Consider the following 1,153,433-nt stretch of genomic DNA (forward strand, 5'->3'; position numbering starts at 1 on the left):
CATTTAGTCAATCAACTGTTGGTCAAATGTTGAGTGCATGTATGCGTCAACAAGATCTCCGCAGAGAAGGAATATAGTAAAGGGATGTCCCATGACAATACTTTCACATTGTTCTTTTTGACACCTACAATTGCTACAACTTTAAGGCATCTGGGCAGTCCTGAAGCTACAGGATTGTGTAGCAGAAAAACAATCCACAGGCCTTTGTGCATTTCCATGCATCTGTGTACGCGCTGAGAGCGCAGCCCCTCCCTTTCACTGTAGAAAACGCACCAAAACTTTGTTATAATTCAGCATTCCCAGTGCTGGGGCACAACAGAGACCTTCTCCTAGCTCTAGGAAGACAACCAAGCAATCGTTAACCGATGGTACTGGATCAAACACATCCTTGTGTGTCAGCCTCTGTAAAGGCTTCGCCACTGGGGAAAAGTTGGGTATCTACTGTCAACAGTAGCCTGACATTCTCCAAAAAATCCTGACTTTTTTGTGGGTGGTTGGACGATTCATTTTCATACTCGTCGAGATTCTCTCTTGCAACACCCTCCTCGCTCCCATCTCAATGTCATGTCGGAGATACAGAACTTCTCTTTGACAATACTGCAACTTACTCACTTTATGTCTGTTCTCAGCCAAGTGGTTTAACAGTGCAATGGTAGCGTGCTTACATGCTTCCTGCATGACTGGTGCAACTAGCATAAAATCTATATACTGGACCAAGGCAGAGTTTCAGGGCATTATTAGGGACTCAAGGTTTTTTAAGGATCTCATTAAAGATTTATGGTCTTTCTGTATACCCTTATGGGACTCCGAACCATCCCAAAACACGGTTCTGGAAATGAAATGCAAAGAGGTACTGGCTGTAGTAAACCACTCAGCCTCACATATAATCTGAAATAGATTCACAGACGGATTCTGCACCACAATAAAACAGGGAACAATGATGTTATTCATCTTTCACAGCTCCTGCACTATGCAGTACTTACCGCTAGGCTACTGCAGGCCCAGTGAGTTACTCGGAATCGTTATCTCTTTCAGCATGCCTTAGTGTATTATTGACTCAGTCACCGGGGAAATCCCAACAATCGATTCAGGAGTCAAATTGAACGGAGGAGTTGTTGGATATTCAGCATTAGGTTTAACATTTCAACGGACAGGCTTAACTCCATTTACAAGACCTATGTCCTTCCCTGAGAAGTATTAGGCTTCAGGCTTCACTGCGTCTCCGAGATCTGGTGACAAATCATCATTTGTCATCACAAATCATCATTTGTCATTAAAGGGCATAGTCCAATGTTTGGCCCTTTACTCGCTAATTTGAAATTGACATCTTCATCATGAGTCTGAAACTCCACACCTTTTGTCTTCCAATAAATGGTGCAGTTTAACTTGCATAGCCAATCACATCCCAAAAGATTTACAAGACTAGAATCACACACTACAAACTGATGGCTCTCTTCAAAGGAAGCTATTAAACAGGTACTTCTTGTATTACTGAGTTTGTCATTTGTTTATTTGCAACTTGTACATTAGGACCTAGCGTCCTCTATCTCAGCACATTTTGTGGCTGGACGGGGTTGTTAACCTGTTTTTGTACAAACCCTGAATTCTAAACCTGATTCTCATTCATTACTCTGTTGGGATTAAGACATCATCCCTGCTTCCAGTGCCCTAACTTGTTACAATAATGGCATGAATTAATTTTTTTTAGTGTGGCTACAACAATTCCGGTACTCTTGTCAATCGAGATACCACAACCTCTACCCTGTTGCGGGTAACTATTTCCACCATGCATCACAGGAACTCCCTGCTGATGCACACCTTGCATCGCACCAACATTTCTTTTTTTGGGGGGAGTTTTATATAGCGCAAACTAGATCAGAAGGTATCAGATCGCTTTACATGAACATCAGTTGCATTACAAACAGACACATTCATTTTTGTTAGACACGGGGAGTTTAAGTGATTTGCCCAGAATCACAGGATGTTGAGCGTACCTGCCGAGACTCGAACCCAATTCTCCAGCTCTGAGGTCGACTGCTCTAGCCATAAGGCCACATCCTGCAATTAAAATTCCCCACATATGATTGACTCTGACTTCCACTCTGTGCTGATTTCATTTGCGCCAACATCAGCTTTTCCTTCAACAGTTTTTGTTTCGTTTTCGATTCATCACTACAATATTTTGCAAAGCTCTAGATCTCATCAATTGAATTATTCTGCCAACAAATTAAATGCTGTTGACTCATCAGGTCTGAATCCTGTCACAAACCGAGACACAAAACTTCCTATATCCTTGAATTTTAGATTTTCCATTCCACTGTGCTGTTTAAACCAGTGGCAGCCGGTGACATTTGAAAGTGGTGGGATGTAAAAGTTCTCGATGAGTGACCTGCAGCAGGAGAGCATAGCGATTGTGCCCGACCGTCATAAGGGCGTTTTGAGGGGTAGGGAGTTCTCTTCCTGAGATAATTTTGAAAAAAGTGGGCAAATGATGCATTTTTAAGCAGATTTGAGATAGCAAGAAGGTTTTATAAAAGTAATTGTGACATTGTGGGTATGACCTCAATTAAAAGATTTAATATGATAATGATGTAAGTTGCGGCTTATTCAGTTCAACCACAGAACTAGATCATTATATGAATATACCTTCCTTGAGGGGTCAAGCCTCTCCCACCTCAAACTAGATCGCTGTATGAATACTTGTCCAACTGGAGCGAAAACCTTCGCCAGGCCTAGATCATAGACTGCTCTACCACTACATTTCTGATTAGTGCAAATTACTGCCAGCTCAGGTCATAAACTGATTGCTACATCTCCAACAAGAAGTAGCTTTCCTGTATGCCTTAATCTTGACTCCTTTATGAACACATCTCCTAGGGGACTAAAAATCTTCCTTTTCTTCAGAAACCACTGTCATCACATCTGTAGTCCCACACCCAGAGCCAAGGCTTCACTGTCACTACAGCTCTAACTAGCAGCAAGGTCTTCCTCGAACTCTGATGCAGGGCTCCAGATGAATTTTTGACAGAAGCCAGTGACCTCAGAGGCATTATTCTAGGTGAAAATCTATACATTTAGAAACCTCTAATTTCTGATGAGTACTCGTTCAAAAGAATCCCAATAATCAAGATGGTTTTGCATTTTTACTGTTTGCCCAAATTAGTTTCAAAATCTGTCCCCCCTCCCTATGCACACCCTTGGTAATATCTATACTCTCATCCCTGATCTGCAGCCTCCTTATCCACTTTCGTACCCTGTATCCTCTCTCCCCTGTATCCATTATCACATCATCCACTATCTCTAATATCCCTATTTTTAAATTCACGTTGAAAAGGAAGAGTTGCCATTTATTGCAAATCAGCTGAAAATTCGAGGCTTGCACAATCAATACTTTTCTGAGCTGAGAACATCTTCTTTGTGACAGCATGGACTCTCTTTTCTACTTTTAATGGTAGGTTTAGTTAATTGATCTACCGCTTCAGTTGCTCTTTGACTGATTCAGAGGACTGTGAAAGGTATACATTGGATATTATGCTATGCATTATTTCTTTCACATTCTGTGACTCACACCAGCGTGCTGCAGAGTAATAAGTACCTGCACCGTGTAAGCGGCCAAATTAGAGAAATGTTTCCATGCCTCGAGACCTAGAAAACAAATTAAGGCGCTTTGAGGGGTGACCAACTCGCCCATTGTCTCTACTCCACACCCTCTGGTGCTCCATGAGATGTCCATAGAACCGTCTTTAGGTGGTGCTGTAGGCTTAGAATGAGACGTAGATGTGTAGGAACCCTACCTATTGCAAGCGACACTCCCATATCCCACAAGAAGGCTTCCCTCCTGCACTCATTCCGCGAATTCAGTGCATAATTCCCTCACAAAATGTATGCTCTTCGTGCTGATGAGATGCGCCTTCTGCGCTAGGTGCACATTCTACGCAAGACAGATTTTGCATGGAAAGGAAGTCTGACTGGATACAATTGTAAAGTTAGCCCTCATTCCCACCACCTTATTACTTTATTTTTTATTTTTATTGAGCAGAGCAGAGCAACGACATAGCATCCATATACAGAATACAATTTATATTAAAAGGGTGTTACAATTACAAAAACACAATTGTTAAATAGCCTTCCCATCTATGTATCTTCCTTACTTCCTTCCTTTATGTTACTAAAAGTAATAATCCAAGATCTCAACCATGTTTAAGAAGGGACATAATATACTAAACAACAGCAGTATAGTGCTATAGGGAAAGATATGATATTTGTAATAGTGTGCAACAATTACATAAAGGAAAGAGCTAGTGCTTCTCAAGTATAGTCATTTGGAAAAAAGTGCTAGTGCATCCATTTACAAAATATTAAATAGCCTTCCCATCTATGTTCCTTCTTTCCTTCCTTTATGTTACTAAAAGTAATAATCAGAGATCTCATCCATGTTTAAGAAGGGACATAATATACTAAACAACAGCAGTAAAGTACTATAGGGAAAGGTATAATATCTGTAATAGTAAGCAGCAATTACATAACGGAAAGTGCTAGTGCATCTCAAGTATGGTCATTTAGAATAAAGTGCTAGTGCATCCATTTACAGAGACTACTGCAATTTACAACAAGATATAATTCATTTTCCTATGCTTTACGCTTAAAATGCCACAGCAATATTTTTAAATTGTGTTAAAAATGTGCAAAAATCGCAAAAAAAACCAAAAAACACTTGATTGTAAAAGCTACTACAATTTTAACAACATAGCCAGACATTGTTCAATTTCCTTTATCTTTTTCCAGATCCATAAAATACTTCCAGTTTTTCTCAAATTTCTTAATGGCCCCCACCCGGCTTGCATATGCTTTTTCAAAATTACAAGTTCTTCTCATTTTCATCCACCACTTCAGGTGAGAGGGAGCATCGATGGACTTCCAATTCTGTAGGATTAAGGAACGGGCAACTGTACAAGAAATAAAAACAAAGGTCTCTTCAGCCCTGCTGGATATTATTCTATTTTTAGAGATGCCAAACAAAGCCATTTCGGCCTCGGGCTGTATATTCTTGCCAATTGCCCTTCCCAAATCCTCAAAAATTGTATTCCAGAATAATTCTAGTTTCGGGCAAGAAATAAATATATGGTACCAGCCCCCCTGACCATTAGCAAGACATCTAAAACATTTATTTTCTACTTCCGGGTATCTTTTCCCCAGGGCCTCCGGAGTCAGATAAGCTAACCATCGTGATAAAAAGGCCATCCTTTTAAAGTTAGCCGCTCGCAAAGCTTTGTTACCAAACCACAAATCGTTTCCCAGTCCTTACAGAGAAGACTGCATTGTGTCACGTGGTCTATTTTTCTTAGGTGGCTTTCAACCAATGGCATTTGTTTCAGTCGATGTAGCAGCCTATACCAATTCCCTATGCCCATTATTTTGGCCCCGTATAGGGCTACCGCTAGTTCAGATGGAGAATTAAAAATGCCAAGTATTTTCCTTATAAAACATACGATTTGTAAATATTCGAAAAAAGTAGGTCTATTCGGGCTATTTGCTCTAGTCATCACCTCCTGCCACGAGATCATTCTATTCAAAATAGAGAAGTGTCTTAATTCTTTTAGCCCACACTTTTCCCAATTAATTAGATGATGTTTGTTCAATTGGAGCCCGAGATCGAAACATTCCCTCAAACTCAGAAATTGCAAGCCGGAGGAGTCTGTTTTTTTTTAAAAAACACTGAAGTCTGAAATAATATTCCCTTAAGGTCTTATATCGTTTTTTGGGGGGGATATTTGGAAGTCTTTAGGAACACTTGTAAATTGGAGCCATTTTCCTGTAGCATTTTATCCAAAAAGAAGCTATCTCGCTTATATGTCAAACCCATCAGTCCCACCACTATGTCTAAAAAGGCGGCCTCATAATATATTTTCACATCTGGTAGGGCCAAACCGCCCTGTGCAGTACATAGTTGTACTATTGGCAATTTAACCCTAGAAAATTTTCTCCCCCATACGAAACTTCTGAACATCGTTTCTATTTCTTTAAAAAAGGAGAACTTGATTTTAATAGGGATATTACTAAATAAAAATATGAGCAGCGGAAGTATTGACATTTTGATTAGGGATACCCTGCCCACAATTGAGAGTGGTAATAAAAGCCATTGATCGAAAAGTTTCTTGATTTTATCTTTCATCCTGATGTAATTTAATTCAAACAGCTGATGGTAATGGGAGTTGATGTAAATTCCTAGATACCTAATAGGATCTTTGTTAGCAGCTTGTGACCTTAAGTCAGATGGAAGATAATATAGGTCCGTATTTAATGCGAGTATTTCTGTTTTATTAGAATTTATTTTATAACCACCAATTTGCTCAAATTCTCTAAATTCTCTTAACACACTCTCTATATTTTCTTTATTGGGCATCAAATATAAAATAATGTCATCGGCGAACAATTTTATTTTGGACATTCGGAAAACTGGAGATCGAATAGCAGCATTGTTTCTGATCTTAATTACTAAAGGTTCAATAAAAAAAGTAAAAAGCAACGGTGAGAGGGGACAGCCCTGCCTGGTTAATAAAAACCTGGGCCGAGGCGCCTTGATAGATATTACGTAGCATATCAACAATCTGGGCAGGGAATCCAAATTGTCCTAGGGTAAAAAACAGGGTACTCCAATTAACTAAGTCGAAAGCTTTTTCGGCATCCACCATAGCAATACATGCCGGAGTCGAGTTGGTATTAAAATAATCTAAAGCTTGTATTAGAAATTCGGTGTTTGCTGCCATGGATCTACCGGCTATGAATCCGGTCTGGTCGCTATTAATCACCTCTTGAGCCGCAAATGTAAGACGTTTGGCCCAGATTTTCATTAAAATTTTATAGTCGGAGTTTAAAAGACTTATGGGCCGGTAGGAATTAATGTTTTCGGGATTTTTGTCTTTCTTTACGAATGATACGATTATCGCCTCTTTAAATGTTGCCGGTATGTGACCTCCCTCTTTGATGTTATTAAATAATTGTTTCATAGGAGTCAGCAATTCTTTTAGGAATAGTTTATAAAATTCGATGGGAAATCCATCTTGCCCACATGCTTTTCCCCCGGCTGTTTCTTTTACAGAAGTTGATATTTCTGATGTTTCAATCTCTAATTCGAGTTGGGAAAACCGACTCTCAGAAATATTAGGAATTGAGACGTTGGAAAAATAATTAAAAATCATATCGTCGCCTGTTAAATACTCTGTTGAGTAAATACTGTGATAATGTTTAACAAAAATCTGTGAGATCCTATCCCTGTCAACTTCGTCTCGACCGGACTGAGGGTCTTGTATCTTGAGAATGAATGCTGACTCCTGTTTTTTCCTTGTTGCATTTGCTAACAATTTACCTATTAGCTGGTTTTCTTCATAAACCTTTTGCTGGTACATTTTGGAACTACAGATCTCTTCTAAGACGAAAAAATCCCGCAAGATGGTTTTTGCCTGTTCAAAGTCATTGGGACATTTCCGGTCCCGAAGAATATGTTCTTTTTCGACTGCAGCCTGGAGTTGAGCTATTTTAAGCGATCTTGCTTTTGCCTGGGCTGCCATATAGGCGATAATCTGGCCACGGGCAGCAGCTTTGAACCCACCCCAAACCGAAAACACATCAGCGGTGTTTAAATTTAACTTAAAAAATTCCAATATCCATTCCCTGAAATCCTTTACCCAGTCCTGATTTTGGAGGAGTGTGCGGTCGAGCTGCCACCTTGGCCGCTCCCCTTTCCCATCATCTATTGCAATCGTAAGTTCAATTTTGGCATGATCAGAAAAAGGATTGCACCCACTATCGATCTTTAAGATTTGCAGGGATCTTGATATAAGATAGAAATCGATTCGAGATGCAGTTGCAAAGCGATATGAATAGCAAGTAAACTTTGTTTCTTCAGGATTCCTAAGTCGCCAAGGATCTACCAGTTGATATTCTTTTTTGAGGGCCTCCACAATCCTTAAAGTATTTGTTTTTAGTTGTTTTTTATTTTTGTTTGATGTATCTTTCTTCAGGTTTTGTATGAAATTAAAATCCCCTCCTACTATATTCTGTCCTGATGCTCCCCTCAAAAACTCATGAATTTTGATCAGGCTTTCAGTCTCATCGGGAACCGGACCGTAATAATTGACAAGATTAAACATTTTTCCCTGCAATTTAACCGTTACCCATATCCATCTCCCCTGTGTGTCTCTCTGAATTTGTAGGATTTACCAGGGTATTTTTCTAGAAAGATAAATTGCGACTCCCCTCTGAGCCAAACCAGCTGATGCAAAAAAAAGCGTGGGAGAAAAATCTGGGTAAATAAAGTTTGAGATAATTTGATTTTAGGTGAGTCTCTTGAAAATATACTATTTGGGGGTCGGATGAAATTAACCATTTTATGAGAGCGCCATACTTTTGCTTATTTAACATACCATTGGCATTGACTGATAAGATTTTGCAATTGCTAAAATTCATTTAGATTTCTCATTATAGATGACCTTAAGTTACTAGTGATACAATTTCTATGTCGTTTATTCCTGCTCCTTTTCTTTTTTGCTCCGATTTCCACCCTCCCTCCCCACCCTCCCTTCCACCCCTTTGAATGTGGATACCCCAACCACGCCAACCACATTTCCCCCTTCCCTTCTTTGATCATGGGTGTCATGGTGCTACACCCTGGTGACCCTACTACCCCTGTGGCCCCCCCCAACAAAGCCTCAAAACCATAAAGAGAAAAAACAAAGAAAACAGATTTATACAATGCCATTATACCATTATTTTTAACCCTCTTTTCTTACCCCACCTCCCTATAACAGCCCCTTCCCTACTTTCCTTTATAATGAGAGGCTCTTCTTCAAATTATTAGCCCTGCGAAATCTCCTTTAGTAACGCCTGAGCCTCCTCCAGATCTGAAAAAATAAAAAATTTGCCCTTAACTAGCACTCTTAGTTTTGATTGCTGAGCTATTGAGGCTTGGGCTCCATGAGATTTAAATAACTGGAGGAGCTTTACAAATTCCTTCCTTCTTCGCGCTGCTGAGGCAGTCATGTCTGCAAATATACGACATTTTGAAGTTGCGTTGATGGAAAACTGTCTCTGCTGAATAGCTTTCATCAATATTCTCTCCTTGATTCGAAAATCAGCAAAGTTCAGCAGGATTGTTCGCGGCATAGTAGAGATGGGGAAGGGATGTGCAGGGACCCGATGTGCCCTAGTAATTGTAAGGTCCCCTTCAAATTCTGGAAGCACGGTCTTTTTAATGAATGTATTAACCCATTGTAGCGTCTGTGAATCTTCAATGCCTTCCGGAACCCCTACTATTATTAAATTAGATCTCCGTGAATGGCCCTCAATGTCCTCCAGTCTATTTTCCAGATATTTCCTCTCTTTTGTCGCTTCCTTCACTTCACACATAACCATATTAACTTGGTCCTCCAACACTGAAATCCGGGCTTCTGCCTCCTGAAGTTTGACAGGGAATCCGGACATTACCTCCTCGATCTTCCCCAAACGACCACCTTATTACTTAATGCAGAGTGCTAACTGGCTGTAAGCACATGGCGCTATACACATATGGGAGGGGCAGAGGGTACAGCATGGCAACCACTGGATGGGGTTGAGAGTGACTGTGGCGCAATACATACACAAATGATGTGTGGGTAGAGATTATACTGCACCTGAGAGAGTTTTATTTGGTGGGGGTTGTTGATTCAGGGAAGCTATCACCACTGCGTGAGGAGGGTGTGATCCATGGGCATGGGTCAGCATGGAAGCGCCCACTATAAGACCCGCCCTCAGAGAACAAATTACTAGTTTCACAGCATGGTTGTGTACTGGTCTAGGATGTGACCAGATGGGTCTTACCTTACAAATAAAGCACTGCGGGTCGCGCCCTCCAGGCTGTTTCATCTTTGGAGCTACAATCCGCGTGTCCTCACTGCCAGACTAGCGGGGCTTAGATCTCTGTGCTTTGGGGCTAGGGATCCTGCAATCCGGGTGTCCATGGGTCCAGTACCCCTATGAGATAGCAGGACTCTGGGGTCTGACAGTCCAGAAGTCTTCCATGCAGACCTGTGGTTTCACTCGGACTCCGAGCAGTCCATGGGGATGCACTGCACAGGTTCCTAGTCTCCCCTAGGCCAATCCAGATGCTTCTTTCATGCTGGTAATACCAGCATGAGACCAGCGCCGGAATTGGTCTGAGCAGGCTGGTTTTACGCTCACCGAGGGCTTGTGCCTGTTCTCCAACCCGGCTGTGCAACACAGATCGGGTTGGAGGCTGCTAAGTGCACATGTCGGTTTGGATATCCGCAGCCAGCCGGCCAAACCAACATGCGCACTTGCAGTGTCTACCACTCCTCCTCCCCATGCTGCAGCTACTGTCCATCGGGATTGCCCTGCTCTAGTGGCTCAGTTGCTCGGCAGCCTGCAGGATGAAAAATTTAATAATAATAACATGGTTTATTATCATTTTATTTTTTACTTTTCATGATTGAATTTGCAGAGGGGCGGCCCTCCTCTGCCCTAACAGAGGAGCCGCTGCTAGTTTAAACACTTGCAGCAATCTCTCATAAAAGGAATGCACAGTCTTTTTAGGCTCCTGAGTTGATCTATCAATATTAACCCACTCAATCTCCTTCACCGGTAGCTTCCCTTTCAAAAAGGTAATCAGCTGTTGATACTTTTTCATCGCCAGCGGTGATAGGGCTTGAGATATCGGATTTCTCTGTGGCTCTTTCTCTGGCTACTGTATAGCCACTTTCCATTCTGTCCACAAGTCACACGGTACCACAGTGTTGAAAAGGGTATTCAAATCTATCCACCATACCTGTGAAATCACCGTAATTCGATCAACCTGGGTGTATGTACACTCCCCTGGCTTATCTCTCAATTTGGGGAAATCATTTGTAAATGATGCAAGATCACTCCTTCTCCAAGGTACATGAAAGTAACCTCGACCAGGCACTTCTCTCAATGGGAAATTTCAAGCACCTTCTCCATCTATTAAAGATGGAGGCGGCTCTCCCTTCGCTTTCTTCTTGGCCCATCTGCCTTTCCACTTGTCCAAATCACTCCATTTCCTCATGCTACCAATTAACTCTCTAATTTGCATTTTCATTCCTGACCTCCTCATACTGGTTATTTCATTTTCATCAAAACATATGCGGTAACTTTTCTGTAAGGATTTAGTCCTACTTAAATCTACATAATATACTCAGGCTAATTCAGACACCCTATCATGAGCTTGTCCTGCACACTTTGGGACATCCTTGCACATGTATATAAGATAATTTTCTTGGTAGCTATCTATTCTGGAAAGATCAAGAGTTCCGAGATCATTTAATCCAATTCTGATGTTAATTTGACCACATCCACTGCATTCTCACTTCCTGAAGACTAGAGTTCTCTGCTCAGTCCTGAACCCTCACCTCCTCATGGGCACCCATTGAAAAAACAAATCTTATCATCCAATTCCTGTGAATTAACACCATTTGAGCTCTAGAAGTATTGGACATTATCCCTTCTCAGGGACAACTGCTCAAAATACACTGAGGTGAATTCCAAATGGACAAGTACAAATTTTGGGACCTCTGTGATGATTCCTCTACAGGGATGAATCCTGTCTGATTCATTGCTGATGCAGCAACATATGGTGGAGTCCCCATATTCAGGACCAAAGAAGTTCTTCCTGTGCCTAACCATCTGGGGGCAACAGGGATAGTAGTTGAGGTACCTACTGCGGTAGGAACTGTTAAAGCATGTGTCGTTGTTCCTGACGACTCCGATTTGTACAAGGAAACTGCAGGATCAATTGTAACCGGAACAGTTATAGAAACTGGGGCATTACAAACAGTAGAGTTAACAGAGGTATAAATCCCCGAACTCTCTCCTATGGGGTTCTGACATATATTCACTGGGGCGGTGGCTCCTTCAGAGTCTCCACCTGTAAGAAAACCTCTCATTCCTTCGGATTGGTTCACATTATAAGGAGTAGGATGTGTTGACAATAACACATCCAGAAAGTCATCACTAGAATCACTATCACTATCTTCATCTGAGCCCTCAGCACTCTCTACTTTATCATCCTTTTTATTTTTCTCTTTCGGATGTTCATCAATGCAGGGTATAACCTAGCTCCCTAAATTATGTCAGCTCTTTATTTCTTTTGTTCTGCATCCCACCTAGCTTCAGCACAGCTACGTACTGCCTTTCTGACTGTACCATAGTACTTCTCTTTTTCTTTAACATTAGATGGATGTGTCTAGGAGGTGGCTTTCTCTCGCACAATACCCTTCTCAGATTTTTAATAATTCTCAAATTAAATGTGCCATAGTGTGAAACATCAAAGCACCGAAGTTTTCAGTAATCCTATACCATTGACTCAGCCAAATGCATGTGTGCAGCTCCACATTTATGGCCATATAATGACCTGCTGTGCCTTCTGGCAGCGCCTCTCCTCCTCCGCTAACAAGGACTCTCACATCTCCCATTATCAAATCTTGAATAGCCCTGAAGTATTTAATTTTTAAACAATAATATCAACAATCACAAATAGAATTTTTGTTTCAAACCTGGATATAAATTCTTTAACCACAGTTCTTGTTCAGGCACCAACAACCAATCTCAGCATGGCACTTTGTGACATAGTCAACCAATAACAATGTGGGACTAACACCAACTGTTCAATCTCATCGAGGCACACTATGATGTACTTCTCACTTCTTGCAGCGGTTCACTCTACTTTACAATTTTTGTGAGCTTACCATTTCTCAGCACTATACAAGCATACAACAAAACGCCAAGTGATTTCAACAAATAACTTTTGTCTGCTCCACTAAAGTAATTAAAAAATTCAATCACACAAGAAAGGTCCGGAGCAACACTTTCCGACTTACTTAGACACACACTTCAGTGAAACCTCAACTAGCTGGAAATCACCCGCATCAGTGCAGCTTCTCTTTTGTGCAACAGAATCCATCACACCAATCAAACCTTACTCTCACACAAACGTATATGTCCCTATCTCAATTGTGCCGCCTATGGTATCTCATGACTAACACCTCTAAACTTAGACAAATTTCAACACAGTATAATCCACACTTATATATCTCTATCCCGGGATCTTAAGCTCCGTCAACCCTGATAACTTCAACTGCTCAGGATTAGGTGCATTCACATCTGTACCACAACTAAAACATAATCACATCATACCACGCAATCTCAACAAAATACTATGACTATGTCTAGGATTTTGTAGAGTGCATAGCTACCCAAGACAGGGCTTCCCAGCGCTAATAGGACCCAGTGAGTTCACAGCCTAAAGCCTTACAACAAGAGGAGTTTTGGAGTAAGGTATGGTTAGCAGAAATAATCTAAAACAATACAGAACACTCAGTTGTTAGAATATCACCCTGCTTTTATATGTATTAACACACGCCCAGAAAATTGCTTCTAAATTTGCCTTTGTCCATTACACATATTTGTCTATAATCAGATGAAATAAAATTCATGGCCAATATCAGTCGTATTTTATATAACTGCTAAGACCAATTTTAAAGTCCATGTCCATCAAACTCAGATCGTCAATCTCCATTATTTTCTGTTTCCCTGATGGTCTGGAGCCCTTGAAGACCAATTTTCAAAGCTGATGGTGTCTCCTGGTATCTCTGTCACTTTCCAAAGTTCTCCTAAGTCAACTGCATGAAGAGAGACAGAGAGAGAGAGAGACAGAGAGAGAGAGAGAGAGAGAGAGAGAAAAAAAAAAAGAAAGAAAAAGAGTAGTTGGATGAAAAGAGAAGTTGGATGAAAAGAGATATTTCATGAATGGAGCGATCTGGTTTGATCATTTTTGCCAGAACTGTTTTTTTGCCCAGTCCAGACCTCTCTCTTATCCCATTCCACTTTCCTCAGGTCTGCTACCAAATAGCATACTGCAACTGTGTTCAATTGATAGTGGATATTGTGATGTGTGGAAGCATAGATTGCTCCCACTGTATTCAGACTACAACGCTAGTGCTTTCTGACAATGTCCTTGAGCTACCAGGCATCAATGAATTGGCTGTCATTTTGTGTCATGTGCCAGAGTATGAAGAAATCAGAGTCGGAGTTCACTAGTGGCTCATAGTACAGGTTCAGGTCTCGGCCCAGTACCATTGCGTACTCATTGTGGGGGCCTGAATAGTTGGTGGAGTTTGTTTCAAGTGAGGCTGCAAAAAACATGAAATGGAGCAGTGAAGAAATGGAAATGTTTACCTTCAGCAGCACAAAACAAAAGACGCAGCAGTTATACAAACACCATATTATTCTACTTGTTTTGCAAAGTAGATGTTAGAGTCTCTCAACCATGTATCAGGTCAGATCATTCAGGTAACATGTATTAAAGCTCTTGGAGCATAAACTCTTGAAGGAGCTGGCTTTCTGGGCCAATCAATTCCATGTTTTAGCTGCAGCCACAGAAAAGGCTGTATCTCCTTAGGTGGCTGAATGTGATTTGGGGACATTTGGAACACACTGCTCGTTGGATCTCAATCTGCTCAAAGACATATGCCAACAAAACCTTTGGTCACAGAATCGGGTGATTAAGAATAGAATACTTTCTGTACTATGGTCTTGACCTCAAAGATGATTCTGGGATGATCTTGAAGCCAGTCGAGGCTTTCCAGGCTCCTATTACTAGATCAGATTTTTTGGAAGACCACAAATAAGATAAAAGCTTCTGACACAGGTTAGAAGTACTGACTGATCTCCAATTCTTTCCCTTAGGAAGGAAGTAAGAACTACATTGTACTGTCCAACAATGATAATGAAAACGTCAAGCATTAATTCAGCTTTACTAAGCTAACATGTGCCATTTGCCATGGTAGAATACCCCAATGGAATGATCTTAACCCTTTAACCAATAAATAAGTACTGTCATTATCACCTGTCGCTCACACAGCAGAATATTCTTTCTTACATCCAGTGTCCAATAATATTAGATTACGACATCCATCCCCCACAAAGCTAGTTTAACTTATCACCTTATATACCCTATCGATAATAAACGTTACAACAGAATTGAGAGTGAATACTGAGATATTACATTAGTAGTGTGGGAACCTCCTTCAGGTAGAATAAGGACACTTGACTCAGGAGATTCAACAGGAACATGCAGGTTTAATCCAAAGTACATTAGGACCCATCCAAAACCACAGCCAGCTCTAGCTCCAAAACAGCTTATGCTGTTGGAACCACACTTCAAATAATTACATTCCAAAACCTAGGAAACACAACATAGAACATTCCCATGTCATAACAAGGAGCCAGAGAGATCTAGGTGTCACAGCCACAGTATCACCATGACACCCAGGATACCACAAGTAGTATAAGAAAACTTCCTCTTAGACTATCTAATACTGACTACCTGAAGCTTTTTTGTATCAATCACTAACACCACTGCTCTTGTTATTCAATGTAACTACATTATTGTTACTATTATTTCATTTAACTACAATACATCTAATCAGCAGCCATCTATTGTGTTACAAATGATTTTTTCATTGAGGGTTCTTGATTGGATAGTACATTAACTACTAGAGTCTCAAGATAGGGTTTTAGGAATGGGAATATCATATTCTGATGGAAAAAACATGATGTTGAAATTTTGTGCACTTGGGCCCCATGGCCAAAATTGGAATCAAAATGTATCCCTAAATTGCATTTAGATTTTCATTACGGATCACTTTGAAACATTTATATATTTATTAGGTCTCAAATAGCATATTATAAATCTTAATACATAAATAATGTAGGCCAGACCAAATGTGTGACTGTATGGTTAACACATTCCCTTCCATATCAGCCTGGATTCTATTATTTGATCATTTAAGCCTGGGTTACACGTCAGAGGTGTCGTATTGAGGACACCAACCGTTTGTGGTCTATGGTGTTCTTTCGTTCTTATGCTTAGCCAATTACAATACATAAGAGTCCAACGGCACTTATGACACTCTGTCACATGGTGTACTGTACATGTAATTTAGAGATGAGCAGAACAACAGGTGTTAATTAATTCAGTATATATTGAAGCGACTTATACCTGTCACCCAAGCTGTTTTTATAACTTTGGGGGCCTGGAATAATCTGAATTGTCACATTTGTAGGAGTGTTAAGGTTAGTAGTTGTGTAGGTACAGTCAATGGCAACTCTGGCATGGGCAATGGGTAGTGCAAGCTGCAGTGACCTCCTGCCGAGAGCCCTGACACCTATTTTATTACAACTTTAGCACTGGTCTAAACCGAGAAGGCAGAAGAGGGGAACATCAGGAGCACATGCTATTAAGTACCAGTACAATGAGACATCATTTTAACAATGTCTTCCTGTTTGCACTAAACATGGAAACTGTTGTTTTTTTCAACTTAGTCACCATATAGGGCCATATGATGGGAGGCAGGCATAATCTATGTGCTACATATTTTATCTCGTTTGTTTAATTGCCTGTCATCCATTTGGCTGTGTACTGTAACTGTGCTGCTATTTAGTAGAGTTTCTGTTACCACTTTCCCAATTATTGAGTTTCCAGGGTATTTCTGTGTGTTGGTTTACCTGGCTTGAGAGGGCCAGACATAAACAAACTCCCACCACTGTAAAGGGATGATCAGTTGTAGTAGGAAGTGGCTAATTGTATATGGGCCATTTCGTGACTATTGTCACAATACATATCAAACCCCAAGCAGATATCATCAAACACAGCAGCAATAATGTAAAATGCATATCATTGATGACTGTTAATGATGCAGGACCAGGTAAAAAGAAATGTTTTTATCTCTGCTCCGGAGGACCCCTCAAAAGAGAACAAATTGAAATACCCTGGTTACTTACCAAAAATCTTCATTATTCGTTGTCCATCTCATCCTCATCACAGTCACCTCATGACAGGAACAAAGCAGGAGGATCTTAAAATGGTAGCCCCACCTTCCCAACCCGGGTGCTATAAAGGAGACTGGCATCCTGTATATATCTAAGCCTCTGTCAAAGAACTGAAAAAAGGGCGGGTGAGTGGGGTATAATGATTGTGACAAAAACAAGATGGACTGAGGGTGATGAAAATCACTTGTAAATAACCAGGATATTACCCCTACCTTACTCCGTTCTCATCTAATTCATTTTAAATAAGGTATGCCAAACCTGAAGGCCTTTGACCAAGAAATAACAACGGTATTATGCAGTCTTAATTGTACTACACCCTAAATTTAATGCATGTACTGAAGTGCACAATTTCATAAATCAAAATGCAGAATTCAAATCACCTGTCTCCAGATTCAACTGTAAGTCTGAGACAGCAGTCGGGCAGTAATCTTAACAGAAGTATGACCAAGTAGCCATTCTACTAATCTCCTAAATCAGTGGTTCCCAAACTTTTGACTCCTGAGGACCCCCATTGAGTCACCACTGAAAGCCGGGGACCCCCAAGCAATTTGTAGGATTTAAATTTCAAACATTAAAACAGTAATTCAAAAAACATAAAAACACGTGTGCACACAAAACAAATACTCGAATTACTAAGGATTTCAGGGGCATATTTACAAGTCCCTATTGCCATGGGAACGTCACTTTTAGCGATGTTCCTGTGGCAATAGGGGCTTCGTCTTATTTACAAGGCAACACCAAGCCACTTATTGTGGCTTAATGCTGCCTTGTAAATAAGGCCCCCTATCACGCAATGCTTAGCGTAAAAAAGGTGGGCAGTGGAAGTTACAGGGGGCGTTTCACTCCAACACCCATTGATTTTGACGCTGCCCTCTATTTACAAGGTCAGCTTAAATAGGAGACAGCACCCAAATTAAGACCATGAAAAACCTGGTCTTAACTTTGCGAAATGAGGAGAAATGCCTTATTTCTCCTCGTTTTTGCTTTTTCCAACGGAAAAAGCAAAACACCTTTAATTGTTTATGTTCAGAAAGGTGACCCTTCCTGCACATAAACAATCTTTAATAAAAATGACGTTTTGTAACTTCCATGTGTGCTGCATTAGGCAGCACACATAGAAGTGACAAAACAGCATTACAAAATTGTTCATGTGCAGGAAGTGGGAACATAGCAGCATCAGGATAATGATAGACTGGGAATAAACATATGTTGCTAACTTTTACCATGTTTGCAAGCAGCTCTTTGATGACCGTTTATAGGACTCTGCTAGATTATGATAATTTACGTAGTGGGTCGCGACACTGCTAGTCATACTAGCAAATAACCCCAAAGAATTCTGGATAATGTAGTGGCAGCGGTGAGTACGCCTATGCCACGAGTATGTGAAATAATGCCATCCCTGGACACGTGTTTCGAGGTAATTGCCTCTCGTCAGCAGGGAGCAGGTAGGTATGCGGGGTGCCGAGTAGACTGCCAAAATATATAGGTAAAGTACCTTTCAAGGCACGCAGGTGCAGACACCAGGCTCGTCAGCCCAAAGTCGCTCGAATGAGCTTTAAATAATTTACGTAGTGGGTCGCGACACTGCTCGTCATACTAGCAAATAACCCCAAAGAATTATGATTGTCCCTTATGAATTGCAGTGACGAAAGAATCCCTGTGACAAAATCAGTAACCCATTGACCTATGCACATAAAATACTGTTTTTTAAAATGCATTGTACACGTTCTTTGAAGTAGGCATATTAACTCTCTGTGTCACATTAGATAAGTCAAAGCTGCCACTGGACAAAACTCTCATCTCTCTCCAGCAGGTACATTAATCACTGGCATTTTTTGGACACTTTTATAGTTGCTCGAAAACTGCTAATTTCACATAGAACTTTGCAGTGCTTTTAAAATTGCTGGCTGAGGACCCCCTGGGAATGTGCCACGGACCCCTGGGGGTCCTCGGACCCCAGTTTGGGAAACACTGTCCTAAATTATCACTTCCCGAAATTCCACACAAGAAGTAGCCATCCACCTTTTGAGCTCCCATGAATTGGAAGATCTTCAGAATTGTCGCATAATGTAAGTAAGATGGTAGATTTAATCCCTCTGCTGAGTGTCATTGTCGTCATCTTTATACGCCTAGATTTCACAAACAAGTGGTCAGTGTTTTTGTATTGCTGAAGCCTGTCAAAATGAATCTAAGGAGCTCTTTTAACTTCCAGGGTGCTCGACAACTGTTCTCCATTAGAGAAAGAAGGATAAATGGAACGAAAATTCATCTCTAGCAATTTATGAAAGACAGAATTAACCTGAGGAACAAAGGTAGGGTCAGGTTTTAGGCTGTCCGTATCTTCCATAAACCTAATGAATGGAGGACGACAGTTCAAGGCCCACAATTCATCAATCCTAAAAGCCAAAGTAATGGCCACCAACAGAAGAACTTTGAAAGATAGAAATTTCAAGTCTGCACTTTCTAAAGGCTTAAAAGGATGAGACGTAAGGCTGTTAGCACTGAAGGGAGATCCCACGCAGGAGAGACAGAATTTGTTACAGGTTCACCACTGCAAAGCTCTTGAATCCTCTTACTCTAGAGATTAGAGGTTCACTAGAGATGAAGATTAAGAAAATGTAATGAACCATTGAGACCTCAGAGTTGAGAAAGATTTAGGTACAAAAAGAACTATAGAAAGTTTAATACAACAGAGAATTAATAAACAGGCGCTCAAAGGTTATGAGAAGAACATCATGTGTTGAAAGACTTCCAGTGTTTTGAGTAAGAATTTAAAGTGGAAGGCCTTCTAGAATTCTGAATGAACACCACCAAAGATGAGGATAGACCTTTTGCCATTAGATTGGAGTTCTCAACTTCCAAACCAAAAGATTGCGTTTGAGTTGGAAGGGCAGAGCAGAAGGTTTGACAGAAAACTGATATTATAGAAGTTCCTAAGATGGAAAAAGTGCCAGTGATTGCAGCAGAGGAGACCAGGATCAATACAGAACTACTATAATCAGTTCTCCCTTCTTCTTTTGAACTTGGAGAGAACCCAGAGTATTCAGGGGAAGAGTGGAATGCGTAATGCAGATGTCTGGGACACTTCATTACTAGAACGTCTACTTCCGAAGCATCCTTCTCCAGAACCCTGGAGCAGAACCTGCAAAGGAGGGCATTATTCTTTGTTGCAAACCAGAGAATGCTCCTTCGTTTTGGCAAATTCTACAGAAAATCATTCTGGACAATGTAAGAATATGTGAAGATGGAAACTGACTGTCTGTTATCACATTGTTGCTTCCCTTGATGTGAACCGCTGTCAATAAAAAATAAATGAATAAAAATCTACTATGCCCAGGTAGAAAATTGAGCAGAGATCATACTGAGAGTTCTTGAGAGAGTACTCTCTTAGTGATTTATGTGTGAGTTGTCTGTCTTGACAAACACATTGTTTTGAATCTGTTGGTGTTGAACATACTTGAAGGCTCGGAAGGTTGCTATGAGTTCCCTCAGGTTGATGGCTTGTGACTCTCCAGGAATGACTACTTAAACTGACAAGCCTTGTTTAGCACCCTTGCCCTCAACCCAGAGAGCTGGCGTCCGTTGTAGACCACTGGAGATTCTTAGTGCATCACCAGTCCCCTGGATAGATTCTGAGTATCCAACCACCACAGAAGACTGTCCTTGACCTCTGAAGGTAGAGCAACTATCTTGTCTAAGGAGTCTATTGTAAGTGACCATCAACTGTTGAGATGCCACAGGAGAGGACGTTGATACAACTTGGCCCATTAAATTGTATGAACAAACACTGCCATGTGACCCTGGATTTCGAACTATAAACTGGCAGGTAAATGTACCCTGGATAAGAGTTTGAGCACCGCAGACAAACAATTGTCTTCTCTTCTAAAAATACTTTCTCCAGATCCATCCTGAAACTAGCACAAATGAATACCATAAATTTGGAAGGAGTGAGCTGGAACTCTGGAATGTGAGCAGGAGACCCAAATGACAGATTGTTGTTCTTGTCTGTTCCCACAACCGATTAATTTGGTCCATGGTTGAGGCATACAGCAACCAATTGCCCAGTTTAGTGACAAATGGGATCCCTAGCACATGCAGTTATGCCACCACTGGAGCCATCATGTTTTTTTTAACACTTATGGAGCTGAATTCAGGCAAAAGAGGAAGATTATGAACTGCCAATGTTGATTTTCCACTGTGTCAGAAACCCTTTCAGAGGGCCGTGGGGCACGCTCAGGCTACTGGGCACAACTGTGAGGGTTGAGGCCTTTTACTCCTGATGTCCTGGGACCCGAGCTACTACAGAATCTGAGCAACTGGGCCAAGTACCCCTTCTGCACTTGACTCTCACTATAGCATGGCCGAGCAGTTGAAGGATCCTTCAAGGGGAGGTAGATGCAGGATAGTGAAAAGGGGCTCACAACTCAAAATGTACCCAGCAGCAGCAATAAATCATTGCCCAGGCAAATACTCACTTTTATAGAAAAAGAGAAGTATTTTATTTTCTACCGCTATCAGTACAATGGAAATAAGACATTCACAAACAATCACACAGTCCTTACCTGAAGTTAGGGCTCTAGTGTTTCTATGGCGGTCCTTTGTCCCACTTATTCCTAGTGTTAGTGACTGCAGCTATTCCTCTTTCACTATTGGTAACATCCACGGGTATGCCTCTTAGGAGCCTCAAGAGCCCACTACGACTCTAACTTAAAGACAGCAGTGCCCTAGCACTATTGTGCTAAATTAGCAGCAAGTTGCCCTGTGGCCGACAGGTCAGTTACCAGTCTTGCCAGCACCAGTAGGTTTGAAGCGTTTGGAGTTACTGAGTGCCCCATGTCTGTGGGAGGTTGCTGCAGCTGAAATCCGTTACGGCAGTGCCCTAGCACTATTGTGCTAAATTAGCAGCAAGTTGCCCTGTGGCCAACAGGTCAGTTACCAGTCTTGCCAGCACCAGTAGGTTTGAAGCGTTTGGAGTTACTGAGTGCCCCATGTCTGTGGGAGGTTGCTGCAGCTGAAATCCGTTAAGTCAGTCGCACATGGCTCAGGAGGCTGCACTCACCTGGTGCAGAGTCTCTCACTTGCGGTCTGAAATAAACTGATTCTCTCTGCTGCTCCTCCTGAGAAGTAAGTGTTTGGTTTGTCTCCTGATGAGGGGTGGCTACAATGATCCTTCCTTGGATCTCTCCCCTGGGTGATGGTGTGCAGGTGCTTCTACACATCCTCACATCTATGGCGGTGGGGCAGAACAAGTCCAGTCCTTGGTACTCCTGAAGACCCCCTCTGACATATGGGGTCACCACAACTCAAAGTCTGCGGGCTCTGGCCCGTTCAGCATGATACAACTTTCCACAGATGGCGGCCCCTCCTGGCTTACGGGGTCGCTACATTGCTACCGCATAAGGCTACGTTTCCACATGGTCCCTACTGGCATACAGGCTCATCTCCTCGCTACCACACAAGGCTATGGCCATTCCTGCAGTGCAGTCTTTCCCACGGCAGCTCATCCTGCCTACGTGGACACCGTCTCGCTACTATGCAGGGCTTCGGCCGGATCAGTGCAGCACGTCACATGGTTAAATTAATGGCGGCCCTCTCCTGGGATATGGGAGTGTCTGACTCTATCCTGCGCACAGGCAACCACCTGATCCATGCAGCAGCAGTTTTCCCACATCTCGCATAGGGAGTCCACTCAACAGGGTTCCCCATTAGTCTCCGTTCCCTCCAACACTTTCCTCTTTCTCACAGGTTACGCTAGTCTTAGAAAGCAGGCAGGCGCTGGTACTCCAGGGCAGTGGTCTTTGATTCCTTGGGTGATGTCCAATCACCCAGCAAGGAGACTAGCTGGCCTTTGTTTTCAGTCCTGGTCACAGTCATCAGTCTTGCAGAGCTTCCCCTCCTCGCACAGCCCATTTGGATGCTTGGCAGATTAACATTTTTAGGTTCTCAGACTCCCCTTCTTATAGTCCGTTTCCAGACACCAAAGTTTTGAAGTTTTATGTTGGAGTTCTGCTTCTTTTGAAGTGTCCACTCCTCTCCTCCCTCTTCCTCTTGAAAAGTAGTCTGTCATAGCAGGAGTGTCTCCCAGGCTGAAAGTACCACAACACAAGCCATGGTAGTGGCTAGGGTTCACCCCTGGAAGTCGACCACAGTGATACGTGCATCAAAAGGTAAGTCCAGGCCCGAGCCCTACTCTTTATTATTAAGTGATCAGCTCTTTCTCCTTCCTGAGAGGTGTCCAGGGAAAATGCTCGGTGCCCGCTACTGCCAGTCCGGCCCCGACAGCATGTTTGCCTGCACTGCCCAGCACTGCATCTTTTATGTAGTGTACCACTCATAGGCACACATACATCCAGCATATGGATTTAACATGCACGCACAGCCTAGCACTGTATCTTTTATATGTACTGTACTGCTCATAGGCACACATACATCCAGCATATGCATTTAGCATTCATGCATTGCACCCTCTATGTATCATACCACTCCCAGGTGCACCCAGCACATGCACTTGTTCTGCACGCACTGCATAGCACTACATCCTTCAGGTACTGTAACGCTTATAGTCACATATACATCCAACACATGCATTCACCATGCACATACTGCATTATTCCTGTATTATAACTTCCCAACGCTCACCGCAGATACACCAGCTATCCGCAGCACTTTACACAAATCTGATGTAGGCTAAGGGTGAGTTAAGCACACAGCTGCTGAACTTTAAAAGTATGTGAGCCTGAAGGCCTCCGTGTCACAGGTTAACAAGCAATGCAATTGGTCTCACATTTGCAATAGTTTAAGCTATTGGTATTGCAAATGATCATGCCTTTTATTTATATGATTACAAAACCTGCAAGCAGCGGAAGTGATCCCTTTGCAAATGACTTAACACCTGAACTCGGGAGTCTGTAACCTTTCAATGTTTTGTGGCCGGATCACAGTTGCAAAACACTGATATATGAAGTACCAAAAGAGTATTTGTAAGGGTCACCCAAAACATGCCTGCCCCAAATAACAATTCGGTGTCTGTTTCAAAATACATTAAGTGAGTCAGAAAAAGTTTTCTAAATTTTCCATTTGTGTTTAGTACATAAAAATAAGGGGTCTAGAGTTAGCAAACACTCTGATTTAACTGATTTGGAAAGTTTGCAAATACAACCGTTTATATATCTGATCCTACATCCCAACCTCTGGAGCCTCTCCAGAGCTTCAAAATAACACTAACTCTCACATTTACACTCCATCAAACAACCCCACTGAATAGCATTGTTACATTTATATAGTGCTTTATATGGATTAAAAGGCTCCGAAGTGCTTTTGGTGGACAGGTAGCTTGGAAGGAGAAGTTTGCTTTGGTAGGTTAGTCTGTTTAGAAAGTGTATTTGGTGCTGTGCATGATGACAGTAGAGGCCATCCTATTGTGCACATGCAGTTGTGCAAAGAATGGACTAGAGCAAAGCAGAGTGAGAACTGAAGTTGATTAAGCTTATAAAGCATTGTAATGGTTTTTTATGCTTCCACAGCATTGTCATCATTGAAAGGGTTCTATATGAAACCAGTGTGCAAGTGTTTAGGTGTTATACATAATGACCAGAAGGTTGCTCTTATGTTTTTACTGTGATTGTGTTTAGTATGGTGACTAGATGGTTACTCTTCTGCTTTATCTCCAACTGTGTTGCGTATTATGACCAGGTAGTGGCTCCTATGTTTTCACTTATGTTTGCACTGCGATTGTATTCCGTATGATGCCCCGGGGGGTGATCTTATGTGTTTTATGCTTTTACTGTGATTGTGATGTGTATGATGACCAGATGGATCGATACTCTTACGTTTTCCCTGTAATTGTTTTGCGTGTGATAACCGAGGATTGCTTGCATGTTTTCACTGTTGTGTTGCGTATGATGACCATATGATTGCTGTTATGTTTATTGTTCAGTTTATGGTTACTCTTATGTTTTCACTGCGATTGTATTGCAAATACTGACTACAAGATTCCTTCCTCTTTCTTAGGAATGCTTTCAAAATACGAGGTAGGAATGCTTTGCTGAAATATTAATGACAACAAAGCACTACATAATTGCAATGACAAGGTATGTGAGTTACACCTTCCTGCTGTGGTATTGTCACCTGAATAACCACAGGGATAAAACAGAATGTGAAACTGGTGGCGGTGCGCATGCTCTCTCTCACTTTTGTGCTTGTCTGAGTCTGAGTTGGGGAAACATTCCTTATACCTCTGTTTCTCGAAATATGGTCCCTGCCATAATAATGTTTTGGTAGGTTTTTCTGGTGTACCGGTTGTAAGCCCCATTTCAAGACCTGTTGCATTGACTATCGGTCCTTTCACTGTGGATTCGCCATTTTTGCTGACCACTAACTGTGGTGAGAATTTGATAGGTTTGGATTTGTTTAAAAAATTGCATGCTACGATTTATTGTTCCCCAGCAGGTGTCTATATGACAATGGGTCCAGATGTGGTTTCTGCTAAGCAGTGTCTGTCCAAAGATCGCCCCTTCCTGTTAATTCAAATATGTGCCACCCACTCTGTGGGCAACAGGTGGCACGGACGTGGGATTGTTGCAGATATCGCCTGTTTCGATACGCATTAAGGATGGTGCTATTTTACCTCGTATCCCTCAATATAAAAAACTGCAGACAGGAGAGCGAGCCTTATTGCAAATTGTGCAGGATTTGATTAAGAAGGGAGTGGTTGATGAGACAACAGCTAATATTTGTAATAGCCCTATCCTTCCCATTCTTAAGCGGACGCTCTCAGATTCTCTTGAGGACCATGAAGATGTTTATTGTTTTGTGATTGACTTGCGTGAAGTTAATAAAATAGTGATTGCCCAGTTTCCAGTGGCTCCTTGCATCACCACTCCTTCAACAATGATTCCCTCTTCTGCTAAATTCTTTTCAGTCATTGATTAGATAAATGCGTTCTTCAGCATTCCTATTCATCCTGAGAGCAGATATCTGTTTGGGTTCACTCTAGCTGGTAGAAGTTTTAAGTTCTGTCAGGCACTTTTGATGAGTGAAAGATCTAGTATTTCCAAGAACAGTTGTTTAAGAAAAAAAGTAGACAGTCTATATTTCATCCCCTTAGAACGTGGCAAAAAGCAGCTAAACAGAGGCGAATGAAAGCAAAGAAAGAGGCCCGGAAAGGGAGAATGCAGACGTTGACTCAGAAGGCCGTAGCACATGACAGGGAAAAGCAAGAGAAGGGTATTGAATGTGAAGTTACCAAGAAGAAAATTATACTTTTTTAGAAGAATTGTTAGATACTCGACCCCCACCTCCATATATCCCGCTATTCCCTCACAGTCCCAGTCACCTGTTTCTTCTGTCTCTGCTGTTTCTGCTCCTGCTACTGTTGATCAGGCTGCTTTGACCACAGCACCTCCTGTCCTTTCTTTGTCCTCGCTGTCTATGGCAACTATGACTGTTAGTACTCCTGCTACACCTATTGTTTCAACGTCCCTTTCGCAAGCTCTTACACCTGGGACACAGCCAGCAGCAGCGTTAGTGCCTGTTACTTCCGTTGCTACTCCCACTCTGTTTTTTCATCCCTCGACATTACTGAGTAGTGGGACACCGGTACGTGGATTTGAGGGTAGAGACTGGATGAAATTTAAGGAACGTATGGGGAGGTTAGTACGATCTGATGTGGGAGATGAAGAGAGAAGGATAATAGCTAATCAGGCTTCCCAATGGGCTCATGATCCCATTTACAGTGTGGAGGATGTTTGGAGAACAATGCGAGAGTGAGACTTTTATACAGCAGCATGCTCTTAAGCACATATCGGCAACTTTGGTCTTTCGCAGCAGTGTTTTGAATCAGAAGCACCTAAACTTTTACATGATATTAGAGATCGTGTGTATATTAGTGATTTGAGCCCAGATCAAGTTTTCAGTGATGTTACGACAATCATAGCTTACAGAGGCAGACTGCATGAGAAGAGCCCCTAGTCGGTATCCCAGTTTCCGATGAGAGAGGTTCATTCTATATAACACCCAAGATTCCAGAGTTAACGGATGGGCGGGGTAATGTGACTCGAGCGGTAGTAGCAGTCCGGTTTCAGGAACAATGGGTTTACACTCCGTGGAAACGGAGTGAAGTTTTATCTCTTAAGACTCATTTGCCTGATCCTAGGAAGAATCCAACTGCATATTATAAAAAATTGACTGAAGCCGCCTTCTTCACTGTGATGACTCTGGCTGATATTGAAATGTTTTTTGGTCTTCTTGTTCCGGTTGATATTTGTAGACAGGTGCATACTCCAGACCATGTTGCAGAGTTGGGGGGGTACGTGGGAACAAATTAAAGTATGGGATCAGTAACGGAAGCCAGGTGATAAGTCTAGAGCAGAGATACTTGCTTTAATCATTACGTATATGCATTCTCTTTGATTGATTTGGACAAGTTAACGGCTTGTCGACAAAAGAAAGATGAGTGTGTGTGTTTTTTCACTCGGTTTGAAGATCTATTCCTGGATTACAGTGGGCAGGATCTGTCTATTGAGGGAGGTGTTCGTTTGTTTGTTAATAGATTTGTTGCTATTTTGCTTCCTGAGATTGCGACTCGATTGCAGGCTTCCAAAAGCACCTAGTCCACCTCTTTCCCTTCTGTTATTTTGAATATGGCACAGTACTATGAGCATAGGGATACTGAGGAAAAGGAGAGGACAGAGAAAGAGCATAAGGATTTGAAGACAAAGGTGTTTTTGCACCAGGCTTTTAGAGGGAATGGTAGAGGACGTGGTGGTTTGGCCCGACAGCTTCCATGCACTAGTAGGCAGCCAAACGCTACGCCCCTGGGTCTGAATCAGTGTGCGTATTGTAAAGAGGAGGGACATTGGCGTAGCGACTGTCCTGTGCTTTTGCAGAAGGTGGCGGTCCCTAGAGGACGAGGTTCTCGTGGAAGGGATAGTGGAGCTGGTGCGGCAGGCAGGGCTCCGAACGCTACAGGCTCAAGGGTTGTTCTGATAATAACTACTTTGATGACCCTTGGGATGGACAGTACTACCACGATGATTATGATGTGGATGAAGTGACAGGAATGTCTTACAGCTAGGACAGCCAGGGACAGAGTGGGGGACCAGTTCCGATACCCGTGGACCAGCGTGGTCCTTATGTAACAGCGGAACTGCAAGGTTCGACTAAGAAATTTTAGGTCGACACAGGTGCGACGAAAAGTTCTGTTTCTCGAAATATGGTCCCTGGGGTAGCTCTGTCCTGCCATAATAATGTTTTGGTAGGTTTTTCTGGTGTACCGGTTGTAAGCCCCATTTCAAGACCTGTTGCATTGACTATCAGTCCTTTCACTGTGGATTCGCCATTTTTGCTGACCACTAACTGTGGTGAGAATTTGATAGGTTTGGATTTGTTTAAAAAATTGCATGCTACGATTTATTGTTCCCCAGCAGGTGTCTATATGACAATGGGTCCAGATGTGGTTTCTGCTAAGCAGTGTCTGTCCAAAGATCGCCCCTTCCTGTTAATTCAAATATGTGCCACCCACTCTGTGGGCAACAGGTGGCACGGACGTGGGATTGTTGCAGATATCGCCTGTTTCGATACGCATTAAGGATGGTGCTATTTTACCTCGTATCCCTCAATATAAAAAACTGCAGACAGGAGAGCGAGCCTTATTGCAAATTGTGCAGGATTTGATTAAGAAGGGAGTGGTTGATGAGACAACAGCTAATATTTGTAATAGCCCTATCCTTCCCATTCTTAAGCGGACGCTCTCCGATTCTCTTGAGGACCATGAAGATGTTTATTGTTTTGTGATTGACTTGCGTGAAGTTAATAAAATAGTGATTACCCAGTTTCCAGTGGCTCCTTGCATCACCACTCTTTCAACAGTGATTCCCTCTTCTGCTAAATTCTTTTCAGTCATTGATTAGATAAATGCGTTCTTCAGCATTCCTATTCATCCTGAGAGCAGATATCTGTTTGGGTTCACTCTAGCTGGTAGACGTTTTAAGTTCTGTTGCGCTCCTCAAGGCTATACAGAGAGTCCGTGTATCCATAGTCGGGCATTGAAAGGCCATTTGGATTCTTTGTCGCTCCCCACAGGTAATGTATTGCTACAGTATGTTGATGACTTGCTCGTCGCTTCAGATACAGAACAAGGTTGAAGAGACAGTACAGTTAAATTGTTGTTGCATTTAGCTCAGCATGACCATAAAGTATCCCTTTCAAAATGTCCGTATTATCAACAGGAGGTCACCTACTTAGGTCACCTACTGTCGAAGGAGGGTAGGAGATTGACCCCGGAGTATATTAGTACCATTGTTCAAATGACAGTTCCACAAACCCTGAAAGATGTACGCGCCTTTATAGGTGTCACTTCCTACCGTCGTCAGTGGATACTAATTAAGCCTTAACCACAAAAGAAGTGCATGTGCCTTTACCTTGAACGTCTGAATATCAGCAGTCTTTTGAGCAACTAAAAACTGCGCTTTGTTCAGCTCCAGTGCTTGGTACCCCTAACTACACTAAATCCTTTGTATTATATGTTCATGAGATGGCTAGTTGCGTGCTTTCTGTTTTAACACAGAAATTCGGAGATAAACAACGGTGTGTGCTTATTTCGCTGCTGTTCTTGACCCTGTCGCAAGAGCCCTCCTGAGCTGTTTAAGCGCGGTCACGCTGTGGCCGTCTCGTTAAGACAATCAGCTGGTCTCGTACTTGATACTGACCTCACAGTCATGGTACCCCTTGCTGTGGATACACTTTCGAATATGACAAAGACACAGCACCTCACCAGTGCACGCCTGACTAGCTATGAATTAGCACTGTTTGCCAAACATATCACGATCAAAAGATGTGCCACTCTGAATCCAGCCACGTTACTGCCCCTTCCTTCTGAGAATGATGAGATTGATAAACATGATTGTGTCTACTGGACGGAAGAAGAGACGAAAGGACGGGTAGACTTGACTGATGTTCCCTTATCTGACCCTCAAGGGTAACTATATATCGATGGCTGCATATGCTATTATTACGCTGCGTAGGTAGTTGAGACATCACAAGTTCCCTATCAGTCGGCCCAAACTGCAGAACTTGTTGCCCTAATACAAGCTAACGAATTGAGTGAGGGACTGGTTGTCAATATTTATACTAACAGTCAGTACGCCTTTGGAGTCGCGCACAACTTCGGGTGACTCTGGGCAGAGAGAGGGTTTCTTACTTTGCATGGTGCCAAGATTCAACACGGGCACCTTTTATTGAGGCTTTGACACTCCGTAAGAAACTGGCCATAGAGAAGTGTAACGCCCACGGGAAAGTCACTGGCGTTGTAGGTAAGGGGGAACGCTTTTGCAGACCAGACGGCTAAGGAAACCGCCCAGACCAAAATGAAAAGTATGTTTGTAGTAGGTCCTGCTAGGTGGGTGCCTAAAATCACCATGTTTGCGGATACACTTGAGAACATGAAGTAAATACAAAGTGAGACCACAATAGAGGAATTAGCAATGTGGCAAGAAAGTATAGCACAGTTGAACAACGAGGGATGTTGGATCGAAAAGTAAGGGATGCAGAGATGGATGTTGCCAGATGCATATGTTCTTCCTGTAGTCACAATGGCTCATGGCTCATGGCCCAGCCCATATTAATGCTAAGGGTATTTCCAAGTTGTTAGACCCGGTATGGCAGAATGATAACATTTCGAAAACAGCTGCACATTTAGTAAAGTTGTGCATGATGCACAAACTTGGGAAGGGTACTCCTGCACCACCCGGTAATTTTGCACCACCCACTTTCCCTTTTGAGGTCATCCAGATGGACTATATAGAATTAGATAGGTGCAATAATTTGAAGTATGTTTTGGTGGTTGTTTTGGAATTCAGTAAGTGGGTTGAGGCTTATCCCACTAAAGATAATACAGCCATGATGACTGCAAAGGTACTCCTAAAGGAGTTCTTTCCTCGTTTCAGCTTGCCCCGTTTGATCAGGAGCCATAACGGAAGTCATTTTAATGCCAAGGTCATTCAGTTAAATTGTGATGGTTTGTACATAAAGCAGAAGTTTCATGCTTCAAATCACCCATAGTCAGTAGGTTTGATTGAGAAGTACAATGGTACTCTCAAACTGAAATTGGATAAGGTTCAGGAGACAACAGGGTTACAGTGGCCAGATGCTTTACTCTTTAGCTCTTTTGTCGACAAGAACAACAGCACATTCTAGGACAGGATTATCACTGGACGAGGTCGTGTTTGGATGCCCGGCAAATGTCTGGGGCGTCCCGCGACCTCGTCGGTTCTCTGATATTGAGTACCCCTTGCTAATCAATTAACTGTGCCAGCTAACTGAAAATTTGTGTTCTATTCATTAACAGGTCCGTGAGTCCCTGCCCGCTACACCAGAGGGACCCGGACATGACATTTGGCCTGGAAATGTTATACTCATCAGAAACGTTCAGCGGAAGAAGTGTTTGGAGCCGTGCTGGAAGGGACCTGAACCGGTCCTTCTGGCTACACATACTGCAGTCAAGGTCGCTGCCCGAAAGAATTGGGTGCATGGCACTCATTGCAAAAGGGTGCGTCTGCCTTTGCCTTATGACCAATAGATCAAAGACTGAGTAGGGGACTCTGAGTGTGAGGTGGTACCTCAGTTTGTCCCCTTTAGTGACACTAAACTGACCTGGACGCAAACGGATGCGGAGAATGATGAACTGCTGAATGCAGCAGTTCCACTGGAGATACGAGCTACCCAGGAGCCCCTTTTTATTGATCCCTCTGTGCCTGGAGTCACCAGGTACAATCTGCGTCCTCTGCTGAGAAATAGTGCACCAAAGGAGAAGTCAGATTAGCCAGGGATGGACTGTGTAAGTTGGGGTGTACTGTGCTGTAGTACCAACAGAGTTAGTTTAGGATCATGTGAGATTGGTGCACTGTTTTGACATCGGACAGGATAGATTGAACGTGTTCCCTTGGAGGGGGTGCATTATCCTGATCAGCGTGGGATACATTGTGAGCTCTAAAGCGCCAACGTATTGATGAGCAATAGAAGCCTGTACCAGTGATGCTCTGACGGACACTGGGGACACTTACCTTTACTATTATTTTTGTTGCATTTCTTTCCTTGCTTCATAATGCATCCCTTTGATCAGTCTTTTGATGAGGAGGAACAACCATTTGCACCACCGCGTTTAGCACGGAGTTGGTCGACAAAGAGTAAAATAGTTTGCATATTAATTGTTGTGATTGCAATAGTGACAATATTTGGAATATACTGGTTTCTAGAGGAGAAGTTTCCTGTACATTCCTTGGTAGGTACAGCCCCCACTCCCCCTGAACACATTTGTGTTACTCTAGCCCACATAAAGCAGTACACAGGCAGTCCTACACTGACAATGTATTTATACAAATGTAGCATCATGCTCATAATGTGTCCAATACAACTAATTGTTGGGTTTGTTGGTTGCTCCCTTCGGTCACTCATAAGAGCGACAATGTGTTGTCTATGCCATTGTCATATATTGGCAGTTGCAAGGGTTGGTATGAATTGTTTCATCTGGTGTGCTTCCAATTTAATCTTTCTACTTTGGATATAACATCCAGTGATTTTCACACTGCGAATGAATATTTACGCTTCTACCATGGGACCAGCAGGACAAGGGACTCTAGGGACACTGTCCTCAGTCTTGTTTAAAAACGTACCATAGAGTAAAGGACAATGCCTGGTTTTGAATAGAATTGGCTGATTTCCAATGGTTTAACACCTCTGAGTACTTCCAATCCTTCTGAGGTCGAAATCTTACCTAAGATAAACCGATACCTGTGCCAGTGGTCAATAAGACATTTCATTTTTGTGCCCAGGGGACTGGGGAGATAAAGGTGGGTGAGAGTAAATGTAATTTCACCCACAAGCTGAATACGACTAATAGCCCGCCCTTGATCCTCCCCCATAATGTCTATTTTGTCTGTGGGTCACAGGCTCATGTCTGGCTCCCGAGGGGATGGTCAGGCACATGTTATCTTTACTTCCTTTTTCCCCTTGTATATTTGCCACGTCTAATCACAAAACTCATCGGGTGCAATGTAGAAGTGCATTCCTGGCCCGAGTAAGAAGGGTTGTTAACACAAAGGATATAGATCAGACAGACACTACCGCACAGCAAGTTGGAGATGCTGTAAAGTGCCTGCTACATTTTTGGGGCCCCATGGCAAATAGCCTTCAAGTTAACTAGAGTTGTTGAAGCGGTTATTAATTAAACTGCTGGGATACTGACGAATGTCATTGCTGAGCTCCAGGCTACGAGATTAGTCACTTTGCAGAACAGGATGGTGCTAGATGTTATCCTTGCGATCAGGGAGGGGCCTGTCGTGTCATAGGCAGCAGCTGTTGTGCTCACATACCTGATAACGCTCCCAATGTCTAATCAGCTATACAAGTATTAGTATCAGATCAAAAGGGGAAGGAAGAAGAAGCTGCGATCCATTCAGCTTCCTAACAGTAATCAATTATCAACGGAGAATGGATCACTTGTACCTGTGTAACCAGGGTCAGGTATTCTGGCCTTCTTAAAAAAAACCTCGTTCATGTGCATAGGTGATTGGGTGGTATATTTTGATTATCCGCCTAATTATAAACGTGACAGCATCATCATTGGGTTTAATTTGGTATGCTATCCTCCACCTGGAGGTAGACCCACTGGTAATACAGTAGTGATCAGTGATAAGTGGTGCTCAAGTGAGGTGAGTTAAAATCGCCTTCATTGCCAAACTTAAATTTTTGTATTCAGTTCGGAATGGAGGAAAGTAAAAACGGTGTGGTGCGTAAGAAGACAAGTTACCAATCCAACGCACTCATTTGTCCATGTGAGTGGTCTACATCAGTGTTTCCCAAACTGGGGTCCGAGGACCCCCAGGGGTCCGTGGCACATTCCCAGGGGGTCCTCAGCCAGCAATTTTAAAAGCACTGCAAAGTTCTATGTGAAATTAGCAGTTTTCGAGCAACTATAAAAGTGTCCAAAAAATGCCAGTGATTAATGTACCTGCTGGAGAGAGATGAGAGTTTTGTCCAGTGGCAGCTTTGACTTATCTAATGTGACACAGAGAGTTAATATGCCTACTTCAAAGAACGTGTACAATGCATTTTAAAAAACAGTATTTTATGTGCATAGGTCAATGGGTTACTGATTTTGTCACAGGGATTCTTTCGTCACTGCAATTCATAAGGGACAATCATAATTCTTTGGGGTTATTTGCTAGTATGACGAGCAGTGTCGCGACCCACTACGTAAATTATTTAAAGCTCATTCGAGCGACTTTGGGCTGACGAGCCTGGTGTCTGCACCTGCGTGCCTTGAAAGGTACTTTACCTATATATTTTGGCAGTCTACTCGGCACCCCGCATACCTACCTGCTCCCTGCTGACGAGAGGCAATTACCTCGAAACACGTGTCCAGGGATGGCATTATTTCACATACTCGTGGCATAGGCGTACTCACCGCTGCCACTACATTATCCAGAATTCTTTGGGGTTATTTGCTAGTATGACTAGCAGTGTCGCGACCCACTACGTAAATTATCATAATCTAGCAGAGTCCTATAAACGGTCATCAAAGAGCTGCTTGCAAACTGCATGGTAAAAGTTAGCAACATATGTTTATTTCCAGTCTATCATTATCCTGATGCTGCTATGTTCCCACTTCCTGCACATGAACAATTTTGTAATGCTGTTTTGTCACTTCTATGTGTGCTGCCTAATGCAGCACACATGGAAGTTACAAAACGTCATTTTTATTAAAGATTGTTTATGTGCAGGAAGGGTCACCTTTCTGAACATAAACAATTAGAGGTGTTTTGCTTTTTCCGTTGGAAAAAGCAAAAACGAGGAGAAATCAGGCATTTCTCCTCATTTCGCAAAGTTAAGACCAGGTTTTTCATGGTCTTAATTTGGGTGCTGTCTCCTATTTAAGCTGACCTTGTAAATAGAGGGCAGCGTCAAAATCAATGGGTGTTGGAGTGAAACGCCCCCTGTAACTTCCACTGCCCACCTTTTTTACGCTAAGCATTGCGTGATAGGGGGCCTTATTTACAAGGCAGCATTAAGCCACAATAAGTGGCTTGGTGCTGCCTTGTAAATAAGACGAAGCCCCTATTGCCACAGGAACATCGCTAAAAGTGACGTTCCCATGGCAATAGGGACTTGTAAATATGCCCCTGAAATCCTTAGTAATTCGAGTATTTGTTTTGTGTGCACACGTGTTTTTATGTTTTTTGAATTACTGTTTTAATGTTTGAAATTTAAATCCTACAAATTGCTTGGGGGTCCCCGGCTTTCAGTGGTGACTCAATGGGGGTCCTCAGGAGTCAAAAGTTTGGGAACCACTGGTCTACATGTTTCAGCCCCATATATATGCCCAGCCGGGTCGGGGGGCTTTCTTCAGACCCTGTGGTTGTGTAGGCTTGTTTATTTTACAGCCTGGGTGGGTATGACAATGACTCGCCAATCTTTTTATGTTTGTTACGGATCAAGTAGTACCTATAACTTTAGAGCCCTGATTCCGGGCTTCCTCGGGGTGCCGGCGGGCACAATGACGTGCTGGCGGCGTAAGTTTCAGCGACTTGTGCTCGCTCTCGAAACGGTGCCCCTGGTCAACCACTCACATGGACAAATGAGTTTCACCTGACCCTTTTTGCAGGGTTAGCCCCAAACTTTTTGCTTTCTTCTTCCTTGTTTTCTGACCTTTTTTGTTGCCTTTAGGACTCTGGGCACTTTACCACTGCTAACCAGTGCTAAAGTATATATTTTCTCTGTCTAAATTGTATTGGTGGTTGGTTTATCCATGATTGGCATATTTGATTTACTAGTAAGTCCCTAGTAAAGTGCACCAGGTGTGCCCAGGGCCTGTAAATCAAATGCTACTAGTGGGCTGGCAGTACTGATTGTGCCACCCACATGAGTAACCCTGAAAACATGTCTCAGACCTGCCACTGCAGTGTCTGTGTGTGCAGTTTTAAACTGCTATGCTGACTTGGCAAGTGCACCCACTTGCCTGGCTCAAACCTTCCCTTTTACTACATTTAAGTCACACCTAAGGTAGCCCTAAGGGTGCGGTGTATTTAAAAGGTAGTACATGTGCTGTTGTGTGTAAATGTCCTAATAGTGAAATACTGTTAATTTTATTTTCACTATTGCAAGGGCTATCTCTCCCATTGGGTAACATGGGGGGTTGCCGTGAAATATCTTTTATGGGCAAAATCCCATTGGGAGCTGATGTAGATTTGGAGTTTGGGGACTCTGAACTCACAATTTAAAAGTACATCTTTTGGTGAAGCTGGTTTTTAAATTGTGTGTTTGAAAATGACACTTTCAGAATGTGGGCATTTTCTTGCTTAACCAGCCTGTGCCTGTCTGTAGAATCCGCATCTGGTTTAGGATGGCAGTTAGGCTCTTGTGCATTCACTCTAGACAGCCACACAAAATGAGCTGAGGTATGCCTTGCATATCCTGATGGGTCATGAACAGGCTGATGGGCCTTTCTGAGTGGTGGGAGGAGTTGTCTCTGATACCTGATTAGGGCTGTGCCTGTCCTCACACAAAGCTGTCTCCACCCCCCTGTGGTGTGTCTGTGACTTTCCTTTGAAGTTTGCCTACTTCAAAGACAGAAAAGGGTATACGTTTTGGACCTCTTACACTCTCAAATCAGAGCACTTCTGGATTGAAGACATTCTGCTAGGAAGAAGAGCTATGTTGCTGTCAGTAGGGACTACCAGGACTACAACTTTGCTATTTGTTGTGCTGCTGCTATCCTCTTGGACAGTGAACGGACTTGACTTTGCTTTCTGTATCCTGCCTTCCAAGGGCTAGAGTGGAGCTTGCCTCCTGTTGGATGTCTCAGGAATATCAAAGACTTCATCCACATCTTGTTACCAGCACTTAGACTCCTCTGTTGTGAGTCCTGAGTTGCAAAGTGGTGCCAAAACTAGTCCAGGGCCCTTGGAACTGAGTGGTTGTGCTGTAAACAAGAAAAAGCAACCCAACACCATCATCTACATCGCTGACTGCAGTGAAGTCATGGTCACTGCTTGTGAAGAACACAACGCATCGATCGCGACATCGCAACCCCTGGTTTGCCGACAGCAGCGCCATCGACTCTGACTTTGTCAACGACGCTACTGCCTGCACCATGGCTGAAGGTACAGCTTGTGAAGAGCACATCGCATTGCCCCATCTCACATTGGCTCTACTGACTTCCGTGCTCAGTACCGATGCTGTGCCACGATTCATCAATGGCATTGCAGCCCCTACCCCACCGACTCCAGCACTCCTGACCTCTACATCGCGCAGCTTGATCCCCAGCGCGTGTGACTCCAAGGCCTCAACAACTTCTGCCTGACTCTCGGAACGGACGCTGGCGACACCTCATCTTCAGATTTCATTGCAAGGTCCCCGAGGCCCCTTAGTTTCCAAAGTTCATGTTTTGCATGTCCTCCTGACGACAATTCTGACCCCCGACTCCATCGTGGTCTGACTGCGCTATTGGATTTGTTGGTCACAACGCCGTGATAGCCCCAGTTGGCGGTATCGACTTCAAAGAACTGTATTTTTGAGTTATTCTTACAAAATCCATATCTTTACTTGTGTATGTTGTATTTTTATTGTTTGGTATTGTTTTGCTCAGATAAATATTGGCTATTTGTCTGAACTGGCATAGAGTCCTTTTGTAGTGTGTTAAATTGTGTTTGTGTGTTTGTGTGTGATTTCACAAATACTTTAAACACTGCCTCTGAGATAAGCTTGACTGCTCGTGCCAGGCTACCAAGGGGGTGACCACAGGTTATCTTAGCTGTGTAACTTACCCTAACTACAGTGAGATTCCCTACTTGGACAGGGTGCATACCGACTGCCAACTAGAAACCCTATTTCTAACAAGCCAGGATAGCTTGACTCCGGTAGCATGGTGAGCAGGGGACCAACGCCTGGACATACCTGTCCCACTTAGGGTAACAAATGCAAAAAGAACAGTTGATGGACAGAATGCTGAACAATGTCAAGCACTCAGCTCGAGTCCAGAGATCTGTGCATAAATCAATACGTTTTTTTGCTCACCACGCCATTCCAGTTTGGACCCAGCAGTATGCAAATCAGTCTTGAGCCTGAATCCATCGTTTTTTGGGGAGCAGAGGAGAGATTGATTTGCATTTGGCTGGGTCCAAACTAGGGTGGCAGGGTGAGCAAACAAACAATGGCATAAACCCAGATCCGTGACTGGGGATGCTTTTGTCGCCCTAAGTGCGCAGGGTATACCCAGATGTTGGTCCAGTGCTCACTGTGCCACTGGATTCAAGCTTGCCTGGCTAATGAGGGGGATACCCCAAACATGGTCCCAGGATGCTTGTTTCTGGTCCAGGGGGGACCTGGCCAGGCAGCTTTTGCTGGAATGTTCCCATGGAGAGCAGGGTCAAGACTGATTTGCATATGGCTGGGTCCATCTGGGGTGCATGGTGATTAAACCCAGATCTAGAACTGAATGTTTGATTTGTTCAGCATTCAGTTCATAATTTGTTCTTTTTGCATTTCCGATGACAACTCATAACAGTAAATGAGTGTGAGTAATAACAGGGATACGAGTTGCATTTGCTTAGATTGCGGAGTTCTGAAATGGCTGAGTGATGTCATGCAAAGTTGAAAAAAGTTGTGTGAGAGTGGCGCTTAATGCATAGAAGTGGAAGTTGTTATGGGATCTGTCGTGGCCTAAGGTCCCGGGATATTAAGAAAAACCTATGTGGTAGCCTCAGTGTAGAAGACACTGAGTGTAGTTGTCTGCTGTGTTGTGGTGTTTGTCGTGAGACATCGTTGACAACATCTTAAGGGATAGGGACTTTACTTTGTGTGAAAGTGAGAAGTGGTTGGTATTGTTCAAAGCAAAACAACAATCGTGAACATTGCCTGCGCCATCTTGTCTGGTGGAAAGTTCTATGTGCACATAAGCTACAGTCATTTTAATCTATCACAGCCATTTTGTACTTTGTTGGCCACCTTTGTTTCACCCTGCCCTTACTAGCATCCCTCTGACCAACCTGGTATGTGGGCTGGGCGCTAGAAACTCTATTGCCACAACAAACCTCAGCGCCACTTGCTGCCACAAACTCGTTTTTCCTCTCATCTGTTTACAGGCAAACCTTTGGACACTCTACCCCTCACTACACCTAGTTACACAAACAGGTTGCAAACACCAAAAAGACTCTTCCAACATGATTTATTGCACTGCAAACAGCAAGACTTGTTTTTACCAACAATGGGACCTGTTTTTATCAACAGAACGGACTCTTAGATCTGGCCGGTCTCACATGTTTTAGACCCCGAAGCAAGATCCAGCTGCAAGATAAGATTGTCTGTTTGACCTGGGTGGGAAGAGAAATACTGTTGGGCTTGTGTGACAACTTGCCCGGGGCGGGGACTCCAAGCTTGTGTAACCATGTTGATGAAACAAATGCATTGTGTCAAACCTGTATAAAAGGAAGAGCCAAAGGAGTTATCAGCAGAACACCTCCCTCAGACATCCCAGTGTCTGCAGTTGACGTGATCTCCTCATGAGAAATAAACCTTTTTTTGTCTTCCAGTTTCCAGCGCTTGCCTCATTATTTTGATAGCGAACCCAAAGTGAATTAGAGGTGAAACGCTGCACCAGGCAGCATTGAGGGTCTTAGAAGACTCGCTGTCTTTCACAATTGGCTCTCAAACGTGAGGGTCCATCAGCGACACATGGGTCCGGTAGAGATGTCCTAACGACGGAGTGAACGACTAAACGATTGGGGTATACCTGCCTGAGAGGACCCTCGTCTGGCTGCCGATCAGCTGAACTTCACCGGTTCCGAACGGACCTCTCTCGAGTGACCTGCGGTCCTGACTGGGACCGTAGAGGAACGCCGCATTCATTGTTGGAGTGAGAGGACAGCCAGGCGCTGGAAGGGGAAGACGAAGAACTGTCTAGACGGTCCGGGTAAGGTTGGGAAAAAACGACTTAAATTGATTGATTGACTAATTTGATTGAAATAATAGTATTCCTTTTTTATTGAGTTATTTGAGACATTCCCTGCTTGCAAACAACGAAGAATAGGAATATTCTCTCTCTTTGCAGACAGCGAAGGACAGGTAGTGCAGACTTTTTGTCTAAATTGATTGATTGAGATATTAATTTTGACCGATAAATACGTCATGCCTCTTTTCTCTAGATTGTTTGATTGCAATTGTTTTGGACCGGACCGTTTGTTAGAGGTCAGTCAGCCGGCGCCGCAGGAAGGCACCCCTAACAAGGACATGTTAGTTAAGTATGGATTAGCCACCGTAGCTTATAGCAAACTATGGCATAAATACACTAGGAAGGACCGGGTAAATCAGTGGCCACTGACGGGATCTTTTGATCCCGCTAAAATAGAAACGTTAGAATTAGCTCTCCACAAAAAGAAAACTAGACCAGCCATGTTTGACAGTTTTGGTTTATGGCGAAAAGAGGCAGCCCAAAGAAAGAAAAGAGACGAAGCTAGACAAGATAAAGAAACGCGAAAATCAGCTTACCAAGCCTGTAAAAGGTTAGAAGAAAAACTAAAAGAAAAGGAAATCGATAAAAAGGAACAGGAATCAAAAATATCAGGTCAATGCCCTGTTAGAACGCCCACGACTCTTTACCCCGAGTTACCGGCAAAACAAAGGGTAGATGATGATTTATTGTTAGGTCCCCCAATCATATACATGCCACCCCCTTACGCCCCTACTCATCACGTAGTACAACGCCAGGACCCCCAAAGTATAGCCGGAGGTGACACGATCGCCTCAGTCTCCACCGCCTCTGCTCCCACGAGTCACACACACCAAATGACTCAAAGGATACAGTAGTAGAGGTAGGATCAAAAGAAAAAGGAGCGCCCAGGGTCCCGCGATTAAGTACAAATGAGCGAGATGGCATTGATAAAATAGTTAAATCCCTGACATATGCAACTCCTATGTTGAAAATCACAAACGATACTTTATTGTACGTCTCGGCTACCACACTCTTACTGCATATGAAGAAAAGTACCAAGATGTAGGGCCTGAGCGACTAGTGGCTCTCTATAGGAAAGTAGACACCGGAAATGAAGGTGACAACGATGTTACAGAACTCTTTTCATCCACACTGGAAGTATACCGTCACCTCGTGGAACAAGGACGGATAGATGAGGACAGGACATCTAAGATAGGAGGACCCTCGGTGGAAAAACCAGATAGCATGATGTCGATAAAAGAAGCTGCCCCTTACTGGGTACCTCCTAGAGGACAAGGGACTCATGACGATATGAACCATCAAGACGCTAGAGGAAGGGTGGTCTACAATTGGGTGTATCAGCCATGGGACAGACAGGACATTTTGATGTTCCGTAAATCTTTACCGGATTTACGAAAAAACCCCACCGCCTTTTACACCGAGCTAGGTACCGCTCTGGGATCAACAATAATGACACTTGCCGACATAGACGTGTTCTTCGGGTTATGTTTGCCAGCAGATGTGTGGAAACAGATTAGGAAAATAGACCATACCGAACTGCTTGGTCATACCTGGGAACAACTCAACACACTAGATAAACAGCGGAACCCTGGTCAAAAACCGGTTAAAGCAATATTGGACCTCCCTGACAAAATAGTGCAGAAAGTTAAAACGCTGATCCCAGAGAAAAAGATAGACTGGTCCATAGTAACCGCGTGCCGCCAGAAACCACAAGAGGATGTCCCAGAGTATTTCTCCAGATTTGAAACGGTGTTCTCCGATTACAGTGGACAAGACATGTCCACCGCAACCGGACACCACTTATTTGTGCAGAACTACGTCAAAGGACTATTGCCAGATGTATCCCAGAAATTACAAGCCAGTGAAAGTAGCTGGGCAGCATCTAAACCGACGGCCATTCTCCAAATGGCCCAGTACTATGAGCATCAGAGAAACGAAAATGACAGGGCTACAGAAAGGAAAAAGAAGGACTTGAAGGAAAGGGTGATGATAGCACAACTCCAGGGGTCGAATACAGGAAGGGAGCAATAGAAGGGAGGAAACTCACGCCTCACAGGATCCAGACAATTCTAGACACCCCTGTCCCCAAAGATCAGAAGCAAGTCCGCTCTTTGATAGGTCTCACCTCATTTTGCCGACAGTGGTTACCGAACTTTAGCCTCATTGTCAAACCCCTTCTCTCCCTCCTAGCTAAAGACATCCCCTCGCCTCTCCCCTGGACCCCCGAATGCCAGTCAGCCTTTAAAGAACTACGCAATGCCCTTTGTTCAGCGCCTGTCCTAGGAACCCCAGATTACTCCAAACCATTCTTCCTCTACACACACGAGAGGGAGGGATGTGCATTGTCTGTCCTAACACAATCAATTGGTCACAAACAACGCCCTTGTGCATATTTCGCTGCCACCCTCGATCCAGTAGCCAGAGCGCCGTCAGCGTGCCTGCGCGCTGTGGCAGCTGCAGCAGTATCAATACGCCAGAGTGAAGGAATAGTGCTCTCCAATCCAGTCACTGTTTTAGTACCCCATGCAGTCGACACACTACTAAACCAGACCAGAACCCAACACTTGACTAGCATCCGACTGACCGGACATGAGTTGACCCTGCTAGCACCAACATTACCCTAAAGCGATGCACCACCCACACTGTTACCCCTACCCGAAAATGATCCTAGCGTGACTCCACTACACGAATGTGTGACACTAACCGATGAACAAACAAAGAGTAGAATAGATCTCTGAGACACCGCCTTTCTAGAACCAGAAGGAGAACTATGGGTGGATGGTTCGTGCATCAAACTACCCGACGGCACCACCTCTGCTGCATACGCTGTCACCACAGCCCGAACCGTTCTGGAAACAGCCCGTATTCCCCAACGTTCAGTCCAGGCTGCAGAACTCATTGCCCTCACACGAGCATGTATCCTAGCGACTGACACGACAGTTAACTTATACACCGACAGCCAATATGCCTTCGGGGTGGTTCACCATTTTGGGATCTTATGGAAAGAAAGAGGGTTTCTGACTTCACACGGTACACCCATCCTGCATGGAGATTTAGTCTCCGCCTTGACGTAAGCAGTCCTCCTCCCCAAGAAGTTAGCAGTGATAAAATGCCAAGCACATAGGAAACTGACTGATCTCATTGGACAAGGAAATGCACTAGCAGACGTTACTGCCCGAGCCACGGCAGGAGACAGAACTATGACACGAATGTATGTGACCAGGTCACAAGCTGAACAATGGACTGACGCTAGGACTACTGTAAGGGACATACAGACTACATGCACACAAGACGAATTGACCGAATGGGAAAAGGTGGGACTAAAAGACGAGGAAGATTGCTGGAGAACTAAAGACGGAAATAAATGGCTGTTACCCAGTGCCTACCTCATCCCCATATTGACCATGGCACATTTACCAGCACACATAGGCTCCACCCCCATGATTGAACTAATCACCAGAGTATGGCATAATGTCAAGATAGCAGAATCTGCAAAATGCCTAGTACAACAATGTATAGTCTGCCTACAACACAACCCAGGGAAGGGGACAGTAGTACCACGGGGAGGGTTTGGAGTCCCTGACCACCCCTTTGAAATCCTTCAAATGGATTACATCCAACTAGAGAGATGCCATGGTCTAAAATATGTCCTGGTGGTTGTGTGCGCTTTTAGCAAATGGGTGGAGGCATATCCCACCCGCGACAATACCGCCTTAGCCACTGCAAAAGTATTGCTGAAAAAATTCTTCCCCCGATACGGCCTTTGCAGAATTTTATGGAGCGACAACGGCCCCCACTTCGTAGCCGAGGTGATACAGAACATACTGAGAGGGTTGGGGGTAAAACAAAAGTTCCATGCCGTCTTCCACCCCCAACCAGCGGGCCTGGTAGAGAGACACAATGCAACATTGAAATTAAAACCAGCCAAAATAGTTGCCACGACCGGGTTGAAATGGCCTGACGCCCTTCCATTGGCATTGCTATCAATGCGCTCCACCCCAACCAAACACAGACTGACCCCATATGAGGTGGTCTTCGGCAGGCCTATGACCATTTGGGCGGCACCAAGACCCACCTCCATTAACGATGTCCTGAACATATTAATGTCGGATTATTTGCATAAATTGACAAACGAGCTAACAATTATCCACCAACAGGTGCAGCAAGCCTTGCCTGACTTACTTGCACTCCACGGACCTAGTTGCAGCCGGGATAGCACCAGCTCAGCTGATTCGAGCGTCGTTGGAGGTGGAGAATCGCGCTGCGGCCATCGCGCGCTTGACCCCCTAGACACGCCCATTCTCGAGGCCACGCCTCCCGCCCCTATTCCAATGCGCCTTCCCAGGACGCGCAGCGGGCGAGCGCAGCGGGCGCGCCGGCATCGCGCCGAAGTCGCGCCTAAGTCCAGCCCGTCTGCGCCCGTCCGCGCTCGACCGGGCCTAGGGCCAGACTATAGGTCTGTCCCAGCCGCCTCTAAGGTAAGCTATTCCCGCAGAGAGCTCCTCAGCCTTAGACCCACTAAAAACAGCTCATGTCTGGCACTACACGACCCCACTGTCCCTTTTCGCCGCTGTGACAAATGCAAACCAGGCAATCTCTCCCTTCCAAAACCCCCCGTCCCTCCCCCTGTCCTTAAAATCTCGACCCTTAACTGCAGATCACTTCCCAACCATGCCCTGCTTATCAACCATCTTATTGTCGACCTTAAACTGGACATACTTTTCCTCACAGAAACCTGGATTACGGAGCATTCCAACGCTGACGTCGTCCTAGCTCTCCCCCCGGGCTTCCGCATCATGTCTCAACCCCGTCCCCTAGGTAGAGGAGGTGGTTTAGCCATTATCCACAGGGAACACTTTATCTGTCGATCCAAAGACTGCGCGATCCAAGACTCAGAGAGCTGCCTCTTCACGATTCAGCTGTCTTCGACGAACTCCCTGTCAGGCCTTCTGGTGTATCGGCCGCCCGGCCACTCTGGCCCCTTCACAGCCGCCCTCCTGGAAACCGTTTCCTCCACGGCACACCTGACACCTAACTTCCTTATAACAGGCGACCTAAACATCCATCTAGAGGATCCCCTTGACACTGGGGCAACCGACTTTATATACGACCTAGCGGCCTTGGGTCTGCTTCTCGCCAACTCTGAACCAACTCACACGAAAGGGCACCTTCTCGACCCGGTGTTTTCCAACATCCCTTCCCTCCTTTTCATTAACTCCCAACCCCTCCCGTGGACGGACCACTTTCTAGTCACGACCCATCTCCCTGGAGCTTTCAAAAAGCCTCAAAAACCCCCCACCTTCACCAGAGACAGAGCGTGGGCCAGACTCTCGATGGAGGATTGGTCCACAGCCCTGGACGCTTCAACCCCCAGTCTTTCTGAGGACCCCTCCACCGCCGACTCCCAAGTCAGAGACTGGATATCCTCCACTCTCGATAATCTTATCCCCATAAAAAATCGGGAGATCAAAAACAGGATAAAAGGCCAGGCCCCCTGGTATACTCCTGACCTCAGGGATCTACGCAAAGAGTGCAAAAAGGCCGAGAGGCAGTGGAGAAAGGACTGGCTCCACAGTAACAAAGACCTCTACAATAGTGCAGTTAGACGCTACAAATCAGCTCTCAAACTTGCTAAGGCAGGATTCTATGACAACAGAATACAAAACGCCACCAATTCCACAAAAGAAGCGTACCTGATTGTCAAAGAACTCCTCAACATCCCATCAGCACCCACCGTTTCCCATGCCCCCCCAGACAGAAGTAATGACTTCGCCTCCTTCTTCGACTCTAAAATCTCGCGAATATTGGACTCTCTCCCCAGCATCACCCCCCACATCTCCACTGATACTGAGGTCTGTATCAACAGCCCGCGGCTGTCCTCCTTTAGAGCAACCTCCCTCATTGAGGTCTCCGCCACGTTAGCCAAAATGAAAAGCGGCTCTCCTCTTGACCCAGCCCCGGCCAGACTATTAAAAGCTGCCGCCCCCAGTATAACCTCCACCATCAGGGATCTCATTAACATCTCCTTGCGCCAAGGCACAGTGCTGCCCAACTGGAAAAATGCGGTTGTCAAAGCCCTGCTAAAGAAACCCCATCTGGATCCTGACGATATGTCTAATTATAGACCCATATCACTCCTGCCCTGCATCAGCAAGATGGCGGAGAAGCTAGTTAATTCCCAACTCTCCCAATTCCTTGAGACCAACAAAATCCTGCGCCCATCTCAAACTGGCTTTAGGCCCGGCCAGGGCACGGACACAGCCCTCCTCTCCGTCATTGAGGAATCAAGGCGCATTCTGGATTCAGGAGGATCAGTGGCAGTGATCCTCCTGGACCTCAGTGCCGCCTTTGACACGGTGGATCACCGTGTTCTTCTACATCGCCTGGCTAGGGCAGGAATTGTGGGCTCAGCACTCGCCTGGGTTAACTCCTTCCTATCAGGCCGTTCATTTCAGGTGTGGGACGGCAACTCTCGCTCAGACCCCCTTCCACTGACTCGTGGAGTCCCGCAGGGGTCCTCGCTTAGTCCCACCCTGTTTAATGTTTACATGGCCCCCCTGGAAGACGTTGTGACCCCCTATGGGATCAAAATTGTCAACTACGCTGACGACACCCAACTTGTCGTCTCCCTCTCCCAGCTGGACAAACACCCAGACAGCCTGCGGAACTGCCTCCAAGACATCTACTCCTGGATGTGCGAATCCTCCCTAAAATTGAACGGTTCTAAAACCGAAATTATGCTCCTGGGCAACAAATGGTCATCAATCCCCGCTTCGGTGTGGCCAGACACCTTTGGTGAGATACCCACTCCAAAGTCAGAAGTCAAAACGCTAGGCGTTTGGCTGGAACCAAGCCTCACCATGAAGACCCAGGCAACCAAGACCGCTGGATCATGCTTTGGCCTCCTGCGGTCAACCCGAAAAATTCTCCCTCTCCTTCCTCCAATATCCAGGAAACTGCTGGTTCAAGGGCTCATCCTAGCCAGACTCGACTATAGCAACGCCGTTTACCTCGGTGCACCGGAGTTTACCTTAGCCAAACTCCAACGGGCACAAAACGCCGCGGCAAGGACTATAATGGACCTCCCCCCCAGAGCCTCTGCCAAATCAGCCCTCAAGGCCCTGCACTGGCTCCCTGTCCGCCAACGAGTTGAGTTTAAGGCAATGTGCACCAGTCACAAACTCATTAATGGTGCCGGCCCTGCCGCCCTGAAAGACCTTGTCGCCCCCTACAAAGCCCCTAGGGCACTGCGCTCGGACAACGAGCATTTGGCCATCGTCCCTAAATTTAAGAAGGCTCGGACCGGTGGCCGTCGCTTTTCGGTCAAAGCCTCCTTAGGCTGGAACGCACTGCCTCGCCACTTGCGCCTGGAACCCTGCCACGCCCTCTTCCGGAAAAAACTAAAAACTTTCTTATTCCCCACATAATCCTCCGGTCGCCCCTCCTCTTGGGATATCACAGCTCTATAGCGCGGGGATGCCTCCGGGTCACCAGGCGCTTTATAAATTTATAAATAATAATAATTTATAAATTTATAAATAATAATAAATAATAATATCCAGGGGCCCGGGACATGAAATATAGCCAGGCGACCAGGTATTGATTCGCAACTTCAAAGAACGAAAAATCTGGAGCCTAGGTGGACGGGCCCCTGGCAAGTCCTGATCACCACCCAAACTGCCCTCCGAGTGGAAGGAAAACAAAACTGGCTGCACGCTCCTCATTGCAAGTGAGTCCCTCCAACCCTGGCAACCTGTGAAGGGGTGGAGGTGCAAGAGGAAGTACTCGCGAAGAACCGACCAGCTCTGAGTTGCTACCCACAAGAAGACACCCTCGAACTAACAGAATTTCCCGACCCCACGGTGCCATCCAAGAAAGGGTACAACCTAAGATCGACGAAAAGGAGGGAGCTCCAACGACCAGGCCACTAACTGAGTCAAGGTCTCAGATCGGTAGCACAGTCAAACAACGCTACCAGGATAGCGCCAGACAAAAGTCTGTGGTCCTAACAGTTGTTGAGCTCCTCGAAGATGATGGAAGAAACTGAACACCTGCAAAGCGACCGCAAAGACACCAAGACTGCTAACCTGCACAGCACAAAGACAATTGCACTTGCAGCCGCATTTCTCACCTGTCTCCTGCTAATGGTTGCACTCTGGATCATTGACGAGAATGCACCTGCATACAGAACATTGTCACCCACCATGCAACCAATCACCAAGAAAGAACACTACCTGGTATCACTACCGCCACATCTCCGAGAACGACGCAAAGAATTCTGGAATAATTCTTTCGTGCAGATGTTGCACCAGCACAATCTTGCCACCAATACTACCAACTGTTGGGTCTGTGGGCTGTTACCACATGCCACTGAACATTTCATCCCTTTTATCCCTTCGCCCTTTTCTATTCACAGATCTTGCCTTGCCTGGATGATACTCCTACAAGAAGGTTACAAAGACAATGCCACTTCCGACGGAACAATCGCCCAGTTCTACAACGAGTTCTGGCGAAACAAAACGGGAAGAACAGCCGCCCCTTCTGCCCTCACACCATCAATGCGACATTCCCGATGAATGTCCCATCCAAAGAACGAGTTGAAATGCAAGTGTTCAATAATCCTAACAGAGCCACATTTTCCTACCTGAAGAAAAGAACTGCTGCAACACTGACTGTGGCCCTATCTGTGATGAACGTCTCTGGCCTTGTATGCATTGAAGGCTGTGGGACTAAGAATGTGGGTCACAGCACCTGTAGCATTGTAAGGTCTTTGAACACTACCAACCCTCCTGCGCTTGTCGCATCACCCAATATGTACTTTGTTTGCGGAACCAAAGCCTACACCTGGCTCCCAAGAAACTGGAGGGGCACGTGCTACATCGCCTTTGTTTTGCCACCAACCTACACAGCCCATGCAGAGCATCATCGAAAAAAACGATCTAAAGACACTGATCAAGCAGACACTGCCTCATCACAGTTCCTCGACGCAGCAAAAGGGCTCATCCCGCTATGGGGTCCGATGGCAAACAGCCGAGCCATCAGACATCTATCCCAAGCGGTAGAGACCGCCCTGAACGTCACTGCTGGCATCCTCACCAACAACACTGCTGAGCTCCAAGCAGTCCGTCTGGTTACCCTGCAAAATCGCGTGGTCCTGGACGTGGTACTAGCGGACCGTGGAGGAGCATGCCGCATCATCGGTGCCAGCTGCTGTATATACATTCCTGATAATTAACCTTCTGTCTATGAAGCAATCGAACATCTTCATAGACTGTCTTAAGAAATTCATCAGGGATCAGAAACCTGGACAATTGAAAGTTGGCTTTGGGGCATCTTGAAGGAGTGGGGTGGGAAAAGATCAATGATTCTCTTGGTCCCAGTATTGACAATATGTGGTTGTTGTTTGGGTATACACTGTATACCACCTTTGTGTTCTCTTTGCATAACTACCTTGCACCCTAAGACTATGGACACTCAGCTAACAAAAATGAGAGTAATGTATGATCAAGAGATACACGACATTATGGAGATCGAAATAGACAAGCTGGCTAGTTATGTTCAAAGGGGCCACTGTTAAAAGCAAAACGACAATCGTGAACATTGCCTGCGCCATCTTGTCTGGTGGAAATTTCTATGTGTACATAAGCTACAGTCATTTTAATCTATCACAGCCATTTTGTACTCTGTTGGCCAACTTTGTTTCACCCTGCCCTTACTAGCATCCCTCTGACCGACCTGGTATGTGTGCTGGGGGCTAGAAACTCTATTGCCGCAACAAACCTCAGCGCCACTTGCTACCACAAACTCGTTTTTCCTCTCATCTCTGTTTACAGGCAAACCTTTGGACACTCTACCCCTTACTACACCTAGTTACACACACAGGTTCCAAACACCAAAAAGACTCTTGCAACATGATTTATTGCACTGCAAACATCAAGACTTGTTTTTACCAACAATGGAACCTGTTTTTATCAACAGAACGGAATCTTATACCTGGCCGGTCTCACATGTTTTAGACCCTGAAGCAAGGTCCAGCTGCAAGATAAGATTGTCTGTTTGACCTGGGTGGGAAGAGAAATACTGTTGGGCTTGTGTGACAACCTGCCCGGGGCGGGGACTCGAAGCTTGTGTAACCATGTTGATGAAACAAATGCATTGTGTCAAACCTGTATAAAAGGAAGAGCCTAAGGAGTTATCAGCAGAACACCTCCCTCAGACATCCCGGTGTCTGCAGTTGACGTGATCTCCTCATGAGAAATAAACCTTTTTCTTGTCTTCCAGTTTCCAGCGCTTGCCTCATTATTTTGATAGCGAACCCAAAGTGAATTAGAGGTGGATCCCTGCACCAGGCAGCATTGAGTGTCTTAGAAGACTCGCTGTCTTTCACAGTATAGTTGATCTCAGTGCACAAGGGATAACTGTATCGATCTGAGTGAGACTCCGCTGGTCGTGGTGTCACTCAAAATGAATGTTAAATTAGAACATAGAAGTATAGTTTTACCTACCTGGGGTGCGTGAAAATCAATTTTTCTTTAGTGGAGCAGACAGACTAGTTGTTGAAATTGATTGCCTTGTATTGTAAATTTGCTTAGAAGAAACACGCTGAGACATTGTAAAGGAGAGTGAACTGCTGCAAGGAGCGAGATTGACATCAAAGTATGTTGTGCTCAGATTGGTCAGCTGGTGCAAAGCCGCGCTGGGATTGGTTGAATACGTCATAGAGAGTCGCCCTGGTATTGGTTGTGAATGCCAAACAAAGGATTGTGGGGAAAAAATGTATTTCCTGGTTTGTGAGAGACGTTTGTGAAATGCAAAAATGTTAAAAGAAAATGAAATTCTTTAAAGCTATACGAAAGATTGTACAGGGACAAGTGACAATACCTGTTAGAGAGGGAGAAGAAGTGCAACCTAAGGATATGCCAGGAGACGTTGTAATGATGAACAAAGGATTACACACATGTATTTGGCTAACACAATGGCATTAAATTACAGAACAGGATGATGTCTTACGATTTCCACATTATGGGTTAGTTAATTTGAGGGTCATTGAAAATCAGAGGAGGCAACTATATGAAATGAGCAGCCTCCTAGACCTCTACAATTTGAAGCACTTAATGTATGTCAATACAAATCCATTCAGAAGGAGAAAGAGAAATATCAGGGTAGATGTAGGAGAGCCATAAGTAGATAAGCAGATGCTAGGTGGGCTGTACAACAGAGAGCTAGCAGAGCTGACATTACTGAGGGAACGAGAATGTACCCTGTCCTAACAGAAGGAGATAAGGTTAGGGGTAAACTAAAAGAAAAGAAAAAACATTTAGAGAAGAAAAATGTTACAGCTGATGAGGATAGTGATCCCGATGATGACTTCCTAAGTGACTTATTGCTGAATCGTCTACCACAATACAATGAATCTCAACCTGAAGGACTGACAAATGGGAATTCAACTGGAATCCCAAATGCACCTATTGTACCTGTAAATTCAAATAAACCTACACTTATTTCTCCTATTAGAGGAGAGACAGGAATAACAGCTCCTTTAAACATGGTTGCTTTGAATGCATCAGAAGCTTTGATGGTTCCTGTTACTATTGGACCTGCTGTACCTTTGTGTAATTATCAGTCACATGGGAATACTGCCCATACTTTGACTACCTACTGGAATGAGTGCTTCGGCTAGTAACACTGTAGATTTGAAAATGAGATCAGTGCTTTAAAGACCTATGGTTTTGACCCAAAGGAATATCACATACCACAAACGCAAGTTCTGTTTCAAATCACCACTTTTTTCCATGCCCAGATCAGGTGAACCCCCACAAATAAATTACTCTGCATCTTCGCGGGTGCCACTCGTTTCAGACTGCCTCTCCGCCGCTGTTGTTATCACGCTACAGGAGTAGCACAACCAACACACCTTGCACCTGAGGAGCCGCTGGGACGCCGGCACCAACTGCATAGCAGCAGAGGAGGGTGAGGCGCAGGCCCCGGGACTGCGAGGACCAGCATTCCACAGCTCCAGCTGGTCCTCTTCCCGCGTGAGCCGCGCCCCCTCACAGCGCCACGCCCCCAGCCAAAGCCCTACAACTACTCGCGGCACCCGCTTCGCGGGTGCCACTCGTTTCAGACTGCCTCTCCGCCGCTGTTGTTATCACGCTACAGGAGTAGCACAACCAACACACCTTGCACCTGAGGAGCCGCTGGGACGCCGGCACCAACTGCATAGCAGCAGAGGAGGGTGAGGCGCAGGCCCCGGGACTGCGAGGACCAGCATTCCACAGCTCCAGCTGGTCCTCTTCCCGCGTGAGCCGCGCCCCCTCACAGCGCCACGCCCCCAGCCAAAGCCCTACAACTACTCGCGGCACCCGCTTCGCGGGTGCCACTCGTTTCAGACTGCCTCTCCGCCGCTGTTGTTATCACGCTACAGGAGTAGCACAACCAACACACCTTGCACCTGAGGAGCCGCTGGGACGCCGGCACCAACTGCATAGCAGCAGAGGAGGGTGAGGCGCAGGCCCCGGGACTGCGAGGACCAGCATTCCACAGCTCCAGCTGGTCCTCTTCCCGCGTGAGCCGCGCCCCCTCACAGCGCCACGCCCCCAGCCAAAGCCCTACAACTACTCGCGGCACCCGCTTCGCGGGTGCCACTCGTTTCAGACTGCCTCTCCGCCGCTGTTGTTATCACGCTACAGGAGTAGCACAACGAACACACCTTGCACCTGAGGAGCCGCTGGGACGCCGGCACCAACTGCATAGCAGCAGAGGAGGGTGAGGCGCAGGCCCCGGGACTGCGAGGACCAGCATTCCACAGCTCCAGCTGGTCCTCTTCCCGCGTGAGCCGCGCCCCCTCACAGCGCCACGCCCCCAGCCAAAGCCCTACAACTACTCGCGGCACCCGCTTTGCGGGTGCCACTCGTTTCAGACTGCCTCTCCGCCGCTGTTGTTATCACGCTACAGGAGTAGCACAACCAACACACCTTGCACCTGAGGAGCCGCTGGGACGCCGGCACCAACTGCATAGCAGCAGAGGAGGGTGAGGCGCAGGCCCCGGGACTGCGAGGACCAGCATTCCACAGCTCCAGCTGGTCCTCTTCCCGCGTGAGCCGCGCCCCCTCACAGCGCCACGCCCCTACAATCTACTACCCTTTAAAGAGCGCGTTCTGGACCGCGTAACGCGGGACGCGCGCGGGACGCAGCCCGGGGCGAAGACCGGGCAAAGAGCGGGCCGTTTAAGGCCGTTCGAGGACGGCCCTGGCCCTGAACCCCTGCTTTTTTGCCCGTAATCATCACTTAACGTCTAAGGTAGGCGGAACTGTGTCCTGTATTTACGCAAAACAACATCAACGGCCGCCTTCCAGCTATTACACCACTCTCTGTTGACTTTGTGTTCAGATGTCGGCTATGCGCAATAGAACTAGAAGTTGTGCGAAAAAAGCTACGGTGGTAGCACAGGTGACAGGACCTATAGACCTCTTCATTTCCCGTGTAAACGAGACTATTGATCAAAGCATTGTTGTATTGGAAAAAAGAGTCTCCATGGATCTTGCATATGCTAAGCGCTCATCCTTGGGTTCTCTTGCTAATGCCAAATCACCCGCTTTGCAGTCTTCGAATATTTGCTCCCTACCCTTAACCATACCCACTAATAGTGCTCCGATTGTACCTAATACTGTTGATTTATCGGTTGCCCTAACAGACTCGGACCCGTCTTTTGTGGATCTGGAGGTTACACCAGATCTAGAGGCCTGTCAGTCTTCTGGCAAAGCGGCACCATGTCTGAGCGGGTCTAAGGATGTGGTAACAGCTCCTGTACCTATAGCTTCTCGGGGAAGGGTTACCAATTTCCCAAAGGCTATATCCAAGAGTAAAAACAAAGCTAAAGTTACAGTTAGGAATCATAATTTGATTTCCCCCACCCCACAAATGACTTCAGGTATTCCTTGTTGGGTGCAAAATATGGTAACAGATTTAAAACTGGACCTTGAAGCCACAATAGCAGCACAAATCAAGCCTCTAATTTCCAAACTGGATAGGCTTACGTCTTTAATACATTCGAAATGGCCACATAAAACGAATGGGCAAGGGCCTGATCAGCCACAAGGGATTACAGAAGCAGCCCCTAAATGTCCATCATGTATCCAGCCCCCTAAAGATGTATTAAATAACGTTCAAGTAACCGTAGCCCCCGGGAACCCAGTTATACCTCACTTGTTGCAAACTGGGAATAATTCTGTTCAATCCACATTTATACCCACTCCGAAGGTGGTGGGTTCTATTTTGACTCCCCAACACTCTGTTGTTGGTAATAATACCACCACTATTCAAGTAAAAGATGTTGTAGGGAAATCTAATTCCCCTTTAGCACCTTTTTCCACGAACAAACCTGAAGGTCCTAAGCCAAAGCAGGCACGTTTTAGGTCAATTATTTTACCACCAGAGGTTTCCCCTTTTGTGGTCGTGTTGACAGCAGTCCCCCCATTGAAGGAGGGAGTAAAAGAAACTCACGTTGAGCTAAGAAATAAATGTGCTCAATGGTTCCACCTACATAAACCTCTACCCAACAGTATGAACGGTGAAATTCTTACTGTACGTAGAGGGGACTGGGTGGGTAGAAGCAAGAAAACAATAGTAGGGGATGTAATTACAGTTAATTTTAGAGATACAGGGACAGTTAGTTATATATGTAATGTTCCCAACAGTGGTCCTGCGACTCAAATTAACCCACTCCCCTTGTCTTATTTCTTCCCGATGCCTTCAAGACCAAACCCTCCTTGTTCCACTTTTCAAAGTAATAGAGGATCTGTGTATTCCCCGCAACATGCTACTAAACCCTGGCAGCAACCACCACACCCTTCTTCTTTTTTTCCACATTATGTTAATTTTCACCAGCAGCCATTACATGCTCCATCTTTTTCCCAGCACCATGTTAATCCTCATTGGTCACATCCCCCCCATTTTCCACCACCCTTATTTCAGTTTGCCCATCAGTGGCAGCAACCCTTTCAGCCACTACAACCAGTTAAACCCCAGTGGCAACAAACATGGCAGGACTTGCCCCCTTCCCAAGACTCCCTGTACTCACAACTTGCTCATCCTAACAGATATGCCGTGCTGGACGAGGTAGATTGACTGAGCTCTACTGAAGCTTTGGATTTAACCATCTCTTTGTCCTATTTAGATATGGCGAGTGCTCCTCCTGTTACACCTTTAGCCGCACTCCCCGAATCCCCAATGGTGTCATCGGTAATACCCCTCCCGCGTTTAGAAAACAGGGATAGCTTTGATGCATGTACAGCTACTGTTACTCCCAGATTAAGCCCAGATATCATCTTTCGGGAAGATGGTCCTACTCTATTACGAGCAACTCAGCCAGAGTCATCTGTAGTTGGTGATTCTGGCAAACCAGCAGGACTCTCTCTTGTTTCCTGGAACATTGCTGGCCTTGCCAGCAAATTAGGTACACCCTTCTGGACCAGTTTTTTGGGGGAGGGATTGGACCTAATTTTGTTACAGGAAACTTGGTGTCTGGACCCCATTAACATCGAAGGGTATGCATCCTACTGTCTCAGAGCCACCAAATCTAGCTCGGGTAGGGCTAAGGGGGGCCTTTTGTTGCTTTTATCTACCAAGCTGTGCGATTGTATGGTTAAATACAGCACGACAGTTGGGACTCATAGCCAAGTTATAAGGTTGGAGTGTAGGAAGAATATTGATTTAGTTGTGATAAATTTCTATAACAATCTCTTTGATGCTACTAGAGGGGATATCCTACCGCCCCTAGAAAGGGAAATAACTAAAGCCCTTGGTATTTCGAAAAGAAAGGCCGAGGTTGTCTGGGCAGGGGATTTTAACCTGCAGCCCTGCCATTTGTCCAACGGGAACATCTGCGGTTTTGGTGCAGCAATGAGTAGTCATTGGGGGGGTTTGGGTGTGAGGGAGGATTCTCCACACTTCCAACATTGCAGTTATGGTTCCACATTAAATAATATGCTAGTCACACTAGACATGACCCTGTTAAACTGTAACACAAACAACCAGGCAATAATATGCCCTACATTTACAGGCAGAGATGCAGGATCATTTATAGATCATATTCTGTTGTCTAGCAGTGGAGGCTTTACCGATCTGCATGTAAATGTAGAAAGTCTCAGTGACCATAACAGCCTTCGTGTTACCCTTCTGGGGCATGGTACCTCGACGGTTTCAGGTGGGAAATGTTCTACTGACTTAGTACCTATTAGACCGAAGGGTCTAAGGATTAAGTGGACTGGATTAAATTCTAAGGTTAAGCAGAAGGAGGTTCTTACCAGATGTAAGAACCAAATTAGTTTCTGTTTGGATGATGACTGTGACTTAGGCTGCCTATTAGTTCACTTTGTCTCCATGAATAGTATTATTGATGGTATTTTTACTAAGGCCTCGCTATCCAATAGCGGTCCGAAGCAGGGGTGGTTCGATAAGACCTGTATAGTCGCCCTCCGTGATTTAAAGAATGCTTTAGGCACTAATCCACGCGTTAAGACGGATATACAATTTTTTAGGGCAAGATATAAAATAGCAATCAATACTAGGAAAAGGGTATTACAGTCCGAGGCATGGGATAAGTTGAAGGAAGCAGCCGAGACCAAAAACTGCAAACTGTATTGGGAAACAATTAACAGCCCGTTTCTCAATAAGGAAGATGTTCCAGAATTAACATCTTATGTGGCTTGTAGCGATTGGGTCAGTCACTTTTCCAAAATTTTTAATCCAGAAGGGTTATCTCTTGAGTCAATGTTACCCGAGTCTACCTCATGGCTACCCCTCCCGTTGGGAATTACATTAGAAGAAAGCCATGAAGCAATTTCTTTAAGCAAAGGAGGTAAGGCCCCTGGCCCCGATGGGGTCCCGCTGGATTTATACAAAGATGAACCAGCTTTATGGGCTCCCATCCTGGTGAGGATATTTAATTGTGCGGCAGAAACTAATTTCCCGTCTTCTTGGGGTCAATCAGTCATTATCCCTCTACATAAGAAAGGTGATAAATCAGAGGCCTCTAACTACCGTCCAATTTCATTATTGGACGCCTCTGTGAAGGTGATGAGTAGGATTTTGCTCAGGAGGCTGGAAGATTGGGCAGCTGATTTTAACATTTTAACTAGAGTCCAATATGGCTTTCGGAAAGGCCTGGGCACATTGGACCAATGTGTAAATTTGGACCTTTTAATTAACAAATATACTGTGGCTAAAAATGGCAATCTTTTTTTATGTTTTGCTGATTTGAGCAGTGCTTTTGATTTGGTTAACCACACTATTCTTTGGGAGGTTTTGCTAGATGCAGGGGCTCCGAGGGAAATAGTCCATTTTTTAGCTAGACTTTACGAAAAACTTTCTTGTAAGGTCCGCTATGGCACCCTTGGCGAATGTACCCCGTTTTTTAAAGTGTCTCGGGGCATACGCCAGGGATGCGTTTTGGCCCCGTTGTTATTTTCCCTCTTTATTAATGACGTCGACCGTTCTTTGGTTGACACCCCAGCAGATGCCCCCTTGATTGGTGGTAAACCTGTTCCGCTGTTACTTTACGCGGACGACGCTGTTCTCATATCCCGTACACAGTTGGGCCTTCAGCGCCTAATCGATAATTTTATGCAGTTTATTCAAGTTAGGCGGCTACGCGTGAACAAAACTAAGACGTATGTCATGTCATGCGGTCGGGCAGCTAAGCAGGCAAAGCATACCTTTTTTTCTGGATAAGGAAAAGTTGACTCCTGTCAAGTCCTTTTGTTATCTAGGAATTACATTTAACAATAGCGGGTCTTGGACCTCGGAATTTGATTCTATCAGATTAAAAATGCTGCGATCTACTGGCAGTATTTTTCGTTTTGCCTCTAAACTCGGCTCACGAAGCATTTTAGACATGATGAACATATACAATGTTTGTTGTGTCTCCTCTGCACTGTATGGGGCAGGTGTATGGGGCCATAGTGTGGGTACATCCCTGCAGAAGGAGGAAAATAAATTCTTAAGGAGGTTGTTATGTGTTCCCCCTTCTGCCTCCATACTACTGATCCATGAAGAAGTTGGGATCGAGTTTATTTCTGATTTAGCAGCAGTCCGGCCACTTTTATTGTGGCGTTCTATTTGGGCTAAACCAGAGACTCGATTTACTCAGGATATCATTCTTGATTGTATAGGCTTGGACCACTCCTTACGCATACAGTGGTTGAGATACATTCACCGCTGGTATCTCCTTCTTTTTAATATTGATGTATTCCGTGAGCCAGAAGAGGTTGTTTCTATTTCAAAAAAAGAAATTAAGACAACGTTTTTAAACTTTCGAAAGGCAGAGCGAGATAAAATTTCTGGCAATCTTATTACCGTGAAATTTTATAAAGATTTAAATTTAATTTCGGGGTTCCAATCCTATCTTGTGTATGTGACCCGTCCTGCCCATCAGTATGTTTTAACACGTGTCAGATTGGGTATTGTTCATCACCTGGTTGCATTTCCAAACACAAGAACCAGTTCAGATATACCCTGTCCGTGCGATAGTATTTCCCGGCAGAATAGTCGCCACTTTTTACTTCTCTGTAAATTTTATCCTTCTTTTAGGTTAAAATACCTTAAGCCAATTTTTATCAAATATAATATTCGTACTACAGAAACAGCACTGATACTCTTATCCTCATTAGAGAACGAAGAGATCTGTTTTTTCCTGGCTACTTTTATTCTGAAATGTACAGCTGCCAGGAAAAGTATTGCACTATAATATTTTTATACTTACCTGTCTGTACCTATGTTATACAGCTGCCAGGTATTGTATTACGCTGCTATTACTGTTTACATTTTTGTTTGTATATATACGTCTTCAAGTTTTATACCATTTTTGGAACTAAGGTATTATTCTTATTTTGTTGATGTCCACAGTATATTATGATTATTTATAAATTTTGATGTACAGCTGCCAGGAAAGGCCCATTGAGTAATTCCTACTGATCTCCTGTCTGTTCATTCCTGTACGTTTTGCTTTTATCATAGTACGTTGACCCAAATTGGCAAGATTACTCCTTAATTGTTGCACTTTAGCCTTTTGTACAACGTCTTATCATTGTTTCTTACAAGTGGTCATATGGTGATTTTAAACATTTTAACTATGTATTCTTTTTGCTTGTATGATTTGTATGTACAAATCGAATAAAAGCTTTAAATTGAATTACTCTGCATCTGAAACAACAGTGCCAATGGGAACACCAGACTCTGTATGCCCTTATTACATTCAAATACTACAATAGAGCAAGTAGGTCTTACTCCTCAAGAATTCGATGATTGGCTTAAAGGGTTGAGTACCTCAGATACTTATAAAAATCATGCGAATGCTCATGTCTGGAGAAAGAAAAGACTTTAGCTGTAGCTAAATTAAAATTAGAATTGGAAGAAATGATTATTGGAACTCTTAGTCCAAACCGAATAAATACTGATGAGGAGGAAGAGCTACTGTTACTCTGCAAAGATATTAACAGATGGGAAAAACAGGCTCATGAAAGGCTAACTGAGTTAGCGCAGAAATATGAAATTGACGTGCAAAAGTGTTACAAAGGACTTACAGAGTAGATTTTAGTGACAGAGATCTAGCTAACAGGAGACCGACCAGAATGATGTTACAGATTAAGGAAGTAATTTCATTGCTAAAAAATGAAGTGAACTAGACAAATGGGGAGGTAGATTGTCAAAGAGGAATGAAACAAAGAAGGTTAGGATGCAGATGCCTCCAGTTGTAATCGACGGAGGAGAAAAGGAAGTACAAATGCTTCCCATGCCAGAAGTACCTAGTGGAAGGTATGTACATGTGCTTTGGACTAGGACTGATATTTTGTCATTCACAAATAAGTTCCAGAAGCTGAGAGATAATCCACCAGAATGGTATAGACAGATTGACAGGTTTGTGAAGATTTCAAAAGTCCTCTGGAAAAAAATGGATACCTTATTTGATACTGTGGTTCCAGGTGACATATGGACAGAATGTAAAGTGGCTATAGATTGGCTTGATATAGAGCCACCCAGAAACCCTAAAACAGGTGCCCCATCACTAGTGATACTGAACAAATACCATCAAGTAATTACTTTCCTGAAAACCAAAATCTCACCTAAAGAGATTAATTGGCCAATAATTGACAGAACAATTATTACGAAAGATTGATACAGTACAGTGGAATGAAAAATGTGGCAGAGAAAGAAGTGGTAAATTTCATTTATCGATTTGTTCATGGTTTGAGACCTGAAATGTCTTCAATTATTCAGCAGCATTTAATTTGCTGGTAGAATAAAAAAATTTAGATTTTACGGTACGCAAAGTAGTGTGGAGATGAGGATGAAATAAAACATAACAGGCTGAAGGAAAAATTGATGATTGCACAAATGAAGGCAGTGCAAAGAGATCAGAATCAGATAGGTTTTGATAATGTGGTTCCATCTTAGGGAGAATATAATCAGGCTTCAGTGATGCAAGGTGTTAATTGATTTCAACAGCAAAATCTTCAGCCACAAGGTAGAGGTTGTGGTGCTCCGATTGATTCAGGAATGGGTGTTGAATTATCAGCTTTGAAGAAAACAAATCCTTGTCACGGCTGTGGCAAATTCGCGCACTGGAAGAGCAAGTGTTGGTTCAATGTGAATAATTATAATGGGAATCAAGTTCAGAATGGAGGGTATGCATAATCGCAAGGTTTAGACTCCACAGACAGAGATGGAGTTCAAAATACTAATGTGCCCCAAGCCCTGATGCCACTACAGCATGCTCCGATCCAGAGATACAAAATGAATCAATCTAAAAATGTAAATACGAACTTAAATCAAGGAATTACCCAACAGTACTCAATGTCCCAAACAAATGATTTCAGCTCAGACCTGTCAGCGTGACAGAGTTTGAAAGGGGAGGAGGACTGCATGCTTGGCACAGCCTTAGAGGTAGACCAGAGTAGTACCTATGTGGACAGAGAGGTAAATGGGAACCCTTTCTCATTCCTTGTTGACTATGGTGCTACCTACTCTACTGTAAGAACAGCAGAGGTTCCAAACCTACCCCTTTCCGGAGAAAAAATCCAGGTTGTAGAAGTTACAAATGAGCAAGTGCCAACCCAAGTTTTTGAAGCAGTACCTGTCACGATAGGATCCTTTGAGGATCAACATTGATTGTAGTGTGTGATTTGAGACCAGTGAATCTACTTGGACGAGCCTTGTTATGCAAACTTAATTGTTCCATATACTGTACCCCAAATGGTATTGAATTCCACAAAAATAATGAAGATATTGTCTTTAAGCTTGGCAGACAAAGATCCTATATTGGTATATATCGGCTTTTGACAAAAGATGACCTACCCATGGAATTACGAGACACTATGTTGTCAAAAGTTTGGGACTTTTCAGGGAAAGACATCGGACTTATTAAAGAAGTAGAACCAGTCCGAGTCACAGTGAAGCCAAATGCTGAACTCCCAAGAATCCCACAATACAATCTCACTCCTGATCCTATTTCCGGTATCATTCCTGTGATCAACGCAATGTTTGGACAAGGGATCCTGAAAGAGACAATGGGGAGTCCATGTAACTCACCCATTATTGGCTTACAAAAGCCGAATGGCAAGTATCGTATTGTACAGGATTTGATAAAGGTGAATTCAGTGATGATGCCTTGATGTCCCATGGTACTGAATCCAACTGTGATATTATTGCAAATTCCATGTGAAGTAGGATGGTTTTCAGTTATTGATCTGTGCCAGGCATTCTTTTCAATCACATTGAATAAGGATAGCCATTACCTTTTTGTGTGCCGTTTCGGTAGGTATGTCTTGTCATGGTGCCGAGTCCCACAAGGGTACACAGAAAGCCCCTCAATCTTCAATCAGATTCTTAAAAAGAATCTTGAGTCCCTGTTGATGCCTCACCATTTAATTTTTGGGAAGTATATTGACGACTTATTGGTGGCGTCAAATACACAAGAAGGCTGCAAGACTGATACCATTGCTCTCTTGAATCACTTAGCTGAGAACGGACATAAATTGTTCCCAACAAAATTGCAGTTTTGCCAAACATAAGTCCTGTATCTAGGACATCACATTTAGAGAGGAGCAAGGAAAGTATCCCAAGAAAGAATTGCTGCGATTCTGAATATAACTCCACCCACTAGGCAGAAAGAAGTATGCATGTTTTTAGGAAAAGTGGGATATTGCTGACAATGAATTCCCAACTTTTCCCTGACAGCTAAACCTCTTGATAGTTTGACACACAAAAATGTGTCTGATCCTGTACACTGGGATGACAGCTGTATGAGTACCTTCACTGAGCTCGGGAATGCCTCTGCCCTGCTCCAACTCTGGGAATGCCTGATTACACAAAGTATTTGTGTTGTTTTGAGGTGAAAGAGGTAGCTGCGATCTTTCAGTATTGACACAAATGCATGGAAATGCTCGCAGGCTTGTTTCCTATTTTTTGGCTACACTTGATCCTGTTGTCGCTGCATTGCCTGGATGTTTGAAAGCGGTTGCATCAACATGTGTGAGTCTTAAGCGGTGTGAAAGCCTTGTCATGGGACATCCGCTGACGGTTTTTGTGTCTCATTCAGTTGAAATACTGTTGACCCGTACTCAGTCCCAGTATTTTACCCATAGCTGTCTCAAAGTATAAGCAGATTATTTTGGCTGCAGAGAATGTTACCCTTAGAAGGTGTATGATTCTGAATCGTTCCACCTTACTTGCCCCTTCCTGGAAATGAAGCTGTGACTGATGAAGTTTAGCATGATTGTCTTGATGTGACTGAATTATGCACCAAGCCCAGACCTGATATACAAGATGTACCTTTGCCTAAACCAGATCATGTGTTTGTTGATGGTTCTTCTTTGCGTGACCATGAAGGAAATCTGAAATCTGCATGTGCCGTCTGTACAGTTGTGGGTGTTGTTTAAGCTTCCTGGTTGCAAGGAGTGTATTCAGCATAAGTTGCCGAGTTGGTAGCCTTGACAAGAGCTTGCCGTCTCAGACCAACTAAGAGTAACAATATTCATTGACAGTCAGTATGGATTTGGCGTCGTACATTACTTTGGGCAATTGTGGTCACAGCGTTTATGACCTCCTTCGGTTCCCCAATAAAAAATGGAGAAAACATAAGGAACCAATGGAGAAAGAATAAGGAACCTATTGCAGTCTCTACAAATGCCTGCCCAAATTGCAGTGGTGAAATGCGTTGCTCATAGGCAGGGCACTGACTATGTTACAGTTGAAAATTGTTATGTGGATGAGATAGCAAAATACTGTGCAAAACAAAAGCACAGGTGCACCACACAACGGAACTTAATCAATAAGGACAATTATAAAGTCCATATCCAGCAAAGAGAGTTCTTCAGTTTTTTTTCAGTTTTTTTCTTTCTATTCCATTTTCGTTTCACGTAGATAAAACACAGAGTTCAGTTCTAGTGACTCAACACACAATACAGTCGACGCGTTTTGTCCTAGTGCAGGACGTCTTCAGGGCTGTTAAATACAAACAAATAAATATACATATATAAAAACAACATTTACAACAAATATAGGACATCCTATACATAAATACAGATGGGCTAGATTCCAACCCATATCTACATCACATTAGTTTTACATACTTATACATTATACACAACAAAGACAGACCGACAAACTGTTTGAACAATAATGACATTTTCCTATTTCCATTTAATGAACGATACATAAAATACTAAATATTAGTTGACGCATTTTTGAGGGCCAGAAGTCCCAGCCGGGACAAAATTATCAAAGGTACCCTCTTTTTTGCACATCTACAGTGACGACATATTACTCACGTTTCAGTTTATGAGATGAGAACACTGTAATTCATTGTCAGCGGTTACAAGTTAACAAGAAACAGAAAGAGAGAAAAGGGAAGAGAAGGCGAAATTGCCCGTCAGGGCTTGAAGGCAAGAAAAAGCGAAAACGTCCAAGATTCTGAGAGGACAATGTCATAGAAGGAATCCAAAATATACAGCTTCCAACATGATATGGATACTCATAGTAAGAAAATATAGTGTCACATCCTGATCAAAAAGGTCAATCCTCAAAATTCCACAAAACAACAGAAAGAGGTAACAAGGCACCATCAAAACAATCAAAAAGGAAAACAATAAAGAAAGTAAACGAGAGCGTACCCACCACTAAATGTTGGTAGAGTCAAGCACATCCATGAGCTGAAAGGTCATAGGATTTTCTGCTAGTGAGCTGTATCCCGTCAGGTATATACTATAATATGAATAACGGCAATCAATAAATTGCAATTTGAGCAGTTAGTAACACAAATTAATCTATGTAAACATGGCAAATACCATTTTCTTTAAACTTACATTATATTTAAGTATTTAAAGCCGTCTAAATAAAGACCATGGCCGAATAATGACTAAAAGGCACGTCCCACAATGGTGATGTCCAACACCGCCAGGTTATGTTGCGATGGTAAACAGGACAAATCCTGTCAAAATGTATCTAAAGTAAGAGAGAAATATTACAAATCCATCGTAAGGGCCCCATGGAGGCATGACAAGAATTATTAGCAGCTGCTCTGCTTAAACTAGTGTAAAGTCAGTAGGATTTACATGATATCATGCCATGATGAAGAAACCTTATTAGTAAGCACATACCTTCAAGATATCACGCGAACGCCTAGAGATAGAGTAAGTAACACCGCTTGATGAGGGATAGGCTTGTGCAAAGAGTAACACCGCAGACCTACAGTGAAATAATTAACTCTAATCAATAACATCCCTTCCCTCTCCCAAATTACAAGGCTCACTCGAGCAAACTAGCTGAGGGAATATTAAAAATTTGGTAGAGGGAGCTCTAAACTATCTCACTACTCCTTACAACCCTAAGTGCCTTCATTAGTATGTGACGTCTTACCTATAATACAACCGAGCAGCGGGGAGGTCCCATTTCAAACAACTCTTAAAATGTAGACCAACTAGGCAGGAGATCAACAGCCTATAAGAAAAGTGAATAACCAAATCAATCAGCAGTCCATAAGAATTCACCCCCATCATGGAATGCGAAAATTGTACACATAGTATAATTAAAAATAACCACTAAACCTTGTGTTCTTAAGCCTGTTAGTATCCGGCCCCCTTAGAAAGTAGACATCTGTATATTATGGTTCTCATACTAACCCGCCCTCCCCGTGCATGATGAGAAAATACTGATGACCGTGTAGAAGTGGATCGCCGATGGCAGAGGCAGACAGCAAAAGCCCCCACCATCCATATGGAGCAAGGACCATAAACGGACCATCCGTTGCGGCAAGAAACAACAAATCAACAGAATAAACTAGCCCTAATAGCAGCATGCCGACGTGGGACTTACCGAAATTAGACTGTTGCCTTAAACTGGAGCACTGGGGAACGTAGCAGAAAACAAGAGCAGGGCAGGAAACCGCAATGATGTCTGTATAGAGTTTAAATAACGCGGGGAGACTAGAAAAGCCGAAACACCTGCGTCAAGTGGAGGAGGTGTGCCCATCCATAGTCTTGTGTTTTGTTCTTAAACGTGGCGGCCATATTGTAACGGTAGCTATTATATCCAAAACTGGCACCTATACGGGTGTTTCGAGGATCGAATAGTTAAACTGAGTCTAATATTCATCCATGTCCAAAATGCGTTCATGTAAAATGATCATCAGTAGGGTTCGGCGTAATGACGGCCAAAATCGCACTTTCACTAGAGGCATGCCCATAACTTGCGTGCACGGAAGGAGCAACCAACAGTAATTTCCATTGATACATTGATAATAATACAACACATCATAGAGAGAAAAAAAAAGGGATGTATTCCATACTTGTTACAATTATCTAAGATACAGCCTCACAAGCTCAGAGACAGTATCCCAATAACGGGGGCAACGTGGCGGCCAACTTGGCCTGTGTTAATATGAAAGGGAACTATATTTGAAGCATTGAAAAATAGAAAAACAACATGGCCCGAGACTATTTAGGGCTTCATAAGTCAAACAAAAAATCGTGAGCTATATAACCTCCATGTAACAATAACATATTGTTACATGGGGGTTATATAGCTCACGATTTTGTTGTTTTTCTATTTTTCAATGCTTCAAATATAGTTTCCTTTCATATTAACACAGGCCAAGATTGCCGCCACGTTGACCCCGTTATTGGGATACGGTCTCTGAGCTTGTGAGGCTGTATCTTAGATAATTGTAACAAGTATGGGATACGTCCCCTTTTTTTTCTTTTTTTCTCTCTCTATGATGTGTTGTATTATTATCAATGTATCAATGGAAATTACTGTTGGTTGCTCGTTCCGTGCATGCAAGTTATGGGCATGCCTCTAGTGAAAGTGCGATTTTGGCCGTCATTACGCTGAACACTACTGATGATCATTTTACATGAACGCATTTTGGGCATGGATGAATATTAGACTCAGTTTAACTATTCGATCCTCGAAACACCCGTATAGGAGCCAGTTTTGATATAATAAATACCGTTAAAATATGGCTGCCACGTTTAAGAACAAAACACAAGACGATGGATGGGCACGCCTCCTCCACTTGACGCAGGTGTTTCGGCTTTTCTAGTCTATTAATTTCGGTAAGTCCCACGTTGGCATGCTGCTATTAGGGTTAGTTTATTCTGTTGATTTGTTGTTTCTTGCCGCAACGGACGGTTCATTTATGGTCCTTGCTCCATATGGATGGTGGGGGCTTTTGCTGTCTGCCTCTGCCATCTGCGATCCACTTCTACACGGTCATCAGTATTTTCTCATCATGCACAGGGAGGGGGGGGTTAGTATGAGAACCATATTATACAGATGTCTACTTTCTAAGTGGGCCGGATACTAACAGGCTTAAGAACGCATGGTTTAGTGGTTATTTTTAATTATACTGTGTATACAATTGCCGCATTCCATGATGTGGGTGAATTCTTATGGACTGCTGATTGATTTGGTTATTCACTTTTCTTATAGGCTGTTGATCTCCTGTCTAGTTGGTATACATTTTAAGAGTTGTTTGAAATGGGACGTCCCCACTTCTCGGTTGTATTATAGGTAAGACGTCACATACTAATTAAGGCGCTTAGGGTTGTAAGAAGTAGTGAGATAGTTTAGAGCTGCCTCTACCAAATTTTTTATATTCCCACAGCTAGTTTGCTCGAGTGAGCCTTGTAATTTGGGACAGGGAAGGGATGTTATTGATTAGAGTTAATTATTTCCCTGTAGGTCTAGCGGTGTTACTTTGCACAAGACTATCCCTCATCAAGCGGTGTTACTTACTCTATCTCAAGGCGTTTGCGTGATATCTTGAAGGTATGTGCTTACTTTTTTTTTTAACACACTTTATTGAGGACTTTGACAGTTATACAATGCGATGTTTATCCTACAGAGGCAGTCTTTTGTTTTTGTAGGAAATTACATCATACATGTTACATGCAACTTCTGTATGTGTCATTCTATGTGAGATAGAAAACAGAGGACAATGATCTCCAGTAACGTCGTTGGTACTAATACATTGGAGTCCTAGTACAGAAAGTGACAGTATAAAGCCGTTATATTCCAATTAACAAGAAAAACCCTATTCAACCATGTCCCCCTCCCTCCCTAGCCCACCCAGTCCCGACTCCTGGTCAGTCTTATTTTGGCTTCCATGTTAATCAATATATGACACTAAAGGTATAAAACTCGAAGGGCTGAAGTGTCCTTGGGTTAGAAAGTATGTGTCTGGGTCTCGGAACCTATAGATGAGAAGTCACATGGTGACCTTGTGTGCTAAAGGGTTGGGGTGTCTTGTGGAGTTAATAAGTCAAGTGATTCTAGTTTGAGCAGCATAGCCTGCCAGTCCATTGAGATGGGCTGCTTCCTCAGTCCTCTCTCAGGTATGTGCTTACTTATAAGGTTTCTTGATCATGGCATGATATCATGTAAATCCTACTGACTTTACACTAGTTTAAGCTGAGTTGCTGCTAATAATTCTTGTCATGCCTCCATGGGGCCCTTACGATGGATTTGTAATATTTCTCTCTTACTTTAGAAACATTTTGACAGGATTTGTCCTGTTTACCATCGCAACATAACCTGGCGGTGTTGGACATCACCATTGTGGGACGTGCCTTTTAGTCATTATTCGGCCATGGTCTTTATTTAGACGGCTTTAAATCCTTAAATATAATGTAAGTTTAAAGAAAATGGTATTTGCCATGTTTACATAGCTTCATTTGTGTTACTAACTGCTCAAATTGCAATTTATATCGATTGCCGTTCTTCATATTATAGAATATACCTGACGGGATACAGCTCACTATCAGGGAATCCTATGACCTTTCAGCTCATGGATGTGCTTGACTCTACCAACATTTAGTGGTGGGTACGCTCTCGTTTACTTTCTTTATTGTTTTACTTTTTGATTGTTTTGATGGTGCCTTGTTACCTCTTTCTGTTGTTTTGTGGAATATGGAGGATTGACCTTTTTGATCAGGATGTGACACTATATTTTCTTACTATGAGTATCCATATCATGTTGGAAGCTGTATATTTTGGATTCCTTCTATGACATTGTCCTCTCAGAATCTTGGACTTTTTCGCTTTTTCTTGCCTTCAAGCCCCGACGGGCAATTTCGCCTTCTCTTCCCTATTCTCTCTTTCTGTTTCTTGTTAACTTGTAACCACTGACAATGAATTACAGTGTTCTCATCTCATATACTGAAACGTGAGTAATATGATGTCCCTGTAGATGTGCAAAAAAGAGGGCACCTTTGATAATTTTGTCCCGACTGGGGCTTCTGGCCCTCAAAAATGCGTCAACTAATTTTAAGTATTTTATGTATCAATCATTAAATGGAAATAGGAAAATGTCATTATTGTTCAAACAGTTTGTCGGTCTGTCTTTGTTGTGTATAATGTATAAGTATGTCAAACTAATGTGATGTAGATATGGGTTGGAATCTAGCCCATCTGATTTTATGTATAGGATGTCCTATATTTGTTGTAAATGTTGTTTATATATATATATTATTTGTTTGTATTTAATAGCCCTGAAGACGTCCTGCACTAGGACGAAACGCGTCGGCTGTATTGTGTGTTGAGTCACTAGAACTGGACTCTGTGTTCTATCTATGTGAAACGAAAATGGAATTAAAAAAAAAAAACTGATGAACTCTCTTTTCTGGATATGGACTTTATAATTGTCCTTATTGATTAAGTTCCGTTGTGTGGCGCACCTGTGCTTTTGTTTTGAATTGTTAGATTCCCAAGGGAACAAGCACTGTAACGGTGGGTGCAATTCAGTGTGTACACAAATCCCAGTTAGCATAGAAGGGACAAGATTGATGGAGTGATAACAGGTTAGGTGCTGGTATCTAGAAGGATCCACTGTTAGGTCTATTTGTTTAGCAAAATACTGTGCTTTGAATGCATATATCATTAATGGGGATCCCATAAATGAAATGTCAGATGTCACAAATTGCAACCTGTTACTAGCTGCTGTTGATACCTCTGTGGAAGTTAAAATGTTACAGGAAGGAGTGCCAGTAGCTGAACAACAGGATTGGGTTACAGCTGGTTGTACAAAAAGAGATGATGATGTGTGGATTTACACTGATGGCGGACCAGTGTTACCTGATAGTCTGTTACGACCTATGGCTAGATATTACCATGGTCGTGATCATGTAGGGAGGGACGCAATGATGTGTTTCTTCCGACAGACCTGGTTTAATCCAACATTCAGAATGGTGGGTGAAAATGTATGTCACAGATATGTAGTGTTTCAACAACAAAATGCTGGTAGGAAAACACAAGTCAGAATAAGTAATTTAGGTACATCAAGAGGTCCTTTCAACCAAATGCAAATGGACTTCATAGAGCTGTCTGTTTGCAATGAGTTGAAATATGTTTTGGTGATTGTTTGCATTTTTTCACGATGGGTGGAAGCTAACCCAACTATAAGAAATGGTAGTCTCACTGTAGCACAACTGTTGTTGAGAAAGTTAATTTTGAGGGTTGGATTACCAACTTCTTTTGAGTCAGACCGAGAAACACATTTTAACAATGAGGTGCTGAAAATGTTAAGTGCAGCGTTACAAGTTGAGCAGAAGTTCGATTGCAGTTATCGTCCAGAGGCTTCTGGACTCGTGGAGCAGATAAATGGCTCATTAAAATCCAGATTGGCGAAAGTGTATACTTCTGCATCTTGAAGTGGCCTGATGCGTTGCAGCTTGTGTTGATGAGTCTTTAAAGTACTCCAGACAGGAGAACAAGATTGTCGCCCCATGAGATCATCTTGGGGAGAGCCATGAGACAGCCAGTTGTGCCTGCAAATGCTCATCACAGATTACTTAATTCTAAACTGCTGCAAAGGTTTGGCTGCTGTGGTACATTCTATGTCTCACCAGGTTGGAGAGGCTACAGCTGCAACCCAACAGGAGCAGTGCCATGACCTCAGAAGAAACATGTGCGGAGTCGTGTTTGAAACCCCATTGGCGAGGGCCCTACCAGCTGATCCTACTACTTCTCATTTGGCCTGGGGGGGGGGGTCAGATCGAGTCAACGATTGTTGGTACTGAAGGTTTACAGCCAGTAGAGTTGACTGCGAGAGAAGGGCTTAGTGCAGCAAGAAAGCGAGTAGTACCCGCAAACTGTTGGCCCAGAATAAGTGAAATACTAAGGCACCACTTAACTGAAGGGCGTGTACCACAAACCATTCCTGAGGATTCTAGCCAGTCTGACCAGAATGACAGTGATGATGAAGGTCCAACTGTGAGAAGATCAAAAAGAGTGAGAGTACCCAGCCAAAAGTGTGCCTCTCCTGAATGGACTTACTTGGCAGCCAATGACTGGGAGAGAGAGAATTTCATACCTTTTTTGGCATGATAATTTGAGTCCACCTGAACCTCCATGAATTGAATTTTGTAGTAGAGTTGAAATTCGAACTTGCTGTAATACTGAATGGACTGACTCAATTTATCCTGAACATGCTCATCAACGAAGCTGATTTACAAATTTTTTTGGCTTGAGAGAAAACACTTGAACAGTGCCTTGCTATTTTTGCCAAATTTGCTGACCTGATACAAACCAATTGCTGCTAATCTTCCAAAGCTAAACGGTCTATTTGAGAGAACTCATGGATCCTACCCTTGTCACCTACCTTACACGCAAACACATATATGTAGGAACTTTAGCTGTTGTTACAGTAATACTGATTGCTTTGCTAGCTATTTGCCTCATTACATGCCTGTAAAAAACTCAAATCTTACCCTTGGAAAGCTTCTTCATCCACTTGTACTGGTTTTACTGCATTAGATGACAAACCTTTACATTTAGATTCTACAAAAGGTGATTATTTGTTAAACGTATATACTAGATTATTGAATGAGTATGTGGATGTTATGGAAGCTTGAAACTGCTATGTATGCATGCAGTTAACTGCTGAGGGGGTAGCTTATCACCATATTCCTTAGACTTCTGGAGTTTCTTGTAGTTTATTACAAGTTTATTTTATGGAACTGATCATTTTCAATACTATTACTCAAACTGTCATTTAATTTTCTCAGTGATACCTATGTTAAACCTCTTAAACATACATCCTGAAGCTACATCAGCTGAGACAATGGGATTCTACTTTAGACCTACTCTGTCATTAGTTATAGCTTATGCACATAGAAATAATTTAACGTGTGCTTTAGAAGGTGTAGAAAAGAAATTTATAAATTCAGTAGAATTTAGAGGTGGAAATACACTGACTAAAATTTCAAATCATGCAAAGAATTTTTCTTAGGCACCACAGGAAGAAGAGCATCGAATAATAGGGAAAATGGTTGCTTTAGCTTTAGACTGGCAAAGTAGGAAATTGTGTATATGTATATTTGAAAAGGTCTTCTACGAATACACAATTTGCAGGGACTGGTGAATGTGAACATACGTTTGAACTTATTGAAAACTGAGGACGATTTTTTGCAGGAGTAGATCCTGTGTTCTCTGGTGTTCAATATGTTTGTGGGAAGAATGCTTTTTATAGGTTATCTAAAAGAGATGGTATGGAAATTGTTATCTAGGAATATTTTTTCTCAAAAATGTTCATGTGGAACATGTTGAGGATCAAAGAGCAGCATGGGAGAATAAAAGAAGTGTGAGTGCAAGTGAGGTAGCAGGAGATATTTTTGGAGTTTTAATACCATCTGTAGGAGTAGTATTACATTCTCATAAAATTAGAAAACTTTCTACTGTAGTTGATAAACTAGCCACTAGCACAGCTGGAGAACTTCTAGCTGTTGATACTGATATGATTTCCATCCTTTCGGTGGTAATGCAAACTAGACTTTCTGCTTGCGAGAGAGGCGGAGTCTGTCAGATGCTGAAGGTTCAACAATGATGCACCCTTATACTGGATATGAGTAAAGATTTAAAAGGTTACATCAAAAATATTACTGATTTGGACAAAGACTAAAAAGGGTTAAAAGCTGATGGTGCTTGGGAAACAATAAAAAAAGAGATTTTCTAAGGTAGCAAATGTCTGGGAGATCTAGTAAGTGGAATAGTGGTATAAAAGCTTGAGATCTGTTATGGCAATTTCTCTGTGCATGCTGCTGATACTAATGACCAATAAACTGGGTAAACACACAAGAGAGAGACGAGCACTGAAGAGAACAAGAGCTGATATAGAGTTAGAAGACAGACCGAGTCAATACTATGATGAAAGAAAAACTATGAAGGACTACAGACGCATGAAGCTTAAAACCACTAAACTTTGATCTGTGACCTCTGATAAGTAATTTATGTGATGGCTTGATTCACCATCAGATGGGAGATTGATCTTTCTTTGGGTGACATATAAACTTAAGAGCAAAGTTTCACATAAAAATGCATGTGTACCTTGCATGCGTAAAAGAAACAATAATGAAGTAATGGGAAAAAGTGTAGAACAAGCACTGTAAAAGCATTCTTAGATTTGTAGAAATAGAAGCAAAAAATACTGTGTTTAACATGCTTAACAGACCAAAGTTTGTATAAATGTAAACATGTCAACATTAATGACTCGCAAGATATACTTTCTGCAATTACACAATTCATAAGAAATTAACATATGTGGCAAACTATTGATATCTCAATAACCTTTACGTCTTAATGGTGTGAACTGTCATGATAATTCCATTGTTTAATGGCCTAATAAAGCTATTCTTTTACTCTCATTGCAATGCACCATTGACTTTTAAAAGTTGGTGCAACTTACTTATGCTTTGATCTAGAAAACTTACATTTTCCATGAGTTCTTTATTATAACAATAGCAACTTAGATTTCCTAAAATGATTGTTATATGAAACTGTATATGGTAAATGTACATGTATGAACTTTCAAATACAGAAATCTGCTATATCTCTTATTGAACTATTTCATGCGATCATCTATGACAACAAATTGCTTGACTCATATTAGCTGAATTACTCTTGTTTAACTCTGAAAACGTATATAAACTATATATGTGCACTTTGAATTTTCGACTGTAATGCCTAACTTGATTTATTCCTTAGGCCTATTCTTCTTCATGGTAAATGTATAATTTTCTAGCTCATAACTCTTCATATATCTTTCTTGCACTATCCCATGGATTCCTACAAGGGAGTTGATACAATGTATAATACCTAAATGGATACTACTGGGTGATTCAAACTCTTGTGCCAGCACACTGGAAGCTTTGCTGAATGAATGGCTCTTTATGGACTAACCTGTGTGCCCAGGACAAACAAACTGTTCCCATGATTCGTTAGGGAAAGTATGTCACTGTTGCCACTTTTATAACAACTAAGCGGAAAATGACTTCACAGTATCGTACGTTAGTGGAGTGGTTGTTGATCACACCTCTGGACTTGTGGAACTATATGGATGCTTGTTTTCCGTCAAGCACGAGTGGGCTTTATCCTTTGAGAACACTCAATGCTGGAGTCATACTTGAGAAAACAGCTGCTGATACTGCTGCTGCAGTATTGACTTCCCTTTGCCTCTTTTGCTCCTTTCTGCCCATGGACTCAAGCTGGCAGACTTGCTACCTACCCCCGTACTTGCTTCCCTTGCTGTTTTATTGAAATCTATACAGATGCTAAAAGAACTTTTGAAAACTTTCTTCTGCCCTTGTTGGTGGCAGGAACTCTTTAACCGAACGAAATCATTCCAAATGCCCTGCTAGGATACCTTCTTACATTGTTTGCTTTGAACTTGTATGTTTGTTCTTGAGTGTGTATTGATGTATTGCCGTAAACTATTTCTGAGACGTGTGCTTGTTCTTATTAAATTATTTGCATAATGACTTAGTTGCTAATGCAATATCTAACTGAAACTCTGACTTGTCTGATTCCTCGTCCCCATGCATCACCCCCCTTTTTTGTCAGTGATAACACTCTCTAATGATACTGTATCAGATTTGGGGGTCTAGGAGTGTGTTACACAGGTCTTGCCATTCAGAGGTCATCGACCACCCTGTTGTCTCGCCTGTTGAGCTTCATTTGGATCTCCGCCAGCAGAGACCATTCCAGCACTTCTTTATGCGAGTGTGCAGTCTCTGGCACCCTTTGTCCAATCCAGGTGATGGCGACTTTAAGCCTGGCTAAGACTAACACCAATTGTACAAATTTGTATGGTATCTTCCTGCCCTTTGGTGCCTAAAAGACAACACTGTGGGGGTAAGGATCATGTTCAGATGTGTGTCCCTTTTTATGCCTGCTACCTCCTAAACCCATTAGGCCTGTACCAGTTGGCATTGCCATTGATGTATAGTCTTAGGCTATTGCTGAGATTCATGCGTGAGCTTATTGAATTTTTTGCATAACGACCTAATTTGCTAATACAATATTTAATTGAAACTCTGATTTGTCTGATTCTTTTTGAGTTTACTAATGTTCTTTCCACAGAAATTGTGCATACTCAAGCTAAATTTCTAATGTATAGTAAAGATAGTCCTATATTATTTTCAGAACAGCAAGTCTTACTCTTGCTGTTCTGTACAGAGGTAGCAGAGTTACTCATTTGCATGATTTTAGCCTGACTGAACTTCTTCAGATGGCTTGGACTTCCAGTAGTTATCCTTCATCTCTATAGCATGGTCCTAAGGGTGGTGTATTTGAACATGATTACAAATTTGTAAGTTGGCTGCTACTGTATGGTCCTCATTGGGTAGCTAACAGCTGACACCTTAGTTTCCCTCACCCCTTAATGGGACATACAAGGTCTATCAGAGGACCCACCCGGATGGGTGGTAAGAAATTGCAGTACATTGTAAAATATTAAGGTTTAGGGCCCAGAATTTCCGCTGTATCACAAGTCTAAGGCGAAAATTAATTTCTCAATTAATCTTTGAAATCCTCCCTCTTTCCCACTTCCAAATGTTGGCATGTATGCTTTATGGCACCCAGGTTGGGTGAGTGGGGCTAGCATTCTAGGATCCTCTTGCTTTGTTCCTGTCATGAGGTAGCATCACCTAATTTGTAATGACTGAGAGTCTGGTACGGAAACAAAGACGAGGTACGAGGGTAATGTACCAAATACAGTTCAAGCTATCTCGAATAATTTTAAGCCATGCCCATCTGCTATTTTCTCGCCTGTAAAAGCTGCTCACAACCTCTGGCGAGCCACGTGCATGCAACCTCTTTCTACACATTGGCACTAAACATGTCGGCATTTTTTTAATTCTCTTCGTTCGCCAAAAGTAATGCAACGTTCTCGAAAATAGGCTTTCTTTACATAGTCGACTCCGCGACTCTGTTTCAATGCCTCTTCTTTAATTTTCAGACCAAGTATGCAAATACGATTAAACAGCGAAGTACCACAAATTTTACTGTGGTGGTCCGCATCACCGCAGTGAAATGCAAGGTCACACATTATATCGCCTCCTGAGCTGTCAAGCCAGAGCAGTGGTTTTGCAGGTCATTACTGAAATTTGGAATGGGGCACGTGGCGCTCTGCTCCACTGAGGTTTGGGGGTTGGCGCAAGATGCTGGCAGGCAGCTCTAGCTGCTAACAATGTAGCAGTTTTGTCAGCATTTACTTTAATAGGACGCAGGACATCTTGCTGCCCGGGGCGCATTCCCAGGGAGCGTCAATTCAAGTATGTTGTCTACTGGCAATGTCGCAGCATTATAGGAACCTTGCAGCTAATATCTACAATTAATATATATAATTCTGGACAGGATCCACCTGACCCGTCAGCCCACCAACGGCTGCCGTAGGAGAGTGACTAAACCGACTATAGTGCTGTCAGTCGGTGTGGTTCCAGGTTCAAGGCCACCACCAGAGCAGCACATCACAGTCCAGTCTGTGCAGCCTAGCTGAGCCGCTCGGCTCTGAATGCTGTCCGCATGGTGTTTTGCAGCCAGCGGGAGAATCTGAGTGTACTCCTGATTGCGGACACGAACAGCCGTAATCAAACTGGTGGATGCTCTCCTGCCTTGCAGCAAAGAGTAAGTGTATTGAGGTAGTCACCTTTTTTTTTTTCTAAAAATGTTCTTTGTATAGTGCGCGCTGCATATTCCTCTGATGTTATTCCTCATTCACACTCACAACAATAAGATTTATGATGAAAGAAAAAGACAGGTGCCTCACGCAGTCTGAAATCACATCGTTAAATATGCGGGCGGTTACTGTTATGGCAGGACAGGGGTCTTTTAATACTCATGTCTCAACAGCCTGGCTGGCTCTGTCCCCTATGTGGGCCTCAGTCAGCCAGACTACTCACAGACTGAGGCTTGCCATGTTGGTCAGTGCTGCCTGCAGCGGCTGTCAAGTCTGCAGTCCTCTGTCGACTCTGTATAATTATTAGGCAGCTGAGAAGAGATCCATGTTCAGGGGCCTCTCACACCCTGTTTGCCTATGGACTCGGCCCAGTAAGATAAACAAATATACTGGATTCATAAAAGCACAATAAAACTAAAGGGTGCCTTCCGAGGCGTATTTCGCATATAGGTAAGCAAGTTAGTGAATAAAACTGTGCAATCGGTTAGTACGATTTACACACACAAAGCAAAAATCAAAGCGACAAATCAAGTGGGAAGGATGCAGAATTCAGATAAAGTTTTAGCTTTATGAGTGTATTCTTCGCACTTGCTATCGTACAAAATAAATGTCTAAAGAACAGTTACACAATAAATTTTTTCATGATAAAGAGGAAGCATCCTAAATCTTCAGGCACCCCTAAAAAGAACATTATGTTTCGGAGTAGGTACATTTATTTGGCTCACCCCCGGTTGGTAATGAGTGATGTGCACACCTTTACCATTAAGCCAGTTTAGCAAAGCATGCACTTTATAAAGAATGTATCACTACAGTGATGTTCACACTGAATCTTAAATCAAAAGGCTGACTATATTGCACAAATGAGTGTATTGTATTGCACATCATTACTTTGACATTGGCTCTTATTGCAGAAGGAGAATAATTATTGTGTTGCCTTGTTGTATATCCAGAGCAACTAGTTATTCACATAATAAGAACTTGTATGCATAGTAGTGCAGATCTTTACCGGAGTTGTAGTATCCCCGTGGAAAGAAGAGACACGGACACAGGGTTCTTGCTGGTCAGCTCCTTTATTACGTCTATCTTCTTCGAGGGCTAACGGCTAACTGCCGCCCCTAGCCCTCCGCTCCTCCCTTTCCGCCCGCCCTGGTCCCCACTCAGGCCGGTCCTAGTGCCTGACCTGTTTGGTCATTGTGCACTGTTACATCCCCCCCTCTGTAAATAAGAAAACAGAATATGACTAACACAGCAGCTGTCTCTTTAAAGTTCCTCAATAAGGCGAGACGGTTTTGTGATGACCCGTCTGGGGCGTGCCTGGAGTTCAGGATTGTCACGCTCGTTCTCGTCGGCCATTTCCATCAATGCCTGACTGGGGTGCGGCGGTGTCTCTGGTTCTCTCTTCTCTATTTTCAGTTCAGTCAGTAGTTCCTTAATGTTGGGTCCGCACTTTTTAAAATACGTCACGTTACTGGTGAGTCTTCTTCCGTCGGTCTCTGCAGTGATCATAGTTCCTTTTTGTTGTATCACTTTCAGCGGACCCTCATGATACTTGCTATCAGTCTTCCAGGGCTGCTCTTGTCGTGCAAGCACCCAGTCTCCTTCTTGTATTTGAGGGGACGTAGCACGTCGCAGTTCATCCGCATAGTCCTTCAACTTTTCTTTCTTTATCTTGTCTCTGGCTGCCATCTCCTCATGGTCAGAGTTGGGACACTGTTCGTTCGCTGCCATCGTCATCATCGGTAGTATGGTGCGGACTGGGCGTCCCAGCATGAGAGTGGCAGGACATTTGCCTGTGGTGGAATGAGGCGTGTTTCGGTATGCTCGCAGTACCTCGTTGAGCGCCATCTGAAAGCTCTTTCCGGTGAGTTCTGCTTGCTGAATGGCTTTCTTGATTGTGGACATGAAGCGTTCGACCATTCCGTTGGCCTGAGACCATAATGGTGTGATCTTGCGGTGCTTGAAGTTGAGGTGTTGAGCAAAAGCAGCAAAGTCGTGGCTGTTGAATGGAGGCCCGTTATCTGACTTCACCACTAGGGGAATGCCCCATGTGGCAAAGACCTCCTCTAGTATCGGTATGGTACTCGATGCTTTCGTGGATGAGCACAGTTGTACGATGGGGAATCTGGAGTACTCGTCCATGATGGCCAGGACATATTGGCCCGATTTTATTGGCCCAAAGAAGTCAATGGCAATGTGTTGCCAGACGCCCTCCGGTAGTGGAGACATTTGTAGTGGTGCAGGAGGATCCGGACGGCTCACCAGTTGACATTGCGGGCAATCTTTCAGGGTTGTCTCTACCATGTAAATGTAAATGTATATGTATAGGTATTTATATAGCGCCGATCACCTCTACGGGTATCTCAGCGCTGTACTCATACCGCTGAAGGAACCCTTCCTGGCTTTCCGTGTGTAGTGTCCACTCCTGGGCACCCCCATGGTGAGGCCAGGCATCCCAGCGCTGTTGGGGCCGTTGTGGAGATTAAGCAAGCTATTGCCCAGAGTTGCAGCGTGGGACCCATGATTAGAATAGGCACTGAGGCGAGAATATCCGGTCCGAGGAATTTATAGCCCGAGACCCTGCCGTGGCGGGAATCGAACCCTGGTCCCGGACCAGTGCTCTGCATCGAGGTCTGCCGCTCTAACCATTGACCATTGAGTCTAGTGTTGGAAACCAGACTCTTTCAAGGAGTGCTCTTTTTGTGGCTACTATGCCCCGGTGCCCTTCATGCGCTAAATTGATGACCCCTTGTCTGAGTTGTCGTGGGATCACTATTCTGGTGTCTCGTAAAACGAGACCATTTGTTGCTATTGACAGTTCGTCGTGGACATGTTTGAATGCCGCCATTTCTTGGTCGTTTTGTTAACTGCTTTGCGTGTGTCTCCAGCTGTTGGTTTGAATCCGACGTTTCACCTCTTGCAGGGTGGCATCTGTTTGCGTCGCTTCACAAATGGCTTCCAGTGGAACAGCCGGAGGTCTCGCTTGGTCTACTACGTAGTGAATGTATTAGTCCGCGATTGATTGCTCTGATTTGCTGGATCTGATGGGGTGCCGGGAAATGTAGTCTGCGGGGTTTGCAGCTTTTCCTGGCTTGTGAATGATGGTATAGGTGTATTCCTGGAGCCGGAGGCCCCATCGCTCTATTCTTGGTGGCATTTTTGCTCGCGGGTTTCCAAAAATTGTGGTCAAGGCTTGACGGTCAGTCACTAGTGTAAAGTGTTTCCCAAAGATGAAGATGTGGAAGTGTTCACACGCCCAGACAACGGCCAGGCTTTCTTTTTCTGGCTGTGAATACGCTCTCTCCGTGTCTGTTAGACTTCTGCTGGCGTACGCTACTATGTGTCGCTGATCTTCTTCTCTCTCATATTGTGCTAGGATGGCTCCTAGTCCTACGGGGCTGGCGTCCACTGTTATCTCTGTTTTCTTTTTCGGATTGAAGTAAGCCAAAATTTTGGCCAACTCTACAGTTCTCTTGATCTCTCTGAACGCCCCTTCACATTGGGTGGACCATTGAAAAGGTTGTCCTTGCTTGGTGAGCATCCTCTGAGGGTAACTTAACGTGGCGTAGTCAGGTATATATCTGGAACAGTAGCTGGCCATGCCTAGGAACGATCGTACATCGCCCACGTCGTCTGGGCTTGGTGTGTCGTTTAGCGCTGCTACCTTTTCTGGGTCTGGTTTCATGCCACTTCCAGACAATATGCGGCCGAAAAATTTCAGCGTCGGTTTGTGAAATTCACACTTGTCTTTGTTGAGTGTGAGGTTGGCTTCCATGAGTGCATGACAGACCTGATCTAGTGCTTTGTCGTGTTCTTGAGTCGTTGCTCCATATACATATTCATAGGGACACTTATCGCGCTAAATTTGAGCCCATTCTAAGTACCAATTGCGAAGCTCTCGCATTTACTATTAATCTTACACACAAACAGGCGTTTAAAGGAACCCTGGTGTACAGGCCACCTGGAGCTCGAACCAAATTTCTAGCTGCACTCATTGAAATTATGGAATCAGCAATAGAATCCCCGACTTATACAATTCTTGGGGATTTTAATTTTCCTTTGGAAAACTTGGAAAACAAAGATACACTCCAACTCATTACTGATATGCAGGCAATAGGACTGCAGCAGCTGGTGAAGGGCCCCACGCATGAAGCCGGACACACGCTGGATGGCCTGTTTACGAATGACCATGGCATTGAGTTGGTAGCAACACTACCTTTGATCTGGTCTGACCACCAAGCCATTATTTTTAGGATCCGGATGCTACCACTCAAACCCCCTCAGACCAAAGATAGGGCACCAGTGGGGGCGCGGATGTGGAAAAACGCAGACATACCACATCTCTCAAATCTCTTGCTGTCATCTGCTCCAGAAAGCGGAGACAATATTGAAACTATGTCCATTAAATTTCAGGAATGGATCTTAAAAGCAGCGAACGAAGTTGCTCCTGAAAAAACTTATCGCCCCAATAGAACCACTCCATCTGCCCAGTGGCATACAGAAGAGCTGCGACTTCAGCGTCAGTTCTGTAGAAATTTAGAAAGGCGCTGGAGAAAGCACTATAGTCCATTGGCTAAGCAAGAATACAAAAGTGCTCTGGCTATATATAAGAAAGCTATCACCACACAAAAGAATCTTTTCTTCACTGGTCGTATTGAGCACGCCCAGAACTCAGCTAGGATGTTATTTCAGGTGGTGAACTCTCTGTCTAGTCCTCCAGCTGGCTCCACAATAGAGAACTCGCAGGAATTCTGTACCGCCCTAGCCACATTTTTTACTACTAAAGTAATGGATATTTACTCCACTTTTTCTAAAGAGCCGGTAGGAAGAACCACTGATTTAACTATTCAACCAGCACTGAAGCACCCTTCCTTTACCCAGTTTCAGTCAGCTACCGAAGAACAGGTCAACGCACTTGTTGGCAAAATTAAATCAGGCTCTCCGTTGGACCCATGTCCTCCGACCATAATGAACCAACTACACAATGTGGTTACCCAGCCGCTGACCAACATATGCAACTCCATCTTTAGGACAGGTGTCTATCCACAGACCTGGAAGAAGGCTATTGTTAAACCCCTGATTAAGAAGCCATCTTTAGACCCTACCATCATTTCCAACTACAGGCCAATTGCCTGCCTTCCATTTCCTGCCAAAATAGTGGAGGCAATAATGAATAAACAGCTCTCTGAGTTTATTGAACAACATAAGCTCTTAGATGACACTCAGTTCGGGTTCCGGAAGGGACACGGAACTGAGACAGCATTGATAAAGGCCTCGGATGAAATTCGAGAGATCATGGATTCGGGAGGTGCTGCAGTGCTCATCTTATTGGACCTGTCAGCTGCTTTTGACACGGTCGACCACGTCATCTTGGTCGACCGTGTCGCAGCCCTTGGAATTAGTCATCTGGCTAAAGACCTTATAGCCTCCTTCCTTGTTAATCGCAAACAGGCAGTCAATCTGGGCAACTACTACTCGCCCACTTCTGAACTGCCCTGTGGAGTCCCTCAAGGATCCTCGCTAAGTCCCACGCTTTTTAATATCTATGTTGCAGACTTGGCGAGGGTTATTAAATCACATGGGATGCGATTAACTACCTACGCGGATGACACCCAGCTTGTGCTGGCGGTGCATAAGAACGGTCCAGTGGTAGCAGCTAAGTTTCAGGAGGGGTTACTGGATGTACAATCATGGATGCACAGTAACTGCCTGAAACTTAATGCAGAGAAAACCGAAGTTATGACTTTCGGTAAGATCTCCCCCGAATGGTCTCCAACTTGGTGGCCCAGTCAGATGGGCTCCCCCCCGATTCCAGCTGTCAAGGTTAGGAATTTGGGAGTGATTTTTGATAACAGGCTATCTTTTGGTTATCATGTCAACAAGGTGGTCTCTGCTGCATTCTTCGTGCTGAAGAAAATAAAAAAACTCATGCCATACCTACCCGCTTCGGCAGGGAAAACACTGATTACCACCTTAGTGTTTTCGAAGCTGGACTATGGAAACGCCCTCTTCCTTAGCACTCACAAATACATCCTGAACAAATTGCAGTCCGTGCAAAATGTGGCAGCACGAATTCTGCTTAATATTCCTTGGCGACACTCTACTTCAGCAGCCATACGCCATCTACATTGGCTAAGAGTGGAGAGCAGAATTAAATTCAAGGCTCTCTGCATCGCCTACAAGGCCATTCATCAGACTGGACCAAAGTTCTTAAAGGAAGCTTTTCAGGTGTACATACCTGGAAAGAATCTAAGATCAGCAGCAAGCCACCTATTGCATGTTCCCCGAACAAGAACGGCCACATGGGGAGATAGACGCTTCCTGGTAGCGACCCCCATACTGTGGAACACACTCCCCTTGTATATTAAAACAGCACCAACACTCATTGCCTTCCGTAAGGCTCTGAAAACTTGGCTATTTAATCAATAAGTTCCTGTCCTCAATTTTGTGTATCCTAGAGAATCTCATTGCGCCTAGACACCCTAGGGTATTAGTTGCGCATTAAAAATCCCATAAATAAATAAATAAATAAATAAATATACGAGGATGTCATCGCTGTAGTTTAGGACATGTGGAATGTGATGTATTGTTCTCCTGATTGCCTCTTGGAATATTTCCGCTGCTGATGACACTCCGAAACTTAGTCTTTTATACCTGAATAGCCCGAGGTGTGTCGAGAATGTCGTGGTATATCTTGACCTTTCATGCAATTCTAGCTGGTGGTATCCTTTGTTGAGGTCTAGTTTTGAAAATATCTTGGCTCCGTTGAGTGACGTGATCATGTCACTGATGTGAGGGCCTGGATGTCTCTCTCTCTCTATCGCCATGTTGGGCGCCCTCATGTCCACACATAGGCGGACTCGACTGGTTTCCACTTTCTTCGGGACTACCACCACCGGGGAGACCCATGGCGTTGGTCCATCTGTTCTTTCTATGATATCTGCTTCCAGTTGGAGCTCCTTCTCCACGGCTTCTTGCAGGTGAAACGGGATTTTCCGGTGATGCTGTGCTACCGGTGTGACTTGTTCGTTTATGTGCAGTCTTATTTGGCAGTCCTTCATTTTCCCCAGGCCTTGAAAGAGCTTGGGAAATTTTTGGATGATAGCCGGTTTGTCAGCCACTCGGTATAAGATGTCAACCAGTTTCAGTCGTTCTGCGGTGGCCAGACTCAGGAGGCCGTCGGCCTCAGGCCCCTCGATGACATGGATGTAGGCTGATATTGTGCGATCTTGGTACGACAGTTCGGTTGCAAATTTCCCAAGACACGTTAGTGGCTTTTTGGACATCCACGTGTATACTCGTACATGTGCGTTATCCAGCTTGGGAGGTGACTTCATTCGTTGGTTTTCCGTTACGGGCAAGTAGTTTAGTGATGCCCCACTGTCTAGCACGAACTTGGTGGGGTGAGCACCAATTCTGATGTCCAATCGCGGGTACTCCTTCAGCCGATCAGGGTCGGCTACACAATAAATATATTCCTTTCGGTCTTGAGAGATGGGTGATGTGGATCGGGATTCTCTTGATGACGACCGTCGAGATTGATATGTCCTGCAAGAGTGGCAGCTGGATTGTGACGACCCAGTGGATGAGTCTCGTCTATCCTGGACTGCTCTGACATGGTGACGACTGCTTGAAGGCTGATGTTGCCTGTGCCTTCCCTTTTGATCACCTTTTGGTATCGCCCCGCACATGCTTTCAAAGTGGTTGTCTCTACCACACTTCCGGCATTGTTGTCCCAGTGCTGGGCATGCGTCGGCATGTGGGAAGTCGTAGCCGCATCTGTAGCATTTGAGTTGTCTGTCTGATCGTTCCCTGGTGTGGGTTCTGCCTTTGTGTCCTTTGTTTGACTGGTGGTGATGTTTCTTGGATCTGGAGGAACGCACTTGTGGTGGGGATCTTCCATGCATTTGCCGAGACTGCATCCTGAATGCTTGTTCCCGTCTCTCACCCTTCCCGGCTTCTATTTTCTTCGCATGTTCATTGGCTTGTTCATCTACTCTCGTCATCTCTTCAATATATTCCAGCAAGTAACGTCTCTTGAGCAATTTTAAATTTTAAAATTTAAAAATTAAATTACATTTAGTTTGGTCTATTTATATGCATTTGTGTAAATGAAATATTAATTATTAATCCCACGTGCGACAGAGAGTGACTGGTGCCCAAACTGCAGATGCTCAGCTCTGCATTTAATTGATCGCTAGGGAGGAGCCAGCCAGGTGGCCCAGTCGGCATAAGCAGGATCTGTTTTAATAGCTTTTCTGCCAACCTGCCCGACGATACAAAGAGGTGTCCTGCCTAGCCTTGTTTAACAGGATGATCAGGTTACAAGGGTACTAGCTCAGTGTCCTTCCATTTCTGGTGCTTTGCAGCACCTTTAGGATCTTCTTGAGTTTCTTGTTGCTCAGATGGGTGTAATTTGTGATATTTATTTTTTCCTAGTCTTCATTGCTTGATTTTTGCATGCGAGAAAGTGTCACTCATAGTCGTTGAATGTCACTCATAATTACACTGAAATTATGAAATTGTCACACATAAGTAATCTGAAACCTTGGCAGCTATAAAGGTACCAAATGGTCGATGAACCGTTTGAAAATGTCTGCCAGTTTCCTTTTCTGTCTGCTTCCTTTCTTCTTTCTCTTACTGTGCATGTTTTTAGTTAATCGCCCATAAGTGTCGCAATGTTTTATTAGGTCTCGCCTTGCTATCGCGTAAGCGATCGCAAAGCGAGACTATAGAGAGCGGGTTTGAAAAGTGCTCCCAAAAAGCGGATTGCCTTGCTAGCACGCGCACAATCACGCGCATCGTGCCGCCATGCAATCCGCCTTTTGGGAGCACTTCAAAGAGTCCGCTCCCCCGCCCCCAAGCGTGCGCGCGCCACGCTCCGCCGAGCTTGTCTTTTTTTTTTTTTTAACTTAAAGCGGGAGGCGCGCGTGCGGCCAATGCTTGTTTTTTTTGTTGTTAACACCAGCCTTCCCAGGCTCTTCCTCCTCCTCCCCCCAACGCCTAAGGTTCAGCTGCTTCCTTCCGGGCTCAACCTCAAGCTGCGCAGGAAGATTAATCCTTTTAGGCGGCTACTTTTTCTGCACCAACTCGGACTGTGCTTTAGTAGAAGTTGAACCTTTTCAGGGCAGCGTTACACAGCAGGGTTAATGCGAGTGCCTTAGCGGATCTAGCGCCTGGTGCTTCTTTTAAACACGGAGTTACATGTTTCTAAAGTAACTGAAGTGTTTTGTCTTTTTTTTTTTAACTTAAAGCGGGAGGCGAGCGTGCGGCCAATGCTTGTTTTTTGTTGTTGTTAACACCAGCCTTCCCAGGCTCTTCCTCCTCCTCCCCCCCCACTCCTAAGGTTCAGCTGCCTCCTTCCGGGCTCAACCTCAAGCTGCGCAGGAAGATTAATCCTTTTAGGCGGATACTTTTTTTGCACCAACTCGGACTGTGCTTTAGTAGAAGTTGAACCTTTTCAGGGCAGCGTTACACAGCAGGGTTAATGCGAGTGCCTTAGCGGATCTAGCGCCTGGTGCTTCTTTTAAACACGGAATTACATGTTTCTAAAGTGACTGAAGTGTTTTCATGTAAAGAATGGATGTAGAGATTATATACTGCGTACTCCCGCCCCATGAGAAAGGAAACACGCGGGGCTGGGTGACAGTGGGGTGAGGGGTGTCTTTCAGCTCTGGAGTGCACTATCGCACACAATATTGGGTCCCGAGACTCGACTTGCGCAGGAGCACACCACAACAATAGCTTTGCATACAGCACATCATGCGGCACGTTGTGGTTTCTAGGCGTTGTAAATGACAGTTGTATATCTTCAAACCCTTCAGTCTTCTGCTTCCCTTACAAACAAGCATTGAAAATGCAATAGTTCTCGCCTTTGATTAAGTTAAAGCCATTTGCTTTGCTAATGGTATTGTATAGCAAAGCAAATGGCTTTAACTTAATGAAAGCCGAAACCTATTGTTTTGTTTTAAAATCCCTCTGATCTGGCTATCCCGGGTTTGATCTGAGCCACCACACAGCTTGCAGTAGAAGAGGCTCCCTGCACTGCATTGAGGTGTTAACACGCAGCACACTCCAGACAAAGGCCTACAAGCAGATCTTATCAAGGCCCTTTCACATTCAGGGACGCAGGGCAATTGGTTCGGAATTTACAAGCTCTAAACAAATGTCCGCTTCCTTTCATCTTGGGAGGGCGGGGTGATGCAGGGGGCAGAGGGAAGCGACGAATAGTGAAGTATGTGACTTTTACAACTTCCTCTGGGCAGGCAGCCTTCCAGCGAATTTACCCGGGAGCACTGTCCATGCGGACGAGCAGAGAAGTGGACATAAACATTACTGTATTCTGCACTGTTGAACAGTTCGACAGTAACACGCGCCTGATCTGCATAAATGCTTACTGCTGTTCTGATCAAAGCCGAACCCGAGGCAGCGAATAAGGGATTACATTGCCGCACTGAGCTACAGTCTTATTTAAATAGGGTTAACTTTACAGTACAAGCATTTGCAAAGCAATAGGTCTCGCATTTATAGGAGTTTGAGCTATTGGCATTGTAAATGACAATGCTTTTTATTTAACCCCTTCCCCGCTCATGACGGAACCGCTCTGTCATGAGCCACGGTTGCCGTGTGCTCATGACGGAACGGTTCCGTCATGCCACGCCCGTTGGCGGCCGCTCCGCCCACGCGGCGCTGTTTCCCCGCCTGTGCGGGGGGACAGCGCAACTGGGCGGAGTCATGACGGAACCGTTCCGTCATGAGCACAGCTCAACCATGGCTCATGACGGAGCGGCTCCGTCATGAGCACAGCGCCACCGCACTGCCCCCCCGCACCCCCCAGCGCCGCGGCGGAATTCCCGCCGCGACGAAGGGGTTAAGTTTGGTTATTTAAAACATAAATAAAAGGCACTGTTATTTATAATGCCAATAGCTCAAACTCGTATAACTGCGAGACCTATTGCATTGCAAATGCTTGTTTTCATTGGTGCTTTGTTTTTACATTTTTCATCTATATATGGTTTGGAATCATATTTCTTATGCTTATATTGTCAAGTTGCCTATTCTATCCAGATGTAGCATTGAACCAGATTGCAATTCTGTACGCTTTACGAATTGTGTTTTAGTTTTGTTGTATTAAGAAAATTCAATAGAATTCTTGAAATTAAAAATGTCTGCCAGAGTTCTGTTTTATTCCCGCAAGATTTCAGTCCTTTCTCCGTGTTAGTCTTTCTTGCACTCTGTGGTCATTACGGAATGTGTTGTCCATCTTTTATGTCAACCGGGCAGACCCGAGTAAACAAACGCCGAAATGTACTACGTTGGCCCTCCAGTAACAGCAGAGAGCGCTGTTTTGGGTTCCGCTTTAGATTTTGCTATCTCGCTAGCTGCTGCCACCGTTGTGCGAGCACTCCTCACTTTGCGCTTCCGGGTGTTGGACACCAGATGGCAGTGTGTCGAGTTATGCGCCGTTGCTAGTACTTCCTCTTGTCGGCTGCGCCCAGTCGCAAAACAGCAGCAGCCGGAGAGAAAACATGTCAAATCAAGAGGACCCTGTGCAGCGCGAGATCCACCAGGACTGGGCGAACCGCGAGTACATCGAGGTGATAACCAGCAGCATCAAAAAGATCGCGGATTTCCTCAACTCTTTTGGTAAGTCGGGGGAGGAAGTGCTTCCTGGAGATGCTCTTTATGGATCTGGGCCTTCAGGTGGGTCTCGGGAATCGGAATCTGCAAGGGTGGGGCTCTGCCTGTAAAGGGGTGGAGGTAGTAGCATCTTTGCCAGTCGACAAGTACCTGTCTTGCTGCCGAATTCCGAGACGGCCGGGAAGTGAAGGTCGTGCTCCGCTGCAACTAAGAGTGTGTTCCTTAAGTGGGTGTGGTGAGGATTTCCGATGCCATTTCCCACAACAGATGGGGCACCCCAATCACAAGGACTGTAGTCGTCTCTGGCCGGAAAGGAGGAGAGGGGTGTTTGGTAAGGCAACGTAGCTACCAACTACAGTGCTTTTTGTGAGGGTTTTGATACAATGCCCAGCCCCTCTGCTGGAGCAACTTCTGACCAGTTATAAATTACTCTGTTACGTCATAGGTCGACGCCTACCAGACAGCACAGCTGTCTGGTGTGCCAGAAAACTTGGGGATATTCGGAAAGCTTACCTAGGATTGCCTTCCACCCATTGCTTACTATCAGCTTTGTCAATGGTTCCCATTAGATTTGTGGCTTGTTACCTATATTTGCTTGCTTTCCGTTTGTTTTCTTAAATTGTTGTAGGATGTTCAGCTTGAGTTAATCCATCCCACGGAGCATAGCCTATTTACTGTATTTGTCTTCAGTGCTAGCTTTCTGTAAACAGACCTTTAAACTTCGTTCTGTTGTCAAATGTCAGACTCTGTCTTCCGAGGAAGTTTGGTGTTTACTTTTCTTTCACTGACTTCAAAGTAACAGGCTTTATCTGACAAAGAGGGTGACTTTTTTCCCTTTGATTCTGTGTACGGTTTTCCCATCTTTTTCATTGCCTCTGTCGTAACTTCTAGGTTTTGCTAGCTCTATGAAACCTTTGGGTATTGTGTGCGCTACAAATTTATTTTACTTATTAAAGGCTTTTTTTCTTGTACACAACATTTCAATGTCTATAAATTGTGCGAATATATCAGAATTAAGAAAGCTTAAGAGATGCACATTTTTTGCTATTCTCAAGTGTGCTGGAAACAAATATTTTAATACGATAAAAACAAGTCAGTGCACTAGGACATGCAATTTCCACATATTGTTTTGCACACTATAGTTTTATCAGTAAAACTATTTATGTGGAAATGTAATGGCCATTTCAGTTAAAAAAAAAAAAACGTCTGTAATGGCAAACTTCACTTTACACCACTCTCCTCTACCTCATTTACCTTAAATCATGCTGAACAGCAACCACCCTTGAATACAATATGGTTAATACATGTTGGCAAAGCCGATGGCTCTTTCATTGGCGAGACCTATTGGCTTTACTAATCCATGTTTTATTTACCTTAGATGCGAAATACAAAAGAAATGTAAACCTAGTTTGGATTGTTGTTTTCTCGGATAGAAGATACATTGTGTGCATATTTATCCACAGGTGTTAAGACATTAACATTATAAGCTTATCCTATATGGAATATTAAGGATTGTTAGGATGGAACTTCAAGTCTCTTCAAAATACTGCTTCACACTTAGTACAACCTTTCAAATCTTCATCACCTCTGAAATGGCTTGGTGGGCATAAGAACAATGGGATAGAATGCTACCCCGAGCGGTTGCCAGTGGTCAGACAAATTGCAGGTTTTTCTTCTGTCACCTTCTTAGGGCTTAGTGTGATAGTGAAGGTGTCTGGACCAACGTTGTTTACAACCGCGCCCAAATAGCCGGGACGGCCCCAATTTGTATTGGTATGAGATTGCCTAATCGGGCCATCAAGATTGTAACGCACATCAACCTTACACAATATCATCGAGGACCTCGAAGGAGATCAGAGGTTCTCAAAACTAGATTTAGAAGTGTCTGGGACTCTTTCTCCCTCCCTCCCCCAATCAATATCTTGGTTATGTAACTACCATTTAAACAGTGAGTGGTGTCAGTAATCCATAAACCTCTTTCATAACAGAGCTTCCACATATATGTCCTATCTTAAGAATACTAATATGGACCCATGTCTTAAGGTCAATTGTCACAGTCTGTAGGGGTGAGCCACACTATAGAAGTGCTTCTTTTGTGAGTGTCCCTGGCAATTTTATTGCTTTCAGTTCTGTCTCCCACGCTGTAAGTAGACTGGTACATGCTTTTGGTAAGCTCACAAAAGTTGTTCCTGCCCCTTAAGTTTTGTGTAAGTATGTTGTAGGACCCATCACCATTCTTTCTACCCTAACTGAGCCTTGTTCCTGTGAAGCAAAAACCATTTATTCATGACCAAATGGGTACCCTAGTAATAGCCCCTTAGAAAACTGAGTGCTAATCCCCCGTCAAACGTGGAATGTAATAGTCTATATGAGACAATACAAGGCATCCCATTACCCCATAGTAACTTTCTCAGTATGGTATGTGCTTCTCTATGTAACGTACACGTTTTGTTATGAGAATCGTTATGAATAGAGCCATATTTCCAATAAGTGAAATCTGTAGTGCACCCCAGTGACTTGTGTCGTTCCTAAACCTGTGTAGTAGCTTATTAAGATTACTGTCAAAGAAAGCCTGTCTTTTCGTCGCCACTTTAGTCCATGTGTAGCAGGAACCATGACACTGACTTGCAAGTGTTGCACCTTTGTGGATATCTTTGAAACTTCTATGAACAGAAATACCAGTTAGGTAGACACACAGCTACAACTCTGAAAGTGTTTTTCTGCAATGAGCTTTCTCATTGATCACTTCCTCTTGTTATTGTGCTGTCCCTCATTTTCCTTGGTCGTTCTACTGCTTGAGTCTTGTGGCACTGGATCGTAGGTGCATCAGGTTTTTGTGTGGTATTCAGCTAAGAGGTATTTCAGTTGAGAAGAAAAATGAATAAACATCAACAACATGTTTGAATGGACAAGGTAGGAAGGGGACCAATGTTCCATTCTGTGTGTTGTGTACATTTTCTTCAGTCCATTTTAGAAAGTTGCTTCAGTAATAAAGAATCAGCCTGGGGTTCAAGGAGTGCTAGCCAATTTCAATTTAGTGCTCAAAGCAGACATTCTACAGGAACAAAACATGAGTTTCTTGATCTTTATGTTTTCTTTGTTGTCATTTGGGGACAAGGGGGTACTCTTTGGACATTGATTATCATGACACTACTTACCAGCATATAATCTTAGTGAGGAATCTTTTTAGATCTCGGTAGACAGTGCAGTCGTCTGAATGACATATATTGCTTACAACATACAGAGTGGGCTTTCGGTCACCCCCTTTCACCATTGACTGATTTAGATCAGCCTCTTTCATCCAATGGCTTAAGACATTGTCAGCCCATTGGAATATTTTTGCCTTACCTAGCGCTGTTGGCTGTTTGGTGTGTATTCTGTGCCATAAGGAGTGCTTGCCCTGCAATGCTTGAGGGACTTTGACATCTGGAATGTTCACTCAACCATCACACGTTTTGTCACCTTCATTTCTTTATTTTAGGCATGCATGGCATATAGAAAAATAATCTTTAGAACAGCCATAGGGCTGACAATTCTACTAGCATAATACCGATATCACCATCACAACCAATACTGCATATTTCCAATACCACCAACTATACCATTGCCATAAATAACACCATTCCAACATCAATGCTAATGCAGTTAACAATAACACCAGTGCTACAACCATCAACACCACCACTACCACCATCAACTCCACCACCATTACCTATATAATTTGTACCAATACACTACCAGAATATCAATACCACTGCCTCCACCCAATTCCCTCCCACTCTGCCAGTTCCACCATCATCACTGCCAAGCTTTGGAGGAGCCAGTAGGTCTGGCTTTAATTTGGTATTGCATGGAAACCTAATTTCTGCATGCTTGTGTTGGCGTAGTTGTCACTATAAGCCCAGAAGAATTGGCTTTGCCAGGGCTTGTTGCTAATAGCTTCCTTCAGTTCCTCAGAAAGCCCGACAAATTCTTCTACAGTGATACATTCCAAATTAATGTCTGTTTTGGAGTGTGCACTTTCCTGACTTTTTTTGTCTAACGTTTGTATTCCACCACTTGACATTTTCTTTTGCTCGGCATTTATTAAGTACTTCTTTCCCAGTGCTTCTCTTTATATCTTTATAGTTTCAGGTATATTTGTAACGATGTTTTTCATCTTGCCTCAAGCTATGTCCAAGGTTTTGTTTGAGTTTGTGCATTTGTGCTCTCAAATGCAACGTATCTTTTGTTTCTAGGCCAGTTTATTAGGTCGAGGGACCGTCCGGTCTGCCGAAGGCAGAACCGGAAGTCCGGAGATTTAATGATTCTTAGAGTGGCTATTTAGCCCGCCTCTCTTTTTGCTTCTCCTCCATTGGCTGGCTTCCTAAACGGAGGCCAGCCATTGGAGGAGAGAGCCGTCCCTCCAAATAGGCTCCGTCTTTTTCAGATTCGGGGGCGTGTTCCCTGCTCTTCTTTCCACTTTTTAGCCACGCCCCCGAATCTGAAAACCGTTGCTGCGTTTCTCCGAGGCATTTCTGCTTCGCCTGGGAGAAAGGCAGTGTGTGCTTGTTAACTTATGTTTTTATTTGCAGTGCAGTAACATAACAGGTAAATGCTATTTGCTTGTAAATGTTTAGTAAAAGCGAGCTGTTAATAAATAAATAAAGGCGCGTGGCCATGCTGTGTTGGGAGGGCTAGGCTTTGGAGGAAATTCCACAAACACTGCAAGCAGACGAGTCCAAAGTGAAAGCGGCGCTGTGCGTGGCCATGCTGCTTCGTAGGTGGGAGGGGTGTTCTAAGCCTACGCAAGGAAAGGGATAGATGTGTGAAAACCTGTTGATAACATCCTGGGGTGAAAGAAGTGTTCTGTCTCTTCAGGTTGTGGGTAGTAGAAACTGGTGAAACTTCCATTGATGCCAGTAGCCCAGTGGGAGAGCACAGAAAGGACAACAGCATCGTTCAGGCACATTGAAACTCGTGTGCTCTGGAATTCGGGAAATAGGTAATTCAGTCACTGGCAGAGAAAGAAGCCCGTTTGAATAACCTGGGCTTTAAAATTGTTAGATGTGCGCTAGAATTGCAGGTATTTTATTGCAAAGGGAATATTGAGTACGCACCTCCGCTTTGCTTGCGCCACCAGGGGGTCCTCCTGTCTCCAGATGGGAATGGTCTTGCTAAAAGCCTGTTGAATATTAAAGCCGTTTCTGGGCTTCTCTTTGACTGCTGCTGTTATTTGTTAGTTCTTTGTCTGTGGCGCTCTAGCTTCGGGTTGGGAATCATTTCGATGGAGAACCAGGCTCTAATGCAGTTCTGACCGGATACATCGGTCTCTTTTCTCTTATCAGTGCACTTCAGTGAGCTCATGCTCGCTGTCACCGAACTCCCCTTCCCCGTGTTCCACGCCAAGCCTGTGATTTGAAACAGAAGGCAGCAAGGTGCCAGCTGTCTGTGTGTAAAATGAATGTTGCTTGATGTAGATTGTCGCTTGCTTTCTTTAACAAGGGAAAGGGATTGAAAAATAAAATACATTTAACTTTGCAGTGTGTTAAACAGAAAGAAAACTGAACGAAAGAGAAATACAATAAATCTCCTCTGCAGCATTAAAAACGCTTAAAAAAGAACAGAATACAGGAAAGGGGCTGCAGAAAAGGGACAGCGTGCTATGCCTGCTACACCAATATGGAAAAAGACATTAAGTTACAAAATAGTGCCCAGTAACAGTAAATTAAAGATACTGAGTAACAACACATGTAAAAGGGCCAGTCCTCTCTTTCGTTTCCCATTATTGTTTTTGCAATGTTTGTTTATGCAAATGTAATAAAATACAATAATCAAACAAGCATTGGCATAGCCAATAGGTCTCGCTTTTGGGACCTTCTAAGTATTAAGTTATGCAGCACAAAATCCTTGGTGCAACCACATCAACTGTGGCTAAACACTTATAAGGTCCCAAAGGCAAGACCTATTGGCTATGCCAATGCTTGGTGTTTGGTTGTGTGTGTGTGTGGTTGTGGTGTGTGTGTGGTTGTGGTTATGTGTCTGGGTGTGTGTGGTTGTGTGTGTGTGGTTGTGTGGTTGGGTGTGTGGTTGAGTGTGCGGTTGTGTGTGCGCGCGGTTGAGTGTGGTTTTGTGTGTGTGGTTGTGTGTGCGCGCGGTTGTGTGGTTGTGTGTGTGCGTGGTTGGGTGTGGTTTTGTGTGTGGTTGTGTGTGGTTGTGGTTATGTGTCTGTGGTTTTGGTTGTGTTTGTGTGCGGGTGTGGTTGTGGGTGTGGTTGTGTGTGGTTTTGTGTGTGTGGTTGTGTGCGCGCGCGGTTGTGTGGGTTTGTAGTTGTGTGCGTGGTTGTGTGTGTGCATGGTTGGGTGTGGTTTTGTGTGGTTGTGGGTGCAGTTGTGTGTGTGGTTGTGTGGGGGTGCGGTTGTGGGTGTGGTTGTGGGTGTGTGGATGTGTGGTTGGTTGTGTGTGTTTGTGGTTGTGGTGTGTGTGTGGTTGTGGTTATGTGTCTGTGTGTGGTTGTGTGTGTGTGGTTGGGTGTGTGGTTGAGTGTGCGGCTGTGTGTGCGCGCGGTTGAGTGTGGTTTTGTGTGTGTGGTTTTGTGTGTGGTTGTGTGTGCGCGCGGTTGTGTGTGTGCGTGGTTGGGTGTGGTTTTGTGTGTGGTTGTGGGTGCGGTTGTGTGTGGTTGTGGTTATGTGTCTGTGTGTGTGGTTTTGGTTGTGTTTGTGTGCGGGTGTGTGTGGTTTTGTGTGTGTGGTTGTGTGCGCGCGCGGTTGTGTGGGTTTGTAGTTGTGTGTGTGGTTGTGTGTGTGCATGGTTGGGTGTGGTTTTGTGTGGTTGTGGGTGCAGTTGTGTGTGTGGTGTGTGTGGTTGTGATTGTGTGGGGGTGTGGTTGTGGGTGTGTGGATGTGTGGTTGGTTGTGTGTGTTTGTGTGTGGATTGTGGGTGTGTTGTGTGGTTGGTTGTGTGTGTTTGTGTGTGGTTGTGGGTATGTTGTGTGGTTGGGGGTGTGTGTGTGTGCGGTTGTGTGTGTGTGTGTGGTTGTGTGTGTGGTTGTGTGTGTGGTTGTGTGTGTTGCGGTTGTGTGTGGTTGTGTGTGTCTCGTTGTTTGTGTGGTTGGTTGTGGGTGTGGTTGTGTAGGTGTGTGTGTGGTTGGGTGTGGTTGTGGGTGTGTGGGTTTGTGTGTGTGGTTGTGTGTGGTTGTGGGGTTGTGTGTGGGTGTATGTGTGGGGTTGTGTGTGTGTGGCTGTATGTGTGGGGTTGTGTGTGGATGTGTGTGTGGGTGTGGTTGTGTGTGTGGGTGTGGTTGTGTGTGTGACAGTAATACTAAAAGCATATCAAAATAAAGGAACACAAACATAGAGTTTGTGGAAAGAGAAAGCACATTGTATGTCAAACTGGCGCAGCAAAGCATTAACACAACAACATGTTCTTTGATGTTCTCGTTCAAAGAACATCAAACATCAAAGGGTCGCCGCGAAAGTGATGGCGGGCAAAAGTGAAAGTGAACGCAGGCGCTTAATGAGCATGATGAGGTTTGCCATATGGTGCCTCTGCTCCTAAGCGCGCGCCGCGCACATGCACTGTAGCTCTAGGATGGCCATGGTAGCATTTTTTGAGCCCTCACTAAAAGTCTCGCAATCCAGCGCATGCGCTGGGTCATGCGAGACCTAAAAAATGGCCAGTCCTCATGGGAGGTAACAACAAAGTAGAGGGAGGTACTAAGGAGGGACTAATAAGCTTATTAACAAATCAGAAGCCAACATTTACAAAGGACAATGACACAAGCGAATGAAAAAAGTGGGCAAAGCTTCAAGTCCATACCTGAATACAGCATGCCTCGAAGAGACAGTGCAAGCACTGCCTAGGCAAGACCTAAAAAGGTGTTGTTAATTTGGTATGCCTTTACATAGGTAATACTTAACCCCTTCGCTGCTGCGGACATTCCGCTGCAGCGCTGGGGGGGCAGGGGGGCAGCGCGGCGGGCCTGTGCTCATGACGGAGCCGCTCCGTCATGAGCCACAGTTGAGCTGTGCTCATGACGGAACGGTTCCGTCATGACTCCGCCCATTTGCGTTGTCGCCCCGCACAGGCGGGGAAACAGCGCCGCGCAGGCGGAGCGGCCGCCGACAGGATTGTCATGACGGAACCGTTCCGTCATGAGCACACGGCAACCGTGGCTCATGACGGAACGGTTCCGTCATGAGCAGGGAAGGGGTTAAGTCATAGCTGCAATGCTCGTGGGCTAAGGTAATATTAGTAATGAATCTCCCCAACACCACATGATTTATGACTCAAATATCCGCTTTAAAATTATATTGAAAATTAAAACATTTTTCTTCAGACATCCTCTTATGAGTTCTGAAAATAAACACATTTTCATTTCGAATGCATACTTTTCAATTTTGGTATATATATATAAATTATGTCAAGCAAAATCTCCTAATTTGGTAGACTGGGCTACACACAGGAGAGTCACTCAAAGGCAGCTGAAGAGCAACAGTAGCTCATAAGTTACTCGTTGGAGAAGCCTGGTAGAGATTCCTAAACTGTAGTTTCTTATACAATGTAGTATCTAATAGGGTCTAGTCAGGGGCGCTTCAGGGGGTGTTTGGGGTGTTACACCTCCTAATAAATGTATTTTGTGATAACTAGTTGGGTGCCGGTGCTTTCAGTCGGGTATGGTGAAGTGTTTGTTGGATTTTACCAGGAATATTTACACAGACACACACTTTCCCTCTCTCTGTTTGGAAAGACTTAATAAATGTTGGTTATTTCACAAAATAATGTGCTTTCTCTCCCTTAGTACCCGTACCAATACACGTTCCTCTCGATTTCCGCTACCACTTAATCTCCTCTGGTGCACCCTGCTTGTCGTATAATGTGTTTTAACATTATGTGCCAGTTTCTTTTTTGGGAAATCTTACTGACTCAGCTACAGTCCTGGGTATAGTACCCGGTACTCTGTCTGACAGTGTAGTGTCCACTAAAGTGTACAGTCCAGCACAGTTGAGTGTCTGGTAAAGTGCAGTGTCTACTGAAGTTTTGAGCTTGTTAAACTTAAGTGTCAAACAGTCATTAGGATCAACCAGTTGGGAGTGGGAATGGTTTATGATGTCTAAGTAATAGAGCTTAACAGTCTATAGGGTTAAAGTGTGTAGGGATATACGGTGTAAGAATTTACTGTCATGTAGTATCCTGCATGCTTGCTGGGATAACATGTATCGGGGATTCAGGCTGCAAAATTACTAGTTAGGATTTGGGACAGATTGGTACTGTGGTTTCTTCGGATACTCTTGATAGCTTTAATGTTATAGATTCACAACCTTAAACGCAAGACATCCCATGGAATTCTAACAAATGATTCGCCATTGTCTGCCCGTGTGAAATACATATCTGATCTAATGACTGTCTCCAAAATTTTGCACTGAAATTCAGAACATTAATTTCTTTTTCTCAGTCTCCCCCTGAGACTCAATCCGTTTTTAGGTCTTGCCTATGACAGCACGTGCTCTCGCTTGCAAGAGATATTGTATAGAACAAGGGGCTTGCAGCCCGCTCATTGTCTTCATTGTCACTCTTACTTGCTGCCTCCTACTTGGCCAGCGTGTGCTGACTTCACTTCCTCTTCGTTTGGCTGGGGCATGCACCAAGTACGGATTGCTTCAGTTTAATTGCTATTGTTCCGCTTAATCATGCTGTGATTTCAGGTGCTATTTTTAGGTCTCGCCTAGGTAATGCTTGTGCTGTCTCTTCGAGACATGCTGTATTCAGGATATGGTCTCTTAAAGGGGAGTGATTCGATTAAGGGCATGAGAGGTTGGAATCATCAAAACTTTACAACAAATGGTTACCTCTCTGACCATAGATCATAAGCATTTTTTCAATGGAGTGCTGCAAGAATGTTCTCCATGACTGCTCACTTAATGAGCTGGGATTATTTTGAATATCTCTAAGAACGGAATGGTGTTTTCTTTTTTAATATTACAGTGTCACCCATAGGTATGGTTCAAACACCAATTACATTGTTTGTGTCCTTCATTTATCTCGTAAGAAAAAGCATGGAACATGAACATACATTATGTTTACATCAAACACAATATCGTAGACACATCGAAACACCAATACAAAACAAATCATAAATGCCTATTACAAAACGGATGAAAACATGACATACTAAACTCTATATACAGACAAAATTTAAAAAATGAAGAACATACTATACAGTGAATGTACCCAAGTGGCCTTCTGTGCTGCTTGCATGTTAAATCATGTGTCCAAATTTAAATGTAAGTGGAACCTATTATTGATGTTCTCGAATACGTTCTATTACATGGTCCTAAGTGAGGTCAGAGGCCATTTATACAGATTCTTGTCACATCCATATGAATTAAGCTTGTTTATTCAATCCTATTATATGATGACTTTCAACGTGGTAACTCTTGGCCTCACGCAATATGTGCCAACGTGTTTCGACCTTTGTGGTGGGATCCAGGGCAGTGTTTCAAAGGAAGGTCTTCCTCAGGGTTGGGGCTTGTGAAGGACACTGAAATTATCCAATATGGTGCATACATCTGTGAGTTAGTCATTCCTAAATGTAAATAATGTTCCTATGTTAAATTTCATTTACACATACTGTGCATGTACCTTAAGACTCCTGATCATGTGTTCTTAGTCCACTTCATATCCAGAAACGAAGCCCGTGGAAGGGATCAGGAGTGATGAGAGGCTTCCCTTGTACGGCCTTAGTCTTTCTTATATCCTTTTTATTGAAGACAGATGAGCGAATCTGAAATTTTAAAGAGTCATAAGGCGGGGGCTGTTGAAACATACTTCATTCAATAGTATGCCAGAAGAATCGGCGTGAGACGCTTAAAGTAAACATCCAACATTAAAGGCTTTTTAAGTGGAGCGTGTGTTCATATTATGTTTCACCCCTTATAGCGAGACCTACACCAAAGTGGATGTGCCTGCTTTAGCTTTGTGCAATTCGGTGGTTCAGATTGCGAAATTGGCATCTTGTGTCCGGCGTCGGGTGTTCAAAGACGCCTGCAGGACCAAAGTGCCACCTTCGTGTTACAGAGTTTGTATCGAAAACATAAACCAGGTTTCTTGTGTGCTCCTAGTTCGTCTTATGATCAAAGTGGACCAGCTTATTCTGTAGCTGTGACGACGAACAGCGCGGACTTCCGTGTTCCTAAAATATCGTCCGTGCGTAATGACGCAAGGAAAGCGTCGTCAGTAGTCACAATGCTTTTTGGCATCTCCGCCTTTTTTGCCTGACTTCCTGTTATGGTTGCCATGGAGATTGTTGGATTGTCGCTAAGTTGTGGAATCAGTAATCATTTACCGGTCTTCCATCTACGAGCCTGTCGTTATATACGCCTCCTCTTGTGATAACTTTTGGGTTATCATAATGACAAGATGGAACTGGTTGTGTAGTGCACATGTAAAAAAGGGGCTTTACAAGATATTTCTTAAAGAAACCAATCTTGAGTTTTCGGTCTCACGGAATCTACAACAAATGGTAGTTGGCATACTGTTGAGTATTCATTGACTTATTTCATAGGCAGTGCATGGTCTCACTCATTTTGTTTAGTCCATTGGTAGTATTTCCTAGGCGCAATATAATTTTAGCTTCAAAACTGGCCAAGAGTGTATCAACGTTCCTTCCAGTGACGTGTTTTAGGACTGTCCATTGGATATCTTGTGGGCCATGTCCCTTTTCGATACAGTGTGGTACCATGGGGGCATTTAGTATTTTGCAATTAATCCTTGAACGATGTTTGAGTGATTCTTTTTTTGACAACTTGTGTGGTTTTTCCCACGTATGCCAGCTGGCAGGGGCAGACTACACAATATATAATGTTATTCAGGATATGGGCATTCAAAACATCGAGTATTTCTGGTTGGTTAGTTGGCCTACCTTTCTAAATTCCTTTACTCTTTTTGGTGAATACTGTCCATATTTCCCGCCTTTGTGTGCTTGGTCCAGCTGACATCAATTGGTTTTTTTTTTTTTGGTTGGCCATATCTGGCCTTCTGTTGCCTCCTCGCTCGCACATCCTCCCTCCTCTCATTGCTGCAGTCCTTTCTGCGCTTCTGCTGACCTGCACAACACTGCATTAACTTTTGTAGGAATGGCGGCACACCACGCTTTAGCTTTAAACAGCTAAAGCGCGGCCCATGTGCCACCATTGCTACTAACGTAAAACAAGCATTGGCATAGTCAATAGGTCTCGCCTTTGGGACCTTTATAAGTGTTTAGTCATACAGCACATTATCCTGGGTGCTGTGCCGCCAGGGATTGAACAGCTATACTATTACTACACACTCGGTCATGCAGTTTGATTCAGAAATACATGCTTGTCTCTGCCGCATGCTTTTTAGGTCTCGGCTAGCGAAGGCTGCGCTTGCGCAGTCTCGCTCGCGAGATTTAATGATTTCAGTACGGGGCTTGAACCCGCCCCTCTTCTCCATTGGCTGGCTTCCTAAACGGAGGCCAGCCATTGGAGGAGAGGGGCGTCTGTCCGTTTAAGCCCCGTCTTTTTCGGATTCGGGGCGTGTTTTTTCGATTCTTTCGGTCCTCTGGAATGTAAACATTACAGCCAATGGCAAGAGGAGAGAAAGAAAAACACGCCCCCGAATCAGAAAACGCCGCTGCGTAGGCATTTCTGCTTGACCTCGGAGATTTGTGCCATTTTGCTTTCTCTAGCTTAAAACGGTTTCCACCTCACAATACGAAATGGATTCTCACGTTTTTGCTCTAAACTTCCCTTGTATATGTGCCTAAATGTTGGCAAGCGTGCATTTATTTCAAAATGTTATTTTTCAACTTCTTAACTCCTCTGTAGGACTGCATCTACAATGGTACCGATATACTTGAATTGGTTTTCAGCTATTTCAAATGAGTGGATGTCTTAAAATGTATTATAAAATGAACCTTGTTGTGGAATCCGGAATACTGAGAAGCAACACAAGCAGATTATTAGTAAACACGGAGGTGTTAAATAAACATTAAATACAAAAGCTGAAGCTCGAAGGAAAATGCAAAGAGGCTTCGGTAAGAAACATACGTGCCTCTGTAGTAACAGTCTCCTCCCATACCACTACGAAGCACTAACATGGCGGCTGGCAAAGGGAAAGCCCCGCCCACTCGAGGAAGTCTACCCCGAGGAGCATGCAACACCCGTTACTCTAGCAACCGAGGCCGCGCGCATCTATGCAAAAACTTTCTCGCCCCCCTAAAAATGTCTGACAGGACTTTGCACACCCCTGCACGCAGCAGGAAGATCCAGGCCTGGGAAATAAGCCCAGAAGAAGGTACTGAGGCGCATGAGAAGAAGACGAGTTGTGGATGGAATGCTTCTTCGTCAGTGCTCCGGGGCGGACCCCGGGCTGCAGCCGGCAGGGAGGACAGTGGCGGGGGTCAGCAGGTTCTGCTTCGCGGGATATTTACTGTCGGCAAGCAGAGCTGCGACGTACAACTGACGGACAGCAGGTTGGTCTGGAGCCCCATCCTGTCTGAAAGACCCCCTGGTAGGTACCCGAAACGTGGGAATCTCCAGGATTCGTGCAACAACGTCCATTACTACATGTTTGTTTCTTCGGGTGACAGCAGTGCCACGTAATGTTGTTATGAAATGAAACATATGTGGGCGTGGCCTGCTGCAGGGCACACCTCTCTATACCCCCCTCTGAAATGTCTCTGTCCTCACATCGTGCTCCCCCCCCCCCCCCCCCCCCCCTACAGGAGTCGGACCCATTAGTCATGCCCACGCTGCCCGAAGTGCAGCAGGACACATTTCGCTTCATACCAATATTGCACAGTTACCCAGCACTCTCAAGTTATCTAAATTCTTAGGCGTGAAAACTAATTTGCATGTTGATGACACAACCTTTGACATTGAGGATTTAAAACAAAGGCACAACTGTAAAGTGGTAAAACTGCAGTAAATACATGTACAAGATTAAAGTAACAGGGAGACTTCACTAAAATAGACATACACAGAAAACATCACTAAACAGTGTTCAGTTGGGAAATGTATTGTCCTTCAAGAGATAAAAGAACTCAACGAGCCTAATAAAGCTGCAGTTAAAAAGAAATAAATAATCTTGAAAAAAATGCGTGACTCCACAAAAACTTTCAAGGAACAAGTTAACTAAGCAAAGTTAAATTAAGTTACTAAAGGGATAGAACACTAGAAACGGAAAGAGAATGGTAGCTTCAAAATTCATTAACGCATTCTCACATATATGGAGTAAAATAATTTTGAGTTGTTCTCCGTAGTACATAGCAACAAGTACGAAAGCAGGCCACTATAGTAGTTTTACAATGACTTGACAAACTAACTTGACAAAAAAACCTGCCCAATGAAACCCTACTCTACATTTTTCACAAGTCGAGTAACCAGAGCCGTAGACTTACTTAAGTGTTTTTCCACATTTTGAGTCTGAAATAAGTTACTCTGTAGAGCATCATCATCTGAATTTGCCTGCCTATTGCATTATGTCATGTTGGTTGCACATAATGTAAATAGGTCAGTGGGCTACTGCGTGTGTGTGTGTAGTTGGCTCTATTTGTGTGTGGGTTGCTCTATGTGAGTGGCTCTGTGGGTGGCTCTGTGTGCGTGGGTGGCTTTGTGTGTGTGGGTGCAAATGCAATAGGTCTCGCATTTGAGAGTGATTAAGCTATTGACATAGTAAATAACAATACCGTTTCTTAAAATGTTTTAAAAACAAAAACCTAAACAAAAATAATGTCATGAGCAATGCCAATAGCTCTAACTTTAACAATGCCGAGACCGTTGCATTGTAAATGCTTGTTATATCATTGTGACATTTTTCATGCATTTGTGGCCGATCTGTAAACTGCACAGTATTCACATTGGTCTAAGGGCAGGCTACTGTGTCAGTCAATTCATTTACTAGAGCAAACTATTTCTAAGTTGGTGGCAATAGAACTGGATTAGTCTTTAAGAATCTGTGAGCAAGTTGGCTTATTTGGGGATTTTGTCCAAATTGGTATTTTTTTTCTACTTTGATAAGATTAGGTCAACTGTGGCGGCCTCGGAGACCTACCGATACCTACTGATGCCTACAGATCATACATAATAACAAAGGTTACAGAACTGGAGGAATCCTCTCCTCTGGATCATAGACTAGTGTAACCCCCATGCTTACAAAAGCCATATCCCTGACATAAAAAGTTCCTAAATCACTCCCCAGATGTGTTGCAGCAGCTAAAGGAACAATGGAAGGAGGTAGTGAAGGGCTTGGAGGATGGATAGTGGGAGGAGGCCCTAAGCGCCCCTAGGGAGGTCGCCATCAGATCAGGGTTTCAGTTGCTGCAGCGCTGCATACTTTAGCTCTAATATGACTTAAGAACAACCTTATTGAAAATCGGTAAATCTACTTCCAATCTGTGTTTGCGGGGTTGTGGACAGATAGGATACTTTTTGCACATCCTTATGGCCTTGCCCTGCGATGCAGACTTTCTGGACGGAACCCTCGAACTCCATGAGACAGACTGGGTGGGGCCGGCATGGGGGAAACTGGATCAGCCAAGAGATTTGCTGAATGTGTGGGGGAGGCATAATTCTGAAATACCAGAGAACATAGACCACCTTGGGTCTGATGGTGGCAAAAAGGAGTATTGTCAAAGCTTGGGGAGCTGGAACGGATGGTTTGAGGGTTGGGGCTACCCTGGAAAGGGGAAAAGATCTGGAGCAAGTGGAACACCTATCCTGGACAGGCCATGTTGATTTCTGGACTGATAACCCATAGCCAGTAGACACAGTTTTCCTAATGCGCAAAGGTCCCCAAACTGAGTTATGGAAGGGAGGGGAGAGAGAGAGCAAATTGTTAGAGGGTTCAAATCAATCCATCAAGACGTTTGTGTATAAGACAGTAAAAGTTGTAAATGCTATTTAATTGTCTTTAATTTTTTTACTAAAGAGATATATAAAAAAAGAGCGTTTGGGTTAACTGCTACACAAATTTTCCGTAAGCGAGACAGGGGCAATATGTTTACTGCACCCTATAATTACTTACTCTGTGATGTGCGCCAGTACCCCTGGATCATAGGAAAATGAGGAATTGCATGAAAAATGTACCACATGTTTTAACCCTGTAAATTTAATCATGTTTGAGTTGCTGAAATCCCCAGTGGAGACATTTTTATGGGTTTGTGGTTTACAGCACAATTAGTTATTACGATACGGCAGCAAACAAAATTGTGCAACATTTGAATTGAATGACTCACTCATAATTGGGGCTTTAGTTTGAGTCTCTCAGTTGCACTTTTTTTTTTCCACAACATAATTTTATTGTTGACAGATGAGACGGAAAGAGTGCCTCACAGGGCACCCAAAGTATGCATAAAAGATGACATATATGTATATCAACATTTTCAACAATGATATAGTATTGATCATACGAAGGATAAATTGCAAAGAAAAATAATAAAAAAAGAATAAACAATTGCGCCACATTACCTCTGTCTGACAAGTAGAAATGCAGCGTAGCAGAAAGTGGCATCACGGGACTTCTAATCTTCTTTGGTATCGCCAAGGGACCTTATATGTGCAAATCAGTCACTTGGATAAAAAGATAAACACCCAAATGAAATGGGTCCGTCTATTTTAAAGCTGTATTAAGTGGATTGTCACATTGAACGGAAAAGCTAGGCACAGTTCTCACAAAGATGGACTTCCTTACTCAATGTTAACTGATTATTTCCAGTTCAGTGCACGATAAAAGGTTCAGAGCACTGCAGAATCTTATTTGAATGGCATCACTATAGTAATAATTATGCAACCGTATATAGCGAAATAAAGTTGAGTTTGAATACATGTACCTTTTTTCATTTTTATTAGGAAGCTTTAGAAATCACAGGTTAGAACTAAAAGGGCAGCAGAGTTCTGTAGAAGCAAAGCATGTAGTCACGAGCACCATGCATCCATGTGAGGCTGCATCATAGAAGGGTTAAAGTTACCCCTGTATTGAAAAGGCTGTTGAAAATGTGAAATTTTACAATTCCCAAACTTATACGTAATTTGATTTATTCCTTTCATTTGGATATTGGGCTGCTGCATTTATGATAGAAAAATGAAAACTCAAGTTCCAGAATGCAATAAAATAACAGCAAAACTGCTTACATGTGATTTAAAGAAGCAACTTCAGGCCTACTCTGGTGGAAGTCTGTTCTGGTGAGCATTACAGGTGTCACATAAATCCCTTGCACTGTGACTGGAAACAAGTTTGATGATGCCCTTATTCTGGAACCATTAGTGAAGCCAGTTGTGAGGCTAAGGCAGTGGACAGACTTGGTGTGAGTGAGTTCACGCAAGTGTGTGTGTGTGTGTTTGTTTCACTAGCATAGTTATTTATTTTAGACACCTTGCCTTTTGCTACAAGCACAGTATACACCTCAAGCAAAGCTCGTGGCACTAGAAGGCTTTCCTTGGAACCCCATACTTAAAACAAAACATGCTATAATCTACAATTACTAGTGTAACATTCAAGTAGATGTTGGGTGGCATTCAAAATGTCATGCATATGATGTAGATATGCCATAAGTAAACACAGGGCAAATACAGAAATGTCACACATAGGCACAGGATAGCGAGAAAATTAAATTAAAATACCCCCCACTTTTGTACCAAAGCCTTTGTGGCACCAAGCAAGCCATTGCAACCCTCCCTAGAAGAACTCGTCTCTGCCATCTAAGCATCTATACATTCATGCTTGTATCCTCCCATCCACCTACTGATATCCACCATTTTTCCTTTGCATTCTTTCATCTATTTATTCTTTCATCAATCATTCAGTCTTTCACCATTCTGTATGCCTGTACATCCCCATGTTCCCATCCATATCCAAACCTAGCCATCAATAATTTCACTCATCCATCCCTCCATCCACCCATCTTTTCGATCATCCATCAATCTCACTGCTCATCCATTCAGCCACACTTTCAATCCATCCTTTCCCTCATCCATTCATTTATCTATCCACTCATCCGTCCATCCATTTACACTTTCACTCACCCATCCATTCTTTCTTTCATCTCTCCACCCTCACTTTCACCCACCTGTTCATTCTTACACCCATCCTTTTTACTCATCCGTTCATGCTTTCACACATTTACCTATCCTTTCGCTCATCCTTCCATTCATCCTTTCATTCAACCCCATCCATCCTGGCAGCCACCATTTTAATTATCTATCCACTCATCTATTTTTTCACTCATCCATCCACCCTTTCACTCCATCCATCCATCATCCCTTTCACACTTCCATCGACCCACTCTTCTGCCCATCCAATCAGCAGGGGGTTCACGTGTCATGTATGATGGATTGTGCCAGAACGTGAGGTGATTGTGACATGGCGCTGTTGTTCCTGTCTTCGCACTTTTATATAGCACAAACGCAGCCCAAAGTCTTTGGAGCGCTTTACAAAAGTACCAATCCCATTACAAAAGGTCAAGGTTTTTTAGGCATGGGGAGGTTTAATGATTTGTTCCGAATCTCCGGATTTTGAGCTAACACCAGGACTTGTACCTGGTTCCCCACTTCCACTAAACTACTCCATGTGCTGCGAGGCCCAGGTGAGGGAGTTTTATCCCCTGGGCTTCACAGCACTGAGGCCAAGGAGAGGGGTGCCCCCTGCCCTGGGCCACACAGCACTGGTTAACTGCAGCAAAAGGCCCAGGGAAAGGGGCCCCATACCTGGACCCCGCAGCCTGATGCAGCGCTTCAAGACCCAGGTGACTGAGCTGTGCTAAATCCTGTCCTGCCATATCAGTCTTTTCTGGGTGCTTCCTCTTTCCCCAACCCACCTCTCCTCACCTGATAATGTCCAACTGGTCCTTGGAGCAAAGGGGCCCATGGCAATGCAAAACAGAAAAGGCAGGCAAGGTGTAATAAGTGAAATAGAACCGAGACCAGTTGGATTTCCATGTAGGTTTATTGTAGATGTTGTAGATCAGGAGTCACAACATGGAGTAGTACAGAATTCGATGTAGAATAGGTCTTCTCTACAGAGCCCCATCAGGAGCAGCTCCCTTGCTGCTCAGCCCATACTCCCAACTGACACTCATCCACTAGGCATCCCCACCATTCTATTACCTCACCACACATACCAACATTCCACTGTACTTCCATACTGGCTGAACAGCAAGACCGATAAGCAGGAAAGATGTATTGCACTTAAACCAAGATACAACACACCTTCCCCCTTTAAGGAACAGAAACAAATGAATAATACGAGTAGTGAGCATAGCAATAGCAAAATTAAAACTTACAATAAATCCATAAAAGAATGCAATGAATTAATTAACGAAGATTGACATGACCCATTTAAAAATGTTTTTTTTTTAAAACAGACTTTTATTGATTTTCATGAAATTACACATTCAATCCCTCCACCCACTGACTGGTCAACAGAGGAAACCAGGATGAAGTATAACGGACCACACGCCAATCTGATTATAAAGTCACACCCATCGTCCCATAAGGCGTCTGATACAGTGCAGTCCGTCCGCATGGTTGATCCAGATCAATGGTGTGATGCAATAAGAAGACCCCCCCACCCCTCTCCCTTTCGAAACACCCCCAACAAAACTCCCCACCCCAACCACCTTCCCAAGCATGTCGCCAGCCTCTAAGTTGTTCAAGGGGGCAATGATGCCTCCCGTGCCACCTGTCAGACTCCCCTTCCCGCAGGGCGCAGCAGTGAGTGGATCAAAAACACAGGGGGAAGCTGCCTATCATGGTCCCAGTGTCCTCCTCTCGCCCTGTACTCCCACAGGCAGGAAGGGTCTCTCAAGGGCCCGTGCCATGTCCCTCTCCTCAAGAGCCTCTTCGTCTTCTACAGTCGGATGTTTGAACAGCTACAGGAGTGCCACCCATGCCTGGGCCATTTCTTGTGATTTCTCACTTCCATTACGCTGAGCCAAACGTAATCTATAGTTCCCTTCACTTTCTGCCCATTTCACCATCTCCCTATTCCTGCGCAGTAGACTAGGCCCCTGCCTTGCCTTCCAGTGGGAAGTAATTTCTCGTTTAGCCCAGGTCAATAAACCAGCTGGTGATCTTAGTCTTGGCAGTGTGCGGGAACCAATGCAACAAGCAGACCCCTGGTGTCACTGTTAGCTCCCTGTCCGTCACAGTCAGCAGAGCAGTCCTCACCTCCCGCCAGAAGCCTCCCACCTGCAGGCAGTCCCAGAACAGGTGGTGAAAATTCGCCCCATCTTGCTCCCAACGGGGGCAAGTGAACGACTCCCCCCAAAAATACTCGGCAATTTTACTAGGCGTGAGGTATGCCCTAAGGAAAACCTAGAATTGGATGAGCTAGAAGCGCGCGTTTCGAGAACATTTCCACGGCCGCTATACGATCGCCTCTCAAGGTTTTTCTGCAATGGGTTCCCCCAGATCCGCCTCCCACTTGAGTCGCAACGCCGTCAGGGGTAGGCGCATATCGCAAGTGATCCGTCGGTAAAGGCAGGTCACCGCTTTAAAAGTACCCGCCGCCATCGCTACATATTGACAAGCGAGAGACGTATTCGGTTCCAACAGTCCCTTTCGCCAGTGCTTCCTGATAGCCGCAGTCAGAGCAGCATGCAAGAGGAATCCCCCCGCGGGAGATCATGGCGCTCCCTGAGGTCGTTAAAAGGGAGAAGATTACCATCCTCATAAAGATCACCTATTGCCGTAACTCCGCCTCTTCCCAGGCCAACAACTGGCTCCAATCTCCCCCATGAGGCAACACCTCACACATCCGCAGCGGGATCTCGGGCGCATAAGGGGTCGCAACATGCGTCCTCCCGGCTAGGCGCACCCAGCATTTTCGTACCGTCCCCAAATCCGGCGGCACTGAGGCGCCTCTCATCTGGGCTCGTAGCAGCACACAGGACAAAAGGTGCCAACTCGGATCCGACTCACTCTGGTCCTCCGGGCGCCTAATATGACTCGCGACCCACTTCGTAAACCATTGAAGCTGCGCCTCCAGGTCTGGCAACACAAGGCCCTGGGCCTCTGCAGGGTGGTTAATGCCACCCTCCGTCTCCCAGCTCCCCAGATGAATCCTGTAATCAAAGTGTTCAACTGTGCGAAGAGCTTACCCGGGATCCAAACGGGGAGGGTCCCAAAATAATAGAGAAACCCGGGCAAAATGACCATCTTGCCTGCCGGCCACCGATAATGGAAGAGTCCCCTAGAAATCAAAACTGGTTTTCGCTCTGTGCACTGCCCTCCCCACGTTGCCCTTCAAAAGTTCGTCGGGAGCATGATAGATCTGAGTCCCCAAGTATGGCAAGCACCGGCATTCCCACAGGACATCCCCTGCCCTTGGACGAACCATCCCGTCCGGCCTGGTAAGAAATAGACATGACTTGGTCCAATTCACCCGGAGGCCCGCCTCCCTCTCCAAGGTCACCAGCAAGTCCCTCGCTCCTTGTAGGGCATCTCCAGCGTCCGACAAGAACATGAGGAGATCGTCCGCATACAATGCTATGTGTTGCACTCGTCCCTCCACTAATAGCCCTGGAAAATACCATCCTGACCTGGCGTGAGCAGCCATGGGCTCCATCGCCAGGGCAAATAATAAAAGGGACAACGGACACCCCTGCCTCGTCCCCCGAGCGACCACACAGGCAGAAGAAATCGAGCCCCCTGTCCTCACCCTAGCAGTAGAAGCACTGTATAGCAGCGCCGTCTACTGTACAAAGCATTCCCCCAGTCCGAACTCTCGCAATACATTAAAAAGGTAGGGCCACTCCAGACTATCGAAGGCCTTTTCGATATCGACCGCAAAAATGCAGGCCTCCTCCTTGTCATAGGAGTCGGACCCCAAGATCCGCATAAGTCTGCGTACATTCATCGCAGTATTGTGGGAGGGAATGAATCCCGCTTGGTCCGCATGGATCCGTTTAGTCATATGGGGCATCAAACGACTGGCCAAGATGTGGCTTAAGATCTTGTAGTCAAGATTGAGCATCGCTAAGGGTCTATACGAGGAACGGTCCCAAGCAGGTTTGCCCGGCTTGAGACGGGGAACTATGAGGGCTTCACGCGTGGAGGTAGGAAGGGCACCCTCCCGATGCGCCGTGTTATAGAGCGCCACCAAACAGGGAGCTAGAACAGCCGTGTAGGCTGCGTAAAATTCAACAGGGAGCCCATCAGTGCCCGGCGTTTTGTTCCTGGCCATGTGCTTTATGGCGCTGCGGACCTCGCCCGCTTCAGTGTCCCTACCCAGAGCCTCAGCGTCTTCAGGCTCAAGCTGTGGTAACTCCGCCTTTGGCAGAAATTCCTCATCCCCCGGGATCCCAGGACCCACCCTGCTCCGGTACAACTCAGTATAATACTGCAAGAAATAATCATTAATATGCTTTTGGGTGCGAAATACCTCATCACCTTGCCCCCTCAGTTCCATTATCAGGGTCCCCCTACGCGCCGGATTTGCCAGCCAAGCTAGCAATGCCCCCGCCTTATCACTTTCCACGTGCGCCTTATCTATGTAGGCCTTGTAGTCAAAGCAGCGCAATCTCTCGATTTGAACTGCTAGCGCCTCCTGAGTCTCAAGCAACCCTGCTTGCCTGTCCAGACGCTCCTCCTCCGAATCGCGCACCCACTGTTCTGACTTCTGTACATCTTGCAGCAACACTCTGCGCGCTCCCACTACCTCGCCTATACAGCGCCCCCGAACTACCGACTTAAAAGCGTCTCATTCGACCACCAGAGACGATGCCGTGTTGGCGTTAAGTCGAAAATATTCGTCAATGGCCAACCCAATAGTAGCACGAAACACTGGATCCTCTAACGTGTCAGGTCGAAGTCGCCACGTGGGAATGGCAGGGCGATCCCGCAGCCAATGTAAGATTGTCAGCAGTGGGTTATGATCAGATGATGTCCTAGCTAAGTACTCACTATATACCATCGCCCCGTGAACATCTGGGGAGCTAAGGATCGAGTTCAGCCGAACATGGAGGTCGTGTAATGATGAGAAATAAGAATAGTCCCTGTCAACCGGGTGGTGCGCCCTCCAGGTATCAGTCAACCCCCACTGTCGCTGCTAGTCTCTCCGCACCATAGCCAGTCGATGTATTGGGCAATCTGCGAGAGGGGGATGAGAGCGATCCGGGGAGACATCTGTGATGCAATTAAAGTCGCCACCCAGGAGCACCGAGCCAGTCAGCAAGGGAGCCAATTTCCCAGAAAGGTGTGCACAAAGGAAGCCTGATCCGTGTTTGGGGCATAGACACTTCCTAGAACAATGTCCCTGCCATCCAGTCACCCCGTCACCACAACATATCTACCGTCAGGGTCAATCACCTGTCCAGTACTCTGAAACGGTACCCCCGCCCGAACCCAAACCAACGCGCCCCGTGCATATGCCGAGTATGTCGTACAGAACACCTGTCCCCGCCACCTCCGTTGTAGTGCCAGCCCTTCCTGCTTATTTAAGTGCGTTTCCTGCAAGAGTGCTATCTGCACCCCACGTCATCGAAGATAAGCATGAATCTTGTGACGGTGAACCATAGTGTGCATCCCTCTAATGTTCCAAGATAGACATTTTAATACCTACAGCGGTAGCCATGACATGGTAAAGAAAATGCTGCTCGTCCTACCTCCCACTGCGACATGCTTGGTCCCACCCTCACCTCCCCCTGCACTCCAACTCCCACGCCCCAGGATAGGTTCCCTGAAACTAGCCCCCATCCAAACTAAAAGAACCATCAACCTTGCCAACATGGATAGTAAGACATGTGCCGACCTAAAGGGACCCAAAGACCCCCCCCCCCCGCACTCCCCGGCCAAGTGTGAAAGAGCCATTAACAGCCCTCTAGGAGCCCCAATAATGATGTTCAAGTAAGGCCAACCCCCCTCTGCGCACTGGTCAGATCCCCTCCAACAGTCAAACCTGGGCTGCAATACAAGTGCGTCCTTCCCTGCCATCCAAACCCAGATCAGCCAAACAAGTCCACCGTCTGCGGAGTTACCACTGGAAGTTCATGTTTGGAATCCCCATTAGTGCTGCCAGCCGGAGAAGACCCAGAGCCCTCCAGCACTCGGTTAGAAGAAGCAGAAGCTGGGCTGGTACCACCCTGACAGTCCGGCAGCGGTAGAGCCCTCGACGGACTCCCGGCATGAGGGGATCGTCTCTCCGCAGCGCTTGCTGGCGAACTCCGCTCCAACCTTGCCTGCCGTGTCTCCAGCCAGTGCCACGCGTCCTGCGGGTTGGGCAGCCGCGCCGGGAAGAGCATCGCATGGGGAATGTGGAGTTGACGCAATTTCCGCTTGAGGGCAACAAAGGAGGCACGCTGTTTCTGAACCTTCCGGGTGTAATCCGGAAAGAGCATCACCCTGGAGTTATCCACCGGGGGTGCGTGTCGCAACTTCCTCGTCCTCAGACCGGTGCCTCCCATCTTCGTCCTGGAGGACAGCGAACCCCCGTCTCCTTGATGTTCGGCCCATCTCGGGCGCTCACCCAGGTCCACACCAATCACCACCAGCCGCGAAATGCCGTCCGCCCCAGCAGAGCCGAAGCGATCCAGCCAACCCGGTCGGCAAAGCAGATGCAGTAGAGGAAGCCCCAGGAAAATCACGGATGAGCAGGGCAGCTATACTGGTGTCAAACAGGTCAGGTGAGTCCAGGAACCGGCCCCTGTACCTCCCTGGTCAGAGCTAGGAGGATGGAAGGGGGTAGCACCGTGTAGCCAGCGCAACACGAGACAGCCAGCAACTCGCAAAGGCCCTCCGCGCATCCACCAGTGCAGTAGCGTGCCACAGGGATCCAGCGGCCTACAGGTAGAGCCCCAGAGCCTCCACTCCAAGCAAGTACCACCTGCACACTGGCGAAGAACACGAGGCAGTGAGGGCAGGGCCTCCGGCAGCTCCTCCAACATCCACCGTTACCGCCAGAGCTGACAATCCCTGCACGTGGGCCCGCACTCATGCGGCCCTCCATTCCCAAGGGAGGCAATCTGAGGGGGCAGCAGTGCACCGATCCAATGACGAGCAGCACCGGAGGGCCCACAGCCGAGCTCCGCCGCCGGCAGCAGGGTCCAGCATCAAACGGGGCACCTGGCTGGACAGTCACTCACCCCCGTTAAGGCCAACTCACCGCCGCAGGAGGCGCCCAGCACGCACACACCACTTCACAATGAACCCACCAGCGCACCGGTCCGCAGCAGGAAGCAAGCAGCGGGTTTGCTCCGTCTGCCTTTCAGTAGCGCCCTCCCGTCTGCCGCACCATCAGGTAGGCCGCTCCTCTATATCACGTCCAAATGCAAAAACAGTTGATGGACAGAATGCAGAACAATGTCATACATTCACCCCAGTACAGCGATCTGGGCCTAAATCCATCGTTTTTTTGCTCACCATGCTGTTCCAGTTTGAACCCAGCCATATGAAAATCAGTCTTGACCCTGTGCCTCATGGGAACAGTCCAGCCCGAACTGCCAATCCAGGTTCTCCCTGGACTGGAAACAAGCATCCTAGGACCGGTTTCGGGGTTTTACCCCTCTTCAGCCAGGACAGCTTGAACCCAGTGGCATGGAGATCAAGGGGCCCACGTCTGGGCATACCCTTCCCACTCGGGGTGACCAATGCAAAAACAAGGTCCAGGCAGCAGCGCCCGATCGTGGCGCTCCACTCACCGGCTCTCTGCTGGATCGTTCAAGCTACCGCCATCCACCGCTGCAGGGCCAGCGCCAAGGCCCCCGACGCTCCCCAAGGCGATGTGCAGCCCTCAACGTGCAGCAGGCTACAGCGGTCCTACCGGCAGGTCGCGGCCGCCATCTTGGGCCGCCGCGTGCAGAAACGCGGCAGGGAAAATAATTAAGCCCCATCTCCATCGCCGGGTCGCCCACGTCGTCGAGGGAGCGCCCACCAGGCCACCAGGTATGCCCAGTCAGGATGGTGGTGTTGCAGGGATTCTGCTCATGCACAGAACTATGCGCAGGAAACCAGGACCTCAGTGAATTGCGGTGTACCGAAAACTCACCTCAGTACCAAGAACCCCTATCCGACTAGCATCAGTGTCTCATTTGTTCTCCGTATCATCTCGAAGCTACCAATGATTAGACAACCCAGAACAAGCGACTTAGAGTACTCTCCGGAATGGTGGGAATTAGAAATACCTGTTCGTTATTATTCTCAGATCAGTCCACAACAAGAGTAATCAGAGACAAAGTAAAGTTTAAAACATTTATTTTATAAACTACGTGTCCTAAGATACAGTACTTTGGCTAACATAAGCAGACAAATGATTAAAAATGAAACCATCGGCATTGTTACAATACCATAGAAAATGAAGGGAGAAATCATATTACAAATGATAGTGGAATACAACCACCTTCATTAGTAAGCTAGTATTATTAAACTAATAGAAGGTCTCTAGGTTTGAATGGTGAACCCCATACCGTAAATATCAGCTTAGGTGAATCGCATCACAGGATCAGCTTTGCTCTGTGTCTGGAAAAAGTCTTCTCCAAAGTGTGTGTGTCATGCATGCAAACTGTAATATTAAAGGCGCTCGAGTTTCAGATATTTGCAGCTGTGTACGTTTTATGGCTAGAGCGTGGGCCGCTCAACCTGAATTCAAAAGCATAATTGTTTGTTGGCCCTGACTGCTTCTGCACACAATGTTCAGACCAAGGTCGCGGTGCACGTCTAGGGATGTGAACAGACCATTCTCATGGGACGAAAAGGCAAGCAAGCAGTTTTCATATAATAACATCTATCTACAGTGTCGTGTGCAAAACAGCAAAAGTGGCAAGATGGCGTTTTAATTTCTAAGACGCTTATGCTAACATAGCAATGTGTGTACCTGTAGTTTCGCCTCCACTACACCCTCCCTTGATCGGACCACAAACAAATAGGGATACAAATTAGAAACGCAGAGTTCAAGTTCGACAGAGACGGAACCAAGTGCATGTATTGCTCATCCATATGAGTGTTAGTGAAAGTCCGAAAAACCTGCTTAAAAAGTGAAAAAAAAGAGAAAAAAAAATATGTAACATTTTCGCAAAGGCTCGGCAGAGCCTGGATGTAGAGTCCAAAAAAAATAAAAATGGAACAAACTCAAAAATTTGTAGTTTGACTAATGGAACATGGACGACTTCCAAATGAATCCATCAACGTGTAAGCACAATAAGTAGCGACAGCCTCCAAGAGGAAGTCATTATATTGGTCTGTAAAAGATTCCGCCATCCAGTCTAATAAAGTAAATGAACATACATGTTCCTCAATAACTGGAGCCTCTAGTACAATCAGAGGACAACTTGCGTGTTCTTCAAGATAACTTCTCGCCAAGAAGTCATACGCTGCCGTATAGAAGTCCCAATTCCCTAGGACTCCATGTGCCGCTCCACAGGCCATAATACCGATACCAGAACTGTTCAACTCAGGAGCCACTAAGGGACTCATCATTCAATCATAATCCGGGGCAGGAGACACAGAGTTCGACAAGCACTAATCCAGAGCCCATTCGAAAGGACAATCTAGGCAATGAAAAACAGGTTGCACGCAAGTAAAGTAGGAAACCGGAAGGACAACCATAGGCTACGCTTAAAGTGGCCAGTGGTAATGTTCCATAATATTCAAGCATCCGGTTACGAAGTTGGAGCAGCCGGGGTAGGCTGTCGTGTGACACATATTGTGCAGCAAGCAGACCAACAGGAGCACACCAGCCGTGAGGGCGAGAATCAACGGGAGCCCGCCGAAGACGCTGGAAAAAATAGAATGAGAAGATGCCGGTATCACACCAAAGATTGTTTGGAAGGAGGTCACGAGGCCGGAGCCCACAACTTTGAAAAAATGCGCCAAGCCAGTTGTTGACGAGGCATTGACTATAGTATGAATCGGAGCACCGAAATGAAGGGGGAGATCAGTATTCAAAAGTGCATGCACCTCGGTGCGGGTGTTGGCTACATGAAGGATGAATGTTTCACGGGAGGAAGTCCATGCGACTTCTTTTTGAGACAATAGAGCCCTTATTCCTCTCATCTTGTTGAACTCTGCTTTCAAGGTTGGGACGGAAGGCCAGATGGATACATCCAGTCTCCCATGCGGCGGCGGGATAAGGACATTTTTACAGCAGACTACTCGTTGTGAGACAGTTACAATGTAGGAAATTCCCTCTAGCATCCCGCAGCAAGCCTCATTATTCAAAAGCAAATAACTACCATTAGCTAATAATGTAAAAGTGGGCGTAATAGCTGGAACAGGAATCCCTTTCAGAACGCAAGCTAAATTCAGTGCCTGAACGTTGCAAGTTCCATGCAATTGGATGTGCCTACAGACTACTGAGTGATCAGGTGTGGAAGTGCATTCCTCACCTTTCAAATAAACCTCTTTACCTTCTCTCATGCATCTGTATGTAAATGGGAGTGACCAAACTTCATGCAGGAAAGCAGTACCCAATGGTTCATATCTGCCTAGGGCATGGTGTTTCATACATGAACTGAACTTAAACAAAGGAAATGGCAAGGTGATTAACCCGTGGATAAGCCACACAGCTGAGTTCAATTGGGCCACAGAGAAAGGTAAAGGTTCCAACTTTTTTTTTTTTTTTTTAAATATATTTATTAATTTCACCATTACACAGTTAGCACAATATATCGCATAATCTCCGATAGTAGATTTGGATTCTTATAAAATTTTACATGCAATGAATTAATATCGCTACAAATTCCAACACCAGATACAATAGATTCATCCGGGCTTTCCCAGCTTTAACCCCTTTAACCAAAACCCTCCTTCCATTTTATTATGGGGTCCCATATCCTTAGCCCCAGTTTCCTTCCTGTTCTGCCTTTCCGAGCATATATATTTTCCTCCAAATTATAAGAGGACAACAGGTTAGCAAGCCAAACTTGCATTGCGGGTGGGCTTTTATCCAACCAGGCCCTGGCTATGCAGAGTCTAAAAACTGCCATTGCGACAAAAATAAAATCTCTCTGAATAATATCGGTGTCCGTAACAATCCCTAGCAGTATTTCCGGGGGGTTTAAGGTAACCTGAATGTCCAGGGAGGCATCAAGAAATTTCTCTATATCTTTTAACACCGTTTGTAATTGCGGACAAGCCGCAAATATATGGATTTGATCTGCCTCAGGGGAGCTACACCTTGGGCATGTAGTGCCGGCGGTGCCCCCCCACTTTGCTATTTTTGCTGGAGTAAAATATAACGAGTAGAGGGTTTTATAGTGCTGTGATTGCAGCGGTGCTGAGCAGAGGAGAGTACGCCCTCGGTCCAATGACTCTTTAAACCAACTTGGCTCCCCTGCCAGCTTGTCTGCCCACTTTACCATCTGCTTATCCATATCGTCTGGTTTACCTACTAGCAGATTCGCATAAAAGCTCCTAATAGAGCAGTCCCCCCCTAACCTTATTTTCTCCAATATTTCTACCTTATCGAACCCATTCCTTCCGCCCTGTTTATCGCCCAGAAAACTTCTTAACTGCAAAAATTTAAAAAAATCCCTCCTGTCTAACCCAAAAATATTTACTAAATCATTAAATTGGATCATCACCTCCGTGTTCCTCAAATCTCCAAGCTGTACTACCCCCTTCTCCATCCAAACCGCCATCGTAGTGTCCCAAAAGATCTGCTTTGGGAAGGAGACATTTTTATACAGTCTGGTATATCTATTGTATCTGCCCAGGCCAAATTTTTTCCGCACTGCATTCCAAATCTTAATTGCTGCTTGTACTGTCTTGAACCTGGTTCTTTTGTAGTTTGCAAAATCAATACATTTAAGAAAGGAATTCTCCACCTCAGGTCCCAACACTATGGCGTATATTCTAGATGAATCATTTTGTGTTCTGGCGTCGAGGCCACCCCCGCCTATTATTCCACGCATATATTGTAATGCAGCTGCCCAATAATACAATCTGAAGTCAGGGGCTCCCCAGCCTCCTCTCTCTCTAGGCAGAGACATGAAGCGGTATGCCCTACGAGTCTTGCCATGGGCCCAAATAAATCTATTTAACATATTATCAAGCTCCTTAAACCATTTCATCTCAAACCATAGCGGTATTGTCCTAAAAAAATATAAAAATGTTGGCAGTATTAGCATTTTTATAACATTGATGCAGCCCATTAACGTCAGGTGCAAATTATTCATTCGATCCAAATCCGTCTTAACTTTTAGCATCAGGGGCGCCAGATTCTTCTGTATTAGTGACTCCAAGTCTGCTGTAATTGCAACCCCCAGATATACCGCTGAGTCGGTGACTCTTTGATCACTGAAGACAATATAATGGTTACATATTATTTGCGTTTTAGAGCTATTTAAGCTATACCCCGATACCTGCCCAAATCTTTGTGCTTCAGACTCAATATCTCCTATGGCCATGCTGGGGTTGGGCGTCAAAATGGCCACATCGTCGGCATAGGCAAGGGTCTTCATCATACTTCCATTCAACCTAATTGGAGGGATCCTTACGTTGTTATCTATATTCCTTATCAATGGGTCCAGGTAAAGAGCAAATAATAATGGGGAAGATGGGCATCCCTGTCTAGTCCCTCTTCCAATACTAACTGCTGCTGATTTACCCCTATTAACTCTTATCTTACCTGATGGATTCTTGTACAAAGTCTGCATTGCGGTTATAAAGCTATTCCCGAAACCATTCCACTTTAATATTTGCCATAGATATTCCCTGGAGACCCTATCGAACGCCTTCTCAGCATCTAAAAAGAGCGCCGCAATAGGGTCCCCCAGGCCAGCCGCCGCATCGAACGCTGTAATCACCTGTCTAATATGTTGTGTGGTGCCTTTACCGGGAATAAACCCATGCTGAGTATGGCTTACTAAACCCTCTATTACCTCTGCGAGTCTTATTGCTAATATCTTAGAGTAGACTTTAGTGTCAGCGTTCATCAATGTAATAGGCCTGTATGACCCTGGGAGTAGCGAATTTTTTCCTTTTTTTAAAATAACAATGATATCTGCTTCCCCCCATGACTCGGGGATCATATCCCCTGTCTGTGCTTCCAACATAACCTGAAACATATCTACTCCAATAACTTCATAAAATACCTTGTAAAACTCGACCGGGAGCTGGTCAGGACCGGCTGCTTTACCCGATGGCAACATATTTAGTGCCATGTGAAATTCCTCCAAGCTAAAGGGGGAATCCAATCTATACTTTTCTTCCATAGGTAAACCCGGAGGAATAATCGTACTAAGATAATTTTGAATCTCACTTATAGACACTCCCCTGTCCCTCGTGTATAGTTCTTCGTAAAATTTCCTGAACACTTCCCTCACTTCGATTGATGTAGTGACCCTAGTTCCGTTCCTATCCATGATCTCCTGAATATCTGATGCTGCTAATTTCTGTCTAGTGCGTACTGCTAATAGATGGCCTACCTTGTCGCTTAGCTCATAAGCAGCTTCCCTCTTAGTTAAGTAGTTCTCTACTGCTTTTTTTGAAGTGCATTCTGTCGCCTCTGCCCTGAGGACCACTAGTTTTAATAAATGTGCTTCTATTGATACATTGTCTCTTATATCCCTAACCAATTCCTCCTCTACCCTTAATATCTTTTGGTAAACCTCCTTAATTTCCAGCCGTGTCTTTTTTTTGTGATGAGAACACATAGCTCATCGTCTCGCCCCTTACTCCGGCCTTAAAGGCATCCCATACTATTCGTGACGGAGCCGTGCCTTTATTAATTTCCCAGTACTCCTTAATCCAATCAGACATGTAAACCCTGTATCCTTCATCCCTCAGAAGGGCTCTGTCAAATGTCCACTGCGTATCCTTTCGCCTTATCTGCCCTATTCTAATCGTCAAAATCAGTGGACTATGGTCCGAGACGATACGAGGTTGCTTTTCTATCTGCGCCTCTGGCATCAGGGAAGATGAGATCAAAAAATAATCTAATCTGACAAGCACCTTGTGAGGGGCCGAATAATAGGTACTACCATCACTGCCTGGGTTTACCTTAGTCCATGGGTCCCTTAGTGAGTTGTTCGACACCATATCTGTGAGTGCCTTATGGGTTCTCTTTTTTCTTCCTGCGTATGTCCCTCCCGGGTGTAAAAATGAACTACTGGGATCGTGGATATTAAAATCGCCACAGCATATAATTGGTTCGGGCCATAATGCCAACTCAATGTCTAAAAATTGGAAGAGTTCGGGATCGTCTTCTGTTGAACCGTACACAGAAACTATAGTACATTTTTCCCCCTTGAATTTTATTTCGACTATTACCCACCTCCCCCATTGATCTTCCTTTTTACTTATCCCCTCCACATCGGTGGATCTTCCTAGTACCGCCACTCCCCTGTGCTTAGTCCCTTGCTTTGTATTTGCTAATACCGCAAATCCTAGGTGGTCCAATAGATAACCCTTAGATGCTTCAACATGGGTTTCTTGAAGACAAACCAAATCCAGCTTAAGTGTCCTAAGTAATGCCGCCACCCTAAGCCTCTTACCTGGGTCATTGAGTCCACAGATATTAATGGTAGCAATCCTACAACTCATTAAGACCCATCATAGGTTTTATCCAGCGATGCATACCTTATTCTATCTATCGTTCTGTTGTGACTTGAAAAGTGTATCTGATGATTGTGATTATCATTTAGACTCCTCCTTATAACAAATCTGTGTTGTGCACTATGAATTCCGTGCGCGAAATATTGTGCTCTCCTGTGTTGCTTCTTAAACCCTACCTCACCTTTTTTCCCATTTTTACCCCTCTTTTTCCCTCCTAACTCCACCCTCCCCACCCTCTGTCCTCTGTCCTCCACCCCCCTCCCCCCCCTCCCTGCGTTTACTGGCAAATAGGTCCAGGGACCTATGTGCGACCGCACTAGCTCGTGGGAAACGCTCCTCACTCTTCCCCCCCCCCCCCCCCCACACCTGACCCCCAATTCATCCTATACCCCACCTATACCCCACCTATGTGTCTTTAACCTAACTATTTAATCTTTTGTGTGTACTATCTCCTTAGTAAGAATAAACCAATCTGGGAGATACCTATATCTAAAGTCTTCCTCTCCTAGCCTGTAAATCTCACCCAGTGACTTTCAAGCCTTTAGCATTTAACATTTTTTTGTATTTCTCAGCCCCCTTTCTGTGATTTAATCTCTTCTAAAAACTGTTGGGCCTTAATCTCAGAAAGAAAGATACTCATTCTGCCCTTGAAAACCACCTTTAGCCTTGCGGGAAATAAGAGAAACGCCTCAGACCCTAGTGCCTGAAAAGGTTTGATAAGCTGTCTGAGTCTCCATCTTCTTTCTACCGTTACATGGCAAAAATCTGGTCTAGCAAAGAATGTGATTCCTTCATATGTTCTTTTCTTATCAGGTCTGGCCTTATTTATAATTTCCTCCCTGAGCAGGAAGTTCCCAACATATACCAAAATGGCTCTTGGAAGTGGGAGTAGGCCTGCCTGGCCCTTGCCCCCTTGGTTTTTTCTAACAGTGAATGGGAATCTGTGGGCTCGTTGGATCTCTCTTTCCCATTCCCACTGTGATTCAGGGAAAGCTCCTCTCAACAAGTTAACCACGAAGTGCATAATGTCGTCCCCCTCTTTCCCTTCCGCCACCCCCAAAATGCGAATGTTATTCCGCCTCTGACGGTTTTCGAAGTCTTCCAGCTTCCATTGCAAGTCACTAGTCAGTTTTTCTTGTTCCTGTTTGAAGTCCTGCAGACCCCCAAGGTCATCCTCTATTTTTCCAGTCCGCTCCTCTACCTCAGTCACTCGCTGGGCGACCCCTTCATAGAGTTTATTGACCTTCTTAAGGGTATTGTGGATTTTCTTTGTGGCTTGTCTAGCCCTCCGACTTTCCGACCTTGCTTCTCCTTGCATCTGTTTAAGTGTAGCACAGATTGTGTCAAAAGGAGCCAAGTACTGTGCAGGAATGGGAGTATTATCTAGGGGCTTGCCCTCCTCCGCATAAGACTGCGACGTTGCAGAATAGTCCCAGTCTAACTTATTCCCCTCTGCTGTAGGTGATTCAAGTCTTCCGCCGTACCTTCTGCCCCTTGCCTTTCTCTTTTTCTGTGTAGCCTCTTTCATAGAGAAGTTTTAATCAGAGCTTATTTCCCCATCTGACTCCCCCTCTGCTGAGGTGTCATCAGTTGACTGGGAGATATCTGTGTCCTCATTCAGTGAAAAAAAACATTCCCCGTCGGTTGAATCTCCCTCTTTTTTCTCTGGGCCCACATTTTTAATATCAGTGACCAACATAGAGTTTTTTCCTGTTGGGTTAGAGTCGTTATTTGCTTCCTTGCCCCTTTTCCTGCCCATCTCAGCTTCTAATTGTATAGGTGCCTCTAACATATCCGTACTTCCAGATACCCCAGGTGCAGATGAGCACTTACTAGAATCTGGTATTAAGTTCTTTTTAGGCCCCATTATTGCTTCCAGCTCACTGTCGTTAGGGGATATAGGTTGTAGTACCTTAGACTCTGTAACGCCTGCGTTGCCTTCTCCGCCGCCCCCGCCCCCGTAGCTGCTGGCGAGTGCTGCTGTCGAAGCGTGTGGTTGCCTAGCAGCGGACGCCTCCGGTGCGTCCTCGAGGACGTTCGTGGTCACGGTTTGCTCGGTTTGCTCGGTGTTCGGCTCAATCTGCAGAAGGGGACTTTTCCTGGCTGTGAAGACTTCCGTCAAGGTAGACTGCCTTAATGTTGCGTCTTTCCCCTTATTTTCACCCTGCGATACACTTGTGGATGTATCTTTGCTGAGATGCTCCGGGACTTGCCTGGAGCGGGTTCGATCGAGGCTATCTGCTACTGTCGAGTCTGTTTTCTGTTGTGCCTCGGCATTCTCCGCTTTCTCCATCGCCCGAGGTTTGATCGTCTTTTCATTTTTCTTCATCTTTTGAGGTGGTATTGCTTTCCGTATTGCGCCTGACCCTCGCTGTTGTATTCCCGGAGGTGGGTCACTACTGCTTCTTTTCGGATCCGCATTATTGCCTTTTTCATCTTCTCGCTGGCTCTTTGACACGTCGTAATGCGGGACTGTTTTATCTTTCTCCTTATCCTTGAGAGCTTTTACCAATCGCGCCGGCATCCTCGTCAATTGACCCCGCACCGTGGTTTCCCACTTACTTAGTCTTAGGACGAGCTGGGTGAATTGGGTTTTAGACGTGGGATATTTTGACCAGAAGCTGGTTAGTCCTGCCTGTATCCAAACAGTGAAATCCATAGGAGAGGTATATGGAGTAAATTCTTCATCCAACAGCCATCAGGTGTAACGGGGAGAGAGAACTGGAGCGTCTTCTCACCACAACCTCACGGCGGCCATCTTGCCTTAAAGGTTCCAACTTTTAAATATGCAGTAATGAGTATGTTGCATCTTTCATGGACATGAACTGTTGTTTTGCAGTCAGATTAAACGGCAGGAATAAAGATGATGTATTCCTGTAGTCCCAGGGAACTTTCCCAGCCTTCAATGTTTGCCAAGTCCATGCAAACTGCATTATAGAAAGCAATTGATTTTAACCATGATATAAAACAGACATATCATCCTGTACAATATCCACAACAGACGAAACAATATTATTTAATGTGTAAATTCTGGAAGAAAGGGTGTTAATGCTATTATCGATGACCGCTAGCAATTTTTCCAAATTTGCTTGATCAATAGCTCTAAATCTGGAAGCAGCCTCAATTTGCGATAATTTCCAAACTTCGTTATAAATAGCATACACCCACCTTTTGGACCTGCTACCCACAGGACCCTTAACAAAATCATTCAAATCTATTTTGTCATGTAATTTTGATAAATGAAGTTTAACAGATGCCAAGGTGGAATGTTGCAGCCAGTTCTGACATAACTTCCCCACAGAATAGGTAGTAACCGAATGGGAAGTTTCAAAGCGGGGGTCCACTCTAACCTGTGTATATCCAGGGTATAGACCCAGAAAACGATGTTGACAGGAATCTGAGCTCTTCTGCCATATCAACCATCCTTCAGGATCTAATTCGGTAATGTTGAAGGACGTATTAGTAACATATGACTGCAACGCATCAAGGGACAGATCTGTGTAATTATTCCATCGTGGATAAGCACCCAGATCCGGGACAGAGGGGGTATTCATCTTTTTAGAAGTAGCCAATCCAAAGCAGGTGGTTTGAAAAATGGTAGAATTCAAAAATAACGTGGTTTGGGATAAGGCAAGCACGATGCAGAGCCTCTGTTCCTTGTACCTGCCATGTTTTAGAACCCCAAACAGATTTAAGATCAATGGTATCTTTCCACAGCTCATAGCCCCCAATAGCCAATTCATCCATAAAGGATTTGGAATACAATAATTTAGTGTGGGTCAGTCTAACTTTGGAAGCTGACTCCGCCGCTACTTTAAAATAAAAGGCTTCAGGTTCAGAAACGCTGAAATCAGTAAAATATGTGAATTTGTTCACTAGAGTTTTGGAGCTGCCTTCAGTGGGTGCCGGACAATGTTCCCATTGCTTATAATTAACAACATTTCTAAATGTATTTGCTTTATGTAGGAAATGATTGCCATAATGTTGATAGCAAAACAACTCCCCGTAACTAGCTGTGTATAAATACAAATCTTCAGCATAAAAAGCAGCATAATATTTCAAATCAGAAAAGATTGCCTCTATGGCCTGGACGTCCCAATCATCAGAGCGGATGTTTTGTTTCACAACATCCCCCATAGAAACACGAAGTACATTGGGGACATTAATCACCTCTGTGGGACCATGAATTTGAAATTTAACCACATCCAACACAATCCCATCCAACACAGGCCAGGCAGTAATATTCACAAAAGTCTGGTCCCTTTTCATGATGTGCGATGAGGAGTGGGGGGCCAAAGTTCCATCAATTAATCTAATTGCAGATCTTTCGGTGAGATAATGACCATTTACAAGACGGAAAAATACCACCACAAACCCAATGGACATAAACAACAAAATACTTATGAGTAACAGCCAAATGTAAGTCCAGGGGGGAATCAAAAAATGTCTTTTAAACCAAGCTGCAAAAATAGAAACTTTCGATGGGGGATTGGAAGTCAAAGAGTTAGTGTCAAATGAAAAACGTGACTGTTCAACTGCAGTTGATTGTAAACCAGGCAACAACACATCTGTGGGATAAGTATACTCAGTATCTTCAGGTGGACCACCAGCCGGTGGTGGCAACAAAGGATTAGTAACTATGCATCTCGATGGCAATATCAGGTTTGGTAGTAGACGCCGGAACCAAAAAAGAATTTCTCAGCATCGCAGGACAAGAGACCGCTGGAGTCATACTAAGAAGAATCGAACACTCACTGTAGTTTGACATTGTCAATGGAGATGTACCTGTTATTCTTGCGACCAGGAAGCGGAGGTAAAATGACTGTTCTTGTACCCTGCACGCCAAGCACCGGTACTGGTGCACGATAAGAGGGGCGAACCCCTTCTTGTTCTCCACCTTCTCACGGACCAGGTCACCAACTCGAGGTAGCCAGCCGACTACCGGAATCTGAAGCGCAGCATCAGTCGTGGAGGGCACATTTTCCTTTGCAAGACTGTCTCTGGTCTCTTGTAGATTCTGTAATACAGCACAGTGATCATCTACGTCAAAGGGTGCAGCAGACGCCGCCATGTCTAGACGATCAAGGTCCGGAACAAACATCTTTATGCCAAAGAGCATTTCATATGGGGTCCGCCCACCCAGAGACCTTCTAGGGAGGTTATTAAGTGCGCATTGTACGTTCTACAGATGGGCTAACCAGTTCCTGCCAGTGCCTAAAATGCTAGCTGTTAGGGATTGCTTTAAGTCACGGTTCATTCGTTCCACAACACTATTGCCCTCAGGCCGGAATGGAGACTAAAATTTGACTTGGACCCCCAAAGATCTCATGGCTTCTTTGTACGCCGTAGAGGCGAACGCAGGACCTTGGTCTGAATAAGGGTTCCACATGCGAAAATTCCCACAAAGACACGCAAATCCCTGATGACAGTTCGAGCATCAGCACTACTTTGCGGCGATACCCAAAGAAAACGTGTGCACGAATCCACTGCAACTAAGATGTACTTATACGCAGTATCAGAGGAGAAAGGACCGCAGTGATCTAAATAAACAGACCCAAGTGGTTTATTAGATATGTACAACTGTGTTTGTGGTGGACGCGCAGCAGTCGAAGGTTTAATCTGCTGGCATATGTCACAATTAAGAACATAAGCTCGAGCCTGGTTATACAATCCGCGCCACCAGTAATGTTGTTGTAAGAGAGTAACAGTTGCTGCAACGCCGGCATGTGCAGAAGCCATGCCTTCGTGTGCTGCTGTTATCAAGGAAAGTCTGCAGTCCGCGTTGGAAATCAATCTGTCACCAACGTCATTAATTCTCACATAAGGAACTTTATCAGGACTTAAATGATAAGAGTATTTAGAAGGGAAACTTCTAGGGTAATTACTTTCCTTCTCTGTTGCAGCAATAGCTGCCAAGATGTCATCATCAATTTTACTTTTGGATCTTGTAACTGCTGCTACTAGATATGTTGCCACTGCTGTTTTCGCCGCTTCGTCAGCTAAGCTGTTTCCGACAGCGTGGACACCAACTCGCTGGTGCCCCAGAGTATGAATTACATTCACGAGAGGCAGATTTAAGTTCTGCTACTCGAACCCAAAGCATTTTATGCTTGATTGTGCTACCCTTGGAATCACGATATTCATTTTGAGACCAAAAGAATAAATTGTCGTTAAAAGACGGAACACAGTAAAACGAGTCACTCACTATAAGAGTTGTAACTCGTGGATCAGCAAACTCCAGTGCAAGCACAAGAGCACGTAGCTCTGCCAACTGTGCGGTACAATCACCCAATGACTGCGTATGCACGACATCGGACTTGAATTCGCCATTCACGAAAGTACCAGCTACAATTGCGCAGGCGGCTGAATAAGCATGCCTTGATTCCGTCGCCGGTTGCGCCGAACCGTCTGTGTAAATAATACAATGGTGCTGGATGAACGAATTCATACTGCAAGTACTCCTGAGTCTGCAATGAGGCATCAAAGATGTAGGTGACATCCGGTGATGTCAAGGAAGTGGCCCATTGTATCCAATGCGGATGCAAAGCTTTAGAATTAGGTACACTGGCTTTCGTTGCTGCCTCTAGGGCAGGATACGGTGTGACAACCAACATGCGTTTCCCCTGCGACAGTGCTCTCTTTAAGAATCACCATCTGCACCGCAGTCAAAACTTTTTCGACTGTGGAAAGGCGCATTTCAGCCGAAGTGTACAGGTGTGATTTGTAAGCAATGGGGACTGTGTCGTCCTCATTGAACGTTAAGTACGTGAAACCCACTGCGCCAGGCACAACTCTTACCACCAGGTTAGTGTGGTTATCACGCGTCAGTAAGTATTTCAAAGCAAGAAGATCAGCCTGCAATGATTGCAAGATAGCTGAATGTTCTGGTAGCCAGCTCGATTTGGAAAAATTAGGTTGTATCAAGGTATATAGCGGCTTGATACGCTGGGCATAATCGGGAATGTAAGTACGCCCGAAATTCAGAAAACCCAGCAAAGATTGTAGTTTTTTCAGTGTTGTCAGAGCACGTAAACATGCGCACTTCTCCAGGAAGTGAGGGGCTAATCCTCGACCTTCATTGTTGAGTTCATAGCCCCAAAACAACACTGTATACTCTGCAATGTGTGACTTTGCAAAGTTGAATTTGTAACCGAAGTCCGCAAACATGACAGTGATCCGGTCAACGCGACACAGATGCGGCCATAATTAGTCATCTGTGAGATAGATATAATCAATATACAAGTACGCATCAGGGTCAATGCTCTCTAACAAAGAGACTACACATGCGGCAAAGACGCCAGGACTGGTTTTATAGCCCATGGCAATCTCTTAAACTGTTTTTGTTTTCCGCCAAAAGTACAGATTATGGCTGAAAAAGCCATTAGAGATGTCAAGTGTGGTCTTAAACCTTTTTCTCACGAGACTGTCAACGAGGGCAGAACTGTGGGTATTTTGTACAGCACAAGCCCGACAATGAGAGTTCAAATGCCGGTAATCCAAAACCAGGCGGTACAACCCATCAGGTTTAGTTACAGTGAATAGAGGATTATTCATGGGTGACACACGTTTCAATAACACCTTGATATTCCAATTGTTCAAGGATTTCTGCCGCGTGAGATCTTGCTTCGTGGCGCATGGGATATTGGGGTTGCGGCTGTGGCATAGACCGTAATGGAATCTCGTGGCTTGGTGACAATTTATCCCACCCAACTTGAGTACGGTACAACGCCGGAGCAAGTACCTGAGCCCACTCTTCTGCAAAGTTCTGAGCCTGGTCCTTCGGCACAGTGTGCGTGAAAGATGGGAGGATTACCTCCTCCCCTCCAGGAGCGGCCAAAATGAAAGCTGGGGGCCAGTCTGCCTCTGCTAATAGAATATCATATGTGGAGGTCAGATTTTCCCCAAAAATCCCTTTTATGGTACGTTGTATGTCCCCTTCTATTAAAAGGACTATGTCATATAGTCTGTCAGGGGGAGTCACTCTAGTATCTGCAGTTTCTACAGTAATGAACGTGTCAGTTGCTGTCGCCTCCAGATATGGACGCAGTGCTTGCCGCACTACTGTAACCTCCGCTGCACTGTCGAGCAGCGTTAGTGCCCATGTCAGGTTTTGAAGCTGCGTTCTCACTATCTGTGGCATACCTCGCTGTTAGTGCAGCAACTTTCTTCTTCTGAAATGGGGGACGTTGACGTGCAAATTAGTCCTGCTTGCCTTTACCGTTAGGCTGACTGGGTGGCTCACGTCCTTGTTGGGCACCCCGACCTTTGCCACGTTCTCCGCCACCGGACTGCGAGACCGATGTTTCCTGTGAAGAACGAGGAGAACGTTGTTCAGTAACCTGAAATCTATCAGGTCACCTAATTCTAGTGCGAAAGCACAAATCATATGTGCGCTCACTAGTCGCCTGTACAGGGGACGCGGGACGAGACCCCAGTTTCTGTTGCTGCTTTCCTTGTTTCTTAGATCTCCAACTTTGTTTAAGAAAAGCTGGACGATCGACTTTGAAAGACGAACCCACTTTAGTTTGCTGTTGCACATCGGCGGTTTGAACAGAAGGCTTAACCCCTAAACTACTGCGGCCTATGGTTCTATACGCCTCCGCTATAATCTTAGGCAACTCTCTGGGTTTATCGATGTCTTCTACGAGGGCTAGCCCATTCCCCACTTGAAAGTGAACCGCATCTCCCTTGAGGTGTCCAAGGATGAGAGTGGCAACCACGTCGAACACACCGACAAGCCTCATTCCCAACTCGACCGCCGCTTCTGGACCGTGTTGATCTTGAACACGTTTGATCACGGAAGGCAGTACGGCCATAGACGGGGTGCCGAAGCACTTCAAGTAGACCGCTGCAAAAACCTTACCCCAGTTCTCACAATCGGACACTTCTGGGACTAAGTCTTTCTGGAAACTAATGGTGAGTATCTTGTGTTTCTCCACAGGAGTAGAGTGCGGAAATACTGCTTCCAGCTGGTCAAATTTCTCAGCAAGCCAATAAGGCAAATCGTCCTTATTCTGGGGGCGCTTGCCCATTACTAAATTAACCATGACGGGACTAATAACAGTCCCGGCCGGGACAGCTGGCTGCCCCACAACAACAGGTGCCCCTACCTGCACATTGTGTGAAACGTATTGCACCAAAGCCCGATGTACTGTAATCAGGGCTGTATGGAGTTGACGTAACATATCCACTGTAGCATGTAAATAACGAGGATGAGGTGTAAATCAGGCCAGTACTGGCCAAGAGGCCCCTCAAATGGACAAAGGGCCTAAACGAACCGGTGTAAATGTGTGGGGGAGGGCACCATTAAACCAAATACGATGCTGCCAAGCCGAAATAGGAATCTCCTGCGTCCTATATGGCGTATAATTTGCTGGGACCTGCGTAGGAGTATAGGAGTGAAACGTACTATCGTCCGCATTCACCATCGGCATAGTAACCCAAGAGTAAAACAACTCATAAGGATATGATGCATCAGCACTCACCACAAAGATAACAGCCATCCCATCGTCGGGCACCCCGAAATGCGTCAGATGACGCCGGAGAGGTGCGCGGCTATTCGCCGCAATAGCGACCTCAGTCATAAGGACACAGAGAAGAAAAACAATCTATTATAACAGTAGCACAAAAGGGGTTCAAAAAATACAAAAACCTTTTTAATTGACAAGCTTGATTGAACCTATAGAGAAACTATTAGGTAGGTTAAAACCGTCACTCCCGTTATCCGGAAACAAGAGTGAGGGCGCCGTGGACTAATATAAGCACTACTAAGGCGTCTCAAATCATAAGACCAAACGTTAGGTGCGCCATGATGCAGGGATTCTGCTCATGCACAGAACTATGCGCAGGAAACCAGGACCTCAGTGAATTGCGGTGTACCAAAAACTCACCTCAGTACCTAGAACCCCTATCCGACTAGAATCAGTGTCTCATTCGTTCCCCGTATCATCTCGAAGCTACCAATGATTAGACAACCCAGAACAAGCAACTTAGAGTACTCTCAGGAATGGTGGGAATTAGAAATACCTGTTCGTTATTATTCTCAGATCAGTCCACAACAAGAGTAATCAGAGACTCAGTAAAGTTTAAAATATTTATTTTATAAACTACGTGTCCTAAGATGCAGTACTTTGGCTAACATAAGCAGACAAATGATTAAAAATGAAACCATCAGCATTGTTACAATACCATAGAAAATGAAGGGAGAAATCATATTACAAATGATAGTGGAATACAACCACCCTCCCTTCATTAGTAAGCTAGTATTATTAAACTAATAGAAGGTCTCTAGGTTTGAATGGGGAACCCCATACCGTAAATATCAGCTTGGGTGAATCACATCACAGGATCAGCTTTGCTCTGTGTCTGGAAAACGTCTTCTCCAGAATGTGTGTCTCATGCATGCAAACTGCAATATTAAAGGCGCTCGAGTTTCAGTTATTTGCAGCTGTGTGCGTGTTATGGCTAGAGTGTGGGCCGATCAACCTGAATTCAAAAGCATACATTGTTTGTTGGCCCTGACTGCTTCTGCACACAATGTTCAGACCAAGGTCACGGTGCACGTCTAGGGATTCGAACAACAGACCGTTCTCATGTGAAGTAAAGGCAAGCAAGCAGTTTACATATAACAACATCTATCTACAGTGTTGTGAGCAAAAGTGGCAAGATGGCGTTTTAATTTCTAAGACGCTTATGCTAACATAGCAATGTGTGTACCTGTAGTTCCGCCTCCACGACAGGGGGTTAGGGGCCCTCTGTAATATTGCAGGATCTGTGCGAACGGAGGGAGGCCACGGAGGAGCTCCGGGATCCTCGACCGTCTACATCGGCGTCAGGCCACGCCCTAAGATTGACATGACACATGGCAAACCTCTCCCCCCTTTACAAAGCAAATGAAGAATGGTCATAAGAAAATGCAAAACATCAAACAATGGTTTCAATAAACCTAAATCTTGCAATAAAAGTTGTAGAAAGAATACAAGAACTTGTCCTCTAAGTTACCAGCAGGACACACCAGTTTGCCAGACTAGCATGGAGATGGCAAGCAGAGAACGTCCACCGTTTAAAAAGAAAAACGGAAGAATGAAAAGCACTAGAAGTTACTCCAAACAAATTACACCAAGAAGGAAAATTCTTGCGCACACAGAAGAAAAAGGAGACTAGATTGAATTAAAATAAATCCAACATGACAGTAAATATTTGTGAAATGACTCACAGGTACCATGTGAAAGTGAAAAACACACTGTCAGAAAATCGTAGCTAATAGCTATCACAACAGATAGCTAAATTAATGCCGATTTCCATACAGAAACTTGTGAACAAAGTACTGTAGAATAAATAACATGTAGGAACCATGTAGGTGACAAATCCACGGGCAATAATTTTAACAAAGATGGAAGGTCACATGCTCAAATGCTATCACATAGCACTGAAAATTAAATTAAAACATCATGCACCAAAATTGTAGGTGAGGAATCCACGGGCAATAATTTAAACAAAGGTGGAAGGTCACATAGCCATTAGGCTATTACAACGCACAACTCAATTGATGTAAATAAACGCACAAAGCTAATTCAGTTTAGCAAAATGAATAACCTGTAGAAATAAAACACATTCCAGAACTTTCTAATATGCAAAACAGTAAGATGTATTATAATGGGAGAGGAGACTACACCCACCAATGTGAGGTATAATACCCACACAGAAAAATACTTGTAATAGAGCAATATATTATACGCTATTATAGGGAAGTGCAACATGTATTCATGACAATAATAATCAAGTATAAATAAAGCAAGAAATTATTCCAAATATGTAAATGATAAACATTTTCCGCATTAAATTAATCTAGAGAAAACATCGCCGGTACTGGAAAATTGTACCCGAGAATCCCTGGTGCACTAGAGGAAATTGCGATGATTTTAAACTGTAATGTCATTGTTCCAATTTCTAAAGACTTCTCCCCCGAAGTTGTGACTGCCTCAAGCTCAGATTACAGTCCTATTGTGCAAGCAAAACACAAATTAACGTTTTCCAGCAGTTGTCGACTTCGATCAAAGGCACCGAGGATGATTAAAGGTGAAGTCGGTAGATGAACTTGTAGAAAAAATAAACAGTACCTTGAAAAAACATTATGCCTTTGTGAACTTGTCGATGACTTGCACATCAAGAAGCCCAGTATGTTGAAACAAAGATCGACGTGACATGCTTAATTCTTGCGGATTACCCTTCAAAACGTTGCTCCTCAGGCAGGATGACGCTGCTACTCGTGAACAAACGTGGTTGGCAGGACACGAGATAATATGCAGAAGAAACACGCCAAACTTAAGATGGCGGAATGCACTGGTGACGCCACACCGGGAGGCTCCCGGTATCACCGTGCACCAAACGTGGTTAACAGCAAGGGAAACTTCATGGGCATACGTAACAGAAGAGGAAGAGAAGACATCGCAGGAACGCCGGGCGCAAGTAAGGTTGGGCGCGATGTGTGTATGCGTGCTATAGTGAGCTTGTGCCATGTTTGAAAGTGGCAGAGCGGTTCAACTGCCATATTGTGGCGCATCAAAGATGCAATGAAGGAATTAAAAATAACCAAAAGTACTCACGGCATGCGTATGTAAAACCGGCTCCAGACCTATGTACCAATACATGCATATGGTCACAAGGGGTTGCCAACGGGATGCCGGAATAATAGAAATGACGCTCATCCCCCTAGTAGCCTTAGTTTTACGCAAAGCTGGTGAACTGTTGTGAGGCATGTCGTAGTACTGAGGAACATCAGCATCTGTTGGTCCTCTCCATGCTGCCGATCGCAGGCAAAGTGGGTCTCGTAGTAGGGTAACAACAAGGAGACTGGAACTCGTAGCTCCTGAAGGAAATTCCACGCGAGAGGCACTCTCCCAAGGTAGGATGACAGGAATGGCAGCAGTAGACTGAGGTTCATAGTAGGGTGGCTGGAACAGGCACGCTTTGGTTGTGTGCAGGCAGGAACTGGTACCCTAAGGTTGAGGGCGACCGATGGTGGGGCTCACCGGGTGCCAGTATGCCTTTTAAATGTGTAGCTGTAGTTGTAGGAAACTCATACCTTGGAGATGCTTCCTGCTTTTCAAAATTTCTGTAGACCATCATGTGGCAAGGCAGGTTCTTTCCGGATCGTCGCCAAATGTAATAAGTGAAATAGAACCGAGACCAGTTGAATTTCCATGTAGGTTTATTGTAGATATTGTAGATCAGGATTCACAACATGGAGTAGTACAGAATTCGATGTAGAGTAGGTATTCTCTACAGAGCCCCACCAGGTGCAGTCCCTTGCTGCTCAGCCCATACTCCCAACTGACACTCATCCACCAGGCATCCCCAACATTCTATTAACTCACCACACATACCAACATTACACTGTACTTCCACACTGGCTGAGCAGCAAGACAGATAAGCAGGAAAGATGTATTGCACTTAAACCAAGATACAACACCAGGCTTCATGGCAGGTTGTTAAGTGAGGTGCTGACCGGCTCCTAACACCCTGCTCCTGATGTTGCGAGCCAACACATTTGTTGGCTTTACTGCTGCCCACTTCCCCATCCACTGCTTTCCTTTCCTCACCCCTGCACCCACAGAAATGCCACTATGCCCTTGGATGAGGGAGGTCAAGACACATCCCTTAAAAAATTAATTTGTGATGTGATCGGAAGGTGGGCTGACTGATAGTGTGGCATTTCACACAGAGTTAGTTCAAAAACATTTTTTAATAGGGACACTTTGTGTATTTCTTCTGCATTTCACACAGAAGCAGTGCCCCATGTTTTCTATCTGAGAAAAGGACCCAGGGCAGCTGCCCACATTGCCATGCTTCGAGCCTGCCGTGTCCAGACTCTTACCTTCTCTCACTGATTCAGCCTGTCGCATGCGCTGCTCCTCTTCTCCCAAGCTTCTTACTCTTTGTTGCTGTTCTGCCCCCATTATCTTTGTCTGCCACCTCTCTGCTATACTTTTACTCAATCATCTCTCACACTCACCTCTTATCTTAGTTCTTCCCTTTGTCATATTCCCTTTATATGCACTGCACCTCCATTCTCTGTGCTTCTTTCACTCTTTATCGTAGGGGAACAAGGTTGCCACAAGCCGGTTTTCTACCCCTTAAAGCCCGTATTTTTAACCCATACCTGTATATACTTCAAACAATAGGTATAAATAGAAAGTACTTTTAAATATGCTATAGAGATGCATTAACCGTACCTGACTAATAGTTGAAGTAAAGAAAGCAGAAAAGCCATGTTACAGTTGAATACATACTATTATTTTAGAGGCCAATTTAGTCTAACGTCTAAGCCTTTGCAGACTCCTATAAAACAACAAATGGCCGGTATTTTTGTCTTTGAAAGCATGCAACCCTAAGGGGAGCAGTGTTCATTGTGATTCGTTTCTGTTTTTTATGGTGAGCCCTGCAGGACACCCTGCTTTTCATTCATGCAGGGTCAGGGTTTACTTCACACAAAAGGTCACTTTACCTACCCATCTAATCGTTGTTATGCAGATGCAGCGATTAGATTACTGAAGGCCTTTCGACCAATGACTGCGCGGCACAGGGAAGGGGGCCCCACCCTTGGTCCTCACAGCAGTGCAGCACCATCATAACCGGGTCTCTTAAAAGGCACTGTGCGAGGCCCCTCTTGCAAGTCAACAAGCGCGAGGCCCTGGGCAGCTGCCCATGCCTAGCGCTGGCCCTGCGGCTCGGCATAAAGCCCAGTTGCACTTTTTGAGTGCCTTACATTTGGTGTCTGTTTATGTTTCCTCTTGTCAGCTCCTCCAGGATTTGTTTCCCAGATGTTTGATGTTAGGTGAAGCACCCCACATTTTGGGTGTTATTTAGGTGTCCTTTTTCCCCTCACTTTGCTGTCAGAGTTTTCCTAAATGAGGTATACTTCACACTGAACCAAGAGGGCTTACTTCTGAGTTTTGATCACATTTGTACTCTTGTGAGGCTGGCTACTGTAGTCTTAATGTTTTTGTGCTTTATCTCCCATCCATTTTTAGTCCAGTGTTCGTACACCTCAGGAGGTTTGCCTTCTCCTTTCAGTGATGCATGAGAACAGGTCAGTAGTGCCCCCCAACCCCTTTGTGGTATTCGGACTGCTCCGACAGGGCAAGTTTTGCTCGTTTTTTTATGCAAGCCCTTTTCTGCTTATGCTGGTATGTGCTCTGTTGAACTGTTTTCATCTCTGAGCTCGATCTGGCATTGTAGGTTACGATGGAGCAGCATGAATCGTAGCAGATAAAGGTATAGGTGTCCAGACAAGAGTATTGATCATCAATAAACAGTGTTATTGCATTGTACGATGGAATTGACTTGATGTGGCAGAATACTATTTGCCTATTTTTTTTCACTTGGAGGTTTTATTTTCTGTTTGTCTTTGAGGCCCTTTGTGTGCCTTTAGGAGGAGGCATAATTAGTTAGCAATGGGATCACTGTACTATGTATCGTATTAAACAATATGCAAGCTGTCATGAAGCTTTTGCTTCAAAGGGGAATGGTGTCGGTATGTAACAAGCCAAAGCTAATCTCCATTACATCAAGTCCCTCACCCTCCTGCAATAAACTAATGATTGGCCTTAGGTGGACTTAAGTTTAGTTTTTTTTATGTGCTGAATCCACACACCGCTTTTTAGGTCTTGCCTATCAGACAGTGCAAGCTTGGTGATAGCACTTTCTCTTGCTTTCCAAATGATCCGTTATTGTGCGTTTGTTTTCCTTTTGGCCATTGCTGAAGAGCATTGCTAAAAAAGCTTTTTGCTGCTTCACAGCTTTGGCAAAGCCAAGATATTTCAGACAGGAGATGTTGTCTTTGCCAGTATTTGTTTTAAATGCAAGCTACTGACATCTACAACTGTCTGACCAGACCTCTTGTTTAAAAAAAAAAAAAAAAACATATTGCATACATTCAAAGAGGGTTCTTGGATCGGCCTCACCGCATATTATGGATGCCTACTTTTCTTCACTACGAATTTCAGAATTGTTGCGGCTGCTTTCTGAAGTAGTGCCTGAATGATTGCACATGTGTAAGCTCTGCTTCTCCATTTGTGGCAAACTTTGTAACAGTATTAGGAAAATCCCCTCATCTAAGTTGCTCAAGGGGGGCGTGGCTTGGCCGACAGCGATGGCGGATGCGTGAGCAGAGAGCTCCTCATCAGCCTCGCGATTATCCTGATACTACGGATGTCTGGGGCTGATTTTCACGCCACCAGAGCCCTCTGAGGGGGCTGTACACTGGTGGTGAGGTTTGGGAAGAGCGGAGGGAGCAGCCTGGCTGAGAACCAGCGGAGGCCGAGAGATAGCTCCGAGTCGCTGGGAGCTCTCAAAATGGCGGCGGCGATGGCAGAGCCGAACGAGACGGGGACCGCGGAGCTCTGAGCTTCGGATTGAGAGTGCAGGAGGCCCTGCGCATGTTATTGGGCCAGCACTGCAGAGTATTTGCGGTGACCGGCGGTCTGGCAGAGAGAGTGCGGTTGGTGGCCGAGTCCCAACTCGTCTCCTCCGACGCGGTGCGGAGGTCTTCCTGCTGCCTGAGGGGGGGAAAGTGGAGCAGATGGCTGACGGAGACGAGCGTACTTCGCACTGAACCGTGGCAAGAGCCGCGCACGCTCGCGGGCACTTCGTGGACTCCTAGAGAGGTGCCGGAGCTGCCAATTGTTGCCGGCTACTGGACTGAAGATCCGGTAGTGAAGAACGAACGGACGGCTCGCAGAAGGTACGCGGGGCAGGGAGGTCTGTGGGAATGTGCTGGGACCCCGGCCCTGGGCAGTATTTGTGACCCACGGACTGGTCCAAGAAGGGAGCCTTCTTCTATTGACCACAAGTTCCTCCTGGGAGACCACAGTAATGAGGCGGCTGTGCACTGGTGGGCCCCCTGGGAGACCGGGGACTGCTGCAGTATTCAGAGGCGGCCTGGGAGCGATCGCTTGACTGCCTAGAGGGGACCCTGGTGTGGACGAGCTCCGCGATCTTTGTGGGGCCTGAGAATACTCTTCTACGCCACATTTTGGGAGGAGCTGATAAATGGGATACCGACAGCCTAGGAGTCGAACCCCTGCTGGGAGTAAGTGGACTTGCTTGCGAAGTGGCTGGCCAGCCGACTGAGTGAAATCCTGACTTGCATTTGGGAGGCGTTAGATCCCTCACTGGGAGTCACGGTTGGGAACGTGCTTGCAACTCCAGTACCGGCGGCAAACACAGATCGTGTGGAACAGAATCGAATGAGCCCCCTGGCTGGCGGACTGCGACTGTGGCGTGTTCAGAGAGTGGAACAGCCCACGATCCGTTTTATAGACCCAACATCATTGCCGAGAATAATACGACCGGCCCCTGACGACGATCCCCTCTGTGTAAAGAGGAGAGCCAGCACTGACCCTGCAGGGCACTCGGCGACGTACGAGGAGTGAGACAATAAGAGCGGGAGGAGTCCTTGCAATCATGGGCAAACCTAGAGGCCGCCTGGCTAGGGTTCCCTAGGACCAGGAGGAAGAAACCCAGGAGCCGGCACGAGGTGCCCTGGATGACCCGGTGCAGCGGCAGTTACAGCAGATCCTGGCTGCCATAGCCGACACAAAGGCGACCCTTCATCAGGACGTTAGCACAGTTTCAGTGGGGCTTGGCCTACTGCAGGACGAGCACAAGAAACTTTCTGAGAGGGTCAGTAAAGCTGAACTCAACATCGCGGAAATAGCACCAGCACACAAAGATGTAGCACAGCAAGTGCAGGCCTTAACAGACAGGGTATCAACACTAGAACGCAGAGCCGAAGATGCAGAAGGATACAATCGGAGGAACAGCGTAAGGGTCGTGGGACTGCCAGAAGGATCGGAAGGCAGCGATATGGTGTCCTTCCTGGAGACATGGTTCTGGAACATAGTTGCTCTGGAGGGGCTCACAGCCTTTTATACGCTTGAGAGGGCCCATAGAGTGCTGGCCCCAGGGAGGCCCCCCAAGACCGGTGGTGGCCCGCCTGCTCTATTTCCGAGACAGGGACTTACTACTCGAAAAAGCAAGAGCAGATGGCCCCTTAACAGTGGACAATGCCAGAGTCCCGCTGTTTCCTGACTACACGATGGAGGTGCAAAGGAGATGCGCCTCTTACACAGCGGTCAAGAAGGCTTTGCGAGAGGAGGGCCTCCAGTACTCCCTGATGTTCCTGGCCTGGTTACATATCATTCTGGATGGGAACACACACTATGTTGATTCTCCCAAGAAGCGTGGGATTGGCTGGAAAACTACAGGAAGGAAATGCCGAGAGATGGGTACCTGGGAGAGATGAGAGTCCGAGCACCCTATAGAACTGTTCAACCACGTTGGAGCATCCGCAATAGGACCCAGAAGAAACCTACGCACACCCAGACGGCTAGTGAGCGGGCTGCGGCGCTACAGGCAGTGGTAGAACTGAACTAGCGCAAGTGCGAGCTCCTACATCGGGTGAGGAGAAGGGCGATACCACTGAAGGCTCTGTCAGGCGGGACTCAGACTCATCTTAAACTGGCGAGGAGCAGATGCCTGTGGTGACACCGCAGACGGCGGATAACATAGCCTGAAGAAGATAGATGCAGGACTGTGGCGAGCTAGAAACCTACGAACTGGCACTGCTAGCGAGAGAATGGTGAAAGGCCCGGACGGGCTTAGAAGATTTGGGGCTGATGTGCATTATCTGGGGTTGTCTTGAGCCAGCTGCTGTCCCCAGTACCTTTGAATACGTCAGAGGTTTTTTGAGTGCTTTGTTTTCATGGTTTCGATGGGTACTAGTCTTATAGTAGGTGTCCTGGGGTGGGGGAGTTGGGGCTGTTTTTAGGTCTCGGCTCGAAGGCTGCGCTTGCGCAGTCTGGCTCCGAGATTTAATGACTTGGAGAAGAGGGGCTTGAACCCGCCCCTCTTCTCTCCTCTTCTCCATTGGCTGGCCTCTTAAATGCTGGCCAGCCATTGGAGAAGAGCTTTGTCTCGCAAAACAGGCCCCGTCCTTTTCGGATTCGGGGGCGTTTTTTTTCGATACTTTTCGCTGGGCGTGTTTTTCTCTCCTCCAGCCAATGGCAAGAGGAGAGAAAAAGAAAAACACGCCCCCGAATCCGAAACTGCCGCTGCGTTTCTCCGAGGCATTTCTGCTTCACCTCGGAGAAAGGCAGTGGTGTGCTTGTTACTTTCTCCTTAGAGCTAAACAATTTGATAAGCGGTGCCTAGCTTAAACTATGGCCATTGATTTTCAACAGATAATTTGGAGGCATCCATACCTGTGACCAGAGGAATAGTGAAATCCCTTATGCCACAAGTATCAGTACTGACTCACGGAATAACATTCATTGTTATTTTTCTGTCTGGTTTGGTGGTTCTTTTTTTAGTAATAAGTCGCTCTCTTGTTGTGATCCTATCATACTATTAGTGCCCGTAAGTGTTCACGATTTGTTCTCATAAAACTAAAATCAATTGAAATCAATACCACTGATCATTTTATTATGAAGGCCAGTTACAATTTTTGTCCGAACTCGTCTTTTTAACAGGCGGAAATAAGTCTTTTATTTTTACACAATACTGCTGAAACCGCATCTAAGCTTAATATACATTTATTGTGGTTTCGTACTAAAAATGCATTCCTCAGTTATTCGTCTGCTGTAGTTTTATTCATAACTACCTCTCACCACTGTCAATTTTGGAAGAGCCTCACTCACTTACCGGGCGCATGCCCAGATGGTACGTATTCCCGAGGCAGATGCAACATCCAAGCGCCCGCAACTGATGCGCCGTGACTCCTTTCATCGTGCCCTGTGTGCCTACGGGCATAAAAACCGGCGTAGGTACCTCCCCATGAGGTAATCGCAGCTTGCATGCCCGGGCTTTGGATACTCTGCATTCCGCTAGCACTCGTAGAGAAAGCGGCGCTGCTGTGCCGGTGGAGGCTGCCATGCTGCTACGGATACGACGTCACCGGAATGCGATGGAACCACACAGCAGGCCGCCATCTTAGAAGCTGTACGGAGGAAGTATACTTAGGGCGCAGCCATATGCAAAAAGCGTCACCAAAAGCCATGGAAGAACATGAGCAAGCAAAAATCGTCAATGCCAACATTTTTAGAAAAGTGAAGTGGGAGAATTTTAAAAGTAATCAGCACTCTATATTTTTCCCATTTACTTATATTTAAAGAGAGGCAATTTCAGGCGTGAGACCACCCAAATGAAGATATTTTTGGCTTCAAAGATGATGATCGGGACTCTCCAACCTAAATCTTGTCTAAGGCATGTTTAAAATATAGCATTTAGCAGTCAAGTATAGCAGCCAAAGCCTTTTCAAAACGATAATCTGTATGCCATAGAAAACAAGCATTGGCAAACCCAAAAGGTCTCGCCTTTGGGAACTGTTGGCTTTACGAATGGTTTTTAGGTCTCGGCACGAAGGCTGCGCTTGCGCAGTCTCGCTCCGAGATTTTTAGGTCTCGGCTCGAAGGCTGCGCTTGCGCAGTCTCGCCCCGAGATTTAATGTTTAGGAGTGGGGCTTTAACCCGCCCCTTTTTTTTTTTTTACTTCTTCTCCATTGGCTGGCCTCTTAAATGCTGGTCAGCCATTGGAGAAGAGGTTTGTTTCTCCAAACAAGCCCCATCCTTTTTGGATTCGGGGGCGTGTTTTTTTGATTCTTTCTGTCCTCTGGAATGTAAACATTCCAGCCAATGGCAAGAGGAGAGAAAGAAAAACACGCCCCCGATTCCGAAAACGACACTGCGTTTCTCCGAGGCATTTCTGCTTGACCTCGGAGAAAGGCGGTGGTTTTCATGGCGACTCCCTTGAATGATTGTTGCGCCCCCGACGATTTCGATCGCTGCATCTTGCAGCGGTGATTAAGCTATTGACATTGTAAATAACAATGCCGTTTCTTTAAATGTTTTAAAAACGAAAACATAAACCATAATAATGTCATGAGCAATGCCAATAGCTCTAACTTTAACAATGCAGAGACCGTTGCATTGTAAATGCTTGTTTAGTAATGGGGGTTAATAGGACCAGGCATGTCACTAAACTAGATCGCAGGGTTGTTTTCCGGATGCAGTTGGGATGGGTTCTGCCAGTGATCTGAAGTGTTTATCCTGGAATGTGCGGGGCATGCACTCTGTGGTGTCGACAAAAGCTTCATGCGTATCTAGTGCGGAGGGGAGTTCATATTGCTTTGTTACAGGAAACTCCTTTGCAGGCGCTGGCGAGGTCAATTGTACTACACAACCTATTCTGCCTTTGCCCGGGGAATGTTGGTTTGGGTGCCAGCGGGGGTGCCTTTCCAATGCAGGGAGAAGCTTATTGATCCGGAGGGCAGGTTTGTAGTGGTCCTTGGGAAACTGGATGGGCGTGACATTGCTCTGGATAGTATATATGCTCCCAACACGGAGCAACCAGCCTTGTTTGCGCAGCTGACCACGAAGTTGACACCTTATCTTACCGGGTCGGTGTTACTGGGAGGGGATTTTAATTGTATAACTGATGTGACTTTAGATCGCTCCCACCCCCAGCTCCCTAATGCTCCCACTCATAAGATTGCGGAAGCCAGGCGGGATTGGCAGACCCGATGGGGCTTGGTTGATACCTGAAAGACCCAACATCCAGATCGATCAGGATTATTCCTGTTTCTCGGCATTGCACGACCTTCACGTGCGCCTGGACGCATTGTTATGCACTCTGGACGTACATGTCGGCGTGCAGTGTAGTGAATATCTTGCCAGAACGCTGTCGGATCATAACCCTGTATTTCTTCGGATGCACTGGTCTTGAACTGGGCCCGGATACCTACCTGGCGTCTGCGCCCAGAGGCATTAGAGGACCAAGTGTTTCGGGACACGGTGGGAACGTCCATCACCCAATATTTCGGGGATAACGAGAGCACCGCCTACACGCCGAGAGTGGGTAGCGTAAGTCTGATACATACTTGTGTATATGAGAGAACAATGCCTCATGAACCTTTAGAACGGGTGGATAGGGCGAGGTAACTCGATGCTGGCAGGGGAAAAGCGAGTAAGAGTCTATTACCTTCTACATTCAGGTCGTAATGAATACGAAGAGTCCACTCCCCGAGACGGCTGTGCCGTACTTACGTGCCCCTTGAAAACCCTGTCTCGATGTGAGCCCATCCCGCGGTTCCGCTGTAATGTAAGTATGTATCAGACTTGCGCTACTTTTTCCTTATCTCTCAACATCGAATTGCTCACCAATCGATAAAGTGTGTGTTTTCTGTTTCATGTGTGTAGTGTCTCGTATCGTTCCTTTTCCCTACAGGTCACCAAACCTCTTTTTTGCATTTTAAGATTTATGGTTAGACATCACGTAATGTCACTTTGTGGCGCACCGCTTATTTTTGCAGGTACCACGTATTATGTTTCCTGGGACACTCGGCTACCATTTTCCTTTTTCTCCTTTTTTTCAGACATACAAGCATAACATTAGGTATTGTATATTAATGCTTTATTAATTGCATTTTCACTTATTTTCTATAGTCGTTAAATTAAGTACACGTTATTTATACAGGAGGGATCTTGTTCTTGTCCTGACGAAGATGCCTTGCTGCATCGAAACATGTTGACCTACTAGGAGTATCCGCACATTACGCAGGACATCTCCGCACCACCTTTTAAACAGTACCAGCCTCCCTTGACCTATTAAAGTTTCTACGTCTAATGAGGCCAGGTCCTTTTTAATACACCTACCTACATCCACTTCAGACCCTCCCTCTTGCATCACACATAGCACTACATTATCAGTGCTCCCGCGTAGTCGCAGCTCGTAGCACGCCCCGTCCCGCAGCGGGGCAGGAAGACCCCTATGATGAAGCATGACACCAAGGGCCATTCTGGTGTATGAGGGGTATTTAAACAAACACAGTGTGTGTCCAACCACAGAAGGATACACACCCTCCACCACCCTAGATATCTGAACCCAGGTTCTTCTCTTCCCCCTCCTCCTTCCCCTAGAGGTGGATCCTTATGTTTTGTAACTGATAATGTGAAACTGTACCGGAGAGGAGTTTGAGTGGTATCCTGCAAGGAATGTTATTTACACAAGGTTCACTTTTGCCGCTAGGGTGCAGTCTATACAAGTGTCCTATTTTCAGAGCTCAAAAGCATAAAAAAAGGGTTGCATTCAGTCAGTCCTACAAGCTTTATTCGATTAAAATAATTCATCAAAGCACAGGATACAAAAATTCATCATAAAAAAGCAAAGGTTTCCATTATAAATATTAAAATATCACCCCGATTAATTAATGACTGTTTTTGATGGAGCAATACAGAATACACCAGTCCCCCCTTAGCCATATTTCTTTCTTATTGGAATTGTCCATCTTATACAATTTAAAACTGCACAGCAAATGACCATTGAATCTAAAGAAAGTAAAATCCTATAACTTTCTATATAAGAACAGGGACGCAAAGGCATTGTAAATAAATATTTGACTCTTGCATCTAAATTACTCACTGATTTCAGCAAATTCAATGCCTGCAAATGGAGTGAATTTGCCCTAGTTATGAAGCAGTTCTAATAATCGCTTTAGCTTGGTGGGGCACATCTGTGAACACACTCTTGAGATAATTAAGCTATGGGCTACTTGGAATATTTGCATAAGAGAGGCAATGCAATATAATGGATCTAGTAAATTTCAGTTCAAGTGTATGGGGGCAAGACCCACTCGGCCCTCCACTAACTCAAGACCCAGTTCAAGCTGAAGAAGAGAGTTGAAGCACTTTTTAATACCATCAAAAGTCTTTTTGTAACATTATTCTCAATTCTTTGGAGCTTAGAGCAATAAGTATAGTCCCAAACTCCAGTCCATAAGTGGCAATTGATAGACACTTTGCCCTATAAAGAGTCAGCATCTCTTTCACTGGCTGCTGACCCAGTAGGGCTGCAAATCTAGAGAGTGCTTCCACTACTCTCGATGTTTGCAATGCTCCTAAAGTAAGTCGAGAGCCCCAAGAAAGCTGAGCATTAAAAACAATTCCCAAATAGGAAAAACTGTTGACCTTCTCAAACTACTTCTCCTGGACCACAAATACTTTGGATTTTGTTCTTTTGGGTCCACACATCATTACTTATGACTTTTTAAGATTCAAGGAGGAAGGACATGAAACCTACAAAAGCGTCCAAAGATTTCTGAAGACTGGTTGTTATCCTTAAAATAAGGTCAGTGTTGTCCGCATATAATAAGGATGCAATACAAATGTTCACAATCTTGGCTCAAGTCAAGACTTTTCTGCAACAGCTATGCCTCCAGCCCATTTATATAAATAAATAAATAAAAATGGGGCAAGTATACATCCTTTGCGGACTCCTTCCGTTGATACTATGGGCCTAGTTTTCTCCCCGTTAATACCATGTTGAATCTTAACTATAGTATTTGAATGGAGTCTACGTAATGAAAGAACCAGGGTGGATCTACTCCCATGTCCCCCATCATGGTCCACAATTTGTCACTATTGACAGAATCAAACGCGCACGATGCGTCCTTAAAGGCAAGGTGTACTGATCACTTCATGGACTTGGTGTACTTGCTGACAATCAGTGACAGATTGAGTCACTGTTCTACTGTGCCCGTGCCTGGTCTAAAACCATATTGAGTTTTTGACAATCTAGTATTGTCTGCTGACCAATCTTTTAAGCGGTCTACAAGAACCCTCCCCAATACCTTTACCGTTGAGTCAATTAATGATATTGGCCTATATACTGTCATTTCCTGAAGATATTGTTGGAAGAAATGGAAAAAAAAAAAATAAATAACTTTGCATCAGCCACACTGCAGTTGATACAAGCACATCTTCCAGGCACTGCAGAGCCTTTTCAAAAAATGAACTCTGAGGGAGATGAGTAATTACGGAGAATAACCACCAGCACTTTTTCAAAACTAGCCTACAAACACTTTGAAAATAGAAAAACGCTGTGGCGGTGGCTATATCATTGGGGTTTTTAATCCTTTGCATAATGCAGTGGTCTAATCTAATCTAGTCTTGTGCAGTATATGTTAACATTCCATATCACAACTCCATGCTGTCTGCTACCCCAAAACTGCTCTATATGCTGCAGAAAAATGACCAGTGGCACCTGGCAGTATATCCACATATCTGACCCGGGCTGTGCTATTTTTTGCTGTATCATTCATCTAGGCTCTCACTGCGCGTTCCTATCATGAACCTCAGGCTGACCTCGATATTACAGCAACACACCTTAAAGTTACATGCTTTTCTTCCCCATACCTGACGTCTTCTGTTTTATATGTTGCAGGATCAGCCCTCCCATGCTTTACATTCCAATACGAGCCATGGCTGGGCTGCATAGTCCAGTAAGAGTAAAAGCAGCCCAGAGCTTTACATACCGACAAAGGATTCCTTACTGTGCTAGAAGTTGCAGAATGAAAGCTTGTAGCTCAATACACATATCTCTGCATTATACGTGGGTGCTCCCGCTGGCTTGGGCTGTTTGTCTCTAGGATGTGGAATGCATTGCAGTGTTTGAGCCCTTAGGTTCAAGGTACATAATCATGTATAGAAAATTCACAGATTCTAACTGGAGACTTCTGGCTACACTCTTTTATGTAAGAACAGTGGTTGTGTTCTATACTGCCGAATGAAAGACTGTCGCTCACTGCTCTGCAACAAAACGCCATTTCAGCTGTATGTTGCAGTGCTCAAAGGTAATTCTACTTTTTTACCCTGAGCTGCGCCCTCATTGCAGCACTTTCTCAAATACAAATTTATTACTTTTCAGTCCTTCCTAAAAACTGGGGGAGGGGGGGGGGGGCATATTTACAACCTTCCCCAAAATATTCCAGGTCAGGTTAAAATTGTGAATAAGCCTCCTGGAATATTTGGGGGGAAAACTTCTGTTGCCCCAGATACTCCAGGACGGGAGTTATAATAGTAAACTTGAACGTTTAGTGTCCACCACGCCCACTGGTCCCCTGAAAGCCCAGTTCAGGGTAAGCGACACGAATGAGCAGAATCGAAGCTCCCAGCTCCAAGCTGAACATCCTATCCTATGTCTGACTGTGATTCATTGTGTAATGAAGTCTGTGGTTCCAGTACCAGGAATGTACACTCTGGTATCGGACTTTATTCTCTGCCTTATACTACAGTAGGACAACCCTCAGCTCAGGTTGTATGCCTTATACTGGATGGTGCCTTATTTTACAATGTCACAGCCATATTTGAGGCTTAGGCTGTACATCCACATACTGGCCCCTGGACTGTGTTCTATACTTCATTATATACTTACTTATCTCTTACCCTTCACATTGCATATCCTTAAACTGTGTTACAGCACTGTGCTTTATATTGCCGTATGTAAGCCTAAGGCGTTAGGCTCAGGATATGTATCTCTCTGCCAGACCCCGGACTGTGCTACATAATGCAATATTGAAAGCCTTTGCCTATGCTCAAGGTGAAACCCTTGTACCAGATTCTAAGGTATGCTGTTTATAATGGGATCGGCTCCTAAAGTTCAGAGAGCTCAGACTGTACCAGTAGCAGCTGCCACTTTAGTAAAGTGGTCAGGTGGGGGAGGAGGAGCTTAGTGCTGGTTCCTGAAAATAAAATAAAAAGATTCACGTGCCTCTCTGCTCTCGGCTGCCTCGTTGATCTTCTCAATCCCAGAAGTGGATGGACTTCACCCACTGCACAGGCTCCCCAACCGATCCAGACGCTGCGCTCATGCTATGCCTAGCATGAGAGCCTCGCCTGGATTGGCCTGAGCGGACTGGTTTAACGCTCGCTCAGGCACCAAGAGCCCCCAGCTTATCTCCAGCCTGGCTGTACAACACAGCTGACTTTGAGAAACCTAAATGCACGTCTGTTTGGCTGGTCTAAGACGGCCAGCCAAACTGACATGCTCACTTATAAGTGCTACACCCATCCTTGTCAGCATGGCCCTGCCCTGGGCTCGGCTAGCAAGAAAAATAAAATGGTTGTATTATAATTTTATTTTTCAGTGAGGCGACGCTCCTCTGCCATGGACTTTACATGCATAAATAGTCCCAGGCTGTTTCATATATTACAGTATTAAAACCCATATAATCTCAGTATTCTTTACTGAGCCTCTGACTACTATAAATTGTTGCATTGAATTCTGTAGCCCTGTAATCAGGCTGTATACCCTGTACCCGACACAGAGGTGTGTGCTGTGTACTTCAGGATCAGCTCCAGACCATGAAGGCTATGCATCCTGTATGGTCCAGGGGTATGCTGCATATTGCACCGACTAAACCATAGATCTCAGCTTGGATTGTACATTCATGTATGCACTGCGGCTTCAAAGCTCACAATTCTGTGTTTCCCTATACTGTACTATGGGCTGTTCAACATACTGCCGAATTGCAGCATAATTTAAGGCTATACCATACCATGACCATGTCCATCTCGAGTAGCTAAACACACATCACAAGTTTCAGGCTGTATATCCATACATTGGCCCAAGACTGTACCATATTGTGCTCCATTATCATCTGTGCCTTTGTGTCACTCAGGCCTCCACGCACTCAACGCCGGCCGAAAGCCCGCCTGCTACCGAGCCACCCCGAAACGCACCCACGGACCCTTCACCTGCCAAGCCTGCCAATTCACTTGCCTCCGAACCTGCACCGCACCCACCAAGCCGAGCACCAGCAACAACAACCTCAAGTGCATCCTGCTCAACACCCGCTCCGTCCACAGGCACGCCGTCGAACTCGGGAACCTCCTCGACACAACATCACCAGACGTCGCCTTTCTCACAGAAACCTGGAGGAACGCCTCCTCAGCCCCTGACATCGCCATAGCCATCCCGGATGGCTACAAGATCACCCGGAGGGACCGCGTCAACCAAACCGGAGGAGGCATCGCCATCGTCCACAGGAACACCATCCGCATCACGACCAACTCCGACGACACCCTCACCGCCGCCGAGCACCTTCATTTCCAGATACACACCGACCCCAAGACCACCCTCAGAGGCACCCTCATCTACAGACCCCCGGGACCACGCACACAATTCAGCGAAGCCATCGCAGACTTCGTCAGTCCGCACGCCCTAACCTCCCCAGACTACATCCTCCTAGGAGACCTCAACTTCCACCTGGAGAACAACAAGGACTGCAACACCGCCGCCCTGCTGGACAACCTCGCCAACCTCGGACTCAAGCAACTGGTGAACACCCCCACCCACTACGCCGGCCACACGCTTGACCTCGTCTTCTCCTCCAGCAAGCACATCTCCTTCAGCCACTCCACCGGACTACACTGGACAGATCACAGCTGCGTCCACTTCAACTTCAGGAGAACCACGACCCACCACCACACACAACAGGTTCCCCCACAGAAGCTGGAGCAAGATCACCGCCGACCAGCTCGCCACCACCCTCAGCCAGAACCTGCCCACCAACACGACGGACCCCAACGAAGCAGCCCGCAACCTCACACAGTGGCTCACCAACTGCGCCGACGAACTCGCACCACTGAAGAATCCTCCCAGCAGACCCGGCAGCAGGAAAGCCTCGTGGTTTACCAACGACCTCAAAAACTCCAAGAAAACCTGCCGCACCCTCGAGAAAGCCTGGCGCCACGACCAGACAGCAGAACACATGACAGCCCTCAAGAACGCCACCCGCAAACACCACCAGCTGATCCGCACCACCAAGAAGACAGCATTCAAAGAACGACTGGACAACAACACCCACAACTGCAAGGAACTCTTCAGCATCGTTAAAGAGCTCTCCAACCCCAGCGCCTGCAACAACGACATCACACCCTCGCAAGACCTCTGCGACTCTCTCGCCGCGTTCTTCCACCGCAAGATCACCGACATACACAACAGCTTCGGCGCATGGACCTCGCACCCAACCACCGAACCAGCGCCCCCCACCACCACCCTCTGCACCTGGACCTCGGTCAGCACCGAAGACACCACTCGAACGATGAACACCATCCACTCCGGCTCCCCAACCGACCCCTGCCCACACCACATCTTCAGCAAAGCCGACTCCATCATCGCTCCCCAACTCCGGGACATCATCAACAGCTCCTTCGCATCTGCCACCTTCCCTGGAGAGCTGGAAACATGCCGAGCTGAGCGCCCTCCTGAAGAAACCCACCGCGGACCCCACGGACCTCAAGAACTTCCGCCTGATCTCATTCCTCCCTTTTCCTGCCAAAGTCATCAAGAAGACCGTCAACAGACAACTCTCCGCCTTCCTCGAGACCAACGGATCCCTCGACCCCCTCATAGTCCGATTTCCGAGCAAACCACAGTACTGAGACCGCCCTCATCGCAGCCACCGATGACATCAGGTCCCTGCTCGACAACGGGGAAACTGCTGCCCTCATCCTCCTGGACCTCTCAGCAGCCTTTGACACCGTATGCCACCGCACCCTGATACAGCGCCTCAGCAACACCGGGATCCAAGGATCGGCACTGGAGTGGATCATCTCGTTCCTCGACGGAAGAACCCAGAGAGTCCGCCTCCCCCCGTTCCGATCCGCGGCCACCGAAGTCCTCTGCAGCGTTCCGCAAGGATCCTCACTCAGCCCCACCCTCTTCAACGTCTACATGAGCCCCCTCGCAGCCATCGCACGCCAACACAACCTCAACATAATCTCCTACGCCGACGACACCCAGCTGATCCTCTCCCTCACCAACGACCCCACCACCGCCAAAGCCAACCTCCAGGAAGGAATGAAAGACGTCGCAGAATGGATGAAGAGCAGCCGTCTGAAACTGAACTCAGACAAGACGGAAGTCCTCCTCCTCGGACCATCTCCCTCCGCCTGGGACGACTCCTGGTGGCCCCCTGCCCTGGGCACCGCCCCCAAACCAACGGACCATGCACGCAACCTGGGCTTCATCCAGGACTCCTCCCTCACGATGACCAAGCAAGTGAACGCCGTCTCGTCATCCTGCTTCAACACCCTGCGCATGCTCCGAAAGATCTTCCGGTGGATCCCCACCGAAACCAGGAAGATCGTCACCCAGGCCCTCGTCACCAGCCGTCTGGACTACGGGAACAGCCTCTACGCTAGAACCACAGCCAAACTCCGGAAGAGACTCCAGCGCATTCAGAATGCCTCAGCACGACTCATCCTGGACATCCCTCGCCGCAGCCACATCTCGGCCCACCTGAAGGACCTGCACTGGCTCCCCGTCGACAAGAGGATCACGTTCAGACTCCTCACCCACGCACACAAGGCTCTCCACGACACGGGCCCGAAGTACCTCAACAGCCGCCTCACATTCTACACACCCACCCGCCAGCTCCGATCCGCCAGCCTCGCTCTCGCCTCCGTCCCACGATTCCGGAAATCCACCATCGGAGGAAGATCCTTCTCCTACCTGGCAGCCAAGACATGGAACTCCCTCCCCACTCACCTACGGCTGACCCTGGACCATCTCTCCTTCAGGAAACAACTCAAGACCTGGTTGTTCGAGCAGTAGCGACCCCCCCCCCCCCCTCCCCCTCAGCGCCTTGAGACCCTTACGGGTGAGTAGCACGCTATACAAATTTTGCTGATTGATTGATTTGTTTAAAACTATTACTTTTGACTAATGCCATGGAAAAGACAATCCAATAGCTTAGAACGTGTGACGTGGGCCCTAGTGCACGGACCGAAATGGACCCCTGGCTGCAATAAGCAGGGTTCAATGGCCCCTCTTACCTCAGGGCCCCAGTGCACTGCACCTGCAACACCAATGGAAGCTACTCCCCTGGGCTCTAGCTCGTATTTTCTTTGGGAGGGAGGGAATGGGTGACAAAATGAGTGCCTACGTTCGCCACAGGTATGTCTTTGGCCATTTAATTGCAACACAGAACAAGAACCGGCTATGTTTGGTGTGACATTAAAGTAGAAATATTGTTTCCGCTGGACAACATGTTAAGGGCAGGCATATTGGCTTGGACAGTTGTTAGTTGTATGATATTTGTGGTGAAATAAACAAAATGGAAGGAATGATGTGGATAACTACAAGAGCCATAAAAGTATTAAAAAAAATACAAGATTTGGTTGAAGTAAAACATGAAACTAAGGTGGTTTGCAAGCTTTGAATGTTAACTAGTGGTTACACAATATTCAGTTTTTCCTAAAAGCAGGTACATTTTGCAGTGTAGAAAATCAAGACTTGCTGTTTGAGAACATCGCTAAAACTGCTTTCTTTAATTTCCTCCTTCCAAAATAACCAGCAAGGTACATAGGACGAACAGCAGGGTTTACTAACTAAAGAGTTGCAGTGCATTATTTGGACACTACTGCTACAGGTTTCAGACAACTGCTTATGAAGTTGAATGAACGGTACAAGCGCCAAACAGGAGTCTCGCTCGCTCACTGGGGGGGTGAATACCACAGGCCGAAGCACTATCAGAAGCGCCTCCGTGAGTTCTTGTGTGCAGACAATCCAGCAGGGCATGCGGTAATTAAAGACCGCTGCACCTGCACGGATGACGTACCTGAAAGCAGCAGATGGCAAAAAAGACTAGACTGTTGACTAGAGCGCTGTGTCTGACCGCGCCACATATGCAAGCCAATGCGAGGCATCGGTCGACTCGTGTAACAGCGGCTTCATGGGGAGACCTACAGGGTACCTGAAAATAAGATGGGTAGTGTTGCGCATGAAGTCCGCAAGGGTAGCACATTAAAATTGCATGAGGCGCTGTCCACAAGCCAATAATTGGCTTGATAAGAGGATACCAACACATGGGATGCCTAAATAAAGACCACAATCCCAAAGGGGCGAGTGTTGGGTAGTGAGGTGTGAGGACAGCCACACGTGGAACGCATTAACAATAGTGCGTAGGCTCCCGGGGCTCAAGGATTCACATATGACGTCCTTGCAGTACCGATGACCGGCCGTGGGGAGCCGTGGTGACAAACTTAAAGGCACATGAGGGTGAAACGTGAAAGCGGGTGCCGTGACAAGACGGACAGACCTGTTTTCAATCGCCCTGGAAATCGAAAGGCAGGACGAGCAGGCATATCCACTATAGATGAAAATGTTTAGATATCAATTTCTGGGTACTCAGGAACAAATTAAAATATATATATTCCGAATGTGCGCACCCCTAAAGACTCCATCTGTGGGTGGTAGACATCACTAGCTCCAATAGGCAGACATGGTGACTAGTGTTAAATATGCAACCCTATATGTGTAAGAGACAGGTTAAACAGCCTCTTGCTATTACACAAAGGCAGCCGCTTGTTTATATTTGCATCGTGCTTTCACTTTAAGTGAATGCGCGCTGGAAAAATGAACACGCGCCGCCCAAAGTGAAAGCGTGATGTAAAAATGAATACGCGCCACCCAAAGTGAAAGCGCGATGGAAAAATGAACACGTGCCGCCCAAAGTGAAAGCGCGATGTAACAAGCACGCGAGTGGTGCGCGCCAAGCTAATTAAAAACAGATGGTAAAACAGATGGCCCCTTCTCTTAACCGCAAGCGGTAGGCCGTGGGTGGATACATGCAGACGCCTTTGCCCAATTGCATGATGTCTTTTTCAGAAAGACGCACGCAAAGACCAGTGAAAATAATGCACACAAAAAAAACACGCACAAGCGTGTGGAAAGTCCAGAGCGATTCCAAGAAATCGTTTTCTTAGTGCAGCCGGCGCATGCGTGCTGCGCTAGGCTCGACCTAAAAGACTAGAGTGCCTGCTACCCAAACTAGTGCTTTGGATAAAGATGTTGAACAGTCTGCAGCCTTAATGAAGGTTTCATACTGAGTTGTTTTTTTGTGTAAACAGGGATTGGAACTACAATCAAAAATTATGTAGTATTGCAACCAGGATACATTGTCAGTTAAATATTGTGATTGTGGCATGGATCCAGAGATTTGTTTATCCTGAATCTCGAATTTTATCAGGTACTATGAAAGCTAGTTTCTCTGGTTCACTCTCCTTTATTTATCATTAATGCTTTTTGATTCCCTTTTTTTTAAGAACTTAATTTAACTTGAAGTATATTTTTACTTTCTACTGACAATGACCGAAATCTCCGCTTGAAATGTATTGAAATAATTTGAGTGAGTCTTTGTTGTAATTACCTTGCCCGTGCATAAATAAATGAGTGTGATGTATCAAAATTAAAGTGAAGTGCAAATTGTGAAAATTCATTTCAAACAAAAGAATATAATAGAAGAAAACCACAAGTAAAGTTTTTAGTGTATTGTTTTTTTTATTGAACACACATCTAAATGTACTTCCATGGCATACCTTGTTGAGCATGTATTAACTGTAACAATTATGCTGTGCTTAAATATAACTGTCCATAGTACAATATGTAATGTAACCAAGTTGACTAAAATGTTTGCGTTTCAAGCATTGTGATCTAGGGTGATAAGACTACTGTTCTCACATTCCATGATTCAGAATCCTGTGTGTTCCGTAAACGAATGGCAGTTCAAGCAGCAGTTACACAGGTGTCGATCAGTGACTGCAGCTACCAAGAATAGGCAATTGTCTTGAAAAGGTGGGGCCATTAAGGTTTTTGGCACTCCGTAAGTTGGTCTCCCCTAATAAATATCAGGTAGTCTGGTGTGAAACAGTTAACTGGGTTAACCTATTGTAAAACATCTGTGATTGTAAGATTCTAATCTGTCCACTAATCGGGTGACCCTAGATTGGCTGAATGTGTGAAACATGATTATACTGGGCCATTCGATATTAGCCCCTTTCCTCCATAATTCTAACCGTGCCAGTACCTTCTACTTTCGTCATCCACACTTCTCTTGAGACTAGAACATTAACCCTGGACATACCAAACTCCTGCAGCTTGCCATATCCTTTGTTTGGTGTAGTAGTATTAATCCACACATTCATCCACCTGTATTGCTAAATTCACATATTTTCAGTGTGCTGGGCACCAAGTGCCGTTACCGACCAGTCCATTATACACATCCCTCATATCTGGAATAGAATCTTATAGGTTAGCAAAGGTAAGTGTGCATGTGTCAGTAGCACTTACTATTTTTTTGGCAACACCTCTTTATTAAGAGATATGTATATAGAACTCTGGTCATGATACATAACTACCAATATCAAAAAAAGCGTTGTACAGAACATAACCCCCCCCCCTCCCCAGCCCCCCCTATTATTGGTCCTTGGTGCAGCTTGTGCAGGCGCAGGGACCGATCTGGGTATATTTTATGAAGCCTCTCCAGGGTGAGGAATTTGCGGTGCAGGAAATGAAAATGCTTAAACCGCGCATTCCTCGCTATATGTAGAAAAGTACAAACGTGTTCTCCCACTCCTTATCGGACAGCAGCTCAGTTAATCGTCCTTCAACCTCTGTTTAACTTTCAAGGGAAATCTTAGACTGTCCGCTTTCAATGCCTTGTAAAGCTGTGAGATCATGTGGTGAGTATAGTCGGTTCCCAGTATAGCGTCAAGTGTATGGTTGGGTTGCTGGCCATCTGGAAATTTCTTCCAGATCTCCTTGGCTGTATTAGCCAGCTTAGCGAACTGTAAGAATTGTTCCCAGCCTACGTTGAAGTTCTCACATACCTCATTGAATGTAATTAATTTATCAGCAGGGTATAAATCTCCCACCATGGAGCACCCCGTCCTCCCATCATGTCAAAGACATAGTATGGCTAAATGTCTGAAAGGGCTGCTGCCACCTTAAATGGAGGTGTGGGGAATAGGAAGTAGCACTAACTAGTTAGGTATTTTAGGAAAATCCTTCTCTCTGCTGACACTATTTACCTCGTTATTTGGGATTTCATAGAAAAACAGTTTAATGGAATACCATTACTGAGAAACCATTTCTTACAAATGGTTTAATGGAAATTTTCAGGATGAATGGCATCTACCATTTCATAGAAAACATTTTGTAGAAATAATTTTTTGCTTTACAATTGGCTTCTGCATACTTATTTTTTAAGGTGTAAATGACATATTTGCAGATCTTCCTTTTAAAACATTTTTGTCAAATGTATTTATTTCAGTTCTTTGTCAGGGCACATTATTTCGGATTGATATCTTTTACATTGGCAAGCAATTTCTTTGGATACATTTTATTTGCTGATCTCTTACCACCTATAAACACTATCTGTCTCTGCCCTCTAAAAATGCCTCCCAACGCTTAAACTACATCCATGCCTGAACACTTCAAGCCCTTTCTGATCCTAAACTCTATCCATCTCTGAACTTAAAACCTCCTTGCTTATGCTAAATTCCACCCATTCCTAAACCCTGAAACCCCTTTTCTAAGCATGAACCCCACTAACCCCATATCCCTTAAAATCCTGCACCAGCCCTAAACTCCACTAATCCATGAACCCTAAAAAAAACCCTCACCAACCCTGCAAACCACTAAAATCCCTCACTACCCCTAAACTCTTTTATCCCTGAACCCTAAAACCCTTTCGAAATATAAACACTATCTATCCCTGAGCCCTTAAAACTTCACACCACCTTAAAATTCACCCATTCCCAAACACTAAAAACCCTTCACCCCCCTAAACTCACTGAAACGTACACTCACTAGCCCTAAAGTCCAACCATCCCTAAACCCTATAAATCACTCACCACCCTAAACCCCACCCATGGCTGAACCCCAAACAAACTCACTACCCCTAATCTTCACCCATGGTTGTGATTTTGAACTTTTCCTTAAAATTATCTTTCCTTTAAAGTTTTTCCTTTCATTTTCGATTTATTTGTAGTTCTTTAAAATTGCCTTTATTTAAAACTGTTTTTCTAGGATTTGGTTTCCTTCAATGTGGCTTCTAGGTTGTTTTTACATTAATTTACATACATCATTTTTACCCAGCCATAAGTAAGATTACATCAGATGAGTGGTCACTCACTCAGCCATCTTGCTGGTTATAGTAGCTTTCGTCTGCATTCTATATTCAAGCACACCTCCAGTAGAGGCATGTACAATGTCCGGCAAAAGTGATAAATAGGACTGCACCCACTGGGGTGAACCACTCAAGAACTTCATGTACCAGCTTCCCTTGGGGCGACCCGGAGGAGGAGCTAGCGGAGTGCTGTCCATTGCGGTTGTTGATAAATAGGACTGATTCCTTTTTAGACAGGTCTTCCTTAGAGTCTTCCATGCTCGACTAAATGTGACAAAATGTTTCAAGTATGGATTGTTGTGGAGAACACAGTGACTTGTTGCTTACTCTTATGGTATTTTACAGTGTCCACTAACATCACAGGCAAACTGGTATATTGACTGTTCTATAAAGATACAGTTTTGTACAGAAATGTATTTGGTATTAATAATCGTAATAAAGGATTGTTTGTATTAAATGTTCTGTGACTAAGCACTTCATTTTCAATCCACTTGAGACAGCCTGTTTTCTTAAGAACGCTGTGGTCTTACCTTAAAGTTGCACTAGATGCTAGAAAGCACTTGAAAGCTGAAAATAGATGTGTAAATACACAATCTTTACCTTAGCTAGGTCCCTTTCTATTTTTTATGCATCGCAAAAAACTGGGAGGTATTTTCCTACTGACAAGATATGGTCTTAGACATCTACTACTTTGGTTAAAATAAAATTCGTAAAAGATAATAGATTCCATTTAAGAAATATTTTAAATATCGTTCAACAGAAAGAATGCTTTATAGTAATATTCTGAAGGTTCAGTAGAATAATTTCATCATTACTACAGATTAAGTATTATCTGTTATTTTCTCTTTGTTTAGATATGTCGTGTCGGTCTCGACTGGCAACTCTAAATGAAAAATTGACAGCTCTAGAAAGACGAATAGAGTACATCGAGGCAAGGGTAAGCAAAACTGTTGATCAGGATTTTCTTTTTTTGATACTTTACATGAGGCATTTGTCAATACACGCATGCTTTTAGACCAACTACACTACATGATGTAGATGTCATTTGAATGTATATTTTTTTATATCCTATGTAAATAACGGTGTCCGTTCTTTGCAGCACTGTCAAAGTACCATGTGGAGTGCATGGCCTGATCACATAGTGTAGCGTAATCTTAAAATTGTGGGCATCCTCATCTTAAATTATGCTGACTAAAATGATGGAAAAGCTCTATTAGAGCGGAATGCTAACAACAAAGGTCAGAAATTGTGATCAGAAAGACAGATAGTCTTACAACCGTGTCAGAAACGCATGGTACCACATTCCTACCCACATTATCAGATGCATGAAAGCATCCTGGACGTGCTCTCCAATTAACATTCCCTGTTGGACATCTTTTCTTTAGATTCCCCTTTGCTAAAATGGTAGACCTTCACAATAGTATAGGTGTTTGGGTTCTGTCAAGTATCCTTTATTCCTGAAGTTATGTTGTTCCCATAAAGCAATTTCACATCCCAAACACTTCACTAAATGTGGGTTGCCTCAGCTCCTGCCAATGATCAGTTTTGTATACTTTCTCTCTGCAATTGGCTTCAAACTCAGAGCAGATATTACTGTGCTATACCTAGGGATTTTCTGGACAATAGACCCAATAGTTGACCTTTTTAAAGAATTAAATATAAGAAACTCTAAAACTCAGCCTTTGATCATCGAAACGGAAATGCAGGGGCTCATGAAACTGCCAATAATGCATAAGTGAGAGAGCATGATATATTACAACATACCAAAAAATGACAGTGGACCTCCCTGAATAACCAACATTCCAGAACCAAACAATGGCAGTCAATTAAACCACTCTGTCCCTTGGTAGACCTGAGACCAATCGGCGAGGAAATTGTTGGTAACCTGGAGTAGTAGACTCTGCATGTCTTGGCACATTCGCCTTCAGTTAAACTGATATAAATTCATCATAATGAAAGAAAAGATTGAGGCTCACCCCCCTTTGTCTTTTTTATTTGGAAAGAAGCTAAGCAAGTTAAGGCTTGGTCTCACAAAGTTACAAATAGATATAAGGAAAAAGACCATCATGAAGCAAGTACCAAAGCAGGCACACACATTCTACAATGGGGAATGTCAACATTCACATTAAGATGAATTATTGCTAAGAGAAGAAATTCTCTATGGTACATGCTTAATCCATTAATAGGTATAATTGAGTTACTTTACAAACAATAAAGACCGTGAGAATAATCCTAAGAAAAGTTAGGGACTGCATCGATAGTAACACACGTTGTGTGAGGTCATGATGGGTCTGTTTTGCACTATGGTTAGGAGGGTGGAGGAGTAAGATTTGCGCATGAGATCACATGGGATTTGTCTGCTAATTTGCTGATGATTATATTGTAAAGGCACTTTGGTATACTGTGTGTTACTATGAAGGTACTAGTGCTGTAGGGAGTCATGTTTTGATTGCATAAAACCTAATTAACATATTAAATAAATCCTGAGAAGAGTTTCTGTTCCAATATCCTTTCGGAAACTAATTTCCTTAAGGATATCAGAACAGGAACCTCCCTTACCAATAAACTTGGATGTCAGAGGTTGCCTCTTGAACTAGGTATATAGTGTGATTATTCTCAAGGGCTTTATTGTTTGTAGAGTGGAGGGTGTCCTTGATGCATATTACCCCGTGAACTCCTGTTGTATTGGGATGATTCAGTTACTTACCTGCTTGTATATGTCAAAGACTGTGTCAAAGAGGTCAGCTAAAGAATATGGTTGATACTTGAAAACGCAAGTAAAGTTCAAAATAAAAAACATAGGCCAAATGTTAGCTAGTCTTATAAACAAATCTTAAAGGGCCAGTTGCTTACTCTGGAACATGTAATAGGTTATTTCATTATGACGTTTCAGTATAAAATAGGAAAAACGTGTTAGATGCATTTGCTGAATGTGGCAGCTAATCTGTTCTTGGGTGTGGCGAATGACAACATAAAAGCTTTATTTTGAAGCAACTACATTTGGTACATTTTGAACCATAAGTGGCTATCTGTGTCTGCGTCTTTAATCTGTAATCCAGGAATGCAGCCATATTTAAATGTTCCCAGAAAACTCTAACAAATCACTATCTGGAGGAAGGCAAAAGTGAAATATGAATCCTGGTGCATGAACAGTAAAATATTGCATTATTATTTTCAAACTAGTGTAAAAATATTCAGGATGAAAAAAGCTTTTGCCTTTTAGTTTACTTTTCGGCCGATCAACGCCGTTAGACTTATTGTCTTCCTAGCTTTTTTTTTTTTTAATAACTCTTTTTTTATTAACATTGCTCGGACCATCAAACAATACAGGACATTTAGCACAATACATGCGGTGAATTACCCATCCTTTGGACAATGACCGACCTTCAAGGGCACAAGTGAGACAAATAACAATAGCTGTTAAGGTCCTAGTCCTCCCCCCGTCTGCCTGTACTTCCGCCATGGCCCACATACCTTTCGCCATTTTTTGGTGCAACCTCTGCCTTTATAGATAGTTTCTTTGGCCCTTTGGCACCAGTCTATGTCACATACCCATTGGGGCGGAGTCCGCGAGCCCCAGTCCCTCGCGATATTCCTCTTCGTCACCCCCGCCGTCAGAGCCAGCCAAATCTCCTTATGTCTAGTCCAGTCAGAGTCGCTCCTAATCATTAATAGTAGCCATCGGGGCTCCAGCGGGACCACTGAGCCCACCACTGTTGTCATTACGTCGACTACCTTGGTCCAGAAAGGGACTATCTGCGGGCACTCCCATAAGGTGTGATAGAAGGTGCCCTCCTCCCCACATCCCCGTGCACAGAGGCCCACCGGCTCCTCCCCCAGGTGTACAGATGAGCGCGGAGATAATATACTCGGTGAAGAATCTTAAGCTGTACTAACCGGAACCTACAACGGATTGCAATCTCCCTTGGGCTCTGTAGGGCGTCCTGCCAGTCTTCGTCAGCCAGTTCACCTATGTCCCCCACCCATCTCTCTCGCAATGTCACCAGGGGGTCCGTCATGTTATTGATGAGTTTGCGGTATATTGTGGAGGTGGGTTTTTCAGCCATCGGGTCCAGGAGCAGCCTATCCTCCATCGGGGAGTACTCTGGGATGGTCGTGCTGCGCCTTATGTGAGCCCGCAAGGCGTGGGTGAGGCTTAGGTAGTGGTAATGTTGGGAGTCATGTAAATCATACTCTTTTTTGAGATGGGGAAAAGACCGCAGAGCGTCTCCCTTCCAAACGTCCCCCAGGTATTCAATTCCTATGAGTTTCCAGCCCCGAAACCCCGTCAAACGAGTCACATCCAACAGCTGGTCCCCGTGCCATAGAGGGGTTCTCCCCGTCAGGGAGCCCGACCACCCCACATATTTATTGGCCTCCCTCCAACATTGAATCACCACTCTGGTGTGTGACGGCCAATCCTTACCCTGTTTACGGGCATAAAACAGGGGCTCGCTAATACCGCTCGGCATTACCCATCGGTCCAATCTGTAGGCCGGTTCCGACCGATCCGCGTAGACCCAGTCATTTACCACCTGCAACTGGGAGGCCCAGTAATAGAGCTTGACGTCCGGAAGGGCTAGCCCCCCATCAAAGACCCCCCTCGTCAGCTTGGGCAACGATATCCTGGGACTGCCACCATCCCAGAGCTGGACACGTAGATCCTGCGCTATCTTCTTGAACACTACCGTTGGTATCGGGTATGGTGTGTTTTGCAGGATTTAGAGCAAGCACGGCAATGCGAGCATTTTAAACATTGCTGTCCGACCCATCAGGGAGACCCATGTAATGTAGATTCCCAGATATTTAAATCCGTCCACAGCGATGGAAGCAGGACACCGGGTCGGGACTCTCGGTGGAGGGCCCGAGAGCGGGAAAATCACTGACTTTCCCCAATTGATCGTGTAGCCCGAATAGCTACCGAACAATTCAAAGAGGTGTAGCGCCTGTGCGATTGAATGGTACGGCCTGGCCATGTATAACACAATGTCATCTGCGTATAGAGAAATACGCTCCTCCCACTCATCGCTCAATGCCAGGCCCCAGAACGACCTAACCCTCCTAATCCAGTGCGCCAGCGGTTCCAAGGCTAATGCGAAGAGGAGGGGGGATAGAGGACACCCCTGCCTGGTGCCCCTTCGTAGCGGGAAGGCTCTAGACACCGCCCCATTCACTCTCACCCTCGCCATCGGTTGTTCGTACAGGAGCCGAACCCAACTGCAGAATACGGGACCGAATCCCAGTCTCCGGAGCACCATAAACAGATAGGGCCATTCGATACTATCAAAAGCCATTGAGGCGTCCAGCGCCCTCAATGCTGTCTGGGTGGCCCCCACATCCTCTGTCATGTATAGCACTCCATAGAGGCGACATAAATGTGTCGGGTGCTCCTACGGGTCATGAACCCGGACTGGTCCACGTGCACCAAATCCGGCAGGACCGATAGCAGCCTATCTGCCAGGGCCTTAGCCAATACCTTAGGTTCTACATTTATGAGTGAGATCGGGCGGTAGGACGAGCAAAGATCAGCCGTTTGCCCGCTTTGTAGATCACGACAATCGTGGCCTCTCTTTGATGTCTTCATAGCTTTTTGAATGTTCTTTCTCCAAGAGGCAGAAAATTAGTTCCACCAGTGACTCCCTGTTAGGCCGCCAAGGCTTGATGGTAGCATTTAATTTAGGTTTTGAAAGTGGAGTGGCAAAGAAAAGTTCTCATATTTGTATTAATATATTATATAGAGAGAGCCTATGTTAGTTTGATCTTCCATGTATCCAAACTTTCTTTCAGAGGAAAAAAACTCTGTTGGCACTCTGGGTAACATTTTAGGCTTAATGAATAAGTGAAAAAAGCAGAGATTCCCTGTCATTAAAAACTAAAAGACTCCAGAACAAGGCAGCTTATAATGCAATAGTAGAGGAGAACAGCCTGGTTTTTAGTCTTCGCCAGAAAGAATCATGGTGAGGATAAAGGCATAAGGGGAGAGGCATGTTTTGCAATTTTCTCCCAATCTTTTAAAATCATGTTCTCAAATAGTATTATTTCAGGAGGCATATTAGTAGTGCTAGGACAAAGTGTGGATTTAGTCTTGTGGCCCGTGGTGTCTTCTGTGGAGGGCAAGAGGATTTTCAACAAAATAGTTGAGTGTGATCTTCTCCATAAATTGAATGTAGGAGCAGGTGTTAGAAATGGGGTCTCTAGTTGGCAGAGGTAGGTACCTTTGTCCAAATAGGGACCCTTCTTCCTAGTCAGGATAAGGGGGATACCCTTCTAAAATAACCCCTGCTCGCCCCCTTGGTAGCTTGGCATGAGTAGACAGGCTTATCTTAGAGGCAGTGTGTGAAGCATTTGCACATAATCAACAGTAATACAGTGAAAGCATCACAAAAGGACACCACACCTGTTTAGAAAAATATCCAATTTTTTAATATATCCAAAACAAAACACCGTGTGTTAGCATGCAGCCAAAGAAGAAGAAAATCAAAATAAATAAAAAACAAGCACTCCGAGCCTCTCAACAGCTCTTAGGAAATATCCAAGCCTATTTGGCTCGAGCTGTATTTCAGCGTTCATGAACTGAGTTGGTTTGCCTCCGCGGGGAAAGCACAAAGTAAAGCGCTCCAGCGCGTATACAAAACAAGCATTTGCAATGCAATAGGTCTCGCATTTGCGAGTGTTTAAACTATTGGCATTGTAAATGAAATGCCTTTTGTTTATCGGTGTTGATAATTATCACATACATAAAAGCATTGTCATTTACAATGCCAATAGATCAAACTTTTGTAAATGCGAGACCTATTGCATTACAAAGAAGAGACCGCCCTTGTCCCGGGCTGCTTGGAAAATGAAAGCACGCATGGAGTGCTGAATGTTGCAGCAAAGCATGTCGCGTCTGCAGTAGGAGAAACTCATTAAAGAAAATAGTGCTTACAGACTGAAAAATACATACCGTGTAACAACAGAAGTAAAAGGGCCAGTCCTCATGGGAGGTTACAAATGAAGACAAGGTGGTACTTAGGAGGGACTAACAAGCCTATTAACTAATCAGAAACCGGGGGGGCGTGGCCGAGCCGGCAGCTAAGATGGCCGCCAGCTAACGAAGCTCCGACGAGTCACCGGGCCCAGCGGCAATTTCCCCGATGGTCGTACCCCGTCCTGGGGCTGCAGACCGCGAACCAGACTGCGGAAGCGGCACTGCGGCCGGCGCGCGGCCTGTCGGCGCTTGACCCCCCCCCCCCCCCCTCGTCTAGCTGTGGCGCCGAGCGGCGGCGGAGCCCGGGGGACCGCCGCAGTGGATCGCGGCACTTGAGAAGCCCCGCGAGGAGCGACTCGGCGGACCGGCAGATGGCACCCTGGGACGGCTGGGAGCGCACCCGGTGAGTAGGGCAGCGGGGGCTGCGCTTTCTGCCCAGTACATACCGGGGCTGCGGGAGGTGGTTGGGCTGGTGGTCCCTCCCCGTGTCTGCTCGCTGTGCGCGGGGACAGGGCCCGCTGGGCGGGTCCGGCGGGGGGGATCGCGGGCCTGTCGCGCTGGCGGTCACGGTGGGGGCGGGGGCGCGCCCTCCTAGCGCTCCGCTCCCCGGAGTAGCATGCGGCGCCCGGTGGGCCTACTAAAGAGCTGCAGAGACCCCGCGCAACTCGTCCTGCTGTGTGGAGATACCTTCCAGGAGCCGACTTGGAGTGAGAGAGTGCGGCGTGGCGCCTCTCCTGGCCAGTACTGAGGCCGCGCGCCTGGGCCCACAGTTTGCTTTCCTGAGCGGGGGTGCACTGCCCCTCCGGGGTGTGCGCTCCACGGCTGCACGTGCGCCGCGGACTGCGCCCTCCAGCGCTGGCATCGTTCCAGGGCCTTCCTGTTATCCTGAGGGAGCTCTGATTGGGACTACAGCACAACATACATACACCCACGTGGGGGCTGGGTAAGTGTCCTGCGCTGCTTGGGCCCCCACGGGATGGGACGAAAAGACCCCCGGCAGAGGACCCTCCCCTTTGAAAAGGTGGCTGGCGGTGCGGCCTCACTCCCCGCGGGCATGGCGGACGCGGTGCCGGTGGGAGCTCCACCCGACTCCTCCGGGGCTTCCGTGGCCGCTCTGCTCCTTGAAATGAAAGCGGGTTTTAAGGCACTGGACTCACGTTTTGATACCCTAGATCAGACCATCGCCAACTTGGGCGCCAAAGTGCAAGCGCAGGAGCGGCGTATGGATGTGGCGGAGGCCCGGGTTTCCGATCTAGAGGACGGGACAGCTCAGTCACTGAAGCGGCTGGAACGGGCTGAGCGCCTGCTCAAGGAGGTTGCCATTAAGAATGAGGATTTGGAGGCGCGCGGACGCCGCAACAACATTCGCATAATGGGGGTCCCGGAGACAACGTCAACTGGCCGCATGGACTTGTTTGTGGAAAAGCTTCTCACGGACTTGTTCGGCAGCGAGCCCTTCACCGCTGGCTTTGTGGTGGAAAGAGCCCACAGATCACTGGGCCCCAGACCTAATCCTGGCCTTCCCCCCAGGCTGATTGTTGCGCGGCTCCTGAACTTCAGAGACCGGGACACCGCGCTTCGCTTGGCCCGAGAACGTGGGTCAGTGGAGTGGCAAGGTTCCAAACTGTCATTTTATCCAGATTTCACGCCAATGGTTCAGGAGGCGCGTCGGAAGTTTCAGGGAGTCAAAGCTGCGTTGCGCAATCTGGGACTCCGCTATGGCATGCTATATCCTGCTAGGCTCAGGGTGGATGTGGGTGGTAGATCACGCATATTTGACTCTCCAGCGGAGGCTCAGGAGTTCTGCCGCACGTACAAGACTCGAGCCACACAGAACGCTGCGGGGAGTGTGACAGCCTCCCCGCCCCACAGCGGCTCGGATGCCAGTGCGGACCTATTTTCAAATTCCGGCGCGGGTTGATGCTGCATGCAATTTGTCATATTGTATCTCAGGTTGATTTATTTCGGGGAAATTGCAATGTTATCACAATACCCGGTTCTTAATTGGGTTTGTTAAGTATGATGTTTCAACTGTTCGGTGAGTTTTCGGGTGCCACCCCCCCTAGGTGTAACCGCGGAGTTTGTGCATTCTACTTCGAGGCCCAGGTAGTGGATCCTGGTGATCAATAGGATGGCTGGGTGGATTAGCTTGCAGAGGGAGGGCCGCCTTGGGGTTTACAGGTGGCTGGGTGGGGGGGTGGTGGGTAGGGGAAAGGTACACATTTGGCGTATATTGTTTTGCTTGTTTTAGGTTAGCATTGTCTTGGAAGTTACAGTTACAGCGCAATCCTGACAGTACACATCACACGTTGGGTTTCGATGACACGGTTAGGTAATACTCTGGGCCCTTCAGCCATCACCCTGATGTCTTGGAATGTGAGGGGCCTCAATAACACACGTAAAAGACGGCAGGTGATACATTACCTGCTCCGGCATGCGGTCGACATAGCATTCCTGCAGGAAACACACCTTCTTCCCACAGATCCGGCTCGCTTTGGCTCCAGTTGGGGCACACATAGATATTTTGCCAACTATAGCAACTATGCCAGAGGCACAGCAATAATGATACACAGGAGGGTCGCCTTCACTCCTATTGACATAACCCGGGATCCTTTGGGGAGGTATGTACTGGTCACAGGTCAGCTGCACGGCTATAGGGTCACTCTGGTTAATGTATATGCCCCCAATGTGGACGCCCCGGAATTCTTCCATGATCTAAATACCCGGTTGGCTAGGCATGACCCCCAGGCACTCATAGTGGGGGGTGATTTCAATCTTACACTTTGCCCTGTGCTAGACAGCACCTCTAGAGCCCCGGACCCTAAGCCGCGGGCACGACGGGCCCTGAAAGAGCTCTGTACCCAATACGCCCTACTGGATATTTGGCGACATCACAACCCCACCCTTACCAAGTACACTCATTACTCTAGTCCGCACGGTACCTGGACCAGATTAGACTACTGGCTGATCTCGCCCGGACTTGTGGATTGGTTTGCTTCCCTCACCACGCTCCCCAGCACGTACTCCGACCACTCGCCTGTAACTTTGCGGCTGTTGATCCCGTGTCCGGAGGGGTATGAGAGGCGGTGGCGGTTTCCGGGCAAAGCCCTGCAGGACGAAGTGTTCAAGTCAGAGATTCGGGAGGCCATAGAGGATTATTTTGATAACAACACGGGTTCGGTCGAGTCCGCGGCGGTCCTGTGGGAGGGGTTCAAGGCCACTCTACGGGGGGTATGCATATCCAAGCGGGCTGGGGTACTCAGAGACCTCAGGCACACTCTTTCCCGTATTGAACGCGACATTTCCCAGTTAGACTGCCGCCTTGCATGTGACCCCTCCGGGGAGCTCCAGGCGGCGAGACTGGCCCTTTTGGTTGAATACAAAGATGCTGCCGATAGGGAAATATTATACCTGGGTAAATATCACACAGCGCGCAGGTACGGGGAGGGGGGTCGCCCTGGCAGGGTTTTGGCACAAATGCTGCGACCACCGTACAACAGCGCTTTCATCACAGTGCTACAGTCTGCGTCGGGGGCTTCTCTTACCTCGACGGCCGCGATTCGGGATGAGTTCCTGGACTACTACACCAAGCTGTACTCGTCCAGGGCGGAACCGGACGGCACAGCCCAGACGGCGTATCTTGACGAGGTCGCTCTGGTGTATTTGGAGAAAGACATGCTGGAGTTTATGGCTAATTCCAGAACTCTAACCGACGTTGAACACGCCATAGATACCCTGCGGGGCACTTCTGCCCCGGGCCTAGATGGCTTTACGGGGGACTTTTACAAAGAGTTCAAGGACGTGCTGGCACCTCAGCTACTGGAGGTTTACGCAGAGGCCTTTGAGAAGCAATGCCTCCCCTCCACATTACGCGAGGCTGTTATCATACTGCTCCCAAAGCCGGGCAAAGACCACACACTATGTGGCTCCTACCGGCCGCTGTCTTTATTAAATCTAGACTACAAAATCCTGGCTAAGGCGCTTGCCAATAGGCTGTCACAGCTGATGGAGTACATTATTTCACCAATGCAGTCTGGCTTTGTCCCCCATCGTTCGACATCCTTGAATCTCCGCACACTTTTTGCGGTCCTACATAGAATACAACCTGACATCCCAGCGGCTGCTGTCTTGTTGGACGCGGAAAAGGCGTTTGATTCTTTGGAATGTCCATTTCTCGTGGAGGTGATGAGACGTATGGGGATGCCTCTTGGTTTCATCGCCACGGTCTCCTTGCTCTACAGCCAACCATCGGCCAGACTTCGCATAAATGGCTCTCTGTCCCGCCCGTTTCATCTATACAGGGGGACCAGACAGGGATGCCCCTTGTCCCCACTTCTGTTAATTCTGGCCATGGACCCGTTGGTCAGGCACCTCCAGGAACGCCATCTACATAGAGGTATTCAGTTTGCCTCTGGCCCGCTCCTTGCCTCCCTCTATGCGGACGACACTATTCTATACGTACGGGAGCCACGCGTCAACCTGCCGCCCCTCATTCACGAAATTATTCGTTTTGGCGGCTTTTCCGGTCTGGGGATCAATTGGCATAAATCGACCATATTCCCGCTTACGGCGGGCACGGCCAGGTTGGACTGCAAATTTCCTCTGGAGTGGTGTGTCGATTCGGTGAAATACCTGGGTATACACATCCATTTAGACCCCGCGCATATCATTCGACTGAATTATGGGCGGGCCGTTGCAGGCCTGGAGGAACAGGTTACGAGGTGGCTGCGTCTGCCCCTTTCACTTGCGGGCCGGGTGGCCATTTTGAAAATGGTGGTCCTACCGAAATTTTTATACTTGTTCAACAACATTCCGATCCCCCTTGCGGACCATTTTTTTCGTAGGTTACGCGCACCCCTGATACGTTTGATATGGGGGGACAGGAGGCCGCGCATACGCTGCTGGTCAACGCTTACTTTGCCGTACGAGAGAGGTGGGTTCAATGTCCCGGACTTTCAGCTATACTATTTGGTGGCACAGTGTCGCTATGAGTCGGCATGGTTCCACCCGGACGCCCGTATCCCATATTTACGCCCTGAGGCGGATCTGGTGCTCCCTGGCCGGTTATGCGAGGTCCTCCCGAGTGGCTTCCTGAGGGACAGGCAGGACATACAGACTGTGTCCACAACCTCTTGGGCGTGGCATAAATTGCGAAAGCGTACGGGTGCAGCGCACCTATACTCGTCTGCGTTGCCCTTTCCCAATGCTAGATGGCTCCCCATTACCGGGGAAAAACTGGTGCAACGCACACTGGCCGCACTGGATATCGTGACGGTGGGCGATTTCTTCCCCGGGGGTCACATATTTTCGCTAGAGGAGGACCCCAGGTTCACGGAGTGCGATTTCATGATTCGGTTTCTATTGAGCCGATTGAAGTCGGCGCTGCGGGCGGCGCTTCCTGCATACCCGATTGAGCCCGAATCCTTCCCCCCGCTTGACTTGGTGTTGGGGTCCCAGAATGGTGCGCGCCTCATCTCCAAAATGTATAAGGCCGCCGCTAAAGCATTGCCGGTTGACGACTCCAGGGTGAGGGAGGCGTGGGAAGTGGACACGGGTCACACTATAACTGATGAGCAATGGCAAAAATGTTTCGAGGTCACTAAGGACGTTTCACTTAATAGCCGCCATAAGTTGCTGCATTTCAGGTTTCTGCGGCGGGCATACTTTACACCGGCCATGGCACACAGGATAGACACCAGCAGGCCGCATAGCTGTGCGAGATGCGCGACCCCGCATGCAGATTTTTTCCACTTGGCATGGTCCTGCCCCCATCTGCAGCCCTATTGGAAGGCGATCCACTACACCTTGGGGAGGATGATAGAACTGCCACTGGCGCCACTCCCCGAAATCGCGCTGTTGGGATACACAGTACAGATCCCCCTGAAGGTTAGGAAATTTGCTGCATTGGGACTCCTCCTAGCGAAAAGGGAAGTCGCCATCCATTGAGGCAGGAAGGCAGTTCCCAGCCTACAGAGTTGGCTAAGGAGTTTAGTATACTGCAATACTAATTCGGAGATATATTCCAGTTTAATGCCTCTGACTTCCCGACCCAAGGATATATGGGGTCCTCTGAGAGCCTATTTGGAAAAGCTTAAGCAGGCCCCCAACTCTCAGCCAGATAATGGTATAGTGCCTGAGGGTGTGGGTTGAGAGGTTACTTTTAGAACGTTTAGTGGTACACCTCAATCATGGATAACTGCAAATGGAGGTGTTGGGAGGTGGGGTGGGGTCGGTTTGGGGGGGGCGCTGACGGTAGAGTACTCCAGTGGCGGGACGAGGGGAGGATGGGCGGGAGTGGATGGACTATGGGGTTGGTTTGGGTGCTGAAAGTAACAACTGCTCTCCTTGGTTAGAGCACTATTCCTTACATAATGTGCTCGCTGGCAGGGAAAATGTGCATGCTTATTCGTATTCTCTGCTAGGGCACGGCAACTTTTGGGGGATGGCTGTACTACTGGGTTTGCATAATGATTTGGCCGTTTGCGTCACGGACTCTCATTTGGTATTAACACTGTCAGGAACTGCTAGAATTGATGATTTATTTGTTTTGTTTTCTTTTTTTCTCTATTGTACTTTATTGCAATGTTCTGTCACTTCCATGCGATATTGGAAAAATAAAGTGTTTCAAAAGAAAAAATAGATATCTCAGTAGTGGGAACGTAATTCACTTGAGCAATTTGTCTACAAGCCTAGTATTCTGGGTCATATGAGAGACAACGTGATTGACTTTCTATCAGTTACAAAGAGGACAGCTTCAAATAATCCTCCACAGTTTCATAAAATATCTTTTGGTGGTCATTCATATTGTCTACATTAGTGAAAGTATCTATAACAGAGAACTCCTCAAACCATATTTTATTAACTGTTTCTTTTTTAAAACATTTCTTAATTTTTGTTTCTGCCTGTAATAAAAAAAAGTTTATTTGAACTAATCAGAAACCAGCATTTACAAAGGACAGTGACACAAGCCTTTGAAAACTATGGGCGCAGAATGGGCGGAGCTTCAAGTCCATACTTGAATATAGCACGCCCCGCGGAGCAGCGCATGCACTGCCCAGGCTCGACCTCAAACCATCTGAATACACAGCATAACCTTTGTCTTCATGTTCAGAGAGTACTCAACATGATTACATGTTAAGCAGAAAAATACACTGGACAATGGTGGTTTATGCACAATTGTGGAAAGCTTGTGTAATATCCAACGTGTATGTGCAAGCTGGAGAAACCAATGGCTGAAAGCAAGCCTGGCACTTGTTCTACTGGACAGATGGTTTGCTCATTGCATCCAGTTTCCAGCATGCAGTGGGCCAACGTGGATACGCTGACAGTCATTGAGATATTAAAATTCATTGCCTATTTAGCTGATTAATTGAGTTGCTTAAAAGGGGTGCTTTCCAGTGTCTGGCCGCTGCTATCATTTTTCTGCCTCGGGGCACTTGAACAAATGTACGAGCTTCAGCGTGGAAAGCGATGCATTACCTATTACTCTAATAGCCTCGCTCTCCTGGGAACGCAGACCTGGGTTTGATTTTTAGCTTTCATTTTGTTGTAATCTTTGATGTATAAATGTAGACGTTTATTAATGAGTGAATACGTTTTCGCAAGACACAATTACAGTGTGTTACGCGCTAAACAATGTTAAGGAGCACGAGAAACAAAAAAGTAACTAATTGGGGTTTGCATGAGACAACTGAGTGTTGGGTTTGACCTACTGTTATCCCTTAGGGCTTCAAACGCCCCTATATCGGGGCAACAGGGGTGTCCTCTCATACAGTCACTCCTGCGAAGAAGGGATCGTTACCAGCAATTCGAGAGCGGGCGGCTGAGGTTTTCGGCAATTATGCAAAACGGAATAAGGGAGAGGCCACTCGCACGCACGGACAAGCTTTGGGGGTAAAGGTTCAAAGATAAATCCTACCCTGCTCACCCATGCTAGCTGTCAGCCTGGCAGCACCCCACTCTTAAACTAGTCTTGAAGCAGGAAGTCAGGTGCCCTTGCCCGGGACGTGGGCGGGGCCTGCTCCGGCAAAAACAGAAACCGGTGTTGTGTGCTAACGCGGGGCTCCCATGTTGAAGGGAGAGCCCCGCGGTGGCGGCCGGAGTGAAGAGAAGCCCCGGGTCCCAGGAGGGGGCCCAGGTGAAGAATGCGGTGGCCGAGGATGACCACAGCAGCGCGGGGCTCCCAGGAGTGCAGGGAAGCCCCGCAACAGAAGTGCTGCAGCCGCGAGGAGGAGCACCCCCCCCCCCCCCCCCCCCCCCGAAGAGCAGCCCGGTGAGTGAAGAAGGGCTGGGGGGGCTCCGTGTGGCCTATTGTTGCTCAGAATTGCAAAAGTACACTTTGCGCCAACAATAGCCCATACGGAGCCTCCAACGGGGCTGGCATGTTATCGGAAGCGGGACAGGAGATGTGCACATCGCGTGTGTGCACGTGCGCGTACACCAACTCAAATCCGCCAAGAGCCTGCGCGTGCACATCCTGTCCCACTTCCGAGGCAAGTCAGCAACAATAGATCTCGCTGGCGACAGCGCTTCGCGCTGCGTTCGCCAGGCGAGACCTAAAAAAGGTTCTCGTAGACTTGCGCGTTTTCAGGGATCTTCTTGCCGGGAGAAAAGGGCGGAAGCGCGGTCGCGCTCCAGCGTATACACCAACAGAAACTTGTTTGTTGCAGCTCCTTTCGCCTACAGGCAGCCTCATGCAACAGGTGAAGAATTGAACAATAGGAGTTCCGGCAACCGCTCACAGCATACGTTTGAATCCAGGTGACAAGCACCTGAATGCGGGAGCGTGGAGCTTATGTACAGAGGATGACCAGGAAAGAAAGGAAGTACACCCTTTGGCATTCTGGGAGACGTAGTCCCAATTCATACGCCCCTCCATATCCTCTCATACATCCTATCGGATTTCTACAGTGTACTCCCCACCTACCTATGCCTCAACGTGACAGAAACCAGGAGGAGCAGACTTTCATATATATGATTCTTTGTGGTGAAAGGCTTGATTCTGGGAATTGCATCTATCTCTTTCCTCGTTTGATTCCGATGATGTTGATCTACCCTGATATTGTCTGTTTAAGAAAAAGGCAGCCGAGCTAAGACACCTCTTCACACCCCAATCCTGGAAAGTGGTGTAATAGAAAGGGGTGGGAGACCGAGTTTAAGGGGGAAGAAAGCTCTAACAAAACTACAGCTGTGAAAAAGGGGTTCATTTCTACATACTTCAAAACAACTGGTAGATCAGGGTCAGAGTAAAATATGGTTACTCCTTCTCCCTCATACATTCTGACATATGCCTCTAGAGAAATGTTGTAGTTTTCTGTATGTTTTTGTTATTGTGTACAGTGCATCGAGCAGTTCAGAACCCAAGAATAGCAATACCTCTATTTGGAAACTTTGACTTAAAATCCATACACATTCTTTTTGGGCGGTCAAAAGTTTTTTTGTTTGTTAATAACATTTTGGGGGATTTTGTGTAGCAAGATAGCAGTAAAAAAGAGATGATAATGTTAAGACTGAATTCCAAGAAAAAGAACCAAGACGCACATACACATAACCCTCCCTCATTCCCATCGGTGACAATTACGGTAATAATTATAACTCTTCAGGTGTTGTTTTCCTTCCTGATGGTAGGAAAGCAGTCTGTGGTGGAAACGTGTATTTACATGGCTTGGCCCGGGATACAGGGATGGAGTTGCATTTAGGACTTTCCCTAGATTTGTTTGAGAGTGACATAGCTGGAAAGTAGTACTGCAGTACATTTTAGCTCCCTCCTACCACCGAGTAAAATTTAAAAAAACCTCTGATCTCTCTACTGCTTGCTGACGGGGGGGAATTATATGATCACTTTGCCTAACGCCTACAAAAAGTGACTCATTTTGAACAGGATCTTCTTCAGTTGTTTTCAAAATGTTATGTGCTGTTTGTATAAGCAGAATAATATCTTACGCTCTGGGGGGCGTAAAAGGTTACAAGCAGCGCTTTTATAAACACCGAAGTAAATAAATAATGTGTTATTGAGCCATAGGATGGCTGCATCATTCTCTTTAGTCACTTAAAACCAGTCTATACTGTTTCATTCACTCCACAGGACGTTTACTTCGGTACTGCCAATGAAAAACATTCTGCAATTCAGAAGTCTAATGCAATCTCAAGCCGAAATAGCATATTTAAGTAGTTGTATAGTTTCCTAGGAGATCGGAACACCCAGTCTTTCCAGCTTCGGAATAGTTCACTCAGATTCAGCCATTGACACGTTAAGCCATTATATATTTATTTTTGTGAAATCTCCATACACTGGCTTCTGTAGAAAACACGTACTCCGGACTAAACATTAGAGCAGAACGTGCATCATACTTTGGCACACAGATCGCAGCGTTTTTTAATTTTTTGCATTCTTTATTATTTTTTCAAATCCAGCACGACATCTGTCACTGTTTCATGTGCAGAAATATTCACAGCAGTAAACTCGTTTAAGAGGTGAAGGGTCATAACGTGAAAGCAGGCAAATCTATTTTTGTTTGCATCTGTTTGTGTGTACTCGGTTTGAAATATTTCCACCAACGACTCCAAATCTTATTTTCTTCAGGCAGCCTCTTGTCGGGTAGACTTCCCTTTTCACTAATCACACAGAAGTCACTCTGCATTTGTGGGATGTATCTAATTTCCAGTTCCTCACTAGGTCTCTCTGAGCAGTGAGGCAACCAAACCCAACTAAGAAGCATATGGAGCACAAAGCCTCTCATATGCACCAGCCACATCACCCCTAGCAGACACATTTTTGGAGAAATGTGAACAGGTTGCCCCAGAGGCATGGATAACGTTGTACTGACTCTCTATCTAAAAGGAAGGATCACCGGGCATGTCCAGATAAGATGGAACCAATCCCCATGTTTCTCCCACAACTGTCCAACGTCCGTTGGGAGGTTAATAGACATTTTGAAGGAGTATAATCTGAATTTAGGCGCTGGTGTACAGATATGGCAAGTTTTCAGGGAACCAGTCTGTCCGCAACCCCTTCCTCATCTCTCAGCAGCCTACTATCTTTTTCCTATGAATGGTTGCAGGTATATAGCCGATTGGGGCACCTAATGTTGGTGAAAAGTATGTACAGGATATTCCATGTTCTCTCCAGGATTTTTAACTTACCTTTTGCCTCTATAGTGTTGTACTCTAGGATAGATTTTAATATATATATATATATATATATATAATATATATATTTTCACTGAAAAAACCATAGGTTTCAGGCACGTTATAGTTAGGAATTAGCATTTAAAAAACCTTAGAAATTCACTGAAAAAAACCTAGGTTTCAGGACGTTATAGTTAGCTGGACTTTTCACTCGTACAAAACCATTGAAATTCCCCCGTTATAGTTAGTTCAGCTAACTATAACTCGCGCGCCCGCAATGCACTGCTGATGACGTCACATATTACATCACTCATGACATGACAGTCCTAGAGCCAGTGCTATGTTAAAAGACACTCATAATACAGTGAAAACACCTACATATCCTAGGGAACACTATGAGTTGGGGTCCCCCTATGATCAGCATGACCTCCTCTGTAAGCCCCTAGTATATAATAGGGCAGGGGATTAAAACTACCTCTTAAAATGCGCCACAGGGTGTGTTTGCACACGTCACCTCAGGCCCCGTCCCCTCACTTCCCCACTGTGTAAACACGCCCTGTGGCCGTTTTAAGTTGGGAGATTAAGTCCCCTTAAATCCTGAAAGTCCCTAGGGTCCAACTAGACCACTAGGTACCTCCAGTAAGTGCCACAGAGCTGCGTTGCAGAGAGATGTAAAAAGGGGCACGGCCTAGACCACCTCTCTGCAACACAGCGCAGTGGCGCTTACTGGAAGCACCTGGTGGGCTAGTTGGCCCCCAGGGTCCCTCAGGATTGAAGGGGAATTATTTCCCCAACTTAAAACGCGCCACAGGGCTTGTTTGCACACGTTAACTCAGGCCCGTCCCCTCCCTTCACCACTGTGTAAACACGCCCTGTGGCCGTTTTTAGTTGGAAGATTAAGTTAATTTGAATCCTGAGGGTCCCTAGGGTCCAACTAGCCCACTAGGTACCTCCAGTAAGTGCCACAGAGCTGCGTTGCAGAGAGGTGTAAAAAGTGGCACGGCCTGGACCACCTCTCTGCAACGCAGCTCAGTGGCGCTTACTGGAAGCACCTGGTGGGCTAGTTAGCCCCCAGGGGCCCTCAGGATTGAAGGGGAATTATTTCCCCAACTTAAAACGCGCCATAGGGCGTGTTTGCACACGTCACCGTAGGCCCCGTCCCCTCCCTTCACCACTTTGTAAATGCGCCCTGTGGCCGTTCTATGTTGAGAGATTAAGTCCCCTTGAATCCTAAGGGTCCCTAGGGTCAAACTAGCCCACTAGGTACCTCCAGTAAGCGCCACAGAGCTGCGTTGCATAGAGGTGTAAAAAGGGGCGTGGCCTCAGAACACCTGTCTGCAACGCAGCTCCCTGGCGCATACTGGAGATACCTGTTGTTCTAGTTGGCCCTCAGGGACCCTCAGTATTGAAGGGGAATTAATTCCCCAACTTACAACTGGCCAGGGGGTGCGTTTGCAGAGTGCCTCAAGGAGGGGGCGTGGCCTCCAGCGCGATGCCGGTCTTTTATTTATTTTATTTTTTTAAGAAGGAGGGCTGTGTGGCCCCCCTTATTTTTCTAATTTACTGGCCCTGGGGACCCCATCACCCAGGGCCTGCACCCTAATTTTTTTTGTTGAAAAAAATACATTTGGCCCTCCCAAGGCCTTAATCGGCCCCGGGGACCCCAACCCCCGGGTCATGGCCTTTTTTTTTTTTTTTTATTCTTTAGGAGGGGGGCTGCGTTGCCCACCCCTCCTCAGGCCACTTATGGACCAGGGCACCCCATCCCCCGGGGCCGGCCTTTTTTTTTTATTATTTAAAAAATATATATATTTATAGAAACACCTAGGACATGCTGGACAAACCGTATGTACCTATCACCATGACGATTTGCGTGATATTCATTAAAAGGCGACTATGCATAGAATGAATCCACATGGAATGTATTTACACCGCTAGTGAAGCTCTGACATGTCTGACGCCCTACCATGCCTAATCCCGGCGCCCCCGCCGGTGGGTACTCTCCAAGTAGACACCCTTGTCGTTTATTTATACAAACATGGGTAGCTATTGATGGGCACATTTAATATACACGCACACCAAGCCATTCAAAGGGGATTCGACAAAAATTCGACCAAACTATGCAAGAAACCCCCCTCACGGTTAATAAAACAAGCGCCGGATGTGTAATACTTTTTATTTTACTCTCTGGAAAGGGGACGAACCTCACTTGAGAGTCACAGCGTGCTCCTGGGTGAGCCCAATGCTGTGTTACACCCACCAGTGTGTTACACCCACCAGTGCCCGCCGAGTGCCTCACACCTCTGTGTTGTATTCCACCACCTAGTGCGTATGCTATGACACTCTCTAGCCCATGTGCACTGTAACACCACCCCGTGAATATGTCATGCCACACTTGCCTTCGCATGGGTTATATTGTCCCATCTAACGTGCCTTCCTCGATGCCCATGTTATAACGCACAGCGCTATGCCATACATATTACAATCTGGGATCCATATCTTTGTCACAGTGCATATGCACGTTACACTCCCCAGCACATATTTTATATTACAACTTTAGAGACTAGTTAGGTTACACAACACTGCCCTGTGCATATTACACTCCAAGGCGCATATCGCATAGCACACGCTAGTGCCTGTGCTATCTCGCGCTCTCCAATGAATCTGTCATTGCGCACAATGTATTGCATATTATATTTCACGCCCCGGTTCATCTTATATCACACTTTTTGGTGCATAGTTTATACCATATACTATCTAGTTTTCATTTTCAATCGTGCTCTCAGGACTATGTTCTATATAACACTGCGTCCACCTACCCTTTTCATGGGCATTACATTTTGCGATGGGGGGTGGAGGGTCGGGGTGTTTCTGCCAAGTGAGCCCGGAGTCACAGTCACAAACGTCCTCTTCTTCCTGAATAAAAGTGAGATTATGCTGCATACTTGTTCATATTTTAAGTAGTTCGCACAGACACACATTTTAAAAACAATAAAGTTCCTAATACCCACCTTCTCTGAACAGTTAGCTTGCTGCCCCTTCCACCTCCTCCCTATCCTCTGTTGTCTGAATCCATGGACTAGCCTCCTCCCTCCTGCCATGCATGGTCTGATGTGCTGCCACTGCCCTCCATTTAGCATGATGTACCAGTCCACTCCTCCTGCCCTCCATTACCCAATTCTATGGCCCATCATTGACCTCCTGCTTAGCCTCTGTGCTTAGCTTGCTGCCCCTATTCTCCTTCCCACTGCCCTCCGATGTCTTTGTGCATGCCCCTGCTCCATCCTTTTTGTCCACCATGTTCCATGGACCTGCCACTCCTATCTACTCTGAGTGTTCTGTTGAGCTGCCACTCCCCTCCCACCTGCCTAGCATTGTCAGATGACTGTAACCTGTCCCTGCCACCTCCACCCTGCCTGTCCACATGCCATGCCCCTATCCCCTTCCTCCTGTCCTCCATGGTCCATTTTACTGCCACACCCTTCTGCCTTCCCTGGTCTGTTGTGCTGCAACTGCTCCTCCTGCCTGCCCCGTGCGGCCTGTTGTGAGGCCCCTTCCCCTGAACTCTCTTGTCTGTGCACAGGTCCTGACTCTCCCTTCTATCATCCATGGTCCTTTGTGCATGCCCCTGCACCCTCCTTCTTGCCCATCATAGCCATTGTGCTGCCACTAACCCTCCTGCTTGCGATGCATGGTCTTCTGTGCTGCCATGGCCCCTCCCACCTTCCCTGTGTGGTCAGCTAGCTGCCCCTGACCCCCTGCCACCTTTCCTCCATAGTCTGTGTATGCCATCATAGTCTCATTGTTGCTCTCCATGGTGTGTTTGGTTTCTAGTGCCCATCCTGCCTGACCTCCATGGTCATCTTGCTGCTCCTGCCCTGCCCCATTGCCCCCAGCCCTCTGTTACCATGTGCAGACCCCTATTCCCTCCCTCCTGGCTTGTCTGTTCCATTGTAATGCCCCTGATCCGTCCCTCCTGCCCTTTATGGTCTGTTATGCTGCAGCTTTCTCTCCTGTCTGTCCATTATGGTCAGCTAGCTACCATTGCCTCTTTCCCCTCTGTTGTCCATGTGCATGGTCCTGTCCCCTCCCTATTGCTTTCTATGGATTGTTGTGCTGCACTCCCGTCCCGCATGCGCTGTGTGATGTATTGTGCTGCTGCAAACCCTGATGCCTGCCCTGTAGGGTCAGTTTGGTGCATCTCTCCATGTCCCTCCTGTCCTCTGTTATCCGAGTCCATGTCCCTACCCCAATTCCTCCTGCCTACCATGATCCAATGTACCATACTTGCGAACATTTTGAACTTGGTAAGAGGGAGATTTTGAAAAAAAACTGGGGTATTGATTTTCCCCTTTGAGTTGCATTGAAAAAGAGGAGATTGTAGATAGGAGACAGATCAAATAAAGCCCATTTGAGCTTAAAAACATTGCACGTTTCCTGGCTGAAACGGGTCTGTTGGCATGTATGGTTGTACTACTACTGCCTCTTCCTTCTGCCCACAATGGTCTATTATATTGCCACAGCCTCTCTTGCCAGTCCTGTATTGTTGGTTTGTTGCCCCCGCCCCCCTTTCTACTGCCCTCCATAGTCTGTTGTGCTGCCACTGCCCTTCCTGCCTGCCCAGTGTGGTCAAATTGTTGCCTCTGCACTCTCCTACCTGCCTTCAATTTTCAGAGTCCGTGCCCCTGGCCTCTGCCTCTCAACAGTATCCCAATGAACAACTAGATTGGTAACATTCTATATTTATTACAAAAGTGTGGAACGCCTGACGTCATCTTGATGTAATCAAAACTGTAATACCTAGAGTATTTCCTTTAGAAATTACATATATGAGAGGGTCTTATTTGCATCAAAATTATGGTTAGTGCTCTAAAAAACTAAAATGAGGACATATTTTCTGAGTTTTCAAATAGCGACAAAGAACTTTTAAATTATTTGTAATCTTTATGTTTTTTTATCCAGTTGACCACTTAAATGTTGCACCTAGGGGAGAGGACGTGGTGTTACTTCCAGACCTGCAGACTTTGCAACTGGGGAACCAGGTTGGAGTTTCTGCTTCAGCTCAACATGCTGTGATTCTGGTCAAATCACTTAATCTCCCCATGTCTACAACCAAAATGAATTTGATCTTGTGTGATGTAACCAATGCTCATGTAAAGCACTCCAATACCTGACAAGTCTGCACTATATAAAACTGCAAATACACAAAAAATAAGTGTTTTGCACACTTCTGTCATTGGGCTACATGTGGGCTACATCTGGGTGATATTTGGGCTCTTTTGTCTCTGGTGGCCATCTTGGCAGATTTATTTGTTATCAAGTTTCCTAATTTCCTCATTTACTGCAGTCTCCTCAGTAGGAAATACTTTCAGATTTTTACTTTGGTTCCACCAAGAAGGCATTCAGATGTGTCACACATTTGCCATAAATTCTGAATGTTAGCACTCTGGTTGCTCATTAGATCACTGTAGTAAAGCTACTACTCACCAGGGAAGTCTGCTGCTGGTATTCAAAGTGCATGTTTCAGTCTGCATGTCAGTTTTTTTAGGAAATAGAAGAGGATTTGAGAAGTCAAAATGTGCCCTAATTTTTCTTTCTGCAGCACTAATCATAATTTCTATGGCAAAATGAACCCCCTCATTTTGTTCCTTTGTAAATTAAATGTTTTAAGAGTTACCACTTTATTCCAACCAAGATGGCTTCAGGTTTGCCATACGTTTGTCATAAGTAGGAATGTTAGCGCTCTAGTTGTTCTTTAGAACACTCTGGGAAGCTGCAGTAGAACACAATGGAATGAACTGACAGTCTCTGCCCTTGTTGGATGTACATGTTTTACTGAGAATGTCAGACTTCATTCTCACATGACTGAGAAAGATAATGTGAATTTACAGAAAATATGCTCTCAGTTTAGCTTCTAGATCACCTTCCAACCTCTGTGGGAAAAGCATGAGAAAATAGTTTTCTCTCAAACATGATTCATGATATCACAGCAGAAGGCTTTTTCACATGGTAAAATCACCTTAGAACACACCACAATTCCTAAAATGAGTATGGTACCATCAACAAATGATTTATAATGTAACTAAAGTCTTAAAACCTTCTATTAACTGCAATGCTTTTTAATGAGGTGCTATCATGTATATTGGTCCCAAGATGGCTGCCAACACTTCTTGGATGAAGTGCTGACAGCCAATCAGATCTCACGATGAGATGTGTGGTTAGGCTCCGCCCAGATATATATGTGATTTTCTCAGGAACTACTGAACGGATTTACACCATTTAAGCAAAAGGCACGAGTCTGAACTGAGGACTACCTCTTTGCCAAATTCGGTGCAATTCCGTTCAGCACTTCGGGCTGTAGCTGCGTCAACAGGTCCTATGGGAAAATGCATGGGGAAAACGTGTTTTGGGACCCCCCTTTTTTCTCGGCCCCCGCTTGACGAATCACCGTGACATTTTCAGGATAGGAGCGGACCGGAGCTGGCCAAAAGTTTGGAAAATTTCGCGAAGATTCCTTAATCGACGCCAACGTTATTCCATATAGAATGTTGCGGATTTCCTATGGGAAATAGGTCCTAACTATAACTACCTACTGGCGACTGCCAGTAGGAGATAGATAGATAGATAGATAGATAGATAGATAGATAGATAGATAGATAGATATATCTATCATACTTTTCTCAGTTGTAGAAATCCAAAAAATTGGCCTGGTGGTATCGGAGGGCTTCAAGAACTTGGGTATCCATGTTACGCGGTACCAGAAGGAGTTCCTGGACAGGAATGTTGGGCCCTAAATAAGTCGTCTTGGTGCTGATGGCAGCCACTGGCGCACCCTCCCGCTTTCACTTATGGGTAGGGCGGCTCCATTTAAAATGATGACATTACCGCGCCTCCTTTACGTCCTTCAAAACACCTCGTATCTGGTCCCTCCGACAGTTTTTAAACGGGTAGCGCAGGAAGTTAGAACGATGTTGTGGCAAGGTGGTTCACCCAGAATTGTGCTGCACCAGCTACAGAAGGGAGTGTACGATGGTGGCCTGGCAATTCCTGACATTCGGCTATATTACTGGGCCTCGCAGCTCCAGGTCATTAACGATTGGGTATATGCGGTCATGGAGGAACCAGCTTGTAGAGTAGAGAGAGCCGTCATGCCAAGAAGAAACTGTGAGCCTCACCTATACTCCCGAAAGACCCAATCGGAGTGGCCGGGGCATACTAAAGTGGTGATACAGTGTTGGAGAGAGGCCAATAAATTACTAGGCTGGGTGGGGGAACTGACTGGTAGAACCCCGTTGTGGATGGGTGATCCCTTGCAGGAAGTAGCGGCCCTAATGGCTTTAAAGGGTGGAAATTGATAGGCATTGACTACCTAGGAGACGTGTGGAAAGGAGACTCTCCCATCACTTTTGAGGAACTCCTGCAGGAATATAATCTACACCAAACCCAGAGATATCAACACTTGAGTCTTATACATGCACTGCGCACCCACATTCATAGTGGCACCTCCGTTCCAGAGTACTCCCCATTAGAGGATAGGTTGTTACTGGACCCAATTATTGAGAATCCGACCTCCACGATTTATCGTAAGTTGATAAATAATGTGCCGGACCCCCTGATGGTCCTCCGAGAAACATGGGCCAAAGATTTTGGACCTATAGATTTTGAGTGGCAGGAGGCAATTTATAGAAATTGCAGTTCGCCCCAGATTTAGGTTGGTACAACTCCAGATATTGCACCGTACCTACTACCCTCATACTCATCTATACAAGATGGGGTAGGACCCCTTCAGCGGTGCGTGTTAGGGGATGCCAGGGCCAAGGAACCTTCCTGCATATTTTATGGGAATGCCCAGAGATTGCTTGATACTGGCAAAAAGTCACGGATATTATGTCCAGGGTGGTGGGTGTGACAATTCCACTAGATGCAAAGTGGTTGCTCCTAATGATAAAAGGTGACTGACTGGTCCAGATATGAGCGAATATGGTTTGCTCTTGCTGCAGGGATCGTGATGCGAAACATTACTAGGGGATAGGGAGAGCCTTTGCTTCCGACGCTGGAAAAGTGGAGACGGGACCTCGACTGGTGGCAGCCCGCTAAAGAAACGGTTTACAAAAGTAGGGTGTGTGTTCGGAAATGGAAAAGAATATGGGCGCCCTGGCGGAAGTACAGAGGGATGAACATGGGACACTGAATCTTACTTGGGATTTTCTCAGCCTTATGTCGCCCTGTGAATATATTGTTACTGATGTACTGTGTCCACCTCACTTTGTACTATTGAAAATGCTTATTGTATTGTATGGTCTCTTGAGCAATGTTAATAAAAAGAGTTTAAAAAAAAAACTATTGCAAATGGTTAATTTTGTACTCTTCTGAGAGCACTTGAAATGATTTAAGGTTGCTTGTCCCTCCAAACATCTCCCCCTCTTAAGATACCAATACGATCCCACTGCCATACTTGATAGGTAAAAGGTTTGTCTTTTGCAATCACTCTAGACTCATCGCTGACAATAAACTACCAGATCAATGGAGTCTCCTAGACCTGCTTCAACACCCTCCGCATGCTTCGAAAGACTTTTAGATGGATCCCAACCGAAACTAGAAAACTGTCATGCACGCACTCATCATCAGCAGAAAAACTGTCATGCACGTGCTCATCAGCAGCAGACTGGACTACAGCAATGCTCTCAATACCGGAATCAACAAGAAACTCCTTTGCAAACTTCAGACTGTCCAGAATGCTGCAGCTAGACTGATCCTCCACATCCCCCTCCCCTCCCCCCTCTCAGCCACATCATCCAACTCCTCAGCGATCTCCACTGGCTTCCAGTTAAAAGAAGAATAACCTTCAAACTCCTCACCCACGCATACAAGGCCCTTCACAACACCGGGCCCACTTACCTGAGCAGCTGCCTCTCCTTCCATGCACCCAAAAGACCCCTCCGAGCAGCCCAGCGCTCTCTGGCCACCATATCATGTATCAATCAGCAAGACTAGAACGGGAGGAAAATCCTTTTCCTACCCCGCAGCCAAAACCTGGAATACCCTACCCTCCACTTCTCGCAATCTTACACACTGCCCCAGTTCAGGAAGGACCTCAAGACCTGGTTTTTCCAATGACCCCAGCACTCAACGAATTGTTTAATTTCATATAGAAATTAAACCTTTAATTCAAAATTAAGTTAATAGTTTTATACCTTTTTTTTGTAAATGTTATCCTACCTTTAAAATATATCAAATTAATTTACATTAATGTAACTTTAAATAAAATCTATTTTACCAAAGGGAGATATCCAACCTGACTGTGGAGTTTTCCTATGCTAAAGTAAAACAATATGTGTATGTTAAATATTAATGTAAACTAGATATTTCTATTAAATAGTTTAAAAAACAAAATAATGCTTCAACACCATTAACTTAATTTTGAAATAAATCTTCAATTTAAATAAATAAAAATTATCCTTCTAAAGTTTAATTTTGAAAAAACATTCCCACCTAAAGCAAAACATTTTTTTTGCTATGCAATAATAAATATTGAAGGTGATGTATAGGGTTAATTAAAAGTAATTTGAATTTAATACTGTCCTGAATCAAGGACCTATATCTAGACCTGGCTGCGCTGGTCAGGGCTGGCGAAGAGTTCTTTGATCTATGGTGGATTTATAGAGGCGCCAAGCAAGGATGGGTGAATGTTATTGTCCTGCTTCTCGCACTTGTGATGTAGTCTCTGGTGAACAGGATTGGTCAATTGGGTGTCCACCGCGGAAGGAGGGTGTCCGATCATATCCACTTGATCTTGTCATATGTTGAAAATTGTTTAATATACCTGAACGATACGTCAGGCCTGGATCCAAACCTAACCATTCTAGAATCCTTCCGAATAATCCCAGGCCTGCTCATCATTTGGGCTGAATCTTGTGTTTTCCATTGAGGGATACCTGCGCAGGTTTTCTGGCTGAAATTGACTCCTTTGCGATCCCTATCACCTTGTAGGCTTTTAAGTATGAAGGTATTCACATCTATAGGCATTCAGCAGATATCTAAGCTGGGAAGCTTGGCAGGATGATGGCATCCCTCAGGTCTCATGGTTTTATGGAAAAGACTCCTGCTTTCTCCTCCAGGACATATAGCATTATAAAAAATGTTTTCCTCCATGCCTTATGTACTTATTTGCCAATGTTCCTTTGACACTACATTGACGGTAGTCCACAAACTAAATAATTAGCTCACTGAGCTGATTATGGGCACTGAGCAGATGTTGAGTGGCTCTAGACAAACTGTTCTTTCCCGTGAATGCTGGAAGCCTCGGTACACCTAAGAGGCATACTACCTGCTACATTGGATTATGACTTGGGTTGGCCCAGTTGCACCTACCAAACCACATAAGCTCTGCTGCCGTGAAACTAAAGTGCAAATACTTAAGTGTTATCTGGGCAGTAATTCCTGCCCTGCAGGCACACCTCTCCTTTTTTGAGTGGCTTGTTAATGTTGGCTTCAATACCTTCTTCAGCCACATCGCACACACTTGTATCTGCTGGATCTTCCACTGTGGTGCTTGCCTCATTTGAAGAAAGTATGGCTGACTGCCAATAATCACGCTGGACATAGGCCACTATTGTGAATGTAGGACAGTTGTCCAAGAACTGGGTTACAGCGAACTGTGAGTGTCCTATGTGCTCCCAGCGGGACAATTCTTGGTTTTAGCAGCACTCTGCAGGGCGTTGACAGTACCTGGGGAGAATAAGATGCTGAACCTGGCACAGAAAAGTTGCTACACTATTTGTTGAAATGGAGCTCTAGGTGCCAGAAGATCACAAAGGTATATTGGATGCTTCGGCTGGGACAGTTGCCGCCTCTAACAGCTCTTGGGGCCCAAGAAGTCAAGCTTTTTAGACTTAACTTTCAAACAGGGACTGGTCCATAATTGCATTTCCAGAAATGTTCGCTTGACATTATTGCATTTATTGTTCATTACACACACCTGCCCCAGCTACACTGGGTATTTGTTATTTGTTTCTGCCTCCCACAAATGCACTTGATGTGCCGAAGACAAGGTAGACTTCTTTCACATGACGTGGCCTTGTACAGTGCTCCAGCCTTACTAAAGAAGTATGTGACTTTGTTATGCACGTTATAGGCTGGCAGCATTAACATAATGACAACTTGCCCCTTGGACTAATGCCTTGCCCCATAACAGATAAAGCGGGTAACAGATTATTTGATTTGGCTTTTGCGCCAGAGACACAATTGCAATGAGTTGGAAGTCTGCTTCTTCTCTGCTTGTGCACACTTAAAGAATCTAAATCAGATGGTGGGCGCAGATGGAGGATGATGTGGTTAGATTACAGTCAGAGCTGAGTGGCAGGCAGGATACTATTTTGCTGACCCACTCAGTGCTTACTTTTTAGGTCTCACCTGGCGGTAGCAGCGCGCATGCGCTGGTCTCGCCATGCGAGGGCTTTTCGGAATCGATACGGATTCCAAATGTGCACGCGGACGGACAGAAGATGTGCACGTGGGGACTGGATGCTTCACTGGCGGCGTGACACTCTGGGGACTTTTTTTGGGGCTCGGCAAACTGTACTTTTCAATATTTGATGCTTTTAAGAAGCAGCGCGGCATGCTGCGCTGCTTACTAAAAGCATCAAATAGTGAAAAAAAATAGTCTGCAATCTTTGATTGCGCTCATTGGAGTGAGTGTTTGCATGCTTGTTTTTTGTTGCATTGCCTTGCCGAGTCCCACGGCCGTCTTTTAATTAACAGCATCAGTAACTAACTTCCATCGTGTAAAAGAGCTGTGATAAGAGGAAAGAACACAATTTGTCCAGGATCACTCTGTCTCGGGACAGAAGCTGTGCTTTAGTTATTTTATTTCACTCTTTATGATGCCACCAAACTTCATTCTTTTGGGTCAATTTAAGCTGGTCTTTCTCCAGAAACTTGGCTGTATAATTGAAGCACACTAGACTAAATGTAGGTTTTCGTACATGCCTTTAGTATTTGGCGAGAAATCTGGTGGAGGAGAGTGTGTAATTCACTCCCGCTTTGTTTTTGATGGCCGCAATGGAACAAGTGCGTGCTTGTGATTTCACTATCAAGATGAAAACATGGTGTCAGCTTGCGCTATCTCCTCGTGATTCTTGAGCAATAAATACCTCACGTTGTGCGCCCATCCCAGCAACGGTTTTTCAGGTTTTAACAGAGCAAGAAAGGGAAGTGTAAAGAGTGCTCTCTGCTCGCCCTGCCTCGTTCTCTACGTCCGGTCGCAACCAGGCTCTTTTGTGAGGTAACTTTTTGAGGGGCGGGAAGAGCCTACGTGCGTACAGGGCCAGCCTGTCAGGCTATTCATATGCAAATTTGGCAGGGATAGCCGGGTAAAGACGGGGGTCCCTGAACCTCACGTATAACGATTCATTATTTTTCAAACAAACTGCTTCCAGCCAGACTGCGGCCTTTGCTTGTCTGATTCTGGCGGGAACGGGGCTGCCTGCGCAGGTGTTCATTGTCATTCGGCACCATCAGTGACAGCCTGCGAGGAGGAGGCTAACATGCGCGCTTGTTGCTACATTACCACATTCAGAAATATAACTGCTAATGGGTTCAGCGGCATTAGTTACCGGAGGAGCCGCCCAGTCAAAAAGGAAAACAAGCTTTTGCAATGCACTAGGTCTCGCATTTGCGAGCGTTTAAGCTATTGGCCTTGTAAATAACAATGCCTTATATTTATGTTTTTAAAATCAACACATAAATAAAAGGCAATGCCATTTACAATGGCAATAGCTCAAATTCTCGTAAATGCGAGACCTATTGCATTGTAAATGCTTGTTTTTTATTTTACTTTTACAAATTGAGTGCTAGGGTCTTTCTCAGGAGACCACTGTAGTTTACACCCATTGCTCCTGCCATTGACTGTACCAACACGTACTAACCATCACTCTCCTACAAGTGTGACAGTTCAATCCTTTCTAGGACACCCAAAGCTATAACAAGGGCGGCAGCTATCAGTCATTATTATTTTGTATAAAACAACTGTTCTGCTCATGTCTAATTAAGGCAGGCAACACCACCTTGTGGCGGACTTTCATAAGTTCTGGTGTTCATAAGGAAGTGCTGGGGCTGTTCATTGGCTCAAATTAAGCACTGCTGGTCCTTTATCCAGGGTCAGACTGAAGGGTACAGTAGATCACCGATATGAGTTTAACATCATTTTGATGCATGCCTGACACTACCCGTTTGCCCTTGCTTCATGTTTCCCCGCCATGCAGATGCAGCAAGCGCATACAAGATACATTAAAGAAGTATTCCCAAAAGTCAAGATTTCGATATTTAAAATTCAAAGATCATAACTCAAGGTTAAAATGGCACTGTACCAATTGTTGCCTGACTAACTCAGGAATGTTATTGTATATTTCTTTTACTGTCACAAACCGCTGTTTAGTTCATAAAGCAAAATGCTGCATGATGATGATACATTATTTTGACATGTATGTATGTACAATTTCAGTAAAGAGCTATATAAAAATGTGATTATATTTTAATAAAAATGAATGTTACATTAATGTATGCATTTAATAAGTTGGTTCAAATATTTTATGGTTAAATAATAAATGTTTTATCTTCAGATTGTATTAACATTCCACTACATTTGTAATTATTTAAGTAATTTAATTTGATATTTCCTATGGGTTTTTATTTTAGGGCCCTACCTCCATTAATATTTTGGGAGGGTATTGCAGTACCAGTGGTTGGCCAAGGGTGCTGCTGGATTTACTCCAGCTCTGTGCTGGAGGAATTTACTAATATCTTGAGTCCCTTTTTGGCTGAGGTATTATTAGAAGTGCAGTTTGTGAATAGCAGTGGACTTACTCTTTAGTGGGTGGGTGCATGTTCTTTCCTAAAACCCTTCTATTTAGGAGTAAGTATGCCCCTTTTTCCAGCCGTTCTCCCGGTACCTCCCAAGTGTACTTCTAAGTAGTAAACTTAGACGCATGAGGATCTCCCCGTAGCAAAAATAGGTGAGGTGGAGATTTACATTCATAGGTTTGTGAGTAGCATTTTACGATAAGTTTAGTAGTACTACTAAATATATTCCAAAATGCAGCTTGTGAGAAGGCCCCAGTGAGATTGCCTCACTTGTCAAATACTCTTTCAACAATTGTTTTCTTTTACTATCTCTCAGGTTTCTTTTTTCATCGTTCTCTCTCACTGTTGCTAGGTTTTCAAAATTTCGAAATCTGAATATTTTGAAAGCGACAATTCTTGACTTACCATTGTAATATGCTAAATAAATCCAATGTGCTTTAAAATGCAAGTCAGCAATAAGTGTCTAAAAGATTTCTCAGGTGTGTAATATGCAACCACCCAACCCCCTGTGAAGTGGTGACGTTTGACCGATGTGCTTTGAAATCCAATATACTCCTCATTCCTTCCCTCCACACACGTGGATCTCCATTATTTTTCGCTATGCCTTTCATCAAAAGAGGAGTTAACAAATATCTTCACTGACTTTTCCAAACAAAAAAAGACGGAACTATTGGAATCATCAATTCATGTTTGTAATGTTAATCTCATGGTTAGTTTAGAAACTTTTACTGTTGATTTACTTGTTTGTGTGAAGCATGAGTTTTCCGGCATTGATAGTAACTGTTGTTTCTTGTGCAGGTTACCAAAGGTGAAACTCTCACATAAGTAACTTCGAAGATTTGGAAAGACTGGGTGTTAAAACGCTGACCAATGTGGAAAGAAATAATACATGAACGTACCTTTTTTTCGTCGTAACTTGATGCTGGCGGGGGCTTTTCCTGGTTTTGTTTGTTTTGAACATGTGGCCCACGAAAAAGGACTTTTGTACCTGGGTTGGTGGCGTGCAGCTTCGTTTGACGTGGATAAAGAAAACAAATTGTGGAATTGACATTGGATTTTATGTCACCAAAAATGTGACCAAACACAAGTGCTAGCCTTTCTTTCTTTCCATCATGTGCACGCAGAGCCTTGTCGGCTCTTTCATTCACCCTCCACATTTAGCTGGGACTTTTCGTAGTTTTGAAAATCAGAGTATTGTCTCAAAACTAATTTGTATATTTTATTTCCTGGAGCGCATCTACTACATAAAGATCGGGATGGGGGTGGTCATATACATTAGCTGGCCCTTGCTTGGCTCGTCCTCTCTCCCCCAAATCCCACAAATGTAGTCTTAGTGCTCCTTATAGATGTTTGCTGCTAACTTCTGTGTTGGAGAAATTGTGGCAGCATGTATTTTTAACTATCTTGAAGAAAATCTAGTTGATCAGGAATCATGTGCCAATTTAGTCTTCACAGGGATGGTTTTTCAGAATGTCTTTCTTTAAATGTAACACAACATGCATTGTTTTATTTGTTTAAACAATAAAACTGATTCAGTTTCTTTGATTGGATGCTACTGATACTGTGAACAGAGACCCTTTTCTCAACCCCTTATCCATGCAGGCGGATGGGAGGAATATGACAGTTGGCTAAAGCACCGCTCAGCCATCTTTTTGTGGGCAGGAAAAGGTGAATTTTCATCAAGTGCTATAATCTGTAAATGACTTATTCTTCGCAGTTCGTGGTTTAACTTGCCTGGTGCAATAACAAGGCTGTTTATTGGGTAATTGTACATTGGAGACTACATAGGTTTCCAGTGTATTTATTAAAATATGCAGAGAAACGTATAAACTATTTTTATTTACAATAGTTATATGCTGAAAAATGTATTAATCAAAGACCCTAACATAAAAAGAATTCCTAACTTGGACCACGTAATTCAGAACAGGCATGATTTTGGAATGCTAATGGTTAGAGCAGGGTTCTCCAAAGTTTGCCCGATTTTTTTTGCATATCTACATTTAGATAAATGTAGCTATCTTAAAAATCTGGTTAACCCTGGGTTAAAGCACAGTATTGTAAATTGAGGTCTTATTCAATAATTCATCCTCTCACAGAGTTTTGTACCTGCTTAATGCTCTTTACATTTTGTTAAAAAGAAAAAAGGATGGGAGCTGTATGTGTTACTCTCTGCAGATAAAGGGCAACCATCATGAAAGATGAGCTTATGTCTGGAGATACTCAGCACTCACTGCACCAACCATGGTGAAAATGATGAATTATTTAATGGAAGTAAGTGGTATCATGGATTGCATTTACCAGAATGCATCGGAGTAAAATGGGTGCTAGGAGGTCAAGACGGTGTGCTCTTGCCTTGTTTTTTCTCTTCAAATTTAGCTATCATCTCCTGCTTTGATCTTCATGTACACAGTTTTTCAAGTCTCAGATATCACCTTTTTAGGTCTCGCCTAGTGACGCAGCGCATGTGCTGCTCGCTTTGGCGAGACCTACAGTCGTCGGTTTTGGTAGCAAAGGGAGACAGGAGATGGCATGCGCCCGGACAGGCGATGTGCACGCGCACAGCGTGCGTGTGTACTTCTCCTGTCCCGATGTAGCTTTCGCGCATGTTTTGCTTTAACAATGGCAGGCACGCCTTTAACAGTGCTCATGAATTGATATGTATATTTTCAAAGCGCTGTGCTTTTAAGAGGTGTGCGAGGCACCTTCAGGTTCGAGAACGGCAGCCGGGCATTTCTTTTGCATTGCACGGCTGCCGAAATCGATGAACACAAACTTTCCATTGGCGCCGGCGACTTGCCTCTCATTCCTGTCCTGCCCCCGGGTGCTGCAACAACACAAATCCCACTCGCCGCCCGGGTAAGTTGATATTCCTAAATACCTTCCTTTTCATGCTTATTCACGTACTCGGACTGCTAGTAGGATCGACGAGAGAGTGTGCCTACTCTCAAAATGCAGCAGATCCCCCCCCCCGCGTTACAGAAGCTCCGATCAGAGCAGAACAGATGGTCGTTTTGACTACAGCTGAATGAAATTCGAGAGTCTTAAAGATACAGTCACATAAGAAAAGCAAGAAACTGGCTTGTTAAGACGTGCTGTCGCCTATCGAATGTGATACTAGGACTTCCAAGACCGCTTTCGTTTTAAAATGAATGTTGATTTTTACACTCCCATATCGGGCACCTCACTCCACCCTTGCCCCAGCAACTCTGACACTGGGGTCCTACTGCAAAACCAAACTCTTAAATCCTGGTAGAGCTTATTCCAAACACGCTGACCTCGCGTCTGGAACAGTGAGTTACGTAAATGCAGCTAATGTGCTGTATAAGAGCCTCTTACTGACTGTGGGGCCAACACACCGAGGAGGGTCTAGCCTGGCCGTTGGGCCCACTGCCTTTCACAAGGGTAGTTGTAGTAGGTTTTTTTTTATTTTCATTGTGCTTGTTAGTTTAAAATATGTATAATTACTTACGGTGCACTTGTACGTTTAAAATGTTTAGTTACTGTTTCTTTATGTTTAAATGGAATTTGCAGTGCTGCACACATGCCCCACCTCTCCCACGTCTACAGCTACGGATGTCACGACCCCTCGCTGCTCGCAGAGAATGAGCGTTTGGCAACTTAAATAGTCGATCCCCAGACACCAATGGTTCCTAATTGATATATACTGCTTCTGCACAATCAAACACATCTACCGCACTTGGTAAACAGACCGCCGGAATCGCCACCAACCACTGTCCATGTTAACTGCCCTCCGTGCTGCCTCCCACCCTGCAGAAAACATAAGTAGTCTGACATGCCTAGCGCGGACTGCTTTTTATCAGCCCATGCCGCTGGTGTACATGTTGCACCCTCACGCGCCCGCCTTCTGTTTTTTCCCGCTGTCCCTCCAATCACCAGTCATACCAAAAATACGACTTTTCAAACCAAAGGCATCCTACCCATAAATGTTGTTGACAAAGTACAAGAGGCTACTTAAAAGTAGCACTGTCTACACGTGCCTACCCCCTACCCCCTGTAAATGTCGAAGTGTGCCCATGCTTGATGAATAAATGAAGGTACCTGCATGGAAATCATTATTCAAATATAGTAGTAATATAGTAATAGAAACATTTCTCAAAATCATTGGGATGTTTGCAGTAAAACCAAAACACTGACGCACACCGCTGCTGTGCAAGCAGACTGGCATTCCTTTACGTAATCAATGTTTTTAAATAACTTTCTTAATGTGCTTGCCCCCATGTTTAAATTTTATACATTATGTACTAAAATGTATTTTTTGGCGAACGTGGTCACATGCTATATACAAATGACTAGGGCACACATTGGAACAGTGCACACAACGAGCATGAATCCATTCTTAATGACAAGCTAGACATGTAGAAGTGAAAGGAACCAGCCCTGTGATGAAGCCACAAGCGCAAAGCTCAATGTTATTTGGAAACTTTATTAGCTCCTGTGATGTTTTGCCTCGCAGCCTCGATTAGCGCCCCACAGTTATTTAGTTGCAGCAGTTCTAGCCACTAAATGCAGCTGTTCACCAGCAGACCCTTAGCATGATTGTCTGTATGTTTTTAATAAAAAATAGTGGCACTGAATAACATCGAGGGACTTTGTTTTCACAAATGCTGTATGTGAAAAATGTGTTTTCATAGATTCCAATATCCATTTTAACGAAGTTGCATGAACGGAATAATTAAATTCTAGATTTTCCTTCTTAAAAGCATAACTTTTTAAAGTTTGTGCTTAGCGCATTACTTTAGTGCACAGAAATTCTGGGCGGAATCTAACTTTTTGTATGACCCCCTAACATTACAAAAATAATAAGCTGTTGTAGCAATTCATGTTTATTTTGAGTTTATACCACCTTCTAATTTTATGCTACATTTGTGTATTGTTCTGCCAGTTCTGTGCAGAAAAACAAAATTTTAATCCGTGCAGGCACTGCTCTGCGGCATGCTGTATTGGAGAATGGAATAGAAGCCCTGCCCACTCTCCTCTAATATTTGTCATTGGCTTGTGTCGTTGTCCTTCGTAAATGCTGGCTTCTAATTCGTTAATAGGCTTGTTAGTCCCTCGTAAGTACTGCATTGTCTTCATTTGTAACCTCCCATGAGGAATGGCCCTTTTACTTTGGTTGTTACACTGTACTTATTTTTTAGTCTAAGCGCTATTTTCTTTAATGAGTTTCTCCTACTGCAGGCTCAACATGTTTTCCTGCAACATTCAGATCGCCATGCGTGCTTTCACTTTCCGAGCATCACTTTCCGAGCGGCCAGGACAATGTCGGCCGCCTCTTAGAATAGGTCTCACATTTACAAGAGGTTTGAGCTATTGGCATTGTAAATGACAATGCCTTTCATGTGTTAATTAGCGAAACGGATAAATAAAAGGCGTTGATATTTACAATGCCAATAGCTTAAACTCTCGCAAATGCGAGACCTATTGCATTGCAAATGCTTGTTGAAAACTGCTGGAGACCACGGACCCGTGCGTCTCTGTAGATCTTTCTTTTATAGCTTTGAAGCTGCCTTAGTCGTTGATTAATTAGATCTGCTCTTTGGCTAAAAGTATTGGAAAATAAACCAGTACATAAACCCCCCCCACCCCCCCCCCACCACCACCACCACACACATCATAAGTACCTTAATCTTCTGTCGTTTAAGCATACTGTGGCTTTGGAGTCTCTTATGTTTCTACACAGGGGAGAAGATTGTTCTACTTCATATATTCATTTTGAGGCCAAAGGCTTTTGAGCGTAGGTGAAGTAGTTTTACAGGAATATTACAAATGACTTTATAAATTGGCTCTGAAATCCACAACTGTTAGTAAAAGGGCAAAGGTAAGCGTGGTCCTTTCTAGCTGAAGATTACTTTAAGTGGTTCTACAGAGGTGTTACTTCACTCCTAAATTCCTTTCATATACTACTTTGTGAATGGGCCCCATGATTTGCATGTGGTGCAGTTTATGTAGTTTTGTGTTCTCTGACCAGCAGTCAAACTATGGGGCATATCCACGAGCCCCTTGCTCTGCTGTATTGTCACTTTCTGTGATGCAACGGCGGTGAAAATCACCAAATCATATTTATGAGGCCGCACAAAGCCACTTTGCGTGGCTTTGAATGGCCACTTAGATATAAAGTAAGGCAAGGGCCGCAAATCGCTGCGTTGCCTTACTCTGCTTTAGGGAGGCATTTCATGGGCTTTGCAGTGGGTGTTCCCATGCAACACCCATGGCCTTTGATGCATCCCCAAATTTACAAGACCATGCAAACCTGGTAATGCGCCAAAACCTTACACCGCCCCAGGGGAGATGCAAGGAGGAGAAACATCTTATTTCTCCTCGTTTTTTCCTCTTGCTATGTATGCTGCACTCTGCAGCACAGATAGGATAGAAAGCGGAAAAAGCCTTCCAGCATTGTTTTCGCAGGAAGGCACTTATTTTGCATGCAGTGCAGGCATCTTTGCAGCATGGTGCAAGGGTACCTGTGTTGGCTCTAGACTGCTGAAACCGCGCCTACGCAGGGGTGGAGGACAGGAATGCACTGGATGCCATAAATGCGGTGCATTCCTGCCCTTTCATTTTGACACAGGGCTGCACTGCAAGGTGACCTGCTGCGCTGTGCCAAATCCCCATAAATATGCCCCTATGTCTTCACCAATGTGTGTTTATTCTTTCCTTTTGTGACTTCCAGTCATTGCCAAGTCTCCAGCTGGAACACAAATCTGATGTATTCTATGACACCTGGGATGGACTTCCTGACACGTTGGCGCATTACTTCAGTTAGAGTGCAAATTCATAATGATTGAGATGGCACTTGCTAAGATTTATGGGATGGAGACATTAGTAGGTGTGGTGAATTGGTGGAATGCTGTCCCATTGCAAAGGGCCGAACCCATCAAGATTCTTAAAATGGTCGACCTCCGCAGATTCCTACACACATCATATCAAATTCCTTGACTTGTGTCCTTATTTAAGAACCGTGGGTCACTTTCATCAAGGCTGTTAGGGCAGAACAACAGCCTCTGATAACCTCTGATTGCAGTCTCTCTCTTACAAAAGGGGAGCTCTCTTTCCCTGTACTTTGAATTGTACTTTTATACAGTGCAAGACGATTTCAGTGCTTCTTGATACCATCTGAATTGTAAAAGAGCAAAATGTATTTGTATAACAAACAATTGAAGCAGACGCTCTAGGCCTGGGACAATTTCTACACTACGCAAAAAGCTGCTATAGTGGCAACTGTGTCCGACCTTCCCGCAGGCCCCAGAGCCTACCCACACAATGGTGACTGTGTTGTCCATGGCAGGGGCCCACCGGCTGGTCACACATCTGTATTAAGCACTGCGTAAGGATAAGCATCTTAAGCCACTATGAGTGAAAGAGAGGTAGCAATCTTTCAGCGATGAGCCCCTATCACCTAGGGATTGGTCCAGGACACACGCTGCGGTCCGAAGGGTATCCGTGTGTGCTAGGTTTAAGCAAATTACATTTTTATATAACCTACCCTTCCCCCAAGCACTTGCATGCTATCTATCCGACAAGAGAGTCCTGATGCCCGAGATGTAAGGTTAATTAGGCTAATTTCTTGCACATACTCTGGCATTGCCTGCCTTTAGCTACCTTTTGGGGAGAAATACTAACAGATAAAGCGGGAAACGCGTATGGGTGTACCATTGAAGAATAATCCGTGCTTGCTGGTCCCATTACCAGATGATACGAAGCGCGGACTAAGCAGACTTTTCAGTGCTCAGTCTCACAGTAGCAAAATGACGCATAGCGATCCATTAGATGAGCGATAGGCCCCTCCCGCAACTACTGAGAATTGGGAGAAAGAGCGGTGGGACTGGGCTGGGGCAGAAGAGGTACATATAGGAAAGACAAGAAGAGATGACAGGCTGCCAGCGGTGCTGCTTGCATGGGTGACAGTGATGAGATCATTGTTGGACCCGGTCAAGTCCCAGAGTTCTGCGTCCGGACAATTGGAAGACTCCGGGCGAGAGCAACTGCGAGGTGGTGAGAGTAAGATTTGAAACGCTTAAGACTGATAGATGGGATAGCAAAGCAACCAATAGCTGGGGCCATTGCTTGCCCTTATACAACACACACCCCAAGAAAGAATGGGAATCGTTGACCATTTTCCATATGGCAGCTTAGAGGGGAAGGTGCAACATGTTACAGTTTTAATTTACTGTTTGAGTGTTCTTATTTGCTGTCATTGATGCGATATATAGTGATATGGTCGAGTGAAAAATATCCTTTTGTGTAAAGACTGTATAATGAAACCTGAATAAAGACATATTCCAAAAAACAATTGAAGCAGACCTCTCTTCTAAGAATCATTCACTCTATCAAAATCAAAGGCATCAACCATGCCAAAGGTAACCCCAATGCATCAACCCAACTTCAGTTCCTGGGTTTCATGTTCAATAGGACAATCAGCTGTGATGAACAAATTCTTAGAATTAGACAACGTTAAATCGAGGACAGTTGACATATATGCACCCCACATTTCATTCTGCGTTGCAGCGACACCATGGATCTCCCTCTAGCCCATAAAACTCACAAGCTTCACTCCAGGCAGCCTGCTGTGTGTGTGATGGTAAATATTAAAGACCAAACTCTCCTAGATCTAATTGATCACTCAGTTGCGTTCTATAATATCGCAATTCACCCCTCAAAATGCTTATTGACTACCTGTTTCCTGGTACCAACCCTGTCTCGATTATACGTGAATGACATGGTAAAGCATCTGCAACTAGCCTTGCACGATTCTCCCAAGCTCGGAGGCACCCATATTTGCACCCTTACTTTTGCAGACCATACAATACTGTTGTCACAAACACCTAGGGGTCTCCAAAACTTACTTGATAACCTCGATAATTACTGTAAAACAAAAGGACTTGAGATAAACCCTAATAAAACCAAATATATGGCTATCAAACCACATAATGTTAAAAAAAGATTAGTCTTGAATGGGGTGATTTTGGAATGTGTTCCTAACTTTGTATATCTAGGAGTCACAGACCCAAAACTCACATGGAAGTCACAAATAAACTAGCCAAACACAATCCTAATGCAGAACTCTATTCCTATAGTGAAGAAACAGCATTCAACTCTGTCAAAGGTTATCACTCCCGCATTAGAAGTTTATAAATCCAGAGCCCAATCTGCCTCACTCTATGGATCTGAGCTATGGGGAGGCGAAAATCTTCAGCCTCTAATTATTGGGGAAAATAAAATCCTGAGAATGTTTACGCACATACCTAAAAATACCCCAATGACCCCACTTACATATGACATTGGGATAAAAAGGCTAGAACATCTTGCTGTATGGAGGCTATTGGATAATATGGTCAACCGTGGAACTAGAGACCTACAGGCGGACCCTGAGGGAGCTATTGCACTTGGATGTACATGTCACTCTCCCCTAGTTGGTCCATATCCGAAAATGGCTCTCTGATTTAGGCCTGAGCCGCTATTGGGTAACCCCAAGCTTGCTGATCCATGAATAAAAAGCGAGAGATCAGGACCATATACTGGGATTTTGTTCTGCACAAAGCCACTTTAAACCCCGAGCCAGGGAGACTGACTACTCAATTCCTGACTTTTAAACCGACCCCAAGCTTTGAGCCTTTTTTTAGACTAGATCGAACCGCAATGAAATTCAGGTATGAGATACTCTCAAGTTAACTTTTTTTACAGCTAAATGAGTAAAGTCTCAATTGATGGCAAGAGATCCTAAATGCACGTTGTGTCTACTAGGATTAATGAGGACATTGCGCATGTTCATTTCTTTTGCTCAGCATATGCAACCCCCATACGAAAGTGGATTAAGCCCTTGTGAAGAAGTTTGAACGTCAGGAGCTACCAAGAGTCTCTTCGAATCCTAAAATCGGACATCTCCCAACTCATTGTATTTGGCGTCGGTAAATTTTTGTTGGCTGCTAGTTACATAAGGAACAAGAATGGGCAACATTTTTAAAGATTTTTTTTTTTTAAATTAAATTTTTCTCTTTAACAACTTTAAAGGTTTTAGATTGAATCATCTAATTATTTTAGCGGCAGAGGAGCCCAAATTGGTGCTGCACGGGCTAATTGAATAGCTATATGTGTACTGTATTTACAACAATTTTTAATAAAATGATGTCATTAGTGTCAAGACTAAAATTGGAAAACACAAATTGTTTATATGTCTTGCATTTCAGATTCCTGTTTTGGAAAATCTCTGTATTAGATGGGTCAATACTGCAATGTTTATAAAGATCTGTTTGCAATGCTTTGATGATTCTTTGAATCGAATAAAGATTTTTGACATTGACTACCTGGGTCTGCAAGACAAAGCATAGAATAGTTTAATTGTTCTTGGTCATCTGACAATAGTTTGTCCAAATGGGCCTGTCGAAGTCTGTTGCCCTAGACATAACCTGTGGTGTTCTCCAAGATTCCATTCACTTCTTTAGGATCCTTAATCTCTGCTTAGAAGGACATATTTGAGCATTTGCAATGAAATTCCACATACCTATATACACCAGCATAACCCAACCCCACCTCAAGCTATCCTCCGCTGAATACATGCCTTACCTCAGAGAGGGCCTTTCCCTATTTCATTCATGGATGTTAAGAGATTTGCTAAAGCTACCCCCACCAAAAAACCATATACTGCCTACCTACAACATTACAATGCTTGTACCAACAAGTGATCTTGTTAGCCACATCTCTAGAGAGCCTATTCACACCGTGCATTTTGCAGTACTATTCTCATTCCAGAAAATGCTATTTACAAACTGATGGCTGCAGGCCTCAGCATCTCCTGTCTTTTGGAGAGGAAAAAGGTGAGTGGTTGGAAAATTGGGAATACATACTACTAAATGGGAATGGATTAGCCAAGTACACTTGTTATACAGTTCCTGTAGTGCACACCTCTAAAGTGCTTGTATAAGTTACCAATCCTTTTTGCACTTTTTGGCATGCTAGCAAGGTACACCCTCTCTCACAAGGTGTCAGTGCTAAGTCCAAGAACAAGCTAACCGTCAGTTGATTTAATAATCCCTTAAATCCACTGCGAGGTGATATCCGCATTACACATCAATAGTCCAAATTACCAAATGTAACTCAAGAAGTTCACTTCAATTATTCTTTTTATATTGAATCCATGATATTTCATTTTGCATGATTTCATGCAATCAAGTCATCCATAATGCATTTAGTACTAGGAAGTTCTTTGTCATGGGGATACGAGTTATATTGCATCATGAAACTGGAGAATGTAAGCAGCCCTTGTGTAGTAAAAAAAAAAAATGCATTGTGTCCTGCTGTGGCGTTAATGACAACAGATTGTGTAAAGAAACAACAGGACACACTGCTTTTTTAGCTCGATGAGGGGGTGATTTTCTTTATATACATTACTTAGGTATGGCAATAAGATCTTTATGTAAAAAAAAACCTCTAGAAAGGCACTTGACAAAACAGTGGTTAAAGTGACGTAATAGTTAAGTGTTGAAATGAGCTAAAACGTTTATAAACCAAAAAAACTGAAATTCACCGTTTATAGTTCAGTGAGCTACCTATAACCATGACTGCCATGCACTACTTATGAACTCATATGGTACGCCTCTGATGACTTCATCCAGTGAATGTGATATTTTTCTATACACTTTTCATACTAAAAGGTGTTACGCTTAGACCCAATTTTCTATTGCCTCTGTGATGCTAATAGGTGTAGCCTTGCACAATATGCAGGACATAAAGTATATCTGTGAAATCATCCACATTTCGTAGATAGGCTCTTTTTTTTCTTTATAGTATTCAGTTGCATAAGAAAGGTAATGTCTCTGTAGACATGCGAGCACCAATTTATTAAACCAAAAATACTGTTTGAAAGTGTTTAATCATTATTTACTCTGCAATGAACTTGTTAAATACCTTGCCTAAGTCAACTTATTCACACCCATGCATTAGCCACTATTATAAGACATCCACAACTAGGTCCTATGCATAACCCTACATAATTTGTTAAAATACGTTACACGTATTCCTGAATTGAGCAGAATGGCGTACTGGTTCCCAAACTGTGGTCCGGGGACCCCTGGGGGTCAGCAAAGCTTCCTCAGGGGGTCTGCAACTACTTGGATAATTACATAATATTAACAGATTAATAAAGTGTATAAAAAATAAAGAAGCAAAATGTACAATTTAAGGGGTATATTCACAAGAATGTGTGATAACTACCGCAAGAGTAGCCTAACGAAACTCTCAACATCGCAACCTATCGCGGGAAAATGTAGCCGTGCCAACCAAGTATTCACAACGCGGCGGTAGCATGCAATAGTCACCAGATAACGCATCAAATGTCAGCGTAAAATCAACGCCACGCCGCAAAAATGAGAAACGCGAACGCAATAAATCATGCGATGAGGCCAATCGCGGTACAAAAATCAGCGAAAAGCAGACACAGGCAGGGTTTCTTTGTTGGTCTGCCTCCCGGCCTGCCGGGCTTGCTGGGAGGCAAGGCTGTTCCTGGCTGGAAATCCTGGTTACTGGCCCTTTGCGGCTGGTGCGCCGCCTCCCGGTTGCTTCCGGGTTGCTGAACGCGTCTTTCTGAGGCCTGGCCGGGTGGAAGACGCACAGCGCTGGATGTCCTGTGGATTTCCGGAGCCGGATGTTGGAGTGGGGGCCTTGTTCCTGTTGGTGTTCCCGCCCCCACTCCGGGTAAGTCCAGCGTAGTGCTGTTTTGATTCTCTGCTGCGACCTGGGCAGTTGCGTGTTCGTGCAGTACTGTATGCGACGTTTCCTGCCTACGCAATGGCGACTCCTGGGGATGCCGGGGGTGCACCCGGGGCCTCATGCGTGTGAGGCATTCGCTCTACCGCTGTGCTGCATCCCCGCTTCTGCCCTCCAGAGTTTGACATGGGGTGGTGAATGCGGGTATCGCTCCCGCTGCCTCTCGCATGCTGAGCGTGCGCTCTACCTTGATTTGGCTACTGCGGCCGATTTGGTGATGGGTTCCGGGTTCATGTCTGGCGGTGGGCTCCGGGCATTTGGCTGATGTGTTCTCTGTTGCTGTTGTGAGGATGAGGTCCATTGGCTAGGCTGCCGGCTTTGGTGCTGGAGATGGGGGTTCGAGCCTCGGGGTCACGTCCACATCCTGTGATTCTGGGCAAATCACTTCCTCTCCCCTCCCCGGGCTTGCATGTGTAATGTGGATACGGTGCTCTTGTACAGCGCTCCAGTGCACCAATATGTTGCAGTGCTTCACGTACATGCCCCGTTTTACTCCTTCTTCGTGATACCTGCCTGGCTTTCTGCCTCCGTTCTTGATAGGCATGGCATGAGTCTGGAACTGCCGGGGTTCCTACACCCCGTGCCTCGTGATGTGGGGTGTGTCCGTCTGTCCAGCGTTGTCATTTACGGTTTTTCGCTCCTGTTCCCTTTCTGCACTGTCGCATGTGCTGCGCGTTGTTCTTGGTTGGTGAGTGGGTGCACCTTGGCTGGTCTGTATGCAGCCTCCTGTACAGCTTGGGTGGCGCTGTGTTTCCTACAACTCTGTTTGGTTTTGTGCTTCGTGGTGCTGCCGGATTTGTGGCCTAGAGTCCCATGTTTTTTGTCCCGCACAGTGCTCTTGCTTCGGGATCGTGTGTTTCTGGGCACGTCACTTAGTCTCCCATGTTTGTGCCATGCTTTGGCTGTGTGGTGTGCATTATTTTTGTGTGCTCCCTGTTGTATGTGCATTCTCTTGTGGCACATATGGGTGCGGTCTGGCGTCCTGCACTCACCCTTTGCTCCTTGGCGCACAGTTGTGTGCTTCGTGTCTGCCATAGGTTCTGGCCTGGATGGGTACGTTTTCTGCACACATTCCCGAGGTTGACCAGTTTGTTTTGCTGGTCGTCGCTCGGTCTCCCTGGAGGCGTGTTGCTCTCCGTGGCTTTCTGCTTTGCTTCTCCTGCATTTTGGTGGCGGGGGTCCATCGATGTTGGCGTGGACTGGCAGTGTCTTTTGCATCCTGTTCCTTGGGCTGCTGCCTTTTCCTTCCGTTTGGCAGGCTCATCTGGTCGGGGCTGGGGCCTGTTGTTGGGTTCTGCTCGGGTCCCGTGTTCTGCGTTGCCTTTGTGGCTACCTTGGGCTGTGCGTGGGGGTGGGTGCCTTGTTCCTGGTGGTGTCCCGGCCTCCTCTCCGAGTTTGCGGTACTTGGCTTTCCCTGTGTCTCTGGGATGGTGCTATGCACGTGTACTTGCTTATCCTGGAGGATGTGCCCGTGGCTGCGGTGCCGGGTTGTTGTCTCTGTCATCCTGCTGCTGTTCTGCCTCTCGTGGTTCCTTTCCATGTTGCCTTTGCCTGCGCTTCTGTGTGGTTCTTCCTGGTACGCTTGTTTGTTCTGCATTTTGCCCTGGTTGTCTGCTGGCCATGTCATTTGGGCTTGGGGCTGGTGCTCCTTGGCTGTGTCCTGGGCCTGGTTGTTGCGGTCCTGGCCTTCAGGGTTTTTGCCTCCGACCTTTCCTCCCTGGGGATGGCTTCTCTCCTGGGTGGGGTCACCCGCTTGGGTTGTCTGGTTGGGGTTGGTTCCTCTTTTTTTGCTTCTCCCAGGCTGCTGGTTCTTGGCGGGCGCTGTGGTGCTGGTCTGGCCTACTTTCGGGGTCTGTCTCCCTTGCCGGTGTGCTTCCAGGTGCCATGGTCGGTCCCCTCTGCTCCTCGCTGCTACGTGGTGCTCTTGGCACCTCGTCTGCTCTGGTGCCTCGGTGGATTTTTGCTTCCCCTGGGGTTTCTTGTGTTTGGCCTCTTGGCTGTTCGCTCTGCTTCTTCCTTTGGCCTTTTCTCCCTGCTTCATCTGGTATCAGTGATGTCGCTGGGTGGTCTGTGTTTGTTGCCTGGCTTGGTTCCCCGGGTGCTGTTGGCCTCCGCTGGGTTTCTTCTGGCCTGCGATGTTCTTCTCCAGCTTAGTTCGCCGGGGGGAGGGGGGGGGTGTGTTGTCTCTTCCCTTTCTGGTGGTTCTTTTTGCCGGAGTTTTGCCTCAGCTTTTCCCTGTACTCCTGTTGTTCCGGGGGCCGTGTTTCGTTCTCTCCTGGTCTGCCAGCTTGCGGTGGCTTCTGCTTGCCCTTGGGCAGTGCCTGCTTTTGGTTGCCTGTTGCCTTCGGGCTTCCTCCCGGTTGGCTCCTGTTCTTGGCTGTCTGCTGGTTTCTGTTTGGTACGACCTGCTCGGGTAGCCTGGTTCCGCTCTTGCTGCGGTCCCGACCTGCCTACTGGGGCTGTGTTGGTGGTTCGTTGGGTGGCCTGGCACTTCTTTGCGGGTGTCTTTTCTGCCTGTGGAGTGGCTGGTTCCTCTGCTATCGGGTTCCGGTCCTTGCAGGTGTGGTGTGTTCCTGGCGTTGTGCCCTCTTGGTTCTGGCTGTGCCTGTTTGGGTCTATTACCCACTCCTGTGTTCCCTGCTTGCCTCCTCTTGGGTTTCGTTTGAGCTGCGATGGGGCTGTTTGCTCTCTGGCCCGTGCTCTGCTGGGGCCTTCCCTTCTTTGGCCTTCCCCCAGTTTTGTGGTTGGGCCTTCGGGTCCTTCTGGTCGTGCGGGTTGCTTGGCTTCGGCTTTGGCTTCCCGACTGTGTCCTCAGTTGCTGTTTTTTTGCCCTCTGGGTTTCTTCCCTGCGTGTGCCCTTCCTTGGGTTGTGCCGGGCTGTGGGGTTTTGTTGCTTGTGCGTTCCGCCCTGGCTTCTGTGGTCTGGTTGTTTTGTGTTTCCTCTCCCCTGGTGGGTTGGGGTTCCATGCTGTGATGTTTGGGCCTGTCCCGCTCCTTCGGGGCCTCTAGGGGTTGTTGGCCCTCGATCTTGCTGGCCTCTGTGTCTTTGCCCCTGCCTTCTGCTTGGGCTGTTTGGGGTCATCTCTGCCTGGCCTGTCTCTGGTTGGGCTTGTCTGTTGTTTGGGTTGGCTCCCTTAGGGCTCCCTTGCTTTGGTCTTGGGTTCTCTGGGTCGTTTGTCCGTCCAGTTGCACTCCTTCTCTGGTGTTCGGGGTGTGCCGTCTTCGTGCTGTTGCTTCCTGCTCCGGTTTCCTCCGGTTTGTGGTTGGGGTGTTTGCTGGAGCTTTGTTCTGGGGTTCCTGTGGTTCCTCTTGTTCCCTTTTCCTCCTTGTTTTTCCGGGTCTCTTTGTCCTGGTTGGTTGCCCTTGTCGGTTATTGCTGCTCGGGCTTCCTGGAGGTGCTGGTTCCCTTGGTGCCTTGTTTTCTGGTCTCTCGGGGCCTGGTGGGTTGGCTTCCGGGGTTTTTTCTTCCTTCCCCGGTGCCTTGGTTTTCCCTCTTTCCCTGTCCGTAGGCTTTTTCTCGCCTTCCGGGCTAGGGTGCTGGTGGTCTGTTGTCGGCTGCTGCTGGCCTTTTTCTCACGGGGCCTGCTGCTCTTTTGTGGGGTTCCGGGGGTTTGTCCTCTGGTCTCTCTGGGGTTGGGTCGTTTGCTTCCCTTCTCTTTTGGTTTGGTCCTGCCCTTGGTGGGCTTCTCTGCCCTTTTTTTTCCAGAGAAGACTTTGGTTGTTTTTGGTTGGGGCTTCGCGTTTCTCTAGCCCTCTTGTCCCCTGGGTGTTTCTTTTCTTTCAGGGCCTTTGTTCAGCTGGCATGGGTTCTCTGTGCCTGGGTTGGCTCCTTATGCCCGGTTCTGGCTTGCTGGCCTGGTGGCTCTTGGCCTTTCTCTTTGGGTAGCCTCCTTGCTGTTGTTTCCTTCTTGCCTCGGATGGCTTGTGTCCGTGCTCTCCCCTTCTCTAGTTGGCTGTGGGGTGTTCCTGCTGTGGGCTGGTTGGCCTCTGTGGTTGTCTGTCTGGTCGTCTGGATGTTCTCCCATTGTTTTGTTGGGTACGTTCTGGTTTGGTGGGGCTCCCTCTTGTCGGGGGCTCTGCCTGGGGTTTCCCCGGTTCTGCCTTTTGCTTCCTGCGGTTGCTACCTTGGTGTGGTTTCCTGGGTTGGCTTCTATTTTGTTTGGGAAGGCCGACTTTTCTGCTTTGGTATACTCCACATAGTAATGAATGGGACGAGGACAACGGGACCCGGAGTAATGAAGATTACCGGTAAGTAATAGAGCATGAATGCACCCGGACCGAGTGCAGAGGACAAGCCGAACCCCACAAGCCCCACGGAGGGCCAGCCAGGAACCCCGTGTTCGGGCAAGGAGAAAAGGAAAAGGAAGACTGTGTTCAGTCCGCAGGAAGACCGGATCATCATCATGGAGGCCATCAACGACTGTTCGGCACTGGCAACCAAAACGGAAATATGGCAGGCCATCGTCACCAACGTCAATGCAGTTGGAGTGTCGAGGAGAACAATGGAAGAGGTCAAGAGGTGCTGGCATGAAGTGCACAGCCAAACCAAATAGAAACTCGCTGCCAACAGGAAGGCAGCTACGGCGACAGGAGGTGGGAGTCCTGCGACACAGGAGGAGCTTTATGAGCTGCAGGAAATGGTGGCCACAGTCGGCAGTTTGGAGACGGTTGCAGGATTTGGGGCCCTGGACACAGCTCGATACGACCTGACCCAACAGCAACAGGGTGAGTAACGACCAGGGACTGGGGGGACGGGGGGAGATGGGCACAATGGCACACATGCACAATTATGTGTAGCACACTGCACACCCACAATGATCGTGGAACATGTCCCTGATAGCCTTGGCACACTGCAGCACACATAGAAACACCAAGTAGGCCCCCGTCCACAATGTGCACAAAGGGACCCCCCTCCCTGTCACCCATATCACAACCAACCCATGCACATGTGCTGAATCTAACAAAGCAGCGGCTCTGTGACTCACACTGACTATGCAAGTGACACTGCATAGTGATACTGCCCGATAGCATGGCAGCAGCCAAAAACAAGCATTGGCATAGCCAATAGGTCTCGCCTTTGGGACCTTATAAGTGTTTAGCCATGCAACAGTTGCATAACTCAATAGTTATAAGGTCCCAAAAGCGAGACCTATTGGCTATGCCGAGCGGCCGCGAAAGTGAAAGTAATCGCTGTAAAGCGTGGTGCGTGCGCCCGCGCACATGCACTGTAGCTCTAGGCTGGCCTGGTAGTACTTTTTGGAGCCCTCTCAATAAGTCTCGCCAGACCAGCGCATGCGCTGGGACAGGCGAGACCTAAAAACATGACATGGCCCACGATTCGACATGGAGGTGGCCCAGTGCGGATCACATCCGTAAAGGAGCAGGTCACACTCTAACATATCCACGTGCACCCACAACACATGCCGTACAATACACGCAGCAGACTAATTATGCACCAGGCCACAAAATCTGTCAGAGAGCACATATGACCCAAGTCAAAAACAAATCAGCCCCCAAAAAGCACACAAGTCAAAGGCACCCTCCCCAAAGTGAGAAGCCTACACGAAATAAGAGCTGCAGTGGCAACTACCCCACAATGTAGCACACACACACAGCAAGCACAGAACATCAGAAATGACGGCAATGTGGCACAAAGTGCAACACCAACACCACAAGACAGGGCTCACAACAGGTTCTGCATGTGCGTGGTAACCGTCCACTCACATCTGGCATTGCCTGACACTGTGTGATGACAATGTACGGGTACTACCACACATCCGTCATGTAGTCGAAAAACACACTGACTGCCATCAAATAGCCAGCTTCACCAAAACAGTCACAATGTACATTGGCATGCAGTCTGAATGTAAATATCTGCAAATCTTCAACCTACATATGTAACTCTGTTAACCTGCATCTCCCCTTTACATTGCAGCGGGACAAAAAACACCTCCAGCAGAGCACATCACACTTCCCATCATTGATGATGAAGAGGACAACCTGCACATATGTCAAGACATCCTCCAACGGATAATGGACAACCTCCGCACCCCATCCCCAGGAGCAGGGCAGTCCAGCTGCCCAGAGGTGACCCCACCACCTGCACAGATCACACAGCAAGCAACACATACCACCACGGCTGTCTCCCAGGATCCCCGACCAATACATGGAGTTCCAACAGCGTGTGTGGGCTTGCCAGGTAGAGTTGGCTGAACAGCTGCGGGTGAGTTATGAGCTCGTGGTAGCCAAACTCTATGCCATACGTGGGTGTCTGAGTCCCATCAGGGACCACATACAGTCCCTATTGGACAGCCCCTGTACGCACCATGCTCCACCACAGATCTTGGCTGACCTCGCTGGGGCCATTAATCGAATAGGAGTACTGTCTGGTCAGACAGGAACCAGCGATGACAGCACAGAGTTGGCACAGATGCGAAGGTCAATGGAGACCATGGAGCAGATGCTGGCTGGAAGCAGGGCTGCTGCGGTTCATCATCGTGCCATTGCTGCCACTGAGCCTGTCCCAGATGACTGAAGCAGGAACATCAACACACACCTCTCCGACCCCTGACATGTCCGTGGCACACTGTGATGCTGCCCCATCACCTTCGCAGTCTGATGTGTCAGTGGCACACAGTGATGCAGCCATCACCCTGCCACACACACCGGACACAGAACCCATATCAGGGGAGTAAGATTGGGATGGTACTTACTGTGTGAAGGAGGCAGTAGCATCCATCACTGCCAAATGGCCTGTCCCTGCCTGGTTGTGCCCTATGCATCATGCCCTGGGACAATACCTCCCACTGACCCCCAGAACACTCTGCGACATTCCCCTGGACCCCGACACGGACTGCCATATCTTCACTGCTGGACATTTACACAGCAATCCTGCTGCGGACTGCACTCACCCTCTCTGGTTGGCCCACCACTGGGCTTCCATGTAATGTAGGCTTGGATGGCCATGTACAGCTCCAGCTCCTTCAATCACCTGAATGTGAATAAAACATTATAAATCACACAGATGTGTCATGGCTACCTTCACTCACATATGGAAGTATGGCTGGATGTAGGGACAATGATTGCACATGAAGGTACACCCTGGTAACTGACACCTATGCACATGTGTATCCCTGAGACACATGGCCAATTGCATGACTGTGAAGGTGAGTACTAGATGTGTTCCCATTGCACATCTACAACAATCTCACAACCCCCCAACGTAGGCACATGTCCATGTATTTAATAGGGCTGTGTGTAGGAATGACAGAATCGTTAGCAGGCCAGGAGTGGTGTCCTACATCACGTGACAAGAGAACTTCACGTCGCATACCTACTCACACACATTTGCGTGGACACATTCTGTTATGATCTATGACATTGCTCCACATGGTGACAGGTTAGACACCATACTCACATTGCTGAAGTCACGTAAGTGCACAGGTCAGCCAGCAACCATCCCAAAACAATGTCTGGCTAACAGAGGTGGAGCTTGCAAAAGGGAGCCACCCCCATTGCACAAGCGTCAGTCAGTTCCTCCCTGCGTAGGGATGATGGTCATTGTGGCACACGAGTGGACAATCTAATCAACACACATCACAGACACCAGTGGAGTGGCATAGACTTTATTGGCATGTGCATGTCAGTACGGAGGAGGCTATGGCCACAACAGGCAGGGACATGCTTAAGACACTTACACGCAGCATGGGAACATGTCGAGGTTCAGAAAATGGTGATTCAAAAATGGACAACAATCATCACGGATGGCAACGGTCTCAGCTCGCCTTGCTGAATAAGTCATGTGTTGTTTGGCGTCTGCCCATTGCCCCTTGTGGGGGAGCACGACTCGCTGCCCATGGGATCTGCATAGCGCTCTGCCACCGGAGTGCGCGAATTGTCTGCTCTGCTGACAGTGGTCAGGTGAAAAGGTCCGATAGGTTCACATTTCATGCTACAGTGCCATGTGTGTACTCTCCCCCCAGCATTGTGTTGGAATTGGTAACGTTGCCAGACGACGCTATGTTGGTCCGACCATGGACCTGCATCACCTTGCACAGGTGTGTGTACACACGCGTAGTTCCACGCACATGCATCCAGAGTCCTGACGAAGGCAGACATGTCCTCTGTTGTGGTGGGATATGTGAGCATTCCCCACGATGCAACAAGTTGTTGGGACCTGTGCTGTGGGTGACAATCCGATGTGGCTGGAGGAACGTAGTTACTCGTCCATGAATGCCCCTGCAGCTTCATGTGCAATGTGTTCCAATAGTACCTCGTTGTAGTGTTCAAGGAACACCAGGGTGAGCCAATCCATTAACTGATCCGGGCAGGTGTGCTCAGCCCACGCTGTTTTACCAATCCGCAACACAGCCCAATGGGGAGTGCCTCGATGTGGTCACTGCACACTAGGAATTGTACAATCTCCCCTGCGCAACTGCCAATACATACGCGGTATGTCAAGGCATCCCATGCACGGCTGTCTCGGTTACACTCCTGTTCGTGATCCAACAGGGGGCGCAGACACAAGTCATAATCTAATTCATCTACGGTTGTGTTTAATAGGCATACATCCATGGTACACTCGAAAGTGCATGTTCGGCAGTGGAACCAGGGCTGGACACAGGTGACGTAGGCCAGGTGGAAGCTCAGCCGGTATCTGATCCGCCGTACTGGCAGTGTGCATGGTACTGTTCCACGTGATGGGGGTTGTGCTATGCCTGGGATGGCCTGTCACTGCATTGGTGCTTCTCGTTGAACCGGCACTCTTCTGTACTGCGGCAGTTGTGTGGAGGATATGCCACAGCTCTGAGCAAAGATTTGAATGTGTGTGCAACGTTGGGGGAGAATGGGTTGCTGTTTCCGTGAGTGTCAAGGGCATCCCATGCGGGGGTGCCTCAGGCAGGGGCTTCTGTGTGTGGGGTTTGGATAAGTCGGATAGTTCATTGGCGCAATGCGTGGTGGGAGTCGTCCCCATCTCCCATGGCATCTCTCTCAGGGTGTTCCAGCCACGTTCTGGACCAAGGTCGGAGGTGCAGGTGTCCTCCCGCCTTCTGCATTGGAACAATGGAGCTTTCATCCCTGATGTTTGTCTGACTGCTACTTGTGTTTTCGGAATGTGATGTGGCTTTGGCGCTGGGATTGGGACAAGGCCTTGGGCTCATGGTGTACGGATGGTGATACACACACATGTTGGCATGTGGAGCCAGGTGCCCGAGAGGCCTTGCTCTGCTTGTCAAATATCACTGTGTCTCTCTCCCTCCCTCCCTCCCTCCCTCTCTTTCCTTTGTTGGGCGCATGGCACACCTTCTTCGCTTGGATTTTGTCTTCCGGGCTGTGTCCTACAGATTGTCCAGTGAGGACCCACTAGGACTCATCCGAATGGTTGTTTTGGCTTTTTTTTTTTTAAATGTTTTGTGTTGGTGATTGCATTGCTGTATGACTGATTCTCCATTTTCTGGCTACGCATGTATGTTGATTTTCCTGCTTGTGCGACATCAGGCAAAATATTTGTTTTGGGGTTTGTGGTGTTGGTGTGCAGTTTCTTTGTCCGGGGGGGGGAGGTGTTGCGAGCCTGGGGGAGGTGTCGGTGGGTGTTGTGGCCCTCTTGGGTGTCCGTGCTGCATGTTCAGTTGCTCGGGTGTATCTGTTGTTCTTCATGTGTGGCTATGGGCTGTGCTCCCTTGTCTGGTGCAGGTTTTGGTCCGAATTTGCACCAGGTCTGAGCAGGTGTTAATTTCTTGCTGCTAACGCGCCTTATCGCCTGTTTTGTGATCTTATCGCAGATCTGTCTGGTCGTTGAGAATGTTGCGGAGTGATGTTGTCGCTGCTTTTTGCTCGGTAACGCCTACTCTGCATCTCATTAGCGATAGTTGCCGGGGTCATCTGTGGCGCGGATCCTAACGTGGGAAAAGTCGTGCTGACGGCTGTTTGCACCAGCTTGTGAATGGGGAGGTACATTTTTCACAACTTTGGCTGCGCTAAAGTGCTGTTAAATCGGATATAGATCCTTGTGAATATCCCCCTAAATTTTTTAAACGTACTGTAAATGTAAAGGAATTTGAAATTGAAGGCAAAAATTAAATTAGTATCTGTGATTTGTGGGAGCAGTGCAGACGCATCGAACGGAATATAGTATGGATGATGTGTGGCCTCAATTTAATTTAGAAAAGCTCCGACCTTTCTATTAAAATAAAAAATATGTATATGTATTTGCAAATTAATATAATGTGCCAACATATGTATATTTGTTTTAACGCTTATTTTTCTGTATTGTTTTGGGGTTAAGATCATCAACAGTGCTTATGCAGGGGTGCCCGCCATCAAGTTATGACTTATGAGGGGTATCCGGATTCCAGTAATGATTCAGTGGGGCTCCTTAGGTTCCAGTAATGATTATGGGGGCCCCCAGAGGTCAAAAGTTTGAGAACCACCCACTGTACACCATTAAAATAACGCCTTCAACCATACTGCAACTTAAATACTTTGTTATGTTATGTTAATCACACTTATAGAGCGCACGGTTACCCTGGGGTGTCCTGGCGCTAAGCACTGCCTGCTAGGGAACGTGAAGATGTGTGCTACTGGGAAAAGAGCCATGTTTTCAACCCTTTTCTAAAGGAGAGGAGATCCAGGGCATTCCTGAGATAAAAGGGGAGATCGTTCCAAGCCCCACAAGCGCAGGTGATAAAGCTCCTGCCTCCCTAATTAACTTTTTTGAATGAAATGAGGGGACTAGAACTTGTTTAGCTCCTGTTGAGCGTAACATTCTTCCCGGGACGTACCACTGAAAGTTATGCCTCAGGAAATCAGGTCCTACTCCTTTAATGGCCTTAAAGACGGTACAAAGTGCTTTGTAAGTCACTCATACATTATATATTTTCAACAATGTATATTGTCTCAGAATTTTGGAAAAAAAATCTGCAATTTATAAATCTTCAGTTTATATAGAAACTGTCTATAGCACTACATGGCAACTCTAACGTCCGCAAGTGTACAGAAATCCGCAGATGAATAATGTTTTGTAAGGATAAACTTTAGTTTTTCCTCACATATTCTTGAAACCTTACTAGTTGTTTGAGGGGTGTGGCTTGGCAAAGAGGAAGATAGCTGTTTAGGTGAGGTATTAGTTGTTTTAACCCGAGCTGCGCCCTTAGGGCAGCACTTTCTGAAATATCTAATTACTACTTTTCTGCTCTTCCTAAAAATATTTGAGGAATGTATATCTTTCCCCAATATATTTCAGGACTGGGGTTAGAATAGTAAATCTGCCCTCTGAAATATTTGATTGAAAACTGATCTTTCCCCAAATATTTTAGTATGGGAGTTAGAATAGTAAATCTGACCATCAATGTTCGCCACACCCAATGCTTTTCTGAGCGTGCAGTTCAGGGCAGGAATCATGAAGGTGCAGGCTAGAAGCTCAGTTTCAAGGCATATCCAAACAGAACACAGCCGAAAGCGATGCCTGTAGCTGCTCTTGTGGGCCCTACCATCACAGAGTGAGCTACAGTTTAATTTCCCTGAAAACCACTTGGAGCTGGCTACACACGTACTAAAAGCATTTTAGTTTGAAACATCATGTTCACACATTCTAGTGCCGATCCTATATCTCAAGCATACAGAGCTAGTGAAAATAGCAGAGAAGGAACAGAATTCCAACCTCAGAGGAACCAAAACCGACCACCTTCCCTCCGCCCACCACCCCACTCTTGTCCAAAGTAAAGCAGACATCAATTACCACATTGGAGACCATCCTTAAAACACTTTTAGACAGGCTGGAGTTATCCCAAAGCACTAAGATCAGTACTGACCGTATGCAACCAGACATCTCAGGAACGCAGTGATATCAAATGACAAGTTGAACAAATCGAAAGTCTAAAAGTATAAGTAACCTGGAAAATGAAGGAACCAAAATGAAAATAATCTAGAAAACAAATAGAAGAGGAAACCAAAACATCACTGGCATCACATTTCTCAAAGATTTTGAAGTGGAGAGAGACCAGCAGGTCCGCTCACTTATGTTATAGCAAACATTGGCTTCCTCTGCCCTACACCGATTGTATGCAAAACCTCTTAGACATGGTCATGTAGAATTGATTTTAGAATCTGTCAGCCTAAGATCATTGTCTGGGAAAGTTAAAAGATCAATATATCCCAAGACTGCTTCAGAGACACAGATCTGACTAGGAAAGCTTTTCTGGCCCCAAGACACAAATTACGTAGCATGAACATACCATTATCCTTCTCAGGTCCTGCAAGGTTCAGAATCATTTACAAAGACAAACCATACAAATTCTTTGACCACAAAGACTCATCCTTCCTTGACAATATTGTGAACCCGGGCATAGACATATGCTTTCCCAAACCACCTTGATCTTGGTTAAAGTCTTTGCCCCTAGTTTGTCTGATATTTCTGCGGAGTTGTATCCGCAAGTCAAACAATTAATTTGCTCAACGTTCTTAGTTGGACTGAGTGGTTCTACTTTGCATATTACTTTATAGCAACAAGATTAAGTGAATGCTAACTAAACTACATTAACTGAATTATCTGTGCTACTCATGTTGGTTAGTTTTAACCTACAATAGCAACTCATCTTGTAGCATGTACTTTTATTCTGGGTGAGAGCATGGGCAGATTATCAAGCTACCCATTGGCTTCTAATAAGGCACATTACTATATGTTATCTCGGTCTCTTAAGTGAAGGTCTGGTACTCTGCTAACTCAGATTCCTAATTTGGTAATTTCTGCTCACAGCAAATAACTGAGTACTAACAGAGTATTAACCTCAAGTTCTAGCATACATGACTTTCAATTGCTTCTACCCATATACTCAATCTTTTATCTTGCTTCTGATGTTCAAACTTAAGAAACCCCAAATGTAATTACTTATTGTACTCTCAGGTCCTGACTACAACTGCAGGGCTAAATTTCGATACCTGTGCAAACACAAGCATCAGGGAAAAAGGCCCGTAAAAAAAAGGAAAATTATGGGGATTTGGTGATTAAATACAGATTCCACATGTTATGCCTCATTTAAAGGGCACAAATTGCAATAGGCGATAATTATCGCACGTTTTAAATTCCAATCCCTGTGTTATCGGAATATAAAAGGTGAGCTAAAGATCGGTTTCTCAGCCGGGCACTCCTAGTGAGGGTCTAAATGGTTCTATGACGTCAACTATTTGATTCATTATCATCCTTTCAATGTCCATGTAGAATTATTAATTTAGGTATATTTGCAGTCCTATCTATCTAAAGGCCCTTTATAACATTTAAGACCAGGATGAGTGTAATTAAGTTTATTTTCAAATCCCACAAATAAAATCTGGTATAACGTTATTAGCTTTCAACTACATACACATTTTGAGTAGATGTTTATTTCAATACTGCGCGAAATTGATATAAATGTTACATGCCTCTTTAGCAAAATATTTATGTTGTAGTTATGTTATATGTACATTTTGTTGAATTAGTCTTCACTATTCTATATTAATAAGGAGAGTGCTGGATTGAGTCCATGTTCCCTTTTCCCCTTCACCTCCGTATTATTCCTACTTCATATCGGGGAGAAGGGGTGGGCACAGGGAAGGGTTGTCTGGAAAGTGAGGGGCCCCATAATAGTGCGTTCTTACTTTACGTATCTCTACTGTCTCACTTTTCTGTTCTCTGTCATCTTTCGCTCAACTTTAAACTCTGAGCCAATAAGACCAACTGCAGCTCAGTTTTTACTCCTTTGTCATAAATGCCACTCACTTACGCTATCACTATCCCACTCAAATGCTACGTCACGCTAATGACTCCGTTGAAAATAATATTGTTAAATGTCAAAGGTATCAAGTAACCGGTAAACAGGAGGAAAACATTCGAATCACCTAGATAAATTAATAGGCGACATTCTTTTCCTCTATTATGGAGGTTGTGAACAATGTTATATTCTCGACCACATCTAATTAAAAAAAGGGGTATTACTATATTATCTAAACAAACTAATATTTTTATTCTTGATACATAAATCAATGGGGATAAATAAAAAATAAACGAAGTGGCGTATTTACGAGCCGGTTTGCGTTACGTTTGTACCAAGCAACATGGGACATGCACCAACGCAAACCTTAAATGCGACACTGGGTGGCTCCCCTATTACACAATTAAATACAGAGGCTGGTGGAGTGCAGTACTGCCCCGATGACATTAATGATTCCTTTGCCGCATATTATGAACGCCTCTATACAGCTCCAGCGGAGGTCCCTTGCTCTGTGATTGGAGAGTTTTTGGACCCTTTACCCCTTCGGGTGTTGGCGGATGAGGATCGGGAGGGGCTGGGAGACCCAATTACCCTGAAAGAAATTAAAGCCGCTATTCATGCGTTAGCAGCTGGTAAGATGCCGGGGCCGGATGGACTCCCGGCCGAATTTTACCAGCGCTTTTCTGATCTGCTGGTGCCACAGTTGGTCCGGATGTATGCAGATGCCTATGAGGCTGGGGTTCTGCCTGACTCCACTCGGAGTGCCCTGGTAATCCCTCTTCTAAAAATCAAGTCGCCGAGGGCCAGAGTCAAGGATTATAGGCTCCTTTCCATGCTTAACCTAGATTTTAAAGATCCTGAGCAAGGTACTGGCCGGTAGGCTGGCTCCGCACATGAAGGTGCTCGTGCACCCGGATCAGAATGGGTTTATACCTACCCGTAACACCTCCTATAACCTTCATAGGCTTTATTCCATACTGTACCATGCTGATGCTCCGCTTCATCCTCGGGCTGCCGTGCTTTCTGTTGACCTGGAAAAGGCCTTTGACACAGTGGGATGGAAGTTTTTGTTTGAAGTGATGAGGCACATGGGGTTAGGAGACGAATAGATCCGTTAGGTACGGTTATTATATGCGGCGCCCACTGCCAGGGTCCGAACGGCTAGGACAATATCCAGGGAATACGGTGTGTTTTGAGGGACCAGACGGGTGCACCCTTCTCCCCCCTTGGCGATCGAACCTATAGCTGAGAGACTGCGTCAGGGGGGTAATGGAATTGGACTGGATTCTGCTAGGCAGATGTATTACATCTCCCTATATGCAGATGATCTTCTGGTGTATCTGGGGAATGCTGTGGTGGGCGCCCTGACGGTAATGCAAATATTAGAAGATTTTGCTGGCCTCTCGGGTTTGCTGGTTAACAAAGCAAAAACGTACCTATTCCCTGTGGCAGGCCCCCTTCCTAGACCGGATGCATTGGCGCCCAATATCGTATGGGCTCAGAATACGTTTAAATATCTGGGTATACAAGTGTTCCATTCATTAGATGACTTGAAGGAGGGTAATCTCGGAAAGGCGGTGCGATCCCTGCAAGGGAGTGTTCAGTTTTGGCATACATTGCAGCTACCAGTGATATCCAGGGTCTCCTTATCCAAAATGGTCATGCTTCCACGCTTGTTGTACTTTTTTTTTTTTTTTTTTTTTTTTTTTGAAAACCTTTATTTAACAGTATGTGCAGACAAATACGGGCCTACAACCCTCAGGCCGGCCTCGACATAAAAAAAGGGGCACATCAGCAAGCAATTATACGATTCAGCAGCATATCAGTACAAGCACAAATAGACCAGATTACGTTATACACAATTGTGCCGCCGAGCGCAGGATGATGAGGTTTAAGTTTTATAAAGTTTTGAAATAAGTCCTTAGCAACAGGTCTGGAAGGATCCGAATCAGAGCAATGCAGTTAGGACTATAGTGGGCAACGATCATCAGAAGAGTCAGCAAGCATTATCCGTAAGGTAATCAATCGCACTCAATAAAATCAGGATAGAAAAGAAGCATATCACATGACGATCCCCAAGCACTACCCACAAGTTCCCAATCCTCCCCTCGACCCAAGAAATAAGAAAGGAGAGAACAAACGAGAAAGGTAAAGAGTAGAAAGGGAGAAGAGAAAGAGAGAAAAGAAAGAAAAAGGAGGCCCATAGAAAAAAAAAAAACCAACAAGGAAATATACCCCCCACCCTACACGCATGCAGAGGCTACGGCCTACCCCCCCTAGCAGTGTGTCTGTCGCCCCAAAAGAGTACCCGAAATGTAGGAGAAGAGAAAGAGAAGAAAAAGAAAAAAAAAATGTCACGGTTGATCGGAGGAGGGCCAAGGATCTATTCAATGCAAGCAAAATCGTTACCCGCGGTCACCCAACCCCAGGCCCCGACCTAACACCCTGCTACATGTACCTCCAACAGTCACAAGTCCCAGTCCCAGCCATATACGTATCAATGTGCAACAAGAAAAACCCCCTTCCTCAGCCTTGGCCCCTTCGAATCTGCAGTCCAACAGAGTCCAATTGCAGTACAGCCAACCTGGACTGGATGGGCCACCATGGAGTCCGTTGCAGCAATCGAGGGGTAAGAGACAAGTCAAACTGGAGCGAAGCTCGATAGTAAAGGACCACAGAATGCGCCACTGCTATGCGGTGGCTAGCACAACAGGGAGCAGGACGATGCATAAATCCCAGAGTAGCGGCCGGCCGATGTACAGGAAGCAAGTCCAGGAGGACGCTCAGAGACGTGGCACCAAAGGACAGAGGAGATGGGCAAAACGGCGGCTGAGGCACAAGCTCCGGCCATACCGAGGGAGCAGGATTGTCAGACTCGTCCAGGGCAGAGCCGAGGAGTACCGCAGCGGGCACTGGGACACGTCCCCCCGTCACCGCCACATACCTCAACTCGGGTGATCCACCGACAGTCGACTGAAGATGTGGCTTAACATGCCGCACTGGAGAATCATCATGGCCAGCTGAAAAAGTCCGATCAAACCGGTCCTCCAAACCAGTGGCAGAGTCGCGGAAGGCCAACCACAGGTCCTCCAGTGCTGCCAGGATGTCGCGAAGCCCCAGCGGCGGATCAAGGATGGAGGGTGCTGTTGCGTCCGCCATCTTAGGCAAGCAACCATCGAGCGCCCCGGGGAGCAAGCCCCCCTCACCAACCATCGGTATCTGGAAGGTGATAAGCTCTCTGCGGGGCCCCGGTGGTGCAGGAAACGTGGAGGCAGCCGGTCGTGGAAAGGCTTCAGAGGCAGGAGAATCTGTGGTGCAGGGAAACCCACCGGCGAGACCAGGGCTTCCGATGCGGAAGATGGCGTCCGCTGCTGTAGGCTGCAACAAAGAAGCGATCCCGGCCCTCTCCCAGCTGGGCCGGGATACAGTATACGGGAGCTGGATACAATGTTGCGAGCGGGGCGCGCTGGGCAGCCGAGCACGAAAAAGGCTGCTGTGAGAATCCCAGCGCCGCGCTCCAGGTCCGGTGTACCGGCTCCTCCCTCTCCACAGCGGCCGCTGCTATCGTTGTCGCCGCCGGCCGTCCCCACCAAACAATGGCCCGGCCGCGACCGCCTGGAAGGCCGGAATGGAAACCGGGGCCCAACTCCGCCGGGGGAGCTCCGTTTTCGACCGGAGTCAAAGTATCGTGGTCAGGGACGTGGCGCAGGTAAGCGTAGGGCTCGGAGGCGCAGGATTCTTGCCAGGATATCGACGAAGGGCGAAAGGGTCGGCGGAGCCGAAGAGCTAGGCGGCCATCTCGGCTGCAGGCTAGGCTCCTCCCCCTTGTTGTACTTCTTTGTTAATCTTCCTGTCCTCATGCCTAGCTGGTGGTTCCGCCCCTTGAATGCCCTGCTTCGGGATCTGGCGTGGGGAGATGCTCGTTCCCGGGTGTCGCTGGCAACGCTGCAGCGTCCGGCTGCTGAGGGTGGCCTGGAAGTGCCAAATTTTGAATACTATATGCTAGCTGGTCAATTACAGTGGCTGGCGCAATGGATAGAAGAGGTAAATGAGGAAGGTACGTTCTTGGCTAGATTGATAATGGCAAAATCGCTACAGCCTAGGACCCCTACACCGTACTGTTCCTTACTACAATAGACTGCCTTTCAGGCCTGGAGGAGATGTGGGAGCCGAGGATGGTAGGCCGCTAAATACACCCTGGTGCTGCCCCGGCCGCATGGCGACCCCCAGTCCGTCTTTACCATTGAGCACCTGGCCACCTGGACTGGACACGGTCGGATATTGTTTTTTGGACAAGTCCCTAATTCCCTTCGATGGCCTAGTAGAAGATTGTGGTCTGCCCCCTGGCCAGTTCCTGCATTATGAAGCCCTGACCCAAACCTTTGCGCATCTGTGGGAGGTGGGTAGAAAGGAGCCGGAAACCCATCCGGAGCTTCACACCTTGTTTACGCATGGAACGGCCAGGCACCTTGTGAAATGGTTCTATGTGGCCCTCCAGGAAGCCTCGCTGCAGCCCTTGACCCGACTACGTGCTAAATGGGATGAGATTGGGGGTAAAGAGTTAACAGATGTGGAATGGCGAAGGGTCCTGCATTATCCCAAGAAAATCTCTCTCAACTCCTGCCTTAAATATATTCAGTTTAATTATATGCATATGGCTTACATGTCCCCACATCGACTCAATGTGACATATGAAGGCGAGGTTCGTTCTTGCCCCAGATGTTCTCACCCAGATGCGGACTTCGGTCATATGATTTGGGAGTGTGGTGCTTTGCGACCTTTCTGAGAGGCAGTCCTGGGTAAGCTAACTGAAGTACCGGGCAGAGATTTTCCTCTCACACCACAGTCTTGCATTTCAGGCCTTTTTCCTAGACTGCCGAAACGAAAGGTGGGGAACAGACTTGTAGACCTAGCGCTGGGACTAGCAAAACGCCGCATTGCAATGGAATGGAAATCTGCCAGGGGTCCACAGTTCGCAACCTGGCATAGAGATGTTATTGTGTGGGGTGGAGCGGAGGGTAGAGCACTCAGTTGGGAGGAATCCAGGGGGATGAGGAAGCTCCCCATGGCTGGCCAATGGAGGGAAGTGCTGGCGACCTGGGAGAATCCAGAGGGACAGGAGGAGGGGGAGATGGGTTCGGGCCCCGAATCAGATACGGATGCACACACAGGGGCGACTCAGCCTGCTTAACCAACTGCTATTTGAGAAGGCTTGAGATTCTGACGGTGCAATATGTCCAACTGCTGAGTGAGTGTGAGCTTACAGAATCTGTGTAAACTGGTAGCTATGAACCTCTCACTTATGTGTCAACCCGCTTGCTCTCTGCTGTAACTTCTTTATATTTAATTTCCCCACCACAAGCCGAAATAGATGTACATGATATGTTTCCCACTCTGCAGAAGGTCCTTTATTTTTTTTTTTTTTCTTTGCCCCATTTGGGCCATTTGTTTTGGAGTCATTTTACTATCCTACTACTGGAATTATGTTTTCAATAATTGAAGTGGAACTTAGCGAATTGGAATCGTTATTTGGGTACCCTGGTAGATTGGTGGTTAGCCCCATACTGCACATTGTGAAGTATTGAGTATGACGGGCCATGTATTGTGATCTATGGCAAATATTCTGCTTTGTGGCTATCCTGATCAATGTATTTAGGAATGTCTTGAATATGCCTTGTATTGCAAAAATTGAAAATGCTAATTAAGATTCTTAAAAAAAAAAAAAAAACTTAAATGCGATTTTTGAAGCCCTCCAGGGCCACTTTGAGTAGCCCTGAGTGGCTCTATAAATCTGGAGTAAAGCAAAGCAGCGTAAATTTCTGCACTGCCTTACTCCAAGCTACCGAGGCATTCCATGGGTGTTGTGTGGGTCTTCCCACCCAACTCCCATTAATTTTGACGCATTTCTAGATTTACCAGAAATGGTAAATCTGGGAATGCACCAAAAAGATATTCCTTCCATGAGATGCGTAACAAGGAAAAATATTTTTATTTCTCATTTTTACTTTCTCTTTGTATGTCACACATAGATAGAGTATCGAACCAGTGGGAAACCCAAAATACCCTTGGAGGCTTGGGCAGATAAACTATTGATAGGTAAAGACGCCTACAAGGGATTTAATTCATTAATCTCAGTCAAAAATTGTACAGATTCATTATTTGTATGTTGAGCCCCAAATGGTGACTGAACTTCGAAAAAATCTAAACGTAAGTAACAGTTTTTAATAATATCAATATGCAACAGATTTTTACAAGCACGGGTATATCTGTTTTTCTCAGAAGTACACACTTTTAATGTGAACAAGAATGTAAGGGGTACATTCTGAAACAATAAAACACCATGATAGAGGGTACAGGAAGGAGCCTACAAATCATTGATGTAAACATCTATTTTAAAGAATCAAAAATAAGGAAATTAATCTAAAACAATAGAGAACAATTCCTCAGTAGCCAAACATGTTAGGGAAATAGATGCAGTAGTCGACGTTTCGGTCTGTTGTGGCAGTATCATCCGTCAGACCATCTTCAGGACAGACAGTCAAGTTAAAAAAGAGTCCCCTGTATAAATATAATATATGCAATTACTCAAATAGTCTAAAATGACACAATTTATCAGAAGAAAGAAAAGATAACCCGTGTAAGGAAAGAGAAGATGGCACATATTCAAAATTTGCCATACTGTGCAGTTCAAACCTCAACCCGATGATAAATTAAGGGTAAGAGAGAGAGTCATCTATTATCACAGATTGAAAAGAGTGGTCTCAAAGTTTGCATCCAGAGTAGTTTTATACTTACTTTGATCATGTTCGGTGAACCAGATCAATCAAGTATAGAGAACAAAGGCCTTATGAATAGGCTCCTATGAATGTATAGACAAAGATTTCTGTTAACATATTATAGGACAACATTGACACGTCTCGACAAAAGAAGAAAGGGGGAGGTCAACCTAATCATTCCTCAACTTATGTATAAAGCCACCCTGATTCTAAGGATGTTTAGTTTATAAAATCTGGACTAGAATGTCACAAGAAAGGTGACTGCCAATATTCATAGAGGCCTATCGTTTGATGAAAGGCATCATCATTTGCTCAAAATATCATAAAGAACTAACTAGTATAGTTAACGCAGTACTGTTATTCATGGAAGGATCTTTGCATTAAACAAATAGCCTCAATTACTGTGAGCAATTGACCATCATGCTGTTAGCCCGTTTGGACACTGGACGCGCAGTCACGTGAGAAAACAACGAGTGACGTACCATCACCAAGTGTAGTTACATGGTATATAAAGACTGCTCAATCTAAATGGTAACCAACAAATGACTCGTGTATCGAGTAACTGTTAGTGTAACTGCTCATGCCAACCTTAGCCAGTTGAACTATAATAAGTATATAACTCTCAAGAGTAATTAATTCTCAAGATTAAGAAAGCATAGCTTACCTAACTCGTGTGGGTAGGAAATGGCAAGCCCAACGAACTCGGACCGCGAGGCAGTGGTTTGTTTCCAATTTTTTTACAAGGAGATGTGGTGAAATTCATCCACACTCCGGGAAGGTTGGCAAGAACGAGAGGCATATGTTATATTCAGGGATATGGCTATCAAGTCTAGGGCGTTTCTAGACAAAGCGGGGGAGAAAATATCACTTACCGGGAATTCAATTACTCCTTCTCTCGGCTACGGACCGCAAGCAAACACAACGTGATCTGTTACTCAGGGTGCTCGTATAAGACGCATTTAAATATCATCACGGAGATTGAAAATCAATTTAATCGATGGCAGACTATCTTATTGAAAGTTTGGCAGCCAATATGGCCGCCAAACTTTCAGTAAGATAGTCTGGAAGTCAGTAAGCTAGTCTGCCATCGATTTCATTCAGCCAGACTATCTTCCCTGTCCTCATCTGGGTGTTTCAGGAGCTCCACCAGTGCCACCTATGCCCTAGCTGTTTCTAATGCTTTCTCACTCCCTGTTCTTTTTGCTATTTGCAGCAGGACTGCTCCCTTAACAAATTCTCTTGTCCATCCAGATATATTAGGGCCATTCCTCGCTTTCCAATGACTAGTGATATCTCTTTTGCCCAATACCAGCCCCAAGTCTAAAAATGTACTCGTAACCTTGTTACGAGCTGTGTGGGGGAACCACTGCAGTAGGCAATAACCTGGAGTCGCTTCAACCTCCCTGTCTGCTACAGTCGCAAATACTGTAGTAACCCCCTCCCAAAAACGACTCAAATTTGGGCAACCCCAAAACATATGCAAAAACCCTGCTCCCTCCATATTACACCGGGGGTATGCGGCTGAGATGGTATCAAAGTATTCGTTAATTTTATCCGGGGTGAGGTACGCTCTATGCAAGATATAGAAGTGGACTAGCTGGAATCGTGCATTCCTGGTGCTCTTCCAGGCCCTCTCCACCAATTCCCTCCATGGTTTTTCAGCTATAGCCTCTCCCAGGTTCTCTTCCCACTTGAGACGCAACTGAGTCAAGATTTGTAGTATTTCATGCGTTAGTCGCCTATATAGGCAAGTATCCGCCTTGTAGGTTCCGGCTGCCGTCACTACATATTGGCAGACCGTTGACGTCTGGGGTTCCGAGAGACCCATCTGCCAGTGTTTCCGCATGGCCACCGTGAAAGCTGTGTGTAGCAGAAAATCACCTCTTGGTAGGTCGTATCTCTCTCGGAGGTCATTGAAGGGGAACATAGCACTCTCCTCATATAAACTCCCCACTGTAGATATCCCCACTTCTCTCCAAGCCTCTAACCTGGGCAAATTCCCCCCATGTGATAGCACCTCACACATGGTCAATGGAATGTCAGGTGCATAAGGGCATCCGGTCCTTGCTCGCCTGAGAGTTCTATTCCAGCACTTATGCACTGTTAGCAAGTCAGGGGGTAGTAAACAAACCGGCGTGGGGAGTTTCAACACTATTTGTGATAGTAGTCGCAGGCTCGGGTCATCACCCCCTTGGCCATCTGTCCCCCTGAGTCATCCCAAAATCCACTTTGTGAACCACTGCATCTGTGCTGCAAGATAGTAGGCCTCAAAGTCAGGCACAGCTAAGCCTCCCTCCGCTCTGGGGCGTCTCCCAGTTCCACATAAGAACCCCACAATCATTGTTTTGAGCTGAGTAAATAGTCGGGCGTCATCCATACTGGTAGTGAACTAAAATAATACAAGAATCTTGGCAATGTTACCATCTTTAGGAGGGCGACTCGGCGCGCAACTGGTAATGGGAGGGAACGCCCGAAAGCCAAAGCTACTTTTAGTAGCTCTCATCGCTCTTCCTATATTGCCCTCTAACAGATCCCCTTGGGCATGGTATATTTGAGTACCCAGGTAAGTCAGGCATCTATCTTCCCACTTCACACCTTCCGGCTCTGGTGGCCCTAGTCTGTTTGTCCCGGTCGGGAATAGACATGACTTTGCCCAATTCACTCCTAGCCCCGCCACCCTTCCCAGAGCATGCAGAAGCTCTTTAGCCCCACGGAGTGCCTCCCCCGAGTCAGCAAGGAACATTAATAAGTCGTCCGTGTATAGCGCTATATACTGGATCTGCCCGACACCCTCAGGCCTTGATAGTACCGGCCCGATCTAGCGCGGGTTGCCAGGGACTCCATTGCCAGGCCAAACAGTAGAGGCGACAACGGACAGCCCTGTCTCGTTCCCTGGCCCACCTTGCAGGCGTCCAATATCAGTCCCCCAATCCTGACCCTAGCCGTAGAATCTCTATACAAGAGAGCTTTCCACTCTACGAACTTTGTCCCCAACCCAAATTTCCCCATCACTTGAAAGAGGTAAGGCCATTCAAGGCTATCAAATGCCTTTTCGATGTTAACTGCAAAGACAGTTGCCTCCTCTTTCTGGTAAGTGTCTGCTTCCAGTACACGCAGGAGCTGCAGTATATTCATTGCCATGTTTCTGGTGGGGATAAAGCTCGATTGGTCGTTATGGATCAGGGTAGCCATATGTGGCAAGAGGAGGGATGCCAGTATACGGCTCAGGATTTTATAATCTAGGTTGAGCATGGAGAGCAGCTAGTACGCTGTTCTATCCCAGGCCAGTTTCCCGGGCTTGTGGAGTGGGATAATCATCGCCTCTCTTGTCGAAGTAGGTCAGTGCCCTTCTTGGTTCGCTCTATTATAGAGAGCCATTAGCCTAGGAGCCTCAACCGGAAGTTTCACTTCTCCTATGAACTGAGCTATACCCTTGTCTGTTGGGGCCAATCTGCTAAAGTCAGTGTAGTAGTTCAGGAACTGGGCGCGTTGACCCCCCCCCCCCCCCCCCCCCCCCCCCCCTTGCCGAGTTAGCTAACCAAGCCAGGAGAGCCCCGGACTAGTCCTTCTCAGTGTGGGCTCTGGTGGCATAAGTCTTGTGGTCGAAACAATGCAGCCGCTCCACCTGGACTGCCTTTGCTTCTTTAGTCTCCAGGAGTTCCGCATGTTTATCAGCCCTCTCTGGTCTTTTGCGGAGTCTCTGTTCTGCCCCTTGTATATCTCGCAAGAGAACCTTCCGTGCTCCCACCATGTCCGCAATGCAACGCCCCCTGATGACAGTCTTAAAGAAGTCCCATTCAATGAGCGGGTTCGTCGCCGTATTAGCATTGTCTAAAACATATTAGTGATCTATAGCGGTGCCCACTGTAGCATGGAAGACCTGGTCCGCCAGTGCTTCCGGTCGCAGGCTCCAAGCAGGTATTTTGGGCCGCAGACTTGTCCACTCCAGGTTCAACAAGAGCGTATTATGATCAGAGATCTTTCTGGTCAGGTACTCACGCAGCTTGACGACCCCCCCCCCCCCATGTACATCCAGAGAAAACAGAATAGTGTTGAAGCGAACATGGAGTTCATGTAGCGCCGAAAAAAAGGAGTAATCCCTCTTCCCGGGGTGCTGGGACCTCCAAGTGTCTATCAACCCCAACTTCTGCTGCCAATTCCGTCTGGCCTCCGCAACTTAGTGTATGGGAGCATCAGGGAGTGGAGGATGGAAGTGATCCAACCCAATGTCAGTCACACAATTAAAATAGCCACCCTGTAACACTGAACCCGTCATGACCGAAGCCATTAACCTTGACAGTTGTGCCAGGAAGGCAGGTTGCTCCGTGTTAGGGGTATATAAACTCCCAAGTGCTATGTCTCTGCCATCCAAGTGCCCTGAGACCACTACAAATCTCCCCTCTGGGTCAATTATCTGTCTAGTGCATTGAAAGGGGACCCCCGCCCAGATCAGGGTCCCTCTGGCGAAGGCCGAATAAGTGGTATAAAACACCTGCCCCCTCAACCTACGCTGAAGCGCAGTGCCTTCCTTGGCCGTTAAGTGGGTCTCCTGCAACATCAAATTTGCAACCCCCTCCTGACCAAGTATGCATGAATTTTATGGCAGCGCAGACTAGTGTGCATCCCCCGGACATTCCAGGATAGACATTTAATACCTACGGTGGATACCATTGTATGAGGTGGGTCACATCTCTAGCAACTTCCCCTAAAGCGACACGCCTGGCCCAGAACCTCGACCTCTGAACAAAATGAACGCCCCAACTCCCCCCTCCCCAGGACAGGTACACACAAACTAGTTCCCATCCAAACTTAAAGTTAATAGTTGGAAGTCCGTTAGAAGTCGTGAGGTTTGTGGCTTACCCTACCGGGCTCAAGCTCTTCCAGGCTGTATCCCCCGTCATTATAACTTGATCGGTAGCCCCAGTGGGAATGCCGTCCCCGTTCAGCTGCTGCTATATCTGGTTCCCCACATGAGTTACTTCGGCTTCTCAGAAGTCCTCCAAAACATACCATAAGTTGCCCCACTTATGCAATTTCTTTTTTTTTTACAACAGATTTTATTCGTCATTTGCACATAAGAGGCAGGGCTCTGTGACCCCAGACGCCACTACCGCACAGAATTACAGAGAGAGACATTGCAAAGGACAATTTTCGTTTTGTGTTTTTGAAAAAGAAGAAACAGAACACCAGAAACAAAACAAGCCATTACATTCTTTGATCTAAAATATAACCTCGGATCTCCGCCCCCCCCACCCACCCCCCCAAGTTGCGCTTCACTCACTGAAAACCGCTCTCCCACCCGCGCCCGGTAACCACAGCAAAGGAGTAAGGACCCCGACCCATCCACCCTGGTAGAGACCCGGCACACCCAGGCCGCCCCCGCACCCCCATGGCGCCCGACACCCCAAAGAACAGCCCCCATCACTCTAGTCCTACCCCACTCCCACTGGGATATCGTCAGGCACAGCAGGGGGCTCCAGCCACAGGCCCCGATAATCCGCCCACCGCTTCCAAATCTTGAAATGCTTGTGTGGGCAGCCCGGAGCCACAAAGATAGGTTGTTCCAGGCCCATACAAAAGTCCAGACCATTTTTCCATGCGGCCGCCGAAGGGGCCCGCTCATCCTTCCACTGCCTGGCTATGTCTCGCTTCGCCAAGGTAAGACCAAGCAACAGGAGGTGCCGTTGATAGACATTACCCCCAATATCGTCCATGACGTGAAGCAAGGCCAGCTGCGGCGTACGCTGGAGCTGCCACCCCAGGACCTCAACATAATATAAACAATGGTTCCAAAGGGAAGCAGTTACTTAAAATTGAAATAATTCAAACAGCAAAAAAATTTCTTTAAGAAGAATCACAAAACACAGCATTAATAGATCAACCAAATAATCAATATTGCACAATGAATTACAATTCGAAAAAACAACAATTTATTTTTTGGATTTTCATTTGGATATCAACTCATTTGAATATGGACAAAAATGAAAAGGCTGTATATACAATATTTGTAGAAAAACGATGCAGTGACAAAGTGAATAAGGTGACTAAGTGTAGTTGTGAAAGTGTAAATATTTACAATATATGCACGTGATTATCAATAAAATCCAAGTAAACACAACATTTTTGCAACAATTTGCAAAATAGTCCGCAGCTCTGTCTCTTGAGTCATAACTCTGGCAAAGGAACCCGATGTAACTGCGGGTTATTTGTCCAACTTGATTGAAAACTGTCTTAAAATAAGGAAAGGGTTATCGAAGACTCGGAATTAGTCTATTTGGAGAGACCAATTGACATGGCCCACAACAGTCCTGTTTCTATGTCCGTTGACAGCCATAATATAGCTGCTGCACGCTTTTCTCCCGGGCTGGCTGCGTGTAACAGACGGACTCCCCCTGAATAAGAGAAACTACGGAAAAGCATCAGGTAGGAGGCGTCTCAACTGTTTTGCCGCACACCTGTGGCTTACTTTGTTGTTTTTATCGTTAGTAGGCCGTTAACTGACTTACCGGTAAAGTGACGGCGGATCGGTTAATTTGTTTGTAGTGGTTAGTCATTGGCTCACCGGGTACCTACACTTTTAAATCGTGTGTCATGAATTGAATGGTGCACGTTGGCAGTGAATATATCGATTTGTAACCAGGCAATGCCTTTTGGGAGTAGATCCCCATCGGGATAGTGTTGAGGATACCGCACCTATAATTTATCAGTGAAAGGAATCAAGCCACATTTCTATTTTTATAATTATGACCAAAGTACGGGGTTATTTGAATTTCTAACAGACCATACGACTCTTGTGGTACTAAATGTGGGTTGCTTTATGCATTTCTAGTTGAACTCGTGTCCTGATGACTGTGCCTCCTGCAGTGTTACACGTAAAGTCTCTACCTTGAAGTCAGGTGAGCCATCATGCGAACTACTAACCTATAATGGTACCTAGTATTTGTCATGAATATCATTCTGATTATTCTTATCTGGGTTTATATCTGTAGCAATTCACAACAGGTCCCGTTAATCAGAGCGAAAAAAGACGAAAAAAGACTTACTAATTAGACCAAGACGAATCTGTTTAACAGTCAAGATCTTCTACGATTCTGGTAATTAATTTTATATGGTCTCAATGCCTCAAATTAAAAAATTTTTTGCATCTAATATATGCGTACTAATGTGCATACATGTCACCAGGTAGTCCCTTCCGATTGATATCGAGTGGCAACTGCGGCATATTGGTGGACATCTGTCCCATCACCTACAATTTAGGTGAGTGGATGGGGAAACTCTTGTTCTCCTTGTCTCAAAACCCTTAACACAGCTTAGACACTGATCTATATATATTCATTTTGTTTAGGCTGTTATACACCTCCTGTGTCCTGAAGAAGACCCGATATGACTTTGTACAACGACTGGTTGATATAGGGTCGAAACGTTGACGGTTCTACAGTCCCTTACCAATTGGAAATTCCTTGTATATACCATAAAAAGTTAGGACATGTGCCTTACAAGGTTTATTCTTTATCCATAATTAAGCTGCGGACTTTTTTGCAAATTGTTGCAAAAATTTTGTGTTTACTTGGATTTTATTGATAATCACGTGCATATATTGTAAATATTTACACTTTCACAACTACACTTAGTCACTTTATTCACTTTGTCACTGCGTCGTTTTTCTACAAATATTGTATATACAGCCTTTTCATTTTTGTCCATATTCAAATGAGTTGATATCCAAATGAAAATCCCAAAAATAAATTGTTGTATTTTCGAATTGTAATTCATTGTGCAATATTGATTATTTGGTTGATCTATTAATGCTGTGTTTTGTGATTCTTCTTAAAGAAATTTTTTTGCTGTTTGAATTATTTCAATTTTAAGTAACTGCTTCCCTTTGGAACCATTGTTTATATTATGTTGATGAGGCCCAGGTTCCTTGGGTTATAGGGTTACCCCTGTGTGTTTAACTCTTACCCCAGGACCTCAGACATGCACGAAAAAAACCCCCTCCAGAATCGATCCAACGACGAGCAGAGCCAAACCGTATGCAGGAAGGAACCCTCCGCCCCACCACACCTGAGGCACACCGGCGAGGCGATCAAGCCCGCTCTATACAGGCGCACCAGAGTGAAATATACCCGGTGTAGATATTTGAACTGCACCAGACGGAGGCGCATCGCAATGGCCGCGCCCCGCGGGGCAGCCAGGGCCTCCCTCCAATCCTCTTCCTCCAACAAGCCTACATCGTCTTCCCACGCCGTCCGTAACCTATCCAGGGAGGGCGCACTATGGGTGACCAGAGACTGGTATATCCGGGAGATCTTTTTGGTTACAAGATCGCCCATGAAGACTTTCGCCTCCACCGGGCTAAATTCGGGAATGTCTGTCAGGCCCTCCAGGCTAGGAGCAAGTGCATGGCGAAGCTGGAGGAATCGAAAGAACTGCGTCCGGGGCATATCAAATTCCTCCTGCAGGTCCAGAAACGATTTAAGGGATCCATTCCTTGTCACATCGCCCAAGGTAGAGATACCGATGTCGTCCCAGCCGCCGAACCCCTGTAGCGCCGCTAACTCCGGTAGCCGCCCATTATGCCATAGCGGTGTTTCCCCCGTTAATGTGTTCCACCACCCTATTCTCTTTAAGGACTGCCGCCAGATCTGGAAGACTACTCTGGAAACCGGCGGCAGCGAGCCCCGCAGCGCCGGCGAATAAAGGATCGTATGGAGAGAATGCCGCCCCATCAAGTGTCGCTCGAGAGTGTAAGCCGGGTCCCCTCGGTCGCCATACCACCACTTGTTGAGGACCAATAGGTGTGATGCCTGATAATACGAGAGCATGTCGGAGGTCGCCAGCCCACCACAATAGGTGGATAGAAAGCACTTACGCAACGCCACACGTACCGCCCCCTGTCCCCACAGAAACTGGCCGAGCACCGAATTCACCGTACGGAACCAGCTGGGCGCGATCGTATATGGGTGGTTCTGAAGTTGGTACAATAGCCGAGGAAGTGCCACCATCTTAAAAATCGCCGATCTACCGTAGATTGTCAGCGACATGCGGGACCAAGTCGTAATATCCTCTCGAACGCACGCCCAGACCGGCGCCACATTCCGTGCCCACGACATCTCCGGGGCCTCTGATAGAAAGACACCCAAATACTTAAATCCACTGTCCGCTATTTGCAGCCCAGAGGCCCACTCTCCCACCCCCCGGTCACCCAGAACCCACAAGGTGGACTTACGGGGGTTCATGTACAGCCCGGACGTTTCTCCAAAGATCCGCATTATCTCCAGTAGACGGGGCCCCGACCTGTCCAACGCCGTCAGGAAGAATAAGACGTCATCGGCATATAGGGCTATTCTGTCCGATAATCCAGGGGCCCATTCAAATCCCTGCAGTTGCGCATCTATACGTACCCACGCCGCCAAAGGCTCCATGGCAACGGCAAATAAATAGGGCGACAGGGGGCACCCTTGTCTAGTGCCACGACCAACAGGGAAGCTGGGGGAGAGCGCCCCCGCCACACGGACCGACGCCGTCAGGTCAGTGTATAGGAGCGCCACATAGGACAGGAAACGAGGGCCCAGATTGAGTCGACGAAGTAGGGCAAACAAATAGGTCCAACTTAAGGAATCAAACGCCCTATCCATGTCTGCCAGCAACAGCGCCGCTGGCCCCCCCGTCCCCCGAACCGCCGCCAATGCCACGTGCGCCCTCCGTATGTTATGCCGCGTAGCCCTGTGAGGCATGAATCCCGCCTGGTCCGGATGAACCACGGTCGAGATATAGGGCAGGAAGCGATTGGCCAGGGCCTTAGCCAGGACCTTGGCCTCTACGTTCAGAAGCGAGATGGGGCGATAAGACTCGTGACGCTCTGGAGGCCGACCAGGCTTTTGGTACACCACTACCTCTGCATGACGCCAGTCCCACGGGAGTCGACCAGTCTCCCTGGCCTCTTCCACCACAGCTCGATAGTACGATGCCAGTTGTAGATTATAGCGAAGAAGAAACTCGCTGGGGAACCCATTAGGACCCAGCGCTTTCCCGGAGTTAAGTTCCCCCAGCGCTTTACCCAATTCCTCCTCTGAAAGTGGGAGATCTAGCTGCCGACGCGCCTCATCCGATACCGCCCTGGGCGGGAGGTCCTCGAGGAACCTAACCACCGTAGCCTCGTCGAGGCATTCCTTAGGGGCGTATAGGGCCGCGTAGTAGGTAGCGAAGCTCTCCGCGATTGTCAATGGGTCCGTTATCGACACCCCCTCTGCGTCTAACAACCCCGGCAGGGCCTGCGGAGCATATGCGCCCTGGCAGAGCCGATGCAGCATCTTGCTTGACTTATCGCCCCACTGATATATTCGACTACGCGTAGCTAGCCACACCTGTCGGGCCTCATCCATCAATAGAGAGGCGTAAGACTGCCACGTTAGCAGCAGCTGTCGCACCGCCGGACCCGCCCCTGTCCCCCGACTCCGACGCTCAAGTCCCTCCACCTCCGCCTCCGCCCGAACCAGTGCCTCTCGGGCCGCGGCACACCAGGCAATATCGACCCCCCCGGAGGGTGGGCTTTAAGGCCTCCCAAAGAATGACCGCACTAGGAGCCGACCCCGCGTTAGCTACAAGATAGTCCGCAATAGCCTCCCTCATGCAACGCTCATATTCCGGGTTTTGCAAGTTCCACACCGCCAATCGCCAACGAAACGGCTGCCGCCCCCTGCCCCACTCCCACCCCACGGAGACCGGAGAGTGATCCGACAACCCTCTAGGGAGGATCTCCGCAGAGGTCACCCTTGTCGCCATTACCCGGGATACAAAGATATAATCGAGACGCGAAAAGGATTTATGGACCGCAGAGAGGTATGTATATTCCCTCTGATCGCCGAGCACGTCGCCACGTGTCCACCCAATCAAGGCACCGTACCATGGAAGACAATTTGGTGGATTGAGCACCCCCCCCACCACCCCCGGCCCGATCCCTATCCTTTCCCAAATCCATGACATCATTCCAGTCGCCCCCTACCACCGCAGCCACATCAGGCATCTCTGCCCACAGAGAGAGCAACCGTTCCACCAAGGACCATTGAAGTGGAGGGGGGGGGAGCGTAGACGCAGCCAAGTACAATAGGTTTGTCCCCAATCTTACCCTGAAGAAGTATGTATCGTCCCTACGGATCTAACCACTGTTTCACATGTACATAAGGGACTCGACGATGTATTAAAACCGCCACCCCCCTAGAACCCTGCGTAAACCCAGCATGGAAGACCTGGTGGAAACCATAACGCTGCAGACACAGGGCCTTGGAACCCATCAAATGCGTCTCCTGCAGAAGGAGAATGTCCGCCCCCATCCTCTTGGCCTGGCGCAGCACTGCCTCCCGTTTAATTTTGTCTAACACACCCCGAACATTCCAGCTCACGATGCGGAGACAGCCCGCGGGCCCTCCAATCCCTACGTTCCTGCCCGCCATAGGACCCTCTGCTGAAATAGGCCACAAATACCTGGACCCAGTTGCGGGGGTAAATAACAACAAGAGCACAATGTGTGAGTGCAACTCATTCCCTCAACAAACCCCCTACCCCAACCCAAACCGCCAACACCATACCTCAAGAACGCTGAAGTACCTGTCGCGGCGTGTGCGGTAACCGGCCCCCAACAGGGAGGCACGGACCGCGCACACCAATGGATCCCCAGTAAACATCCCATGTCACCCAGACCCACCCCCCACCACCCTAAACAAATAGGGACTCGGCCCATAGTAATAGCTCCCTCATGACCCAGTATACGCAATAGTCACAGAGTCTAATGGAAGGGATAGTGCAGCAACCCACTCCTGACGCACATCATGGGACCGAAGGAGGAGACCGAGCCGCCGCCGCCCCCCGAGCCAGGCCCCCCGGCGATGCGGAGTGCCTTCGGGAGCGCGAGCGACCATGTCCCCTCCGGCGTCGGCTGTTAGCGTCCTTAGATGGCCCCTCGCTTAGGGACGAGTCCGAATGCATCCCAGGCGGGGAGCGAACCCGCACCCTCACAGTTTCGTCCGTCCACTTGAATACCTCTTCCGGGGACTCAAAAAAGTGCGTGTGGGACTTAAACACCACTCGCAGGCGGGCAGGAAAGAGCAGAGCATACGGAAGGTTCAGTTCTCTCAGCCTGGCCTTAGCAGCCATGAACGACTGGCGTTGTTGCTGAACCAGCCGGGTATAGTCTGGAAATACCATGATACGGTGATTGTTATATAGCAAAGGTTCCTTGGCGCGGGCCAGCTTCAGCACCGTGTCACGGTCGAGATAGTTCAAGAGCCTAGCAATCACTGGGCGTGGACGAGCACCCACCGGAGGCTTCTGTAGGAGCGCCCTATGGGCCCGCTCCACGACAAAGCAACGAGAGAGCGCCTCAGCGGGGATCCAACTCTCCAGCCACTGTGTAAGGAATCGCTCCATCCCCCCATCCTCACACCCCTCCGGAAAGCCCACAAAGCGCAGATTGTTCCTCCGGGCCCGTCCCTCCGCATCCTCGACCCGGAGCGCCAGGCCCTTCTGAATACTCTCCAAGCCCGCTACCTTTTGTTTGAGGACCCAGACATCGTCTTCCACCCCGGAGATGCGGGTTTCTGCCTCCGTTATACGAGAGACTGCATTGCGGAGGCCCTGTCGCAGTAGCATGACATCCGCGCGCACGCACCGATTTTAGCATCAAGCATGTCCCGGGATTGGGTAATCGCCGCCATCAGCGCAGCATTGTCCGGCACCACTCCCTGGGAGGCCCCGGCAGCCCTGCTCGTCGCACCCGGGCCCGTGAACTTATCGATCGGCCCCTGTTTCGTGGAGCCAGCACCGCCCTTGTCCCTCGTCATGGTGCACCGCCGTGGACCTCCTGCGCCTATCGAAGTATGCGGCCGGGGGCACCCGCACCAAAGATCTCCCGGAGCCGGCCCACCGGCGGCCCAGCCCACGTGGCACACCCGTGAAACCGCACCAGAACCGGATTGGGTCCCGGGTTCACAGGGGGGGGCGCGACTCGACACAGCCGCCGATACCGGACCCCAGAGGCACGATCCAAGCCAAAGCCCACGGCGTCACACTGGCCAGCCCAATAACTGCCACAAGGCTGTCGGGCGCACCGCCCTGCCGCTATGGGTCCGCCGCTCCTCCCGATCAGTGCAACACCTCGTGCCCGCCACGAAGCACCCCCTATGGGTCGTCACCTGCCACCGCTAGGCTCCTCTGCGGCCCCGTCCACCCCAGATGCCGAGGCACCGCCAGGCCCGACGGCCCCAGCTCCAGCCGTCCAGAGCCTGCGGGCCACTCACTCAGGGACACTCCAGCCCCCGCGGCCCGACCTAGCTGCCGAACCCCCAGACGCAGAGGTAGGCCCACAGTGGGGGGGGACAGGGGGGGGACGCCATGTGGGGGGGCTCCCGTACCTCCAGAGACTTCAGTTCCGCAGCCGCGAAGGGGCCCCCTCGCACCCGGATCCGCCGAGGCCAGACCAGCTCCCACCGGCCTATCTTGATCCCTGCGCCGCGTAGGCCGGGACGCCCCTCCTTCCACTCGCCTCCTCACCAGTAGCTGGAACCAAGCTCTCGGTCGTTCCAGGGGCCGATGTGCCCCCCGAGAACCGCCGCCGCCAGCAGGTCTCCCGCTGCCACGTCCACCGCTCCGAGGGCGCCTGGGCCGACGCGCGTCCTGCGTCCGCCCCTGGGATCACCAAACTCGAGGCCCCGGCTGCACTGCCGTCCACCAGGCCGCTGCACCCGCGCCCGTCGGCGTCCGGTCCCCTGCCCTCCGGGCACTGGCGTTGTTCACCCAGCGCCTCCTGCAAGGATCTGGTGCCGCTACGCCCCCTCCAGGACTCGTCAGCGGTCCGAGGGAGCCAGGATAATCGGCGGATAAGTTGCGGGCCGGACGGAGCTCTCTAGCACACGTCCGCCATTGCAGCTCGCTTCGCCACGCCCCCCACTTATGCAATTTCATCCGCCGTTTGAGGTGTAACTTCTCATAGTTCAGTCTGAGTCCTCATGTGCGCTAACTGGCAGTGAACTTTCAGATCTGTCCGTGTCGGAACCACTTTTGCTTGGGCTGGTGCCTCCACAGCGATGCTCCGCAATTGCTTGCAGTACCTTGCGCCGCTCTGATCATTGTTCCTTGGGAGATGTGCCCCTAGCTGAATGCTGGCTCTTGGTCTGATGTTGTCGTGTCAGGTCCGGGGAAGAAGTCAGAGTCTCTCGGCCCCGGTGAGATTCAAGCCACTCCCATGCCTCTTGCGGAGTTGTGAAGAACTACGTTCCCGATTTGTCAGCCACCCGTAGACATGCTGGAAACAGCATTGCATATGGGATCTGCAATTGTCGAAGCTTTCTTTTGAGGGCCATAAAGGATGCCTGCTGAGGCTGCACTTCCCTGGTAAAGTCTGGGAATATCATCACTTTATTGTTACCTATCTGTAAGTCCTGCTGTTGATGGGCTTGTTGAAGAACGTGATCCCGATCCCCGAAATGCAGGAGTCACGCCACCTGTGGGCAAGGGGGGGCTCCAGGCTTGGGCGGTTTGGCAGGGACTCTGTGAGCTCTCTCCAGTGCATAAAAGGGGGAAAGCTCTCTGGGGCCACCTCTGCCAGTCCTCAAGGAATCTCACCGCATCCGTCCCTCCGCCCGTTCCGGAACCCCCACTATGTGTAGGTTGTTTCTGCGAGATCTCCCTTCGCTATCCTCTGACCTCACTTGTAGTACCTTAACCTTGGCTTCCAAAATTTTCAGCGACTTCTGCAAAGTAGCTACTGCTTCTTGAATGTCAGTGAGCGCTTTTTCAGTAACTACAACACGCTCTTTGAGCTTGCGGTGGTCGTCCTTCAGGAGATTGAGGTCCGCTCCAATTGAATCAATCTTTGTCTCCAGCGCCTCTCTGGAGGCGGTGATGGCCTGCATAATGTCTTCTAGGGTGGGCCCTGTGGGAGCAGTGTCTCTCCTCTCCTCAACTGCTTTGTCGTCATCATCATTCTGATGACCCGCACTTTCCGCGCCAAGGGCAGCATATCCCTTCTTCGTGGGAACTTTTTCCATGGCCAACGTCCAATGATCACCTCTTGGGCCTCGATTGACCGACTTTGTCAGTGGTCACTCTTAACCTCTGGTGCGACTCAGCCAGTCCAAGCGCAAAAGGCTGAGGTTTCAATGAAAATAGGTGTGCTGTGTGCTTAGCTCCCCAAAAGGCAGTAGGTAGGTAGGTAATCCTCCCTGGGTCTAGTTGTTCAGGTGCGTCACTGAGCATGACTTCTCAGAGCTCCATCCTCTGCTGCCGCCTGGTTCTACCAGTGCCCTCTTCACTTGAGGTGAGGCCTAGGTGTGACTACGAGGCCGGCCGAACTAGGCATGCACCGTGTTCCAGGGGCCTGCACCGGAGGATGGCGCCCCCTTCAAGCACTCCTCAAGTTCCCCCAGGGTGCCCAGCTTGCCACGGGCCCCCCAGGTGCGCTGCCTCACCTTTTAGGTTGCACCCGTCTGGTGAGCCAGTCGCAGGTCTGCATTCGGCGGCGACAGCTGGCTGCCGAGGTCTGTTGCGCCAGTGAGTATGCAGACGTCTCTTCGGACCAGAAGCTCTGCTCTGCGCCACTCTAGCCTGAGTTCTGGGTTACAACCCCAGGGCTTCCACCGCCCTCCAGCTTCCTCTCAGCACAGGGCTCCCGTATTGCAGTGTCTTGGCCCTCACCTCACCACCGCTGACTCCGGGACCCTCCTTATTCTGCGGCTGCCATCTTGTCTTGTCATGTGCCTCTGATTCAGGAGAAAATCTTCTGTTTTTCCACCCGCCAGGATTTGTCTTGGTGTCTGCTCCAGACCAGGGTGTTCCACAGCCCAAATTTTGCCATGGGTGCGTGCCCAGGGCTCAGGATAATTTTCTTTGGGGGATATGGTGGATGGAGCTCTGGAGTCCGCTCCCGCTTACATCGGCGCCTGGCCACGCCCCCCATGCACGACCACACCACGTAAGGAAAATCTGCATCTTCTTTCCTGCAACTGTGGGCAATTGCTAGTCGCACCTGTGAACATCCTGCCAATCTTTTGTAGGGCGAGGTATGCATGATGGAGATATTGGAACTGAATGAGGTGAAACTGCGTGTTACCTGCCTGAGTGAAGGCACCAGTCCCACAATCTTTCTGAGATATCAGTTATGAGTTCAAGTTTCCACCAATCACACGGAGTTGCATGCTCCCAAACTAGTCGGCGCTGTTGCGTGAAGTAGAGGCTTGTGATGGCCCTGTTGGTATTCCCTACCTATCAGATTTGTCTCTACTGGCACTCCCACAGTAGATTGCTCCTGTTAAGACCCCCATGTCTTCTGCATCACTCCCCTAAAGGCAGAGTATAGCATGAACTGTTCCAATCCCAGCCTGTGGTCTAATGCTAAGGTATCAAGAACAGAATCCCTGATCCGCAAAGGGCATAATCCCTGCTTCTTCCCAGTCTCAAACGCGATATGCTGCCATCAAACCTGCCTCATTCTAGTATTGCTCAAATTGGTAGATTGGGCACTTCGGCGTGCTCTCCTTACCTTCACAGGCCTACAGACTCTAGACATATAGAGCCATACTCAATAATACACTGTCCGTGTTCTGAGGATGGACAGTGTCCAAGAGCCTGTTCAAGAGGGGTCGTCCTGCTAGTTGAGCTAGGATTCCCGCACAGTCAATCAGTGGTGCACCAGCTAACCATCACATCGGCCATTGCTAGTGAGCAACAGAGTAATATAGCTCGTAATCAGGGGCACCAAGACCCCCTTCCTCCACCCTCCCCTATCAAGCTTGTCACAATGCCCCATAGATCGTTAAAGAAAGGTTTTACACAATCATTGGGAGGGTCACAAAGAAATATAATAACTGGGGTAGCACAAGCTTTTATCGATGGTAATCCTACTCAGACAACAGAGGCAGCCTGGTCCAAAAGGGAAGCAGATGGAGATCACTGCCTTCTCCAGGTTCCCTTCCATAAGGGCTTGCCCCTCGTAATATACCTGCACTCCCATTATTTGATGGAGTCAAACTGTCAATTCAGGTCCATGCGCTGCAGCACATCTGTTTGATCATCCGGGATGGGCATCAGAGGAAATAAGCAGGATTTATCCTAGTTAATATGAAGCCCTGACATTTACCCAAAGGTGTTTAACACTGTCCATAACACCCAGCAGCACAGTATGATCTGCCCTCAGGTAAATCAGTACGTCGTCCACATATAGGGATATAATCTGGGGGTATCCCATTACCACAAGACCCCCCTGTGGTGCATAGTCCTGCAGCATGCACGACAAGGGTTCCATCATGAGGGCGAACAATAATGGTGATAAGAGGGCAGCACTGCCTTGTGCCGCTAGGCACTGGAAATGGTCCCAATATCACTTTCCCCGTGCACACACAGGCAATCTGATTCATACACAATTCCACCCCATCTGAGAAAGGGTGGTCTAAACGCCGCGTGTGTTAAAACCGCCATGAGATAAGGCCGCCCCAAGGAATCAAACCCCTTTTCAATATCAAGGGAGGCAACCTAACCCTCCATCTCGGTGTGCCTAGCCCAATTCATAATGCGGAATAAGCACCACATAAAATGAAGGTGTTGCGCCCAGGGATGAAACTGTTTGGTTGGAATGCACCAAACGACCACTGGGTCAGACCATTGGCCAAAAATTTTGAACCTTGTAATCAAGAGGGACATTGGACAGTAGGATTTCACATTTAAAGAATCATGGCCAGGGTTGAGAAGGTCAACAATCACTGCTTTCCTCATGGAAGCCGGCAAGGTCTTACAAGCCACCACTGTCTCGTACACCTTCAGCAGCTGAGGGACGAACTGGGCACGGTAATGTGCGTAGAATTCAACCGGAAACCCATCAGTGCCTGGTACATTTTTACAGGCTGTGTTATTGCCCCTTTTACTTCTTCTAGCACCCCAAGGCAGTCCCCTCAGTCCCTTCTGCATTCAACCCATTCTGTACACCATACACTGTCTTAACGCACATACCCCGTAACACCACTTTGCATGCGTCCCACTCAACCTGGGTGTCTGAGGCTGTCCCTTCATTGTCCTGGAAGTAGTGGTATATGGCTTCCCCATTCTGTGAACTGAACCCCCACATCATCTAAGGCAGTGGTAGGTAAGCTCCAAATGGGAATCTGATGCCTGGACCTGCCCCACCCAAGTGAGATCAGCAAGGGATTGTGATCTGAGATGGTACATCCCAGGTATTCTGCTCATGTACGCTGCATAACCAACGGCGGCGGTGCAAAGACCATATCCAGTCGAGTGCAACACATGTACCGCTGAATAATGGGAGTACTCCCTATCATCTAGATGCTATAGTCGCCAGAGTTCTCCCCTGTGCGGAGGAAGGGGCGGGGGGGTGGATCTCTCCATTGCCAAATCCAGGACCCCCTTGTAGTCCTTGCAGCAAAGTGTGAGTGCGGCTGAGTCTGCCAACAGGGCAGGTGTTAAAGTCATAAAGAAGGCTGTCTTCCCTGTGGTTGGGGTGTATACTGCCACAGACGTTAAGGGCGACCAATCCAGCACCCCTTCCACCACTGCATAGTGGATCTCGTTAAGTTTGTGACATTGTAAAACACACGCACATCATTGGGGTGACCTCAGGTCCCTCTCCGTGTGTCCGGGAGCTTGCCTGGCAGGGAGCCACTCAGTGACTGTGCCTCTGGAGCATTCAAGGCACCAGAGCGGGTCCCAGATCAGGGGATCCCACCTGCACCAGTGAAGTCACCGCTTGAGCACTCTTTTACTGCCTGGTCCTGGGAAGGGTGAGAGCGGACTTATGGGACGATCAGTGCATATTCCGTGCCAAAGTCAAACCCTTCTCAGTATCCGGCTTGTCCGATGGAGGATGCTCCCCTTTAGATTCCAACAGTCCCAGGCTTCATGTATAGATTGGAAAAGGAGTGCCCTGTCACTGTCCATGACCAAGTTTAGCTGGACAAATCAATGTATATTTGAGCCCCATATGTCCGAGTCTAAGTTTCACTGTATAATAGGATGCCCTTCATTTTTTACATCAGCCGTGTAGTCCGGAAATATCGTAACCAACTGGTTTTCCTCTGGCCATGGGCCTTTGGTGCCGGAAATCTGTAGGATATTATCCCTGTTGTGATAGTTGAACAGGCATGCCACCAGCGGGTGTGGGACACATGATGGATGGAATGCCGAACAAATCAAACATTCACTCCAGTCAAGAGATCTGGGTTAAATCCATTGTTCTTTTGCTCACCATGCCACCCCAGTTTAGACCCAGCCATATGCAAATCAGTCTTGACCCTGCTCCTCATGGGAACAGTCCAGCCCAAACTGCCAAGCCAGGTCCTCCCTGGACCAGAAAGAAGCATCCTGGGACTGGTTTCGAAGTATCGTCCCTAATCAGCCAGGATAGCTTGTGTACAGTGGCACAGTGAGCCCAGGACCCACATCTTGGCATACCGGGTGTACTTAGGGTGACAAAGCAAATGACACACAAACATGCACCGAGCATGGGGGCGCACCGGGCTGAGGTGGCCAGGCTGGCACACGGTGTGCCCATTCCACTGAAAAGAAGGTGGAGTTTTTGTACCTATAACTGTTTGCACCAGCCGTTGCTCCAGGCACAGAGCCATACTCGGCCCATCAATCTTCTCGGGTAGACCCACTACCCTAATATTATTCCAGCATGATCGTCCTTCCGCGCCATCAGCTTTACATTTCAGGAGGTCTGTGTTGAGGGGTGTACCAGTCTCAGACAGGGAAGGATTCTGTTGGATGTCCTCTGATCTGGAACCTTTAGGGCATACAATCATGACGCCGTCAGCTATAGTACAGGAAAAGAAACCCACAAGGCCGCCTGGGACGTTCTGCAGCTGGGAGCACACAGTGTCCCTTCCGCACTGCGCAGTAAGCAAGGCCCCTGGCGTGTCAGTTGACGGGCCATGACCGCCCCACAATTCTGCACATAGGCCTCTCCTTGGCAATACAGTGGGACACACCCACATCCCAAGGGTGGCAGCGACTTATAGGTAGAGACTAAGCCCCTTGCGGCTGTCACCTCAAAAGCTCCAGAAGGTCAAATGGTCACTTCTCCAGTGTGTGCTCCCCAATGTAATAGTGGGCCCCCACTGATGGGTCGGCAATCAAACGTGGGGCCCTTCAGGTAGCACCCTCATACAGGATCACCCCCAATGTGGTCGCCCACCCCCAACCAGGGATCCAACAGTAACATCTGCGAGAGGGGGGGAAGATAAAGAGCGACTTGCTGCTGCAGTCCATAAGTCGCCTTCCAATGACACCGTAGTGCCTGCCACTGCCACAACCAAGTAGCTTGCTGCCACGCACCTTCAAAAAACGCCTCAACAGGTGGCTGTCCAATGTTCTGGTGAGGGTGCTACACAGCGCACCCCCTCCGCATGCTACCTTACAAAGTCTGGGGCATCTGTAGGAAGCCCCCAGCAGCGGGTTCGGTCCATGACAAAGGCGGTGGGAATTCAGGAGCCCCGGGGTCTATTGTGAGAGTAAATGGCAAGGAAGGCAATGGCTGCAGGTCTTCAGGATGAAGGAGATGAGACCGCTTCATCGCAGCAACTTGCGGCATCCCTCTGTCAATAATAGGGCTCGGGCGCCAGCTGCGCCAGGTCAGTCCTCATCAAGCCTCAAAGGAGCCCCCATCTTTCGCACCAGGAGGCCCTCTACGCACAGTGAGGACAAGGTGATAGGGGAAATGTAGGCTGAAAGCACCACAGCAGTCATAGCTAAGAGGGGAGGGGGAAGAGGGCAGACTCACTATGCAAGTCCATGGCCCCCTCCCAGCACCAATGGGCTGTCTCGGGTCGCACCAATTCCCCAGGGCATTCCACTTCTCACCGTCTGCAATGCGAAGCTTCCGGTCAGCCCATCAAGAACAGGGTGGGTCGCTGCGCCTATTGCGGCCACCAATTCCTGTGGGCCAGCACTGGCTCGTCTCCTCTGACACTGCTGGAAGTGCGCTCTGTGTAGCAGCCTCCCCAGAGCAGCCACAAGTGAGGCTCTGCTCAGGGCCTCATTTGTAGCAGGGTGAAGGGAGTCAGAACCCAGTGAAAACCAGGATTAATGTGACGCAGGACAGAGCTCACTTCTATCCGACTGCTCCCGCCGCCATCTTGGGCACGCCCCCTCACTTTGCTAGCAAAAAATAAAAATAACTAAGCATTGGTCCCTAAACCCAGACATTTTACAAGACCAGTAACACTGCACCACAGTCAAATCAGACAACTATCGCCACTAAAACACCAAACAAGACTATAATCTGCAATTAAGATGGGATGCCTTTAAAACTACAATTAGGGGGCCCATAATAGACATCAGGGTGGTAGGGGAAACAAACATAATAAAATAAATGAGGCTATCAATGCAAGGCTACAAAAGCTTAGGAAGCACAATAACACATTGGAATTGAAATACAGATCGGAAAAGGTAATAATATAAAAGATTAGACAAACCACAAACGTATGAATATAAGCACATTTTAAGTGGCAGAGAGGGGCAATGCATTCTAAGCCACACCTCAATACAGCAATGTGAAGCATATAAAGCTTGGGAAGTTTTGGCTTCATATCTAAACTATAAACAAAACAGCAACAATATCATCTCAATTGCCGAAAGAAATCTCAAGTATATTTGTAAGGTTCTATAAAGAACTTTATAACAAGAATGATAATGTTACTGAAACAGAAGGATTATATTAACTGAAAAATATTCAACTACCTAAACTTGATAATAGTCAAAAGCTTATTCTAAACCAGCCGATCTCCGAACAGGAAATACACCATGGTATTAAGGGTCTTGATGAAGGGAAAGCACCCAATCTTGATTTATTACACAATTCTACAAATCTTTCTGGAGAAGTCTAAAACTCCCACTCCTAGACCTGTATCAGTTACAAAAAACACTGGAGCCTACTGCAGAGGTCATTACCACCCTTATTTCTAAAGAAGATAAATTACAGGCTAATTTACACAATAAACTTAGACTGTGAAATATATGCACAAATCGTTGCTAATAGAGCAGAGAAAACTCTTCCCTCGCTAACTGGCCCTCACCACGCAAGGTTCAAGAGTAGACTGTCAAGTGACAATATGAATTGAGTAGATTTTTTACTGCTTGATTAACAAAAATCATTGCAATCACAACTTTAAAAACAAAACAGTATGTAAAAGACACTAACCCATTTCTTTTAGACAATAAACACCTATACAGAAGAACATGTCTATGATTACATGCCATATCGAAACTTTAAAACCATTTGTAAACTTCTAGTTAAAACAACAGCGATAATATCCATAACAATTTACTGTTATATTCTGGAATATATGTTAAAAACCAGTTACTTTTTAAAACATTGTGCAATTAAACTATAAAATCCATATAAACATAAGCTGGATCATTACGTTTCAAAGGGCAAATGTGCGATAAGGTATCTCAATATATTTTAAAAACCTGTTATCTAGGGCTATCCTAATTCATAGAATTGATACTCCATGAATTCCATTGTACAAACAAGCAATGTAAGTGCATCAGCATTATCATAATTTCTATTGAATTACCATAGCAGCATAGGCACTAAACCTTTCAAAATGACTAATGTGCAAATCAGCTGAGTGAATACATCAGTATTTTCATAATTCTTCTCGGGACCCATTGACATTGCAGCATAAGCACTAAGTCGTGCAAAATGTCAGCTACCATAGATCAACCTCATTGAATCATGGTTCATTAAAGTAACCATTAAATAGCCCCTACCATGAGGTTTTCCGCAATGGCTAAAAACTTTGTCAATTGACAAAGCAGTGGAATCGACTCGCCTAAAAAACATAAAATAAGGGGCTGACGAGCCGATCTTAGCCCAACATTAAGAAATAAGGGTTTCAAAAGTGTGCGGTGTATTTTAAGCAGTTTAGGACACACAAATACTATATGCAGTAAAGTTTCACATGGCCACCCACACAGTTTACAGTAAGTACTGGGCTACTCCTGAATCCAGGTCGGCATGCCCTCCATAGTTGGGTTCAAACCCAATCTAATTTTTTTAAATGTTTTTATTTGAGCCGAAAAATGGGCATTCAGGTATGGCCGGATTCGCAAAGACTTGTGTGAATTAATCACAGACCATACACAGGTTTTTTTGCAGCGAGAGTGGTTTTAGCCATACTGAATGAGTTGACTTTGATTTGTTTTAAAAAAATAAATTTAAGGCTGGGCATTGTCAATTCGGTGAGCCCAATCTGCAAACCAATATTGAAAAGGCAAGATGTGATATAGGATCGCCAGGTAGCAGTATAGGCAGGTTTGATTATTTCATGCCAACAGATGTTCGCTAAAGAAACAGGGTCAGATAAGTACATGCATTTCAAAAATGCCCCTTGTGACACCATAGACTGTCTTTGGAGGCCAAACACCAGTATAATTTCTGATTGGCCCACTGACCTAGGGATCCCAAAGATTGTTTTACAAGCTTTAATTACAAGTAGATCCAAAAGCTTCATGTCTTTCCCACTGGTAATAAGTGAGACATATGTAATAGTCAGCTGTAGCTTTGCTCTTATAACTTTAAGGAGATGATCATATGATTGACAACTCAACGATTTATACAGGCATTTAAAAGCATGGATTAGAGTTACAGTTTTTGCCCTAAGATCTTTAAACGACATTCTATTATTAAATGAGATCCCTGAATATCTAGAAGTTTTTACCACTTAAATTGGCCCACCTCTGGCCCACCATTGGTCTTTGATTTTACTGGACCAATTTTCATGATTTTCTTTTTTCCAACATTCAATTCCAAGGCATTCATTGAGATATAAACATCAAAAACATTTATTAATCTTTGTAGACCTATAGGGGTGTGGCTCAACAGGATAGTATTGTCTGCATATTGAAGATAGCTAAGTTGCACCTCACCTAATCTTGGGGGATGGGCGTTAACGGATTCCAAATGCTGCAGGAGATTTGACAGAAAAAGATTAACAAGGCAAGGAGCAAGGACACAACCTTGCTTTAAGCCATTATAGGTTTTAATTTTTTGTGATAAAATTACCACCGTCACCGAGCCTGACCTGGACCCAAGTATTGGTGTTAAGAAGAATTATAGCATCTATCAAATTCCATGGAAAGGCCCAACCAACCAGTTTTTTCAATAATGGGGCTCGAGGAACTGAATCAAAGGCTGCCTTTAAATCTATAAAAGCAATATATAGATTTTGTTTTTTTAAGACAGCCCGCTCTGCTCATAAAGTAAAGGTCAACAAGTTGATAATAGTAGATTGGCCCTTACGAAAACCTGTTTGATTGAGTGTAATTATGCCTTGTTGTGCTGCCCATTTTTCAAGGTCTATCAATAGACATAGGGCAAAAACCTTCGCATCGAGATCAGTTAAGTAGATTAACCCATAATTAGCAGGGTTGTCAACTGGGCTACTTTTATAGATAGGCTGTAAGATGCTACCTTGCCACAATGCGAGTAAACTTTTCGATACCTCCTTGAACAATGGAGTCAATACGTCCGCCCACATATTCATATTGGCAGGGAACAAGGCATTAGGAAGTCCGTTAGGGACAGGATCACCATTTGATCGAAGGTGGCGTAAGAGAATGACTATTTCATTAGTACTTCTGTGATCCAGATCGTTCTTCAAACCGGGGCTGCTAACTTGCTCTGTATATGATGCATTAGATTTCACATTATTATTTGTACCCAGGCTCATACCCCTCACTATCTCTGTATTTAATTTACCAATTTTCTCACAATTAAAACACGTCTTGTTTTCACACAACTGGACCGCCTACTCCATACAGATTGTTAATAAAATTTACCCATTCAGCTTTAATAATATTAGTATTAAAAGCCCTGTTGCCTCTCCTTTCAAGTTTAATTATTTCCCAAAACTTTTTTACATTATTTTTTCTGGAGGCATGAAGTAGGCTGTTCCAAAGCCCTGATTGATAATTTGATTTAGCCACCCACACTACTCGTCTATAAGATTTTCTTAGTGCTTTCATTTCATCCTTATAAACATAATAAGATTGCTGGTATCTATGGGAGTAGGCATCCTATACAGCTCTATTGAGCAATCGTTTTAGTTTAAATAACTTAAAGGTATACCATTTGTTCGGCGACATTGATGGTAGATTTACTTTCTTACAATTTCGTACTTGAAATTTTACCACCAAGGTTGATGTTATATAATTCCTTTTATTGATCATATAACCTACCCCCACCTGGTATTGGTCGCTGTCCTTTATTATTGCTTCAGCAGCCTGTATTATTTCTTCATGCTTATCCAAGTGCCATACCCGTCTCCTCAGACTGTATGATGAATGGCCCGTATTGAGAAGCTCTTTAGATCTAGGATTCCATTTTATTGGCAATTGTAATATAACTATCTCAGGATTGTGGTCACTCTTGAGTCGAGGGGTCACCCTGTATTCGATCAGTTTTGGGCTTAGAGTTTCTAAAATAAAGGTGTAATCAATAATTGAACCATGCTTAGAAAATGTAAAAGAAGGAACAGACCTGGATTTTTCATTTAACAAGGTAAACCCAATTTGGTACATTTTGTCACAACGCTCTTTTGCAATACAATTACTCTTTCCATTTCCAGGGTTTAAAGCAACCAGATGTAGGTTAACATCGCTAGAAACAATAAAACTGGCATCTGGGTGCCGAATTAATAATGAGCTTAAGATATCCCACAAGATAAACAACTGGGTCATCCTCTTTCCCCGCGATTAAATAGACATTAAGTATTATCATACTGAGACATTTATACTGCAATAAAAGACATTGTAACTAATCCACCTGCATGTCAACTACTTTTGCTGTTAAATGTAGTTCAGCAGCAATATAACAAGAAAGCCCACCCTTTGCATGGCCTGATTTGTTACTGCGTACTGCCGGAACTCATTGAACCCCAAAATTAGCATTGCTTGTTCTCTCCACGTTTCCTGGAACAATAAGATTGCAAAAGAATTTAAAAAAAAGGATAATATCTGGATCAGCCAATATCTGGATCAGCCAATAAATGGGCCAACCCATGCACATTCCAGGAACAAATCCTCAATTGCAAGTCTTTACCATTTGCAACAGGCAAAGTTCAATTCTCCTCACCTGGATGCACATTTGCAAGGGTGGCTGGAATCCAAGACCAGTCATCCAGTTGCACATAATTTTTAGTTAACAATTGGCACATACGCACTCCTTTTAGAGTATTACTAATCAGTAAACCTGCATCGCAAGGAGATTTATACGATGGGCCAGTCGCTCCTCTGAGTAGTGGATTTGACTTTTTACTTTCAATCTTTTTTTCTTTTTTTTTTACATTTGGGGCTAGTGCCTCTAAAATCGTGGGTATTTTAAGGGAATGCAATTGTTAACCTTAATACCACTTTCCATGAAATAAGAACTTCAATCTAAAATTGTAATCGCTATTTCATTAGTGGACTCGCGGGATGAATTAAACTGTATTTGTTTGAACTGGACAGAAAGAAGATCAGTAGTTTTAATAAATGATAGTTCAGAAAAGGTTGAAATAAGTTTTAAGATTAGGCTCCGATTGAGACTATTGGCAATACCCCTGGATTCATATAGAGGATGATTAACTAGTATTGCAGTGTTAGAAGTATTGTTTTCCAGTATGACACTTGAAGATATTGTTGGGCCTGGTTTGCTATCATTAACTAAATAAATAATTTGATGTTGTTCAGAAAGAGGTGGACTCTGAGTGACACAGGGCTTTATCATGTTACTTGGGTGGCCCCGTGCATAGTCAGAATTACATGGTCTTGAGGCGAGAACGTAGTTTAATTATGTGCAAAAATTCAGTCTTAGGTTCTGGGTGTCAGACTGTTTCTCTACCTAAATTGCCAAGGCTCTGCTTACTTTCACTCCAGTTCAGAGACCTACTGTCTTGCTTAACCACAGCTCCATTATAAAGGCCGACTATATCAGAAGTCGCTGTATCGGCAGCATTCAAATATTCTTTTCTTACTACCACTTAAACTGTGCTGTACCTCACTCCTCAATTCGAAGTTCTTATATTTTAGTCCAATAGAATCAGAGGCGGGTTCTGCATCCTTATGGGAACAGTCCAGGCCTTGAGGTTTCCGACTAGCTAGTTTGAAAATAGGGTAACCGTCCCTAGGTTTGACCACTGAGACTACTGAAGCAATGGTTTTCTTGGCTTCATTCTGAGACTTACGGAACCTTTTCTTGGCTCTTTTTGTCAATGGGAGAACACCACTAAAATTATCACCTGAACCTAAACCTGTGGAGTTCGCATCCTGGTTTATCTCCACATTAACTTTTCCCTGCGAAATGGGACAATCATCTTTTGAAGTAGCTGAACGCAAACGTACTTCTGATTTCCCAACAACCTCCCCTGGAGCCCTAGTTTTATCAGTTTTATAGTGACAAAATAAGATTATTCGGTCACGTATTGAATTGAAAACAACATTTTTTAAAATACCTAGGTTTAGAGTTTAATGGCGACTTACTCACTACTACACAATGAGAATCTTGTTTAGCAAAATCACAGACATCTTATAAAAATGGTCCCCAAAAACATTAACATGGTCGGACAAGGTGACCTCTATAAAACAGATGATCATTCCTATAATAAACTAATTATTATGATGCCCATTAGTCTGTTGGGTGGCTTCTTCAGATACATGGGTAAGTTAATAAATTTATTTGGAAATATGAAAGACAACTAAGGGTTTGGTGGTGTGAACCTAGCAGACTTTAGAAACTACAAGTTGGAATTCCACTTCAATCAAAGCACTCTCTGGCTTAAAAGTGTTGACATTTATCAACCTCCCTGGCTAACTCTCGAAAGTGCACTAAAAGGTAACCTGTCTTTGATCTCTGCTCCCACTATTCCAAAAGGTAAAGTAATTCTAAATAACAATTCGTGAGAGCACAAAGGTGATTCTAAAAATTGACTCGGAATCTTCCGTAATTAAAAGTAACAATTCCGATTTAGCATCCCTCTAGTCAAACAACTATATTAAAGTATATTGGCAAAATACCCTTGGAGTAGAGTGAGGCAAGAAAGGCATTCTTATTTATGAAAGACCTAGGTTTTAAGAACAGACCTAGATCTTTCTCTACATTACAAGATTTGGGCAAACAACAATGCCAAATTCTACAACTTTCTGAAATTAAATGTAGCCATGTGTAAAAATACCAAGCTCGCCTTTCAAAATCCTGCCACACTATCCCTCACTGACAAAGTCAAGAAGACCAGCTAACTGTAGCTAAAATATATGTGCTGTTAAAACAATCAACTTCTCTACTGCCAACAAAACAAAAGAAATGGTTAATAGATTGGTCCAATAATTGCAATCATCCTGTAGCGCCTGGTGTAAAATATGGAAAGCCTCTTTTACCAAGAAAACCTCAATAATTCTGGCACAAACTAAATCTCTGCTTCTTCATAGATTTCCTGGATGCCAGATAACCTCTTAAAGATGGGAATCTTAGATAACTCCTGTCGGAGCTGCAGAGGGTGATCTAGCGCATATGTTTTTTTGAGTGGCCCCTTTTATAGGCTTTCTGAAATAGGATTTATACATATATTAGCAATATACTTGGTATTTCACCCCCAACCCCTGAAACGTATCTTACACTGTCCTAGGACAACTATTATGAAGTGAAAAATCCTATATGTGCAAATTGATCTCCTCCTGCCTGATCTGATATTTATACTTGCCCACAAGACAATTCTCAATAACTGGAAAGATTTAGGGAACACCACCAAACACGCGTGATAGGACAGGTTAAGATATACTAGCAGCGCGTAACACTTCTTTGCCTAATAATACCCCCGAATCTCTGTTAACTGTCCTATTTGGAACAAACTAGACCTGATCAGGAGAGAAATCAAACCACTGTTAACATACATGCCAACATTATCTAGTATACACCTTAGCATATGAAACACTTTTGTACTTTCTGGATGAGCTGTGCCAATATCATTAGCTGACACACACACTTCGCTGCCCTTTTGTAATGACATATCTCTGGGTCTCTTCTTTTTCATCTTGTTTTCTCCCAAACTCTTAGTTTCATTTATTTTTCCCACTCAAGCATTACTTTATTATTCATCTGCTGTCAATCAAAAGTTTGCACTCTAGAGTCTTACCTGTGTAATTCATCACACTATCCTAGATGAAAACCGTGTTAAGTATCCACTATATATGGTTCATGATGTATGTTTTAAGATCTAACATATTTACTTTAGTGTTCTAGAAGGCTGCTTTCGGCTTTGAATATTTTTCTGGTCATGCTGAATACTGATACTCTAACATTTATATTGCTTATTGAGATAGTTACATGTAATGGTTTACCCTCCCTCTTAAATTAAATTGTTTTGAATTTAAAGAAAAAAAAAACTTTACTGGGAGTTAAACTGTGCACCCTATAACTTTTACCAAAGTAAATCAGACTTGAGTCTACTACATTATTTCGATTTCGTACATGCACAGGTGTACATATAGTAAGTCTATGCTGTCTATGTTTGGCAGTCATTAACTACCTACTTTGTTTTGTAAAATGATCTAGTGGTTTGCAGAGTAATTTGAGGAGCAATAGCTTGGATGATGCCATCATGATGTCACTTAACATGTAATGAGTGATGTAATATGTGAAGTTGTAAGCGTTGTTATTGTTAGCTCACAGAACTGTTACTAGCGAATTTCAGTGTTAGTTTTTTAAATGGTAGTTTTTATCTCATGTCAGCACCTAACTATAATATCTATATATACATATATATTACCTACTGGTGGTCACCAGTAGGTAGTTATAGATAGAACCATGTTACCATAGGAAAAGCATTTTTTGACTTGCCTATAACTTTGGTCCCGTTTCACGAATCTTCACGAAATTCGCCCCAAAATTAGTCAAGTTAGGCCTTGTTTTGCATGGAAAGTTTTGGGGCGATCCGTTAACCCCTTCGACGCGCATGACGGAACGGTTCCGTCATGCACGTTGGTTGCGCTGTGCGCATGACGGAACCGTTCCGTCATGGCCCCGCCCGCGCACGGAATCTTCAGCGTGGCGCGGAAATCCGCGCCGCGCTGAAGAGGTTAAGCGGGGCCCAGAAAAAAGGGATAGTAAAATAAAAAAAAACGTTTGTTTTCCCATGTTTATTGCCGTAGACTTGTTAGACGCCTGCAGACCGAACCGCTGGACGGAATTACACCAAATTTGGCAGAAAGCTAGCGTTTGATACGCAGATTGTGCGTTTTGTTATTTAGTGTCAATCTGTTCAGTAGTTTGCGAGATATTAAAGGAAATACTAATTTGTATATCTACTACCTCGTATAATTCACGAATAATGACAAGCTTTTTTTTTTTTAAACATATTTTATTGAGAACCATGGCTACATAATATAGTGACATTATTGATGCATCTGGCATTTAATCTTTTGTTGATTTTCCAACCTATGCATAATACATTTTCTGTCATGTTGTACATTTCAGTTACAGATGTGGTTTGTCCGATGTTCGCTTTTGTGGACAGGAAGGGATCGTTTGTGTACATGTAAAACAATATGGCACCAAGTTCGATAATATCAAGCAAGTTTATATTTAACCTAACTTTAACATTGATAACTTCTCCCTGCCCACCCTCCACCCTCCTGGTCTGCCGTTTCAGACACATACAGTTGCCTATTAGGGTTATTAATATAGCACTACTGGTCCTACTCTGCTTGTATTAGTTGGTATGTAGTCTGGCGTCTAAGGGTCTAGCCCCGTATTCGTAAGGTGTGACATTGGATTATTGCGTGGGATTGCCTTGTGTAGGTATTAGATCTAGCTGTTTAAAGTCTTCTAACATGATGTCCCACTCCATAGAGATAGGCTGTTTCCGCAACCCTCTTGCCTCTTCTCTTCTAAATGCTGTCCTTTCAGCACTGCCCCATTGTACCATATCTTCCTGCCAATTTGACAATAACGGACATCTAGGGGATTTCCATCGCATAGTGATGGCCCTAACGGCTAGTATAAGAGCAAGGTCCAGGAATCACTGTTGTACTTTCTGGGCTTTAGTGCGCCTATGGAGACCCATGAGGCACTCTAGGATACTGTCCTGAACTGTTGTGTGTAGCCTCTCCCAGGGAATGTTGAATACCTTACCAATAATCTTGTATACGCGGGCAGGCCCACAGCATATGAATAAAATACGCCTCATCTCGCTTGCATCGGGCCTCCGGGAACATACGGTGTACTCTCTTTGGGGTTAAGTAGGATCTATGTAGGATCATTGTTTGAATAAATTTCAGTTTAAACATTACGGGATACCCTCTTGGGATGTTCAAGCATGCTCGCCCAAGCTTTGTCGGCGAGTTCTGTGTCTGCGTCCTCCGCCCACTTTGTTCTAAGAGTTGTGAGTGTGAATACAGCATGTGCCCTTATGCCAGTGTATAACCATTTGACTAGATGGCCTCCTTTCCCCATGTAGTATAGTAGATGGACCAAGACATGTTGTGGAGGTACCGTGCGTTGTGGCGCCCATATTTTCCTGATATAATGCGATACTACTGCATGATCTAGATATAAACGCTCCAGTGATCGGCACGAAGGTGTGATGGTCAAGGAGGTTACCATCGCCAAAGAAAGCTCCAACATCCTCTACACCTGTCTCTGTCCATGCGTGTATTCTAACCTTAGTAAGCCTGCCCCCAGAGGTGGGAATACCTAGTAATGGGATATTGGTCGAATAAGGGGTTGCTCCTGAGGTTACAGCAGAGCTTTCCTCCAACATTGTAAAGCGGTCATCAACAGTGGGGGTCCCTCCGGGGGGATTTTGGCTTTAGGCAGGATGAGGGAATGTAGCGTGCCCCGGTCGATATCCCTTGGTGTATATCCAATTTCTTGTAAATTCCTCCCCGCTGTCCAGTAGGACATTCACTGGAGTTGATAAGCATAGTAGTACACCCTGAAGTCTGGGACCCCCAAGCCTCCTGTGTGGGATTCTAATTGTAGTTCCTGGAGGCTCACTCTCCTGCGGCCCGTACCCCAAATGAGTTCCACTAGGATAGTGTTCAGGGTGCGGAATATTGAATGCGGGACCACTATGGGCAGGTTCCCGAAAAAATATAATAGCCGGGGGAGCACCACCATCTTAGAGATGGCAATCCGTCCCATCATCGATAGGGGTAGGGATATCCAAAAGGCCACACTCGAGTGTAAGGCAGTGATAGCCTTCAGTAAGTTGCCTTCCAGTTGGTCCGCCTGTGACCTATATACCTGTATTCCTAGGTATTTAAATGTGGTGTGGGCTACAGGTAGAGTACAGGTGCCAAATTGTAACTCATCTGTATGGGGTCCATCTTGAAAGTAAAAAGCATACGATTTCCTCGGATTGATAACAAGGCCTGAGATCTCTCCAAAAGTGGAAAAAATAGTGGGGAGAGGTGCGGCTTCTGCAGACAAATCACAAAGATAAAGGAGGACAACAACATCCTGGACCCCTCCCAATCAGGATTCCGCAGCAACCACAGCACCGAAACCTCCCTCATCGCCGCCACAGACGACATCGGGATCCTTCTAGACAACGGCGGCCCTCATCCTCCTGGATCTCGCCGCCGCCTTCGACACCGTCTGCCACCACACACTACGCCTCCAAGACGCAGGGATCCGGGAGAAGGCCTCCTTCCTCTCCGGCAGAACTCAGAGAGTCCGCATCCCCCCGTTCCGGTCCGAGACCTCCGAGATCATCTGCGGCGTCCCACAGGGATCCTCCCTCAGCCCCACGCTGTTCAACGTCTACATGGCACCACTAGCACGCATCGCCCGACAGCATGACCTCAACATAATCTCCTACGCCGACGACACACAGCTGATCCTCTCCCTCGCCAAGGACCCTCTCACCGCCAAATCCAACCTCCACCAGGGAATGAAGGCCGTCGCTGGATGAAGGAAAGCCGACTTAAGCTGAACTCAGACAAGACGGACATCCTCATCCTCGGGTCCAACCCCTCAGCATGGGACGACTCCTGGTGGCCCGCATCACTGGGGACCCCCCCGGCCCCTACCGACCACACACGCAAACTGGGAGTCATCCTCGACTCGAAACTCACCATGACCAAACAAGTCAACGCAGTCTCCTCCACCTGCTTCAACACCCTCCGCATGCTCCGCAAGATCTACAAATGGATCCCGACAAACACGAGGAAAACAGTCACCCAGGCCCTAGTCAGCAGCAGACTCGACTACGGAAACGCCCTCTACGCCTGATCCTCGTCCAAGCTCATCAACACACTACAAAGAATCCAGAACGCCTCTGCACGCCTGATCCTCGACGTCCCGCGCCCGACCACATCACCCCCCACCTGAGGAACCTACACTGGCTCCCCATCGATAGAAGGATCTCCTTCAAGCTCCTGATCCACGCACACAAGGCACTCCACACAACCGGCCCAGCCTACCTCAACAGCCGACTCTCCTTCTACGTACCAAACAGGATAGCACGCTTTACAAATTAACTGATTGATTGAGGATATCATCTGCATATTTGGAGGTGAGGTGGGCAGTGCCATTAATGGGTATGCCTAGTTGTTCAGCGGACTGTCTCAGGGCTATTGCTAAGGGTTCTATCGCGAGCACAAAACGAATAATGACAAGCTTGTGCAGAGATCTGCAGAGCTCTGATTGGTTGCCAACACTTCAATCAGGAAGTGTTGGCTGCAGTCAATCCCCACAGAAAAATGCAATAAAATGAAAATTGGGCAGCATAGGAATATCATAACCCCCCCAGCCTTGGTCCTGGGGTTCCAGAGGGACTCCGCCAGGCCAAATAAAGCATTTTTAAAACGATTTTTGCAGCAAAATTGCGAAAATTGTGCACAAACACTAGTTGTTGACAAGTCACTAATGCTTTTCGTGTATGATCTTTGCACATTCCTCATGGCGGCGCCCTTTGGGAGGAGGTTTGGCACTCCGTGCCCCCAACACGTCCATTACACCACTGTGTTAACAGTGTATGCAGGATTTGGAACCATTTACTCCCAATTGTGAGCGGCTACATTAATTAATGGAGAACCTTTTGTTGTATTCATTTTGTAACCAATGTACTTGAGCTATAACACCGAATTGGTATATATTCTTGAAATCACAGTATTGTGCCAAAACACGTCGGAGAAGCTTGTGGATTAAATACATTTTGACCAACAGATTGTGTCCGAGTAATCTTATACTTTCAGGGATTGAACTTTCCTATTATGGACTGTCACATGTCGGTGTGCCTCGAAACTCCGGGAAACATACAAACACAATTATAAATATATATATATATATATTCATCCTGTTTGCATGGTCACTCCCACTGCCCGGTGACCCCTCTCAGCATTGGTCAGCACTGTGCACAGTCTTGAATACAATTCACATCTCCTTCTAGGTACTCCACACACCAGGAACAGGTCTGGGCTTCTCTCAGTCTTTTCTCTTATAGGGATAGCCAATCCTATGAACGAATTGGCAGAATTCTAGGCAACCCTGCAGCTTGTCCAGCAACTAGCACTGACTTAAGGTAATGTTCGCTCACATCTGGAAGAAGTCCCTATCACAGACCGGATGGGACCTAGACTTTTTGGTTTTTCCTTTCTTTCGTTTTTCTTCAATTTTTACTTTTCTTTATGTCATAATTTAAATTTTCGTTCCTTTTCTATCATGTTTACCTTCTTTTATCGGAGTTTTGCCCAGTTCGCTATGTCAAGATTACCTTGTCGGATGTCAAGACCATAGTAGAATCTGCTAGTAAAGCTGATGCCTAACTCAGGGCTGACACTAAAAACCACCCAAGATTACTGAACAAACATCCAACATATCCTTATTTTAGGATTTATATTTTTAGAGTTAGAGGAAAATGTTGCAATTTTAGATTTGGCCTAATTTTCTTAAGATTATTTAGTGTCTTTCTTGGTTTGTTAGATGATTCTTGCCAGGGCTTTAAGTGGGGAAAAAAACTGAAGGGTGCTCTAAAAGGGGCGGGCAAACCTGTTAAAGGGGTGTGGCCTATCCAAGTAGGGGCATGGTATAAATCAAGATAACGAGCATTGTGTGCTTAAAAAAATCATACATTTTTAGATCACTGCACAGTATAATGCACAGTATAATGAATATCCTGAGGCACTGCCATCCATATACCACACTGCATCAATGCATAGTGTAAGTCATATTCTACCTAACTGCATCAACACTCCGAAAACCCTCAGCACTGCCATTCTTCTGCTTCACTACATGGAACACAGAATGCTCCTAGGAATTGCTACCCTTTTACCTCACTACTTGGAATAAGGCTACCCGGGCATTGCCATCCTTTTACCTCACCGAACTGAAAACTTGGGAAGCGCTCGGTTCTCTTTGGAATACACCAGGTTTGTAAATCCAATTTGTGACGGGGGAATAACCTTGACAGGCATAGCAGAATAGTCGCCCAATTAAAGGTACAACTTAGAAAAAATCCAGAGTGGCTGAATTTACCCTCATGACATGGAACCAGTCGACTGCTGTGTGCAGAATAATTTTTGAGGTATTTGTCTGCCACTCCCCCCGAACGAGCAAAAATATAAATCCCTCTCCAATTTTGCCTTTATGGATATTGTTTAATAAAATATTGCAAAGAATACTGATCTAACACGATGAAACATAAAATTACATTATTTAGGTTACTATACAAATGCTAAACTTAATTTTAAATAGGCATTAGTAACATTTAGAAGAGGAGTTCCTCCCTAATGGCTCTGCCGACACTAGTTTGCTTTGGCATTCAGCATACAATTAAGTTTGGTTTGTTTTCTTTTTTGATACTGTTACGACGTGGCCATCGGCCCTCTAGATAACCATTCTAAAACGACCGATGTGTGTGCAAGAACTGGGAAGCAGCATGCAAGTGTAGGCATCACACGCATGTACATAGAAACATCACAACACTACGGACATTTTTTTATTTTACCATGTCCACATCACCGTCAGCCATGCTAAAATGCTAAACTAAAATAAAAAAATTTGTATAATGCGATCAAAAATGATGCTTGCAGACCTATAGGTCTTAGCAACTGTCGATTCCTCCGTAATTAAATAAAAAAAACAAATCTTGCAGAATGTGATGGGGAATGGGCGGAGGAGCACTAAAAATAGCAATAAGGGGTCCAAATCAAAGTGTAGGTCGATTTCAACTTCTAACTTCCTGGAGCTGTTAGGGCTTAGGCAGGGTCACGCAGACTAGTTCCTCTCTCTGCGCTTCACTTGTTGCTGGATTACACTGCAGCCTTTTCGCTCAGTGTGAAAGGTCAGAGCAGGGTCGTGCTGGAGAAGGCTGCCCATGGTAGTCTCTCCTAATCATCCCACGATGTCAAGGTTGGCACCACGACGACGTTACTCCTGCGCTGCTAAAAGAGAAGAGAAATCCTGAGAGAAAATGGCTCTCTTTAATGGATTTCCCTTCCTCCTACAACGCGGCTCACCTGTCATGACATCATGCCTTGACCTCCACTACTCAGTAGTGAGCAAAACGAGCATGCGCACATCGATGTGCATGCTCTCACTGCAGTCCAAGAAAAAAAAAAGAAAACGGACTACCTTTGCGAGGCCCGAAAATGGAGCCCAATAGAGATCCGTTTCGTGGCCCCCTGAAAATAACTGCCAGTGCTCAGACCCGGCCCACTTAAAGCCCTGATTCTTGCTTCGACTCAATATACACTACCCAGTGGGTTCTTTCTGTTGTCGTCCTGGACAAGGCACACTTATGTTATAGTTTGGCCTTTTTTGATTCCAATACAGACAAACGCACTCTTCAAGATGGTCATCATCAAAGACAATTCCGAGCCACAGGTCTTGAAAAGAGATTTCTTCAATTTCTTGGACTCCCATTTGCGAGTCTAGTTATAAATTAGAGGAGTGAGTATCCAAAAACAACCTGCAGGAAGCCTAGTTTAATTCTACCGCACAATGTTGAACAAGAGACATCCATGGAAAGAATTTCAGTGCTTGACATGCGCTGAAGAATCTGATGAATATAATGTGTAGGGTGGCGAAGCAGTGTCTGCAGGGACATAAGAGTAACGGTCGAAAACAAACTTTTGTGATTGTGTTTAAACAACCCAGTTATAGCGCTTACCAGATAAACTACACTTTTTTCCTTTGTATCAGATATAAAATGCCAAGTCTGATATTGGGAGATACTGACATAATTAAACCTTTTTAACAAGCTGTGAACTTGTAGTATTGCTTTCCCTTTGTGTTTTATGATGGAAATATACTTGGAAAGTAGCCATCGAACTCTACTGCCAATTTCATGAGGGAGCAATGCTCCCAGATTGAATGCATGGCAGTCGTCCGTAACAGGGCACGAAGTGTAAACTATTTTCTGAGATACATAAAGTAAGGCTCTTGGGCACTTCCATGTGTATTGCATAATCACTACGCTAAGGATACAAATGAAAGAGTAGACTATCAATTTGGATACACAGTCCTATGAGATCATTGACTGATGCCTCTTCCAGCTCTTAATTTAATTAAAGTTCACTGTGGACAGTGCATTGAATGAGATAAAAAAAAAAGGTGTAGAGGGAAATGGCCAAAGTGCAACTAGAAATGCTTTTCGAGAAGCCCGACGTTGATGTGTGGTTAAAGGAATGGCCTAAAGCATGTGACTAATAATACTGTGCTTCCCACATATTGTCAACTGGTCAGTATTTAGGTGCATCTCTGGAGTTTTCAATTACTGCATCCAGATATATAACTTAACAAACAAACACATATGCCTAAAAAATAAAACCTGTATTGACTTTGCCTATGCTTGTTGAATAAGTTACTTACCTTCAGTAAAGCCTTATCTGGTAGAGACTCTATTTTGCAACACACTCCTTACCTTGGAATTATCCCCAGGCGTCAGACTGGATCTGAAAAAAATTTCATAAGCAGTACCTCTGCGCGCTGGTAGGTGGTGTCATTCGGCTGCGCATGGCATCGTCCACTTTGGAAATGGTGTTCTTGGTGCCTATATAGGCGCCACCCACAAGCGTCAGTTACTTTTCGCAACTTTCCATTCAGAAGCACGAAGCCACAAAGTACACTGACCACTGGTGTGGAAAACTAGGACCCTGAAAGCTGAAAGCCCTATCTCTTGCCATGCTGTCCAGGTCTTTTGGTCAAGGGAGCCCTAGAGAGAGTGCCAATGGCAGAAGTGGGCCGTAGATGTTATTCCCTGCACTTTCTAGTGCCCAAGAAGGACGGAGGGCTTTGTCGTATCCTAGATCTGCTCTTTCTCAACTTCTTCAAGCTCAGGTCCTATCTACCCTGGACCCAGGAGACTGGATGGTAGTGTGGAACCTGCAGAACACATATTTCTAGATCCCTATCCAGCCTGCCCACAGCATTAACTGTAGTTCATGGTGAGCCACGAGAACGTTCAGATTGCTGTGCTCTCCTCTGGCCTCACCAGCACCCCTCGTGTGTTCTGTTCACCAAGGTGATGGCGGTGACTGCAGCTCATCTGCCTAGATCAGGGTTGTCAGTCTTCCCCCTATATCGACGAGTGGCCACTGAATATATATGCATGGCACAATAAGATTTGATCGTTAAAAACGTTTTTTATAAACCCAAATATTTTGAATATCATAATGATACGAATTGAATTTAGAGAGGTATATCCAACAATCTGGGAACCTCGGTCCACTGTGACAATATGATTAGGCTTTATTAAATCAAGAATTATGTGAGGTTTGATAGAAGAATATGAGGAGCTGGATTACAGAATATGATCATGCTACAGATTTGTGTATATGATCGATAAAGTTTTATTGAAGCCATTGAGCTTAATACAAATGGCATTTTTCTTCTTTTCCAGTTTGTTGCTCCACTTAATTTAACACTACATTTACTTTTGTTCATTTTCTTTATTCATTCTTCCATTATTGCAGTTAATTATATTAAGAACAGTGGTTCAATTAGTTTGGAAATTATGGCTTGGGAAGAGAAAGAATATTTGATTACTTTAAGTGAATGTAACTGGAAAGTCTGTCAACGATATCCATTAGTCACATGATTGGTGTATTTAAATTAGAAACAACACTGAAGACTTCACTCGTGATCAAGGGGAGCGTCCCCGAAACGCGTAGAGTCTGGTAGACCCACCGAGGTGAATAAACACTTTTTGCAATAAACTTTGAGTCCACAGTTTGCTGTTTTTTTTTAGAAGTATTTAGCAGTGTATTGATATATATATATATATATATATATATAAAATGGGAAATAATATAATGTATATGGAAGTACTTAGTTTGTTTATATTCCTGAACATCGTGTATGTTTTCATCCTTTAACTGACATACATGAGGAACGGATTGTCCGCGCACGCTTTTTAGGTGCTTCTGAAATACTTTTTGCTGAACATTGGATTCAGCCATATTGTAAAGCTATTGTAGATGCCGTCTAGGTCTTACTTATTAACCCTAGTAAAATTACGTGAATTCACCGGGTGTACATGACGGGGCCAAGGCTTCTGCGTATGGGCTATGCCGAGGACGGACTGTGTAAGCGTGGATGTGGTGCCTCAGCGACCTTTCTACACATCTTGTGGGAATGCCCGAGGGTGGAGCGATTCTGGCGTGGTGTGCATGAGGTCCTGCGAGCGGTTACGCATGTCGCGCTGTTGCCTGAAGCGAGGAGATGTCTGCTGAATGTGTGGGAACCGACCGATTACTCAGTTCCGCAGACGCGATGGGTGACTCTGGGCTATATGGTGGCTAAGCGGGACGTTGCACAGCTGTGGGGATCCCAGAGGTCCCCGGCGGTATCGGCCTGGAAAGAACACATGGATTGGTGCATGTTCCGAGAAAAGGTGGTGTATGTGGCGCGGGGTAAGCCTGGTGCATGGGTGAAGATATGGGGCCCCTGGAACGCCTTCCGCGGGGATATCTGCGAGCCGCCGTTGTTGCCTCCCGCCTCACCAGCTCCATCCCCTTAGTTTTCTCCCTTCCCTAGCTCCAAGCATAGTGTTCCCCCAGTCCTGGACTTGTTTCCCTTCCCCTCTTGGGGGTTTTCAGTGGATGGTTTGGGGTCCCCCATTTGAGGAGCACGTGCTGTCACTCTCGATCGTGGGTTGCCTTGCGGGTGTGTGTTTACTTATGTTGTTGTGTTGTAGAAAATGAAACCGTATTGAGGGCTCTGAGCCATATGGCCTGCGTTGTTGATACCTCCTGCCTTAGTGTCTATGCAAAGCTAAGTGCCTCATTGTATGTTTCTCATTTGTTATCGTCACTTTAGCGGCCGGCCGGAAGGTTGTAGGCCCATACCTGTATATATTTGAGATTGCAATAAACGGTTTCAAAAAAAAAAAAATAAATAAAAAAAAAAAAATTACGTGAATTACAAACAAAAACAAGCATTTACAATGCAATGGTCTCGGCATTGGTAAAGTTAGAGCTATTGCCATTGCTCATGACATTATTTTTATTTATGTTTTTGTTTTTAAAACATTTAAAGAAACGGCATTGTTATGAGCAATGCCAATAGCCCTAACTTTAACAATGCCGAGACCGTTGCATTGTAAATGCTTGTTTTTTTAGTAGGCACAGGGATATTAAGTGATTCAGCACCCAGAATCACAGGTGTTGAAAGTAGGCGCTGGAGAGCTGAAGGTGGGGATGGATTGAGGGAGACGGTAGTGGTACTCACAAGGAAAGGTGCTGGAAAGGACGTACTAAGGACGGGCACTGTTAAGGAGGTACTACACATTGGTGAATGAGAGTCCCAACGAAGGGTGTGCTACACAAGAGAGACAGAGCTCTCCATACATACTCCAGCTACAAAAGAAAGACCGAGATATCCATACATAATACTCCAGAATGAGGCAAGTCCATTTCAGAACCTTACCTTCCACCTCCAGAGAAAGGTTAATACAAATCCTGTTGCCTTCACTTCTCTTTTGATTCCAACCACCTTTAATATGTGCAGGCGAGAAGGAGTGATAGAAAAAGTAGTTTTATACCAATTGACAGACTACGAGACGGTAGTGGGAGGTTCATGGTGACTGTACTTTCCTAAAAATCGTGCAATTGGTTGAAGAATGACCCGCCCCTGTAAAGATGACCAACCCAGCCCGGAAGAAACCGCCCACTACTTCTGTAACTCCGGAAAAGCACGCCTACTGTTCCGGAAGTGAATATTCTTCGTCTCCCAGCAACTCGTGAGCCGGTACACCAACAGAAGCCACTCCATACTTGACGATTCGGGCTCCCTGGCTCACCACTCATCTAGCGAAATTCAACACCTGCCGAAAAGTTTCCTATACATTTAACAGCTAGAACAACTCGTTTATAAATCTAAGAGATACCGTAGTTACTTATTCTATTGTATTCTTGTGCAAAAATTACTCAGTTTCAATAATACATCATTCTGTTACTTGCCTGGGTTGCGCATCCTGGTGCACTGTTTTAAATGGGACTATTAACGTGCGAATAGAATACTAACGCCGGTGCTCGTTTATGGATAGCAGAAAGCTCTTTAAAAGAAGAGCGGGTCCTCAGTGCCCAACAGTGCTTGCCTGTTTGAAGCACTGTCAGGAGGGTTTGGCAGTTCGTGTCTGTGCCCTGTTTCACTCCGACGTAGAAGGGGGTCGATATCGTTATACATTTTCACTGCGATGTGACTTCTCATAATTTATATCCACTCGCACCGTGGCTTGACAGATTCTATTTCTTGAGACCTGTTAAACGCGGAAAGGCAAGGAGAGATTCCTAGCTTCAAGATCACCCTACAGAAATGCTGCTGTGGTAATGTACTCTGTAGCCGGCCTTGTTTTCGCATTGCGTTGTCGTGGCTTGTTTACAGCTTCCTTTGCCTGACTCCGAATCCCTTCGGGATGCTGTGGTGAAAACGTGCGAGCTGTGTGTCCTGTGCGGTAGTGTAGGTGTGCGTGCATGAGGACGGGAGTTCTGCTCTTCACGTGCTGTAGTTGCTGCGCCTACGCATGAGATTGAAACTGAAGGAGTGAAGGGTAGGCCACTTAAGAGTCACTGGTGCCAGATGGTTCCGCAGTCTGTCAGGCAGGCAGGCAGGCGGTCGCACTTGCTTCGAGCTTCAGGGTGACATACTCATTTTAAGAGTATTGACACAGCTCTTGGCATGTTCCGTTGGCATGTGTCACTTGCTCGAAACCTCAATTCTCGTGTAAAATGTCTAGTTTTCTCCCAACATGGTTTGAATGCGATCACTATTTAGCTCAAGGCTGCTCCTTAACATAAGTGCCTGCTGTGTCCACCCCTCTGTGACTCGCCCAGTGCCTGAATGCACGATCCCTCCTAAAGCGACTGCAGAATCGCACAGCATTCGCCAGTCGCTGTTCACTGAAAAAGAACAGATTGCTGTCGCTAGACCCCGCTTTTCACCTAACAAGCCGAGGGCATGCAGAATCGCACAGCATTCGCCAGTCGCTGTTCACTGAAAAAAGAACCGATTGCTGTCGCTAGACCCCGCTTTTCACCTAACAAGCCGAGGGCACCGGAAGACACCACTGCCTTTCTCCGAGGCAGAGCAGAAATGCCTCGGAGAAAGGCAGCGGCATTTTCGGATTCGGGGGCGTGTGTCTTTTCTCTCCTCCAGCCATTGGCTGGAGGAGAGAATGAGACTTCTTGCAAAAAACACGCCCCCCGATCCGAAAAGGACGGGGCCTAATCGGAATGACTGACCTCTTCTCCAATGGCTGGCCAGCATTCAAGAGGCCAGCCAATGGAGAACAGGGGAGAAGAGGGGCGGGTTCAAGCCCCTCTTCTCCAAGTCATTAAATCTCGCGAGCGAGACTGCGCAAGCGCAGCCTTCGCTAGCCGAGACCTAAAAAGTCATAAGAGCTGATACAACGCAAAAAAAATCATTGTGGAAATCCTGAAATCTCATTTTTTTTCCTACTCACCTGTTCACACATTTGATTGGTATTTGCTTTTAACAGGGGATTGCAACCTCACATCAAATCACCCTTTGCGTTATGCACTCAGTAGAACGCTGCAGTTTCCATCTTATTTAAATAGAACTGATTTCTCATTTGAAATAAGAACTATTTTACATGCAATCCATGCATCTCCATTTCCTGAGACCAATAAATAATCACTCGAGAGACCAAGGTTTACCTTCATCATTGTATTGTACAAAATAATACAAATAAAACAAGTTTAAATATTTAAGCTTGTAAAAGGGTTATGCTACTCAGTCTAATTTCACCTCGACGTCTGTAAATGCCCATACAAGCAATTTCAAATTATATAAAACTATACAACTTTTGTGTTGGTTAGTGTTGTGAAATTTAGTACTCTATCCTGTTCTCTTGTGTGAAACAGCTGAACTTTACCTCAATCAAGTTTTACAAGAAGTCCCCCAAGGTAGTGTTTGTACCTGTGAACGAGCAAAATTATAATTTCAGAGAGTGCCTCATCTAAGAACGAGTCCTATACAGTTTGGAATTTGATCTCGTTTCCAAATGAAAGGCATCCTGTCTTTCTTATACAGCAGTTATAGTGAAAAAAAATAATAATAGAGCAAACAGAGAAGGGATGTGCAGCCAACAGAATGTAAAATCCAGTCCATTAATCATAATATTAAAAATGAAAGTGAAAAACATGGAACACTAACAGCACCTTGACGGAAAAACATATAGCCTTGCTGTCAGTGTTAACTGGACGATACAAAACCAGCTAGTATAGGATTGTAAAAGGTCATAGATCTGTTACATTTATTCACAAAGCAGGGGCCAATGAGAGCTCCAGGGACTATCCTTCCTGGTCGGTAATGTTATTTTGACAGCTCCCGTACATAACCACTGGTTAAATTCCCTTTCCAATCCTACAGGGTACAGAACACTAGTGGATCTGTCCTTCCATGATTTCGTGTCTATCACCACTCCCTTCTCTAGTCGGAACCAGAAGAGCCACTTGTTTTTCTTTTTACATTTCACAGTAAGGCTGAATTGGCATAGTCATTGTTTTCTTGAAGATGCTGCATTGGCGTTATAGCTAGAATCGTGCTCTCTCTCACAATTATCTGCCAAGCCAAGGGGAAGGCATAAAAAGGCAAAAAGAACAATTAACTGTTAATACCAGATAGCTTGTGAGCAATGATGCTATTAGTATATGCCTCCCTTATCTCACACCCAGCAGAGGCAAACAAATACTGCCATTTTCCCCGTCTGCTTCATATCTGCTCGTCTGTGCAAATACATTTAGGATTCAGGCAAACAACTCTAGTCTTATACAATTTTAATAATAATTCTAATTGATTCAGCATTCCATATGAGGGACTCATAAGGGACTCAATAACTACAGGCAGGCATCTAATAAAAGGAATTGAAATGCATTTCATAATAAATCATGGGTCAGAAAATATATTCATCCAGCACTTTGATAGCTGCATATCTTTTAAATATTTTAGTTCTGAAAGTAATGCAAATTGTATAACACCACCCTCGTTCTTGCTACTCTTATTTGCAGCGCCGTCTACATTCCCAAGACCCTCACTAATTTTTTATTTATTCATGACAAAATACCGGTCAGTCAGTTATATCCAGAGACACAATCACCCAAACATCAAGTAAATATTGTGATGAGTCACATTATACGCTAGTCCTTAACATTACGCAGATTAGAGGGAAAAATTGAAAGGAATGTTAACCTGGGATGTTGACAATTACACTTTTTATGTGAATCTCTGAACGAACAGTATTCATAATTAAACCCGACATCCTAAAAAGCATCTCAATGTAAATAGGCTTGTTTTGTTCAGGTTTGTTAGCCATTCTGAATACACAGTTGCATCTCACATCATGTTGGACATTAAATACCCCTAATTAGTTAACCTGCTAAAAACTGAAAGGTACACGCTTTCTCAAGGAATATTGTGGTTGTTTTGCTTCACACCAATTTACCAGCACTTCAAACAAATTATAGCCATCAGATGTGTTTTTTGTAAGGGAAACACCGAACCAGCTGGTCCCTTTGGGTACTTGGTCACCTTTGGACTTAGAAAGACTTGTCTTACTGGAAATGTTCATCTGATCATTTGGTCATTGGGTGTACATATAACGCCCTCTGTGCCAAGTTGTCTCTGAGCCCATTACAAAATCTTTTCTGCACTTTTGACACAATTGCAAATTACTAAAATGTTACAAAATGTTTACAGTGAAATTTTAACTACAATTGCACTCTCAGAGTCGTCATAAAGTAGTACATACTGCTGCGTGACTGATCCAATTGTGTGCTTGTTACGAAATGAAATGAATGGCTGGATGTGTGTGTCATGACTAAGGCTATGTTCTAGTTTTTGGAGGAGTTCTAGGCACAATCTTGTATTCAAGTTAGGGCCACCATTGTACAGCTGCGTTAATGGGCTTAAGGTTAGCTCTTTCACAGAGCCCACAAGATGGAATACATATCTTTGCTTCCCATGCCACCACATGTACAATTTATGTACTTGAAACCATTTCTGTTGACTGTATCCTAGATTTCTTTTCTTGGAAGACAGATTAACATGAATTTTGTCTCCTTGTACAGGCAGATTAAAATTCTGTTATGGCCTAAATGAAACATATGAGGCAAATACGTAAACCATGAAAGTCTGAAAGCAGTGGGCAAAAAAAGGCATAAAAATTTAATAGACACGTGGCTGGAATGGAAGATGCTGCATCGAGTGACTACAGTACCTACTGTGGTCACCAGATTACTGGCGAATACCTTGCAACAACACTGAATGCATCAAACATAGTGAGGACATTTTGAAGACAGACTCCGTCACAGGAGGCACTCCTGGCTTGTTTCCCAAGAACCATAAGAAGACACTGCTAATGTGTACGGCGTATACTGTATTCAAACAATGGCTTCATTTGGGTATAAAACGAAATCTAGAAAAAGCGTGCCCTACAGGATTTTCTGTTGCCTTATCTGGCCTGGTAATACTTTTCCACCTCCAGCAAAGTTCTTTGTTGGGTCCAGACCACAATATATCTTCCTTGTTTTGCATTGTATCAGGATTTGCTCACTTTCGACCTTCGTGATTTGCACTCCAAAGTGTATAGCATTTCTCCTGTACATATTGCATCTCTGCCCATGCAGTAGGACATTATCAAGAGGACTGTGCAAAGTACACTGGACCCACCTGGTTTTCATTTAGAAAACACAAGAAAAGGAGAGCAAGTTTCTGAGGCACGATGACTTTTGTCTCATGTTAGTCATAATGTTGGTTGGCAGTGCCTGGATGACAAAAACACTCCAGTGTCAAGGGTCACTGCATGTGGCCAACCTAAGGTGTTGCATGGAGCAGGTCCAACGATCTCGCTCAAGTTGCTTTGCCACCTTTGCTGTGGAAACAGCTGAGAGTCCGGGATCTCCGACAGTAGTCCTGCATCCCAAGCCCATCTTCGATTCACATCCAAATTTCTAGAATCCAGTCAGAGGTTAATCAGGTCTTAAAACAGCATGCTCTGTCTCCGGTTCTTCCCATTGCCTAGAAATGACACAAAAATATTATTAGATGCAGCTCATAAAATTGCTTCTAGTCTTCCATATGAAGTCAGACTGAAATGGAGCTCAGATAGTCGATCTACGGAATGCTAACATTCAGTCCAGTCCAATATGCAAATACTGTTAATTTGACATTATTTCATTTAAATTAGAAACATTTAGTCATTGCAGACAGCCATTAAAGCAAACTTTATTTTAGTATTCCTTGGCTGTCTAGCCAGAAGATCCCATTTATAAAATCTTTTCTGAAGGAACACTAGGACTGAAATGACTAGAAAACCTAAACTTATGATTATTTCTCACGTAGCAAAAGGCACTCATTGCAACACACAATGGCAACGTTGTTCTTGCAGCTTACTGTTAAATTGTAGGCTTCAATTATTTATCATATGCCAAAATCTTAGTGATTCTGCTTACATTTTTAACCTAAAAGTCCGTCTGTTATCTATGAAGTAAGAGCATATATTTACAAAAAGCTTTACTTTTCTCGATGCCGAGATGATTAAAAGGACTATTATATTTCCTATCTTTTTGGATATCAGATTATGGTTTTAATTATTAAGAACTTCATTTCCAATGATGATTTTGACCAAAATGTGATAACTTTATTCTATTACCATTCGAAAAACAATAATTTCCTAGATTTAGGACAATAAACACATTTTTTCAGACGGTAGATGACCACTTCTAACACTGAAACCGTGTATTAAAAAACACACAAAAAAACAGTTGTCAAGGGCTAAGGTATTTAGCCAGCGACAGCCTGGTCAGTGTTCAATCTACGAGATTCTGAGTGGGAAAGCGGGAAGGGAGTGTCTGAGTCAAAACTCGTATGTAATATATCAAACAATATTTGAGCAACTTGCATATTATGGGGAATATACAACATCTCCTGCCAAAGAAGATGCTTGGAAATTGTGCATGGACAATTGTATGTAGGCATTTTTCAACACAGTTTATTCAGGGAAGTAACCAAAGTGTGTCATCCCTAAAAGCTCATGCGAGGAGGGATTGTGCCACAACCTGTTTGGCTGGATTTTCAAATGGATATTGGAGCTGGCTGACTGCAGACAGAGAAGATGTAGGTTCCACTCCAACCCGGGGAAAACGCAGAATATTCTAACAGACCTGGATTGCGGTAGTGCTTCTAGACTCTGTAAAGCGGAGTGCTGGCAGCTTCCTCTGTTGGTTTGCCGTACTGACATCCTACCTGTGTTGAAGTCACATACCAGGGGGGCTGGAATGCGAATAGAAGCCCTTACAAGAGGCCGAAGATGTTGAGTGGTCCAAGTACATACCGCTGTCCTCTGGGCTCATACACAATTTGTTCCTAAAGGTTTCATTGCGGCCTGCTCCTCAACAATTGAGGCTGTTCACCCGAGTGTGGAGCTGCTGGAGCATTCTCCCTTCTGTCACAGGTTGTCTATAGTTATCTTCACTGACCATCACCAACCCGAAAATTGAAGATAAGCTCATCTTTACAGTCATTTTATTCCTCACAAAACTCAGACACCTTTTCCGTGGCTGAGCTAAGGGCCCGCAGTTGTATGAATTGCGGGCTGTTCTTGTTTGACATGTTATTGGTGTTTGTGATACTTCGGAATGGGAATGCTAGGGGTTTGTGAGCCGATTCAAGGTCGCAGAGTTTGGGGGGAGGATTGTAATCCTCCACTTCAGAGCACTTCGGGGTTGGTTAGCGACAATGAACGGTATGTTTGTGATTATCAAGATGGTGTGGAAATTACTTTTGTGGTGAAGATGTTGAATGGAACATCTGATTAAGAAACCAAACGATGCATAGGGATGTCATTTTTTAATCGAGCACAGTTCACGACCAACAATAACCATTCGCTCTTTAACCCAACACACCGCCTGAAAACATGTTAGATCTAGTTTGTGCCATAAGATAATGGCATTCTTTGTAACACAGCTGGGTAAAACTCCTGTCAGAGCTGGAGCAGGGAAATTATCACCTCCTACAGGTGTACCCCCACTAAAACATATAAAATAATTAAAGTTTATCCCGGTGCAGTGAACAAACTAAAAAATATTTTATATAGACTTCTCTTAGCGATGAATCTGAACTATCAACAATGGAACGTGGTTCAATTACCCCCATCATTCTGGCATATTTTAGTCATGGCAGTCTAGGTTTCTAAGCATTTTGGATGACTGAAATGTCTGGAAAATGACATTAATGATATATAAGTGGCAGTACCTAATTGACATAACATGTTAAGAATGAATGTCTAATTTTCCACTTTTTAATCTAATCTTTTGATACTATGTGGACAATTGGGGAGCCCTGGAATCAACACAGCAATTACTTTAGGATGGAATAGTAAAGAGATGGAAGAGGAAACATGGTGTTGGGCAGCTGATGTATGTGCTACTAGGCACGACAGTGCTGATGCAGAGTTATTGTCCTGAGGGGGAAAAAAATCAACAGTAATAAATTGTAATGACTGACACTATATCAAGTCTTTTCTGTTTTAAATTATTTTATATTTTCTTAGAAATAGCTTATGGCCAATTAGAAAAAAAAATCCCATTTACAATTTGAGAATTAACTGAACCTAAACAGTGTACCTTTTAAATTTAATACTCCAGCGGTTTTGATTATGCACATATTTATGTAATGAGTTGCAAAATGTCATCAGAGTCACTAGGTATATATTGTCGGGGTCACTACAGTGGCAAATGATTGGAAGCTTAAAAATGAACACATCTGAAATTGCACAACTTCTTTAAATCACCTCTTCCGCCCTAGGATGGATGAATGCAAGTACAGAGGAACAGGACAACCGAGGTGTGGACAATAGTTGATGCTTGTTTTTCTACATCTAACCACTAATTGCCAGCAGAGGAATGAATGGATACGTATCTGCAGGTGTAGTTTTGAAGCATTAAGAATTTTCTGGATTCACATGCTATGCATTATTCCACCATCTAGTGGTTGGATCTGTAATATTTCTTTTTGTCCTGTTTCTCATTTTTTGTGTTGTTGGTATCATTGGTTGCCATTTGGTGTTCTGTCCGTCCCCTTGTGATGTCAGAAGTGAGCCCTGGGAATCCTCTACGTGTGGTCCCCATTCTTCAGATTCTTCTTCCTCTTGGCAACCTCGTGATCATGTTTCCTTGGTTCCTGTTTTGTTGCATATGTAGACCTTAGCCCTTCATAGTCTGTTTTAAGGCACCTCGTGTATGGGGAGGTGGCAAGGTTGCATTGATTCCAGGAAATTCTTCAAGCTGCAATGCTACAACTAAAGGTCAACATGAATCTTTTCTGGGTTCATATGCTGTGCACGGATGTTGTAGTGCTACCTTTCTCTTTGAGATTGGGTTAAAATGAGCTTGTGCTTGCAAACAGATGCTTCAATACTCTCTGACCCACTTTTGCTTCTTCTTAATCTGATTGTCCACACAATGTTTGACTTGAAATTGTGATATAATCTTTGGCAGAAACTGTGGGTTAGTTTGCATGACCACTCTATCTTTGTGCATTTGTAAGTAGTGCTCCAATGTGGTTAGCGCTTTTAGCTCGCTTACCCTGCATAGTGATGTAGCTGCTATTAGGAATGCTGTTTTTAGTGTTGGGTACATTTAGTATGCTTTATTTAGTGGCTCATATGGTCCCTTCAGTAACTACACAAGCACCAGACTAAGGGCCTGATTACGATCCTATGGAACTTGTAATATGGCGGACGGGATATCGGTCATGTTTGTGCCAGAGTATCACATCCGCCAAGATTGTAAATAAGCCCTAAGATTCTACATGGGTGTTGGTGCAGATCTGAGTGGAGCTATTCTCTCCTTTTAGCAATCTTTTGATGACTGGTGTTCTGAAACGCCAGTCAGGTATCCCCTCATATATGCTACTGTGGTCAGATTAGTGTCATGGGGACAGTTTACACTTTGTTATTATTGGTGATATCAGTGGCATAGGGGGGAAAAACAAAGACAAACTTCCCTAAATAGTCTATCAACAGGGCATTCCTCGGGAGAGGTGGTGTGGCTGCCTAGACACGAATGTTTGGTATTTTGTTTTCTCTGGTGTTGCAAACAGGTCTAATTATGGTGCTCCCCACTGTTGGAAAACCTTTCCTAACACTTGTTGTTTTATCTCCCATTTGTGAGTGTGAGACCGGCCTCGTGGCGTGGGCCCTCCCGACCAGCAAGCCACCCTGCAACTGCACCGATCCTCGCTGTCACAGACTTCCGGCCACCATGGCCCAACATCCCGATGGCCGGCCAGACCCCCAACACGCATGCCCCCCAAACCAGACCGAGAGGCGCCGACCCTGTCACACCTCTGGTCTCTTCCCCGAGGGAGGTTTCGATCGACCACCAGGCCCCCGGTGAGCGGCCGCCTCGCCTGCTGGGCGTCTGGAGTCCCTCCCGGACCAACCTGAACAGATCAAAGGGCCGAGCGACAGGAAGCCCCGACACACCGCCCCCAGGCACCCAGACCCCTCTCGGCGAGGACTCCAGACTTCAAAGAGGAGGGGAAGTATAACAAGGGGTGCGGAAGGGACGGGAGGCGGGGAAGACCTGGACTGACGAGAGCCTGCTGACCTGGTCGCGGCTCGATCGCTCCCCGAACCGAAGAACACTACCCGAACTCTGAACCATATGAGCCCTGCTGACGCCGTCGCAGCTCCCCGAACTCTGAACCATCTGAGCCCTGCGGACGCTGTCGCGGCTCCCCGAACTCTGAACCATCTGAGCCCTGCTGACGCCGTCGTGGCTCCCCGAACTACGAACCTCCGGTGCCTGCTGAGTGACTCGCGGCCCTCTGCTCCAAGAGAATCGGCAGAGATTGCCGAGAGAAGCAACATCCTCTCAGCTCGAGGATTGAGAGCTGTGCGCCGGATACTCCGCAGAGACACTGACACAAAGACTGACCCGCTACCCCTTTACCCCCCATCACGAGATCGCCGCCGCTTGTGGCACTAATTCTGCACCTGCCTTCCGGATCAGAAAGATCCCTTACACTAACGATAAAGTCTATAGTCTTACGAAGAACTACTGTGTGGTGTCCCTCTATCAGCAGAGAGTAAGCGCAGCGTGTGCGATCCTAGGTACGAGACCCTTCCAGGAAGGGCCTCCCCGCTCTTGCTCGGCCTAACTCTGGGAAGGTGGGTCTCCGGGTGGTCAGGAACGCATTCCGCAGCCTCCCCGGTGGACGCCTTCCAACATTTGGTGCCAGGCGACTGGATCCGAGCCAACACCTAGAGATCGTGCAGTAAACGGCTGACGCACTACCAAGAAGAAATGGAAGGAGAAACCTCCCTAGGTGCCGCAGGTACCAACACGAGCACGACATTCCGAGAGGACCAGTTGGAATCTTATACGCACCGAGAACTGAAACAATTTTGCAAAGACCTTGGAATCGCTACCACCGGACTAAGCACGAAAGAGGACTTCCAGGGAGCATTAAAAACCTGGGTCGAGGCGGGAGCTCCCCGGACACAAACAGAAGGAGAGCCTCCTAACGAACCACGAAGCACCCCGGGGAGGAACGGCGCCCCCGAGGGGGGCCTATCCCCAGAGGAACTAGCGGACCGAGAAAGAGGTCGCAACCACGAACTAGAACTAGCAAAATTAAAAATCGAGGGAGAGCTAAAACTGGCCGAAAAGAAACTGGCGGTAGAACAGTTACGCCTACAAGGAGAACTCGAGGAAAAGAAACGACAAAGAGAACACGAAGAAAGAAAACTCCAACTGGAGCACGAACGTAGCCTGAAAGAGATCGAGCTCAAGGCTAAGAATGCGGAGGCCAGACCCTCGGAAACCCAACCCCTCTCCTCCACCGTGGAACCAAAGGTCCACATCCCCAAGGATGTGGTGAAGGAATACTATAAGAACGACGACATCCAGCAATGGTTCAAGGCCTACGAAGTCGCCATGACCTCCCACCGAGTCCCGCAGAAAGACAGGGGGGCTGGGCTGTGGGGCCGGTTCCTGAGCGAGGGGAGAGATACCCTGCTGGACCTGCCCTCCACGGTGATGAACTCCTACAGTCACATGAAAGAGGCCCTAGTAGCCAGATATGGGCTCACCCCTGAAATGTACCGGCAACGATTTAGAGACTGCAAGAAGATACCCGGTACCACCTGGGTGGAGTACGTGAACTTTTACAGCCGGGCCTTGGACGGGTGGATCAAGGGCAGCAAGGTCTCCACCTTTGAGGAGCTGTTCGACCTAATCGCATGGGAACACTTGTCCGCTAATTGCTTTGTAGAGTTGCGCCAGCACCTCCTGGACAGCAAACTCACAGACCCTCGAAAACTGGCCGTCGAGGCTGACCGGTGGGTAAACACCCGGGCCTCCCGGGGTCCCGTGGGAGACTACGGTCGCCACAGTCAGGGACCCCCCTGCCAGAGGGGCGGAGGGAATCAAGGCCGGCCAAGAGAACTCCCGGGGGGATCCCCGCTCAGCCCCCCTAGAGGACAACCTCCGCCCTTTCCAGCTCCACCTCCGGCCATCACCGGGCCACCGGGGAGGCCGGGGCCCCGAGTGAGGATCACCTGTTTCCGCTGCCAACAGACCGGACACTATGCCAGCGACCCTCAATGTCCCATGTACCAACGACCCGCCATGACAACCCCGCCGGCTCGACAAATGGCCTCCGTAGCCCTGGGGGAAGAGATGGAAGACTCCGAAGAATGGGAACCAGCCGCCATGGCCTTGGTCTCCCTAGGGGACCGAGAGATGGTCCCCGGAACGTCCCTGCCCGCCAACACGAAGAAGTACCGACAGCAGGTGACGGTCAACGGTCACGGCGTCGAGGGCTTCCGGGACACGGGGGCGAGTGTCACGGCGGTCCACTGTCACCTGGTCTCCGAAGATCAGATCCTGCCCGGCGCCTTTTGTCCCGTCATATCATCAGACAATTCCGAGAGCCTCTGCCGGATGGCCCTAGTTCCCTTCGAATGGGGGGGGAGTCACCGGCAAGTTGAAGGTGGCAGTCCGAACCTCCCAGCCTATAGACTGCCTCCTGGGCAATGACCTTGAGAATTCCCCGTGGGGACAAGTGGAACGAAGAGCCCATCTCGAGATGATGGGCCTACCCGAATGGGTATGCGCCACCACGCGCTCGATGACTCTGAGTACCTTCCTCCGAGGGAGGGGAGGCCATGCCGCTGAACACCGCCACCATCCCCGAGGTCCAGGATGCGCCACCCGAGCCCAACGACCCCCTTCCGGACGAAGCGACCGTTCCAGACGAGGGGTCCGTGCCTCCCGACCCCGAACCCCTGACCGAGCTCGGGGACCTGCCGGAAATGGCCCAGTGGCACTGCGAAGGAGGCCCCTCCCGAGAAGAATTCTGCCAAGAACAATCCACCTGCCCGTCTCTCATTGGACCCCGACAGCAGGCCGAGGCCCAAGCAGCAGGCGACCGGACCGGCACCCACTGGGTATACTGGGAAAACGGCCTCCTGTACAGCGAACAGAAGTCGGCCGAGTTGGGATCGGCCCGAGTACTGGTGGTACCCCTGCGCTTCCGAAGTCTCCTCCTGGGCCTGGCCCATGATGTACCCCTGGCCGGACACTTAGGCCAAGATAAGACCTACCAGCAACTCGTCACCCACTTCTATTGGCCCAAGATGCGAGCGAATGTGGAGGCCCACTGCAAGTCCTGCCTCACGTGCCAGGCCAGCGGAAAGAGTGGGGGGAAGCGCAAGGCTCCGCTACAACCCTTCCCCGTAGTCAGTACCCCTTTTGAGCGGGTAGGAATCGACATCGTGGGACCGCTGGACCCCAAGACCGCCCAGGGCCACCGGTTCATCCTCGTCCTGGTGGACCATGCCACCCGCTACCCCGAAGCCATCCCCCTCCGCGCCGTGACGGCCCCCGTGGTAGGCCGGGCCTTGATGGGGATCTTCTCCCGCGTGGGGTTCCCCCGCGAAGTCGTGAGTGATCGGGGCACGAACTTTATCTCCAAATACATGAGGTCCCTATGGCAGCAGTGCGGAGTATCGTACAAGTTCACCACCCCGTACCACCCCCAAGGGAATGGCCTAGTCGCGCGCTTTAACAGGACACTGAAAGGAATGATCATGGGCCTCGAAGAACCTCTAGGCCGGAGATGGGACGTCCTCCTCCCCTGCCTCCTGTTCGCCTACCGGGAGGTTCCACAAAAATCCCTGGGGTTCAGCCCATTCGAACTGCTATACGGACACCCCGTCCGGGGACCCCTGAGCCTGGTCAAGGAGGGTTGGGAAACGACTCTCCGGGGGACCCCTCCGGATGTGTTCCGATACATCTTGGCGCTCCGCAACCAGACCCGGAAATTCCGAGAACTCGCAGAGGCGAACCTCGAGGCTAGCCAGGAAGAGATGAAGCGTTGGTATGACCAGAATGCTACGCTGGTCGAGTTTCAGCCGGGCCAACAAGTCTGGGTCATGGCCCCGGTGAAACCCTGCGCCCTCCAAGATAAATGGACTGGACCCTTCAAGGTGGTCGAGCGGAAGAGCCAAGTCACCTATCTCGTCGATGTGCAGTCCCCGCGGAACCCCCTCCGGGTTCTCCACGTGAACCGCCTCAAACCCCACTTTGTGAGGACGGAGTTGAGTTTACTCCTGGCCACCGACGATGGGGCCGAAGAAGACACCGAGCCCCTTCCAGACCCCCTGGGGGCGAAGAGACCGATGGTTCCGTGGAGGGGATGAGACTGTCAACCGCCCTCACAGCCCAGCAGTCCGACGACTGCCGCCAGCTACTAAGGCAGTTCGCGGACCTCTTCTCCCTAACCCCTGGGGTCACCGACTGGTGTGTCCACGACGTGAACATCGGCGACAGCCCGCCAGTGAGACACCGGGCCTACCGGGTCCCTGATCAGGTCCGAACCTGCATCCAGACCGAGGTAGCGAAGATGATGGCCCTCGGGGTGATTGAACCCTCCGACAGCCCCTGGGCCAGCCCGGTAGTCCTGGTTCTGAAAGCGGCTGCCCCTGGTGTCGCCCCCGAGCTGAGGTTTTGCGTGGACTACCCAGGACTCAATGCGGTCACCCGAGCGGACGCTCACCCTATCCCCCGCGCAGACAAGCTCATTGACCGCCTCGGGGCCGCTCGCTACCTCAGCACCTTCGACCTAACTTGTGGATACTGGCAGATTGCCCTCACCAAGAGAGCCAAGGAGCGCTCCGCCTTCTCCACCCCGGATGGGCACTACCGCTTTAGGGTGATGCCGTTTGGAATGAAGAATGCCCCGGCCACCTTCCAGCGGCTGGTGAACAGGGTCCTGTCCGGACTAGAGGGGTTCAGCGCAGCGTACCTAGACCATATAGCGGTATTCAGCTCCCAATGGACCGAGCACCTCCAGCTCCTCCGACAAGTCCTGCTGGCTCTGCGCCAGGCCGGCCTCACCATCAAAGCCAGCAAATGTCAAATTGGGCAAGGCTCCATAACCTATCTGGGACACCAGGTGGGAAGCGGACAGGTCGCCCCCCTCCAGCCAAAGATCGACGCCCTCTTGTCCTGGGAACCCCCCACGACCCAAACGGAAGTCCGGGCCTTCCTGGGCCTCACCGGTTACTACCGGAGGTTTATTAAGAACTGGCAGCATCGCAGGCCCCCTCACAGAGCTAACCTCCAAAAAACACCCCAAGAAAGTACAATGGACTCCCCCATGCCAGAAAGCGTTCGACGCCCTAAAAGCCGCTATATGTACTGCTCCGGTGTTTAAAGCCCCCGACTACGCCGACTGGTCCAGACGGACGCCTCGGAACACGGCATCGGAGCAGTCCTCTCACAGTTCAACGACACAGGCATAGATCAGCCCATAGCCTTCATCAGCCGAAGGCTGCTGCCCCGAGAACAGCGGTGGAGCACAATTGAAAGAGAGACCTTCGCGGTAGTCTGGGCCCTCAAAAAGCTACGGCCCTACCTGTTCGGAACACACTTCCGAGTGCAAACAGATCACCGACCCTTGCGGTGGTTGATGCAGATGCGAGGGGAAAACCCCAAGCTGCTACGCTGGTCCATCTCCATCCAGGGGATGGATTTCACTGTGGAACATTGCCCCGGGACGGACCACGCCAACGCGGACGGCCTGTCCCGATTCTTCCGCTTCAGCGAGGAGAACCCCCAAGTGGATGGGTAGTTCTCCCCGCCTTTCAGCTAGGGGGGGCATGTGTGAGACCGGCCTTGTGGCGTGGGCCCTCCCGACCAGCAAGCCACCCTGCAACCGCACCGATCCTCGCTGTCACAGACTTCCGGCCACCATGGCCCAACATCCCGATGGCCGGCCAGACCCCCAACACGCATGCCCGGCCGAGGGAGAGTGAAACCCCCCAAACCAGACCGAGAGGCGCCGACCCTGTCACACCTCTGGTCTCTTCCCCGAGGGAGGTTTCGATCGACCACCAGGCCCCCGGTGAGCGGCCGCCTCGCCTGCTGGGCGTCTGGAGTCCCTCCCGGACCCACCTGAACAGATCAAAGGGCTGAGCGACAGGAAGCCCCGACACACCGCCCCCAGGCACCCAGAACCCTCTCGGCGAGAACTCCGGACTTCAAAGAGGAGGGGAAGTATAACAAGGGGTGCGGAAGAGGCGGGGAAGACCTGGACTGACGAGAGCCTGCTGACCTGGTCGCGGCTCGATCGCTCCCCGAACCGAAGAACGCTACCCGAACTCTGAACCATCTGAGCCCTGCTGACGCCGTCGCGGCTCCCCGAACTCTGAACCACCTGAGCCCTGCTGACGAGGTCGCGGCTCCCCGAACTCTGAACCATCTGAGCCCTGCTGACGCCATCGCGGCTCCCCGAACTACGAACCTCCGGTGCCTGCTGAGTGACTCGCGGCCCTCTCCTCCAAGAGAATCGGCAGAGATTGCCGAGAGAAGCAACATCCCCTCAGCTCGAGGATTGAGAGCTGTGCGCCGGATACTCCGCAGAGACACTGACACAAAGACTGACCCGCTACCCCTTTACCCCCCATCACGAGATCGCCGCCGCTTGTGGCACTAATTCTGCACCTGCCTTCCGGATCAGAAAGATCCCTTACACTAACGATAAAGTCTATTGTCATACGAAGAACTACTGTGTGGTGTCCCTCTATCAGCAGAGAGTAAGCGCAGCGTGTGCGATCCTAGGTACGAGACCCTTCCAGGAAGGGCCTCCCCGCTCTTGCTCGGCCTAACTCTGGGAAGGTGGGTCTCCGGGTGGTCAGGAACGCATTCCGCAGCCTCCCCGGTGGACGCCTTCCAACAGTGAGCGACAATTGCTTGTCAGATTAATCTGTCTGCCTCTACAGTTTGCTTACCTGGTAGGTATATTACTATCAAAGTTATCAGTCTTTGAATGGTCCGTTCCCAAATGTTTTGGTCTAGTTTTGATGGTATATGTGACTTTGTCCTTCCTTGCGTGTTGAGGTAAAACATTGTGGCTGTGTTGTCTGTTCAGATTTGTACATTCCTCACTGCCAGAGACTGCACTTCCTGGTAAAGGGGCGCTTGCTCTGTCAATACCAGGTTCCTTTTGGCTGTGGGGAAGGTTTTGCTCCCTTGAATTGAGTCTTAACTGTAAAAAGAACTTTACCCTCGCTGGTAAGACTTTTTTCAAAATTATTGAGAAAATCAGTTTTTGCAGCGTATGAGTGAGTGTCTTTAAGCTCCTTTGGCATTGTGTGACTGAGCTTGCTTTTCCTAGCCAGTCATCTAGGTAAGGGGTACACACGTATCCCCTGTGTTCTTAGGTAGGTAACTACCGCAGCCAAACATTCTGTAAACACCCTGTGTACTGATTTTATAACAAAAGGAAGTACCTTGAATTGATAGTGTGCCTGGTTCATGACAAAGCAAAGTAATGTTTTGTTCTACTTGGTCGTAGGCACATGTAGGTAGATGTCCTTGAGGTAGTCTGTGACCATATAGTACTTTTCACGCACACATACGATGACCTCTTCTGTCATCATAGTGTCATCGTGAATTTTTGTGTTTTATATATTTGTTTAAGAATGAGAGACCCAGAATTGGTTAAAGTGTCTTGCCTGGTTTGGACACGATTGCTCTCTTCCTTTGGTACTTTTTCTATTGCTTGTTTTTGTAGGAGTTCCTATACCTCATGTTGCAAACATTGTAGCTATTCCTTTGTGTGGGTTGTGTTCTAGCATCTTGATACAGTAACAAGACTTGATGATATTCAGTATCCACTTGAAATTCCTTTTCTGAGAAGTAATTTGCTCAAACTGCCCAGCCCTCTTGGAGGCTGGCCCCTTTCGCTGGTCATGCCTTGTAAGGGCTTGCACTGTGATGTTGTTAACTGCTGTGCACCAGTTTGCTGATACTTTGCTTGTAGGGGCTTAAGATATGAAAACCTTCCTGACTGGCTTCTGATCGGAGCAGAACCCCTTCTTGCGTGCCTATGGAACTGCACGGTTCCTATGGCCTTTGCAGTCTTGTTATCCTTCTTAATTTGTTGGAGTGTCTCATTGACCAACCTAAACAGTTTTTCTCCTGTGAAGAGTGTTGATAATATTTGCCTGCTCCTAGTGCTTGAAGCCTGAGACCCATAGCCAGTCGTGTCTCCTGAGGGTAAAGAACACAGTTGTCTGCTTTCCCTATTTCAGCATCTAAAACAGAGGTGAGGCAGGTTTATGATATAACCTTCTCCTCATCTATAACACACTTTGCCCTTTTACTGTACTTTTGGGGAAGTACTTCTTTACTTCCCACTGTTGATGGGCATAGCGGTAACAAGTGTGTTTGAGCTTGCAATCCCCCAGTGTATGGCATCTTCTTACTTGACCGTTCACCATACAATCTCCATCCCCTTTTATTTCATTTTATTTCCTTTTCAGGTGGAGTGCTCACTGTCGTTGGGACACGGTCTCTCTTTCTGGTGGTAACCACAATTATTGAGTCTGCCACTGAGTTGACATTTATAAATATAAATAAGGGTTCCTTAAAGGAGAGCTTATATTGTTTCTTCACCCATGGAGTTACAGGTTTGCATGCTGATGGTTTTCTGAGCACCTCCTTATCTTGATCAAGAATGCTTGGTAGCATAGGGAGGTACTGGCTCTTCCTGTGTGATGGTAATATAGTTCCCAGCATAAAACAAGGCTGTAATTATTGTTCTTCTAATTGCACATAATTTTTTGTTGGCATCTCTATCACTGCATTGTACATTGCGAAGTCATCTGGAGCAATGGCCTCAAGGGGGTATAATTAGATGCCATCCTCTGGAGAATCAGTGTTGAGGTTTTACCATCCTGCCTTGGTTTGTTACAGATCTTGAAACACCCCTTGTTCTTATATCTCCTCCTCTTGTGCTGAAATTCAGGTATGTTCAGTGGCTCAAGTTCAACGTGCTCCTTCCCCTCGTGTGGTTCCTCCCCCTAGCCCCCCAAACCCCTGCCACCTCCTGAGTGGTTGCTCCCTGTGCTTAAGCCCCCGCCCCTCCCACTCCCGAGTGGTTTCTAAGGGATTCAAAGTTCTTTCAGTGATTCATCATAGTGTTTCTTGGGAGTATCACTGCCATCTCTGCTTCGAGGTGCCCCTTTCTTTCTCTTCAGTACTTTTTTTTTTTTACGTCCAGGACGGGCACGCTTTTCTCTTCAGCAGCTGTGTTCCTCAGTTGGGCACCCCCCCCCCCCCGGTCTAAATCACTTGGCTGTATGAAGATGTTTCAGAGGAACATCCTCTGATGGGGTCCTTGTTTCGGGACCTGTGGGGCTCATTTTTGCTTAAAATTCCCTTTGCTAGAGTCTGAATGCTTCAGCTTAGGATCACTGTTTTTGTGGTGTTACCTGAACACATCTTTACTGGTCTCCCTAATTTGACAACTTCTTTGGTGTCTGTACTTTTTCCAGCTTGGTGACGTTTCCCTCATTGTTGGACACTTCTATTTGAGCCATCTCCATGTCCTCAACATCATCATCATCACTCAACAAACCAAGGTCCTTCAGGGAAAGCTGTTCTTCTGTGCCCAGCTCGGTTTTATTCTCGCTCAAAGTGTCTTTGGCTGAAACATGGTGCACACGTGACAGCCTTAGGTGTGTGGGATCCCTTAGCAAGCAGAGGTTGCAGACCTTGTGATTGTCTTTTTGTGTAACTTTACGGTAGCACTTGGGACAGAATCTAAAGTTTTTTTCCATTTGCCTTGATGATCCCAGCCCTCCAGCTGCACATTCTTTGACTAAGTGGCTGACCACCCATGTGGCACACCTAGTTTCTTCAGAGATCCTCGGAGTTTACCATTGCTCTCAATGGTTATTTTCGTTATACTTATTTTTAGACTGTATTTGCACAGTTCAGCCCGACGATTCATTGATTTTTCCAGAGTTTTCCTTGATGCCCCTTGATCTTCAGCTTCTGCTTCCATGGCCAACGGTGGATAACAGAATTAGACTGTGACGATGCACTGGTGCTTCCAGGGCGCTAGTCTGACGTCGCAAGGGGACGAGCATACCACCAAATTGTGACCGACAACCCTGGCAACAAAAACAAAAAGTAAAGCGGAGGAAAAGAGAAATATTCTGGACCAACCCACTAGAAGACAGTATCATGCTCAGGCTGTGAATCCAGAAGGGTTCACAAAGCAAAATTAGATGTACATGAAAATTTGAAATACACAAGAACAAACCTATGGCAATGACCTTAGCTTTTAGCACCGAGTTTATATCACTGCTATATTAAAATAAATATTCTACATCTCACTCATCAGTTCTGTGGAACATGTGATATCAAGTACACTGTGGTTTTTCATCAAATGTAGAATAGTGCATTCTCTGCACCCCATATTATTTCAAATTCCACTTTGATGGCCATATGGATCACATTTTTAACTGATCAAAAGCAAACAGCTTTTATGCTTGTAACATTTGGGGTTAAGGAACCGCACACTATAGAGAGTACTTTTTAACTAGTGCTGAAAAGAAGAAATTGTTACTTACCTTCGATAACAATCTTTCTGAGGGTATTGATCTACCTACAGATTTATCTCCTGTGGAATATGGATGCCATAGTGGTTCCAGAAAATTGTCAAGTTCTGCTATGCCGGTAGAAAGAGTTAGCTCTATGCTTCCTTTGAGGGGAATCCCAGGGGTCAAATGGCACCAAGGGTGGACCTGAAAGTGAAATCCAAACTGATCCCCAAAAGGGATCCAAAGGAGACCATAACCAGCCTGAACAGAGGCATCATGGCACTGAGAACAGAGCTTGGCTGTCTTTCAGCACCAAGAACTCCAGATAAGCCAGTATGGCAGTATTTGTGTCAGAGCTATGTATAGAAAAGAAAGCACAGGGCCTGGTTGGGACCTGTAGCAGGCACCGCAGCAGCCAGCATCATCAGAAAGGCTTCTTGGACAGAGTGGACTCCTCAATCATGATTGGCGTGGAGTTGGACACTAATCTCCAGTGAGGGCCATAAAAAGTGTGGCTATGCTTTCTTTGATGGTGTGCACGAGGCCACATTTGTTCCACCGCCTTGGGACTTGGAAATTACATTTTGGGTATAAAAACATGCGAGTTCCGTGGTTTATGTGATTGGCCATTTATCTGGCCTTTAATTGTTCTCTTATTTTTTTGGAAAATGTCCATCAGGTTTTTCTGAATTGAAAGGTTTAAGAAATACCTGGAGGAGGTCCCTTAAGTCTTACATATCATCAGGTCAAGATGAATTATACAAACCATCTGCAGCTCAACCTGTTCTGATTCTGACAAAACTGATAGACAACAGACAGAAACCGACACAATCAGAGTCTGGCAGAGGTTGTCATATTCCTTCTTAAAGGCCTGTAGTGTTTTTGAACATGGACACTACAATTTACGTTTAATTGGACTAACTAGGATCCTGCCAAAAATGATTCATGAAGACCAATCTGTGTTTGTGTTGACCTGCTAGACTTTTCAAAATATTAAAGAAACAGCTCCTCTTACTGAAATATCAAAAAGTACAATTGGCAGTGTAGATGCTATATAGTGAAAAAGCCTTTGACAGGGTGAGCTTGTCATTTATCAGGGAAGTGGTAAAGTTCACTAATGGAGATATGTTGGTCAAAATGGTGACACGTGTAACCAGAAGCTAGGATATCATTACAATGGTGTCTTTTCAGTTTACTTGGAAATAGGCAGAGGCATAGTACAGGGCTGTCCAACGTCTGCACTTATCTTTATGTTGGCACGTGAACCCCGAGCAGCTGCTGTGAGTCAATCGGGGAGATGATTGAAACATATTTTGGAGGGCATGAACATAAAATCTCTGTTTGTACATGACCATCTGTTACCTAAGTCAACTGAGTCAGTCTTACACATTCCTCAGTTACTAGGGGAGAGATGAAACTTTTCTCGATTTACCTGGTGAACACAGGCAAATAAGTGTTGATGTCTCTGGGCCTGAAGAATGAAATGAGGGCTTTCTCAAAGATGAAGGCAATGTCTGAAATGATGGACAGACCTTCAAATTATCTATGGTTATACAGCACCCCACTGTGTCAGGACTGCATGCCGCAAACATGATCCCATTAACTGTAGGAATTTAAATGAATCCGTGTAGATGCAAACATTTGTATGGCTTATGAATGGGAGTGGTATAACCTATAAAAATATTGATAGTGCCCAGACTAAAATAGATGTCCCAGGCCTTCAGGATCAGAAAAGAACCTTCTACATCTATGCCTCTTGAAAGGTCATCTATGGAATTTGTGTAGCAGGGGAAGAAGCCCCCTCCCCCCAGTCGCCAGGTATCAAAAAAGGTACTGCAGACATACCTAGACGTAGGCGAGGGATAGGATGCACACACATAAAACAGTATTACAGTGCACGCTAGTTTTGGATCGCTGCAGAATGGTCACAAAGGCAGTCTAATAGACAATGGAAGCATAAGAACTACACCCTGGCAGGTAGGACCTTGTGAGATATGATCTGGCCACCTAAGAACAGATTCATTAGCATGTAATATGAACAAGTGTCCAGTACATAGCAAGATGTGTGGGATGTAGCTGCCTCTTAGAAAGGGTTAACAATATTCTAATTTCCAGCCATTCCCATACATAATCCATTTTAAGTTGCCCCAGTGAATGTGGGGAAGCGTTTGGAGCCTGGAAAGCTGGCCATGGTAGCATCCTGACCGATCTGTACAAAAGAATCTTGATCAATTCATTTGAATGTTGTTAGTGCACATTTAGCTTGAAAAATCTGGGTATATCCTAGTACTCCCAAATGAGGTACTTGACACTATACACAGTCATGTTTGGCAGCTAGGAGGCAAGAAATATAATGTTGACCAGTTCATTGCCACACATGTGGATACGAACGGTTTGTATCACAGCTGTTTAAATTACTCACACACCAAGCAGAATAACAGAGATAAAGAAACATGACAAAATGAAAAACTACGCTATACAAGATCATACCAGTCAAGAGTTGGGTAACACTATGGCTGGATGCATTATCCAGTAATAAAGCAGGGCTTTACAGAGAATCCTCACTTGAAATTAAGACAGGCAAGTATATGACTCCAGGTAAACTACAAAGGATGTTCCCGGGTTATCCAGATAGCTGCTTAAGGGCAATAGAGGATTACAAAACCTTTATATGTCTAACAGACCTGTCCTTAGATATTGATCAATTGGAAAGCAGTCCAGGTACAGTTAAAGAAATGGTTGGCTTCCCGCTGCCTGTGCAGCAGGCAATTACAATCTTGTATCAATGAGATAGTATCCCCAAAGTAGGTTGGAAGTTACTGTTCTAATTATTTGCTGGAGCAAAGTCGCCAATCATAAAGAAATTAGAAATTGTTTTTTATAAAGGAATTGCAGAATCCCATTCATTATAAAGTCACTCAGTTGTGATAACTTATTTCAGTTGAGTGCTGTCGTCATTATGTCTGCTGCCAGAGTCAGCAGCCGAGGGAAAAGGCAGATAAGGACACAGAGCATAATTGACGCAGCTGTTTAAAGAACGGAAACAATACGTTGCTTTTCTTTCGTCTGCTCTGGTTTTCTAGCTAAACAGTGGCGAGCAGAAAGAAGATACTTATGGCAACATGTTCATTCTGTGCACTCCTTAGGTAGTTATAGAAAAGTTAAATCTTTCTACACATTCCAAGCTAGAGTGCCGTTTAAAAAAACAAACTAAAACTGACTATTAAACTGATTGTAATATCTTTTTGCAACAAATATCCAACAGCTTTTTTGATGTGCTCAATGTTTAACTAGAGATTCTCTTTTTATTCTTCATGCTTGCAAACATGATCTCTCTTTCATATGAAAGAGCTACGCAGCATGGATTTAACTGGTTTGTTGGAAAGGTGATGCTTTAACCATGTACACGTACATAACAAGGACATTGCAAGTCACCTAATTGTTCCATAACCTTATAAAGGAACTAAGACTTCGTCCTCGTTCCTCTATATGGTCATGGAACTACTCATTGAATTGCAATATCCTTATAATGTACAGCAGAGGGTACTTTATACCAGAAGTAAAGTACACTTAATTTCTGGGTAGAATTGCCGTAGGTAGGCCTCAAATCTCTGGATTACATTTCAGTCAAAGACCCTGTTTTTGGGCATCAACAAAAGACTTCATTAACCAATATACCTACTTTACGGTCATTATAGTCTCAGCATTAACTTGGCCTGGGTCATTCCATATAGGACTCCGATTCAGTTCATTAAGCAATCTACTTAGATGACCTCCTCCACATGATGCATTTCATGCCTTTTAGAGATAATTCCCAGTTCTGATTTTAGGGAAGATGTAGCAAGTTGATGCCTATTTAGTCGAATTCAGTAAGATGCTGGATAGAACACAATTTGGTAGGATTTTGGTTTTATACCCAGCTCCAAATATAGAGGGATTAATGGGGTCATGGGCCTAGTTTTAACAAATGGCATAGGAAGTTATTACCTCGAGTTCCTTATCTTTATGATGTCCCCAGCTCCCAGCTACATAAAATGTGGCTGCAACTGCTTTTTGCTTGTAAACTTTTAAAATTGCGTTCATTAGTTGGGTGCCTACTCCACTGGCAAATTTTAACACTGCATTACAACATGCCAAATTTTACTATGGACCTTTCCACATGCGTACACCAGGTAAGGCTGCTGTGAAAGCACATGCCTAACTAATCAAAACAATCTACCCTTTTGAGTTGTTTTCCACTTGTTTTAAACAAGCTCTTTCAACCATAGCACTGTTTTCCTCATCATAAACTTGGTTTTATTCACATAGATGGACAAATCTTTGTTCCTCCAATACATAGACAATTTCTCTAGCATAACATGCACAGAGTTTTCGGTTTAGAGACAATAAAAATGCACCAGCTGCATATAACAGGATAGGTACCTTAATACCAAGCAGCTTAGGGGTATCAAAGCTGGACTCCACCAGACGGACAGTAATGTTGTTTATAAACAGACTAAACACACCATTGAGGAATTCCTGATGGAACTAGGAAAGCCGCACTACAATTCCCATTAGATCCAAAAAGTATCCTTCCCCTGTTTGTGGTCTGAAGTCCTGCGATTGGTATTAGCAGGAGTGGATCACTTCCCAGATGAGAAAGTTCTCCAAAGTTTAATTGGACACACCAAGTAAAAAGGTGATCTTGAATCAACAAATGTCAGGTATACTGGGCATTTATTAACTCCTTGGCTGCGGTGCTAATTCCGCCGCGGCGCTGGGGGGGTGCGGGGAGAGCACGGTGCCGCTACGAGTCACGGGCGAACTGTGCTCATGATGGCGTGGTTCCGTCACGACTTCGCCCACTTATTATTTCGCCCGCACAGGTAGGGAATCAGTGCCGCGTGGGCGGAGCGGCCACAGCATGATGGAACCACGCCGTCATGAGCACACGTCGTCCGTGGCTCATGACGGCGTGGTTCCGTCATGCGCATGGAAGGGGTTAATGGCAGCATACTTAACACATTAAGGGGAGGCCGAAATGCCTGGTCTATAGTTTCTCGCCCCTTTCTAAATCCGCGTTGACAACTATTTAAGATGTTATTTTGTATCTGCGCAGCCTTGCAGTGAATTTAATGCTTAGTAGTTAGAATTGTATTCGATTTTCTTTCAAATCATACAAGTACATAGAAAAAAGATCATGCAATGTAAAATTAAAATGGGTATCCCAAATCTCACACCATTCAATACAGTATATACATAAAATCCACTTAAAGATAAAAACGCATAGACTAAAAATATCATCTCATCAATTAAAAGAACTGTCTTATTAAACCAGCTGGCTATAATTCATTTTTCAGCGGCCATTAACAACCCCTTATTAAAAAAAACGGGTTAAATAAAATCAAAAAGTGGGTGTTTTTAACATCTGGAGAAAGTAAAAAGCTGGTTCGCACTTGAGTAAAATCCTGATTCAACAGAAGAGGCCGGACTAAATTGTGGCACAGCTGATTAAATCTAGGACATATCATAACAATATGGAAAGTATCAGGCGGGGACACTTACAAGAGCAAGGAGGGAGATCAGAGACTGTACACCAAGCCCCACTAGGTAACAAAAGCTGATAAATCTTGTTATGCCTGAAGTACGTCAGGAGCCTCCTATGGTATGAAGACATTTCTCACAATAGATAGCGTTCAATACCCTGCACTGTCTTAATCATAATGAATTGTCGGAAGGAAAGCTCATGATTTCATTGCAATGAGTCTAGCTTTGCAGAGTGCCAAGACGTCAGGATACAGGTAGACTTAAGTGACCCGTTATATGTGTTGATGAGAATATCTGCTCAGTTAATGCTACAAAGAAATATAAAGGAAACCGATCTTGATCTGGGGCTTTGTTTGGCACTGTTCTTTTATTGCTCTTACTACCTCAGTTTCTTTTTTTGGGGGTGGGTAAGGCTTTAAGTGTTGCAGTGTTTAATATGGCTCCCAAGAAGGGCTGTATTTGTTGGGGAGAAAGATGTGATTGCTTGCAATTTACCAGGGGTGTGTTAGGCATTGCTGTTGGTTGCTCCTCTTTACTCTTTATCAGCCAGTCCAGATATGGAAGTAGATGAATGGTAATGCAGCTATGCTTCCACCACCACTAGACATTTGGTAAATACCAGTGGGGCTCCTTTGGACCTAAAGGGTGGTATTGTTGTCCACTTACCATGAATCTGAGTTAGCAATGGTGTCCAGGATGGAAGGGAATATGGAAACAGGCGTCCTTGAAATCGAGAGTTGCTATGTGATGATCTGTGTAGACCAGTGGAATGACGTCTTGCTGAGTCATCTTCTTGAATTGCTCTTACAATATGGAACAATTAAATGGCCCGAGGTCTAGCACTGGCACTTGTGTCCTGTCCTTTTTTAGTAAGTATAGCTTTTATAGGCCTTGCCCTTATGGATGTTGTAGAACAGTTTTTATTGTACCCTCCTAGAGCAGTGCCTGTACTTAATCCTGCAGTAGCCTTTGATTTTCTTGGCTGACGGTATGTTTGGTGGTGAAGTATGTTTATCCTAGCAATTTCCATTTAGATCCATCGGGTCCATCTTACCCCGGCAGGAACGCTCAACAGCACTCCATATCAGCCCGCATACCCACTTCCTCCTAGGTGAATAGTAGCTGCATGATGGAGTAGGCAATAACGGACTCATAGTATACGCCTAACCCAAACACTAAGAACCCCATGGCACTCCCCAGTTCAGTTCTCCCCCTGGTTTTTCTTTAACTGGCACAGACCTGCTACACCACAGACCACATTCACACCGACCAAGATGTAAAATGTCATCTCGATACCAACGATGGTCTACCTTGCTACTTATATGTTAGTCATTTATGCGAAACATGATAAATGTGTGTTTATATTACTAAATGCCAATAAAAAGAATTAAAAAAAAAAAATCCTAGCAATTTCCATGGTGTACACAGAGTAGGACCTATTGTCTGTGATTCTCTCCTCCCATTACAAAAGGTATACCCTTCTTCCCTGAGTGTTGTTGTGTGATTGGTGGAATCGTAGGCAAGTCACTGCTTTGAAGAAAAGGAGCCATTTTCCTGGGCTCCTCTACACCTCCCATGGCTATTGCCCAGGAAGCCTACTCCGGGGTAATACTTAGACCTCTGGCCTTACTGAAAGGACTGCTTGTGCTAAAAGATATGGCACTGCATTGTTGCTGCAGCCATGACACCTCATCTTTCCTGTTGGCACCAAGAAGCAGACCTGCCTGTTTTAGTTTGAAGTGCCTCATAACCTTGGCTAGGTCTGTGCTCTTCTTGATTTTCTCAAGCACGGAGTATAATTGTCGTCCAAACAAGTGTTCGTTGTTACACTAAACACTGAATAGCTATTGCTTTACCTCTGGACCGAAGCATGAGATCCTGAGCCATTAACGCCTTCAGAACAGAACACTGCTGTTGGTCTCATGTGATGCAGTGTCTGCTGCATCAAGACACTTTGTATATTGGCATGTGAGATTATTTTACCTTCCTGCACCAACTTATTACCTCTGGTCCAATAGGCCCAGGCAGGATTTTCACCAGCTGTTCATCTCCTTCCAGTGGTACCTGTTGTTCATGGAAAGGAGGCCCACTGAGTTGGCAAAGAGCCACTGTGTTGCTGATCCAGTAAGCCTCCATGTTGATGGGTACCTGCTGCATCAATTTAGCAGCCTTCCTTATCTGATGATTGAGCTTAGTTAGAGCCTAGGCCATAGATCATTTTTCTGGCAGTGTGAACCATCTGGGAATCAGGTGGTATGGACCTCTGATGTACAAGGGGGCCTCATGTGCCACCTTGTACTACGTCTCGAACCTTAGGATTACAACCCTTCTTTTTACCATGTTCTTGAAAGCTTTGGACACACATTCGGTCATGCTATTTTGCATGGGCAAGAACTGAACTGATCTTTAAGTCTTGGAAGGGTGTTTCTACCAAAAACCTGTCATCCTCTTAAATCACAAGCAGCTTCACATTGTGGTGATCTGATGCCCTCTGGATGACTGATATGCTGTGATGTCAACAGGCAGCAAAGCATTCTCTGGGTATGGCTCTAAAGATGGGTCTTTCAGGGGATCCACACTGTAACCTTAACAGGTGTCTTCTCCATAAGCAGTTGGAGTGGGCTCATCATAGGAAACATGCTCATAGCTCATGCTCGTTGTTAGTCATGTGTAGCGATGGTTGTGGTGAAGGCGAATGTGCTACTGACTACACTTGAGGTGTGAGGCAAATGTGTTGGTAACTGCTTTCGAGTCCAGGCTGCTGTGCTTGCCCTGGAGTCTAGGACAAACACTGGTAGGAAGGTTCTGGAATGGCATCGACGCCTTAGCTGCGGTCTGTGTGCTTGGTGCAAGTTTCACTGAGGGCCCTGAAGATGGTTGGTTCCTGAAATTGGAGTCCTCTGAGAACACAGTTTCTTGATGCTGATTTCCTTAGCCAGCCCTGGTGCTGGATGGGCACCACTATCTTCATCAGAGTATGTACCATCAATATCCTACATGGTGGGCTCTGTAGATGGCTCAGGAAAATGTTGGCACTGCGTTTTGTAGTGTGCCCACTGATGTTCCCTGGGATAACAGATGGTCTTGTTTCCTAAGACCTGACGAGCAAAACATTTTGATTGCTCGTAGTCTCCGAATAGGCAGCGATTACTGACCCTATCAAGGTCTGATGACTGGAACTTGCTGTTGCACTTAAGGGAAAAACTGGAAGGGCATATACCAATAACTCATCCCCATGAATCATCCCTATATGTTTTGGCCTTGAAAAATACTCTGTTCGATTTTGAAGTGATCATTGTCTATTCTTCTGTAGCTTGGCGGTTTCAGAACTCTGAAAAACCGATCTATATCCGATGGGGTGAACATCATTGTAAGGTGCTGTCTTTGTCCTGGTACATGAGGATTTTGGAGAGGGATGATGAGTCACCTTAAAATGTAAACCTTTACTTTGAAGATTAACATGCAATGTATGTGCACAACACTAGATGGTAAGCAAGTGCAGAGAATGTGATCTACACCTACAAATGCTACGAACATATAGCTTACTAGTGGTGTGGCTGCCGGTATTAGTTTATACAGAGAAAGATTGTAGAAAGGATATATGTCCACCTAGGCCCAGGGTCTTGCATCTTTTCAACTGATTATCAGTGTAGCCTGAACTACTGAAATTGGGGAGCATCAACTCACTGACCTCTGAATCGACCACCACAAAACTTTAGGAGGGTGTATGTGAGAGGCTTAATAATGTTGAAAAGTTTCTGTATTTTTCTCCATTATTTCTATAAAACAAACAAAAAGCAGTGATGGAGTCTAATGAGAAAGGTGCTTCCAAAGTTAAGCTAGAAAAGCACAAACTAGACCAACTGGTCCATAATCTGAATCTTCATTTATCAAACAAATGTAGTATTTGCTCTAAATGCACTCATACCACCAACAACATTCATATATTAGTATTACTTCATATTGAACTTTATCACAGAGAAGATAAAATGCCTCCCTATGTTAAAATCTGTTACAACCCCCACCCTCCCACATTTTGAAATCTCAAGCCCAATACAGAGGTGCTAGGTGCAAAGAGTTCCTATAAAACCACCTCACCAACAAAAGGATAGGAAGATCCTGAGAGGATCACTTACAATACTAATGTACCTTTCGAGGCTAGAATTCATCTGAAAATCGCATGTATGACGCACAAGGCCTTACATCACAATACTCCGAGTTATCTAACTCAGAAACTGGTACTCTCTTGTGGTAACAGATCCTCCAGGAGCTCCAGGAATCTTCTTCTGAAACCACAACGATTTGCCAAGAAGAAAACGTACAACCGGACCTTCTCAGAAATGGCTCCCAGGATCTGGAATGCTTTGCCCCCAGAAACAGGACAGAACCCTTCTATTGCCTCTTTCAAAAAAGAAGTGAAATCGATTCTCATGGCTAAATTTACTTGAGCTACTTACATATCAGTAGAATATATTTGCTAGTTTGTATTAATTATCACTATGTATTAGAATCACCTAAATGTTTCTATGTTTGTATCTGTTTCTTACATCTGCACTATAAAGCGCTCTGATACTCGCGCTATATAAAACCTTCAAAATAAATAAAAAATAAATAAATGTCACCGGTTTACAACTCACAGAGTGAAAGAGAAGTAAAGGTTATTTACCATAGAAGAATTGCTATCAGTCAGGGAAGGTGAGGTTAGCAGAGAATGTGTTCATGAGTTACTGCAATCCGACTGCTTGTCTGGAAATATTCAGACGAGGCAGAGACAACCTTGCGGTGAACTGAAGGCAGAGAAAGAAAAGAGCAGAAAAGAAATTGACAAAGAGAGGAAAGCAAGATAAAGCAGGTAAAGGTATTGGTAAGAAGCTAAATGGAGTTGATTAACTCATGATAAAACAGAAAGCAGAAATTAAAGAGACATGCACAAAAAGGAAGAGTTGAAAATTATAGCTCAATTGATTAGCTAGAAAAAAGGGAATTTGAGATTTGGCAGGAATCTAAGTGGTAGTATATCTGAAGATAATTAAAAAAAAAACAGCCCACAATGGTACACGGGTAGCCTTTGTAGTTTCTTGACTTGCGTAATTCTATGTCAGGACTGGAGGCAAGAATTATGCTATCTTTACTTTGCTTTAATCAAACAGCAGCCATGTAAACATTAAGAACCACAAGTCCTATGAACATCAGGGAGAAAGTTCAACAGAGGTTAACCAAGCAGGATGTCCCAAGGCCATCATAGTCCCACAACAGTGTCCTTTTTTCCTCTTTCTTTGCTGCTCTTCACAGCCATTATATAAGTGCAGGCTTGTTGCCACTTATGCTTTTTGGTATTTTTTGTGTGATTTGCTTTAATTACTGGATTCCCTTTACAGGGCCGCTTAATCAGCCCGTGGAAGCGCACTCGCTTTTACGCGGTGCTTTTGTGTGTCAGGGCTGTGCGGGGTGAATGTTCGACCACTGGGTGGCGCCCGCACACAGTTACAGGAGCTCAGTGAGGCCGCAGACTGCACTGCATTCTGGTCAGGAGCACGATAGCATTGGTTTCAGCCGCTGTGTCTCCTTCAGGCCCAAGGCCTGGTGTGCCGATGCCCCTCATGAGTGATTCGCTGCCACCGGTGGCAACATTTCCCCGTGATTTGCAGCACTAGCAATGCGCCAGACGCCCACTGGGTAGGTACCCAAAGACACTGACCTCTCTTCTCCACCGCGTACGTAGGTCTGTCCTGGGCATACCAAGGCTATGCTGAAGACTCTTTCTGCCACGCAAATGATAATTGCTGGGGAGTGCAACACCCCCCCTCATTCCATTTTGGGACAACCCACCCGGGCATTGATACTAATGAAAAATTACATCATAAATGCTACCAGACTAAATTGAAGTATAAATTCACAATTGTTGGTAACTCTATTCTAAAGAGAATTTTGATAAATTCCACCCTGCTACCCCGCCTTGAGAAAAAAGGGCTGTCGTCATGGATGCATCCATTCACCAGGCTGTATTGGAAGCCTTAATTCCACAGGAAACTAAGCTCATGATGCTGTCAGCACAATGCCTAACACCCCCTCGACCTAAAGGCAGAACCCAGGGGAGCCATGCCCCTAAGCCTCCAAGCAGACCTGAGTCACCCCAACAGGCCAGTAAGAAGCATGCTGGCGTAGATCTGAATGCCTCCGCCTGCCTTAAGTGCGCCTTCCTGGACAATAGCTCCTTGGAGCTGGCAGGCCCCTCATACCCTCTCCTGTGTCCCCCGTCCCGGACCTAGACCCCTCTTCCCCTGCCCCTCTATCACTGGATGGTGATGCTTCCCTAGTCTCAGATACCGACAGAGCCAGATAGGCCCTGGCGCCCATACTCAGCCCCGTACCGCCTGACTGAGGGACAGCCCTTGGCTCCGAACTCCGACCTTCTTAACCAAGATGAGCTACAACCCATATCCTTGGACTGGGTTCAGGCTAAAAAAGGGGCCACCTGCATTATGGTCGAAAGACAGAGGATGGAAGAAAATAAAGAGGTCTGCAAACGCCTAAAGGCGGAATGTCTCCACCCCTACATGATGACATTCAACCCCAAACTGGAGGAATTAGTCAACTCTGAGGTGGGTCCAGTAGCACAGGACAGCTTGTTCGGTGAGCTCTTTATCAAGGAGCTCATTAAATTTGTTCCAGACATTTAATTTCTTGGACAAGGTCTAGCCCTCTATTAAAAAGATGTACCTCGGGTTTTCATCGGGGCCGGCCATGTAAGGGGGCGCTCGGCCAGCAGTGGCAGCAACAGGCCTCTTTCTAGGGCTTGGCCTCTCGACGGGGAGAATTTCAGAACCAGTCCAGATTCGGCTGATTCTACCCCACCCGCTCCTACCCCAGAAAAGCAGGGCTCCAGAGGCTGATCTAGAGGTGGATGTCCGCAGAATTTTATGGCACCCATGTACAGTCGAGGCCTCCACAACCCTTCGGGTTAACGCTTAACAATTATACTTAACAATCATACTAAGTAGACGTGGAAAATTGAGACCTTCTAGCCAAAGTTGCTATTGTTCAGACGACCTGCACCCTTGCGGCCTCCTCAGCAAGGCTTTCTTAGTGGACGAATGCGATGGCGGACAACGCCCAGTGATCAATCTCAAACAATTCAATGAACGGCTGGTTTACCAACACTTCAATATTGAGGGTATCGACCTCCTTCAAGATCTTCTCCTCAACAACAACTGGCTAGTCCGACTGGATCTAAAAGATGTGTACCAAACAGTCCTCATATTTCCCCCTCACTGGGGCCTCCCTCCAGTTTCAATGGCTTGCCATCACTTACGAATTTACTACCCTGACATTTGGCCTCGCCTCGGCTCTTTTGTGCTTCACCAAGATCCTTCGACCAGTGGTGGAACACCTTCGGGCCAGGGGGGTTTGTCTCATAATATGCCTGGACGATCTCCTGCTGATGAACCAGAACTCAGGAGTCTTGCGCACCCATCTTCAGTGGGTAATTTACCTCCTACAATCTCTACGGTTTCCCATGAACTATAAAAACACAATCCCTAGTATTCCTGGGCTTCGTGGTGGACTCTGTCCGAGCCACTCTCACCCTCCCTTCTCGGAAGGTTGCCAAGATCTGTCACAAATTGATTTGCACTTTAGCGAAACCAGTCACCCCCCTTCGCAAAGTGGCGTGAGTGGTAGGCATTCTCTCCTCATCCATCCAAGCCATATTCCTGGGACCCTTGCACTACAGGGCCCTCCAGAGCCTTAAGATTTCTCACTTACAGAGAGATCTGACGTACTCAGAGTGCGTTCCCCTGTCAGCAGAAGCGAGAGCATTACTCCAATGGTGGCTGGCGCATATATGTGTGGAACAGCTGCCCCATTTTTGGGTCACAACCAGACCTGGAGATAGAATCAGACGCCAGTGGAGTGGGCTGGGAAGCTCGATGTGGGGGATTCTCCACAGGAGGAAGATGGTCATAACTAGAGAGCTCTCTTCACAACAACTGCTTGGAGTTGATAGCAGGCTCCTTTGCGGATCCGGTGCAATGTCCTTCTAAAGACGGACAATGTTGCTGCGGTCAGGAACATCAACCACCTTGAGAGGGCGGGGGCGACTTGTTCCAAACGCCTATGAGATCTAGCCAGGAGCTTCTGGGAATAATGCCCAGAATATCAGATCTCAGTCACAGCAGAACACCTTACAGGCGAGAACAATCAAGTGGTGGATCGGCAGTCCCACCACTGAGAGACCTCAGCCTTTAGAGGCTTGATCCCTCGGTCTTTCGGGAGTTGAACCTCCATTGAGATCTCTTCTCAGTGGACCTATTAGCGTCCAGATTGGATAACCAGATTATCAGGTACTTCAGATGAAGGCTGGATCCCTCTGCCCATGCAACGGACGAGCTCATGCAGAACTGGAGTTCAGAAAGAGGCTACGCCTTTCCCCCGATCTTGATGATAATGAAGCTGTACGTGCAGGTCCCGAGGCAACAAGCGGAGGTGGTGGTGATCACTCCCCTGTGGAAATCTCAAGCATGGTTTCCAGTTCTGATTAAACTTTCTTGGGCTTCTCAAATGCGTCTAACCCTATTTCCAACACTTCTCCGAGATCCCACAGGCAATCCTCATCATTAGTCCTGGAGGGTTCACTGCGGCTTATGGCGTGGACTGTTACCAGGGATGGTGGTAGTCCGGGGCCTTTCGTTCCAGGCTGCAGGCCTCTTCTCCAAAGCTTGGGCGAGCAATACCACTAAAAGATAAAGATCAGCTTGGTCTATCTGTTTGGGTTGGTGTCGTCAACCACACCTGAATCCCATGGGGACCTCTATTGTCCATGTCCTGAATTTAATTTTCTGGCTTCTCTGGCATCAGAGGGTTTGACATACGAAACGATCAATACCTTTTGTTCTGCAATCTTAGCAGGTCACCCTACTATTGATGGACTTTGTGGGCGAGCACCCACCTGACATGGGAAGCTACTCCGGGGAGTATGCCTGTCTGACCCTCCAGAATCGAAATATTCGGTCTTTTGGGACGTCAATAGGTTGCTCAACCTGTTACTCTCAAGGCAGAGAGACTAATATCTGTATTGAAAGCAGTTATCGGCTAAACTTGCGTCCTTCCTTTGCCTGGTCTCTTGCAGGCCAGCTTTCGATGTCTGAGCCTTGGCCATCACTGGTAGGGTCTATACTCCTGAGGGGGTGACTTTTCATGTTTCATGTAGGACTAAGACCAAATCCAGAGTGATCTCGTACCCAGCTTTTCCACATTCCCCCAAATTATGCATAGTCAAATGCATTAAAGCATATGAAGCTTTGACAGAAGACCTCAGTTCCCAGGGAGAACGGCAACTTCTCATCGCCTTCACAAAACCACATAAAGCAGTATCCTCCCCTACCATGGCTGGATGGGTCAGATGAGCCATGCAGGAGGCAGGCTTCAACACTCAGAGGTTTGGGGCTCACTCCACCAGAGAAGCTATGGCATCTAGGGCAGTCTGCTTAGCAGCTCTATTAGAGGATATCATGAATGCGGCAGACTGGTCCTCAGACCCGGTTTTAAAAAATGTTGTACCCTAACATGGCATCCCTAGTTGTGGATAAGCTTTGAACTGGTATTGTCCTTGCCTCCGGCCCTGACAGAATATAAAATTTCCTAGGTTTCGTAAATGAAAGTTTCAATTCTATTAAGACACAGAGGTGAGATTATCCCACCCGGGGTCGTGAATTGATGACATTCCCCATGGATTTAAGTAATATTTCCTACAGGACGCGAGTAAATTTGGAGGGAGTTGTCTGTTCCCCACCAGAAAGGGGAGAGAAAAACCGCAAACAGTAAATGGAATAGAGTGGGAAGGCAGATGCATCCCGTACCTAGGGGTACAAAATCTACCACGATAAAGAGGTAACGTAGGAAAGGCTATCAGGGGGATGAAGGCCAATTTTGACTTCTGGAGTACCCTCTTGGAGTCCTGCGTTTACGGTTACCGGCGGAGAAGTTTCGTCAACACCGGAAGATGGTGATAGAATTTTTGCGGGGAACTGGAAGATGCAGAATAGCTCTAAAGACTTTATTAAGGCCAAAAAGGAAGGGAGGATTGGCGGCACCAGACTTCGAATATTACTATACTGCGGCCCAGATCCAATGGCTGACGAAGTGGGTCGCAAGCCAGCTACGAGGAACTGTGGAGCAGGGAGATGGGTGCCCAACCCCAGATCTGCTTTCCAGAGTAGTATTAAGGCTACCCTGCAGGAAAGGAAAATAACTGCAGAGCTGCAAGTGGCTTACAAATGCTGGGTCAGAAGCCTACAGAGAGCCAAAGTGAAATGCCCATACGCACAGGAGATACCATTAAAATTTTGCCTGGCACTGCCGCATGGACCAGACTGGAGGAGGTGTGATTTAGGCCCAGATCTCTGTACTGGGGTGAATGTATGACATTGTTCTGCATTCTGTCCATCAATTGTTCTTTTTGCATTTGTCACCCTGAGTGGGATGGGTATGCCCAGACGTGGGTCTCATGCTCTCCATGCCACTGGAGTCAAGCTATCCCGGCTGATGAGGGCTGAAAGCCCGAAACCGGTCCTAGGATGCTTGTTTCCAGTCCAAGGAGTACCTGGCCTGGCAGTTCGGTCTGGACTGTTCTCATTGGGTGCAGGATCAAGACTGATTTACATATTGCTGGGTCCAAACTGGAATGGCATGATGAACAAAAAAACAATGGATTCAGGCCCAGATCTCTGTACTGGGGTGAATGTATGACATTGTTTTGAATTCTATCCATCAATTGTTCTTTTTGCGTGGGAGATGGCGGGGTGACCACAGTGGGGATGCTCTATGAGAAGGGGAATTTATTGCCCTTTGATGTGTTCAGTGAGAGATATGAGATACCGGGGGAGACTTCCTGCTACATGCGGCCTGGACTGCAGAGATACATAAGCATTGGGGGAGCGGACTTACCAAGCCACCATTAGCCGAAGGGTGCCAATATGTGGTAATGGCAGCAGGGACTTATGCGGCGGTAACATGCCTGTTTAGGAGACTGAGTCGGGCGACACTCACCCCCCTCACTGAACTACAACAGAAATCGGAAGGGGACCTGGGGGAACCAATAGAAGAGAAAGAATGGGGTGTGCTGACAGAGCAGGTCAGCAAGGTTACTGGGAATGCTGGATTCCAGCTGGTAATTTTTTATGTCTTTCACAGGGCGTACCTTACCCCAGGGTGTATCAAATACTTCAACACAACAACGGTGGCTTGTCCTTGTTGAGGGAAGGAGAGCGTGGAATTTTTACATCTGTTCTGGATCTTCCCTGAGATAGGGAACTTTTGGAAGGAAGTGACGGAAATAATTACCAAAATAACGGAAAAACAGGCGAATATTACCCCAGGATACTGCATGGTGCATACATTTCCATATACCTCCAGGAATAAGATCACAAGTAAACTTCAGGACTTGGGTCTCGTACTGGCAAAAAGGGACATCACTAGTCACTGGAAGCCAAGGGGAGGACTCCATATAAGTAGATGGAAAGGGAAGTTTGCACGCTGGGCAGGATATGAAGGAACTGTGAGGCACAGTGAAGCCAAAGGAAATGGGAGTGAAAAGGCATTAGAAGCAGCCAGGGCATAAGAAGCACTAACAGCACACCTCAAGCAGCTTGAGGATACCCCAGAAGAAGAGCGCCAAAAGGCTCTATGGGAGGATGAGCCATAGAATACACTGCTACAACAGCATGGATGGAGTAGAAAGAGTTGGAAAGGGAGAGAGGAGCTTCCAGACCACGGAAGCATGCAGGGATTATAGAGACTTGGACACCTAGGCAGCAGACCCTAGCGAACGGTCCTATAAGGAAAGTTTAAGCACAATAACTCAAGACATGCATCGGGGTGGGAGGGGAGGGCGAGGGTTGCCATTTAGTATAGGGTGAGTAGATGCAGCAAATTCCACATAGGTTGTCATATTGTGTTCCAAATATTACAACGCTTAGAGAAAATGTTATGCAAACACAGAGACTGCTGGAAGAGCAGCGGAAAGATTATCACAAGACTACTCATACCTATCTCAGACCCATACAATTGTTTTCACTGTGTATGATTAGTAAATGCTTAATAAAGTTTGTTTAGAAAATAAAATAAAGAACGCATGCAAGTCCTTCCAGTTTTATATCGTTGCATGCTAAATGAAGTCGCTGTCAAGTGTTTTATTCTGTATGCAAACATAGATATTTCAGTTGCGAATGAAGATTGATTCATACGGAGTGCTCAACCTGTCTTCTGTTACAGAAAATGATTCTGGAAAGCAAGAGTGAGGGTTGATCCTGACTGTTTGTCGCTCGAAGAAAGAGAAAGCAAAGACATCGTCGTCTGACTATGATGGCCCTGAGATGTCCTCATTAGTTGACCTCTGTTGAACTTGCATGAACTTTACCCCTAATGTTCTTGGGACTTGTGGTTCTTAATGTTTACATGGCTGCTGTCTGATTAAAGCGAAGAAATGAAAGCATAATCCCTGCCCGTGTGTCCTTAATAGAACTTTCCTTTAGGAAAGGTAGGAAATGTTATTTTATAACACACTATTAAACACACCATTAAAGAAGTGTAACCTAATGGTGGTATGAAAAGCATGCATTCAGTGCAATGTCAAAGGTGGAATTGTGTTTGCCTAAAATAGTGTGCATTTTAGAAGCAGGGCAGGCAAAACAGCACAGCACATTAACCCCTTCAGTGCCCATGACGAGATAGTCTCGTCATGGAGCGCGGTTGCGCTGTGCCCATGACGAGACTATCTCGTCATGAACCCCGCCCGCTAATTCAACGCCCGGCACAGGGCGGGGAAAGGGCGGGGCACTGAAGAGGTTAATAAAAATTGCAAAGGCAGTGTTTTGGCTACAGAAAATAAGAGCATCCTGTGTAGTTGTTATTTTCTTTATGGTCTTCCTCTGGTCGCAAAGAGACAATGCACATTAGGGAAGAGCGGTGGAAAAAATACAAACACACACACACAGGTACCAGAATCCATTACAGTTGATATTATAATTTTTCCTGCTTTTCTTATGTCCTGAACCAGATCAGATAAAATCCCCTAATTTTACTCTGGATCCAGGCAGAAAGCATTTCTATCAAGGGTCCTACAGAACAAGCCCACAAGAAGCATTAGTGAATGGTTAAGTGCATATATTGATACTATTCAGGCCCAATTTAACCCTTTCAGTGCTAGGCCTTTTACCCCCCAGTGGTAGCCTCCTTTGACAAATAGGGATAGTTTACGCTTAGGCCTCTTTAACTTTCTTTCCACACAAGGTATCCACGCCAATATTGAGTTAATTTTTCCCAACATACTGGGGATTCCAATGGCACCCAGGGTTTATGGATTTCCCTGGAGAGGAAAGAGAAATTGGCCAAAATATAGCTACATTTTTTATCTTATTTCTTTGAAAAATAGGAATTAAAAGCTGCAGAATAAAGTGCCTGTTTATTTTTTGCCTACAAATGGCATCAACAAAAGGTTTGCAGTGCTAAAATCACCATCTTCCCAGATTTCAGAAACATGCAGTCTTGATTCAGAAACCCACATTTTTTTTACCACAGTTTTGGTAAATGACTGGGAGATAGCCCTTTTTTCCTATTTTTTGTGCTTTTATCCTCACTTTAGTTTGTGGAGGAAACGGGTGTGAAATGCATAGTGGATCCCAGAAAGCTATAGACTTGTGGAAATCTATACAAAATTCTGAATTCAGCAAGGGGTCATTTGTGTAGATCCTTCAAGGTTTTCCCATAGAAACTAACAGTTGAAATGAAATACTATTGAGACGGAGTTGAAAAAAGTAGCCATATGTGACTATGTTTTTATCTGTAACTTCTTGTTACTATGGTAGATTTTCAAAACCAATCTACCATTACGTCTGCTGGACCCTTCTGGTTGTGGGTATATATAAGATTTGTAGGTTCTCCAAGAACCTGAGGTACCCAGAGCCAACAACTTAACTGCACCGTACAATGATTTTTCATTGTGTGCCAGGTATAGAGCAATTCATATGGTACAATATAATAGTGACAAATAGGTATCAAATACATCTATGTATTTCTAAAATAGACACCAGATACAGGGTTTATGGGCAGTGTTTTTTTGAACATTTCTAAATTTGTACCCATACTAACATGTTATTCAGAGGGCATTTATCAAAAGGTCTTCCTTCTTACACACTTCCTTACATTTGGAAAGCACACATGCAAAGAGAAACAATTGTTAACAACAAATGTTCTACTATTCTGTATTCCCACGTCTCCTGATAAAAATGGTATGTCACTTGTGTGGTAGGCCTAGTGCCCGCAACAAGAAAGGGACCTACACACAAAATTTTTTCGCTGCAAATATTTTGTGCCCTAGCTCAGATGGCACCTAGGGAAACCTAGCAAACCTGTACACTTTTTGAAACTAGACACATAGGGGAATCCAGGTTTGTGCGATTTGTGTGGCTCCCACCAGGTTTTCTTACCCAGAAAACTTTGCAAACTCAAACTTTGACTAAAAAACACCACATTTTCCCCATATTTCTGTGAGGAAAAACTTCTAGAATCTGCAGGAAGCCGCCAATTTCCAAAAACCCAGCATTAGCTCAAGTCTCCCAGTACGAATGGTACCATATTTATGTGGGTAGGGCTAGTGCCCGAAACAGGAAAAGCGTTAAAACACAACATGGACACATCACCGTTTTTCCACTGAAAAAAGTTCCTTTTTTCGCAGTGTGGCTAGCTGTGGATTTTAGGCACTAGCTCAGCCAGCACCTAAGGAAACCTAGCAAACCTGAACATTTTTTTAAAACTAGACACACAGGAGAAATCAGGGTGGGGTGACTTGTGTGGCTCCCACTGGGTTATCTTACCCAGAAACTTTTGCAAACCTAAAACTTTGACTTAAAAGCCGACATTTTCCTCATATTTCTGTTAGGAAAACTTCTGGAATCCGTGGGGGAGCCACAAATTTCCTACCATCCAGTATTCCCCCAAGTATCCCGATAAAAATGGTTCCTTTACTTGTGTGGATAGGTCCGGTGCCTGCAACAGGAAAGGCCTCAAAATACAACATGGACACATCAAATTTTTCAACTGAAAACTGACCCTTTTTTGCAATGCAACTAGCTGTGGATTTGGGGCCCTAGCTCAGTCGGCACCTAGGCAAACCTAACAAACTTGTACATTTTTGAAAACTAGACACACAGAAAAATCCAGGGTGGGGTAACTTGAGTGGCTCCCACCAGGTTTTCTTACCCAGAAGCCCTTGCAAACCTCAAACTATTTACTAAAAATACATATGTTCTTCACATTGCTGGGATGAAAAGCTGTGGAATCAGCGAGGCGCCACAAGTTTCCTACCAACTACCATTCCCCCAAGTCTCCTGATAATATCGGTACCTCACATGTTTGGGTAGACATAGTGTCCGCAACAAGAAGTGCCTAAAAATACAATGTATTCAACATTTCCTGTCACAAAAATGATCTGATTTGGAAATGGGGGTAGTGGCGTTTTTTTGGCCAGGGATCGAGGTCCACCCATGGAAACCGACCAAACCCAGACATTTCTGAAAACTAGACACCCAGGGGAGTCAAGGGTGGTACGCCTCGCGTGGATCCCACAAAGTTTTCTTACCCACAATGTCCTGCAAACCTCTAACTTTGCCTAACATTGCACATTTACCTTGCATTTCTACAAAGTAAACTTAAGGAACAAGCAGGAATCCACAGAATTACTTCCACCCAGTGTTGTCCCAATTGTCCCGATAAAAATACTCCCTCACTTGTGTGGCTGGGTCTAGTGCATGAGACAGGCAAGCATCAAACCAAGGTCAATGAGAGTCTCGCGGAGCGACTCTCATTGACCCTGGTTTGATTTGTGCCTGTCTGGGGAGCTAAACCAAGTCACACAAGTGGAATGGCCTTTCCCCAGGTGGGAGTGCACCCGAGCCTGAAAAGTGCAGTCTTTCAGAATAGAAGTAGGACAATAGTGGAACTTAGCCCAACTCTGCTACCCATTTGTATAAAGAAAATATATAGAAAATAAAATAATTTCCCTGCTTGCCAAAAATATGTGGATGCTTTAGTCCCCAGGAGGACAGAAAAGACTGTTGGGGGTCATATTGGGTGGGTAGGCAGGCCACCCCCACACCTTCTGGCAAAAAACAAAAACTCCCTGCTTTCTAGTGGGCTTTCCGTCCCCAACTTCGGGAGCAGATTGTAGGAAATCGTCTATCTGCCCCTGAATGGGAAGGCAGAAAGACTGCTGGTGGTTGAATGGGTGGGTGGGGGCTAGACCCGATGGATGCCTGGGAGGGCAGCCCCCACCAATTTTGCTTTAAAAAAATCTCAGGTGTCTAGTGTGCTTTCTGCCCCACCAGGAGGGGCAGAAAGACTTTTGGGCCTGGGGAGGGGGGAGAGCATTTGCCCACTGTCACGGAAGCTGCTCCCAACCTTAAAGATAGTCCCTGGTGGTCTAATGGGGATCGCCCTCCCCCAGCAATCCATAAGCTGGGATCTACTAGGGAAAGATAGCATTGGAAAGGTGAGATTCTCCTCATTCTAACGTTATCCCTCCAGTTTGCTTCTGCACCCTGGGCTGGGATATGCCCGAGCACTGAAGCAGTGAAAGTGAAATGACCGAATCAGCTTATTTCACTTTCTCTGAAGTGACCTCAGCGCGCCACGCATGCCGATTGTCATTTCAGAAAAAGAAAAAAAATGCCTCGGGAGCTGGGGAAGCTCTTCAACAACTCCCGAGGCTGAAATAAATGAAAGGAAATCCCTCTGGTGCTCCAAGCCGTGTTCTGCACTAAACAGGTTAAACTATTCTGGTGATAGGTTTTGTTATTCCCTGCAAAAAAACGGCTCAGGAGAATTAGGCCTAAAAATAATGAAATGGTTAATTAACTGTAGGAACAGATTTCCAACAAACAATTTTCTGGATTCACATCCTCTGCATTATTCTGCCATCTAGCGGCTGGGTCAGGAATGACGTTCTTCCGAGTTTGTTTTTTTATCTCTGGCTTTGTTGACTATTTGATGGCAAGCCTATGAATACTCCAGAACCCCCTGTGCATGGTTGAATCTTGATCATCTTTTTTCTCATTTGGTGACTTCCATTGTTCTTTTGGTTTCCTAATTCGTCACACCTACTTCTTCGGCTCCTTAGTCCCAAATCATCACATTTCTTGTGGCTGTGAAAGGGTCGCAAGTATATCCAGAAAATTAATCAAGCTGCAAAACTATTTCTGCAAATGAGTAACCATTTAGTTTTGCATTAGGAACCTTTACTCAATTCCTATGCTACGCACTGATTTTGTATTGGTATTCTCCTACTTGGGGGGCTGGCTTCAAAAGACTGCATTTATGATCTGGTGTTTTGGTACCTTCTCTCCCACATGTGCTTTCTTGCTGGTCCGAGTATCCACACATCAGTCTTTTGTGAAGGTATGTATGGATGACATTGTGGTAGCCATACTGATGTCATTTATGGAAATGGTAGTGATGAATGCTAATACTGCCCCTTTTTTCCTTGTTGCGTGTGTTTTATGTTTTCTCCCAGGGCCTGCCCAGCGGTTTTGTAGCATGCTTGTATTGATTATACTATCGGTCTCGTAATTAGGGGTGGGCGGAATTTGCGAAAGTGACTTTCGCAAATTATCGCGAAAATGTTAAAAATCTCCGCAAACACGCGGAAATATCGCGAAGATGCGGAAGTTTTCTTCCCGCTCGTTCACGGTATTTTCTGCGTGGTCGCACCTCGCCAACTTACCCATGCGGTTGCTCGCGGGTGCAGCCATCTTGTTTTCACTCTTCTCGTGGTGCATGATCGCGAGAAGAAAGACGTGATCGCGCGACCAATGACATTACTGTGGGCGCGAACTGTCGCGAGACAGTGCAAATGGCTACCAACAATCCAACATCTCGTGGAGAACGTGACCGGAGCGGGAAAACTTGTCGGCGAACGCGGGGATTCAGGTAAGGCGATCGCGCGAGAATGTATTATTTTACAGCACGAGCAAGAAACAAATTATCGCTAAGCTGTGGAATGCGGAAATTTTGACATTTTCGCGCTCTCCGCGGAACGCGAAAATGTCAAATTATCGCAATTTCCACGAGCGGAACGGAAATTTAGCCCAGGCCTACTCGTAATGGTCCCCTTAGTGACTGAACTACACCGCCATTGGGGGTAGGGGTATTTTGCAGACTAGTCTTTGACTTGACTGATGTTTGGTGGAGTACTTGTCTGTCAACCTCCTTTTCCCAATTTCCCCTGGCAGGTGCATCTCTGAATAACCCTTGTGCCAAAGAGGTTGCCGACAATAAAGGGCATATTGATGGCAGATACCTTTATCTCTTGGTTGCATCCTCACACTGGCATCTATGTATGTCTTCTGAGGGTTTTGCCAATAGACATCTGCCTGCTTGCAGTGTCTGCTGCTTCCCGTGCTGACTTTAAGAAGGTATTGGCTACGGTCTTATTTAACTTATTTTTTAGCCCTTTACCTGTATTGTGCTGATGGCCATTCTGGTCTAGGACTTTTGAATTAGCTACCTTTAACTGTATTGCTGCTGCTCTCCTCACCTTCCTGCCAATCATTTCCACCCTCTTACTTCCCTTGTCAGTGGTGGTCCTGTTGATGTAGGAACATTGTCTCTCTTTCTGGCAGGGGTTACCACTGCATTGTAGGTTCTATGAAAGCTTCCTTTCTCTTATCCAGGCTACTTGGGAGCATGCAGATACTGAAATTTCTTTTAAGACAGCATCAGGATCTCCAATAAGAAACCTGATTCTATCTGGTCCTCCTCCAAGTGCACCCCATAAGTGTCCACTGCTTCTTTGATGAGCGCATTGTAGAGTGCTATATCATCATGCAGAAGCTCTTGGTATTCCTCGTTGGGCTATAGTGCTGATGGGGGTTTGAGCTCAGCATGTTCCTCCTATTGACTGTTTACCCTCTCCGGTCTTGTAAGGATTCAAAAGCCCTTGAGGGGCTTGTTGAAGTCTGGTTTCATGTGTAGGAGTACTGCATTTCAGCCTTGAGTCCACATTTATTTTTCTCTACTTTGAGTGCACGTTGATCAGCTGTTGAGCATCAGTGGTGTCTTTCTCTCAAGATATGGACTTCGTCTTTCAACCTCTATTCTTCCCTCTGTCCCTATCACTTTATGGCATACAGACGGTGTCTGAGGGCTTACCTCAGATATTGTCCCAGTACTTTGGGGTTCTCTAAGTTTAAGTCAACCTTCAGTCATGGAGCATTTTGGAATTAAGGGGGCTTTTGAGGACTTCGAGTCAGACGGTTTCGGCTCATTATCACTGCAAGACTGTGATGTTTTTTGTGCTCTCTCTCTCTCGCAACGTCTTACACTAGCACAGTCTCTTTTGGGATTTACCTCCCTGATCAATGTCCCCGAGGGAAGGCTTTTTCTGCTACTACATCATTGTGTAGTGCACCCACCTCTGCTTCTCTCTGACTGAGTGTCTAGTGTTTTATCTATGTTCATACTTCGCACCCCTTAGTTAGCACTATGGTCCTTGGCACTATGGGCATTGTGGGTGTCCTTCTGTGCACACTTGTGATGGCATTCCAAGCACAACCTAAAGGTGGCATTCCCCATCTCCCTCGATGTCTCCAAAAACACGGCTGTGCATTCTCCAACACGTGGCCTGATTCCCACAACTGTAAACCTGGTGTTTTAGTTTTGTTTTCCAAAGAGGTTTTCAATCTTTCTTTGACCTCAGTTGTCGAATGGGTTTATTTTTTGTCCTGTTTCCCAGTTATTTCCTCAAAATTCCGTGAACAACTTTACAAATCTGCTGAGACTGTCCAGGAGCTCCTTGGTTTGCTACCTGAACGCACGGCTAAAAAGCCCGAGAGGTAGGTGAGGATGGCGGGGGAACTAGAGAGACAATATTTCCAGACTCAACCACAAGATGGTACAATAATGTACAACTTGTGAAGCCAGAAAAGATTAATGTCACACAGATGATTTTCACTTGGGTGAATTTGTCTGCAACATCCCGCCTGGAGTTCACATTCTTCTAATCTTTGGCTTCTTTCTGTGTCTCACTTACAGCGCCATATACTAAGAGGGTGATCTTTCTGATTACTCGTCATTGCCACTTGGAATTTTCCTGTTAACCTTGAAGAAACTACAGAATCTGCTCCCTTCTGGAAAAGGGGTAAGACCTAGTTCTTTCCAAAGCATCTTGGAGCAGGTGTAATTTTCAGCACTGTCTCCAATCCAGAGTGCGAAGAAACCGCTTGGGCGATCATGTGTTTAATACGTATTTAACATAACATAAAGACCTGCAAACTTATTTTATGACGCTCTGTCAATCCTGCACTCAAATCAATGCTTCAGTTTAGATTTTGGTTACATACCAGATACAGGTTAAAAGAGGGTAAACAGGGTTTTTCATGGCTCTATTAGAAAATAAGTGGACGCATTCTCTACATTTCTGACTACAGTAGGTCCAAGGTAAAGAGCAATTACTTAGAGGGAATTCTTCAATCAAGGCTCAAGATAAATCAAAACCAGATGCTGGAAGTCTTGGTTGAATAGTCTTACCGTAGCTAGTAACATAATGAACAGATGTAGCTAGCTTTCAGAAAAGAAAGGGGGATTTCTAACCTTGTGACTACAGCATGGCCTTCCATCTAATAACATGGAGTAATATCTTTTGTGATTTATGTTTCTAAAATCATCACAGTAATGGCCCTGGACCTCGTGGACCAAGGCCAGCACTCTCCCCCAGCAGCTCCTCCTGATCAGCGGCCCGCGGCTCTGTGCTTCCTCCCGGCTGGGTTCGAGCCGGCTGCCGTGACTACGCCGCAGGTCATCTGGGGTCTGTGGTTTCTTTTCCAACTATTTGCCTTGTTTTTTGCTTTGCCTGTTGTGTTGCCTATTTTATTTCCCCAGTGTTACTGTATTTGTGCCGCTTATTTCCCGTGCCCCCTGACTGCCGCCACCCACTCTCTCCTTTTCCCGCCGCTGCTGCCCTGCAGCCCCGCCCCCGACAGAGCCCACTCCCGCCTCCCTTCCGCTGCTCCCGCCCCCTCCCCTACATATGCCGACTGATTCGCGGTCGTGCCGCAGGCGCGCCTAAGGCAAGCCCGTCTGCGCCTGTCCACGCCTGGACCGCGCCCAGCGCCAGACCCCCGCGAGCTCCAAGGCGCCAGATGCTGCTACGACGCCAACGCCCTCCGTGCACTCAACGCCGGCTGATCCTCCACTTGCTTCCAGGCCACCCCGAAGCTCACCCACGGACCCTTTGCCTGCCGAAACTGCAGCTACACCTGCCAGGACCCCCCAGCACGTTCCGCACCCCCCACCAAGGCGGACCACAACCACCTCAGGTGCATACTGCTCAACACCCGCTCCGTCAACATGCACGCCGTCCAACTCTGGGACCTACTCAACTCAACCTCCCCGGACGGCGCCTTCCTGACGGAGACCTGGATGAACTCATCAGCACCTGACGTTGCCGTAGCCATCCCGGATGGCTACAAGATCACCCACAGGGACCGCACCAACAGACCGGGAGGAGGAATCGCCATCATCCACAGAAATACCATCAGAATCTCGACCAACACCAATGACCCCCTCAACACCGCCGAACACCTGCACTTCCAGATCCACATCGAACCCAACACCACCATCAGAGGAACACTCGTATACAGACCCCCCGGACACAATTCATCGACTCCATCACAGACGCCGTCAGCGCGCACGCCCTGGCCTCCACAGACTACATCCTCCTCGGAGACCTGAACTTCCACCTCGAGAACACCAACAACAGCAACTCCACCACACTACTGGACAACCTCGGCCTCAAACAGCTCGTCACAACACCCACCCACTCAGCCAGACACATGCTCGACCCCATCTTCTCCGCCAGCAGCCACGTCTCCATCAGACACACCACCGAACTCCACTGGACCAACCACCGCTGCATCCACTTCTCCTTCAAGAAAACCACCGAACACAAGCAAAGACTTCCCCACCGCAGCTGGAACAAGGTCACCGAAGACCAGATAATCACCACCCTTGCCCGAAACCCACTGACCGACCACATCGACACAGCCGCCCACAACCTCAAGAAATGGATTGATGACTGCACCAACATTCTTGCCCCAACCTAGAAACCCACAAACAGACACACCGACAGAAGAGCCATCTGGTTGACCGCCGTCCTTCAGACATCCAAGCAGACCTGCCGGAGACTAGAGAAGAAATGGCGCCGCAAGCAAACTCCGGACAACCATGCAGCCCTTAAGAACACCAGCCGCAGATACCACCAACTCATTTTAACGGCAAAAGGACCTCCTTCAAGGAACGCATCGACAACAACGCACACAATAGCAAAGAGCTCTTCAACATCATAAAGGAACTCCCCAAACCCAGTTCCAACTCCAACGTCATCCCGCCGTCACAAGACCTCTGCGACTCTCTAGCCACCTTCTTCCACCGCAAGATCGCAGACATCCACGACAGCTTCAACACCCAGACCCCTCTGACTGCCGCAGACTCACCGCCCCCCAGTCACACCGGCCGCTTGATTTCCTGGAACCACGTCAACGACGAGGACACCATCAAGACCGAGGACACCATCAAGACCATGAACACCATCCACTCCGGCTCACCATCAGATCCCTGGCCACACCACATCTTCAACAAAGCGAGCTCCATCATCGCACCCCAACTCTGTAAGATCTACAACAGCTCATTCGAGACCGCCACTTCCCGGAAAGCTGAAACACGCAGAGATCAACGCGCTGCTCAAGAAACCCAAGGCCGACCCAAAAGACCTCCAGAACTTCCGGCCCATCTCCCTGCTCCCGTTCCCGGCAAAAGTAATCGAGAAGATCTTCAACAGACAACTGACCCACTTCCTCGAAGAGAACAACACCGTGGACTCGTCCCAATCCGGATTCCGCAGCAACCACAGCACCAAAACCGCCCTCTTCGCCGCCACTGACGACATCAGGGCCATGCTGGACAACGGCAAAACCGCGGCCCTTATCCTACTGGACCTCTCGGCCGCCTTCGACACCGTCTGTCACCGCACCCTGCGCACACGCCTCCACAACGCGGGGATCCACGACAAAGCCCTGGACTGCATCACCTCCTTCCTCACTGACAGAACCCAGAGAGTCCGCCTCCCTCCATTCCGATCCGAAGCCACCAAGATCACCTGCGGCGTACCCAAAGGATCATCCCTCAGCCCGACCCTCTTCAACGTCTACATGACACCGCTCGCCAACATCGTCCATTCGCACGACCTCAACATAGTCTCCTACGCCGACGACACCCAGCTGATCCTCTCCCTCACCAAAGACCCGCTGCCAAAAACAACTTCCACGCAGGGAGGAAGGCAGTCGCCGAGTGGATGAAGAGCAGTTGCCTGAAACTGAACTCAGACAAGACGGAGGTCCTCATCCTAGGCTCCACCCCTTCCGCCTGGGATGACTCCTGGTGGCCAGCCTCGGTGGGAACTGCGCCGACACCCACCGACCATGCACGCAACCTGGGATTCATCCTGGACTTTTCTCCGTCAATGACCCAACAAGTCAACACCGTCTCCTCCTACTGCTGCTTCAACATCCTCCATATGCTTCGCAAGATCTACAGATGGATCCTCACCGAAACCAGAAGGACGGTCACCCAGGCCCTGGTCACCGGCAGGCTGGACTACGGCAATGCCCTCTACGCGAAAACCACGGCCAAACTCCAGAAGAGACTCCAACGCATACAAAACGCCTCAGCACGCCTCATCCTCGACATCCCCCGCCACAGCAACATCACCGCTCACCTGAAGAACCTGCACTGGCTCCCTGTCAACAAAAGGATCACCTTCAAGCTCATCACCCATGCTCACAAAGCACTCCACAACGCCAGACCAGCATACCTCAACAAGCGACTCACCTTCTACACCCCCAACCGCCAGCTCCGCTGACCTCACCCTCGCCACTGTCCCACACATCCACCGAATACCACCGGCGGCAGATCCTTCTCCCACCTTGCCCGCCAAGACATGAACACCCTACCCATCCACCTATTACAGACCCAGGACCTACTGACCTTCAGAAGACTCCTCAAGACCTGGCTGTTCGATCAGTAGCTGCTACGTTGTGATCTGGATGCCTTTTTGGCATGTGGTAGAGGGACCTATCATGTACTGTTGGCTGCACTGCCTGGTAGAGGGATTTGTTACCATCTATCATAGCACTGCTTACTCTTTGGTGATATTTGTATTAAACATACCTTAGCCAGCTGATGCAACAGTGAATGGCATAGAAAGAAAAGACACTGTAGGGAAGATGTCAATGTGAGCAGAACGCATGTAACCCTTTACAGTGACATTGGACATTTGATGCCAAATTAGAAATGAAACAAAAGGCACTGTAAACAATATGGTGACTGAAGCAGCACCTATGCAAAATTTGTTTCAACGACACATTTAAATGAGAGAGAATATAAGAGAGAGAGAATATAAGAGAGAGAAAGAGAGAGAGAATATAAGAGAGAGAAAGAGAGAGAGAATATAAGAGAGAGAGAGAATATAAGAGAGAGAGAGAATATAAGAGAGAGAGAGAGAGAGAGAATATAAGAGAGAGAGAGAGAGAGAGAGAGAGAATATAAGAGAGAGTGAATATAAGAGAGAGAGTGAATATAAGAGAGTGAGTGAATATAAGAGAGAGTGAGTGAATACAAGAGAGAGTGTATAAGAGAGAGTATGAGAGAGAGTATGAGAGAGAGAGTGAGAGAGTATGAGAGAGAGAATGAGAGAGAGAGAATGAGAGAGAGAGAGAATGTGAGAGAATGACAGAGTAAGAGAGAGTAAGAGAGAGAGAGTGAGAGAGTAAGAGAGCTAAAGAGAGAGAAAGAGAGCGAGAGAAAGAGAGAGTAAGAGAGAGAGAGCAAGAGAGAGAGAGTGAGAGAGAAAGGGAGTAAGAGAGAGAGTAAAAGTGTGTGTGAGTGTGAGTGTGTGTTTTATTTTTTCTTTCTGATGGCAAGTATTCAGCAATCCCCTCCCCTGGCACTCAGGTGAAAGGAACGGTCAGTCTTTATCACTGCACCTCTATTCTGTGGTAATACTACTACTGCTACGTGGAGATTTAATGTTATTTCGATTAAAAGCCTGTGCGTATTAATTCCCAGGATATGGAGTTTAGAAGATTCAACATTAACAGTGTATGAAAGACCTTAGACGGTAATGTTTTAGGAAATGTAGCCCTCTGCACGACTTACCACACACTCCCAGATGCACGGTTGTAATATTAGATCTGGTGTACAGGACGTTTTTTTCTTTGCTTATAGTCTTTCCATCACCCATCATTGGGCAAGTGATTTGTATGATTACTAGTATTGGATAATTAGTAGAGCGCCATATGTGATGAGAATTTCACTTTCTGGTTTCAGGGCCTGATGGTTGACGGCCATAATAACCGCAGAATAAAGCATTTTGACAGTGTTGTTTGTTTCCTGCATTCTTAAACCATCTATATTCACAAACAAGTAGCTATTCTTCAGACATGATTTAAAGAAAAATAAAGTAAGTAAAAAAGTAACATGCTTTTAGAGGCGATATAGGTGACTTTCACGTTGGAAAATCCTTCATCGTAGATGCTTTTCAGTTCCCTAACCAACTGGTTTATTCTATTTGAACACTCAATTATCATGTGGACAGAGTTGTAACATTTAATTGGCTCTTGTGAGGCAGAGTTTAGATAAGCTGTTTAAGAGCCAAGGGCTAAAGCTGGTCGAAACTAGTTGCAATGAACATTAGTGCATGTACAGTACACAGCCATATTTCTCTCACTCCAGCAACCTGAGAGTAGAAAATCCAAAAAGTAAAGGCCACTGCCTATAGCCAACATTCAGTGCTACTGAAGCTAGGGATCTCTTTGTTGAAGGCCCTACAGGTAGGATTTTTTTCGCTTTTAAATATGGCATTTTAATGCAAATGTATGCTTAACGTCTTTGTGACTATCTAACAAAGTGACATGCAAAAACATTATCGCACAGATACAAAATGAGCTGCTGCTTACCTGATTCTGGGTAAGTTGGCGATCGGTAGCCCGGATCTTTCTGTAACTGGATGTCTTTTAGTGAAAATATGGAAGCAGCTAAATAAAAAGGGCGAACAGTAAGTGTCAGTTGGAAATTATATGATCTTTAATCAGATTTAAAGTAATTACAAAACCAGGATTTAATATATAATTATATTTACAAATACTGACACCCACAACAAGTGCAAGGAAACATAAGCTACAGACATATTTCAGATCTCTAATGTGGGAAGGAGGAACATGTTACTTACTCTGTAAGCATCTGCTCGTGGCATGTGCTGCTGTGGATTCACATGCTGTGCATACTCCTTCCATCAAGCACTGGGCCCAGATGTGTGCAATATGTTTTTCTTTGAAGAAGTCTTTCGAGTCACAAGGTAGGTAGTGTGATTCCTCCTCCTGCTGGTAATGCACATGGTCATCGGCTCTATTGTTAAATTGTTTTATCACACGGTGGGTGAGGATGGAGTGAGAAGCAAAGCGATGTATAGAGAGATGTCTATTCAAAACAGAGGAGAAAAAGATAGCTAAAGACACACTGGAACAGCTACAGGGATCAGGAGAGGAGGGCAAGCTCATGTGGATCTACAGCACTAGATGCAACGGAACAGATGCTTACAGGGTAAGTAACATTTTCCTTTCGAGTCATGTGCAGCTGTAGATACATATGCTGTGCATGGACTGTAAACGGAAAAAAAATATGGTGATGGATGGAATGCTTGGCAATCAATTAGGCTGCATCCAAATCAATCTTTATTTTGCCCATTATGCCACCTCAGTTTGGACCCAGCCATATGCAAATCAGTCTTGACCCTGCTCCTCATGGGAACAGTCCAGCTCAAACTGCCAGGCCAAGTCCTCCCCTGAACTGGAACACAAGTAACCGAGGACCGGTGTCGCTCTAAGTGGTATGGGTATGGCCGAACGTGGGACTCATGCACACTGTGTCACTGGAACCATGATTTACAAGACTTTTGGAGAGCTCTTTATCCAAATTCCCCGGGTTTTACATGTTATTCTTGCCCGCATAGGCAATATTCGAGGTTGGATATGGCGTGGGTTAGTAAGGTGGTTCGGAACACGACAAAGATGGAGATTTGCCCCAAAATTACTTCAGACCATAACCCAATACTTTTAACTGCCCAAGCATTAATGGCTTCTAAGATAAGCCGTCCTTTTTCTTTTCTACGCCATTTATTAGCTCAAGATGAATATATCCTATGTATGGGGAATCTTTTGTTTGAATTTCTGAGTTTTAATCTAGGTACGGCCTCTTCTTATATGATCTGGGACTCTATGAAGGCTTATGTCAGAGGTATTACTCAGCAATTTATATTAGCTAAGAACAAAGCTAAAGAGGCTACCGTCAAGGCGGCCCTGGTTACCTTAACTGGTCTTGAACTATCTCATGCACAAGCTGTTAGAAGACAGGATGAGGATCAAGGTTCAATCTATTTGAAACTAGTTGAAGCAGAGGAAACGGCATTAGCGATTATTAGGGAAAAGGTGGCAGTTATTTTGAATAAACTCCGATCTGAGCAATATGAATATAGTGAACAAGTCGGTAGAGTTTTAGCCTACAAAATTGCTGATAAGAAAGCCAAAAGCAGGAATGCTGAGATTAAGGGGATGGATAATAAGATTCATAAGGGATCTGGAGCGATCTTGGTACAATTTGCTCTCTTTTATGAAGAGTTATATGCTCCTTCAAATGCGGTCGATCAAGGGGAGATCTCTGGCTATCTCGATAAAGCTCAAATAGCATCATTAACAGCCCAGGAAGCCGCCCAACTAGAACAGGAGATATCAGTAGAGGATATATGGTCTGCTTTGGCGTCTCTTCCGACAGGAAAGGCTAAGGGAGATGAGCAAATCCCAACTGTATTTTATAAAGTCTTAAAAAACATTCCAACTCCAATGTTTGTAAGAGTTATTAAAGAAATAGGAGAAACAGGTATGTGGCCTCTTACTTGGGATAATACAAACATGTTTTTTTCTTGAAGAAAAACAATCCACCTGCATCTTGTGGTTCATACCGACCGATCTCACTTATTAATACGGATGCTAAATGGTTTGTGAGGATCCTGGCTAGCCGCCTTTCTCCTTTTATGGAAAAGTTGGCCTCGGAGCAGCAACAAAGTTTTATTAGGGAAAGGGACAGGACCACTCACATCAATACAGCCATGGCATTTGATTTAGTGGAGCAAACTAACGTCCAATTAGGAATGACGCTTCTGGATGCAGAAAAAGCATTTGACCGGGTGACATGAGATTATTTATGGATTACCCTTGCAGCAATGGGAATCCCTGATCGATATTTTACATGGCTAAGAGCGCTTTATCGCTCACCACAGGCTAAAGTATGCTATGAGGGTTTACATCTAGGGTGTTTCGTATAAATAAGGGTACAAGACAAGGGTGTCCTTTATCCCCCGTGTTTGCTTTGTATCTAGAACCTTTTATCCGAATACTTATGATTAATGAAGGTATCCGGCCATTATCTTGTGGACTTAATGAGTAAAAACTTAATGCTTATGCGGATGACATAGCGATTTTTTCGACAGACCCAGCCCGGTCTGTCGAATTAATTAATCAAGAGGCTAACAGCTTTGGTGTCTTTTCGGGATACAAATAGAATATTAATAAGACCCAGATCCTGTTGAATTATACACCAGAAACCCCCATAACGGGACATGCTTAGAAACTACTTACCTTGGTGTTCATGTTACTTCTCAGATACAAAATATTATTAAATTAAACTACGAAGTGCTATTGAATGACATGGCTAAGAAGCTTAAAAAATGGCATAAGCTTCCAATTATTAAAATGATGATTCTCCCTAGGTTTCTCTACTTATTTAGATCTATCCCTCTGAAACTTCCCAACTCGTTTTTCAAGAGACTAGATGGTATAGTTGGTAGTTTTATTTGGGGGTATAGGCGGGCAAGAAGGGCTATTAAAATTTTGAAATATTCATTCAGCCAAGGGGGTTTAGCACTTCCTGAGTTTAATTATTACTGGGCTTCATTTACGAGCCGATTCCGTAGCCTTTATTCCAATAAGGACCAAGATTTCAGCCATAGGCTATTACTAAATCAAGACTAGTAGATTTCTCTATTGAATACAGGACCCCAATTATTTTAAGAGGGTACGATTTAAGACCCTGAGGGGGATAGCTATGATATGGCGAGATATTTCTACCATGTATTCTGTGCCAACCTATTTTACTAAGTTCCCGCTTGGGGATAACCCATATTTGCCTGATATATTTAGAGACAGAATAGCTAAACAATGGGTTAGCTTGGGGATAGATAAACTGGAAGGTCTATATGATCTAGAGGGCTTTCGTACCTTTCAAGACTTGCAAGATTCTTTTTCTATACCACGCCAGCATCATTTTAAATATCTGTAACTCAGAGATTACTTTATGAGATCACAAGGACTGAGGGAGGTGGAAGCTAATCAATTACTGATCTTTTTACACAAATCTGGTAAGGGGAAATTAACTGGTGCCGCGTATCAAATATACAGCCAGGGAAGATTGGAGCCTATGGATCTTTTAGCTGAGAAATGGAGTGTAACTCTTGCAGAGGAGATATCTGCTACAACCCTTGAGACTATTCAAAAGACAAGGGAGCCCAATATTGCTGTTGGTCAGGGACCTTGGGTGCGTACTATTTCTAAAGACAATGGTCCCAAAACAATTCGTGTAGTTTCAATTGATATAGACTCGATGAGTGCTATATCGACTGCCCAGCCGGGCAGGTTTTTAATATGCAATAAACGGATAACAGAGTGAAGAACAAATTCAAGTGGGACACAACCTGCGTCCTACTCACACAAACAAACAAACAATAATGGAGAAAAGGGTTCAGGCAAAAGGGACGTGTCTGCATCTAAGTTCAAGAATACAGCAGACGTAATCACGTGGGGACACCATTACATATAGGACACATCATAATATGATCTATGCATATGGTGTACATATGGTCGATGGTGTTTCGATCCCTTAGTGCATTAATGGGATCATCTTCAGGACAGTAAGCATAACATGCCTGTCTACATATAATAATGTATGCCGTTTAAGGCCGGTAGTGACAAGACAATGATAATACTCCAGTAGGTTATACAAAAATTATGAAGGAGAACGTTTGGCAGATGCCGTGGGTGAACGAATGAAGGCTCACACATCGGGATTGCTTGACGAGAGGGATAGTCTGTGGGGAATACACTTACTGAGTCTCAATGCAGTATGTGCACCATTCCGGAGCCGCGGTAGTGGTCTCCGGGGTTGGAAGGTCCGATTAGATTACGGCTACTGTCGTTTGGGCGCGATCCCGGCAGTTAGTAACACGGGTCAATACCCGGTGTTGTGGGGGCAAGAGAGTTCAAGCAGAGTTGTGAACCATGACTGGCAAGCTCATGTGGGAGCCACCAGGATGAGTGTGAGGGACATCTGCCGCAGCCCCCAGACCCCAAATGGAAGGAGAGGGAGAGGCGGAAAATCATAGGCAAAGATTCCTGACCAGTTTATCCATAGTGCATTGCCCATTCGTCCATCAAATACATTTTGTGAAGAGTGCCCACAGCCAAATGGTCTGGGATAACTTCCGAGAGTTGGGGGGGGTGTTACCCCCCTGCTTCTGAAAGTAATACATTGCTGTCATGCTGTACACATACAGACAAGAACGACTTTGCCTATCAGGTGAGATAGGAAAGCCTTCAAGGCCAGGTGAATGGCTAGAAGCTCCAGATAGTTATGTGGAGACCTTCTTGGGAGTGCTTCCATTGGCCTTGAGCAGTTAGTTCCTGTAGGTGCCCCCCCATCCCATAAAGCAAGCGCTCGCTGTGATGGTCCTCTGCTGAACAGGGTCGAGGAAAAGCAGCCCCCTCAACGGGTCGTTGTTCCACCACTGCAGGGACCGTCAAGTTCAGCAGCTGAACCACACTCGAACGCCCCAATGACCCTCCGCTTGAGACCACTGTTGCACTAGGCAATCCTGTAATAGACGATTGTGTAATCTGGTATTTGGGACTATAGCAATGCAGGAGACCATCATGCCTGGGAGTCGCATGACTATTCTGACTGTGACCTATTGATGTGACTGGAAAAGAGGGAGCAGTGTTTGTAAAAAACTGAATCTGACTGAGCTTGGATAGGCCATGCCTACATCAGAGATGTAGGCATGTAGTCAGGTAAAGTTGGACTTGAAGGGGTTGTAGGTGGAATTTTATGTACTTGATGGTAAACCCTAACCGGTGTAACAGGTCTATCGTTATCTTTGTGTGTCTGTGACTAATCTGGCGGGTGGAACCTTTGATTAGCCAGTTGCTCAGATAAGGGAAGACGTGGACGCCTTGTCTGTACAGGTGTGCACCTACCACCGCAAAGCACTTGGTGAACACCTGAGGTGCTATAGCAACCCAGAAGGGATTTACTTTGAATTGGTAGTGCTTGCAGCTGACCACAAACCTGAGTTATCGACGATAAGCTGGATGCACTGGTATGTGGAACTAAGCGTCCTCAGGTCAAAGGTCATAAAGTCGCTCTGCTGGAGAATTGGAATAACATCCTGGAAGTGTTCTGACAGGTGTATTTGTTTAGTCGGCTGAGGTCCATAATAGGTCTGAGGAACCCGTCCTTTTAAGAAGTATGGAGAGTACACTCCCAAACCCTGCTGATGATGGGGGAGGAGTTCTATAGCCCCGTTGAGAAGTTTTTGGTGCTATAGTAAGAGTGTGTTTGCGAGATGGAACGGTGGGAGTCATGGAAGTGAGCCCTAGGCAATATCCAAGTTGGATCCCAAAAAGACTGGCCTGAGATGATGTACGGCCATGTGGGAAATAAAGACTTGAAGGCTCCCCCGTCTGCTATGGTGTAATCGGGTGGAAGAAGGGGCAAGTGAGGGCTTGGTGGATGTAGCAGCTCCTTTGGAGGAGTCACCTTTTCCTCTACCTTTGGAATTATTGCATCTGTATGTCCCTCTGAAGTACCCCTAGAAGAGTATTGCTGACCATGGGTGTGCTGATATGACACATAGGCTTCGGAGAGGCGGTCTTCGAGCCTCTGCGAAAGGGAGTGCGGCAAAAGGAGCCACAAGGAGAAGATATCTGAAGTGCTCCTATTTCTTTAGTGGACTCTATATCCTTTTTTATTTTTTCTAACATTTGATCGCCTTGTGGACTAAAGAGGTGCTGGCCAACAAAGGGCATATTCAGGAGGTGCTGCTGAACTTCCTGTTTGAAACCGGAAATACGGAGCCAGGCATGCCTGCGTAAAAGAACACTAGAATTAACACCCCTGGCAGCAGTGTCAGCAGCGTCTAGGGCACAGCGAATGGTAGTGTTATATATGTGCTTGCTCTCAGAGATTATCTCCTGGCCCCTCTTTCTGTGTTCCTCTGGGAGGTGTTGGAGGAGCTCCTCCATTTCGTCCCAGTGGGCATGGCCATAGCGTGAAAGAAAGACAATTTAATTGGCAATGTGCCATTGGTTAGCGATTACGCAGCTACACATTTGCTCGCAGCATCAATGTGCTCACTCTTTTTTTCCAGGAACAGGGCATCCCAACTGGCTTGGGGGTTGGCCTGTTTACAAGCAGTAGAGACTACCAGAGAGTCAGGTAAGTTGGCCACGAATATCAATCAGGTCAGAAGGGGAAGCTTTATATTTTTTATCTACACTGGGTGTTATGACCCCTGGCTTAGAAAGTGTCTTTGAAGATGTCGGTTGTGTGACGTAGCATGCCCTTAAGCATGGGTATATATTGAAGAGAGCGGTAAGTGGCGGAACGGGTTTTAAAGAGGAAGGCCTCCTCTAGGGGCTCTGTATGAAGATCCACCTTATGGAAAAGGGCGGCTCTCTCAACAAGCTCCTGATCGGTTTAAGAATTGTCTGGATGAGAGGTACTGGCAGGGAACTGGTCAGGGTCTGTGTTCCCAGGGTTTCTGCATCATACGAGTCCCATGGGTTACCCTGCAGAGGAATGTCATATACATCATCTCCTCCCCATGCACTCCCATGTCAGACTGCGGGGACTGCTGAGGTGTGAAATCAAGGGAGTCCGGGAGCCCCCTGGAGAAGCAGGTGGGGATGAAGTGTGAAGAACAGGGTGAGAGGAAGGTTCAGAGAAGGGTAGAGGGCTGGTCGCATTATCTTTTTTTTTCCGCTTTAATGGAATTAGGAGGTCCAGGGCTTCCTCGAAAGACAGTTGGCGTTTGAAAGCTGGAACAGCAGTAAATTCTAGACAGTGGGCAAGGATCCAGCCAGTATGAGGATGAATAACAATTTGTTTCTGCGTTGCATCGATCTCCTCTTGCAGTCTGTGGAGGATCAGTTCGATAGTGCCTGCACGGACGTTGGACTTGGAAGTTGATGCTGAAGGTTTCGGCTCAGAGGGCACTTTCAGTTTCTGCACTGAGAGTCTGGTTGGCGCCGAGGCAGATGTAGCTGGTGCCAAAGGTTGGCTCAGTGCCGGCACTCGCTACTCTGGAACCGAGCCGACCTTTGGCAGTCGTCTTAAAGTGTTTCTTCGCTGAGTCTAAGCCGGGCAGAGCATCAGAAGAAGTTTGTCATAGCAGACCCTGGCCCAAAGGCAGGTGCAGTCTAAAGGCCTGACTGAGATGCCAGAGGAGCTGTATGCCTTTTGGCAAGGGGCTGTTCATCTTGATAGTGGTGTTGAGGGGGAGTGAGTACTGTACTCACAGATTGCTGGGCTGAAAGAAGATCCTTGGTTTTCAACTCTGAGCTTTCCTCATCAGAAAAAGCCTCTTCATCTGAAGCGGACTGTTGTGGATAATGCTCGCCTTTGATGTCCGTGGGATCGAAAACGGTTGGAATGTCACCGTCGCTCATGCGAAACATCTCAAGCCGACGAACCAGATGGTAGCAAAGAGGCTTCTTGGAACAGAACGAGCGGCAGGCGTTGCAGGTGGCTTTACTCTGCACGTGCGAGATGCGCAAATTGCTGAACTGATAGAGGTTGCTTCGAGGAAACTTTGCACAGCAACAAGGACAGTATCTGAATAGTGTCCTTTCCATCGACGCATCCGAGATGGAGGGAGGCCTGGAGGGCAAGGCCAATGCGGGGCTACGGTCAACGTGGACCCCTGCTCGATCAAAGTAACGAAAGTCGATAAGCGACGAGAAGAAACTGGGATGCGGTCGAGGAACATTACCAACGGAGGGAAGGAATCTGTGTAGACTGAACCGGAGAATGGAAGCACCTGTCTGAACCAGACGGCGGAAAGAAAACAATCTAACAATGGAGCCGATGACCATGCGCATTGCCAGCAAGAGGAGGAGTCACTCTACCTCAAATCGAAAGACTTCTTTCTGGAAAAACAACTTGCACACAACTGGCAGGAGTATGCACAGCATGTGTAGCTATAGCCACAAATGCCTCAAACATAAATTTCACAGCCTTTCATTTGCTGCTACCAAAAAAATAAACATGGCATTGTTTCCTCGCTACTAACAAGGTTATTTAGCTTGTATTTGAAAGAAATGTTAGACTTAATTTGTTTTAACAGGTAGCTTAACGGTGAGTATAACATTTAGACATGTGACAATGGTGCGAACCAGAATAAAAGGGAAAGCAGCGTAGTTTGACTATTTGTCTCCACGTTGTCCTTTAGTATCCTGAGTTTATCCACCTCCCTCCCACCTTCTGCCAATCAGATGCAACACCTGAATCTGTAACAGAAAGCAGCAACGTTACCTCACGTGCTTTGAGTCAAATACCTTAAGAAATCATAGATTTCTCTTTGCTTAACCAGCTCAATCTGCGAAATATTGAGATTTTCATCTATTTGTAATGAACAAAATCATATACAGAGGTGACCAAGAGCCTATAAACATGTAACCAGTAAATTAATCAGTTAATTGAATCATTGCATTTTGTATGCCACAATAATGGCCTTTCACATTTTCAAGCCGAGTAAATACGGGACGCACCCCAGGCCTTTATTAGCCCATTACCCTACCAAGCCCTTAGACCGTAGGCAACCAGTTTTCCTTCATGGGTCTGAGTCTTACTCATGCCCTCCTTCTGCATGCACACCCACTCACACAGTGAGACAATGGATGACAATTTTATACAGCAAGAATTATACCAAGGGGGCCTTTAGAGGTAAAGATCATGTGGAGCAAGAAATTATGCTCCTTTGCACTAACACTCTTACATCTACCCAGGTGAGACCAGCACTCCTATCACCCAATCAGAATAACTCATGTTCGTCCTGAACTAGTGGCAACTTATTATCCTTGTGGTGGTCTCTCCTTAATAGAATTTTGTCCCAGGTGTAGGTTGTAATCTTAACCCACCAGTTTTGATTTTCCACTGTGATGTGAAAGTCTGGCCTCAGGTGCGAGTTTCCCATTCTACTCAATGACTTTCAATTCCTGGAAGTGCTCGCAGGCTGTCAATCACAATCCTCATTCAGCCCATCCCAAATTTGGCTTCCTGAACTGATAATAATCGGAGTCTCAGTGAGAAATGGCCCAACATGTTTTGTTTTTTAACTTGCATTTAGGCTGCTGGAAACAGTAATATGGTTGAGCGAAGATGAAGGTTGGCTCCAAAGACTAATTACGCATATGCATGTTCTCAGAACAAAATGATTCAAACGTATAAACTCACTAAAAACAAATCTATATTTGCACTATAGCATTTCTGCTTTCACCTTCCCAAAGCAGTACACAATTACATTCTCAATGACTGCACAACTGACTTTCAGATCCTTTAGCATTGAATATTCCAAGTGGTAAGTGCAATCAATGCAGTTCTCACATATTTTGAGATATGCAGTGATGAGGTGGCATTGTCATTAAGGCACTGGCTGATAACGGTACCGTAAATTCAGATGTGTTATTGTATTGTATTGTAATTGCATTTATATAGTGCTTACTACACCTGACGAGGCGTCAAAGCGCGTTTAGGCGAGTAGCACGCTACTCCGAAACCCGTAAAGAATTAGTGTTGAGTTAGTATAGTAAAATATGAAAGTAATTTGAGTGGTGGATAGGTTAGTCAATTATTTGGATTCAGATGGATAGCGGAGGGATAGAAGAGGGAAAAAGGTTTGCATTTACATAGCGCTTGTTACCCCTGATGGGGTGTTAAAGCTCTTTTTTCAGCGGGTAGCACGCTACCGCGGAACCCATAAAGGATTCGTGGTGAATTAGTGTAGTGAAATAGGAAAGTAATTTGAGTGGTGGATGTTAGTCATTATTTGGATTGAGAAGGGTAGCAGAGGGATAGCTAACCATCTTAAGAAACATAGTGATAGTTGGGACACTTCCACATTTTGATAATGTGATTTTGAGGACTGTGTGGTATGCTGCTCTTTTCTCTGTCTAGTCCCTTCTCTGTGTTCTGTACTCTGCCTCTCAGTCAGTTTAAGTGATGTCATAGAATGTTCCCTGTGTGTATGTTTGAGTTGAATTGCCAGTTGCTGTATGTGGGATGAGCAGCAGTGATTCTGCTCCCAGTGGGGCTGATTCTCCTGATACTACTTCCAATACTACTACAACCATCTTGTCCTCCAATGTTCCTGTCCTGATTGAACTAAAGAATAAATCTACCATTTGGATACAACTACATCTCAGTCTATCTCCTTTCTTGAATTCCACAGACTGCTACATAAGAGCCTGCATAGCTCACTCGGTAGAGCCTCAGACTTTTAATCTGAGGACCCAGGGTTTAAGTCCCTGTTTAGGCGGTTTGGTTAAAGAAAATGTACTCCGATTATATTCTCTTTTCAGGAACCAATGAATGAGGTGTACCATTACAGAAACTGCAAAAACGTCTTAATGAAGTCATTAAATACCCATCTGTTACGTACCATCTGACAAGAGTTAAGAACACAATCTATGCGGGGGAATCTGTGCTCCGCCGTTATTGCCCGATCCGTCGCCTGCCCCATCCCCTTAGCCGACCCATCTTCCTTGTTCCGGGCATTGAGTTTACCCAGCCCCAGTCCTGATCTCTTCCCCTTCTTGATACTCCTATGGACTGGTAGGGTCCCCCTCTCAGGGGAGCACATGCTGCTATTTCTGATTGTGGATTGCCTTGTGGGTTTGTTTTTCTGGCTGTTCTTTCAGTTTAAAATGAAACCGTACAGTGGGGTCCGGATGGTGTGGCTATCAACGCTGCTAACTCCTGTGCATCTTCCTCAGCCGCAACACACGCTCTACAATGTGTATCATATGCTCCTTTTGTCTGCTAGCGGCCGGCCGGAAGGTTGTAGGCCCATCTTTGTATATTTTTTGAGTTTTGTAATAAACGGTTTCAAAAAAAAAAAAAAAAGAACACAATCTATTAAGTACAGGAATAATTTAAACGCTGTTTAACAGAAGGAATCGAGAGGTATCAAATTAGCCTCTTCAGAACCACCCCCAATTGTCTGGATTTGTGAGGTGGATTCCCAATTTACCAGGGTCTGTACTAATTTATAAAAAAGTTTTGCAAGAACCCTAGATCAATGTAGCAGTCACTATGTTAAAAAAAAAATAGTATCGGGAATACAATCAGTCCTCGAGCCTCTCTCGCAATTTGCGGATTTTTTTCTGAGAGAATCAGTCATTAAACAAACCTCCTTTGTGCAGGATACTAGAGACATTCTAAATGTATTAGAAACTGTGAATTTTGACACACAATCTGAATTTCTAGTGACGATCGACATCGAGTCATTATACACCTGTATCCCCCAGGATGCGACGCTGGTGGCAGCAGCTCGTGCTCTGGAGGAACAGGAGTGGTTTTACGATACACCACAGTCGTTCGTTCTGCAATGCATTGAGATCGCATTAACTAGGAACTATTTCTGTACAAGAATGACTTGTTCCTGCAAGTCTCCGGTACTTCAATGGGCGCAACTTTTGCGCCCAGTCTGGCCTGCATTTATGTAGGCCAGTTTGAAGAACACCATATCTACCATCACGCCAATCCCTTCCAGAGGAATATTTTCCTTTGGAAGCGATATGTTGACGATGTGTTGTGCATCTGGGCAGGCACTGAGGAGGATCTATTGCTCTTTTTGAATAGGCTGAATACACTAGACCCGAGCCTTAGATTTACTTGGACATATAGTCACCAGTCTGCAACTTACCTGGATCTTGATATCCGGGCTGAACAGGGCCAATTGAGAACGATGGTACAGCAAAAAAACCACTGATAGAAATTCTCTATTACTGTTCAATTCTTTTCATCCACGGGCCCTCAAAGATAATCTGTCAGTGGGGCAATTCCTTCGTTATAGGAGAAACTGTTCGTCCACGGCGGACTTCATGCAACAATCGGAGGGTCTGTGTGATAGAATAATTCAAAGACAGTATCCTAGAAAGGTGGTAAAAAACACGAGAAAAAGAGCTTTGAATACACCACGTAGTGCTCTTTTGGAGACGACTCAAAAGCCAAAAAGCGACTGTCTGCCAGTCGTTATGACATATGATCCGTTAGCAAGCAGACAACTTATGCGCAAGAATCGGGATTTATTGTCTACAGCGGATTTTAAGATGCCATCTCCCAGGTTTGCATTTAAAAGAGCAGGCAACCTGAAGGATAAATTAGTGCACTCTCGGGTGAGAGTAGAGAAAAATGCATCTACACTACCGGCGGGTCATTACCCGTGCGGATCTTGTTCTGTATGTGGCTTGACTTCCAAATGTGACAGAGTAACTTTGTTGGTCGGTAGGATATGGTATTTAGCCCAGTTCACTAATTGCAACACAACCAATGTGATTTATCGCATCACATGTAGGTGTGGTTTGCATTACATTGGGTTGACTGCAAGATAAGAATTCAGGGACATCTGAGTACCATCAGAATAGGGAAATTGACCACTAAATTTGTGCAGCATTGTGTTACTGAGAGGCATGACTATAGATCCTTAACTTGGACAGTTTTAGAAAAGGTCAAGATGATGCTTCGAATATGGATACATTACTAATCAATAAGGAAGCTCGCTGGATTTTTTCTGAGAAAGTCGATAAAATTGGATTGAATGATGGAATAGAATGGAACAGAATCTCCCTGTGAGATTGAGACTGGTGAGTGCTTCTTTGTGTCAGCATGCCCTCTATACAAGCTTCAAAATAAGCCCGTCTATGTCCAGCGAATTCTGTCTCAGGGCATTAGCTACAGTCTCTGATTTCTGGGAGTCTGGGCGTTCCTGCCTCTTAAATCCCCTCTATGAATTGAAACCTGTGGGTTGTATGAAAAAGAAAAAACACTATTAGGAGAAACATGTCTGAAAAAAACATGCTTATACTATTAATTTGGAAATTTGGGCGTTCCTGTTTAATCCCCTCTACTAATTGAAACATGGGGGTAACATGAGGAGAGAGAACGCTATTGGTATAAGCATATTTAAAAAAGAAAAAAATACCCGTGCTTACATTAATTGGGTAGATTCTGAGAACTCCCCGAATGATTGGGTAGCTAGCTGCTGGGAGTTGTAAAGGTACTATCTCACTACGTTTTAGAAATTTGGCACCTTTTGTTGCTTATTTCATCATGTTCGTTCCATAGACACGAGCGTGTATGTGTATTGCTCGAGTTCGTGGCAATCATTGTTACTATCCAAACAAGGTCGGGTGCATATTAGTATATACACTGAGATTGCTTGGCTGGTGTGCATGTACGATATATACTTTGGGACCAAGAACCCCTTACATTTGGTTTTTTAAGGGAAGAAAGAGAATACTGGCTCATTCCAAGATGGCGCCCCGATTTACGTGACGTATCACGTGACTTTGTTGTAATCAACGGAAGTCACGGGGTAATTGACGTGTTTATCAGATGGCCGTGCGAAGACTTCGGAGCGGCTGAGACGAAGCCGGGACGTGATAATTGTGCGGTGAGATGTATGAGCGAGGGAGTGATACAGGCATAAGTGCATTTACACTTCTGGGCATGGCGAGTGTATACCTATGTGGGAGTAACAGGCTCTGGTCCTGTGCAGAATTTTGTCACAGGTTACATTATCTGATAAAGATGCTTTTGGACGAGGCCAGATAGCGGAACGAGTATGATCACATCCCTAGGTAGAGAAGGGATAAAGTTGAGATCAGTTTTAATATCCTTAAGTCTCTATAACTGATAAATATAGGTGATGTGCTAGATACTCTCTGGAACACATGTGTTGAAAGACTGGTTTTTGATTTTAAAAATCTTTTTACAGAATGCCCAAAGTATAAGTGGGCCTGCGAAATACAGGATCACTGCAAAATTTACGGTACCTGTCTGACACGCTGTCGAGCTGGTATGAAAAACCTGGGCTGACAACGGGTAATGACAACCCACGTGATTTTTATATGTATGGATTATGTGAGATTCTGTTTTGGCGCTCAGTGTGTAACGTCAAGAACCCTTTCTTTCTATGTTTTGCAGTCACAAGTAGTTCATTGCAAATGTGCTGATAAGGTGAATGAAGTCCTGTTGCCCTGAAGAAATTGCCGTAAAAGTAAGGCAATGAAACATGTCGGCTTACTGGCTTCCTGTCTGTTAAAATACAGCACTTTTTTATTTTTGAATTGACCCATGAGCAAAGAATAAAATTATGATGGCCATGGCTCTTTATCAATTTTAATTCAGGACTATGGTGTGTGTTGTTCACATACTTTCACCTTTTTTGTTGTTGGTCGAGTTATCCAATTTTCTTTGAGCAAGGTGGCAACCTATGATGAGAAATGTGGCAGTACTGGTGATGATCTAACCAGTGTCAGCCCGCTAAGGTGTTGCGCACGTGAGGTGCTACCTTGTTCTGCACATATTTTTCTTCACTGATGTTCACGGTGTGGGGTGTTATATCCCAGTGATTGAACTGTTTTTTTCACACATTTATATAATTTTTTTTGAACATAGTGACTGCTACATTGTTCTAGGGTTCTTGCAAAACTTTTTTATAAATTAGTACAGACCCTGGTAAATTGGGAATCCACCTCACAAATCCAGACAATTGGGGGTGGTTCTGAAGAGGCTAATTTGATACCTCTCGATTCCTTCTGTTAAACAGCGTTTAAATTATTCCTGTACTTAATAGATTGGGTCCTTTTGTTGGAAAACTGTTTTGAGTGGGGGATGACCCAGTCTTTTTCTTTTCCCCTTTGGCTCCTTATTGCTATGCCAAGAGTTAAGAACAACCTGTATAATCAACCTCACCTTTACAATATAGGTGAATCTCCTGGGTTGTTCGTAAATAGGGGTAGATAATTCATTGTCCTGAAGAAGGTGGCTTCATTCTGCTTTTGTACCACCGAAACGCGTCGACGCTTGTTATTTTTAGGTTAAATTTGAGTAACAGATTATTGCTTGTACAAGATCAAATGATGTTAATACTGTAATTGATTCTTTCGAATTAACCATTGTAAATTATATATATATATATATGTCTTAAATTGTACCTCCCTTTGATGTTTTTTAACACTGTGTAAAACTATCGGAGGTATTTTTTTTAATGTGATTTTGTATATATACATATGGACTTTTTTAATATAAAATTACAATTGGAATTTATATGCATTTGCTTTGGGTTTTCCCTTTCAAGACTGGTGGAGTGGTATGTTGTGAATGCTATTGTATAAGTGCATTGAAAAACTGGATATTAGCTATCCAAGAGTGTTATCTTATTAAAATGTTTAGGGGGGCACCACAGGTGCATCCCAGGGCCCACTACAGAGGGTCAGAGCGGACAGAGGCCCTGCTAGGGCCCCAAAAGACTCTTTCAGCCAGCATTTTCATGGCGGAAAAAACGACAAGAAAAGGCTGTTGGAAAAGTGTATCGCAATCCCCACAGCATTGCATGAGCATGCACCACCTCCATTGTATCGTATCGTAAAACGGCGGTTGGATAGATGCCTCAGATGTTGTTTGGACCGCCAACGACAAGCTGTCAGATGGCCTCCCGCACAAAATCGTAATGAGGCCCTTAGTGCTTAGAAGCATGTAGGCCACGGAAGGTAACTTTGTGGTTTTTTACGGTCATAAAGAGCATCATGAGGTCTGATCTTATATTAAACTTTCTGGGCTACCCACTCCTGGGTAGACTGGCAACTATTCAAAACTTTGGTAATTTGAAATTAATCTTTATCACTGGAAACAAGAGGTTCATATTGTTTGGAAATTGCATAACAACACTTCCTGGACTGTTGAGCAGTAATGATTCTTTCTCAGAGACCATCACATATAACTTGTGACCAAGGAATCATGTATTATGACAAATCTAATTTTCTAGACTAAACTGACAAACCTTCTGGTTTTATATACAGGCGCTTCCTGATGCTACTGGAACTTCTCTTCCCCTATCCACCTCAAGCTATTACTAAAACCAAGACAATGTTTTCTAGCACAGTAACCCTGACCTCTCACGGACCATTCCTTTCTTTTTTTTATACTTATTTTAATTATAATACTGCATTGGTTTGTTTTTTTACAGTTGTTTTTATTAGAATGAAAAGCAACATCAGTCACATATAGATCAACAATCATTGCATGTTCAGACATATGTTGTCTATAAAGTTTACCAATCAAAAGTTCGGTTTCACTCAGCCATCTGTATCCCTCCTGATCCATCGGCGTTCTGTCATTTCCATTTCTGTGGCAGGTGAGACGCACAAATCACCCCTGTAAACATTCCACTTTCCCCATTTCCTATCCCACTTCTTGGGGCAACCTCTAGATTTGAAAACCTCTTTTTCTGCGATCATACATTTGATAATACTGCATTGTTAATTACAGAAATTATTACGTTCTACATTTGCTCGTAATCTGCTCATGGGCCATCAACAAGGATTACATTGCAATGTGAATGATGTATCAGGGTTATACACCCACTCATCATTTATACTTGCAGTCCTTGTGCAGTAATCACAATAATAAGGATCATACAGTAAGAGTAAGGAAAAGAAAAACATAACATTGCACAGCAGTGACTGGTGATGGAGTTCCCTCTAAGCACTGAGGATACCAAACTATTTATTATCCAGTTCGCGAGACCAGACGACCGCCCGTCATTCAGGGGTTAAGTGACCAGTGTGGGTAGTGGCCTCACTACAATATTTGACTCTCCTGCACTTGGGTGTCTGGGCTATCCCTTTTCTCTGTATGTGGCAAAGAGGTGTTTGGTTGTGTTCTCTAAGTGGTATCCAATTCCGACTCCAGTTGCGAGTCTGGCATTCGCAACCCTTCCAACATGTGTCTACAGTCCATCAAATCCCGTTCAGCATGTTCGTCCGTGCGTACAATGTCATGGACCATTCCTAACAGCAATACTGCCTTTTAAGGCTACCTCTTCCCTAAAATGTTTTGTTAGACTGGTGTGTCCTTACTTTGGACAATGCAGTAGAGCTCCTATCATGTTTTAACAAAGGCATTAAACAACCGAACGTGTTTAAAATGAAGGCATGAATGCAACTTTGGATTTAACATGAACATAAACACACTTACTATCTGGCAACTTAAGGATGTGCTCCCCAAAACTTTTAAAATATGGATGTTTCATTGCTTCTTCAGCTGACGCTCTTGTTTTTGCTTCATACTGCAATCAAAATGCAACATCATTTAGTTGTCACATTCTTGAATTATTTTAAATAATTTTTTCCCCCCAAACAAAAAACAGATATTCAAAATGACAATGCTTTTAAATGAAGAACTACTTACAGCTTACTTAAATAGCACATATGTCTATTTCACCTAAATATAAGTAGCATCGATTGTATTGCACATATTATTATAATATACTAAATTAGCAATTCATGAGACCCTAACCCAATGTGTGCCTAGTCCCCTCTGGGATGAATGATAGTATGTGGGATTTTGAAGTATGTCAGAGGATCCAGTACTTTCATTTCAGCTATATATATAAAAATTAAAAAAACAATCGCACACACTAGTGTCTTCATTAAATTAAAAATATTGGTTTGGTCTAATTCTAAGGAAAAACCTAGTTATTAAAAGGACTTTTTTACCCCAATCTAATTAATTTGTTGAACAAAAATGATGCAAACCACTCTCACCCACATATGGTGGAATGCTTCATCATAGCGGTGCTCCTTCCTTACCAAGTGCTGCTAAGCAGGCTCATCCAGAGCTCTTAGTCTAAGTAAATCTTGTTCCAGAGTATGAGAATGGTCATATTGATTTAAAACAGTATTAAGAATACGAAATACATTTCGTTTTTATATCTAAATCACACCTTATAGAAGGTTACATAACAGTTAAAAATGGGATAAAGGGTTATATCAGGACTCCTCCCTTTGTAAGGTCAACACGTTTCTGCTCCCTAAAACCATGTGACATCACAGGACTTTCATCAGAACTAATATCACCTTTCTATCTTCTGTACAAAACCACCTATTTTGTGATATAGGTGGAAATACAGAAATACCCAGTCGGACAATGTTTGAAGGTATTCTGGATACCTGAGGGAATTAATCAGAGGTTTAACGGTAATCAATTCAAAGCCTAAAACTTACTGTCATTAATCATGACAACAGCCCTGTTATCACATCAGAAGAAGAGTAAAGGAGTTACTTACCTGCAGTAATGCTCACTCTAGTGGATATTCTGTCTAACTACAAACGCCCTCAAATACCAGGTGGAAACGTTTTAGTAATTAAGTTTATATGCCGATAGGTGGCACCATCAGACTTCATGTTGGCTTCACTCCACCTCCGGAAGTGTCGGTATGGAGCTGTATACAAGCGTCATCCCTGCACAGAAACATCAGTTTACAAAAAAAGCGTTTTGCGGATTACTGCTGCCAAGGCCGTAGTGGCAACCTTAACTCTGTTAGAATGAGCCTGAAAGCTCTCAGGATGCTCCTTAGGGCAAGGCATGCCATATTTTAGTGCAGACAATGATCCAGCTCAATACGGTCCATTTCTGGACTGCCTTTGCCTTTTTTGTACCAGAAACCCCAACAAAAAGTTGGTCATCCTCTCAATGCACCTTAGACCGATCTATATAAGCTAAGAAGTCTTTTGTGATCCAACTGGAGCAGCCTTGACCTCTACTTAAAGGAATGTGGCAGAGATAAAAGCAGGGAGCTTGATGGATTGCCCTACATAGAAAGCCGATACCGCCTTTGGTAGAAATTATGCAAAAGTACAAAGCACCAGCTTGTGCAGGGTGGTTTCCCAGACAGTGCCTGCAGTTCACAGACGCTCCCAGCTGAAGTAACAATCAGGACAACAATTTTAGGGGTCAATATCCACAAGCAACAGCAGTGCATAGGCTCAAGAAGACCAGATCCAAATTAAATACCCCATTAGGCATACCAAAGAGCATAGAAAGAAACATGTATGTAGGGCCTTTAATAAAATACATTACAACTGGAGACTTAAACAGAGTGCTGATCAGGTAAATGTAAAAAGGTGGAAGGGGATGACAAATAACCTATAATGCGGCCGAAGGTAAGGCCTTGCTGGGCTAGACACAGGACAAACAGAGGGAATAGCCTGCAGCAGATTGATCTGACAGTCCTTGCACAAGGCCACAATCCTTACCAACTACCCAGAATAGATGGACATTGTTGACAGACGGCGAGATGTCAAAATGATATTCACGGCTTAGGCAGATCAAATAAACTCATCTCAGTCTGTTCAATCTGCATGCATGCAAGTACAGGTTGTGCAGGTCTGAGTGTAGCACTCTGCCTTGTTGTTTTGACAGCATGGCCTCCTGAACAGGCAGACGGAGCAGAGGGAACATGCTCAGAATCAGCAAGCTGGAGTACCAAGTCCTCCAAGCCAAGCCCAGGTATACAAGTATAAGCTTAATTCTATCTCTACTGACCTTCTACAGAACCTGGGGAAAAAGCAACCTAGGCAGAAATGTGTAAAGACCAGAGTCCCACTGAAGGCGAGGCACTGAGTGTGAGCTTGTCCACTGTGGCATTCAGAGATCTGCTGCATGGTTGCCAGTCAAGAAAAATTCGGTGAAGGTCAAGCCAGCCACTGAGTCAGTGCCTTCTGGCACATCACACAAGACCCCACATCATTCGGTTTGTTGCAGTGCACATGGCTGTTGTGTTGTGTGGCAAAACCTGCACAACTGCCCTTAATGGAAAGTAGAAAGGCCTTGAGAGCAGGCTGGATGAGATGCAGTACTAGAAGGTTATTTAGGCACCTCTGCTCTAATGGAGATCAGAGGCCTTGATCTCCACCTCATCTAAGTGGCTTCCTTAACCCAGAGTAGATGCATCTGTCAACATTGTGAGATCTAGATATGGTAGGGAGTAAAACTTGCTGCAAGTTAGATTGGAATTCTTCAGCCTCCACTTAAAGCCCTCTGCTGCCTAGTTTGACACATGGATGTTGCCCGAGAGGCACCCCCAGTGCTAAGCCCATTGAAATTCCACTACAGAGAAAGCAGGTGCCAAATGTAATGTGGCATCAGCAGGATACACACAAGGCCTGGATATCAAGAAGCCTCAGAATTGTCTAGGTCACAACACAGGATTGAATCTGAAACATTAAGATCATATTCCGACTGTTCCGGACTCGCTGTGAGGACAAAAAAGCTTTTAACTCCCACTACATTCAGAATGACCCCCTAAAAATGGAGTCCTCTGTTGTGGCCTCAGGTGGGATATTGATGCATTCAAGGAAAAATCCAGGGAAGACGGAATAAACACTGGTGTCCAAAGGAGATTCGCAAGGCCCTGGGATGATCCAACCTTCAACTGGGAGTCATCTAGGTATGGGAAAATGGGATCTTCCGACCTGTAAACATGGGCTACGTCTACCTTCATTACCATGGTAAATATCCAGGGAGCTGAGATGAAGCCGAAGGGCAGGATGGTGAACAGAAATTGTTCCTTCTCCACAACAAAGTGGTGAAAACATCTGTGGAATTGCAGCATGGGTACATGAAAGTATGGGAGGAAGAGGAAGGTCTACTAAGGACCTCTACTGCAAGAGATACTGTGGGGCAATCTTGAGAGGTTCACAGGTGTTTGAGTGCACACAATATCTTAGGGTCTGGCCAGGAAAAATAAGCTGAGTGGCACATTGCATGGTAAAGATAAGACACAGAGGTTACCCTCTGAACCGTTCAGTTCCACTTTTATCCCAGCTTAAACAGTGTTCGTTACAGTGCTTAGGTGTGGGAAGAGCATAGCAATTGTTTAACTCCTTCTCTTTTTAGCACAGGCAGCAGGACATAGGTAGGCATGAGACATACAAGCAGAATCACACAATAGAAATATTTCTTACTGGAGTGAAAAGGATGAATCTAGATACAAGGATTAGAAGAATATTTAAAGTCAATACAGAGATGTGTGTGGCCTGTTTTACCTGTAGCTGTTTCACCTTTCAATTTGATAGTTCAAAGATTTAAATGATAAAACAAAATTCAGATTGAGGGGAAAGGGGTCAATGGGCCTGCTCTATCTTATGTTGTCCCTGCCAAGCAACTATGTTCAAAGGACCAAGGCCTTGTCTCAGAGCTATAGCTCCTGGCAGTCCCTGCCAAACAACTGGAGACAACGTTTGCTTTCACAATAGTTTATTTAGTTAAAAAAAATAAAAAAGTAAAATCACTATGGTTCAAGTCTTGAAAGAACATTTCGTTTTCCAAAAGAAAGTATAAACGAGAAAAAAACTACAGAACATTTAGAAACATCCAAAATATTCACTTAGTTTGTTGATTTGATGTATTTATGGACCAGAAAATTCCTGGTTGCTTAGCTAGACACCCACAGACCGCAAATGCACAGCAGCACTAAATAGTTCATCTTAAGGGGGCAGGTTAGCGCAATGGCTTGGAGCTGTGTTCGAGAACTTTGATCTCCATGTCACAGGTTAATAGTTAGACCAAGTTGGCAGTTATCACAATTGTCAACATTTGGTGGTTCTTTATATACCCTTTTAGTGAAGTTTAGGGGAAACGTGGAATATTAGAGGTCCCTGCCTCTCTCGCTGATGGGCTGAGCATCCATGTTTAAGATGATCTCATTGCCCTGCTTCCTCTTTACTTGGCAAAACACGTCCTTTGAATTTTTTTTTAAAGACAGTGGAGACTGCTGTCCGATTATAGCCATGAAACGAGCAGGCCCCAAGCACACCACTGAAAAAATGAACAAGTGAGGTGTACGATGGTGGTATTGTCCTTCCATATATCTGAACGTATTACTGAGCCTCTCAACTGCCAATTATTAATGATTGGGTATTCGCACCCCAGGGCGAGCCAGCAGTAAGAGTGGATAGGCATACCGTGGGAGAAAAGGGGTACCAAGCAGGTGCAGATCCCCCAAGACCCTACTGCAGTATGGAGGGAAGCCACAAGGTAGTTGGGGTGGGAATAAACTCTTAGCAGGGTCCCTCACCTGAGGGACAGCAATTTGCTTTCAAAGCTGGGAACTATTCAAGGGCTCAAAGGAAGCGTCATAATTGGGATAAGCAAATTAGAGGGCATATGGTAATGAGATGAAATGAGCTCCTTCAATACATTCCGGCAAGAGTACAAGATGCTAGAAAGTGAGTATTATAGGTATTTACAGGTTAGAAATGTGCTAGCCTCCCATATTAAGAAGGACACCCAGTTAGAGAATTCCTTCCCTCTCGAGTACATGATTTTGAATTACCCCTTACAAAAGAAAGCATCTTCCCTAATTTATAGGAAAATATATAACAACTCACCTCATGTCATGCAGACACCAAAAGAGAAATAAGAGGTAGACATAGGTACTATGGAGGACGAGAAATGGGAGGTGACGAATGCCTTAGGGGATATCTACAGGGGGGCCCTTTTGGGAGAGTGCAGGGGGTCATGTGTTGGGAGGTCCAGTTAAGGCCTCAGAAAACAATCTATGATGTATGTATGGGGATATGCTAAGAGGTCGATATATGCAAAGTTGTGGATGACCCTATGGGTGGTGGCAAAGCGAAACAGAGCCTGAGGGAGGAGCAGAGATCAGACCTCATTCGATGAAGGGATGATATGGCCTGGTGTATACGGGCAAAAAAGCAAATATACATCATCAGAGGTTACCCTAAGAAATGGAGCAAGATTTGGAGTGGTGGCAAACTTATAGTGGGTTACATACAAGGCTGTAATGGGAGGTACGGATCGATACATTGCCTGGGAAATGTAAAACACCGGTTTCAATATTATGTTTTAGATTGATAAGGCAGAGCGTTCTGTGCAGGAGAAAGCAATACTGGAAGCCTTGAGTGATATAAACGTTTTAGCATACTTTTGTTCTCAATAACAAAAAGAATTTATTTATATAAAATAAAAAAATAAAAACATTTGGTGGTTCTTTAGTGCTCCTCTTTCTGAAATTAGTTGGTGTCCTATTGTGGTTTTCGGTTCTTGATCAACACAAAAGAACAACCCAGCAAAATGTAGAAAGCAGACCTGGATAGCAGAAAATGCTTGACTCACAAGGGGTACTTCTATATCTATTTAACAATTTTCTAAAGACAATAGCAAATATTAATTTGTTTTCTTGTGCTTTTTTGTATGTATGTCGGGACAACCACGTGCCTGGTATTTGGGTTCTTCCACTGTCGTACAACTATTCTTCAAATCTAGCTCACAATGTGTACGTTTGTCCGATTCTCTGTGACTAAAAGCAAGCCCATATATATATATAGGATTTAGCATTTAGATTTCGAACTGTATCCCCAAAGACACTTAGGTCACCAGTATGAGGGTTAACCTGAAGTCACCAACCTATGAAATAAAACATCATAATGACAAACCTCTGCCAGAATGTCTCGATAACACTACATTTCCAGACCGTAGGTATCATTTCACCTTTTACACATGACAGGGTATGTATGCAATTGAGCGATCTCTCCCACTTCATGTTGCACAGTGTGGACCTAGTAAACCCTCTGTGGATGCCTTTTAACTAGATTAGCAAATAATATGATGAGATAGTCACTTTCCAAGGCACCATAAGCACCTCCCTCCAATTTTCTTCAGTCAAGTCTACATTCTGTTGCAATGTGTATCTCAGTATTGTTATGAACCCCAATGTACCCCAATATAGGCCTAGGTAGTTACTCGACCTTTTACCTACATCTGTCCTCCCATTATTCTACATAACGGGTTGGCACTGACCTTTTACCTAGTTAGGTGCTACGTGACTGTCGTGTGGTTTCCTCCGAAAACTAGCCTCATGTATTATGCATGATGATTCTCATTATCAGAGCAGGATTACTGAAATAACTCTGTATAAAGGTCAACTATCGTCATCCTTGCCAGACATGCCCACAGTAGACTTCTGGGTAGAATCCCTGAGGGTGCCTTTCGGGTATATAAGCACTACATCTTCGCTGGGCAGACCAGAGGAGAAAGACTTCCATGCGGATGATAGATGCAGAGGTCCCTGCGCGCAGACACTCCAGCACACAGTGGTCTGACATACCTTGCGGGGTGTCCATCTCGAGACCAAGACGGGGTCCTTTGCTCTCCGACATCAGGTTATGGTGTTGGCTTTATCCTAAGGGGATTCTTGGCTATACACCTACATACATGGTAGGTGCATTTAGGTACATCTAGTTAGGGTTTGCATCGTAGGAGTACGCATTACTACTGTTATGTATCTATACGCCTGCATATATTCATTGTTCTACCTTTTCTTCACTCTACTGGTGCTCATAATAATATATATATGTTTATGTCTAATGGTTGTTGCAGCCCACTATTTTACACTACAATTACGCTGGTTCAATAAATACTTATTGAAAAATTCCCCCCATTTATTCTGTGTATCTCTCTGAGACAAAGTAAGCACGAGTGACTGAGCGAAAAGTACTGTACTAATTCCACTATCCCAGAGGGGTCAGGGTTGTCATGTTCAATAGTTGCCAGAAACTATTCACTCCTTAGTAAGAGGGGGTCACAGTGGCACTGTGAGCTAGCTGGTCTACAGACTAACATATCCTTTGGGGGTGCCTGGAGTCAGTCTGGACACCAATCCCTTAGTTTATGTTGTCTAAACGCGCAGATCCTATATAGATTTGTAGGAACTACACGACAGTATGGTAAACCTGTTGGACGAATTACTAACCAGTGTCCTGTGCATTTGTAAAACGTTCCTACACTTCAATCCATCAGTTGCCAATTTGGCTTTGAGGGAGCGGTAGTCAGGAACTACTTGGGTTTCTTTCAAATACCACCCATAGCGGATAACTAATCCGTAAATTATTATAGAACTGATTTTTGTGGAGGTGAAACTGTATGAAGTTCTGTGAAGGATTTAACGTGATCATGTTTGCAGCACCTTTCCCAGTTTGGAGACACCCATACAGTCCAAGCAAACCAAATTCCAGCGGCATGGATCCTGGTCCAGAGAGTTGTTAACACACAAAGGAATTTCCTTGGTTTGTGTTGGACCTGGCCATTTTTGTAGGGTTGTCCCCAAACATTTTGTCTTCTTCCTCTTATTTTTTTGGACCTGTATTTGTTGGTTTTAGGACTCAGGGCACTTTACCCCTGCTAATCCGTGCTAAAGTGCATATCTTCTCTGTGTAAGTTGTAATGGTGATTGGTATATCTATGATTGGTATATCTGATTTACTGGTTAGAACCTAGTAAAGTGCACTGTGTATGCTCAGAGCCTGTTATGTTATGTTATAACAATTTGTTACGCGCACAGCGACTCCAGCGAAGGAGCATCCCGGCGCAGAGACACGGAGCAGTCATAACACAACATGGAGATAATGCTACAGAAAAGTAGTAAGACAGGGAAGCTAAAATAAGAAGGTTTTTATGGCTCTACGAAACGACAGCAAGTCCTCTATCAGCCGAATTTCAACTGGGAGAGTGTTCCAGATTGACGCGGCTCTCACCCTGAAGGACCGGCCCCCCATCCTGCTGAGCCTAAATCTGGGGACAACCGCAAGGGCCTGACCTTGAGATCGAAGATTGCGGGTAGGGACATAGAAAGAGATGGAGTTGGCCAGGATCTCAGGGCCAATGCCTCTAAGGATTTTGAAGGTCAGACACAGGACCTTAAAAAGAATACGCTTCCTCACCGGGAGCCAGTGCAGGGAGCGGATGACATGAGACACCGGGCAGAACTTAGGAAGTCCAACAATGGCTCTCGCCGCGGCGTTCTGCACCCGCTGCAGACGGGTTAACTCAGCCTGGTTAGCCCCCGCCAGCAGAGAGCTAGCGTAGTCCAGACGGGAGATGATGGTTGCCTGGACCACAAGCTGTCTGGTAGGGGCATCGAAGAACTTAAGCACCGGCCTTAACCCTCTTAAGAGACCGAAGCAACAGGCTGCGATTTTTTTGGTGTGCCCTATGAATGTGAGACCAGCGTCTAACCAGACCCCAAGGTTCTTTACCTCCGTCACTAAGGTCGGAGTGGGGCCCAACTCCGAGGGCCACCACTGATCGCCCCAAAGCTCCACTCCCTTCCCGACAACCATAACCTCTGTTTTTGAGGCATTCAGCTGGAGACAGTTACCTGTCAACCAGCTAGCCACCGCCTTCAGTCCGGACTGAAACCTGGGGGCATCCTGTTCCGCATCCCCGCTGAGAGTAACCGCCAGCTGTGTGTCATCGGCATATGAGACCATGGTTAGGCCCCACTGCCTTGCGACATCAGCCAGCGGCCTCACGTAGAGATTTAACAGCGTGGGACTCAGCGAGGATCCCTGCGGAACCCCCATGGCCAGAGGCTGGAACCTGGACTTGAAGGGAGGGATGGCAACACAGAAGGAACGGTTGTCTAGGAAGGAGCGGAACCACTGCAGCGCCAGGCCGCCGATACCAGTCTCCTCGAGCCGCCTAAGGAGGATGCTGTGCGATACAGTATCGAATGCGGCGCTGAGATCTAACAAAATCAGCGCCGCCGTCTGACCAGCATCCAACCTTGCACGGAGATGTTCCACCATCACCAGAAGGGCAGTCTCCGTGCTGTGACCAGCACGGAAGCCATTCTGTGTGGGATCGAGGGCATTGGACCGGGCTAGGTATTCAGACAGGGCCAGATTGACATGAGCCTCTGTCAGCTTAGCTGGCCAGGGCAGCAGCGAGATGGGATGGTAACTTTCCGGCTTAGACGGGTCAAGAGATGGTTTTTTAATGATCGGAGACACCACCGCCTGCTTCCAACTGATGGGAACGACCCCAGTCTCTAAGGAGAGATTGACAAGAGAGCGTATAGCCACGCGCCCCACAAAAGTCTGATCTCGAAAGAGGGCAGGCCTCACTGGGTCGGATGGAGACCCAGATTTAACTTGCGGCGCAAGTTTGTCAAACCCTTCCAAAGTGAGGGGGGGAAATGAAAGCAGAGCGGGCTGGTAAAGTGTCTCCTTAGGGCTACCCATCGCTATACCAGTACTCGGGAAGGTCCGATATATAGACTGAACTTTTCCCAGGAAATAGGTAGCGAGGGATTCACAGTGTGTGACAGAACTCTCAACCGTAGAGATAGACCGCTTAGACATGAGATCTTTCACCGCCTTGAAGATGGCCTTCGACGGGTTAGTGCTATTCCGGAATTCCTCGGCATAAAATGCCGCTCGGGCACGACAAATGGCCCGGTGGTAGAGCTTGACGGACGCGACATATGTAGCTTTTAACTCAGCCCCATATGTCTTCCGCCAGGCCTTCTCCGCCCGTCTACAGGCTCCCTTCAGAGCGCGCAAAGCGTCGTCATACCAGGGGCTTGACACTAGAGGGTTGATCTTCGTTGTTACAACAGGTATCAAAACATCCAGAGCCCTAATGAGCCAAGAGCAGAAGAGATCGTACCCCTTCTCTACGTTGTTAAATGGGCCCAAAGGTTCCACAGACAGAAGATGGTAAAAGTCATCCAGCCTGAGTTTACTCCAGGGTCTCCTGGGTACCCGCTTGGCTGAAGAGGTGGAAATGTTGGTAGTCATAGGGCAATAAATGGATACCAAAGAATGGTCAGACCACTCTACAGGAGACACCGACGTGACTTTAGCCTCGGTCAAGTTGGTAAAAAAAGGGTCAAGAATATGTCCCCCGGAATGAGTAGGCTGGGAGACCAGCTGAAAAAGTTGAAAGGCCTCTAAGTCCATAAGAATACTACGTGCTGTCAGACAAGATGGAGCATCGAAATGCAAATTTAAATCGCCCAAGATGGAAAAATTAGCACAGTCAGTGACCAAGGTGGCGACAGTGTCTGGGAAAACATTCCTGAACGCCACATCACTGCCCGGCGGACGATACACCACCATCCCAGAGAGTGTAAATTCTGGGCTGACAGAGACTTTAAAAGAGGCACTTTCACAGCCAGCGATCTTAAGAATGGTCCACACACAGGAAAAACTAGATCTCACTATCAAAGCTATACCCCCCCCTCTGGATAGCCTATTCGCAGTATACATAGAGTAGCCGGGAGGGCAAACAATATTGGGAATGGCAGTGTCGGCTTCCTGAAGCCATGTTTCGGTTAAGGCTAAAATATCCGGGGTTTCGTCTTCAATCAGGTCGTACACATTTTGTTGATGTTTAAGAATCGACCTGACATTAAGATTCAAAATCCGCAGTGAGGGCGGTAGCCCCCTGTTGTGCCGAACGGCAGAGGGACAAAGCCGGGAAAGAAGCTGCGGGGGGTCAAGCGCCAAACCATTACAGGGACAGCGGTAGGGGCCACATAATGGATGAACGGGCTGTAGAATGCAATGACCGCTCGCCTTACCGATAGAGTACAGGCGCTCCCTGGAGTATGTATGCATGGCAACAGTGCTGGGTAGACGAGAGCAGGCCAGAGCCCGCCACGTCCCGCGCGTCCTTAGCGCGGACGGGCGCAGACGGGCAGGACTCTGGCACGACTCCGGCCACGCGAGGACACGCGAGGACACGCGAGGACACGCGAGGACACGCCCGCTGCGCGATCCCGCTGCGCTAGGGGAGGAGCATGAAATACGCGTTCCCCCGCTGGCGCATGCGCAATGCAGCGCTGTCCGATGTAATGGGCCACTCACCCCAGTGCAAGATGTCCGCCACCCTGGGAACCAACCCGCCAAGCGGCGGTGCGGGATACAATTAATGTGCAGGTAAGGGGCTGAGGTAGAGCAAGGGTCAAGCGACCTAAAATCAATTCAAATTAAACGAAAATATGCAATAAAATGTAGCAGAGCAGCAAGCGCCGTCACGCTCCTGTCTGCAATGAGCTCCGTGTCAGGGGAGAGAGAACGGGGACTCGCGTTAAATACGCGTTCCCCCGCTGGCGCATGCGCAATGCAGCGCTGTCCGATGTAATGGGCCACTCACCCCAGTGCAAGATGTCCGCCACCCTGGGAACCAACCCGCCAAGCGGCGGTGCGGGATACAATTAATGTGCAGGTAAGGGGCTGAGGTAGAGCAAGGGTCAAGCGACCTAAAATCAATTCAAATTAAACGAAAATATGCAATAAAATGTAGCAGAGCAGCAAGCGCCGTCACGCTCCTGTCTGCAATGAGCTCCGTGTCCCGCTGTAATTCAAATGCTACTATCTGGCCTGCAGCACAGATTGTGCCACCCAGATGAGTAGCCTTACAAACCTGTCTCAGGCCTGCCACTGCAGTGAGTGCAGTTGTAAACTGCACTGTCAACCTGGCCAAGTGCACCCACTTGCCAGGCCCAAACCTTCCCTCTTATTACATTAAGGCACCCCTAAGGTTGGCCCAAGGAAGCCCCATGGGCAGGGTGGAGTGTACTGCACGGACTATCTCTCCCATAGGTTTTCATTGGAGTCTTTGTAACATCTTACAAATGTAACTTTCTAATTGGGAAGAGATAGAGCTTTGGAGTTTGGGCTCCCTGAGCTCAGAATTTAAAAATACACCTTTTAGCGAAGGTGATTTCTAAATTGTGTTTGAAAATGCCACTTTTAGAAAGGGGGCGTTTTCTTGCTGTACCAGCCTGTGCCTCCGACTTCTTGTGGAATCCACGTCTGGTTTAGAATGACCATTAGAGATAATGGGGTAACCCAGTAACCCTCAGAACCTGGGCATTTATGACAAAGGCAAAAAATGGTTCTGTTGGGAATTTTGTAAGCTTAGTTAAATATGCAGTTAATGCTAATTCTCAATAAGTAAATATTCATTCACAGAGCGAAAAAATTATACACACATGAACAGAAGGATTCAGAGATTAAATTAATTTTTACTCTGTAATCAGTATCCGGAAATTTTTCTCTCAAAAAGGTATGTATTTACAGGTCTGACCAACCATGATACACATACAACATAAAACAATCAGTGATTGAACATACTCATTGACATAGAATCACAGAATTGTAATGGTCATTAATTGCAGAGCGCTAGACGGACACAGACGTCTTTGCCGGGAACACTATTAAGTGGCGATCGTTTTGACGGCACCACTCTTTTCCAGTTGAATAAATCACTGTAAAGAATTCATGATTAATTCAGATGTCGGCTGACATCTCTAATGTGAGATCAGGAAATTAAATCCTATAAAATTCTGATTCCAGGCAGCCAGCCCAACTTTTTGTCCTGAGGAAGACCCGCTCTAGATGCATACAATCCAGCAATACTATATAGGGTCGAAACGTCGTCGTTCTTTGTCCAAATTGTCCACGCACTTCCACAATCAGAATTAGGAAATCATGTCCAATTGTGGTTAATGCTCTTGAGTTTGGACTTTGTCTGTATTACTGTATTTTTGTTATTCGTGTATATGGTAAATGTGATTCTATGTCAATGAGTATGTTCAATCACTGATTGTTTTATGTTGTATGTGTATCATGGTTGGTCAGACCTGTAAATACATACCTTTTTGAGAGAAAAATTTCCGGATACTGATTACAGAGTAAAAATTAATTTAATCTCTGAATCCTTCTGTTCATGTGTGTATAATTTTTTCGCTCTGTGAATGAATATTTACTTATTGAGAATTAGCATTAACTGCATATTTAACTAAGCTTACAAAATTCCCAACAGAACCATTTTTTGCCTTTGGTTTAGAATGACAGCTGGGTTGTTCGTGCATTCACTCTAGACAGTCACACAACAGGAGCTGAGGTGTGCCCAGCACATCGTTCTGGCCCATCACACGGCTGATGGGCCTTACTGAGCTAGTGTGGTGGCAGGAGTTGTCACTGACACCTGAACAGGGCTGTGCCTGGCCTCTCAAATGCTGTCTCCACCCCCCTGTAGTGTGTCTGGAGAAAAGGCAGGACAGGATCTTGTGGACAACAAAGACTTTCCTTTGAAGTATGCCTACTTCAAAGGAAAAAGGGGGTTAAGTATTGGACCTATAACCCCACATTCTTAGAACACTCCTAGACTGGGCACTCTGCCAGAAGAAGAGCGGAAGTGCTGTCAGGAGTACTGCCCCTTTGCTGTGTGTTGCTTTGCTGGGTTGGCCTGCAGTTGCTGCTTCGGACTGTGGGCAGTGAAAGAACTGGACTTTCGCTTTCTTGTATCCTGCTTTTACAAGGGCTTCTGTGTGCTTGCCTTCTGTTGGAAGTCTCAGGGCCATCGAAGACTTCATCTGGAGCATCGCTGAACTCCACTGCTGGAAGTTCTGACCTGCCAAGTGGGGCCAATTCCAGTTCTGGACCCTTGAATGTGGTTCTGCTGCTTAAAGACTTGAAAATCCATGCATCATCCTTTCAGCGCTGTTTTTTTCCGCCGCAAGCTTGCCACGCGGTTGAAAAACCAATGCATTGACATGGTGCGGCTGAAAAGTCGATGCAGCGCCTGTTCGCGGCCCAAAGAACAGCAGCAGCTTCAGTCCAGAGCACAGAGTCTCTGACTCTGACGCAGGCCCTGCTGTGCGGTTGAAGGGATTAATGCACCACCTGGCTGTGGAATTCACCGCAGCGCCTGTGTCGATGCCACCTTGACCCGCAGTGCCTGGATATTCACATACATTGCACCTGTGTACCAAGTTTCCAATGCATCACCCCGCCGAAAGGAGTCGCCTCTAGAAATCGCAGTAAGGAATCGACGCAACACTTCTCTATCCATTCCCCTGGGACTCCAGAACTGCAGCATCGCTGGGTTTTATGAAGCTTTCCTCCTTTGCAGCTGTTTTTCATCTTGGATTTTGACGCATCAAAGGTACTTTGTGCTAAAATCAACGCATCCATAGAGTTCTATGGATAGAATAGCTTAAGCCTTTTAAAATATTTTTAGATATGTACGTTGGGTGGTTGGTTTAGATAAAGATTGGTTATTTTTCTAAACTGGTGTGGTGTTCATTTGTAGTGTTTTCGCTATGTTACTGTGTATTTTACGTACAAATGCTTTACACATTGCCTTTGTGATAAGCCTGACTGATCGTGCCAAGCTACCAAGGGGATGAGCAAGGATTATCTTTGGTGTGTTACTCCCTTACCCTGACTAGAATATGGGTTCCCTACTTTGGCAGGGTGCAAACCACTGCCAAACAGAGACCCCCATTTCTAACAGCCTGCGTAGCCATCCGAGCACCTCTTTACAGGCTCTAGGGATAGTCTGGGCTGCTGGGAGAATGTTGTTGGGATATGTCCCCATACAGGATGTGCAGAATAGCCGCGTCTAGCAATGCACAGATGGGTCGGTGGACTGTATTGTTTACAGAATAGCCAGCCATTTAACAGTACCATATATGGCTCCCAAAAAGAATTTCAGATCAGCTATTTCCAGAGCACTGCATTAAGCAGACTGGCAGCATTTTTCCATAAGGGCTCCATGTGCCTCACCATCCCATATGACGGAGCCAATGTAAGAAGTACATTTCTGGAAGAAGTCCCCTGCAACTAGGTTGGGGCAGTTATGAGGTAATAGAGAATCTTGGGGACAAGTACCATTTTAACTGGAGCTTACCTGCTCCTAAATGATGCAGAGTGAGGTTGCAAATTAAATCTATTTTTAGCTCTGGATTTGGATAACACAGCTGTTAAACAAAACTATTTGATAATAATATGCATAGAGTGGGCTTTGGGTCTACCCTTTTCTACCAATGGCTTAATTCGACCAGTCTTTTTCAGCCACAAACTTCAGACTTTTGTCAATCACGTCCTGACCAGTGAGGCTTCGTCTTTCACCTCATGTTACTTATTGAAAGATGTATTCTTCTGCCCCTTGAGTATTTGTATCGAACTGCATGAGGAATTACTTTAGAACTATAGACCACTCTGGCTGCTCTGTTGGCACCCTCATGAGTCTCAGTCTAATAAGCTAACGCTGCATGAATTACCACACAAAAACCAGACCTACTGGCTTTGCCAAATCTTGTTACGTGAAGCCACCTGGTGGCATACTTTGCATGACCAACATGTTGCTTTGTTCCAGCAACAAAAAGACTTGTATCTAAATCCGATGCATTGTGTGATCAGCTGACTATCCACGATTAATCATATGGCTGAGTCTGAACTGGGGTGGTGAAGTGAGCTTAAGAACGATGATGGGTTCATCCAAGATCTGTGACTGGGAGAGAGTGTCTGAAAAGTTTCAGTGCTACGTCCATCATCTCCTTGGGTATTCATGATTAAGGCTCAAAGGAGGGGTCGAAACACATCAGATATATTAGCGCCCTGCCTCCCCTTGCAATTGGAAAATAAAGTTCTCACTGTGAAGTCCCTAAAATCAGGCGTGAAGTGTCTTCATATTGGAAAGTGACCATTATGTTTAGCGGGTGTCCATTTCCTGTGCACTGGGGCCACCCTGATAAGAGTTGGAGGCTTCCTTCAAGCAGACGAAAGTTGAACAGATATTTATATATACATTTTCACTGAAAAAAACAAAGCTTACAGAGATGTTATAGTTAGGCTTAGGTTTCACAAATACAAAACCAGAGGAATTCAGCAGTTATAGTTAGCTCAGCTATGCAATGCACTGCTTATGACCTCACATATTACATCACTCATGACAGTCAGTAAAACCACTAATGACATCTTAAATGACATCACTGATGACATCCTCCAGTGGCTGGGTGTTTTTAAAAGGTTTAGGAGTGTTAAATCTATATACACACCAAGATGTATTGATGAATTAGTAGGCGTTTGAGTGTCTGTATGGATGATTCAGTAGGTGCATGACTGACTGTATAAGTGAGTTATTAGGTGTCTCAGTGAATGTATGGGTGAGTGACTAGGTTGTGTGAATGTCTGTATAAGTCTGTCAGTTGGTGTCTAAGTGGCAGTATAAGTTAGTCAGTGAGTATGTGAGTGGTTGTAAGGGCGATTGATTGGTCGTCTGAGTTCCCTGTATGGGCTTCTGTGTGCGTGGGTAAGGAAGGGGGTGTGTGACAGCCTGCATGGATGAGTGAGTGAGCAAGTCAGTGGCTGTATGGGTTAGTGAGTGCATCTGTAAGTGGCTGTATGGGTGACTGAGTGTGTGTATGGCTGTGTTGGTGAGTAAACGGATGTGTCAGTGGCATATGGGTGAGTAACTGCAAATGTAAAAGGCAGTACAGGTAAGTGTTGGAGTATGAGTGACTATGTGTGAGTGATTGTGAGAGTGCCTGTATGGGTGAGTGTGTGCTGTGTCAGTGACTGTATAGGTGAGTATGTGTTAGCATTTGTATGAATAAGTGAATGGGTGTGTGTATAACTTTATAGGTGATAAGTCGCGCTATATAAATCTACATATACATATATATACATACATACATTAATGATGAAAATGATGATCCCTGATGATGGAAGGGTTGCTGCGGTCTTTGGTAAGACTGCAGCTGGTCGGGTAAAGTGGGTTTGGCCCCTCTCCTAGATTGTTTCATGAAGGAACCTTTAGTCAAGGAGTTTGCATGGAATTTGCAAGCTCTGTGCCTTTTAATTTTCTTAAGCGTCTTGTCAACTTCGGGGCCAAAGAGATGTTTCTCATCGAACTGTGGGTTGCAAGATGTTGCTGGACCTATGATTTGAACCAAGAGATGGGGAATCAGGGTGCTGTCTGAGGGGGACACTGGTTTTGATGCCTCTAGAGGCTGTGTCCGCAGCATGAAGCGTGCAACGAATAATGGTGTTCAAGATAGTTTTGCCTTTGGACACAAATTCCGCCATCTCTCCCTGTACTCCTCTATGAAGTGTTTGACAAGTTCCTGCTTTTCCTCCCACTAGGGTCAATCTGGAGAGAAACCTGAAAGAATGGGCTATGTGCCAATGCGTGGCTGTTCCCAAGGCTAACTGTTTGCCCGCTGCATGAATCTTATTATTCTCTTTATCAAGTGGCAGTGTAGCTTAAGAGGAGGCCTTTTTGAGAGTAGTGTCAGGGGGGACCTGGCTTTGATATAGATAGGGTAATTAGGTGTGGATTTATGTGCTTTTTCCAATCCTAGGTGTCACCACTCTTGTCATAACTTGGCTCCTTGAAGTCCTCTGGGCAGATTTAGGTACGCACTTAAGCATGGGCAAGAATTGCACGGTCCTGTCACACTTGGAGAATGTCAACAGTCCTTTTTCTCCTGGATGGTGCTCATGTGAACTTTATAAAATGCTGTTGCCCTCTGAATGACCTCATGGTAGGCTGTGATATCATTTGGCAGGGATACCCATATAACTTAGTGGTGCAAATCGTCCAAGGGTTATTGTTAAGATCATCCCAGAGGACATTAGTTGGCCCTGGGTCTAAGGGCGGCACACGAGTCAATGGGATAGTAGGAACTGCCTTGGTCTTAAAAGATGCATGGTAAAACCTCAGGTGACTCTAGTGGAGGTAGAGGTGAATGTGAGTAGGCAGAGTTATTTTTTCAGTGTTGGCTCGTAAGGGGCCTTCGATAAAGGTTCTCATTCGAAGGCGAATCTTCTCTTGCAAGGCAGGGTCTTGGATGGCTTTGGCAGAGGTGGCATTGCTGATATATTCCTAGTGCTGGGGTGGCCAAAGAGACACTTCTGCCTGGCTTCTAGCTTCTCCTGAAGTCGCTGCAAAAAAGGCCAACTCCAGTTTTTCAGATCTGACAGTTGATGAAGCTTTTGGCATCAACAGGACCTTTAGCGACAGCTTTGGGAAGGGCTCGATGGCCTGTGAAGCTCAGCACCATTGGGTTGAGACTTCATTATTTTCAAAGTCTATTCTCAGTGCCGGCCGGAGCCCTAAGGCAGCAGAGTCCCTGTAGTCAGCAGTCTTTTGTGTCCGTACTCAGGACTTAATACTTAAAGTCCCAAAGGAGTAGTGCTCTAACTTGGTGTGGGACCCTGGCTTGGTCCTGTGGGTGTCGGAGCAGAGTGGTGTACTTATGACCTTGGGAATGGTCTTTATTCAAGGGCTACTGATTTTCTGTGTCGGCTCAATGTCCTGCCCTTCCCTGTACCCTGACGCGATCAGGAGACCATCTCTGCACTGTTTACTGGTCTGCCGTGCTTCCAAATGGGTCGGCCTGTTCGCCTTCTTTAGTGCCAAATACGCCTGGAGTCGGAGGAAGTCTAGTGGTGCATCTTACAGTGTGCCCAGCACCTTCCTACTACCTAAGGGTCTTCCTTGAGCAGAAGAGGAGGAGGAACTCGCAGGAAGGGTGGTCGTGGCTGAGGGAAAGGCACTTGTTGTAGACAATGATGGTCCTACTATGGATATTTAGAGTAGCAACAGGAGCAATGATGGAAGGGTGTCTGTTTCATTACTCTCTAGCCGTCTGCATTCTCCAGTGTCAAAGGTCGAGGCAGAACAAATGGTCCTCAGAGAGTCGTAGAGGTGTCAAATTCTAACCATGTTGGTCTGAAAAAGAGTAAGAAACGCAGCAAACTCACAGTCTTCTAGACATCCATCTGAACCCAATGGCGGAAAAAAATCCCAGTATTAGATGGAGTCAGTTCTCATGAGCATTTCCCACTAAGGGAGGAGTAACAGCACTTCTCATGACCCAAAAGATTTTTTAGAGGAAAATCAACGTGAAAATGTCTGAGCCCAACACTAGGTGAGAATGTAGAGCATGCGTGTCTACAGCTACATATACTAAATACATGATTCCACCACTGTTTTTAATATTTAGTCAACATCCAATTTAATTGTGAAATCAGATTTTTGATAAATATACAGGGAAAGTAACTTTTAAGACGTTAGCCTATGCCTGCCTGAAACTCCCGCTGGCTAATTAGCATAAGCCTGCCAGCAGCTGCACCCGTCAATGCTTTCCCTCTAAATGAAGTGCGAAACCACTGCCATTGCAGAAACAATGGCCTAGGCCTTTTTACAGTAAGACTTGAGTGTGAGGTGTGGGACTTCTCTCAGCGCAGGAAGGGAGGGCCGCTGTGAAGTGCTCAAACTTCATTAACTTGAACAGGATGAGGCCTACCTATTCATAATTGAGTGTAAACTGAGAACCAGGGAAGCCTTTGGGTCCGAAGGCCAACTTTAGCCAGCTTGGCATCAGCCCAGTGGGAGGAGATACTGGTCCCAAAACAAGTTTGATGTGGTTGCAAAGGAGGTGACTGCTCATTTCCCTAGAAAAAACACTGCCTGGGACACCAGCCACCTACAAAGGTAGGCGGCATCTACCATGCTGGATTTAACTCAGAACAGTGCACTGTGGGATAGTTTGAAGTAAGGCAAGCAGGATGTGTTGAAAAGTAGAAATGTTTTCTCATTGTTTAGTGAGTTACCAGGCGTTACCACCACCTACTGGCCAGTGAATTCTATAAAAGCGGCACCTCACCCCTAGTTCATCAGAACAAATCCTGGAACTGAGAAAGAACACAACATTGGACCCACTGTCTGAGACCTTTGTGGAGACCTGAGGGACTGTACCTGCTACCACTTGTTCCCGGGACCGAGAAGTGGACACCATGGGTCAGTTGGATAAACCTGTGTGGCTACAGGACAAAAACCGCAAGAGGCATTTTTCATAGAGTGTTCAGCTCATCAATTGAAGATTGATGTGGACTGAAACTTACTGGTGGTCTCTGCTGGAGTGAGATATGGCCCCTAAATGCTGTACCTTAGGTCCTGGGAGCTTCAGAAGAAACCAAGAACAAGTGCTCAAGAAAGTCTGAAAATCTGGGACTTAAAACATTTTTGGACTTCCAAATCTTCCGGAGACATATCTGCAAAAGTATCTGACTTAGAGTGGACTTATTCGGTTACAGCTTCCAAGCTTGCACTCTTGGAGGATTATGAACCCCCAAAAAAGAGAGAAGTCCGAAGGTAGAATTCTTGACCAGGCAAAGAATCGCTACGTATACGACCGATGAGAGCACTTCGGGGGTTGAAACATTTTAATTTTCTTTTTATAAAACTTCCTATTGAAAGAAACTCGTGCAGAAGGACAGGTCCAACAGCTTTTGGACTGAAATTAGGCAAAGTTGAAAACAACCTTCATCCTTCTAAGCTAGAGGATTTTGACGTCCATTTCAGATCAGGTCAAAACTCACCAAGATGACCTGCTTAAGGTATCCGACCTGCTCTCCATTACTTTCGGCCTGAAATTGTGCCTAGATCCTAGTCAACCGAGCATAGTGATTTTGATTGGCGCTTTACCTTTTCTTGGCGCTTTCTGTCTAAAACTTTAAATATTTATATCTCCAGTTTCCCTTCTTGGATTTAAACCAGTTCTGTATGATTTTTCTAATTAAATTGGTCTCTATTTTTAGAAATTGGCTTAGGGCTTTTTGTGTGATGATTGTTAATTGTTTTGTTACTGCCAAATAATTTACAAACCTTTCCATAAGTTAAGCTTTAAGTTAAGCCTTTCAGCACTGCCTTAACTACCAGGGTTTTAGCTGAGGTTTTTTAATTAAACTTGTGAGCTGTCTTACCCATCAAATAACACATTTTCTTACACATAGTAGATGTTGTGGTGAAGGTTTGACATAGTTTTAACATTAGTTGCCATTCTTTAGCCCTACATGGACAGACAAGAGCCCAGTTAGCCACTCTATGTGACTTAAAAGGCAAAATGACTACTGAAGACTACCCATCAAGTCCGAACATTAATTTCAAGAAACAGGGTTGTCTTGCTAAATCGTGTGTGGGTAGTTCTCCCTACTTTCAGCTGAAGGGGACGTGTGTTAGACTTGACATCTTTTGGCGTTTTTCCCCTGACATTTTTGCTATTTGACCTCCCGGTTTTGACTCGGTTTTTGCTGGCGTAACGTTTTTGCGCACTTTTCGCACTGCTGATCAGTGGTAAAGTGCAGGTGCTCTATGTAAATTGTGCTATGGATTGGTGTTTCCATGATTGGATATTTAATTTACTGGTTAGTCCCTAGTAAAGTGCACTGAGAGCCTGTGAATCAAATGCTACTCGTGGGCCTGCAGCACTGATTATGCCACCCATGTGAGTAGCCCTGACAAGGTACCTCAGACCTGTCATTGCAGATTCTGCGCGCATTTTGTAACTGCCATGTCGACTTGGCCAGTGCACACACTTGCCAGTCCCCAACCTTCCCTTTTCTTACATGTCAGGCACCCCTAAGGTAGGCCCAAGGTACCCCTGTGGGCAGGGTGCAGTGTATGTGAAAGGAAGGACGTGCCCTGGTGTGTGTGGCATGTCCGAATAGTGAAATGCAGCCAATTTCGTTTTTCACTATTGCAAGAATACCAGTCCCCCATAGGACAGAATGGGAGGTTTGTTTATAACATCTTATAAACCTAACTGGCCCAGGGAATTCGGTAAGAAAGGCAAATGCTACTTACCAGTATGCATCTGTTCTTGGTATGTAGAGCTGCAGATCTACACACTGTGCATAGATCGCCATCTGGTGTTGGGCCCGGATGTTTGCAGTTGTTTTTCCTCTTGGAAAGTCTTTGGAAGTCACGAGGTACGACTCCTCCTTTGGATCGTATTGCGCATGAGCTTCGGCTCCATCCTCAGATTGTTTTTCGCCAGCAGGGAAATGATGGCGCGTAGTAATAAGCAGTGAAGATGCCCATGTGTGCTGTATCTAAATAAGATAAACTGGAACACATAAAGGTAGCCGGGGAGGCGGGTGAGCGTGTGTAGATCTGCAGCTCTACATGCCAAGAACAGATGCATACTGGTAAGTAGCATTTGCCGTTCGAGGCATATGAGCTGCAGATTACACACTGTGCATAGATTATATAGCAGTACTCGCTCCTAGCGGCGACCACCAGTATCTGTTGCAGTGGTTTGAAACAATGTTTTGAGTACAGCCTGGTCCACACTAGCTTGTTGCCTAGTTTGCACATCTACACAATAGTGTTTAGTGAAAGTGTGCGGTGTAGACCATGTAGCTGCTCTGCAGATGTCATCTAAGGGAATGTTTCCTAAAAATGCCATGGTAGCCCCTATCTTACGTGTAGAGTTGGCTTTAGGGGGAACAGATAGCGTTCGTTTTGCTTTGTAGTAACAAATCTGTATGCATTTAACAATCCACCTAGCTATCCCAGATTTGGAGATGGGTTGCCTTTGTGTGGTGGTGAGAAAGATACGAACAGTTGTTTGGTCTTACGAAAGGGTTGTGTTCTCTTGATGTAGTAGAGTAAGGCTTGTTTGACACCTAGTGTGTGGAGAGCTTTCTGCAATGGTCTGTGGCTGCGAGAAGAATACGGGCAGTTCCACTGATTGGTTTAGATGAAAGGGAGAAATAACTTTAGGGAGGAATTTTGGATTAGTGCGGAGAACAACTTTGTTATGATGCATTTGCAGAAAAGGTTCTTGAAAGGTGAGTGCTTGTATCTCACTGACCCTTCTGAGGAAAGTAATTGCTAGCAGAAAAGCAGTTTTCCATGTTAGGAATTGAAGTTCACATTTGTGTAGAGGTTTAAAGGGAGGCCCCAATAGTCTGGTGAGAACGATGTTTAGGTTCCACACAGGTGAGGGTGGCACTCTGGGGGGGAATTATTCTTTTGAGGCCTTCCATGAAAGCTTTTATGGCAGGTACTCTAAAGAGTGATAGATGTTGTCTGTTTTGTAGATAGGCCGCTATGGCCGCAAGGTGCAGTCTATTAGACGTGTAGGCTAGGTTGCATCTTTGTAGGTGTAGTAAATTATGATGTGTTGAATGGACACATCTAGGGGATTGAAGTTATTGTTGTGACAATAGACCACAAAATGTTTCCACTTGGCTGCGTAGCAAGCTCTATTGGTAGGTCGCATAGCTTCTCTAATGACGTTCACAGTCAGGGGGAAGATTTAGATAACCGAATTCTAGGATTTCAGGAGCCAGATCGCAAGGTTGAGCTGAGCTGGGTCCGGGTGCCTGATCTCTCCATGGTTCTGGGTTAAGAGGCGTGGAGAGCAGTGTGGTGTACCACGGTTGTCTGGCCGAAGTTGGAGCTACTAGGATGAGAGTGAGGGAGTGTTGTTGTAGTTTGCGCACCACTAATGGAATGAGTGGGAGGCGGAAAGGCGTACGCAAATCTGCCTGACCAGTTCATCCATATCGCATTGCCTTTGGACGATGGGTGTGGATACCTGGCGGCGAAGCTTGGGCATTTGGCGTTTTCGTGGGTGGCGAAGAGGTCTATCTGTGGATGCCCCCACATTTGAAAGTACGGGTGAAGAACTTGTGGATGGAGTTCCCACTCGTGGATCTGTTTTGTTTGTCTGCTCAGCAGATCGTCCATAGTGTTTGACTCCTGGGACATGTTGGGCTAGGAGAAAGATTTTTTGGGGTATGGCCCATCTCCATATGCTCTGTGCTAGATGAGAGAGCTGCGGAGAGTGTGTGCCACCTTGTTTTTGTATATAGTATATGGCTGCGGAGAGTGTGTGCCACCTTGTTTTTGTATATAGTATATGGCTGTCATGTTGTCCGTGCGGACTAAGACGGCCTTGCCTGAGACATGCGTTTGAAAGGCCTTCAGGGCTACGAATATGGCTAGTCCCTCCAGATGGTTGATGTGGAGTAACTTTTGTTGAGGCGTCCACCTGCCCTGCATGGTGTGATGTAGTAGGTCACCTCCCCAGCCGGAGAGCGATGCGTCCGCTGTCTGAGTACTATCTGAGGAACCGGTTCCAGGAACGGTCGCCCTTTGGTAAGGTTTTTGGTGGTCCACCACTGCAGAGAGCGATGGGCATGACCGTCTACCAACACCAGATCTGTTAATTGACCCTGGGCCTGGTTCCATTGGCGCGCTAAGCACTCTTGGAGAGGACACATCTGGAGTCTTGCGTGAGGTACTATGAATATGCAAGAGGCCATCATTCCTATAAGTTGCATGAACACTCGAGCTGGAAGAGAGTATTCCGGTAAGAAATTTGTAGCGTAGAGCCTGAATGCTTGCTATCCTGGCAGGACTGGGTTAGGCCAGCACTTTTGAGGTGTCTATGGTGGCACCGAGGTATTGTTTTACGTGGGACGGATGCAGATGGGACTGTTAAAAGCAAAACGACAATCATGAACATTGCCTGCGCCATCTTGTCTGGTGGAAATTTCTATGTGCACATAAGCTACTGTCATTTTAATCTATCACAGCCATTTTGTACTCGGTTGGCCACCTTTGTTTAACCCTGCCCTTACTAGCATCCCTCTGACCACCTGGTATGTGTGCTGGGGGCTATAAACTCTATTGCCACAACAAACCTCAGCGCCACTTGCTGCCACAAACTCGTTTTTCTTCTCATCTCTGTTTACAGGCAAACCTTTGGACACTCTACCCCTCACTACACCTAGTTACACAAACAGGTTCCAAACACCAAAAAGACTCTTCCAACATGATTTATTGCACTGCAAACAGCAAGACTTGTTTTTACCAACAATGGGATCGGTTTTTATCAACAGAACGGACTCTTAGATCTGGCCGGTCTCACATGTTTTAGACACTGAAGCAAGGTCCAGCTGTAAGATCAGATTGTCTGTTTGCACTGGGTGGGAAGAGAATTACTGTTGGACTTGTGTGACAACCTGCCCGGGGCGGGGACTCCAAGCTTGTGTAACTATGTTGATGAAACAAATGCATTGTGTCAAACCTGTATAAAAGGAAGAACCAAAGAAGTTATTGCAGAGCACCTCCCTCAGACATCCCAGTGTCTGCAGTTGACGTGATCTCATTAGAAATAAACCTTTTTTTTGTCTTCCAGTTTCCAGCGCTTGCCTCATTATTTTGATAGCGAACCCAACGTGACTTAGAGGTGGAACCCTGCACCAGGCAGCATTGAGGGTCTTAGAAGACTCGCTGCCTTACACAAATTGGCGCCCAAAACGTGGGGGCCCATCAGCGGAGCGTGGGTCCGGTAGAGAGGTCCTAACGACGGAGTGAACGACTAAACGATTGGGGTATACCTGCCTGGGAAGACTCTCGTCTGGCTGCAGATCGACTGAACTTCACCGGTTCTGAACGGACCTCTCTCGAGTGACCTGCGGTCCTGTCTAGGACCTTAGAGGAACGCCGCATTGATTGTTGGAGTGAGAGGACAACCACGCGCTGGAAGGGGAAGACGAAGAACTGTCCATATGGTCCGGGTAAGGTCGTGAAAAAACGACTTAAATTGATTGAATAGTTTGATTGAAATACTAGTATTCTTTTTTTTGATATTGAGTTATTTGAGACATTCCCTGCTTGCAAACAACGAAGAATAGGAATATTCTCTCTCTTTGCAGACAGCGAAGGGCAGGTAGTGCAGACTTTTTGTCTAAATTAATTGAGATATTCATTTTGACCGATAAATACGTCATGCCCGTTTTCTCTAGATTGTTTGATTGTAATTGTTTTGGACCGGAGCGTTTGTTAGAGGTCAGTCAGCTGGCGCCGCCGAAAGGCACCCCTAACAAGGACATGTTAGTTAAGTATGGATTAGCCACCGTAGCTAATAGCAAACTATGGCATAAATACACTAGGAAGGACCAGGTAAATCAGTGGCGACTGACGGGATCTTTCGATCCCGCTAAGATAGAAACGTTAGGAATTAGCTCTCCACAAAAAGAAAACTAGACCGGCCATGTTTGACAGTTTGTTCATGACGAAAAGAGGCAGCCCAAAGAAAGAAAAGAGACGAAGCTAGACAAGATAAACGCGAAAATCAGCTTCCCATGCGTGGAACAGGTTAGAAGAAAAACTAAAAGAAAAAGAAATCGATAAAAAGGAACAGGAATCAAAAATATCAGGTCAATGCCCTGTTAGAACGCCCCGAGTTACCGACAAACAAAGGGGAGATGATGATTTATTGTTAGGTCCCCCAATCATATACATGCCACTCCCTTACGCCCCTACTCATCCCGTAGTACAACGCCAGGACCCCCAAAGTATAGCCGGAGGTAGCACGATCGCCTCAGTCTACACCGCCTCTGCTCCCACCGAGTCACCCACACCAAATGCCTCATCAAAGGATACAGTAGTAGAGGTAGGATCAAAAAAAAAAGCAGCGCCCAGGGTCCCGCGATTAAGTACAAATGAGCGAGCAGGCATTGATAAAATAGTTAAATCCCTCATAGAGAGGAAGGAGACAGAAGAGTATGTAACTGGCATATGCAACTCCTATGTTGAAAATCACAAACAATACTTTATTGTACGTCTCTGTTACCACACTCTTACTGCATATGAAGAGAAGTACCAAGATATAGGGCCCGAGCGACTAGCAGCTCTCTATAGGAAAGTAGACACAGGAGATGAAGGCGACAACGATGTTACAGAACTCTTTTCATCCACACTGGAAGTATTCCATCACCTTGTGGAACAAGGACGGATAGATAAGGACAGGACATCTAAGATAGCAGGACCCCCGGTGGAAAAACCAGATAGCATGATGCCGATAAAAGAAGCTGCCCCTTATTGGGTACCTCCTAGAGGACAAGGGACTCATGACGATATGAACCATCAAGACGCTAGAGGAAGGGTGGTCTACAATTGGGTGTATCAACCATGGGACAGACAGGACATTTTGACGTTCCGTAAATCTTTACCGGATTTACGAAAAAACCCCACCGTCTTTGACACCAAGCTAGGTGCCGCTCTGGGATCAACAATATTGACACTTGCCGACATAGACTTGTTCTTCGGGTTATGTTTGCCAGCAGATGTGTAGAAACAGATTAGGAAAATAGACCATAACGAACTGCTTGGTCATCACTGGGAACAACTAAACACACTAGATAAACAGCGGAACCGTGGTCAAAAACCGGTTAAAGCAATATTGGACCTCCCTGACAAAATAGTGCAGAAAGTGAAAACGCTGATCCCAGAGAAAAAGATAGACTGCTCCATAGTAACCACGTGCCGCCAGAAACCACCAGAGGATGTCTCAGAGTATTTCTCAAGATTTGAAACAGTGTTCTCCGATTACAGTGGACAAGACATGTCCACCGCAACTGGACACCACTTATTAGTGCAGAACTACGTCAAAGGATTACTGCCAGATGTATCCCAGAAATTACAAGCCAGCGAAAGTAGTTGGGCAGCATCTAAACCGGCGGCCATTCTCCAAATGGCCCAGTACTATGAGCATCAGAGAAACGAAAATGACAGGGCTACAGAAAGGAAAAAGAAGGACTTGAAGGAAAGGGTGATGATAGCACAACTCCAGGGGGCGAATACAGGAAGGGAGCAATATAGGGGAGGATACCAGCAGAATACCTCTAGAGTACAGCCACCTAGAAACAATTAATCAACATCATATGTAGGACGCCAAGACCTAGGACAGGATCAATGTGCATTTTGCAAAGAATATGGACGCTGGAAAACCCAATGCCCGGCTTTCTAAGGAGCTGTTAGGGGCAGGGGGGCGAGGGAAATAGCAAGTGGACAGAGAGGAAGAGGACGTGGGAGAGGGTACACGAGTGAAGCAAACGAAGAAAGGCCAGGAAGAGTGAACGCATTTGACCATCCCAAACAGAATCAGTACCAATAGACAGATTATGACAATACGTACGACTTTGCGTTAGGACAGCCAGGGGCAAAGGAGGGATCCAGTCGAGCTCTATGTTTACCAGCAAGGCCCTTATGTTACCGCTAAGGTCCAGGGCACAAAGTCGCCATTTTTGGTAGACACGGGAGCAACACGTAGTGCACTATCCAAACGACTGATTCCAAGGGCACCCTTGTCAGGCTCAAATGTGACCTCAATAGGATTTGACGGTACGCCCACCACCAACCCTTTGTCCCGACCGATCCCTTTCAACCTTGACAACAATAGCATCGAAACGACATTCCTCCTCTTTTCTAACACCCCAGACGCCATTATGGGTCTCGACCTTTTGAAACACTTCCATGCGACTATCAGATGCTCACCAGACGGAGTGCGTGTCATCCTGAATGACAACCCTCAGCGCCATAGAGAGAACCCTTCTCAGCACGTTTCCCATCTCCGAGACTGACGCATCCCTACTGGGCACTTTGCCATCACACTTATGGGCTAAAGCTGATTATGACGTAGGACGAATGATGATTGACCCAGTACACGTAACAATATGACAGGACGCAACCCTACCGAAAGTACCGCAGAATATCGCCAGAGGGTGAGAAGGCACTGACAGAGATCATACAGTCTTTGGTAGAGGCAGGGGTGGTAGAGGAAGTAGTGAGCAACGTTTGTAACAGTCTCATACTATAGATTGTAAAGAGAGAGGGAGACGGAAAAACCTATTGCTTCATCTTTGACCTGCGGGAGAAACAAAATCGTAGTGCCGCAATACCCAGTAGTTTCCGACATCACAACAATTTTGACTTTAATCCCCTCCACTGCCACCACCTTCAATGTAATTGACCTCAAAAACGCATTCTTTTCCATACCTATACACGAGGACAGCCGCTACCTATTTGGATTCACACTAAACTCCAGTTTGTACAGGTTTTGCAGAGCACCTCAGGGGTACACTGAGAGCCCAAGCATCTATAGCCAGGCGCTTAAAAGAAAATTGGACGCCATACAATTGCCAGATGGAATGGCACCAATACAATATGTAGACAACATCCTTCTAGCAGCAGACACCATACCAAAAGCAGTCACAGCCACCATCAAACTACTCCATTTTCTTGCTGAGAATGGTCACAAGGTCTCCCGAAAGAAATTGCAGTTCTGTAAATCACAAGTGATCTATTTGGGTCACCTTTTATCAAAAGAAGGGAAGAAACTCACGCCTGACAGGATCCAGACAATTCTAGACACCCCAGTCCCCAAAGATCAGAAGCAAGTCTGCTCTTTGATAGGTCTCACCTCATTTTGCCGACAGTGGTTACCGAACTTTAGCCTCATTGTCAAACCCCTTCTCTCTTGATAGGTCTCACCTCATTTTGCCGACAGTGGTTACCGAACTTTAGCCTCATTGTCAAACCCCTTCTCTCCCTCCTGGCTAAAAACATCCCCTCGCCTCTCCCCTGGACCCCCGAATGCCAGGCAGCCTTTAAAGAACTACGCAATGCCCTTTGTTCAGCGCCTGTCCTAGGAACCCTCGATTACTCCAAACAATTTTTCCTCTACACGCACGAGTGGGAGGGATGTGCATGGTCTGTCCTAACACAATCAATTGGTCACAAACAACGCCCTTGTGCATATTTCTCTGCCACCCTCGATCCAGTAGCCAGAGCGCTGCCAGCGTGCCTGCGAGCTGTGGCAGCTGCAGCAGTATCAATATGCCAGAGCGAAGGAATAGTGCTCTCCAATCCAGTCACTGTTTTAGTACCCCATGCAGTCGACACACTACTAAACCAGACCAAAATACAACACTTGACTAGCGCCCGACTGACAGGATATGAGTTGACCCTGCTAGCACCGCACATTACTCTAAAGCGATTCACCACCCTCAATCCAGCCACACTGTTACCCCTACCCGAAAATTATCCTAGCGTGACTCCACTACTCGACTGTGTGACACTAACCGATGAACAAACAAAGAGTAGAATAGATCTCAGAGACACCGCCTTTCTAGAACCAGATGGAGAACTATGGGTGGATGGTTCGTGCATCAAACTCCCCGACAGCACCACCTCAGCTACATACGCTGTCACCACAGCCCGAACCGTTCTGGAAACAGCCCGTATTCCCCAACGATCAGCCCAGGCTGCAGAACTCATTGCCTTCACACAAGCATGTATCCTAGCGACTGACACGACAGTTAACTTATACACCGACAGCCAATATGCCTTCGGGGTGGTTCACCATTTTGGGGTCTTATGGAAAGAAAGAGGGTTCCTGACTTCACACAGTACACCCATCCTGCATGGAGATTTAGTCTCTGCCTTGACGCAAGCAGTCCTCCTCCCCAAGAAGTTAGCAGTGATAAAATGCCAAGCACATAGGAAAGTGACTCATCTCATTGGACAGGGAAATGCACTAGCAGACGTTACTGCCCGAGCCACGGCAGGAGACAGAACTATGACACGAATGTATGTGACCAGGTCACAAGCTGAACAATGGACTGACGCTAGGACCACTGTAAGGGACATACAGACTACAGGCACACAAGACGAATTGACCGAGTGGGAAAAGATGGGACTAAAAGACGAGGAAGATTGCTGGAGAACTAAAGACGGAAATAAATGGCTGTTACCCATTGCCTACCTCATCACCATATTGACCATGGCACATTTACCAGCACACATAGGCTCCACCCCCATGATTGAACTAATCAGCAGAGTATGGCATAATGTCAAGATAGCAGAATCTGCAAAACGCCTAGTACAACAATGTATAGTCTGCCTACAACACAACCCAGGGAAGGGGACAGTAGTACCACGGGGAGGGTTTGGAGTCCCCGACCACCCCTTTGAAATCCTTCAAATGGATTACATTCAACTAGAGAGATGGCATGGTCTAAAATATGTCCTGGTGGTTGTGTGCGCTTTTAGCAAATGGGTGGAGGCATATCCCACCCGCGACAATACTGCCTTAGCCACTGCAAAAATATTGCTACAAGACTTCTTCCCCTGATACGGCCTTTGCAGAATTTTATGGAGCGACAACGGCCCCCACTTCGTAGCCGAGGTGATACAGAACATACTGAGAGGGTTGGGGGTAAAATAAAAGTTCCATGCCGTCTTCCACCCCCAATCAGCGGGCCTGGTAGAGAGACACAATGCAACATTGAAACTAAAACTAGCCAAAATAGTTGCCACAACCGGGTTGAAATGGCCCGACGCCCTTCCATTGGCATTGCTATCAATGCGCTCCACCCCAACCAAACACAGACTAACCCCGCATGAGGTGGTCTTCGGCAGGCCTATGAACATTTGGGCGGCACCAAGACCCACCTCCATTAACCATGTCCCGAACATATTAATGTCGGATTATTTGCATAAATTGACAAACGAGCTAACAATTATCCACCAACAGGTGCAGCAAGCCTTGCCTGACGTTTCCAGGGGCCCGGGACATGAAATAAAGCCAGGTGACCAGGTATTGATTTGCAACTTCCAAAGAACGAAGAATATGGAGCCTAGGTCGGCGGGCCCCTGGCAAGTCCTGATCACAACCCGAACTGCCCTCCGAGTGGAAGGAAAACTAAACTGGCTGCACGCTCATCATTGCAAGCGAGTCCCTACAACCCTGGCAACCTGTGAAGGGGTGGAGGTGCAAGAGGAAGTACTCGCGAAGAACCGACCAGCTCTGAGTTGCTACCCACAAGAAGACACCCTCGAACTATCAGAATTTCCCAACCCCACAGTGCCATCCAAGAAAGGGTACAACCTAAGATCAACGAAAAGGAGGGAGCTCCAACGACCAGGCCACTAACTGAGTCAAGGTCTTAGATCGGTAGCACAGTCAAACAACGCTACCAGGAAAGCGCCAGACAAAGGTCTGTGGTCCTACCAGTTGTGGAGCTCCTCGAAGATGATGGAAGAAACTGAACACCTGCAAAGCCACCGCAAAGACACCAAGACTGCTAACCTGCACAGCACAAAGACAATTGCACTTGCAGCCGCATTTCTCACCTGTATCCTGCTAACGGCCGCACTCTGGATCATTGAAGAGAATGCACCTGCATACAGAACATTGTCACCCACCATGCAACCAATCACTAAGAAAGAATACTACCTGGTATCACTACCGCCACATCTCCGAGAACGACGCAAAGAATTCTGGAATAATTCTTTTGTGCAGATGTTGCACCACCACAATCTTGCCACCAATGCTACCAACTGTTGTGTCTGTGGGCTGTTACCAAATGTCACTGAACATTCCATCCCTTTCATCCCTTCGCCCTTTTCTATTCATGGATCTTGCCTTGCCTTGATGATACTCCTACAACAAAGTTACAAAGATAATGCCACTTCCGACGGAACAATCGCCCAGTTCTACAACGAGTTCTGGCGAAACAAAACAGGAAGAACAGCCGCCCCCTTCTGCCCTCACACCTTCAATGCGACATTCCCGATGAATGTCCCCTTCAAAGAATGAGTGGAAATGCAAGTGTTCAATAATCCTAACAGAGCCACATTTTCCTACCTGAAGAAAAGAACTGCTGCAACACTAACTGTGGCCCTATCTGTGGTGAACGTCTCTGGCCTTGTCTGCATTGAAGGCCATGGGACTAAGAATGTGGGTCACAGCACCTGTAGCATTGTAAGGACTTTGAACACTACCAACCCTCCAGCGCTTGTTGCATCACCCAATATGTACTTTGTTTGTGGAACCAAAGCCTACACCTGGCTCCCAAGAAACTGGAGGGGCATGTGCTACATCGCCATTGTTTTGCCACCAACCTACACAGCTCATGCAGAGCATCATCGAGAAAAGCGTTCTAAAGACACTGATCAAGCAGACACCGCCTCATCACAGTTCCTCGACGCAGCAAAAGGGATCATCCCGCTATGGGGTCCGATGGCAAACAGCCGAGCCATCAGACATCTGTCCCAAGCGGTAGAGACCGACCTGAACGTCACTGCTGGCATCCTCACCAACAACACTGCTGAGCTCCAAGCGGTCCGTCTGGTTACCCTGCAAAATCTCATGGTCCTGGACGTGGTACTAGCCGACCGTGGAGGAGCATGCCACATCATTGGTGCCAGCTGCTGTGTATACATTCCTGGTAATTCACCTTCTGTCTACGAAGCAATCGAACATCTCCATAGACTGTCTTCAGAAATTCATCAGGGATCAGAGACTTGGACAATTGGAAGTTGGCTTTGGGGCATCTTGAAGGAGTGGGGTTGGAAAATATCAATGATTCTCTTGGTCCCAGTATTGACAATATGTGGTTGTTGTTTGGGTATAAAATGTATACCACCTTTGTGTTCTCTTTGCATAACTACCTTGCACCCTAAGACTATGGACACTCAGCTAACAAAAATGAGAGTAATGTATGATCAAGAGATACAGGACATTATGGAGATCGAAATAGACTGACAAGCTTGCTAGTTATGTTCAAAGGGGCCACTGTTAAAAGCAAAACGACAATCGTGAACATTGCCTGCGCCATCTTGTCTTGTGGAAATTTCTATGTGCACATAAGCTACAGTCATTTTAATCTATCACAGCCATTTTGCACTCTGTTGGCCACCTTTGTTTCACCCTACCCTTACTAGCATCCCTCTGACCAACCTGGTATGTGTGCTGGGGGCTATAAACTCTTATTGCCACAACAAACCTCAGCGCCACTTGCTGCCACAAACTCCTTTTTCCTCACCTCTGTTTACAGGCAAACCTTTGGACACTCTACCCCTCACTGCACCTAGTTACACAAACAGGTTCTAAACACCAATAAGACTCTTGCAACATGATTTATTGCACTGCAAACAGCACAACTTGTTTTTACCAACAATGGGACCTGTTTTTATCAACAGAACCGACTCTTAGATCTGGCCGATCTCACATGTATTAGACCCTGAAGCAAGGTCCAGCTGTAAGATAAGATTGTCTGTTTGACCTGGGTGGGAAGAGAATTACTGTTGTACTTGTGTGACAACCTGCCCGGGGCGGGGACTCCAAGCTTGTGTAACCATGTTGATGAAACAAATGCATTGTGTCAAACCTGTATAAAAGGAAGAACCAAAAGAGTTATTGCAGAGCACCTCCCTCAGACATCCCGGTGTCTGCAGTTGACGTGATCTCCTCATGAGAAATAAACCATTTTCTTGTCTTCCAGTTTCCAGCGCTTGCCTCATTATTTTGATAGCGAACCCAACGTGAATTAGAGGTGGAACCCTGCACCAGGCAGCATTGAGGGTCTTAGAAGACTCGCTGCCTTTCACAGGACTTCGTGTGATTTGCTGTGAAGCCCAGTTCGTGAAGTAGTTGGATAGTGGTATGAGTGTGTTGTACACACTGGTTGTATGAGTTGGCTTTTATGAGCCAGTCGTCTAGGTATGGGAAGACGTGGATGTGTTGTCTTCGCAGGTGTGCTGCCACTACTGCTAGGCACTTGGTAAACACCCATGGTGACTCCGAATGGGAGCACTTTGAATTGATAGTGTAGACCGTCCACTACAAATCTGAGAAACTTCCTATGAGCCTTGTGAACAGGAATGTGGAAATAGGCGTCCTTGCGGTCTAGGGTGGCAAGTAAGTCGTTTTGGGAGAGCAGGAGAAGTACCTGCTGGAGTGTGACCATGTGGAAATGGTCTGAGTGTATATAGTGATTTAGGGGTCTGAGGTCTAGGATGGGCCTTAGAGTGTCGTCTCTTTTTGGTATGAGAACATATAGGGAGTAAACTCCCATATTTTGTTGGTGGGTAGGAACTAGTTCTATCGCACTCTTTTGTAGGAGGGAGATTACCTCCTGCTTTAGTAGTGCCAAATGCTCCTGTGACATTGGGCGTTGTTTGGGTGGAATGTTTGGGGGGGTAGATGTCAGTTCGAGGCAGTAGCCTGACCGAATTATTTGTGTTACCCATTTGTCTGAGGTGATAGTATTTCAGACAGGAAGTAAATTGTGGAGTCTGCCCCCGACCGGAGTGGGATGGTCTGAGGGGAGGGGAGGGAAGTCATTGGGTAGGGGTGGAGGCAGAGCGGGAGGGGTTAGTCTTTCCTCTGTTTTTATTATTGTTGCCCCTGTAGCCGCCTTTTTGGTAACCCCTTGTGAAGGTGGATTGGGTAGGGGCTTTATAGGAAGTAGAAGCGTTATCTGAGTAGCCTCTGGAGGTGCTTCGAAAGGAAGAGCGGCGAAAGGAGCGCCTGGGAGGGTGCGGCTGTAAGGCTCCCATAGACTTCGCCGTATCTGTGTCTTTTTTCATTTTTTCCAGGGCATCGTCAAGTTTTGGGCCGAACAGATGTTCCTGGTCAAAGGAGTGGTTCAGGATGGAAGCCTGAAATTCGTAGCCAGGCATGCCTACGGAGGAGGACGCTGGTGTTAATTGCCCTAGAGGAGGTGTCAGCTACATCTAGGGCGCAGCGAATGGAGGTGTTCGTTTTACCCTCCTGGATTAGCTCGTTGGCTCTATTTTTGCATTTGTCAGGGAGGTGTTGCATTATGGCTTCCAGTTCATCATAATGTGCCCTGTCATATCTTGGCAAAAGCGCTTGTGTATTTGCGATGCGCCATATGTTGGCAGCCTGGGATGCAGTGCGCTTGCCAGATGCGTCCAAGTGTTTGGACTCCTTATCAGGTGGTGGTGCGTCGCCTGATGCCTGGGAGTTTGCACGCTTTCTTGCAGTGGACACTACTAGGGAGTCTAGTGGTGCTGGCCCTCTGATGTAGGTGGGGTCTGTAGGGGCGCCCTTATACTTCTTATCGATACGAGGGTTGATGACCCTGGCCCTGACCGGGTCTTTAAAGACCTCCGGCGCGTGCTTGATAACCCCTTTCAGCATGGGCAGGATGGAAGTGGCCCTGTGTGTTGTGTCGAAGGTATCTAGGAGGAAGTCCTCCTCCACGGGGTCTGTATGGAGATCCACTCCGTGGTAGTGTGCAGCCCTATGGAGTAGTTGGTTAAACCCCATTGAGTCTTCTAGAGGGGGGGGGGGGACGGTCATGAAGGGTAAAGATCATCCTGCGGGACGTTCGGGATGTCTGGAATGTTATAGTCGTCCCATGGGTCTGGGGAGCCTGTAGGAGTGGGGTCCCCTGTGGGTTGGTCATGGGGCTCGTCCCCTGTGTCATCGTAGACATCGTCATCATCCTCATCCGGAGAGGGTGTGGGGGAATGATGAGGTGGGGGAGGTGGAGGAGGGGGTGAAGGTATTCTCAAAGGGGAGGTAGCAAAGTCTTTCCTCTTTGGAGGTGGAGCAGGGTCAGGCTTGTCCAGCGGTCTCTTTTTGATGTTGAGCATCAAATGTCCAGTTTTAGGGTCTTTGACACGTGTTTTTTGTAGTGGATCAGGCCGAAATAGTTCTTCAGTGAGTGGCCGATCCGTCGGCGCCGAAGGTGTCGGGGCCGTAGGATTTTTAGTCTTGGAGTCAGCATCGGTTCGTTGTTTTGAACTGTGCGGCTTCGAGGTGGCTGGTTGTTTCCTCGGCTCCTAGATGACTTTCGGCTTCGAGGTGTGGGTGTCGATGGCTTTGGGTTTTTTGCTCGGCTCCGGGGACGGTGTCGGTACCGAGGAGCTGGTGCTTGTCTTCGGCGCAGAGTGCTTCGGTGTGGAGCTCGGTGCGGAGGAGGAGGCCATTTTCTTTTTCGGCGCCGGTGCGGAGGAGTGTTTCTCGGCACCGACGGTAGGCTGGCTCGAGCCCGAGCCGCCAGAAAGCTTGATAGGCTTCTTAACCTGGCCCGAAGGCGAGGTGTGGGAAGCAATGTCTTTGGTCGTGCCTAGGCCCGAGGGCGAAGGCATGAGCGAAGCCTTTTTCGATGCCGTCTAGGGTGTGGGTTGGGGGTGGATGTTAGTACTCACGCCCCTCTGTGCCGGAGTGATGTCCTCGACATCTGAGTCGTCGGCTTCGGAGGCGCCGACGAGGCCCTCTTCGGTGTGCTGTTCTTCTGGAGCATCGACACCTTCTCCGAAGATGTCGTCTGGGATCGCTGTCGACGAGTGTGCCATGGTTCTCCTCGCCCTTCGGTCTCGAATGGTCTTCTTGGACCAGAAGGATTTGCATGCCGGACAGTCTCGAGCCTCGTGTTCAGGGGAGAGGCAGAGGTTGCACACCTCATGGAGATCGGTGAGGGGAAATTTGGACCCACATCGAGGACACTTCTTGAATGGAGTCCTTTCCATCAGCCAGGACCGGAGCTTAGGTAGGCCCGAAGGCCTTCGTCGACGACCGGAATCGAAGACTTCGAACAATGAGTCGCGTTGAGTGTGGAGATTGCGATCGAAAACAATACCGCGAAAAGGGGAGGATTGCGCGCCGATCAGAAGAACTGGAAACTGTTCGGAGCGCGAAGAACACATCCGAGCCCGATGGCGGAGCCCATGCGCAATACGATCCAAAGGAGGAGTCACATACCTCGTGACTTCCAAAGACTTTCCAAGAGGAAAAACTGGAAACATCCGGGCCCAACACCAGATGGCGATCTATGCACAGTGTGTAATCTGCAGCTCATATGCCTCGAACATCCAATTTAGTATGCCTGAACTCAGAATCTAAAGATGCATCTTTTAGTGAAGGTGATTTTTACATTCTGCGTTTCAAAATACCACTTTTAGAAAGTGGGTATTTTCTTGCTCAGTCATCCCGTGTGCCTCTGCTGGAATGTGGATTGACTGTCTGGGTTTTGGATGACAGTAGGCTGGGGGGGCCGGAGGGGCTTCAGATAGTCTGGGTAGGTCAGGAAAGGGCTGAATAGACCAGGGCTTTGATGGGGGAAGAGGTAGGAGATTTCCTTGCACCTCAAAGGTGTCTGTCTGCCTCTGACTAATGCAGTCTCCACCTCCTGCAAGGGATTCACACCAGAGAAGGACCAACTGGTTCTGGCCGGGCACAGACACCCTCTGCCTGAAAGATCAAAAGATTTTTGGACATAAATACTGGGCCTCAGACCCCTGAATTTTAGAACTCATCTGGAACAAGAAGACTGCCAAGAAGAGCCGGAGAAGCTGCGAAAAGGAACGATTGCTCTGCTGGGCTGACCTGCAGTGGCTACTTCTGTCTTGGGTAGTGAAAGGCCTGGACTGGACTTTCTGCAACTTAATTTGTGAGTCTCTCTAAGGGCTTGAGGTAGAGCTTGCCCCCTGTTCACAATGTCTTAGTAACCACAAAGACTTCAAGCTCATCTGTCTGCGGCACTGGGGACTGTGTATTTTGTGCTGCAAACAGAGAAAAAGCAACTCGAGGACATCTACGACGCCGTTGTCGACTCCGTGTCCTGAAGGCACCGCAGAGGGCACCGCCGCAACGCAACCTTGGTCTCACCGATGACGCCTGTTGATGCCGCCACCGAGCCGTTGCTCGCACCGCGACCTGTGGGCACCGCACTCTGCACCGCCTGGCTTCACGAGGATGCCTTGGCCTCCCTGACGCTGCTGCTCCACGCTTAAGTCTGCGCCGCTGCTTGCTCCGTGGTGCGAGGGCACCGCTCGTAAGTCACACCGCCCTCATCCCGCACCACAGCCTTGGCCTGCCGGTGCCATTGACTCCCGTTCGTCAGCCGACGACAGCGCTTCAGCAACGACGCCGCCGCTGCTTGCACCGTGACCTGCTAGCACCGAGACGAACACGGCCTTCATCTCGCACTGCGACCCTGGTCTCACCGACTACGCCATCTGACGCTGCCACCAAGCCGCTGCTCAAGCCTCAACCTGAGGGCATCACACGCCGCACCGCTGCACTTTGCACCGCAGCACCACACGCCTGTCAGTGCCAGCGCTCCTGATTCCATCAGTGAGGAGCCCGACCTGCAACGCGAGTGACTTCAAGGGCCTCCACACCCCGCATTTCTCACAGGTACTGATGTGGGTCTTCCCTACACCGAAGCTGGCCCGCGACCAGCCAGAACTGTTGGATTTGTTGTTCACGACGCCGTGATAGCCCTGGACGGAGCTATCGATATCAAGGAACTGTGTTTGAAACGTATTTTGACAAGTGCAGATTTTTAAGTATAGTATTGTGGATCTTTATCGTATTTTGTCTGGTCTTAAAGTATATAAAAATATTGGCTATTTTTCTAAAACTGGTGTGATGTCCTTTTGTAGTGCGTACACTATATTACTGTTGGTTATGTGCAAACGCTTTACACACTGTCTCTAGGATAAGCCTAGCTGCTCGTGCCAAGCTACCAAAGGGGAGAGCAGGGGTTATTTCAGAAGTGTAACTCCCTTATCCTGACTAGAGTGGTGGTTTTTGCCTGGCTTTGGCCCATGCCCTAGCCTACCAAAAATCCCATTTCTAACAGTGGTTGTCAGTGGTGAGGATAGGACTTGCGTTTGCATGTGACTTACAGTGATTGGTGTGCACTACTACCATATTGTAGACCATTACGTACCGCATACTAGCCCATTTTCTTTTTGGCAGATTTTTGTGATCTTGCCAGGTGACCTTTCTACTTCGTCATGCCGGAATCAATAACATCAACCGTTGCATCCATGGGAATTGCCTTTGAGGAGGATAGATTGGAGCTCTACACTGTTAGAGAAATGAAATCTGTTTGCAAGAACCTAAAAGTCCAAGGCAGAGGCCTCACTAAGAAGGACGAGCTACAAAAGGCGCTGAGGGCCTGGGTAGCAGCCAGAAACGCCAGTGGGCAATCTGGTGATCTTAGTGGAGAGGCGGAGGAGCCTAGTCCTAGGGTGGATGTGCTGTTGGGAGGGGGGGAAACCTCCCGGCCAGGCAGCAGTGGCCTGTCCCCAGAGGAGCAGGAGGACAGACGGGAAGCAAGGAAAGTAGCCACAGAACTAGAAGAAATTAGATTAGCCATGGAAGAGAAGAGAATAGTATTAGATTACGAAATCAGAATGAAGAAGCTGGATCGAGAGGAAAAAACAGCTCAGATGGTGGCAGCAACTCGTCAAGACAGACAGACTGAATCGTACACATCCCTAAGAATGTGGGCAGAGAGTTCATGAAGATGGATGACATACAGAGGTGGTTTCAGGGTTACGAGGCAGCGATAAACATGAATGGGGTCCCTGAGGAGAATTGGAGAGCAGGATTGTGGTCTCCATTTCCAGAGGAAGCCAGGGATACTTTTACAGCTTTGGGTAAGGGGCCTGACCTCACCTATGCGGATATGAAGGAAGCCCTTCTCACTAGGCATGGTCTCACTCCTGAAAAGTACAGGGATCAGTTTAGGTCCTGGAAGACGTCTGATGCCAACACGTGGCTAGAATGTGTGGATGGGTTTTGTCGGTCGTTGGATGGCTGGGTGAAGGGCAGTAATGTGACAGATTTTCGGAGGCTCTACAATTTGATTGCGTGGGAGCACTTGTCTAGTCTATGTTTTGCAGATCTGCGCCAGCACCTAGTTGATAGTAACCTAACTGACCCCAGGAAGCTTGCTATGGAGGCGGACCGCTGGGTGAGTACCAGGGTCCACAAGAGAGCGTTTGGGGGAGACTCAGCCAAAAGTGGGCAGGGTCCCCAATAGAAAAGTGTGTGGGGGGGGGGGGGGTCAAGGGTATAACACAGGAGTTCTCTAAAGGGCCCCAAAATAACACCCAGGGTAAAGGCTCCCATCCCCCCGGAGATAAGAAAGGGGTCTCGACAGGCAAGCCTGCTGAGACCAACCCCCCCAAATGTTTTGCATGTGACCAGGTGGGGCACATGAAGGGGGACCCCAGGTGCTCCAAGGGGGCACAGCCACCCACCGGTGGGCAGTCCAAGGTGTTGGCTAGTGTAGCGCTTGGGGAGTAGGAGGAGTACCCACAGGAGGGTGGGGACACCGCAGAAATGAACCTTGTCTCACTAGGGGACAGTGAGATGGTCCCAGGGGCCCAGGTGCCCCCTAACACAAAGAAATACAGCACCTGGGTGACCATCAATGGGAAAAGGGTAGAGGCTCTCAGGGATACTGGAGCCAGTGTGACCTCAGTTCGGTGTCACCTGGTCTCTGAGAGGCAGGTAGTCCCCGGTGCATTCCACCAAGCAATTGCAGTCGACAATTCCGAGTGCCAGTGTCTGGTGGCACAGGTTCCCTTTGAGTGGTGGTGGGGGGGGGGAGATGTCTCTGGTCCTTGGAGGGTAGTTGTGAGCCCTTCCATGCCTGTCGATTGTCTGCTCGGTAACAACCTGGAGCAGTCCTTGTGGAAGTATGTTGAGCTCAGGCCCCACTTGGAGATGCTTGGGTTGCCAGAGTGGGCATGCATGTCCACCTGGTCCATGGCGGCCAGAGAGGGTGATCAGAGGAACCCGGAGTCTGAAACAGTGGCCCAGGTCCCTGCCAAGAGAAAGGGTCGGGGCGCGGGAAACCGTCCCCCGAAGTTCCCATGGCCCGGGATGTGCGGTCCTTGAAGGGGACGCCCCGGTGCCTATAGGAGAACAGGAAGCGGAACTGAGGGACATCTCTGAGCTGACCCATTGGCAGCAAGAAGGGGGTCCCACCAGGGAGGAGTTCTGCCAGGAGCAGAAAGCGTGCCCTTCTCTGGAGGGTCTGCAGCGGGGACACATTGGATCTACTGGGAGAATGATCTCCTTTACAGCGAGCCTAAGGTCGCGGAACCTGGGTCAGCCCGTGTGCTGGTGGTAACCCAGCGCTTTCGGACCTTCCTACTGGGTCTGGCTCACGACATGCTTTTGACAGGACATTTGGGGCAGGACAAGACCTTTGAGGCAGGACAAGACCTTTGAGAGGCTTGTCACTCACTTCTTCTGGCCTAAAATGCGATGGCAGTCGGATGTGCATTGTCAGTCTTGCCAAACTTGCTAGGCAAGTGGCAAGAGTAGGAGGAAGGTCAAAGCTCTTCTCTAACCGTTCCCCGTTGTTGGGACACCCTTTGAAAGGGTAGGGATGGACATTGTGGGGCCACTGGATAACAAGACAGCCATGGGCAACAGGTACATCCTGGTCTTGGTGGACCATGCCACCTGGTACCCGGAGGCAATCCCTCTCAGGACGATGGCGCCAATGGTGGGCTGGGCGTTAATGGGGATCTTTTCCCGCGTGGGGTTCCCCAGAGAGGTGGTTTCTGACAGGGGGACCAATTTCATCACGAAGTATATGACATCCATGTGGAAGGAGTGTGGTGTTACTTACAAGTTCACCACCCCTTACCACCTCCAAGGTAACGGTCTGGTAGAAAGGTTCAACCAGACCTTGAAAAGGTCTCAGGGGTCTCACCGAACCCATGAGGTGTAAGTGGGACGTCCTCTTACTGTGCCTTCTCTTTGCTTACCGGGAGGTACCCCAGAAGTCTCTCGGGTTCAGTCCCTTTGAGCTTCTGTACGGTCACCCCATGAGAGGACCTCTAAGCTTGGTGAAGGAAGGCTGGGAGGCCGCTCCCAGGAAAACTCCCCAGGATGCGTTTAGCTACATGCTGGCTTTCCGAAACCAAACTGCCCGCTTCAGGAAACTCGCTCAGGTGAACCTCGAGGCCAGCCAGGAAGAAATTATTCAGTGGTATGACCAGAATGCCACTCTGGTCAAGTTTCAACCTCGGTAAAAAGCGTGGGTTATGGCCCCAGTGGAACCTTGTGCCTTGCAGGACAAGTGGACTGGGCCCTTTGAGGTGGTGCAGCGCAAAAGTGAAGTCACCCACCTGGTGGATTTGCAGGCTCCCCAGAACCCTTTACGGGTCCTCCACGTGAACCGCCTCAAGACCCACTTCGAGAGGTCCGAAGTGAGCATGCTCTTGGCGACGGACGATGGGGAGGAAGCGGAGAGTGAGGCTCTCCCGGGCCTCCTGTCTGCCCAAAAGGGGGATGGGTCGGTGGATGGTGTGAGCCTCTCCCAGACCCTGACCGCTGAGCAACAGAACAAGTGTCGCCAGTTGCTGGGGCAGTTTGCCCCTCTGTTCTCCTTGACCCAAAGCGTTACTCACTGGTGTACCCACGATGTGGACACCGGTGACAGCCCCCCTGTTTAACTTAAGATTTACAGGCTGGCTGACCAGGTCAAAACCAGCATCAAAGAGGAGGTCTCGAAGATGTTGGCATTAGGGGTGGTTGAGCTGTCCAGCAGTCCATGGGCCAGCCCCGTGGTCTTGGTCCCGAAGGCTACAGCACCCGGTGCCACACCAGAACGGCAGTTCTGTGTGGACTACCGGGGGCTCAATGCTGTCACTCGGATGGACGCACATCCCATCCCCCGAACGGATGAGCTCATCAATCGGTTGGGAGCTGCCAAATTCCTTAGTACGTTTGATTTAACGTCGGGGTACTGGCAGATTGCTCTAGCCGAGGGGGCCAAGGAAAGATCCGCATTCTCAACCCCGGAAGGACATTACCAGTTCTGTGTGATGCCCTTCGGGTTGAAGAATGCCCCTGCCACCTTCCAGAGGTTGGTCAACCAGGTGTTTGCCGGGCTGGAGGAATTCAGCGCTGCATACCTGGACGACATTGCGGTGTTCAGTTCCAGTTGGGACGAACACCTGCAGCACCTCGGGGAAGTGTTGAAAGCGCTGCAGAAGGCAGGCCTCACGATTAAAGCCAGTAAGTGCCAGATCAGGCAGGGTTCGGTGGTGTACTTGGAACACCAGGTAGGGAGCAGCCAGGTGGTGCCCCTGCAGCCCAAGATTGACACCATCCTGGCTTGGGAGCCCCCAAGACCCAGACAGAGGTGAGGGCCATCTTAGGACTCACCGGGTACTACAGGAGGTTTGTTAAGGGATATGGCACCATTGTTGCCCCCTTAACTGAGCTGACTTCCAAGAAGCAGCCAAAAAAGGTGATCTGGACGGAGTCCCGCCAGACGGCATTTGATGCCCTGAAGGCCGCCATGTGCATGGCCCCCGTGCTCAAGGCCCCCGACTTCTCCAAAGAATTTGTTGTGCAGAGCGACGCGTCAGAGCATGGAGTGGGAGCGGTGCTCACACAACTAAACGAAGAGGGCCTAGACCAGCCGGTAGTCTTCCTTAGCAGGAGACTACTCCCCAGGGAGTAGAGGTGGAGTGCCATAGAAAGGGAGGCTTTCGCTGTGGTCCGGGCACTGAAGAAGCTGAGCCCATACCTATTCGGGACTCACTTCCGAGTTCAGACCGACCACAGGCCCCTCAGATGGTTAATGCAGATGAGGGGGGAGAATCCAAAACGGCTGAGGTGGTCCATCTCCCTACAGGGAATGGACTTTACGGTGGAACACCGCCCTGGCACAGAGCACGCAAACGCAGATGGCCTGTCCAGGTTCTTCCGCCTTAGTGAAGAGAACTCCCAGGTGTGTGGGTAGTTCTCCCTACTTTCAGCTGGATGGGACGTGCGTTAGACTTGGCATCTTTTGGCACGTTTCCCCTGACTTTTCTGCTTGTTGACCTCCCGGTTTTGACTCTTTTTGCTGGCTTAACGTTTCTGCGTACTTTTCGCACTGCTGATCAGTGGTAAAGTGCAGGTGCTCTGTGTAAATTGTACTATGGATTGGTTTTTCCATTTGATTGGATATTTGATTTACTTGTTAGTCCCTAGTAAAGTGCACTGAGTGTGCTAGGGCCTGTGAATCAAATGCTACTTGTTGGCCTGAAGCACTGATTATGCCACCCACGTGAGCAGCCCTGAAAAGGTACCTCAGACCTGCCATTGCAGAGTCTGAGCGCAGTTTGTAACTGCCATGTCGACTTGGCCAGTGTGCACACACTTCCAAGTCCCCAACCTTCCCTTTTCTTACATTTCAGGCACCCCTAAGGTAGGCCCAAGGTACCCCTGTGGGCAGGGTGCAGTGTATGTGAAAGGGAGGACGTGCCCTGGTGTGTGTGGCATGTCCTAATAGTGAATTACAGCCAATTTCCTTTTTCACTATTGCAAGGTTATAAGTTCCCCATAGGACAGAATGGGAGGTTTGTTTATAACATCTTATAAACTTAACTGGCCCAGGGAATTCGGTAAGAAAATACAATTTAGTATGCCAGAACTCAGAATCTAAAGTTGCATCTTTTAGTGAAGGTGATTTTTACGTTCTGCGTTTGAAAATACCACTTTTAGAAAGTGAGTATTTTCTTGCTCAGTCATCCTGTGTGCCTCTGCTGGAATGTGGCTTGCCTGTCCGGATTTTGGATGACAGAAGGCTGGTGGCCCGGAGGGGCTCCAGATAGTCTAGGTAGGTCAGGAAAGGGCTGAATAGACCTAGGCTACGATGGAGGAAGGGGAGGAGATTTCCTTGCACCTCAAAGGGCCTGGTCTGTCTCTGACAAATGCCGTCTCCACCTCCTGCCAGGAATTCACACCAGCGAAGGCCCAACTGGTTCTTGCCAGGCACAGACACCCTCTGCCTGAAAGATCAAAGGATTTTTGGACATAAATACTGGGTCCCAGACCCCTGAATTTTAGAACTCATATGGAACAAGAAGACTGCCAAGAAAAAGAGCCGGAGAGAAGCTGCGAAAAGGAACGACTGCTCTGCTGGGTGCTTTGCTGGGCTGACGTGCAGTGGCTGCTTCTGTCTTGGGCAGTGAAAGGCCTGGACTGGACTTTTTGCAACCTAATTTGTGAGTCTCTCCAATGGCTTGAGGTAGAGCCTGCTCCCTGTTCAGGAAGTCTCAGGAACCACAAAGACTGCAAGCTCTTCTGCCCGCTGTACTGGGGACTGTGTATTTTGTGCTGCAAACAGAGGAAAAGCAACTCGACAACGTCTAAGACGCCGCTGTTGACTCCGTGTCCTGAAGGCACCGCAGAGGGCACCGCTGCAAGGCCGCACCGCAACCTTGGTCTCACCAACGATGCCTGTTGACGCGGCCACCGAGCTGCTGCTTGCACTGCGACCTGTGGGCACCGCACTCCGCACCTCCGCGCTTCACGCCGAAGATTTGGCACCGCAGAGAGCACCGCCGCAACGCGACCCTGGTCTCACCGACAATGCCTGTTGATGCCGCCACCGAGCCGTTGCTCGCATCGCGACCTGTGGGCACCGCGCTCTGCACCGCCTGGCTTCACGAGGACATCTTGCCATCCCTGACGCCGCCGCTCCATGCCGAAGTCTGCGCCGCTGCTTGCACCGGGGTGCGAGGACACCGCTCGTAAGTCACACGACGCACCGCCCTCATCCCACACCGCAGTCTTGGCCTACCGACACCGTTGCCATCGAGTCCCGTTCGTCAGTCGACGACAGCGCTTCAACAATGACGCCACCGCCGCTTGCACCGTGACCTGCTAGCACCGTGACGAGCACCGCCTTCATCTCGCACCACGACCCTGGTCTTACCGACGACGCCATCTGACGCCGCCACCGAGTAGCTGCTCGCACCGCGACCTGAGGGCACCACTGCATTTTGCACCGCAGCACCCGACACCTGCCAGCGCTCCTGATTCCATCAGAGAGGAGTCCGACCTGCAACGCGAGTGGCTTCATGGGTCTCAACTTTCCGGCATTTCTCACAGGAACTGTTTGCGGGTCTTCCCGACACCGTAGCTGGCCCGCGACCCCGTGACCAGTCAGAACTGTTGGATTTGTTGTTCACGATGCCGTGATAGCCCCGGACGGAACCATCGACATCAAGGAACTGGGTTTGAAACTTATTTTGACAACTGCAGATTTTTAAGTATAGCATTGTGGATTTTATCGTATTTGGTCTTGTCTTAAAGTATATAAAAATATTGGCTATTTTTCTAAACTGGTGTGGTGTCCTTTTGTAGTGCGTACACTATATTACTGTTGGTTATGTGCAAACGCTTTACACACTGCCTCTAGGATAAGCCAAGCTGCTCGTGCCAAGCTACCAAGGGGGTGAGCAGGGATTATTTCAGAAGTGTAACTCCCTTATCCTGACCAGAGTGGTGGTTTTTGCCTGGCTTTGGCCCACGCCCTAGCCTACCAAAAATCCCATTTCTAACATAGTGCAACAAAAAAACCGCCACAAACATTTCACACATCTGAGTAGAAGAATTTTATCAAGAAGTCAGTTTTGATTTGGGAAGTCAAGCATCCGTCAGAGTTGACAGAACCATTTTGAAAACTTTTTATGGAGTACCTCACTGTGGGTGGGGTCATGGATTTTTCCATACACATCTGAGTAGAAGAATTTTATCAAGAAGTCAGTTTTGATTTGGGAAGTCAAGCATCCGTCAGAGTTGACAGAACCATTTTGAAAACTTTTTATGGAGTACCTCACTGTGGGTGGGGTCATGGATTTTTCCATACACAAAGGCGGAGAGGCACGGCTTAAACAGACACTGTAAACATTGCAATTACCTGAAGAAGCTTTGCCAGCAGATCAAGGCCATCATTATCTAACCTGAAACAGTAATAAAAAAAACAGGTGGTAAGTGTATAATATTACTTACGCAAACTCCATCTGGCATACAGCCTGCATTTTACCACTTTACTTTCTAAATTCAAGAGACACTGTAATAATCACGGTCAGCATTACCAAGAAAGTCCTTCCAGAGTGCAGCTCCAAAACACGTAAGAGAATATTTAAGCACATTAAAATAAATAATCTTATGTACGATATTCAATACATTTATATACTTGGTTCCATGGTGTAAAGTATGTTCTTATACATCTTTTAAGGGAAGGTGGATAGAGCTTATTCTTTTCTCTCCGCAACTTACTGCATTTGCTTCAGACTCAGCCTATGGTCAGAGACAAATACCCAAGAGAACTACAACTGAGGTTCACAATTGCACACTTCACCTTTAAATGTTATCTACTTTTGTCTAATAATTAACCTTGTTTTACTGGACAAGTCCAGTGTATATTTATAGGAATCCGAAAAAACAAAAATGTCATTTGATAAATAGATCTTTGAAAGTAAGATGTGATGTGGGCTCATGCACATTTCCTTTGCAGTAACTCTAATGGATATGACGAAACGCAGGCATTTACATGTTCATGCCAGAAACATTCTATTTTGCAAGTTATGGGATTTTGAAGTGGAGAAGATATTAATTTGTTGTGTGGACAGTAGGAAACATGTTAATGCACATACAAATTAGGGGGTGACATTAACCCTCTAACCCCCAATGAAACACCCCAGGAAATCTTTTTGGTTTTCCGCATATTGAACCTCACCTTAGGGAGTGAAAAAAATATATCAGTGGGTATGGCAAACCAAGAAGGCCGATTGGACCGAATACATTAGGGCTTCGCAGCGAATATACCTGAATATTCACTAATAGAGGCGGAAAAGGGGGAAATCTCACCCTGGCAAACGGTGTCCCTGGGTTAGTAGCAGTAGAGACACCGGAAAGAAGACAGCAAGGCGACAAGAAGTGAGCGGATGGTTACGGATCAGCAATGCGGCAAAGAGGCCCAGCCATGACTGATAAGCCACGGCAAGTGAGGACCAATGCGTTGGGTGGGGAACGGCGCAGCGAAGCACCCTAGGCTATCACTAAAACGCCACTGGCGAAGCGAGGGAGGGGGAATTAATGAAAAGGATTGAAACCCCCACCCCCCCCAACAAGAGACTACATCGAGAAGTCAGGTGCTTAGGAAACCGAGGCAGTGATTAATAGCCTAGCCGTCCACCCCTGACCGCAGTCCATGCTACAAATCGGACCAAAGGGCAGGAGAGGCCATCCCACTGGGGGACAATCAAGGTCCGGTGGGCGGAAGGAGAGCCCATCTGAACTTACCGTGCAACAGGGAGCGGCCCGCAGAGATCCGCACCTGAAGCCAAAATGGCGGCCGCCTAAGACTAAGAAGGAGGCTGAGCGAGAGAGGCCGGTGAGCGTTCCCTGCAGACAGAGGGCGCAAACAATCAAGAGGAGAGGCAAGGGGTTCTAAAGCCTCATATAGCACAAACACGAACAGGCTTCATTAAGCTCGAATGTAGCCCCCTACTATGCCTGACTCTAACATGGTGGCAGGTAGCCGCAGAGACCAGTTTGTAGAGTGGACAGTCAGGGGAAGCTGGGAACACCCCTCCAGACTCGGTAGAGAGCAGAAAACCAAGCGACGCTAAAGAGTGCCTGAACTGCTGGGAGGGCTAGGCTCAAGATCATCGCATCCTCGCTGGCCCCTGTATCATACTGCGAAGACTGCTGACAAGGCCACACGAGGGACTAGACTGCGCACACCACCCACTGTCAGACCCAGAGAGAGAGAAGATCGAACACGTGGAGGAAAGAGCCAGCCCATGGGTATGTGCAGACTGGAATCCGGAGCGGATTCATAAAGCCTGGTAAAGTCACTCCCCGTTGGCGATTCCGCCCTTTGAGGGGGCACCACATTGAGACACACAGGTGGATGGACAACAGGGACACGGACCTGTACGACAAATGTGTGCACGGATGTCACCTCAAACAGCACAATGCCTAGCCTACATAATAGCACCCCCCACGCCCCCCGGTCACCAGGACTCTATGAGCCAGGAGATCCAGTCTTCAGCCTCAAGTTCTCTCAAGTGGACACCTGCGCACTTCGCAACCTCGACCAGTATTAGAGGGTGGCACCCACCAACGCCACTGACAAACAGAGTCTCCAGCTATTTCTCATCCACAGAGAGTCAATCGAGGAAGGAAGCTCAACAAAAGGAATGGCACTCACCAAAGATGACCTACTAGCCTCATGGAGAGACTTGCTGAGGGAAGAGCTCAAGGCAGACCTGGAGGGTTCCCTAGAAGCTCTCCGCTTGGAAATCCAGGGCAGGCTAACATCCTTGCAACAGGATGTTAACTCAGTGGATACACACACTGAATATCAAATGTAAAGTGCAAGAGTTGGAACGGAGAACGGCTGGGGTTAGAGGACTCAACGAAAATGCTCCACAAGCAATTGCACGCCAATATCTTGAAGTGCGAAGATCTAGAGAACAGGTCCCGGAGGGATAATGTACGATTATTCAACCTGGAGGAGGGAGCAGAAGGTGCGGACCTGGAGGAGTTTGTCATGGGCCTGTTTGGGGAAGTGCTTTGCCCGGGGGGCATGAAGATCAAAAGAGATAGGGTTTACAGGGAGGGACCACCAACTCCGGGAGGAAATAGACGACCAAGAGATGTCCTAGCCAAGCTTAATTCCTTCAAGATGAGAGAGGCGGTTATCCAAGCAGCGAGATCGAAAGAGGTCTACTTCCAGGGATTCACATGCTCTCTATTCCAGGATGTGGCCCGACGACTTTGGCATGCAGACAACAGTTCTAACCAGTCACAGAGAAGCGGAGACGTGACAATATAAAATTTCGCTAGACATACCCTTCCAAAGTCACATTCTCCTTCCAAAATTAACATCACCATGTCACCACATATGCGGAAGCGGCGGGGGTCCTGGGCCTACCCCTCCACCCCCAACAACTCGTCCATCGAGAGCGCCTCGAATTACATAGGAGCGAAGACGGCAGAGGATGTTGGAGGATAGCGGTGGCAGACACACACGCGTCAAAAGCAGCAAAAGAGGAAATACACCGGAGCCACAGAGGAACGGTATGTTGGCAGGGTAGCTAGGGGAGCAGTCAAAGAGTCTCTAAAGTAGTGAGCCAGCCAGTCCTTGCTGGACATGTAGGAACTGATAGAATGTATGGTCATGCATGGGGACACTGACTCGATCTGTACCTAGACTGCAACATGTCAATTCACTACAAGGAAGGAGATTAGTGCTGGGAAGGAGACAGCCTTTAAATGACTCCTAATAGTAGCTATCAGTCAGTGACTCATTCAGAGTAAATTTGGCTCGCCATATGCACTTTTGGACCAATATGTCCATAATAAGTTTACAACAAGGTATTTTTGTGAATCAAAAAATGTTTTTGGGGTACATTGACCCTAACTGTTTTGATTCAGGGGTTTCTTATTGTTTTGGGTGGACCTCTACTCACATCTCCAAACGAGGCGCACACAGGCTGGAGGGGGATCTGTTAGGCAAAACCACCGGGGAGATGGAGGGAGGAGGGAGGTTCCGCCGAGAGAGGAACATGCAGCAGACACAAAAGCATATAACACCACATCTTAGGTAGTAATGGTTCTTACCATACTCACATGGAATACCAAGGGGCTTAACTCACCCGCCAAACGACAGAAATTATGGAAATAGCTCTTAGACCAGAGATATGATGTGGTAGCCCTACAGGAAACACATATGAAAAGGTCTGGAGAACACCGTATGAGATACAGAGCCTACCTACCCCATTGTATACAGATCATCAGTTTCGACTAAACATAAAGTGGTGGCTTTATTTTTCCACAACTCCTTGAAATTTCAACTGGAATGCAGAAAAACTGACAGAGAGGGAAAGATAGTCATGGTCAAGGGCAGGTTATTTGACCGCTTGTGCACCTTTGCTTCAGTCTATGCATCTAACTCTAATCAAGCCTCATTTCAGACCTCTGCCTTGTCAGTGCTGGAGGGGTTCACCGAGGGAGATATTTTTTATTGGGAGACATATCTCTTACATGGGAATCCGGTCTAGACACACGCAAACCCAGAGGGTGATCTCAAGTAACTTTTCCAAAGCTCTGAAAAGGAAATTTACCTCCATGGGCCTGCTAGATGCCCGGCGCACGCTCTGCTCCGCTACTAGGGACTATACCTTTTTTCTCACACGCATAGGTCATATACCAGAATTGACTACATCTTCGTGGGCAAGAACCTAGCTTCAATGTTACAGGCTACTTCCATTCACCTGATCACTATATCCAACACGGAGATGCTGCACCACCAAAATGTAGATGATGGATCCTCCCCGCGGAGCAGACACAAGATAGTCTCCTGCGCGATGAACTACGAAAATCTATCAAGGACTATTTCCTTTTGAATGATCTCAAAGATACCACCTCCGCTACCAACTGAGACTCCTTTAGGCAGTGTTCCGGGACAGGTGTATATCTCTGCGTACGTCACAAAAAAAACAAAACAAAGGACCGAGAAAGACTAGCATTGGAAGTAGAGCTATTAGAGGAGGAAGGGGCTCACAAGAGGCATCCTATCCTTAGCTTACAAAGAAAGATAATGGAACTCAGGGTCAACGTAAAAGCTATTCATAACAGGGCTGAATTTACCTATCCTTCTACCAGCAAAACGCACAACTTACGAGAAGGGAAACAAGGTGGGCTCACATTTGGCAAAAAGAACCAGAAAAAGCTCAGGCCTTTGGCCATTTCTACAAAACTATTGGCCAGATAGCTATATGAGGAGGCAGAGCAAACAATACCTGGGGGAGGTGGAGCTTCTGAGGGTGTCGGCGGTACAAAATGCATTTTTGGGGGACCCGATAGATGCAGAGGTCAGCAGGGCCATTGCAGTATTAATCCATATAAACCACCGACATCCCATTTTTACAAAACATTTGGGGCATAAATAATCACGCAACTTGTGAGCCTTTACAATTAGATTGCAGACTCGGGACGGTGACTACATCTATGGGGGAGGCCGTTATCTCGGTGCTCCCCAAGCCAGGGAAGGAGCTTCACTTCTGTAGCTCATATCACCCAATAGCTCTTCTCAGTCCAGATACTAAGATATACACAAAAATCCTAGCCAGCAGATTGGAAAACCTAATGCCAGAGCTGATACACTCAGATTAGTCCGGGTTCATCCAGGGCCGACAGACACATGACAATTTATGGAGGGTCTTCCACCTGGTCGAGAAGGCAAATAAAAAAAATCACTTCTGGCTGTCTTGTTGGTGTTAGACACCGAGAAGACCTTCGACCGAGTGGACTGGCCCTTTTTTATTTCGCACCCTGGAGAGATACAGATTCTGCGAAGATTAGAGCTAACTGCACTCGTCCTAGCGCTTGGGTCCTGGTCAATTGGGTAAGCTCTGTAGTATTCACATTGGAGAGAGGGACACAACAGAGATGCCCTCTTTCGCCGTTACTATTTGCCCTAAGCACCAACCCCAAGCAGCGCAAGTACGTAAGGCAACCAACATTCAGGGTATCCCTTTCGGGGCAGACGAGCACAAAATATCCCTGTTTGCGGATGACATGCTGTTGTCAGTGACAGCTTCTGAGTCCTCCCTGGCGGCAGTGATGGAAGAATTGAGGTGCTTTGAGCGGGTGGCAGGCCTTCAGGTTAACCTAATATAATGGTATCTGCTGAATCTCACACAGCTGCAGAAGGAAATAGAATGTCTGGTTTCCACATCCTTAGGAATAAAGATCACTCCTAAACTCCAGGATCTCTTTAAAAGCAAACTATCCCACCCCCCGTCTCCAACAGTTGAAGACGGACTTCTGCAGATGGACTCCCCTGTACATCTCACGGATAGGATGCCTCCATGTGGTTAAGATGATGGCATTACCCAGAATCCTGTACTTTTTCAGGGCCTCCCGGTCGAGCTAGATCGGGGGTTCCTAGCTACATTAAAATCCATGATCATCCGCTTCACATGGCAAGGCCGCAGGGCGAGGCTACCATATAGGCAAATCAGTCTCCCTAAAAACAAGGGGGGGGGGGGGGGGGGGTCTGGCTTTACCAGATATGCATCTATACTACAAGGCTGCCCAGCTACGGGTGCCAGCACCCAATTTCACAGCAGCCAGTAGACTGGGTACCCGACTAAAGCAAAATCAATGAAAAAATACGAAAGCATGGTTAAACGTTAAAAACAGACCAGACCCTGCAGCCAACCGCCATTATGCAGGCTTTAGGCTGTTTCCAGTGGGGGATGGCCAGGCTGTAGGGTTTGGGTGTAGTTTTCCCGAGGGGTTTGGGTATATTTTCAAGACAGAATATGATAAAAAAAAAAAAATTACATTTACTGGAATAACCTAGTTTAAATTTATGTTATAGTTAAGTTCTGAAAGGAGAACTAATGTTTAAAAAACAAGATTGTCCTGAATATTGCAAGCTATATTCACTGAACTATATTTAGTGTACCACCTATAACTGGTGCCCCCGTGAAGCACAGCTTATAACCTCACATAATACATCACTCATGACAAGTTAAGTGACATCCTTGATGGTAACACTGATGATATCTCAAATGACATCACTGATGTCATCCAGTGATCGTGACAAAATTCTAATAGCTTTGTGGACTTGAAGTAAACATGCTATTCCTCTGCCCAATTTTATAACACCATCTAAGACATAACCTTTGACTAAATGGACACATATCAGATCTGTCAAGTTCCCCAGATTTGGTAGATGTTACCCTCTTTTTACTGGTATTAACCAACCTGACAAACATAATGTCTCAAGACTTTAATGGGGTTACCCCTTTTTAAACTTTGAGCACCCTCCCCAAAAAACATAGTTTATTCACCTTAAGAGAATCACGCTCTTTAAAGACTTCACTTGACCCACACTTGGGTAAAGTACTAAGCCCTTTTGACCCTGTCTAGTTTGGTAAGATACACTACACATTACTGAGATGAGTACAACCTTGGAGCAATGCTAAAAACCCCAGTTAAAGATAGCCACCTCCGGGTGGGTCACTCCTACATTCTACATTATTCCTCCACAATCTGCAATGCCTCAAAATATTTAACAAAGTTTTATAAACAAACATTCACACCTTATAAATGTCCTACACAGAATTTATCGACAGAATTTATCGATGCTGGATTGCATCTGTTTAACGTACCTAGACATCCACTAGTGGTTAATCTATTGTCAACAGAAGGTTTGTCTTTTTTCAGTTATTTTGCTACAGGCTTTGGCTTTAATCCACAATCTACTTTGAAACACTTCTCTGCAACCCACATTAGGCAAGGTCAGCCTTTACCTTGTTTAACATGGAGTCCTACTTGCACTCCAAACTTTACTGGTGTGCCAACAGTGCATCATATAACTCAACATGCAGAATCACAGTTGTCTATAGGGCGCATGCTAATTCCATTCTATGCACCCACAGGCGTACACACAGCAAAACTATGCTGTATATCAAAGGCCCTTTACTAACAAATTAATTATTTTACATGATTTAAGAGCCTATGGAGTAACATGAATAACCATATCAAGGATAATGTAATTTTGATGTGTCATCGATGGTGTATTTGAACAACTCATGAAGTGATGAAATATGTGAGGTCATCAGCAGTGAATGATGGGGGTGCAAGATAGTAATGTTAATGTATTAAACAATCATTTGAAAATGTCAGGGAATTTTGTTTACAGTTCTCATGTTAGCATCTAACTATAAAGGCATTCAACCCCTGTTTTTCTAGTGAAGAAGAAAAAAAATTATATAACACAACCGTATTATATTCCATCTTTTCTCCACTGAGCAACTATACACAAAATGGTGACACGTAACTTTATAGTTGGGTGAAATGTTCATTAACAACGCAACATTTTAAACTCACAGAAATTCACCAGTTTCCCGGCCGATTCCCTGGCACAGGAGCGTTGGAGGCTATGGAGGGTGCCCCAAGGGTCCTGTAGCCCGAGCCGGCACTTCTCTGCAGGCATGCAAACAGATCTCAAGTCTGCTCCTAGCGGCCCAGACAATGAGCATTTTTCAAACTCTCATTGGCTGGGAGCGGACTTGGTGTTTGCTTCCACTTTGCGGGAGCTTTGAAAATACTCTTGCCAAGCGGAAGCAAACACAGGTTTCCCTGCCCGTACCACTATGGGCAGGGAAACATCTATGTCCCTGGGTGGGCATCCTGGGACATAGCTGCTGAGCTGGCATCTTTTTCTAGAGTTTGCGGCCATGAGGGCCACCTCCAGGTGCTCAGGGAGGAGGGCCGCACAGTCCCCTCCCCTTAATACACACTGGCCAGGAGGAATGGGGTCTCTGGGGCTAAAATAGGCCAGGGAGCGGGCCGTGTGCCTTCTCCCCCTTTCTACATGTTCCTGGGCCCTGGGGGAAGGGGCCCCCTGGGGTCGAAATCGGCCTGTGGAGTGGGCTGCATGCCCCCCTCCCTCTGAAAATAGTACCAGCCCCCGGGGCCGATATCAGCCTGAAGAATAAAAACAAGCAAAGGAGACCACACTTTTTAAAAACATTTTGCAGCGGATTCACAGCAAAATAAAAAAAGTTTCTGGCCCCAGAGGGATTCTCGCTGGGACGTCACCACCAGGCCTAGGGGGACAGGGTATTCCTACCCTGCCCCATTGTGTCTTTTTTTTCTAAGGACAGAGTCCACAGTCCTAAGATGGCTTTCTGGTTGAGGTGGTGGCAGCCAACCAGATATCAGTTTGAGATATGTTGGGATCCACGGTGCCTCTATGTTCCTAGATATACAAAGTTTTTGAGCATTAATTGCTTAAAAACTACATAACGGATTCACATCAAAACACAAAAAGCCCTCTTCCTAGAATTAGATCTAGCTTTCTGCCAAATATGGTGTGAATACGTTCAGGGTTTAGGCTGTAGCTATGTCTAAAGTTCCTGTGGGAAAATGAGCCCCCGTTTGGTGGATTACCCCGAAACTTTTCATGCGCAAACTAGGCAAAAAGGAGCATTTTTGGGAAAGTTGTGCAGAGATTAGCAAAACGGCACCAACGTTATTAGCAACACAAAAAATGCATTTTCTATGGAAACTCAATACTAACTATAACTACCCAGAGGCGACAGACACTGGGTAAATATATATATATCATTTTGAATAGTAACAATGTATAGATGAGGGGAATAGTCCAAAAATTCAGGGTAAAGACAAAGACCAAAGACAAATTTTAAGTTACAGGGGAAATTTCAGGATTTTAATATCTTGCATACAATGATTTGTTTCTGTGCGGTACTGGTGTCTTTTTATAACTGGAAAAAGCTGCAATAAAGAAGAATTATTAAAATATGGTCCTTACCGAGGAGAATGGTTCACCAACGGCTCTGGTCGGTACTTAGGAAACTTATACGACTTAAACTCTTCGTTAGTGGACAGCGCTGGCCATGTCTCTTCTGTTGGCGTTCCTACCGATAGTAAGCAAGATAGAAGCTAAGAACTACTGGTTAAAATTAACATTTTAAATACACTTCCTATTTGCATTGAGACAAAGCTAACATTACAGTCATGTAATTCAACTATGGGTAAACCATGACTGTTATGTAGTTCAACCCACACTGATTCTTACAATCATACTGTCCTTTATCATCAAATTCAGATTCGAGACCACTAAGACGTTCTTGTCATTTTGAGACCAACGACCCGGTTTGTTGAAGCCTTGAACTATCGATGCCTTCTGAATATTAACATAATAAATATGAAATAAAGCTGTGCCAACAATGGATTAATGAGCCAACGTAACAGGAACCTAAAGCAACAATAAACAACATTGAGCTGCCTTTAAATGAGTACACATATGGAATTCTATAATACTCAGCACCAAGAATAGTAGATAAAAAGCACACTACGAGTGAGTGAAACTCTGCATAATCTTCTCCACTCTCACCAACCTGGTTTATTACTTCCTTATCTCTGGTGCGGCTCAGCTTGTTCAGCTTCTGGTAGAATGCAAACATGGCAGTAAGTGAGAAATGAATGGCATGACAGCTTTCTCAGGTGAGCAATTAATCAGCTACCCCTCTTCTTACAAACATCTTTGTGACAGATCAGCGAGGAGCAGAGATGCTCTGCTCAACCAATAGCCACCTTCAGTCATATAGGAAATAAGGTCAGGTGCTTGGGCTGGTGGCTGGCCAAGTGAGAAGCTGTTTCCCAGTGCTTAGTTTGTGAGAGAATGAGTACTGTTGCCGAAAGATGTGCTAAGAAACCGGCAGCCAGCGCTATGAAATATCAGCACAGCCATTACCAAGGTTGTGCAGGCTACAGTCCACCTCATGCTTCCCTAATCCACTACCAGACACTCCCTGCCGCTTATGTCACTCTTGCAAGGTCCTGTTTTCTTCTTCTGAGATATTTTTTCCATCTTTCTCTTCCCCCTTCTCTCGCCTTTGTATGCTTTTCCCTTTCATGGGCTTGGGAAATGTTTGCGGAGAAACACTTAAGTGCCGGCCCACAAAAACGAGTGCTGGTGGCCCCAACCAGCAACCACTGGGCGTAGTTCGCCGAGTTTTGCTACGCGGAATTCCGCGAAGTTACAAAAAAACTCAGCGAAGGTCCGCAAGTGGCGGAGTGCAGTGCAAACTGCAGTTTGTGCTAGTATTCCTGCAGCTCAGGTAGAAATTCTACCCGAGCAGCAGATCGCAAACTTACCGTTCGCAAGCAGGGAAAAAACTTTGCTGCACATCACAAAGCGAAGTTTTCTGCACTCCGCGAGCTCCGAGGAGTGCAGAAAACTCCACAAACTCTGCGAACAGAGTGAAGTTCACCGCCCAGGCCTACTCAAATTAAGCACTGCTCCTACATGATGGCCAATAGTTCTCAAAGCAATCCTTAAAATTTAAGCGAAATCACAATCTTAAAGAACACCATAATAGAGTTCTATAGAGCTATGAATAAACCTAAAAAACAAGCTAATTACATTTGGTAATGCCTTATCTGGTAGACTCTATCTAGCTGCAGATTACTTATCTTAGAATTATCCCCAGGTGTCAGACTGGATCCGGAAATATTTCTTGAGCAGTACCCTGAGCAACGGTAGGTGATGCCATTCGGCTCCACGTAGCATCGTCCATGCCAGAAGTGACTTGCGCAGTACTTATATAGGCACCACCCCAGTGCATGGACGTCAGTTACTCTTCATGACTTTACTCGCCAGAATTGCGGAGCCACAAAGTACTCTGACCACTGGTGTGGAAAACTAAGGCTCTGTCCTTAGAAATCTATTCGCAGAGCTGGATTGATCGGTCAGGATTCTGCAGCTAGATCGAGTCTTTACCAGATAAGGTGTTACTGGAGGTAAGTAACTTGTTCATCTGACAGAGACTTCAACCTGCAGATTCCTTACTTTAGAATAGATACCCAAGCAATACCTATCGAAGATAGGTCTGCAGACCAATTTCACATGAGGAGGTCCTGCAAGGACGAATGGGCAAAGTGCTCATCTCTATGGACCAGACAGTCCAGGAAGCAGTGCTTGGTAAACATGTGCAGGGAAACCCACACTGCTGCCTGGTAGATGTCCAGGACCAGAAATCCGCGTGCTTATGCAGTGGTTGTACTTTTAGCTCTGGTGGAATGAACATATAAACCCTTAGGAGGTTATTTCTTAGCCAATTTGTAGCAGATTTTGATACAGTCCACGATTCATCATGAGATGGTCTTCTGTACCGCTCATCCTTTCTTTGCTCTGACATACCTCACGAAGAGTTGGTCGTCCACCTGGAACTCTCGCGTGTGATCGAAGTAGAACAATATTGCTTTTTTTGGGTCCAAACAGTGAAGTTGCTCCTCTTCTTTGGAGGGATGAGGTGGAGCGTAAAAAGTAGGCACAGTGATGGAATGGCCTACGTGAAACACCACTTTTGGGAGAAGGGGAGCTCTCCAATGAAGAACCAGTTTGTCTGAAGAAATGTTCAGATAAGGAGGTTTGGATGACAAGGCCTGAAGCTCACTGACCCTCTAGACATATGTTATTGTCATCAGGAAGCCCATCTTGATGGTAAGGAGCTTGAGAAGACAATTGTGCAGGAGCTCAAAGGAAGCGCACATAAGGAAAGTGAGGACGAGATTGAGGTCCCACAGGGGCATAATAAAGTGAAAAGGTAGAAACAAATGTTGTAAACCTTTCAGAAACCTATTTACAATAGGGGATTTGAAGAGGGATAACTGATCAGTCAACCACAGAAAGGCAGAAATAGCAGAGCGATAGCCCTTCAGAGTGCCCAGAGCCGAGCCCTGCTGGGCAAGGGAAAGGATGAACCAGAGAACCTGAGAAAGGGAGGCAGAAGGGGATTGATTTGTCTTTCTGTACACCATGCCACAACTTTTGCCTAATGCATGCATAAACCATCTTTGTGGAGGGACGCCTGGCTGCCAAGAGAATGTCACAGACTTTGGGAGGAAGGTCGAAAGCGGTCAACTATCATCACTCAATCTCCACGGAAGAAGGTGGAGAGTTGACAGGTTCATGTGGAGAATCCTCCCTAGCTGCTGCTTCAGAAGATTCTCCTGAAGGGGCAGCCAGATCGGTTCAACAGCCCGGGATATACCAGACTCTACGTGCCCAGTTCGGAGCCACAAGGATTAATTGGCCCTGGTCGTTCCTGATCTTCTTGAGAGCTCTGGGCAGGAGTGGTATGGGCGGAAAGGCGTACTGGAGGCCTAAGCTCCACTCAAGACAAAAAGAGTCTCTGAGCGAGAGCTGTCTTGTAGACTCCAGCATGCAGAACTGCTAACATTGCGCGTTCTCGTTGGAGGTGAACAGATCTACCCAAGGCTCTCCCCACTGCTGAAAGAGACCTTGCACCACGTCCAGATGGAGATGCCATTTGGGATCCACGAGACATCTATGCCTGAGTTTGTCTGCTCTGGCATTCAGAGAGCCTGCCAGATATTGAACCACCAGAGATACGCCCTGCTATTTTGAGACCAAATTTCTTTTTTTTGCTTTAACCAATGTTTGATATAATGGTGAGGGCCAGAAGCTCACGCACCAATTACGTTTTTTAAAAACCATGCCAAAACAAGTCGCACATTGACAAAACAAAAAGTCTGACCACCAATTTTAGACCAATTGGCTTTACTGAAACTTGTTTATTTTTATGTTTCCCATAACCTTATAGACACTGGTTACACTGATTTTCCATTATGAATATGTTTGGGACACACTAGCATACATCAACACATTTTACTAAATGATGCTGCAAAGAAATGGTACCCAAACTCTTACAGTAGTTTAGCGAAAACTTATTTTTCCTACTTGCATTTCTTTCTGAACATTTCATTTTGAAAGCAAAGAATCATCAATCTTTCTTTCAAGCATCTGCAAATATTTGCATCTAATCAGAGAGCATTCTGGGAGTGTTATATATACCCTCATATGGCTTAACTTTGAGAATGTATGTGCACATTTTTATACTGAAACTACTGTCAGTAGTGAGGTCCGAGATTACAACATTTACTTAGAGCGCTCACCCTAATAATAATGGCTTTGCATTAATGAATCATAAATACAAGTTTGAACAGCATTAACACATGGGCATAAATATTACCTTTACTGCAGACAATCCCCTTCCCCGATCCATAATGTAGTACTGTAAAAAGGCAGCCAAGAATTTTGTGATGAATGAAGTTGGGTCTACTTGTCCGAAGAGCAAAGTACACATGAAAACTTGCTGCCCTTGACGCCAAACAATATGTCCTGGGTGGCGTCGGGCTATAGAAATTCCACATCCCCGCGGGATCAAAGCCGGTCTTCTTCAAGACATTCCTACCACACCAGGAGGAAACAACCACAAAAAAAAAACTCAAACGGCTTCGACAAAACGTCAAAAAAGTTAGTTAAAAATGTAATAAGGGTAGCTCTTCTCGGATCTGCGGTGACTGGAGCATAAAGAAAAGAACTGACGTCAGCGCACTGGGGTGGTGCATATATAGGCACCACATATGTCACTTACGGTGCGGACGATGCAGATGACACCACGCAGAGCCGATCGATGCCACCAACTGGAAGGCAGGGGTACTGATCAATTCTGGTTCTAGTCTGACATCTGGGGATAATGCTAAGGAATCTACAGCTAGATGTCTCTATCACAATTTTTGAACAATGCCAACCAGGTTACAAAACATGAGCACTAACTATCCGAATAACAGAAGAATTTGTTTAATACTGGAAAAATGCTTATTATTTAAAATCAATAACTGCTATAGGATGAGACAGTGTTACCTCGCTGTCAGTGTGTGATTCACAAAGGAATTAGCATACACATACAAATCCCTACATTTACAGGTGCAAGTTCACACTGGTGACTGAAATTTTTTACATTTGCGCAAACAAATGGATTTAATCACACTTAAAATGATGGAAGTCGCAGTTTTTCAGAGTAATCCTGGAATTCGCATGAAAGGCCAAGAAAATCATAAGCATATTAAAAACACAGCTAAGTTGTGGGTATGTTTTCGTCTTTCTTTGTGAATCTGGCCCTTAATGATGGACAAAAGGTTTTCAGCTTCTGCTGACAAAGTCAAACCTCACTTGTGGGTCGATGCTTGCCGCACAAACGTCTGACTTCTTAAGTGCTCTTTGAGATTCGCCTAATGCAGAGAAAGATTCTAAATATTGGAATCAATTATCAATATTATACACGAAAGAACAAAATATACAAAGCCAGTAGAGCCCAGAAATCAATACACTTAGTTAAGTGGATCAGCGCTCCATGCTTTGGAAGTAATACATAAAACAAAGCCTGTAAGTTGGTCACAGCAGAACATGAGAGGAATACCATTTAAGGAGGCAAGCTTGTTTCCCAAATAATTCCTTCATTATATGGCAGCTGCTCAGAAGCAAAGGTTTAAAGACAAAGCAGATAAATAGGTACTGAATTCCATTTGATTTTTAATTTGGATCATATACCAAACCGCAGCCAATTTCTTTATATAAGGCCAAACCAAAGCTATGCTATTCTACATTATGAACTCTTCGTTCATTTCAGTTTGCGTTTCCACCAGTTTACTGACTTTGTCCAGACTTTGCCGTTATATACACTGAGGACTTCGGGTCTGAACTTTCCAGTTTTTCAACACGGTATGCTCTTAAAGTTGTTTCTATAAGCAGGCATTTACATAAGAGTTCCGTTGAGAACCATTCAAATTTACTTTACACTGTGAACTCCGTTCATTGCAGATAGCGTTTGCTTCTGAAGACTGAATTTTGATACGTAGAGATTAAGCTCTAAGACTAAGGTACCCCGTTTTTTTACACACATACCCCGAGTTAGTTTCCTAACGTGACAGCACCCCCATAGGTTGTGAACAGAGCACACATTTCTCTCGAACTATGTCACCTTTGGTGGAGGGCCTTTAGTTCATTTTCATGTTGTTTCTTTTAAAAGTTTTACCAATTGCTTCTGACAGTCTAAGTGAACTGAAGTAGTAACTGCTTTGTTAATCAATGACGCTAGTACATCTATAATTGTAAAGCCTAAATTTCTTTGTTTATGTTGTAGAATTTAATCCCCTGAAGAAGAGCCAGAGTAGGCTCGAAATGCATTGGGCAGCAAGATAAATCGTTGAATACTTTATTGATTTGAAAACTTGGATCACACAAAAAAGAAATTTAAGAACTTCCAATGAATTGAAATTAAAATTGGAATGCATTTACAAATTTTGTTTTGGACTTGTTAAATTCAGCATTGTACATGATGTTTATGAGAAGTATAAATTTCATTATGTACACTGGGTTAAAATTATAAGACACGGCGGGTATTTTTTACCCAATAGCTACAGTGCGCAGAGGTTGGGTCCCATCGACCCTTTTATTGTTGTGCATACTATCAGGCATACTAGACTGTCACGTGCCTCCTCCGCAGCACGCTTTATTTAAGAAAAGTTCCAAATTAGGATAAACATTTATTGAGTCTGTCAAAATTAGAGTGTGCCTCTCCTAACAAACTTTACTTTCTGAAGTGTATCATACTGTAATTTGATTTGAGGAGCATGTGCTTCGAATCTTGTAAATTGTTTATTTCAATCTTTGATCGATAATTGGGGGACGTAGGGTGTATCTCCCTATTCTGAAAGCACCGCTAAAAACCTAAGGTCGACTGTTGATATTAGTTTGTGATATCCATACGAGCGCCTAAAACCTATACACCCATTTTAGGAGTGTGATCAAATTACTATTACCTGTGCCAACACTTGGCCAAGGAGAGAACATATATAAACAATTCTGAAGCCATGGACCTGAGATTGGGTGGCGGAGACATGGATCAAGCAATTGCTAAAGCTAAACTGAATCCATCGCATAAATAAGGGATAATGGATAAATTAAGTAAAGCTCTATCTCCATCAAAGAGTACCATGGAACCAATGTCAAACCCCAGACGTGCAAAGGATTGAACCCAGACCCCCTTCTCCTCAATAGACTTAATCTTACAAGCAATGCATGATTCCACATCTGCCTTGGAGATTAAGATTGGTGAGTTGGGTACGATTGGAGGACTGAGTGTAGGAGTGGCAGATGACGGCAACACAGTAGGACACACAGTAGGACGTGTCATCTAAGAAGCTGTTGATGGGAGCAGAGGACCCAGAGGAAGATTTGCGGCATATTAACCTATGTTTTGAAGTTTTCTATGAGGGGGCAAAGAGTAAGGACCTGGAATAATTCTTGAAGAAATGGCTGATGTCAATAATCCCAGAAGAGAAATTCTTTTCATGCTTTAAGGTATGCACACACCTTTGAGCACTAAACCACCATTGGGACCCCGGCAACACTTTAAAAAAATGTTTTTTTAACTGTGTGGCGACAGATTTGATCCTGAGAAATCAAATAAAATGTTGAACTTTCCTGATTACACTAGGGTTGTTGAGTGGCAAAGTCCTATTTTTCTCATTAATGAGTCCAGAACAGGCCTCCCCCTAGGTGCGTAGAGATATTCCATTGGTGAGAGTGAGAAAAAGCTGCAGGGGGCGAGACAGGTGCTTCTTGTGCAGCGCCTCGAAGATCACGGACGTCGTAGGTGTTGGCACTGTCACCGTGATTCCTAGCTTGGCCGCACCCCTCAGTAGCACCTCCTGGAAGGAGACTACATCGTCGACAGGCGATACACCCGTCACCGGCGAGTCCGACAGCATCGGCGAGTAGTCCCTGGTAGACTATTGGGTGCGGGATCTGGCTCTGCGCCTCCTGCGGCGTCGCCCAGATGTCGATGACGACCGTTCACGGCTCCGTGATCTTCCTCTCCGTCCGGAGCGGGAGCGCGATCTGCTTGTCTTCGGCCACCCAGCCGGCCTCACAGGCGACGGTGGCGTAACCTGGTGCCGCGGCCTCGGAGTTCTCTTCGGCGGCGTCGGATACCTAGACAACGACACCGACCGTGGCGGGGCCACAGGTGGGCCCGACGGTGTGTGAGGCGGAATGGGAGGAGGAGGAGGAGGCGGTGTATACACCACTGAGTATACCGAGCCCGGTGACTCCGTCCTCTTCCCTTGTGACCCCGAGGGACTCCCGGCGTCAGGACTCCTCCTGCCCTGCCTCGGCGTCGGTGAACGCCTCCTCGAGGGCAAACGCCTCCTCGAGGGCAAACGCCTCCTCGAGGGCAAACGCCTCCTCGACGGCAAACGCCTCCTCGACGGCAAACGCCTCTTCGACGGCAAACGCCTCTTCGACGGCAAACGCCTCCTCGACGGCAAACGCCTCCTCGACGGCAAACGCCTCCTCGGCGGCAAACGCCTCCTCGACGGCAAACGCCTCCTCAACGTCGGGGATCCCCTCGACGGTGACCTTCTCCTCTTTGTCGACGGCGAACGGCGACCTCGCCTCGACGGCGAGCGCCTACGCCGGGACTGGTCTCGACGCCGATGACTCGACGGAGAAGTCGACGGCGTCGACGAAGATGCTGATGTTTGTCGACGGCGGACTGCTCAGCTCCCTCGACGGCGAGCGTCGACGCCGTTTCTCCCCAGAGCCCTGGGGAGACGGGGAACAGACTGCAGCCATCCCCCTCGACGCCGTAGTCGACGTCGACGGAGAATGGGGACGTTTGCTGGGGTTCCTGCCCCTGGGGAGCCCCCCAGGGGCCTCAGCATGTCCTGACCCACCTTGTGCCCTCAGCCTTCTGTCCTCCAGGCCTTGGAGCCTGATCTTCATCCTTTCTCTCAGGGTCCTGGCTGAGAAAGATTGACAAATGTCACACTCCTCTGGAACATGGGACTGGGGAAGGCAGACGATGCACACCCTGTGTGGGTCCGACTTGGCCTTCTTTCTCTCGCACTCTAGGCACTTGTCAAACAGGCCAGGCATGTCGACAACACAGAGCACACACAAAAAGGAAGGCAACAAGGTACGTAATAAGCACTTGAAAAGTGAACAAATTCCAAATAAACCCTTGAAAAGGGAGAGCTTAATGCTCCAGGGTCCTGCTAGCAGGAGCCGGAAAAAAGAACTGAAAGTAAAAGGGACCTGCTGTGCATTCTGGGATACTGGAAAAGTTCTGGAAAGTTTTCTTAAAGGCACAGTATCCTGTTCTGAGCCACAGAATGTCATGCTGTGTTGGTGGAATTTTCTAGTTGAAGTACTGGACAGTGTAGCCTGTGGATATAGGCTGCATTATCGGTCTTTGAATTCTCTCTTAAGTGTAGATGCAGGTCTGCATGGCTTGACAACTTAAGAGATTATTTTTATTGCTCCGGGGTCCACGCACATGGGCGGGACTATTCACTAGATTATGACTATACACAGAGATCCCCTACTACAGAACTTAACAGATCAAGAACTGGGAAGAGAAACAAGGATCCCAAACACTTGGAAAACCCGAAAGACAATATGGCAGGAACAAGACACTCCACTGTCTCAGAAAGAGTGCAGGAGGAACCAGATGAGGTTCTATCCCACCAGGGAGGTGGCCATGACCCTATAGAATCTAAAGCAAAGATGTCCCTCCAAGAGGAGGCATTATACCATGTCATGCTGTGTTGGGAACAACAGTTGATGGACAGAATGCAGAACAATGTCATACATTCACCCCAGTGCAGAGGTCTGGGCCTAAATCCATCATTTTTTGCTCACCATGCCATTCCAGTTTGAACCCAGCCATATGCAAATCAGTCTTGACCCTGTGCCTCATGGGAACAGTCCAGCCCGAACTGCCAAACCAGGTCCTCCCTGGACTGCAAACAAGCATCCTAGGACCGGTTTCGGGGTTTCACCCATCTTCAGCTAGGATAGCTTGATTCCAGTGGCATGACAGAACTACACAATAGCAGACTACTGGATGGAGCCGAGTGAGAATCCCAGATGGACTGGCCTAAGAGCAATATATTCTTTAAATTACACTAGACACTTCCAGGTGCAGGAGTGTGCTTTGGATACACCCCCACGGGTAAGCAGTGGGCTTCTCAGCCTATGTGTTTATTAAACGTTTTTGATTACGTTAAGTGGGGGGAATTGGGATCTAGTCATAGATGATGCATTGTAGTTCTACTAACACAGGGTAGATAGTTACCCAAAACACACAATGTATGAATCACTTCATAAATGAATATACATTTGGCAACCTAGCTTACATAGCAGAAATAATTCAAGGAAGAGCAGCATCATCAACGAACACCAAGGATTCATTAGTTGAATTGTGTAGACTGATGAGCAAACTCTTCATAATCTGGCAGCCATAGCCTAGGAATTCGCCACATTTTACAAGGCTCAATAAATCCTGGAGATAACTTCAGAGGCGAGGGATTTCAAAGATGTTATTGCTTTGTTACCTGTATGCCCCATATCATTGGAGGCCCATGAACTGATGAGATTATCAATGCAATCAACCAGTTGCCATCAGGGAAAACATCACGCCTAAATCGCCTCCCCATTGAATTTTATACACCCAAAGCATCTTTACTATCAAATCATATCCGGTGAAACAGGCGGATACACTACCCAGTGATATAGGAGAATCCATAGGTTTTAATTCCCAACTCTTGCGAAGATATGACTCAATGTGGCTCATATAGAACAATCTCACTGCTCAAAGTTAAAGCAAAAATCCCTGCCAAAATTCTAACAATGAGACTGTTCACAGTAACTGAAAGTTTGATACACTTTAGAGGGCAAGAAATCACAATATAAGGAGACTGAATAATTACCTGGCTGAACATTTTAAGCGGCTAGCGGCAATACTCCAAATAGAATTTGAAAAAGCCTTATTTCCCCATTATTAGGTTTAGGATAACATTGGAGCCCCTATATGGTTTGTGTCTTTTATCCCCACATTGTTGACATTATGGATTTATATACAATGGGGCTGATTATGATGTCGTGCGGACTTGCGTCCGGCCGTCACAGTCTCGTAAACGGGCCCGACAGACGTCCAGTCGGCGGTCCCCCCAGCCTCATTAGGATGCGACCGAACACTGTTAGGTCGCATTCTGACATTTCTCAATGGGAGCATGCATCAAGGCCGTAAACTGACTGCAATACATTCTCCTTAGCGAATGGGAGGTGTTGTTCATCCATGCAGAGATTAACGGGGGGGGGGGGCACCATAGGTGCCCACTTTGTCCCCAACTGGAAGCCGCACATACAAGGGGCCCTGCTGGGGGCCACTCACACACACTTTCCGACATGGCTTACATGTCGGACAGGCCGGCATGGAAACCATGCCGGAAACCGTGCATCGTAATCCCAAGGGAAGAAAGGCCTGCCCTTTGGGATTAAGAGCCAGTTCTGACTGGTCGACGGGCTCCTTGAAGCAGCGGGAATTACCGGCCGGTTTAAATTTCTACACGCTGATACATGAGCCTTTCCGACCTACATCATAATAGGCACCTATATTACTCCTTACCTTCAGTGTTTCCAAAAGAAGTGTGACCTGATCCCCTTGCTGACATCATAGAAATACGAGGATGTGAATCCCACTGCTTGTTTTGAAAAGGATTAATATCTCTATGAAATCCTATCTAAAAAGACCCATTGCCATTAGCCTATACAAACCTCACTTCACAAGTTCTGCAGTATTTTTTTTTGTATTTTCATCCTGGTGGAATCTACAATTAGTTCTATATTACTTCTAAATTCTTTTTTGTCCATAGTATCTGACTTGCATTTTTTTTGGTTTGTTCTAGTTTTTATTCCACATCAGGTAGCTCCTTGGCAATTGTTTTGCACAGTCTCCATCTTGGATGTTCTGTTTAGTGATCAGGCCTGTTAGATGCGGCTCCTTCTTTCAGCAGTACAGTTAAATGACTGAGCATACAACCTGGTAAGCCTCGCAACTAATATTTTGAATGTGTTACACTTTTTATAAACCTTCTGCATTTTTTTTGCTGGAATGGAATTTTGTTCAATTTACTACCCTTGCAGAAACTATTTCACAAGAATTTTTTTCTGTAATCAATCTACTTCCGCAAGTATAATGCGCATGTACCTCTGCCTCTGTATCTATCTAGTTACCACTGCCCCTCTATCTTTCTAGTTACCACATCGATATTCCCTTCAACTTCCTTGGATTTTACTTCTGCAGAACTGTATTTCAGCTGTTTGTACTACATTGGTAAATCTGTTACTGTCCTATGTTTGTTACACCCATTCGGTCCACCACGGCTCTCATTTGTTTTGCCTCCACTCTTGAAGGTAGTATGTTGTCATCTCCTCTAATCTGGATATTCCCCTCTTTCTTTGAGCTCCATATTTGGTACGCAGGGGTGGTTTCTTCCATGAGTCACTCTCAATTGTTCACCTTGACTGGGAAAATTGGTTTGCCTTTATGCTGCCCTGTGCTCTGTTTCAATTGTTGTTGGTCTGTGTTCTCTTACAGAATGGTGGCCCCCTTCAAGGGGCTCCACCTTCATTTCCCTGTCTTAAAGATGTCCCTAGCCAAATTCTGAAATATGGAATTGGAACATTGACATTCCTTAAATCCACAGCTGGACCAATATATAACCTAAACCAAATGAATACACAGTTGGTTTCCTTTTTATAATAAATTGCAATAGATATTCTCGCCATACATCACTTTTCACTGTGCTATTTGCACCTTTACCTGATTTGATTTTATATTTATAAAGCGCAGACTAATGCCCGAGGGCATCTAGGTGCTACAACCTGAATAACACTGAGAGGAAAGGAGAATAGGTAAGAACGGCAAAAGACTGCAGCTGTCATAGAACATGAATACAGGGTGAAAAGCCAGGTCTTATGTGCCTTCCTGAATGGAAGCAGTTCCGAATGGTTCTTCAGATGGGTGGGTATGGTGTTCCACAATTTAGACGTTGTGAAACAAAAGCCGATACTTCCCCCCACCAAGTTAACCAATATCTTGGGATCACAGTCAAGTTGGCTTTGGTCAAGCAAAGGTTTCTTTGTGGGGTATACCAGAGGAAATTATGCCTTCGATAGACTGGTCCAGAATTGTGTAATGCCCTGAAGGAAATACAGAGGGCTTTGTAATCTATTAGTTTCTTCACGGGTAGCCAATGCAGAGAAATAAATGATTGGGAGTTCCTGTTCGTAATCATGCAGCTGCAATCTGATGAAATTGTAACCAGTGGCGTAACACAGACTCCCGCAGCCCCCTCAGCACAGTACTCTGGCCTGAGAGCTCCTGATTAAATCTGGAGCGGGGGCCCTCCCTGTATCTTGCAGGGGGGCCCCTCAAGTTTCGTTAAGCCACTGCTTGCAACTTGTTAAGCAAACCTTTCTGTAGATTGACCATTACAGTACAGTAGTCAGATCTAGAAAAGATGACAACTGTTGTTTGGAGATTCAGAGGAGATGAAAGGAATTCCTTAACATTTTTAAAGTGTAGAAAGTGAAGGAGGTGATGGCATTAGGTTTAAACGATAGGACTGTGTCAAAAATTACTACCAGATTCTTTGCATTTGATGCTGAAGTTGGGAGGTTCCCCAGTTCCTGGGGCCACCAATTAGGTGACCAGAAGGCTACATATGAGCCAAACAGCAGGACCTCAGTCTTACGAGAGTTCAATTTTAGACAATTCTCCAACATTCACGTGTGTACCTGTTGCAAGCAATTAAGAAACCAGGTTGCGGTTTCCTGAATATTGTCGATTACAGAAACATTGATTTGGGTGCCGTCTGCGTATGATAACATCGCAAGTCCAAAGGGTTTGATGAGTCCTGCTAGGAGGGTGATGTCTAAATTAAAAAGTGGGGGGCTTAAGGAAGAACCCTGCGGAACACTACAGGGAAGATGAAAGGAAGGGGATTCAAAATCATCGGATTCCACCGACTACTGTCGCTCAGCTAGAGAAGATTTCAGTAACGATCAGACTGGCACTTAAAATCATGTTGTCACCATTCTTATACTGAGAATGTTTGAATCCAGGCTCTTTTTTCAAAATATAATATATTAAAATAGGAAATAATTTTTATTCACAGCTCTTCAACATTTATTGCATTTTAAACATATTTTATTGAGTTGTTCAGAAAAAAGATATCTTGCCCAAGAAAGAAAGCTACCCTCCCTACCCACAGAGGACCTCATTCTCTTATATTTAAGGTTGATTTAAAAGTACACATATAAATATCAATAATGCCCACTGGTATGTACCACCTCAGCATAAATGTCCCCATGCAGCATAATAAACAACCATATGCAGTACATTCCCGCAATGACGATATTTTGCATTTCACGTCCAGCATGGTAATACTTTCAGTTCTATTCATTTCTGGTATTTAGACTTATGAAGGTGACGTGCAACAGTTACAATAAGAGCATTCATGAAGGGATCAAGTCTCTCACTTGATTTCTTATAGAATGCCTCTGGTGTGGTTTCCAATGTTTTTAATTGTATAAATTTGGTAATATTCATAGAAATGGACCATAACGTTGCCACCTCAGTCACTTCCCATCGAACAGCGTCCACCCTCTATGCCTTAATTTATGGCGTAACCACCAACTTCCAGTGCATTGCTATTGTACACTTCATGAGTATTAACGTCAGGTTAATAAATCATCTATTGTATTCCTCTTTACTCCCCTGTGTGATTGCTCCCAACAATAAGGCCTCTGATGACACTGGTACTGGGCTGTCTACAGCTGCATTTATCAGTGTTATAATCTTCATCCACTATTCCTCTATAATGGAGCATTCCCATAACATATGACAGTGGTCTGCATTGGGTGAGGCAAATCTTGTACAACTGCCTAAGCCTATGCCAAACATCCTATGTATTATTTTACTTTTGGAGATGCTGGCTACATTTGTCAATGCTACCTTTGGGTCTCCATGAGTTGGGCACATAAATGTGAGACTATTCTGCTCCCTGTTCCCACTGTCACTATACCCTCTAGTGGACTGTCTGGCTGTGGGTTCAATTTTGTCATTGTGCCATGCAAACTTATGAGATGAACCAATACCCGCCTGAAAGGAGAGGAAATGTCCAGATGGGATCCCATACTCTTCTTACATCTCCCCAAACGCCTTTCTGAATATATGTCCCCAATCATTTCAAATGGGGAGTTCTTCCAAAAGTCCAAAACAAACTTTGCACGGATGTCAGCCCAGTGCTTTAGGCATTTAAGTGGAATTCCAGGGGCATATGTTTGCTTAATGTCCTTCTACTTGGACTATCTATGCCAACAATGGTCACTTCCACCAACAATTTGGGTATTCGGCCAGGCCATCCTTGGTTTTCACTCAAAACACCATTACCCATAATATGTCTAATGTCATGGACCATAGAAAGGAAAACAAGGAAAGGAGTAGAGAGGTACCACTCAGCGAGTGGTAGAGGTGGATACTTCCTCCCAGTCAATTGTACCTAAACAAAGGGATCCACCCACGAGTATAAGAGATCACCCGATTACTCAATATGTATCCCACGGTCGTGGAGAATACACATTAGTTGTTTAAATACCCCTCACACACCAAAAAGGGCCCTTGGTGTCATGCTTCATCATAGGGGTCTTCCTGCCCCTCTACGGGACAGGGCGTACTACGACCTACGTTTGCGCGGGAGCACTGTTGTTGGTGAGACAGCTATGTGTGATGCGGGGGTGTGAGAGGAAGGGTCAGGAGTGAATAAGGAGTGAATAAAAAAATACCTGCCTCTCAGGTCTAGGAAAATGTATTCTGCCGTTCGAGCTGGTATTACTAAAAGGTGGGGTGAGGAGGGTGTATGCCTCAATGAGCTACGTCTCCTAGTGGTGTCGACATGTTTCGAAGCTTCCCCATGCTTCTTCGTCAGGACCTTAAGGATCCCTTCCTGCCACTAACTGTGTTGTGTTAATAACAAAAATTGTGAAAAAATGATATGAAAAAGGAAGTAAATAGCCTCCAAGAAGTCGTAATGCCTTAATAGGTCTTACATAATCCTATTAACTTGCTAAAAGGAGATAAGTAACCTCATGAGCTCGTGGACCGAGTGGTGGGTGTGCCAAGTAGGCTACGACTCCAAGGATCAATGTCCCGCCAAATGAACCACCCCGGTCGGCTCCGTCGATTAATGTCATGGACCACCAGATACTTTGCTTACCTTCAGCATTTACTGCATTTATCACAGTGGTATTAAATGGTTTAAAAAAACAAATTATGTTTTCCACGTGCAACAGTCTTTTCAGTACTCATGTGCAGGTTCCACATGGAATTGTGGGTTACCTCGTTATTCTAAATAGAGGACTGCAGAAGTCTTCCAGATTTTACAAGGGGCGAAAAGGTGGATTGGTAGCACTGACTACACTGGTTCGTTGCTCATCCATACTGAGGTCAAATTAATGAAAAAGTAAAGACACTGACAGGATCAGTGAAAAAGGTCAATAACAATGGATTATGGACCGCATAGTCCATCTTGTTCATCATTGGAGCGATCTGAGATGAAATATAAAGCATCCACAATAGCTCGTGTTCCACTGCTATCGTATCATTAAATTAAGCAAAGTAAAATAATTCAATTGCATTACAGTTCTAAAATTATGCTTACTGTGAAACGTGAGCACACAGTTGAAAAACCAGCAAAAAAAAAAAAGGAACTAGTTGCTGCACCAAAACCCCATACTTCTGTTAGTCTCTTCTGTATCTTCTGGAGCATAACCCCTCCATTCCGATTCTTTACTATACATAAATATTGTTTTTCTATTGCTCTAAAGAAAGCCAAACACAATTTCATAATCATTCAAATGTGTAGCTCAATAGGACTTTTAGACCACTAAGTTTAACATTTTACTTCTCACAGATACGGGCACAGACTTGCAGGTTTTCTAATGTAATGTGCAGATCACGGAAGAGAACAGTGCAAAGCTTGTTTTCAACTGAGCCATTTTATTTTCATACTTCTCTATTGCTAGGGAGAACTCAAACAGCATTTTGGAGAATATCCAGTCTTGGAAACATTACTGACAAATATCACTGGACTAACGAGAAAATGAGCCAATGAATGAGGGGGAGAGGGGAGTATTTAATGAAGCAGAAACACAATGAGGCTAGCACAATTGTCTGAACAGCAAATAAGAAACATCTTTCTTACCCAGAGTCTTAAATATCAGATGCAATTCATCTTCTACAGTTGAACCTGGAAAAAGTGGTCGCCCCGTTGCCATTTCACAAAATATACAGCCTACGCCCCTGTGGAATTAAAAGACAAGCTAACTCAGTCGTAAAAACACATAGCTAAGAACATAATACACTTTCGGTGTTTTTACATTAACAGTGGTGAACATCTGTAGAGCCAAAATCTTTATTCTTGTGAGTGGAGAGAAGGGTTTGCTTAAGTCTTTGGTGGTGAAGGGTGCAGTAAAAGATTAAAATGTAAGTACTTTATGAAGGATGTTCCGTTATTCACCACAAAATTGAAAGCCAAATACTTCCAAAAGTATCGCTCTGAAATAGAAACATCCTTCCTTATTGAATGCCTTTGTGAAACAATGCAAAGACAACGTATAAAAACAGCATGTAAAATTCTGAGATGTTTTCATAGATGACCTGAAGCTACACTAAAACCTATTCTTACTTCACTGCTGAAGAAATTGCCACTGAAATCTGAAGTCCTGTCTAAACACTGCCACATATCTGATATGCCTTACATGGCTAAGATACTGGAGCACATAGTCTTTCGTCAGACATCTGTTTCCATCAAGTCCAATCATCTGCTGCACCCTCTCCGAGTGGGCTTTCGCCCCAGGTGTAACACAAGGGTAGTTGTGATTCCAGCACTACACAAACTACAATAATATACAGATGCCAATCTTCCTGCTGCACCGATTCTTTTGGACCTTTCAGCAACCTTCGATACAATCCATCATCAGGTATTGCTAGATTATTACAGTACTGAAGGCCAGATCTAGTGTTTACAGTTCTAAATCTAAAAGGGCATTTTAAGTCACAGCTGGAACTATTTCTTCTATACTTCACTTGTTATCGTACAGGGTCCCCCAGGAGTCAATATTGCCCCCTCTATTTTTCAATCTATATACGGACCCACTGATTCATTCATATAGGTTGGTTTTGTACATGTATGCTGACGACATTTGCATCACTTCAAAATTCACTAAAGATCCTGAAGACAAAGCCTGTGACAGCTGGGTGAGGATGAGTGGCTTCTGTTGGCATCTTTGCTCAAAATGACATCCTTAAGAATATCTTTAATTTCTCTGTTAGACAGAGACGTCTCTGGTAATATAATGCCACATCTAATTTCTAGGTACAAATGCAGGAGAAAATAGCTATCCCAAAATTTCTTAGACACGAGAGGTCTTAGATGGGCTACTAACTATCTTACAACTCTTTTGTGTGACACAAAGATGATTGATGCAAAAACAACAACTGATGGACAGAATGCAGAACAATGTCATACATTCCCCCCGGTACAGAGATCTGGGCCTAAATCAATCTTTTTTTGCTCACCATGCAATTCCAGTTTGGACCCAGCCATATGCAAATCAGTCTTGACCCTGCGCCCAATGGGAACAGTCCAGCCAGAACTGCCAGGCCAGGTCCTCCCTGGACTGGAAACAAGCATCCTAGGAGCGGTTTCGGGCTTTCAGCCCTCATCAGCCAGGATAGCTTGACTCCAGTGGCATGGAGAGCACGGGACCCACGTCTGGGCATACTCGTCCCACTCGGGGTGACATACAGTACAGAGATCTGGGTCTAAATCCATCGGTGTTTTGCTCACCATGCCATTCCAGTTTGGAAAGATGATTGAAGCACACTGTATTTTCTGAAAGCAAGTTTTAGAGCGGATTTTGTACTGGACCAATGAAAATCATATTCTACAGACAGGCTTTCGGTCAAAACCCAGCTCAATGGAGCAGGTTTTCCACTTCCTCCCGGGTAAGGGTCAAAACCACAGATATTGGTGGGGGAGATCTTTTTGTGGCATTTATCGACTACCATGCTCCTTTTGATTTGGTTCCTAGAAAGAAACTATGGGAGGTCCTACAAATGTACAGGGATCCCCTGTAACTTGCTAAACATAATCATGTGAAACCACAAGGAGAATTATGCTAGGGTTCGGTGTGGCACAAGAGGGGAGCTAACCCAACCACTTCGCACTGACAAGGGTGTGTGCCAGGGCTGTGTCTTGGCACCTACCCTCTTTCTTCTTTATATCAACAACAGCATTAAGTATCTGTCAATTTTGTCAACGACTTCCCTAGATTAGCAGGCCAGAAAGTTCCAGCTTTTTATTTTTTTTACCGACGACACCCTCTTTTTTTTTTTTAACACACTTTATTAAAGACCTAATAGTAGCATCATACATTGTCAATAGGTATACATACGGTCATTTTTTCATTTGTTGGTTTTCATGCATATGCAGAACGTACTTTCCGATATGAGAAGACTGTTGAGTGTATAATCTCGCCTATGATAACAGTAGGATCCCTATTCATAGAACATTTTGACATTTCCAACATAAGTAGTAGGATACCCGCCTCCCCCCACCCCACCCCCCTTCCTGGTCTGTGGTTACCTGTTTACATTATTGTCTATCAGGGTTATGCATGTATTACTATTAGTCCTATGCCGTCTGTGACCTATGGACCGAGGGCTCGTGTCAGTGCCCGTACGAGCTCTTACCCTTTGGGTGTGATATTAGGCTATTGTGTTTCATTGCTCTACCTGGGTACTAAATCTAGACGCTTAAAGTCCTCCATCATAATGTCCCACTCCAGAGAGATAGGTTGTTTGCGCAGCCCTCTTGCCTCTTCTCGTCTAAGCGCCGAGCTCGCTGCACCTCCCCATTGTATCACATACTCCTGCCAATCGGCCAACGTGGGGCATCTAGGGGATTTCCATCTTTTAGTGAGGGACCGCACTGCAAGTATGAGAGCGAGGTCCAGAAACCGCTGTTGTACTTTTAAGGCTTTATGGCGTTTACGGAGACCCAGGAGGCAATCAAAGACGTTGTCCTGAATTGTAACATGTGTGGAGTCCTTTAGGGAATGTCGTACGCCATTCCGGAAAGCTTGTATATGTGGACGAGACCATAACATAGGAATGAAATCTGCCTCGTCTCCCTTACATCGGGGTCAATTGTGTTGTGCCTCCGGGAACATGCGATGAATTCTCTGTGGGGTTAAGAACGCTCTATGTAACACCATAGTTTGCATGAATTTCAGTCTAACATTACGGGATACCCTTTTTGGATGTTCAAGCATGTTCGCCCAGGCTTTGTCAGTCAGGTTCGCGCCTGTATCTGCCTCCCATTTAGTTCTAAGAGACGTAAGAGGATGTGACGCATGCATCCTAATGCCTTTGTACAGCCATTTGACCAGGTGGCTCCCATTCCCCATATAACATAATAAGTTAACTAGTTCGTGTTGTGGGGGTTCCGTGCGCTGAGGTGCTCATGTGTTTCTAATATAGTGGGATACTGTTGCGTGCACCAGGTATAACCGATGATACCCTCTTACTGGCCAAAACTAAGATGGGTCTTCAAAACCTTGTGGATAATTTCAGCCTGGTCTGCTCTGAATAAGGTCTTGAAATTAATGCTACCAAAACTTAACTGACCTATTCTAAGAAGAAAAGCGCTAAGTGCAGTGTATGCCTAGAAAAGGATTTTCTGGCAAGGGTCGGGAGTTTGATAATCTATGTATTCACCAGGCCAATTCTGGCTCTTGGGCCCCACAGAGCCTTAAAAGTTCATATATGATAAATCACAGAGCTGGGGGCCATACTCGGGTTCATAAAAAGGGCCTCTTGGTTTCCAATTCTTACAGCTATTGAAATCTACAAAATGCAAGCAAGGGGTGCGCATAAAATGGTGCTGAACTATGGGGCCACTGTAACATGGCTAACACAGGCATTGTTGAAAATAACTTCATTAGAGCACTTATTGGTTTAGGGAAGAGAACACACTTGGTGCCATTAACTTTGGACATGGGTATCAATCCTGTTATAGTGCTGCTGCTCTGAGGCAGCTACTTTATTGGGTGAGTAGCTGGGTTACCTGTGAACTACTTCATTAAAGAGAGAGACTGGTGAAAATATAAAACTGCAATTGCCCATGAAGATAAAGTGGCTGGCTTATGGTAAGAACCCATGGATAAGCCAAGAACTTACAATTTTAGAAGAGAGCTGCTGCTCAAAGTGAATCGCCCAGTTGCACAGGCAACCTCACCAGACATTTTTTATTGCATAAATCTGTGCCTAAATTTGAGGAACGTTTACATTTTATTCATCCGGTGGGTGCCTGTTCATTGATTTTACAGTTTAGATATGGAACCTTGCCAACTGCAGCCTATACAGACATATTTCGCCACTCGTGTCGCTTTTCTTGCATTTTCCTAAACGAAACCGAGGAACACTGGATGTTTTTCTGTCCACAATATGTCAAGCCTAGAAGTAAATGAATTCTCCCTTTATGCCAGTGTCTGAGTTTGTCAGATCAAAAGCAAGCCCTTAGGTTCTGTAAAAACGATTATACAACTTTAGTTGTGGTAGCAGTATCCAAATTATTGTAGCAGCTTGATTCATTAGTCAAAAGCTCTTAACCCAATCTTAATGAATCAGTGTCTAGAGCCTCCCCTTTTATTGTATTATTTGTGAATAAGTGGGGAATTCTGGGGTTTTATCTATTTATTATGATCAACTGCTATGTTTTGTAGTTTGATATTTTATGTTTTGATAATGAATTATATTTTCAATCTGTCAATAAACTTGGACTGCGAATACGAATACCTTGATGACTTCAAGATACCTTTATGTATCAGCTAATACAACCTAAATTGCTCTTTTATTATTGGAGTTGGGGTGTCAGTATTAAATCCCTTTTTGGTCTAGTACTGTAGAAAAAGCACAGAAAACCTCATACTTGATGAGGGTTTTTGGTTCTTCCACTGTTCCTTTGATTGCTACATAGGTGCCTAAGTATCTGGTCCAGGTCATGCGATGAATTGACAGCAGATGGTTGCCTCAATACTGGAGTTGAAGCCAGGAGCAGTAGACAAGATCCTAGCTTTGTCCCGTTGAGTCGTCTTAATGAAAGTATCTCACATTCTATCATACAAGCAGCATCGAACAATGAAACGAAAGACATGACAAAGGACAGTCCAGAACCTGCATTCCATAAGAAATCCTTGGCACTAAATAGATGGCACTTTTTTCTAGCATAAAAACACCAACATTGGCTAGCTTGTCTTATTGTTGTCACCAATGACTACCACCCTTACAACATCGAATAAAAGAACACCTCCAAATTTTAACTCTATATATGTTTAGCCACATCAGTAAAACTCTGACCACATTATAGCAATAATTAACAGATGTAGTGCACTGTTAAGTTTATTACAAAATTAACAAAAACCCAACAGTCAACATAAATGGAGACAACAAAATATTTTGTCTGCCCTTAGTCTACTCGACATAATTTCATAATTAGGGCTCCCGGTTTTATGGTATTTTTTTTTCTTTTCAACATTTTTGTCTGTATTTATCCGTGTTTATTTTGTGGGCATTTTATTGGTATTTATCCATATTTATTTTATGTTTTGAGAATAAATGGAATTGTAAAAAGGTATATTTCCACATATAGTTAACTGATAAACATACACTCATACTTTGATGCCTGCCACATTTTAGCAAGTTAAGAAGCCAAATATAACAGAACATTACACCAACAGGTAAATATTAGCATTATATACAAATATAGGTCAACATGATTGTATTTAAGGGAATCTCATCCCGATTTTAAATCCCCACGGTGTCTATCTGCCTAGCAGTTGGTCTAGAATTCATGAAGGACAACAAGGAGAGTTACTCACAAGAATAACAATTTTCTATATTTTTCTGCTTTTAAAAATAAATACAGACAGGAAATATATTGTTATATGTCTGTATTGATCCGTAAAAATCAATAAAAAAAGGAAAGCTGGAAGCCTTATTCATAATATACTCTCATACAAAGCAGTCGTATGTGATTCATTCTACAAACGTCAATTTATCTCCAATCCCAATATTCTAATCACTTTATAAGGGAAGGGTGGAGGATGAGATCCCTTCAAAAACCTCTCAAGTCAAGGAACAATGGATTAATAAACACACTGACTGTTGGAAGGTGGATTATTATTATGGGTTAAGTATGCACCTACCTCGAGCAATAAGGCCACCAACACAATACAAGGCCCAGTCAAGGTCCCAATACATTAGTCCCTTGGTCAATCGTCGGTAACAGGCTGCGAACAGGCAGGCTAAACTTAGGAGACCGGTGTGTAAAGCATTTAAAAACACCAATACATTAAATAAGTAAGACAACACGCAACAAAAATCCACAACCAATTTATAAACATAGGGAATATTTTTATTATTAAAATGACAAAAATCCAATGTAGGGAACCAGAGAAATGAATTCTCAAACAAACACTTCTAGTACTTAAACAATATCGCCAAATTGGGACATCTGGTCAGGCTAGACCGGGACAAAGTCAACATTTCTGGCTCACCACGATAGAGCCCTGATCAGATGCACTAAGCGGGAGGCCTCCGTCAAAATGTTGCCTTCACACTTAGAAACCTTTCTCAAGGATTTTCTGTCATCATCATGCCAGGTTCTGCTTCAGGCCGGGATTCAAGTTGATTTAGGTAGCCTGGATTTGTGCAAAGGCCTCAGTGAAATCCTGGAAGTCTTGAGCTCCGGAGCTTACAGCGAGACAAATCTAAAATACAAGCTGAGTTGCGGTTCGTAGTCGGCAGCTTGGCTCTTGTCGGCGAGTCGGTCCCCTTATGGAGCTTTTACACAAACATTCTCCAAAATTCAGGAGGTGCTTCCTGAAGTTCCTTTTGGGGGTTCAAAGTGCCCACAATTGAAATCCAAGATTCCAGAGCCCACGAGTTGCTCCATGGATATTGGGACTACAGTTCCCACAATGCAACTGGCTAAATACATTAGACTGCAGCTGAAGGTGGTCAGCTGGGTTCTTCTTGCTGGAGATGATGAAGGTGGAGTTCTTTTAACCTGTTGCTTTCAGGGAGTCCACTCCTTCTCTTGTTGAATCAAGGCAAAGTCCTTAGGCTGTAGTTTCTTAGTGTGCAGCAGGCGCAGTCATTCAGAGTGCAGTCCGCTTGGTGCAGGCCATGGTTTCAGTAGTGCAATCCTTCTCCTTGCAGTTTCTGGCACAGGATCAGAGTGGCAATGCAGGTTTCCCATATTTATTCAGTGTTCTGGGACAACAGGTAGAGGAGGAGGGGGCACCCATGACCATTGGGCTACAGGGTGCCACCCAAAAGTATGACAGTTTCCTCCAACGCGTTGCCTATATTTATCCCAAAAAGCACTGTACTTTCAAATTCAAAATAGAGAAAGTTTCTCCTTGGTGTTAGAATCTGGCTTAGCTAACCTACTGGTGTGGCTTATTTCCCTTAACACTCACCTTCCAAACCAACTCCAAATTCCACTCCTGTGCCTCCCATCTGGCTGGTGGGTACAGGTAGGGGGGTTAGGTCTGGTTTGTATCCTTACTATCCCTCTCTCATTGAAGACTAGTTTGTCTACCCAGCCCCCTTCCTGGCCTGTTCTCTGCAGCTGCAGAACTCCCCCACCAGATAAATCCTGTATCTATGTAGGCCACTTATCACCTCATCAAAGCAGTTTGGCTCATTCTGTCAAGACTGGCCAATCAGGGGGAAGTTGTTTAGACGGGTGGATTTTAGCTCACCGATAAGAACGTTCATTAACTACTTTTCTGTACTAGTTAGTCAGTACCAATTGGAATTACACCTAATTACCATATACCTTTTAATCAGGGCACTTGCCCTGGGCCTGGTTAGCAGATCAAATGGCACAGTCAGAATTAGTTAATAACAGTTCAGTCAAAACATGGGGGTGATTAGGGCAAAAAGGATGACTTTCCCACACAGTCCCGACAGACATTTTGCCAACTTCCTCAGAACAGTCTACTTTTTGTCTTTTCCAACTAGCTGCCTTACCAAATAATCTTTTTGGAAGGGATTTCTATAATGGAATAATAAAAATGAAAACAAATCAAAACACAATGAAGTTGTTCATGAATTGACAAATTTACAATCACCACATAGTGTAGCGCCTCAATCCTTAATTCTTTCTAGCACCTGGTTGCCTATGTCATCACTCAGTGTGCATTTCAGCTCCTCACTTAAGGTGGCTTACATCACCTCATACATATGTCCCCAAATACGATGTACAGCTCAAGTGTCCTTAGGTCACAGTAATCTTTATACATTTTCTACTGCAGATTATGATCAGAATCATCCTTTTTATAATCTTCTACTTCCTACTGTTGGAGCACTATTCATTGATTTAAAAATGAAGTACTCATGTGACAAAAGCATCGAAGAGTGTGGTTGTTTTCTCACTCTCCTACATTCATAACATCATTTTGCTTCTAAATTATAAAGAATCAAAGCTAAATGTTACTCTTTTCATGAGTGATGCCAAGCCAAATGCAGCTAATTTCAAAACAGCTCTACAGCTCTCTAAAAATACAGAGTGGCCCAGTTTTTGAGATGTCCAAGTTGTGAATCTCTCCCACAGTAATTATAATGCATATTTTTGCTAATTAACTTCTTCAGTCTTGATTGGTGAAAACCTCCAACCTATCTAATCTTTCCCTTGGACACCGAATAGGTCTTTATTCTATTACTAGTCTTGTTTCAAAACAGTCTTCTAAAGTATTGTGCTTATTCAATTCATGAATGTCCCAGTTTGTAGAACAAGGCAACTAAAATATATTCACTTATGTTTCATACCTCTCGTCATTATCTAGTCACATCTGGTGTCTGTAAACGGCGCACCACCTCCACACTGGCTTATCTTTTCCACAGATGGTGGAGAAGTATTTTCTTTCTAACTTTCCCAATGCACCAACCACCTAAGGAACAAACCAGAGAGGGGCAAAATAAATATGCCAAATCCAGAACGTCCCTGAGACCCAACACAAGGAGCTGAATTCTTGGAGCTCTTGATACCGCGACTTCTGTGGTGTCTGCTGTCCTATGTCACCTCTAATTCAATATTCGTAGTGACAGAGTTTACAAAACCTGCCATCAATAACTAATTGGCTAACAACACTGGAATGTATATTCATATGGAGCAATCTTCCTTTTGGCATGTCACAACCATGGCTTCAGTGAGCACTTACCAAAATCTAAACACACTGGCTTCCTCAGTTTGAATGTCCCACCCTCCATTTGAATGTTTCATTTATGGAAAGCTAAAACTTAAATAGCTAGCACATTTTTCAAGGAGCCCCTTGCCAAAGAGCTGTTAAGCAAGGAGGGATATCTCCCTCCGTATTAGCCAGAATCAAAGGTCTACGTATTCTTACCAGGGACAGTCACACATTTTCATGATTAGAAAATTGTTATTGTTATCGCCACTTATAAAGCGCACTATTACCCCACGGGTACCCTGGCGCTATAATACGTGTACTCAACTGATCACGGAGGACGTGGAGCAAAGTTGACAGGAGAGGCCTAAGAGAGTGGTAAGGGCCATGCTCTGGGATAGAGCCATGTCTTTAGCCTTTTTCTAAACTGAAGAAGATCTTCCACTGTCTGATCTCAGGTGGGAGGGTGTTCCAGAGCCGCGGTGCTGCGGTGCTGAAGGCCCTACCTCCAGATTTTGTTCTTTTAAATCTGGGCTCTTTCACCAGTTTGGCGGGGGAAGAGCGAAGGCTCCGGGTAGGGGCATACCAAGCAAATTTGTTCTGCATTGGTTTAGCTCCAACACCATGCAGAGCTTTGAACACTATGCAAAGTGATTTAAATTGTATTCTTTGCAATACTGGAAGCCAATGCAGCTCCGAGAGAGTCTGAGAAGCAGATTAGCATCGTGGCCTTCTTAAGGCTAGCGTAGCCGCCATAGTCTGGATTCTCTGGAGTCTCTCAATCAAATATCTTGGGGACTCCAGCAGCAAGGCATTGCAATAATCCAGCCTGCTCAGGATAGTACTTTGTACTATCAGCGCTCTAGCCTGTGTTGGTAGCAGTTGGAGAATCTTTCGGAGGACTCTGATAAGGGAGAATCAGCTCCCCACTGTTTTATTTACTTGTGTTTCTAGGTACAGTTTGTCGTTGAACATAACTGCGAGGTTACGCACTGTCCCGGTGGGAGCCAGTGGGGTAGCTGTGGGTATGGGCCAAAAATTAATAGGAAGTGGTGGTGGTGGTGGTGGGGGGGGGGGGGGGTGACGGGACATTCCCGGCTGCACAGTAAAGGACTTCTGTCTTATCAGCATTGAATTGTAAGGAGTTCTCTCTCAGCCAATGTGCAGTGTCCCGCATGCAGGTGTGGAAGTCTTCCAATGAAATAGACTGGTCTCCCGCTAGAGATAGGATAAGTTGAGTATCATCTGCGTAGTTTACAAGATTGACATTGTGAGCCCTTATAACAGCAATCAGAGGGCTCATATAGGTTGACCAATATTGGACTAATCGCAGATCCCTGAGGGACACCGTGCAGAATATTGGTGAACTCGGATTGAAAGGGAGGGAGTGCCACTGACTGTCGCCTATTAGATAAATAAGATTGAAACCCCTTCAAAGCTGTGCCCACTACCCCAATCTCTTCGAGTCTGGCCAGAAGAACCTCATGGTTAACAGTGTCAAATGCGGCAGATAGGTCAAGCAAAATCAGTATAGCCGATTGTCCCGTCTGCTCGCATTCAAAGATCGTCCAACACGGTCACCAGAGCAGTCTCCGTTCCATGTCCAGGAACTTGGAGAGTGTCTTATTGACCAGTCGCTCGAAGATCTTTACTGGGTAGGGTAGTAGAGAGATGGGTCTGTAATTTGTTGGGCAATTTGGATCAAGCATTGCTTTTTTCAGAAGTGGTGTCACCAACGCTTGTTTCCAGCAATCCGGCACTGACCCGCTCATCAAGGATTGATTACAGATCTGCCGGAGTATCAGGAAAAGTTCTGGGCCCAATTCCTTCCAACTTTTGTGTGGTAGTGGGTCCATAGGTGATCCTGAGGAGACACCCAGAGCCACTCTATTAAACTCCTCCACCAGGAGTGTCTCAAAGTGGTCTAAGGAGCTCAGCTTCTCCCCCCTACCCATCTCATCTTTTTAGCATGTAGAGAACATCTAGCCCTACCAATGTGATCTTCTTCCTCAGTAACATTGCCCATTTTGAGTCCATCAATAATTTTTCTGATTTTGTCTTCAAAGAAGGTCACTAGGCTATCACAGAGATCCTGAGTAGGATAAATCTTATTTTTAGAACAATACGGGTTGGCAATATCACTCATTTAAAAAATACTTCTAGTGCTGTTAGGAGCTTTCAAAATGGTGTCTGCGAAGTACTCTGCTTTTGCTATAAAAAAAAGTAATTGTTTTTGTAGTTAACTTTTGCCGCCTTCCAGACAGTTTTATCCTCGTCTGCATACATCTTTCTCCACTTCCTCTCTGCCTGCTTGCATCTCTGTTTCAAGTTTTTTAATTTTTCATTATATCATGGGGCTGAGGGTCTGCCTGTTTTTTTTACGGCTTTTTAGAGAGACAATCTGAGCCAGTCTGATGTTTATCTGTTCACAGAAGGCCGCATAGTTCTCTTCCACCTGCTTGTCTTCATCAAAGCATCCATTAAGGGGAAATACAGGGGATATTGTTGCCTTTTTCAGGAACTCCTTCCAGTCCCTACTCATAAACTTCCTCACCTCTCTAGTGGTTCAGATGCACATCCAGGGGTTGTATACCAGAAATTTGATCAGGTGGTGGTCAGACCAACCCACTGGCAGGATGTCCACTGCTCCGATAAACTGCTTTTCGGAGAAAATTAAATCTAATATATGTCCTCCCTTATGCGTTGGCATTGTGACCCATTGGTGCAGGTTTAAGCTTTCGTAGGATTGGAGGAGATTATTGTAGCCCGAAACCAGAATCCCATTTAGCCACAGATTAAAGTCTCCCACAATAAGCAGTCTGGAGTGGGTAATCGCCATATTGCTAAGGACCTCAATAAGCGCCTGCTGTTGTTGGGGGCTGACTGCCCCAGGAGGCCTATAGCATACTATGCCGGTCAGCATATGTCCCTTAGGATCCTTTAACAAAAATCCTAATAGTTCAAAGCCCTCTACCTCATCAATATCCATTGGGGCAAAGTCCCATACCTCTTTAAAAATAATCCCTACTCCACCTCCCCTGCCACTGGTTCGTGGCTTATGGAAAACTTTATATCCCAGTGGACAAGCCAGCCCTGGCTCCAAATCTGAGCCGGGGTGTGTCCATGTCTCTGTCATGAACAGTGCATCCAGGTCATGAGTTTCCAATAACAATTTAGTCTCCAAGTGATGCTTAGACAAGGATCTGACGTCAAGCAGCCCACACATAAGGATATCCCTTCTGATAAAGTCCGACTCAGGTCCTGCAGTCTTCTCAAAATTGTATTCTCCCACCCGCCTCCAATCTCACCTATATCCCGTAGTCCTTTGCTTGTATGGCGGTAACCTTTGTTAGCTGCCTCATGCCTCCCCAAACGATCAGCATGGCTGGCGCTGTGCTAGAAAGCACATTCAAATTAGAGATGCAAGCACAAAGAAAGGAGCCAATATTTCCCATGATACCTCAGGTTATACTCCGACACAGGGAACTCTCAAGAGCATCAAAAGAGTTGCCATGCACCCTCCTGCCTCAGTTGCAAACATTAGCCACATCCATACTGAAACTTAACTTCAGCAAGTGCAAAAACGTTGGTAAGGTCCAACTCACATCCTTTGTGCTAAAGTCCTTTAGCCCAGAATAAAAGCAAAAGGATATATACTGGAAATAGTTGCAAAGCTGTGGCGGAGATTAATAGTTAGGAAATAGAAATCAATCCAAAAAGATGAAGAACAAAGATTGCTGAAGAGCAACTCCTTGTTGAAACTGATGTACTGCATAAAGGCTACACAGCATTTAGTCCTCAGTGGGCAGGTAGGGAAATCTTTCTTGTTCAGAATATCCATGATGATTTTAGGATCTTGAATCATGAAAACAAGTCAGTATTTCTAATGTACTTTGAATTTGGAAGTACCAAAGGCTTGATGAGCCATCTCTATGTTTGGGTCTTAATGGGTAGCTTGCAGGTTCCATGTAGATCTAAGCACCGAGTATCTCAATCTCGGATTTATCTTTCCGACCACATAATATTTCTTAAGGTACCAGATCCAAGAGAACACCTAATGACCACACAGATTCTAATCTGCAAGCAAGTTCAGGAAAAACAGTTTGAGAAATGTTTTAGGCTTACCACATATCAATCGGTGTAGAATATTCTGTTGAACCCAACAAAACATCTGGTGGCCTGTACCACAAAGTAACCACTTCATTGGAGTATGTTTTTGTGGGAACTGACTTTGCCCGGGCCAACCCTAAAAGAAGAGCAAATAAAGCAGAGGTTACGTTTAAAGGCTGTATAATAAAGTCGGATTAATATATGCGTTCCCCCAGCACCTTTTTGCTTATATTCATTAAAGGAATTGAATCACTTTATGTTGATTTGAACAAATTAAGTGTTATGATGAGCTTAAATGTAAAACTTCAGCTCATGTAGGATATCCAAACGAATCACTGATTTCTGTTTTTGTTTACTTTTTACAGATACTAAAATATTATAAGGCAAAGCTACTTAAAAAACCTTAGTTAACTAACATTAATACCAAATAGGACAAGGCGTCCTTTCTAAAGACATTATAGACTTCAACATTAAAAAAAGTCAGAATCACCATGATGTATTATCTCTGAAATTGTATTTACATGTATATTATTTTTTAAAAACACAATACTAAGACTGTACAGTCGTATTAAAAAAACCAAACATTCAAGTATTAACACGACTACTGCCCGGACATTCGAAGTCTGACAGGCTTTTAGTCTTAAAATAATTATCTAGGCATCCTTAAATGTGGATTAAAAAAACCCTCACTGTTAAAAAGTTCATAGTGCTAGGAAATTAACCAGGACTTATTAAACTGAAAATGGATACAAAGTTATGAAAGGTAGCTATTTTTCAAAGAGTTAATATGAATACTAGGGAAAGGGAACAGGTGTTCATAAAAATAGGGGATGCTACACCGAAAGACACGATTTCTTAGAGAAACTAGTGAACACTGCTTGAACAGACAGCCAAGCTATATTGCATGGAATGTTTCAAGACTCTTAGATGCATTCTACCTACAACCAATGCAACTTGACATAGAATAGAACACGTAGCATTAATACATTTACTATCATAAGACTGGAAAGGAAAGATGCTAGTATGTTAAAGTATTCTCGATATATTTGTGATTCAGAGGGCATTTAAAATTAGTTCACTACGTTTTCAAACAGGGAATTCAAATTCAGTAAATTCATATTAAGTCAGACGTAGTAGCAGGTTGAGTAAATCATTATGGGTCGGAGGTTCAGCACCCAGCAAGTGTACTAAAATGAGCATTTGCACATAGAGTAGCAGCTGATGCAGAAACATAAACATGGGGTAATTAGAGTATAGCCAAACAGATGGGAAAAGTATTACTACTTGGGAGGGTTTGTTTCCAAATAGACAGTCAGTGTCAGAGACGGAGGAAGGTGGAAATTGGCAAAATAAATACTAAAGAGGTGATTTTCATGCCAGTCTATGGACTGAACGAGATGATATAGACTTCTCCAAATCGGCACAGAAGGTCTTTTCTTAGGTCTTGGGTGCTGTACTCAATTCAGTTGAATCTCTGGCAACTTATGTATGATCTTCAAATTAATCACAGATTTCTGTTTTATTTTAGGAATGGAGCACAATCCAACTGATGACTTGAGGTTTACATTCCAAGTAACGGAACTACAACACTAACCAAGACATTACACATTATGGCAGGTAGATTATGACTTGTTGCCCTCCTGAAAACGAGTCAGCTGTCAGGGGTTTCAGTCCACATTTTAGTTTAACTGCGTCTGTGGTCAATACTGATAATCGAAGATCGTAAGACCCAAAAGTTCAACCCTACACTGTTTCACAAACCAGACACTGCACACGTCCTCAGACAAGTGCTAAGAAAATACATAGCTCTGAACACAGCTGCCACTTCACCCCAAACAACCTAGGATGCCACCAAGGTTGTACCCAAGGTATTGATAAACCGAGAGATGTGCAGAGGAGAAACATGTTATACAGATTTTGGTGTACTGGAGTCAAAAACAAAACCATGTGCAGGGCCCTTGCCCTGCATAAACATACTGGCTGTACATTCTAGAAGAGAGTCAACAAGACCGAAAATATTGCCCACTCAATCAGACAATTCCAATATGCGAATGACCTCCACCATCAGAACAGCCAATGGTGCAATGACGATAGACTGATACTAATACCTTGCATATTACTGTGACCTCTACAAAATCACAGCTGAAGCTTTCTTCAGTCACCTTTACTTGCCAAAGCTAAGGGGACAGCTGCCGGAGTCGTCCATAAGGACTATTACTAAAAGGCAAGTGTATAGCACCATCAAGATTCTGAAGGTGGGCAAAAGTGCCAGGCCAGTTTTGTGCGCAACAGAATTCTACATGCTGTTCTGAAATAGAGTCAACATGACTTACCAAATTATATAACAACTCTCAATCAATGTGGAGTTAAATATTCATAAGAAACAATAGTAGACAATCAACTTTATATCAGCAATACAATTCATTTGGAATGGGGTTGTTTCAATGGCTTGAGATACTTAATTGACTACTTGACACAACATAAATACAAACCCTCGAATGAGCAATCTGCCAATATTTGTGTATGTCGAAGACAGAAAAGAATCTGATAAACAGGGCCTTACATAATGCATACTTTCAATGAGTTTGGTTTCTTGTTTGTATGGTTTTCCTGCATAGACGCCCTCTGAGCAGATCTGCCTGGTTTTTTCACCACCCAGCACCTTAAAGAGACACCATGCTTGGTTCTCCTCTCTTGTCCAGACTTTTTCATATGGCACGGGAGCCCTTCAAAGCCGCATACGAGAGAGGCCATTAAGAGTATTCCTAAGGGTACGCTCTGGAGCTAACTGCTTTCATATACCGACAATATAATAATACTTGGAAACCTTGGAGAATGTCTACGTGTCTTAGAGATCACCAGGAAGAGTGGCTTGTTATATCCCGAAACTGGTCCCAGGATGCTTATTCCTAGTCCAAGGAGGACCTGGCCTGGCAGTCCCGCCTGGAATGTTCCCATGAGAAGGGTCAAGACTGATTTGCATATGGCTGGGTCTGAACTAGTCTGCCAAGGTGAGCAAAAGAAAGATGGATTTAACCCAGATCTCTTGACTGCAGGTGAATGTTTGATTTGTTCTGCATTCTGTCCATCATTTGTGTGTTACAATCCACTCAGGCTGAATTTGTTTGCATATGGATGGGTCCAGCTAGGGTGGCATACTGAGCAAAACAACGAGAGATTAAACCCAGATCTCTTGACTGGGAGGGAGTGGTTGAAAAGTTTCAGCACTCTGTCCACTATCTTGCTGTGTTTGCTATGTTCGCCCCCAGTGGCCAACAGGATGCCTAGACATGGGTCCCTTGCTCGCTGAGCGACTGGGTTAAAGTTAGCCTGCCTGATGAAAGGTGATAACCCGAAACTAGCCCCGGGATGCATGTTTCCGGTCCAAGGAGGACATGGCCTGCTAGTTCAGGCTTAACTGTTCCCATGAGGAGCAGAGTCAGGGCTGTTGCATATGGCTGGGTCCAAACTGGGGTGGAGCCGCATCTGAAGAAAGGGGTACGGTCCGCCATTTACTTTTGTAAAAGGGCCCCATGCCATGCTTTCACTTTAATGGCAAAAAGAACAGTTGATGGACAGAATGCAGAACAAAGTCATACATTCACCCCAGTACAGAGATATGGGCCTAAATCCATCGTTTTTTTGCTCACCATGCCATTCCAGTTTGAACTCAGCCATATGCAAATCAGTCTTGACCCTTGGGCCTCATGGGAACAGTCCAGCCCGAACTGCCAAGCCAGGTCCTCCCTGGACTGGAAACTAGCACCCTGGGACTGGTTTCGGGGTTTCACCCCTCATCTGCCAGGATAGCTTGACTCCAGTGGCATGGCGGCAGTGCCCTTTTCTTTATAGGCAGCTCGCTGTAACCTGAATATGGCGAGCTGCAACTAAAACAAACATTGGCGTAGCCAATAGGTCTCGCCTTTGGGACCTTATAAGTGTTTAGCCATGAAGCACATTAACCTGTGTGCTGTGCCACCAGGGATTTTGAGCTATACAATTGATGAACACTGTTTACCCTTTATAAGCAGTAGCCATCTATACGGTGTCTGATTTACTCTTCCCGGAAGCAGTAAAAGAACTCAAAACCCAACACTGATGATACAGATGTAAAAGGCAATTCAGATGGCGGTCTGCGGTGAAATCATCAAATAAAGGGTTGCAAGTTACCCAGACTTTGTTTGCAATGCAAGGGCCATACTAATGGTAGACTGTACACCATACAAACGACTAAGTCATAAAATACTTTCAGGGTCGCTGAGTAAGTGCGTGTGGATCCTACATTTTCAAAAACCTCCTTTGATTGACCCTGAAGCCTATTCCTTTTCAAACCTTTATTGAATAAAGCAAGGATACGAACTGCTTGTGTTAGAGACTGCAACATGTTAAAAAAAAAAGTTACGCGTCCCAGATACAAAGGCAGTACACAGTGAAGCACTTGACTTGCTTACCAAGGAGGATTGTTTTAAAAGTCCATATCAAGCGATAAACACAATAAAAGTAAAGGAAAATACACAAGTCCCACAACTTACCTCGCGCCCTTCAAACCTGCTCCAACACTTGTTATAACAAATGGCACTTCTAGTAAACAGCTAGTCATCTGGGGCTAACGTGAAAATTACTTTCAAAGTAGTTGATGTTGAAGTGTATGCTGAGCATGCTGCCAGTACTGTAGTGAGGAGTATGCAGCCGTTTCGTGGCCCATTGCATGGCCACAAAATCATCAAGTTTGTTCACAAGATGAAATTCCTTCAAAACCTGTTTCCACTGTCACGTTATCCCTGTCCAGAAAACCTGCTCCCAGAGAGTGGGTTCACACACTAAGAACTGGGTGGTCTACAAACTGGATTCGTTCAAGAAGGTGTTGGCACCATAAGAGGGAGGTCATCAACATAAGCCGCCCGACCACTCTCCACACCTGCCCTTGCACACCTGAGGCTGCACCCAAATCATGTTACAAGGTTTAAACTATTTTGAAATGACACAACTGACTTCTTATTTATGAATGTTCGTATGAACGGTACCCATTCCCACCCGGTAGAAATGGTTTTTTTTTTTCTGTGCGATTTGAAATCTAAAAAGACAAAGCTTTGAAGCTGAATTGTGGGAGTTTCTCACCCCACTGAGATACCTTAGAGGGCTAAATGCTGTGCCTTCTACCACTTCAAAATTGGAAGGAATCCTCCGTTAGCCATACGGCTATAAATCATTGATCAACTGTCCGAACATGCATTTATATGTTGAGTACTCCCTCAATGTGTCATGTTATCACGGCAGGCAATTGATTTGTTATTTTAGCATTGATTATTATTTTTTTGCCTTCTTCTAGTACTTCCAGGCTGCCTTGGAGTATTTTAAAATCAGAATAGCTCAGATGCACCCTGGTGGGAGCGGCTACTGGAAGCATTAATATGCAATCAGTGAAAACACTAAAGTGTTGGTTTCATTTTCTACCAGGCTCGGTATTTTAGCGTTGTTTCCTCGCCAATGCAGCGCCTAGTTTCAGGTGCTATGAACTAAGCCAGGACATTCCTCAAAACTCAATAGAGATTAAACAATGCAGGATCTGTTTTAGATCACAGGATTTTTGTATCTCAGTATCACTAAACGTAGCTTTAAAGCCAGACACCACCCGGAAAAGGGGACTGGGCACAATAAGACCAACAGCATCAAGTTTTCACTAAGTACCCACATAGTAATGGGTAGGTATTGTTAGGTATATGCTTGAATGATGGTACTTTCACTTTCAGATGCTGGTCTAACAAACTTTTTTTTCACTAAAGTGCTTTGTTAATTTAGTTAGAGGTTCATGGTCGGGAACTAGTAATGTACTGCTTGCCTTCAATTCTGTGACACTACGCTGCAATGGGGACAAGGAGGACAGAGCCGAGGGGCTGCTCTTAAAAGGGCAGGAGGGGCTGCACTTAAATCTTGGGCATGCATTACTCACAGGACTGGAACACTTGCTCGTATCGCGCTTTCTGTGCCTGGTCCCTCTGCCTCAAGCTCCATGGTGATGTGCTCGTACCAGCAGGGCAGCGATTGCTGCCCGGTGAGCCGGGGTTCCGGAGTCAAGACGAGGGCTGCCATGGCTGTGACAGACTGACAGCGGCTGTCACTAGAAGTGCGAGCAGTTCAATAAACATAGTAAAAGGACTACGCAAACTAGACTTTAACTCTTAGTGAGGTGATGCAGTCACACTTGCTTTCAATTAGAACTCTGTGGCCATGTTCGAACGGTAAATGCGGGTTGTGAGGGGTGACGAGCCGGCAAGAATGTGAAAGCACTCGTGCATGTACAGCATCTACCTTGCAGCACCATCTGTTTCCAATTAACCAGCGCGGCGCGGGCACGATAATTGGAAACAGATGGTGAAGCTGCTCGCTCCCGCAAGGTGGATGCCATACATGCACGAGCGCTCATTGGGAAACAGTGCAGTACATGCACTAGTTTTCCAAAAAGTGCTGACCGATCACAAGAGGTCACTCCTAAGCAGCGCTTGCGCGCTGATTAGTTGAGACCTCAAAAGAGGCGTGGCCACTAAGTGAAGTGAAAGCACGGTAAAGGGTGCTTTCACTGGAAAAAAAAAAGGTTTAGTAGCGGGGCCTCTAAAGTTAAAACGGACTGTGCTGACAAATAAAATAAATAAAGAAGCGATTCAGTTATAGTTACAGCGGACTGCGTGGTCAAATAAATAAAATAAAAAGTTGCGCGGCCGCTATAGTTAAAGTGGACTGCCATTACTAATTAAAATTATAAAAGCGTGTGGCATGCTGCCTTGTACGAAAGCACGTCATGGGTGGAATTGGGGAAAATCATTAAAGACAATAGTGTTCACAGACTAGATAAAGCAGACCATGTAACACCACAAGCAAAAAGTCCAGTCCTCATGGGAGGTTACAAATGCAGACAAGGCGAGTCTACTAAGCCTATTCATGAATCAAAAGCAACGATTTAGATAGGACAGTAACAGGAGCCAATGGAAAAGATGGGCGGAGCTTCAAGTCCATACCTGAATACAGCATGCCTCACAGAGCAGCACATCCACTGCCCAGGCTTGACCTAAAAAGTAGATTGGTCCTAGTCAGAGCTTACCTTCAGACTTGGAAGACATTTTGAAGAAAATGTACTGAGAAAGGTAAAGTTCAGCAGGTAAGGCTGCAAGCGATGTCCAAGGAGGTGTTGTTGTCGGGGAGCAGCTGAATGAAGGCTCGGTGAAGATTTCTACGTTTGGACTTTTTGGAAATGGATAATCACCAGCAGGATGAGGCAGGAGGCTGTAGTCAATACGAGTTCCAGGAAGCCAGATACCTCCTTTGGTGAAGTATCAATGAACAGGATTTGCTACTGTCAAAAAGAATGTTGCAGAAGCTGCCCTGAAGTCAGGCCGACTGGCGATGCCACTTTGGGCGGAAAGACAAGCAGGCTCGTCACGGTCTACGCTCGGTTCTCAGAGCCGATTTTAGCCCTAAATGTTTAAGGCCCAAGGTTTGGATTTGGGCACTTTTAGGACCACCACGAAGAGTCCAGGTTTGGAGGGGTACACTTGGGTGGGTTAAGACTCACTCAGGCTGGGTCCAGGTGCGAGTTCAAGATGATTAGATCCTTTTCTGTCCCTGAGGCTCTGATGAGAAAGCCAGCCAACTAGCCCTTGGAGACACTCTGGGTTCATATAATGAAACAGGGCTCAGGCAGATTGGCAAGCTTTTGGGGGTTCCAGGTATGCTTTAGGCAGCAAAGTAGTCCTTCTAGGTGCTACAAGGCAATCTTCTGGAGTACAAAGCAGGCAGCTCTCAGAGTCCTTCCGCAGTCCCAGAAAGTGAATTTAAAAATGTGTCTGAGGTTCCTATTTTTATACCTGGTGCCTTCTTTGAAGTTGGAAACGTTTCTAGAGAGTTTTCTTTGAAGTGCTTGAAGTTTCCTGACTCCCCTGCCCTGGCGCCAAGCTGGCTACATGAATAAGGCAGGAGTGGCAAGTCCTTTGGGTGAAGTGAGAGCACAGCCTAATTAGTTGCAAGTGGGGATATGCCCAGCTCTGCCCCCAACCCTCCTGCCAGTTGATGGCCCATCCAGGCACACCTAATTCCTATACTGTGTGGCTGTCTGGGAGGATAAAACTAAGTCCAACTGCCAACCACACCCAGTCATGTAACCTAGGACAGGGTGCAGGTACCAAATAGTTAGAACAGGTAAATGGCATGTTTCTAAAAGTGGCACTTTCAAATAGGTAACTTGAAATTCAACTTTACCATCAAAGAGGACTTTTAAATAAAATCTCTTAAACACCAAACATAAAATGTTTACCTGCTTCAAATCAAAGGTCAACATAATATAAACAATGGTTCCAAAGGGAAACTATTACTTTCAATTGAAATAGATCAAACAGCAAAAATCAAAAAGAATCAAAAAACACAGCATTGATAAATCAACCAAATAATCAATATTAAGCAATGAATTACAATTCAAAAAACAACAATTTATTCCTTGTATTTTCAATTTGATATCAACTCATTTGGATATAGACATCAATAAAATCAAAGTATACACAAAATACAAAATTTACAAAAAACTTTTTGTTGTAAAGAGTCCTCAACTTCGTTATGAATACAGAATAAACCTTGTAAGACACATGTCCTATCTTTTTTTGTGTATACTTTGATTTTATTGATAATCACGTGCATATACTGTAAATATTTACACTTTCACTACTACACTTAGTCACTTTATTCACTTTGTCACTGCGTCGTTTTTCTATAATATTGTATATACAGCCTTTTCATTTTTGTCTATATCCAAATGAGTTGATATCAAATTGAAAATACAAGGAATAAATTGTTGTTTTTTGAATTGTAATTTATTGCTTAATATTGATTATTTGGTTGATTTATCAATGCTGTGTTTTTTTGATTCTTTTTGATTTTTGCTGTTTGATCTATTTCAATTGAAAGTAATAGTTTCCCTTTGGAACCATTGTTTATATTATGTTGACGAGGCCCAGGTTCCTTGGGTTATAGGGTTACCCCTGTTTATTTAACTCTCAAATCAAAGGTCAGCACTTACTAAATGTAATACGGCATCCAAATGTTTTCCTATGGGAAAGATAGGCCTCACACTAGTGAATAACAAATGTTGCCGTTTTTCCACTACCAGAGCGCGTAAAACTTAAAAGTACACGTCCAACCTTTTAATTATAATGCACCCTGCCCAATGGGCTTCCTAGGGCCTACTTTAGGGGTGCCTTACATTCATTTAAAGGAGAGTTTAAGGCTTGGCAAGGGGTTTACATTGCCAAATTGGCAGTTTACAACATGTTTTAAGCGGCTACTTAAGTGGGTGGCACAGTAAGTGCTGATGGCCAACTAGTAGCATTTAATGTACAGACCCTGGGTATATGGTATACCAATCTACAAGGGACTTGTATGCAAATTAAATATGCCAATCAGGTGTAAGCCAATTTTACCATGTTTAAATGAGTGCACAAACACTTTAGCCCTGGTTAGCAGTCATAGGGTACACAGAGTCCAAGAGACAACAAAAACAAACTTCAGCAAAACAGAGGGTACAGGCAAATCTTTTGGTTGAAGACCACCCTAAGACTGATAGGACTAACACCTTCCAATTATCAATAATGGGAGGTCCTTCCAAAAAGGCTAAGTGTCACATATGCCACTCAAGTTTCAGACCATATTCAAGTCAATACTGCACTATGTGTCATGTCCCATGCTTCAAATCCCATATATGCTGGAGTAGGCTATGTTTGGGAGTCCAGCCCCAACTCAGCTCGTCAGCACGCCCCAGTAAGAACAAATGAGGCCAGTCTGTAGGTAGCCAGAGCAGGTCTCCAATTTTTCTAGCATATCATGTATGGACTGTTCAAACTCCTTTAAATAGACCAACATGTCATCAGCATATGCGTCACATTTCCTTTTTATCCTCTAATCCGTCAAGTTTATTGTAAGCAGATTGACCACAGGTTTCCTAAAGGGAGACAAAGGATATTCCTTTCAGGACCTCTCACCAGTACGCTGCCTTAACAAAAATGACTGAACTGCATTTACTCTCAAATGGGCTGCAAATACATAGGCCTGATCCAAGTTGTAATGTTGGGACCAGAATTAAACTACTTCAGCATCTGAGACAGGGATACCCACACCAAGATATCAAAGACCTTCTCAATGTCTAGCTAGGCCACATATATTCTCTAGCAGACAGATATACAAATAAATGCCAGAGATTCATTATTGTAGAATGATTAGGTATAAAAAATGACTGGCATAGATGTTTTAACTGTAATATCGCACTGAAAATTCATCTTAGCAATAGCTCCTATAAGTATAATATTATCTACAATCATTACTGAGAGGAGCATCGGTACTTAAAATACATTGGGTCTCTCTCAAGCTTGGGTACCTAAAAGACTATAGCTTGCCTCACTGATCTGGTCTCTCTCAAGAGACACGATCTTAGATCAACCTTGATGGGCATTGTAAAGGTAGGTTTTGATGCTCTGTGGGGAAAGATAAAGCACTGTTAAAGTTTGGAAATCTCTGTGGTGTGTCTGTTGGGGACTGTGTCAGCAAGATAGTCTCGCTGCCACCAATAATACACTTAAATGTTGACTGACCTTGTGTGGCTGGGTGGAAGTAAAAAGACAAGCAGAATGCTTCAATACAATATCAACCAAGGGAGACTAGAAATGCCCTAACATAGAGGTAAACATGTAGGCCAACAAGTTGGCACAACTCTCCCAAGTTGTGTATAAACGTCCCAAAAGGCACATGTAATAATTTATTGAGACTTTGCCCTGAAATGAGTCAACACATCAGACTGGGTTAGACAAGTTAATATTTTAAATAGACAAAATACTACAGCTTTGTTATTATGGCATCAGACACTAGCCAGCTAAATTCCCACTTGCACGTTAACTGTTGACTTTTCTATTGGAGTGAATGGGATACTATGTGTGCAGGTTTTCCCATGCACCTTGAATGAAGGTTCCTTTACTACGGTTGCCCACAAGTGATTCAAAATTGGTCTGTGAATGGATGACTTTTGGAAGTATCCCCTACTTAAGCATAGCCTGATGTCCATTCTTGCCCACCACAAGGAGCAAATAGGAAGCAAATCCCATAACACAGGTACATGGTCTCTTTTGCAATCTCTTATGGATTCCTGCAGCCCGAGACTGAACACCCACTCATGGTACTAAAGCGAACTTAGGAGGTAGAGCCAGGCCTTAAGTTACCTGAAAATACCTAGCGACTAGCTTAGTGACAATCGTAATCTTAGAAACAGCAATAATAAACTGACCAACCAGGTGCTTCACCGCACCTACTGATTCACAGTTAACTTGTCTGAAGCTTGTCGGAGGAGTGAACAGCAAATGGAACTTGCACATGTTGTGGGACTGTCCTTCGAATTGCCAGTTCTGCCTAAGCGCACTGAGCGAGACTGATGATATGTTAGGCCCTACAATAGATGGTATCTAATGTTTATAATGTGGCATCTGCCACTATGAATGTTACTATGCAAACCTTTGCAACACGGGTAAGTAAAACAAAAGTACTCTTTTTAAGCGTAGGCCTTTCCAACTCAGGTTTTTTGACATTTGTATTTCACTTAAAAATAGTGGGTTAAGGCTTAAGGGACAGGTTAAAACATAGGGACAGGTTAAAACATAAGCACAGGTGCACCACACATCAATTATAAAAACTGAGAGAACAAATGTATAATCTGTATATAAAACAGATATTATTGCATTTGAACTGACATAGTTTGGGTCTGCTGCATACGGTACTGGGGCCAATGATATGGTGCTTATGTGATTCAACCGGGTGATTACAAGCAGGCTTGCAAGATCTAAGTTCATATGCGTGCCTTTGCCTTGGGGTTCCGTCTGTATTATTGATACTTTTCCCCTTTTATAAGGAATCTGCAAACTGATTGATACTTAAACTCAGTATCGACCGATCCAGGTGTAATCCCCTTTCGTTTTCGCATTACTCTGCGTAACAGACGGGCCCCCTCATTGGACCCAACCGACATCCTTGCTTTCTGTATCTTATTAATATCTATGATTTTGAGGAACATTGCCTATACATTTGATATTGAGTATTTCAGATAAACGTGACTTAGATAGGGAACGACATATAGGCAGTTGCTCTGGTTATTCATTTGACTCTTCCTCTTTGCTGTGATTGACCTCTTCAAGTTATCAGTGCCCTGAAGAAGTCCTCTAGTAGGACGAAACGCGTCGGCTGTATCATTGTGAAAACAGATGTTTATGACCACGTTTTAAAAGCAACAGAAAATTGGAAAAAAAGGAACATTTTGAATAATATCTGCGTTGTATACAGATTATACATTTGTTCTCTCAGTTTTTGTAATTGATGTGTGGTGCACCTGTGCTTATGTTTTAAATTGTTATGATCCCATGAGGATTTGCACTGTGATGGTGGGTGTGTTTCAGTGTGTACACAAACCCCAAGAAGTAGAGAGGGGTCAGAATATTAGAGGGATAGCAGTTCAGGTGCTGTGGTTCTGAGGGTTCCACTGCCAGGTTTTTCGTTTATGCTTAAGGGACAGGTATTACGGGTTCTGGAGTAGGTAGATGTAAAGGATTTTTAGGGTTCACGGGCAGGTAGAGGTAAACGGAGGTAAGGCTTTTTTAGGATTCATGGCAAGCAGGGGTAAATGCTTTAAGGGGTTTTAGGGTTCAGGGGTAGGAAGAAGCAAAACCCTTATAGGGAAATGACAACTCGAAGGACAAGCCCAAGACATAATAAAAAGCTCATACTACTTACAAGGACATTTTTTAATTATATAGTTCATCTCTATTAAGGAGCTAGAAGGTACTTTATACAACGGAACAATACAAATGTATACCTACACTTGCAAAAGCTTTGGAACAGTATTGCTAATTTTCTCCAAGATAAAGTAAAAATTGTCAGAATGAAAATAACGGAGACTGTAAAAATATCTTCAGCAGACATTTTGTATGCAGTGCCTTCTCTAGCCCCTCAGTTTGATTTCTTCCACATCACACTAGACACAGAGAGTACTTTAAGGAAGATCAAACCCCTGATAACATATATGTTTCACTACTCAGCTGAATACCGACCCAGATTTGTTAGACAGAAGCATTCTGTTACTAGGTAACTTCTCTTTCCAGCAAGATATGTTTTGATAACCTTTAAAAAAGGCTATCATGCCTCCATCACAACCTTCATCACACACCGTGGCTCCCAATTCTAAGCAAAGTAGTGAGGGGGATGGTAAGCAGAAAAGGTTAAGCACACATTGACAATCATCACGTTCCAGACCTAGTAACCCCACAAAAACAGCACTTTTAGATACTATAGTTAACATTCGCCGCTCAATTGTTATGGGGCACCGTAAATTATTAGTACTGTTTAATCCCTTGATCTGCTTGACCATTCTGTAATGCTACAGAGGTAAGGAGGGTGGAGGAGGTCCTCCATTAAGAGCCAGATGCACAAAGCCATTTTGCGGGTGCAAGCCCTTGATTTTCAAAAGCACATGATTGCAGCTGCAAAATGCCTTTTTGCCACGTACTAAACCGCTTTAACAAATAGGAGAGATTTTCTGAGTCTCAAAAGAGGTTTTGTGACTCATCGCGAATCACAATAAACGATTAGTTACAAATCACAAGGAGATGTATCAATCGTTTGTAACCCCTTTTGCAGTCACAATCCATTGAACAGCTACAGACATCTCAAAAGACTTGCTATCTGATTCGCAAAGGGGAACCTGTCCCTGTTAAACAACTTTCCCTTTATATGTTTCTCATCCGTGTGGTACCTTTTGAAGGAATTCAAATATACCCACAGAGATTGGGTCAAATGAATGACCGCAGTCAGGCAAAGCACAAACGGATTGTGATGTCTGTGAGCACTTCTAGCTAGCCTGATATGAATGTTTCACTCTTAATTGTGGATCTTGATAAGACAATGTATATTAGCAACTGCAATACTAACATTTGTTATAGGCTATGTCCAAACGCTCCAATTGCAATACATTGTAATCACAGACAGTTGTGAGGCACAACAAAACTTGGAGCTCACATTCTGGTGTGCCCTTTGTGGGTGGCCATATGGCTGAAGGAAATTCTTTTCCTGCTTTAAACGTGAAATCAGGTGTGTAGCTTTATTACCGACAACATATTGCAAAAATCATTTAATGAGAATAGTTCTACACCTACCACAAGCTCCCTCAAACTCAGGGATAAAGGGTAAATAAACCCTACAGAAGCCTATGTTGGAAAGGACAGTTGGAGCTTCAAAGCAAGAAGCATTATATTTAATGCACCACCTCCAACCTCGACCACAAGGCAGAACTGGGAAGAGCAGGAGAGTTGTGCATAGACATTAGGTTCTATCGAAGACCTCTCCCCAGGTGCCTTTAAGGAGCTTGTTGCATAGTTCGGCAAGAAAAATATGCCAGGGAGTAGATGCCAAGATGAGTTGCATTTCAGATGTAGGTTTAATTGTTGGGACTCAAAATATTAAATATCTAAGCTGCTCTATATTTATGGGGTTATGTTAACACTTTCTTCATTTACTCCCATTTTTACTGATGTTTCCATTATCTACAGGGTTATAAAAAGTAAACTTGTTTACCTTTCAGGGTATGTTCCTTTATCTATGAAACAAATTGTATTATTATCAGAGAAAAATTAGTCCGTTAACTATGATAAATAATGTTTACTCTTTGATGTTACGGGTGGTTTCTACAATGTTGATCAATGGAATATTATTGTGGTTTGTGAATATCATCTACATATAGTCAGTCATTATTTATTCTGCAGCACACACATCAGAGACTGCACACCAATGCATTTTAAAATTAGATGCATTAGTTATTTAGAAAATCAGCATTTCAGATTCAAAATGTTGTCAAGGGAGATATCGACTGTGGGAGGTATGCAGTCTTGAATTCCTTGCATTTTAATGAGAGCTCTGGCTTTCACTTATGCGCATCTCATAAGTGGTTAAAGGGGCTTAGCAACAGAAATGAATTAGTTGGAAGGAGAAATAGAGGATATCAAATAAATTAATAATAAAATGCAACTTATGTGGCAATGTCTGTTTATTTCATTTATTTTCACAGCATGAAAAGGGCCTCAAAAGGCATATAACCCCTTCGATGCTGCGCAGATTCCGCCGCTGTGCTGACGGAATCTTGCGCGGGCGTGGTCATGACGGAATGGTTCCGTCATGAGCACAGCTCAACCGTGGGTCATGACGGAACCATTCCGTCATGAGCACCGAAGGGGTTAAGTGCAATACTCATTCAGTAAAAACATAGGAAAATCGTGAAAACAACAGTAGAAAGGAGAATAATGGTAGAACAGACTACTGTGTGCCCTAATACACATTACATATTAAAATAAATGTACTTTGTTTCTATCTACTCAATCCAGGGAGCCATCATATTACTTTTTCAAATGATTCCTGCATTAAAACAGTATTAATGTAGGAATTAAGTATTACTCTGCCCCATTTGTATAGTGTTGCAGTCTCCATCACCATACATAGAATGCAGCTGGACAACTGCACACATTCTATAAGCCTCAGGAGATACCAATGAATTGTTGCCAAGAACGTTTAGTGTGCGTGTCCGACAAACCGTGTTTCTTTTTAGCTGGTTTCCACTCCTACCAAGAATATTCAATACTGCTAAAGGTCAAAATGAGTGTGTGGATTTCTGTTGTACAACGCATAGGACAGATCTCAAACCAACAAATCCATACTTTTAATGTAAAACAATAAAATGCTAAAAGTTGGGCATGTATCCTGTTGCCTATATTATTTACTAACCACACCATATTATTTTAAACCCTGCCTTGAGGGTCTTGGAGGCTAAGGGATTGGCCCTACTTTGTAAGCACAAGGTTTACAGATTGTACTCACATTATTAAACTGAACAAAACATCAGAAATTATAGGGACAATATGGTGGGTCAGCAAAAGAAAAATATGTATAATCATGTTACAGGAGTAGGTATTTGCTAACCCTATATCAGTTAGCCAGGAAGCAAGCTAGTATCAGGAATAACTCAAAAGAGTTAATCCTAATCCTTAGAAAGGTGCACATTTGTTATACAGATATACACAGGATACCATGCAGCTGAAATTACCTGCGGCCTCATAACAAAATGAAAGTGAGATCTGGTACATTAAAAAAATTTCTCACAAAAGTATAACAATCTTTTTGATAACTAAATATATTGTACATTTTCGTATAAGGTTAAAAGATCATCGGAAAAGACTGAGTCATTATTTTTTTGGGTGTGTTACTAAAGCAATATGGCAAAACTCTCCAGAAGGAATCAGTAATCACTAGATGGTACAATTGGTCGAGACGTCTCCTTCTGGAACCGAATAGTAAAGTTCAGGTAAGAAGATTTAATCTTGGAGGGTAGACTCAACTTTAATTCCTCAAAGGTCAATACAATGAATCATAATGCACTGGCTAACTATACAAACTCCAAAGATGTGGTTCAGGCATGCTTCCTCACCTTAACAAGTTAAGCAGCACGTTGTTATTAATCCTTCAGGAGGAACTTATGAACAGAAGCAACATTCTCACTAAAACCTATACCATACCAGGCCAATGGGCAGCAAACTATATATAGACACCAGAATTATATAGGTAAGCCCACTTGTTAGCCCAAAGTTGCAGACTCTGCCAGCATCTCAGTTTCTGAATCATCTGCTTATTTTTCCTCGGTTAGATCAGTCCTACTGTATTGCTGCAGATTTTAAATCTAGTTTTGTCCCTCCCCTTGACAAAAATACCAAACCAACACCCTCTGTCATATAATTGCTTTTTTGTATCTGTATTACTATTCTCTTTCAATGGTCTCCTTTTCATAAATCATACTCTTTATTTTCCCTTTTAACTGGACTGACAATTTTGCAATTTATATAGTAACTGCAGAAAGTTACCTCTATTCTTGTATGTCTTGATTAGACAATGCTGACTACACTTCTCCTCATATGTGACTTGCCGCTTGTTGAAAATTACTTGCCTCTCCATACCTAACTTGTCTACAGTGGCTCACCGTGCCGCCATGTTTTTTTCTACAAATGAGTTTCCTTCCAAGTTCTCAATATATGCCCAACTTATTCTCCCATATCTCAACTCAGTGTTCCTGCTGGTTGCTCCTCTAAGCTTTACTACATCTGGATTGTATTATCCAGTATTAGATCCTTAGCGGACAACCTCTCAATCTCCTTCTGTACCAATGACTGCTTTTTAAGATGTTCTTATAGCGCACTATTCTGTAAAGTTTGGGACAAAGGGACAAATAAAAAAATTTAAAAAACAAAAACAGACTGGTCGTTGTTACTGCTGTAATCTCAACAACATTAACCTTCCTGTGCATCAGAACTCATGCTCTCCATTATATCACAACATAACGGACCACCTTAACATACATAGGTTTTGTAGAATTACTTTAATTAGGACTGCTGTTCCTACTACTATCAATATGTGAAAAAATCAGATTTCAGAAGCAAGCATTAGAAAAAAAGGATCTCATGATTGTGCATTTGTATTTGGGTTAAGAGCAGTGCATGAATGGCGTTCGGCATGGTAAAATTGAGAAACAAAGCAAGCATGCTTGAAATCAACATGATTTGACAACTAGTTCTACAAACAGCTTTGTGGACTGTGCAAAACATGGTGAGAACCCAACTAAACTATTCATTCAAGTTTGCCTCACCAAAATCAGCCAGTTTCAGCTCTCCTTTGTCATTAATGAGAAGGTTCTGTGGCTTGAGGTCTCGATGTAAAACCTTCCGTCTGTGACAGTAAGCCAAGCCCCGTAACAACTGGAATAAAAAGATCTGTAGGGCGACAGAAAACAATTTTATTAGTTGGTTACTAATCTGATTGGAAGGGACAAGGTGTAATGGATCGGTGCCTCATAATTTTTTTAAAACACCTTATTATGATTTTCAATTAAGCATGCACACATTTTACATTGAGAATGTAAGCGGATGACACGTAATCGATAATTAAAGTTTGTGGCACATTTATTTTTCTTAAGTATCCGATTAATCTTCATGATATGTGCAGAGTGATGGAAATAGAGAAGTAGTGTAAAGAAACAAACGGATTTAAACATGCAAATAATGCAGAGGGGGAACAGTTTTAGATTGCGCACGGGAGGGCTGGGTGAAGGTAGAGGTGTTATCCATGTAAAGAGCTAACCAATATGCAATGTTGCGCACTCCTGTTTGTCGAAGGTCTGAGAGGGTGGTCAGACTCCGCTAACTCCAATCTGTCACTCGAGAGGGGTTACCTTGAGCAAGGATGGAGGAAAGAAACTCGAGGAAGATCAACACTGTGACCCAAAATTAGAGTAACAGTAAACAAGAGTAGGGGGAATAACTATTATAAGAGTATGAACATGGCCATTGCAGAGCATAAGCTTGATATTCGCCTCATTCATAGTGAAAACAACAATCATTTGCAATGTAATAGGTCTTGCATTATTAAAGTTTGAGCTCTTGGCATTGCTAAATAATGCAACACCAATAGCTCAAACTTTAATAATGCGAGACCTATTGCATTGCAAATGCTTTTTTTGTGATGTGATTGATTTTGTCGACCTTTTGTGATTGTATTGATTTTGTTTACTTTTTAGAACTCGCACGAGACGAAACAGTCGCCTTCTGTGCTAAGAGTGAAAAGAAGAATTTTACTAGTTCAGCGGTTACATTACCCTCTTCGGCTCGTGCATGACCCATATTTTTAAGTCATGAAGCAAACATGTGCCGGCATTACCGAATCAGGCAGAGCTCTCCAATCTTCCCGCCTTAAAAATGTTTTTAGCACTCAGATACCCTGTGCATTTCTTCTTTTCTAGAGAAGGCTGGACGATACAATCGGAAAAGTAGCACGCACCCCGCACTGATTCACTAGTTAAAGGGACTAGGATGGAAGAAAAATGAAGCATTGCTGCTTCCTAACTCCTGCGATTGGTCGAAAAAAAGAGCCGCCCGGAAGTGACTGCACTGCAGACCCAGAAGTGCTCAACAAGCAGTACGTGGAAGGGAGGGTCCCTTACATCGGTGTGATGAGAGGTCTAGCTCCCATTGGAGGAAGAATCAATTGGCGTCCCTAACAACGACTCGCATCACTTGACTTGTAGGTCGGGTGACGGTGATTTTTATGGACGCTCCCAGACCTTGCGTTCCTCCGGCTCTGGCGTGAGGTCAGTTTGAGTGACTGTCTGGGAAAGTGGACTTTTGAGAACCGAAGGTAGTGGTAATCAGCTCCTTCGGACGGGTAGAGTGCCGTAGGCAGGCAGAAAGGATGTGGGCAGAGTGTCCTCCAGGCAACAGGCGAAAGACCAGAGGAGACACTATTATGGAGAGGCGTAAACAGCCTGGGGAGAGCCGAATGAGGTGTCCGCTTTGGGAGCCGAGTCATTAAAAGATGTAAATAGGGCAATAAATTGTATGAAATAAAAATGATAGACATTAAAAAAAAATTCAGCATGTGTCTTGTTTCAAGTGAATGATTATGGAGCCTCATAATTTTAGGCCTCACCTTCTATGTCATTTATATGCATTTACGTGCGATTCGTATATTCAATATGTGTATAATATTCATTAATCTGTATTATCGGTTTTGTCTTCGGTATTAGTAGTAACAGGAAAAAAAACAACAAAACGCCACAGCGAAACATGTGGTGTCAATTATCGCGCCCGCGTCTGGGCACGATAATTGAAACCACATGCCCGTCGGTGCGCGTAACAGACACCAATAGGCCATGGGTGGAGCAATGCGCCCGCCTTTGGCCTATTACGTGCTGTCTTGGAATAATACTCACACGCAAAGCCCAATAACGTGCCAGAAAAGGAAAAGTACACGCACAAGCGTGTGCGATTCCAGGCTCCGTTTTGGAACCTGGTACAAAAGGACTCTCGCTGCGCGAGCACTGCATCGCTAAGCGTGAGACTAAAAAGGACCATCAGTAAAACCAGAGAAATGGGTGCAGAGAACAACATTATTTCTGGGAAGCAACTGTTTATGTCTCTTCACAAAGTAACAATCTCACAAACCATCCAAGCTGGGATCACTGCAATCAGATAAGTGATGCTCCACATCTCCATTTCATCACTAGATGTCATGGGCTTCAAATGGCAGATGGACAAAACTACAAAATACAACAACTAAATCCTAAACCAAATGTGGTGTCATGATAGGAAGTAGAGTAAACCATTACATGGAGAAAAAACACCACTCAGAGCAGGTAGAGAAGTGGGAACATTGTGGGCTATAACAATCTGCATGGAACCAAATGAGTTCCCTCTGGAATCCAGTGGAAAACATAACGGAGGGTTATTTTTTTTCTCAAGCTGTCAGTAATAGCTCCCAAGCCAACTGGTCTCCTCAGTAACTTGGAACTAAGACCAAGTCCTTATGTTACAACATTACTCCATCCTTATGGGAAGAACAGAGAGTCCATTTGCTAGTTCCAATGTAAAAAGAAAATTTATGTGCAGCCTGGGAGCCATGAGAATAATTCAGAGTTCTCTTCTTATGTGCAACCTGTCAGGATATTGGTGACTGGAGCAATGCATATACGATTTTCTATTCATAACAGATGATCAATCCATGCTCTTCAAGGTGGAGAAAAGGTCTTGCTTCACTTTGTGTCCAGAGTCAGGCAAAACTATGAGTAGTCAACTAATTTTGGACAGGGTTGATGTTATTTTGTCAAGCGTGGTTCTCACATGAAACACATGTGATTCTGCTAAGACGGACTGTCTAAAACTAGTAAACCCTTCCTAATGGCACACATCAGAAGAAAATAAATAATCACATGTTTAAGACTAACCAAAGGTTGTTGGTAGCATCATTTGATGCTACCCGTAATATTAAATTTTGCCACTTCCATCCCAATGAATTTGACCCCCACGCAATGCCTGAAGAGTCAATCGGACATTCACTTGCTTGTAGAGTTCACTGAAGAGGTTTACATTTTGCCTTGCTTAGATCCAACTCCTCCCAAATGTGTGATAGACACCTGCATTTTGCTGTCCAATGTTTCTACAGTCTTACACCTCACCCTTTTTCACAAGGATTGTTGATGAAAAAACATCACTGCCATGTTGTTGGGTAAAGTCTATTTACCATACACTTATGAATGAAAAACCTTAATGCCATTCACCGGTTTCAGGATGCAGATGTGAAGAGCCCAATCCTACCAAGTTCAATGTCTGCTATTTTCTGAATCCATCAGTGGTTATGGCTACCTCCTGATCAGGGAAGATGAAAGGCACCCCCAATGCCAGACTTTGAAGAAGTTAAACAAAGCAAACTCACAAGGATTGAACAAAAACAGTCTTTTCCTCATCTTAACAAAAAGAAATCTATATCCAGGTCAGTTGCATCCACCGGTGAGCATGAAGAGCCACATAAACAAAGGATGCCATCAGACACAATGCTGTAAGGTACTAGTATGTCACAGTGACTACGCATTCCCGAAAGTGGCACCCTGTGTTTTGTAGGGATACAATCTTCCATGCAATAAGAGTGTTGAGACAAAAAAGACTTAAAGTTAATTCAACCCTTGTCCTGATACTCCAGGAATATCCCCATTGTTGCTGTTAAATTGACCAACATATTAAACAGGTTAATGCTTACAATTATGAAGTATTTTTAAATAATTTATTCTGAGTCAAATATGTATTTGCAATTCACCTAGTTCAATTCTCTTTTGTTGCATCTGGGATGGATGTTAGCCCCTTGTCCTGCACCCATCTGAAAAAACCCCAACAATGAATAATGTTAGCTTAAAGATGAGAAAATTCATTTAAATGGCCTGGTCCATAGATATCAGATTAGTTGTATGCACGGAACGCTATGACGAGTCCCAATCTGTAGAAAGAAGACACTGAATAGTATGGAAAACGCAAATTCGGAAAAGTCATAACCAGAATGGCGCTACAATCAAGTTCAGGAGGGTGCACTCTTAGCAGTGTGTGGGAAACAGCATAAAAGCTGGAGGGCACTAGTCCAATTGGCCCTCTCTTCCACCCCTAACTATTTTCTCTACTGAGGAGGGAAGTTATCCCGAAACCCGAGCCATGTCTCGGGCGATATTTTAAAAAACCCGGGACATGTATCGGGTCTAGAGATCATCAGTTCAACAAGTACTTACTTGCACCCACTGGGGTGAACCACTCAAGAACTTCATGTACCAGCTTCCCTTGGGGCGACCCAGAGGAGGAGCTAGCGGAGTGCGGTCCATTGCGGTGGTTTATAAAAATGGCTCCTTCGAGCTGACGAGCTCCTGGACGACGCACCTGCGTGCCTGTGCGGGCACTGAGGCCCTTGACGGTTGCTTGGCGGCCCTCTCTTCCACCCCTAACTATTTTCTCTACTGAGGAGGGAAGTTATCCCGAAACCCGAGCCATGTCTCGGGCGATATTTTAAAAAACCCGGAACATGTATCGGGTCTAGAGATCATCAGTTCAACAAGTACTTACTTGCACCCACTGGGGTGAACCATTCAAGAACTTCATGTACCAGCTTCCCTTGGGGCGCCCCGGAGGAGGAGCTAGCGGAGTGCGGTCCATTGCGGTTGTTTATAAAAATGGCTTTAGAATTCACTATGGTGTACTGGAGAAACTAGAGTAAAAAGAGTGTTAGACATCCTGTATTACCAGAATGCTAAACTCTCTGGAATAGTAAGGGCGAGATGGAAGGAAGGAAATTGGAGGAAGTGCGGCTTACTTTGTCATATACTTCACAGCAACTATGAATGCTAGCATTGAGCAGGGACGAATGAGATCCATTTATATAAACCAACAATGAAAAGCATGGATTTCATCACACAACTCTTTTATGATGCAGCTTCTATCATGATCTTGGGTAAGACATGGAATCCTGATAGGAGTCCAAAAGGTAGGCTTTTGTGCAGATAGCCTACTCTAACTATTATGTCAAATATATCACAGCAGTGAGGACTCTAGGTGGGGATGTGAAGATAAGCATCTTGGAAGGCAATAGCACATAGCTAGTTCCCTGAGTAGAGACAGATAGAATCTAGATCAAGCTAGCCATTTTGGATGACACAGGAAACTGGGTGAAGGTTCAGGATGCGGTATTCTAGCTTTTTGCCCGGAGGGAAGTCCTTTCTGTAATTCAAAATTACTACTTTTAAACCCTTTTTTAAAATACTCTGGGAATTTATAACAATCCCCAAAATATTCAATGACTGGAATTAGAATAGTAAATAATCGTACTAGAAGATTTGGGGAAAGGTGCTCTTTCCCAAAATATTCTAAATTTGGAGTTATAATAGTAAACCTGACCTTCCAGTATTTACCATGCCCACTGCTACCCTCAGGACGCAGTTCAGGGCAAGAAACACTAAAGAGTGAAAAATGCTTCCCTGCCCCTCCCATCCTCTACAACACCAAAGCGGATGTAAAACCCCTGGCCAATTAGGTTGAAGTACTAGCTCTATGGCACCAAGTTCAGCAGCTCGTTAGTCTAGTGCAATATTTTGTAGCCACTAGATGAGTGCATGGAAAAGAGTGGAAGCGAATAGGAGCCCTTTAACATAATCCATGGGTGATTCTCCTCCAGATAAAAGAAAGGAGAAGACTATCCCAGCAGGGTGAGAGCTGTGTGGTCGTTCTCTGAAAGTGTGGGGTTCACCAAATTGTTCCTTTTATCTCTGAGTATTGCAAAGGACCTCTAACAGGAACTCTAGTCGATGTTTTTTGGTCAATGATTAGTAAACCCATTGACATTGCTGGAGTCCTTTCCTTTTCTGATAAACCCACTCCAAAGAGCGCAAACCTGAGAAAGTTTTAGTCAAAATACAATGGAGATTTATGCTTTATGACTCTAGCTTTACAGTTTGACAATTTTTATTTCAAAATAAGTTTTCTTTCCATCAGAAAGCTTGAAAATACTTTTACAGGGATAAGGGCTAAATTCTCCAGGTGAATAAATACAATTTAAGAGATGAAAGTCACGTCTTTCTTTTGAAACTCACAAACTCCGAACTCAGTCTACAGCCAAACCAGTAACTGAAGGCACTTGAATTCAGGAACAAATATGCATTTGATACATTAGGATTTTTTTTATCCGCTTAATGAAACAGTAAAATTGACTTCAGAGACAAATTAGTTTACAGTACTATTCTTCAGTTTTTTTAACATAATTGTATGTAATGTGTTACAGTAAGGGGCTACGTCTCGCAGACTAACCCAGAAAAAAAAAATATATATATAAAAAAAAAAATCTCTCGATAAGGAAAATTGTGACGGAGATGATCCAAGACTGTGCTTCAGTATTCTTCCGAACCAATAGGAAGGCTTGTTGACCTATGTTGAACAATCTATTACTGGTAATGGTCCAACTTGGGAAGAAAGAGCCGGACCTACCTCCCCTGCCTGTATCATCGGTCCCACCTCCCCTGCCTGTTTAATCCTACCCCTACTGAACGAGATATAAATGTCTAGTCCTAGGAATTCAAAAAACATCACTTGCAGACTCACTTTGTGTCCCAGAACACCAGTATAGCTACATAATTTCAACCCGCCAGGCGTGAAGCACACTAAAAAGGGGTGGGCAAACAAGGGACACCGAATATCGGTAACGGTGTCATTGTTTAGAGTAAAACATATATGTACTCAATTGGTGAAAGACCATCATCTCCGGATTTAGTAACACCAAAGATCTAAGTTTTCAAAGCATGGCTGATGCAGCATATCCTAACAAACATTGATATGCGCACAGGTATTTCAGCCCCACATAAGTGCCAAAAATACCGTCTTGATTTGGTGGTAACGATGAAGACCTCAACATTACACTACACAATATAGGACAAGCCCTGATGAGAAAATCACAAAATATGGTAACAAAGTAGAACAGTGATCAGATTTAAAGTGGTGCTTATAAGAACATCGGTGTGGTTTCCAGAAGCTATGGAATCCCCTCTACCTCTTTCCTCAAGCAGTCTCTAGCCTAATTCAACCATTCAACCGCCTGGGGCACACCTTGTAATGGAACTGCAGTCTATATATACCAGTAACAGATGCTTGGGGCAGGAATATGCACCTCTAGAAAAGCACAAGTTGATCAAAAGGGTGCAGTAACGGAAGGCAGATTCTTACCCAGAACGGGTTCTTTATCATTACACACAAAAAACACAAGAGACTATGATTATCTTGAATTCTATAGAATATTAAAATATCGAACATATGTATCAAACCATTGTGCGGTTCTAAAACTATGAGAAATAAACTGTCATATGTTGTCAAATTGTTGAAAAGAAAATTCAGACTGGTGAAGCAATTTCATTCCATAAACACAGAATAAAGGCATAACACTTCCACGGTACACCGGACGGAGGGAACTATAATGCCCAGCGAATGACCTTCTTCAGGAGAAAATAGTGCAAAATTGTCTTGGACCTTTAAACAAGTCTAGCTTTACCTTAATTAAGGCTTTTGTCTGTAGAGTTAAAAATATATACCCTTTCCCTCTTAAACACCTGACTTTATATTTCTTCATTTTTTTTGACGGTTTAATTCATTTGATGCTTCATCAAATGTACATTTTTTTAAATCTGTGATGCTCTACACATGCTATGCTGTTTTTATGGTTAGTCTGCAGTACGGCCGAGTTAGAAAGGCCATGATTACTGTGTGTGGTGGGGGGAACGAACGAATACTGCCTTTTCTGCTCTGTATTTTTAAATGAAATTGCTTTTTTGCACATCTCGTTATTTGCGCTGACTGCACTGACTTCCCTGTAGTTTTAAATACGTGACCTGGAATTTATTTTTATTTTAAAACTGTCATGTGTAATGTATAATTTGGTGCTCTAGCTGATCACTGTTCTCGTGCCTCTTGGGCTGCTGACACGGCACTTCCCGCTTAGCGGACCTCACGGAAGCACGCTCTAAAGCTGCTCCATTAGTCGCGAGGTCGGCGGTCTAGTTGTTTTCCGCCCGACCCCATTTAGGCAGCACGCTGGCGTGGCCGTGAAGTAACGCTACGTGATTACTGTGTGTGGTGGGGGGAACGAACGAATACTGCCTTTTCTGCGCTGTGTTTTTAAATGAAATTGCTTTTTTGCACATCTCGTTATTTGCGCTGACTGCACTGACTTCCCTGTAGTTTTAAATACGTGACCTGGATTTTATTTTTATTTTAAAACTGTCATGTGTAATGTATAATTTGGTGCTCTAGCTGATCAGTGTTCTCGTGCCTCTTGGGCTGCTGACACGGCACTTCCCGCTTAGCGGACCTCACGGAAGCACGCTCTAAAGCTGCTCCATTAGTCGCGAGGTCGGCGGTCTAGTTGTTTTCCGCCCGACCCCATTTAGGCAGCACGCTGGCGTGGCCGCGCAGCGGACGCGCGCCTTTGGCGCGCCTAAGGCAAGCCCGTCTGCGCCCGTCCGCGCACCGGTCACGCACAGCGCCAGTCATGCTGCCGAAAATGCTGAAAACACCTTCAACAATGAGAGGCTCACCTATTCCAGTGAAGCTCTACAGCGGATAGGCAAGTCGGCAAATGGTAGGTTTAACCCGCACCATGGGGAGGGCACAGCCGGTATTATGGCTGAGATTGCTAGGAAAGAGACCTTATCGGGAGGGCTACTCAATGTTAGATCTCTGCCGAAACATCAGGTGGAGATCCAATTATTGCTAGATTTTCATTATTTAGATGTCCTGTTTATGACGGAAACCTGGACCCAACCAGACCTAGAGGTAGAATTAGGACTAGCATGCCCTCCGGGCTACAAAATATTACATAAGCCCCGTAACAATGGAAGAGGAGGTGGAGTGGGGATTATCTTCAGAGAAGCACTGGATTTTATTCAGCTAGAGATTGATGAAGTGGAGGGCTTCGAACTTTTTGGCTTCTCCCTCAAAGATCCTAAGGGTTGCGTTCTGGCTGGTATTGTTTGTTATAGACCACCAGGAGCGGTAAGGTCCTTGCATCTGCAGAGTTTAGTTGATGTGATTTGCAATATGGCCGTCACCCATTCCAATTTGGTTATACTGGGTGAATTTAATTTATGGTGTAATGGAGTGTTGGACTCCAGTCTTCACATTCTACTGCAAGCCTGCGAGAACCTGGATTTATACCAGGGAATCAGCAAGGCGACTCATATAGGAGGAAATACTCTTGATTTAATCTTCTCCAAGGAACAGGCCTTGGAAGTGGCAGAAATTCTTCCAGTTGACTGGTCCGATCATTTTCTGATCAAATTTCGGCTACGTGATCTTCAAAGAGCACAGTTTGCTGTTAGCGAGGCTAGGCTGCTCAAATGTAGAAACTGGAAGGAACTACTCAAGAGAAAGAGAGGCCCTCATCCTGTGTTTTCTTGTTTTGAAACTTTTAATGAGTGCAGTACCGTGGAAGACAATTATATGACTCTATGTGCCCAAATCCAAAGTCAACTCGACCAAATTGTCCCTGAAAAAATTTGTAGGAAAGCAGGTAGACCTTCGGCCAGTTGGTATAATGACCATCTTAAGTCTATGAAACTGGCCTGCCGACAAGCTGAGAGGAAATGGAGAAAAACCTACTCAGACAAGAACAGGACTGACTGGAAGGTACTACTGGGGAAATATAGGAAGGAAATCAATGTGGTCAAGTCGGAATATTTCGCCAATATCATCTTAAACTCTAAAAACAATTCCCGGACAATCTTTAAAATAGTGAAGGATATGACTGCCCCTGAATGTCTGCAGTCTAAAGTTGTGCCGACCCAAACCTTATGTGATAGCTTAGCCATTTACTTCTTGGAAAAAATAAGCAATATAATTGACGGGCTGAGGCGTACTGACCTACCCTATTGTAAAGATCCTATGATATATCACACTGAGGTATTGGAATCGGGCAGGGCCAATGGACCAAAGGTGGGCCTATCACCCACCTTGGATCACTTTGAGCTCTTCTCAGAGGATACTTTTCATAGAATTGCAGAGAGTGTATCATCAGGGTCCCCTTTAGATCCTCTCCCCTACAAAATCTGGAAGGAGTTGGGTCATGAGCTCTTTCCCCTTCTCCGCCAGATCTGTAATAGCTCTCTGACTTCTGGATCAGTGCCAGCTTGTTGGAAAAAAGCAGTGGTTACTCCACTCCTGGAAAAAGCAACCTTAGACCCGACTATCGCGGCGAATTACAGACCCATTTCTCTCCTTCCTTTTCCGATAAAGATAGTTGAACGTCTGGTCAGCAAAAGTCTATCTGAGTTCCTTGAATCCAACTCTAAGTTGGATGATGTCCAATTTGGTTTTCGACCTGGTCACGGAACCGAGACTGCATTGGTGACCGTATTGGACGACCTTCGGATGCGGGCAGACAGAGGGCAATCAGGCATTCCAATTTTGCTCGATCTGTCTGCCGCTTTCGATACGGTCAACCATGAAATCTTGCTGACCAGACTGGAAGAAATTGGGGTGTCTGGGATTGCCCTTAATTGGTTCCAATCTTATCTATCAGACAGGTGTCAAGCGGTCTCCCTTCCACCGTATCGGTCTAAGTTTTCTGAAGTCCACCATGGTGTTCCACAGGGGTCGGCAATAAGCCCTATTCTTTTCAATATTTATATGCAACCCCTGGTTCGACTTATAAAAACACATGGTGTAAGACTTGTAAATTATGCCGACGACACTCATATCTTTTTCTCTCTCGAGGGGAATCACTCTATTACATTGACAGCCTTTCACGATTGTATGCGAGATACTGCACAATGGCTAAGAGCAAACTCTCTTCAGTTCAATTCAGGGAAAACTGAGGTCCTTCACTGTACCACCGGGAGGATCCCCCCCCCCCTTTTCCTGAAAACCTCTGGTCATCTCTATCTGTGCCTACCTTGGTACCGGCTAAAGCTGTACGTAACCTGGGAGTTATGCTTGATGCCACTTTAACTCCGGAAATGCACGTCAATAAGGTGGTAGGGACTTGTTTTTCTCTGATTAGAGCTCTGAGGAAAATTTTTCCACTACTACCTGAGGCGGCGAGAGTACTGGTCACTGGCGGTATTATCCTCAGTAGACTAGATTACTGTAATGCTCTACTGCTGGATGCCCCTAAATTTTTGACTGAACGTCTCCAGAGAGTTCAGACCATGGCGGCCAAATTGGCACTGACGAAACCACGTCGGTCATCTGGTTCGTTAGCTCTTGCTGAGCTTCACTGGTTACCACTAACGCAGAGGATTCAATTTAAATCCCTCTGCTTGGTCTTCAAGGCCCTGCATGGACAAGGTCCTATACCCCTCCAAGACATTTTTACGTGGTATGTACCTACCAGGTGTCTTCGTTCTGCCAGTGCCTACCTGGTAAAAGTTCCAAAGGTTCGGAAAGTTAAGTCAGGAGGCAGAGCCTTCAGCTTTGCTGCAGCTAAGCTTTGGAATGGCCTCCCCCTGGAACTCAGACAGTCGCACGACCTCCTGCAGTTCAGGAAGAAACTTAAGACATGGCTGTTCCCTAGAGTCTAATCTTCCTGGCACTATTCGCTCTTCTCCGCTTCTACCTAGCCACATATTTCTGTATCATGTACTGTAGCGCCTAGATACCCGTTGGGTGATTGTTGCGCTCTATAAATACTCTATACAATACAATACAATATTCCTATGCACATGCTGCTATTAATGAAAACAAAACATTTTGTTTTTACACTTGTAACATGTTTAATTGGCTTTTGAAGCATGGTAGTAAGGTCATTTTTTTACGGCTCTTGTTTTGCGGTCAAATTGTATTCTTAAATTGAATTTTTAAGAACTTGCACTGCGTAACTTTTGTTTTATTTTTTACTTTGTCGTTTAAGACAGGGCCCTTTTTCTGGCGCTCTTCTTGACTTTTTGTCATTTAAATGTTATTGGAAGCCTAAACTGTTTGACTGGGTAGTGCGGGACGGGGAATCTTAATTGGAGGGTGTTGTGGATTGTTTTCCCAACCTGTGCTCCATTCCGCTTTCTTTGTTTCAAGCTAAGAACTCCAGTGGTTGGAGGTGGGCGGGGCTTGTAGAACTTCCCAGCCCTTCAAATGAGGCAGCTGTGCAGATGTACTGAAGACTCACCAAAAGGCAAGCTTATCTGCGCTTGTCATCCCCAGACGTGCGACCAGCGCCAGCCAGGCTGCCCTTTCTGCTTCAGTTCAGCCTCAGAGATTGACTTATGGTAAAGACTTATTATCATTTCGCATGCCGCCTTGTGGTGAAATACTGTCCAATTCTTTCGTGGATAGTCATGGTACGCAATGTTCTAAATGCAACTTTTAGTGGTGTAACCTGTTTGACTCTCCTGGGACAGTCTCCTGCAAATACACACCACCTCCCTCCAAGTTATGTAAGGGGGCTCAACCACCTAACCACAAGGAATTAAAAGCATGCTAAATCAATGTTAGATCCCTTCCCGAATACAAAACCCAAATCTGGGACTTATTTAATAACTGTAGGGCATTACGTTTTTTATATTTTCAACTGAAGCTTGTCTTAATGAGAATTCTGGCCCTGACATCATCCTGGCCATATCAGAGGGCTTTTCAATTTCTCATGTAGACTGAACTCGAGGTCCTGGTGGTGGGATTGCTGTTATTTATCGCTCATAATTTGCATGAACCTCCACTAAACTGGAGGGTTTGGGATTGAGGGAATGGTCTTCTCCTTAATTGGAAAATGTTTCCCTGTCTGGTGCACTAATCTGTCCTCCCCCTAAAGTCTCCACCCAGTCTGTTAATGTATTCATCAATGCAATTACTCTTCTTTATTGCCAATATTCAAACTTTGTGGAACAGCTGGATTTCAACATACACACAGATGATCCCTACAACACATTAACAGAGCAGATTAAGGAATCTATGGCTGATCTTAATCTTATACAGGTTGTCAAGGATGCCACTCATATCAGGGGTCATACCCTCACCCTGATTTTTTCTAGTCACTCTTTGGTTGTGACGGACTCACCTCTTCAACTCACCTGGACTGACCAGTTTTTAGTCCCCTTCTCCACCTATTATGCTATTGTCCAGACTACCAGTTGTAAGGATACAGGGTCTTCTAGACCCTGGCATACTATATATGAAATAATCTGTACTCTCAAATAAAGATTAATATATCAATGCGAACGGACGCTGCAGTCAGATCCATTAATGACGCCTTCTTGTCAGGTTTAAACACTTTGGCACCATTAAAAATCTACACTAGGCAGAGAGCTGCACATTCGGCGGGTTGGTTCTCACGTAGACTTCAGGCTAACAAAAGTAAATGTAAACAGCTGGAAAGGCAGTGGAGGCAAAGTTATGAGACTGTGAAAAAGGTGGCCTACTGTACTGTCCTTAAGCAGTTTCAGAAAAAGATCAAGAAGTTCAAAACAGTCTATTTTGCCAAACACATCTGAAAATTCCCAAAGAGCAGTTTTTAAAATTGTCAAAGCATTCTTAAAGCCAGTGGCGTGCAAACAAATCATTTCAACTTCCCAATTGCTTGCGGATGACTTATCTTTATTTTTCCACACTAAAGTGAAAAATCAAATCTGCGATCTTCAAAGAGGCTGCTGAACCTCCCGTGATGAGGTCCATCTCCCATCACCCTTCAAGATAAGGTATGTCTGCTGCTTGATTCATTTAAATAAATCTGGCTAGCAGAATTGGAACTTTTAATTCACAAAGTTGAATCTGGATCCCTCTTGATCTGTGACCTTCTCAAATACTACCTAAGACAGCTAATGCAATTAATTCCCAGCTTAATATTCTTTTTTAACCTTTTTTTTTGGTGCGGGGTGAAGTGCCTTCTATTTGGAAAAAGGCAATCGTAGGGAAGATGTTGGAAACCCTGGTCAACTGCAAATCACCAACCATGCTGATCCGAACAACAGTTTCGATCCTTCTCTATCAGGCTTCTGTTTAGGGTTTAATATGGATTCTGCCCTCTAGGAGGTTACTGAATCCATCAGAACAATGTTGAACTGGGTCGTAACACAGTGGTCATTTTACTTAATCTTTCTGCTGCATTCGATACGGTGTCTCATACAATCCTTAAACAGAGATTAAAGAAGGTAGGAATAGGGGTCAGGGCTTTAGAATAGCTTTGCTCCTATTTATCTACAAGACAACAAGCAGTATTTTTATCACCGTTAACATCCCTGTGAAAACCCATAAGATGTGTCAGCTTTGAACCCTGCTCTCTTTAACATCTGCATGGCCCCACTGGTCCAAGTTGCATAACAGTGGCATCTGAATATCGTATCCTATGCAAAGCACACAATCTTATGTTGGCATTTCAACAGTATGATGACTGTGGTTGGTGATTATCAGAGCTATCTTACTGCTGTTGCTGATTGGAGGTATAACAGCTGTTTACAACTTAACTTTAATAAATCTGAAATGTTGGTATTTCTCTCCAGCCAATGCCACAAGACTAAGGCCTCCCAAGTTGGGGGCAAGCTCCAACTCCCTCAACAGTCTCCAGAAATCTGGGAGGAGGGGGGGTTGGGGGGGGGATGGGGGGGTGGGGCGTGGATACAGCACTATCTTTCAAACCCCAAGTCCATGCTACAGCTGCTACTTGTTTTGTGATTCTAAAATCACTGAAAAAGTTTTCTAAATAACTCCTGCTGGTCACCAGGAAGGGGATTGTGCATCCTCTGATTGCCTCCGATTAGACTACGCTTATGTTCGCTATCTAGGAGCTTCACAAAAACTGTTTTTGCAGCTTCAGCGTGTCCAGAACGCAGCAGCCTGGGATTGTATTAAATATTCTTAAAAGGCATTGTATCAGATCAGGCTTAAAGCATCTACACTGGCTGCCCCAAAAAATCGAGAATTAAGTTCAAAACACTTTGGTCACACACAGAGCATTCCATTTTAAGGCCCTGTTGTACATTCAGTAAAGGTTAGTAAAATATCTCCCAGCTAGGGTACTGCGATCAACAAATCACAATCTGCTGTACGTTCCTAAAGTACGGAAAGCCAAATCTGGTGGATAATCTTATTCTTTGTTAGCCCCCCGTATTTGCAATTCTTTATCACTGTATCTCTATACTATCCCTAGTGAAAGTCTGTTTAAGGCTCAACTGAAGACCTTCCTGTTCCGTTAACTGTAAACTCTGCATTAACCCCCATGATCATTCTTATGAAGCAGCAGCTGCGCGTTACAAGCCCCATTTCATTCATAATGATTTATTGCTGTGGCTGGCTGCTTATAAGTAACTTATTTTACATATTATGAGCAAAATAGACAAAAAAAATAACAAACAAAATAAACAAATAACAAACTTAACCAAACTGTCTTTTGTGGAAAATTCCACTATACTCAGTTATACGTTTGTTGAAAGATTATTTAATGAAACCTCCGTACAATTGTAGTACAAAATTTGTACAATAACCAAATGTTTATTTATGAGGCAAGGAACAAAGGATCTCTGCAGTGCAGTTACAAAACCCTTTTGATACACATCATACATACCCGGATGCCAAGTTGTAGGGAATTAACATTTTCATGCTATGAAACAAACATCAGAATTTGTATGCAGCCTCCATACCATATGTCTGGAGCAGAAGTAGGCCCAACCCTTTGCAGCAATAAACGTTTGACTGTAAATTTATGATACCACAGTGCGATCAGTGAAAGAGGATTGTTTTCCACCAAGGCAAGCTTTGGATCAACCTCTTAAAATTGTTCAAACTTGCGCATGTGGTTCATTAATGCAAATAATCAATTATTTTGGTACGTGTTCTAAGAAAAATGCAGTGAGTTCAACTTGTATTAATGGGCGCGATTCCAATAGAAAAAAATGTGCCCATTTTTGTAAAAGTGAACACTCTGAAGCTGAAAGCGTGATGCTTTAAAAAGAATGTAAGTATATTTGTTTATATTTTCACATTATTTTGTGATTTCTTTAGGACATGAGTCCCTAATTTATTTCCATTTTGTCCATAATGTTACCCAATATGGTTTTAAACGGATTCTTCATTATTAATCTTTTTCTTTGTTAAAGAACATAATGGCATGCATCAAGCACGTTTTACTAAATGATGTCTCCGACAAAGGACATTTAAATGTGAACAACAGGTAAGCATTACGTTTTTTTCATGCAGCTAATATATTATGTACATTCTATTGTGAAAAACCACTTTTGCAGGTTTAGGTCATTGAATTAATGCAGATTTATGACTTTCAGTAATTCACAAAAACATCTAAGCCTAGAAACTGTGTACCTATCAAACTTTGTGAATTCCATTTTGGATAAGCAAATATACACACATACATTTGCTGATGATGAATTCTGCTGAGTAATTTTCAAATTAATTTTCCTAAACCCCCTTTTCCCTGCCCCAGAAAAGGGTGAACTCCTGTACTTGTCAAGAGGAGTTGGTTAATACCCTCAACATGTAAGACTGTCTGTGTGGACAGACTTCGGGTATTTCGATCTTGAAACCACCTCTTCCACCCCTACTTCCAGGCCCACAGTGTAGAGGTTGTGGATCACAACCCTACGGCAAAAGTTTGCTTCATGCATTCATTGGATTAAATTGTTTGTTCATTTTGGCAACAGTTAGAAATTTCTATTCTGATTATGTGCATTGCTCCATTATACTTTTTTGCATATTGTACTGTGATTATTTTCCTAAAGTGGTTTCTTCTGAGCTGTGTTCCACAAGAGAAATATTTTACACTGACTGTCATCTCCACTATTGTGAAAAACATATGCATAGTGTGAAAGTGTTCTGCAATAACTACTTGCTCCATGCCTTCAAATGATAATACTACTGACGTTTACAGTTGAGGGTCTTCAAGCTGGAACATAGTCTCCTTTATCCACAATCGGATATCTTTTCAATGGTTGAAAATGATCAAATAAGTTCTTAGATATCTAAAGTTAAAATAATTTCTGTGAACACCACAACAATTCCACACAGGATCGTTTTAGCAGAAAAGCCTCACATATAAAGTCTGTGGACAAATGTATTCCATTAATACCAGCTCAGTGACCCATTTCTTAGTTTAAAGAAAATATATCAAAGCGAGAGACAGAGAAATATAGCTCCACCACATAAAAGAAGCCTTCAATTTTAGTCTTCCTTTAGCAGTGCTTTTATGACAACCTAGCTTTCTAATTACGTTTTCCTAATACTTCTATGTTCTGCAGTCTCCAGGTGTAAACATACGAGAAGCAATGCTAAATGAGAGCAAGCAAAATATTTTTTGCATATTTGGTACACACACCACTATTGTCTCAAGACATTAACTTTTAAAAACGTGTACACAAATTAATCATAATGTCTTAGTTACAGTAACCAAACTAAAACACTAAATACATGGCCTATGACAATAGAAAATCAAACATATTTACATGAATTATAAAAAGCACAGTTAACATTATTATATACTTATTTTACTGAGCTGTTTTTAAAACAGCTAAACATACATTGCTATAAAAACATTATTAAGACTTGGTAGCAGTATTACGCTAATTCATCTGGCAATTCTAGTAGCCCAGCAAACTTAATCCTTAGCAGTTTAAATTAGCAAACTTAATCCTTAATTTATAATCCATTACATATCTAGATGTTATGTACACCAAAGGAAATAGCAAGCTTGTGCTAAGTTGATAACTGTTACTTTTTTTTGTAGGTAAATTCTCCGACAAACGGTAGGTTTTGGGTATTTATATTTCCATAAATCCTATTTTGCAAGGATTTTCAACGCTAATAATGATCAACAGCAATGTATCCCATATGTGTTATTCTAAAAAAAATGGAAATACAGAAGAAACTACATTTTTGGAATCTTTAAGAATTCAAGCATGCAGAACAGCGTTCGAAGGGGTTTTACAGAATTTCATATTGGCCTGTTTAGGGTAGCTTCAAGGAGAAAAGAGTAAAAAAGAATTTAGCTTGGCTATTATAATATCAAACAAATTCAGAAGTCTTCTACATTCTGACTCACTTGAAGGAGAAGGTGCACGTCTCACCACTCTGCCCAAACCACATACGCCAGGCTGCCTGCCTATTGCCTAAATGACACTTGCACATTTCCTAAAACCAGCATCTTCGATGTACAATTAATTGACAGCCAGAACTGTGTGGTATCCCCACAAGTTATGACAAATTAGTACAGATTGATTTGTGCTTTTTATTGATTCTGAGCTTTGCCCCCACTTATTCAACCCTTCCATTATTCATGGAGGTTTACAACTTTTTTGTATTTAGTACTTTAAAGTGTTCTGGTATAACTCTGTCTTGTACAGTGATTCAAGAGAAATTTCAATTAACAAGCACTCAAATGCAAAAATGAAGGAAAATGTGCGCTTGATAGCCACAAGTTGGAGTTTAACAACTGTTAATCTGTATCAAGAGAGTAATGGTTCAATTGCGTTTATCAGTTCGGTGTGGCAATAATGGTGTAAATAAGGTACCGCATACGCTTTTTGACTGATGTACAATGATTTTCAAATTTACCATTAATCTTACTGAGACTATATGTCATCACTTGCCGTTGATTCTTGGTCCGTAAGCTGCATGCTGTATTTTTAATCTTGAGACTGGGAAGACCGTGTTTTTAGGTGTCCCTGCCCCTGTAACCGGCACTACTGCACTTTAACAGTCCCCATAGGGAAACAGCGGAACTACAGCACCCACGGTGCCTTGCTGCAGGAGCCGCCCACGCCTCAGAACACGCACCAGGTGGCGCATATAGCAGGGCTGAACTCTGGAGGAGCGGGGGCCGTTGATTCTTGGCCCGTAAGCTGCACGCTGTATTTTTAATCTTGAGACTGGGGAGACCGTGTTTTTAGGTGTCCCTGCCCCTGTAACCAGCACTACTGCACGTTAACAGTCCCCGTAGGGAAACAGCGGGACTACAGCGCTCACAGCGCCTTGCTGCAGGAGCCGCCCACGCGTGAAAACTCGCGCCAGGTGGCGCATATAGCGGGGCTGAACTCCGGCATTGCGGGACACACGTGGGACGTGCCGGGCGAAGCCTGGGCCAAGGGCGGGCCCGTCTGAGCACGTCAGAGAATGAAAGAGGCTGGGCTGGGCCACATCTTAGTCTCGCCGTACGGGGTACGATGAAGAACTGAAACATCTGTGTAAGCAACTTCATTAGACTCTCGATCTACACTCCTGTTATTTATGATAGAGGGTTTATACGCGATATTTAATTGATGTATGCCGTAGTATGGTTGGGTGGAAGTAGAGGGGAGTGATTAAAGGAGATAGTGATACACTACAATTACTGTGTTATAAGGGCTTGTGTATTCTGCAGTTTATTTGTTTTGATATATTGGATATGGGTAAGAAGAAACTACGTACTATGAATCCTGGGCAAACGGGTAGTAAACCAAAAGATGCTAACATGACTGCTGAAATATCTCACGAGGGGGGTTGGAGCCCTCGAAAAATCGATATCTACCGCAGAGGAGTCCTTAACTAAGGATTTACAGGGTCCTTTACTAAACAGCAAAGTTACAGACCCACAAAACATTGAGAGTACGGATGTAGGCACCTTAATTAATGCGGATGAGGAGCCTTTAAATGGCTGCATCCAGGTCATTAAAGGCGAGATATCTCTTACTGACCCAGATATTGAGTTCCTCACTCCGTCAAAAAGATCCTGTAACTCTAAGACGAAGGACTCATCTGGGAATCTGCTGCCAATTATTCATCAGGTACCTTCTGTGTCCGTTACAAACAAGTCGAAAGCCAACAAACAGCAGGGGAAAGGCATCCTGTTAAATCAGAAAGGTAAAGATAAAGATCTGGCTCTACGAAATAAAAGAAAGGTTAATGTCCCCCCCACTAATGAAATACATGGGCTAGGAAGTCCGATTACTGATCTTACTCAGTATATTAGACAAACGATTGGTACCTTAGAGGCAAGATTAGATAAAATAGAAGCAGGGCTGGAAACCATAATAGAGAAACAACATTTGAATTACGCTAAGGAGGTGAATATTAAACAGAAATCTGACGATAGAGATTGTAGCGTTATAAGGTCTTCTAACCAGATTCTACCAATTAGCACTACGAGTACTGGTAACCAGATTATCGAGAGGGCCAGGAAGTATAGTGCCCCTAGACCCAACAGCTCAAATGAAACTCCGAGGTAGAGCACCGTCTATTGAGGTGGATCCTAGGGAAACTGAGAAAGGAAGACCAGAAGTACAGCAGGGTGGACCTCTGGTTAGAGACTTACGCCCTAGCTTAGGGTCTTCCGGTTTAAACACGTATGATTATTCATCTAAATTGCAGAATTTAAATTTACCCCCTGCTGCCACGCCTTATACAGTCGTTCTGGCTAATGTCCCTTCACTGTCTGAGGGGGGTAATGAAACATGGATCACCCTGAGAAATAGTGCTATTCATTGCTTGGGACAAAGAGGAGGTTTAACAAGAGAGATGTTTTCTGCCTTTAAGATGGTAAGACGCGTCCCTTGGGTGGGTACAAGCAGGAAAGTTTTCAGAGGGGACTGCACTGTCCTTTCTTTGGGGAATCCTTTATTGGTTCGAGAAATTATTCTTAGAACCAACGACACTAATAATATGGTGGCAGGTGTACAAGTTCTCCCTCTGGGCTATTTTTACCAGCCTAAAACAACTAATAGGCATCTAAGCCCGCACCTAAGCATACAGCCCACTAACCACTCATTGTACAACTTAGAGGTGTCAAATAGATTTTGGCCTCTTCAATCCCTAGACGAGAATGATTGACTCCCTGATATAAATGATCAATGTACAGGTGAAGAAAGACTGATACGCCAAATTACCCGGGAGAGAATTGCAATATTTCTTGCCGTAGAACTGAATATCGATCAAAGAAAAACAATGAGTAGCAGGGAGGAATTGGATGGATCATTGTCCAGTAAAACCTGTGATGAAAGTATGATCAGTGATCCAAGGAGGGCGGAGGTTATGGGTCAGGTTTCGAAAAGTCTGGTCAACACTATTCTTAATGTATGTGCATCTGTGGGTATTAATGTGCTCTTTTGGAACATTGCTGGCCTGCAAACCAAGGTGAACAATTCCATCTGGTTAGACTTTATCCTGGCTGCTCGACCCCTCCCAGATGGGATTCCACCCCATGCATGGGACGAAAACCGCCCTGGACGCAGTGACGGAGGAGGCCAGGAAGATCCTGGATCAAGGAGGCTCTGCAGCAATCAACCTCCTTGACCTAAGTGCCGCCTTCGACACTGTAAGCCACAACATTCTATTACATCGACTTACCAGCTTAGGAGTCTCAGGAAAAGCGATTGCCTTGGTTGAATCCTTCCTTTCAGACCGCTCCTTCCAGGTTTTTGAGGGCGAAATCGCCTCCCCCAGCAAGCCTCTTGGCTGCAGTGTTCCGCAGGGCTCTTCTCGGAGCCCTACGCTATTCAATATATATATGAGCCCCCTAGCTGAGATTGTCCGCCCCTTCGGGTTAAAATCATCACCTACGCCGACAACACTCAGCTAGTGGTGGCTCTCAATCAACCATACACCGCGCATACCAGCCTGAGGGACTGCTTAGAAGAAGTGACCAAATGGATGACATTGTCACGTCTCAAGTTGAACGGAGACAAAACTGTGATGATGCTCTTAAGCTCACCATCAACTCCTTGTGGCCTACCTGTCTTGGCCCTGCTCCCGTGCCAAAGGACACAATCAAGAGCCTGGGCATCTGGTTGGACAAGTCCCTTAACTTTAATTGTCAAGAAGCTAAACTTTCAGCCACTTGCTTCGGTCTACTCAGGCTTCTACGGAAAATACTCCCCTTACTGCCTCTCCAAGCGAGACAGATCATGGTCCAGGGTATTATTCTGTCTCGCTTGGATTTTGGGAATGCCCTCTACTTAGGGGCCCCTCAAACCACCTTGCGCAAGCTCCAGATCATCCAAAACTGCATAGCCTGAACACTCCTCCAGATCCCCGTCAACTCCCACTTAAACCCAGACTAAAGAGCCTTCACTGGCTCCGAGTCAGGGAAAGAATTGAATTTAAGGCCTTGTGTATCGCCCACCGAGCCTTTTGGAAAACGGGTGCTGCCATCAATTAATCACTGATCACCCCCTACCTGCCCAGGATTAAGAGAGCCAGATGTGGGGGCCGTTCGTTCTCTTATAATTCGGCCAAACTTTGGAACTCCTTTCCCCTCCATCTGGGATCAGAGCCCAACTTACTCTCCTTCCGCAAACATTTAAAAACCCTGCTTTTTAACAAACCTAAAGTCTCCAATTGTTCAACTGCACGCGGTGTCTGTCGCGCTAGGACGCCTGAGGGTAGCTATCGCGCTAAACAAATGTTTTTTCATTTCATTCATTTCAAGTCACTCAGGAATTGGATAAAATAGGGGCTTCAAATGGTTTTGATATGATTACGATTTTGGGGGGGTGATTTTAATATAAAAATTTGCCCTCAGGCTGGTTCTGGGCAGTGTGGTGTAGTAAACGAAGAGAACGAACCCATGACTCACTTCGTTCATACCGACAGGGGAGAAAAATGTAATGAATTAATGGCATCACATGATTTGGGTTTTGTTAATTTGCTGTGCTCTCCGCCGGTGGATTTTGATTACACATTTATCGGCAGAGGCTGTGAATCTACAATTGATTTCATAATTGTTCCAAACCGCTATGCTACTTGGTTTGATAAATTTAAAAGTCATCACAATGTTTTGAGCGTCCACTTGCCCATAAGTATCAATATAATCCTCCCCAAGCAGGGCGCTCGCTCGAATAATATTAGTTTGGCATGGACACAAAACATTGCTTTAGTCTGCCAAAATGGTTACTCCCTGCGATGGGGTAGGAAAGATCCAGAGGTGCTCAATAAACAGATTATTACTAAAGTATACGATTATATAGTAGTGTGCCTACAAGAAAATACTGCTTTTGACGACACTTTGAGGGCATTTGCTCAAATCACTACTGTGGTCCAAAACTCGCGTACAGCTCAGATTAAGGGAGCTCCTATGAAGGAAAAAGGTTGGTTTGATTCGAATTGTACCAAGACTTATACTAGCTTGAAAAGCGCACTCCATAGAACTGTGAGAGATCAGGGGGAAATTAGAGAAAGTAGGAAGGCATATATGTGAGAAAGTGGCTCTGTATATACTGTTCCTTAATAGGTACAGGGTGTACAGAGTTCACAGTCCCCCAGGGTTGACAGAGGTTAAAGTTAGATATAACCTTACTCTCTAAAGTGGTAGCTTGGTCGAGCAGTAAGGCAGTATCAGAGGACAGTGTAAAGCATTTGTTGTACACACTCAGTCAGCAAATGGTCTCACACACTCAATAACTGAATGGTTTATATATACAAAAATATATCCTCGTTCTATTTTAGAACCAACAATTGGATTTAAAATATACTTTCTCAGGATAAGATGCTTTTATATAAATACTTTTGCAATATGCAATTGACTTTTGTAAACAGTTACAAGTGGTTGCAATAGGCAACTCTATTTTAAACACAACAATGCATTGAGCTCAATGGAAATTTCAAATTATTTGCAACAGATTACTTTTAGGATTACTTTTGGAATTCCAGGACTGGATCCTAGATTCAGTCCTGGGTCAGTACTTAGAATCAAGTGATGAAAGTCGACTTAATTACTGTGATGATTTTTAAACAATATTTAGCTATTTTAAAAGTTGACACTGAGAAAATATTTCAAAGAAAACAGTCAATGATTCCCTATGGAAGAAAATTCAAGTTGCAGGTACAGTATGTTCTCGTTACTTTTGTAATCCAGTACTGGGTGCCTAGACTCAGTACTGTGACCTTTATCCAAAACAGGTAAGTAATTACGTTTTCAGATATTATACGATTTTTAAAGAATATTTAAAGATTGCAGAAATTTACACTTAGAAGAAATTTCACAGAAAAACAGTCAATGATTTTCTATAGGAGAAAATTGGGTTACTGGTAAGTACAGTTGTAAGTATTTTTCAGAGTCAGTGCTGGGCACCAAGATCCAGCACTGGGAGCTCACCTAAGAGCAGGTGAGTATTTTCGTTTTCGTTACTCGGCTGATTTTTGGTGAATATTTTAAGATTTGAAAAGTCCACACTTAGAAGAAATTTCAGGAAAAAGCCAGTCAATGTTACCCTATGAAGAAAATAGAGTTATCGGTTTAAAGGTAAGTACTCGACTGGCAGAGTTGAGGTCCCCCAGGGTCAGGTAGGTACAGTTGGTTCACCCTCAGCGACTCTAGGGCGGCCGGGTGCAGAGAGAGTTAGGCCCAATGTTATCCTATGAGGGATAGGGGGGCCTTGGTTGGTGGCTGCTGACTAGCAAGCCACGCGGCTGTGGGAGCTGGGCTCCTGGTCACTTACTCAGGGCAAGTGGGGAAGTAGGTAGGTGTAGAGGTTGCACTGCCAGGGCTACTCGGGCGGCTGGGTGCAGGGTGCTTTTGAGCCTTCGGGCGCACAATTGATTTCAATGGGAAATCTCCGGTTTAGAAAAAGACTGCAAGCTCGGGGACGAGGATTCTTCAGGTGCCACCATCACTTCGAGAGGTAAGTTGGGTAGTTGGAGGATAGGTAGGTACCCCGGGAGTGGGCACAGGGGCTCCGCGTGCAGGGTTGCCTTTTGGTGTCGGGAAATCTTACCCTCTGTTGATCGCGGTGGGGGGGCACCTTGTTCTGAGGCTGCAGGCTTCTTCAGGAGTGTCGAGGGAGGTCCTTGGGTGTCGGACTCGGGGTCACAGTCGCCGTGGGGTCGTCCTCGTGATCTTTGTTCACTCCCGCACTGGCCAGGCTTGGCTGGTGCAGAGTGTGCTGGGTTTGCGGTTTCGGGCTGCTGCCAGGGATTAGAGGTAGGTTCTGAGTAGAGCCTCTACTCATGGGAGTCCCAGGGGCTTATAGCCAAAAGGTAGCCAGGTCCTTCGGGGTTTGTGAGGTTGCTGGCCACAAGAGATGCCGGGTTGGAGCAGGAGCAGGTTCGAGGGTCGACAGGCCGGTAGGGCTGAGGCAAAAGCAGTTGGTGTCTTCCTCTTCTTAGCAGCTGCAGGGTAGGTCTTCTTGCTTCTTGCTCTTCTTTGTAGTTTGGAATCTGGAATCTGGGGAAGGAAGGTTCAGGGTGCCCCTAAATACTAGATTTAGGGGCGTTACAGGTAGGTGAAGGGCAGGGACCAATGGGTCCCTGTCCTGGGGTGGGTACATCCCCTATCCTGCCTCTCTCCTGTGGGAGGGGGGGCAGTAGCCTAGTCCTGATAGGGTAGGGCTTCCCATCTTCAAGATGGCGAGAGCCCGGAGATGTGCTTCACCTCGCCTCCCCCACCTGAGGGGTGGGGTTGGCAGGCTGGCACATCCCCTGTCCTTATTTGGGGTTTCTGGCCAAGCTTCCCGCCAGAGTGGGGGGTTGCAGTGGCCTGGGGAAGCTCACAGAGGCGGCATGCCTTTGAAGCTTCCCCCTGCCCATCCTGGGGGAGGAGATTTAGCACCTCGCCCAGGATGTGCATTGTTGCAGGCCCAGGAGAGCAGGGGCTCTCCCACCCAGGGGTCCAGCAACATGTCTGCTGTGTGGCAGCCTAGGCAGCCTCAGAGCAGACGTGGATTGTAGGTTAGTTTTAAGGGGGCATCTCTAAGATGCCCTCTGGGGTGCTTGGTACATTAAATCCCACACTGGCATCAGTGTGGGTTTAATGTGCTGAGAAGTTTGATACCAAACTTCTCAGTCTTCAGTGTTGCCATTATGGTGCTGTGGAGTTCGTATTTGACGAGCTCTCAGCACCATGTACTCTTAAATGACAGCACTGCACTTACAGTGCTCAGGAATGGACCTGGGTACTGTAGGGGCACAGGGCTCCTGCTCATATGCCCACACCATTGGCATAAGGCACCCAGCTAGAGGGGTGGCTGATGTATGCCATGGCAGTGTAGGTGATGGGCATGGCACACAGGGATGTGTGCCATGTCGACTTTGTTTTGTCTTGCACCCAGACACCCAGCCTGCAAAGGCAGTGTGTGTGTGTGTGTGTAAGGGTACAGGGCCCCTAAGGGTGGCACAATGAGTGCTGCAGCCCTTAGGGGCCTTCCCTGGTCACAAGGCCCTGGGTAAATAGGGTACCATTTGCCAGGGGCTGACATGTCGCCAGGGTTTGCCAATTTGGGTTTTGTGTGTTTTTAGGGAAGGAACATAGGCCCTGGGCACCTGATTGGCAGGAGTCCAGGGCACACTCATTCAAAGTACATTCAGCAATTCAGCAAAAAGTGGGGGCATACCATGCAAGTAAGATGGCACTTTCTCACACAACCCCCCCCCCCCCCCCCCTAAACGAAAGGTGATGAGACTAACCTTGCCCTATGGAGTCTTCATTGTCTAAGTGGAAGAACCTGGAAAGTCCATCTGCATAGGCATGGGCAGTCCCTGGTCTGTGTTCCACTTCAATGTCCATTCCCTGTAGGGAGATGGACCATCTTAGTAGTTGTGGATTTCCCCCCTTCATCTGCATTAGCCATCTGAGAGGTCTGTGGTCAGTTTGAACCAGGAAGTGAGTACCAAACAAGTATGGCCTCAACTTCAGGGACCAAACCATAGCAAAGGCCTCCCTCTCAATGGCACTCCAACGCTGCTCTCTGGGGAGTAGCCTCCTGCTTATAAAACCAACAGGTTGGTCTTGGCCTTCATCATTGGTCTGGGATAGGACCGCTCCTATCCCTAGCTCAGAGGCATCAGTCTGCACTATGAACTGCTTGGCATAATCTGGAGCTTTTAGAATTGGTGCTGAGCAAATTGCTTCTTTTAGGGTGTCAAAAGCCTTTTGGCAACTAAACTGTCCAGTTAACCTTCTTGGGCATCTTCTTGGAGGTGAGTTCTGTGAGGGGGGTCACAATGGTCCCATACCCCTTCACAAACCTCCTGTAGTACCCAGTCAAGCCAAGGAATGCCCCGACTTGGGTCGGGGTTGTTGGAGCTACCCAGTCCATGATGGCCTGGATCTTGGGTTGTAAGGGCTGTACCTGGCCTCCATCTACAAGGTGGCCCAAGTACACCACAGTGCCCTGCCCTATCTGGCATTTGGATGTCTGGATAGTGAGACCTGCATTTTGCAGAGCCTCTTAAACTTTTCCAAGGTGGATCAGGTGATCCTGCCAGGTGGAGCTAAAGACAGCAATATCATCAAGATAAGCTGCACTAAAGGACTCCAGCCCAGCCAGGACATGGTTCACCAGCCTCTGGAAAGTGGCAGGGGCATTCTTTAACCCAAAGGGCATCACAGTAAACTGATAATGCCCATCAGGGGTGGAGAATGCTGTCTTTTCTTTTGCTCCTGGGGCCATGCCAATCTGCCAGTACCCTGCAGTTAAGTCGAAGGTACTGAGGAATTGGGCAGCCCCTAATTTATCTATCAGCTCCTCTGCTCTTGGGATAGGGTGAGCATCTGTCTTGGTGACAGAGTTGAGCCCTCTATAGTCCACACAGAACCTCATCTCTCTTTTTTCACCTTGTTGATGAGGTTTGGGGACCAGAACCACTGGGCTGGCCCAGGGGCTCTCAGAGGGTTCAATGACCCCTAAACTCCAGCATCCTGCTGACCTCAGCTTTGATGCTTTCCTTAACTTGGTCTGACTGTCGATAGATTCTGTTTTTGACAGGTGCACTGTCACCAGTGTCCACATCATGGGTACACCAGTTTGTCAGACCAGGGGTCAGGGAAAAGAGGCTAGCATACTGTTGCAAGACTTGCTTGCAGTCAGTCTGCTGTTGGGCAGAGAGGGTGTCTGAGAAGATCACACCATCTACTGACCCATCTTTTGGGCTGTAGGAGAGGAGGTCAGGGAGAGGTTCACTCTCTGCTTCCTGTTCCTCATCAGTCACCATCTTTCTCACAATATAATCTTGCCAGAAAAGTATGAAAGAAAGAATTAATCTAGTTTGGGACTATCGTCACGAAGCATCCCTACTTAAGGATTGCACCTCTTTCTGGCAGGCAGTAAACGCCCCGTTTTTTTCTAATAATGATGTAGCAAAGATTGAGGTTGCAATTGACGAAACATCATGGATTGATTTTTTTTCAAAAGTATACAGCAGTAGGGGGAGGGAAGAAAGTTACTTAGATCCTGAACTGCAACATCGGGAAGGCTCTGTTGGTTTTTTCCCTATTCAGATGCATATAACACATGAGGAGGTGATGGCGGCTATCAATGCTAGTAAAGGAAGTAAGGCAGCGGGACCCGACGGTGTGCCAATGGATTTATTTAAATCCACCCCATCATTATGGTTCCCTTTGTTAACACGGGCTTTAGAAGCATGCTGTGCAAGGATTATTAGGTCTTGGTCAGAATCTGTGATGATACAGATTTTTAAAAAAAGGGGATCGGGACAATCCAGCCTGCTATCGGCCAATATCTCGTTTAGATGCTTTGGTGAAGGTAGCGGGCAGGATTGTTCTGAACAGACTACAAATATGGGCTGAGGATAACAATATTTTGAGCGCGGTCCAATATGGTTTTAGACAGGGGTTAGGGATGAACGAGCAGGTTTTAAATCTCAGTATTTTAATGGGGAAGTATATACAAGCTAAGGATGGCAAGGTCTACGTAGCCTTTGTTGACCTCATGGCTGCATTCGACTGTGTTATTCACAATAGACTGTGGAAAATCCTGATGGATCTAAAAGGTTGATACAATTCTGGTGCACTTTTTAAGATAACTATATTCGGGGGCCAGTGCAAAGGTGAGGTATGGGCTAAAGGGAGAATGTACGGCGTCATTCCGCATGGAGAGGGGGGTGAGACAAGGCTGCGTCCTGGCCCTGTTCCTCTTCTCTCTATACACTAATGCTTTAGAGGAGGAACTGGTGGCCGGGGCGAGAGATCCACAACAGGTCAACAATAAGCCGATAGTATCTCTTCTCTACGCGGATGACGCGATGCTTATGGCCAGAACTCAGTTGAGACTACAGAGAGCCCTTGCCACTTACATTAGCTTTATAGACAGCAGAGGTTTAAAACTTAATGTCAAAAAAACATTTGTAATGTCATGTGGGAAGGGGAGAAGTAAATGTAGATGTTTGTCAGTCGGGAAAGATAGGACAGACTCAACCAGTACGTTTTCTTACCTGGGCGTTTTATTTGAGCGTACCGGCTCCTGGGGACCAGCGATTAAGAGCAGGAGTCTCCTTTTTAGGAGATCAATAGCGGCAGTGATTAATTTTGCACATAAAATGGGCAAAAGGCCCCCGGAGATTCTCCTCAAAATTTATCATGTTAAGTGCATGAGTATTGCAATGTTTGGGGCAGGAATTTGGGTCTTCCATGAGGTCTCTCCAATTCAATTAGTTGAAAATACATTTTTAAGATTCATTTTAGCGGTCCCACAAGGTTCCCCAGTTTTTAACTGTCATAGTGAATTGGGGATTCCCTATATTTTGGATATGATGAGAATGCAACCTCTATTATTATGGCATCAAGTTTGGACATCCCCTAGTACAGGACTGAATAGAGATATTATTAAGGATACAATGAAACTGGATCATGTTAGTAGGGTTAATTGGTTGAATTATATTGAAAAAAAAATATTGGATATTGATAGTTATGATTTTTATATATCCCCAGAAACCATAAGTTTGATTTCAAGGAAAGATTTTAAACTACTTTGCTTGACACATTTAGAGTCTCTAAGAGTTGCACAGGAGAAGGATAGACGCACAGTGATTCAGCATCAGTTGACATTGGTAACCAATCGTATACAATCGTATACAACCCTATTTGGTCTGGTGCATTGGAGGGTACGACAGATATGTCGTTACAAGGTTTAGGTTTTGACTGTTTCCACCGTTTGGTCAGTTTTCCCACTGCCAATGATTGGTCCAGAAATTTATGTCCCTGCCCTTGTGAAAGAACTAGATGGATTTTGCCATTTTTAAAACAAGGGGGTTGGAGGCAATGTCGCTCTGCCTTTTTATATTTGCAATTACTGGAAAATGTTTGTGTGACCATCATGATTGGCTTCCTGAAAAGCATAATGAGAAAAAGAAAGAGTATTACTAGGTAATGGTCTTTTCTTTAAAAATGTATAATGCGTATTCATTGTACTAAATGTTTAGGTTGACCAATATAATAATTGATTAATATTTTTCCAAAGAGAAGCTGTTTGGATAACTTTGCACAATGGATTGTTAATTTTTATGAATGTTTTAATTGTGACTTTTATGATTTTAAAATGTCTTGAAATCGAATAAAGTATATTCTGATTCTGACATCACTTTCATGTTCAGTAGCCCTACTTTTCAATAGTAAGTGTTAGGTATTACATAGAGACCCTAAACTCCGTGGTGTCAAGGAAAGAAATAGTCTTTATAAATTAATGTTTATAAGGTTGACCGCTAATATTGGGCTGATAGGATGTTTTGATCAGTTATTTCTCCTTTCTCATAAATTTGAATCGAACCATGTTCTTGCCATGATGATGGAATATTACTAGCATTAATAATCACAGCAATTGAAATATGCCAGCAGCCCAAAAAACATTGACAAATGTAATCTGAACATTTCAGATGCTAAATATTTGTTTGCTTCTAGACCATTGTTAGACAAATGCATTTGTTTATCTTACCTTGACATTTTGAATGCTCATAATATTGCCACAATCATCCATGTATTGTTTCAAATCCTTTTCCTTTAAAAGAACAAAAATATTTTTAAGCGTTATGTAAAGTCTTCACTGCAGATTAGCCAACACAAAGGTCTACCATTCAGCTTGAAGAGGTGCAACCAAGAATTTTTAAGCTATGTCAACAAACTTAATCACCCTTCTAGACATGATCAACTCCTGTCTACTTAACATCAAGCATGTGGGACGCCAGTCATGTTCTACAATGATAATTTTTAAATGCAGACTTAAACAATTTCTTTCTATCTTGTAACAGAACAGAACAGGAACCATGCACAGGTTTCTTAGTATAATAGGCAAAAGTAACATTTGAGACTAATAAGTGTGTGGGAAGGCCAGTTTGACTTTGCTTCATAAAGAAGAAGCAAAGAGTAAATGAGTACAGCTATGTCGTGCATGCCTACCAAATGACTGATACAAGTATAAGAGAAAGGAAAGGAAATATACACATCTCCATATTGCCAAGTCTTCTAAGTCATGCATATGTGATATGTTATCAACACTTTCATGGTCACTGATTTAAAAACCTGGATAGATTTGGTTGATAACCACAGATACTCAAGCCATATAATAAGCGTGACAAGAGTCGCCCTAACATAATTGGGCCAGGGGAATTTCCTATCGCTGCCCATAACTGCACTTTTAGTTTTCCACTAGAGGCACAATTCATTCCAAAGAAGCTCCCAGAAAGTATCCCATAACATTATAGTCCTGGTGCAATAAATTCAGTTACAAACATATCTCTGAACATGGGGGGGACTACAGCAACAGAGGTATAGTCTGAAAAACAGGAGCCTGTGCATGCTCAAGCAACTATGCCAATTTAGACAGAAATACAATCTGGCGGTAAAGGGGCCTTTGAATCAATTTTGCTGAAACCTACGGCATGATTGGAGAAACCGGAGGAACTTCTAAATCGTAGCAATGCTTCAATACATAAATTATCAAATTTAACTTGTTTCTTAAGTTAGTTAAATACTAATTTTGCCTACTCTGCTTTTCCAAACAAAGATATTTATTAAGGGATGTGGAATTCCTATAGCCTGACGCCCAGGACATATGGTTTGGGGTCAAGGGCAACACGTTTTCATGTGTATTTTGTCCTTGGGACAAGTAGGCCCAAACCCCTGCAGCACAAACCCTTTGGCTGCCAGTTTGCAGTGCCACATTATGGATCAGGGAAGGGCACTGTCTGCAGTTAAGGTAATATTTTTGTCCATATGTTAATGCTGTTCAAACTGGTATTTATGGTTCATTAATTAAAAGCCTTTATCATTAGGTTGAGCGCTCTAAGTAAATGTTGTAAGCTCTGACTGCACTCCTGACAGTGGTTCCAGTATAAAAATGTGAACACACGTTTTCAAACTTTAGCAATATGAGGCTAAGTATACTGCTCTCTGATTTGATGCATATATTTGCTGAAGCTTGAAGGCAAGATTGAGGATTCTTTGCTGTCAAAATAAAATGTTCATAAAAAAATGAAAGCAGGAAAAAAACATTTTGCTAAACCACTGTAAAATTTTGGTAACATTTCTTTGCAGCATCATTTAGTAACGTGTTGATGCATACTAGTATTTAAAAAAAATATTCACAATGGAAAATCAGTGTAACCAGTTTCAATAAGATTATGGGAAACAAAACTAAACGAGCATTGACAAAGCCAGTAGGTCTGAAATTAGTGGGCAGCTTTTTAGTTTTGGCAATGTGTGACTTGTTTTTGCATGGTTTTTGTAAAACCTTATTGGTGTGGGAGCTGTCGGGCCCTCACCATCACACCAAACATTGGCAAAAGTTGTTTTTGGTCTCTAAAAGAACACACTGCAACAGTAGTTACGGGCACTGAACAAAACTACTTTGTGTGCCAATATGCTCCTTGTGAAAGAGAAGAATGCGGTCACTCACAGTGAAGCTAGACGATACAGAGAGAGAGACAGAATTTTAATAAACTCAAAAGGTCACAGTAAACGCCAGACCAAATTAGGGGCCCAATTATTACAGAAAGTCTCAAAAGTGCACCCATGGTATATGTCCTTGTATTAAGTGCAGCTAGACGGCTTTCGTGAATTCCCAAGAATTTACAGATGTAGTACAAGAAATAGTATTCCTAGAAAATATTTGTGAACTGCATTTTAGCATGAGCAAATACGCATGTGTAGATTTACTCATGCAAAAATCTAAGTGTTTGCAAGTTCACTTTTCCTCCAACCACTTTTTTCCCAACTATGGAAGAAGGGTTACGTCTGCCATTGTCAGGAGTAAATTGCTAACATTTAGAGAAGAGTTGTTGAAAACCCTTAAAACATGCAAGTTAGTAGGTTTGCACAGACTCAAGAGGGCATTCTAACCCTGGAACGATTGCTTACCACTACCTTGAGCTCCAGTATGTAGATCTGCAGAAATGTGACAACGTAAGTGGATTGCAAGTATTCAAACGCTACTATGGTATGAGCCCTGGCATAATCAGAGGCTATATCGGAGCTCTTATATAATGAGATTGCTGCCATACTTTGTTGTCGCCGCACTACATGGCACAAAGGGAAAAGTGGATTTTGTTACAGGACAAATAGATTTATGAAGCAACGTTCCCCATGGATAAGTAGATATTTTATTAAATTCCACAACCCTGGTTATTATGTGGCTGGCACACAATTAACAGTTCACCAATCATTAATTTGCATTTGGGGCTGATGCTACGCTGAAAGACCATTACCATGGACTCAAACATCAACATGTAGATGGTTTTGAACGTTATAAGTATGTAAGGCTGTAAGAAAACCATAAAAACAAGAAAATGGTGTCAGTAGATTGCAAAAAATGGCAATCATTCAATTTCAGTGGAAAACAGTAAACTTTAGGAGGTGCACCTACTATCTATCATGTTAAGAGTGAAAATAAGGTATGCAAACAACCCCCTGCTTCAGCCCTCTCTTAGTTATTTTCCTCAAAATGTGACATTTCTAAACAGCCTTGGGCCATATCCAAGTACAGATCACATTGTAAAGATGAGTACAAGGTGATACAAGGGATTTAGGAAAGAATTTGGGATACTCCAGTTGCTTAACTCTAACCATCTCATACCTCTATAGACTCCACCAAAAGATATTTTAAAATCAATAAAACAAGTGTATAGCTTACACATCGCTTGCAGAGATCATGATGGACCAACTACTCCACATTGTTCATTGTTTTGCAGTTGTGTGTGTAACAGTTTCGACGGACTAGAATAAGGTAGTTCTCTGAAGCACAACCTTCAACATTTACCACCTGAATTTAAGACTCAATTACACACATTTTGCTAGCTGAATAAGTAAGGGTTGGACCAAATGAAGACCATTTACCTGGTAAAATGGTTGTAGGTAGGTTTAAAAGAATATGAATTAGGATAGAGAAGCTTTAAATAAAAGACGTTATTATGATCATGAGTAAATGCGGTCTCCCTAAGAATGAACTGAGAATGTTTAATCAAGTATGCAAATAATGAGGGCACAGTTGCAAACAAAGATTACCAAGACAACTCAGCTGTCCACCATAGCATACCTTGCATGATTTATCCCTCAGTATCTCAACAATTGCTTAACAGTGGGATACTACATTACATGGGGATAGGAAGGTGGGACTGTGAAAATCATAGATAATCTACCTGGATGTTGGCATCATTGCTGGATAGCATAGATCAGATAACAAAAGAACGTAGTCCTGCTGGGTTTATGCCAGTCCATGAACTGTCGCATAGGAAATAATCAGGGCATGAACCAATTTTGCTCAGGTATGAAACAGCTTGTGCTCCGGGTTTTGTGCATTAAGATCACTTTATTCTAGGCTTAACTCAAGGGATCTTTTCAGATGGTTTTAAGAAATAGTGTTACCACTTGAATAATAAAAAACAATCCAAGACCCTTCCCCTGAATCCCCTGGGGAGGGCCGCTCTGTTCAAAATGATGATCCTCCCCAGATTCCTCTACGTCCTTCAAAATACCCCTTTCTGCTTCCCCAGAGCTTGGTTCAGGGAGCTGGATAGCCTTGCTACTAAATTCCTTTGGAGTGGGGGGCGAGCACGTTTGGCCCTGACCACCTGCCGGATCCCCTCCTTTGATGGGGGTATGTGGATGACACATCTGTATCTCTACTTTTTGGCAGCGCGCCTTCTAGTCATCCATGACTGGTTTAATGGGGGTTGGGCAGACCCAGCATACCTGCTCGAGTTGAGTGAGTTGGGCCTCCCAAAAATTCAATCTATGATGTACGGGGGAACCATTCCGTCTCAGTTGCCCGACGAGACGCGCTCCATGTTGCTGGCCTGGCGGGCGGCCCTACGCCACACTCGCTGGACACATAGGCTGACTCAATGCACACCCCTCTGACAGGGAACCGGGCTCCGCGAGGTTAGTGGGTTGCGGGGGTTTAACTCGTGGGATCTCATCTGGGTCTCGCAGCTTGGGGATGTCTGGGCCAATGGCCATCCGCATTCATTTCAGGAACTCCAGACCAGTTATTCCCTTCACCCATCCCAATTTTACAAATATTTGCAGCTGCGGCACGCCCTCCGCTCGCATCTTCCTGACGAGACAAGGCTTCCGGAGTACAGTCCTCCCGAGGCGCATACCATGTTGGGCGACTTGGGCAGAGGGGGCATTTCCCGCATTTACCATACTCTCATCAACAATACTCCCACTTCGTTGGACAGGCTGCGGGACCAATGGGTGGAGTGGGTGGGCCCTTTTGACGAGGCTGATTGGCGTGACGCCCTTATGGCCCCAAAGACGATCACAGCATCCGCCAAGCTTAGGTTGATCCAGCTCTACTATCTACACGCCGCCTACCTCACGTCCACGCGCCTTCATCGCGCGGGCTTGCACCCAAATGCGTCCTGTGCTAGGTGTGGCTGTGATCCCGCTGATTTTTTCCACATGGTCTGGTCATGCCCTCGCCTGGCGCGATTCTGGGGATCCATTGTGGAGGAGCTCACGGAGGTTCTGGGCTGGTTGGTTCCCCATGACCCACGTCATTCCTTACTGGGAATCACAGACGGGCTGGATGGGACCAGGAATGAAAAGATCTTCCTTAACACGGCCATGATCGTGGCCAAGCACGATATAGCGGCGGCGTGGAAATGCCCCGAACCACCCGACCCGGGGAGATGGCGTGGGGGAGTGGACTGGTGCGCGACCCAAGAAAAAACCCTGGATGTCGCACGAGAATGCCCTAGGAAATACCGTAAGGTGTGGGGGAAATGGTTGGGTACTATGGACTGATTGCCACAATTTGTCTAAAGATCTGTGATGGTGTATGCCCGAACGGGCAGGGGACTGTGGGATGTCATGCTGCTGTGAATGTTCCTGACTCATTGTGTTCCGTGCACTTGCTGATCTTCTTCCTCTTTGTTTTGTATGTAATCTTTTTCAAAACAGTAAAATTCGTTTATCAAAAAAAAACAATCCACCATCAGTCAGAATGGTCATCAAGACATAAGTATCAGTACAAGTGACATTTTCTTTACTAAACACAACCTCTTGTGAAAGGACTAATCATGTTCCTGAACTGGCTGCTGCACTTAGGATGCCAGTTTGCCGCCTCCAGGCATGTGATGATTTACAAATTTAGGAGCGGACAGTTTTGTGGTATTACTTCAGAGATTTCAGTGGCATTTAATGCAGTTAAACAAGGGTCACATGTGAAAACCTTGCTGTATTAAGTAGGTTTTGAGGGCATGTTCTAACTTTTATACTTGGAGGCAAGCCTCCTGTGGGCCACAAAAAAAAGAGCCAGGTCATTAAATCTTCTGGTCCCATCTCTGATGTCCAATGTGAGATCAGGTAGACCAACTAATGTTGTGGGAGGGACACCTAATCTGATTCTTCTACCCACAGTTATATATAGGTTGTAATGCAGAGGAGATGTACTTGATCTCAACCCTTTGTAATATGCATTAACCCTGGTTCTGCATGCCTAGATAAATGAAGTTGAATGGAGTAACAAATATATTTTATGAAAGACTTGGTTGTGTAACGCACCAGCTGTAAAAACCTAAAATGCAAGAGTTCGAGTAGGAAATTTACAGTCAGAAAAGGTTTGTTTGAAGATATTCACATCCTCTATTGGCCTTCTAACTAATCATGTCCCATTTGGTGCTAGTATTGGTCTGTCATTCAAGACGTTGTTGTATAAGTGAGTCACTTAACACAGATGCTAAACTAGCAGGGTCCAAAATCATCCTTGAACCAAAAATGGTAATTCCACCATCTTGAAAGTTGGAGGCAGGAATACAACACAAAGTAAGATTTCAGAGTGCTCTAGATTCTATGGCACAGTAGGGTATAGAAAACCAATGTCCTTCAGAACACCACAGAACACTTTTCTAGTGCCAAATCTGGCACCCGACAAATATTTGATTTTACTAATCCTAAAAGTAACAAGAATTAACTGAATTAACAGGATGGCACAGTGGTTGCGCACTATTCTTTTGCTAATCAATTCCTAAGAACACCAGAGTGCGTACTTCTTTGATTGACTATCTTGAGTCTGCCAATAGCGTGGTCATGAGAGGATGTTCAGATTACGGTAGGAGACAAATTAGGCATTTTCAGTTCCAGAGCACAAGACAACTCCTACTACTGTATGGCTAGTTAAAAATGTCAGAACCTACTTTGACCTGTTCTAATGCCCAAAACTAGAATGTATCTTGGAAACAAGTTAATTAAATGACAAGACGTATATTAACAACAAAATAAATGCTTTGGAAAAATGACTACTTTTATAAGCACTAGCTTTTTCCAACTTGTGGGTATAGGAAGCTATACACTCAATCTTAATATTTTCTGAATACAGTCATAGGTAACCATTCTTGATTAAGTGCAATTAAATTAAACCAATTACTTTACTGTCACAACCGTTTCGCAGCTTGAGACCATTCAAGATTCACACTGCTGTGAATTATTTCTCCATCTAGTGGATGGATTATGCTACCCTCCAAGAAAAAACATGAGTTTTACATTTGGGTGTCAACTATGGGTGGAGTCAGTGACACTCATGATGACTTCAACCATAAATCCACAATGACCATGATCTTTACATTCTTTTTTCCACCAATTGATTCAGAAGTGAGAAACTGAATGGAATGTCTATCACTATTTTCATGTAGATAATCTAGTAAGGAACTCAGTAGAATCCCAAATATTCCCTTTGTCATTCAAATTATTCAATCAAATGAATACTGACCAAATCTCTACTATGATGCAGGCTAAATTTAAAACTGTATTTTATCAGCATATATTTAAGGACTACATTAGGTGAAAAATGTACTACTGTCTTCTGGATAATTAAATTGAATGGTGTGACAAACTGAGCAATAACTATACGCAAAATGCACTACTTTACATCACAAAACTAGATGTTACAATATCACCGGTGTGAACTCTGGCATGTGGTTAAGTAGGTGTGACTTAACGTCAATAAAATCTCACTATAGTTACTTGGATTCACAGTCAAAAACCTTCTACTTGTTCAGCTAAGTTGCCACTGAGAAAAACAAAGGTTATAGTTAGGAAATAGAATTTAAAAAACCTTAGAAATTCACTGAAAAAAACAAAGGTTCAGGGATATTAAAATTAGGCTCAGATTTCAAACGCACAAAACTATAGAAATTCAGCAGCTAACTAGAACTTATGACCCTGCAATGTGTGAGACCGCACTTGATTTTTAAATTGTTTTAGTATGTTTGCAGCAGATTCGCAGCTCTGTCAAAATTCCGCACCAATTTTTTTTAATAAGTGCTTTTTTGCTGTAAGGGGACCATCTGGGACCACAAGAACAATGCTTGGGGGCCAGGGTATTCCTACCCTGCCCCTTTATGTTTTTTCTGGGAGTCAGCTGAAGCCAAGTCCCAAGATGACTGCCAACGTTTCCAGGTTCAAGTGTTGGCTTCCAATCACATTTCACCACGGTGACTATTGGATCCTCAAAGGATTTGCATCCCTATATCAAAATTTAGATTTTAATTGCCCTAAAACTACTGAACGGGTTTACACCAATTCACAAAAAGGTCGCTTTCTGAATCAACAGTTACATTTCAGCCAAATTTGGTGCAATTCTGTTCAGCAGTTCAGGCTGTAGTAATGTCTAAAATCCCTATTTGCACAGGAAGGCAAATGCTACTTACCAGTATGCATCTGTTCTTGGCATGTAGAGCTGCAGATCTACACACTGTGCATAGATCGCCACCTGGTGTTGGGCCCTGATGTTTGCAGTTGTTTTTCCTCTTGGAAAGTCTTTGGAAGTCACGAGGTCCGTGACTCCTCCTTTGGATGGTATTGCGCATGGGCTTCGGCTCCATCCTCAGATTGTTTTTTGCCAGCAGGGAAAGATGGAGCGTAGTAATAACAGTGAAGAAACCCATGTGTGTTGTATCTAAATAAGATAGACTGGAACAGATACAGGTAGCCGTGGAGGCGGGTGGGCGTGTGTAGATCTGCAGCTCTACATGCCAAGAACAGATACATACTGGTAAGTAGCATATTCCGTTCAAGGCATATGAGCTGCAGATTACACTCTGCATAGATTATATAGCAGTACCCATCCTTAGCGGCGACCAGCAGTATCTGTTGGAGTGGTTTGAAACAATGTCTTGAGTACAGCCTGGCCCACACTAGCCTGTTGCTTAGTTTGGACATCTACAAATTAGTGTTTAGTGAAAGTGTGTGGTGTTGACCATGTAGCTGCTCTGCAGATATCATCTAAGGGAATGTTCCCTAAAAATGCCATGGAAGCCCCTATCTTACGTGTAGAGTTGGCTTTAGGGGGAACGTTTTGCTTTGTGGTAGCATATCTGAATGCATTTGACAATCCACCTAGCTATCCCTGATTTGGAGATGAGGTTGCCTTTATGTGGTGGTGAGAAAGACACAAACAGTTGTTTGGTCTTACGAAAGGGTTGTGTTCTCTCGATGTAGTAGAGCAAGGCTCGTTTGACATCTAATGTGTGGAGAGCTCTTTATGCAACGATCTGTGGTTGCGAGAAGAAAACTGGTAGTTCCACAGATTGGTTTAGGTGAAAGGGAGAAATGACTTTAGGGAGGAATTTTGGATTAGTACGGAGAACGACCTTGTTATGGTGCATTTGGAGAAAAGGTTCTTGAATGGTAAGGGCTTGTATCTCACTGACCCTTCTGAGGGAAGTGATGGCTACAAGAAAGGCAGTTTTCCATGTTAGGAATTGAAGTTCACATTTGTGTAGAGGTTCAAAGAGAGGCCCCATTAGTCTGGTGAGAACGATGTTTAGGTTGCACACAGGTGAGGGTGGCACTCTGGGGGGGAATTATTCTTTTGAGGCCTTCCATGAAGGCTTTTATGGCAGGTACTCTAAAGAGTGATAGATGTTGCCCGTTTTGTAGATAAGCTGCTATGGCGGCAAGGTGCAGTCTAATAGACGTGTAGGCTAGATTGCATCTTTGTAGGTGTAGTAAATAGCCGATGATGTGTTGAATGGACACATCTAGGGGATTGAAGTTATTGTTGTGACAATAGACCACAAAATGTTTCCACTTGGCTGCATAGCAAGCTCTAGTGGTGGGTCGCCTAGCTTCTCTAATAACGTTCATGCAGTCAGGGGGAAGATTTAAATGACCGAATTCTAGGATTTCAGGAGCCAGATCACAAAGTTGAGCTGAGCTGGGTCCAGGTGCCTGATCTCTCCATGGTTCTGGGTTAAGAGGCGTGGAGAGAGGTGTAGCTTTTGGTGCGGTACTACAGATAGTTCCAGCAGTGTGGTGTACCACGGTTGTCTGGCCCAAGTTGGAGCTACTAGTATGAGAGTGAGGGAGTGCTGTTGTAGTTTGCGCACCACTAATGGAATGAGTGGGAGAGGCGGAAAAGCGTACGCAAATTTGCCTGACCAATTCATCCATATCGCATTGCCTTTGGGCAATGGGTGTGGATATCTGGCAGCGAAGCTTGGGCATTTGGTGTTTTGTGGGTGGCGAAGAGGTCTATCTGTGGATGCCCCCACATTTGAAAGTACGGGTGAAGAACTTGTGGATGGAGTTCTCCCTCGTGAATTTGTTGTGTTTGTCTGCTCAGCAGATCTGCCATAGTGTTTTGTACTCCTGGGACATGTTGGGCTAGGAGAAAGATTTTTTGGGGTATGGCCCATCTCCATATGCTCTGTGCTAGATGAGAGAGCTGTGGAGAGTGTGTGCCGCCTTGTTTCTGTATATAGTACATGGCTGTCATGTTGTCGGTGCGGACTAAGACGGCCTTCCTGAGACATGAGTTTGAAAGGCTTTTAGTGCTAAGAATATGGCTAGTAACTCCTGTTAGTTGATGTGGAGTAACTTGTGTTGAGGTGTCCACCTTCCCTGCATCGTGTGATGCGTCTGCTGTCAGTACTATCTGAGGAACCTGGTCCAGGAACGGTCGCCCTTTGGAAAGGTTTGTATGGTGGTCCACCACTGCAGAGAGCGATGGGCCCGACCGTGTACCAACACCAGATCTGTCAATAGACCCTGGGCCTGGTTCCATTGGCGAGCTAAGCACTCTTGGAGAGGACGCATCTGGGGTACTATGAATATGCAAGAGGCCATCATTCCTATTAGTTGCATGAACACTCAAGCTGGAAGAGAGTGTTCTGGCTGAAATTTGCCACAGAGAGCGTGAATGCTTGCTATCCTGGCCGGACTGGGGTAGGCTAGCGCTTTTGCGGTGTCTATGGTGGCACCGAGGTATAGCTTTACGTGGGATGGTTGCAGATGGGACTTCATGTTATTTATTGTGAAGCCCAGGTCGTGAAGTAATTGGATAGTGGCTTGGGTGTGTTGCGCACATTGGTTGTATGAGCTGGCTTTTATGAGCCAGTCGTCTAGGTATGGGAAAACATGAATGTGTTGCCGTCGCAGGTGTGCTGCCACTACCGCTAGGCACTTGATAAATACCTGTGGTGCTGTGGTGACTCCGAAGGGGAGCACTTTGAATTGGTAGTGTTGGCCGTCCACCACAAATCTGAGAAACTTCCTGTGAGCGTTGTGAACAGGAATGTGGAAGTAGGCGTCTTTGAGGTCTAACGTGGCCAAGAAGTCGTTTTGGGAGAGCAGTGGAAGTACTTGCTGGAGTGTGACCATGTGGAAATGGTCTGAGTGTATATATTGATTTAGGGGTCTGAGGTCTAGGATGGGCCTTAGAGTGTCGTCCCTTTTTGGTATGAGAAAATATAGGGAGTAAACTCCCATATTTTGTTGATTGGTAGGCACTGGTTCTATCGCACTCTTTTGTAGGAGGGAGATTACTTCCTGCTTTAGTAATGTTAAATGTTCCTGTGACATGGGGCGTTGTTTAGGTGGAATGTTTGGGGGGGTAGATGTTAGTTCGAGGCAGTATCCTGACCGAATTGTTTGAATTACCCATTTGTCTGAGGTGATAGTAGTCCTGCCAGGAAGGAAATTTTGGAGTTTGCCCCCGACCGGACTGGGATGGTCTGGGGGGAGTGGAGAGAAGTCATTGGGTAGGGGTGGAGGCAGAGCGGGAGGTGTTTGTCTTGCCTCTGCCTTTGTTATTGTTGCCCCTGTAGCCGCCTCTTTGGTAACCCCTTGTAAAGGTGGATTGGGTAGGGGCTTTATAGGAAGTGGAAGCGGTGTCAGAGGAGTAGCCTCTGGATGTGCTTCGAAAGGAAGAGCGGCGAAAAGAGCGCCTGGGAGGATGCGATTGTAAGGCTCCCATAGATTTCGCCGTATCAGTGTCTTTCTTCATCTTTTCCAGGGCCTCATCTACTTTTGGGCCGAAGGAATATGCTACTTACCAGTATGCATCTGTTCTTGGCATGTAGAGCTGCAGAGCCACACACTTAGGATAAGATCGCCATCTGGTGTTGGGCTCGGATGCTTGCAGGTTGTTGTTGTCTTCGGAAGAAGTCTTTTGGTCACGAGATAGGTGACTCCTCCCTTGGACTACAGTGCGCATGGGCATCCACTCCATCCTCAGATTGTTTTTCGCCATGATGGGAAATGATGGAGTGTGTAAGAATAAGAAAGGATGTCCATGTGTAATGTCTAATTAAGACAATGCTGGAACAGATACCGGTCCCGGGGAGGTGGGTGGGCGTGTGTGGCTCTGCAGCTCTACATGCCAAGAACAGATGCATACTGGTAAGTAGCATATTCCGTTCGAGGCATATGAGCTGCAGATCACACACTTAGACTATACAGCAGTGTCTCCCCTAGCGGTGGTCACCTGTATCGGTTGCAGCAGTTTGGAATAAAGTTTTAAGGACAGCCTGACCCACAGAAGCTTGATTTTGGCTTGCACATCAACACAGTAATGTTTAGTGAAGGTGTGTGTTGTAGACCATGTGGCTGCCTTACAAATATCTTCTAAGGGAATATTTCCTAAGAATGCCATGGAAGCCCCTATTTTGCGTGTGGAGTGCGCTCTAGGGGGAACTGTTAGAGTGCGTTTAGCTTTTTGGTAACATATTTGGATACATTTAACTATCCACCTGGCTATCCCTGATTTGGAAATGGGGTTGCCTTTATGTGGTGGAGAGAAAGCAACAAACAATTGTTTGGTTTTGCGGAAAGATTTGGTCCTGTCAATGTAATACAGCAGGGCTCTTTTAACATCTAAGGTATGAAGAGCTCTTTCACCTACCGAGTCCGGATTTGGGAAGAACACTGGTAGCTCGACTGATTGGTTAAGATGGAATGGAGAAATGACTATTGGCAGGAATTTTGGATTTGTTCTAAGAACCACTTTGTTATGATGTAGTTGTAGGAATGGTTCTTGTACGGTTAAAGCCTGGATCTCACTTACCCTTCGAAGGGATGTGATAGCAATAAGGAGAGCCACTTTCCATGTAAGGAATTGTAGTTCGCATTTATGCAGAGGTTCAAATGGGGGACCCATGAGCCTAGTGAGAACAATATTTAGATTCCACACTGGAGAGGGTGGTAATCTAGGAGGAATAATCCTTTTAAGACCTTCCATGAAGGCTATGATCGCAGGCACTTTAAATAGTGACAAGTGTTGTTGATTTTGTAAGTAGGCTGCTAATGCTGCTAGGTGGAGGCGTATGGATGAGTACGCTAAATTACATCTTTGCAAGTGTAGTAAGTAGCAAATGATGTTCTGGATGGATGCATCCAGTGGGCGTATATTATTGTTAGTGCAGTAAATGGCAAATCTTTTCCATTTTGCTGCGTAGCAGGCTCTAGTAGTAGGCCGCCTGGCCTCCTTTATGATATTCATGCAGTCTGGTGGTAGGTTGAGGTAACCGAACTCTAGGACTTCAGGAGCCAGATCGCTAGGTTCAGTTGATGTGGATCGGGGTGTCTGATTTCTCCATGGTTCTGGGTTAATAAGGACGGGGAGAGGCGCAGTCTTTGATGTGGAACTAGAGAGAGTTCCAGTAGTGTTGTGAACCAGGGTTGACGTGCCCATGTGGGAGCTACTAGTATGAGCTTGAGAGACTGTTGCCTGAGCTTGCGTACCATGAATAGAATGAGTGGGAGAGGCGGAAAAGCGTACGCAAATCTGCCTGACCAGTTCATCCATATCGCATTGCCCTTCGACTGTGGGTGTGGAAACCTGGCGGCGAAGGTTGGGCATTTTGCGTTTTCGTGTGTGGCGAACAGGTCTATGTCTGGTTGGCCCCATTTTTGGAAGAATGGGAGTAGGACTTGTGGGTGTAATTCCCATTTGTGGATTTGTTGGGTTTGTCGACTCAACAAATCGGCAATCTGATTGTGAACTCCTGGAAGGTGTTCAGCTAGCAGGTAGATGTTCTGGGGAATTGCCCATCTCCAAATGTTCTGTGCGAGCTGGGACAGTTGGAGAGAATGTGTGCCTCCTTGTTTCTGTATGTAATACATGGCTGTCATGTTGTCCGTCCGGATGAGGACAGTTCTGTTCTTTAGATGTAATTGGAATGACTTCAATGCTAGGAACACTGCCAGTAGTTCCAGGTAATTGATATGGAGCACTTTTTGTTGAGTGGTCCATTTGCCCTGAGTGGTGTGTCCTAGGAGATGGGCTCCCCACCCTGTGAGAGATGCGTCTGTTGTCAGCACTATCTGTGGAAGAGGCTCTAAGAACAGCCGCCCTTTGGACAGGTTTATGGTGTTCCACCATTTTAGTGAGCGATGTGAGCGACTGTCCACTAACACCAGATCCGCAAGTTGTCCGTGAGCCTGGTTCCACTGACGTGCTGGACATTTTTGCAAGGGACGCATTTGAAGTCGTGCAGAAGGCACAATGAAGATGCATGACGCCATCATGCCTATGAGTTGCATGAACACTCTTGCTGGGAGAGAGTGTTGGGATTGAAATTTTAAGGCGAGAGCTGGTATATTGGCTATCCTGGCTGGGCTGGGATAAGCTATGGCCTTGGAGGTATTTATGGTGGCTCCCAGATATTGATGTATGTGGGAGGGTTGTAGTTGAGATTTGGGATAGTTGATGGTGAATCCCAAGTTGTGTAAAAGTTGAATAGTTTGGTGAGTGTGTAGAACGCATTTGTTGAATGAAGTGGCTTTTATGAGCCAATCGTCGAGATCTGGGAAGACATGAATTTGTGGTCTCCTCAGATGCGCTGTTACTACTGCTAGGCATTTGGTGAATACTCTGGGCGCAGCTGTCACTCCGAACGGGAGGACAGTAAACGGATAGTGTTGCCCATCTACCAGGAAGCTTAGATATTTCCTGTGAGCAGGATGCATGGGAATGTGAAAATAGGCATCCTTGAGATCTAGTGTGGCAAGGAAATCGCCTTTCTGTAATAGTGGAAGCACTTGTTGAAGAGTGATCATATGAAAATGATCTGAGTGTATGTACCGATTTAGGAGTCTGAGGTCGAGCATGGGTCTTAACGTCTCGTCCTTCTTGGGGATTAGGAAGTATAGAGAGTATACCCCTGTGCCCTGATGTTGGAAGGGAACTGGCTCTATAGCGTGTTTTTGAAGCAAGGAGAGAACCTCTTGCTTGAGGAGTGTAAGATGGTCTGGCGACATGGGACGCTGTTTGGGTGGTATATGTGGGGGGGTATTTGTGAGTTCCAGGCAGTAACCATACTGGATAATTTGTCTTACCCACTTGTCTGTTGTAATGGAATTCCAGACAGGTAGGAACTGTTTGAGTCTTCCCCCGACTGGAGTGGAATGGTCTGGGGGAGTGGAGGATCGTCACTGTTTAGTGGCGGGGGAGGTACGAGTGTTGGTATTGCCTCAACCTCGTCCCTTCGTGTTGTTTCCCCTATATCCTCCTCTAAAATATCCTCTATTGGGGAATGTTTGTGTAGAGGTTTTGAACGTGGAGGAGGTGTCTGCTCCAATATTTTTGGATGCTCCTCTATAGAATGAGCGTCGAAAGGAGCCACGTGGTTGTGGAGACTGCAATGCTCCCATGGACTTAGCAGTCTCGGTGTCTTTCTTCATTTTTTCAAGTGCAGTATCTACTGCTGGTCCAAACAGTTGCTCTTGGTTAAATGGTTGGCTAAGTATGGTACTTTGTACTTCTGGCTTAAAGCCTAAAATACGTAGCCAAGCATGGCATCTAAGAAGTACGCTTGTATTGATTGCTCTAGAGGCAGTGTCTGCAGCGTCAAGTGCACATTTAATTAAGGCATTTGAGATGAGCTTTCCCTCTTGTATAAGGTCATTTGCCTGGGTCTTGTATTGGTCTGGTAGGTGTTGTATGAGATCTTCTAACTGATCATAGTGAGCCCTATCATAGCGTGCCAATAGGGCTTGTGTGTTGGCAATACGCCAACGGTTAGCTGCTTGTGCTGCTACTCTTTTGCCCGAGGCTTCTAATAGTTTGGATTCTTTGTCTGGGGGCGGTGTATCTCCTGTTGTTTGGGAGTTAGCCCGCTTCCTTGCATTGGAAACCACCAAAGAATCCAGAGGAAGCTGTCCTTTAATATAAGAAGGATCTTCTGGGGCAGGTCTATATTTTTTCTCAATTCGAGGGTTAAGTACTCTGGCCCGTACGGGGTCCTTAAAAACTTCTGTGGCGTGTTTTATGACCTCATTAATCATAGGTAAAATTTGAACTGATTTTTGAGACTGCTCAAAAGTGTCTAAAAGGAAGTCTTCCTCGGGTGCATCTGAGTGCATGGTGACGCCATGGTAAAGTGCTGCTCTGTGTACTAGTTGTCCAAACCCCAGGTGGTCATCTGGAGGTGAGGGTTTGGAAGGGTATGTAGTAGTAACTTGTTAATGTGCGCCAAACAAATAGTTTGTGGCTACAACGGTGCTCCAGCAGATCTGCAGATGAGCTACTGAGCCATATGCAAGTAGCATATCTATATCGAGACTCTGATAATGTCAGTGGCCAATTTTCGGATGCTACACAATTAGTGCGACACACATTAATAAGTCAATGCCATTAGAGCAACTGTTTGTTTAGGCAATAATGGCGCTTTAAGTTTACTGCACAACATTCACATGTAGGAGACATTTGTGCCATACTCAGGATGAGCATACACACCTCTGGTAGACTAAAGGCCTGATTTAGATCTCGGCGGATGGGTTACTCTATCACAATGGTGAGGGATATCCTGTCCGCAGAAATATAAATCCCATAGGATATAATGGGATTTATATTTCAGCAAACGGAATATCCATCACCGTTGTGGCTGAGTAACCCGTTTACCGAGATCTAAATCAGGCCTTAAGATACCCAACCTCTATGACCTCAGGTGTCAAACTGCTAGGTTCATTTCCTTGAGCTAGAGATGTCTCAGTTAACTGTTAGTGCCACTAGAATGAGAATCATTCTTCACAAAATATGATATTAGTGTTCTGTTTCTCTTTATTTAAGGATTAACTGACTATTTGAGTGGGAATTTGAGAAATGTAGAAGAGTGCTGTATGTTTTGAATAGAGGTCCACTTGGATACATCCATGACTACCTATAATCCAAATATCCAGAAATTCTACCCTTTCTCTGCTCATATTTACCACAAATGTTAACCCCTTCAGTGCCCGCCCCTTTCCCCGCCCTGTGCCGGCCGTTGCATTAGCGGGCGGGGTTTATGACGAGCTGGTCTCGTCATGGGCACATCGCAACCGCGGCCCATGACGAGACCAGCTCGTCATGGGCATTGAAGAGGTTAAATTGTCATCCGAGGTTAATTCATTGGCGGCATTTTTTATAGCTTTTTATTTTTTAATAAAAAAATATATCTGACCAGCGTTTGAGGTAAAAAAAAAACCAAAAAAAAGGATTCAAGCTTATTATATATCAGTTCCCCCCCCCCATAAAATAAAAATATAAATATACACATGTATGTATTTTCTTTCTCAATTAAAAAATAAAGATTACAGGGATGTCATCATTAGGCTCAGATTTCACTCATACAAAGCCAGCCAAATTTATCAGTTATAGTTACCCGAGCTAACTTTAACTTACGCCCCCACAATACACATGCTTATGACCTCATATATTACATCACTCATGCCATGGTCAGTGACATCACTGATGACATCATCCACTGATTGTGAGTGTTTTCTGAAAGTTTATGAGTGTTAAGGATATATACCAAGATACTACAAAAGTTAAATTAGTATACTTTGTGTACTACTAATGAGTGATACTATTTCTAACATATTATGTGAGTGGCTGTGTGACTGTGTGCATCCATTTACGACTGGATGTGAGTCGCTGTGTGCTTAGCTGTATTGGTGAGTGGGTGTGTGAGTGACTGTATGGGTGAGTGACTGGGTGAGCAAGTGGCTGTATGGATGAGTGAGTAGGTGTTTGATTAACTGAGTAAGTGTAGGAGTAGCTGTATTGAGAGTGACTGTTGAGTGGCTGTATGGGTGAGTGAGTAGACTTGTGAGTATTTGTATGGATGTGTTAATGGGTATGCTATAGGTTGGTGTGTGAGTGGCTATGTTGAGAGGCTGTATGGGCGAATGCCTGTATTGATGAGTGAGTGGGTGTGTGAGTAGCTATGTGAGTTACAGTATGGGTTCAGTCAGTGGCTGTGTGTGTAGGGGTGTGGTAAGTGAGTGGATGTGTAAGTGACTGTGTGAGTGAGTGGCTCTTCGGATAAATGGGTGTGTGAGTACCAGTATGGGTGTAACAGTGGTGTGTGAGGCTGTATGGGTATGTGGGTAGGTGTATGAGAGGTTGTGTGAGATGGTGTTTGATTGCTTCTGTGGATGACATCATCAGTAATGTCATTTGAAACATCATTAGTGATGTCTCTAACCATTTCATGAGTTATGTGAGGTCATTAGCAGTGCATTGTGGGGGCATAGGTTATAGTTAGCTCAGGTAACTAGAACTGCTGAATTTCACTGGTTTTATACATGTGAAGTCTGCGCCTATGTTTAACAATAACGTCCCTGTAACCTTTGTTATCCCAGTAAAATAACAAAAATAATTACACCCACTCACACACCCACACACACACACTTACATGCCCGCACAACCACTCACACACCCACTCACTCAAACATCCATACAGCCACTCACACACCCACTCAGAGACCCAGAGAACCACTCGCACACCTACTCACTTACCCACATAGGCACTCATACACCCATGCAACTACTCATACACCCATGCAACTACTCACACACCTTTACAGCCACTCACACCCACTCAGAAAACCACAAAACCACTCACACACCCACTCACAGACGAACACAGCCACTCACATATGCACTTAAACCACTTCCACACCCATACAAACATTAACAAACCCACTCAAACATCCATACAGCCATTCACGTACCCACCCAGAAAACCACTCATACTCACTTACACTCATACAGCCACTCACGCATTCACACACCCACAGAGGCACTCACACACCTACTCACAGACCCGCACAGCTAGTCACACTCCACTGATGCCCACTTGCAAATCCCAGGTTACAGGGAAGTTACAGTTAGGAAAAAGCTGTAAAAAACATAGCTCACTGGAAAAAACAAAGGTCACAGGAATGTTATAGTTAGGCTCAGATTTCACTAGTACAAAACCAGTGAAATTTAGCAGTTATAGTTACCTGAGATAACTATAACTTACGCTCCCGACCCCACAATGCACTGCTTATGACCTCACATATTCCATAATTCGTGACATGGTCAGTGACATCATCCACAGAACCACTCACACAGCCACTCACTTATCCATACAGCCACTCACACAGCCACTCACTCACCCAGTCACTCACCCACCCCATTCACTCACCCATACAACTACTTACATACCCATTCACACATTCATTCAACCACTCACACACCCACTTACTCACCCATACAACTCACAAAGACACACACTCTCCAATACAGCTACTCAGACACCCAATGACTTATCCAAACATCCACTCAAACAGCCACTCACTCACCCATACAGTCACTTACAGACCCAGTCACTTGCAGACCTAGTCAGCCAGTCACTCACCCACCCACTCATACTGTCACTTACAGACCCAGTCACTTGCAGACCCAGTCAGCCAGTCACTCATCCCTATGGAGACGCAACTATTTATCCGAAGACAAATGTCGCTACATAAACACCATGAAAACATATAAAAAATCCATCCTGACTGCCAAGACAGCATACTTTTCCTTAAAAATTCTGTCCCCAACTAATCGCAGGAAAGAGATCTTCTCCATAGTAAATGAGCTGTCCAATCCCAATAGAATTTCAATCAAGTCTGCCCATTCCCAAACCTTTTGCAATACCTTGAACTCTTTCTTCATTGATAAAATCATAAAAATAAAGTCCAGCATACCGGCCTGCAAAAATCTGGACTCTAGTCTGTACACCAGCCAAAATCATAGCACCTTTATGCAATTTCCCAAAATTTACGAGCATACCTGTGTGGATCTCCAATCTAAAGTTAAATCTGGCTCCCCCACCGACTGCTGCCCGCCTAGTATTTTGAAAGAAATTTTTACTGCCCTCCCCAGTCCTGCCCTTTATCTCTTAAATGAATCATTATTCCAAGGTATTGTCCATGCCACTTTTAAGGAAGCAATTGTTATCCCCCTCTTGAAGAAGCCTGGTGCAGATCCGCAAACTTTAACGAACTATCGACTAATCTCTCTTCTTCCTTACCTAGCTAAGGTTTTGGAAGCTTACAACACGAGGTGTCTCATTGATTTTCTGGAAGAATCTGAATTCCTTGATTCTCATCAAGCGGGGTTTCGCCCGGCCCATTCTACCGAGGCGGTGATCCTCACAGTGTTGGACACTCTCCGAGGCAAGGTCGATGGTGGCTCCCCGCAGGCCCTTGTCCTGCTTGATCTTTCCGCGGCCTTTGACACGGTCGACCATAATCTTCTGGTCAACCGGGTAAGAGACGCGGGAATCACGGGACCTGCCCTGGGCTGGATCACCTCCTTTTTAGGAAACCGATCGCAGGCAGTCTGCACAGCACCGTTTACTGCCCCTAGAATCAGAATTTCTTGCGGAGTCCCTCAGTGCTCCTCACTTTCTCCTTTGTTATTCAATCTGTACCTTCTCCCTCTTGTCCGGGCCCTGAAAGAGCGTCAAGTCTGCACATTTAACTATGCTGACGACTTTCAACAAATTTTTCCTATCAGCAACTCTCCAGAGTCGGTCTACGCCTTTCAGTCCACCATGCTGCTCATTAGTCAGTGGATGAACAGCAACCATTTTAAGCTCAATCCGGACAAGACGGGGCTGGTTCTAACTGGTGGTATTACTAAAAATCCCTGGGGCTCTCACGTTTGGCCCAGGAAATTGGGCCAGTCCCCTTCTCCATCAAACTTGGCCAATAGCCTTGGGGTAATCATCAGTCAGGACCTCACGAAGCCACAGATAGGGTCAGTGATTTCTACCTGCTTTTTCCAACTCAGGAAAATGAAAAAGATATGTAGGTTTCTTACATACGAAGCCCGGACTCAGTGATTATTGCCATGGTCATGTCCCATATTGACTATGCCAATTCGCTCTACTTCGGCATCCCCCTCTATCTATTGAAACGCCTACAGCTGGTTCAAAACCAGGCAGCTCGCCTGCTCGTTCATCAACCCAGGCACTTTCATGTTACTCCTCTCCTGAAGAAACTTCATTGGCTCCCGGTAGTCCAGCGCTGTGCCATCAACGTTGGGTGCCTTATTTTTAAGTAACTCAATGGGAGAAGTCCTAAATTTGTGAACAACCTGATCAACAAGCACGTTCCCACACGCAATCTTCGTTCAGCACACAAGTTACTTCTGTCCACCCCCTCTTTTAAATTAAAGCGTACTGGTGGTGCCAGGTTTGCTATTTTGGCCCCCATGTTCTGGAACTCTCCTCCCTCTGAAATACGCCTCTGTACCTATCTTCTCAGTTTCAGACGTCTCCTTAAGACCTGGCTCTTTCGTCAGGCCTTCTAAATGTGCATTAGAACTTGGGTATTAAGCGAAGTAGCGCCATGAAACCTCCCCGGTGTACGTGCGCTTTATAAATGTATTTTGTTTTTTATTTATTTTTTTGAAACCGTTTATTACAGAATCCAAAAGATATACAAAGATGGGCCTACAACCTTCAGGCCGGCCGCTAGCAGACAGAAAGAGCATATAATACAAACAGTAGAACACACGCTGCGGCAGAAGAGAGATCACAGGAGTTGAAAGAAGCGTTGGCAGCCACACCATCCGGACCCCACACAACGGTTTCATTTTTATATAAATAACGAAGAAAAAAAATAAAAAACAAATCCACAAGGCAACCCACAATCGGAAACAATAGCATGTGCTCCCCGGGGGGGGGCCCTACCGGTCCACAGGAATATCAAGGGGGGGGGGGGGGATAGGTCGGGACGGAGATAAAGTGAACTCAAGCCCAGAACCAGGAAGACAAGCAGGCTAAGGAGACGGGGCCGGTGACGGATCCGGCGTCAGCGGCGGGGTACAGATTCCCCCACGGTAGGCGTTCCAGGGGCCCCACACTTTCACCCATTTCCCAGGCTTACCTCTCGCAACATACACCACCTTTTCCCGAAACATACACCAATCCATGTTGTCCTTCCACGCCGAGACAGTCGGTGACCTCTGGGAACCCCACAATTGCGCAATATCACGCTTGGCCACCATATATCCCAGAGTCACCCACCACGTCTGCGGCACTGAGTAGTCGGTTGGCTCCCACACATTCAGGAGACATCTCCTCGCCTCGGGCAGCAGCGGCACATGCGTAACTGCCTGCAAGACCTCGTGCACACCACGCCAGAATCGCGCCACCTCCGGGCATTCCCACAATATATGGAGAAAGGTCCCCAAAGAACCACACCCACGCTTACACAACCCGTCCACAGCATAGCCCATACGCATCAGGCTCGGCCCCGTAACATAGACCCTATGGAGTATCTTGAGCTGGACGAAGCAAAGGCGAGCCGGTATGGCCACCTCTTTCGGGGAGGCCACCGCAGACACCCAGTCCTCGTCATCCAGCTCCAATCCATCAGCCCCCCACGCCTCACGAAGGCCAGTCAGCAGTCCCGAGCGATCATTGATGAGTTTTTTGTAAATTAATAAAATCGTGGCGTCCGGTACATGCCCATCTAGCACTCTATCCTCCAGAGGGGCGTACTCCGGGATGGAGGCAACGTCCGGGAATACGGAACACAACGCATGACGGATCTGCATATATCGAAAGTACTCCCTGTCCTGCAACTGGAATTCCGTCTGCAGCACATCGAACGTTTTGAATCCCCCCCTCGTCCAGAGATCGCCCACCCTGCTGATGCCTATCATGTCCCACTTCTCAAAGCCCTTCGAGGTCCACAGGGAGCCCAGCCGCTCAGATGCGTATAGTGGCGTCGCCCGGGTCAAACGATCCTTCCACCCCATCGCCAAGTTAGCCGCGTGCCACACTCGCACCATGACCCGCGTGGGGCCCGTCAGACGTGCGTCGAGCGAGCTAGAATAAAGCGCCCGATTATAGTCGCCGCCCGGCAGTAACATTTTATCCATCTCAAAGGCCGGATTTAGAGCGGGTCCGTAAAGGCCGTGATTTATCGCAGCCAGCTGGGAGGCCCAGTAATATCGCTTGATGTCTGGGAGGGCAACCCCCCCGTCGTACCACGAGAGCGTCAGCTTCGCCAGGGCGATACGCGGTCTACCCTCCAAGAACAGGCGGCGCTGCAAACTCTCCACCTCACGAAAGTAGCGCGCCGGGACAACGTCCATTGTGTTCTGTAAGGCGTACAGGAAACGTGGCAGCGACATCATCTTAAACAATGCCGCCCGGCCGAGCGGCGAGAGCGGCAAGCGCCTCCAACGCGCGACATCATCCTTCAGGCGCTGGAGGGGGGGAAGCAAGTTCTGTTTATACCGGGCCTCCGCGTCCAGGGTAATGAAGATACCCAGGTACCTAAAGCCCCGCGGGGCAATCTGGATAGGACAACCCCGCGGAAGGATAGGAGCCTCCCCAGAGAGGACATACACACAAGATTTAGCCCAATTGATGACTAGGCCGGAGTTGAGGCCAAATGAGTGCAATACATCAACCAGCACTATCAGCGATTTACGCGGGGAAGCCAGGTACAAAAGAATATCATCAGCGTAAAGAGATACGCGGTCCTCCTACTCGGGGGTCCATCGGAGAGCACGGATAGAAGGATGCCACCGCAGCCACTCCGCCAGGGGCTCCAAGGCAAGCGCGAAAAGGAGCGGCGATAACGGGCAGCCCTGCCGCGTGCCCCTGCCCAGCTCAAACGGAGCCGACACTCTACCGTTTACAGCCACCTGCGCCAGCGGTCCGGAATACAACAGTTTCACCCAACCAATGAATCCCGGGCCAAACCCAAACTTCGCCAGCGTCGCCCAAATATATGGCCACTCAAGTGTGTCAAACGCCATAGTGGCGTCCAGGGACGCCAAAATGGCCGGCTCCCGTATGAACGGGACACGCGCGAGCACCCCATGCAAGCGCCGCAGGTTGAGCGCAGTGTTGCGATGAGGGATAAAACCGGACTGATCCTGGTGAATCAGATCGCACACCACGCCAACCAGCCGATTGGCCAACACCTTGGCGAGAATTTTGGGTTCCGCATTCAGCAGCGAAATGGGCCTGTAGGACGTGACCCGGTCCCGCGGCCTCCCCTCCTTGTGAATAACCACGATAGTAGCCAGACGCTGGTCTAGCGGGAAGGAACCCGCCGAACGGGCCGCGAGGAACATAGCACGGAGATGCGGCGCCAGCGTATCCGGTCGCAGCTTGTACAATTCGATAGGAAGACCATTAGGACCCATGGCCTTGCCGGAAGCGACCGAACGTATGGCGAGGGCAATTTCCTCAGATGTTGGGGCGGCGTCCAACGACACCCTGTCCTCCTCCGAAAGGGAAGGCAGCGCGATATCCCTGAGCAGGGCATGGGAATCATCTTCCGAGCGGGAGGACACCGGGGAATACACCCCACGGAAATATTCTGCAAAGCAATCAACAATTTCTTCCGGTTCAGTGACACACACACCATCCAGTTTCTCAATCGACGGGACAACGCGACTCGCTCTCTCCTTTTTATCCAGCCACGCAATCAGTTTCCCAGCCTTATCCCCCACATCATACAGTCTCCCCTGTTGCTCTCTACTAAGGCCCCTGGCCGCCTCCGTGACGAGGGCCTTATAGGCCGCCTGCTTGAGTCGGAGAACATGTAGTTTGTCATCCGTCACCCCACATTCTAGGTCACCCTCCAACTCGGTTATCTCAGTTTCAACACGGGTCACCTCCTCCCGCTCGCGCTTCCGGGAATGGGAAATAAGGGACAGGGCTTCCCCCCGGAGTACCGTCTTGAAAGCCTCCCACAGGGAGACCGCCGACAAAAGACTCAGTCCCCTACCCCCCATCATAGCCGAAAGCGATCAATCGTCCCCTCGAGAGCACTTTAGGAATAGCACAACAATACTTTTGCCTTGTGGTACAAATGAACAATACCCCACCCCAACCCAACCGCCCCAACAAAACTCCCTCCTCCCTGCACCCCTGCATGAGCCCAGACAGCCCCCCCAACTTGCAGTGTGCCTGTCGCCCCTATATAAGTGGAACTAGCTAGACCCCCTAGAGGAGGAAAGAGTACCCCCTCAAGACCCCGCACAGCCTCCAAATGAGGGGAGACTAGTACAACAAACAAAAGACCCTAAGCTTGGCCGAAAGTGGCCGCGTCATCCGGAGTGAGCCCCGGCATCAGTACCTCAGACCCGGTCCAGTGGGCAATCTCCTCCCGCAGTCCCCCCCCCCCCCCCGCCATCCCGATCATGACCCCCAGACAAAGTGTCCAGCCAGTCCCCGGCCATTTCAGGACGGTCAAAAAAGTGAGTGCGACCATCCACCTCCACCCGCAGCCTGGCCGGGAAGAGCATGGCGTATTTGAAGTTCATGCCTCGAAGCCGCCGCTTGACGCCCAGGAAACTCAGTCTCTGCTTCTGGACCGCTTGGGTGAAGTCAGGATAAAAGTTCACCTCCATGTTCTCCAGCTTAATCGGCCCTTGCAGTCTAGAAGCTTGCAAAATCGCATCCCGGTCCCGAAAGTTAAAGATACGGGCAATAAGAGGCCGCGGAGGGGCTCCAACCTTCGGTCTGCCCCCGGGAACTCTATGGGCCCTCTCCACGGCAAAGAATTTACTCAGCCCTCGAGGCTGGAGATGGGTAGTGATCAGGTCCTCCACGAAGAGATCCGCCGCCGACTCCTCCCGCCCCTCGGGCACTCCGATGATGCGGATATTATTCCTCCGGGCCCGGCTCTCGGAGTCCTCCAGGCGCCGATCCATGAGCGCACTCGCCTGACGGAGCCGGTGCACCTCCGTTTGAAGGGCCGCCACCTCAGTCGTGAGGCCCGACGCGGTGTGGGCCAAAGAGTCGACCCGGTCGTTGGTCTCAGAGAGATCAGCTCTCACAAGGTTGACATCAATGAGGACCGCGTCGATTTTGTGCGCTAAAGTGTCGAACTGCTGGCCCACCGAGGCCTTCATCTCAGCAATGGCGCTCATGACGTCTTGCAAAGACAGATCCGTGGGCAAGTCCGGGGCATCCGGGGGGCACTCAGAGGACTTGTGCGATCCGCCGGGAGACCCCTTCGGGAGGGTGTAGCGGTCCATGATGTTGGCCTGATGTGCGGCGCCACGCCGGGTTGACTTGGCCTTCAAACGATCCCCATCCTGCTTCGTGGCCATCGTCGCGGGTCTCACACCCGCACCAGTCACGCAGTGAAGAGCAAGCGATCAAGGCCACGAGCTCCGGGGGGCCACCCCAGGACGGCAGAGCGGGCCACAGCAGGCAGGCAGGGTCTCCCAGCGAGGCCACCCCAACACAAAGAGCGCCGTGATCCCACTTGCGAAAACGGCAAGGGGGCGCGAAAGTGAAAGTGAAAGTGTGGGGTACGCGACTCGCCAGGCCCAGCCCGCCGTTGTTGTTCACTTTGCCACTGGGTCGCCCCCAAACGCGAATCCGGGGTCAGGAGAGAAGTAGGCCGCAAACTTCAATCGGTGCTCACTCCGGCACCCGAGGTCCGATTCGAAAACGGGAAACGGGTACCACCTCGGCTCAGGCTCACAGACACAGTCCCCTCAATCGATGCAGGATGAAGACAGGATAAACGTAGGAGGTTGCAGAGGTCCTCGGGAGCCTCGCACCTACGCGTCCATCTTGGTTGCGCGCTAGGCTCCTCCCTCCTTATAAATTTATTTTAACATAACATAACATAGGTAATCACACACTCCCTCACCCATACAGCCACACATGCACCTACTCACTTACCCGTACAGCCACTCACACAACCACTCATTCATCCATACAGTTACTCACACCCCCACTCATCCATAAAACTACCCACACAGCCACTCACTCACCAACACAACCACCTACACACCCACTCAATCATACAGCCACTCACACCCGCAGTAGAGCCATTGGCATTGAGGTGGTGGCCTGCCCTTTCCTGCTATTCGGACTCACGGGGTGTCTCGTTTTATCTCCCTCTATGCGGACGACCTATGCACAGAGCCTGGGCAGGCGCCATATCTCCTATTTATCCTTTGGGGAGGCCTCTGGCCTTCGAATGAGCAGGCTTAAACCAGTCTGTTTACGATCCGTAGAGATACGGGGGAGCCCCCGGACTCAGGTAATATGCGCTGGGAGCAGACAGTGGTGCAGTACCTTGGGGTTCTGATTTATTGAACTCTCCCTGACCTCTTAGGACACTATAGGAATGGTGGTAACTGCTATGCATGCAAGTGTGGTATTTTGGAAGACCTTGCCCCTTTCGGTGGCGGGTCACATAGCAGTGGCTAAAATACCGGCGGTGCCTCCCCTTTTGTACTTCTATCCAGTACTCCCGCTGATGATACCGTGTGTTAAGTTTTGGGATCTCGAGTCCATCCTTATTGATGTCATATGGAATAAGGGGTGACAGCATGTTACTTTGGCTAAACTGCAGCGAGTGACGATGGTTGGTGTGATCAATCTGAGGTGGGATGCCAATATGGGTCAACATGATCTAACAGTCCTCAGGGCATGTTTGATGAGGGTTCTTAGTCTGGCGCCGTTACGGCCTGCTTGCTTTCCAGATCTTCCCCTACGGGCACTGGCTATGTGACTGCAAGGGAGGAGGAGACACAACTGCTGGACAGGAAAGCAGCAGGGCTGGATACAGTAGACATGTTATAGGCTCATAGTGTTTTGCCCCCATTTGCTGACATATGTGCAGAGATCAATATCTCAGCAGGTCAATTCCTCTTGAATGGTACTTAGACCGTGGCTGTGAATATGATCAGGGGAAGACATGGTGTAGATTTTAAGCACCTCCATAGTTGTCACTTCTTGTGCGGTAACTCTAATACTCGTTGTCTGGTCTCGGGATTTTATAATGCCCTACGAGAGGATGTCTGTTCCCCCTTGCAGGGAAGGCGGACTTCAGGCCCCATTGTCAGATGAGGACTGGGCTAAAATGTGGGAAGTAGTGCCTAAGATCTACCGGATGCTCGTCTTAGACCAATACATTTTTACGTCCTCCACCCGGCGTACCTCACACCCCTGAAGTTTAGTATTTATTTTCCATCAACCCCACCTGATATCCCACACTGTTGTGTTACTGCAGGCAATATCCTCCAAATGCTATGGGGGTGTCCTCCGTTGACCAGTTATTGGGCTGGGGTGATGCGTCTTTTGACAAAGGCCACGGATTGTGCCTGTACTCCTATGCCCTAGTTTTTGCTTCCTGGGCCTCTGTCCTCACCCTGCTAAATAGAGTCACCACTCGGTTCACTGACCTAACCTTGGTGTGGAATGACTATGCTCTGGAAGCATGCTGAGGGTCCCAGGTTGGAGGGCTGCAGGGCAGGCGTCAGGAGGGGTAGGTGCTGAGTCCCAGCACACCAACGGAAATTCCCGTTAAGGTGCGGGTTACCCTGTGCTCTAGCCCATGGAACATTTCTCCTCATTTTTCTAGGTTGCCTCAGAAGAGGTTCAACTATTTAGTTGCGGCCTCGCTGTAGTGTTTTCACATTCTTGGCCCGCCCCAAGTTCACTGGGGTTTTTACCCCTTCACTCACTTCACGGCTTGATGAAGCGGCACGGATCCTTGTGACCAAGAAGCCACAAAACATGTCGACCCTTTAAGTCACTTGGGCACATTACGCCCATTGGAGTAACGCACTACCTTCATGTTTTTTATTCTGACAAGGGTACCTTCCCAATAAATGCACCGATTCCAGGTATCCTTTAGCTAGTTTTAACTTCTTACACACACTTTGAACGTTCACATAGGATTCTCCCCATCCCCCCACACCAGCACTCATCTGACAGCTGTTCCAAAAAGATCTCCGCTAAAGTGACCCTTCGGTGGACCCATAGGGCATTGCAGCGCCAGTCCGACGAGGAGCAAACGCCAGATGATGAAGCATGACGTCCTTCGGTGTGTGGGTGAGCAATAAGAGACAAGACGTATGCTTGCCTCTGACCAGTGGGTTCTAGACCTAGGATTTCCTTTTTTCTTCTTTTTTGTTTTCCTTCTTCTTTCTATTCTGGTGGGTGGGTGACCCTTAGCACCCCCTCCTACTGAACAGTGACCCCCCACTTTGGTTTGATGACTAGCATTAGGAACACGGGCACTGGACCATAACGAACTCCTGGTCCCCCCACCCTCTATTTTGTTGCGACAGTAGAATGACTATGCTCTGGAAGCATGCGGAGGGTCCCAGGTTGGAGGGCTGCAGGGCAGACGTATTGCGCTGGTTGACATGGGAGGTCAGTGCTTTGCTCCATGAAGTGCACCAGGGCAGTATACCCATGCAGTTTGCAAGAGTGTGGGATGTTGTGCTGGCTGACTTTCAGGGGGTGAGAGTGAGAGTGTAGATATCGGTCTAGTTGTTCCCCAGGTGGCCTACCCCTGTTGGGTGCCTGATGCTATGATACAGAGCTTTACGTTTGGACTGCAGCTTCGCTACACCGATATTGATTGTCAACACGAAATGGCTCAAGGAGCACTAGTGGAGGGCTGCCTTTCTATTGCATTGATCTCTGGATTCTTTTGGAGCGGATGGGGGTTTTGGGTGGCTGCTGCATGCTTGGTGAGGATATGGATGACTGTTGAAATATATATAACAATCAGCAAACTAACAGACCTATTTATATCCACTATAATTTGATCTCGCTCAATTCGGATTACCATATCAGCTGTATTATTGGCTGTCTCTCTGACACGTTAATATTTGCCTTCATTTCAGTCTCAATGACATGGGGCTTCCACACTGAATCCTATGCTGTTGATAATCTACATTGTATTTTGGCTTATTTCTTTTTACTGTATGGACATGAGTGATGAGGGTTTATGTTTATACCAATATCAGTTGGTTTTTTTAAATAAAGAGGACTTCAATTTACATAGTGATAAAAAATAAAATGCTACTTACCAGTATGCATCTGTTCTTGGCATGTAGAGCTGCAGAGATTCACACTCTGTGCATAGATCGCCATCTGGTGTTGGGGCTTGGATGCTTGCACCTTGTTGTTGTCCTGGAAGAAGTCTTTGTAGTCACGAGATAGGTGACTCCTCCCTGTGCGCATGGGCATCGACTCCATCCTCAGATTGTTTTTCGCCATGATGGGAAATGATGGAGTTTGTAGAAACAGAAAAGATGTCCATGTGAATTTATCTAAGTAAGATAACACTGAAACAGAAACAGGTTCCGGGGAGGTGGGTGTGTGAATCTCTGCAGAGCTACGTGCCAATAACAGCTGCATACTGGTAAGTAGAATTTTCCGTTCGAGGTATATGAGCTGCAGAAATCACACTCTGTGCATAGACTGTACAGCAGTGTCTGTCCTAGCGGTGGTTTGAAAAAGTGAATGAAGAACAGCCTGGCCTACAGAAGCTTGTTGCTTTGCCTGCACATCTACACAATAGTGTTTGGTGAAGGTGTGTGTGGTAGATCATGTCGCTGCCTTACAAATGTCTTCTAGGGGAATGTTCCCTAAGAATGCCATGGAAGCCCCTAGTTTGCGTGTTGAATGCAAACCATGGTTGCCGTGCCCATGTGGGAGCCAGCAGGATCATCTTGAGAGACTGTTTGAGCTTGCGTACTACTAGTGGAATGAGCGGGAGTGGTGGAAAAGCATATGCAAATCTGCCTGACCAGTTCACCCATATTGCATTGCCCTTGGACAACGGGTGTGGGAACCTGGCAGCGAAGGTTGGGCATTTTGCGTTTGCGGCTAACAGATCTATGTCTGGTTGTCCCCAAATTTGGAAAAAGGGTTGAAAACTTACGGATGAATTTCCCATTCATGTGTCTGTTGAGTTTGACGACTCAACAGATCCGCAATCTGATTGTTCACTCCTGGCAGGTGTTCCGCCAGAAGATATATGTTTTGTGGAATGGCCCATCTCCATATGCTTTGCGCTAGGTGAGACAACTGCAAAGAGTGTGTCCCTCCTTGTTTTTGTATGTAATACATGGCTGTCATATTGTCCGTGCGGACTAGGACAGTCTTGATGAGGAGATGTGTTTGGAATGACTTTAATGCTAGAAATATTGCCAGTAGTTCTAGTTGATTGATGTGGAGCGCTCTTTGTTGGGTGGTTCACCTGCCCTGAACTGTGTGGTTTAGGAGATGGCCTCGCCAGCCGGTGAGTGATGAGTCTGCTGTTAGCACTATCTGTGGAACTGGCTCTAGGAATGGCCGCCCTCTGGAAAGATTTTGTGTGTTCCACCACTGCAGAGAGCGATAGGTGCGGCTGTCCACCAACACCAGATGTGTAAGTTGACCTTGAGCCTGGTTACACTGACGTGCTAAGCATTCTTGTAAAGGGCGCATCTGAAGTCTTGCGTGAGGTACAATGAAAATGCAAGAGGCCATCATCCCTATGAGCTGCATAAACACTTGTGATGGAAAAGAGTGTTGGGGTTGAAACTTGGTGATGAGAGTTTACATACTGGCTATCCTGGCTGGATTGGGGTATGCTAGGGCTCTGGAAGTGTCTATTGTGGCTCCTAGATACTGATGTAGGTAGGAGGGCTGAAGGTGTGACTTGGTATAGTTTACTGTAAACCCCAAGTTGTGTAGCAGTTGAATGGTTTGATAAGGATGGCGAACACATTGGTTGTGTGACTCGGCTTTTATTAGCCAGTCGTCCAGGTATGGAAATACATGGATTTGCTGCCTTCGCAAGTGCGCTGCTACTACCACAAGACACTTTGTGAATACCCTGGGTGCTGTGGTCACCCCAACTGGGAGAACTGTGAATTGATAGTGTTGGCCGTCCACTGTGAACCTTAGCTATTTCCTGTGAGCAGGGTGTATGAGAATATGGAAGTAGGCGTCCTTGAGATCTAGTGTGGTAAGGAAGTCGCCTTGTTGAAGCAGTGGAAGAACTTGCTGAAGAGTGATCATGTGAAAATTATCTGATTGTATGTAGAGATTGAGAAGTCTGAGGTCCAGTATTGGCCGTAGCGTACCGTCCTTTTTGGGGATTAGGAAATACAGTAAGTATACTCCTGTCCCTTGATGCTGTATGGGGACTGGTTCTATGGCATGCTTTGGAAGCAGTGAGAGAACTTCCTGTTTGAGGAGTGTCAGATGTTCTGTGGACATTGGACGCTGCTTGGGTGGTATGGTGGGGGGATGTGCAGTAAGTTCCAGGCAGTAACCATACTGCATAATTTGTCTTACCCACCTCTCTGTAGTGATGGAATTCCAGACAGGTAGGAACTGTGAGTCTCCCTCCGACCGGAGTGGAATGGTCTGGAGGGAAGTCACTGTTTATTAGTGGGAGAGGCGCGAGTGTTGTTGTTACCTCGGCCCCTACCCTTGTCGTTATTTCCTCTGTACCCATCTCTAAAATATCCCTTATTGGGGGATGTTTGTGTGTTTTTTTATATGAGGAATCAACCGTGTCTGTACTGATGTTTTTGGATGCTCCTCTATAGAAGGAGAGTCGAAAGGAACCTCGTGTGGATGGAGACTGTAATGCTCCCATGGATTTAGCAGTCTGTGTCCTTTTTCATTTTTTCTAAAGCTGTATCTACAGCTGGACCAAAAAGCTGTTCCTGATTGAATGGCTGATTGAGGATAGTCATTTGTACCTCCTGTTTGAAACCAGAAATGCGCAGCTAGGCATGTCTTCTTAGTAACACACTAGTGTTGACGGATCTAGATGCGGTATTTGCTGCATCGAGGGCACATTTAATTTATGCATTTGTTATTAATTTGCCTTCTTGAATCAAAGCATTGGCATTGGTTTTGTATTGATCAGGCAAATGCTGCATTAGGGATTCAAGCTAGTCGTAATGAGCCCTATCGTACCTGGCAAGTAATGCCTGCGCATTAGCTATCCTCCAGTGATTAGCTGCCTGGGCAGCAACTCGCTTGCCCGAAGCGTCTAATAATTCAGACTCCTTATCTGGAGGTGGAGCATCACCGGAGGCCAGAGAGTTGGCCCGCTTTCTAGCGTTGGTCAGAACTAGGGAATCTAAGGGAAGTTGACCTTTGATGTAGGTGGGATCATTTGGGGCGGGTTTATATTTTTTATCAATTCTAGGATTCAGAATTCTAGCCCTTACAGGGTCCTTGAATATGTCTGGGGCATATTTAATGACACCTTTTAACATGGGTAATGTTGGAACTGTCCTTTATGACTGTGCAAACGTGTCTAGTAGGAAGTCTTCCTCTGTGGGGTCTGAATGCATTTGAACACCATGGTACTGGGCAGCCCTATTAATAAGCTGACTAAAGCCAATATTGTCATCTGGGGGAGATGGCTTTGTCGGGTATACATCGGGATCCGGAAGGTCTGGAGGACTTACTGGGTCATCATAGTCATCCCATGGGTCCTGTGGCACGTCTGTGTAGTAATCCCATGGGTCCTGTGGCACGTCTGTCGTCATCATCAGGGTCAGTGAAAGGGTCATTATTCCTTACCCCCACCCCCTAAATCATCATCATCTGGTGGTGTTGGTGAGTATGGGAGACTTTGGAGGAGAGAAAGGCTTAATAGAAAGAACAGGAGAAGAGGGTCTTAAAGGTGAAGTGGCACAGTGTCTTTTCTTTACAGGCACATCAGGGATGTGTGGGGTGTCCAATTTCCTCTTCTTGTGTGGAACGTGGAAAATATGGCCTGTCTTGGGGTCCACTTGGAGAGGTCTCTGTTTCGGATCAATGGGATCCGGCCGAAAAAGTTCTTCCTCTTCTGTAACCGCTTTCAGTGCCGATTTTTTCGGTCCCGAGCAAGGTTTAGATTTCTGCTCTGGAGCCTTTGAAGGGGTTTTTGGATCCTTCAGCTTAGAGTCAGAAATCTTCTTCGGTTCGGAGTGTTTCGGTTTCGGATCCGAGGCCTTTTGCTCCTTCGGTGCCGATGTCTTTTTGGGAATTGCAGGAGTAGGATGAGCTCCCAGCTTCGGTGCCGACGGTGTCTGGGGGGCACTGATATGCGGTTTGCTCGGTCCCGAGCTGCCGGAAGGCTTTTCTTTTGTCTTCGGAGCCGAGCCAAAGGGCGGGGCTACTGAAGCTTTGTTTTGGTCGTGACTGGGGCCTGCAGGCGAAGATTTGATCGGTGCCTTGTTTTTCTCGGGTAGGGTCGGGGCAGGGGTACTTGAACTCACTCGTTGACCAGGAGTGATGTGGTCATCGGAATCGGACTCGTCTGCCTCGGAAACGATGTCCAGATCCTCCGAATCTACTGCCTCAGGAACATCGGGCCTTCATCGAAAATGTCTTCTGGCACCGGTGCAGCTTGTTGCGCCATAACGTGTCGTCGGGCCCGGCGATCACGGATAGTCTTCTTGGAGCGGAAGGAGGCGCAGGCTTGGCAGTTTTTCTCCTCATGCTCGGGCGAGAGACAGAGGTTGAAGACCTTGTGTTGGTCGCTGTGTGGAAATTTAGCTCCACACTGGGGGCATTTTTTAAATGGAGTCCTTTCCATTAGCCGTAGGCCCGAATGGCGCCGACAGGCCCAGCGGCCCGCGGCGATGACCGGAATCGAGTATTTGAGTAGCGCGTCAAAAAGCAGGTGATCGAAAACAATACCGTTGAGTTTGATATGCTTTGCGCGCCGAAAAGCTTTGGATAACACTGTACCGAACCAGGGCGCTGAAGTTACATCCTTACCTGATGGCGGGAAAAAACTATCTGAGGATGGAGTCGATGCCCATGCGCACTATCGTCCAAGGGAGGAGTCACCTATCTTGTGACTACAAAAGACTTCTTCCAGGACAATAACAAGGTGCAAGCATCCGAGCCCAACACCAGATGCCGATCTATGCCAAGAGTGTGAATTCTGCAACTCACAAGCCTAGAACAAATGTTTTGCTGCATTGAACAGAATTTTCTCAATCTTGTCGTGACACCTGTATCCTTAATGTATGAATCCAGATGGACTACTATCGGTCGCAGAAAGGTTTCTAAATAATTTGAAACAGGTTCTGTAAATTATTTGAAGCTAGACACTATCGTTCTTAATTATGGATCCTATTGATTTTAGGAACACCACAGATTACTAGGGAGTGAGGATTCTATATAATTAGATGCTCCTTTGACAGTGTATCCTCACTGTAGTGCTTCTATCATCAGACTTTGTATTTTGTGTTTTAATGTATTCAAAACATAAATTCCAACTTAAAATATTCTGAAACAGAGAGCATCACTTTAGGCAATGCTCCCTCCTTTATAACATGGCTTAATTGTGATACTAGCATCTTGTTTTCATTTTACCAAGGTGGACATCTCTTCTCTTCTTAAATTCGCTTTGCTATGTGGGACAAATTTGGTGATATTCCTCAATTTTCTTTTTTGTCTTTTGAGAGTGGTGGCTGTATTCTATGCTCAACTATTTTTGAGGTGGAACCCCTGAGGGTCCATCCTTGTGAGTAGAAGGAGGTGTGGGTGTTTTGGGGTAGTCTTTATCCAAGGTGCAAGCCCCTCTGCACCCCCTCTTCTGAGGAAAGTGTGTGTTTGGTCTCTCCTCTGCCTGACCTGGGGATATGCTAGATAGACCTCCCCTATCTAAGTAATGTTCCTTTAGGTCACTGGATCCAAAAACCAGTGTAGAGTCTAACGTGCTCTAGTGCAGCATCCTTTAATATACCCAGTGACACTTCCTCCTGTAGCTTTCATTTTTTATACTTCCAAGACCTTACAGGCCGAGCACTCTCATCCTTGTGTTCTTGAGGTAAATAAAGGAAACATACTTGATGAAGGTCAGTTCCTGTGAATTTAGAATTGCATTTAGAGCAAACCTGTATGGGCATATGCTCTCCAAACACCCCCTTCCCCCAATCCACCCTCAAGAGTCATTTCCATATGATTTGGTGCTCGGTTAAACTCCTCTAGGTCAAATTCAAAGTTGTGATGGTGGAAAGGAGTCCTTTGATAATCACTGTTGAAAATCCAGTGCCCAGGGTCAAACAGATCACAGTTATAGCTCGAAGATCCTGGAGCTCAAAATGAAGATCTTAACCTGACTGGAAAAAACCTGAGGAGGAGTCTTTGTCCTAGCGCACCGAGGGCTTCAGGAAGGAGGTAAAAGATATCTTGTAATCAAAGAGTTCTTCAAAGAAAAAACTTTCAAACGTCCCTGCCCAACACTAGATTCCAGGAGTGTGCAGAGCAAGTGAAGCAGAGCAGCACATGCTACAAACATAGCTTTAATTGAGTGAAGTATTATTAGCATTAAAAAGACTTAGGGGCTTGTTTACAAGCCCCTTTCACCACCGGTGCATCACTTTTAATATGGGAAAAAGTGGCGTACAGGCGGCATGAGGAGCTTGTAAATAAGTCCCTTAGAATTAAGCTACCGAGTGAATGCGACAAAAGACTTTCTCCACTTACCTATCACAAACCTGGGTAATTCTGGAGACTAATATGTGTACAAACGCACACACAGTCACTAACTTGGTAAGGGATTGTATATCAGAACACCAAGAATAAAAATATCATTGTATCAAAATATTGAAGCCAGACTATCAACTTCCAAAAGATTTTGAATGTAAATACTTAAAGATTTACTATTCTTCACTCAACATATACATACTTTGAATATACATTATCATCAGGGTACATATATGTGGCGCTAAATAGAGCACATTTAAACTTGTATGTATCTACTTACCTGGACACAATATTTTGATAATTCCTATTCTGGCTACAGCATTTTGGGGACACAATATTTCAAACTAGATATTCTGGTAATATACCCAGTAAGGGGAGTTAGGGTTATCAACGGTCTTGTGTTAGCAGCAAAACACCAAAGTGGACATGATGGAACTTTCACAACCAGTATGGATGTATACACAATGTGGCTCTGATAAAGATAGTGAGACAGACTTATAAAAAAGCAATTAACTGCAGGAAAAATGATTTAAGAAGAACAGCCTGGGAGGATCTAGAGCGAGCCACCGCAAGCAAGGACCCGAAGAGTTTTTGGGAGATTATAAATCACCCGCTCCTCTCCAATGATGCCAGGAGCATTGACTCGACCATAACAGGTGAAGCTTGGGAAGATCATTTAAAAAAAATATTTAATCCATGGGGCATATCAATAGAAGAGCAAAGGGATGAGACCGTTATTAATCCACAAACGGCATATGAAGTAAGCTTAACACTATCCTTGAGTGAGGTCGAAGATGTGATAATTAAGGGCATATCTCTAAAAGCGCCAGGTCCAGACGAAGTTCCCTTAGATTTGCCTAAAAGCAATCTTCAATCATGGGCGCCCCTATTGCTTAATGTTTTTAAGGTGGTAATAGTCGGCAATATCCCATCTTCATGGAAGGAAGCGTGGTTGTACCAATTTTTAAAAAAGGTAATAGGAACGACCCCACCTGCTTCAGGCCAATTTCCCTCTACTTACAAGGTCATGGGAGGGTGATCTTTGCCAGATTGGAATCATGGGCTAATGCATCAGGTCTAATGGCTGATACCCAATATGGTTTTAGAAAGGGGATGGGAACAAACGAGCAGTGTCTTAACCTGTCCCTGATTATGGGCAAGTACATGAAGGCCAGGGGAGTTTCGATTCACCTGGCATTCATGGAATTGTCCAGCGCTTTTGACACGGAGTAGGGAAAAGCTATGGACGTTGATGGGGGAAATGGGGTTTGAAGAACCCCTCATCACCCTGCTACGCAGTTTGCATGACTCCACCACCGTAGTTGTTTGCTTTGGCCCAGGAGGGGAGAAGTCTCGACCCATTGCCTCTACGGAGGGGGTCCGTCAGGGTTGCATCCTGGCCCCCTTTTATTTCTTGTATATACTAATTGCCTTGAATCATTGCTGATTAAACAGCAACTGGATTTTCCTAGAATAGATGGTAAATTGGTCCCCCTGTTATCATATGCCAATGATACGGTTTTAATGACTCTAACGGCTAACAGCTTACAAAAAGCCCTGACTGCCTTCACTGATTTCATGCTAGCATTGGATCTTAAAATACATTTTAGTAAATCCTTTGTCATGGTCTGTGGTCCGAAAAAAACCCAAACTAAGAAATTCACCGTGAAAAGAAAGACTATTGAGAAGATGCCCAATTTTACTTATTTAGGTAACATTTTTAATAATAAACTGAAGTGGGATGACCTGGTTTTGAGAAGGGCCCAACAGACCAGTAGTATTATAGAGGGGCTGTTTCGTTTCGCTTGTACATTAGGACACAAGCCGGTAGCTGAAATGATAACTCTATAGAAGTCAAAATGCTTATCAGTGGCTACCTACTGGGCCGGAGTATGGGGTTACCATAAGAGTTACCAGATTGAGGTTTTAGAGAATACATTTTTAAAAACATTATTAATGATCCCTAGTAGCTCCTCAACAACATTTTGTCATTCTGAGGTGGGCGTGGAATATGTGAAAGATAGTATAAATATCACACCACTGATCTTTTGGGTGAAAATCTGGTCCTCAGAAGATCTGACTTTCTCTAGGAGTATCCTCAAGGACTGTATGAACTTGGATAACGCAATGTCACTCCCTTGGCTACGTTATGTTAAGGATACCTTCTATAAGATTTGCCTAGACGAATATTACAACAATCCAGATATCATCCAACCTAACATGAAAACGATCATTAAAAACGCATACCATATTGAATTAAGTATGTCTAATCAGGACCGGGGCATGTTAGATGGTGGGGTGTTAAGACATCAGCAATTTTATCTGTCTTTTACCTTACATGTACAATCACGCTTTTTGTTGACCAGATTTGGGATGGGCACTCTGCACTTTTTTTTTTTTTTTTTTTTTTGAAAAACCTTTATTGACATTTCAATCAATAACAAGTATGGGCCTACAACCCCCCGGGGCCGGCCGCTAAGCAATCAGAACAATAAAAATCAAATGTGAACACAGGCGGCACCTCGGAGAGCAGAGTCTTCATGCTAGTATAGTCCAGCCAGCGAGCAGCCCAGGTAGGACACCAGGAGAAAAAGGGTTTTTCATTTTATAATGGAACGAAACAGTAGGATCAGGTGCCAAACAATTTCCCAACAGCGATAAGAGGCAGGCAGAATAATAGACGTAAGCAATAAACAGCAATCTATTGGATCAATGGCGCAGACACAGGAAATTCAGGATGGGGAAGAATATCATAAACAGTTGCGCCTGCAGGCCCCCGCCCTAACGCCCAGAGAACACCCCGGAAACTGTGGCACACATGAGAAGGCAACGATTCACAACAAAGGAGGTGTACCACGCTGATCCCAGAAAAGAAAAAAAAAAAAACAAGAAGAAGCGGAGAAGAAAAAGGAGGCCATGGAAAAAGAGATGAAAGACTAAAGAATCCCCTCCCCCGACCCCCCACCCTGCACCTCTGCAAATGAGTACGGCCCCCCCCCCCAGCAGTGTGCCTGTCGCCCTGGAACTAGACCCGAAATATAGAAGAAACAGGGAAAAAGGAGTAAGAAAAGAACCCCACCAGACGGGGGGGTAGAGAAAGTATAATAAACTGGAGGAGGGCCTTCAAAACATACCCCCGGCTTCTCCCTCCCGCACGGTGAGGTCTCCCCACAGCAAACAATAAGCAGCACAAAAGCGACCATATCAAAGAGAGATGGGGAGCATATATGCACCTAATATGCTAATAGCTATGTCATGAGAGTACGCAACCCCTGAGTCCGCCCGTCTACTAGATGACCACCCCCGAAGGATCAGCCTTATCCTTGACCTCTCTTTGCAATTCTGACCATGCCTACCCCTCGACCCAGCGCCATGTCCGATGTTCCCAGGTATAGAAGTGTCCAAAAACTACCGGGAAGCGACGCACACAGGTGGGGTGGAAGTCTCTGAGTACCAACACAGTCCGCTTCATGGAGGGACGTCTTTCCCAGTGCTGCCCCAGGATCTGCACTGCACACAAGGTCCAGGAAGGCGGAATCAGCCAAAGTAGACAACTGTTGCTGGAATTGTCCCTGGGTCGCCGGAGGCCGTGCACTCTGCACTTTTTATTGGCCTATCCTAAACAGGCTGGCTGGTGTGAGAGACTAGCCCCTTGTCCTTGTAACAATCTGGCCAAACAGAGCATAATGCACTTAATGCGGTTTTGCTCACTCTATGCAGACCCAAGAGCACGCTTTATTAAGCCTGTACTGAAAGCTATTAGGCCCTGTTCCTATCAGGAAGGCTTTGACTACTTGAGGTCATTGTCTACAGCTGTAATCTCTAGTGCAGTGCTTAGTTTTATTAGAATCGCACTCTCAATCAGAAAACGTTATGAATTGTGAAAAGGAATTTAAATCTTGGTAGGTATCATTTAGAACTAGTCAATTGTATAAACTATCTGGGGGAGGTGTATGATGATTTTAAAAGTTGATTACATTTTTACTGGTACACCAGGATTTATGGAAGGGGACGTGAAAACGATTAAAAAATGTTAACTGTTTTTGACTATGTACATATGTAAACTTTTATGATTCTAAAGAATCGAATAAAGTTATTTGAACTGAACTGTATACACAATGTAATAAAATATGGCATTTACCATGGTAACATAATTAACCTTACAGCTCTTTTTTGTCATGGTTCACTCAATGTGAAGTGCTGTGGGGAATTCTCTGACAAGTAATTGAAGCAGAACTCTATTGCTGGGGCTTGATTTGAACTCTCACAACGAGAATTAATATATCACACTTTCATATTATTTTCAGAGAATAATTCTTACCAGATATTCAAAGACCAATGTTAAAGACTTCTCTGTATGTACAATGTCATGCAACGTCACAATATTTGCATGTTTCAAATCCTTTAATAACGATACTAAAAGGTAAAGAAAGAATGCAACACATTAGTATACTGTAAGGAGAATCTTTACACTGACAAAAGTTGTCACCAACAAAATGAGTTCTTTTTTTTCAATAATAGATTTTATTGATATTTTTGGTGGTACATTACGCTCAGGATGGCTTATTACATACATCAGATAAGGATGTGTTACAGAATAGTGCCGATACATCAAAACACCAACAGAAGCATGAAGATAAACTGATAAGGCAACTCTGGCACAGGTCGTGCGACAAAATGTGTTCATAACCATGAAGTAATGGAAAAAGCTAAACAATGAATACAAATACTCCTATTAGTGAAAAACCTGAATATATATATATATCTTCAGCATTTCTTTTCCAGAAATATTCCACACACACACACTGGTAGATGGGTGTTGCAAATTCAGTTTTTATTACGGCAACAGCATTTCATGACAAGTCCAAAACCCAAAGCGTTTCAGTCTGCCCACAGACCTTGCTCACAGGTAACAAAACGTCTCAACGGTTGTTTCTTTTAAATTAATCACATGATGTTACATTACATCCTGGTTGTGTGTCGCCTTGCATTCTGGTTTTAGTACTGTAGTGAAAAAAGTGTTTAATGTGCAATTGTGTCCACCATGGCATTCGTAACTATGCCATTGTTTACTATGATGGTGCAATGTGTTTATGTGTTTTTAGGGTCCACTGTTGAAATTACAATGTTTATAAGGTGAAAAATAGGCGTATTTACTCCTATTGTGAGTTCACGCATTTCGTTATGCCTTCACCGACTATTGGTCTCAATTTGTATTGTATGATTTTATGAGAGATTTTCTCCCTTTATTACACCAATCATGCCCGCTAGTGGGCCATTTTTCTTTCCGCCCTGCCCATATCCAGGTTTTCCTGTATTATTTATTTTATATTCCTCCCATAGATACCTTGGTTTATCCCCCTCTATTGGGTATTGTTGTTTATTAAGTAATCTCGAGGATTACATTAAAATGCCATGGGCTTGGTTGTGCTCTTATTACTTAATGTTATGCCCTCTAGTGGGCCATTTCATTTGCAATACGAGACCTATGTCATATTTAACCAAAATCATTAGTGTGACCCTAGTAAAATTTGTGAAGTGTGTGATCTAAAAGTTACATTTCGAGAATACACTCCGGTCTTTCCATGTAATTACCAGATTCCTGTCTGGATAGAGAGATTCTTACAAAGGCTATTTCTGACTGTAGTGTACTATACAGGGTATGAGATATCAATTCCATATTTGCAAGAACTTTTTACAGTTCATTTAAAAGCGGGCTTCCTTATAGATGTGAGTACATCTCCTCATCCTTATTGAGGCCGTGAGGCGCCAAAGTTCGGAATGACAGAATATGAAGTGATTCTTTCGGTCTCAAAGTTTTTTCTTTTTTTTTTTTTTTTTTTTTTTTAAAAACCTTTATTCGTGCATCTTAAAAGAACAAATACGGGCCTACAACCGTCAGGCCGGCCACGATACAGTAAAGCACTGATACCCACATTACAGCCCCCGTGCATCAACGGTCAGGATTAACAACAGGTTATGAGTCACATACTGGAGATATCTTTGAAACCCGGGGAAGGAGAAGTGAAGGTTAATTTTAAGTTTTTTGATAATTTTATCAGAGAAAAAAGTCAATGAAGGATAAGAGCAAAGTAGATTCGAGTCCGCAAGATAGCTTCACCACACGGGCGAGCAGCAACATCAGTAAGAACAACAATGGGAGTAAAATCTCAATCAGTGAGGCGGTGCAGAGATATATCAGGATAGTCACATGAGCAAGTACGCGCCCCTCCAGAGCCGCCCCCACTCGATCCACCCCACACCCGGACCCCGAATCGAAGAAAGTAGAGCACAGAGACATAAAAGAAGAAAGGCCCATAGAACTAATTGAGAACAGAGTATTACCCCCCCACCCTACACCAATGCGGAGGCTACGGCCTACCCCCCCCCCAGCATAGTGCCTGTCGCCCAAGGAACCCGAAATATAGAGAAGAGAGAAAGTAGGAACAGAGTAAAGAAGGGAAGAAAACAGAAAAGAAGGTGGGGAGGAGCCCACTAGACACCAGAGCGCCCCGAACCATCAGCCAGTTATGGCCCCCACACACTGAGAGCCCTCTACGCCAAAAACGGCATGCAAAGATACCATGGCACCACAGTTTAAGCAAGGGATACAAGTCGCGACAAGTGCGCGCAAAACATACATACAGTCCCAGTCCCAGGCCAGCCCGTCCATAAACCATAGCGATAGAAGTCAGACTAGCCCTGGCCCGATCGCGGGCTTGGGATTAAACCAGCTCCTGCGTGAAGGCCCCGTGTCCCGAGCAGACAAAGACAAGATGGCCGCTTGTGAGAGGATGGGGAAGTAGGATCACGAAATGGCCGCCGACCATCGATTGAGGTCCCTTGTTGCACCACATAAAATCCAAACCTGGCAAGTAAGGTACAGGAGTTCCACAAAAAGGCAGCAGTGGGCCACCGCGGACGGTCCCTCGAAGCCGTTAGGTATCGCTCAGCAGGATAGCCTCGCGGACGCGATGAGGCAGGGAACAATGAAGCAGGCAGCCATGACCAGGGGGACAAAGTATCCGCAGTTGAGGTGGAGAGCGGTGGACCCTGGGCGCCGGGAGCGCTAGATGAAGGCACCAGTGTAGCACAATCATACACCGCCGCTGCGTCCCCGCAAGAGGACAAGAGCACCGGAGGACCCACGCCCTGTGGATGACAAACAGTGCGCCCACGGCCCGCAGCCGACAGTATGGGGTCAAACCCCTCACTCAGCGCCTGCAGGCCAGCGCACATCTGTAGTTGAAAGTCCCGCAGGACAGCCAGAACGGAGCCGCATGTCAGCGGAAGCTGGGCCCCAACATCGGCAGCAATCCGGGACGGCACTGTGGAGCTGGTGTCCGGAAGAGGGAGGGCGAAGTGGGCAGCGGGCGAGACCGGAGTATCACCCCCCAGCCGCGAGCAGGCACTCAACGCCATGTTTTGCCGCTATACGGTGCGATGGCCAGGGGGGGGGGGTCGTGGCAAGTGGTCAATTCCCCTCAGGTCTACGCCGCAACAGGAAAGGCCGACAGTCGCTTATCTTCTCGCCGGTCCCCCTCGCCGCTGGCTAGGCAATAGGCAAAGGGGGCAGCAGCCCCCCACAGCTCGGTCCTCAGAGCGGGGCAGGAGACTCACCGCACCGGGGCCCACCCCACCGCTCCAGCCCGTCAGGCACAGGGTGCAGAAGGTGTCCGGCCGTCTCTCCCCGGGCTCATCCGGCAACGATCCATGGTGCGAGGCGAGATCGGGACCGCGGGGCTCAGGTTAGCGCTAGCTGGTCCGGTAACTGCGGAGCTTCCAGGAGGCCGGCAAAGGCCGTAAGGGCGCAGGGTTTCAGTGCCGAGGACAAAAGCACCCAGAACTCGGGCATCCGGGCGGGTTGAGACTCCGGGAAAGCAGCAGCGCGGTCAGCGCGTCTTCGCACACGGTGCACCTCGAGAATCGGCGAGGATGGGCATCAGGATAGTAGTCCGAGGCCACGGACCGACGGAGCCGGGCGCTCAAGCGTCTGCTCCGGTCGCCATCTTGGCTCCTCCCTCAAAGTTTTTTCTTGATTGCCACCTCTCACATGGCAATCAACCATTTCTACAGCATATCAACTCATTTTCTTCCAGTCACTTACATGGTATTTCTCCATGTGTTCTGCAACAGCATAACTGCGATCTTTATTCACTGTTGCCCTCACGTGCTCAAGGATGAGCTTTTTGAGTTCACACACCGTGCTCCCCACTTACTTCAGTCTGCACGGGCATTAAATTATATAAACCACATATTGACTTTTACAATTAATTAATTGATTTTCTACTTCTTTTGATTCGCCATTGTGATTTCTTTTGTGTTGTGTACGATTTGACAAACTTTGCATGAGGAACATTTGTAAAATCCATTTATCTCCAACCATGTCTTCTGTTTTTTTACTGTTTCAAAATGACTGTGTACAAATTCATCTTTGAGGTTTTTTGCTCTCCTGTAAGTGATTTTAGGATGGTTTCCCACCGTTCTGGCCATAATGGGATCCAAACACAAAATATTCCAATGTTTTCGTAACATTTTCTTAATTTTTTAATTTGTTTCACAAAATGTTGCGATTAATCGGATTGCATCCACCTCTTCATCTTGCTGTAGTTTATTGCTCTTAATGATGTCAACTCTTGCCTGTTTTTCAGTTCTCTCCAGGATCTGGCTCAAACCAGAATAGATATATACAAATATATCAGAAAATTAAAACTCGTAAAAATCTTCAAAGAAAATCCGAAGATGACAGAATATCAAAAATATAATGAGGCTCCCACGATGGAGCTAAAAGCAGGAGACGTGGATCATTTTATCACGTTGATGGAGCTAGATAATTATGCCAACGACCCACCTAATGAATTGGAAACATACTGCGCACAGCTGGGGGAAGGAAGCAGTGGGAAAAAATCTAAATATTATCCACAGCTACCAACTGGAAATAAAATAGAGACATTCCATCAGGCAGTGGTGAAAGATCTCTACCACCTAAAAAATAAAAAACACAAATATAATCTAACGATGGAAGAACGAAAGGCCCTAAAAATTTTGAAATCCGATGATGGAATCATAATAAAAATGGCCAACAAAGGCGGAAATATCATCATCCAGGACAGGGATCTCTATGTCGAGGAGGCCCACTCACAATTGAGCAATACAAACCATTATGAGAGACTGAAGGAAAACCCAACAGCACTTATCAAATACGAGCTTGATATGAAACTACAAGGGTGGTGGGAGAAAAAACTTATAGATCAGGATGGGAAAAAATACCTTACGACCGAAAATCTGATAACTGCAACAATTTATTTTCTCCCAAAGATACATTAAAACCCCACAAAACCACCTGGGAGACCAATCATTTTCACAAAAGGGTCACTGCTGGAACCAATTGCGAATTTTTTAGATAACTTTTTGTTCCCATATGTAAAGGAACTGACATCATACTTACGAAATACCAATGGATGTGATCTCGTTATATACCAACATTAACAACACAATTGGTATGGCAGCGTGTAAATATTTTTTAAAAGAACAAAACATACACTTTGCAAATCACAACGCAATGATAATGGAAATGATTGAGTTATGTCTAACAAAAAATGTATTCATGTTCGGAGATGAAATCTACTTGCAGAAAGATGGGACAGCGATGGGATTTTCTTTCAGTCCTAGTTATGCGTGTCTCACAATGGGATGGTGGGAACAAAAGGTGTCATGGAATGCAAAAAATGACCGATATGTGGAGAAAATAATATCGTGGATGAGATACATAGATCTCATAATCTGGGATGGGTCAGAAGAAGATATTGACTCATATCTTAAGTAACACCGACACCAACCTACATTTCACGTATAACATCAGTAACAGAGTGGTGTTTCTGGACACAGAGATCTACATCATGGAAAAGAAAGTGCATACAACATTGCACCGAAAGAGTACAGCGAGCAACGCCACGCTACATGCGGAGAGTTTCCATCAAGTCACCCTAGTGAAAAACATTCCATATGGAGAACTATTGACGATACGACGAATATGCTCGGAGGAACATGAATGGCAAAAGCATAGCAAACAATCATTGATGAGATTCAGAAGAAGAAAATACAATAAAAATGTTTTAACATCGTGCCTGAAAACTGAAAAACAGGCAAGAGTTGACATCATTAAGAACAATAAACTACAGCAAGATGAAGAGGGGGATGCAATCCGATTAATCACAACATTTTCAACACAATCAAAACAAATTGAGAAAATTTTATGAAAACATTGGAATATTTTGTGTTTGGATCCCACTATGGCCAGAACGGTGGGAAACCATCCTAAAATCACTTACAGGAGAGTAAAAAACCTCAAAGATGAATTGGTACACAGTCATTTTGAAACAGCAAAAAACCAAAAGACATGGTTAGAGATAAATGATTTTACAAATGTTCCATGTGCAAAGTATGTCAAATCGCACACAACACAAAAGAGATGACAATGGCAAAGTGGAAAATCAATCAATTAATTAATTGTAAAAGCCAATATGTGGTTTATATAATTGAATGCCCGTGCAAACTGAAGTGCGTGGGGAGCACGGTGTGTGAACTCAAAAAGCGCATCCTTGAACACTTGAGGGCAACAGTGAATAAAGATCGCAGTTATGCTGTTGCAGAACACATGGAGAAATACCATGAAAGTGACTGGAAGAAATTGAGTTTTTATGCTGTAGGTCGACTGCCATGTGAGAGGTGGCAATCGAGAAAAAACTTTGAGACAGAAAGAATCACTTCATATTCTGTCATTCAGAACTTTGACGCCTCATGGCCTCAATAAGGATGAGGAGATGTACTCACATCTATAAGGAAGCCCACTTTTAAATGAACTGTAAAAAGATCATGCAAATATGGAATTGATATCTCATACCTTGTATAGTACACTACACTGCACTACAGAAATAGCCTCTGTAAGAATCTCTCTATACAGACAGGAATCTGGTAATTACATGGAAAGACCACAGAGTATTCTCGAAATGTAAATTTTAGCTCACACACTTCACGAATTTTACTAGAGTCACACTAATGATTTTGGTTAAATATGACATAGCTCTCGTATTGTAAATGAAATGGCCCACTAGAGGGCATAACATTAAGTAATAAGAGCACAACCAAGCCCATGGCATTTTAATGTAATCCTCTAGATTACTTAAACCAAGGTAACAATGGGAGGAATATAAAAGAAATAATACAGGGAAACCTGGGTATGGGCAGGACGGAAAGAAAAATGGCCCAGTAGCGGGCATGATTGGTGTAACAAAGGGAGAAAATCTCTCATAAAATCATACAATACAAATTGAGACCAACAGTCGGTGAAGGCATAATAAAATGTGTGGACTCGCAATAGGAGTAAATACGCCATAGGATGTGATGTAACTTCATGTGATTAATTTAAAAGAAACAATGGTTGAGACGTTTTTTGTTACCCGTGAGCAAGGTCTGTGGGCAGACTGAAACGCGTTGGGTTTTGGACTTGTTATGAAATGCTGCTGCCGTAATAAAAACTGAATCTGCAACACCCATCTACCAGTGAGTGCGTGTGAAATATTTCTGGAAAAGAAATGCTGGCTACAATATAATAACAGCTGGCTCTGCCGTCTCCACGTTGTTCGCATCACCAAGAGCGTCGTGTGCCGAAGAAAGAGCAGTTGCTGTGGAAATATATATATATATAATAACTGAGACAATCTCGAGAAACACTACTAGATATGACCTGGGCTCATCTTTGAGTGAGAAAAGAGGCAGTGAATAAGTGTGGTCTGGCAGGGGCTCTTCATCCGTGCACCATCTGCTGCTGTCTGATGCTCTGGGGAAACTCTCCACTCACCATCCCGCGTCTGTGGCTCACGGAAATCTCTGTTTTAGCAGAGATCTCAATAGGAGATAGACAGAAGGGGCATAACCTAGTCTTTAAAGGATGGTGTATTCCTAACCTATAAAACATACACTTAAAACGCTATCCTCAAACAATATACAAGCTAAACTCAACGATTCATTAAACCATAACCCCACCTCTATCAGTAAATTTAAATTTCATTAATTACACTTATGCTCCTCCCTCTCGCCCAATTATCAGATTTGAAACAGTCGAATAAAGTATGCAATATCCATGCCTTCATAGATTTAGATATTTTACACATGTTTCAAAACATATACATTTTATTAAGTTGCATATCAATTCGTTTTCAGACTTTTCCTTTTAAACCAGAAGCAAAATACCCAGATTCTTTGCCAAATTTCGCCCTTGGCTTGGGCTCCTACTCAATTAAATGTTTTTGGAACTTTATTTTTCCACACTAAACATTCCTTTTACAACTTACCACCCATTCTAGTCACTACTCCCCTAACTTTCAAAGGCTGCCAGTATACTTCGTTTTTTTGCAGAATACAATGAAACTGCCAGACCCAAGCCCTAACCCCTGGCTACCAGTGAGAAGTCTCTTTAGATCGTATATTACACATAATTCAGAAAATTAAAACATTGACAAAGCCAATAAAGTTGCCTGCTTTCTAAATTTTTGTGTGTAATTTTTTAATTAGCAGTGTGCCAAATTTGCATAGTGTGTTTAATTTAGTGCAATTTCTTGAATATATTATGCATAAATATTCCAAATGCAAATCGGTCATCTAGCGCCGTAAACAGAGCACGGAAACCACAATTGCTATGAACAACAGCCTCTTGAGTTCTAGTTGTTTGTGTTGTTTATGCGCTCCTGTGTTATAATTTTGCAGCGAACGGCGGCGTAATTACGTGATGTGCTGTGATTTTGGCAATTTCAAGTAATAAGCGGAGAATGCAATTCCCAAAATTTCACGAATTACACCAACGTAATTTGCCTGGGATTAGTTTTAAGTATGGGTTACAAGAATGAGTTACCAGCTTGACGAATTAGTAATGGCCAGAGTCCACGTAAAATTGATGTGTGAGGACATAGGCTGAAGGCTGGATAACTGGGTGAAAGAGTGGATGGACGGATGAAGAACGGTTAACAAACCTTACAGGAGGAAGTCTTAAACCACAGCTGTAACATTATAAAAATGCTATGAATTATCAATAATATGCTACTGCAAGCATTACACCAGGACCGGACACCAAAACGCCAAGAGCACCTACAATAGGTCAAGAATTACCACCATTATTCCAGTGAAAGTCATTAAAGGATGGCACCATTATGCCAAGAAAGCTCACAATATATCAATATTTACCCCACATTAACCTGTGGTCAATTGTGCTCTATCACTCAGAAATACTATGAGGAAGATAAGTTTTTAATCCTCACTCCATTCACTCCATTTTGCAACTCAAAAACCATGCATTTCTGCATCTACCTTTTTTTGCCCTGTATATGGTGTTGGGTCAACTCCTTTTATTTTATTATTATCAATGTATATGTCTTGAACAGACCTGAATTGTGTTACATCAAACAGGGACACACTGGGATGGTAATCACTGCAGGAATAGCAATGGGAGCGCGGCTTGTATTTCTCACAAACATTGTTTTTTTTTAATGTGTGGAGAGAGAATCATTAATTCAGTGAAGAATTGCCTGCAGTTTGTCCTCCCCTCATTCTAGTCCAGCTAAGATGGACATCGAAATTCCCCATTATTGTATCATTAGACAGGAACTGCGTGCATTTATGTGGGTGTTTGCTGAGCGTGAACTTAGCTCGGAGCAACAGCGCAAAGTACCCAGCTAGGGACAAAGATTTCGATATAAGTTTGATAAAATATTTGAGAGCAGGGGCTATTAAGTCAGTAATGGATGAAGGAATTGTTACGGTGTGCAGAGCTAGTGTTATTTGAAGAGACTGCTTACAACTGTTATTTTAATCGCAGCTCTGGCTCAGCAAGAATAGTTTTATATTTCTTTAAAGCAGGTTGTTCTTATGTGATTCAAATTCGTCAGAATGTTTATCAATATACGTTTTCTAAGGTACAGTTATTATTTTTCTCGTCAGAAAGGAAAGAAACAGCTTATGTCACCATGATCATAACCGCCTGGAAAATCTCTTCCAATTCCAGAAACGTTTGATCAAGATTGAGGTACAACCGGAGCACAATTCAAAAGCAGTTATCCACGGTAAAACGAATTCATGATAGTATGAGCTATAGGAAAGAGATTCTATATGGCCAGTCAGTCATGCATCTGGTCAGCACTGGAAGAATGGGGTTAAGAAAAAAAATCCTTAACTGGATATAACGGCATATTCAGCAGTGTAAGTATTTCTGGTACCACGATGTACCTAGTCAATCACTGCTTTGGAGAGCAACAGGGCCGCCTTCTAGCCTAACTTATTTAACGAAGCTATGGATTCAATTATTTACACCTGCAGTCGTCTAGACATCAAATGTATGTCAGCAGACTGTGGATCTTGAACTGGGGCAATACCCTAGCATTCTTAGCTGTAGTTTGATTGTGAAACCCCTGGGAGAGTTTTACAATAATCTGGGGAGGAGATACAAGTTCAAGGAGGGACGATTATTTATGCTAAACTATACTTTCCAGGCAGGTGCAATCACTCGATGCGTTGTTGAGGCAGCTCTATACATGCAAAGTATGTCAGGCATGGGATGCCTATTGCACAGGACGGCGGAGCTGGAAGGAAATGTCCCGGCAGCGGAGGCACGAACACAGTTCCCCTGAGCGTGACAATTTGAAAGGCAAAATTCCACCTTAGGCAGGATGGAAAAATATGAAACGGTTGAGAGTAACTCTTGTAAGGCTTCACATGTAATATATTTCCTGTTTTGTGAACGCTGTAGGTGACATATATTAAGGTCAGTCAGAAACTTCTAGTTTATGGTGGACTAGAAGAGACTTAACAGCATAGCCTATATAATGCCAAAACTGAAGAAAGTTCGTACCCTACAAGTTCAAGTAACTGCAAAAATGTGGCACATATTACTTTAAAAACACGGGATCTACATTTAAGCAGGGGAGCCATGTTTGCTTCCACATTCTTTAATTCTTCAGTGCCTCAAAAGTTATGCTACAACACCAGGAACACTTCGCCAAGCAACACGGCGACAAGTACTGTGGCTTCATGGTACTTTTTAAACCGTACACAAGTACTCTGTTGAAATCTGCTAAATTAAAACAATCCGAGCAGGAGCCACTGCTAGATTCCGCTTTAAGGTTTACCCATTACAAAATGGGATGTATACAGCAAATAGTGGTCCCAGATATCAACAATAAATGCTGTTACTCATGGAGAGAAGTAAACGTAATCCTTGCTGTACATCGTAGGAATCTTCCCTTAAGTCTTAAACGCAGAATATTACTGCCTGCCTCAGGGACCGTGGAACACTAACATTTCAAACTTAAACCTATATATTCATAGGTGTTTAAAAACCTTCATTTACGAAAAGCAACCCAAACCACCACAGCACGAACAGATTAGAAACTCATTTATAATCCATGAATTGTAAGTGGCCTCTAGAGTGATTTCTTCGAGAAGTGGGCCTCATATGGAGGAGAATGCTATCTCTGTGTCTGGTAAAGTCACAATTGCCATATTGAACCATAGTTTACTATACCAATCAAATATGTGCATTAAAGGGGATGTCCCCCATTTAGGCCAAAGGGTCTGTTTAGCAACAAGGATGAATAAGTTTGTTAGAGAGTGAGCTCCTTTCCTATTTCCCCAAATCGAATCTGGCATCCATCACAGTAGTATGACTTCTAGTGTTTATGGGATTTTTACGCCCTAAATTAATTCTGGAATTATGAGAACCAGTGGCGACTAGCAGGGAAAGGGGGGGCTGGTGAGGGCTGGAGGAGGAGGAGGGAGTGTGTGTTGTTTGAAAGCAATATGCTACTTATCAGTATGCATCTGTTCTTGGCATGTAGAGCTGCAGATCTACACACTTTTGCATAGATCGCCATCTGGTGTTGGGCCCGGATGTTTGCAGTTTGTTTTTCCTCTTGGGAAGTCTTTGGAAGTCACGAGGTCGGTGACTCCTCCTTTGGATCGTATTGCGCATGGGCTTTGGCTCCATCCTCAGATTGTTGTTCGCCAACAGGGAAAGATGGAGCGTAGTAATAACAGTGAAGAAACCCATGTGTGTTGTATCTAAATAAGATAGACTGGAACAGATACAGGTAACCAGGGAGGCGGGTGGGCGTGTGTAGATCTGCAGCTCTACATGCCAAGAACAGATGCATACTGGTAAGTAGCATATTCCGTTCGAGGCATATGAGCTGCAGATTACACACTTTTGCATAGACTATATAGCAGTTCAAAACCTTAGCGGCGACCACCGGTATCTGTTGCAGTGGTTTGAAATAGTGTTTTTAGTACAGCCTGGCCTACACTAGCTTGTTGCTTGGTTTGCACATCTACACAGTAGTGTTTAGTGAAAGTGTGCGGTGTTGACCATGTAGCTGCTTTGCAGATATCATCTAATGGGATGTTCCCTAGAAAAGCCATAGAAGCCCCTATCTTTCGTGTAGAATGGGCTTTAGGGGGAACGGATAGCGTTAGTTTTGCTTTGTGGTAGAAAATCTGGATGCATTTTACAATCCACCTAGCTATCCCTGATTTTGAGATGGGGTTGCCCTTGTGTGGTGGAGAGAAAGAGACAAACAGTTGTTCGGTCTTTCTGAAAGGTTGTGTTCTTTGGATATAGTAAAGTAAGGCTCGTTAGACATCTAGCGTGTGTAGAGCCCTTTCTGCAACAGTTTGAGGCTGCGAGAAAAATACAGGTAATTCTACAGATTGGTTTGGGTGAAAAGGGGAAATTACTTTAGGTAGGAATTTTGGGTTGGTACGGAGAACAACCTTGTTCTTGTGCATTTGATGAAAAGGTTCCTGTATGGTAAGTGCTTGTATCTCACTGACCCTTCTAAGGGAAGTGATGGCTACAAGAAAAGCTGTTTTCCATGTGAGAAATTGCAGTTCGCATTTATGCAAAGGTTCGAAGGGCGGCCCCATTAGCCTTATGAGAACTATATTTAAGTTCCACACAGGTGAGGGTTGTACTCTGGGGGGAATTATTCGTTTTAGGCCTTCCATGAAGGCTTTAATGGCAGGTACTCTGAAAAGTGATAGGTGCTGCCTGTTTTGTAGGTAAGCTGCAATTGCTGCGAGGTGTAGCCGAATGGAGGTATATGCTAGGTTACACCTTTGTAGATGGAGTAAGTAGCATATGATGTGTTGTATAGACACATCTAGAGGATTGATTGTGTTGTTATGGCAATAAACAACAAATCTTTTCCACTTGGCAGCGTAGCAGGCTCTAGTGGTAGGGCGTCTAGCTTCTCTGATGACGTTCATACAGTCAGGGGGAAGGTTTACGTATCCGAATTCTAGCATTTCAGGAGCCAGATCGCAAGGTTGAGCTGAGCTGGGTCCGGGTGCCTGATCTCTCCATGGTTCTGGGTTAGGAGGCATGGTGAGAGGTGTAGCTTTTGGTGTGGTACTACCGAGAGTTCCAGCAGTGTGGTCTACCACGGTTGTCTGGCCCATGTTGGAGCTACTAGGATCAGTGTGAGGGAATGCTGTTGTAGCTTTCGCACCACTAATGTTATTAGTGGGAGAGGTGGAAAAGCGTACGCAAATTTGTCTGACCAGTTCATCCATATCGCATTGCCTTTGGACAATGGGTGTGGATATCTGGCGGCGAAGCTTGGGCATTTTTTGTTTTCGTGGGTGGCGAAGAGGTCTATCTGCGGATGTCCCCACATTTGAAAGAACAGGTGAAGAACCTGCGGGTGAAGTTCCCACTCGTGGATCTGCTGCGTCTGTCTGCGGAGCAGATCTGCCATGGTGTTTTGGACTCCTGGGACATGTTGGGCTAGGAGAAAAATTGTGTGGAATTGCCCATCTCCATATGCTCTGTGCTAGTTGAGAGAGCTGTGGAGAGTGTGTGCCGCCTTGTTTTTGAATGTAATACATGGCCGTCATGTTGTCTGTGCGAATGAGGACTGCCTTGCCTAAAGTCTGTCTCTGAAAGGATTTTAGGGCTAGAGAGATTGCTAGTAACTCCAGATGGTTGATATGGAGTAACTTTTGTTGCGGCGTCCATGTGCCCTGCACTGTAAGGTGTAATAGGTGAGCTCCCCAGCCAGAGAGCGATGCGTCTGTTAGTATTATTTGTGGAACCGGGTCCAGGAACGTTCGACCTTTGGAAAGGTTTGTGGTGTTCCACCACTGCAGAGAGCGATGGGTGTGACTGTCTACCAACACCAGATCTGTCAGTTGCCCCTGGGCCTGGTTCCATTGGCACACTAAGCACTCTTGGAGTGGACGCATCTGGAGTCTTGCGTGGGGCACTACGAAAATGCAAGAGGCCATCATCCCTCTCAGTTGTATAAACACTCTTGCTGGGAGGGAGTGTTGAAGTATGAATCTTTGACGCAAAGCCTGAATGCTTACAATCCTGGCCAGATTGGGGTAGGCTATGGCTTTTGAGGTGTCTATGGTGGCACCGAGGTATTGCTTTATGTGGGATGGTGTTAGCTGGGACTTTTGGTGGTTCACCGTGAAGCCTAGTTGGTGAAGTAGTTGGATTGTAGTGGCGGTGTGGTGTACACATTGGTTGTAGGACGTGGCTTTTATCAGCCAGTCGTCCAAATATGGGAAGACGTGAATGTGCTGTCTTCTGAGATGTGCCGCCACTACCGCTAGGCACTTGGTGAATACCCTTGGTGCTGTTGGGACTCCGAATGGGAGCACCTTGAACTGGTAGTGTTGCCCATCCACTACAAATCTGAGGTTCTTTCTGTGAGCATGGTGTACCGGAATGTGAAAGTATGCGTCCAGTGTGTTGAGGAAGTCGTTCTGGGAGAGGAGCGGAAGCACCTGCTGAAGGGTTACCATGTGAAAATGGTCTGAATGTATGTATGTGTTTAGGGGCCGGAGATCTAGAATAGGTCGTAGAGTCTCGTCCCTTTTTGGTATTAGAAAATATAGGGAGTAGACCCCTAAATTTTGCTGATTGGCGGGAACTTGTTCTATTGCCTGTTTTTGTAGGAGGGAGATTACCTCCTGTTTTAGTAATGTGGAATGTTCTTGTGACATTGGGCGTTGCCTGGGTGGGATGTTTGGGGGGTAGATGTTAATTCTAGGCAGTACCCTGACCGAATAATTTGGGTCACCCATTTGTCTGAGGTGATGGTCTCCCAGACCTGAAGGAAATTTTGTAGTCTGCCCCCGACCGGAGTGGGATGGAGGCCTGTACCTCAGGTTTGAAACCTGAAATTCTCTGACCAAACATGGCGACGGAGGAGGACGCTAGTATTAATGGCCCTGGAGGCTGTGTCTGCTGCATCTAACGCACAGCGCATGGAGGTGTTAGTTATTGTCTTACCCTCTTGAATTAATTCATTGGCCCTATTTTTGTATCTTTCCGGGAGGTGGTGCAGTATGGTTTCTAATTCATCATAATGTGCCCTATCGTATCTGGCCAATAGCGCGATGCGCCATATGTTGGCTGCCTGTGACGCAGTGCGTTTTCCTGACGCGTCCAGTAGCTTTGACTCTTTGTCAGGTGGTGTTGCTTCGCCTGACGCCTGGGAATTTGACCTCTTTCGTGCAGTGGAAACCACTAGGGAATCTAGTGGCGCTGGCCCTTTGATATAGGCAAGATCTGTGGGGGCAGCTTTGTACTTTTTTTCTATGCGTGGGTTAATGATCCTGGCCCTGACTGGGTCCTTAAAAACCTCTGGCGCATGTTTTACCACCCCCTTGAGCATAGGTAGTATGGAGGTAGACCTATGTGCGGTATCAAATGTGTCGAGGAGGAAATCCTCCTCCACTGGGTCAGTGTGTAACTCTACCCCGTGATAATGTGCCGCCCTCTGAAGTAGGTGGTGAAAACCTAATGAGTCTTCCGGTGGAGATGGCCTGGAAGGGTAAAGGTCATCTTGTGGGACGTCTGGAATATCTGCGCCGGGGTGATGTCCTCTACAGCTGAGTCGTCGGCTTCGGAAGCACTGACGAGGTCCTCTTCGGTGCGCTGCTGTTCCGGATCTTCGACGTCATCTCCGAAGATGTCGACTGGAACGGAGGTCGAGGAGTGTGCCATGTTTCGTCTGGCTCTTCGATCCCGAATAGTCTTTTTCGATCTGAAAGACTTACAGGCCGGACAGTCTCGAGCCTCGTGTTCAGGGGAGAGGCAGACGTTGCACACCTCATGAAGATCGGTGTGGGGGAATTTGGACCCACATAGAGGGCACTTCTTGAACGGAGTTCTTTCCATCAGCCGGGACCGGAGCTTGGGTAGGCCCGAAGGCCGCCGTCGACGACTGGAACCGAAGATTTGTGGAAATGTTCGGAACCGGAGCGCGAAGATTACACCCGAGCCCGATGGCGGAAAAAAACAATCTGAGGATGGAGCCGAAGCCCAATGCGCAATACGATCCAAAGGAGGAGTCACCGACCTCGTGACTTCCAAAGACTTCCCAAGAGGAAAAACAAACTGCAAACATCCGGGCCCAACACCAGATGGCGATCTATGCAAAAGTGTGTAATCTGCAGCTCATATGCCTCAAACATAAATTTTTAAAACAATTACCTTTTCCGCCGTCTCTCCTCATTGTCTCTGCTTCTCTTGTCCTCCAGACTCCAGTCCTGAAGAAGCAGGAAGCACACAGGCTACCCTAAGCTAATCACAACGCTGCAATGCAGCGTTGTGATTGGTCTGAGCGCTGCACCTCGGCGCTCAGATGGGGAAAAGGAGCCCATGCATATTCTCTACTAGGCTGTGCATTACAGCCTGGTGGGAAATAAGCAAAGTACACATGACATTTTGGTTGGACTTGGTGTGCACAAACCACTCCTCCTCCCTGAGCCCAGGGTCATCCAACCAACAGCATGGCAACTTCCATAATGGCTGGTCTGCCCATAACCACGTCCTCATTCTTTTCCTGCTTTCCAGCAGTTGAGTACTTTTTGTTGGGTTTCCATATTGTGTCCCTGCGCGGACACCATAGTTTGCTCTATGTTGTCCCAGCTGATACGCCGTATCAGCTGTGACGTCATCAGCTGCCATCTGTCGGCTGACAGTTGACAGCTGATCACTTAACCCATCGGATGTTACTTCTACTCCGCCTCCGGAGTTTGTGTTGGCGAATACTATAATAAAGTACATCGTTATCAAAGTCTTCGAGTTGCGTTTTCAACAATTTGGCGACGAGCGCCAACACAGGAACCCACGGAAAGAAGTTACGGACTTAAAAAAAAAATTCTGTAAGAAAAATATATACGTAAAAATCGTGGATTCAAACCTGAAGGGTAAAAAAAAATTTAAGGACTTCACAGCTACATTCTCTTCATAATAATTGAAAGGTCAGTGACTTTTACTTCAAATCTTGAAGGAAGTTTACCAGGCTGCTCATCATTTAATTGAAGGAGTGCTTAATGGTGAATGAATACTTTATGGACTTTTGTCGAGCTTCATTCTGTGGTTCATGTCTGCAAGCGATTCGGGCAGGTAGCCCAGGCACATAAAGCAAATTTGGAATTGGTTTGCGTTCCTGAATAGTTCATGCGCAATAACAACGAATGTGTGCCGGTATGCTGAAATCTAAGCGTGTCAAGTATTCAAACTTCAACATTGATGCAGCGTTGCTGAGGAAGTTGGTAAATCGACTCCAAAGTTTGTTGACCAACGTACTGTGAAAGTCTCCATAATAACGGAATCAACTGTCACTCACCAACGGACGAACAGAAGTCCAACTGTCAGTTCACAGCTGACTAGCATGCCTGCGTAGTACACGTAGTGACGTGTCCGACGTCAAGACACCATTTTACTTTCGAGGTTAGCAGTCCAGTCAACGTGCTTCGACGTAGGACGCCATTTTAACAAATAAACTTTCACTCTATGCGCGTGTAAGCTTCACTCCGTGTTCTCCACCTGCAATTCAGTCATCGCGTTTAGGAATATCAAGCTAACAATTTAAGCGGAGCGCGCATATTATTTACTGCCACTGTACTTGCATCCGGTAAAATTTAACTTCTGTGCAATTACTAATAGTACAGTGAAGTTCCCTTTCTTCATTTCTTCAGTGCATTATCGTTATGAAAGCAAATACTTCAAGATTTGAGTAACCATTCAGCTTATATACTGATCCACACTGCTGTGGGAACTTTCACCCTTACTACTCTCCTCCTTTTGCTTCAACAAAATAACCTTGTGCACACTTGACTATTTTTTTTTTTCCCGCCCTTTACACCTTCCTATCTTCTCCTTGTTGGTGTATTTAAACTTGGTACATATACTTAGCAAATGATATCCTTGCACATTACAACATGGCATCTGGATGTGTTTGGAATTTATCTCCACCAGAAACATTTTTACGCGGTGGGGGCGAACCTACACTAAAGTGGGAGGAATGGAGGGAGTATTTTCTAAATTACATTTCTACATTGGAGGAGGATGATGAGGTCAAACCAGAAAAAAATAACAGATGCTAATGCATTGTCTTGGTGCTGGTGGTATCAAAGCGTATAACTCCATTAACAAAAAAATAAGGGCTGAAAATGAAGGTGACATTTTTCAAAATGCAATTGATGACTTGAACACATATTATAAACCAACAGTTTGCGTAGGTGTGGATCGCTACAAATTCTTTCACCGGAAACAAGGGAAGGAAGAATCAATAGAGGACTACGTCTCAGTGTTAAAGAATCTTGCAATAAATTGTCGGTTTGGTGCACTCCATGATGAGTTCATCAGGGACCAAATTGCAATGCAGGGTTCAAATGAAAATATCCAAGATAACCTGTGGCCCAAGGGCGAATACCCTTTGCAAAATATCATAGGCATAGCACGCAAGACTGAACTAACGGGACGCTGTGCAAGGCAGTCCTTTCTGAAGATAAAGACAAAAAAAAACTGAAAATGTAAATAAAGTGAGTGATCAGAAAACCAACGTAAAACAGAATTGGAGTAAAGGTGGACAAAAAATGCAAAACCAAAAGTATGAGACGAAGAGCTGGGGGCGCTGTTACAGGTGTGGAAGTGCTTCCCATTTGGCCAATGACTTAAAATGCCCTGCACGTGAGGTAAAATGCTCAAATTGTGGGTTAAAAGGACATTTTTCAAAAGCATGCAACAAACGTAAAACCAAACAGGTAAAAATTGTTTCAGAAGCTAATTAATTCAAACAAGATTTGTCTGAGGAAGACGATATGAACATGTGTGTCCTCAATATTGAAGATGGAAAAAACGGAAATACTGCATATGAGAATGTTACCAAAACGAAAAAACCTATCTGCAACATGACCATTGGTGGTATAAACATAAGCATTGTGGCAGATTCTGGCTCACCCTATACCATTGTAAATGAAAAGGTGTGGTCAGAGAAGTTTAAGGGAAAAATTGGAGATAATTTAAATAAACCTGACATAGTAATAAAGTCTTTCACTGGTGAGCCGATGTGCGAGGTTACAGAGCCCTCACTTTTGCTTACAAGGGAAGGGAATCCATTTGTAAACTATATGTATCGAAGGTTGGTCCTTCTGTTCTGGGATGGATGGACCAGGGCAATCTCGGAATTATTCTGGATCCAAGAAAAGAAGATCCTGTGCTAATCGTAGCAGAGCAGGGAGATTTTAGTAAAAGCCTAATTGATGAATTTCCAAGTGTCTTCAGCAAGAAAATTGGGGCCTTAAAAGGGTACCTGCACAAAATTAAACTTAAACCAATCACCACCCCAGTGGTACATAAAGTCAGAAACATACCTTTTGCCATAAAAAGGGAAGTTAAAGAACAACTCGACAATCTCCTAAGGGAAGGAATAATTGAGAGAGTGGAGGCTTCAGAGTGGGTCGCGCCTTTAGTAGTCGCGAAACGGCCCAATGGCAATTTAAGACTATGTGTGGACCTGCGTGATCTTAATAAAAACATAGTGGTCGAGCAATACCCTCTACCTAAGATCAATCAGATGCTGGCCACAACAAAGGGAGTAAAATGGTTTTCTACGATTGATGTTGAAGTCGGCATACCACCAAGTGCCACTTCATAAGGAAAGTAAAAAACTCACAACGTTCATTACACCGTTCAAATGCTACAGATTCACACGTGTCCCATTTGGTCTGGCCTCTGCAGCTGCAATGTTCCAAAGGCTAATGCAGAACATGTTTGATGGAATCCCAGACATCTTAATTTTTCAAGATGATATTCTGGTCATGGGAAGAACAAAAACAAAGCATGACAAAAAAGTGAGGCAGGTTCTTGAAATATTAAATGGAAAAGGATTAACTGCTGAATATCATAAATGCAAATTTGGATGCAACACGGTCAACTACCTTGGACATCAAATTACAGGTGATGGTATTAGCCCTAAAAAAAAGAGTTGATGGATGCCATCATGGACTCGCCGGTCCCCACCAACAAAGATGAATTAAGATCATTCTTGGGAATGGTGGAGTTTTATGCAAGGTTTATAAGAAACTTCTCACACAAAACTTATGAATTGAGGCAACTCCTCAAATTGAAGAATACATTTGCATGGACTGATGACTGACAGGATTTTCAGAAATATAAAAAAGATATGTGCTCTGCTCTACCTCTAAAAGGTTTGATATTTCACTTAGGAGCTTTGTGACAGATGCGAGCAACAAAGGGTTAGGTGCTGTGCTCTCACAAAAAGACTCCATGGGTGTAGAATACACCATAGCTTTCGCATCACGCTCTCTCACTCCCTCTGAAGAGAACTTTTCGGTGATTGAGCTGGAAGCCCTGGCTTGTGTGTGGGCTTTGGAACACTTCAGGCATTTTGTGTGGGGCCGCAAAGTCACCTTATGCACAGAGCCAGACTTTCTGTACGCCTTTTTGACTTCATGTATGAAATTGAGTATGTTCCTGGAATCAAAAACGTTGTTGCAGACTTCCTAAGTAGAATGCCTATAGATCATCCTATTAGTGATACATTTTCCGATGTTGAAGAGAATGCTATTGCAGCCGTGTTGGAACAGGACAGTTGCATATCTAGGGATGAATGGTTCATGGAGCAAGAACATGACAGCACCATAATGCAAGTCATACAACTTCTGAAAGAAGGCTGGTGCACAAAGAATAAGCTTAATGAACAACTCAAAGCGTTTTGGGAGGTTAAAAATGAATTGTCGTATGAGGATGGTTTCCTCCTCAGGAGTGGAAAATTTGTACCTTCCCACAAGATCCGATGTAAACTTTTAAAACTGTCATGAAGGGCATTTAGGCATAATCAAAATGAAGGGGAGGGTTAAAAACATGTACTGGTGGCCAGGAGTCAATCTGGAAATTGAACGTACAGTGAGAGTGTGTGCTCTTTGTATGACATCTGACAAAGCACAGGTAACGTTCAGACCGCCTCTCCAACCATTAACCAGCCCAAGCATGCCTTGGGAAATGGAATAGACATTATGGGCCTCATGTAGGTAGCATACCAGTTACCACTTCTTAAATACCGAGCCGTACCGAATCGGTATTTTAGAAGTGGTAACTCGTATGTAGGTAATGAGTCGGTAATTTTTACCGATTCGTTACAATTCGGTAATTACCGAATCGGTATTTACCGATTCGGTAATGAGGCATACTTTCCCATTGAGGGGAAGGTATGCCTCATTACCGAATCGGTAAATTCCGATTCGGTAATTGTGGAGAACATGCAAGGGTGGCAGGGTGTCACATTGACACCCTGTTGCACCCCTGATTCGGCCATGTGTGCACATGTGGCACACATACATGCCCTAAGGGCATGTATGTATGCCACATTGCACACTGCTACGCGCGTAAAAATGCTTCAACACATACATTAATTATTTACCACCAACTATAAGTTCGTGGTAAATACCGACTCTTAAACACACCCACACACTCCCCCTACATCTCGATTTTGCTTTCGGAATTTACCGAATCGGTAAAATTACCAATTCGGAAAAGTTACCGATTCGGTAACATTACCGATTCGGTATTATTACCGAATCGGTAATTTTACCGATTCGGTAAATTCCGAAAGCAAAACTTGTCCCCCTACATACCAATAGCCAAAATACCGGTCGGTAACGGTATGATTACCGAAAATCGGCCGTTACCGACCGGTATTTGGCTACCTACATGAGGCCCTATGGGTCCAATATCTGAAGGTCAAGAAAAATGGTATGTTGTTGTCATAATAGATCATTTTTCAAAATGGCCAGAAGTAAAATTCACCAAAAACCCGGAGGCATTGAACATTGTAAAGTTGATGGATAGCGTTTTCTGTCGTGAAGGTCTACCAAAACAAATCTTAAGTGATAATGGTACTCAATTTACATGAGACATTTTCAAAAATTAAATTTTGAAAAACAATATTAACCACAAGACAACATCTGTCTACCACCCAGCAGGTAATGGGGCTGTTGAGAGATTCAACAGGGTAATTAAAGGCATAATACAGATTGCCAATAGCAACGGACTACAGTGGAGATCTGAAAAACTAAAGACTGTTTGGGCTTATAGAATCACCCCATGTGAGACAAAGGGACACAGCTTTTTTGAACTTATGCGTGGGAGGACACCGTTGTCAAAGGACAATGTGGGTTGGTCATCAAAACTGGTTCATGATAAGCTTTTGAAGTCACAAGCTAAAGTAAAAGAATACTATGACAAAACGCATGGAAGCAAACCTGTGGTTCTTAAAAAGAGCGGTCATATCGCAAAAGGTCAAGAGAAATACACCCCTCCTTTGCGAGTCCATGAGGTGTTTTGCAATTCTGCTCTTCTTAGTGATGGAAAGGTGTGGCACTTTTCCAATCTGTCAGCTTTTAGACACCCTTGGAATGATTCAGACACCTACAGTTCTGAAGAACCAGCCAGCGGTTCCGGGCAGGAACCTATGGACAAAGCCCTGCGAAAGCGGGCGCATGACTGTGACTTTGAGTGCGATATGCCAATGGATCCTACTTCCAGTGGCGACCAGGGCGAGGGTGCTCCTTCTGGACATGTTGAGAGACCCAATCCCCAGGCTAAGGATGACAGGATCAGACGCAGGTTGCCAGTGCCACCGGTTTTGGACAATGATATACCGGTAGCGACTAGCAGGGCTGATAGACTACTTGGTCCGCCTGCTAAATTAAGAGATTATATTTGTGAGTGAACATTGTCCCCTGTTTATGTTTTCCCCCTTCCTCCCTTTGTTTCCCTAGGGTGAAGGATGTGTTGTGTTTCCATATTGTGTCCCTGCGCGGACACCGTAATTTGCTCTATGTTGTCCCAGCTGATACGCCGTATCAGCTGTGACGTCATCAGCTGCCATCTGTCGGCTGACAGTTGACAGCTGATCACTTAACCCATCGGATGTTACTTCTACTCCGCCTCCGGAGTTTGTGTTGGCGAATACTACAATAAAGTACATTGTTATCAAAGTCTTCGAGTTGCGTATTCAATACTTTTGTGCTCTTATACATATATTGCAGACTTTACATTGATTGTTTTTTCGCTGTGTGTTGTCATGCTGCATGCTTAACATTGCTTTATTGCCTTTAGGTGCGTTTTTCTCTTACAGCTTACGAGCGGTATTGCAGGCTGCAGGAGCGTTCGGTAACACACTCCACTCACAGCATGCTCCTTTGTCTCAGGCCGCAAGAGTGCGGTAAGGCCTGTTCGTCGCTAGAGGGCGCAGGCGTGGGTCGGAACATCTCGCTGCTCCACGAGGGGACGCTCTTGCTCTCGGTAGTGAGTGAAATTGACTAGCTGCATTCCCCGCGGTGCCTGCGTCTCCCCCGAGCCTTTGTAAGCCCAGACACCCGTGATTACGGGTCTGTAGAAGAACGTTTAGAACAGCCTGACGCCGGTGGAACTGTTTTCCTTTTGTGCTCTTATATATATTGCATGCTTAATATTGCTTGGTTTTTTAGCTGTGTGTTGTCATGCTGCATGCTTAACATTGCTTTATTGCCTTTAGGTGCGTTTTTCTCTTACAGCTTATGAGCGGTATTGCAGGCCACAGGAGCGTTCGGTAACACACTCCACTAGCAGCATGCTTCTTTGTCTCAGACCGCAAGAGTGTGGTGAGGCCTGTGCGTCGCTAGAGGACGCTGGAGTGGGTCGGAATGTCTCGCTGCTCCACGAAAGGACGCACTCGCTCTCAGAAGTGAATGAAATTGACGAGCTGCGTCCCACGTCTCCCCCGAGCCTCCGAAAGCCCAGATACCCGTGATTATGGATCTGTAGAAGCACCCTTTGAACAGCCTGACGCCTGTGGAACCAACCCACGGGTCTGTATATTAATTGCCATATTGTTTGAGTGTTTGCGCTCCACCACCTAACTGTTCTGGGGCAGGGGCCAGGAGTAAAGATACCCTTTGACTATTAGAGTGAGTCTTCCCCAGGAAAGAGCCGACTTCTTTGCGCTTCGTGCACCCAAATCCAGGCTGGTCTCCAGTCTCCATTCTCTGCCTTTGACTATTTGTAACTGACTTGGGTCAAGTATCCAGCATGAACTGGGCATTCAAATTGTTGCAGTCCCTTACCAGGCTGTTGCCTTTCGTTTGTAGTGTACTTACGCTCTGAGTTCCCTCAGCCCTTAAACGCTCATGGAGGAGTATATTAAGGAAGAACCACAGCAGGTCCTTCCACTGGACGATAAATTTTGGGAGGTGGTGGACGCCTCCATCTATCAGGCGGTGGCTGCGGCCATGGGGCCCTTTGCGCGCTGCATTATGGAGCTCGCATTTGCCTGCGTGCCCTCCCAGGCGGATACGGACGGTCACTCATTGGGGGCTCCCTCCATAACAAGGGGAGCGCCTAAGCGCAAAGCTGAGTCAGGAATGGACCTCAGGCTTTTCAGTACTTTAAGAAGGTATTTCTTCCTCGTCCACCAACCCTGGCTTCACCCGATCCTTGCAGGATATGGCCAGTGATTTCTCCCTCAGCCTGGAAGCTGGGGAGAATGACTACAAGGGTGATTCTCCTGATGAAGCCGGGGTCTTTAGGCCCTGGCACCCCTTGCTATCAGCGGTCCCTCATCCGTCGCGAGACCAGGGCTCCTCAGACATGTTGGATCCCGAAGATCTAGTACACCCCTGCTTGGCAGAGTGGGTCCTTCAGAGAAGTTCTCCAAGTACTCCAAATATGTGACTAGCTGCCTCCGGAAACCATTGGATAAGGAGGTGAGGGCGTGTCTTCGGGCAGAATGTCCTTGTCTGTTCCTTCCTGGCAAATTAGCATGGATGCCAGAGTTGGACCCCTGTATGGCCACCTCTCTCTAAAAATAGATCAGGAATCCCAAGAAGGGGATAGATAGGTCCTGGGACGCTTGCCACGACAAGCTGTCAGACATCTACGGTCCCCTCACTAAAACGTTGGACCTGGTGGAGGAGGGCTAGGTCTCTGGCAATCCGGTTTCGCTGGAGTCACTGTCTGGTTGAGTGCAGCGTGCCGTTTGGAACGCAAACCAGCACCCTGTCAAAAGAGCGGCCCTGCTCAGCTCTTCATTTAAGAACTCGCCAGGTACGCTGCAACCTTCACCTCCCTCTACAATGCACATGCGTTGATCACGGAAATCTTCAACCTGTGCATTTTTTTCTGGACAGATTGTGGTAGGGGGCGCACAGTCGCCCGCTTCTACACGCAAGTCCCTACAAAAGGATTCAGGACGTTCCAGGAGCAGCCCAGGCGAATTCTTCCAGTCTCGCAGCGGTCATTGCGGCCGCGGCTCCAGAGGCTCAGCTAGAGGACAGCTTCAATCCAATGCAGGTGAGGGTTTGTCTTTCTTTCCAACTAAAAGTGGGAGGTCAGCTGTCTCTTTTCGTTCATGAATGGGAAATTCTTACTTGGGATGCCGGTGTACTCCAGACCATTCAGAGGTTTAGTATAGAGTTTTATGGGTCGCTAGTTCAGGAATCCCGCCCGCGTGTGCTGATTTTTGCAGAGGATTGGGTAGCCCTAATAAATCGCGAGGTTGCGGATCTAGCAGATCTACTGCAAAAAGGAGCGATCACCGAGACCTTACTGTACCCTCTGGGCTTCCTGAGCAACATTTTTTGGGTGGACAAGGCAGATGGTGGGCAGCACCCAGTGATAAACCTCAGAGAATTCAAAGGGTGGTTGATCTACTGCCACTTCAAGATGGAGGGTATCCATCTGTTGCACGATCGTTTGCGTCCCGGCGATTGGATGGTGTGTCTGGACCTCAAAGACGCTTACCTGGCGGTTCCCATCTATCCCCCCCTCACCACAGGTTTCTACAGTTCAGGTGGTGGGATCATGTATACGAGTTCGCCATGCTTCTTTTCCATCTCTCTTTGGCTCCTTGGTGTTTCACCAAGGTGCTCAAGCCTGTGGTGGAAAATCTCAGAGCGAGAGGCCTCTGCTTGATTATTTACTTAGACGATCTCCTAATTTTAGATTAGTGTCCAGCAAATCTGATGAGACAGTTACAGATGGCACTGGATCTGTTGCAGGGCTTAGCTTTTGTGGCCGCAACGGACTCCTTCCAGGCTGACAACATTCCTTGGGTTCGTCATAGATTCAGTGGAGAAGACCCTAAGCCTCCCAGCTCGGATCACAAAGATGCGCAGGGAATTGAGGCAGACATTGTCCAGACCAATGACCTCTTTCCGCCAGGTGGCACAGATTGTGGGGCTTCTGTCTGCGTCTATACAAGCAATATTCCTGGGTCCTCTTCACTATAGGGCCCTCCAGCATCTCAAAGCTTTTCACCTCAGTTGGGGCCTGCAGTAGTCTTAGCGGATTCTGCTTACAGAATTCAAAGAAGAGATCAGATGGTGGCGCGACCACATGCAGGCGTGGGACAGTCAGGCCATTTTCGGCTCAGACCCGGACATAGTGATAGAATTAGATGGGGAGCCAGTTGGTGGGGCGGGTGGGAACTCCTTTACAGGAGGAAAGTGGTCCATGGACGAACTCTTCCTCCATAACTGCCTGGAGTTGATAGCAGGGTCCTTTGCCATCAAGTGTTGGACGAAGGACAAAGTGGGCTGCAGTGCTTTGATTCCCAGCTAGACTAACAGCTTTCCCAGGTATTTCAGCTGGAAGTCAGACCTTTTGGCATTGGCCACAGATGCTTTCCTAAAGGACTGGGCAGAAGAGTCGGGGTATGCTTCCCCCCCATTGCAATGATAATAAGGATGTCGGCTCAGATCTGAAGGCAGAGGAAGAGAGTGTTGCTGATCAGGACATTTTGGAGATCTCAAGTGTGGTTTCCAGTTCTTCTGGAACTTTCCTGGGATTTTTCAATCCTTCTAACCCGCGTTCCAGATGCCCTTCGGGTCCTCTGGGCGATCATCACCTGTTAGTCCTTCAGGGCCTCTTGTCCCTTTTGGCTTGGCGGATTTCCGTTGATGCTGGAGAGTCCCAGGCCTTTTTTCAGAGGCCGAGCTAATGCTCTCGGCAGCCTAGACGAATAGAACAAACAAACGTTACAGATCTGCTTGGGCCAGATGGGTCAGCTAGTGTCTTGGGAACAACCAGGATCCCTAGGGGTGCGAAGTGGTCTCTGGCTGCCCAGGGTTTGGCATATCGTACAGTGAATTCCTACAGTTCCAACAGTTTCTGCAGGACATCTTCCTATTCAGGGTTCTGTGGGGGAATATCCATTGCTATGCAAGTTGATGAGGAATATGCTTGGCTCTTCCACCAGAGCCTCGGCATTCTTGTCTTTGGGACGTTAATAAGGTCCTGAATCTTTACAAAGCCTGGCAATCGAACAGGTATTTGTAGCGAAAGGACCTGTTGGCAAAACTCGCCATGCTTTTATGTCTGGTGTATTGTAGGCAGATGTGAGATGTGAGAGCTTTGGAAATCTCTGGGAGAGTTTTTATCCCCCATGAGTTTTCCATCTATATACCCGGCAAACAAAGACAAACTCTAGAGTGAATTCTTACCCAGCTTTCGACAGGGCACTTAAGTCGTGTGTGGCAAGGTGACTCAAGGCTTATGAGAATATAACTGAGTTCAGTCCACATGGGAAGCGGCAGTTGTTAATCTCCCTCAAGAAACCTTTGAAAGCGGTCACTCCTTCCGCCATTGCTCGCTGGATCCGTTGGGATATGCAGGAAGCGAGTATTGATATATCAGACTTTGGAGCCCATTCGTTAAGAGGTGCAATGGCCTTGAAAGCTTTTTCTCTTGGGACTCGTCTGGAGGACATCATTAATGCAGCGGACTGGTCATCCTATTCTATATTCAAGCATTTCTATTTCAAGTCTTTCTTGGATATGACGTCTTTGGTGGCGGATAAGCTCATAATCCTTGCCTCCTGTCCTGACATAGAATATAAAATATCCTAGTAAACATAAAGAAAAGTTTTAACTCTATTAAGGACATGGAGGTGAGGATTATTCCCACTCAAATTTCCTGAGGCTCCTTGCTTTTCTGCCCAATATGATCCCAGTTTGGCAGTTCTTTGTAAGGTAGAAGTATTTTGAATTTTTTTCACTGGGGATACAAGTTGGTGTTGCGTAGTGAGACTGTTCAAGGTTTCTGGTTACTCTTGGTTTGACGGTCATCGTCTACTATCTCATTACCTGTTTGTAAGAATTTGTAAACGTTCAATTTCATGTGGGCCTATTTTGGCTTGTTTCTGCTGCGGAAAATTCTAAAATGGAATAAAGGATAACAGACTAAAGCTTCGGGTGCAGTCGAAAAAGCAGATGTGGTTATGGACAGACAAGCCTTCATACTGTAGATTGGCTGACCCTGGGTGACCTGTTCTGGGCATCCTGGGAAAGATAGTCTTTTGTTGTTGAAGACCGTTGGAAATGGAAATAACAGCATAATCCTCGCCTCCGTGTCCTTAATAGAATAGAAACTTTCCTTCATGTTTACTATGAAATTTTAAATTCCCCTACACATATTATTCAAAATTATATTCCATTGCGTATCATGAGGATCTGGCCTGGTGCTGCTTCCCATTTGTGTTGAAACCAACCATTGGCTGGGAAGCACCTTGTAAGAGAAGTTAATGAATCCTGAAAATAAGATGGGAATAATCTGTCCCATTATGCACCAGTTTTTCTAAGTGGACGAGTGACAGCTGCCTTAGTCTCTGGGATAGTGCTCAATGCATTATCTGTACATACCTGAACCTTTCCTTTTACCCTATGCTATAGTGTGCCTTAATTTGTTCAAAAATATTAGCCTGTTTAACAAGTAAGTCGCCTATCTTTGTGCAACGTGTCGTTTTTTCAAAAAAACAAATTTTTATTAAGTCAGCAGATAAGACAGCCACATCGTGAGCAGGAGAAATACAGTTAGTTTTGATCAGAATTGTACGAATAAGACTGGTGACTTTCATATGACATCTACAAAATACGCAAATAAACATTTCGGGCTTGTAAACAGCAGCCCATAACTTTACAACCAAGTGTGCCATGAACAATACAGTAATCTGTTTAATATACATTGCACGCCAATTCCCATAAAATGCAGGCCCCCGTTTTGTCTCTCGTCCCCCTGATCTATCATCCAGAAGTTTCCAAATCAGTAATGCATGGTGGAGGGGGTTCTAAAATAAGACCTCGAAAATCTGCTCAGCGTTTCCACATTTTGAAGTGTTTCTGCGGGCAACCCCGTGCCTTGAACATAGGTTGCTCCATGCTCATACACCAATCGAGACTCGCCCTCCATGTTCCCAATTTGGGCGGAGCTGGGTCTTTCCATGCCCTACCTATATCCCTAAGCAACGTGTGTTTTACTACCTTTGGAACACATTCTCTGACCTTCAACATTTTCTGGCAAACTTCACATTCATTCAATGTGCATGAAGAAGGCAGACCATTCATAAATCATGCGAGTCTGAGGCAGCCTTCACTTTCATCAGGAGGGGCACTTCATAAAGAGTGACGGTATAGCGAGAACATCTCTCTCTTCAAATTTGTAAAAAGAAGGTGGAAAAACTTCAGGGGCATATCAAATGTTGACAGAAGAAAGAAAAACCGTAACTCTGGGTACAAGCCTCACAAAATTGGGTGACAAAAAACGAGCATTACTCTGAGAACTTCTCAGAATGCAAGTGGTGAGCCAACGGCCAGTACTTGGCATGCTAGGAGATGGAAATGTCTTGCTCTTTAAGGAACAGTGCATATGTTCAGTACTACATTACATTCAGCCTACACTGGCTTATGTATTATCAAAAATAAATTGAATTAAGATTTTGGAGAACAAATAGCCTTCTAGACACTTGAAAGTTTGTCTGCATCTGGGAAAATGCCGTTTTTTTCACCTCATTGTCATAGAACTCTTACATATATTCTAAACTTGGAATTTACGTTTTACAAGGACCCAGCACTAAGGTAAACTATCAGTTAAGATCCTATGATGCTGAACTAACATAGCTGTGCTAGCAACATTTTCCACATAAATGTTCTGCAAACATAAGCAAGAATATCTCACCTTCTCTGATGGCTGTACATGGGGCACCTTCTTCATGCTCTAGTCGAATCTCTTTCAATGCAACCAAATTATCTGTCAGTTTACTTCTGCCCTTGTAAACTGTTGCATATGTTCCCTGTTGAACAAGAAAACACCATGGCAAGTTTAGGCAATGAAACCTATGAAGCAAAACTTTACGTCCCTTTACTTTCTTGATAAATAGGTTATGAAGCTACTTTCATTTGGTGCCAGTTAGAGTTTCCACCTTACTGGAATCAGGCAAATGAAGAAACAATGTTAAGAGACCATGCTTTTGAAGAATACAAGAAACAGAACATTAGAAATACAATGCAGCTCAAGGGGCACACTACAGATCAATTATCAGAAAAGAGGATTTAACATCGCTCTGTTATGTAGTGCACACAAGGCTGCTCTCTCCTCATAGTGTGAAATGGTTCACTCATTGACAGCTGTGAAATACTCCAATTTTTGTTTTGCTTGATAGTCCTCTATTGATTTTATTGAGGCATTTTCCAAAGCAACAAATATGACACCTTGTGACCACTTCTGGGTGCTTTCAAACATAGGTTTAATGCATGTTGGGAGTAGGAGAACGGACAGAACAAAGAAACTGTGTTAGGTTAGTGGGGTGTTAAAGAGGGTATCAAAGCTGAGTAAAGTATGTATGTGCCCAGTGTGGCTGCAAGATTGGGGTCTCGGGAGAGCACAGAGCTCAGAGTTGGGTGGCTATGGGACGTGGAAGATGCATGTTGGTCCAGGAATACTAGCTATGGTACGAGTATACTGTCAGTGCCATGAATCATTAGGATTTTTCCCTTAGGAAGTTGTTTCTTAGCATCCTTTTTGAAAATTAGGTAACTTGAGACCGTAATGAAGGAGTTACTTAGGCAACTGAAGGTTTTTTGTCCCCATGTTTGTTTAATTAACGTTTGTTGAGTGATTGCCATATTCTCACACAATGTTAAAGCACATACATTATAATGTTATATCGACATCTTTACTGATCTATTTTTAAGCTATATGCATGCAGGAATACGTACATCACTTGGTAGAATTACTCACCTCCCCCAGTTTGTCAAGTTTGATGTAGGTCTCTAGTTTTCCAAAACCAATTTCTGACTGAAATAAAAACAATTTGGAACAGTTAGGGAAACATAATTTACATAAATTATAACTACTACAAAATGGTTCTATCAGTTTTACAATCGACGTAGGAACCCCTAAAGTTATTTTGAAATGCTCTGAAATACTGAAATAAACTAATTTATCACAATATCCTATAAATGTTGTAGAAAACAGGTTCTATTCTTATGAACAGGCCTGCTGCGTTATGAGAACCAATGGCCAAAAAGACATATATTCCTCTGTAGCAGCTATCGATAACATACCTTTCACAACCACTTCTAAAGACAACGGAATGAGAATCCAGTCACACATCTTGCAATGATAAAAATACAGATTTGCAAGTAAGCGTGTTGAAAAGATTAATCCTGGGGAAGATTTTAGATGTTGCATATGCTATATTTGTGCATTCAGCTCAAATACGATTGAGCAGAACATTGCATTGTTTCGTTTACTGCTTAGGAAGCAAGAAGGCTCCTCGCCTCATTCATTGGGTATAAGAAAACAGAGACCCGATTAAGTGACACAGAATGATAACAGAACATTTCAAGTGCACGGGCCTAAATTACCCTACTTATCGTACAAGTTACTTACCTTCAATAACGATGTATCTGGTAGACACGATTCTAGCCGCAGATTCCTTAACGTAGAATTATCCCCAGGCGTGAGACTGGATCCGGATTTTTTTTGTCACAGCATCTCTGCGCACCGGGGGTGACACCACGCGACTCTGCCCTGACGTTGACGTCTGCGAGGTCGCATAAGTCCCACCACGGCGTGCTGATGTCAGTTTTCTTCAGAGAACTTTTCCACGCCACAACGCAGAGCCATCACAAACACAACTGTGAAAGTATGGGAACAGTGTGCGAAACAAATCAGTGAAACAGAAAGGGAAGAAGCGAATGGTGAGGAACAGCACCCATTAGGGACAGTGCCAAGCGCTGCGTTACGGAAAGTCATGGAAGGGAAAGAACAGAGCACCGCTCTGAGAAGCAACCCTGCAAAGCGAAGGCGATATCCTCTCTGGTGACAGAAAAACATGTGAAAAATGTCGTAGCAGACGACAAAGTCTGCAACCCCAATCTAGAACAGTGAAGGGCAACAAGTCCGGAACAGAGGAGTAACGACAAATTACCCCAAGACAACACCATCAAGGAGTGTTGTATCCCCTGTAAAGAACTAAAGGCTGAGGCACAGCCAAGAGACCCCAACCCAGAGGACTACAGGGGAGTCAGAAACCCCAATCAATGAAGCAAGGGAGAAGATTATAAGTAGGCCCTACACTGGAAAACCAGGGTGTAGGGATGCAGAAGTACACATGAACCTACCGTCCAATTACTAGAAAGGAAGGAGTGGAACAAATAAACAGAACAAAGCATTCTGCCAAGGAGGAAGTGAAAGAGAAGACAAAGCCACCCAGAGGGAGGAGAGTTCAGAAGACCAGCTGAAAGGTCCTCGCAGAACGGGGAGGAAGGGCAGGCCGTGAAGGAATCTGAGGCTAGAATCGTCTCTACCAGATACATTGTTACCAAAGGTAAGTAACTTGTACATCTGATAGACACTACTACCCGCAGATTGCTTAACATAGAATAGATACCCTAGCCATACCCAGAGGGGAGGAGGGTCTGCGAGAGAACCTCATCAGCTTGGAAGAACACAGGGCCCCAACAGGGGATGTGTCATGGGGACAAGAAGGATGGCCCAGCCCCCACCAAGCAGAAGTAAGCAAGAACAAGGACAAGGGAAGGGCAGGATACCACAAGCCTACCCGAGGGGCAAAGGGCATCCGCCAGAAAAACCCAGAGGGACAGACGGCACCGAGAGAGTACCAGAGGAAGAAAAGAACCACCCGCAAAATCCAAGGAGAAGAGGTGGAAAGGAGGCAGAGCTCGCCTCAGGAGAACGAACACACACAGCGAAGGGGACAGCTGAACGGGCATCAGCCCGAGGCAGGGGACAAGGCAGGAACGGCCCCACAGCCGATAAGTGCAGATGTGAGAAGGAAGACACAGTCGCGCAAAGCTCCAGCAAAGCAAGGGTCAGGAGCACACGGGTACACACCGAGGCCCACGGAGGTGGACCATAACTACCAGGCGTGCGCAGCAGGCCGCTGGTAAATACTATGAAGTAGTGTGCCCAGAACAGCTGAGCGCAAGACGAAGACAGAGGCAAGGGAACCCCAGAACAAGCCCCAGAGAAGGACCGTCCCAGTGGCACAACACGGCCCACGAAGAGATGTGGGACCGGCCAGAAGATAAGGAGGAAAAGAATCCCCCCAAGAAGCAGCCAGGACGGGGTGGGGGCGGGGGGAACGAAGCGGCCCCCGGGAAGCGAGAATATGTAGATCAGACCTAAGCTGTCAACCAGAACACAGGAGAACACCAGGAAAATCCTAGCCCCCCTGGAACACAAGGCAGAGGATCAGGCCGAAACGTCGGAAAATAAGGTGGAAACACCAAGACACGACACCGTAGACAGGATGACAAAAGTCGGTCTGGCGATCTAAAGGCTGAAGAGGGAAGGCAAAATGCACAGAAGCAGATAGCCCGCAGGAATAAAGGGCAAAACGTACGATAGACAAGCCCTGTAGAGGAAGGATAGAAACACCATTGGATACTGAGCAGGACAGAACCTGGAGCAGCGCAAGCTGCGCTAAGGCGGAAGAAAAAAGACCACACCAAGCGGTATACAGTGACGCCAGGAAACGTGAGGAACCCGAGAATGTATCCACACCCGCTCAGCTTAGGACAGAGCTATACAATAGCCTACAAGTACCCCACCTAGGGTATGACACGTCCCAAAACAAGAGGGGAACACCTCTTAGGAAAACCCGCAGCAGAGGTCAAGAACATAAAAGACCTGTGGGTATCACCACAGGCGGCTTACCAATCAGCCAAAAAATACACAGATGGTCCAACCTGAGGACCTATACGTCTTCATTAACAGCCAAAATTCACACACCACAAAAGCTGAAGGCCTGTACCAGCAGCCAAAAGTACAGAGGGGCCAACTTAAGGGCCCTGAAGGCATTCCAAGCCACACACAGCACACAGACGGGCCAACCGAAACACTAGGCTCAGAGAGAAAGGTGGGAGAAATGCCTCCCATAAGACACCTGAGGACCGACAAGCCGAAGCTTACGGAGGGGGAGGAGGAGGACAGAGCCCCGCAAGGAGTCGTTGAATAGCGGAGTCCGCGTGGGTGTTAAATAAAAGAATCCCATCAAAAGGCAGGTCAAGAAGACGCTCCCGAATATTCTCCGGAAAGACGCTATTCCGCAACCAAGCATGGCGGCGGAGGGCCACAGAACTCGCCATAGCGCGGGCGAGAGAATCAGAGACATCCAAGGCCGAACGGAGAATAAATGCAGCTAACTCCCGACCATCCAGCACATGGGGCCGCAGACCAGCGCGGGCACCTTCGTGGGGGTGCGAGACAGAAGGGACTTCGCGGAATCCCATAGGTCGGAGGTAGCCCTGGCCAACACACAGTGTGTTGAGCGCGCGCAGAGCAGCACTTGTGGAAGTGAAAATGTTACGCCCCCAGGAGTCCATCCACTGGGCCTCCCTTGACGGAGGGAGCAACACTGAAGGTAAGGAAGGAAAAGCAGCCTGCAGGACAGGGCTCTTTGCAGATGGGTGGGAAAAAAGGCAGACTGGATCGTGCTGTGCAGGACGGTGGCGGTGGAGGAGCGGCTGAGGCACCAGATCCCCCGTAGCAGGACACCCCCAGAAGCGAGTTGTGGAGTGAAGCTTCAAATGGAAGGAGTGGCTCCCCTCCACCAGAGCCCTGGTGGAGAACCTCCAACAAGTGGGACGTTGGGAGGGGAGCGACCGGGTTGCCCATTTGCAAAATGCCGGTGGCCGTGGAGATGGCCCGGACAAAGGCTACACTCGCTTCCGTAGAGCGTCGTGGGGGAGAGAGCTACTGTTCCGTGGGCAAAGGCTGCAAACTAAGCCGCCCGTCCCCGTGCTGAGGCTAGAGGAAGAAACGGACAGCCCCTGTAGGATGGAAGACCCATGGACGAGAGAGGGGCCTGAGGGGTCTCCGGAGAAGGCGGAGAAGCCTGCGAGGCAATCAACTGCAAGTGCTGTGGATGCGGAGATGGCATAGAACCCACCCTGGAAGCCGCTGGGGAAAAGGCAACGACGCGGCGTCCAGTCTCCGGTGAAGAGGAGACAAGGAGACGGCAATCCTCCAGAGAGGAAGGGACATCCGGAGAAGAGTTGAAGATCTGACGTCGGTACGGCGCCGGGGAGTCCGCTATGGGCACCGGTGTGTCCTCGATCGGCGCCGAAGTGTCCACCAGGGGTGCCGAGTCGACCTCCACCACTACGTGCCTCATAGGAGAAAGGAGCGGGGTCGGTGCCGAAGCGGCCAATGAACGGCGCCGAAAAGGCACCGGCTCGACCTCTGACGAGGCAGCGCCTGCGCAGAGAACCGAGAGGGACTCGAGAAGGTGCCCCGGGTCCCGGCCTCCACCCGCGGCACCGCCAGGGCCGGGGAGGAAAGCAGTTGGCGCTGAAAAGGTGTCGGCTCGACCTCCGGTAAGACAGCCCCCTGCCCAGAGGACCGAGGGGGACTCGGGGACGAGCTGTGAGTCCCGGTGACCTCCTGCGACACCACAGGGAACCGCGTGGGGTTTTGCGGCGAGGCAGGGACACCGTGGGTCGAAGAGGGGAACCCCGTAGGGCCGTGCCTCGACGACACCACACCTCCAACACCTGAAGCCAAACTCATCTGCGCCGGGGGTGAAGCCGCCGGCGAGTCCGCAGAAGGCCCCGCGCATGGCGAGGGATCTGCGCATGTCACATGAAGAGGAGGGGGGCCCAAAGAAGCCTGCAGAGCCGTAGCGTAGGCCTTCATTTGGGCCCTGGTCGCCCCAATGCCAGGAAACGGCGGATAGGTTGGCGACGGGCGAGGGCGCACGTCCTGAGAGGAACCAGCACCCTCTGCAGAAGGAGGACAAGGCCTCGGTGGCAAGCTGCAGGACTTACCGGCGGGTGAACAACGTCCATGGGGCCTCGGCGAAGGACGATGCCGCTGCCGGAATCGGCGGCTTCTGGACCCTTCCGAGGTAGGGAACGGACGCTGTGACGAGACCGATCTGGACAAGCGGGCCAAAAGCAATTTCATCCAGCGCTCCCGCCGGGACTTCGGCTTGAGATGCTGACAAGCGTCGCAGTCCGTAGTATCATGGTGCTCGCCCAAACACCACATACAAATAGGGTAAGGGTCTGTCGCCGACATCAGACGAGTACAAGAAGCACACGTCTTGAAACCCGAAGGCATTGCACACTGTTCCCAACGCAAAGGCGTTAAAAGAGGTCTGAAAACAGGTCAAGGGAACTCACTCCGGATCCACGTTGCACGAAAAGAAGGAAACTGACGTCAGCGCGCCGGGGTGGGTCTTATGTGACCTCGCTGACGTCACGCCTGTGGACAACGTCAGGGCGGAGTCGCGTGGTGCCGCCCCCGGCGCGCAGAGCTGCTGTGGCAAAAAAAATTCTGGATCCAATCTCACGCCTGGGGATAATTCTACGTTAAGGAATCTGCGGGTAGTAGTCTCTATCAGATCTTGAAGAAGTCTGCTTTATAGCAATCTCATAACGTTTGGGCAAAACAGTCTACCAACCAACGAAAGATAAATTTCACGCTTGGAACAGATCTGCTGAGGGTTTTACTTAATTGTTCTACCTTGCGAAATCCCCTGTAATTTCACATTTGCTGTTCAGGGTTGTTTGCATGGTTCACCATAAATCGCTTTTCGTGATTAATCTTTAGCACTGCATTTCCTTTGTTTCAGAGAGCTACGAAGTGCAACTCTTCAAACTATTGTTGGTTTATTACTGAGCTTCGCAGAAACAAAAACAAGCATTGGCTTAGCCAATAGGTCTCGCCTTTGGGACCTTATAAATGTTTAGCAAGAGCTACTGGCTTTCCTTAATGTTTATAAGCTATGCTGTACAGCATGGTGACTGCTGTACAGCATGTTGAAAAGTGTAATAAAAAAGTGTTCTAAGAATTTTTGTTACCTTATATATAACCAAGAAGACATTATGTACAACTGAACAACCCTATTAAACAAGCTTGTTAAATATAGACATTTATATAATGATTGCCCTACCACGATGCATGCACGCCACCCCCCCCTATATAAACAGCCGCAGCCCAGAGGTCTGATGACGCATGGACACACAGAGACGCGCGTCGAGAGCTGGTGGTGCGTCTCCGTGATGTGTGTCTGCTAGGATGTCTGCTGTGGGAGGTGGGTACTGAGCAGCGAGATCTGAACATCAGATCGAGGAGTTTACCAACACCTGGCTTCAGGGGATATAAATACTACACCGCGGGGACCTCTGGGAAGAGGGTTGCTCCCAGAAATGGGGGTAACGTGGTGTGCTAATCTGCACTTGTGATGGAAGCACATTGGTCGTTTCTTTGAAAACACACACAGACACGCACACATACATACTCGTGCAAGTAAAAACACGCAGAAGGAAACAAACACTTCTATATCCATGCACACACAGACAGGCACACACACACTTGTGCAAGAAAACACACATACTTGTGCGTGCAAGCAAACACACACACACACACACACACACACACACACACACACACACACACACACACACACAGAAGCAAACACTGACACATGTAGAAGGAAACATGCAGTTCTACTTCATGCTCACACAGACAGGCACACACTCCTTCACATATATACTCGCACCTGCCCCACCCCCCCACACACAGACCCCCCCCCCCCACTCACGGAAGCACACACAGATGAGGGCAGGGTGGGCATTCACATAGAGCCCAGAGACCCAGACAAATCTGCTGAACATGTGCGTCGGTGGGAGGGGGCTCTCAGCAGCGTGGTGGTGCCAGAGGAAGGGGTAAAGGGGGGGGTAAGCCAGGTGCACCCCTCCCCTCTGCTGCCAGAGGTGCACAGAGGTGCTGAGAGCGCAGTGAAGGGCCTCTCAGAGGCGCTTAGCAACGAGACCTGATCCGGCTGGAGAAAGGGCTGGGATGAGAGGGTGGGGTGGGGTCCCCCTCTGCCGCCGCACTCTCCATCTTGAGGCCCCCCTCTCAAGACTTCACCAGTGAGGCCCCAGCGCGTGTGTGGAGTGTGTGGCTCCTGTGCCGCCCCCGTCTGCATCTGTGTTTAACTTTGAGGCTGTGTGTGTGTTCACGTACGTGTACTCCCCAGCCTCTGTGTCTGAGTACCTTTCAGACTGTTCATACGAGTGCGTGCGCAGTGCACACGAGTATACTTACATCACCGTGTGTGTTTACCTTTGAGTGTGTGCACGGTGCACACGAGTATACATCTCCGTGTGGGCTTACCTTTGACTGTGTGCACAGTGCACACGAGTATACACCTGTGTGTGTTTACCTCAGTGCATGCACAGTGCATACGAGTATACATCTCAGTGTGTGCTTACCTGTTTTACAGCCGAATCGTGAAAAGTACAGAGAACAGGATGCTATTCAGGCTGGCGAGTCAATGTTGTCCTTTGAGATCTGCAGCTGGTGCATCAACCCTCTGGGCTACCTCACCAGGCATTGACCAAACACGTACTGAGGAGTGCAGTATGTCGAACAGAAAAACACCAAGGTATGTTTTATAGCTTGCCTACACTATTGAGGAGCTATGCCCACTTCAAAGAAACAACTTTGTTTTTTCCACATAACTATGGTTTGCCGCATTTTCCACATTTGACAAAATATTGAAGTAATACTATAAATAAGTACCGCATAACACAGCATAATGTACACTTTCTTGCCACACAGTCAACCATGCCATGTAATTAACCCCCCCCACCCCGCCGCATAATTCTAGTGGCTCAGACCATAGCGAAGCAAAGATGTAAAGGACACAAAGGCGAAGTGTCCCACAGTGCCCGCCAGTGGGGCATGAAGGTGTTCATAATCCGCGCTCTGGCAGTCCTGGGTCTCCTTGCAGATGGCACCGAGCGGAGGTCCCAAGTGGCAGTGATGAATGTTATTTTAGCAGATGTGTGTGAAAAGCAGCGCTGCAGCCCTACAAGGCAACAAGCAGCACAGACCGCCCGGTGACGGTGTGGAGGGAGCCTGAAGGAGGGGTGGGGGAACCTGGGGTGGGGGTCTGGCAGGGTCGTGAGCCTGGCTGGTTGCGCTCAGGAGAACAGAAAAGGCTGCAAGAGGGTGGGGGCAAGAGGGGTGGTGTAGGACAAAGATATGAAGAGAAGATGGCGGATGACAGTGAAATGAAACGGAACACTCACCGTCGTCCCGAGTTTCAAAATGTAATGTTAGCAGACAAAGACAATCCGTGATGGGGCCAAGGCAAGTGAAGGACAAAATCCAACTAGCGGACCACGTTCGGGAATTACTAATCACCAGAAGATCCGAAGTCAGGCTGCGTGATTAATGCCCGTCCTGCACACGCTCCCCGCGGTGCGCCTCGCTGAGGGCACTCATTTCTGACTGAAAAAAACACTGCTGGGCAGGCTAAGGGCAATAACTTTAGTCCCCAGGCAGAGCCGGGTGTGCGTGAGAGGCACCAGCTTAGACAGACGGGGCTCGGCCCAGCCATGACTCTCGGTAATGATTCCTTGGCCTGTCAGCTGTCGGTAATGGCCGGGGTGGAAGAGTTGTCGTGCTGGTTCTTACTGAGCGCCCACGTTAACGAGCAGAGTCTAGATAACAGAGAGCAATTTGTGCCATAATGTCAGACTTGTGCCTGTGCAACATGAGTCCTTGCCGTTCAGTCAATGAAGGAAGCAATAACAAGCCCAGGAAAGCGGCGTGAAGGTAGCGTGATTTCTAATACATGCCCAATCGCAGAGCCGGACTGGTGCGTAAATAAAGGAAGCAATAACAAGCCCGGGGATGCGGCATGAAGGCAGCGTGATTTCTAATACATGCCCAATGATAGAGCCGGACTGGCGCGTGCACACGCACACTAAGATAAGAAAACGTTTACGACGAACGGAAAGCAGGAGAGCCAGTCCAAGTGGGCCATCCCAAAAAGCCAAAGGGAGACAACATACAAAGCTATTTTCCAATGGCTGGCCACCGTTTACAATAAATGGTGACGCCAGCCAATGGAAATGAGGGGTGGGGCTTAAGGCCCTTTTGTAAAAGTAATCATCTGCATTAAATCTCGCCGAGCGAGCTGAGCATGTGCGCAGCAACGCTAGGAGAGACCTAAAAAAGAAGGAACATAAAAAATGTCTTCTAGTTTTTAGGTCGAGGGACCGCCCGGTCTGCCGAAGGCAGAACCGGAAGTCCGGAGATCTTATGATGCTTAGAGTGGCTATTTAGCCCGCCTCTCTTTTTGCCTCTCCTCCATTGGCTGGCTTCCTAAACGGAGGCCAGCTATTGGAGGAGAGAGCCGGCCCTCCAAATAGGCTCCGTCTTTTTCAGATTCGGGGGCGTGTTCCGTGCTCTTCTTTCCACTTTTTAGCCACGCCCTTTTTTAGGCGTGTTTTTCTCTCCTCCGGCCAATGGCAAGAGGAGAGAAAAGAAAAACACGCCCCCGAATCTGAAACCGCCGCTGCGTTTCTCCGAGGCATTTCTGCTTCGCCTCGGAGAAAGGCGGCGGTGTGTGTTTTCTTTCCATAGATGCTCGCTTATCTCCCTGCCTTTCTGTCCTTCGCCCCCCTACTCTCGTCTCTTGTTCGGATTTCTTTTTTTTTTTTAACACAGACATTAAACTCTTTCCCGGTTCCATTATTTTTTTCGGCGCCTCAGAGTAAGAAGCATTTTGTAAAGGTAATTACAACGCAATTACTCGAAAACAATGAAACAATTTATACAACACCGTGCCCACCCGTCTGATGCGCTTCAGCGGCACTGCAACAGGGTATGCCCTATAGGAGCAATGATACAATATAACTACGGAACTCTCAAAACATATCGTGTAAACGCATTCAGCGTCTGACTGAACGTTATTTTGAATCTGCCAGCCTCAGATATCCAACCCAAAATGTCCCCAGCCCGAATGAGTTTTGTTTTCTCTTTTAGTGAGGCGTTTGAGATGTTAATGCCTTCCTCTGTGTGGGGAGGAGGACTTATGGCCCCCGTCACCTAGCGACGCGTCTGTCCCGCTCCCAAAGACACCAAACCAGGTGGGTGCGCTGAGGGCTCTGCTTCGGCAATGGCACGCCCCATCGGCCTCGTCGCCTCCTCCCCGAGCCGGCCTCTGGCTACAGGCTCCAGGGGCTCCCCAAGCTGGCCTCCTCCCACGGCAGGCGGAAGTACACAGTCACCGTGCGCCTAGAAGCCAGCGGGGAGCTGTTCTCTGTCCCCGGGTGCAGCCCCCAGACCCGGCTCCGGGAGCTGAAGGAACGGCTGGAGACCATGGCCGGGGTCCCGGCCGAGCTGCAGAGGCTCAGCTACCTGGACTTAGGTGGGATGTGGGGTGGGGGTGCATGGGCGGGGGAACTGTACTGTAGGATCTGTAGGTAGTAGGGTCAGTGAGGTGTTTACCAGGTTAATAATTATGAGATTGCTCGTAATTTGAGACGATTTAAAAGGAGGTTTCAAAACCTTAATGCGGTGTAGAGTGATCGTCCTATGTTACACCCCCCCCACCCCCCTTCTCCCCATGGCATAGTGTCCACTGGACACAGAGCACTCGGGGTGTTCGGTGCCCGGGGACAGTAGCATATCTGGCCTACTTTCATAGTATGCGTTCTGGTGCTGTACAAGCCCCCCCCCCCATACATGTAGGCATACATGTCCTAAAGTGCAAAAGAAAAAAGGGATTGGATGCGCTGAGCTATTCTCCGAACACGGCTCTAGCGCCTCTTCGGGGCTAGTAAGCGCTATATAGGTACTCCATCACACCATACTGTGCCATATTTGGGGGCTACAGATCTCCGCCAGTGCTCTCCACAGTGTGACCCTGTACACATCATGATTATTCGCAAAGTTACACCGTACACTGGCACCTACATACAATAGTGGCTTTTGCATAAATACTGCATAGTTCGTAAATTACGACTGAGATTCGCAGAACTTCAGATTTAGCCCTTGGTAAATTGCCTGTGTTGTAAACTATGCGTGCATCCAGCGAGGCCGAAATTATTCTTCCCACGAAACCACTTTGTGGAGCTAGTCATTACCATGTCTAAACTATTCCGGACAGCATCGATTTGGCAAAAACAAGAGAAGGGAAATCTTTAAAGGGTACAACGCTAAAGCTAATTTCTCCACTAGAGAGAAGTGAGCACGCACGTCAATGTGCCTGCTGTGACACAAAACGGACAAAAAACGGACCGCTGGTGCCAGGGCACAAAACAGAGCCCGATAGAGACCCGTTTCAAGGCCCCATTTAAAAAACTGCCGATGCTCTTCACTGGTGAGACCCGGCCCTCTTAAAGCCCTCGCTGTAGCTTATATGTGTGTGGGAGGCTCTGTGTGTGTGGGATGCTCTGTGTGGGGGTAACTCTGTGTGTAGAATGCTCTATGTGAGTGGTGGGGGTAACTTTGTGTGTAGGTTGCTCTATGTGAGTGGCTCTGTATGTGTAGGTGGCTGTGTAGGTGGCTCTGTGTGTGTAGGTGGCTGTGTGTGTGTAGGTGGCTGTGTGTGTGTAGGTGGCTCGCTCTGTGTGTGTGGGTGGCTCTGTGTGTGGGTGCAAATGCAATAGGTCTCACATTGGAGAGTGATTAAGCTATTGACATTGTAAATAACAATGCCGTTTCTTTAAATGTTTTTTTTAAAAAAACATACAAGAAAGTCATGAGCAATGCCAACAGCTCTAATTTTAACAATGCCGAGACCATTGCATTGTAAATGCTTGTTTATCCTTGCAATGCTGGCAACTTCTTCCTGCTTCCTGTTTTTATGAATTATTAAAAAAATAGCAAAGGACTACCACGGATTAGTCCAAAATGTTCAAAACAGAATCAACACTATACCTTATATACTATTTAGATTATAGTACCTTCTGTTATTTTATGGCACTGCTTTTCGTTTTGTGTATCTCTGGGATTGCCATCATTCACGTGTGTCGTTTCTTGATGTTTGTTGAGTAAAGGTAGTAGACTTTGTTCAATGATTACCTTAGAATTGGTCTGTGTGGGTTAGTTTGATCTCGGTACAGATCTTTTTAGTGTCCTGTGTATATGAGTGGATTGAATGTAAATAGAAGGGCCCCCTTCGACTAATAGGCGTTCCTCTAGGCAGGGAAAAATGAGAATGCAAATACCTAGGGCAACTCACACATGGTTAAAAACAAGAAATTGATTCGTAATTTGCACATGGAGGGACAAAGAAACAGAAATTATTATACAAATACAAAAATTGCTTTTATTAGGTCAAGACAACAAATATGAATACGAGAACCAACAAGATTATCCACAGACAAACATCAATCATGTCCACATTCACTCTAAGAGACAAACATCAATCTGTGCAGTCAAGACAGAATAAAATATAAATACACAAATAATATATGAGACAGAATAATTAGTTTAAATACTATTAATTTCTTTTCTAAAATGATATTCAATCTATTAGATCTACATGAGGTATAATGTTGTCAAAAATGTTAAAAGGCCATGTTCTATTGAATGGTTAGTTCAATCTGATAAATAATTTGAAATTCATTTCTGCATCAGTAAGTGGCTGCAACCCAGATGGTGTCCATGAATACATGAATGAACGAATGAGTGAGTAAACGAAAGAATGAATGAATGAATGAATTTCTAACTTGCTCAGCTACTTGAAAAGTGTCCCAGCACTAGACTTGCACAGCTAAACTCATAGACCAGCCTACAAAATGAGAGAAAAGTGGGTTTTGAGTGCTTTCCTGAATATCGATTCTTGAGAAACAGCACAAAAGTATGGAGGAAGCGGATACCATGCTTTGCTGGTGAGTACCGAAAAGGAGCATATGAAAGAGATAAGTTGTTTGTAAACATGAAGAATAAAAGCAGAATCTCTCGTGCAAAATTAGACACACGAAAAAGCAGTTAGAAATAGATTGTAAAATATATTACAGTTTATTACAAGTCAGAGTAAAAAACACGCAATAGCTCAGAATGTGTAGAAACATGCAGATAGATTCTATCTTTCTCATAATTGCCTAAACTGTGCAAAAAAATTAGATGCTGCTATACGTATCTCTTTGGTGACACATATGTGTTCTAATGTTTTTAATGTTGGAATAATAGGGGATTTAGTATTATTTTTAGGTCTCGCCTGAGCCAGCGCATGCGCTGCTCTGGTGAGACATTTAGTGAGTGGGCTTTAAAAAGTCGACCACAGCTTTCTGTGTGGCCTAGAGCGTGCGGTTACGCACACAGTAACACGCATTCCTCGCATCGCTCGATCAGGCGCCATCTGGCTTTCCTCTCACTTGCTCTCCCAAGCGCGCGCTTCAATGCTCCTCCCCCTCCCCAGAGCGCGTCTCGCGGCCGGGCGTCTTGTTTACTTTGATTTAAGCTTGTTTGCCTTGCCTTTGCTCTTTATTTGCAGCATTAGTTTCCGGTTTCCTCCTGTTCTTCCTTCCTTCTTTGATTTCTTTTTTCCATTCTTTCTTTCATACCACTTTCCTCCATCTTCCCTTCTTTCCTTTCTTCCTTCCTCTCGCTAGTCCATTCTACCACCCTACTCTTAACATCTCTCACCCTTGTTTCCCTCCCTTCCTTTTTAGGTCTCACCTGAGCCAGCGCATGTAATCTTGTTGATTTCAGCATTCCACAGAGTGTTTTCCTTTTCACTCTCCCCCCCCCCCCCCCCGTCGCCTCTTCCCCTTCCCAATAAACCCCAGCCAGATCGCCCTCACAGCCAAGCATGCTTTATTTAAACACTACAGAGTCCATCTTTTTGCTCCCCCCACCTCACGAACCTGCAAGCACTTCTCCTTTCAATCCTTGTATTTTTATATAATTGAGACAAATGTTTCAAAGCGCTTTACATGAGCACTAGTTCCTTTACAGAACTTTGCACAGAATCACAGGATGTAGAGCCTCCGCTGATACTCAAACCCGATTCCCCAGCTTTAAAGTCCGGCCAATAGCCATTACTCCACATCCTGTCCCCTGTCTTTTGTTTTTGCCATTCTGTCAGTCACTCTTTTTTGCCTGTCACTCCGAGAGGAAAGAACAGTTGATTCAGGGCCGAGACCTTCATTCGTGCTATAGAAAAACGCAAAACTAAGGATGAATAATCTGGTGAACGTACATCGCGCTGCCTAAAGTATCTACAGCCTAAAAGCTGCCATCTGGGCGCATTTTACGCCAAAGATGGTCACAGAAGCTGCATCAGAACTCCTCCCCCCATCAGAAGATATCAGGCACACATGTACACACTCCTGAAGGCTTCAGGAAGATGACAAGTGTTGCGGAAAATACATATTTGGGAGCATTGGGATTACATGATCAATCAGCATCACCACAACATCCGTCAGCACCACCACAGCATCAGTCAGCACCACCACAGCATCAGTCAGCACCACCACAGCATCAGTCAGGGTCAGCACAGCATCAGTCAGGGTCAGCACAGCATCAGTCAGGGTCAGCACAGCATCAGTCAGGGTCAGCACAGCATCAGTCAGGGTCAGCACAGCATCAGTCAGGGTCAGCACAGCATCAGTCAGGGTCAGCACAGCATCAGTCAGGGTCAGCACAGCATCACTCAGGGTCAGCACAGAATCACTCAGGGTCAGCACAGAATCACTCAGGGTCAGCACAGAATCACTCAGGGTCAGCACAGAATCACTCAGGGTCAGCACAGAATCACTCAGGGTCAGCACAGAATCACTCAGGGTCAGCACAGCATCACTCAGGGTCAGCACAGCATCACTAAGGGACAGTACAGCATCACTCAACAACACCACAGCATCACTCAGTGCTTCTTACACTTTTTAATTACAACTTCTCAGCATGCTGCACAGCAGCCACACTTCTCTACTGCACAGCTCAGAAACATTGGCAAAGTCAATAGCTCTACTTAAACACTTAGAATGGCACCCCAATGCATAGCTGATAGGTCTCGCCTTTGGGACATTAGAAGTGTTTAATTATCTAGCACAATATCCTTAATTGCACAACATCAAGTGTTGCTAGGCTAAACACTTATAAGGTCCCAAAAGCGAGACCTATTGGCTATGCCAATGCTTGTTTAATTTATGTTTCACTCATCGCAATGTATCTATGCATAGATTATGATTTTTTCCATGCGGCACAACGGAAGAACTTTGTGTACTGGCCATACAGAGATCGGTGATAGTTCTCAACTAATGTTTAGGAAAAAATCAACAGTTCTATGGAAACATCACAGACCCTGCTGCTAACTCTTCATAGGACGACGTGGCCTAGATCGAGATGAAGGTAGGTTTATTCTGAAGATATTCAGTATTTGAATTTTTTTTTAAATACCAAATCCTTGGTTTAACATAAACACGACTGAAGAAACAAGCATTGGCATAGCCAATAGGTCTCGCCTTTGGGACCTTATAAGTGTTTAGCCATGCAACAGTTGCATAACTAAATACTTATAAGGTCCCAAAGGCGAGACCTATTGGCTATGCCAAGCGGCCGCGAAAGTAATCGTGGTAAAGCGCGGCACGCGTGCCCGCGCACATGCACTGTAGCTCTAGGCTGGCCTGGTAGCACTTTTTGGAGCCCTCTCAATAAGTCTCGCCAGACCAGCGCATGCGCTGGGTCAGGCGAGACCTAAAAAAGGAGGCCACCAGGAACTGGCAAGCGATAGATGAAATATACTTTTTTAATAACAGAGGATGTTGCCACCCGCCTCTCCGTGCTGAGAAGTCAAACAACGTTAAGGCAGAGACATAGCATCCCTTCCCAGCCCCTGAGAGGTAAGGGAATGGGCGCGCATCGCAGAACACAATCGCTGGCTGGGCAGACAAAGGTCAGATCGGTAATACAGCAAGGTCTCTAGGTGTCTGATCCATAATGCCATGAAAGAAGGGCCCTGCCACTCTCTGCCTGCCGGGGGAAGGGGCAACGAGGAAACTGGTTTGATATGTTTCCTGTTCTCCGAAAACCGAAGGCATTGGCTTTGCTTCGGAATGAAACAACTTCATAAAAGTGGCTGAGAGACAAGGAACGGAATTTCAGAAAGCCTACGCCTCACAAAATGTAGTAAGGCAGCGGGGCAAGAGTGTAGGAAAGCCCCCACTTTATCAAGGTCAGCAAGGGTCAGAATAACTTGTTTTTGTATTGCCCTCAAGTGTGATATGCAGGTCACAAGATAAAAGCTGAAGCTAATAAATATTAGAGGAAAAAGATACATAGCAAAGCTGTGGGGGTCGCTCCAAGGGGTGCCAAAGTGGAACAGAAAGAAAAAGAAACGATGGCAATGACAACAAGGGAGGGCGAGGGTGAGACAGGCAGGGGAGCGAGAGTAGAGCAATGTCAACAAGCGCGCACAACCACGCTAATTACAAACAGATGGCCCCTGCGCGCCGCTGCTCACTCCCTCAAAGTGGATGCCACCACAAGTACGAGTGCTTGAAAAGAGCAGATCGATTTCTAAAGGTCATCTCCTAGAGCATCGCTCGACCTAAAAATCAGCAAGTGAAAAGTAACCTTTTTTGAATGTAGGAATGCCTTTGAGGTGTGAGTGGACAAATCTGTAAAAGCAAAAAAGTTATTAGAATCCTTTTACAGGGACAAACCTGTTCGTATAGGACTGTTTTTTGCCTTTATATTACAGATATATGTGTTGTGTATGAGAATTTTAAAAAGTCTATTTTTCACTTTATGACAAAGGATATTAATATGAACATTATTTTAGTAGTACGTATACGAGTGCTGTGGTCTCTTAGTGTGCTGAAGAAAATCTTTCTCTTTAGTAATATCTTCTTAAAGCAAGTGTGGATTCAAAAGAGCATGTACTACACAAGATTTTCTGGTTTATTAGTCAATCAGTGTATATTAGAAATCTAAAGAACTCCCACTACATGGGGAACTATACTCCCATGTAGAGAAATGAGCAGTCTACATATTGGATCAAGGCCAGGGGGCTGAACACTCCTGTGTGGTGATAATGGGTACCTCAATGATCAATTGGGCATGGTCCAATGTTGTCAGGAAAACAGGCAGAAACCTGCATCAACTAATCGGTGATAAACAAACCATAGAGAAATCAGTAGCCACCAGTTTGCATATCTTGGTAAAGGTATACTAGAAGATAAACAAGAACCGAACAGGGAGACAACTACCTTATGAGGAAACAATTGACCTTGAAATAAAAGATATTTGCAAGCTTGGAAATCTTGGCTTTTAAACTAATAACTGCAGGCATTCAGATAGGATGTATGTCAACTGGGTTTCAAAATGCTGAGCTATGGATAGAAATACCGAGTCAAACACTGAACAGTAACCCACAGTCACTATGTCTCCCACGGTAAACCAGTCTATGAGGCTCAACAGCATTAGAGGCAGGATCTCTCCCAGCCAACAGAGCTGCAATGAATACACCAAACAGTGCTCTAAAGTTATTTAATACATAAAAAGGCGTCCGTCAAAGCAGGAAGACAATGCATTTTTACTGCTACCTACAAACCATTTTATTTCTTTCTACCAACTTATATATCAATATTACTCAACTCCAGTTAACACACTATGTCAAAACTGAAGAGGAGGAGAGGCTGAACAGATCCAATCAACCTTGATTCAATTGTGGGACCCTCAGGTTATATAAGACATCTATGCAGTGGCAGAATGTATCTAGCTTCTATGTCATTATATTTCTGGTGTTTAAAAAAGCTGGCCCAATCCACCAGAGAAAAAAGAAAAATTGTCCTCTAGAAGCCAATACAGCACTGGTGTCAGATACAGGCAATTCAGATTTAAGGCAAAACAAATATCAGGCAGGAAGATAATTTTGGATCATGTAGAAGGCAGGCCATATCGTAAGAAACAAGAGCTATCATAAACTGACCATACTTGGAGAACAATATAGTAGCCATTTGAAGGCAGACCTGAGCAACATATTCATAGCAAAATAAAAGAATAATAGCTTGAACAAATCCTAAGAGATGCCCAACAGAAAGGAAAGCTCCAATCTAGCTCCCATCCTAGGCCAAAAACGTACAAATTAAATACATAAATACTACAGCAATACTTAAATGCGCTCAAACGCCTGAATCCTTGAAAGAACTATTGGCAACAGACGACCTCTAGTGTTATGAATAACTAGATTTATCACTGCCCAGTGATCCTTGTTACACCACCTAAATGGATGGGCTTATCTGGGATGCAATTATTTACCTGGTATCATAGCGGAGTCATAACAGGACATAAACTGAGTCCACTCCATACGCTAAGTAAGACACCAAGTAGTCAAACTTTCTGTCCAGTTGGTAAATTCAGAAGAGCCAGTCTTTTGCAGACATCTGCTAGTACATCCATTTATAAAGCAGGCTGTGTCTAAGACCTAATACACAAACAACACAAAGCAACTACCCATACAGCAGATACTACTAATGGAATCCCAGGGCCAGTAAGCTAGTGACCGGTGATTGGAGGGGGGCATGAACTTAAGTGGGGCTAGACTGATGGTGAGATCAACGATATAGGTGTGCTTGAGGAATATGAAAAATGATGCCATTTGCACGTGCTCCACTCTTTGCTTTATATACAAAACACAACAATGGTTCCCTTGGGAGAAGTTTATAAGTTTAACCTTCTAAAGCCAAAGAACAAAATGTATTACATTACTCATCCATAAGAGATTAAATAGCGTACTTACTGTAAAATCATAACAATTAGACAACAACATATGCAATAGTTGTTCCTGTAAATGGTGCAGCTGGAGTGATTATAGGTGTGCGGTTGCTATTTACAACGGACAATCCATCAACATTGTTGACTGAGTGGGGAAACTATTTCCAAACTAGATGGCTCAAAATTTGAATCAATGTTAGATACTACACAATTTGGCAGTAAACAAGGTAATACATCGATGTTTTAACCCATTGTATATAAAATGCTGGTCTTCATCAGGACAAAGAAAGAGGGAGCAGCCTAAGCAATTGAAAAATAATACAATCCATTAATTATGTGTATATTATCAAATCTTTTTGGTAATCTCTTACCTCGCTATGACGGAAATTCATGTGTGAAATCTCTATGTCTAAGTTGCAAATCTGAGGATACTAAATAGCACAGTACAAACCATACATGGTATATGAAACACCTAAAGAATTACATTTATTTAAAAAGGTATGCACACGTTTTTTTCTTCGAATTCACTTGCATGTACTCATACACTTGAGTATACACATAAAATAAACTTAAGACCCTTTAAGTCCTGTAGGACTCACTGACTCCTTAGCCCCTTTACAGAATAAACATTACCAAGTAGCCAAAAGGTGCTCTGCCTGCTATTATTATTATACGGTCATTAAATAGCTGCATACATCTGGAAGGCAATACACAACACCAAGTCTTAGAAACTTTAAAAGATAAACTGCTGGGTATCATACAGCTAATCATGCATTCGACTAGTAATTGTCTAAGAGAATAACAGAAGATCAAATGGATAAAACGGGGTGTAGTTCTAAAACAACTGCATCACAAAACAATTATTTGAAAGAATCACCACCAGTCTTTAAGCCTCATTAAATCTATTGAGGGAGAATTCTTCTATTTAATCAAAAGCAGGGAAATCCTTTGCCAGAAAAGAATTAATACATCACACTTTCAAGGAAGGGTTACCACATCCGTCTGTTTCAAGGGTTATAGATGATCGACTTATCACAATTTCTTACCTCTAAAGAAGAATGAACAAAGGAAAATCATGAGTGTGCTCATTCAAAAGTTAAGAAGTTATATCATCCAGTGGGCTGACTCACTATTTATCAAAACGTTCCTGTATTTGTTGGTATACTATACTGCATGATGTGTGCATGATTTGTGCAATTTCTGAGTCACTGTTCATGGAGGGAGTTGATTCGCTTAGTGCTTATTCATCTTCAGAGTTTCAGCTGTGTAGTCTCAAGATGGTGGAGGGGCAGAGAAGTGCTTACCTATAGTTCTCTGCCATGCAGAATTTATGCCCCACTCCATAGGCATGGGTTGCTGTCTCCAGGGCCTCTCAGGTCTGTCAACACACACATGCAACCCATCCAGATGGCAGGAATGTTGTGCTATTTGGCTTGCTAAACAATGTTGACATCTGCTTATTAAAAGCATATGCCTTCTTTCCGATGCTAGAAAACCAATGCATCCCTGAACCGGAATACGCACTCACATTATGGGTTGGTGATTTTAATGATGTAATGAGGGTCTTCCCAATAGGCAGTCAGCCAGTCAAACTGGTGAAATGTGCATGTCTGCTACACTACAGGATGCTATTCATGGCTTTGCTTGATGTCTGGAGGGCATGGTGGGAAAAATTAATGCTTCTTTTTCTCAACCATGCCTGGGTCTTTCCCTAATCCACGACTATTCGAAGGGCGGAGAGACACTTCAGATGCCACTGGGACCACAGAAGACCATTAAAGGGGTCACAACTAGGAAATCAACCGGTAGAAAGAGCCTCCCTCCCAAGTGCTACTTGTGTGTAGAAAGTCACACTTGTTGGCAAATTGTTGCTGGTTTTGGAGGAGGAAAAGGCCAATAGATTACTCTAACAAAGCATGCAAGAAGTTAGGACTATAATGGTTCCTAATCCAGACCAGAAACCTCTTGGCTACAGATACCGGGCCTTACACCCATAGTCAATGCTAAGCATAGACATGAAGGTATTCAGAAAAGGCACTTGCAAACAAATTCTAGCTCATAAAGACTAAGGTGGGTTGACAGCACACAGGAGGACTGCTTTGAGAAGGGATACTGATGTTCTGAAGAAGATTTAGCACAGCAAAAAAGAGTTCACCTTGGCCTTTTTTGGACACTGAGAAGGTCTTTAACGCGATAAGTTGGGTGTTCCTACTAAGGATGCTTCAACAAAGTAACTTTGGCCCTAGGTTCATCATACAGATTTAGTTCCTTTTAGTCAATACAAACATCAATATATGTGAGAGTGGAACAACAGGACCATGATATCAGGCAGGGATGCCCATTTCCCAACTCTTGTTCGTCTTAGTAAATGAACCGTTGGGATGCTTCTTAAGGAAGGCGACTCGAGTTCTAGGATCGAGGTCAGCAACAGCGAACATATAGTTTTACTGTATGTAGACAGCAGGTTTGTCTATATAGGGATCCAGCAACCACAATGGCATTGCTACCATCAACACTGGACTGCTGTGGGAGAGCCTATAATCCTAATATCAATTGTGAATAAAACTCTACTTTTACACAGTAGGACCTGTAGGACAGGTCCAAGGCAACAGTGCTAGTGTTTCGGTTTAAATCGGAGACGGTAGCATTTTGATGTTGGGATACAGATTACACAATCTGCTACATGAAAATATAGCTAAACCTAGGTTAGACTGATGCAGACTTACTGAGTACACTGCAGCTCCTCTTGCAGCCTTTTCAGGTAGCACTAATAAAAATATTGGCTACGCCCCATTGTCTCTACATTGTCAACAGCTGCATGTTAAGAACCCTAGATCCATAGTCAAACTTAATGGGTTGTTGCAAGAACCTAGATAGGCAAAAACTAATACATGAAGGGGGCGGACTTCAATTACCACATTATTAGTCTAGCTCAATTAAGTTGAATCTAAAGTGGGTGTCTGAAAGAGATACCTATTAGTATGTATTTAAAAGTTTGCAACCATAGTCTGTCTTACCACCCCAATGGCGTAGGTGGATTCTTTAAGGAGTTTTCAGCTTTGAAATTTGACCCTGTGACATGCAGGACGAAGATGAGCACTTAAATCCAGCAAGCCCCCTGCATCAATTATGTCTGAAAAACATCAAGCATACTGAAGATTATGTTTACTCACAAGATTTTGGCTGAAGGGGAAGAATGTATTGTTGTCCATTTCACTCAGACACCCGTGACTAGAGTCCTGTCCACAAGACAATTTATAATTAGGTTTCTCTTTGTTCCATTAACCTTATAAGTATGACATCATTTTTGACATGACCCCTTCTTCTGGAATCCCCTGCCCAAGGTAAGGAGAGAATGGGTTAAGGATTTCACTTGCTGTTTGTCTCCTTCCACTCTAATGTTACTAGTGTGTTGGTACGTTAAGAAACCCCCATGATCCATTTTACAGACCACCACTAAAGCCAACAAGAGGCCTAATATAACGTGTCATCAACCTGATTACAAGAGTGCTCTGATGTCACGTTAACTGCTTAAGGTGGCAGATTAATAGGAGTCTCTAATAATCATAATCTGTAAAACACAAATTATTTCAGAAAATGTGCCCCTAACATCCTTGGCACCTACACATTTTAGAGGTCTTTGCAACATAACTTTTTTACAAACTGCTGCATCTTAGAACTTTCACTTCTCAAAACTAATAATTTTTTGTTCATTCCATATCGTCTTGACTTGCTATGGTTTCAGACCCAGCTTCCTCTGCTGGAAGGCTCTTTGCGCCATTATTCTCATTTCTCCTGAGCCCATCCTCTTTGAACCTTCACACTGTGACCTTGGTGCAGTTATCTCCTGCAGCATAGGTACTCAAGAATCAAAAGTCTACCATACGTTTATAGGGCAGATCCTGTATTTACTATTTTGGTAGCACTTCTTGAGTTCTTCAACTTTATGTTCTCTCTCAATTAAACATAAATATCATCAACCCCACTTTGTTGCCCGGTGTACTACTCTTGTGCCCCAGAGGCATATATTTTCACTTGCTGGCATTACTGTTTCAGCTTGCAACGCTCTAAGATATTTTGCACCACCTCCCTTCATTTCTACTAATATAACAGTGCACATTTAGTTACTCTGTAATGCAGAATTTGAAGTTCCTGAAAAAAAGAAGGCTGCCCCGACAAACAAAAATAAAAGGGAATTTTTAAAGAAAAACAAACAAAAGCAAAATAGGCAACAGGTAACAATAGGATGGTTGTAATGCACAACAGTTAAAAGATGTATATCTTATTTAATTTGCACTCTCGTTCCTGCTTTAAAAATATAGCTTTGATGTCAGTAACCATGCCTTGTAGCCAAATAAATTACTAAATTGTAGGTGCTCATCTAGTAACAAGGGCGTGGGGGAGCGGTCACCTCAGGGTTCTGAGTGGCATTCCAGACAACTCGATCTTAGAGCTCCTTGTCTATCATTTGTTATTCCCGAGTGGAACAATATCCCTCTGTCTGACAGTCACCAATGTACAATTCCGCTCCATTGGCCCTAGGGTACTTAATTGGTTCCACAACACAATGCTGGCTCCGGTTTCAGGGTCAGTTTCGCTACCATGGTGCCTAACCCAAAAGCTATTTTGCTTGATAATTAATCATTTGAGGAAAACAGTGTGGAAGGGCTTACTGCAATCGAAGTATACAACATATGCTACTTTCCTATGAGCAATGCCCAAGGCCAGACAAGAAAATCCCTTCATTTTCTGACAAAATCTTTTTTTGAAGCCATGTTGCTGCCAGGAGCCCACAGAGCTTGCCTTATTTATAGCATATGAAAGACTGCAAACAGAGTCGCATTACTGCTTTTTGACAGCATGAAGGATGGAATAAAGGGACAACAAGACTAGGAATAGGAGAAACCGGTACAGTCTACTTTACAAGAGTTACATCCATGGACAATGTAAATTAAGTTCCAAATATTTTTATTAAGCTCAATTTTTTAAACACTTAAGACTCGATCAGCTGTTCTAAGTAGTGAAACAATCAGAGTGTTGGAGATCTCCAGAATAGGAAATTGTGAATAAAAAAAATAAAAAAAGGTGTACACAAAGGTTACCATATCATTTTGCCATTTATAAAATATTGAGTAGTGCGGTATTTCCGCGGTAACACTGCATCACACCACTGAAATACAATAAATGGGTTCTACCAGCATGATGCGCAAACATGAAGGAAGGACGGGTGGTAAAGTTAATCGCACTCTTTTGTACCCGACACAAAATCGACAGGCAATGATGGCGAACAACATATATATTGTTTCAGGACAGATTTAGCAGTCAAATCTGAATGAGCGGCCATACAGCTTCCCTTTTGTACATTTTCACAGCTGAAAAATGCATGTGACGATTACACAAACGTAACTAAATACGTAAATAAGGGTTTGAATGAACTATTTGTTCACATGTAGAGTCAGATGACAAAAATATTTCAGGAGCTGCCCGTTGATTGGATGCATGCCATCAAGGATTCATAAGCGTTATTATAAGTAATTAAATATTCAAGGCAACGCAGCCAAGGCGAGTCATAATAAATATCCTCAGATCTCAAGCAGGCTTGCAGCACTGGCGGCCATGTTATTGAACTGACTTTAGAAACAAGGGCACTTGGCTTTTGTTCAGCCAACATCAAAAGAAAAATGCGCTTTGCCGCCCGTTACAATAAAGCAGCTGTAAGAATGGTTTATGGCTGCAATTAACACGATTACTGGAATAGGCTTGAGAAACCTAGACATGACATGCACACCACTGGATTCCTGCAACAGTCCAGCAAGGTCTTCGTAAATCATTAAGCATGGAAACTCTTGTATCGTATATCCCCGTTTTATTTTCCCGAACAGTTTGTCTTAAAGCAGTCGGAGTATGAATAAAATAAAGAAAATGCAGTCAACAAATGAGCTCAATATAATGTTATATATTTGGCAACATTCCGTGACCAAAAAGAGGATGGCTTTTAATTTAAATCATTTTTTAAAACTGCTAATTAGTATAATGAAGGCATCACAGTACATTACATCATATGACCTTTAAATAGACAAAGGCATCACAGACAATAACATCCGACCCAGATCAGATTAGAGGAAATGACCGTGGGCCAAAGATCCAGCAAACCATGAAAAAATGTCATAGAATAGCTGAGCAGTGTGGGCAGCCAGAATTTCAATACCAAACGACATTTAGAGGACAGCCTTGGTACAGTCTTGTGAGAGAGCTCACGTGGACAAAGGTCACAGCATTTTCCGTACGCTTACATTATGCCACTGACTTTACATTATGGTTTTGGTGACGTCTCAAAAATAGTTTCTTACAGCAGGCACAGCCAGCGGCGCATATCTGTTACCAGCAGAATCTGTTCCTCCAGTTCTGGCAGGGGCTTCATGGGGGAACCTCGCAGCAACACTAGCGCCACTCGCCTAGTCCCCTCCTCCTACTCAGGGGCGCCTCGGGGGTAACTCTACATAGTTCTTGACTCAGTGCATGCCAGCGACACTTGCTTTACCAAGGTTTGTTTTTGTGTGCCTTAGGCCAGACCTAGAGCTCACTGGCCTGAACAAGCATATATTGGGCATATAGGGGATTTGGGGAGTTTCTTTGAAACATTTACAGGTTTGTTGCTATTTATATTGCTTTCAGAAAATAGTTTTATTACATGCAAACAAGCACGTGAAGAAGAACGGAAGCACAAGTGTTGTTTTATTTTAAAAATTAAAGAGTGCACCCAAAAACTACTGCAATTTGAAAAAAAAAAGGACAAAGGTTGCTTACATTTTTGCTACACTACTGTGCAATTTGTTTGCTGACAAATTAAAAAGTACCCAAAAGCATCTGTAATTTGAAAAAATGAGCAAGGTTGCGATTTTTAGGGCAACTTTAAATACTGTTCTCAGGGGCATCATTTTATAAAACATGCTGGATGCATTCCAATAGTTGTTGTAATAACTTTATTTCGGTCGAACGACCATTAAAAGTACAGATAGATAAAATGAAAAAACATTTAAAACTGTTAAGTTAAAAAAAAGTTCTGCCTAATGCGCCACATGTACAACAAATAACGGGAAACAGCAAACACAATGGGAGGATGGGTATCGTAAGTCAATATCCTACAAGCATATGTGTAATGCAGAAAACCGAGAATCTTACAAATAGGAATCAACCAGTGTTTTCTAGGTACAGCATAGGCGGGACAAAAAAATAAAACGTGGGAAATATTCTCAGTATGGTAAGAACATGCAGGGCAGGCTAAAATATTTGACTTAGTCCACTTAGAGGTAAAAAATCTAATAGGAAGGGTGCCATAACGTAGTTGGACATACAGCTTGCGGGCCACTGGGGGTTCAATTAGGTCCATAAAGGCCTCAGCCCTAGGCTCTGTCTTTATTAAAAGGAACTCAGATGATAACCTCCCCATAGAAGATGAATTCATTAACGTCTGAAGGTTTGACGTATAAATGTAGGAGAGGAGTGTTTTCTTGGGTAACCCAGCACAGTTAATCTCCGGTGTATCCCATAGTCCAAGAAAATTAAGCCGGATACAAGTTGTATTGATGTACCTGAGCCAGGGAATCATTTTGGATCTAAGAACAGGCCAAATCTCAATAAATTCAGCTCTATAATCAGCCAATTCGGGGACAGACCATAGCCTCTTCCAGTACATGATTGGCCTTGCGCCTATCAACTCCTCTATTGGAATAAATTCAAGATCAAATCTCAGAGGGATCAGCGGAGTACTAGACGGAAGACCAATCAAGTTTCTAACAAAAGACTGCTCCACCCTCTTGAGATCAGCAGACTGGGACTGCATATGCCCCCAGAGTTCGGCCCCATATACTGCTGACATCCTTGCTTGACGACTATATATAGTAAGGGCAGGAGAGACCGGCCTATATGTAGATTCCTTAAAAACTTTGGTTAGTCCACCTGCTAGCTGGGTGAGCCTGAGTGTTGATCTAACAATATGTTTGTGCCATTCAAATTTCTCTGTAAGGGTAACGCCCAAATAAATGAACGTTTTGACCCTTTCCAGAGGACTACCAAAGAGCACAGGATTAGGACGGGTACGTTTTGGTGGGTTGAAAATCATAAATTTTGTTTTTCCTATGTTGATTTCCAGCCCCCGAAGATGACAAAACTCTCCAAATGCGTCAAGGATGTTTTGAATACCTGATGATGTTTTGGACAACAAAAGAGTGTCGTCCGCAAACATCAGGGCAGGCACTCTGCCTGTAACCAGTCTAGGGGCGTCGATGTTAGGTGCACCCTTCAGATGTTCAATAAGGCCGTTAATGTAAAGGCTGAAAAGAGTAGGAGCCAAGACGCACCCTTGGCGAACTCCTTTCAAGACTGGAAATTGATTTGTGAGTTCTCCGTTCCTTCCAGACCTAACCTGGGCAAAGTTGTTTTGATGTAATTTTATAAGAATGGCTAACAAGTATGGCGGGAGACCCAATTCCGCAAGGACTTTCCAGAGTTTCCCACGCGGGACCAGGTCAAAGGCTGCCCGCAGGTCCACAAATACAAGGTAGAGGCTGCCACCCTCAACCTTAGCTGTTTTCCAATACAGGACCTGCAGGCGAAAAATATCTGATCTAGGGTGGAAATGCCGGACCTGAAACCTGCCTGCAGAGTGGATAAAATCCCATTTTCCTTAATCCACCCGAGAATCCAATCCAAAATAACCCTCCCCATCAGTTTTTGTGTAGTATCGATTAGACTGATGGGTCTGTAATTTGAGGGGGTTAGAGGACAACCCTTTTTAAGGATTGGCACAATTTCGGCTCCTAGCCAGGTAGGCGGTAAATCATTACCCAACAAAATCCCATTAAAAAGGGTAACTAGATAAGGAGCCCAGATTTTTGGTTGTGACCCAAAAAGGTCCCCAGGCAGTTTATCCAGGCCAGGAGCTTTTTCGGGGTGTAAGTTTCCCAGGGCAGTCTCAACCTCCCGTAGGGTAAATAATTCATCATGGACAAAGCAATGGCTAGCAACAGTTGACCGAGTAAGTTCTTGTTAGAACAGTCGGATTACCGTTACCTGCTAACTGTGGTGTCTGTTGTTTTCCCCCTGGTGCGTGGCGTGGTCCCCGGCAGCTCGTTCTATCTCTGCCCGGACTACAGTTCCCAGCAGCACTTGCGGCGGAACCGGAAGCCGCAGGACACTTTGGCGCGCCTGGAGGCGCTTAAATTACAGCAACGCCACCGCCTCGCGGGTCCGCGCGCGGGTCGGCGCCGGTCTAAGCCCGGGCAAAGGGCGGGCCCTCTGTGGCCCTCAGTAGCCGAAGGAGGCCGGGTCGGGCCCACCCCATTGACTCATTGCTGCTGAGACATTATTACGTCAGACCTGGTATGTGTGGTTATTATCACTAAATCTTTAGCAATCATCTGAGTGTTGACACAGAGTTAGACTCTACTGTATTCTGCACTGTCAACCGGTGAGTAGTGATATTCCTGCACTATGAATGAGTCGAGGAAAAATGGTACTCTTGATAGTTATTTCACGAAACCCAATATTGACTCTGCCCGGGAGGCTGCTCTTGCAGAACTGAGGGCTAGACGCCGTTGTTCAATAGAACACATAAAAAATATGGCATCAGCCACGCCGCTCCCTGAAGCAGCATGCCCGGACAACGAGGTTTCTTTGTTCCAAGATTCCATGCTACCCTTGGGTATTAATGACTCTACTATGTGCTCTGTTACGTCTATTGTGCGCGAACAAAGTACTGATTTGGCCTCACCTGTTCTTCTTTCCCCCATCCCTACCCCCGATGTCTCAAACAATATCTTGGATGTCCAACATGAGTTATCGTCCCAAGGTACTGAGTCGTTACCCACCATTGATATTACACTTAGCCAGACCACACTGACTGGTCCATTGCCCAGGAAAAGAAGGAAGATAGTTTCAGAGTTACGCAAAAATAAAAGTAATGTTCTTAAAAGTAATTCCACTGCTGCCTGTTCTGGGAAAAGTGCTACCCCCTGCACAGAGAAACAATCTTCCATTGGTAGTATTGACTCTAGCTTGAATCAAGTTGGTACCACTGGGGAGTTATTGGATGAAATTGACAAATTGATGAAAAAACTTATGCTCCCAATTGTAGAAAGCCTAAAGAATATCGAAAAAAGGCTAGAGAAAGTGGAAATTTTAGTGGGCAATAAGATGGAACAAAACACGACTCCACCTGGCCCCTTACTTATACCACCCACCGCCTTGGTTTCTGTTACAGTTTCTCCCAATTCGTCCCCAGAAGAGCTAGCGTCACAAATGATTACATCTACAAGCAAGGGAGGGGTTAGCCATTTAGATAGTACCACCACCTCCAAATCATCTTGTACAACTATGGCTAGGACAAGTGTTGTAAATACCCCAAAGAATGGGGGCCAATTGTTTGTCAAACAGGGGCATAACGCAGATCCCTCGACTAAACCACGAGGTCCGCTGTCTATTAATTTACCACCAGAGGCAGTCCCCCTGGTAGTTGTGCTTGCAGGGGTTCCCATGATAAAATCGGATGATGCAGAAGGATACCATCAACTAAAAAATAAAGTTATCCATTGGCTAGGCCAAAATCGCCCTCTTCCTTCTTACATTAATGGGGAAATTTTACATGTAAGACGCCTGCCCTGGTTGGGTAACACGCCAAAAACTATAAATGGGGATGTCATCCTCATTAATTTCAGGGATCCAAGAGCTGTTGCTCATATTTTAAATTGGCAAACGCCGCATAGGAGATCCTCCATCACTACATGGGAACTTACCTATTTTTTCCCTAGACCAAAATCAGTTGCCACCTCCGGTCTGGGGGATTCATCCAATACCCAACATATTCCTACGATCCCCTTGAGAAACAGATTTGAGGTGCTAGAAACCTTGGAGGACGTTGATTGACTCAACAATTATGAGTCTACGAGTGCACTACCTGAGGCGCCCGAGACGAATACAAATATGCATTACAACGAGTCCAGTACTGTATTATTTGCAGTAGAGGTAGAACATACCCACGAGCATTTGGTCGATCTTGTTCTGCCTGCTCCAGATAATGATAGGGTTATTACCCAGGAATCATCGGGTAACCTATTTTCATGGAATATTGCTGGGTTGACCTCCAAAATGGAATCAACAGAGTGGATGAGCTTTGTCAATAAATTTGACCTATGCATATTCCAGGAAACTTGGGCCTGTGAAGCATGTTTTATGCAGGGTTATTTGAATTATTTTGTCCCTGCGGTAAAAGGCCCTAGGGGCAGACCTATGGGGGGCCTAGTAGTATGGGTTCGTCAATCCTTAAAACTGGGCATTAAAGCTCTTGACACAAAAAACAAGGATATCCAACTAATTAGATTAGACTTAGATAACCTGGGTAGTGTAGACATCTATAATGTATATGTCCGGAGGAAGAAGAAAGGGAGGTCCGAGGTACTAGAAGATCTTGATAGCCTCATTGACACACACTCGTCGACCAACAATATTATCATTGCGGGTGATTTTAATAGCACATTTGAACCCTTGATAAGCAATGATGATTTGTTTGGAGAGGAGGAAGATCGACTATGGGGTGTGCCTAAATTGGAGTTGCATCCCATAGTGCGGTGGTCTGCTGATACCATTGGTTTAAATGCTTTATGTTATGGAAAAGGGTTAAGAGCACTGAATGGCAGGACTAGTGGAGATAGGAAAGGTGTAAGCACATTTGATAATGGCAGGCACAATAGCAGAATCGACTATGTGCTATGCAGCCTAAAGTTATGGCCATCAATTTGTGACATGTCTGTGGCTGGAAGGCTCGAGAGCGACCATAATCCCTTGTGCCTGTCACATAAGTGGTGGCCACACACTGGCTTGCCTGTGGGACTTCCTGTGCTCGTCCCACCCCGGATTGTTCCTACCAATAACATGAGGAGGCTACGACGGGAAAAGGTAGCAATCAATCAACAGGCTATTGTTAGTATTAATAGCCATGTTGATCAAGCCATATCGGACCTAGAGGACTGTAATATACTGAGCAATGGTCTAGATAGGGTTGAAGGAATTCATAATTCCCTTTTTGACATAATTAAGGGATATTTCCTTAAGCCTGTCAAGGTCAAAGGCGATAGGGTGCCAAAGCCAGCTAAATGGTACAACGATGAATGCAGGGAGTGTAGACTTGCACTGGGTAATGCTATCAAGGGAGGGCAAACAGCTTTAATCCAAGCTGCCAGGAAAAACTACAAAATTAGTATTGTTAAGGCTAAACAAGCTTGGGATGAGCAACATTGGATTGAGCTAAAGGCAGCTAGCGATAGTAGGGATTCTCGACAGTTCTGGCACATTGTTAGGTGGGGAAAATCAGGCGGTCCTGAATCCCCTCAAAACAATGTTCCTGAAACTGAATGGGTAAAGTTTTTTCAAAACCAATATGCTGTTTTTAGCACCAATGAACGGCATGAGACAATCCGTGTAGACCTCCCAAAAGGAAACCTTTTTTGTCCTAGTGAAATCACGATGGCCCTGGATGCAGTTGCCTGCGGACGTGCACCCGGCCTTGATGGTGTGCCAGCGGATCTATTTGTTAACGACAAAGAGCGCTGGTGCTCATATATTCACCATCTTATTAATGCCATTGCCTTGGGTGCATCAATACCAAAATCCTGGCAGGGTGCTGTAATTATTCCCATTTTCAAAAAAGGAGATCGATCATTGCCAGGTAATTACCGCCCTATAAGCCTTATAGATACCATCCAAAAGGTAGTGGGGCGTGTGATCGTCAATAGGCTCCTGGACTGGGCGGAAGAGACTAATGCCCTTTCAACCTTCCAGGCTGGCTTTCGACGATCCACAAGTACGGTGGATCAGGTCTTCCGTTTTACCATGATTCAATGGCGGACGGTGGTGCTCGGCAAAGGAAGCTTGTATGCGGCCTTTGTCGATCTACGGGCTGCTTTTGATCTGGTTCCTCGACTAAAGTTATGGTCGGTTCTACAGAAGCAGGGCATCCCAAACGATTTGTTATCCATGATAATGAGACTCCACGAATCAAATTATGCAAGAATCCAGTGGGGTGGCTTAGGCTCGGTTACCTCAGACTTCCCAGTAGAGAGGGGCGTTAGACAGGGATGTTCGATGGCCCCAGTCCTTTTTACACTTTATATCAATGATGTTGTAGCACGTATGACTTCCGCTCAAGTGGATGCTCCTTTTTTAGATGGTATTAAAATTCCTATTTTAATGTTTGCGGATGACACCCTCATCCTAGCTAAAACGCCAAGTGGATTGCAGTGTGCTCTGTCAATCTTTGACCAATTTTGCAAAGAGTATGGCCTTGAAGTAAACATTACTAAGACTAAGCTGATGACTTTCAACCCCCATCGTAGTTTTAAGACAAAAATCACCTTAAACAATCGTCCGCTGGAGGTAGTGAACAATTTCACTTACTTGGGTATGCATATATCCAATGCGAAGGCTTGGCGGCATCATATCGAAATTGCAGCAATCAAACATAGGCAATTGGCAGGCGCAATCAGCTCAGAGCATAGAAAATCCTTCACTAAACCTGTGAAACCCGTTTTACAGGTTTATGAAGCTAAAGCTCTGGGTTCTGTACTCTATGGTGCTGAGCTGTGGGGGTTTGAAAAAATGTCGGCTCTTCAACTCTCAGAGAATACATTTTTAAGGTCCATTACAGGCGTTCCTAAAAGTACCCCGCTGCTGCCCCTTAAGTATGACTTGGGCAGAAGAGCCATTTTAGATATGGCGCGGCTCCGCCCAATATTGTACTGGCGCAGGTTATGGACAACGCCTGCGCTTTCTCACTATGCAGGGGGCTTTCTAGACATCATAAGAACTGACCTTCACCATAAAATAGGTTGGCTAAAAGCGCTTAGGGCATCCTTGCTTGAGCTTGGTTTGAGCACACTTTGGGAAGATCCTGTAGGTTCAACCTTCCCTTCTAAAAGTATGCTCAAGAGCATTTATTGGGAGAGGGTTGCCCAGCGGAATTGGTGTAGCTCCAGCGCTGGTAATATGACTAGAGAGTTCCTAGAGGCCAAGATGTACCCCCATCTTGAACCTTACTGGGATATCATAACCAAGCCCAGAGATAGGAAGCTTCTCTTTCAACTAAGAGCTGGAGCACTTCCCCTTAGATCTTTAACAGCAAAATGGGAAGTGGGAACTAGTGCTGTCTGCCCTGCCTGTGGTACAAACAATGAAACTATTGGTCACTTTTTGTTTTCTTGTCAAATCTATGCTGCTCCACGGCGTATATGGCTTACTCCAATGTGCAAAAATTTAGGAATTATTAGTGGCACTATTGCTCTACGCATTATATGCACCAGCACATTGCCTTGGATTTCAACTGCCACTGCAAAGTATCTAGGATGGGCGTGGATGATTAGATTGAGACTGCTAGTCATTTGACTATTCTCTTGAACAGGGTGAGACTGCTAGTCTTTTTACTATTCTCCCCCTTGCTAACTTTTAGCATTTTATCATATGTAACTGGTTTTAAATTTTTTTTAAATTAATTAAATGTCTTTGTTTTTAATAATTAGTATCCACTGTTATTATCGCGGAAATGTTCAACCCAGGGCTTTAATTATGTCTACCCGCATGTGACACGACCAACACTGTTGCTAAATGAAATAATGTCTCCCTTATGGATGTAATTTAATTAGAATTTGTTTAAAGTATGTAGTATCGAATCATCTTGAATTTAATAGTTTTTTAACTTATTTAATGAATTGTTATTGTAAATTGTATCTTGCTTTTATGAATATTATTCGAATAAAGCATACTTTGACTTGACTTGACTTGTATATTAAAGGTGTGGAGTTGCTGGGATTCAATATCATTATTGGCCGTATCACCAGACTCAGAGATGCCATAAAGGGCGCAGAAATGGCTTTCCCAGACAGAGGGGGCAATATTAGGGGCAAGGGCCAAACTATGGCCGCTAAGTCCAGATGCTACAATAGACCAAAAAAGTTTCGAATTGTTGGAGCAAAGTGCAGAGCCCAGATTCTCCCACTTGGCAGCTTCCCAAGCTCTTTTAGCATCGTTGAGCACCTTCTTGTACGCGGAGCGATGTAGCTTAATGTCTTCCCTATTTCTGGTTTTTATGGCACTAAAAAGAGCCTTCCTGGCGACTCGACAGGAAGCATTGAACCACTGAGGGGACGAAGTCCTTAATGGATTGGCCCTCCTCACAGGGCAAAGAACATCCTTAATTGCTGCCACCAGATTAACGTGGATATCTGTTGCCCTGTCTAGGTGTCCAACTTTTCCCATTGCTTCAATATAAGGAATAATGATCTTATATAGGGCAGCTAACTTTACATCGGACAGCTGGAAGACCGGCCACTTAACTCTTCGCCTACAGTTTGATATAATTAAAGGCGCAGTGGCAGAATGTTCAGCCACAGTTTGGCATTTAAGCCCGAAGCTCCCTATCCTAAGTGAAAGTACCAAAGCATTATGGTCACTATCAGTTCTTTCAATGACTCTAAATTCATGCGCCTTGTCCCAATGCCTAGCCTCTAAGAATAAATAATCAATTAAAGAGGATTGATTGTACCGGTTAAATGTCACATTTCCCGGTCTATCGGGTTTCACCCTTCCATTGCAATAGTTAAACAAGCCTTTGCGATGCAACAGGTTTCGCATTTACGCGAGACCTATTGCATTGCAAATGGTTGGCATCACGGACAACGGGAGGGAGGGCAGGGGGAGAAGGCACGGACAACGGGAGTGAGGGCGGGCGGAGGAGGCACAGACAACAGGAGAGGGGGGAAGAGAAGGCACGGACAACGGGAGGGAGTAAAGAAAATAGTGCTCACAGTCCAAATAACAATTACCGTGTAACAACCGAAGTAAAAAGGGCCTGTCACCATGGGAGGTGACAAATGAAGAGGAGGCGGTACTAAGGAGGGACTAACAAGTCTACTGATGAATCAGAAGCCAGCATGTAGGATGGACAATGACACAAGCCAATGGCAAATATGGGCGGAGAGTGGGCAGGGCTTCTATTCGCTACTCCATCACAAGTAGTCTCGTAGAGCAGCGCATGTTCGCTAGCTCTAGACTCGACCTAAAAAATGGGCAATCGAAAGTAAAACAATTTTAGGAAACTTGTACAAAAAGCAAACAAACAACTAAATGTCCCATTCTTAAAGAAAGTCACAGAAGTGTACCTGCAGGTGAATGACCTTACCCTTCCTGGAATATATTTTATTATTGGACTTGTCAGGAGTAAATTTATGATCTTTTCCAGGGTCAGAAAGGGATTGTAAGAAGTTGGTGATTACCTTTGAAAACTTAAGTTTTCTAAGTGTACCCAAACTCATTGGACTTTCCAGATCATGGAACTAGCAGTTTGTGTGACTTCCAGCTCCTGTGAGTCGGTTTGTTAATAAAAAAACGTTTTAATGAGTGCAAAATCAACTTTTATGCGTGTAAGCCAAACTTTCACGTGTAGATAGTCCATAACATTCTGACTCTGAAAAGACATTACAGACTTTATATGGTTGTAAAATGTAAACATACAGTCAACAATGTAAACCGTCGGGAGGAGCCTAGCGCGCAACCAAGATGGCTGCGTAGGCTTACGGCTCTCGAGGGCCTCTGCAACCTCCCACATCTATCCTGACTTAATCCTGGTTTATTTGACGGGATTTTGCTGATGAACTTGCGCTGAGGTGCCACCCGTTTTCCAGGTTCAGATCGGACGCCGGGAACCGGAATGGATGCACTCCGAAGTTTGCGGCCTGCTCTTGCCTCGGTCCCGATCTCGAGCTGGTGAAGTGCCCGGGTACGAAGTGAACAACAGCGGCTGGCTGGGCTTGACCTGCCACGGACCCCGCACTTTCACTTTCGTTTTCAAGCTTGTTTTCTGATATCGGCTGAGAGACTTTGGTGTTTCGGAGGGGCGCGGACGGCGGAGTGTCTGGCCTGACTCTCGGACTATACAGGGGCTTACTGTCGGCAACGGCTGTGTTCAATTGAATTAGCTACCTGGTCCCTTTTTCCTGGTGCGGGCGGGTGCCAACCTTGGTGGCCTCCGGACGATGGCGGCGAGACTAGACGGAGACAGGTCGAAACCCAAGTCAACCCGGAGGGGTGCCTATACACAGGTCAATAACATGGATCGTTATGCGCAGGCAAAGGGATCCCCTAGTGGCTCGTATAAATCGCCTGAGAGGTCTAAAGAGGTCTCAGGCCCATCGTCAGAATTGACTTTGCTGGACGTCATGGGCGCCATTGAGGAGATGAAGACCGCTGTGGGTCAGCAGTTTGATACCCTGGCTCATAAATTGGACGCGGTCCTGATCGATGTGAATTTGGTCAGGGCAGACCTGTCCAAAACTAACGAGCGGGTCGACTCCTTGACTCAAGCGGCGTCGAGCCTAACTGTGGACGTGGCCGCCCTGCAGACGGAGGTCCGTAGATTGCGGCTAGCCAGTGACCTGACGGACCGTCGACTTGAGGACTCCGAAAGTAGGGCTAGACGGAACAATGTTCGTATCATTGGAGTGCCGGAAAGATCGGAGGAATCTGCTGCGGATCTTTTTGTGGAGGATCTGGTGCCCAATCGTCTCGCGCCCAAGGGACTGAGCAAGTTCTTTGCGGTGGAGCGGGCCCACAGGATTCCGGGTGGTGCGCCCAAAGTGGGTGCTCCCCCGCGGCCTATAATCGCCCGACTCTTTAACTTTCGGGATAGGGATGCTATCCTTCAGGCGTCGAGGGTGGCCGGGCCGCTGAAGTTTGAGAACTCTAATGTCAGCTTTTACCCGGACTTCACGCAAGCGGTCCAAAAACAACGGCTGGGATTTTTGGGCGTCAAACGGCGCTTGAGGGACATGGAGCTGAAATATGTGATGTTATTCCCGGCTAGGCTGCGGGTTGAGTTCCGGGGTCGCTCACACTTTTTCGACCGGCCGGAGGCGGTTGGAGACTGGTTGGATGCCCTGCCTCGGGGACAGGATCGAGACAGTCGGATGGCGGAGAGTGGAGAGGATTTGGTGGGGCAGGACTAGAACTTGGTTCCTGGTGATAGACTGGACTGGTGACGTTTTGTACCTTGGCTCAACTGGACCCTAGTTTGGCACAAGATGCCCTCCAAATGCCTGGGGGTTGTGGGGAGCTTATTGGGGTCCTTTCCTCCTTCTGGGGTTCTTTTTGTGGTATATGTTAGGGCGACAGGCACACTGCGAGTTGGGGGGGCTGTTTGGGCTCAAGCAGGGGTGCAGGGAGGGGGGAGTTGTGGTTTGGGGATTGTGGGGGAGGGGGGTTGTTGGGGATTGTTTGTTTGTTTCGCAAGGCAATGTGAAGTTCTCTGCTGATTTGTCCGGGTTGTGCTTTCCGGGATGTGGGTATCATGCACGGGAGTGGGATGGGGGGTAGGGGATTGAGAATCCTTTCGTGGAATGTGAATGGACTGGGGGACAGGATCAAGCGCGGGGTGGTGTTGCAGTTTTTGAAACGGATTTCGCCCGACATTGTTTTCCTGCAGGAGACACATTTGATTGGGAACTCCTTCCATGCCCTAAATAGGAGGGGCTATCGCCTTGCCGCTCACTCTGGATTCACTTCTGGCTCTAGGGGAGTGGGCATTTTGGTTAGGGCCTCTCTCCCATTGGAGGTGGACGAGGTGCTTCACGATGATAGGGGGCGCTATGTGGCACTGGTGGGGAGATGGGAGGGTAGGACTGTTTCGCTCGTTGCTGTGTATGTGCCTCCGGGGTTACAGATGGCTACATTTGCTGATTTGGGGCGTCTGGTCCTGGGACTCCCTGGGGGGGTTCTGGTGTTGGGGGGTGACTTTAATGCTGTCGTCTCCGGGTTGGAGGACCGTCACCCCCCCAGGGATCTCCCTAGGGCTCAGGCCTGGTTGGGTGGCTTTTTGGACACTTTGGGACTTGTAGATTGCTGGAGATTGATGCACCCGGGACAGGCGCAATATACCTTTCACTCGGGGGCCCATGGGAGTCTCTCGAGACTTGATTACATGCTTATGCCGGCGATCCAAGCTGGGATGATTGGGGAGGTGCGTCATTTAGCCCGAGGTATTTCCGACCATTCCCCTATATGGTTGCAACTGAAGGTTGTCCCTGGGGCAGAGGGGAGAGTAGCACCCATTAGCCCCTGGTATCTACGTAACCCTAAGATCCACGCGGAACTGGTCAAGTCCACTGATCACTACTTCAATGATAATGTGGGGTCGGTGTCGTCTGCCGTCTCCCTATGGGAGGCTTATAAAGTGGTGATCAGGGGGCAGGCCTTGTCCCTTATCTCCCATGCTAAGAGGTGCGAGAGAGCAGAGGTGGTTCGCCTGGAAACTGAAATAGCTGAAATGGAGGAGGACTTGGAGGGGGGAGTTACTGATGAGAAATTGCACGTTCTCAGCCTCAAACAATCAGATTATAGAGCGCTAATCACGGAAGCCGCTAAAGGGATGAGTAGAGAGCAGCAAGGACGACTGTATGATGTGGGGGATAAGGCCGGAAAGTTGATTGCTTGGTTGGATAAGAAGGAGAGAGCGAGCAGGGTGGTGCCCGTTGTGGAGAGAATGGATGGAGTGCGTGTGACTGACCCGGTGGAGATCGTTAACTGCTTCGCGGATTATTTCCGCGGGGTATACTCTCCGGTTTCTGTGCGTTCGGAGGAGGATTCTCATCTGTTGCTTAGAGACATTGCATTGCCAACCCTATCGGAGGCTGATGCAATATTGATGGAGGCGAAGTTGTCGTCAGATGAGATCGCTCTGGCCACTCGCTCGATCGCATCTGGTAAGGCTGTGGGTCCTAATGGTCTTCCCATCGAACTATATAAGTTGCGTCCCGATAAGATAGCGCCGTATCTTCGGGACATGTTTTTCGCGGCAAGTGCGGCGGGCTTCCTCCCCCCTGACCAACGCCTCGCCAACATAGTTGTGATACACAAGGAGGGGAAGCCGCGAGATCGCTGCGCCTCCTATAGGCCCATTTCGCTGTTGAACGCAGAACCCAAAATACTGGCTAAGGTATTGGCTAATCGGCTGGTTCGGGTCGTTTGCGACTTGATTCATCAGGATCAGTCCGGTTTCATACCCCATCGGAATACCGCTCTGAATTTGAGGCGGTTGCACGGCGTGCTTGCTAGAGCGGAGTTTATACGTGAGTCGGCCATCTTGGCATCTTTAGATGCTACTATGGCGTTCGACACTTTGGAGTGGCCGTATATTTGGGCCGTGTTGGCGAAATTTGGGTTCGGCCCTGAGTTTATTGGTTGGGCAAAATTACTATATGCTGACCCACTGGCTCAGGTGGTGGTGAATGGTAGGGTGTCGGCTCCCTTCGCACTGGGGAGAGGTACGCGGCAGGGATGTCCGTTATCACCCCTTCTCTTTGCACTTTCTTTGGAGCCTCTCGCCGCCTGGTTGCGTTGGGAGCCGTCGTTGCGAGGCATTAGATGGACGCCGGAGTTTGAAGACCGTGTCTCCCTTTACGCGGATGACATCCTTCTGTATCTCACCTCTCCCCGACAGTCGCTAATTGTATTGGTGGACGTACTGAATTACTTTGGTCGCAACTCTGGCCTGGTCATCAACTGGGCCAAGTCGTGTGTTTACGTCCTATCGGGCGAGGCCCCCCTCCTGCCACGGGATTGCCCTATCCAGATTGCAACACTGGGGTTCAAATATTTGGGAATCTTTATCTCTCTGGATCCCGCGGTCCGCTATGAGCGAAACCTTCTCCCTCCCCTCCAGCGATTGAAGGCCGACGTCGCGAGGTGGCGACGACTTCCGCTCTCGCCGCTCGGACGGGCGGCATTGTTTAAAATGATGTCGCTACCTCGCTTCTTGTATGCTTTGCAAAATACTCTAGATGTAGTGCCAGCCCGTTATTTCCGGGAGGTGGAGGGTCTTCAGCGTCAACTGTTTTGGGACGGGCGGCCGCGGATCGCTCTCGCCAAGTTGATGCTCCCTTGGTACGATGGGGGGGGTCGCCCTCCCCGATATTAAACGATACTATTGGGCGTCTCAGTTGGCGGCGGTGAACCACGGGATATACGGTCCTGCCTTGAATCCGGCCTTCGAGATGGATACATTTCTGCCCCCGGGTGGGGATTATAATAGGGCGCTGTACTCGGTGACCCCGGATACGCGGTTGACAGGACCCACGCAGGTTGCGGTACGTGTGTGGCACGCGGCGAGTGCTGCGATGGGGTGGAGGGATCGCTTGACTCGGGCGACGCCGTTGTATGCCTCCGGGCGGCTGGGCGGTTTGTGGAGATCGAAAGGCTTTGAGAAATGGGATATGATTGGTATATGTAAGGTGGGTGACCTTTGGGCGAAGGGGTCTTTCAAAACGTTTGAAATGCTTAAAACTGAATACAAATTAAATGATAGAGAGTACTTCCGGTATGCACAAGTCTACCATGCGCTGTGTTCGGTTTTTCCGGACGTTGCTGCTATCCCCGAGTATTCCCCGCTGGAGGATAGAGTGTTGGATGGCTACGTGCCCGACAGCACTATTTCTCCGATTTATAAAAAACTCATTAAAGATCGCACGGACTTGCTTCTCCGTCTGCGGGAGGCATGGACGGGCGATGGCTTGGAACTGGACGATGAGGACTGGGTATCGGCGGTGGCCTCCCCGAAAGAGGTGGCGATCCCGGCCCGCTTATGATTCGTACAGCTGAAGATCCTTCATAGAGTGTATGTCATGGGGCCCGGTTTGCTGCGTATGGGTTACTCGAGGGATGGACTGTGTAAGCGTGGATGTGGCCTGCCGGGTACTTTTCTTCATATCTTATGGGAATGTTCGGAGGTTGTGCGATTTTGGAACGGTATCCACACCGTAATGGAGGAGGTCACGCACGTTGCTCTGTTGCCAGAGGCTAGGAGGTGTTTGTTGAATGTCTGGGAACCGAATGATTATAATGCGGCACAGACGCAGTGGGTGACTTTGGGGTACATGGTGGCTAAGCGTAACATTGCACAGCTGTGGGGCTCCCCGAGGCCGCCCACGGTCGCGGTATGGAAGGAGAATATGGACTGGTGTATGTTTAGGGAAAAGACGGTGTATGAGGCGAGAGGCAAGCCAGGGAAATGGACTAAGGTATGGGGTCCATGGAATTTATATCGTGGACGTATCTGCACCCCGCCTCTGCCATTAGAGGTCGATATTGCTTTGTCCCCCTAGCCACACATTCTGCGGGATTGTGTGAGGTGTGTTCAATGCTTTGTCTTCCCGTTGCCCCCCGCTACCGCTTCCAGTCAAGAACTGCTTTGGACACTGTACGTTGTTCCCCGTCCTGGGAAGAGCACGCTGCTATTTCGGACTCTCATTGCCTTGAGTGTGTTTTGTATTTCATAGAAAATGAAACTCTTTTTTCCGATTGCTCCTGGCCTATGACCACGGCCTGTTGCATGTACTCACGAACTACCGGGAGCTCTGCCTCTGGTTCATTTGAATGTGTGGCGTCGCATTGCGGGCCCTCGGGCTCTATAGCGGCCGGCCTTGGTGGTTGTAGGCCCTTGTATGTATTTTATCGTGTAATAAAGGTTTCTAATAAAAAAACAAACAAAAAAAAAAAACAACGTAAACCGTGGTATGCGCTCTAAATTATGGAAAACAAGGGAACTGCGGCACACAGACGGGATGTATTCTGCTTAAGAATTACACAATGGGTCAAGTGGAGAGTGTCAGACTGGGGGCGATCTCCTGGGTCCTCAGCTGGTAACCTCGACACTAGACCCTAAGTACCATGCTAGCTTATTGCAGTATTAATCTGGGATATCAAGGGAATACTTGAAAATAAATCGGCCATAGAAATTCACAAGACAATTGCAGAGAAGCTAAAGAGAGAAATGAAAACAATCAGAGCCATGCTAAAGCCAAAACATTCTAATTAATATATGCAGTTACAGCACCTCTGTAAAGACAAGATCATGTAATGAAACACATGTTCAATGGGAGATAGGGTAACAATAACTATAGAGTTAAACGATTAGCAAAGATAATAGCTCAAAAGTAACTAAATGAATTTGCATAAGGTGCCTTAAACAAATGCAAGAACGTATACAATCTCAAATATCATGGAATGCTTTAACCTGGAATCAGTGTCTACATATACTCGGACACTATTTTTTCCATTTAACTTCCACAGCCTTGTTTTATTGTTCATTTCTGAATGTGGGTCAGTCGTACTGTCTTATCCACAGGCAGCAGCCTCTTGTATTGCCGGTGAAGACAGGCAACACAAAGGAAGTAAGTAAGCAAATGGTGATTTCTTAATGAACTAAAGATCTCACCCCACGGTTTTACTTAAGCCGCTCTTTTCCCCAATGGTTTCCCTTTACTATATCGGTACTTGTAGGTCGGTGTCATATGGGTCACTTAGATTAGAGTTGGGGAGCTGGATGTTGGAGATTCAGCATGGCTTGGAGCCTCACACCTAACCTCAAACTAAAATGCCCCATTGATTAAAGACCACATTTGGCAAAACTAAACGATTGCCATACAGAAAAGAGAGGCTTAGGTGTGTGGCTGGGCTCAGTGGTGGTTCCATGTTCTGTCTAGCCTATGCATGTGTTTTTCTGACAGATTCAATGGTAGAGCCACCACTGTAACTGTGCAGTGGAGAATGTCTAGTTAGAGTTGCCGGGAAGTTGGAGAACTGACCAAAGCTAGGCTTGGACATTTGCAGGAGTGATTAACAGTAAAGACAAAAATGTGTAACAAGACACAGCTGAGCTTCTGGTCAGTTAGTAGTTGTGACTCACTAGTCACAAGCGGCTCACGTTGCCTCGCTTACTCAGATGGCATCCTGGGCGTGACAATGCAGTGCTTTCACAGCAGAAGAGTAAATGAGGGCAATGTTACCGATGCCTTCAGAGACAAAGAGGACAAGTTAGGTATATGATCAACGCAGCCTGACAGTCCACTGGCTTAGAATAAGAGCAGTGATTGGCTAAAAGTTTTATCTGCCAACCTCTGGCTACGTTGGTCCAGGCCAGGTCAGGACAGGACAGACTGTCTTCCTCTCTTTTTTTTCATTCATGGCTGCACTTCGTCAGAAGTGCCACAGCATATCCTGGGAAACAGTAATGCTGGATAAATAGCAGTTGCCTATCTTCTAAATCTATAGTGTTGATAACTATGATGTAATGTATATTGATCACTCATAACACACATTACAAAACTACAAAATGAAAGTTGCAACAAAAAAAGGAGTTACATTGTTTTGAAGGAATCTGTCCACTCTTCGAGACTGAGGCCCAAAAGCAGCCCAGAACAAAATGTGAATACCACCCCACACTGCATCGAGTAGGCGTACAAATGAGTCTGATCTTATGCAGCAAACTGGAGTGGAGGGGATAATGTTAAGGAAGATTTTACTTGAATAAACCGTTGCATACGCACAGAACATTTTACAGCACAATTTTCATAGATATGGGCAACAAACCGATAAGGTTTTACAGGCAGTTATGAAGGAGAACTAACAAGAATACTTCGCAACCGACGGTCGGTATTGGTGGAGGCAAGATGGCGTCATTGTAACTGTGGAACTCGAGCAGGCATGGCTGACCTGGATACTCTCCTTGTCTCCGGAGTCTAGCAATTGCACTAGCAATGGACTGGTTGTGATTATTTACGAATAACCCAATGAATCTAGCGAGAATCTAGCGTGTCCAAACTCAGAACGCTGGATTTTTGGATTTTGGATTGGGGGTTTGGGATACTAAAAAAAAAACGGGGGAGCCGCTGTCAGCATCTGCCTGCGTCCGCTGCATCCGCTGCTTCGAGGAAAGGAGAGAGATCCCCGGAGCTTGACGGAGCCTGATGGAGGCCTTACCTGTCAATCCGCTTGTTGAATCTTAACGCATCTGTTGCAGCGGCGGCGGCGGCAGTGGCTTGTGTCCGCGTATGTTTCTGCATCTGCTTCTGTCTCTACAATCAGCGGTCGGCGGTCGGCGATCTACGGTCCGGGAGAGACGGTGTTGACGGTGCACTGACACTGACGCTGACACTGACGCTGACCCAGCAGTGTTCGCTACAGGGATTGGTGCTGGCTGATGCTGCGCCTCAGCCTTCGTTTCTCCCATTTCTCCTGTTTTCTGGGAGATACACTTCTTGTTGGGACAGCCCGATACTGGAAGCGGTGGCGTCAACAATTAAGACCCCTTCTGCACAACTTGCTTGGAGGTGAGTGTTTGACTAGAGGCGCGCAAGCACAGAGGGTAACGCTAAAAAATATAATCACCTGCCTAAATACAAAGCTATTTGCGAGCATGGAACAGGACTTGAGCAAGGAGCAGAGGGGGCAGGGGGAGCAAAAAACCGATTCAGGCTCGGGAGGCGATGCTAACGGCGTTAGCATTGAAGGGGAGTCATCGGTGTGTAAGGATGCCTCCATTTGCCTCGTTCGCACTCAACCCGCCCTGGAGATACAAAGCGGCCCTAGCCGACCAGAAACAAGAGGGCTGAGGGTTAAGATGGGGAGGGAAAAAATGACAGAGAGAGACAAAGATATGGAAGCCGAGAAGGATAAGTCCAAAATTAAAGTAAAAATGAGAGGCAAAGAAAAAGACAAAACCAAGGAAAAAAACAAGGATAATGATACGGATATGGGTAAGGAGAAGGACACGGACCTGGGCAAGATTGGCGACGAGTATGAAAGTAGAGATCTGCTTGAGAAGAAAGCGAAACGGCTGCAGACGATTAAAAACTTAAAAATTGCCGCAAGAAGCAGTGGACAATTAGATACCTCCCAACCCCGGATATCTAATATCTTCAACTCTATTTCTAAAATCCCTTCTGGTCCTGTGCAGGAACACCTCCATTCCAGTCATGACATGAAATCTAACCGCATATGGCCAGGAGGTATGGGCACAGGCACCGGCCCTCTAACTAACAAGTGTGTAGAAAGCCCACCCAGCACGTGCAGAGTGCTGATTACTGCACAAGGAGAATCAAAAGAGATACATAAAGAGTCACACAAACCAGACGGCTTGAACGGACTCGATGAACCTGATGAATTAGATGAACCTGAAGAACAACACAAGATCATATCCGTACAAACAGGGGCACAGGAAATAGAAACTATCCCATCAAAGGCTATTGCAACTCTAAAAGAGCTAAACACCGGAAATAATCCTCATTCTGACCGCTTTAACTCCAAGGCCAGCCAGGGCCCGGATCAAACCAACTACTTTCAAAATTATGATCGGAATTATGAGCAGAATACACATAATAAACCTTACTCTGTGTCACAGGAGCATGATCTCGACTCCAGCTCTGACTCTGAAGTCTATGAAACTGGCGCCTCAACCTCAACCTCAAGTGAACAACGGAGACTGGAACAGACAAGCTCTGATTTTATCATCTCAGATTCAGAAATACCAGAATCCGATTCAAAGAAACCAAACACCCCTCTCAGCGCTAATTTCACAAAAAAAAAAAATAAGGAAATAAAAAAAGAAAGACAAAAAAGACAAAGGAGACAAATTAACCTGATAACGGAAGATACTACAGACCAAGGGAGTAATACTGAACAAACAAATCTTAAAGTAAAGAATATCCTACCACAAGAATACAACATACAAGAATACAACATCAATCCAAGTCCCAAGGGGGAGGCTTTGCGAAAACCAATGCGAAAACCTATGATATCTCAAACCGAGATAAACGACGACAACCGAAATCAACCGGAACTTTCTCTGCGCGATGTCCTGAAATCAATCAAGAACTTTCATGAAGAGGTCAAACATGATAACAAGAAAAATCATACAGCCATCCAACAACTACAAGGTGCAATACAAAAAGTTGGAGAAACTTGTCTAGAGATCTCAGACAGAATGGCCTCCGTGGAAACTCGTACCGAAAACCTTGAGAAAGATGTCTCTACTCTACAAACGCTTGGGAAAGAACAAGATGGTATAATCAAAGATCTAATGACAAAGGTGGAAGATCAAGAAAACAGAGCCAGACGAAATAACCTACGATTTCTTGGGATTCCTGAGAACTCCGAGGGACATGATCCACGGGGGTTTATAATTACATTACTAAAAGAATCCTTTCCGGAATTACAAATGTGGGACTTTAACAAAGAAATACATCGGGCTCATCGTTTTCCTTTGATACCCCCCAAACGAATGCAGAACTCAACACAATACCCTCGAGCGTTCCTTGTTAATTTCGGAAATTTTCTGTTACGCGAAGCTGTTTTTGATCTTGCACGCCCAACAAAAAAGAGAGAATTCAAAGACTTTGCGTTCTTCTGCAGACCAGATTTTGCCCACACTACGGTCGAAAGAAGGTGGAGGATGAGACAACTATTCACACCGTTTGAAAAGATTGGGGCTACTGTTTATCTGCAGAATCCTGCACGACTAAAGATTATCTTTAAAGGCAACACAAGAAGCTTTACCAGTGAGATCCAAGCTGAAGTATACTTAAGAGAAATCTCCACTCTAGCAAAAAAACAAACTTAACAAATAACTGCAACCGCTTTGAACTTTCTAACCCAAACTTAGCTAGACATATGGGGAAGGTTAATTAAAAATATGGGATAAACGATTAGTAGGAGAGGTGTACAGAAATCTACATAGCAATGATATATAAATCAGGTCAGCCGTCGTCTGTTGTACCCTGATTACAATGATGCCCACAACCCGGCTCAGCCTGAACCGGGTAGCCTCACTTAAGGGAACTGGGGGGTGGGAACCGGGGGTGGGGAATGGGACACAGGTTTTTTTTCCTACATATACACATTCAGTTTTCATTTGTTTTACGGGGTGTGGGGGGGAAGCAAGACAGGGAGGGAATACAGACGTAACGATTTGGACTGTTAAACCAATACTCTTAAACGCTTCAAAATGAGTAAAATTAAAATCCTAACCATTAATATATGTGGCCTAAATGACCCAAATAAAAGACAGAGAACAGCTGTATGTCTTAGCTCAATTGGGGCAGACATTGTCTGTCTCCAGGAAACCCATATCGAAAGGTCACAAATTCCAGTCTTAAAAACTCTTGGATACAAAGTGATCACGGCGACAACTCAGAGCAACAAAACACGGGGAGTGGCAATTTTAGCCCGTAGTGGGGGTCTCCAATTTGGCAAATCAATAGCAGACAAATTTGGGCGTTGGGCAATCACTGAATGCAAATATGGTATGGGGAAAAAATTAACCATCTGCTCAGTATATGGGTGTGTTGATGACGACCCAGGACCTTTAGAATTCTTATCTAACGAACTGGCCCACTGGCCATTACCTTTGATTATTTGTGGCGATTTTAACTTAAATCTTCCTCAAAACTGGGCATTGGGGTGCAATAAGTTTAAGTATGTAGGTCGAAAACCGAAAGTTTTCAGTGCACTTGATGAACTATGTCATACACATGGTTTATCTGACTGTTGGCAATTGAAGAACCCAAATAATCCAGGCTACACCTTCTTCTCAAACCCACATCTCAAATTTGCAAGATTGGATTACATATTTGCTTCACATGATTTAGCAATACATAGCTCCATTGATCGACTACCTAAAGTGTTGTCCGATCACAACCCTTTAACTATTTGTCTTGACACCTGTAAAATAGAATCTAAACACAATCGGTGGACTTTTGAAAGGGCACTTCTGTTAAATGCAGAATATTGTAAAGTTATAGAGAAATGGATTCCCGAATTTCTAGAAAATAATCTTGGCAGCGCATCACTTGAAATTGTTTGGGACACCCTCAAGGCAGGTATTAGAGGAGAAACTCTGAGATTCTCTATTAAAAATAACCTAGAAGAAAAGCAAAAATTAAAAAATCTACAAAATGAATTAGCCGAAAAAGAAGAAGAACTTATTACGGCTATCCAGGTTAATAATAATATTGAAAAGGCAATCAGGGATGTAGCCATTTCCAAAAATTTAATAATAGAAGTGTTCTCTAATAAAGCAGCTAGGAAAGCTACCCATTATAAACAAAAAATCTATGAGATGGGGGAAAATATTGGTCATCATCTTGCAATTCGGGCTAGACAAGAACAAACCGATAGTAACATTAAAGAAATTAACGATCCGATTAAAGGCCTCACTCAAGATCCTAGAGAAATAAGAGACTGCTTTAAAAGATACTATTCGGATCTCTATACAGAAACTTGTAAAAACCAATCCCAAATTGATGATTACCTGGATACGGTTATATGGACTGAGCTTTCCGAATCCGACAGAAATAGTCTAGCTGAGGCTCCGCAATGGATCGAAATATTGCTATCTATTAATAGTCTTCCCCCGGGCAAAGCAAGTGGGTTTGATGGAATCCCTCTGAATTTTATGCCAGATTTAGCAAACAGTTAAAAGGGATACTTACAATGTTGATGTCCCAGGTCTTTAATGGCGGACGGCCACCAGGATCCTGGGCACTAGCGAAAATAATTGTATTTCCTAAGAAAAATAAAGACCCAACTGAACTAGGGGCTTATCGCCCAATAACCCTAATCAACAACGATTCCAAAATCTACTCTAAATTACTTGCCAGTCGGATTGCCCCACTTATACATAAAATCATTTCGGGTCGGCAACATGGATTTGTTCCTGGCAGATCTACCATCGATCATATACAGAGGGTTATCACACTCTTTGACATTACCGAGGTGACAGGAGACCCTATGGCACTGATATTACTAGACGCTGAAAAAGCGTTCGATAGGGTCTCCTGGCAATTTCTATGGACAGCTATGTCAAAGTGTGGAATAGGGGAAACTTTCATCAATGCAATTCGTATGATGTATCTTAATCCAGAAGCAGCTGTGATGATTAATGGTAATACATCAGAAAATTTTAAAATAACAAGAGGAACAAGGCAGGGTTGTCCCTGCTCTCCTTTGCTTTTCGCTATATACATAGACCCTTTTATTCGGAAACTAGAATCAAATGTCGCAATAACACCGGTGAGAACGCCTCATGGGGACACAAAAACATTAGCATATGCTGATGATATTGCCCTAACCACAACCAATCCCACCAATGCAATACATTTAATTGAAACAGAGGCTAAACACTTTGGCGAAATCTCAGGTTATAAATTAAATGAAAATAAAACTCAGATAGTTATTAATAATCAAATTAATTGTGCTGATGAAAGGATTGTTGAAAATGCAATCTATTTGGGGGTAAACATGACAGCTAATCTCAACAATCTAGTTAATTTAAATTTGAAACCACTTTTGAAACAAACAAGCTCATCACTGAGGAGATTACATAATTTACATCTAACAATTATTGGAAGGAGTAATTTAATAAAAATGGTATTTTTTCCTAAATTCTTATATTTTTTTAGAAGCATCTGCTTAATTTTTGACCAACATATTTTTAAAGAACTGGATTATATATTTTCTAGCTTCATTTGGGGATACAGTAGATCACGAAGAGCAATGAAATTCATCAATTTACCAAAAGATAGAGGTGGTCTCGCCTTGCCTAATTCTAAGGTATATTGGTGGGCTTGTACACTCAATTATTGCAGAAAGCTCCTAATCCCAAATCCATCTCTGAATTTTGCAGGTAGAATTTCTACCCCACAAGAACTTATCTTGGGGACCGCCTCGGGAGACCATCTATGGCGTTTGACCTACGACTGTCACTTTAAAAAGGTTCGGTTCAAAACCCTTAAAGGAATTTACACAGTATGGTGTAACGTACGTAAATTATTGGGGATTGGTAGATTTTCATACTATACTACAATTGATGGTAATCAAAACCTCCCCACAATTTTTACAGATTCATGTATGAAACGCTGGGTTACATTAGGAATTATAAAACTTGGTTTACTCTTTAATATATCTGGGCTTAATACATTCGAAACACTAAAGAACAAATTCCAATTAGACCATCGTGATTTTTATAAATATTTGCAGGTTAGAGATTTTTTGATGAAAAAAGGGGGCGGTAATTCAGCTTTCCAGACAATACCAATTATAGATACCATTATAAAGAATAATACAATTAAAATTGGTGAAATATACAATAACTTAATCACTAATCTGCCTGATGATCTTGACAAACATTTTCAGATTTGGCAGGATAAATTAGATATTTCTAACAACTCAATTCGGTTGGCATTTAATCTTTCGCAATCAATTTTAATTTCAACAAAATTACAGGCTCAATATTACAAGACTTTCTTTCAGCTATATTACACCCCCAAAAAAATATCAAAATGGAGCCATGGAAAGGGGACGAAATGTCCAAGATGTGCGTTTCTCGAAGCGGACCTAATACATATGCTTGCTACTTGTAATGAACTCTCTGCTATTAGACAGGATATCTCGATCTTCCTTTCAAAAATTATTAAAAAAGATATTGAAATAACAAATGCAGAAATAGTTTTGGGTGTCGTGGAGGATTCCCGACCGATTAGAACAAGGGGATTTATATTTATTTCAATGTCAATATTGAGAATTTGTCTTGCATCGGCCTGGTTAGATCCACAACCACCCTCATTCCATCAATGGCGGGCTCGTCTACTTGCTACTTATAGCTTTGAAATTGCAATCTATAAATGTAAGGGTTTGAATAAAAAAAAAGAAAGGCCTAGCTATTTGGGATCCACTAAGAACCTGGATTCAAGATGCTGTATAACTAAGATCAAATGAAGCTGTATTTATTTCTGTAAAGAAGTATGTTTATGCAAACCAACTGTAAAGCCTGTAACCTGTCGGGTGGGGGGTGGGGGTCTAGGGTCATGTCTTAAAAATTCAATAAAGATTGTTTAAAAAAAAAAAAAAAAAGAATACTTCGCAACCGACCGCAGTATGCATGGGTAAATGTGAGGCTGACAAAGCAATGGATGCACAGCTGGTAAATCCTCAGCCACAGGAGAAGCAGTGCCTATATTATGGTACGAGTCGCCTCTAAATAATGCCATTTGAAATTCTATGCCAAGACAAATAGCACCACTTATACATACTAACACAGTCAATGTAATTTCAAAAGGTATGTGCCACCAAATGCAAGACATCCCTAAACTATGAGAGATGAGCAAATATTACAGTGATAATTATATTTTATGGTTTTGCGAGTACATTCCAGAGAGCTGCTAATTATAGGGTGTTCATTTGAATGTGGAAGCCTGGTAAGGGCGGTGTTCAGTGTGTCAGAATGTCAGAGATGAACACCTGTGCTTCAAGAGGCCAGTATTGCTCATAGTAATAGGCGTCTGCCCACTATTCAGGAAGCAAGGGCCTTCAAACAGGGCACTAGGGGAAGGCATGCATGGACTTGCCAGCATGAATATTGTTTTTGTGTGTAATTCATACATTGCTATCCTTTTCTTTGTAGCTTAAAGTATGAAACACACCAATATGTATGTGAGTTATATAACTGGTATATTTCCACACTTATTTAACCAATAAATATGCAGTCATGCTTGAATGCCTGTCAGGTTTCAGAAATTGGAACACCAGCAGAAGATAAATCAATGTACTTTTATGAAAATATGCACTTTTCAGCATCAGCCTAGTGCATATCTACTGCTAATTAAGCCTCTTTACTAAAATTCCTTCTTTTTTAACCACCTTACCTATCAATCCACACAGTTATTGGCCTGGCAGTCATGGAAACGTGTATTTAGAAGCACTCAAAAAGCACCCAATTTCCGTTTTTATCCACATTTAAAAATAAATACAGAAACGAAAATAAATGGTTTTCTGTCTGTATTTATCTGTAATAATCAGTAAATACAGAAAACAGGGAGCCTTATTTATAAACTACGAATGCATTTGGATGTAGAGTTCTCTAAAGGAGTGAGTCTTCAATTCAAACGTAATCAGGAAACTAAGCCAGTAGAGATGAGCGTTACGATCTGGAACCTTACTGTACAAGAAAATATACTTAGTTCAAGGGCAATAATATAAAGTCATATGTTGGACCAAAGTAAATACAGACTGACTACTAGTGAGTCATAAAAATAGGCAACCCAACGGGATTTGCAATCTTTGCAGAAAACTAACCAAATAGCCCTATGTATGCATTTATGTATACATAAAGAGGGGGGATTCAGATTTGGTGGTTGACAGATTTACACTGCTTTTGTGAAGAATAAAGTATTATGTATTTTAATTTTTACATTTTTGCATACACATGTTTAATGGTACTATTAGGTTAAGAGATTATTTATTTCGGCCTGACAAGGCCAATAAAGCACAGATAAAAAACATATAAAATACAATACAGACAATACAAATTATCCGGCAATGAAGGGCATACACATTAAAATATTCATCAAGAATTAATGGGAGTTATATAAAAAATACACGTCAGAAGATCATAAAATGTAGTAAAATCAGATTTAAAAGACAACGATTCAAAATGGAGGAGCAGGATGAGTTGATTGGGCTAGCCAATCGGCGTGCACACCACATTGAAAACAGAAAGCGTGAAACTGAATACGTAATAGGCATACTAGTATCATATTTTAAAATCCTGAAAGCCTTGGAGCAGTGGGATGTTCCGAGGTTTCTGCACAACTGCCATAACCAACGGTATCTCGCTTTCTTATATGCCGGGCAGAAAAATAATATGTGTAGATCTGTCTCCGGTATATTGTTACATGTCAGACAGCCCTTAGTAGAACTGCCCCCCTCCCCCACTTATAAGTAAAAGCGCGTAGGGGAAGTGTACCATACCTAAACTGCAAATATAGCTTTTTAGCAAGGGATGGCTGTATATTGATGACAGGTTCTGACCTGTATTGCAGTTTTACTTCTAAGTAAGATGTTGTCAGTGTGCCGGTCCCGGAACTCCCCTGCAATAAGGAAAGATTGCATTCCTTGTAGATCTTTGACAGAGCCTTCCTAGGAGTTGACTGACAATTGTCTTCGGCACTAGCCCATAAGTCACCCACTCCCATGGAAATTAGAGAGTTCTTAATGTGGGCCAGCCATGGGATTTTGCTTGCTCCCCTGAGGTTTGCCACTTCCCTCAGATAGTTCAGGGGTGCTCCATAGACAACGCCAATATGTCAAGGGTCTAAGGGCGACCTCTACAGCAATTGGGCCGACTCTAAGATCCATTCGAAGCGGAGTGAGAGGTGTACTTTTGGGAAGTCCCAGAAGTTGTCTAGCAAACAAATTCTCAATCTTGGAAAGTTGGTCAGATGGCCGATGGCGCCAAATTTCCATGCCATACCAGGCAGCTCCTCTGGCTTGTGCCTTGTATATTTACAACACAGGCCCCATCGTTTTATGTGTGCACTTCCTCTGCAACTTAGCTAGCCCCCCGTTGTCTGGGACAATTTTAAACATGCCTTCTTGATTTGTACACCCCATACCATTTTCTCGTTAAGGGACAATCTCAGGTATTCACAGACCGAGAATTTCTCCAAACATTTCCCATCTAATTGGGGATTAGGTCGTGTTGAGTGCCCTGCGTTGAAAGCCATATATTTGGTTTTCTTGGTGTTGATCTCCAGGCCCCTACTCTTGCAGAATGAGTGGAAGATGTCCAAAGCCCTCTGAATTCCCACAGGGGACTTTGACAGCAGTAGGTTATCGTCGGCAAACATCAAGGCTGGTACCTTGTGGTTCGCCAACTTAGGAGCATCTATGTCCCTCCCTGCTGTCAAGGCCTTCACTAAGCCATTAATAAATAAACAAAAGAGTCGGGCCAATACACATCCTTGACGAACACCTCTCTCTATAGGTATACGATCAGTGCGCTCTCCATTTTTCCCATATCTGATCTGAGCAAAATTATATTCATGTAGTCTTTTCAGATTGTGGCATAGATATGGGGGGTGGGGCTCCCAGATCAGAAAGAATGGCCCATAATTTCTCCCTAGGTACTAAATCGAATGACTATTTTCAGTCCACAAAGATCATGTAGAGGCTGCCACCCTCCAAGATCACTGTTTTCCAGTGCAGCAATTACAACCTGAAGATTTGGTCAATTATGGACATTTTTGCTCTAAAGCCGGCCTGATAGGGGCTGAGAATAGAGTGTTCTTCAATCCAACTCTGTAATCGGTCCAGCAGCACTCAAGCGTATATTTTCTGAGTGACATCAATGAGACTGATAGGCCGATAATTCACAGGATGGAGGGTAGAACCCTTTTTGTAGATCAGAATGATTTTCGCCCCCAACCATGTTGTGGGAATCTCCATTCCATCGAAAATAGCATTGAATAGGGTCCATAAGTACAGGGCCTAGATACTTGGTTCAGTGCAAAAAAGATCACCGGGAATCTTGACTAGGCCCGGGGCCTTTGCAGGAATAATTTGGCTTATGGCATTCATTATCTCTTTTAGGGAAATTTCTGGGGTATCTAAGCAAGAAAGCTGTTGGTGGGAACAGTCAATTGTGGCTTGCCCTACTTCGTCCTCTACCCTAGAATATAAGGACTGAAAATGGGCCTTCCAGACTTCTGCCCCTAGGTTTGGTTCAGTTGCTGGTTTATCCACTTTGGAGTCTGTATTAATTAGATTCCAAAACGTCCTCATGTCCCTATTGCTTAATGCAATTTCCAGGCTCTGCCATTTTTCTTCTTCCCAGTTTCTTTTAGCTAGTTTGATGTTATTTTTGTAAACTAACCGCTTTGCCCTTATTTCCAACTTATTAGATTTAATGGCAAGGACAAGAATTTGCTTGGCCTTGCGGCAGTTACCATCATACCAGGGGCGCGCTGGTGCACCGCTTTCCATGGGACGTGATTTATGTAAGAAGATATCGGCCAAGGTAATCACTACACCTTGATGGTTTTCTGCAATTTCGGTAAATGGGCTATAAAAATCAACAGACTCACTCAATTGTATTGCAACCTCCAAAAAAGGAATGATGGTTCGATAAAGAGAGGCTAGCTTTTCTCAGGATTGACAGAATAAACCCCATCTTACTCTCCTCCTACAGCTAGTTAGGGTGAGCCCAGGGGCAGTCGGAAATTGGCCCTTTGAAACGTCCCCTGTTTGAGGTGAGAGCATTTCAAGGATCAGGGCAATATGATCGCTATCGTATCTGGGCACAATCTTAAAATCAATTACCCGGTGCTATGATTTAGTATTCACCAGAATATAATCTAGAATAGAGGGACAACCTGGTCAATTATAAGTAAAATTTGTTGGGGAATCAGATTTAAACCTCCCATTGCATGCCCTAATCAAATGATTCAATGAAATGGTTTTCATTTGTACTACCAGTGGTGTCCAAGCCCGGGTTGTCGGAGCATTGGGCTCCGGAATGGCCCAGTGCAAGTCCTCTTCATTGGGGTCGCCTGCATCTAAACCTTTCAAAGGTTCATACTGACAATTTAGATCGCCAGCCAAGATCACCAAATTATTGTCAAGGATGGTAGGCAAAAAAGATGATAAAAGATCAAGGGTAACAGACTCTTGGTCGTACCCTACTGGCTGTGAGTAAACATTAATCAATGCTATCTTGATCCTGGTTGAAAAACTCAGGATAACGCAAAGAATGTCACTAGAGAATGTCTCTACCTGTTTTGCTGAACATCCTAGTTGTGTGGCAATCCAGATGCTAAGGCCCCCTGCTGGTTTTCGTCTTCCCCCACATGTGGCTGCTATTCTAAAAGTTGCGTAGCCAAGTCTGTGAATATCCTCCCTGGCCCAAGTTTCCTGAAACATGCAGAGGTCGTTGTCTTGGATAAATGCCCCCCACTCCGGGTTATCTAGTTTGGAAGGGAGGCCTGCAATGTTCCAAGATAATATGTGGAACTTGAGTGGGCCATTCAATAGCTGACTAGGGCCTCCAGACTTCTTACCTAGGGGCCATAAGCCAGGCCTTGCTGTGGGCTTGTCAACCTCTGGGGTTGTCAATAGTGGGTTCACCTGCTGATGGCCTTTGTACGCCTGCAGAGGAGATCCTTCTTTATTGCAGATACTAGGGGTTCCATAAAATTCTTCACTTTGTGCTCCTTCCGCTCCCCCAACCTCCACCACCACTTGACCCTGGGGCGTGACCTTACCAGTATGGGCATGTACTTGGGCCATGATTGATGGATTACTTAAGTCTAGTCGATTAACTGAGGAGCTGCTCTTAGTGCATCTCTCAAGGGGTCCCCTCACGTCTGTCAAATACAGTGGTTTAGGATCTACGAACTCTAGTTCTACCGATTGACTAAACGTTAAATATACAATCCGGTCGCACCTTGAGGTATCCCTCCTACCAACTAAACCCCCATTTAATGGCTTTAGTCAGTCGCTGTCATCTAGGAAGTTGAGGACGTCGTAATAGTTGTTCACTGAGATATTATAACTATGTTGTTTCCACCCCTCTCCTCTGTCTACCCCTTAAAAAAGCTGTGTGGGGCCAGGTGGCTTGTAGAAAAAACCCAATGGTAAACTACTGATCCCCGTTCGTTCTATCGACCAGTTGCCCGCCCTGTCTAGTATTGTTTGGACTAAATCTGGTGATCCAAAAGTTAGGCCCACACAGTCACCCTCTAGTGTCTTTTTAGATCTTCCTAACCAGCCAATCCATCTGCCAATTTTGAACTGTGAGAAGAGCGGGTTTGATAATCCCGACTTTGCACTAATCACATGTAGGGATTTATTTTTCAGTGTTGTCCAATGTTCCCCAGCTCCATGTGGCAACATAGGGACACAGGCCAACACGATAGTGTAAGGTGTTGCTTCTGGTGGAAGATGTAATGTGTTTATGTCGGGTAAACATCTCGGTGGCTGATGTTTTTCTCTTTGGGCAGCTTGTATTTGGGCCTCCTTTCCTCGTTCGTGGCTAGGTCTACTAGAGGGGGGTTCCTTTTGGATATTCATCAGTCGCTCTTGAATAGTACTGGGAACCTGTGCTAGGTCATAAGGTTTGGTCAAAACCGCCGTATTATGGCGCTTAATCAGGGGATCCGCTAGAGCAGTTTGGGGTGCTTCCACTGGGCCGAGGCAAGAAAAGCCAGGTTGTGCAGTCATAGATCCGTCACTCCTGTTTGGCTGGGCAGGCTTAGTTTTGCAATGACATGAATTGGTCGGGTGTGACTGAGTGGTCTGTAAGCCAATCTGGCTCATCTGGGACGGCTGGTGCGTGTAGCTACTTCATGCGAGATTTTCTAGTTTATCTACGCTCTCTTCCAGTCGGGTTAACTTTTGCATCAGTGGGTTTAATAAAGATGAGACAACCTCACCCATTTTTACCCAAAACTCCTCACTTTCAATGCCCTGCGGGGGTTAGGGTTGTTAGAGTAGACTCCTTGTTGGCAATACTAATTACAGGGAAATTCCCCTCCTCCACCGTGTTTTTACTTTTACACCCTTTTTGTTGGTGTGGGGTGTATTTCCTTATAAGCGCCCTGTCCCTTTCTTTTTCTAGACTGGGTTGAGGGGCTACTCCCCTGATTAATCTTGCTTTTTTGTCCCCTAGTGATTACTTCAGGCCTTGTTCTTAGGTCACTTGTCTTTAGGGTTTCATTAGATTCTGTTACCTGACTGAGCGGTACCCTAGTTGGCGAAGGACTCTGTTGGGGTTCAGTAAGGTCTATAGAATCAAGCAATACAGGCTGACTTAGGGGAAGTTGAGGCTCTAGTGACAGTCTTCGCTCTGTAAGAGCGATTTCATGGATAAGGACCGACTCTGTCCGTAAAAGAAAGGCATCCAATGTCCCCACCACTCCCTGGCCTGTTAATGATTTTCGTTTGCTCATTATTTTCTGTGCCATTTTCCTACATTGCCAGTCATAGCAGCAACAGTCTATGACAATATGTACCAGCACAATTAAGATTAGACCCTCTGGCCCTCGTACCTTGGTCCCAGTTTTCCAAATTAACGTCCATGTAAGTCTGTAATGCAAGATGGAAATAATATGGCCCTGCCTGGCCTCTTTCGGTCTCAGACGCGCTGCGGGAGCCCTGCCGTTGATTTAAGCACCTCCTGGCGCATCCAGCACGATGCATGTGACCTCAGGAATGCCGGGAAATGGAATCCGCTTTCCACGCGGCTCCCCACCAGGCAAGAAACTGGGTCATCATAGCAATGATGGCAGTGACGTTAGTATCAAGCCCAGGTAGGATCAGAGTTGCTGAAAGAAAGAGCTCCCGCGCTGCGGGAGCCCTGCCGTTGATGCTAGCCCTTCCTGGCGCGTCCAGCGCAATGCGCATGCCCTCAGGAATGCCGGGAAATGGAGTCCGCTTTGTACGCAGCTCCCCACCAGGCAAGAAACTGGGTCCTCACAGCAGTAGTGGCAGTGGCGTTAGTATCAAGCCCAGGTAGGATCAGAGTTGCTGAAAGAAAGAGCTCCTGTCTCGCAGGAAGCTGTGCCCCTTTTCAGTAATTTACAGCTATGCAGTCAGGCAGGGCCCCTTACTCCATAGAAACCTGGATCTACTGTCTTGCATATTCCCTTATAGATGGATGCCCGCTTCCTTATGCTCCGTCACCCACGGCTCAGACACCCGACGCCCCCCGTCACCATCCAACTGTCTCCCTCCCGTTAGCGCTCCAGTCCCGCAGCTGTGCAGCTCCCCAACGCATGCACGCTGCTCGGCTAGGGAGAGGGGCATGCGCCCGTTGGGAGCACAACGCGCGCACTCCACTTCGGAGACTACGCGGGCGGTGTAGCAAATCAACCGCGAGACGTGGCGGCCACCTTGTCAAACTATTAGTATAGCTCTTTGTTTCTTCTTTTACGGATACCTTATATTACATAGTGACAGATCTTCTTAGCAACTGGCAGAAAAGTAGGGCTAAAAACTGGTAGTGTTTGACTACTTAATCTTCAGACTTCGGCGTTTTGGTGAGCTCCCTTATATAATGAGAGGAAAAACAAAATGTGATGGGTGGATTGCTTGATTATTATCAGCCACAGATAAATGCTCTGGCCGTAATCCAGTTCATAATTTCTTTGCGCACTATACCACCCCAGATAATAACCAGCCATATGCAAATGAACCTTGGTTCTGCTCCAATAGAATGGTCCAGCCCAAAATGCTAGCTAGGTCCTCTCTAAATGGGAACACAAGCTCCCCAAGACCATTTTCAGTCTATCTGAGCCTCACCAGGAGGGTGCAGTTTGAGCCCTAGGGTACAGTGAGCAAGGGACCCATATCCTGGCTACGAGATTTATCTCACTGACTAGGACCAACTAGGCCTAAACAGATCTGGGTTGTTTGTTTTCCTGCTTCAAGGGAACCTGATGATGGCTTAGGATACGTCACGGAGTGGCTGAGATTAACTCAAGCATTTCCCTCAACACTTTTTGTGTTCCTCTAAACATTTTAAAAGATATTTTTAAATATGTGTATCATCTAGGTAGAACTTCTAACTTTACTATTAGGTTCACTGTAATATGATTTTTGTGTCACCAGCACAAAATGCAAACAGCTTACTAATACTGATACTAATTAAAGAAACTCTACTTAACAATACTTTTTCCTGAAAAATATATAGTAGAATAGAATACAGATCAAAGAAAATATGTAGTAATTTGTTTGACTGTAGTAGATCACTTTATGACTGCAGTTTACTTCTAAAACACTAATGGGGTAAATCGGTGTGCTGTACCCCCGAGCCCCAACTTCAATGGACAAAAGAAAGTGTCAACTCAAGACATGTCCTGTAAGACACAGTTGGGAGGGGGAGAAGAAGGAGATAAATAACCAGGCAAAAGAGAAGCAAGAGAGACAGAAAGAGAAAAAGAGTCATGTAATCAATAACGCATAACTATGAATTCACGTGCATGTGTGTTCATTGTTTTGCTTGATGTCTGGTTAGCTTACGTAAGCAGCCTGCATTTCAGACTTTTATTCAATTTGTTATTAGAACTGTTGTTTTTTTCAGAATGCAAGATATGTGTTGTAAGGTGCCACTTTTTTACTGAATTCCAGCTGTTCCAAAGTATTTTATGACATTTAGTTTGATACAACTTACTCTTCCTACTGATGCTTTTCTTAATTTATGTATTTCCTTCACTTTCTAGAAATGTATTCAATGCGGACACAACCGGACACACAGAATTTTCTTTTTTTTTACAACAAATGCATATAAAAAGAATGCCACAGAGTGAAGAACTTGGTTTCAGCAAACAACAACCAGGACAAATCTCTTTTTTTTCATTGTGTGATCATTTTATTCCCCAAAATCATTTATTTTCCAAAACACTGGTAATGCCACAATTAGAAGGCCAATGCGCGATTTCCAAAGATTATGAAGCATATAATTTTCCTTGCCTGGTCCAAAAGAATACATGAATAATTTTGGTCTTCTAATGTTATCTTTCTCTATGAGACAATCTTGGAAACTCCTACAGTAGGTCAAGGCACTAATGGACTACCTTAACCAAATATGTCTGTGTATGCTCCAGCACTGTCAGTTTGCCTTCTGTTCCCCATGTTTCCAGTTCTCGCTTAGGAGGTCAGGCTTTCAATTTTCTGGCAGCTAAATTGTGGAATTTGTTATCAGCTGGTCTGAGCTCCATATCAGACCACCCAAAGTTTAATAAAGAGTTACAAATTCTGAGTTTTGACGGCCAATATTTAGTTTTCACATTTGTCAGTAATCTGCAAATGCCAAAATGCCCAGGTGATCAAATAGGGAGCACATTAGAAATGCTCATTCACGCCAACTGAGTCTCTCCCCTGAGGGCCAGTTAGAGCGCAAGCACGCACTTCCTCCCCTCTTTGTGAGATGACAAGAGTCCCCACTGTGCCATTCATTGCATACAAATTCAAATTGAGTGTTAACTTCGCTCAGCAATGATGCTCCCCACCCTCTAAATCATAAGGATAAATCACCAAATACAATAAGAAACTACTTCAAAATTATTTTAGAGCGGTCTAAACTATTACTAAATGAGTACTGAAGCAAACAAACTTAAAATTGCCATGAAGGTTTTTTTTTTAAATCTGTTTTTATTGTTTTAAAACAAGAACATTCTTTGGCAAGTGACACAATAGGTAAGCAGAGAGTTGATAGCATAGGCAAGGGAGCACCCCGCAACAGAACCCATAACTACTGCGTCAGGACTTGCAATCAGGCTTGTGTGTGAGCACTGTCCCCAGCGGAGCCAACCACAGTCTCTTTGACAGTCTCGTAGTAGTCTCAACAGGAGTAACCGTATTAACCGTACCTCGGCTAGGTTCCGTGGCTATGCGCGGGTGCTACCCGCCTCATTCAGATAGTGAAGAATAGGCAAAATACCCGCAAGGCCCAAAGATTATACAGAACAAAACCTTAACAATGGCAGCATAAACTGTACATACAGGCCCAATACCCTCCCAGTTGTCGGCAAGCCCCCTGCCCCTCCACACCCCCCCCCAGGAACCCCCGTATGTGTGTGTGTGTGTGCGCCCCGGCTGTGACCAGCGCTATGCAAGTGTGGGTGTCGTGGCGCCAAGGGAGGTAGGAAGCAGTCGGGGGCATGTCAGCATGGCAGGGGGGCATCCCCCGATCCACCCCCACCCGCGTCAGCTCCGTCGGCCGCCCCCTGCAACTCCGCATCGCTCTCCGCGCCCAGGTGTCTGAGCTTCCCCAGCAGCTGCTTCCAGCGGTCCGCCATGGGTTCCCTCCGCAGGCCCAATGTTTCCTCCCTCTGGATGGCGGTCCCCTCAGCCCCGGCCCATGCCTGAAACGAGGCGGTCCAAGCCTGCACGCGCGGCGGGTCATGCGCTTTCCACCGTTTCGTGATGAGTCGTGCCGCTACCACTAGCCCCAGGTCAATGAATCGAGACGTCACCTTATCCTTACGCGGTCGTTTAAAGTGGTGCAATATGTGTTCGGGCCAGTCGAATGGGATGCTGCGACCCACACTCTCTAGTAGCAGCCCACTGACCGATCTCCAATAGACACCCAACCGTGAGCAGCTCCACAGCATGTGCAGGAGACCCGCCCCCGGCTCACCACACCTAGGGCACACTGCGTCTGTGCGGTGAAAATACCGATTGATTAACTCCGGCGTGAGGTAAGCTCTGTGCACAATAAATAACTGGATTTGGCGGAATCGCAAGTTTCGGGGTATACGCACCGGGCCCTTGAGTATCCTTTCCCACTCCTTGTCCTCTAGCGGTCTACCCAGGTCCAGATCCCACTTAGCGCGGAGGCGGTCCAGGCTGACGGACGACAGCTCCCTCAGTGAGGCTGCGAACCAGCGTATCAAGTGCCCTCCTCTCCCCATAACATGCAAGTATTGCATGGTCAGATGCAGGGCGGGTTCCGAGGTCATATCTCCCCACTGGGCAGTCATGCTCGCCATCAGCGAGCGGTGTGTCAGGAACCCCCCGGGCGGGAGCCCGTCCTCCGATACCAGGGTCTCGTATGGTATGAGCTCGCCCTCCCGGTATAGATCTCCCAACGTGCGCACATCGGCCCCCCACCAATCTGCCAGCATGTGGGCCGTGAGCACCCCTCCTCCACCAGGGGAGCCCTCAAGCGGTATTGCCGGCGCATACGGGGTAACAGCACGCGTGAGGAACAAGGCCCTCCGGAAACACCTGTGCGCCACTTCCAGGAGGAGTGGCAGCGGGCGCGCGACCCTGTGAAGGGGATGGAAGGACCTGGTTATTCGTTCCAGTGAGTAGGGTGCCAACCCCGAGGCCGTGTCATCCCTGCCCCTATCAGCGAGCCAGCGGGCCACCCATTGTAGTTGAGCAGCCAGGTAGTAGTGCTCAAAGCAAGGGGCGGCTAGACCACCTCTGTCTGTTGGTAAATACAACTTCGCGAGCGCCAGCCTGTGTCGGGCATTACCCCAGACAAAGTCCCGCAGTAGCTGACTAAGCTTGCCAAAAAATGCGGGGGAGATGTACATCGGGAGATTGGCGAAGTAATACAGGAGGCGGGGGAGCATGACCATTTTGGCCAGCGCCACTCTGCCCGTGATCGTCAGTGGGAGTGCGCTCCAAAAGCGTATCTGCGACCTGAGCGCCGTGACTGCCCTCCCCAGGTTCCCATCGAAGAGGTCGGCCGGGCAGCGGTAGATATTGCCATGAAGGTTTTAGTATGTAACATCAAGTGGTAAACAAATAGCTCGTATACTCTTCAGAGAAAGATGTCAACCCTATCTGGGCACCATGCTTTGGGGAAAACCAATTTGGAATCCTTCACCTTCCTAGGCAAGAGACAAAATTGTATGTAGGAAGCAGTTGTGCTATGGGTTGTCAGCAGCTTTAAAAGTTTGAAAGAATCCAATCAGCTTTCGGCGTCCTTTAACAAGTTTGTGATTAATGTTTAATCTACTCTTCAGTCTGTAAAAATCTTTTCAGCCATGTAATACGTTCAAGCTTTCATTGTTTTAGAATACCAATTATTCTTCAGAATTGCACTTTTATGGTTCTGTCACAGTAAGACTATAAATTAGGCATTTATTTTAAGAAAGGCACTACTAACCATTTTATTACAGAGCATTCACTCTCCCAATTTAAATGCTTCTTGATTTTTTAAACTCTAAGTAAGTCGCAAAAAAACTGGAATGCAGTCTGACAGGTCGACTTGCAGTATTATCAAACCACCACTCAAAGCAAGCACATGCACAGATTATTGCTTACATGAATGAAGTGGTATATGCCCAAAACCTTAGGTACAGTGATCTTCGTTATCACAGTAAGAAACAATTGTAAACACGTACCGTGCAAAACAAAACGGTCGCTCCAATTGTCACCTGACCCATTCCTTTCTAGAACTGTCCAAAGACTTCTTTAACTGTATGGAAGACGTCATATAAACATAACAGGCAGCGTACAATTCCTTATGCAAGTCAACCTCCTTCACCCAATGGCTTGTTTGAATGAGCTCCCTTCAACCACTGGCTCGATGAGAATGCTGGTTATACTTTGATATAAGGCCGAGGCATCTTGCGGATCTTTAAACGTACAATTTACCGAAGGGAATGATAGTTATTCTCCAATATGGCAGCTTTGTAAACAAAGAATGATATTAATGATGATGCTATTTGTTGGCAGAAGGAAGCACCTGATCTGCTGGGGTAGCCTCAGCTCTATGAGCAAAGGTCAGCTCTGTGTTCAGGTGGACCTTGAAGAAGTGCGAGACAACGCACACGCCACTGGACAAGCCCCAACCTCATGCACAGAGTTCAGACTCAGGTTGAGAAGGGTGGGGGTGGGGTGGGGGGTAAAGGAGGTCAGGTGAGGTATTTGTGCCATTTCCTCTGCTATGTTCCTCCCAAGGAAGGTGGAGAGGTGTGGCTCACTAGGTAGAGGCGGCAGACCCGTAAGCAGAGAATCGGCCATGGACCAGGGTTCAATTCCCGACGCGGCAGGGTCGTGGACCAGGGTCAAAATGGACTTGATAATTCTCGCCTCGGTACCTACTCTAACCAGGAACACACTCGGCAACTCTGGGCATTAAGCTTGCCTCATCTCTACAACGGCCCCCCACAGACGCCGGGGATGCCTGGTTTCACCTTGGAGATACCCAGAAAGGGACCATCTCACAGGGATAGCCAGGACGGGTTCCCCAGCGGTCCACAGCGCCGGGACGCCCCCGTTGGTGGGCAGCTGTGCGCTTTACAAGCTTACAACAACATTTACATTTAACTATATCATGTGGCGGCAACAGCAAACAAAACAAGCATTGGCATTGCCAATAGGTCTCGCCTCTGGGACCTTATAAGTGTTTAGCCATGCAACAGTTGATGTTGTTGCACAAAGGATAATGTGCTGCATAACTAAATACTTATAAGGTCCCAAAAGCGAGACCTATTGGCTATGCCAATGCTTTTTAGGTCTCGCCTGACCCAGCCTAGAGCTACAGTGCATGTGCGCGGGCGCGCGCTTAGAAGCAGAGGCTAGCAAAACTCGTCATGCTCATTAAGCGCCCGCGATCACTTTCGCGGAGCCCCTTTGATGTTCTCGTTCAAAGATCATCCAACATCAAAGAACATGTTGTTGTGTAAATGCTTTGCTGCGCCCGTTTGACTTACGACTTACAATGTGCTTTCTCTTTCCACAAACTCTATGTTTGTGTTCCTTTATTTTGAGATGCTTTTAGTATTACTGTTTTGTGACTTAAAGAACATTAAGGAAATGTTACTGTGAAACTGGACAACGTTCACAGTGTTTATTTCTGATCGCAGCGGCTGCTTCATGTCCGTTGCACCATTCAGGGAGTCCTTTCGTAGGCGCTTTCATGAGGACATGATGAGGAAGCTGCAAACTTTTGGCACATTCTCTTTAAAAGCACAGCATGTTGGCGACTGGTTAATCGATTAGACCTACGTAGCGCTTTAGATCTCAAAGCGCTATGGTGGGTGCAGCAGTTACATCTCATGAAATATCGGGTGCAACTCACAAGGAGGGGGCAGGTTTGAGTGCACATTGGCTGCAATCGAACTCTTAAGATGATGGGCTGTGTGTATCCATTATCAGCACTCACTCTTCTCTAAGTGATCTTGTTTGTTTTGTTGTCGTGTTAATGCTTTGCTGCGCCAGTTTCACTTACAACATGCTTTCTCTTTCCACAAACTCGATGTTTGTGTTCCTTTATTTTGAGATGCTTTTAGTATTACTGTCACCCACACAACCACAACCACACACACACACCCACATATACAACCACACACAAACCACCAACCACACACACAACCTCACCACCACACCCGCACAACCACACCACCACAACCACACACAACCACACCCACACCCACAACCACCCACACTACACACACACACAACCCCACACACACAACCCCACACACAACCACAACCACACATGCACAACCCCAACCACACCCAACCACAGACACACAACCACCACACCCACAACCAACCACACACAGAACCACACACCCACACAGAACCACACAGAACCACACACAGAACCACACACAGAACCACACACACAGAACCACACACAACCACACCCACACAAAATCACAACCACACACACAACCACACAAGCACACACACCCAACCACAACCACACCTACGCACACACACAACCATACACACAATCACAACCACACACAAAACCACACATCCACACACACCTGCACCCACACCCACAACCTCACCCGCAACCACACACACAACCACACCAAGCATTGGCATAGCCAATAGGTCTCGCCTTTGGGACCTTATAAGTGTTTAGCCACGCAACAGTTGATGTGGTTGCACCAAGGATATTGTGCTGCATAACTAAATACTTAAAAGGTCCCAAAAGCAAGACCCATTGGCTATGCCAATGCTTGTTTTTGTTCTTTTGAAGAGCTTGTGGAAGGAGGAATAACTGATCATTTACTTCGAGACGCTGCCTCGCGGGCATGCCTATATTTTTCCCTTTGGAACCCGGAAATTAATCTAAATTAAATAATTAAATATATGTACTTCTGCTGAAGAAAGACTGAATCGTGGTGCCAGGACGCCAACTCATGAACCACTGATCATCACTCTTTCTTTATGTCACTATCAGTGTTAAAACTGTCTCTACCACAGAGTCACATCAAAAGCGGATGGCACACACAAATTGAAAGTTTACAGTATAAACCACCAGCGTGGTGTCTGGCTAACACACAAGACATTCAAGCTTCCATAAATAGATGAGAAGAGGATAATGTGCGGTGAAACGGTTTACAAGATCCGGTATTTCACCGCACATTAACCCATTTTAAGTACAAAGGGAACTATTTTAGCGCAACAGCGGGCAGGGTATAAATAGGAAAAATGCTAATACTATTCACGTTTCTTCGTTATAATCATTGCGTGATTTGTGCAAAAAAAGAAAGCGTAAAACTCAATTATGGAGCTTTGTCCACTAGTTAAAGACTCCCATTTTTATGAAAAACACATTTTAATGAGCTTCGAATTTTAATAAACTAGCGCCTGGAAATGTTGGCAAAAACGAATTGTAGATTGGTATAACAACTAGATATAAGCACCTTAAAAAGCGCAGGTAAAAGTACAATCCATGTTTAAAAGAGTTGAATGCTCCCTCTCACGTGTCTGTGGAGGGACTGCCAGACATTGCTCAACTATCAATAAACACTGACCACGTATACAAGAAACGGGTTTGCAATTGGTGTTCGAAACATGGTTAGAGTTTTTTTTTTTTTTTTAAAAACCTTTATTTATATCAGTCTGGAACACAGCTATTCAGCCGACATCCCGGAGGTTCGGCAGCCAAGTAAGGACCACACATGGAAGTGTCCATAGCTCTGGTGCAGGAGAAGACAAAGGTTCCTTTTTTAGAACAACCTAAAATAAATAATACAAGCAAGGCAGTGTACCCAATAAACACGTGCAAGTTCCCGGTGGGAGCGCAGCCCCATTCTCAAACACAGAACAAAGCCACCGATCGGGCGGATGAGGGAGAAGCAGAGGCACTAGCAATCTAACGTAATATCCTCATAGTAATCCCAAGTTGGAAGTAGGGCTAGGGGGAAAGGTGCTCCTCCAACGGTTCAGTGGCCAGGGCAGACATATATCCCCCCTATACTGGTTCCATCGCCCCCAAATCTTATGCCATTTCTTAGGCCGCCCCCGGGCACAGTACGCCGTCTTCTCCCTAAACATGCTCCAGTCCATATTTTCCATCCATGCGTCCACAGCGGGAGGTCTCTGAGAGCCCCACAGTCGCGCAATATCACGCTTCGCCACCATATTTCCCAGGGTCACCCATTGAGTCTGCGCTGCATCATAGTCAGTAGGACCCCAGACATTCAAAAGACAGCGCCGTGCCTCTGGCAACAGTGCAAAGCCCGTGACCTCCTGCATCACTACATGAATTCGCTTCCAGAACTCCGCAATCACACCACATTCCCATATGATATGCAAGAAGGTGCCCACCATCCCGCAGCCCCTCTTACACAAACCATCCTCGGAGAAACCCATATGAATCAGTCGGGGGCCCGTGACATAGACTCTATGAAGTATCTTAAGCTGCACTAGCCTTAGCCGTGCCGGGATCGCGACCTCCTTAGGAGAGGAAATGGCATACTGCCAGTCCTCATCATCCAGTTCAAGACCGTCCCTAGTCCACTGATCACGCACCCCGAGGAGGAGGTCGGTCCGGACGTTAACAAGCTTCTTATAGATTAAGGAGATTGTACTCTCCGGCATATGGCCATCCAGAATCCGATCCTCCAAAGGAGAGGACTCGGGCACAGCCTCCCCCCCGACGAGGACGGACCGCAGAGCGTGGCGCACCTGTGCGTACCGGAAATATTCCGTAGCCTCCAGATCGTACTCCGTCCGTAGCTCATCAAACGATTTCACTCGTCCCTTAACAAGAAGATCCCCCACTCTGGAAATCCCAATCAGGTCCCATTTCTCAAACCCCTTCGTGTGCCAAAGTTTCCCCAACACATCGGAATCAAACAACGGAGTGGCGCGGGTAAGCCTACCCTTCCAACCCAACGAGTTCGTAACAGCCTTCCACACGTGTACCGCTGTCTTGGTCGGCCCCGTGAGGGACCCATCCATCGACCTAGAGTAGAGTGCTCTAAAGTAATTACCCCCGCGCAGCAACCATCGGTCCAAAGCAAAGCCGGGGCTCAGCGCCGGACCGTAGACGCCATGGTTGATAGCACTTAACTGGGTGGCCCAGTAGTATCGCCTGATGTCAGGAAGCGCGATACCCCCGTCGTACCACGGAAGGGTCAGTTTTGCGATAGCTATACGCGGTCGGCCCTCCCACAGCAGCGAGTGCTGGAGGCTCTCAACCTCCCGGAAATAGCTGGCCGGGACCAGCTCCAGAGTATTCTGCAGGGCATAAAGAAAGCGGGGAAGAGACATCATTTTGAACAGCGCGTCCCGGCCCAGGAGGGAAAGCGGCAGCCGCCGCCAACCCGCCACATCCCGCCGCAAGTGCGTCAATGGAGGGAGCAGGTTTCTCTCATACCGAACAATCGGATCGGCGGAGATATAGATCCCTCGATACAAAAAGCCATCCCGGGCGATCTGGATCGAACAATTCCGCGGGAGAACAGGGATGTCTCCACACAGGGCGTACAGGTACGACTTACCCCAGTTAATGGTGAGACCCGAGTTCCTACCAAAAGAGGCCAAAACGTCACAGACTACTATGAGAGACTTCCTAGGGGAGGTGAGGTATAGCAAAATGTCGTCAGCATAAAGAGAGATGCGGTCCTCATGATCTGGTGACCATCGGATCCCCCTTATGTCCGGGTGCCATCTTATCCATGCCGCCAGCGGTTCAAGGGCAAGAGCAAACAACAACGGCGACAGGGGACAACCCTGCCTGGTGCCCCTCCCCAGCTCGAACGGACAGGACGCCCTACCATTGACCGCGACTTTGGCCAAGGGTCCTTCATATAGTAATCTCACCCAGCCAACAAAGCCAGGCCCAAAGCCGAATTTTGCAAGTGCCGCCCACAGATATGCCCACTCTACCGTGTCAAAGGCCATCGTGGCGTCGAGTGCAGCCACAACGGTCGACTCCTGCAGCGTCCCCGTCCGCGCGAGCACGCCGTGGATGCGCCTGAGGTTCAACGCAGTGTTACGATGTGGGATGAAACCGGATTGGTCCGGGTGAATCAGGTCCCCGATCACCCTAATCAAGCGGTTGGCCAGTATTTTAGCAAGGATTTTCGGCTCGGCATTAAGTAGCGAAATCGGCCTATAGGAGCTGCATTTATTTCTGGTCTTGCCGTCTTTGTGTATGACCACAATTGTCGCCAGACGTTGGTCAAAGGGAAGGCATCCCATTTCCCGCGCCTCCACAAACATAGCTCGCAGATGCGGAGCAATCTTGTCCGGACGGAGTTTATAGAACTCAATTGGCAGACCGTTCGGGCCCGAGGCCTTGCCCGGGCGCAGTGAACGGATAGCACCCGCGACTTCGTCAGCTGTGATGTCACCATCCAAATCGTCCCTGTCTATATCAGAGAGGCAAGGCAGAGCCAGATCGCGCAGAAGCTCACACGAGTCCTCAACCGGCCTGTCCGATACCGCATGGTTAGAGTTTAATCATGTAATTCAACATTGCCACTCAGGAATTGCCAATGTTTTACAGAATTTAAGTATTCGAAGCCAGGGCCAACAAACAAAAACATAACAGCACCCTTCCGTTTAATTCTGAAAGGTTTCCGATTGGTACATTAACTGTTAAAGTCTCTTGTTTGGTATTAGTAATTCTTCGGGAAGTTTTGGGAACTACTTGGGTGGAGATTGGTTTAGTTGTAGATGTCAGGACGGAGGACCACGGTTTTGATCAAAGCTTCCCCATTTTATCAATTTCTGTGATCCTGAACAGAACATGTGCATCCCTCGGCTCACTTTCCGAGTCTTTAAACATTTTGGGAATGCTTAGAAGTGTTTCCCCAGCAGCATGTCCAGTAAAACAAAACAGTATTGATCGCATCGACCAATGTAAAGCCTGCTGACACTCCTGATACAAGGGGGTCAATCAATAAGAATTTAAGCGGGACTACTCACCCGCTAGGGCCTCAAGGCGCTGGGGTGCTGCAGGTCCTACTGGGTGCTGCTGAGGTTCAGTGGAAGAGCCAGGTCTTGAGTTAGTAGTATCACTGAATAACTCTCTTCCTCCAAGATATACCATGAGACCTCTCGCACTCCAGAAAGGCCCTAGCAAAGGAGATCGATTTGTGCTGGTTGCTTATATTTTTTGTCCGAACTTTGGAGGATGGTATACTCATTAGGGGGGGTGACTATCATGTCCCAATGTACACGCCAATCCCACTTTATGCCGAATCAAACTGGGTGGCATATATCTAGCGTTACCGGACTTTTGATGGTAGCGGTTAGCTTTGTCTATATTTTTTAGCGAAATTGTACACCAGCATGGCTGCTGTTCAGCATGGCTAAAAGTTAGTGGAGTATAGGAGAGTGGCGTGGAGACTCATAAAGTGGAGTAGAGTGAAGTGTTATGGAGTGGCGTAGAGTAGAATAAGTGGAATGGAGTCAACAGGAGTGTCATGGGGTGGTGTAGTGGAGTTTGTTGAGGGAATAGAGTTTTGTAAACTGAAGGGGCATAGAGTGTCGTGGAGTAGAGGGTGTTGCTTTCAGTGGAGTAGAGTGTTTTAGAGAAGAGTGGTATAAAGTGGAATAGATTATCAGAGTAGTGTAGGAGAGTGGAACAGCAAACAGTGGGGTGGAATAGTGAAATAGAGTGGAGTAGTGTGCCACAAAATAGAGTGCAATAAAGTGGCATGGAGGGAGTTGAGCACAGCATCGTAAAATGTAGTAGTGTTGGAGAGTGGCACAGAGTGGAGTAGTGTGTCATTGAGTGAGGTAGAGTGGCCTGGAGGGAAGTGGTGTAAAGTACAGTGGTACAGAGTAGATTGGTGCAGTGGCGTGGTAGAGAAGATGGGTGCAGAGTTGACTGCAATGGGGTAGAGTGCTATGGCGTACAGCAGATTGTTTCAGAGTAGAGTGAAGTGGAGTGGTGATGGATAGAGTGCAGTGGTGTGGACTGCAGTGGTGTAGAATAGATTTGAATGGTGGGGAGTAGCGTAGTGTGTGGCGGAGTAGAGCGCGGTGGGCAGAGTAGAGTGGTGTATATAGCACTGGCACAGAGTAGAAAAGACTGGTGTAGAGTGCAGTGAAGTAGAGCGGAATGGTGTCGAGTGGCACAGAGTGCACTGGTTTTATGGGTAACGTGGTGTTTTAGTGCATCGACGTAGAATGCAGTGGTTTAGAGTGGTGCAGAGTAGAGTGGTACAGCATAGAGTGCAGGGGCGTAGCATGCAGTGGCTTAGAGTGTTACACAGTGAAGCATAAAGGCACAGAATGCAGTGGTGCAATGTAGTTGGTGTAGAGTGCAGTGGCATAGAGTGCATTGGTTTTGAGTAAAGTGGTATTAAGTGCACTGGCGCAGAGTGCGTAGGTGCAGAGTGCAGTGAGCAGAGTGCATTGGCGCATAGTGCACTGGCACACTGGCGCAGAATAGATTGTTTCAGAGTAGAGTGAAGTGGCATACAGTGGTGGAGTAGAGCACTGGGGCGTAGCGTGGTGCAGAGTAAACTACAGTGGCGGAGAGTGGAGCAGAGTGGCATAGAGTGCAGTGGCATAGAGCAGAGTGGTACAAAGCAGATTAGAGAGGCATAGAGTGAAGTGGTGTAGAGTGCAGTGTTATAGAGTTCAGTGGAGTTCTTTATCTGCCTCCCCTTTTCCAGCCTGACCTTTCTCTGTCCCCTGAAGTACTTTGTTATGATATGCTTTAATAATCTCATGTAACTATGTTATACTGTGTTCCCTTTCTATATTATGCAACGCTACAGAAACTGATGTAACTATGTAACAATGTTCTGAAACAATGTCCTACCTCATGTAAAGCGCTCTGATGCCTCTGGGTCTAGCCAGCGCTATATAAAACTTTTCAAACAAATCAAAAAAGTGGTGCACAGTAGATTAGAGTGGTGTAGAGTGCAGTATCATTTTACTCAGGAGAACCAGGGGAACGCTGGGTGGTAGGACATTTGTGCTGGCTGGGTGATCATACACATAAATGTGTGGAAAAAGTGATTTTTAAGCTAAATTTGAGGTTTGTAGGGGATTCTGGGTAAGGAAACATTGGGGGATGCACGCGAGCCATACCTCACTAGACCCCCAGGGGGTGTCTACTGTTCAGAAATGTGTGGGTTTGGTAAGTTTCCCTAGATGGCCGCTGAGGCCAGGGCCAAGAAACCTTCCCCCCCCCCCCCCCCCCCTCAAAACCAGGTTGCTTTATGATAGGTCATTTTGAATTCCCCACAATACGTTTAGGGCCCTTACCTGTCGTAGGTACTTGACCCACCCACACGAGTGAGGTACCATTTTTATCAGACGACCTGGGGAATGCTGGCTGGCAGGAAATTTGTGTCAACTTTCCCACACCAATATTTGAGAAAAATTTGACATTTGCAGGGGACTCTGGGTAGGGAAACATTCTGGGATCCACGCAAGCCATACCTCCCTGGACTCCCCAGGGTGTCTAGCTTTCAGATATGTGTGGGTTTGGTAGGTTTCCCTAGCTGGCCTGGGGCCAAAAACGCAGATCCTCTATCAGAAAATGACCTGATTTTGCAAGGTGAGCACCTGTGTTTTTGGTCCTGCGCTCGGCGGCCATCTAGTAAAACCTGCCAAAACAAGACGTTTCTGAAAACTAGACACCGGGGGAGTTTACGGAGGTATGGCTTGCGTGGATCCCCAAATGTTTTCCTACCCAGAATTCCCTGCAAACCTCAAATGTAACTAAAAACAAAATCAAATTTTTCTCACATTTCTGGCTGGAATCACTGCGCCGGCACAAATGTCCTACCACTCAGCGTTCCCCTCAGTCTCCTGAGTAAAATGATACCTCATTTGTGTGGGTGGGCCAAGTGCCTGTGACTTGGAAAGGCCAAAAACATAGGTATTGAGAGTATATCACCGGAACTCTAAGCGCTATATATTTTTTTTAATACATTTTTTCAAATATATATATTTTAGTTTCAAAGATAAAACAGTACACAGAAAATCACACTGTGGAAGGAGACCCCAATACATCGTAGATGGCAAGAGTTACAGAAACGTAAAGTATCGCATACAGTTTGTGAACTAGGACTCTGCAATCCCTAAATATACTCAGCGTATACCTCCCAGGTCTCCAACGGACCCCGCAAATGCAGATATCAACAAGATCTTGTTGGAGGTCAGAAAAGTCCTTGGCAATCAACCTTCCCAACCCCCCTCCCCCCATAACTCATAACAATAAACACAAATATTCAAACTATGGTGTCATGGTCAAAGAAAGTTCAAATGTGGTTGCAGGTGAAGGCCGGACCCTATGGAGAGGGGGTCTCCACATCCCCAGGGGCCCCCTCAGCGAATCGGGAGAGCCAACAGATGCTCCAGATATGAAAGAGATGTAGAGCTTGCAGCCACAGACAACATGCAAACAGAGGCAGCCCCTCCGATAGATATTCGTTCAGGGGGGCCCAAATATAGTCAAATCCCTTCGTGAGTCTTCCACAATGTCTGCCATTCTCTCCATCATCAGTGCACGCCAAAGTCTGGCGTGCCATTGGGGAGGGGGCCTCTATTTTCTTCCACGCAGCCACAGCCGCCATCTTAGCAGCCCCGAGGCACAGCCACATCATGGATCGATCTCCCCGAGTTTGGCGCTTTAGGTTGGGATCCCGGATCCCCAAGAGAGTGTGTTCTAGTGTGTACGGAATCGGATAGCCCAGAATCAGTTTGATTTGGGAAAGGACCTCCTTCCAAAAGGGCTTGATGTGTGGAAAGTCCCACCAGATATGTCTGAAGTCATCCAGCAGCCCACAGCCTCTCCAGCACCTATCTGAAGAGTGTGTAGCTTCTGGGGGTGCAGGTACCATTCATACATAACTTTATAATGAGCCTCCCTTAAAAACATGGAGCGATTAAACTTGGGAATATCCCTATATAGTGAGGTCCATTGTTTCTTCTCCAATGGGGTGTCTAATAGTGCATCCCAGAACCGTTGGTGTCTAGGGGTGTGGTGAGATCCCAAGAGTCTCCTGACTGCGCAAATTTCTCGATGGGAAGTAAATATCTAGTGGGGGACTGCCTTATCTGCGGTTGTAGGGCCCAATGCTTAGCTGCACATAGTGAAATTCTTCAGATGGCTGGAGGTGAAAGGCTTGAACACATTCCGTAAAAGTAAATAATTTCCCCTGTTCAAACAGATGAGAGAGCATAAGACTGCCACCCTCCCGCCAAGCCTCAAATGGTCCCTCCCGCAGCGCCAGAGGAACCTCGGGTTGAAATGAATGGCCATGTAGGGGGTTAGGAAAGGTGGTAAGAGGAGTGGATCTAGTTAACTCATCCCAAACTCTTAAGGTGGTCGCCGTAGGGGTACTGACGTGGTCGATTATGTTTCTGTTTCCACAGGAAGTCCCAGATCGTTCTCCCTGTTATTTGTCCGTCCATGTGGAGCCAAAGTTTTTCCGATTCTCGGAGGGACATTCCGTGATCACCCTAAGTTGAGCTGCCCTATAGTACCCGAAGAAGTCCGGCAAGGCCAATCCCCCCTCCTCTCTCGATCTAGTTAACACGTGGTTGGAAAGCCCTGCACTTATCCCCTGCCAAATAAACTTGGTAATAATTGTTTTCAGTTCGCAAAAAAGCGCCCGGTCTACTGGGATAGGTAGACCCTGAAAGAGATATAATAAGCGCGGGAGAACGTTCATTTTGATGGTGTTGACCCGCCCTATCCATGAAAGATAGGCCGTCCTCCATCTAGACAGATCAGCTTTAAGCTGGCGCAGCAGAGGAGGGTAGTTAGCTCCGTAAAGGTGTTTCAGCTTGGGGGCGAGTTTGATGCAGAGATACGAGATGTCTTTGTGCGTGCTCTGGAAAGGGGTTGCACCTTCAATAGCCCGCATGGACTCCTTAGGCACAGTTAGATTAAGAAGGAAGGATTTTGAGAGGTTCACCTTACCGAGGCCTATTCATAGGAGGCAAATTCAGATTGAATCGCTGGGAGAGAAGATAGCGGTCTCGTGACTGGAAGAAGCACATCATCCGCAAAGAGGGAAATCTTGTGTTCGTCTGTGCCAAATGGGACCGCCCCATGTCTGGGTTGGACCGAATGCACTCTGCGAAAGGTTCGATGCGGAGCGCGAATAGTCGGGGGGACAAAAGGCACCCCTGCCGGGTTCCCCTAGAAAGGTTAAAAGGTTCCGAAGTGATTCCATTTACCACGACACTGGAACTCGGCGCGCAATAATTCGCCCGCACCATTCCAATGAAGGCCTCATCAAAACCAAACCGACGATGTGTACGGGTCATAAAGGCCCAATCAACGCGGTCAAAGGCCTTCTCCACTTCAAGCGAGAGAAGGACCACCGGTATGTCCTTCCTCTGTGCTTTCACAATAATGTGGATTACCATCCGGAGGTTATCATGGGTTTGTCTCCCCTTGATGAAACACAGCTGGTCTGGCTGCACAAGTAGCGGCATAACGTGCTCCAGGCGTGAGGCTAATATTTTAGAATATAGCTTATCATCCAGATTCTGGAGCGCTATAGGTCTGTAAGAGGTGCAGCTAGAGGGGTCTTTCCCTGGATTGGGGATGACAGATCAGAGCCTAACCCATCGAAGGGGTCACCTTTTGCGTGCCAGCGATATCATTGAAGAGCGTCACAAGACTGGGGACTCCATCAGGTGCAAAAGTACGATAGAAGTGGGCATTGAGACCATCGGGGCCGGGCACTTTTTGGAGCTTAAGAGAATTGATTGCCTTTTGGACCTCTTCTGCGGAAATGGGTCTACTTAAGTCTTCATTGGTGGAGTCCGAAACCTGGGGCAGGTCCAGAGCCTCTAGGTATTGGTCCTGAACTTGTGCATCTAGACGATCGGCGGCATACAAGGAGCGATAAAATTCCCCAAAAGCTTTGGCTTTCCTCCCTCGCTTTGGCGGGAGAGACCCCCTTCCCATCGAATATGTACTTAATGTACTCCTTCTCCTGCCTCACCCGTAGTGGACGTGCTAATAGAGAACCCACCTTGTTCCCTCATAACTGCGCGCCTGTTAGCGAAGGAGAGTCTTTTCAGCCCCATTGGTGTAAATAGCTTGAAGGTTCCCCCTTTGACCTGTGTAACCTTAAGGAGAGATTGGAACGTGGGCTTAGTCTTGTGGTCATTCTCGGCTGTTCGAAGCTCCCCCTCGAGGAGAAGGCGTTCCCCCTTGCGTTGTGCCTTGAGAGTGGCGTCTAGCTCGATACACTTCCCCCGAATAACTGAATTGAAGGCGTCCCAATTGTTGGCTAGGGAGGTGTGCTTTGGTTCGTTAAGATCAAAGAATTCTGTGATTGCCTTTCTTAACTCATTCCTAAGAAGCCGATCTCTGCAAAGGAAATTGGGAAAATACCACCTGACAAGTTTGGAGCGTGGGGCAGGCCAATCAAGGACCAACTCTAAGGGAGCATGATCAGAGAGGCAAATCGGGTGAAACTGGGAACCTTCTATTGTGTGGAGGAGGGACTGACTTAGGAATGCATGATTGATCCTGGAGTATGTCCTATGCGAGTGTGAGAAGGAGTAATCCCGGGTCGCGGGGTGGTCCGCCCTCCAAGCTTCTAGTAACCCCAACCCCTGTAAAGCAGCTTTAAGTGGTTTGCTAAACACCACCCCCCCCCTCCTGCCACCCTATGGGAGTGTGAAGTGTCAAGGGCCGAGTCCATTATCAGATAAAAGTCTCCGACCAATTAGATGTCGCCCCTTGCGAATCCCTCTAGTGTGACAAGGAATGAGTTCAGGAAATCATGCTGCCCTGTGTTGGGTGCACAAATAGTGGCTATAGTGCATGATGGTCCCCGTATCTCACCCCTAACCATCAAGAACCTCCCCTCGTTGTCTGTGTCATGGTGGAGAAACGGGATCGATGTATGAAAGAGAAGCACCACCCCATTGTGTTTAGTGTATGCCGAGGAACAAAAAACCTGCGGGTAGGCCCTATGTTTCAATCGTTATTCCTCCTTGCATAGAAGAGGAGTCTCCTGCAGGGCAGCAATTTTAATCTGGTAGTCATTTAGGAATTTCCAGACCTGGCTCCTTTTGTTAGGGGAGTTAAGGCCTTTTACGTTCCACGTTAGGCAATTAATCCCCATCAGTTAACATTAAACCCTCTAGCCTGTCTCCAGCTGCACTCCAGGGAGCACTACGCACATTACCATTCCCCCTTCGCTCCCACCATACCAAAGGAACCTAAAATAAAAGCAGAAAGTACAGTGACACCAAAACAATATAAACATTAACAAATATAAACCATAACTGAGAGCTCGAGGATTCTCTATCACAGAGGAGAACCACAATTCGAGCATTATCAGGGGTGGTCCAAATTCCACCTCCAAGGCCCATAGAACTGCTACGTAGGCACAAGTAAGATATTAGCGAGAGATAACAAGTGTTGTCGACGATCATGACAACTTCGAACCCTTCCCCCCTCAGCCTCATCATTAAGAGTCAGAGTGGTCGATGTCCAAATGGCAGGAGTCTAAGGCTGCTGCAAAGGCCCGCAAACTGCAAGCCCAACCGGCGTCGTAATAAGAAACACAGCATGTGGATGGCAGAGAGCAGATATCTCATCAACCCATATTGTTCTTGCCAGCTCTCTGCTGCTGTAGTCAGTGCTCCCCACATTGCTTCTTTGAGCCCGCTGCTTCCTCCAAAACTCTTAATTCTGGCGCTCAGGCCGGGACAGGCATCTCGATACCCATAATAGTCGTCGCCTGCTCCAAATCAGTGCAGTCGTAGTTTTTATTGTCAAGTGAGAAAGCTAGGCCAAAGCGGGAGGTCCATCTGTATTTCACCTTGCGGTCTCATAAGTCTGATGTGACTGGGCGGAACAACTGACGTCGAACAAGTGTGGCTTGATCTACATCCTGGTACTGAGAGCACGTTGCGCTTTGGAAGGACACCTTGTCAAGCGCTCGCCCCTTCTGAAGGACCAACTCCTTGGTTTTGAAAGAGCTGAATTTTGCCAGTACGTCCCTGAGTTTCCTGGAATCACCCGGGATGGGGGGCCCCACCCTGTGGACCCTCTCAAGACGAACCTCCGGCTCAGAGTCTCCCAGCACAGTCGAGAAGAACAAGTTACTTACCTTCGGTAACGCTTTTTCTGGTGGATACAGTATCCGCCTGTGGATTCCTCACCTTGTGAATATCCTCTGCGCCAGCAACATTCGGAAACTTTTGTAGTAGTCCACGCCGATGAGGTCGAAGACGACGTCACAGAGACACGGTTCCGCTCGCGACTCCGCTGACGTCACCGGCTCCATAAGAAGACCTCGTCGGCGTGATGACGTCAGTTCCGCCCTTTTTTTCGTGCCTTCGAGGCACACGGATGGACTGACAGCAATATATACACAGTACATAATATACAAAGCAACACACACAGTGTGGAGATAATATACGAAGGCAAAAGAAATAACACTGCCTTTGACAGTAACAAATACATTTTGAAACACCATCATCAGAATTGTAGGTATACAAGGGTGGACAACGGGGAGGCGGGTGGGTCAGTGAGGAATCCACAGGCATATACTGTATCCACCAGAAAAAGCATTACCGAAGGTAAGTAACTTGTTCTTCTGATGGATACATCTGCCAGTGGATTTCTCACCTTGTGAAAAGATTCCCACAGCAGTCCCACTCCCGGAGGAGGGTGTCCACCCTTCTATACCAGAAAGTCCTGAAGGACGGAATGAGCAAAGTGTCCGTCCCTCCTCACCTCGGAATCCAAGCAGTAATGCTTCGCGAAAGTGTGGAGGGAGGCCCAAGTTGCCGCCCTACAAATGTCCTCCACAGGAACACCTCTAGACAAGGCAGACGTAGAAGACTTAGCCCTAGTAGAATGAGCCCTTAAACCCTCTGGAGGTTCCTTACCAACCAAAGAGTAACATATCTTGATGCACAAGACAATCCATCTGGAAAGGGTGCGCTTGTGCACCACTCTGCCTTTCCTGCAGCCAGCGAAGCCCACAAAGAGCTGGTTGTCCACTCAAAAGTCTTTAGGCCTATCAAGGTAGAAGCTCACCGCCCTCTTAGGGTCCAGCGGTGAAGCCCGCTCCTCCTCCTTGGAAGGGTGAGGATAGAAGGTAGGGAGGGTAATGGATTGCCCCAGATGGAAAGGAGTTACCACCTTAGGCAGAAAAGCAGCCCTGGTCCTGAGTACCATTCTTTCAGCATGAATGGTCAAGAACGGGGGTTTTGAACTCAGAGCTTGAGGCTCACTTACCCTCCTTGCCGAGGTGATCGCAATAAGAAAAAACGTTTTGAGAGACAATAGTCTCAAGGGACACTTGTGTTAAGGCTCGAAGGGAGAACCCATCAAGTAAGTTAAATCTTGTCTTAAGTCCCATTGAGGTACAATAAAAGGAGTTGGCGGGAACTTGTTTGTAAACCCTTCAGAAATCGTAAAACAATAGGTGATTTGAACAATGACGGCTGATCCGGCAAGCAAAGGAAAGCCGACAAGGCTGAAAGATATCCCTTCACAGTGGCTACAGCAAAACCTTGCTGAGAAAGAGCAAACTGAAGAATGTCAGATAAACGAGCTCTCAAAGGGTCAATAGATTTCTCTCCGCACCAAAGAACAAATTTAGACCACCTATAGGAATAGCTAGATTTGGTGGAATGACGTCTGGCAGACAAAATCACATCTACCACATCTGGCGGGAGAGAAAAAAAATTCAGGTTGCCCCGTTCAATCTCCAGGCATGAAGGTGTAAGCTCTGGAGGTGGGGGGTGTAGAACCTGCCCCTTCGACTGCGAGAGGAGGTCTGCCCTGAGAGGGAGACGGAGCGGAGGGCACGAGGAGAGGTGGAGAAGATCTGTATACCACACCCTTCTTGGCCAATCCGGGGCGATCAATATGACGGTCTTGGCGAATCTTCCTCAGAACCCGAGGAATCAAGGGTATGGGAGAAAACGCGTAAAGGAGTTGAGTGCCCCAACTCAACTGAAACGCGTCCCCCAAAGCTCCCTGCAACGGATACTGGAGACTGCAGAATGACGGGCAGCGAGCGTTCTCATGAGTGGCAAACAGGTCCACCTGAGGTGTTCCCCACATCCGGAAGACGTGACGAACCACCTCCGGATGAAGCCTCCACCCGTGGTCGGCGAAGAACTGCTGACTGAGACTGTCTGCACGCACGTTCAGAACTCCGGCCAGATGATTTGCCATCAGACAAATCTGATGATCCTGAACCCAGGATCAGAGACGCAGAGCCTCTCTGCAGAGACAATGCAACCCCACTCCTCCCTGCTTGTTTACATACCACATCGCTGTAGTGTTGTCCGTCAGGACTTGAACCGACTGCCCGCGAAGGGAAGGGAGGAAGGCCTTGAGCGCCAAACGTATCAACCGCAATTCCAGAAGGTTGATGTGAAGCAACCTTTCCTCCGGAGACCAAAGATCCTTGATCTCCAGATGCGCTCCACACCCTTAAGTGGATGCATCCGTTATCACTGTGGCCACCGATGGAGGTAGATGAAAGGGCTTGCCTTGAGACAGATTGCCCTCCACACTCCACCAAGACAGATCCGCTGCAGCTTCTCTGGAGATCCTCACAGACTCCCTGAGATATCCCTTGTGCTGATACCACTACCTGTGGAGGCACCACTGGAGTGCCCTAATGTGCCAGCGTGCATGGTTGATCAACCGAATACAGGAGGCGAACAGACAGAGCAGACAAAGGACCTTCAGGACTGTTACGACCGCTCCATTGTAAAACAAGGGAATCATTTCCTGTATGTCGAGAGTCCTTTGTGGAGGTGGGAATGCTCGACACACAGTAGTGTCCAGTACCGCCCCTATGAACAGGTTGCGCTGAGAGGGCACCAGGTGAGATTTGGGCACGTTTATCGAGAAACCCAATTTGTACAACAGCTGAGTTGTATCCTGCAGATGATGAAGCACCCTCTCTGGCGACTCTGCTTTGATCAGCCAGTCGTCCAAATAGGGGAAAACTGAAATCCCCGACCTTCTGAGATGGGCTGCCACCACTGCCATCACCTTGGTGAAGACTCGAGGTGCAGTAGTAACACCAAACGGAAGGACCGCAAGCTGATAATGTTGCGACCCTATCGTAAACCGGAGATACTTCCTGTGCGACTTCAGGATGGGGATGTGGAAATAAGCATCCTGCAAGTTGATTGACAGCATCCAGTCCTCCTGATGCAGCGCTTGAAGAACCTGCGCAAGGGTGAGCATCTTGAACTTCTCTTGCTTCAGAAAAAGATTCAAGATCCTGAGGTCCAGGATTGGACGCAACCTGCCGCCCTTTGTGGGAATCAGGAAATACCGGGAGTAGCATCCCTGACCACTTTCCCGCTCTGGAACCACCTCTATCGCACCTTTTTTCAGTAATGTCAGGACATCCTCCTGCAGGAGAAGAAGGTGGTCCTCCGAGCAAGCAGCTTGGCAAGGAGGGCAATCTGGAGGGAATTCCCGAAAGGGAAAGGCGTACCCATTTTCGACAAGATCTAGAACCCAAAGATCTGTAGTGACCGATTCCCAATCTTGTAGAAAATGGGTAAGCCGGCCCCCCCACAGGACCAGCATGATCCAGAATGGTGGATCTAGGGCTGCTTTGCATTGGTGGGAGGGGCTGAGGAAGAGGAGGGGGAGGAGGAGGAGGAGGAGGAGAGCTGTCGACCTCGAGCACGACCCCGGACTCTGCCTCTGTAGCTCTTATACAGAGTGTTCTGCTGCTGTTGCTGCTGCTGGGGCTGTCTCAAAGTACGAAATGATGATCTCCCAAAGCCCCTGTACCTCCTGAACGAACCTCTAGGCTGAGTTTGCAGACCCAAAGATTTGGCCGAGGCCTTGCTCTCTTTAAACCTTTCGAGTGCAGCATCCGCCTTTTTACCAAAAAGACCAGAGCCATCAAAAGGCAAGTCCAGGAGCGTTGCCTGCACATCAGGGGAGAACTCGGATGACTTGAGCCACGCACTCCTCCTTGTGGCAACAGAAGAGCCCATAATCCTTGCGACAGAATCAGCGGTATCCAAGCCACTTTGGATTACCAGACGTGCAGCCGCCTGGGTGTCCGACAGCACCTCATTAAAGTTCAGTCTATCTTCCTCTGACAGTTTTGGGGCCAGTTGTTTTGCTGAATCCATCAGAGCATGGATATATCGGCCCAAAAGACAGGTGGCATTTGTCGATTTTAAAGCCATACTGGCAGAAGAGAAGACTTTCTTGGCTGACTGGTCTAATTTCTTTGTATCTCTGTCACTAGGGACTTGGGGAAAAGCACCTTAAGATCTTTTGGAACAGGCAGCCTGAACCACCAGACTCTCCAGAGAAAGATGGGAGGACAGAAAGTCTAGGTCCTCTGGAGCCGCCCTATATCTCCTTGCAACAACCTTAGAGACCGCAGGAGCAGAGAAGGGCTTACGCCATACTTCCATTACCGGCTCAATAATGGCGTAATTAAAAGGAAGCAAAGGCTCCGATACAGAGGAGGGAGAGTGTAGAACCCCTGTAAGGATGTTTGGTTTAAACTCTGCAGTTGGCAACTGCAGATCCAGAAACTCAGCCGCCTTTTTAATAATAGAGTGGTAGGGAGCCACATCCTTTGAAGGAGCATCAGCAGGAGGGGTAATCTCCCATTCAGGTGACAAGTCCAGGCCACTAGCCTCCTTCAATTCCTCAAAGAGATAGTCTGATTCCATCAGCTCACCTTCTTCCATCTGGTACCTCTGTTTCTCCAGTAACCTTTGTGCCTCTCTCCTGGATCTGATTCTCACAGCAGGAGTCGGCGGCGTCGTAACCGAATCCGCCAGCGCCGGCGTAGAGCGCCAATCCAAAGGAGCAGCCGGCATCGAACGCCGGTGAAGATGGAAGCGGCGTCAATGTCCTCGGCGCCGGTAAATGCCAACACGGCGTCGCCGGAAAAAATGGCATGAAGGGAGCCTGAGGGTAAGCTTGAGGAACTCCCAAACTGAAAGCCATAAGACCCATGGGACCCGAAGGCGCACCAGAGGGGTACAAGGCTCTAGAGAAGACTCCATACATCGCATTCAAATAATGCGTAGGATCTTGACCTGGGCCTGGAAATGGAGGATATGGCTCAGGCTGAGGCATCACCGGACTCTGGCCGATCGGCGCAGACCGTGGAATCTGCGGAGTCGAAGACTCATCCGGAGCCGGAAGATCTTCAATTGGAACCGGAGACGATGCCGGAGCCGGAGATTGTGCCGGCGTCGGAGATGGAGCCGGCGAATGTACCGGTGAAGCAGCAGGCGATGTCAGGCCAACAGGAGAATCAGGAACAGAAACAGGTGAAGGAGATACAAAGTCCTTACGGCGTCGAGAAGATGATGTCGCTCTCGGAGCTGCATCCCTGTCCGATCGATGTTGAGATCCATGCCTCTTCTTTTTCTAATGTTTCTTTGACTTTGAAGCATGTCCCGACGTCGACATCGACCTCGATCTTCTCCGTCCTCTCTTCTCCTTTTTCATCCTGGCGATGAATAATTTGGCTTCCCTCTCCTTCAGAGCCTTTGTGCTCATCTTGCGACAGCAAGAACATCCTTCAACATCGTGGCCCGATGAAAGGCACTATACACAGTCCTCATGCGGATCCGTTATCGACATGTGCTTACCGCACTCCTTGCAAGGCTTAAACCCGGACTACTTTGTCGACATCTTCAGCTACAGACAAGAAGAAAGAGAGAGATACCAGCAGAAAACAAAGTATCCAACCAAAGCTACAGAGAGTCACGAAAACCGTTAGCGTCGACGGCGCAGAAAAAAGGGAAATGACGTCATCACGCCGACGAGGTCTTCTTATGGAGCCGGTGACGTCAGGAAGTCGTGAGCAGAGCCGTGTCTCTGTGACGTAGTCTTCGACCTCATCGGCGTGGACTGCTACAAAAGTTTCCGAATGTTGTTGGCGCAGGGGATATTCACAAGGTGAGGAATCCATTGGCAGATGTATCCATCAGAAAAGCCCCAGCATGCAGGCCTCTAAATATGGACCTTCGCAGCCTTCTTCCAGGCCCCTCACAAGAAAGCTATCCCGCCAGGAGTGATTCTCGAGGTCTTCGCATCTGAGCACCGTGGCTTTTTAGCCGAGTTCGTAATTCACTGGAGTGGGCCTCTAAGGGAGGCACGCGGTCTTCCAGCTCCTGGTATTTAGCCTCAAGATCGAGAGCGCGGGCCCCAATGGAGTCAACATCTGAATGCAGAGACACCAGCCGGCCTCCCATTTCAGACTTAAACACATTAAAAGAGGCCCCCATATCAGCCTTGATATCGTCTTCGAGCTCGTTCAAATTCTCGTAATGAGGCCATCAGATCTTCCGTGTGAGGGCCGTCTGGCTGCGTTGTTCATTCACTGCCCGATCCTTTGGTAGCGTGGGTGAAGAAGCTGTAGACCTTTGTGGGCTGCGCTTTTTTGGGTGGCATAAGGATCTACGCCCACCGCTTGGTCAGGCCGTTCCGCAACAAAAAAAAACACTGTCCGAGGGGGCAAGCGCTGCTCAGGATGTCCTGCACAAAAGTCTGGCCTCACGGAGCCAAGTGACCCCCTCCCTGCTTCCTTTCCACCCCTCGCTGCTCGCCGGAGGAAAGGAGCCTCTTGCCGTCCGATCACACTCTCAGCGTTGCGTCCGGTAATTGACTGGAGGACATTTTCACCTGGGCCGAGACGTGACCCAGGGCTTCAGGGGGATCCCCCCCCCCCCCCCACCCCCCGTTTTGTGCCCCAGCCCCTTCCCGACTTGGTGCCAGTGAGCTCGCCGCATCCAGGGCCACACCCGGGGAGAGATCGCGTACTAGATGCTGATGGGCTCAGGAGCTCTTCACCTGCATCGAGAGGGCTTTGGGATGGGGGCACCATACGGGGCATTTGTCAATGCTTCCCCAAGAGGTTGTGAGATGGCGCCTGACCGACACCATTTTAAGGTCTTGCGCCAGACCACTGTAATCACTCCTGGTGGTCTACCCTCATGTTGGGGGAGCACCTCGGCCCTCCTCCTCCGTACCTGGCGTTATGTGCAATTACGGTCCTCAAGAGCTTCAGCTCCACCGGGGGGCCCCCGCAGCCAGTGGGGGTCCCGATATGAAGATCAAGCCTTCGGCCGCGGGTGTTGATGCACAGCTTACTACTCTCTTGCAGCTGGAAGAAGTTCCCGGGGGTAGGCGGATAGTGTACCTGGTGCCCTCCTTTGCGTTAGTCTCCACGCGGCACCTCTCCAGTCCCGGGGCCGCAGCGTTCGTGATGGAGATCGGGCTCGGCAACGGCAGCCATTTTAGAAGGCGCCGAGGGCTCCGGCGTCAGGAATGTCTTTGCTCCGCAAACCACACCCACGGCTCTTAGCTCGCCTCCGGGAAGCCCCCGCACCTCCAGGGTCCCCCAGACATTGGGCAGCTTCGTTTTGGGAGCTGAAAGTGCCTCACAACTCGTAGATGAAGCTGGGCCTGGAGAGGAGCTGATCGGAGTTACGTCCGATCGGCCCTGATGGTTGGCCACGCCCCCCCCAAAATACAGTTTTATGTGATTCTGCATTGGACACCAAACACAAGTGAGGTATCATTTTTATCGGGACACCAAGGGGAATGCTTAGTGGTAGGAATTTTTGCAGGTGCGGTGATCCCACACAAAAATGTAAGCAAAATGTGATTTTATTTTAGCTAAATTTAAGGTTTGTAGGGGATTCTGGGTAGGAAAACATTTGGGGAACCACACAAGCCATACCTCCCTGAACTCCCCTGGGTGTCTAGTTTTCAGAAATGTCTGGGTTTGGTAGGGTTTCCTAGATAGCCATCGAGCCCGGGACCAAAAATGCAGGTGGCCCCCTTACAAAACCAGTTAGTGTGTGATACATAGTTTTTGATGTCTCCAAAATACGTTTTGGGCTCTTTCCTGCCACGAGTACTTGGCCGGCACACACAAGTGAGGTACCATTTTTATCGGGAGTCCTGGGGGGGAACACTGGATGGTAGCAAATTTGTGTCAGCCCAGTGATCTCACAACGTTCCCACACAGAAATGTAAGAAAGATTTGCTGATGATTCTGGGTAGGAAAACATAGGGGGATCAATGCTAGCCACACCTCCCTGGACTCCAGCGAGTGTCTAGTTTTCAGAAATGTGTGGGTTGTGTAGGTTTCCCCAGATGGCCGTCGAGCACGGGACCAAAAACTCAGGTGCCCCCCTTGCAAAATCCAGGTCGTTTTTTTGATAGATAGGGGGCCTCTGAGTTTTTGGTTCCGGGATCGGCAGCCATCTGTGGAAACCTACACAACCCACACATTTTTGGAAACTAGACACCCTGGGGAGTCCAGTGTGGTATGGCTTGCATGGATCCCACAACGTTTTCCTACCCAGAATCCCCTGAAAACCTCACATTTTTGTGTGGGATCACTGTGCCGGCACAAAGTTGTATAACACCCAGAGTTCTCCTTGTTCTCCTGAGTAAAATGATACCTCACTTGTGTGGGTGGGCAAAAACCTGTGACTGGGGAGGGCCAAAAACATAGGGAGTAATGGTATAGCACCGCGAATTCTAAGCACATTTTTTTTTAAATACGTTTTTAGCTGATTCTGCATTGGACAGCCACACAAGTGAGGTATTATTTTTCTCGGGAGACCAAGGGGAGTCTGAGTAAAGTTTACATGTTTCTATAAACCTACAGTTTTGTGAAACTAGCATGTTTGAAATGTTAGCAGAGATCAGTACAATTAAAATCTTCATTTGATTATTTCCTGCATTAAGCCCATATACGACAACATTTTAAGAAGGGTGAGTGATATATTCCGCTCTGCTGGTTGAGTTCATAGAGTTTTCCCACTCTGCCAACCACCACGTAGCAAAGGTTTTTCTCGTACGCAACTCACCACCAGTAAGTTGGCGAGCGGGAACTGGCATCCACTAGCGAGATTTTCTCAATGCCGGCGACCACGACCGTTCACGGTGATAAAGCTGTTGCTCAAGTAGCAAATCTACTCGAGTGGCAGCAAAGAAGCAGCACCCTCTGGATTTTGCAGCGCAGAACAAGCTCCGGCACTAAGATTCATAGCAAACACGGCGACGTGCGGAACTCCGCAGAATTTTCATATAACTTAGTGGAATTCCACGGAATGAAACTTTTATAGTTCCAAGCACCCCATCATGTTAAAACAGGAAAGTGGGAGTTTTTGAAAATAAAATCGGGGTGACGTATAATCTCCATTGATTTCTATTGAAGCAGAGGCAATTTTAGGATGGAGACTGCTAGAATAAAGCCAGTTTTTGCTTCAAAAATCGGGAGTCCCCTGCCTGGATCATGTCTGTTTGCATGTATGTAAGCACCACAGGATTTTTTTTAAATTTCTTTCTTCCTATTCTAGAAGCAAGTCTGCCCTATTTATGTTTGTTCATTTGTATGGACTGTTAGCACTGCAGCTTTTTACAAGAATTACATGATACAGGTTATTCTGAGGCTTGCACTTATAGTTCCTGCATCTTGAGATCCGAGGCTTAGCCTTTATGGTCATTCTTTGAACTAGAAAGCCTTAGCTCGGTTTTCTTTACCACTTGGAAATGCTCACTGGAGGGCATGCACGAGCGCTGAAAACACTCCTTTCTACCTTTAGTAGCTTCCATGGACCAGGTAAAGCTCAAAGTACAGTGTTGCTTATCAAGTAAGTACAGAGAGAGTTTACTTTGCATCTGTGCAATGTATGTGCACAGGCATGCATATAGGCGTGGAAAGGTGCGTACCTGTGGAGGCTCACTGATATTCTATGGCCACCTGATATTCTATGGCCACCCATTGCATATGGTGGATCTCCTGGTATCTGGTGACCAACCTTGGTGTTTGTTAGTCATTCCTTACACAAAAGGGATACATGGCAACAACCTTTTTTGCCTAAAGCATCAAGACTGTGTAGTGACCTCCTCTGCATCTCAGACTTTTTGTCTCATTGTGCAATTCAGGAAAGAACTCAAAACCTGTTCAATCGACTTCCCTCCATCCTCCACCTTTTTTCTACCCTGTGATGATTCATTTTGATTTACTCTCTGTGCTGTTTTTGTATTTGCCTAACCTTTTACTGTATACATGCTTGCACTTTGTCATGTTCATTATGTAGAGCAGTCCACTGCCCCAATGAGGCAAGGCGTGTGCTAGATTTATCCAACGCAATAAAAACAGTAAAAATAAAATATGGTGAGCATCCCGATACAAGATAGCAAGCCCCCCAGGTGTGATATCTGAAATAAAGTTGGCAACTTGAACAGGGCCCCATTAGATTATGCTGATCATCCTCGCCCATCTGGAAACTATCCGTTGCAAAGAAACATGCCCAAAGAATGGTAAACTTAAGTTGTGTATGTTTTAAGTTAACATCCATTCCTGGCAAAAGTGGAAAAATGCAGGTATCTCAAACATAAGGAGTCCCTACTTTGCATATGACAACCACTAAATACATCTGACAGCCACAGATAGCATAAGTCTTCCTTGGTATGTGGAGCTCTCCTCTGTCATTGTATGTGCATCCTCCAACACGAACACCCTTGGTAACTGGTAAGCGCCACTGTTATCAAGTAGGTATCCTTCTTATGGTCAGCATCCCCGATAGCCAGTTGCTAGCCCTGGCATGTGTTTGGCATCACAGTCATACATTGCCTACATGGGGGTACAAGGTGGGATTTCATGGCATAAGTGAACCCCCACTTTAGTCTCTGTTGTTCACCCCTGTTGTTTGGTGGGTATCCATAACATGGCTGGCACCTAGTTTCTAGTGGCCACTTCTACCATCTAGCTCAGAATGCGTGGAACAAGGTGGGCCTTCCTGAAACTGAGTAGGCACCCCAGCATATGCTATGCATCCTTGTCCTAAGACGATAACCAAGGCATCTGTTGGGGTGTCAGTCCCAGGCATAATGTATACATTTTGCAGCATCAGAGTGCGACCCTGTCATATGGTTGCCATCTCTTGCATGAGATCTGGACACACAGATTTGTGAGTAGTATCTGCCCATGTGGAGAAGGAGTAAATGTGAGTATCTAATGAAAAAGACAAGCTGATATTTAGGTACCAAACGAATGAACTTTCTACAATTTAAAAAAAAATTATTTAGGGACTTGACAGTGTATGTTCAGAAAATGAAATTTTGATTGCGGTAAATAAACCTATTTCCCAACACTGAAACCGGGTAACTGAGTACAAAACATATTTGTAGAAAATAATAGGACATGTTTGAAGATAAATGTGTTTGCCAAAAAAATAGGAAAAGCTGGAATGTGAGGGCAAACATACTGCCTTTTCAGAACATGACAAAATTAAGCGCATCACCAAAATACATCTAAAGATCACATTTGGGTGATAATTTGGGAGGATTTCGGAACACATATAGTACATATTTCACTCGAGATCTGTGCAGTTTTCATTGCCCCACGCTGCTTCTTTCAAGTAGATTCTCAGTCAAATTTACACAATGACAAACAATCCACATGAAGTGGCAGGATCAGACATAAAGAGATGTGCAAGGCAGAAAAGAACTTGTACACGTTGAAATACTTGCAGGGCATATCAGACTGCGTACCTGGATTGATCCTGTAAAGAATACTGCCAATTTGCACTTCCCTGAAACAACCAGGATTGCTCTTTACAATTTGTGACTCACTTCCACCAGTTTGAAAATTCACCAGCCATCTCAGAGACAGACATTATTAGAGCATGACATTGCTTTGGATACAAAGTCGTTGATTCTGAATTATGATTACATCCAATAATTTCACATTACTAAATTTAGCATGGCTTCAAACGCAGAGAAATTAGTGTTCTTTAGGAGTATATCTTTCACAGTTTGAAGGTTAGTCTATACAGAGCTTTCAGAATGATCAATCTATGAAATTGATCTTCCACATGTACATTCAATTAAAATATGCCTAAATGGCATATAATTCTTTTTATTAGCAGCAAGACAGACAGTGTATGTTTTCTAATAAGGAAAATGTGTGGGAAAGCTTAGCAGAAACTAAACCAGAACTGAAATGCATATACAAAGGTGTTTTGGTCACAAAGTCAGCGATTCGCTACAACACAGGGTTTGCAACCACAAAATAGCTTCTTAAAATCTGTCAGAGCCCTTATGCGACTTGGAAAATACTTCAGGACTTGTAAAAGGACTTTTTTATTTATTATAAATTGGAAATAGGAGAGAGAGTGAAAGAGGCACCCCTTCACATTTGGGATCTATAATGTATTTAAAAATAGTTTGTGACCACAACTACAGTCGATAAAACACCAGTCGGTGTCTCGAGTCACTACTAGCAGTAAATGGGCGCGCACAAATCCAAATTCCTTGGTCCTCCAGCTATAGCGCTAGTCAAGTTTATCAGAGTTTCAGCTGTACTCGCTGTTCCTGTTGCCCCTGTACTTTCAGGCGCCAAACAAATCAAGGGTGCTGGTTGAATACAACAAAATTCACAACTGTATGCGCCCCATACCTCATAAAAAATATGAATATCTGCTCTACCCAAGTGTCAGTAACAATTGTCGGGCAGGACGTAATATTACTCCTACGGCAGCGCAAAATAAGCATGCCATCCTTGTTATAGCAATTCATTCCTTTCTTGCAAATAGGTTGCCAAAATTCTGTAAAGTCAATTGGTGGTGCTGGTGATCTTGTCAGCATAGCTTGAACGCTGGGCTCTCTCCCAATTGCATCAATTAGAGCAGCAACCTTCACCTGCAGCTTCAGGCGCCTTCCAACACACCGGCCGCAAGAAGCCTGCATTCATTGTCGATAACAGCTCTGGGGAGCTCCATGGTGTTTAGATTCATACAAGCCTTCATTTTTTAGGTCTCGCCTGACCCAGCGCATGCGCTGATCTGGCGAGACATTTAGTAGGTGGGTTTTGAAAGTGCTACCCACATTTTTGTGCTGGCTACAAGCTGCAGTGCATGATGATGTGCACGCTCACAGCTGCTCCCCGCATTCTCGCCCAGCCATCTGCCTTTCCTGCGCCAGCCTTCAGCACCATACCCCTCCGCCGCTGCTGCGCGCACGCATCCTTAGTGTGCTTTAGCGCGTCATCGCGATCGCTTTCAGAGTGATCGCGATGACTTTTGCTTTGACGGCCGCGCGGCGTTACTTTTACTGCCGCGCGGCCAATGCTTGCTTGTTTTGTTGACCTTATGTTCGGTTAACATTAGTTAAATGAATATCTATTCTTGCTTCAGGCAGTTACTAGATGTATGGCAAAACAACAATGCACAATAGGTTTCATTACAATGTAAGCTAGTGGAGTCCGCGTGTTGTGCACTTTAAGGAAAGTACAAACTGCTGGTGCTCCGTTGCTTGCTCCTCCCTCCCCAAAGCATTGCCTTTCAGTAACATTTAAGTTGTAGCTTGTTTCGGGCAACTGTTCTAAAACTTTTTTCTTTCTTCTCCATTTGTAACATTGTGTATTTGCCTTTGTAGGGAATAAAGGTGACACGGTTGGTTATTCAGAACACTACGTTTGCACATTTTGGGTGACGTGATGAATCTGCTTTTTTCAGATTTGTCTTTTTATGAAGTCACTTATTTTAGGCAAAAATGCATTTGTGAGGCATGTCTTGGCTTATATTTGTACTGTGAATATTTTGCCATTTTTATAGCGCTGAACCTTCTATCAAGTTGCATAAATTCGATCACAGACATAAATCTAGTTTGTCTTTAGAATGACATCCCCAGCGATGTATATTTGTTTCTGTTTCCAGTGAGTGCCTTCATTAGTTTCCACCGTTCTTTTTAGTTGGTAGTTACCCTGTTTCTTTGTTCTTTATTGGGCATTCCTTTACCATGGCTTCCAAATCAGTGCGAGATTACACAAATATAATTTGCGGCTGAAGCGCTTAATTATCCCTTTTTAGACGATTATATTTAAATCTGTTATTCTTACTGTTATTTTGGGTTTTATGACTTGGAGATGTAAAATATTAACTGTGAAGCAGTAAGCCTCTCACTGAGGATATGATTCAATTAAAAGTTTAAACAGATTGAAGTAATTTTGTTTAACCGTATAATTGAAAACGCCTCGGTGATATTAACAAATATCAAGCAATTGTGTTTAACTGAATTCATTAGGTTGAACTTTATTGTAAAGCAGGCTTAATTTATTTTATATCTACAATTGCCTATTTGCGTGGTTATTTAAGCTGCCAACAAAGAAATGGGAGTACATTACAAACATAACATTTGAATAATTTACCAATATCCTTTCTAAATGTATTCAGGCTCCTGCAGGAATAAATCCACATTCCTACTTGACTGTTTTTATCTCCTGTTTGCTTATAATTTTTACAAAGCGCTCCATATGTTGCATTCCTGTTGCTTCAGAGTTGTTCAATTCACAAATCTATTGTGTTTTGGTAAGAGTTGAATCCGACCGCCCACCAGATCCTAGCGTGCCATTTGATGGCTTCTTAAGACAAGCATTGGCATAGCCAATAGGTCTCGCCTTTTGGGCCTTATAAGTGTTTTAGCCATGCAACAGTTAATGTTGTTGCACCAAGGATATTGTGCTGCATAACTAAATACTTATAAGGTCCCAAATGCAAGACCTATTGGCTATGCCAATGCTTGTTTTGCGTTAGCAACTGCGTTGCACCTGAACGAGGAGCCATATGAGACTCAGATATCAACAAATCGAAAACACATTCCAACCGTTACCTGTTCATGGAGTATAAAATAGGCTATGGACACAGCACAGGATGCAGTTTTCAACCACTATATTTATTTCAGTAAAACTGCCAATGTGACACGTTTCAGCCGAGATACCGGCACATTTTTTAATCCTTTATACGAATGCCGCTGGAACTGGTGATTGCTTTTGCTTGGCGGAAAGCAAACTGCCATGTCCCGGGTCATCAAAATCTTTCCACACTGAAATAATAATTTACCCCTAAAAAGCCTATTGTCTTTTAACGTGCATATCAAAATATGCCAGGCCTACTTGCCTTGTCATAACTTTTCATTATAAACAGATCACTTCTAATGAATCTGACATAACTTTTCCCAGCGAACTAACAAGAATTATTGCATTTACCAATGGCTTGACCTCATAATAACCAACATAGGTTTACTGAGGTGCACATGAACTGGCAACCATCATGCATACTGCTCTAAATTTGCAAATATGTACATAATTACAGCTGGCTAAACAAAATATACAACCCCTCTAAATAGGATCTAACGAGTAATCAAACTGAAAATTTTAAACTCCAGGGATATTTCATAGTGTGTGACCAATGGCAAAACATTTGCCTTCTACGGTATCCATGAGATTACATGTAACCAAACACCTGTCTACAGCCTGTAACATATTGTGATAACAATCTACTGTTAAAGGAATATTGGACTTTACAAATGCTGGTCACAATAAATAAGCCAGACTTACTTATCCATGGCATCTGCCATAACCTTTCCCTGCACACAAATAAGGTCTATAGAGGTTTTTCATTGGCTTGTCATTACAAACTACTCAGATGTACTGTAATGAGCTGCAAACTTTCCCAAAAGGCAACCATCAGGCACACAGTCATAACATTATAAATGTATACATAAATACAGGTGCATGGAAAGGAACCATCTTCCATGGAAGCACACAAATTTTGCCCAATCAAATTAGGTACTCTTGTCCAACAACATGTAAGCGGAGCAAAACGCCCTCTCAGTAGTACTCCTGAACGTTCTTTTTCAAGTTAATTACATAAGGTATAGCCACAAGTGCGCGGTCCATCCAGACCCAAAAATGAACATCTATTTCGTCGGAATCAAAAGCAAACATGGCTAAACGATTTTCACTAGTATTCACTAGTGTTGTCTCCCATTAAAACGAATCAACGCAACAGAGCTGCCAAGGTTTTTGCTTGAGGGTGTTTGCTAGTTATCAACGGCGCCTTAAAATTTGTCATAAGAGTTGCAGTGCTAGAAACTGATGTTTCTGGGAAAAGGCTATACACACTTTTTGCCACACACTAAATGTGATACTTACCAAAGATGCTCTTCGAAGTCGTCGACTCATCGGCTTGTCAAAGGGTGGGCTGTTCATAGCAAATTTTTCCAAGTAACCTTCAGGCAATCGAATGTCCGCAGGAAGTGAAAGTCGTTTGTTGATGTCCTGGTGAAGATGCAAAGTCATTATATTTACACGGATCTATTAAAGAACTTTAGCTTCAAAAACAGTCAAATCGGTAATCTCCACATCTGCGTACAGCTGATCACATTTCGTCGTGCCATTTGCTTCTCCTCACATAAAATACATGGATTTTTTTTGTTTGTTAAAGAACTGCACAACAGTGGCAGCCACAATAGTAACACTGCAGACAAGAGGCACATAAAAAAGGCCCCATGATGAAATTAGACTGGTCTCCATCGCCCTTTTACTAATATATGCCATAACTGATTCATTATTTTGTCAAAAGATTCTAAAAAGTAACCATGGATTTATATTCAAAAGCAAAACAAATACCCCATTAGGTTGTTTCAAATAAAAACAAATGCCTTCAAATTTCTAGCTCCTGACGAGCTTAGCTGAGCAAGTCTCATCATATTAAGAAAGATATGTATCAATGCTATGCGACTAAGGGAGCCTGACATTTCAAAATCTGCAGTTAATTTTTCCCAACATTGAAGTTTTGCATGTAAGCGGGTAGAATAACTTCAACATTTCGACCTTCTTGCATTTGAGTCAATTGGCAATGTCGATGTTAATTTATTTAACTTAATACTTAACTTAATACATGAAAGGCAACTCAATTCAATTCCGTTTTGAACAAACACCAACACTTTTATATTTTACCCATTGAGTAAAAGCACAGCTGGAACCAATTAAAATATCACTGCAAAAGAGGGAAGCATACTAAATAGAGATCAAGAATAAATCTATAAAACCGTTTTGAAACACTCTTGTCTATCCCGGCACTGATGACTGTTGACCACAATCAGGCCTCAGAGTGTAAAACGCTAGTTCTGCATAATAATTTACCTGCATTACTGTTTTCTTAATTCACGCTTGCGCATGCATCATCAACCTGCCATTATCGTGACACCGCAGTAAACCTCATTAATCGGGGTATTAATTTCCAAATAATTCCACCACAAACTTATGTCTGATTCAGGTTTGTGTCAGTGTATGGCCATTGGAGTGAGTATTTGTTTTAATGATGGGTGATTAATCTTGAATTTGATTACATAACACTCCAAATTAACTAAATGCATCTCATTTGCAAGGTGAAAACTGAACCAGGAAAATGCAAATTGCCACCATAACAACAGCAATTTTTATTTTATACCGCTGGTTAATCGATTATCTGGGAAATCAACTCTCCTGGCAGCCTTTTCACTTTGAGATCCCCAGGTAATATGGAGAATAGGATTCAGACGTGTATAAAAAGTTTTAAAGCTAAAAATTGTTGTACTACTAATACTGATAGTTTATCATTGGCATTAAGGATAGAGAAACTGTTCATGACCATTACAAACTATCGAAGACCAGCCACTAACGTATGAGGCCAGAATGTGGCACTAAACATGGTAGATAATGAGTGGTGGGATGTGGACAAGTCCTGGAAGAATCTGAAATTGAACCGCAGCCCCTTCTGAATCAATTGATGCTAAAAAGATGTATCATCATCCCTAGAACTTGTGAGTGAGTTGATGTTGTCTGCTAGTGCAAAGTGGTAGAACCTCAGCCATTTGTTTAATGTAACGTGCTCTAGTGGAGAGCTTCAAGGAAACCACCTGGGTCTCCAGGTTGTCATAGATGAGATGCATGGTGTGCAAAGGTTAGCTCATCTGGAACCATGCTATCAATGAGCAATGATAGAACTGTCTCATCTCCTAAGTCCTTTAATGGACTGGGTGCCTTACTCCGGAGAATGTTAATTTAGTGGTCTTTCTGCAGGAATTCAAACAGGCTTAGCAAGGCTAAGATGCAGCAACTAGAATGACCGAGGAGCTCTCCTTGATCTTCAGAAGAACAGCTGTGAATCAAAGAAGTAGGAGGAAAGACATACGAAAAAGCACCCATCCAGTTGAGCATCAGGCATTCCTCTAGGGAGCTGGGCGCGGTGCCCACCCAGGAGGCAAACTTGTTATCTTTGGTGGTCAGGTGAGATTTGCAAGCATTGCATTCAAAGAGATCGAGCTGAGGATTGAAGACAGCTTAGAAATATAACTTGCCCTCATATCAGAGCTAAACTGGATAGGGTTTGTCAGTTTTGATTAAGCTACTACTAATCCAATGGATATAAAAATTCTAACTTGTTTGCCATTCAGTTCACAATTCTTGAGGGGGTTGAGGAGTAGCACAAGAACAGTACAGAGAAGATTGAGTCATGAGGAAACAGTACACTTATCAAAAGAGACTCCTGACAGTTCTGGAGTTGCACCATGAAATCAGAGCCAACTCCTGTTCCTCTAATACCTGTATTGGCAGGAGGAATGTTGGAGTCACACACTTGTGGATGTGGTGTGCCTCTCAATGTCGGGGGAGAGCTGCCAACCAACAGATTTGTTGGCAGGTCTCTTGAGAAGCAGCCTCAGTGGGGGATGTTGCCCTTGTTGTGTCATCTGTGTTGTAGTTGTGACTGATGGTGCGCCTGGAAAATAGGCGAGGCGAGACACTTGCACCTTTTTTGGTTACAGCAAGACTCTCTGCTCACTGACTGAGTGCCACCCGCAGAGCATGAGAACTGGGTTTAATAGCAGGGTGGAACATTTGGAAAATGTACTTGCTTGGCTAAGCTGGAGCTGCAACAGAACCTGCCCCTGGCAAGATCTGGAGTCACTCAAGAAGACAGAGTTGGTTTCCTGATTTGTTGTCGAGGAAAGGGGTAGTTGTTGGGCTTCTCATTTTAAGTGGCAAGCAGCAGCATACTGGAAGAATAAATTGCAATAATTCTTTGGAGCAATGGTAGCTTGGGACCTCTATACCCAGAGAAAGAGTGGTGCTTGACTCCAGAATACAACGGAGTAACCAGAAAACTGGTTTTATGTTCAAAACTCCCTCAGCTGCGAGGCGCTCAACACCCTTTCTCTGGACTATGACAGCTGGATACAGGTGAAACAAGTTGGGCTGCAAAGGACTAAAACATTTGAGGTACTTTGAACTTACTTGTGGTTACATACATTTGAGTTGGACCTGTCTGGGTGACTTCCACGTGGGAGGGTTAAGTTCTTCTACCCACCTTCAGATTTCTTTGTAATGATTCACTACAATACTTCTTGTGAAACCAGTCCATCATTACTTTGCACCAAGTCAAATGGCTCCAGGGGTACCTTGTACCAATGGCAGCACACAACATAGATGGCATGACTTGTCCCCAAGCAAGAAATATAACGTTTGTGGGTCAGTTGCTGCCAACGATCATTACAAGGATGACTAGATGCCTAAGCACTGAAAATAAGCTATCTGAATTGAAAGAAAAAACATAATAAAAGGGGAAAAAACATCACAAATAACAAAAACATACAGATGGTATGGCTCTGTGTTAACAGTTTGTTGAATGCGGAGAAAGCACGTTCTAATCCGCAACAAACAGCAGAAACAAAATGGATCTGAAAAGGTCTGCATATGCATTTTTGAAGGGATGAGCCACATAGAACACATGCATGTGTGTGAGGTACTGGTGTGTAAAAGCTCTGATTTACCAGCCACATAAGCAACTTTCTATCCAGCCACTAAGTGGCAGGGTATCCAAAACATTGAGAATGGAAAGAATCAGGAGGAAAGAGTGAGGCACCACCGGTCTTTAAAGACCAATTTTGCACCTTTCACAAATACAGCAAGGAGTTAAGAAAGCCTTCATTAGTGAAGATCAACTATGATATAGACACCAACATATTTTGGGATCTTATCGTTAATATTGACATTTAATCTATTTAAGGACTTGAAAACCATTAACCGTCCAACAGGGACACAACTAACTTGTACTTCACTTGGCACCTTGTGTCATTGCTAAATCCTAAGCCTACAAAGCAGTATATTTTCTGCCTTACAAATTTACCAAGAGAGTAATAGACAACTGGTTGTAAATTGCACTTAACATGTAAGGTTTTCTATAGACCCTGAAATGACAAACAAACGTAGACTGACATTTAAGCATTGTCTTTGAAGGGGTGAAAAGACACTACCTAGGAAAATCTGGGTGAGGTTCCTGAAAGACTATGTGCAATGTTTAACCATACCTCAAACTAATCTTTCAAAAACTGAGGTTTCTCCTCTCCAGAGGTTGGGAAATGCCTTCCTGCCAGAGGGAATGGAGTTTGATTGTTGCTCAACCACAGATGTCTTTTGCAGAGAGCCAAACATGGATATAAACAATAAGGAAAGGAGGTAACTAAGCTGCTGATAGTTATGCTCTCTTAGTCCAGTCCTCCAAAATCTCTGGACAATACATTATGGGAGCATTACTATTGTGTCGTAGAATCGTCTCTCACCAGTGGAGTTGGTGTCATTTGTTTAGTCATGCAAATTAAACATAAGTCCACCCAAGGGAGGATATCTCTGAAACTTGACAAATGGAGAAAAGGGAGGGGTGAGATGTTTGAAACAAAGGTGAAGAGTTATCAATCAATAATAATACTTTACTTGGTCGGATATACGACCAAAAAGCTCATAAAAAAGAAGTTATATGCAGCAGATTATAAAAACATCAGAAGTACTATCAAATATCAGATAAAATCATGAAACCTCACATCGCCAGTTTAAATTCATAATATATTAGTTTCTCCGACTCAGCAATATATAATAAAAGGACAGAAAAAGTACGATTAAATATCAGAGCAAAACAAATCATGTGACCTCACATCGCCAATTTAGCTTCATGATGGATACCTATTTCTCAGGCTCAGGACCTGAATAAAAAAATGTAAAAGAGCGAAACAGATCAATGGGGACTCTAAGTGCTGCAAGAGAGTCAAACCTCAAGATGCGAGTTAAAAGACCTATTTTTAAGGATTGACTGTAAGAATTGGGATCTACAGAGTGAGCAGGATAATATAAAGTGCTTCGTAGTTTGGCAGGAAATCCCATCACAATGAAAAGGAGGAGAATCAAGAACCTGTGGTCGGCAACGCAACTAAATAATGAATCATATTCATACGAATATTGGGGAGTTCTAATCCAAGGCTCCGTGCCAGTGCACGTAGAAAGGGCTATATACTGTTGAACTGTTATCATGTCAATAGCTTTCCCCGTTCTTAAATTTTACTTGCGTTCTAAGAACTTCAACTTAATATGAGCCTTTGTATGAATGCTTACGTTTCCTGTATTTGCCCACAGATCTGCCAGCCCCAATTCTTGCAAGGATAACTTGACATAATTAAACCATTGAATGGCCTGTGTATTATTGTGTTTTAAACAATCTTCAACAATATCAGACATAAATTTCAAATCCGGAGACAGCCATATCTTGACCTATAGCATAATAGAAGCTAGCCTCACCAAATCTTCCAGGAAACCTATCCCCATTTCACTACGAGTAATCAGGTTCGTAATAGATCTCAGGTTCGTAATCGATCTAAGGTGTCCTAAAAGTTTGGACAGAAATGTATTTGCTACTGTCTATAAGGACGACAACAGGTCATAACCCCATACTCCCGCTCCATACGTAGCCACTGACAGACACTTACTTTTATACTGCATCACTATTTCTTTCGGGGTTTATGTCCCAATTTTTAAGCAAATCGATAGAGTGCCTCGCATGCTGCTTCAGTAAGTTGTGACCTCTGTTTACAAGTCTATCCCAGGTCATATTCGCCGAAAGTAAACTCCCCAGATAGCTAAAAAGATGAAGTTTTCATTATTGGTGTACCTCCTACAAAAAACTATCTAAAGCAGGTGTTTTTGGGGCCATTAGTCAGAATGTAAGGTTTTTTATCATTGAACTTGAGCTTCATATCACCCATAAAGGTATTGAACCCAACGAGCAAAATTTGCAGGCCATTAGCGGTGCACCATTAAAGCATCGCATCATACGTGTAAAGGAGTAAGGGAACCAAGCGGTTAAAAGTGCATCTAGTGCATTAATAAAATATCCCAAAAAAAATAAGACCTAAAACCTTGTCTGACAGCCCCCACCCCCCCAACTGAAATTGGAGAAGTCAAATTTCCCATCCTGTGTAAAAATAACCCTCATGGTAGTGTCTTGATGTAACCTTCTGAAAACCATTAAAAGGGGGGTTATTCAACCCCAGCTCGACCCATAATCTTCCAAAGTTTATCTCTGTCCACTAAATGAAAGGCTGAGGAGAGGTCCATAAAGGTCACATGCATGGCATGTCTCCTTGGTTTGACATACTTATTTAATATAAGGGACAGATTAAGTGCTTGTTCTGAGGTGCCTAAGCGTGGTCGAAACCCACATTGCACCCCTGTAAAGAAGGCTCTCTCTTTCTCCCAGGCTTCCAGTACCCCAGGATCTCTCTCCCAAAGGTCTCTGCAAAAGAATTAATGAGAGATGGGCCAGTAATTGATGGGTCATTTTTATCTCCCTTCTTATAAATGGGGATTGTCACTGATTCCTTCCAGGAATCCACTGGGCCTCTAATGAGCATTGCTCTAAAGACATTTATTATCAATGGGGCCCAAAGGTGTAGAGCATACTTAAAAGACTCGACAGGAACCCCATCTGGCTCTGAAGCTTTTCCTGAAGCTGAGCTGCTAATAGCTTTTCGTACTTCCCCAGTTGTAATTGAATTACTTAAAGTCACCAGATCCTCACAATTAAATACAGTAATGTGAAGCCACAGGATACACTTCACCTAACTTAGTAGTGAACATTTTCAAAAAATGGGAGACCCAGTCTTGCTCTAAAATAAGACAGTCAGTTCCTGAGGGCGTTTAACCAGTATAAAAAAAATGGTTTACCATCTTCCGGCAATATATGTATACAATAGTATAATCCCACCTCGCATCTCTAACTTCCACAGCATCACGGGGAACCTTATTAGTTGCTATTTCAGGAGTTTGAGAGCCTTAAAACAGTCTTTATTAAACCAGGAGTACACTAGACAGTCCTTCCATGGTTTAACCTCAGTTAACAACCCTGCAATAGAAGTGCTGATTTTCTCAAAACTATCCAGAACTATCCCAAAGTCTGTGCTTTCTGTTAAGCAATACATAAACTCATCAAGATTTGACGAGACCAGTTCAGAATGAATTTTGGAGAGATCTACCTTTTACCATTTTCTAAGGACCCCTTGGATTCTAGAGAAAAACGAGGATGTGATCAGTCTAGAAGGAGGGGGTGGCAGTTGTGGATGGGAAAGAAAATGAGACTAATTGGTCGATGATCACTAAAAGGAGGACAAGATCTCGGATTCGCTTAAAAATTAAATCAAGGTAGCAGATGCTAGAATATAATCAATAGTACTCCCCTACCCACGTAAGTTGGAGTGTAGTCATCAGAATCACCACAGATTTCAAATGCGAAACACAGGTTATTAGTCAGCATTATCCTTTTCAATACTTCTCCATAGGGTGAATGGTGAAAGTGTGCCACTTTAACATCCTGCCTGTCTTCTATCCAACACACCCAGGCACTTGACAAAAATACATTTAGCAATATTAAAATCACCAGCCCATAGTATGGAAAGATCAATGCACTTGTTAGTTATTGCCCGTAGGATAACAGACCACAGGTTCCTGGCAATATTCACCGGTTGGGAAGCATAAAAACTGTATCGAATTTACTAGGAAGATATTAGGCTCTAGTAAAGGAAAACTTCAGGAGATGATAATAAGAGCTTGTGAGTAACTCTATAACAGATAGATTCTTGAGCCTAGTCGAGACAAGGACAGCCAAGCCTCCCTTACCCCTACCTGCATTAGAACGGTTGGCTGGAGAACAAAAAGATCTGAACCCATCTACTATCACATTGTCGAAAACCCAAGTTGCTTGGCAACAAATAGCATCAAAAAGATCTATAAAAGACAACCATTCAGGATCACATATCTGTGAGGGAAGACATACCACATTCCAAGAAATTAAGGCTAAGGTGTCAGCGCTTTATGCCAACAATGTTCATTTCCATCACATTGTCTCTTTGGGATAAACTAAGAGGTTCCATAATAGGAATTTCTACAACAAGATTCCAAGTCAAGTGATTAGAGACAGTGTCAATAAGTCCAAGAACATCCTTGAGGACCTCATTACAAACCAACAATTCCTCAGCATGAATTTTAACAGGGACCAATGGGTTGATTCCAGAGTCCGTTTCAGAAATGCTCTCCTCTTGGTTATCTAGATAATTTTCTAGTCAATCATTTGCATCCAGATCAGAAAATGGCTGAAATCTTTTGGCTGTTGGAATTGTATACAAATCCTATCCTATCCTATAACCTGTGGCGGGGGTAACGTCCTGTGTCCTGATCCCCAGGTGTTGGCAGCTCTAGGGCGGTACAAAAAACCCAGCGGTACAATAGAAAAGGGTATCAGGCATGTTATCTGGGCCTTGCCTACAGCCCGAGTTTATCAATCGGCAAGTCAATTCTGGATTTCTTCAAGTAACTACTATACAATCCCCCTCTAGCGGTTTTCTCGACGGGCCTACCCAACCTAGTATAAGAATATAATTATATTCCTTGATGGAGAATGTAGAGTTTCTGGACAACCAATAGTAGACCTTTTTTTTTTTTTTAGGTCTGGGAAGGGTTATGTTACTTATCCTGTAAGCATCTGTTCTTGGCATGTAGAGCTGCAGATTCACATGCTTTGCATACTCCTGCCATCTAGTGTTAGGTCCGGATATTTACAAGTTGTTTTTCTTCGAAGAAGTCTTTTCCAGTCACGAGGTAAGGCGACTCCTCCTTTCAGTGATAATGTGCATGGCCTGATTGTTTTCCCGTAGGAGGGTGAGAATGGAGTAAGTGAGTGTAGTATAGTACAGAGATGTCCATGCGTATGTAATGTAAATAATAAGAACTGCAACAACCACAGGTGTCCGGGGAGGAGGGAGGGCACATGTGGATCTACAGCTCTACATGCCAAGAACAGATGCTTACAGGGTAAGTAACATATTCCGTTCGAGTCATGTGTGCTGTAGATACAAATGCTTTGCATAGATTGTATAGCAGTATTCTACCAAATCGGTGGCTAATCAGTGGGTACTCCAGTTGTTTGAAAAAGTGTTTTTAGCACTGCTTGCTCTACATTAGCTTGCTGGCATGCTATGACATCCACACAATAATGTTTAGTAAATGTGTGTGGTGTAGACCATGTAGCTGCCTTACATATGTCAGCTATGGGAATGTTACCTAAAAAGGCCATAGAAGCTCCTATTTCGCGAGTAGTGTGCGCTCTAGGAGGTATAGTCAAAGATTTTTTAGCTTTAACACAGCAAGTTTGAATAAATAAATAAATAAATCCACATTTGTAAAGCGCGAACAATCACCCGTAAGGGTCTCTAGGCGCTGGGGGTCGACAGGAAGATTAAGCAAGCTATGGCCCAGAGTCACATGGTGCTGGGCTAATCTGCCGCCGGCACCGGGAATCGAACCGTGATCCCCCGATTCTGAAGTCATTCGCCCTGGCCGCGGCGCCACACCTCTTCTCCATTTGACAAACCACCTAGAAATACCAGATTTAGAGATAGGATTTCCTTTTATAAGTGGAGCGAATGCAACAAAAAGATGGTTTGCGAAAATCCTTTTGCCTATCAATATAGTATAACAATGTTCTTTTTACATCAAGAGTATGTAGAGCCCTTTCTGCTACTGAATCAGGTTGAGGGTAGAACACAGGTAACTCAACTGATAGGTTAAAATGAAAAGCAGACACTACTTTTGGAAGAAATTTAGGGTTTGTACTTAGAACCACTATCTTTATGAAGTTGAAAGAAGAGTTCTTCGAAGGTTGATGCCTGTAACTCACCAACACGTCTCAGTGAAGTGATAGTAATTAGAAAGGCAACCTTCCATGAGAGAAATTGTAATGAACCATTGTGTAATGGTTCAAAGGATGGACCCATAAGACTTGTGAGAACAAGGTTAAGGTTCCAGATAGGTGCAGGTGGAACCCTGGATGGTATTATTCTTTTAAGGCCTTCCATAAAAGATTTAATTACTGGAACTTTGAATAGGGACAAATGTTGTCTGTTTTGAGGTATGCAGCTACCGCTGCAAGATGCAATAACATAGATGTGTAAGCTAAGCCAACTCGCTGTAGATGCAAACTATAACAAATAATATTTTGTATAGATGCATCAAGCGGATCATTTGTGTTATTTTTACAATAGATGACAAACCTTTTCAACTTAGCTGCATAACATGCTTTAGTGGTAGGTTTTCTTACTTCTTTCAAGATTGTCATACAATCTGGTGGTAGGTTTAAATATCCAAACTCAATGACTTCAGGAGCCAGATCGCAAGGTTGAGCTCTTTGGGGAATGGATGTCTGATTTCTCCACGGCTTTGTGTGAGAAGGTTGGAAGTGAGGTGCAGTTTTTGGTGTGGCACTACTGACAGTTCTAGTAGTGCAGTGGACCATGGTGGACAAGCCCATGTAGGAGCCACTAGAATTAGTGAGAGTGATATCTGTCTGAGTTTGCGAACCAGCAATGAAAGTAGAGGGAGAGGCAGAAAAGCGTAAGCAAATATCCCTGACCAGTTCATCCGTAGGTCCTTGCCTTTGGATAGATGATGTGGGAATCTGGAGGCAAAGTTTGGGCATTTTGAGTTCTCTGCTGTGGCAAAGAGGTCTATCTGTGTAAATCCCAATTTTGGAAGCACGGAAGGAGAATATGGGGATGAAGTTCCCATTTCTGTACTTGTTGGCGCATCCTGCTGAGGAGGTCGGCAAACTGGTTGTGTATTCTTGGAAGGTGTTCTGCTAGAAGATACATTTTGTGATGTATCGCCCAACGCCAAATGGTCTAAGGGAGGCGTGACAACTGTAGAGAATGTGCCCCCCCCCCCGTTTTTATACATAGAACGTTGCTTTCATAGTGCCCATCCTGACTAACACAACGTTCCCTACTAGATGAGGCTGAAAAGCTTTTAATGCTAGTTGAACTGCTATAAGCTCCAAGTAATTGATAATTGATATGGAGACTTCTGTGTTTAGTATCCCATAAACCTTGAATTGTTAGATGCTGGAGATGGGCACCCTAACCTGTGAGAGATGCATCTGCTGTTAGTACGACTTGTGGAATGGAGTCGATGAAAGGCCGCCCTTTTGTGTGTTCCACCACTGCAGAGAGCCATGAGTGCAGCCGTCTCCCAACACTAGATCTGATAATTGACCCGGTGATTGATTCCACAGATGTGCTAAACATTCCTGCAGAGAACGCATGAGTAATCTTGCGTGAGGCACTATTGTAATGCATGATGCCATCATTCCTAACAGCTGCATGAAAGTCTTCACTGTTAACTACTGGTTGGTTTGAAACTGTTGTAATAAAGCTTGAAAGTTTTGAATCCTGCCTGCATTGGGAGATGCTAGAGCTGCGTGTGCGTTTAGCGTTACTCCCAGATACGTTTGACGTTGTAAGGGTTGAAGATGGGACTTTTGTGCATGGACTTTTAATCTTCAATTGATGGAGAAGGTTTATGGTAGCTTAAGTGTGTTGTAAACACTTTTTCTATGTGTTGGCGTTATTGAGCCAATCATCCAGAGATAGATATATTACCTACAGGTAGTTATAGTTCGGACCTAGTTAACATAGGAAAATCGTAACATTCTTTTCCCAATAACTTTGGCGCCGGATGGCGAATCTTCGTGAAATTTTCAAAACTGGTGGGGCGCTCCGGTCAGCTCCTAGCCTGAAAGTTTCGGGGTGATTCGTCAAGCGGGGGCCGAGAAAAAAGGGGTGTCCCAAAACGCGTTTTCTCCATGTTATTTTCCCATAGGAAATTTTGGAACAGGCTACAGCCCAAACTGCTGAACGGAATTACACCAATTTGTTTTTTTTTAATGGTGTAAATCCGTTCAGTAGTTCCTGAGAAATTCAAAAAATAGAGGTCAAAAAATCAATTTCCCATAGGAAACTTTAGACACGGTCATAGCAAAAACTGCTGAACGGAATTAGACCAAATTTGGCAAAAAGGTACTGCTTGGCTCAGAAAGCGACCTTTTAAACAAGCATTGCCATAGCCAATAGGTCTCGCCTTTGGGACCTTATAAGTGTTTAGCTATGCAACACTGGACGTTGTTGCACCAAGAATATTGTGCTAGATAACTAAACACTTACAAGGTCCCAAAGGCGAGACCTATTTTGTATCACTCTTCTGTGCTGGGTACCCATTCTTCTTTTTAAGTCTTTGTTTGCCTTAAAAAAACTTTTTCATTATTTGACTAATTTATTTGTATTATTAATTGCAAATGTATTCACCTTGTTAAATATGTTTTCTCTAACCATTGTAGCTTTAATATTGCTTTTTCAATAAAGCATTTTTTTTCAATGCACCAACTGGAGTAGTATATTCAGTTCTTCTATTATACTTTGCATTAGGGGCCCTTGTAGTTTTGCTTTACTTATAGTTCTTCTATTATACTTTGCATTAGGGGCCCTTGTAGTTTTGCTTTACTTATACCAAACACAGGATTTCATGCCCCAGAATGATCATATAAACGGAGCTCGGTGGGTGAGCTACTGAAGCCTGACAAGGGACAATCTGAGATCCATTAAGGGTGTCCTTTGTTACCTCATAATTTATGACCATAATGTGGACACCATGGGCTACATCCAACAGAGCAACTTCATAGCGAAAAGGCCCCATGTTATGATTGTCACTTTGAGCTAGGCCTGTTTTATGTGTTTTTAAAATCAAAAGTGCTTCTCACCTAGGGGGCAATAGGCCCAGACGGCCCAAAATAGCAAACGTTTAGGTTAAAAGAATGCAATACGTTGTTGGCTAAAAACAGGCTCGGATGGTTTTCTCACACATGACGTGTTTATTTGATATATATTTTTATTTTTTTATTTATATAAGGTATATACAAAAAACTAGAAAAGTGAAAATACATAAAATTATATATAAAATTTGCTAAAAAGAAAAATAGACGAACTATAAAGCAATGTAATGCAATACAACGAAGCTGCTGCCCGCCAACTCCGCTGATTTACAAGATACTGACTCCATTTAAACTCCATGCAAGGTTTGGTAATTATATGAGGGAAATAAACAGTAAAAAAATCTGACGCTGCACAGCAGACCTAGCAGGCCGTGAAACAGTCGAAGAAAGTCAGCTCACACAAGGACCTATGACCGTGATATGCCTGCTTTGGGAAACCACTGCAGTTGCAACAGGTATGCAAAAAACCAGAGCTACCAAAAGCATACAATATAAAATCTTCCCTACCTCGACCTCTCCTCCCGTCTTTAATCGTGTGCCGCCTCATGAGTGCATGTGAACAAGGGCACTGACTGAATGACTGTAGACTTAGTTCCTTGCACCCTAAAAACGGCAAAGTTAGTCTGAATTGGGCCTAACATGATTCCTGAAGTGTTAAATCATGATGGGCTAAGTTTAGTTTATAAGATTGTAGTTTATGATCTGGGGACCGGTGTGGTGTCGGAAGCACCTCTGCTGCGTGCCGAAGTAGCTTGGTAAGTGAGGGCACGTACTACAACGGAGGACCATGTGCAAACAACATTTAACATATCCCATACAGCGGAAGCTTTCAACTGTTAACTGCCGCGCACGGATAGTTCGCGCTTAGGCGGATTTACTTATTCCTGCATCAACACTTATTCTAAGGGGGGGCATGTTTCCAGAGATCGATATTTGCCAGTCAGCACCTTTCCCTTTAGTTGTCTGAAATCTTACTGAGCCTCACCTCGAAGGACAGACACGAGTCTTCCCGGGGTCTGGAGAGAGACTGTGGCCCCACAATCCGCGACGAGGAGTCACCAGCAGCCTGGTCTGACCGGTTACAGCAGTGCATCCTGATGAGAGGCACAGGCGGCGGTGTGAGCAGTGGTGGGCTTCAAAACCAAAGTTACAAACATAACTTCTGCCCACTCGCGCCGCCCGCCCCCTTAATGACCTAAGTTCTGACTTAGGCAGCAAATTGAAAAAGTTGCGAATGCGCGGCGCTGCTGCCAGTGAGAGCACAGCTGAGCCAGCCTGGCCGGCGCAAACGAAAATCCCCTCCTGGCAGATGAAGATACACCGGAGCAGAACAGTGCAGTAGTTGCACTACGCAGAGTGTGCAGTCTGTAAAACACTGTGTGCTGCCAGAGCAGCGTGCGGATGCGGTCCGGTGCGTGGTTTGACAATGAGCGCCAATAGCGGCACTCCATCTCGTTTAGTCAGCAACTTCAGAAGGTGCAATAAATGCGTGGCTTCTCTCGACGTCTGCTCTTCATCCTGTGATTGTGGGCAAATCGTTAATCCCCCGGTGCCTACCGAAAATGAATGTGTCCGTGTGTAATGTAAGTGGCGCTCACGTACAGTGCTCCAATACCTTTGGGACGAGTTCGCACTATATAAAACTGCAACAACAAACAAGCGAGCGTGCCAAAAGTGAGAGGGTTGAGGGGGGTGTGGCCGACAGCACACAAAGCGTTTCCCTTGCGGGAGCGAGCCAGGGGCACCATGTGCTTGTAAGTTAATTACAAACATATGGTGTCAAGCTCGCTCCCGCAAGGCAATCGCCACTGTGTTTCTGTAAAGTTTAAATATGTTTAGGAAAGGCGTATTGAAGAATGAGTGGGTGTAGAAGTGTCTGAATGGATGATTTAGTAGGTGCCTGACTGACTCTATAAGTGAGTGATTAAACGTATCTTACTGAATGCATGGGTTAGTGACTAAACTGTGTGAATGTCTGTATCCGTCTGTCTGTTGGTGTGTAAGCGGCTGCATGGGTTTGTGAATAGCTACATGAGTCTATATGAGTTATTGATTGCTTGTCTGAGTATCTATATGGGTTCCTGAGTGTTTGTGTGGGTGGGGTGTGTGTGACTCTCTGCATAGATGTGTGAGTGGGTGATTCACTGGGTGCATGGTTTCAAGAGTGCATCTGTGATGGACTGTATGGGTGGGTGGGTGAGTGTGTGTATGGGTGTGTTAGTGAGTGAATGTATATCTCAGTGGTACATGTGTGAGTAAGTACATATGTGAAAGGCAGTATATGTGTCTTAGAGTATATAAATGGCTATAAGTGAGAGTGTGTCATTGTGAGAGTGGCTGTATGGATGAGTGTGTGCTTGTGTCAGTGATTCTATAAGAGCGTAAGAATGTGCTAGTATTTGTACGAGTAATTGAGCTGGTGTGTGTGTATAACTGTGTAGGTGAGTAAATGGCAGTGTGATTAATTATTTGCATGACTGACTAGGTGTCTGAGTACCTCTATGGATGAGTGGCGGTGTGTGTGTGTCTATATAGGTGTATGAGTGCATATGATAGTCCTGTACTGAGTGACCATAAGTATGAGTGACTGTATGGGTGAGTGAGTGGATGTGTGTAAACCTCAGAATCAGTGAGTGGGTATGTAGTTATTGGTGTTGGAGTTTCTTATGGTTTTGAGAATGGCAGTCTGTAACTTAGAGTGGGTGTATCAAACGTTATATTAGGGTGGGAGAAGATGCATTAATTTATCACATGGATGATGTCATCCGTGATGTCACTGACCATGTCATGAGTGATGTAATATGTGACGTCATCAGCAGTGCACTGCGGGGGCGCGAGTTATACTTAGCTGAACTAACTATAACGGGGGAATTTCACTGGTTTTGTACAAGTGAAATGTCCTGCTAACTATAACTTTCTCTAAAACCTATGGGTTTTTCAGTGAATATATATATATATATATATATATATATATATATATATATATATATATATATATATATATATATATATATATATATATATATATCACACACAGCGTCTTCTTCATAGAAGGACTCGCAATCGGAAGGAAAAACCAAAGATTTATTGTTTACTCGTTACGCGTTTCGTCAGTGAAACTGACTTGATCACACGAAGTATAGTGAAAAATGGGAGGTATTTACATGGCTGAAGAAACAAACAACAGACAAAATGTTAGCCAAGTGGTGTCTGTGACTTTGGCGGCCATTACTAAAGGTCCAAATGCGATAACAACAAATATATATCTGTGTGTACATACACCATATTTCAAAGGACTGCGTACTTGATTACACAAATAGTGTGTCGATACTGTCTTTTTAACTAAAAGGCCAATAATTCAACATAAGCAGCATGGTGCCCGCTAAAGTAAACAGAATACTGTTATAGTATTTGCATATACGACACTCCTAGTAACTGACAGTAGCGTAATTGAACATTGTACAGTGATAATACGTATACAAGATTACATGTAGATACAAATGGAGTCGGCATAGTGCCCACTTTGTAACGGTTTACATCACCTAAACTTAATAAGATAGAGTCAATGGTATATCGCAGTTACAAGATATAAGGAAATACATAATTAAATCCAAATGCCTCCAGAGTCAAACTAAAACTTCAGAGTCAACAGCACAATGTAGCCTCCTAATTACAATCAAATAGTGCCCAAAATAATATTAAATTCAAGTACAAAATAATAAAGGATATATTTTCTTATCTGTGCCCACAGGCCCGGGAAGAAAAGGGTAGGGTAACCGATACGGATAAATTATCCGTTGCTGAGGAGACCCTTCCTTTCCTCCTGTGCAAAAAGAGTGAAAAAAGAAGAAGAAAGAGTGATATAATAAATATCATACAAAACCTTGCTTTAAAATTTGTCACAGTTATACTATTGCATCATAGTACCTGCTATTGGCTTAAAAATGAAACATACTTCAACAACCAGCATCAGAACATATATAACCAAATAAGTAATGATACACTTAAGGTTAAGCAGAACGTATACAGGGGGCAGGAATACAACAAAGATTAGTCCTCATGTAAGTGTACACTAAGTTCTTCATCTAAGTTATGGCCCTTGGGGAACTTGGTCTCAAGTACAATTATCCATTTAGACTCTCGGTTCCGGAGTAGTAAAGTTCTATTACCACCTCTTGGGCCAAGATGGACTTCTTCGAGAACAAAGTAACTCAACAAAGAACTGTTGGATAGATGGTAAAGGTCAAAATGTCTTGCAATAGGATAATTACTGTCTTTTTTGGTGATGGCACGCATGTGTTCTAATACTCTCTTCTTTGCCATACATGTGGTGCTGCCAACATACCATAGTTTACATGGGCACATCAGTACATGTACACAAAAAGAAGTACTGCAGGTTAAAATTGGTTAATCGTTTTTGGTATGGTATGTCCCGGAATAGTCACAATTCCAGTCATGTAGCTATTGCGGCAAGCTTTACAATGGCCACAGGGGTAGAAACCCTTGAGGTTGTGTTCACTTATAGCTGGTCTGGGGGTGACATCATTATGAACCAAATGATCTCTAAGACTGCAGCCTTTCCTATAAGTTATTCTGGGTCTGTTTTCAAAAGTGTGACCAATAATAGGATCGCTTTTCAATATATTCCAATTTTTTGTTAGTATTTTCTGTATTTGTCCAGAGTTACCACTAAAGGTGAGGATGACTCTATTACTGCCCTCTGAGATGTTGTCAGTGGTATCGGCATCAGTAGATAGTGTTTGGGCATGGTTGATAGAATTGACCTTAGTGACCGCTTTTTGGAGGACCCACTTAGGATAACCCCTATCGCTGAATCTTTTAATCATCACTTCCTTCTCAAGTTGGAATGCACTGTTGGTACTACAGTTTCTTCTGGCTCTCAGCAGTTCCCCATAGGGGATGCTCCATTTGAGGGGCTCTGGGTGACTGCTGAGAGCATGAAGCAGTGTGTTGCCTGCTGTGGTTTTCCGAAACAAACTAGTTAAAAGTTTGTCCCGTTGAGGTGTAATCAGTAGGTCCAAAAATTCAATTGAAACTTTACTCATGTTACTAGTGAGGGTGATGTTACGATCATTGACGTTGAGTTTCTCTATAAAATTGGTTGCCATTTGTTCGGTGTCTGTCCAGATCACAAAGAGGTCGTCTATGTATCGCAACCAAATTTTGACTTTACTGAAAATGTCCTCTTCCCATTTGCCCATAAAAAGATTGGCAAAACTTGGGGCAAAACAAGTCCCCATCGCTGTACCTAGGGTTTGTTTGTAGATGGTACCATCAAACATAAAGATGTTGTTAGTAAGACATAGGTGCATCATTTCCAACACCATGTTGGTGTGTTCTAAAAATTCCATAGGTCTTTTGTTGAGATAGTGTTTGCATGCATGTATACCCTGTGTATGGTCTATAGGGAATTGACATCGAGTGTCACCATAAGATCAGTAGACTCCCATTTGATACCATTCAGTTTGATAAGAAAATCTTTGCTGTCTTTAACATATGAGGGGAGTTCGATAACAAATTCATGAAGAAAGGGATCAACATATTTCGATACATTTTCCAATGTGCTCCCGATAGATGACATAATCGGTCTCCCTGGTGGTATATTTGTGTTTTTATGGACTTTGGGTAGAAGGTACAAGATTGATAATTTTGGATAATCACGTTTCAGGTAGCAATATTCTTCCCATGTAATGTAACCTTTTTCTTCCCACATTTTAAGTTTCGCCCAGGTATCGAAAATACTGGCATTATACATGTCAATGGTGGTCTGCATGTACAATTTGGTGTCGTTTAATTGTCTGTAGGCTTCCTCCATATACATGTGTTTAGCCCACAGGACAATATTACCCCCTTTGTCAGCGGGGCGTACTACGATGTTACCTGGGCGAAACCTGGGCGAAACTTAAAATGTCGGAAGAAAAAGGTTACATTACATGGGAAGAATATTGCTACCTGAAACGTGATTATCCAAAATTATCAATCTTGTACCTTCTACCCAAAGTCCATAAAAACACAAATATACCACCAGGGAGACCGATTGTGTCATCTATCGGGAGCACATTGGAAAATGTATCGAAATATGTTGATCACTTTCTTCATGAATTTGTTATCGAACTCCCCTCATATGTTAAAGACAGCAAAGATTTTCTTATCAAACTGAATGGTATCAAATGGGAGTCTACTGATCTTATGGTGACACTCGATGTCAATTCCCTGTACACAATTATAGACCATACACAGGGTATACATGCATGCAAACACTATCTCAACAAAAGACCTATGGAATTTTTAGAACACACCAACATGGTGTTGGAAATGATGCACCTATGTCTTACTAACAACATCTTTATGTTTGATGGTACCATCTACAAACAAACCCTAGGTACAGCGATGGGGACTTGTTTTGCCCCAAGTTTTGCCAATCTTTTTATGGGCAAATGGGAAGAGGACATTAGAAAAGACAGTGCACTCCTCCCCTTTTTCAGTAAAGTCAAAATTTGGTTGCGATACATAGACGACCTCTTTGTGATCTGGACAGACACCGAACAAATGGCAACCAATTTTATAGAGAAACTCAACGTCAATGATCGTAACATCACCCTCACTAGTAACATGAGTAAAGTTTCAATTGAATTTTTGGACCTACTGATTACACCTCAACGGGACAAACTTTTAACTAGTTTGTTTCGGAAAACCACAGCAGGCAACACACTCCTTCATGCTCTCAGCAGTCACCCAGAGCCCCTCAAATGGAGCATCCCCTATGGGGAACTGCTGAGAGCCAGAAGAAACTGTAGTACCAACAGTGCATTCCAACTTGAGAAGGAAGTGATGATTAAAAGATTCAGCGATAGGGGTTATCCTAAGTGGGTCCTCCAAAAAGCGGTCACTAAGGTCAATTCTATCAACCATGCCCAAACACTATCTACTGATGCCGATACCACTTACAACATCTCAGAGGGCAGTAACAGAGTCATCCTCACCTTTAGTGGTAACTCTGGACAAATACAGAAAATACTAACAAAAAATTGGAATATATTGAAAAGCGATCCTATTATTTGTCACACTTTTGAAAACAGACCCAGAATAACTTATACGAAAGGCCGCAGTCTTAGAGATCTTTTGGTTCATAATGATGTCACCCCCAGACCAGCTATAAGTGAACACAACCTCAAGGGTTTCTACCCCTGTGGCCATTGTAAAGCTTGCCGCAATAGCTACATGACTGGAATTGTGACTATTCCGGGACATACCATACCAAAAACGATTAACCAATTTTAACCTGCAGTACTTCTTTTTGTGTATATGTACTGATGTGCCCATGTAAACTATGGTATGTTGGCAGCACCACATGTATGGCAAAGAAGAGAGTATTAGAACACATGCATGCCATCACCAAAAAAGACAGTAATTATCCTATTGCAAGACATTTTGACCTTTACCATCTATCCAACAGTTCTTTGTTGAGTTACTTTGTTCTCGAACAAGTCCATCTTGGCCCAAGAGGTGGTAATAGAACTTTACTACTCCGGAAACGAGAGTCCAAATGGGTAATTGTACTTGAGACCAAGTTCCCCAAGGGCCATAACTTAGATCAGGGGTACTCACAAACTTTCTCTCGGGGGCCAAATTTACAGTGTGGTTTGTGGCCGAGGGCCGCACCTGTGGGGGCGGGGTCAGTGGTGGAGGGGGCGGGGCTAGAGCAACTAAAAAAAACTGACCATGAGGTTGAACACAGACCCCTGCAGCGGACGCATTCGTCCACTGAGCCACCAGACCCAGCATACACACACACACACATATATGTATACAGTTCATTGGGGATTTGTCCATCAGAAGAACCGCACTTGAACACAAGCTGCTTTTCCCCACAAGCTTTTATTAGGTATGGTTCGTCGCGCTTGCCTATAATTATTCACACCTGACTGAGCCCGACGCGTTTCGATGACTCTCTTCCTCAGAGGCTCACACAGTCAGTAGTATGCGAATGTAAGTTCCCCGAGTCCTTGTTTGGCAGTATATCGTACGCAACGTGCTGTCTCATATAGAGCAGCCCATTTGGTCATACGACATACTGCCAAACAGGGACTCTCTCTCTCCCGGTCTCACTCTCTCTCTCCCGGTATCCCTCTCTCTCTCTGTCTCCCTCTGTCTGTGTCCCTTTGTCTCCCTCCCTCTCTGTCTCCCTCCCTCCCTGTCTCACTCCCCCTCTCTCTGTCTCCCCCTCTCTCTGTCTCCCCCTCTCTCTGTCTCCCCCTCCCTCTGTCTCCCTCCCTCCCTGTCTCACTCCCCCTCTCTCTGTCTCCCCCTCTCTCTGTCTCCCCCTCCCTCTGTCTCCCCCTCCCTCTGTCTCCCCCTCCCTCTGTCTCCCCCTCCCTCTGTCTCCCTCTGTCTCCCTCCATCTCCCTCTGTCTCCCTCCCTTTGTCTCCCTCTCTCTCTCCCTGTCTCCCTCTCGCTCTCCCCGTCTCCCTCTCGCTCTCCCCGTCTCCCTCTCTCTCTCCCTCTTTCTGTCACCCTGTCTCTCTCTGTGTCCCTCTGTCTCCCTCCCCCTCTCCCTCCCTCTCTCCCTCCCTCTGTCTCCCTCCCTCTCGGTCTCTCTCTCTCTCTGTCTCCCTCCCTCTCGCTGTCTCCCTCCCTCTCGCTGTCTCCCTCCCTCTCGCTGTCTCCCTCCCTCTCGCTGTCTCCCTCCCTCTCGCTGTCTCCCTCCCTCTCTCTGTGTGGCAGCTCAGGATGAGACAGCTTCCCGGGCTTGGGTGGGTTTGGGGAGGCCGCATTGTGAGGCCACAGGTAGGGCAGCACCAGCGATGCTAGCCTGTTCGCCACAGAGGGTCGTGGGCCCTGGTGAGAGGCATAAGAGATGCCTACGGTGGTGTGCGGCCCGCAGAGGAGAGACTGCTGAAAAAGCAGGTCCTTGCGCTGCTGTTCACTTGTCTTATCTCCCATCGAGTTTTAAGGGCAGAGGATCTGCGAGAGGTTGCTTGGGTAACACAGGCCATCAGGCGCGCAACACCCATTGGACTCAAAGGGCTTCAGCCCCCCCCCCCCCCCCCCCCGTCGCGTGTGGCAGCCGGGATGAGACAGCCTCGCTGCGCACACACAGCCGCACCCGAGCACTTCACAGGTCTTTAAAAGACCATTTGCATGTTAATGAGGCCTCGCTGTTTCACCCCTTCTAAGAGGCCCTGCAGCGCCACTCTGCCTATTGCTTAAAGATTCAGCCCCCCCCCCTCCCCCGAAATCAGCTCCACTCTGCCTAAAGCTTAGATTCACCCCCCCCTCCCCCCGCCGCCGAAATTTAGCTCTAGTTGCGCCTCTGCTTGCGAGGCACTGGTTTTGCGGATGCTTCGTTACCCAGTGAATGCGGCCCCCGAGGAATAACAGCAGGCGGAATTACAGTCGATTGCCAACTGTCTGTTGTTTTACTCGAGGGCCGCATGGAAAGGGCTGGCGGGCCGCAACTGGCCCGCGGGCCGTACTTTGAGTACCGCTGACTTAGATGAAGAACTTAGTGTACACTTACATGAGGACTAATCTTTGTTGTATTCCTGCCCCCTGTATACGTTCTGCTTAACCTTAAGTGTATCATTACTTATTTGGTTATATATGTTCTGATGCTGGTTGTTGAAGTATGTTTCATTTTTAAGCCAATAGCAGGTACTATGATGCAATAGTATAACTGTGACAAATTTTAAAGCAAGGTTTTGTATGATATTTATTATATCACTCTTTCTTCTTTTTTCTCTCTTTTTGCACAAGAGGAAAGGAAGGGTCTCCTCAGCAACGGATAATTTATCCGTATCGGTTACCCTACCCTTTTCTTCCCGGGCCTGTGGGCACAGATAAGAAAATATATCCTTTATTATTTTGTACTTGAATTTAATATTATTTTGGGCACTATTTGATTGTAATTAGGAGGCTACATTGTGCTGTTGACTCTGAAGTTTTAGTTTGACTCTGGAGGCATTTGGATTTAATTATGCATTTCCTTATATCTTGTAACTGCGATATACCATTGACTATCTTATTAAGTTTAGGTGATGTAAACCGTTACAAAGTGGGCACTATGCCGACTCCATTTGTATCTACATGTAATCTTGTATACGTATTATCACTGTACAATGTTCAATTACGCTACTGTCAGTTACTAGGAGTGTCGTATATGCAAATACTATAACAGTATTCTGTTTACTTTAGCGGGCGCCATGCTGCTTATGTTGAATTATTGGCCTTTTAGTTACAAAGACAGTATCGACACACTATTTGTGTAATCAAGTACGCAGTCCTTTAAAATATGGTGTATGTACACACAGATATATATTTGTTGTTATCGCATTTGGACCTTTAGTAATGGCCGCCAAAGTCACAGACACCACTTGGCTAACATTTTGTCTGTTGTTTGTTTCTTCAGCCATGTAAATACCTCCCATTTTTCACTATACTTCGTGTGATCAAGTCAGTTTTACTGACGAAACGCGTAACGAGTAAACAATATATCTTTGGTTTTTCATTCTGAGTGCGAGTCCTTCTATGAAGAAGACGCTGTGTGTGAAATATTTACCGGGAGACCGGATTTCAGGAAAGATAGATAGATTAGATTAGATTGAATAGATTAGATTGAATAGATTAGATTGAATAGATTGAATAGATTGGATAGATTGAATAGATTGAATAGATTGGATAGATTGGATAGATTGGATAGATTGGATAGATTGGATAGATAGATAGATAGATAGATAGATAGATAGATAGATAGATAGATAGATAGATAGATAGATAGATAGATAGATAGATAGATAGATAGATAGATAGATAGATAGATAGATAGATAGATAGATAGATAGATAGATAGATAGATAGATAGATAGATAGATAGATAGATAGATAGATAGATAGATAGATAGATAGATAGATAGATAGATAGATAGATAGATAGATAGATAGATAGATAGATATCTCCCCTTCAGCGCGGCGCGGATTACAGCACTGTGCTGAAGGTTCCGTGCGCGGGCGGGGCCATGACGGAGCGGTTCCGTCATGCGCACAGCGCGACCGACGCGCATGACGGAACCGCTCCGTCATACACATCGAAGGGGATATATATACATATATATATATATATATATATATATATGTTCAAAATGATCCGCTTCCGTAAAAGAGATGAGGGGACACTGCAGGACTTAAAACACCCTTTATTTAAAATGTGGCATTACGCGTTTCGGCGGTTGCCTCTTCAGATGCCTCGGGTGCTGGGGGTCCGTTAATTTTCTCCTTTTGAAGGTCGGCCCATCCCCCTAAAGTAGTGTCGGCCACACCTGAACTGCATCACACCCGGAAACACTCACGCTGTTCAGTGTTCAAGGACTGCAGGATCCAGCATGCAGTTTGTTCGTATGCGCAAGTGAGTGTCTCCATCAGTCTTGATTTTTGATTACTTCCAGTAAGAGACTGAATTGGAATGCAATTTAGGTTGAACCCCTGCACTGTGCTGGACCATAAGTAGTGTTCAAGTCCTCACTTCCAGCCGCTTGGTCCCCATTGGCAGCACGTCTGGAGACGTCAGTTCTAGTGACCACGTCTGTCCATATGTAATGGATTGTCGGTTGACAACAGATCCACCGCTTCTTGGGGATTAACGGCGGTCCAGGTAAACGCCACTTAACCTTGCAGCACTTCAGGAAGGGTCCCCTTTGCGCGATAATGGCTACGCGCTAAATATTCAAAATGATCCACTTCCGTAAAAGAGATGAGGGGACACGGCGGGACTTAAAACACCATTTATTTAAAATGTGGCATTACGCGTTTCGGCGGTTGCCTCTTCAGATGCCTCGGGTATATATATATGTGTGTGTGTTTGCATTTATATAGCGCTTGCTACCCCCAACGAGGCATCGAAGCGCTACTCCGGAACCCATTAATGATTAGTAGTGAATTAGTATAGTGAAAATATGAAAGTAATTTGAGTGGTGGATATGTCAGGTATTTGGATTGAAAAGGATAGTTGTCTTCTTTGATGAACTGCTACTACTGCTAGACATTTTGTGAATACTCTGAATGCAGTAGTCACTCCGAATGGGAGTACTTTGAATTGAGAATGGTTTCCTGCTATCACAAATCGGAGATATTTACGATGTGCTGAGTGGATAGGAATATGAAAATATGCGTCATTTAAGTCGTGTCGACAAAGTCGCCTTGTTGCAGAAGTGGAAGTACTTGTTGAAGGTTAACCATGTGAAAGTGTTCTGACAGTATGTATAGGTTTAAGGGCCCGAGATCTCAGATTGGTTGTAGAGAACCATCCTTTTTGGGGATTAGGAAGTAAAATGAGTAGACTCATAATCCTTGGTGTTGTAATGGAACTGGTTCTATAGCTCCCTTTGTTAGAAGAGCTTGTACTTCTTGTTTGAGGATCTGTTGACGTTGTGATGGAAGCTTGTGATTCCGAGGTGGAATATTGGGAGGATTGCTGGTGAGTTCTAGGCAATAGCCATGTTGGATAATATCTAATACCCATTTGTCTGTTGTTATTGCATGCCCAATGTGAAGAAAGTGTAGTCTTCCACCGACAGGTGTAAGGTGGTCGAGGGGAATTATAGGTAAGTCACTGTTTATTAGGAGATAGAGAGGTACGTGTTGGGGTTCCTTTTCTTCTGCCTTTAAAATTGTTCCCTCTGTAACCGCCCTTATAGAAACCCCTAGATGTAGAGGGTTGCGTGTTTGATTTATATGAGGATGCATTTGAATCTGAGGGATTACTTTTTAATCCTCCTCTATAGAATGAGTGGCAAAAAGAACCTCTATTATGTGGTGACTGAATTACTCCCATTGATTTTGCCACTTCTGTATCTTTTTTAACATTCTAAAGTGACACATCCACTTGAGGCCCAAAAAGGTGTTCTTTGTCAAAAGGAACATTTACAATAGACTGTTGAACCTCTGGTTTAAACCCAGAGATTGAGCCATGCATGTCTTCTAAGGAGAATGCTGGTGTTAATTATCCCCCTTGCTGCAGTGTCAGCAGCATCTAGTGCACATATAATGGAGGAATTACATATTAATTTTCCATCCTGCACTAGTTCCTGTCCTCTCTTTTTATACTCCTCTGGGAGGTGTTTGAGTAGCTTCTCCATTTCATCCTAGTGGGATGTATTATATCTCGCCAATAGTCCTTCTGTGTTGGAAACGCGCCGATGGTTGGCGGATTGTGCAGCTGTTCTTGTGCCGGATGCAACAATTAACTTAGACTCTGTCTGGAGGAGGTGCATCTGCTGTAGTTTGTGAGTTTGCTCTCTTTCGAGCATTGGATACCACTAGAAAATCTAAAGGCAACTAACTGCCCCTTAGTAAAAATTGGGTCAGATGGTTGAGGCTTGTATTTTTTTTTTTTTTTTTTTTTTTAAATCGACCCTAGGTGTTAATATAAGGGCACGTACAGGGTCTTTAAAAATATCATCGGCATGTCTCATCATGCCTTTTAGCATGGGTGAACTTTGAGTTGTCCTATGTGCAGAACCTAATGTTTCAAATAGAAAATCCTCTTCTAAGGATTCCTTGTATAGTGTAACTCCATGGTATGATGCTGCCCTTGAGTTTAACTTCTGGTATGCTGTGTTGTCATCAGGTGGTGAAGGTTTTGCAGGGCATAAATCCATAGCTTGATATTATAATCATTCCATGGATATATTGGTGGTTGACTATCATCCCCCTCCACTATATCAGGCTGTGTATGTGGAGAACCCTGTGGTGTAATATTGAAGGGGTCTGAGCCTGCTAATGGTGCATGTGGTGGAGGGGACTGAGGGATAGGGTAGATAGGACTTGTAGCCATGTCCTCCTCCTTATTTAGAGGAATTTTGTAGCTTGTATCCTCTCGAACAGTCTTTCTTTTGGATGGTATTGCATCCTTGGCCAAAATGTGTCTGGATTAATGTAAATTTTCTTTAGTTTAGGGTCCACTTTTCCTTCACAAGTACCAGGATCGGTTCCGGAGGTTTTTGAAGGGTATCTTGATTTCGGTGCTGAAATTTTCAGTGCCGAGCTGGACCGGTCTTTCTTATCCTTTGGAACTGAAGGTTTCGGTTCCAAGGGTGTTTTGTCTCGACTTGAGCCTGAGCCGCAATGCTTAGTATGGTGTTTCGGTGCCGAGACCAAAGGTGGGTGTTAGAAGCAGTCTCTCGGTGCTGACCCTGTCCTGAAGGAAATGGTGGCCCAGAAGCCTTTTATTTGGTGGAAATGATTTTAGTGGGCAAAGGGGCTATGTTACTCCCGGTACCCTGTCCAGCTGGAATTTCTTCAGCCTCTAAGTTGATCTCCAGTTCTGAGTCCGATTCCTGGATACAGTAGGCCTCCTCCTCTTCTGCTGCCGACGCTCACACCCAAAGATATCCGGTGTGTAGTCAATGTTCTACGCTGCATGTCCCTACGTCGCCCTCGACGGTGCCACAAAGTCATTTTCAATCAGAACAATCGGCAAGCTTTGCAAACTTCTTCCTTGTGCTCGGATGAGAGGCACAAGTTGCAGTCTTTATGCAGGTTGGTGCGCGGATACTTTGAGTGGCACAGAGGACAGAATTGAAATGGAATCCATTCCATCGGCATAACACTGGATGATTATGACGGAGTGGAAGTCGACTGACACAGCTAGGCTGCCAACGACGTCTTCTCGATCGAAGATGGGAAGATTTCTTATTTTTTCGACACACGGAAATAAGGGGACGCGTACGAAACAATACCAACGAGGATACAGTGAGTTGCGCACAAGGGGATCCTGAAGAACGGTCTCGAACCGGAGCGCCGCAAACCATGTCCAAACCCGATGGCGGAAAGAAAGCTATCTAACAATGAAGTCTATGCCAATGCACCCTATCATCGAAAGGAGGAGACACCTTACCTCGAAACTGGTAAAGACTTCTTTGAACAACTTGCAAACATCAGGACCAACACTAGATGGCAGGAGTATGCAAAGCATGTGTATCTAAAACACACATTCCTCAAACATTCTCTTCCCTTCCCTCTGGCGGTATCCCCACTATTACTGCAAGATATGGGCAGCATGCTGGCGGAAGATTTAAAATCTGCTGAGAAAGTTGTACTCTAGTGGGGCATCTATTCGCTACTGGGGTGTTCAGAGGTCATATTAAACTAGGAGGGATCAATTTATAGTTTCCTTGCTTTCCCAACTGAGATCTTTCAGGTGGGAATGAAATATTTAAGTCCCTCTCGGAGGAAGAAGGGAGGGGGGTGTCAGTTACCCTCAGAGGTCTAGTGTAAAGAGCCCTGGGTTTTGACACTATTCTGGGCTATACTGTGTAGTGTTACCTCAGAAGAAGAGGGATGAGGCGGCGATAGATTTGTCACTGACTGAGATTTTAATACAGATCCTATATTCAGGATTGTTTTCTCTAGTGCACCAATTCTGTCCAAGAAAGGAGTTATGGAAGTAGTAAACTTCAATCTGATCTGATCCAAGAGCCCACTCATTAATGATTTTAGTTATTTGAGAGTCATTGAGTCATTAGCAAGGGGAGCCACAAGTTGTGAATTTACTGTCCCTACTGATGCTGAAGTAGATTTGCAGCCTGTCTTTTCGGAATTGATGAGATTTGGGCCTGGCTTCCCCCTTTTTTTCTTTTTCGCCATTGATCGAGCTCAATGAGATATCAGAAACCACTGTGAATGGACCTTGCTTGAGCCCTCCCTACTCTTGAATCTGAGTAGAAGAGATGGACTACTGTAGAGTCGGTGCACTCACCCCAGTGGTGAGGGAAGCACCATTAGTATCAACATGTAAGGTGTTAAGGTGAGAGGTGACAAAACTCAGATTCACCCCCAGATCCAATGATAATCGTCTCTCAACTAGCACTATCTCCTTTGAGCTACACTAAGACTGATTAAGAAAAGCGTCCAAAGAAGTACCCGTTTGTGTCCGGCAGGAGCCAGGCTCTTTCTTCTTCTCTTACCGTAAGTTGCATTTTACCATTTTGTAGGGCTGAAAAATAACAGGGGTATGAAATCTGGCTTACTGCGAAAAGTACGGGAATCAGAGAATCTCAGAGGCAAACCAAGCATGGCGACCCAGGCTTGGCCCGTGCATGGGAGCCATTGCTATGTACCCCCGATTTCGCATTAGCGCCTCCTGGCATGAGGTCTCCCAGGCACTGAGTCCCTCCCTTATGGCAATTTCAGATCACAGCAGTGTCTTAAGTCCAGCCTGTGTGGCTTATCTCTGGCGTATTGCCCGGTTTAAACATTCCAGAGGGAACAAAGAAGTTGAAGGGGGGAAAGAAGAGGTTGAAGAGGGAAAGAAAAAGCCCCCTGTTCATGCCTCACCACATATTCTCGGTAATTGAAGGCACATGCAGCAGTGCAACACAGTTTATCTGGTGCTCTTCCCCCCGTCTTGCTGATGCTGATGCCTCCAACCACACAGAGGAAGAGGGTCCAGATGAAGATGTAAATGTAGTTTGTAAGCAAATAGGCAATAACTAGAAACTTCGCCGGATCTCAGCTGTAAGGGTCTCTAGACTCGGGCCTCCAGAAGCTCTTAACACTTTGCTACCCTCCCCCCCCCCCCACCCCATAAAAGGACTACTACACCTGCTCAGAGTTGCTCCCTTATCACCAAATTCAGTTCAGCACCTGCAATTCCCCAAATGCCATATGCCCACCTGACCACCTTGCCCTGCTGTACACCAGAGTCCACCGCCTTCGCGAGCAGACCGGGCACAGTGATTGAGTGGCAGGCGCCGCAACACTAACGGTACTGTGGTGTTTTAAGGCCCACAACACACTATAGGATCTGGGGCAAACACTATAGCTGCATCGACCGTATCAAAAGGAAGGGGGGGGGGGGGGTGGCTGAGAGGGTGGCTTCACGAAAGACTTCCGGAACCACTTGAACCCAGCGAGAGAACAGCCGCACGTCCTCCTCCTCCTCCTGGTTCACAGCTCACTTTCCACCTGTGACGCACGTGTGGGCGGGCATGAGCACGGCAACAGGGGGAGAAGCTCTATCAAGAGTTATCAAAACATAATGTTTGTGGCCAAAAAAAAAAATCACCCGATACATACTGAACAATTAAGAGTTTGAGGAGAAGGAAAGTTTGGATTCTCTAGATCTTTGCGCGTGAATATTTTTAGCTCACTATGGACAAGGACATCTCTTGAAGCCAATGTCATGATTTAGGAGTCACTGGAGCTCTGGTAGCGCAGTCGGGCTCCATGGATGGGGGCATCAATCCGGCAACAAATAAGGTCCAGAAATGGAAGTACCCAAACCTCCAACAAAGGCTACATGACTTGGGAAACCCCTAGCCCTACAGAGCCACCAAGCCTGGTATGTAAACAAGTAGCAGGATATTATAAAACCAAAGGGAAATGCCACAGGTGACTGAATACTCAGAAAGACGCAAAGTAGTAGCTCTCCCAAAGGACTAAATAACAGAGGCACAGAATAAAGAGCATGGCACTTACTTACACAATTCTTAATGGAAATTCATCACTTTGGAAAAAGTAGTTCTCAAACGAAGCAGCTTGTTACAATGAAGCATGCAAAGATAAGGATGACTAGATTTAATTCAGAACTTGGAGTGGGATCCAGAGGGCACATGTAAAAAGGAGGATCTGTGTTAAATGAATACCGGAGATAATAGGGGAAAGGAAGAAGAACCCCAATCTTGTCAGAAATCATACCATGAGGGAATTAAATCTCTCTATCAGGGCCCTAGAGCTAAAGTACTGGTCAACAACGGCTTGTTTGACTGGTTTCAGATATCTCGTGGTACGAGACAAGGTTGCCCTCTGTCCCCCCTTTTGTTTGATATTTATTTTGAGCCTTTTGTCTGTGGTATAAGGGCTGACCATGTAATTCAACCTTTTAAGATAGCAGATTTAGAGCTAAAGGTCGCTCTTTATGCAGACGATCTTCTTTTATACACCTCCAATCATATGGAAGCTATACCCAGGCTGTTTTATTTAGCTGAGGAATTCGGAAGGTTCTCGGGGTATCAAATAAATAGAGACAAGACCGAAATAATGGGATGGAATAATACCACATCTATACAAAATGCAAAACATAGAATGAGATATTTGGGAATCCATTTAACTCAAGAACTGAAAAATATTCCATAAATTAGCTGGCAGATAGTAGTAAAAGAAATTACAAAAACATTAACTAGATGGGGTAATCTGCCATTAAATATTTATGGACGCGTCAACCTCATCAAAATGTCTATACTTCCCAAATTAACCTTTTTGTATAATTCCATCCCCCTACTGTTTCCTCAGAAAGAGATCAAGTGCCTTCAAGGTAAGATTGGCTCTTTTATATGGGCTTGTAAATCTCCTAGGATAGCCTGGAAAAAGCTAAGGAGAGGGTTAAGGATTGGGGGTTTAGGCTTGCCAGATTTACTCATATACTGTCATGCCTTTCACTTTAAAAATTTTAGACTACTGACCAATAAACTGGATTCAACCTCACAGGGCCGTCTATTTCAGGCTTTGCTTCATGATCTACCACAGGGTCAGGAGTTTTTTTTATTTAAATTCGGCGACCAGAAATTCTACAAAAAAGTCTGTTTGAAGATCCTGCAGGCTGCCCTTAGGAATTGGGTATATGTTAGGAGGGCTCTGGGAATCTCATATTACCATGCTTACGCCCCAATTTGGGATTCCCCGGGTACTCCGGAATGCCTTCAGGACCAGTTGTCCCAACCTTTAAAAACAGCAGGCGTGAGGATATGGGGAGACCTCTGGGGCAACTCGGGCCTTTTGGACTGGGATTCCTTAGCTTTATTAACTAATGGATCTTTAACAAGATTTAAGTTTTACCAACTCTCCGCCTGGTGGTTAAGACACATGCTACAGCAACAGAGGGACCTTGAGATACTTGAATCTGTCAGTAGGATAGGCGGGTGGAAACGTGAGGTTTCATTTTGGTACAGGGCTCTATTGGGGCCAACAGAAATGTCAAACTGTGAGTTGGCTAATCTTTGGGGTAATTTGATATCAGATAGTCCCGAAGCTATAAGTAAGATCTGGATAGATTCCTTTTCTTTGTCTCAGAGCCTTATAAAACCGGCCAATCTAAGGAGAAACCATCTGTTCACGGCCTATCGGGTGTATTGGACCCCTGCTAGATTGACCAGGGTTACACGAGTCAACTACTGTTGCCCACGCTGTAAACTCCCGTCAGCTGACGACATTCATATATTTTTGGAATGTCCAAAGATTCTAGAATATTGGCAGGAGATCTTTGACTTCCTGGGGAAGGTTTTAACAACTACCATTTTACGCTCTCCGAGGTTAGTTTTTTTTGGCCTACCACCTGGCTATAATGTCAATAATTATTCCACACAATTCATTTTTTACGTGATGGTTATAGCCAGGAGAGAGATTTGTAAAGAATGGAAGTCATCGGCCCCTCCCAGGTTTACTAACTGTCTACGAAATATTATAGAAGTCAGCAAGATGGATATGGCGAGCCAAGCAGAGAATACGGATAGTGTGTGGTCGGATCTGGTGGCCTGGTTGTCGACATAACGGTCCGATGATTATGCCAGAGGTTTGTTTTGATCCGGTCCTCCCCTGTCCTGAGGTATCCCATCATAGGACAGGGGAGTGGGACAAGGAAACAGCCTACCTCTGGGCGACCCCTATTGCCGTGCATTGAGTCCAGGGTGGTATCGGTATCAGTAGACAATGTGGAAGGCATATGGGGTTTCCATCTAGAGTATAGACTGGCAGTATATATGAGGACATAAAAAAAAAAAAAGAAAAAAAAAAAAAAGAAATCATACCATGCAGTGAAGGTAAAGGGTTAAAGGCCAATGATACAGAAGTGAAAAAGAAGAAAAGACAGATATCACAGGTGCTACACGTTTTTATAACGTAATACCCATGAAAAGCCCATTCGGAAAAAGGAGGTAAAAGGCACACCAGTGGGAAGAAAGAATCAATAATTAAATGGAAAGGGAGATTAGAAATGGGTTTGACACTTTAAATAAAAGACAAAACACAGGACCAAGATCCAAGTAACCCAAACTGGAGAAAACCAAAACAAAACAGAAAAGGCAAGTTGGGAGAAAGAGGGAAAGATGGTGCTTTGATAAATTATATCCGATTTTAGAAAGCAGCCAAATAAGAAGAATGATTGTAGGTAGTGGAAAATATGACAAAGGACAGTGATCAATGAGCGAGTGACATCCAGTAAGAGAATGTTTAAAGGCAAATCCCTTAGAATGCTACCAAGTGAGTATTTAATGCTTCTGGAAACAGTACTGTAAACCACTCCCTTACGATATATCACATACTTTGCTACAGGCTGAGACCCAGAGGTACTCTTACTGCATGCAACCCAAATTCAGCATACATATCTATATCGAACAGTGCCTAGCAATAACTGGTTGTGGCTGTATATTCAGCCCAGACTTAACATGCATTAAACTTTATCCAAGAAGAGAAGTGAAACCAGTATGGAGCTAAGCAGGATGCAGGTGACACCCATCTTGTAAAACATGCAATGTTTCCCCACAGTGTGGTATGAATGGTCATCAGTGCAGACCACACATAAGCACAAGAAAACATAACCTGAGAGACAAATAAAATGATGCTTGGGAAACTGAAATACAACAGAATATTTTGCTAAGACCATAGTGCACCACAACTATAAAGCTGTATAAAAATGCATCCTCAATAGTCCAGTTTACTTCACTCGTAACTATACATTATAAAACTTAAGTCAACCTCATCACATCTTTGCACACACATTTCAGCAAGGAAACCTTTGATCAAGAAAATTAAATTCTGTTGCAGCATAACCCACTCATTATACCACCAGCAGCCTTATATCTAAACTAACATACAAGTTTAGAACACAAATGAATAGTCCTACATAAAGTAGTTGACTAACAAGGACCCCTTGACAGAGCAGACACTCCTGACTGGCAACGGTTTTCTCTTGAAGAACCAAATAAATATTACAAACTAGGCCAAATGCACCAAACGACTCAGACTAATTAAATATCTCCATTATCAATAATCCAACATAATTTGTTCAGTATTTGTGTAGTCCTACAACAGTTTGGAGAAAGACATACTAAGGAAAGACCATACCAATTTGGGACCCAAACAATGACAAACCTTTGTTTTCAGTAATTGGTGGGCACTGTCTTTTTCCATTTTAAAAGTAATAATTTAACAGGTTCAAGAAATATACTTATGTACTAAGAAAAAGCTTGAAGAAAGAATTCTAAAACAAAATAAAACAAACAGATTCACTGAAAATGTAATTTTTTAAGCAATCATCTTGTAGAAATTGTACAATAACTAGGAGCAGTGCATTTTAAGAGACATTCAAGAATAAGACCTAAAGGCTAGAGGCCCACAACTGTGAATATTGCAATTAAAAATAATATTGGCTCTTAAATTAATTGCATGTTTTTACAGTGGATTTCAAGGATAAATTAAGTAAAATGAACGTTCGCAAAATCAACATAATTTTCTTCTACTTACTTCTGTTGATATTCGCCTGTGGTGGTGGTTCCTCATTCTTACTCGGACAGGTGACTGTATCTCATCAGAGGATGTCCCTGAGGCTTGGTCACTTTCACCATCTGAACCCATTTTCACATTCTCATGCACGATGCCTGCAATCAACCAAAACCCAAAATGTGTATAACATTTATGACATCAAAAATTGAAGAAGCACACTAAGAGAAAAGGTAATACATAATTCAATACTTCAAATTTAGATTTAGTACACGTAAAACTCAAAATAATAATAATATAAATTGTTGTTATATAATTTAAACTTTATTCGACAGTTTCACAAAGGCATAAAAGCACATGTAAAACAAGAACTAAAAACATGCAAATCAAATAAAATATAATTTGAGATCAACATCGAAAAAAAGAGTCAAATCACATACTATTTACACATATTACATTAATAAATCACCAGGTGTGCAATAAGTATGATGAAACACATACACAAATTTCGAGCGAAGGCAGTTGTTGCAAAAAAATCTGTATGGTTTTATAGTGTCTAAAATTGCGCTCTTTTAAAAGCGAGTTTAAGATAAAACATTCTTGGCCCATTATAAAAGATACAAAACCGTGTAAAGTGTAACATACCTTGAGTTGAGCAGTCATAACAAATTTCCTACCAACTAGCGTTCCCCTGGGTCTCCAGAGTATAATGATACCTCACTTGTGTGGTTGGGCCAAGTGCCAGTGAAGTGTAAAGAAATATGTAGAGATTGAAGGGCTATCGCAGCGAGTTGATAAGCACAATTTTCTTATACGATTTTAGGCTGACTCTGCTTTGGACACCCACACAAGTGAGGTATCATTTTACTCAGAAGACCGAGGGGAATGTTGGGTGGTAGAACATTTGTGCTGGTGTGATGATCCCACACAGAAACACAAGGAAAATAGGATTTTTTTTAAAGCTAAATTTGGGGTTTGCAGGGGATTTTAGTTAAGAAAACTCCGAGGGATCCATGCAAGCCACACATGCCTGGACTTGCCCAGGTGTCTAGTTTTCAGAAATATCTGGGTTTGGTGTGTTTCCTTAAATGGCTGCCGAGCCCGGGACCAAAAACACAGGTGCCCCCCTTGCAAAACCAGGTCGTTTTGTGAAAGATAATTTTGATGTCTCCACAGTATGTTTTGGGCCATGTCCTGTTGTGGGCACGAGGCCTACCCACACAAATGAGGTACCATTTTTAATAGGGATGCTTTAGGGAATAATGGGTGGGTGGAAATTTGTGACTCCCCACAGATTCCAGAGCTTTCCACCACAGAAATTTGAGGAAACATTTGTAGGCAAATTTTGAGGTTTGCAAGTGTTTCTGGATAACAGAACCTGGTGATAGCCAAACGTCACTCCATCCTGGATTCCTCTGGGTGTCAAGTTTTTTTTTTTTTTTTTTTTTTTGAAAGTACAGGTTGGCTAGGTTTTCCTAGGTGCAGCTGACCTAGGGCCCAAAATCCACAGCTAGGCAAATTGCAAAAACAAGGTCAGTTTTCAGTGGAAATATGTGATTTGTCCACGTTGCGTTTTGGGCTTTTTCCTGTCATGGTCAGATACTTGTTGAAACGTTTGCTAATTTGCGTATTCCAACCCATTGTTTTAGTTACATGGACCTCCAGGTACCAAAACTCCTGCACAGGATCAAGGGGCACACCCTGCACCAAAATATTTGCCCTATCTGTTATGCAAGGGTTAACAACATACATTTAGTTTTATTAACATTGAGCTCAAGGCCTCGATCGCTGCAGAAACTTAAAAAGTGATCACCTACTGCCTGCAGACCACGTGGGATTTCAGAAATTAAAAGCATATGGTCTGCAAACAGCAGCAACGAGATTCTAGGAGGGCCCAATTTAAGTGCATCATTTCGAGGAAAATCCTTCCTGAATTTGATTAAGTACACTGTGGCATGCAAAAGTAAAGTTCTTTTCCTTTTTGTCACCAAAAGAACTGGTTGGACAATGAATTACTAACTGACATTAGATGTTCTGTTGAGTTCTGAGTCTCTTATCACAGAACATCATGTAAGACGTGGACTGCTCTACTTCGCTACCCTGATGGTCATACGCTAAAGGGATCTGTCCACTTAATGCCCAGGTTTCAGCTCAAGAGTAAGGTAAGCTTCAGGACACCAGTGGTAAATGGCTTTGATTGTTGAAATCTGAGCCCAGTAACCCCTATATGCCGCAGGACTCCTGAAAAATCAACACAATTAGTACCAACCTAATTCAAACATACAGTGTACACATCTACAGATGGATCCATTACAACAGACACCACAAATTGACTCAGTGAAGAAGGACAAAACACGTAAAAAATAATTATCTTTGAACAAAAATCAAACAATTGGGAAACTTGTAAAGAGAAAAATATTTTCTCTGCCGCCACTAAGTTCAATGCTACAAGAAAGGGAGGGAACAATGTTACGCCTTTCAGGCAAAAAGCCAACAGGGTAGACAAGCAGAGGATTGGAGGATTGGTGACCTATGTGTTGGGCATCCGAAAGTTAGGCTAGAATGCTAGCAGGATTTTCTATATGGCATTTGGTAAACACACAATTATTTTCTTAAAGTGTATGATTTAGAAATTTTAAATACTTATGTAATCATAATACTGGTTGGTCAAGAAGTAGTACTGAATGTAGGGCAAAAAACGAATTTACAAAACTACAGTGTAGGCAAATTTAAGTAGCCAGACTGTCACAACATTAAAAATATTGAATTAAACCTTACTGGCACTTAAAGATCTACATTGGTTCACAGGGGTATAGGAGACGAAAAAATATCAAGATTCCTGCACCAATATTAAGGCGCAGGCAGAGGCCCCAAATATCTACAGGTATTATTCCAGCCCTTGGCTGTGAATCGCAGTACAAGTTCTAGATAGGCAAATTTGCTCACAAAGGTGAAATTCACCCACAAGAGACATGAAGGAAGATTGATCCGGGTATTGCGTACAGAACTGTGGTGCTCGGTGCAACCAACCGCAAGAATCTTTTATTGCACTAGAGTTGAAAACAACATTGAAAACATGACAATTCATGAAGGCTTTTCCATCATATCTTGCACCTTATGGAACTACCCCCTTAATCACTTGCAGCAAACCCTAAAGAAAATAAATCTTAATAACCACAAAAAGATTCAACAAATCATCACAAATATTTACTCGGTCTCCACAGTGATAATGGCTTAGCTTTGACCTGCCTCATGAAATGCTACAGCGCACAAAATAGCTTTTGTCAAAAATCAGCGCCTTTATAAACGAATGGGAAGAAATGTTTGTCTGAAATAAGGTAACTAAGAAATGACGTGACAGACATATTTAGGCTAAAGTGATTACTACAGGAGCTAAGTTCATCCTTGGGTTTGAAGATGGGTCACCTGAATTGTACACAAGCTTTGCTACAAACACTCTGCATTGTGTGGTAGCAAACTGCTTTACCTTTGAGACATGAGGCCAGCTTAACAATTAATGCATGGAACCACTTAAGTACAGTACCAGAAAACAGACTGTTACCCTATCTCAGGGACACCATCCAAGAAAAGATTAGCAGCAGAAAACAAATAAGGAAAGGATTCAAGTACAAAGGTGTGAGTTGCTCTTACCAAACACAGTTATTCTAAGAGAGCATATCAGATGGCCAGATATATACATTGCCAAAAGCGTACAACCTCAGAAATACAAATTCACTAGCTAGGAAATCAAGCAACAAATCAGGCTACAAATCTGCTAAATTCTCTCCTATTACAAATAATGCACAGGATGAGTGGGATTTGGGACCTTTGCAAAATGTGCTACTTAACACAAAGCAGTAGAAAAACGAGTATTATTGCTATGCCTCATTCCTCAGGTGGAAGAAAAAGGAAAGCACTGTCAACTTAGGTCAACAAATAAAACGGAGCCCTGATATACATCACAGGATGCAGACTATATATCCAATATTACACTAAGTAAAAGGTCTACTATACAGTATCTTATTGTGAGTCAATGCACTGAACTGCACCAATTAGATATTAGGGACTACAAAACAATTATGTTCTTGGATTTATATTAGCACTCTAATCTAATATTTTATTAAAACCATAACAGTCCATATTGTTTTCCGGGGGAGTTTTGCATTAATACTCCTATGCAAGCTATATTAAAATAATATAAGTAGCTAACCGAAAACAAACTGGTGCCTTAACATACTGTTCATATGCTTACAACAATTAAAATTAAGCACAGTAGAGAGTGGCCATTTAGCAAAAAAAATGAAAGACAAAACAAACTGAACAGGTCGGAATCTTTTTCTAACATTTTTCAGGCCACAAAATGCCGCCACAGAACCAACCATAAGAGATCCTTGCATACAGCTCCAGCTCTGAATGTTTAAAAACAAATATGGTAAGCTCTCCTGGGGTCATGGATTCAATGACCCAGGAGACGTACTGTGTTGTTTTTCTAATGTTTTAGTGTTGCTGGGGGCTGCTGAGCTCACTGCAGCCCTCCAGACAGTTAATAAAATAATTGGTGGTACCCCTGCTCCTCCTAGGTGCACCACCAGGAATAAAAAGTATAGTTCAAGAAGCCCTCATTGGGGATTTTTTATTTTTTTATTTCTTTATTGACATTTTCCAATAACATACAGGAAATGGCACAGCACACATCGCAACACATCATACTAAAAGGATATAAGGCAAGTATGTATGTCTCATTGTGGAGGTACACAACAATAAGATGAGTTGAGTGCAGGATAAAAGGTCCCAATACTTGCAAAGTTTGTCACTTCTTCAGTCCAATCGACAACCCTCACAGGGGATTATGGGGTGCTCCTTGCACAGAGCAGTGAATATAGGCTTTTCAGTGAATTTCTATGGTTTTAAATTAGCAGTCACGTTTACAGAGTGGTGGAGAAAGGGGGCGGGCCTAAGACTAGCTCGTAGGAATTCTGCTGTGTAGGACTTACAGGAGGTAACAGGAGGGCTTGTTGGGCCCCAAGGTCCCTCAGGAGTAAAAAGGACTTCATCCCCCAACCAGTAGTGCGCTGGGAAATGCGTTTGCAGAGTGGTGGAGAAAGGGGGCGTGGCCTCCGAACACCTTTTAGCAATCATGCTGTGTGGGACTTACAGGAGAAAACTGGAGGGGGTATTGGACCCCCCCAAAGGACGTTCTTCGGGCCAACTACCCCTCCTGTCACCTCCAGTAAGTCTCTCACAGCAGGATTGCTGAGAAGCTGTCAGAGGCCACGCCCTCTTTCTCCACCACTCTGCAAACCCAGCTCCTGGCGCACTGCTGCTTCGTGGATGAAATCTACTTTAGTCCTGAGGCCCTAAGGAGGCAAGGGGACCTCATCCCCCACCAGCAGTGAACCGAGAGGTGCATTTGCAGAGTGGTGGAGAGAGGGGGCGTGGCCTCCGACCACCTCTCAGAAATCCCACTGTGTGGGGCATACTGGAGGTAACAGGAGGTCTTGTTGGCCTGTGTAAGGAACCTCCGCAGCCAAGGGGACTTCATACCCCAACCAGGTGCGCTTCAGGAGGCACATTTGCAGAGTATTGGAGAAAGGGGGAGGGGCCTCCCACGAGTTGCCAGCTTTTTTTTTTATATAAGGGGGGGGGGGGGGGGGGGACACATCGCCCCCCCCCTCCCTGGATCAGTTTGGGCCCCGGAGACCCCATCCCCCGGACCCAGCCTTTATTTTTTTTAATAATCAATCAGAGCAAGCCCTTGTGGCTCCTCTCCGGGGACTGCATTTCCCCAGGTCCCGCCCCTTTAAAATTGTATTTTTTTTTTTTTTAAAAGCAGCCCCCTCCCGAGGCTGATTTTGGCCCCGGGAAAACCCCATCCCCTGGGGCCAGTCCTTTACATTCCATTTTTTTTTTTAAATAAAAAGGGGAGGGGGCCACGTAGCCCCCACCTTCTCAGGCTGATTTCGGCCCTGGTGTGTGTGTGTGTGTGTGTCTGTCTGTCTGTCTGTAGCTTTCTTATTTCTTTTAGCCGTGGGAAGGTGGCGTTTCCCGGAGCTAAGGGAGAGGCATAGGGCCTCCCCCACGTTTTTTTTCTAAATTTAATATATGCACGTGCTTCAGGGAGGTGGTGGTCCCCAGGACCGGGGGTCCGCAACGGGACCCCCTGAATTATTATATGTGTGCCCCAGGGAGGTGGAAGTCCCCAGGGCTGCTGGGGGGGGGGGGGGGGCTGAGCCCCCCACGCTTTATTTTAGCCTCCGGGAGGTGGTGGTCCCCAGGGTAGGGGGGAGGCCACGAGCCAGCCCCCAATATTATAGAAATTAGCCCCAGGGATGTGGCGGTCCCCGGAGTAGGGGGTTCCGCGAGGACCTCATATTTTTTTAGTAGCCCCAGGGAGGTGGTGGCCCATGGGGCGGGAGGTCCGCCATGCACCGCCCCCACATAATTTGAACTAGCCCTGTGGAGGAGGCAGTCCCTGGGGTTGCAGACTGGGCCCACCCACCTTAATAATGTAAAGTGGCCCAGGGAGGTGGCTTTCCCTAGGGCTTTGATAAGCCCTAGGAGGGTGGGTGGGGGGGGCCCTGTGCCCCCCCCCCCCATCTATATTTATTATAGGCCTCCCAGGACCTGGCCCACCGGGGGGTAAATTAAAAGCAAGCGCGGGAGCTCACGCTTGCTTTTTTTGCCACCAATTCGCAAAAATCGCAATTTGGCTGCATTTTTTTTTTTTTAATGCTTTTATGCCCTGGCGGGGTCCCACAAGATCATGGCTTGGGTATCAGGGTAGTCGTACCCTGCCCGCTTTTCTTTATTTTCACTTTTTTCTCGGGGGGGACTTGAAGCCTAGTCCCAAGATGGCTGCCAACACTTCCTGGTTGAAGTTTTGGCAGCCAATCAGAGCGGTGTGTTTCCCTGCACAAGCTCGTCTTTTTTAGTGAAGGCTTCACGACCAGAGATATCACTATAATTTACAACTTAATTTTCTCAACAACTACTGAAAGGAATTACACCAAATAAGCAAATCAGTCCCCACTGCACGGATCACCCCCAAACTTCCCATGACACACGGAACCTACCTTGACACTTTTTGGGGGGAATTTCATTAAGACTAGTCAAATTACGCCAAAGTGAAAAATGCTTTTCCTATGGAAACTAGGATAGATATATATATATATATATATACATACACACACACACACACACACACACACACACACACACACACACACACACACACGCGCGTGCGTGCGTGTGTGTGTGTGGATGTGTTTGTGTACATGTGTTAGCACAAAACATGTGTGGCAAATATGATGTAATACAACATGTTGCATTGCACTTGTTGTAAGGGCATGTGTAGTAAATGCATACTTGGGAACAACTAATTCTTATACGTGCATGTAGATGATACACATATTCTGTATAATATAGCAATAGCAAACCCTAACACACAGATGGCTCATCTGATAATGTGAAGGGAGCCCTAGCCAATTCTTTAACAGATGTCTGCTACTGGATGGCTTTAAGGTTTTTCAAACTCAATCCTAATAAGGAGTTTTTTTTAATCACCAAATTGCCTTCAATAAATTGCAACACTATCAATTGGCCCGATATAGGTTTATCCCTTGCTGTAGTGGTCAGAAATCTAGCAGTGTATATACACATCTCAATTTCTCTCAAAAATGTCAACCTTAAAAACTTGCCGGCTCTTGTTTTGGCACAAGAAGTATCCGAGCAACATCATTACGCTTATTGCTCAAACAATCACCACCACCATGTTCATGACCTTGACTCAGACCCACCTTGAGTACAGAAAATCCATCTATTAAGGATTGCCTGACAAGATCATCAGATGGCTTCAAGCTAGTCCAAACGAATGCAAGCTGCTGACTGGAAGTAAGAAAAGGGACCATGTCACCCCTATCCTTAAAAGTATCCACTGAGTCCCTGACCAGTGTGTACAATTTAAATCTCTGATGCCTGCATATAACATTGTACGCCATTCCTCCTCATGGTTTTGGTTTCAAAATGTCCCATATCTCACAGCAGTCTCTGCTCCCCGGGCTAATGACTGCTGCAGATTCCCAAAACCAAAATGGTCTCCGTTGGAATCAGGGCCTTTTCAATTGTGGCTGCGAAGGATGGGGAAAAGCCTCTCCTCAAGCTCTGCTCTCAAACCTCGCTTACAGTCTTGGGAAGAAAGCTGAAAACCTTACTTTTCGCGTATAACTCTTCGACTTTTACTCATCTCTTCCCTTTTTACGTCTTGGTTTATTATTTCTAATAATGGTTCTGTTGTTGGCCTCAACAGTGCGATGAAACGCTAATTAGCTACGCTCCGCCACAATACAAAACAACACGACAAACGTTACATAAACATAACATGCAGCTCTCTGCTATTTCCATTAGTATGGAGTCCTAAGTGACTTATCACAGACATGAGCATCCCTTTCTCAAACCACCATTATTCTGTTATAACTCATCTCGAAAACAGGCCCTTATTGCCTCACAAAATAGCAAACTACATCTAGAACGGACATAATCGTATGTGTAAGTACTGCCTTCGAGCCAATGCCTCTCCTTTTTCCAGAGGTATAAAAGTGAAATGGTAAGTCTATTGACCCACTGAGCTAGCACAACAAGCAGCAGCCGTTGCTATGTGAGCACACAAAATAAAGGCACAATCCAGTCACCATGACCCAGTTCTTCAAAATTGCTTTAGCTAAGATCCTTCGGTTTTGATTTACATTATCCCTTTTTCTGTTATTGTGCGTTGTTTTAATATACGATGTTGCTTTAATGATACACACTTTCAATCACGACTTCTGTCGATCTGTTCTGAAAATGCGCATGCATTACAATGTGGAACATTTCGAACTTGAGAAGATGAACGTGCCACGTAACAGATGTCATTCGCTATCTCTCTCCTGAAAGCAATAGTGCTATTTTAGCTCACCCACAACCTGTCAGCCACCTGCACACACAAGATGACGGCAGAGACCGAATTCGTGAGGGCTGCAGATAGATATACGTGCCCTCCCCCCTTCCTGGCAGTGCAATTCCACACGTCCTACTCAACCTTCGGCATCAATCGTGCCTGTGTAATTCGTAGAATTCTTTGTCACTCTTTCAAGGGGTTTTATGACTGATACATTTAGAGATAACCCGCACTTACACGGAGATGCTCTTCCAACCGCCCACCAGCGCCCTCTGAAAGGCACGGCACCTCCTGCGTAGGTTAAAAAACAAAGAAAAAAAACGCACTCCAAATTTCTCATCCAGTGTTAGGGGATAGCCTATAAACGTTAGTCATGACATAGGCAGCATTGAAATTCGTAATACATCTTTCCACCTCAACTATCCGTCTGTATGTACGTATTCAGTTCATCATCACAAAGTAAAATAAACATAATTTTTAGGGCCAACATGCAGACAAGCTTTTAGCTGTCAGTTGTCTAAGAACTACTGTGTATGATATCAATACAATATCAATACTTCAAGTGGGCTGTGGATCAATATGTTGCTATTTGCCGCCTTTCTTTTTCAATCTCAATTGCTTGCGTCTTATTCAAAGGCTTTTCTTACGCTTCTTGTGTTTGTTCCTCTCCTGGAGCCTAGCTCCTTTAACACCATTTTCATTGAAAGACTTGTATCCCTTCCACAGCTCCTCATCAGGAAACTATTTTTTCTTTCTTTCAGCACTCCATTGGAGTGCATGTATTTTCTTGCTCTCTCCTTTGTGTGCTTCTTCCTCACATACCCACCCCCACACTTTGTGTACTCGATCGTTTCTTTTCCCCACCTCACCTAGTCTAGCAAAAAGCACGGACGTAGGCAACAGATGAGAACTGTTGAATTTTCCAATGCTTGATTAAAATAGGCTCCTTTAAATGAATCCATTGTTCTTATAACTACACAATATTTTCGATCAGAACATTTGGCAATCCACAATCATCAATTTAATTAATTTCTGGATCAACGGTGTTAGGCAGAAATTAGGATACTGTGCCAAATTACAAAGGGTAAATAAACCTTCAAACAACTTAAATATAAAATCATTTGACCAGATTGTGAATTCTGGGAATCCACTACTGGGCTCACTGATCATACCCATTCTAATACCCTCACCAGTGATGGTCTATGTAAAACTAAATTCATGACTTATAGGATTCAAACGCACTGACAGTGCTGTATGATCGACAGGGCAGCAGGGTAGCACAAATCATGTAGCCCCCTCCAGAATGTGATGATTGACCCCCGAGTCAAGCAATATCTTACAGATATTCATTATTCTTGGGCTGAACGGGGACCCCTACAAAGGTTGGGGGCCTCCTAGAAGGTTGGGGGCCTCCCTTGCATTGCCGGGGCTCCAGGAGCCTGTGTTACACCCCTGCAGGGAGGATTCCAAAGACCTTCACAAAATAATTTGTGACCATTGGATATACGTCAATTCTTACGGATTCATGAAAAGTCCAAAAGAAAATTATTCTATTCAACAGGAATAATAAACAGGGACCCTCTCCACAAAGGGCGAGTTGCCTTATTTTTGTGGCCAAGGGAACAAAAGCAAAAATAGCAGACAAGCAAAAGTGGAGAAGTGAGGACTCGAAAGAAACGTCTATTCAACTATGCAGTACATTCTGAAAAGGAAAGATATTTCTTAAATTGCCTTCAAATCTCATTAGTTTTGTGGGGGATCTTTTTATGTAGCAGAAGATTTCCATTAATTCGTTGACAGGACCGAAAGCAGAGACCCCAGAACTCTTTCTGTGGTCAACTTCTCAGTCTTTGCCCTTAGGGGAAGTTATGAGGAGGGTAATCTCTAAATTCTGTGAGGAAGCTTGTGGTCCTCTTACTACAAACATACAAAGGTGGACTTCCCATAAGTGCTTTAAGAACTATGGACAGTGTTTCACTTCCATTTAGCTACTTATTTTTTTGAGCGCACACAAATCACAGCAGCTGCAGTAAGAGCAACACGGAAGTGGGCAAATGTCTCGAGTTTATTTTTCTCTTAACAATACCTCCTGTATCCCTCCTTTGACATAAATATAATTACAATACAATATGAGAAGGTCTCATATATTCTTTCAGGTATTTTGAGAAGCCAATTCACAATCTTGGACCTAAACTGAAAAGGAATATCAACTTTCCCGATCTCTTGAAAGGCAGGGTTTAGTAAAGACTAAGGCAGGCAAACAATAGTTAACAAGGAGCGCAAGTTTTTTTTTTCTGTTAGAAATTGATAAACAAAACAACATTTTATCAGCTACACTACAAGGAAGTTGCGAAAAACGCAAAAATGCAGATAAACTAGTTCATGCCCGTGGGCTCAAACAATCATGTTGGCAGCTGCATTGTTAACCAAATAAAACGAATCAGTTGTAAGGCAAGTATAAGGCATCGCTGTAATAAAGGCTCAGAGGGTGATGCAGAAAGAGCTCCATAATATCTACCCTGGCTAGAGATGCCTTGGCGGCAATCTCTCTAAACATTTTACGAAGTATTCATGGATTTCAGCAGTATAACAGCTATACAGCCTCCTTGTACACACCAGAAATCTGAGTGGAATGGGGGACGGGGTGAGTGAAAAGATTCCCCAGCTCACTACAGTTAACCTTAGACAACCAGAATCTCCCAAAAAAGTAAGTAGCAGTTTCTCAGCTGTGGATTCCCAAGAATTGCAATCTCTGAAGGGATGATAGTGACAATTTAAGAAGACAACAACCACGCCGTCCTCTTGTAAATTATCTACACCAGTCACCCTCCTACGTGACTGCCTTCTTAGCTAAGCCAATTCTACCAACAAACACACCACTCGGGATTTCACGATTTGCACACAAAAAAATAGTACTTTTGGAGACATCCCGGGATTTTAGTGGTTCCGCACTGCCAATGGGCCAATAAAAAGGAGGGTGAGCAATAGGCCAGCTGTCAGAACAAATGCACATGGTCTTTCTCCTGTGCTAACAGCCTGCTACACAGCCCACTGCATGTCTGCACCCCCACACGTGCTGTCATGTGTCTCCTGTGAGTGACCCATCTCACCCATGCGTTCTCAGCAACGCCTCTGGTGACCCTTAACTCCTCTATCCTTCCCCACCTCCGTGTCTCTGGTGCCTGCTCCCTTCCTGCGAACTCCTCTTCCCCGTCAGACCCTCCGTCCCCATCAACATGTCCTGTCTCCTGTGCCTCCCCCGCCTGCTAGTCTGCGCACCGCTGGAATGCAGGTTGCCCCATGCCAGAAAGATCAGGCTCTCAAACTAAATGTGCACTCTGGCATCAGAGACGCTTCTGTTCCGAGGTGCGCTGCGACCTGACACTCTTTGGCAGAGTCTCCAGGACTGATAGGTAACCGACTAAGAGATTTTTTTTGTGATGTGCACAGTTGCTGCCTACTGCATAAATACCACCGGTTTAGGGATTTGGGACTGAAAGTTTTGTGGACTTGATTGGGAAAATTTACCGCTAAATTTGCCAAGCTAGGTCGCAAAATACTGAGGGTGGGTGTCCTGAAAAAGTTGACATACTTGGGACAATAAGCTGTAACCAAAGCTGAGGAGGCCCTATATCCATCAAAGATAACTAACTAATTTAATTCTGGCTTCAAACTGCTAACTTTCCACACACTGATTAAAAGACAATAGAAAGAACAACGGTGAGAAAGCCACAAAAGGGATAATAGAAACCACAAATATGGGACGATAACTTGACATGAGGCGTGGGACTGAACACAAATTGGAGCTATGCCTTTAGAAAAGACAATGTAAAGAATAAAAAGAACAAATTCTCCATGACTTTGAATTGTTATTATATTGTTTCAAGAAGCAAATAAGGAATTAATTACAGCAGAAATAGTTTAAAATTAAAATACATGTTTACTCCTTAAGTTCATATATAGGCAGTAATGACACTCCTAACTGCAAATGATAAGCGGTCTTTGTATATGCAAACCGTTTCAAGCAGTAGGCTGCTATTAAGATTGGATTTCATACAGTATTCTAAGCATGTCCCTCCAACCCCTCTTTCAAGGTCAACTGATGTGCATGGTTCTTCTGGAATCAGACGTTTCCACCATAGCATAATATCGCTTCAATTTGGAGTACTACTTAATGAAGTATGCAAAGTAGCCTCCAACCGGAGCAACACTTTCAACTAAGCATTTTTTTAAAATATTGGTTTACGGAGTTTAATAATAAAACAGCCTAGGTTTATACATTACATCATAATTCCGCACATGTTCAGTAATACGAATAAAAGTAACAATAACAACTAACATAGCTAGTAAATGCTATGGTTATAACTGTGCACCATTCACTGTCCAGAATGTATGCCTGTGATTAGTTGAAGCCCATCCCTAGTAATGTGTTCCACAGGCCCCGTCAGAGGGGAAGGGAGACTCATTTGCTCCCAGACAACACAGGTGATGTGCACAGGACACACCCAATGTAATCATACGGGGTGGTATAAGGAGTGTACCAGGATGGAAGTAAATGATACAGTGCCTATCCGGTGATTGTTGAATGGGTTACACTTCCTGTTAGTTGTATGGGTTACACTTAGTAGACGAATGCACTGGATTGGGGGGTGGAGAGTTGGGGCGGGGTCTTCTATAATTTTTCTGCATAAATGCTGCCGCAATTTGCCCCAGTTTGTAACGGTCGTGTAACCGGTGTTCCGTTTTTGTTGCAATAATCTGGCTCAACTTCCTGCTTCTGTCTATTTTAACAACTACCTCCACATGCATTTGTCTGCGGTGGTGCTGCCGTCAATTTTCAAGACCTGCTTATCGGTAGTTTCGCAAGCAAAAGTGCCAGTTCTAAAAATTTATTCTGGAATGTTGTTTTTGTCTATCTCTTGCTTAGAGTGCCTGCAACCGTTGCCAAATCTCACAGCGTGGGTTGTAGCCACAGAGGAGCTCTGGTGAATATACTTCTAAAATCAGTGTGTGAGCCACCTCTTACAGTAACATTTAGCGGTGTCTCATAGCTTCATAGAGAGGTGTGTCGTGCTTCTTTGGTCTAGTATCATGTTGACTAAGTGATATCTATGCCAAGGTCTTCTTGCCAATCATGGCAAACTTTAGGGATGCGAGGCAGACTGGCCTCTTGGGAAAAAACATAACATTGCTACCACCTGTTGTGGCGTCGTCGACTGCAATAGAGAAGTGAGGGCAGGCACCTCCGATGGCTCAGCTAAATTGTCATCCAACAGGTCAGTAATGCATGTTGTGCACTGTAATAATGAAATTGAGCCAGTGCAGTTGGCACGTAAACCAGTATACTGACTGGTGCCCAGTTGCGAGCACCTTGTCATCAAAGAAGTCACCATTATTCTGTATCCCGAGTTCACGCAATGCTGTTGTTGCCACCCGCTCCAGTCCCAGTGGGAACCACCCACACCACTTCAGGGGAAGTCCTGGGGAGTTACAGCAAGGTCATCTGTTGCATATCCACTGATTTCTTCAGGAGGAAATGCGTGGTACCCACGGGGTCTAGTACGTTAAAGCGGCGCACCGGTTTACTAAGAAAGAAATAAGGCAGTGATAAAGTGGATGCTCCTTCGCGTTCCAGTCAAAGATGTGGCAAATCCGGAGGTCCATGCAGCCAGTAATGAGCGATCATGCTCTGTGCCACCCTGTAGTATGCCTTAAAATTTGGCAGATTGAGGCCACCCGCCAAGTATGGAAGAGTGAGTGTATCCCATTGCACAAGAGCCTGTTTACTGGCCAACGTCAGACACACCATCAAGGAGCACAGAGTCCGTAATATCGTACCTGGTAACAGGATCGGAATATTCACAAACAAGAATAAAAAGAGGGGAAGTACTACCATCTTCATGATGGCTATGTGACCGCAAAGAGAGAGTGGGAGTCGGGTCCATTGATCCTCCATCTCAGTGAGACGTTGTATAGCCCTTCTGCAGTAATATCGTACCACAACCTTTGAATCCGTGTGGACCTGTATGCCCAAATAGTGAACCGGTTCAGAAGTCCATGTGATCTGGAACTCTGTTTGTATAGATGTTATACTGACGGTCAGGGAGAATATGAAGCACTTGTGCCAATTTATTAGCAGCCCAGAATGGCCACCAAAGAGCCCCACCTCTCAATAGTTTGGAGAGAGATTTCACTCTGGGTTGCGAACACACGAGAGCATATCAGTGTACGCAGAAATTATTAGGTTTTAATGTGGGAAACAAATACCTCGATGGACATGATATTCCTGCAGTGCACAGGCCAAAGGTTCCGCAACAAGGGTGTGCAGAAGCGGGGACAAGGGACAACCCTGATGACCACTCCAGACACCAGGTCAATGATACACACACAGGCAGTTGGTGCCATGTAGAAGACCCGGATCAACTTCAGAAAGACATCACCAACTCTCAGCAACACAGACAACATAAATCCCCATTCAACGGAGTCAAAAGCTTTCTCCATGTCCAAAAAAATAGCCGCAGCGTGGGCATCAAGGTCAACATGTGAGATTGTACCAAAGAGGGTTCAAAGATTATAGGTAAGGGATCGGCCGGGTATAAAGCAGGATTACTTTGGGCCCATTAGACTGGGAAGCAAAAGCAGCAACCTATTAGCTAAGACCTTTGCGAAGAGCTTCATATCTATGTTTAAGAGTGATAGTGGTCGGTAGGCCGAGCAATGATCAGATGGTTTGCCTGGTTTAAGCAAGGTGACCAATAAAGCTACATACGTTGTTGGGGGCATGGAAGCATCAAACACCATCTCCTCGAAAAGATTAATCAAATGGGGAATACGTTTGTCTTGGCAGGCCTTGTAGAAGGCCACTGTCCGACCACTGGAGCCGGGTGCCTTACCTATGGCATATACTTCAGTGCCACAGCAATCTCCGTGGGACAGAGCGGTGCCATAAACCACTACCTATGTGTATCAGACAGCCACTTCATGGAGATATGTGCAAGATAGTTAGCCGTGGCCTGGTTATCATAAGGGATGAGTGAGATGTACAAGTCAGTGTAATAATGGTGGAACCGATCCGCCACCTGTGCGACCCCATTTATAGGTTCCACATGCTCGTCTAGAATAGATAGAGAAGTGCTATCTTTGCGATTAGGCCGAATGAGGGCCGCCAGAGTGGCACTCGGCCGCACACCATCACCACAAACCCTGGCAGTGGCGTACTTGCCTCAGTGAGTAACCTAATTTTGTGCTAATTATATTCTTTTATTTTGGCCCTAATATCGCCCAATAGCCCCTGTTCCGCTGTCTCCCCATGAGGGTGTTGAAGGTCAGCTAAGTCCACCTCTAACCTCATCAGGCGGGGTTGGATGGAGCAGAGCACCCCTGAGGAGGAGGGCCATGAGAGTGGTCCAGATCTGGCGCCTGAACACAATTGAAGTCACCACCCAATATCTGTGGTAGAGGTAGCTAGTTTGGCATGCAGTGAGTGATAGAACTGGGTATAATCGTAGCTGGGTCCAGGAGCATGCCAAAATGTTCTTTGCTGCAATGTGTCACCAAGAAACGACCATCAGGGTCCACACACACATCATGCAGCGTAATCCCAGAGCCACGGTGGGCCCAAACTACACCCATGTGTGGTTAATTCCCCGGCTCAGCATTTCCCTCTTATACGCTTCAAAGTGAGCAGCCCGGTACTGGGAACCACATGTGTCTCTTGTAGTATAGCCACATCTGTCTAATGCTGTTGTAGATTTAATACCACTTTGCAAATTTTGCAACAATCATTCAATCCTCTAACATTCCACGAAAAAAAATTACATCCTGACATATGTCCAGTTGGTGAGTAACACCTTCCAGCCCACTAATCACTGCCACACCACACTATAGACAGCCAATTACCATAGTCTAACACATGCATCAGTTTCTCCTCTCATCCGTTCCATGCGAGTAATTGAAGACAGCCATCCCCACCCATGCCATGTCTTCCCAATAGTGGACACAGCAATACATTTCCCACCCTTGACCCTCCCATATCCTCAAACATTATACCCAAGAAATAATAGTGTGGTACACACATGGAGGCAGATAGCGCCCGCCGAGCACTCATGTAACATAAGGTCACAGGAGAGCTGTTTCAGGAGAATGAAGCGCTCCCATCACATGGCAGGCAATCTTGAATGCACTATCCTACACCACATTCACACAAACATCTCACCACGTAGGAGGCGCCTGCACCCCACACCGCACCTGATAGAAGGCTACATCATCAAACCCCACAAGGAGTCCCCCCCCCCACCCCCGATCCAGTGAACGCGATCAGTCCCAACACTTCACACAATCCGGAGCCAGTTCACAGCCACACATTTTCAATCGAAATGTGACAAATATGTTGAAAACAGTGGTAAATGTAACATGAAAAGAAGAAGAAACATACTTAGTCCAAAAATAGGACAAGAGCAAGAGGTAGGCAGATATCAATCAAGTTCATAAAGTTCACAGGAGGACGTCTGATCATCTTCTGCCAGTCTTGGGGATCTCAGTCTACCGCTGGACTTCTAATGGCGGTTAAGGAACAGCTGTAAACTCTGGGGGGTCACTGAAAATCTTAGTCTACTCATCAACAGTCACTCGCAGGCATGCGGGGTATAGCATTGCATAATCAAGTTTCAGTTCCTGCAGCTTTCGCTTTACTGGAAGAAATAGTCTCCGTGCCTCTTGCATGTGTGGCATAAAATTTGGGAAAATAGAAAGTTATGTGCTCTCCTATCAGAGAGTCTGTAGTACTTTTGCTATAATAGGGCGAGGTCAGGACCCCAGTATAGGCCCCGGCGCCAATGAACAATGAACTCGTTCCACCACAAACATATAAGAGAAGGTCTCATGCCATAGCAGGTCTGAGAGAAGTAGGTCAAAAAAGATCTCCATATTGCCAACATTTGTAGACGCCACCAGACACACAATGCGAAGATTATTCCGCCGGGAGCCGGCCTCCAAGTCCTCAGTCTTTGCCTGCAACGTCAATAACGCGTTCTCTAATTGTTTCTGTTCCCGTCGTCGTGGCCTGTTCATCATCGGCTTTCAATACACGTCTCTCCACCATGTCAAGGCGCTCAGCATGTTTACCTGTGTGTCCTGACATCCTTCCATTCTGTAGGAAAGGGCATCTATCTTCCCGTCGATTTTGGTGAGACTGAGTTGCACAAATGTAAGGATTTTACCTAGTTCACGCCCCATTTCAGGTCACGAGATGTCAGAGCCGGTCTTGGATGCCGCCGCCCAATCTTCACGGAGCCTGGTCGTTTTGAGTTGTTCAAACTGTAGTTTAGATTGGGTTTTGTCCGTTTTCCCCACTGCAGCCTGTGCTTTGTGGGCTACAGCTATGATGAGGTCTGGAAATATATGGCACTGGGTAGCGGGCTGATAGTCCAGACAATCAAGGGCCCCCGCAAAGCAGGATAAGGGCGATGCCTGCTCCGAACCGGAATCGCCACCCATGCGGCCCAAGCCCCAGCAAGGCACCACCACCAGGCTCAGGTGCGTCGCAAGCAGTCCAGATCACCCCAACCCGAACGCAGCTCCTTTCCAGGTACCAGAGCTCCGCATCATGTCCACAGTTAGTCGCAGTTAGTTCAACGGCAGGATCAGGCCTCGACGCAGCTGCAGAGTAGGCCACACTGGGTTGCAGAACGCCGCCGGGAGCTGTCCTCCTCCAAAGGTTCTGGGCTTAATAGGTGCGGTGGCGTACAGAAATCAAAGAGCGGTACCTTGGAAAACGCTCTTCGGCACGATAATGCAGGATATTGGAAATGGCCGATAAAGCCTGACTAGCATTCTGCCATCTTCAGGCCAGGCAAGCTCCGCCCCTCAATGATTGGTTTGTGTTTACTTGTAATTCTGATACTCTGTCAAACTGCTCTATCAGTTGCATCAGAAAAACCAAGTCTACGCCTGCATTCCAAAGATACACAATACATTGATTGAAGCTGTTTTTTGGTCTGAGGAAGCAATAGTCCAAGCCAGCAACAAGGAAGACAAGGATTCAGCCATCTAACCATACTTTGTGAACAAAGACATTAGGACACTTTTGCCTCCTACTGGCTTTGACATTTGAAACCGAAGTGCTGCTAAGTTACAAAAGAAGAGATGATGGGAAATCTGAATCCCCGTGGAGTGGAGGGGAGGGTAGTGTTGGGGGTGTGGGAGTGGTGGTGTGGAGCGGCAGTGGCGGCTGAGGGAAGAATTACCTATGTTTGCTGTGTTGCTCATATGGGCCTACTGGAAAACACCTTCAGGTACATCCTGAATGGGCACATGCAGGTAGTTTTTCATAAAAACACTGAAATGGCACCCTTTGCAATTGGATTTGATCTTTCTGTCATCTCTTGGTCACCACTAATTCTGGAACAAAGAAAGAAGTTTTAAATGTTTGGAACAATCTACAGCACAGTAGTTTGAAGATTTAAATAGCCATTTTCTTAGGAAGTTTAAGTGTGCTGCCATTTTTGTGGGATTAAATTTAACTCACTTAACAGCTCTGTGAAACGTCTTTCCTGGCACCAAAGGAAAGGGGTTTCATGATAAGGTATGATTTACAGTATAATATGGTTCTGAGTATTATAAAGCAATGGTCTTGTGCTTAACCTTCACATTCTTGCCTCCAAAATTACAATGGAACAGCAGAGTGCATGGCCCCGGAACAGTATACTGGTTTTACCCATTTCCAGGGGGAGAGGGGGGGGGGGGGGGGGGTAGTGATGCAGTAATGGATTTGTCGACTGAGAAAATTATGTGCGATTTGGAAGCAATAAAAGTCAAAGGACAATGCATTAGAAAGAGACCATTTTCTTTGTCACCCAAAGAGCCTGGATACCCTCTCGGTTGGTTGGTGTGCTATACAAAATGACATATGCAAAAGGAACTATTGATGGACAGAATGCAGAACAATGTCATACATTCACCCCAGTACAGAGATCTGGGCCTAAATCCCTAGTTTTCTTGCTCACCGTGCCATTCCAGTTTGGACCCAGCCATATGCAAATCAGTCTTGACTCTGTGCCTCATGGGAACAGTCCAGCCCGAACTGCCAGGCCAGGTCCTCCCTGGACTGGAAACAAGCATCCTAGGACCGGTTTCGGGGTGTCACCCCTCTTCAGCCAGGATAGCTTGATTCCAGTGGCATGGGGAGCACGGAACTCACGTCTGAGCATACCCGTCCCACTCGGGGTGACAAATGAAAAAACAACAGTTGGAGAGAATGCAGAACAATGACATGACATGGGAGAATGAGACCACATTCATCTGTATGCTTGGCGGTAGAGAGATCCATTACCGTCAGGCCAAGTCTGAAAAACAACAAATCATCGGAACATCAACCACCCTCCCTCCTTTACCCAAGTCAGAAGACAAGAAACAAATGAATTCAAGCATGGCTCTCCTGCTGGATAAACTGGCACGGCGTAGTCCACTTCCGGAGCAGAACTCTTCCGCTCCAAAGCTTGGGGGGGATGAATACCTCATTGCTTGTTCAGACAGAACGCTGCACTTCTGTTGTCTAAGTGTGAACAGCCTGGAGGCTTGGCATAGGGCTGTTTCGAGTTTGTAGCAACAGAAGTATGATGCACTGGGACATGTAAGATCATGCAGGTTTTATTTACAGCACTCCCTATTTTGCTATTATATCCTGTGCAAGTTCTCTGCCATGTCGAAAAAACAAACGAGTAATTGTGACTCATTAACATGACTGATAGATGTCTGCCAGCACTCTCTTGTGATCAATAAAATATAGGAGTTCATGTTGCCAAACATGAGAACGGCATTTGATGCAACTAATAACACGTTATTTCTGGCTCAGAAATCAAATAAACAATATCTATTATGAAAGCTACATTATGTTTCTGAAGACGAAAGAGTAACAGGAAAAGACACAAACTGCCTCTGATTGCAATCCCTTTAGTTACTGGTCTCCAGTTTTTTTTGCTTAATAAGGATATGGGTAAACTTTTAATTTAAGCTCAAGACTAGAGCTGGACTAGCAACCATACTGGCCTATTTGTGCTAGAAGAAGCCAGTCATGATAAGACGTAGAAAATGCATTCTGAATTACCTCTTCTGATGAGATACGAAATTCATATGGTGCATATTCTGCAAATGCCATGGCTTTTCATGGCCAATCATGTTCGATACCTTTTTGCCCTGGTTTTGAGGATTTAATTGCAGGCTGGAACCTTGTGGTGTTTGAGAAGGAGTAGTTTCTTTTCTGTAACTCCAGTTCTGTAGTAGGGGTATCTCTGTTATAGTCATAATCTAGTGAATAGTCCCGCCCATGTGCGTGGACCCCGGAGCAATAAAAAATAATCTCTAAAAGGTGACAAACCATGCAGACCTGCATACACCTTTAAGAGAGAATTTAATTTAAAGACAGATAATGCAGCCTATACCCACAGGCTACACTGTCCAGTACTTCAACTAGAATTCCACCAACATCCACAAACAGCACTGCCTGTCTAGTTTTTCTCCACATAGGAAAAAACCCTGCCTCTACCAGCAAAAGCCTCTGGAATGATAGAGAGGAAGGAGTGGACAGACAAGCCCCATAGGCTGCCATTATGTGGCTTGGAACAGGATACTGTGCCTTTAAGAAAACTTTCCAGTTTTCCAGAACTTTCCCCAGTATCCCAGAATGCCCAGCAGGTCCCATTTACTTTCAGTTCTTTTTTCCGGCTCCTGCTAGCAGGACCCTGGAGCATTGAGCTCTCCCTTTTTCAAGGTTTTCATTGAGATTTTGGCAATTTTTGTCACTTTTTCTTGTGTTTAGTAGCTGGTACTGTCAACATGCCTGGCTTGTTCGACAAGTGCCCGGAATGTGGTCGAAAGAAGGCTAAAACTGACCCACACGAGGTGTGCATAGCTTGCCTTCCCCAGTCCCACGTGCCTGAAAGCTGTACCATCTGCCACTCGTTTTCAGCCAGGACCCTGAGGGACAGGATGAAGAGCAGGCTTCAAGCTCTGGAGGAGCGAAGACTGAAGGCACCAGGTGGGTCTGGAGGGGCTGATTTGGCCCATACTGAGGCCTCTGGGGGGCTCCCCAGGGGCAGGAAGACCAGTAAGCGCTCCCGCTCCCCGTCGACGTCGAGGGCGTCGACGGCGACGTCGAGGAGGATGACCACCGTCTGTTCGCCGTCTCCCCAGGGCTCTGGGGAGAAGCGGCGTCGACGATCGCCGTCGAGGGACCTGAATAGGCCGCCGTCGACTACATCGGCTTCGTCCAGCGGTCGACGTCGAGTGAAGACCCGGCGTCGGCGTTCGGCGTCGAGGGATCGCAGCTCGCCGTCGATGAAGAGAAGGAGATCGCCGTCGAGGCGAAGATCGCCGTCGAGGCGAAGGTCGCCGTCGAGGCGAAGATCGCCGTCGAGGCGAAGATCGCCGTCGAGGCGGAGGTCGCCGCCGAGGCGGAGGTCGCCGCCGAGGCGGAGGTCGCCGTCGAGGCGGAGGTCGCCGTCGAGGCGAAGATCGCCGTCGAGACAAAAGTCGACGCCGAGGAAGAGATCGACGCCGAGAAGATCGCCGTCGAGGCACAGGTCGACGTCGAGGCACAGGTCGACGAGAAGATCGACGTCGAGGAAGAGAGAGTCGCCGGGATCGGTGTACTCGGTGGTGTATACCCCGCCTCGGATGCCTCCGTCGCCTCCTCCTCTCCCACCTCTGCCACCGCCTCCTCCACCGCCGCCACCTCCTCCACCACCGTCTCCACCTCCGCCACCGCCTCCTCCGCGGCCGCGGACGCTGTCTCCACCACCCCAGCCTCTGTTGCTGCCACGCACTCCTGCGGGACCGCCGCCGGTCCCCCCGAGGTCGGTTTCCCTTCCACGGTACCCGACTCCGCCGCAGGGGACCCCGAAGCCACGACGCCCACGGTCGCCTGGACCAGCGAGACCGGCGGACAGGCCTAAGCCGAAGAGGTCGCGCTCCCGCTCTCACAGGAGGCGACGATCGCGGAGCCGAGGGCGATCCTCGTCAGACTCAAGACGACGACGCAGGAGGTATAGGTCCAGGTCGCGCTCCTCGGACAGGGACCTTTCCCCGACGCTGTCGGACTCCCCGGGGACTAGGGTGTCGCCGGTGGACGACTTGGTCTCGTTCCAGGAGGTGCTGTTGCGAGGGGCTGCGAAGCTAAATATCACGGTGACGGTTCCAACACCCACGACGACCGTGATATTTGAGACGCTTCATAAAAGACACTTGTCTCGCCCCCTCCTGCCTCTCGTGCCTGGACTGGTGGAACCAGCCTTGGAACTGTTCCTCACTCCCGCAACGGCGAAGGCCGCTCCGTCCAGGCTCATGAAGAAGTATAGGGCCCCGGAGTCGGATCCGTCCTTTTTGAGAGGGGACCCGAAGCCGGATTCGGTTATCGTGACGGCGGCGAGAAAACAACATGCGACCGCCCCGGCCTCCACGGTTCCACCGGACAAGGAAAGCCGCTGGCTGGACTCTGCGGGCAGGAAGGTGTGTGGTACCGCCGCCACCACGATGAAGGCGGCGAGTGCAGGGGCGTTGTTGGGCCGTTACGACTGGGCCCTGTGGGAATCCCTGCAGCAATATGCGGACCTCCTGCCACGAGACAAGAAGGAGGACTTCTTGGAGACGGTGCGCGAAGGCATGCTGGTTTCTAACCAGACGATCAGCGCAGCGGCGGATGTATCGCTATTGGCCGCCCACGCCTACTGTCATGGCGTCCACCAGCGGCGCCATTCCTGGTTGCGCCGGACGTCCCTCAAGCCGGAGGCGCAGCAAAGAGTGGCCAACCTGCCCTTCTCGGGGGAAACCCTGTTCGGGAAGCACGCGGACGATGAAATGGCCCGCATGAAGGCTGAGGCGGAAACCCTGACGGCCGCCGGGTTAGAGAAGGCCGAGAAAAAGAAACGACCGTTCCAGAGGAGGTTCGGGTCGTCGGGCCGAGGGCGTGGGCAGGGCTCGGGACAGCAGCAGCCACAACAGCAGCAGTTCCGCAAGCCCTTCCAGAAGCACCAGAGGGGTAGAGGAGGCCAGCAGGCTACTACCACAAACAAGGGCCTGGCCGGGTCTCGGCCCTGAGCTGTTACTTCCCCCTCAACCGTTACCCACTCCAGTGGGGGGAAGCATTCAATTTTTTCCGGCAGAGTGGAGAAAAATTACTCAGGACAAGTGGGTGCTGAATATTGTTTGCAATGGATACAGTCTTCGGTTCATCAGCCCGCCTCCAGCGATTCCGCCGGTCAGCTCTCGCTTCCAGCTGAGGGAGCTCCAGGCGGAGGCAGACATCTTGTTGAGAAAAAAGGCGGTAGAAGAAGTACCTTTGTCTCAAAGGGGAAGAGGTCTGTACTCTCGGTTCTTCCTCGTTCGCAAGAAGGACAAGAACGAGTTCAGGCCCATTCTGGATTTGCGACAAGCAAACAAGTGGATTCGCAGAGAGAAGTTTCGCATGCTATCGTTGCACCAGATTTACCCTCAGCTGCAACGGGGAGACTGGCTCTGTGCCATAGATCTACAGGATGCGTACTTCCATGTGCCCATAGCACGGAAGCACAGGAAGTTCCTGCGATTCCAAGTCGGCGCCAATCACTATCAATACACAGTACTGCCATTCGGGCTAAAGTCTGCTCCCAGGACTTTTTCGAAGTGCATGGCGGTGGTGGCGGCTCACCTGCGGAGGAACAAGGTGTTTGTCTACCCGTATCTGGACGATTGGCTGATCAAGGCGTCATCCTTCGAGGAAGCGCAAGAACACTTCCGACGGACGTGCGAGCTCTTGAACAAGCTGGGGTTACACGTCAACATGTCCAAATCGGTCCCGTCTCCGGTACAGTGCATACAGTACCTGGGGGCCTCCATAGATACGCGGTCAGCAAGCGTGTCTCCTTCGGAGGAGAGACGGTTATCGCTCCTTCGGAAGGCTCAGGACCTCAGGACTGCTCCATCGACGACTGTGAGGAAGGTGTCGTCTCTGCTGGGATCGATGGCCTCCTGTATCTTCCTCACTCCGCACGCACGTCTACACATGCGACCACTGCAGGAGTGCTTGGAAGATCAGTGGGATCAGAGGACAGGCTCTTGGGACGACAAGATCCGACTGTCTCTCCATGCTCGTCAGTCTCTGAAGTGGTGGTGTTCGGCGGAAAACCTCCTCGAGGGGGTTCCCTTCCACAAGGACATTCCCACGACGAATGTGGTGACGGATGCTTCTCTCCAGGGCTGGGGTGCGCATTCCGGGGACCTGCAGATTCAAGGGAAGTGGTCTCCTTTGGAATCGACGTACCACATCAATTTCCTGGAACTCCGAGCTGTCTTCCTGGCACTGAAGGCTTTCCTTCCGTCCTTCCAGACCAACTCGCTGCTGATACAGACGGACAATACAACCACGATGTATTACCTCAACAAGCAGGGGGGGGTCGAGATCGCGCACTCTGTCGCAGGAGGCGCAGGCGATCTGGCGCTGGCTGCTGGCCCGAGGACTGACGATTACGGCCACGCATCTGCCAGGGGTGCAGAATGCTCAGGCGGACGCCTTGAGCAGGCTGATTCAGGAAAACCACGAATGGGTCATAAACGACGAAGTACTAGGAGAAGTCTTCGCAAGGTGGGGGACTCCAGACGTAGATCTGTTCGCCACCGCCGAAAACAGCAAATGCCGAGACTTCGCATCCAGGTACTACCAGCGGGGGACGCTGGGGAATGCGCTATGGATCGATTGGTCGAACAGCTTTCTGTACGCTTTTCCACCCATTCCCCTGATTCCGGCGGTGCTCATCAAGCTGTCCCAGTCCAGGGCGCGGATGATCCTGATCGCCCCGGAGTGGCCCAGGCAGTGGTGGTTCACGGACCTTCTTCACCGGTCTCTCCTTCCTCACATGCGATTGCCGTGCAGGCCGGACCTTCTCACGAAGTTCGGGGGGCGGATGGTGCACCCCAACCTCTCGTCTTTGAGTTTGGCGGCATGGCTCCTGAAATAGTGCAATATGGTCATCTGAATCTACCAGACGATTGTATGGACATTCTGAAGGAGTCTAAGCGACCTTCCACTAGGACATCCTATGCTTACAAGTGGAAGAGGTTCTGTATCTGGTGTAAGTCCAAGAGCTTTGATCCGACAACATGTAAGGAAGATGTCATCCTTCCATACCTTTTGCATCTGGCGCAGTCTGGCCTTAATTTCCATTCCATTAAGGTTCATCTGGCTGCTTTGACTGCTTACAGGAAGTGCCCTTCACAGACGTCCTTCTTTCAGATTCCTGTGGTCAAGGATTTTTTGGAAGGCTTGAAGAAGGTGTTCCCTCCTGTCAGACTTCCCTCGCCTTCTTGGGACTTGAATGTGGTGCTGTCCAGACTGATGAGAGAGCCTTTTGAACCTATTCACAAGGCTTCATTGCAGCACCTATCCTGGAAGGCGGCGTTCCTAGTGGCCATTACATCGGCCCGCAGGGTGAGTGAACTTCAGGCGTTATGTTGTCAAGAACCTTATACTGTGTTTCATGCTGCTAAGGTTGTGATGCGTACTCACCCTAAGTTCCTTCCTAAGGTTATCTCTGACTTTCATGTCAATCAGACCATAACTTTACCTACGTTCTTTCAGAATCCCTCTTCACCAGCGGAAAGGGCTCTCCATTCCCTGGATGTCCGAAGGGTGTTGAAATTTTATCTGGATAAGACCAAGGATATTCGTAGGTCTGACCAATTGTTTGTTAATTATGGCTCAGTCAGGACTGGTCTTGCGACCTCTAAGCAGTCCATCTCTCGGTGGATTGTGTCCTGCATACAGTTGTGTTATCAAAAGGCTAATAAGATCTTAGGGGGTAAACCTAAGGCTCATTCCACCAGGGGCAAAGCTGCCACGACGGCTTTGCTGCGTAATGTTCCGATTGCGGAAATCTGTAAGGCGGCCACTTGGAAGTCGGTCCATACCTTTGCTGCGCATTACTGTCTGGACACGGATGCCAGGGCAGATGCTCAGGTTGGGCAGGCTTCGCTGCGAAATTTGTTCGCACAGTAGTGGTCGTGTCTTGTGTGTTCTCCACCGCTTTTGTTGTGTGGGGATGGGCTTGCCATTCTATTCACTAGATTATGACTATACACAGAGATCCCCTACTACAGAAGGAGTAGTTTCTTTTCTGTAACTCCAGTTCTGTAGTAGGGGTATCTCTGTTATAGTCATAAGCGCCCGCCCTCCTCCCCGGTGGAGAGATACTTATTCATATGTAGAATGCTACAGGTCTGGCGCAGCATGAAGGATGTTTTGTTGCGGATTATTTGATGTGAAAAATGTGTTGAGTGTGGCAGTAGGTCTATACAAGGTGTCTGAGTGCTACCAGGGCGATATGGCATGAGGATTGCTAGGAAGGTTTGTAAGTGTAAGAATTAATTGGGCTATTGTATCTGTACCATTCTGCACCTGTGAAGGTTGCCTTTCTAAGTTCTGTTGGCATTTCAAGCGCACAATTGTTTAGTGTTAGGAGCTGCTGAGAGCACGTTGACACTCAACTATATTACAAGTTTGACAGGGTAGGGAGTGTTCTAAGTGCGGCATAGGCAAACAGATGACCCTTCAGATGTTTCATTGAAGGTCAAAAGATTGGCTGAGAGTTTAATCTATAGAGAGTGCATTCTATAATGTTAATGCTAGTATAGAGAATGAATGTGCAAAACATTAAGAGATGTTATATTTTGGGGCAAGTAATTTAGTGTAGTTTTTGCTGCTTTGCTTACAGACGGAAGACTGTTGTTATTTTGGTTGAAAAATAATAGCAGCCTCCTGGGTTAAACTCTAAAAAACCAAACACAGGATCCTGAATGCAATCCATGTTTCAACTTGTAGTCACTGTGGAGCACTCTGTAACATGCTCCTTTCTTTTGAGCACTGCTGAGTTTTGGACCCAGTATACAACACTACAATAACGTAGACAGAACTATTTGTTTCTTCAGTAACTAGTGCTCGGTTCTTCAAGGATGGCACGGGTAGGATCAGCTAGAGTCTATAGAGGTCATAACAACAACTTTTGAGGATAGTCTGTATTTGTGAATGTGCTGTGTTGGTTTGTGAAGTGTTCTCTTTAAGGTGTTCTATGGGAGACTGAGACCTGTGTCGCTCGACTACCCATGCCAGGTCCAAATATGACCTTCTACATCTTGGCGAAACTCCACTGGCTGACCTTTCCTATACACTCCATCTTTAAAATTGGCTGCACCATCTACAAAGCCATTTGAACCGACACCACAGTCTACTTAACCAACAAGTTCATCACCCCCACTGGCTATTGCTATAACTGCAGCCAAGGCAGCCTCAGACTGGAGAGCAAAACAAAAAACAGGAAAAGAGGCCCCCTCCATTTAAGACTCTGAAAGACATTCTTTTATCTAGAAGGACCACCCTACCCTGCTACAATGTAGTCAAGTGCTGAAGACCCACTTCTCTAAGAACAATACATCAAGAATTAACAATCCAGTGCCGCTCTAAACCATTCTCCCTCACCAATCTGCTATTCACTGTATCCATACATTTGACCCGGTACAAAAGTACACTGCCTCTTGTCTAGGTTCATGCAACAGAATTACAATATGCATGCAGTCTTGCTGACTTCCTGCCTCCTAGACATTGACTCCAAGGAAATCAGCTTTTCCTGAGGAAAATGCATAATTTGAAAATGGTTGAAAAACAAGTGAAGAAATCTGAAATGCGAAGAAGAAGAAGGAAGGAAGAGGAAGGAGGAGAAGGAAGTTGGAAGTAGAGAGGAGGAGGAGGAAGAGGAGGAGGAGGAGGAGGAGGAAGGAGAGGGAAGGAAGGAGAAAGAAAGAAGAGGAAATAAGAAGGGGGGAGGAAGAGGAGATCACAAAGAGTGCTAATAGATGTGGGTTACTAGCAACTAAGCAACCAAAACACAAAATGCGCTAGTCAGCTATGGATAATGTACTGTTGCTGCATACTCAGTAAAGCAAGTGTACTGTTGTTGCATCTGCAACAAAGCATGAACAGCCATCGGGTTATAACCCCCCTTCCCCCTATTTACAGGTTGCAAGTTTAACAAGCTAGTTGTACCCACAGATGTCTAAAGAATGTGTGTGGTATACTGAGAGGTTGATTAACTCTAATGCAGATGACACTTTTCAGAATGAAGGCGATATAGGAAGTTATGCACAAATGGCCATGCTAGGCATAATTTGTTACCACACGCCAAACACCAGGAAAATTTACATGAAGTCCCTCCTTTGGCAGCAGGACAGACCCTCGGACAGAATGACACCAAAGAATAGCATCACACTGCTTGGGCCCTCCCAATTAGAGGGACAAACACCCACACATAGACCTACAAATGCTTCCACAGTAGGGTAAAGAGGAACAGAACCCCACTCAGTACTGCATTTAGGGCTGCTGGAACAAAAAGAGCAGCGCTAGATGCATTTGGAAGTGCGCCACCAGAACAGGAACAATAGCAGACGGGAGCCATAGGCTTACTTAATCCAGAGTACCGGATAGTGGCAAGAGCACAAAAACCATCCTGTAGCAACCCCTTGAAAATCCAAATATTTCTCTAAAACGAAAGCCATAGAAGGGCAACAAACAGTACAGCAAGGAGGTCAAAGGAGAGATGACTGCAGGCGTGAAGCAGTACTGCAGACTACAGACCCCTAGACCTTCCCACCCCTGCCCTTACACATGGAAGCAAAGAACATATTTCTCGTCTGACAAAGTGTCCACATGCTGCTGGTCACTGCCTCCCTTCTGGGGCCCACAAAACACTTTACCCACAAATAGACCACAAGAACTAAATTGCTTATCATCAATCAGTTCAAAGAAGTGCAACCCTACCCAATACTGACTTGACCACATCCTCGCAGCTGGTCAGTCTCCCTCCGCTGACCACCCAAGCTATGACAAACTATGCTAGGACAGAAAGGAAACATTGGATGCATTTGGGAGTGTGCCACCAGAAGAGGAACACTAGCGGATGGGCACCACAGGTTCACTCGATTGAGAGGGCTGGATGGAGGCAAGACCACATTGACCATCCTGCAAGAACTGCCTGCAAATCCCTGAAATAAAAGACATCCATGGTCCATGAACAGCCAAGCACAGAGGGCAAACGAAAGATAAGGAGGGCAGACTGCAGGCGAGAAGCAGTACTGCAGACTATGGACCCCTGGCCCCTCCCACCCCTGCCTTAACACATGGAAGAAAAATCTGCTTTTTGACCGAGTGTTCACATGCTGCTGGTCACTTGCTCCCTCCCTTCTGCCACCCGCAAAATGCTACACCCACAAAGAGGCCAAAGGAACTAGAGTGCTTCCAGAAAAGAGCCCTAATAAAAGCAACCAGATCCAGTGTCGACTAGACTTCATCCTCACTGCTTGCCAATCTCCCCACACTGAACACCCAAAACATGACAAATTATGCCTTAAAGAACCATGGACAGGGAAGGTGGCAAGACCATGATGGGTAGGATCCAGGCCAGGGAGTGATGAAGCCATCAAAATGAATCCCCAGCAACATCAACTGAAATGGTCAAGAAAATTAGAAATAGTAACTCAGGATCAAATATACGCATGCAGGAAGATGAGAGACTACAGTTAAAAGAAAGCCATAAAGATGTGATAGAAACTGTTGGAAGCTCCTAGAGCTCCGAACTGGCATTGGTGTCTCCCATCTTAATTTTCCATCTTCGTCTGTATCGGTCTTAAGAATAAATTACATTAGAAAGGGAGAAATGATTGGTTTATGCTGTATGCTTGTTCCTCTTAGGAATTATTTTAATTCTCCTCTCTTTTTTCATCCTCTTTATGCCTGTCAGATAAACTTATTCAATTTGAAACTGGTTAGGCCACCTAATGGGTCAGGTATTCTTATGCACTAGTTTGCGCTTTAGATTTGCTCCTTTTATCCCCTTCCACTAAATTGCAATTAACTATTCCGTTGCACTGTAACTTTCTTTACCTTTTTCCAACAGTTATTGTAAATATTGCAATAAAGATATATTTTTTTCATACATTTATTTGATCTATTACATTTTAAAATGAAGCTGGGAACTGTTGCTCTTTGACTTTTAGTATACCACTCTTCAATTTATTATTAAGAGAAAATGTGTACTAGCTATTAATAAAGTTAGTGAGTTATAAATTATCTCTTTTATAGCAAAATAAATGATAAAGGCATAAAAAACCAAGTCACCACGATTTGCTAAAGAAAAGAAGCATTCTTCATTACCATCTACACATCACAATCTCAGGACGATTTATGATAAAGATCAATTTTGGAGCGACTCAAACTAGGTCCGACTTTGCAGCATCATCAAGGACACAGTACAATTTGTAATAAAATTCACTTATACAGATCTTTCTGCATTAAGACACATAAGAGGTGAGATAAGCCTGATTCACAATTGTACAGTTTTAAGTAAATCCAAGAAGATTTTGATCAGTGGAATTATCTTTTTCCACATAAACCAATGGGGCTCTTTTTTTTTAATGTTGAAAGGTTCATTAATTATTTTATACCTACTATTTTTAACCTATATTATTGCACACCACGTTTTCAATAGCTGTAATGATATTAAAATTGCATTAATGCTGGGTAAACACAGGGAAGATGCAAAAGCTTTAGGATTTGTGCACAGTTTCATTTTGCCAACTGTGACTCAGTTTCATTCCTCTAAGACGCTTGCATGACATATTAAACAAAATGTTAACATATACGTGTGCATGAGTTTAAGAGCTGGGACACGTCACTGTGTGAAAATTGGATCGGATTATTAGCAGTAGCTTTGATTCACGAGTAATACATTAATTTATTATGGCTATAGATTTTTTTTTTAAACATATTTTATTGGTCAATTGCATAAACATCGCAGGGCTCTGCATATCAAAGACTATTGTCACATCAGACCATACAGTGACACAGGAGCAACTGACTTTTATAGGTGGCAACCAAATAAATAATGAAAATACGCAAACCCATACATCCAAACCCCCCCCCCCCCTCACCCTTCCCCCCCCCCCCCCCAACTCCCCCCTCCCTCACCCTTCTCCCCCCCCCCCCCATCCCCCCCCCAGGTCACACCAAATCCGCATAGCCCTAGCCACTGCCATTATATTATGGCTATATTTGAAACTGGTACCAGAGCTTACAACCACCTTGTCTCTGGATTAACCAATATCCTTCTTCTATCCTTATTCAGAGTACAGATGCTACTAGACAAGATAACAGTTATTAATGGTTAATAACTCAACCTGCAATAAAAGATGAATTGGCCCTTTCTCTCTGCTCTAGTTGCCATCTTAACCCGTTCGACGCTTGTGACGGAGCGGTTCCGTCACGTGCGTCGGTTGCGCTGTGCGCATGACGGAACCGCTCCGTCATGGCCCCGCCCGCGCACGGAATCTTCAGCGCGGCGCGGAAATCCGTGCCGCGCTGAAGGGGTTAAAGGACAAGTGTTGTCAGTAGGCCTTTTGCCATCTCCAGAAGTACCATCATACAAATCAGTTGTGGCTTGTATGTAATTACAGAGGTGGGGAAAAATCCAATTACCTTTCTCACTTGCCACGTAACATCGTCCTCCCTCGGGTGTCTTCTCTCCTGGAAGCTCTGGACACATGAAACTCCACTACCCAATCCTGGAGCTGCTCTCACAGCATGAAAGAAGCATCAGGATTGAAGTGAGCGGCCTCTCTCAGCGCACTTAAGAACGCTGGAGGCCTGTGCTTTCTTTAACCCAGCTGTCGAAGACAGCTGGGTTGGAGAAGTTTAAAATGTGCATGTCTGGCTGGCTGTCGCAAGAAGGCCGGCCAAAGGGACATGCACAATTTAAACATAAGGCCACTGCTCTCTGCTGCCACTCAGCAGCAATTGCCCCATCCCACTCAAACACACGGTTCAGGGCGGGTTGCTTAACAATATAATGGTAATAAATAAACTTTACTATTTTATTTTTTAGCTACTTAGAGCTTTTATTTTTTTGGCACGGCAAAGCTTCTCCGCTCCAACAGAGGAGCCTCTCCTGACACAAACAGAAAATCACCCGTGCTCGCCTGGTGTGTACAAGAAAGAATACCTCTCTCAATATATTGTTTAATCTTGCATGGTTAGATGCGTACCTTCAAGGACAAAAAAGCTTGAACTATATCCTAAACAATTGTCTATTCAAAAATTAAAAGCAATATTTTCCAGACAGTCTACATGACTCACAAATGAAGAAACCTTTTATGAAGAGTTAAGCAAATTAAAGTGGGGAAAAACACCTGCTATGTGTTTATAGGTTGAGCCTACCACACAGAGTAAGCTGTCTGGCTGCAAAACACCTATTGTCTGCTTACAAAGACCTTACAGTGGGCTTACAGCCCACCCACTGCCTCCCACTGGTTGGCTTTATGGTCACTCATTTGCTTGATACTTATTTAATGGCTTGCTTTGTCCATCTTGTGTTTGTCCCACCCCTAGAGAATAGCCTCTTTACTTTTCTGCTCACTTTTAGTAAACTCTTTTTTTTCTTTTACTTTTTGCATAACTACTCCATGAGAGTGCATATGCTTCCATCTGTCTCTCCTGTGTGCTTCTGTCCCTCTCCCTCCTGCTTTGTGTTGCTCTTTCTCGTCCATGTGCAAGCCTCTCCTTCCTTCCCGTGCTGCTCTCTCATCTGTGTTTTTCTCTTCTGTCACCCTGCGCTTCATGTTGCTCTCTCTCACTTATGTGACTCTGGAGGTGATTCATGCTATCGAGCTCACTACGTCCCTGTCCCTTCCAGTGAAGAGGAGAGGGTCCGATGATGAAGCATGCTACTTGTGTGGGTGAGCAATCTTTGCCCATTTTAGTCTGTTACATGAAATTAATTCTAAAAATGGCCGCCAAATATGCCCCATCAAACTTAGACTGTGGATTAGTTAACATCAATGAAACTGGGTCACAGTCCTGATAATAGTACCTCCCCATCCTTCTCAAATGATCCCATTGGTTAGCAAATCACCATCACTCATAGCTCTCCGTGACCCACTGCACAACTTCTCTAAGAGCCCCAGACCACAACTTAATTACAGTCCCAACACACACAATTCAGTTTGGAGACTCCCGATTTTTGAAGCCAATACAAAAATGGCATATTTTAGCCGTCTCTTGCCTAGAAATACCTCTGCTTCAATTTAAGTGAATCTGGAAAAAGCATTCTCCCTGATTTTTTCTCTTCTCAAAATCTTTCACTTTCTAGTTCTGAAATGTTGGTATGTATGCAGTCCATACAAACTTGATCCAACCTACACATCACCAGATCTCGCCCAAAATACCACCTAGAAAGTGAAAAGCAGTCCTGCAAAAATACATACTTGTTCTGTTCCACAAAACCTCTTTCTACCAATGCTATATAGGTACTTAAGAAGCACAAAAGTATCGGCCCACCTCCTGTCTCTTTGCAAGAAGTATCTTCTTTTGTCATTCTTTGCACCCATTTCTTCCTTTGATTTCGTTTACCGAATGGAGGTCATAAAATGTCCTCATCTGCACACACATGTACTTAAACTAGGCAGCTCTTTGCAGGTAATGCCCTTGTAGTCCTTAACTTTGTTTTCCAAGTTAAGATCAACACCTCTGCATAGGGATACACGTGTTAATAACCTCGATGGTGCATGTCACAAAAATACAATTTCCTCAGCTCAATTCTCCCTTTTATTTTAAAGAGTATAATGTATCAACAATTCGTTTTCAGAGACAGGTGAAATATTTGAGTGAAGCTAGTTATAAATACATTAATGTAATTTGCAGATAGAGAGCAAAGGTATCATCTAGTTGGGGCAGGAAGACAATTATGCCCCTCTGTAAATCAAACCTCTTAAAATGCTACAGAATAATTTTAAGGATCAAAATTATTCTGTCAGACCTTAATTCGCATTTCCATTTTGATTTTATTTACAAAGCACACATTTCAAAATACATAATATAAATAAAAAAAAGTTTTATAGTAAAACATAACATCAAGAGCAGAAATTAAAGCTATGTTGTTACTGGCTTGGATAGTGAGCACAAATAATGGGGTGCGAGTACCCACAATGTTCTCACGTGGGACAAAAGATGAGCCTGGAGGAGTGAAGAATTTGCATCATTCACCTCTAACATTCTCTAACATTAAGTGGAAACGAGCAGGCAGGGAGTAGATGCTCAAATATATTTTCAAATACCCAACACCTGCACGCTTACTATATGTTTAACTTTACGCTTCGGCCTGCGATATTACTTATAGATTTTTATTCTCAAATTCAGTGCTTTAAATGGGTTGGTACTGTCCGGTACGGAGTACCTGCACTTCTTTAATTTAAAAGGGGGAGTACGTGCACTTCTTAGTGCTACTGCAATACAATGTAATGGGAGAATGCCAGCACTTCCGAGGAGCACGCAGGTACTCTGATTACCTGCACTTCTATATTTCCATTTCAATCACTGTTCAACACACGATAGACCTCCTTCAGAAACCAAACCAGCAACCGAAACAGCAACAACGTTCAGCAAATACATTTCCCGGGAGTTTCACAGATTTATCATCTTGGCAAATTAGCAAAACATTAGCACGTTTTACATGAACACAAATAGAATAATTAGAAACAGTGGATTGACCAAATTTGCGATGACTTTCCTGCAGATACGCTGTTTTCATCACATAACATTAAAATGATAGCTGGAAATAAGATGGCATAGTGCACTGACAGGCGAATTATTTCCCAGAAACGGATTATCAGATATTTTGGGGGTGGGCCTTTTCATTAAAAGTTTATTATCGGATACTCTTATATACAATCTTACTCCGGAACCTCGTTTGCACTTCAGTCCAAATGGTTTTAGGGTTCTTCAGATCAAAGAACGTTGCCTCTGCTAATTTACACCAAGAGATGAGAAAACATTCCTGCTCGCTAACTTTCAGAGCAGCTGGAAGAGACCATCAATAGTCTTCAGGGTTTCCACTCACCTATTCTGTTTCCAGTGGGCCTGCAATTTTCCAACATTTTCAGCATCCGAAAAGGAGAAAGTCTCTGCCGGTCTCGGTTTGCATTCATGATTTCCCAGTAATAAAGGTCTACCAACGTGTAAAAAATATAATGCGCCTGGAAAATCAGCCCACCGGAGCAGAGGTCCAATTTAATGAAGCTCCCGGAGGATTGGAACAAAGCAAACCCGACTTGCGGACCCTGGAGGATTCAAAGCGGCATCGCCTGCATGCCAAATGTCCTGCTGAATTCCACCGTAGTGTAGCAGAGCTTCTCTGAGGTGAGGCGTGGAAGGTTCACATCTCTAAAAATAAAGATGTCGTCCGAAGCACGTCGACAAGTAATAGATGCTGCGTGCTGCTCGATGACTGGAAGGTTTCAGGGTTCGGCAGACCTGGTCCCGGCCCGCGGGCGGAACCTTAGCCTCTCCAAAGCCTTTACAAAGGGCGGGCATGACAAACCCAAGAGAAGGTAATGCGTGCCCTTTGATGGTGGCTTCGCGGACGGCGTGGGGACCAAAAGGACGGCGTCGTTAGCATATGAAGATCAGGTATGCGGTCCGTCGCGCGTGCACTCGAGCACTCCTGCTCTCGGAGGACAGGCAGGAGGCATTACTTATTCCATGACAGGCACCGGAGGCTGCAAGGAATCATCACACAGGAGGAGGCTGGGCTCCGTGTTAAGGAGGAGCGAGGTGTTCGCTTTCCAGCAGTGTGCGGAGGACCGCAATATGCCCTTAATTTGAAAGCTAATAAAACGGAAAATTTAGTTTCGCGGAAACTGCATATTAACAGTACCACACAGCACAACAAACAGCTTAGTCCTACAAAATACATAACAATAACGTTCAATTTGAGGTTAAAACGGGCACATTTACAAATACACTTTTTTCAGGAAGTCTCTTCAATCAGAGGGGCAGTCATTATGTGTAGACTACTACGGCATGCAAAAGAATTTCAGCGATTACTTTTTTCCGCTTAAAAACACATTAAATCTTTTTTTTCGATATTTAACTGAAAGCCAGGAAAAGATAAGTCTTCTACTCCAGTATGCTGGAAAATGACATGGTGCTGATCAGTCAGTCAGCCTTTCACTGTGAGATGGCTCTTCACTATAAAGTGTCTAATGATGCCCTCACAAGAACTTATTCAGATTTTCAAAACAAATAGAATTATTGACAGATGGAAAGCAATAGCGAGGCTATTTCCCACCAAGGGACTAACAAGTAACATCGGAGACAATAAAAGTCCAAGTTCTTTGTGCTGTCTCTTGGAACCAGAAGTGGCCCTTGGCGACGGGTCCTGCCCCTCCACCTTTATCCACTGCATGAAGAGTGTCTTTCAGGCTGAGCAAAGGTCAGCCTGAAATACACTTCATGAGTTACACTTCATGTGTTTGTCAGGCAGGCAGGTGCTGTACAAGTGCTAAATGCGCTGTCTCCTGACTACCTGAGCCAAATTTGCTAGCCTAAGCCCGCAAGGTCTACTGTGAATCTCATGATGAAGGGGAGCGTCACTGATGGACTTGGACCTGGATGCTTCAGTTTTAAACCTGGATGTACCCAGAACCTAGAGTCCATCAGTGGCGCTCATCACAGAACTGGATGGGGTCAGCGACTCATTGACACCTGCCCACTCTGTGATGGAGTGAGGCAGACCCTCCCTCTCATTGATGGACCTTTTACAAGGTCTGCCAATCAGAAGAGGTGAAGGGATCATTCTTCCGTCCCTTCTTTCAGTACAAAGTCTTCTCTCTTGCCACCCGAGAGGCAGCCTAGTACATTGATTTTGTAATATTGGGTGCATGAGAGAGTGTGTGTGTAATCATGAATGTTTGTTTGTGACTACAGTGAATGGGTGTGTGCATGTGTATGTGCTGGGTGTATGTGTGTGCTTGTGGTAAAGAGTGTGCGTCTGTGTGTGCCTGCGCCACTCCTGCTGCACATTACGGGCCACCACTGGAACACCAAGTTGGGAAATTCTCCATTACTGATACCTAAGCTAGTACCCACCCGTGACTATCCCCGAAGCTTATTCCATTGATTAGAGTGAGAGCACTCATCGAGGTGTCATATACAATATAAATGCATAAAAGGGCACCGGCATCCTGCCTCTTTTCTTATCTACCAGTAGCTCCCATAACCATATTGTTTTCGTACCTGCCAATGATCCCCTTTACCCAACCTTCCTCTACAACCCATTTCCGCTCTTAGTGGGACAACGGTCAGCATCTGCATAGGAAGCAACATCTTTGGTTCCCGACATAACCATGTTTAAAAGAAGATGCCAAGCAAGAGGACTTCATTTCCCATGAACCACCTACGCAGATAGTTACATCTCTGAATTCCTATCATCCATCTGCACAGGAGTGACATTACTGGTTTCAATAGCACCCTGCACTCCTCCCCCTACCAGGACCTACTTAATGGTGGCTGCAGCATGGAAACGCAACAGATGCACATAGTAGGTGTGCCACTGGCGTGCCAAAGGTAAGCCTGTCTGCGTCCTTCCACTCCTGGAACATGTCCAGCGCCAGGAATACTGATTCTCCCCCTACCCACTGCTACCCTGCTGCGCTGCATTCTCATCCTCAGCCGCCACTTTGCTACCATACCGCACAACACAGAGGGAGCATTAACATTCGCCTCTTGCAAGTTCCCATGCATTCTCACACCCCCTACACTCTTGCTCACTCACACAAACCAGCCACCTGCTAACGCTCACACAGACTAAACATCACCCACACAACACGCCACACTTGCATGCATGCTTCTCAATGCCCACTTGCTCACCACACATGCCATGGAGATATGGGACCTACTGCACAGCCACCCTTTGGGGACAGCTATTCCTCACAGAAACATTGGTAAACGTAACATCTGCACCGGAGGTCACTACATCCATCCCTGCTGGCTACAAGACTGCCAGGCAAAACCATCAGCACAAGCCGGGAGGAGGAGTCGCCATCATATTCAAAGATACTATCAGCTGCACCAACTCTACATAGACCCCCCGCCCTGCTACATGGAACACTTCATGTACAAGATATGTAGCAGAGCCAACTTCTCTCTTGGTGGAACATTTTAAACAGACCACCAGAACCTGGCACCAATTTTACCACCGACATCACAGACTTCATCGCAACCCCTCATCAAGGCCAGCACCTTCATCCTCTTCAGATAGCCTAACTTTCACCATGAAGACCACATGGACCCAAACTCTACGGAAGTTCTAGAAAACTTCAGAATCCTTGGCCTCACTGAGTACGTTACCAAGCCTACCCACACAGATCGACATCTACTGGATATAATTTTTGTCTCCATTAGTAACATCACAGTTGACATGCCAGTAACTAAGACATGGACAGGCCACGTCCTCATCAATTTAAGTATACCAATCTGGCACCACCACAGACCTACCAACACTGGAACTGTTCGACCCAGCTAGAAAAGCACTACTGAAGAGGAGTGGGCTTCAGTCATATCTGCACACTGGCCTGAGCACAACAACAACTTGCCAAAAGCCTTCAGGAACCTCAGCAGCTAGATCACTGCATGCACCAACACAATGGCTTCCCTCAAACAGAACCAAACGGCAAGATATTGACCACAGACCTGTTGGTACACAGAAGAAGTCAGGCTGATGAAATGCCACTGAAAGCAACTGGAGCACAATTGGAGAACAAATCAGCCATAAGACGCTACCCCCAGCAGATATGGAACACCAAACGCACAGCTATTGCAGATTGTATAGAGGCCGGCACTAACAGCAGCAAGGACATTTTCACCTTCATCAAGGATTTAATTGTGCCTCCTGCTGCCCCCAGCACCATCACACCTTCACAAGAAGTTTGCAACAAGCTCTCGTATTTCTCCAAAATCACCTATATATACAGCAACGTCTACCTCAACTGGACCCCATCACGGTCGCAACTCAACTTCACATCACAATTGAAGAACGAACCAAGACCTCATGACCTGCTGTCACCCTCGTCGAAATTATTGCTACCATGAAGATCATCCATTCGGTAGCCCCATCTGACCCTTGCCCCCAGCATCCTTTACTATAGAACTCCTACCGATCGGAAAAGCACTAACACCCACCCTCATCTTCCCCATTGAATCAACCATATGCCTGGACACCTGGAAATAGGCCACCGTCAAGCCCCTGTTCAAGAAACCATCCGCTGACCCAGCCACACATTCCAACTAAAAACCCATCGCTCTCCTGTATCTGGCAAAAGACTTGGAGAAACTAATCAACCAACATCTCACCAACCACCTAAGCAACAACCAGCTCCTACACACCAAGCAGTCCGGATTCAGGCCCAACCACAGTGCAGAGACAGCACTCATCTCCACTACAGACTACATTTGAATGATCCTGGACAGGGGAGACACAGCAGTTCTCATTCTCTTGGGCCACCCTGCAGTATCTGACAAGGACTCGCATCCCATTCTCATCAGGGGACTGCACGAGGTTGGAATCCAAGGACCATCCTCTCTGCTGGATATGCTCCTTCTTAGCGGATATAACAAGCTGTCAGCCTGACACCTTACTCCTTATAAGCCTGCAAACTCATCTGCGGAGTGCCTCAAGGATCATTGCTTAACCCCACCCTCCTTAATGCATACATGATCCCTCTCGTCAACGTAATTTGAGCACACAACATCAACATCCTATGCAGACGACACACAGCTCATAAGCTCCCTCTCGGACAAGACCCCCAAACCAAGAAACAAGTTCACCAAAGTTGCTAAATGAATGAAAGCCAAGTGCCTCAAGTTCAACACTGACAACAGAGAAGTAGTGATCATTGGCAACAACACCTCACTATGGGACTTCAATTGGTGGCTGGCTGAAATTAACCTTCACCCAGGAACCTCAAGATAATCATCAACTGCAAACTAGATATGACAGCACAAGTCAATGCTGTTACTGAATCCTGCTTCTACTCCGTAAAGATGCTGAGAAATATTATCAAAAAGCTCCCAAGCATCAGTAGAAAAACTGTCACTCATGCCTTAGTAACCAACACGTTTGACTACAGGAACACTCTGTACGCCGGGACCACCAAGCAACTCAATAGAAGATTATTAAACAACCAGAACTCAGCCAGCCAGACCCATCCTGAACCTCACACACAGAACTCGCATCAAACCCAACCTCAGGAAGCTCCAGTGGCGCCCAATTCACAAACATTCTTTACACACTCCTCACACACACATTCAAGGAAATACATAACTAAGGCCCCACCTACTGGAACAGTCGCATCTCTTTCCACCAACCACCCAGACACTTCTGCTCTGCAGGTCTACTACTCGCACACATCCCACGCATCCACAGAAGCAGATGTGAAGGACAGGCGTTCTCTTTCATTGCTTCTAAAGCATGGAAAGTCATCCCACTCCATATCAGAGCCTCCTCCTCTCTTTTTGAATTCAGACAGAAGCTAAAGACATAGATAATCAATTAACCAACCTACCATGGGCAAGTCTCGCACACTTGCTCAACGGCAGGTTTACCCATGTGGGTCATTGTGCACTATACAAATACACATAACATGCCTCAATTTCTGCTTAAAATATGCAGAAAATGACAAACTTTTGTGCATACAAGGGCCGATGCAATTTTTTGCTCAAATCTCCCTTTCATTTTTGCAAGTAAGAATTTCACTGCTCTAATTTTAGCCCCTGGTCACCAACGCCAATAGCTCAAACTTTCAGTAATGCAAGACCTATTGCACTGCAAATACTTGTTTAACATAAATACACCTCTAGTTGGGATTCATAACACAGGACTGTATGGTATTTCGCAAAGACAAATTTGTTTACCGGTATGTCATAAAAGTACACTAGCCACTCAGATTCCAATTCTGAACCTTTTTATGCTCTGCACCAAATAAGTCATTATGACACAATGCCTGTGGGGTAGACAATCTAGGCGGGGACCCTCGCAGGATTATGTCTGTACCTGGTGCATTCTCCTGCTTCTCTCCTTGTTTTCTCTTCCTCTTGCCTTCACTGTTCTCACTCTCGAGATCCACGGAAGACACCATGTTGCGTGCAAAAAGACACTATTGTAACCTCTGACCCGTTGTACATGTGCACTGGTCTGTGCGACTTGTGTAGCCTGTTTCTAACAAGTATGGGAGGTGCTACTACTTGCAATAGGCGGACATGTTAAGGTTAGGCAATGCGCATACGCACAACCAGGTCACGGGTGCTTGATCGGGAAAGGAGAATGGACAAATGGTGGAAGCCGAACAGAGACAGGAGTTAAAAAAGGGAAGAACAGCTTTGCGATAGAAGCGCTTAAGTCCCATTTAATGCTTGAAAAGAATATTCAGTCCTGTATGTTTTCTTTTCTTTCTGGGAGAGGATGTGGCGTGAAGGCCAGTTATGCCGACTTTAGAATTGGAGAGCCAGTTTGGTTCTCGGCACAGAGTCAGTAACCTGTGATTCTGGGCAAATCACGGAATCTTCCAGTGCCTAACAAAAACAAGCAGTGTTGTGAGCAAAACCGCAGGGGCCTCGGAGGGGAGGTGGGGACCTGGAGCAGTGTTGTGGGAGGGGTGAGGGGGAGGCACTGGGAGATTCAGGAAGGATAAGCAAATAAAACAACCAGACAGCAAGCAAATGAAGCGATGGAAGTCTCACTGCACAAGTAAACAGAACACTTGAGAAGCAAAGACGCAGACCAACCAAAAAAAGAGATCTCCAAGTATAAATAACCTGAACAGTAAGAACACGTGTAAGAGGGCCAGTCCTTATGGGAGGATACAAACTTCCAAAAGGAGGGACTTCTAAGTGTATTCACCATTGAAAAGCCAGTATTTCTAAAGGACAGCAACAGGAACCAATGAAAAATATGGGCGTTTTTTCAAGCCCATATCCTAGATAATGCATGTCTCGAAGAGACAGCACAAGTGCTGCCTAGGCAAGACCTAAAAGGTTTAGGACTATACATGTATTGTGATGCTACAGAGTTCACACAAATAACTTAATTAACAGTGATATCAACAAGGGCGAAGGGAAGTTAAAGGTTATCCTGTGCCCGGTGGTGGAAGGTTGCAGAGTACAAAGCACAAACACCTGCGTCTAGATAGAAGAAATGGAAAGAAAAACAGGAGTTGGTCAGTGTGCCTAACTGATGTGGGATATTCCTTGTAATGGACTAATTCACTCACCCACCAGAGGTGGCATGCTTCACCATACGGAACCTCCTCGTACCGTAATGCCTAGTCCTGGTGCGGGCTACAACCCCCTCATTAGAGGGAGGATTTCAGGGATGTTTTCAGAGTATGATAAATACCCTTCAAATGAGCACAGAGTAGCGAAGAATGAAGAGCGCGAGTGAAAAAGGTGAAAGTTAATACCGGCTCCAATGTATGGAACACATTTTATTCATCTGTCCTTGGGTCAGGATTAAAACAAGAAAAACCAGGTGGGTATACTTATACCTGCTGGATATCTCCCAAAAAGTAGGTTGACTGCCTATGACCCTAAACAGAGGTGTCGTGGCATTCCTCAGGACCTCAAAGCGAAAACATAAAAGTGTTACAATGCAAAACCAGTGGTCCAAATAGAAGTCCATAGTAGGGATCCACTGGCAGCATCCCGCTAAAGTCGGGAAAGGTGCCTCAACTCAGGCTCTGTCGTGAGGCTTAGGGAACAGTCTCCTCGCACTGCAGACTGATGCGGCCACATGCGATGCTAAATCATAAAACAAGTTACATATCGTTCTGCTATGCCCTTCCGTTACACTTCCATGAGTACTTTGACTATTCGGTTCTTTTAGCCATCCATCAAAGTGTTTTATTATCTCCTTATATTAATCTTTGTCCAGAGCAGCATTAAAGAATATGGTATATTCATCTTTTGAAACCTCATACCAGCAATTGTATGAATAAATCTGTATTTGTACCATGTATTATATTAGGTGTTTCCAACATGTTATTAACTACATTTAGCATACATCAATTAAGTGAAAATATCCACACTGTTAATCATTTTTATGTCGGACTTAGTAACAATTTGAAATTGAGAAAAGTTGTCCTCCCCGTGGATATTTTTACAACTACAAAGATGTATAATTAATATCTAATGCTTTTATCGTGATAATGCCTCTTTGTGGTTACCTTTTAATGTCCATTATAGATACAGCCTTATTTGTTCAGGAAAAGGAAGCCTGTATTTTATCTACATCTTAAAGTTGTTTTTTTTAAATAATTAGTAATTCCAAGTATTTTTCCCTTTCTTTATCTTTAAGTAGATTGCCAAAAAAACAAATTATCTCACTTTGTTGCTTTTACCTCTGCAAATTAATTTTTGCACTTTCAGATCCAGTTCTTTTATTATTGTTTAACATAATCAGGTTACGGACATTCAGATCAGAGCCACCATCCTGGAGGCATCTAGTAATCATGTGAAATCGCGCATGCGTATCTAATCCTGCAGATAACTGCGCATGACTGCCAGTGACCCGCCTGGCTCCAGCATGTGGAGAGATACCTTTTCATATTGTTCTTCTGAACATGTTAATAATTAGGACTGTCGTATTATTGGCATAAATCAACATGAAAGCCATATTTTTTTTCCGACACCCTATCTGATGGCATTGCTCCATTTTTTCAGTCCATGAATACGCATTGTAAGTCTTTACCAGACTTTTTAGAATACTCTATTTTAACTTGACACTTTAGAATACATTCATACTGATTTGATCTCTTTATAGCAATCTGCAGATTTATTTGTTCATGTCAAATCTTTTTCACTTCGCAATAAAAACCTTTTTTTACCAGTATTGGTGGAGCACTCACTCTGCTAAATCTTTTTTTGCGCCACTCTGATGTCCTTTCCTGGACTCATTCTGCAACTAGGTGTCCTCACATTAGGCACAAGTTCTATTTTGGCATAATGCTTATTTATGGGTCTTAAACATGATGTTGCAACATACATCATGGACACGTGTCAATAATAAGAATGTTTTTCACCTTGGGGTTTTGGAGTTCCAGACAACTCGAGCTAGTTTCTATTAAATTTGAAGTCACTCAATACCCCTCCGTGAAAAAAAGTTATTCAGTGTTACCCGTCTATAATTCTCTATCTTGTAAACAACTACATTTATTAACTCAAGACGTTATTTAATCTTAAAACCAATAGGACTTACATCTTCATTTTTCTGCTTCATGTAACCATTTATTAATTACATCTTTTTTTCTCCATCGTTTCATTTTTGCATCAGTGCTGTACAGTTCTATTAGAGCTATGTGAGTTAAGAAAGAAGCAAGAAAATGATCTAGGCTTATCCATCATCAGTGTTACAAAGGTGAGGTCAGATTCATCTCAGCACATTCCAGCTGAATTCCTGGTACATTGGCATAGTTTCTATCAAAGCATTGCTTAATTTTTTCTCATCTGTTGTTGTAAGTCCGTCTGCCATATAGCAAGACTGGTCATACTTTAAATGGAATGCTGTACTTACTGGTTTTAAAGAACAGCTGGAAACAGTATAAAGCTGGCCAGATCTCATATGTACAGCCCAATTCTGTCGCCTGGTATAGGTACCACCTGTCAGAGATACACTTTATTTGCCCAAATGAATATTGATTCACATCTACCACTATATCAAGTAAATGTAAATGTGCAGATATTTATATAGCGCAAATCACCAACCGGTCTCTAAGCGCTTGCTTAGGGAACCCGTCCTGGTATTCCCCTGTGAGATAACCCAGCAGGGCATCCACAAGGTGAAAGCCAGGCATCCCGCCGCGAGGGGCCATTGTGGAGATTAAGCAAGCTATTGCCCAGAGTCGCAGAGTGTGAACCCATGAATCAAGTATGCACTGGAGCGAGAATTATCGAGTCCATGGACAATTTATGGACTCAAGATCCAGCCGAGCCGGGAATTGAACCCTGGTCCCGGGCTGACCTCTGCTTCCAGGTCTGCCTACTCTAACCAGTGAGCCACACTTCTCCAGTGGAACACAATAACAGATATCACTACATAGTCTTCCATTAGATCCTAGAAAGAGGAGTTAAAAATAGAAATCGATAAGTATTAAATAGGGGTCAATATAAAACATTTACCTATACATTGTTTATAATATATATATATGAGATTGATAAAGGCTTCTTTGAACCTGAAACGCGTCTCTTTTGTCGCAGGGTCGAGGGAGACCCCAGAAAATAAATAATGCCGTATCTCTACAGCCTGTGTGCATGCCTTCTTCAATTGGAGTAGGACTGTTTGTATTACCTACTGGCGGTCGCCAGTAGGTAGTTATAGTTAGGACCCTGTTTCCATAGGAAAACCGCAACATTCTATTTTGAATAACTTTGGCGCCGGTCGACGAATCCTCGCCAAATTTTCAAAATAGGTGGGGCGCTGTGCTCCGCTCCTACCCTGAAAGTCTCGGGGGGATTCGTCAAGCGGGGGCTGAGATAAAAGGGGGTCCCAAAACACGTTTTTACCATGCATTTTTCCATAGGACCTTTAGACACAGCTACAGCCCGAACGGCTGAACAGAGTTAAATGAAATTTGGCAGAGAGGTAGTCCTCAGGTCAAGGAAGTGCCTTTTGTAGGTTTGGTGTAAATCTGTTCAGTAGATTCTGAGAACATAGCCTTTAAATCAATATATATATCTGAGCCAGCTTACGGTGCGCTTACGGTGCGCTTACCGTACGCGCACGGTGACGTGCGCGAGCGCGATTCTGATTGGCCGTTAGATCTGAGTAAACATTCGAATCGGTCGAAACCAGGAAGCGGCGGCTGCCATTTTCTCTCTCGCACTCTGACAGGGGATTGAAAAACAAAGGGCAAAAACATGTAAAGGGGCTGTTTTGACAGCCCCCAAGCACCTAGCCATGTTGAGGGAGTCCCCAACGATCCCCCAAGGCAAAAAATGCAATTTTATTTTTTTCGAAAATTTCGCCGATTACGCTTACCGTACGCTAAAAAAAATTACAAAAAAAAAAAGTATCCACACTCTCCCCACCCCATGTGCAAATGGTGCCCGAATGGCACCATTTGTGCATGGCATATCACATCTCAGAAAAACTAATATATTATCTGTCACAACGATGCTCATCATATGTCCTCCATGTGCGCACGGTGCGAGAAGCGCATCGTGCGTTCATGGCCCATCTAGCGTAACGTGGGCACGCGGTGCGCGAAGCGCACCGCGCGCACGGAACGAACTGCGTTAAGTGGGCGCGCACGCCACGAATGGCGTAAAGTAACTTAGCATTTAAAAAACCGTACAAATTCACTGAAAAAAACATAGGTTTCACACACGTTATAGTTAGGAATTAGCATTTAAAAAACCTTGCAAATTCACTGAAAAAACCATAGGTTTCACACGTTATAGTTAGCTGGACATTTTACTGATAAAAAAACAATGAAATTCCACGTTATAGTTAGTGCAGGCAACTATAACTCACGCAACCGCAATCCTCTGCTGATGACATATGTGTCTTTATGAAAAAAAAAAATTGTAATATATGTATAGCTAAAATTTAATTGAAGAAGACATGGGCAAATAAGTGTCTCAATACAGTATTAGCATCAGCAGAGGATTGCGGTTGCGTGAGTTATAGTTGCCTGCACTAACTATAACGTGGAATTTCATTGGTTTTTTATCAGTAAAATGTCCAGCTAACTATAACATGTGTGAAACCTATGGTTTTTTCAGTGAATATATATATATATATATATATATATATATATATATATATATATATATATATATATATATATATATATATATATATATATATATATATATATATATATTCACTGAAAAAACCATAGGTTTCACACATGTTATAGTTAGCTGTACATTTCACTCGTAAAAAACCAATGAAATTCCACGTTATAGTTAGTGCAGGCAACTATAACTCACGCGACCGCAATCCTCTGCTGATGATGTCAGATATTACATCACTGATGACATATGTGTCTTTATGAAAAATAAATATTTGTAATATATGTATAGCTAAAGATACAGTATTAGCATCAACAGAGGATTGCGGTCGCGTGAGTTATAGTTGCCTGCACTAACTATAACGTGGAATTTCATTGGTTTTTTACGAGTGAAATGTACAGCTAACTATAACATGTGTGAAACCTATGGTTTTTTCAGTGAATTTGCAAGGTTTTTTAAATGCTAATTCCTAACTATAACGTGTGTGAAACCTATGGTTGTTTCAGTGAATTTGTACGGTTTTTTAAATGCTAAGTTATGTATTTATTTTGTCGGTCTTTTACCTTATTTTATGTTTTTTAAGATGGAGGGCTGTGTGGCCCCCCCTTCTTTTTCTAATTTACTGGCCCTGGGGACCCCATCCCCAGGGCCTGCACCCTAACTTTTTTTGTTGAAAAAAATAAATTTGGCCCTCCCAAGGCCTTAATCGGCCCCGGGGACCCCAACCCTTGGGTCATTGCCTTTTTTTTTTTAATTCGTTAGGAGGGGGGCTGCGTTGCCCCCCTCCTCGGGCCACTTATGGCCTCGGGGACCCCATCCCCCGGGGCCGGCCTTGGATTTAAAAAAAATATATATTTATAGAAACACCTAGGACATGCTGGACAAACCGTATATACCTATCACCATGACGATTTGCGTGATATTCATTAAAATGCGACTATGCATACAATGAATCCACGTGGAATGTATTTACACCGCTAGTGAAGCTCTTACATGTCTGATGCCCTACCGTGCCTAATCCCGGCGCCCCCGCCGGTGGGTACTCTCCAAGTAGACACCCTTGTCGTTTATTTATACAAACATGGGTAGCTATTGACAGGCACATTTAATACACACACACACCAAGCCATTCAAAGGGGATTCGACAAAAATTCGACCAAACTGTGCAAGAAACCCCCCTCACGGTTAATAAAACACACATCCACCGCCGGATGTGTAATACTTTTTATTTTACTCTCTGGAAAGGAGACGAACCTCACTTGAGAGTCACAGCGTGCTCCTGGCTAAGCCTAATGCTGTGTTACACTCACCAGTGCCCGCCGAGTGCCACACACCTCTGTGTTCTATTCCACCAGCTAGTGCGTATGCTATGACACTCTCTAGCCCATGTGCATGTAACACCACCCCGTGAATATATCATGCCACACTTGCCTTTGCACGGGTTATATTGCCCCATCTAACGTGCCTTCCTCAAAGCCTATGTTATAACGCACAGCGCTATGCCATACATATTACAATCTGGGATCCATATCTTTGTCACAATGCATATGCAACGTTACACTCCCCAGCACATATTTTAAATTACAACTTTAGAGACTAGTTCGGTTACACAACACTGCCCTGTGCATATTACACTCCAAGGCGCATATCGCATAGCACGCGCTAGTGCCTGTGCTATCTCGCGCTCTCCAATGAATCTGTCATTGCGCACAATGTATTGCATATTATATTTCATGCCCCTTTTAATCTTATATCACACTTTTTGGTGCATAGTTTATACCATATACTATATCTAGTTTTCATTTTCAATCGTGCTCTCAGGACTATGTTCTATATAACACTGCGTCCACCTACCCTTTTCACGGGCATTTCATTTTGCGAAGGGGGGTGGAGGGTCAGGGGGTGTTTCTGCCAAGTGAGCCCGGAGTAACAGTCACAAACATCCTCGTCTTCCTGAATAAAAGTGAGATCATGCTGCATACTTGTTCATATTTTAAGTCGTTCGCACAGACACACATTTTAAAAACAATAAAGTTCCTAATACCCACCTTCTCTGAACAGGTAGCTTGCTGCCCCATCTACCTCCTCCCTATCCTCTGTTGTCTGAATCCATGGACTAGCCTCCTCCCTCCTGCCATGCATGGTCTGATGTGCTGCCACTGCCCTCCATTTAGCATGATATACCAGTCCACTCCTCCTGCCCTCCATTGCCCAATTCTATGACCCATCATTGACCTCCTGCTTAGCCTCTGTGCTTAGCTTGCTGCCCCTATTCTCCTTCCCCCTGCCCTCCGATGTCTTTATGCATGCCCCTGCTCCATCCTTTTTGCCCACCATGTTCCATGGACCTGCCACTCCTATCTACTCTGAGTGTTCTGTTGAGCTGCCACTCCCCTCCCACCTGCCTAGCATTGTCAGATGACTGTAACCTGACCCTGCCACCTCCACCCTGCCTGTCCACATGCCATGCCCCTATCCCCCTCCTCCTGTCTTCCATGGTCCATTTTACTGCCACACCCTTCTGCCCTCCCTGGTCTGTTGTGCTGCAACTGCTCTTCCTGCCTGCCCCACGCGGTCTGTTGTGAGGCCCCTTTCCCTGAACTCTCTTGTCTGTGCCCAGGTCCTGACCCTCCCTTCTATCCTCCATGGTCCTTTGTGCATGCCCCTGCACCCTCCTTCTTGCCCATCATAGCCATTGTGCTGCCACTAACCCTCCCGCTTGCCATGCATGGTAGTCTGTGCTGCCATGGCCCCTCCCACCTACCCTGTGTGGTCAGCTAGCTGCCCCTGACCCCCTCCCACCTTCCCTCCATGGTCTGTGTGTATGCCATCATAGTCTCATTGTTGCTCTCCATGGTAAGTCTAGTTTCTAGTGCCCATCCTGCCTGACCTCCATGGTCATCTTGCTGCTCCTGCCCCCTTGCCCCCAGCCCTCTGTTTCCTTGTGCAGACCCCTATTCCCTCCCTCCTGGCTTGTCTGTTCCATAGTAATGCCCCTGATCTGTCCCTCTTGCCCTTTATGGTCTGTTATGCTGTAGCTTTCTCTCCTGTCTGTCCATTATGGTCAGTTAGCTACCATTGCCTCTTTCTCCTCTGTTCTCGGTTGTCCATGTGCATGGTCCTGTCCCCTACCTATTGCTTTTTATGGATTGTTGTGCTGCGCTCCCGTCCCGCCTGCCCTGTGTGGTGTATTGTGCTGCTGCAAACCCTGATGCCTGCCCTGTAGGGTCAGTTTGGTGCACCTCTCCATGTCCCCCCTGTTCTCTGTTATCCAAGTCCATGTCCCTACCCCAATTCCTCCTGCCTACCATGATCCAATGTACCATACATGCGAATATTTTGAAATTGGTAAGAGGGAGATTTTGAAAAAAAACTGGGGTACTGATTTTCCCCTTTGAGTTACATTGAAAAAGAGGAGATTGTAGACAGAAGACAGATCAAATAAAGCCCATTTAAGCTTAAAAACATTGCACGTTTCCTGGCTGAAACTGGTCTGTTGACATGTATGGTTATACTACCACTGCCTCTTCCTTCTGCCCACAATGGTCTATTATATTGCCACAGCCTCTCTTGCCAGTCCTGTATTGTTGGTTTGTTGCCCCTGCCTCCCTTTCCACCGCCCTCCATAGTCTGTTGTGCTGCCACTGCCCTTCCTGCCTGCCTGCCCAGTGTGGTCAAATTGTTGCCTCTGCACTCTCCTACCTGCCTTCAATTTTTATTGTCCGTGCCCCTGGCCTCTGCCTCTCAACAGTATCCCAATGAACAACTAGATTGCTAACATTCTATATTTATTACAAAAGTGTGGAACGCCTGATGTTATCTTGATGTAATCAAAACTGTAATACCTAGAGCATTTCCTTTAGAAATTACATATATGAGAGGGTCTTATTTGCATCAAAATTATGGTTAGTGCTCTAAAAAACTAAAATGAGGACATATTTTCTGAGTTTTCAAATAGCGACAAAGAACTTTTAAATTATTTGTAATCTTTATGTTTTTCACTTGATTAAATGTTGCACCTAGGGGAGAGGATGTGGTATTACTTCCGGAGCTGCAGACTTTGCAACTGGGGAACCAGGTTGGAGTTTCTGCTTCAGCTCAACATTCTGTGATTCTGGTCAAATCACTTAATCTCCCCATGTCTACAACCAAAATGAATTTGATCTTGTGTGATGTAACCAATGCTCATGTAAAGCACTCCAATACCTGACAAGTATGCACTATATAAAACTGCAAATACACATAAAATAAGTGTTTTGCACACTTTTGTCATTGGGCTACATGTGGGCTACATCTGGGTGATATTTGTGCTGCATTTGGGCTCTTTTGTCTCTGGTGGCCATCTTTGGGAGATTTATTGGTTATGAAGTTTCCTAATTTCCTCATTTACTGCAGTCTCCTCAGTAGGAAATGCTTTCAGTTTTTTACTTTGATTCCATCAAGAAGGTATTCAGATATGTCACACATTCGCCATAAATTCTGAATGTTAGCACTCTAGTTGCTCATTAGATCACTGTAGTAAAGCTACTGCTCACCACGGAAGTCTGGTGCTGGTATTAAAAGTGCATGTTTCAGTCTTCATATCAGAATTTTTTTAATGAAATAGAAGAGGATTTGAGAAGTCCCTCAATATGTGCCCTAATTTTTATTTCTTCAGCACTAATCATAATTTCTATGGCGAAAAGAACCCCCTCATTGTGTTCCTTTTTAAATTAAATGTTTTAAGTGTTACCAGTTTATTCCAATCAAGATGGCTTCAGGTGTGCCATACCTTTATCATAAGTAAGACAGTAAGCGCTCTAGTTGTTCTTAAGAACACTCTGGGACATTCTGTCATTGGGCTATACTTGGGCTACATCTGGGTGATATTTGGGCTACATTTGGGCTCTTTTGTCTCTGGTGGCCATCTTGGGAGATTTGTTATGAAGTTTCCTAATTTCCTCATTTACTGCAGTCTCCTCAGTAGGAAATCCTTTCAGTTTTTTATTTTGGTTCCATCAAGAAGGCATTCAGATGTGTCACACATTTGCCATAAATTCTGAATGTTAGCACTCTAGTTGCTCATTAGATCACTGTAGTAAAGCTACTGCTCACCAGGGAAGTCTGCTGCTGGTATTCAAAGTGCATGTTTCAGTCTGCATGTCAGAATTTTTTTATGAAATAGAAGAGGATTTGAGAAGTCAAAATGTGCCCTAATTTTTCTTTCTGCAGCACTAATCATACTTTCTATGGCAAAATGAACCCCCTCATTTTGTTCCTTTTTAAATTAAATGTTTTAAGAGTTACCACTTTATTCCGATCAAGATGGCTTCAGGTGTGCAATACGTTTGTCATAAGTAGGACTGTTAGCGCTCTAGTTGTTCTTTAGAACACTCTGGGAAGCTGCAGTAGAACACAAAGGAATCGACTGACAGTCTCTGCCCTTGTTGGATGAACGTGTTTTACTGAGAATGTAAGACTTCATTCTCACATGACTGAGAAAGATAATGTGAATTTACTGAAAATATGCTCTCAGTTTAGCTTATAGATCACCTTCCAAACCTCTGTGGGAAATGCATGAGAAAATAGTTTTCTCTCAAACATGATTAATGGTATCACAGCAGAAGGCTTTTTCACATGGTAAAATCACCTTAGAACACACCACAATTCCTAAAATGAGTATGGTGCCATCAACAAATGATTTATAATGTAACTAAAGTCTTAAAACCTTCTATTAACTGCAATGCTTTTTAATGAGGTGCTATCATGTATATTGGTCCCAAGATGGCTGCCAACACTTCTTGGATGAAGTACTGACAGCCAATCAGATCTCACGATGAGATGTGTGGTTAGGCTCCGCCCAGATATATCTATCTTTTTAACTCTAATTTTCTCGGGAACTACTGAACGGATTTACACCATTTAAGCAAAAGGCACGAGTCTGAACTGAGGACTACCTATTTGCCAAATTTGCTGTAATTCCATTCAGCAGTTCGGGCTGTAGCTGCGTCAACAGGTCCTATGGGAAAATGCATGGGGAAAACGCATTGGGACCCCCCATTTATCTCAGCCCCCGCTTGACGAATCCCGTGAAGTTTTCAGGATAGGAGCGGACCAGAGCTGGCCAAACGTTTGGAAAATTTCGCGAAGATTCATCAATCGGCGCCAACGTTATTCCAGATAGTATGTTGCGGATTTCCTATGGAAAATAGGTCCTAACTATAACTACCTACAGGCAACTGCTAGTAGGAGATAGATATATATAGATATATATATGCTTCATTTCCAGCAGAAAACATGAAATGCAGATGACGATCTATTGCTTTATTTCTCCATAGGTATACTACTCCAGCACGCTGCACGATAACATCCTGCTTCTACACTCCATTACAAGATGTCCTCCAATGGTTTCTGTATGAAGTCTACTTCTGAAATGACCTGTAGAACGCATGCTTCAGAAATATAATCATCAGTAGGCATCTTCCCAATGGTGCTAATCCCAGGACAGGCAGGCGATAACCACCAACTCAGTCCGTCATACAGCCACCTAAGAAATGCTACAATCCCCAGGAGATCCTCCCTGACTCAATCGACCAAACAAATCAGCCTGATACATGCTCAACAGCAAAATAATTCCATATTTGTGCAGTTACAAAGTACGTTATCTGAATCTCAGTAGAAGAAGGAGCTAATTGCTTTTGAATTTAGCAAAGGACATGCATTTACAGGATACAGATTGGCAGGGCACCAAAAAGCTACAACTACAACAATGCAATCTTGGCAAAAAAACCGACCTCTTGTTAATTCTGCTCTGACTAACTTCAAAGAAAGGAGCTGGAAGCGACATAGAAAAAGAGTTTCCAAGTCCTGAACTGGTACCCATTTTCAAAAGGAAGGGGTCAACAAATACCTCCAGAAAGTTTGGAGAATATAAACTGGAGGTGCTACTTGCAACGAGGCAGGCTCTAGTCTAATCAAGGCTTATTTTCAATGCAGCTCAATGAGGACTTAACTATTATCCACCCTTTGAGAAACGTTGACAGTTTTGTTGGAAGCAGACACCACCAGTTTCTGATTTATACTTTCCTGCATTATTCATAATTTGAAAAAGACTTATTGTATTTTGTGCATCAACTGTGCCATTGGTAGAATCCATCCTTCTAGAGGACACCTGATAGGCATGTCGCAATATTACCGTGGCAGACTATTTACCTGATCAACAACGGTCTCATCCCCCGGTCTGCAAGGATCATTCAGAACAAAATACCTGGGGGTGTTGCTGAGGTGAATTCACTACACCCCCACTCCACAGTCCAAGCTCTTATAATTCTATTCAAGCTCCTCAATCTTGCTTCTGTTAATCATTCTCACAACCTGTAGCCATCCCTTGGTCATAACTGACACTTTGTAATGAAATATAAAATGACAGCACATCAGCCTTCATTATTAAGCATTATTGCAATTGTAACGAGAAACTTTCTGTCCAAATATCTATCCATTCATAGTGGTCATCATCGATACCCCGTAAAGTGGCAAATACAACAAGAAAGTCTTGCACAAGGCCACAGCAAGGCGATCCATAGTGCCTTACAACTAATAAACATACAGAATTAAAGTATGCCTGATATGCAGGACTCTTGCAAGCATCGTTTATACTCATTTTGCTTTCAGCAAGGAACGCAAATAACTTTGGAGAGGGACGAACATGCTTTGCAGCATTCTGAATAGGCGACTGTGACATTTTTTAATCAAGAGTCAGTGGCCACAACCTAACAAAAGTAAAGGGTCAGCGAAGCTTACTTGATGCGAAGTGACAGTTCAAAAATAGCTAATAAGCCCTTGCTTCAAAGAACATATTTAATGGTTTGCTTAATTATGTATCAGTCCATACAAGCTATGCTTAGTCATTTTTATCTTCTGTATCCTAAATACTTGAAGATCGAATGCTTATGTAAAAGGAGAAGTTTGATTTTTATAAATTATTTTAAAAACAACTATTACTCTTCTTAAGCTAGCAATTCAGAAGCAGCGTATGTAATAAGATTATTACATTTAGACAGTGTGCTAAAATTTGCCTATCTCTGCAAGTGCAATTGTTCATCTCCGACAACTTAAAAAAAATTATAATTGCACGTAAACTTCAAAGTAGTAGTACCCAAGGCTGTCGAGCTCATCCCCCGACAAACTGCCCTTGAACTAAATTACGAGGGCTCATCCTTCTGCCGAGTACTCTAACTAGGTCACCCAACAATTATAATACCTAGTGGCAAAGACATCGACGGTAGTAGAGCTATTCAAATAGAAGTCTACCGCAGCGAAAGCATAGCCATTCAACGACCAGCCTAATGTTTACATCAGCACATCTACTCAGCGTTCGCGTCGTGCGACAAGACACTCAGAGAAAACAACAAAACGGTCGATAGTAGCAAATTATTATATTGTCATCTAAACAATAGAAAATTAACACCTGAATTCAAGACCTTCAAAACAATTTCTCTTATTTTTTTAGTCAAATTGTATTATAACTTGAAAAAATGCTGCAATATATATTCAACTCTTATTGTCTTTGGTGCTAAACCATCAAATAGGAGCACCATAACAGAGGCTACCCCTTAATGCAGTCTTAACCACTCACAAGAGAAAGGTGCTTCTACCTTTCAATTCCGGGATGGTGACTTTAGTGTCTATTACGGTACATAAAATATTCAAAAGGTTAAAACTGAACTGAAGAGCATGACGAAGATGATACCCTACAGCTTTTATTTCAAATTACTTTAGCATACCGAATATGCACTTAAAGGTTACACTATGCAACGACTCCAAGAAATATATTAAAAAGTGAAGTTCTTAGACATCAGAGCAAAAGCGAAATGAGAAATTCTAGCTTTAAGTTGTGCGCGAGTCGCTGTGCAGCTTCCTCGAGCCTACAGCTGAGGAGCGAATAGCACTTCTCATTGAAGGATTTTTCCAGTTGTATTCCTAGCCGGGAAGTCTGAAATATCAGTCTACGTCAAAGCCAACAGTCAAGTTATCAAAACAATGCTACCAGCCATGAGCAACGCAGCTTAATTTCATGACAGTCTCCCGGCTTAAATAGCATAGCTATCTTTACACAGGCCTACACTGAACAGTAGACCCCGAATGGAAAATTGTTTTTTAATGAGACAGAAGGACACAATAAAGACAGCGTACTTTGATAAGAAGTGAAAACTTGTGTTGCACTGTGTACCAAAAACAGTAGTAAGTGTTGGAAGCCCAAGAGCAGAAAAATCAGAAAAATACTGAAACATGGCTAGGTTGTGTATTCGGATTGGCATGGATTAACTGATACAGAGGAGTTTAAGGCATCTACCTACTTGAACAGGTGACAGTCGACTTTCGGAAGGTGTTCCTGGCGAAGTATTTTGTATGATTCAACCAGTAACTGAGTTGTAATCCAAGGTGGTCTGCGCTTCTAGATACTTGTCCAGTTGGTTCCATAAAGCTCCTATTGCTTAATGAATCTAAGGTACCAATGCTAAATTGTAACACTTTCAGACATAACAGAAACCTGTTCACCAATGGGTTGATTTCAGGTGCCAAGATAATCCCAATGGGGTGGTCACAGGAGGTACTAGCTCCATCTGGACTATAAAATCTGCTTTGTGGATTTACCACAGGAATTTTGGCTGCTCAAAGCGACAGAAATACCAGGGAGTAAGGACGAATAATGAGCGGAATCAGAACTATAATTATAGAGTCCCCTGGTAATTCCTCATTATTAGGGGGCCCTTAGGGTGTTACCTGCAATCCCCAACTTGGAATACAGAATTATCATTGCCTCTGATGTCTGAGGCCGAGGTGGGGAAGGCTCAATGAGACCAGCAACAGAGCACCCATAATGTGGCCCCAACGGTGGTATGAAAATGTATCTGCATCATTCAAATTACTCAGTCCTGCTTTGATGGGGATTTTCCTTTAGTAACTTTTGTGGCATTAGTCGAATTAACAAAGCTTAAAATAAAATGCAATTTGGCACAAAACACAAAAGGCAAGAAGGTATGATAATAAGGGAAGACATATCAGTACACAATTAGGCAGTTCAAGTATCTTGGATATTCAGCACAAATTATGTCAAAATCCCTAAGTGACTCACCCATGGACCCCAAATCTTGGCATGCTTTTGTGCCTTTGCGGGAGATGTTTAAAAAAAAAAAAAAAGTTAAACAGATTCCCTAGAGCGGTTTTCGAAAGAATGGGTCAGAAGTAAATCTCAGGGGGTCTGGCAATAACAGTACTGCAAAAAATGTACAGTTGACTAACCATAGGTATAAATCTCCTCACATCTACAAACCTCATGAGAGAAGTTCCTGACTTGAGTATGCACCAAAAGCAGTTCGAGGATGAGATGTTGCCAAGTCTCCGAAGGTATTCCGAAGTGAAATATACTCTATGCAGATATTTGAAATGAATTTGAAAAAGTCTGACAAACACTAAGTTTTCTGGCTGCCATCTGTGCTTCCCACCAGTCACTACCTCGGTCCCGTGCCAAAGGAGTCTAAATTCTACATATTTGTGCTACAAAGGTACGATAGATAACGGATTCCATCTTCCCCCACACTGGCAAAGTCTTATTATGACTGTTAGGAGGTTTAATTCAGTTGGAGTGAAGTCAGCTTTGTGCATCACACATAAGGATCAGGGCATCCAATATAGGAGAATTGTAATTATATCTTAGTTTCAATAAAAAAAACAACTTAGAAATTCACTGTAAAGAACAAAAGGTTAAAGTGACATAGTTAGGTGAAATTTTCAGGGTCACAGTTAACGTTTTGAACAAAAAAAACCCCAGAAATTCACCAGTTATAGTAACCAGAGCCAATTAGAACTTCCCCCCTGCCATGCACTGCTAATGACCTCACATATTACATCACTCATGACATGTTCTATCACATTATTGATAGCATCACTGATGACATCATCCAATGATTGTGTTTGTTTTATACTTTGCATAGGGGCAGGTAAGTATCATTCTAGTTCTCTACCTCAGCGTTTTCCAAACTGTGGTCCGCGGACCCCCAGGGGTCCGTGACCTATTCCCAGGGGGTCCGCGGGACAGACTTGAGTGACTGCAGTCGTAGTGAAAAACAAAACGAAACACCCATGCGCTCTAACAGCACACAAGAGCTGTGAATGTTGGCGCAGGGGCGGCGAAACCACAATACAATCTAGCCAATCACCAATCAACTTTAAGTGCAAGCTGAAGGGTGATTGGCCTTATTTTATTATTTGCTTCTGCAGTTACTTGACATCGCGCTCGCACGGCAGTGCGTGATTTTCCTCTTGTATTTGCAGCCAGCCCCGGGGCATTTTGCTACCATATGTCCCCTTTTGCCCTAAAAGCAGAGTGCAGCTGTGCCTCTTGTATCGAGGCTGAAGAGCATTCGAGCACCTCGAACCGGCAGGAGGGCTCTTCCTCTGGAACTGCATGTGAGTGTTTTAGTTACAAGTGTACGCACGCATATACAGTAAAAGCACGCGCGTGCTTTAAAAATGTCTTCCCTTTTTATGTCAGCCTCATGTAACATAGCTGCCAATGTTTCAGATTACCTTTGTGTGACATTTTCATTATTTCAATGAAGCGCGCGCGTGATGCACAAAGAGCTTTTGGATGCAGTTTGCTACCTGTTGGTTCCTTAATTGTCCCAGCTCCTTGGCTCCTTCGTTCCCCTTTTATAATTTTTTTGGAGGGAGGAGAGAGTCCAACCACTTTGGAAGGCAGGCACCCCCTACGCCAGCAGTTCTACTGCTGCTGACCACTTCCGCTCGCGGGTAGGAATGCTGCCAGTGCCTAGCACTTGCTGGCCTGAACTCTCCCAGTCTCTTATGTTTGCCACAGCTGCCACCGATTTTGCTGCCACACTGCCTGCAACTACGCCTCCTTAAACTTAGGCTGCATGCAGCTCAGCACACACCGTCCACCCGCTATTTACAAATGCTGGTATTTATGGAGGAGCGCTGCTGGAGTGCTGGAGGCTAATACGAGGCAGCAAGTATGGGAGAGCATGTGGCTAACACAAACCTATGTGACACTGACCTGGGGCATTTTGCTACCATATGTCCCCTTTTGCCCTGAAAGAGTACACCGGCTGGAGGGCTCTTCTCCCTCTGGAACTGCATGTGAGTGTTTTATTTACAAGTGTACACCCGCATTTACAGTAAAAGTGCGCACGTGCTTCAAAATTGTCTTTCCTTTTTATGTCAGCCTCGTGTAACATAGCTGCCAATGTTTCAGATTGTCTATGTGTGACATTTTCATAATTTTAATGAAATTTTGGGTGACATTCAAAGACTACTAGTGACACTTATTTGAGAGCAAAAATCAAGCAATTTTAAAGCTGTTTAAGTTGATTTTTGGGTCTGTGGCTGCTGCTGTGGAAAGGCACATGTGTATAGGTTATCATTACTTGTTAGGCGGGTAAAAATAGATGCGGCCAGGATCAGCAGTAGGATTTTCGCACTGCTGTCCGATTGCTCACTTTCCATAAGCCCTTGGGTGAATTATGTCTGCTGTTTGTGTCTTTTTTGCAAATTACTGTTTTAATTTTTTTTATTTAAATTGTACAAATTGCTTGGGGATCACCGGCTTCCAGTAGTGATTCAGTGGGGGTCCCAGGAGTCAAAAGTTTGGGAACCACTGCTCTACCTAATTTTGGAGAACACCCCTGCTGCTAAAGGGTGCAAGTGTTTTTGAAATGTTTATGCACCTAATGGGTCACAGGTGTGTAGAGGTATTAACCCCTTCCATGCTCATGACGAGCCCAGCTCGTCATGAGTCACAGTGGAGCTGTGCTCATGACAAGCTGGGCTCGTCATAACAGCCACGGCCCACCCACGTGCGTTTGATTCCCCGCCTATGCGGGAGAATTTATCAGTGGGCGGGGTCGTGACGAGCCCAGCTCGTCATGAGCACAGCTCCACTGTGACTCATGACGAGTTGGGCTTGTCACGAGCACCGCGGCCCCCCCTCCCCTGTGGGGGAATTACCCCCGCGGCGATGGGTTAAGCACGTTCTAAATGTTTGTGTACAAGACTAACACTATGAACAGGTGACATTTGACTCACACACAAGTTTTTTGTTTTTGAAAAAAAAGATTGTAACAGTGCGCTGATTGTATTTAGTAAACAGTAAGTATTGCAAGCACCCTTGAGTATTTTAAGGGAATTGTCTCAGTATGATAATTTCTATGTAGGAGAGACAACTGCGTGCATCAGGTACTCACCCATGTACATGTGCTTGATAAGCCACAGTAACTGATCTATTTATAATATTTTCAGCAGGGAATAAAGGGTGTGGGTAGTATGATCTTTAGCACCTTTGGGTCTTGGATGTTTACAGTGAGTAGTCTCTCTTTGGAGAGGGATTTGCAAAAAATGAACATTATTCTTAGCAGATACTGTTTAGTAATCTTTGGTATATTGCTCATGAGAGTTTGACTGTCTGCAAACAGTGTGGTACGGGGTAAACCCTCTGCATAAGATACACATTGTTTAAAGAACCCACTTTACTACTCGTGTACGCTTCATTTCTCACAAGAGGTTCACTAACTATGAAGGGTTTTATACACGCTAAAGGTCGTCCGTACTAGTAGTAGGGCATTAGTTATCCAACAGGGCTTGAGTGTTTGGAGAATTTTTTTTTTTTTTAACAACTGTATATAGATTGAACACCATGTGCAGAAGGGGTTACCCATCAATGTGTGATTGATTGTCACCCTGAACTCAGTTACCCATGAAGTGTATTGTACAGTGTCAATGTAGCACGTAACAGAAGCTTGCTTAACCTAAGGGGGTTGAATGTGTGATGGCATTAAGGATGCTTCATAATATTGTGAGTTATTTTCTACTTACTTTCATACCTCTAATGCTATACTGCTTTACAGAGTAATGTGTACAAAAGTAGATTGGACGATGACATCAATGATGTCATAAATAATATCACAGAACATGTCATGAGTGATGTAATATGTGTGATCATACAAAGTGCAGGGCGGTTGCGCAAGTTAGAGTTAGCTATGCTAACCATAACTGGTGAATTGCTGTGTTTTTTTTTTTATTTCGAAGTGTTACATTGGCACTTCACCTGTGCAGCAAGGCCCAGCAGCCAAACCCCCATCCCTGGAGGCATCCAGCTCCCTGCTGAGGGAGGAAGGTCACTCAGCCGTCTGCTGTTTCCAAGGAACTATTGGCCCCAGGACCCATCCGCATATTCCCCCCACCCCGACCACAAAAACTCATATTAGGGAGGGGGAAGCACTGCTCCCCACCCAGACCTCAAATGGGCTCTAGGGACTCCATCCCAACAGGGTTGTACACTAATTATAAGGGGGGGGGGGGCGTGTCCCCCTTTCCTAGCCCTAATCGGCCCCAGGAACCCAGTCCACCAGGTCCATAAATTAACTACAAGGTAGGCAAAGGCCCTGAGGACCCAATCCCCTTGGGCCAAAGAATATTAGTACTGAATAGGGACACATGGACCCTTCTCCGAGTCGTAAGAGGCTCCCAGGGACCCCATTCCTCAGGGTCAACCACTAATAGGGGAGGAGGTGCATGGCCCCCTCCCCAAGCTGTATTAGGCCCAGAGGATCCCATACTCGGGGGGCCAAGTGCAATTAAATCGGGGAGGAGGACTGTGCGGCCCTGTTTCCCCGATTATTGTTCATAGATCTGATCCATTTTTAGGTCTCGCCTGCATTGCAGTGCATGCGCTGCACACTGGCGAGAAATTTTGTTAGAGGGATTTCAGAAAAGGGCTTTGAGCCCCGCCCCTCATTTCCATTGGCTGGCATCACCGTTTATGCTAAACAGTGGCCTGCCATTGGAAATGAGGGGTTTTTGTGGATGCCCTTTCGCCTCCAATCCGACTGGGTCGCCTCCTTTGCTGCTGCTTTGCCATAGGTTTATTGAATTTTTAAAACTCGAGATGTGTCTGCATTTTATTTTTGGGAGACAGGGAGAGTCGATGCAGAGACTCGATCCACGTTCCCCAGTTCCAAAGTCTGCAGCTCTGCATGTTACACCACATCATCTCTCCAAAACAATCAGGTTTTTTAGGGGGATTTGTCTCTGTTTTCCTCAGTCAGTTACCCTCCCACCATGCACCCTTAACCCCTTCCTCTCTTTTACGTCCCTGGGCGCTCCTATGAGTGTATGGGAAGGCGATCATGTGGATGGCGCTTTATTCCATTGCAATTCCCCAAAGCGAGGAGAGCGCTGCCCTAAATACAGAGCATATCATTAAGGTAAGAACTTCATAAATACGGCTTCATGTACAATGATTCCAAAGACTATAGCCTATCTAATAATGTTGCAAAGGCATCGCAACAGCAACAGGACAAGAGCATACACTTAAAACTTGCAGAGCCTCGCAGCCGGAGTCTCTCTTCTGGGGTCCCTCCCTGACAGCTCTCACAACATGCACACAAACCGCATAGCTTATCTCCCTCATCGGGGCCATAAATCTTCTCAGGCTGCTTGTTTGCTTCACTCTCACGTCCTAGCCCAACCATTACAGACCCGTCAGAAAAAATAACTTCTAATATGTCTCAAGATTTTTTTAATCAAGCACAACATCCTCATTGGTGCCCAGCATTCAGCAGCCAGTCTGTGCCATCCCCCCAAACACCACCCGCATGTCGCTGCTTGTTTACCGTCTCATTGTCAGTTGTCCATTTTTCCTTTTCTCTCCCGTTGTCAGTGTGTTACCAATGATTGCTTTTTTTTAAGTCTCTACTTGTTTTGTTTACTTTTGGCCAATCACTGTCCGAGAGCATTTCGGCAGTCCGGCCCCCGCTGTTCCTTCCCTCCTCTCGTCTTGGCCCCCATTGTCTGTTGCTGCTGCATCCCCGCCTCTCCCATGCTGTATATCCTTAAACCTCCATAAGATCAAATGACTATAGGGGTTATTTGAATACCAGCGTAATGTCAAGCAGTTATTTTGCTTCCACTGGGTCATAGACTATCAAGTCGTCACTGCTGTTTTATTACCAAGAAAGAAAGTGACAGTAATTTAAAAGAAACCAAGTTCTCATTTCCATGTAGGTTATTTTTGCGGTGCCGGATGCAAAAAAGGAAATCCTGGACGTAGATGCACCATCTGCTACTTAACAAATTAACCAGCACTGCTTACTGAGCATTCCAATTACTTAACACATACTTGCAACTCCGCAATGACTGCTATATGAAGCACTCCTCTTGTGGTAGACTCCAGCACATGTGCCAGGAAGTCAGGAAAGCGAAATAAAAACAGAGATGTGGAATTCCTATATCCCGACGCCCAGGACATATTGTTTGGGGTCAAGGGCAACACGTTTTTATGTGTATTTAGTCCTTGGGACAAGTAGGTCCAACCCCCTACAGCAGAAACCCTTTGGCTGCCAGAGTACAGTACCACATGACGGATCAGAGAAAGGCATTGACTTCAGTTAAGTTAATGTTTGTGTCCATGTATTAATGTTGTTAAAACTTGTATTTATGGTTCATTAATGCGAAGCCTTTATTATTAGGGTGAGCGCCCCAAGCAAATGTTGTTCGCTCAGACTGCATTACTGACAGTGGTGCCAGTATAAAAATGTATACACACGTTTTCAATGATTAGCAATATGAGGCTATGTATAATGCTCCCAGAATGCTCTCTGATTAGATGCACATATTTAAAGGAGCTTGAAAGCAAGATAACCAATTCTTTACTTTCAAAATAAAATGTTCACAAAAAAATGCAAAAACATTTTGCTAAACTATTGTTAAATTTTAGGTACCTTTTTTTGCAGCATCATCTAGTAAAATGTGTTGATTATGCTAGTATTTCCCAAAAGTGTTCATGATGGAAAATCAGTGTAACCAGTTTTAATAAGGTTATGGGAAACATAAAAACAAACAAGCATTGGTAAAGCCAGTAGGTCTGAAATTGCTGATCACCCTTTTGGTTTTTGTCATTAAGTGACTTGCTTTGGCATGTTTTTTATAAACTCTTATTGCTGTGGGAGCTGCCAGGCACTCACAATTATAACAAACATTGTCAAAAGCAAAAATTGTTTTTAGGTCTCAAAAAGCTTACATTGCCACAGTAGTTCCTGTAAATGAACAAACAGACTGTGTTGATATGCTCCATGCAAAAAGAATAGGATGCGGTCACTCACAGTGAAGCTAGCCGAGAGAAAGAGACAAAATTGTAATAAACACAAAAGGTCATGGTTAATGCCAGAACTAATTGGGGACCAAATTATTAAATAAAGTCTCGAAAGTGCACCCATGTCCTTGCATTAAGTGCAGATGAACAGCTTTCATGAATTCACAAGACTTTACTGAATTACTCCTAGAAAATATTTGTGAACTGCATTTTAGCAGGAGCAAATAGCAGATGTAGACTGGCTCATGCGAAAATCTGAGTGTTTGCAAGTTCACTCTCCCTCCATCCACTTTTTTCCCAACCCTGGAAGAAGTTATATGTGTGCCATTATCAGGAGTAAAATTCTAACCTTTCTCAATATGGGAAAAAATTAGAGAAGTGTTGGTGAAAACCATTAAAACATGCAGGTTAGTAGGTTTGCACAGACTCAAAAGGGCATTCCAACCCTGTAACTGTTGGTTACCATTACCTTCAGCCCCAGTATGTAGATCTGCGGAAACGTGGCAACATAAGGGAATTACTTGTATTCAAACCATACTATGGAAAGGGCGCTGGCATAATCAGAGGCTATTTCAGAGCTCTTATAGGATGAGACTGCTGCCATAATTTGTCGCCACGTTACATGGCACAAAAGAGACAAGTGGATTTTGTTACAGGACAAGTAGATTTTTGAAGCAACGTGCCCCTTGGACAAGTAGGTATTTTATTAAATTCCACACCTCTGAAAAAGATGTCAACTTTTGCATTAAACTTGTTTTCCAATACAAGAAGTCTTTTGACAAACGGGAAATAAACCACAAACAAAATCCCAACCGGGCAAAACACCACGGGGAAGGAATTCATTTTCAGGTAAAAAAAAACCACAACACATCAACAGTGATATGCAATACAGTTCCGTCTGCATGTCTATTCATGGTTTTATGTGTTGCTTTTTAAAAATATATATTAGCATAGAATAAGACCAATGCTATTGGGCAGGGGTGCGTTGTCCCAAGCAACTCTCCTTTGTACTCCTTCCCTTAGTGTTTTGTTCCTTTTTTCGAGTCACTTTGAAGACTCTGATTTACTGCTTGTTACACCTTTTCACGAAGCTCTGCAAAACACATTCTTTACGCTTACAACTCAGGAGCCAAGTAGTATGATGCATTCACTTTGATCACAACTTGCTAGCCAACGTATGTTTTTTTTAAAATGTAACTTAAAGTTTATGTGATGAGTTGTCAAAATGTAGAATGCGTGTGGATGTTTATTTTTTTTCTAGATTAGGTAGCAATTGGGTGTGCTTTATATTTCATCTGCACATCGTTTGCTTTCGATTGCCTGTATTTTTGGAGGGGTTTAATTTCCCTCGCACTCCAGGCCTTTCCTGTACATACTATTTGTAAATCTTGGCTGCACCAAGTCATGCAGGCATTAGGTGCTTTTGCACAAAGCTGGAAGAAACGTACATGTTCAAAAGAAATTACAAATGTACATTTAACATACGATCTAAAAATCAGAATGGAGATATTAATCTTTTGTTACTAACAGATTTAAGAACACATGCATTATAGAAATGCACTTGTTCAGTTAAATAGTGTGGGTTGTGTAAAACGTGTTGCTTATCCGTAGTACAGGAATGCTGCTTATTTAGTGCAAACCTGCCGAAATATGTTAGGGTAATGGAATTGCATGTGATGACAAAAATGATATTTCGTTTGCATGCGATACCATTTAGCTGCAGTCTTTTTGGCGATTAGTGATTTTCCTTGTCAATCTCCACCAGCCTTTCTGGGGCAGCCTTCTTGCAATAGCTTCTCTACTCTGGTAGGTGGGACCATCTACCTATTTCTTTCTTTGGTAACTCTTTCAATACCTTATCTACTCTGGTAGGTGGCTCCTTGTGCCTTTGTCGCTACTCCATCTTGCCCATAAATAGGACAAGGAGCCCCATGAAGGCTCCACTTATGTGTCCAGACATCAGTTTTTCATTTTCTTTAAAACCCAAAGACAAAGACCTAAAGCAAAGCTCCTATTTTTTTTCGACACCAACAATTCAAAGCGATCCACAGAGTTCCATGTCACACAACTCAACTCCACACATTTACAATCCACACTATAAAATTCAACACGAAACCACATAAATCAACTCACAACAATTACACTGCACACCACATACATTCAATCCACAGCACAAAATTACACATCATGCCACAAAATTCAACAGCACACCACGTAATTAACCTCTACTACATACACTCCACAAAACACAATCCCATTCCACATAGTTACACTCTATAATACACAATCTCACTGCACATAATTCAAGTACTCAATACCACATAATTACTAGCTACAGAATTCCACAGCACACCATGCCACACAATTCCACTCCACAAATCCACTCCACACAATTAAATGCCACACAATTCCAAAACTAACTAATCCAATCCAACCCACACCATTCCAATACACACCACATGCATACATTCCATAACACATACGTAAAAGACATTGCCATTTCCAATGCCAATAGCTCTAACTCAAACAAATGCGAGACCTATTGCATTTCCAATGCTTGTTTTGGTAGCAACCCTTCAGGAGTTTTGTCAGATCGCAGCAGAAACATCTGATTTTTTCACCCCAATTTTGGCCCCAGAAGGAGTCACACTAGGTCCCCCACAGGACGTGGGGGGGGGGGCAAGGTATTCCTCATATATATATATTTATTTTCTATAGGGAATCCGCAACATTCTATTCCCAATAAGTCTGGCGCCGGTTGACGAATCTTCGCAAAATTTTCAAAACTTTTGGCCAGCTCCGGTCCGCTCCTATCCTGAAAGTTTCGTGGTGATTCGTCAAGCAGGGGCTGAGAAAAAAGTGGGGTCCCAAAACGCTTTTTCCCCATGCAATTTCCCATAGGACCTGTTGACGCAGCTACAGCCTGAACTGCTGAACGGAATTACACCAAATTTGGCAGAAAGGTAGACCTTGGTTCAGAGTCGTGCCTTTTGCTTAAATGGTGTAAATCCGTTCAGTAGTTCCTGAGAAAATCAAAAGTAAAATCACATATATATCTGGGCGGAGCCTAACCCCACATCTCATCGTGAGATCTGATTGGCTGTCAGCACTTCATCCAAGAAGTGTTGGCAGCCATCTTGGGACCAATATACATGACAGCACCTCATTAAAAAGGATTGCAGTTAATAGAAGGTTTTAAGACTTTAGTTACATTATAAATTATTTGTTAACGGTACCATACTCATTTTAGGAATTGTGGTATGTTCTAAGGTGATTTTACCATGTGAAAAAGCCTTTGCTGAGATATCATGAATCATGTTTGAGAGAAAACTATTTTCACATGCTTTTCCCACAGAGGTTTGGAAGGTGATCTATAAGCTAAACTGAGAGCATATTTTCTGTAAATTCACATTATCTTTCTTAGTCATGTGAGAATGAAGTCTGACATTCTCAGTAAAACATGTACATCCAACAAGGGCAGAGACTTTCAGTTGATTCCTTTGTGCTCTACTGCAGCTTCCCAGAGTGTTCCAAAGAACAACTAGAGCGCTAACACTCCTATTTATGATTAACGTATGGCACACCTGAAGCCATCTTGATTGGAATAAAGTGGTAACTCTTAAAACATTTAAGTTAAAAAGGAACAAAATGAGGGGGTTCATTTTGCCATAGAATGTATGATTAGTGCTGCAGAAAGAAAAATTAGGGCACATTTTGAGAGACTTCTCAAATCCTCTTCTATTTCATTAAACAATTCTGACATGCAGACTGAAAGATGCACTTTCAATACCAGCAGCAGACTTCCCTGGTGAGCAGTAGCTTTACTACAGTGATCTAATGAGCAACTAGAGTGCTAACATTCTGAATTTATGGCAAATGTGTGACACATCTGAATGCCTTCTTCATTGAATCAAAGTAAAAAACTGACAGTATGCCTACTGAGGAGACTGTAGTAAATGAGGAAATTAGGAAACTTCATAACAAGTCTCCCAAGATGGCCACCAGAGACAAAAGAGCCCAAATGTAGCACAAATATCACGAGATGTAGCCCAATTATAGCCCAATGACAGAAATCCCAGAGTGTTCTAAAGAACAACTAGAGCGCTAACAGTCGTACTTACGACAAAAGTATGACACACCTGAAGCCATCTTGATTGGAAAAAAGTGTTAACACTTAAAACATTTAATTTACAAAGGAACAAAATGAGGGGGTTCATTTTGCCATAGAAATTATAATTAGTGCCGCAGAAAGAAAAATTAGGGCACATTTTGACTTCTCAAATCCCCTTCTATTTCATTAAAAAGTTCTGACATGCAGACTGAAACATGCACTTTGAATACCAGCAGCAGACTTCCCTGGTGAGCAGTAGCTTTACTACAGTGATCTAATGAGGAACTAGAGTGCCAACATTCAGAATTTATGGCAAATGTGTTACATCTGAAGGCCTTCTTGATGGAACCAAAGTAAACAAGCATTGATAATGCAATAGGTCGTGCCCTCGTTTAAGTTAAAGCAATTCTGTTTGTAATTAGGTGGCTTTTTAGCTTTGCTTTTATTAGTGTTTTTCAAAATTTCATGTACATAACATGCATATATGTATATGTATGCATGCATTTATATTTGTATTTATATAGATATGCAGATTATATATATGTTTATATATGTGTGTATATATATGTATATATACACATACATATATATAAATGCATATGCATATGTGTGCGTGTAGAGAGAGGTAGAGAGGTAGAGGTAGAGAGGTAGAGGTAGAGAGTAGAGAGTGAGTAGTAGAGAGTAGTGGAGAGTAGTGGAGAGTAGTGGAGAGTAGTGGAGAGAGTAGCAGAGAGTGAGTAGGAGAGAGTAGTAGAGTGAGTAGTAGAGAGAGTAGTAGAGAGAGTAGTAGAGTGAGTAGTAGAGAGTGAGTAGTAGAGAGTGAGTAGTAGAGAGTGAGTAGTAGAGAGTAGTAGAGAGTGAGTAGCAGAGAGAGAGTAGTGGAGACTGAGTAGCAGAGAGAGAGTAGTAGATAATGAGTAGTAGAGTGAGTAGTAGAGAGTGGTAGAGAGACTAGTAGAGAGTGAGTAGTAGAGAGTAGTAGAGTGAGTAGTAGAGAGTGAGTAGTAGAGAGTGATTAGTAGAGAGTGATTAGTAGAGAGTGATTAGTAGAGAGTGATTAGTAGAGAGTGATTAGTAGATAATGAGTAGTAGATAATGAGTAGTAGAGTGAGTAGTAGAGAGTGGTAGAGAGAGTAGTAGAGAGAGAGTAGTAGAGAGAGTAGTAGAGAGTGAGTAGTAGATATTGATTAGTAGAGAGTAGTGGAGTAGAAGAGAGTGAGTAGTAGAGAGTGAGTAGTAGAGAGTGAGTAGTAGAGAGTGAGTAGTAGAGAGTGAGTAGTAGAGAGTGAGTAGTAGAGAGTGAGTAGTAGAGAGTGAGTAGTAGAGAGTGAGTAGCAGGGAGTGGTAGAGAGTGAGTAGCAGAGAGAGTAGCAGAGAGTGAGTAGTAGAGTGAGTAGCAGAGAGAGTAGCAGAGAGAGTAGCAGAGAGAGTAGCAGAGAGAGTAGCAGAGAGAGTAGCAGAGAGAGTAGCAGAGAGAGTAGCAGAGAGAGTAGCAGAGAGAGTAGCAGAGAGAGTAGCAGAGAGAGTAGCAGAGAGAGTAGTAGAGAGAGTAGTAGAGAGAGTAGTAGAGTGAGTAGTAGAGTGAGTAGTAGAGTGAGCAGTAGGGAGTAGTAGAGAGTGAGTAGTAGAGTGAGTAGTAGAGAGTGAGCAGTAGAGAGCGAGTAGTAGAGCGTGAGTAGTGGAGAGAGTAGTAGAGAGTGAGTAGTGGAGTGAGTAGTAGAGTGAGTAGTAGAGTGAGAGTAGTAGAGAGAGAGTAGTAGAGAGAGAGTAGTAGAGAGAGAGTAGTAGAGAGAGAGTAGTAGAGAGTGAGTAGTAGAGAGTGAGTAGTAGAGTGCGTAGTAGAGAGTAGTAGAGAGTGAGTAGTGGAGAGTGAGTAGTAGAGAGTGAGTAGTAGAGAGTGATTAGTAGAGAGTGATTAGTAGAGAGTGATTAGTAGAGAGTGATTAGTAGAGAGAGAGTAGTAGATAATGAGTAGTAGAGTGAGTAGTAGAGAGTGATTAGTAGAGAGAGTAGCAGAGAGAGAGTAGTAGATAATGAGTAGTAGAGTGAGTAGTAGAGAGTGAGTAGTAGAGAGTGAGTAGTAGAGAGAGAGTAGTAGAGAGAGTAGTAGAGAGAGAGTAGTAGAGAGAGAGTAGTAGAGAGTAGTGGAGTAGTAGAGAGTGAGTAGTAGAGAGTGAGTAGTAGAGAGCGAGTAGTAGAGAGCGAGTAGTAGAGAGTGAGTAGTAGAGTGAGTAGTAGAGTGAGTAGTAGAGTGAGTAGTAGAGTGAGTAGTAGAGTGAGTAGTAGAGAGTGAGTAGAGTAGTAGAGAGTAGTAGAGAGTGAGTAGTAGGGAGTGAGTAGTAGGGAGTGAGTAGTAGGGAGTGAGTAGTAGGGAGTGAGTAGTAGGGAGTGAGTAGCAGAGAGAGTAGCAGAGAGAGTAGCAGAGAGAGTAGCAGAGAGAGTAGCAGAGAGAGTAGCAGAGAGAGTAGTAGAGAGTAGTAGAGAGTGAGTAGTAGAGAGTGAGTAGTAGAGAGTAGTGTAGTAGTAGAGAGTGAGTAGTAGAGTGAGTAGTAGAGTGAGCAGTAGGGAGTAGTAGAGAGTGAGTAGAGAGTAGTAGAGTAGTAGAGAGTGAGTAGTAGAGTGAGTAGTAGAGAGCGAGTAGTAGAGCGTGAGTAGTGGAGAGAGTAGTAGAGAGTGAGTAGTGGAGAGAGAGTAGTAGAGAGAGAGTAGTAGTGAGTAGTAGAGAGTGCGTAGTAGAGAGTAGTAGAGAGCGAGTAGTGGAGACTGAGTAGCAGAGAGAGAGTAGTAGATAATGAGTAGTAGAGTGAGTAGTAGAGTGAGTAGTAGAGTGAGTAGTAGAGTGAGTAGTAGAGAGTGAGTAGTAGAGAGTGAGTAGTAGAGAGTGAGTAGTAGAGAGTGAGTAGTAGAGAGTGAGTAGTAGAGAGTGAGTAGTAGAGAGTGATTAGTAGAGAGTGATTAGTAGAGAGTGATTAGTAGAGAGAGTAGCAGAGAGAGAGTAGTAGATAATGAGTAGTAGAGTGAGTAGTAGAGAGTGGTAGAGAGAGTAGTAGAGTGAGTAGTAGAGAGTGAGTAGTAGAGAGAGAGTAGTAGAGAGAGTAGTAGAGAGTGAGTAGTAGATAGTGATTAGTAGAGAGTAGTGGAGTAGTAGAGAGTGAGTAGTAGAGAGTGAGTAGTAGAGAGTGAGTAGTAGAGAGTGAGTAGTAGAGAGTGAGTAGTAGAGAGTGAGTAGTAGAGAGTGAGTAGTAGGGAGTAGTAGAGAGTGAGTAGAGTAGTAGAGTAGTAGAGAGTAGTAGAGTGAGTAGTAGGGAGTGAGTAGTAGGGAGTGAGTAGCAGAGAGAGTAGCAGAGAGAGTAGCAGAGAGAGTAGCAGAGAGAGTAGCAGAGAGAGTAGTAGAGAGAGTAGTAGAGAGAGTAGTAGAGAGTGAGTAGTAGAGAGAGTAGTAGAGAGTGAGTAGTAGAGAGTGATTAGTAGAGAGTGATTAGTAGAGAGTGATTAGTAGAGAGTAGTGGAGTAGTAGAGAGTGAGTAGTAGAGTGAGCAGTAGAGTGAGCAGTAGGGAGTAGTAGAGAGTGAGTAGAGAGTGAGTAGAGAGTGAGTAGTAGAGTGAGTAGTAGAGAGTGAGCAGTAGAGAGTGAGTAGCAGAGAGAGTAGTAGAGAGTAGCAGAGAAGTAGAGAGTGAGTAGTAGAGTGAGTAGTAGAGAGCGAGTAGTAGAGCGTGAGTAGTGGAGAGAGTAGTAGAGAGTGAGTAGTGGAGAGTAGTAGAGTGAGTAGTAGAGAGAGAGTAGTAGAGAGAGAGTAGTAGAGAGAGAGTAGTAGAGAGAGAGTAGTAGAGTGAGTAGTAGAGAGTGAGTAGTAGAGTGAGTAGTAGAGAGTGAGTAGTTTAATTTAAAAGGAACACAATGAGGAGGTTCATTTTGCCATAGAAATTATGATTAGTGCGGAAAAAGAAAATTAGGGCACATTCTGAGTGATTTCTCAAATCCTCTTCTATTTCATTAAAAAATTCTGACATGCAGACTGAAACATGCACTTTCAATACCAGCAGCAGACTTCCCTGGTGAGCAGAAGCTTTACTACAGTGATCTAATAAGCAACTAGAGTGCTAACATTCCGAATTTATGGCAAATGTTTGACACATCTGAATGCCTTCTTGATGGAATGAAAGTAAAAAACCTGAAAGTATTTCCTACTGAGGAGACTGTTGTAAATGAGAAAATTAGGAAACTTCAAAACAAATAAGTCTCCCAAGATGGCCACCAGAGACAAAAGAGCCCAAATGTATCACAAATATCACCGAGATGTAGCCCACTTATTGCCCAATGACAGAATGTGCCAGAGTGTTTTAAAGAACAACTAGAGCGCAGCAGTCTTACTTATGACAAAAGTATGGCACACCTGATGCCATCTTGATTGGAATAAAGTGGTAACACTTAAAACATTTAATTTGCAAAGGAACAAAATGAGGGGGCTCATTTTCAAAAATCCTTGGGGGGAACAAATGGATTGTGCCCAAAATAATAAAATTCAAGTGGCGTACACAAACTTACTTACAAAGACTGATTCACAAGACAACCACCTACACATAGACAACGCAAAGGGAGAGGTAGTGGCACTAGCGGTGTGAAAAAGAACAAAGGCTACAATTTTTTTTTTTTAAAACAGGACAAACATCAGGGCAGAAGCAGAAAAAAACACAGACGAGTGGGGAACACTAATGTACTTAAAACTCTGAACACAGCTGAAACCAAAAGGCGCAATCCTATATAATGCACCAGTAGTACGGCGAGAAAGTGGTGGTTACCAGAATGTTTACAAGCAATGTTTAATGACCAATATGATTATTTAACAAAAGGGGGATACATTCTTCCTGCCAAGCTGCTTTGCAGCAACTCAGAAATGCTTAGAATTAATGATTCCAGAGATTCACAAACATTTAAGAAAGCATGGAAGCTAGCATGAGCAATTCCATATGAGTTACACTGTACCTCAACCTTCATAGAAACAGGGCAGAATAATGAAGCTCCAGTAATTTAAGTATATTTACTGAGCAGCAGAGGTCTCATGACCACCTAATCTAGAAGTTATCGGGAGGCACAACTCTGCAGGGAACCAACCTCAATTCATCGGGGAAATATATAGAGTCTGGCCTGCAACAATGGTTGCAACCTGAAAAGTACAAGAACTTGACACAGACCACACTTGCCTCTTTAGATGGCGGACCACCACACAAAACAGTTAAAAAAAAACAAAAAGGAAAATAATAAAAGATGGTACAGAGAGGGCGAGTTTTTCAGGCAAGAACTACTCCAAGCAAACTTGTTGGTTTCTCTGGTGCAGACCACCCCCGCTTCTAGATGATGTGTCTGTGTATTTGCAGCCATTTGGCAGGTAGCGAGTTTCCATGAAGGCAAGGTCACCAACCTTTCAGCAATGCCTTCAGATTGTTCACTGCCAAGAGGAAGTGGACAGAACTCTACTCCACAGTCTGGAAACATGGACAACAGAGGGCCTACAGGCACAGATCTATAAGTAATTTGTTGAGTGCAATGGTAGCTCCAGTTTATACTCCCAAACGTAGGCGGCTACACAGAAGCCCAATTCCTAACAGTCCAGTGCATCATAAGTTCAAACGTTCAGACGATGAGGCCATCTCAGTTTCCCTCTTCTGAGAGGAGTATAGGAAAGTCCTTTGCAAAGAATTTCGAGAGTTACTCTAGTGGTAAACTATAGGGATTACCTTCAGAAATGCCTTGAAGCAAGGAAAAGCAGCTATGGCTGTCTTCTGTTTGCTTCCTCCCTCTTGCAACCGTTATGCTCATCTCGAAGCAAATGGTTCCTGAACATTAATGGCCAACATTAACAACTGGTGCACAGGCACCATTCGAAAAGCTTTTATCTTCTACACTTTTTCCAATAAACTCAAATTGTACAGTGGTGCCCTTATAGGTAATAGTCCCAAACCCTAAAAGTATTTCAAAAGAAAAAACTCGAAGGGGGCCTGCCTGACTGGAGCCTCTACAAGTAATCAACACAGGGAGAACAGTAGGCAGCTTCTCCCTCCATTCAACCATGCTTCCTCCAAAACAAGAAGAAGCTGTTATCAGTGAGGACTCAAGGGAGTCAAGCAAGAGTACCTCATTGAGATTACAAGATGGAGTGACCAATTTAGGTTCCCTGCCCACCTTCTCTTGAGGTTTACCAAAAGAATGACCTAGATGAGAACAAATATTTCGTTTAAGGGAGCCACTCTGGATCAGGGAAGCTACATACTGCTGTAAAGCATATTTTGGAATTTCATCCTTACACCTTGGTGATAAATAATAATAATAATCATAAGTAATACTTTGTGCGTTATTTGAAAACACCAAGTTCATGTGTAAACAGAGCAGATGTCTTCGTATTCTGAGCGACCAAATAGTCCCTAGACAGTCTATTCAACAACCCATTTCATCCCCATGATTAACAGTGCATACTATTCCCAGAGGGAGCAAGGTGGTCCTTGGAGCCACAAAGCCAAGTAGCTAACAATAAAAGATCTTGTGAAACATCTGTAAAGTTTGACTCTAGTTCTTACGGATGTATCACTATCTACATGACCAGTAGAAGACCTGGCATCTTTTGGCGAGGTTTCCCCCGACATTTTGCTTTCTGGCCTCCTGTTTTTGAATTTGTTTTTGCTGGTTTTAGGACTCTGACCACTTCACCACTGCTGACCAGTGCTAAAGTGCATGTGCTCTGTATCTAAAACGTTATGACAATTGGTTCATCCATGATTGGCATATTTGGTTTCCTTTAAGTCCCTAGTGAAGTGCACTGCATGTGCCAAGGGTGTATAAATCAAATGCGACCAGTGAGCCTGCAGCAATGGTGGCGCCACACCCCTAAGTAGCCCTTTAACCATGTCTCAGGCTTGTGTGTGCAGTTGTAAACCGCCATTTTGACCTGGCAAGTTTACCTACTTGACAGATCCTTTGCATGGGGACTGCTCCGTGTACAAAGACTAGTGCTTGCCCCAATCTGCAGAGGAGCTCTGTGCTCAGGGTTCCGTGGATCCTAGAAGGCGCGCTTCATTCAGAGTGGCGGCGTAGCCCGGATGAAGAAGCAGCGAGTCACTCACGACCAGCGCATTCCATTCCCTAAGCGTTGCCGGGGTAACGCTTAAACCAGCTAAGTCCGGATCAAAAGCAGCGTGTTGCACCCACCCCCACCTTTCTTTCTCCACATGTTGCCAGGGCAACAACGACACCAAACAGAAACCAACACAGGTTCAGTAACCTGAGGCCGATCATCTCGCCATCCGACCTGCGCACTATCACAGGCTGCTGAAATCCCTAAATTGCACCGTTGCTGAGAGACCTGCTGTGTCCTCAATTCTAGTGCCAGTTGGATCCCGTGGCACGTGGAATCATTAAGGAGACATATCTATGGACACTCGCATTCCCCCCCCCCCCTCCCCCAGAATCTGCGCCAGTGGAATCTACTAATTACGTTTGATTTAAACAATGTGGTTATCATTATTTGTTTTCAAAGTGCTTATCTTGAGATTTCTAAATGGGATTTTGTAGTTTTGGTTTAGTTTTAAAGAGTTATAGAAAGGGTGTGGTGTGGTGTGTGTGTGTGTGTGTGTGTTGCACAACTACTTTACACATTGCCTCTTTAGTTTATCCTGACTGCTCTGTGCCAAGCTACCGGAGGAAGAGCATATGTAAACTTTTAGTGTGCACCTCACTTACCCTTAATAGTGTGGTGGTTCCTGCCTAGCCTGGGTGTATACCTCAGCTAACCAGGAACCCCATTTCTAACAAAAAGGTTAAGTGATCAAACCCTTACTTAAAACTCAGCAGCCCAGTGCTTCACATCAAACCAGGCTCTGGACTCCATAGACATTTAACCTCATGCCAGAGACTCACAATTCCATTGGTCAGACAAATAAGAATCTTGTCTTCAAGGATATGAACCAGTTCTTTTCTGGTGGTGGGTGACATACAACAAGAGTACCAAAATAGTGAGCTGCCATGCAAAGGAATGTAATGTGAAACAGGAGAGTCCTGTTTCCTGGTGTCTTGTGCAGTTAAAGTAGAACGTACCACTTCACAGAAACAAGGAAAAAGCAATGGAAGAACCAGAAGGCCACACAGATATTCTAGTGATAAAACATTATCATACGAAAATAAAGATCTTCTCATCTCCAGGCATTACTCTGACAGACTGGGCAAAGTAGTAAATAGATAGAATACTCAAAATGAAAGAATTACGTAACTTCAGTAAAGATATTTTTGCTGGATACTGTTTTTTCATCTAAATTCCTCACCTTACAGATATCATTCAGGTTCCAGACTGGATCCGGAAACGTTTTCCCCAGCAATAGCACTCTGGCACCAGAAGTATCAGCCACTGCGGACCTGTGCCATGAGGCAATAATGCTTAGCAACTGTATGCAAGAATGTCCATGTGGCTGCCCAGCTTCAGCCAATGGGACAATCCTAGAAAAAGCAAAAGAAGCATCCATGGCCCTCACCGAGAGGGCATGAATGTCAGCTGGAGGTCCTTTATTGGCCAAGGCATAGAATAACTTAATGCAATGTGAGATAGTTACCTTATTCGGTGCAGCAAAATCCACAAATGGGTGATGATCCATTCTGTCTTTTTTTGTGAGATTGATACAGTAGGCCACCTCACACCTGGCATCCAGCCTATGCTGCTGTTTGTCTTTTGGGAGGGGGATGGGAGGGGTGAGGAGGAGAGAATATTAGGAGAGTGGTGGATTGGTCCACAGAAAAGTCCGACACAACTTTGTGAAAATCGCAGGGATGGTGCGAGTCATTCATTTACCAGGGTAGCACACGGAAAGGTGGACGGATCAAAAGGCCCTGCACGTCACCAACTCTACGGGCTGACATTTTTGCCACAAAGAAAGCAGCTTTTACCATTAGAGAAACTGGGAAACTGTGCATTGGCTTGAATGGAGACACCATAAAGAACATTAATACCAATTTTAAATTCCACTGAGAAATAATGAATGAAGTTGGAGGAACAAAAAAAAAAAAACATTTTAAAAAGCATGCGTTAAATAACAAATATTGGTCAGGAAGGCACACAAGGCTGATAGAGCAGCCAAACAAGCCTTTAACCCCTTCGATGCGGCGCCGATTCCCGCTCAGCGCTGACCGTTTCTTGCGCGGGCGTGGTCATGACGGAACGGTTCCGTCATGAGCACAGCTCAACCGACGCTCATGACGGAACCGTTCCGTCATGAGCACCGAACGGGTTAATGGCAATGATTGGCAATCCCTGTTGACCAAGAGAAAATATAAGGCATAGAAGATAACAAAGGTGGGATCGGAAAGAATCAAATGCTTCCAACTTGCACCATTCAAAAAGCTTACTCCAACAGCCCACATAAATTAATTTTGTGGAGTTATTCCTGGCAACTTAGATGACATCTGCAAGTCCTGTAGGTAAGCAGAACATCTGGGGTCAGAATACTTAAAATTAACATGTATGCAGCTGCAGCACTAGAGGACTGTGTGAAGAACCCAACCACCCTGGTACAAAAGCAGGTGCACCAGGGTAGTGGAAGGAAGGATGCAAATGCTGAGTTCTAACAGATCGGTTTACTAAATCCCCTTTGCTCAGCCTGTGGTGATGATCAGTTGTGATTTGTTTTCTTGCACTATAAGCAGGTCTCTCCACAGAAGAGGGATTCGACAGAACGCATAACGCAGACCCTAAGACCATCCAAACCTGAAGGCATCTCACAGGGAACTCATAAGGGCAAACTGTACGGGCCAAAACCAAGGACACTTCCTGTTCAAGACCATCGCAAAGAGATACAGTCCTGAACACCCAATCTGGGGAAGACCATGTCCATCTCTTCAGCATAAAGCTCCCATTTGTAGTTCTGAGGTGAAACAACTTCCAGCGTTCACTCTTATGTTGAGGGGTATATGAGGTAAGCCACAACTGGGAAAATCCCCCATTGCAGGGCTCATCACCACAGCTGTATCGCCTCCCACCACAGGGTGCAAGACCCCACATCACCCTATGTAATGATATAATGGAGGATGGGCGTTTTGTCTTACAGAACCTGAATGGTGTTCCAAATATGGGAAGAAGCTTTTCAAGGGAAGGTGGACGGCTCACACTTTCAGGACATTTATGTGCAGGCATCATTCCGATGGAGACCACAAGCCTTTCACCATGATGTCACCAGGATGACCATCTGGGACCACTGAGGAGGCATCCTGGTAGCCTGCAAGACAGGAGGACTGAATGGGTGATCCACCAAATCAATGAGTGGGCACACCCACCAATGAAAATGTAGTTCAAACTGGAAATTACTGCTTGATCTGGGGAACTAGCCTGATGTTGGGGCTACAGTTTCCTATAGCACCAATGAAGGGCCCTCACCAGCCACCTGCTGTGTGGCATCAACGGCCAATGCCTTGGTAAACACTAGTGATGCAGTTGTCAGACCACATGGTAGCAATGTGAACTAATACTGCAGTGATCCTAATGTTAACATGAATTAGGAAGATGAAGCTATGCACACTGGATGTTCAGGGACACCAGCCAATCTCAGCATTGAGAGCCAGCAACACCTGCCTTAAGGTCGGCATAAAAAACTTGTAACGCTGAATGAACTTATTCGGATGGAACGGTTGAGCATATTTTTAAGACTCAGTCTTTTGTGGGAACAAAGAATTAAGGAAGTAAAATCATGTGCCCCCTATTTTTTTTTTTTTTTACAAGGGTACCATCTGTATCAGACCTTTGTTCAGAAGGGCAAGAACTTCAGGCACCAAGATCGAGGCATGTGCAGGAGGGAACGTCCTGGTGAAAGGAGGGTGGAATGAAGAGAAAGATAGAAACGGTAGGTCATAGCTTGACATGTAACTGGATGGCACAGCAATCCGTTGTGGTCATCTAACTGGTGAAGAAATGGAAGTTCTTGCCACCACCAGAAGATGGTACCTTAAGGCATGATGAGAGAAACAAGCAAGAGTCAAACAGATTCAGCAGCAGCTAAGTCAGTGGAGGCTGGACAACAGACAGACAGTGCGCTGCTGCTTCTGCTCCCTCCATCTTGCCCAAAGAGGAGCGATACATCAGCCAAGACCATTTAGGAGTCATGGACAGTAGATGAAGAGTGAAGTAGGTGCAACCTGCAGTAGAAGCCAAGAAGGTCATCCAATTTGATACAAGGTTTTGAGTCCAGAAGAATGAATGTCTTTGCTGCAGTCAATCTAAAGTAGGGGCATCCCTGCAGTGAGCTGGAGACAGAGGGATAAAACTGGATAACTGAGAAAGATGGTTTGATCAAAAGGTTGAGAGTTACCTCAGGCAGAGCTTGGTTATTTGTGACAGCACAGATAGTAATTTCCACATGGTAAAGTACACTACAAATCGGGGATTTGAAATGGTGTGCAACAGAGAGTTAATCCACTGCACGTTCTTCTATAAAGAAACAATTTTAAATTTGTACAGATTTGACAGGAACACATTAAATTAGGGAAAATGCACACCTTGATGTTTGTCACTATCATAAATGATAGTCGCAACAGCATCATTCAAAGACGGCCTTCTTGCTAGGGTCTTTGGTAGTTACAATAAGTGATGAAATATCGGTTATTAATCTCCACTTCTCAAAAAAGTTACAGACCGCTATTAAAGTTTGAAGATGGCTCATTTTAAAACCTCTCTCCTTTTCTCATTTGGAAGCAACACAAAATAGATAATGGCATAAAAGAATTATTAAACCGCATTGTCTATCATAATATTCAAATTGGTTAAAAAAAAAATAGACCAATATATTGGCAAAATATTTTTTTGCTGCCAACATTTCTAAGAATTGCATATTAATGAATTTCAGGAAAATTTCAATGTGCTCGGTTCAGGAACTTCCATTTCTTTAAAGAGGCAGCAAGACACTTTTTGTCAGAATTGCTCGGAAGGATAATATTTCCTAATTATGACTGCTAAGTTCTCTTCCTTTGGGAGAAATGTGTGAGGTACATTATGCATGTTGTCCTATACAGTGCAGGGGTGGAGTGGGAGATTCTACGATTCTGAAAGCCATTGGGAAGTGTATCAAAAGCAGCAGCCAATGGACATGAAGCACTATGATATTGCATGTTAAGTCACATTAAAATGGACCACACTATGTAAGAGGGAGGGCATGACCGAGTAGGTATTGAACAGGGGCAGAGAATAAGTCCATAACCATAGCCCGGTCAATAACCCGGTCATCCTCACTACCGAGAAATGCTATTTAACTATCAGATAAGCAACTATATTGATTTTACGATATTTATGTAGCACAGACCCAAAGAGGTATCAATCTGCAGCCAGGTAAGCCTTTCTAGGTAATGCCCCAGTACAGCTATGAGCCTGTATGAAAAAGTAGATCTATTTTACCACTGGAGCTTACCAGCAAGTGTTAAATTGTTTGCGGAGCCCGATGCCATCATTTGATGCCAAAAGTCTGTTTTATTCAATTTGGTCAAAGAAACCACGCTTGCAATCAAGGTCATCCCGCCTAGTGACCTTTGGAACCATGCTGCCATTGAGTGAGTTGGACAACATCTACTTTCTCCTTCAGGAGCAAGACTCTTTATGAATGTGGTACTACAAGGCCAATATCACTTCTCAATACTAGGAGGAATTGGAGCATTTGACAAGCGATCAAGCAATAATGTTTAGATTCATTAAAAATATCCGAATGTACTGCATGCAACAGACCAACTGTAGGATAATAATATCGAAGACAAGACAGAACGTGAATTAGTCAGCAATCCAGTGAACGATAAATACGAATACTTTGAAGTCAAAATTGTGCAGCTACTGTGCATGGCAATTTTTTTGCACACATTCTGAGGAGAGTGGATGCTGAATGAATGTTTACTAACATTTTTATATCTTAATGCACATCTCAGGTTTGTCAGATGTTCTTTTGTATTTTCCACATTACTCATCCAATCGTCTGACTGTATCACCTCAAAAATTGGTGCTAAAATTCCAATTTGAAAGGATTCCACAACGAGAAACTGGTTTAAATCATGCAGATTTTGAATTTGTTTAATACCACCATTCTGGAAGCGAGAATATAACAACTGTAATAAAAGCATTTGAATATTGGTCTTCTGGTAAAGGCTGTGCAGCATTACAAAAAAAACAATCTCCACCAGTAGGTCTGGTAAAAAGGTTTAAAATCTTGGATGTGATAAAGGTACTTCTGTGGAAAATAAGCTTCACATGTTATTTTCAGAATCCATAAACCTTTAGCTACAAGTGCTAATGGTTGTTAAATCCAGTCTACTAGGAATGCATGCATCTTCAAAGAGGACTGTGAAACCCTGGAAGAAAGCTAACCAGCTCCTTTGCGGTGTAAAGTGTGGCTGAAAAGGATGAAGGTGAAGGCCTTGCTATTTTAAGATGGGTGCTTTTTGTTCGAAACCTCCCGCTGCTTAGATCTGGAAAGCTGACTACCTTTGTACACTTTAAAAGCTTGAGGGTTGATATAAAGCAGTTCCAATTTAAAACCAAGCAAGAATTGTCCACCTACTTACATTTAGTATTTTACTTAGTGTAACAGAACAGAGACAAGATTTGTGCAACTAATCAGGTCTACCTTCAGGCAGATGAATTAATCTCACTAGATCATGTACTTAAGAAGAGTGTTAAGCAGCAATGACAAAGCAGCTCTTCTACTTTTCTGAAAGTGAAAGCCACACTCTTCTGTCACACTGCAAGGAAGTAGATAAACATGCACAGACATGCTTTTTTGAGATTATCTTCGCTGCCTTAAAGAGAAATAAATAGAAAGAAGTCCTGCGTCTTTGCGAACCTCCACAGTTGTGGAGTTCTAGGCCGCAGGGCCTGGAGCATCATTTCTCCTGAGCTGCTTACCAAGGACGCGAAGCGACATCTCTACTGGTGCATACCAAAGGGTGCCAAAAAAGGTTAGGTTTCTAATAAAAATCAAAGCATCAAAATGTATATAATCACTTCTAGAGTGAGTGGCCGGTTGTGGGTATACTGGATGACTGAACGGTTGACAAACAGAAGTATACCCATGAATGAAAGCCCCAGCCGAGTGGTTGCTTGTGGAAGAGATGAGGCGTTATATAAAAACATTTATAGATTTTAAAGTTTTCATGGCGCAAACATTACGGATGTTTGAGTGTCGGAAGCAATTCACACAGATGCAGAAAAGAGGGGCTGGGACAATGACGCAAAGCACCGAGTTGAAAGGTGGGGTATGAATGGAAAAAAAAACGTTTGTGTCAGTCAACCTGAGTGACAGTTTTGACGAGAGAGCTTGCTTGGCATACGGATGGGGCTGGGATAGTGGACTGATGAAGGTGAGGATTATTTAGGTGCTTTGTGCATCACTGTATGGTGTCTACGGATACTTCAGTGCACTTAATTACACTGAAAAGTATAGGTACAAAACAGATCCAAGCGTATATAAGGATCCCTCGCAGCACCGTACATTCTTCAAGCGTTCCTTTAGGTCAGCACTTCAGCTGCATAACCATCTGAAAAGTTGCATTTTGAGAAGTTCTTGCCTTTAGGCATGGGTCAAATTGACTGCTAGGTGTGCTTCTTCTACATCACCCACAACTTCTGGCATAACAACGCTGCCTGACTTTGAAGGCTCTCTGGCCTTCCTATTAGGTATATAGGTAAAAACATGAGTAAAACATTATAGTAAACTAGGCATGCCACCAACACAAAGCGCATCAGTTCTATTTGGCATGCAGTCTGCAGAGAAGGAGGAATTTAAGAAGTGTGGATAATTGCATGAGGAAACCCAAGCCCACAAAATTGATGAAAGTTATGAGTAAAAATCATTTAGGAGGATTTCTGGTGCGAGGGGGTAACATGTACCCATGCTTTACCAAGCACTTTGCAGAGGCCACCCTATCTTCTACCTATCTAATAAGACAAAAAGGCAAAAAAAAATCTTAGGGCCCAGCTGTCTAATACTGAATGGGATCAGATATTTGCCAGCACAGAGAGGCTACAAGTAAATGCTCAATTTAGACTTGCATAGCTCAAGTACTTACAAAAGGCCTAATTTATGTAGTATTCACCAAGCCAGCCCAGATGATTGGCCAAGACAACAGAGTGAGCAATGCTTATACTGTGTAAATAATTTCATCCAGCCCGACAGTGGTCAGATTCTAGGCAGGTGGCGGCCCGACTGATATGGTCATCACATGAATCATATGTTTCCCCCTTAAATAATGTATAGTGGGATTATACCAGATTCTGTAAAAAGTCTGTTACAGATTTGTGGCATGAGCCCTACAATTATCTAACAGATGCCTAGAAATATTTTGGATGCAGAGATGGTCACATTTTTGACAGCTGGTGGTATGATGATCCTGAATGGCTGGTGGTGGAGGAGACTCGCATGGTTACTGTGCAAACTGATGAGAAGCTAGCCGAAGATCTTCACAACTGGGGTACTTTGATAGATGCCATGGCTGAATTGTCTAGCAGTAAGAATTCTTCAAAGCCCTTGTTAATGCAATGCATACACAGCATGGATATGTGAAAGTGATCTATTAATGGTGAAATACAGCCTATCCTTTGTAACCTACCATGGTAGTTATGAGCCAAAGCTATGTGGTGATGCTTCTACAATTGTAGAATAATGCTACTTGTTTTTTCGTCTACTAAGTTATGTTACAAAACTTAATAAAATTAATTAAAAACAGGATTCCCAGGCTCCTGACTTTTTGGAAGGTAGCAGATGTAGTACCCACGCTTGTGAGTCATATGAACAAGTGTTCTGGTATTCTCCTCCTAATGCGCCACTCCCAACAGTACTTGAAGCTCACATTAGGCGGTGGAAACCGTCCCTTGTCCGGTGATGGGTATGGCCCAGGCAGACTCATGGGGTCCTTCTCCAATCAGATGTAGATTTAAGTATTAGCAACCTAGATTAGGAAATGAGTCTATGCTGGGGCCTAGTTATCATTATAGGAGGTGCAGTGGCACAGGGACATACGGGTATATGACGTTTATTGCATCATAATTACGACTACATTTTATCATCCACCAAGAAGGCTCAATTCCGCAGCTTGCATTAGGCTACATGGCGCCACTGCACCTACTACTGCCGCTGCAATAATTCCGATAGTGGCCCAGACCACTGAACGACACTGGGGGGGGGGGGGGGGCTAATTGGGTGCACGACAGGGCCCATATAAACAGAAGCTCAAATTATGCTTTTTTATTACCAGTCTTGACAGCTCAGCTGTCGCCAGATAGGTATGTGAGAATGACTAGGAGAGGGGTTTTGGCACCAACAAAAAATTGGGAGCCAGAAGTGTATATTCTGATTGGGGAGACATTTTGTGCTTCAATAAAAAAAAGTGCTTGCCCTTCACACAGTTGAGATCATTTTTTATCCTATCCGTGCGTGAACTTTCAGGGGGACACACGCCAGTGTAATGCTCTTAACGTGTCTTGGATAACTAGGTAATTGAAGTTGTTTTCTCAGACAGCAGCACAGATCAGAAGAGAGCGTACATTAACCTACGTGGGGTTTTAAATCTGAATTGACAGTGTAACTGTCACCTGACCAATTAACCTACAGCAATATAATTCAACAGTTCTGTGCTTCCATATAAATATTCAGTCCCACCCTATAAACTCGCAGTGCTTCATGCTACCATAGAACATTCTTCAAAGGCAGACCTACTTGCATTGCCAGCTTGTCTTTTAGTTTTGAGGAAACACCCATACCTTTATTGCATGCTGCTACACCGGCACTGCAAGGTGACATCCACAATTTTGCCAGATGAGGGCAGCATCCTCAAACTAACAAACTGGGATTCCTTTAAAAAACACATGAATAACTAACTAATTGCAACGGTTAGGCAGAATTAGATGTATAACGACGATAGTAAACTCGAGTTTAAAGTACTTTCTATTCAGTACAACGAAGGGTAAAGTATATATATTTTAAAATTAAAAAACAGTTGTAGAGGAAATTCGTTTACATTCTGAAGGACACTGTAAACCCAGATGATAAACTACCAGCTATATTTCCTCCCTCAGTCTATCGCTATCAATTTATTTACATGTGTAAGTGGCGCACTGTGCAAAGCTTAATTGATTCTGGGCTCTGACGACGGAGAGCGAGCTGCGGGTCGATGATTCCCACAGTCTGGAGGCGTAGCTGTATAAAGTAGGAAGGCAGGCTTTAACTATAGACCGAAAGTCGAGGTTCAGAACAGTCGCTTTAGCAGGTATTCACAGTGCATTCTGAACTTTTGTTGCTCCTATATGGGACTATACCGATTGATTGATAGCTCTTTCTTGTTTGTTCCAGGCTGCTTTTACATCCCTTTCAGCATCGGTTATCTATAGGCTGACCTCATGAGGTCTTTACAACGAAACAAAGTCAGCTTACTCAAACACTGCCAGAGGACATGAAATCGGAATACTCTCAACAGACTAGGATGAAGGCATTAATTTTGCCGGCTCCCTGAAGCACAGCAGGAGGAGACATTAGGGCCGAGTTTGTCATGAAATAGGTGACACGCAGGAGTGCGCAAAGGTTTTATTTTTTTACGCAACATTCATATTGGTCAATTTGCTACCACACAAAGTTTGTAACTTTTTAGTTTTTTGGAAAAATGCGACAATGCATGTTGCATATATTCCTGTTTCAGCGCTAAAAAAAGTTAAGCAGAATTTGGCATTTACATAGAAAACCTCAACAAAACGTGCATTTTTTTAGACAAAAAAAAAACCGAGATACATTTGCAGCCTGGAATCCTGACTCACATACGCAAGTACCATGAATTGCGGTTCGTATTTGGAAAGGTTGGTTTTGTAAACATGAAAACGATCTATTGACAGTGTAAAAACGAAAGTAGATGCAAACCTGCAAACTAAGCATAGTCTGTGGGGAAAATAAGTAGGAATACAACTAATGTTCTGTGACACATTAACAGATGAGGAGTACTCCCTGCACATCTTCCACAGAGCCGCCGCCAGGAAAGCACCTGAGCTACGACGCACCATCAACGCCACCTTCGAAACCCGGCACATTCCCTGGAAACGCGCAGAAGTCTAGCCCCACCTCAAGAAGCCCTCGGCAGACCCGACGGACCTCAAGAACTACCGACCCACCTCTCTCCTCCCTTTCGCTGCCAAAGTCACAGAGAAGATTGCCAACGTCCAACTAATGAAATTCATCGAAGAGAACTCCATCCTCGACTCCTCCCTATCCGGATTCCGCAGCAACAGCACCACCAAGACCGCCCTACACGTCGCCACAGACGACATCCGCACTCTCCTTGACGTAGGCCACACCGCAGCCTTGATCTTTCCTGACCTCTCTGCAGCCTTCGACACGGTCTCCCACCACCAGACTCCACGACGCCGGCCTACAGGGAACCGCCCTCGACTGGCTCCGCTCCTTCCTCACTGGCAGAACCCAAAGAATCAGATTTCCGCCCTTCCTCTCTGAAGCCACAGAGATCAACTGCAGAGTACCCCAAGGATCATCGCTCAGCCCCACGCTCTTCAAAATCTACATGGCCCCCCTCGCCGCCATCGTCAGACGGCATGGACTTAGCATAGTATCCTACGCCGACGACGCCCTGCACATTTTCTCCCTCACCAAAGACGCCCCTCACCACCGGACTCTGCTTCCAGGAAGGAATGAAGGACGTTGCATCTTGGATGAGCAGTAGCTGCCTGAAGCTCAGCTCGGAGAAGACATAAGTCCTCTGACCCTCCCCCTCTGCATGGGACAACACCTGGTGGCCCACCGCCTTCGGCAGGTCCCTACGGACTCCTCCCTCACCATGACCGACAGATCAATGCCGTCGCCTCCACCTACTTCAACACCCTCTGCATCCTTCGCAAGACCTTCAAATGGATCTCTCCCTGTATCAAGAAAGACCGTCACCCATGCACTCATAAACCAGCAGGCTGGACTACTGAAACGCCCTTTACGCTGTGATCAACAAATCTCCGCAAGCTCCAGACCATACAGAACAATGCAGCCAGACTCGTCCTCTGCATCCCTCGACACAAACACATCACCCAACACCTGCAAGACCTAAACTAGCTCCTTGTTGAGAATAGAATAACCTTCAAGTTACTCACCCACGTCTACAAATACCTCCACAACACCGGACCCCAATATCTCAATGAAAGAATCGCCTTCCATGTACCCAAGAGAAACCTCTGATCTGCCGACCTCGCCGAAACCCTGCGCATCCACAGAGCCAGAACGGGTGAAAGAGCCTTCTCCTACATCGTGGCAAAGATCTGGAACGAGCTCCCGATCAACATCAGGCACCCTCCACTCTTCACATCTTCAGGAGGACCCTCAAGACCTGGCTCTTCGACTAACCGCAGATGCACCCCTTTCCCCTCCGCCCCCCCCCCACCCCCCCCCCCCAAGCGCCTTGAGACCCTTACGGGTGAGTAGCGCACTTTACAATTCTCGGGTTATCGATTGATGATTGAAGATAACTTTGCAGAATGCACTGGGTGGACAGTACAGTGTATTCTGTATGGGTAGGAGATAAGTTCCGCTTTGTCAGCGGAGTTTGGCCCACTCCGTGTTACAGAGTTGTGGCAAAACTCGGCCAACCGCTGCATGGCAGTGTTTTTTCTTGCGCACAGCTCGCCAATAGTAAGCTGGCAAGCAAAACAAAGCGGGTGGTCGCGACCATTTGCAGTGAGAAAGCTGCCGCACAAATAGAAAATCTACTTGAGTGGGAGCAAAGACGCAGCGCTCTCTGGCATGTCGCATGGTACCGTCTGTGCTGATTTTCCAGTGTGGAACAAGCTCCTGGCATTAAAAAACAGCGTGAGCAGTGCGATGTGCCAATTCCACCTGCTCGTGGAACTCAGCAGAACCTCGCAGAGTTTTCATGGCACTCCGTGGAAACTAGTTCAGCAACCTGAAATCCAAAATCAGTGTTGGACTCCTGTCTTTCCTTGGAAATAAGAAGAACAGAGTAGCATACCATTCCTTGCTCGGCCTTGAGTACCATCTCAATTGTATCCTTGACTAGTAACATCAGCATTTTTCATGAGAGAATATCGGCATGATCTGCCAACATCCGGTCGGAAACCAAAGGAAAGCGGGGAAGGGTGTCCAGAAAGGGAATAACCAAACTGAAGAATCAGAAAGACCCACTGGTCTAGTGTAATGGAGTTCTAGACTGGCAGGCAATGCTGGATTATGCCAAAATTTTTGCCTCATATTGTAGCTGCAGGGAAGTATTAAAGAGGGAGAAGAGGAGGACTAATGCAGCGGACCGCAATGTCTCGCACCGCCTCTGCCACTTGTGCAACGAAAATGTACACTGGCAATTGGACAGGTTGCGAGGGCTACCTTTGTTGAAAGGCATGGCACCTCAAATAGCCCCTACATTTCTGTCAGTGCTCATGGAAATGGCAAGCAGAAGAAGACAAACACAAGTCATAACTCTACTGTCCTTAAAGCATTCAAGAGCTGCATCAGCTGTCTCACCAAAAAATGGCTCAATCACAGGCATGTCTATGGAGGGAAGCTGGAATCTCCTCGGAAAACTTAGAGGGACACATCCAAGAATGATAACACTGGTGCCCATGGCATAGCAACAGAATCAGTGGTGTCCAAACCAGAAGACAAAATGCATTTAGCAGCTCCCTGACCATCCTGAACTGTTAGGGCAAAAGCACTGTAGAAATCCCAGGGCAACATGGGCAAAACCTCAAGTTGCATGTCCCAAAGGCCATCAGTGTAGTGGCCAAGTAGGCAAATAGTACTTAAGGAGTGCAATGCCAGCTGTGATATGAGAAAACTCTTGCCCACTGCTTTAATCCTCTGTGACTTACTACCCAGTGAATAAGTAGGAAAAGAGTTTGAATTACCTTGTATTACCAAGAGCAGGTCTGTGCTGCCTCGCAATAGGTCTACTCAACGAGGTCATTATAATTTTGTCTGTTAGGGCAATGTTAAAGGGCAGCAAGGATTCAGACATGGAAGAGCCTAACTGCAAGATTTTAGTCAGGCTATTGGCTTTTGGTTTTTCAGAGGGAAGTTGTAAGACTAGGTCTTAAGCAGCCATACAAAATATTGTGGCAAAAGAGGTACTTCTCATTTGTCAAGAGGTTCACAGACTAATTTAGTTTGGATTCCAGCGAGGTATTCAAATCAATGGTAATGTTTAAGCTGGGATCAGTGTGAAAAGGTGAAATTAAGTGATTTGCTGCCACATCAGTCCTCATCATGTGGAACATGTTCAAGGTTTTGGAGAGTATCAGAGCCCAAGCCAAAAACTTCTTAAACCTTTGGGCGTGTGGATACCATGGTTATAGACCTTGAGAAGATTCTTCCTAAACTGGAGGGTGGTGTTTATTGATGGTGTGACGTGACACAGGCAGAGCCCTTTCTGAAGATGGCTTAGGATCGAAGATTGGAAGTGGGAACCAGAGTCAGCGGTGCTGATGAAGGAGCAACCACAAAAAGAACATTTTTTGGACAGAATGCCGAACAAGGTCATACACTCACCCCAGTGCAGAGATCTGGGCCTAAATCCATTGTTTTTTTGCTCCCCATGCCGTTCCAGTTTGAACACAGCCATATGCAAATCAGTCTTGACCCTACGCTCAATTGGAACAGTCCAGCCCGAACTGCCAGGCCAGGTCCTACCTGGACTGGAAATAAGCATCCCAGGACCGGTTTCGGGGATAATTTTTTTTCCCCTCATCAGCCAAGATAGCTTGACTCCAGTGGCATGGACCCATGTCTGGGCATACACATCACACTCGGGGTGACAAATGCAAAAAGAACAATTGATGGACAGAATACAGAACAATGTCATACATTCACCCCAGTACAAAAGGAGCAACTAGCAGAGCATTTGGGGTATGCCCTAGTACCCCGGGCAGATTGGGCTGACTTTGTGTGGGGTCAGTCAGCACTGAGGAAGGGTCTGGTGGTTGAAACTCCACTGAAGGCCCACAGAGATCCATGGGGCCTGCAATCATACCAGAGGGATGCAGACCCAACTTGAAAAGCTGCATGACCTCTTTGATTGCCACAATTTGCTGCCGAGATCTGGGGAACATGGGGCACATAGGCTTCAGATTTGGCATTGGGTCAGGTTGGAACTGTAAGCCAGAGCAGTTTTTAATTTTAAAACTTTTATTTAACACAGACTATGTGACTTCTAACTGGAACTGAAGTGCCTAAACGTCGAAGAAATGTGTTCATTTTATTTACTTGACTCGTTTCTCAACTTAGACTTGAAATTACCTGTAGAAGGTGAGCCAGATCTATAGAAACCTCGACAATCTGAATGAGGCTGACCCTTTTTTATGATTGACAACATAGTTTATCTTCCCACTTTCAGATGGCCTTCTGGTGCATCAGGGAGTGTTTATTGCAGGATTAGGAGTCATGAGTGGTGCTGAGGCACTAAAGCCAGAAGTCTTGTTGGTCTGTGAGTGACATCTGTTTGCAGCACACACAACAGAGCTTAACTCTTGTTGCTGGGGGGCTGGAGACAACACATCTGCACACTGCCAAAAGTGTGGACCAAACGTCAGGAAAAAGGCCTAAATCAGTGAGAGGTCAGGATCTGCATGAAAGTGTAAAATAAGAGGAACTGACAGCATGCGTGGGTGGCATCTTTATACAGTTTCATGTCATTACAGGGCTTGAAAAATGTACTCGCCCGCTCGCAAATGCGAGTCAATTTCTTCCAGGGCGAGACAGTTTTCAGGCCTACTTGACCGTCTGGCGAGTGAGCTTTGTCGCTGTGCTAAAGTGCAGTGCCGGTTGAAGGCTCTAGAGGGCAGCTGGGTGAAATATTCAGGAACTGCCATGACAAAATGCGGGAAAAGCAAAGGTGTTGATTGGCTGATTGCCGCTCGGTCTGCTGAGGCCTAGTTGCAATCAACCAATCAGATCGTAGCTAATCTCCTAATCTCCACACAGTAAAGTATACACGCTTCTCATCGGCTGATTACAATGAGCCGCAGCAGGATATACTGACGGAGAAGCATGTAAACTGCCTTTGCCAACCCCTGTACCCAATTAACTTGACCGGTGGCAGGCCATTAACGACACTGGTGCCCTAGCGAAGCAGAAGTTCTCCTCCTGCACCTTGGGTGTTAAACCATGTTTCTGGGAGCCCTGCGAGTGGAGCTCTGCCCGTGATGTAAGCCTGCGCCTGCCGAGGACAGCTCGATATCTCTGCGGGGGACCTTACGGTAGGTGCGCTTGGATAGGAACACCGCCGCGGGTCAGGGGTTCTTGCTCCGATTGTTGGGGAGAGTGGCTTTGAAGGGGATTGATGCACAGCGGGGGCTATTGTCACGCTTGTTATTGTTTCAGACTTCAAGTTTTCTATCCTGGAAAAGCACAAACTTACCGGCAACGTAAATATATCTAGTTGACTAGAAATTAGGCATTAGAAATAATTATAATTAACGTGTGCGATCACATTAGCACTGTGAACTGCCTGTGATCAGAAGGTTGATAGTGCTCAGAGAACCACGTCTAGATGAGGCACAAGAAAAAGGTTTGAGATTTCAAAACTGCAAAGCATTCATAGACTCTAATAGAGGGAGGCCAGAGGGCACTCACTGCACGTGCCTCATCCAATGGTAGCTCGCGAGGTGCCAACAAGCTGCCTGCGGTGCCCATCAAGGCGCCAGATGGAAGCGCAGGACATTTTGTATTTTCTCACAGCTTAGATGTTGGATTACCCAGCTCTACAAGGCGGGTGCAGTCGGGGGGTGCACCGGCGGGATGCAGAGGGTAAACAGCGCCCCACGATTCCCTTTGTTATTTTAATTACAAAAATATTTACCTGCATAATACGTTCTATAGTAAGGAAGGAGTGAATGGGTGGGTTGGCAAAGATAAGAGGTAAAAATATAAGGAGACTGGAGAAAAGTGGACAAGAACGAAAATATAAGTCCACTCCAAATTGTACAACCAATCACGTTAAACGCCTATCTTTTTATTTCCTGGGTGATTTTTAATTAATTGTATATGAAGCACGGCCGTTCACAAGGAGGATCTGGCTGGCGCCGACTTCATTAAGTTGAAAGGCCAGGCCGTGGAGCCCACCAGGAAGTGAAACAGATGTATGAGCAGGTTGTAATCACAATCTATGGTGTGAAATCGCACTGAAAGGCTTCACCTTCGCTTGACAGACAGGTCCCCACGTCAGCGACCTGGAAAGGAGTGATGGAAAATGACGATATCATGTCACGTTCAAGCAGGAAAGTTTTGTTTATGTGGCCCTAGTTGTGCTTACACAGCATGCCTGGTCTGATAGCTGGGACATAAAATACAAATGCAAGAGCCCGTAAAAACGTTCCACTCATACAGTTACTTCTGTCCCAAGCCATGGTGCGATCTGCCCTTTCCTAGGCTGTGCTCTAGTATGTTTAAGGTACAGCGGTGTACCCAAGTACTGCTAAGAGTTTTTGTTTTGCAGATTTATATAGCGCTTACTCGACCTGAAGGTATTGGAGTGCTTTACAGCGACACTCTTTTTTGTTAGGCACGTGGAGATTAGGTGATTTGCTAGGAAACACAGGATGCTGAGCCACCGGAGCCGTACTCTAGTATGTTTAAGGTACAGCGGTGAACCTGAGTTCTGCTAAGAGTATTCATCCAGGGGGCATGCTCTAGTATGTGTAATGTACAGTAGTGTACCAGAGTACTGCTAAGAGTGTTTATCTGAGGCCGCACTCTAGTATGTTTAAGGTTCAGTGGTGTACCCGAGTACTGATGAGAGTGTTTATCCAAGTAAACTAAGAAAAGGGTTGGACCTGCACACCGTGGTTAACAGTTAGTTAGTGAGATTAAACAAATGTGTTCCAATGGTAAAGATTTTTAGTGTGCTATCACATGTATAGGAGTCTGAACCCTAGCTCCTAGGCTGAATAGACTATGTGGAAAAGGGTCGGGGTTGTCCCAACCAATGTGATGCACAACCATGGACCGTAGGTCTTCACTCAAAATTCATTCACAAATTTTTCAATTATCATAAGATACTCATAAAGTAACAGTAGGCATTAAACAGAAAATAGCTTGTATTTTTATGTTCAGAAAATTCGATGATTCCAAACAGAAATGTAAACAAATCATGTCACAGTGTTACAATATATACAACGCTCACAGTGTTACAATATATACAACGCTCCCAACGTTGAAAAAATGTTATCAAATTATTTAAACAAAATCCCAATGCATTTCGGGTTTTAACAACCCTTCTTCAGGGGATTGATGTCATCAAAGAAGATTTAGCTTTAGAGGAAATCCTTCACAGGAAACTACAACAAAAGAATCATACATCAGTATTAACTGTAGAATATATACACAGTATACATTTTTAGGATTTGCACTCTATGCGTGTGAAAATATGGTGCTATGGATAGCTATTAATAGTGCCCAGTCCTGTTGTGCAAACCGAGTCAAAAGAAAACAGTAAAACGAAGAGTCCACTCCAGTGCTCATGAGAAGTGCCACATGTCCAACAACAAAAGTGAAGACAAATGAAAAAAGGGGGTGTGCAGAGTATCCAGACATCAATACCCAAAAACGGATTTAACGGTGAACCTGTACCAAGGACAACCAGCTTTTTTTACCCATAATTCATAAGTCAACGCTTACTCAGCTGTATAATGGGGTGTATCCCAACTAAGCGATACTCTGTAACAAACATAATGATAAACTCGTGAAAATGTAAAGAAAGCTAAACTGTGATTTCAAGCAAGCCAAAATGTACCACAGTAATTTAAGTACGCTCCCTCGGGCTTACCAGAACGCTACGGTCGTCGAAGTCCAAAAACTTCAGACAGATGGCTTTAAACAGACTGTCAACACCGCGCTAGAAAGCAGAGATGAAACAGTGTAAACTACCCGTGAAGGTCCACTATTAACTTGTTGTTATCAAAGATTATCAAGGATTACTGAAATAGTATGGGAGTCCATATCTCACCTATGGGAAAATTAACAGAAGGCTCCTCTACCAGCCGCCGTATCGAAGACAAACGAAACGCGCGTTACAACGTAAACACAGCTGAAAGTTAAGGCGTCAAAGCGTGTTGACGTCACTCAGTAGACCAATGGGCGAATGACAGGGAATCTCACGGGAACCACAACAGGGTCTAATTAGTTGTTATTTTTTTAGAAAGAAACTTTATCCAGTATAGCCTTGGTCACACGAACAGAAACCACAACCGATACAAACGTGAACAATGTCAATGAATCCAAAGTGATGTGCGCGCTAAGTAACAGAACAAAGAGGCAATACACGCTGATGCAATCACAGTAATGGCGGGTTAGAGATTTGCTAAACTGTGTGTAATATCACTATATTCAAAAACACAAGAGGGATGCACAGTTTAAATTTAAGATGTCTTGCTGATAAATGTGTGAAAAAATATACAACAAGCATTTACAATGCAATGGTCTCGGCAATATTATAGGTAGAGCTATTGGTATTGCTCATTATTTTTTTATTATTTTTGTATCCCTAAATAAATGGCATTGTCATTTCTATTGGCATTAGCTTTTTTTTTTGCATATGTGATACCTATTGCATTAGCAGAGAGTGTAAAAAGTACAAAATAATGAATTAAAACTAGCACGAAATGTGCTGCATTAGGCAGCATAATTTGGCCTTCCTTGAAGCATAATGTGGCCCTCCCCTTCCGCATAATTCCGGTGGCTCCGCTTATACCTTAGTTAGTACATCCGAAAGAGGGAGAGAGCTACCCAAGTTATCACCTATAAGGCATTGCCTAGGCCCCCGTCTGGGGGGACGGCCAGCCGCACCTGACACTTGAATCTGTCCCCGAGGTTATTGCTGGCGGTCGAGCACATGTTGTGCTCTGAGCTGTTGCCCTTGTACGCGTTCTGTTTATGTTATGGTTTATAACCAGTAAACCCTCTCACCACCCCCATACACTTGGAAATTGTATAATTCATAGTTACAAGGTCGGCATGGAGGTAGGTCACCTTTCATCTAATTTGCAGTATCAGTGGCATATTCTAATGCTATCATAACACAGAGCAAAGCTCCTAGCAGGTTCCTGAACCAGTCGCATTGCAAAGGATGAGGGTGAAAACCAGACCCCCCCCCCCCCGTTATCTTTATTTACCAATCACCATCAGAACTAAAAACTCTGTCTCCGTCAGTGTGGGCTTCACATGAGCCGCACCTAAACGTATCGCCAGGGCCGGAAGTAGCGATATTCGGGTCCCTATCCATAGGTTACCAGTTTGGAAGCTAAAAGAAACCATTGTAGTGTTAGTTGATGGAATCGAGACACCTCGGTTCTGCTACAAACTAGCCCCTTTGTGACTCCTGATCTCTCCATTCATATCACGATAAGAACTGATTGGATTTTCTTTCTGTCCCTCATCGCTGAGACATCCCATTAACCCCTCTGCCGGCCCCAGCAATCAGCCCCTTTGTTATCTCACGTCTCCTACTGCGCCGCTCTGCCACCTTCCAGCATGCACCGGGCGCTCTCTTCCTGTATATTGTCCACTCTCGCACCTGTGGCCGCCCCGCTGACTCGAAGCCCCCCTCAGACGTGGGGGTTCAGCCCCCTGGGTGTGACGTGGAGTCCTGCTGCATGTGAAACCAGACGGCGGTCCCCCAGCGGGGCAGGCAGGCGCTGCACATCCTCTGCTGAGGCCACTCTCAGCTCACGACATTTACGGAAGGACACCTCTGGTCCAGTTCAGAGAGTTTCTTTCCAGGCGTGCTAGTCCGAGAGGTGAACTTGGAACGAACCAGAGTGTCATGAAAGCCCGGAATAGCGAGCTTGTAACCCGACAATCCTTCCACCTGTGCAGGAAGGTAGCGGCCCAATCTGATGCTAATTTTCGACTCGGCAATGTTCATTCTGATCGTGGGTTCCTTGGCTTGCAAGGACTATTTCGCACGCTTTCCTTGGACTTAGAACGCAGTGCCGCTCAGCTAGGACGTTGGAAGTTGCCTTTAAATGAGTTTCGAGTTCGACCACCAAACTCCCAAAGGTAAGGTCTAAGTAGTGTTTAAAGGACGATCAAGGGTGATGACATATATGGTAATTCAGTGTTATGCTACGGCTCTGTTTGCCGTTCTACAAGTATGTTTTATTTTTGCTACCCTCCTCCGTTCTTTTAAAAAAAGACAGCGTTTTTGGCATTTCAGGTTGCGCTAACGTGGGGGTAGGGGCAGCTGATTAGTTGATGTTGATCAATGAAGGGAGTGGCCTCAGATTTAAAGGGCAGGAGCCGAGAGCAGGGGGAGAGGACAAGCACACCATTGCCTTTCTCCGAGGTGAAGCAGAAATGCCTCGGAGAAACACAGTGGCGTTTTCGGATTCGGGGGCGTGTTTTCTTTTTCTCTCCTCTTGCTATTGGCTGGAGGAGATAATAAGAAAAGTAGAAAAAAACACGCCCCCGAATCCGAAAAGGACGGGGCCTGATCGGAGTGACAAAGCCTCTTCTCCAATGGCTGGCCAGCATTCAAGAGGCCAGCCAATGGAGAACAGGGGAGAAGAGGGGCGGGTTCAAGCACCTCTTCTCCAACACATTAAATCTCCGACTTCCGGTTCTGCCTTCGGCAGACCGGACGGTCCTCGACCTAAAAAGGAGCTAGGAAACATGCGGCGAGTGCAAATCCTGTATAATAAAAACCATGCAATTAATCTAGAGTGTCTTAATACATCATTATATTGTGTCAGAAAGTACCAATTCTAATTACAAGAAGCATATTAATTCGTAATGGTCATTTAGGCCCCCGGGAATGATGGTTCCTAGGTATTTTATCCAAAAAGTTTCCTTGCGAGCTAAGGTGATGTGTGGGTCTATACCTGGTCAAATCTGTACTTGTTCGAGAATAGTGTACCTCAGTTGTGGTATGGTGTGTGTGCTCTGAATCCAATGTGCTGCTAAGCATGATTTTAAGTTCTTATTGCGTATGGTGCTCTTGTGTTCTATAATACCAGTTTTGATTTTTCTAGACGTTCTCCCTACGTATACAAGTCCACACGGACATTTTATGGCGTAGATGACATTCTCCGTGTTACAATCCGATGTGTGCCGTAGTTTGAGCTTTTTACCTGTATGGGGATGTACAAAGGTATCCCCTGGAATGACATTACCACATTGTCCACAATTGTGACATTTCCTCATACCCTTATGAATGGTTTTACTTGCGCTGGGTTTGATCTTGAGTAATCCTCTCATATTTTTGGACCTGTTGTGTGCGAATAGAGGTGGATCAGGAAAGAGATCTTTAAAATCCACTTCTTGCGCTATGATCTCCCAACGTTTTCTGATGATGTTTTTTATACTTGCTGATTGGGTGGAATGTTTCAGTACAAATACTTCACGTGGCTTGGATGTTTTATTCACTTGGAGTAAAATGTCATCGCGTTTTTTCTTAGTAACTATCGTGTTCGCATTCTCCAGTATTTCTTCAGGGTAGCCTCGTTCTTGGTATCAAAGTTTTTGCTCCTCAATCAAGGTAGTACACAGAGTGTCATCAGAGGTAATGCGTTTAATCCTGAAAAATTTGTGAATGAATTTTGAGTGAAGACCTACGGTCCATGGTTGTGCATCACATTGGTTGGGACAACCCCGACCCTTTTCCACATAGTGTTTATCCAAGGCCATGCACCTAACTTTCAAAACATTGCAGTGAGAATGGTAATGAGGCTAAAAAATGTGATCATGTCTTACTGGTCACTGATCAACTGCGCTGCAAATGTTTTAAAGAAAATTTGTATGCAACCAATTTGTGGGTCGAGTACATTGATGTTAGGTCGAGTAGAAAATTCTAGTCACTAGACCTGCAGGGCAAGTACAATTTTTAAGATTTGTCGAGCCCTGCATTATCTGTGGAAGTGGGACAGAGTTGTGTTGGGTAACGATGACACCACCTGCAGGCAACTAGGAGCTATTGCAAAAGTTTCAGATTCAGTCTGACACTTGGGAAGATTTACACAGTAAGCAATCCGCAGTTAGAAGCATCCATCAGAAAAATGAGGCTTAAAATACCCCATGCCAGTAGACCTCTGGGAGGAACCCAGCAGTAGAGCTATAAATGACATAAAAATTTTGGGAACAACACAAAGACAACCAAACAGAAGGGGAGGTGACCTGGAACAAATAAACTAAGAATAACTGACACTGGACTGAACAGCGATGAACTGAATGTGTTCCTGTGAAAACTGTTGATGCCATTTTAATTGCATGTTATTTTTTCACTATCTGATGCTCAAAACCAATATCCTTCACTACTCAGGCTAGGTTTGACTAATGTCGCCCTTTGGATGGACAGAAATGCTCTAAAGCTCAATGGAAAAAAAACAGAAGTCATGATTCTGGGAAATAACCCCAAACTCTGGGGAGTAAACCACTGGCCTGTCTCACTAGGGCCATTACCTACTCTGGTTAATAAGGTTAAGAATCTTGTCTTCATTATCGATAAGAACATTTCCCTTAAGAAGCAGATATCCAAGCTCACAGCCTCCTGCTTCTGCATTCTCAAATGGCTCAAGAAAATCCCCAGGCTGATTCCTTCGGCAGCCCAAAGAACTTAGCAGCAGGCCCTAGTAACGTCCAGATTGGACTATGGGAATATACTGTATCTGGGCGCCACTCGCCTTCTTTTTCAGTTGCCCATATATGCTTCTGTCTCTCCTCTGATCCATAAACTACATTGACTTAAGGTCGATAAGCGCATTACATTTAAGGTCTTATGCTACATGTTTCAAGCCAGACACGGACTGGCCCCTTTATACATTTAAGGATTGGTGTCACCCTACATGCCCCCCGACTGCTGAGATCAGGCAACCGCTTAATACGCCCAGGTTTCATCTGGTCCACATGAAGGGTTGCTCTTTTTCCTATTTAGACCCGAAACTCTGGAAATCTCTTCCTGTTGCTCTCAGGAATTGCCACTCTCTACTTACTTGTAAGAACCTGAAGACTTTGCGCAACAGCTGTCATGACTAAGGTCTGTGTTATCTAGTTAGTTGCCGTGCTATCTCCGTCCACTTCTGCATCCGAAGTGCAGTGCTGAGGGGGCCCCTGGAGCTTGGGGGCCACCCCGCACTGCGGGGGATGCGGGGTCCTGTGTTACGCCCGTCTGCATCTCTTCTCGCTGTCTGCCTTAGAGCCAAGGGACCCTTCTGGGTAGCTGTGCGCTCTAGTCTTTTTTAGTAATAATAATAATAATAGTAATAATGTTCTCTACATATCATTCACAGGTTTGCCTGAATGGATTATATTGATATCCACTAAATTTGGGGCTGTCTCGCCACCTTACATATTAGTATTTGACAACGTTACAGGTAACTAGCTCATGGTCAGCTGGTGTTCGATTCCCGGTTTTAACTGTTTTCTTTCTGTTTGGTGCAATTGAATTAATGTTTCGTTTTGTTATTTTCCTTTCCTTGCTGTTAGCAATGGTAGATTGGACACTCAATGTTTACTGTGAAAATCGCTGAAGATTTTATCTGGTTATCCTATATCTATCTTTAATACACGTACATCTACATTTATGTTGGAGAAATTTACTCACTTTTGCTGTCTTTCCTTTCACCTTAGAAATTAGAATTGGACTATCGCCCGGGCGAGTGGCATCTGCCCAACTATAGTTTGATCTCCGGTCTAACTAAGCTTTCCTACTAAGAGTTGATCTGCATGGTCACTACGGAAGCCAGTTTATATACCACACCAAGATGTTAGCTGTGTCTTCATACCTTGGAATATTTTTTCCTTGCTGTGCACACCCGCTACGACTCCACCACTGGTTTCATTTCTTAAAGCTCTGCAGATTTGCACCGTGGAGGACCTCTATCTGACTAAAATGGGTGTTATGCACCCTGATTTGCATCTGCATACAAAGAACAAAGAAAAATTGCCCTGCCCTACCGGGAACTTCATTTACTCTGAGAATTCCTTATTTACAGTCCACTAGGATTGCTCTGGTTTCAGAACCCAATTGATTTTCTGTGTGGTGTTGAAGTGCACACTGGCTCTTTCTGTAGAATGTTTGTATTTGGTAATAGCACAACCTCGCCCCAGGACAACAACAATTTGTACAGCTATTTATATATTTCTCTTAGACTTCAGGCTGTAATAACTATCGTACCTATAGGTTTACACCTAGGTTCACGTGACATGATAAACTTCCAAAATGCACAGCACTATACCTTATCGCCTGACAGGGAGTCAAACAATTGTCATGCCTTTCGTACATCGTATCTGGATTAACAATAGAGTGGAGCAATATTCCATTGTATACTAACTCTGGTATGCTTACTAAATTCTCCAGAGGGACAGCTCTACTATTATCTTGCAAACCTAGTTTTTGAACGATTTACATACTCTGCTTGAAGCTCTCCTAAAGAATATTAAGATTAATCTTCACTCTAAAAATTCGTGCTTATTACTTAAATAGCATTACACTTTTATTCTGTTTGTAGACTGCAGGTGCTTGTGCAGTCTCCTCTGACCTGAACCATGATAAATGTGTACTCGTCCGAACAACTGGGATAGTTTATCAATCTGCAGTGTTGTATGTTGAAAGGGACTGTGATGTAGCATGAGAACTAGGTAGGATATTTATTGCATAGCAGAACAAAGAAGGAGGTAGAGGAAAAAGACAGAGGGACTCATCCTCCTATCAATATTATTAACAAACAAAAAAAGTGCGTCCGTCAATCATGGAGTGGACTTCCACATTTGGTTGGAAAACAATGTTTTCTTTAAATAACCCTCACCAACCAGGGTTTACCCTTTGTGGCATACTTCATCATTGGGTCCTTCCCATTCCGCTGCGGAACAAGGCGTGCTGCGACCTTTGAGTTACGTGGGTGCACTTATAGATGTACTTTAATAGACGAATAAAGATGTAAAGACTAGGAGTGGAAGGGGGCGGGTGGTTGTGGAAAATTAAAAATACCTACCTAGTAGGAAAAAATATACTATATTCGTACCTCTATTTGGCATGGTTAAAAAATGGGGAAGAAATGAAGCTCAATGTAATTATGTTCATGAGTTTCAAAGGGTCTACATGTTTCAAGCCCTATTCCAAGGCGTTTCATCAGGACCAAGGATATCTACTCCCTGATACCACTCCTGTAAAACACTCCAGCTGCAAAATATCTGCATGCTAAGGAAAGTAAATATACATACAGCACCGTTTCGGTGTTCTGTCCGGATGATATGCAAGATGTCTAAATCTGGCATCATGAGTCCAATGGGGGGGGAAGGGATACCTCTAGTCACACTAACTCCAATGCTACTCACTTGTGGATTCACATAGGGTAGCCGACCCTTTGAAACTCATGAACATATTTCCAGGACGCAGCATGCCCCGTTCTGCAGAGAAACGGGAAGGATCCAAAGATGAAGCATGCCACCAAGGGGAAACCCTGGTGGGTGAGTGTTATTTAGAGGATATATATTGCGTCAAGTGTGGTGTGACATGTTTTATGGCATTGTAATGTGATGCAGTGTGTTATGTATCTACCTGATGAGGTTTGCACTATTGCCATTATTTCCATTCCCCCAACAGGACAGTCCAACATCCATCAGAATAGAATATAAAGAACACCTTTCATACGTCCGACATGGTTCAAACACGCTATAAAGTTTATCACAATAATGCTCCTAGTAGAACTTGCCAGCAAACCACGTCATTAGACAGAATGTACTACATAAGTCCAACATTGCTCACTTTTGCCATTTAAAAGGCAATTACTGGTCTCCCAACAGCACGGACCACCCAAGTGCATCATATCCAGTGACAAACAAACATTTAATAGAACGCATTAGACAAAACTCATCTCATGCAGCACCGACATGCTACATGGTTGGCCATCCTCTGAGATACCTTGTGAGCACAGGTCGCTATTATGGAGTTCTTATTCTTAATTCTGCAATAAAAACACTTTAAAAAAAAAAAAAAAAAAATGGTTGGCCATCCTAGGGCTCTCAATAATCCATGGCAATAAAATACAACATGTATAAATATCCAAAACATCATCATAAAAATATACAAAACAGATATGCTGTAGAAAAACTCCGCAAGTAAGACAGTCAGCTAACTATCCATAAAACAGCGTCAGAAATAAATCCCAGTCTACGGTAATAACCGCAGAACCGTTGAAATTCCAGACTGTTGATGTCATATGAAACAATAACAATGGCAGACCGAATATGCACTATGCAACTGGCAATAACAAGACACTCAGTTAACTATCACAGTGCTCTTATCACTTACCACCAAGATACACAAACCACACACGAACATCAAAGAGAACAAATCAAACACATCAAACACACCACTTCTCGAATATCGATTCATTGCATAACTTACACACACACAGTGATAACCACCATGTAGGTGCATGCATTACATCTGCTGCGTTTGGGCTGGTTCGAGCAATACGAATACCATATACATACATATATGAACATATCAGACAAAGAAGCACGCATGCATAAAGAACATGCTCCACAGAAAATAACACATCTGCAACACAGCTTAACCATGTTACATAACCTAAACAATGTTGGATAACTAGAACCGTTATGCAAGATAATGTTCTCAACCTTTGATATGTGTAAGCAACCAGTAAAGATATTCAGTTATACTACTCGGGGACCAACATCATACACTCACAGACGGCTGTATTAAACATTGCGAGCAACGTCGAGATGGGCCAGAGTACTACACCCACCACATCCAAGTTATGACATACAGAATGAATCAGATGCAGTCTGAAATGTGAAACACAAAATATTGAAGGCACCTGTGTAACTGACAAAGTTCTGCCCTCTTCCAATGCTACTTACATAACACGACCTGTGCACCTTCAGTGCTACTAACCTAACATAACCTGCATCCTAACCCGTTAGCTCATTTCTATCTTAGCACATTCCAGGGTTAGAGGAGACAGGTAGTCAGTATCGCACAAGGGGTTTAGCTAGATCAATGATTTCCATCCTTAATACACAGAGAAGCCACCTACAGTTGACCACAAACTCCAAAAGGGTGCTAGGCAGCAAGTACCAAATTAACTTGACTAATGAGGTTTAACGGGAGCATCTTATGAAGCCAGACCAGCAGAAAAAAACGTTGATACATGGATATCTTGAAGAAACCGCAACTAGGATAAAATAAACACATCGTCAAAAACACCCAAGTAACAGGCCAAAAATTAAGGTCCCATAAATTTGAATCATCCAAGAGTTAAAAAAATATGGTATGTAAAGCTGGTTTTTAGGTCATAACCTACCAAACAGCACAGCTGTCTGGTTTTCTAAAGGCATCTTTGGGACATTCGGAAAGCTGACCTAGGAATGCAATCTGCCAGTTGCTTACCATTGGCTTTGTGGTTTGTAACTCATATTTTCTGGCTTTATTTGCTCTTGGCTGTCCAGGTTGAGTTCTTACCTCTTGTTGCCCAAACTTTATTTACAGTATCCTTCCAAGGCTCCATGTTTGTAAACAGGCCTTTAAATCTTATCACATTTGCTGGGCATTCAAGACAGAGGTCAAATGTCAAGCTCCATCTTCGAGGGATCTTGGGGTTTACTTTCCTTTCTCAGACTTCAAACTGAGAGGATTTATATGACAATTATACTGGCTACGGGGGGGGGGGGGGGGGGGGGGGGTAATTCTGAAGTTTGGTAGAAACAAATATTTGAATACCATCAAAACAAATACACACACTAGGTGATGCCATTATCACACATTATACTTTGTGTGGTGTATACTATCAGTAAAACTGTATGTCTGTGCAAATGCAATGATCACTTCAATTGAAGATGTATTGTCTGTAATGGAAGTGCGCTACCACACCATGCATACTCCACTCCACGCCACTGCACTCTACTCTGCATCACTCACACTGTGCAATACCATGCTACGTCACTCCACACTGCGTCACCAAACTCTACACCATTAGACTTTACGACTCTACTCTGCATCACTCTACCCCAATGCACTCTACCCCACATTACTGTACTATGTACCACTGCACTTTTCACCATTGCACTCTACACCACTCCAAGCTACTCTACTCTGCACTCTACACAAATGTACTCTACTTAGTACCACTCCACGGCAGTTCACTCTATGCAGTCTACACTATGCCACTCAAATCTACTCTTTACCACTGCACTCGATGCCACTGTCCTCTACCCAGCACCACTCTACTGTGCACCGTTCACACTGTGCGCTACTTAACTCTTCTATGGATCAATCTACTCTGTGCCACTTCACTCTACTGCAATCTACGCAGCACAACTCCACTAAGCGCCGCTGCACTACTCCACTAAGCGCCACTGCACGCTTCTATAATCACTGCTCTCTATGCTAATCTACTCTGCAGCCCAGTATTCTACACCATTGTACGCTATGCCACGGCACCCAGGCACTCTACTCTGCACCACTCTTCTCTACGCCACTCTATGCCAATTCACTCAAACACCACTCTATGCCACGGCACTCTAAGCCAATCTCATCTACTCTGCACTCTACAATACTGCTCTCTAATCTATGCTGCTTAACTGTACTCTGAAAACAATCTACTTTATTCCACTGCACTCTAACGCCACTGTATTGCACTCCTCTCTATGTCATTGCACACTACATCGCTGCACTCAACGTCAATGCAATCTACACCACTTTACTCCAAAGCAATACACTCTACACCACTGCACTGTATGTCACTATACACTACTCTGCAACACTGTACTCTATAACTCTATACTATTGCACTCTAAGCCACTCTATTCTACTCTGCACCACTACTCTCTATGCCACTTTACTCTGCACCACTGCCCTCTATGCCACCGCAGTCTAAGCCACTCTTCACCACTGCACTATCCGGGACAGAACTCTGCACCACTCTACGCCACTTCACTATAATCCATGACAATGCATTCAACTTTATTGTGCACCACTGCACTCTTTGCCACTACATTCTACACCACTCCAGTCTAGATCCCTTCACTCCACCATGTAGGACTCAACTCTACTCTGAAGCAATCTACTCTATATCACTGCACTCTATGCTACTACTCAATGCCACTCTACTCTAAACCACTGCACTCTACCCAAAGTACTCTACACCATTTTACTCAAAACCAATGCACACTACACTCTATGCCACTATACTCTGCAACTCTACGCCACTGCACACTATGCCAGTCGACATCACTGCGCTCTATGCCACTCTGCATCACTGTACGGTATTCCCCTGCTCTCTAGAGCACTACTCTACGGTGCAGCACTCAACGCAGTGTATGCCACTGCACTCTACACCCCGGCACTCTAAGAACCTTACTCTGCAGGACTGCACTCTGCCACTGGACTCTATTTCACTGCACTCTACACTGAACCACTCATCTCTACGCCAATGCAGTCTATGGCACTCTAATCTTGCCTGCCCCACTGCACTTTTTAAGAAAAACAAGGGTACCCCAATACGTGAACCTGGGGTGAAATATGCGGTAAAAAAACAATGGTTCGGGTGTGGCCAAAAGGTCCAATAATAAAGTGATCCTAAGGAGAGCACTTATGGTTAGAGAGTTGAAGATTAATTATTTTAAAGGAGCAAAAAAATTAATAATGTACATAGGGACAGGAGTCAGTTCATGTGAAACATTTATTTCCACAAAGTCTCAACGGGTCTAAGCACCGGCAGTTTTTTTAAGGAGGCCTCGAAAAGGGTCTCTATCTGGCTATGTTTTGTGCCCTGGCACAGGAGGTCCATTTTTTTCTAGCGTTATAGGGGAAGGGAAATCCTTTAAAGAGAGTAATTTTCTCTGTGGATTTCCCTTCTCTTTTTGAAACTCAGGAGCAGCAACATTGTCGTGGTGTCACCAGGGTTTTATGTGGAAGCTTTTTCAATATTATATACAAGCCACAGTTGCTGCTTATTTATCTTATGCATCTAACAAACATTGACAAAGCCAATAGTCCTGACTTGTTGTAGGTACGATGTTACTTGTTGTATCATATATCTGGATGCAGTGACAGAAACAGCAAAATACCAGTCAGGCGGCACACTATGCTAAACACAAACTTTTAGCTTAAGTGTTTTAAGCCACGTCCTTAATTACATTGGCCACGCCCATTTGAGAGACCCCCCCAGTTTTTTCATCCCACATAAAGCCCTGGCAAAGCCTATAGCTCATGCATAGGCGAGACCCAATGGCTTTGCCAATGTTGGTTAGATTTTTCTGTGGAAAAAATCTGAGGTTACCTTGCCATATGGCAAACGTATTCCTGCCGGGTCCTGGAAGGGCACACACAATGTTTGCTTTTCCTCGCTTTCATAAAAACACTGAAAATTATTTGATATACATGAAAGACTAAACAAAAGATTCATGAAAGACATAAAAAACACAAACGCCTGTGTCTCCCACACAAACCTCTCTGTAATGATTTACCAGAAACCAAGTTTGTTAGCTCTCGGCGCAGATAAGCGCAATGCAATTTCCTTTTTTTCCTCTTTCAAGAAAACCAGTTTCTGCCGCCACTAAATCTAGGAAAGCATTCTATGTAAATGACTAATTATTTCAAGTATGACAATTTCTCTCTCAACATGGGGCGACAGAGAACTCGCAAAGTGATAGGTGGCACGCAAATGTGAATGTTTCCTACAAATGTAAAAGTAATTATCAGTAGCTTTAACAATAACATTGAGCAGTATTAACCTTAGATGTCATCATTCTCGTAACGGTCCTGGCTTCTACCCGCATTTACACTCAACTCCAACCAAGTATTCTAAAACCAGCTAACATTTTAATAAACCCTTGTGGAACCACTGACTGCTGTCCTGTACACAGTAGGGCTCTGGCATCAGTTTTTCTGTCAATTATAAATCAAGTTATAACAAATACCACGAACCTGACGGTTCCATGATTTATACATTAGCTTATTATGCAATTACTAGCCTTTCTAATCAGTTAAAGATTCTATAATCTGCAATTAAGCTATCCTGCTGCATGTATAGCCAGACAAATGACTTAGATAGCTTCTTGGTACACGATAGCAAAGAATGTTGCAGGAGTTTTACGAGACTATTCCAGGGCCCTAGGAAGGGAAGGGAAGGGTAGGGTAGGGTAGGGTAGGCCACGGCACGAAACACATCACAGTAACAAACCAGCACTGGCAAAGTCAATAGGTCAAGCCATGTCAAGACTGTAAACTTTTTTGTTGTTGTTGTGCAATTATATGCAATAGGCATTTAAAGTAGAACATAAATAAAAAGTAGAAACACGACCAAGGAGGCCTACGTATGTTTGCAAAAAACTAAGTAAAAAAGATCCATTGGTAATATAGAGAAAAAGATGAAGGATGCGTGGCTTGAAAAGCCAAGATGGCGGGCGCTCTCTGACAGAGATGTGCCTCAGATTCCGTTAACCATTTAAATTCCCCCTCCCCCGGTCCTGGCTACCATCAGCCCTACTGACCTCGGGGACACCTTTAACTGGGCGATGGCAACCTCAGAGAAGTAGCAATGGTGTCCCGGGCAGTTGCGATGAGCCCCTCCATGGACCCTGGGTTCCCGAGGCTTGTCGAGACAACTCCCACCCTGGCGGCAATGTGAGAAAAGCGGGGCTGCTGAGCAGGACTGCGGAGAGGCGGCCCAGTGCTCCCTGTTGGCCTCCGGACTGGGAGTCGTGCTGTTGAGGCCCTGGTGTGGTCCCCGCGGGGAGTCCTGCAGCCTAGATTCTCCTGCCTGGTGCCTTGAGACAGTGATTGCGCCCTCTAGCCCATGCAAGGCTGGGCTTACACCAAAAATCTGATTACTGGTTTAAAGTGGTGGGAGCCCGCATATATGGCTGCATGTTTCCTGAGTCTTCACTGCTGAGAGCAGCAGTGAAAGCCCCCCCGCCCCCCCCCCCCCATGTCCATCGGGCCTTGTTTGGGCACCACATGAGGGGCAGGCTGTAGTGTTGCTATGGGTGGTGCCAAGGATCGATACGGCTGGGGAAAGGAGCTGGGAAGCACAGTGGAGGCAACACCCAGCCCCCCGGGGATTTTCGAGGGCAGTAGAAGTGGCTGGAGTGAACTGGGGCGAGGAGCCACTGTCCATGGGGGGAGCTGTGGCTTGAGCGATGTGGGGTGAGTGGGACATGCTTGGACACTGGCAGAGGCCCTATGTTGTGGAGAGGTGCTCAGTTTTGGATACAACTTAGTGAGCCTGGCCGGGAGTGACTGTGCTCCCCTTGATGGGGTATACTTGCCTTGGAGCCCCTTCTGGCCCCGCTCCCTTGCCTGCCGGGCCCACCCTGTGTGGTAGGCTGCTTCCCGAGACTTTGCCACCTGGCTTGCCCATGGTACGGTGGCGGTTTGATGAGCCCTGCGCCCTACCCTCCTGACCACTCCTGACTTTGGCCCCTACTGCTGATGGGTTACTGCCCTGCAGCCTGGCTGGAGCCTGTGAACCTGCTCGGCCCACACCCTGCTCACAGGAGATTACTTACTGCCCCGTAACCTCTGAAGTGGCGACTGCGGTCTGTTTGTGGATTGATCCACCTGCTGGGCTGCTAGTGATGCGTAGTGCAGTTTCACCCCTTGGTGCTTGCAAGCGGGCCCTCCCCTGCTGCTGAGCTCATTCTCCCTCCTAAAGGCAACTACGGTCCTTTGGCAGTTTGCGGTCTAGGACCCACCCTACGCCCCCACATTCATGAGCCCCCCACACACACTGGCTCCAAAAGAAACAGACTCTTCTGACAGCTCCAGTGTGGCCCCTCTGCCGATGACAAACTGAAAAATGTCCTGGCAGTCATAGAATACTCCCACATATCACGGGAGAATAAAATGTATGCAGTGGTTTAGAACCTCACCCTAATACGCGATGACCACCATAAGCTAGTCGAAAGGAGTCACTACTGCAGAACAATTGCTGGCTGCTCTCCAACTGCAGACTCAGACGCGCACACTGCGTAGTCAGGTCCGCCCACAGAAGGAGCGCGCAGAGGACACAGAGGGCGGCTACTGCAGAAACAACGTTTGTATAGTGGGCCCACCTGAAAACGCCAGGAAGCAGTAACTTACCTGGAGGCATGGTTCTGCAGCATTGTCCCCTTCTCCGTCCTTCTTTTCAATTGAGACGGTGCACAAAGTTCCAGCAAGGAGACCCCCCTGTCAAGCTCACCTGTGGTCTGTCTTCTATATTACAAAGACTGAGATATCCTGAAAGAGGCCCGAAAGCTCGACAATCTGGTAGTGGACATTGCGCAAGTGATGTTCTTTCCAGATTACATGCTAGCGGTGCAGCAACAGCAGAGTCCTTTCCTGGCGGTCAAGCACAGATTTCGGACTCCAACATAAAATGCTCTCTCCTGTTTCCGTCACGACTCCAGATCCTGGCAGATGGTACATTACACTTCTTCACGGATCCTAAGGAGGCCTGAGACTGGGCTGACTGCTGCAAGGTTGGTGGTTCCACCTCGCCACAACTGCTGATAATGGACTCGGGGACCTACGAAGTGGGCTGTCGACGGGTTTGGCTGACACTGCAGTCCTCGCAGACATCACGCTTCCCTGATTTGGAGCAGGTTAGGAGGCGGACGCTGAAGGCAGCTGCAGCGTTAAAGACCCTGCTTCGCCTTCGACTCAGATGGAGATGCCACTAACTCAACCAGGGAAGGCTCCTCAACATCTTGTCCTCACGGGCTTGGTGCTGCCACACCACCCAGTGTGATTCCACAAACAGCAGATGACATCCTTAGAGCTTCACTGGGAGACCATTTTCCTCTTAGGGTATTTTTTCTCTTAAAACGACATTGTAGCTGTGTATGTTGCTTCATTTACAGCAGATTCAGAGCAGTTCCCCAAGACTTATGTCGCAGCCAGGGCTTTTGTTGTGTATAACGCCTGTAGCACCAGCTGTGAGGACGCTTTGCAGTAACTCTAGAACTTGGCGACAGAAACCTCGATCTACAACATGGTCGCAGTCACCGGCATAAATGGACACCAGCAGAGTTCTTTTATTTTTTTAATTGGAGCAGTCAATCAAAACAATTCATACCATAATACAGGACTCTCTTTAGTCCCTATCCCGTCATGTTACGGTATTCATTTACTCAACATTGCACCTTTGTCTTGTATATTGGCCCAGTATCAAAGCCTAGTCTTGTATACTGGTACCATATTTGACTGAACACCATTGTCCACTTAGCATAGTACCCATTTCCGCTGTTTGAATTTGTACACAAGCACTTTACACCCATAGCAGTGTTTTTATGTTAACGAGAAACAGCAGTGGTTCAAATTTGTTGGTGTTAGGGTCCCCCTAAAGTGGCTGTTCCCTACTTCGTCTTGTTAGGGCAATCATTTTATTTAACTTGGCACTTCCATCTTGCTTTTTTCTTTTTTTTTTGAAGCACAGTCTTGTACTTGGGTACCATATACGATTGAAAACCACTGTCCACTTAACATAGCACCTACTAGCGCTGCTTGAATTTGCACTTAAGCACTCTTTTTAGAAGAATGTTAATTGGCAGTACTACAAATCTGTTGTGGCTTGCAAGACTTTATTTCCTGTCTTGGGCACTTTTTATTTTAATAGACAGGAAGGGCTGAAGGAAAATATAAAGGATCAAAAATATGAGGCTTTATGGTGAAGTAGATCTATGAAGTCTTTTTTCTTACTGTTTGGTATATTGTGCTATGTTTATGGTTTTAATTGACTAATAAACTATATATATATATATATATATATATATATATATATATATATATATATATATATATATATATATATATATATTCACTGAAAAAACCATAGGTTTCACACATGTTATAGTTAGCTGGACATTTTACTGATAAAAAACCAATGAAATTCCCCTGTTATAGTTACTGTAGGCAACTATAACTCACGCGACCGTAATCCTCTGCTGATGCTAATACTGTATTTAGACACTTATTTGCCCATGTCTTCTTCCATTAAATTTTAGCTATACATATATTACAAATATTTTTTTTTCATAAAGACACATATGTCATCAGCAGAGGATTACGGTCGCGTGAGTTATAGTTGCCTACAGTAACTATAACGGGGGAATTTCATTGTTTTTTTACCAGTAAAATGTCCAGCTAACTATAACATGTGTGAAACCTATGGTTTTTTCAGTGAATTTGCAAGGTTTTTTAAATGCTAATTCCTAACTATAACGTGTGTGAAACCTATGGTTTTTTCAGTGAATTTGTACGGTTTTTTAAATGCTAAGTTACTTTACGCCATTTGTGGCGTGCGCGCCCACTTAACGCAGTTCGTTCCGTGCGCGCACGGTGCGCGAAAGTGCGCGCACAGTGAGCACGCGGTGCGCTTCGCGCACCGTGTGCCCACGTTACGCTAGATGGGCCATGAACGCACAATGCGCTTCGCGTACCGTGCGCACATGGAGGACATATGATGAGCATCGTTGTGACAGGTAAAATATATGTTTTGTTTTGCTCTAATAAGCCATGCACAAATGGTGCACTTCGGGCACCATTTGCACACGGGGTGGGGAGAATGTGGATATATTTTTTTTTTATTATTATTTATTACCGTACGCGTACGGTAAGCGTAATCGGCGAAATTTTCGAAAAAATTAAAATTGCCTTTTTTCACTTGGGGGATCGTTGGGGACTCCCTCGACATGGCTAGGTGCTTGGGAGCTGTCTAAACAGCCCCTTTACATGTTTTTGCACTTTGTTTTTCAACCCCCTGTCAGAGTGCGAGAGAGAAAATGGCGGCCGCCGCTTCCTGGTTTCGACCGATTCGAATGTTTACTAAGATCTAACGGCCAATCAGAATCGCGATCGCGCACGTCACCGTACGCGTACGGTAAGCGCACCGTAAGCTGGCTCAGATATATATATTGATTTAAAGGCTATTTTCTGCCAAATTTCATTAAATTTTGTTCAGCCGTTCGGGCTGTAGCTCTGTCTAAAGGTCCTATGGAAAAATGCATGGGAAAAACGCGTTTTGGGACCCCCCTTTTATCTCAGCCCCCGCTTGACGAATCCCCCCCGAGACGTTCAGGGTAGGAGCGGAGCTCAACGCCCCACCTATTTTGAAAATTTTGCGAGGATTCGTCGACCGGCGCCAAAGTTATTCAAAATAGAATGTTGCGGATTTCCTATGGTAAGAGGGTCCTAACTATTATCTACTGGCGGTTGCCAGTAGATAGTATATATATATATATATATTATTATTTCGGCAATTCCTGGGGCTCCAAAAGAATCTAAAATGTATATATATGTATCTTAATGCACCAATTCATCAAAGAAGCAAGTACAAATAGGAAATAAAGAGGCGTTGATTACACCAAGATAAAAATAATCAATTACACCTTCCAAATATACTCCCTTAGCCTTTCAAAGTTCATTCAGATATCCAAATACTCATAATAAACCTTGAAAACATAGGAAAATTAAGCCAATCTTAGCATACCCCAGACTCAGCAAGGAAAGAAAAAGTGGGAGGAAGGAAAGATTATCCAGCTCATTCTTCCTGGCTACCTAGCTTGTTCCCTCCTTTCCTCCCCACCCATTTCGCCAGCAGGACCCATATCAAGCTCCCACGCTTCCTTGCTCTTCGGCATTTGGAACCATAAAGATTACCTTCTAAATTATACATTAACAGAAGCCTCATGAGTCATTGGTGCATTGTAGGAGGTTCAGGGTTCAGCCAGACTGATAATGTGCACATACGAGCCCCTGCCATGGCTAAAAATATAAAATATAGCTGCCCCTTTGTACGCCTAAAGCAGTCATCCGTCCCACCAACACCAAACGAGGTGTGATCTCAACCTATTTTTCCAGAGCAGCACTGTAAAAGTGCTGATTATTTCAAAGCTTTTAGACCAGGGCATTTTTAAAACAAATGTACTATATCTGCTTAAGCCCCCTCACATCGATAACAGTTAGCTTGGGTCTCTTTCCCCAGCAGAACAGTTTGGTAGATGTATTAAAAAGAAATATATGGTCTTGAAGTGCTGGCTCCTGCATGAATGAATGAAGGAACTTCTAAAACGCTTGGCTACTCAAGAGCGTCCCAGCACTGAACACAGCACATCAGTTACAGAGAAGCATCATCTCTAGATAAGTGGGTTTTTACCAGTTTCCTGAAGGCAGTTTTATCTGTAGTATTTCTTAATTGAAAAGGTAGCTGGTTTCAGAGAGAGGCAGCCAGAAAAGAGAAGAAAGAGCCCCCTTGTCTCTTTCTTGAAGGGCGGAGCAACCAGAAGACGGGCATTCACAGAGCGCAGGTATTTCGAAGGACAATACTCCTGGATTCTCGAGTTCAGGTATTTAGGCCCAGTATCATGAAACGTGCGATGAGCGATCGTTAAAGCTTTGAAGATGCCTCTTTTTTAACAGGAACCACTTGGAGACAGTGTATCAGACACTCAGGAAGGCCGAGATAGAGAGCGTTGGAGTAGTCAAGACAGAATAAGCTCAAAGCCTGAACTATGGATTTCTGCGCATCACAAGGTAGAAAGAATACAATAAATGTTCAGTGTTCTTAAGATCCAGAGACATGACTTGACTACAGAGGAAATCTACCTCTTCATAGTCAGGCCAACCTCCAATAGCACCCCCAACTTCCTGGCTACGTTTGTCAGGGAGGTAGGAAGTCTGCAGGCCAACAACTCATCATTCCAGGCAGAGGGTCAGGGCCAAATGGCAAAATTTCCATTTTGTCCGAATTACACTGAAGGTTGTTGGCACTGAGCCAGCCCATGACTACTTTCATACACGTTGTGAAAACTATCTTGGTATCCGTTAAGGTTCCTTTGTACAACAACAACTGTGTGTCGTCTGCATATGAAGTGATTTTGATATCAAACAAGATGGTCTGGGGTGACAAATATTAACAAGGCATAATGACGCATGCATACACACATACATGTCTTCATGCATGTGCATGCCTATAAAATGACGTGGCAGCTGCAGCCCGTTATAGCACCTTTTTAAACATTTTTATTTCTGTTTTATTTTGCAACTTGCTGATTCTGTACAGCATTGCCAAAGGCATCATCAAAGCCAATAGGATGCAAATGAACATTCCTATAAAACGCCTTATAACTTTATACACACGCGCCCGTTTCTCCTATATCCCTCGGCTTCTCTCCAGGCTCCAGCTGAACCACAAGCTCACTGCAGCATGACTGGGGCACACCACCGACTCCCCAGCATGACGTCAACATTCTACCCAAACACACAGACCACCTCATAAACTCTCACACTCTGCCAGTCATGCACATCACTCAGACTCCACCACCACTAAGAGCTTCGTGGCATGGAAGTGCTATACAAATGTTACAATATGCTAGAATAACTATGGAGACAGGAGCAGTACGGCCCCTGTGGTGATCGCCACGCAGAGCCCCTTTAATGCTGGACCTTCAAAAGAGACCAATTACAGCCGTGGGGGGATATCACTGGCTCGCCCCCTTGAAGCCTGTCATTATTTGTGCCTCTGGGTAGTTGTAGAATGAAATTAATCAAAAGGTATGACATTTGACAGAGTGGTCCATGCATGCTTTTTTACCCATGAAATTATGTGACTCTTTAAACTGCAACGCATTTTCAGACCAGCGACTAACCCTATGCCCGCCCTACCAGCCTTTTCAAAGCACCTGCAGCCCGACACATGACTGGCTGCCGAAGTCCTAAGGCCTTTTCAAAAGCAGTGACATCACGGTCTAATCCAGGACTAATTCTGTCCCAGCCCTACCAGCACTTCAGAAGCGCCTGCCCACCTGGAAGTACAGCGATGTTCCATTGCCTGTCATGAGATTGAGTGCTTGCCAACCCCACTGCCCTGTCAAAAGCTCTTGTCTTGTGTGTCCGATTCCTGCAGAGCCGGTCTTTCAGAAAAGCATGCGTCTTATACTAGAAAACCAGACTGACCCTACCACAGACCTACAGGCCTCTTAGAGTCACGAGTGTCCCACTCTGTCAGTTTCTGGAGAAGTTTGCGGTGCGCGCCGCCCTCTTCTCCGGGACCCACCGTCAGAAGTGTTTGCAACGAGACCAGATATTACAAGCAGACCTTGGTGGCGGGGCAGGCTGGCTCCCCTGAGGCTTTCTGGTGGAGACTGGAATATATTGCCCTTTGAAGAAGTAAGGAAATCACACACGGATACGAGCCTGCAGCTAGGGGGTCTTACGGTCAGACACAGGAGCCGCCTGGTACAAAGAGGTAGGAATCGCAAAGATGGAAGATAAAAAGATTCTCGGTATCCGAGGAATGGAGTTTGAGGCTTAGTCCATGTGCAGTGTTTACCTTGCGGGAGCGAGCAGCGGCGCCGTCTGTTTCCAAAGGTAAACGCCATACATGCATGAGTGCTCATTGGAAACAGTGCAGTACATGCACGAGTTTCCAAAAAAAGTCCGGAGTGATTCCAAGAGGTCACTCCTAAGCAGCGCTTGCGTGCTGCGTAGGCGAGACCTAAAAAGGACCACACTGGGCACTGAGCCCTGAGGGACCCCACACTGTAGGGATTTCACCTTAGTATGTATGGTCTCATCCAGAAAGATTGCTCTATAGACGCAAGTAAAGAGGAGAGCCAGCAGAGGGCTAAGCCCTTCACAACAATTGCAGAGAGCTGGTGTAGTAAACTGTTGTGAGAGACTGTGTCAAAAGCTGCCGAAAGATCCAGTAGAACCAGCGCTATGTTGTAGCCGAGATCTAGGTTCCACTTTATTTCCTAAGAGTTCACCAGCAGTGCTGTTTCTGTGCTATGTTTGGCTCTGAAGCCAGATTGTGAGGAGTGTAGCACATTAGAAGTTAGTATAAATTCATAGAGCTGAATATTTACCAGTTTCTCCAAAAGTTTTGTTTCAGGAAGCAGGCAAATACGGCAAAAATTGTATAACAATGCTGTGTCTGCATTGGGGTTTTTTTAGCAGGGGAACCACATTAGCTTTTTACAGGAGCTGGGCACAGATCCTGAGCATAAGGAGGTAATGAACACTTTCAGGTAAATGGGACAGATTAGATCAGTGATCTGATGCAGAATATGTGGGGGGGGGGAAGGGTCCAAAGGGGAGCCAGATTTGCTGTTCAGGAAACAGTCTTTTGGGTTGTCTTCCGAAGCTGGTAGAAAGCAGGTGGTTTATCCCCCACCCCACCTTCTATGGGGTCGCTAATGGGCACAGAAGCATTCACATTGCTCAGACATTCAGGTTTAGTTGAATTTTCAAATTTCTTTCTCAAAGAAGGTCCTCGACTTACTACACAGATTGGCATCCGCAATACTAGGTGGAGCAAACACAGAGGAGTCAGAGCACTGTGAAACAATCTTGAACATTTCCTTAGGCCTGTTCTTAGCCTCAATCAATTTGGAATAGTTATTGCATCTGGCCAGTTTGTCTTCACTGTTATAGCAAACTCTCCAACTTTGTTCAAGTCTTTTGCAGGACTGTTTTTCTAAAGTTAATTCTGCTGAAAATCCAGGCAGCAGAAATGGAAAGTGTATTTTTATGGGACAACTTTTCCAGGGCCACCTCATCCTGAGCCCTTCTGTAATCTGCCCCCCAACATCAAGTGGCTTCTGAAAATTCAGGCTTCCGACCTCAATCCATGCCTCCTATTTTGCTGCTTGCATCGCAAAGATTTCAAAGAAATCAAAGATTTATAGATTTGTCCTCTTCACACTCTCCTGTTTATGGCCTTGATAACTACTGGGAGTTTACAATCAGAAAGTTGATTGAAGCCTATCTTCCATATGCAGTTCATTAAATGAATAAGGCTGGCATGGCTTCAATAAATCTCAGTCTCAACACTCCTGCCTTTCCCATCCTTTGCAAACTTTATCATAAAATATAGGAGCGAAAAATCTGTGACCTCCACAGCGGGGTATACTTTTTATATTTTGTTAATCCTGTTCTTTCTTTCAGCTATTTCCAAACCTTCAATGTCCCCCTCACTTTTTTTTTTATTTGACCACCTTCTAGTAGATATTTTAAATATTCTTTAGGAAACAGCGCTTGGCCTTCGAGACCAATGTTTACTCGAATATTGAGGGTGGTCAGATGAAGCTGAGGCCTCATAATGCCTTCCTGTAGTTAAAATCCCCATATGCTGCAGCATGCATGACCAATAATAATATCTTAAGTAAGGGACAGCCCAACCGTCCCTATTTCTGGGGAGCACCATATATCTTAGAGCTCTTCATGCCCTTTTACACTGCCACAAAAAGCTAGCGCACATGGACTCCAGCTTTGAAAACCAGTGTTTCTCGATTTTGAGTGAAATGGCTTTGAATAAATAGAAGACTCTGGGGAATATTAACATTCCGATTACATTACATTTTCCGGCAAGCATTAAATTCAGTTTGTTAATTTTCCTCAAATCTTGCCTAGCCTTAGCCATCATTGGAATAAGATTTATATTAAAGATATGCTCCATTCCAGCCGTAATCCTTGTATCTAAATAAGAGGCACTATCTATTCTTCATTGGACCTTCAGATTTATATCGCAGGTTAAGAAAATTTGAGTATTTCCCTTGTTTAGATGGTAGCCTGCAATCTTCCCAAATATTTCAAATCCCCATTCTACTTCAGCCAGAGCACCCACCGGATCTGGAGTAACAAGGGCTATGTCATCAGCAAATGCCAAGACTTTGGCGTTTTTGCTGTTCAGTCTCATTGGCCTTATTAGGGGGTTTCTTTACAACCTAATAATAAAAGGATCTATGTATAATGCAAATAGAGCAGAGTGCATGGACCGCAATGACTGGTTCCCCTGGCAATTACAATTTTTTTCATCCCCATTATTTGCAGTCAAGCGCTCTGGGTCTGATATAGCACCCTTAAAGCTTTAATCCAAGGTACTTTTTTCCTAAAATCTACCACAGATACCAAGAGACCTGGCTGAAAGATTTCTGCATCTAACAGTATCATAGTCATTGGGATGCTTGTTACTTCAGCTGAATCAAACAAAGTGATTGCCCTCCTGATATGGTCTGTAGTTCCACAACCAGGGTTAAAGGCATGCTGTCCGGATGAAAACCAGCCTGGTTATGACCCTGCCCCCATAGGCATCGCAAGTAAGTTTAGAGTAGATTTTGGCATTGATATTTATCAAGCTGAGCAGTCTGTTGGACCCTGGGTTCAGTGGGTTTCGGTTTCTTCCTAATAATTATATATTGGTAGCCTCCCCCCCCCCCGAACACACACACACTCAAGAAGCTGGTGCCAACTCCACCCTCCGGACTCCAAGAAAGTTGAAGCCATGACCCTTGTGAGTTCAGGATAACATACTTGGTAACATTCTAAGGGTATGTTGTTGGGCCTAGTTCCTTTACCAGAGGGCAGGGATTTTCATGCCATATTTACTTCCTCCGTGGTTAAAACAGATCCAGAGAGGCTTGATTTTCTTCCCATAAACCATCTTCATCAATTGTATCTAGAAATGCCATAGAACTATTTGGAAGGGGAAATATATCTTCGATAGAGTTCTTCGTAATATTCCTTAAATACCCAATAATCCTCTCTGGAGTACTAAACTGGCGTCCTTCCTTATCCAATATAGCATCTACACTCCAATTTGTCTCTTTCTGCCTCGTACACAGGGCCAGCAGTCTGCCAACATTTTTGCCATACTCGTAGCTTTCTATTCAATGATTTTGATATTTCTCGGCAATCTCCCAACTAAAACAGCTATCTGTCCTGGCCTTGACTACTGCGATCTTTTGTTGCATCTCTTGGCCATCCTGCCCTGATGCCATCAGCCTTGCATGCCTCCCTGCCAGTTCTGAAAGCTCTTCCCAAAACCCCAAGATCACCCTGGCCTTCTGTCTCTGATTATATAGGCTAAACCTCAAGGCCTCGCCCCTGATTCCTACCTTTAGTGTGTCACAAACTACAATATCTGCAGCAGTACCTCTGTTTATTGTCAAGCAATCTCCTAACCATCTTCTCATGTGCTTGATACACTGAGTATTGAGGAGAAGTTTCCTGTTGAATGTCCAGTTCTGCGCTGCACTAGTTATACCTTCTACCAGAATTTCCAAGACCATGGGGCTGTGATATTAAAAAAAAAAAAAAAAAAATTAAAAAACACAGGGTGTCTCTCAACCCACACTTTTCCTGCCAAGGCACGCTGAAATAAAACAAATTGTCCAATCCTACAAATCTCTTAAGGGGGTAAGAAAAATATGAATAACCAGGGTCTGGTGCTTTCAGCTTATCCCACACATCGACAAGGCCATGATCTCCCATCAGCTGACAAACCGCTCTATAAACTAATGGCTTCATCCAGATTAGATCCATATACAGAACATAGAGCAAAATTTAGTCCCTTAACCTGGCAATCCATTATTGCCCATCGTCCTAATTTATCCGCAGGGCTCCGTTTCACTACACACCTATTGTTTCTGGCTAGTATTGCCGCACTCCTAGGAGGTTACCCCTTAAGATATACAGGCCAACAGGGCAAAGCCCAGGGTTTCCAGCAGCACTCTCCTTTCCCATGCAATGTGCGTTTCTTGCATACAAATGATAGCCGCCCTGATAGCGTTATCATTTAACCCACAGACATTGGCTGAACAGATCCTCAAACTCTTATTTTGTATCATAGACTCTGATTATTTTGGATGCCATATTCATTGTCTAAATTGTTACGACCCACCCTCCCAAATCTCAGGAGGATCTCTACCATATTGCCAAACGAGCTATTTTTCATTAGCCAAGGAAAATCTTGAATTATTGACAACAATATTTCATACCTAAAATGGACTTTTGTGCTCCATTTTGTCTGCCCTCCACTCTCCCGTCCCTCCCCCTTAACACTAGCCCACCCCTTCCCCATATGTTCATCCCCTCCTACAACCACCCAAGTGAGACAACCAGACCCATATTAGATTTATTGATGGTTGTGTGAGCTCCACCCCCTGCCTAGAGCCTATCGTTTGTTAGAACATCATACAAAATAAATATGGCAGTTTCGGAATCCCAGCTATAAGACTCCAATTCTTTCCAAGTTGGTGCACCCAAAACTACAGTAAAGTGACCACCCCCACCCTGATAGAGAAAAAATGCTAAACAAAAGAAAAAAAAGACATGTATCCAAAATGAGAAAAGTGAAAAAAATTTACAAAGTTAGAATGAATTAAAAAAAGGCACTCCCATAATTGCCCCACGTAAAATTCTTACAGACACAATCATAACCCGATTCCTTCACATATATGACAAACATTTACTTTATTCATGGTTTCTACAAACGTTTTTGCCTTGACTTCAGATTTCGAAAACATGTGTCTTATCGTGCCTGATAATCTTAGGACTGGCTGGATTCATTAGAAAGGCCTGTGCTCCCTTGTCCTGGAATGGGTTAATCAATTGTCTCAATCTCCACTGTCTTTCAACCGTGAACTGACAGAAGTACAGTCTTACGAAAAAAGCGCATCCTTAGACAGAGCGCTTGGAATCTGGGCATGCTTTCTCAAACACGGCCTGCCTGAGAAGAAAATTCACAAAAAAAACCATGATAGCCCTTGGTTTGCCTGAATCATAACTCCACTGTTTCCACATTAATGGGAATCTATAAGCCCTTTGTATCTCCTGGTCCCAGTTCCAGACTTCCAACTCAGGAAAGGTGCTACTAAATAGCTTGACAATATATTTCCTGACATTACTCCCCTCCGCCCACTCTTCCACACCTAAGACCCTGAGGTTATGTTGGCACAGCCTGTTTTCAAGGTCTTCCTGCTTCCACTGGGTGTCCACTAATTGCTCTTTATCAGCTGCTACAACATTCTTGTTGGCCACCTCATCCGCTTCCAGAGTTACCACTCCCTTTCCAGCGCTATCATCTTGACGGATACCTCTGAGCACATCTTTGCTACTTTCTGAATCATGCCCTGTAGTTTTAGTAGCGGCTCAGGCTCTACAGCTGTCAGAGTCTTGTCTCAATGAGACATAATTCCTTGATAGATTTTCCTCGAATGTAGGCAAGTCAGCTGACAACCCCTGAATTTATATTATATTAATAAGACTTGTATAGCGTGTGAATCACCCCCGAAGGGATATCTGAGCGCTAAGGAAAGGTGCACTCAAACACAGAACACCCTCCATAAAACAATGCTGTTTTAAGTGATTTCCTCAATCTGACAAAGTCAGAACAAGTTTGGACATGTTGTGGCAGATTGTTCCAATAAAACTGCACCAAGTAGGAAAAAGACCTTACCCCACACCTTGTCAAGCGAATTCGGGGAACTGACGATAGAACTTTGACTTTGGAATGCAAGTTCCTGGAAGAGCAGTACAGTTTGAGGTTCTGGGCTAGGTAAGCAGGACTGTTGCCCCTCTGAATTTATAGGTCAGACAGCAGATTTTAAAAATAGAACTTTTCTTAATGGTTAACAAATGTAGTAATGTTAATAAAGGTTCAGAGGTGGCGCTGGAAGGAAGACTGCAAAGTGTTTTGGACCACTTGCTGTTGTGATAATAAAGTCTCATTTGCAGCGGCAAGCAAAGCATTGCCGTAGTCCAATTTAATAATAATCAGAACCTGGACTAGAGTTTGCCTGGATGAGGGTGGAAGAAAAGGGAAAGTCTGCTTTAGCAAATGCAATTTGTAAAAACAGCTGCTGCTGATGGCCGCAACGTGGTCTTTCATAGAAAGCGACTGGTAAATTTTTATGCCAAGGTTTTCGACTACCTTCTTAGGCAAGGGGTCCAGGCCAAGATTAGGTGGCCACCAGTCTGGAGTCCAGAGTATTTTTGTGCCTTGCCGTAAAACAATCTCCGTTTTTTTGCCATCTAATTTTAGGCAGTTGGCAGCCATCCAATCTACAATGACCGTCACGCCTTTGTTATGAAAGGAGATCATCAACTGTGTATCATCAGCATAGGATATATAGAAACCAAAGGATCTGGCCAAGGAAGCAACAGGGGCCAAGTAGATGATAAATAAATTAGGGCTGTAACAGGACCCCTGTGGCACCCTCTTATCAATTAACATAGTGCGAGACTTAAAGGTGCCTAACAAAATTGTCAGTTTCAGTCGTTAAGGAAATCTTGAAACCACTTCAAGGCACACCCAGAAATGCCAATGTTTTACAGCCTTTGAATCATCCTTCAATGGGACACAGTGTCAAAAGCAGCAGACAGGTCTAATAATACCAGCATGGCAGGGATGCCTTGGTCTAGAGAAGGTCCAATCAAGTCCATGACCGCAACCTAGGCGGTCTACGTACCATGAGCTGCCCTAATCACCGACTGAAATGGGTCAAGAATCTTATTGGCTAAGTAGGCTGAAAGTTGTGTATTTATTAGACCATATAGAGATTTACCTAAAAGCGGGAGCAGTGATGTATGACGATAATTGACCAAATTCACTGTGTCAACATTAGCCTTTTTTGGTATAGAAACAACCTATGCTGACTACCAAGCACAGGGAATGCTTCCTGTGTCAATGGATAAATTAAACAAACCCATGACACTGGGGGCCAGCTGGTGGGAAAGCAAAGCTGCGGCCCAGGAGGTACATGGGTCCATGGGCTAGCCTGATTTGACATGGTCTAAGGCTTGATGAATCTGCTGGAAAGAAAAATAAACACTTTTTTCTAGAGAGCAATTGCCATTTTGACAAGAGACAGGTAGAGTGATCTTGGGTCCCTGCTGGTTCCCCCCTCACACAGGTCATAGTTGAATAATCCCATTTTAGACACTCTCCAGCAGCCAGCTTTTGATCACACCCACTGAGATTTTCTTGATCATTGACCTGGTGTTATCATCCGTGTACTCGGGTGGAATCACTCACTTTGCTTTTCTCACTCGAGCACTTTCTTTGGAGTCCACTTTGGAGTGGCCTCCAGAAAAATATGAGTCCTCCCCCGACCAGTCTGATGATCTCATAATGAAAAAAAACAATCTGTTGCCTCAGTGTCTAGACCTTACTGCCTTCAGGTAATGTCTCTCTTTTTCCAATGGCCCTTCATCCTTTCCCATGAAGGGGAAACCCATGACCGAGAAACGCACCTTCCCTTAAGGGTTCTGCCTCACTTTGTCTCACCCCCCTTTTAGAAGGGACTGTGCCTGCACTTGCCTGTGATTTGATACAACTCTACCAGAACCAACCCCCGCTGTGTGAATTCACTGATCTGTTGCCTATGTTGTCAGTTGTCTGGACTCCAATGGGTGCAGGGGGTGGGGGGTGATAGGTGGGGGGGGGGGGGGGGGGGTCGTTGTATCGCAGGTCCTTCAAGGAGTCTCATCAACAGATACCGCAGCTGTCCACTCTCCTGCCCATAATTGACATTCCCCAGGATGACCTCCTCCTCTTCCAGGGATGTTTTGTGCCCCTTTCCAGCTAGGTCGCTTAATTGAATTATGTCAATATTCTCAGTGGAGGGGAATGATGAGGAAGGCCCCTTTCTCTTTCCTTGTGGCAGCATGCCTGGGTGCCGAGTTCCTTTGAACAGGTCCAATAATAAAGTCGACCCGGGGGGCTACCGTGCACACTGTGTCAGGCTTTCTATCTCTCTCCTCCTTGTCTGCTTTCCCATTGAGAGGAGTGCAACGTTGAATGATCTCGCTGGGCTTTTCTCACCCTGCACCAGCTCCAGTCGTAACAGTCCCATAGCCCTTTTGAAAACCTGTGCTCTTTGGCCCCATATCCCCTTTGCACCCGGCCTGCCTTCTCCTGCCGCCAGCCACTGAAACTCTGCTGCTGTGTAGCAGGCGAAACAGCTGCCTTCCTGCTCCTCAAACCCTGCACGGGCCAGTCGGGCTGTTCACAGCCCAGAGCATCCTCGCAGTCCACAACAAGCACAAGCATGTGCCACGTTCATGGCCCGGGGAAGGAGTTTCAGGCGTGGGGTTCCGATCGCCAGCTCTAGCGAGGTTAAAGGCTGTGCACAGCCGTCCTCACATGGCTGCCATCTTGCTTCAAGAGCTACGCATGTGGTTTAATTTACAACAGATTCAGAACGGTTGCCCAATACAGTTGTGAGGACACTTTGCTGTAACTCTAGAACTTGGTGACAGATGCCCTGATATACGACATGGTCGCAGTCACCCCCCCCGGGGCACATGGACACAAGCGGAGCTGTTCTCCCTCGGATTCTACCATAATGTGTGTGCCCGTTCTTCACTGGCCCGGCTGGCTCAGGGCTTGTCCTCTCGGTCAGCACCTAGGATATTAGCGAATGCCCCCTGCTTAGTACTCCTACATCGGTGGAAGCCAACCCAACTAGGCCATGGCAACTGTGGCTCACCTGTCCTCCTGTGTTGCTCCCGGGATGGCACTTACCTGATGCTCTTCCTAGTGGGCTGTAGCCCCTGACCCGGGCCTGCCCTGGCTGCCAATGCCTGGTTTTACCTATTAGTTCCTGTCGCTGATTCCGCGTGTGACACCCTGCCTTCCCTTCCATGTAATACTGCTGGGCCCTAGCACCATTGCAGCTTTTACTGGGAGGCCTAAGCAATAAGCAAATACTTGGTATGGGGTTTAAAGCACTTGTACAACTCACACATTGCAGTTTACCCCCTTGTCAGCTTGCCTGCATAGACACCCATTGTTAGCAAGTTTGGGCAGAAACCTCCGCTCTCTATGGTATTATGAGTCTACCTGTGTTGATTTCCATTGGTTCTTTGCTGTTGCCAGCACCCGTCCGGTCCATGTACTCCTGGATAGACCTGGTGTCGCCCTCCTAACCAGAGCCGGAAACCACTCATGGACTGCTATCACAATGGCTAACACGAATATACTTGTCTGGAATGTCATGGCATTCACACTTCTTCCCTTAGGTATGTTGATTACTCTTACCTATGCAACTGGTCGACACACATAGCATTCCTGCAGGAGTCTCACCTCACCCAGGCAGGTGTACTCTACTAACTACTCTACATATGCCTGTGTGGGTCTTAGTGTGGATCAGATCCTGGGTCCCCTTTGTTGCAGATATCACAGTTGCGGACCTGGACTAGAAAGTTGCTATATGGTGCTTGGAGCCAAATATGCTCCTAGTTCTGAGCAGACGGTGTTCCTGGACAGCCCGATTGGGGTCCTCTAGCGCTGGAGTAGGCTCCCCTGGTTCCTGGATGGAGATTTTAACAGTGTCCTGAAGGAAGATTTAGATCGATCCTTTCCCCCTCTTCTTCACACCGTCGCCACTTTGAACGCACAGGCCCTACCTGGCTGGTTGAGTCACTGGAATCTTTTCAATGTATGGTGCCTACATAATGCCCTTACAAGAGTGTGCTCATTCTACTCATACACGCATGACCTCCATGTGTGTTTAGATCGCCTAGTCAGCACTCCAGACCTAGTTCCCCACATTACAAACATTGACTACCTCGGCAGAACTCACTAAGGCCATAACCCCCTCCAAACACCTGTCCCTCTGCTGTGACCATGGTCCTCCCCTTATTCCAACGTGGCGTTTACAGCCCTTCATGCTTCCCTCAGCAATAGCCTAACAGAATATAACGACACAAATGCGAACACGGCCACCTCCAGATTGATGGAACGCTTTTAAAGTGGCGACCAGAGGACACTGCCTCGGTAGCGCTTTGAGTATTGCCCATCAGTTTGACCGGGACGTCCCTCAGGTGGAGCTTGCATTGCTGGGTTATGAGAGGCAGGCGTAGTCTTCTACAGAGGGAACAAACCGAATTAACCAGGGGCACGGTGAACACGCTGCGCTGATGGAGAGGCTGCAATACCTCAACAATGCGGCTCACTAAAAAAAAGACACACTCAGAGGTAGATAAGACGAGAGCCCTACTAGCTTAGCTGATCCACCAAGAGCAGCCACAAAGTCCCATACTGGCCATATGTTAGGTGTCCGGGACCCTCCTGCACATGAAGAAAGATATAAATGCCGCATTCACGTGACATTACACTTCCTTATACAAACACACACACATCGGAGTCTACAGTGTCGGCGGAGGAGGTTGAATCCTTCCTAACCAGTGTCTCCCTCCCTTGAAGGACACAAGGACAGAGAGAGGAATACAACAGAAAAATTACACTTTGAGGGGTTTGATGGCTTCCATACTTTGGAAGATGTTTATCAAGATGGCATCCTCCTCCCAATGGAGGAACTTATCACGGCTGCTGAGATTCATCAAGGCCAATTTCTGCTATACAATTCCCTCATTCGGGCGATGATAAAGCCCTGGAGTGGCATTCAACAGGAACATGAAATGTACCAAACGGGTCAATATCTGCATATCATGGGGACGGGTCGCCACTTTATATGATGGCTTGCCAGCTTCTTACGTATACACGGTGCAGTGCCTCTTAACTGTGACACCACTGGGACCGTGAGTCAGGCCATTCTTTTACAGAGTGGCTGAACATCCTAGCATACCATGCCTTGGTATCCCATAAAGTTCGGTTCATAGTCGTACAATCCTACATATTACATAGGGCCTACCTCACCCCAGACAAAATCAACTGCTACTGCCACCGCACGGATGCTGTCTGCCCCCACTGCGTCTTGCCCAACGCTGATTTCCTACAGGTGTTCTGGGTGTGCCCCTCGCTTGCCCAGTACTGGTTGGGTATTGCAACTTACGTAGGGACATGCACTGGGAATCCCTCATTACACACATGGGAGGTATGCCTGCTGGGAATGCCCCGCCGGACCAAAAGGAATAGGGTTCACTCGCAGATGGAAGCATTAAGGGCCTGCGCAAATACCCTATTTCTGTTGGCTTGGACATTCTACAGTCTGTCTTGCAAGAGGAGGACCTCTCCCCTGGACGCACCACTACTCACTCCCCAACTGCGATTCAAACCTCTGCTCGACTGGCGCATTATTAGTTTGGCCAAGTTGTTTTACCCTCTCCAGACCAAAGGCTATACATTTCTGTGCTGTACTGTACTGTTGAGTTTTATTTTCCTCGCATAATGTGTGTGTGGGGGGGGGGGGTTCTATTGAATGAAGTTTTGAAAAATATCAGCTTTTTATTGCTTATGTACTGGCATGATCTTACCAGCTCTAGCACATTAGAATGCACATACCTGCTGAACTGTAAATGTCTACTTTGTTCGATCCGGCATTACGGATACATACTATGCAGCGGCATTAAGACCAGCTTGAAGTGTTTATCACTTGCACACTAAACTGTGTAAGGGGAAAGATAAATGCACAAAATATTCAATAAAAAGATTTACACAAATAGAGAAAAAATCTGAAATGAAGGTAGAAATGAAAAAGGTGATTAGCCTACCAGTCCTAGAACTGGAACTTAAGTGAACTACTTTTTAGGTGGGCGTGGATATGCGCACCAGCAAAATACTGTTACTCACACTCAAATCAGCCAATGGCTGAAGTGGGTGGACTCCTTGCCTGATGTTGTATGCTGTGCTGAGCGAAAGCAAAATGTGAATGTTATTTGAAGAGGCTAATGGATGAAGACGATTGACCCAGGGTCTCTGTATGCATGTATGATATTTTTTCGTCAGGCCCACTATAAGATTACTGCAGTGTTGCACTCTTTGTAGTGGGAAGATCAGCAGAAGATGTGTATAGGTAATTACAATAAACCAGACCTGCATTTATAGAACCTTCAACCGACACAATTTTTTGGTAACGGGAAAGTAAAGGGAACAATGTTTGAGTTTATTCAATTGATGGAAATAACGTACAATCACCTTCCCCATCTGTGTCTCAAGAATTAAGTTATTTTTGAGAAAAGTAAAAAAAGAAAAAAAATTGTGTGCGAGATTCTAATTAAAAAAAAGTATGCAATGGCAACAAATTAAGATGAGCATGGCCTTTATCACAAACAAAATTATCTCTGTTTCAGAGCAATTACATTGTAATTGTTTACTGTGTATCAAGATTTTAACGTCACTTTGAAAATATTGCAGCTCCGGATTAGAAAAGGGCTCCTTGGAAACTGGAATGCATACCCAAGTGTCATCCGCATAGGATGCACCAATTCCTGTATTCCCTTTGAAATGAGACAGTACCCATGTATATACAAAATAAAAGGGGTAAGAAAACTGAACGCACAGAACAGTAGAAGTGGCAAAAGTGAGACCAACTAAACTCTCTGCAAGTAATTGCTTAAAAAGAGGTTAAACCATTTAATAGTAATACAGGCAACGAATTAAAAAGCTGATCAAAGTCTCATCACACTACGTAACTGCAAACGTTAAAACTGGAAGGAGTCAGACCTGTGAAAGTCCACGTATGCCATGTATGGTCTTTCCGGGGTAAACATCTGTGTAGAGAGGGATAAAAGAGCTGGAGAATTGACCATCAAAAGTTTCAGATCACACACGAAAATAGTTTAATGAGAATATAACACAACCTTCAGTAATAATAGGGCAGTGCATTGGTCCTCATTGCTAGACAAGCTTCAATCGTCATTAACACAACAAAAATGAAGACAATGCCAAGCTGCGCCGAAAAGAGGTTGGCCGCCTCGATTCCCTGGAAAATGGAAGACCCTAGAGAGCAAAAAAATGTATTGGCGCGCAGAACAACAATATAGAAAAGAAATGACCATAGCCGCAGAAATCAAACTGAAAGAGGCCAGAAAACATAAAAAAATTGCATGGAGCCTGAAACAAGAAACTAAGGGAACAATGGAAACATATATACTCCTAGTTATCGCCCAGTAAGTCTAGGGAATTCTGTGAATATGTAAATAGGTTAGAAACCAAGCCGTACAGCAAGTGAATGCAGTACCGGCCACTGCATGGGAGATGCACGTGGAAAAACTATATGTAGACTCAGACAAAACACAGTCCTTCCATACTGTCCAGCTGAAGAACTCCTTCGAAGAGCTGGATGATAGCCAAATAATAGTAACCTAGGGAGGAGATATTGGAGATACTGAAAAATAGCCGGAGAGATGGAGCACCAGGTCTGAACGGCCTACCCGGGATCATTTTCAAAGAAGATCGAACATTTTGGGCTCCACTGAGGCTCAATCTGTTTAACGAATGCCTTGCCACATCAGTTATCCCAGAAGCATGCAAGGGCTTGATCCTCCACCCAATACACAAAAAGGGAGATCCCACTCGTCCTGAAAACGACAGGCCAATTGCCCTATTAGATGTGGATGGTAAAGCTTTTGCCAAAGGCATTCTACAAGAATTAGAACAATGGATAACTGATAACAAAATCATCCCAACCTATCAGACAGGGCCCAGACCTGTTTCATAAACTTTATTCGGTTTAATCCTAAACATCAAAGTATGCACAATCAATAAATAACATTCAATAAAAAGTACTCTTTCCCATTTCTTAAATATAAAATGACATTAAAAAAACTTCCATAAAAACAATTTAAAATTGCTATCAATTAATAACATCCTCCCATGTAATTAAAGTGCTTAGTGCCTAATAGAATCCGGTAATCAAAATAAAATATCTCTGGTGACAGCGTCCAAGTTACCCTATGCATAGTTGCATCTCAATTAGTATGAGAAGCCTCCTGAGCATTCTAAATCACAAACTTTTTTCGCCTTAACCAACCATTCAGTAGAAATCTACTTACAGCAAAGACAATAGGATTTGATGTGTTGGTCTTTAAGATCCTCAGAGCGGCCAAATAGTGTCTAACTTCCATATTGCGGCAAACAGGTTGAATCTACTTTCTTTGAAAAAGCGATATTCAGTACAAAAAAACATAATGTGCTCAACATTTTCTGGGGCCTGGCCGCAAGCTGGGCAGATAATGGAGTCTGATTCGGTGGCCCAGATGTTAAAAGACCTTAGGGGTAAACAGCCCAGGCGAAATCTCACATAAAGGCTTTTTGCCAATGAAGGTGTAATCGTATCATGAAAGGGCTCAAACTTGGGATAAGACTTACAACTTAAGAACTCAGTGGTTAATCGCCCTGCAGTCAGGGTTGAGACTCAATGCCTCCATTGTGGACAACGATATCACCCTCACTTACTTGAGCTCCAAAGCTTGCAAAACAAATTCTCCACCTTTGTATGCCTGCTTTGCTGATTATAGTGCGGCATTTGATGCATAGACAACAATATCCTATGGAGAAAATTGGCAGGATGGGGCATACCGAGACAAATGCTTGCAGCAATAGCAGCACTATATACGGAAACTTGGGTGAGGATCAAGATAACACAATCACACGACACGGCGCGGATCCTCACCAACAGAGGTCTAAAACAGGGATATGTACTTGCCCCGCCTTTATTCAATTTGTATACAGCAGATCCTGGGGAAGAACTACTGAAAGGCAGAACTTTTCCACCCACACTAGGTCGGATAAGACTCCTAATGATACAATATGCGGATGATTTGGTCCTGATGGATCAGACTCGCATTGGAATGAGGAGGGACCTGGATATATATTACATACATACAACACACACAATTATCTCCAGGCGAATGCCGGGAAGACAAAAGTCCTGGTCTTTGGCCAAAGTCCTAAAAAATGCCAACTCAAACGGCAACTCGACCCACTAAGAATAGATTCGGCCTCCAAATATATTTATTTCGGAGTTTGGCTGATGGACTCAGGGAAACCAACACTGCAGGTAAAGTCAATAGGAGGGAAAACTGCAAAAACTACGTATGAGCTATCAAAGTTCTAGCACAAACTAAACAGCCACTCTGCTGCGGCCATTCAAAAAAGTTGCTGGGGCCAAACTTGCACCTACAATAAATTAGGGCCACCTTTCTTACCCAGGAAGGTTAACGGAGACATTGGAGCGCTGCCTCACGACCACATACAAGAAAATATTTGGCATGCCAAATAACACTCAGTGCACCCTAATTTGGCTGGAATTTAATCTAGTAAGCATGGATATAGCATGCAAAAAAAGACATAATCAACTTCTATCTTCAAGTGAGTGGAGCAGATCCAGAGTCTTTGCGGGGTGCCCTTAAGGCAATGCTCTTGGACAAGAAAAGCGATTGGGCAAAATACTTGGCAACAGCCGGATTAACATTAAATATGGACCCAGCGCTCTTGTTAGACCTCCAAATCACTAAAGCACACCTAAAGAATAAAACTAAAGACCCACGCCAGGAAGGTTTCTAGGGAATTGCACATAAACCAAGAAAGAAGCATCAGAGGCGCGGAGGAGCTTGCAGTATCCCATAAAGCTTTCCTGTGCCAACCTTACCTGACAGCAGCAATTGGGAAATACGCATTTAGGAAATATTTTAACAGTTAGGCTCTTAATAACGCCCATAAGGGAATACGGGGCACATTGGAAGAACTGGGCTCTGGGACAGGAGCAATGCAGGCTGTGTCAATAACACTCTGAATCGGTTGCGCACATTGTATGCTGCTGCGTAAGCTTATTACAACAGAGCTGAAGGTATTTAAGGCCAAACTTCGTGCAGCATGGCATAAGAACATGCAAGGAAGCACTATTGCTCATTTTTACATATATGACTCCAAAGGATCTAGCAGAGTTTGGCAAATTTTTCGTGGAAACCGGCAGGCTCCTACGAGAGATTGGACAAAAAATGAGGGCCGCCTGCCTGTGGCAAATTATAATTTCTTAAACATCTTATGGCTCGTCCACTTGCACTCATTGTAGCACAGCTTTAATAATTTAAACTCAACCAATCAATATATGCGCAGTTCGGTCTAGTTAAGATCATATAAGTAGTTAAAACACTAGACTAGTCCACAGTACCTTCGTTCCAGCATGATGAGAGGTCATTAGTATCCTGTAGCACAACATGGTCTAAATTCACAATGAAATCCAGGCTATTGTGCAGGGTTTTACATGGTCTGCCTGTTTAACTGCTCATTTGCACAATCCTATCCAATCCACCTGTGTGCACATGCTGTTCTGGCACCTTTTATATAGCAATTGATGGAATAAAAAAAAATTAAAAAAGAGATTTGCATAGATTTTAAGTTTGATTTGACCATGTCTGCAATATGCTCACTTTGAATTAGCCATTTTAATGGATTTAATGGTTTAAATGATATACATTATGGTTAATCATAATCAATTATACAAGTATAACTTTTTATATTAAGTTTTAAATGCTTTAATTGAAGGATTATGCCAGCCTTAGTCAGCACAATGCACTTTACGTGCTAGTAATAACATGCAATTTAAGAATGTTCAAAACTAAGAACAGATTTTGAAATGACCTTGCTTTTTCTTTGCACAATGAATTAACACTTAGATGAGGTACTTATTACGCTGCTATGTAAGAATGCAGTTTGTGTGACAGTTCCAGTTAGCAAATGCACTTCATGGTCCATGCAGACTAGGTCAGTGTTTACATTGCTTATTTTGTACACTGAACCAACCGCCTATTTTTGTACATCTAATTAATTTCATGGGGAAATTTCTATTATGTTCCATCTTAAGAATGAAGTTTGTGCTTTTTAGCTTTGGCTAGTCTCATGAATTCTGCGCTCTCAAACCATGTATACTGTTTTGACTATTTCCACACAAGGAACTAATGTCTGATGATATGTTAATCAAGTCCTTTTTCTTTTTTAATAATGAAACTAGCTGTACCACGTTTTTATTATGCTAAACATTTTATGGTTTTAATTAACTAACAATAAATTTACTACTTAACCAGAAAACCCTTCAGTAATAAACCTACACAATCAGTAATAAGGTTTGCTTTATACCCAGTGCCGATACATAATTAGAAAGGCAATGGTTCCAATTGCTGTTATCAACGTTTAATTCCAAGAAAGTATGGTAAACACGGACTTTTCCCTCGTGGCTCTACTTTCAGAGGAGTGAAAAAAAGCTGCACTTCGCTACAATAATAATTGTATTTTTATTATGGGAGTCAGAAGAGGGTGGGCAACATTAAATCTACTTTTTTGAGATTGAGTGACCACAATAACTTGCTAAAACTGCAACGACGGATCAATATTCTGTTTTACCCCCATGTACAAGACTAAGCATATGGTTGTAACGTTCAAGAAGTACCTACTGGATTAGTAATACACTGGCCTTTATTAAAGGATAGTTTACATAGTCAAAGTGAATGGCAAACCAATACAAAACCTGTTACTCTACGGAGTGGAGACCACAACAACTATGGAAAGCAAAACCCAAAGGCTAAAAACTTGGAAAATACGGCCCCCGTCCCAAGACAAATGCCAGATCAGTCGCAAGTTAAATAACATGAACACAAGAAAATAAATTTGTTTTTCAAACGTGTTGCATACATAGCAATATGCCACTATTTTTACACCAACCGATTATATTGTAAAAAATGTTTTAGTTTTTTTTTTTATTGACAGTTTATACAAATACAAAACACTTCAACAACAGAACAGGGCAGTTTGTTGTTACAGTAATTCAAAATGTGGCTTGGTTGCAGTACATACATTGACACATGTTACAGTCGTTGGTCTCGTGTCGCTTGCATCTTTGATCCATTGACACACTAATTACATAAACCTTAACTGCTCATAGACATCCGTATACAAGAATGTACATTTACAAAGCCCAGAACAACATCCCACTATTCTGAAGCCTGCGGATTTCCAGTCTGTTCCGCATCAGCAACTTCATTCTGTCGCCGAAAACATGTCAGGAATGGGTCCCAGATGTCACAAGGTCGAGAAGTGGGGGGGGGGGGGTCAAGCTCCCAAAAGACAGGATTATATTTAGGCTGTCCGGATTTCGGTTTTAACCGACTCTACCCGAGATTACCCTACCGATTGCAAATCAGCTGACCCGGTTTAAACAGAGTATCGCTGAATTTTTCAAATTGGATTCACTACTTGGCCATTTGCACCTTTTGGCCACTTGAGGGAGCCAAAGCAGTACAATCGGGGGTAACTACAACATAGGAAAAATGTATTTATAGCACTGATCATAATGGGAACATACGGAAATAAAAGACTTGGTTTCCACATTAAAAGAAATACTGTAATTTAACGAGGGGGACGTCAACTTGTGATACACTGCCACAACTCATGAGAACAATGACAATCACTGTGCGCTTGTGTATTCGAATCGCTAACCAAACTGAGTGCTTCAGAAAAGATCAAATAAACAACCTTGTGTAAGCGTGTCCCTCTCGGTAAAAAAGTAAAAATAAAAGTGAAAAACACCGGCACCAAAATTCAACTTTTGCCGTGAAAAACACAATGTGCGCCAACCGTGTTATGATACTATATGCATGATATTTCGAGGTGCAATCATGCTTATGAGTTTCGATACGAGCGCAGGTTATGAAATCGTGCCTATGTGTGAGCGCTGGCCTATCGGTGCTTACTGTAAATGGTTGCGATGCTTGCATTCGTGCACGTGTGGATATGCCTTTAAAACCTGTGCCCGCATTGTAATCAGGCCCGGTTCTAGCCACCCAAACAGGAGCCTTGGCCCTCGCAGTGAGGGCTTGAAGGCAGGCGCGCAGAGCACAAGTGGTGTGTGTCAGCCGAGACAGCCTCCCGGGTGCCCACACACAGACAGTTTTTGAGATTATCGAAGCCGCACCGGAGTACTTCACAGGTCTTTAAAAGACCATTTACATGTAAACGAGGCTTTGTTTATTTTTCCACTCTTCATCTCCACATGGCGAAAGGCGACAAAACCTTTCTTTGGCCGCGGTAACCTTTGCCTATTGTCCTGCTGCGTGGATATTTCTTTTTCTATGCAGTGCAGGAGAAAAGAAGTTTGTTTATTCCTATTCACCTTTCCTGACCCCTGCAGCTGCGTATCACATCAGGCTGTGACACAAAGTTTGACTCACGGAGTAGGTAAGAGAATGTGTTACTAGTTGTTTTTCTTTTATAAATCTGCACAGGCCCAGCAGGACACATACCTCGTGTCTGCTTCATTTAAACAGTTTTTTATCCTTATCATGGCCGATGCAGGACAACAATAAGACAATAAAAGATGCCCAGATAACGCTGGGGATTAATGATCCTGCTGGAGAGCAATCATTTGTCTGTTAGTAGTTTTTAAATGCAGACGAACTGTAGTTTATGTGGAAGCTCAGTGGGTTACGGTCATTGTGACAGAGATCCTTGTGTTACTTGCAGTTCAGAAGTTACAATCCTAACATAGGACAGTGACCAATGAACTGTCATCAAAGAGCTGCATGCAAACCTGAAAGGTATAGTTAGAACTTCGCTTTTTTTATTTTGTGATATAGTTAGAACTTCCTCAGTCTTTCATCATTCTAATGTTGCTAAAATGAGTATCTTTGGGCAGATATACATTTTTATCAGTAAAGGCATCCCCTAACCACTGGAGTACTCTTTAAATCCTGAGTTTGTGCTTCTCCAGACCAAACCCTCTTAAAATATACTGCCCACCAGTATGGATGACATGTGATTCATACACCTTGTAATCCTCATTGGCTGATGTGACATTCCCTGTAGAATAATTTACATACTTGTATGATTCGTTGTCTCTGTATAATGTGTGCGTAGTGTAAAGTACTGACACACACTACACCGATATGAGTAGCGCTACACAACAAATGAAATGCATATGAGAGAGGGGCTACATAAAGATGAGGGGCACTGTTGCAGGGTGGCAGGTAATTATATTTACCGCTATATTCAATGTTTTAAGTTTGAAGGTGATTTTACTAATGTTTTTACCGGGAAAAATGAAAGTGGAGCCTGATGGTGCCTGATATGGGGCTGGGGCCCAAGGTCAGCTGTGAGATAAGGTGCACTGGAGAGGAGTAGTGGATAATCAAGCCTGTAAGGGATTGAGTGTGTTGCAGAGTCTGGGGTCAGGAGGAGGTAGTAATGAAGAGGAATTCTCCCTGAAGGCTCGCACAGAGGGCGCCCGGGAAGTGTCACTTGCCTGATACTTAAGGCGTTTAACCTTTTGAATCACTCGGCTTGGTTAGCGATACAAACACACAGTGTTGTCGTTATTCTCATGAGCTGTGGAAGAGTTTCATGGGTTGAGGTCTCACTTGTTAAATTGCAAAAAAAAAAAAAAAATTAACAGGGGGAAACCATGTTGTTTATTTACGTTTGTTTCCGTGATGAAATGATTAGTGCTAACATATTTTTTTCTTTTAAAAGGGGGATAGGGGCATCCTAAGTAATTACAGGCCCATCCGTTTATTGGACAATCTGCAGTAGATTTTCCGTAGGCAGTTTCTTAATCAACTGGAACAATGGATGACAGGCTGTTTTCAGGCGTAACACTAGCACAGTTGACCAGGTCTTCAGGCTTTCTCGGATTTTCTGGAAATACATTAAAATATATCTAGCGTTTGTTAAACTGAGGAGATCATTCAGTCTAGTTCCCAGACATTTGTTGTGGAAATCCCCAAGGTTGATGGGAGTCCCGGAATACCTATTGTCTATCATGCTTTTCCTTCATCAAATTTGTTTGGTTAGAGGTTTTGTGAAGAACCGAAGGCATCTCAAAAAAATCTTGTGTTTATAAGATGAACTGGAACCTTCAGTTATTCAGCACTGTGGTGCTGTTGCTCTTCGGGGTGAAAATACACTTTCTAAATACACTTTCTGTTCTGCTCATCCAATGTGTAACTTTGTATTATGCTATGGTGGCACATATGGACACTTGTAAATCATGTCGTCCGAAGCTCCCAGTGATATTGTAGGGGAAATTATGAAAAATGATCCGAACTGTGAGACGTTGCTGGCTGCCACAAACGATTCTCTGTAGTTTGTACCTATATACACTGCTTGGTCTGGTCAGATGGTGACATTCTGGCATTCATCTCTTCAGCACACATCATGATCGCCCTCTTATCCACTTTAAATGTCATACAGTGTGGTCCTTACCATGGCTGGGGCCTGACGAAGAAAGCAAGCAATAATAACAGCAAAGCGTTCCATAAACACCGGTAAAACACTGTCTCAGTCGTTTTTTATGGCGCGAAAATGAGTAACCACTGAAAAGCACTGTTTTTTTGAGGTATTGAAATCACTGGAAAACACTGAAAAAACACCACCAGAATTTACAAAAAATAGAAACTGAAAACAGGAAAGCCTAATTATATTCTAAGTTTACTGTTTGCAAATGCTTCACCTTCCATGTGAGTAGTAACCAACCACCCTGATTACAATTTGCTATCGAGGGCACCTGGATAATATATATATTATATATCCCAAAGCCTTGATGAAATGACCAGCATGAAAAAATATTCCAGCACTTCCACCTTCTATCAATTGATCCACTCATTCAAATAAGGAGGTGTAAACATGGTTTTCCCCAACACCTAATAGGCTGATTAACTTGCAGTTTCTGTAATTTAATGTAATTATGCAGCACTGTACTTTGTTTAAACTGGATGACATGGAGTGAACTTCCATTACTTACGAACAATTTCTATTGATGTTGGCTTCCTATGAAATAGGTCAATACAAGTGTTGGAAATTTGCCCTTCCTACAGGGTCTACCCAGATATTTGGCTGTGATCCTTTTTAAACATGGTAAAATTAGTATACCTCTAATTGGCACATTTAATGTACTTATAAGTCCCTAGAAAAGGGTACTACCGGTACAGAGGGTCTGTAAATTAAATGCTACCATTAGTCAGCAGCACTCATTATGTCACTGCATCATGGACGTGCAGTTTTAAACTGCCATTGCAACTCTGCAAAATCGTTTTTCACTGTGGTAAGGCTGGCTCTCCCATTGGTTAACATTGGCTTACACTATTACATTTAATAAGTTCTAAATTCAGTTTAGAATAGCAAGAAAAATATTTCAAGTAAGCATTTTAATGGTAATTTGAAATTTAACATGGTGGTAAAGTCGAATTGTATATTACTATTGTGGAAACAACAGTTTTACACAATTGCCATTTTTCTGCGTTAAAACCAAAAGGCTTTCTTGTCTGTGTCTGGTTCTTTAGTGCCAGGATGTGCATTGTTCCCAGACAGTGGACAAAGGGCTCTGGTTAATAAGAGGCCTCCTTCCTTGTCAGGATGATCTGCAGCTGTGACCAGCCCCTTCCTGAGATTCAATGGACACCTACCCTGCCACTGGCAGATGAAGCTCACACCTAGGCCTGACTCCCTTTTGTCTTTCAGGTCAAGCTGTCTCCAATCCCAGTGAGAAGCTAGCTCCAATCCCAGTGAGAAAAACAGACCAAATCTGGTTTAGGGGGCCGACAAAGAATTGCCCTTCACCCACAGGCTGGCATGAGCATAAAAGAGGACCCCACAGAGCTCTCTTCAGAAAACTCCTAGACCTGTGAAGAACTGGAAGGACTGACCTGCTATCCAAATCCGCAAGAAAGACAGAACATGTTTGTCTTGAACCCAGGGCCCCAGAAGTGCCTCCAAGGGCCAGTTGGCTAAAATGACCTGACCTGATCCCCTCTGTTGGCCTCTGAAGGAGTGAGTCCTGACCCCTCAAGTACTGTCTTCTAGGTCCTGGATCCTTGGTTGAAGTCCGAGTGTACTCCTCCCTGCCTAACTGCAAGCTTAATCAGATTTGACACGGAGCATCGCCTACAACCTTCATAGACGGCTTCATCGGATTGGATGGCGAGCAGCCGATCGATGCAAATGACCTTCACTGGCTGTTTCATTGCGCCCGATGCCAAGCAGCCACAGTTCGACCGACACCTTGCATAGCAGCTTCCTGTCTTTTTTGAGCCATTCCTCTTACCTAGCCTGTAGCGTCGATGACAGGTCAACGATCACCTTTTCTACAGAAAACTTTCTAAGTTAGAAGGTAAACTTTCCATCAGGACAAATCTGACCCTGTATCGGAATAGGCATACATAGTGGTCAGCCCTAACTTTTGACCTTTACCCGGTGTAGCTTGACTAGATACACAGTTGTTTTTTTGGCACGATTTTTAATTAAAACTTTAAAAATTCATATCTCGTGTTCCACTATTGGATTTCTGTCATTTTGTTTATTCATTTTTACTCTATTGTTCTAAATTGGTTTGGGATTTTTCTTATGATGGGTTTTCACTTTATCACTTTTTGAGTAGTGCGCTCAATTAATCCTGGCTGCTCTGTGACATAGCTACCAGGGGGTTGAGCACAGGTTTATTTAGTGACCCTCGTGGTTCACCCAGACAAGGATTGGGATTATTATTTGAGATGTGTACGGACACCCTCCAATTTATACTCCAATTTCTTAAACACGCCGTCGGGTGGCTCTGTTCAGCTTTGTGTGGCATTATCGGCGCCAGATGTGACGTCGAGGTCACCCATATAGGCACCACCCAGGCGTGTGGACTTCAGCTACTTTTCTTTTTTTCCACGACAGAAGTGCAGAGCGACAAAGTGAACTTACTAGTGTGTGTCAAAACTAGGGCCCTATTAAGGGAGCAACCCTATCGCTATAAATGAGTCCGCAGAGCGGGGAGGCATGGGTGGGTCTGTAAAGAATCTGCAGCTAGACATTGTCTCTACAAGGTAATGCGTTACCAAGGGTAAGTAACTTTTCATCTGATTGAGACTTCTAGCTGCAGATACCTTACCTTTGAATAAATACCCAAGCCATACATCCTGGTGGTGGTCTGCGGACAAATTACTACACTAGAAAGTCCAGGAGGACCGAACAGTGAAATGCCCCTACCTGCGGACCTGACTGTCCAGGCAGTAGTGTTTAGCAAACGTGTGTAATGAAGCCAACGCTGCAGCCTGGCAGATGTCCAGGACTGGCACTCCACAAGCTAGTGCTGTGGTCACTGCCTTACCCCTGGAGGAATGGGCTTGTAAGCTCTCAGAAGGCTGTTTCTTAGCCAGGGCGTAGCAGATCTTATTACAGATTACAGCCCAGCATGAAATGGTTAGTTTCTGCACTGCCTGACCTTTCTTAGCTCCCACATAACCCAAGAAGAGTTGATCGTCCATCCGGAACTCATTTGTGCGGTCAAGGGAGAATGACAATGCTCTTTTGGGTCCAGACGTAGGAGACGCTCCTCTTCCTTAGAGGGATGCGGAGGAGCAAAAAAGGTGGGCAGTGTGACCGACTGACCCAGATGGAATGGGGTCACCACTTAAGGAAAAAATTGGGCTTGGGTGCAAAGCACCATCTTACCCCTGAATGTCATGAGATAGGCGAGTTTGGGTGATAAAGCCTGCAGATCACTCAACCTCGTGGCACATGAAATAGCCAGTAGAAATGTTTTGATGGTAAGCAGCCGGAGGGAACAATTATGTAGTGGCTCAAAGGGAGCACACATAATGAAAGGGAGAGCTAGGTTGAGATCCCACTGGGGCATAATGAAGGACACAGGAGGAAACGTATGTACAAGCCCTTTCAGGAACCTATTTACAATAGGAGACTTGAATACAAGGGTTGGTCAGGCAGTGCAGGAAAGCGTACAGAGCAGAAAGATAACCTTTGAGAGTGACCAGAGCAGAGCCCTGCTGGGCAAGTTAAGAATAAAGAGAAGAATATCAGAAAGAGCGGTAGAAAGAGGGTCAATAGACCTTTCTGTACAATATTTTAAAAAATGTTGCCTTACAGACTTCGGAAGGAAGGTTGAAAGCTATCAACTGTTGCCGTTCAATCTCCACGCAAGTAGGCAGAGAGTAGACAGGTTAGGTGGAGGACACTTCCCTGCTGCTGCGACAGAAGACTCTCCCGAAGGGGCAGCCAGATCGGATGAGCGATGCTCATTCGAAGAAGCTCGGGACAGCAGACTCTCCGTGCCCAGGTGGGAGCCACAAGAATGACTTGGTCCCAGTCGTTCTTGATCTTCTTGAGAACTTTGGGGAGAAGGGGTATGGGTGGGGAAAGGGTTACATGAGGCCTAAGCTCCACTCACAACGAAAAGCATCTCCAAACGATAGCCACCTTGGAAACGCCAAAGCACAATAATGCTGACATTGTGCATTCTCTTCAAAGGTGAACAAATCTAACCAAGGCTCTCCCCACTGTTGAAAGAGACCTTGCATCTCCTCCGACTGGAGACACCATTTGTGATCCGCTAGGCTTCGATGGCTGAGTTGGTCCACTGTGGAGTTCAGAGAAACTGCCAGATGTTGAACCACCAGGGTCATGCCCTGCTGTTCCAGCCATGTCCAGAGGTGTTGGGCCTCTTGACAAAGGGTCCACAACCCAACACCGCCTTGCATGTTGCAGTACCATATGGCGGTCATGTTGTCTGTGAACAATTCGCCCGATGCTCCAACAAGTTGATGTGGAGCCCCAACTCTGCTGGAGACCAGAGTCCTCTGATCGCCACTTCTCCCAGATGGCCGCCCCATCCCAGGAATGACGCATTTGTCAGTACTGTGAGATCTGGTTGCGGAGGGAGTGGGGTCTGCTTCTGACGCAATCGAGGTTCGTTAGCCATCACTGCAGGTCTTTTGCAGTTCCCTCCGAGATCTGGACCATGTAGGAGAGATTTGCTTGATGCTGTGCCCACTGGAACTTCAGGTCCCACTGCTGAGCCTGCATATTCATTCTGTGTGATTTACCAATAGGATGCAGAAGGCCATGAGTCCCAGTAGCCTCAGAGTCATTCTCACAGAAACCCAGGATAGAGGCTGAAACATCGGTATCATAACCTGAATATCTTGGACTTGCTGCTTGGGAGGATAAGCCAGAAACTGCACTTTATCCAGAACAGCTCTGATGAAAGGGAGCCTCCGAGAAGAAGACAGGTGCGACTTCGGCAAGTTTATAGTGAACCCCAGCAAATGCAGGAAGTCCACCGTAGCCTGGAGGTGGGAGATGACAGTCCGGGGCGAGGACGCCTTCAACAGCCAGTCGTCGAGGTAGGGGAAGACTGGAACACCTAGCCTGCACAGATGAGCCGCAACCAATGTCATCACCTTGATGAACACACACACAAGGGGCCCTGGTAAGGCCAAATGGGAGCACAGTGAACTGAAAGTGCTCGTGGCCTACCATGATTCTCAGGTAAATCCTGTCGGCGGGCAAGATGGGAATGTGAAAATATGCACCCTGCAAGTCCAACGCTACCAGCCAGTCTCCTTGGTCTAGGGCAGACAAGACCCGAGCCAATGTAAGTATCTGAATGTTTCCTTTTTGAGGAAGAGATTGACGGTCCTAAGGTCTAGAATAGGACGAAGGCCTTTGTTCGTGTGGGTATCAGAAAGTAGCTGGAATAATAACCACTGCCTACTTCTGAGCTCTGAACCCTCTCTATAGCCCCCTTGGTCAGGAGAGCTGTAACTTCCTTTATGAGTAGAACAAGATAATCCTCTGCCAGCCGGTCCTGTAATGGCGATAAAGGAGGAGGAAAAGATAGAAAAGAAAGAGAGTAAACATCCCGAATGATCTGCAAGACCCATTTGTCAGAAGTTATGGACTGCCAGTAGAGGAGATGATGTTGAATTCTCCCTCCAACTGGACATCCATGGTCTTGCCTAACCAAATTAGGAAGGCTTAAGAGCCTGCAGCTGCTGGAGGGTGGCTGACTGACTACTTCTGACTACCATTCCCACAAGGTCTGAATGTACTGCATCCACGTCCTCGCACAACTTGCGAAGTCTGTGCAGGATGGTGGCTGGGGTATGGCGGACGTGGATGAAAACCCCTTCTATTGCCACGAAAGGCGTTAGTGCCTCATTAAAGGGATAAAAGGGGTTAAAATGAAAAAGCCCCAGGTTGAAGCACTTCAGGCAAAAGATTAGTCTTGACTTGCAAGAGGGCAGTTTCAGGCCAAGGACCTCTGCCGCCCTCTTTACTACCATAGCATAGGAAGCGGCCTCCTCCACAGCCACAGTAGGTGGTGAAGCATACCAGTATCTGGAGAGGTGTCCAGACCACTGGTCTCCACAAGCTCCTCATACCAGTCCAATTCCTCATCAAGATTGTCTAACTGTTGCTCTAAAGGGTCGAGAGACCCCTTCCACTTTACTCGCATGCCTGAAACCTCTTCAAAATGTACAGGCAAAGACCCAGTCCTCTGGACTCCATTGGCGCCAGAGTTGAAGTCAATCCGACTCCAAGTCGTCAGTTATAAGAATGGGTCTGGAGCTGCTGGTGGGCGCGGGGAGCATCAACTTCTGGACAGGTCGTCAGGGAAGGTCGAGTTGGCACGACCAGCTTTGATCCGGATTCGGGATTGGATCCATGAGGACCCACTGGCGCGGAGGTAAACCATGGGCGTGGAACCGGATGAGGCCTCCTCTGACCCTGTGTGACCCGAAGGTGCACCAGAGAGGTGGCCCGCTCGAACACTCTGCACATGTCCGTGTCAAACTTTTACTTGAGCTGGTGTTGCTCCGGCTCCTGGAAACAGGGGATGGGGCAGAGTCTAACCTGGCTCCGGCTCTGCAGAACCGTGGTTGGAACGTCGATGTTCCTCCCTCCTTAATTCCCAACAGATGCGGTGTAGTCAAAGTCCGCTTAGACTTCTTCTTCTTGTGCCTATTCCAGAGTGTCCAGAGGACCTCCAGTGCGACAAAGAGGACTTGGGGCTCCAGGAGTGGAATCGCGACCTTATCTTCTTCGATCTGGACTTAGACCTCCTAGAAGTCGCGCTCGATGGTCTCAACTGCCATGCCGCAAGGATTTCCTAGACTGCTCATTCAAAGCCTTTCGTCACATAGCCCATCAGTCCGAGTACAACTTTGAGTCGTAATTGCGCTCAAGACAACATTATCACACAAGATGTGGGTCAGTGACCAACATGATGCGGTTACAGGTGACACAAAGTTTAAAACCTACCCTTCTAGAGGTCATCCCTCAAGACACAAAGAAAAATTCCTTGACAAAACGGCAGAAACAAAAGTATTTTTTTATTTTATACTCCAATTTTTTTCCCCCCAAACACAGCAATTCAACAGACAAAATCCCATAGCATTGTCGCCAAGCATGATGCTGCCAAGTCGTCACACTCAAGATGACCCAGAGTTCAATGGTTATAATAGAGAATAGAGAAGCAACCCCTTCCACCGCCCCCCTAGTTATGACTCTATTAGTCCCAGTCATTTGCCCCAAACGCTCGTGTTTAGCTGGACATCCCTGGGCTTCATACACTGGTTGTTCCTGTGCGGCACACCAGCCAAGACCCCTGCGCTATTGGGATAGCGAGGGAGGGACAGGGTGTTTCCATCGGGCCGCTATATCCCGTTTGGCTACCATCGTGGCAGTACCCAAGAAAGCCAGATCTGCTCTGGTGCCATCTGTACCCTCCATTACTGCAATATTTGAGCAGAATGTGGAACTTCCCAACCCTAGACCTCCCCCAACTCTCCAACCACCTCCGCCCAGTATGTCTGTAGAACGTCGCAGGACCAGATCATATGATAAAAGTCTGCTGGCGGGCCTGCGCATCGCGGACAACTTGGAGTCTGAAGGTACCTCGCCCTGTGTAACCTGGTCGATGTGAGGTATGCACAGTGAAGATAATAGAAATGAATCAGCCTAAACCTCGCTGAGATGGTGATAATTCGAGGGGCCAATGGTGCATTTTTCCAGTCGTCGTATCCCAGGGGCCCTACCCAACCCTCCCATAGGGACCGAAGCAGGTCTAAGGTACCAGGCGAATTAATCACCAGGGACCGGTAGATCTGGGATACTTCTCCCTTCCACAAGGCTCTCATGAGGATTTTAGCTTCCCCGGGGCTGAATTCTGGCAGTGTGGTGTCCGTGGGGATGAGCGGAGTGACAGCATGGCGAAGTTGCAAGTATTTATAAAACTTTATCATGTCCCGCAGTGAGCATGAAAACATAACTATGCCATACCATCTTCACTGGCTTACCTTCCCGCTTCCAATTTAGGAAGCTCTACATCGAGCAGACAGTCGGCACAAAAGAAAGGGCAACATATAGGAATAAGCGCAGCATCATTTGTTGATGTTTCCTCATACAAAGCTATTTCTAGAACGACTGGAGATCAGGTCTTTCTTTCAGCAATTCTTCGATATCCAGTCTTTTCCAGACTTCTCAAACTACGACTCAAGACTCAAACAACTGAAGGGGCGTGGATAGCAGCAGCAGCAGAGTTAGATGGCTGCTTGCTAGGAGGGCTCGCCCGGGATTAATCTCCTGAAATCCGCGAAGTAATCCTACAGTGTCTGGTCGGTTCATAAAGAATGGTAGTGCAGTGACCCTCGGGTATTGAACTGTGGATCTGCAGAGTGGCTGGGTAACATCACGGGTGCACGAAGCAAACTCATAACTGGCCGAGCGATCCGAGGAAAATGGCAGCCAGTACCCCTTTAGACAGAAGGCTCTGGGCTCTGTGACTCGCCCCCGGCCCCACACACAGTACAGTGACTGAGCCAGTGGCTGATGACAAGAGCTGGCAACACGGATGCTACCTGTTGGAGAAGCAGACCCGGAAGGTTGCGATTGGAGGTGGCCTGCCCCCACCAGAGTGTCGGAGATGAGGCGAGGGTCCAGGACGGGGCCTGAAGACGTTAAAAGAGATGGACGGCAGGAGAGGTATCCAGGAGGAGTTACTGCCGAGCATGCCCCTGATGGCTGCAGAGACTGGGAGCTGTGGGCATTCTTGGGCAGCCTGGCAGCCTCTGAGCGGGGTGTGGTGGCAAAGGGGTGCGAGGACGGAGATCCGGAGGCCGCAGCCTAAGCGACCCACACGGATGGAGACCATGAGTGGCCTGGAAGGTGGGCCCTGCAGAGAAAGAGCCAAGTGAAATTCCAGTGGCTGGGGGAGAGAGCAGAGGCGGACTTTGACCGAGGTAAAAGAGTGGTGGAATGGGCGGCTACCCCTCCCTCCTCAAGATGGCTCGGGTGTGCCCCACAGGCCAGGTATAGAGGTCAGAGAGGCCTGCGAGGCCCCAGCCTTTGCACACAGAGTCAACTCCGCCAGCTACATGGAGGCTCGCCAGCCCAGAAGACTGGAGTGGTAATAATCCAGCAAGCAGAGAGATTGGAGGTGATCCCCATTGGAGGCATTGGTTGGAGCTTAGCTGAGGCAGAGTGATCGAAGGTGCCCCTGGGTCCTGGTGAGTCTAGTAAATCCGAGAGGTGGACTGTGGGCTGGATCCTGCACTCACTGCCAAGACTGAAGTCTGTACCACAGTAGGCAACGAGAGGATCAGCAGGCCGCCCTCAGAAACCCATGAAGCAGAATAACCTGGATGAATAGGCGGTGAGGATGTCTGATGTGAGGAGCCTGGCCCAGGGAGCAGAGAGGGTGACTCTGGGATTGGAATCACAACAAGAAGGGGAACCTTCCCTGCGCTCAATTATGCCCACCATACAGGTGCTCCAGGGCCTATAGAGCTCAAAATTGGTGCTGTTACGGTGGATGTCAATCTACGCCAGGCCAACTTTCACAAAATTTTAGAAAAAAGTAGCAGTGGCAGAACGGCACAAATTGGCTGCTGTCCACAACAAAACGCCTTGAGGAACAAGTACAGATCTTAACAAAACAAAGTACGGCTATGGCCGCCAGACTGGAGTATCAGGAAGGAAGGGCGAGAAGGAACATCATAAGAGTGGTTGGTGTTCTTGAGGGTTCTGAGGGTCCCAGTGTCGATCTATTCCTAGAGGACCTTATCCTTAATAAGCTGAAACCAAAACAAATTGTTTCTCTGTGGAGAGAGCTGATCGGGCATTGGGGCCGCCTCTATGGCTGGGGGCGACACCGCAGACGAAAATAGCCCACATTCTAAACTACAGAGATCGTGATGCAATATTAAAAGCTGAACAGACGCAGGGAGATCTACACCTCGACAATGCGTTGGTCCGCTTTTTCCCCAGACTTTATCTTACAGGTGCAGCGCCAATGGAAAAGCTTTGATGAAGTTAAAAGAGCTGAAAGGGCAAAGGAGTTGAAATTCACGATGATCTTCCCCTCCAAACTGAAAGTTATTATGGACGGAAAGACATGGCACTTTACCACCCATGAAGAAGCGTGGGACTGGCTGGAGGGCTGGAGAGTGGGCCAACGGAGACAAGAGGAAAGATCTGTCCAAGGGCTCTGGGGAGAGGAGGACCACCCTTCTCAGACAGCCAACGAGAACTGCATCCCCCTTTGCGGGTCACTTTGAACATACCAGCTGAGATTTGGATATGAAGCGGGTGGTTTGATATACAGGGTGGGGGACGTTATGTGCGATTCTGGAGGAGAAGGGAAGGGGGCGGGAGCAGGGGGAAACAAATTAGAGTAACTGTTAACAAGACTTTGCCTAATACATGTCAAATCCATTCTGAACCGAGGCGTAGGCATTTAGTCCAATGTGTGTTTGGGATATATTTCAGTTATGGCCGTACAAATTATCCAGAATGCCGTTGACCGGGTGGCTCCAGCCTACCCCAAATATTAGATGTTCCGTATGGGGCGACAGGCGCTCTGCAAGTTGGGTATGTGGGTAGTTCAAAACCCACAGAGCAGGGTAGTGGGGTGGGGGAGTGCCGGGGGTTCACTGTTTAGATTACGGTTTAGAATGGCTTCGCAATTACATGCCCCTTGCTTTCAGTGGGAGGTAGGGGGCCCTTGTATTTTGTAGACGACCCACAGGGGACAAGGGAGGACAGTGGGAACCAAGGAAGATGAGAGAAGGCACCCTTGAAGATTATAATGAAAGGAACACAAGACACTTACCAAAGACTGACAATAGGGTCCTTGAATGTTAATGGTCTCGGCAGTGACACTGTGGGAGGCATTCAAAATTGTGATCAGAGTGGGGACTCGGCCATTAATTGGGAGAAGGAAAAAAGGAAAAGCGTCTGAAATGTGCAGACATTGAAAAAGATACTGGTGCTGGAGAGACTGGTCTGGGAGGAGGAAGGAGAAGAGTACAGCCACCGAAACTTTGCCTGCAAGGCTTATGAGCCCTAGCGAAAGATCTGGCACAGAAGCATGCACTAGTGACGCAGTATCGGCTATACGATGTAGGGGATAAGGTAGCCAGACTCCTGGCGTGGCTAGAAAGAAGAGACAAAGAGAGAACATGGGTTCCTGAATATGGGACGAGCAGGGGGAAACCCATAAGAGGCCTTTACCGACTAATATGAGGTTCTGTATGCATCCAAAAACCACTATGACAGACGCAAACTGTACAGACTTCCTCTGGGATGATGCTCTTTGAGTTCTCTCGGAGGAAGAGCGTGGGATCCTGGAGGTAGACCTGACTGAAGACAAGCTGGCACAGACATTGCGCGAGCTTCAGTCGGGTAAAGCACAGGGACCTAGTGGGTCCGCCAGTGGAATTGTACAAAGGGTTGGCAGATGTTATAATCAAACCGATATTAGCAATGTTCCACTAAGTAAATACTAAAGGCTGCCTCCCCGTAGACCAATTGATGGCGACAATAGTAGCAATATATAAAGAAGGCAAGCCCCAACTAACTATGGATTGTACAGACAGATCTCTTTTTTAAATGTGGAGGCCAAAGTACTGGCTAAGGCCCTGGAGACCAGATTGTAGGAGATCATACCCTTGATATTTCACCCTGATCAGTCAGGGTTTATTCCCAATAGAAGTACCCGGCTTAACCTCTGTCACCTATACAGGGTACTTCACCCAACTGAATCGTACCAGGAGATACAGACAGCTGCGATGGCTTTAGACGCCATGATGACATTCGATGGAGTGGAACTACTGGATCGTGGTGCTGGGGAGGCTGGGCTTTAGTCCAAAGTTCAGTGCATGGATCAGGCTGCTCTACCGGGCCCCCATGGCCAGAGTCAAATTCAACAGCCAACATCGTTTAGTTTTGGGCTCCGAAGGGGTACTTGCCCGGGATGCCCGCTGTCCTTCATGATGTTTGCCCTTGCACTCGAGCCATTGGCAGCTTAGATCAGAGAGATCCCTTAATTTGGACTGTTGCACAACGGGGGGATGGGAGGAGAGGATCTCCCTTTATGCGGACGACGTCCTTCTGTACGTCACGCGCACCCAGTTTTCAATCAGTAGGATTATGCTGGTGGTCTGTATTTTTGGGGACCACTCCGGTTATACAATCAACTGGTCAAAGTTAGTGATATACCCGCTGTCTGGAGAGACTCTCCATCTGCCCCAGGACTGCCAGGCCCTGGGAGTTCTGAAGGGTTCCGATATTTAGGGATCTGTCACGAGGGACCCACAAGAGGTTTTTCGCAGAAATATGAAGCCACAATTGGAGAGACTCAGAGGGGACGTGATGCACTGGGGAACCCTACCATTGACGTTAATGGGTAAAGCAGCCCTGTACAAAATGAGGAGTCTACCGAGACTGCTATACATTATGCAAAATATGCCCTACATGTGTGGAAATATGGATTTTCCTGGTCAGTTATGTCCCCTATCTTGGACCCCAACGGTTCTATGTGCATGTCGCAAGTACATGTATGTTCCCTCCAGTTCCAGTATTGATGACGCAAACACATGCGTGTCCACCGTCAACATGTCCTCTGCCAGATCCGCCATGAATAGGCCGGATATTCCATTCTTAAATATGAAAGGCCACCGGCTTTATATGGTTCACTTATGCCACTTTTCAGTCCAGGCAAGTAGGCCCTGATTCTGTCATCAAACTCTTCTTGCCTTCTGCCTCTAAAAGCTCCAGCCCGAGCCTGCATCTGTGACCATGAACTTTGTCTCATTCTCTGCGCGGCTCACGAAGCCTGACATCAGCTTACTCTCTGCCAAGAACTGTATTTCACCTTCGAATTATCTGCATCCCCCTCAGCCGATGCATTCCTGCCTAGTAGTTTAAGTAAACATTCCTCCAGTTACCAAGCAAAAAGGCCCATCTTCTCTGTCCTCATGCAAGTAATTCATAGCCCTGTTACCATGGAATATTCCTACCCCCTCGCATTCAGTGTAGACACTTAGACGCTTGTACACGCACAGTCAGTATAGAATAGATTCTGTCCGAGAGTCCTTCTTTTATGGATAACATAGTTCTTTAAACATAGGATGTTAGATATGATTTGGGATTAGGTTGACTTGACCCCCCAGACTTCTTGTCTCCACATATAGAGCTAATGTCAAGTCCCCGTCACCCCCTAGTTACACGTCAATTACACGTCATACTGCTGCGCGCGCATCCATGCCAAGTATTATCTTATAGATCCACCTATACATGACATCACAACCAATCATGTTCCTTTTTACTCATTATTACACCCATTTTCGGTTACGCAAACCAAACGTCAATGTCCTTATCAATTGTTACGCCTACTGTATTCACTTCATTATAATGTATGTATTATAAAAGTTACTGCTTGTCAATAAAGTATGTACTTCACTTCCTGAACCCCCGTGGTGATGGAACTTGAGGCATCCGATTATAATCGCTTATTGGAATAAAGCCCATTTCGAACCTCTAATATCACGGATTCTGCCTCTCATTTTACTGAGCTATTTTATAATGTTTCTGTACCAAATTCAGTCCCGGTAAAGGAGAAATATTTACCACATGATGGCGCCCGAACAGGGACACTTTCTCATCTCACGCGCCGGCGGTGCGTTGCAGGCCCGGTCTCCTGCCACAGCTGGACGGACAATAACGCGTACCAGCAGGATTTCCTGTATCTCCCTCCGGTCAAGCGGGGGCGACTGAGACTGCGATCAACACCCAGACGAGGCGGTGAGAAGTGCGAAGTATCCCGACCAGAGCCTAGCTGAGAGAGCAAGATCCGAGGTATATAGAGACCCACCAGTCCGAAGTCAAGCCCAGTGTCCGACGAGTCGAGTCGAGTCGAGTCCGGTCCGGTTCAAGTTCAAGTTACTGAGGCCTTCCGTTTCCGAAGCTACCCGGTGAGTACCATTGCTGGGGAGGCATTTCTGACGTGCACATAGGTTGTGCCGGTCAAGACGGGTTTGGGTACACAAATCCGGTCTGCACTGTTTTAGCAGTGTATCTGTACTGTTTAGCAGTATATCAAGTATTCCGAGGTATTCCGAAGTGTCTAGTTATTGTCTAGTTATTGTCGAAAATTAAGCTTGGTGATTAGTTATGCAGACGATCATCATTGTTGTTTTAGTTAAAGGTTTAATGTTTAATGTTTAAAGTGTTTAAGTATATCGTGGTATGAATGACTGTTCATTATCGTGTTTATTGTATTAAGTCTGTTCAAATTCAAGTATCAGGTCAAAATCAAGTATAAGGTCAGTTCTCAATATGCCGCTCTTTTCGAAATTAAGACAGATCACTACCAGAAAAGGGGTTCTCGAAGAAGCCGTCCCTATTCCTCCTAGGGACACTCCAGGGCACTTTATGTATCACAAACATGGCTTAGACGCTATATTATTTCTTGATTTATGGGTAGACTATACCAAGGGATTACCAGAAAGTCAAAGGTGGCCCACAGCGGGGACCTGGGATGCAGAGTGCATCATGAAAGTCGAGGAAGAGTTATGGAAAAGAAAAGTCAGACAGTCACAGAAAGACGCCGTTGAATTATGGCGTAAAGAATCACATAGACGAACAGAAAAAGCACGTAGACAGGAGGAGAAGAGTAAAGAGAATTCCAATAAAGTTCGAGAGAATCTATTAATTGAGGAAGGTATCCGAGTAAAATCAGAACAAGTAGACAGACAAAGAAATGCCCTTATGAATGGTATGTATCCCCTTCTGGCCGAAGGATTACCTAAGGCTACTCCAGAGACACCAAAAGACTTGCCAACCCCATTGTTCCCAATAAAGGTACATCCTAAGGGGCATCCTAGAACCGCAGAAGATGTTTTTCTTTCCTCATATTTAGATGACGCAGCTCCCGAGTATGCTAACTCTGCCCTACATAGACCGCATACCAGGGAGGTTCAACGCCAAGATCCAGTACCCGTATCCCTACAGCAACAAATCGAGTCACAAGTTCCGGCAAGCACATCTGTTTCTGTATCCGCTCCTACAGCTACTTCTATGGCTGTGTCCACACCTGTAGTTGCTGTGTCACGTTCGACGAATCCTTTTACACCCGACGCCCCAGATGGGGCCGCGGGAGGAGCTGCCAATGTCTTTTCTACGCCACCCAGAATAAATAAACTTACTTTTCAAGAGTCAGCGCATTCACGTACACCCAAACTCCTTAGTGCTCGTGCGCTTAAGGAACTTCTTATAGATTGTAGATATGACCCGGTGCCTGGAAAGGAGGACGAAATGACCCTAGCATCATTGCGTATCAGACGAGCCGCAGTGTATTTAGCGAAGTTACCAGGAATGACTGCGCATCTAGATAATATATATCATTTTGTCCAAACAGGGCGAGATCCAGAATGTATTTTCAGAGCTATGGAATACCAGAAAGTAGAGATACAGGGGGAACTGTTACGTTTCCTCATAAACTGTGTGATCAGAAATCAAGACCGACCGGGGGTAGACCCGGAAGCCATGAAAATTCTTACAAGATGGAGCCAGAATATATCAGAAGGGAGACATGATAAACAAAATTGTATAATAGCCATGTGCCGAAAGATCCGTAAAGAAATAGAACGCCTACACGAAGAGCGATTAGAGGTAGACGAGTTCGAACAAAACGAGGAAGAAGGGTCAGGACTGCCCACAGGGCAGTCGGACACCATAGCCTATGTAGGTAGAGGAAGATCTTGTAATAGGAGTAAGACTAGATATCACACTGACTCAATACATCCGATATGTCCAGATAATAACAGGAATTTTCAAATACCTATAATTAATATAAGGTCTAACGAGCATTCGTTCCAAACCGCCGACAAACTACTACAAGAACGAAGGGGTTATCATTTCCTCGATTCTATGGATGAACAAGATTTAGCCAGGGCAGCTGTCCATTGGGTGGACAGTCCCGGAAAATATAGTGATGATACAGTAGTACGCACATTTTTGAATCTTACCCCAGATGAACAAAGGTTAGCTGGGATTTATATGATTCAACAACTCATTATACTATATCGGAGTCAGCATTCGGACCCTGGTCCCTTGCCTGACATACTGACTGAATTACTTATGAATAAATGGAGAGGTCCAGGTACTGAATTAATTAAAGAAATTCTAGAATCAAGAAAGCAGTATATTCTTTTTGTATGTTCCGAACATGTTCCATTGTCCGTCAAGGAAAGAACTACGTATCACATAGATAGACAGAATCCCTTACGAGAAGTGCACCCAATAAAGGGTGAGGACAACGAGTTTAAACGCGTATTTGTATATACGCCTATATCGAAAATAGAATTGTTAGAAATGAAGAAAGTAGTACCCAGTCATGACAAGGACCCAGCGGGGTTTCACCGAGAAATTAAAGACATGTTACTCATGGGAGAATATACCTACCCCGACATTATGACAATATTAAAGGTGTTGATGCCTGCTGGCATTTATGAGAAACTCAAGGAAAAAGAGTGGGAGGTAGGTGATCAAAAAATAGAATGGTCAGCATTAGAAGCAGAAGAAAGGGCCCGAGGTCCAGGTTCGGGGCTTGGGGACAAAACTAAGGCATTACCAGGACTACTAGTACAGGTACTGCCACGTTTATTAACTACGAAAAAGGAAGATTGGGGTACAATTTCAGCCTGTAAACAGAAGCAAGACGAAGACACTAGTGATTACTATGCCCGTTTTGAAAAATGTTTTGGTATAAATAGTGGCATAAAAGCAAGTAGCGAATCCTACCCACATCTGTTTGTAACAAAATTAGTAGAAAATGCTCTGCCCCCAGTAAAGAATAGAGTATTAAAATTCGAAAGTACCTGGCAAGGTAACACTCCAACACAAATGTTACAAATGTTACAGTACCAGCACAATAGAATTAAAGAGGAACAAGAACATGAACACAGACGCATGAAAGACACGAAAATGAAAATGCTAGTTTCCCAGACAGTTCCAGCTGAAGGACATAAAAAGGGTATGACACATTCCGATTCAGCAGGACCTGTAAAGGGGACATGCAATTATTGTAAAAAGCCAGGCCATTACGTACACGATTGTCCAGTTTTAAAACATAATATCGCCATAGGTAAAACACAAGAAAGATCACGGCCACGAAGACAAGATCAGAATGAACAAGGAGCTATGCAGCATGCCCAGGCCATGCCAGCCTCACAACAGCCAATACAGTTTGTGCCAGCTGCACCACCGTTGCCTGCTGCTGCCACACAGACAACAACACGACAAATGTATCAGACCGCACAGTATGAATATCCCGAGTATCAGCGTTACGCATGAACAAGCCTAGAGAGGGAAGTTGACTTACCCCTTATCGAGATTCCTGTAGATCAAGAAGGACCTTATGTACATAGTAAATTATTAGGTCAAGATAGAAAATTTTTACTCGATACAGGGGCAAGTCGAACAACTATAAAACGTAGTGAAGTTCCAGGGGCACCCCTCTCAGGCTCACAGAATATTTCCCTTGGTTTTTCAGGAAAACCTATTGTTAATGAAGTGTCACAGCCTTTGCCACTTACGATAGGACCTCTGACCCGAACTACAGATTTACTGCTTACTAAATCATGTCCAGAAAACTTGTTAGGAATAAAAACGTTGAAAGCCCTAGGAGCCATAATATGTTGTTCTCCGGAAGGAGTAAGGTTGTTTTTACGTGATTTTAAAGGTCACTATGTATCTAGAGACATGGATCCCCGACTGCAGACTTTACCTACACACCTATGGGCACAAGGCCCTACTGATGTTGGTTGCATGAATATTACACCATATCGAGTCACACTAAAGGCAGGAGTGGTGCTACCACGAATGCGACAATACAAGTTACCACCAGATGCTGTAGTGGCTTTACTACAAATCATTGACGAGCTCATTGCCCAAGGAGTAGTTGTGGAAACAGACTCCAATATATGTAATTCACCGATAATACCGATTCTTAAACGAACAGATCCTACAGCGCCGCCAGTATATCGATTGGTTATTGATCTGCGCGAATTAAACAAATGCATTGTGCCACAATTCCCTGTGGTCCCAGATATCTCGTCATTACTGACAGCCATTGATTCCGAAGCGACATTCTTTACTGTAATTGATCTCAAAAACGCCTTTTTCAGCGTCCCAATAGATCAGGAAAGCCAATATTTGTTCGGATTTAGTTTAAATGGGCGTAGCTTTAAATTCACACGCGCACCTCAAGGATTTACAGAAAGCCCCAGCATCTATAGCCAAGCACTGAAACGAGAACTTGACAGTATCCACATGCCAGTCAACACTGCTTTGCTTCAATATATCGATGATCTGCTGATTACCGCAAGAAGCGAACCTGAATGTGAGAAAGCATCACTGACAGTTTTACAATTTCTGGCCGAAAAAGGGCACAAGGTGTCCCCTTCTAAGCTGCAATTCTGTGTCCAGCAAGTTGTTTATCTTGGACACTCGCTGGACAAGGAGGGAAGGCAGCTTACACCCGACCGTATTCAGTTAATAGCTAACATGCCAATACCCAAGACACAAAAGGAGGTACGGGCTTTCATAGGCCTCACTTCATATTGTAGGCAGTGGATCCCTCAGTATGCATTTCTAGCAAAACCACTCATTCAATTAACAACACAGGAGGCAGCCACATCGACTGTTCTCCCTTGGACTCAAGAACATACACAAGCTTTTGAAAACCTAAAGAAAGCTTTATGTCAAGCACCTGTTTTAGCAACACCATGTTACAGAAAACAGTTTACACTCTTTGTTACAGAACGCGAAGGTACTGCTTTGTCAGTACTCACACAGGAACAAGCAGGAGCACACAAACCATGTGCCTATTTCTCTAGTACATTAGATCCCGTAGCTCAGGCTTTGCCTGCGTGCCTGAAATCAGTAGCAGCGACAGCTTTAGCAATCAGACAAAGCGATGCCATAGTGTTAGGACATCCATTGACAGTTCAAGTACCCCACGCAGTAGAGGTTCTTGTAAATAGAACGCAAACACAACACTTGACCGTAGCACGACTTACAGGGTATGAACTTACACTGTTTCAGCCACATATAGAAATAAGACGCTGTAACACATTGAATCCTGCCACACTTTTGCCAGTAACCGGAACAGACCCACTAGCCCATGACTGTATTGAAGTTATTACTGTAACGACAAAACCCAGACAAGACTTGACCGATGTTCCATTGTCAGATCCAGACTTGACATTTTATGTCGATGGTTCATGCATGAGAACAAGTACAGGAGAGTTAGTAGCCGCTTATGCAGTCACAACAGATACTGAAGTCATTGAAACTAATCGTATAAATACTTTGTCAGCTCAAGCCGCAGAGCTCATCGCTCTGACGCAAGCCTGTATTCAAGCCACGAATAAAAAAGTCAACATATACACTGATTCACGTTATGCATTCGGAGTTGTACATGACTTCGGCGTGCTGTGGCGAGAGAGAGGTTATTTAACTTCCCACGGTGCCCACATTCAGCACGGACCCCTCATTCACGCATTATTAAATGCAATACATCTACCCACTGAAATATCAATTATGAAATGTAAGGCCCATACGAAGGTTACTGATATCATTTCCCAAGGCAATGATCTAGCCGACAGAACAGCTAAACTGACCGCTCAAACTCAGACCCCCGACATGACAAAGACAATAGTCCCGACACCGACACATTGTATGACCGTTAAAGATCCTACTCTTGACGTAATTGACATACAGACACATGCTACACCAGACGAAATAAAGAAATGGACCGAGTTAGGAGGGATCCAAACGGACCAAGGATGGATGATGAAGGAAAGGTCTGTATGGTTCCTTCCTGATTCAATGGTCCAAGTCGTAATTAACACTATACATAGTCCTGCACATCTAGGAGAAAAAGCTATGCTAGACAGCATTCAACACATTTGGTTCAATAAACATTTACGAGCAGCAGCAAAACAAAAGGTCCGTACCTGTATGATCTGTTGCCAGTTCAACCCAGGAAAAAGTGTTCCCGTAGAACAGGGTGGATTTCATCCTCCTGATCACCCTTTTGAAGTCCTACAGATGGATTATATCCAGATGGAACGATGTCGAGGATTCAAATATGTTCTCGTAGTTGTCTGCGCTCTGTCCCGTTGGACAGAGGCGTACCCGGTTTCAGATTACACTGCCCCGACTACTGCCAAACAGTTGGTTCGAGAATTCTTCCCACGATACGGTTTACCACGTGTTGTCTACTCAGATAACGGCCAGCCGTTCTCATCCGAATTAATGAAACACGTTTCACTTCTGCTAGGATATCAGTGGAAATTCCACTGTGTCCGACACCCCGAAGCAGCAGGTCTCGTAGAAAGACATAATCAGACACTGAAAATCAGACTGTCCAAAATATGCAGAGAGAAAGGGGTCGACTGGATAGTAGCATTACCAGTTGCACTTTTTTACATGAGAATGGTAGCACACTCTAGAACAGGGCTATCCCCGTATGAGGTGATCTTCGGTAGACCACCGAATATGTGGGGGACGCCTATACCACGCAAAATAACTGATATTGATTGTAATATGCTGACAGATTACTTGGCTTCCTTGATGTCTGCACTACAATCTTCTCGTTCACAGGTAGCTGCAGCCTTTCCCGACAACACTGAGGTGAAACCCCATGACGTGGTTCCGGGGGATCTTGTCTTTGTGAGAAATTTCGACCGAAAGACTCAACTGGAGCCCAGGTGGAAAGCACCCAAGTTGGTCCTGTTGACCACAAGAACAGCCGTGAAGATCGAGGGCCGCAAGGGCTGGATTCATTAAAGCCACATCAAGAAATTTCATGGACTATCTTCGGATATAGACATTGTGCCCTGCACTCCCTCACAGACTGATACAAAGCTTCCTTTTGTTGAACCGAACAAATCTGAAAATTACAAACTAAAGCTTAGGCCCACCAAGTCGAGCAATTTGATTGTTTAAGTCCTCTCCAAGGTGAAGCGGTTGAATTGTCTCTGACATGTATCCCTTGGACCTGAGTAGAGAAAATACCCGAAAAATGATGAAACGACAGGCGTATTGTAAATCACTGCGTAGCCACTGCATAGTGATATTATTAATTTTGTTTTTATTGAGTCTTTTAATAATTATTACAAGTATGTTGTTGCACATATATTACCCTATTTCTAGACATGTTTATAATGTTGCTGCTGAACATTCTTTTAGTGACTTACCTCCGCATGAATTGTCTTATAGACTTGCGCTGCGCAATAACACTTTCATTAGTATGTTACATCATTCCCATCAGACTAGTAACGCCACCAATTGTTGGGTGTGTGGCCGACTCCCCCCCTACCAGAATTATGAAGGAGTCCTGCCTTTCTTTCCACATCCATTTACACATAATGGCTCCTGTGGAGCATGGTTTAGTTTAATTAATTCCATAGACTCAGACACAGCAGTTTACCAAGACCATTGGATATGGGGAAACCTGAACCTAGTTTTATTCAAAGTCTGTTACCCTGACAAGGAGGGTCGCCCCAAAAGAACAGGAACTGATCTAGAAAATGAAGTATATGGATTAGGTAATTTTACACCTAATCTCATGATTCTAAATGTCGTATCCGAAGTTGAGCTAGTCTTACCCACCATGTCAGTATTCCCAGCAAAAGGTGAATTGTGTGTAAGAAAGGTTGGTTCCATACATATGGGCCACAGTCAATGCACTACTACCGTAGAATTCAGTGACCAAGGCAAATCTTCATTCAGAGCTTCTCGCCACTCCTACTTTATATGTGGTCAGACTGCATATATGCGTCTACCCCTAGATTGGGATGGTACCTGCTACATTGCATTCCTTTTGCCACCTGTTTTCCTAGCTCCTCCTGATTATTACAGAAATATTCATTTAGTACACAACAGAAAACGGAGAGATCTCCCCATTGTCGATTACACTGAGACGGCATGGGACAAGTATGTAGATTTTAATAAAGGCATCTTTCCCTATATAGGTACTGTTACTAACAGTAAGCTGATACGTAGATTAACTAGAACCCTTGAAGCAGTAGTGAATGAGACTATTTCCGCCTTAGGCAATTTAACGGAAGAGCAGTCTGCTATGCGGATTGTTGTGCTTCAAAATCGTCTTGTCCTTGACGTCATCCTGGCTGATAGAGGCGGAGCTTGTAGGGTCATCGGATCAAGCTGCTGCGTATTCATACCAGAAAATTCGCCATCTGTATATAAAGCCATCACTCGCCTTCATAAGATTGTAAGCCAGATACACCAGAACCCAGGCACTTGGACTTGGTCCAGTTGGTTTTGGAATGCGGTATCAGCCTGGGGATGGAGAGTTTTATCCTTCCTAGGTATTGGCCTTCTCATACTATTCAGTTGCTGTCTATGTCTACAATGTGGACCAGCGATTTGTGGTCTGTGTGCCACATCGTGTATCCCACATCAAGATTCTCATTCAAGATCCCGGAAGAAGAAAGAAGAACAAATGATGCTATATGAACAGATCAATGGATTGATGAAGATTGATATCTCTTGAAGGGCAAGTAGGGGACAAGGAGGGAATGTGGAAATATGGATTTTCCTGGTCAGTTATGTCCCCTATCTTGGACCCCAACGGTTCTATGTGCATGTCGCAAGTACATGTATGTTCCCTCCAGTTCCAGTATTGATGACGCAAACACATGCGTGTCCACCGTCAACATGTCCTCTGCCAGATCCGCCATGAATAGGCCGGATATTCCATTCTTAAATATGAAAGGCCACCGGCTTTATATGGTTCACTTATGCCACTTTTCAGTCCAGGCAAGTAGGCCCTGATTCTGTCATCAAACTCTTCTTGCCTTCTGCCTCTAAAAGCTCCAGCCCGAGCCTGCATCTGTGACCATGAACTTTGTCTCATTCTCTGCGCGGCTCACGAAGCCTGACATCAGCTTACTCTCTGCCAAGAACTGTATTTCACCTTCGAATTATCTGCTTCCCCCTCAGCCGATGCATTCCTGCCTAGTAGTTTAAGTAAACATTCCTCCAGTTACCAAGCAAAAAGGCCCATCTTCTCTGTCCTCATGCAAGTAATTCATAGCCCTGTTACCATGGAATATTCCTACCCCCTCGCATTCAGTGTAGACACTTAGACGCTTGTACACGCACAGTCAGTATAGAATAGATTCTGTCCGAGAGTCCTTCTTTTATGGATAACATAGTTCTTTAAACATAGGATGTTAGATATGATTTGGGATTAGGTTGACTTGACCCCCCAGACTTCTTGTCTCCACATATAGAGCTAATGTCAAGTCCCCGTCACCCCCTAGTTACACGTCAATTACACGTCATACTGCTGCGCGCGCATCCATGCCAAGTATTATCTTATAGATCCACCTATACATGACATCACAACCAATCATGTTCCTTTTTACTCATTATTACACCCATTTTCGGTTACGCAAACCAAACGTCAATGTCCTTATCAATTGTTACGCCTACTGTATTCACTTCATTATAATGTATGTATTATAAAAGTTACTGCTTGTCAATAAAGTATGTACTTCACTTCCTGAACCCCCGTGGTGATGGAACTTGAGGCATCCGATTATAATCGCTTATTGGAATAAAGCCCATTTCGAACCTCTAATATCACGGATTCTGCCTCTCATTTTACTGAGCTATTTTATAATGTTTCTGTACCAAATTCAGTCCCGGTAAAGGAGAAATATTTACCACACATGAGTCAGCTGGCAGTGTTTAAAGGCATAGACCAAGAAGTTTGCAGATTGTTGTGGAGGGGGGCAGCCTCCACAATAGCTATGGCCAAATTGCAAAGGGGAGTTTACAAAGGGGGACTTGCAGTCCCTGATATACTAAAGTATTACTGGGCCTTTCAACTCCTGATCATTAACAAATGGGAATTTGCTGATCATCAAGGACCCAGCATATAGAGTAGATATGGCATTACTGGGTCGGGTGGGTACAAGGAACTTCTTTATGGCAAAAAGGGAATAGGTGCATGCCACACCATACACAGACAGTAGTCGACATATGGAGGGAAGCCACCCGGTTTCTGGGTTGGAAGGGGGACTTACCGGACTGAGGCCGCTTTGGTGCAGTGACCAGTTGTCGGAAGTTGGAGAACTGAAGGGATTCCTTAAATGGGAGCTCATAGGCATAGAACATCTTGGAGTAATCTGGAGGAATCAAGCCTACATAAGATTCGAGGACTTACGTGCAGAGTATAACCTGGTGGAGTCTGAGCGTTTCCAGCATTTGCAGCCAAGGCATTTGCACCTGCTGGAGGGTGAACAGATGCCCGAGTCCTCACCTCTTAAGGACCGGATATTGAACGAGGCATTGGCACATAGGGGAGTATCACTGGTTTATAGGAAAATAATAAACAATTCCCCTGACATACTGGGCCCCCTAAGGTTGGCATGGGAGGAAGAGCTGGGCGAGTTTGAAGATGACAATTGGGGGAGGCCCTCGAGGGCCCAACGGAAATAGCCATCCAGGTACAGTTCAGACTGATCCAATTTAAAGTACTACACAGGGCCTATTACACACAGACACTATTTTATAAAGTAGGTAGGCCAGAATCTCCGCTATGCATGAGAGGGTGAGGGGACCTTTATTCATACCCGCTGGGAATGTCCACTGGTGCAGGGTTACTGGGCTAGAGTGACAGCTAAAATGGCCAGGGTCACAGAGGTCCCTTTCAATGCAAAATTGTTACTCCTGGGGAAAAAGGGGGACCAGGACGGGTCCAGATACTCTGGTTAAGATTGGAAGCAGGAGTCGCTAAACGAAATACAGCAAGAGCATGGGGGGGCCATTGCCACGCTGAGAGAAACTGAGTGGGAGTCTGACCTTGACTGGTGCCAGAGAGCAGAACAAGTGGTATAAAAGGTGAGAGGTTGCCCCAAGAATTGGGAGAAAGGTTGGGGGCATGGAGGAGTATAGCGACAGGGGCGACTAGATGTTGAGGGAGGAACTCCAGGATGGGAGGGATTGTGAGGGCTGTATTTGTAGGCTGTATTTGATTGGCCATAAAAGTGCAGTTCCTCTAGATTGGGCATTACAGATTGGCCTTCTGAACCATCAAGGCTCACTGTGCATGTATTGCAAATTAACCCTCTTATAACACGATGAGCGAAGCCTATGTTTTTGTTTTCAATAAAAAAAATGTTTTAAAAGACTCAAACAACCTCTTCCAGAATCAGAGACTGGCCCTTTCCCTTGAACAATTCAGCAGGAAATAAATACAACTTACTCTTCAGACAAACTCTGCATCACAACAGATAATACCTCCTCTGCCAGCTTGTTATAACTTTTAATTGAATGATATTGGTCCTACCAGGGAACTTCTTCACAACACCACTGGGATGTCATGTCCAAACTGTAAGGAGGTGAAGCAGGCAGAACAGTACATGCAATTTCCAAAATATCAGACTTTTTTCAAATAAGATCTATTTGGCAGTGTGTAATGGTACTAGGGGCAAATATAAACAGTAATTGGTGATGGATAAAACAATAATTATCTGCCTATCACAGAATGTCACAGAGATAATTATAATACAGAGAGTAGGAAGGTAATGAAACATTTAACTGGGTAAAAGTTAATGGAGTTGGACAACAAGAATCTCACCTATCAGATGTAATACAAGCCAGAAAGCTACATGGCAGCGACTATTTACATAGCACACACAACACTAATCAGCTGGACTGACATGTAGAGTCACACATCTTTAAACTTTTAGACTGCCTCAAGAATTACATTTTAACAGAGAAAGGTATTGAAGAGTACACTGTGAGCATATTTTGGCTTAGTACGTATAACTGATATTTTAAAAATAATTTTCAAATTGATCAGGAAACTTATGGGATAAATTAAGGGAGGAGATTTCAATCCTATTCTGAAAATCATTGTGGAAAGATCCATGATGAGCCTCCAAGGTAGTAGCTTTAATAATATTATTCACATTTGACAAATGACTACCACTGCTTCATCAAAGAATCCACGTCAGCATAAATGTCACAAAAGGGAATAAGACCACCAAGCACAGCACTCCAAAATATCGAAAACACACGAAATGCTAGAGGTCTACAGACATGTACAGGTGCAGACTGTATGTAAAATTCAACTTACTATCAAAGGCTGAAATATGTCTGCCCGTATTAAACCCTTCAAAAGGTGGAAAAGCATATGGTGCAAAAGTTGTCAAACACCAATGAACTAAACACACCTCGCTTTGAACAATCTCCAGACAACACAGTTAACTGTGTCCTTTTGAGCATAGAATAACGGTTAATGTTATGTTTCCCAACTGTTACCTGGCCTGATAGTAGATGTGATTACTTCCGATTGTTTGCTGCGCCGACCAAGATAAGATGCCAAACAATATTCTTTGCAGAGAACGGTTCTTTATTCCAGTTTGTGGTGACAGTTAATATAACTGAACACCTCTCCACATTAGGAATGAGCTGTCTAGGCCAAAAGAATTAAGCTACGCCTAGAGTTTGCCACATCTGACAGGTATTAATTGTTTTATGGCACCTGATTTTAAAAAAAACTAATAATTCTATTACCATAGAACGGAGAAACTTATACACAGAAAATAATATATTTTTTATTGTGAAACCTGAACACACCAATACTGTTAATTTTTTATGAAACAAACTTACCTGGCATATTACACTGAATTTTGACAAAAGGGCTCATCCACGAAGACATGAAATTCAGAGGTCTCTACAAGTCATCACAAGTGAGATGTGGATCTACTAAAGGTCAACATTTTCCTATAGATGATGAGTCCCAGGCATAAGATAATCAGTCTGGCCAAAAGTAAGAATCAGCATGTGGGAGGTTGGCCTTGCCAGATCCTAAAGTTTTACCCTGGAGCGTCCAGGGCCCTTCCATTTTCAGCAACCAAGACCTCTGTTTTGATACCAGCACTGATCCCTGTTCCTCCAGCTGACATTTCTGACTCCTGAATCACTAGCTGTGCGGGACACTACTTTTTTTCTCATATGATGCCACTGTCACCATCACTGAGATGGTCACCCCGGGCTGCTGTACCATAGGCAAAAAGGTATGAGCACAGAAAAGGGGTCACAAATTAGAACTATGGAAGCTGCATCTCTGGTATCGCGTGAAAAATATAAATGCCACAGACTGAACCAAACACACAACCCATTTACAACTTTTTGAAAACCTTTAAGCCTGGGGGGTGGGGAGCGGAGAGGGGGGGGCTGTGGGGGTCAGGTTTTCAAGAGAAGTTATTGAGCCTCTTCTTATGATCAATCCTCTGCATTGGATGGTCGGATGTGTTCATGCAGGAACATCAGATTTCATCTATTAAAGACAAAGAAAACTCACAAAGTGAAACGCATCACTCAGTTTTCCTTGTGATCCACGGGAGATGCTAAACTGAAATCTTGTGAAAGTGAAGTGACTCCTGGAATTGTGAGCAGAACACACGGACTGCCTCGGTGACTATTGCTCATCAGTGTCTAGAAAAAGCACTCCAAAATAGAAGTGATATGGGGAAAAAAAAAAAGTTTCTCATCCAGTCATCAATTAGTAAACTGTCTGACAAATAGGAGTCGAGCTTTAAGACAGTCTGCTTATCATATGCTGAATGAATTTAATCATCACTACATGGGAGACTTATCCTATGCTCCTTTTGTTTCAATAGAACCACGTATTATGACTACTTGATCCTCAATGAGGTTGAGAGGCAATTGCCTTACCTGAATAAAAACTCTGCAAAAAAAACATAAAATCACAACCATCCAAGTCTGTTCTGTACATTCAAAAGTGACCTCCATAAATGTGGTTAAATACAGACACATTTCTGGTTTCTGTGCCCAGTGCCAAATGGCTTACATACATATTGCCAAGAAGAAAGTAAGTTAAGTCATGTAAAGATATAACCGTGCCAGGACATTAGTATTAAGAAGAATTGTTTAGACAACCCCAAGCCCCCCACCCGGTCACAAGAATCTAAATACCTGGTCCTTCACTTAGAAGTCTGGTTTATCTACTTATATGAGGCAGACCATGTGCTGAAAGCTGGGTGCTGCTCTGTATCTAATTGTAGTCCTTCTCTTTCTTTGCTTGTTTGGGATATGATGGAAGGTTCGGCAGGCCTGGTTTGGTCTCATCCAGAAATCAATTAGGATTATTTTTTTGTTTATCAGGATGGTTTTAGCCATCCAGGGGCATGTCCTTGAGGTCTGGAATTCCCTTTGAAAGCTTTATGTGACAGAAATTGCTTAGGACTCCCAACTGTGCTGTACAAGTTAGGGGCCGTTTACAAGTCACATGTGCTTCCCTTAATTCCTCTTAATTGTCAGTTTCTCGGAGATAGCAAAGAATGTGTCATACAGGTGAACCCTCCATTCATCTCCTCTTCTTCCAGTTTCCTTCATGGAGATCTTTGTTGGGGGTGGGTGAGGATACAGCTTATGGAAAGGAATTGGTCAAAGTCTTTTTACAATGTACAAGGCCAGGGGTTTTTGTGTTACACAAAATAGGAGCCTTCATCAGCTGTGCAGCTTTAAACACCCCACACCCTCACATCCGGTCGTTTAGGGTTTATAGCAGAACCAGTGGAATACCTTTAAGGTTTGTGTAGGGAATGTTGACCTGGCTGTGCAGGATAAAGCCCTCTCCTTCAGGAGCTGGAGGAGGCTACAGTTGCTTGCATCATCCATGGGTGAGTTGATGTTGAAGGTTTACACATTGTTGGAAGTCAGAGGTCCGCAGTCCAGTTCCGCACTTTCCGTCCCATTTTCAAGTATTTTTAAGTATTTTTAAGTAGGGATTAAGACCCTACTGAGAGCTGTTCTAACCCTTTGAAACTTATAGCTATTCAATAAGTGGGTGGCTTTGAATCTCAAGCATATGGGCACCAAGTCCTTCTGAGATGGCTCTATGACACTACTGATGACGGATATTCCAGAGACTGGGGTTCTAAAATAATTATTTTTCATTAGAATCATTATTGCAGTTGTTAATTTGTTCTCTTCAATATGCGACATGCTTAGTGACATTCCAGGTTTCAAAGCATAAACTGAATATGGCTTCGATGTACAAATGTTAGGCCACTGTGGCTTAACGAAGCAGGTGTGGACTTATGTTATCTCTCCACTTACAAGTCATTTCATTCTAAAAGTTAGGATGTTTTAATGATGTTCACAAAGGCTGCAGCGGTATGGTGTCGTTCCCTAGGCACAGTTATGTGTGACCAGGTACGTCTTAGTTGTTACAAATAGTTTTCTCAGTTCTTTTTTTATTTTTTTCTGTGATGCTCTCTACCTTGCTAGAACTGGTGGGTTACCTTGGTTGGTTGAGCTCCTACTGCCAAGATATGGATGGACCAGTATTTTACCGTTACAATAACTGAACTGAGAGCAAACAGAACTGCATTGATTATAACGTTGCAAGCATGCAAACCACACTATATTCATGGACTAAGTAGGCAATGTGATTTTGCACTCCCTGGCTAGGCCCTCTCTTACTTGCACCTTTGCATGAGACCTGTTCACTTTGGCCGACAAGGATGACAATTCTATTTACAGTGTTTTTTAGGCTGTGAGGATTTTATCTTTAGCACCTTCTAAATGATGTACTGTATGTTTTCTCGTACATCTATAATCTGTGGCTTATCAATGTATTATAATGGATCTAGGTTTTTGCAATAATTTATATATTGCAATACGCACCACAGCTGTAAGACATTAACAAAAACGGCTCAAGCAAAAGTCACCAAAAGTAATAAGATGACTGGTTCAAATCTAAAAGGAGTTTATCACTCTTTAGTTCCTGGATCTTCTTGTGACACACACTGAATGTTTCGACAGAAGAACGTGGACAATGTTTCAATTGATATTTCTTTCTTTGTGATGCTTGTGTGCTTATTTAAAATGATCACACCCAACCCACGTTGGTATCGGACGCTTGATCCTGGAGTGCTCATCCGGGGCCACCAGGCTTACTCACCTAATGGGCACCCCAAGGACCGCACACGTATTTTCAGGGGGCGCATGCCTCGTAGGGCCCGTGGAGCGTACAGGGAGCAGGAACATGAGAGGATAGGTATATAGGCCAGCAGTACGGAATTCACGATGGTGGAGCACAAGTGCGGAGGTGCAACACCACCCACAGGACCCTGTAGCGGGTGAGCCAGATTGATCAGCAGCCCTCGCCACCTAACCGGTGCCTCTGTGGCTTTGGTACAAGAGGCTGGGTTGATCAAGCGCACACTCTGATGACTGCAGGCAGTGGGCAGACCCAGCGAGATGACAGGCTACTTCTGCCCAGCGATCAGACTGGCACTGGGAGATGGCGACTGCCCTACTAACCGGACAGTGGGGCAGACAGGAACAGCCAGCAGTCATTCAGCACCCTGCCCAGTAAATCCTGGGTGGACGAAGAGAGCCGGAGTCCATGGTGGCAGGCAATCCTTTACTAACAGTGAGGTGCGCATTGTGGGCAGCGCTGTACAAAGAGCAGCAGCCCAATACCACTTCTCTATCTCCACCCTGATGAAAGAGACAGTGACACCAACAGCCCCCCTCCTCAATTACTGGGAACCAGTGTTGCCTTCGTCTGAGGGAGATAACCTATCCACCACTTGCTCCAGGTGACCATCCTTGAGGGCGGAGGGGGATCATGAAATTGTGCTGAGACCCACTGAGGCGCTAACGTCCCCGGGCTGATCCTGCACCCCTGCCCCACAACAGCTGGGTGCCTATTAGCCAGAGACTCCCGAAGGCACGATGCATGGGTGGACGTTGGACACGATCTGCCGGATACACACGCGAGCCTCCCAGGAGAGTGGACTGCGAGCTAGAGCTACACTTGACAGGGGTGGACGTTCAAGGATCACCCATTGCTACCATAACCCTTGACGGCGGGACCATGACAGCTACAAGACCCAAGAGGGAAACAAGCATCAAATAATTATTTCAGGCTCCTACCTTATGGAAGCGGAATCCGGCTGCTAAGATATCTGCTCATCTAGCAGTAAATCCAGTCTCGGAACCCTCAACACTAGAGGATGATACAGAGACCCCTGCCAAAAGCCTATCGCTCACCACTTTTCTGAAATCAAAAACCAACTGGGGGCCATTCGAGCAGATCTTAAGCAAAATCGCACAAGATACGGAGAGAACTGAATGATTTGGGGACCAGAGGGGATCATCTGGAGACGTCTCAGGATGAGAGCACCTTGGACGTTGAAGAATATTGTTCCCACCTAGTGCTGATGAATAACCACTGATTGCCCTCCAGAAGAAACAGGAAGACTTGGAAAATCGTTCCCGCGCTGTAACCTTTGGATTAGCGGAGTGCCGGCTGGCAAAGAAGAGAAAGACATGAAAAGCATCATCCAAGGTCTAGCGGAGGTAGTTCTAGATGAGCATGGATCTGACCCCAAATAACATCGAGAGGGCCCACAGGGCCGGACCTGGAGACTCAAACTCCAAACTACCTCTGGACATCCTAGTATGCTTCCACCACTGTGAGGATAAGGAGGTGATCCTTGAGACAGCGAGGCAAGGTGGGCCTATACACTATGATGGCGACGACATCCAAATATTCCAGGACCTTTCCTGGATCACTTTAAGCACAGATCGCTTTGCCACGGCACAATGGTTTTACGAGACAATAAGATTAGACATATATGTGGTTGTCCCTTTTGCCTTATGTTTGAGTGGCAGGGTAAACGCTAGTCCCTTACCTCCCTTAAGAACGCCTGTCGGGCACTGGACCTTCCGCTCCCAGAGACTGAGAGAGATATGCCACAGGAGTCCACAGGCTAAGGAGCCCGGAGTCACGGAGTAGACACAAGTGCGACAAAGCCACAAATGGAATTCCCCCAAACAGTAACAAATACTGGAGGGCCGGAAGGCGGCAATGGAACAGATCCACAAATTGATTAGCTGATATTTGCCCGGCTTTTCTTCATCGCCAACCTCCATCCCAGACCTGGAACTTTGCCCTGGTTGAACATATTGCTAAACCTGAACACTGACGGAGCTAGGAGGTTGGGCCACCATGGGGGTTGCCACACTGATGCAACCGCTGAATAAAGAGTGTGGGTGCCACCGGCCTGAAAGGGCAACAGTCAGGTTCTGTGTCATCAGAGGCCTTTCCACCCTCGGACCTGGTATCTTAACCCTAACAGAGCCACTTCTACTTGCTCCTGAACACTCACTGCTATCTACTCTATGATAACCATCTCTACTGAGGTTCTTTTTTTTCTGTTGTTCTCTGTTCTTGTTTATGGTTTTGATAGGGATTTGTAAGGGTTACGTCATTGTTCCCCGATTACATCTCTACACATTGCTCCCTTTGTTACTTGTGATGCCATGCCCCCAATGACTGTACCATAGCCATGCTCAATAACACTTATTTTCACCTACAACATCCATGGCCTCAATAATCCTGTCCTCCGTGAATTAGCCCTCCCCTGGGCAGACGTGGGGTTTCTTCAGGAGACCCACCTACTAAGCCTGGACGATTCCGTCCTTAAAATAAGCGACTATCCAGGCCAATACTTCACCTTGGGGGAACAAGACGATTGGGGGAGGGGGGAGGGGGTTTAAGCAACATCACCCCTGCCCCCTAGCAGTTGAGGGGATTCTCAGACGTGCCAACGGGTGGTGGGTGACCATCCAGGGATCACTGAGAAGACAGTCTCTAACTCTAGCTTCAGTCTATAGCCTTACACAACAGCGAGAGTCCTTCCTGACAGAAGGGATTCATTATCTTGCAGCCTTGTCAAATGCACCCCCCGGATAATGGGAGGCAAGTTTAATTTGGTTTTCAAACCTATGGTTGATACAGATCACACAGGAAGGGGAGGCTCAATGGCCTCATCGGCCGCCAGTAAGACCCTATTAGAGGATATGGTTGATGCTTGGAGGACCCCCCACCATCTCATTCGAGACTACTCTTCTTTTTCTGGCCCTCACAAGACCTATGCCAGGCTTGATTATATGCTTCTGGATAAATACCTAGTCCCTAGCCTGACAGACTCCATTCAAGACCCTCTCTGATCACAGTCCTGTCTCTTGCACGCTAACAGGCATAGGTTTCTGGGAGCCCAGGTCTGCCAACACCTGGCAACTTCAGGATCCCCTCTTGAGGGACCTGGTGTGCCACCCTCTAGGACACCTTAAAGATGGTTCTAAGAGATATTTTCATAGCAGAAGCTGCACGCCTATAGAAATGAAGAGAAGAGATGCACCTTAAATTAGGAGCGGAACTCCAGAAACCTGAGAGGGAGTATAACAGAACCCACTCTCAGGGGGTATGGAGGAAAGTAATAACAAATCAGGGACAAATCCGAAATCTTGAGGCAGACAGGTCCGCATATCTACTGACCCAACTCGAAAAGAAGTACCATGAGCATGGTAATAAATCAGTAAAAATGCTGTCGAACCTCTTACCAGCCCATCGCACTAAAGCTGCCATAAGAGAAATTAAACTCCTGGAGAGGCTAATGTGTACGGCAGAGAGAAAGCGAGGTGCTTTCACTCCTTTTACACCCACCTATACACCAAAGAGCAACCAGATTCACTGGAATGATCACAATACCCTTTTTCCCCACAGGTTCTAATGGAGATGGCCTATATTGTAACTAACAGAAAGTGCTGCAGAGGTAGTGCTCCTTATTGCGTTCAAACTCACGGCCTTTGCTATGTGGATAGGGTATATGTGTGCTCTGACTTAGCAGAGGCCAGACAGCATCTCCAGCTTGGTTCAAGGGTCTTTGTGTCTACACAGACTCGGGAGAGCAGAGTCCCCAAAATGTTTGCGGTGTGGACTTGCCCAGCCATAGAAACATATTGGCAAAAGAGAATATATGATGCAGGTAAAATGGTTTGAGTAACACTCCCCCCCCCCCCCCCCCCGATCCCATGTACATTCTTCTTGGTATACCCAATGAAGTGGATATTCCAAGGGCAAAGCTACTTTTGTGCAATCTGGGATTAACAGTGGCAAAGAGGGATGTGGCGAAATGCTGGGGGGCATCTCAACTGCCATCTATGTCAGAATGAAGGGCGGGGATGGACTTTTACATGATCACAGAAAAAGTTACTTATAGAAGTAGAGGGTGTTTTGCAAAGTTTGGGGCAGGTGGATCGAATGCCATGACCTGGAGGTGTCGGGAGAGGAACCGGATATCCTGTCTGCTCAAGCCTGCTGATATGCTTGATCCCACTGATGGTACTTGCCTGCTGCTTATTGAGTATCCAACTGCTCACAGTTCACCGTTGATGATGTATGTGAGGATTACTGTATCATCTGTGCCCAGCTGCATTGTTTATTTGTTTGCCATAGACACAGGTTTGTGGCAATTTGCACAGCTTTTTTCAAAACTGAATAAAAATATTTTTTTTTAAAGGGTGTTTGTGTCTGAGCATTTCAGAATTTGTATGTTGGTAATGGCTTTTGGAAGCCTGTACGTAAGTGCTCATCCAAATTTAGGGATGTGTGCCTGCATGACCTAATCTAGACCCCAGGTATCACAATGTTTATGTTTAGCCTACTAGACAGCACACATGCTGTATGATAGGAGACATACTGGGTGGGCTTGACAAGAACATACAGAAACCTAGAGCCCACCCATTGCTAACCATTGTTTGGCTTTCCTGTGAACCTCTTTTGTCTGCTTCTACTGGGTGTCCCAGTTTGTCAATCTTGTGTTTCTCCCTCCCATGGAGCCTAGCCTCTTTACCATCACTTTTGGTTGGCTGACTTCGTTGCTTCCACTGCTTCTCTTTTAAGCACAATTTGTTTTTTTAAGGGCTAAGCACTCCATAGCAATGCATGCTTTTTCCAGCCATTTCCCTTATAGACTTCTCTGTAGGTTTCTCCCCGCTCCCTTTCACGTTGTGCTCACACTTCTTTTATTGCTTTTTTGCCCATGTGATTCTACTCCCCACCTCCATCCTCCATGTTGCTCCCCCCACACCTGCACACCCTATTTCATCTCCATATTGCTCTCTCACCGGTGGCTTCTCCTCCCCTCACCTGGGCCCTCCATATTGCTTCCCCACCAAACACCATGTTGTTTTCACCACCTGCGTTGCTTCCCCATACATGCTTAAAAAAGAGAAATTCTCACGTTTTTTTTTTTTTACATCTTTTTAGTTACCGATCTAACTAAGATTAGTAATTAAACAGAAAAGAAAAAAAAAAAACCTGCATCGTTTTGTAAGCGCGCACATGACGTGGCTGTCCACGTCAAAAGATTTTTTTTTTTTTAATATACTTTAGCCATGCTGCACATCATCATGGATGCTGTGCAGCATGGCTAAAATACCCATTAGCAAAGCCAATAGGTCACAATGGAGCGACCTTTTGACTTTGCCAATGTCTGTTCCTTTTAGTCAGTGTGATGTTAAAAACTGAGAATTTTCTGCACTCAAATTTTCCTGTAAATTCTAAGCTCCTACTTGTAGGCTTGATGAAGGAAACGAACCGTGGTTAGTCAAAATTGTGTTGACATTCTTCAGCCGTGTGACAAGTCAGGTTTGTGTTCACTCCGTTCTTGGTATTCTTCTTGACTGTTCAGTGAAATTTTCACTCGTTCAAGGCTGGTTGATGAAAAGAATGGTCTCTGCCTCACCTTCTCCAGAGTCTGCATACTGGGCAAAATGATCTTGCTCGTTTGATCTCAGTCGTTCACTTATTATCGCACTTATCATTAAGTATGGGGATGCAGATCTCTGGAAGGATGCCGTACATATCTGGGAGCATCCGAGTCATTCTAATTGCACAGATGAAGACAGTGAACCTCCCACGAACTGACCCGTTGGGGCCAATGGAGAGGAACAGAGATATTGGCTTCGGAAGGGTTGGGGAGTGTCTGTGGCTCTCCTCACACGCCTCTTCCCCCTTGGGTCCAACTCCCCCTCCTGCCAAGTGACGCATTACAGAACTGCACGATTATACTAGGAGTAACCTTTAGTTGGGCCAACCTGGAGACATAAAACAGTGTCCACCACCCACCAACACCCCCCGAACCCCCTCTAATGCTCCCAACCTACGTTAACCTTAGTGTTGTTGGTGTATGTACTGTCAGTTCTAAGTACATCACAATTTTTATATACGAACTTTATATGGCAGTATCACACTTACTACGCGTCACTACAACCCTAGAAGGGGAAGACACGTCATACTATATGGAGACACATTACCGAGGGTCTATGCACTGGCATAACTACTAATATCACTGTGCTCAGTGGGGCAAAGTGACTATATATCGAACAGAATCTTTGTATATATCCATAGATAGAAGATGATATGTATGAATGCTGTCAGTTAATGTCCTCACAAGTGATATGTTAAGTGTCGAACCTAAGGGATGATAATGGAAAATAATAATTCTGAGATAAAAAGAATGTTAACAAAATGCCAATAAACATTTTTTTTGAAAAAATATTAAGTATGAGGAAATACCCTAGTAGGGTTTTCATGTCTAGACACTATTCTGTGATCTAGTTTGTGAAGACCTGCCAGTGCGTCACAGTTCTTTTTTTTTTTTTGGTACCTGTAGGAATCTTCTTTTCAGTGTGAGTGGGTCTCATTACTTATGTTCTGGTTCCTTGACTTTAAGCTATTCAAACATGTATGCCCATTGTTGAAATGTCTTTGTAACAATTATTTTTAACTCCTAAAGTTGGAATTCTATGTCTGCTGGGATGCCCTTGTGTTCCTGAGGGAGTCACTTGTAGCCTCCTGGTCCATCAAGGCATGTTAGTAATAGTCTGCATGAGGGTGAATTGTATCACGGTCTCAATATATACGAATAACTGACAATCTTATCAAGCCATTGCCTTATTTGTTTAATAGATATTTGTTTTTCTTCCTCAGTGGTGTTTTGGATCCAGTACATTCACAGGAGTGTTGAAATGCACAAGATTTGTAGTTGACTGACAAGAGTTGTTAGTGACTTGGCATTCACTTGCTATATCTTCCTAATGTAACTGTGAAGAGGAAGAAGTATGACTTGATAATGGCCAAGTTACTTATGTATACAGTACTCATTACATGGAGTCCTACTCTTCCTCACCACAGGCCTAGATTCCCTTCTTTCTGCCCTCCTGTGTGATCTGTCTTCAACCGACATATTGCTAGGTTTTACAAACAGGACCTACCACTAAAAGGTCAGGCATTTATGTCTTCATGACAAAAAAGGTGGTGTTGAAAGTTTTTCTTAAATTTGATGGTCTAGCATGGTTGTCAATTTTTTAAACAGGATTCTTAATACTTATAATATAAAGACGAGGAACACTAGGGCACAATGTAATAAAGATTACTGTTGACTAATCAGAGCATCTTTGCAAGGCCTGAACGCTGGATTTCAGTTGTTTTCTACATTTGTCCAGTGACGAACGGCTTTTAGGACTATGGCAAAATGATATGCATTTCTACATCATCTCCAAAGTGTTTTAGTGGAGCTCTGAATCGGCTAAGCTTGTAAATGGCTCGTGAATTGCAGCAACATCATACAAATGCAATTTAAAATACCAGTTGAACATACGTTTTCCCTCATGCTTGCTATTTTTTCTGCACACTTTCCTTCTGGTAGAATCTGCCTCTTAACATTAGTAAATAGCTTACTAATATTTGCTTTTAATTTTTTTCTTGTGAAGCTCAATCTCTAAATGTGGTCTAAACAAATGAATTACTCCGTCAGATTTAATCCTCATTTTTAATCTGCATAACAAAATGTAATTTAAAACGAAAACAGGGGTCCCAAAATAAAGACAATGTTAAAGAGGCAAGAAACAGACAAACACAAAAAGGTCAGAATATTCACCCAATGTGCTTTTCCTGGACAGGGACAAGTAGGAGCTAACACTTGCTCCGATCACGCTGTAGGGCCGCCGTAGCGGGGCGGTTTTGAAAGAGCCCACGTACTGCTGGAAGAAGGAATGCATGCTGTGGGAAGAAGGTGGCTTGCCATTCTTCACGATCGGTTCTATTCACCACGACAGCAGGAAGAGAAAAATCCAGCAGCAGCAAGAAAAGTAAAACAGAGAAAGTAAAAGAAAAGAAATGATACAAGAAGGAAAATGAAAGGGCATCTGTAAAATACAATAAGGGTTTTGCAAATTTCAGGAAGCAGTTTTACAATCTACTTCAGGACCAGCTGTGGGGTGAAATTCATGTAGCTGTGCATCGTTTGTAAGGGTTTGTTAAAAGATCCTAAGATCAGGAGAAAACCCTAGCAAAATATTTCAGATTCCCATGTACCTTTTAATGCAGCAGTAAAACCAAAAATATATTAGCTTATTTCAGACTTTAGAAAATCATAATTAATTTTGTCCTAAAACGGTGTTAGTTTATTTATGCTGGATGTTCTACACTGACGTATATGATTATAAATGTTAGCTCATTTTGTTACATCAAGGTTTCTTCTGAAGACTTGTACTTCGACAGAAAAAGACTTGTGTTATGTATTGCTCTCTTTGATATTAACAGCTTGTCAGATTAAATATTTTTTGGGGAATCTAAACAGGATACCTAAAATAATCATGCATCTGCTTGAAATGCATAGTGAAATGCTGAGTTTTATAAATTCTCTTGGGGACTTTTTAATACAATTTAGGTAAAGTGCCTTCATTTCAACCAGGAGACCCTTATGAGGTTGAGGGGACTAGAGGTGACCTGGTGTGTTCCTTTCATGGCCATTCTGTTCCAAAAGATGAAGTCAGTAGCAATCCTAGCTTGGTGCCAAGTCCCTGCCCCCCTCCCTTTCTTCAGTGTTTTAAGCGAGAGAGGTTCACTTTATCTCCGTCCTAGTTTAATTGATTATGCGGCCACTGGAAGTGCAATGGCATTCTAGGAGCCAACAGGATACGCTATTCATAACTAAAAATATGTTAAGGCTTCTTAAAAATAAGTGCCAGGCGGCCGACTGGGTGGGTATTACTTTTGTATACTCCGTAAGTGTATAGTTTTTCAATGTAGCATTTGGCTAAAGCGTATGCTGATGAGCGATTTAATTCTTATATTGCTACATCGCAGAGAGGTCTGAGAATGCTGACATTCTGTTATCAAATGTTGTGTCACCAGATTCACCACTCTGCAGAAATCCATAACAGCAAATGCTCCTTGAAACTACAATACCAAGGTAGTAGGATGGCTCTGCATTAGTCTGCAGGATCTTCGCCCGTTTCCTGATGAGAACTCTATAGGAAAATCATTTTCAAGAGAGTTGTAACAAATACACAACCTTCATTTGCTCTAGGTCATTCAAAGCATTAAATCATTCAGTAAAGGGCCACCACGAGTCTTCCAAGTACGGACAGTCATTTTATAAATGAAGATGACATTCCCGTAAATCATTGTGGATGCAGGATCATTTTCCATTTTTACTTTGCACAGTCTCTTTTCCGCCTGCAGAGTGGAACTTGAAAGTGTAACATTTTTAGAAACACATTTACTCAGCCTGAAGAGCACTGGCAAATGCCATGTATAAAATGTTTCATTTGACTTTCTATTGAGACATACTTGCAGGATAAATGTTAAGATGGCATGACAGTAACGTTTTTACATTTCTGTTCTATTACACCTAATGTTTGAATTGTTTACTGACTTATGGTTGCTGTCCAAGATCTACTTCTAAATGAAACTTAAAATGTATCGAATTGACTTTTATAAATGAATGTACTTAGCACTCACTGAGGCTTGCTACATTACAAGTGTTCTTGTAGACAAAAACAGGTAGGCAGATGAAATTGTTTTAAGAATGGGTGCAGGATTTTTTTTGGTCTCCAAGTAAAACTTTGCTAAGGCCAAATCGATAGAGAAGCTGAACAGTTTCCCCTCCACTGAAGGGAAAGTGAACGGCACTATCTTGAGTGCTCTGATTGGCAGCTCAGAGGCAAGGTAATGTCTGTAATTTGATCAACCTAATAGGCAAAGTCTTAAATTGTTCGGTTTAATTGTATGTTTTTGAACCTATATAGTATTTCCCAAACCAGCATACAAAAAACACATGTCAGCGTGGTGGCATACATTTCTGGACCACCTGGTATTTTGGTACATTTTCCTAACATGCAAGATATAGCATTTCTCTCAATTCTCTAGATGGATCTAATTGAGCCTTTCATCTTTTCTGGGGCAGGTAACATAATACTGTATGAACACAGACTGCCTAGCAAGCTGAGGCTCCAAATATGTTGGTAGAACCTTGGTTACTCCAAAAGTGTTAAAAAAAAAAAAAGAGTAGACCATCTTGTACTGTCATCTACTCTATTTCGGCATGTTGATTTTTTTCCAGAATAAGTCAGTTAATTTCCGGTATTTCCTACTAAGCAGGACACAGAAAAAAAAACTTTCTAATTGCAAATATTTTTCTAGCGCGTTCAAGTCAAGAACTAGGTAGAATGCATAGATAAGAGGATGAAAATCTCTTTCCCCTGAGAATGCCTCAGATCCTCCAATATCATATAATACCCCTCACAACCTGTCGCGTCCGTCCATATATCGCCATCCCTGACTCGAACATATGTCACTGAGTGACCTTGAGGCTGTAATTAAGCCTTGTAAATGGGGGCAAAGAGGTGGATTGTTAATTAAGAACATATACAATTTCTCACCTAAGCAAATGGTGCTCTTATTGAAGGATAGAGTATCTTTAAACCTTCAAGAAACTCTTTTACAGCTGGGAGCTTAAAAAAAAAAAAGCTTGTGTCAGACCTTTCCTGAATGCCGCATGGTGAACTTGTACAGTAAAACTGAAATTCAGGCAAGGAGAGGCAACATCACTTAATCAGAGATTAAAACCTGGGTGTGGACACCATAGTTATTGCACAGATGTCCCTGGGGAGGATTGTCATAACTGTTCTTGAGATCTGGACACTAATTGATCTATTTCATCGAGTCATGCAATTAGTACTATACAATTATGTTACGATTTATGGCCTTCTTGTTTTATTTTAGTGTGTCCTGGAGGTTTAATTGCGCTTTGTGACTTTGCGTGTACCGTTGGTTGGCACTGGCAGATTGCTTAAGCTGGTAAGGTCCTATGTTTAATAGTTATGAAGGAGTCCTTGATCACGTTGCACCAAAGTGAGAAGTGAGACTTCATCTACGCCTTTACTTTGCCTCTTGTCTTTCTTTTTCCTTTCTCTTATTCTCTTCTTTTTCTTTGGCTTTCGTTTTACACCTTGTGATTCTTGTATTTTTTTACAACTACTAAGGTTTGTGGGTGGCCTTTTTGAAACTCTCTCTGTACACTCTATAAAATGCTTTGTTTTGAGTTTGATTTGTCAATTTCCTTTTACTTTTCTCTTCTTTATATTTTTTGAATCTATGTAATTTGTATGGTTAATTGTCCTGTGAGTTTTATACATGAGTATGTTCATGTTTCTAGATCAACGACAATGTAATCGATGCATTGGAGCCTGAATTGTTTGTTGTATACTAATTGTTCACTCATTTTTGTCTTACCATGCATGTAGTGGATTTCTCTTTGCTGTTGTCATTGTCTGTGGATTGGCCTAAAAGGTATGGATTTTTTAATCCATCATTTAAACTGTAATTTAATGATGAGTTTTTGTTTTAATGTTAATATGTGTTGGTCACTGAATCGGCACATTGTTACATGTATGGCTTTTGCATGTTTGCAGCCCTGAGGAAACCTTTGTTAAGGTGAAGCGCATTGGTTGCGCTTTTATTTTCGGATAAAGAACCTGAAATAAGGACAAGCATACATGAATAAGATCTACAAGTTTTACTTTGGATTAAGTCTTTTACATACATATTTATTTGTTGCCTCTCTTTCCAGTTTAATTTAAATGTAACTGCCTGCAGGAGGCTGTTTGCGTTCCCCTACCAAGATAGAGACGGTCTTGCTGTTGAAAGACAATCTGAGTTGTCGTCCCAGTTGTCTTCCCTCTGAGCTCAATGGTCCTGAAAACATTCTTGTAATGGCCCCATATAAAGTAATTTAGCACAACTGCAATGCATGAAACCACCGAACCCAGTACAGAGGATATTTAAAGGGCAGTAGATTTGGAGAAGTTGACATTTTTCTCAGAAGGATGATACTCTGTCTCTGAAGGAAATACTCTTCTTTTCTTTGCATCTAGAGTAAATCCCTAGTAAGTTTGGCACAAAGAGTTAGTTAGCCTTTCTGGTAACTGAGTTTAAGACCTAATCTATGACAAGGAGAGATTGTGATTTGGATATCTCCCATTAGTCTGCTTGGGTTGTGGGTTTGAGAAGCCTACCATCCAGGTACGGGTACATGTAGATCTTTAAGTGAACTAAGTGTATCACTAACGCTGCCATGGATCTGAAGAAGGTCTGAGTAGCGGACTTCAATCCAAATGACAGGACAGTCTACTGTAAGTGCAAGTTCCCCACCGGAAAACAAAGAAACATTCTGTGCTTCTTTATGACTGGGATGTGATAATGTGCATCCTGGTGATCAAATACACATATACATCCCCAGTCCTCCACTGAGGAGAAATCGGATTTCATGCCAGCATAGGGAATTCATCTCATCTGATCCATGTGTTGCAGGCCTAGGATGGATGGGTCCCAGATACTTCTGTAGGCCTCTCTTTCTGATTAGGAAGTATCTTCAAAGATGCCCTTCTCCTTCTAAAGAGGGTTACTGGTTCTAGTGCCCTCGTTTTCTGGTTGTTGCTTTGCACAGATTAGCTAGCTGGTGTAGATGCTGATGATATAGGCAGTGGCAGTGCTTTGAAACTACGTGAAAAATTGTTTTCATAATAGGTGTTTGAAGATGTAATAATGACTGCATTACTCTGTAGACTGCCAGATAATCAATACCAACCTTTTAATCTATCATCGGTTTTACAAACCAGCAAAACTCAGTACAAGATCCCTCCACTGCCAACGTGTAAATTTCATCTCAGACTACCCATAATTCCCATCTTTGAAACCCAGGAATACAGAAACTCCAGGCTCATACCTTCACCAACAGAATATTGTCTCTAACATTTTTTATCACAACAGTGATTTTCATGGGGATTTTATGTCAAGGAAGAATAAGGAGGAGCAATTTGCTTTTACTGTTCTCTTGTCAGTATTACTGCTTGAGCGTACCTTAAGCTCTTTGCCACAAGGTATCTAAAAACACAGCGTAAACTATTGATGCCGCCTTACTTAAATTTCTGGATTTAGATGCTATGTTCCTCTTGGCATTTTTGGAGCTAAATGAAAATCCCTCCTCAAACCACAGACCCCTGGCTAGTCAGGCAGAGAAGTATATAAGTCTGTGGTTGCAGAAAAAAATTATACTAGGCACCACAGCGCCCATGACTTTATGTCAAGCGCACCCATTTGGACTATCTGGATTGTTTGATCAGCTTTAATGTTTAAGGGTAATACAGATGAAGAAACATAGCTACTATGAGCACAGTGGGAGGGCCTGGATAGTTGGATCATGCACCCACTGCTAAATTCCTCCCTAATGGCGCACATCTGGTCATTTTATTACAGGACGCCTCATTTCTTGTCAGAACACAGATGCCCCTAGTTGGTAATTGCAACACCATGGACAGGTAGGTACAGTATGGTTTTGTATAGTGCAACGGCCTCCTGGATTACATGGATTTAACTACCCCACAGGTTGAAATATCCGACTATTTTAGGAGCTGGGACTGTTGAAACATAGCTGAAGGAGTTTAGATGTAAACTCATCTTTCTGACAACGATTACAGTTGTGAACTGTACCAGATACCAGGCTCAAAAGCTTAATTTACTAGCATTCCAAATTATAGAAATAATTACATTTTTGGTGGAAAAGCACTGGTTCATGGCAATACCATAGATTGCTGGTGTGATGAATGCCATTGGAGCCTAAACTGTGATTAAATGCTTCTTTTTCCCTCTGAAGGTAGAGATAAGGTTAAGGCCTGCACAGTCAAAAACCTGGATGTTTTTACTTTGTTTTCTCCCTAACTTTACTCTTCGTTTACCTTTTCATGACAGCCAAGAGTGTGTAAGAGCTCTGCTCTGCAGTCAAGTATCAGAAGAAAGAACTCATAAGCAATGTCAAATCTAAGGTCTTAGACATGTCAAGGCCTTGTCCTCTCATCATAAAAGCTGCGAAATCCAATTTGTGACTCAGAGGGAGTGTGTGTAGAATGGCGACCCCAAGAGTAGATTTCCAACGAAATGAACTATTTTATTGTCCACATGAAAGACATCAAAATGCCATCTAGAATGAACAGCTTACCTGGTGTGGGGTGCCGCGGGGCTTTATTCCACGGAACAGCAGAAGCTTGTACATAGTAGGTTGAGAAGAAAGAGGAGGAAAAAGTATCCCGCTCTAGAAGAATGAGGGCTTGGAGTGAAGGGGAAACTAGCTTCCTCATTTTTGAGGCACAACTAAATCATCAGTTTAAAGATGGAAAGCTGAGTAGCTGTTGTTGGTATTAGAACTTCTGACCTACAGGTGACACCAGTTACCAGAAGCAAGCATCTTAATTCACTGAGCCTTGAATTCGCTCAGTAGTAGTGAAACAGTAATGTGAGAGGAAACTAACAATGTCACAATACGTGGATTAGCACCTTTGATAAAGCGGATAATTACATATTTTTGGTTGTACTGCTGCTTAGATGCACACTAATCCCACAGCACAATACACAAAACCAAACGAGGGCACTATAAAACATTTCAAGTGCATTATTTCCTTATATTTTAGCAGCACCTCAAATTTGCAAAACTGTTTTTCTGAACAATGTGGCGATACCGGAATTCACTGGCTGATTGGATTGCGGGCAGCGTAACAGGCCTTGCATACCTAGTTGGTTTCATTAATTAGCAAAGCAGTTTATCTTTTAAGCCAGCTGTACAAGTAAACACAGTACATGATGCAGGTGTCCCAGCCTAAGCAGATTTAAAATGGCTTTAATGCATTCAATTGAAATATGAAAGCAAAGTACATGCAGAGAAAGAGAATGGTATAAAAAAAATACAGGCAGGAAAGGTTGATCAAGCAGTAGTTAAATGAGAGGGCAGGAGGACATGGGGAAAACAATTCTAAACCTGGTAGTAGATAATCTGCAGAGACCTTCTAATTGTATTTTCACATTTTTACTGTAAAATATTTAAAGAGAACTATGTCAATATAAAAATATTTTCATTCTTCTTTATGCCATTTGCCCATGACGTCTTGAAATAATTAGTTACTCCTACAGCGGAAAACCTCATTTATACCGGCTATTTTAACAAGTGTTAATCATTCTGTGGGCCATTACAATAGTCGAATTTTCACCTCAGCAACTAAACACATCAGTGATGCTGCTGGGGCGTTTTCATCCTGAAGTAACTGTATTCTGTGTTATGAGAAAATCTCAGAGAAAATGTGTGTTAACTGCAACAACAATAGGAAAATGCATCAGTCACCAATATTTGAAAGGATAGCGTTTCTATGTTGCTACTTTATTTTAAATAATTAACGCACTTGATCCAGCTTAAAAACTGGTTAATCTTTATACAACACGAAAATCAAACATAAGAACGAAAGCACTCAAAAATAAATGTGCAACTTGCACTTGTTTTACAGAAGGACAAAGTTTTTGAGAAAACAATATGGTGAAAGTACTGTAAAAGACTTCTTATATCTGTAGAATTCAGAAAATATTATACACTATACGTTTATCCTACTTAACAGTTGATTTTGATTTAAGATTCTAAAAAACAGGTTGATGAAAACTCACAAAAATATATTTTCTGCGATTACACAATTAATAAAAAAAATATAAGGCAACTTAATGTAAATGCTTTAATCAGCTTTATTTCCGAACTGTACAAACTTGCATGCAAATTACAAAACTGATATTGGCTTGAGAAAATGTCTTTTATTCTCATAGCAATGCACCACAGATTTTGCAAAATCTGTATATAATTAGCCAGAATGATGGAACTGTATATATTGAATCTCTACACTAACAGAGTCTTCGATTTCTTAAAACGAAATTGCTAAAACAATATATTTCTATACGCTACACGTAAACACTTAGCACATGTGGTAGTAGTACATACTTACTAATGAGCAGTTTCATGATGTGATCTATGATACTTTGCTATGTTGACAAATGTATTTACTGAATTACACCGACTTATTTCTGAATATGCACACAAATATATATATATTCCCCCATTATAGTTAGATCAGCTAACTATAACTCACGCACCCGCAATACACTGCTGATGACGTCACATATTACATCATTCATGACATGGTCAGTGACATCACTGATGACATCTCAAATGACATCATCCAGTGACTGTGTTTTAATTTAAAGTTTAAATATGTATTATATATATGCCCAAGTATATGAAGAAGACTGTTTAAGTGAGTGATAACATGTGTCTTACTGAATGCATGGGTTAGTGACTAAACTGTGTGAATGTCTGTATCAGTCTGTCTGTTGTTGTATAAGCTGCTGCATGGGTTGGTCAGTAGCTACATGAGTGTCTATATGGGTTATCGATTGGAGAGAGACAGCGCATATTTGAGTGGTTGATTCACTGTGTCTATGGGTTCAAGAGTGCATGTGGAAACAGCGGTATAGGCGAGTGGGTGTATAGGTGTGTTGGTGAGTGAATGGATGTCTCAATGGTACATGTCCAAGTAACTACATATGTAAAAGGCAGTGTATGTGAGAGTTGAAGTATATAAATGACTATACGTGAAGAGTACGTGATTATGAGAGTGGCTGTATGGATGAGTGTGTACTTGTATCAGTGATTGTATAAGAGAGTAAGTATGCGTTTGTTTCTGTTTGAATAAGTGATATGGTGTGTGTATAACTGTATAGGTCAGTAAATGGAAGTGTGATTAATTCTTTGCATGACTGACTAGGTGTGTGAGTAATTCTGGATGAGTGGTGGTGTGTGAGTGTCTGTATAGGTGTATGAGTGCTTATGATAGTGTTGTGTTGATGAGTGACTGCATGTATGAGTGATTGTATGGGTGAATGAGTGGATGTGTGTGTAGACCTAGGAATCAGTGAGTGCGTATGTAGTAACTGGTATTGGTGTCGATGGTTTCGAAAATGGTAGTCTGTATTTTAGAGTGGGTGTATCAAAGGTTATATTAGAGTGTGAGGAGGTGCATCAGATTTTGACTTGGATGATGTCATCAGTGATGTCATTTGAGAAGTCATCAGTGATGTCACTGACCAGGTCATGAATGATGTAATATGGGACGTCATCAGCAGTGCATTGCGGGTGCGTGAGTTATAGTTAGCTGATCTAACTATAACGGGGGAATTTCTATGGTTTTGTACGAGTGAAATGTCCAACTAAGTATAACGTGCCTGAAACCTATGTTTTTTTCAGTGAATTTTAATGGTTTTTTAAATGCTAATTTTTAACTACAACATAGCAGTCGCGTTTGCAGAGTGGTGGAGAAAGGGGAGCGTGGCCTTCATACACCTTTTAGCAATCCCACTGTGTGGAATTTAGCGGAAGTAACTGGAGGGATAGTTAGCCCGCAGCGTCAACCTTGGGGGCCAACTACCCCTTTTATTACCTCCAGTAAGTCCCACACAGCAATATTGTTAACTTGTTACATCAGGCCCCATCCCCTCCCTGCAGCACTCGGCAAACGCACCCCCTGGAGTGTTCCAAGTTCGGGAATTAAGTCCCCTTGAATCCTGGGGTCCAACTAGGCCACCAGGTACCTCCATTAAGCGCGACTGAGCTGCGTTGCAGAGGTGTCAAAAGGGGCATGGCCTCAGACCACCTCTATGCAACGCAGCTCTGTGGCACTTACTGGAGGTAACTGGTGGGCTAGTTGCCACCCAGGGACCCTCAGGATTCAAGGGGACTTAATCCCCTAATTTACAACGCAGCAGGGGCTGTGTTTGCACACTTGACATATCAGGCCCCGCCCCCTCCTTGCACCACTGTGCAAACGTGCCCACTGGTGCGTTCTAAGTTGGGGGATTAAGTCCCCTTAAATCCTGTGGTTCCCTGGGGGCCAACTAGCCCACCAGGAAACTCCGGTAAGTGCCACAGAGCTGCGTTGCAGAGAGGTGTTTCTAGGCCACGCCCCTTTTTACACCACGCTGCAAACATGGCTTCTGGCGCACTGCTGCTCAGACAATGAAGTCCACTTGTGTCCTGAGGTCCTCAGGACACAAGAGGAACTCATTGCCCCTATTGATGATTATTTGCTGGTAGCTTTAGATGTCACCTCGTTGTATACCAGCATTCGACATGAGGACGGGATCAAAGCTATTCCATTTTATCTGGTTCAGCGCACCATCCAGTACAAAGAACATAGCAACATGCTTATTGAAATGGTGAAGTTCTGTCTGAACAATAACATTTTCATGTTTAATAAATTGTTATACCAACAGATAAGGGGAGTTGCCATGGGGGCCAGCTTCTCTCCCAGCTATGCAGGTCTTCACATGGGCTGGTGGGAGGAGCTGGTCCTTCAGGTTGAACACGGGCACCTTGTTGAGAGTAACATCAAAATGTGGCTCCGCTACATCGATGATCTCTTTGTTATATGGCATGGTACAAAAGAACAGGCAGAAGATTTTGTAACGATTGCAACTATTTAAACTTACATTTCACTGCAACGATTAGCGAGGTCACTGTCAACCTGCGACACACAAGTGTACCTACACAACAATGCAATTGAGACCCGTTTACATAGGAAGGAGACAGCGGGCAACTCCACCTTACATGCTGACAGTTCACACCCTAAACACCTGATCAACAGCATACCGTATGGTGAGATGCTGCGCCTCAGACGGATAAGTAGTAATGAGGTTGATTTGAAAATAGCTCAGGAGAATAGCAAATCCAGATTCTTGGAAAGGGGATATTCCCCTAACATCATTAATAGAGCTATATCCAAATCTATGATCTTGACCAGAGAAGTACTCTTGAGAGATAAACAACTTGACAATGTACCTAAACAACAGACAACATCAGAGACTGGCCATGACATGAAAGATTTCAGAATGATTATGGGCTATAGTAGGCAAAATAAATCTATCCACAAGATAGTACAATCAAGTTGGCCATTGGTCTTAAATGACCTAGTGATTGGATCCCTGCTACCGCAGAGGATGTCCATCACTTACAGTAAAGCCCCATCCATCAGGGAGAGTCTAGTCAAGACCAACCCTGAGATCATTGAAAGCTCCAATTGGCTACAAACACACAAGGGATTTTTTAAATGCAAAACATGCAAAGCATGTATACATGGCATCAACAAAAACACGTACTCCAACCCGTTTAGCAATAGGGAATATAAAATCCAAAAGTTATTAACTTGTAAAACTGAATTTACCGTGTATGTGCTGATGTGCCCATGTGGCCTTAAATACATGGGCAGCACTAAACTGCAAGTTAACAAACAGGTTTTACAACACCTGCGTGCAATCACCAATCAGGACAATACATATCCAGTAGCTCGACACTTTAGGGAGTTCCACAAAACCCAACAACAAAGAACTCAGCTACTTTGTGATTGACGCCATTACCCCCAGCAGACGAGGTGGGGACAAAGACCAAATACTCTGAAAATTTGAGACTAGGTATATTTTACAACTTGATACCAAATACCCGGGTGGTCTCAATGTCACTGAAGATCTGTATACGTGTCATTAAGAAATTTCATTGGGTTGTGCTAATGGTTCTTATTTTATCAATTGCTGCTAACAATTTTAGATGTACAGTCTCCAAATGACTTTGAAAAACCGGCTCTATGATGCACACCATTTTTATATGCTGTTTATATATCTGATCTATTTATATATTTATTGTATATTTATATATTTATTTATGGAACCTTGCATATTAAATGTGGTTTACAGCATTAGCATCTTTGCACAGCATCTCTGCACAGCAGCGACCGTTTTTGGCACATGACTCACTGAGGAACCTCATTTGACATATGCTTTAAATTACCTTTCATGAGATGTATTTGCCCTTGTTGGACGTATTCCATAGTCTAATGACATTCTGAGATTTTAATTGTTGATGCACATCGATCTTTGATCTAGCAGAAAATTTAGGACTTTTATTTCCACAATCTATTTTAGAATTATTATTCCAGTAACTGTTCCATTACCTTAGAACTTATGATCAATTTGAATCACGGAGTGTATTTTACGGTTACCACGACCTTAAGAAAAATTGTTTTTTATCCTCTTGCAGTCAACTTTTTATACATTTTTCATACCCTTTATCATCACGTCACGTCAGCTCTTTAAGTACTTTAGTCTAAATAGATCCATTGATCATTCCACATTTACCCATTGGTATAGTACACTTCAGGAAGAGGATTTTCCTCATCATTAATGAATTGAACTCTCAATGTCAGAGCCACATTATGGGAATCATAGACATGTATTGCATACCGGGTCAATCATGCAATAGACCTATACTACACACACTGCGGACATTCGAATATAGGTATCAGTTACAATGTGCTAGTAATACATGCACGGTGATTAGGCAATTATATTTGCAACACCTCCGAATAACAATACATTTATTTGTATAATGTTGGTGAGAATTAATCTTACTGTAACTTTTAATCATGTAACTTTCTTTTACTTTCCCATGACATTCCAGAATGAAATGATACATTTTACAATATCTATATGGATACTACTGTGTGACATGAACTCTTGACATTAACCCCTTGGGGAAAATGCAGCAATGAATAGCTTATTCTGGTCTACTCTGTGGGCCTGAAACAGACAATCGATTCCCATGAACTGGTATGGGAAAGAATGCTAATATAACCACTTTTGCACCTTGTGAACAGATGAAGATCACATTGGATCGAAGATGATGGGATGACAATCTACGTAATCTCCGGACTCGGTAATCTATAATCCGCATTTTCCCTGGGAAGACGGGGCTCACTCTCAGACTCGAGTTCTCTCTTGGAGCACACTCCACTTCTTTGGGGCGGTCGTTGCTGACCTTTGAGCAATACTTGCGGACTGCAACCAGAATCTATGCCTATGCTGAGAGAGCTTTGTGGACTGTTTCCTGCCCATGCTGGTGGTAGGAACCCTGAGCCTATTGAACTTTCCTTGAACCTCTTGGCTGAACCATAATTTCCTAATGCCCTCTTGAGATGGTCCCTTTAAACTTGCTTTCCAAGTTTCTTTCCTCAATGATTTTGAAACGTATTTCTATTTTGATGTTTGCTTAATGTGTAGTTTCAAACTACATCTTAAGTGCATTTTGAGACTCTCGACTGAGCTAACTAAATGCTGTTAAATGCTTTAAACTACCTTTATTACTTATATAAAATTCCATTGAAACTCTCTAATGTCGGAGTCTTTTGAATGTTGCTAATGTTCTTTCCACAGAGACTGTGTATACGATATCTGGGTTTCTAATGTATAACAGAGATCGACATAGGTTATTTTCAGAACACCAAGTGCTAGTGTTATTGTTCTGCATTGCTGCCACAGAAATACTGGTTTGTATGATTCTGGCCTGTTTAAACTTCTTCAGGAGGTTTGGACATCCTGTTGCTATCCTATACATTTACAGTATGGTCCTGAGGGTAATATATTTGAATGTAATTTCAAACCCGTAAGTTAGCTACCATTTATTGGTCCGAGTCAGGTGGCTAACATTCGGCACTCTAGTTTCCCCGCCCCTCAATACCATGAGCAAGATCCATCAGAGGACTAAGGCCTAGGTGGGTGCATCAAAATTGGAAAAGCATAGTTTTAAACAATTGGGCCCTGTATAACGCTGGATCACACTGCCTTCTAAATTTAAGATTCCAAACCACTGAATGGAAGAAGAGATTTGAGGGGTGTATCAAGTTTAACATTTTTTTTGTTATAATGTGTTGACATGGCCATTCATACACAAGAGAAAGAAATAGGTTTTTTTTAAGCTGTGACCAGAAATATTGAATTTTAACTGTCAGGAGAACAAAAACAAACACACACAACCACGCATAGAGCTACTGGGCACGGATGAATTCCCAACGTTTTCCTCCTTCAGGGGACGTGCCTATTGGAAATATAACTACATGTATTAAGTCAGCAACCACTGCCATATGTAACCTTAAATTATTTTTGCTAATGCAAGAGTTCAATGGATAAAAGTTCATTAATATATGAGGCACAACATAATTTAGCTTATTGAGGTCTACCTAAGAAATAGTTTACTAGTCCTTAAAAGTAAAAAACAACAAAGGTCATATATCATTTTGAAGATCAGCACTGACAGAGTGACAATTAGCCAAATGTACACGTTCTATTTCAAGAGAACAGCAAAATTAGGCATTATTGCTGCAAAACATCTTTACTCAAAAGCGACTTGATTCAGGTTTATATGCTTATCTGTGGGGTATTTATTTAGAATTTTAAAGTTTATAGCGGTCCCGAATAGTGTCTTGCTGCAGCTCAGAACCAACTGATAAAGCCAATACTAAATCTAGCCAACAGATCTCACCAGCAACATAGCCATACCATGTCACACTCCATCTTACAACCAACTGGTTCTCATGGAAACATCTTTTACTTCCAGGACACTAATAGTTTAAGGACATTAAGTGAGAACATTAGCACACCAATTTTCTATCACATTAAAAAAAAGACCACCACAAGAAAACCTCCCCAAAGCTGGATTGCAGCAATAAAGGGGGCCCTAAACCTGCTTGCCGCACCACAGGGAGCTGAATGTCCACTTACCCCACCACATGTCAAGAGATCCGAGGTGTCCAGTCCTCCCTATTCTTTTGGGCACTACAGTAGAAGTAGTGTTACATGTAAAAGAGCCAATAAATTTTTTGAATTGGTTATTGTGGATACCAATCAATTACAACCACAATCCTCATTTGGGTACCACAATACTATTGTTTCATCGATCTCACCCTTGTATTATCATTCCCAAATGTAGGTGTGCATAACAGTACAGGATAGGACCATGTCACGGTACATATATGCAGTTCTTTAATGTTTCACTGAGATGTCCGACGTATACAATAGTCAGCAATTTAGCGTATATCCCAGTGCTGCTTCTATTTTGCTACCTATTGACCCATCCTCCTATTCTACGCATCTCCGAAGTCATTTTGAGAAACTAAATACAGCTGCAACGGGCACCAGATGTATTCTGGACAGGAACAGACAGGAAGGGGGTCATTCTCGAAGCTGTCAATCAAGGGGCAGGGCCCCTTGACCCAGGCCAAGGTTATTCTTCTCCAGGCCAAAAAGAGGGCCACGTCTGTAAATTGTCTTGACTTTCCTGCGGAAGCCAAAGTGTCTCATCAGTAGCATTCGGAGTGAGAGGGTGATTTTATGGTGGGTGATATCTGATAGGGAGGTCGTTGTCTGTGTGAAGTACTCAGTCAAACATGCGCAGCTCCAGGCTATACAGCAACTACCAGTAAACCCAGGCTTCCATACCATCCTCGCTCTGCTCTCTCCATGTCTTCAACATTCCTATTTGTCATCTGTCGATATCCTACATACTATTTACTCGTTTCTCTTCCCCCAACTCACTAAATTAACCCCTTCGATTTGTCTAAACTACCTTCTTTACCAGTGCCTTATTATTGTTAACTCTTGACACGCCTGCCCCCAAACTATGCCTATATATAACCAAGACTCATGGCTCCACAGTTTGTCTGCAATGAAAGATCACTAACAACTATATCAAAGTGTTGGAATAGAAATAATAAAATAAAAAGTAATTGGGCCATTATTGAGGTCACCATAAAAACCTTTTGGCAAAATTCTATTAATTTGTCCTGAATGCAGCATTGGGACCGCTGATAGTAAAACATATAGCGATATATGCAGATTATGCCGCAAGGGCCCAACAAAAAATAGATGGTAGAAGGACGTATGGAAATGACAACTGACTGAAGTATCACGATTTAGGGAGGCTTGAAGAGACGAAAAGATGGGCAAGGATAGCTGAGCAGAAATGGTGAATGGATTAACTAAACACCAGAGGAGGCCAGTCAGTAGACACAAATAAAGAGCTAGCACAGTTGTGGAGAGGGCTGAGGAGACTCCCAAAGTATAGGTACACCTGTGGGAGAATACCGCATGCTGGTGGAGCTTTATAAGAGTTATGTTTGGACACAAGCCCCCAAAGCAGAAAGTGATATACGTATGTCTAATGAGTTCCAAGATTTCCAATGTTCGCATTGTTTGGAAAGATGAACAGAAAAAGGAGTGTACAATATTTGTACTGCACTACAAACACGCTAGAAATGTAGTAGTCATAGACGCTGTGTTCTATGCGGTTTTTGTTCATTTAAGAGAAAAGAAAATTAATAATGATAAAAAACTACTGAATGTAGAAGAGAAAGAGGGCATTGTGCCGATTCAGGGAGTATTTAAGGCAGCGTTTAAGACAAGAGACTATTTTGTCTGCTCGCGTTTATCACATGATGTGCGATAACAAACCAAACGATGAGACTATCTTTGTACAAACTATAGACTCATTCAAGATACACGTGCCTTAGAAAGGTCAATCGGCATTGGTAGTAGACTAGTGAAATGTGAAAGGACCAAGTAAAATTTGTGTACGTTTTACTTTATAAACGATGAATATACAAGTGAAGCGGGGTGGAGTGAAGACATTTCCTTTTACATATGTATTATTGCTACAGTGTGGTGCACTAGGGGAAGTGTGCATGGGGCAGTGAAAATGTTTCAAAGACCAGTAAGGATTTCTTTGTACAGAGCTGACTACTATTAATGTAACATCTCATGAGGGCGGATAATCGAATGACTGTGGCGCCTTAACTAAATAGGCTTATAAGTCAAAGTGGAACGTGTTTGGACTTCATTAGTCATGTGTGCAAAGCTGCTAGTATTTAACCCACGTCAACAGCAGCCATGTTGAAATGGCGAGCGGTCAGTTTTCACTTTAAAAGTCAGGTTGTGGGAGGAACTAGAAAACTTCTCAAAATCTCAGAGCAACTCTCTTCCAACCATCATCAAACTATCAGCTAGAGATCCTGAGTTTACATACATTATATTGGCAGCAAGAGGTAAAGCACTCATCGGCGCATATATAAACAACTGCCTTCAGCTCAAACCTGTTGACAATGTCATGGAAATTTGTGAGAAACAAGGGAAAGGTTTAGTTTAATTCTTCCCTCATTTTTAGTTTCCACCTCTGTGGTTTTCTAATCTAGTGTAAAATTAGGTTACCCTGCTGCATTAGTTATCTCTCCATTAGTCGTTTGTTGTACATCTTCGAGGGATGTCGATTTTGGGAATGCATCTAGAGTGGGAACCATGGTGAACCCAGAGCCCTTCTAAAAAAAAAAAAAGAGCATCCACTATACGTATATTGATTTAAAACTGCATATATCAACGTTACAACCATTCTAGAGTGAGTTTGTGTAAAGGCTATAAAGGGCAGAGATGCCTCATCATTTCTAAAACTACTCAATTATTTTTGTGTTTTTCTGAGACAAATGGCAGTGTTACCTAAAGGTCATACGCCATATCCCAGTTTCATCTATGGAAGGTTTCTCACAGAGCCTGGGGAATGCATTTATTAAGCAGAACAGCGTATAACTGGAGATCATCACATGGGAACACTATTTCATGACAGAGAAGTACAGTGACAGCCCCCATTGTTCTGTGGATTCTTATCTGGTGGTAGAGCACATGTTTCTATGAACTCTACTTAAAGAAGACAGAATTTAAACTTAAGCAAGCACTGCAGATGGAATTATGCATTTTGGTAGATCGACAGTTGGAGTGGATGCCTGTGTGTCCTTTGGATGAAGGAGGGTTGGGTTCCTATGGTAGACTGCAGTAGGTCAGTGTGCCTACGATGCAGGCTGGTGGGTTAGTACACCTAGGGCAAAGAATTATAGAGGTCTGGCTAGCATATATAGGACGCGCTGCAGTGGATTACAATCCCTACTTTGCAACAAAGTGTGTAGAGTTAGAATCACAATAATACAGTGCACTGTGGCGAGTTAGGGCCCTCCGGGTGAATCGCAGAGTAGAGTATTGTGAGAATACATGACAGTGGGATGGATTAGTGCCCCTAAAATGCAGTGCAGTCTGGTGGGCTACACCCTAGGGACGCTAACACAACATGGTTATGATAGCACCCTTAAGCTGTAGTGCTGAGTTTTCTGGGGGTCTTAAGACCCAGTTTGGGGTATTCCAGAAGTGCAGTGTGGTGTGTTAGTAAACTTGTGCAGTGTATGCGATTAGTATCCTAAGTAAACAGACATCACAGTACCACACCACTATTACAATTTTTTTTACACGTTTTAGCACGTAAACTATAAAGATCCCTAGTGTAACTCTGGAGCATGAATCAAACGCAAAGACGACATACTAATGAAGCAAAATGAAATACGTTGTGCATGGCATCAATGAGTAAAGACTAAACACTAATTGTAACCTGAAGTAGAACTCTCTCCTGCAGTAATTTTGCATATGCATTTGGACTGGTCTCTTTTGTTGATCATACATTTGGCAACATGAGGTAAAGCTTTTTTTTACCCGAGTTAGAAAGAAGTACGACAGGGTCCAACGCTAGCTCAATGCCTCTTTAACTTGGTTATCAATAACATGATTGAACTAAATTGTAAAAACTTAAGACAAGCATTTTTTATCCTTCCTTACTTGACCTAGCGACGCCTAGCTTTTGGTAAAATCAAAAAGGCAAAAAAAGGATAATAATAAAAACAGAAAATTCTAACATTGTGCCTTCGTAATGACTGCCATAAACACTTGATTGATACGCTGGAGGCCGTGGAATAAAGAACCTTATTTTCCTCATATAGGTATTTTAATTTCAGCAAATCAGTCTTGGCTGAGGAAATGTGTATTTGCTCTACCAAAACAACAGTACTCCACTAATTGTCAATCCCTTCACTGGCTACATGCTATGGTAAAACCAATGACTGCAGTACTGCAGAGAGAGGAGTTGGGGTCTAGGCAAGAGCTAAGGACTATGAAGATCAAGTTCTGAAATCGATTAACATCATTATCTATCATTCTATGATTTGTTCCACCAGAACTTTTGTTCTGGTGGAACAACAGTACATCAAAAATACTTCTTGAGGTCCAAACCTCTTACTGGCATTCACTCTAATACCTGCTGTACAGGTGGGATGATGATAAATGAAAAGACAGAGGCAAAGCTCGAATGCCCTCTACAGCGACCTGTTTGTAAACTAAACATAGGAGCCCAGTTTCCTTCTCATAATTGAAGAAAGATGTCATTCTTATTTTCAATCTCAAAACAATAAGTCTTGATAACCTAGCATTCAGCCATCGAAAACTGGGATATACTATACCAGATCATACAGCAAACATCTCAACTTTTTATACTGGCTCAACAGAGCACATCACATCTTTGTAGTTTGTCTTGGTCTTTTAATTTCGTGAAGAGAAAATGCCAGTAAGTGTTTTGGATACAGAGGAGTACTCGTGATTTTCAAACGGTGTAAAAGATGGAGTCTGCTTCTCATATGGAAGGCCTTTCTTGTGATAGGAAAGGAAGCAATACAAACCAAACCCTACGAAATTTAGAAAGCTGACTTTTACTCTTCACTCGCAAGAGCAGATAACTCTTGACCAAAAACCAACACTCAGTAGCGACCATCCAATATTATTGGATGAGTGGCACAAATACAGGCTAATGTTCTGCGAATCTGAACGTTATGTTCTTCATGAAATGGATCTTTTCAACACTGCCAAAATCAGCACATATATCAGTGACTGGTTAGCAATGAAGAAAATCAAATAGTTTGCATGCAAGGGTTGTAAATCTCTGAAGATTATAAACCACCCTCTCACCTAATGAGTTCTATACCGTAGCAAGGTATAAAGATTCTTCCTCGGGGTAACTAGAGTAAATGTGTCCCCCCATAAATAAGTATAATGAAGGGACAAGACAGCTGGCTAGATTCTGGATGCACCTGAATTCTCTAGATGTACTAGAATAGAAAAAGGTCACAAGGATTGGATTTGGAGCTTCGTCACATTGCCTTTCCAAGTGGCTCATTTCCTAAAGACAGCGGCCCCTAGACAGTTTTAAGGATATTCAAGGTAATTAATATAGGCTAAATAGACTATGTTCTTTGTCCAGCCGGACAGAATTTAATGTTCAATAGGTACATGAAAAGGATTCCATACAAAATTCAAGTGGGACACAGCCCGCGTCCTACTAACACAAATAGACAAAACAACAATTAGGGAGGGGTTCAAGCAATGGGAATGAGTCTGCATAACCTAAAATATAGCAGACTTGAATTGCGTGGAGACACCATTGCACAATAGGTTACACACTATATTACATGCATATGGTGTACAAATTGTCAACGGCGTTTCGAGCCCGGGAAAAAAATGGGGGGGGGGTCATCTTCAGGACATTATGGAATTCATGCCTGTATACTAATAGCTCAGAACAATACAATATTCATGTCTGAGTACATTAAACAGTTGTTGCGGGGTAGAGCCGGTATATGCGCAACGAACAACGAGGCGGGGTTGCTTGACTCAATTCACTTGTACAGTTGCCACAGGACCTTTCGCAGTATCCTGTAGTTACAGTGCGTGTTGGTAATAGTCATACTGTGTGGATTCCTAATAAGCATGAAAACGAGCGAGGTGCTTACCAAGGATGTAAATGAATGAAGCTCATTGATGCCGGGATCGCTGAATTAATATTCATCTATGGGAATCAGGCCAGTTGAGTCGCGGTGCGGCATTGGCAAGTAGCGGCTCACTTCATTATTGAAGACAGAGTGATATCTCGGGTGTGTTCATACGGCGCGATCCCGGTGGCTGGTGGGTGGCTTGAGGCAATGCTCAAATACAGGCTAATGTTCTGCGAATCGGAACATTATGTTCTTCATGAAATGGATCTTTTCAACACTGCCCAAATCAGCACATATATCAGTGACTGGTTAGCAATGAAGAAAATCAAATAGTTTGCAAGCAAGTGTTGTAAATCTTTGAAGATTATAAACCACCCTCTCACCTAATGAGTTCTATAACTTAGCAAGGTATAAAGATTCTTCCTCGGGGTAACTAGAGTAAATGTGTCCCCCCATAAATAAGTATAATGAAGGGACAAGACATCTGGCTAGATTCTGGATGCCCCCGAATTCTCTAGATGTACTAGAATTGAAAATGGTCACAAGGATTGGATTTGGAGCTTCGTCACATTGCCTGGCCAAGTGGTCCAACATAACAGTATCTAAAAGGTTAACTGGTATCAGAATTTTGGAGAAAGCTAGTTATAAAGCTACCTGCGAATCTACTATTATGTTAGCTGATAGATATCAGAAATATCAGAGCACTGCTGCTGGAAAGGTAGAGCAGTAAGTGGCGGGAGAGGGCCACAGCACTGGTCAATTTGCTGAATCATGCCCTGTATGCCCTGGACCTATAGGGTGTCATGCTAGAAATATTTAGTGACAAGGAAAAGCCCTGGGGGAAGAGTGAATCAGAGTAGATGCTTGACTGGGAATTCAGTATCACAAAACCATGCTGAAGAGTGGGCTGTATCTATAAAATCAATATTCTAGAATAATTACTGCAACTGTGATATGACATTATTTAGGAAGCCCTAGAATGATTGTCCTTGTTGTTAATGTTCCATTGGCGATAAACAGTAATAATATTGTACAAAATGCAAAAAAGAAGAGCATGCAGCATCACCAGCTTGTTTCCTAATTAGCTTAGCAAGGAACAAGGGGCTGGGAGCTCGCCTCCGCCTCTGCCTGCCTTCTGCCTTTGCTCCCCATACTGCTCCCATCGGACACTGGACATCGGCATCGGCGCTGCCGGCACGGTACTGTGCTGTTTGTGGCTCAGTGCAGCTCCTGCACACCCTTAACATCAGCGCACAGCGCAGTTGTTGTGTTGTGTTGTGCGTGAGTCGCGGCCCGCGGCTCCCGCAAAGCACACCCCAGCTTCGGAGACAGTGACCCGTGAGGAGGTGGCAGTAGTGAGTTGGTGGGTTGGGGTGGAGGCAGCGGAGGGCGCTGGTGGCGTGGTGGTGCTCGGCAAGGAGCCCAGCAGAAGGGAAGAAAGGCACAAAGGATACAAACAAGAGCCCCACTGAGAGGAGTACCTCAACAGACAGCGGCCAGCAGCTGTAGTAGGATTGGGGTGACAAATGGTGAGGAGCTGGTATGCGGATAGATGCAAGGGGTTTCTGACTTTCAAGACTTTTAAGCATGGATCTCAATTGCTTCCCCCCTCCTGTACTTTCTTGATGATCTCTGGCCAACCATAGCAGATCTGTAGTAGATCCAGTCCATGTTCCCACGATAGCGTCAGCGCAACCATGCAGAGCGCTGATCGAGCTGGGACCTAAACAAAGAGCAAACATTTCGAGCAAACTTTAGAGCAAGATAGCAGGTCAGGCATCTGGGCACTCATCATCTCTTTTAAAACCTCCTAACCCCCAAAACCCCAGCTCTTCTCTCTAGCCCTTCAAACTTTCGGACCCCTGGTGCCTTTCTGATTCCATTCCATTCCGCTCGCTCACTTAGGAAATCGGAGCGTCTGGAGCGTGAAATCCAGTTGCTATGGATTCCGTGGCTTTAGGTGGATTCAGGAGGTCGCGAAGAACCAGGGGGACCCTTGCTCCTAAATTAAAGGAAAAAAAAGGAAAGAACTCAAACCTCCAGTGCAACAAACATTGCTGAGCTAAAACTTATTACAACCGAGCAGGAACAGGATCCGGATCCGGATGAGGAATCAGCACAACTGCAAGTTATCAGCGCAACATGCAGCTACCATGCAGCTACCAACCAAAGATCTACACAAAGTTCAGTTTCCTAAAGGACGCAGGGTCTGCCATTTTTTCCAGCAATAAATCCCTGAAGGGCTTGCAGTTGCCACTGCTACCATTAGTAGCTCCACCACAAACGCAAGAACTTGGTTTAAGCTCTTCGCCCCGAGACAAACATGCGGTACCACTGCATCAAGGTCAACCATCAATTCAAAGATACCAATTGCCAACAGGGGCCAAGGTAGCAGGCACCAAACCGCTAGCTGCTTCGGGGGGAGCGCCTGGCACCTCGGGGTGCTCCCCAGCAAAACCAAGCAGCCAGGGCAGCATCCAGAGGAGCCCGATTAAAGGAGACAAGCCCCAAGATATGGCCGATGCTCCGTCACAAAATGCTAACAGAGTGGAAGATTGGTCCTTCAACAAATCCAAGGCCAAGAGCAAAGATAGTACAGACACAACGAGAGAAGAAGGGGCTCAAATCTGCGCCATCATCTCAGGTTGCATCCCTAAAAGATACAGTGTACAGGGCAGCAGCCAGAGGACTTCGCCTGCAGAACACAAACCGCAAAAATCAGTTATTTCACCATCACAACTTGACGCTAGAGCTGAAAATTGGCCCACTGAAAAATTCAAGGCCAGGCAGGAATTCGAGGCAGAATCAAGGAGAGAAGAAGAGAAACAAACCAGGGAATTTAATTTCAGCCCCTCAACTAGCATGTCGATCAGAAGTTAGAGCATGCCTATTAAGTTAATAGATCAAACAAATAAAATACTGTTATCAACATTACATCCGCTTGCTTACGCTCAAGGTAGCGTGCCTATCCATCACGGAGGAACACGTGCAGGGTCACAGGACCCAAGTCAGAAAGAAGAGAGCAGGGCGTTCGTGTCTCACCTAAACACACTAGAATGGGAAGACATGATCGCAACCTATAATTCAGATCAGAGACCGCACCCTCAACAAGACACAGCACAGGAGTCCCCCCGGGACACCAACTTGGCAGAACATAACATCAATAAAAGCACTTACGAGAGAGAGCTCAGAAAAGAACAAAATATTGGTACTTGTTCTTCTCTTCTAAACACAATCCAACTAGCTGTCGAAGCACTGCAATACCAATCAGAAAAGATGGAGATACAACTAACACTTTTGAACACACTGGCAGTTTTTACTGCAGGTATTGACGAAAAACTGGGTAACCTGAATGGCCTGATTACAAGAGCACAAACACCTATCTTAGTTGTAATTGCAACCAAGTTGTAGACAAATTATCCACACTGCCATCAATGTTAATTGATCTTATAAGCGATATCAAATATTTAACAGCAGAAAACGCAATAAAAGGCACTGCCGACAGCACAGAGGGAACAACTAACAGGATAAAACTTGGCAACGTGCAAAACAAAAACCCTGAGGTGCACACTGAGAAGATGGAAGGGTCTGGAGACGGAGAACTCCAAAAACTTAACTCCAAACAACGTCGTCAACAAAAAAAGAAAGGGCGTAATCAAAAGTCACAAACAAATACAATGAAATATTTCTCCATTTTCTCAGGCCCTAAGAATAAACAGGAGACCAACTATATAGATGCAGGGCAAACACACCAGGCACAATTGCCCCCACCCAGTTCCGAACAACAGCATACTGCAAGCAGGATAAGTAGAGAACCTGGAGAAACAAAGGGTCAAGGACGGCCACTAAGGGACAAAACAGAACAAAAAGAAGAACAAAACCAAGAACAAAACCAGGAAAAAAGAATGATGTGTCCTTCTTTAAAAACTACTAGTGTGGCAAGAACAAACGGTCACACATCCAAGAGCAAAGGGAAGAAATTAGTCACTCATTCAACGAACCTGCACTTGCAGAGCAGGTACGCGGACAGACGGGCAACTTTGCGGCAATAAGTTCGCTCGAAAGTTAGCAAAAAACCACCAACTCAAGCTTAAACATAGGGGCCAGAAGAGAAACTCATGGATCATTAACTTGGCCAAATCAAGAATCATCCTCTAGAGAGACAGAAACGACTATCACATCAGTCACAAGCAGTTCTAGGTGGAAGCCACCGGAAAAAAGGGCAATGGGTAGGGGGCACGAATCAAAGCAAACTTCTCCGAACCACATAACATTAAATACAAATACAAAGATCTTCGTGGCAGAAGGAGCAAATATCAAACCGGAAACACAGTTCGAAGAATCAAACAATGTAACCACGGCCATAATACATCGACAACCTGGGTTACAACAGACAGCAGAAAGCAGACAGAAGGAAACAGAGGTCTTGGTCTTCTATCCCCAATACACCTCAAAGGGACAACAGGAATTGTTAAATCGAGGAAATATCCTTAGACTAACGAACTCCATCCCAAAGCTGGGAGGCATAAGCTCAAAAGATCTACTTTCTGTAAAACTCTTACCCGCTGCTAATTCCCAAAGCACAGAGGCAACAAAGACAACTTGGTCCTCAAGCAAAATCGGAGATTCAATTTTAGCTGAGCTGGAGTTATTCAAAACTTGGGGCATCAATATCGCCCCCTTTCAAAAACCAGCCTACCCTCTCCCCTTTCTGAGCACGGCAAGTTTAGTAATAAAAAAACATCAGGAACACTCAAGTGTACTCAGAGGTGCACGGGGAAGATCACCAAATAGGAGCTTCAGCAGCCAACGGGATCAACCAAATCAATGGTCAAAGGCAGTCACTCACCTAAACCAAGACCCAACAATGGAAGCATTGACTCGCACAATTACTACATGCTCCAAGGTGGACTGACGCTACCCCCCAGATAGAGATTATAGCAGGGCAAAGGAACCAGCCCTAGGCCTATGCTCGTGGAACGTTAATGGCCTAGCCACAAAAATTGAAGATCCGGAATTTCTGAATTATGTCACCCTCTTTGATACAATAACGCTGCAAGAAACTTGGCTCAAAGAACCACAGCACATCAAGGGTTATATATGCTTTGCCTCACCAGCTACCAGGACCAACAGGTTTGGTCACCACTCGGGAGGATTGGCTACCTATGTTTCCACAACAACAATAGCCTCAGCAACCCTCATGGATTCAACAAGTGCAATTCTAGCAGTTAAAATTAGTATTGCCCTTACATCCAAAAAGCAAAGCGAAAGATTCAACCAAAATTACCAACCCGCTGGCCAAGTATGCTACTGAGATGGAAAATCCACTATTCATCCTGACAGGGGACCTAAACCAGTATCTCATTGGTTCGGCAGAAGGGGAGGAGGTACTGGCGTTAACTAGAATCTATAGCATACCTACACAAAGTGTCCCACTAGACAGGAAAAAAAAATGCTGCATTCGTCGCTTTCTTGAAGACTTAGAACATCAAAACCTCTTCGTACATTAAACAGAAGATTTCCGGCAGACTCTCCTCCAGTCAATTCTTTTTATTCTACGACATACTGGACCTTCGCAAGTCTCGCGCTGTTCCCATTTATTCTTGGGTTCAGAATGGGGGACATAGGAGACAGTGACCATAGCCCCCAGGAATTTCATATAACAGCAACTGCGCCGAGCCTAATCAGGACAGATACATCCATGGGGCTGATCCACACATTGAATCAAAAAGGATCAAATGCACGTCAGACACTTCCAACCTCCAGTCTGAAGTTGCAATTCAACTCTTTAATACGCAAGCCTCGACTACAGATGGCCATATTACTTACTGGGGTCATTTTATCGCTACATTCCAAAAAAAGCTTGCAGTCACTCCCCCCACCAAAGACAAGTTTCGGAAAGAGGGTAGTAACAACAATTTAAAGAAAGAACAGAGAGTACAGATAAAAAAACTCAAAAGATCAATAAATTTAACTCTGCGCAAGCATCTCTGAAACATCAAAGGGCAGCACTCAAAAGATTAAAATGGAACATCAAGAGAGATGGTGAGAACGAAATCTGGGCAAAACTCTTATATGACAAACAGTAACAACAGTGCCCGCTTCTGGAAAACAGTTAACGGGATTATGCGTCCACAACACACAGGAATAGGATCTCACATCTCCGAAGCAATTTGGATAAAATATCTCTCTTGCCACTTCAACGACGACATGGAAATCACAGGAGTCCAAATGGTCACCAGCTGGATTCCAGAGAGACAATCGGAAACAAGCGCCTCAGAGAATTGGGGGCAGGTCAATCCAGTCACAAAAATCAATCCTGTGAGCGCATCGAGGCACCAGCTGTCAGACTTAATTAAAAAACAGATAGCCAAAGGCAGGAAAGAAGGTGCCCCGGGACCGAATGGCATGCCACCTGCCCTCTATAAAGCAAAGAGCAATGAGTGGGCGGATATCCTGCAACCCTTATTCCTGGAAATTAGGCTTATAAACAAAATTCCAGAATCCTGGAGGGGCTCTACAATAGTCCCAATCCACAAACAAGCATTTACAATGCAATGGTCTCGGCATTGTTAAAGTTAGAGCTATTGGCATTGTTCACGACATTATTTTTATGTTTTTGTTTTTAAAACATTTAAAGAAACGGCATTGTTATTTACAGTCAATAGCTTAATCACTCCCAAATGCGAGACCTATTGCATTTGGACCCACACACAGAGCTACACACACACACACAAATGGAGCCACCCGCACACACAGAGCCCCCCACAGAGAGCCACTCACATAGAGCAACCCACACACAAATAGAGCCATGCCCTTTCGTAAAGCCAGAGAAGCCTTTTTAGTCGTACTTCCGCCACCCACCCAGATTAAAGCAACTCATTTAAAGCTATTTGGGAATTTGAAATTTAAAAAAACATATAGTAAAAGAGATGATCTTGCCCCTCAGTGGTTTAAAAACGTCTTATTTATTTTTGTAATTAAAACATTGCAGTCTCTATAGTTAAGGCCTCTCGGGACAAAACTGTGGGAAATGGGTTGTAAAAAAGTTGCTAAACTATCCTAAATGCCATTTCTGAAGATACACCTGCTGAGACACTAGGGCACGATATTGAAAAATGACAATGCCGTGGAACAAAATGCCTCAATGTAGCAAGGTGTATAAAACCGCACACCTGGGATCCGTATACGTGTTTGTTTCCTAGTGGTAGCTTGGGCCTTGGTAAATAAACATAAGATAGCCTGTACTAAAAGTACAGGCGTGATTATGGAGTGGTACTCTTTTTGTCTGCCTGTAATGGATGAAGACTGAGCTAGCCCTGCTGTGATTATAAACTGAGACTTTTTGTCTGATCGAGAACGCTTGGCCCACTTCATCTTACTGGCTTGTACACACTTTGGCATACACTGAAGTCAGTGACGACGTAACTTGTGTGGGTAAACTGCGTTCACACATTTTTGCTCCAGTGCTATCACTAGCCTGGCACAACAATGCACTGTTATGCAGTCTGCATTCGAGTCTGTTTGATCACAGCCCACTTTTTATGAATATCATATAAATGACAATATAATGCACATTTTGAAAAATAAAAAGGATGCACAATTATATAAAAAATAAAAAAGAGCAGGCGAGACAGTCTGAGATTGCATGTTGAAAACCATTAAAAGGAGCTGTCTCGTGGTATTTAAATGATCGGTGTTAAGCACTCATTGAATTGTACGGGAGTACTCGATTTATCGACTGCGAAGTACGTAGGTCACACCTTGATGAGTTGCTGTAATACAGATTTCTATAGCAGCCTCAACTCATTGAGCTATAAGGCACTGTCTTTTGATCTTGGTTTACAGAGTATTTCTGGATTCCCTTTGTATGTGTCCAGCGTTTCTGGGGCGTAGCTACCATTAGTGCAGCAGGTGCAGTAGCCCCGTGCCCCAGAGCGCCCCTTCGGACCTTGATAATTGCTGTATTTACTACCCCAACAGCAATCAGAGCGGCTATTTTCCTTGCTTGCAGTAGGCCTCAAGCCATCTTTGCTTCACTCCTGCCGCTTCTGCTTGAGAGTCGGGACTTCAGAGAACAACCTTGGCGTTTCTGTCGCGTCCTTTAGTTTTGAAGACGCCGGTAATAAGAGTGCTGCCTGGTGAGATAAGGTGTACATTAGCGAAGAGCATCAATGGATGGGGGCGTATGTAGGCGCTTAACAACGGCGCTATTTTGTACAAGCGGATGTGAACTGCGCCATCGTTAGATTTTCAAGTCTGTGGTGCCTCTCATCAGCTGGCGCAGCTGCAGTGGAGTGAAACTACACTGCCAGTGCAGTTGGCACAAGAGCCCTGTGCTGGAGCTCTGCCGGCGCGCACAGCGTGGGTTTGGCAAATCCTGTGCAGGATGCCAGAAAATGGGTGCACAGTAGGGGTTGACAGGCGTGGGACATGATGCGCGAGGACGACGCTGTTCTGGGGTGTGAGAAGTGTCTCGCTGTGCGCGTGCTGAGTTAGGCATTTGCTGTGTCACATTGTGATACGCTACAGTGTTCACGCAACGCACTTGTTCCTGTAGGCATAGGATGTTAGGATCACACGTCCTCATTTGAGGTGCGACACACGTGTTATGCCTAGGGCATGGCCTTCTGTACATAAACAAAGCTACAGGGATCTCTACAGGAATCAACAAAGCAAGTTAGACGCACAGCTCTGTGGACATACGTGCTCAGATAAAGCATGGAGGCCTCAGGCCCAGCTGCTTCCATCCCACCCTGTCTTTGAAGCAGTCCTTCCTCTGATGCAGTGGTCATCTACTTGCGTCCTGCTGGGGGTGCAGTTGTTTCACACGTTCATATGCCAGAGGCACCCCTCATGTTGTACTAGGTGCATCTAGAGCACTCTAGTCCATTTTGTACTTAAACTTTTACTTTTTGCATTTTTAATAATCTCTACACTTTGGGATGTCCATGTTTCCAGGAGGTGGCTCCGCCCAGGGCATGAGTAGCGTGTCCGAGCTTTTAAACTGCATTTATAAAACACCAATTAGGAAGGAAAGCACACGAAACATCAAATCCCCTTTAGATGGGAGCAGCTTCAACAGGGAGGAAAGACTCGTGGAGGTTAAAGGGTGGTGGCCGCTTCCGATGAAGGGGCTGAACTGGTTTCAGAAAAACAGCGCAGTAAATAAAGATAAATAAACAGGAGCAGTGCCGCGCATTGTCTCCGGAGCGTTCTTCCTCCCTGACCCCGGCCTTTAACGTTATAACATCAGCCGGCCTTAAAGGGTTGACGCCAGGTTCTAAACTTAATTTGCTGTTTGGTATCCTGACGATAACAGGGCTATTTGTGCCAGGTTAAGTGCAATAAACCGCCATCGAGGCAGACTCCTGGCCCCACTCGGCCTTGGCAAAGTGGGATTGTAAGGAAGGGCGGATAAACCCGCCCTGCCCTCGCGGCCGGGACTACTTCAGAGCTGCATTGACCGGGAATGTCTGGAATGCGCGCTTTTGTCTGTCAACAAAGACGGCGCAGCTTTTGAGCACACTGTAAAGAGAAAACACAGAACTTAAATACTACGAACAATGAACCAGGCTTACCAGGACGAGCACACCACCGCCTTTCTCCGAGGCGAAGCTGAAATGCCTCGGAGAAACGCAGTGGCGTTTCCGGATTCGGGGGCGTGTTTTTCTTTTCTCTCCTCTTGCCATTGGCTGGAGGAGATAATTAGAAAAGTTGGGAAAAACACGCCCCCGAATCCGAAAAGGACGGGGCCTGTTCGGAGTGACGGACCTCTTCTCCAATGGCTGGCCAGCATTCAAGAGGCCAGCCAATGGAGAACAGGGGAGAAGAGGGGCGGGTTCAAGCCCCTCTTCTCCAAGTCATTAAATCTCGGACCGAGACTGCGCAAGCGCAGCCTTCGAGCCGAGACCTAAAAAGGAGACAAGGCTGATCCAAACAACTACCGCCTAGTAGCTCTTATTGACAACGAAGCTAAATATGTTGCAGGCATTATATTAGAGGAGCTAACACTTTGGGCTGAGACAAACCAGGTAATACCGTTGAACCAGACCGGTTTTCGCAAAACGACTGGAACATCAACAAACATCCTCGCAATCTCACTAATTATTGACGCATCAAAAACATCTAAGATTCCTCTACATTTGTGTTACATCGACTTTAGCGCTGCCTTTGACAATGTAGAGAGAGGTAGACTGTGGGGGAAACTGGAGCGATGGGGATTCTACAGACAACTCTAAATATGCTGATGCTCTTACATACGGATACCTGGGTGCAAGTGAAACTAGGCGGTGGTACTCACCTGTCCACAAAAGTACCCACTACAAAAGGATTGAAACAGGGATGTGTGCTTGCACCAACCCTGTTTAACCTTTTCATGGCGGACCTCCCAAAAGTGCTTGACGCCTGCAATTCCCACTCACCAAGGGTAGGTGGGAAAACCTTAACCAATCTTATGTATGCAGATGATGTAGTGTTGCTCAGCCACACTTACATCGGCCTTCAACGACTACTGACTGAAATGCAGAAATCTGCTACAGAAAACAACCTAAAAATAAATCTTAGCAAAACACGGACAATGTCAATAAATAATAAAAAGAAAGCACAGAAGATCTGGTTCCTCGGCGGTATAAAAATTGACCCAGCTTGTGAGTATAAATATCTGGAAGTTATATTTGAGAAAGAGGGGTCCTTTGTGCGTCAGAAACAGGAAATAAGAAGGAGAAGCTTATTGATCGCCATCACGATGAAAAACCTGGCAAATCAACTGATGGGCCCGACTTTGACCCCATTACTGAAGGTAGTTCAAGCCAAACTGCTTTCCTCGATCACCTATGGTAGTGAGGCAATGCGGGGAAGAGACGCCAAAGATCTGGATAGTTTGCAGGTCAAAGCGTACAGAACCAGGTTCTCCCTCCCGCCTTACACATCACCAGCTCAAATAAGGCTGGAGTTTGGCCTGCAAAAACAAGTTTTAGCCAGGTGCAGGGCATACATCATCTGCTGGCACAAGATAAGAAGCGCCACCACAAACACGCTAAATTATTTGTTGTGGCGCGATATAGAACTTAGGGATTTCTCTGAGGCGAGAAATCATCTTCGGCTAGCCATGGAAGCCACTCAACTTTCTGATCTTTGGGATGCACAATTTGGTCATCCAAACTTCAACAAACTAGTTTGGAAAAATGTAAAATCACTCTCCTTACTGGAGGACAAGGCGATCTTCTCAAAAAGATCTCACGCATGGATGACTCTCAACTCATACAAATCATTAACCCCACAATCATACTTCAATCAGGGCTATTCCAAAGCCTTAAAATTGAACTACTTAAAGTATAGATTGGGGATTCTTCCTTGCACTGGCCACCTACCACCATGGCTGAGGACAAACGGACAAGATACTTGTAGGCTGTGTAACTCCAACAATGGCGACATCCTTCACGTAATCTGCCTATGTGAAGAGCTGCATCAAGCCCGGCAATAGTTTCTTAAAGATCAATTCAAGCAGAAAGGCATCCGTACCAGAAGGCAAGCAGTGCTGGCCTGCCTAAACTGCAGATTTGTAAAATTTCTGATGGTGATCGAACAGAGAATGCCAAAAATAATGGAAAATATTCTACAAACTCTACCGACCCAAGTTGACTAGTCGATGGGCAAAAAGACTCAGCTGTACCTTATCAAGGTCATCCATTAGCACCAGGGGGACAATTTGTGCAACAAGCAGAGTCCGTGTGGAAAATATGATAAATGGTCACGCTGGGCAAGAGCAAATGAAATCCGAGATAAGCACTTTCCAGCAGACGGTGCATAAATACTGGTCTCTAATCAGTTCCATTGAACTACCACTTTTTAATTGTTATGTATTTCTCACTTTTTGATTTTTATTGGTTTTAAATAAGAATGTTTAAAGAATTCTGGAATACTTTATTGCAATGGGTTAAATTAACTATGCAAAATAAAAATAAACTTGTAAACTTGTAATTAGCTGAGCAAAAGAGGGAGCGGTGCCAGTTTATAATACGTGCACTTTTGTACTGCATGAATTAAACCTTATAGGGGGTCCTCTATTCACCTCTTAGAACACAAAAACAATTCAGGGAAAAGATGTTGGACAAAACAAACAAAGCCTTTCAATGCTGCCCATAAATATACCAAGTTCAAAGGGAACATTTACCTAATGAATCGGACTATAAACTGGCAACAGTCAAAAAGTAAAAAATGGAATAAACTGATAAAAATATGACATCTGGATATATTAAAAAAATCTTTTAGATTCTGTTCTTTGATTTGGTTTAGCTCTGCTTGGCTTTATACTTAGTCCACATCAATCTCTTGCTGCGTCTCTTTCTCTGTTCGAATAACATGTACATATAGGTCTGCTAACGTTGGTTGGGTGGGAGGAGTTAGGGTTTACATCATGATTCGCCCACTTGTTTGTTGATGCTAGAAAAAAATTCTACTATAGATCCCTTGTGAAGCCAAGCTATTATTAGAGTAATCATTTCAATCAAACCTGGAGATTTGAGTTTTAACTGATAGATTTTTTTTCTCTATTTTACAGGGAGCTGTACTTAAATATCACACCAGCATTGCTGAAATAATTATACCTTGTTGTTCGCTGACTCGATGAATAATCCATGATCATAATTTCAAGAACACCTCCTCAGTCTGTTTTGCTTTTATAAGCATTTGTCATCATAGAATAGATTTTGGAGTTTTCTAATGCAATAAAGGGAAAATGGTTTTGTTGGTGGGTAAGGACTGAGCAGTATTATTAAAAAGTTTAAATTAATGAATTAATATTTTCTTAAGTCGTGATAAATAAATAGACAATGAAGCTAATTACTGGCTTTCAACAAGCACAGAAAAATCTTGGTCCACTACTGGTCCGTACTGAGATCAATTAAATTGAGGGTTTGCACACTGCACTTATACCACGTTGAGTTTTAATGAGGTATACTCAATATTATGTTGACCGAATCATGTTCACAGATGCAGTAACCAAGCCAGAGTTTTTTTGATGAATGATATGTTCTAGTGCAGATGACTGCTTGGTTTTATAGTAGTATGGTCTTGAGCTTATTTTCAAACATCCAGTGCCAGGGAATGATTAGTATTATTACCAAGGTGCACACATTTCCAGCAGTTCTCAATTTTACACATACCATGACGGTAGGCACCGCAGAAGTAATAAGTTAGACTGTAGCAGCAAAATCTGACTGTTCCTGTTCTTACCAAGTCAGAAGCTTCATGTTTCCAAGGTTTGAATTGGAGTCTTTAATTTACAAAATATGTGTTCTAGTACATGGTCCATCACAATGTGTGTGTTAATGCTTTTGAAGCAGTGGTCCTTTACAGGCCCATTTCCATTAGCTCTCATGACCCATTCGACTGTGTCTGATGAAGCAGCTGTCAAGCATCAACTGAAGATGATCCATGACTAGACTGCTAGTAGATGCTTTTATGCTGTGCATAACTTTTTCTGTCTTTTTAATTAATTTATGAAGTGTGCATTCATTCTTGGTCATACTATAGTGTCTGACAATTTTTGTAAACATGTACATGATTTCCATGCAGGGTGAGGGAGTAGTAGGAAGAGCTAAGTGCAGACACCTAACTGCCTCAATCTGACTCCAAGCACTTGTGTGATAGAGCAACTGAATTTCAACAGAATGACTTTGAGACACACATAAATGAGGCAGACAAATGGACCCAAACGACAAATACCGGATTAAGAAAGTAGTTCCCTCGGAATGAATACAATCAACAATAAAATCTTCTGGTATATGAGCAGATGCTGAATGCATGGACTTGAGTGGTAACATCGTCATACGGGTCAAGAAATAGATTCCAAACCTCCATGATTAGCAGACTGATAACATAAAATACAGTACACAAGGTGTTCCTTTCAAGAAAATACCTTGTGCCAAAATTTTGACCAGGACTTGACTATGTTGGATGCTTCTATTGAAGGGCAGATGATATTAAACACAACCTTTCTGAATGCAAAACCTGCATACCATGGGCTGCTACTAGTCGCACGAGTTAAAAAAAAAAAACACTGTATAATTATCTTGCTCCAGCCATATTATTAGAAGACGTTCAAGGCCCTACAGCCATAACAGAGAATAGATTTATGTGCTCTCTAAATAGTTGTTCTTTATTGTTGCACATATCATTTAGCTGGCCATTCCACAATTTTGCCCTGTAGGCTCTCACTCCGATCAGCAGGACAGAGTCTCTTAATTAACAGAGGCACACTTGATATAAACCGCTTTGTGAGCCTTCACACGGACCTCTGACTTAACCCTTGCAGTAACAATAACTAAGGCAGTTCGTCTTGGTCTGAAGCAATAATCTTTATGCGATACTTAAATTGTTCAGAAGGACTAATTCTAAATCCGTCATAGCATGGTGGCCCTCTATGGGGCATGCGTTTCCTGATATGGTAGTAGATTGTTAGCCAGCTGGAGTTTAAGCAGCAGAACTTGATCTGCTTGTTCATGGTTAGATAATATCCCATGGTCTACATTCACACAACACAAAGTGTAGGGGGGTAAGAAAGACTGGGAGCCATGCACTTAGTTTCTTACAATTAACATTTTAGGGTTATTCCTGTGTAGTGAAAACATACTATTTCATTAACAATTGGTGTCCTTATCTGCAACAGTGTGGCATGATCCACCTTATCAAAAGGTTGTCAATAGGCCAAACAAAATATACACAGCCAATCGACCAGCATCCTACGCTCATGAGTGTAAATTCTTAGATCCACTAGAGCCAACACAAGCTTGTGTTTAGGTCTCAAACTAGATTGATTGGTCTTCCAGATTAGAAAAGGGTCTAAATTGCTTCACTTGTTGAGATAAAGTCACCTGCATAACCTGATAACCTGGAAGAAAACTCCAAATTGGACAAAAACTAAAGAGTAGGGTCATTAGAAAATAGAAAAGGGCTAAGCAATTCTAGCCTTAGGGGATAGACAAGGATGGATGGCTCCATGCATACAGACTATAATGGCTCTGTCAAAATATCGTATAGGGCAGTGACCAGGTCTCTGTCCCATGAAAAAAAGCTATTAAGGTTCACAACAAGCATACCGAATTAAAATCGTCGGGTGGCTCTGCCATTTGGATGCTGGGTGTATATTCATGGCTTGACTGATGGTCATTCACGAAACTGCATGCCATTTCTGTAAAACTGCACATGTGGCAGATCTTTTAGTAACAAAATTAGCAAAACAACTAATATACATGATCTTTAATTACTTGATAACAGGAAAGAATCCCTTGCAAACGTGGTTTGCAGAATTAATACTTATGAAATAAAATGTAACTGCTTGGCTGCGTTTGCTTTAGATTTCAGACAAACAGGCAGATTTATATTATGATATGTATAATCCGTCGCAACAAAGTATACATACCGACAAGATAAGGGTCCATCTGCCTAATTTTCGTGCGAACACACAAGTTTAGCTATGGCGGTGACTACTCCGCCACCTCCGTAGCCAAACTGCTCAAATGGCGCGACGGAGTCAGGGTCATTGCAGAAATGGCTATATGTCTGCCCGCATCCAATCACGATGGGAATCAAACTCTTTACACTGCACATGAATCTCTGTAGCAAAAAGACCCAGCTGAGGAAAGGCCAGGCTCCAAACACACAATTAATTATTACGTCACTGTTTGTGCATCTATGGTAATCTGAAGAAAGATGCTAAAAGCACTTGAATAGACTTTCTTTTCTTCTAGATGGGTTATGCTATGTTGCTCAGAAAGCCCTGCTCTAAATCGAAATAGCTAGAAGGCTCCTGCACCAAAATGTTTTTCTAGAATTTAAATTAAAGTGCACAATGGTTGGGAACCCTTGATGACCTGGAGTGAGATAAGCTTTTGTATGTGTAGGGATTCTTGTAGAGGGGTATCCAAAGTGGTTACATTGTTTGAAGCAGCTTTTCGTGGTCCAGCATGCATCTATAATCAATCACAATCAGTTCAGGAAGAGGTACAATAAAATTACGATAACTTGCAGTCATTTGGTTTGAGAAAGTAACATGGCACTGTTTTCGCACAAATTAACAACATTCCTGACAAAATTATATAAACTAGTACCAGAGTGCCCTAGTTTGACAGTCATTCGACTGCCCTCAAAGCTAAGGGGAACTCCAAGTAAAAGACAGTCTGTCTGTGAAATGTCTACTACATGTACCAATACACATTTAACGTTTACTGCACCCTTGAACTTACTTTAGTAATTAAAAATGATGGAACCGTTTTTAAAACTCTTGAAAGAAGTTAACTCTTTGTTGAACATGTGGTACTTTCACAAGCAACTCTTTGCTGGTACAACTCGGCTTGTTTTAAGGTTGACCAATTCAGTTAGATTGAAGCCAGCATGGTCTTAGAAAATAGGGAGTTCATTTAAAATAAATGCTGGAAGTTCTTTCTGGATGGAGAAGTCACTCTTGATATTCAATTGTAAATAATGTTTATTGGGTGTAGTTAAGGATTCAGACTATTACAGGCAAAATAAAATCAAAGGAATACTATGCTATTTGAGAAACTAAGGCGTATATTTAGCAACCATTTTTATTTAAGTCCTCAGGATAATCATACAGAGCCATGACAATGACACAATGAGAAGCTAGAGTCTATATACAAATTACGAATGCCTTGAGTAAATTATGAAACTGTCTTTCACGCTATATTAGTCTACTGAAAAGAGGTTATTCCCCTTAATAAAAATACCAATATGTGGGTTCTAAATAAAAGCCGTCTCTCTTAAATGAACAAAGAAGTCCACAAAAAATATGAAAATCCGGCCACCAGTAAGATCCAGTGCCAAAATAGTTTCCCAAAAATGTAAAAAACATTGCTGAGAGGCTGGCTATGTTATTAGGCAAACACAGAACTATGCGATGAATAGTCAGGTTAGGGATTAGAGAGTAGGCTCGGCACTATCATATTTGGCATTGTTGCTATCCTATAGAAGTGATCTTACAAATCTTATTGAGAAGATATTTAAACAGCCAATCAAACAAGTTATGTAGCTTTAATACATCTGCATTAGTAACATTAACAAACAGCTACAAAGTAAACAAATTACACACTTCACAACACCCTCCCTTGTTCAACATAAATAAAAGGTGAATCATTTTCAGATTCCAAAATTCAAGCTTTAAATCTGCCTACAACATAAACAAAGGAAATACTATTTATTTCATATATGGCATGCAAAGTAACAGAATTTTGAGAAATATTGAACCTTTCTCACAACAGTTCACTCTTAGGGAAATAAACACTTCTACTGCATATAGCTTCTAGTTTTCTTTCAACCCTCAAGGGACTGTCCCAAGACTTGCCTTGAGAAGTTGCCCAGCTGAGCATGTGTTTCAGGCATTGAGGTGTTTGTTACTCTAGGGTTCATTACACCTCTTTTTAGAACATGGTTGACGACATGCTGTTTGGGGAATGGGTGCCTACAATGTCACTTGCTTAAGTGAATCCTTATGCACTCTCCAAACCGTTGAAATCAGAAATGTTTACCACGGTAGCACACCCAATTTTCCGTGGCAACATCCCTTCTTGTGAGATCACAGAGAAGCTCCATTCAGACTAATTTATTTTAAAGTTATTAAAAGGCAACAGCAATACAACTGAGCACATGGGCTTTACAGTGTCCCTCTTCCTTCCATCTCCACTATAGCTTAACATCCAAATGATAAGGCCAATGAAACTTGGGGGAATTCTTACGTTTAAAAAAAAAATAAACTCAGCACAAAATTGCTTTCTGAGGCCTTACGCATCAGTGGGAAGTGTTATCAGCTCAGGTGTTATCATGCAAACCTCCGTGCCAATGAGAGCAATGAATTATGGTTACTGCAACGTTAAGCATGTCCAAATGCTGGACCGTTAAAGTTTAAAGCTTGCACTGAAGCCCGTGCATGAGGAGTTAAGACATAAATTATGAAAGATCTGACATTTGAGAAGCTTAGCAGGCTGTGGAGTAACAGTTGCTGGCCTCTTACCGTTGTCCTTCGCATTGTTGTCGTCGAGGTTGATCTGTTCCGCTAGCTCCGATAACGAGTCATCCACAGGGCGGCTGCTGCGCAAGGACATGGACAGCCGGCGCTTGATGATCTTCATCCTATCCATTCAATGCTACAGATAAATTGCCTGCAGTGAGAAAGAAAGAAGAGCCATGAGAGAGGGCAGACGCAGTGTAGGTCACGCTCTACTGCGGTGAGGTCATAAGCACTACTTAACATGACTTTGACCTTTCTGTACTCCACAGGACACTGGGCTTACAGTGAAAGCACTGGGCAGGGTGGAAAAAAAGCACACACAACATTCATTTTAACAAGAGGGTAAACTACACCGGGAATTCAGGGGCCTAATAAAGACCGCTGCTGTACAACAAGCTGTGGCTCAACCCCAGGTTTTTAGACATCGGAGATGAGGTCTGACTGAATGGGTTGGTGCACCCCACATGGAACTGTACTGTAAGCAGAGGGACTCTTAAGGGCCCTTTAGCACATATTGCAAGGTCAATCAATCAATCAGGGAATTGCGAAGCAAGCTACTCGCCCGTGATGGTCTCAAGGCGGTGGGGGGGGGGGTATGTAGCTCTGAGTAAGTCGAAGAACTAGGTCTTAAGGCGTGTAGAGAGGTCTTCCTTTAAGTAGCATTTACCCACTTTTAAGCTAGGCAACACTGAACTACTTTTGCTTCTTAAAGCATCACTTGAACAGTGTAACTTTCCTAATCTATTTCAATTCCAATGTGATCCCTCTTGTAAAATTGCCCATTATAGCCTCTTTATAGACTTCCTTATTTCTTCACTTTGTCGTTTCATTCTGCTGCCAGTAAGTCATTCGCAAAATTATTTTTGAGAATTAATTTTGCCAAATACCTTACGATATCCTCCTGAAATTGAGGATCTTCAATTCTATCCAACTCAAAATAAGCACTAATTTTCGTTTTAAATATACTTCAGCTGTCCACGCAGCCATGCTTTACAAGGCGGAAAATAGGTAGGTATCATTTTACGGCAACAATGGTGGCTCCCAAATGTCAGGGATCCCGACACTACAAGGGCAACTACAAACCAAACAGTGAAGCATTTTCCGCTATAGCGAGTATGAGATTTAGCCTGAACTTACAAACATGCTGGGCCCAGTTAGTGTTCGAGATACAAATAGAAAAGAGCTGAGCTTGTTAAAGTTCCCAGAGATCAAGCCCACAAACAAATTAAAAACTGTGACTTAAAATCAGATTTACACTCTTCAGAATCATTCTTCAGACTGTGTGTAAGGACTGATTGAGATTATAAATCAAGGTCAACGTCTTGCCATTCCCCCATAACATCCAACGAAGCCAGTGGCACTGTAGATCCATGATGAGAGAGCATTAAAGAGTGGTTCACACAAACTGAAGATATCATAGCTGAAATGAAGACATGGCTCAAAAATACGCCAACAGGTTTAGATTGTGGCTCTGCATGCACTCAGATGTGCACACAAAGGCACAGATCATACACACACTGAGTAGCACACATACAGACAACCATTTTCCAACAGTCCAACAAACATACAGGCAATCTATGGACATAATCATGCCACTGGGGAACGGACCGATTCTCCACCACTCTACGAGGCCGACTAGATGGATTCAGTAAATTATCGCCTTTGTTGATACAAAAGCCAAGGTTTACGCAAAGTTACTATTGGAGGACCTGGAGGTATGGGTTGAAGAGTTTCATCTAGTACCTTTCTTTGAAATCAGGTTCAGGCCTCAAAGCAATAACATATTGGTAGTTACTGTTTCAGGCATATCGATCAGGAAGTAAAAAAAAAGAAGAAAAAAAAAAAAAAAGAGTTTACCTGCCTGCTACACTCACTATAACACCGCCTATAATGGAGTGCACTGGGTTCTGCTGATGGAAGCGTTTTGGGCTTGAGGAATTCCGAATTGCCTTCCTGGAGATTGAATCTCTATGCATGGGGACCAGAGTAGAAATGAAAGTCAGGAGAAGCCACCCCTGATATTCCACCTCTATGGAGCTGATCTGGATAAGAATCTCAAAGAGGGCAGATCCTTTCCACTGAGAACTTGATAAACAAATACCGAAGAGTTTCACTATGGTTATAATAAATCCAACAAGCTCGTTGTAAGTAAAGATAGAACAAACAAAATGATATTTGGGAAGAGTCAGGAGGCGGCAAATGACTGAATGGTCAGCAGGCCAGGCACTGGAAACTGTACAGGAGGCAAGGACTAGGCCACAGTGTAGTTAGCAGAGCACAGATGCTAGAGCAGGTACAAGGTGCACCCGTTAGAACAAGGGTTGGGACGAGGTGCAACACGTGTAGGATAAGACGCTTCAGGAGTAGCATGGTGGGGGAGGCACAGCAGGCATAGCATAGAGAAGTATGAAGCAAAAGGCAAATCACAAGGGCCAGGCACAGCATAGGGTGTGGCACAGCAAGGGACAGATAAAGCTGGATACTGACTCGGTTACTTACCGGTAATCTTCATTACTCAGAGTCATAGTCTTCCTCATCACAGTCACCCAGGAACACTACATGTTCCAGGCACACCATTCAATCATATAAAACAATCTCCACCTAACATAGCGGCCTGACAGGAAGTACCTGTCACCTGACCTATAAGGGTGGGGTAAACTCAGAACACATCCTGCAATACCCATAAGCAGAGAAGCAGCCAGAAGTAAAAAGCAAAACTTTTGTTTGTCCCTCCACACCCAAGGGCGGGGGGGGGGGGGGGGGGGCCGGATTCATGACTGAGATGAGGAAGACTGACTCGGAGTAATGAAGATTACTGGTAAGTAACCGAGTGATTACCTTACTCCTCCGTCTTCCTCATCACAGTCACCCAGGAGCGCATATCCAAGCGCCAGATGAACAAAAGAAACAGACAACCAAAGGATGATAAGGAAATGTATTTGCAGACAAGCACAATCAGTGAACAGCAGCAAGGACAGCAGAACTGACATTCTCAGAAAACATTTATAATGGGAGATGAAGGTATGAGGGGAGGACCAAGTCGCAGCCGCACAAAGATCTTTCAAGGAGGTGCCCTTAAAAGAAGCACAGGAGGAAGCCACACCCCGGGTGGAACACCCCTGAATGACCGGCGGAAGAGAAACTTCAGCATGAAGATAGGCCAAGAAAATAGCAGACCGAACCCAACGCAAAAGAGTAGCCATCATAGGGCAATTACCTTGCCGGGCAACACCAAAGGTGACAAACAAAAAAAATCCACCTGGCGAAGGGAGGCGGTCTGCTCAAAGTAAATAGCTCTAGCCCTTGTCAAATCCAGCCAATGAAGCTCGATTTCCTCCTTCGTAGAGGGGTGATGGAAAAAAAAGTCGGAAGGACAATATCCTGGGACAAATGGAAAGGAGAGGACATCTTGAGAAGAAAGGCCAGGTCAGGGCAAAGTACCATCTTGTCAGGAAAAAAACTCAAGGGAGGATGGCAAATTAAGGCGCCAAGCTACTCCAAATGCCTCCCCGAAGTAATAGCCACCAGAAAACACACCTTCAGGTGGTAAGAAACTCCTGAGAGACAGAAGGCAGAGGCTCAAATGGGGAGCGCTGCAAGGCATGAAGGACCAGAGGAAGGTCCCAGGGGGGGAGGGGGGGGGGGAGAACAGGAGAAGCAATGACAGGCCAAAAACAAACAACTGCAAAGAAGGCGAGAAGCCAAGGACTCAAAAAATTGGAGAGGGGCCCCCCTGATAGCCTTAATGGCGGACCACTGGCTGCGGAGAGTAGAAACCGGCAGCCCAAGCAAAAAAAAATCCTGGAGGAAATCAAGCACAGAACCCCCCTCACCAGAGTCAGGGAGAAACCTCAAGCAGAGAAATTCCTCCAGCGACGTTGGTAAACCATAAGGGTACTGACCTTCCTAGAAATCTGTAAAGGCAGTGCCACCTCCGAGGAAAAACCTAAAGATACTAGCCGTTGCCTTTCAACTTCCAAACCCCCAACACCAACTGGCAGAGAGCCTGACGAGACAGGAGAGGAAAGCGGAGCAGAGAAGGGGACAGCGGTAACCTCCAAGGGGGAGCAACAGCCAAACAAAGCAGGAGGGGATAACAAGGCTGGCGAGGCCAAAAGGAGACCACCAACAGCACCACCACCCCCTCTGTCCTGATCTTTGCCAAAACCCTGCTGAGAAGGGGAAAAGGAGAAAAGGCATAGAGAAGGCCCGAGGCCAAGGGAAACTCAGGGCATCCACGCCACCATGCCTCCCTGCAAGGAAGATGGGTGCAAAACTGCAGCAGAAGAGCATCTTGAGGGGAGGCAAAGAGATCCAACCTAGGCCTCCCGAACCAGAAAGACCAGAGGACACAGGGACAGAGAAACTGAGAAAGGAAGAAGGCGGCTCAGCTGATCCGCATGCCCATTCACCCTCCCCGGCAGATAGATCACCGTCAGACCCAGCAGTTTGTCTTCCGCCCACGCCCCAATCTGATCTGCCAAGAGAGCCAAAAGAGGAGAGCGAGTGCCACCAAATGATTCAAATCGGCACGGGCCACCTGATAGTCCGTCCGGACCTGAACCAACTTGTACTTCAGGTGATGGACAAAGTGCAGGAGAGCCTTGAACACCGCTGCCAGTTCCTTCCAATTGGAACCCATCCAGCTCTCCGCAGGAGACCAAGGACCTTGAGAAGATAGAGCCCCGAGCAACCGCCCCCCCCCCGCAACTTCAAGGGCTGGAATCGGCCGTCAAGGAACAGGGGCACCATCTTCACCAGGTTGTCCAGCAGCAGCCACCAACGCAGCGGGAGAGAAATGGCGGGAGTCACCGGAACCAAGGCATCGTAATCCTGGGACCACGGATTCCAGTGAGGCAGAAGGTGATACACCAGATGGAAGAGGTGACTGCGAGCCCAAGGAACCAGGAAAAGGGAAGCAGCCATGTCCCCCTGAACCCGCAACCAGTCCCTTGCGGAAGCCAACGTGGCAAACAGGAGGGACTCCGGATGAGATATGAGCCGCAGCTGGCGAGCAGGAGGAAGAAACACCATCCCCAACCGGTACTGAAGAGAGTGCAGATGAATTCCTATGTGCCTTACCAGAGATTCAAGATGGTGAGTGTACAGAAGATTCTGCCCCTTACTTCCCCCTGGGGCCTTTGTCTTCCTTGGACCTTTTGGATGCTTACTTCCATATTCCTGTGCATCCTCTCTTCCAGAGGTATATATGGTTCCTTGCCCTGGGACAACACTTCCAGTTTTGGGTCCTCCCCTTTGGTTTGGCCTCCGCCCCTCAGATGTTTAAAAAGGTCCTGGCTCCCCTTGTGGGTCTGTTGCATGCACGGGGGTACTTTTGTTTCCCTAATTTGATGACTGGCTAATGTCTTCCTCGACTTTCCTTAAGGCCCTGGAGGATGAGACGTTGGTGCGTAGTTGTCTGGAGTCCCATGGATTCTTTGTGAATATCAGCAAGTCCCACCTCATCCCGTCTAAGAAACTCCAATTCACGGTCTTGAGATCCAGAACAGGGTGGAACCCCCATCCCCCCTCCGGCGCCTTCTGCACCAGGAACATCAGAGAGTTGCAACATTGTCCCAACTCGTCCCCAGGAACAGGAATAATGGCACCCTTCTGGAGAAGATCCAAGATCCCCTGCTTCAACCCCAGTAGCTTCAGAGGATTCTGAGGAGTCGAGGTGGGGACAAAAAGATCTGGAGGCTAAGAAGAGAAGAAGTCGATAGAATAACCTTCGACCACCAGGCGAAGAACCCAGGAATTGGTGACGTCGCGTGCCCAATTCGGCCGCCCACTCTCAGATAGTCAGGACTTGGGAGTGGAATCGGTAAGGGCAGCACCTGCGGGTTGTTGCCGCAACTTAGCAGAGAAGGGGGTGCCACGACCCCTCCCACAAAAGAGCTGGGAGGGATCCTTCCCAGCCGAGAGGGGGCATTCCCACACGCTCGCCTATAACCACACCCGACCTCTCCGAGCAGGCCACAGAGACGTTAGGAGTTTACGATCCTCCGCCGACTTCTTCAGTAGATCCTCATGTTGAGGTCCAAACAACTTGGCTCCATCAAAAGGCAAGCGTGACAGAGGGACTTCTGGGAGACGTCCGCCTTCCACGACCGCATCCAGATGTTTCAACGAGCAGAAACATTGGAACCAGAAATGGCCGCTGCAGCAGACAGAGAGCCACGTGTAATGTCAGACAAAAACCGAACCTGTAATTCCATAAGAGATAGACGGGAATTAACATCCTCCCCTTGCTGGAGGTCCTCAGATAAGACCTGAAAATCATGCAGGAGTGATTGAACCACATATGAGATGTAAGCACCCGCCCTGATGGAAAACTTAGTGGCGGAGTAAGCCCGATTGGCAGCACTATCCACCTTCTTATCAACTGGATCACTAGAAGAGGCGTCCTCTGAGATTATGGAACCACTGGTGGCCAGACCCACCATCAGACAGTCCACTTTCACTTGAGGGGGGGGAACTCTGTCAGGAAGTTCTGAAGAGGGTACTTGTTTGCAAGGAACCAACGGAACCCACTTTCTCGACAGACCATTCCCTGAATAGAAGCCTCTGGATGGCCTTATTGATGGAAGAGCGTCAGGCTTCTTCCGGCAATACCGAGAGACTAAATCTTCTTCCTCATCCAGAGGAACAATCTGAAAGGCTACATTGTCCTTTAAGGGAGTCATGATCTCCTTTAATTCAGTGCCTTTATCAAAGTGCCCCCGCTGTTCGTCATCTGAACCAGGCACAGGTCCATCCCGAGCCACAAAAGTAAAGTCCACCGCCTTATTAATCATTGCCTGAAGGACATCAAGATCCATCCCCACAGGTTGCTGGGAAAAAGCAGGTTCAGACTCTGAACTAGAAGACTGGTGCTTACACTTCTCAGAGCGTTTCCCCTCCTTGGCTACAAAAAACACAACTGCCGAGAAGGAACAAAATTTTTAAAGGGATATGAGAGACACCATTGCCAAGCAACAAGTGCTGCTCCCATGGCGCGGCACACCGAAGACTGCCATCCTGTGACCATAAACAACCCCAGGAACCGCCCTGCGGGGGAGATAGTAAAAGCAGGGAGACCGCAACATGGATAAGCCGCAGGCTTATGCAGACTTGGGTGCCCGTTTATACTGGAGGGCACAAGAGCTGAGGTGCAAATAAATAAAGACAGCCTCAGCACCGAAACCCACCACCGCTGCTCCCTAGGCGCAAATAGGGCAGAAAATATATATAGTACACCGCTGTTCCCAATCGCTCGGCACGGGAGCGCAGGTGACCGGGAGAGTCCTCCACATACAAACCACCACGCCAGCAGGAGCGGCGGCAGTAATAAACGCATTAGTAACACATGGAGACGCTAGAGCAGTCCTCATAAAAGAAAAGAAAAAAATAACATACTCCCCACCGTAGTGCCACGACAATGGTGAGAAAAAAAAACGGATGTGTTCTGAGGTTACGCCACCCTTATAGGTCAGGTGACAGGTACTTCCTGTTATGCCGCCATGTTCGGTGGGGATGATGTGCAGCAAGCATGGCGATGAAGCCCAGCAGACCCAAAATTAAGGGGAGGTGTAGCAGACGGACAACAGGAGAGACGGACAGTGACAGAGCACAAGAAAGTGAGGCACAGCAAAGGGAGCACAAGGAAGTGAGATGTCACAAGTGACGCAAGGCAGGCAGGGTAGGAACGCAGAGCACTGGCTGCCGACACAAAGCAGGCAGAGAACAGAAGGCCATCACATAACAGCAGAGCATGGGCCATTGCAAAGCCAGAAGAGCTATGGTGCGACTTACAGCAGGTAGTGAAGCTAAGTTTAGGGGTGAAACAGAGGCGGCAGAGATGAGAAAGTGATTCACAACTGGCAGAGTTGGTGGGCAGCCAAGTAAAGCTGCCACAGCAGAGGTTGATGCTCAATGGACACAACTGGGGTGACAGAAAGTAAGCGTAGCAAGACCCAACAAAGACCAACAAGAACACAGGTTATATACTGAAGGGAGAGTAGGGGAGTGCTGCACAGTCGGCAGAATATAGGAGGATACACAGCAACAGAGCAGCAGGCAGCAGACATCGCTGAATGATGCTCAGACTCTGTGGGTTATGGAGACACAGTTTCAAGAAGGCAAAATGATGCACAATATGGCAAATTGTCTTGTACAATTAGGGGGCAGGATCGATGTATAGGTCATGTATAAAACATTGACAGTTTTTTTTTTCTCAGCAACATCATGCAGGTGCTTATACTTTTAATGGTAAAAACAAAACTACAAGAACCACAATTCACAAAAATGCATATTTATGTATGTAAATATGAGAAGCTACTAAATGCTTATCCTTGAAATTATAGCTGTCAAGTCAAAATATACTTTCTTCTGGCCCCGAAAAACAGAAAACAGCATTTTGTGTTGATAGAAAACTGAACCGACCTCTGGCTGTCCGACCCATGGGGTCTGAACGAGCCATGCCCTCGGCCGCAGGGAGGTTGTTGAACTTGCATGGTCTTTCGGCTGGAATAGGGCTGGCATGGCTGAAAACCCCTTCTGTAGCCACAAAAGGTGCGAAAGGCAGACTGTGGACGAGTGGCCACTGAGAGATCCATGGACTTGGCTGAAGCCCATGAGTCCTTAAAGCGATCCAGCTCCTTGTCTGCCTGGTCTGAGAAGAGATGGGTGCCATCAAAGGGCATGTCCATGAGAGAGGCCTGAACATCCCCCAAATAGACCTAAGTTCTCAACCAGGTGTGGCATCGAACAGCCAACGTAGATGAAATCACTCAGTCCAGTAGGTCGGGTTAGGAATGAATGGCGAACTTTGCTGCATTCCTTCCGTCTGACACTGCTTGGGAGAGGATGGCCCGGGCCTCCTCTGGGACCTGTGGCAGCACTTGCGCAAACGTTTTCCTCAGGGAGTGGGAATACCGGCCCAATAAGCATGCAGTGTTAATCGACCGCAATGCAAGGCTGGTGGAAGAAAATAATGTCCTTACCCCAACTATCCAGCCTCCTGGATTTCCTGTCCGGGGGTGCAGAAGGGAACATGCCACTGGAGGTAGAGGCTTGAATACCCAAGCTCTCTGGGGTAGGATGGATTATGAAGAAACTTTGGTCACCCAGAAAAGGGCAGTGGTGGCGGGCAATTGTCCTATTCACAGTTCCCAGTAGGACATCTATATTGAACGCAAGCGCTAGGCCAGCCAAAGCGTGGGGAGCAGCACTTTTAAAACCCACCTTCAAAAGGTCCCGCAGAGCAGTGCATGCGCCGACTCAGCGAGACCTAAAAATGTCTTGTATTTTATTATATACGCTCCTCTTAGGATTCAAAATATACAGAGAAAAACAGATTTGTGAAAAACATACATCAGCAAATGTACATCAAATGATCAAAAAAGAATTTCAAATGGTTTTAAAATAACGCAATCAAAAGGATTGTGACTATTATTGGAGACATAAAAGGGGGGCGCTGGAGGGCACACGGCAAGATGGCCACTCTGTAGAGCAGCTCCGCCGGCCAAGCCAACAATCCTGTCATTATCCTTAACATCTGCCCTCGCTTATAGCCAAATCAGCGAAATATACATTTGGGAAGGTGTGTAGAACAACATAGCGGAGAGCGGCGGCGACGAAATTACAGCGGATCGGCGGCTACAGAAGTCTCGGGCCTGTGACGGCAACGTGGTGAGCTGCGTTCGGCCTTTGCGGTAAGGACTGGTGTGGGCCGCGAGGGGTGCCAGCATTGCGCTGCGTTCGATGTGGAGGGCGCGGCGCTGCTAGACCCTTGCCCCGGTGGCTGCGCGCGTGAGCTGAGGACTGGTAAGCTCCTGACACTGTGGGGAGCCTGGTTGTGGGAGTAGGCCGCCCTCGGCTCGCCGTCCTCATGGCCTGCCGGTGCGGGAGGGCGGGGAGCTGTATTGCCTTCCGCCGTTCGCGGCTGTGGTCCGGAACCGCTGGGGCTGCCTAGATCCGACTCGGTGGGGTTGACGAGTGGTTTATCGGTCTGTGTGTGGCGGCCCTACCTTTTCGCCAAGTGGTGTGTCGGAAGTGGGTGCATGGGTGACCTCCCACTGATTGCCTGCGACTGTTGCCTGCTGGTGCCCATGAGAGTTTCCCTAGTGTGAACGGCGGTGCCGTTTGCTGACAGGAGTATACAGCGGACTGTGTGCTGGTGTTAATCCATACCTCTCATGTTGCCGGGGTAAACATCAAGAGTTGCGGTGTGATTGGGTAGCCTGCGACACACAAAAGGGTTCCGTAGCTGGGATCTTATCGGGATCTCCCGGGTGGGGGACCTGTGGGGGCTGGAGGGGGTCAGATCCTTTGCTTACCTCCAGGGGACTTATGACATGGCGCTTCCGGAATATTTTAGGTACCTACAGGTCCGACACTCCCTCCAAGCTAACATCCCCCCGGGGACTCGGCCCCCGCGGGCCTCCCCGCTTGAGGACAGGTTGCTAGATGGGCACATGCCGGAGCATGCCATTTCGCTCACATACCAAAAACTGATCAACAACCGCCCTGATCCCCTCGACTCCCTGAAAGAGAAGTGGGTGGCAGATGGACTTGAGATTGACGACGAGGAGTGGGTCACCGCTCTGGCGTCTCCAAGGGAGGTAGCGATATCGGCTTGACTCCGACTGGTGCAGCTTAAAATATTGCACAGAGTATATGTCTCTTGCACCAGGCTACAGGCGATGGGGGGGGGGGGGGGGGGGGGGGGGGAGGGACTGTGCCGGCGGGGGTGTGGGGAGAGTGGCTCCTTCTTCCATATCTTGTGGGAATGCCCAGGGGTGCAGCGGTACTGGAGGCGAATGGTGTCCTGCATGAGTGAGGTATGGGAGACTGACCTTCGCACAGAGGCTAAGAGGTGTCTGCTTAACATTTGGGAACCCACGGACTTGTCCCAACGAGGGAGACTTTGGGTCACGCTTGGGCAAATGGTCGCAAAAAGAAACATAGCCCGTCTGTGGGGTACATCCACGCTGCCGAAACTGGTGGACTGGCAAAAAGATATGGACTGGTGTATGCTGCAGGAGAAGGCGGTATATACGGCACGAGGGTGCCCCAGAAAGTGGGGGGAGGTGTGGTCGCTCTGGAACACCTACAGAGGGGATATAGTTGAGCCTCCGCAGGCTCGCCTGTCTGGCCTGGAGATCGCGGATGTAACCTAGGCTGTTGTCCGACCTCAAGTATATAAGTCTAGTCTTGCTGCTGTCTCTGTATGTTGCTGGTGCTGTGGCGCCCCTGATGTTAGGATGAAACGATCTGTCTTGTGTGACCTTGTTATGTTTTTAAAAAACAATAAAAATATTTTCAAAAAAAAAAAAAAAAAAAAGTTGCGGTGTGTTGCTTTTAAGTGGACCCGGCAAAATGTATACCTCGCCACGGTGAAAGCGTCCCGAGTGGTGCTGCGCCATTGTGGATCTGCGATACTGCTCTCCTTCCCCCATCGATATTGCAGCTGTGATCTGGTGTGGAAGCGAGACCATTATCATTGCCTCATTGGTGATCGCGACTTTGCTGCCTTTGTATGATAGTGGCCGGACCTAGTGGGCTTTCATTGCACTGACAGATTTCTGTGGCAGTGCTGCTCTCTTCATTGTGCAGCTGGGACACTAGTCCGACTACGTGCTGGCCTGTACTTTCCCTGCTGACCCGGTTTCTCACCTAGTGTTCTTTTTGTCCGACTGGCACATTTACACTGTGGTGCTGCTGATGGAGATCTGAGGGCACATTGGCAGACACGGTGTGCTGCAGTCTGCGCGGCATCCTCTTCCCCTTATCACCTGGCTGGTCTTCTGGGACATACCGCCTGCCGGAAAGAGTCACGACTCCCTTTTTTTCTGTCCGGACCTGGCTCCGACCAAGTGCGGCTGAGTCGCCAACATGGGTAGAACTGAACGCGGTCAGCCGCGACTCACTTTCGAGCCACGAAAGACCAGTCAGGCTCCTCAGCATGCAGCCTCTGATTCTGAGGCGGACGCTCCTGCTACTCAACTCACTAATATTGACAAAACTCTCCTCGCGGTCCAGGCAAGTCTTAAGACCATAGATGGTTAGATTGATCATCGGAATTTACGCATGGACCATATGTCCGCGAAGTTAGACAAACATGCGCAACGTCTGGGTGAAGAGGAGACCCGCATATCAGACGCGGAGGATGGTCTACAACAAGTTAAAGACAATGCAGCCTCTATGGAGAAGGTGCTGGCAGTTATACAGGGCCCGCAATGAAGATTTATAGGCAAGATCGCGCCGAAACAATGTGCGCATTACGGGCCTACCAAAATCCACAAATACAGGAAGACTGGAAACATACGTGGAGAATCTTCTTCGGCAGCTCTTCGGGGCGGAACAACTTTCGCCATTCCTGATAGTAGAACTGGCACATCGCTCCTTGGCTGCTCGCCTACCTCCAGGTGCACCTCCGCGCCCCATCATTGCCTACCTTTTGAATTAGAGAGACCGGGACCCTGTACTCCGGCTGGCACGTGAAAAGGGCTCCATCACACATCAAGGGAATAATCTAGCTTTCTATCCTGATTTCACAATGGCAGTTCAAGAGGCTCGGAGAGAGTATCACCCTGTAAAGAAACTCCTTATTGCAGCGAAATTACCATACGCCATGCTATACCTCGCAAGACTGCGCATAGAGGACAAAGGAAAGTACACGTTTTTCATCTGCCCGAAGGCGGCGATGACTTTTGCTAAAAACATTACACGTCGCAGCTGCTCTGCATCCACTAGTGCGGGACCTAATGCAGAGTAAAGGAGTGAATTAACACATGAAGGATAGGGTCCAATATCTGCACGCGGTGTCTTAATTTTGTTTTCTGTGTTAATGCTCAATTGCATTCTTTTCCGTTAATCACGCTGTCACAATGCCCTTGAATACCAATGTGTTAATAATTGAATTGCACCGTTAAAATGTTCTCACTGATATTTTGATGTAAAGGTTTACCTTGTGCGAAGGGCTTTGTTTTTTCAAGGTACGACAACAATTAGTGAGCGGATGTTATAATGATGATTTGGCCACCTCCTGATTTCACTGGGAGGGTTACTGTGCTCAAGCGCCTCCCTTATGGGTGATCCCCGCAGCTGGTTTCTCCCATGGTATCACACTTGGAAACTATTTTGGGAGGTTCGGGAAGGCTTTGGCAGGTTGGGGTCGCTAAAGTGGGTGGGGGGTTTTGGGGGGGGGGGGGGGGGGTTTTAAGGTAGAGATTGTTCCCGTGACTGATTTTGTTTTTAAATTCTCTTTTACATTGGTAGATATGGTCGTTCCAACGACTATAGCAGTACTCGTTTCCTTGTGAGAATAGCAAGTTCGATGCATTGGACTGTGTGCATCTCAAATATGTTTTGCTGCAATTGTACATAGTAATGTGATGTCCATCTCCTGTCGGACATGGAATGTACGAGGGCTAAACTTACCCAAAAAGATTTGTCAGGTCCTGGCGCACTTGGATCGCCATGGTATTGGTATTGCCCTTATACAGGAGAACCATCTAACACAAATGACAGAAAGATTTGTGGGGAGTCATTGGGCTGGATATCGAATCGCCTCCTCGTATTCTTCCTATAGCCGAGGTGTCCTCACCCTAGTCAAAAAGGGTCTCCCATTCACTGCAATCCAAACTCATACCGACACAGAATGGCGCAATGCTATCCTGCACGGGAAGCTGTTGGGCACGCTTGTTACTATTGTCAATACCTATGTTCCTAACATTGATGACCCTCTACTGTATGAGCGTATTCTAACTGTTCTCAGTGCATTCCCAGACGCTATCATTCTCTGGGGCGGTGACCTAAATACACATTTAGATCCCAACAAAGATAAATCTAGCGGCAGAGAGGGGCACTCTCCTGGGGCAGCACGTGCGATTAAAGATGGAATGGTCGATTTGGGATTACTAGATGTCTGGCGACATAGACACCCCGATACACTGGAGGGCACACATATATCCACCGCGAATGGCAGCTGGTCCCGACTCGATTATTGGTTAATGAGTGAGGAGGCGGTGGGCTGGGTGACTGATGTGGCTGGATTACGACGTACACTTTTGGATCACGGTCCTGTCCGCCTCGTTTTTTCTGTCCTGCGAACTGTCCCTAGGGCCTTTACATGGACCTTAGTTCTGAAGCGCTGTTGGACCCGGTTTACATGGAAACGATCCGAGAAGCTATACTGCAATACTTAGAGCATAATAAGGGGTCAGTGGATAGCGCAGGGGTACTTTGGGAGGGAGTTTAAGCCACTATAAGGGGTACCTGTATCAGCACAACTTCCGGCATATTAAAGGACTTAAGAGGACAACTGACTAAGCTTGAGAGTACGCTAAAAAGGCTGGAGCAGGAATACAAATCTGTGCCCTGTGAGTCGACTCTGGCTTCCCTTAAAGAGGCTACCATTGAACACGCGAATTTAGCTGAGGAAGAGATGAGATATATATCTAAAAGATACAGAGCGCGTGCCTATGGAAAGGGTGGCAGACCGGGTCATCACTTAGCGAATAAGATTAAATACAAAACGGAGAGAGAGACAATCCAGGCCAAGATTATCACAGTATTCCAGATATAGCCAATCAATTCCGGCAATTCTATGAGAAACTATACACCTCCCAAGGTGAGACCGACGTTGCCGATCTTGATGAATACCTCTCACAGATAGCCATCGCATGGCTCTCAGATGGTCAGGGGGCATACCTCAATCAACCGATCAAGGTGGAAGATATCCACATGGTGATAAAAGCATTAGTTAATAAAAAAGCGGCTGGTCCCCGACAGCTTCACATGTGAATTTTACAAAACATATATTGAAGAACTCTCCCCTTATTTATTAGAAATGTACGCTGAAGCGTATGATGTGGGCACTAATCATAACACTACTCAAGAAAGATACACCCCCCCCCCCCCCACTAGTTGCGAATCTTACAGACCTCTGTCACTCATTAATATAGATGTAAAAATATTGGCGAAGATTCTAGCCACTCGTCTCCAGCCGCTCATGCAAAAACTGGTCCTACCTGACTAGTCAGGCTTTATTCCAGAGCGCTCGACCTCCAATAACTTGCGGACGCTGTTTGCCACACTTCACACTCAATCCTGAATTGCCAGCGGCAGCGATCATGCTCGAGGCCGCCAAGGCATTTGATTCTATAGAATGGGGCTATCTTTTTTATGTTTTGCAGAGGATGGGTTTCTCGCCCCTCTTTGTTAACTGGGTGCGACTTTTATATGCTGAACCAACAGCGCGAGTGCGGGTGGAGGGCTACACATCGGACCCGATACAAATAACCAGGGGCCCTAGGCAGGGGTGCCCTCTTTCACCAAAGTTATTTGCTCTGCAATTGGAGCCCCTAGCCTGTCTTATAAGACAATCTCATAAATACGCAGCGCTTAACTTTTTACATCGACCTGTCATTATATCTCTTTACTCAGATGACATGCTGCTTTTCATACATGAGCCCCGCACTTATTTAGCACCAGTTCTTTGTGAATATATCCGCTTCTCTGGCCTAAAAATCAATTGGTCCAAGTCGGTGGTGATGTCCCTGACGGAGAGCACCATTCCGCATGAACTTGACTTTCCCCATGTGTGGATCACACAGTTGGTAAAATATTTGGGGGTGTGGGTTCACTGAAATCCTGAGGTTGGTATTCGCGAGAATTACGGGACAGCCACAGCAAAGCTGGAACAACAAGTGGATAGATGGATAAAACTCCAGCTCTCGCTTGCAGACAGTATTGCATTGGTCAAAATGGTGGTGTTACTCACATTTTTATATCTTTTCAGTAATATACCGCTTCAACTCACGCAACAATTTTTTAAACAAGTGCGCACTTTGCTGCTTCGTGTGATCTGGGGTGGCAGACAGGCACGTGTGGGATGGAGGACTCTCACTCTGAATTACAAACGTGGGGGTTTCAATGTGCCTGATTTCTATCTTTATTATTTATGTGCGCAGGCCCAATATGCACATTTCTGGTTCTTCCCACATGCATTCATTCCTCATGTAGCGGTAGAACACTGGGATGCCCACCCTATCCCACTGAGCTCCTTACTAACTCATAGTCAACGGCCTTCCCCTTGTTACATATTTAACACCATTACCACTACAATTGCTGCTTGGCAGGCACTGGGGCGCGAGGCAGAAAAACTCCCTTTATACTCCTCGCTCCTGCTGTTGGCTTACCACTCGAGCGTCTCTGTGACACATGAGCAGGGAGCAATGCGTACATTTGAGCAAGTGGGTATATCCAGGCTGCGGGATGTATTTCCGTGTGGCACTTTTCTGACTACCACAGACATGAACTACATTCAGAATAAGACACCCCTCTTTACGCTTTACACGTATAGATTAAAAAAGGCGTTGCAGATTCACTACCCCCACATTCCCCATGGAGCCGCCCGAGACATTAGCATTGCACACGCTGCTCATTGCGCCCACTCGACATAAGCTAGTCACTAAGTTATATCGCGCTGCTCAAGAAGACAGGCCTCTCAACAGCGACAAGAGCCTCGACACTTGGAATGCATATCTTGACCCACCACTAACTCGGAAGGACTGAAAGGTCTGCTGCCAACCCACTAGCACTCACACTTCTAATGGAAATCTCCGTATTATACATTTCAAATATTTACACCAGGTCCTACTACACTCCATACAAGCTTTTTAAATATGGGTTCAGAGACACAGATGCTTGCAAACGACGTGGGGCTCTGGGGGCAGACTTTTGGCACCTAGCCTGGACCTGTGGACGGGAGTTGGAATACTGGGCAGCTGTGATAACTACACTATCAAAGATTATCGGGATTACGTTGCAGTGCTCTCCACACATATGTTTGCTGGGGTTAGTTCCTTTCATAAAAGGTGCAGTGGGTAGGTTAGAGAGAGTGGCATTGCTTGTTGCTAAACGACGGGTAGCGATGGTGTGGGATAGTACACTGAGACCTTCAATAGACTTGTGGCTTAAAGATCGGTCTCTCTGTAGAGAAAATTTAGTCCTATATGCGGAGAAATTACCAGCATCCTCAAGGCCACATGACATCTGGGAGCCTTTATTGCTACTCAGCACGTTTCAAATGAAACCGAAACTGTGTGAACACATGCCATATACTGTCTGTAATGATGTCAGTCTTTTTTTATTTCTTTCCCATGTATATTTCAGATTTAGTCACGGGCCATCTTTGTTCTGTTTTTCTTCTTTTTTGTTTAATCCGATTGTGTTTTGTATATTGGTCAACTGGAATAAGATGTATTGTACCAGGATATTCTTTGATATTTTGTATTTCTTTGGTTTATCGTAACTGGTATTTTCTACAAGAAGTTGTGAAATCAATAAAAAAATTACAATTATTGGAGACATAAAACCCAATTTTATCAAATTGGCACACCAAGTCTTGCAACTAAATGAACCACGGTCAACACTTTTTCATGTTATCCTCTTTCTTAATGACCCCTGGGAATGCTTGGGTGCTTAAAGAACACAAAGTGACGAGTTTCGGTGGCACAATGTGGATTCGCCACCTTCTTCAGGCTTAACGTGACAAATCAGTGTGTCCCAATACAATCCGTTGTGAGAGATACCCACAAACAAAGGGAGAACTGTTTTTTCCTTCTGGTATGCGGCGTCACAGTTTGAACCCAGAAGTTTTCCTAGGCTTGATGGAAAAAAAATACACACCAAAATGGGGTCGACAAAAGTCGAAAAAGCCTGTCAAAAAGTGACAGACGGAAGCTCTCTTCATGGATCAGCGCTTGACTGCTGCGGAAAGAAAAGAACGGACCTCAGCTAGCGGAGGTGGTGCCTATATAGGTGATGCGGATGTCATTACGGAGCGGACAATGCAGACGTCATCGTTTGGAGCCAACCGACATCACCTATGCAGTGTGCAAGGGTATTGCTTGAAGAAAAAGCTTTCAGATACAGTCTGAAGCCTGGGAAATTCAAAGGTAAGGAATCTGCAGCAAGATGTCCCGATCAGATATTGCATATTAATGAAGAGGTTCGTCCTGTTGCTCAGACAGACAAATTACTTCCCACTCTGGAATAATCTTTCACCCAAGATGAGACAGCTGGAAGATCTTTTTCAGTTTAAGAAGAGCCTGAAGACATGGCTCTATCCTAGAGCATGACTCCACTCAATCGGTTAGACCCCCACGTACAATGAGCTCAGTTGGGCACACTTATGATAGCGCCAGGATGCCCGTAGGGTGATAGTGCAATAACTTACAAGAAGCTGTTGAAAAAGAACTTCAATTATTACTTAAGCATGACATTGAGCATTCTACTGGTCCGACGCCATGGGTTTCTCAGATACGGGTAGTGCGCAAAAAGCACAGTTAAGAAGCTGTATGGAATACGCTCATATTGCACTGGTCCGACGCCATGGGTTTCTCAGATACGGGTAGTGCGCAAAAAGCACAGTTAAGAAGCTGTATGCAATACGCTCCTATTGCACACCACACCTAGATGCTGGGAATTGCCCCAATATGCCAATATGTAGTTCGCTCTATGAAGCATAACAAGCACGCATTCCTGTGTAATACTGCTAGATGTTTGCTGCCATATCAAAATTGTGTAATGCTATTTACTGCCCAATTTCCGCACTGTCTAAATATGATACGTATTGACGCCTGTTGCAGTAAGCGGCTAAGCACGATGCCATTACTCTCCTTCTCTGCTGTAGCTGTGCCGTGCCTTGTATATGTTATGTACTGATGTAGGCTACAAAAATCAATAAATAACGTTTTTTTAAAAGCTATATGCACTGACACGTGTCAGGAAAACAAGGCAACTGAAAGACAACAACATCCAGGTCCACACATTGCTGACATGATAACTCAGCTAAATGGTGCAAAGGTGTTCTCTCGTCTCGATTTAAACAAAGGCTATTATCAGTTAGAACTTGAAAAAGATTGCCGGTACATTACAATATATTTTACACATGTTGGTCTGTTTTGTTACAAGAGACTCAGTTTTGGTTTGTCATTGGCTGCAGAATTTTCCAAGATGTCATTCGACGTATCATACAACCTGTTTTGCATTTAAGTCTAGCGATGGCATATTGGTTTTCGGAGCTACACAGAAGAAGCACAATAAATCTCGCACACGATGTCGTTCACTTACAGATGTAGGTTTGACATTAAATGCAGACAAATGCAAGTTCCATAAGACAAAGTTGAAATTCTTTGACCATATTTTTTCAGGTGGGGGCAGAACACCTGATCCTGCAAAAGTACAAGCGCCATCAAATGCTGATCCCCCACAAGATGTGTCTATTTTACGTTTGTTTCTTGGCATGGCCAGTTACTACTGTTCACAATGTATAAGAGACTTTGCTACTGCAAGTGCTCCATTATGAGAGTTTAGGAAGAAAATAGCTTAATTTGAATGGTCGCAAGAATGCACGAAAAGTTTTAAGAGAATCCAACAAGCCATTGAAAGTGCTACTGAAATGGCCCACTTCAATCCAAAGCTTCATAAGGAGGTTGTTGTTGAGCCTAGCCCAGTCTGATTAGGCCCAATTCTTGCACAGCACAGTGGCCATGCAAATGCATGAAGTCATAATGCGGCGTATGCCAGTAGAGATTTGTTCCAGACAGAACGTGCTTACTCACAACCAGAGAAAGAGTTTGGTTGTTGGAAGGGCTTGTGAATACTTCCATGTGTTCCTGTATAGAAAACCTTCCACACTGGTAACTGATCATCAAGATTTACTGGCGATATTTGGCAATCCAAAAGCCAAAATGCTACCTCACATTGAAAATGGGGATTACGACAGCAAGAGTACAATTATACCATTGTGCATTGTCCAGGAAAGGATCAGAATCCTCCAACTCCTTTTCTGGAGTGCATATACCAGGTCAAGTCGTCCGAGGCCTATATCAATTTCACGGTCAAAACAAATACACCAGCTGCCATAGCGTTAGCCCAGATTATCATTGACACCAGTCATGATCGTGACATGTTAAAACTGAAAGAGATAATTACACATTAGTTATGGAACAGACACACTCGACCCCTCACCACTGATGGTGTAGATCAAAAATACAAGAAAATTAAAGATAAACTGTCCATAACTCAGGAAGGAGTCATACCACGAGGGTTGAGAATCCTAATTCCAGAGAGTCTGTGACAGAGAATGATTGAATTGGCTCACGGAGGACATTGTGTTATTGTTGTCACAAAGAGAGCTCTTTGAGATAGTTTGGTTCCCATACCTGGATGAGCAAGTCAAAAAGGAACTCAAGGTTCGTCATCCATGCAACTGCCTTTCTACAAATGTAACTCAACATATGTTGACTAGGTCAGAATTCCTTAAACATGCGTGGGAGAGAATAGCCATCGATTTCTTTAGTCCACTTGATAACAGACATCATCTGCTAGTAATCGTGGATGAATGTGCTCGTTTCCCACTCATAGAAATTCTTTCATTCACTACTCATGAATGAGTCACAGAGAAACTGAATAACATCTTTGCGACTTGGGGCACTCCAGACGCTGTGAAGTCTGATAATTGCCCACCCTTTAATAGTCAGGAGTTTAAGAATTTCCTACAGCATCTGAACCTAAAGCATCCTAAAAGTACACTTTTATGGCCACAGGCCAACTGACTGGTTAAGCATTTTAGGAGTACACAAAAAAAAGTGGTATACCATGCAATTTTAGAAGGGCTCAAATTGAAAAAGGTACTGAATTCTACCCTACAAGCCTATCGCGTTACAACATTGCGTTTGGCCACATGTGAAAGTCCTTAAACTTTCATGTCAGAGAGAGCGATAACAACCAAGTTACCTCAAAGGACCAAAGCAGTGAAAGTGTCACTCATAAAAAGGACTTTGTTAACAAGCAGAAAATTAAAGCCTATGCAGACAAGAGGTGATGGACAAAGACACTCCTGTTCTAAGAAGGTGATCGACCAGCAGATGCGGCAAAGGAAGTCTGATGCTCCCTATGACATGTGGTATCCACCAATGGATATATGGTGACTGCCCAGCATCCTGGGAAGTATGTAACCAGAGACTCTTCTCACTTTAGGCATTTAACTAATGGGTCTCCTGATCAAAGTGGTGAAAGAAAGACTGTGTTGGAAAACCACCAACTGTTGTTGTTTCTTCACCGTCTTTGAAGATCTCTAAAAACTGAAGACAACCGCTCTCAGTAACCAGATCAGGTCCCATGATTGAGATGCCATGAAGAGATGTAAATGTATTTGTTAGAAATGGGGGTTTCTGATTGTCAGAGTATTCACTCTGTACAAGCAAGAACCACCACCACTGTGGTCAGGGCAAGTGTAGTACACACTAAATGTTTACCTTTGTTTACCCTCGGGTACCTTGGCACAGAGCAGTCGGGCTAAACTAAAGAGGCAATGTGTAACTCACACACACACACACCCCTAGAAAACAATAGCTCTGTCTAGGGATATTCAAGTCAAGTTTCTTTATTCGATAAAAAATTTATCATAAAAGAAGACAACAGAACAATGCAATAAAAGCATACAAAACAAGGAGACATCAGTATAAAATACATCCATCAACTCCCATTACCCCATGGATAAATATAGTATGAAGACAATAAGAACAATATCGGGCAGGAAAGAAGTCCTAACCATTATCTTGACACTATTGGATGGAGGTGGAGGGGGCTTTACAACGCCTCATGCGTGACCGCCAAGCACTACCCAAAAATTTTGCGACTCCGCAAACCATAGCAATAGAAGAAGTATCAGTGCTAAGTATCCGCAGAGCCATTCTGTGGCATCTAAGGCCCATCCCCTTGCATAGTGGTTTTAACCAGGTCCTCCTGGCTACCCTATATGCTGGGCAGGCAAAACAAAAGTGCGCCACAGACTCTGTAGGTGCTGCGCAGCTAGGACATGAAATCGATCGACCGCTCTGCTTTTTCCATCCCGAAGTGAAATCATTGACTGGGAGGATCCCAAACCTAACCTTCAGATAGAGAGCTCTATCCAGGGGTAACTCAATATAGTCCAGGAACGGTTCAAAACTCCTACCCCATTTGAATGACAAGAATCGCTCTGTTAGAGAACCCCCTAGACTACTGGAGAGGGTCTCGTTCTGAACTAGATCCCAGTACAGCTGTTAAATCACTAACTTGGGTGGTGGTGTTTGACTTTCCCAAGAATCACTCAAACCCAAAAGGACTACCATCCGCTTCAGATTGCTCAGCCACTTAATCCTGTTGTTGGAATTGAGCAGGATTAGTTCGTCTAGGGCGGCGGCATATGTCTGTAGCTCCCTAGACCTTCGCAAGCGAACCCAAGCGCACTAGGGCCTTAAGAGGACGCCTGCCCATATCTGCCCGTAGAGGAATTAACGGGGTGGAGGCCGGGAGGGCGACCGCGTCTCTCAGGAACTTGTTTTCAGACTTATCTAGCTCTATGGTGTTTTCGAACCCCCATAATTCGGAGCCATATAAAGCAGATGGAAGAACTTGGCCCTCGTAAATAGCAAGGAGCGGTGCTAAGGGCTTACTCTTGGATTTCCGATGTTCTTTCAAAACCGCCCCTGAGACTCTTTTGTGGTTTAGCAGCATTTTGGCCAGATGGTCTTTCCAACTCATGCGATTATTAACCCTGATGCCCAAATAATCGAAGGAATCAACCAACTCCAAGGGCTCCCCGTTGAGCAGGAAATTATTTCTGAATCTAGTAGAAGGTGATAAGGCCATGAGCTTTGTTTTTAAAGTGTTAATAATAAGGCCTCTATCACTACAAAATGAACTAAAACGATTCAGAAGCTTTTGAAGACCTGCTGGGGATATTCTCAACATGCTTGATCAGTCATTTATAAAGCGCACTACTCACCCGGAGGGTCTCAAGGCGCTTGGGGGGGGGGGGGGGGGGGGGGGGGGGAGGGGTGTCGCTACTGCTCGAACAGCCAGGTCTTGAGCTTCTTCCTGAAGGAGAGGTGGTCTTGGGTCAGGCGCAGGTCGGTCGGGAGGGAGTTCCAGGACTTGGCGGCCAGGTAGGAGAAGGACCTTCCTCCTGTTGTCGCTCTTCGGATGCGGGGGACGGCGGCGAGGGCGTGGCTGGTTGATCGGAGATGGCGTTTGGGAGCGTAGAAGTTGAGGCGGTTGTTGAGGTAGCTCGGGCCTTGGTCGTGTAGGGCTTTGTGTGCGTGGGTGAGGAGACGGAAGGTGATTCTCTTGTTGACGGGGAGCCAGTGCAGGTCTCTCAGATGTCCGGAGATGTGGCTGCTTCGGGGGATGTCGAGGAGGAGTCTGGCTGAGGCGTTCTGTATCCGCTGGAGTCTCTTCTGGAGCTTGGCTGTGGTTCCGGCGTAGAGGGCGTTGCCGTAGTCCAGTCGGCTGGTGACAAGGGCCTGGGTGACCGTCTTCCTGGTCTCGGTGGGGATCCACCGGAAGATCTTCCGTAGCATGCGCAGGATGTTGAAACAGGACGAGGAGACGGCGTTGACTTGTCTGGTCATGGAGAGGGAGGAGTCCAGGATGAAGCCCAGGTTTCGTGCGTGGTCTGTCGCTTTGGGTGCGGTGCCCAGGGCGGGGGGCCACCAGGAGTCGTCCCAGGCGGAGGGCGAGGAGCCCAGGATGAAGACTTCCGTCTTGTCTGAGTTCAGTTTCAGGCGGCTGGTCATCATCCACTCTGCTACGTCTTTCCTCCCTTCGTGGAGGTTGGCTCTGGCGGCGGCGGGGTCGTTGGTCAGGGAGAGGATCAGCTGGGTGTCGTCTGCGTAGGAGATGATGTTGAGGTTGTGTTGGCGTGCGATGGCCGCAAGGGGGCTCATGTAGACGTTGAAGAGGGTGGGGCTGAGTGAGGATCCTTGGGGGACGCCGCAGATGACTTCGGTGGCCTCTGACTTGTACGGTGATAGGCGGACTCTCTGTGGCCTTCCGTCGAGGAAGGAGATGATCCATTCCAGTGCCTTCTCCTGGATTCCGACGTTGCTGAGGCGCTGCACTAGGGTGCGGTGGCAGACAGTGTCGAATGCCGCGGAGAGGTCTAGGAGGATGAGGGCCGCTGTTTCTCCGTTGTCCAGCAGGGCTCGGATGTCATCGGTGGCAGCGATGAGGGCGGTCTCGGTGCTGTGGTTGGCTCGGAAGCCAGACTGTGAGGGGTCGAGGGATCCATTCGTCTCGAGGAAGGCGGCCAGCTGCTTGTTGACGGTCTTCTCGATGACTTTGGCTGGAAACGGGAGGAGCGAGATGGGGCGGTAATTCTTGAGTTCGGTGGGGTCCGCTGTTGGTTTCTTTAGTAGAGCGCTTAGTTCGGCGTGCTTCCAGCTCTCAGGGAAGGTGGCGGTGTCGAAGGAGGTGTTGATGATGTCCCGCAGGTGGGGTGCGATGACAGCGTCGGCCTTGTTGAATACGTGGTGAGGGCAGGGGTCGGTCGGAGATCCGGAGTGGATAGAGTTCATCGTGCGGATGGTGTCTTCTGTGTTGATCGGGGTCCAGGCGCTGAGGGTGGTGGTGGGGGGCGTTGTTTGTGGGATGAAGCTGTTGTGTATGTCAGCGATCTTGTTGTGGAAGTACGAGGCGAGGGAGTTGCAGAGGTCTTGCGATGGGGTGATGTCGTTGTTTGCGGCGTTGGGGTTAGAGAGCTCTTTCACGATGTTGAAGAGTTCCTTGCAGTTGTGTGCGTTGTTGTCCAGCCGGTCCTTGAATGCAGTTTTCTTGGTGGCGTGGATTAGTTGATGGTGCTTCCGGGTGGCGAGCTTGAGGGTGGTCATGTTGTCCGGTGTTGGCTCTCTTCTCCAGGCTTTCTCGAGGGCTCGGCAGTTCTTCTTGGAGCTCTTGAGTTCGTCGGTGAACCATGGGGCCTTCTTGCTGCCGGGTCTGCTGGGCGGGGTCCTCAGTGGGGCGAGTTCGTCCGCGCAGGTGCTGATCCACTTCGTGAGGTTGTCGGCGGCCTGGCTAGGGTTCGCTGAGCTGGCTGGAGGGTGCTGGCTCAGGGAAGCGGTGAGCTGGTCGGCTGTGATCTTGTTCCAGCTTCTTCGAGCATCCTGTTGCTGGTGGATCGTGGTTCTTCTGAAGGTGAAGTGGACGCAGCTGTGGTCCGTCCAGTGGAGTCCAGTGGCGTGGCTGAAGGCGATGTCTTTGCTGGATGAGAAGACGGCGTCGAGTGTGTGTCCGGCGAGGTGGGTGGGGGTGGACACCAGCTGCTTGAGTCCGAGGTTGGCGAGGTTGTCAAGCAGGGTGGTGGTGTTGCGGTCGTTGTTGTTCTCCAGGTGGAAGTTGATGTCCCCCAGGAGGATGTAGTCAGCGGAGGGGAGGGCGTGTGGGCTGATGAAGTCGGCGATGTCTTCGCTGAATGGTGTGCGTGGTCCCGGGGGTCGGTAGATCAGGGTGCCTCTAAGGGTGGTCTTGGGGTCGGTGTGGATCTGGAAGTGTAGGTGTTCGGCGGTAGTCAGGGTGTCGTCGGTGTTGGTCGTGATGCGGATGGTGTTCTTGTGGACGATGGCGATGCCTCCTCCAGTCTGGTTGTCGCGATCTCTCCGGGTGATCTTGTATGCCTCTGGGATGGCGATGGCGATGTCGGGCGCTGAGGAGTCGTTCATCCAGGTTTCCGTGAGGAAGGCAACGTCTGGAGATGTGGTGTCGAGGAGGTTCCAGAGTTCGATGGCGTGTCTGTGGACGGAGCGGGTGTTGAGCAGGATGCACTTGAGGTGGTTGCTGCTGGTGTTCGGCTTGGCGGGTGCTGGTGCGGGGCAGGTCCGGATGCAGGTGAACTTGCAGGTGAGGCATCTGAAGGGTCCGTGGGTGCGTCTCGGGGTGGCTTGGTGGCATCCCGGGGTTCGGCCGGTGTTGAGTGCGTTGAGGGTGGCGGCGTCGTACGTCTGGCGGGTGGGCTGGGGTCCTCGGGGGCCAGGGGTTCGGGTGATGGGCGCGGGCCAGGCACGGACAGGCGCGCGCCCGCTGCGCGTATGCACGGTCGCCATTTATGGCGAAGTGGGAGGGAGGGCGGAGCAGCTGGGAGGTGGGAGCGGGGAGGGCACAGAAGGTAAGGGGGCGTGGCCGCACGCAGGCGGCGGGAAGCGGGGAGCGGGTGGGGGGGCACAGAGAGCGGCGCTAATACAATGCAGGCACAAAAAAGGAAAAATCAAGGGCACAGAACAGAAGGGCAAAACGATACAGGCAGCACAAAATGAAGAAAACACACGCAAATTGTGACGGCGGGGGGCGGGGTCGACGGGGCGGGCTCAGCGAGGCTGAGGACAGTAGCGAGGGGACGCACACGCTACAGCTGGTGGCCGTGCGGCGCGGGGGATTCATGTCCACAAATTCCAGCCAACCAAGATGGAACGCAGGCCGGTTACGGAGTCTTACAGACCCTAATTACAGTACCTTGGAAACAATGACAAAACAAAGACATGGCGAGGAACCGGGGAGGTGAGGCACCATTGAGGCTGGGGCGTCGTCGGTTCCTTCGGTGCAGGTCGTTAGCATGTTGGTGCTCGGAACACGGTGGTGAGGTGTCACTGAAGCAAGTGAGGTGTCGGTTCCTGAAGGCAGTGCAGTCTGTGGGCCGTTTACGCCAGGGACACTGCAAGGCACAGGGGAGGTCAAGCAGTGTTGGCGGTAAGGCGGCTGTTAAGCTGGCAGCGCGGGGTTAATGAAGGGTCGAGGGTCAAGCCGTGTCGACTTCGCAGTGTTGATGTCGCACCATGCAACCACAGGAACTGTGGAGGACTCCGGCATCGGAGACTTCAGCGACACAGTACTCGAGACTCCAGTTGTAGCTGGTCTTCGGAGGAGCTGCAGAAGCGTCGGGCCTGCGTTGTAAGTCGCAGTTGTTGCATCCAGTGGGGACCACGGCACTGGTGCAGGAAGTGGCACTGTGTCGAAAAGTGGTGCCGGCTCCCAAGTCACACAAAGTCAAGATGCTAGTTTCTTCTTGTTTAGCACAGCAAACTCACTTCCCAGGTCTCAGGAACTGGATTTGGCACCTCTTGGCAAAGTAAGACTACCAGCAGCCAAGGAGCCTAGGTGCTGCAGTTGAAGTCTTTGATGGCCCTTAAACTTCCAACAGGAGGAAACTCAACACATGCCCTTGGAGAAACTTTAAAAAGCAGGATGCAGAGAGCAAAGTCCAGTCATCTCACTCCCAGGCAAGAAGAAGACAGCAGGCCAACACAGCAAGGCAAACAGCAAATTGGCAGTTCCTCCTGGCGGTACAACAGCACTTCTTCCTAGCATAATGTCCTCAGTCAATAAGTGTTCTGAGCATATAGTGTCAGAGGTCCAGTAGTTATACCCATTTTAGCCTTTGAAGTAGGGAAATTTCAAAGGGAGGTCGTTATAGTGCATAAGACTCTGCCCTTCCTGGCCCTGGCTCCAGACTCACTACAGGGGGTGTAAGCAGCTCTTGGTGTGGGGACAGGCACAGCCCTATTCAGGTACAAGTGCCAACTCCTCCCACCAATCTAGCTCAGGAAGACCCATCAGCCTGATGATGAGCCGTCAGCCTATACAGGGCGCACCTCAGCTCTCTTTGTGTGACTGTCTCGAGTGAATCACAAAGCCCAACTGTCATCAAACCCAGATGTGTATTCTAAAAGTGGCATTTTCAGTCCTGCAATTTAAAAACCCACTTCACTAAAAGATGTGTTTTAAATCGTGAGTCCAGAGACAGCGAACTCTAATTTTCTATCAGCTCCCAATGGGAAGATACACTTGCAAAATGTTACAAGGCAGCTCCCATGCTCACCTATGGGAGAGATGGGGTTTACTTCAGTGAAAAACGAATTGAGCAGTCATTTTACTACCAGTACATGTAAAACTCAAAAGCACATATCCTACCTTTTACATTACCAGCACCCTGTCCATGGGGCTATTTTTGGCCTACCTCAGGGGTGCCATGCATATAATAAAAGAGAAGATTTGGGCCTGGCAAATAGGTGTACTTGCTAGATCGACATAGCATAAATCAATCTAAAATCACTCTATCTCCAGAAACAAAGTAAACAAGCATTGGCATAGCCAATAGGTCTCGCCTTTGGGACCTTATAAGTGTTTAGCAATGCAACAGTTGCATAACTAAATACTTATAAGGTCACAAAAGCGAGACCTATTGGCTATGCCAAGCGGCCGTGAAAGTGATCGCGATCAACATCAAAGCGGCCCTGCGGCCGCGAATGAGAAAGTAATCGCGGGCACGCGCGCCCGCGCACATGCACTGTAGCTCTAGGCTGGCCTGGTAGCACTTTTTAGAGCCCTCTCAAAAAGTCTCGCCAGACCAGCGCATGCGCTGGGTTAGGCGAGACCTAAAAACAGAAGAGGTAATAACCCTGCAAAACGGGTCATTTCTAACAGTATATACATATGCTGATCGGTAAAGACAAAATTGTACGTTTTTATTTAGCAGAGTTTTATGCGAGTTTTATGACTGCACCCTGTTGGTTCCTAGAGGACTCAGGAGAAGTGTGATGTCAGTGTTAGAGTGGTACGCAATGAAAGCTTGGTTTAGAATGTCAAGCTTGCCGTTACACGCAGAGGAATAAAGACGTGTAACATTAAGCTCTATGTGTGGCGTAGTCATTGGCGGGAACCCAATTTTGGGTAAACAGTGCACATTGCACAGCTTTACTCGTTTCTCTTCAAAGTGAGACTCCTTGTTATAATTTCTGAAGCAGGAGGAAAGAATACTTTTTTGGGGTTTATAACATTAACTAAAAAAATATTTTGGATAAATGGCTTTTAATGATAAGAAGAGCAGCAATAGCAGTTTATTTAAATTTTCACTACTACATTTATAAAAATGGCTTCGAGTATGTGACTGAGCTGAAGTTTTAGGGTGGATGTATTCTTAAAAAATAATCTAAAAATACAATTGATTCAGGAGTGGGGATAGGGGGAATTCTCAGAGAGTTATAAAAGCAGTGACTAATGGTCAAGGGCTTACAGGTAGTGCAGTGGGACTCTTCCCCCTTCCTTCTGTAATGCTGTGTAAAACTAGCCTCATTACAACTTTTAAAAAGAGACAAAATAAACTCATATAAACAGAGATGATCTGTTGGACTGTGAAGAAGCTGTTCTGACAAGGTATCTGGGAGGAAATTGTATTGACAAAGTTATGGGTTGGGAGTGATAAAGAAGAGCAAGTGGATGCAAGATAATGAGAACACAACGTGTTTGTAGACAAAGTAATGACAAACTCTTATTATTAATGAAGTTATTGTACAGTACTAAATTCAACAGAATGATCAAGTCACAAATAAAATAATCCAAGCAAATAAAATACTTGAGCGATCCACAAAACCTTTTCACCAGGTGCAAGTCCTGTAAATCTAGGCCGCCTACATTTCCCCAGAGTATTTTAATGTAGCTGTCAAAAAATTGATTATTAGTTGGGGTGGATGGTAGTCCACCACAAGTAATAATGTTGCTATTCTTGTAACGGTTTCTGCAATTTAAACCTGTGCTCATCCCTAGATAGTTACGGTCCGGAGCAGACAGGCTTAACTTTAGAAAATGTGTAAATCATTTAGAAGTACCAAAACAGTTAAAAAGCCGAAAACACAACCCCAAAAAATCCAAATAAAATTCATAACAAAATGCAATAGGTCTTTTCTTGTTTTGAGTTTGAGCTATTCGCGCTGTAAATGGCAATGTCCTTTACCTCTGTATTATGGAGTGGATGTATGTGGTTTGAGTGGAATTATGTGGGCTGGATTGGAACAGTTAGTTGTGTACTTGTGGGGTATTGTGTGGTCTGGAGTGGATTTGTGTAGTGTAAATATGTGGCATGGTGTGCAATGGAATTATGTGTATAGTACTTATCTGACTTGGAGCGCAGTGGTGTAGAGTATAGTGGCATAGATTGGTGCTGCGTATATTGAAGTGGAGTGGCACAGATTGCAAATGAGTGGTGCAGTATAGAGTGTAGTGGAGTAGACTATATTGTTTTAGAGTGGAGTGGTATAGAGTGTACTAGTAAAGAGTAAGGTGGATTGGCGGAGAGTGCAGTGCCTGAGAGTGCAGTTTTGCAAAGTAGACTGGCATAGAGTGGAGTAGTACAAAGTACAGGGGGGTGGCCTTTCCTGGAGTTGTGTAGAGTGCAGGGGCAAAGAGTGCTGATGTGTATAGGAGTGTTCTGGAGTTGTGTAGAGTGCAGTGGCAAAGATTGCTGTTGTGTATAGCAGAGTGCATTCGTATAGAGTAGAGAGGAGTGGTGCATGCTGGAGGGCAGAGGTGCAGAACAGAGTGGTGCAGAGTAATAGTGTACAGTGGTGCACAGTTGATCGAGTAGTGTGGAGTAGAGGGGCGTAGTGTGCATTGCCAGAGTGTGCATTGGCAGGGTGCAGTAGAGTGAGGTGAAGTGGTGCAGAGTAGAGTGCAGTTTTATAGCCTTACACTTGCTCAAGGCAAGACCTCTGACCTTCCTGGTCAGTGTCACTGCTGTCCCCCCACCGCAGCTCCACCGTTCAGGGATGGCCCTTAAGCCCAAGCTCTGTGCCAGGTAGGTGTTCGAGGCCCTCCTCCACCCACAGGCCTGCGCCTCATCCCTGGTGGTCTAGTGGAAGAGCACCCCGCTCTTCTGCTATTCGCCTCTGTTTTGTGTCCTCAGTGCCCGTTTTTCTCTTTCCGTTTGTCTCTCTCTCTTTTACACTCTTTCTGCCTTGCTCTTTCCCTTTCTTGCTCTTTCTGATTTTGCTTTTCTCTTCTGCCTCTATTTTCGCCCCCTCATCCGGCGCTCCCCGCCGCTGCTGCCACCGCTGCCACTCCACCCCAGCGTGTCGCTTCCGCTCACACCTCCCAGCTGATTGCCCTCCCCTCGACCATGACTTAATGGCGGCCGCTGCATGACAAGAAGAGCAAGACCGTTGACCTTCCTGGTCAGTGTCACTGCTCTCGCCCGCGCAGCTCCACTGTTGAGGGACTGCCCTGGAACCCGAGCTAGTTAGGTGTACGAGGCCCTCCTCCACCCGCAGGCTCCTGCCTGCGCCCCATCCCTTGTGGTCTAGTGGAACAGCACCCTGCTCTTCTACTATTCCACTCTGTTCTGTGTTCTCTGTGCCCGTTTCTCTTTTTGCTCTGTTTGTCTCTTTCTCCTGTTTACTCTTTCTGCCTTGCTCTTTCACTTTCTTGCTCTTTCAGGTTTTGCTTTTCTCTTTTGCCTCTATTTTTGCTCCCTCTTCCAGCGCTCCCTGCCGCTGCTGCCCCCGCGGCCCCTCCACTCTCCAGCGTGTCTCTTCCGCTCCCTGATGATCGCCCTCCCCCAACCCCTACTTAATGGTGTCCGTGCAGCAGACGCACGCTCGTCCGTGACCAGCGCAAGGGACCCTGGTCCCCTGACCGTTACGACCACAGCACCCACCTGGCTCTCAACTCCGGACGCAGCAACAACTGCCAGTTCTCGAGGTCAAGCAACACCTAAGGCCCGTTCTCCTGCCAATATTGCCTCCCAAACTTCACCCACTGATTTACCCCAACAGAAGCCCCCAGCTCACCGGACGCCACTGCACACACACCACTGAACGGCATCCTCCTCAACGTGCGCTCCCTGCATAGACAGGTCATAGAAATCTGGGTCCTCCTCAACACTCACACGCCTGACGTCACCTTCCTCACAGAGACCTGGACAAACGCCAGCTGCGCACCAGACATCGCAACCGCCATCCTCGATGGATACATGATACTAAGAAAAGACTGCCCACCCGCCCAGGAGGAGGCCTCGCCATCACCCACAAAAGCTCCCTCCGCATGATAACCACTGATCCAGATGATGCTTCGCCCCCATGGAACAAATCCACTTCCAGATCCAAACCAACCCCAGAACGACACTCCACAGAACCCTCATCTACAGACCACTTGTCCCCGCGCTCCGTTCACCAACATCATCGCTTACCTCATCGCACCCCTATCCCTCGCCTCCACAGACTACATACTACTCGGGGACCTGAACTCCCACCTGGACAACCATGACTACCCCAACACCACCGGCCTTCTAGAGAACCTCGCCAATATAGGACAGAAGAAATTTGCCTCCGCCCCCACTCACACAGCAGGACACACACTTTGTCTTCACAGGAGGAAACAGCATCTTCTTAAGCCACACCATGGAACTGCTCTGGACTGACCACCACTGCATCCATTTCCCCTGTAGAAAACCCACCGCACACAAGCATACGCACCGCCTCACACAGATTCTGGAACAAAGTCTCCGAAAAACACCTCACCTCTGCCCTCACCTGCACTCCACCCCCCAACTACGACAGATACCAACACCGCGGCAAGCAATCTCCACCAATGGATTGCCAACTGCGCCAACACACTCACCCCCCCCTTCAGAAGGCTACAAGACGACACAAGAAAGAGAGCAAACTGATTCACCAGGGCACTCCAAGAATCAAAGTGCTCCTGCTAATGACTGGAAAAGACGTGGAGAAACAGCAAAACCACGGAAACACGCACAGACTACAAAACAGCCACCGGGGCACACCAACAACTCATCAAATCCACAAAGAAGAACTTCCTCCAAGACAGAATCCTCTCCAACGCCCACAACTCCAAGGAACTGATCTCCATCATACAGTAATTTGCCAAACCCAAGAGCAAAACAACAGATGTCCCTTCTGCCCAAGACCTTTGCAATAGATTCAGCTCCTTCTAGATCAAGGAACTTTACGACAACTTAGACGACCAAGACCTCTGCAACTACTCAACCCCCACCACCTGCAACACCACCCAACAGATCCTACATACTTGGACCCCACTCATGACAGAAGACACCCTAAAGACCATGAGGAGTATCCACTCCGGAGCATCTTCTGACCCCTGCCTGTAACACATCTTCCACAGGCCCGCCACAGCCATCGCACCGGAGCTACTTTGAACTATCAACTGCTGCCTCGAGACCGCCACATTCCCGACGACTGGAAGCACGCCAATGTCAGCCTTCTCCTAAAGTAACCCTTAGCAGCCCCGAAGGACCTCAAGAACTTCAGGCTCATCTCGCTGCTTCCTTTCGCAGCCAAGGTCATTGAAAAGGCCGTCAACACCCAGCTAGCATATTTCACCGAAGCCAACAACATCCTAGACACCTTCCAATCTGGATTCCGCAACAACCACAGCATCAAGACCGCACTCCTCACCACCACAGATGACATCCTCGCTCTCCTCGACCAAGGCCAAACAGCAGCCCTCATCCTCCTGGACCTATCAGCAATCTTCGACACCATCTCCCACCGCACACTAGCCACCAGACTCCATGACTCCGGCATCCAAGGAAAGGCCCTAGACTAGATACACTCATTCCACACAGGCAGAACAAAGAGAATAATACTCCCGCCCTTCCTCTCAGAACCGACAGAGACCAGCTGCAGAGTACCCCAAGGATCCTCCCTCTTCAACGTCCACATGGCTCACCTCGCAACCATCATCAGAAACCACGGGCTCAACATAGTCTCCGACGCCGATGACACCCAGCTCATCCTCTCCCTCACCAAGGAACCCGACCTCACCAGGCACAACTTCCAAGAAGGGATGAAAGCCGTCGCAATCTAGATGAAGAACAGCTGCCTGAAACCCAATTCAGAGAAAACAGAAGTCCTCATCCTCGGCTCCACCCCCTCTGCATGGGACGACACCTGGTGGCCCCCCGACCTCAGAAACCCACCCACACCGACTGACCAGGCACATAGCCTCGGTATCATACTGGACTCATCGCTCACTATGAATCGCCAGATTAACGCTGTCTCCTCCGCATGGCTCACCTACCTCTGCATACTCTGTAAAACATTCAAATGGATACCTTCCGACTCCAGAAAAAACGTCAGTCATGCACTCATCACCAGCAGACTGGACTACGGCAATGCCCTCTATGCCGGAATCAACAAAAAAACTCCTCCGCAAATTCCAGACTGTCCAGAACGCTGCAGCCAGACTAATCCTCTACATCCAACAGCACAACTACATCACCCAACACCTCTGCGATTGCGATGTCCACTGGCTTCTCGTCGAAAGAAGAACAACTTTCAAGCTCTTCACGCACGCCTACAAGGCCTTACACAACATCGGACCACAATGCTTCCACAACCATCTCTCCTTCCATGCCCCTAGGACAAACCTCAGCCGACTTCTCACTAACCACCGTCCCACTTTTCTACTGGAACAGAGTGGGTGGATGGTCCTTCTCCTACCTTGCAGCCAAAACCTGGAACGACCGCCCCTTTACCTCCGGCGAAGCCAGACACTGCGCCAATTCAGAAAAGACCTCACTACCTGTCTCTTCGAATGACCCCAACGAAGCTGCACACATCCGACCCTAGCGCCTCGAGACCCCAACGGGTACAGAGTACAAACAACCATTTTTTGAAATATTATCACTGTAAGGATTTTTTTTGATCGTATTAAAATATTTGTTTTCATCACACTTTAGTTACCCAAAAGTCTTTCATTTGCGTTTTCCAAATTCTGATATATATTTTATTTACAGACATGTACATTTTGTTGTGTGCTACGAAAAAATAACATCGTACAGCTTTACTCTAGCACACCTGCAGTAACCAGCCTGATTGTCACATAAATGGTCTCACTTTATAGTATGAGAAATAAGAGTAAACAGTAAACTCTCTCGGAAGACTAAGACTGACACTTGACCTTTGTTGGAGCCTAAATGTAATAAGTAAATGTGAATTCCAAACTACAAAGTCATGGTACATAATGTGTGTAATGCATTTGTATGGAAGCTTTTGGAATCTCCCCAAGAAGTATTTAGCAAAGTAGAGAGGTCATGGTAGGCTTTGCCCCAATTCCAAATTGTAGGATGTCCCCATTTGAGAAGTGTTTGTTAAAATTAAAGTGTGTGGGTGGTCAGTGAAGCCTGTGCCGCGCTTAACACTTTCAAGTTTTGAGCGATGATCAGTATGGGAACAATAGGTCTCTCATCTATGAGAGTAAGAGCTATTGGCTTTGTAAATGACAATGTCTGTTACCCATGTGTTTTGGTCTGGAGTGAATGTATGTGGTTTGGTGTGGAATTATGTGTGTTGAATTTGAATTCTTAGTTGTGGAATTGTGAGTGGTGTGTAGTGAAACTATGTAGCATAGTGAATAGATGGGGTGAGAGCTGCACAGAATAGTTAGAAAGGAAGATAGAGGGATGGGGAGTTTATGCATGAAGCAGTGAATGAACTCCAGATAGAGGAGCAGAAAGAGAGTGTGAGAAAGAAGGGAAGAGCAGGCCAGGGACGTATAAAGATGGAGCACCTGTGTACGTAGCAGACACCCCAAGAAGAGGAGCAGAGGGTGGGTTTGAGGGACGGAAACCTTGAAAAGGCACCGGAAAGAAACTGTGCAGAAAGAAAGAAAGGGGCATGGAGGCGAACCAGTGTTTAGCGCAAGGAGATATAGAAGGCAGCATGTGTGAAAAGGCAGCATAGAGATAAGATAGGCCTTGTGATGGACGGATGAGAGGGGGTACTGGGATTACGAGATAGGAGAGGTACTAATTGGCGCGTGAGTGAGAGATGAGATGGGCAGTGGGTGTGTTGGGGATAGAGGACATGGCTGGTGGAAGAGCGATGGAGTTATGTGTTGTATTGGAATTTTCCTGATGAAAAAGAGTGCTGCTCGTTGCAACACTTGGAGGTGAAGTAAAGCATCAAGCACTATAAATAATATGTATGTGTGCTCTTAAAAGTATTAACACACTTCTGTTGATAATGCACCAATTATGATTTTGCGCCTAAATTTGATTTTCCACATAAATGTGATTTATCCTTACGTTTTTCACATCAATGCTAATGTTGCACCAAGGGGAATTTTGTGACTCAATGTGGTCTCAAAATAATGCTGTTTCATACTGATGCACAACTTTTCAGCATAATTCAGAATCTTAGTATCAAATTTTATTTAGTAATTGGGTGGTTTTGCGCCGAAATGTGGCACAACACCCCTGATAAACCTGCACCAAGAGGGATTTTCGACCTAAATATATTTGTGCACCTAAATGCGATTGTTGTTGCTAAATATGACTATTGCTTCCATAAGTGTTGCCACCCTCCTGTTGATGTTGCACTAGGTGTGATTACGCCCCTAAAAGTGAGTTTGCCCTAAATGCGTTTGTGCACCTGAAGCTCAGTTTCTTGGCTAGGAGGTCACTGGGTGGTATCCATATTAAATAAAGCTGGACTTTTAATTCGATGCGTGGTGCGTTTCATCTCAATGCAACTCTGTTTCCTATATGTACTGCAATTCTGAGAACAGCACTCAACACAGTAGTTATTGGTGTATTAGGAAGTCTTGTATAGCACATTGTTGCTGAATTCAGGACTCATTTTGCTACAAAGGGGTGTCTGTGCACCCAATCCCATGCAGCATGCTTGTACTATTCCTCTAAAGTATGTAGTAACATCTATAATTGATCGATTCCTTGTTTTCCCACCATTTTCTCGTCCTCTTAAAATATATTCTACATCAGGGCACACAAAGAAAACATTTATAAAAAGTGTCAACGCTTTTGTAACTATAGAAGTGTAATTTTTCAGACCAGTGTATTTTGTGTGCATTTCAGTTTTTATCATCTGATTTGCACTTGTGCTATGGCCAAGCACTATCTCGTACTACGGGGATACCTCAAGAGCGCATAGAACAGGATGCTTGCCCATTGTTATGTAACTGTAATAAGCCAGGCTGCGGAGTAATTCACATTCTGTGTACATCTTTTTTTCCATTTCCCTCGCAAAACTAATTGCCTGTATTTTGTGGAGTTGAAGTCGGAATATGATCTTAAAATGGATTTAAAAAATGTCCCACGTTTCGGGAGTCTGATATATAATGCGACTCTTGCTCAGTGCCTCTCCAGCATTGTAACCCCTAGCACTTACAGGCGCACAAGGAGCAGTGCAAACAGAATGAAGCCTGTCCAGTGGCTGATGCTTAAACCGAGGACACCTAGCGTTGGCTTCTGAACCGCGATCAGATAGCAGACTGCTCAGTAATGGGACAGCACCGGGGCTGCTAAGGTGTTGTTGGGAAGAGCAAGAGCTTCTCAGAATGCTGCACTCAGGAAGGTAGAATGGCACTTCGGTAGCTGCACTGTTTAGCTGAGATGCTTTACAGGACCAGGGTCCGCATCAAGATGGCACTACGCAGAGCAGAACACCTATTTTTTGCGTTTGATGTGTATGAAGCCCAAAGATATAACTCAGAATTTCTCCTTGTTAATGTACGAATTTTAAACAAAGCAAGGCGGAGAAAGAGGGAATCTCTTCTCGCTGTTAGTGGCTTGTTCAGTACAAAGTACATGCATAACCCCGAAGAAACCCAGAGGTGTATGTTCCATCTTTACTCACCTCAAGTGCAAACAAGCAGGAGCTGATCGGATAGGTTTATGGCAGAGCTGAAGCACCTCTTAGAGTAGCTGGTATACCCCTAAGAGCACAGTACCAGAACTTCTCTGCAATGCTCGTTGGGTTTAACGCTTAACGTGGCTCCCAGCAAAATGTATCAGCAGCGCTGCTCTATAAATGAAATGGGCCAAAGTAATAAGAACTTTTCTTGGCTGATGTAGTTTTCTTGGGCACTGCCAGCCCTTCTGAAACAGTCTGATATATTTACATTAGGCAGAAGCAGTAATTTTCCGCAATGCTTTTTAATTGGCCCGTACCGAACTTTCTCACTAAGTGTGCTATACATTTCATGGAGCACCAACGAGCACGCCTGAGCAGGTCTCTTTATATGTCTACTGGGTTGGTGGTATTATGTTCTTCAGAATTGGCATTCTTTCAATTGAAAAGTTTTCAGTCTTCACATTTAAGTGCAGTATAGCTCAATGATGATTTCATCAGTCACTGCTTCTTGAGCACCAGGGTGACATGAGAAGTTGAACAGTGCACCACTCAAAGAGCAACAGCCGTGGTGAGGAACACAAAATCAGTGGCGACGCAAACTTGTTGTGCACTGTAAAAGGTACAGGAGCCCTTCAGTACTCCAATGCTTTTAATTGAGCCATCCCCTTGCTTGTTAGGAGGACTGCTGCACTTTGAAAAGGGCAGCACCAGCAGCTCTGCTCATAGCCAGCAGCGCTTCCCATCGGACTTCTACGCTATTTGGTGGGGGGACGTGCACATACAGGTTAGGTTACTTAAGAGTACCGGCCCTGTCCGGACTCACATCCGTGCACACCCGGTGAAGCAGTATGTTCCAGACGCCCAGAATCCCAAAAGCAGCAACGATAAAATCGGCTGCAGCATCATGTAGACATATAAAACAGACATGCTCCTTGCGTTCTACCGATCCGCATATGGCAGATAACGGGAGCCATCTTAGAGGGGTATCGCATCTTCATTTACTACAATAAATTGAGAATGTGCGTGTCGCAGGTTTCACAACAGCTTTAAATGTACCCACCATGTGTTGCCGGGTTTTAGCCACTGTCAGTTCCATTCAATTCAGTCAGAGCGAAGACCAGTGCTTCGGGTGTTGCCAGACAGGAAGCGCCAATCCCGGTAGAGAGCGGTGGACCAAGGAGCCGGGTGAGGGCAGATGTGCAGCGGCTGCAGTGTGCAAACGTCCTCTCGGAGGTGCAGCAGCAAGGAAGCAAAGTAAAAATTCAGGCGCTCAGCGCCTTTCAACCTTGGCAACCAGAACAGCACTCTCCCTGCTTAGCGCACAGCGCTTCCTAGAACGGAGACGGTACGATCGATGACGATAGCACGTATAGGAAAACGTAATCCAAACGTGACAGCGAGGCGGGGCTGGTGGGTGTTGAGTTTTGTTTACATGTTTCTTAAAGGGATCGCAACCCAAAGAGAAAAAGAGTGGGCGGGGCTGCAATGCCTCACGCCTCCACGGAAACAACAGAGGAAATAAAAAATAAACTTTAAAAAAAGCGCGTAGGCACTATTAAAGAATGCTGCGCTTTGAAAAGATTTATTGAAGCAACATTCTATAGGTAGAAATGCCGTCAATTTAACTAAGTCTTAAAGTGTTGATTCTAGGTGAATTAAGTTTTTAAAATTAGGAATAAACTGTTGATTTTAGTTTTGTATTTGACTCAAACGTGACACAGAAAGCGTTACACTCTTTGCCTTAGTGCACGTTTAATCCTGCTTGCATACCGCATGAGTCATCGCAATGTGGATTTAGGAACAGCACTGCCAAACATGTTACACCCACTAAGAGGACGTCATTAGGCGAGTCAACAAAACTGCATAGCCTGCCTCTTGTTAGTCAGAGGAAAGTGTATACTCATGATATTTTTTTCTACATACAAGTCCTTAACGTAGGTGGCGCAACACACAATAGTACAGTCATGGCTGCAGAGGAGGAAATTATTCAACATTTTATCGCGGTTTCGGTTACTCGTACTCATTTCGGATGTCTGCAACAACGGGTTGCAGTCCTGATACCTTAACAATGAAGTCACACAAAATATTCACACAATTTCTTTATGAGCAATGATCACATTTAAAAATAGAAGTGTGGATTCAAATAGGTAACGCCAGGTGAAACCTTGACGAGTGAAATGTATTGCTTTGACGATTTCTGCAATGAACATTTGGTTTTGCTTTTGCTACAAAAAGTTGGAAGCCAATTATTAGAACCAGACATACACCCTGAAGGATATGGTGGTGAAACTATCGATCTTCTTGGCTATCGCTGGTTTGTTTTTAAGTTCAAAGGGAGAGAGTGTAGAGGTAAACTGTACATCGCAAAAAAGGGTCCACCAGTTTTAGGGTGGTTTGATCAAAAACAGTTACACATCATATTAGACCCTAACAGTAAAGAACAAGTGCTTGTTGTTGATGAAAGCAATGATGTTGGTAAAGATTTTTTAAAACAATTTCCCAATGTTTTCAGCAATGTGTTAGGAAATCTTAGGGGTTTCGAACATAAAATCATCCTCAAGCAAGACTCATCTCTCAAAGTACACAAATGCCATAACGTTCCCATTTTGGTGAGGGATGAAGTTTGTAAGGAATTAGATAAGCTAGTTTCTGCCAATATCATTGAGCCTATAGAAGCCTCTGATTGGGTTTCTCCGATCGTGGTAGCAGACGGAGCAATGGTAAGATCTGGCTCTGTGTGGATTTGAAGCATTTAAATAATAACATTGTTGTTGACAAGTTTCCGTTACCGAAAATTAATGAGGTGGTTTCCAGTTTGAGTAATGCTAAGTGGTTTTCCACCATAGATCTGTCGTCCGCTTATCACCAGATCTCCTTGTCCCCTGAGTCAATGAAATTCACCTCCTTCCTCACCCCATTTGGGTGTTTTCAGTATAGGCGTATGCCTTTCGGTTTAGCTTCGGCGGACGCTGTTTTTCAGCGCTTGATGTTACAACTCTTCAAGAAGGAACAAAGTGTCGCCTTTTTCCAAGACAACATTCTTGTCTTTGGGTCTAATGAGGAGGAACATTTATCAAGACTGAAAAAAGTTTTTAGTATTTTAGAAGACAACGGCCTCACTGTAGAGCATTCCAAATGCAAATTCGCACAAAGAAGTGTCACTTATTTGGGTCACGTTATAGATGAGAATGGTGTGAGACCCAAACCTACTTTAGTTTTGTCCATTTCTGATGCTCCGGTACCCTCTAGTAAGGATGATGTCCGATCTTTTTTAGGTATGGCTGAATTTTGTTTTAAATCTGTGCCCAACTTTGCAGCTAAAACTTTTAATATTCATCAACTATAAAAAAAAAATGTACATTTGTTTGGTCACCAGCTTGTGACAATGACTTTAGAGCTATCAAACAAGCCATCGTCCAAGCCACTGCTCTACACAGTTTCAACCCTTTGCTTGACAGTTTAATCACCACGGATGCAAGCCATAAGGGTCTTGGTGCTGTATTGTCACAGATAGACAACCATGGTCATGAAAGCATTATTGCCTACGCTTCAAGATCCTTTTCTCCGTGTGAGGATAAATACCCCATTATTGAGAGAGAGGCGTTAGCGTGCACTTGGGCGTTGGATAATTTTAAATCTTTCATTTGGGGCAAGGCTTGCACACTAAGTTGTGACCACAATCCCTTAGTGAAAACTTTAACCACAGAAGGTGCCTTGCGAGTCTGGCGAGAATATCTATGGGAATGCAAAATTTTATTTATAAAATAATTTATGTTCCTGGCAAAAACAATGTGGTTGCCGATTTTCTATCAAGAATGCCAGTTATGCTTGAGCAGTGTGAAAGTAATGAATGGAATGAATTACAAGTAGCATTAGTCCATGATAATGTGTTTTCAGCCATTGACAGAGAAGAATGGGATAAAGAATATAATGAGGATAGTACCTGATGGAGCAAGGTCTCATATAAAAGAGACTTGCTTGGATGCAATCCTCTCAAATAACATATAACACTGTAATCAATCTGTTTGTAATGACTAATATTGCATTATATACGTTATATTGAATCTAGGGGAAGCTTGCCTATGTGTATTACTAACCAGTAACCCAAGTGTCATTAAAATGGCCGCTAAAACGCGGGATTCTTACTGCGCATGTGTCTACTGCATCTACGTAGTATGACGTTTTCTATGCTTGGAGGGAAAACTTTGCAGCTGCGCAATAGCTTCTAAAATGGCCACTTGAAACTCACATGTTAATGTGCATGCTTTCTTAAACCTTACAAGTTCTACTAAATTGCGAATGCGAAAGAGATATATAAGTAAATGGGATTAGTGGTAAACAGTAAATTCATTTATTTTTGTTATCTAACATGTCTTTTTCTGACTTTATTATTAGTTCATATTTGGGCCTCGGAGGGTGACTGAAATTCCTACCCCACCGGACATGTGCGCAAGCGTGCTCAAACCTGCCCGGAACTATGATGACACCGTTGAAACTCAGCCAAGGTCGCTCTAGCAAGAATCTCTTGGAAACTTAACCCATGGACCCGGACAGAGAAAGGAGAAGATGTACAAAATATATACAATGTATTGATCATAATGTGAAATGCGGGTGGGAATAAAGCTTGGGAAAATAAATTAAGGGGCGGGAACATTGAACAATGAACCTAAAGTAAATTATTACATTTAGCATGGTGTGATGACCTCTTCCCATTGCCTTGCCCAATCATAAGTAGGAGTTTTCACAAAATTGAAACATTTGGGGGTGGTACATGAACATAGAATAGTATAACTGAGGTAGTTTAGATAGATAGATGTCACAGACCCTACGCAGACGCAGATGCCAGAGACCCTGCTCGAGAGACCGAAATACTGATTGAAGAATCCAATCATCTAGATGGGGATCGCGGAAGAAAAATCGAGGTGGCACACACAAGAGGGGAGTCGCGGAAGAAAATTAGAGGAGAGTAGTGCCAGAGAGGGGTGCGACGCAGGCGTTGCACTTAGTAGAGGTCACCTTCCCGGTCCTGAACCTGTCCTGATCCTTTATCTCCCGACCTGTTCTGGAGAACTTCACCTGACTCCTTGGCCAGGGGTTTGGTTTTCACACCATGCTAGGTAAATATAATTCTATGTAGTATTGTCCTTGTACTGCTCTCTGCTTTTTTCTCCCTCTTCAGGTACTGTCATCACGATAATTTAAATTGAAACTTATATTGAACCTAACTTGATTTCTTCCTGAAGGAAAATGGTGTATAACATGTATTTGTTATTTGACTCACATTATTGATTAGATAAAACTTTTAAAACTCTTTGAGTCTGTGGTTATTGGAGAATAAAAACGTTATGACATTTCTACCTAATCATCTAGCAACTAGATTCATTGACCAGAGGAAATTTATTATCAAGGAGACTGAGTTGGTAAGAAATTGGTAGAGATAAACAACCTTGTAGGTAAATCCAGCGGTGTTACTAGCTTATTGTATGAATGTTTATGGGCCCAGGTGAGTATATGGTGTGTGAGTAAAACAAGCTGGTAACCCACTGGATCATACCCTTCAATCTGTTACTTCTTATGTCATTAATGGCTGGCCTAAAAAAAGAGAACTTTTGAACTCCTCTAACAGACCTCTCTGGGAAATTAGGTCAGAGTTGACTATATCACACAATACCCTTCTAAGAGGTGAAAGAATAATTCCTCCTGAAAGTTTACGTAAATGTATCATTGATCTTTGTCACGAAGGCCACCCTGGAATTGTCAGAACCAAAGCCCTTACTGAAGAACCGGGTTCTTAGAACCCAGCGGCGTCAGGGGCACGCCCAAAGTCTTCGGGTTCACCTGTCTTAGAATATAGAGACACAGGATACTTCTTGGTGGCGTCAGAGATCGATTTTATTGGCTGCAGCCAGTAACAGAAGTCCTAGAAGTCATCACGGTATGAGTTCTCAGGAGACTGCTCAAATTTACAAAGCAAGTCATCCCTTTTTATGCCAGAAACATCACATTCCAGACAGACACCCATTATTTTACAAATTGTCCAATCGCATGTAACCACACCAAAAGTATCGCATGACGGTAAAACCCACTTTTCAGGTGTCCGGCCCATGATCAATCATCGAACAATCCCAACATTCTTCTTTAGACAAGCCGGACAGACCCATGATAAAGAGACCACAACCCATATCGTAAATGGACCATAAAAGAAGTAACAGAAACAGATAGAAGTAGGATGGGGCATGTTTGTGTGCAATAAAACTTTACGAGATCCCGTGCTCTGACCCTTAATCAAGATCAGCTAGCAGGCAGGAACGGGTTTAGCAGGGTCGGCCTCAGGCAACGAGGTCAGTTCACTCAAGTCATGTAGGAGTCAGCACAAACTTGAGCTAAAGTGCGCCTGACTAAAAGCTCGTTTAACCACAGCCATCGGCCTATGTGAGGGCAACCACAAAATGGCTACCATGCGCAAAATGGAACCCAGGGTTTGGAACGAAAACCCAAAATACGCAGTGAATCCATTGGTGTAATGTGACGAAAACACACGTACTAGCCGAACTCACTAGTTACGGTTCGCAGTTACCAAAATCGTAACGGAACCATGATGTTTATAGCATAGATTCAGATTTCACGGAACCTCAGACCCTCCTTTTGCCCTTACATAGGCAATCTCAGTCTACCTCTGAATTGATGTCGATATTCATCAAATCATCAAGGTGCTGTTGAAGCATCATCCTATCTCTCTGTACCTTTCTCAAGACAGGCGGTCTCCTAACACAGGTAGTAGCACAAAGGCCACATATGGCAGGACCACACTGTACACAGAGACAACACAAGAAAAGGATCGCTAAAGCCACACCAATGATCGTCAGAATCCTCCATCCCCAAGCGGATAACAGTCCCCAAAACCATCCAGTTAACGACCAATCTCCTCTGTCTGTATGTATTGACTCGGAGATCTTATGTAGCCTGGAGATGGCCTCGTATACTGTCGGAGCATTGTCTGGAATGAAAACGCAGCAACTCGATTGGATCACTTTACACACTCCACCTCGATCTGCAAGTATGACATCTAAAACCATACGATTCTGCAATGTCAGAAGGCGATCCGCTTGAAGCTCAGCTGTCAAATTACTAAGGGCACCCGCAGTTTCGTTTATGGTGGATTCAACCACTCTCGTCAATTGCCGCAAGCTCTTACTGTTAACCATAGGTCCCCAAAACGGTAGGAAACCCTTAAAGAAGTCTCCTACTTCTTGTCCAGCGGTATCTTCCTGATTGAAGACACCCCTGACAACTCCCGTCTTGTGGTAATCTGCGGCAGCAGTATACGTAGGAGGCAACAAATATCCAACATAACACGTTCCCGAAAAATCAGGGGGCAACCATGTATATGCTCTGTTGTAGCAAACAAAATATGTACCCTTCGCTGCCAAAAACGGCGGGGAAGACTGAGACGTAAAAACATACGTTTGAGTACAAACACTCTTCCCTAACTGAGCTTTCGGATTCCTGCCGATACCTTGCAGACAAAAATGACCTCGGTGGGGTACGATCCAAATCGGAGGTGACCTCTTTCGTCTCTTGCTTTTCACTCAGGCTAACACTGTATCCGGTCGCGTTCTAGCCAACATAAGCTAGTAACTCGTCCTTGGGAATAGTCCTATACGTATCGATATCCCTACTCATATTCGCAATTCCCTTCACCAAGGCTTTATTTCTCGAGTTATCTCTTACGGAACGCAGGGGATAGACTTCGATAGCATAAATGAACATCATCTGGAAAGCCCATAAAGACCCATTCTGACTAAACGGCAGAACCAGATAGGGAATACCTCTATCTGTAGTATGTGGCATAAGACCACACACCCAACAATTAGTGATGTTTACTACCAACTGATGTTGATGCAGAAGCTGTACAAATGAGTTATTTGCAAATTCTGACCTTCTAATCTGCTCGTGTTCGGGTAAAATATGAAAAGAATGCAAAGAAGTAGTAATAGGAAAAGACTTAGGTTGGGAAGTGGGTGCAGAAGTCAATTGGGTAGAAAAAACAATCCAACCCACCAAAGCTAGCGTCATGCTAAGAATCATCATAATACATGTAATCAGAAAACATTTGAGATGCATTATCATGCATAGTTTCGTCTTAAAGTTCGTGTTCTCAACAGCTCTCTTGATCTCAAAAAATTCCATCCTCTCACCGTGCTGTTCGCGGCGGTTGGTTTTCTTCTGCTAGGGAGTGCGTCTGTCAATCCAGGGAACGCCCGAGGACCAACCAGAAGCATCGACCTTGTGTCTACACGACTGCAATCCCAAGTCTTTACACCGCGACCTTGCAGCTGAACCCGGATGGTGGTTGGAAAAAAGAAAAAAGATCAAAACAGTTCCTTGGCTGAAAGAGTGCTGTTCTCAAAAATGAAAGGAATTATTTGTTCTTTATTAGTCCATTGTCTCTAGACCGTAGGTTATAACGACTTTTACCAGGCTCTGTCTGACTTTGAAACAACAGTTCAGGTTCAGTGGTGTCCAATCTTAAAGGTGAAGGCACAGCTGCTTGCAAGACATCGTCATCTCCTTTCTCTGACCTTGTCCATACCAACTCAGCGTCGCTAAACGGTGTGAATTTCGGTAATCTCTCAGTTTCGGTGTCTGCGATACCTCCGCGGATCCATTGGTCGTACGGCAGTGGTAAGAGTACCCTCTTACAGTGTACGCCGTGGATCCAATTTCTTTTTCCGAAGACTTTTACAGAGGTCCTTGTAGACAACAACACCTGGTGAGGGCCCGTCCAGCGGGGCTGATCGTTATTAGTCCTCTGAAAAATCTTTACCAGGATCCAATCACCAGGATTGATAGTATGACCTGGGTCCACGGATGCTGGTGGCAAGCTATCATGAACCTGTTGATGCAAGACACGCAATTTAGCCGTCAGGTCATACAAATAGTCCACCAATACAGGGTAATCGATGTCACTAAATTTCGTTGGTCTCGGCACTCCCCACACATTTGCCGGTCGACCAAAAACAATTTCATACGGACTAAGTCCAATTCGGGAATGCACTGTAGTTCTAGTTGACAAAAGTGCCAATGGCAAGGCATCGGGCCATTGGAGACCAGAACTCGCCTGAATCTTGGCTAACTTCAGCTTCAGAGTGCCATTATAGCACTCCACTAAACCAGCTGATTGGGGATGATTCGCAGCGTGGAATTTCTGCTTTATACCCAAACCCTCACATACTCTCTTCATGATCCTACCCACAAACTCACTTCCGTTATCACTCCACACCATCCTTGGCAACCCGAACCTAGGGAAATATTCTTTGAGCAAGACTTTAGCTGTGGACAAGGCAGTATTATCTTTTAGGGAGTATGCCTCTACCCATCTAGAAAAGGCACAAACAACTACGAGGACGTATTTCAAATTGTTGCATCTTTCCATGTCGATAAAATCCAATTGCAAAACCTCGAACGGATACGTCGGAGGCGCGAAGTGACCAGCTGGAGTTGGAGTTCCCTTACCAGGGTTATACATCAGACACACCATACAATTGTTGACCACATTCTCCTCCGCACACTTGGGAATTCCTCCGTTCTCCCACACTGGAGCCAACAGCTTACAAATCCCTTTCGCACTGATGTGAGACATCCCATGTGCCATCGTAACCACCGCAAGCACATACGCGTCGGGTAACATCCATCTTTGGTGTTCCGACAACTCAACCCAACAACCAGTCGAATCCAATCTACCCGTAGTTTCTCTCCACACGTTTTTCTCACTCTCCGTAGCTTCGGCCTGAATCGATTTTACACTCTTAATCGTATCCTCACACATTCCAGCCGCACCAGTCCATCTCGCAGGGCCTGCAACATACATTCGACTCATCACGTTTTTCGCTGTTTCTTTCGCAATTTCGTCCGCAAATGCGTTACCACGGCCAACATAATCCGTAACCTTTCGGTGAGCACTACACTTCACAATCGCAACTTGCTTTGGCAGAGTAAGTGACTCAAGAAGCTCATTCACCAACTGTCCATGTTGGATTTTAGTCCCATGCGACGTAAGGAATCCTCTCTCTCGCCACAAGCGTCCAAAACTGTGTGCTACACCAAACGCATACTGACTATCGGTATATACATTCACTCTCTTTCCTTCAGACAAGATACACGCTCTTGTTAATGCGATCAGTTCTGCTGCTTGTGCTGAATTATAGCTCACTCGTGTAGTTTCAACAATCGTACAGAATGTCGTCACGGCATATGCCGCAGTCGTATCACCATTCGGGAGCTTGTAGCATGACCCATCAACCCATAGTGTACCATCTGGATTTGAAAGAGGAGTATCTTTTAGATCAACTCTACCCTTCGTTTCCTCTTCTGTCCTAAGAAAGCAATCATGCTGTTCTTGACCATTTCCCATCCATAGAAATCGGCAACAATGTCGCTGGATTTAATACGTTACACCGTTAAATGTGCACGTGACTGGCGCTCCTGAAAGCTCGAGCGAGGTGTCCAGCGTTTGGGGCAGAGCAACCTTTCCGGTTTCTCTAACTCGAGGAGTGACGAGAGTGGAAGAAGAGGCAGGCAACGCAGCACAGGGCCGGAGACAGCGGAGCAGGAATACCCTCCTAAGAGGCACGACCACACTGCCTTCCCGGTCGCTGTAGCTTGGTGAGCTGGGAGCGCGTTCCTCTACCTCGACGCGGGCAGAAGTAAGTCCCGTCCCTGTCCCCAAAAAACGCAGTCAGGCCGGGTGGCTCCAGCCAGGACACCTGCTGAGGTGGGAGGCGTTTCCTTGGGTTTGCGTGCAAAGAAGAAACTCCGCGGGCCGTTTTGGTATACAGGCTTACACTTTGCCCCACGCACCGCTTAGACAGCATTGTCCCTGCAGCAGCTCGCTTACCATAATGGGCAGACACAGCGGGCTAATTAAACTGTGACACTGGAGACCGTGGTGTAACGGCCGGAGCTCCTCTGTAACATCTAAGAAACCCGGTTTGAGTCTTCGCTTGTGGGGGCATTTTGTGAGCTGTGCCCTTGTTGTCCCTATAGGGGCTGTGTTCGGCGTTGCTGTGCAGCTGAGGACGCGAGGGGTTGTTGGACGGGACTCCAGTTCCCAGGAGCCCGTGCCTGTCCGCAGCTGAGTCGCGGCCCGCCCCACCCGCCTATTGGTTCCTGTCTCCTTTATCAATCATTGCCTACAGCTGCGCGGGACGCGTGCGGGACGCCCGAGACGAAGCCCGGACAAAGGGCGGACAGTCTGTGACAGTCCGGGACAGGACGCGATTGGGCTGGGCCAAGGATTCTGTTCCTTACCTATTGTTGGACTTTGGGCCCTGTATACAGTGAGGACTTATTAATCGTTTTAAAATTTATTTGAGATTATATATGTTGTGTATCTAAAACCTTGTGCCAATTGTTGCCGGTTTATATTTTATTTTTATTGTGTGTAAATCGGGAAAGCTTTATTTGACCTTTTATCAATAACTTTGTTTAGTGTTAATTATGTCAAAGCAAAAAGCTCCCCCAATGCCTCAGACTTTGGATAACTACTTAGTGAAGTTTGTGAGTAAAATTAATTGTGAGAGGCGACAGTCCTTAGGGTTAAGTAGTCCACCCCCACTACCTATTACGCAACATTTACCTGTCACATTAGCACTGGATGACAGTAGTGGTGCTTCTAATAATTTGGCCGTCTCCGTTAGGGAAATACCTGAGCAGAATACCTCCACTTTAGTCGACCCAGAGGACTCTACAAACTCTATAGTGCAGTACCCTCCGACCCCTGTGCCTAGAGTGGTCAGAGCATGTAGGAAAAACCCAACTAAACGCGGGGGTTCACGTCCCGTCAGAAAAAGAAAAGAGCAGTCAGCCCCCCCAAGAACCCAGACAAGGACGAGGATATTACGGCAAATAATGATGCCGTTAAATTGGATGTTGAACAAATTACACGTTTAGTAAGCACTATCGAGTCAAAGATTAAGGGTATTGTTAAACCTCTTATGGCAAAAATTGACCAGCTAACCGCAGAGGTTAATAGGTTAGGAGAACTCCTTAAAAAAACTGTGGAGGAAACGGGTAGCGTATCAGCTTTATTAATAAGTAACCGTGATACCCATGTTGCCCCATCCGGGGGAGGTATAGGTCTAGGTATCAACAGGAATGTTGTACAGAATCCCCCGCCAGCCCAGCCCCCAGCTTGTAATGATAGCCAGGCTGTAGTAATGCCTGACAATAATGAGGGCTGGACTGAGATAAGGCGAAGGCGCGTCACTAATCTCCCCCCGGATTGCGCACCATATGTGGCAGTCTTAACTAATGTTCCCCCTGCCGAGAATGGAAAGCACCAGGAAACACATGAGTCCTTTAAAAATAAAACTGTCTCCTGGTTGCATAAATATTGCGGTTTTCCTATTGAATTTTCCGATTTAGTTTTGTCTACCAGAAGGGTAAATTGGATAGGGAGTTCTAAGAAAAGTTCTAGTGGAGACTGTGTCATTATAAACTTCAAACACCCTCAACATGTTGCCACTGTATTATTGAGAGCTGCTTCATTACCGATTACCGATAATAATGTGTGTGCCCGCTCGCTTGCTTTCTTCTATAGCCACCTTAACGCTACCCCCCATGAGCATAGAGGAAGCAGATTTTGTCCGGCTACACACAGGCCATACCCTGACATTTTAATGCAAAACCGATTTCAACCTTTAAACTCTTTGGATGCAAACGACTGACTTAATCAGGCAGGGTAGTCTATAACCCAGGAGATTACTAGTCCCTGTGTGGCCACATGTATAGATAATATTGTGGCCCAAGAGCTTACCAACCAAACATTGCCCGAGTGTAGTGACATATGTAACCCAAACCAGAATGTGAATAGGGGACAAATTGATGTCATGATGCCTGATAGTAATTGTGTCAGGGGTAAAGGCTCTACAATTGTTTCTTGGAATGTGGCAGGGTTGAAATCAAAGGAGAAGGACCCGGGCTGGTTAACCTTTATTAATACCCATGACATTTTATGTCTTCAGGAGACATGGTGCAAAGACGAGGTTAATTATGAGGGATTCGCTTCCTATAATTTACCGGCACTGGGAGGAGGTATGGGTAGAGCTAAAGGGGGTCTCCTTATACTTGTAACGATTTGTCGTCCTATTGTGGTTAAAAAGTATATACCCATAGGTGATCTTGTGCAGATCCTTTGGCTTGTTGAGGATAAAGATCACAATGTTTTATTGATTAATTATTACAACAATATTTTTGATGGTACCCGGGTTAATGTTGTAATAGACTTAGCCGGTGCTATTGAAAATTTATGTTTGGAAGAGAATGTTGTATTTGATTTTATTTGGGTAGGGGATTTTAATATCACATTGTGTGAACTGTCTACACAAAGGGTATGTGGGGTTACTAATAATGCTGGTTGGGATGTCCTGCATTTCGGGCATAGCAGTTATGGGGAAGCACAGCAAAAGCTCATGGGCTGTTATGACATGGAAATAGTGGAGTGTTGTAAAGATGCTAACGGTTTATCCATTCCCACTTTCAAAAATTGGCATACCAGCTCTGTCATTGATCATGTGATCATATCTTCCAATTTTATCTCTTATTGTGACCCACCTAGAATTGAAGAAACCATACTAAGTGATCACAACCGTATTATTCTGGACACTACCCTCTGGGCAGGCAGCTCGGTGGATGTAAGAATTACTGTTACTAATGTAGAACCACATAGGACTAATGGTGTAAGGTTAAGATGGACAGGAGAAAGAGCTGACGAATTAATTAGCTCCATAACTAGAGAGAGCTTGCTGGACATCGTTTCTATCTTAGAAAATAGCTCTGACTCTGAGAAGGTTTTATTTTGTTTTAACAAAATTAATAAAGCAATTGACGCCAAATTTACTGGGCGTAATAGCGGGCAACGCAGGAATGGACCAGGTTGGTTTAATCATCAGTGTACTTCCACTTTAACCGACCTCAAGCGGGCACTAGCAGTGAAGCCCAGGGATAAAAAATTGATAACTGAATTGAGAATGGAATATAAATGTGAGCTCCAAAAGAGGAAGCGTGAATTGCAACAACAGGCTTGGGATTCCCTTAACCAAGCAGCAGAGTTATCGAATTGCACTTTATTTTGGGCCACGGTTAATTCGCCTTTTTTAAGGGATGAAAAAACACCTCAGTTAACTTCTAATGTATCAAGTGAGGGTTGGATTGACCATTTTTCTAGCATTTTTGATTCCAATAATGTCACTGATGTCAGCCCTATTAAGTGGGCTGTTTTGCCCCTGGACATTTCAGTCAGTGAGGTTGAATGTGGTATACGTGCTAGTAAAGGAGGAAAAGCTCAGGGCCCGGATGGGGTACCTATAGATGTTTACAAGGCTGCTCCAGATGTTTGGGGCCCTCTTTTAACTACCGTCTTTAATGCAGCTGTGTGTACCGAGGCCCCTGTAACTTGGGGCGAATCAATTATTGTACCAATCTACAAAAAGGGAAGTAGGTCTGACGCTAAGAATTACCGCCCGATCTCTCTCCTTGACTCATCAGTCAAGGTCATGAGTAGAGTTATGCTCGTGAGATTAGAGGAGTGGGTTGAGCAGGATAGCATACTGGCTGATAGCCAGTATGGATTTAGGAAGGGCCGGGGTACGCTCGATCAGTGCATCAATCTCGATTTACTGATCGGGAAATATACTGAAGCGAAACCCGGCTCCTTGTATCTCTGCTTTGCAGACCTGAGCAGCGCATTCGATATGGTAGATCATTCTATTTTATGGCCAACCTTGTTAAAGTTGGGAGCCCCAGAAGGCATAATCTTTTTTCTCGCCAGATTATACGAGAAATTGAAAAATAATGTACGTTTTGGAACCAGAGGAGAATGTACTCCTAAAATCTAAATTGAATTTAATAATATCCGGAACAAAATGGCTAAAAATGCCCATGGTATTTATAGATTTGCTGTAAAAGTTGGGGATCGTCGCACCAGGGATATGCTAAAGATTTACCAAGCCAGATGCGTGACCATAGCATTGTATGGGGCTGGAGTATGGGGCCATAGTTGTGTTTACAACTTACAGCTAGAAGAAAATATCTTTTTAAAAAAGCTCCTGTTCTTGCCCATCTCTGCTTCTACTGAACTAAGCCATCGAGAACTAGCCATTAATTATCTGACTGACTTGCTATCGCTTAGACCACTGATGATCTGGCGGTCTTTTTGGCTTGGCTTGGCGATGAGAAGTCACTTAATAGATCTATTGTTGAGGACTGTTTACGATTGGACAAATACTGAGATATTCCCTGGGTTAAATATGTTGTTGTCTGCTTTTCAGATATTTTTAACCTGAATATTTTAAATAATGCTAGCGCAGCATCAACTATCCCCAAATCAGAAATGAAAAGTATATTCCTGACATATGTGGAAAGGAAACGAGCAATTATAGCCGGATCATTGTCCTCTGTCATTTTTTATAATAGATATAACTTAGTGGAGGGTTTTCCATCTTACCTAACTATGGTGACTAGGCACTCACACAAATTTGTGCTAACCAGACTAAGATTTGGGATGGCACATTGTTTAGTAGCCCACCCAAACATCAAGAAACATCCGACTGGGCCATGTAGGTGCGATGACGTATCTACACAGAGCACTGTGCACCTCTTGCTGTTTTGTAAACTGTACACGAGCTTCCGTATAGTATTTTTGAAACCATTGTTTGTTAAACACGGAGTACGTACAGTCAAACATGCTATGGCTTTAATTTTTAACTTGCAATCGGCAGATATTTGTTTTTATATTGCTACCTTTTTAAATCAGTGCATCAATTCCAGGAAAAGTATGAGTTTTTAATGAATTTTTATCATTGGTTTTTTAAATATTTATGTAGACAATATGCATTGTTTAATGGGTCATTGACTATAATTATCAGTTGTAAATTTTAGCTGTAAAGGTTTTTTTTTTTTTTAAATGTATGTTGTTTTTGTTTATGCTTTTATGGTCATTCACATGTGCCGAATAAAGCTTCATGAATTGAATTGACTGGCCAAAAGCGTCAACTCAAAACCCGACAACCTTGCACTAGTAAGATGCTGAGTCTTTGTTCTGTTCAATAAAGTATCCACTGCATGTGGAACCATCACTACCAACGTATTATCCATCACCAACCCAGCAGACTGTCGGATGGAAACAGCCGCTGCTGCTGTAGCTCTCAAGCAACTCGGCAACGCTCTAGCTACCAGATCCAAAGTCGACGAGAAATACGCACATGGACGCTGCTTCTCACCAAACTGCTGCGTCAAAACTGACAATGCACAACCCTCTCTCTCATGAACATAGAGTGTAAAAGGCTTACTGTAGTCAGGAGTACCCAACACCGGAGCAGAACACAACGCATCACGCAATTCAGAAAAACTTTTATGACAATCGTCAGACCAGGGAAGAGGACTCGGTGTATCCTTACAAGTCAAAGCCAACAAAGGTTTTGCCAACAAGGAAAAATTCGGAATCCACTGTCTACAGTACGACGTGATACCCAAGAAAGCGCTTACCTCTCTCTGCATACTAGCCACAGTCATTTGAGCAATCGCTTGGATTCGTTCTGGGGTCAACCTTCTTCCCTCCTTCGACAAGAGATTACCTAAGTAGGTCACCTCTTGGCGACAGTACTGTAGCTTTGAAGGTGACACTTTATGATGCAAATCAGACAAATGTTGTAACAACGAAAGAGTAGTTTGTTTACAAGTTTCCTTATCATCAGCAGCCACTAACAGATCGTCAACATACTGAATAAGAGCAGCACCTGTAGGCAACACAAAAGTATCGAGCTGAGTTTTCAAAGCCTGACTATAGATGGATGGACTTTCGCAATAGCCTTGAGGAGCGCGCTTAAACCGGAAGCTTCGTCCTCCCAAAGAGAAGCCAAAAATATCTCTACTTTCTTCGGCAATTGGAATACTAAAGAAAGCGTTCTTTAATTCTATGACGGAGAACCAGGCAGCTGAAGCTGGAATCAAAGTCAACAAAGCAGTAATGTCCGGAACAACAGGAAACTGGGGCACAACAATCTTATTAATCTCTCGAAGGTCAATCACAAACCGGTACTCAGGTTGCTGAGAAGAACCAGTACGCTTCAAGACAGGCAGAACAGGACTGTTACACACATTACCTCTCGTCTCTTCGATCACACCTTTCTCAATTAAATCATAGATGATCGCTAAAAGCGCTCTTTCACCATCACTCAAAATCCGATATTGGGGAATACGTGGCAATCTAACATTCGATTTGATCGTCACAACATATGGTGCAATCCCCAACAGACCCACATCATTAGGACCAGTAACCCAAAGAGTATCAAGGAGGCAACGCAATTCCAGTGGAAGCTGATCTCTAGACAGATACATCGGAGAGGTCACTCTCTTACCCAATGTAAGGTGTACTCCCGAAGGAGAGCAATACAATGTCGCGTGCAGTCTCTTTAACAAATCCAGACCCAACAAATTCTCACCACAACCTGTCGTTAGAATAAGGGGTGCTTCCAATTCACAAGGCCCAATAGAAATAGACAAGGGACTAGAAACTGGATTACGAACCGGGGCGCCAGAAAATCCCACTGAAATATTCGTTAAGCCAGACAAAGGTGCGCCAGGGAGTTTAGAGTGCATGATAGAACTCTTCGCTGCACCAGTATCCAAAAGAAAAGGCTCTACCACACCCGATGTAACCACTGCAACATAAGGTCCATCCTGGTCTACTGGGACTGACACTACTCCCTCTCTTTGTCCTTGGCTGTCCTAGTAATCATTATAGACAGTACTCTCACTCTCAACATAGCGATCGTCAACATAATATTGCGGAGATCTGCCAGTCTGTATGTTCTGCTGGTCAAAATAATTCATAGACGTCTGTGGGGGAAAAAAAACGTTCGTTCTGAGGAAACGCGCCACGTCCTCTACCCCTAGACACCTGCTGGAAACTACCACGACTTCTTGGAGCCAACATACCGCTCGCACGTTGTCGTAAAACAGGGCACTCATTCTTATAATGACCTTCCTCTCTACAATACGCGCACTGATTCAGACCCAAAGGTGGTCTTGGAGGAAAATACTCAGGTTTCTGTGGCAGCCTCTGAAACGATGGATGTTGCTGAAACTGTACATGTTGCTGTGATTCTTGCTGATTCGAGCGAGGCGGATACGCTTGCTGCAGAAGAACCTTTGTTTTTAAGTCTTTGGTCTTTTTCTCTAATCTATCTTTCTCATCCTTATCCCTATTCTCGTAGTACTGTGCAGTTGCCAATATCTGGGCCGACGAAGAGACAGCCCAAGAACTCTCGGAATCTTTCAACTTATTACACAGTTCGGGAAGTAAATTAAAAACAAACTTATCTACGAACAATCTCTGGCCACCTTCCGTACTCATATCTTGACCGCTATGATCTATAAAAGTTTCTTCAAACCTGGTGAAGAAATCAGACACACTTTCGTCCTTCTTCTGCTTACAGGCTGTCAACTTGTCCCAATTCACTCGTAACGCTGGCATCATTGTTTTCATCATATTAATAATTCTACCGGGTAGATCCGCAATTAGAGGCTCAGGTTTAGCTCCTCCTACCTGTCTAGCATCTACAGTTGCAATATTCACCCATGTATCACCTAATTCTACCGCATGATCCTCGTGGCGAATCTTCGCCCACAACGGTTGAGAGACTACATTACCCAATAACATATCCACATCAGCTAGGTTCATAATGCATGCGTCGACTGTCTGGGACAACTTCTTGTAATATCCCGCGGGGTTCTTACGGGGGTCGGGTAAGATTTGCTTAAGAGCCAAAACCTCAGCTCTCTTCTAAGGGACATGTATCCAAACTCTTTGGAAATGAGCCGAAATGGGTGGATTAGCGTTTGCGTCTCCCTCTCTCCAAACTGGAGGAACCTCTCTCATTGGATATTGCCGTACCTTCTTTCTAACTAAGGCATCAGGCTCAAACACTGGCTGGGGAGGAAGTGCAGACCTATATGTAAGAAGTGTCACTACCGTATCCTCGACACCAGCTCCCACTATCATCCCTTTGGCGAACTCACTCTGAATATCAAGCAGTCCAACAGGGGCCAACTCCAATTCATCATCTTCCCACTGTTCCCGAAGCAAAGTACACATCCTATCAAAAACATACCGCTGCGTCGGCTCTTTCCACTGTAGGAACGTATTCAGCACCGCTCCCGGATCATACCTAGAAACATTCGTAACCCACCTACGAGCCAACAAATCCAACACTCCACGCTCCACAGAACCAGGGAGCTGACTACGTCTCTGTCTATCGTCAGAAACGGGGGTCGTGACTAGCGACCCAAATAGAGGAGTTAGGAAATTAGTAACAGTGTCAGCTACTCGCCGACGAACAGAAGGGGAAGCAGTCATGAGAACAGGAGAAAAGGTACCTTGCGATGGCAAAGAAAAAGACGCAGAAGTGGAGGAAGTCGAAGGGACAGGAGCAGGAGGCAAAGCAGTCAGAGTCAAGGCAGGCAAAGGTAAAGTAGGCAGCCCAGGAAGAGGGGGTGCCGGAGGAACCTGAACCAACTGTGGGACAGGAAAGGGGGTTGCGGAGGGACTAAAGGCTGACCAGCAACCTGTTGTACAACAAGCGGTAATATCGGTGCAGTAGCACCTTGCACGTAAGGGGGAGGTGACTTCAACAAGTAAGACAATAATGGATCCTTTTCGGCATCCTTAACAGGATTCACAGGAGGGGGTGACAAAACTGGATAACATTTGTCAATAGCCATATGATGTTGCCTATTTGACACCTCAATCGCTTTACCTTCTTCATCTTCTTTAAACTGCCTAGCAGCTTGCATTATCGATACACCCTTCTCTCTCTTATCTCTTATAGCTTGTTTTATCTCTCGTTGTCTGGCTTCTTTGCGCCAAAGGCGGAAGGAGTCGAACATTGCCGGCCGGGCTTTCTTCCTAAATAATTTCGCTTCCAAATGATCTAAAATCTCTGTTTCAAAGCTACCATGCTGGGGCCATCATAAGACACCATCTTTCCTAGTGTAGCGGACCCATACTTCATTGAACGTAATGGGGCCCATGCCGTGTTTAGAGTAGAGCTCATAAGTCGGATTTCCAACTGGAGGTATCGGACACGAATCCTCCAATCGGAACTTCCTGTTATAACCACAACAAAACCAAGTACCAAATTTGCTACGATTAGGCATCTTCGCTCGCTAATCGAGCTTCAAACTTCAAGGGGCTATCTCTACCGATACACTCGTAAATTTACGAGACCCTCGGCTTTGGAAATTGCAATTTTCAAATCAAACCTAAGGACCAAACAAACTAAGAACCAAACTAAGACCAAGCAAAACCAAACTAAGGACCAAGTAAAACTAAGAACCAAACAAATTAGTGGGAGCGACCCACTTATACTTAACCAAGTTGTCTGCTACGCCACCCAGAAGATCCGTCGGTCGTCTCGCCTTACGAAGTTTCACAAAGAGGGGGGGTGTCCAAGACAGGGCGACTTTCAGGGCAGCGGTCCTTACGTAGCCGTCAGAAGGGGGAAACCTCGTGAAAAAGACCTTCAGTCCACGTTTTCGACATGCAGGGGTCGCTGAAGTGGGGGCCCTCCTCCAGAGTTTCCTCATGAAGTTCCTCTCGAACCTCGGGCTTGGACCGGTACCGCTTGATGTCGCCCCACGTAGGGCGCCAACTGAAGAACCGGGTTTTTAGAACCCAGCGGCGTCAGGGGCACGCCCAAAGTCTTCGGGATCACCCGTCTTAGAATACAGAGACACAGGATACTTCTTGGTGGCGTCAGAGTTTTGAAAAACACCATTCACTTATCTCTCAACAGTAACCTAGACTGGCTCACTCAGGTAGGAAAGACCGTGTGGACTTACCGTATTACAGTTAATGACTCCACGGGATTCTCCCATTTCGTACTCATGAGAGGTAGGAATCTTTGCTCTACATCCATTCCTAAATGGTTATTTTCTAGTAATGCGCAACCTTGGTCCAAAAGTGAAGTTTCCACACGCATGGAACTTATGCATGATAAAAGCAAGGCATACTATGATGTTAAACATGGTACAAAAAAAGTTGTCATAAATATTGGTGATTGGGTATGTGTTAAAAAACCAGGTTGGGTTCTCAAAGGTGAAACCCAGTATTCTGAACCTATTCAGGGAATTGAGGTTCTACTTAATGCTGTAAGGGTTAGTGATGGTAGAGTATGGAATTTGAATAGAATCGCTAAAAGTCAACCACATCTTCCGGAACACCTGATTAATCATGTCTAGATGCCTGATGATTTCAAAAGTAGTGTTTCGGGTGAGGTTCTTCCTGAGAGTACTCCGGTCAACCTTGGCACAGCCACCTTCCCTAATGAGGTGACGGATGCTGATGCTACTATGTCTTCACCCTGTGATATTGCTGGCGATCCTGAAGCTCTTCAAATCCCTACCTCCTCCCTTTCCAGACCTACTGATGAGGCAGAAACTCCTCGTCATTCGTTTAGGAAGAGGATGGGTCCATTGTGGTTGAAGGATTACATTGTCAGTAACAAATAACTTACGGTAACAAATAAGTTACGCTTTCAGTAACAAATTCAATTCAAATTACTTTATTCGGATACTTTATAAGCATACCATAAAAGCACATGTCATAATTTATACAATTTAAAAAGAAAATGATAGGAGACAGTTTATGACATAATCATATCAAAACACAATTGATTTCCGCAATTTAAAAACATTTTTAAAAAAAGCAGTAATAGCAGCAATTATATATTCACTATCCAAAAATTGTAGTGCCAAAAATGCAGGACGGCATTGCCTCAATCCTAGTTTTTTAAGCACTGGTACAATCCATCTTTTCCTAGGATTATGATAAAATTTGCAGAAAAACAAAATGTGTAAGGAAGATTGTGCGGAAAGATCGGCACACGGACATTTGCATAATGTTCTAGACCAGTCATTCAAATCTGGAAAACTTATTGACCTAAATATAATATTTAACCTAAATCTAGTTAACTAGAATCTATCGTAATCACTAGTGACCATTAGAATATATGGCTGCATATGCTCAAAGGCCAAAGTAAGATAATGGGACTGAACTGTTATTTTGTCCATTTCACTCAAGATTCTCTTTTCACTCTAAAATTTCATGCAACTAGACTTTAGGGCCGTTCTAGACACATTGCATAAAGTTTGAGGATCATAATAATATTCCTGATGGCTTATCTGACCTAAAATATTGAACATATTCTAGCCATCTTATACTTTTAACTCCATCAAGGCCCATTGCATCTTTTAGTATGTGGCGATTAAAAGTCAACTCATCTGTGGTCCAAACCCTATGCCAAAGGAGGACGGGCTGGATCTTAATCATGTCCTCCAGATAGGGTAAGCCAATTTCGGCATGACAAATGGAATTGGACGTACTGTCTGGTACAGACAAAAGATATTTAAGAAACATATTTTCTATCGTTTGCAGTATAGTAACGTTGGAAAAAACCCAAATTCCTGCCTCGTAGGTAGCAATCACAATACATTTTGCCTTATATATATGCAATAGTTCCTCCGGAGGGCGTTTTCCCAACTTTCTACTGAAATTGGCCAATGCCGCCAGTGATTTACTAAACAGGAGTCTTCTGGTTTTAACTGCACTAGTCCAACTTCCTGTTTGATCAAATAGAAACCCTAAATAGGAAAATGTTTTAGTGCGTTCTATTGCCTTGTTGTTAATATAAATGGAGTTACTCTTTTTATTTGATCCATTACCACAGTTCATAACAAAGGTTTTTGAGCAATTAATAGTAAGGCCCAATTTGGACATAAAATTAGTAAAAGAAGTAACTACCCTTTGGAGGCCAAGTGTCGTGCGTGACATAAGGACCGCGTCGTCTGCGTAGAGGAGCGCAGGGATGGGACGAGTAGATGCTAATGGTAAATCCCTGCACTCCTCTTCCAGGGTAGTCTCTAAATTATTTATATACATAGTAAATAGGAAGGGAGCAAGGACGCAGCCTTGCCTGACACCCTTTGTAACTCTAAACCTCTTGTACATTCCCCGTCCCGCCCATAACGCACTCTTGCCCTTGCCCCCATGAAAAGTTGCCTTAAAAAAGAAATTAAAATAGGGTCTACCCCCTGCTCCCCTAAAATTGACCACAGCTTTTCATGGACAACGCAATCAAATGCAGCCGTTAGGTCAACAAAAGTTTAAAACAACCTTTCTCCCTTTGCTTTTGTATATTTGTCAATTAAAATATATAGATTTAGTCCCTGATCGATGGTCCCTAAGCCCTGACGAAAACCATATTGTAGGTCACTCATAATTCTATGTTCGTCCGTCCAAGCCTGCAATCTCTCTAAAATTAACCGACCCAAAATCTTCACTGTGGAGTCCAATAATGAAATTGGGCGATAGCAAGCTGGACTCAACCTATCGCCCTTTTTAAAAATTGGGACTATTATAGAATCGTACCAGGTCATTAAAAATCCCTCTGAGCAACATGCATTAAAAACTTGCGTTAAAATCGGTCCCCACAGGGCCAGATTGGATTTGAATAAATCTACCGGAATGCCATCTGGCCTGACGCCTTTCCGCCCATGCTTGCCTTTATAGCATTATTAACCTCATTCAGGGTAAAGACCAAAGGTAACTTTAGAAATGGAGGGGGGGACTCAAGTTCCATCCCGTTTACCGGGATATCATTTTCATCTCTAATTACATTATTATACAATTTAGAATAATGTGAGATCCACTCCAATTCTGTTATAGCAATCTCTATACTAGCTTTGTTGCTCTCCACCAAAAAAGGGGCATTTACTGCTTTCCAGAAAGCTATAGGGTCTCGATCAATTGATGCCTCATGCAGAGCGTTCCATGCTTCCTCTTTCAAGGTTTTTTTCCTAGCATTTAAGACCCTCCTATAGTTCCTTCTGGTTTACCTGATATAATCCTGATTCCTTACCCCCATGTTTAGAGCATGCTTAAGTTTAGTGTAGGCTTTTGTGCAGTGGGAATCAAACCATCCTTCATTGCGTGTGTTCTTCCCTCTTGTTTTTACACACAACGTGTCTTTAATATGCAAGGCAATATGTAGGAAGCTCTTAATGATTTCCTGATCTGTAGACTTCTCATTTAAACAAGAGTAAAACATGTTTTACATTTCAAAACAATATTTATAACAGATAATTTTTAGTTCTAATCTATGTTATTTTTTTAATTCATTCCTCTTTCCTATTTTGTTTTGTTGTTTCCGAACAAAGGGGGATGTGTTGTGTCTTCATTCTTTAATGCATTACAGGTGATGTAATGTGTGTTACAGAATTATCTCATATCTCTTAGAATTGTTTGGTGTCACTTGGAATGTATTGATTGAAATGAGGCAGTTGCTGTTTGCTGCTGAAGCTGTACAGATGCCGGTTCGGTTCTTCAACTTGAATAAAGGATTCTTATTTAATTTATGATCCAGTGTCCTTTGTAACAATATGATAAAAATAAAATCATAAGTAATGGTATCTAGGTTACCAGGCTGCTGACTAGAGATGACATACCACCTCCCCAGCGTGGGTTTAGGTGTATAAAACCATTGAAATCGTTAGCTGGTTATGAACATGCAAGATTAAAAGAGACACTTTCAAACATATGGGATGAGTTGTCAAGCTTGCATTGTATTAAACAGATGCCCATGTCACTTTAAGGACGTTTATAACTAAGGTTTACAATTATTTTCCAAGAAGGAAAACTCGCTCTGGTAGACTATTTTCTCCCATACGGCAAAGGCTCTGAATATGTAAAATGATCAACTATGTTTTCACCTACCTAGATTTTATGAAATGCAGACACAAGTACTATGTAGAGTCCTTGTGAACTGGTGGAGGACAGAGACATTTTAAGGCAAGAGCAATTGCCCAGGTCCTCAACTTTCCAAGAGGCCACCAGGAAAACTAACCTTTCTCTCTATTTGTACTCTATATTTTCTATTTCTCTACCTGAACTGCTCTTCCTTTCTGCCTACTACCGTTACCTCTAGCTCGAATTATCAAAACCACTGTCATTTTAAGGGTTTTTTGTCACAGTGGCCAAGACATATTTCAACAGTTTTTTTTGTGACTGTTAAAATTTAACACATCATTTAGCATTTGGCATTATGTGGGCTTGAAATTGGTAATAACATTTAAATTTGTTCAAGACAACCCTAAAATATGCTCTGTCAACAACCCCAAAATATTTAAGTTGACACTGGTGGAGGATGATCCTTGGCTACTGGCAGCGCAGGCAGGAAAGTGGGAGAGCCAGAAACTGTTCAGGACAGCATCTGTGGCCAGCAGCAGTGTGCACTGCCCCAAATCAATTCTTCAAGGGAGCGCAGGAGGAGTCTGTGGCCAATCAGTGATGGGGTATTCTGCTGTCAGTCAATGACAGGGCCGTCTGCAGCTAGATACAGGTAGAGGAGTCCTTTTTGAAGAGTTTGAGACCGAGCCTGCGATTAGGCACAGGCAGGTTCGGACTGTTACACAAAATAGGCCTGGGCACCAAATTCAAAGGGATGTATGACGTTACAACGCGTGCTGTTACAACGCATGCTGTTACAACGAAACTGTTACAACGCAAGTGGATTTACAACGCAGGCCATTACAACACAAGTCTTTACATCGACTTGCGCTAGATGGCGTGCTAACATTAGAAAAGTGTAATTTACTATTCCAACTCCAGTCCACTTAACAGTAGGGAAGGTGTTGGGATAGTAAACTACACTATTTGTAATGTTAGCACGCCATCTAGCGCAAGTCGATGTAAAGACTTGCGTTGTAATGGCATGCGTTGTAAATCCACTTGCGTTGTAACAGTTTCGTTGTTATGGTAGTGCGTTGTAAAAGTTGCGTTGTAAAGGTTGTTCCCCAATTCAAAGTGGCCCCCATTAGCAAATCAGATAGCGAGAAATGTGACCAAACTAGGGCAGTTTTAAACTTGCAAAGACATGCTGTATAAATGATTTGCAAGGTATGGGAGACTGCATGCATTTGTGCCTGTGTTACAGGAATGTTTGTAATAATATCAGAGAAATCAACATTAAAAAACGGCCCACCAGACCATAAAACAAACCCAAAACCCAGTTACAGTTTGAAGAGTTTGTGGTTAGCAGCTCCTAGATGAGTTTGTTTCTAGCTGCACGTGGTGGACGTTTGTGTCTAACTCCAGAGAGAGCAGATACTTTAATTAATGTTTGTGGCCTTCAAAAGTACGCAGCTTTGTAGAAGGCCACTTCAAGTTGTACTACTGAAAAGGGCAACAGCGCGATGAGCAGTGAGTGCATCTCTGTCTACTCGGGCAATCATCTTCAGCAAATTATGACTTGGTTGCAGTTTTCACAACAGTTACTTTTTACATTACTCAATTTAAAGAAATCTTGGCAGATGTGCAAAGCCACATACCGGTTGCAAGAACATTGACATAAATAGGCGGGAGGTTTTCCTGTACTGTTGTGGAAACCTAGGAGGCTTTCAAACGGATGTGCCTTGGAGAGAGAGAGAGCACACACCCAAACAAAGGATTATCCAATAATTGATCTTAAGCTTAGCAGGAATAAACATGGCTCTGGAGTTGTGGGGACTTGCATAGATTAGCTTTATTTATTTTCAAATAACTTTTTTATATAGTCATTAACAGCTGGGAACTCTTACAGAACCTGGATACTGGAGGAGTGCTTGAAATGGAAAAATAGAAGTGCAGGTACTCTGTACCAGAGAACCTGCTTGTTTCTGAGAAGTGCCGGTACTCTCCAATTAAAAGTATAGCATTTCTCTTGAGAAGTGCTGGTATTCTACCGCTCAAAATACAAACGTGCCGGCAATACTTTGTATTATGTAGTAGGTGCTCAGCGAGGTAACCTGTGTGAGGTACTACATTTAAATCAGGTCTTTCGACCTAAACTGCCTCCCCAGTGCTGTTGACTGTGGAGCCTGAGAACTTTCAAAGTCATGGGGTGTAAATGTCCACTCTGAACTGCACAGTGCAAGCAAGCCCATCCTGTCCCCGGTGGCTTTGCATATTTTGTTTTTTTTAAAGGCTGAAATTGTGCATTTTATCATCACAATTGTTCAGATATTTAATTTTTCTCTGCATTTGCTTATTTGAGGCTGCCCCTTCCAACTTTACTCTGCTTTGGGCAGGTCCTCCACTCAACAAGCTGTTTCCAGAGAAAAAGAGAGATAGAGGAGTGGATTTAAGATTGGGCAACTCTGGGACACCGAGACAAGGGCTCGTCAGTGTAATACATGTACACAACAGGATCGCCTGCAGAGAGAGGAGTGGAATTAAGATTGGACAACTCTGGGAGACTCAGAGTTGTTCAACATGCTGTTTGTCAGTATGCCACTCATTGTTTACACGAATGAAATGTCATGCAACACAATGCGTGGTATGCTTAAAACTCTAGGCCACCGAGACAACGACTGACTGTGCAATGCATGTTCACAACAGTATAGCTTACAGATGGAAGAGGGCTGGATTTAGGTTGAGCTATGCTATCCATTGTATGGAGAATGTTAAGGGTAGGGAGAGAGCTATAGACACACACAAATAGGCACACTTTAGGCGATAATGAAAGTGTTGTATGACTGTCTAGAATATTGAAAGGTCATTACTAGTGAAACAGACATCAAAACGAAGCATTTTCTTCTAGCAATTCAAACAGTTATTCATGTGCAATATTAGTTTGAACCTACCATGAAGTAGAAAAAACTGCTAATCAACAATATAAAGGTTAATAAAAGAGTATTTACGCATAAATGGAAAATGGACAACTTTAAAATCTACCCTTCACTACTGGAAACATCTGGAAACACTGAATTTACACATTAAACATGTATATCATAAATGGAGAAAGATGCACCATCTTGGATTGGTTACAACAAACACAAGTTTTCATTTAAACAGTGCCATTTGTATATCAATTTGAATTCAAAAGGACAAATTAATGTTGACATACTTTAATACAAAATTATCTAGTTTCAGAGAAAAGCTAAACGTATCGTGTAAATGAACATCAAGCATTTATCGTATGGCCCTATATTTACGAGAAACTGAGAACATTTGACAAAGTCGCTAACAAATTAAAAAGGATAACAAAGCTAAACATTTTGGCTTCAATATAGTTAAAAGTTTTTGATAGTGCATCAGCTGTTCTTTAGAGAGTTAGAATCGTTGGAGAAATTAGATCTCAACCCGTCAATATTGTGAAAGTCCATCGACAACGAAATGCTGATATAACTCAAACTTTTTTTCCTCTGTGTGCGGCAGTGGAGGATCTCTGTGCGCTGCAACCTTGGCTACGTGCACCAGGAACCAGACCGCGCGCGTGTGCAGCGCCAAATGTCACTCCAAACGTTTACTTTAAAAAGTGAAAAGATGGTGCATTTTTACACATACCGCGCCACGTTAAGGGTCTTAAGGTCGGTTTGCAAATTGGATAAACACTCCATGACATGAATTGGTTACACAGGCAAGTACACTTCAGGTTTAGAAAAGCACAAGACTCCAAGGGGCATATTATCAAGAATGTCGTTAAAATTATTGCCGCTTTAGCGGCAGGAAACTGTCGCTATAGTGGCGATAATGGGCTTGATAATATGCCCTTGAGAATTCCAAAGGAAGCCCATGTTCTGGTTTGAACCTGGGCCTCTATTGGAATGCTCAAGGGCATAATATCAAGCCCATTATCGCCGCTTTAGCGGCAGCTTCCTGCTGCTAAAGCGGCGATAATTTTAACGCCATTCTTGATAATATGCCCCCAACGGTTGTACCATCATAAAATTTTACTAAAGATTCTTAACTGGAGCACTGTTCATTGGGTGGGGAAATGTTGCCCCTTTTGTTACTTGCAGTTTATAAGTTTAAATCCTAATATAGAACCGTAAGCTATTAACTATCAAAGAGCTGCATTTCCATTCATTGCAATGGCAGAAAACCTGCGACAGACCACCCGAGCGGAAGAGTAATATAGCTTTTGATTGTAAGAACGTAAGGGTGTTTTTGAACAGTAAATAGAAAAATGTAGCCTTAAATTTAAAAATCAGCATCAAGAGGAATAACCTTCAATCATGTTTTACTTGCAGATAAGTTTAAACAAAACACAGAACAAGGCACAGTAGGGCAGCCGATTCAAGGGAGTTCCTCAAATACTAAAATAGATGCCTAAATAACAGCCAAACTCTATACGTCTCAAACCACAAAGTGACTAGCTAGAATTCAAGCTCTGCATTTTCGACCCCATACCTCCTGCTATGCTGTAGGTACCACAAGGGAGAGGGGCTGCAGCTTGCACCACACGCACTGCAGCCTCGCAGAGTAACTACATTTAATACAGTTAGTGAGACTGCGTGTGCCAGAGTATGGGAGCGCATGCCTGAATGTGTGTGACTGGCAGATTTCCAGTATAAAGCCGGCGCTGGCGTAATGTTGATAATTCTTTGCAAGTTAAGGGAATCCATGGTATGATGGTGCCTACCATTTGAATAAAACTAGCTCAAGCATAAGGGTGGCAGCTCCAGGCACATATGGCACGATGATGCCTAACCCTGGGATAATGCCACCCCCCTCTTGCATAATTGCATGGCAAAATCCAGCACTGTCAGCAGGAAATGGGAGTCTTTGCCTACGCTCAAACGCGTTTTTTTTTTTTTTTTTTTTTTTTTGAAACCGTTTATTGCAGTTCGTAGAAGTTACAAGTATGGGCCTACAACCATCCGGCCGGCCGCTAGAATGACAAAAAACATATTACACACATACAGTAAAAGTCTCTAGGCAGTGTAGAGCAGTGAAAACAGGAGTAGTCAATGGTGCAGGCCACACAGCTCCAAGCCCACAGTGCGGTTCCCTTTTCTTGAAACAAAACAACACCAAAAAACCACACCCGCAAGGCAACCCGCGATCCAAAATAACAGCACGTGCTCCATAAGTGGGGGATCCAAACCAGCAGCAGAACTCTGGAGAGGGGAATGGGAATAGATCAGGGACTGGGGGACCGCGCGCCCGCGGCTGAGGGAGGGGGGGCCGTCTAGGGAGACGGAGCAGGCGAGGCAGCCGGTAGCAGTGGTGGCTCACAAATACCCCCGCGGTAGACGTTCCAGGGGCCCCAGATTTTCACCCACGCCCCAGGCTTACCTCTCGCCACATACACCACCTTTTCACGAAACATACACCAATCCATATGCTCTTTCCAGTCCGACACCGCCGGGGGCCTCTGGGATCCCCACAATTGGGCAATGTCGCGCTTGGCTATCATGTATCCCAGAGTCACCCACCGCGTCTGCGGGACCGAGTAGTCATTCGGTTCCCATACATTCAGCAAGCATCTCCTCGCTTCAGGCAGCAGCGCAACACGCGTCACCACACGCAGGACCTCATGCACACCACGCCAGAATCGCTCCACCTTCGGGCACTCCCACAGTATATGCATGAAAGTCGCCAACGCACCACAGCCACGCTTACACATTCCGTCACCAGCAAAGCCCATACGCAGAAGCCTTGGCCCCGTCACGTAAACCCGGTGAAGGATCTTGAGCTGGACGAAACGAAGGCGAGCCGGGATGGCCACCTCTTTCGGAGAGGCCACCGCGGAAATCCAATCCTCATCGTCCAGCTCCAGCCCGTCGGCAACCCAAGCCTCGCGGAGACTAGTCAGCAGGCACGATCTATCGTTGATCAGTTTTTTGTATATGAGGGAGATCGTGCTGTCCGGGACATGGCCATCTAGGACTCTGTCCTCCAGGGGGGAAGACTCCGGAATGGATGCGACATCCGGGAAGACGGAGCTCAGCGCATGGCGAACCTGTAGGTACCGAAAGTACTCACTGCCCTGCAGCTGGAACTCCGCCTGCAGCGTCTCAAAAGTTTTGAATCCCCCCCTCGTCCAGAGATCTCCCACCGTGCTGATTCCGATCGTGTCCCACTTTTCGAAGCCCTTCGACGTCCACAGGGAGCCCAACCTCTCAGACGCATACAGCGGTGACGCCCGGGTCAAACGGTCCTTCCACCCCATAGCTGCATTAGCCGCGCGCCAGACACGCACCATGACACGCGTCGGTCCCGTCAAACGGGAGTCGGGCGCGCCAGCGTAGAGCGCTCGATTGTAATCGCCACCGGGCAGGAGCATCTTATCCATCTCGAATGCCGGGTTCAAGGCGGGCCCGTAAAGGCCATGATTAATTGCAGCTAGTTGGGAGGCCCAGTAATACCGTTTAATGTCAGGGAGGGCGACCCCCCCATCGTACCACGGGAGCGTCAATTTAGCCAGAGCAATGCGCGGCCTCCCGTCCCAGAACAGGCGCCGCTGGAGGCCCTCCACCTCACGGAAATAGCGTGCCGGGACCAAGTCCATAGTATTCTGGAGGGCGTAGAGGAAGCGTGGCAGGGACATCATTTTAAACAAGGCCGCTCGGCCGAGCGGCGAGAGCGGCAGACGCCGCCAGCGCACCACGTCCTCCCTCAAACGCCGGAGGGGGGGCAACAAATTCCGCTCGTAGCGGGCCTCCGGGTCAAGAGTGATATAGATACCCAGGTACCGAAAACCTTGGGAGGCAATCTGGATCGGACAGTCCCGTGGTAGGGCCGGAGCCTCCCCGGAAAGCACATACACACAGGATTTCGCCCAGTTGATGACCAGGCCTGAGTTGCGACCGAATGAACGCAAAACATCAACCAGGACGATCAGTGATTTACGCGGGGAGGCGAGATACAGAAGGATATCGTCAGCATAGAGGGACACACGGTCCTCATGCTCGGGGGTCCAGCGGAGACCACGGATAGAAGGGTGCCACCGCAGCCACTCCGCCAGGGGCTCCAGGGCCAGGGCAAACAGGAGAGGCGACAGGGGGCAGCCCTGTCGCGTACCCCTCCCCAGCGCGAATGGGGCCGAGACTCGCCCATTCACTACCACCTGCGCCAATGGGCCCGAATATAGCAATTTGACCCAGCTAATGAAACCCGGGCCAAACCCAAATTTTGCCAGCATCGCCCAGATGTATGGCCATTCAAGCGTATCAAACGCCATGGTGGCGTCCAAGGACGCCAAGATGGCCGGCTCCCGCACAAATGGGACACGCGCGAGCACCCCGTGCAAGCGCCGCAGATTGAGCGCCGTGTTGCGGTGCGGTATAAAGCCAGATTGGTCTTGGTGGACCAAATCGCCCACCACGCCAACCAACCTGTTGGCCAACACCTTGGCGAGGATTTTGGGCTCCGCGTTCAAAAGCGAAATCGGCCGATAGGATGTGACCCGTTCACGGGGCCTCCCCTCCTTGTGGATCACCACAATTGTGGCTAGACGCTGGTCCGGCGGGAGGGAACCCCGCGAGTGGGCCGCCAGGAACATCGCGCGCAGGTGGGGCGCCAACACATCCGGGCGTAGCTTGTAGAGCTCGATGGGAATACCATTGGGGCCCATGGCCTTGCCGGATGCAACCGAGCGAATAGCCAGGGCAATTTCGTCCGAGGTGGGAGGGGCGTCCAGCGAATCCCTGTCCTCCACCGTTAGGGAGGGCAGTGCGATGTCCCGAAGCAGGGCATGGGAGTCTGCCTCCGAGCAGGGGGAAACCGGGGAGTAGACTTCGCGGAAATAATCCGCGAAGCAGGAGACAATGGCTTCCGGCTCAGTGACACACGCACCATCAACACTCTCAATCAAAGGCACCACGCGGCTCGCTCTCTCCCTCTTATCCAACCACGCAATCAATTTGCCAGCCTTATCACCCACATCATACAATCGCCCCTGCTGCTCTCTACTGAGGCCCCTGGCCGCCTCCGTGACGAGGGCCCGATAGGCCGCCTGCTTTAGGTGTAGAACATGCAACTTGTCGTCTGTTACCCCGCTTCCCAGGTCACCCTCCAGGTCTGCAATCTCGGCCTCCACCCGGGTCACCTCCTCCCGCTCGCGCCGCCGGGCATGGGAGATAAAGGAGAGGGCCTCCCCTCTAAGGACTACCTTGAAAGCCTCCCACAGGGAGATGGCCGAAGAGACCGACCCCACATTCTCATCGAAGTATCGCTGTAGGGATTTGATCAAATCAGCACGAATGGTGGGGTCGCGCAAATACCATGCATTGATTGGGGCCACCCTGCCATCCCCCCTCGGGAAGACATCGAGATGCAACAACAATGGGGAGTGGTCTGAGATACCCCGCGCTAGATGGCGCACCTCCCCCACCCTCCCTGCGTGGGCCGCCGGGACAAGGATGTAATCAAGCCGCGAGAGGCTACCATGGGCACCCGAGTGGAAGGTGTACTGTCGCAATGCAGGATGCTTTAATCGCCAGCAATCCACCAGGCCCAGCGTGTCCAGAAGGCCGGGCAGCCACGCCTGTGCCCGGGGGAGGTCCCTAGGGGGATGGCGATCCATAGACCCAGAGGCTACCGCATTAAAATCCCCTCCAACCACCAGCAGGCCACTCGGAAGGTCCAGAAGGAGGCGCCCCAGGTCCGCAAATGTGGTGGCTTGTAACCCAGGCGGGACGTACACTGATATAAAAATAAACACTCTACCCTCCATTCTTCCCACCAGAACAGTGAAACGTCCCCTCTCATCATGGCGCACCTCATCAATCTCCAACGGGAGCGAGTTCTTGATCATAATACCCACCCCCCGCGAGCCCGAGGTGAAGCCAGAATGGGCCGCCAAACGATATCCCCGCCGGTTCATTGCATGAAAGGAGTTACCTATAAGGTGCGTCTCCTGCAGGAAGACAACATCTGGCGAAATACGTTTTAAGTACTGCAGGACCACACCACGCTTAATCCTATCCCCCAGGCCGTTAACATTCCATGACAACACAGCCAAATCCCTACCCCCCATCATACGTCGAAACAATCGGTCGTCCCCCATCGAGCATCCTAAAAACAACAATATAGTAGCGGGTTTGCCCTGCGGTGCTAACAAACAACACACCCCCCCCACCCCCCGGTCCCAACAAAACTCCCCCCTCCCTGCACCCCTGCATGAGCCCAGACAGCCCCCCCAAAGTGCAGTGTGCCTGTCGCCCCATAGCTAAAATACTAACTAGTCCCCCAGAGGAGGAGGGAAGCCCCCAACAGACCCCGCACGACCTCCATAGGAGGGGAAAATGCGCAATCAATAAATGGTGAAGGAACAACGTCCAGAGCACGGCCTATGCAGTCACCCCTCAATTCTGCTCCGGCGGGCCCTCCTCGCTAGCCGCGTCCCCCCCGCCCCCCCGGCCCCGATCTCCCGGCAGAGTGTCCAGCCAGTCCCCAGCCGCCTCGGGCCGGTCGAAGAAGTGCGTGCGACCATCCACCTCCACCCTCAGCTTAGCTGGAAAGAGCATTGAGTACTTGAGGTTCAGGTCCCTTAGGCGACGTTTAACACCAAGAAAGCTCTGCCGCTGCTTCTGGACCGCCGGGGTAAAGTCTGGGTAGAAATGTACCTCCATGTTGTCAAGCTTGACCGGTCCCTGTTGTCTGGAGGTCTGGAGGATAGCATCTCTGTCCCGGAAATTAAAAATCCGGGCAATGAGAGGCCGCGGCGGGGCACCAGTCTTAGGTCTGCCCCCGGGGACCCGGTGAGCACGCTCCACCGCAAATAGCTTACTCAGCCCCCGGGGCTGGAGATGGGTCAGGATCAACTCTTCCACGAAGAGATCCGCCGCCTCCGCCTCTCGTCCCTCCGGCACCCCCACAATACGGACATTATTCCTCCGGGCCCGACCCTCGGAGTCCTCCAGTCGCCGGTCCATCAGGGCGCTCGCTTGGCCAAGCCGGCGCACCTCCTTCTGGAGGGCCACCACGTCTGTCGTGAGGCTCGTTGTGGTGTGGGCCAGGGAGTCGACTCGGTCGTCTGTTTTGGACAAGTCTGCCCTCACAAGGCTCACATCCACCAGGACCGAGTCTATTTTTTGCGCCAAGGTGTCGAAACGCTGGTCCACCGAGGCCTTCATCTCTGCGATGGCGCCCATGACGTCCCGGAGGGTCAGATCCACCGGATGAGCGGATGCCTCCGTCGGGCCCACCGGGGATGTGCGCGATGTCTCCGGAGAACCCTTCTGGAGCGTGTAGCGGTCCATACTATTGGCCTGGTGCGCCGTGCCACGGCGGGTCGTCTTCACCTTCGCCCGGTCGCCATCTTGTTTGGTGGACATGCTGGCTCCTTCACCGTCGTGCCAAGCACCCCAGACGGGCCACTATACCAAGTCACGGGTGCCAAGGGGGGGGCAGGGGCGACCACCGAACCGCGGGTCAACCCACCGCCGGCGGGTCAGCCGGGCTCCTGGACAAGGCCACACCACCACACCCCGCTCCGCAGTCCGACCCCGCTTGAGAGCTAGGAGGGCGCAAAAGCGAAAGCGAAAGCGTGGGGTACGCCAGTCGCCCAGCCCCGTTCGCCGCTGTTATTCACTTTGTCCCCGGATCGCCCCACTACTCCAATCCGGGGGGCCGGCGAGGGGAAGGCCACGACCTTCGATCGATGCTCCCACCGGCGTCCGGGGTCCGATTCGAGCCCAAAAAACGGCTGGCGCCTCAGCTCCGGTTCCCCAACACAGTCCCCTTAACAAGGACAGGATATCGCCAGGATTAATTCAGGAGGTCGCGGAGGTCCTCGGGAGCCTCGCACCTACGCGGCCATCTTGGTTGCGTGCTAGGCTCCTCCTCTTCTCAAACGCGTTTTTGAGTGTGTTCTTCATCTATGTTTACACTTTGCTAACATACAAAAAATAGTTAACTAAGAATATAGGCTCTGCGCTGTTCAATCTACTAATCCAAAAACACTTCTGCCATACTCTTTACAACATACAATGCGTTTCAGCTGGGAGCTAGGAACATTACATAAAGCTACTGATTTTATTGATTAATCCTTTTTATTCAGAAAATCTTTTTTTAGTAAAACACAAATAAAATAGGATTCTCCTAAAGTCAATTCATAAAATCCATGCTTGAATTTGACATATTTCACTACTTCTCTGCAGAGGCATGCTCTGTGTACACACGTAAACCATGCCAGCTAAATGATCTTAGGGTATTACAATGCCAATGGTCTTGTAACTTAACAAGACAATGTATCAATGTGGTTGTGCTCACTCCCTGCTTCTGAGCACCCAGTGAGCCTTTCTATGACAAGCATTCCTACAAAGCAGAATGTTCCTAACTGCAAAACCCTGGCCTGTATGGTGATAATCAAAATAATGTATTCTCAGTATAGCCTGATGGTGCCACGGACTGGACTGCATCATGTTTTGTGTTGGGCTTAAAGGTGCAAATAAGATGAAGTCTTGTTTCTAATGAGAACCTAAAGGTGTAGCACCTGAATGTTGCAATGTTTCAGGATGGAGATAAAAAGTGCAGTTACCGAGCTAATACTCTTGTTTCAGCTACCATTCAGCAAGGGGCGCACTGATTGGCAGAGCAGATCACCGTCGCTATTTGCACGCCCCCATTAGAGGACTTTACTTCAATTGCTTCTTACAGTTTCTTGTAGCTCAAATGGGTGTAATTTCGGATATTTATTTGTTTCCCTATGTTTCATTGCTTGATTTTTGCTCGGGAGAAAATGTCACTCATAGTTGCTGAAATGTCATTCACAATTACAGGGAAATTATTAAAATGCCACACATAGCAATCTGAAACCTTGGCAGCTATGCTAAAGAGCACAGCAAGTTTAAAAACACAGCGTGTACTTTCAGAAAGTACACCCTGTGTTTTTAAACTTGCTCTACTCTTATGTCAGTAAAGCGCAGTGCGGGGAAGATTGTGGGCTTTTGTTTAAGTATTCATGTTAATCACAGCCCCTTCACGAGCTGTGATTAACATGAATTCTTAAACAAAAGCCCACAATATTCCCCGCACCGCGCTTTACTAACTAAAGAGAAGAGCAACTTTAAAATCACAGCGTGTACTTTTCAAAGTACACGCTGTGTTTTTAAACTTGCTTTGTGCTTTTTAGTTAGTAAAGCGCGGTACGGGGGAAGATTGTGGACTTTTGTTTAAGTATTCATGTTAATCAAAGCTCGTGAAGGGGCTGTCATTAACATGAATTCTTAAACAAAAGCCCACAATATTCCCCGCACCGCGCTTTACTAACTAAAGAGTAGAGCAAGTTTAAAAACCCAGCGTGTACTTTCTGAATGTACACGCTGGGTTTTTTAACTTGCTCTACTCTTTTGTTTGTAAAGAGCCATGTGGGGAACAGGCCCGGCTCCAGGAATTTTTATTTGGGTGGGCTAAGGGTGCATTTGGGTGGGCCACTGCGGGCTTGATTTGTCGCATACATGTCTAGGCAGGCCTGCTTGCGGGCCCTCCTTTATCTCTTCTTAGTCTTACAAGGTCCAGTAAAACACACTTTTTTCCAAATCTCTTTCTAAATATTATCACTCTCAAAAAGTGCTTTTTCCATGTAATGTTCCTTTATTGTGAAGAGGAGGTTTCTGAGGTGGGAGTATCAGGCAAGTGACACTTCTTGGGCTCCCTCTGTGCGAGCCTTCAGGAAGAATCCCTCTTCAATACTACCTCCGCCTGACCCCGGACTCTGCAATGCACTCCCTTACAGGTTTGATTATCCACTACTCCTCACCAGTGCACCTTATCTCACAGCTGACCTTGGGCCCCAGCCCCAGCCCCATATCAGGCACCATAGGACTCCACTTTCATTTTTCCCGGTAAAAACATTAGTAAAATCGCCTACAAACTTCAAACATTGAATATAGCAGTAAATATAATTAGCACGCACTTTAAAGTATGTTCCACAGTAGCCCTTATGACCCGACTGCTAATTAAATAAACAAAAACAGAAAGGGCATGACAGGGCCGGCTTCAGCGCTGATGCTTAAGTATTTTTTGGTGCCACACCAATAACCTCTTTCTCCGTAAATACCTTTACTACCACCTTCCAACAGTGGCCGTCATCCCTCCATGGCCCCCTCTATTGACCTCCTCCTCGGATTCCCTCACTGCCACAGGCCACAAGTGCCCCTCATCTCCCCATAGCCCCTCCCCCTTATGACCTCCTCCTCGGATTCCCTCACTGCCATCCTCCACCAGTGCCCCTCATCTCTCTGTAGCCCCTCCCCCTCATGACCTCCTCCTCAGACTCCCTCACTACCACCCTCCACCAGTGCCCCTCATCTCTCCCTAGCCCCTCCCCATGACCTCTTCCTCAGATTCCCTCACTGCCAACCTCCAACAGTGCCCCTCATCTTTACTTAGCCCCTCTCTCATATGCATTTCATTTGTTGTATAGTGCTACTCATATCAGTGTAGTGTGTGTCAGTACTTTACACCACACACACATTATACAGAGACAATGGATCATACAAGTATGTAAATCAGTCTACAGGGAATGTCACATAAGCCAATGAGGATTACAAGGTGTAGGAATCACATGTCATCCATACTGGTGGGCAGTATATGTTAAGAGGGTTTGGTCTGGGGAAACACAACCTTAGGATTTAAAGAGTATTCCAAGGGGGTCAGCTTTACTGATAAAAATGTATATCTGCCCAAACATACTCATTTTAGCAACATTAGAATAATGAAAGACTGGGGAAGTTCTAACTATATCACAACACAAAAAAGCCAAGTTCTAACTATACCATTCATGCTTATCTGCAGCTCTTTGATGACAGTTCATTGGTCATTGTCCTATTTTAGGATTGTAACTTCTGAACTGCAAGAAACACAAGGATCTCTGTGACAAAGGCAGTAACCCACTGAGCTATCCACATAAAATACAGTTCATCTGACAGACAAATGATTGCTCTCCAGCAGGATCACCAGTGTTATCTGGGCATTTTGTACTGTCTTATTGTTGTCCTGCATCGGCCATGTTTATGATAAAAACTGTTTAAATGAAGCACACACTGTGCAGATTTTAAAAAGAAAAAAAATGTAGTAACACATTCTCGTACCTACTCCATTAGTCAAACTTTGTGTCACAGCCTGATGTGATAAGCCGCTGCAGGGGTCAGGAAAGGTAAATAGGAATAAATAAACTTCTCTCCTGCGCTGCATAGAAAAAGAAAAATCCACGCAGCAGAACAGTAGGCAAAGGTTACCATTGTGAAAGAAAGGATTTGTCGCCTTTCACCATGTGGAGATGAAGGGGTGAAAAAATAAATAAAGCCAGGTTAACATGTAAATGGTCTTTTAAAGACCTGTGAAGTACTCGGGTGCGGCTACGATAATCTCTAAAACTGTCTGTGTGCGCCCGGGAAGCTGTCTCGTCCCGGGCTGACTCACACGAGGGGGGGGCTGCAGCACTTTGAACCCAATGGCGTTGCGCGCCTGCCTTCAAGCCCTCACTGTGAGGGCCAAGGCTCCTGTCTGGCTAGAACCGGGCCTGGTGGGGAAGAATGTGGGCTTTTGTTTAAGTATTTATGTTAATCACAGCTCGTGGGGGCTGTGATTAACATGAATACTTTAACAAAAGCCCACAATCTGCCCCGCAAGTGCCGACAGCCGCAAGCCCCGAAGCCCCAAAGCCCGCCTTACCTTCACTCCCGAATGCCGGCACACCCCATCCAGGAAGTGAGTGATTTTCGCGCCGCTCGCTTTTTTAAAGCAGCGGCGCGATTCAGTCGCGGGATGTCGTGGGTGTGTGCGCGCTGCACATATGGCAGTGCGCGCTCATGTTAATAGAGGTGCGCGCGCACGCGCTCCTTAACGGGAACAGTGGTAGGGACCCTTGCTTCTAGTCAGGGTAAGGGGGATTGACACTTTAGATAACCCCTGCGCACCCGCTTGGTAGCTTGGCACCAGAAGACATGCCCATCCCAAAGGCAACGTGTAAAGAATTTGTACTCAAACACACACAGTAATACAGTGATAACACCATAAATGGACTCCACACCAGTTTAGAAAAATAAGGTATCTTTATCTAAACTCAACAAGACCAAAATGACAAAAATCCAACATACATGTAGTAAAATAGCATTTCAAAACAGTTATTTCCAAAATAAAGCTTGTAAAACCAAATAGCTCCACCTGGGGCTATTACGACATTGTGACAGCAATAAATCAAAAGTACGGCGCCGACCGCGAAGTGCACAAATTCGGGCACGGTGTCACACGGACCCCCAAACGAACAGTACCTATGAGTAACGAAGTCTATGACAATGCAGGGCATCGTGGAGGTGAGGCATTGGTGCCGAGGTCGGCTTCAAGGCTGCAACGGTAGAGGCGAGGCGTCGTGTCCGCGAGGAGGCGACATGTCGAATCCAGGACAGGGGAAGTCGGTTGCATCGGCGGATGAGGCGTTGGTTCCGGTGAGGCGGTGCGAAGTCGGCGAGTTTGTAGAGTCACCCTCGGCAGTTATCGGTGCCGCGATAACAGGATGCAGGTGCTGGCGATGACAGAGTCGGTGCGAGTGCTGGTGTCAGGAATATCAATAACTACAGGCGTCGAAGGGTGTCGGAGCTGCAGTGCAGGCCGGGCGGTGCATCGTGCACTTCACGAGCGGGGCCCTGGCTTTGGTGCAGATCACGGCATCAAGGCAGTGTCGCTGACGGCGTCAGAGATTGTTTTTCTTGCTGCTCTTAGGTTTCTTCCAGCTCCTAAAAGCAGGAACAACCTCCAGAGGCCCAAAACTAGAACAGGCACCTTGTAGTATTGTGTATTGTATTAGTTATTATCTTTCCTGTGCATACAGAGTTAAACAGAGAACCATTCTCTAGAACCATTCTCCTTCTGTATTCTATACTCTAGAATGTATTCCTAGTGATGTTGTTTAGAATGTAACTAGGTCAGTGAGCTGTTGATTACTGACAAGGAAGGACGCTGTACAAGGACTGGAATAAACTTCACAGTACTTCTGCAGACTGCAATTTGTTTGTGTTCCTAAGGATACTACACACCTCCTGGCAGGTCAGAACTCTCAGCAATAGAGTTCAGGGGAGTTGGGGTTGAAGTCTTTGTGTGCCTGAGACTTCTGAGCAGGAGGCCGGCACAGACAGGCCCTTGGAGATTCTTCTTCAAGCACGTTCACAGCAAAATTCCATTCTTTGTCCTTTCCTTTGCAGAAGCAGCAACTGTCGGCCAACCCCACACAGCACACAGCAAAGGGGGAGTACTCCTCTTTACAGCTCTCCAGCTCTACTCCTTAACAAAGGTTCCTCTTGAGTGCAGAAGTGATCTAAAGTGATGGGGTTTAAGGTCCACTACTTATACCCATTTTGCCTTTGTTCTTCTTTGTGCAAGGGTCTCTGAGCCCAGTCCAAACCAGTTCTATCCTCACTGGCGCAGTATGACCACAGGGGGCAGAGACAGCATTGTGCAAGGGAGACATACCCTATTCAGGTGCAAGGAAAATTCGTCCCTCTACTCTAAATTCAGCCAAGGTCTATTCAGCTCAACTCTGAGTTATCCAGGAAGGGACATGCACCCCCGCCCTCCAGTGGCTGTCTACAGTGAAGGAGAAAGAGAAAGCTAGCAACAATGTCTCAACCGGATTAATAGAAACTAATATACATGTATGTACAAGACATTACAGCAAGGAAACAAAAAGAGAAGACTTGTTTGAACGTGCTCATGGCATTATATATTGGAAACACAAATTATACATGACAGTTATATCAGCACTGTTGGCATAGGTTAACCAGTGCAACTTATGGTGCACACCCTACTTTGGTTCAAGGAATTGCCCTAAACCCTGATTAATTATCTAAAATAATCATCGTGTTGTACCAAATATTCTGTATATATCCTATACCACTTTATCACTTCGTGCCTATCGCTGTGTTCCTCACTTGTCACTTGCGCCGTCACCTTTTTGTCACGAGCACAACGTGCACTAAGTTCCTTAGGGTTGCCTCTACATTTATGCCTACAGTGCTGATATAACTGTCATGTATAATTTGTGTTTCTAATATATGATGCCATGAGCACGTTCAAACAAACTACTTGGAGTCTTCCCTTTTTGTTTCCTTGCTGTAATGTCTTGTACATACATGTATATTAGTTTCTATTAAATCCGGTTGAGACAGTGTTGCTAGCTTTCTCGGACTCACCCAGATCTCAACCTGGTCTATGGGTTATACTCCTGTGTTTTGTTTACTCTACTGTCTACAGTGAATGCACATCCCCAGCCCCTGTCACTCCAAAACCAGACAGTCAATCCACAAACAGGCAGAGGCACACAGAGTGGCAAAACAAAAAAAAATCCTACTTTCTAAAAGTGGCCTTTTCAAACACATAATTTAAAAGCTATCTTGACTAAAAGATGGGTTATTAAATGTTGAGTCCCGAGGGCCTGAACTTTGTTCCTCTATCTTGTCCCAATGGTAAGTTATACTTTTTTTCCATGTTTAGTCTCCTTTTATTAGTTGTGAGTCATTATGGCTTCACTCTAGTTTGCTCAATATGTTGCTTGTAGCCAACAAGTTTCCACCACAGCAGGTAAATGAGAGCTCTTTCTCAAGGCTACGTATCAAAATGGCATGTACATTTATAGATGGCATTATCAGCGGTCTGGGAAGTTATACTTTTAAGATGTTACAAAGTATCTCCAATGCTATCCCATGGGACAGATAGCCTTTCAATAGTGAACAACGGCAGTATTTCACTATCTGGATATATCACACACACCAGTACATGTCCTACATACACTGCACCCTGCCCATGGTGATACCTTGGGCCTACCTGTGGGGTGTCTTACATGTAAGAAAAGAGAAGGTTAGGGTCGACAATGCAGTTTAAAACGGTGCACAGACACTGCTGTGGCAGGTTTGAGATACTTTTCCAGGGCTACTCCTGTGGGTGGCACAATCAGTGGTGCAGGCCCACTAGTAGCATTTGATTTACAGACCCTGGCACACTCAGTGCACTTAACTAGGGACTTACCAGTAAATAAAAAATAAACCAATCAGGGAGAACCAATTGTAATAACAATTTACACAGGAATCACTTGCACTTTGACACTGATCAGCAGTGGCAAAGTGCCCAAAGTGCACAAAGCATCTAAGCCAGCAAAAATGAAATCCAGCACAGCATAAAAAATACAGAGAGTAGAGGCAAAAAGTAAGGGGAAACCACGCCAAAGATGTCAAGTCTAACAACCCCCTTGGTAGCTTGGCAGAGCAGTCAGCTTTACCCCAGATGCAATGTGTAAAGCGTTTGCGCAATACACACCAGTGACACACTAGGCACACCACAAAAGAGACTCCACACAAGGTTATATAAAAATATGCTTTGTAACATGCATAGAACACATTAGACCACAATCACATAAATCACTGTGCCACCACTAGGCACTTGCCATAAAAATGCATATAAAACACATAGATCATAAATCACTTTGCCATAAGGCAAATGGTTATAGTATCACATGTAGTGCACAAAAGCAAGACTTATAAGTTGCACTAGTCATCAAGAAAACATCATAAATACATTAGGCATAACATCACAGCAAGGGCAATAACCCCAATACTTCTGAGTTGCATGTCATGCAACTATTGGGTAAAACACCATGACTGCGCATAACATAATGCACAGTTCCTGAAATTTACACATTGTAACCACAATGGTTATAGCCTTGTAAGTGAGTTCTTAGTCGCAAGAATCATAACATTACTTTCCATGCACATTCCCAGCTTCTGTCACTCCAAACACCAGACGCTGAATACACAAACAGCCAGAAACACACAGAATGGTATAGTAAGAAAATGCCCACTTTCTAAAAGTTGGCATTTTCAAACATAAAATAAAAAAAACACCTTTACCAAAAGGTGCATGGATAAATTCTGAGTTCAGAGACCCTAAACTCAATTTTATTATCTGGTCCCTATAGAGAGCTACACATGTAAAATGTTATTGCACAGCCCCAATGATATGCCTATGGGACAGACAGCATTTCAATAGTGAAAAACTAAATACACAGTATTTCACTATCAAGACATGTCACACACACCAGCACATGTCCTACCTTTCACATACACTGCACCCTGCTCATGGGGGTAATTTGGACCTACAATAGAGGTTCATTACATGTAAGAAAATGGAAGGTTGGGGCCTGGCAAGTGGGTGCACTTGCCAGGGCAACATTGCAGTTTACAAATGTCCATGCAGGCACTACAGTGGTAGGTCTGGGATACATTTACAGGGCTACCCATGTGGGTGGCACAACCAGTGCTGCAAGCTCACTAGTACCATTTAATTTACAGGCCCTGTCACACACCGTGCACTTTACTAGGGACTTACCAGTAACTCAAATATGCTAATCATGGATAATCGATCATTGTCACAATTTATACAGACTGCACTTTAGCACTGATCAGCAGTGGTAAATTGCCCATAATCTTACAGCCAACAAAAACAGGGTCAGAAAAGTAGGAGGCAAAAAGTAAAATGTTTGGGGATAAACCTATCAAAAGGGCAAGGTCTAACACTCCTGCACAGAGACTTGGGATCCCGTTTCTAGAGGAGGGTCTTTCTAGTGGTAACAGGTAAGGTAGGATCAGCATGCAAAACCACAGCCAAGAGAGAGAGAAAGGAGAAAAAAGTGGAGATAAAAGAAGACAATGGAAGGAGGGGCAGAAGTGAGAAGAATGGAGTGGTTGGTAAAGGACATAGTGGAAGCTCGATAAGGTGAGTGAAATGGGATGATAAATTAAAAGGATGAGCATGATAGAAAAATTTGGATTAATGTTTACAGAAGGTATAATTAGGAGAGAGAACAATCAGGAGATAGTAGGAAAAATTCCTTTGATAATCCTAGTTGTTCATTATGGGTATCTCTCATAAACTGACAGTGTAGCAGATTAAATTTAACTGAGTAAATATGCTAATCTAAAGAAATAACTTTCTATTTTCCCCCCAACATCACTGATGAAATTGAGCTTTTGTCGTGATCATTACTTCCAATACTTTGGTGGCATAGGTCACAGCCTAATGCTTGCACTAATCTAATGCAGTATTTATATTAATTTGGTTTAAATAAAAATCAGTATTTCTTATTTGGAAGGGCATTTCAGATTTTCACATAAATCAGACAAACCTCCAGAAACCTGTGAAAAATTGTTTCTTAATTATAGAGCTATTGATACTAGTTTAGTCACTTCAACAATCCTAATAGATGGACACTGGTCTGCCTTACAGCTCATCATCAACACCCCATTCTACTTATTTCACAAATGTAAAATAAGACATGATGGCCCTCCTGATCAGCAACGTTTGCAGAGCAGCTTATTAGGCATCAGTTCACAAGTATACAAAGTATTACCTTCTATACATAAATGCTTTCCTGTCATATTTTTTCTATGTTCCAGTTTTCAAATTTGAAATAAAATCCCAAGAGGGAGAATGGAAGTCACATATTTCTAGTCCTATTTCTCCCTCTCTGATACCTTTTTCAATTCAACACCCCTTCCAGGCAGCTCCCTGTTACTCCAAAAGCAGACCCGGAATGAATCATTTGGGTTCTTAGCTTGACCTAGTCGTCAACATTACCTGCTCTCATTGATATTGTTAAATATTGTGGGAATTTAATTAAACAGTTATTTAAAATAAAAAATGTCTCAAGTTTCAGATCCCAAAACAAATTTAACTCAAGGTAGTGATTGACTATTGTCTATTAATAATAAAGAAGATTTGACTATGGGAAACATGAATGTAGGTATACTTTACCTTAAAAAGGAGAACATATTCTCTTGTTACTTCAGTGAGGAGCAAAGGATCGGCTGTTCAGGGAGCATGGATTTCCTCATCAGCCTCGAGACCCACTTTGATGCGCACAGGAGAGTGACGCGAGGCACAAGACCCACGGTTATGCACACCCGAGAGTAACGCCAGGCGCAACCACACATGGGCAGTGAGCAGCTACCTCTAGTGGCAAGTACAAGGAGCTGATAGTGATAGTTTGAGAAACCAGCAATGTATGTAGCTGGCACTTGCGTGCAATGCAGTGCTAGGGCTTGAAATCAGTTAGCAATAAAAAGAGCTGATACTAGTAGACGGTGGGGTGATTGCACCGGAGGATAATCTGAGGAGTTGACAGTGAACAACTGACACTGTTTGACTGTGAGTAGCTGGTACTGTTACACAGCATGGCAAACCAACATTGAAACCCAGTGAGGAGCTGGAACATGAGTCTTGTAGATGTTGACATTGACATAGCTTAAAATTGACACTGTTAAACCACCACCTTGCAAAGCACCAAATTCACTGCTAATGTTCAGGCAAAGGATGTGTTGTATTAAAGAGGTAGACAGGGAGAGAGCAAAGAAAATACATTGAATATGGGAAACAGCCTTTACAACGAAAGTGTTACAACACATGCCATTGCAACGCATGTTGTTACAACGCGAAAGGCTTGTTGCAGGGGAAAGAAGGTGTTGGAGTTAACTCCAACACCTTCCCTACTGTTGCACACCCTGGAGTTGGAATAGTAAATTATACTATTCCAACTTCCAGCGCAGCCCGACAGCAAGTTGGGATAAAGGTATGCGTTGTAACGGCATGCGTTGTAATGGCATGCATTGTAACATCATACAACCATTGAATACCACCTAATATATTTACTCTTTGGCCTTCTGACTGTCAGTAATACATTTCTTCGTCTCTTATTGGTTTATGTCACCTCACTGGCTTAGAGGAAAAACATAAGCATATCTGCTCACATCAGTACATCTGACCTTCTACAGCAGTTTTGCTTATAAACATTGTGTGTGTTGGAAAAATGATCCGAAGACAGGCATGTCTAGTCAATGCACCTAAGTGTGCTACTGATATTGAAGTATATGAGGTAGATAAGGTGATAGTTTTTGGTGTGTACGATCGCCAATTGGGCTGCAGGTTGGTGCATCGGGTGAAGGCAATTTGATGAAACCTATGTTGTAAAATAAATCATTGATCAATGGTTGAGGTGAGACAGCAAGGTATTTCATGTTTTCTGGAATTCCAAGTGATAAGGAATGTTCCCAATTTCTGCTGGCAGAGAGTTCCTAAACTTTGCTCTCTGTGCTGTAAAGGAGGACTCACATTTCGGACTTTCTGAACCTGAACTCACAAATGTGGTGCAAGCAAAGTCATTCAGCCAACTAAGGTAAGAACAAATAACAATATTTTTAACTGAACATAGACTTTGCTTTGATTTATTTTCTTCCCTTGGGCTAACATCTTGCAGTTTCCTTGTTGCTTTCCATGGCCATGGCACATCATAAAATGGAAGTTGCCACCCTCTTCTTCCATGGGTCCAGAAGGATTACATCAGTGGAGGGCAGGGAAAGCACCAGCACAATTGATATTTCCAGCACAATTGATGGACTCTCTTATTATTATTATTATTTTTTAAAAGACAATAAAGTACTTGCATATGTCATTACTATGCCTGACAATGAATGTCTAGAGCAGATGTGCCTAAAAAGCAGATCAACATAATTTAAATGGCTTTATTTGTCCATAATGTGAATTCTATTTAGAAAGAGGGTTCCTTATCCAAGCCTTTTTAAATTAAACAGATAATCAAAGTGCCTATGTCTGCCTTACTTTAGTAAGGAATTTTGATTACATTTAATTCAAGGAATTTGTCTGGTGAGGCTGATGTTGCAGGGCTGATGTATTTGCTTTTTTTTGTGCAGTTTTATATCGCGCAAACAGGTATTGGAGTTCTTTACATGAGCATCAGTTACATTACACAAGTACACATTGCCTATACTTAATATCCACTAGAAGGAGACCCTTCTGAATATATGAAGAGGACATTTGGCTACCTTCCTATGACTGGGTAAGACCCAAAATATTATGGGGCATGGCCAAGCGAGTCATGATGGCGGACACGTCTGCTTAGAGCTCCGCGCGGCGGCCCGAATAATCGTCAGCTATCGATGCCGGCAGAGCCCCGTCGAACCGCTGGGAGCAGTGCAAGAGGTGGGGGCCCATGCGAGGACCTCTCGGAATTCTAAATTAGGAGCAGCGAAGCAAGTTCCGAGGAGTAAGCAGGCCTGAAAAGAGCGAGGCCCGCAAACAACATGGCTGCGGCAACGTACAAACAGTGAGTCCCAGGAAGACGCAGGGATCTGGGAAAACCAGCACGGGGCTGGCAACGCTGCGGCAACGTATCGGCAGGCAACGAGGTGAGAAGGGGAGACCCCCTTGACTCTCCAACCGGTCCCAAGGTAACCTGCAGAAGGGGGAAAAGAGACTAGTATCAGACCGCTGTGAAAACACATGCATGAGGCCATGAGCACGGCCCAGCAAGAAAGTGGCCTAGCAGGCAGGCTGCGAAAATCCCCTTGCACTGCGGGAGGGGCCCCTGAAATTCAGCACAGCGCAAGTACATCGGGAAATCTCACCTGATGGTCCCATAGTCGGCTCTGACCAGGACTGACTACTCCTCCTCCCCCCTCCCCCCCTCAGAAGCACCGGTTCTGTTCATACAGCGCCAGGTCTCGAGGCACAGGGCGGGAAGACCTAACCACAGGTACAATAGTAACGGTGCAAGCTGGGGAAGAGGGACGTAAGCAACGACCCAGAAGGAAGGAAGCACCCCCCGCAACACCACTAAATGAGACCAGAGAAATGAAGGGTGCGGCGCCATTGCTAAACCTAAAACGAGTGCCGGATAGGCCACAACGCCAACGAGCCCGCATCAACGAAGGCGCACCCTAAGCCCCAGTAACGTCCCAGGGCGAATCAACGAGACCTGGGGCCTGCAGACAGTGAACTGGACCGGCCCAAGACTTAAGAAGGGCCAGAGAAGCAGGGTGAGCCACCCTTCCCCCCCCCCCCTCTAGCACCATCGCCAGAAGAGAGAGAGCAATTGACACCAGCAGCAGGAGGGACCGTGGCCTAACAGGCAGGCCGCAAAATCATCATACATCGAGGGAGGGGCCCCTGAAGTCCAGCAGAACACAATCGCACCGGGAAGCCTCACTTTAGGGCGCCATAAACGATACAGGCCTGGGCTGATAATTCCTGATCCCCCCTGTTGAACATGTACAATAGTATATGCCTTCAATATATTATACGGCAATGTGTTGATTTCGTCTTTCGTTTGTGTCTAGTAAACGTCACTGCCTGTGATCTCCGAATCATCGGAGAGGATTGATGTGACGTCAGGGGGAGTGATCGACAGTTGCGATTCTGGCTCCCTCCGGGCGCTTCACTGTTCTGGCCGCCTGTGGGCCTCTGTTGTTAATAACTAATAAAGAACTTTTCCCCAGCTTGGTATCCCTCATCTTTCCTGCTGCAACACCCCCCCCCCCTCCAGAAGCACCGGTCCCGATCACACGGTGCCAGGCATTGAGGCGCAGGACGGGAAGATCCGACAGCCGCTTAACTAGTAATGGCGTGGGCCGGGGAGAGGGGGTGATAGCGGCAGTCCAGGGCGAGAACTACCCCCCATGCAACATCATTAAAAGAGGCCAGAGAAGGGAGGTGCCATTAACAGACCTGCGGCGGATGCTGGAATGACCACAACACCATTGCGCCCGCACCACTGAAGCGAGCCCTGGGGCCTGAAAACAGAGAGGCAGACCGGCCCAAGACCTAAGGAGAGCCATAGAGGCAAAGGGTGCCCCCTCCTCTTCCCTCCCACACCCGTTCTCACCGTAGTAGGAGGTGGGAGTGTGAATGTCATTGGCGGCGGGAGCGAGGCCATAAGTACAGCGCAAGAAAGATATGCACCTATAGGAGCTCTGGGGGAGGACCCAAAGATATCGAGGAATATCCCCAGCAGTAGATATCGTATCACTGGCCCCAAGAGCAGTCAGAGTCGTGGGTGAATTAGTTCCGACCATCCAGGGGCCGAGGGCTCCCGATCGCACGGTGCCAAACCTCGAGGCACGCAACATGGCAGCGTAGCGACCCGAAACAGAGAAAACAAAGGGAAACCAAGGGCCGACCTAAGTGAGAGACCATAACACATCGCCAGAAAAAGGGCTAAAAGGACTAGGAGAAGAACGGAATTTATAGGCAGGGAGTGAGTGACCTGCAGACAGCAACACACAAGAGAAGGATCTACACTGGATGCAATAACACCAACACCAAAACCGAGCGAAACATTGCAATTTAAACCTGAGCACAGAGGCGCTGGTTGGCCTGGAACTGTGGACTTTGAGAATAACTGTATGAGGCCCGCGGGCAGTAATAGCACGCAGTACCAGGAAGACAGCGATCAGGCCCCAAGGTAGGTAGTAGCTCTGAATAACCAACAAAGAGCTGCTAGTACAACGCAGAAAAGTGCAATGACATTAGGTCCTCATGGTGGTTCTGCCGAGACCTAAGAGGAGCACTGGTTCTTGAGCAGGCGCGGAGACTTAAAAATAACAACAACATCTGCAACCGACACCGGTAGTCCTTGTGAGAATAACGCAGAGCCAAATTGAGGAGTGAAGAGAGAGACACATAGCAAACAACCACTACCCAATCACAAACAGTCTTAACTAAGTACCTGCAAATATTCCGGCACTAGCTGCATAAAATATGGGACGTCAGCGCAACACAGGGGCCCCGCACACAGCGGCCCACACGAGGCAGTCCTCCCCAGAAGTCAAGACTGCTCGCTCATCAGGGGAGACTACACATGCAGCGACTATGTCGAATAAACTGGATAAGGTTCTGGCGGCCATTGAACACTCCAGAATAACTATGGAGGACAGATTCGGAGCACTGGCCACAGACCTCAATCTACTTTGAGATGACCACCTCAAGATAGCTGATAAAGTGAGACAAGGGGAAAAAACGCTCCAAACAATAGAGCCCCGAGTACAGTCACAACAAGAAACCCTGAACGACCTAAAATCAAGAGTGAAGATCCTGGAAGACAAGACAGATGACTTGGAGGGGCGCTCCCATCGCAGCAATATAAGAGTCCTGAATTTACCAGAAGGAGTAGAGGGATCTGATCTCATAGGTTATGTCGAAACATGGTTCAAAAAGTTCACTCAGGCGACGGACCTGACCCCTTTCTTCTCGGTAGAAAGGGCGCACCTGGTCCCTGCATGCAGACCACCTCCGGGATTTCCGCTCAGGCCGTTCCTACTGAAATTGTTGCACTACCGAGACAGAGATGCAGTACTGCAAGCTGCCAAACAACAGGGGCCGCCCCGGGTTGAAGACAAACAGGTCATGTTGTTTCCGGATTACTCCCGGGCGGTCCAAAGACAACATGCATCATTCTTGGAAATCAAGCTAAATTTGCGACAGAGGAACATACAATATGCTCTCTTATTCCCAGCCCGTCTTAAAATTATACATGAAGGCACCACGAGCTTCTTCACAGACCCTAAGGAGGTATATAACTGGGTAGAACAGTGCTTACCAGGTCTAGACAACTGCTGCATGACACAGAGAAACGGGTCCTCCAGAAATCTGTGTCGACAATACAAAATGATCACCCTAAAACAGCTGGGCCCATGGCCTGGGACCACTACGAGGAACTCCCCTGATCTAGAGCAAATAATAGCAGAACGCAGGAAGACACTACAAGCGGCAGCAGAGTTGGGCCCGACAATGGACAGCTCGGATGGGAAAAAAGGCCCACATATCTTTACGTCAGAAGAGGACATTAGCGACATGAAAACTTCCCGAGATGTCTCAATCACCCTGCCAATGGTAACTCCACAAACTGCAGACATGCTTGTCTGATTGATGTTTCAGAACAAGGCAAAGGCTCTACAGCGCATCCACTATAACCCAAGTGCCCAGTAAACGCACACTGTCACGGTAATAAGGGACGGCACAGCTAATCAAGCTGAGAACTCCAGGACTGTAACCCTGAAACAGGTAAAACATGCAGGGGATGGGGGACCCCTGCCGGCATCACATTTATATCTTTACACTACGGGCGGCCGTGAGGACCGCGACTAGCAAAGACAAAAGACCATGACCCCTCAACCAACGCACTAGTGAGCGTGCATAATGTCTAGTTTGGAAGTATCGCCCCGAGCAATAGGTCCTTTCAGTTGGGAGTACTCTCTGTTATTCAGTTACACCCTCTTCCCCACACCATACACCCCAATAATCCCAAGCACAGTATAGCGGCGGGTAGGTTCATCATACATGGGCGGTTGGCGCAGACAAAGGGGACATTGGGAATAGATCCGACACCAAAGCAAGGAGAGCTAAACTCTAAAGACGAGGTAGTATGACCAACAAGATTCCCAATACGGACATTACAGTCCTTATAATAAAAGTCAGGGGCATGCATACAGCAAGTAAACGATACGCCGTATACTCATATGTCAAGAGGCAGCAAGCACAGTTAGCTCTCTTACAGGAGACACACTTAATAGCAGTAGAGGCAGAATGCCTGCATAGGAAATGGCGGGAAACTATATGCAACACAACATACTCGGCATTTGCCCGAGGTATTCTGATCTGGATCTGACCGGAGATCCCCTTTCGAGAACATAATCGTACAGTGGACAGGGATGGTCGATACACCCTACTGGAAGGACTCTTAGAGGGTCAACCAATATTACTAGGGAGTATATACGCTTCCAATGTAGAACAAGACAAATTCTGGGGACACCTCACCGGGGTAGTAGCCCAATACACATCAATACCATGGCTCCTGGGGGGGCGATTACAATTGCGCATTGGACTTCCGCCTAGACATATCCCACCCCCCACCAGTGCATTCCCCCACGCACAGACAGACGGAACACTATCAAACATGGGTAACACAATGGGCGCTAGTGGACACATGGCGGGCCCGGGACCCAGACACTAGACAATATTCATTTCACTCTATTCCCCATAACTTACGGGTGAGGCTCGATAGATTTCTCTGCTCTAAGGCATTGCTCTCCAAAGTCCAACACACAGACTATTTGGGCAGAGTACTTTCGGACCATGATGCACATATACTAACCATTAGATGGAGAAAAAAAACACCCCCGATTCCCACATGGAAACTACCACGTGAGTGCCTCACAGATCAGGTGTTCTGTCACGACCAAGGGAACAGCATCCGGGATTACTTTGCAACAAATGCCGGTACTGCAACGTCCCGGTTGATGGAATGGGATGCAATTAAAGTGGCTGCTAGGGGTCATTGTATACAGCAAATAGTAGGAGTCTGGAAAATGCTCTAACAGGCGTTACTACGTGCAGAAACAGCATTGGCAGCACTAACCAAAAAGGCCGATGCAAATGCAGCTACCCCAGCCCAAGTGGCAACAGCTAAAACGACATAGGCAGAGGCAATAAGAGACTTACGTAAATATAATTTCAGGGTGCACGCAGCCAAAACACACAGAGAAGATAAAAGGGCTGGGACGCTCCTAGCCTGGCTGACTTAACAAGACACAGAAATTAAGGCAGTCACAGAAATAGTGGAAAAGGCTGGGATCCCCCGATACTCTCAGGTAGATATATTACAGACCTTTCACTTTCTTAACTTGTTACTCATGCCTCGCATCCTGACATCAGACAAAACAGCCTTAGATACAAAGATAGTGACCACGGATGTCACCCAGGCAATCCGAGCAATGGCGCGGGAATCTATGTTGGTGACATTCCCAAAACCGCACAGGGACCCAAAGCTCCTGGCCTCGTATAGACCCATCACACTGCTTAATGGAGACTGTAAAATCATGGGCAAGATACTGGCGGATCGATATACCCAAATCTTCCCACCACTGATTCACCCGGACCAATGTGGTTTTGTACCAGGATGAAACACGTCCCAGAACTTGTGTAAGCTGTTCCATGTACAAGATAGAGCGGCCTCCCAGTTCCCTAGAGCAGCGTGCATGATTCTAGACTTAGAGAAAGCCTTTTATACCCTAGCATGGCCTTATCTATTTGCAGTTCTCCGCAGAGTTAACTTGGGCCCTACCTTGCTAGCATACACACGGTTATTATACATGAACCTCACCTCAAGGGTGAGAATGGGTAAATACATCTCTGCTCCATTTCCAATAGAGAGGGGCACGAGACAGGGGTGTCCCCTCTCCCCACTACTGTTTGCCTTCGCAGTGGAACCACTGGCGATACGCTTGCAACGGGAAGGAGAGGCATGGGGTATCCCGATAGCAGGTACTGTCCATTGTGTATCATTGTACGCAGATGACCTCCTGCAGTATGTACGCAATATCACTAGTGACCTTACCCCAATCTGGACAATGCTAAGGGAATTTGCAGAGGTCTCAGGCCTTAAAGTTAACTGGGATAAATCCACGATCTACCAGCTGAGCCCACACCTGGCCCCCCTCGACATAGTAGTAGGAGATCAGAAAGTAACCTGGAGCGAGGTGGCACCTAGGTAACTAGGGGTAAGGTTTTACCATTCTCCCAAGGATATATGTGAAGGAAATCACTGCAAGGCGCTGGCGGGAATAAGAACGGCGGTGGGCTTCTGGAAGACATTGCTCCTAACCCCAATCAGGCGAGTGACCTTAGCCAAAATGATAACAGTCCCGAGACTTTTATATCACTTTGCTAACCTTATGGTTATTCTCCCGCGGCCCTTTTTTCGTGAGCTAGACACATTGCTCACCTCCCTAATCTGGGGAGTGGGTCGACATAGGTTGGCCCTGTCTACACTATACCTGCCAATGGATATAGGAGGCCGGTGAGCCCCATCCTTTGAAGCGTACTTTCTAGTAGCACAGCTGCAATGGCTATCGCATTGGACGGCAGAACGCCACATAGGAGAAACATCCTCTGACGAAGTACATATGCCTCTTCCAGCAATCCGACGCATGTTAATGATCTAAACGGGTGGCATGGTGAGCAAAAGAATGGTGGATTTAACCCAGATCTCTTGACTGGGGGTGAATGTTTTGATTTGTTCTGCATTCCGTCCATCAATTGTGTGTCTTTTGCTTTCTTTTTGCATGTTAATGCCCAGCACCCGACCTACGCGCACATATCCAATGCAGGTATCAATAGCCCGTGCGTGCATGCTGAAGATACATCTTATGTCAAAGGGGAGAACTCCATATTCCCCGCTGCTTCAATTGGTAGGGTTCCCTAGAAATGACAAATACTATACTGCCCAAGCCCTACGAGTATACGAGTATGGACTGAGCACTCATTGACCGAGATGGAATCCCTATTTGCAGACAGACAATTGTGGCCATATGATCAACTTGTGGAAGAATATGACCCCCCTCCCCCCCCCCCCCCCCCGGGACTACAGAGACAAATTTTGGACAGCAGCCACCCATTCTGGGACTTGACCGAAGGGGAACCATCGACGCACCTGGTAATACACACAATCTTGACTATGGGGGCAGGCAGGCATTTAATTACATGGCTCTACAAAGCAATCCGGGAACTGATTCTTAAGCCGCTACACTCACTGAGGCAGACATGAGAGGATGAAGTGGGGAGGTCGTTCAATGACAAGGAATGGGAGAAAGCCTTAGAATATCTTTAAAAAGTGTCCAGAAATGCACGATTTGAAAACATACAATTCAACATTCTACACAGGGCATATCTCACCCCAAAACGACTTCAGCGTTTCCACCTAGACACGTAGTTCACATGCCCCTGGTGTCAGGCCCCCGAGGCGGGATTTAAGCATATGTTCTGGGATTGCCCCACAATACAACAGTACTGGGATAATATACACAAGACAATCCGAGTAACGATGAATATTACAGATATATACACATGGGAAGAATGCGCACTGGGGGTATTCAGAAGAAGAAAGACCGATAAAGGGCAGAGTCGCTTTGCGTCCCTCGCTATACTTTTGGCTAAGAGAGGGCTGGCTATGTACTGGTGGGCCCCGACAGGACCCCCAGAGTAGGCCTGGGTGGGTGCGGTGAAGAAATGGGGCGCAGCTGAATAAGAGGTGCTAAGGGATGAAGAGGTGAGAGGAATATGCAAACACCCCATATCCATGGAATGGGCACAACTACTACACCAATTCAAACAACAGACCACACAAGCGGAACCACCCGAGACATCCCAGCCCCAGACGCCACATCTGTCCCCGACTGGACCGATAGAAGAACATAATGAGTCAGGCCAGGTACGCCAAGGAGGTAATAATGCAGCAGTTCCAACCGTCAGCACCCCACTATAATCTAGGAGCAACCGATATGGTCCCCCCACACATATGTAACCATAATCCGTGGCCACAATAGGAGCAATTACACGGAAAGCCACGGCCGGCATATATCCCCGCCGACCCTTAATAACCGACGCAGCTTAATCCCAAAATTAACAGTTAGTGATATGAGCTGGTAGTTCTGAAGACGGCGTTAGTTGGAAGGGAGCGCACTCTATACACAAGGCATTGCACTGCACCCACAAACATGTGTGTGGACAGATATAACTTCACAACCAAGGGAACGCTAACCCAGCCATGTTACTGAAAACATACTGACAAAGCAAATTGAATTAACAAGTAGGCAACAACCGAAATGTAATAACGACAATCGCTGATCATGTACTGTATGAAATGCTATTACAAATCTGACAACCTACATTTAGTGATAAATACACGCTTGTACTCTGTATCAGAAATTTTTCAAACTGTATGTGAAATGTAAAAACCCTATAAACAAATTTTAACAAGCGAAGACCCAAAACATTATTCTGCTTCAGCTCACCCAATTTAAGGGCTGAACTAAACTACAGCACATCCCTCTTTGATACTTTCATCTGATTCTGAGCCAGTTGCAGTGTTCGAAGTAAGTAAAGACGAGAATTATCATGGTCTTTCCAGAAACTGACTGGAATGGAGGAAGAAGAGGAAAACAAGAAAATTCAGGGCCTACCATGAGAATTGGAAGCAGCAGATACACCATAAATTAAACAGCGGATGTAATGTGCAAGAGAAACAACTGGTAAAGGATGATGGATCTTAGGCTTCAGATCTTACAGGACACCATCCATAAATGGTGCAATAATAGGCACATCCCAGGGTGTCCCAGGGTAGCCATAATAAAGGCAGTGTGGGAGTCTGGTCTGTAACCAGAGAGCCACCCTAAGGATAAGAGGACTAACCCACTCTTATGCTTTATCAATAAAAAGGCAACTATTGCTTTAATGGAAACCCTGTTGGAGAGAAAAATAAAGAGCCGACTTTTGAGCCCGAGTGAGGCTGAGACAAGTACGGAGAAGTCTAAAAAGATTGTGGTGGTTCCATGCTTTGCTACAATGGATATCCTCAACATCATTAGTAGGATTGGTTTCTGGTCAATCTAAGGCTTTCTCAGTGTGCGTCATCTCTCATACGAGAAGGACTTATTTCCAGAGGTGTTATCAGAACTCAGTGGGTAGGAGGAGCCAGGCTTCAAGAATAAGAACCCCCAAGCTTTAAAGGAATCACCGACGACGCCAGGAGTACAATATCAGGGAATGCCCCCTTCTCAGACCTTTCAGAAATTTTTATTAGGTAAGTCACTGTAAGAGCACAAGGGCACTCTGCCTGACGGAAAATTGTATGGACATCTTTGAAACGAGACCAGTGTAAGGTCTGAGATACACTTCAAAGATGCCACCAGCAGAGTGCTCATCAGAACAAAGAGTCCTTTCCAACTCTGAATGACTGGACTGGAGACCCAAAAGTGTTGATTATGTTATTGTGGTGCAACGTCTGAAGAATGGCAGGACCTTTAACAGGTGAAGAACTTCATAAACTCAACTGTTGCTATGCAGAATGCTGCAGTCTGCTACTGTACCAGGAAAGCAAATCACCTTTATGAAGGAAGTAGGTCGGGAGTTTTTTTTAATGATACAGTGGTTGCTGACACATTAGTTATTACAAAGAGATATAAACTGGTATTCTTATTATCCAAATAAATAACACTAATTTAACTGGCCTTGGAAGGGCAACTAACCTGCATTTTACATCCAGATGGCTGTGGCAGGCACATTAAACGATTGAGCTGTAAGTGTGCCTTCATACATAAATTCTACAGCATATATGTTGGTTTTAAGGGCCAAATGATATGCGGCACACGTAACAATGCTTTCTATGCATCATTGAGGCACTTTCTTAATTGTTACCTTTATACAACATACTGTTCCAAAATGCAAAATGCCCGTGGATGTTACGAAGCTTTGCCAACGAGCAGTGTATCAGCGATGTGCAATATATCCCCTACACAGGAGAAGTTCTCACGATGTATATAGTCTAGGGCATGAAAGTAACGTCATGCAACACAATGCGTGGCATATTGAAAATTACATTCCCTTACAATCTATCTTCATGCATACTTGATACTGCCTTTGCAGTGTATTTGCTGCTGGGATACAAGACTAATGCATCCTTAACCTGTGCACCGTGAAAAGATCTTACAATAGTGTAATATATGAATATCTCATGAATATAATTCAATCTTTTATTGAACTTGGCCAATCCAGGTCAATAGCTCCTCACTATCCACATCGTATTCGATATATTGTAATGTGCTTGTTCGTCCATCTAATTCAACTCATCGTTTTCTAACCTGCTACCATATTCCATGTTCAAAGACTCACAGAGTTTTCTCAGGCCCCTCTCTTACCACTACTCCCAGTAACTTATGCATTATGCATTTGTCTAACCTTAAATCATAATGTGTTTTTTTTCCAGAGACTGTTGATTAGACCCACTCCCCCAGTCCCATGACATACTTTTAATTCCATAGTCACCCATCATAAGAAAGGTTTTAAACTGCCCCCAACAACTACTAGTGAAGCAGAGCCTATTTTACATTTGAGAACCATTTCAGTTTTATTTCTAACCTCTCCCATTTACGTTTTAGTATGTGAAATATGGGCTCTTTCACCCTGGTAAAATAGATTTCTAATATATACCAGGGTGAAATGTAGGTCTTTGAATATACTTGTCTGTCAGAGCAATACTCTCCAAAAGTAAGGAGAAGAGTCCTTGCCTCTGCTATAGTTCACCCTAGTTAACTTCAAAATAAGTTGAATGCAGCTATCTAGGCTTTAAACTTCTCTCACAAACACAACAGTCCAATGAAGAAAAAAAAGAGGCTGTTTTGCTTTAAAGTTACTTTTTTATAGTGTGCAAATAGCATTTGAGAGTCAGCTTGAGATCAAAGGCATGCACACACTTCTCATGGTTTAGCTAGTTCAGTAATGAGGACTATTAGGAGAGAGCTAGCCACCATCAATAATAAAGGAAAGAAACCAACCCTGCATAACCGAAGAACAATCTTACATAAAGTGGCAACTTGCTTACCAATTTCACATACTTTTGCTTAAATCATAGCAACTAAGAATTAAACTTCAAGTCAGCTGTCAGCATATCCAAGCATACAAACTCAAAAGTCGGTTGAAAATTAATATCTCATTTAACTTACGTGTTGATAACTGTCCACCTACTCATGGATATTAACATGTCAGCAGTAATAGGCAATGATAGCACTCCACTGGAAGAACACTAGAAACCTGTTTTTTGCAAGTTGAAGATTGTAAATCAATAGCTTATTTCTCTAGATAAGTTGCAAAACACTGTTCAGTGCATCAAATGCAATATTTCTTCAATTCACATAAGTAACACTTTCTTAATGCTCCTCTGCTATTGTTCCTTTGAATGTGCTTATCAACTGCCCTTGGTTGAAAATCTGGACCCATAGGTGTGATGTTTCACATTTTCCTCTTTTGTTAACATGTTGAGTAAATCCTTGTCCACAGATTATTGAATAAGTCATTCAGTAAAGAACAAGTATATTCTCTTGTCTCCATGGAATGCAGTTTTATTTTGTAGAACTTGAAAAAACACCTTATTTGATCTTAAAGCTTAGGTCGAAAGTGAACACTATCGAACTACCTCTCCTTATAAGAAAAGCGTCACTTCTGGGAAAACCTCATTGTAGTCAGAGAACTTAAGAAAGTTACTCCTTGCCAACGACGAGGCCAAAGAAGATCCTGCTAGAGCCAAACAGTGACAAAAGTATCCTCACTGTCTGAAAACACTACTTGACTAAACATTTCAATAGAAACCTCCCCCAATGAGAAAGAATCATCAAACTGAATGGTCAACAAATTTGATTTAACATCTTATCACAATCAAATAACATTTAAAGCGTGAACCTTAAGGTCATGGTAGAAATTATGTCTAAAGAAATTATGATTGCATGGTTGTAAATAGTTTGAATTCATCTAACTTACCTCAGTTGGCCCTTTGCCCTCAGAGAATATCAACATGTCCGAATTTTGTTCCTTGAGCGTCTGTCACAGAAGACTATAGATAGCAAAAATGTTTGGTTGTTACAGTCAGGCTGCCTATATTTGTAGAAAGTGAACCCCTGCGCCCTAGATAATACCACTCTTGTGCACTTAAATCCAAAGGAGTACAGGTGGTCGGAGGTAAAGCAGAGCAGTTTAATCACGCTCAAGCGGGCACAAACTATCACAGGAAAAACATGTCCGTGAAGGGAATGAAAAACTGAAACAATTCTCCTTTCGTATTTCTACTATATTACAAACAAGTCTGCGTGCAGACTCCACTCCCTTCCCCTAGTCCATTGGAAATTTCCTTCCAGTTACACATACAAAAAGATAGCTAACCACACTACATTTTCAAGGTAAGTAATGTGAGCGAGACTCGCAGGGCTTGACTAACTGCAAATTGGATGGAAAAAAGTGTGGTTTTCCATCTTAGAGAAACACAAATGATTAGCAGGGTGTAATTATTCTAGCAACCATTCAATACTTTCGAAGAGCACTGAGAACAAGAAAATGCACAATTCAGTAGGTACATGGAAAAACTTCTCAGACAATAATGTACAAAGTCAGGTAGATACAAAAATGTCTGGACTCGTTCATATCATACAACCTTTTTCCCAAATGGTCCTTGAACATAAGTTAAACATTTTGTCATTAACTGCTATGACTAACCTATAGTATTAGTAGGAGATGATTTGGATTTGTCCCTCCTATCATGATAGTACTTAATTTTCAGATATTATCCTTTATAGGGTTATTATCAGGGGAAAATAAAAAACACATGGACCTTAGTAAGAAGGCTAATCTGTGAGGGCACTAACGCTAATGTTAATTAAATCCTGTAATTCCTCTTCTTGCATCATAAGCATAGTCTGTTGTGGAACAGAAACTGGAGGGGACTTGCAGGCTAAAAGGAGCATGGGAAGACAATTCACACATAGACAGCACCCTAAAATAATCCCAATTATAACCCAGGCTATCACTAATAGTTTCCCAGCCCATGTGAGCAGTACTTCTCTAAACCAACCTGACCACGTCCAATCTCCATGTATTTCAGCAGTAATTTTGTGAAGTTTTTGAATGGCCAAATTTACATTGTAGGCGTTATCTGGGATATACACACAACATAAACTGCCAATTATGCGGCATAAAAGGATGTCTAAAACAATATGATTTTTAAGGGAAACAAGACGGGTAGCTTGCATTTCTACATTAATGTTACTGAGTGCACTAACAGTTTCATTGATAACAGCTTCCACTACCCTGATCAGTTGGTGGACCTGAACACTATTTGTTATGGGACCCCAGAAAGGCCCCAGGCCCTTCATTGCATCGATAAATTGCTGCAGGGTGGTATCTGTTTGGTCAACCTGTACTTCCCGTTTATTAAGTTGATATGTATTGTGATAATCAGAGGGTGCAAGGTAAGTAGGAGGGAAAATAAATGCGATATATCATCTCCTTGACCATCCTCTAGTGAGCCAGGCATAAGCCTGATTACCACAAACACAATAGGACGCCACAAATGATGGGGAACTAGTGCAATTTAATATCATTGTACGGGAGCAAATACTATTCCCAACAGCAACGGGCCTTTTCCCTTGAACACAAAAGGGGGCGCTGTGGGCATGCACAGGTATGGGTATCATAGCCACCTAGGACAGCTTTCTCTCATTAAAGGATAATAGCATAAAGGAGTTGTTATAGCCAGTAAATTCCTCCCTAGTGCCATAGACCCTAACAGCATTTGGCCAGCGTGGATAATAGAGGGGATTCCTAAACTGGCTCTGTACAGTCTTATTAGTGACTTTGATATAGGACACATAATTCAATTCCCACCAGGCACTGCAAGACCCATTGTAGGACAAAAGTAGGGGAATAAGCTGTGCCTTCCTTTTGACTGAAGATGGGGAGGGAGCCACATATCCAACAATCTGTAGCATTATAGCCAAGATGGGCATTATGTTAAACCTGAGTGAATGTATTATTCACATAATACAAGTGGTGTGCTTGCTTATGAGGGTGAGGGTTATGTAATGATGCTCTGGTATCGGTGTGGTGACGGATGTCAATGATTTGGTGACTGGGTGGTTTTCTAACCACCAGAAAAACCCTAGCATTCCTAATATTATTATCAGAAGACACAGAAGCACCATAATTTTAACTTTCTTATTTCAAAATTGTTGTATACAGACACTGGAGTCTTCTTCTCTTGCCACAGATCAGAGGGTGACTTCCCAAACGGTCTCAGTTCAATACTCCTAGTCATATCCATAATGTATTTATCATGTATGATATACAAATACCTGTTATTGATGAGCATTTGATGCTTCTCCTAATATTTGTTTTTATGTTCAGATCATTCTCTTTTTTCTCTTTTCCACCCTTCCTTTCCTTGGATAGATAACCTTGTTTCTGCAGGGCTCTTTAAAAAAAAAAAAAAAGAGAAACAAATCAAAAACACCTAATAGCCAAAAGCAAAGTAATGTGACAAAAACAGCCAAAAAATCACTATCTACTCTACCAAAGAACATCAAGAGTTCCCAGTGTCCTTTACTTCAAAGCCTCACTGGCAGGCTTATATGCATGTCCAGACGTTGGCGGTCTTGACCACCGGCATGGGTTGCTATCTCTCCAGAGATAGTTTTTTTCAATCAAAGTCTATAGTTTTACACTCCTAGGTCTCAAATTATACCTAGGCTCAAATAGAGGTATTGGGTTCAATTCGGCTCAACAGGAGTGAGGTTGATCCATGGATGCTCTACTTCTCCGTCTTCAGCCAGTTCACCATCATTAAAAGGTACAATGTGTGGAATTTGTTCACATTCCAAATCAGGAATTCCTTGCTTCACGGATTGATCAGAGGGCAAAGGCAATGGAGGTTTCTTGACGTGGCAGGCATGAATCCAGTGCTTGTGTCCCATGCGCTTGACAGCAGTCTGAGTGGCGAGTGGCACTTGTACCGGCCCTTTCCTGCGAGGCTTAAGGCTGGATTTTCTTTGGAAACTTCGGGTCAAGACCCAATCTCCTGTCCTCAGTACATGTCCAGCTCCTTTAAGGCGAGGTGGGAGACTGGCCTTGACCTGTTGATAAATGAGATGTAAATCTTTAATCAATTGTTCACAATAGTCAACCAGCAAGAGATATTCAATTTCAGAAAATTTCTTTGGTCTAGGTACACCCCATAAATTTGCAGGCCTCCCCATGACAATTTCATAGGGAGATAATCCCATTTTTTTGTGTGCTGTGGTGCGAATAGAAAGCAATGGTATTGGTAAGGTATTAGGCCATTTCAATTTTGTTTCAGCGCATATCTACCTAGTGGAATGGTCCACCACCACTAGGATATACTGTGCCCAGAAGCAGTTGGAGGGTTCAAGGGATCAACAATGTCAATCCCTACTCTCTCAAAGGGAACCCCAACCACTGGAATGGAATTAAGGGGGCCCTTGTGGTGCCACCCGACTTACCACTGGCTTGGCAAGTGGCACAGGAGCGACAAAACTCCTTTGTGTCTTCAGACATATGAGGCCAGTGAAAGTGAGGGACAAGCCTGTCCCAAGTCTTACTTTGCCCTAAGTGTCCTGCCAAAGGAATATCATGTGCTAGGGTGAGTAGGAAAGCTCTAAACCTCTGGGGTATTACCAACCTCCTGGTGGCACCAGGCTTGGGGTCTCTATCCTCTGAGTACAGAAGTGCTTCATCCCAGTAGATCCTATGAGACCCACTGATATTCCCTGTTGCCTCAGCAGCAGCTTGCTGTCTGAGCAGTTTAAGAGAGGGGCAAGTCTGCTTTTCCAAACTCAAATCTGCCCTGGAAGGGTCCCCTGCCCACAAGTTCCTCTGAGGCAGTACCTTCACAGGGACTAAGATCATCTTCCTTAGGAGACTGATCTTCACTCTGAGTCTGTGAGGAGGGCAAAGCCTTACCCTTCCTGCTCCTTCTCTCGGGAAGCACCTGGTCCATTGTTCTAGGATCCATGGCCTTTTCAGTGGTAAGCTGTTTGGCCCGAGCCCTAGTGACAGCAAACACATTTGCAGAGATGCCCAACATTTCTGCATTATCCTGAACTATACCTCAGCCCAGGCTGAAGTTTCCAAATCATTGCCCAACAATCTACAAGTAGGTCTGAAGATACCACAACCTTCTTAGGACTAGTTATCCTCCCCAGCTGAGATTCACAACTTCCAAGGAATGGTCAGTCCTTACATTGCTATAATTGGTCACTTGGTACACTTGTCCAAGTATGATCTGGTCAGGAGACACACGTTTCTCTGCCACCATAGTTACACTGGCCCCTGTGTCCCTGTAGGGCATTGCCTCTTTTCCATTTATTAAAGGCTGCTGTCTGTACTTGCCCAAGTTAGCAGGATTTTCCAGCAAGGTGGCAAGATCTATGCCACCTTCACAGACTAAAAATGCATGAGCTGGAGTTCTAACTAAGTCAGAACCCATCTCAGAACCCAAGGTTAACCCCATTAATCCATTGTTTCCTGTACTACCACCTGTACTTGTGCTAGGGGGAGCAGTTGCCTTAGGAGCAGTGGTAGTAGGAGTGGTTTCCTTGGTTTTTGGACAATCAGCATCCTTTGTCCAATGGGTTTTCACCTTACAAAAGAAACACCAAGGTTTCTTCTTGCCTTTCTTTGAATTGTGTGACTCCCCCCAGATGCATACTTTTGGGGCCCTTGGGAAGACTCTTTCTTATCTTTGCCCTTGTCCCCACCCTTATCCTGGGATTTACAAGAATCTTGCTTCTTCTGGTCACCTCCATTGCCCTGGTTTTTCTGCTTCACCCTGGTGCAAACCCATTTATCTGCCTTCTTTCCCAAATCTTGGGGATAGGTCAGATCAGAGTCCACCAGGTACTGGTGCAAAAGCTGGTTCTGACAATTATTAAGGATCTGCTCCCTCGTAATCAAATTGTACAATCATTTGTAGTCCTGCACTTTGATTCCATGTAGCCAGCCTTCCAGAGCCTTAATGGCACTATCCACAAAATCTACTCAGTCCTGGGTTTCTGCCTTCTGGGTGTCTCTAAACTTAATCTTATACTGTTCAGTGGTTAAGCCAAACCCATTTATGAGAACACTCTTCACTACTGAGTAATTATCAGCATCCTCTTCTTTAACAGTGAAGAGCTTATCTCTACCTTTGTCAGCAAAGGAAAGCCACAAGATAGCTGCCCACTGCTCCTGGGGGACCATCTGAACTTTACAGACTCTTTCCAAGGCAGTTATCCATTTGTGGATGTCATCCCCAACATGGTTGGGAGGGACTATCTTGTTCAGGTTTCTATGGTCAACATAAGTTTCTCTAACTCTAGGGACACTGTTGCTGCCACCACGGGACTCTTGTCCCAATTTCTTCCTAGCTTTCTTGACTTCTAGGGACTCTTTGTCAAGGGCCAACTGCTCTTGCCTGAGCCTAAGCCTTGCTTTCCCAAGTTCAAGAAGTTGGTATTCCCTAGCCAAAGAGTTTTCCCTCTTACTAGATATGGAGGTCCCTTCTGACTGTCCTGAGGCATTGGATTCTGCAGAGGAGGATCTAGACCTCCTTGATCTACTTCGAAACCTCCCAGGAGGAAAAAAGGGGGCACCCTCTGGACCACCTGGTGGGAATCATTAGGCTCCTCCTGGTCAGGGTTAGGTTCAAGGAGTTCCCCTCCTGTCCTATCTTCTGTCCCCTGCCCACCCACTCTTTCCTGTTCATCTGACCCACTAGCTTTCCGTAGGTCATTTAACAGTGGCACCTCTAGGAAGCATTGAGTATTAGGGCACACAGGGCTTTCAGTTCTTGGAATGAAAGCTCATTGTATCTAGAAGGCAGAGAGCCACTGAATTCTCCTTTAGTAGACATGCTAAGTGTGGTGTGCTTTTGCACCTACCTAACCTAGTGGGAACTAAACTCTCTGAGGTTGGGGAAAAGGTGAGCTAGACCCTTGACTACCCAACCTAAGGTCAGTAGAACGTACTATTCTAAGCTGCTATTATATGTGCCTAGTATTAGTGATGGTTTTTCAATTAATCACACCAAGTTGTATGTGGTAAAATAATGCAAGCTTTAATCCCAACCGCTGCACACCAATGTGACAGGCTGGCCTGCTATATGATGTACACATATGCAAGTGGACACCCTGCACCAGTTCAGACAACCCTTATGGTGATTTAGGAGGTCTTAGACAAACTTAGAAAGCTCTCTAAGTGGTAGCTGTGGACAGCAGCCTTCAGGCTTAGTCCAGAAGGAGTGTAAAGCAGCTTGTTTTATCAGAATGCAATCTTATAGGTATAGATTAAATGAAAAAGAACCACACAATGTATTTATAAAAATATGTATTTATTATATAATACTTACTAACACATACAGCTATCTCCTATCTGGAGATATGCACAATGAACACAATACTTTGCATAGCAATCATGTAAATAGCACTGTGACATGGTGGGGTCGACAAAAGAGAAAGACAAAGACAATGCGGACTGGTGGACAGCTACACCCCTCTCTTCCCCTCTTATTTCTCATCAGCAGGACGTATGGCCTGCTGATGGCCTGCAGCATCCCCTCCGGCGGTGTCGACTTTCAGGAAGAAGACATCTGTGATTGGGGATTCGCACCCTGCGAGACTCCGCCCCCAACCAACGTCACTACGTTCGGCATGATAAGGAGGAAGGAGTCCGGGAAGGAGGTGTGTGTTTACACCGGAGAGGAGGACGAGGCGTGTGAGCAGAGCGTTGTGTATTACGGAGGAAGCGGAGCATCAGGAGAGAGAGATGACCATGCGACAACCCCGGGAGAGCCAGGAGGCCAACAACCCCGCGAACCGCCCAGCCACGCTCCAGGAGCGTGGCTGTCACAGGTACGCGAGAAGTTCACAGGTTGGGTTGGGAGGAGGGATAGGTGGACCGAGTAGACGCTGAGAGCTCCCCCTCCTTTATTCTCCCCCTCTTCACCTCACCTTGAGCACCTTCATGTATTTTCTTCCTCGTTAGAAGTGTGTCACGGTTGTTACGGTGTCCCTCACTTCCCATCCCTTCAGGTTTGAACCCAACCGAACCCTTACACCAGTCTCTTTTCTTTGTCTCCCCGTGACCTGCATCACGGAGCATACGGGAACCCGAAGACAGACTCGGTGGGAGAAGGACCGGAGTGAGCCTGGGAACGAGCGGATGTCAACCCACCAAACAGTCTCGACCCCATTTTTCCCCGGAAGACTGGCGTCTAGTAGGAGACGTGTTCTAAGTTCAATAAAGTCATCTTTACCTCGACTCAGTTTTCGTCCCGTTCATTCACCCAAGTCACAAGCACAAAATACACAATGGACCCCGGGGGGGACCAAACCATATACTAAGAAAGTGGTATAAGAACCATGACTTGTGTCAGGACAATGCCCAGAGGACGTAGAAGTGTCGGTGACCCGAGGAACCACCAAGGTGAGTAATTAGGAACCCCACTGAGATTGTGTGCAGTGTGGGAACACTACCGCGTTCTCCGTACAAATCAATGTGTAAGTTGCGGTTGCAATTTTAGAGATTAAGGACCCTTCCCAGTGGACCCTGAAGAAACCCCATGGAAGACAGAAGGTTGGAGAGCCACCCCACCCGTGGATACCCTAGTACCCACGTTACCTACACCAGGGAAGCCAGGTGCATAGGTGTGAAGTGGTGTCGGAAACCGCAGTCGAACCCAATGGAGGACTTCAGGAAAGTGCCGCGGCTGGAGAAGGAGAAAGTGTCCAGTGGAATCCAAAGGTGGATTCAAGTTGAAGAGTCCCTGCAAGCAGAGGAGACAGAGTCTATGTCACTCAGGAGTGACCTGGAAGACGAATGCCCACTGAATTTGGGAGTTGCAGGAGAGTTGACGGTGAGCTTGACTCTGCAGCTGTGAGGAGGTGACGGTGCTGTGGAAGACCAGGAGCCGTGCACAAGCTGTCCCATATCGGATGTCGAGAGTTGAGGGGTTGGTGTCCGTTGGGAGCACCAACAAGCCTTGGCAACTGCAAACAATGTGGATGTCGAAGAAGGTGCAATGTCGGGGCCAGCAAGGTCCAGGGGACTCACCACAAGTAGGGGAGTCAGGGCAGGCCTGAGCAATCAGGGGAGCCCAAAAGAAACAAAGGTGACCCTCAACAGGACCCACAGGCCAGAGGCACTGGAGTCGTAAAGGGACCTCGAGCAGCTCACCAAATGATGCAGACCACGGTGCAGAAGATGTGGTGTGGACGAAGATTCTGGTCACTGGAGATGCTTGAGGATGGGGCTACTTGGAGCCCAAAGATCTTGGTGGAAGGAAGCCAACAAGCCTTTGCAACGGCAGGTCGACGCGGTGCACAGGGGAAGTGGGGTGATGATTCATTTTGAACGGAGTAACAGTTTAAAACAGTTAACAATTTATTGAAAAACCCAGTAAAAATAATTTGAAACATCCTATAAAAGGCCAGAAATTGTGTATTTTTCACTCTGAAAGCGTGTCAAATTACACTCTAGTCACAGTGTTCCTGTCAGCTGTTTGGTGGTTACGGGAAGTGTACACAGGAACGAAAACAGGGAGTTATTCATATTACCTCAGCAGTTATTCTGTACTGTGCCTGCTTTCTTACGTTTTACACAGCTTCACAGAGCAGGTGATGTGTGTGCAAAGTTTGGCCTGTGCCACTAGTTCTACATTTTAAACCTCACATGCAGGATGACTCAGTGAGTTTAATCTCACTACTGTGATGTGCAGGTCTTATGAGTTCGAATCCCAGGAGGGCCAAAACTTCCCGGCCTTTACATTCAGTACGAATAACAACTGTTACTTACAGGACTAACAAATGTGTGTAGTTTGGTGAGATACGCTGTACAAAGAAGTTATTTGTCATTATTAATAAAAATGACACGCTATATTTGAGCTATTACTAATATTGAACCGTGTTTACACCGTCTTCCATCTTATTTAAACGTCATCTTGTGTCACGTCATATTATCGTTGATTCCGCTGCTAAAAAAATGTGCTTCTTTCACATATGTCAGCATAAAAGGGTCTCAGCTAAGTCTTCTGAATGTACTAAATCAAGGACAAATCTTGCTCGTTCTATTTCTTTTAACATTGTATCCTTAAAGCTGAATAAGCAAGAACGATCGAACCATAATGTATTTTATTGGTGGTGGGAAAATCTCTGAATGTATTCTATGTAGAAATGGTTCTTTTAGACTTTTTCCTATTTGTATAAACTTAACGAATCATGTGTTCCCACCGAATGTATGAACCCCTTTTGTCTAAAACCCTGTATAAGAGTGTGCCTTTCTCTCACAATAAAGAAAGAGACCCTACTCCCTTTCCTAGAAGGCAAATCTATGCCGGATTTTATACTGAACTACACGAAGTTCTTTTACTTATGATTTCCTTTTATACTATGCTGCTAAATTTACTGATGGTGTAATCTGTATTTTGACTAAATACTTACATAAAGCATTTAAAAGCAACTATTGTCTGTCGTTCTTATGAGAATGTTTCAGAAGTGTTATGTGGGCCCGATTGGATTCTAAAGTGATAGTTCCAATCGGGGAGCACCAAAGTCCAAGCTACAGGGACTACACTGCCCCAAAACTGAAACTGCAGCGCTAAACATGTATGGCTTTAGCTAGGAATCTCATTTGGGTTCCACACACTCACATTTTTCCATGTGGCAGACTTTCAAATCCCCGCAATGAAATTGTAGGTGTGTGCTGAGAAAATTAAATACATAAGAAACTCCATGGTGAAACCAGAGGTTTTCAGGTGTCTGAGTAATCAGAGACCATGGCAGTCGCAAACAGAGTTGACTACAAAGATCTCAGTGTTAAGAAATTGTCACAGTGGTAACCAAGGTGAAGGTCTGGAACGCTGATTGAGAAAGAAGAATGAATGACCTCTTCTGACCAATAACTCCTCAAGGTTTTCAAGAGCAAAGACAGGAAAATGACAGGAAGCAAGGACGTCTGGGCAGAACCAAGAGCCCACAGATGTTTTTCCACCTATAATTAAGACCTCCCTTAGGGTGCCGTTTTATTGTACTAAATATAATTTTTTTCTGGTGGTCATCAAAATTGATGCAGTGCGGAGGACAAGATTTACATATTCTCCTTATGTCACAGATTCTTATTCACAACTGCTCATTCATACACTCATTCATTGGTGGGGCCCATAAAACCAACACACTCATCATTCAACCAAACTCACTTGAATCAGTACACAGGAGAAAAAGGCGCTGGACATGTGGGTACCTTATTACCTATCAGGATTAATTTGATTATTACATTATATACACTTTTATATACAACTTTCAGAATCCTGACTTTAACATCAAGGCACTCCACTATTTGGTCGATGGACCAATTGGACAGGTTGATGGTGAATTAGAACCAGCTAAAACACAAATAAAGTCTAGAAATCATTTAATTTCATCATAAATTTAAAGAATCACAAAACTCATTCTTATTATTTCAATTGTTGTTTATCTAATTAATAAAATTTCTTATGTTTGCATTTATTACCTACAGATCATAATCTCAAAAAAATGTTATTAAAGAGATATCAAACATTTAGAAATTAGGCATGAATTTAAAAATGCAGTTAATCAATTACCAATTAACAAACGATGATGGCTCCAGATCAAACAGAGAGTTATACGTATTCTCAAGTCAAACTCCCTGGACAGGCTGTCTGACCCACACCGAGGGATCAAATCATCAGGCAAATTATATGATACACCGCAAATCTCCTCTCCCAAACGCCAACAAGCCCAATGCAAACCAACGCCACGAACGCGCAGGAACAAAACCAACCTAACAATAACCCAATGACAGATGAGGGGCCATTTTTATACCCTTTTTCTCCTTACTTCATACAAAATATGGCGACATTTAGGCACAGAGAAAATGTTCTGATTGGACAGTTCGGGGTTATCATCGGTTCACTTCATTTTTTCCCAGTGCAAACTGGTTCTTCATGGTAACTTGGCATAGGAAGGCACAAATTGTAAATGTTTCTCAGGCGAGAGCAGCGAATGTATCTTCTCAAGGTGAAAAAGTCGTATTTCACAGGTTCTTTATTGTCCTTTCCGCTGTTCCCACATAGTCATCTATTGGCTTTTGTCCAAGTCCCTAAATTTCTGTTCTTGGCAGGGAACACGATGTCAGGAGTTCATGTCACTTGGTGATCTCCAGAGCCATCTGGGCATGCGCAGAAATCATTGCGCTCACATGGTGGCATCTGCTTCAGAGAACGCCATCTTGGGACTGCGGCCTAGTAGGCCCATAGGCCAACTTAAGCAAAAATAGACATACCAGTAATTAAAATATAGAAATGAAGATTCTAATGTTTAAACCCACACTAATCCCAATGTATATTAGTATTTTCCTAGCTGTAGCAACATTTAAAGCAATAATACGTACCACTTGAAATCCTTTAAAGCACAAACGATCACAAAGCAACATAAATCATGCAATTTTACTATTTCACCACAATCTAAGGTTAGTTTGCATACCATTGTTATTCAATTAATTATTCTGCCATGCAATTTGCAATTTAGTCCCACATGTATTTCGTGTTTATCAAGGTGCAAAGGTTGATTAGAAAATTTCCACTCCAAACACATTATGCAAATTATTTTTAGAATGATTATGAAGTTAATTACATTCAAATTAGAGGGGGTATACACAATTTTGTTTTACCTGCTCCATCAATCCCCCCTTTGGTGATTTCAAACATCACCACTACTCACTAATTTCACTAAATTTATCTACGGAAATGGTTTTATTCAGTTCCACTTGCATTTGTTAGTGTTCTCCATACTGTTCTCTTTTGTTTTCTTGTATGTATTTTCTTGCAATTCTTCTAATTCTATTTCTTCTATCTCTATTTCTCTTATTTCTTTCTCTTTCTCTTTCTTTTTCTTGTTTTCTCTTTTTATCTTGTTTTGTAATTTTCTTCTTTTTATGCATAAGCATCCTAATCTTAATATTAATACTAAAATAATCACAAAAGTCACAGGTATCAGTATTTTCCCACAAAGGAGCTACCTAATGTTGTTAATAAATTCTTAATAGTGGAAAAACCCTTATCAAGTTTCTCCCATACACCTTCAACCTCCATTGGAACAATTTCTTAATGCAATTTAGTTATATTTCTTCTGATTCTGTCTCTGTCTGGATTTCACATTCTTTGGATTTTATCCTTAAGATTTCAGGTTCACTGTCTGTATCTATCCCTCCTAGTGTTTCTTCCACACAATCTTCCTGCTGACTATCTGTCCCTTTTTCTACCTGTGTGTTGTGTCCCTACACCTCCTCGGGGTTCTTCCGCAATTACTTAATCCTCACTCTCTGTATCTAATTACTCACTTTCTATCTCTATGACTTCGGGGGGAATTTGTCTTGTGCTTGTACTCAGGATTTCTTTTCCAAAGATTACTGGTTCAGTTTTTCCAGTATCACGATTGGTTCTTTCTTGTATTCCTACTGGTTCTGTCTCAGATTCAGAGCTTTTATCAGAAATTTCAAGGCGACTTCTTAATGGTATATTTTCATGTCCAGCAATTTGAATTGGACCTTTTTCACCTGCTTCTGGGTTTTGTCTTGTTCTTGTTTCTTCTGATTCAGATTCTGAACTGGTATCTGATACTTCTCGTTGTTCCTCTTCAGATTGATCTTCCGGATTTGGGACTCCAAGAGTGTGACTGGCATGAATCCAGTTCTTCACCCCTTCACACTTCACAGCAGTTGTTGTCAGAATCACTTGACGTGGTCTTCCCCAGCGTGGAACCAGAAAATTTCTTCTTCTGTGTACTTTTGTGCGGACCCAATCTCCAGGACTTAAATCATGAGCTGGCGTCTTTTCAAGAGTGGTCGCATCTGGTCCAAGTTGATGAAACACATAATGTACCATATCAGCCAATCCTTTGCAATAATCCAAGACGAAGTCATCAGATATAGGCAGCAGTTTGTTGACAGGAATAAAAACATGTCTCATTGCTCTACCCATGACAAATTTCATGGGGGCTCAGACCAGTTTTCCTATCAGGAATTGATCTAATGCTCTTCAGAACTAGAGGCAAGACATCTGGCCATTTTAGACCCGTGGCCAAATACATTTTTCCCAATCTGTTCTTTATGGTGCCATTCATTTGTTCCACCACTCCAGAAGGCTCTGGTCAGTAGGCACAATGCAGTTTTTGTTGTACATTCAATGCTTCATGAATCAACTTTATGACTTCATTCTGGAAATGTGTCCCTCTATCTGTTTCAATCGTTACTGGGAAACCAAACCAAGGAATGAACTCTCTCAGTAGGAGTTTTGCTACAGTAACTCCATCATTCCTTCTGATCGGGAAAGCCTCAACCAAACGAGAAAACAGACAGACAATCACCAGTACATATCTTAGCCTGTTGCATGAGGGCATTTCAATGAAATCAAGCTGCATACGAGTGAAAGGACCTCCCTCCCGTCCTATGGTTCCCAATCTCACCACAGTTTTCCTTGCTGGATTAAATTGCTGGCATATGAGACATCTCTGACAAAGGCTCTCAGCTATAAGCTGAAACTTTGCATTATACCAGGTCTGTTTAAAAAGTCTAATCATGGCATTCCTGCCTATGTGGGCCTGCCCATGGTACATCCGTGCTACTTCTCGTTGTGTGCATCCTGATTTTATCCACTGTTTCTTCTCCTCTTCCCCTGACTCTTCCTGTAACTGTCTCACTTCATCCCATGTACTTTTGGTGTTAGTAAAAAGCAAGGGACATAAATCCATTTTCTTTTCTCTGTTACGATTTAATGAAGTCTGATTTCGTGCACAGTACTGAGCTAGATCATTGGCAAATTCATTGCCTGCTGACACGTAATCGGTTCCTTTCCTGTGTGCGCTACATTTTTTAACAGCGATCTGTTTAGGCAGCTGTATCGCCTCAAGTAATTTTCCAACTATTTCTGCATTTCTAATTGGAGTTCCACTTGACGTCAAGAAACCTCTTTGGAACCAAATTTGCCCAAAATCATGCACTACTCCAAACCCATACTGGCTGTCAGTAATCACAGTGACTCGCAAATTTTTTCCCAACTTGCATGCTCTAATCAATGCAAATAACTCAGCAACTTGAGCAGATCGTACTCCTCTCAAACAAGATGCTTCCAACACAGTCGCTACAGTGCACACAGCATATGCAGCACTCAAAATCCCTTCTCCAGTTCTTAGGCACGGCCCATCCACAAACATCACATAGTCACTCTCTTTCAGAGGCACATCTTTTATGTCCGGAAGCGGACTGGTGCAAAAATTAAGCACTTCCAAATAATCATGATCAACTTCATCTTTCACCTCTGCATTCACAGCATCAGGTAGTAATGTTGATGGGTTCACATTAGTGCATCTTACAGGACTCACATTTGTAGCGCCCAAAATCGCCTTTTCATATTTAGTTAGACGACTATGCGTCATGAACTGTGTTTTACTTCTTGTCAAAAGGATAGCCACATCATGGGGAACAAACACTCTCACAGGGTATCCCATTACAATTCCTTCACTTTGTTCCAAACTTTTGCAGGTGGCAGCTACTGCTTTCAAACATCCAGGCAATGCTACAGCTACTGGATCTAGTACAGCTGAAAAATAAGCAATCGGTCGTCTCAATCTTCCATGTCTCTGCACTATTACGGAAAGAGCACATCCATCTCTTTCACTGCAATAAAGCTCAAATTCTTTTTCATAATTAGGCATTCCAAGAGCCGATGCTTCACACAAGCTGTCTCTCAATTGTGTAAAAGATTTCATCTCTTCCTTATTCAACTCAAGTGGATCTTTCACATCACTCTTTGTCAGTGGTACTAGTGGTTTTGCAATCAACGAGAAATTGCTGATCCACTGACGACAGTATCCCACCATTCCAAGAAACATTCTGACTTCTCTCTGTGTCATTGGGGCTCTCATTCCTTTAATGATTTTAATTATATCCATTGCTACCTTTCTCAAGCCCTTTTCAATTTTATGACCTAAGTATTGTACTTCTTTCTGACAAAACTGCAATTTTGATGGTGATACTTTAAGTCCTCCATCTGCCAAATGATTTAACAGTGCAACTGTGTCAACCACACATGCTTCTCGCGTCATCGATGCCACTAATAGGTTATCGATATATTGAACGAGCACTGAACTTTCTGGCATCTTTAAATCTTCCAGTGACTTCTTTAGAATCTGATTAAATATTGAAGGACTCTCTGTATACCCTTGAGGGATACGGCACCATGGCAAAATATGCTCACCGAACCAGTACGCAAACATTTGTTGGCTATCAGGGTGCAATGGAATATAAAAGAAAGCATGACACAAGTAAATGACTGTGTACCATTCTGCATCATGGGAAATCTGATATAGAATTACTGAAGGGTTTGGCACAATAGGACAGCAAGAAACAACAATTTTATTCACCTTTGTCAAATCCTGTACTATTCTAAAGGTCCCATTTGGCTTTTTCAAACCCATGATCGGAGAGTTACATGGACTGCTCATTATCTCTCTAAGAATTCCTTGTTCAATCATTCTGTCTATTACAGGCGTTACTCCTGCAATTATTTCTGGTGTTAATTTATATTGAGGAATGTTTGGGTAATTTACTCCTTCTTTTACAGTTATTTTCACAGGATCTACTCTTTTCATTAATCCAACATCCTCTCCTGTGAAATCCCACACTTCTGTTTTCAATTTTTCTTTTAACTCTTGAGGTAATACTTCTGGATCAAATACAACAAATGCTTCAGTAATTTCTGGTTCTAGGTTTGCCATTGTCATTTTATACAATATATCATCGTCTGGAGTTTCAAAGGCTATACCATCAGGTGTACAAAAGATGGTACAATTAATCTTACAAAGTAAGTCCCTTCCTAACAGATTTACAGGACTAGTGTCACAAACTACAAAACGATGCATATCAGCAAATTTCCCTATTCTAACCTTTACCGGATCAGTAAGATAAGCTTTTATCTGTTTATTAGAAACTCCAACTACTTGGATTGTTTCACCCGAGAGAGGAAGATTTTTCACTTCAGCTGATCTAACAGTTGAACGAGTAGCACCAGTATCCACCAGGAAAGTAATGTTTACTTCATTTACCTTTCCATCCACAAAGGGTCCCGTCTGGTCTACCTCTAGAGTTGCGCAAAGTACACACTCCTGTTCCTCTCCTAGGCACCGTCAATAACTCTCTTCTGACTCACTTTCATCGTGTTGCAGCCAATACTGCGAAATGGCACCAGCGCGCGGTAGCTTCGTTATCTGTTCTTCATTGTAGAATCCTGTCTCATTACTGTATCTTTGAGGATTTACGGTCTGTGGAAAAGGTGGCTTTGGCAACTGACATTGTTGGGTAACAACCTGCTGCTGTCGCGGCAGTTGGCAAATCACCTCATTCTGCACCTGTGGATTTAATGATGAGATATCACCATTAGCTTTCGGTGGCAATTTACACTTGGATTTCCAATGCCCTAATTTTCCGCAATTATGACATGGCCATTTCTTTAGCTTCATCTATGCTAATCTGTCCTTTTCCTTTTCCAATATTAGGTTTTGGTTTTGCTTGTCCTACTCCATTAGCTTGTTCGATTAACTGGGCTTCTTGTCGTTCCGCTACCTTAACCTGTGCCCACATTGCCTTTTCTATCAACTTACGCTGTTTGGCTTCAATTTCATCACTAAAATATTTTGCATGTCGTAACACTTCGTCTATCTTTTTATGTTTTGCCAATCTACTGTATGCTGTTTAATCATTTCACTAACTTCAGGCCTTAAACCATAAACAAACCTGTACACAAAATGACTCAAATCCTTTTCATTTAATTTCTCGTCTCCACTGTATTGTTTAAAAGCCAACAGTAACCTTTCGTAATATGCATGCACTGATTCCTTAGCTTCCTGGTGAGTTCTGTCAATCTTTACCCAATCCGTTTCTTTCGGAGGTACTTTATTTTTAAAAAAAGATAATTACCTCATCATATTTTTTCATTACTTCTGGATCGGGGGCTTCCGTTTTAGGATCCCTAGGATACTCTTGTGTTGGCCAATCTATTGTAATCTTACTTCTGGCCATAAATCTGACGGCACAATTATATCAAAAAGACCATTCAGATCTATCAACAACACCTTTGAAAGTTTGACAAACCTGTCTACCTGTCTGTACTATTCAACTGGTTTTTCCCTCAACCTCGGAAAATCATTTGTAAATGACAAAATATCCTGTCTAGTCCATGGAACATGTACATATCCTCCTCCAGGAATTTCTCTCATGGGATATTCTGTTACCACTGGCTCTTTTTCTCTCATTGGGAAAGCTAGAGAGGCCTTATCTGTAGTTTCCTCTCTCCTTCTAAACCATCTACTTTTCCATTGATCCACATGACCCCATTTTCTTAACAAAGCAATTAATTCTTTAATTTGGGTCAATCTCCCTGCAGTATTCAAGTTTTCAATATCATTTTCGGAAAAATCTACCCTGTATGGCTTCTGTAATGATCTTATTTTTTCAAAATCTATTCCCATTTCGCTTGCTGTCTCTTCTAACTTTTCATGCAAAGTCCTTGCTCTCCAGATTATGCTTTTACACAAAAACATTAATTCCTCATCTTGGTATGCTTTTAATTTTTAAGTTGGAATAGTTCCTACAATTAACTCTTCTAAAGTTACTTTTAATTTTGCCACATCTAAAGGTTGTGGTTCTGTATCCTTTTTCTGTAAACTTCTTAACCAATCACTCAATTCTTCAGATGCTGGTCCTACAGGCGTTGTCGCTATTCTCATTTTATCTGCCATTCTCTCTGGGTTTTCCGTTGCTGATTCTGTTGCCAGAGGTGTCTTACTTGCTGGACTTTGATTTACCGTTACATTTTTTAGGGGTACTCAATCCTGATAATCCTGCAGTAACCTTCCACTCATTTTCTCCTGAACTACTCCTTTCTTTCTCCTTTTGCATACTGCAATTATATGGGGCTGTTAAACAATGCTCACTATCTTTTTGTTTATCAAAAACAGGTATCACTGGTCCTATAGTTACAGGCACTGCTTCCATATTCTTTGTTAATTGTCTAATCTTTTCAGTTAATTCCAGTGTAGTTCTTGCTAATTCTGCAGATTTTTCATTTTCAGTTCTTACTGTCTGTGACATTTCTGAATCTTTAAATGGATTATTTTTCCCAAAACTATTCGGCATTTGTTAAAATCTTTTATTCATTACAGTCTCCTGTGGTGGTGCACTTGGTGTCACCAATGTAGAATCCTGTTGATATGGAGTTTTTTTTTTAATAAAACATGTCCTCCAGCACTTCATCCTCCGATTTACTCACTCCATATCTGTAACCTGACTCTGTGCAAAGTTCTCAATCAACTAAGCTCTGCAAGTCACCTCTCAACAGCTTCTCCGTATTCTGACCAATGCTATCGCGACTCACACTAACGCACCAATCCGGTTCGTCTACGTCACTCTTGTAATTCTCCACTCCCAGCGCTTCTCACACTAACACACCAATCAGGGAAAGCTTCGACTTTCTACGGCTGACCAATCCCAGCGTGGTCTTTCTGACGTCAGCCTTTCCCACTACTCCTGCTCTTGCTGACTCCTCCTTTGCAAAATTTTATCTGCAAACTTTTCTTGCGTTTCCTTTTAATCAAAATCTGTTAGTAACAACAGAAAACATCTCCATTGTCTGTTTCGCTAAACCAAAGAGATAGCCTTGTTCATTTACACAAGAATTCTGTCTTTCCAGTAGGCAGCGCTTACCTCTACCCTACCACAGAATTTTCAGTTGCGCCGATAAAGTAGCACTTCCCTCTACCTTACCCTTCTATCAAGCAAGAGGCAAACCTCTTTCTCTGGGGATAAAACACATGTGGAGACTACAATGCTCCTGAGAATTAAGGCCAGAGTTTCACAAGAGAACCTATTACTATTCCATTTACACACATTCATACAGAGATTTCCCAACCATAACACAATTCCGTGTTATCACAATTCTTGAAACCAGACAATGTTCAATTCCATGTGACTTCTCTTGACACATAAATCCACTTCCTACTTCCCGGAAGCTTCAAATTTTCCAACTACACTTAACATAAACAATACTCAACATAAAGTGTTAACCATAAATCAATAATCACCAAACCAATACAATAAAAACCATCAATCGGCTACCAAGAAAAACTGATGCAGCGTAGAGGACAAGATTTACATATTCTCCTTATGTCACAGGTTCTTATTCACAACTGCTCATTTATACACTCATTCATTGGTGGGGCCCATAACACCAACACACTCATTATTCAACCAAACTCACTCGAATCTGTACACAGGAGAAAAAGGAGCTGGACATGTGGGTACCTTATTACCTATCAGGATTAATTTGATTATTACATTATATACATTTATATACAACTTTCAGAATCCTGACTTTAACATCAATGCACTCCACTATTTGGCCGATGGACCAATTAGTTGGACTGCTTGATGGTGAATTAGAACCAGCTAAAACACAAATAAAGTCTAGAAATCATTTAATTTCATCATAAATTTGAAGAATCACAAAACTCATTCTTATTATTTAAATTGTTGTTTATCTAATTAATAAAATTTCTTACGTTTGCATTTATTAACTACAGCTCATAATCTCATAATTTTAGTTTTATTAAAGAGAAATCAAACATTTAGAAATTAGACATGAATTTAAAAATGCAGTTAATCAATTACCAATTAGCAAACAATGATGGCTCCAGATCAAACAGAGAGTTATCCGTATTCTCAAGTCAAACTCCCTGAACAGGCTGTCTGACCCACACCGAGGGATCAAATCATCAGGCAAATTATATGATACACCGCAAATCTCTTCTCCCAAACGCCAACAAGCCCAATGCAAACCAACGCCACGAACGAGCGGGAACAAAACCAACCTGACATTAACGCAATGACAGATGAGGGGCCATTTTTATACTGTTTTTCCCCTTACTTCATACAAAATATGGTGACATTTAGGGGCAGAGAAAATGTTCTGACTGGACAGTTTGGGGTTATCATCGGTTCATTTCCCAGTGCAAACTGAATCTTCATGGTAATGGCATAGGAAGGCACAAATTGTAAATGTTTCTCAGGCGAGAGCGGCGAATGTATATCCTCAAGGTGAAAAAGTCGTATTTCACGGGTTCTTTATTGTCCTTTCTGCTATTCCCACATAGTCATCTATTGTCTTTCGGTCAAGTCCCTAAATTTCTGTCCTTGGCAGGGAACACGATGTCAGGAGTTCATGTCACTTGGTGATCTCCAGAGCCATCTGGGCATGCGCAGAAATCATTGTGCTCACATAGTGGCATCTGCTTCAGAGAACGCCATCTTGGGACTGCGGCCTAGTAGGCCCGAATGCCAACTTAAGCAAAAATAGACATAACGGTAATTAAAATATAGAAATGAAGATTCTAATGTTTAAACCCACACTAATCCCAATGTATATTAGTATTTTCCTAGCTGTAGCAACATTTAAAGCAATAATACTTACCACTTGATATCTTTTAAAGCACAAACTATCACAAAGCAACATAAATCATGCAATTGTACTATTTCACCACAATGTAAGGTTAGTTTGCGGACCATTGTTAATCAATTAATTATTCTGCCATGCAATTTGCAATTTAGTCCCACATGTATTTCGTGTTCATCAAGGTGCAAAGGTTGATTAGAAAATTTCCACTCCAAACACATTATGAAAATTATTTTTAGAATGATTATGAAGTTAATTACATGTAAATTAGAGGAGGTATACAAAATTTTGTTTTACCTGCTCCATCAAAATACACAGTTGTTTATTTTATATCTCTAGCCCGGACCGGTAGGTCATCGACTCGTAGATGACCTACTCGGGACGGCCGCTACATACGGTGAAATTCGCATGGACAGGGGCATATCATAGCCCTACGACTTCATCATTTCATATTATTGCACAGGAATTTTGGTTGTTATACGATGCGATAAGACGCACATTATTCTAGCTTCTGAAGGCAAATATTGGATCAACTGAAAGTGTGTGGTGCCACTACCGTTCCGGGCTAGAGATATAAAATAAACAAATAGGTAACTGGTCAACTTTTAATTGTCGACCTACTCGGGACGACCGTTACATACGGCAAAATTTGCATGGACAGGGGCCTATCATAGCCCTACAACTTCATCATTTCATATTATTGCACAGGAATTTTGGTTGTTATACGATGCGATAAGACGCAAGTTGTTCTAGCTTCTGAAGACAAATATTGGATCCACTGAAAGTGTGTGGTGCCACTACCGTTCCGGGCTAGAGATATAAAATAAACAAATAAGTAACTGGTCAACTTTTAATTGTCGACCCACTCGGGACGACCGTTACATACGGCAAAATTTGCATGGACAGGGGCATATCATAGCCCTACGACTTCATCATTTCATATTATTGCACAAGAATTTTGGTTGTTATACGATGCGATAAGACGCAAGTTATTCTAGCTTCTGAAGACAAATATTGGATCCACTGAAAGTGTGTGGTGCCACTACCGTTCCGGGCTAGAGATATAAAATAAACAAATAGGTAACTGGTCAACTTTTAATTGGAAGACTTTGAACATCTACGGATTACTTCTGAGCTTGATTCAATACTCATATATGCCTTGAAAAAGTTACTCTGTAATGAAACACGTGTCGGCTGCTGGTCCAACGTTCTACAGGAGGATTACTGAATTGTGCCCTCCATCTATGAAATATAGTGCTATTGAAATTATTTGCTTTCAAACACATTGTCAAACTTGTATGTTCCATATTTTTATTAAATTGAACAACAAGTCAAAAACTGTTTTTTGTCCATTGAATTTGACTCATGTAACAATAAGAGAAATATCTATGAAATAATCTGAACTGATTAGAGTGCCGAGGTTTACTCTTATGTTGAATTTTTTATGTCAGGCACTAGTTGATTATATTCAAGTTGGTGAGATCTGTGTTTTTAAAAGGTTGCACAATTTATCCTTAACTATCTGTTTTGCTTCAATGATTAACCAGTCAAAACTTGATTGTTTATCACCATCTATTTGGAGTTGATTGGCCGGCTTTACATTAGAGGATAAACATTTAAAGAAGCTTGCAACAAAATTCCTCCAGATTTGACAAGCGTCACTTATGAGGATTTGAAATGTGTAAATTGTGAAAGTACTGCAGCTTATTAATAAGTTTGCATGCAACATATTTAAGAGAAGGCCTGCAAAAACTGGATTTGGCTCCTACTTTTAAAATGGATGACATGCAATGATTCTGCATACAAGATTTGAATGTGAGCCAATAAGACGATATAGGCTTCTTAACAAGCCTTTCATATCAAAGAGAATCTCAATAAAATCAAAGAGACAGATCCAGTTGGCCCCTCTTTGTAGAAGCTGCTGTTAGACTCTAAGCTTGGCTCCAGCACTGGGGCCACTTAAACATAAGGAGCCCCAACAAGAAAAGAGTGGGTGTAACAAATATTTGGTGTTAGTGGGGATAGTCTCATAACATGTGCATGAGCCGGAGCCGGAATACTCGACAGGAAGAGGGGCATCTGCTGTCAGCAGATCAATGAGGTGAGGTGGCGATGCTCATGTATCCAGCAGGATGGAAAACACGGAGGACCTTATCTCAATCTTATGGGTGCATAGGTTCTGCCACAGTGGAACTATAACCAGAAGCAGTTGGGATTTTCAAAGAGGTGATTTCAATGAATGTGAAGATGTGCTGACAAACTCTAAAACTAAAGCCAGTGAAGGTGAATATAGCCAACCTGGCCGTAACAGCTCCAATAAACTGATTAACTCCCAACCTTCTGTTGTCAACCTGCCGGTGCATAACAAGGGCGAGGAGTTAGGATGTGAATTAAGCCAGCTTGGCAAGGTGCAAGACAGAGAGCACCAGGTTGCGTCACCACAGAGGGCGTTGGAGTGTATGAAAGGAACGATGTGTCAGTGATCGAAGAAATAATTACCAGGAACAGTGCTAGCTTGTGTGCCTGACATGCAGGACTGCAGCATGAACTGCTTAAAATTCTAGCGGGATGGTCCAAGAATTTACCAGCGAGATTAGAAGTAGGTCCGGTGCTCCAACAGGAGAGAATGGAAACTATCCCTCAAAAGTATGAGTAGCAGTACCAAGTAAGGCCGCATACAGTAAAAGCACTGTGCATCAGACATGCCAGCACAGGTTATTAAGCATCCATCAGCTGAATGCATGCAGGATACCCTGCAGTGGGAAACGTTTTACATCTGCAGCCCCACAGTGATAAGTAAAGACACATCAATGAGAGGAGAAAGGACCAGCTAATAAATCATGGCATGCAAATTACAAATTGTAAAGTGTGAGCAGTTCAGATTGGCCTAATAGGCAACTAAAACAAACTATATAGAGAGAGTACAAGGAGTAAATGTAGGAGGCAAGCAATACAGTAAACGCTCTGAAATAGTCTACCTGGACACAAGAGGTGGGCAAGCCACAGAATTCATAGAGAGTTCTGAGTTTGAGAGGTCTGGCTTGGCTCTAAAAATCCAAGCACGAGCCGAGCCAAAAAAGGAGAACAATTTTCACAATGCCTGACAGTGTTCAATAGTCATGCAAGAGAATTGCTCCCTTCTGCCTTTTTGTCAAACCCCCACATTTACTTTTATTTACACAAACACTCTCAGTGCCTTGCTCGGTTTCATTCTTTCTCTCTTTCTCCTTCTCTGTCTTTTTCTTCTCTGTCCCCATTCTCACCCTCTTTCTAATTGTCTTCCTAGCTCTGTTTTCCTCTTGTTCCTACCCTTTCTCTTTCTTTCGCTTTATTTCTGTCCCCTCTACTCGTCTCTATTTCCCTTTACCATCTGTGCGAAAGCAGGGCATCAGGAAGTTAAATCATGGAGAAACGTGACACATTCAACCTGATTATAGCCATTAGAGCTTTGCATGCCAGAGTTTCTAAAAACCCATATTTACAATGAGAAAAGCAAACTACACGTCGCAGAATGCAAAGTGTTGCCAGCTAAAAATCCAAAGCAGTCTCAGAATTACATCGAGACTCCTGGCCTGTTTCGTTTTTATCTGGGTTTCCATGTGAAACAAGATGCCACAGTTCTTAAATAGTATTTCCACTCTGTAAACAAGTTACATTTTTCTTGTCTATCTTTTTTTTCTGGAGGTTAATCAAGGATTTGGCAAAGAGGGAAGAAATTTACTTTCAAGCAAATGAAAGCACTTCAACGCCTCCTATGGGGTAGTAAGCACTATGGAAATATAATCACAATTCAATGCAAATAATTCAAATTGCTGATTGGCGAAGATTTACAGTCATTTCCAACAGGCATGCTAAAAAGCTGTTCTGCCCAGAACAGTTCATCAACTGTCATTCTGACCCCCCAACCTTCTTAAACAGTTCCTGTACTTAAAAAGCACCGTGCTGTGATATGCCCTTCATGGGTGGGTACAGACAAATCCTTCTAACCCAGTCAACGATCAGCTGTAACCCTCTATTCTGGATGCATTGTGACATGACTTCCCCTTCATGCGAGGATCACTAGTCAGTGCAAGAACAATTCAAGAGTCAGAAGCAGTCATTTGGTAAAAGACGACTGTTGGGATTGGGTGTGAAGCCCATCAAGCTCCCTTATTCAATAGTTATCAACAGCAATTAAAAGCCAACCAGAAGCCTGAACCCTAGTGCCTCTTCCCCAGTCCATCCCTCTCAGCAAGGTCTCATGAGACCCCCATAGAGGGGGGTATGGGCGAAGCGAACAGGCCTCAAGTCCATATCTCCCTCAGTGACAGCCTCTCTATCAAACTAGCGTACAAGAGTGGCAAAAGGACGCCGAAGGTGTAGAGCAACTAATGCCCAGTTTGCCGCTACCATGAGATCTGGCAAGATGCGAGAAGCTACCAAAACAACAAAGAAATGCGACCCAAAGAACAAACCCAAGCTGCCAGGCCCAGCAGAAAATGGTCATCGCTCCTCAACCTCTCATATATCCTCACCAGTTCCACTCGTCCAATCCATAAAAACAAACACATTCAGGAAGTCAAAAATTACAAATTTCTCAAAATCTCAGAGGAACCAATGTACAGCAACAACCAGACTCTGTCCACTAATTTCACCAACACCTCCGATTGACAAGCCTTTCAAAACAACCAATGATCTGCTAGTAGTAAACGGGCACGTTCACGCCCCAGAAACCGAACCACAAAGCGGGGAATCACCCATTTGTCCTCCTCCAGACACTACCTGGGGGGGAAGCCTGCCCAACCCCCATATTTTTCGTCCTAATTGCCTGTTTAAATATCACGATATTTAATCTCTAGAAAGGTCATTGGAGACTTCACTAGAGTGGCAGGATCTATTACTCAGTCCCTTCGGGGAGAACCATGACGAAGACAAGGATCATTTAAAAACTACTGCTAACTCTGGACCCAAGCATGACTATAACGCCTTACTTTCTTCGATTAAGCTTCAGCATGATAACAGCTTTATCACCTCCAATAACGATCCTGAGGTTACAAGCGCAAGCCAACGCACTAGGCCACCTCACTTCCAAAACAATGAGAGCCAGCACTGCATTCACCGCCGTATTCAGCACCCCTGTGGGCCCCATTTATAAATACAATGGCAGTGATCTAATTGGCTCTAACAGATCATTCAGAAAAACTTGAAATCCAAGTCGGTTTATTGAATGATTTGGCCAACCACGTTTCAGGCATCGAACAAAACCTGCAGGAATTAAATAGCTTAATTAAGCAAGTGCAAAAAGTAATACAGCATATCACTCATGTCAATGCTCCCCCTACTCTGGACCACCTAAAATCAATCTCAAACATCCTGTCGGAAATTCTAATGGAAATTAAGGGCCAGCTGTACGACCATTAAGTTTAGTTAGTCGCAAAATTGCGACTCCTAATTTGCGACTCACTAAACTTAATGTACAACAGTGTCTCAGACACTGTTTGCGATTTCTAATGAGGTCTCAAATTGCATGTGTCATGAATATTAATGAAGCTATCACAATTTGCGACCCCGTTGGGAATGACTAGCACTTCTGTTAAATGGTAGCGGCAGTTTCAGTCGATAACCTTTCAAGTATTTGCCCGGCGGTAATCGCCTCTCATACCACTCGATAATTTACCAATGAAAGAGGCAGGCGCCGGAGACTGGAAGGCAGGAAACAAAGTTTTATTCCGTCGGAGCAGAACACATCAGATCAGACAGCAAGGTATCGTCACAAGGTGCTCTAACTGCATCTCTGAGACCTGGTCTCTTATACACCGGTTTATTGCTTTATTACACATAGTACATCCTTGAGATTCCCTTGATGCATGAGAGAACATCCCCTGAAGCCCCGGCTCAGATCCGATCCCACACATAGCTACAGTAGGAGTTCCCGCAGTAGGAGATGGCTATCGCGCAGCAGGGAATTCCGCCAATTCCCAGGGGTGTGTGCAACCGGCCGGGTCTCAGGGGGTAGGGGCTTTGATCTACTGTAATCCCTTTGATGTGGGGTGTTTCCCTTACAGTAGGGGCAATAAACTGCATCCGCAGGGCTAGGTGATGGCCTGGGACCAGTTCGGACAATAGGGCGCAGAGGAAGGGGGTTATCAAAGGAGAGGCATGACCATGTATGGGATGTCGGTCGGATGTGGTTCCGTAGCAGGGTCGCGCTGAAGGAGAGGGTTTATGGCCCGTGTATGAGAGAGCGGGGGTGGCCGGCGCGCGGGGGGATGTTCGCAGCACCAGGGGAAAGCGCTGGCGATCGAGAATGAGCGGGGAGAGAGTGGGGTGCCTAAAATGGCGGCCGTGCATTCGCTGTGCGTGGCGCTGAGGAGAGGCAAGATGGCGCAGATAATGTTCAGTTTGCAAGCTAAATTTCCACAGTCCTCCCTTTTAACATATCTCACCAGCTTGCCTAGTTCGGATCTATCCCCATAATACTCCGAACTTCCACCTCATACAGAGCTTTCATTCGCTCTGTTTCAAAGTCCAAAGTCTTAGGGCAGATGCAGTTCATAAAAAGCGAACATAAAGGTGGCAGACACTGAATCCCCAAGCAACATCCACATAGTATCACAATTGGTATGAGGATAAATGAAAACAGCCTCCATCCCCAACTTTTAATAGTGTCCCAAAACCAACTCCCCAGTGACCATTCTTCTTGCTCTTGATGGACCTCTGTGGACAGTCTGTGGAGGTGTTCAATTGCTTTGTAGACTGAGGGTGAGTTATCCGGTACGTAGGTACAACAGCTGGACCCAATGATGCGGCATGCTCCTCCACGATCAGCCAGAACCACATCTAGAACGAGGCGGTTCTGAAGAGCCACCAGGCGGACGGCCTGAAGCTCAGCGGTGTTGTTGGCGAGGGCGCCAGCTGTAATGTTCATCGCCGTCTCGACTGCCTGGGTTAAGTGGCGGATGGCACGGCTGTTTGCCATTGGACCCCAGAGTGGAACAAGGCCTTTCACTGCGTCCATGAACTGTGCTCCGGCGGAGTCGGCTTGCACAATGTCTTTGGCCCGCTTCTGTCGGTGATGGTTTGCTGGAGCCACATATGTCGGAGGAAGGACAAAGGCGATGTAGCAGGTGCCTCCCCAACCTTTCGGAAGCCAGGTGTAGGCCTTAGTACCACAGACGAAGTACATATTCGGGGAGGCAACAAAGGAGGGTGGGTCAACTGAGTCCAATGTTCGGGTGATGAGGCAGGAGCTGTGGCCCACCAGCTGCGCCCCCAGGCCTTCGAGGCACACAAATCCAGTGATGTTGATGACGGACAGGGCCACTGTTAGGGTGGCGGCCGTCCGTTTCCGGAGGTAAGAGAAGGTGGGTCTGGCTGGGTTGTTGAACACTTGCATTTCAACTCGTTCTTTGGCAGGGATGTCCATGTGAAAGGAAGTGTTCGATCTCAGAGGGCAGAAGAGGGCAGAAGTTCTTCCAGTTTTGTTCAGCCAGAACCCATGGTAGAAGTGTGACATGGTTCTGCCGGAAGTGGCATTGTCCTTGTAGCTTTCTTGCAGGAGGATTAGCCAGGCGAGGCAGGAACCATGGACAGAAAAAGGTGAAGGGATGAAAGGGATAGAGTGTCCAGTGGCATGTGGTAGCAACCCACAGATCCAGCAATTAGTGGCGTTGGCAGCAAGATTGTGTTGGTGGAGCAACTGCACAAAAGAGTTATTCCAGAACTCCTTACGCCTTTCTCGGAGTTGGGGTGAAAGTGAGATCAGATGGTGTTCTTTCGTGGTGGTAGGTTGAACGGTGGTCAGCAATATCTTATGAGCGGGTGTGCCCTCCTCCATGATCCAGAAGGTGACCACGAGGAGAAGGCAAAAGAGAAGGGTAATGAAAAGTGCGATAGTCTTTAAGCTGTGCATTCGGTCAGTCTTTGGGTTTTTGTAGTGGATCTTCGGACGTCCGGTTGCTTCCATCATCTTCATGTCGGGCGCTTCCATCACCTTCGAGAGACTCGGTAGCGGGCAGAACCACAGACTTCGCTTAGTTTCTCTCCTGGTGGCCTTTGAGGTGACTAGGCTACCGCTCTGAGATTTCCACTTAGCCTGTGGTCTGCTTAGCCGAAGTTCTCTCCTTTCGTCGCAAGTTATACCCTTCCTTGGATGGCACGGTGGGATCAGGATATCTTACTAACTCGAGTGTCTCTGTATCTGGGCAGCGGCTCAGGGATGGTCGGTCTTTGTCCAGAAGTTCTTCTTGGGCGGTGATGTTGTCCGTGGTTGTCAGGGTCGGTGACACCTTCTTGCAGTGGTGTGCGTGCAGCCAATTGCGTTTCCCCTCCACTCGAAGAGCTGTTCGGGTGGTGATCAGGACTTGCAGGGGGCCCGTCCACCGGGGCTCCAGACTCTTGGTGCGCTGGAAGTTACGCACTAAGACGAAGTCACCGGGTTGGATGTCGTGTCCGGGGCCCCTGGAAACATCGGGAATGGCGTGCAGCACCTGCTGATGGATAACAGACAACGTTTTAGTTAGGTTATACAAATAGTCAGACATGAGGACGTCCGGGACGTCGTGGATGGATGTTGGTTTTGGTGCAGTCCAAAGGTTCATGGGCCGCCCGAAGACGACTTCGTAGGGGGTTAAGTGGTGTTTAGTGGGGGTGGAACGCATTGATAGCAATGCTAGTGGGAGAGCGTCTGGCCATCTTAGTCCTGTGGTGGCGACTATTTTTGCTATCTTAAGCTTCAATATGGCATTGTGTCGCTCAACCAGGCCTGCAGATTGGGGATGGAAGACCGCATGGAATTTTTGTTTTACACCCAACCCTTTTAAGATGAGTTGGATAACTTCGGCTACGAAGTGGGGGCCGTTGTCGCTCCACAAAATTTGACAAAGGCCGTATCGGGGGAAGAATTCCTTCAGTAGTACCTTTGCAGTAGTCATAGCGGTGTTGTCGTGGGTTGGATAGGCTTCCACCCACTTGCTGAAGGCACATACAACGACAAGTACGTACTTCAAACCTTGGCACCTTTCTAACTGGACATAGTCCATTTGTAGGACTTCAAAAGGGTGATTGGGGACCCCAAACCCTCCCCGGGGTACAGCAGTTCCTTTCCCAGGGTTGTGTTGGAGCAGAGCAGAAAGGTCGTGTCAGTGGTGTTATCTTCTAAGTCAAAGGAGATTGGTGCTGATAAGGGGTTAGTGGAGGGCGTTCCATCGAAGCCTATTGAGGTTACATGTGAGCCAGACAAGGGTGCCCTAGGGATCAGTCGTTTGGATAACGCACTACGTGTCGCCCCAGTGTCTACCAGGAATGGAGATTTTGTGCCCAAGACCTTAGCAGTGACGTAAGGACCTTGCTGGTCAACACGGAGTTCGACTGGATCCCTCCCTTGCCCCTGGCGGTCCTATGCGAAGTCATGGGTGCTTTCGTAGTCGGACTGCGGACACTGGTTTTGTCGGGGGCGATCAAAGGTGTTTGGTCTGCCTGGCCTGACGTTGATTGCGTCGTTCGTGTGCCCTCGTCCCTGTCCTCTATTTCTGGAGTCATATGCTGTGTCTCTGGGATCCCTGTTTTTGTTCAGTTCCAGAAGGACCGGGCACTGGGATTTCCAGTGTCCGAACCCTCTACAGAACGCACATTGGTTCCCATCTAAGTCTCTCCGTCCGTTGTAGGGTGCAGGTGTATGGTCTCTAGGGGGTAGCTTTCTAGGGGCGGTTGGTTGGTAATTCTCTTTCGGGGGTTCCCTTCCTATGGTCACCCCTTGCAACTGTGCTATCATTACCCTCTCCTTCAGTTCCTTTTTCTTCTTCTCTGACGCCCTATCGTTCTCGTTTTTCTGGTTTTCGTAGTATTGGGCCATCTGGAGAATTGCTGCGGGTTTGGAGGCTGCCCAACTACTCTCGCTGGTCTGTAGTTTCTGGGAAACTTCTTGTGACAGACCCTTCACATAATTCTGGACAAAGAGGTGATGTCCGGTTGCGGTGGTCATGTCTTGGCCACTGTAATCGGAAAACACAGTCTCGAATCGGGAGAAGTATTCAGACACATCCTCCTGGGGTTTCTGGCGGCAAGCCGTCACTATCGACCAGTCTACCTTTCTTTCTGGGATTAGAGTCTTCAGCTTTAGTACAATTTTGTCTGGGAGCTCTAATATGGCTTTCGGGGGTTTCTGTCCTGGTTCTCGCTGCTTATCTATGGTATCGAGTTGTACCCAGGTATATCCGAACGGCTCAGCGTGGTCAACTTTCCGGATTTGTTTCCACACATCAGCCGGCAGACATAGCCCAAAGAACAAGTCGATATCTGCTAAAGTCATTATCGTAGAACCTAAGGCTGTACCCAGTTCAGTGTAGAAGGCAGTCGGGTTCTTTCTCAAGTCGGGTAGAGTTTTTCTAAAGGTCAAAATATCTTGCCGGTCCCACGGCTGGTAGACCCAGTTATATACAACCCTTCCCTTCGCATCTTGGTGGTTGATGTCGTCATGTGTTCCATGACCTCGTGGGGGGACCCAGTAGGGGGCAGCTTCTTTGATGGGCATCATGGCATCAGCCCTTCCTTCCTGGGGCTTAGTCGCTATGGGGGTTTCTGCTTTGGTGGTCTGCCTATGTTCTTTAAGGTGTCGGTAGACCTCGAGTGTACGAGTGAAGAGGTTCGTCACGTCGCCCTCTCTCTCTTCTCCGATGTCTACCTTCCTATATAGGGCCGCTAAGCCTTCGGGACCTTTATTGTGGTATCTATCCTCATATGCATTCAGGGCATGATAACAGAGCCGTACGACAAAGTGTCGTCTGCGGCTGTCGGCATACGAGTTATACACGTCTGTTATATACTCCTCACTTTCTTTTCGCTCCACCAGTGTCCCTACTATCTTATCAATTCCTGCTCGTTCATCCTTCGTTAATCGATTCATTCTGGTGGAATCTTTCTTTCCCATTTCATGGTCATCCAGCGTTATTGCCGACGTTGTGTTCAGCACAGGAGGCTCGGCCGGCACGGAGGCCGTGAGGACCGAGGCCCCTGTACTGCTTTCGCTCGTGTTCGGGGGTTGTGGGTGTTGCACTACTGACTGGGAGGGTGCATATGGAGGGGGCATGTAAATGATCGGGGGACCTAACAGTAATTCGTCATTCGTTCGCTGCTTGGAGGACAACTCAGGGTAGAGCAAAGAAGGGGTCCTAACAGCGTACTGGCCTGATGTTTCGGGCTCCTGTCTAAGCTAAGTTTCCCTTCTCTCCTTTATTTCTTCTTCTAACTTTCTAGCGGCAAGGTGAGCTGCCTTTCGTAATTCCTTTTCTGCTTTTACTTCTTCCCTCTTTTTCCGTTGCGTTGCTTCTTTGCGCCACATGCCAATACTGTCAAGCATAGTAGGCGTTGTCTTATTGCTACGCAGAGCTATTTCTAGCACTTCTATCTTATGGTCGTCGAAGGATCCCATCAGTGGCCACTGACTTTCGGGGTCCTTCCTTGTATATTTATGCCATAGCTTGGTATAAGCTACGGCGACTAGTCCATATTTAGTGAACATGTCCTTATTAGGGGTGCCTTCCAGTGGAGCCGGATGGTTCACCTCTAATAAGCGGTCCGGGCAGAACCAACTACCAATCAGTGGGGAGAAGATAGGCATGACGGGTTTCAACGGGGACAAAAGTCAGCACTACCTATCTTTTCACTGCTTGCAAAGACTAGACAGAATATCTCTATTCCTCGTTATTTGTAAGCAGAGAATACCTCCAAAGAACCAATATCGAACAACTAGTGTTCGGACAATCAATCAATCAATCAATCAATGGGGAGATAAAGATAGGCACGACGGGTTTCAACGGGGACAAAAGTCTGCGTTACCTACCCTTCACTATTTGCAAAGACTAGACAGAGTATTTCTATTCTACGTTATTTGCAAACAGAGAATATCTCAAAGAGCACTATTCTTCAAAACAATCAATGTTCGGACAATCAATCAGTGGGGAGATAAAGATAGGCACGACGGGTTTCAACAGGGACAAAAGTCTGCGTTACCTACCCTTCACTATCTGCAAAGGGAGAGAGAGAGAGAGTATTTCTACTCCTCCCCGTTTGTAGACAGCGAATATCTCAAAGAGAACAATCAATGAGCACAATCAATGAGCAATACTAGTATTCCAGAGCTTCAAACAATCAATCAATTATTTCGCAATTTGTCGTGTATCACGACCTTACCCGGACCGCGTGGACAGTTTCTCGTCTTCCGCCTCCAGCGCCCGATCGTCCTCTACTCTCCGTATTTGCCGCGGCACTCCTGATGGTTCCCAGTCAGGACCGTAGATCACTCGAGAGAGGTCGGCTCGGAACCAGTGAAGTTCGGATGATCGGCTGCCAGACGAGGGTCTATTGGGCAGGAGCTCTCCCGATCGTTGCAGTCGTTCACTCTGTCGTCGGGACCTCTCCCACTGGATCCACGTGTCGCTGATGAGCCCCACGTTTGGGACGCCAATTGTTAAATGGTAGCGGCAGTTTCAGTCGATAACCTTTCAAGTATTTGCCCGGCGGTAATCGCCTCTCATACCACTCGATAATTTACCAATGAAAGAGGCAGGCGCCGGAGACTGGAAGGCAGGAAACAAAGTTTTATTCCGTCGGAGCAGAACACATCAGATCAGACAGCAAGGTATCGTCACGAGGTGCTCTAACTGCATCTCTGAGACCTGGTCTCTTATACACCGGTTTATTGCTTTATTACACATAGTACATCCTTGAGATTCCCTTGATGCATGAGAGAACATCCCCTGAAGCCCCGGCTCAGATCCGATCCCACACATAGCTACAGTAGGAGTTCCCGCAGTAGGAGATGGCTATCGCGCAGCAGGGAATTCCGCCAATTCCCAGGGGTGTGTGCAACCGGCCGGGTCTCAGGGGGTAGGGGCTTTGATCTACTGTAATCCCTTTGATGTGGGGTGTTTCCCTTACAGTAGGGGCAATAAACTGCATCCGCAGGGCTAGGTGATGGCCTGGGACCAGTTCGGACAATAGGGCGCAGAGGAAGGGGGTTATCAAAGGAGAGGCATGACCATGTATGGGATGTCGGTCGGATGTGGTTCCGTAGCAGGGTCGCGCTGAAGGAGAGGGTTTATGGCCCGTGTATGAGAGAGCGGGGGTGGCCGGCGCGCGGGGGGATGTTCGCAGCGCCAGGGGAAAGCGCTGGCGATCGAGAATGAGCGGGGAGAGAGTGGGGTGCCTAAAATGGCGGCCGTGCATTCGCTGTGCGTGGCGCTGGGGAGAGGCAAGATGGCGCAGATAATGTTCAGTTTGCAAGCTAAATTTCCACACTTCCAGGGATGGTGGCCTGCTGGGGTCAGCAGACCACCATGTCTGTGACTGCTTTTTTAATTAAGCAGTTTATTTTTTTTAATGCAGCCCGTTTTCCTTAAAGGAAAACGGGATGCATTTAAAAAGCACAAAAAACAAAAAACAAAAATGAAACTTTCCAGTTTAATTTTTTAAGGGCAGTCAATGATCCCTGTGATCACTGCCTGCTCTTAAAAAATATTTACCCACAAACTCACAAAGGGGAAAGGCTCCTCTGGGGACCCCTTCCTGTTTGCGAGTGGTTTACCATCTACTTGAAGTAGGTGGTAAACTGCAAGTACATGGCATGGTGACTCGTTATTAGGAAGGGACGCCCCTTCCTAATAGCGAGAGTCGTAAATGCTATTTAGCGAGTCAGTGACTCACAAAATGGCATTTGTACATGCCTGGAATCTTTTTTGCGGTCACAAACGGGCCGATCTTCCATTTGCAGCAGGAAAAAAGGGTTGTTTATCTGACCCCAAATCCTTGAGTCTACTGGCTCTAATCGAAACATCAGCCCACACCAAGTCTGGGCAGGTCGGTCACATCCCCTTCAAAGAAGATCCCCTCCTGATGACTTCGACTCATCAGTTCACCAGCAACGATTCCCCCATACTAAAAGGGAGCTCAAACGTCTCAGGAAAGCAAAGAACAACAAACCGAAAAGACAAATAGCCCAAGCACATTCCCAAATGGCCCAAGACACTATCCAAAATACAATGGACAGAGCACTTCAGCAGAGGTCCGATGTCTACCCATTATTTTGAAAAAACACAGCATCGCTCAATGAGTCAAATCACAAACCTAGCGGAGGTAAAAGCGGTCCTAAAATCGCGACCTTATCAAAACCCCCTCTGCACCAAGCAAGTACATCGGCTGAGTACCCCTGTACATTTGCCTGCTCCGATATACAACCCTCCTATGAATGCCGGCTTTTGAGCAGGCATAGGCAGTACAATATGCAAAAGACATAGTTCATTATTTTGTAAAAAGTTTTTATGAGAAATTCTATTTTGAAATCTTTCATTGGTTTCCAAAGACAATTTGAACACTGGCAACTCAGGACTACTGTTACAATGTAGAACCTTGACAGTAGTTATTGACACTTTTTGTATGGATATGTACCACCCTTAACTGGCCATTACCCATGTGGGCATTGTATAGCTTGCCCCACAACCTTTGCGGTAAAATCCTGTGCTATCAATGATAAACAATGGATATTGCAACAACATACAAACTGTCTTACAAAAAACGTCATTTATTGTATAGAATGTCCATGCGGGCTTTACTACATTGGAAAAACAACACAGGAGATCAAAAAACATATAATACAACATCAATCTCGCATTAGATGCAAAGTTGTCACAGCACCCTTGGTGGAACACTATATACAAAAAGGCCACACCCCCCTAGACATGAAATGGTTTGTACTGGAGTCTGTCAAGAATACCAAACGTAGACAGAATGTGGATAAAGTACTTACATTGAAGGAAAACAGGTGGATTTGGTCTGCTAAAACAGTTGAAAGGGGATTAAATTCGTACATCGAATGGCAAACTTTGGCGACATTATGAACTATATGTCCTACCTAATGTATAATCATATTGATTCTTATAGGTTCATTATGTGACTTATTTCTCTCATTGGTTGGTTGATTTATATCTGACTCCTGTGGTTTGAACTCTGGTGTTCCTTATAAGTTGATCTACTAGATATATGAACCGTGGGTCCTTTTACAATACCTTGATCTTTGAGGATCTTTGAATACAGCTACGTAATTTATGGATACATCTAATACAAATTTATAGTATGTAGGACTTTTTGATTTTTCTATTCTTACACTTATAAATGTAACTTTCTTTGTGTACAATCTTTTTTGTACCTTATATACGTAGCTATATTGTATAAGACATTTCTGTAATGGACTTTGTATTCAATGGATGGGTGAGAGACCCTAATACAAATCTATAAATTTACAAATGTACAATTCATTTGTAATCCACCTTCTGATAATTCTGGCTATTCCTGTTCCATGTTAGTGGACTACACTCCAAGATGGCCGCTCTGTTTTCCCTTTAGTGTTCATTGGTTTAACAACTTCCGGTTGAAGGCGCTTTTATATTGTTCCCGCCTTAACCCGAGTTTGTTGCTCGGACTTAATTTGGCGAGTACAACCGGAGAAGCTGTCCAGGTGCCTAATTAAGTAAGTGGTGTACCCCTTAAACATTTAAGAAGTATAGACGCCTTACCACTGGGCGATTTTGACTGACTCTCTGATTTATCGATATATAGCGATGATTTGATTAAATTACGTTGTACTGCTTGCTTTCAGAATAGAGAAGCGCAGATGCAAGCAGCTGCTTTTCAGTAAGTTTATAACGACTTGGCTTGATGGCGTTATATGGCTGTTCTGTTTTAGGTGATCGGTTTGGGGACTTTCTTCTCCTTCACTTCATTTCATTGGATGTTGTTTCATTGATTTTTAGTGTTCCTGTGATACATGAGACAGATTTACAAGAGTAAGGATTAGACTATTAGAGTGAGTACTCGTAGATATACTGTGTAAATATAAGTGTTTGATGCACTTTTCGGGTGTTCTTGATGGTAGATGTGTGGTACTAATAATGTTTCACGTTTGGCTCCGTGGTTTCGGGTCTTTATGGTCACAACAATTGGGGACTGGGGACTTTCGCACTTGTGGGTGGTATAATTAGGATACACCTTTTTGACCTGTCCTCCTTCAGTGTATTGATAATACTTTAAGCTGTACTCAGATGTTTTTAAGATTAAAATTAAAAAAATCTAAAATTTTTGAATTATAATGTTGATGTATTCACATATATATATTTTTACATTAGATACATTGGCGCAACTTCTGTCCTGATGATGGTCTCGGGGATTAATTTTTCGGATAAGGAGACCGAAACGTCGACGCCTATGACACTGTTTTGATGCAATGAAATGCCATTTGATGTTCATATATGTCATAACTATTTGAACCAGTGGTTTGTGTCTGATGACCAATTAATAGTGGTACATATCCATACAAAAAGTGTCAATAACTACTGTCAAGGTTCTACATTGTAACAGTAGTCCTGAGTTGCCAGTGTTCAAATTGTCTTTGGAAACCAATGAAAGATTTCAAAATAGAATTTCTCATAAAAACTTTTTACAAAATAATGAACTATGTCTTTTGCATATTGTACTGCCTATGTCTGAGTGTTATGGTAAATTGAGTTCACTACGGTGACTGTTTAAATAATTAGCAAGAGTAGAATAAATCCTCAAGGTTTATTTTTGTGTTTACATATTATACCCAATACCTTGGGGTTGAATGGGTTGCCCTATTGTTTGATCGGCTTTTGAGCAGGGACACAAAGGAATACGACACAGTCCATCTGGAACCCAATACCCGGGTCAGCACAAGCCTAGTCACTCCTCTCCGCACACAACCACAACTCAACCCGGCCTCAAGTCACCTCGTATATCAGCAACCGTTAGTAAAACACTATGGAGTGAAAAACTCGGTAGATCAACTGATCCCTCCATACTTAAATGAGACAGGCCGACCGCAGTAGGTACCCTTAAGTGAATGCAGGTATCATAGTATGAATAGTTAAAGTAGCATAGTGGATGCCAACTGCCCAAACTGAAAAGGGAAAGTTCAACCCCACTCCTTATTTCTGCAGACTGGGACTTGGGCAGTGGCCCTTCTGGCCAATGCAGCAGAATTTATAATAGTTTGCCAGACTCTCAAGGAGCATCTGACATTGTCTCCAACTAAAGAGTATAGACAGGTGGCCAACTAAAGAGTATAGACAGGTGAGGGGGGCACTGGATAGACATGTAAACCCGCCAGATAAGCTTTATGATGTAGAAATACAGAACTGAGGGTGATATATTGTTTAAAGTTGAAGGCGTATTCTAGTACCAATGATCAGATGCTTATGACATCATCCTTGTAGAGGATTACTGGCCTCCTGTTTTGACAAGCCTCTAGGTGAGAAGGTAATAATGCAATAATGCTGGCATTTTCCTCCTTAGTACCTGAAAAACTTAGAGAAAATGATGCCTGGGAGTGGGCCTTAAAATAGGCCCCGGTGTTGTATAGAAACCAAGCAGGTTGGATTAAAGAATCTGTTCAACATCTGATTTCCTTAAGGAGTGAACCCTAGGCCTGGGCTTAATATCTTCATAAGCCAAAAGCTAAGTGCGAAAAGAAACCTATTTTAGATCAATTACTCTACCAAGGTATAATAGTGTCATATCGTTCCACCATGAACACTTCTCTTTTTCCAGTATCAAAAGTTTTAATGCATATACACTGGACCGATGACAAATCTAGCCAGAAAAAAAATATGAATCAATATTGGACATATCTAATGGATTCTTTAGTCAAAATAAGACACGAGTCCCAGTATCTAACTACTTTTTCATTCAGTAGTTTTCAGTACGCTTATACAAGATTCCCCCAGGAGTATACAAATAACCATGGACTCTTTACAGCAAGGATTATGGAGATCTTACAAGAAGTTTCTGATCTACTTTCATATATTTACAACATCTGTGTCATAGATAATGACTTCACTGAACACCTAGATGAGTGGTCTCTAACCTTTTCTGTAATAAAGAGCTACTTATGTTTATTGAAAATCATGCTGAGTTACCAATATTATTAGTGTTGTGTAGACAACATTACGTTAGTGTTCACAACATGCAGGACTGCCAGCGGAGACTACCTCAGTGCATCAAGCAGGGTTGCCAGTAGTAAAGCAAGAACAGTTTTTATCAACTTGGAATGTAGAAATATTTTGGTAGTTCAACCATTTTTCTCCAAACATTATCTCATAAGCTCTGAAAATGCACAGTTCCATCTTGAATGCACGCTGTTCAATTTTGGTATATGTATGTTAATTCATCCAAGCAATAGTCTCTAATTTAGTAGGCTGGGCTGCATCGTAACTGATCGACTCCTGAGGCGGATGCCGGGAGAGACTGCTCGAACTTTTTAAAAATTGAAGTGTATTTCTGTGCTTTTAAATCCTTTTGTCCACTTACCCTGAGCACTTTTCCCTGAAAAAACGCCAGTTATTTACCCTGTTACAGCGGATTTGAGCGCTGTTACAGGGAAGGATTCCACTGCCGCCATCGCGGCTCGAACGCTGGGACACGCCCACTCTTGAGGCCACGCCCACTCTCCTCAACTCCCTTTAAAAGCGCTGATCTGTTAGCACGCCAAACACGTAACTGATCGACTCCTGAGGCGGATGCCGGGAGAGACTGCTCGAACTTTTTAAAAATTGAAGTGTATTTCTGTGCTTTTAAATCCTTTTGTCCACTTACCCTGAGCACTTTTCCCTGAAAAAACGCCAGTTATTTACCCTGTTACAGCGGATTTGAGCGCTGTTACAGGGAAGGATTCCACTGCCGCCATCGCGGCTCGAACGCTGGGACATGCCCACTCTTGAGGCCACGCCCATTCACTACCACCTACAAATGTGCTTCTCACGTAAGCGCAGCGGACGAGCGCAGCGGGCGCGCCGTCAGTGCGCCGAAGGTGCGCCGAAGACGCGCCTAAGGCAAGCCCGTCTGCGCCCGTCCGCGATCATACGCGGTCCAGGGCCATACCCTATGCCCCTCGGGAGGACCCCATATGATGGAGCAAGCAGGAACTACTAACCTTCCGCTGCAACATTGCTGAGTCTTGTAAGCATAACTTGCGAGTGGAGGATAACATAGGCTGCAAATATTGTCACTTCTCCTATGATCTTGGTAGGAATATGGCCACTACGGACTACATCATGCATTGTGGACTGCTTAATGTACGCTCGCTACGGAAACACAAGTTGGACTTATATGATCTACTCACTTAGAAACAGTGGGATCTTGTGTTTCTAACTGAGACATGGCTAGATGAAGGATCTACACCCGACGCCCTGGAGGTGCTCCCAGAGGGATATACAATACACAGACTGGATAGACCCACAGGTAGAGGAGGGGGTATTGCAATTGTAGTCCAGGAAAGTCTACAATGCCAACTAGACTATTCCCCCATCCTGGACAGCGAGGCAGGGAGTTTCACTATTAAAGTGAATAACGGCTGCACGCTGAAGGGCATGTTAATCTATAGACCCCCAGGCCCTATAGCCAGGTTTGAGGAGAGCCTGGTTGAGGGCATTATGGAGACTGCGCTATGTAAAGAAAAATTTCTGGTGCTTGGAGATCTTAATTTACACCTTAACAACCCCTTAGACAATGTTAGCAAGAATTTCTGTCAGGCATTAGGAGCCCTCCAATTGAATCATTGAATTGTAAATGGTCCCACTCATCAGTTAGGACACTTGCTCGATCCTATATTTGTTAATTGGGGTGAAGTAGAAGCCATGACTCCTATCCCTATCCCCTGGTCGGATCATCACATAGTACCTTTCTCTATACGAATTCCTGGAGGAAGATCTCCGCAGCCAACGGCATTGTACCACCTCAGGCGGAGATGGGCCACCTTCTCCCAGTCTAAATTTTGCGAGGCGTTGACTAAAGGGGGGAGCCCTGGGGGGGATGATGTAGACACAAGGCTAACACTAATCTTTGTAAGCGCATCAACGAGGCGCTAGATTGCACAGCTCCTCTCTCAAAAGCCAAATCAGGTGGCCGGGTTCAAAAAACTGCCCCATGGTTCAACGATGAACTACGAGTCATGAAAGCCGCACTGAAGAGAGTCGAAAGACAATGGCGCGGGGCTCTTTCCAAAGAAACTAGAGATGCCTACTTGATTGAGAGGCGACTTTACCATGGGCTAATTAGGAAGTCTAAAACAGCATATTACACGACTAGAATTAGCGAAGCTGGTAATTCGATGAAGGAGCTTTTTTCGCTCTATAAAACTCTCTCGAGTGGAAAACCAGCTACTGCCCCAGATGACTGCTCGCCTGAATCCTGCGATAGGATCGCAGATTTTTTTGCTGAAAAAATATCCAAAATGTATTCGGCATTTCCGATTCAACCCATTAATGGGACAGAATTTGTGGAAAGCCCTAGTGAATGGGGGGATAGACATAGATTGACCAACTTTGTCACCCCGCCTCCAGAAGATCTCTTAAAAATCTGCAGATCTGTGAAGTCGGGATCTCCGCAGGACCCTACTACACCAAAACGTCTAGCGAATAGCCTAGTGGTATTGGAACCTTACATTAGACATCTATTAGACGTGTCCTTCAGCACCAAGACTGTGCCCAAAGACTGGAAAAAGGCGGTGGTTCTACCCCTTAGGAAGAAACCTAATATCAGTTTTGATAAACTAGAGAACCTCCGGTCAATTTCCCTTCTACCCTACCTGGCCAAAGTGGCTGAAAAAACGGTCAATCTGCAATTGATGGATTTCGTGGAAAAGGCTGCCTTACTACACGATACCCAATTTGGCTTCCGTCGCCGCCATTCAATGGAATCTGCGCTCCTGATGGCTGTGGAGACCCTACGCCAGGGGGTGGATGAGGGTCATACTATGGCCCTCATCCTATTGGATCTGAGTGCAGCATTCGACACTGTAGCTCATACCACCTTGCTACAGTGTCTGAACAGTGGAGGAATATCTGGAGCTACACTCCAATGGATCCAATCGTTCCTGACTGGGAGAAGCTTCCAGGTCCGCCAGGGTGATCACTACTCCAGGGACATAGGATTGGGCCAGGGCGTTCCCCAGGGATCGTCCCTGAGCCCCACCCTTTTTAATCTTTATGTCTCCCCAGTGGCTCCAATTGCTGTGGGCCATGGGCTGCAAATTGAGTCCTACGCAGATGACACGCAGCTGGTTGTCTCCCTTTCACGCGCGCCCGGCCTTGCCATGGACAGTCTCAGGGCTTGCATGCAAGATCTCGCAACCTGGATGTCCACTAATTGCCTTAAATTAAATGGCAACAAGACCGAGGTGCTCGTGGTGGGGAGGAACCCTTCTGTTTGGTCGTCGGCGTGGTGGCCCCCATGCTTAGGTGAGGTCCCAACACCTCGTCAGGAAGTCAGAAACCTTGGGGTCTGGCTTGATGCTGACCTGTCTTTTGGACCCCAGATAGACCGGGTGGCGGGTGTCTGTTTTAGCGTTTTAAAAAGCCTACGGAAGGTCCTAGTACTCCTCCCTACGTCCGCCCGTAGAACGCTGGTGCACGCCCTCGTCACATCGCGTCTAGACTACGGCAACCTATTGTACTTGGGAGCAACCTGTAAGGCAATAAATCGCTGTCAGGTGTTACAGAATGCGGCAACCCGCCTCATTTTAAAATTCCCCAAAAGATTGGCCTCCAAAGCTGCCCTTCAGACCCTCCATTGGCTGCCAGTAAGGAGCAGAGTTGAATTTAAAGCCCTCTGTACTTGTTATCGCATCCTTACTGGGAAGGCGCCAGCACCACTCCAGAACCTAGTCACCAGGTATGTACCATCACGCGCTTTGCGCTCCTCACATGGAGGCCTATTAAAGGTCCCTAGGGTGAGAAGGGCCCGCATGGGAGGAAGATCCTTTCGCTACTTGGTGGCGAAGAGCTGGAATGCTCTACCTCTTAACCTTCGCCTGGATCCATCTGAATCTAGCTTCCGGAAGAAACTAAAAACACATCTATTCTCTAGATAACCGGGCCCACTCCTCACTTCTGTTTCTGAGTTTTTCAGTTTCAGCGCGGGGACACGCTTCCGAGCGTAACCAAGCGCTTTACAAAATTCCCTTATTATTATAGAAGAGCTACTTTCAGGTAGCTGGAGAGCGACCAGTTGCTCACAAGCTACTTGTTGGAGATGCCAGTCCTAGATAGTATGGACAGGATAGTGACACTCTTATCCTGACATGAGCATAAAATACATTTAAAAAATACTAGAAATGCATATCTTAACGTGATTTTCCTTTGGATATGAATTATCCAACGAGTGTAAAAGATGGGCACCTGGCGTCCTGCAGAAGAGTGCTACTTTACAACCTCCAAACACATTTAGGAAGTTAGAAAACCTGATGGGGTTTCTTAACTTTAGAATAACTTACTTACCACATTATTCTAAGTGGGTTAAGCCCTTGAATTAATTAATTACTCCAACATTTTCTGAAACGAATTGGACAAAAACAGACACAGCTATCTCATGTGGACCACAAACAGACCTGTTAAAAACTAAGAGGTATATTTACAAGGGATTGGTACCACCAAAATGTCACTTTTAGTGACGCTCTGGTGGCACTATGCCCTTCTCCATATTTAAGGTGTCCCTTCCTGCACATAAACAATCATTAAATAATGACAATTTGCTACTGCTATGTGTGCTGCATTCTGCAGCACACATAGAATTAACAAATCGCCATTATGGATTGCTTATGTGCAAGAAGGGACACACTCCTGCACATAAACAATCATTCCCTGCAATGCAGGCACCCCTGCGCTATAGTGCAAGGGTGCCTGCGTTGGCGCTAGGCAGCTAATTTTAGCGCCAGCGCTACATAACACAGGGGTGTGCTGTATTGTTGTAATTACTGCGTTTTGAAAACGTCTGAGCGTGGCGCAGCACTGCCAAATTTGGCACAGCTTCGCACTCCGAAAATTCTTTGTGAATATGCCCCTAAATATTTAAAGACATGGGACAACAAGACAAACCTAGCTGTTCCCAGTAATTCGGGCTACACATGTGCAGTTTACAATGAGTGAGAACTCTGATAGCATACAGGTCACATTTGTATTCCTCTGAAGACGACTCTCTTACTGCAGTATAGACATCTACTGAAGGGCAGTCCTTTTATATTTTCTCCCGTACATATACTGGAAGCAGCAACAAAAGCTAGTATCCCCAATGCACACACTCTACACTTTCATTGAGTGCAGTGGCCTGATTTTTTTAAATGCTAAAATGTATGTGAGCTAACACTTCGGATTCAGGATTTGTTGCAATATGCACAAAATATTCCACAAACCCCAAATACACTACCCAAACTTGAGTATTAGAGTGTGTTGTACATGGACGATTCTGCATAGCCTGTGGTTCGTACTAAACAGAAATACTCTGCACCTTGTGCTGCAGTGCAGGGAGTTTTTGGAGAGGGCAAATTCAAGGGACTATGCACACATTAAAATCGTTTGTGACTCCAATATTCAACTAGCAGAGATACATACCCTACTACTTGCCCTTCAGAAGGCTGATCCATCAGTGCCCACATCCATTGTATTAGATTCAGCATTCTGTGTACAGAACTACAATGTAGGTTTAGCGGATTGGTGTTTAAATAGATTCAAAGATCCGAAGGGAGGTCATTAAAAAAAAACAGCTTTGGGGAAAGGTAGCTATTCTACATAACAAAGATGCTTTGGTCCATGTCCAGCACACCATGGCTCATAAAAGTGAACAGTGGCGGCTGGTGACATTTGAAAGTGGTGTGGCGTAAAAGTTGCGGGGAGCGCACTGTAGCGAGCGAGCGTGCCCGAATGTATGAAGGGGGTTTGGGGGTTTTAGCCCCGAGAAAATTTTGAAAAAAGAGTCAAATGGTGCATTTTCAAGGACATATCAGAAAGCATGAATGTTAATAAAGCAATTGGGAAAGTGCAGCAATTGCATCAAAATAGACATTTAGTATGATAATATAATGTAGGTTGCTGCTTATCAATATAACCACAGATCTTCAATACAGACTTAAAAGAATGGGTTCCTGTTGCCCACTCACATGTCGAGTGGCTTAATGCACATTCTTACTAATACTTCTGCAACTTTGATTGTGTGCTCCGTGTTCCCCTGCAAATGCCCTGTAAGTTCTTTTCCCGTAATTTATTTATTGGTTTTGCCGGGTGCTGCACTGAACAAAAAACACCTCAGTCAGAGCGGCAGGGGGAAGGCAATCACAATACATGAAACTGGTACAGCCTGAAGCTAATCTAGGAATAGTCCAAGTGATTGCATGACAAATACTTAAGTTCAGAGTCCTAGAGATCATACAAAGCTATCCTGCAATAGTTCATTACATGGAGTTTTGACAAATGCCAGCAGACTGAAACAAAACAGGAAGCAGGATGCGAGATTGTGGTAGTCTAATGAATGTTTGACAGGGCAAAGGCAGGATGGACGAGATGCATTTTTAGGATTAGAATACACTCTGCATCATCCACAGTACATACATGGTAAGAGACCATTAGTTATCCAAGTTAAATTGTAGTGATAAAGATACTCACCGAGCAGAGCCCTCTGCTTTAGACTATCACCTCGTCTATTCACCTTATCCTAGAAGAGCATTGATGGAACCACATTCACTTCGTGTGTGGCTCGACGGCACAAGAGGCCCTCGAGCCGAGCCAGGCGCCGCCTCGATGGAGCTTGGATGGAGTGGTTTCTCCGCATCTGGTAGAAATGAATGGCAAACTGAGTATAAAAATGCAACCTGCGCTGGAAACCGCAAATGAATAAGAGAAGCGAAGAGCTATCACTTGAAGGAGAACCCCAAAGCCCTCATTGGTGTCACTGGATTATGAGTCGGGTGTAGTGGTGTCCTCGGGAGGGGCTCAGTCCCCCCACATGTCCAGATCACGAGACCGATTTGAGACAAGACAAGGGGTAAAGCCGGGAGGGGCTGAAGTGCAGCCCGGAACCATCCAACCCACACATATGGTGTGAGAGGGCATGTAGGCAGACGCCAAGCCCCCCTCTCCCATCTACATTAGCCTCTCCTGCCCCGCTGCACTACCTGCTGTTGTGTCCTGCTGGACACAGTCTAGTGTTTCTGCCAGCCACTCCCCCGAGGGCTGGCCCACACACACCCCCTCACCCATCCAACACGGGTGTCACCAGTCAGGTGACCCCGCAAATAAAAGAGCCGGAGTGAACGTGCTCTGGGGGAGTTATCAGTACCACATTCCAGTGTCTGCGTGGTCTTTCACTCAGCATGTGGGCCTAGGGCCCAGAACATAACAACTGGCGACGAGCGGGTTTTGCCCGCGTGTGCAGCCGCCGCTTGTGAAGGTGGCGTGAACGGAATGTGCTGTTTGTGTCTAGGGCACCCCCTGCAGCTGGCGCAGCTCAGCGGAAGTCCTGTGGGGCGTGCGAAGAGCCCCGGGGTGTAAGTGTGGTGATCGGGAGCCCACCCCGCACCTGAGGTGTCCGTCAGTGCATGGCGGCACCCAAACAAAACAAAAAAAAAACTGCTGAGGCTCCGGCGTGGCGAGAGAGGAGCCGGTGGCGAGCCCTGCCATCAACCTGCAGAGCCCCCAACCGAAGCCAACGCCATCGCCCGCCATGACCCAGCGGATGCGGCCAGCAGGACAACGAGGCGAGACCCCCATCGTGATACTGGAAGTAAGCGGGTGGTCCGTGGTGTGAAGTGCCCCCAGGGTTACAGTGGCGCGACGGAAGAAGCGCCTGCTGGCGAAGAGCGGATGAGCGCGGTGTTGGACTACTGACGCACCCGCCGCCACCGCTGCTGACTGCCGTGAGACCGAGGAGGCCCCAACTGAAGTGCCCATAGAAGCGGGAGCCTACCCCGCATGTACGCTGGCGGGCGTAAAGTGAGCCCGCAGGTTACAAGGAAGACAGCGAAGTGGTGCCCCCCACCTCCGCAAAAGAAGAGTCGGAGAGACCTGCCCAGTGAGTGATTCCCAGGCGGCAGCTCCAGCCCCCACGGAGCTCGCGTGCTGAGTGAGAAGCTGCTGGGTGGGAGCGGAAGCGCGTGGCTGGACCCGGCACGAGGCCTGCATCTCAGAGGAAGCCGGTGATAATAATAATTTTAAAAAAAGAGCACGGCCAGCGAGGCGAACTAGTCCCAGCAGCCCAAGAGGTATGACCCCCCCCCCCTTCTGTCTACTGAGGTGCCCATCAGCATCAATGCCTGCCACCGAGTGCACGGAAAAAGTGGCACTCCCCCCCCTCCCCCAAGATGTATGGCTCAATCCATAACGTGGCCCAAGCAAGAGCGCTTCCCCAGGGAAAGACGCGATAGGCATAGGTGTTGGCAGCCTACCGACTGCCCGTCGTGCCTGTGGATACTTTGCTGAGGGGAGAAGAGAAAGGCTGCTGTCCCTGCCGAGAAAGCTGTTGTGCCCCGGGGAAGGGGAGGAGAGTGGCAGGCTGGCCGTGCATGAGGGAAGACGTGGTGTGGCCAGAAAGAAGCTCGTATCATCATACCAGGACTGTGCAAACCCCATATCGTAGGTAGGCACATACATTCAATAAAAAACCTGGGGTGCAAGGCCTAAAGAAAAACAAAGTCAACTCACCGGGCAAAGAAGGTATGGCTGCCGCCCTTTGGGCATTTGTTTTCAGAGAAAATAAACTGTACGGCTGTTCCTACCTGATCGTGGGTTTCGGAAAGCTGCCTGCCGGTTCCCTCCAGTTCGTATTTCTGCACTCTTCTTGATGTGGTGTGTTCTCACAGCGCCATCTGTCTGTCGTTTTGCGGTACTGCATCCGGTCCTGACAGCGCATTTTCAATGAGGAAAAGCAGCCTGGCATAACAAGGACAGCCTCGCTAGGATTGCTGCGCATTACCGGCCTAGGCGAAGCTGAAGCACTAGAAGGGCTACAGTCCCTCAGGGCAAACCACTCACCACTACGTTGCACCCTGTACAAGGGAGAGAGAAAGGACTGCCTGAGTCATAGGCCCACCAAACGATACCGTCTGTAGAGCCTGCACCAAGCGCTACATTGCAACACAGCCAAGAGCAGAGGCACCATGCATGAGAAGGATAAAGGCAAAGACGTGTCCCCTAGAGGGGAAGAGCCTGTTTTTGAAAAGAGTGAGAGAGCCCAGACTGTGATAAGAGAGGCAGTGCAAATGAGCTTACTTATAGTGCCCACAGTGACTGCTAACTCTCACGAAGGACTCCTGAGGCTAAAGCTGCACCAGCCAAGAACTCTATCCTGGCAGTGAAGAGAAAACGTACGGAATTTCTCCTAAAAGAGAGCATTCACGCTCCTGGTAGCAGGACTTCATCACTATGAGACAGTGCAAACACACAGGGCACAAGCAGACAGGACCCATGAGGACTAGCTACCAGCCCCATTACTGCTTGAGCTGAGAGACAATAAAGCCCATGAAGACACGGCCCACAGAAAAGACCCCCAGGCTGGTGGAGAGAGAAGAGACCCCCAGGCCGGTGGAGAGAAGAAGAGACCCCCAGGCCGGTGGAGAGAAGAAGAGACCCCAGGCCGGCGGAGAGAGAGAAGACTAGACCCCCCAGGCTGGTGGAGAAAGAAGAAGAGACCCCCAGGCTGGTGGAGAAAGAAGAAGAGACCCCCAGGCTGGTGGAGAAAGAAGAAGAGACCCCCAGGCTGGTGGAGAAAGAAGAAGAGACCCCCAGGCTGGTGGAGAAAGAAGAAGAGACCCCCAGGCTGGTGGAGAGAGAAGAGACCCCCAGGCTGGTGGAGAAAGAAGAAGAGACCCCCCGGCTGGTGGAGAGAGAAGAGACCCCCCGGCTGGTGGAGAGAGAAGAGACACCCAGGCCGGTGGAGAGAGAAAGAGCCCCGACCAGGAGAGAGAGACACCCTGCTGCTATGCTCACAGAGCCACCCTAAAGCTACTACCAATGCTTTCAGTCAGAGAATTACCTACCCTGGAAAGCTGAAAGTGTAGTGAACCGAGAGAAGAAGCCACGCAACAGTGACAAAGTCTCTAATGAGAAATGCGAGCATTGCACGCCAACTTGCCGTGAATGGTCCCGTCGCAGTAAAGAGAACCTGGCTGAATTTTCTCAGAAAACAGATAGACAAGTATACACACTATTTGTGGCAAGTGACCACCACAGCTAGAAAAGCAAATATATAGCGCCACTGCTGTCAGAGCAGAGGCAAGGAAAAGAGGAGACGGAAGGGCGATCACCCACCATCTGCAAAACACCGCGGAGATTCCCAGAAGGGAGAGGGGCCCCGTGTGGCCCGAAAGCAGGAGGAAGAGAGATCGTAATCACCCCACCTGCACCAACGTCGCCCAGCAGTGGGCCAGAGATTATTCAGGGAGTGCCCCCAATACTGCGTTAACACTTTGGTGTGCAACAGTCCGTTGCAGGCAGGAGGAGAGTCCAGCACCCCGAGTGGCGCGTCACCACTACTGACGCAAGAAAAGGGAGATACTTACCTCCCACAGCAACCCTAAATTACAGCCGGACCATACGGATCCCTCCAAGCACACCTACCTCCATTGCCGTCCCTGATATGGCTGACGCACCTGAGAGGACGCCCAGTCCTATTTGACAGGACCGGACCGGTGAGTGGTCCGTGACGGGAGAAAATGCGAAGCCCAGACAGTCCGTTGCAGGCAGGAGGAGAGTCCAGCACCCCGAGTGGCGCGTCACCACTACTGACGCAAGAAAAGGGAGATACTTACCTCCCACAGCAACCCTAAATTACAGCCGGACCATACGGATCCCTCCAAGCACACCTACCTCCATTGCCGTCCCTGATATGGCTGACGCACCTGAGAGGACGCCCAGTCCTATTTGACAGGACCGGACCGGTGAGTGGTCCGTGACGGGAGAAAATGCGAAGCCCAGAGAACACGGCGGAGTGAGCAGGAGGTCCCTGGGAGATTGCGTGGCCCTTTTTTCGCCACATATTCAGAGCATGTACAGACGGAACATGCGTTGCGTGGCATCCGCCACCTTTCAAAACAGGTGTAGAAGCGACCTGCATTACGTGGCCTGCTGCCACATTTCAGAGAAGATACGGAGTGGAGAAATATAGGACGGTAACGGTCCTATTACAAGAAAGCAGACGACAACTGGTGCGCAGTGAAAGTCAACAAAGGGACGCCGTTCACCAGAGTGCACCTTCTAACACACGCCAGCCACTGGGGTGCGGGGACGTCATTCTCCTCAGTGACCGTCAGCCACCTGTCGCCGGCTGCGTAAAGAAAAGGGCATCCCTGTTCTGCTTACACAAATGCCAAATCAGAAGAGCTGCACCAAGTGTCCGACGAGTATCATGACTGCAAAGACTCGCCAGTCATCCCTACTCACTGCCAGTCATCCCCACTTGTTGTGCGAGTCGTCTCATGGCAGCCAATCCATCATCTGTCATGTGCATCACTACCATCCTTGGAGCATCAAGTACAATAACTGGAGTCCTACACCACTTGCCAGTGTAAGCGACGATCCGAAAATACAGTGACCATCTGGTTAACCGGCGCATGTCCTGATCCTGGTAGCGAGAGCATGTTTCTGACCAAGACACATCTACCCCTGAAGTTTGCACGAGTGACGAGGCGGTGGCTCCAGAGTCAGAGCCCATATGCAGTCCCGGGGCAACTCATCCAAGGGGCCTCCCAGAGCGTGAGAGATGGACTTTACTGTGCCCCACCAATGGATTCCAGGAGGTAGCCAGGCCATCCAACCGAGAATTTCAACCGGTCACAGAATGTCAAGACTGTCGTCAAAGGATCAAGCGACACAATCATCCGGTGTGTTACAGTGGACTCATCTATACGCTCCTGATGCACCAGTGTTGAAAAATAAGACACTAATTGCCTCACAGCAAGAGTTCGCTGAACTCATAAACATCACGTAGGTGGACCATCCCTCAACTGAAGCGAAGCTGAAAGGTCTGGATATCATCAGCACCGTGTTCATCCCCAGATATACCTGGTTAAAGTATGGACATGTGCAAAAACGTCCGGGTGCTCCCAGCTGCACCTGTCCACCGCTGTCCTGCGAACTACATCTATGAACTGTGAGACTTCCATTTATTTTAGTTGTTTTTCTCATTCCTTCCCATAGTTTGGACTTTTGTTTATTGTTTTTCGTTTTATTAAAATTTGGGAGGAATGTTGTGTCCTGCTGGACACAGTCTAGTGTTTCTGCCAGCCACTCCCCCGAGGGCTGGCCCACACACACCCCCTCACCCATCCAACACGGGTGTCACCAGTCAGGTGACCCCGCAAATAAAAGAGCCGGAGTGAACGTGCTCTGGGGGAGTTATCAGTACCACATTCCAGTGTCTGCGTGGTCTTTCACTCAGCATGTGGGCCTAGGGCCCAGAACATAACACCTGCCACCAATGACCCCAGTGCACAACAGCCCACCACCCCATTTACCACCTGCTAATGGATGCGTAAAAGAGCTTTCCATTCCACACAGAATTAGGATTTGCCTGCAGAGTTTTTCCTGGTGAAATCAGACCTACATGTTAGTCCTCATTCCTGACAGAATGACCTGTAATTCCTACTCTTTATTAATTTGATGGTGTTATTAATGCTCCGAAACAGCGTCATTCTCTGTCAGTGGCCAGAAGTATTCCATTGAAGGTAGCGTAGCACGTATGACGCATCAGACCTACTTTGACTGCCAAATCAGAAGACTGGATGCGACTGGGGGCGGCTGACCGTTGTTTTCTCAGCTGTATCCTGGCATTTGACTGGGCATGGGGCGACTGTGTCAAAAACACGTCACCGCCCCAGCAGGATGCTATCTACAGACATGCTGCACTACACTAGGCATGCGCAGCATATCGAATGGTTTGGGAATGTGAGTCGGGTGCTGAAATGAAGAGCGCTCCTCTCTCACATGCGCAATCCATCTTCTGGACTCCTGCTCTCGCCTGCGTGCGCTGTGCGTTGACACGCGCACTTTCAACTGTGTGAAGCACAGGCCGGAAATGTAAACAGACGAATTTTGAAAGCCGTCAATTTGTCTGCTTACCTTCCTGTTGCCTGAACTGCAGTGAGCAGTTTCTATTTGTGTTGATGTGCGTGACTAGTGGGGCGCCGCTCCAGCACCCCTATGGACCAGCCGCTACTGAAAGTGAAAAAATACACACTAAAAAGAATTGTGCAGCAGATTCGGTTGCAAAAACAGCAGTGCAAACCTTTAGCGGCAATACAGGCAACATTGAAATGAGAAAGATTCCTGACGGACTCCCCACCAGCTATTAAACTAATAACGATTCTCTTCCTGGTTCAGGGAGATGACCCCTGAAACAGAAAGTACAGAATCTCAGCTTCCAGGAAGGGAGGCAGAGAGAGGCTGGAGAGCTGCAGAGCACAAGCAGTGATTAAAGGACCCCAGATGTCAGTCACCCAACACCAGGAATGGCCAGCCAAGAGCATGGGAAGAAGGCAGGGAGTAGGAAGCAGGAATTGGAGATTCTCACTGAGGAGTGTTGCAACAACCAACACCTCCTATTTGGCCGGGCATCTGTGAATGTTCCAGAGATACAGAAGTGCAAGTTATGAAAGGGGATGCAGCAGAAGAATAATACTGTGGGTGTGGCACGGCGCTCTGTCGAAGAGATTTGCAAAAGGTGGTATGACCTCTGTTCCTGCACAAATGAAAAGGGGGCAACATGCCTGAGTGAACAGTGCCACAGGAGGCGGACCCACCACTGCACCCCCACCCTTGACACTGAAGGCAATGGTGAAGACAACCCTGGAGCTACAGGCAGATGTGGAATTTGCCAACCTGGACATGTCTGCACCTATACCCGCACAAAGTAAGTGCTAAACTTTAATTATGGCAGCATTTCTGGCCTTGAACCTGGTGTCCACATGCATGTAAAACAACCCTAATCATACATATCAGGATGGGAACATTCCTTGTCCAAAATATCCCACATGGTGCATTATGGGAGTTTTAGTCATAGACAGAAACAGTAAAGTCAGTGTCAGAAGTTTGTATAATAATTTTGTACGACCCTTGATGTGTTTCACACATAGCATTTTTAATGGTATCTCCAATATCCAATTAGATGCACCTGGGGAAGACATTGAAGGCCCAACAGATGAGGGTGAAGAACAGGCAAAGTAGAAGGAAGAAGAAACAGTAGTGCTTGAGAGTCAGCCCACCACATCTCATGGCCACTCCAGCAGTGTGTCCTTCTTCCCACATCCACCATCAGTAGAGGGTCAGGATGTCATTCAGCCATCCACTCCAACCCTGCACCCAGTCATCAGGTCTTGACAGCAGTGCTCCATTCTGCATGCTCTCAGGCGCTGTCACACATCGCAGGGTTCTGGGTCTCAGTTGACTGCCGATCAACAGGTGGTATATGGTGGTCTTAAGGCATCAATGCTGAAGGGTCACTGCCTGCAGCACAAACGGACAAGGATGTTGAAGAGGATGGTAGATTGCAAACTGCAGGCAATGCAACAGTCAATAACAGTGGGGTTCAGCACAGTGGCCAATCAATTGGCAGACAATCATGGACACAAAAATGGACCAACTTACAGGTGCCCTCGAGAAACTCTGCACTAAGATGTCAGAGGACAGGAGCACTCTAAGGGACAGGGAGAGGAGCAGTGCTGTGCAAATAGATGCCATTACCAGGGCCATTGGAAGACTCGCACAGGCCACCACTACACTATCCAAGGGGTCTGTGACACTAAAGGTGGAGATGGGCCACTTCAGTGGAGATGTCTCGAGGGGCCTCGGCCAGATCACAGCTGCAGTGGAGGCAATCCAGACAGGACATTTGCTAGTGTGGTGGGTGCAGAGGCTCCTGACAGTGAGTTGTCCAGCATCAGTAGCATCTCTGCCACTGATACATGTGTGCTGCGACACAGTACCAGTCGCATTTCTTCACCTCAACATGGTCCACATACTAGCTACACTCCCAGAAAATAAATGAGGTGCCCCACTCAGGAAGTAGATGTATTTGTTTTACTTTTGTTGTTGGTGCTGTAACAAACCTACATGTTGACTACATGATGTCAGAATTGTTGAGAATGATACCTTGTCTGTCAACTGTTTGGTAACACCTGATATTAATGGTAGCTTTACTTTGAGCATTCAATCAAGTGTGGTGGCATTATTTATCAGTATTGTGGATCTGACAATCTCTCACCTTGTGAAGTAATGTGTAGCAATATGATCACTGCCCCTTCTCCTCTACACTGCTCTGTTCTACTTGTTGGCTGCTGAACAGGTGGACCAGGATCCTCCTCCTCTGAATCAGATTCAGACACTGCAATGTGTAGGCCTCTCCCGCAGGCAATATTGTGTAGGATGGCACACGTTGCTACAATCTTACAAGCGGTTTCTGGTTTGTATTGCAGGGCCCTCCACTCTTATGGAGGCAGCAAAAGCGAGATTTCAGGAGTTCAAATGTCTGCTTAATCACAGTCCAGGTGGATCAATGTGCAGTGTTGTATCGCCATTCAGGGACATAGGCCATACACATTGTCACCTGAAACACATATTTAATTGAGAGTCAACATGCATTTTGTATAAATTGGGTACTTACATATCAGCATTTATATTTGTCAGTACCTAATAAGTATCCGTCATCAAACTGTCCACTCCCAGTCATGTCTATATTTCGCTGTGCCTGAACATGTAGGAGTCATGGATACTCCCTGGATATTGTGATAGGATATCAATGATTATGTTGTAGGCATTGCAAACCACTTGTATAGTAAGGGAATGCACGTTTCGCTTGTTCCTAAAAAGGTATTCAAGATGGGATGGGGGACATGTGTCCCATCTATACACCCTATGGCCTGGAGGAATTTTGCAATTCGGAAAAATTGCAATTTTGTAATCCCCAATTCCTCATCATTTCTGGGCACATATATGTGGTGGTGGATATTCAGATGCATGGCACTGAGAAAAGAGCGGGAGAAACGTGAAAGCGCACTTTGCGACACCCACCTGCAACAGCTACCACATCCTGGTAACTACCAGCGGCTAATAGGTGTAACGAGCATAACACCTGAACATAGGTGGATATGGAATCGCTGTGCAGAGTACTGCCTTCTAGGCGTGGCTTTAAGAAGGCAATTGACTCCAAAATGACAGTGCTACTTAGCCTGTATGTGTCATATATCTCTTCCTCTGTTTGGTCAAAAGTGGTCTGCCTGACTTGGAATATCCATTCCTGTCTCCGCCTCCTTCTCTGCTGAGCAGCCATTATGTGCATCCTCCTTGCTATCACGTACAGGACAGCCATTGTGGACAGCCGTGCTGCATTCTGGGCTAGCTTTTATATTTTGCACTCATTTGCCACCTGGTTTGAATTGGTGGTAAATTGAATGTGCAAATGGGCCAAATTGCAACTATTTGCTATTTGCAACCCACTCATACATCCCGTTTGCGAGTCAGTTTTAACAATTCCCTAATGTCTACTCGCTATTTCCGTTCGCATAAAAATTGATCAGTCGCATCACTATTTTTGGTTTGCGAATGGCTTTCGTACATGGTGTACAGCCATTTTTCCATTCGCAAACCAGTTTGTGACCAATTTGCGAGTTGCAAATCTTTTGTACATCTGCCCTTAAATATTCCAATGTGATCAACTCTTAGTCTGTGGAAGAGAAAGTTAGTAAAGCTGTTGATGGGTGGCTCCCCAAAGTGGGAAAGCTGGTTCAGGAAAAGATCCCTGACAAGTCTTTGGACCATCATACAGACCACTGTTTCCAGTTCTTGAGGTAGAAGGCACTCGGAGAGACATATTACAGTCACTTCTTGATGCAAAGAAAAGCAGGAATGTTTTGATCAATCAAATCAAAAAGCACTGTGTGCCCAATTCTGTACAGAAGACCTCCATTGACATCAAATGGCTCTGAGCAGATCAACGCATCCTCTCCATACTCTGGAGGAACTACAACAAGAAGGATACAGCCACGTTGAAATCTTCAATCCCATTCCTGGGACTGATGAGATTGCTGTGTCTCCAATTTTACAAAAAGTTTTAACTACTTCAAATGATTAATCAAATGATGCAATATAAGTGCCAGTTTTGACAAGTTAGCCTGATGCTGCAATATCAACAACTGCACCCTCAGGAGTAGGGTTAAGTTAGATACCCTGAAGGTGGAATGGAAGCTCCGGGGCTCTCCCAGACCTGGGACCCTACTATCTCATGACCCAGCTCCAACACGCCGTGGTGCAATGAGGATGATAATTGGGAGAAGCAGCTGGTAAATGGAGGGATGTAAGAGGAGGTGCTACCAGTTGCTTTGATGAAATGCAGGAATGCACCTAAAACCAGTCAGTATATTGAGTATCAAATGGCAGTAGCATGGGAGTTGGTGGTAAAGAGGGTGTTGTGGTGCCCTCCCTCCTCTAGATCTATTGATAAGTACTGGCAACAGCCCTTTAGAAATATTTGTAGCGATATTTCTATGGTACAATGGAGGGAAGGTGGCTGTCACGTGTTGGGAGATCTATACCCAAATGATAGGGTTATGTCCTTCATGGAGGCACAGGATCAAATAGGCATTTGCCTAGAACAATTGTAGCAGTATGCCAAATTAGCAAAATCGGCCAGAGAAGTATAGAGAGAGTTTTCCAGTGCCCCTGCGGTCATGGCTGCCACAGACGTGCTACTGAAGATGGGTCTGTGTTGTTCGTTGATAAAAATCCTGTACCGGGACATGAAAAAACATAGTTGGAAGGTGCAGCCCTCCTCCCTTTTAAGGTCAGTTTGGCTCTAGGAAATGGGGTCCCTGCAGCCTAATAAGTCTCGAGGAGGGAGGGCGCATTGCCCGATCCCCTTTCAATATGAAATTCGGCCCTGGCGGATGGGGTCCCCTGGGCTTAATGAGGCTCGGGTAGGGGCGCCATGCCTCCTTCCCTTATTTACAAATCAGCCCCGGGGAAGGGATACCCAGGGCATCATAGAGCCTCAGGGATGAGGGGCCACCCACATGTACCCCTTTCCTAAAGAAATATTTTGTGCTGACCCCCTTGGCCCTGGCTCACCCGGTGAAGGGGGGGTGGGGTTAAGATTAGCATGGGAGCCTGTGCTTTTTAAAAATAAATTTGCCACAGATTCTCAGATCCTCCGCAAATTTTCCCTACCTTTCCACTTATGTCTTTTTTAAACCTTTTTTTAGGACTTGAGACTGAGTCTTGAGTCCTGAGATGGCTGCTGCCACATGGTGGTTGATGTGGTGGCAGCAAATCTGATCTTAGCTTGCGTTTTGACAGGTCCGTGGATCATCCACGGCATGATATATACAAGGTTTTTGAGCATCAGTTGTTCAAAAACTACTGACCAGATTTACACCAAATCCCCCCAAAACACTCTGTCTGGACTAAGATCTAGCTTTCTGCTAAATTTGGTGTAAATCCATTCAGCGGTTTGGACTATAGCTGTGGCTAAAGTTCCTATAGAAAAATGAATGTGGAAAATGTGTTTTGGGTTCCCCTCTTTATCTCAATCCCCGTTTGACTTTCCATGAACAAACTAGAAAACTAGTAGCACTTTTTTGGAAAGTTTTGTAGAGATAGATGAAATGGCGCCAAAGTTAATAGCAACACACAAAAGGCATTTCCTGTGGATAAGTGGTCCTACCCAGCGGCAACTTTCATGTCTCTTTTTCTTACCTTCCAAAAACTATCACCACTTTTTCTTCTATCTTTCTAATCCCCTATGCCCTTGCCCTCTTCACTTTACTATCCCCTCACTTCTCTCCCTCTTTCTTTCCCCCTTCTGCTTCCCATTTCTACTCCTTTCCCAGTCTTCCCCGTGTGATGTTCCTTTCTTGCCACTGTCCAATAGATAGGTAAGAAATACTTTCACAGCGAATAGACTTGAATTATAACTGAAAATGAAAGACAGACTTATTAGCTTTGCCAGTGCTTGTTTATTTTACATCTGTCTCACTGCACAAGTGGCCAGGCTTTGGTCTGCCCACTTATGCATATTGCAAAACCTTCTTTCTTTTTCTTCTACAGATTTTTGCTGAAATGACAATTGAGGTGGAGTTAGCATGTAGTGAGTATTCACTTAAGTGATGCTTGTGTACTATTATATAGTTTTATTGTTTGCAATGTTTTATGTTTTCATCAGAGATCGCAACCAACTAAGAAATATGCATCACTGACTTATGGACATTACAACATCACATTTTGCATTTATTTCATGTCCAAAATTACTGAGCAGACATTCATCACAGATTCTGAATGATGGAAAGTCTGCTGTGCCGTTCAAATTTGATCAGTGGTGGCTGCTCCAGGGCAGTAGTGGTACGCAGGGTTAAAAAAATGAAAAGAAAAATAGTAAAGAAAATATCACTTAACTGTCGGCCGGCCGCCACCTCTCCTCTTCTGTCAAGCGGAAGCACACAGGCTCCCAGACTCCCCTAGCCAATCACAATGCTGCTGTCACCAGCATGACAGCAGCGTCGTGATTAGTCTGAGCGGCCTGTTTCGACGCTCAGGCAGGGAGTGGAAGCCTGTGCATGTTCTCCACCCAGGCTGTGCAATACAGCCCAGTGGAGAACATGCTATGTGCGGACTTGAGTGCACCAACCACTCCTCTCTCTGCTGAATGTGGTGACAGTCAAACACCACCCCACCCCAAAACTGGCTTTAGCACGAAAAAATAAAATTATATCTTCCTCTTACTAAAATTCTTATTCTCAGGCCAGTATGTTGGTGTGTCCTTGCGCTGGCCTGTCCTTGTTATAGTCATACCCCTAAATATGATTTCGAGCAATCCCAGGCAGACAATAGCTTCTAAGATTCCAGAGCAAGTCCCTTTAAGAGGGTTCGTATCTGCCGAGGGCTTCAGCCTTAAAACATGTCTGCATGCTCAGGATAGATTCCTGGGCTCCAGCTGTACTTCACGGGTTCACCAAAGATATTCCCCGATAAGCAGTTAAACAACCGTCAGAATTAGCAGTTAGTACTGTTTTAGTTTGCAAAAGCAATCTTTGCCTCGAAAGTAATATTATTCGTGCTAAACATTTACATATCATATTAAAATCAGAGCTATGTAAAATCTGACAAAATTAAACCCATTACAGCCTCGTAATAGAGGCGGGTGAGCAACTGGAAGCTCGGGCCAGGTTCGAGCCAGATGATTGGCTCTGGATCGGCTCGAGGTACTCCTGGAACCTCGAGCATAAACCCAGTCGATCTTTCATGTTGTTCCTGCCTTTCTCTCTAGCTCCAACCTAATGCACTTAACAGTTAAAAGCAAAGCTTTAACATTTCAGGTAAAAATGAGAGACAACTAAATACCCATTTATTGTCTGTTATGTAAGAAGTAAAACCAGAAAACATCGGATTCATCTGGGTTTTCCCCATTAACCAACTTGTGCAATCTTAGGCAAATATTTTATTCCCTCCATCCTCCTTTTTCTTCACTATCCCATATAAAAGCATTTTCTCATACACGAGTTCAGAATATGAGCTCTACAAAAAAGTATTGTGCATAAATTAATAGGTTATATTGTTCTATCTATAAGAATCTATGCCAAATACAGGGTGCACAAGACAACAGACTTGCCTTTTAGTCTACTAATGCCATTGCCCCAGGGTGGCTGCAGGAATGGTTCTAAGATCATGCTTAAAACTAACTGTTCTAAGGATATAATGTGACTAATTAATGTCAAAGTCTCTACATGTTGAAGAAATACACTTTTTAGAATTTTGACACTGGCGTCTCCTCCACTAAGACGGAGGAGCGTCGCCCCACTTCTCACTGCAGTCACCGAAATGTGGATCTCCAGCGAATGCGGTCTCCGATGTGATTCTAATGAAGGTTTGACCGGACAACGCATCACCCCTGGCTTCGTTAGAATCACGTTGGAGCCCCATATCAGGCTCCCTCGGATTGGACAAGGCACTGTACCTTGGTTCTCCACTTTCCACATTCGCTGGGGATCCACATTTCGGTGACCACAGTCAGTAGGGGAGACAGTGCAATCCAGCCATACGTGGAAGATTTTTAACGCGGATTGTTGGAAATTGCTTCTAGAGATCGATCTTGGGTATGGCATATTACTCTTATCGCTTTACGTGTGGTTTTTCACACAGCTTCACGGATTGTTGCTTTAAGGCAATATCTCAGACATAAATTCTTGTGCCCTGATGATGATCTCTCGACTTTAGTTGGTATCGAAACGTCATCGACTTCAGTGTCTTGACTTTAATTGTTATATGTATGTTCTCTATAAGCAAATATACTTTTATATATTATGACTTACAGAGTGTGCATTTCAGGGACGTCTTTAGGGTTTTTGGGGCCCTGGACCAATTGTATTACGTCCCCTGTTAGGAACAGATTCAAATGTATGATCCAGTTACAGTTCTTTCATGCCCTCTTTGGCCAAGTCACTGACAGTGCACAAGCACACTGGTCAAAATTCAAAATGTGTTTACATCTAATATTCAGGGACAGTAATGTGGTTTTCAGTATTGTAACACAGCAGCAGCTCAATAATATTACTGCAAATAATCTCTGTGCCCCCCTCCCATGTAAGGACCTGTTTTGATCTCAATGATAGTTTTTTATGGATGTTGCATAAATCATAAACACAGCATTTTTCTGAAAAATATCTGCAATAGACTCACACACATTCCCCACATGAAAAATAAATTAAAGGAAAAAGCTATTTACAACAATCTGTTTAGGAATAATTCAAGTTCATCAGAGCAAGACTCTCTCAGGGGGCCCCCAGGAAGGCTGGGGCCCTGGGCCAGAGCCCACTTTGCCCATGCCTTAAAACGTCTTTGGTGCATTTACTTCTCAGTCACGCAAATGTACAATGCCTGAGCCCTGAAAATCTTGTGATTTCCGTGGTTTTGTCCACTCATTTTTTTCATTATTGTTTCTGGTTCTGAATTATTGTTTGAATAAATGATCTAAGTCTCCATTTGGAGATCACATACATATTCTTCATTGTAATTCTATGTCTTATTAATTATCAGTCTTGGAAGGGACCATTGTTTACGTTATATATAAGTCAATGAAGAAACCCAAAGCCACTCCGATTGTCACCACTTCACAAGTGCTTAAGAGAAACAAAGATTTGGAGGCAGGTTTTAGACTTTATGCAACCTCTGTATGTAAGGTATTCATTCACTGTAAGAATATCAGATGTATCTGTACAAATATTAACAGTAATGAAGATTTATATAGCACTTAATAATATTTTTTTATTTAATTTCTTTCATTGCGCTACTCATCACAATGTAGGGTGTCAGGAAACTTTACATCACACTCACATGGAGACAATGAATCATAAAAGTGTGTAAATCATTGTACAGGAAATGTTATATAAGACAATGAGGGTTACAAGGTGTAGGAGTCACATATTCATACTTTTAGGCAGTATATGTTAAGATTGCTTGGTGTAGAAAAAAACACAAGGAGCCTGATTACGAGTTTGGTGGTCCTCCTGTTGGACTGCATTTTGCACCGTCAGGAGGATCTCCAAGTCCATAGTGTGTCTGCCCACCAAATTACAACTGTAATCCATGGCGGGCGGGCGGGCGGGCGATGCTGCGGAGGTGTCACAGCGGAGGCTGTCTACGGCTCATAGGAGAGCCTTAAGAATGACCGATGCCGTGACACCGCCACAGCATGTTGCTGCACGGTACGGCATTCATCGTGTTGTGCATTCCATGCCATGCAGAATCTGGGGTGTAATTCCAGGGGCCCCCTGCATGCACTCCCAGGCCCAGAGGTGGCAGGGGGCCCTGTTAGGGGGCCCTTAGTTGCCTTACTGCCACCCTATGCAGCATATTCCTGCCACAGACATCCATGCTGTGGGATCATGGGTCCTGGTGGAGATAGCGGTCCTTTGCAGGGCCAGTCTGGCCATAGTGGGTACTGGGCATTTCCCCCGTGTGGCGGAGAGGTGGTGCCGGTTTTATGGCTATAGGGGCTGTTTTTGTCACTGGGGACCGGTTTTGCAGCAATTCTGCAATATCGGCCCCAGGTCACAAAAGCGGGAGCGGTGCTTTTTGCTAGCCTCCCACACCCACGGCCGGTCAAACAGCAATCTGCCAGGGCTGGTTGCTGTTCCCAGTCCGGCCTTGGTCCAGTGGGTTCAACCACCACACTCAGAATGTGGTGCATGGTGCCGCAGTGGTGGTTGGACCGCCGCCGTGGTCGTACTCGTAGTCAGGCCCAAAAAAACATTTACAATGTAATGCAGTCCTTGGTGTTGTCTATACTAATACGACTTTATTACTCCCCAAAGGAACCCTTATTAGCACCCCATACATTTTGAAAATAGGATTCTAGTTTTGTGCCTTGCAGTTTGCATATAGCCAATTTTTTATTTTGTTTTTATTGATTTTTTTACTAGCAAGTTTCAGATAAACCATTTACAGTAGATCATTGATGGCGAGCAGAGATCAAAGTACAATCATCGACATACAAATGACAGTCAGTAAACCTATGCATGATTAAATGTAGTGATCAGTCTTATTTCCTGTTTGCCACTATCCTGAAGCCTGGGAGTTAACAAGCTATTCCTATCTCTCATGTTAGCCTTTTTAATGGCTGTTTTGAGATTGTTAGCTGCATAGCCTCTCCTTTTAAAGCGGGCCTGCATGTTAGTAACCTCTTTTTCATACAGTTCAGGGGTACTGCAGTTCCTCTTGGCTCTTAGGAGTTTGCCATAGAGAATACTGTGTTTTAAACCCACAGGATGATGGCTACAAAAATGCAGGATACTGTTTCCTGCGGTCGGTTTTCTGTACAGCTTTGTTTGCAAAGTACCATTTCTCACCTCAACCTGTACGTCTAAAAACTCTATGGTAGTGGAGTCAGTTTTGCTAGTAAACTCAAGGTTCAATTTGTTCGTGGATAGACCTCGGATAAAAGAATTCAAGTCATCCTGTGGACCATCCCATATCATAAAAATATCATCTATGTACCGGGTCCACAGGATGACATTATCTTGGTACATTGCGTTGCCCTCATGCCACAGGTGTTCTGCCTCCCACCACCCCATCAGAAGGCAGGCGTAGCTTGGAGCAAAGCAACTTCCCATCGCGGTCCCTGTGTATTGCTCATACCATTGATCCTCAAATAAAAAACAATTATTGTTCAGACAGAAATGTAACATTTGTAATAAAACCATAGTGTGATCAAACATTTTAAGCGGTCTGTCTCTTAAGAAATATTTGCATGCTTCAATCCCCAAATCGTGTTCGATGCAGGTGTACAATGCGACAACATCAATTGTTGCCAAAATATACGTATCCTGCCAAGGGATCTCCTGTATTTTAGACAGAAAATCCATGGTATCCCTACAATAAGAGGGAAGGTTGCAAACATATGGACAGAGAAAATAATCCAAGTAAATAGAGGTATTCACTAGAAGGCTCTGATTAGCTGAGATTATGGGTCTCCCGGGGGGGTCTGTGGGATGCTTATGCACTTTAGGCAATAAATAAAAGACTGGTACCATTGGCTTCTGCACTAGTAAAAAAAGATATTCATTCTTACTCAATAAATCATTTTGTTGCCAGTCATACAACATTTTATGGTGTTCCCCTATTGTTTTGTTGTATCTTCCCACACTAGATCTCAAATAACTGCCAGAGAATTCCAACTGTCGCTTTGCTTCCGCGCGATATTTGGTAATATCCCACAGGACCACATTACCTCCCTTGTCGGAGGGTTTTATCACAAATGTTGTTGCTTGCTTAAGAGACAATAGTCCCCTTTTCTGTGAAGGTGTCAAATTCTGAGCAAAGGTATCTCTTTGTCTTTTCCACAATTCAAATATATCCTTGAGGATAACTTCATGAAACGTGTCAATTCCATCATGTAAAGTTACAGGGTTGAATTTTGACTTAGGTTTAAAATCATTCCTTGACCTTCTGCTGATCTCCATGTCCATGTTGATCAGCAGCTCTCGGTCTGTGGACCAATCTTTAATGCCTGTCTGAAATTCCCTGAGAATAGCCAAAGTCTCAATGTCACTGATAGAAAGTGTTCCTTCCACGGATTCTGTGGTATTTGTAGCTTCATGATTGGAATTGACAATGTTTATGTTGCGCACAGTATGTATTTTAAGTAATTTCAATTTGCGCATAAATAGAAACAGATCAATTCTCGTTTTCGCAAAGTCAAAGTTAGCAGTTGGGCAGAAAGAGAGACCCAGTTCCAAAACCGATCTCTCTTCCGGGGTAATTTCGTGGGTAGAAAGGTTAATAATAGAGAGGTTGGTTTGCTCACCTTTCATTTGTTCCGCTTTGATCGCCTGAAGCCTCTCCCACGTGGCGTTTCGTTTTCGCTGCCCTTCCCCGCCTCTCCTGCTCCTTCCTTTCCTCGACCTCTGCCTCCTCCTTTTCCTCTTCCCCGAGCCGGTTTTTTCGTGGAGCTGAGGCTCAATTGGACAAAACGGTATTCCTCCAGTGACGTAAAAGGTCCTCTTTCTGGTCCCCCTCGACCCTCATCCTCCGATGAGACTATTGAGCTTGACCCAGAGGTTTCCGATTCCTGGACTCGAAGTGCTTCAACATTTTTGTAATCCCTTCTGATGGCATCATATTTTCGACTAAAAGTGAGAATGCGCCTTTGCGCATAGTCGTTACGGTCACGTATAAATTTCCATCTTCTTCTCGCTTTTATGCCATCTTCGTACTTTGTCAATCTTGCTGTCATCTCTTTGACAAAGTTGGCAATCTCTTCCTGAGATGTTGATTTACTTAGTGCGTCGCGAAGTTGTTTTAGCTCCTCCTCAATTTGCTCAAGTTCAATCGCAGCATATTTAGAGAGGAGCCCCAACATTTGTTTGCAAGTAATGGCCATCAATGCTGACCATTCCTCCAACAGCTTAGGATTAGGGTTTTGGTAAGTAGGGGTCACCAGGATTCTCAGCCCCCTTGGTACCCGTCCTACTTCGATATAGTTGTCAAGCGATATCACCTCCCAGCTCCTGTTGATTTGTTTTTTGCAAAGTTTTTCAAGTCTGTTGAGTTCCTGTCGTAAGGTTTTGTCACCACTGGCCTCAGCGCCCTGATCGCGCGTGGGTGCTCCTTGGTTATCACCATCTGTTTCAGAGAACAAAGTTATAGCTTCATTGAGTCTGCTGCGGATAGACTCACACATTGTCCTGACACTCCGGAGTTTTAAATTTCACCTCCTGGGTTAAATTCGCTTCAAGTCGCTTTAGAAAGAATCCTCTTCCGTGGCGTCGACAGACACAGCTGTGTTTCGTCTAGGACGGAAGGGCCCCTGCCGTTTCGTATTTTTAAAGGGAAAGTCCGCTATCTCACCGGGGTCCGTTGTGAGCAGCCGCCGATAACGGGTCAGCTCCAAACCTGGAGCAGACACACTCCGACAACCGTCCGCTCGGTTATATATATTACCTACTGGCGGTCGCCAGTAGGTAGTTATAGTTAGGACCACGTTTCCATAGGAAATCCGCAACATTCTATTTTGAATAACTTTGGCGCCGGTCGACGAATCCTCGCGAATTTTTCAAAATAGGTGGGGCGCTCCGCTCCGCTCCTACCCTGAAAGTCTCGGGGGGATTCGTCAAGCGGGGGCTGAGATAAAAGGGGGGTCCCAAAACGCGTTTTTCCCATGCATTTTTCCATAGGACCTTTAGACAGGGCTACAGCCCGAACGGCTGAACAGAATTACTAGAAATTTGGCAGAGAGGTAGTCCTCAGGTCAAGGAAGTGCCTTTTGTAGGTTTGGTGTAAATCTGTTCAGTAGATTCTGAGAAAATAGCCTTTAAATCAATATATATATCTGAGCCAGCTTACGGTGCGCTTACGGTACGCTTACCGTACGCGTACGGTGGCGTGCGCGAGCGCGATTCTGATTGGCTCTTAGATCTAAGTAAACATTCGAATCGGCCGAAACCAGGAAGCGGCGGCCGCCATTTTCTCTCTCGCACTGAGAGTGATTTTTAAAATATAAAGCCCAAAAACATGTAAAGGGGCTGTTTAGACAGCTCCCACACACATAGCCATGTTGAGGGAGTCCCCAAAGATCCCCCAAGGCCAAAAACGGAATTTTTATTTTTTCGGTAATTTCGCCGATTACGCTTACCGTACGCGTACGGTAAAAAATTAAAAAAAAAAAAAAATTATCCACACTCTCTCCACCCCGTGTGCAATTGGTGCCCGAAGGGCACCAATTGTGCATGGCTTATTACACTTAAGATAAACTAAAATATTTAAAAAAAAAATAATAAAAAAAAAAAATTATCCACACTCTCTCCACCCCGTGTGCAAATGGTGCCCGAAGGGCACCATTTGTGCATGGCTTATAAAATATACGAAAAATTAAAATATTACCTTTCAAAACGAAGTGCATCATATGTCCTCCATGTGCGCACGGTGCGCGAAGCGCATCGTGCGTACATGGCCCATCTAGCGTAACGTGGGCACGCGGTGCACGTAGCGCACCGCGTGCCCACCGTGCGTGCACGGCACTAACTGCGTAAAGTGGGCGCGCGGTGCGCGAAGCGCACCGTGCGCGCACGGAACGAAATGCGTTAAGTGGGCGCGCACGCCACGAATGGCGTAAAGTAACTTAGCATTTAAAAAACCGTACAAATTCACTGAAAAAACCATAGGTTTCACACACGTTATAGTTAGGAATTAGCATTTAAAAAACCTTGCAAATTCACTGAAAAAACCATAGGTTTCACACATGTTATAGTTAGCGGAAATTTTACTGATAAAAAACCAATGAAATTCCCCCGTTATAGTTAGTGCAGGCAACTATAACTCACGCGACCGCAATCTTCTGCTGATGACATATGTGTCTTTATGAAAAAAAAATATTTGTAATATATGTATAGCTAAAAATGTATGGAAGAAGACATGGGCAAATAAGTGTCTAAATACAGTATTAGCATCAGCAGAGGATTGCGGTCGCGTGAGTTATAGTTGCCTGCACTAACTATAACTGGGGAATTTCATTGGTTTTTTATCAGTAAAATTTCCGCTAACTATAACATGTGTGAAACCTATGGTTTTTTCAGTGAATATATATATATACACACACAAAATACATACACCGTAAAACTACAAATATAATCAATTCAATAACAAATAATATGTTAATTAATTTAGGCAATAAATAAAATATAAAAGGTTTAAACCCCCAAAAACACATTTACTAAAAGTACTACAAACATTAAAAGAAATACTCAGGTACTTAAAAGTGAGTGACTGTCAGCCAAATCTAACATCGTCAACATTATCAACCTGTAGGCGCTATAGTAATTGATGGAGAATAAACAGGTAAGAACATTATAAGATTGGCAACACAGCAAACATAGTTAACTGATACATCATTGGCTTCAAATAGAGTATGTAAAGGCGAGAACATCATTCTTGCTGAACATAATCGAAGGCATTCTTCATTCTTCATGTCAGTGGGGACTGCCATACTGTCAGTGTTCTGCCATGCTGCCATGATGTGGCACTTTCAAGGACATTCAAACACATTGGACACCTCGCTCCACATATCACTCCAGTCCTGGTTATCACACCACCATTTTGATGCATTATGGTCTATGCAGTTCTTTCTGTCATCAGATCTTGCCTAAATCCCATCCTGGAGGGGAGCTCTGTTCGGTATCACGGTTCCTGTGGACATTTTGACCACTTTGTTGATGCATTCTGGACTTTTCTCTTTCACAGCTCCAAGCTGCATTCTGGCTTCCCTGTTTACCTTATTGCTCCTTCTACCTTTCTTAGTTTATCCCTCTCGAAATCCTAACACATTTTTGCTCTTCTCAGTTTTGTTAGAGCCTCTGCCCCTGTTCCTGTTGTCTGCAGATTCTTTGTCCTGTATTTCCCTGTTCCTTGATCTGCATACTTCCGCCCAGCCCTGCTCTTATTTCTTAGAATCAGGTCCTGCTTTTCCTGAAACAGGTTTCGGTGTTTAGATCGTCGTCTTCCGTTCCCTTTGTCCTCTCTTGTGTAAAATCTTACTAATTACTACCAGAGGGGCCATTGAGCTCTGACGCGTAGTTCCTCTAGCAGACACTCATGCAGTGCCCTTCTTCATTGACTGCTTCTTGCTTTATTTTTAGTCCTTTTCATTACCGATGGATCATATCACACAGAGTATACAAGCTATCAATTATTTCTTATGCTTGTTGTTTTTCCTATTTCTTTCCTATTATTTTTTTGAACTGCATATGCTTTGCCTTTCTAGTTTTATTTTTGCAGACATTACCCAGTTCATGTCCGGATTCAAAATCCCAGTCCCTTCTAATCTGCTCCACTTCTCAGCTGCTGTCTTTTTCTTCTTTTTGTAAGTTTTCAGGTACACTCTTGTGTGTGATAACCCCTTACTCCTATTTCCTTTGTTCATGCAAAGTGTAAGCTTCACCCGATACTTACTCTCGTCCAAGTCTTAACAAAGGGTCCTGACATATTATAAAGAATATGGAAGAGTCTCAATATATTTGGAGAGGGGCGTCAGCCTGAGTGAACCAGACTGGGTAGCACTGATAGCGCTAATGTGACCAATACTGTCCCCAGGATCTTACAATTCATGTTGAGCATCAATATGGAACGATAAGAGAGGCAGAAGGATTCATGATGAGGTTTTGTTAGAACCACAAATATAGCTTGTTGTGATGTCGGAGCTAGGATGCCCTTAGCCTTCGCCGATCCATATTTGCAAAGCAAGGGCTGGACCAACTGCTCTTGGAATGTCCTGTAAAATGCAGTAGGCAATTCAACGATACCCAGAATTTTCATAGAGGCCAGATGCATCACAGTTGTTCCTTTTTCAGCTTGTGGTACTGGGCTGTCCAGTTCACTCTGTTAGTAAACCTAGTCTGTGTCCACACCACAAGCCTGTGTGGCCAACAACCTACTCACCTTGCTTCCGTGTGTATGCTGCCTAGTAATATATTTCTGTAAATCGAAAGGACCTGCTAGGAACTCACAAAATGATTCCTGGTTGGGGCAAATACATTTGCTACTGCTCCTTGAGTGCACAGAATTCCACAGTAGTAAAGCCCATGCAAGAAGTGTCAAGTGGGTGTTAAACGGTGTGGTTTGCATTGTTAACTATGTGAACACTCAGCACCATATATGCTCATGAGCATTCACAAACTGAAATCTTTCCTGTTGGGGTTCATCACTGGAAATGGTTGGGCATTAGAACTGGTCACTCCCAGATTTGATGGTAGAGTCAAGGAAGGGCTTTCCCCATGGGGAAATGTTTTTCCCATAGTGAAAAAAGGTGCATTTATCCAAGGTCTCTATTCCACCTTTATGGTAATCTGTGCAATGTAGATTACTGCAAACTGGAAATAGGAGCCCATGGAGTGTGTTACATGACGTAACCAGAACTATGCCTGGAAATCTGCTCCTAGTCACAAATTTCCAGGAATATTTCTGAGCATGCTTTTAAATAAAAAACAAATTATAAAGTACATTCAGATGGAGATATGTTTCAACTTGTACTTCCATGTGTGCTTTTTGTGAATAAAGTCCTTAGTGTGTCCAATAGCTATGCACATCAAGCCTTCTTCTGTGTAACATGACCCATGTCGGAGGCTGACTGACTGGTAATGCCTCAAGAGACTTCAGCTCTTTCTCAAGGTTATCTAGTTCCTTATGCTTCACCATTCAGACACCAGAGGCTGCCTTGAGGCAGACAACCCTTATATATAAGCTTCAAATGTCTCCCATTCAACCAATGTGTCCCCCAGCTAAAAAATAGTGTTTTCTCAAAATTAATTACCTATCACACTGACACACCGGCAGTGCAATGGGCTTCTTCATATTTACAAGGCGATGTAAAGTCACCCTGCATGATTTCATGGGATGTAAATATGTTTCCCTTCCACGCATAACTCTGCGTGAAAGGGGCGTTCCATGGCTGTTGCTGTGGGTATTCCCACGGAAGATCCATGGAACTTGACACATTCCCAGATTTACAACATTTTGTAAACCTGGGAATACGTCAGAATCCTACGCCTCCCCAGGGGAGGCATAAGAGGGCGCAACGAGGAGAAATACTTTTAGTTCTCCTCGTTTTTTCCTCTGCTTCACACATAGAAAGAGGAAAATGTCTTTCATTATTGTTTTTGTGCACAAAAACAATCATCCCGTCAGCGCAGGCACCCTTGCAAAATGACGCAAGTGCCCAGTTTAACCCAGAGCAATACACCTCTTGCCTATGCAAAGTACAATGTGCAGTACAGTTGCCCTCTCTTTCTATGCCTATAATGCCTCCTCTTATAATCAGTAAGATGCGCCTCCTGCATCAAGGCAAATTGGACATTCTGTCTTCTCAGGCATATATTTTCTGTCTTTGTGATGATTTCGATACTTCAACCTTCCAGGTAAGGAATGTGATTTGTGAAAAGGAATCATTACCATATGTAAGCAAGCAACCTTACAGTACAGTTGTCGAAAAAGGATACGAACTGGAGTGAAAGGATTTGGAAAGCAATACAAAAATACAATGTATTACTGCCATCTAGTGGCAGGAAAACAAATTGATTGTCAATCAACATGCAGTGCAAATGTACTACGGTTAAATTGTGAGGCACGAAAAATCCGTCTTTTGTATATATAACATAATTAAAGATGACTTAGCATCATAAGGGTGTACACTGCTAATAAATTCAACATCTGTAAAGTTTTGATTTGCAGCATAATGAGTGTTTTAGGAAGATAATAAGTAATTGATCATTCATATTGGTTAAGTGTCGTTTGGTATTTGGGTGGGATAATTAGTGTTTATGCACTTCTAATTGCAAAGGTTCAGAAGAGCAAAAATGTCCTGCTCATTGTTTTTAGTTCTCGCCTGTAACCCCACATGTGTTGTATGCACTCTCGCTTTCGAGAGGTATTGAATATAAAAAAGGGCTTACAGCAAGCCCATTGCCTAACTTTTGTTGGCTTCATTGTCATTCTTATTTGCTGCCTTCTAATTGGCCAGCATGAGTTGGCTTCACTTCCTCTTCTTTCGGCTGGAGCATGGACCGATTGCTTCAGCTTCAAGCTGATTGCTTCAGCATGAGTGCCCTCTTTATGCTGATCGAGCTGTGATTTAGGCACTACTTTGATCTTTTCTTCTTCTCTTCTCTTTGACTCTGCTCGCAGGCAGGTTGCTCCCCACGCTGCTGCACTGCCAGGTTGGCTTGTCCTCTGCACTGCTGCTGTATTACTGTACTACTTGTTGTGGTAATTTGTGACTACTGCTGCGATCACTGTCGTGTGTTTTTGTCTGCGCACTGCCTAAATTCCTTGTTCCTCTTTCCCTCCTGCCTAATCTAATTGTTTTTTCCCCCTGCCATTTCCTTCTGTGCTCTGTTTTGCCTTTGTTTTCCCCTGCCGTATACTGACCGTTTTTTTCCCGCCGCTGCGTCCCCGCCCCCCTGTTCGCCCATTCGCCGCCCCGCTCCCGCCTCCCAACTGCTCATCCCTCCCACCTCCACTCATTTGGAGGCCCCGCAGTGGTGAAAGGAGCGACCTTTGACCCTGCTCGCAGGCAGTTCGCTCCCCACGCTGCTGCACGGCCAGGTTGGCTTTTCCTCTGCACTGCAGTTGTATTACTGTACTGCTTGTTGTGGAAATTTGCGACTACTGCTGCGATTACTGTTGTGTTTTTTTATCTGCACACTGCCTAAATTCCTTGTTCCTCTTTCCCTCCTGCCTAATCTAATTGTTTTTTCCCCCTGCCATTTCCTTCTGTGCCCTGTTTTGCCTTTGTTTCCCCCCCCCGCCGTATTCCGCCCATTTTTTCCCACCGCTGTGTCCCTGCGGCCCGACCCCCTGTTCGCCCATTCGCCGCCCGCCTCCCAGCTGCTCCTCCCTCCCACCTCCCCTCATATGGAGGCCGTGCAGCGGCTGCTCAGCAGCCGCACGCAGCGGGTGCACTGCTGGCACGCCCTAGGCAAGCCCGTCTGCGCCCGTCCGTGGCTGGACCGCGCCCAGCACCAGAACCCCTGGCCCCCACGAACGCCACGACGCCTGTCTCCGCTACGACTCCAGCACCCTTCATGCACTCAACGCCGGACGATCACGCACCTGCTGCCTGGCTGCCCCAAAGCGCACCCAAGGACCCTTCTCCTGCCGGAACTGCAGCTTCACCAGCATCCGGCTCGCCAACCCACCTACCAAAGAACCCAACTACCTCAGATGCATCCTTCTCAACACCCGCTCCGCCCGCAAACACGCTGTTGAGCTCTGGGACCTACTTGACACCAACACCTCAGACGTTGCCTTCCTGACAGTGACCTGTCTGAACCCCTCTTCGGCACCCGACATCGCCATTGCCATCCCGGACGGCTACAAGATCACCCGCAAGGACCGAACTAACGGAGTGGGAGGAGGAATTGCCATCGTCCACAGGAACACTCTCAAAATCTCGACATACACCGATGACACCCTCAGCACCGCTGAACACCTGCACTTCCAGATCCACACCGATCCCAACACCACCCTCAGAGGAACCCTCATCTACAGACCCCCCAGACCCCGACCACAGTGCAGCGACTCCATCGTCAGCACACACGTCCTCACCTCCATGGACTACATCCTCCTCGGGGACTTGAACTTCCTCCTCGAGAACAACAACGACCCCAACTCTTCCACACTGATCACCAACTCGTCACAACACCCACCCACTCCGCCGGCCACACGCTGGTCCCCATTTTCTCAGCAAGCGCCATGTCTTCTTCAACCACACCACCGAACTCCACTGGACCGACCACCGTTGCACCCGCTTCACCTTCCAGAAACCCACCACACACCACCGCACCCAGCAGATTCCTCGCTGCTGCTGGAGCAAAGTCACCAAAGACCAGCTAACCACCGCCCTTGCCCGAAGCCCACCCGCAGAACCGACCGACCACGGCACCGCAGCCCGCAACCTTGGACAGCCCACCCTTGCCCCGCTCAAGAAACCCTCCAACAGCCACACCAGAAAGAAAGCGAGTTGGTTCTCCGAAGACCTTAAGGCCTCCAAGCAAACCTGCCGAAAGCTAGAGAAGAACTGGATCCACGAACGAACACCGGAAAGCTACGCAGCCCACAAGAATGCCACCCGCAGACACCACCCCCTCATCAGATCCGCTAAAAGGACCTCCTTCAAAGACCAACTAGACAACAACGCACACAACAGCAAAGAGCTCTTCAACACCGTGAAGGAACTCTCCAACCCCAGCTACAAAAATAATGACATCCCACCCTCGCAAGACCTGTGCGACTCGCTGGCCACCTTCTTCCACCGCAAGATCGCAGACATCCACGACAGCTTCAACGCCGCGACCACCCCAGCAACCACTGAGAACTCCACCCCCACGACCACCACCCGCACCAACCGCCTGATTTCCTGGACCAACATCAACGCCGATGACATCATCAGGATCATGAACTACATCCACTCCGGATCCCCGTCAAACCCATGCCCACACCCCATCTTCAACAAAGCCGGCACCACCATCGCACCCCATCTCCGGAAAGCCATCAACATCTCCTTCGAGACAGCAACCTTCCCAGAGAGTTGGAAGCACGCCAAGATCAACGCCCTACTCAAGAAACTCAAGGCGGACCCCAAGGACCTCAAGAACTTCTGACCCATCTCCCTGCTTCCGTTCCCGGCAAAGGTCATAGAGAAGGCCGTCAACAAACAACTGACCAGATTCCTCGAGGAGAACAGCATCCTGGACCCGTCCCAGTCTGGGTTCCGTAGCAACCACAGCACCGAAACTGCCCTCATCGCTGCCACCAACGACATCAGGATTCTGCTAGACAACAGAGAAACCGCGGCCCTCATCCTCCTGGACCTATCAACCGCCTTTGACACAGTCTGCCACAGCACATTACGAACACGCCTCCACGATGCCAGGATCCAAGAGAAGGTACTGGACTGGACCTCCGCCCTTCCTCTCCGGCAGAACAAAGAGCATCCGCCTCCCCCCCTTCTGCTCCGAAGCCACCGAGATCATGTGCAGCGTACCCCAGGGCTCATCCCTCAGCCCAACGCCGTTCAACATCTACATGGCACCACTCGCCCACGTCGCCCGACTGCACGACCTCAACATCATCTCTTACGCCGATGACACCCAGCTGATCCTCTCCCTCACCAAAGACCCCCACACCGCCAAAATCAACCTCCATGAGGGAATGAAGGCCGTCGCCGACTGGATGAGAAACAGCCGACTGAAGCTGAATTCGGACAAGACGGAGGTCCTCATCCTCAAATCCACCCCCTTGTCCTGGGAGGACTCCTGGTGGCCGACCGCACTAGGAACAGCTCCAACGCCCACCGACCACGCACGCACGCAACCTAGGGGTCATCCTCGACTCCACCCTCTCCATGACAAAGCAGGTCAACGCTGTCTCTTCCTCCTGCTTCAACACCCTCCGCATGCTCCACAGGATCTACAAGTGGATCCCCACCGAAACGAGAAGGACGGTCACCCAGGCCCTCGTCAGCAGTAGACTGGACTACAGAAACGCCCTCTACGCAGGCGCCTCGGCCAAACTCCTGAAATGGCTCCAACGCATCCAGAACGCCTCCGCACGCCTGATCCTCGACATCCCTCTTCCACACTGATCACCAACCTCGCCAACCTGGGACTCAGACAACTCGTCACAACACCCACCCACTCCGCCGGCCACATGCTGGTCCCCATTTTCTCAGCAAGCTCCATGTCTTCTTCAACCACACCACCGAACTCCACTGGACCGACCACCATTGCACCCGCTTCACCTTCCAGAAACCCACCACACACCACCGCACCCAGCAGATTCCTCGCTGCTGCTGGAGCAAAGTCACCAAAGACCAGCTAACCACCGCCCTTGCCCGAAGCCCACCCGCAGACCCGACCGACCACGGCGCCGCAGCCCGCAACCTCGGACAGCCCACCCTTGCCCCGCTCAAGAAACCCTCCAACAGCCACACCAGAAAGAAAGCGAGTTGGTGCTCCGAAGACCTTAAGGCCTCCAAGCAAACCTGCCGAAAGCTAGAGAAGAACTGGATCTGCGAACGAACACCGGAAAGCTACGCAGCCCACAAGAATGCCACCCGCAGACACCACCCCCTCATCAGATCCGCTAAAAGGACCTCCTTCAAAGACCAACTAGACAACAACGCACACAACAGCAAAGAGCTCTTCAACACCGTGAAGGAACTCTCCAACCCCAGCTACAAAACTAATGACATCCCAACCTCGCAAGACCTGTGCGACTCGCTGGCCACCTTCTTCCACCGCAAGATCGCAGACATCCACGACAGCTTCAACGCCGCGACCACCCCAGCAACCACTTAGAACTCCACCCCCACGACCACCACCCGCACCAACCGCCTGATTTCCTGGACCAACATCAACGACGATGACACCATCAAGATCATGAACTACATCCACTCCGGATCCCCGTCAAACCCATGCCCACACCACATCTTCAACAAAGCCGGCACCACCATCGCACCCCATCTCCGGAAAGCCATCAACATCTCATTCGAGACAGCAACCTTCCCAGAGAGTTGGAAGCACGCCAAGATCAACGCCCTACTCAAGAAACTCAAGGCGGACCCCAAGGACCTCAAGAACTTCTGACCCATCTCCCTGCTTCCGTTCCCGGCAAAGGTCATCGAGAAGGCCGTCAACAAACAACTGACCAGATTCCTCGAGGAGAACAGCATCCTGGACCCGTCCCAGTCTGGGTTCCGTAGCAACCACAGCACCGAAACTGCCCTCATCGCCGCCACCAACGACATCAGGATTCTGCTAGACAACAGAGAAACCGCGGCCCTCATCCTCCTGGACCTGTCAGCCGCCTTTGACACGGTCTGCCACAGCACATTACGAACACGCCTCCACGATGCCAGGATCCAAGAGAAGGTACTGGACTGGACCTCCTCCTTCCTCTCCGGCAGAACAAAGAGCGTCCGCCTCCCCCCCTTCTGCTCCGAAGCCACCAAGATCATCTGCGGCGTACCCCAGGGCTCATCCCTCAGCCCAACGCCGTTCAACATCTACATGGCACCACTCGCCCACGTCGCCCGACTGCACGACCTAAACATCATCTCTTACGCCGATGACACCCAGCTGATCCTCTCCCTCACCAAAGACCCCCACACTGCCAAAATCAACCTCCATGAGGGAATGAAGGCCGTCGCCGACTGGATGAGAAACAGCCGACTGAAGCTGAATTCGGACAAGACGGAGGTCCTCATCCTCAGATCCACCCCCTTGTCCTGGGGGGACTCCTGGTGGCCGACCGCACTAGGAACAGCTCCAACGCCCACCGACCACGCAAGCACGCAACCTAGGGGTCATCCTCGACTCCACCCTCTCCATGACAAAGCAGGTCAACGCTGTCTCTTCCTCCTGCTTCAACACCCTCCGCATGCTCCGCAGGATCTACAAGTGGATCCCCACCGAAACGAGAAGGACGGTCACCCAGGCCCTCGTCAGCAGTACACTGGACTACAGAAACGCCCTCTACGCAGGAGCCTCGACCAAACTCCTGAAATGGCTCCAACGCATCCAGAACGCCTCCGCACGCCTGATCCTCGACATCACTCGCCGCAGCCACATCACACCCCACCTGAGAGACTTGCACTGGCTCCCCGTCAACAAGAAGATAACATTCAAATTCCTCACCCACGCACACAAAGCACTCCACAACACCGGACCAGCGTACCTCAACAGCCGACTCAGCTTCTACACCCCCATCCGGCAGCTCCGCTCTGCCGAACACGCCCTCGCCACTGTCCCCCACATCCGAAGAGTGAGCGCCGGCGGCAGATCATTCTCCCACCTCGCAGTCAAGACATGGAACACACTCCCCATCCGCTTACGGCAGACCCAAGACCTACTGACCTTCAGAAGACTCCTCAAGACCTGGCTCTTTGAACAGTAGCAGCATTCCCCCACCCCTCAGAGCCTTGAGACCCTCACGGGTAAGTAGTGCGCTCTACAAATACTTTGATTGATTGATTGATTGAACTATTGTCCTTGTTGAACCCCTTGCCCTTTGTAGCTACATTTTACTATGCCACATGCACTATAAAGAATCCTTTTTCTCCTTTGAAATTTATGTTTATTTTGACAACAGATGTTATCTGCTTACAAATGTATTTTCATGGACATGGGCATAATTGTTTTTTTTATGTGATAGGATTTTTTGGACAAATGCCATATTTTTTGCTGTTTCACGCATGGGGAGATTTGCTGATTTGCTCAGAATCACAGGAGTGTTGTGCCGAGACTTAACAAGTACAGGCAAAGCCAATAGGTCTCACCTTTGAAACTATTTGATATGCCATTACCTATTGTTAATGTTGTATAGCATGGGCATTGCTTACTTTGGCAGTGACATGCTGTATTGTATAGCAGTGTGGCTTGTGTGCAGCATGGCTAAAAATAATAACAAAAAGGACTATGATGCATCCAGCGCTAATACATTTTTTTTTTAAGCGCATTAGCCCTCACTGCATCATAGTGCTTTTTAAAATTACTTTTAGCCACACTGCAAATCATCATTGCTTCTGGACAGCATCACTACAAAATGTTGCCTAAGCCACTAGCTCTCATAGGCGAGACCTAGAGACTTTGCCAAAGCTTCTTATTCTTCCCATTTATAAGAAAGAAAATGCAGACAAGATAGCTGCACTATAACATGAACGTTTAGTGTCTGTTGGGTCCTATTGGAGTAGAGCTCTGGCAAGGAGAACAGACTAATCAACAGCCTAAGTGACACTAAGTCGCTGGCTGACTGTTCCCACCTGTACTGAAATTTCGAGAAAAATGGTGCAATAAGGAGCAGCTCTGAGACAACGCTTTAAAGGGATCCTGGACCCTGTCATTACTTCTTTGGTGCAACATTTGCATAATTTGGTTTTGTGCAGTTACATGGAATCATGGTGGAATTACGCTTAATTATGCAAACTGCAAATCTTTCATTTTGTGCTATATTTTATCAATCTTTGGTGCGAGGACGCAGTTAAGCAAAAGTACCTTGAAAATCATCCGCCTGCGGTCTGTTGTTCCAGTGCCTTGTGCATTTGCTGTAAATTTTTACAGTGAATGGCGCATAACTATGCAAAGTAGCGTAATGGCATGATTTTGGCAATATAACATAATAAGCGTAACAAGAACTTCCAGAAATTGTGCAAATTACACTGGCATAATTTCAGTTAAACCCAGGACAGACTAATTTGAGGATGTGGTGCGTGTCGGAAATCAGGGCCGCTGAATGAGACACAGGACACAGGTGATTAGTGCGTTGTGATGGTCGCGTGAGCCGGCTCTGATGCCGCACGCACGCGCATCGCTATTTATTAACAATGTCTTGCGCTACACGGGACAAACCAAACAAAGCACGGCAGCGGGGGAAGCAAGCCGCTGACCCCCGCGGGTGCTCACTAAGAATGAGCACGCCCAACAATCAAATATCGCGATGAGCGATATAACATTCCTCCCCAAAACAAAGAAGGTGTCATTAACAACAATTAGCACTTGGCAAAGTCATTACACGGTGAATAGGCACCAATCATAATTGGACAGTGAGGTAGATGGGCCACATTCTGATACCAGCTCTAACAGTGAAAGTTCTTGAGCCATGACGAAGGTGCAGGATTACCCCTTACTTAGTCTATATTGGGTGCAAGTTTCACGACACTCACCAGAGCAAGTTAAGTTCAAAGAGGGCTCAGGAACATTTCGCTGAACATTGAGCGGAGGGACAGACTCACTCATTCTGTCAGCTCATTGAACATCATTACCAGGGTCAGACCACAAAAATCGGAATGACCATCGTCAGGAATAGGCTCCACCAAGGTGGGTTGACAGACAGGAGTACCATGATACTCTTTAAACACCGATACATTTCTAGTAAGCACCTCAAGAGTTCGGGTGGCAGTGACCTGAGCGCCTCTTATTTGTGTGATACGCCAGGGATCTTTTTCAAAACTAAGGCGATGTCTGTCCTGAACAAGTACCAAGTCCCCAGTCTGAAGCATCGACGTCACCACTCGACGTTTTCGGCTGACCATATCGTTCAGGGGTTTCCTCCTGCTGTCCACTGCTTTACCATTGATGCTCTCAGGAGCCCACGTGGGGTGATGAGGGATGGAGTCCTGAACGATTCGTCCCATTGACAGGTGACCAGGTGCGCTTCCCGTGGTACTGTGAGGAGTCTGGCGGTAATCGAAGAGAAAAGCACAGAATGACTGTTCTACTGCATCACCATGTGCCACAGCTATCCTTATGACTTTGTTCAATGTTCACATGAACCGCCCAGCTTCCCCATTAGCCTGTGGCCACTTCGGGGTAATTTTCCTGTGTGTAATTCCATGAGAGGCAAGATATGATGCAAACTCTTGTCCTTGAAAAGAAGGACCATTGTCAGTTCAGATCTCCTTGATAAGACCATGGGTGGCCATCACTTTCTCCAGTTTAGGAATGACATCTCCAGCACTTAGGGATGACAGCACCTCTACCTCTGGGTACTTGGAGTGGTCGTCAATTACCACCATGAAGTATTTCTTCCCCCGGGAGACTTCCAAAATCCATGCTAGCCCTCAGCCATGGACCTCCGGTTGTCGCTCAGTCATGATGGGCGCAGGAGGATTGGGTTCGTCTGTAGCTTGACACCACTGACAGGACTGCACGACTTCCTCCACCTTTTCATCCATCAGGGGAAACCAGACTTTGGTTCGCAACCTATTTTTAGTTTTCTCCATCCCCTGGTGCCCCACATGTGCCAGACTAACGACTCAATCCACCAGAGTTGTAGGAACCACCAGCCGGTGACCTCGTAGTAAACATCCATGGGGATCGACACTCAGTTCCTACCTTACATGGTGCAAACTTTCAATTATTTTCTTCGCAATGGGAGTGAACGTGGACAGTTGACTTCTTAGGTGATGCCATTTGTTCGTCCTCACAGCTTCCATCACTTTCTGCAAACATCCATCTTCAGCTGTCGCTCTGCACAATTCTCCTAGGGACATAGGCAGAGGACGTGAACGGTCGGAGATATACCTGACGTATTCCTCTGTTTCTTCAGCTTTGTCCAACACCACACTGGTAGCCTCACGAGGATGGTGAGACAAATAATCAGCGGGATTAGAAGCTCCAGGGTGATATTCAATCTCGCAATTGTACCCCTGCAACTGCAGCATCCATTTTTCTATTCAAGGCGGTGGCTTGGAGGCTGTTCTCATGAAAAGAGGTATGAGAGGTTTGTGATCCGTGGTTTCCCGTATACATACAGATGGAAGTGTCTGCATCCCCACTGCACCGCTATTGCTTCTTCTTCAATCTGTGAATATCTTTGCTCAGTGGCTGTCAATGACATACTGGTGAATGCCACAGGAGTTCACTCATTTTCATCCGTTTTCCTCTGAAGCAAGACAGCTCCTAGCCTTTTAGGCCGAGCATCTACCGCAACTTGAGTATGATGCTTAGGATTGAAGTACCTTAACGTTGTGTTGGTCGACAAGGCTTCCCTAGTAGCCTTAAACGCAGCCTCTTGTTCCGGACGCTTTGGTTAATTCCCTGAGAGGTGTGGTGAGAGAAGTTAGATCCTTGATAAACCTGCCACAGTAGTTGACCATTCCCAGGAAGCTGCGCTCTTCTGTCACATTCATGGGAGCTGGGGCCTCCTTAATGTCCTTGACCTTCTAAGGGTCAGGAGCAACACCTTCAGCTGATAAAGTATCCAAAGAATTGCAGCTTTTGTTTAAGGAACTCACATTTCTCTCTCTGCAGCGTGAGTCCTGAGTCTTCTATTCTCTCGAGAACATGCTGCAACCGAACATTATGTCCTGGTATCGATTTGGAATGCACCAGAATGTCGACACTTACATTCATCACCCCAGGTAGATCAGCTAAGAGTTCTTTAATGGTATTTTGGAATACCTCAGCTGCGCTAGAAATACCGAAACTCAGTCTCTTATATTGCCTCAATCTCACGTGCGTGGAGAATGTTGTGATATATCTTGACGGCTCGTCAAGGACCAGTTGATGATAACCAGCTCACAGATCAAGCTTTGAGAACCAACAGGCTTCGCTTAGCTCTCCAATGAGGTCATCAATTGTCGGCCTCAGGTGGCGTTCTCTCTTAATTGCAGCATTGGGAGCCCTCATATACACCCAGATTCTCACCTCGCCTGGCTGCTTGGGCTTCCTTGCGATCATAATGTGTGACACCCAGGGCGTCGCACCTTTCACTTTTTCTATTATCCCTGCATCTTCTAGTTTGCGCAGTTCCTTTTCTACGAGGGGCCTCAGATGAAATACGACCCGTCGGTGGCGCAAAGCACCAGGTTGTACCGCGGGATCAATGTGAAGATGTATTTGTTTGTCGTTTAGACACCCAATTCCATTAAACACCTTGGGGAAGTCCTCTAGTATTTGACTCACACTTTCTCGGTGTATGCCAAAGGCAAACTTGACAATGCCCAACACCTCTGCCGATTTGCACCCCAGCAACATACCATGTCCTTCTGCCGTGACTTAGACTACTGCGTCTGTTAGGACCAGGGGGTGTCTCCACCACCAGTAATCCTCAGGAGCGAAGACAGGATCCCACCTCTCCCCTAGGGTACCGTCAGCCCCCACACTTAGAGTAACAGGGATGCTTAGGAGTACCCCCAGGGAGCGATGAGACAACTTAGAACCTCCAGGGAGAAGACACAGTGTTATTCGGACACAGCAGGGGAACCCAAATGCATTGACGGTAAGATAGAAAGATGAAAATTAGAAGGTGAACAGGAAAGCACCTATATAGTACTATATGTGTATGCTCTAATCACTAACTATCCTGCGCCATATTGTGTATGGTCTCACACTCACCTTGTAGTAAGATAGAGGTCCGTATCATATGAGAAGTCGTCGTCTCGAAGTAATAAGAGGGTAAACACCCAGGCGGAAATATCTCACTCTTAATACGAGTGACAAGTAGCAGCTTCAGCTTCAGAAAACAATGTTATCTGTTCCACACAATTAGCAGGATATCAGTTCAGTTTCCGAATGAAGTTGGGGTGTAACAATCAACAAAGAAGTCTCCTTATTTCAATATCATAAGGATTAATGTTTGTTTTGTTTTAAAGCAGTCAGTGCATCCAAGCGCAGATTAAAGAAAAAGGAAAAGTAAATGATGTCTTTGTTCTTGCATTACGCTTCAAAGATCAGGCGCCGTATACAGGAAGCACGGATAATTGATACCAGCAGGGAAGCACTGATCTCCGTAGGACAGAAGCTTTAAGCGGTCCGGGTGAACGCGCCCAGGTAAACAATTAATCTATTTCTCCCCGGTACGGGTGGTGCTTTTCTGGCGCATGGAAAAATAGCGTTCTAAACGAAAGTGTTGTTTCTCTCCGTCACGGATGGCGCGTTTCTAGCTCATGGAATGAAATCGTTCTTTAACCACAGTTGTGATATGTACTCACGAAGATATTTCGAGTTGGCGCTTGCTCGCGTGTGATAGGGAAATGTACCAGGCAAACTAAGTCAAGAGCCCCCACGGGCGTGCAGAGCAGCAGAGACGAATGAAAGTTCACGGAGTCACGATGATTCAGAACAGGCAGGTTCAAACGGTAGTGAGAAGCCAAGCAATTAGTGTTAGGGGCTGTTCTCATTTTTAAACAGAAGGTCAGCTGATATCTCCTCAAGTAGCGTGAGACCACACACAATCCAGTCACCTGCCTAGATGCATTGTGGTACTGGTAGTGTAAGTGGAGTGTGAGCCCAATACTAGGTGCAGGGAGCTAGGCGTGTAACAGCGTCCACCTCTCGTGCGTCATAAGCCAGAGTCGTTTTGAACTTTACTTTGATGGCCAATGGCTTGGACTGTCCATAGGCAAACACAGTGATCTTTGATGGCAGGAGTATGGGAGGAGGTTTCATTCCTTTATAAGCTTCACAGGACATGATGTTGATTGATGCTCCCGTATCTACAATCGCAGTTGAGGGGCATCCCCCTACCAGGACTTCGCACTGAGCCAAACGATTCTCGGTACCTGAAGCTGACCCCACTGTGAAAACCGAATGGACCGTGTGTTCTTCCTGGCCATCATCATCCATGTCACTCCTGGCTCTTGAGCCTCGGGGATCACATTTACCTGGGATCTCATTGTCCTTACTCGACTCGATCGACAGACTTTCATAAAGTGGTTCATTTTACCACACGCTGAAAACTTCTTCCCTTTTGCAGGGCACTCCGACGGTCTGTGCAACGGTCCTCCACAGTAGCCACATGTGCGAGATCACGTACCTCTTAGATTGCCTGGTGTAGTCACTGGGGCCGGGGCGACCGCATTCACCGGTTCCGTCTTCACCGGAGCCTGTAAGGCTGCCTCCATGTGGGCCGCCCTTGCCTTTGGCAGTTCCTTAGTCCTCAAAACACAGAAGATGATGGACGGAATGTTGCACAATGGCAAAACATTCACCCCCAGTCACAGATCTGGGTTTAATCCATCGTTATTTTGCTCACCACGCCACCCTAGTTCAGACATGGCCATATGCAAATCAGTCTTGACCCTGTGCCTCATGGGAACAGTCCAGCCCGAACTGCCAAGCCATGTCTTGCCTGGAGCGGAATCAAGCATCCTAGGACCGGTTTCTGGCTATCAGCCGTCATCAGCCAGGATAGCTTGACTCCAGTGGCGTAGAGAGCACAGGACCCACGTCTGGGCATACCCTTTCTACATAGGGTGAACAGCAAAACAAACAAGATGATGGACGGAATGTTGCACAATGGCAAAACATTCACCCCCAGTCACAGATCTGGGTTTAATTCATCGTTATTTTGCTCACCACGCCACCCCAGTTCAGACATGGCCATATGCAAATCAGTCTTGAACCTGTGCTTCATGGGAACAGTCCAGCCCGAACTGCCAAGCCATGTCTTCCCTGGACTGGGCTGGACTATTCCCATTGGGCACAGGGTCAAGACTGATTTGCATATGGCTTGGTCCAAACTGGAATGGCATGGTGAGCAAAAAAACGATGGATTTGGGCCCAGATCTCTGTACTGGGGTGAATGTATGACATTGTTCTGCATTCTGTCCATCAATAGTTCTTTTTGCATTTCTCACCCCGAGTGGGACGGGTATGCTCAGACGTGAGTCCCGTGCTCTCCATGCCACTGGAATCAAGCTATCCTGGCTGAAGAGGGGTGGAACCCCGAAACCGGTCCTAGGATGCTTGTTTCCAGTCCAGGGAGGACCTGGCCTGGCAGTTCGGGCTGGACTGTTCCCATTGGGCACAGGGTCAAGACTGATTTGCATATGGCTGGGTCCAAACTGGAATTTCATGGTGAGCAAAAAAATGATGGATTTTGGCCCAGATCTCTGTACTGGGGTGAATGTATGACATTGTTCTGCATTCTGTCCATCAATAGTTCTTTTTGTATTTGTCACCCCGAGTGGGAGGGGTATGCTCAGACGTGAGTCCCGTGCTCTCCATGCCACGGGAATCAAGCTATCCTGGCTGAAGAGGGTTGTAACCCCGAAACCGGTTCTAGGATGCTTGTTTCCAGTCCAGGGAGGACCTGGCCTGGCAGTTCGGGCTGGACTGTTCCCATTGGGCACAGGGGCAAGACTGATTTGCATATGGCTGGGTCCAAACTGGAATGGCATGGTGAGCAAAAAAACGATGGATTTAGGCCCAGATCTCTGTACTGGGGTGAATGTATGACATTGTTCTGCATTCTGTCCATCAATAGTTCTTTTTGCAGTTCCTTAGTCCTCCCCAAAGTTAGTATCGCTGCCAACGACATCCCTGATTCTTCCAGAATTCTTTGTCTTAGCTTTGCTGAAGCGCACCCCTGAATGACTCGGCCTCAAAGTTCCTCTGTATCGTCTGGAAATCCGCATGTGCTAGCTAGCTCTTTTTACCTGGAAAGGTGTCTAGCGACTCTTCCGGCTGTTGTCTGGCTTGCCTGAATACAAAACGCTCATAATCACGATTCGCCATGGGCTCGAAGTGAGCGTTGAGGGCTGCTATAAGCATGTGATGAGTTTTTGGCGCTGCCTCTGCCGCCGTCTTGGCTATTTTATACACCTCCTTCCTTCCAAAATGTAGCAGCATTTCCCTCTTTTGATCATCGTCTACTTTGGTAGCTTCGAAGAAGAGCAGCACTCGCTCGACCCATTCTCTCCAACTTGGGGTCTGAGCAGACGGGGCGAACGGCTCCATAGCAGGAATATGAGCCATGACCACGGAGTCTCAGATGTCACTTCCACCAACCAAAGTCTTGTTCACCCTCGCAGACAGTCAAGCACCAAGATCCTGCAGTGCCCCCAGCCAGCAAGTTACTCACAGCTTCCTCCTTGGAGCACACAAAGCCTTCCACAGCCCTTGAGCAGACCAGCAACACAGCCTCCAGAATTGAGTCCACGAACGTGGAGGCAGTGAGGGGACAGCAAACACCCATGCAGAGTGCCTCCCCCAGCTGCAGACTGCACGTGGTCGCGTGGGTCAAGAGTCCCCAGCAGCATGAGCACTGTGCACATGATGTTGTCATGCGTGGCTGCCGCCTGGGAACACGAGGGACCAACCTCGTCGCCGGAAAATGAGCACGCCCAACAATCAAATATCTCAATGAGCGATATAACAATACTTGGGCGAGAACTCCACAATGAAGCATGCCACTAGGAACCCCAGTGGGTGAGAGTTCCCTAAATAAAATCTAGGTTTAGCCCCGCTCAGGTCCAGATATGAGAGACAACTAGGCAGCACAATCTTTCTTAACGTGTCTTATATAAATATTAGAAAGTATACAATGCATAGTATACATAAGTGTTTCACTTTGCAAGATAATGCTGTAAAATAATAAACAATCGATGTTTGGATGTGTAACTAAAGTTGTTTGCTGCCCACGCATGCACGTTCACTGATGAGGTGGGTAAGAGAGAGTAGGTCGAGGAGAAGGAGTAACTTAGAGAAATGGGTGCATAAACCGAACAGTTAGGCTGAATAAGATGGAATTCAGAGGAGGGAATAGATTGCAAGAGTGGCTGGAGTTGGTTGTGATTCTCATCCCCTAAATCAAGGGGTTTCTTGGAAATGTCTCAAGCGGACCCATCGGAGGGGCCAGATAGAAGAGCAAGCTATAGAACTAAAGCCAAGATCTTGTTGGGATGCATAGGGTCGGAGGAAGACCCCAGGCCACAGGGAACGTCACTTATAGGGTCTGTGGCAGCAAATAACCAAAAGCAAAAGCGCGTCTGACAAAGAGAAATGACCCACGCATCGATGATGAAATGAGTTACGGAGAGGAGCGGACTAGCAAAAGGGACCAACTAACAAGAGCATCAACATGATTCAGTCCCACAGATGCAATGACAAAGAAAAGAACGTATCCAGTCCCCCTGTGTATGTGGAATGGTTCTGACTTTAGCTAATTACGGATGACTGTGGCCAAGAGGATTGTGATTTATATATTTACCTTTTGCACTATGTATGTGCATATAACGTTATTCGAAAGTTGCTGTACTCCTTGCAAGTTTGATATAGAAGGGGAAGTAGAGTCTGTAGTTGACGCCTAGAAGACCACCCTGGGAAAACCCTGCCTGTGATTCTGGAATCAGTGTAGGAAATACAGATTTCAGGTAGCTGGCTGTCAGTTTAGTCAGAATGTTAATATCTAAGTTGATCAGAGAAATTAGCCTCTAACTTGCACACAAAAGGGGGAGGGGTGCTTGCCAGGTTTCGGAAGCAGAAAATAGTGGTGATGCCGTCAAATTCAGATCTAAGCAGGCCACTGCTTCAGCTTCTTTAAAGACTGCATTCAGAAGGGTTACTCATTTTTAGGTCTCGCTGGCTATTGCGTAAGCGATCGCTCAGCGAGACTCTTGTAAAGGGGCTCCCAAAAGTGCTCCCAAATGCGGATTGCATGGCGAGCACGCGCACAATCACGTGCATCGTGCCGCCATGCAATCTGCTTTTGTAAAGCACTTCAGCCCACTGGCGACGGGCGTGCGGTTACGAGCACAATGACGAGCAGAGGCGTCATATGGCTTTCCTCTCTCGTCATGGTGCGCGCACATCGCACACCACTCGCCAGCCAGCCTGCTTTGACTTTTGCGCCTCAATGCTCCTCCCCCTCCCCCACCACAGAGCGCGTCTCGCGGCCCCTTCCTGTATGCGAGGCTCACCGGGGCCGCGTTTGTTTTAACTTGTTTTGCCAAAGTTCTAAACCTGCAATGGACTTGGGTTATGGTTTCTGGAGACTTTATTACTTCCCTTATAGCAGCCCGTGATAAGAGAATCAAACTCATTGCCCTTTGCTGTTTATGTTTCTACATTAAGGCCGTAGGGTATGTTGGCAGCTGTTATGATGACCCCTTATCGCAGTGCGTTTGTGCGTGCTCTGCTAGGTTTTTCTTTCACAGTTGTCCCATTGTACGTTGTCTGTTTTTAATCTGCTTCATGGCTAAGGACACCTCGAGGGAGTTGTGTGAGTCTCCTTTGTCTGGTCTGGAATCCCAACAGCGTTTACTTTAGGTTTCTCTGACTGCAGTGTGTCACCGTGTTGGTAAGTTGGGTAATCTATACTGTGTTTCTTTGCTGAAGAGTGAGAGTACACAAGCCAGGGATCTTTGGAAACTCTGGTTTTCATGCGGAAAATGCGCTCTTAAGCAAAATATTGTTTGTCTTGTAGCAAAACATGAACAGGAGGACTGTGTGGGGCCATTCAAAAAATTTCAAGGATTCCAACTTTTTGATCTTGAAACTGCAGGCCTGCCACTGTAAACCAAAAGGTGCCCCAAAACGTATGTGCATCCACAGGTGGGATGTATGACGTTACAACGCATACTTTTACAACGCATGCACTTACAACGCAATTTTTACAACGCAACATCCACTACAACGCATTCCATTACATCGCATGACACTACAACGCATTTTTAAAAACTACCTTTACAACGCATTCCATTACAATGCATACTACCTTTACAACGCATACCATTACAACGCATAATATTACATTGCATTTAAGGTAAGTATTGGATAGTATAGGGGTAAAAATTACTATTCTAACTCCAGGGGGTGCAACAGTAGGGTAAGTGTTGGATAGTATAGGGGTAAAAATTACTATTCTAACTCCAGGGGGTGCAACAGTAGGGTAAGTGTTGGATAGTATAGGGGTAAAAATTACTATTCTAACTCCAGGGGGTGCAACAGTAGGGTAAGTGTTGGATAGTATAGGGGTAAAAATTACTATTCTTACTCCAGGGGTGCAACAGTAGGGTAAGTGTTGGATAGTATAGGGGTAAAAATTACTATTCTAACTCCAGGGGATGCAACAGTAGGGTAAGTGTTGGATAGTATAGGGGTAAAAATTACTATTCTAACTCCAGGGGGTGCAACAGTAGGGTAAGTGTTGGATAGTATAGGGGTAAAAATTACTATTCTTTCTCCAGGGGGTGCAACAGTAGGGTAAGTGTTGGATAATATAGGGGTAAAAATTACTATTCTAACTCCAGGGGGTGCAACAGTAGGGTAAGTGTTGGATAGTATAGGGGTAAAAATTACTATTCTAACTCCAGGGGGTGCAACAGTAGGGTAAGTGTTGGATAGTATAGGGGTAAAAATTACTATTCTAACTCCAGGGGGTGCAACAGTAGGGTAAGTGTTGGATAGTATAGGGGTATAAATTACTATTCTAACTCCAGGGGGTGCAACAGTAGGGTAAGTGTTGGATAGTATAGGGGTAAAAATTACTATTCTAACTCCAGGGGGTGCAACAGTAGGGTAAGTGTTGGATAGTATAGGGGTAAAAATTACTATTCTAACTCCAGGGGGTGCAACAGTAGGGTAAGTGTTGGATAGTGTAGTGTAATATTATGCGTTGTAATGGTATGCGTTGTAAAGGTAGTATGCGTTGTAATGGAATGCGTTGTAAAGGTAGTTTTTAAAAATGCGTTGTGGTGTCATGCGATGTAATGGAATGCGTTGTAGTGGATGTTGCGTTGTAAAAATTGCGTTGTAAGTGTAGTGCGTTGTAAAAGTTGCGTTGTAAAGGTTGTTCCCCCCACAGGTGAGCTTCTTCACTGAGATGGGCTTGGCAGTAGATTTCAATTGGTTTTAGGAATCAACATATGCTAGAACTTCCTTCAAGATTAACGACTCCTCGGTGGGAGAAACTTTTGCAATAAATGCAGGCGATGTTTTGGGAATTTTAGGCAGGAAGCTTTAGGACCACTATCTGCCAGAAGGGTGTGCCCCTAGGTGATCCATGTAGTTGACCCCCATATATATTTTTACTTAATTTTCTTAATTATTTTTTTAACTTGATATTTTTGCCTTTCAAACTAGATTATGCAATTAACTTGGTTCTCTAGGTGACCACCGAGTTCACCTACATGGACACCCACCTCCAGCGATATATTGGTTAATCCTTTTTATCACAACCTTATTTATAGTAGTTAGAAAAATCTCGTCATTTGTGATTGAGCCAAATGTGTTGCTTGCATGTTTTGATTTGAGATGTTTATATACATAATGCAAAGCATCTCCTATTTATTTCTCCTCTAAACAGGAAGCAGATGTATGGACACGTGGCTTCTGTAAATGACAGTTACTCTGCTTTGTCTGCTGTTGGGCAGTTTTCTGTTTATTTTTATTATCTTGCTGATGAGTTCCACGGTTCAGTACAGTAACAAAGACTCTACCAATATGCATACTTGGGCCTGTAAAACAATATCAAGCACTGCTTCAGCTTAGTGTCTATCCTAACAAGCATTGGCATAGCCATTAGGTCTCGCTTTTGGGACCTTATAAGTATTTAGTTATGCAACTGTTGCATGGCTAAACACTTATAAGGTCCCAAAAGCGAGACCTATTGGCTATGCCAATGCTTGTTTGCATTACTATTTTTACAGTTCTTGGGGAAATCCACACTCTTCTGCTGCTTAGCTCGAAAACGTTATTCTGATGGCTTTTTGTGTTCCAGAAATTGTAATGTCTTCTTCAAGGCATTCCTATGCTTCAGGCAAAAGGTGTGGCGAGTTCAGTTTTTCATAGAAAGACTCGTCCCATTTCACAAGGCATCTGCTTCATAAGTAGAGAGGTCAGAGAAGAAATCTGCAAATTCTTCAATTTCTATTGGTTTTGTGATCAATTGGTCGTTGAACTTGGCACAGCTGTAAATGCAGTAGTGGCTTTCATCTGCTTCAATTTGTCGGGCTAGCAATCTGCCTGCCTTTTTACCATGTTTGGTAATTATTCTTTTTCAGTCTTGATAGAGCATATTCTGCCTACGATAGAAGGAGTGAGATTGAAAGACAAGTGTCGCAGGGTTTAACATGATATCAAACAGTTATGGATTTAATAGATGCTTCCACAGTTGTGTGTTGCTTGGTAGCCTTCCTCTTTGCCAATGTTAAGTTCCTCGTTGTGTCACCTCTTAAACAGATTTTACTTGCCGCCGACAGGAGTTGACTAAAAGGTCCAGTGTTTTCATTCAGTGACAGGCATTCTGCTAAGTGGAAGTGTTGTTGCAGTAGTTTCTTCTCTGCTGGTTGCTTGAACTTGTGGATGATCTTTATCCTTTTTTGGAAGAGGGCACTAGTAGACCCTGGTCAAGCTGAAGAAGTATAGGTGAGAGTTCAGAGATGCTCCCTTCCAAAACAAAGCTGTTCAGTGGTTAGGGGTGTGTGTGATTCGGGATTCGAATGTAGTCAATCCCCAAGCTTCTCCCACAAATGCAGCTTGGGAAAGTTTAGCCTTGTTCCCTTGGACGTGTCAAATGGCAAAAGTTTATCTCTGCATACCACATTAGTGAGTTTCCCAGAACTATTAACCCCTTCAGTGCCCGCCCCTTTCCCCGCCCTGTGCCGGCGCTTTCATTAGCGGGCGGGGTTTATGACGAGCTGGTCTCGTCATGGGCACAGCGCAACCGCGGCCCATGACGAGACCAGCTCGTCATAGGCATTGAAGAGGTTAAAAAATTAGTCAATGGTTAGATTTCAGATAAGTTTACCAAATTCAGCCAGAAGCCTGTTCAGTGAAGCAAACAAATGAGGTGTGCAACCATTGGGGGCATGTGCTGAGCCCACCCCAAAGGTAGAGTCTTTATACCTAACTGTTGGGCCTGGCCCTTTCAGCAGGGTCACCCCGAACGTTTTTGCCTTCCTCCTCCTCTTTTCTCTGACCTCTTTTTGCTGGCTTCAGGATTCTGGGCTATTTACCACTGCTAACTAGTGCAAAAGTGCATGTGCTCTGTACTCAAAAAATGGTAACATTGGATTATCCACAGCTAGCATATTTAATGTATATATATGTCCTGAGTGAAGGGCATTATATGTGCCCAGGGACTGTAAATTAAATGCTACTAGTGGGCCTGCAACACTGATTGTGACACCCACTTAAGTAGCCATTTAAACATGCCCAAGGCCTGCCATGGCAGGGCCTATGTGTACAGTTTCAAAACTGCCAGGTCAACCTGGCAAGTTGACCTACGTGCCAGCCCAAACCTTCCCTTTTATTACATGTAAGTCACCCCCTAACATAGGCCCTAGACTGCTGGTAGTAAAATACTCTTACATTCGTTTTTCACTACTGCAAGGCCTATCTCTCCCATAGGTTAACATGGGCACTGCCGTATAACATTTTACGTGTTTTTTCCCATTGGGATAAGATAGGAAAATCAAATTTGGTGTCTCCGGACTCACAATTTAAAAACACAACTTATGGTGAAGTTGGTTTTTAAATCTCAGTTCTGAAAATGCCACTTTTAGAAAGTTAGCAACAAGGGGGGTTAAGCCCAAAGGGACAGATACCAGGTAGGGCCATATTATATGTGAAGAAAAAATGAAAACCTTCGTGTAGCGAAATCAAGTATACACGTTACTGATAATAGCTTTCTATTTAAATAGGGCCAGCTAGGACTTTCCATCATCAAATAAACACAAGCAACCTCGATGGAGGAATCCTCTTCCATCAGGTATTGGTTCCTTCCTTTGGTATTGACTGATGAGTTTGGAATAAAGTAAAATAGTTCCAAAATCAGTTAGTCATGTTTTATTCTGTTTTATAGATTACACCAATGTTTGTAAATCAGAAGCCCTGATTAGAGCCCCTAAAGTTGTACCGGGTCTCGAAACGTGTCGGCATTCTATTTAACACTGAGGAACTATAGTAGATGGGTTTATGTATAGCTTGAGGGAGATGTATTGAAAGTGTTATCCCCCACTCTACGCTAACAGTGCTTGACAATCTCCCTGTTTGGTTTGAAAAGGATCAAAGGGTCTGTCAATTGTTGAAACAAGATTGGTGGATGAATTTATTGATGTTTCGTGTTGTATGTTGTAAATATGTATCGATTATTGCTAATTTGTTGTCTTTAAATGTATGTATTTCTTTTGTATGGTTCTCTGGAATGAATAGGTGGTGTTACTATTCATACATTTAAGAATGTACATAAACTCAAAAAAAAAGTTTACTAAAGGAAAAAAAAGGTTTAATAAATAACCAAGTCAAATCGAATTATTATCTTTTTGATCCTTGCTGAAAATAGGTGGCATAAAAGATTTAAGATATCCAGGTTTTCATTTTTTCTTAGCTTTCAGAAAGTTGGCATTTTCTTGCTTAAACCATTTGGTGCCTTCTGCCTGTCTCTGGAATACACGTCTGGGATGGGTGACAGCTGGCTACCTGCATTCCCTCTAGACAGCCACAGACAAAGGCAGAGTGGATGTGACTGAGCAGCCATCTGTATGTTGATGGGTCATCCTGAGGCAGGATGAGAGGGAGAAGCTGACACTTGAACCTGTGGGGCTGTGCCTGTCCCCACACAAAGGGGACTGTAGTTAGTCTGCGGCCAGGGCAGAAAAGGTACGGCCTTGTGCACTTCAAAGCAACTCTTGAAGTCTCCTTCAGAGGCTCGAATGAGTATAAGTACTGGAACTCTGACACCATGATTTTAGAACATTGATGGAACTAAGGACATTTTGCCAGAAAGAAGAGATGCTGTGCTGTAGGAGGGACTGCCACTTTGCTAACCGCTTTGCTGTTTTGGCCTGCTGCCTGCTGCTCCTTGCCTGAGAGTGAAAAGGACTAAAGCTGCTCTCTACATCTTTGACCCAAGTTTCATCGAGGGCTTGCTGGCTTGCCTCTTGTTTTGAATTCTCAGGGCCATCAAAGACTACCTTTAACTCTGCTTCAGCTGCTGGACTCTGCCAACTGTGAGTCCTGTCCTACCAAGAGGTGCCAATCCAGTCCTGGGCCTTGAAAGTGAGTTCTGCAGCAGTTTTTCACCATTATTTTACCAAATCGACACAATGCTGACTTTGCGCCGATCGGAACCGCCGAAATGCCCTTCGACGGTGACACAGCACTGATTCAAGGACATCCCTGCATGGCTCGACAACGACGTGGGATCCGACAGCAAGGATCAATGGTGACATAGTGCCTGCATTAGAAGTGGTTTGACGCAGGACCCGCCTGTGAGGCTCAGCGACAACTCATCTACCCAACTGCGTCAATTGGAACCCTCACATCCAGTCTTTGGCATTGACAATTGCTCCATCCAAAGTACTTGTTCAGCAGGCCCTGCGTGGGTCTTGTAGCCGACCTGTCCTTTATCGCGGTCATTCTGAACTTTGGATCTACCCCGGTCCAGCACGACCCCAAGTAACCCCTAAGCGCTATTGGCTTTTAAGCACTATATTGCAGTTTATTCTTTAAAAATTCATATCTCAAGTTCTACCTATTGATTTTGATCACTCACTCAAAGACTTGCCAGTGACACACTATGGTATTTAGCCTAACCCAGCAATTTGAAAAAGTCAGCACATGGATATCAACCTCCCCTTTCCCTGTGAAGATGGGAGTTAGTGGTCAATACACAGCCATTGCAGAAGACTGAGTGGGGCGTGGCTGGGGCAGTGTGCACACCCCATCCTGGGCATAGTGAAAGATTAGAGAGGATGTATTTTAGCTTCTTCCGGGACATTGGGTAATGCCAAGAAGAACAAATTAATTTGTCCCCCTTCGGCCCGAGTACAGGGTCAGGGGAGGTGCTCATAACTGGCAGGTCTTTGCCTAAGACTGGCTGTTTACATTTGTGGGGAGCAGCAGAACTCCCCAGCCTGTCCTGGCCGTCAGGGTTTGTTTGGTGAAGCATAAGATATTCCTTCACAGCCCATCAGGAAGCCTTGGAAGGGTTTCTATATTTAAACTCGGCCCTTGGACAAGGCTGGGGTGAAGTATGAACTGTTTCCGATTTTGGGCAACATTATAGGGGCTGTTTATGAAGCCATTTTGTCTTTTAAATCTCTCCCTAGAAGTCGCACCTGGCCGTAGAGAGGGGAATCAGAGGTGGTAGCCCTCCCCTTTTGCATTATGAAGCAGCTAGGCTCCTATCATGGTGCAACGCTATTTCTTTATAAAATTGCGCTGCATGCTTCTTTTGAGATAAGAGTCATTCTTTTATTCTATTCATGATTTTCAGGACAATTAGTCCACTTAAAGGGCATCTTTCCTACTTCTGAATTTAAATGACCTTGTCAATAAGATTGACAGATATCTTCAGCCAGTCATTCCTCCCTGCTCTAATCTTCTCTCTAACTAGTCACCTGCACATATATGTTTGCATGAAACAGCTTTCTTCTGGTCAATCTCCACTTTCCTGTTTTCCATTGAATGTAGCTCTCTTTCTCACCCATCACACTTAACACAAAATTAAGTTGTGCCCTTATTGCAAACCATTTTAACCCAGACACGCATGTATTGATACATCTTCCCTTAAAAAACCTGATATGCCATTTTCCTTCTAGTGGTATGTGTGGAACACTTGTATACACTCAACCTGCTACTATTCTTTTTTCCAGTGTATGCCATTGCACCTAGCTTGTAGTACACCTTCATTCAGGGTCTTGTCACCTTTTCCATCATCTCGCTAGTTTTGGGAATGTCACATGACATACTTCTTCATCTCTCTTTCACTCAAAAATTCTTCTATCGTATGTGATACTGCTTGTACCCCATTATCTGTTAAAATAGAACTGGAATAGCTTTATCGCCTAAATATTTCCTCAAGATGTTTTTTGACAAGGTGGTAACACCACTCACACAAGGAACTTCTGGCCTCCTAGAACGCTAATCTATCAAGAAGAAGATACATGAAGTAGCTGCTTCACCATATGTATGCTAATTATAGCGAAAGCTACTACTTTCAGTTGCTTCTGATGTAGTTTGTTTCTCTTCATGGGAGGTACTGTAATTCTACAAATAACGTCACTAAGACACCAATGTACATACTCATACCATTTTTCCATATCACCATCAAGTTCTGGGCACAATACTTACACCATAATCTAGCACTGGTTTGTACCATCCATAGGCATCGCTTATTAGCCATTATGCGTAATCTAGATCTCCTTTTCTCTTGCAAAGTCATCCTAGGTTTTCTGAATAACAGGCCTTCATTGATGGCTAATTTATCTCTAAGTACTCAAAGGGGTTTACATTCAAGATCAGTTTTGTTCTTTTCCTTCCACTTGTTAAGTATCAAATGTATAACTCCTTACAATGTCTCATCCCTACTCACTACTTCTCGCGACTCTTTTTCTACAATGTCTCATCCCTACTCACTACTTCTCGCCACTCTTTTTCTGAGATGATTTCGAGTTATAAACACTTTCTCTAGTAAATATTAATTTCCTCCACTAGCATCCATTTTTCTTGTCATCACTACCCTTTACCACTAATCTGGAAAGATAGTCTGCAGCACGATTTTTCACTTCCAATATATATTTCACTGTGAATGTGTGTGCCCTTAATTTTATAACTCACATACAGATGCAAGCTGCCACCAAATGTAATCCTTTGCTCATAAACGTCTCTCATACTGTCTTATAGTCTGTTCTGATAGTAAAGTTTGTGCCCCACACAAAAACTCAAACTTCTTATTCAACCATAGCACAGCAAGATCTTCTTACTCCGTGTTTCTCAGAGCTGCTGATGCAGATAGAACCATTTTATCTTTTCCACCATTATTGTGCTTCAAGCTAGCCCCTAAACCATTGTTGCTGGCATTAATAACTATCTTACATTCTGTCCTGACTTAAAATATTGTAAACTTTGTGCTTCATTCAATTCTAACTCAATTTTCACAAACCCTTCACTAAATTTCTCATCTAAGATACACTCCACTTTTATCTTTAACTAAGCCATCAAAGAGACATTGTTATCACAAAGTTCATGAGAAGTTTGGTGTAATAGTTTACCATTCCCGTCAAATAAAACAATGATTTTCTATTATGAGGAATTGGTACCCTTCTAATGATATCAAATAAATTGTGCTTGGGTTAAATCCACTTATCAGAAATGTGACATTCAAGATAAAAAAGTTGTGCTTTTTCTCATGTACCCTTTCTAAGTTTCAGAGAGAAGCCATGCTTAAGGAATATCTGAAGAACAATTCTCACAATTCTCACTCTCAAATCATGCTCTTATCTATCATCATCAAAAATCTAAATAATGGGGACTATTCACAAACTGCATTTTGTTGTATGTTTAGTAGTACTACAACAGTGCTACTAAAGTACTACAAAATACTTTTCACAAACCTACGAGTGTAAATTTCCACCTCCACCTCTCATATCTTCTCCATAGAGAGATCCTCACACATATACGGTTTCTTCTTTGTAGTAAGTGTGGAAGGGAGTGATTAAGGGGAATTGTTGGAAGAAGGGACATATTTACTACTAAATGGGATGGCTTATGGTATGAGTAAGGAAGGGTTTAGGGGGTGTTGGGGAGTGCTTTAGGGTCATACACCAAACCACAAAAGAGTAAGCCAGTTGCTATTCAAAAACTGCACTTCTAAAGTAACTATAGCTACAAAGGGACCTAAAATAGTAGTGCATTACTCCAGCTCAGAGCTGGAGTAGGCCCGGCACCACAGATGACCAACCACTGGTACTGCAACACCTACCCATAGAAGATAAAGGAGGTGGAGGCTTATAATAAAACCCAATAGAAAATAATGTTAAATTAAATTAATTATTTACAATAGTTATAAATATAATAATTAACATATAATTTATATTAAAAAATAAAAATAAAACATGTTTATTAGTTTATTATAAAATACGAATACACCTTTTTTAAATCTATAATTTCATACAACATTAATTTAAAAATAAATATAATTAAGTTACTTTTAACTACTTCTAAGCATCAGTTTTAATAATTATCAATACTTATTAAAAATATATATATTTGTTTACTTTAGAGGTGAGTTTATTTTTTATTTAAACTTCTGAAATATGTTTTGTACAGTTTAATATATTCAAATTAATCACAGATTTAATTCAAAATTAAGTTAATAGTGAATCGTAAGTTAAAAGCATTTTTATTTTTACTACTTTTGTGGGTTAAATAAACTTTTTTACTTTTCCCTATACTTTACCAATGGGAGGCTTGTGTAATCCTCCTTGGATTCTTCATGGAAATGATGAGTAGGTTCACTAACAGAAGGAACAAGTTTATTTCTTTCGTAGCAAGTCCAACCTCCAATAATCCAGCAACAGGTCTCACTGGACCCTTATAATTTCAGCAACAATAACCCTATCAATCAACTACAGAACATAGGATTCCTAAACAGGAAAATTCTACACACTAACACATAATACTTAGCATAAACCTTCCCGTGAAAACAAACTCAGCAATGACACACAACAACAAAAACAAACACCTGGGCAACAATTTAAACTCCTGTATTTTCTTTACAAATACATATGTTTTACATTCTGTAAATAACCATCTTGTAGTTTGACTGCACCACAGAACAACTTCACAACCTTCAGTGGTTTGCTAAATTTATCATCACTTTGACGTTTCCTTGGTACTTTCAGCACTACCAAGTCAGCAACCACACAGTCAATGGTTGACACAATTTTGCGTAAATCATAATTCTATTTCCTTTGAATTTGCTTCCTGTGTTCCCTCAGCAAGCAGGTAGGTGCCATTTTTCTATTACGCTCTGCACATCCATCCAACGTGGAGCTAATATGCTCTCTCACCAATGCGGGGCACACTTTGTTGCAGGGCTGCCTTCTGCAAAATAATTTGAATGGCGTAACCCAGATAGTGGCATGAGGAGAATATCTATACACCTCCACTTCTGAACAACTGAATCCCCTCCTTTATAGTTCTGTTAAACCTCACTACCATTCCATTAGTGTGGGAATGGTGGAGCAAACACTTCTTATGGGCACTGTCCCTTTCCTTCAAAAACAATTCTGTTTCCTTAGGCGTAAAGTGAACTCCATTATCTGTTCAGATCATTCTCATTAATTACTGAAGCTGTAATAACTTTGTACACTATGGCAATCTTGGGTCATCTGGAAGACACGTTCATCAACAGCACCCAAGTAATTTGGGGGTGATTCCATTATAAATGGTGCCAAGATGTCTAAGACTACCTTGTCCCACAGCCAAATGGGAATCTCTATATACTCCATAAGGGTAGTTCTAGTCCTTCTAACTTTGATACTCTTACAGCAATCAAGGCACTCAGTCACCAAGCTTTCTATTTGGAGGTCCATAAGAGGCCACCTGTACTTGTAAATGCACCAATTTGGGTAATGTTGAAGTTGAGGTGTGGATTCTTCATGCAAATCCTCCAACAAGCCACCAACAACTCTCACTGATACATCATCATTTGAACAATAACACCCCTAACAATCTACTACATAATATAGAATTCCCAAATAGGTAAATTCTGCACATTAGCACAGAAGGAATACCACAGGACTCCACAGTTGGGTGATCTCCCTTTGGAACCTAAGTATAGGGAACATGTAAAAAGTTTATTATATCTTATGATAAATTAGTAAAACTATTTGTATTATAAATATTTCAAAAACAATTTAAATGTTAATTTTAAATGTGAACAAAATACAACAAATGCTATAGCACTGTTAACTTTAATTTTGAATTCAATCTTCAATATATTTAAAGATATTAAATTACATTTCAATTATATTCTGAAGTTTAAATTAAAAAATAAATGTCCACCTAAAGAAAAAATATAATTCATTGATAAATATTAAAAATGATGAGAATTAATTAAAAGTAATTTAAATATATTTCAACAAAATATTCATTTTGCATTAATTTTTAAATTAAAAAGATTATTAAAATATTTTATAATTAAATATTAAACCTTTTTAGGTATATTTTACGTTGAATCACATTTATTTTGAACCATTTCAAATAATTTAAATCAATTTAACCCCTGGGAGTTTTTTGTTTTAAGTCTCTACCTGCATTATTTTCTATGGAACGTTGTTGCAGTATAATTCATTGGCCATGTGTGGTGCTGTTTCTTTCTTGGCTGCAGGAGCTTATGCTCTTAAATTTGGCTCTATTCTCTTTTTTTAGTGGTGGAGTTGTGTAAGTATATACTTTTGAGTAACTTTACCCTCAGTTTTTGTGAATAGCCGAAGATGGAAAAGTTAATCAAGAGTATAGGAGTAAATTACATGTTGTAAGAAATTGGGTTATTTGTTGAGGGGGGTAGAATCCCCACTCAGCAACAATCATGGTCCTTGTCAGGGTGAATCACAGAAGTCACTAAATTACCCAGTGCTTTACCCTCTGGTAGCTAGCGAGAAAAGCAGACAGGCTTAACTTACAGGCAAGTTTAAAGTGTATTATACAGCACACAAATGGGGGTGTGGCTTGACCGCGCAAGATGGCAGTCCACCTTCTGTAGAGCTCCACTTCGGAGGGCCAGGGGGTCCTTAGTAATTCTGTCTGTACAGCACACACACCTTCCCAACCATCGCCCAGAGAATGTGGACCCAGACTGCGGGGCACCGACTGCCACCCTGCTCACCAGCAGTGACGATTTGCCACCAATAATCTTGTGGCGGGCCTTGCTCTGTGCCTTGCTGCTTCAGATGTCTGGGTCCCCGGGGCACCCTAAACAGTGCGGGATCATCATACATCCACAATCACAAGTCCCCATGAGTGCCTGGGGCCCGCCCCACAACAGAGGATGAAAGGGGTGTGCTGCCACCACGCTGGGGAGAAGACAGCAGGCATCTCAAATGAGCATCCTCCCACCATGAGGCCAACGCTTAGCAGCAGCGCCCCACCGAAGCTACTCATCCGGCGACCACCCCTCCTGCTTTCCCGACACCTGCTTCTGTTCTGCCAGTGATCCTGGAGCCCGAGCTATGCCAACACCATTGAGGAAACATCAGCACCAGATCAGGAGCATCACCACTCGTGTCCTCATGAGGGCGCCTCTACTCCTGAGGCCGACACCACCTCTGGGGACTTGCCGGAAGGGCCCAGTTGGGGCCTACTCCTTCATACTCATTTGGTCTCCACTTCTTCTGCTTCCTTCCCCTCCGTGGCTGAAGTTTTGATGCTCCTTGGCCCCGCAGCCAATATGCTTCCAAGGCCCATAAGGAACATTGAGGCAGATCCTAGGAATTGACGCACTTACCTGCGGCCTTCCTTCCTGCCGACAGGGCCATTACTGTGCAGCATTTGGCACTGAGGCAAGCCTTGCTCGGTGCCTGTCACCTTACAGCATCAGGCGCTGATGACGCTCAGACACACCTGGTGACAAGGGAACCCCGCGCTGCAGGGCCCGACCTGCATAGTAAACTGAGGGAGGATCTCATTGCTGGTCCCGGGAGACAGCATGCACACTCCAGAAGAACAGTCTTCTCACCTGAGACCTTCACCCCTGATCGGCACTAATCGGTGCGGCCTAACTTTTTTTTTTTTCCAACTCGGCCCCTGGCATCACAGTCCTCCTGAAGTTCATGACTCAATCAACACTTGGGACCACGGGATACCTCCACAGCCAAGCCCGAGACAAGGCAGCACACAGCTCGAGTCAGCTCCCTCATTCCCCCTTAGGCCCTTACCACTGTGAGACTCTTACCGGAGTGGCCGGGGGTATTTCTTCACTTTCTGCGGCTTCCACACTGCAGCCCACCTACAGCTCTCCCTACCCACATCAGTTGTTGGCCTACTGACTATAGACCTCTGATTGAGACCAGACGCTAATTGGTCTTTGAGAGACTATTACCTAGGGGTGGCTGTGCGTAGCACCTCGCCGCAATTAAGCTGCCACATATGTGTGATTGTGGGCCTTCATCCGCTGCAGATCTTGAGGAAACCGACAACAGAGGAAGCCATCTTGCACTACCGTGAGTTCCCTAATCTTTCCTGGCCCACTACTTGCGGCCGTTCGGAGACCTGAATCTGTTGGTGTATCAGCCTGAACTAGGAGAGACAGGACCTGTGTTGAAGAGACTTTGCATCATTGTCAGAAGATACCAGCACAGTTTCCACAGGAGCTGACGATGTGCCCAAAGCCCCTCCACCAGTCCCCACAAACACAGAATACAATCTGTAGATGCTGGACAGCGGCAGGGGGAAAGGGGAAGTGGACAGAGAGAGACAGCCTTGAAGGAGGATATTCGGTACGTCTTTTTCTGTATCCTTCTATTCGTCTACTGGGTTAGTATTGTTGTACCTGCATGAGAAGACAAATGTACAAACACACAATGCTCAACAATTCCATAAATAACTTTTTCCAAAATTATGCTTATATACATCAATCTTTTCCTATATAGTCTAATTACCCAATAGCGCAAGGCTAATGCATCTCTCTATTTCTCAAAATGTTGTAATGAAAGTTAATGAGATTTGTTGCTCTTAGTCTTGTAAATAAAGTTCTTGTTCAAATTAATTTAAACGATGTAAATACTTGAATCGGTTCACTGTTCACGAAGAGTTAATTGAAGAACAGTTCTCTTGCGAGTAAATAAGATGGTTCCTTACCCGTTGTAGGCTTCAACAGGAAAATATTTTCATTCAACAAGTGTAAGGCTACATTGAGTTTCTGGAAACTTCTCAGAAGAATAACTTGGCTGAAATACTTTTGGAATCTCTGAATAATCAAATTTGATGCCTGAAAAACTGAGGAGAATTATGTATTCTCGAGCTCGAGACTATTTTCATGCATGCATGAAAGAATAACACTGCCTGTATGTTTTTCGGCAGCGGAATAAGAATACTGCAAGTTGCGCTAAGCAATAGCCGAAGAGAGACATTATCCAGTATCTTAACCGTCGAAATAATTCCTGTCAGAAGGCTGCACAGATGAGAGACACAACCAGTGCCTCTCAGAGTCCAGTTGAAGTGCAGCGTTTGTTTGTTGCACATGCGCGATTCGCGCTTCTTCCTCCTCGTGCCTAATAGCACTAGACCGCTGACCTTCATGATTGAGGTAGAATGGAATGCTTCCTGAATTCAATCCTGGAAAAGTGCGAAGTGCGTTTAAATAAAATTTCAATGCAGTCTTTGTAGCAGAGTGAAACCTTTTCCAATGGGGGTATTTTCTGAACCTTTTGAGTACTAAGTGTTGTTTAGCCTAACCTTGCTTTACATATGCACTAGCTACCATGTTCCTGACAATCATGACCCTACTGAGGTGTGCTGCGCCTCGAAAACACCTAAACAGATCCTAATATTCTTGCAGATCGACAGCAAAACAGCGAGATTTAGTGGCATCTAGTGCAGGTGCTGTCCTGCCCCCTATTCCTTTGGTATCATTTAGCCCTGACCGGCAATGGGACGTCAGGGCCCGATGAGAAGTCCTTCCAGGCTGCCATCCACTTCTTTAGATTTAGCGGACAGACCAGACCATGGCCACTCTCAGGTGACACAACCTTTGGATGCTCAGGATAAGCTGGATTCTATCCTACAAGCGATCGCCATGTCCGGGACATCCGTGGAGACAAAGATCCAGGAGCTATGTGCCAAATTCCGGCTACTCAGGGATGATTAACAAAAGCTCTCCTATAGGGTGATGGACACAGAACGCACACTGTCTGACATCGCTCCTCAATTAGAGTCTCAAGGAAAATGCACCAGAGATCTTGCTGAACGCCTGAAGAGACTTAGAGACTGTGCTGAAGATACTGAGGGCCGTGCACAACACAATAACATTCGAATAATGGGACTCCCAGAGGGGTTGGAGAACTCTGATTCCATGATGTCCTATCAAGAGAACTAGATCTGGTCCTTCACCCTGGCTGCACACCTATGCCCTTACTTCTCCTTTGAGAGAGCCCACAACGTCCCTGCCTGCCGAATGCCACCAGGATCAACTGCCTTTCCCAGTTGTGGCCCAGCTCCTCCACTAAAAGGACAGGGACTCTTTCTACAATCAGCCCAGCAAGTGGGCCTGCTTGAGATTGAAAACAGCAGAGTATCCGTCTTTCCAGACTTCAGGATGGCAGTACAGTGGCAGTACTCATCCTCGTCGGCTCCAAGACATGAATCTTCAGTACTCGTTGTTCCCAGCCAAACCTAAAATCATATCATGCCCATTTCTTCACTGACCCCTCGTCCGCTTGGGACTGGATAGAACACTTGGATGGCCTTGGCACTTCTATCATTGGTGGGAAAGTGACACAGCCAAGGGTACCTCCACAGCAAGAGGGGCATAGCCTCAGATCCAGAGACCCAGCCAGCTCACCTACATTGCCTTCCCATCAGGACCTCCATGAAGGCCATTGCCATGGCATTGTCATTCCGCCAACTGGTGGTGCCCTCCGAATCAGAAACTGCATCCACTGCCAGTGATGACCGCCTTAGTGCCAACCTGCCTCTCTCCCCGGGGTCTCTGTCTGGCCTGCAAGTCACCCTGCTGACATCTGGCTACATCCTTTGATGATCCCATTGCCTCAGGAGAGTCGGATTCTAGGTCTGCAAATTTTGTTCCAGGGGCTCAGTGGTGATTTACCCCCTAGGCCGGGAGTCTCCTGTCCCGAGACTTTAGTAGATGCCACCATGTCATGTAACTAGCCCTGCAAAACATTGGTCTATGTGCCACGCCACGGGACGTAGACCCCAGTGTAGTGCTGCCAGATCCTTGCTTCAACTGGACCCTTGACTGCCCCTCCAGAGCACTGGCTCTCAGACCCCCTATTTTTTATCTTCCAAGATACATTGGTTAGACTTGCCAAGGGACAATGTCTCCACCCCTTTATCCAAAATAGGTATGTTGAACTACAATTTGGGTGAGCAGCCTGTTGTTGCTGGCTCTGGTCATAGTTTTGGCTTTGCCATGTTGTTCCAGCAATTTTCCCCTGTGCAGCGCGAGTGCCCAACACTACGTGCTACATTCTCATGCAGAGCTAGGTGAGGAAGGCGACCACCCCAGGGAGGCACTTGATCCTTTTGTTTACACTGCTCAATCTGCTGTAGATGACACATCGTCCTCAGACACGGTTTCTTACCCTAAACATCAGGGGCATGCACACAGCGGGGAGCGACTATTCCATGTTTTCTCACCTAAAGCGTCAGCACGCACATATATGCTACCTGCAGGAGATCTCTCTATAGCAAGGCACAGGGAAATTGCAAACACTTAAAACAATTAGTCAAAATATTTTTTAATTACATATTAATGTAAATACATTTTATGTCAGTATTTTAAATGTAGAACAAAATAAAATTAATGCTACAGTTCAATTAACCTAATTTTGAACCAAATATTTAATTGATACAGCTATATTAAATTAAGTTAAATTACAATTCTTTTTCTAAAGATGTATTTAAAAAAAGGCACCTAAGCTAAAATGTTTATATTTATTTATTAGGAAATAAAGGTTACTAAAAGTTATGTATAGAATTAATTTACATGAATTTAAATATTACACAAAGATAAAGTTACATTTATTTTTAAATTAAAAAGGTTATTACAATCTTAAAGAATAAAGTAAAATTTATGTTTTATTCATGTCATTTTTGCAACATTAAAGTACATTTATATATATTTTTAAAAAGTTGAAATTAATTAATTCATTTTACTTCCTATGGGCTTCTATTTTAAGTCACTGCCTCCATTATTTTCACTGAGAGGTTGGTGCAGTACCAGTGGTTGCCCATGTGGGGTTTTGGACTAACTCTAGGTCTGAGTTGGAGTATATTTACGACTGTTTGGGTCCATTTTGGGTGTAGTAACTTTAGAGGTGCAGTATGTGAATAGCAATGGGTTTACTCTTTTGTAGGCGAGTGCATGTGCTTCCTTAAACCCTTCCCTAATCCCTCCCATTTTGTAATAAGCATTCCCCATTTTCCAGCCACCCTCCCGTTCCCCCACATTTACTACTAAAACATAGGTGTACACATAAATGATAACAGAGATGGAAACCTCTGCATGTAGGTTAATTAATAGCATTTTGCAGTACATAAGTAGTCTACTGAACTAATAAACATACTACAAAAAGCAGTTTGTGAATAAACCCCAAAGTATTTGCCCCAATCTACCAGTACTGATTCTACTTTGGGACTGTTGGAAAGGCGTTCGCCGGAGGGGGGTTCGATGCCCGTCTTGCCCACCCCTTTGACCCACCTCTCCCACGTAGGCCGAACTAGGCGCGCACACCCTGATATACACTACGAACAGAGTGACACCACACGTATTCTTTGTAGGACGATAGGTCTTTTTTATCGATGATTTTCAAGGGATCTTTATGATCCAAGATGCAAGTAGTACAGCAGTGGCACGAAGTACCACAAATTGGTCGTGGGGAATGGGGGTAGCGGGACAGTCTTTCAAGATAGTGTCTCTGCGAAATACCCTGCGGATAGCTCACAATCCTCGAGCTGGAGGGTGTCGATTCTCTGGGCGATCTCTTACCGAGTCGTCCTCAAGGGGAGCGCCGCGAGTCTCTCAGCAGGCACAGGTGGTCAGAGTTCGGGAGCCGCGATTTCGTCAGCAAGGCTCAGATGGTTCAATAGCTGGGGGCCGCGAGTCACTCAGCAGGCCCAGGTGGTTCAGTGCTCGGGAGCCGCGACCTCGTCAGCAGGGCTCAGATGGTTCGATAGCAAGAGGCCGCGAGTCACTCAGCAGGCCCAGGTGGTTCCGTGCTCGGGAGCCGTGACCTCGTCAGCAGGGCTCAGATGGTTCAATAGCAAGAGGCCGCGAGTCACTCAGCAGGCCCAGGTGACTTCAGCGTTCAGGAGCCGCGACAGCGTCAGCAGGCTCGGATGGTTCCAGGTCTTCTCTGCCTTCGTTTCTCCGGCACCCCTTGTTATACTCCGCTTGCTCTTTGAAGTCCGGGGTCCTCGCAGAGGGGGGACTGGGGTGACGGAGGGGGTTCGGCGGGATTTCCTGCCGCTCACTTCTTTGGTCTTTTCAGGTGGGTCTGGGAGGGACCCCAGACGCTCGGCAGGGGAGGCGCCTGCTCCCCAGGGGCCTGGTGGCCGATCGAGTCTTCCCGGGGAAGGCGACCCGATGTGTGACTGGGCTGGCGCCTTTGGGTCTGGCTCGAGGGTTCCCGCTCCCCCGGTCGGACATGTGTGGTAGGGTGTCGAGTCTGTCAGGGCTCTGGCCGGCCCTCGGATCTGGGTGGCTGGGGCGGCCGGAGTCGGAGATGTCGTGTCTTGAGGGTGGTTGCAGGTTGGCTGGATGATTGGGAGGGCAACGCCGTGAGGCCGGTCTCACAGGGACACTTGCTAGAATCCATGACGAAAGTGCCAGCTTCTTTCAAAATGAAAAGTTTTACTACATTCACAAGAAAGTGCATCTTTATTCTTTACCACTTTCTTCATGGGCTTTACTGATAGGTTGACTTCAGGCTGGTCAGAACTGGTCAAGGTAATTTGTATATTCAGCCAGACAGCTTGAAACAAGTTGCCCTTGATGCGATGCAACAGTAAGCAGAACACAGAAAAAGTAGTAAGGTATGCTTTAGTGTAATGAATTGGAAGTCTTCCTCAGCCCACTAGACTACTACAGCCACAATGCAGCAAGAGGGTCTTTCCAAAAGGCATGGATGTCATTTAGCAGTCACCATGGGTTGCAGCTGAGACCCTGACTTTCGCCTTGTGACCCCTGGCACTGCATTTATGACCCCTGGCCTAAGAGGTGGAAAAATAAGTCTAGGAAAACAGGGGTAGCTGGTCCTTATGGGCATTGGTTGGGGCTCCAATCTTCCGTTTTTTGTACAAAAATGTATTACACTAATAGGGAATAATATTATTTACTATTAGTGCAATACAAATGAAGTACAATTAGTCGAAATATGACCTTCCCTGGCAGCTGAGGTAAGTAACAAATACTTTAAATGTATGTTGTGTTTAGGTGAGAGTGTGTTTATGTGTGATTGTGAATGTATGTGTGATTGTGAATGTATGTGTAAGGAAGTGTGTGTAAGTGAACGTAAAGGCCAAATGACATGTGATGTCATTTCTGCTACCCCTGGCCTTTGGTGAATCAAGTATATGGCTTTCCCTTGGGTCGTGGACCAGTAAAGTATGACGTCTGAGGGCCAGGCGCAAGTGAATGAGTAGGTTAGGCTCTTACCTTTTTCCGGATCCAGTCTGGCGTCTGGGGGCAATTCTAAGGTAAGGAATCTATAACTAACAGTCTCTTTGAGATCAGTAGAATTCAAGGTGGAGGCAGTTGACAATTTAAGGCATCCCTTTCAGACATATATATTGGAAAGTGTCCCACTACACTTCACAGTCCCCAACGTTTAGCCAAACTTGCCAGTATGGCCCTTAACTGGTTCCTAAAGCATCCTTTGGCTACTACGTTGGTATATCAAATTAAATCACACATTGTAGTATCCTTAACTGCGTCCTATCACCCCCATTTTTATTGTAGGGACTCAAACATTTCAAGACCAGCCAAACCACCCCCAAAGGATCATACTGACCACAGTGAACAATGTTTTTCAAATATGTTTGAGTAATAAAATGACAAAACAAGAACTTAAACGTTAACATAAACCCCCCTAGATGCGGTGTTCAAGTGAGCCTGTCAGGAGCCCGATTCTGACCTATGAAAAGCTCCTGTTTCGTGAATAAATCTCCCTGCTGGAGTTTCACCTCTTTTAAGCTTCTGTTAAAAAAAGATTTGAACTGTGACTGCCAGTGCCTACCTTTTAAACTAAGGCCAGCGTTTATGGACAGACGGTAGTAAAGGAGCGCCAGGACATATGTTGCTCTGAGATATTCCAGTTGGATTTTTTTTACCTGCGGAGCCCATGCACTCTGGGGTCTCCCCACTATATAGCACTCTCTCTTGGAAATATGCCCTTCAGAGGTGAGAGACAATGGGCAGCCTGGCCCTGGTGCTAGAGGCGCACACTGGACTGTTCCAGTGGCACTGTGGAAGCAGGACCCCTCCCTCAGAGTAAGGAGCACCTTTGCGCGCTCATTCTACATATCCACATGCCAAGCATGTGACAGAGAGAAAAGCCCTACTCGCTTCCTCAGCACAGTTATTTAACCTCTGAGTCAGGTCTTTACATGGGTGTTCCCATAATTGTTTTTACATTCCATTTTGGTTTAACTTGTGATTTTAACGCGTAGTAATAACTTTTTCTTTTTAAAGAAAAAAACACTTATTTGACATTGATTTATTGAGTGCTATTTGTTGCAGTGCTGAGATCTGAAATTATAACCTACAGCATCTCCCTGAGGAAGACTTTGAATGAACTACCTGGGTACCCTCTGAATCAAGTGCTATAAGGTGTACTTGGTCCCCACTTTTAGTGTCCTCAGCACAGATGCCAGGGGCACCAGAAGGGAACGAACGGAGTTGAAATAATTGGGACTCAGTAACTCTGATTGCCCTCGGACCCCCGGACCGAAATTTCTCACACAACCCAATATCAAAGACCCACACCACAACACATATAAATACAAGCATTGCCAAAAGCCAATATATCTGGCCTTTGTGTTTTGAATGCAGATAAATCCACAACGTACAGGCACCCATATGCACACTCACACACAAACCACATACCACTGCTGACATCCAGACACACAGTAAAACACCTACAGATATGAAACAACACTCACGAATCAGCATATAGTTAGTAAAAAATGTACACAATCCAACAAGTGAGCACTTGCCAACAACAGCAGAGAAGAAAACAGCAATCCTACTTCAGAACGCACAGAAGCAAAAACCAATGGATCTGTTGAGATCTGTGTTTACAAGGGCTGTAGTGAACTCTCAACCTCAAAGCATCTTACATTACATGCATTAAAAATATCAAGGCATTAGGCGGTGACCAGTATCAACTTGCCCCTAGCTGTAAAGAGAACCAATGGTCCTATCAATGATGAAGATTAATTGGCCCTAGTAATACTATGCATTCTTTGCATAGAAGTTTTTTCAGGAAGAATATTTAACTTGTCGGTTGGGCATTTAAAGATGAAATCGATTTTATTTTTGGTTTATTCACACTTCGAATGCATGAAGAGTTACGTACTTAAGAAAGGGGGGCTCGGCATCGCATCCATGTGTGAGTTGCATTGTTCTACATAGAGGAACCTTGGGACCTTTTAGCACCAGCGCCTTTAATGTCTCCTCCTGTAATGTTCTAACAAGCATGGAACTGGAGCTCTTTGCATCTATGGTTACACACCAGTGAACGTAGATTAATTTCTAACTGATGAAACTTGTCTCTGACTCGAATGTGAAGATAACCCCCCCTCATACGAAAAATGTCTTTCTCTCCTTCACGACTTAGATGATGTTATGGCAGAATTTATGTTTCATCCTAATGTCTAACTATGACATTGAATTAATCTGTCATTGATTTCTGTTTGTATGTGTACAAAACCAATAAAGATAAAAAAATAAAAAATAAATGGGGTGGCCAAGACAATCCTTCATGCTATGTTGTTCAGGGTACCTTACCCACATCACTCATGCAACATAGGCATTTAACCCAGAAGCCCCAACCCAGAGATCACTCTCTAAGACTGTGGAATCCATGGGGCGTATTTTGTACTTTGCTATTGACACTATCATTAACAATAACCTATTTTTATATAAAGTGTCATGAAGCATTGCTGTTTCGAAGTGCTGTAATTATCAGCCATTACTATTAACTAGTTTATGGTACCTAATTTACCCATCTAATTAGAGCGCTTACCTCAATGGATAGTAACACGACTACAATCATCCCTGTAGATGTAGTAGTGGGCGTAGCACAAGTGCTATAATAATGATAGTTATTATTTATAGCACCCCTGCTGGGCTGGTGGTTGTGTTATATTTAACAACAATAATTATGGGTATTATTACTGTGGATCTTAGGACACCGTGTTATTTGCCGCCTTACACGTCGTTCCCATCAAGAAATGGGAAACCTTCGAGCCACAGACAGAGAAGGACTTACCTGTGCCAACAACCATAAGAGGAGGATCCAAGGAGGGGCAATGGCTGCTTCTGCTCTCTCTTCACCTGGACCTTTGCACGTCAAAACTGCAAACACAAAATATAGAAGGATCCATTTCAGGCTCAGTCATTAGGGGCTGCATGTGGCCTTGCGAGAGTGATGGAGCCAGTGAAGCGGTGGGTGACGCCAGTGCGCCTCACTGGTGTCAGTGTGGTGGCAGTGAGGGTGATGGTGTTAATGTGTGATGGTGTAAGTGTGATAATCTAATGATAGTGTGAGATGTGCTGGGGATGATGTGGTGAGGCAAACGAAGCAAGTGCGACAGCTGACTGTGATGGTGTCAGTGTGATGGTAGTGAGTGTGTGTGTAGGATCATGTAATGTTGAGTGTGGTGGGTATGATGCTGTTAGTGTGATGTGGCGAGTGCAACAGTGATGACTGTAATGGTGCGAATATGTTGGGAGTGAGCGTGATTCTGTCAGTGTCATGGTAATGAATGTAATGGTCCGAGTGTGAGAGTGCAATTGTGAGAGAGATGCAGTAGGTATGATAGCCGTAAGTTGAATGTTGCCATATTAATGTGTACTGCTCAGGGCAATGTGCTGAGCAAACATGACTGGAAACACTCCCCTACATTGGAAGTGTGCAAAAATGAAGGCCCTGGAGACCGGTCCTCCTGTTCTTTGCATAATTACTTTTTCAAATAATGTAATTCGAACGTTTGAGAAGTTAGGAATATTACTTATTGTGAAATAGTGGCATGTTGTAAGCACAGTGTAATTGCACGTTGTGGGGCAACATTCCCTTTCAATTCAACTTCAATTTCAAATTTTGCGTTATTCGTTTTTAGAGAAAATCATATATATCTGTCTATGAAAGTTACTGGGATACCATCTTGAAGTTTTTAGATCGTAAGTTGTATCACCAGTTCAGAGTGGGCGCTCTACCACTGCGAGGACTCACCAAAAGTTGGAGTCCTCTTGGTAGTGATAAATGCCCATTCTGTGTTGACAAGATTGAAACCATGGACCACTTCCTTTTTTGTTGCCCAACTTATCAACTTCCTAGACGTATCTGGCTTCGACCTGCATGCAGACTAATGAGCACTCGTTCTGCACAGGTCGCTAGTAGAATTTTGAAAACCGATACTTCCACTCCTATAGTAATTGGTGTTGCTAAATTTATTAGTTGGGCATGGATCCTTAGGGCCAAGAAATTGAAGCCATAACCTGTGTTCTCTGCTGCCGCACAATAGTATCTACTTTGGTCCATGGCATAAACGGCACGTCTCTCTCTTTGCACTTTATTGTATTTTTTAACATGATGTGATCATTTTTACCTACTATTTTATTTACTATTTTAAAGGTTTTACAGTCTATTTTTGTATTGTACATGAATTGTCTTATAGTCGAATTGTCTAATATGTGTAGTATGTCTTTTATGATGCAAATCGAATAAAGACTTTTTTTGACTGACTGACTGAAAATCATATAAGAAATGCAATACAATTTCACAGTCACTACAAAACAAAGTACAGTCAAGTCAAACACGCAGTTAAAAAGTAAAAAAAAAAGACTCTCTGTGAATCACTAAAACGCAATCCACATACGTGAACTAAACACACATTAAAATTATTACAGTTCATGCATATATTGGTGCAGCAAAGCCAAATGTTTAAAGTCTAAAAAACCATTAAATCCAACACAATAAAATGCACGCAGAAATTAACCGGCAGTAAAAGTAAATAAAGTAATAAACCAATTATCAGCGTTGTGGAATAACTAAGATTCAGGTTGTACATAGTATGATGAAGGGATGTATTAATGTACCCTTAGCTGAGCCTTCCATTGATTTCCTACTTCTTACTGATATTGTAAGAAAGGAACAGACTCTGTAACATACATCACTGCTACCTAGGAGCTGCAGGTAGAATAATGCGTTTCTGCACTTACAAAACTTTTGGGACTTTAGGATTGATTTAAGTAAAAGTATAAAATATACAAAAAAACATAAAGCGCATCAAAGAGTGTTCTGACAACCCATCACAAGGACAGGCGAGTGTGCTAATGCTGAGAAGTACAAAAGGTGCCAAAGCGTGCCTGCCCTAAAGTGGAAGAGAAGCGATCTCGCCCAGCGTGAGAGTTCCAGGGATGAATATTACACTGGCTCCACAGAAGCAAAAAACATGAAATAATCTCCGAGGGAACTTTTTCTGCGTTTCCGGCTCAATTTTTGGTAGAAAATAAATCTTGGTTACAGTGACTGCTGCAGAGAATATATCAGACAGATTTAGTTTGTGAAAGGCCTTGCAAACATATTTCAACAAGGGAACTGAGACCCCTGTCTAATTTAGGACAGTCTAAAATGATCTCCCTATTAGGACTCGCCTATGCATTGGACCAAACACGAACCCAAAGCAGCAGTGGGACTAACCTAGCTGTATCAGAAATATAGGGTACACTTAGCTCCCAATGTAAAAGTTAATAGCAGGAGGAAGATAAAAGAGTTGCCTACATATGCAATTTCCCTCTACCTGCAGAGAGGAAGTGTTATGATAGCCCCAAACCCCAACACCTTACAAAGCTGCAGGGATGCACTGAAAAGTATATATTTTAATATAGGGAGATATGATCCCCCTGCCAGTTCTCCGAGGGAGATTAAAAACAGCACCAGCCACCCAGCTTAAATTCATATGCGAGATGTTGACCTGTGTCTGCCAAGAGCCGGCTGAGTTAAAGACAACACCAAGAAAGCTAATGCTACTCACACTGCTCAAACAATGGCCACTAATTGACATAGTGGAGATTTGTCTCCTACCAGGACCACACGCCATAATGTGGGATTTCCCAAAGTTAGAAGTCAGATCTAAACTGCTCATAAAGAATGCAAAGGACTCCACTAATGTGCACAAAACTCTCTAGGTCCTAGCCATTAAAACAGCATCGTTAGCATAAAGTAAAGCCGGGATAAACAAATTAGCGATTCTCGGAACATCACTGGTAGCATTGTCCAGATGGAAACTCAGTTAATTGATGTAAATAATGAACAATAAAGGTGCCAAAATGCACCCTTTTTGCACCCGTCTACCTTATAGAAAGGAGCCAGAAATTTCTCCTGCCGAACTATTGTGAAGGATATGCAGAAGGCTCTCCAAGGCAACTTCATCCCTCAAATCTAACAATGCCAGGCATAGCTTTGTCCTGTTTACACAAAGTAATTCATCTTGGTCTGCCCAGCTTCTGAAAAGTCAAATGACCCTGCAACATGTTGAGTTGGAAATCGTAAAGAAACTGAATAGATCCAATTTCCGACCAATTTCTCCCACACAAGAAATATACCGTGCTAGGGGGCTTAGTGCTGCCCTGTATGGACCAAACAAAAGGGCTGGAAAGAGTAGGTAACAAGTTTATCAGAGCAATATTGGTCATGCTACAAAGTGCCCCACTTGCCCCGATTTGCGTAGACCTAGGAATGAAGAATATTATATAGCCTTATAGCCCGCCGTAGCGGGCTATAACGGCTATTAAAGGCCCGCTACCGCGTTAAAGGCCCAAGCCACTAGAGGGCAGAATGTTCTAACAAATAAAACAAAGGCCTCTCGAAGCTCGAGGGGATTCTAATTAAACAAGTTGTGACAAAAGTCAAAGCGCTGGATGAAGTGGGATTAAGTCCTTTGCTTAAGAATGTTAAGATGTGGGGGTTCGACAAGTGGGATATGATCGCGATCTCAAGGATAGCGGACTTGTGGGTGAAAGGCGACGTGAAATCATTTGTCTCCCTGCAGCAGGACATGATCTAGCCAATTCAGAATACTTTAGATACTTACAGGTTTGACACGCACTGCAGACACACCTGCCAAAAGGGTCCTCCCCCCAGAGCACTCACCACTTGAAGACAGACTACTAGACGGCTACCTGCCAGAAAAAGCCATTTCACTGCCATATAAGAACTTGATCAACAACATGTCGGACCCCCTCCAGCACACGAGGGAGAAATGGGAAGGTGACGGTCTAGAAATAGACAACGAGGAATGGCAGATAGTAGTTGCTTCCCACAGGGAGATGGCAATCTCGGCATGCCTGAGAATAGTTCAACTCAAAATCCTACACCGCATATACATCACGGGACCATGACTGGTCCGTATGGGGAGGTTGGAGGTGGGAGAATGCAGACGGCACTGCGGCAAAGAGGGCACTTTCTTGCACATATTATTGGAATGCAACCACATACAGGCGTACTGGAGCAAAATCCATGACATAATTAGCGAAACATTAGACTTCATCGTTCGACCCGAAGCAAAGAGATGCCTATTAAACATATGAGAGCCAACAGATCTCACCAGTAAGAGCAAGATATGGGTCGCCCTAGGGTTGATGTTAGTGAAGAGAAATATTGCACAGCTATGGGGAGCCACACACCCACCCACCATAGCAGCGTGGAAGAAGGGCCTAGATTATTGTATGTTTAGAGAAAAGACGGCCTACGTTGCTCGAGGCTGCCCCAAAAAGTGGTCCGAAGTCTGGAACGCATGGAATGACTATAGAGGGAATATTTGTATCCCCCCAATCTGTGGTCTCCCTGATGACCCTCCCTCCCCATGAATGTAAGCAGAGATAAATTGCTGAGTTGTACCTGTTGGAAAAGTTGATTGCATAATGTGCTATCGATTAACTATGTATTTTTTTTGGGGGGGAAACTTTTTTTATTATTTTCATATTCAAGGCATAGACACTTCTGATACATTAATCAAATATATATAAACATTACCTTTGCATTGTTGAAAATTATGGCACTTGGTGTTATAGAATCATAAACATCTCGATAAAATGAGAACTGTCTTCACATTACATTTCCATCACCCCGTTGTTTTCAGTATCTGAGTCCTCCTCCACTCTTATGTCGGGGGGTTCACAAATGTATCCCCTGTACTTATTCCAGGCCCCCCATACCCTGTTCTATTTCCTCGGGCAGCCACGATTTACAAACACTGCTTTCTCTGCCACCATGGCCAAATCAAGATCCCCACACCAGGCGGCAAGTGACGGCGTATCTCTCGCACTCCACTTTTGTGCGATGTTGCGCTTTGCCACCATTATCCCCATTGTTACCCATTCCTGTGCTGGGCGTGTAAGATCATTCAGTTCCCACACATTTAAAATGCATCTCCTAGGCTCGGGCGCCAGCGATATCTCCACCACCTGTGATATAGTCCTCATCACTTTTACCCAGTATTCCATTATCTTGGGACATTCCCACAAGGTATGAAGGAAAGTACCCTCCTTCCCACAGCGTCTCAGGCAGTATGGATGTGGTGCCAACCCTATTGTGTGCAGGAAATATCTAGTGTAATAAGTTCTATGTAAGATTTTTAGTTGCACTAGTTTAAGTCTAGACGGTATCCCCACCTCCAGTGGTGAGGCAAGCGACTCTCGCCATTCAGAGTCGTCGAAATCGCCCACATCTCGTGACCATTTTCCCCTGAGTGCCCCGTGAGGGTCCTGGAGATTGTTCACTAGCTTTCGATATGTGAAAGAGGTAGCTTGTTCATACATGCAGTCTGTCAACAGCCTATCTTCTAAGGGGGTGGCCTAAGGGACCTCTGTGCGGGTGGTAGGGCCGCCTGTAGCGCATGTCTGATCTGCAGGTATCTAAAGCGTTCAGAGGGCGCCAGGTCGTATTGCGCCCTGAGGTGCTCGAACGTGGCTATTCCTCCCTTATGCCACATATCACCCACTGTCGATATTCCAATTGCATCCCATTTGCAGTGTTTCAGGCCGCCCAGCCGCTGTGTCACCCACAGAGGGGTGAGCTGTGTTATCTTTCCTGCCCATCCCATTTTAGCATGTGCTACATGCCAGATGTCAACCGTCTGCCTAGTGGGTCCGAGTAGTATCGGTGTACGCTTTCTGTTGTAAAGTGCGGACATCATGCCTTCAGCCCCGAGCCCATATCTATCTGCCTTATAGGCGGGATTCGTCTGTGGAGCATGCACCCATTGATTAATAACTTTCAAATGCGCCGCCCAATAATATAGCTGGACGTCCGGCAGTGCAATGCCCCCATCATACCACCCTTTGTTGAGCTTGCGTTGTGTGATGCGTACAGGTTTGTTCCCCCACATTAGCCCTGTGACCTGAGCCGCAATGCGCTTAAAGTAGGTGGGCGGCACCGAGTGTGGCGTATTTTCGAGGGCATACAGGAATCGAGGCAGTGCCATCATCTTAAAAAGCGCTGCCTTGCCCAGCAGCGTTAGGGGAAGAGTACCCCAGTGGGTGGCATCTCTTTTGAGATGCTCCAGGGGATGCATAAGATTTTTCTTAAAGAATTCATCTGGGTCCGCCGTGATGTAGATTCCCAAGTATTGGAATCCCGCCACCGAGATCTGCAGCGGACAATCCTCTGGGAGCTGTGGCGGCGGGCCCCGGAGCACGAAAAGTATTGATTTGGACCAATTGATAGTATAGCCCGATGCACGACCAAATTGGTCACATAAATTGAGAAGTACCAGAATGGAGCGCCTGGATGAGGCCAGATAAAGCAGAACGTCATCCGCGTAAAGCGATATACGATCTTCCCAGTCTGCTGTCCATCGCAGTCCGCGTATCTGGGGCTCCCATCTGATCCATGCCACCAGTGGTTCCAGCACCAGTGCAAACAGTAACGGCGACAGCGGGCAGCCCTGACGCGTGCCTCGGGACAGTGGGAAGTCCTTGGATATGTGTCCATTAGCCGCTACGTGGGCCAGTGGCTTTGTGTAGAGTAGGCGCACCCACGCACAAAACTGTGGGCCAAACCCCAAGTGTGTCAAAACCGCAAATAAGAAGGGCCATTCCACCATGTCGAACACCATACATGCGTCCAATGACAGGATAACTGCTGGCTCCTGAAGATAAGGAATACGGGCCATCACTCCATGCAGTAGCCTCAGGTTTAATGTCGTGTTCCTATTAGGCATAAACCCTGACTGATCCGGATGAACCAGGGTTGCGAGGTGCAGAGTAAGCCGCAGCGCCAGGACTTTTGCTAATATTTTGGCTTCAGCATTAATTAAGGAAATGGGGTGGTAGGATGTACATTCTTCCGGGGGCTTCCCGGGTTTCAGGATCGCCACTATTGTGGCTACACGTTGATCCCGTGGGAGTTCGCCCTTCGCCAAGCTGTCCGGGTACATATTGAGTAGGTGCGGGGCCACTGTCCCCGCCAGCTTTTTATGAAGCTCTATGGGGATTCCGTTTGGTCCTAGCGCTTTCCCTGTCTGCAAGGAGCCAATTGCTACCTGTAGCTCCTCGGTCGTCAGATCCGCCTCCAATGTGAGGGCTGTCTCTGGGGCAAGCTTAGGCATCGCAATATCCTTGATATAGGTCAGTGCCTCTTCCATTGTCATTGCTGACTGTGACGTGTTCACCTGCTGAAAGTGCTGCGCTAGCCTATGGACTATGGTCCGTGGGTCAGCGTCCATTACCTTATCTGTCATTCTAAGCTGCGCTATCCACTTTCTATCTCGCTCCCGCTTATCGAGCCACGCCAACAGCTTCCCAGCTTTATCACCGGCCTCGTACAACTTATGTCTCGTTGCTGACAGTCTAAGTACAGTCACCCCCCTCAAATGTTCCCTATGCAATTGTTGTTGGAGGTGTAGGGTGCGGGCCGTGACGGGAGTCGGGTCCTGTGTATGTTGTGTGTCAGCCTTTTGGAGCTCCGATTCCAAGGCAGTGAGTTCACGCCGCTGTTCTTGCTTATAGCCTGCTATGGAAGAGATAGCTTGCCCTCTGAGTACGGTCTTATAGGCCCCCCAGAGGGTGGACGGGGAGTGGACCAACACGGCGTTTTCCTTGAAGTATTGTCGTGTCGAGGTGCTTATGGATTTCATGATCTTGGGAACTTTCAAGTAGCCAGGGAATATGGGGAATATTCGCCGCCTTCCCCCTTGATGATACGTGTACGTTAAGACCACTGGCGAGTGGTCTGAAATACCTCTTGGCCGAATGTCAACTGAGTCTACGTTCCTGAGGCTCTCCGAGGAGGCTACAAAGTGGTCTATTCACGATAAGCTATTATGCACCGCAGAATGAAAAGTAAATTGACGCGCCATGGGATGCCGATGCCACCAGGCGTCCACCAGCTCCATTGCCTCCAGAAAACCCCTGAGACGCGACCCCCCCCACCGCCCGCTCCCTCACAGGTTGCCGGTCCATGTCCCCGTCCACCACGTCATTGAAGTCTCCTCCAATCAGCAGTTCCCCCTCCGGGAGATCAAGGATGAAGTCACTCAGGGCCGGAAGCGCAACTGCCTGTAGCGCCGGGGGAATATACACCGACACTATGTTGATAGAGTGTCCCTCCCATTGTCCCACCAGAGCTGCGAAGCGGCCATTTGCATCCGTTTTCGTTTTATGTATTATAAGTGGCGATTGTTTACGTACCAAGATGCCCACCCCTCTGGACCCTGACGTGAACTCTGAGTGGGCAACCATCCTGAACCCCCATCTGTCTAGCGCCCGACATGCACTCCCAGTGAGATGCGTCTCTTGCAGCAGGACAACAGCTGGGGAGCATCGCCTAATACACTGCAGCACCAGCCCCCTCTTAATTTTATCCCCCAGGCCACGCACATTCCACGTCATTAGTGTTAGGGATCTCTCCTTTGTGTCCAGCCTCTGCCCCCGCTCAGTTGACTGCGAGTGTGATATTGTCATAATCGTCAAGACGCATAGCCAATGGGACGGATGAGCGTGGAAGGAGTCTCTGCCATACCCATGTGAGGACATATCATTTCCAAGTGCCTGCATACAAAACGTGAACAAATAAAACCAAACCATAACAACAAAACCAAACCCCCCTCCCTGCCTCCCTGCTAGACGGACGTACAACTACCCGCCACCCCAACATTGCAGAGCACTTTATACCCATTCCCAGTAACAGTACTTGCGTGTCGGGGGTGAGAAGTCCGGTGATCACCTTAGTCCATCCCCTTCCTTAGGACCATAGTTCTGCGAGACCGTTCTGCGGCCGCTGTGTGGACCCTGCACTAGTGGATCCTCACCCACCCATTTAGTGTGTATATAAGATCACATGAGGCCCCCACCAACCGACAACCTGGGCAGCATTACACTACCATTGTCTTCTGTCTCTGTGTGTGCCGATATGCGTTATCCATGGTTCCTCTTCTAATTTCTCTGTCTCCGCCCCATGCGCCGTGCCGTCTTCTCGTGTCTGTTCATGATCCTCGGGGCCCTCTTCCACTCATCGCCGCTGCTGATGTTTTTCTGGTCGTTTACATCCTTCCACTTGCCGCCACTCCTCAAGCCAGTCTCGGGCCTCCTCCGGGCGATCAAAGAACCACGTTTTTCCATCAGCTACAACTCGTAACTTCGCCGGGAATAGCATTAAGTAGGCAATTTCCCTGCGTCGGAGATCCTTTTTTATCTCAAGGAAGCTTCTGCGGCGTTTGGTGACCGCATCTGTGAAGTCCGGAAAAAAGGAGATGAGCGAGTTATGCACTCGAATCGGTGGGGCCACTCTTGCAGTCTTCAAAATGGCATCTCGGTCACGAAAGTTAAAGATGCGTGCCAACACCGGCCTGGGGGGCACCCCTGGTTTAGGCCTGCCCCCCCGGCACCCTGTGCGCCCTTTCCACCGAGAAGAAGGTGGACAACCCTCTCGGCTGGAGTCATGTCTTGATGAGTTCTTCAATGTAAAGATCCATGGCCTGACCCCATTCACTCTCGGGAAGGCCCGTAATTCGGACGTTATTGCGGCGGGAGCGCCCCTCCTGGTCATCGAGCTTTGCTGCCATAATTTTGTTCTCGGCCTCAAGGTGAGTCACCCTCTGAAGCAGTGCGGTGGTATCACCAACCAGGGATTTCGTCGTGTGTTCCACCTCCGTGACTCGCGCCGCCATCTTCTGAAAGTCGGCTCTCAAAAAAGACACATCGGTAGAAATGGTGCCCACCGTGGACTGGACCTGAGTAAGCGCTGTCATAATATCATCAAGCGTTACCTTACTCGCTTCCCCTTGGTTCGCTGCTTTTTCCTGCGAATCTTTTCTGGACATGGAAGCCGGCGCTACTTTCGTGTAGGCGTACTTATCCAGTTTGCCCTGGGTGTTCGCGCGTGGGCCCCGGCCTCCCATTGTTCGCGATGAGCTCTACCGCAGTCGGTAATCGCCGCCGCCAGCCACGGGGCTGTCGTCCCATGTGTGGCCTGTCGGGTTTCCCGCCACGAATGCGCCTGGAAGGGCCCCGGGCCCACTCCAGTCAGGCACACGCGGATCCCAGCTACCTCCACACCACGCCGATCGGGCACTGCCAGAGGCCGTGGGTCTTCACACAGTCACTTCAAGGACAGCTGCACCCTAGTCCCCCCCAGCGCAGCTCCAGGGGGGGGGGCAGAGTTAGTGCCGCCGTCCAGCTCCGAGGCGTCCAGCACGCTCCAGCTTCGGTGCTCCAAAGCAAGGCTCCAGCAACGCCAGTGAAGGGCCTCCCCCGCCTGCACACGCTGTTTTCAGTGCTGGCGTCTAGGGCACATGTCGATCCAGCTAGGCCGTCAATGGCTGGCACAAGGCAATCAGGACCGCTCTCCCCCGCCCTAGGGCATTTTGCTGATGGGGCCCTGTGGTCCTATTGGCAGTTAGTACCTTTTCCCGCGCGTGGGCACCGGTCTCTCTCCTCCGTGCTCTTACCTCGCCAGCAGTTGGCCCCGGGCGGGCAGCACAGCGCCACCCGAATAACAGGGGGGAGAGGGAGGGGGAATGTCCGCAGGCAGGGCCACTCCTTTCTGCCTCCTCCAAGAGCGGTCACCGGGTCCGCGCCAAACACCTCCCAGCATCGTAGCGTAGCGGAGCGCCGCTCCGCCGGATCCGATGGTCAGGCCAGTCCCCGGCTCCCGATGCACGTCTAGGCCGCTCCTCGCGCCGTGGTCTAGCCGGCGTCCTGGACTGAATTCCCGCCGCGCAAGTGCCGCGATCGCGACACCAGCGCCTCCGGATTGCGTTGTGGGTCCTTTGGATCCGTATTATGTCCGGATTACATACCGGATTGCTGGGGGAAGTGACTGCGTCCCCGGAACTTCTCTAGGTGGCGGCCATCACGCTCGGCCGCAAGCCACGCCCCCCGATTAACTATGTTTAATAAAAATAATTATTAAAAAAAAAGAATGTTAAGATGTGGTTGTATAAATTGGGTCTAGAAGAAGTATGGGATAAGCCAGAAAACTTGAACAAAGGAATGATAGCCAAACTGAAGTCGAGATATTGAGACTATATCTTGGGCAATTGGGTATGTTTAACAGCACATAGCATATTAACTAATCGTTTTATTGATTTCAAATGCACTATGACCTTTGAATCTTTTATGGATCGAATAGAACCCCCAGTAGCAAGGTCTATGTTTGAAAAATTCAGAGATGGTATTTTACCGGTAAACTCAGTAAAAAGCAAGTGGAACCTGAGCTCTACTACACCTTTATGCCTGGCATGTAATTTTAGCACTAAATCTGTGGAGCATTTTATGTTCTTTTGCAAAAACTAGGAGGGGATGGATAATTTCAGTTTGTTGCTTAATATCTACATCGTGACTTACTTAGGCTATCCGTATTCTAAGTTCTGAAAATACTGAGTGGATCCAGTTTTCAGTGTGAAGGTATTTAATGTGTGCATGGCACATTCAATGTAAAATATTGGATACAATTTAATATCTTAGAATGCAGATTGGCCTTATGCATTTGCAAGCTGGTTCACTTTAGTCAAACATATATTGCTGCTAGAGGCACTTGCACTTTACTGCTGAATACATTCATAATCTTATTATAAAATTGCCTAGATGGCCTATAATATAGATATCCAATGGTTGCTGAAATTTCGATTGGTGTTACTATGCTGGTTGTTAGGAATTCTTTACCAATATATGATGATGTATTCCTTATTATGAAGATGTAGTTATATATGTTATATTTATAGAAGTTAAGGTTTCAATGTATAAATTGTGTATTAGATGTCAAATACTGGCTAAAACCCAAAGTTGCAAATTGAGTTTATATATACCTCTTTATTCTGGCTCATCATAAGTAATTATTATTGCTGCTATAGCCTCTTGAATTTTATTAATGAAGAAGCTTCTAAATTTACTGAAAATGCCTAGATGCCCTAGTCTTGTACTAAAGTCTATGAATATAAATGCTCTTTGTTCACTGGAATTTAGATAGGGGCCACTCTTTTCTGTTTACTAAGAGATTTTACTAACTCATGATAATGTATTTTAAATTCATGATGATGTAATGTATTGTATTTAAATTGTATTTATTTTTGTTTATTCATACTTGTATTTTATGATCATATACTGATCGAATAAATTAACACTTTACTATTGTTTCTCGATGCTGTTACTTCCAATTGTTCCCAGTCCCTTCAGTTCAGGGCTTCCTTTTAATGCTTCAGGGTGATTTTATAAAACGTTCTGACCGTATGGACCCCACTGGGATCTATAGGGTTTGCAGAAAGCGCCTTACTTGCCAGTGCCTGTCAAACCAGTCTTGACCTTGCCGGATTGGCTTCAACAGATGGTTTTTAACACAAGCACAGTGTCCATAATGTGCTAACATGACTTCCCCACTGCCAGGCATCTCATAAATAAAGTCTGGTGATTTTTTAGGGGATGGCTAAGGGTGGTCCTAGGTACCTTTAAAAGCCAGACAAGTCTGAGACCGTTGTTTGAGTGGTGGGTATCCTCTATTGCAGCGTTTCCCAAACTGTGGTCCGCGGACCCCCAGGGGTCCGTGACACATTCCCAGGAGGCCCGCCGGACTGGAGTGCCTTCGTCATATTAAATATTGAAGCGCCCATGCTACAAGCCCTGTGAATGACAGCGCAGGGGCGGTGGGACCACAAAAAAATCGGGCCAATCACCATTTCAGCTTTAGGGTGGAAGCTGAAGATCCCTGTAAGGGGTGCTAGCACCACCTTACCCAGACTACAGTAGTGGTCTGGTTGGGTCAGTTTGTATGGCTGTCCCAGGGTGGCACAATAAGTGCTGCAGCCCTGGTAGGCCTACTGAGGGACCCATGCCCTGGGTACCTAGGGTACCATCTACAAGGGACTGTCAGGGCACCCTCAGCATCCAATTGGTTTGTACCTAGGGTACTCACATCGTTTAACAGAGGAAGCAGATAGGCTGGGGTCCTGGATAGCAGGGCCACAGCCTGGCTAAAGTCATAAAAACAGTCAAAACATCAGCAAAAATGTTGGGGCAACTATGCAGTCGATGCCACTCTCCTACATAACCCCCCCCCCAAACGCAGGGACATTAAACTAACCTTGACCAGTTGAGTCTTCATGTTCTAAGTGGAAATATCTGGAGAGGCCATCTGCATTGGCATGGTTGCTCCCAGGTCTATGTTCCACTGTATAATCCATCCCCTGTAGGGAAATGGACCACCTGAGTAGTTTGGGGTTTTCACCCTTCATCTGTTTTAGCCATAGGAGGGGCTTATGGTCTGTTTGAACAATGAAGTGAGTGCCAAACAAGTATGGCCTCAGCAAAGGCCTCCCTCTCTATAGCTGACCAACGTTTCTCTCTGGGGGTCAACCTTCTGCTAATAAAAGCTACTGGTTGATCCTGGCCCTCCTCATTCAGTTGTGATAACATAGCACCTACCCCCACCTCTGAAGCATCAGTTTGAACTATGAATTATTTGGAGTAGTTGGGCCTTTGGAGCACTGGAGCAGAGCACATTGCCTGTTTTAGGTCATCAAAAGCTTTCTGACAGCTGACAGTCCACTGAACCTTTTTGGGCATCCTCTTAGAGGTGAGGTCATTCAAGGAGGTCACAATGGATCCATATCCCTTCACAAACCTCCTATAGTAACCCGTCAGGCCCAAGAAAGCTCGAACCTGAGTCTGGGTGCTTGGAGCAACCCAGTCCATGATGGTCTGGATTTTGCTCTGAAGTGGTTGAACCTGGCCTCCACCTACAAGGTGACCCCGGTACACAACCTGACTCTGCCCTATCTGGCACTTAGTAGCCTTGATAGTGAGCCCAGCCTTTTGCAGGGCTTCTAAAACTTTCCTCAGGTGGATCAGGTGATCTTCCCAGGTGGAGCTAAAGACAGCAATATCATCTAGATATGCTGCACTAAAGTCTTCCAGGCCTGAGAGGACTTGGTTCACCAACCTTTGAAAAGTGTCAGGTGCATTTTTCAAACCAAAGGGCATCACAATAAATTGATAATGCCCACCAGGGGTAGAAAATACAGTTTTGGCTTTTGCAGACTCAGCTAACCTTATCTGCCAGTAGCCAGCTGTCAGATCAAATGTGCTCAGATATTTGGCTGAGGCCAACCTATCTATGAGCTCATCTGATCTGGGAATTGGGTGTGCATTAGTCTTAGTGACTGCATTGAGTCCCCTGTAGTCAACACAGGACCTCATCTCTCTCTTACCATCCTGGGTGTGAGGTTTTGGTACAAGGACTACTGGGCTAGCCCAAGGGCTATCTGAGGGCTCAATCACTCCTAATTCCAACATCTTTTGGACTTCTGTCTTTATGCAGTCCCTGACATGGTCAGGTTGCCTGTAGATTGTATTCTTGACAGGCAGACTGTCCCCAGTGTCCACTTCATGAGTGCACCAGGGGGTCTGACTTGGAGTCAGAGAAAACATATGTCTGTAAGACTGAAGAACTTGTCTACAGTCTGCTTGCTGCTGGTCAGTGAGGCTGCTAGACAAGGCTACTCCATCAACTGACCCATCGTCAGGGTTCTGAGAGAGTAGGTCTGGGAGAGGGTCACTCTCTTCCTCCTGTCTCTCATCTGTTGCCATTAGCAAGCCCATGTCAGCCCTGTCCACATATGCTTTCAACCTATTGACATGAAGTACCCTGTGGGGACTTCTGGGAGATCCAAGGTCCACCAAGTAGGTAACCTCTCCCTTTTTCTCCAAAATGGTATGGGGTCCACTCCACTTGTCTTGGAGAGCTGCTGGGGCCACTGGCTCCAACACCCATACCTTCTGTCCTGGCTGGTACACCACCAGTACAGCCTTTTGATCATGCCAGGCTTTCTGTAATTCCTGACTTGCCTCCAGGTTTTTAGTTGCCTTCTTCATGTACTCAGCCATCCTGGAGCGGAGCCAAGTACATAGTCCACAATATCCTGTTTAGGGGGTTTGAGAGGTTGCTCCCATCCCTCCTTCACTAGACAGAGTGGCCCTCTAACAGGATGGCCAAACAAAAGTTCAAAGGGGCTATAACCAACCCCCTTTGTGGCACCTCCCTGTATGCAAAGAGAAGGCAGGGCAGAAGAACATCCCATTTTCGCCTAAGCTTTTCTGGGAGCCCTTTGATCATACCCTTTAAGGTCTTGTTGAATCTCTCAACAAGGCCATTGCATTGAGGATGGTAAGGGGTGGTGAACTTATAGTTAACCCCACACTCCTTCCACATTGCCTTGAGGTAGCTACTCATAAAGTTTGTACCTCTGTCAGACAATACCTCCTTAGGGAATCCCACCCTGGAAAAGACTCCCAGGAGGGCTCTTGCCACCACAGGTGCTGTGATGGTCCTAAGTGGAATAGCTTCTGGGTATCTAGTGGCATGATCCACTACCACTAGAATGAACCTGTGCCCAAATGCTGTTGGTGGGTCCAGGGGACCAACAATGTCAATCCCCACCCGCTCAAAGGGCACCCCCACCACAGGCAATGGTATCAGGGGGGCCTTTGTGGATTTACCTGCCTTGCCACTGGCTTAACAGGTAGTGCAAGAGCTGCAAAAGCTCTTACAGTCCTCACTCATTTGGGGCCAATGAAAGTGAGGGACAATTCTGCCCCAAGTCTTGTTTTGGCCCAGGTGTCCTGCTAAGGGAATATCATGGGCCAGTGTGAGCAGGAAGCCCCTAAACATTTGAGGTATGACCAACCTCCTGGCTGCACCAGGCTTGGGGTCTCGACCCTCAGAGTAATGGAGCCCTTCATCCCAATATACCTTATGGGACCCACTGGCATTCCCTGCAGCCTCAGCAACAGCTTGCTGTCTGAGGGGTTCAAGAGTGGGGCAGCTCTGCTGCTCCAGGCTCAAGTCTGCCCTAGAAGGTCCCCCTGCCCCCAATAACTCAACCTGATCAGGTTCCAGTTCATCTGGGGCAGTTCCTTCTTCAGGAGATAGATCCTCTTCTGCTAAAAGAGTTTCTACAGACTGATCCTGGGGGGAAGGCTCTGCCTTACCCTTGCTACTTCTCCTCTTGGAAGGTCCTTGGTCCATTTTTCCAGGATCCAAGGCCTGTTCAGTTCCTGTCAGCTTTGCTTTTGACCTTGTCAGGGCAAACACTTCTGCTGGTATACCCAACATTGCTGCATGGGTACTTAGCTCCACCTCAGCCCATGCTGAGGTCTCCAAATCATTCCCTAGTAAACATTCAACAGGTAGGTCTGCACTCACCACAAATTTCTTGAGGCCAGTTACCCCTCCCCAGGAGAAGTTCACAACTGCTAGAGCATGGTTAGCACTAACGTTGCTTGCATTGGTCACTTGGTAAATTTCCCCAAGTATGATCTGGTTAGGGTCCACAAGGTCCTTAGTCACCATGGTGACACTGGCCCCTGTATCCCTGTAAGCTAGTGACTCCCTTCCATTTATTTTTGGCTGTTGTCTGTATTTGCCCAGACCACTGGGGCTCACAAACAGGGACAGGTCGATATCACAAACTAGAACAGCCTGAGTAGGAGTTCTGACTAGGCCAGAGTCCTCTCCAGATCCCAGGGTCAACCCTACTGTGCCCTTGTTCTGTGTACCACCACCACCTATAGCTGGACTAGGGGGAACAGGTGCCTTAGGGGCAGGTGTGGTACTGTTGGAGTCTTTGGCCTTATTACAATCTGAAGTCCAATGAGTCTTCGGTTTACAGAATTTACACCATGGCTTCCTTGATTGTTTAGCTTTAGTAGCTTGGGTATTCTCAGATGCAGATTTTTGGGGGCCTGTTGAAGACTGCTGGTCTTTTCCCTTTTCCCCACCCTTCTCAGCATTCTTGGTATCTTCCTTTTTAGTTACACCCCCCAAGGGCTGGACCTTCTGCTTAATCCTGGTTCTGACCCATTTGTCTGCCTCCTTTCCCAATTCTTGGGGAGAGGTCAGATCTGAGTCCACCAGGTGCTGATGTAAGAGCTGATTCTGACAATTATTAAGGATCTGCTCCCTCATTATGAGATTATACAATCCTTGGTAGTCATTCACTTTACTGCCAGTTAACCAAACATCCAGTGCCTTGGTAGGACAATCAACAAAGTCTACCCAATCTTGATTCTGTGCTTTTTGGGTGTCTCTGAACTTGAGTCTGTACTGATCAGTGGTTAAGGCAAACCCATCTATTAAAGCATCTCTCAAGATATAGTAATCATCTGCATCCTCTTCTCTTACAGAGAGGAGCTTGTCTCTTCCTTTGTCTGCAAAGGAGAGCCACAGGATTGCTGCCCACTGCTCTACTGGGACCCTTTGCACTTTACAGGCCCTCTCAAGAGCAGAGATCCATTTGTGGATGTCATCCCCTGTATGATAGGGGGGCACAATCTTGTGGAGGTTCCTATTGTCAGGGACATTCTCTCTAACTCTAGGGGTTTCATTACTGCCACCAGGGGTCTCTAGACCCCACTTTCTGGAAGCTTTCTGAAGCTCCAGGGATTCCCTGTCTAATGCTAACTGTTCTCTCCTGAGCTGAAGTTTAGCCTGCTCAAACTGGATCAGTCTGCATTTCCTCTCTTGGGAGGATTCTCTTCTCTGAGAAGAGGCAGAGGTCCCCTTGGATCTCTCAGAATGGTTGGACCCCTCTGAGGGGGATCTGTTCCTTCTGTTTGGACCCACCATTCTCCCTTTAGGGATGGAGAGAGTGCCTTTTGGGCCATCACCTCCATGTTGTGAATGGTCTTGTTCATCCAGGTTGAGTTCATCTTCCTCTTCCTGGTCCTCATCAGAGTCCACCCCAGGGGTGTCCTCTTCTGGGGGATGCCCACCCAACCTGTCTACCCCATCAGACATTAAAGTCTGCTTAAAGTCTGCTATGAGCAGGATTTCCCTGAGACGTTGGGTATTGGCAACTTTGTTTGTCTTAAGTTGCCTAGAGGTGCACAACTCCCTCAGCTCAGCAAAGGAGAGATGATCATATTTGTCGACTGGGACCCTCTGGGGTCCTTACAGAGCCTTATGGGCACCTGAACTTAAAGACATTTCTAGTGTAGTGGTACTGGTGTATCTACCTACACTAGGTGTGGCCTACTGAACCCTTTCTTGAGTTGCAGTCAAGGTGTGCTAAACCCTCTACATACAACTCCTAAGTTCAGCAGGACTTATTATATTCTAAGCTTGAATTTATATGTACCTTTGGTACCAAGTGGCTTTCACTTTAGAAATTCAATTTGTTATCTGGTAAAACAATGGGAAGCTTGAATCCAACCGCTGCACACCCATGTGAGAAGTTGGCCTGGCATATGCTGTCTCCTAGTGATAGGGGACACCTTGTACCAGTCCAATTCGACTCTTATTGATGATAGGTTTAAGACAACCTTTAAAGAAAGCTATCCTAGTGGTAGCTGTGGAGAGCAGCCTTCAGGCTAAGTCTTGAAGGAGTGTTAAGCTTATTGTTTTACCATAGATAACCTCTTGAATGACCAAATGAAAGAGTAGTCCACACAGGTATATATATAAAATATATGTATTTATTCTAAACAGAATCCCACAAGTCTCTTTATGAGGCTGAGGCAAAGTTACAATTCAAACAAGCATTGATAGATACAATAAAATAGCACTGGAATCATAGGGCCCCAGGGGGGGACCAAACCATATATTAAAAAAGTGGTATAAGAACCACGACAATTCTACAGACAATGCCTAGGGCATTTAGGATCGCTGGCCCCTGCTGAATCCACCCCAGGTTATGAGGAAGGGGACCCACAGGAGGCGCGTGCAGTGGAAATAGCTGCTATCGGGATCTCTATTAAAGCCTATGGAGAATGTCGGGGTTTGATTTAAACAGATTAAAGTCACTTCTAGCAGGAGTACAAAGTTAAAACTTTAGAGTTAAGCTTTTGAAGAGCCCACTACCACGAGAGTACTGAGGTACCACTGTTAACTGCCCCAGGGAAGCCGGGTGCATAGGTCGTTTTCGATGTCGGGTCGCGGGCTGATTTTCAATGGAGAAATGTTCAAAAGTGCTGCTAGCCAAAAGCGTTGATGATGCCGTGAAGATTGAAGTTGTAGAACTTGTAGGGAAGAAACTGAAAGCAGAGGGGACAGAGTCTGGATCACGGCACAGTGACCAGGGAGCTCAAAGCAAAGAGCCCTTCAATGTCGGGTGATTCAAGTGGAAAGAGGTGTCACTTGGATCTGCAGCCACGGGTTCCGGGAGGCTTCAAGGAAGGCCAGCTTCAGGAGGGCAACTGTCCCACGTTGGATGAGGGTCGCTGTGGTGTTAGTGTCCGGATTGGATCCACTAAGCCTTGGCAACCGCAACCCACGCAAGATAAGCAAATCAGCTACTGGTGCAGACCCACGAGGTCTGTGAGAGGTCTCCTTTGGAGAGATTGTAGAACAGGCCTGGAGCAACCAGAGGAACTCTTAGATGTTGAGATTGTTCTCCGCTCGGGCCCACAAGTCGAGAGACAAGGGACCGCGGAAGGAAGCAAAATGGAGTGCGTAAAAGGGAGCCCACGGGCCACCGGAGGGGGCAAGGGCGCTGATCTTTGGCACAAATGCTGCTTGGTGGTTGGCTCAATAATGGGCCAAAGCACAACTTTCCCACTGGTCAGGGTCGTGTGCTCTGCAAGAGGTGGCTGGTGTCCTGGGGTATTGGGAATCTCGGCACCCACGCAGTCCACGGTGCTCAGGTTTGCTGTGCACACTCACTGGCCTCTGGGATGCTTAGGAAACCCACCTCAAGGGTGCTGGAAGTCGACAAAGTTCATGAGAGTAGCGAAGTTCCAACCGGGTCACTTGCAGTGTTTCAGGTGCCTGCCAAGCAGGGGGATAACTCCTTTATCCCAAGGGAGATTTCTTCAGTCAGCTGGGCAGCAGCTAGTCGAAGGTCAAGTCTGTAAAGTCCAAGATTAATCTGAGGCTCTGGGGCCACGTTATCCACCTTTATCCCCAAGATTAGGGGAGTGTCCAGAGTAGTGTCCACCAATGAGAGGTGAGGCGGGAAAGGGTGGCTACACCCTCTCCCCTTTGTGTGTTTCCCACCTGGGCGATGGGCAGGATGCCCCTGAACTGGTTCCAGGCGGTGTATGCAGAATGTAGGCGCTGTAGCTGCCTACGTGCAACTTTGAAAGGCATCTTTGGTGCACCCACCCTGTTCCAATCCACATATATTGTCTGGGGAGATGCTAGCACCTCCCTGCCACAGGAGCCCTATTGTCCAGCTGGCGAGGCTGGGGTTTTCCCCAGCAACAGCCAGCCAGAGTCGTGTGGGTGGCGGGTAGTAGCCATTTTGTACTACATGTGCAATTTTAAATTGGTGTCCGAATTCTGCCGCTTTTCCCATATCGCCCCTCTTGCAGGGAGTAATCGTGCCCTCATGCCCATGGCTGGACTGGGGGTAGGATTCCTACATGTTTGACACCAAACACGATATGGTTCTGTGTAGCCATTCTCAAGTTATCACGCTATCGCGATAGACTTCTAATGCGGTTAAGAGTATATGGTATGGCTACACTACAAACAACCCAGCAATGATTTTACGAGGGTTGCAGAGAGGCCCTACTCAGGTAAGAGTCCCCCCTCACACATATCTCAGCACCTTGCCCTGTAGGATTAGCAAGGCCTGCTATAGGGGTGACCTATGAGAGTACATGTGTTGTAATGGGGTGGGATATAGGGTACCTATATCCCTGTAAGGGGTGCTAGTACTGCTGGAGCAGAGTTTTCTGTTGGAAAATTCGTTGGTTTTTGAAGCTCTGGCATGTCTATTTGTCATATTAATTTATTAATTACTAATAATTAATTATTTGTCTTGTGCAAGTGTGTTTATATTAATCAATCCGTTTGTCCTAATAAGAGAGAGTTACACGTGGGTACGCATAAATGTGCTGTTTAATAATAACATGCGTGTTTTCATGTTTAAACGTTGCTATGTGCTGTTTATTTTTGAGCACAAAACGCTTTTCGAATTAATGCTTTTCTATGTTGCAAGTGCTAGATAGATACATACACATAAGGGTATTAGTGGGATTAGCACTGTTTAATCACTATGCTGTGGTAACGTTGTTTTTGTTTCTTTTAATTAAGATGGTCTATTGTGGCCTATGGTGGCCTAGACAAAGATGGCCGATTTTGTAAGCCTGGCCTCGATTTGAAAGTAGAAAACCGTGATGGGAGAGAGCCCTGCTGAATATGGTCCTGAAGTCAGCTGACCACAGTCCTTGCTTGCCTTGTTAAAAATTTCCGTAAGGACAGCAGCAGCCTGGGTAATCTCCAAGTGAAATGGAACGTCCTTGGCAGCCTTGGGAAACAAAGGAGCCTTAGAAAAAGACTCTGAACTATGGTCTCATTGCCGAGGAGAAGTAGAACTAACAAGATACATTTATGTTTCTTGGTTCCTGTTCCGTAGTCTTTATTTTGTGATTTTTTCTGAGCGGAGATTTTCAGATGTAGCGATGTTACATCCTTTCCTTCTCGCTCTGCTCAGCGGTCCAGCGGACATTACAACTTTTCTATGTATCTTTCCTTTGTTCAATTCATTATAAGAATTGTTAGCCTAGAGAGGGTTTTTGCCACTTGCCATTTGCCTTTGCCGCGTACCGAATCTGCGTTGCTGAGGATTGTTGCTGAAAGGACTTCGTCTTGAGAGACTTTACCGAGAGACTTGTCCTGACCCGTTCTGACATTTAGCTAGAATAGGTAACTATGAGAAAAATGATTTATTCTGATTGATTTCCCTTTTGACTAATTTTAGATAAAGCAATATAATTTGAACATGGTGTTGGATATTATTTCTTGTCAATTATTGAGTATTATATTTTGATTATTGCCGTATAGGTTGTATAGATTATGTTTATGGACAGTCATAATAACCAGGTCTTATCGACCTCGATATAGATGCAGGGTGACTAGGAGTTTTCTTTCCACAGGTTTATTGCTGGTAGAGTATTTGAGCGTATGTTAGTGAAATGGGCCCTAGCGTATGATGAATGTATGTGCGTGTAACTGTGAGATTACTCTATCTGTGGTAGTGGGAATATTATACACACCCTGATCTCTATCAATTTCCTGGTAGCAGAGGATGGTTATTGATGATTGTCTTGATCTGATAAGATTGCTTGTACATTAGCTTATTGATTATTGATTATTGGTTGATGTTGGTATATGTACTAATACTATATGTTGGAGTCGTAATGTTGAGTTATATGTAGTGCTTCTGGAACTTGGGAGCTGGTAGCAGTTCCGTAGTAGGGCAGAGGGAAGTATATGCTGCTCTCGGGAAAGACGGAATTGTAAGGAATAACGTGTGACAATTGAAGTTGAGCGTCACATTGTCTGGGTTCGGAATCAGTGACATTGTCGTATGTTACTATTAGATATTTCTGGTATATAAGGAGTGTGTATGATAGTGAAGGTTATCTGTGAAACTCTGGTCTTAAGTCCCAGGGATCCGTAAGGATTACCGTTAAAGCTTATCGCGGGAAAAGTAATAGGTATTCTCTGAGCTTGTTTGAGAAACTGGGCAGAGGAAAGCTGTTTAGTTGATGTATGTTATAATTCTGTAGTGGGACAGATTGTTCGCTGTTCTCGGGAAGCAGGATTCTGTGTGTATGTTCTATATTTTTCTTGTATGAATGTGCGTAAATGTATATACATTTAATTGATTGTAAGACTCTTTGGACAAGTCCTAGAGGAAACAGTTAAGAGATGTATGAAAGTTTGTTGACTCTTGAGAAATAGATTCTCTTTTACTATTCTGTGGTTAGCGAAGCAGACAATGGAGATGTTTTTATGTTGTAACTAATAGATTTTGTAGAAATTTTGACACAAAGTCTACTGAGAAGATTTTGTGAAGGAGGGGTAGACGAGTGACAGAAGACAGGAGACAAGCGACTGCAGCGACTGTTGACGTCAGAAAGACCGCGCTCTGATTGGATAGTGGATCAGAATAGTGTTCGCGCTAGGATTGGTGCGTTGGTGTGAGCCGCGCAAGGATTGGAAGAGCTATTTAGTGACGTAGACGCTCCAGGATTGGTGTGTTGGTGTGAGTCGCGCTGTTATTGGTTGAAAATTCGTATTGTATATTTACAATACGGAAAGAGTAGAGAGTTTTTGGTAAACGCTAAAATGTATTACCAAGAAGAGAAAAAGAAGAAAACATTTTTTGGTAAAATAAAAAAGTGGTTTAACAAGGATAAAGATGTGAGAGGGTGAGTTGTTACCTCCAACGAAAACACCTGCATCCTTCATGGCTGCGAAATATGGGTTTCATACCTGTATATGGTTGGAGAATTGGGTTAGGTATACTAAAGAAGATGGTGTTCTAGCATTTCCAGAACATGGTTCATTTAATCTGGCCGTGTTGAGAAATTTACGGGAAAAGATGTTATGTCTAGACCCGAAACCAAGACCTACACAGTTCGAGGCTTTAGTGGAATGGGAAGAGGAAGTACATGAGCGAGAAAAACAGAGATCTGGAGGGTACTACAGGTACATGTTTGGGAGGAGACATGATCGTGAGACTCATAATGATCGAATGAAAAGGTGGCGAGATGCTAGTATGTCAGAGGGATTATATCCGATGAGAACAGTTGAAGGAGGAGCAGAAAGGGTTCCTGAGTCAGAAATGAGAAAATATGGAGTTAATGAGTATGAGGATGAGGTCTTGAATGACATGATTTACAAGAGACCACCTCCATATAGACCAGAACCAGATGAGAGTACACCAGTTGTTTCTCCGATAAGAGATACAGTTTGTATTATTGAGACAGAAAATGTGACACCGGAATCTAGAGGTAGTAATTCTTTCAGGGAAAGAGAGAATCGAGGTAGTGATGAGAATGCCAGACAATTAGCCAGAACTACAACAGAGCTGACTGAGAAGATTAGGGAGTTAACAAAGAATCTGGAAGCTATTACGGTGCCTGTAACTATAGGTCCGGTTATGCCTGTGTTTGACAAACAGAGGACAGGTGAAAATGGACTGGTGATTCCATATGTTGGAAATAATTTGACAAATTCAGTTGGTCCTTCAGGAGATTCAGGCAAAAGAGCAGAAAGAACTGACCTGAGACAATCAAGACATGACATATGTAGTGAAATACTGGATGCTAGTGAAGCTAGTTGTTCAGGGATGCCAATTTTAGAACCGCAGAAGAGAGTGGTTCCAGTGAGAAAAACTGCTGAAATAACAGTTGAAGATTTGAATGATTGGATGAAAGTTCTACAGAAAAAGGATAAAGATTCACAAGTAATTGACGTGGCTAGGTTACGTGTAGAACTAGAAGAGCTTGTTACAGGAACAGTTCCAACAGAAATTCTGAAGAGTCATCATGATGGTGAGTTAATGTTTATGTGCAAGAACATTACCTGGAGAGCAAGAAATACACATGACAGGCTAAGAGCAATAGCGAATGAGCAGGGAGTTGACTTTGATAAAGTGAAAGCTTTACAAAAAACCTACAGGATGGATTTTACAGAGAAGGATATTGAAAATTTGAATGCTACTGGTAGAACAGGACAGATTAAGGAAATGGTAGCATTATTGCGAAGATGGGGTGATGTAGAAAAATGGAAGGATAGGTGGTATAAGAAAAGAGAGGAAGCTGAAGATAGAACAACTTATTCAGCATTTCCAGTGAGAGAAAAAGAGAAACCGGTGGATAATTATCCTATGAGAGAAATACCTGGAGGAGGATATGTACATGTTCCATGGACCAGACAGGATATTTTATCATTTACGAATGATTTCCCTCGATTGAGAGAAAAGCCCGTCGAGTGGTATAGGCAGGTAGATAGGTTTGTGAAATTGTCAAAAGTGCTGTGGGTTGACCTGAATAGTCTGTTTGATATAATTGTTCCAGCAGACTTGTGGACTGAGTGTAAAATAGTTGTGAGTTGGCCTACTGAGGAATATCCAAGAGACCCAAGAACAGGGGCACCAGATCCAGAGGTAATGAGAAAGTATGATCAGGTGATGGTATACCTGAAGAGTAAAGTTCCTGCAAAAGAGACAGACTGGGTAAAAATAGATCGAACACAACAGGAAGCGAAAGAATCAGTTCATGCTTTTTACGAGAGGCTGATACTGGCATTTAAACAATTCAGTGGAGATGAACACCTGGGTGACAAAGATTTGAGTCATTTTGTATACAGATTTGTATATGGCCTTAGACCTGAAATTGGTGAGAGAATTCGTGAGCATACAGTGGATTGGCAGAGTAAGAAAGTAGATGAGATTCTGAGACATGCGAAATACTTCAGTGATGAAATTGAAGCAAAACAAAGAAAGCTGAAAGAGAAAGCAATGTGGGCACAAGTGAAAGTTGCGGAAAGACAGGAAGCACAGTTAGTGGAACAGGCGAATAATCCAGGAAACAATGCAGGGAATAGACCTAGATATGCAGGGAAAGGAAAAGGAAGTCTTGAGGAAGCGAAAAAAAAGTTTCCTTGTCACAACTGTGGCCAATTGGGGCATTGGAGATCAGAATGTCCTAATCCACCATTAGTGAGTAATGAGAATAAATCCTTAAATCAACAGGTGCAGAATGAAGGAAATAATCAACAGCAGCAACAACAGAAAGTTGTGAGACAGCAGAGTCAAGAGCCAAAACCGCCCTTGCCGCAGAATAGAGGGTTACAAAAGTATAATCAGGATTCAGGATTCTACAATGATGAACAGGTAAATAAACCAAGACGTTCAAACAAGGTACAACAGTACTTGTTAAAGAGTGAAGGGAGTGAATCTGAGGGTGATTATTGACGGTGCCGAAGAGAGGAAGAAGAGTGCATACTTGGTGCAACTCTAGAAATAGACCAGGCAGGACCATTTGTGGATGGGAAAATAAATGAGGAGAGTGTTACTTTTTTGGTAGACACAGGTGCGACAAGATCAACTGTCAGGTCAACAGATGTTAGAAATCTTCCTCTCTCGGATGAAGCAATCCAAGTAGTTGGTGTAGCCAATACGCAAATCAGAACACGTCTTACTGAACCAGTAAGAGTACAGATAGGGAAATTTTCAGACATGCACAGATTCATTGTCTGTGACACGAGTCCAGTGAACCTGTTAGGTAGGGACTTGTTGTGCAAGATGAACTGCACAATTTTTTGTACACCGGATGGAATAGCCTTTGAGACACCAGATGAGGATGTTTTGTACCGAGTGACTCTAGAGAATAGAGAAAGTGAGTTAATTGGTGCATTTGCTGTGTTTAATCCGGAGGATTTGCCTCAAGAGCTGAGAGACACAGTGAAAAGGACAGTTTGGGATTTTACTGGAGAGGATGTGGGATTGATGAATAATGTAGATCCAGTGAAAATTGCAGGGAAAGAGGGAATTACATATCCTAACATTCCTCAATACAAAATGACACCAGAAATAATTGAAGGGATAACTCCTTTAATTGAGAAAATGATTCAGCAGGGAGTCCTGAGAGAACTACTGAGTAGTCCGTGTAATTCACCGATAATGGGACTAAAAAAGCCTAATGGGAAATTTAGGATCGTACAGGATTTGAGAAAAGTTAATCAAATTGTGGTGGCATGTTGTCCTATCGTGCCAAATCCATCAGTGATCCTGTATCAAATTCCACATGATGCTGAGTGGTATACAGTAATTGATTTGTGTCATGCGTTCTTTTCAATTCCATTGCATCATGATAGCCAGCCGATTTTTGCATTTAGGTTTGGCCAGCGTATTTTAGCATGGTGTCGTATCCCACAGGGGTATACAGAGAGTCCTTCGATATTCAATCAGTTATTGAAGAAATCATTGGAGAGTTTGATCATGCCTGAGAGCTCAGTACTAGTGCAGTATATTGATGACCTACTTGTGGCATCAAAGACACGTGAAGCTTGTGAAGTAGATACCATAGCTTTACTGAATCATCTGGCAGATGGAGGGTTAAAGGTATCTCCAGCCAAATTGCAATTTTGCAAGAAAGAGGTGCATTATCTTGGACACAATATTGAAAAGGGTCTGAGAAAAGTGACGGATGACAGGATCAGAATAATCAGAGAAATGAAAGCCCCAAAAACTCAGAGAGAAGTGAGAATGTTCCTGGGTATGGTGGGTTATTGTCGTCAGTGGATAATTAATTTTTCTTTGATAGCAAGGCCACTGATTAAACTGACAAAAAGTGAGATGACAGACCCATTGGATCTAGATGTAGAACAAATGGCAGCATTTGAAGAGCTCAAAAGTAAAATGTGTGAGGCTCCAGCTTTGGGTATGCCTGACTACGAAAAGGAGTTTGAGTTGTACTGCAGTGAGAGAAATGGATGTGCACTTTCAGTGTTAATTCAGAAGCATGGATTACTGAGAAGGCCTATTGCGTACTTCTCATCGACACTTGACCCCGTAGCTGTGGGTTTACCAGGTTGTCTGAAATCTGTGGCTGCAACATGCAGAAGTCTGGAACAAAGTGAGGGAATCATAATGGGATATCCTGTAAGGGTATTCGTACCTCACAATGTGGCAATTCTTTTGACAAGAAGCAGAACCCAGTACATGTCACATAGTCGGTTGACTAAATATGAAAAAGTGATTCTGGGAGCATCAAATGTGACTCTTGAAAGATGTGTGAATGTGAATCCAGCGACACTCTTGCCGGATATTGAAAACGTGGGTGTAAAGATGGAAGATGATCATGATTGTTTGGATGTGCTTGAGTATTGTACAAAACCGAGACCAGACATAAGGGATCTTCCCTTGCATAAGAGTGATCATGTGTTGTTTGTGGATGGATCATGTCTGAGAAATGATAATGGTGTGTTATGTGCAGCATATGCGGTGTGCAAAGTTTCAGAGGTCATGGAAGCATCACCATTGAAAGGAGTGAAATCTGCGCAAGTTGCTGAATTGATGGCATTGACAAAAGCTTGCGAAATTGGGAAAAATTTGAGGACAACTGTGATGACTGATAGTCAGTATGGATTTGGAGTTGTGCATGATTTTGGCCAGCTTTGGCTACAAAGAGGTTTCTTGACATCGAGTGGAACTCCGATAAAGAATGCTGAAATGATTGGTAAATTGCTTGAGGCGATACAGCTGCCTAAGGAGTTAGCAGTTGTAAAATGTGCTGCCCATGGACAAGGAGAAGATTTTATAACGGTCGGAAACCGTTACGCGAATGATGTTGCGCAATACTGCGCCAAAACAAATCAGTCCATTAATCGGGACCGAGAGGGGGAAATGTCTTTTCTCTCTGTGATGTTTACTAATGTCTTATAAACATGGGATGAAGTGAAACAGTTGCAAGATGAGGCAGGAGAGGAAGAGAAAAAAGATTGGATTAAGGCAGGATGTGCTCCAAGAGAAACAGACCATGTTTGGGTCTACAGAGATGGCAGACCAGTAATGCCTAACTCCATTTTGTCGTCAATGGCAAGAATGTATCATGGCCAGGGACATTTGGGGAGGGATGCGATGGTTAGGTCATTTAAACAAACCTGGTACAATGCAAAGTTCAGGACAATTGAGGAAAGCATCTGTCAAAGGTGTTTGGTTTGTCAGCAATTTAACACTGGGAAAAAGATAGTGGTGAGTCTGGGAACAATAGGCAGAGAAGGAGGTCCTTTTACAAGAATGCAGATTGATTTCATTGAAATGCCCCAAGTAAACAGACTGAGGTATGTTCTAGTGGTAGTCTGTTTGTTTTCAAGGTGGGTGGAAGCTTACCCGACTAGAAGAAATGATGGAATAACAGTGGCAAAGTTACTGTTAAGGGAGTTGATTCCTAGGTACGGGTTTCCAGTAACAGTTGAGTCTGATAGAGGTGGACACTTTCAAAATGAACTCATGGGTTTGATTTGTGAAGCATTGAAAATACAGCAGAAGCTACATTGTGCATACCGACCAGAGGCTTCTGGTGTGGTTGAGCAGATTAATGGCACAATCAAGAACAGGATTGGAAAAATGTGCTTAGCCACTGGCATGAAATGGCCAGATGTTTTACCTCTAGTGCTGATGACTATTAGATCTACTCCAGATAGAACTACTGGCTTGAGTCCGCACGAAATAATCATGGGACGTGCAATGCGCCATGCATTTGTGCCTGTCAATAAGTTGGTGACAATAACTGATGACATGATTTTGGATTACTGTAAAGGCCTGGCTGACGCAGTTCATTCTGTGTTTCACCAGGTTGGAGAAGAAGCTACCACACTTGAGAAGAAGCAAGCCCATGATCTGAGTCCAGGAGACTGGGTGAGGATTAAGGTACACAGAAGAAGAAATTGCTTGGTTCCAAGGTGGGGAAGGCCGAGACAAGTTATTCTGACTACGACAACTGCAGTAAAGTGTGCTGGAGTGAAACACTGGGTACATGCAAGTCATACTCTGAGAGTTCCAAACCCAAAAGAAGGGACTGGTAAAGAGTATTTTGAAGAGTCAGATTCCAGTGATGATGAAGATACAGAATCAGTGAGGAAAGAAGCGGGAAAAGCTTCAAATGAACCACTGCGAGTATCAGAGAAAAGATCAGATTCTGTAAGAAAGCCTGAAGTTTCAAAAAGCAGTGAAGGAAAAAGAAAAGAAAAGAGAAATTTCACAGAGACTACTCCTGAATCAGAAGAGGAGGAGATTGAGGAACCACTTGAGATTATACTTGAAGAAGTAGGGTCAGAAGAAGATAGAGAGGGACAGATTGCGGAAGACCCCCGAGGAGGTGTAGGGAACATTCTTGATGAGCTAGGTGAAGGGACAAGTAGACAGCAAGAAGATTGCGTGTCGGAGACTCGAGGAGGGACAGAAGTAGGGAAATCTCAAACAGTGGTGAAAGAATCTGTGGAAAAGAAGAAAACTGCTAGGAAACGAAAACAGAAGGCACTTGAAGTAGAATTGGATGATGAGAATGAACAAACAGAGGGTCGAGTTCTGAGAAAGAGAACTTGGATTGGAGAAAGAAGTAATAAAGAAATAAAGCCGAAAAAGGTGATAAAAGGAGATCGTTGGCCTAACAACAGAGTTAAGAGGCTGAGATACAGAATAATAAGGGCAAATACATCAAAAGCTGAACAAGTGAATGAAGTATCGAGTCAAAGTTCAAAAGCTGAAGGAGAAGAATCAAAGGAATCAAAAGAACCAGTAGAAATAAAAAGAGTAAGAAGACCCAACCAAAAGTACAGATCACCGGAATGGTCTTATGTGGCACTGTCTGAAGAAGGAAAAGAAGAAGCAGTGACTCGAGATAATCCGGAAGAGATCTTGAGAGAAGTGGTTGAGGAAGATACTGGTGAAATCCTGAAAGTACTCTTGACTGACATTGGAGAAGAGTCAAATACTGAGGATTTTGATGTTGGAGATCTAATACAATTTGATGTTGAAGAAATTGAAGTTAAGAATGACAAGTATCCAAACTGAATAAAGGAAGGATTCACTTGGATTAAGTGAACGAAAGGATCATTTGGAAAGACTGAAGAAAAAAGAATTTGAAAAGAATTGTTGAAGAATTTAAGAGTTCCAATTTCAGTTGTGGAGTAGTAGAGGCTAAATTAAAGTAGTAAAATGGCTAACATAGAGGATAATCAAAATAGATGTGCCCTCTTTAAAAGGTGGTGTAGAATGTGCTGCTGCTGTACTGGATTATTAATGCTTCTATGGGGTGTTTTAGTTTTATTAGTTACTTTTAAAGTTGAGTTTGAGATGCATACAGAGAATGTGACAAATGTAGAGAAGAATTCGCAAAAAGTAGTTCCGATTAGAATTAGTAATACTTACATACACAAAGATAGGTCAATTAATAACTTTTCTAGTAATGTTTTTTCAAAATTGTTATATGAATATGTGAAAACAATGGAAGTGAGGGATTGCTACGTTTGTATGCAATTACCTGCATCCGTTTCAGAGGGTGTTACTTATCATCATTTACCAGCTACATATGGTATTTCTTGTAGTATTTTAAGTAGTGTTTTTTATTTGTTAGGGAAAGTAGATTATAAGATGTCTAACAGAGATAGTATTTTTGGGCATTTGCCAATGAACAAGGAGCTGAATCCAGCTAAAGAAGCTAACACTTTTGGTGAGATTTTTATTGAAGAAAAAGGATTAACATTAGATTACATTTTTAAGAATAATTTAACTTGCAGTCTGAAAGGAGAGGAGAAAGCTTTCCTGGATATGGTAGAGGAAAGGAGATTGAACATGCAGGAGAAAGCAGGAAAATATAAAGTGAGTGAGACAATTTGGGACATTGAGATGGGAAAAGAGTTGAAAAATGGGGTTAGTCCAACTTTAGCTCTAGATACACCACAGAAGGGTAAACTTTGCATTACAAGAAGGAAATCTCAATATGATACATATTTTGTTGGGACTAGTGAGTGCCATGATACATACTTCATTGCAACAGGTTGGGGTTTCAGAGGTGGAGAAGATAAAATTTTTCCAGGAGTGTACTATGTTTGTGGGAACAAGGCTTATTACAAGTTGCCTGACCATTGGTATGGCACGTGTTATGTGGGCCTGGTTTTTCCAAAGATTTTTCATATAGATAAGATAAGAGATGTGGAACATATTAATTTACTAATGCGTTTTAAGAGAGAAACTTGGTCTGAAATAGTGGGTGATATTTTTGGAGTTTTGATTCCAGCAGTGGGAATTTCTTTGAATGCTTATGGAATTCGGAAGCTGTCCACAGTGGTTGATCGCTTATCGACAAATACCGCTGGAGGGTTTCTTTTGGTGAATACGGAATTAAGTGCCGTACGTGCCATGTCTATGCAAAATCGACTTGCCCTTGATATTCTATTGGCCAAGGAGGGTGGAGTCTGTGGAATGCTGAAAGTTCAACATTGTTGCACTTACATTCCAGACGAAAGCAAAGACCTGAAGGTCTATATCAAAAATATTACTGATTTGCATGAAGAATTAGTACCACTTGAAGCTGAGAATTTATGGACTAAAATAGCTAATAAAATGATAGCTGTTAAGGATTTTATTGCGAAAGTAGGTAGTACTATTATAGGTAGAATATTGTTTCCTTTAACTTGTATAATTGTTGCTTTATTGATACTGAGATTAGTGTGTGTGTGTTGTAAAAACAGGGGAGGGAAAAAGAAATTGAATAAAGAGAAGAAAAACAAGAGGTTGAAAAGAGAACCGCAAGAAATTGAATTGGAAGAATTGAGGGAGAGTGTTTACTTAGAGACAAAGAGGGATGATGAAAGAGTGACTGGTGTGTAATGTTGTGTAAGGAGAAAAAGACATTTCTGATTCCTCCTAAAATGGGACTAAATTTTCACTAATTTTTTTTTTTTTGGGTTTATTTGGTGATAAAATCACCAAAGGGGGGATTGCTGGAGCAGAGTTTTCTGTTTGAAAATTCGTTGGTTTTTGAAGCTCTGGCATGTCTATTTGTCATATTAATTTATTAATTACTAATAATTAATTATTTGTCTTGTGCAAGTGTGTTTATATTAATCAATCCGTTTGTCCTAATAAGAGAGAGTTACACGTGGGTACGCATAAATGTGCTGTTTAATAATAACGTGCGTGTTTTCATGTTTAAACGTTGCTATGTGCTGTTTATTTTTGAGCACAAAACGCTTTTCGAATTAATGCTTTTCTATGTTGCAAGTGCTAGATAGATACATACACATAAGGGTATTAGTGGGATTAGCACTGTTTAATCACTATGCTGTGGTAACGTTGTTTTTGTTTCTTTTAATTAAGATGGTCTATTGTGGCCTATGGTGGCCTAGACAAAGATGGCTGATTTTGTAAGCCTGGCCTCGATTTGAAAGTAGAAAACCGTGATGGGAGAGAGCCCTGCTGAATATGGTCCTGAAGTCAGCTGACCACAGTCCTTGCTTGCCTTGTTAAAAATTTCCGTGAGGACAGCAGCAGCCTGGGTAATCTCCAAGTGAAATGGAACGTCCTTGGCAGCCTTGGGAAACAAAGGAGCCTTAGAGAAAGACTCTGAACTATGGTCTCATTGCCGAGGAGAAGTATAACCAACAAGATACATTTATGTTTCTTGGTTCCTGTTCCGTAGTCTTTATTTTGTGATTTTTTCTGAGCGGAGATTTTCAAATGTAGCGATGTTACATCCTTTCCTTCTCGCTCTGCTCAGCGGTCCAGCGGACATTACAACTTTTCTATGTATCTTTCCTTTGTTCAATTCATTATAAGAATTGTTAGCCTAGAGAGGGTTTTTGCCACTTGCCATTTGCCTTTGCCGCGTACCGAATCTGCGTTGCTGAGGATTGATGCTGAAAGGACTTCGTCTTGAGAGACTTTACCGAGAGACTTGTCCTGACCCGTTCTGACATTTAGCTAGAATAGGTAACTATGAGAAAAATGATTTATTCTGATTGATTTCCCTTTTGACTAATTTTAGATAAAGCAATATAATTTGAACATGGTGTTGGATATTATTTCTTGTCAATTATTGAGTATTATATTTTGATTATTGCCGTATAGGTTGTATAGATTATGTTTATGGACAGTCATAATAACCAGGTCTTATCGACCTCGATATAGATGCAGGGTGACTAGGAGTTTTCTTTCCACAGGTTTATTGCTGGTAGAGTATTTGAGCGTATGTTAGTGAAATGGGCCCTAGCGTATGATGAATGTATGTGCGTGTAACTGTGAGATTACTCTATCTGTGGTAGTGGGAATATTATACACACCCTGATCTCTATCAGTGCCACCTTACCCAGACTACAGTAGTGGTCTGGTGGTGTCAGTTTGTATGGCTGTCCCAGGATGGAACAATAAGTGCTGCAGCCCTGGTAGGCCTACTGAGGGACCCATGCCCTGGGTACCTAGGGTACCATCTACAAGGGACTGTCGGGGCACCCTCAGCATCCAATTGGTTTGTACCTAGGGTACTCACATCGTTTAACAGAGGAAGCAGATAGGCTGGGGTCCTGGATAGCAGGGCCACAGCCTGGCTAAAGTCATAAAAACAGTCAAAACATCAGCAAAAAGTTGGGGGCAACTATGCAGGCGATGCCACTCTCCTACAGACAATATCACACATAGCAATCTGAAACCTTGGCAGCTATGATTTAGCAGCAGCCTTTCTATAATTCTTCTCGTGTGTGACGAGTGATCAGCTTGTGTGCTAGTGGCAGTGACATTATGGTTTATTCCCGCCGTCAGGGTTGGTTTCATGAAAAGTGTGGCTGCAAGTGTAGTCCACTCCAAATTATTGCATTGATTTTAAAATGGTTTATTTTGAAATGGTTTCTTCATGGCACATTATGCAATCAATGCGTGTAATGATGTAATGATAATCCTCATTCTAAAAACTGTAGTTACCCGAAGCAGGTGCAGTGTGATTGTCATCACAATGTCACATCATATACTGAGTACTTTTCCCCCGCAGGACACACAGCCCTGCCTTGATGAAATATGCATATGTTAAAAGCGTATGCACGCATTTAAAAAGTGTTTCCTTTTTATTTATGTTATCAGCCTCATGGAAGTGAAAGAGGACAGCGCAAAACAACAATCGATGGACAGAATGCAGAACAATATCATACATTCACCCCAGTACAGAGATCTGGGCCTAAATCCATCGTATTTTTGCTCACAATGCCATTCCAGTTTGGACCCAGTCATATGCAAATGGATCCAAACAGATCTGTGACTGGGGGGGGGGAGTGTCCAAAAAGTTTCAGCACTCCGTCCATCATCTCCATGTGTTTGGTATTACTGAGAGCAGAAGCCTTGTACTGCTAAATACACCACTGCAATCATACATTCCAATATACCTGATTCAGGCTGTCTCCCGCCTGACATTGCCTCTTCAATGGATGTAAATGGAGGAAATGCTTTCTCCCAAGTATATATATATTTTTAAATAACCCACTTTCCTCTTCTAAAATGTTGCCATGTATTTGTATGATTTAATTTAACTATTCTCGGTGTCACATCAGCTGCTCATGCCATGTGCCATGGCTGCCAGCAAGCCACATAGGAAACGTCTGTGACATCCTGGTTTGAATTTAATCTCAACCTCAACACAGTTACGGCCAGTGTGTAGCAGACAAAATGACTTTCTGAAGTGTTCTCGCTTAACTCCAACCCTGGTCATGTTATCCCATACTATTGTGCGAACCTCTCTGTGCAATCAACAATGGACTGCTTCCACAGTGAATGAGCTATGTTTAATTAAACTGAGCAAATGGAATTATCTTGAACCCGCAATACATAAAATTGCCATATCCATGCATATGATTTGCTAGTGTCCTCTGTCTTCTCCTTGAAAGCAGTGCTCATACAGTGTTAAAATCTTCTTACAGGTGCTGCTTCATCTCTCAAAGTCAAAGCATATGTAGTCTGGAAACATCTGACGAGGGCAGCCTGTGGTAGGTAAAGTAGTGAAGGTCTAAATATGTGCTTTACAAAATAGCTTTGCTAGAAAATTATTCCTCATAACCGAATGTGATTCAATATAGACTGGTCAGCTGTGGGTATCCTAAAAAACATAACGACGATGGATCGCTGGCTTAACCTTAAGCGACAATCCACTGAAGACATCAATGATGGGCCATCATGCTCAAAACAAAGGGAGTTAAGTGAAAAGAAAAGGAAGTTTCGCAAGTACGATGGTGAATATTTATCATTGGGTTTCACATGTTCAAGGTCAGAACATGAACAGCAACCACAATACGTGCTATGCTATGAAATTTTGTCAAATGAGGCCCTGAAACCTTCAAAAATACAAAGACACTTGGAAACTAAGCATAAAGAGCATGCGACTAAATCCATAGAATTCTTCAAGAATAAAGAGCAAGAGCTCCTAAAAAGTAGAAAAATAATTAAGAAAACTGCAACGGGCTCTGTTAATGAAAATGCTCTGGAAGCTTCATATAAAGTGTCCATGCTCATAGCAAAAGCTGGAAAACCGCATAAAATTGCTGAAAAACTAATAGTACCTGCTGCTAAAGCCATGGTGACAGCAATGGTTGGAGAAAAAGCAGCAAAGGTTTAAATTTAGTGCCATTATCTAACAACACTGTAAAAAAGACGAATTGACAAAATTTCAGACAACATGAAGGAACAGTTGATCGAAAGAATTTGTAAAAGGTAACATTATAGCCTACAAGTAGATGAAAGTGCGGACATAGCAAATAAATCTCATCTCCTGTGTTACGTTAGATACGATTTTGAGGGGAATATTTGTGAAGATTTACTGTTCTACCGCTATTTGATACATACCACTGCTGAAGAGGTCTTTAGCAGTTTCAATGATTTTCTGGCAAATGGAATTCAGTGGTCCAAATGCATAGGAATCAGCACAGATGGAGCACGTGCCATGTCTGGGAGACTAACTGGACTTGTAGCACGAATAAAGGAAATTAACCCTTCAGTTATATGACATAATTGTTGCATTCATCGAGAAGCATTAGCCACTAAGAAGATACCAGAGGAATTAAAAAAGGTCTTGAATGAGTCCGTCAAAATTGTAAATTTTATCAAAGCTAGGTCACTAAATTCAAGGCTTTTTGAACAGCTTTATCAGTCCATGGATAGTGATCATCATCAGCTTTTGCTGCATACAGAAGTCCGATGGCTGTCTTGTGGTAGAGTTTTGTCTCGCCTTTTTGAATTAAGAGATGAAATCAGAGTTTTCGTCACTGAACTGGAATCTCCATTTGCACTTGGTGAGCGCTTACATGACCATACTTGGTTAGCTATGCTGGGATATATGGCAGACATCTTCATCCATTTAAATGCACTCAGTTTGAGTATGCAAGGAGTAGGCATCACAATTTTTAATGTTGAAGACAAGATTGAGGCAATGATAAAAATGTTAGACTTATGGGCTCGTCGCGTAACACAAAGAAATTTTGATTCTTTTCAGAACCTGAAGACATTCTTGGACTCTGCTGATGATGAATTATCGAACAAAGTCTTGGAAATTTTTATCCAGCATCTCCAAGATATGCAGTGTAGTTTCCGTCAGTACTTTCCACTTCCGGATGAAAGCAAAAACTGGATTAAAGATCCTTTTAATGTAGATATTGACAATTTAATGGGGCTGACAGCATCTGAAGAAAACGGTTTGATTGAAATCCCTACAGATAGTGCACTTAAACTTCAATTCAAGGAAAAGTCTCTGAGTCTGACAAACTTTTAGCTGCAAGTACGAACAGATTATCCTGAATTATCAAACAAGGCACTTAAGGTTTTACTTCCTATCCCCACCACATATTTATGTGAGAAGGCCTTCTCAAATCTTATGTACCTTAAAAATAAGAACAGAAATCGCTTGCAAAATGTAGAATCTGACCTAAGGATTCAACTTTCCGAAATAAAACCAAACATTGAAAAGTTAGTCGCTGAGATGCAGCACCATCCTTCCCATTAAAATGTTTTAATTTTTTCATATTTTTCAAGATAAAATAATAAAAGCTTTAGTAATGCAAGTATTTGTTTGGTGTGTACTTGTTTGTGTATTTTTTGCGAATTACTGTTTTAATTTTTTGAAATTTAAATTGTAAAAATTGCTAGGGGGTCCCCGGCCTCCAGTAGTGATTCAGTGGGGGTCCTCAGGAGTCAAGAGTTTGGGAACCACTGTACGTATTCATTGTATCTGGATATTCATTTGTAGTGTCATGCGAGTGGGTGGCGAGTAAGTGATTTTACGCACGCAACAAACTCCCAATACAAATCTGAAAGACCGCTGTGGTGCCAACGCAGTGTAGGAGTAAATGTTACTATAGAGAGATTTTGTTTAAGCCACTTAAGTCCCACAAATGCATTGTCCCGACCCACAACAACTCCCATCACAAACACAGAGCGTCATTGAACTGATGCGGGCAGGTGCGCCCTTCACAACTTAGGAACCACAGCAGCAGAGGCGGAGGGGATACCTGCATATATACGAACAAAACACCCCCAAAATATGGAGGCGGACAGTCCTCATCCCAACCAGGTTTATCCATCATTAGTGCAGCGGGTGCCGTGGCACCAAAGTGTGAGGAAGGACATTATAACAATATTTTCCTACCCAATTGATGGAAGGGTATTTGAAGTGTTTGCAATAGGGGCCCTCGCCTCGCCACTGCCCATTTCGGGTCCTTGGCAACCTTGCTACTCTGTGCAACCACCCACTCGATGAGAAAGGGACAGCCAGCATGGCTTATGCTGCCCTGTTAGACCAAGAGCAACCCGTGGCCCGCCACACTGCACAGGTACAGCAGGCAGGACAGCGAAGAAGGCTCACGCCATCGGCTTCAGGGCAGAAGACTTGTGAATAACCTGAAGGTCTCAGCTCGGAATCGGTAAGGTCATCCAGTCCCACATCCTTCACAGGCCGATAACATAAGCGACACCTGTTATAAACGCCTTCAGAGAACATGGTTCACATATACAAGCGTTTTCAGTGACTCGGATATTAACAATAAAGTAGAATAAAGTTTGAGGGACTCACCCAGGTTGACAAAGCTCATCACCATGTTGGCGTCGCTGAGGTAGGTGCTGTCCTGAGGACTGCTGAGGTGGCTGTCGCTGAGCAGTGTCCTGCCCCAGGGCGCGTGTCCCCCCTGGGTCCAGCTCGCTGGCTCGCTCTGCTCCAGGTTGTGGTAGAGGTCGAGCATGAAGAGCGGTGCGGAGTTGAGCCTTGGCGGCTGCCTCTGCTCGCCCCTGGCGGGGTGCTGCTGTGCGCCCTGCGGCCTGGGCCTGTGCGGCAGCCCCAGCACGGACAGGATCTCCCGCTGCATCTCCCGCTTCTCGTGGCTCTTCAGGCGCCAGTACACGAAGCCCCCGGCCTGGCCCTCATTGTTAGAGCCGCTCCTGGTGCCGCCGCTGCTGTTCACAACTGCCCCGAATCCAGCCCCGGCCCGAGAGGACAGCACCAAGGAGCAGGAACACCAGAACAGCCCCCACCAGCGAAGACCAGTGCTCACCATGCTCCCCGGGTAGTTGATGAGGAAACTGAAAGAAAAGCGCTTAATTCTGAGACTCAATGAGCTATTTCTGGACTTATTGAATCATTTCTTATTCTACCTTCCCCTTAACTCCAAGGCATCAAGCAGCTAGGGGATTTAAACCCTTTCTCCGACGCGCACGCTTCAAGGGCAGCGCTCCCCAACCAGAAGCTGTGTGAAGTCGGCAGCGAAATATCAGCTCTAAACAAGCTCAGTCCGCTTACACTTTCGTCCGTTGTGAAAGCTTTCTTGTCTTTATGGGGCCATGTGTTTGAAACACATGGCCCCATAAAGATAAGAAAGCTATCGTGACCCGCAGAAGTCAGACGAGTGCGTCCAAATGGGACGGCTCAAAAAGCCAAACGAAAACGTCACAAACAGCTCTTTTCCAATGGCTGGTTACCGTTTAGCATAAACGGTGACGCCAGACAATGGAAAAGAAGGGCGGGGCTTGAAGCCCTTTACAGAAAATACCCCAAATCATTAAATCTCGCCAGTGAGACTGCGCATGTGTGCAGCCCACGCAGGCGAGACCTAAAAACAGCACAGGGAGAAAGAGCAGTTTGCACATGTAATCTCTGATCTACTATCCTTCTTCAGAGAGTTATACCTCTTAAAATAATCTATAGGGGAAGGCGCAGTGTGGGCTACTGGAAGTCGGTCTGTCAGATAAAACTTTAAAGAGGTTTGCAACAGGAACGGAAAACAGATCTACTGTACGGGGGGGGCAGGGAAGACAATGTAGGCAGCTGTGAAGCTGATACCTCCGTAAATAGATCCATCTAACTTTATTTTCCCCTTTCGAGAGGCTTGGTTGCTTGCCAATTGCATGATAACAGGGAAGATGGATGAGGTTTAGAAAAGAAACCAAGTGGTACTAAGGTGATGGAAGCCCTAGTGACATCTCTACTCATGTTCCCAACAGACTTTGTACCAGGTGCGGGGACCTAAAATGGACAATGTCGTAGTTTCAATTGGGCTGGGACAAATCCATCCAGTCCTATAAACCAACAAAAATGGAAAACAGAAAACCCCTATGGGGAACAAGCCAGTCCAAGAGATTGTTATGTTATTCCTTGTGGGACTCCCCCTGGTCCTTCCATAGGTGGGGGACTCCAGTCAGGACCACCATGTCGGGGCATGCTGCAGGAGGAAGGTTAGGAAGGACCGACCAAACTTGAGCTTGCTAATTAATTTGTTCCACTTGGAATAAGTAAATCCTCTCTCATGGGGAGCTGTGAGACCCCGGGATTTAAAACAGGCCCAAACGCCTGAGGCACAGCACTCGGGCAACTCTTCATTGATGGGACCCTCCTAGATACTTCTGAGGTTCTCACTGAGAGCATTGTGCTGGTTAACAGATAAATGTTGGGCAACCATTGGGGTCACTTGGACAGTACTTGGGTTTTGGGGAGAACAACGAATAAAGGACATGACTCAATGTCATCTATGCGGTGCGTCAGGGTGGAAAGTTTGGCCTGTAAAATCGCCTTACATTTGCTATGACAATCCTCCATGAAGTGCTAGGGGAACTGGATGTTGAAGCACCCTCAGCCTCCACCATAGTTTGGGTTAGGAGGGTGGATGCCTGGGTCATGCGTTAACAAGATTGGGTGATAGCCTCTATCAATTTGATGCGGGTACCCTGCTTAAACCTCGTATTTTTGGCTGTCACCTGAGGGTTGACAACATTATTATGGGCTGCTGTCCACATATAGATGGCACCCAAGGCTGTAATATTGTTTTAGGGGTCCAGAAGCTGGACCCGGAGACAAAACATCCACTGCAAGGTTCATTGCAGTGCCCAAACTCAGAGAAAGTCTTCTTTCAGTTTGGGCAATTTCAGTACTAATAAACCCCAGGGCCCTTTCCAGCATTCTCTCAATAGAAGTGCACTTCATAGGAGGGGTAGATGCAGGTAGGGTGTGGGTAGTTTTGTTTCTCACCATTTTGTAGGTTATGAGAGGCGTCTGCACACAAAATTACATTGCCCTAGTTGCACCTAGAGTTACTGCCACACACACTAAGGAAGAAGCAAAATGTACCTTCCAGGAGGAAAAGTCAAGAGGGGTGGCCCAGCCTCCTCCGGGTTTTGACAGGCTAAGATGGGCCAGCTTTTGACCCAATCTTAGACAGGGCCGCATCTGGGCACGTCCCACATGTGGGAGTCTGCCACATGCTAAGTAGTGCTCTGCCCCAGCCCTACGTTCTCTCAGGGACAGGGCATGGGGTTGTGGTCACTGGGGTCTGGTGAGACTGGACAGAGTTCTTGTGGGTCCTGCATGCAAGAGTATGCTGCCTGCTAATCAGTGCTTTCCCCTGTAACTCCCCCTTCTCTCAGGGACAGGGGGTTGTGGTAGTTGGAATCTGGGCAGAGTCCTTGTGGGTCCCACATGCAGGAGTCTGCAACGTGCTAAGTAGCACTTTCTCCCGCAGCTCCTTAGGGAAAGGGGAGTGTCGTAGCTGGAGTCTGGAGAGTCTGAGCAGAGTCCTTTTGGGTCCTGCATGAGGGAGTCTGCCACGCACTAAGTATTGCTTTCCCCCGCAGCCCTGCCTCCTCTCAGGAGCAGGGAGTTGTGGTAGCTGGAGTCTGGGTTGGCTTTATCGCTGGTAGCCCCCAGGGCACCAATGTTTGTTGGCTACCCCCCCCAATAACCACCTCTGCCATGAATTCCCTTACTACCACCCTATAATAGTACCCCTCAAGTCTACATAACCACTCTCTCTCAGATGCATTTAATTAGTTTTATAGTGCTACTCTTACCAGTGTAGGCTGTCAGAGCACTTTACATCACACACACATTACACAGAGACAATCAATCATACATCGATAAATCAGTGTATAGAAAACGTTACATAAGACAGAAGACTGCAAGGTGTAGGAGTCACATGTTATCCATACTAGTAGCCAGTATAGTTTAAGAGTGCTTGATCTGGAGAAGCACAAACTCTAAATTTACAATGTAACACCATAGTTGGGGGTTCTCTTTAATAATAAGAATTAATTTCTACCCAAATAAAGCCTTTTTGCAACATTAGGATAATGAAAGACTGGGGAAGAAATCATAAGCTCTAATCTATACCTTGCAGTTTGCATGCAGCTCTTTGATCACAGTTCATAGCTCACTGTTCTATATTGGGATGTTAACTTATAAACTGCAAGTAGCAAAATGATCTCTCTGACAAAAGCAGCAACCCACTGACTTATTTACATTATATGCACTTTGTGATCTGCATGGTACACGTTCTTTGCAGCAGGCAAACTAACCCTCTGCACTACCTTACGATGAATCTAAACTTCCAATAGTCAAAAATCGATCTCTCGCCATGAAGAACATTAATCACAGGAGTTATCTTGACATTTTTATTGTTGCCTCGAAATTGCTGGAATAATTACAAACAACAGGGACAACCCTAGAACCTGAACCAGGGGTAATTAACAATATAATCCAAACAATGGTTCAAGTTGTAGTTTCTCCTGAGGCGGAAGCCGGGAGATTTAGTTGCTATTTTTTAAAATACTTCGCTCACTCTATTGTTTTATCTTGTGCATTTTCTCCTGAGGCGGAAGCCGGGAGACTTGACTCGAATTTTAAATACTTGTTTTTATATTGTTTAACTTGTGCACTGTGTTCTTACCTGCATTTCTGGCCGTCAGATCTTCGGCGCTGGACCGTGCTCTTCTCTCTCCCTGGTTGAGCACCGCTATCGGGATCCTCGCTGCCTCAGCCAGCGCGGTGACTTTGGCGGACATCTTGGGTGGGGCGCGAGTGCAGGAGAGCGTTCTAGCGGTCTAGTTGACTGGCTCAGCAGGACTATAAGTCTGCATGCCACCGCGAACGCACTGACTTGAAGATTCTCCTGAGGCGGAAGCCGGGAGATTTAGTTGCTATTTTTTAAAATACTTCGCTCACTCTATTGTTTTATCTTGTGCATTTTCTCCTGAGGCGGAAGCCGGGAGACTTGACTCGAATTTTAAATACTTGTTTTTATATTGTTTAACTTGTGCACTGTGTTCTTACCTGCATTTCTGGCCGTCAGATCTTCGGCGCTGGACCGTGCTCTTCTCTCTCCCTGGTTGAGCACCGCTATCGGGATCCTCGCTGCCTCAGCCAGCGCGGCGACTTTGGCGGACATCTTGGGTGGGGCGCGAGTGCAGGAGAGCGTTCTAGCGGTCTAGTTGACTGGCTCAGCAGGACTATAAGTCTGCATGCCACCGCGAACGCACTGACTTGAAGTTTCTCCTGAGGCGGAAGCCGGGAGATTTAGTTGCTATTTTTTTAAAATACTTCGCTCACTCTATTGTTTTATCTTGTGCATTTTCTCCTGAGGCGGAAGCCGGGAGACTTGACTCGAATTTTAAATACTTGTTTTTATATTGTTTAACTTGTGCACTGTGTTCTTACCTGCATTTCTGGCCGTCAGATCTTCGGCGCTGGACCGTGCTCTTCTCTCTCCCTGGTTGAGCACCGCTATCGGGATCCTCGCTGCCTCAGCCAGCGCGGTGACTTTGGCGGACATCTTGGGTGGGGCGCGAGTGCAGGAGAGCGTTCTAGCGGTCTAGTTGACTGGCTCAGCAGGACTATAAGTTTGCATGCCACCGCGAGCGCGCAGCGGGCGAGCGCAGCGGGCGCGCCGACAGCGCGCCAAAGGCGCGCTAAAGGCAAGCCCGTCTGCGCCCGTCCGCGACGGTTCGGGACCAGGGGCCATGACCCCTGCCCCCCAGTCGTGCCAAATAAAGTCCTACAGTGCTGACGATCTACTAAAGCTGCGCGACCTTAGGAATACAGAATGCCTGCACGCTTTACACGTCTTAGATCTCCCCGCGATCTGTCCTCAATGTAATCATGTGTTCTACAGTTCTCTGTCTACCCCTTTTAAACAAGTCTTTAAGCTGCTGCTCCTTAACTGTAGATCTTTACCGAAGCACCAGCTCGAATTCAAGCTGCTGTTGGAGGAACACAAACCCGACGTATGCTTCTTGACAGAGACCTGGCTTACGCCACACTCCGACCCAGACACCGTTGCAGCCTTGCCCCTGGGCATCCAGATTTTACGCAAGGATAGCTTGACTGGTAGAGGAGGCGGCCTGGCAATCGTTTATAAGGAAGAATATTCCTGTAGAAGTATGACCAGTGCTATTCCCGATTGCGAAAGCCTTGCTTTCGGTATCAACTTTTCCCCCAATACCTGCTTCTCGGGCACCTTGGTCTACAGGCCTCCGGGCTCCTCGAGTCAGTTCCATACGGCCTTGCCTTCGCTCTTAGCTGAAGATGTCACCACATTTTCAAATTATACAATGTTGGGTGACCTTAACCTCCACTTCGATACTGTTCATGACCACATTGCCACTGAGCTGTTGAATGATCTAGCGGCTCTTCAACTGGAGCAGCTGGTTGATTCTGCCACTCATGCTAAGGGCCATTTACTGGATCCTGTGTTCAGCAACTGTCCCGACCTTAAGGCTGAACCCCCTATTGCTCTGCCATGGACAGATCACCTGCTTGTCCCCCTTTCGTGGTCTACCTATACCTTTCCCCGGGCTACTCACCAGGAAAAGAACTTCAGGAACTGGGGAAAACTCCCTACAATACCCTGGTCTAAGTGCCTCGCGAGTTCACGTCCTTGCCCCAATAGAGATCTCAATGTAGCCAATCGGGAATATGAAGAATGGATCTCGCGTTCTCTTGAGACCATCCTCACCCTCCAAAAAATTACCACCAAACGCTTGCAAAAGTCCGCCCCCTGGTTCTCTGAGGAACTCAGGGAAAAAAAGAGGGACTGTAGGAAAATTGAGAGGCGATGGCGACTTGATTTTCTTTCATGTGAGAAAATACGGTATAGAAAGGCTATTAGAGCGTATAAAAATGAGGTTAAACTCGCACAAGCTACCTATTTTTCCGCTCAAATCCTGCAAGCCAAATCTAAACCTAAGGAAATTTTTAAAGTAGTAAAAAGCCTTATCAAACCTCCCACGCCGCCCATATTACTGGATAACACTCTATTACACTGTAACAACTTAGCAACGTTCTTCCATCAAAAAGTTCTTCAAATATATTCCTCCTTCTCTGCCGCTGACGCAGATCAGACTTCTCAAACTCAGCCCTGCCATGTGGAATCTCCCCCCCAACCCATGGCTAATTTGGAATGTTTCCCCATATTGGAACAGGACGCTGTTGAGTCACTAGCACGACAGGTGAAATCTGGATCTCCCTGCGACCCTGCCCCTCCTAAGGCCATGATGTCGGTTATTCAGACGGTCCTTCCCACCATCAAGGACCTTCTCAACGCCTCCCTTACGGCAGGCGTCATCCCCGCACCTTGGAAGCAGGCCATGGTTCGTGCCTTGCTTAAAAAGCCCAATCTGGACCCCGACGACTTCAGTAATTATCGCCCCATCTCCCTGCTCCCATGGATAAGTAAAATCTTGGAGAAGCACATCAACATCCACCTTATGGCTTTCTTGGAGGCCAATCAGCTGCTAGACATCACCCAGACTGGCTTCCGACCAAAACATGGGACGGAGACTGCCTTATTGGCGGTAACCGAAGAAGCCAGGAGGATGATGGATCAGGGAGGATCAGTGGCAGTGATCCTCCTTGATCTAAGCGCAGCTTTTGACACAGTGAGTCATGACGTGCTTCTCCGTCGTCTCTCCGAAACAGGAATCTCGGGCAAGGCTCTAAGTTGGTTCACATCCTTTTTAAGCAACAGATCCTTTCGGGTCTTTGAGGGAGACACTGTCTCCACCAGTAAACCTCTCACCTGTGGGGTCCCGCAGGGCTCACATCCTTTTTAAGCAACAGATCCTTTCGGGTCTTTGAGGGAGACACTGTCTCCACCAGTAAACCTCTCACCTGTGGGGTCCCGCAGGGCTCATCATTGAGCCCTGCACTGTTCAATATTTACATGCGTCCGCTGGCTGAGATCGTCCGCCCATTTGGCATCAAAATAGTTTCTTACGCGGACGATACTCAGCTAGTGGTATCCCTTGCACAGGAGAACAACGACCCCATGCAAAAAGGACTAAGGGACTGTCTGGAAGCTGTGAAAGTGTGGATGACAAGATCTTTCCTCAAACTCAATGGGAGCAAAACAGAGCTGATGTTTCTGGGACCTGCTGTCCCCACTTCCTTTGACCCTTTTTGGCCACCCTGCCTTGGCACCCCGCCTGTCCCTAAGGACAATATAAAAAGCCTGGGCATTTGGCTGGATAAGGCTCTAACACTCAACACCCAAGCCACGAAGTTGTCTGCAACCTGTTTCGGCCTGCTTAGGATGCTTAGGAAAGTGCTCCCATTACTACCCATGGAGGCCAGGCAAGTCACTATACAGGGCTTGATACAGTCTCGACTTGACTTCAATAATTCTCTATACCTAGGCGCCCCCGAATACACCCTCCGCAAGTTGCAGACAGTGCAAAATTGTGCTGCCCGCACACTACTCCAACTACCCCGGAAAATATCAGTAAAACCCGGACTGAGGAAACTGCACTGGCTCCCGGTCCGTCAAAGAGTTTTTTTTAAAGCGCTGTGCATCGCTCATCAGGCCTTCTGGGATACTGGCCCGGCAATCTGCCGGAACCTCATGTCTCATTATCATCCCACAAAGCACCTCCGATCCAGTCAGGCCTACTTAGCAACTGTACCAAGAGTTAGAAGAATGCGGTCTGGTGGCAGGATGTTTTCATTCAATGCCGCCAAACTTTGGAACCTCCTGCCCCTTCAACTCAGATCCAACTCCAATCTCTCCTCATTCCGTAAACTCTTGAAAACCTTTCTTTTTACTTTCCAAAATTAGCTTCCTGAAGTGTTCCCGGCCAGCCCTCACTCCATTCTTCAAGTAGCGCTTGGACGCCTTCTGGCAGCAACTGCGCTTTATAAATCCACTTTTCATTTCATTTCATTTCATTTCATTCATTTCATTTCATTTCATTTCATTTCAAGTACACTACTTGGAAAAAGGAATGGAATTTTAAAAACTTGATAAAGATAGGAGATAGACCTCCCCGAAAAAAGAATAAAGAAGGAAAGAAAAATGTACTATCTAACTCTTAAACTCCTAATACACACAGTACCAATGTGCAAAATATTTTTTCTAGTTTTCAAAGATAAATGTTAATATTATCAAAAGAAGGGAAAGGGGAAAACTTATAAACACTCTGAAAGGGGCACTCGTACAGTTACACAGTGTTACAATTATGAACAATGACGTGTAAATAAAGCAAGTAGTGGCTGAGGGAAAATTACAAAAACAGGTTTCAAAACATAAATACACAACAAAACAATGGTGTCCTCATTCATTAAAGATACACTATTGGCATCAACGACGTTTCAACCCATAAATAATTGGAGGGTCATCATCAGGACAAAATATCATTTGTCGGAGCGTCAACTGTATTTCAATAAAAACATCTCAATCGTCATGAAGAGTAGATCAACATGAGATATGCATCAAGCACAAGTGCATTCATAAACTCAATGCATGAGAATAGATACACAGTCTGCTGGTATATCAACAAATTTCACAAGAAAACGATCAATTTCCTTGATTATAAGGGGTGAAGCCCAAACAATGGCTATACAGACTCAATCATCTAGTGTCCACACATAGAAAATCCTGTGGTCATGCTGGGTCAGAGAATCCTGGTCAAGGCGTTCAATTACGCTATTATTTGGTATAACCCGCCTCGTCCGATCAGCATGCCTGCTCACGTAACCTTCATAGCGTCAGTTCTAGGAAGGTACACGTTCTTTGCAGTAGGCAAATTAACCCTCTGCACTACCTTACGATGAGTCTGAACTTCCAATAGTCAAAAATCGATCTCTCACCATGAAGAACATTAATCACTGAAGTTATCTTGACATTTTTATTGTTGCCTCAAAATTGCTGGAGGCAAGGAACGGACAGCAGGTGCTTTTAAAACCATAATACACTTGCAAACAGGTCTCCCCCACCAGTCAACACCTGGTGTGATGGCACCGGTCGCACCACCCTAGAACCAACCCCAGCTGGAGTCCAGAGAGTCCGGCAGAGTCCTTGTGGGTCCCGCGTGTTGGAGTCTACCGCACGCAAAGTAGCGCTTTTTCCCTGCAGCCCTCCCTTCTCTCAGAGGCAGGGGATTGTGTTAGCTGGAGTCCGGGTGTCCGGGGAGAGTCCTTGTGGGTCCCATGTACTGGAGTTTGCGACGCACTAAGTACCGCTGTCCCCACAGCCTCGCCTTCTTGCAGGGGCAGGGGGTTAGTGTGCTAAGGATTTGTTGGATATTCGTACAAGAACTGACATTAGTAACACTGAATTCCATTTGTCTGTTAGAACTAATCATCAATGAATATGAAACATTTTTAAATTGGGGAATAAAATCAGTATGCCCCCTGATCTTTATACCCCAAAAACAAGAGAGAACAGAGTATCAACAGAAAGACATAAACAAGCAAGTATATTCAATATTGAAAACCCTATAGGCAAAACTACTAACCTACCAACAACAAAAATGAAAACCCTATAAAATTAAATCAAGGATGGTTGACAGTGGCCCTTCACAGAGTAATACCTTGACAGGAAAAGCCTAAGAGTGTTAAGGAGGAAGCATTTAATCAAAGAGAAGTAATAATATATTCCTGGAAAATAAATGGGGAACATGCTAAAATACAAAATGCGCACATAACCTCAATGTCAAGTAACCTTCAGATTATATTCCTTCAAGAAACCTGGGCAACCCACCGCTGATGTTAGAAGGTTTTACAGGTTATTGTATGCCGGCGATTCAACAAAGCAAATATGGGCGTCCCAGTGGGGAGCTTGCTACATTAATAGCAGTAGACTTAAAATTGGAGCATGAACAAGTAGTCACAAATGACAATAACATCTTAATAGTAAAATTAAACTACATGGAAAAAAACAAACCAAAACTATTATCACTTATAAATGTATACACCCTGATCCAAGAACTAGGAAGATTATGACAACTAATCTTACCAGCATTGTATTGCAGCAAGTGATTGAGGACCTACATACTGAATTTATTATTTCTGGCGATTTTAACATGAATCTCTTATGGTCATATACCAGAGATGATGCAATATTACAACAGAGCCATCTATGGGCAATAACTCAACAATCATTACCCCTGGTGAATAAAGCTCCAGGAGGAGTAGTCGGAAAAAACCTTTTAGAAGATCTACAATCTCTGAGCTTGAGAATATTAAATGGGAGGTTCCCACAAGATATGCCGCCGACATGGATGTACCATGCACATTGTAATAAATTAAGAATCAAATATACAATAGTGTCCTTGAATATATTCCAGAGGATATCATCCTTCCAGATTGAGAAAACCAATGGAAGTGATGTTGGCCAACAGATATTGGACTTAAAGTTCCAATGTACAAGAGAACAAAAATTAAGATCTCTTCCTGGAAAGACTGGAACAGTCAACTATAGGAGACTGTATTGGAAAGAAGACTTCAAAGAATCCACAGGTAAATTGGCACTCAAACTAGTTAAAGAAAGCTTCGAAGGGGATTCTCTCACTGTAATTGAAAGTTGGGCCCTTTTTTTAGAAAAACTAGTTTCCACATATGCATCGAAATCTTATAACAAACAACAATTTAGTAGTCAAGTTGAAGTAAGACATAGAATCAAGTTTTCTTATTCATGCCGCCTTCTAAAAAGAGACCGCAAAAGACTATTGAGACAGACAAAAAAAAGGGCTGGATAATACAGCCCTTCATTCCAAATTAAAAAGTATTAAATATGACCTGAGAAGGTTAATTTGGGAAGAAACAATTCAATTAAAACAAACACTCTGGGCAAAAGCCCTGTACACAAGCAAAATGAACAACGCAAGATATTTTTAGAAATTGATAAATGGCCTATCTAGAACTAGCAAGACACCTGTATCATCTGCTCTAACTGAAGCTGTCTGGATAGAATTTTTAACAACTCACTTGAATACTAATCAGGAAGTTACGCAAAAGGAAAATACACTTATAATTATTTTGAAAACAAATTAGATATAACTGAAGAACAAGTATGTACATTGTCAACTAATTAAAAAACCAAAAGATGGAGCCCAGGGCCCAAACAGGATTCTATCCGCTTTATACGAAGGAAACCCTTCCCTTTGGGCAGAATATCTCACAAGAGTATTTAAGAAAGCAGCTGAATCATCATCAATCCCAGAAACTTGGACGGGTTCATTAATATCACCTATATACAAAAGCGGCGCCTGGGAACAGCCAGGCAATTATCGATTAATCACATTACAAGACACATATGCCAAACAATTTGCAGGAGTTCTACTATCAAGGCTATCTACATGATCAATTGAGAAGCAGATAATCCCACCTAATCAATCAGGTTTTATGCAAGGGCTGGGAACAGTGACGAATATATTAGTCCTCTCAGTACCAATTGACAAATACATAGCAAAGAAGCAACCAATATACCTTTGTTCCGTGTATTTTACATACAACTTTTTATTGAATTTAAAGGAACACTCCTGTAGCATTACACAGCTGATTCGCCTACAACCACAGGGGCCGGCAGCTACCACATTCAAGCAACAATGGGCGAGGGCCCGACCAATCAAAATGATATGCCACGACCCAAGTGCAGCTGGAGGTACAGGTCTATCATGCCCAAGGTCCCTTGGCCCCAAATCCCCCTACCCAGGGGCCTCTCCAGGGTATACCAGCAGAGACGAACAATCGCAGGGTTGCCGTAGGTCAGCAGCAGGCTCAGAAAATGACTACATGCCCCGTGGTAGGATCGGCCTGTTGCATGAAACCGAGAGTGGAAACCCCTCAGTGCCTCCTGTGCCTGGCAGGTAATTACTGTAAGTGCGCCGCCACCCCCGCCCCGGAAGAGAGGAACAAGTGGTCACCAGACGGGGGTCCCACCCTTCCCACTTCCCTTCCAGCCGCTCATGGTCACACCTCCAGCATGCAGTAGCGGGGGGCCTAGGGCGATAGGAGCACCGTATCTGTCAAGTGGGCCCTATCCGGTGAGGGGCGGCACAGCTGCCATTAGACGAGGCCCACCCGCAAGAAGCCGGCCATAAGGCAGTTCAGATTTGACCGCGCTAGAGTGGTGCGCCAGGCCCCCGGGGCCGTCCCTAAGATCAGGAGAACCCACAATACAATCAACTAACCGGGGGAGAACCTGGGACAAAATGGGGAAACAGGGAGGGTGCCAGGGAGGGTGAGGGGAGGGGGGGGAAAGCGTCCTAGGCGCGGGGAATGCCAAAAGCATCCGCTGCCCTACCCCCTAGACAGCGGGAACCGCGGCGTCCCGGCTTAGTAGAGGCGAAGTCTCCTCGCCAGTCGGTGGAAGGGCGGTGGCCGGCTCTCCCCGTCCACCACCCGACAGCCCCCAATGATCTCCCGGATCCGCCGGGCATATAACATCTTCGAAGAACCTCAGGGCCCGCAGCCGTGGCGGCTTCATTCGGGCATGCTCCAACCGCCCCAGGTGGTCCACCAGGGGCGCCCAGAGTTTCCTAAATTGAGTATCCCGGAACTGAAGCCGGGCCGGGAGCAGCTCCATCGCCACCACACGCCACAGGCGAGTAAACCATACGTTGATGGAGGGCGTCTCCGCCTTTTTCCAATATAGTGCCACCGTCTGTTTGGCGGCGCATAGCATGTGTAGGCTAAGGTGTCGGTCACGCCCCGTCATGGCTCTCGTATTCTCCGGCCGGAGGCCCAGGACCGCAACCAGCGGATCCGCAGGCAGGGGGTACCCCAGGACCCGTTTGATATGGCTTAGGATCTCTTTCCAGAAAGTAGTGATCAGGGGGCAGGTCCACCAAATGTGAATGAAGTCTCCCGGCGCCTGAGTACAGCGCCAGCAAAGGGGAGACGTCGCAGGGAACATCCTCTGAAGCCGAACCGGGGTGTAATACCATTGAGTCATCACCTTATAGGCTGACTCTTGTTGCGGAATGCTACGCAGAATTTTAGGGATATCTCTCCACAGCCTCGCCCATTGAGAAGGGGCGACCCCCGAGCTAGAGACGGATTGCCATTTCGATTGGTATAGATGTGGGACAGGCCGCTGCGCGTGCTGCAACACCCCGTATATACGTGAGATCAGTCCCTTGTATGCGCCGAATGTGCGCGCTAGCTGTTCGAACGGTGTGAAAGGACGCACGGCTGCCTGTGTCAGGGAGGAGCCCTGGATCCAGTGGCGAAGCTGGATGTATTGGAGTTTGTCATTCTCTGAGATCCCAAATTCTTGCTGGCATTGCGCAAAGGATTTAAAACTACCCCCCGTGAAGAGGTTCCCTATCGTTCTGCAGCCAGTCTCCGTCCAATTGGCAAAGAAGGGTGGATGACAGGCTGGCGGAAACAGCGGATTGTGCGCAATGGGGGTATGCGGGGACGGGAAGGAAGTGAGACCTCTCCGAACCGCCACCTTGTCCCAAATCTCAAGGACTGTTCTGGTGGGGACAGCCATATACGCGCTGCGATGGCGCGCCCCTCGAGGCAGCCAAGCATGATCCCACAGAGGGCGGCAGGTGACAGCCCGATCCATGTGGAACCACACCTTCTCACTCTCCCACGCCCCCCACTCCAAGACAAAACGCAGGTGGGACGCCCAGTAATACTCAAGGAGATTCGGGCACGCTAGGCCACCCCTGTCCCGGGGGAGCATCAAGATCGTGTTGGAGAAGCGCGGTTTCTTCCCACCCCAGATAAACGCCACTAGCTCCCGTTGGAGTCCCTGGATCTGGTGTTCTGGGATCGGCGTCGGCAGGGTTTGGAAGAGGTACAGGATCTTTGGCAAGATAGACATTTTCACCGTGTTGAGTCTGCCGAGCCAAGAGAGCGGCAAGGCTCTCCACGCGCGCAGGTCCGTCTGGACCGAGCACTTATACTCTTGCCAATTGGCCTGCGTCCAGGTGGCCAGGTCTGGAGTCAGGTTGAGGCCGAGGTAACGCACCGAGTGGGCCGCCCACTGATAGGGAGTGGAGGTCTGAAGCGCCAGCAGATCTCCATCCGGGATCGAGATGTTGAGGGCCCATGATTTCGCATGGTTGATTTTGAGCCCGGACGCCTGTTCAAAGTCCTGGAGCAGCGAGTGGGTCGCCGGCAGGGAGCACAGCGGGTCCGATAGGGTAAGGAGGAGGTCGTCCGCGAAAAGGGCGATTTTATGCTCCACCCCCCGGAGGGAGATGCCCCTTATGTCGGGGGACCGGCGTACCATGATGGTGAGGGGCTCCACCACAAGAGCGAACAATAGTGGAGATAGGGGGCAGCCCTGTCGGGTACCTCTACAGATGGAGAAGGCCGGCGTGAGCTGACCGTTCACGCGCACCCTAGCTACCGGCGAAAGATAGGGAGCCATAATGCGTGCCACCATCTTCGGGCCAAGACCCACCTTCTGGAGCACCGCGCGGAGGAACCGCCAGTCCACCCGGTCGAACGCTTTCTCCGCGTCGAGCGAGAGCAGGCACGCCGGTATCCCCCAGTGTTTGGCTTTCCCGAATATGTGTGCTATTCGGCGCACGTTGTCTGCCCCTTGACGATGCTGGATGAACCCCACCTGGTCCGGCTCGATAAGGTTGGGCATGTGGACACTAAGCCGTTTAGCCAGAAGTTTAGTATACAGCTTAAGATCTGTGTTTAGCAACGCGATGGGCCGGTAAGAGGAGCAAAGGGTATGATCCTTCCCAGGTTTCGGGATAAGAGCGATTTCCGCCATTGCCATATCGGTCGACGGGCCCGTCAACTCGTCGAACGAGTTGAAGAGGCGCAGAAGGTATGGTTGCAGTTGTGGCCAGAAGGCCCGATAGAAGGATACCGGTAGCCCATCTGGTCCGGGCGCTTTCCCCAGTGGGAGATCACGCAGAACGCTCGCCATTTCCTCTGAAGTGATGGGGGCCTCAAGAAGTCCCGACTGGCGCTCACTTAGCGGTTCCCAGGCACAGGCCTCCATGGTGGAGGCAATCAAGTCCGACGCGGGGGGGTCAGCAGCATAGAGAGTAGCGTAGAAGTCGTGAAACATCTGGAGCTTAGACGACTCCGAAGTGGCCCAGGATCCATCCGCCCTTTGCAGTTTCGCGATGTGGGCCTTGGCCGCCCGCGTGCGCAGGCGTCGCGCCAGCACGGCACCCACCTTGTCTCCCCCTGTATAGTACCGCTGCTTAAGTGCCAGTAAGGCCCGCTCCGCCTTGTTCGTTCTGTGGGCTCGCAGCTGGCCTCGAAGGATAGCCAACATGCGCTTGTGTACCATCAACGGACGTTCGTGGTCCATTCTCTCGAGCAGTCTGACCTCCCGGTCGAGTTTGTGCTCGTAGAGGCGAGCCTCTCGTGCTCTCGCGGCTGCGATAGCAGTGAGGGTACCCCGAATAGTAGCCTTGAAGGCGTCCCACAGGAGGGGGAGGGGGGTCCCCGGGAGATCATTGGAAGCAAAGTAGGCTAAAATAGCCTCCTGTATCTCCTCCCTGTCCACCGGGTCCCTGAGTATGTGTTCCGGGAACCTCCAGCGACACGAATGCGGGGAGCCAGTACCACGTTTGTGAAAACGCAGCTCCACATGGGCGTGATCCGAAATGGAGATGCTAGAGTGCGTCGCCGAAATAGTGTCTTTGAGCAGGGAGTGAGAGACAAGTATCAGGTCTATCCGGGAGTAAGAACGGTGCGCATGTGAATAGTATGTGTAATCGCGCAGGCCTGGGGAGTGGTAGCGCCAGACGTCTACTAATTTGAGGGCGCTAAGGGAGCTCTTCACTGCCACAGACATGGCCCCCACCCCGTGGAAGGCCCCCCCACAGCGATCTAGCTCCGCGTCCCACACCAGGTTGAAATCACCCCCAACTATGAGGTCCGTAGTGACCTGGTCTAGATGGTCCCTGATCAGCCGGCGTAGAAAAAGGTCCTGACCCTGATTGGGAGCGTAGAGATTACATAAGGTGAGCATGCGATGACCCCTCTTGACCTCAACCCTCAAGAACCTACCCTCGCTGTCTCTAAGCACCTTGGACGCCCCCGGTTCAATTCCTGCCCGGCAGAGTATAGCCACCCCTGCCGTTTTAGTGGCCGCCGAGGCCCAGAACTGCCTAGGATATCGAGGGTGTGCCATGCGGGTGACATCAACCTTGAGAAGGTGGGTCTCCTGGAGAAAAATTATGTCAGGGTCTTGAAGCAGGAGGTACCGCCACACTTGGCGACGCTTGTTGGGCGAGTTGAGCCCCTTCACATTAAGGGAAAGGACCTTCCAGCACGGCTCACTAGCCATAGTCCCAGATCCCCTCCGCGTGCATTGACCCTCCCACACATGCCAGTACTCCCCCCCCATCAGAAGGACGCCAAAGGTGGGGAAGGAGAAGAAAAGGGAAAAACAAAGGAAAACCACATGTGTCCTGAACCGGCCAACATGGCCAACATGTCCTATTCCAGTCTAGGGAGTAGCCAGGCCGCATGGCACAGGCTGTCCCAGAGATGTCACTCTCCCATGGATAGGCGTGGGGGTTTGTCATCGCTCAGCCACAAAATCACAGCATCAAGAGCCCGCTCCGGGCCACCGCCTCTCCGGTAGGTATGCACGGCATAGCAAGAGGCAGGTCCAATCGCATCGCCCCGGCGGGGCGCCAGAAGCAGGTAAAGGGTATCCACCAAAGCAGCCACTGGCCCAGAAGATCGTGAGCACTCCCAGGAAGAGCGCCTGCAGCCCGGTGTGGCGGCCACCCCAGGGGGTCTCACTCATGGGGCGGGACCTGAGAGCCCGCCAGCGGCGAGCCGCCCTCTAGAGATTTAATATGTTTGATAATGTCTTGCTTATCTCGTGACGATCTGCTGCCATCCGGGGAAGAAGGATATCGTGAATGGCGCACCATGGACCACTGCGGTTTCAAAGGAGCCCCGCGAGCCTTCGCAGAGCGCCGCGTCGGACTAGCTGATGGGGAGTCCGGGATCTGGAGCAGCTGGGCCGCCTCCCGGTAGGACCGGAGCACTCGGCGTTTGGACTCCCACTGGAAGATGAGAGCGAAGGGGTGGCCCCACTGGTAGCGGATGTGGAGCTCCCGCAGTTTGTCCGTGACGGGCCGAAAGTCCCTGCGGCGCCGGAGGGTTGTGGAGGCCAGGTCCTGAAACAGCTGAACATGCATGCCTTTATACAGGATGTCAGGTTTGTCTCTGGCAGCTTTGAGGATCGCTTCCTTCTCTACAAAGAAGTGGACCCTCGTCAGGATGTCAGGGATGAGTCCGGGTCTCCCAGGCGGCCCCGAGACCCTATGCGCCCGATCCAAGGCTGGCGGCGAAACGTCATCATCCCCGCGGATCTCCTGGAGCATGTCCGCCACAAATGTCATTATATCGTCCCCCTCAGCCCCAATCGGGACACCCCTGATGCGAATGTTGTTGCGGCGCCCTCTATTTTCCAAATCCTCCTGTTTGATCTGGAGCTCAACGTGCTGTTCCTCCAGGGTCGCCAGTCGCTGCCAGAGGTGCTCCTGGTCCTCCGTGCGGGCGTCCAGGGTCTTCTCCATGTCGTCCACGCGGTCTCCCAGGTCTCCCACTTCTTTCCGGAGGTCCTTGACGCAGGCCTGGACTTCAGTGCGAAGGGACCCAATCTCCGACTTGAGTTCTTGCATGAAGAGCGCCATGAATGACTGGGTGACCGGCTCCGCGGCAGCACCCCCTCCCGACGAGGCCGCTCCGGACTTTCCCCACAGGTCAGCAACCGAGGCATCCTTGGAGGTCGCCGGGGGCTCCTTCCCGGCCTTCGTGCGCGTCATGCTGCAAGTCTGCCAGTCGTTTTCGAGGAGGCCGAGGTCTAGACGCACTGGCCCGGCGACTTCTCTCCTTCAGGGACCCTTCCACGGACCACCACCGTGCGCCCTTGAGTCGGCAGGGTCTCCACAGTACCCCGCGTCTGAGCAGTCACAGGACCAACCTATGCCCCTACTCCCAGTTCAGTCCAGGCCAGGGCCCCACAGTGTTCCACAGTCCCCAGTCTTCTCGCCTGCGGGTTCAAAGCCCCTGCGCAAGGCCCCAGTGTAAGCAAGGTGAGCAAAAGGATGAGGGCCCGCAACCCCCCCAAGGAACAACTCACTGCGCACAAGCTGGTGTCACTGCGGGTCGCGGTGCAGTCCACGTGGGCCAGCGTAGTAGAGTAGTCGGCTGCAGGGCGCTCCTCCGATCTCCGGTGTCAACCAATGGTCCCAGCAAAAGCGTAGCAGGCCTCCAGTGACCCCCGGGGCCGCCCCGTGTTCAACCGCAGGAGCCGCAGGTCGGAGCTCCAGGGCACTGGTCTCAACCAACTCGGCCGTCTCAGGGGGGCCAGGGGCGCCGCGGCTCCCCGGGTTTTTCACTCCGCTCCGTCCTGCCCCACACCGCCAATCACCAGGGGCAAGGCAAGCAAGGCAACCGACCTCCGGGTAAGGCCCCAGAGGCCCCCACCACCACCGGTAGTCCTGCGGGGGCCCCCAGCGATCCAGGCCCGCCCCTCCGCCGAGGTCTCCGCAGGGGCCTACCCTGCCGCCCAGCCTCGGCCGCTCCTGACACAGTAAATGGCGGGCAGGTTCTCCCTCGCAGCACCCCGTTGCTCCGGTGAAGCAGCGCCGTGTCTCACAGCCCGGGTCTCCTCACGGGCCTCAGGTCCCGCCTCACCTCTGTAGTCGCCATTGTTGTCGCGGGCCCAGCTGGCGCGTCACCATCCGCCGCCTCTCCACTCCGCGCCCTCAGCAGGCCGGCCGGCGGGAAGGCCAGGCCGGGGGAAGATGGCGGCCGCTACTCCTCAACGCCGTCCGCAGGAACCCCAGGACCGAAGTCCCAGCCAGTCCAGGGCCCACGACCCCTCAGGGCAGCTCCGGAGCAACGGGGGTCAACCCCGACGAACTCCGCCGGGTCCGCTGGGCCTCCACTCTCTCCCCTGCCGCAGATAGCCGGCGCTGGTTGCCGGGAGCGGGCAGCAGGTGAAATGCAAGATGGCGGGCGGGCGGGACTGCGATCTCCAGCACCCCGCCGTCTCAGCGCCTCGAGCTCTCCGCCGTCTCGGGTCGCGTCCAAGCCCCTCGTTAGAAGCCCCTCGCCTTCAGCCGCACTTAGGCGTTAGTTCGGACCTGATCGCTGCAGGGGAACCGCTTAAAGAATGCAAATGACCCCAGCGGCGGCCCGGAGCAGAAGCAGCGCACGTCTCACGCCATTGCCCGGCGAGACCACGCCCCCCTTCCGTGTATTTTAAATCCGCCTTTGACTGTGTGGACAGGCAGTTACTCTGGGAAAAGTTGAGGAAGCAAGGAATACCATCTTCCCTACTGAAACTAATTCAACAATTATATTCGAACACCTAGATTATAGAGTACAAACAGGTGATGGCTTATGTGTATCAAGAACAATTGCAACATCTTTGGACCTAAAACAAGGTTGCACACTTGCCCCCTGCCCTTTTAACTTGTTTTTATCAGACCCAACACAAGCCATTGATGAGGTGAATGCCTACCCACCTAAATTAGCCGGAAGTCACACATCAAACTTATTATATGAGGATTATGTTATCCTATTAAATCAAACAAAGATAGGGTAACAATGTCTAATAAATAATATATCAAATTATTCCTTGGCAAACAGCATGGTAAAAACAACACCAAGACTAAAGTAATGGAAGTCAACAATAACACTTTAACAAAGTACAAACATAAATGGTACCTCCAAAATTGTCAATTAGAGCAAGTAAGAACATACAAATACTTGGGAGTACTTTTCGATGTTCCAACCACACAAGATTGAACTGCAAAGGTGAAGTAATATTTTATTTACTGCATTTTGATCCTTGCCGAAGGACCTATGGGGACCTAGTATCTCCCACTTTTAAAAGTGATAAGAGCAAAATGACTGCCAAGTATAACATACGGCAGTGAAGCATTGTGCGGAAAGGACTCGATAACCATAAATAATGCTGTGACCAAAACCTTAAAGCTACTTTTCCAGCTCCCATATACTGCATTGCCTGCCCAAATTAGACTAGAATTTGGGCTTTCTAACCAGCTCATTGCTAGAAAAGGCCAATTCATAAAAGTGTGGAAAAGAATAAAAATAGACAGCACGAACCACATGTGCCACCTGTTATTGCCGGAAATACAAACAAATCAGAAATCTCAATTTTAGAAGTATTTACAAACTGCCTTAGATGAATGCTCAGCACGTGCTATTTGGGATATGCATATAATGGCAGACTCTTTTATAAAGACTATTCATAAAATAACAAAACAACTATCTATGCATAAAGACAAGGAATCCCTTGCAAAATGATTGCATGCATGGATACTCTTGAATGATTACAAAATGGCCAAGCCACAATCCTACTTAGAAACTCCTTGGTCCATAAATCTAAACAATATTTTTTTAAAGCACGATTTGGCCTATTCCCAGGATCATCTCACGCAATGCCATGGCTGCGCACAACAGAACTGATGCCTTGTTGGTTATGCAAAAAGAGTAGAAAAGATTATCCATTTGCTTTGTATATGCCCAAAGTTGAAGGAAGAAAGAAGAGTGATGCTTAAGAGGCATTTTAATACTCATGGAATACGGTCTTGTAGACAAGCACTTATAAGATGTCTCAAATCAACTGACATAGTTTTGATTGCTGGTTTGGTAAAATGTATATTAATGATAAAAAAGAAATTGGACTCCGATGATTTGACGTCTGCAATTCTACAGTGAACTATAATAAGAGTACAAATGGGACATGTCTAATAGCAAAATTGCACAGTGAGATTTGCACTATCCAGATATTGGTAAAAAAGAAAATTACAGTTATTAAGTGGAATTTTATCAGTGCTATGACAATTTTCTACCAGTTAAAATATAGAATTTTCAATCCAAATAATGAATAATACATTTGTATCTTAAATGTGAATTTTTTAATACCTATTGTTTTTATTTTTACATATTGTATGATTTAAATAATCAAACAATAACAATGAAGAATAATAATACATTGAATGGTAGGGCACAGTTTGATACCCACAAGGCCCACTGAGACTTTCAAGATACTTTTATTTAAAATTGCGTACTATTTTCAAAAACACTTCTTCTCTTACATAAAGTTGGACGTAATTTATTCTTAAGCCCCACAGATTTCAATGAACTTGGTGATACCTGATCCTGTTGGGCCAGTTTCAAACCTGGCTGGTATTACACAGAAAAAAGGACATTTTGTTTTTCTGTTTCCAATGTCCCACTGCATACACAGGTTCCAAATGACAAAGCGCACTGCGCTAAGCATTGTTTTTTACATCTAGACTGTTTCCATGTTTTTCCATCATTGTTATGAGAGTTGCTGTGGTATTATGTTAAGATAATGTTCACAGGAGCGTTAGGGCTATGAGTTGAATGTTCGCACGAGTTCCAATGACGACAAGGCTCACTTATTTAAAATTGTGTACCAGCTTTGCAAACATTTTTCGTTTCTCTTGCATAACATTGGTTTTAAATATATTGTTAAGCCGTGCGGTATTCTTTGAAGTTGGCGAAAATTGATCTCGGTGGAGTATGTAGATTCAAACGGTTTCCAAACAATATTATCAGGAAGAAAGAAACATCTTATTTTTCTATCTCCAAGGTCACACTGCATAGAAAGGTCCCAAGTGACATTCTCACTTACTGCATCGCATTAAAGCAGCATTTCAATTAATGAAAGTGAACCACGAATAATAGCAAAAGTAAAGAAGGAACGCAGTTGCAATGTGCACTGCAGCATCATCAGTACATAAACACTATTGCAAGAATGACAGCAGAAGGAAATAAAAGCTTGACCATGACTACATGATCAATTGTTACAATCCCCAATGCCTTGTGAATTCTTCATAGCTATTTTGACGGTGTCCCCCGCCTCCCCCACAATTTATTTTTCTTATGTTGAGTTGTATTGTTTCTCTGCACATATTAAAGATATACCGTACTAATCAAGAGTATTTAAATGGTATTCTCAAATGCCATGAAATGATATAAGGAATATATATGGAGAAAAGATGTCAAAACACCGTCAGTCAAATGTAACAGTTTTAGTTTATGGTCTAAAATAATATATGTATTTTGGTTACATAATTATTAAGACGTACTGTGTTCATTTTGTAAAATACAACTTGCATAATTGAAATAAATGTAACTTTGCAAACTTTCATTGTTGCAGATGCCAGTATTCATATTGATAAATCCAGCCGTTGTGAAGTATCGTTGTAAAAGGATAGGATTACCAAAGATGACAGCCTTTTATCTGTCATTGTTGATTTTAAATATTTTTTTAATGATCTTTGACTTAGAACAAATTATCTCCCACTAGCCACTGTCTCTGAAAGTGGGAAAAGTATGTCCCAAGACACAGGTATTATAAAATATATCTTGCATATTCATGTTTTGTAGAAACTGCAGTGCTCTATGTGCAGAATTGTTACAATCAAGGAGAATGAATAAAAAGTGTTTTATTTCTTCATTTAGGTTTAATGCATTAATATTTGGAGACTCGCCATCTGTAAGGGTTACATATAAATCTCGCCAAGAAGCAGAAACACAGCCAGGCAGAGATCTCAAATTAAACACAGCCCATCCCCCTTTCCCCACAGCTTTGTATGATTATAGTTGCTGGAAACGTTCCTTCAAAGATATTAAACCTGCCTCAACTGTAGTAGCTTGTTTGTTTGATCTATATAATCTATATATATCTGTATGAAGACAAATAGTTTAGAGTTCCCTCTATCAAAGCTGCCACAATTGTAACACCTACATGTTTGCTCTACAATTGTTTGCTAACAATATTGATTTGATATAAAATATCATGCCATACAGAAAGGGCTATCAGAAATTTCAAGTCCATAAGTTGCTCATATAGGCAATATGATTCATGTTGGATACCTGCACTAATAACGTTTGAATCATGGATTGCTGTTAAGGAGCATACATTTCTACTGTTTGGGTGCAAAACACTTTTTAATAACATCAAGCGCATAATTTCCTAAAAGATGGATTATTCTGTATGTTTTTTCAGAGTAAATTTTCAGTATTCTGCTTGTCACAAAGACGTCTTAAATGATCTCATGTCACATCATCAGTCTTGCAAGATGTTGTACTAATTTGTGGATTTTGCCATTATTTGGCAGAAACATCTTTCCAGATGAACCTCTGCAGACCAAGTTGTGCTTAGCTAAAAATACAATTATTGAAATAAGCCTTTCTAAAACACCTCTCCAATGAATAATCTCTTGTTTTATCTTTTTGTGATGTGACAACCACACCTTTATTTAACCAAAGTCTCACCTGTCTTTCCATCCAAATAGAATAAGATGTCATTTGAGCTGGTGATATTTTGTGCTCCTTCAAGGAAAAACGTTTTGGTTGGAAAGAGTTTGCAGCAAAAACAACATACCTACTGTTTAAAAGAAAAGAAAATTAAAACACACTTTATTGATTTTCTTGATTTCACAGGTCATATATTTTGTTAGGTACTTTGGCAGGGACATTAGCAGTATTTTATAATGTATAACATCAGGTGTACGCCTCAGTATTGTAGTGTTTACAAGTACTTTATACCATTTCTTACAATATACTTTACAGAAACCATTTTTAAATGAGGCAGAGGTATTAACAGGATACTCTTACAAGGGCATTTGGAATAAATTAAACAATTACAAACACCCCCCCCCCTCTCCCTCCCTATTCTGGCTCCGCTAAGATTAGTGCCTATGGTACCCGATTCCATCCTGGTTCCTACTTCCCGTTATGTTGGCATATTTAATATGTTGTTTGCATATGTCAGTGTTACCTATGCAGCACTCTTGAGCCAAAATCATGCCATTGGGGGACTATTTACGATTGTACCTCTTTGTGTCATTTACCACTGGGACAGGCGCAGGCTCTAGTGCTTTAAATGCCTCCAGCATCAGGTCTCAGTCCACCAAAATCAAGGTTTTGCGCAACCCTCAGGCCTCTTCCCTTCTAATTGCAGCACTCTCTGCACTGCCCCATCGTACCACCTCCCCGTGCCACAGATACATTGATGGACCCCTTTGTTATCGCACGCTTTGCAAGGAGAAGTGCTAGGTCAGCGAATCGCAACTGTACCTTCCGCGATTTTGATCGCCGATGCATCCCAAGTTTGCAGTTTCCAGCTGTCTCCTCTGCAGGAATACCCGTCACCATTATGGTGCTTCGGATGACATCCATCCAAAACTCCACCAGCACGGTACAGGACCACAGCATGTGTAGAATGTCAGCATCCTCCACCTTTCATCTGTGGCAATATTGTTGTGTATGCGGGAACATTCGCTGCAAGCTGTGTGGAGTGAGATAGGCTCTATGGAGGATCATAGGCTGGATAAATTTAAATTTGGCATTGTATGATACCGATTTGGGGTACTCTAGCAATGCGGTCCATTCCCTATCCGTTAGGTCCCTTTCCAGATCTACAGACCATCTGTTCCGTAAATCAGTGAGAACGAGAGCCACTGTAATTGGCTTGCATAACAATATGCACGGAGGTCAGGGGCTCCCAGTCCTCCTTTGTCTGTCTTCAGCTGCAGTTCGGATAAACACACTGGCCGGCGGCCATTCCCCCAGATCAGATCAGATAATAGTGTCTCAAGCGCCTTGAATATAGGTGCGGGAATCATCACTGGGAAGTTTGTGAAAAAATATAGTACTCTTGGGAGAACCACCATTTTGGAGATCGCCACCTGACCCATTACAGATAGCGGTAGCGAGATGCAAAAGAATACCTGAGACCGGAGCGCCCTAATGGATCTGGTCAGGTTGCCCTCTATTAGGTATCTCTATATATATTGATGCCTGAGTATTTGAATGTATGTTGCACTACTGTGAGAGAGAGCTGCCCAAATTGTAACATGTCTGGGTGCACGTCAGGGTGGAAAAAGAAGGCTTGCGATTTAGCCTCATTGATGGCCAAGCCCAAGACCAGCTCAATTTGTCTAAAAATATCCGGAACCGGCCCTAGAACATTGGGTAAGTCTCTGGCATATACAATTATATCATTAGCATATGCTGATAGCACATGCGTGATGTTGCCCAGTCTGATTCCCTATATATAGAAAGGGTGATAGTGGGCACCCTTGGCAGGTAACTCTGCCTATTGGGTATGCGCGCGATATATGATTCCCGGTGCGGACCCGCTCCATAGGTGCCATGTACAGTAGTTGTACCCACTTCAGATATTACGGCAGTATGCCAAAATTTCCCCAGTGATCTGATCATGTAATCCCATTGCAGGGTATCAAAGGCAAGTCTAAGGTCTAACGTAATGCAACCTGCATTCTGAGTATCGGCTGAGGTGGACCCCATCACATGGTAAAGTTTTCTGATATTGAGAGATGTGCTGCGTGCAGGAACAAACCCACATTGATCCGCATGCATGAGTTTGTGT

General features: G+C 45.3%; 2 protein-coding genes and 1 long non-coding RNA gene across 6 annotated transcripts; 2 read left to right on the plus strand and 1 right to left on the minus strand.

Annotated features, from left to right (window-relative positions):
• The first annotated feature begins 87,725 nt into the window (after positions 1 to 87,725).
• BRK1 (BRICK1 subunit of SCAR/WAVE actin nucleating complex) lies at positions 87,726 to 189,840 on the plus strand. The gene is made up of 3 exons (XM_085624899.1): positions 87,726 to 88,049; positions 157,193 to 157,275; positions 189,094 to 189,840. Exons 1-3 carry the CDS (start codon positions 87,932 to 87,934, stop codon positions 189,118 to 189,120), a joined length of 228 nt encoding a protein of 75 aa, XP_085481025.1. The 5' UTR covers positions 87,726 to 87,931; the 3' UTR covers positions 189,121 to 189,840.
• Positions 189,841 to 264,752: 74,912 nt separating this feature from the next.
• LOC146797742 (cyclin-dependent kinase 17-like) lies at positions 264,753 to 920,684 on the minus strand. 4 transcript variants are annotated; one of them, XM_085624900.1, is made up of 17 exons: positions 920,366 to 920,684; positions 882,035 to 882,182; positions 843,228 to 843,389; positions 667,933 to 668,066; positions 633,596 to 633,721; positions 539,481 to 539,537; positions 538,419 to 538,533; positions 508,380 to 508,474; positions 467,740 to 467,802; positions 436,927 to 437,050; positions 419,193 to 419,313; positions 406,010 to 406,107; positions 388,836 to 388,941; positions 379,389 to 379,431; positions 332,059 to 332,149; positions 314,592 to 314,669; positions 264,753 to 268,118 (listed from the first exon to the last, which is right to left on the minus strand). In XM_085624900.1, the coding sequence occupies exons 2-17, from the start codon at positions 882,159 to 882,161 to the stop codon at positions 268,081 to 268,083; spliced, it is 1,578 nt and encodes a 525-aa protein (XP_085481026.1). In that variant the 5' UTR covers positions 882,162 to 882,182; positions 920,366 to 920,684; the 3' UTR covers positions 264,753 to 268,080. The 4 variants fall into 4 exon arrangements, with proteins under 4 accessions (XP_085481026.1, XP_085481027.1, XP_085481028.1 ...); XM_085624903.1 differs by lacking the exon at positions 264,753 to 268,118 and adding an exon at positions 293,233 to 293,318; XM_085624901.1 differs by lacking the exon at positions 843,228 to 843,389.
• LOC146797743 (uncharacterized) lies at positions 790,094 to 846,925 on the plus strand. Its single transcript, XR_014968524.1, has 3 exons — positions 790,094 to 790,110; positions 846,359 to 846,433; positions 846,880 to 846,925. It is a non-coding gene; the product is annotated as an uncharacterized LOC146797743 (long non-coding RNA).
• Positions 920,685 to 1,153,433: the final 232,749 nt, after the last annotated feature.

This window comes from Triturus cristatus, chromosome 9 (genome assembly GCF_964204655.1).
Source record: "Triturus cristatus chromosome 9, aTriCri1.1, whole genome shotgun sequence".
In the NCBI taxonomy this organism is placed as follows: domain Eukaryota; kingdom Metazoa; phylum Chordata; class Amphibia; order Caudata; family Salamandridae; genus Triturus; species Triturus cristatus.

What these genes read in the sequence shown, in the direction of transcription:
- BRK1 (XM_085624899.1), top strand. Translation starts at nt 87,932, where the DNA reads ATGTCAAATCAAGAGGACCCTGTGCAGCGCGAGATCCACCAGGACTGG. An exon ending in GGATTTCCTCAACTCTTTTG is followed by an intron (nt 88,050 to 157,192) that starts GTAAGTCGGGGG and finishes CTCTTTGTTTAG; the next exon opens with ATATGTCGTGTCGGTCTCGA. An exon ending in TAGAGTACATCGAGGCAAGG is followed by an intron (nt 157,276 to 189,093) that starts GTAAGCAAAACT and finishes TTTCTTGTGCAG; the next exon opens with GTTACCAAAGGTGAAACTCT.
- LOC146797742 (XM_085624903.1), bottom strand. Translation starts at nt 882,161, where the DNA reads ATGGATAGGATGAAGATCATCAAGCGCCGGCTGTCCATGTCCTTGCGC. An exon ending in GACTTCGAAGAGCATCTTTG is followed by an intron (nt 539,538 to 633,595) that starts GTAAGTATCACA and finishes TTTTTATTTCAG; the next exon opens with TCAGAAATTGGTTTTGGAAA. An exon ending in ATGTACAGCCATCAGAGAAG is followed by an intron (nt 508,475 to 538,418) that starts GTGAGATATTCT and finishes TTTACCTTTTAG; the next exon opens with TATCGTTATTAAAGGATTTG.